Here is a 912,500-nt window from a genome sequence, read left to right as displayed (position 1 = left end):
AAAGTTGATACACTTTCCAGAATCTATGAGGGGAATGAACAGGCCAATACAACTGAAACCATTATCCCTGAAAATCTGCTGGTAGCTCCTGTCCAGTGGGACATCTCCACCGAGATTGACCTGTCAAACACCCAGACACCACCACCACCCGAGTGCCCTCCAGAGCTCGTATATGTCTCAGAACAACACAGAGAAAAACTGCTACACCACGTCGATGACAGTCCAAGTTCAGGGCACCCAGGTATCACCGCCACACTTCAGCTAGTAAGAAACAAATATTGATGGCCCTCCATCTGTGGGGGCCCTCCCACTGTGCTACCTGTAATACCACCAAACCATCACACCAGGTCCCAGCCAGTTTGCTCCAGCCACATTCCACACATTCCATTCCACAACGCCCCTGGTCACACATAGCAATAGACTTTGTCACGGATCTTCCCAACTCACAGGGTAACACTACCATTCTGACCATAGTAGACCGCTTCTCCAAATCATGTCGTTTGATTCCTCTTCCTAAACTGCCTACTGCCATAAAGACCGCCGAGATTCTTTGCAATTTCGTGTTCAGATTTTATGGTCTTCCAGAGGACATAGTGTCTGACAGGGTTCCTCAGTTCACCTCCAGAGTCTGGTCAGCCTTCTTCCACCTCCTCAACGTTAACATCAGCCTCACCTCTGGGTACCACCCACAGTCCAATGGCCAAACAGAACGGTTGAACCAAGAACTCACTCGCTTCCTCAGAACCTACTGTCATAACCATCAATCTGACTGGAGCCGCTACATCATGTGGGCAGAATACACCCAGAACTCACTCCAAAAACCAGCCACAGGTCTCACTCCATGCAAGTGTGTGCTGGGTTTTCAACCTCCACTATTCCCTTGGTCAGGAGAACCTTCCGAACTGCCAGCAGTCAATGAGTGGTTACAGTGAAGCGAGGAGACCTGGAACCATGCCCACATTCACTTGCAGAGAGCCGTACAGAGACAAGAGGTTCAAGCCAACAGCCATCACCGCCCTGGTCCTGAGTACCCCCCTGGTCAATGGGTCTGGCTGTCCACCCAGGACCTCCGCCTTCGGCTTCCATGCAAGAAACTCACTCCTAGGTATGTGGGTCCATTCAAAATTATCAGACAAATTACACATTACAAATTACACATTACAGTTTCATTCCGTTTACAACTCCCTGCTAATTATCGTATTTCTCCCATCTTTCATGTTTCCCTGATGAAACCTGCTGGCGGTCCGGGAGAGGGTCGGGATCACTGGGACCGAGGACCAGAGGCCCCCACTGATGCTGATCGACGACGAGGTGGTATATCAGGTCCAGGACCTGCTCGACTTGTGACGCCGCAACAGGGTGCTTCAATACCTGGTCAACTGGGAGGGTTACGACCCGGAGGAACGGTCCTGGGTCAATGCCAAGGACATTCTCGACCCCTCGCTCACCGCTGAGTTTCATAGGATGCATCAAGAGAAACCGGCCCCCAGACCCAGAGGGAGACCCCGACATCGTTTGCCTCCTCGCGTCAGAGGCCGCTCGCAGGGTGGGGGCTCTGTCACGATTAGGTCTCCTGCACCAGATCTCCTGAACTGCCAGAGGGAGCCCTCACCTGAGTATTAGTTTCTATTGGACTTCATTTCCCATGCACCCACATACCTGGGACTGATTACTCATGCCCCTGCCGCCAATCATCTCATCACTCACCCACTATAAAGCTCACACACACACGCAGTCCTGTGCGAAGTCTTGATCAGCCACGGTTATCATTTCTGAGCATTCTACCCTGTTTGCTGTTTTGTTATCGACTTGGACTGTTTTCTGGATTGTGATACTTGCTGCCTGCCTCGATTCCTGCCTGTTATTGTTTATCCCTGTCTGCCGCCTGCCTCGACCCTCTGCCTGTTTACTGGTTTATGATTCCTGTATTGACTAAGTTGTTGAATAAACTGCAAATGGATTAATACACTTCTGACTAGTGTTGTCAAAAGTACCGGTACTTCGGTACCAAGTCGGTACTGAAATTTTGAAAATGTGACGATACCAGCATTTCTGTAGTACCAGTAGTACCAAGAATCCGGGTATATTCAGTACCCACTGATAGGGCTGTGGCATTTACGTGAATATGACACGAGTGAAGCACTCAGCTTTGTTTACAAAAGAAATAATAGGTTAACAATTAAATATGAATCGCAACCATGGAAATATTTTTGTTCATGCAGAATGAGAGAGGTACGTGAGTCCATGTTTTGCGAATCACGATCTTGTCACCCGATTATCAGCGAATTTAACAATATTCCATTAGTTATTCACTGAACATGGAATCTCTGTTTCTTTTCCCAAATCTTCACTCACGCAGGGGATTATAAACGTTTCTTTCGTTCGCATTTAGGCCTATTAGGCTATTCGCATTCTTTACTGTGGAAAAAACACCGTAGGACAGACACCTTTTTGCTTGCACGTCAATTTCTATTTAACACAGTTCCCATTCAGTCGGTCACGTTCGACGTACGTCGGACAGACCGACGAATAGGAATCTCGCTAGAGAGGCCAATCTACTTCGAGTGTAACTAAACGAGCCAATGCACATTGGCATGCAATCATATGCATCAGCTGCTTGCCTCGCAGCGTGGGTATATAATGAGCAGCAGGTGCGTTGCATCTTCAGCTTTTCGCTTCGGAGCCAAACCTTCTCAACACTGAAGAAGATAGCTACTGCAAGCACGAGTGTGAGGACAAACGAGTCTGCTCTTCGAGACGTCTCTTGGTTGCGGGGCAGGCGGACAGCGCAGCAGCGGGGCCGATTTCTCCTTTGTTTTTCTTTGCCTTTTTTATTTGAGCAAAAGCTGTAATCAGCGTGAAGGCCGTTCTCACGGCTGGTGAAACGGTGCGCCTAGAGCGCTAAAAAGCTGTTATTACAGCTGGTAAGAGAGCGCCTTCAAGGAGAGTGCACACGACAGGCTGCACATTTCCCTGTCTGTGCTGCAGCGGTCTTTCCCCTGCGTGCTTCAGCACCTAAAAGAGTCAGTCCTTGAAAGAGCTTACACGAGTAGTTCGAGTCTTTTTAAAGATGTCGTTCTACTTGTGTGTTTCTGGATGCGGTCGTTACCTGGCGCCTCGGGATGGTCACCAGCGCTGTATCGCGTGCTTGGGCTTAAGGCACGCTGAGGCGGCGTTTGTGGACGAGTCATGTACCCATTGTGGGAAGATGACCGTCGCGGAGCTGCGGTTGAGACTCCACTTTCTGCAAAGGGGTGGAGTCCCGGTCCCGACGCCTCGTTCCAATCCTCCTCAGAGGGTTGCTTCGGGCGGCGGGGCTGGTGACTTGAGGATCACGGTGAGCGCGTTTCCTTCGGGGAACCAACCCCCTAGGAACCCTCACCCCTCTTGCGCTCCGCAGCCAGTAGAGCTGCCGGGGAACGCGGTGGACCACCCCAGAGGTGTGTACCATCCGTATCCTTCGGAGCTCCCCAAGACGACCGGATGTCGATCGCTGCATCGGAGGGTGAGCCTGACGCTTCTGGGGATGACGATTCGGCGCAGCTGCCTCCCTCGGGAGTGACGACTGTGCCCGATTCAGACCCGGAAATGATGGCTATGCTTTCCCGGGCCGCCAACAGGGTCGGGCTTGTGTGGAACCCTCCACCGTGTCCCGAGCCCTCGAGGTTGGATGATTGGTATCTCAGGGTGGCAAGGGCTGGTTCTCAGCCCCCCACCCCAGTGCCTTTCTTCCCGGAGGTGCATGAAGAGCTCACTGGCACGTGGACGGCACCTTTTACTGCCCGAAGCCGTGTCGGTGGGTCCTCCTCCCTCACCACCCTTGATGGTGGAGCGGCTAAGGGTTATACACGCATACCCCCTGTGGAACGGGCCGTTGCTATGCAACTGTGCCCTAACTCCACCTGGCGGTGGGAGCCGTCTCTCCCTTCCCGGGCCTGTAAGTACTCGTCGGATCTTACCGGCAAGGCTTATCAGGCCTGTGGGGAAGCCGCTTCCGCCTTACACGCTATGGCGTTGTTGCAGGTCCATCAGGCCAAGGCACTGAAGGACCTGCACGAGGGTGGTCACGATCCGCAAGTTCTACAAGAACTTCGTGCCGCGACGGACCTCGCGCTTCGAGCGACGAAGGTTACGGCGCGGTCAGTGGGTCGTGCGATGTCCACCATGGTGGTCCAGGAACGCCATCTCTGGCTGTGTCTTGCGGACATGAGGGATCGCAGTCCTACTGGCGAAGGACGCAATAGAGCCGGTCCCTCCAGCCGATTTGAGGTCGGGGTTCTACAGCCCCTACTTCATTGTACCCAAGAAAAGCGGCGGGTTACGACCGATTTTGGACCTGCGAGTTTTGAATCGGAGCCTTCACAAGCTACCGTTCAAAATGCTCACACAGAAACGCATTTTCGAGTGCATCCGTCCCCGAGATTGGTTTGCAGCGATCGACCTGAAGGACGCGTACTTCCATGTTTCGATTCTTCCGCGACACAGGCCATTCCTGAGATTCGCGTTCGAAGGTCGAGCATATCAGTACAGAGTCTTACCCTTCGGGCTGGCCCTGTCTCCCCGCGTCTTCACGAAAGTCGTGGAGGGAGCCCTTGTTCCCATGAGAGAACAGGGTGTTCGCATTCTCAACTACCTGGACGACTGGCTCATTCTAGCACAGTCTCGGGATCAGTTGTGCGAACACAGGGACTTAGTGCTCAGGCACCTCAGCCAGTTGGGGCTTCAGGTCAACTGGGAGAAGAGCAAACTCGCCCCAGTGCAGAGGATCTCTTTTCTCGGTATGGAGTTGGATTCGGTCGAACGGGTAGCACGCCTCACAGAGGAACGTGCTCGGTCGGTGTTGAACTGCCTGAATACGTTCAATGGCAGGACAGCGGTCCCACTGAAGTTTTTTCAGAGGCTCCTGGGGCATATGGCGGCTGCAGCGGCTGTAACACCGCTCGGTCTGCTTCATATGATACGAGTCCCGAGATGGGCGTGGCAACGTGGCACGTTCCGGGTGCCGATCACTCAGGAGTGCCGCCGTACCTTCAGCCCGTGGTCGGACCCCTCGTTTCTTCGGGCAGGAGTCCCTCTAGAACAGGTGTCCCGGCATGCTGTGGTCTTCACAGATGCTTCTACCACCGGCTGGGGTGCCACGTACAACGGGCATGCAGTCTCAGGGGTTTGGACGGGACCCCATCTGCATTGGCACATCAATTGCCTCGAGTTGCTGGCAGTACGCCTTGCGCTGAGCCGCGTCAAAGGCCTGCTTCGCGACAAGCATGTACTGGTCCGTACGGACAACACTGCGACCGTTGCGTACATCAACCGTCAAGGTGGTCTACGCTCCCGTCGCATGTCGCAACTCGCCCGCCATCTCCTCCTGTGAAGTCGGAAGCATCTGAGGTCGCTTCGCGCCATTCATGTCCCCGGTGTGCTCAACCGTGTGGCCGACGAGCTATCACGAGCTGCGCTGCCCGGAGAGTGGCGTCTCCACCCCCAGGTGGTTCAGCTGATCTGGAGAGAGTTCGGAGAGGCTCAGGTAGACCTGTTTGCCTCACCAGAAACCTCCCACTGCCAGTTGTTTTACTCTCTGACCGAGGGGACACTCGGGACAGATGCACTGGCTCACAGCTGGCCCCGGGGCCTGCGCAAATATGCGTTTCCCCCAGTGAGCCTACTTGCACAGACCCTGTGCAAAGTCAGGGAGGACGAGGAGCAGGTCTTGTTAGTTGCGCCTTACTGGCCCAACCGGACCTGGTTCCCAGAACTCTCACTCCTCGCGACAGCCCCCCCCTGGCCCATCCCTCTGAGGAAGGACCTCCTCTCTCAGAGACGGGGCACTCTTTGGCACCGCGTCCAGACCTCTGGAAACTCCATGTCTGGTCCCTGGACGGGACGCGGAGGTTCTAGGTGACTTACCCCCTGAGGTACTTAACACCATCACTTCAGCACGTGCACTGTCTACGAGACGTGCTTAAAGATTCTCTCTATGAAGACTTTGCTGCTGGTGGCATTGGCCTCCATCAAGAGGGTAGGGGACCTGCAGTCATTTTCGGTCGACGAATCGTGCCTAGAGTTCGGGCCGGGTGACAGCCAGGTGGTACTGAGACCCCGGCCTGGCTACGTGCCCAAGGTTCCTACCACTCCCTTCAGGGACCAGGTAGTGAGCCTGCAAGCGCTGCCCTCGGAGGAGGCAGACCCAGCCCTGGCTTTGCTCTGTCCAGTTCGCGCCTTGCGACTGTACTTAGACAGAACTCGAAGCTTCAGGACCTCAGACCAGCTCTTTGTCTGTTACGGAGGCCAGCAGAAGGGAAAGGCTGTCTCCAAGCAGAGGATGGCCCACTGGATAGTGGATGCCATCGCCCTGGCTTACCAAGCTCAGGGCGTGCCCTGCCCGCTCAGGTTGCATGCCCACTCCACGAGAGGTGTGGCATCCTCCTGGGCGCTGGCTCGTGGCGCCTCGCTAACAGACATTTGTAGAGCTGCGGGCTGGGCGACACCTAACACGTTCGCTAGATACTATAGCCTTCGTGTCGAGCCGGTCTCCTCCCGTGTTCTCGCCTCAGGTCAGAGGCACGGAGAGGCCCCGGCTTAGTGTCGGCTTGCTGCACTACATGCGCATTCTATTCTCCAGAGAGTCCCTACGGGCAGACCCTGTTTAGTCCTCCGGTTACCCTTCGGCAGCCGACGTGGCGGAGCGTCTGGCGCTAGGCCTATACTCCGTTGTATCCTTGAGAACCGGGTTTAGGCTGGGTTCCATATGTGTGACCCTACGGGGATCCCATATGGTTGGTTCCACGGTTGCTCCTAAACGAAGCCCGTGTCTTTCCCTCTGGGAGAACCCATCTCTCACCGAGTGGAGTCACCCCAGTTCTTCCATATGTTGTACAACCTACAAGGTTAGTCCATATGTACTTATCCATATAACTCCTTCGGGGAAGGATATGGCTTCCGCAGCGTTCCTTATCGCATGTAAGGCTACGCTTTCCCAGCGTTATCCAATTGTCGCACTGAGTGGGTTTTGGGATCAACAGTGATCGACCCTCTCTGCGTGAGCCTGGTCCCACCGTCCTTAGGCAAGGGGGTTCAGGTGGCTCACGACAGAGCGCTGGAAGAGGGCAGCTCCTGTGGCGCTTTGGTAGGGATTCCTATTCGTCGGTCTGTCCGACGTACGTCGAACGTGACCGACTGAATGGGAACGTCTCGGTTACATAGGTAACCCTCGTTCCCTGAAGGAGGGAACGGAGACGTACGTCCCGTCGCCACAGGCGTTGTCCTGCTGATGCTGCCGCCTGCTGGGTTCGGCTCCTCAACGAAAACCTGAAGATGCAACGCACCTGCTGCTCATTATATACCCGCACTGCGAGGCAAGCAGCTGATGCATATGATTGCATGCCAATGTGCATTGGCTCGTTTAGTTACACTCGAAGTAGATTGGCCTCTCTAGTGAGATTCCTATTCGTCGGTCTGTCCGACGTACGTCTCCGTTCCCTCCTTCAGGGAACGAGGGTTACCTATGTAACCGAGACGTTTTTGCTTGTTATTTGACTTTATAAGGCATGTCAAGTTTATTTGTATAGTGCGTTTCACACACTGGTGAATTTTAGTTTTGTTTTCTCTGGCAGCGCTAAATCAAACATAGCCTAAATGTCTGAAGATAAAACTCACTCTTCAGACCTTTTACAACAAGTGTCAGTTGCTTGTAACATCAGGAGATAACATGAAGATATTATTAAAGAGAAATGGCCTCTTTCCTGCTTGTGTCCCACATGCCTCTCAAAGCGCAGAGCGGTAGGCTATATCAAAGACTATAATAACGGAACTTTGGCTATATGACATAAAAAACAAATGTTTTTTGAAATAATATTTAACTTATTATTTAGGGTTACCATTATTTACCTAAAAATTATTTCATAGTTTACAGGCTGTAGTGTGTTGTTTCACTGATGGAATAGAAAATAAGCACGCACGTTTGTTACCCCTGTTGAAAAAAACAGCATATGCTGGGGTAAGGTAGGTATGCTGGAAGCCTTGAATGGAAGCTGGTATGCTGGTTTAACCCTCAGGTTGTGTTCAAAACCCTATAACACATGTGATGTTCCCGGTCAAAAATGACCGGCCCATAAAAAAAAGCATATAAATCACTCATTATACCATATTTTCACCCAATCTTGGATTCAATCTTTTTGTCAACAAGTTCTCTTTCAATTAGGACTGGTTTTATATTTTGATTTGGATCTGAATAATCATAGGCCTCATTTATTTGAGAGTAGGCATTTCATTTTTTTAGTAATTTTTTTAAAATTTTTGAATAATTTTGGAAATATTAAATAAAATCTGAAGAAAATTGGTATTGTTGATCACACTAGTCTACTTTAATGTTTCACCAGGAATTTTGTTTTGAAACTTTTGTTTTGTAAAAAAATATGGCACATAGTCACACTTGTGGTGTTCCCGGTCAAAAATGACCGGCCTATAAAAAATAGCTTATAAATCACTCATTATACCATATTTTCACCCAATCTTGGATTCAATCTTTTTGTCAACTTGTTCTCTTTCAATTAGGACTGGTTTTATATTTCTGTTTGCATCTGATTAATCATGGGCCTCATTTATCTGAGAGTAGGCATCTCATTTTTTGAGTAAAAAACAAATAATTTATGAGTAAATTTGGAAATATTAAAAAAAAAATATGAAAAAAAAATGGCTACTGTTGATCACACTAGTCTACTCTAATGTTTCACCAGGAATTTTGTTTTGAAACTTTTGTTTTGTAAAAAATATGGCACATAGTCACACTTGTGGTGTTCCCGGTCAAAAATGACCGGCCTATAAAAAATAGCTTATAAATCACTCATTATACCATATTTTCACCCAATCTTGGATTCAATCTTTTTGTCAACTTGTTCTCTTTCAATTAGGACTGGTTTTATATTTCTGTTTGCATCTGATTAATCATGGGCCTCATTTATCTGAGAGTAGGCATCTCATTTTTTGAGTAAAAAACAAATAATTTATGAGTAAATTTGGAAATATTAAAAAAAAATATGAAAAAAAATGGCTACTGTTGATCACACTAGTCTACTCTAATGTTTCACCAGGAATTTTGTTTTGAAACTTTTGTTTTGTAAAAAATATGGCACATAGTCACACTTGTGGTGTTCCCGGTCAAAAATGACCGGCCTATAAAAAATAGCTTATAAATCACTCATTATACCATATTTTCACCCAATCTTGGATTCAATCTTTTTGTCAACTTGTTCTCTTTCAATTAGGACTGGTTTTATATCCTGTTTGCATCTGATTAATCGTGGGCCTCATTTATCTGAGAGTAGGCATGGTCAAAATGGTCACAATGGCCGACCATTGAAAGTGAATGGGAGAGATTGAAAATAACAGAACAATTTAGTTTTCAGGAGCATGTTCATTATTTTCATGTACACATATGAGCATATGTGCTTGCAAACATCGAGCCCTTGGACCTGTGCATGTAAACTTTTGCAGCTCGTTTTTGTATTTGGTTGCGTTGTGAATTTTTGCAGCGCGTTTTTGTATTTGGTTGCGTTGTGAACTTTTGCAGCGCGTTTCTGTGTTTGGTTGCGTTGTGAACTTTTGCAGCGCGTTTCTGTGTTTGGTTGCGTTGTGAACTTTTTCAGCGCGTTTCTGTATTTGGTTGCGTTGTGAACTTTTGCAGCGCGTTTTTGTATTTGGTTGCGCTGTGAACTTTTGCAGCGCGTTTCTGTGTTTGGTTGCGTTGTGAACTTTTGCAGCGCGTTTCTGTGTTTGGTTGCGTTGTGAACTTTTGCAGCGCGTTTCTGCATTTGGTTGCGTTGTGAACTTTTGCAGCGCGTTTCTGTATTTGGTTGCGTTGTGAACTTTTGCAGCGCGTTTTTGTATTTGGTTGCGTTGTGAACTTTTGCAGCGCGTTTCTGTATTTGGTTGCGTTGTGAACTTATGCAGCATGTTTTTGTATTTGGTTGCGTTGTGAATTTTTGCAGCGCATTTCTGTGTTTGGTTGCGTTGTGAACTTTTGCAGCATGTTTTTGTATTTGGTTGCGTTGTGAACTTTTGCAGCGCGTTTCTGTGTTTGGTTGCGTTGTGAACTTATGCAGCATGTTTTTGTATTTGGTTGCGTTGTGAATTTTTGCAGCGCATTTCTGTATTTGGTTGCGTTGTGAACTTTTGCAGCGTGTTTTTGTATTTGGTTGCGTTGTGAACTTTTGCAGCACATGTGTTGTCAAACTCATGAAGAAGTTACCCGTTGTACTCCAGTGAAGTCCACAATATGGAGAAAAATCCTGCAAAGTTTTCCTCAACCTTATTTTCCTTTCAACTGAAGAAAGAAAGACATGGGGTGAGTGAATTATCAGGAAATTTTAATTATAAAGCAAATCCTTCTTCTTTTGAAGCCGGGTCACTGCAGTCACGGCCAGTTTGTGTTTGTGTGTGTGTGTGTGTGTGTGTGTGTGTGTGTGTGTGTGTGTGTGTGTGTGGTAATGTCAGATGGATAAATGTATATTAGATGCAGGTTAGGGTAGGATCAAATTTCTCTCTGTGGAAAAGAATGTGTGTAATACTCAAAAAAGTTTGTATGTTTTAACGTGTGTGTGTCTGGGTAGCGTGTGTATAAATGTATCGATACATGCACAGGTCCAAGGGCTCGATGTTTGCAAGCACATATGCTCATATATGTACATGAAAATAATGAACATGCTCCTGAAAACTAAATTGTTCTGTTATTTTCAGTCTCTCCCATTCACTTTCAATGGTCGGCCATTGTGACCATTTTTGACCATGCCTACTCTCAGATAAATGAGGCCCATGATTAATCAGATGCAAACAGAAATATAAAACCAGTCCTAATTGAAAGAGAACAAGCTGATAAAAAGATTGAATCCAAGATTGGGTGAAAATATGGTATAATGAGTGATTTATAAGCTATTTTTTATAGGCCGGTCATTTTTGACCGGGAACACCACAAGTGTGACTATGTGCCATATTTTTTACAAAACAAAAGTTTCAAAACAAAATTCCTGGTGAAACATTAGAGTAGACTAGTGTGATCAACAGTAGCCATTTTTTTCATATTTTTTTTTTAATATTTCCAAATTTACCCACAAATTATTTGTTTTTTACTCAAAAAATGAGATGCCTACTCTCAGATAAATGAGGCCCATGATTAATCAGATGCAAACAGAAATATAAAACCAGTCCTAATTGAAAGAGAACAAGTTGACAAAAAGATTGAATCCAAGATTGGGTGAAAATATGGTATAATGAGTGATTTATAAGCTATTTTTTATAGGCCGGTAATTTTTGACCGGGAACACCACAAGTGTGACTATGTGCCATATTTTTTACAAAACAAAAGTTTCAAAACAAAATTCCTGGTGAAACATTAGAGTAGACTAGTGTGATCAACAATACCAATTTTCTTCAGATTTTATTTAATATTTCCAAAATTATTCAAAAATTTTAAAAAATTACTCAAAAAATGAGATGCCTACTCTCAGATAAATGAGGCCCACGATTAATCAGATGCAAACAGAAATATAAAACCAGTCCTAATTGAAAGAGAACAAGTTGACAAAAAGATTGAATCCAAGATTGGGTGAAAATATGGTATAATGAGTGATTTATAAGCTATTTTTTATGGGCCGGTCATTTTTGACCGGGAACACCACGAGTGTAACAAGGTAACAAAACCCCCACAAAAAATTAAGAAAATGTCCAAAAAAATATTGAGATTTAGTTATACCCTTTGGGAACAAAGTCACTAAGTTTCAGTCCAAAGCGATAACATTAACTAGTATTTTCGGGAAAAAGAAAATTGGTGTTCGGGTCAAATTGACCCGAACACAACATGAGGGTTAAGTTGGTTTATGCTGGTCCTATGCTGATCCATGCTGGTCCAGGACCACCTTAGGACCAGTTTAGGACAAGCATGGACCAGCACATGACCAGCATAAACCAACTCAAAGCAGCATACCAGCTTCAAAACCTACCTTACCAGCATATGCTGTTTTTTTCAATGGTACAAAATAGATGTTTGTGCATTTATTTATTTTTTTGTATATTTCAAAATTTATTTAATTGAGGTAGCCTATATACACACACACACAAACACACTCCAAATCATATTTAATGTTTTTAAAATAGGCTATATAAAATAGTAAAATAGTTCCAACAGATTTTGCTGTGGTACCGAAACTGATACCGAGAACCGTAAAATTTTCATGGTATCGGTACCGACTACTGGAATTTTGGTACCGTGACAACACTACTTCTGAATAAGTTTATTAGTAAACAATAACAAGCACATTATCTCATATTTCTAGCTATGTGAATATAGGCTATATTAATTAATGACCTTTTAAGCACGCTGGACTCAGTGGGAAGTCTTGTTTTGCCATGGCTAACATTTCTGAGCATTTTTCCCCCACTATTGTCTTGCCTGGTTTTGACCCTTTTGGATTTTTACAACTCTTGCTGCCTGCATTTTGACCCTACCTTGTTTATCTGGATATTGTTTGTCTACTGCCTGCCCTGACCATTTGCATGAACTATGTTATTTCTGTTGGCACTTCAACCCACGCCTGTTTGTATATTGCTGCTGTTATAATTATATAACAGTAATAGTTATAATTACTTATATAAGGATACGTAAATGTAAGGATTTTAAGGTTAAGTCGGTAAACTAATTAATAATAATAATAATAAAAAAAGTCATTTTGGAATCATTTTGGAATCGGATCGTGACTCACGGAATCGAATCGGATCAGATCGTGAGGTGACTAAAGATTCCCACCCATAGATTTAACACACTCGCTACAGACACACCCCAAAGTAGAGGAGTTTTAGTGTCATCAGCAGCACTGAGCGGAGTTTTGCTGCAGTGGGCATGCACCGTAAGACAAGATGATGACTAGATGATGACTAGATAATGACGAGACGACACCAAGGTCATTAAACGATAACTATATCAACATGGAATATCGTTGATGAAAAAAAGATGAGACTAAAATGTAATTACAAAAATATAAACTTTACCAAAATCTCTTTGTTTTCATCAAATAGAAAGGAGACAAAATATTACATTCTGTTTTTTAAAAGCTTCTATGAGTTTTCTCGCATGCGGTTGCCAGATGTCAAAGTTTTAAGTCAAGTCACCTTTATTTATATAGTGCTTTTTACAATGTAGATTGTGTAAAAGCAGCTTTACCAGGAAAATAATTTTGGCTGCACAGCAGCTCTAGAAGAAAATGGTGTCATTGTCCAGCTCAAGTTCAGTATTGATTCAATCTAATGAAAAAATTATTAGTTATTAATTTAGTTCATTTATCTATACAGCAGCGCTGGAGAAAACAGTGATGTCATCGTCCAGCTCAGTTCAATTTGCATAGAATGGTGTCCGATCAAAAACACTGTTGAATATCAAGTTGAATGTCAACTAAGCAATCCTGAGGCAACAGCGGCAAGGAACTCAAACTCCATCAGGTGACAAAAAAGGAGAAATTTTTTTTTGGGAGAAACCAGGCTCAGTCGGGGGCCAGTTCTCCTCTGGCCAACAACGAACAGTGCATGATTATGATTCAGGCCGCGTTACGGGTCATAAGTCAGATCGGGATCGGAACAGTCCAAATATTTAATCCAGTTCCGTCTGGTTGAAGATCAGATTCATCACGCCGGTATGGAAATAGTTTAGTGTCGGATAGAGTGGTGTAAAGCATGCTGCCACTGGACTCTGGAGACTTAAATCCCCCAATCAGAGCTTTTCTGTTAAAAAGATACATTTTCTGGTGGTTTACTTTATTTACATTTACATTTATGCACTTGACAGACGCTTTTATCCAAAGCAACTTACATGGAATTTTACTATACATTTGTATTTGAGTATATGCAATCCCTGGGATCGAACCCATGACCTTGGCATTGCTAGTGCCATGCTCTAACCACTGAGCTACAGGAAAGCTTATGTGTTTACTTTATATGTTGTTTAATAGTAATTCCAATAATTCCAAATGTTTTTCTATTAAACATTTCATTTTTTTTTATTAAACATTTTTTGAGAGAACTTTCTTGTTTTACCAGTTTTCTTAATGTAGAAAGTTGTTCATTTATTTGATAAATAAGCTATAATAAATCAGGAAACAAGATGAGTTAAAATAAACCGTGTGTATGAGTTGACATTCTCTTGATTTGTGCTTAGGTAAAAGTGCAATAATTCTGATGAAATGTAAAAGTACATTTCTCAAATGACAATAATCGCTTATTATAATTGAGCAAAATCATTTTGATTATCAATATATGCCGCATGACAAAAATGTGATTAAGTTTTCATTGACTAAAACTAGACAAAAATTCCCAGGCATTTAGTCTAAACAAAAACAGGACAAGGTTGACTAAATATGATAAAAAATAAAAAGTTAATTTGACACAGTACAGTGTTTCACCAAAGCTTTTTTAAACCAATTTAATAAGATTTTTCCCATAGTATCATACTCAGACATTTTTTTTTTAAAAATCCAAAGAGTTACAAGCAGTCTAGTTTTGATCACTTACCATACTCAAGTGCCTTCTGAGTTAGTCTGACTTCAACTCCTGCACTGTTGCTTGTAGACACTAAGACCAGGTTTACAAGAACCAAAAGACACCAAAGGAACATCATTTTCAATATAGCCTATAAGAGACACACATCATGGGCATAAGAATAGGTGTTTTTAACTGTCAGAATAGGTGACCGATTTAATAGGCTCCAGGCTAATGCAGTTGTTTCTATTTTAAACACAGTGACATTTAGTACAAAAGTACTAATTACATCAGCTCCTGTCCTGTGTAGCAAATTCTGCACTTCAAAAAGCAACAATCAGCTTTTGGTTTTGCGCATACAATTTTTTATTGCAACATCTACTTGGTAAACTTGATATTAGCAAATAAGTTGATTATTAAAAAAGGTTCTTTTTAAAATAATTTACTACACAATATTATCTGTGTATTTATCAATGCCTTTATATATACGGTTTGTTTGAGAACTAATCTACAGTATCCTTAGTTGCTAGTCTGACCAGTTAAACTGATTTTTCCAAGTGAAAATAAACATCCTCTTTCATTTTAACACAGCTTCCCAAAGCTCAGTTTAACAAGTTCTCTAATCTCTCTTAGTTCTCAAATGCACAATGTTCTACATGAAGAATGACATGGTGAGAAAAGTGTGGCCTAAATTTGTACATTTTGATTTAAATGTTTTACTCAAGGCTTATGCTTGAAATAAGTACGTATGTACAAACTGATCCATTGGTAGTGTACATGCATACATTTTTTTTAACCTTAAAAAAAGCACTCTGTTTTTGCTGGAGAATGAGGAAATGGTTGAGACAAGCAATGTCTTGATTTGTTATGTTGCCCTGAAAGATACCTTTGTCCTACAGTCAGATGAAGCCACATGACTGTGAACAAGTTGATGTTATGCTTATATTGAATTAAGGCGAGCTAGAATTAAATGCAGAGGAGTCACTTTGCAGGAATGTGTCATGTGACTTGGGTTTATTTCCTGCTGTTACTAAATTTTGACATTTTACAACCATATTTTGTATATCAAACTAGACCATATGAGTAACACAATATACAATATATTCACAAAATGAATATTGTTAACATAGATTACGACTATGTTACAAACCAAGGACAGTCGATATAACAAATATCTACTCATGAACCACAATATTTCTCTTGTGCAGAACCATACCACTAAAGAAAAAGAATTCTGAATATAATCTGTAGAATACACTTAGCATTATCATTCAATGTACACATACAGTACAGATTAGATCTGAACAGATCAAGGAAATAAATATATTTCTCACATAAATTGACCTCATATAGGCTGGTGTTGTTCAGATATATATATATAAAATGTGTGTGTGTGTGTGTGTGTGTGTGTGTGTGTGTGTGTGTGTGTGTGTGTGTGCACTGTACCTTAAACTGTAGTGAAGTGCTATATGGCTGGTCTCTTCCTGTCCAGATGTATGAACTGTCTGATCCCTGGCTAGTAGCAGCACTGAGTGGAACTGAAAGAGAGACATTTCACCACTAATTCACAGCAACAGGAAGATATTGTTAAATTGTTGTGAAATTCACTTACACAGCAGCATGCTCTAGCGTCCATACACAACCTGAGCAGACAAACCATTCAGCAATGAGCAGTAATATTTAGAAATTGTGGTTTGTGAAATTTGTATTCTTATTCATTTCCCCATTGAGTTAGAACCACAATAGTATCATTAAAGAAGAGGAATGTAAAATGAAAGAAGGGGAAAGTAAAATGCTTTACTTTAGAATGTTGATGTCCAAATTGTACAGTGCAAGATACTGCACTAGATAGTGATTTGCTGTTGATGTCAAATGCTGTGTGTCCAACCAAATTATGGTATTTAAACACAAAATTTTCTTTGACTAATATGTCTAATACTAAACATGTGACACTGCCTCAGAGTAGAACATATACACACCCATTTTAATACCAACCAAATAATATTGTTACATGGACATTTTATTTACTCATTATATATGGACAATTATTTATGCACATGTAAATCGGCATTGAATAAAAAACTAATTTTAAAATAGAAATAGGTCACTATTTGTATATGTTAAAAGTAAAGCAAAAAATCCTTTGATTTATAATGCACACAATTCATATATATATATAATATAATATATATTATATAATGTATATATTATATTCTCCTAGTATTTGATATGATGTAACTGATATGTTATTATTGCCTTCACAAACACATATGTATGTGATGTGATGTGATCTGCGAAAACCCATCACATGGTTTAAATTTTACCTATCACAGGTTTCAATACCACATGAAAGCTGGATTCGAGCCCTAATCAAATCTGTTTTTACTTCTTTCATAGTTTGTCTGTAACAAGTTATGGTTGTCTGAAGTCGGCTGATTGCTCTGATTTTCATAAACTGAATTCTGAGAAAAACCGTTGAAAAATAACTGAACTGGTTTAAATAACTGTCACCCTCTTTTTTTGCATACACTGTAAACCCTAATGCTCAAAATACTTAATTCGTTTGAGTAGGACAAACTTAAATTAAACAAATTAGTTCAGTTAAATTAACAGTTATGAGTATTTAAAACTTTTTTTTTACTTTTGAGTTCACAGCACTGACATATTTCAAGTAAACTAAACTGTTTTAGTTGCAGCAGATTTCTAATTCCCAGCATGCTTTGCATCAGACTGTCTAAATGTTGAAATAAAGTGTTATTTTGTGTGTTTTTGCATAAGATTAACATAGGGAGACATAAGTTAGTGTTTAATGTTGTGTTATGTTGGGATTGACAGGGGGTTCTGTTATGTTAGTTTTGTAGGGTTACCATTCTGGTGAAGAGTAGACCGTGTGGTTAGGTTGAGGATGGGCTGCAAAACTTTTAAGACCACATATACTGTATGTTGTTTGATTATATACATGCAAGTATATATTGACAGTCTCTTTGATAATTATAATAGCATGTGTTTTTTGCTAACTAACATTTAACCAAGATTTGAATGTGATGTTTATGTAAATTAACTATATGTACTTGAGTAGGGCGAGGCTGAGAACTGTGGGAGCGAAGGAATGCCAGTGATGTGATTGTTAATGAGAGACACCTGTGCACCACACTAGCATTGCTCCACTTCCATGGCTCTCGGCCCCGCCCCACTTGTCACAAAAAAATTAAGTTCTACTAACTTAAAAAAAATAAGTTAGTTAACTTAAATGTTTTGAGGTAATAAGTTTCCTCAAATGTTTTGAGTATTCTGAACTTATTGAGTTTTACAGTGTATGAAAATGCACTATCCAAACATAAATGGTTGTAATTCAAGAATGCTTTGGAATATAAACCTAAGGTTGTATATATATATATATATATATATATATATATATATATATATATATATATATATATATATATATATATATATATATATATATATATATATATATATATATATATATATACATATATACACACACACATACATACATACACACACATACATATATATATATATTTTATTACAGAGACTATATATTACTACAGAGACCGCATTTTTTTACAGTGTGTTCAGGGGACAGGCATCTAGCGGATAGTGAGGAGATGTTTGCTGTATGTGACAAATGTTTTGGCCTAAAAATGTGTGACATCACTTAGAGCACCTTTAAACAATTTATTTTGATTTAACACCATTGTTTCTGGTTCAAATGTGATTGCTTCATGTTAAATTGACATGAAATGGTTACTAGAACTCACTTGATGTTTTCATTGAAATAACGTTTCAGTCAAGTAATCCAACCAAACAGGACTTTCACTTCCCATCATGCTTTGCACCTGGCTGAAGAGGGAGAATAAATAAGATGAGAATATGAAGAGAATTCTAACTGTTTAATGTTCTATTATGTAAAAGTTTTTGTTATGTTAATGGGTTTTTTTTGGAGATTGTGGTGAAGTGTAGAGCTTGTGCTTGGGTTGAGGACCTGCCAACAAGATTTGCCATTTTATATAATGAAGCAACCACTATGATAGTGCTTTGGAGCAAACCAGTATCATTTTATAGACTGCCAAAACTGATTATTGCATGTGTAAATAGTTACATTTAGTTTGTTGCTAAAGGACAAAACAAAAGCATTAATAATCATAGAATTATTATAAATTCATCTATTTAAAAAGAATTAATTACCAACAGATTTCCAGGCATTTCTTTTTTTTTCCACAGCTGATGTATTTTGCTTGCTTTAAAATAAATGTCTCTTTTTTTAGTTAAGTTTTTATATTGGAATCTTTTTTGCTGCCATTGTTTTCCATTCTGAGTTCCATGCAATTTTTAGCTTTTCTTGGTTCATTCCAAGTTTTACAGGCAACCTTTCTCATGCTAATTCAGATGAGCACAATTGGTTTTAAATTAATCTAGTTTATTTTATTTCAGGACTCCATAGTCCAGGTTTTAGTAATCCATACTTAATATGTGTTTCAGAAAGCCATTTTTTAAGCCACGATTAACTATTCTAGATTAAGGCCTATCCTGTCTTAATTTAAACCCTGTCCGGGAAAATGCCCCATAGAAGTTTATGAAAATGTAAAAATAGAATTGTTTATTTTATAATAATATATTACAAAGCATGTTTTACTCTTAAACTGCAAGAAAATAAATGCCAATAATGTCAACATTCCAAATTATAGGTTGAAATATTTCAAAAATGTGAAAAAAAGTGGAAATTTGCATTAATACACCTTCATTCTACATGTTATGTGGTGTATTTTGATAGGTGAACTGTCTTTGTAGTGTTAAGAGGGTGAAAGCTTTTTTTTTTTTAAACCTCCGCTGGGTGTGTTCTTAAACAGTAATGTTAAAGAAAGACAGCCTTGCTACTATAAATCACTATTTTTCTGCATTTAACAGGCGAATTTTGACAAGATATTTTCAGAGATGATAAGACAAGATGTTGTAGAATGATAATTTAATGAAAACCCAATTTTGGAAAAAAAAAAAAATATATATATATACATGGATATGGATTCCCTGCACATAATCACCTGAACTCTCTATAAAGACTCACCTCTCCTGCACTTGATTGTCTGGTCTCGTCCATACTCACCTGATTCATCTGCCTTCTGTCTTCTGCCATCAGTCATCCATCAGCCTTCAGTCCTCTCACCGATCCTGCAAAGAGACATTGAGTTACTTTCAGCTAAGTCATACTTGAACATGCTTCCTGCTATATACTCACAATTCATCTCCTCTGTCCATATCCGTGCCTCTGATTTAAATAAAGACTGCGTTTGTGTTACTCACCTGATCCACCTGCCACATCACCTGCCGTTCCCACTGACCGTCTGCTCACCCTGTTCCAAGATGGCCGCTCAACCGAGGACTATGTTGAGGAGTTCCTTGAACTTTCTCACCTGGTGTCCTGGAACAAGGACACCTTGAAGACCTCTTTTTACCAGCAGGTCCCAGCGGCAGCAACAACATATTCCCTGGCACAGTATATCGATTATGCACTATAGCTGAGTGGTTCTTCCCTCACTGTTGGTGAGGTTGATGAAGACACCACCGCCACTCAGCCACAGTCACCCACATCCACTCCAGCCACCATAGTAACCACGCTTCAACTTTCAGTCTTCCCTCGACACAGAGAAGCGGTCACACACAGCACGGAACTCATAACCCAAGTAAGAGACCATTTCCTAATTTCTGTTCGGACTGCTTTAATGAAGTTCCCTATTCTCCAGTCCCCATCTCCAGAGCCCTCGATCAAGAGGCCAGAGGCGACTCCCTTCCTTGCCCCGAGTCCGGAGGCGACTCCCTGCCTCGTCGAGAGCCTTGAGATGGCTCTAGCCCATGAGCCAGCTCCAGTTCCTGAATTCGCTCCTTGTCCAGAGGACATTACAGTGTCTATAATGGCACTAGCAATTGTGTGTGTTTGGGCCACCCACACAACGACTCAAGCCCCTGACTATCGCCCAGTACAGGCTCCAGCCCCTGAACTCTGCCCTGTGCTCCTTCCGGCCCCAGTGCTCAGCCCAGTGCCGGTTCCGGAGTCCTCTTCAGCCCAAAGTTCCCAGAGATTCTCCTAAAAATATTTTTTTTTTGGGGGGGCTATCTGTTCCTGACCTTGGTGGCCGAGCCTGGGGTCCAAGCCAAGGCCATGGAGGCCGCACCACCATGGTCCCTTGAACTGCCTGCACCGCCATGGCCTCCCGAATGACCAGCACCGCCATGGCATCCTGAACTACCTAATCCACCATGGCTTCCCGAGCTGCCTGATCTTCCATGGCTTCCTGAGCAGCCTGATCCGCCATGGCATCCTGAACTGGCGGATCTGTCCAAGTTCCCTGTCCTGTACCGTCCTGGAGACGACCTGCCCTCATCACCCGGATCACCTGTCACGACTCCAGGACGCCCTCCCGGCTGAACCATCTACAGCGCGAGGACGCGCCTCCCGGGAGGGAGGAGTACTGTCAGCCACCACTCAGTCGCCCTGCACTACATATCCTAGCATCCCTCCTGATCCACACTTGCAACAAGTCAGCTCATCTCCTCGTTATATGGATTCGCTGCACCTGCACATCATCACCTGCACTCTCTATAAAGACTCACCTCTCCTGCACTCAATTGTCTGGTCTCGTCCATATGAACCTCAAGACTACTTACCTGCTACTTACCCGATTCATCTGCCTTCTGTCTTCTGCCATCCGTCAGCCTTCAGTCCTCTGTGCGCACGTTCGTTTCCATGCAAAATTTAGCATTTATCAATATGAGCATGAGTGGTGGCTACAATCAAATCTCACGTCAGGTCTCAGCTCGTTTATGCACGTTTTTGAGTCAGCGGGAACTTGCGTGTGCAGCATAGTACTAGTAGATCTGGTGGACAATTATTATGGGAACTTATTTAGCTTTGGATGTGCAAATGGCAACATCAAAAGAACGTTAGGATTCACACATCATGCACGTTCAAAACACAGAAAATACAGCCTACAAGGAATAAAAAAATAAGACTACACAAAATATATTTCACTGAAATAATTAACAAAACAAAAGAGAAAAACTGCATCAAGTAGGGCTAGTACAGGCTATGCTCATTTGATGCGTTGTATTCGTTTTCCTTATTTTATTAAAATATGCCTATTTATCTTTATTCTATTAAATCCAATTGATCGCGTGGGGGCCTCACACACGCAGACGCTACATGTCAGTTCTAGCATTGCTAACTTTACATTTCAGCCATTTATCAGCAAACTAAATGCAGAGAAAGTTAACACTGCTCAGTTTAATGTTCTGCTATAGGAGCACATCTGTACACACACACACACACACACACACACACATATATATATATATAGTGCTGTTCACAATAAAATTAATTTAAATAAAAAATACCGGTAAATAAAACTAAATACTTACAAATACACACCATCCTTACTAGGGTTGGGAATCGTGAGAAATTTTCCGGTTCCGGTTCCGATTCCGGTTCTGCCTAACGATTCCGGTTCTAGTTCCATTAAAATAATTAAACAACTATTAAAAAAATAGTAGTAAGGGAAAAATGCACAATACTCGACTCAAACAAAGATTTAACAAACTGTTAATCTCAACAAATTCGTTAACACTTGTAGGGAAAACACCCTAGGAAGTAAAATTAGCTCAAATTAAATATTTATAGGGAATTATAAAGAGTTGTTTAGATTACGACCGAGCAACTGATTCGTCCAGCGTTCATTTGCTCGAGCCGTAATAAGCTCTTGTAACGGATATAAATATCCAACAATCGTGAAAACACTGATTAGAGCACGGTAACTTGATCACAGTTTAAGACATTAAATCATAAAGCACATAATACAAGACACTTTCCTTTTAAAATCTACAAGAGATTTTATTTATTCTAACACAAACTAATCTAACACAAAGGCACGCACATACACACACACACACACATTCATACGCGTTGCAGTAAGAAGGAAATGAGAGAGAAAGAGTTTTGAAAGAGAGAGAGAGAGAGAGAGAGAGAGAGAGAGAGAGAGAGATTTGATTTTTAAAAAACATTTATTACAATTTATATCCTACTTATAAAACATCATTTAATGAAAAAAAAAAAAAAAAAAAAATTATAAAAATTGAGCAAAAATAATCTCATTTTCTACAACAGAGCACAATACACCTTCATAACACCAAATATCCTCAAACATTGCAATACATGAAATAGCTTTATAAAAACTAAAATCAATCAACAATCTTGACTTTACCATGGCACCAAAAATGGACACAAGATTAAATTCCTGATTTTGTTCAATTTTATCTTTCCTACTCATGTATATTGCCAATTTACTTTTACCCAAAACAAAATTTAACAACTGACACTCTCTCTGTCGTCTCCTTGTATATTTAACACCAAAAATAAACATTTGCATCGAAAATTCTTCATCAAAAGACTTAAACAAATTTTGTAAAATCTCAAATAAGGGTTTAAGTCTATAACAGTGCATAAAAGCATGAAAAACGGTCTCTCTCTGAGAGCAAAAAGGATAATCGTCACTAACATCAGGATTCACCACACCCAATGAAGGACAAGTTTTTAGAGACAGAGGAAGGTCATTCCAAAGCCTAGGAGCTGCAACAGAAAACGCCCGATCACCTTTACATTTTAAACGCGTACGTGGAACCACAAGAAGCAACTGATCATTTGAGCGCAGAGATCTGCTGGATTGACAGCGGCTGATTAAATCAGTAACATACTCAAGGGCTAGACCATGCAGGGACTTAAAAACATACAACAGTGCTTTGTATTGAATTCTGTAACGTATGGGTAACCAATGTAGTTTAATTAAAACCGGAGTAATGTGTTCTCTCTTCTTAGTACCCGTTAAAAGTCTAGCAGCTGAGTTCTGAACGAGCTGCAAACGGGAGAGAGAAGCCTGACTCACACCCAAATACAATACATTACAATAATCCAAACGTGAAGATACAAAGGCATGAACAACCTTCTCCATATCATTAAAGGTAAGAATAGATTTCAATTTAGATATTGATCTAAGATGGAAGAAACTATTCTTAACAACAGCATTAATTTGCTGCTCAAATTTGAGCTCAGAGTCAAAAATGACACCAAGGTTCCTCACGCTAGACAGTTTTTTCCCAGGAAACATCCCCAGGCAGTCATCATCCACACACCCCTTATTTCCAAATAAAATGATCTCAGTCTTATCCTCATTTAATTGGAGAAAGTTATTTGCAAGCCAGCACTTAACTTCTGCCAAACATGCATGAAGAGACTGAATGGCACTTTTATGCCCATGTTTCAGTGGTACATAAATTTGAGAATCATCTGCATAAAGATGATACTGAATCCCAAATTTCTCAAAAATAGAACCTAAAGGGTTCCCTGTGGAACCCCACACTGTCACGGTTCACTAATCCGCTGTCTCATACTGTTGTCTGTGTGTAGGTTTTGGGATGTGTCACTTGATTGTTCTGTGTGGGCGTCGCCGCTGATTGCTGATCAGCGGCAGCTGTGGATCATTACACCTGCCTATTTAACGCCTTGTCTTTCGTCTCATGTTTGTCAGATCGTTTGTTGTAGTCCTGGTGTTGTCCCGTTGTTTCTCGTGTTTCTTGTTCCTGGATTGGATTCTCGTCGCTGTTCCCTGTTACCTGTCTGTCTCGTTGGATTACTCGCTCTGGATTTCATGCACGGATACTCACACGGACACACGGACTCACCATTCAGGACCATCATTCATCACGGACACTTCATCGCCCATCGAAGTTCCTGTGTTACCCCTCTCCTGCTGTCTGTGTTGCTGCTGTGTGTTTGTTATCTACTTACCTGGCGTGAAGCTCTATTAAAGAGATATTAACTTGCATTTGTATCCAGTCTTCTTTTCCGTGACAGAACGATCTGACCAACTATGGATGCAGCAAGTTCAGCAGCTATCACGGAGTTCATCAACCACAGTATTTCTCGCATGGATCAGCAGCAGGAGAGCATCTCTTCCACCGGACGCGCTGTTCAGGCGTTGGTAACACAGGTGTCCGAGCTCTCCCAGCAGCTGCAACAACTTCGCGCTCCCACTGCGCCAGCCCCGCCGCCTCTTCCCCCACCATCACCAGAGCGGAGAGACCTGCCTGAGCCCCGCCTTCCCGTCCCACAGGGCTATGCTGGTGAGCCAGATTTTTGTCGAGCGTTTCTTAACAAGTGTTCTCTTCACTTTGCTCTGCAGCCACGCACCTTCGAGAAGGAAGAATCTAAGGTAGCGTTTGTTCTAACCCTCCTGACCGGAAAGGCGGCACTCTGGGGAACGGCGGTGTGGGAGAATAAAGATCAATGCTGCTCCTCGTTCCCAGCGCTCTCCGCCGAGATGAGGAGGGTGTTCGACCGTGCGGTGGCAGGAAAGGAGGCCGCCCGTCAACTCACCGCCCTGAAACAGGGCAACCGCACGGTCGCCGACTATACCATTCAGTTCCGCACCCTCGCGGCGGAGTGCCGGTGGAACGAGGAGGTGCAGTGGGATGTGTTCCTGCATGGGCTGGCCGATCGTATCCACCGTGAAATCTACGCACTGGACCTACCTAAGACCTTCAATGGACTGGTTGAACTCGCTCTACGTGTGGACTCTCGTTTACAGAGGTTAGAGCTTTTAGACGAATCTGGAGAGAAGCACAGCAAAGGCGGCAGTCGTTTTGCCTCCGTGGTGGATACGGTCGGTCCTGTTTCCGATCCTGAGCCCATGCAGGTGGGGAGAGCTCGGCTTTCCCGGGAGGAGAGAGAGAGGCGGAGGTCCCAGGGTCTCTGTCTGTACTGCGGGGCGTCAGGACATATCATCAGGACCTGCCCGGTAAAAGACCAAGCCCGATAGTAAATTCGAGGCTACTATCGGGCGGGATCTCCGCCGAGAAGTCCTCGCCAGCCACCCTCCTCCCGGTAAGACTGAGATGGGCAACGCATAACATCACCTGCGACGCACTTCTGGACTCTGGGGCGGAGGGCAACTTCATGGACATTTCTTTCGCACGACAACACGGTTTACCCACATCACCTCTGACGCACTCCATATCAGTCAACGCTCTCAATGGACAGTCTCTTCCCAGTGTTTCCCATACTACTGACTTCATCACCCTCGTCACATCTGGTAATCACATTGACAAGTCCCAATTTCTGCTCATGGACTCACCTCATGCACCTGTTGTTCTTGGGCATCCCTGGCTCACTAAACACAATCCCCGCATCAACTGGCAACAAGGAACCATCACTGAGTGGAGCACCCAGTGTCACAAGTCTTGTCTTTTGTCTGCCTGTCCCACGGTGTCTGTTTCTGTTTTGCAGGAGGAGGCGGTGGATTTGTCTAACGTGCCCATGGAGTACATCGATATGAAGGAAGTGTTCAGTAAGTCCCGGGCTGCTTCTCTTCCTCCTCATCGTCCCTATGACTGTGCGATAGATTTAGTTCCCGGTAAGTCTCCGCCTAAAGGCAAACTTTACTCTCTGTCTGTTCCCGAGAGGGAGGCCATGGAGAAATATATTTCTGATTCTCTAGCGGCTAAGTTCATCCGCCCTTCCTCATCTCCAGCAGGGGCGGGATTCTTTTTTGTGGGGAAGAAGGACGGATCTTTGCGACCTTGTATTGATTACCGGGGGCTGAACAACATCACGGTAAAGAATACCTACCCTTTGCCGTTGATGTCTTCAGCCTTCGAGAGGTTGCAAGGAGCGTCCGTTTTCACTAAATTGGACTTAAGGAACGCTTATCATTTGGTCCGCATCAGGAAGGGGGATGAGTGGAAGACCGCTTTTAACACCCCCAGAGGGCACTTTGAATACTTGGTCATGCCCTTCGGGCTGTCCAACTCGCCTGCGGTCTTCCAGGCACTCGTCAATGACGTGTTGAGAGACATGGTTGACCAGTTCATATATGTCTACCTGGACGACATATTGAGTTTTTCATCGTCTCTCCAGGAGCACGTTCAACACGTCAGACGAGTGCTTCAGCGGCTGTTAGAGAATGGGCTTTTTGTCAAGGTGGAGAAATGCGAATTTCATGCACAGTCTGTTTCTTTTCTAGGGTACATCGTCTCGTCTGAGGGAATTCGCATGGATCCTGACAAGGTTAAGGCTGTGGTGGATTGGCCAAACCCAGATTCCCGTAAGGCCCTACAGTGGTTTCTGGGTTTCGCTAATTTTTACCGGCGTTTTATTCGCAACTTCAGCCAACTAGCCGCGCCTCTGACCGCCTTGACCTCCCCCAGAACGACCTTCAGGTGGTCAGATGCAGCCCACGCTGCATTTGCCAAACTGAAGAGCCGCTTCGTTTCGGCTCCTATTTTGATTGCCCCTTATCCTTCGCGTCAGTTCGTGGTGGAGGTCGATGCGTCAGAGGTGGGGGTAGGTGCAGTTCTTTCCCAGCGATCTCCCTCAGACGACAAGATGCATCCATGCGTGTATTTTTCGCATCGTTTATCTCCCGCCGAACGCAATTACGACATTGGTAACAGAGAGTTGTTGGCAGTCAAATTAGCGTTGGAAGAATGGCGTCACTGGTTAGAGGGATCGGGGGTTCCCTTTATTGTTTGGACTGATCACAAGAATTTAGAGTATATACGATCGGCTAAAAGGCTCAACTCTAGGCAGGCTCGGTGGGCACTTTTTTTCGGACGTTTTGACTTTACTCTATCGTACCGCCCGGGCTCCAAAAACATCAAGCCCGATTCTCTTTCTCGTGTTTTTGACCCTTCCGAACACCCGTCCACTCCCGAGTGTATTCTTCCCAAGACGTTAGTGGTCTTTACTCTTACATGGGAGGTCGAATCGAAGGTCCTAGCGGAGACAGGAGACAGGAGACAGCGGTTGCGGTCATTGATCACATCTTCCGGTTACATGGCCTCCCGGTGGATGTGGTTTCTGACAGGTGTCCCCAATTTGTGTCCAAATTCTGGCAGGAGTTTTGTAAGTTACTGGGGGCGACGGTTAGTCTTTCCTCTGGGTTCCATCCCCAGACCAATGGTCAGACTGAGAGGGCCAACCAAGATTTAGAGCGAATGTTGCGATGTTTGGCGTCCAAGAATCCTTCCTCCTGGAGTCAACAACTCTCAATGATTGAGTACGCTCACAATTCACTGCCAGTGTCTTCTACGGGCCTTTCTCCATTTGAATGTAGTCTAGGTTACCAGCCACCTGTGTTTCCCAGTCTGGAGTCCGAGGTCGCGGTCCCCTCCGCTCATGCCTTCGTCCAGAGGTGCCGCCACACTTGGAACAGAGCCCGCGAGACTCTGCTGCAAGTGAGGGCGCGTACCAAGGCTAAGACCGACCGCCACAGGTCGAAGCCTCCCGTATACGTCGTGGGTCAAAAGGTGTGGCTTTCTACTAAGAACATTCCGCTCCGCTCCGTTGCCAATAAGCTTGCTCCCAAATTCATTGGCCCGTTTACTGTCACTAAAATTATTAGTCCAGTGGCAGTCCGCCTCAAATTGCCTCCGGCGTACAGGAGGATTCATCCCGCCTTTCATGTGTCCAAAATTAAACCTGTTTTCCATTCTCATCTTAATCCGCCTACTCCGGTTCCTCCTCCGCCGCGACTCGTAGACGGGGAACCAACCTATTCGGTTAATCGTATTCTGGACTCTAGGCGGAGGGGACGCGGATTCCAGTACTTGGTGGACTGGGAAGGTTACGGTCCGGAGGAGAGAAGTTGGGTTCCTGCTAGGGACATTCTGGATCACTCCCTTATTGATGATTACAATCAACAGGTAAGGAGTTCTGGGAACGCCGTGAGGCGTTCCTAGGAGGGAGGGTACTGTCACGGTTCACTAATCTGCTGTCTCATACTGTTGTCTGTGTGTAGGTTTTGGGATGTGTCACTTGATTGTACTGTGTGGGCGTCGCCGCTGATTGCTGATCAGCGGCAGCTGTGGATCATTACACCTGCCTATTTAACGCCTTGTCTTTCGTCTCATGTTTGTCAGATCGTTTGTTGTAGTCCTGGTGTTGTCCCGTTGTTTCTCGTGTTTCTTGTTCCTGGATTGGATTCTCATCGCTGTTCCCTGTTACCTGTCTGTCTCGTTGGATTACTCGTTCTGGATTTCATGCACGGATACTCACACGGACACACGGACTCACCATTCAGGACCATCATTCATCACGGACACTTCATCGCCCATCGAAGTCCCTGTGTTACCCCTCTCCTGCTGTCTGTGTTGCTGCTGTGTGTTTGTTATCTACTTACCTGGCGTGAAGCTCTATTAAAGAGATATTAACTTGCATTTGTATCCAGTCTTCTTTTCCGTGACACACACACAATGGGGGCAATTGAAGAAAAATAATCCCCTAAGCTGACTGAAAGAGTCCTATTCTTTAAATAGGAAGAGAACCATTTCAGGGCTAAGCCCTGGATACCAACCTGATCCCTAAGACGATCAATGAGAATGTTATGATCAACTGTATCAAATGCCGCTGTAAGATCTAATAACAGCAAGACAACACAGTTTCCAGAATCAACACCTCGTAGGATATCATTAGACACCCTCAAAAGAGCCGATTCTGTACTATGACCAACTCTAAACCCTGACTGGAATCTATCGCAGATGTTATTCCTAGTTAAAAAGTCATTAAGCTGTGCATGCACAACTTTTTCTAGTATTTTTGAAATAAAAGGCAATTTTGAAATCGGACGAAAACTACTCATGTCAAAGGGATCTAAGCTGGGTTTTTTTTTAAAAGGGGCTGAATAACCGCATGCTTAAAACTAACCGGAACAACACCAGATGACAAACTAGTATTTATAATAGACAGAATACTTGGGCCAATTGAATCAAGTACCTGCTTAAACAGAGAAGAAGGAAGCACATCACCAGGAGACCTGGTGGGCTTCATATTAGCAGTTATATCCTTAAGCTGCTGCAAAGAAACAGGCATAAAACTGGTCAAATGGTTCTGAGGGGCAACAGAAACAATAAAATCATTACCAACAGATGAAATTAGAGATCTAATTCCATCAACCTTACCAATAAAAAAGTTTAAAAACTCTTCACACATGTCAGCAGAAGGAGTGAGTGCAGGAGTAGCAGTAGGATGAAGAACAGCATTTACAGTAGAGAAAAGTCTAGAATTATTACAGTTTCTGGAAACGATGACAGAGAAATAATTTGATCTAGCCAATTTAACAGCTCTTTGATACTCATTCAAATGGTTCTTCAACATCTCATAAGAGACTTGTAATTTATCTTTAACCCATTTGCGTTCAGCCCTCCTACACTCCTGCCTAAGAGCACGGGTAGTACTGTTCAACCAGGGCTGCGATTTGACTTTTCTTCCCCTGACTTTGACAGGAGCCACAGCATCTAAAATCTCTAAGCAAGTAGAGTTAAACTGATCGACCAACTCTTCTAAACCCATACAGGGAGAGTGTGACTCCATCAATGAAAATAAAGGAGAGACATTAAAAACAGCTGAAAAACTACTCGCTGTAGATGGATTAAATATGCAAGACAAAATCGAGGCAGAAACAGTAATACCCAGCACAACACAAGGAAAATTAGTATTTAAAATAACAGTCTTATGGTCAGAAAAAACAGTATCAACAATCTTCACGCTATCAATAGAAAATCCCAGAGATAATTCAAGGTCAAGCATATGACCACGTTCATGAGTTGGACCAGAAACACATTGCAAAAAATCAAACGACTCTAATAAATTTAAAAATTCTTTGACCAGGGGCTTTGAAGGACAGCACACATGTATATTAAAATCCCCCAAAATTAAAATATTGTCAAAAGAAGGGACAATACCAGATATACATAAACATCAGCGTTTCTATCTGAATAATAAACTTTTGTATACTTCTGTTATAATTGGAATAGGCCTATTTGTCACACAGAAATAATGATAGCCTACTGTGCTTTTGAAAAGACTGTTTGTGAAGCTGTATACACATTACAACTCTCTTCAGATCAATGGCAGCGCAAACGCAGGTTTGAATGTCGCGATTTTACTTTTGTCAAAGGTTTAATATACAAGGGCGATCATGTGTGTGATGAAATCGAGAACGTGATCTTTTAAAGATTAATCATGCAGGTTTGGGCACGTCTCTTTCTCTCTCTCTCTATTGAAATCTTGCGTATATGAGTAGCGCCGCGTGAGGGCTTTTCAGTGCATTCATTGCTATACTATTCATGATGTGAGACGTCTCTATGAAAGGATATGCTCCCCGCACTTCGACCACCCATCACACCAAAACCGTTTTCGGAACTGAAACTTAGAAATCTCACGCGGTTTCGGTTCTTTTCAAAAAACACTACCGGTTCCGGATGACAACCGGTTCTCAGTTCCCAACCCTAATCCTTACTAAGTATTATGAAGGAGGATCAAGCGGAAATCTTTGTTGGTGTCGATTTTCAGTCTCTTTTTAATGATAGGCTTTACGCATCTGTCAATCATCCCCACATGCTATTTGGGGGAAGAACCTAGCGCTATAATTGGTCGGACTCTTCTTCTTTTGCTGTTGCTTGTTTTGAGGACTGCGCGTGCACAGAGGCGTCACCAGGTTTAGAGTGACAAATCGTACCAGCATACTTTGAAGTCAAAATGCGTATCCGCTACACAAATTGCGTACAGGTTGGCAGGTCTGCTTATTGATAGAACGGTGGACGACTTTACCTTCTGTCTTGTCAGTCCCCTCACCTCAAAATCTACCTCCTCAAAAACGGTAGCGTTAGCTAATAATTTTCCACTGGAGCTTTAGCTAGCTGGCTAACGTTGCGTTCTCTCCTGCTGTGTTCAATGTGTCACGGTGCACACAAAAACAAGAAGGATCCAATTGCAGCGGTTGTTTATTGGGTAATCCAAGGTCGTAATCCAAAAGCAGGCAAGGGTCAAAATCCAGTAAAGCAGTCCATACAACACAGGCACAAGAAAAACAAGAAAACCAGAGAAACAGAAGCGCACGTAACAATAGTTAACGAACCACAAACAAAGACAGAAACAACTCAGTATAAATAAACAGACACTAATGACATAATACAATCCAGCTGGGTGCAATGAAGTGAGTCCGGGATGGAGTGCCCTCTAGTGGCTGACAGGTGTTGTCACTCTCACTGGTGATCATGACACAATGACTCAATTCATCAAGCTGTAGCTAACATTAGTTAAGTCTATGTTGTAATGACTGAGACAAATCAGACACAGTTATTTGTTAGTTAACCAATAGTTTTAAGCTCACTCTGGGGTCTGGCTTCCATCCCCCGAGAAGTTCTCAGTTACAAGTTTTATTGCACCAATAAATGCCGCTCTCTTGCATTAATGTATAGACAGACTGCTCTTTAAATGAACATGCACAATCAGGAAATGAAATATTATCCATTATTACCATTGCTGTATTACAATCATTGTATTCACGTATGTATGTGTATGTTTTATGATACATTTAAGGTAACTTCAATCATGCCATGTTTAGTGTCTATGCGTTCGTATCGGGAAGATTTAAATGCTTGTGTATGCGGTATGTCCATACCTGCGCAACACATAAGTATTACAAGAATCTTTAATAGTTCTTATTCAAAGACTCTTGTTAATCTGCTTGGTCATAAAAGCCCGGACAAGGGGGTGTGTTGTCACCCAGAAATACAACACTTTCATTGGCTGCATCAACCTTAAGAGGTTGGACTTTGACCAAAGGTTAAAAGCTAGAGAACAATGCCACTCCCTCTCTTCCTTGCTTCTGGACGACCGAACGGATGTCCTTGCGGCTGGCCTAGGCCAGGCCTGCAAGGCCTGTAGGCCTTGGCCTACAAACTAGCCATGTGCTCAACATCCAACATAGAAAATACTGGCAACAACTTCAGACGAAATCCTCAAGATCTCTCCTCAACCTGGCGACCTGACGCTCCTCAGCCTAAAGGCATCTTTCAAGTATCATAGATTTTAACACTAAACAGCGATTTAGTATTAATTTGTAAGACTTACCTTTGCCATTGCTGAAGAAACTGATGATTCCTTTCCAGATTGTCTTTGACTTTTTCCTATAGCTCTAGTAACAGTACCTCTTCCGGTTCAACTCTATCATTACTCATTCTTACCTATGTATGTGTGTGATCTATGTTTTTGTTAGTTTAGTTATGTGTTTGTGAGTTAGTTAATAAAGATTGTGCACAATACATGTTTGGTTCTGACTCCATCTGCTAATAAATTGCTTTAGATCCCGACTGCCTGCTCTGAGTAGTATCCATAACCTGGAAATTAACACTTCTTAGAATTAATAAACAATCAACACTGAGTGTTCACTAGATGACCAGGTTAGTTGATTGTAATATTAATCTTAATGTAGCTATACATCCAGTTAATCCGATTAATGGATTTACATATTCATAATTAATCATAATTCATAATCATAATGAGTTATGAATATTTTTTTCCCCTTTGAGTTAATTTGCTTCAATGTCAACAGAGCTCCTGGGTAACTTAACTTATATATACCAGAACTATTTTACAATTTGTTTTGACGCTTTCAGAGATGTGAGCTCCAGGGCGTCAGCGGCCGTTCAGTGCTTGTGTACGTGCCGAGAACAGCTTCATCTCGGCCAGTGCTTCGGGAATTTGCCACTGGCTCTTACAGTGGTTAAACATAAGACATAATTCAATTTGAGTACATTAAACGGGCAATCTTTGGTGGTAACACTTTATAATAATGTTCAGTTATAAGTCATTTATGAATTATTAGTCAATGATTAACAAATCATTTACAAAACATGAATATACATTTATAAATGTTTGATAAGTGATCTACTAATATTTTATGAATGTTTAATAAATTCAGTTATAAGTCATTTATAAATTATTTGTTAATTATGAACAAATAATTTACAAAACATGGCTATATGTTCATAAATGATTAATAAGTCATATGTTAACATTTAAGGAATGTTTTATTAGTTCAGTTAAAAGTTATTAGTTAATGATGATCAAATCATTTACAAAACATTACAATATACGTTCATAAATGATTAATACGTGTTATGCTAACAATTTACAAATGTGTTGTAAGTTAGATCATTAGATCAACAGATCATTAGTAGATGGTTCATAAGTTATAAGACATTATTTATCACTTATAATAACTGAAGTATTTATGACAAAATTGTTTTAGTATCATTATCTCATGATCATGAACAAATGTTGAACAAACCATTAGTAAATGATCAGTATATGATTTATTGATGAAGTTGGTCTGTGTTCAAAAGCACAAACATGCAGGTATGTTAAAGCACTATTTTTAAGAAGAGTAGTTCATTTGTTTTGAAGTGGGTTAACATTTATAAATGCCTTACAGTCAGGTGATTCCAGTGGATTATATTAAATCCTTTCACTCATCAGCACAGGCTTGTGTTCTGTGTGTGGGGTCTAGTGATGAAGTCATCCTCTGATCCGGATTTACCTTCCACTGAAGCTCACATCAGGTGCAGAGTTAAATACTCCATGTGTGTCAGAGAAGACAGCTGTCTATACCCTCACCAGTCAGCACTTACACTGCAGTACACACTACAAAGTGTTAAATACCTGTTATAGATGATGTGTAAATGCATGAATAAATCATTTACAAAGCTTTCTGCATCCCCTATTCTAAAGTGTAAACTATTCTTCACTTGTAAATGTGTCACGTTGTCACAGACACGTCAGGTTCCAACATCCACCAATCACAGCGCACACCTTCCCCAGAGTACTGATCACCGCCACCTGCACCTCATCACCTCACTCATCAACAGCACCATAAAGAGCACACGCACACAGCACTCCATGTCCGGTCTTGTTCGCATCTACCTGTGTTTATGTTTACCTCAAGGACTCCTCTCTCAATACCTACTAGTCTCCAGCGTGTCTCCTTCCCTCTGTGTGCCTCGTCTACTGTGTGTGTGTGCTTCAGCCAGCTCCAGTCACCTCCAGCGATCTCCAAGCTCCAGCGTATCCATCTTTGAGCCCCTAACTCACCCCTTATACCTAAACATGACCACTTTTTAGCAACTTCACAAAAATAAAAACGCAATATAGATATATTTACAGTGACTGTTATCTTAGTTGATATACTGTTGTATAAAAAAGAATAATTTTAAGCTCCCTACTCCACCCTATAACCTTAAGCATATTCATGTTGACAATATTCGTAGTGTAACAGGCAGATAAATGTACGTTAAGTCAAAATAATTTATTTAAAACATTACAAAAAGCAGTATACAGAACAGACGACGTGTGTGCTACATTACCAGTGAAATGACAGCAAATCATAATTTTGTGTGAGTAACAGAATGAAATTAAAGGGTTTAATCGCTGCAAACATTCTTCTGGTCTGCATTTCCATCCTTTTAAGCGTCGCGCTGAATCTAACACAGCAACTCAAATTCAGCATGTCGCAAACACTCTATGGTAGTCGCAAATCACATGTGACAGCCAATAAGGAGCGAGGTTTGACGTCACTGCCGCAAACCTGTGTCGTATTGTTAGATGCGCCAATTTTAATTTGAAAGTTATGAAACGGCGGATTGATACGATTATTAATGTATAATGTTATATTACGTTATAAAAATCTTTTCCTCACACGATGGCATCATACGACTTCTGAAGACTTGAAAATAATGCACAAAATAATGGACTATGTTTATCAGTTTATGGTGCGTTTTCATGTTATGGTGAGGAGCTGTTCCATGAAAAACAAAATAAAAATTAAATGATTAAGTGCTGGTTAAAGGGTGGCAGAGTGTTGATTTATACATTTATTATTATTTTTTAAATAATGCAAATTTTAGGTTTGGGTAAAGTGATGGAGTGAAATGGATCATGTAACAGGAACATGTGCAAATGATGTGTAACACATTTATAAGTGATGCATAGTTTACACTTTAGAATAGGGTATGCAGAAAGTGTTATAAATTACTTGTATACATATACAAATAATTTGTAACAGAAAAAATGCCTACAAATGATGTCTAACACATTTATAAGTGATGAATAGTTTACACTTTAGAATAGGGTATGCAGGAAGTGTTATAAATGACTTGTATACATATACAAATAATTTGTAACAGGAAAGAAAGGTCTACAAATGATACATGACACATTTACAAGTGAAAAATAGTTTACACTTTAGAATAGGGGATGCAGAAAGCTTTGTAAATTATTTATTCATGCGTTTACACATCATCTATAACAGGTGTTGAACACTTTGTAGTGTGTACTGCAGTGTAAGTGCTGACTGGTAAGGGTATAGACAGCTGTCTTCTCTGACACACATGGAGTGTTTAACTCTGTGCACCTGATGTGAGCTTCAGTGGAAGGTAAATCCAGATCAGAGGATGACTTCATCACTAGACCCCACACACATCTGTGCTGATGAGTGAAAGGATTTAATATAATCCACTGGAATCACCTGACTGTAAGGCATTTATAAATGTTTGTCCACTTTATCCACAAAACAAATAAATTACTCTTCTTAAAAATAGTTACAACTTCATCAATAAATCATATACTGATCATTTACTAATGATAATTTACTAATAATCATTAACTAATCACTGATCATTAACAAATAAATTATAAATGACTTATAGCCAAATTAATAAAACATTCATAAAATGTTAGTATAGCACTTATTAATATATGAATGCATATTCATGTTTTGTAAATGATTTGTTGAACATTATTTAATAATTTATAAATGACCTAAAACTGAATTAATAAAACATTCATAAAATATTAACATATCACTTATCAATCATTTATGAACATATAATCATGTTTTGTAAATGATTAGTTCATCATTAAATAATAATTTACAAGTGACTTATAACTGAACGTTATTATAAAGTGTTACCCACTCTTCAAATACGTAAAACATTAAACTTTATAGACATAGTGTTTTTTGAGTAAAGAAAATGCTTTACAATTTTTTTCAAACATCAGATCTTTATTTACCTTTGGATTGCATAGACGAGATGTCCAAACTGAGTGCGCACTTCAGTCACGAGGTGAGGCGGACTGACAGTTTGAGGATCCAATGGAATTACGATGTTTTGTCACAAGCTCTTTAAAATCCTTTTCATTCGTTAAATATTTGTAAAACCCACATACAGGCGTAAAGGGCGACCTAAATCATTGTTTGTTTTGTTTTTTAAATAAGAAAACAAAAATTAGGAAATATAGAGATACAAGGTGTAGCATTTATTTATTTATTTTTGGGCATTTGGTAATTACCCACGACACACTTGGCGGCAACACTTTACAGGTGAATGAGTCAGTCAGTCACAAGAGACTTTTAAATTGAAAGGAACTTTTGCAAAGAAAGTTGTTTTGGCGTTGTGGTGTTATAGATGTTATAGACAATTCCCATAGCTGTAAAAAGGACAAATACAAGATCGTTTTCCTCAGCGGACATTCAAATGGACTTTTATAATGGATATAATATTATGAACATCGACTTGAAGAATGAATGTAATGCAATATATATCAGACAAAGGTAACAGCCTACGAGAATTAGTACCTCACCCAGGTATTTCTCGTCTACTCTTTTATGATTACTGAGGATTCGGACACACTATTTGTTCGCCTACTACTTTTGATGATAATCAGTCTATAGTGAATGCGTTTATCAAAGCAGATGCAGAAGTGAAGTCATGTCTCTTCACCTGCACAAAACACACACTGGCACGGAAGATAGCACCATCCTTTTTCTTGTTATAAAACCTCTGGACTCTATGTCCTGACAGGCTGGAGTTTGTGCAACCTCCATAAACACAACAATTTACCATGACGATGATAAATAGAATACAAAAACTACCGAAAACACACTGATTCATGACCGCTGTCACTGAACATCAACCTACTCTGCACTGAGTCAACACAGAGCTCGGCGAACAACTCCCTTTAATGACGTAAAATTATGCGACGCTGAAAAAAAAAGCAGTTTTTACAGAGACCGTCACTTTATCTACTAAATTCATGCCCTTATTGTTACAGTAGACAGGAGACAGACACAGATGTAACAGGTAACGGTTGCTTTATTTGACCACAGTAGAGCAGGGTGAAACACACAGGTAAGTGAACTGGTTGTAGATAGACTTGAGCAGGGAATATGAGGTATATTTACTGTCCTTTTCTTTGCAGGTAGATACACGCTGGAGCTTGGAGGTCACTGGAGAACTTGGGAGCTGACGGGAACACACTCACACAGCAGACGAGGCACACAGAGGGAAGAGACACGCTGGAGACGGGTGAGTATGCGAAGAGGAGTCTTTGAGGTAAGCATAACATTGAGGGACCGGACGTGGCGTGCTGTGTGCGTGTGTGCTTTATAGTGCTGTAGATGAGTTGAGTGATGAGGTGCAGGTGGCGGTGATCAGTACTCTGGAGAAGGTGCACGCTGTGATTGGGTGACGTTGGAACCTGACGTGTCTGTGACACTTATGTCCTGCAAAACATTTTTAAACCCTGCAGCACCTTTTTATATGCGATTTATATATATTCAAAAATGTTTAACCTGCAATTTGTGCTTTAAAGAATAGAAACAAGACTAACATATTATGTGATAATGGAACACTCCCCACCTGATGTGCTTAATAATAATAACTAGAATGTACATTTCCTGAAGAAAATGTGAATGGTGCTTGCAGTGGCAAAACTTGGCGCTCGGTTGCTAGGGTGTTTCTTGGGCAATTGCTAAGGTGTTCTGTGGGGTTTGCAAGGCAGTTGCTAGAGTGTTCTGAGTCATTGCTAGGCGGTTGCTATGGTAACCTTAGTGGTTGCTAGGGTGTTGCTAGGCAGTTTCTAAGGTACTTTGGATGGTTGCTAATGTGTTGCTATGTGGTTGCTATGGTGTTCTGGGTGGTTGCTATGGTAACCTGGGTGGTTGCTATAGTGTTGCTAGGCAGTTGCTAGGGTGTTCTGGGCGGTTACTAGGTGGTTGCTATGGTAACATGGGTGGTTGCTATGGTGTTACTAGGTGGTTGGTACTTGTCACAGATGTCACGGTGCACACAAGAACAAGGTGGTAAGATCCAAGTGCAGCGATGTTTATTACAGGAAACTCCAAGCATGTAATCCAGAGCACAGGTAAAGGTTAAACTCCACAAAAACAGTCCAATACAGAAAGCCAGAGAAAACAAAAGTGCACGTAACAAAATACAACAAACCACAAACAAAGGCAGAAACAACAGAGACTAAATAGGCAGACACTAATGAAGAAACACAAAACAGCTGAGTGCAATGAATGGGATAATGAGTCCAGGGGTGAGTATGGGAATTGTAGTCCAAGGGGTGAAAACAAGAGTCCAGGATGGAGTGCCCTCTAGTGGCTGACTAGGGCACTCTCACTAGTGATCGTGACATTACCCCTCCTCAAAGGAGCGGCTACCAGACGCTCCACCAGAAAACAAAAAAGAAAAACACAAAAACTCAGGAGGGAGATGGACAGGAGGAGGATCAGGGGGAGGGATGGTGGGCCAGGACCAGAGCCCCCAACCGAAGGCCAGGGGGGAGCCGGTGGAACAGACCACGGGGGCTCTAAGAGGGTCGGGGTCCTGGCTGAATGCCAGGGCGGCACTGGAGGAACTGACCAGGCGGGTTCCCTGGGGTCTGGAGTCCTGGCTGGTTGCCAGGGCGGCACTGGAGGAACTGACCAGGCGGGTTCCAGCGGTTCCAACGGCCTGGGCAGTGGCGGCAGGGCAGAAAGCCTGGGCGGCGGCGGCAGGACAGAAGGCTTGGATGATGGCGGCAGGACAGAAGATCTGGGCGGTGGCGGCAGGGCAGAAGGCTTGGACGGCGGCAGGGCAGTAGGCTTGGACGGCGGCGACAGAGCTGGCCAAGGGTGCTTCGTGGCCGTATCAGGGAGAACGAGCAGCTCGGTGACGGCCTCCGTGGCCGTATCAGGGAGAGCGGCCAGCTCGGTGACGACCTCCGTGGCCGTATCAGGGAGAGCGGCCAGCTCGGTGACGGCCTCCGTGGCCGTATCAGGGAGAGCGGACAGCTCGGTGACGGCCTCCGTGGCCGTATCAAGGGGAGCGGACAGCTCGGTAACGGCCTCCGTGGCCGTATCAGGGAGAGCGGAGGACTCAGGGACGGCAGCGGGCTCAGACTGGAGCTGCTCTGGGACGGCCGCGTGTTCAGGCTGGGGCTGCTCTGGGACGGCCGCGTGCTCAGGCTGGGGCTGCTCTGGGACGGCAGCGTGCTCTGGCTGGGGCTGCTCTGGGACGGCAGCGTGCTCAGGCTGGGGCTGTTCTGAGAGCATCCTCCAGGCACGCAAGACCGCCAAAACATAGAACGTGAGGACAGCCCTCTTGGCCATCACTGGACTGATAGGGAGAGCATGCCGTGCTGGAGCAGGCTCTGTAGTAGACTCACTGGCTGGAGCGGACTCACTGGCTGGAGCGGACTCACTGGCTGGAGCGGACTCACTGGCTGGAGTGGACTCACTGGCTGGAGCGGACTCACTGGCTGGAGCGGACTCACTGGCTGGAGCGGGCTCTGTAGTAGACCCACTGGCTGGAGCAGACCCACTGGCTGGAGCGGACTCACTGACTGGAGCGAACTCACTGACTGGAGCAGGCTCTGAAGTGGACTCACTAACTGAAGCGGGCTCTGGAGTGGATTCACTGACTGGAGCGGGCTCTGGAGTGGACTCACTGCCTGGGGCGGGCTCTGGAGTGTACTCACTGACTGGAACGGGCTCTGGAGTGGACTTACTGACTGGAGCGGGCTCTGGAGTGGACTCACTGACTAGAGTGGACTCACTGACTGGAACGGGCTCTGGAGTGGACTCACTGACTGGAGCGGGCTCTGGAGTGGACTCACTGACTGGAGCGGGCTCTGGAGTGGACTCACTGACTGGAGTGGACTCACTGACTGGAGCGGGCTCTGGGAAAGCCTCCAGACCTTGAGGGATGACTATAGCCTTCCTCCTCCTCCTCCTTTTACGAGTGTGAAGCGGAGACTCAGTGCCAACCTCCTCTGAGGCCTCAGGAGCGGATTCACGGACGCACTCATGGGCTGGAGCAGGCCTTGAAAAGGACACAAGGGCTGGAGCGGACTTACAAACTGGAGTGGAGTCACGGGCTGGAGCGGGCTCTGGAGTGGACACCCGGGCTGGAGTGGCCTCACGGGCTGGAGCGGGTGCTGGAGGTAGTCGAATCGGCCCATTCCAACGCAGATGCAGGTAATTGGAGAAATTCCAAAAGTTTAACCCCTTTACCAGCTCCATCTCCCACTGCGGCAGAGGTTTATCCAGACATCCATTGAATATGTCCTTAAGGACCACATCGGGGAGACCATACCCCTCCGCCCGCGACCAGAACTTCTGGACGAATGCCCGCACTCCCATTCTCCTCTGACGAAGAGTTGACAACAGGGCCTGAGCCTCCTCAGCCCCCACTGATGACCGGAGTCTCCTGCTGCTGGATCCTTGCATAGCGGTGGTTTGTTCTGTCATGGTGCACACAAGAACAAGGTGGTAAGATCCAAGTGCAGCGATGTTTATTACAGGAAACTCCAAGCATGTAATCCAGAGCACAGGCAAAGGTTAAACTGCACAAAAACAGTCCAATACAGAAAGCCAGAGAAAAAAAAAGTGCACGTAACAAAATACAACAAACCACAAACAAAGGCAGAAACAACAGAGACTAAATAGGCAGACACTAATGAAGAAACACAAAACAGCTGAGTGCAATGAATGGGATAATGAGTCCAGGGGTGAGTATGGAAATTGTAGTCCAAGGGGTGAAAACAAGAGTCCAGGATGGAGTGCCCTCTAGTGGCTGACTAGGGCACTCTCACTAGTGATCGTGACAACAGATAGTTCCTATGGAGTTTCTGTAGAGTTCTTAGCATGTTCTCAGCCCACTTTAGCACTTAGCTAATCAGTATTAGCATGTAGCTATTCACGGCTAGCATGTGTAGCATGTTGGAAGTCCAGATTGCTAGCATGAGTCAAAAGAGCCAACCTCCATGTCTCTACGATGCTCTGATGCAGAAATATAGGTCTTGCTAAACGGTTGCTAGGTTCTCTGTTTGGTTGCTAGGGAGTGTTTTGGCAGCTGCCAATAATGATACTCCAAAGGCTGCTTGCCAATATAAGCTAACCACCATGTCTGTACGATGTTCTGATGCAGAGATATAGGTCTTGTAAAATGGTTGCTAGGGTACTCTGTTTGGTTGCTAGGGAGTGGCTTGGCAGCTGCCAATGATGATACACCAAATGCTGCTTGCCAGTATGAATGATATAAACCAACCCCCATGCCTCTATGATATTCAGATTTGAAGATATCTGTCTATGCTTTGGGTTGCTAGGGTGCTCTAAATGGTTGTTAGGCGTGGCTATGATGTCTTTAAAGTGATTTGTGATTGGCTGTTTGCTGCCCCGAGTCAAATGAGCCCACCCTCATGTTTCTATGACACTTCTATCCAAAGATATTCCTTTGATCTTTTTCAATGGAAGTCTATGGAACTTGTTGCTATGGTGCTCTATATGGTTGCTAGGGCGTGGCTTGATAGCTTCACAATGATCCTGAGAGACTGATTGGTTGCCTGAGTAAAATGAGCCCACCCCCTTGTCTCTATGACATTGTGATCCAGAGTTATGTTCAGTACAAAATCCCTATGTAATTTCCCATAGTAGGAAAAACACAGTACTCCCATAATAATAATAAGTATGCAGCAAAATAACAATGGATGCTTTGCCTTTGGCAAGCACCATTAATAAGTATGCAGCAGAATAAGAATGGATGCTTTGCCTTTGGCAAGCACCATTAATAAGTAAGCAGGAGAATAAGAATGGATGCTTTGCCTTTGGCAAGCACCATTAATAAGTATGGAGGAGAACAATAATGATGCTTCGCCTTTGGCAAGCACCATTAATAATACCTTTATTTTATATAGCGCCTTTAAAAGTGGCTTTCTCAAAGCGCTTTACAAGAAAACAACACACTTTAAATACAAAAAAATATACATCAAAGAAATAGAAAAAATAAAATGATTAATCAAGCAAAAGCAATCCTAAAATAGAATGTTTTGAGAAGAGATTTAAAAGTCACTAATGTATTTGCTTCCTTGATGTCAGCTGGAAGAGAGTTCCAAAGCTTAGGAGCATAAGAAGAAAATGCTCTATCACCCCTAGAGCGAAGCCATGTCTTAGGAACAACTAAAGCCGAGTTCAGACTGCACGATTTTAGCCCCGATTTTGGCTCGGCGACAGGTTTTGAGAAATCGCAGACAAATGCCCGAAATCACAGGCAAATCGGTGCTTGTTCACGCGAGTGACAATCACACAGTGTGAAAGAGCAAAGACGCGATCTGAGAGAAACGCTGACGAGTTGCCGACGCCCGTGAGATATTTGGCATGCTAAATATCAGGACCTGTCGGCGATTCAAAATCCTGCTGTGTAAAAAGTGTTCTGACTGAAAACTACATTGGCGATGACCGACAGCCAATGAGAGAGCAAGATACAGAGCAGCGGGGAGTTCGGGGAGGAGTTATAGACCACTCTCGTTGCAGAACACACAATCCTTGTTCCTCGCATTTCCCCAACCATTTCCTCCTCCATATTCTTCTTTTCTTTTTCTTGTTTTCGCTGCAAATCAGCACACAGGCAATTCTTATTGCAAGCTTCTTGCGTTCTACCATTTTAATAATAATCCCAGTCTCATGTGACAACTCCGGTCTTGCTGAGTTGTCGCCGATTCTTCCTATTGTAAAGTTATGCAGTGTGAAACCTTCTGTCGCCGATCCATCGTGCAGTGTGAACACAGCAGCAACTGAATGCTGGCCAAGATAGTCATGCAGTGTGAAAAGAACAATGGCCCGACTACTTTGAAAATCATGCAGTCTGAACTCGGCTTAAGAGTCCACTCTGAGAGGAACGCAAATTTCGACATGGTGTGTAAGGCATTTAAAGATCAGTCGAGTACTGAGGAGCCAGATCTTGCAAAGTCTTATAAATTAACATGAGAACTTTAAAATCAATACGATATCTGACAGGGAGCCAGTGCAAAGACTTCAAGACAGGGGTAATATGATCACCAGCCCTGACCCCAGACAGTACTCTAGCAGCTGAATTTTGTAAATATTCAAGTTTGTTGAGTAATGATTTAGATCTCCAACTAGAAGACCATTACAATAGTCCAGACGTGAAAAGACAAGAGTTTATCAACTTCTCTGCCACAGGATAGGACAACATAGGACGTAAACGTGCTATATTTCTGAGGTAAAAAAAAGGATGTTTTAACCATATTCTGAACAAAAGTCTCAAATGACAGAGTGGCATCAAAGATGACACCAAGATTTTTTTGTTTGCTTTGAAACTCCAAGGCAACACCATCAACAGACAAAGTAAGAGAACCACCAGCATTTCACAGTTGAAGAGGAGAGTCTAGGAGCATAATGTCCGTTTTAGAGCCATTTAAAAGACAGAAAATTATTAGACATCCAAATCTTGATCTCAGTGATACAGTTGGAAAGATGCACAATGTCCACATGTTGACTTGGCCTTGAATGGATATAAATCTGCATATATCGGCATAAAAGTTATAGTTCAGGTCTAGAGATCTAAGTAGTTGACCAAGTGGATAAATATACATATTGAAAAAGTAAGGGACCCAATACTGACCCCTGTGGGACACCAGTATGTACAAAACCAACTTTGGACCTATAGCCACCCATAAAAACAAATTGACTGCGGTCAGTAGATAGGACCTAAACCAGCCAAGAACTGTCTCTGACAAACCAAATACAGTTTCCAGACAATTAAGTAACAATGCATGATCAACAGTATCGAGGGCAGAACTAAGATCCAAGTGAATGAAAAGAGACAGGGAGCCTCTGTCGGAAGCTATTAGCAAGTCATTAGTGACTTTAACCAATGGGGTCTCAGTGCTGTGCAGTTTCCGAAACCCAGATTGATGGGGCTCAAATAAATTATTTTCAATTAAGTGATTGTTCAGTTGGGACGCAACCACACCCTCTGAGATTTTAGCCAGGAATGGAAGATTTGAAATTGGCAATAATTTGAAAGAACGTTCAAATCAGAACTTTTTTAAAATGGAAGTGACAGCAGCAGTTTTAAGTGCTGCCGGCACCACAGCAGTTGACAAAGAGTCATTTATTATAACAAGAACTGAGGGACATAAAGGACCAAAGCAAGATTTAAATAGACTACAAGGCATAGGATCAAGTATGCAAGTGGAAGCTTTCATACGAGAAACCTGCTTGCAGAGTAACTCAGGTTGTAGTGCAATAAATTTGGAAAATGGAGTGCCAGAAAAGCTAGATGTAGTATCATTTGAACAGCAGATGAACTATGAATATTTGCGCAAACATTATCAATCTTTTCACTGAAAAATTTGAGAAACTCATTGCACAACCAATCAGATGAAGTCAAAGAACTGACACCATCTACATTAAGTAGACTATTGTGTGAAAAAGCTGTCTAGGATTGTTTTGATTATTTTAATAGCTACTCTGTAGTGTGCCAAACAGCTTTTCCAAGCTTGATGAAACACATATAGACCAGAGCAATGCCATTTTCGCTCCAATTTCCGACATGCTGCCTTCCTTCTTGGTACGCAAATCATCATTATACCAAGGAGACGACTGTACAAATGAGCAGAAGGAGCAGAAGACATAGCATTTAAGGAAGAGAAAATTGAATTTGCAAAAAGCATGATCAATTGATTGCCATATACGGAATGAAATAGATCAGGAAACTTCTCTACTAGAAAGTGATACCTCAATATTAAAAAAAGATAGCTAAATGGTCTGAAAGACCAACATCCACAGCAGAAAAATTAGAGAGAAAAGAGTAATTTGCAATGACTAAATCCAACGTATGCCCCTTAAAACGAGTGGGAACATTTACAAACTGAGAGAGATTAAAACAGTCCAAGAGCGACAGAAAATCCTTGGCCATGCCACAGGCTTTCTAATCTATATGTATGTTAAAATCACCCAGAATCAAAATTCTCTTAAATTTGACAGACAATATGGACAGTAGATCAGCAAACTCAGACAAAAAATATCCTTATTTGGTTTTGGAGGTCTATAAATAGTGACTATAGCAGCATGGTGAGCAGCATGAGAAGCAGATACATTTAAAACCAGGCATTCAAATGTTTTATAAGGAGGTACGGACACAGGGTGTATCTTGTATTGCAATTTATAGACCACTATAATACCACCACCTCTACCTGTAGTAGAGGACTGATAGGTTAGTAAAATCAACACCAGAATAAGACAATCCAGCCCTGTCACAGTGGTCGTAGGTGTCTTTAGACAGATAATAATTCCACTTCAGGGATAACAGCTGGAGGGAGGTGTACTGTAAGGCCATATTCGCTAAAGCCGCGTCAACACCAGCTCCAAGCAGGCCTACCCATGAGTCCACAAAGCCAATCGAAAGCCTCCAGGCCAACACCAATAGAAGCAAAATCCTGGCGTACATAGGTAGAATACACTACATCACAGCATTAACGTAAGATGATACAGCGGAGGCCTCAACAGCAACTTAAGTAAGCTTTAGATGTTTACATAGCAAACAAGTTGAACTTTTGAGTGATTTTTTTGAACAACTTAAGTGGTACTTTAATACAACTTTATGATAACCTTCATAATTACATCTAGTATGTTTAAAATATAGTTGAAGTGCACTGTTCAATGAACTGACAAGCAATTAATGTGAACTAAAATATATTTTAATATCAGTTATAAATACACTTAAGTGTGAATTAAATGTAATGTTTTCAGCGCTTAAGTGCATTCGATTTGTAATTAATTTCAAATGTATCACAGATTAAGTTCATATATTAAATGCAATAAGATGAACTTTTGAGTGTTTTTTTTAAACTACTTAAGTGCGACTTTAATACAATTTTTTATGTACTTTGAAATATGGTAAAAGTGTACTTCCGAATGTACCGACAAGCAATTAATGAGAACTAAAATATACTTCAATGTAATTTACATGTACACTGTTATATCATTTAATACATTTGTAATTACATTATTTACATACTTTATTTAATTTAATACATTTGTTATTACATTATTTGTAGTAACATATAATAATGAAGTTACAATTTAGTATATTTCAAAATATTACAATCAACACAAATGCAAATTGAAACCCTCTACATTTATTGACAAAACAATTTTTAAAACAAATACACAAAAAAACTTTTTGTTGATGCACAAGAAAAACCCAAGAAACACTATACAAACACAAACAATTACAACACTTTAACTCTCATATAGAAAGAGTCTGGAGGACAGAGAGGCTTATATGCACTATAATTTTCTCCCTCACATAGAAAGGTACCTAAAGCTTAACCTACCCATCACTTTCTGCATTTTTACATTTTCAGAAAAAATCATTCAGTATGATCTATAAGATGATAAATAAGATACAAACAAAAATGTATACAAACAAAATGTAAAGAAAAGAAAAGATTCAAAACTTTGGGTAACACTTTATAATAACTTTTTATTAGTTAACTATTTTAGTTAACATGAACTATGAATGAAAAATACTTTAATGACAATATTTATTAACATGCTTAAGTGCACTTTTTAAAAATGCACTTTGTAATAATGTCTAATTAAGTTTTACTTACAGAAAGTACACTTTAATGACAATATTTATTAACATGCTTAAGTGCACTTTTTAAAAATGCACTTTGTAATAATGTCTAAGTTGTACTTAAAGAAATTGCACTTTAATGACAATATTTATTAACATGCTTAAGTGCACTTTTTAAAAATGCACTTTGTAATGATGTCTAATTCATTTGTACTTAAAGAAAGTACACTTTAATGACAATATTTATTAACACGCTTAAGTGCACTTTTTACAAATGCACTTTGTAATAATGTCTAATCAATTTGTACTAACAGAAAGTACACTTTAATGACAATATTTATTAACATGCTTAAGTGCACTTTTTAAAAATGCACTTTGTAATAATGTCTAATCAATTTGTACTTAAAGAAAGTACACTTTAATGACAATATTTATTAAATTTTTATTTAACTTTTTAAAAATGCACTTTGTAATAATGTCTAATCAACTTTAATGACAATATTTATTAAAATGCTTAAGTGCACTTTTTAAAAATGCATTTTGTAATGTCTAATTGATTTGTACTTAAAGAAAGTACACTTTAATGATAATGTTTATTAACACGCTTAAGTGCACTTTTTAAAAATGCACTTGGTAATAATGTCTAATTAAATTTTACTTACAGAAATTACACTTTAATGACAATATTTCTAAATATGCTAAAGTGCACTTTTTAAAAAATGCACTTAATTTTTACTTAATTATGACTTTATAGTGTTTTAAATAAGTACACTTATTTTGATGTATTGACTAATATGCTAAAGCACATGAAAAAATAATTTATTTTAATTTCAGTTTAAGTGTGTTGTCCAAAATGACATTTGTAAATGTATTTTAAATGTGCTTAGTCTTTAATATATACTGTGTGCATTAATACACCAGAAATGTATTTTTCTTTTGAATTTCAATATACTTGCTTATACAGTATAGTCCAGTACAACTTATTGTTGAAATTTTTATCACCAGCTCCTGCTCTAAACTCAATTAGTGTCAGTTTTCTACCAAATATTTGACATAAAATGTCATTTGTGGAGTGCTGAATTTGTGATACTTAATGCAATAGTGCTGTACTTTACATATGTGTCTAATAATTTTAATATCATTATGTTGTTCTTAGTCGATTTAACATATTTAATTGCATTAGTTGCAAGCAAAAGTTTAAGAAATCTAAACAAAATTAATTTGAATTCATATTCAGTTAAAATACATTAATAATTTTAATCAGACTAAACTGTAAAAATGATTGACTTTTAGTTAGGTGAATGAGTCAAGTTCTCTAAACCTACAGTCGAACTACAACAATGAACTAGAAAAACCAATTTGAACAGACATTAAATCATGCACATATTATAGCATATAAACTTTTTGTTTAATGCGCATGCGCCAAAATACTACGTCATGACGGCGCACTACTTTACCAGAGTTTGAAAAATGCACTTTCAGCCATCTTTCTGTGATCGTGATGCGCGAGGCTACTGATCAAAGAAGAAGAAAACAAAGGAGCGCACGTTTGGATGACTAACGTTACAGATGAGACGTGTACTACAAATAAAGAAGCAAGTAAGTATCTTGATATATGCTTTCTTCATTTTTATTTTTTCACAGTAACATAACAGTTCTTATTGCCATTAAGAGTGTAACGTTAACTTGTTTAGTTTAATCGCAATATGGAGGTGAATTATTAATGTTTATTATAATTTATTTATGATTGCATTATAATAATTTCTTATATATTAATGTGATCGCATGTGTTATATTTTAATTAAAAATATTTTAATTGAACTCTGACTTTTTAAATCATTTTAAATGACTTAAGGTTAAATTTGCAGAACTTAAGATCTGATCTTGTAACATTCAAAGACATTTACATTTAATCCATCTAATCGCTATTATAACCACCAGTAATGTTCAATATATTACCCCCTCTAGAAATACTGCTTATAATCTATTTTTCTTTTTGCATTTGAAAAGTGAGGTGTTCAATTACTGTTTGTGTTTGTAATATGTAATATTTTTGTGCTTATCTAGTTATATATTCATTTTGTAAGATCAGTACAGATCTGTCAATGGAGATACAGTGCAAGCTTTGTGGAAGACCCGTATTGATGAGGTGATGTTACATGTTTTGCCATTAATTCTGCCATTAATTTAGCCAGCACACCCTGATCACACATTACAAGCTAAACACTGCCATCAACTATCCTTATAGCTTTTAAATGCTTTGAATCTTTTCCATTTGCAAGTAATAACTTCTCACCTGTGCACTTACAAATCCCCATCTCATCATTATATATTTATAATGATATTATATCATTATTTTCAAAGCAAAACGCATTCTGTGTGAACGCCCGCTCAATTTGCTTGGGTCTTGGGTTATTTATCTATATTCGTGTAATTGATAAAGTTATGTTTAATTCCCTGTAAAGTAGGAATAATAACGTTTATAAAAATGTTCTCTATGTTTAAAGGCCAGTGTCAGTGAAGATTGTGTGGTCACTGGAATCCTGGTGTTTGTGGGAAATGTGAAGGAGCTTCTCCCAGGATTCTACTACAGTGTTGTCCTGATGACTGAGGTAATTCATCTTAGGTGATGCAGTTGCGGTCAAATGTTTACTTACACCTTGCAGAATGGTCTGTGTACGTTTTGATAGTTTGTTTTCCAATTTGAAATGAAATACGCAGAAACGAGAAAACGGTCGTTTCCCGTTTTTTTTGTTTGCTAAAAAAAAACGGAAAAACGAGATTTTGACCCTTTTTTCGGGTCACGGATAGAAAACGGAAACACAACTTCAAAACTCGTTTTCCACATGTGGGCGGTCATTATATTACCATTATAGCCTATTGATCGGTGGTAGTAGCCCAAAGGATGTCATGCGCTTGGTAACAGATGTAGAGGAATTTACATTTTAAAAACACAATGACAGCTTAAAAACAGACTTAATTAAATTTACTGTAGTTTTTTTAAACTGCTTTTATCTGTGCAAACATATTTCTGTGAAATACGCGTTAGGTTGCACAGAAGAAAGCCGATTTATGACATCTACTGATATAGCGGCAGAGGACTGTTATTTTGTTGAATGAACTGAAGATGATGTCACTGGCTCAGATTTGATTGATCAATCGGCTGAAAGGGGCGTGTAATGTGGAAAATGAGTTTTGAAGTCGTGTTTCCGTTTTCTATCCGTGACCCGAAAAAACGAAAATCGAGTCAAAATCTTGTTTTTTGGAAACGACCGTTTTCTCGTTTCTGCGTATTTCATTTCAAATTGGAAAACAAACTATCAAAACGTACACGGACCCAGAATGAACTGCTTCATCAGGGAAGTACTAAATAAAAAGACAACATGCACATTTTTATGATCCCTTTTATTGTTAAAATTATTTTGCAGATACTGCAAAGTGTTAGGGTGATTTGCCTACAGTGGTTCAGGGTGCAGGATGGCTGAATGACTAAAGAAACATTATCAGACAAGAAACTTATAGTTTTCTACCAACTTGCTATTACCACCCACTGCCACTTATACCAACAACGGAAATAAGTGCAGTTATAATAGCAAAATATGTGGGAGAGCATTATGATCATTGCACATCAAAGTTAATACCGAATCAAAACTAGTTAGCACATAATTTATAATTGAAATAGTTTAATAATATTTGGTTTAGGGCTGCACGATATTGGCAAAAAAACAAAATTTCTGCAATATATATTGCGATATGAAAAAAATTCACCAGATGACTTAAATAGCTCTATTTGGAAAGAAGTAATCATTCTAGGAGGATTGGGTTGATTTTGTAGGTGAGTGCATGCACACAGAAAATAATGAACAAATTATAAGCATAGATAAATATAGAACAAAGATACAAATGAAATAAATAGTGCTTTATATTTTTCAGCTAAGTCTAACAGTATTCAGTCGGGCTGGGTATTGACAATGTTCACGATTCGATTAGATTTCTATTCACAAGCCTGCGATTCGATTTCGATTCAATATCGATTATTTTGGATGTATATCAGATACAGTTAATGACAAAATTAACTTATATTTATTTTAATTTAAGTGTTTATATGTAAATGTTTTTTTTAATAATAAAGTTATAATACTAACTTTAGAATTATATAATCATATTTCTACTCCAATTCGTTTTTTGAAATATAAAAATTTAAATCATGGCTGTTATAAATTATTTATTCAAACATGCATTAAATACATAAATTAATTATAAATAAAATAAATATTTAAAATAAAATTATAATGAATATGTAACATGGTGCATATAATTTGCAGAATGCTCCTTTCTATAGCTGACTAATGAGTTTATGCTGAATATGATTTTTCTGAAGTAATGTGACGTTAGTAGTGTTAACATATACCTTTCATATGATTTATTGCACCCTCATAATTCTCAGACTGACAGCTGTCAGATGTCAGGATATGTCAGGTAATATATGACCCACAGTGTTACATTGTGACGTGGCTATGTGACTTCCTATACCAGTGGTTGTATGACTTCCCAAGCTGATGTCTGTATGTGTTAAAAAACAGATCAAACAGGACAGACTTTTGACAGGGTATTGTCACGATCCGGCCGTCTAGGGCTCGGTCGGACCGGAGACAAAAGTAAAGAAAAAACCCTTAAAAAGCCTCAAGCGGGCAACGGTTCCTGGTCTCCTGTCCCAGCTCACAATAACCACAAATTTCTCAAATCACAGTTCTTTTTATTATGATTATTTTGTATGAAACAATAATATTCTCAGGGTTTCATCGGAAGGGGTTACAGGCCAAAACAACAAACAAAAGGAGAGCTAACTAAGGGTTTAGAAAATACTAACTTACCTGAACAAAGAAAACAACAAATAAAATACAAAGAATTTACCCTGGCTCCCTAACTAAACATAAACAGGAGAAAACTAGATTACACAAAGTAAAAGTGGCACTCCCCGACCCAAACGTAACCAAATAATGAATAACAAAATATGCTTTTTCAGAACGGATTAAACAAAGGAAAAACAGCAGAAGGTCTCAACTCTTAAGTGATAAATTAAGTAAGTGATCTCCGTCACACAACAATTTTAGGAGATAATGCTTACTAAATTGACAATAACAACGCTGGTCACACAGCAGCACAATAACTCTTTTAGTTGTCTGGGGCAGGAAACAGGATAAAAAAACCACCCGTGGAGCTTCACGACGCGGCAACACGGCTCATTCCACCGTCCTTGTTTGCTGCTTTTAAGCGCTCCCGCTCTTCCACCTGACTCGCAACACCTGGTCCCAATCAAGCGGCGCTACCAGAGAACGAGAGAGAGAGGAGAGAGAGAAAGAGAGAAAGACAAAGCAACAGCGTGCACAGTTACAAGATCACATTCTACATTACCATAGGCTAATGTATACACTTATACAGACGTAACACCCCCACCCTTAGTTACAAAAACTAATTTGTAACAACTTTAGTTAAGATACAACAACAGTTTAGTCATCACCAGCATACGCCCTGGATAACGCATCGGCTACGATGTTTTCTGCACCCTTTTTGTATCGTATGTCTACGTTAAATTCTTGCAAGGTCAGCGCCCACCTCATTAATCGCTGATTGGAGTTTGACATACGAGACAGAAAGATAAGGGGATTATGATCGGTGTACACCATTACTCGATCACCAGAGTTAAGGTAGACTTCAAAGTGTTGAAGAGCTAATAGTAGTGCCAATGCTTCTTTTTCGATGGTACTATATTTCTGCTGACATCTGGTGAACTTCTTCGAGAAGTAACTGACGGGATGTTCAATACCAGCATCATCAGTTTGCAGCAGGACCGCACCGGCACCACGAGCAGTTGCGTCAACCTGTACGCTGAATGGCAAATCAAAGTTTGGGGCAGACAGGATTGGAGCGTTACACAGCAGATCTTTTGCAGAACAAAAAGTGGATTCACATTCATCACTCCATGTAAATTTTCGTTCCGTTCTTAAAAGATCAGTAAGCGGGGCGACCACCATGGCAAAGTTCTTACAGAACCCTCTGTAATATCCGGCCATTCCCAAAAAACGTCGTAATTCACGTTTATTGGTAGGCGCAGGAAATTTGACAATGGCTTCGATTTTTGCATTTATCGGCTTAACGTGCCCCCGCCTAACCAATTTTCCAAGGTACGTAACAACAGCCTTGGCGAATTCACATTTACTTCGGTTCAGCGTTAAAGACGCGTCAGCCAAACGTTGAAGGACAAGCTCAAGGGTATGTAAGTGGTCCTCCCACGACATGGAGTACACCACCACGTCATCAAGATACACTTCACAATTCTGTACTCCAGACAATACTGTTCGCATCAATCTTTGGAATGTGGCAGGTGCGTTACGCATCCCGAAGGCCATTACCAAATATTGCATAAACGCATCAGGTGTCACAAAGGCAGAGATCTCAGATGCGCGCGTTGTCAACGGCACCTGCCAATATTCAATTCAATTCAAATTTATTTGTATAGCGCTTTTCACGATACATATCATTTCAAAGCAGCTTTACAGAAAATGGATGTCAACATTACAATTTAAAGAATGTAGTTAGCAAATAATATACTTTAGGTAATTACAATCACTGTTAGCAGTTTAACTGAAGGTAGAAGTAATGAGCTCCTGGAAAATGAATTACATTAACAATAAATTAGGATATAGAGATTGTGCAATGTGAATGTTGATCTAGATGATTGCGTCTCCTGAAGTCCTTGCAGGAGCTGGCGCCGTCTCTTCACAGGTGATGGTCATCTGAGGTCTTCTTAAGAGGCTGGATACAAACTGAAGCTGATTTACTCTCTAGTCACCTCAGGGCGGGTGTCCCGAGGTAAAACAGAAAAGCAAAAGGAGAACAATTAGCGTAGCTGCTGTTCATAACTTTAAGCAAAGATAGTCATGTGCAGTTGATCTGGTATGAGATGCGTTATGTGAATGCTTGGCTAAAGAGTAAATGCGTTTTTAATCTAGATTTAAACTGGGTGAGCGAGTCTGAGCCCCGAACATTATCAGGAAGGCTATTCCAGATTTTAGGAGCCAAATGTGAAAACGCTCTCCCTCCTTTAGTGGACTTAGATATCCTAGGTACAACCAGAAGTCCAGAGTTTTGTGATCTTAAAGAGCGTGAAGGATTGTAGGGCGATAGAAGATTGGTTAAGTATACAGGAGCTAAACCATTTAGAGCCTTATAGGTCATTAGCAATACTTTATAATCGATACGGAACTTAATGGGTAACCAGTGTAGAGATGATAAGATTGGTGTTATATGATCATATTTTCTTGACCTGGTAAGAACTCTAGCAGCTGCATTTTGTACTAATTGTAGCTTGTTTATTGAGGAAGCAGGACAGCCAGCTAATAATGCATTACAGTAATCTAGTCGAGACGTCATGAAAGCATGAACTAACTTTTCTGCATCAGAAATAGATAACATATTCCGTATTTTAGCAATGTTTCTGAGGTGAAAGAAGGCTGTTTTTGTAACATATGAAATATGATTTTCAAAGGACAAGTTGCTGTCTAATATAACACCTAGGTCTTTAACTGTCGAGGATGGAGTAACAGTACATCCTTCTAAATGCAGATTGTAGTCTGAGAGATTCTGTGTACAGGTTTTTGGCCCAATAAGTAATACTTCAGTCTTATCTGAATTTAATAGAAGAAAATTACTAGTCATCCAATGTTTTACTTCTTTAACACACTCTGTCAGTTTGGATAATTTAGAGATTTCATCTGGTCGTGATGATATATATAACTGAGTATCATCGGCATAGCAGTGGAAACTAATCCCATGTTTTCTTATAATATTGCCGAGTGGCAGCATGTAAATTGAAAATAGCAGAGGTCCTAACACAGATCCTTGCGGCACTCCATAGTTTACTATCGTTATCTTAGATTTTTCCCCGTTTATATAAACAAAATGACGGTCTGATAGGTATGACTTAAACCACCGTAATGCCTGTCCCTGAATACCAGTGTAATTTTGTAGTCGATCTAGGAGTATTTTATGATCTATAGTGTCAAGCACTGAGATCAAGTAACACAGTATTGAGACACAGCCCTGGTCAGAAGCTAGAAGCAAGTCGTTTGTAATTTTAACGAGCGCAGTTTCTGTGCTATGATGAGACCTGAATCCTGATTTTTTCATAGATAGTTTTTTTGCAAGAAGGAGCACAATTGGACCAACACCACTTTTTCTAGTATTTTAGACATAAATTGAAGATTTGAAATGGGTCTGTAATTTGCTAATACGTTTGGATCTAATTGTGGTTTCTTAATGAGAGGCTTAATAACTGCTAGCTTGAACGGTCTTGGGACGTGACCTAGAGATAAAAACGAGTTGATAATATTGAGAAGAGGCTCTTCTGCTACAGGTAACAGTTCTTTCAGTAGTTTAGTGGGTATTGGATCTAATAAACATGCTGTTGGTTTAGACGCAGTAATAAGTTTATTTAGCTCTTCCTGTCCTATAGTTGTAAAGCACTGCAACTGTTCTTGAGGGGCGATAATTGGGGCTGAATCATAAAACTCTGTCAAAGGTTGTACATTTACAATTTTATTTCTGATACTTTGTGAATTGTTCTGCCTAGTCGATATCATGGTGCAATTTGACAAATATCATCAGTATGCAGTACGCATGTTACAAGATAGTGATCAGAGATGTCATCACTTTGCAGTAGAATTTCTATATCGGTAGGATTTATTCCATGTGATATAATTAAATCTAGAGTATGATTAAGACTGTGAGTGGGTCCAGTGACGTTTTGTTCGACCCCAAATGAGTTTAGTAAATCAGTAAATGCAGCCCCTAACGCATCATTTATATTGTCTACATGAATGTTAAAATCTCCAACAATCAGTGCTTTATCGACGTTGACCAAAAGGTCTGAGAGAAAGTCTGCAAACTCTTTTAGGAAATCAGCATAAGGCCCTGGAGGTCTATAAATGGTAGCCAAAGCAAGAGATAGTAGCGACTTTTTACTTATATCTGATAGTGTAACATTTAGCATAAGAATTTCAAATGAATTAAACCTATAGTTTGTTCTCTGAGTAACATTAAGTATCTCTCTATAGATTGTTGCTACACCACCGCCACGGCCAATCAGGCGGCATTTATTTTTATAACGGTAGCCAGGTGGACAAGACTCATTAAGACCAAAATAATCATTTGCTTTAAGCCATGTTTCAGTAAGGCAGACTACATCAAGACTATTATCCGTGATAATTTCATTTATGATAACTGCCTTCGGTGTCAGCGATCTAATGTTTAGTAGCCCTAGCTTTAGAGATTGTTTTTGTTCAGTAATTTTACAAAAATCTGGTTTGATCACGATTAGGTTTTTTCTAGATCCTTCATTTTTATTGTTAAACCTCACTATTCGGGGAATAGACACAGTTTCTATAGACTGTACTACACTCACATTTCTATCAATGAAGTGGGCAGAACACAGGCTGTGATTTGAGGTTTGACTTACTAGTCATATGGTGCGAAGCGTCTTGGAGATGTTCTCTGACAGAAGATCAGCTCCGATGCTGCTGGGGTGCAGGCCATCAGCACGGAAAAGCCTAGGACGCTCCCAGAAAAGATTCCAATTATTTACAAAGAGCAGCTTCTGTTCATTACACCAAGACATCAACCATTCATTTAGAGCAAATAATCTACTGAACCTTTCATGTCCTCGTCGGTACGTCGGAAGCGGTCCGGACACGATGATCTTCGTCGCGGGCGATGTGGCTCGTACCGTCTCGATCAGGCTTCTGAAGTCCTGCTTCAGCACCTCCGTCTGCCGCAGCCTGGTGTCGTTCACCCCCGCGTGCAGCACTACAGCTCCGATGGTCTCAGCACCGTTGAGGATCGCGGGAATCTGCGCAGAGACATCGAGAACACGAGCACCAGGAAAACAGTGACTGCGCAGCTTACCTTTGGCTGTGGTAGCGTGGACGTGGCGGACGATGGAGTCTCCGATGACCACAGCGTCGCGTTCTGCCTCGCGAAGAGGGGAGAAGCGGTTCCGTGTCGAGACGTCGAAGACCGGGGGCGGCGGAGGAGAGGTCCTGGTCCGAGGCCTGGCTCGCGTCTTCCGCTGCTGAAGCACCCAAGGTCCCTGGTGTGACGGCGCCGGAGTGAACGAGGGCTGGGATGAACGCGTTGGTGCTCGGGCCCTGTGCAGAGAAACACACGGCGTAGAGGAAGCAGGAGTGTTAATATCGCGCTGCAAACTTATCGAGGATTGGTGAGCGCCAGCGCGAGAAGTTTCCAGCGCTGTCTGCCGCTCGCGTAGCTCGGCCTGCTTCTCGAGAAGGATCCGGATCTGCCGCTCCACGGCCTCCAGTTCCAACTGCACCGCATGCAGCTCAAACGTGTCCTCACCTGCACACAAAGGTAGATAAACATCCAATACACTCGCCATTAGAGTAACTTAGATGAAACAATAATATTGTGAGAGAGAAGAGTACAAACGCTAGCGTAGCGTGGGACGCCGCTAATGCTAACGGGCTAAAGCTAGTAGCGAAAGCTCGGGAAGTCGGATAAAACTAGCGATATCAAGGTAATCCAAATGTTTTTTATATAAAATAATGTTGGGGATGTGTTCCCCCACCGAAAAAGAAAGAGTGATAGATTATAAGTTAGATTTTACGAGGCAAAAACAAACAATTAGGAATCAGCTCGACGGAGCTCTGGCTCAAACAACGCGGCAGCAACAAACAGGACGTGACGTATCCAGTGACGTATCCCTACAAATCACCTCACCTGAAGATCCTTTCAGAATATCTAGTTTGGTAACATAACGTGAAGAACCCACTCGGTCAACACAATCTTCTATCCTAGGAAGCGGAAAGGAGTCAGGTTTAGTCAAACTATTTACCTTGCGAAAATCAGTACAGAATCGGAGTGAGCCGTCAGACTTGGGCACAAGTATACAGGGCGAACTCCATGGGCTTTGACTGTCTACAGCAAAACCGTTACGCACCAGATATTCAACTTCATCTTTCATAACTTGGCGTTTGTATGGGTTAACTCGATAAGCGTGCTGTTTAACGGGCGTGCTTTGACCTACATCAATGTCGTGTACCAGCACATTAGTTTGTGAGGGAACATCGTTGAATAATGCTGGGTATTTTCTGATCAGAGCAGTGATATCATCGCGTTGCTCCTCAGACAAGTATGAGAGATGAGACGACAGGGTGGACAGAATGGCAGAATTTAAAAGCCTTCCGCAAGATATTTGAACATCTTTGTCGATCACATCATCTTCAGACACATCACTAGAGGGCAGATTGACAGAAGTTACAACAGACACATCTTTGATCACAGAATTTCTGTTACACTCATCTCTGGCAAAGTATGCTTTGAGCATATTCACATGGCAAACTCTGGTTTTGCGCCGCCGATCAGGAGTTAAAACTGTGTAATTGGTCTCACTAAATTTCTTTTCTATTTTATATGGACCAGAGAAGCGAGCTTGCAGAGGAGAGTTTGGTACAGGCAGTAACACGAGTACAGAGTCCCCAGGTTGAAAACTGCGAACGACACTCTTTTTTTCATACCTAGTTTTCATTTTAGACTGGGAATCGGACAGATGCTGTTTAGCGATCTCCCAAGCTTTATGGAGATGCTCACGCAACGTACTCACATACTCAAATACTGGCATGCGGAGAGGATCTTTAGAAAGGAACTGTTCACTAAGTAGCTTCAAAGGACCTCGGACGGTATGCCCAAATACAAGTTCAGCAGGGCTGAACCCCAACGACTCCTGTACTGAACTCCTTATGGCCAACATTAACAGGGGTAAGCCATCTACCCAGTCTTTACCAGTTTCGACGCAGTAAGTGTGCAACATTGACTTCAGCGTCTGATGAAAACGCTCGAGTGCTCCCTGGGACTCGGGATGTGAGGCGCTTGATAACTGATGTTCAACTCGTAGTTCTTTAACAAGCTGTTCGAACAGATGCGATGTGAAATTTGTACCCCGATCCGTTTGAATCGTTTTTGGCAGACCGAACATGGAACAGAACTTTACTAGTTCTTTAACGATCACCTTCGTCGTGATAGAACGCAAGGGCACGGCTTCAGGGTAGCGTGTAGCTGCACACATTATAGTGAGAATATATTGATGACCCGATTTTGCCTTAGGCAAGGGACCTACACAATCGAGTATGAGTCTTTCAAAAGGCTCTCCCATCACTGGAATGGGTTGCAGTGGCTCTTGGGGAATTACCTGATTAGGTTTACCAGCAAGTTGGCAGTTGTGACAAGATCGAATAAATGCAGACACGGAGGACTTCATGTTGGGCCAGAAAAAGTGTCTTGCGATACGGTCATAAGTTTTCGTAACACCAAGATGTCCCGAACAAATATGCTCGTGGGCCAGCTTCATTATTTGGGTTCTATAACCGGAAGGAAGAACGATCTGATAAACCCCATCAAGTTCAGAATCTAACGGTTTCCACCAGCGCATCAGCACACCCTCGTCCCAAAAATAACCTACCGTCGATTTTAAAACCTGTGCCTTGTCAACTGCAGCATTAATACACTTATTCAATGTTACATCAAGTTTTTGCGCAACAATTAGTTGTTCTCGGCCTACTTTCAAGGAAGTTTCATTTTCAGCGTCATTTGAGTGTGGTTGCGGCTGAACAAGCAATTTACATTCTGTGTTCTCCGGCGACGAAACCAGTAATGAACTAGAAAGATCAACTACATCTCTGAATTTCTTTTCTTGCGCGCGCGTCACAGCGCATGACGGAAAAACAGAGGATAGATTTACAAGGGGGTCATTTTGGTCGTCAGCAGCAGGCTCTGCTGAGACAATCGGATACGGGAAAACTTTGGTTCCAGCCAGATCATTCCCTAAGATCAGACTCACACCTTCCACTGGCAATTGTGAATAAACACCAACGCTGACAGGACCAGAAATCAGTTCAGACTCCAGATAAATCGCGTGCAACGGCACTGAAGTACAGCCCATTCCCACACCACGGATGAGCACGTTAGTACCCGTATAAGACTTTGACGAGAACGGCAGCGTACCATCTAGAATCAATGATTGAGCAGACCCCGTGTCTCGTAACATTACGACCGTCTTAGGGTTAGCATCATCAACAAGTGCTATTGTTCCCATCTGCAGGAACGATTTAAAAGGTGAATCATCGGATTTTAAATTCACGCACTCAGAAACCGACGTAAGCGCTACTCCTTTTGACTTCGCTTTCTGCTGCCACGCTTTGCAATTTGAAATTAAGTGGCCAGGGTCAAGACAATAGAAACATACTCTCTTTTGATCGGACCGTTTTGGAGCGTTTCTAGACGCATTAGAAGACCGGGGAGAATGGTTATCTTTTTCCTTCCCTAAATCCGCGGCAGAGAATAATTTAGGCGCGCGTATGGGAGAAAATACGGTTTTGTGCATGAGCACAAATTCGTCTGCTAGGATTGCAGCATCTGATAATTTGGAAACTTTTTGCTCATTTAAATGCACCACAATACCTTCCGGTAGCGAGTTCTTAAAATCTTCGAGCAAAATTAGTTCTTGCAATTCCTCAAACGTAGTAATTTTGGTAGAAAGACACCATTTTTCAAACAGCGCTCTCTTTTCATGCGCAAACTCCACGAACGTTTGCTTGGCTGTCTTTGAACAAGTCCTAAACCTTTGCCTATACGCCTCCAGTACTAATTCGTAAGATCGCAAAACAGCCAATTTTACAATGTCATAATTCAATGAATCCTCCACTGGCAAAGCCGCGCACACCTCCTGGGCTTTGCCAACGAGATTACATTGCAACAGTAATGCCCACATGTCTCTAGGCCATTTTAATTTAGCAGCAACGCGTTCAAAGGCTACGAAGTATGAGTCTACTTCGGTTTCACGAAAAGGAGGTACCAACTTAATGTACTTACCTACATCGAAGTCAGGTTGCCCAACCTCAGAAGTACTGGAAGGGGGTCTGACGCGCGGTGATGGAACTGGCTGGTTACGCAGCCTTTGGACCTCCAACTCCAGTTTACGTAATTTAACATCCCGATCAGTTTTTAATTCTAGCTCTTTCAGTCGGAGTATTTGCGTTTCGTGCTCCTGTTTTTTTAACGCAAGATCTAATTCCTTTAGACGAACAGTCACCACCGGATCTACAAACTGAGAAGACTTTCTATCACTTACCGAATCTGCACCATCAGACGCGACTTCACCCTCAGTTTCCGCCTCGGAACCTCCTGCTACACGTTCAGGCAAAATACCCATTTCGACTAACTTGGCATACAACTCGTCTTTTATGACATGCTTCCTTTGTTCTTTAGAAACCAAGATATTAAAAAACTCAGCTATCACGATCAAGTCTTTTTTCCTGCAGCGGTCGAATCCCTCCAGCGTGGGCGAAAGAGTAAATTTAATTAAATCAAACTCCATCTTAAATCCTACACTTCCTTCCCCACCGAAAATTCAAAGCAGCCAAGCAATGTTGCTAACATACGGGAGAGAAGAAAAAAAAACGAGCGGACGAGCCCCCAATTGTCACGATCCCGCCGTCTAGGGCTCGGTCGGACCGGAGAAAAAGCCTCAAGCGGGCAACGGTTCCTGGTCTCCTGTCCCAGCTCACAATAACCACAAATTTCTCAAATCACAGTTCTTTTTATTATGATTATTTTGTATGAAACAATAATATTCTCAGGGTTTCATCGGAAGGGGTTACAGGCCAAAACAACAAACAAAAGGAGAGCTAACTAAGGGTTTAGAAAATACTAACTTACCTGAACAAAGAAAACAACAAATAAAATACAAAGAATTTACCCTGGCTCCCTAACTAAACGTAAACAGGAGAAAACTAGATTGCACAAAGTAAAAGTGGCACTCCCCGACCCAAACGTAACCAAATAATGAATAACAAAACTACGCTTTTTCAGAACGGATTAAACAAAGGAAAAACAGCAGAAGGTCTCAACTCTTAAGTGATAAATTAAGTAAGTGATCTCCGTCACACAACAATTGTAGGAGATAATGCTTACTAAATTGACAATAACAACGCTGGTCACACAGCAGCACAATAACTCTTTTAGTTGTCTGGGACAGGAAACAGGATAAAAAAAACCACCCGTGGAGCTTCACGACGCGGCAACACGGCTCACTCCACCGTCCTTGTTTGCTGCCTTTAAGCGCTCCCGCTCTTCCACCTGACTCGAAACACCTGGTCCCAATCAAGCGGCGCTACCAGAGAGCGAGAGAGAGAGGAGAGAGAGAAAGAGAGAAAGACAAAGCAACAGCGTGCACAGTTACAAGATCACATTCTACATTACCATAGGCTAATGTATACACTTATACAGACGTAACAGTATCACATTTCTCACCCAGCATTGATGTTGTGTGGTTTATTCCTTCCTTGACTGGTGGCTCCTTCCAGTCTGATGGTGCAAAAGCCGTCACATGTCTGTGGCCGTGCTTTCTTTGATTGCGGGTTGTCTTAAAAGACACCCAAGCCTAGTTCTGTTATGCTGACACCTCACCAGGAACAGTAATGGCTGTTCAATACAGTATATGTTAATTGAGTCAAAATATTTGGGTCAAGACAGTCCACCCCCCAGCACAACACTGGGTATATCCATTTAAATAACCTGTGTGTGTGTGTGTGTGTGTGTGTGTGTGTATTGCCATCATAGTAAGATCAGTAGTACCTGAACTATAGGTTAACATTAGTGCCTAAGACAAAGAATCAGAAATATTCATCAAGCCAATGAGTCCTCATTATCCATACACCACAGAATAGGTGTTGTTTGGGAAGATTTTCTTTTTTGTTTAGAACATCTGTATCTGTTTCCAAACACATTGATATGATCATTGTTAAAAAGACAAAAGAATGAAAAGCATTTGTTAATTTAACTCACAGTGAAGATGTTTGTGAGTCAACCCGGTGGGGGAAGTGCATACTATAAGTTTCTGTGTTAATGGTTTTACGATGGTTGCTAGATGTTTTAAGAATGACACTTCATCAAAACCTTTCTGGTGATTCTCTGGGCTCGGTGTACATTAATTTGTTCAGTTCAATACCCATTTATTTTTATAGTGATTTTCACAATACGCATAGTTTTCAACCAGCTTTACAGAAAATGCATGTCAACATTTACAATTTAAAGTGATCTGTTATCAGAGGTGACTGTGTGCAAGTTATGTAATTTCATAAATGTATATACAATTCACGCAGTTAGCTAACAATCTATTCATTTAAATGTATTAATTTAAGGCTGAAAACAACAAGCTCACTGAAGTAATGATTACATGTTAACAAATGATTAAGATATATAGAAAAATGTAGCATTGGTGCGTGTTGATCCAAAAATTGTGTCATCTGAAGACCTCACAGCGGGTTGGGGTCATATCTTCACAAGTGTCGAGACATCTGAAGTCTTCATAAGATCTGAATGTGTCTTTACTTTTGATAAATTTTAAGAAACGTTTTAGTTTTAATTAACTTATAGTGTGTGTGTGTGTGTGTGTGTGTGAGTGAGTGTGAGTGTGAGTGTGAGTGTGAGTGTGAGTGTGAGTGTGTGTGTGTGTGTTTAAACGTTTATACATTTGTTTGGTTTGCCGCAAAAAACAATGCATTTTGTCTATTGTTTTTAAATAAAACTTTTATTTTTTTCTTTAATTTCTTTTAAAACAGCCTGATGATCTTTTTTTTTTTTTTTTTTTTTTTTGTAAAATATTAGTAGTAGTAGTAGTAATGTAGCCGAATGGTTTCACACGATGAGTAAACACATGAGTAAAACTTTTTTGGATGTGTTTGTAGCAAACACATCATTTTCACATAGAAAACTTTTAAATGTATGAATGAACCTTTTTTTTTCTTTTGACAAAACTACATTTCAAAAGATTTACCTGAGGTGTTTAACAAACACAAAAGGAAGTATGTTGATCACTAAGTTTAAGCATACAGTACAAACACGCAATGCTCTAGAAAGCTAATCTAGGTGTTATCTTTGTGAGGTCAGAACACAAAACTTTTATGTTGGGTGATCCAGACACAATACATACTAAAAGAACATATGGATGTCATTTTCAAACTGAAAGTATGCTTCAATGTGTAATTACACAATATTTTCAATTATACAATATTTTCGGTCCCACTTTATATTAAGTGGCCTTAACTACTATGTACTTACATCAAAAACTAAGTACAATGTACTTATTGGGTTCATATTGAATTACAAAACACTTTTGCTGCTATTGAGGTGGGATACGGGTAAGGTTAGGGACAGGTTTGGTGGTATGGGTAGTTTAAGTTAGTTTAAGTAGGTTGGGGTAAGGTGTAAGGCTTGGGTCAACAGTGTAATTATCAATGTAATTAATGAAATTAATTACAGATGTAATTACATGCAGGTGTTTTTAAAATATAAGTACAATGTAAAAACATGTATGTACACAATAAGTGCATCGTATCAAATGATTAATTTAAATGCAAGTACATAGTAGTTAAGGCCACTTAAAGGTACAATATGTAAAATTTTTGCAGTAAAATATCCAAAAACCACTAGGCTAGTGTTATATATTTTGTCGAGCTGATTACTAACAATATCTCTAATGTTTTCAACTACTTGTAAATCATGAGAAAATTCCCATTCTAAACAGTGACACGGGGCAGTGCAGTCGCCTGTCAATGACGTCAGTTCCCTTTGTTACCGCCTTTACTGACGTAGAAACCACATGACAACAGTGCCGTGGACAAATGCGGAAGTAGTGTCTAGCGTCCAGCAAACCAGTAGCTTGCTTCAAGCAGTTCCTTATTTACTTCTTGCACGTTTTATGCTGGATTGTGTTACTGTTGACATATGTAATTGTATGTGTTCTTTAATTGACTGTGATCTGTTTTAATGAAGTGGGAGGAGTAATATACACAGGTGTGCAATCATTAATAAAAAGGCCGCTGCTCTCTTGTGCGAGTGTGCAGGCTAAACGCCAGATAATGTCTGAGTTGTAAGTTAATCCTTCGTCATGTTACCGGTTACCTAGCTCTAATTGAGATGGCAGCGCCAACAGGTTATGGGCCCAGTAAAGAGTTTGGGAACCGATGGAACCGTTTATGTTTCGACGGAGATGAAAAGAATTATGAACTGTGGGAAACAAAGTTTCTGGCACATTTGCGTCTTCTGGGTTTGAAATCCACCATATTGGGTGAAGCCTCTGCCGTGGACGATGAGGGCGCGGAGGAGGAAGACGACAGTAAAAATGAAGAGGCATATGCAGTTCTGATCCAATTATTAGATGATAAGAGTATGTCGCTTGTGATGAGAGAGGCTGCGGATGATGGCAAAAAGGCGTTACAGATTTTGAGAGATCACTACGCTGGTAAGGGGAAGCCACGTGTGATAAGTTTGTATACGGAGTTGACATCTCTTCAGAAAGGTGTAAATGAAACCGTTACAGATTATATCATTCGCGCAGAGACTGCCATCACAGCATTGCGGAATGCGGGAGAGACTTTGAGCGATGATTTATTGACTGCCATGATTTCAAAGGGTTTGCCCGATACTTTCAAACCATTCTCTATTTTTATTACGCAGAGTGATGAAAAACTAACATTTGCCGACTTTAAAGTAAAACTGAGGAGCTATGAAAGCACAGAGAAGTTTGGCATTGCTGGTTCGGGAGAGGACAGCGTAATGAAAGTTAAAGGAAGGGACCATTGGAGTACGAGACTCACCTGTTACAACTGTGGCCAGAAAGGTCACAAAGCCGCGGAGTGCACGGTGGTTGCTGGGGAGCGCGGGGAACGGAGACAATGGTGTAGTTTCTGTAAAAGCACCTCACATAAAGACGTGCACTGTCGTCGAAGAAAGCGGGATAAAGTGAAGCAAACGGTGGATGAAGAGGAGGATCACACATTTGCGTTTATGGTGGAGCAGGTGAATAAAGTTCCGATTGATGGAGTGGAAATGAAAGGCCTCATGGTGGATTCTGGAGCTACTAAACACATCGTTACGGACATTGAGAAATTCGTGGATTTCGACTTAAGTTTCAAGCCTCAGAGCCACATTTTGGAGCTGGCTGATGGAGAGCGGGCCATTGGTATCGCGCTGAAGAAAGGTACCGCTAAATTGCGTTTGAGAAATAGCAATGGCCGCATTGTGGACATGATGTTGACGGAGGCACTTTATGTGCCATCATTTTCTCAAGACATCTTTTCCGTCAAAGCGGCAATTTCACACGGAGCGACAGTAATCTTCAAAGAGGGACAGAATCGACTCATTCACAAAAATGGTACAACTTTTGATATTCATATGTATGACAGACTGTTTTATTTGAGTACTGTTGCTAATGAGATTGATGAGTGTAACGCCTGCTATGATATTCAGACATGGCATGAAATACTGGGTCATTGTAATTATGATGATGTGTTAAAGTTGGCGAATGTTACAGATGGGATGAAAATTAGAGGTAAAATTGACAGATCCAATTTGAAATGTGAAGTGTGTGTAAAAGGCAAATTTGCTCAGAACAGAAATAGAGATCTAGATGAGAAAGCAAAAGAAGTATTTGCACTTGTTCATGCAGATCTGGCTGGTCCTATAGAACCAGCAGGGAAAGATGGGTTCAGATTTGCCTTAGCATTCACAGATGACTATTCAGGAGCTGTGTTTACCTATTTTTTGAAGAACAAAAGTGACACTGCCAAGGCTACTGAGAAATTCATTGCTGATGTTGCACCATATGGTAAAATCAAATGTATTAGATCAGATAATGGAACGGAGTTTACATCTTCTGTATTTCAGTCATTGCTCAGCAAAAATGCTATTAGACATGAAACCTCAGCTCCTTATTCACCCCATCAAAATGGGACAGCTGAAAGAGCTTGGAGGACTTTGTTTGAAATGGCAAGATGTATGCTAATTGAGAGTAAATTACCAAAAGAATTGTGGACATATGCAGTACAGACCGCTGCTATAATTAGAAACCGATGTTATAATAGACGTCTGGGACAAACTCCATACTATCTGATAACTGGAAAAAAACCTGATCTATCCAAAATGAGAATGTTTGGGTTAGAGTGTTATGCATACAAGTATGACAAGAAAAAGTTGGATGAGCGATGTGAAAAGGGTATATTTGTTGGTTATGACAAAAATAGCCCTGCTTATCTTGTTTTCTATCCAGACACAGGGAGAGTGCTCAAGAGTAGACTGGTGAAGTTTGTCACAAAGAGTACAAATGAAAGGGATACTCAGACAATGGAGGATGTGGATGAATATTTGGAATACAGGAGGGAGGTTGAAACCTTAGTACCAAAACTAGATAGGTCTAAAGTGATTCCACAAGAAATGAAAGTTGAGGTTGAAGTCAGTACAAAGGGTGAAAAAGAGAGTGATCTAGGTACTAGATATCCAAAAAGAGAAAGAAGACCCCCTCAGTACTTTGCAGACTATGATTATGAGGTTAAAGATGATGTAGATCAGCCATTGACTATTGACTATTGCTATCGTGTTGCATGTGATGTACCCCAGACATTGAAGGAAGCCTTAGGCTCTTTAAATTCAGAGCAGTGGGTTGAAGCTATGGAAGATGAGATGAACTCTCTGAAAGAGAATGATACTTTCACATTAACAACCCTACCAGAAGGTAAACGGGCAGTAGGGGGAAGATGGGTTTATGCTATAAAGGAAAATCCTGATGGGAGAATATATAAAGCCAGGTATGTGGCAAAGGGTTATAGTCAAGTGGCAGGTATTGATTATAACGAGACATAATCATATAATTGATTATATGAGAGAATCATTGAAGCTACAAGAGGATCTGCATACTGTAAGTGTTTTGCTGTCGTTTCTAGTTGATTTTAGTGCTGTATAGTTGCTTTACTGCTTGTTTACTGAGGTCACGTGGCAAATCGCGTTTGGTTTCGTTTGCTCTGAGTCAGTAAGGCGTGGTCAAAGCCAGCTTAGTATATAAACAGTTGTTATTTAGCATTCATTAGAGAGAATCATTGAAGCTACAAGAGGATCTGCATACTGTAAGTGTTTTGCTGTCGTTTCTAGTTGATTTTAGTGCTGTATAGTTGCTTTACTGCTTGTTTACTGAGGTCACGTGGCAAATCGCGTTTGTTCTTGCTTGCTCTGAGTCAGTAAGGCGTGGCCTGCTGAACTAACGTTGTAATAAGCTGGTATAAGTGCATAGTGTACCGCGGCAGCACACGCGGCAGCCCTCATGTGAAGCCCTCCTCGTGTGAAGACCGAAGAGTGTAAAGACCAGCGACTCTACCTGTGCGACTCCACCGAGCAACGACACCGACAAGACACTTGAGTATTGCTCTTTTCTTTTTTTCATTCTTTCTTTCCTCTTTATACAGTGTGTTCTTGTCTGTCTTTTGACTTGTTTTAGATATGTGCTTCCAAATTCCCACTATTACTAAGACTCGTAAATTGCGTGCTACACGCTGTAAGCAGCGCAACCATAACAACCTGCGTTCTTTACCAATGTCACCTAGTACATTGTTTTCTATTTCGATTGGGCTCTGGAATTGTCAGTCTGCTGTCAACAAAGCAGACTTCATCACAGCTATTGCTACTTATTCAGAACTCCATCTCATGGCTCTGACTGAGACATGGATCAAACCAGAGGACACTGCCACACCAGCAGCCCTCTCCTCTAATTTCACTTTCTCTCACACCTCACGCCACATTGGGAGGGGTGGTGGTACTGGTTTGCTTATGTCCAATGAATGGAAGTTCAATCCTTTACCATCTCTCTCTGAAAATGGCTCATTTGAATCACATACAATTACCATCACCTACCCTACTAAAATTCATGTTGTAGTTGTTTATCGTCCCCCAGGTCAGCTAGGTAACTTCTTGGAGGAGTTGGATGTGTTACTCTCATCCTTCCCTGAGGATGGCACTCCTCTGCTAGTACTTGGTGATTTCAACATCCATCTAGACAAACCTCAGGCTGCTGACTTCCACACGCTGCTTGCCTCATTTGATCTCAAGTGAGTGGCTACCTCAGCTATCCACAAATCAGGTAACCAATTGGACCTCATCTACACATGCTGTGGCTCCACCGACAATACACTGGTTACTCCACTACACACCTCAGACCACTTTCTCATTACTTTCACACTCAACCTGACCCCCAACTCATCACACACCCCACCACGTCACTTTTCGGCGAAACCTACACTCCCTCTCACCATCTCATCTATCCTCTTCGGTCTCATCCACACTTCCTCCCGCTAACCAATTCTCATCAATGGACACTAACACTGCTACTGACACTCTCTGCACCACTCTATCATCTTGCTTAGATGATTTCTGCCCCCTTTTAACCAGACCAGCCCGCGCCACCCCCTCTGCCCCCTGGCTCTCTGATGTTATCCGTGAGCATCGGTCTAGACTCAGGGCTGCAGAGAGGAAGTGGCGCAAATCTAAAAATCCTACTGACCTTAGCTTATATCAGTCACTCCTTTCTTCTTTCTCTACTAATGTCACGGATGCACACAGACAAGATGTTAGGATCCAGTTGCAGCATTTATTGGTGAATCCAAAACATAAATCCCAAGAAAGGCAAAGGTCAAACTCCACGTAGTCAGTTCACAAACAAAAGCCAGAAATATAACGTTCATGTAACAAAACAACGAACCACAACCAAGGACAGACACAACTCAGTATAAATAGACAGACACTAATAACATAATACAGTCCAGCTGGGTGCAATGAACATGGATAATGAGTCGGGTGAGTGTGTATGGGAATTGTAGTCCATGTAACGGGTGGAAATGAGAGTCCAGGATGGAGTGCCCTCTAGTGGCTGATAGGGCACTCTCACTGGTGATCGTGACAACACACACACACACACACACACACACATACATTACAATCACACAGCAATACACTGAAAATGTATTAAAAATAGGTAGACAATTTCGAAAACAGTGTGCTTCAGGAAAAGTGCAAACATATCAAAGAAAACACAAATGTCTCCAAACTGTTACATCCTTATATTTGGTCTGCTTTCAGAGCCAGACGAGCACTGGGAAAGACCTTGTGAATTGTGTGAAGTTTGATGAGGCAGATAACACCAGCATTGTTAAATGTGGTACAATAACAATGTTCAGTAGAAACTAGAATCCAAATGACTGATACTGAATTTGTTTTACGTATAACTGTAAATTATCTCAGTAAAAAACAGTTCACTAGCATTTGCTAATTATAACTATTGACATTTACAGTATGTTAAACCATTTTAGTATTCTGCTGATGAAGACAAAAACTTATCACATTTTTTTTTTTCTTCATAAAAAGAATAAGAAATTATATAGACATACATCTGTTTTCTGGATCAGATCTAAAGAACAGACACCAAAAAACATTGGTGTTGGTGTTGACAGAATAAAAAAAAAAAAAAAAAAGGCATGAATCATCACACCTTTCACTTAAAACGTCTCGGTTACGTATGTAACCCTCGTTCCCTGAAGGAGGGAACGGAGACGTACGTCAGTAGTGACCGACGAATTGGGATATCGCTTAGAGAGCCCTATCATCTTCGTGTAAACTAAAACAAGCCAATGGAATTGGCGTGCGATATTTGCATAATGCGCACCGCCCCCGACAGGTGTATATAAATAGGAAGCAGATGCAATCTCACTCTGTTTTTCGCTGAGGAGACAACTGGTGTCCGCACTACAGCGAGGGTACAGAAACTGTGGCGACGGGACGTACGTCTCCGTTCCCTCCTTCAGGGAACGAGGGTTACATACGTAACCGAGACGTTCCCTTTCAGTCGGTCACGTTCGACGTACGTCAGTAGTGACCGACGAATTGGGATCCCAACTAAAGCGCCACAGTTACGAAACCCCTTCCAGTGCCCAGCGCAAGCTCAGCCGCCCATAGCACCGGCTGGCGGTGAAGGGGGCGAGCTTACACCGAGAGAGTCTACTGCTGTCTAACCACTACCCACTAAGTAAACTAGACACACTGGGGAAGCGAACCCGTAAGGGACGCTGCGGAAACCACTACCTACCCAATGGGGGAGGAGTTTACGTGGGAATACACATATGGACTGGCCCGGAGGGGCAGTACGCATATGGAGTCCCTGGGATGGCTCCACCTGGTTAGGGGGAGACTCATCTGACAGGTGACAGCAGAGCTGGCTCTGCTAAGGGAAGACACGGACTCGGCCCGTAGGGAGTTTTAAACCGTGGAAAATACACATATGGGACCGCTCACGTAGAGGGGTCACGACATATGGGCCCCAGCCAACAGACAGCGTCAGCGACGGATGTAGGCCTGGCATCAGACACTCCGCAATGTCCGAGCCGAAGGGGGAGGCGGAGGAACTCGACAGGGTTCGCCAAGCGGGGAACGCGACTGGAGTGAAAGTATGCACGTATCCGGCCAGAGGCGGGAATGGCATTGCAAGCCGACACTTAGAGTGGGTACAACACGTCTACCGACTAGTGGATGCGAGTACACGCGAGGATACCGGCTCTACACGTAGGCTATAAAACCTAGCGAACGTGTTAGGTGTCGCCCAGCCCGCAGCTCTACAGATATCTGTCAGCGAGGCGCCATGAGCCAGCGCCCAGGAAGAGGCCACCCCTCTGGTGGAGTGGGCTCTCAACCCGAGCGGGCAAGGCACGCCCTGGGATTCGTACGCCAAGGCGATGGCATCCACTATCCAGTGGGCCATCCTCTGCTTGGAGACAGCCTTTCCCTTCTGCTGGCCTCCGTAACAGATGAAGAGCTGATCTGAGGTCCTAAAGCTTCGCGTTCTGTCCACGTAAACGCGCAGAGCGCGGACGGGACAGAGCAAAGCTAGGGCTGGGTCTGCCTCCTCCGAGGGCAGCGCTTGCAGGTTCACTACCTGATCTCTGAAGGGAGTGGTAGGAACCTTGGGCACGTATCCAGGCCGGGGTCTCAGGATGACGTGAGAAGCACCGGGCCCGAATTCTAGGCACGTTTCGTCGACCGAAAATGCATGCAGATCCCCTACCCTCTTCAGGGAAGCCAATGCAACCAGAAGAACCGTCTTAAGAGACATTAGTTTCAGGTCGACTGATTGCAAAGGTTCGAAGGGATGACCCCGGAGAGCTGTGAGAACCAGGGTCAAATCCCAAGAGGGTACGGAGGAAGGGCGAGGAGGCTTTATTCAGTCTCCTGGCCCCCCTCAGGAATCTGACGATCAGATCGTGTTTCCCCAGGGACTTACCCTCAACTGCATGGTGATGTGCGGCAATGGCGGCAACATACACCTTGAGGGTGGAGGGAGACAGCCTTCGCTCCAACCCATCTTGCAGAAAGGAAAGCACGGATCCGACCGAACATGATCGGGGGTCCTCTCGGCGAGAGGCGCACCATTCGACGAACAGGTTCCACTTCAGCGCGTAGAGATTCCTAGTGGACGGAGCTCTAGCGGAAGTGATGGTGTCTACGACCGCTTGCGGGAGATCACTCAGAACCTCCGCATCCCGTCCAGGGACCACACGTGGAGGTTCCACAGATCGGGACGCGGGTGCCACAGGGTGCCCCGTCTCTGAGTCAGGGGGTCCTTCCTCAGAGGAATCGGCCAGGGAGGTGCTGTCACGAGGAGAATGAGGTCTGAGAATCAGGTCCGAGTGGGCCAGTACGGAGCCACTAACAGAACCTGCTCCCCGTCCTCCCTGACCTTGCACATGAGTTGTGCGAGAAGGCTCACTGGGGGGAACGCATGTTTGCGCAGACCCGGGGGCCAGCTGTGTGCCAGGACATCCGTGCCGAGCGTGCCGCCGGTCAGGGAATAAAACCACTGGCGGAGGGCAGTTTCCGGGGAGGCAAGCAGGACTACCTGGGCCTCGCCGAAACGCTGCCAAATCAGCTGGACCACCTGGGGGTGGAGCCGCCACTCGCCCGCAAGTAGATGCTGCCGTGACAGCTCGTCGGCTGCACGGTTGAGCACACCTGAGACACGAGTGGCCCGAAGGGACCTCAGATCCTTCTGACTCCACAACAAGAGATGGCGGGCGAGTTGCAACATGCGACGGAAGCGTAGACCACCTTGACGGTAGGTGTACGCAACGGCCGCAATGCTTAGTGAGCGGACTAGAACGTGCTTGCCTGACAACAGCTCCTTGAAGCGGGCCAGCGCAAGACGAACCGCTAGCAACTCGAGGCAATTGGTATGCCAATGCAGCTGAGGCCCCGTCCAAAGACCTGTCACTGCATGCCCGTTGTACGTGGCCCCCCATCCCGTGGCAGAGACATCTGTGGAGACCACAGCGTGCCTGGACACTCGTTCGAGGGGTACTCCGGCCCACAGGAACGAAGGGTCCAACCACCGGATAAGGGTGCGACGGCAGCTCGGTGTCACGGGGACACGGAGCGTGCCGCACTGCCACGCCCATCTCGGGACCCGGCCGCGGAGCCAGTGTTGAAGCGGTCTCATATGAAGCAATCCGAGCGGCGTTACCGCGGCTGCAGATGCCATATGCCCCAGGAGCCTCTGAAAATCTTTCAGTGGAGCCGCTGTCCTGCACTTGAGCGAGCTCAGGCAGTTCAACACCGACTGGACGCGCACCTCAGTGAGACGCGCAGTCCGTGCGACCGAGTCTAGCTCGAGACCGAAACAAGAGATCCTCTACCCGGGGGCGAGTTAGCTCTTGTCCCAGTTGACCTGAAGACCCAACCGGTTGGGAGCTACAACCATGTCGGGTAGGACTTTGTACTGACATGCCCGACCCTCGAACGCAGACCGACCTAGGAAGGGTCTGCGTCGAGGCAGAATCGAGACATGAAAGTATGCGTCCTTCAGGTCTATTGCTGCAAACCAATCCTGGGGACGGTCCAGGATTGGCCGTAGCCCACCGCCCTTTTACGGTACAATGAAGTAGGGGCTGTAAAACCCCGACTTCATATCGGCTGGAGGGACCGGCTTGATTGTACCCTTCGCCAGGAGGACAGCAATCTCCACCCGGAGAACAGGAGCACTGTCCAACGACACCGGAGTGAAGTGGACAGCCCTGAAGACCGGGGGACGCCGGGCGAACTGAATCGCATAGCCGAGTCTGATAGTACGAATGAGCCAACTGGACAGGCTGGGGAGCGTGCTCCATGCTTCCAGACACTGAGCCAGCAGGACCAAAGGCACCACAGACGCACCGGGGGTGGGGCAGCAAGGCAGAGAGGGACCCGACCCGGACGGCTTGGGGGCGGCCCGGAGTGGGGTCAGACTCTGTGAGGCAGCAGTGTGCATGGGAGACGGCGCACGGGACGCGGTCTGCACCATCACACTGCCACCTGCTGGCGAATGGGGAGGGAGCTGACAGCAGCGAGGCGGAGCCTGGCACACTGGCAGACACCCCCTGTTGTGACCTGGAGTTTGAGGAAACTGCTCCTTTTGTGGCAAAGTGGGTACCGCTGGACTCCGGAGAGCCAGCGGCGGTAGATGGACAGCCGCCACAAAATCCCCCCCGGCCCTCCTCCGGGGGTGGGAGAGCAGATGGAATACTCTCCCAAAGGGCAGGAACCTTCCGCTCCAGGTCGCCCATCTCAGGGCTGGGCACCACGTCCGCGCCCGGCACCCTGCTGTTTGGCTGGTGTAGGCTGCTGCTTTGCCAACTTAGCAGGGGCGGAGGAAGACGCAGGCGGGCGCCCTCGGCGACGAGCGGGCTGAGGCTGAGCCACGGGCGGCTGGGTGGAGGCAGCAGCGGACCGCCGTGGCATGACATGTCTGATAGCCTCAGCCTGCTTCTGTGCAGCGGAGGACTGTTGGGCACAGCTCTCCACCGCGTCGCCGAAAAGGCCGACCGGAGACACGGGGGAATCCAGGAACCGATGTTTGTCGGTCTCCCTCATGTCTGCCAAGGTCAGCCAGAGGTGGCGTTGCTGGGCTACCAGAGTAGACATCGCCTGGCCAACAGAACGCGCTGTCACTTTCGTTGCCCGGAGGGCAAGGTCAGTGGCAGCGCGCAGCTCCCCAAGCAGCTGTTGGTCAGGACCTTCCTGGGGCATCTGCGACAGCGCTTTTGCCTGATAGACCTGCAAAAGGGCCACCGCGTGCAGGGCAGAGGCAGCCTGCCCACAGGCACTGTAAGCTTTCTCAGTCAGACCGGCTGAGAATTCACAGGCCTGGGACGGGAGACGCGGCTCACCGCGCCAGCCAGCGGCCGTTGGACACAACTGCGTCGCAACAGACCGCTCGACTGGCGGGATCTTCGCGTACCCCCTGGCTAGCCCGCCGTCCAGGGAGGTGAAGGCGGACGAGGGACCAGGCCCCGTACGAGCCCCAAGCGGAGCTTGCCAAGACCTGGTCACCTCATCGTGTACTTCCGGGAAGAAAGGCATTGGGGGGGGACGCTGGATTTGACCAGCGCGACCCCCCGCCAAGTACCAATCGTCCAACCGAGATGGGCCGGGACAGGGTGGAGGGTTCCACTCAAGCCCAACGCACAAGGCGGCCCGGGAGAGCACAGCCGTAAGCTCGGGATCCGACTCGGGCAACGCTACCGTCCCGGGCGGCAGCGCGTCCGAATCCTCCCCGAGGACTCAGGCTCACCTTCCGATGCAGCGATCGACATCTGATCCGCCGCCGGCACACCAAAGGTAACGGCTGGACAGTCCGTAGAGGGCCCAGCGGAAACCAACGGTGGCACGATGGGTTGCGGTGCTGATGAGGCGGCAGGGGCCCGAGGAGCGTTTCCGCTCGGCGGGGAAGCCCTGACCGTAATCCTCCGGTCACCCTTCCTATACAGCGCCGTACCGTCATTCCGGTTCCCGGGGCCGGAAAAAACGGTCGTACGCGGCATAGGAGAGGGGACCCCCGCTTCCTGAGACTTCAGGAAGGAGAGTCTCGACCTCAGCATCGCGATAGTCATGTTCCCGCAATGGGAACATGAACCATCCACAAAAGCTGCTTCAGCGTGCAGAATGCCCAAACACGAGATGCAACGATTGTGCCCATCAGCAGGGACCAGGGAACGACCGCACCCATTAACGCACAGACGAAATGACATACTGTCAGGGTTCGTCTGTAAAGCTCTTTTAGAAGGGGAAGTCAACTCACTCGTGCTGAAGCACCCAGGGAGCGACGCGATGTGTCAGGTACACCACTCCCTGACACACCGAGGAACCGGCCCAAATCGCTACACACGCACACGCTCTTTGTGTTGCTGTGAAAACAGCAGTTTTCGAGCTTATAGCTCAGCTCCTCGGAGACTCGCGACCTCGCTGAACGTGCCCTTTCACCAGCACTGAAAGCTCGCTGTAAATCCTCTTCTGAGGCAATGTTTTAGAATAAAACAAACGAAGAAAGGAGTCTTCTAAAACAGGACACCAGTGAATGGCTCCGAAGCGAAAGACAGAGTGCGATTGCATCTGCTTCCTATTTATATACACCTGTCGGGGGCGGTGCGCATTATGCAAATATCGCACGCCAATTCCATTGGCTTGTTTTAGTTTACACGAAGATGATAGGGCTCTCTAAGCGATATCCCAATTCGTCGGTCACTACTGACGTACGTCGAACGTGACCGACTGAAAGGGAACTACTACTTATCAACTGTAATTAATTTACTTAACTGTTGTTTAAAGACAAACACAAAAGAGCTGTTTATCTATGACTGTGCCGTGAAATGCACAGCTTTAAGTGTAATAGTTAGAAAAGTTTGAAGTGTAATAGCTGTATAACAGAAAAACAGCAAGACTCACTTTTCATGTTGGGGCTTTGTGTCTTGTGATCCTGCATTGTAGACAGACCAGAAAGATGACCTAAAAGAAATATCATTTGTTTAGTCTTAAGCAGTGTCATTTTCATTAACTCCTTTTTCATTAACTCCTATGAACACATTTGACCACGCTCAGAGTATAGACTTTACAGACTGTACAAATGTACTAAAACAAAAAAAAAAAAGAAAATGAAAACAGCATCATCGACTAGTGGTAAAAATGACACTTACAAATCAACAAACTTCTTCTTTATAGCTTTCCTTATAGCTAATTGTTTTTTCCTATATGCCTTACAACACCTTCGTAGTAAATCGATGTCTTTAATTGACTTTGGTGCAAACATGTATAAAGATTGTGTTTGATTTTATCTATAGCCTTTACAAAGGCATGTGACTTTACGTTTCTTAATGTGTTTGCATTACATCAGTGTGGCATAGTCCCTCTAACAAATCTGACAGAAGAGCATAAATGAACAAAGATTTTTAGCACATAAAGTAGCTTTGTTTGAGTCAGAGAAGATGGTGATAATATTTAAAAACATACTATAATCTTTCACCTCAAGCGGGATGTTGAAAGAAATTATTCTGCAGACGTTAAACACCTATCAAAAGAGAACATTCAGTCATACATTTGAAAAAGTTTCATGACACATGCTTTCCCATGTGAGGAAAAGCATAAACTTACACTATTTTGTCTTCACCTAAAACAAAACACATCCCAACCAACAAAAATGTGAATAGTGTAACTTGCTACCTGAACAAGATGACTAAACCTAGTGGAGTAGTAAAAATGGCATTCGCAAAACCACATTTACAAACTTGTAACAAACTTAGAAATTGCTCATGAATGACTTTTATGTAGTCTGTATTTATTATAAACAGTGCTTTTCTTGTATAGTATACCGTGTTTTCTTGGTGATTTGGGCTCTTGAAGTTTCATGGTGTTTTGTGTACACAAAATCTTTTAATTTTATCTTCGGGTTTACCAGAGCGTGGTATGCTATTTAATAACCACAAACTTAAAAAATAAAATGTGCAGCTTTCAGGGCGTTACTTAGTTGTGATTCATCATAATAGTTTTAAGTGTAAAACAGTGTTACTTACTTTTCGTGTTGATGCTTCATGTGATCCCATATCATAGATAGCTGGAAAGTTGCACTAAAAGAAACATCAATAGTATTCAAACACTCGAAAAGAAAGGCTATCACTTAAGTTCCTCATTTTCATTTATTCCTATAGTGAACGTTGAGAACTCTCGAAGAACAGTCTTCACCAGTTTGCTTTCACAACTGCTCACAAATGTTTGTTTTTTTTTGTGCGTGCATGTGTTTTTATAATAACTATACTTTTAAATACATGCTGTACTCTTTTTTTTTTAGTGATTTGGACTTTAGGAATGTTAGGTGTTTTAGATACACATAATTCTGTATAAACATTATGTCTGAAAGTTATCTATAGACTGTGGAACTTTGCATCACAGCGATACTTATATTTTAAAAACACCTGCATGTAATTACATCTGTAATTAATTTCTGTAATTACATTGATAATTACACTGTTGACCCAAGCCTTACACCTTACCCCAACCTACTTAAACTAACTTAAACTACCCATACCACCAAACCTGTCCCTAACCTTACCCGTATCCCACCTCAATAGCAGCAAAAGTGTTTTGCAATTCAATATGAACCCAATAAGTACATTGTACTTAGTTTTTGATGTAAGTACATAGTAGTTAAGGCCACTTAATATAAAGTGGGACCTAAAATATTGTATAATTGAAAATATTGTGTAATTACACATTGAAGCATACTTTCAGTTTGAAAATGACATCCATATGTTCTTTTAGTATGTATTGTGTCTGGATCACCCAACACAAAAATTTTGTGTTCTGACCTCACAAAGATAACACCTATATTAGCTTTCTAGAGCATTGCGTGTTTGTACTATATGCTTAAACTTAGTGATCAACATACTTCCTTTTGTGTTTGTTAAACATCTCAGGTAAATCTTTTGAAATGTAGTTTTGTCAAATGAAAAAAAAAGGTTCATTCATACATTTAAAAGTTTTCTATGTGAAAATGATGTGTTTGCTACAAACACATCCAAAAAGTTTTACTCACGTGTTTACTCATCGTGTGAAACCATTCGGCTACATTACTACTACTACTACGACTACTACTATTAATATTTTACAAAAAAAAAAAAAAAAAAAAAAAAAAAAAAGATCATCAGGCTGATTTAAAAGAAATTAAAGAAAAAAATAAAAGTTTTATTTAAAAACAATAGACAAAATGCATTGTTTTTTGCGGCAAACCAAACAAATATATAAACGTTTAAACACACACACATACACACACACACACACACACACACACACACACACACACTATAAGTTAATTAAAACTAAAACGTTTCTTAAAATTTATCAAAAGTAAAGACACATTCAGATCTTATGAAGACTTCAGATGTCTCGACACTTGTGAAGATATGACCCCAACCCGCTGTGAGGTCTTCAGATGACACAATTTTTGGATCAACACGCACCAATGCTACATTTTTCTATATATCTTAATCATTTGTTAACATGTAATCATTACTTCAGTGAGCTTGTTGTTTTCAGCCTTAAATTAATACATTTAAATGAATAGATTGTTAGCTAACTGCGTGAATTGTATATACATTTATGAAATTACATAACTTGCACACAGTCACCTCTGATAACAGATCACTTTAAATTGTAAATGTTGACATGCATTTTCTGTAAAGCTGGTTGAAAACTATGCGTATTGTGAAAATCACTATAAAAATAAATGGGTATTGAACTGAACAAATTAATGTACAACGAGCCCAGAGAATCACCAGAAAGGTTTTGATGAAGTGTCATTCTTAAAACATCTAGCAACCGTCGTAAAACCATTAACACAGAAACATATAGTATGCACTTCCCCCACCAGGTTGACTCACAAACATCTTCACTGTGAGTTAAATAAACAAATGCTTTTCATTCTTTTGTCTTTTTAACAATGATCATATCAATGTGTTTGGAAACAGATACAGATGTTCTAAACAAAAAAGAAAATCTTCCCAAACAACACCTATTCTGTGGTGTATGGATAATGAGGACTCTTTGGCTTGATGAATATTTCTGATTCACACACACACACACACACACACACACACACACACACACACACACACACACACACACACACATGTTTGTTTTTGTGAATTGTGGGGACTTTCCATAGACTTCAATGCATTTTACACTGAACAAACTGTACATTCTATCCCCCTACCCTGCCCCTACCCCTAAACCTAACCCTCACAGGAAACTGTGCAAACTTTTACTTTTTCACAAAAACTCATTCTATATGATTTATAAACCCATTTACATTGTGGGGACCGCTGGCTGGTCCCCACGATGTAGGTGAACTCAGGTTTATATTACATCATGGGGACATTTGGTCCCCACAATGTAATATAAACAAAAGCACACACACACACACACACACACACAGGTTATTTAAATGGATATACGCATTGTTGTGCTGGGGGGTGGACTGTCTTGACCCAAATATTTTGACTCAATTAACATATACTGTATTGAACAGCCATTACTGTTCCTGGTGAGGTGTCAGCATAACACAAACTAGGCTTGGGTGTCTTTTAAGACAACCCGCAATCAAAGAAAGCACGGCCACAGACATGTGACGCCTTTTGCACCATCAGACTGGAAGGAGCCACCAGTCAAGGAAGGAATAAACCACACAACATCAATGCTGGGTGAGAGATGTGATACCCTGTCAAAAGTCTGTCCTGTTTGATCTGTTTTTTAACACATACAGACATCAGCTTGGGAAGTCATACAACCACTGGTATAGGAAGTCACATAGCCACGTCACAATGTAACACTGTGGATCATATATTACCTGACATGTCCTGACATCTGACATCTGACAGCTGTCATTCTGAGAATTATGAGGGTGCAATAAATCATATGAAAAAGCCATAAATCATTCAAAAGTGACACAAGGTATATGTTAACACTACTGTCGTTACATGACATTGTTTACAAGCTGTTTTATTGACGTCTTTCCACGGTTGAAACACTGATCTGAGCGATTAAAGGTGACATGTTATGGATCAGTTGTACTGTATCTTGTAACATACCTTCAGATGTTCATTCATATTTATTTCACAGTTACACAGTTCGTTACACAGTACACATCTTGGCTAAAATCACTATCAGCAACTCTTTGCCTTTAAGAATACCAAATGGATCTAGGAGGGTGGTGGAAAAGGACATCAAATGTCTTTGTTCATTTTTTTATTATTTTCAAAACTACAAAGGTGTATATAAACCTTGGAGTGCAACTATATATCTATATCTGTTGCTTTCATTCAATTGAGCCAATTATAATAATGGACTGACTCTGTTTACAAACAATTGTTTTCCTTCTGTTTATCCTTTTCCTCAAGGTATTTTATATTTTATTTTTTTACTTTCCTGCCTCTTTGGAACATGTCCATTCACGCATACTGTGTAGAGGTGGTGCGCAGCTTCATGGACATTTGAGGTTTTCTGCCGATGGAGAGCTTCTGGGACATTGACATAAACAGCACTTTTTCCTACAACTTCAAAAAAGTTGGTGATAGACAATTTTGGTTTCTTGTTTTTGTGCCTTTGGAATTCGTCAAGTTTTTTGTTTTGTTTTTCTTTTCAAAATTACATTCACTGTAATGCTAGAGAAAGATTTTAAAAGAAACCTTTTGGTCCTGTTTAATGTTCGTGCTAGTTAAGGTTTCAGATCTTTTAAGTAACTAGGTTTGATAACACTTTACAATAAGGTGTCATTTGTTAACATCAATTAATATATTAGACAACATGATCTAACTATGTGCATTAACTTTTTTACAGTATTTATTCATCTTTTGTCAACATTAGGTAATAAAAAATATAGTTTTTTCAAGTTAGTTAATAAAATGTATAGTCATTGTTCATGTTAGTTTACAGTGCATTATCTATTAACATATGTAACTTTTGATTTTAATCATGCATAAGTAAATGTTAAAATGAATATTAACCAGGATTAATAAATGCTTTAAGCAGTTTATGTCTAGGAGGGCTCGTGAACCTCCCACTCCTGCCCCCGTCCCCAGGGACCGCTTCACTCACAGGAAAGAGGCCTCTAGAAGGAGTGACGAGCCGAGACATCCACCGCCTTGCACGGTCTGGGGAGCTCGTGGCCATCCGATGCCCCGCCAATAACCTGTGAAAGTGAACCTTAATGTAAAGTGAACACATGAGGACCATTTATTAATGAGTTATAAACACTAATAACCTGTGAAAGTGAACACACATGAATCATGTTTTTATTAATGCACACACAGATGATAGTATTTTTTTCCCTGGTGACATATTTTATTGTTGAAATATTAATAAGCAGAGTTGAGCCAAAATACATCAAAATGTATTTTAAAATACCAAATACTTTAATTTTAAGTGTCTCAAAATACACTACAAAATGCAGCAGCCACACCATGTATCAAAATAAACTACTGTATTTTTGTATTTTAAAAATACTAAAAAATACTATTATAGGGAAGCATTACATTTCTTCACTGACCTTCATCAATTGGCCTATTTGATCTATACCTTCACCATTACACCGACTCAGTTGATTAAGTAAACAATGTTTGATAGCAACAGCTTTTCTCTGCCTGAGTCATGCAATACATCTAACATATTGTAACGATGCGGGACTCAAGGTAAGATCCAAATGCAGCTTTATTAAAAGGTGAGCATGGTCGTACAGGCAGGGGTCAGATAACAGCAAACAGGTACAGCAAGGAAAAGGCAGAATCGTAGTCAGGAACAAGCAGAGGGTCAGGGCTGGCAGATGTCAATCACAGGTCAGTATACAAAGCTAAGGTCAGGACAGGCGGCACAGGATCGTAGACGGGAAACAGACAGGCAGACAAGATATAAACGCTTGGAAATGTATCACAGGGAAAACAAGACCTCGCGGTGAGGTGGTGTGTGTATGAGTCCTTTATAGTCCAGGTAATGAGCTGCAGCTGGGTGTAGTGATTAATGTGGAGTGATTGTGGAGTGAGTGCAGGTGATAAGCAAGGGAGGATTATGGGAAATGGAGTCCGGAGTGAACAGGAACGTGACAGGAACAGGCGGTGATCGTAACACATATGCAATCAGTTAAAGGCACAATATTTACAGTAGGATTTTTGGATTCAAATCTCCAAAACCACTAGAACAATGTTATATTTTTATATGTTATATATTTTGTTGACTTGTGTACTTACATTATTCCAAATGTTTCCAAGAATGATTAAATTCCAAGAATGTTTAAATCCAGAGAAATAAGTGGAATTTTAACCAGGACACGGGCTGTCTAATAAAACATATTATATGTTTTATTAGACAGATGAGGAACTGATTGGATTCATTCATTGACTAAAAACTAATCTCGTTTTCTTGATTTACCGCGAGTACCATATTTTACCATGACCGATAATGATCTAGCTTACTGCAGTGTGCAACAAGTTTTTCATAGCAGCTGCCAAGCGAATACAGAGAGTAGCATTTATGACAACTTCCAACACACAAATGTGTCTAATATGATAAACAACGCTGCGTTACCCCACATATGCTAGACCAAAATAAGCGGAAGCGGCGACTGTATAATAAAACAACTGGCATAATAAAAGCTCCTCTCGAGACGTGTCACGCTCGTCTCTCCAGCAGTCTCGTTCAGCATCCCATGATTCCACAAAATCAAGGATAAGCGACTGAATAGAGTACCCCAGGGATGACGTGTTTTTGAAGGCCAACCAGGAAGTTATCGGCGCACGGGTTCCCTCAATTTAAAGCTTATGCATTTTTCCCATAGACTTTTAGAAAATCGCAGAAAATAAGCTCTGTGTTTAACAAAGGGTTATGACACTTACACGTTTTGTCTATCAAGATAATCTTTACAAGTTAACACAACATTTATAGATTTTGAAGCCTACATAAAGTCGTCAGATATAAAAGGTTAACAGTAGGCTATAAACAGACTACAACACACCATGGTCGCGGATCAACGTCACCACCACCAAGCTTCCTCAAACTTTATGTAGAAAACAACTATTTATAAACATGCTCGCTGATTATTATCTGTGCTGTTATGAATACTTGTCCACTTTTTCATGAGAAATGCTGTCCAAATGTCCCGTTTTTAATGATGACGTCTAAAGTTCACAAGAGACCCATGGCCAATCCCCCTGAGAAGAGACCTCCTCTCTCAGGCGAACGGGACGATCTGGCACCCCCAGCCCCAACTGTGGGCTCTGCACCTATGGTCCCTCGATGGGAGCCGATAAGCCTCCCCGGGAACATTTTGCACACCATTTCTCAGGCTAGAGCTCCGTCCACCAGGCGTCTCTACGCCCAGAAATGGTCGGTCTTTCTGACTGGTGCTCAACGCGCAGCGTCGACCCTGTGGAGAGTGACGTATCCCAGATACTGTCTTTCCTCCAGGAGTGGCTAGATGGTAGTGTCACCCCTTCCACGCTCAAGGTCTATGCTGCAGCCATTGGAGCGTTCCACACCCCTATTGCTGGCCAGACGGTGGGCAGAAACGGCCTTATTGTCCATTTCCTAAGAGGTGCTAGGCGTCTTAACCCCCCTAGACCACTTATCGTTCCCTCTTGGGACCTTTCCACTGTCCTTGCAGCCCTCAATGGTCCGCCCTTTGAGCCACTGCAGTCAGCTGACCTTCAGCCCTTAACGCTTAAAACCGCTCTGCTACTCGCGCTAGCATCGGTTAAGCGCATCGGCGACCTGCAGGCTCGCTCTGTGAGCCCTGCATGCCTTGAGTTCGGGCCCAATGACTCTAAGGTCGTTCTAAAACCCAGACATGGCTATGTCCCCAAGGTGCCCTCAACCCCGTTCAGAGCACAGGTTATTTCCCTCTCAGCGCTGCCTCCTTCCACGGACGAGTGAGAGGTGCATTTACTCTGCCCCGTCAGGGCATTGAGGATCTATGTTGAGCAGTCTCAGCTGTTCAGGCAGTCAGACCAGCTCTTTATCTGCTTTGGCGGCCGCACCAAAGAGTCTCCGGTCTCCAAGCAACGCCTCTCGGGTTGGATAGTCAACGCAATTGCTCTATGCTACTCCTCTATGGGACTGGACTGCCCCATAAGAGTAAGAGCCCACTCCACTAGAGGCATGGCCTCATCCTGGGCATGGTCTAGTGGCGTTTCTCTCAAAGACATCTGTGAGGCGGCCGGCTGGTCCTCGCCGTCCACTTTTGTCAGATTTTACAATTTGGACATCCTGACCTTACATGCTTCGGTCCTTTCGGTGTGAAAAGATGGCCTCTCTGAGCACCGTCGTCACGCTCTCCCAGGGGCCTTCCGGCCCCTGTGCATCTAGGGTTCGATGGCTTTAGCCGATGGCTTTAGTTGGCTTTCGATGGCTTTAGTTATGTTTTGTTGTTCCCTGTCACGGCACGGTGTGATTGAATTCATTCCCCATACGCAGTATGAGTGAGAGTATCGAAAGGGAACGTACTGGGTTACGTACGTAACCTCGGTTCCCTGAGATACGGGAACGAGTACTGCGTATTATGCCGTGCCCCAACATTGCGGCTCAGTATCGTCGCTTCAGTCGAGTTAAACTGAATCCATGGCGAAAACACGGCTTATATAGCCATAAGCCACGCCCGTTTTGGCGGGCTTGTTAACGAGCTGTTTCGCCATTGGCTCACGCGACTACGCCGCGCCGTCATTGGTTCAAAGAGTTCCATTCCTTTGAGCCAATAGACGTGGAGTTTCACTGCGCTATTGAAAAAGGCTTCAGCAAGGAGGAAAAAGGAGCTTTTCCCCATACGCATTATGAGTGAGAGTATCGAAAGGGAACCTACATCTCATCCTTTGCTGCAACAACGTGTGACAGAAGAACGGACCTACTCCATGGATCTAGCAGCAGTGGAAATTCTCCTCTACCAGGGGGATATGTCCCTTAAGGCCCACACACAAAGGTATTTGAATTTGGTACCTTTTGTTCATTATAATGACACCAGCCTCTGTGTGTTTTTCTGGGCAGGTCTCAATGCTGAAACCAAAGGACGCCTGCCTGGAGATGGGCCTCGGGGAAACTTCCTGGATTTTGTTGAGTGGGTACTGGTCCACAACGGATCCCCCTTGACCATCATGGAGAGTGAAGCCCCAGCCTGCCACCAAAGGCCCAGCCTGCCCCCCGAACTGCCTGGGTCACCCTGCCCCCCCCCCCCGAAACCCCTGGGGCTGCCCTTTGGTCACACGTTCCCCTTTGTTTTAAGTTTCCCTCCAGTTGTTTGTTGTCATGGTTCCTTATTTAATTTATGTTTGAGTTCAGCTGTGTCTTTTTAGTCTCGTTTGGATCTTCTGTTCACTGTGTATTTAAGCCCTGTGTTTGTTCAGTTCCTTTGCAGGTTCTCTGTTATGTATACGTTGCTGTTCTGTTTCCTGTTCAAGTGATTCTGAGTTCTGTTCATTAAAACTTGTAAATTGCTGCAATTAGATCCTACATCTCATCCTTTGCTGCAACAACGTGTGATAATGACCAGCTGTTGCCAAAATTTGTCTAGTTCAATAAAGTATTGGAAAATATCATGGAATGTCATTTTAAAGTCATGGAACTCAAAAGGATATACTGCTTTGATAACCAGGGTTGGGAAGTTCACTTTTAAAATTTCACTACTGATTATAAAATACATGCTTTAAAAAGTAATTTGTAATGCATTTTGTTCACACAATGTTTTTTTTTTTTTTTTTTTTAAACTTATTCTAAATACTTTAGAATACTAATAAGGTATGTAACACAAAGGGGCCACCAAACATAGGACTTGCTTTTCTTCTGCATGTCATCTCTACATCAGTTTTCTACAATATTTATTGAAAGAAAAAATGCAATGGAAAAATGCTGATGCTCAGAAAGGCAATATGGTGCATTAAGAGCTGGGGGTTGTAAACTTTTTGATGCCACTTATTTTGTTAAAGTTATTACAATTTTGCATATTCTGCAAGGGACATAAAACTTATGAGCAGAACTGTAGCTTAGGATGCTTTTGCAGACTATCAGAGTTAGAGAGGTTTTTGATTACATTAATGTTTAAATGAAATAATTAATTTTACATTAATGTTTAAATGAAATAAAAACATTAAAATTCACTTTGGTAATCTAAAATACTTTTAGGATGTAACTCTAATTTGATTACCACCCATTTAAAATATAACTGTTATGAAATACAGTTACTTAAATTTTGTATTTTCAATATGTAACTAAGTTACATGTATTCCGTTGCTCCCAACCCTGCTGATAACAGGCATATAACTAGCTCTTATGGGTGCTTCTCAATATCCCTCCTCGTCTCCTCGCTCCTCCGTCCTCCATCCTATGACCCGGAAAACAATCGAGCTCAGCCATCTTGAAGGACATCTCAATTCTCCAACTGCACCGCGAGGAGGCGAGGAACGAGGAGTGAGGAGGCTTCCTGAGGAGTCATGAATGAGGATTCTGTAGTGAAGGGTCAACAGAGTGTGGATCCATTTGCAGCTTTTATTAAAACACAGCAGTGTTTACAAACAAGGGCAAAGCAGTACCGTAAACAGGGACAGGCAGGGGTCGAGGCTGGCAGCAAAGATACAGAGTCGGGTCACAGGCAGAGATCAAGACAAGCGGCAAACAAACACAGTCCAGGGCACAGGCAGAGATCGGGGTAGGCAGCAGAGGTTCAGCAGAGAGTAACAGTCCAAGTAACAACGAGATAACAGTCCAGGGAATAACACTCAGAAATGACTACCGTGGCAAATCAAGACTTCGCGATGTGTGAATGCAAGTGTGTGTGTTATATAGGGTGTGTGTGATGTTGTGCAGGTGTGTGTGCAATCAGTCCCAGGAATGAGGGCCTATGGGAATTGGAGTCCGAATGAGATTCAGTATTCCGGTGATGGCTCCCTCCGGCGGTCCGGAGGATGAGACGAGGGAGCCACATTCATGACAGAGCCCCCACCCTGCGAGTGGCTCCAGACGCGAGGAGGCGGACGCCGGGGTCTACCACGTGGTCGAGGGGCCGGCCTCTCCGGGTGCGTCCGATGGAATTCCTCCATGAGTGTGGGGTCTAGGATATCATCCCGGTTGACCCAGGATCGCTCCTCCGGTCCATACCCCTCCCAGTCGACCAGGTATTGTAGTCTCTGACCCAGACGCCTGGAATCGAGCAGTTCCCGAACTTGGTAAGCCTCCTCGCCCTCGATTACCAGCGGTGGGGGATGACGGCCCTCGGCTCCCTCTGGTTCTCCTCTCGGACCCCCGGAGGGTTTCAGCAGCGAAACATGGGAAGTAGGAGAAACACGATAATTAGCAGGTAAACTTAACCGAAAAGAGACAGGAGTGATCTGTTTAACAATTTGGAAAGGCCCTACAAACCTGGGACTGAGTTTCTTGGATGGAAGTCTTAGTCGGAGGTCCCTCGTGGAGAGCCAGACCCATTGACCCACGGTGTACTGGGGATTGGGACGCCGGTGACGATTGGCCTGTACCTCCTGTCGCCGAACTGCCCGTTGTAGGTGGTGATGAGCCAAGTTCCAAGTCTCCTCACTCCTTTGTAACCATTCGTTGACAGAGAGCAGGTCGGAGGGTTCACCAGACCACGGGAACATTGGTGGTTGAAATCCTAAGACACATTGGAAGGGAGTAATACCCATGGCCGGTTTCTGCTGACAATAGGTGCGGAGGAACCGTGTGATCTCCTGGTTTAGCCGTTCTGTCTGGCCATTAGATTCTGGATGGTAGCCCGAAGTCAAGCTGATATTGACGTTTAATAGTTTAAAGAATGCTGCCCACACACGAGAGGTAAACTGTGGTCCCCTTTCTGACACGATATCCTCAGGCAGTCCATAGAACCTGAACACGAAGTTGCACAGTAGTTCCGCAGTCTTGAAGGCAGTGGGAAGTTTAGGAAGAGGATTGAGGCGACAGGCTTTGGAGAATCGATCAACAACCGTGAGTATTGTAGTGTTGCCCTGTGACAGTGGTAGATCGGTTATGAAGTCTATGGCTATGTGTGACCAGGGACGTTGTGGAATGGGTAGTGGCTGAAGCAGACCAGCGGGAGATTGGTGTGGTGTCTTGGATGTTTGACAAGCGGTGCAATGGTGAATGAACTGGGTGACGTCACGGAGCATGGTGTCCCACCAGAACCGGTTTTGCAAGAGGTGGTGAGTGGCAGTAATTCCTGGGTGTCCAGAGCTGGGCAGATCGTGAACGTGATGTAGGAGCCTTTCCCTCAGAGCAACGGGTACGAACAGACGGTTAGGAGGACATGTAGCGGGAGGAGCGGACTGTTCGTTGGCCTGTGTGATTTCAGATATTACATCCCACTGGATGGGTGCGAGAAGCAGAGTGTCAGGAATGATATGTTCTGCATGTTCAGTACGTTCTAGGTGTTCAGCTTTCCGGGATAGTGCGTCGGCTTTCGTGTTCTTGGACCCAGGTCTGTATGTCACTTTGAACTGGAAGCGAGTAAAGAACATTGCCCACCGAGCTTGGCGAGGGTTAAGCCGTTTGGCTGAGCGGAGGTACTCTAGATTTTTATGGTCCGTGAGTACCGTGAACGGATGCTGGGCTCCCTCCAACCAATGACGCCATTCTTCCAGCGCCGCCTTCATTGCCAGCAATTCACGATCTCCCACATCATAATTACGTTCAGCCGCGGATAACTTTCTGGAGTAAAAAGCACAAGGAAACATTTTCTCTGGAATACCTTGGCGTTGAGAGAGAATGGCACCAATGCCCGTGCTGGAGGCATCAACCTCTACGATGAAGGGTCTTTCAGGATCGGGATGACGGAGTTTGGGAGCTGTAGTGAACCGTTCCTTCAATCCCTTAAATTTGACCCTCCTTCCAGGAGATATGCGGGTTATGGATGCGAAGCCACGGTATACCAAGGATGATGGGATTGTTAGGTGAGTGGATGATTCCTACTTGAAGTTTAAGTTCGTCGGTGATATGAGTGATCCTTCCTCCTCCAATGGGCTTCCCGTCTAGTGCCTCCACTGTTAAGGGAAAGTGGCAGTCAGTTAAGGGGATATGGTGATCTTTAATGAACGTGTCAGACATGAAGTTTCCCGCAGCTCCAGAATTCAACAGGGCGTGAGTGAGTATACTCCGTTCATGGAAAGTGATCTGGACAGGAATTTTGAGGCAGTTAGATGCGTAATCAGAGGGAATAGGAGAACTCACCGCCCGGGAGTTGGTTGACGTGGGTCGAACTGGACAGTTAGCCTTGACGTGGCCAGCCTGGCCGCAGTACAGACAGAGATGCATCTGCCGTCTCCTCTCTCTTTCCTCCGGCAGAAGGAGTGTATCCGATCTGCATGGCCTCAGGGGCAATGTTGGTCGCGCTGGGACTCCGTGCAGAACGCCTGGTGCGAAGGAGATTATCAATGTGGATGGCAAGTTCGATGAACGTGTTTAGTGAGTTTCCCTCATCGCGGCAAGCGAGTTCTGCTTGTAATTCCAGCGATAACCCTCGACGAAACAGCAGTTTCAGTGTATCCTCCACCCAGTTAGTTTGAGCTGCTAGAGTGCGGAATTGCAGGGCATATTCAGCGGCAGTAGTTTTACCCTGCGTGAGAGAGATTAACTGGTCACCCGGACTCTGACCCCCTGCAGGATGTTTGAACACCTCTCTGAATTGTTGCAGGAACTCAGTGAAAGTGGGAAATACCGAGCTGTCATTCCTCCAAACAGCAGTAGCCCAGTCCAAAGCCTTGCCCGTCAGTAAAGAGCAGACAAATGATATTCGACTCGTCTCGGTGGTATACAGAGAGGACTGTTGGTTAACATACAGGGAGCACTGTAGCAGAAAGCCCTTACATTTGGCCGGGGTACCGTCGAACTTCTCGGGAAGGGCCAGGCGGGGATTAACAGCAGGAGGAGTAGGGAACATTGGTGTGGCAGACGCTGTGGGAGGCGGCGTGGCGACCTCGACGGGGTTGAGTCGTAGGCCCTGCAGCGTCTTTACTAATTTCTCCGTTAATGAAGTGAGTTGACTCAGCTGATAGTGATGCATAGCTAGCTGGTTGGCTTGAGCTGAGAGCTCGGAGGAAATCTGTATTAGAGCTGCTGGATCACTGGGTGGCGAAGTCTTCTGTAGTGAAGGGTCAACAGAGTGTGGATCCATTTGCAGCTTTTATTAAAACACAGCAGTGTTTACAAACAAGGGCAAAGCAGTACCGTAAACAGGGACAGGCAGGGGTCGAGGCTGGCAGCAAAGATACAGAGTCGGGTCACAGGCAGAGATCAAGACAGGCGGCAAACAAACACAGTCCAGGGCACAGGCAGAGATCGGGGTAGGCAGCAAAGGTTCAGCAGAGAGTAACAGTCCAAGTAACAACGAGATAACAGTCCAGGGAATAACGCTCAGAAATGACTACCGTGGCAAATCAAGACTTCGCGATGTGTGAATGCAAGTGTGTGTGTTATATAGGGTATGTGTGATGTTGTGCAGGTGTGTGTGCAATCAGTCCCAGGAATGAGGGCCTATGGGAATTGGAGTCCGAATGAGATTCAGTATTCCGGTGATGGCTCCCTCCGGCGGTCCGGAGGATGAGACGAGGGAGCCACATTCATGACAGATACACAGGTGCATCCTTTGTGGAAGTCTTTCTCATTGAGAAACATGACGCACGCATAAATTATCCTCCCCCTTCTTATCTGTCACAATAATATAAATGTATACTTTACTTTTACAGATTAAATAAACTTTATATCTCATATATTTCAACTAAGCATCTTGCTTTATTAATATTTATTATATTTTTTTTAAATAACCAAACTTTAACAACATGTGGGTAGATCCCTCGAGCGCAGCTGATGACGCTTTGAAGTGACGCTAAAGGGAGCGAGGATTTATCATTTCAATTGATTCAATTCCTCCATCCTCTCGTCTTTTCCTTGCGTCCTTCCCTGGCTTCCTGGAGGGGTGGAGCTAAGACGCGAGGAAAGGAAGCAAGGAAAGGAAATGAGGATGCACAAATAAGAATTGAGAAGCACCCTATGTCACAGTTCCCTTTGTTATTGGACTCCATTTCCCATCATCCTCCTTGTTTCATCACCTGCATTCACTTCCTCGTCATCTCCCCATCATCACGGATTACCTGCACCTGTTCCTGATCATCTGCACTCCCTTTATAATGGACTCGCTCTCTTCACTCCTTGTCTGTTCTTATTGTTAGTTAATGTGTCTATGGTTGTTCTGTCTCCTTCGTTGTTGATTAAATACCCTGTTTGTTGAAATTCTAACATACTGTACATACTAACATACTGTAACAGTAAAAACTTAAGGATTTAATTAATATAATTTGAGTTGATATCTGTACATAGTGCTGATTATGCTCATGTATGTTTCATTTTCACCAACCCATTGCAACATCAATAAACCTGTGGACAAGGAGTGAACTGTCTTGAAGTTATGGAAGAGTTTACCTGGCTGTCAAGTTATATACAGAACTGAGGACAGCACAGTGAAACCACAAATTTTAAAAGGCAAGCAATACAGGCCGACAGATTACAATAAAAGCATTGCCACACACAGCCAGTGGACAACTATCAGACTATAGCTCTGTGGAGAGATACACAACAAGACTGTGCCATGGCAACAGAAACATTTTCATTAAAGACACGCTCTCGTGCTTCAAGTGCATCGTCAACTGGGTCAGCAGCAGCTAAGGCGAGAGTGAGAGCAGAGGCAGCAAAAGCATGTCTTGCCTTCGTCGAAGAGGAAGCTACAAAAAGCCAAGCTGGAGGCATCTATGGAAATGCTTAAACATAAGAAAGAAACAGCAGCAGCCATTACAGAAGCAGAGGTGCTTGAAGCTGCTATTGATGAAAATATAGAGAAAAACAGATGCAGACTAAGTTTAAATTCTGCCCCCTTGGAAACTACACAACGCACTGAACAATATGTTATTGACTAAACCAAGGAACGAGAGACAGAACTCCAGCTGTGTGATGTTGACATCCCCCAAAAACAGAACCAAGCCCATTTCAGCTTCACATCTTAAGCACTGTTTTTGAAGATTGCACATGTGCGTATGTGCTCTTATAAGAACAAGCCTATGATTGAATCTGGAAATAAAGCAAAAGAAAAAAAAAAGAAAAAAAATGAGAATTTGTCCTCAGATGCCATGTCTGTAATTTATAGCAAAAAAAATCTAGCATTGATTCGATCTCAAACAGATTCATTTAAAGAAGTTATTACTCCACCACCTGCATGACATCATTCACCTACATGGCTGAACGACAGGTTTGCGACAATGGCTGCCTTCCACTCCAAATTTTTATGCCCTTCAATTGCTAACTTCCCTCCATCTCGTGGACTCGGATGTGCATCATTGCTTATGTTGCCCAAGTGCTCACTACTGGTGGAACTCGTGCATAAGGTTTAAATGAAACGCCCTTGATCACTTGGAATTCACTATGGAGTTGATTTATCATTTAAACCCCTTTTCTACTTATGAATTTGTTTTATGCACCATTCTATATGCTTTACATTGTTGGAGAAAATCTATAAAATCCTATAGGTATATGAGTGTCACAGACACGCCAGGCTCTTCATTCACCCAATCACAACGCACTCCCTCTCCTGAGTATTAACTAGCAACACCTGACACTCATCAGCACTCATCACCACCGCAGTATAAAAGACACTCCAGAGCACTCAGTCACTGTCTGGTCTCGTTAGTGCATATGTACCCTCTATGCTTACCTCAAGGACTCTCCCAACGCCTGCTTACCTGTCTCCAGTGTTCTCCGTGGCTCCTAGTGTTTCTGTGTCTCCTGTGAGTGTCATCGTGTCCTGTCTGCTCCACGTCTGCCTGCATCCACGTAAAAGATAAGAAACCACATCAGATCCAGTCACAGCTACTGTCACGAACTTATCCCGCCTTCAGTCACCTGCATTCTGCTATTCATCCTCTGGTTGTTAAATAAACAAGATCTTAACCTTACCTGTGTCTCCGTCCCCTTCTGTGTGTAACAGAAAACCAGACCAACACTGTCAACAACCAAGATGAGCCATCCGGATGCATTTCAAGACCTGGTTGATGCACTTCGTCGCACACTAACCAGCACTTCCACTCCAGCACCTCCAGTGACCACTTCCACATTCACCGCTCCACCTCCTTCACCCGTTGCGGTCGCCAGTCCCATGGCCAAACCGGCACCCTTCACTGGCTCGGCGGAGGACTGCAACGGATTCCTTCTACTGTGCTCACTTGTCCTGGAGATGCAACCGCACTTATATCCCAATGACAGCAATAAGGTGGCTTTCATAATCTCTCAACTCAAAGGGAAAGCTCTCCGGTGGGCCGGACCTCTCTGGACACAGAAAAATCCCATTGTCAAGTCGTTGTCAAGCTTCATTAACCACTTCAAAGAAGTTTTCGGGAAACTGGCTTGAGATTCATCTATCGGTGAGAGATTGTCAATTGAAACAAGTTTCAATGTCCGTGTCTGATTATGCCCTCCAGTTTTGGAGCTTAGCTGCAGCAAGTGGTTGGAATGAACAAGCCTTTATTACCACCCATTGTCGAGGTCTCGATCCCCGTGTGCGGTTGCATCTCGCTGCATACGATGATTCCATCGGGTTTAAGAAATTCATCCAGCTATCCATCAGATTCGCCATTCGTATGCAGCTGTGTCGTGAAGAGCACCAGGGCCAGCCGCTATTTCCATCCATCCTCCGCCAGCCAGAATCTGTCAGCTGTCCAGAACCAGCCAACGAGCCCATGCAAGTTGAATATTCACGTCTTTCATCCGCTGAACGACAGAGGAGGCTGACACAGAATCTTTGCATCTATTGTGGCCGTGCTGGGCATTTCATCTCTGAATGCCCCACTTGTCCAGTGCAACCCATGGTGAGTGTTCTCATGCCTACACTGAATAAGATGAAACCACTCACTATTGTTGTAAACCTTACTGCTGCTGATCTCTGCCTTCCAGTCAATGCGCTCCTCGATTCTGGGGCAGCCGGAAACTTCATCTCCGGAACCCTCTGTCGTCAGCTCCAGCTCAAGACTACCCCCACGCCGAAGATATACCAAATCCACTCAGTAACTGGAAAGCCTCTTTGTCAAGTCTGCTACAGTGTAGGACCTCTCCATCTCCAAGTTGGTGTTCTGCACATGGAGGAAATCCATCTGCTGGTTCTGGAGGAATCAACAGCTGACGTGATTCTAGGGTGCCCCTGGCTTGAGCAGCACAACCCCATCATCTCCTGGAGGACAGGACAAATCCTGAAGTGGGGTAACAAATGTTTTAATGACTGTTTTCCTGAGTTCCCTGTTCCAAGTCTTCCTAGTTCTGAAGAAATTCCAGTCTGCACTACTTCTGTGGAAAATCCACTCGAGAAACGTTCAACGGACATCCCTGCTTGTTACACTCACTTCAGTGATGTCTTCTGTCCTAGAAAAGCCTCCAAGCTGCCTCCTCATCGGCCATGGGACTGCGCAATCGACCTCATCCCCGGTGAGCCAGTGCCCAGAGGGAAAATGTACTCCCTTTCAATCCCTGAGGAGAAGGCCATGGAGGAGTACATTAACAAAGCTCTGTCACAAGGCTACATCCGGCCATCTACTTCCCCTGCTGCTTCAAGTTTTATTCTTCGTGGCAAAGAAGGACGGAGGCTTGCGTCCCTGCATCGATTACAGAGCTTTGAACAAAATCACTGTTAATCACTGTTAAGTTCAGGTACCCACTTCCTCTCGTCCCATCAGCGTTGGAACAACTGTTCACCAAGTTGGACCTTGTCAGAATATGTGAGGGGGACGAGTGGAAGACAGCTTTTGTGACCCCTACTGGCCACTGCAAATATCTCGTCATGCCGTATGGACTTGTCAACGCCCCCTCCGTATTCCAAGACTTCATGCACGAGGTGCTCCGGGAGTTCCTGCACAAGTTCATCCTAGCCTACATCGACATCCTGATATACTCCCAGAGCATGGCCAACCATCGTCGTCACGTTGCGGAGGTCCTCCAATGCCTGAGGGACTACCATCTATTTCTCAAAGCCGAGAAGTGTACCTTTCACCATCCCTCAGTGCAGTTCCTGGGATACATCATTGATCACAGTGGTGTCCGCATGGACGAGAGGAAGGTAACTGCTGTCAAGGACTGGCCCATTCCCACATCCGTAAAATAATTACAGAGATTCCTAGGTTTTGCACACTTCTACCGCAGATTCATCAATGGTTACATTTCCATCACCAGTTCACTCACAAACCTCCTCAAGAATAAGCCCAAGTCTCTGTCCTGGACTCCAGCCACCACGAAGGCCTTCGACACCCTCAAGACAGCCTTTACAACCGCTCCCCTCCTGGCTCATCCTGATCCAGACCGCCCTGGAAGAGTGGAGGCACTGGCTCGAGGGAGCTAAACACCAATTCACGGTTCTGACAGATCATAAGAACCTTGAGTATCTACGGGATGCTAAAAGACTGAATCCCGGCCAAGCAAGATGGGCTCTGTTCTTCACAAGGTTCAAGTTCACTATCTCTTACCTCCCTGGGTCAAAGAATGTGAAAGCCGATGCTCTGTCCTGTATCCACAGTCCTGAAGAAAACTCTGATCCAGAGCCAATCATCCCTAAGAAACTCTTTGTCAACCCCATCACTTGGTCTGCTGAAACACTCCCCGAGTCGAGTGCCTCCATCAACACCCCGTCAGGTTGCCCCCAGGAATTGCAGTATATCCCACGGACATGGCGCACTCCCCTCATTCATTCCACGCACACTTCACTGGGCACTGGCCACCCAGGGGTCAATGAAACCCTTTCGCTGCTTAAACAGCACTTCTGGTGGCCCAACATGGCATCCGACGTCAGGAGGTACGTACAGGGGTTCCGGAATGTGCTGTCTCCAAGAGCCCGCGACATCTTCCATCCGGAAAGCTCCAGCCTCTGCCTGTTCCAAACTGCCCCTGGTCACACCTAGGAGTAGATTTCATAAAGGATCTTCCAGTCTCCAATGGTTGCACCTGTGTATTGGTGGTAGTGGATCGAGTCCTGTCCTGTCCAGTCCTGTCGACTGATTCCCTTGCCTGGACTGCCAACGGCTATGGAGACAGCAGAGCTCATGTTCAACCATGTGTTCAGATATTATGGACTGCCTGAAGATATTGTATGTGACCGTGGATCACAATTCACCTCCAGAGTATGGAAATCCTTTCTTAAGCTCCTAGGTGTGACCATAAGCTTCTCCTCTGGATACCATCCCCAGACGAATGGGTAGACGGTGAGGAAGATTCAGGAGATCGGCCGTTTCCTACATACCTTCTGTCACGGCCACCAGGACTCCTGGAACCACTTTCTGGATTGAGCCGAGTACGCCCAGAACTCTCTCCATCAGTCCACCCCTGGTCTTACTCCGTTTCAATGCGTACTCGGTTACCAACCCCCACTGTTTTCCTGGGATTGGGAACCATCGGACATCCCTGCAGTAGATTACTGGTTCCTGGAGAGCGAGAGGTTCTGGGCCTCAGCTCATCTCCAACTCCAGCGGGCCCTACTCGGGCGCAGGGCGACAGCTGACCTTTGCCGTTCCCAAGCACCCAATTACCAGCCAGGACAGAAGGTTTAGCTGTCGACCCGGGACATAAGGATGAACCTGCACTGTAGGAAGCTGAATCCTAGGTTCATTGGCCCCTTCACCATCAGTTGATCAACCCTGTCACCTATCACCTGCAGCTCCCTCCTGAGTATAAAATTCAACCAGTTTTCCATGTTTACTGTTGAAACCTCACCATCCCTCTGTTCCTCCCTCCACAGAGCCTGGCAAAGCCGAGGAACCCCCCCTTCCGCTGATCGTGGACGATGGAGCGGCCTACACAGTGAATGTCATCTTGGGGTTGTAATATCACAGACATGCCAGGCTCTTCACTCATCCAATCACAACGCACTCCCTCTGAGTATTAACTAGCAACACCTGACACTCATCAGCACTCATCACCACCGCAGCATAAAAGACACTCCAGAGCACTCAGTCACTGTGCAGTCTTGTTAATGCATACGTACCCTCTATGCTTACCTCAAGGACTCTCCCAACACCTGCTTACCTGTCTCCAGCGTTCTCCATGGCTCCTAGTGTTTCCGTGTCTCCTGTGAGTGTCATCGTGTCCTGTCTGCTCCACGTCTGCCTGCATCCTCGTTCCCTGAGAAAAGATAACAAATCACATCAGATCCAGTCACAGCTATTGTCACACACTTATCCCGCCTTCACTCATCTGCATTCTGCTATTCATCCTCTGGTTGTTAAATAAACAAGATCTTAACCTTACCTGTGTCTCCGTCCCGTTCTGTGTGTAACAATGAGCTGTTGGAGAAAAATAAAATTACACAAATGAAACAAAACTTTGACTATAGCTTCAAGTATTAGGCGATTGAATCTCAACATAATTAATATATTATAGACTATTGTGCAATTTAATTCTCAAAATAACTAATCTATCATACACTTCAGTTAAGCGCAATCTGCTGTGAAGTCACAATCAAGTTGTATTGTGGAATATAGCCCGAATCTGACCCATACACAAGACTGTTTGACCTGACCCGACCCGAACCCAAATGGTACTGTTATAGTTTAACCTGAACCCCAAATCTGTCGCTATAGATGTAAAATTCTTGCTATCATAAGCCAAGACAGCTTTGTAAGACCTACACTGCACGTAACCGCTGAGCTATTTATTGGTTGAATGACAAGATCATATCGTACAATGTTTAAATAGACAGAAACATCAGGATAAGTAGTAGAAAATATGCACAGAGGCTATTTGACATTCTATGGCGTTTCATTTCATTCATGTAGTTTGCACTCAGTCATGTAGCCTATAATATCGTACAATGTTTTAAACCTTTAAATACATATATCAAGTAAAATAATACAAAAATGTGTATGATGTTGTGTTTTAGGTGATAGTAGCCTGCTCTTGGCAAAGCTGATTTCTGAGAGACGTTAGAGAAATGCGGCTATTTGATTTACGAACGTGCTTGGCTCATTTCATTCATAGAGTTTACACTAATCCATCTATGATATCGTACAATGTTTAAAACATTTAAACAATGTTTTATTAACAACATTTGGGAGGAGCAATGTTCAAATAATCTGACTAATCATCACATTATTTCAGCCAGTCAACAATCAGTAATAAACATATCTACCCAATCAGCATGAGTGAAGGCCTATATATAAACACAGTCAACTCACCCATATTCCTCGACAGTTTTTTCAGCATCCCTCCACCACCCCATCTTCTCACACTCGCCTGGTTACTTTCCTAACCAGAAATACGGGGGGAGTACTCTGGGTTCGGGCCAAATACTGAGCACAAAGCCCTCTCCTCGGACAGCACTCCGCTATGCGCAATTGATGCACACTTCAGCTGAGCCAAAGAATATACACTAACAAGAAGTGAAACTCAATAGAACGTTCCATTGGATTATATTTACATGCTTACATGCATCAGAAAAATTGAGAATGTTGGACAATAAATATATTTATTGTCCAACATTCACAATTTTTCTGATGCATGTCCTTAGACTATAACAGAAAATAACAGCTTGTTTTTGAAGTGTTAAAGCAAAAGTGTCCAAAACTGGGAATCATGTATGAACAGCAATGCATCATGTATTATAAGACCATTATTATTATTATTAGTGTGATCCATTAAAACGTATAATATACATATTTCAATTCAGATAGTGGAGTAATACTATTATTATTCCATTAGGTCTATATTGTTCGCTGCAAACGGTATGTCATTCGGGAGCCTCGGGCAGCCATGGCGGGTCAGGAGTTTCAGGCAGCCATGATGATTGATTTTAAATGTATTAATTATTAATTTCTTATTAATAAAGGTGTAAATTTGCATAAAATGGAAATACTCAATAAGGTTAACTATGTTACCTCAGATGAATGAATGGTTGTATTCCACAACTGGTAAAATAAAACATATAAAAGACAATAAAACATTTACTGTAGGTGCCATAAATTTTACTGATGACTTAATTTGAAAAATGTTCAATTGCGCTTCTGATTTGGTTGTGAAATTCTGCGATTTTGGGTGCGTAAGATGTGAAGGATTCTATGGTCCTGTTAGTATTTTCACCCCATAATGGTGGAATGGAGAGCCATCTAGTGACTGTTACCCAAAAAGGATAAGAGTTTCGCCTCTTGGGTTCTATGCTCTTTGGTTGAGCCCGCAAGTTTGCAAGCTACGCAGAGGACTTTACTCTGCAATCAAAGTGGCATTACGTCATGAAAGTGCGGACTCAGAGGAAGACCATGAGGGTTTAGGGTGCCATTTGGGATTCAGCCAATATGGTTTCAGGAAACAGTTGTGACTAGCTAGTTGATTTGTTCAAAGATGCATTGTACTATGGTAATGAAGCAGCGAATTTTGTTGTTGTATGGGAAAAACACCCCAGTTTGACTGTTAGGGATAGGCAGGACAACATTACTATCGAATCCAATGTAGTTGTCACAGCATTATTTATTTTCAGTCTTTCAGAAAAGCATGCATTAAAATGTCTTGTTTAAAAAAATAGGGCTGTCAAGCGCTTAAAACTTTGAATCTAAGTAATTACACTACGTGGCGATTAATTAATCGCAAATTAATTGCACATAAAATTTGGCTAAGAAATTACCCCCAAAAGATCATTTGAAAATTATTGTGTTAAATCAGAAATTTATGTCAAATAGACATTACAAAAAGTAGCTTTGCAAAGAAATATTATATTTGATTAACCCTCAGGGGTATGAGGATTTTTGGGGCCCTGGAGAAGTTTTGACATGCCCTGACATTTGTGCTTTTTTCAGTTGTTCATAAACATATAAATGATAAAAGTGTCATTACACTGTATTCAGCACAAACTAGGCTACAATAATATGTGAGGAACATGACTTCACAAGACTTCTGGGTATTGGAGGTTGTAGACTAGAGTTTTTGCTTCAAAATGAGGTAAAAATTATGCTGCCTGCTTGTTCATATAAAACAATAGAGAGATTTAAATTTTATAAAACATCTTTGGTCAAGAAACACAGTATGCGTGGAGGCGTGAATCATCATGAATAATGAGTGATTCTCACCTGAGAAGACAAAACAGCTCTAATGTCCTGCATAAATAATGAGCTCTTTCAGTCAGGTAGGCTATGAAAAAACCCTCTTTCTCAAAGCTCATCATAATGTAAATCAAACATACAGAAAAAACAGCAATACTGTGAAATATTATTACAATTTAAAATAATGGGATTCTATTATATTCTTTAAAATATAATGCATTTCTGTGACGCAAAGTGTCTGAACAATTATGTTACCTCTATGGCATTTCATATAGGCTTTTAGCTTAAAAGCATGCACATTTGGAGAAATATTGATGGATTCTCATATGTTTGTCAATTTTCTATACAGAGAAGTAATATTTATTCAATATTTATTGTTATCACTATGAATGCTGGATACTGTTTTCAATTCATACTTGCAGCTGGAGGGCGCTCTGTGTACCTTTAGTCCACAAATTCATATAATGAAGAACAGGAACCAGGAACTAACGGCATGTCTTCTAGAGATCGCTAACCATGGCTTTAACATTGAGATAAACACTTTTCAAGACAATAAATACACAATTGAGACGATATATGCATGTATTGACTGAATTTGCGTCTGAATAGTGCTGGTTCTGTGGGCGTGGCTGCATTAGCAGATAATGAGCTGAATCACGTTCTTTGACATGGCTCTCTTTTCATACAGATTACATAAACACAGAATGTTTGTTTTCGTGTAATTTGACTTACACGATTTAAAACCAACGTTTTTTTAGACAGAAGTCTAATTTTTGTGTCATTAGTATTCACTAAGTTACAGTTCATTTTCTGAGAACTATCAGATTGGACTTCATTCAGAGGGAGACGAGAGATCACGCATCGTGTTAGTTTTCTTAATTTTGCAAAAAGCACAACATTTTGTTTTTACTCTGAGTGTACACAAATAAAAGAAGATATTCCACAGATTAAAATGGTGTATAGCTCTTAATTGTATGTGCAACATTGACAGAGTATTTTGAGTCTCTTTCACACTGGTTAGAAAAAAAAACGCGGTGGTGACCGCCGACCCGAGGGAGTTAAACATTTATTACACATAAACAATGGCCATGAGGGTGAGTAAATAATGACAATGATAACATTTTCATTTTTGGGTGAACTATACCTTTAATGTGTTTTTTTTTTAATCATTATTACAGTTTTTTACAATTGCTTAAGCACAATTTTAAAAACAAGGCTCATTTTGTCAAAACACTATGTCAAGAGAAATGGAGTGTTCTCTTCAAAACAATTTGATAAAGATTTTAAAAGATATAATAAAAAGCAGAAAATTGCTGAACTTGGAGAATCTCTGGGGTCTATGAAGTTTTCATAAGACAAGACATACAAAAACACATGCTGTGGGCTTGAGTGAAGTGTATACCACATCCTGTAAAAATGACAAATGTTGCATTATGTGTGTAGGTGAACATGGGTTCTGGGGAGAGAAATATTGTTGTGTGTAACTGATAAGAATGAAGACAGTTAGGTAAAAAATGTCTAGCAAGGTAGAAATCTGATAAAAATGTATAATAAAAAAATGTGTGTATTGCTTAAGCCATTGACGCAAATAGGAAATGCATCGACGCAAGTGAAAAAAGGTGATAGACAAGTAACATAGCAATTGACGCATGCAGGTAATATATTAACGCAAGAAGAAACCACATGTGCGTAAATGAAGCGAAAATTGCGTCAAAAGAGAATATAAAAACAGGGGCCTCAATAACTCTAGGAGGAGGAGTAGAATATTGTGTAGTTTTTGCTGAAGAAAGAAAGAGCATACAAGCAAGCGGAAGCCGTCGCCAGACCACAACCCTCAGAAGATCAAAGAAGACACCTGATTTTCTTAGAGAAGAACATATACTGAATAGAGAAGAGGGTAAGCTTTAAAAATGTAATTATTTATCTGGCCCATGGAACTTCCAGCTTAGCTGGCATAAAGTGGTGTATTTAGCTTTTGCCTTTGCAAGAAATAATAAAATGAGAATGGGGACTGCCCTCAAACTCTGATAGTATTGTCTCAGTCTGTTTATTGTTGTAGAGTGAGAATCCATTTGGGGTATCAGAATTTGACTGTCTGAAAAAGATTTTTATAAAGATATCCCGACGGACTTTACAAAGTCAGTCAAGGTTGCCAACCAGTCGCAACAGAGTGGGCCTTGGGAGTGTATTAGCAGGCATAGCTGTCCTCTGAGGGCGAAGAGCCAGCTGTGGTGCACTGAACGGAAGGCTAACCCACCCCACCCAGGTAGGCTTGGTTGATATCTGAACCGTAGGTCTAGGAGGTACGGTAGTGATCAGAAGTAGACCCTGAGATAATATAATCTAAGAAGAAAATATTATATGCCTACCTGACTCCTCCTGAATCTATAAAGGTAAACCTTTTACAGGAGTTGAGTAATATGAATAGAGGAAGTGGCTCGTGACCAAGATAGTGTTACGTGGTCGTGGCAGAAACCACCCAGGGGGTGACGCGGCACAACTACACACAATACACAGATCCTCAAGTAGCAGAACACCTCAGTTATTTTGCAAAATGAAACACTTCATTCAAAACTTTACATTAATTTAACGAAACCTAACTTTGACACCCTATGGAACACACATGGTTAATATAGTCTGGGTTTGATTTTTTCAGAGATATTGTTAGAGTAAAGTACATGAATATATATAAATATAAAATATATTAAAAAAAAAACTACAAAAAAAAACAAAAAAAACACACACACACACAAGATGTCACAGTTCCCTCCTGTTCTGGACTCCATCTCCCATAATCCTCCCTGTTTCATACCTGCACTCACTTCCTCATCAACTCCCCATCATCACGGATTACTTGCACCTGGACTTCATCATCAGCAATCCCTTTATAATGGACTCACTTCCCTGCACTCCTTGTCTGTTCTTATGTTGGTTTACATGGTTTAGTTGTTCTGTTTGTTTTGTTACATTAACCTTTTATTACTGATGTCCGATTCTGCATCCTCTCTGCTGCAACTGAACTGTAACAGAAGAACAGACCTAAACACTGAGGACATCAGCAGCAATATGGGGATTCTCCTGTACCTGATCTCTTCCGTGTTCCCCAAGAACTACACTTCAGCGGTGGACCATCTTTGGGGCTTAGGCAGGACGGTCGCCCGCTGGAGAAGTACGTGGAGGAATTTTCTGAGCTTTCTTGCTTGGTTAACTGGCCAGATGCACCAATTCACACGTGTTTTCTGAAGGGCCTGGACGAGGATACAATTTGTTATATTGAACCTGCCTGTTCTTTCTCCTTAGTCTATTAATCTGATTCTCTTTTTAAACAGTTCCAATTTTGAAATTGAAGAGGTTCATGAGAAAACGTATCCTCCTCGTCCAGTCCCCTCAGAAACACTCGTGGCCTGGTCAGTTCACCTCCCGCCAGTTTCCTCCACCTATCCCTCCAGTGGGTCTTCCCATCTTGCCCTGCCTATGCCTAAGCCACCAAGAAAGATGGCCACCGCCGCATCGACCTCCAGCCATGTATGGCTGCCAATAAGCATAAGCCGCCAAGGAAGATGGCCGCCGCCACATCGAGCTTCCGCAATGAAATGGCCACCGCCAAGCCTGAGCCCTCACCAGAGGAGGACCAGTGGCTCATTGACTTCTGGACTGAGCCAGTTACTCCAGTTCTCCACGAGCCATTTCCAGACTCCGCTCCAGACTCCACTCCAGTCGCCGAGCCTGCTCCATGAATGGGTGTACCCTTTGGCGGTGAACCTGACCCACCATGGATCCACGGGACACTTGACCTGCCGGAGCGTCCTACGGCTCCTGACCTGCCATGGCTGCCCAAGGCTCCCGAACCGTCATGGTGCCCACAGCTCCTAGACCAAAGAACGCTCCTAGACCTCCATACCTATCTGCACCTCCACCCTCACCTGCGTGTAGGTCTCCAGGAGCTTCCACCCCCCCTCCCAAGTTGTTCCATCCACGGCGAGAGGATGCACCTACCGGGAGGGGGAGGTACTGTCACAGTTCCCTCCTGTTCTGGACTCCATCTCCCATGATCCTCCTTGTTTCACACCTGCAATCACTTCCTCATCAACTCCCCATCAGGGATTAATTGCACCTGGACTTCATCACCACCACTCCCTTTATAATGGACTCACTTCCCTGCACTCCTTGTCTGTTATGTTGGTTTACATGGTTTAGTAGTTCTGTTTCTTTTGCGACATAAACCTTTTATTACTGATGTCCGATTCTGCATCCTCTCTCCTTTGTAAAACCATTCAATACATCCATGCCTTTCCAAAGGTTACATTTTGCACTGAAAATCAGAACTTATTCTAAATACAATATATTACATGAACAAACATTTGTGAAGACAAAAAAAAAAACATGATTTTAAATATAATTTAAAAAAAACCCTTAGCATCTCTTGGTCTAGCTGGATCTGGCTATAGCACTTCATCCACATCACAGGCTATTCCCTCACTGTCTTGCGTGAGAGGACATAATCTTCTTGAATGGCAAATCCATCCTTGCACAAGACCCTGCATCAATTAGGTCAGGACTTCTCTTGAATGAGGCATATTCTGACATAGGGCTGGAGATTGTAAACTTTCCATGGTGAAAAAAAAAAAAAAATCCTCCTCAATGGGTTTAAGGAAGGAACAATAATGATGGGAGGTATTGGAGTGAAAATTGTGGACGCTAATGAAACCAGTTTTGGACCAGAGCATATGGGCAGAAATTTACATTGTCCCATATGACAATGTATCTCATCTGCTTTGCATCCATTTGGTCTTCTGTTGTGATGATTTTGTGTAGTCTTTCTAAAATGTGAATATGTGGGCCTTGTTGTAAGGGCCTAAGTTGGCATGCTGGTGGAGGACCCCATTCTGCATGATTGCAACATACATTGTGATGTTACCACCATGTTGTCCCGGGACATTCAAAATAGCTCTGTGGCCAATGATGTTTCTCCATCTTACTGCAACATTGCCTTCCATTTTGTTGAAGACACATAAACTCACCTTTTGCCTTTTTATAGTACTTGCACCTGATTGTTGAGTTTACAGTTAAGCACCTAAAGCCGAGTTCAGACTGCACGATTTTAGCTCCGATTTTGGCTCGCCGACAGGTTTTGAGAAATCGCCGACAAATGCCCTAAATCACAGGCAAATCGGTGCTCGTTCACGCGAGTGACAATCACGCAGTGTGAATGAACAAAGACGTGATCTGAGAGAATCGCCGACGTCCGTGAGATATTTGGCATGCTAAATATCTGGACCTGTCGGCGATTCAAAATCCTGCTGTGTGAAAAGCGTTCTGACTGAAAACTACATCGGCGATGACTGACAGCCAATGAAAGAGCAAGCTACAGAGCAGCGGGGAGTTCGGGGAGGAGTTATAGACCACAATATCAGCAAGCATGGCTTCGTTTCAGATGAACATTACAATTCTATCAAACAGAAACAAAGCACAAACATTTGCTTGACCATCCGCAACTGCAGCACATTGAAAAGTTATGTATTTAGCTCTAACTGTCGTTGCAGAACATACAATCCTTGTTCTTCACATCTCCCCAAACATTTCCTCCTCCATATTCTTCTTTTTTTTTTTTTTTTTATGTTGTTTTCGCTGCAAATCAGCGCACAGGTAATTCGTATTTCAAGCTTCTTGCGGGCTACTATTTTTAATAATAATCCCACCGTGTGTCTCAATCAGCTCCCTAGTTCAGTAGTCAGGGCACTGATCAGGGTATCAGCCACATTCACTTTCATTATATACTGATTCACGACCTAGGGAGCTAGGGAGCTGATTGAGACACAGGGCCAGTCTCACTTGAGAACTCCGGTCTTGAACGCGTGATATCACGTTGTTTCCTTGTCACATCTCCAGTGTGTTTGGTTGTGAAACATAGTTTGCGTGCCAGACAGAGTTGTCGGCGATTCTTCCTATTGTAAAGTCATGCAGTGTGAATCCGTCGCCGATCCATCGTGCAGTTTGAACACAGCAGCGACTGAATGCTGGCCAAGATAGTCATGCAGTGTGAAAAGAACAGTGACCCGACTACTTTGAAAATCGTGCAGTCTGAACTCGGCATAAGTGTCTGCACACCTGACAGCCGTGTTTGATTAATTGATTTATAGGCGTGGTATTTTGGAAAGCAGTGTCAAAGAAGTGACATTATGTTAGATTTCTGTGTCTAATGTAGAGAAGTGTGTTTAGTGTTGTGCAAAATAATGTGTGTAGTGTTTTGCAAAAAGTGTGAGGCTGAGAATGTGCTTATAGTTGTGCAGATCTGGGCTAAGGTTTTACTCCTTGAGTGTAGAGTTTCAGTAACTGTGTTATTTTTAATTTTAGTGTGTAAGCAATTGTAAAAAAAATTGTTTTTTGTTTGTTTGTTTTTTAATTAAATACTCTAAATAAGAAACTAAAACTGCCAGTAGGTGGTGGTAAATGTCTAAATGAGTAAGTCATTAGCTGAGTCACAGTTCAGAGGCTGCGTCCTCCGGTGGTCACATTTGAAGGCTGCATATGTCATAGAGTCGGTCTCATTTAGGAAAAGTAACTGTAATAAAATCCACTGTTATTCCTCGTGAGGTGTAAAATACTGTAATTTCTTTATTACTTTGCAATGTAGTGGTTACATTTCTTAAAAGACTTGATGACGTATGCAGCCTTCAAATGCATCCTCCAGAGGACGCAGCCCCTGAATTTGGACACAGCTATTGGGTCATTCATTCATTCAATTCATTCGAAATACTAATTAATTCAGAGAAACCGCTGTGTTGCCTGGAGATGCACAATCTTTCTGCTGTGGGTTTAAATGTAATATTTTTTGTTGACAAAAACTGTGAAAATATTGTCACGTTCCAGTTTGTGTTTGGACTTTCAGTTTGTATTTTGATTTGTTCCTGTGCTCCTTTGTTCAGTCCTTTGTTTCCATGGTTACCATCATTATTAGTTCAGTTGTTTCAGATGTTTATCATTAATCATCTCGTTTCTGTCTATGATTTAACCTGCACTCTTCCCTGCTCTCTTTGGCTTTTTGAGTTGTAAATTAATGCAAAGTTCTTCTGAACCCTGATTCTTCTGCTTTCTTTGGATCACCTGCATATATCGTTACAAATATAGTGTCTAAAATTCAACACAATATTAACTTCTTATTTATTGAACTGTTGTATAAATCAGTATCACATTTGCACTCGTGCTTGTCACGATCATTGCCCATTCCTGTTCACTCCGGACTCCATTTCTCATAATCCTCCCTGTCAATCACATGCACTCACTCCACCAATCACCTGTTGCCACATACAGCCATGCACACTCCACACTAATCACCACACCCAGCTGATACTCATTACCAGGACTATAAAAGACTCACACACACACCACCTCACCGTGAAGTCTTGATTTCCCAGTGTGTCATTTCTGAGCATTTCCTTGTTTCCTGTCTGCCTGTTTTTGATCTTGCCTGTTCCTGTTTATTGACCCATTGCTGCCTGTCCTGACTCTTGCCTTGTATACCGACCTGTGAATGATATCCGCCTGCCTCGATCTACTGCCTGTACTCTGACTACGACTCTGCCTGTTCCTTGCTGTTCCCGTTTGCCCCTGATCAACCCAGCCTGTATGACTATGCTCACTTTGAATAAAAGCTTGCAAATGGATCTCTGCCTGAGTCTCCAGTCGTTACAGAAGACTTCGCCACCACCAAGATCCAGCAGCTTTACCAGAGAACATTTGTACGGTATGGATATTGATCATTTGTTATTGTGGAGTACGCAGGGCACGCGATCGTTAGAGGATTATGTGCAGGAATATCTGGACATTACTCACCTCTCTGATCTTCTGGACTGTGCACTGATTGACTTCTTCTGTGATGGCGTCAACCAACCTCTCCAGAATCAACTAAGACGAGAGGGACCGCGTTCGTCACTCAGCAGCTTTATGGACTATGCATTGTTGACTGTCGGCTCTCCGTTTACTGTGGGTGTCGCGGAGGAATGCGACACCATGGTGAGTCCCGTAATGGCCGCCGCGCCAGGTAACACGCACAAGATGGCGGCTACCATCACAACCGCAACAGTTCATGTCTCCGCTGATCGCCCAGAGCAACATCACATCTCCGCTGATCGCCCAAAGCAACGTCACGCCTCCGCTGATCGCCCAGAGCCACGTCACGCCTTTGCTGATCGCCCAGAGCATCGTCACGTCTCCACTGATCGGCCAGAGCAACGTCACGTCTCCGCTGATCGCCCAGAGCAACGTCACGTCTCTGCTGATCGCTCAGAGCAATGTCACGCCTTCGCTGTTCACCCAGAGCCACGTCACGCCTTCGCTGATTGCCCAGAGCATCGCCACGTCTCCACTGATCGGCCAGAGCAACGTCACGTCTCCGCTGATCGGCCAGAGCAACGTCACGTCTCCGCTGATCGGCCAGAGCAACGTCACGTCTCCGCTGATCGCCCAGAGCAATGTCACGTCTCCGCTGATCGCCCAGAGCAATGTCACGTCTCCGCTGATCGCCCAGAGCAATGTCACGTCTCCGCTGATCGCCCAGAGCAATGTCACGTCTCCGCTGATCGCCCAGAGCAACGTCACGTCTCCGCTGATCGCTCAGAGTCACGTCACATCTTTAGATCAGTCAGGAAGCTGAGAGGGTTGCGTTCCAGCGTGACTGACCCACCGTTGACTTCGGCACGAGCAGCTGGCATTCCGAAACCAACGCCGGCCGCTTCGCTCTCAAGTCAGCCGACCGCCTCGCTCTCAAGCCCGGTGGCCGCCTCGCTCTCAAGCCTGCCGGACGCTTCGCTCTCAAGCCTGCCGGACGCTTCGCTCTCAAGCCTGCCGGACGCTTCGCTCTCAAGCCTGCCGGACGCTTCGGTCTCAAGCTCACCTGTTGCAACGCTCTCAAGCCTGCCGGACGCTTCGGTCTCAAGCTCGCCTGTTGCAACGCTCTCAAGCTCGCCTGTTGCAACGCTCTCAAGCTCGCCTGTTGCAACGCACTCAAGCGCCCTGGACGCGATGGACAAGATGGCTGCTTTGCCAGTGCCTACGGGCAAGATGGCCGCCCTTTCGGTGCTCACGGAGGTAGGGGGCGTTCCAGCCATTGAGTCCGCTCCAGAACCCGCTTCAGCCAGTGAGTTTGCTCCAGAGACCGCTCCAGTTGGTGAACCGTCGCCTCCCTCTCGGAGGAAGAGGAGGAGGAGGAAGAAGGCGTCCTCCTCTCCTCAAGACGCTGACGCCATTCAAGAGGCCGCTGTGGGCCTGGAGACCACTCCAGAGGTCTCTCCTGCTCCGCCCAAGCGTCATGCTATACCAGCACCGCCTAAGCATCTTGCCCTGCCGGCGCCTATGAGCTCCTCGCTCTGCCAGCGCCACCCAAGCTTTCAGCCCTGCCAGCGCCATCCACGCTTCCAGCCCTGCCAGCACCACCCAAGCTTCCAGCCCTGTCAGCGCCGCTCAAACTCCTTGCGCTGCCAGCGCCATTCAGGCGTCTTGCCCTGCCGGCTTCACCCACATGCCTGGCCCTGCCAGCGCCATCCGAACTCCTTGCCCACGAACCTGCGACGGGCCCCGCTGAAATCCCCAAGAACTTTTTGGGGGGGGGGCAGTATACCTAGGGGTAGGGAGCTGGTGGGTGGGGACCCTGCCCAGCCACTGCTGTCAGGGCCATTTATGGACTGCAGCCCACTAGGGCCATTTATGGGCTCATTGCTGCGGCTGCCCAAGCCACCCGACCTGCCGTGGTTGCCCAGGCCACCCGACCTGCCGTGGTTGCCCAGGCCACCCGACCTGCCGTGGTTGCCCAGGCCACCCGACCTGCCGTGGTTGCCCAGGCCACCCGACCCGCTGTGGTTGCCTGAGTCCCTGGGGCTGCATTGGAGATTCTGTCCCCATCTGCCGTTAGATCTCCAATGCACCCACCCCCCCGTTATGTCACGATCATTGCCCGTTCCTGTTCACTCCGGACTCCATTTCCCATAATCCTCCCTGTCAATCACATGCACTCACTCCACCAATCACCTGTTGCCACATACAGCAATGCACACTCCACACTAATCACCACACCCAGCTGATACTCATTACCAGGACTAAAAAAGACTCGCACACACACCACCTCACCGCGAAGTCTTGATTTCCCAGTGTGTCATTTCTGAGCGTTTCCTTGTTTCCTGTCTGCCTGTGTTTGATCTTGCCTGTTCCTGTTTATTGACCCGTTGCTGCCTGTCCTGACTCTTGCCTTGTATACCGACCTGTGAATGATATCCGCCTGCCTCGATCTACTGCCTGTACTCTGACTACGACTCTGCCTGTTCCTTGCTGTTCCCGTTTGCCCCTGATCAACCCAGCCTGTATGACTATGCTCACTTTGAATAAAAGCTTGCAAATGGATCTCTGCCTCAGTCCCGCTTCGTTAGTGCTATTCAGGACAAAAAACAGCACTCATGATGTTGCGCTCATTACCTGTGTGATATTGCTTAACTCAAATGATATAAATATTAGACAAAAACTCATATAGGGGCATTTTTGCCCCAATAATTAGAATTTTAGGGTCATTCTAACCACATTCTGTAGGATCATGCAGTGAGTTGTTGCCCTGCATCATGTTTGTCACCAAGACCATCTCTATCAGGACTCATTTAACTTACAAAAATGACAAACTGTGGTTCATTGCAAAACTCTGACAGCTTTGTCAGGCCAAAGAAGATGCCTACAGGAATGGGGACAGAGTATTGTATAAACAGGCCAAAAACACACTGACAAAGGAGATCAGAGTGGCTAAGAGGAACTACTCTAAAAGGCTGAAAAAATTGTTTTCAGCCAATGACCCTGCATCAGTTTGGAAAGGCCTGTGTCACATGTCTGTCTGTTTTGCACTATGTTCTGTCAGTCACATGTTCTCTTTTGTTCAGTTTCCCGCCACTTGTTTGTATCCATGATTACCTTCATTAGTTCATTTGTACCAGCTGTGTATTGTTAATTAGTCTTGTTTGCTCCTGTTTCCTTTGTATATAAGCACTCAGTTTTTTTTTTTTAGTTCAGTCTTCGTCCTGTATTGTTTAAGTTACATGGTGTTGTGTTGTATAATTTCCTAGTGATTTTCCTGTTCTTTGTTCTTAGTATTCCATTAAATGTTATTTGAAGATTTCTCCTTCGTTGTGCATTGAATACTACACCACTAATCATGACAGCCTGAAAGACATCCCCAATTACAGGCCTTTCCATTTTTTAATTTCTGTATTATTTCTTAAGGCCTATTTGGATGCCAATTGTTTCTCATGTGGATGTCTGTACAAATAAATTTGCATGGCACCTCAGTGATAAAACTCATGCATTCAGATGGCGATTTATTCACGGAGGAGTGAGTTTTGTGATCCTATGAACCCAGGAATGCAGTAATGTTTGTCTGCTGTAATTAAAATGTAATATGCTCGGAATTATAAGAATAAATACCCATTTAATTTAATTAAATAATAATAAAATAATATACTATTTATTATGTGATTATTTAAATTTCCTGTTTAAAAATAGGAAGATATACATACTATAGTTCCCTTTCATGGGAACATCGTCGCTGCGTAAGCGCTTTGGGAACGCCTCTGCATGTTTCATCTTGAAGCACTCGTGAAATCGAAACAATAGTGTGACGGGATGTCAGAGCGGGTGACGTCTCGGACCAGGAAACTATAAATCACCCCTGAGAACAAAGAACGGCAGCTTCTGAAGTCTTCAGCAGTGCTCTGTGTTATCGTGTGTCTTATTTGGTGTTGTCTGTCATATATATACACAGCAATATATCTCTTCGTCCGAGGACAAGAGCATTTCAGTCGACAAGCATTATATATATATATATATATATATATATATATGTAGTTCTAGCAAGCAGGCTTTTCCAAAGTGTGTTCCTCCCTGCCCTCGCTTCATCACAGGTGGGGATACACATGAGATGTGTGCGCTTGCTTGGGAGTGGAGCATGCACAGTCTGTGTACATTGTGAAAAGTTAACGCTCCGTGTACTCCGCTCACACCGGCCGTTCTTTGATAACAAGGAGGACGCCGCGGCAGGAGTTCCCCAGGGATCGGGTCCCGCTGCTGCCGAGGCACAGTGGAAACTTCATTCCTGGGCTTCACAGATGGATCTTGCGGAGGGGTTAGAGACGGGTCCTGAGCTATCTCGACCTTCACCCGCTAGATCCAGTGCCTCTCCTCTGGTTGCGGAAGCACGCGTGGCAGTTTCTTCCCCCAGAGTGGAGGCACCGGCGCTTCACTTATCCAGCTCCGAGGAGATGGACCAGCACAGTTCTGTGTTCACAATCCACAGTCTGCACTCTATAGTAATATAGTAGGAGGTAGAGAACACGGTTATGGGGCGATGCCTCAGGTCGAAGAGACACTCATGAGCTATCTCTAGCCTGAGTCAGCATCGTCCCTAAAATCCCCGACTTTGCCCACCAGACCCCTGCGTACAACATCAGCGTTGGTGGGCAGGGCTTACACCTCAGCAGGTCAGGCAGCCGCTTGCCTGCATACTATGTCTATCCTCCAGGCGTATCAAGCTGACCTGTTGGGGGAGATAGATAAGAGTGGTGAGGCAACTTTTGATTCTACCCAAGAGCTCAGAAAAGCGACGACTTAGCTCTCCGGGCCACCAAGGAGACGGCAAAATCCATCGGCCGGTCTATGGCAGCCTTGGTGGCCACGGAGAGACATTTGTGGCTTAATTTATCTGACATAAAATAAAGAGATAAGTCAGTCTTGTTGGATGCACCGGTCTCCTCTCGGGGCCTCTTCGGCGACTCTGTTACATTAGTCGTCGAGAGGTTCCACCCACATAGCAAACAGACTTGGCCCAAATGTGGCCTCATAATGGCACTGCTGGCGTGTTGCCGGCACTGGCATGCATCATGTCAGCAAACTGTGGGCCATGTGTGGCAATGATGGCACTGCATGCATGACGGCAGACAATATTTGGGCCAATTGTGGATGTGTGGTGTGTGGCCCAGATCAGTGTAACGATTATGGGCCATACTCTGTGTACTGCATGCATGACGGCAGACAACATTTGGGCCAATTGTGGATGTGAGGTGTGTGGCCCAGATCAGTGTAGTGATTATGTGCCATACTCTGTGTACTGGACAATTAATAAGTATTTAGGCCTGCAATATTCAAGGGCTATATTCCCTCCTCTCTCCTCTCTCTGAAACAGATGTAATGATTTTAATAATTATTATGAATTGACTTATGTTATGTTGAAGTTATGTTGTGTACGACCTAACATTAGATGTTATGTTATGTTAGATGTTTTGAATCAATATTTGGCCTTTTGGAAAGAATTGAACTTAATGTTTTTTACAAAAAAAAACGCCAAATGCGGTTAAAACTCGCAGATTATTTAGGTTATTATGATTAATGAATTCCATTACTCTTTATGTAACAGCTATCTTTAAAAATAGATTAACAACCCATTTTTGGCGCTTTTTGAAATACATGAAACTCGGATGCCACTTTGTTCTTTATTGAAGTGAATTTTGCCTATAAGGTAGCTGATTCACTGCCCCTTGAACTTGAGAACCCAGATATGAGGATTGACCTATGGATTGACGCGACCGGGGTGAGATAGACCGGCCTGTGGGATGTCCGAGGCGCGGTGCTTCCTATCCGGTGTGCGGAACAATGTAGCCTAATGTTGTTTAAATGATCACAGCAAAATCAGCGACAGTAATTGACTTTTTGAGCTGAAAGTGATTCAAAGGTTGTACAATCAGATTTAATTATATCTAAATCTAATCTCTGACTTTGATAATCAGGACAGGTCTATGTCTGATATTTTTGTTTTAGCTAGTAGACATTCGTAAAACAATAAGAAAGCAATTTGTTATTTCGTAAGCATTTTGCATCAGTCATGTAGAATCAAATCTGGAATAATCATTGTGTCACATAAACAAAGACATGTTTTTGGTATTTGTAGGAGGTCATTGTTAGTTTACATTAACCTATGCAATAAGTAACTGTTCAAGACAGACCAGTACATTTTGAAATTAAATGCACTTTTTTTGAGGTGGAAATAAGATGTTATGCTTTGAATGCGTTACATTATCAGTACTTCAACAGTGCATTGGTTAATCTGTTTACACCACAGTTTCCATATCTCAACATTTTTAAGGTTTTTGTTTGCTAAAATGGTCTTATTTGTCATAATACTGTTGTCAAACTCTGACAAACCAGTTAGTCATTCAATAGTGCCATATTATTGGCAATCATTTCCTGTAAAAAACACCAAAGCAACCTTATTTTTCATTTGTTACTTACATTTATTTACAGTAGATGGATGAATGTTTGTATATGTATTTATTAATTTTGTATTATTATTTTGTGTTTTAGCTGCTGTGAGGAAAAAATTGTTCTCATTTTTTTCCGCACAGCAGCTAAAAGACAAAATAATAATACAAAATTAATAACTCTGGCACACATCTGGTACATGCGGTACATGTGGTTTACACGCGGACCAGATGTGGGCCGGATCTGACCCGACACTATGTTGCTGTCAGGGACATGACTAAAAGTCTGCTCCTGATAGAGATGGAATAAGGAGAAGAGCACTTGTGGAGAAATGAGGGGCTGCAGAGCTGTACTTCACTTCATGAGGACAGTCCTAAATAGGATCACGTTCTCCCTCACACATACAAACATTCTGATGTGTAAATTTGTTTTAACTATTTTTTTTTTAATTTGCTCTATATGTGTTGAGAGCAAAATTACATTATAATATCTTTACATTTCAGTGCTAGATTCATTCATATATTCATGAGGTGGTAATAAGATATGCTTTGATTGTACTAAATAAAATAGCCTTCACACAGTTACACAATTCTGAATGTGGTTATTATTATTATTATTATTATTGGCTTGTGCAATATTGTTAAATAAACTAATTTTGAGAATTGAATTTTCTTGTGACTCATTTCACATGGTTTGGGTAAGATTAGGCTGGGTTATGGCTCATTTTTGGGGTTTCTGGTTAAAGGGTGGTGGTGATATGGTTAACATATGGCTGAGAATTGGTACCAATAATAAAACCTGTATTGGCCCAGTTCAGGGCCAGTTAAGGGTGATTAACTGGCTGAGATTCAGGCCGGTTATGGCCCATGTGTGACCCCTGTCTTTAATCCAGTTCTGGGCCACTTCAGGGCCGTCATTCTTTGCGGTACTTGGGCCGAGGGAAGCGTGATCGTGTGGCCCGGAGCTGGGCCAGAAAACATTTGCTATGTGGGCAGGAGGCAAAACGTCAGTCGGCCGCATTTCAAAAGTTTTTGCCTCGCTGCTCTGCCGAGGTTGCTGAGCAGGAGCAACCTCAGCCATCTACCAGCTCCTCAACAGCAAGCCTTCCAAGGGTAAGACAGAACTGCTGACTGTCATTATCGCGAGGAAGGCTTCAAAGAAGTCCTGACGCCTGGGGTCCAGGACATCCGAGGGCAGCCCCCTCCGAAGAGGGTCCAGTAAAATCAAAATATATAAAATTAATCCCTCTTCGGCGCCCTCAGGGGCCGTTCTGCCAACCCCGCCGTCTCGTGCATTACGGGGCGCAGCGCTTGATTCGACTTCTCCCTGCTGGTGCGCCGTTCCAGGGCGTCCAAGTGCTCAAAAAACACCAGAGACCAGCCTTTCATGTGTCAATCCATCCTTGACATTGGAAGTTCCTCAGGTTTGCTTTCGGGGGTGAAGCTTACCAATACAAGGTTCTTCCGTTCGGCCTATCTCTTTCACCCCGCACCTTCACAAAGTGCGTGGATGCAGCACTGTCTCCGCTGAGACTCCAGGGCATCCGCATGCTGAATTATATCGACGATTGGTTGATTCTAGCTCAATCAGAGCAACAGGCAGTTCAACATCGAGATGTAGTTCTGTCACACCTGAGAAGGTTAGGGTTGAGACTCAATGCCAAGAAGAGTGTGCTTCTACCAGCTCAAACTACCAGTTATCTAGGGGTAGTTTGGGATTCCACTACGATGCAGGCGCGTCTGTCTCCTGCCCGGGTGAATTCCATTCTCTCAACCATGAAAGGGGTGAAATTAGGCCAGTCACTCACTGTAAAACAGTATCAGAAACTGTTAGGTCTGATGGCAGCTGCTTCCAACGTGATACCTTTTGGTCTGCTGCACATGAGACCGTTACAGTGGTGGCTCAGAACCAGGGGGTTTTCTCTGAGGGGAAATCCTTTTCGCACAATCAAGGTCACACGGCGATGCCTTCGTGCCTTGGCGGTGTGGAAAAAACCCTGGTTTCTGTCCCAGGGCCCTGTGTTGGGAGCTCCTTGTCGTCGCAAAATGCTAACGACGCATGCGTCTCTCACAGGCTGGGGGGCGATCATGAGTGGTCGCTCAGCTCAGGGTCTTTAGGGGGACCATCATCGTTCCTGGCATATAAATCAGCTGGAGATGATGGCGGTATTTCGAGCACTCAAATATTTCCTCCCAGACCTAAGGGACCATCATGTATTAGTTCGCACAGACAACATGTCAGTGGTCTCCTATATCAACCATCAGGGGGGTCTGAGGTCTCGCCAGCTGTGCAAATTATCACACCAGATCCTCCTATGCTCCCAGGGGAAATTTCTCTCTCTGAGAGCAGCTTATATGCCGGGACATCAAAATGTGGGGGCAGACATCCTGTCGAGGCAGGGGCCGACACGGACAATAAATGAATTGTAAGGAACGTCCAGGTTATGAACACCAAATAGGCCATAGCAACATGCAATGTGACTTATAGCCCACATGGTGTAGAAGAAACCACAAATGATGACAGATGCCTTGTCTGTGCTTTTTACACCAGAATGTGTGAACAGCAATGCACATAGAATAACCCATGAGGGTGACCATTCACGCAGAAAGGCAGCAATGTGATTGCAAAACAGACTGTGAAAGACTAAACCTGGTTGAACACAACTTAGCAGGGGCATCAACAACTGTCTTAACAGCCACATGACCCATTTGACTCCGTGATCAGCCTTCTTGTGTCACTCGAAATTCACATCGACAGTGCATATGCCTGACAACTATGAATATAAAGGTGTCATGCTGTTATAATGGTGTATAAACCCGATTCCAAAAAAGTTGGGACAAATTGTGAATAAAAACAGAATGCAATGATTCTTTGTCACATCTTCCTCTTTATGATAAACCAAATATTTTCTATGGGTGAGAGATCTGGACTGCATTCTGGCCATTTCAGTACCTTGGTCCTTCTTCTATGCAGCCATGATGTTGTTATTGATGCAGTATGTGGTCTGGCATTGTCATGTTGGAAAATGCAATCCCTGTAAGAGATGATGCCTGGATGGGAGCATATGTTGTTCTAGAACTTGGATATATCTTTCAGCATTGATGGTGCCTTTCCAGATGTGTAAGCTGCCCATGCCACACACTCACGCAACCCCATACCATCAGAGATGCAGGCTTCTGAACTGAGCGCTGATAACAACTTCCTTGTCCTCTTTAGTCCGCATGACATTGCTTCCCAGGTTTCCAAAAATAACTTCAAATTTTGATTAATCTGACCACAGAACAGTTTTCCACTTTGCAATGAGCCTTGGCCCAGAGAAAATGCCTGCACTTCTGGATCATGTTTAGATATGGCTTCTTTTTCTATAGAGTTTTAGCGGCAATGGTGAATGGCACGGTGGATTGGTTGTGTTGTTGGACAATGTTTTCTGGAATTATTCCTGAGCCCATGTTGTGATTTCCATTACAGTAGCATTCCTGTATGTGATGCAGTGCAGTCTAAGGGCCCGAAGATCACGGGCATCCAGTATGGTTTTCCGGCCTTGACCCTTACGCACAGAGATTGTTCCAGATTCTCTGAACCTTTGGATGATATCCACTGTAGATGATAACTTCAAACTCTTTGCAATTTTTCTCTGAGAAACTCCTTTCTGATATTGCTCCACTATTTTTCACCACAGCATTGGGGGAATTGATGATCATCTGCCCATCTTGACTTCTGAGAGACACTGCCACTCTGAGAGGCTCTTTTTATACCCAATCATGTTGCCAATTGACCTAATAAGTTGCAAATTGGACCTCCAGCTGTTCCTTATATGTACATTTAACTTTTCTGGCTTCTTATTGCTACCTGTCCCAACTTTTTTGAAATGTGTAGCTCTCATGAAATACAAAATGAGCCAATATTTGGCATGACATTTCAAAATGTCTCACTTTCAACATTTGATATGTTATCTGTGTTCTATTGTGAATAAAATATAAGTTTATGAGATTTGTAAAAAGGGAGGGCATACAGACGCCGTCCAAGTACTCTTGCAACAGAAGCCATTACTATTCCTGATGCCTGCAACGAGCGGTGGAGGTGAAAACTGACATAAGAAAGCTGACAGTCTTGCTATTGTTGTCAGGTAAATGAGTGCAACAAACTGCCAAGGCAGGGTACCAGACCTAAAGACCAGACATCCAGCTGGCATAGGGCCAAGACGGCATCTTGAACACCGTCCAACTACACACAGTCGAGCAACACTGGACTAAAGAAATGCAGAGTGTGGAATGATAAGCAACAAGCTTATTGGTGCATACACATTAAACCAGCTCTTACGATCTATAGCCGTAGCACCTTAGTATATAATAGATATAATAGAACAAGGGTTTGTCGTGAATGCATCAGTTTGCATATACAGTAGCTCAAAGTGCGTTTAGTGCATCGGTCTATACGACCTAGTTGAGACACATGCTAGAGAGGGACGTGGACATGAAGACTTTTAGACATCCAATGGCTGCTCAGCCATCTTCCCCTGCACAGACAGAACATGCGGTGCAAAAAGGGAATTTCGAGGTTGTAAAACCTGTCTTACAGCTGTCACGCCGCACAATGGAACAATCACTGCTCAAAGGCAACTAGTTCTGATTACAAAAGGTGACAGGATCGTTCTCTGGATTCATAGCTGGCTCAGGCCCTATGTAAGGGGCTAAAGCGTGGCTAGATAACAATTGCGTTAAGCAAGTGCAGAGAGACATGGCTTTGGAAACAGCCTTTTGTAGTGCATCATGAGGGCTATGGCCGGCATGAGCACAAGACCCACGCAGCAAAAGGACTCCGTGGCAGATCGGCCGCGGCGGTATCGCGGCTTCCGGAACATATCCCTGACACGGACCCATATTGGTGTCCACTTGCACGCAGTGACGGATCCGCAACAAAGGCAGATCGCGGACCCGCTGTGGCTCCGCGCTGCATCCGCGATTAAAACCTTACCTCCGTGGCGGGTTCGGAGGCGGAGCTGATCCTCTGGGTGGCGCCAAAACGAATATGACAGTCACGTGGGTTTGTTGACTTGAATGCAGATCCGCCTAGGAGTCTAGTGTAAGCAACAATACACTCCTTCTAAAAACAACAGCCAGCCGGTGTTTAACATAGAAGGCAAGAAAGCACAGTACCAGCCTAAATTGCGGTAGCATACACAACACACTTCCTCATAAAGCATCAGTACAGTCAGTGCTTATCATAGAAGCGATGAACGGTGGCCATGCTATTTCTCAGAGAGTCAAGGTTATGACAGTATCCAGAGACATTCCCTTTCAAGAGCGATCACTTCAATATCGCGTTAGCTTGACGCTGTGGGAACAGAATTGAATCCCGCCATGCTAGAGGTGAAGATCAGGCCAAAGATACTGGGCTGAGTTTACACCAGTCACTGAATAGAATGACAGCCAATAGCGTTGCTGCTATGTGTACCCACAGCTGATAGGCAGAGCCAGGCCAATGTGCTGCCAGCTCAAGTCCCCCAAAATTTGCATATCAGCTAGAATAGAAGGCTACGCTGCTGAATACAGGGCAGCATAACAAAAGAATCACATATCAGTGTGAGCATAAGCACAGCGTCAACAGCCAAAGTGGTAACAACTGTGTACGTAGTCCATAGAAAGACAGAATAGCAGGCTGCGCTAATACAGGGCAGCATTTAACAACAAAAATAACATATCAGAGTGTGCATAAAGCACAGCTTCAACAGCCAAAGCGGTAACAAATGTGTGCAGATGCAGTAAATAGAAAGACATAAATTATGTTTTATTAACAAAAATTGGGAGGAGCAACGTTTAAATAATCTGACTAATCATCACGTAATTTCAGCCAGCTGCCAGCAATCAGTAACCAACGTATCTACCCAATCAGCATGACTGAAGCACTATATATAACCACAGTCGACTCACCCATATTCCTCGACAGTTTTTTTTCAAATGCCTTAGCTGTCCGGATCTGCAGGCTCAGGAGAAATCCTTGATGGTTGTAATCAATATCTTCTGCATTGAATGAAGAAAATTACAAATTTTGCGCTGTTAATTTGACTCTTTTTGGTCAAGGAAGTTGTGCATGGCAGTGTGATCTGCATGGCTTGAAATGAGTGAGGCCTACCAGCCCGGCTCGGAAGCCGGGTGGGATCTCATGTGATGCAGTCCGTAGTATCAACAGGAACAAAGAGAAGAACCAGAAGCACTAACTCTGATCTTCTCAGAGGTATTTAACTTCTACAGAAGTTCACACCCCTCTGTCTTGGCTTGACCAATGAGAAAGGTGTAATTCTCTGCCGGGAGATTCCTTTGTTTTGAGATGGAGGGAGTTAACTACACTGCGTTCCAAATTATTATGCAATTGACATATCAGTAAGATTTCAGTACAATAAACATTCAGATTTTAGTTTTTCTAAGAACATGTTTGTTTGTTTATTTATCCATGTCTTTTTAGATAACTGGTATCAATCTCAGACAAAATAATTTGCCAGATCTATGGAAACTTAGAGGTTGTTCCACATTATTAAGCAAATCACAGTTCTCATGCAATATGGGGAGGAAGAAAGATCTTTCTGAAGATGAAAAGCATGAAATGGTGCAATGTTGTGCAAAAGGCATGGAAACAACTAATATTGTGTGAAACTGAATGGAGATTATCGAATTATCATAAGATTTGTGAGTGATTTAGAGCACAGCAGAACTCGGTCAGATAAAGGCTTATTAATGAAAGTTCCCATCAAAAAGAATTATTGTATTAAAAGGGCAGCTATAAAAAAATTTATAAAAAAAAGCCAGTGTTGAGCAGCAAACGTCTAGGTTACTATTGTAACCCCCGTTCCCAGAAGGAGGGAACGGAGACGTTACGTCGATACTGACGTAATGGGGTCTCGCTAGGGAGCCCAATTACCTCCAAGGATACAAAACAAGCCAATGGGAATTGGCCTGTGAGATTTACATGCTGGGCCCCTCCCCCGGCATCCGGGTATAAATAGGGAACTCGGTCAGATACTCACCTTTATTCATATTTTTGCTGAGGAGCCGAGATCAGCGGTGGCTCCAAGCTATGACAGGGGAACGTAACGTCTCCGTTCCCTCCTTTTGGGAACGGGGGTTACAATAGTAACCTAGACGTTCCCATTCAGTCAGTCACGTTCGACGTTACATCGATACTGACGTAATGGGGTCCCGTGGAAAATGCCATAGCAACTGAACCACGTTACGAGTGTTAGGGAGGCAGGTGCTGGCAGGCTAAGGCGTGCCAAATGCAAATGAGGCCCATACTCGCAACCCTCCAGCGCCCAGAGCAAGCCCAGGAATGTCTTCCATACCGGAGGGATGGAGAGGACAGGGCGTTACCATGGAGAAGTCGAAGCTGCTGTTCCTACCCCACGGGGAAGAGTGCATCGGAAATCAATCCCTTGTTTTTCAGCAACGACAAAAACGCCAGGAAAGCGTTCCCCGAGGAGGGGAAAGCTACGGAGACCACACCCTGCCCGAAGGGAGGTAACGTGTGGAAGACACATATGGACTGGTCTGAGAACAGTAACGCATATGGAAGATCTCTGATGTAGGTCCTACCTTTCGGGAGGAACGACTAGCAATCAGAGACGGGGCAAAACGAAGCCGCCCAGGGAAAGACACGGGTTTACCGTCAGGGAAACCTTACCGTGGACAAACACATATGGGATTACCCAAGGGGAATCACGGCATATAGGCATCTAGCTCAGTACAAGGGCAGACCAACTGGGAATACACACGAGTACTGTACCTAGCGCCGGACGCCTCCGCCACGTCTGGCCGCCGCAAGATGCAGGAGGAACTCCACAGGGTTCACCGTTACGGGGAACTGAACTGAGGAGCGGAAAAAGTGCTCGCATTCCCTCTCCCGAGGGAAATGGCACAGCAAGCGAACACCCATGGCTAACTACGAGTAGAAAGCACACGGGTGGACACCGGTTCTACTCGGAGGTTATAGTACCTCGCGAATGTGTTCGGTGTCGCCCAGCCTGCAGCTCTGCAAATGTCTGCAACAGAGGCGCCATGCGCCAACGCCCAGGACGAAACAACACCCCGAGTGGAGTGAGCTCGCAACCTGAGGGGGCACGGCTCGCCTTGGGACTGGTACGCCAAGGCGACGGCATCCACTATCCAGTGGGCCAACCTCTGTTTGGAGACAGCCTTTCCCTTCTGCTGACCTCCAAAACAGACAGTGCTTGCTTGCCCTGCAGCAGCGGTCGAAACCGGCGCAGCGCAAGGAGTACTGCCAGCAACTCGAGGCAGTTGATATGCCAATGGCGATGGGGTCCTGTCCAGGAGCCCGACGCCGACTGGCCACTGCATATGGCACCCCAGCCGGTGGTGGAGGCATCTGTTGTAACAACAACATGCCTGGACACTTGTACTAGGGGCACCCCGGCCCGTAGAAAAGCAAGGTCCGACCACGGGCTGAATGTGCGGCGACACTCCGGTGTGATGACCACACGGAGTGAGCCACGGTGCCATGCCCACCTCGGGACCCGGTCGTGAAGCCAGTGCTGAAGCGGTCTCATATGAAGCAATCCGAGCGGCATGACCGCGGCTGCGGATGCCATATTCCCCAGGAGCCTCTGAAATTGTTTCAGTGGGACCGCTGTTTTCCGCGAGAACAAGTTCAGGCAGTTCAGCACTGACTGTGCACGCTCGTTGGTAAGACGTGCTGTCATGTTGACCGAGTCCAGTTCCACACCAAGAAAAGAGATGCTCTGCACGGGGCAGAGCTTGCTCTTCTCCCGGTTGACCCGAAGCCCCAACTGGCTGAGGTGCCTGAGCACCAGGTCCCTGTGTTCGCACAACTGCTCTCGCGACTGGGCCAAAATGAGCCAGTCGTCGAGGTAGTTGAGGATGCGAACGCCCACTTCCCTGAGCGGGGCAAGGGCCCCCTCTGCGACTTTGGTAAAGACGCGAGGAGACAGGGACAGCCCGAAGGGTAGGACCCTGTACTGATATGCCCGCCCCTCGAACGCAAACCGTAGGAACGGTCTGTGTCGAGGAAGGATCGAGACATGAAAGTACGCGTCCTTCAGGTCGATAGCTGCAAACTAATCCTGGGCGCGAACGCACGTGAGAATGCGTTTCACCGTGAGCATCTTGAACGGGAGCCTGTGAAGGGCCCGATTCAAGACACGCAGGTCCAGGATTGGTCGTAACCCCCCACATTTCTTGGGTACTATGAAGTAAGGGCTTTAAAACCCAGACTTCATCTCGGCTGGAGGGACAGGCTCTATTGCGTCCTTCGCCAAAAGAACCGCAATCTCCGCCCGCAGGACAGAGGCTTTGGGACCTGTCACCGAGGTGAACAGAACGCCGCTGAACCTGGGGGGACGCCTGGTGAACTGAATCGCATAGCCGAGTCTGATTGTCCGAATGAGCCAACGGGACAGGTTGGGAAGGCGTAGCCACGCCCCCAAGCTCCATACGAGTGGAACCATTCGGACAACAGAAGTACCCACGGGGGGGCAGGATGGAGCACTGTGGCCCATCTCAGGAGGCAGTGCGTCCCGAAGTCGAGGCTGTGAGTGGGGTCCACTCACATGGCTCCGAGTGGGCAGGGTGGCGTGGGAAGGCATTGCGTTCCCGGGGCACCAAGACCCTGCCCGTGGCGAAGGAAGGAATGGCTGAGAGAGAGGGAGCGAAAGCTCGCTCACCCCCAGCGCAGACCTTCTTATATGACCCAGAGGTTTCAGAAATTGCTCTTTTATTGAAGGGGTGGGTACCGAAACAGAAACTGAACAGAAAAAAACAACACAGGATTTTCCCCCGGGCCCTGTCCCGGGGGAAGGAGCGGAGCGGTCCCCGTCTCCTGAGCAGCCTCCGAAACCTCCGGGTCTACCGTCTCAGGGCCACTTCTTAGCCTTCTTTTTGGAAGGAGGCTTGGCGGTCTGGGCGGGGGGCGTGGCCTTCCTGCGGGTGGCTCGAGGAAGGTGGGAGGGTTCCGACCTCACAGGAGCCTGAGCCGCAGGGGGACGCCCTCGGCGAGGAGCAGACGGAGGCACGGCCCGAGGCGGATTGGTGGCATCATCACGCCTGGGCAAGATGTGTTTGATGGCCTCCGTCTGCTTCTGCACCACCGAGAACTGCTGGGCAAAGTCCTCGACGGTGTCGCCGAAGAGGCCGGCCTGGGAGATGGGGGCGTCAAGAAAGCGAGCTTTGTCGACTTCCCTCATCTCAGCCAGGTCCAACCAAAGATGCCGTTCCTGGACCACCAGGGTGGACATCGTTTGACCCAGGACGCGTGCCGTGACCTTCGTCGCCCGGAGGGCGAGGTCGGTCGCGGCGTGCAGCTCTTGAAGCACCCCTGGATCAGCACTACCTTCGTGCAGTTCCTTCAGGGCTTTAGCCTGATGGACCTGCAGAATAGCCATGGCGTGCAGGGCAGAAGCCGCCTGTCCAGCGGCGGAGTAAGCCTTGGCAGCGAGAGCGGCCGTGGTCTTACCCGCCTTGGACGGGAGCCGCGGACGATTCCGCCAGGTGGCCGCGGACTGCGGGCACAAGTGCACCGCAATCGCACGTTCCACCTGCGGGATGTCCACGTATCCCTTAGCGGCTCCTCCATCGAGGGCAGTGAGAGTGGAGGAGGCAGAAGACCGCAGTCTGGCAGTGTGAGGTGCCAACCAGGTCTTCTGGAGCTCCTCATGCACCTCCGGGAAGAACGGCACTGGGGCGGGACGCGGCTGCGCGCTACGGCCCGACCCCAGAAACCAGTCATCCAGCCGCGAGCGCTCGGGACACGGTGGAGGGTTCCACTCGAGCCCAATGCCCGCGGCGGCCTGGGCAAGCATGGCTGTTAACTCAGAGTCCGCCTCCGACTGAGCAACCGCCGCTGAGGGCGGAAGCTCGGAGTCATCGTCGGACTCTGAGCCGTTCAACCCACTCCCCGATGCAGCGATCGACATCCGATCCTCTTCTGGAGCGCCAAAAGTGACGTGGGGCACCCCCGAAGAGGGCCCCGCGACAACAGGCGGCATCTGCACGGCACATGGTGTTGTTGAGGGGTGGGAGGTTTGTGTGGAAGGACCCGACGAAGTGGCTCCCACCGTGATCCTCAGATCTCCCAGAGCAATAGCCTGGCCAGCGGCCGCTACAGCCGCTGACGGTAGGGTAGTGACAGAGGGGCACAATCTCAACACCAACATGGACATGCCCTCGCAGTGAGGGCATGTACCATCCACGAGCGCCGACTCAGCGTGCGGTCTACCCAGACACGTGACGCAGTGATCGTGGCCGTCAGAAGAGGTCAGGAAACGACCGCATCCAGAAACACACGGACGAAAAGACATCTTGAAAAAGACGCTGATCGCCCGTGCTTGCTCTTTCAGTATACCTCACCAGCCGTCCTGTGGGCAGCGCGTCGTCACCCCCACCGCTGAATGTGCCTTCCCACCAGCTGGAGAGACTCGAGCAGGCCACCAGAACAAAACCAGAAATAGCAATTAAAATTGCTGTTTGCAGGACCGTGTCCTTATAGTAATTAGAATTGCTGTTTTTTGCTCTTTGTGAAATTTCACTCTTTTTAAGGAGGTGAAAGATGATCAGCCAATCGGCTCCGAAGCAAAAGTATGAATGAAGGTGAGTATGCCGGCCCTATTTTTACCCGGATGCCGGGGGAGGGGCCCGGCATGTAAATCTCACAGGCCAATTTCCATTGGCTTGTTTTGTATCCTTGGAGGTGATTGGGCTCCCTAGCGAGACCCCATTACGTCAGTATCGACGTAACGTCGAACGTGACTGACTGTATGGGAACAGGTATTTGAAGCTGCTGGTGTCTCGGGAGTCTTGAGAACCTCACCATGCTGGCTGGCAGTTGTGCATAAAGATGCATTTTATCCACTCCAAACCAAACCTCACAAAGAGAAACATTTAAAGTGGGTGTAGAAATACATTTTCAAACAGTTTTATTGCTGTGGTGATTTTTTGCAGCATGGGATAGTGCATAGTGCATTGTACAATAGTGCACTGTACTATGCACTATCCTCCTTTTTATACCACAGCTGAAAATGGCCAGTTATGAACTCCACATATCTTGCAAAAGTCATTTTAATACCCTCCATCTCACTTCCCAGTATTCCAGCCCAAATTATCACCCACCAGCTCCTTGCTGACGTTGCAGTCTTGTTGGAATGTGGTGGACATTCACCAACCATCCAGAAATCCATCTATTTAGACCATCCATTGTAGTACAGCATTAGTCAGTGAATAAAACTATGTATTTCTAAACCCACTGTAAATGTTTCTCTTTGTGAGGTTTGGTTTGGAGTGGCTAAAATGCATCTTTACGCACAACTGCCAGCATGGAGAGCTTCTTGAGACTCCAGAGACACCAGGAGCTTCAAATACCTGTTTGCTGCTCAACACTGGCTTTTTTTATAGCTGCCCTTTTAATACAATTAATTTTTTTGACAGGAACTTTCTTCAATAAGCCTTTATCTGACCGAGTTCTGCTGTGCTCTAAATCACTCACAAATCTTATGATAATTCGATAATCTCCATTCAGTTTCACACAATATTAGTTGTTTTCATGCCTTTTGCACAACATTGCACCATTTCATGCTTTTCATCTTCAAAAAGATCTTTCTTCCTCCCCATATTGCATGAGAACTGTGACTTGCTTAATAATGTGGAACAACTTCTAAGTAGGGTTTCTATAGATCTGGCAAATTATTTTGTCTGAGATTGATACCAGTTATCTAAAAAGACATGGATAAATAAACAAACAAATATTTTCTTAGAAAAACTAAAATCTGAATGTTTATTGTACTGAAATCTTACTGATTTATCTCTTGCATAATAATTTGGAACGCAGTGTAGTAGGTTTGTGTCCATTTACACTCTGATAAATATAACAAACATACAATGCATTCTATGATATTGTGACATCCACCAAAATGTAAGTCATTAAACAAGGAGTAATTTGATATTAAACACCACCTAGATGGACTACAATATCTAGAAGTATCATCACATGCATTTATAACACTTTACAATATACCAAAGAATAATATACAAACAGATATAATGCACAAAATGTACTGGGGAGATGCATGTTCATTCATTATGACAAAGTTGTCAGTGAATTAATGGCAAAGAATCCATTTTTTATAGACAATGTATGATTCTAGTGGCCTGTCTCCTAAGTGTCTTTGAAGTGTAGGTGGAGAGCAACTGGTGCAAAAGGGGTGATAGCACTCAGCGGGGAAGGCAGACATTACGGAGCCTGCATTGTGTGTTTGATCTATTTAGATGCTACACCTGCAATAGACAAATGAACAGTTTTAGGATTAAGACAAGCACCAATCAGCGCAGACATACATTTTTCAAGGAGAATGAACAAAGCTAAACTGTATAACCTGTATGTCTCACTTCAGTCAGCTTTTCCATCTCCAAAATCCACTCCACCTTGCAAAGCCACTAAAAAAGCGAGCAAGAATCGCAAAGCCCTCTGCCCAATGCTCTCAAAAATCACCTTTTTCCTCCATCGCAGGTACAGTTCTTCCACCATAATCAGGCCGTGGCAGCAGGCCTCCAGCCAGTCTAGGCCGCGCCCCAGACTCTGATGCTGCCAGGCCTCAATCTTCTCTTAGCTCCGCCAAGCTTCAGACCGCAGCTTTTCCAAGCGCTGCGTCCAAGGTCTCAATACCAGCCTCCATCAGCAACACAGGATGTCCTGTCACCGTGAGTATGCCTCCGCCAGAGGCACAGATGCTGCCATCTCAGTCTTTCCCTGTCACTTTCTTCAATCCTCACCCCTGTCCGTGGCCTGCAGCTCCACCATCAAACTCTAGCGCGAGGCTGTCTCCGTTAGCGGAGCAGGTCCAGACACCCAATTTTTTTCACCCAGAACCCCTTTCTTCCTCTCTCTTTTGCCCCTGCCCAGGCTCCAGGGGGTCGACACAAATTGATTCCTCTCTCTTTTGCCCCTGCCCAGGCTCCCAGGGGTCGACACAAAAAAAGTGACTTCGGCCCCAGCCTCTTTTCCTCTTAACACTCTCCCCCAAACAAAATCTCCTTTCACTCTGTTTTCTGCGGCGATTTTTCAGTTACACTCAGAAATTCAACACAATCCATCTTGCACTCTTTCTTTTGCCAAAATTTCCATTGCGTTCAGCCGTCACAGCGAAGTAATTTGCACCACACTTCCCCACAGGAGACGAGAACTCAACGATTATCTTGCGATAATCACTGAGCTTGCGCAATCATTCGGAGGTACCCACTTTTACACATACCACAAGCGTTTTTTCTGCCAAATGTGCCGTATGCGTAGCCCAGTGGAACCAGTGCCCTTTGTGAGGAGCTTTAGACATAGATCTGCACAACAGAGTGTTCCTGGGCTGTCGTAACATCACTTGTGCGGTCTGCAGATCAGTCACCCACTCCACTACAGCCTGTCCACTTATAAACCCTTCAAATCCCCCTGCCCAGATTCATTACAAGAAAAAACTATTTACATCCCGCGGCCAACAAAATCAAATTGCAACTTGGCAGCTTCAGATTTCAAAAGGAGGAATTATTTCACTTCCACTAAACAGGTCTGCAATGATTTCAACGCAGGGAAGTGCTCTAGACAGCGTTGTCACTTCATGCATGTATGTAATTATTGTGGCGGCACCCATGCCTGTGCCATATGCCCTGTCAAATCTACCCAAAATAAAGATTCAGAAAATTAGTTTGTGGCAAGGGGGGCATGGTTCAGCGAAGTCGGCAATGGGAGAGAGAAGCAGGAGACGAACGGTGAGTGAGTGGGTTAAATGCAAATGACGAACACCTGTCTCTTATTTCGGTAATTGGCGTGGAGTGAGTATATATCGCCAGGAGAAACAGGAGCAAGCGAGAGAGAGAAGGACTGCTGACCGGTGGACCCTGACACACTCACGGACTGTTTATCGGAGTGAAAGTTATTTTGTGACACTGTTTATGTCGCCGTGCTGATGCACCAGCTTTTGTGTTTGAAACTGAATATTTAAATAAAAACCACCGTCAGCAGTCAGCCGACCCTGTCCTCTTCCTTCCCTCATCCGAACCTCATCACATGCTGGTTGACTCCTGTGAATATTACTCGTTTGTCTGCAGAATTGTCTCACCACCCTGACACTAGCTTTACAAACTACACTGAACAAAATTATGAACGCAACACTTTATTTTTGCCCCCATTTTTCATGAGCTGAACTAAAAGATTTAAGACTTTTTCTATGTACACAACAGGCCTATTTCTCTCAAATATTGTTCAACAAATCTGTCTAAATCTGTGTTAGTGAGCACTTCTCCTTTGCCGAGGTAATCCATCCACCTCACAGGTGTGGCATATCAAGATGCTGATTAAACAGCATGATTACTTCACAGGTGTTCCTTAGGCTGGCCACAATAAAAGGCCACTCTAAAATGTGCAGTTTTATCACACAGCACAATGCCACAAATGTCGCAAGTTTTGAGGGAGCGTGCAATTGGCATGCTGACTGCAGGAATGTTGCCCGTAAAATGACATCCAACCAATGTTCCCTCTAAGCTGGGCACGCGCGCATGGCCGCGCAGACTAATTGAAGGTCCCGTGCAGCACAATTGTAGACTGCGCACACGGCGCGCATCCACTCATCAAGCAGTCATGGCTAAACGAAAAGAAGAGACGTTATCTCGACAACATCCTAAGAAAAAGGTTTGACTTTCAAACAAGAATGGCTTAACGAAATAGTTCAAACGGACACAAGTGATGGTCCTTGTAAATCAGTTAAAATGTCTGACATATTCAGCTATGAAGCTACGGAGCCCCTAAAGGGACCTTTGCAAAAAAAAAAAAATGACGGAGTTTCGCATGCTCACGAGATACTTTCGCACGCGTTACAATTTCCGGTTTGTGTATACTATAACCTATTTCATTTGTGCGTCACTCTCTATGAAGAATGCCAGAGTATGGATGCACATAAACTAATAAAGATCATGAAAATTAAAGAGAAAATGAGAGTGGATGCACATAATACAGCTGTATTTGCTCAAAATCTGGCTTTCTTAGACCAGGTCGTCTAGGATTAATCCGGCTAATTATTCGTTTTAATTAAACACGTGCCTTCCTTAGGCTATATCTAAAGTGCTTTATATCAATGGCTCTGCTCGCAATTATTTATTTATTTTTTTAACTTGGCAAAAAGAACAATACACACAACTATTCATATCCCGGCGTCACAGAGAATGCTTTAAAGCAGACAGACATAAGGCCGTGAATACTGCTCTACGAAAGCCACATTTCAGCAAATAGATCGTTATTAATTTATGCACATCCATACTCGCATTTTCTGCATATTTTGAGCAAATGGATCTTTAATAATTAATGCGTGTCCATTTTCTTCTTTAATAATGATCTATTTGCTCAAAATTATAAAGAAGAAGATAGTATGGATGCGCATGAATTATTAAAGATCTGTTTGCTCAAAATTATGCAGAAAATGCTAGAATGGATATGCATACATTAATCAAAATATATTTGCTCAAAATTGAAAATGCAAGTAGCCTATGAATGAATTAATAATGATCGATTTGCTCAAAATTATGAAGAAAATGCGACTATGGATGTGCATAAATTAATAACGATCTATTTGCTCAAAATTATGCAGAAAATGCGAGTATGCATGAATACGCTAAATAAAGATGTATTTGCTCAAAATTATAAAGAAGAAGATGGTATGGACGCACATGAATTATTAACGATCTATTTGCTCAAAAATATGCATTAAATGCGAGTATGGATATGCATAAACTAATAAAGATCTATTTGCTCAAAATTATAAAGAAAATGTGAGTATGGATGAATTAATAAAGATCTATTTGCTCAAATTATGCAGAAAATGCGAGTATGGATGTGCATAAATTAATAACGATCTATTTGCTGAAATGTGGCTTTCGTATGGCAGTTTATATCACGGCCTTATGTCTGTCTGCTTTAAAGCATTCTCTGTGACGGCTGGGATATGAATAGTTGTGTGCACTGTTCTTTTTGCCAAGTTGAAAAAATAAATAAATAAGGCTGATACAGTAAAAAGTGCTCAAAATTTGGCTTTTGTTAGGGAAGTTCCTCATTTTTCAAGGACTTATGTCCATTTTAACGTATTTAACTTTGTGGCATCCAAGAATCGCGCTGGGAAATGTGCTCAGTGTGCACTGTCATAATGCCATGTTTAATGGTTCATGAAAAAACATTGGTACAGTAAAAATGATGAAACTTTGTATTTCGTTAGGGCAGTAGGCCATATTTATATTTTCCCATGTAAAATTACTGGAACTGTAAAATGTAGGCGTACAAAAATTTCATATTTCACAAGATCAAACGGCCCTTTATTAAACCACTTTGTCGTGAGCACGTGAAACTCCGTAATTTTTTTATTTTTGCAAAGGTCCCTTTAGGGGCTCCGTATGAAGCTAATGGGATTGTGTGCAAAATTTGCTCCGAAGCTAAAATCAAAGGAGAGTTTTCCACCGGGAAAACGTGGATAGAGTGGAAACCTAAACGCCACTTAACACAAAAATGTCACATTGATGCTGTGAAAGCATTGTATAATCAAAAGCATGGAACTTCAATTAACCAGCTTCTCGAAGAGTCAAGAGTATTGATCTTGCTAATAAGAACAAATCAAACCAAAATCAAAATATTGATCAATAACGTGCTTCTTGCCATCCAAATGAACGCATCAATGCTGTCTGTTCAAGAAATTCATAATCGTCTGGCAAAATATGTTAGCCTTCCTGACAGCTGGAGAAGTAAAAACTACGCATTTGAATTTGTGGAGTCAATTAATGCAGTTGTACAAGCTGAGACTATGGAAAGCGTGAGAAATGCCAATGTTCACACACTGATAGTAGACGAAAGCACAGACATTACAGTGCATAAAATGCTGGTTCTTTACATTAAGTTTAGGGAACAAAGTCAAGTCAATTACAAAACTGTGTTTGCCGGGATCATTCAGCTGGCTGGATGCAGCGCCCAGCATATTGCAGATGCAATAATAACGTTTTATATGGATCACCGACTTGATTTGCAGAAAATGGTCATGTTATCCTCCTACGGCGCATCTGTCATGTTAGGTAAACATAATGGAGTCACAGCAAGTCAAGTCAAGTCACCTTTATTTATATAGCGCTTTTTACAATGCAGATTGTGTCAAAGCAGCTTTACATTGATAACTGGTACATAATTTGGCTGCACAGCAGCTCTTAAATAATAGTGTCAGTGCAGGCAGATCAGAAGCACTGTTGAATAAATGTCAAGAATACTATTGAATATCAAATGTCAAGTGTCCCCAACTAAGCAAGCCAAAGGCGACAGCGGCAAGGAACCCAAACTCCATCAGGTGACATCAGGTGGCAAACAAGTGACAAATAGGTGTTAAAATGGAGAAGAAAAAAAACCTTGGGAGAAACCAGGCTTAGTCGGGGGGCCAGTTCTCCTCTGGCGAACAGTGCTTTGTTACAATCAGGTTGCTATCATAAGTCTGATAGGATCGCAACAATCAAAGTATTTATTTCAGTTCCATCCAGTTGAGGATCGTATTCATCACGCCGGTATGGACGTCTGTTGAGGAACTGTGGCACTGGATGTCGTGTTGATGATGTCTTCACAATGGATGATCTAGTTGACTCGATCTCTGCTGATACTTCAGGGCTGCGTTGTGGTCGTGTCATAGCACCGGTCCTTGGTCTCAGCTGGATACATCCCAGATCCGGTTGACTACGGTAAACCTCCGGATAAACAGAAAGACTATTAGCGTAGATGCCATTCTTTTTCTGATGTAACAAGTACATCTGGTGTTATAGGAAGTGTTCCCGGTTCCGGCTGACCTAATTTATGCACCCTCATAATCCTTTAACGGATTTGATACACAGCAATACTGATACAACAAATACCGCACCTTACAGAACAACATTGTGTTGCCCATAGAGAGGATTTGGGAACTGATGATGCTTGGAAAGGAGTGCCTTTGATGAAGGAAGTGGAAACGCTTCTCAGGACAGTATATTCACTATTTAGTAGGTCTTCTGTGAAGAAAAGCAAATTCGATGAGTTGGCAAACATTTTAGTCTTTTAGGCCTTTGAATGAGGTTCGTTGGCTGTCACGTCACCAAGCTGTAAATTCGTTTTTGCGGAATTACAGTTTATTAACGGAGTACTGCACAAAAGAAGCTGAAAACAACGACCCAATTGCAAAATACTGTTTAAAAAAAACTGTCCGATACAGAGTTGCTCTCACTGTGCTTGGAGATGTGTTGGAAGAACTAGCCAAGCTCTGTGTCTCCTTGCAGCGAAGCAATCTTAGCACTGTTGATGCCCATTGCTTTGCCAGAGCTAAGATCGAAAAACTGAGATCACAGTATCTTGGACAGCATATTTATTGGAGCAACCGAGTGAACAAGCTGTTGGATACAAGTGACAGTGCGGTAAATACAGCGGACATTATTCTGTTTGTTCATAAACTTTGTGACCATCTTGATGCCCGATTTCCTGAAGGTGTGCTTAAAGAATGGTCTGTTTTTAGCCTGGAAACACTGGATTCAACATTTGATTTTGATCATGGTACAGAAGATGTAACCAGACTGACAGAGAAGTTTCACGCTTTTCTAAAACAAACAGGCAAGACTGCCACAGAATGTATCTGTCAACAGTACAAGGATTTCAAGTTCACTATCAAAGAAAAACGAAAGATGGGAGTGCTACAGACATTTGCTGAGATGGTAACCTGGACACTAAAAAGTGAGGAGTTCACGGAGCTCATACAGCTGATCTACATTTGCGGGACATTCCAAGCGTCTAGTGCAGACTGTGAACGCGGTTTCAGTTTGATGAATCGTATCAAGACAAATTCACGGAACCGACTTCAGACCACCCACTTGGATCAGCTAATGAGAATCAGGTCTACACAATCAGAGGGTCCTATAAATCTGGACAAGGTCTACAACCACTGGAAAGGGGACAAGGACAAAAAGAAACACTGGTTGAGAAACACTGGTGTAGTCACAGAAGATTTTTGCTCAAGTTGCTCACAGTTTTAAAGTTTGCGCTCAGAGAAATATTTATTTGCTCACTGCTGTAAAAAATTAGAGGGAACATTGCATCCAACACATCCAACTGGCCTCACAAACGCAGACCACGTGTAACCACACCAGCCCAGGACCTCCACATCCAGCATCTTTACCTCCAAGATCATCTGAGATCAGCCACCCAGACAGCTGCTGCAACAATCGGTTTGCATAACCAAAGAATTTCTGCACAAACTGTCAGAAACAATCTCAAGTGTGAACGTTGTGGATCGAGTGGCCCATGGTGGCGGTGGGGTTATGGTATGGGCATGAGTATGTTATGGACAACAAACACAGGTGCATTTTAATGATGGCATTTTGAATGCACAGAGATAACGTGACGAGATCCTGAGGCCCACTGTTATGCCATTCGACAAACACCTCATGTTGCAGCATGATAATGCACGGCCCCATGTTGCAAGGATCTGTACACAATTCCTGGAAGCTAAAAACATCCCAGTTCTTGCATGGCATACTCACCGGACATGTCACCCATTGAGTATGTTAGGGATGCTTTGGATCGGCGTATATGACCGCGTGTTCCAGTTCCTGCCAATATCCTGCAACTTCGCACAGCCATTAAAGAGGAGTGGACCAACATTCCACAGGCCACAATCAACAACCTGATCAACTCTATGCGAAGGAGATGTGTTGCACTGCGTGAGGCAAATGGTGGTCACGCCAGATACTGACTGTTTTTTTCAATTTTGGTCTTTGGGAACAGTCTGATTGTCTTCAGGTCAGAGCAACAGTCTTGTTTCAGTCCCACAGTGGCAAGGGCCTCCACAAATCTGGTCAGCAGTTAACTGGAAAACGTAAGAAACAAACTGCCAGTATCTCCAGTCCAATATAAGCAATTCAGCAACCCAATTACTACTCACACTCGTGCACACAATAACCAACCACAGCACAATACATTAAAACCCAGTATCACAGCAATAAATGAAAAAAAGAAAAAAAGAAATGACTACTGGCTGGCACACTGGCACTTAGTTATCTCAGTCTTTACTAATTAAAAGATAGATGAGAATGAACAACAAGAGTCTTTATCCAGCAATCTCGTTTAATACATCAGTTATTGGAGTGGTACTCACAATATGACTGGGTAGCGATTTTCACTACCCAGTCCAGATGAATTCCAGCGTTGTGAATGGAATACTCTGTCGTTTTCACTGCACCTCGAATTGCTCGCACTCTCTGCACAGTTGTGAATGGAGTTACTCTGCGTCACCGTTGTGTTCACTGCACCTCGAATCACTCGCGCTCTCTGCACAGTCATGGATGGATTAACTCTGCGTCACCGTCGTGTTCACTGCACCTCGAATCACTTGCGCTCTCTGCACAGTCGTGGATGGATTTACTCTGCGTCACCGTCGTGTTCACTGCACCTCGAATCACTCGCACTCTCTGCACAGTCGTGAATGGAGTTACTCTGCATCACCGTCGTGTTCACTGCATCTCGAAGCAATCGCACACTTCTCCAACGCCAGCGCCTGCGCACCACTGCTCTACCACCAGACGGCAACTTCCGATGTACCAGCATGTGACTGAATGTCTTCCAATAGGGGCACACACTCGCAGTCTCCACAGTGTGCTCTTAAATGGCAACAGTCTCCACCCTTTTCTTAATCAGCCTATCACACTGGCATATGGAATAGCCTATCAAGAGTTTATCAAAAAGAGCAAAATCTGGCAATACACAGATACTGATAAATAAACAATAAAAGTATATACATCATAATGCATTCATATAAAAACATTTCAATAATACTTTAGTCCCCTAACATAAACTCTCACAATGGCACTTGCCATTAAAAAACTTATCATACACTTAAGAGTCTTATTTGAAGTCTTATTATTTCATCAGAGATTACTAGGATTTGCTCTTCTCATCTAAACTACTGTGGTCAATGGAACCACAACACACAGAACTTTGGAACTTGCTTCATGTTGACAAGTTCTAGTTTTAGTCACAAAAGTAGCTTTGTTACAAAACTGAGAAACACTGTCAAATTACATTTGATTTTCTTACAAACTGCTAGTGTGCTGGTTTACTTTTTTAAACACCCTATTGGGACTGTGCTTATAAATTTACTTGGTTTTGGAACAAAGCATCTATGTATCTTTCTGTGTTATGGTGAATCTTCATTTCATATTTCCTTCCAAATATAGACCATTCAAAATATGAATTGTGTTAATGGAAAACTTATTTGCATTTGCGCTCATGATAAACCACCTTGAGGTGATATGAGGGTTATGGTGTGTTCTGCAAAGAGTGTTTGTATGAGGAGACACACCCTGTCACGAGTCACCTCTCATGCGTGACCCAGAAGTAGTTTCTTCCAGCTGCACAGGAAGCTGACCCATGCATTCAACTCTGTTCCGATTGGATAGCATCTTCTAAACACATAAATATCTTACAGAATTTAGCATTTTATCAGACCTCCAATACATTTAATTGTTTTACAGTCACTTTTTAGTCACTTTTTAAAAAAGTTAAGAGTCTGTGTATGTATGTGGTATGCATGTACTAAAGTCAAACTGAGAAATGATTGTCACTGCATTAGATAGCCAAGTATCAAAGCAAATGGAATTTATTTTAAAGAGTAGAAGTGGAATTTATTTTTATTTAAATGAAGTTTTCATAATCAAATTTTTTCCCTAGCAAAACATTTAACAATGTTTAAAAGTTTATTAGGTTGTAAACAATACAAACAGTAGATACTATTCAAAATCATCATTCTAGGCTTTAACCATTGCTAGGCATTATGTCCCTGCAACAAATATAGACCACAATATATGATACCTTCACAGGACTTCTGATTTTAAAAGAAATAACAAATAATAATACATTCAATTCTATAGTTTTAGGCTTATCCAAATGTTTCAATATTAGATGAAACTGTGTTACCACTGCATTTTCTGTACTGAGATTTTGCTTATATGGAAACTGGTAGGTATCTAGTTTACCCTCTACAGAATTTAAGAGTTGTATTATCACAATTCACAAGTCCACAATTATAAGTCAAGTCAAGTCACCTTAATTTATATAGCGCTTTTTACATTGTGGATTGTTTCAAAGCAGCTTTACTGTGATAGCAGGAACATAATTTTGTCTGTATTTCAGATCTGAAAGAACATAGTGTCATTGTCCAACTTAAAGGGATAGTTCACCCAAAAATTAAAATTTGAGGTTTATCTGCTTACCCCCAGTGCATCCAAGATGTGGGTGACATTTTTTCTTCAGTCAATCACAAATGATGATTTTTAACTGTAACCGCTGCCCTCTGTCATTCAAATAATTGCAGTAGATGGGAACTTCATCTATAAGAGTGAATAAACCTTGCTTAGACAAATCCAAATGAAACCTTGCGGCTCGTGACGACACATTAATGTCCTAAGACACGAAACAATCGGTTTGTGTGAGAAACCGAAAAGTATTTATATCATTTTTTTTTACCTCTAATACACAGGGCCAGTTCTAGACATTTGGAGGCCCTAGGCATAATTTATGTTGGAGGCCCCTGACTCTTCTCCCCTCTTTAATATTGTAATAACCGTTACTCTCCAAATTAATGTAGAAACAACTTAAAGCAACAGCTTAAAAAAAAATGTATCTGTGGCCTGGCCCAAATAAATGTATCCATATATTTCCTACCTTTTAGACAGGTAGGAAATATATATTAATTTAATAAATGTATCAAACACTTTATGCAGTCTTCACTGCATAAATTATAAACTAAACATAAGCCTTATTAAAGCAATTGTCTCTGTTGGCTTTGTTCTTTGATGAACATTAATGACAGACATCACAGTAACTGGTTTATTAGGCTGCTGTCACTTTAAGAGCTCCCGCTGATGTGACACGTATCTCATTTTCTCACAACTCTTTAAGTTCATTTAAGACGTTATTTAACTCTTTTAAGACTACTCTAATGAGTATACTTGACAAAACAGGCATAATTCTGTGTGTTATTGTTTGTTCAAGAGTGAAAGGGAACTTGATAGTGCTGCGCATTTTTGTCTTTTCTTTTCTGTGAGTCTTGTGTGTCAAATGCAGTGCACGTTATTAAAAAAGTAATTAGTTATAGTTATTAGTTACTTCTCACAAATAGTAAATATAGTTAATAACCGAGTTACATTATTATAAAAGGAACTAATTACCATGGAAAGTAACTATTGTTTTTTACTTTTAAAAAAATGCCCCCAATATTGAATATGTTAAATAAATGAAATGGACATGCAATTTCTCTGTACTGTATACGTGTTGGTAGCCATTAAATACGTATTTAGTTTAATATTTATGTTTAAATAGGCCTATTATAATGTTATTTTTAAATTTAATCTATTTGATTATGAAAAGTGAACAGCATGAGTAAGATGCATCATGCGCAATATATCGGGACACATGGAATGGGTCAGACAAGATTTTAAACACTTCATTCAGTTTTGATTTGTAGAAAGCCTTTCTTTAAAGTGAATTTCGTTTTGTAAAAATTGTATCTTAATTTTAATCAATGTTTCATCAACCAATTGCCTGGATTTAATAAATAAGAAGCAAATATAGCAGGCAATATAATAATGACATGGAGGTGCCGGCGCGATCACTGGCGCGTGAACTGGCGCGTCTTATAAATGAACCGAAACTCAGCGGCTGCTTGCCTCAGAGACATGAGAAATATATAGAAAGCTTGAAATGTCTACTTTTAAACAAAATAATTCAAAACGAAAAGAAATAGGCTCTCTGATGATCATCCGAATGAAATGTGCATTCTCTCTCTAAACGCCTCCACGGAGATGAAGAGAGTCAGTAATGTCAACTTCATCTTCGCAGCCGACACTGATTCAAAAAACATTAGTTAATAAACAATTAAAATGTCTCCTTGTTGTTTTGTCACTTTCATAATCATTACTTTTGCAAGCTTTTTATGGCAAGCTTTATTTAGCATTTTGCTTTGCAACACCCACAGGATGTTTTCGTTTTGGCGAGTCCATCGGACCCACTCTGACTATGGTTAAGATAAACATCGTCACTATTTTTAGTTAATTAATAAATATTGAAATAAATTGTAGATAGGACATTTGTACAATTTATTTTATTTTTATTTTATTTTTATTATTATTATTATTATTATTATTATTATTTTTGTCCCTCTGTCTGGGCCCCATCCCACCAATCGGGCCCTAGGCACGTGCCTAGTTTGCCTTTGCGTTAATCCGGCTCTGCTAATACACCACTATGTCCACTCCGTTCATGACTCCTTTAGTGATGTCTGATTGCGCTCTGTCAACGGCAGTGATGTCTGACACTCATTGAAGTATATGCGCGAGACATCACTGCCGTTGACAGAGCGCGATCAGACATCACTAAAGGAGTCATGAACGGAGTTGGACATAGTGGTGTATTAGAGGTAAAAAATGATATAAATACTTTTCGGTTTCTTTCACAAACCGATCGTTTCGTGTCTTAGGACGTGTCTTAGGATGTGTCGTCACGAGCCGCAGGGTTTCATTTGGATTTGTCTAAGCAAGGTTTATTCACTCTTATAGAAGAAGTTCCCATCTACTGCAATTATTTGAATGACAGAGGGCAGCGGTTGCAATTAAAAATCATCATTTGTGATCGACTGAAGAAAAAATGTCACCTACATCTTGGATGCACTGGGGGTAAGCAGATAAACATCAAATTTTCATTTTTGGGTGAACGATCCCTTTAAGTTCAGTATTGATTTATTTCCGTTGTAGAAATCATAAGTTATTAATTTAGTTAATTTATCTGTGTAGCAGTTGTAAGGAAATTACCAAAATTAGCTCAAATTTAATAATTAATTCATAGGGAAATATAAAGAGTCATTTAGTTTACAAACGAGCAACTGAATCGTCCAGAGTTCATCTGTTCGAGCCGTAATAAGCTCTGTAGTGGATATGAATATCCACTATCATGAAAACACTGATTAGAGCCCGGTAACTTTGACAGTTACCGACAGTTTAAGACATTAAATTTTACAATCTACAACATCTACAAGAGATTTAGACATCTAAATCTACAAGAGACTTTATTTATTCTAACACGCACACAAACATTCATATGCGTTGCAGAAAGAAAGGAAATGAGAGAGAAAGAGTTTTAAGAGAGAGAGAGTGATATGATGAGCATTTATAGCAAAATATGCATTTCAAAAGACCTGACCTGAACGAACCATGAATCAATAGTTTTAATGCACCAGTTCAGCTTTAGAAACTGGAGTTGCAAATCTAAAATGGGTTGGTCTGAAGTAGCTTCATTATTCATAGGTGTGGTTTGGGCGTAACGTGAAATAAACCAATCAGAGCGTCATACAACATTCCCTTTAAAAGCAGGTGCGCAAGTTCCATTATGGATTGCTATAGAGCTTGGCAAACTACGTCACTGCGCGTTGCATTCTGGGTAGTCGCCGCCATGTCTTATGTCACGCTCAGGAGCGTACAATGACAATAAATACAAATCACCAGATGAAAAAACGACTTTATTTACGTTAATTTTCTAAAGAGCTGCTTGTACTTGCTGAAAATAAATGGACTAATATTTGAATCTCTTGTGTTCATTCGATCGCTCAGTCGTGTGGCCAGGAGACGACATACACACACATAGAAATCATACTGACGCCTTCTATCGGACCACACACAGGACAAAAGAGATTTCTCTATTTCAGTTTTTAATAACTAAGTGGCACCGATATATCTGCCAGATAAAATAATAAACACAATATAGATTGATCTCAGCCAGCATATCATCATATCGCCCTGATTTCTTCATGTTAAAGCATTAAGGGATAACATAAGAGCCTGACCATCTGTAATGCAGCTCTGAAATTAATTATATTGTGGAATCGCTACACCAAGTAAGTTTTACTGGACCTAAATGGAATAAATACATGATTTCTTACCGAGACAAGCTGAACAATGAATCAGAGGTGTTGCTTTATCAACATGGAGAGTGATCGCAACTAGGCCTATATCACAAATGACATTTCTAAACGCATTTTCGTACATTATTCATGGCATGAGCACGTACATATTCAAACGGATCAGAAGTTATTAATCTGTAATAAATACAAATGACAAAGCCAAATTTTGGTCAAAATTATTTTGAGTTTCACTTTCACCATTGTGTTTCTAAGCCGGAAGGCAGAAAATGAAGGACATTATAACATGCTTAATGTGAAAAAGCTTAACGTGGCTTAATTTACTAATGCTAATGCTTTATTAGTTTGGTGTTTACTACAGAAAAGCAGACGAGCCAAGAATATGAATGCACATTACAGGCATTTTCCTCCCATAAAGAAAACAGTTAATGGACAGTGACTTAACGTGTAATAAGACGGGTTCTGTTCATATTCTAGGCTCACATCTGCTTTGCTGTAACTGTTACTTACAGTTTCTATGGGAGGAAAACGTTTAACGTGAAATTAAACGCGTTGCGTTCAAATTCTGGGCTATTAGTATGATGTTTACTTACATTACGCCACGTTAAGCTTTTTAGAATGTCCCGAAAATGGGACAAAATGGCGCTCCATTTCACATTCGTTTTCCACGCTGGTCAGTATATGCATATAGTTCATACCACAGCCAGCGTTCACCATTCTAATATGTTTTTAACTGTATAATATAAATTTTAACATCTTCCTCCACTATTTCCCAGTCTCTACTGTACTGTCCGTGACCTAATGTCCCAGAATGCAATGCGCTGCTGACGTCACGTTCCCAGACTCTATTATTATGGCGTATTTACCAGGCGCATGCCAGGAGCGGTTCACAGCCGAGGAGACTGATGTTCTTGTAAGAAGTTGTGTTGTATGGGGATGGGAGAAACCCACCCAAAAAAGCGTCGTTTAAACAGGTTTTTTCACATCTTCGTGGCACACCACAATGATTTCCGTCATCTCATGTGTTAATTTTTTTTAGTGTAACATATGATTTGCAAAAATAACTGTTGCATCTGTGTAGATTACATGAGCAAAGTGTATGCGCGTTGTGCACGCTATACATTATGGTCAAGCATGCGCCCTTAAAATAGCATAATGAACAATGCGCAACGCGCCACTGACTTTAGACTAGGTTTTTTCTGGTCAGTGGCGCAATTGTTTAATGGAACAGCAAAATAGCACCAGGGATTGTTTGCGCCAGAACACGCCTCCTTTTTTGCGCTGAACCGCCCAGGGAGCGCAAGTTCATTCACTAGTTTAGCGATGTGCTTCTGTGGAGGGAAAAGCGCGCTTTGCGCGGGTGCAAAATAGGAATGACACATGCGTCGGTGTACAAAGTCAATTGCGCTGGGTGCAAGATAGGGCCCATAGTCTTGTTTTAAAAAGGTGGCTTTTCTCTGCCCCCAATCATAAAATAAGTGTTATTTCCGGTCTCTGGAATTGCCGGCTTTGGCAGAGAGTACCATTTTAGACATAATGTCTATTAAATTTCTGCGTAATTTTACACAGATTTCATTCAAGCCATGATTTAGAGGAGAGGAAGAGCATTAAAAACATATTGGACACAATACTTTCATTCAACCATTCAATAGCTACACAGTTATATGAGTTGTGGGTGTTCTAAAACATAACTGGTCACATGTAGCATGTGTAGACATGATATAAAATGTATGCAGTTAAAAGATGTTTGATAAGTCCTTTTCAAATTGTTTGAAGCAATTTGATGCAGTTTTAGTTGTAGAACAGTCTTTGTTGGTTTTTTTGTAAAGTTAGGTTACTCAGAGAAACAAATCTGCATTGTCTCTGTTTCTTTTGATCTGGAGATCAAAAACTCTTTATCTTCTTGGTGACCATTTGGTTTGTCACAAATAGCTTAAGTTTGTCACCTCTCCTTCTGTCAGGAAACATGGGTGTCATGAAAGTACCTAGCAGGGTTTTTCTGTAGACAGACTGGAGCTGAAAATTAGATTCTCTGAGTTTGGATTTCTGGAATTATGTTTTGAAAGAATCATCTGAATGATTAATTTGTCTGGTTCGTCCTCAGTCCTTACACAGTTCTGGAGAAAACAGTGCTGTTATCGCCCAGCTCAGTTCAGTTCGCATATAATGATGTCAATGCAGGCAGATCAGTAGTATTGTTGTATATTAAGTGTCCCAGACAGCTTTATCCATTTTTATTCTAACAAATGCTGCATCCGAAACCGCATACTTCTCTACTATAAAGTAGGGGAAAAGCAGTAGACGAGCGGAAAAGTATGTCCAAATCCGAAGTATTCATAAAAGAGTAGGCGAGAACTACCTGGGTGATGTCTAATTCTCGCGAGATTTGGACGTGCGTCTACTTAAAGTGCGTCCGAATATGCCTACTTATCTACTATATAGTAGGGGAAAAACAGTACGTGAAAGGAGTAGTATGTCCGAAATCTTCAGTAATCATAAATGAGTAGTCGAGAAGTTCCCGGATGGCCTACTGCTCCCGCCCAGATTCTGAAGTGTTCATCCGATGGACACTCTTCTATCCCAGGAGGCCACTGGAGAGGATACGTCACACTCGAACACAGAGGAGAAAAGCGGTGCGGATGTTTTCAAATGTGAGTATTAAAAACCAAAAACTTGGTTACTTGTGTTAAAATCGCATTTGTTGAACTACTGTAGAGGTGTAAAGACGCTAGTCAGTGTAGTATAGTTGTGATTTTGCAGTAAAAACACGTTCCCTTTCAGTCGGTCACGTTCGACGTACGTCAGTAGTGACCGACGAATTGGGATATCGCTTAGAGAGCCCTATCATCTTCGTGTAAACTAAAACAAGCCAATGGAATTGGCGTGCGATATTTGCATAATGCGCACCGCCCCCGTCAGGTGTATATAAATAGGAAGCAGATGCAATCGCACTCTGTCTTTCGCTTCGGAGCCATTCACTGGTGTCCTGTTTTAGAAGACTCCTTTCTTCGTTTGTTTTATTCTGAAACATTGCCTCAGAAGAGGATTTACAGCGAGCTTTCAGTGCTGGTGAAAGGGCACGTTCAGCGAGGTCGCGAGTCTCCGAGGAGCTGAGCTATAAGCTCGAAAACTGCTGTTTTCACAGCAACACAAAGAGTGTGTGCGTGTGTAGCGATTTGGGCCGGTTCCTCGGTGTGTCAGGGAGTGGTGTACCTGACACATCGCGTCGCTCCCTGGGTGCTTCAGCACGAGTGAGTTGACTTCCCCTTCTAAAAGAGCTTTACAGACGAACCCTGACAGTATGTCATTTCGTCTGTGCGTTAATGGGTGCGGTCGTTCCCTGGTCCCTGCTGATGGGCACAATCGTTGCATCTCGTGTTTGGGCATTCTGCACGCTGAAGCAGCTTTTGTGGATGGTTCATGTTCCCATTGCGGGAACATGACTATCGCGATGCTGAGGTCGAGACTCTCCTTCCTGAAGTCTCAGGAAGCGGGGGTCCCCTCTCCTATGCCGCGTACGACCGTTTTTTCCGGCCCCGGGAACCGGAATGACGGTACGGCGCTGTATAGGAAGGGTGACCGGAGGATTACGGTCAGGGCTTCCCCACCGAGCGGAAACGCTCCTCGGGCCCCTGCCGCCTCATCAGCACCGCAACCCATCGTGCCACCGTTGGTTTCCGCTGGGCCCTCTACGGACTGTCCAGCCGTTACCTTTGGTGTGCCGGCGGCGGATCAGATGTCGATCGCTGCATCGGAAGGTGAGCCTGAGTCCTCGGGGGAGGATTCGGACGCGCTGCCGCCCGGGACGGTAGCGTTGCCCGAGTCGGATCCCGAGCTTACGGCTGTGCTCTCCCGGGCCGCCTTGTGCGTCGGGCTTGAGTGGAACCCTCCACCCTGTCCCGGCCCATCTCGGTTGGACGATTGGTACTTGGTGGGGGGTCGCGCTGGTCAAATCCAGCGTCCCGCCCCAATGCCTTTCTTCCCGGAAGTACACGATGAGGTGACCAGGTCTTGGCAAGCTCCGCATGGGGCTCGTACAGGGCCTGGTCCCTCGTCCGCCTTCACCTCCCTGGACGGCGGGCTAGCCAGGGGGTACGCGAAGATCCCGCCAGTCGAGCGGTCTGTTGCGACGCAGTTGTGTCCAACGGCCGCTGGCTGGCGCGGTGAGCCGCGTCTCCCGTCCCAGACCTGTGAATTCTCAGCCGGTCTGACTGAGAAAGCTTACAGTGCCTGTGGGCAGGCTGCCTCTGCCCTGCACGCGGTGGCCCTTTTGCAGGTCTATCAGGCAAAAGTGCTGTCGCAGATGCCCCAGGAAGGTCCTGACCAACAGCTGCTTGGGGAGCTGCGCGCTGCCACTGACCTTGCCCTCCGGGCAACGAAGGTGACAGCGCGTTCTGTTGGCCAGGCGATGTCTACTCTGGTAGCCCAGCAACGCCACCTCTGGCTGACCTTGGCAGACATGAGGGAGACCGACAAACATCGGTTCCTGGATTCCCCCGTGTCTCCGGTCGGCCTTTTCGGCGACGCGGTGGAGAGCTGTGCCCAACAGTCCTCCGCTGCACAGAAGCAGGCTGAGGCTATCAGACATGTCATGCCACGGCGGTCCGCTGCTGCCTCCACCCAGCCGCCCGTGGCTCAGCCTCAGCCCGCTCGTCGCCGAGGGCGCCCGCCTGCGTCTTCCTCCGCCCCTGCTAAGTTGGCAAAGCAGCAGCCTACACCAGCCAAACAGCAGGGTGCCGGGCGCGGACGTGGTGCCCAGCCCGTCTCTGCCAGCCAGGTGGCAAGCGGTCGGGGAAAACTCGGCCCTGAGACGGGCGACCTGGAGCGGAAGGTTCCTGCCCTTTGGGAGAGTATTCCATCTGCTCTCCCACCCCCGGAGGAGGGCCGGGGGGGATTTTGTGGCGGCTGTCCATCTACCGCCGCTGGCTCTCCGGAGTCCAGCGGTACCCACTTTGCCACAAAAGGAGCAGTTTCCTCAAACTCCAGGTCACAACAGGGGTTTCTGCCAGTGTGCCAGGCTCCGCCTCGCTGCTGTCAGCTCCCTCCCCATTCGCCAGCAGGTGGCAGTGTGATGGTGCAGACCGCGTCCCGTGCGCCGTCTCCCATGCACACTGCTGCCTCGCAGAGTCTGACCCCACTCCGGGCCGCCCCCAAGCCGTCCGGGTCGGGTCCCTCTCTGCCTTGCTGCCCCACCCCCGGTGCGTCTGTGGTGCCTTTGGTCCTGCTGGCTCAGTGTCTGGAAGCGTGGAGCACGCTCCCCAGCCTGTCCAGTTGGCTCATTCGTACTATCAGACTCGGCTATGCGATTCAGTTCGCCCGGCGTCCCCCGGTCTTCAGGGCTGTCCACTTCACTCAGGTGTCGTTGGACAGTGCTCCTGTTCTCCGGGTGGAGATTGCTGTCCTCCTGGCGAAGGGTACAATCAAGCCGGTCCCTCCAGCCGATATGAAGTCGGGGTTTTACAGCCCCTACTTCATTGTACCGTAAAAGGGCGGTGGGCTACGGCCAATCCTGGACCGTCCCCAGGATTGGTTTGCAGCAATAGACCTGAAGGACGCATACTTTCATGTCTCGATTCTGCCTCGACGCAGACCCTTCCTAGGTCGGTCTGCGTTCGAGGGTCGGGCATGTCAGTACAAAGTCCTACCCGACATGGTTGTAGCTCCCAACCGGTTGGGTCTTCAGGTCAACTGGGACAAGAGCTAACTTGCCCCCGGGTAGAGGATCTCTTGTTTCGGTCTCGAGCTAGACTCGGTCGCACGGACTGCGCGTCTCACCGAGGTGCGCGTCCAGTCGGTGTTGAACTGCCTGAGCTCGCTCAAGTGCAGGACAGCGGCTCCACTGAAAGATTTTCAGAGGCTCCTGGGGCATATGGCATCTGTAGCCGCGGTAACGCCGTTCGGATTGCTTCATATGAGACCGCTTCAACACTGGCTCCGCGGCCGGGTCCCGAGATGGGCGTGGCAGTGCGGCACGCTCCGTGTCCCCGTGACACCGAGCTGCCGTCGCACCCTTATCCGGTGGTTGGACCCTTCGTTCCTGTGGGCCGGAGTACCCCTCGGACGAGTGTCCAGGCACGCTGTGGTCTCCACAGATGTCTCTGCCACGGGATGGGGGGCCACGTACAACGGGCATGCAGTGACAGGTCTTTGGACGGGGCCTCAGCTGCATTGGCATACCAATTGCCTCGAGTTGCTAGCGGTTCGTCTTGCGCTGGCCCGCTTCAAGGAGCTGTTGTCAGGCAAGCACGTTCTAGTCCGCTCACTAAGCATTGCGGCCGTTGCGTACACCTACCGTCAAGGTGGTCTACGCTTCCGTCGCATGTTGCACCTCGCCCGCCATCTCTTGTTGTGGAGTCAGAAGGATCTGAGGTCCCTTCGGGCCACTCGTGTCTCAGGTGTGCTCAACCATGCAGCCGACGAGCTGTCACGGCAGCATCTACTTGCGGGCGAGTGGCGGCTCCACCCCCAGGCGGTCCAGCTGATTGGGCAGCGGTTCGGCGAGGCCCAGGTAGTCCTGCTTGCCTTCTGGAAACTGCCCTCCGCCAGTGGTTTTATTCCCTGACCGGCGGCACGCTCGGCACGGATGCCCTGGCACACAGCTGGCCCCCGGGTCTGCGCAAACATGCGCTTCCCCCAGTGAGCCTTCTCGCACTATTCATGTGCAAGGTCAGGGAGGACGGGGAGCAGGTTCTGTTAGTGGCTCCGTACTGGCCCACTCGGACCTGATTCTCAGACCTCATTCTCCTCGTGACAGCACCTCCCTGGCCGATTCCTCTGAGGAAGGACACCCTGACTCAGAGACGGGGCACCCTGTGGCACCCGCCTCCCGATCTGTGGAACCTCCACGTGTGGTCCCTGGACGGGATGCGGAGGTTCTGAGTGATCTCCCGCAAGCGGTCGTAGACACCATCACTTCCGCTAGAGCTCCTTCTACTAGGAATCTCTACGCGCTGAAGTGGAACCTGTTCGTCGAATGGTGCGCCTCTCGCCGAGAGGACCCCCGATCATGTTCGGTCGGATCCGTGCTTTCCTTTCTGCAAGTTGGGTTGGAGCGAAGGCTGTCTCCCTCCACCCTCAAGGTGTATGTTGCCGCCATTGCCGCACATCACCATGCAGTTGAGGGTAAGTCCCTGGGGAAACACGATCTGATCGTCAGATTCCTGAGGGGGGCCAGGAGACTGAATCCTCCTCGCCCTTCCTCCGTACCCTCTTGGGATTTGACCCTGGTTCTCACAGCTCTCCGGGGTCATCCCTTCGAACCTTTGCAATCAGTCGACCTGAAACTAATGTCTCTTAAGACGGTTCTTCTGGTTGCATTGGCTTCCCTGAAGAGGGTATGGGATCTGCATGCATTTTCGGTCGACGAAACGTGCCTAGAATTCGGGCCCGGTGCTTCTCACGTCATCCTGAGACCCCGGCCTGGATACGTGCCCAAGGTTCCTACCACTCCCTTCAGAGATCAGGTAGTGAACCTGCAAGCGCTGCCCTCGGAGGAGGCAGACCCAGCCCTAGCTTTGCTCTGTCCCGTCCGCGCTCTGCGCGTTTACGTGGACAGAACGCGAAGCTTTAGGACCTCAGATCAGCTCTTCATCTGTTACGGAGGCCAGCAGAAGGGAAAGGCTGTCTCCAAGCAGAGGATGGCCCACTGGATAGTGGATGCCATCGCCTTGGCGTACGAATCCCAGGGCGTGCCTTGCCCGCTCGGGTTGAGAGCCCACTCCACCAGAGGGGTGGCCTCTTCCTGGGCGCTGGCTCATGGCGCCTCGCTGACAGATATCTGTAGAGCTGCGGGCTGGGCGACACCTAACACGTTCGCTAGGTTTTATAGCCTACGTGTAGAGCCGGTATCCTCGCGTGTACTCGCATCCACTAGTCGGTAGACGTGTTGTACCCACTCTAAGTGTCGGCTTGCAATGCCATTCCCGCCACTGGCCGGATACGTGCATACTTTCACTCCAGTCGCGTTCCCCGCTTGGCGAACCCTGTCGAGTTCCTCCGCCTCCCCCTTCGGCTCGGACATTGCGGAGTGTCTGATGCCAGGCCTACATCCGTCGCTGACGCTGTCTGTTGGCTGGGGCCCATATGTCGTGACCCCTCTACGTGAGCGGTCCCATATGTGTATTTTCCACGGTTTAAAACTCCCTACGGGCCGAGTCCGTGTCTTTCCCTTAGCAGAGCCAGCTCTGCTGTCACCTGTCAGATGAGTCTCCCCCTAACCAGGTGGAGCCATCCCAGGGACTCCATATGCGTACTGCCCCCCGGGCCAGTCCATGTGTGTATTCCCACGTAAACTCCTCCCCCATGGGGTAGGTAGTGGTCTCCGCAGCGTCCCTCACGGGTTCGCTTCCCCAGTGTGTCTAGTTTACTTAGTGGGTAGTGGTTAGACAGCAGTAGACTCTCTCGGTGTAAGCTCGCCCCCTTCACCGCCAGCCGGTGCTATGGGCGGCTGAGCTTGCGCTGGGCACTGGAAGGGGTTTCGTAACTGTGGCGCTTTAGTTGGGATCCCAATTCGTCGGTCACTACTGACGTACGTCGAACGTGACCGACTGAAAGGGGAACGTCTCGGTTACGTATGTAACCCTCGTTCCCTGAAGGAGGGAACGGAGACGTACGTCCCGTCGCCACAGTTTCTGTACCCTCGCTGTAGCGCGGACACCAGTTGTCTCCTCAGCGAAAAACAGAGTGCGATTGCATCTGCTTCCTATTTATATACACCTGACGGGGGCGGTGCGCATTATGCAAATATCGCACGCCAATTCCATTGGCTTGTTTTAGTTTACACGAAGATGATAGGGCTCTCTAAGCGATATCCCAATTCGTCGGTCACTACTGACGTACGTCTCCGTTCCCTCCTTCAGGGAACGAGGGTTACATACGTAACCGAGACGTTTTATTGTGTACAGCTAACAGGGGAGCTTCAATAAACACACGTTCGTCTCCAAAGTGGATTTAAGTTACATGAATTCCAAACCATATACATCATAAAGTCGATTACTAAATGTTTATTTAACATCTGACAGGAAAATATTCAATAAGTATTGCAGGTAATGAGTACATCACAATATATGAAATATACATCTTGCGTGATTTATGTGTGCTATTATGTAGAATTCACTGTCTGTTCCCAACACTTTACATGAATGGAAGTAAATGTACAGGAATGAATGTGAATAAACAAATGTACAAGTAACTAGATCTAAGTTATCTATTTTATTTGCCCGTTAGTACTGTTGGTAAATTATATACAGTTGGATAAGAAGTGAGTTAACACATCATAAACATGTGAATGTAGCACATAAATCTCAGAGGAAACTTGAATCTTGTCTGGATGTTACAGGGACAGATGAGCACATGTGTTTATCCAGTGGAGAGAGGCTGATGAAGCAATGATGACAATGATGTCAATGGCTTTGAGTGAGTACACTACAGAAATTAATACAAATCTATTTAAATATTTACTTGTAGTTTATTTTAATTACTGTAATTTCAAACAGAGTTATTACAGCACTTCTGATTCTTGATGTCGGTATGTTTGCCTGCAAGGCAAGGTGATGGCGGCATTTGTGGGGGAAAGAAACCTGAATAATGACTGAATTTATATGTTTGGGTGAACTAACCCTTTAAGCCCCCAAATAGAAACTGTATGTATGCATTTATATTATGGTAGTACCTTGAAAAAGTAAACTTTAAGAAATAATCAGCTTTATTGAGTGTTTGTGCTCAAGACACTAACAAAAAAGGATTTACAAAAATCACATTTACATTTATTTACAGGTTTGCTTTTGGCAGATGCTTTTATCAAAAGTGACATACAGTGCTCTTATTACAGGGATGATCCCCATGGAGTAACCTGGAGTAAAGTGTCTTGATTAAGGATGGTGACAGCTGCGGACATCGAACCCGGAGATTTAGCCCACTACACCACTAAAATAATAAAGCTGAAACAAAAAAATAGCACGTAATTGTAAAAATATTGAATATGTCAGGAAACAGAATTCTGACATGAATTATTAAACGTTTCAATCTGTTTAAATGTTTTACATGTAGTCTTGTTCATGGAGAGCACATGAATGTTTGGAGCAGACACAGCAGCAGCCAGATTGTCCCCGCACATCTTCTCCCACTCCTGCTTCAAGGTTGTGGGGTTCAGGGGTCCATCATCATCTTCCTCATCCTCTGGATCAAAGATGTCCCCATTGAGAGGAGCAGCAGTGTGGAACATTATAGATGGCAAAGACAGGTGAAGGTGTTCATCAGCTGCTTCATCAGAATAAAGCTGCAGAATTGGCACAGCTGTGTGAGATGGCAGCAGGGCTGAAATATGCGATTGTAAGAACAAGTTTGAATAAAGCTTTGTTTCATGTGTTGTTGACTTGTATATGTATTTATTTATTGTGATGATTACTTTTATTCATTCTATAACTCATTTATGTTTCCTATTGTCCATAAATAATAAATATATTTATTTTATTCATGCATTAATTCATTGCTTGACTGTAAATTGAGATGTGTTCACCTTGGTTGTATTTGTCTAGTGTTTATTCATGCATAGCTATGTCATATGACAAAACATTACAATTTGCTTGTTTTAATAATACATTATTTTCTGTAAAAAATTAATATTATTAAGAATTGGTCAGCATTTATTATTAAGTGTTAGGGTGGTCTAGCAATGCTGTTCATTCTGGGGTAATCTTATCTTTAGTAGTAATACATTAGTCTTCTCCAAAGGTGAGATCTTCAAGCAGTTGTCTGACATCTCCTTTGTGCAGATATTGCAAATGCTGATGAAAACCGTACAAGGTAGCGTTGTCAAGTTACTGGTGCTGTGAGGTGTTAGTGCACCTGTCACTCATATGTTTTTTATTATATTATTATTGCAGAACTAACAATGAGCAATCATAATGACAAAAAAAAAAAAAAAGATTATATACACAGAAAAAAGCACAATGACAAGGTTAAATATCAGAATAATTCAACATAAGGCTTCAAAATTATATATATATATATATATATATATATATATATATATATATATATATATATATATATATATATATATATATATATATATTTTTTTTTTTTTTTTTTTTTTTTTTTGATGAAATGACAGTTAAATTCAATGAGAAAAAGGAAAACAGGAGATTTAAGCCACTTTTTCTTGTGGATAAAATTGTATGCATATAAAATAAAGAAATTAACAACATATTCAAGAGATCGCGATTTTGGGTTTTCATCATATATATATATATATATATATATATATATATATATATATATATATATATATATATATATATATATATAGCCTATCTTTAAGGATAAAACTGTGGGTCAGATTAGTAGGGTTAAAAAAAAAATAAATTTCAAGATATTTACAGATATGAATTAAACCTGTTGTAAAGTTGTTGCGCTTGTGATAACGTCGTAGGTCACATGATAACGTCAACATGGTGGATTATATCCGGATCACATTCATACTCAACGAGATTAGTACCTACTCTTTTAGGCTCGTAAAGTAAGTACTTACTGAAATTAAGTACCTACTCAGTGAGTAGGCGATTTCGGACGCAGCCCTACTGTCACAGTCACCAGCTCAGTACCAATCAGCACTACATTTCCCAGTATCCCTCCTGGTCCCCACCTGCACTCAGTCAACCATCAAAACACCTGCTGCAGATCATCACCTGAACACAAATTCCCTGCACCTGCACTTCCTCGTCAACTCACCCTTTATTTGCTACCGATCCCTTCACTTCAGTGTCTGGTCTCGTCTATGACAAGTTTGTCACATGACACTACAGACTCACCAACGTTACTCACCTGAGAAACCTACCTGCTGTTCCTGATCTGTCTCCAAGTGATCTTGGCATTCTATCTATCTATCTATCTATCTATCTATCTATCTATCTATCTATCTATCTATCTATCTATCTATCTATCTATCTATCTATCTATCTATCTATCTATCTATCTATCTATCTATTGCAGAGGGAGGACCCACCCACATTTTTTTTGCTTCCGACGCCTATACTAGGAGGTAAGGGTTTTCCTTCCTAGCTTGCGTCTCAAGTCCAGTCTTCTTAACCCTCATGACTGCACAATTGTTCAGTAGAATACTGGTGACTTGTTTCCACTCAAGACCATACGACTGCAGGACATCTTTTAGTTCCACCATAAGTGCTGATGCATTTCCTGCTTGCCAGATGTTGTAGTTACTCTGGTCGTATCTTCATCAAAAAAACAAACAAGGACGTTGAGAATTTTGTCCATTCTTTGGCTAGAAGGTTCAATCAATAGTCAGTGAAAACATGCAGTTTTTGAGCTTCTCAGACAGACTTCTTTTAAACGCTGGTGCTATGCCATGTGTATTTATATAACTGGCATGTTGATATGAAACAGACAATTTTGTTAACGCGTTTTTGTCTCCCGCAATTTTTTACACAGATTTACCAGTTGCGATATCGTAAAAGATAAATCGTGTTCTGCAATGACTGTGCACACGCGTATCTTCAAATCACAAACACGGTCAGTCATTGACGCTGGTACGTCAGCTGTGGTTGTTTCTCCCAGTAATTTTGTTGTGTGTTGGAGAGCGCGGACAGCTGCTCTATGACCGGGGTCTAATTCGTGACGTGATAGCACTTTTTTACAGCTAGACCCATAAAATAGCTTTCTCGAGCACAGCACACAGAAGCAAGCACCTGGTTCTTTTAACATTTTGCATCAGTTACCAAAAGACTTGCCGTCTCTCCCTACTTCTTCAACCCATGCCCAGTGCCATTTATTTTTTAGTCCTTTATTAATTAGGACCTCTTCCCCTAGCTTCATAAACTTACCTTCCATCCTGCCGACTATGTTTGCTTGCTATTCTCCAACATGACATCTCAGCGACCGCTGGATCAAGACCCGCCCTACTTCTACTTCTGATCGGTTAGTAATGTTAGTTTGGTTAAAAGTGAAAGCTGTATTCCTCTCAAACCATTGGTAGGTGAACTCATGAACTGAACGTGATACGTGATATGAAGACTTTGATATCAATTTATTTCAGTCAGGACCACTTAAGTCAAAAAATTTTTTATTGGCATATTTGCTAAAGTTACAATTTGGCGGTATGACTCTGTTCTAAATTCCCCGTCCTTTCATGAGCTCCATGAAAGCCAAGACCGGGAACAGCAGCAGCTTCTGGGGACAACCTCCCATTTTTTAACTGGGAGAGCAGCAGAAAATCCCCCTATTGAGAAAAGAGCATGCATCAATGACAACAGAATGACACTGATTAAGTTATACACAACATTAAGGAGGAGCTGGGGAGGAGGTGGGTTGCAAGCGGCGTGCAGTGGAAGCAGCCAAGCAGGCAGAGAGACGGAAGCTGCGTTTAAGTAATAAGCCTTATTTTAGAGTTGCCAATGGAGTCCATAGAAATTGGATCAGCTGATATGGGTGTGGTTGGAATTTGAGAATCAGCTGATAGCGGAGCTTGACTACGAGGCCTACCTGAACTAATGCTGGCGCTTCATTTTATTTTTTCCGCACCCAGACGCCGCACGCCGGAGATCCGGCACAGTGCCGGACAACTTTAAGCCATGTGAAGTCTTGGATAGCTCTGGCAATGTGTAATCCGGACATACAGTGCCAAGGCCCTGTTTTAATATTTACCTCACAACCTCACATTTAGCATTGCTTCTTTTCACACATTGTTTTGAATTTTTAAATGTCTTTTCAATTGAGTTACATTCATAGAGTAATTACTTCTGTACTTGTTATAATATTTAATGTATTAATATTTATATAGGCTAACTGGATTTGTTTTTGTTTTTTTTAAAACACCAATAAAGAAAAGTCAATTTTCAGGATAATATTTAAAAAAAAAAATTATTGCATTCCAAATAAGCTTTACAGATCTTCAGAAAGGGTTTAACAATGTCATGTTTTTCAATTATTGCACATTCACCTATAAGTCAATCAAGGTCAATTACAATAACTTAGGACACTAAAGAGACCTTTCTACCAACTCTGAAAAACATCAGAATAAAAGATGCCCAGGGTCTCTGATCACCTGTGTGAACGTGCCTTAGTCCTGCTGCAGGAGACAAGAGGACTGCAGATGTGAACAGAGCAATAAACTGCAATGTCTCTACAGGGAGACAGAAGGACAGCTGATTGTCATTCCAATGCCAAACCACATGTAACCATAAGTCCCACCAGACATTTTTTGAGAATGTGAATTGCCTTGATGGAAGATTAGAGTAACATCTCACAGCAAGATCTGCAAATCTGGTGCTGTCCATGAGGATGATATGCTCTGTAAAGCAGCTGGTGCCACATCAGACTTTCAGATACTCTGTTGATCAAACACCTGTGAAATTTGTTCAGTTTATGTCTCAGTTGTTGAATCTTTTTGTTTGTACAAATATTTACACGCTAAGAAATTTGCTGGAAAAACAGCTGAAAGTGGAAAAATGTGCACCAATATTGATTGAATAATAATCAAGAAATTAAGGTTGACATTGAATATTCTCACTATTTTTATTAGGACAAAGATAAATTTGTAGAGGTTTGTTTCAAGTTGTCAACACTATGCAGTACTGTAGTCACAGAATGATAACGAAGAAAGCAAACTAATCAAACTATTCAAAAATGTTTTAAAGCCTCAAATAAATAAAAAAGCTAAACAGAAAACACATCAGTGTAAAACAAGGTTATTCACTCATGTTTGCTTTGCTGTATCCTTACCTTAACTGTTTATCTGAATGCCTGTCCTGTACTCAATTAGCTCAGACGATTTATCATATTACACAAACTATGCATTGTTTTGAACATGTGAACTGTTGACTAACATTGAATATTTTATACCTTTTCAAAATAATCCATTAAACCGATGCGATTTGAGGAGCGTGTACTAATATTTTCAGTTCCATTCGCTTGTGCGTTGTCTCAAGGACACACCCACAATAGGAGGATCTCATGAATATTCGCGTAAGCGAATATTTCAGGAACCGAAAATATTGTAACACCGGTCCATTGAGTCACATTATGTCGTCATCGGCGCGGCCAAGCTCAGCACGCTGTTTCGTCTAGGGTTGCCACCCGACCTGTGAAATACGGATTTGTCCCGTATTTTACATACAGTAGGTCCACATTATGCAGCATCTCATGCAAATCACCCCACCCGCATTGTGTGAAGACACGTCCTATTCTGCCCCTGATTGTAATACTCGCTGCCATCGTTGGCCAATCAGAGTCAGAGGAGGGCGGGACGCCACCTCGCCAGTTCTTTTGGCAGAGTCAGAGAATCCATTTGAAACAATGGCGGAGGCAGGTCCAGATACCCCCCTCAGGGACACTACAATGCACTGTCTCACCCGATACTGTTATATATGGTTATAATTTTTACTCTCATATTATCAATCTTGCAAGTAAAGAAGTTCATAAAGTCATTACTGCTATGCTCTTTGGAAACATCAGAAGTTGAAGCTTTATTTCTTGTTAATTTAGCCACTGTATCAAATAAATACCTAGGGTTGTGTTTATTTTCTTCTAAATGTTTTTAAGGCCTTTCTGTACTCAATCATTCTCTCATAGTTTTGTTTTCTTCCAGCTGCGCTCCATTTTTCTGGCTGCTACCTTTAGGGCCTGAGTGTGCTCATTGTACCATGGCGTTGGATTAATCTCCTTAATCTTTTTTGTAAAGGAGCAACTGAGTCTAATGTGCAGGCAATAGTTTCTGTTGCAACATCAAGGTCTTCTAAGCTGTCTGGTATGCTAAGGCGATGAAACTGATCAGGAAGATTATTTATAAAGCGATCTTTAGTGGTAGAAGTAATGGTTCTACCATATTTATGGCAGGGAGGCAGTTTAGCCGCCTTGACTAAATGTAGTATACACAAGACTAGATAATGATCTGAGATGTCGTCACTATGCTGCAGAATTTCAACAGCATCAATATCGATTCCATGTGACAATATTAGATCTAAAGTATGATTACGACAATGAGTGGGTCCTGACACGTGTTGTCTAACACCAATAGAGTTTAGAATGTCTGCAAATGCCAATCCCAATGAGTCTTTTTTATTATCTACATGAATATTAAAATCACCAACAACAAGGACTTTATCTGCAGCTAGTACTAACTCTGATAGAAAATCAGCAAATTCTTTGATAAAGTCTGTATGGTGTCCTGGTGGCCTGTATACATTAGCCAGCACAAATGTCAACTTACATAATGTTACGTAAAGTACCATCACTTCGAAGAAATTATATTTGAAAGACTTTCGACTAATACTGTAAATATTACTATAAATTACAGCAACACCTCCCCCTTTACCTTTCTGACGAGGATTGTGTCGATAATCATAACCTTGAGGGCTAGACTCATTTAAAGTAATGTAATCGTCTGGTTTTAGCCAAGTTTCTGTAAAACACAGCACATCTAGATTATTGTCTGATAATATCATTTACAATAAGTGATTTTGAAGAAAGGGATCTAATATTTAACAACACAAGTTTTATCATTTGTTTATCATTATTATCTCTATTTTTTTATTTGTTGAACATCAATTAAATTTTTACCATTAAATGGGTTTGGAAGTTTTGTTTTTACTAATTCAGGGTACAGACACAGTCTCTATGTGATAATTTCTAGGTGTTAGAGTTTCTGTGTGTTGGGAATTATCTGACTTCTGTAACGTGAGGCAGCTAGCAGACGGTCAGTTTGTCTGTCTGTCTGCTTCCTGACTTGGGCCCTAGTTTGTCATGTTTCAGTTCTAAGACTATGTGCCATATTACTATAGAGAAGAGCAGCACCATCCCAGGAGGGATGAAAACCATCTCTTTTCAAACAGGTCAGGTCTGCCCCAAAAACTTTTCCAATTGTCTATGAAACCTATATTATTTTGCGGACACCACTTAGACAGCCAGCCATTGATTGATGATAATCTGCTAACTAATAGAATCCGTGTAATAGAATCACCAATAACTAGTTAAATTTCAACAGGATTCTCAGTGGGTGCATCACTGAGTGGGGAGAACCTGTTTGATGTTCTTATTGGAACGGAAGAGTGGTGTTTTCCACGGCTAGGCCGCCTCACCGTTACCCAAGTGCCCTGCTGCATGGGCTCTACAGCTGGAACCAAACAATGTACAGAGATCACTAAGCTAGTCGCATCCAAAACATTATCGGAAGCCCTTGCATTCTTACTATCCTCGATTAAAGTTTGGATGCGTGTCTCTAATTGTGAGATTCTCTCTGTCAGCCTGACTATTTCCCTACATTTATGACATGTAAATCCCTCGCGCTGACAGAGAGAGCTATGCTGAACGTGGCAAATGGAACGTACTCGGTTACTAACGTAACCTTGGTTCCCTGAGATACGGAACGAGTACTGCGTATGGGAAAGGTCTCCCTTTTTCCCCGCTGCTGAAGCCTTTTTCAATAACGCAGTGTAACTGCACCGTCATTGGTTCACTCATAGACAAGTTGTTGAACCAATGGCGGCGCGGCATAGCTGCGCGGCCTATGGCGACAAAGCGCGCAAATATTCCCGCCGAAATGGGCGGGGTATAGGGCAATATAAGCAGGCGTTTCGCCATAGGATTTCAGTGTCAATCGACTGAAGCGACGACCCTGAGCCGCAGCCTCGTGGCACGGCAAGTGACGCAGTACTCGTTCCGTATCTCAGGGAACCGAGGTTACGTTAGTAACCGAGTACGTTCCCTTTCGATACTTCACTCGTACTGCGTATGGGGAACGAATTCAACCACGCCGTGCCACGGCTGGGAACGATATAGCTTGCATTTGGCCAACCCAGAGGGGGGCCAAAAGGACAAGCGGAGGCAAAGCCTAACCGAACCCATGGTTACACTGAAGGAAGATACTTCCTATGGTGGCGTGAAGCGGGACTTGTTGAAGGCCGCTAATCACACCGACAGGACCCGAGCTTGTAAGGTCGGGACATCGAGGTGATAGAACCTGACAAAGGTGGACGGCGAAGACCAGCCGGCCGCCTCACAGATGTCTTGGATGGAAACTCCGTTGGACCAAGCCCACGAGGAAGCCATTCCTCTAGTGGAGTGGGCCCTGACTCCTATGGGGCAATTAGTGCCCAGTGAGGAGTAGCACAGGTTAATAGCATCCACTATCCAACGGGAAATGCATTGTTTCGAGACCGGAGACCCTTTGGTGCGGCCGCCAAAACAAACAAAAAGCTGATCCGACTGTCTGAAAGACTGTGATCGGTCTATGTAGGTCCTCAATGCCCTGACTGGGCAGAGTAGCTGCAGCTCTGGTTCGTCCGCCGAGGGAGGAAGAGCAGAGAGCGAGACGACCTGAGCTCTAAACGGAGTTGAGAGCACTTTAGGGACGTAGCCATGCCTAGGTTTCAGAACGACCTTAGAGTCACCAGGCCCGAATTCGAGGCATGCAGGGTTCACGGAGAGGGCCTGCAAATCGCCAACACGCTTTACCGATGCTAGTGCTAGTAGCAGAGCGGTTTTAGCGTTAGGGGCCTGAGGTCGGCTGAACCCATTGGTTCAAATGGGGCTCCTTTCAAGGCCCTGAGGACCAACGAGAGGTCCCAGGAGGGAATAGTGAGAGGGCGAGGAGGATTCAAACGCCTAGCACCTCTCAAAAACGGATCACAAGCCCGTTTCGTCCCACCGATTGGCCAGCAACAGGAGCGTGGAACGCTGCAATGGCTGCTACGTAAACCTTAAGCGTGGAAGGGGAGCGCCCCATTTCCAAGCGTTCTTGGAGGAAAGACAGTATGGAAGATACGTCACTCTCCACAGGGTCTATGTTGCGTGTTGAACACCAATCAACAAAGACTGACCACTTCTGGTCGTAGAGGCGCCTCGTAGACGGGGCTCTAGCCTGAGAAATGGTATTTAGGACGTCCTCGGGGAGGCTAGTCGGCTCCCATCGAGGGACCAGAGGTGCAGAGCCCAGAGCTGCGGCTGTGGGTGCCAGATTGTTCTGTTTGCCTGAGAGAGGAGGTCCCGTCTCAGGGGAATCGGCCACGGGGCTCTCAGAGAGAGCCTGAATAGCTCTGAGGACCAAACCTGGTTCCTCCAGAGCGGGGCCACCAGAAGGACTCTGTGCTGGTCTTCTCTGATACGCCTGATGACCTGGGGGATCAGTGCGATCGGAGGGAAAGCATAAAGGAGCGTGCTGGGCCATGTGTGGGCCAGAGCATCTACTTCCTTCGAGAAAAATGTTGGGCAATGAGAGTTGTCTTCTGAGGCGAAGAGGTCTACCTCTGCCTTCCCGAAGAGCTCCCAGACCGTGAGGACCACTTGGGGGTGGAGCATCCACTCGTCGGAGGGGATGTTGCTCCGTGACAACATGTCCGCACCCAGATTGTTCCTGCCAGGAACATGAGTCGCTCTGAGCGACTGAAGCCTCGGAAGAGCCCATTCCAGCAGACGTTTCGCCAGAGCGCATAAGCGGCTGGACGAAAGACCGCCTTGGTGGTTTAGGTATGACACCACCGTCATACTGTCTGACCGAACTAGAACATGACGTCCCGTCAAGTAAGCCTGAAAGAACTGAAGGGCTTTCATCACTGCTAGCATCTCTAGACAGTTGATGTGTAGATGGCTTTCCTCGTGGCTCCACGAGCCGAAGGCCGGTCTGCCCTCGCACACAGCGCCCCAGCCCAAGTTGGAGGCGTCTGTTGAGAGCACCGTCCTCCGTGAGACCGCCGGTAAAGGGACTCCGCGCTGGAACCATACTGGATCCATCCAAGGTTTCAGGGCTAGAAGACAGGCCCGATTGACCTTGAGACATAGGCGGCCGTGCCGCCATGCGCTGGGAGGAACCCGGAACTTCAACCAGTACTGAAGAGGCCGCATCCGAAGAAGGCCTAGCTGCAGCACCGGGGAGGCGGAAGCCATCAGCCCTAGCAGCCTCTGGAAAAACTTCAGAGGGAGATAGGCTTTGTTCGTGACAGATGCCGTGAGCTGCTGAATTGCCAGGGCGCGCTCTGCCGTCATACGGACCGAGTCGAAAACTGCTCCCAGAAACGAGATTCGTTGAGTGGGGCATAGCGAGCTCTTGGCTAAGTTGACCCTGAGACCCAGGCATTGTAGATGGCTGAGGAGCACGGATCTGTGGCGTTCCAGCTCGACTCGCGAACGGGCTAAGATGAGCCAGTCGTTGAGATAATTCAGAACCCGGATTCCCATCTGTCTCAGAGGGGAAAGCGCCGCGTCCATGCACTCGGTGAAAGTGCGGGGAGCCAGAGACAGCCCGAAGGGCAGGACCGTATATTGGTATGCCACCCCTTCGTAAGCGAATCTCAAGAATCGTCTGTGACGGGGGGCTATCTGGATGTGAAAATACGCATCCTTCAGGTCCAGCGAGCAGAACCAGTCCTCGGGGCAAATGTGCGCGAGGATCTGCTTCAGCATCAGCATTTTGAACTTCCGTCTCATGAGGGAGTGATTCAAAAGCCTGAGGTCTAGGATGGGTCTGAGACTGCCATCCTTTTTGGGGACCAGAAAGTAGCGGCTGTAAAAGCCTGTCTCGCTCTCTGACGGAGGAACCGTTTCCACAGCTCCTTTTTCCAGCAACGACATGACTTCGGCCCGGAGGACATGAGCGTCGTCCGGATTGACCGACGTTTGAAGCACCCCGGCGAAGCGGGGGGGCCGTCGTGCAAACTGGAGCGAGTAGCCCTGGTTTACAATCCCCATGACCCATTCTGACACATTGGGGATGGCCTGCCAGGCCTCGGCCCGAGTTGCTAGGGGTTGAATAATGTTGGGTGACAGACCGCCGTTGAGAGGGTCGTACACCACGAGGGGTGGAAGAGGAAATTTGCTCTTTTTGTGATGAGGTAAAAATTTGTTCGCCGTGAAAACGGCGTTTGGAGTGGGCGCAACAGGTGTGGGCCCAGCTGTCCCTTGGAGTATGTTTCCCACGCCCGGAAATAAACGAGGCGGAGGGGAAATTACTCGTGGGAGCTTTTGGGGTGGTCCGGTCGTAACGGGACGGTCCCCCATCCTCTTCCTGTCCGACGAATCAGGACGACTTCGGAGGCACCGGGTCCAGCACAATCCTGGGCCGGGGTCCCTGGCGCCTCGGGAAGGGAGGGCGCTTCGCAGGGCGCGAGCGCTGGCGATGCTCCTGGGGCGGCGCTGCCTGTTTTGCAGGTGGGGCTGGATTGTTCTGCTGAGCCGGCGCAGTCCTGGGGCGGCTAGACGCAGAAGCGGAGCTGGAGCGCTTAGGCAAGAAATGCCTCATAGCCTGAGACGATTTCTGCGCGGCAGTAAAGCGCTCAGTGAAGCCATCCACTGCAGGCCCGAAGAGACCGGAAGGCGAGACCGGGGCGTCTAAGAAGGCCGTCTTGTCTAGGTCTTTGATCTCCGTTAGGTTGAGCCACAGGTGGCGCTCCAACACGACCAGGCTAGCCATGGAACGACCGATGGCCTGGGCCGCAGCCTTCGTAGCTCGCAGGGCAAGATCCGTGGCGCTGCGGAGATCTTTGAAAGCTGGCGCGTCGATTCCAGACTCATCCAGAGAGCGGAGGAGTTTGGCCTGGAATACTTGAAATATGGCCATGGTGTGGAGCGCAGAGGCAGCTTGGCCCGCCGAGGTGTAAGCCCGACCAGCCAGAGTAGAGGTGGTCCGACAGGGCTTGGAAGGAAGGGCCCTCTTCGTCTTCCAACCCACAGCCGCGGGAGGACAGAGGTGAGCAGCCACCGCTTCATCTAGGGGTGGCAAGCGCTCGTATCCCTTCTCCTCGGCGCCGTCGACGGCGGTGAGGGCGGAGCGGTGCGTAGTGTGGAGGCGGGCAGAGTAAGGAGCGCGCCACGACTTCGTCAACTCTTCGTGGACCTCAGGAAAGAAGGGCGCTGAATGCTGGTGAGGTGCTTGGCGGCGGCCTGGCAGAAACCATTCGTCCAGGCGGCTGCGAGACGGCTCCTCTGGAGGGGCCCACTCGAGGTCCAGCTCTTCAACGGCCCTAGACAGGATGCGGAAGAGCTCGGCATCCATGCCCTGGCCATGCTCGATGGGTTCCAAGGGAGGCGGTGGAGCGGGGTCTTCCGGCTCGCCAGCCCAACCTTCCGCTTCGGAAGCCGCAAGAGACATGGAGTCGTCTGTTCCCCCGAATGAGACGAGGTCACTCGCTTCTGCGGAGGGACGCTGCTCAGGGCGAGAGAACAGAATGGGAGAGAGTTCCCTGGGAGGAGAGGGCGAGGCACGCGGGGGCTGGGCCGGCGTGAGCTCGCTCAACTCCTGGCGCTGAGTCGCTCTACCCCGCCGTCTTTTCCTCACCGGCTGCGCGAGCGCAGGGAAGCGAGACTCATACACTCGCAGTGCGGGCATGAGTCTCCAGCGAGCGCGCCGTCTGCGTGGGGCTTGCCCAGGCAAGCGACACACTCGCTGTGTCCATCGTCGTCGTGCAGGGGGGCCCTGCAAGTACCACATGAGTGGCGGGGCATCGTGAGACGCCGCTGCCGTGAAAACGGCAATTGGGTGGCTCTTTTATAGCGGCGAGGGCCGCGGAAGCTCTTAGAGCGGTGAAAACCGCTGAAATTCGCTCTTTTAGAGCGGCGTTTAAGCCGCGGATGAAGCTCTCAGGCGGCACGCGGGATGGCGGCAGGGAACACACAGGAAGCGGCCGGAAGCGGGAAGCGGGAGGCGGCGGCTCGGCGACGGCGCTAGAAGCTGCAGTCCGCGAGGGCGCCGGCGCTTTCTTCCACCGGCGAGTCCAGGCGAGTCCGCTGCGGGAGCCTCTTCAGACGGCGGCGAGAGCAGAAGGCGGCGAGCTTCTTCGGCTTCAGGCGGAGATCAGCGAAGAGAAGTAGATGTCGTCGCTGAAGGAGAAAACACTGAAATCCTATGGCGAAACGCCTGCTTATATAGCCCTATACCCCGCCCATTTCGGCGGGAATATTCGCGCGCTTTGTCGCCATAGGCCACGCAGCTATGCCGCGCCGCCATTGGTTCAACAACTTGTCTATGAGTGAACCAATGACAGTGCAGTTACACTGCGTTATTGAAAAAGGCTTCAGCAGCGGGGAAAAAGGGAGACCTTTCCCATACGCAGTACGAGTGAAGTATCGAAAGGGAACATGAGACGATGCTGGGAGAGGATGACATGACTGTTTGTAGACTGATCCGAGTTACCACAGTGTTTGATGAACGCGTTGAAAAAGGAGTGTGCGAGAGACTGATGACAAGTTAACAAGCTAGCGAGATGCAAACGCATTGTAAAAGCGATTTAGATTCAAAGATTAAAAGATTAATGTGGTTAGTGCGACGTCAGATTAATGTGGTAGGCAATATTACATATAAGGTAATAATAATATAAGCAAAAATGAATAAAAGTAAGAGATTCAAAACAAAGCTATATGGAGTTACAGACGCAAACCACTCTGAGCAGTGAGGCAGACAGGAGCAAACGAGCATTGAGGGCGCATAGCAGCCGCAAAGGGGGTGCTCGCGAACACCCTTCTGAAACCTATAATGATAAATGGGATACCCTATGGTCTGGTGGACTTAACGGACAAGCGCACGCAGCAGCCATTTACAAGACCGGAAGAGCATAGAAGTGTGCCATTTGGGATTCAGCCATAGGCTGCATTCTATGGCAAATTTTTATGTCTCATGGACTCTGATCATTCCTTGCGTTCCATGAGTGCCCACTACTGGCGGAACTCATGCATAAGGTTTAAATGAAACGCACTAAGCCCTTGATCACTTGGATTTCACTATGGATTTATTATTTAATTTATCATTTTGTACTTATAGAATGGTGCATAAAACAAATTCATATGTTTATACATTTTTGGAGAAAATATATAAAATCCTATAGGTATATGAGCTGTTGGAGAAAAATAAAATTACACAAATTAAACAAAATTTTAATATTATAAACTTTGACTGTGAACATAAGGTAGCTACAAGTATTATGCGATTGAATCTCAACATAATTAATATATTATAGACTTTTATGCAATTAATTCTCTAAATAATTAATATATCATATACTTCAGTTAAGTGCAATCTGCTGTGACGTCATGATCAAGTTGAATTGTGGGATATAGAGCTGCTTGAAACGTACATCAGAGTAGACTCGCCCCCTCGGTCAAAATCGAGGGGACAAGGGTCTGTCCATATAAACTTCCCTTGTCCACTTCACGAAGTGGAACACACTTAAAAATGGTGGCAGAGATTCCCCTGAGGGGGAAGTGCTTAGGGAAGTTTGTGAGTGCGTGTCTAAAACTGGAGTGGAACGCAGACTTATTCAATGAATTACATGTAGAGTCCCAGGTTTCTATGGGAACCGGAGCTAGAAGGTGAGTCTAATTCTGCTATATTGCATGTTGCAGTTTATCCCATTCATAAGTAAAAGGAGTGAACGTCTATGTCTAACTGTGAGTGTCCACTACAGCGTCAAAACTCCGCTCAGTGCTGCTGGCAACACTATAACGCCTCCGCTTTGGGATGTATCTGTACCGAGTGTGTTTGTTTTTTTATAAAGCACGGACAGTATAATCATCAGAGATGTACACGATTACATTTGGAAACAGGCAAGCTTTGTTTCCAAATGCCCCAAGTAAAGATATCCTGTCAATTTTGTTAACTTTTATAAACCCAGCCAGTATAATCACAATGAAAGCATCCAAACTGTAATATTTAACATACAGTGGGTACGGAAAGTATTCAGACCCCCTTAAATGTTTCACTCTTTGTTATATTGCAGCAATTTGCTAAAATCATTTAAGTTCATTTTTTTCACTCATTAATGTATACACACACACCCCATATTGACAGAAAAACACAGAATTGTTGACATTTTTGCAGATTTATTAAAAAAAGAAAAACCGAAATATCACATGGTCCTAAGTATTCAGACCCTTTGTTGTGACATTCATATATTTAACTCAGGTGCTGTCCATTTCTTCTTATCATCCTTGAGATGGTTCTACACCTACATTTGAGTCCAGCTGTGTTTGATTATACTGATTGGACTTGATTAGGAAAGCCACACACCTGTCTATATAAGACCTTACAGCTTACAGTGCATGTCAGAGCAAACGAGAATCATGAGATCAAAGGAAATGCCTGAAGAGTTCAGAGACAGAATTGTGGCAATGCACAGATCTGGCCAAGGTTACAAAGAAAATTCTGCTGCACTTAAGGTTCTTAAGAGCACAGTGGCCTCCATAATCGTTAAATGGGAGACGTTTGGGATGACCAGAACCCTTCCTAGAGCTGGCTGTCCGGCCAAACTGAGCTATCGGGGGAGACGAGCCTTGGTGAGAGAGGTAAAGAAGAACCCAAAGATCACTGTGGCTGGGCTCCAGAGATGCAGTCGGGAGATGGGAGAAAGTTGTAGAAAGTCAACCATCACTGCAGCCCTCCACCAGTCGGGGCTTTATGACAGAGTGGCCTGACGGAAGCCTCTCCTCAGTGCAAGACACATGAAAGCCTGCATGGAGTTTGCTAAAAAACACCTGAAAAACACCTCCAAGATGATGAGAAATAAGATTCTCTGGCCTGATGAGACCAAGATAGAACTTTTTGGCCTTAATCCTAAGCGGTATGTGTGGAGAAAACCAGGCACTGCTCATCACCTGTCCAATACAGTCCCAACATGAAGCATGGTGGTGGCAGCATCATGCTGTCGGGGTGTTTTTCAGCTGCAGGGACAGGACGACTGGTTGCATTCAAGGGAAAGATGAATGCGGCCAAGTACAGGGATATCCTGGACGAAAACCTTCTCCAGAGTGCTCAGGACCTCAGACTGGGCCAAAGGTTTACCTTCCAACAAGACAATGACCCTAAGCACACAGCTAAAATAACGAAGGAGTGGCTTCACAACAACTCTGTGACTGTTCTTGAATGGCCCGGCCAGAGCCCTGACTTAAACCCAATTGAACATCTTGGAGAGACCTAAAAATGGCTGTCCACCAACGTTTACCATCCAAACTGACAGAACTGGAGAGACATTATGCAGCATCTCATGCAAATCACCCCACCCGCATTGTGTGAAGACACGTCCTATTCTGCCCCTGATTGTAATACTCGCTGCCATCGTTGGCCAATCAGAGTCAGAGGAGGGCGGGACGCCACCTCGCCGGTTCTTTTGGCAGAGTCAGAGAATCCATTTGAAACAATGGCGGAGGCAGGTCCAGATACCCCCCTCAGGGACACTACAATGCACTGTCTCACCCGATACTGTTTATATATGGTTATAATTTTTACTCTCATATTATCAATCTTACAAGTAAAGAAGTTCATAAAGTCATTACTGCTATGCTCTTTGGAAACATCAGAAGTTGAAGCTTTATTTCTTGTTAATTTAGCCACTGTATCAAATAAATACCTAGGGTTGTGTTTATTTTCTTCTAAATGTTTTAAGGCCTTTCTGTACTCAATCATTCTCTCATAGTTTTGTTTTCTTCCAGCTGCGCTCCATTTTTCTGGCTGCTACCTTTAGGGCCTGAGTGTGCTCATTGTACCATGGCGTTGGATTAATCTCCTTAATCTTTTTTGTAAAGGAGCAACTGAGTCTAATGTGCAGGCAATAGTTTCTGTTGCAACATCAAGGTCTTCTAAGCTGTCTGGTATGCTAAGGCGATGAAACTGATCAGGAAGATTATTTATAAAGCGATCTTTAGTGGTAGAAGTAATGGTTCTACCATATTTATGGCAGGGAGGCAGTTTAGCCGCCTTGACTAAATGTAGTATACACAAGACTAGATAATGATCTGAGATGTCGTCACTCTGCTGCAGAATTTCAACAGCATCAATATCGATTCCATGTGACAATATTAGATCTAAAGTATGATTACAACAATGAGTGGGTCCTGACACGTGTTGTCTAACACCAATAGAGTTTAGAATGTCTGCAAATGCCAATCCCAATGAGTCTTTTTTTATTATCTACATGAATATTAAAATCACCAACAACAAGGACTTTATCTGCAGCTAGTACTAACTCTGATAGAAAATCAGCAAATTCTTTGATAAAGTCTGTATGGTGTCCTGGTGGCCTGTATACATTAGCCAGCACAAATGTCAACTTACATAATGTTACGTAAAGTACCATCACTTCGAAGAAATTATATTTGAAAGACTTTCGACTAATACTGTAAATATTACTATAAATTACAGCAACACCTCCCCCTTTACCTTTCTGACGAGGATTGTGTCGATAATCATAACCTTGAGGGCTAGACTCATTTAAAGTAATGTAATCGTCTGGTTTTAGCCAAGTTTCTGTAAAACACAGCACATCTAGATTATTGTCTGATAATATCATTTACAATAAGTGATTTTGAAGAAAGGGATCTAATATTTAACAACACAAGTTTTATCATTTGTTTATCATTATTATCTCTATTTTTTATTTGTTGAACATCAATTAAATTTTTACCATTAAATGGGTTTGGAAGTTTTGTTTTTACTAATTCAGGGTACAGACACAGTCTCTATGTGATAATTTCTAGGTGTTAGAGTTTCTGTGTGTTGGGAATTATCTGACTTCTGTAACGTGAGGCAGCTAGCAGACAGTCAGTTTGTCTGTCTGTCTGCTTCCTGACTTGGGCCCTAGTTTGTCATGTTTCAGTTCTAAGACTATGTGCCATATTACTATAGAGAAGAGCAGCACCATCCCAGGAGGGATCAAAACCATCTCTTTTCAAACAGGTCAGGTCTGCCCCAAAAACTTTTCCAATTGTCTATGAAACCTATATTATTTTGCGGAAACCACTTAGACAGCCAGCCATTGATTGATGATAATCTGCTAACTAATAGAATCCGTGTAATAGAATCACCAATAACTAGTTAAATTTCAACAGGATTCTCAGTGGGTGCGTCACTAAGTGACGCAACCAATGAGAATTGTTGACATTTTTGCAGATTTATTAAAAAAAGAAAAACTGAAATATCACATGGTCCTAAGTATTCAGACCCTTTGCTGTGACATTCATATATTTAACTCAGGTGCTGTCCATTTCTTCTTATCATCCTTGAGATGGTTCTACACCTACATTTGAGTCAAGCTGTGTTTGATTATACTGATTGGACTTGATTAGGAAAGCCACACACCTGTCTATATAAGACCTTACAGCTTACAGTGCATGTCAGAGCAAACGAGAATCATGAGATCAAAGGAAATGCCTGAAGAGCTCAGAGACAGAATTGTGGCAATGCACAGATCTGGCCAAGGTTACAAAGAAAATTCTGCTGCACTTAAGGTTCTTAAGAGCACAGTGGCCTCCATAATCGTTAAATGGGAGACGTTTGGGATGACCAGAACCCTTCCTACAGCTGGCCGTCCGGCCAAACTGAACTATCGGGGGAGACGAGCCTTGGTGAGAGAGGTAAAGAAGAACCCAAAGATCACTGTGGCTGGGCTCCAGAGATGCAGTCGGGAGATGGGAGAAAGTTGTAGAAAGTCAACCATCACTGCAGCCCTCCACCAGTCGGGGCTTTATGACAGAGTGGTCTGACGGAAGCCTCTCCTCAGTGCAAGACACATGAAAGCCTGCATGGAGTTTGCTAAAAAACACCTGAAAAACACCTCCAAGATGATGAGAAATAAGATTCTCTGGCCTGATGAGACCAAGATAGAACTTGGCCTTAATCCTAAGCGGTATGTGTGGAGAAAACCAGGCACTGCTCATCACCTGTCCAATACAGTCCCAACATGAAGCATGGTGGTGGCAGCATCATGCTGTGGGGGTGTTTTTCAGCTGCAGGGACAGGACGACTGGTTGCAATCAAGGGAAAGATGAATGCGGCCAAGTACAGGGATATCCTGGACGAAAACCTTCTCCAGAGTGCTCAGGACCTCAGACTGGGCCAAAGGTTTACCTTCCAACAAGACAATGACCCTATGCACACAGCTAAAATAACGAAGGAGTGGCTTCACAACAACTCTGTGACTGTTCTTGAATGGCCCGGCCAGAGCCCTGACTTAAACCCAATTGAACATCTTGGAGAGACCTAAAAATGGCTGTCCACCAACGTTTACCATCCAAACTGACAGAACTGGAGAGGATCTACCAGGAGGAATGGCAGAGGATCCCCAAATCCAGGTGTGAAAAACTTGTTGCATCTTTCCCAAAAAGACTCATGGCTGTATTAGATCAAAAGCGTGCTTCTACTAAATACTGAGAAAAGGGTCTGAATACTTAGGACCATGTGATATTCTGTCAATATTCTGTCAATTTTTCTGTCAATATGGTGTGCTGTGTGTACATTAATGAGGAAAAAAAAAATGCTCAAGACAGACGTCACTACCTGAACCTCACGGAGATTGGCTGCCACCCGCGTTTTCTGCTTGCTATTTGCAACTGCCCAACCCATCTCAATGCTTTCTCCGGTCTGCTGTCAATCCCACAATGCACAAGTGTGAAGCTAGACTTCCATAGGAATTAATTGAAAATGCTCGCTCTGCTCCACGCCAGTGGACACTCACCGTAATGGTAGGTTGATGCTTGCTACAGATCTCAAAAAAGTTGTCAAGGGGGCAACAAATGGCTGAAAAAGCAAGAAATTATGAAAATATTCAGCTGGGAGAACATCTAGCAACCAATTAAGTTAATTGATATCAGGTCTGTAACATGATTGGCTATAAAATTCAATTCAATTCACATTTATTTGTAGGCAATTCATTTACAATCACTGTTAGCAGTTTAACAAGAGTTAGAAGCAATGAGCCCCTGGAAAAATTAATTACATATTAACAATAATTAGGATATATAGAAATCTGGGAATGTGCATGTTGATCCAGATGATTGCGTCTTCTGAAGTCCTCACAGGAGTTGGCGCCGTCTCTTCATAGGTGTTGGTCATCTTAGGTCTTCTTAAGAGGCTGGATCCAAACTGAGGCTGATGTCCGATCTAGTCACCTAGTGAAAACAGAAAAGGAAATGGAGAATAATTAGTGTAGCTGCTGTTCATAACATTAAGTAAAGATAGTCATGTGCAATTGATCTGATAAGAGATGCATTATGTGAATGCTTGGCTAAAGAGATGCGTCTTTAATCTAGATTTAAACTGGGTGAGCGAATCTGAGCCCCTAACATTATCAGGAAGGCTATTCCAGAGTTTCAGGTCGGTGAGGGCTCAAAATCTCACAGAAATAGGAAGGTGCAAGGCCATTGACTGCATTAAAACAAATGTCAAAATTTTAAAATGAATTCTGAACTGGACAGGGAGCCAGTGCAGGGAATATAGGACAGGTGTGATGTGCTCGTGTTTCCGACTGTTAGTGAGCAGGCGGGCCACAGCATTTTGCACAAGCTGCAAACGGTAAAGACCAGCTTGGTTAACTCCCACATAGAGCGCATTACAGTAGTCTATGCGAGAACTAACAAAAGCATGGATAGCTCTTTCCAGGTCACAACGGCTCAAGAAGGGTTTAACCTTTGCTAGGAGGCGGAGCTGAAAGAAGCTTGCCCTGACCACAGAATCAATTTGCTTATCAAATTTCAGACTGCTGTCTAATTTCACTCCCAAATTTTTCACAACGTGGTTAAAATGGGGGGTCAACGCAACAAGACCAGGAGCTGAAACACTGGGCAGGTTGGATGTGCCAAAAACAATACATTCTGTTTTGTCCTCATTCAAACAGAGAAAGTTCTGAGACAGCCACAATTTGATGTCATCTAAACATCTGTTTATGGATTCAAGACTGTCAGAAGAATTGGGGACAACCTGAAGCGTCATCGTGTCCTGTGGGCCAAGGCTCATTTAAAATGGACTGTTTCAAAGTGGAAAAGTGTTCTATGGTCAGACGAGTCCAAATTTAACATTCTTGTTGGAAATCATGGATGCCGTGTCCTCCATGCTAAAGAGGAGGGAGACCTTCCAGTGTGTTATCAGCATTCGGTTCAAAAGCCAGCATCTCTGATGGTATGGGGGTGCAAAGTGCATACAACTCCTGCGAGGACTTCCTCCTTGGTGCCAACACCTGCGAGGACTTTAGAAGACGCAATCATCTGGATCAACATGCACATTGCCCAATTTCTATATATTCCTAATTATTGTTAATGTAATTCATTTTTCCAGGAGCTTATTGCTTCTACCTTCAGTTAAACTACTAACAGTGATTGTAAATTAATTGCCTAAATTATTACATTATTTGCTAATTGCATTCTTTAAATTGTGATGTTGACATGCATTCTCTGTAAAGCTGCTTTGAAATGATATGTATTGTGAAAAGTGCTATACAAATAAATGTGAATTGAATTGAATTGAATACAGTATGACAGCTTGCATGTTTTGGAAGGCACTATGAATGCTGAAAAGTATATAAAGGTTTTAGAATAAAATATGCTCCCCTCCAGATGACGTCTATTTCAGGGAGGGCCTTGTGTGTTTCAGCAGGACTATGCAAAACCATATACTGCACGTATTACAACAGCACGGCTTCATCGTAGAAGAGTCCGGGTGCTGAAATGTCCTGCCTGCAGTCCAATTCTTTTACCTATAGAGAAAAATAAGTGAAAGACGACCACAAAATCTTCAGCAGCTGGAAACCTATATCAGGCAAGAATGGGACCAAATTTCAACACCAAAACTCCAGAAACTCATAACCTCGATGTCCAGACATCTTCACACTGTTTTGAAAAGAAGATGAGATGCTTCACCATGGTAAACATGCCCCCTTCCCAACTATTTTGAGACCTGTTGCAGGCATCATATTTGAATATACTGATTGAATCAAGAATATATGGAATGAAACGAATATATTGAATGAACATTTGAATATGTCACCAGTCACGGAAAGTAGGGACACAAGTCGGTTCTGGGGCATTTTGAGTTATTCACAGATTCGGAAAGTGTAGTCTCCAAGCTTTCCAACGATGTGTGACACATGGAAATCTGATAATGTTTGGAGAAGTTGTGGCCATTTGAAGGTAGGCATTCAAGAAAGCCCTATAGGGAGAAAAACGCCTCTAAAGTTGCAGTTCTCACCTGTTCCCACCTGCTGGGAGTGACAATAGGGCTCATTTACATCTCATTTAGATAAACCATACCCCCTGTAAAGCTGCATGGACCGCATACTATTAATAATAAAGGTTAATGTGCATTATAAATGTCAGTAATTTATCTTTTTTGACTTTTATAAAAATGATTTAGAGGCTGAAATATGTGACTTTTTTTTGTCAAAACTCTATTTGAACTTGTGCATTGTAGATTGTTGTAAGACACTCCTTTAAAATCTGCCCATCATTTTTAATGTTATTATTTTAATGTTTATGTAAAGAAAAAGTACATATTGATGCTAATTTTATTTGTTATTTGCTAGTTTTCCACATGAAACTTGGTGAATTTACTTTTTGAACAGGATTCTGTGATAACCGTGATCATTTTGGTCACTATAATCATAAAATGAAATTTTCTCACCTGAGAAGCCTGTTAAAGAAGAATAGGCAATCCAGGAACTAGCTGGACTAACAGAGGCCAGAGATCGCTAACTATGGCTATTCAAAACACTTTTCAAGACAATAAATACATGATTGAGACGATGAATGCATGTATTGACTGAATTTGTGTCTGAATAGCGCTCCCTCCGTGGGCGTGGCCGCATTAGCGGATAATGAGCTGAATCACTGGCTCTCTTTTCATACAGATTACATAAACACAGAATGTTTGTTTTCGATTTGACTTACACGATTTAAAACCTGACATTTCAAAGTTTTTTCAGACACAAGTATAATTTTTTTATGATTAGTATTCACTAAGTTACAGTTCATTTTCTGAGAACTATCAGATTGGACTTCGTTCAGAGGGAGATGAGAGATCACGCATCATGTTAGTTTTCTTTATTTTACAAAAAGCACAACATTTTGTTTTTACTCTGAGTGTACACAAATAAAAGAAGACATTCTATAGTTTCAATTGATATATTACTTATGTCTCTATGACAAAAAAAATGACAGAGTATTTTAAGTCTGTTTTGCTCAATGTGAAAAAAATCCTGCAAAATGCGCCGGCGTGTTACCCGACTCCAGAGAGGTAATGTCTTATTATGCCGCTTTCATCGTCGCTCAGATCGTCTTCAGAATCAGTGAGCGCTTGTTCATAAGCATCCGGCTTGTCGAAGAAGTACTTCAAAACATTTTCGGTGTAACGGCCACGGTTCTTCATTGAATTTTGATATCAGCTAGAGCCGGCCAGAGCGCTGCATAATAAGTAGCCACGCTTCCCAGTATGGAAATACACACAGACACGCCCCTACTGCGTGCTAGAATCTCAGAAAAACAAGCTGATTTCAACCTCAAAATGTACGCTTTTAAATATACCAATACTGCTATCTCAAACACGGAAAGGCTTCTTCATGATCTCAACTAACAGATTCTGCAAAAAAACGAAAATCACCAATTTTTTTAAAAAAATGCTTCTTTCTCATTTTGCTCGAAAGTTGTGCTGCCGACTTGTGTCCCTGGTTTCCGTGACGGGTCACATATGTGGAATGAAAATTTGAATATATGGAATTAACATCTGAATATATGGAATGAAAGTTTGAATATATGGAATGAACATCTGAATATATGGAATGAAAGTTTGGTAACACTTTTGTTACGTACAGAAGAGGACGGAGACACAGGTATAGTTAATATACAGTTTATTGAACAACCAGAGATCGATGGCAGAGTGCAGGTGAGTGGAAGCAGGTTAAGTTTGTGACTGAAGATGATACTGGATCTGATACTTCTTCCATGATCAGAGGAAAGGGGGTTTTTCTGCTTCGCCCCAGCTCTGTGAAGGGAAGAACAGAGGGATGGTGAGGCTTTAGTAGTGACACATGGAAGAGGTTTTATACTCAGGAGGGAGTTGCAGGTGATAGGTGTCAGAGTTTTTCTGCCGGGTGATGGTGAAGGGGCCAATGAATCTGGGACTGGGAATCTTCCTCTCCGTCTGCTCATTTGTCTAGGATAGTATCGGAATAGATAGTTAAACATGAGTTCTGTGGTCTCCATTGCCGTTGGTAGCCCAGGTAAGGGAATTAATCGACAAGACTTCGGCAAGAGAATCGGTCCACTACCACCAGAACACAGGTACAACCGTTGGAGACTGGGAGATCCGTTATGAAATCTACTCCTAGGTGTGACCAGGGGTGGTTTGGAACGGGCAGAGGTTGGAGTTTCCCGGAGGGAAGATGGCGTGGACTCTTGGAGACGGCACATTCCTGGCACCCCCGTACGTACCTCCTGACGTCGGATGCCATGTTGGGCCACCAGAAGCGCTGTTTCAACAACGAGAGGGTCTCATTGACCCCTGGGTGGCCAGTGCCCAGTGAAGAGTGTGCAGAATGAATTAGTGGAGTGCGCTGTGTCCGTGAAACATATTGCAAACCTTGGGGACAACCCGACGGGGTGTTGGTGGAGGTATTCGGCTCGGGGAGCATCCCAGTGGACCAGGTAATGGGTCATTGGTGCTTTCTTCAGGACTATGAATACGGGACAGAGCATCAGCCTTTACATTCTTTGACCCAGGATGATAGGAGATTGTAAAGTGGAATCTGGTGAAGAACAGAGCCCATCTGGTTTGGCGTGGGTTCAGTCGTTTTGCATCCCGTAAATACTCCAGATTTTTATGGTCTGTCAGCACTGTGAATGGATGTTTAGCTCCCTTGAGCCAATGCCTCCACTGGGATAACACCACTCCCACTCCTGTGGTTGAGGCGTCGACTTTGACGATGAAAGGGAGATCTGGATCTTGGTGGACCAGGAGGGGAGCAGCTGTAAACGCGGTCTTCAGGGTGTTAAAGGCTTGTGTGGCAGCTGGAGTCCAGGACAGAGACTTGGGCTTGTTTCTTAGAAGGCTTGTGAGTGGGCTGGTGATGGAGCTGTAACCTTGGATGAATCTGCGGTAGAAATTTGCAAAACCTAGGAACCTTTGTAACTCTTTCCCAGATGTGGGAACGGGCCAGTCTTGGACAGCAGTTACCTTCCTCTCGTCCATGCGGACGCCACTGTGGTCGATGTTATATCCTAAGAACTGCACTGAGGGCTGATGGAAACTGCATTTCTCGGCTTTGAGGTAGAGTTGAAAGTCCCTCAGGCGTTGGGGGACCTCCGCAACGTGGTGGCGATGGTCGGCTATGCTCCGGGAATAAATCAAAATATCGTCTATGTAGACCAGGATTGATTTGTGCAGGAACTCCCGGAGCACCTCATGCATGAAGTCCTGGAATACGGAGGGGGTATTGACAAGTACATACGGCATTACCAGGTACTCATAGTGGCCGTTAGGGGTCACAAAGGCTGTCTTCCACTTGTCCCCCTCACGTATCCGGATGAGGATATATGCGCTGCGGAGGTCCAACTTGGTGAACACAGTGGCACCGCGTAGATGTTCCAGTGGGATGGGATGAGAGGAAGTGGATAGCGGAATTTGGTGATCTTGTTGAAAGCTATGTAGTCGATGCAGGGCCGCAAGCCGCCCTTCTTCACCACGAAGAAAAAGCTTGAAGCAGCAGGGGATTTAGACGGGCGTATGTAGCCCTGTGACAGAGCTTTGTTTATGTACTCCTCCATGCCCTTCTTCTCCGGGAGGGAAAGGGAGTAGATTTTCCCTCTGGGCACTGGCTCACTAAGAATCTTGGAGGCTTCTTTTGGACAGAAGACATTGCTGAAGTTTGAGTAACATGCAGGGATGTCCGTAGAATGTTTCTCGAGTGGACTTTCCACAAAAGTAGCGTAGACTTGGACTTTCTCAGAGCTTAGAAGACTTGACACAGGAAACTTGGAGGCAGACACTTGAATTTCTTTGGTAGTTCTCAGAAAATGAACTGTAACTTATGAATACTAATGACAAAAAAAATGACACTTACGTCTAAAGAAACGTTGAAATGTCAGGTTTTAAATCGTGCAAGTCAAATCGAAAACAAACATTCTGTGTTTATGTAATCTGTATGAAAAGAGAGCCATGTCAGAAGTCTGTGATTCAGCTCATTACCTGCTAATGCGGCCATGCCCACAGAAAATTCAGAGGCAATACATGCATACATCGTCTCAATCGTATTGTCTTGAAAAGTGTTTATTTGGATGGTAAAGCCATGGTTAGTGATCTCTAGAAGACATGCCGTTAGTTCTTAGTTCCTATTCTTCTTTATATGAAATTGTGGCCTAAAGGTGTACAGAGCGCCCTCCAGCTGCAAGTATGAATTAAAAACACAATTCCAGAAATGTCCTCTGCTTCATTAGAATAATTTGTGGACTAAATGTGCACAGAGAGCGCCCTCCGGCTGCAAGTATGAATTAAAAGCACAGTATCCAGCACTCATATTGATGACAATAAATATTACTTCTCAGTATATACAATTGACATAAATATATAAGAATCCATCAATATTTCTCCAAATGTGCATGCCTTTAAGCTAAAAGCCTATATGAAATGCCATAGATGTAACATAATTGTTCAGACACTTTGCATCACAGAAATACATTATATTTTAAAGAATATAATAGAATACAATTATTTTAAATTGTAATAATATTTCACAGTATTGCTGTTTATGTTGAACTGAGACATTATTACAGAGGGTTTTTTTCACAGCCTACCTGACTGAAAGGCCTCATTAATATGCAAGTCATTTCAGGTCATTATTATGTGATTCTTTTGTCTTCTCAGGTGTAAATGGCCCATTATTTATGCAGATTCACGCCTCCTTGCATACTGTTTTTCTTGACAAAAAGTGTCTTACAAAATTTAAATCTCTCTAGTCGGTCAACTGATTTATCTGAAGGATTTGTGAGTCTGGTCAACTAGTAGAATCTTTGATCATCAACACAAGGAAGACACAGTTATAATAAAATCAATGAAATTTATTAACAATAAACATGCAAGAGTAAATACCACAACGATTAATAATGAAATAATGAATCTGCACTTCTAAAGGATAGTAAAATAATAATCAAAGGAGAATACTGAATTAAATCAAAGAAACAAATAAATGAAGTGAACACAGAATGGATAAATGCAATACTGTTGAACTGAATGTAGAATGGAAGAGAATTGTATGGGAATGCTTCTTCTGGAAGCCACCTAATGGCTCTGGTAAAATGGTGATAAATAATTGCTTATTTATCATTCAACAAATAATATCCCTATTATTTGTAACAAGCTGACCTCAAGTAACTGTTATCTAAACAGGTTAGAATAACATATGCTGCGTGTATAAACTAATACCAAGGTCTCTAGAAAAGAGGTTTGGTAAGTTTATATTTACGTTCCACACAGTCGGGTGATCAATCTGGTAGCAGTGGGAGGGCGCGGAGTTGCGATCCAGTAGTCATGCCACGCTGGGCTGGAGGATGCTGAACTTCGGTTGCGCCAAGAGGGTCCTTTAGGATTGACTGGGCAGCTGGGTCAGATGAATCTTCACAGGTTCCTTTGCAGGCTGGCTGCATCGCTGAGGAGCCGTGTGGTACAAGCAATGTCTGCCGATGCAGAGGTCCTTTGCGGACTGGGCTGCGCTGCTGTAGGAGCCGTAAGGGTCAGATGAAGTCCCTCAACGCTGGGGCCCTTTTGCAGCTAGAGTGCAACTGGAAGCAATGAAAAAGGTTTTGCTTGCAAAAGCTTCACCTTAACCATCTTGTAGTTTCTTTCTTCGTCAGGTCAGAAACTCAGGATGTGGAGTGTCTGTTAATGTCTCCTTCCCTGTCGAGTTGGAAACGCAGAACAAGGGTGTGTCTACCCGGGGGACATATTTATCCCTTTCTGATGAGGAGGAGATTGAAATGTGGCGCCTTGCCGATTCTGGAGTGTGATTGGCTACTGTTATCTGAAGCAGCCCCAGTGTTGCCCACCCTAGTGTGGAACTCATGCATAGCATAAAGTACAGTGTTAAATTAGTGTCTTTAACATTTTACCCATGCATTATTTCTTCACCAAACCTCTTTCAAATTATTAAATGCATCATAGGGAGCAGATAGACACCAAACACGATATGAAATGGTTAAATCATCGTCCATGCATTTGTTTATCTCTTAACAGGTCTGTCCCATGACCTGTTGTTTTAGCAGTCAGTAACCATTAACATAAACTGTGCTTTGCATGGAGATGGAGTGGATGTGATGCAGTTTAGATCAAATTAAGGCCTCCAAACATAGGTATGAATGGATTTAGATAGATCTCTGTGGCTTCTCTTTATTTCAGTCATTGCTGCTCCATCCAGGAAGTGGGTTCTTCTGCTTCGCCAGGCTCTATGGAGGGAAGAACAGAGGGATGATGAGGCTTTAGTAGTGACACATGGAAGACTGGGTGGATTTTGCAGGGAGTTGCAGGTGATAGGTGTCATTGACTGGAAGACAGAAATCAGCAGCAGTAAGGGTTACAACAATAGTAAGTGGTTTCATCGTATTCAACGTAGGCATGATAACACTCATCATGGATCGTACTGGACGAGTGGGGCATTCATAATCAGACACAGACATGCGACCTTGTTTCAATTTGCATAATCTCTCACTGATGGATGAATCCCAGGCTGGTTTCCCAAAAACTTCCTTGAAGTGGGAAAAGAAACTTGATAGCGATTTAACGACCAGATTTTTCTGTGTCCAAAGTGGTTCAGCCCAGCGGAGAGCTCTTCTTTCCAGGTGAGAGATGATGAAAGCCACCTTTGCTCTGTCGTCGGGATACAAGTGTGGTTGCATCTCCAGGACCAGCGAACACTGCAGGATGAATCCATTGCAGTCCTCCACCAGGCCAGTGAAGGGCGGCAGTTTGGCCATGGGACTGGCGATCGCCGATGACGAAGGAGATTCAGCGGTGAATGCGGAAGTGGTCGCTGAAGGTGCTGGCGTGGAAATGCTGGTGAGCATGCGGCGAAGCGCAACAATGAGGTCTTGAAATGGATCTGGATGGTCCAGTCTTCTGTTATGTACAGAAGGGGACAGAGACACAGGTATAGTCAATATACAGATTATTGAACAACCAGAGATTGATGGCAGAGTGCAGGTGAGTGGAATCAGGTTAAGTTTGTGACTGAAGATGAGACTGGATCTGATACTTGTCTTTATCTTTCCCAGGGATCATGGAAGCAGGTAGGCGTGGGGCAGACGAGACACGAAGACACTCACAGGAGACGAGGAGACACTAGGAGTCACATGGAACGCTGGATACAGGTAAGTAGAAGTTAGCAGAGTCCTTGAGGTAAGCATCACAGGTAGGTATGCATTAACGAGACCGGACAGTGACTGAGTGCTCTGGAGTGTCTTTTATGCTGCTGTGGTGATGAGTGCTGATGCGTGTCAGGTGTGGCTAGTTAATACTCAGGAGAGGGAGTCCATTGTGATTGGGTAAGTGTAGAGCCTGGCGTGTCTGTGACAACTTTACATTAAGGTTCCCTTTGTAAAGGGTTTATAAAGGTGTTTATTAATGAGTAATAAGTCATTTACAAATGCATTATAAATCATTAATAATGCAGTTACAACCGCATGAATAAAAAGGGCAACTTTAATTCAATACCTGCCAAATAGTAAGCCATTTTAACTCATATTATAAATGCTTAATAGATGTATTTATTCACACTTATTTAAAACAAAATCAGATTCCTGGTTTATTTCATGATGCAGCAATCCTGTCAATTTTGTAAACTTTTATAAACCCAGCCAGTATAATCACAATGAAAGCATCCAAACTGTAATATTTAACATATATATAACAACTGCAAAATGTCCACTGTGTAAACAATATGATTTAGGAGCTAAATCAGCATAAACTCCAGCACTACCTGCAAATTTTTAAATGCTCAAGACAGACATCACTACCTGAACCTCACAGAGATTGGCTGCCACCCGCATTTTCCGCTTGCTATTTGCAACTGCCCAACCTTTTTGACGCTCTCAGCCTCTCTCAACGCTTTCTCCGGTCCACTGTCAATCCCACAATGCACCGCGCAAGTGTGAAGCTCGACTTCCATAGGAATTAATTGAAAATGCTCGCTCTGCTCCGCGCCAGTGGACACTCACTGTAATGATAGGTTGATGCCTGCTACAGGTCTCAAAAAAGTTGGCAAGGGGGCAACAAATGGCTGAAAAAGCTTGAATATACAAATGCATTATAAATCATTAATAATGCAGTTATAACTGCATGAATAAAAAGGGCGACTTCAATGCAAAACCTGCCAAATACTAAGCCATTTTTAACACAGCATTTCTGCTGTGTTGGACTATGATGTTGCCACTGCGTAAAAAAAATTCTCAAAAGGCAGTGCCCCCCTGCGATGACCCAAGAGACCAGGCATTGATAATGGCTGCTACCTCTGCCATGAATGTCACCAGTACTTTGTGGGTAAGTTTGTCTTTCAGCTGGAGGAACATGGAGTCAAGAATTCTTCTTGCAATCCCAATCATTCTTTCCCATGTCCCACCAAAATGGGAAGCGTGTGGAGGATTAAAACTCCAAGTGCAACCTCGATCTGCCAGATACGTCTTCACAGTTTTGCTGTTAATGTTTGATGGTATCTTTAAGTCTTTGCACGCACCAACAAAGTTTGTGCCACGGTTTGAAAAAATGTCTTTTACAGGCCCACGCACTGCAAGAAAATGTGTAAGAGAATTGATGAAGCTGGATGTGTTGAGGGACTCTATAACTTCAATATGAACAGCTCTTATGCTCATAGATGTAAAAATGACAGCCTACTCTTACTGTGTGAAAACCCTCCTCTTGTCCGTCATGAGGCGACACTCCAAGGGCCAAATACATCCAGTGCAACACTGGTAAAGGGAGGGTCTGTTGAGAGGCGATCTGCTGGAAGACTGGACATTTTCTAGATACTGAGTGGAGCTATAAGCCGTCTGCAAGTTGCACACTGATGGATGATGCTACTCACCTTTCGTTTCCCACCAACTATCCAAAAGCCATCTGAATGGACAGCTCCTTCAGTAAATTGATGGCCTTGATGGTGGATATGCTCATGGCGGTGTCTAATGAGCAAAGCTGCAATGTGATGCTTGCCAGGAATTATCAAAGGAGACTTCTCACTCTGATTAAGGCTTGAATTGTGGAGACGACCTTCCACTCTCAGCAGACCTTTTGCATCAATGAATGGATCCAGAGTGTGAAGAGGACTACTTTTTGGAATCTTCTCTTGCTTTTGGATACATTTGATCTCTTGACTATAAACCTCTTCTTGCACCACATTGATGGAGATGGAAAGACTGGATAGCTCTGTCAAAGAAGTTTTCCATGACGTCCAAGCTTCCTCCATTTCTTGTGGTAATGGAGCATCCAAGTCACCACTCTCAGTAGTGAGCTCTCTCAGAATAGCCTTGCCTTGAATTGTGACTGGCGCTACAAGCCCAAGAGGATCATAGAGGCTGTTGATAGTTGATAAAACCTTATACCCGGCAAGGTGTTTTATCTCATCACAGACACTGAAGAGGAAACAGTCGGTATGGAAGTTCCAATTGAGTCCAAGACTATGTTGCATTGGCAGTGTGTCTGCCTCAAAGTCTAGATCTTTCAGGTCACTTGCATGATCTCTGGATGGGAAAGCTTCCATGACCTCTTTGTTGTTTGCTGCAATCTTATGTAGCCTCAGATTGGATTTGGAGAGAACGTCCTGTGTCTTTTTCTCCAAATTGATAGCAGCTTCAGCTGTAGGCAGGCCATCATCTACACAGAAGTCGCGCATCACAAAATGCTTGACATCAGGGTTGACATGGAACTCGCTGATCTGAACAGACTTGTGCAGGCAATTAATAGCCACCACAGGTGAGGGGCTATTACCGAGGACATGGACCCTCATGCGATAGTCCACAATGTCTTTGGAAAGGTCATTGTCTTAGAAAACATAGAAAGTTCCTGTCTTCTTCCCTTGCCAAAAAAAAAATTAGAACATCTGTTCTATGTCTGCTGTGAAGGCAATGGCTTTGGCAATGGAGTCAAACACTACTCTGATTTGTTTAGGTTTCTTCAGAATGTACACTCCGAATGTTGGCAGGTACCATTGTTCTTCTTTCTCGCTCAGAGGAGGGGCCAACTCAGCATGGCCATTTTTAAACATCTTGTCCATGAAGCTGAGGAAATGATCTCTCATTTCAGGCTTCCTTTGAAAGTTGCATTTGAGAGGCAAAATACCTTTCAGTGCTTGCGGCCTGTTGTTGGGAAGGCATGGACATGGATTCTTAAAGGGTAATGGTGCTACCCAACTGTTGTTTGAATCTTTTTGTAGACCTTCCTCCATGATTTTCATGAAACAGGCATCCTGAATCGAAGGAGCCACCTGGTTGTCATCTTTGGTTCGCTTAAACACAGTGCATCCCAGGTGGTCAGCATCACAGATATACTCATCCACAGAATATGTTGGAGGGTAGTCAGTTGGATGTCCCTGTATTTTTCTTTAACATGGCAATGCACAGAAGTTAAACTTACAGTTAGGACATGGACTAAAGAGTTGGGCGTTTTGGCTCTATGATGTTTGTGTGAAAGTTCCTGATTGTCTGTGGTTTGTGGACATTTCCCAGACATACATTGCCAACAATGACCCATCCCAGATCCAACTTCTGTGCATAGGGTAGGTTGTGTGAGCCATTCACCTGTTTATGGACCTTATGAACTCTTATGATGTCCCGACCTAAGAGAAGCATAATTGGGGCTTGTGGGTCCTATTCTGGAATGAGGTGTGCCACAGACTTTAAGTGAGCGTGACGGCGAGCAACATCAGTAGTTGGAATCTCGTCTCTGTTATAGGGAATGTCGTTACATTCTATTAGGCTTGGTAATGGGATGCGGACAGTTCCATCCAGAGATTTCAATTCATAGCTGCTAGCCCTTCTTCCAGCTGACTTCTTTACTCCTGCACATGTTCTTAATGTGTACAGAGCACTTTGGTCACTGAACACTTCAAACAACTGTGAGCAAACTAGTGACCTGTTGCTCTGTTCGTCCAGGATTGCATAGAATTTTACTGATTTGTCTCTGGCCAGCTGGAAATACTTTTACAAGGCATATTTTAGAGCAAGATCGGTCTGTCTGATCTTCCCCACAGATTTCTGTGCATTTGCTGGTAACTTGAGATTTAACATTTTACATTTGCTGGTAACTTCCTCCCCCTCCCCGCCGTGCTCAGGAGCAGCGTCTACTTCTTCTATCCAGGGCGCGGGTCCAGGGTGGAGCACTGAGTGGTGCCTTTCACTCGTACATTCAGAACATTGGACTTTAATCTTAGTTCTTTGCATGATGCTGAAGAGCAGTCTTTAAAGCACACATTATTCTCTTTTAAAATTGCTTTGCGAGCTTCAATGGGCCTTTCCCTGAATGCACCACATTTACACATAGGATGTGGTTTTCTATGAATGGGATACAGTTTATCGCAGATGTCAGTTTTGGGAGGGCTCACCAGTATCAATGGGAACTCTGGAAGATACCGTTGTCTTGTGTACAGAGATTTCTCGTTGTTTACTGGGCTTCCAAGCCGTCTTCTCCATCTTGGGAGCCATGTCTATCTGAGAGATAAAGTTAAAACTTCGATCATTCCCAATTCTAGCCTTCTGACTAACAAAGTCTATGAAGTAGGCAGAGGGAGGATAGGGAACATGGTTTTGTTGCTTGTACATCAACTGATGCCCACTTTTCTTGCAGACGAAACCACAGCTTCTGCACTATTGGATTGATGCCTCTTGCCGTGTCTAAGAAAGTGAGGCTGGGCAAGTCTCCTTCGGCCTTAGCGGAATGAAGCTGCATTAGAAGATCGCTCATCTTTGTCAACTTAGGATAATCTCGATTCGCTATTTTTGGAAAGGTGTCAATTTGTTTGAACAAAGTATCTATCACTTCTGTTGAGCCATAAATTTATTCAAGTCTGTCCCATGCCATTGCCAGTCTTACTTGTGGATTGTTGATATGTATTGCCCTTATCTGTTCCACATGCTCTGCTGATTCCTTGCCAAGCCACTTCAGCAGGAGATCCATCTCTTCACTCGGTGTCAGGTTTAAATCAGTAGTTGCAGTCTGAAAAGAAAGTTTCCAGGCTCTGTAGTTCTGAGGTTTATCATTACACTGAAATAAGCCTGTTGCCACAAGCTCACAACGAGCAAGATATCTTACAAAGTAATTTATGTTTGAGCTACCATGAAGCTACCATGATTTGAGTTTGGGGATATGGGGTAGGATAGAGGAGTAGGATGACCACTGTTATTTTGCTGTCTGAAATGTTGCACAGGAGTAGCATGGTTGCTCTCGAATCTAACTTCTCATGACTCACGAGCTTGTTCATTTTCATAGATGCATGGCTGTTTTGCAGAATATGAGGTGGTTGGAAAGCAGCACTGATTTGGTGTGCAAGGAAAGGTTTGGCTTCAGGTTTAACACTCTGAGGTCTGCAGGTTTTTTTTCACATTGCAGCAAAACAGACTTAAAATACTCCGTCATTTTTTGTCATAGAGACATAAGTAATATATCAATTGAAAATATAGAATATCTTCTTTTATTTGTATACACTCAGAGTAAAAACAAAATGTTGTGCTTTTGTAAAATAAAGAAAACTAACATGATGCGTGATCTCTCGTCTCCCTCTGAACGAAGTCCAATCTGATAGTTCTCAGAAAATTAACTGTAACTTAGTGAATACTAATCACAGAAAAATTAAACTTATGTCTAAAAAACGTTAAGATGTCAGGTTTTAAATCATGTAAGTCAAATCGAAAACAAACCTTCTGTGTTTATGTAATCTGTATGAAAAGAGAGCCATGTCAGAAGTCCGTGATTCAGCTCATTATCCGCTAATGCGGCCACGCCCACGGAGGGAGCGCTATTCAGACGCAAATTCAGAGGCAATACATGCATTCATCGTCTCAATCGTGTATTTATTGTCTTGAAAAGTGTTTATCTGGATGTAAAAGTCATGGTTAGGGAGCTCTAGAAGACATGCAGTTAGTTCCTGTTTACTTTTCTTCTACAGATGAATTTTAGTTTTTGTTTCTTTAGCGCCCTCCTGCTGCAGTATGTATTGGAAACTCCATTCATGGAATAGCCTCTTCTTCTTTTAGATGAATTTGTGGACTAAAATGCACAGAGCGCCCTCCGACTTCAAGGATGAATTGAAAACACCAGCGCTCATAGTAATGACAATGAATATTAAATAAATATAACTCCTCTGTATAGAAAATTGACATAAGCATATGAGAATCCAATATTTCTCCAAATGTGTATGCTTTTAAACTAAAAGCCTATATTCAGACTCTTTGCATCACAGAAATACATTATATTTTAAAGTATAATATAAAACCATTATTTTATATTGTAATAATATTTTTCTGTATGTTTCATATATCATGATGAGCTTGAGACATCACAGAAGGTTTTTTTCACAGCCTACCTGACTGAAATGCCTCATTAATATGCAAGTCATTTCAGCTCATTACTATCCAATTCTTTTGTCTTCTCAGGTGAGAATGGCCCATTTTCAGTGGTGATTCACGCCTCCTCGCATACTGTGTTTCTTGGCAAAAAGTGTCTTACAAAAACTAAATCAATATATTGTTTTATATGAAGGAGTAGGCAGTATATTTTTTACATAATTTTGAAGCAAAAACTCTAGTCTACAACCTCCAATACCCAAAAGTCTTGTGAACAGATTTACTATACTTTTTTGGCCTTATATCAGTGACTTAAGTTTTTTGTTTTTTCAATAACCACGCATAAATGTTATTCCTTCAAAAACACAAACATGTACATACATGTTCCTCACATATTATTGTAGCCTAGTTTGTGCTGAATACAGTGTAATGACACTTTTTCCATTAATATGTTTATGAACAACTGAAAAAAGCACAAATGTCAGGGCATGTCAAAACTTCTCCAGGCCCCAAATCAGCCTCAGACTCCAGAGGGTTAATATGCAAGTCATTTCAGCTCATTACTATCCAATTCTTTTGTCTTCTCAGGTGAGAATGGCCCATTTTCAGTGGTGATTCACGCCTCTTCGCATACTGTGTTTCTGGGCAAAAAAAGCACAAATGTCAGGGCATGTCAAAACTTCTCCAAGCCCCAAATCAGCCTCAGACTCCAGAGGGTTAAAATCTCTTGACAAACTAAAATATGTAAAATGACATTTGTATATATTCGAAATAAAATATATACATTGTATTTAATGTCATCTTGCTTATTTTGCTCAAGATAATGATTTATTAAGTCCACATGTCATAAAAACAAGAAACTATGCTTCTAACCACAGCTCAAGAGCTGTCATTTACTGTTCTTTCCTTTGCTTCGTTACCGCATTGGATTATCAGATACGGAAGAAAGCACATAGAGAATGCTGCTTTTGTTATGGTTGACCTAAGCTATTTTTCTGTAATCCTGAATAAAAACTTAAGTGAGTGACATCTCTTTTGTCATCAGTAATTACACTACAACACATTTTATTTTATTTAAAACATGACACTGCAAATTACAATGTACAGTATATGTTTTTCACTTTATTGAAAAGGAACTAATAGCCTATAAGAACAGTGTGACAAATAGTGGTGCATTCATTCATAATTCCATTTGTCAACACCATAATGTTACAGATCCCTTGTTCCCCTGGACTCCATTTCCCAAGATCCTCCTGTTCTCCACACCTGCACCCACTTCCTCGTCATCTCCCCATCTTCACGGATCACCTGCACCTGGACTCTCTCATTAGCACACCCTTTATAATGCACTCACCCCCTGCACTCCTTGTCTGTCCTGAATGTTAGTTTTATGTGTTGATGTGTTGATGTGTGTATCCTCGCTACTATTGTGAATAAACGCTCTACTTTGTGGATATCTGTTACCGACTCATCTCTACCACACCAGCACGTAACACATAATTCATCCTTTGTCATTTATAACTGTAGTACATATAAGTACTTAAACTTTATTTGCCACATAGACTTATTGCATATGTAATATGCATAAATGTTTCACATTGTTGGCAAATGTTTCAACTATGTAATGAGATTTTTTTCAGCTTGGACATTTTCAATACAATGGTGGTGGGGATGCTGAAAATTATTTTCATTTATTTTAATATGCAAAACTGTTACCCAATCATAGCATTTACTTAATGGCTACATTCACACTGTCAGTTTTTGGGAATGACAACCGCATTTACTTACAGGTGTGAGTCTCGAAATGTCTCGTTCACACAGCAACTTACAGCAGCGTCTCTAATACTGTCTGTATGAAGGTGCAACAAGAGTCAAGCCCATATTCTCTTACCAGTAACCATAGTGACAGTGACCAAAGTAATATCAAAGATGGTGACGTCCATAAAACTGAAAAAATTATCACTTTTTGGTCCTATTGAGCCACGGGTTCATCTATCAAATCTTCATCAACCAACAGCAGCTTCAAAGTAAACATGCGCTAACTGGACATCTTTAACCATTGTACTCGTGTCTCACATCCTTTGCATCTTGCGTCTCATGTCCCTTGCAACACAGCATTTGAGTTGCGCATAGAACACAAACTGATGGGAGCTGCTCCGGTGGAGAACAGTGACTGGATCTAAAACCTTTAGATGACACACAGCTCATATCTCCCTTGCTGTAAGTTCCCGAGAGTGAAACCACACACACACACACACACACACACACACACACACACACACACACACATGTTTGTTTTTGTGAATTGTGGGGACTTTCCATAGACTTCAATGCATTTTACACTGAACAAACTGTACATTCTATCCCCCTACCCTGCCCCTACCCCTAAACCTAACCCTCACAGGAAACTGTGCAAACTTTTACTTTTTCACAAAAACTCATTCTATATGATTTATAAACCCATTTACATTGTGGGGACCGCTGGCTGGTCCCCACGATGTAGGTGAACTCAGGTTTATATTACATCATGGGGACATTTGGTCCCCACAATGTAATATAAACAAAAGCACACACACACACACACATACCTACTTAACTACAATGTGAGGACGTATGACTGGATACCCTACCTTTAGGGACTACCCTTTCTGAAGGGTCTAGAGATTAAAGAAAGACATCACTGCGCTTCTGGAGAAGCCCTTATTACAGATATCACTTGATTTTATCAATAAAACACTTCCTTAAAGACCTGACACTTTACCTTCACATTGGGGACAGTATTTTATATGTCCAATTTGGGGACATACACAAACTCTGATCTAGTCATCCTTTGAGGACTGTGGAGATACACAGACTCTGGTTAAGGTACACTTTCAGGACTTTGTTGTAACTTGTAATTTTATAAGTTATTTATCCTAAGAAGACACAGAAGTGTAATATTACAATTCAAAGTTTCAATACTGGGTACTGGAATCAAGCTAGAGCAGAGAAACTAGTGTGAGAGACTAAACTGGGCTTTTTAACTTCTTCAAGAGCACTGAAAATGGGTAGCATACATTTTCATTTGATTTGCAGCTTGAGATCGAGTGCCTTTGGATTGCTCAGTTGGGAAATGACAATTAACATTCAGAAATATTATTGATTCGACTGTATTGACTATCAGAGAACAAAAGATGAACTGAATTAAGCTGAATAATGACATTATTGTCTTCTGCAGAACTGTTTTACAACTCAAATATAAGTCATGTCAATTGTTAAAATTTTCAACAGTTATTTTAAGGTGTTTTGAAGTTAACTGTATAGTATAACACACTTTAGAAATAAAGTTGTCTTGACTTCAAGGCAGAGAACACTTCCCTGACCACTGCCTGCATCCCTCTAGTTTATTTAGTATTGACTGCAAATAATCATTACCCCAAAAACATCTTAAGATGTTTTCCTCACCAGAGTCATCTCTGGCTACTCACTGGGGCCTTAAGACATTAGGCATGTTTTCTGTAAAATGTAATAATAGTCAAAAAACTATATGAATAAAAATGGTGATACACACACTCCGATAAAATGACTCTTTGAGGACTCTATTCATACACAAAATCCGATAAAATGACTCTTTGGGGACTCTAGTGATACACACACTCTGATAAAATGACTCTTTGGGGACTCTAGTCATACACACACTCCGATAAAATGACTCTTTGGGGACTCTAGTGATACACACACTCCGATAAAATGACTCTTTGAGGACTCTAGTCATACACAAAATCCGATAAAATGACTCTTTGGGGACTCTAGTGATACACACACTCTGATAAAATGACTCTTTGGGGACTCTAGTCATACACACACTCCGATAAAATGACTCTTTGGGGACTCTAGTGATACACACACTCTGATAAAATGACTCTTTGGGGACTCTAGTCATACACACACTCCGATAAAATGACTCTTTGGGGACTCTAGTGATACACACACTCCGATAAAATGACTCTTTGAGGACTCTAGTCATACACACACTCCGATAAAATGACTCTTTGGGGACTCTAGTGATACACACACTCCGATAAAATGACTCTTTGGGGACTCTAGTGATACACAAAATCCGATAAAATGACTCTTTGGGGACTCTAGTGATACACACACTCCGATAAAATGACTCTTTGGGGACTCTAGTGATACACACACTCCGATAAAATGACTCTTTGGGGACTCTAGTCATACACACACTCCGATAAAATGACTCTTTGGGGACTCTAGTCATACACACACTCCGATAAAATGACTCTTTGAGGACTCTAGTCATACACACACTCCGATAAAATGACTCTTTGGGGACTCTAGTGATACACACACTCCGATAAAATGACTCTTTGGGGACTCTAGTGATACACAAAATCCGATAAAATGACTCTTTGGGGACTCTAGTGATACACACACTCCGATAAAATGACTCTTTGGGGACTCTAGTGATACACAAAATCCGATAAAATGACTCTTTGGGGACTCTAGTGATACACACACTCCGATAAAATGACTCTTTGAGGACTCTAGTCATACACACACTCCGATAAAATGACTCTTTGGGGACTCTAGTGATACACAAAATCTGATAAAATGACTCTTTGAGGACTCTAGTCATACACACACTCCGATAAAATGACTCTTTGGGGACTCTAGTGATACACAAAATCCGATAAAATGACTCTTTGGGGACTCTAGTGATACACACACTCCGATAAAATGACTCTTTGAGGACTCTAGTCATACACACACTCCGATAAAATGACTCTTTGGGGACTCTAGTGATACACACACTCCGATAAAATGACTCTTTGAGGACTCTAGTCATACACACACTCCGATAAAATGACTCTTTGGGGACTCTAGTGATACACAAAATCTGATAAAATGACTCTTTGAGGACTCTAGTCATACACACACTCCGATAAAATGACTCTTTGGGGACTCTAGTGATACACAAAATCCGATAAAATGACTCTTTGAGGACTCTAGTGATACACAAAATCTGATAAAATGACTCTTTGAGGACTCTAGTGAGACACACACTCCGATAAAATGACTCTTTGGGGACTCTAGTGATACACAAAATCTGATAAAATGACTCTTTGAGGACTCTAGTGAGACACACACTCCGATAAAATGACTCTTTGGGGACTCTAGTGAGACAAACTGATTAAATGAGTCTTTAATATTAACAATATCAACACATTGTGGCGAATAACAGAAATTCAAAAAGATTAGAAAAAAAAAAAAACAATTTACAAAGGACAACAATGCAAATGCAAAACTGGCACCAACTTGGAGGCTTCCGTACTTCCTCCATTCATCAGTCTTTAAATTCTCTCTAACTTCCTCCTTTACCTTCACCCTCCTCCTTCCCTTTACATTCACTCGCTCTTTTCATCCCCTTTACATTCGCTCCTCCCTCTTTTCATCCCCTTTACATTCGCTCCTCCCTCTTTTCATCCCCTTTACATTCGCTCCTCCCTCTTTTCATCCCCTTTACATTCGCTCCTCCCTCTTTTCCACAACCTTTACATTCGCTCCTCCCTCTTTTCCACAACCTTTACATTCACTCCTCCCTCTTTTCATCCCCTTTACATTCGCTCCTCCCCCTTATCCCCTTTACCTCAACAATGAAAACGGAACATTGAAAATAGGGCTGGGCGATATATCGTATGCGATTGTCACGTGCATTTCGTCAGTAAAGCCGGTTCCCTGATTACCACTAAATCGCCATCACCTGCTTTCAAATGGAGCGGCATTTAATAGACAGAGCCGTAGATCACTGACAAGCCACGCAATATCGCGTTCATTATCGAAGGCGATTCATCTGCAATAATGAACGCGATATTGCGTAGCTTGTCAGTGATCTACGGCTCTGCCTATTAAATGCCGCTCCATTTGAAAGCAGGTGATGGCGATTTAGTGGTAATCAGGGAACCGGCTTTACTGACGAAATGCACGTGACAATCGCATACGATATATCGCCCAGCCCTAATTGAAAATGAACTATTCTTTCTTCATTAGCGTTCTTATACTCTGTCTTTCTTGATATTCTGCTTCATTCCATCCTCAAAACAATTTCTACACCTTTATCCTAATTTCTTTTCATTTTCCTCCATTTCTTACAAAAAGAGAATGTGCTTAAAAGTGTTAAGATGGCATGTAAAATATATTTATAAGAGCTAATATGGGATTATTTTACTTGGGATAAACGGTACAGATTAAAGAAAAGTATTTTTGATTAGTTTATGCAACATCGCAGTACAGTCTTCTGCTAACAACGTTAATGTACAGCACCTTCAATGAGCTGGTCACTAGTTGAGCCACTCTCTTCACACAAATAAGTCAAATAATACTTTTAACACTTTCCACATCATATTATATTTTTACAGTATTTTTATATATATATATATTTTTTTTTTTTTTTTTTTTTTACAGTAAAGAAGTTATAAAAGGCACTGAAGTGTTTTTGTGTTTGTGCCTCCTCACAAACCACCCTTTCTTTTAAGAGTCGTGATCCTGTTCCGCACATAATTTTTCACACCAGTCCATGTTCGCTGCTTCAAAGCTTCTGGCTCTGCGTGAATGCATCTTTCACAGTCTTGCTTACCAGGAACTTTGCATGTCTTGATGAACTTCATCATGTGTCTCTCTACTGCTTTTACCTCATTGTCCTCCCATTTCTTTTTTGGAGCATTTGAAGAACCTATGGAATAATTAAAAATGTAATTCTCATAACTAAATCAGTGAGTATGACCAAATCATACATATGTCCTAATGTGTAGATTTTTCTGAATTTTGAAAAGCCTTTGGATGGCTATTGCTGCTTGGAGCTAATTTATGGTTATTTGATGATTATTGTGTGTGTAGTTTAGAGATTTTTCTTACCTTGATCCTCTTGTGAAACAGATTGATCAGATTGAACAGGTGGATCAGTCTCTGCTGGTGCTGTTGTCTGAGATACGTCACTGTAATCCTCCTCATCACTTGGCATGGAATCACCTTGAGCCTCAAGTTGCTCTAAACAATTGATAAAAAAATCAACAGTTTATTGATTATACTTAGCATCTGTAACATATGATAATGTACAGTTTTTGCAAATATATACAGCACAGACACACACAGACCGTTCAAGTATACTCATACCATTTGGGTCAATTTCAATGTTGTCAAGTTTCTTTCCTTTGAAGTCAGACAGTGTTCCTTTCTCCATGGCCATTAGGACTTTACTCATTTTTGCCAACTGCAGTGTCCCCTCTGGTAACCGGTAATACGGTGACGGTGATGAGGTCATCACAGAGGTGGACACAGCACAGGGTGGTGATGAAGAGGATGCATCAGTTGTGGACGTGACTAAGGATGACTGTAACAGTTTGAAAATATAATTTGAATAAAAACAAGGTCTACAAGCAAAAGAACTAAGGAAACTATTAATTAATATTAAAATAATTAGCTGTTAATGGACTGAGGTGTTGATCACAGAGTATTGTGATGATGTTGACATATTACTCACCAAACAATCTTTTTGTGATAGCTGTTTAGCAATCGTATTGCATTCATTTTCAATTTCTGCCCTGTTAAAACGTTCATAGCAATCTTCATGATGTTTTCTTAATTTTGCCAGTCTTGATTGAAACCGCTTCTGTGGATATATAAAGAAGTATTTAGCATAAAGGGTTAGTTCACCCAAAAATGAAAATATTGTCAATAATTACTCACCCTCATGTCGTTCCACACCCGTAAGACCTTTGTTCATCTTCAGAACACAAATTAAGATATTTTAGATTAAATCCGATGGCTCAGTGAGGCCTGCATCCAAAGCAATAACATTTCCTCTTTCAAGATCCATTAATGTACTAAAAAACATATTTAAATCAGTTCATGTGAGTTCAGTAGTTCTACTTTAATATTATAAAGCAACGAGAATACTTTTTGTGTGCCAAACAAACAAAATAACGACTTCGACAATATAGTGATGGGCCGATTTCAAAACACTGCTTCGGAGCTTCACAAATCGAATCAGTGACTCGGCTCTCCTATCAAACGGCTAAACTGTTGAAATCATATGACTTTGGCGCTCCGAGTCACTGATTCAATAGGTTGTTTGCAATCACGTGGTTCTGGTGAAGCGCAAAATTCCGGTGGAGGGCAAGCAGTGAAAATTAGAATGGAAAAGATGGAGAAAAGTCCTTTCTGTGCTGGTTTAGAAAGGTTTAAACAGAAAATCACAACATATGTTGGCGATCCTTGTGTTATGAAGAGGAGAGACTTTTCCACTGAATTGAAAGACTTGATTGCCATCGAGGAGGCAGATATAGAGAATGTGAAGCTGCCGTCACGCCGCGTTCAGTTCTAGTCTGGTTTGTTTATATCGCGCTGCCTTTCTGCTAGTGAAGTCAAGTGCAGTATTTTAATTTTTGATTGTGAAAAATGTCGCCATTGTTGGTCATTTATGCTGAATCGAGAATTGTAATAGGAACTCACAGTATCGTTCGGGGCAAAAAAATGGACGGTAATACAATTTTCGCCTTGGTTGAGAAGGTGAGGAAAGACGACTTTTAGCAAATGTAATAATGTCACTAAATAAACCCACTGCCTTTCACTTAAAAAAAAAAAAAAAAAAAAACATACTTTTGAGTTTTGTATTTGGTTTTTGTGCAATAATTAATTAACATTATGTTTGCGAGTATGATCACTCGCTTGTGAATGATTGTAACTTGCACACAGCCACTTCAAAACTGTTCACAAGCTTCTATGGGTTTGATTTTGGTTGAAATTTGTTGAAATAAATACAAAAATACAGCGTGTTGGTGTCCGTCCCCTGATCGTGACCCTCCGATTCTCCTTATGGGGAAATATGGGGAAAGTGAATATTTACAAAAATAACATTAAAACTAGTTACATTTACACGCTTCCAACAAAGAAATGCATCGTCTTCTGTCAGCTTGTTAAATATTTATTTTATTTGGACATTTTCTACCATACGACGGCTGAAAGCAGCAGCGCGTGACACTATTCTCGTGGTAACCAGATCAACATTGTAAACAATTCTACAAAACTGAAGGGAAAACACCCAATTATAATTAAATAGGATAAAATATCTCCTCCTCCCTGCAAACGATAGCATGTAGAATGTTAATATTTAACCGAGTCAAAAACAAAAGGTAAGTATCCATATTAATTTCAGTATCAGCAGATGCAAAACGCTATAAAAAGGCGACAACTTTTAACGTTAAAAAATGAAAAGTTATAAAAAACGGTATAAGTTATGTAAACGATATAAACACCTTCTGGGTTCTCGATTTTAACGATTTGAGCAACTATAAACAATGCAAAACCTTTTGAGTTTTTGATAGGATTCCTATATAGAAACATCACTCCCTGCCCTCCAGACTCATTCGCGCTGCTGCTGTGACGTCATGTGCAAACAACCCATTCATAAAGCTCCAAAGCAGTGTTTTGAAATCGGCCCATCACTATATTGTTGAAAAGTCGTTATTTTGTTTTTTTGGTGCACAAAAATATTCTCGTCACTTTATAATATTAATATTGAACCACTGTACTCACATGAACTGATTTAAATATGTTTTTAGTACCTTTATGGTTCTTGAGAGAGGAAATGTCATTGCTTTGAATGCAGGCCTCACTGAGCCATCGGATTTAATTAAAAATATCTTAATTTGTGTTCTGAAGATGAATGAAGGTCTTACAGGTGTGGAACGACATGAGGGTGAGTAATTAATGACATTATTTGAACTAACCTTTTAAACAAACATAAAATGTACATTAACAATATTGAAAATAAAATTGTGACAATAACTAGGTAACTAGCAGAGGTGGGTAGTAAGGCGCTACATTTACATTCCGTAACTTTTGGTGCTTGAACGGTTAATAAACAGAACTGCATGTGTCTAAAGAACATTGTAGCTGGAGCTACTTCTCTCTGTTTATGTCTATGACGAGTCACACAGATACTGTGCTTCTCCGCAGTGGTTCCTTCCAGACCGGGAAGGAACCAATTTAACTTTTTACATTTCTGACAGAATATTATTTTGTACCATTTGGAGCGTTTACACAAAGTGTGCTGGATGAAGTGGACACGCACCTACAATCAACTAAAAACAAACCTTCTAATGCATCCTACGGTTTGCCAGCGATAAAGATCTTTTCTAGTTGAACACCTGTGCATCAGCTGTTAGTAGCTGCCTGTGTTGAATAGGGTGTTCAGTATTTTGGGGGCGGAGCAATGCAGGGAGGGGTGTGGTTGTTTGGGTGTCGATTTCAAATATCAACAGTTTTTCCCAGAAATCATCTAATAGTTGCTGCATTATGAGACAGTTACCGTTTTTCTTGATGTTCTTGCTTTGCCTGACTGCTTATGTGGACCACTGCTGTTCACCTCATCCAATCCAGGTGAAGAAACAGGAGCAGCACAATGGGGCTGGATGCCAGAAAAGGAACCAGTGAATATAAAAATCAGAAATGTTTGTATAGAACAGAAAAACTAGTAATTACTCTAGCTGTCCTACAGTAACTTTATCTATCACTCCTTTCCTTCTGTTAACACCCAGACACACTACTCACAAAAGAGTCAATAATATAGAATAATGATACAGATGTTTTAAAGTGGACTTACCGATCTCTGCGGACCTAAACTGATGGATGGCTTTTTATCAGAGGATTCAGTTGATGCTTGATTCAAAGGCTTGAGAAATATGAGACCACAATCACATGGTAACTAATCAGATAGTAAAAGATTATCCTGAATTACTGATCAATCTTTCTATCATTTTCTTGATAGTACCTTGACTCGCCATGGCCAATCTGAGTATCCGTGATTGAAAGTGATTTCTTCCCCTGGTAGAATGTCTCGCACAGCAAAGAGACACAGGTGAGGTTTCCTGCTCACTTCAAGGGTTCTCATTTTGCAAGTAGGATTTCTGTGTTCGTCATTTACAAGTCTTCCCAAGGAACCGTCTTCTTTAGATGCATCTATGCTATAAAGACATAAAATTATTACTCAATATTTGTAATCTTATATATGCTAGACATGTAGAGTTATTTTTAAGTGGAAACCCACCGCTCTGCATAAGTTGTATGTCTCGTTTTTAATCTACCCGATTCAGACCATCAGCTGATCATCAGGACACAGCTCTATGAACTCAACCGAGTGTGTCAGGTTAAGGAGACAAACAGAATCTGCAGAGAGGAGGGTCTGAGAACCACGGATCTATCGGACAGTGTATGGCAACATCCTCTCATTTGTCTGCATGTTAGATGCAGACAAATGCATCTAACATTCACCATTTTGTTCTCTTTTGGGAATACAGTTAAAAACGAATATTGATGACTCAAAGAAACTGCACTCAGCACCCTTCAAGTCAGTTCATGGTTGATTTTAAGTATTAAGGGTGTGTTCACACTTGGCATGTTTGTTTAGATTAAAATGAACCCTGGTGCCATTGCTCTTTTATGGCACTTTCTCACTGTGCGGTACGACTCAACTCGGCTCGGTTTGTTCTTCCACTGCAGTTAGTACCGCTTGGGATTATAGTCTGATCATTACAGTTGTGCTGCCACCTCGTCTACTGACCACAATAGAGGCATTTCTTTTTTCAAGTTGCATGTGATGGTCATTTAAAACAAGTCAATTAAAAAACACGAGACAGCAAACCCGCTAGAATTAAATCTTGCAGGTTTGCGATCCAATCTAGTGTCTCTACTACATCAATCCAACAGGTCTGTACTCACCACCAATTTCTGCCACGCCACTGAAACTCAAACAGGAACGCGTTCTCGGCCTCAGTGTAGTGTTCAGCTCGGTCAAGACTCTCTTCTGAACTCAGAAGTTCACCTCTGTATTCAAGAACAAAATCACCTCTGAAAAAAGCTCTAGTGGTGAAAACTCCACGCCCTGAAGAGGAGAAAAGCATTAGATTCAGCAGTTTATTAAAAGTCAACTATCATTTTGATCATTACTTAAAGTTCTCTGCCATATGATGTACATTATTTGTAAAAGAGAAATTACTGAATGAAAATAGTCAATAGCCAGGCAAATTTCTAAGTATGCTGTGCTTTTTATACATTACATTATACGTTAGTCTTAAAATTATACAGTTAAAATTTTTATACTCTTTCATACATAAGCAATATTATCTTAGCTTTATATAGTTTAGAATAGAGTGCTGCAGCGATGACGTATTTTTGCAGGTGATCCGGTAGTTCACATCCCCCTGGTTCCCTCAACTAAAACCCTATATGTTGTTTTAACTGGCTTTTGTATTGCTGCAGAAACTAAGCTTAAGTTTGCCTATTAAATACACCACAGTTGCAAAACTTCATCGTCCTCATGATTAAGCTTCAACAACTCGTCTAGAACGTGTCTGTGTTGCAATATTTTATAACAATAACATGCATCGCTTCTGGATAGTTTGTCTTTGTGGTGTATGGATGTTTATGGATGGTTTTTGGCTTTAGATAAAGAGTTTTTTTGTTGTTGTTGATAAATGTGCCTCCAGGAACTGTAAAACTTTAAAAATCCATCTCCCTGTTTAATAAGTATAATGTTTTGCATTCTTATAATGTATGTTTGAATGGTTGTGTACAGTGTACGTCCCTAAATCTACCTCTAAACACAACGAGGCTGTGAAAGTGACTAGTGAGTAGATGACTTTATCTGTTCAGGTGACGATTTTTAATGTCCCAGACAACCTCTGTCTCCCATTTAGACACTTATTAGCAACTGCCTTTAAAGTAAAAGCTTTTTTCTTTTTTTTTTAAATCACGAGAGGGTATTGTGTATATTGTGTCTTAGAAAAAATTGAAAAAGCAGCCCTTACTTCAGGAATTTAACCAAAACCCAATAATAATAAAAAAAAAAAATAAAAAAAAAAACATTGATCATGTACATGATCATGCACAACGATATACTGATAGCTCCAAAAAAAATAATCATCTTATTGAAGGTCTTACGGGTATGGAACGGCATGAGGGTGAGTAATAAATGACATTATTTGAACTAACCCTATTATAAAAATGATCCATTGTCCTGGTTTACATACAAACCAATAACCACCTACCAAGTTCAGTTCACCCAAAAATGAAATTCTGTCATTTATTTCTCACCTTCATGTCGTTTCACACCCGTAAGACCTTCATTCATCTTCAGAACACAAATTAAGATATTTTGGATCAAATTCAATGGCTCAGTGAGGCCTGCATTGAGAGCAAAATCATTTCCTTTTTCAGTGTTCAGAAAGCTACTAAAGACATATTTAAAACAGATCATGTGACTACAGCAGTTCAATACTTTTTGTGTGCCCAAAATCACCCATCACTAGATATTATTGAATAAAGTGGTTATTTTGTTTTTCTGTGCACAAAAAAATATTCTCATCACTTCATAACATTAAGGTTGAACCACTGTAGTCACATGACTGTTTTAAATATGTCTTTAGTAGCTTTAGAGGTCTCACCGAGCCATCAGATTGTATCAAAAATATCTTAATTTGTGTTCTGAAGATGAATGAAGGTCTTACAGGTGTGGAACAACATGAGGGTGAGTAATTAATGACAGAAACTTCAATTTTGAGTGAACTAACCCTTTAAACTACAAGATTTTATTTGTAAAGCAGGTTATTCTGCATTAATGACATCAAGACCAAACCATTCATGTATATGGTTAGTCATAAATACTTGCCTTTATATTTGCTGATGAACTGCTCTTGAAGCCCAGGCTTATCAGTTCTATGGGTCATGTGATCCTCTGCATCCTGCAGAGGTGTTTTACGCCTTTTGCTTTTCAGCATTATTTCTGGAAAAAAAGAAATAAAAAGAAATATAAGGTGAATGGATTAAAAAAGCATTTTTAAAAATCTTTTTGATCTTACTGGAATTGTTCACCCAAAAATGTACATAATTATTGTACTAATCCTCATGTTGTTCCAAACCTGTGTTGTGTTTTTCTGTGGAACACTAAAGTTTATCTTTAAATGTAATACAGAGCTCTATGCAGTGACAGCACATGTGACCAGTCTAAAACAGGCATTTAGATTAAAAAAAACAGCAATATCATTGATGCCAAAAACCATTGTGACCAGATGATTGATGTCAATCCATATTCATATTAATTTAAAAGCTACAGATTTTCAGTCAGTAACCTGATAGATTCATATGGACTATTTTGTCTGCTTTGGAGCTTGACACACAGAATAAAAAATACTATAAAGTGTACTGTCATTGTGCAAAAAAGCTCTGTGAAGATAAATAAAAAAACATGGATACTTTTGTGTTCCACTAAAAAAAAAAAAGTGTAAATAATGTATTACATAAAATTAAAAATGACATCAAATAATAAAAAATGAAAATTAATTATTTCAAATTACAATACATACCGTTGATATTTTACAAAAATTGAGAAAAACAGGCTACCACTGATTAAATTGTAGAATCTAAAGAGATATTATATGAAATATAACAAAATTATATTTGCTGATCAATGCCTACAAATAAGAAATAAACTGTTTTTTTCCTTATTGCAAAAAAAAAAATCAAATGAGAATCAAACTCAAATACAATCGAGAAATAAAACATTAACAGAAAATAATTTAACCACTAAAGTAAACATACATCTTACTAACTTTCACAGTGTATTTTAGTTATCATGCATTTTCGGGACAACACTTGATCTCACCTCTCCAGCGTCCATTGATGGGGGTTGTCGTCTTTTTCGCGTCAAGCAATGCCATGTGATTGCATTTCCCGGGAAAACACATCCACAGCTGACGTGCGTGCATGACGTAGTTACGTATTTGGATTTCACGTTGAAATTGTGACTACATTTATTTGACCTAATAAATATTTTGGCAAACACCTAGATCTTTGTTTGATTTATTCACAGTACTGGTTCTTCAAACTTAAATAAAAAAATAAAAAATAAAATAAAAACGGAGGCGTACGTCTTTCTAATGGACAGAGCACATGATCACTTTTAAACGATCTCTTTGGAACACATATCTTAATTTTTACTAATTCTATTTAATCAAATGTTTGAGTTAAAATCAGGGAGATGTGTGGATTATTTCGAGGCTCTAAAATAAACTTTAACGTGCACTTTATTAACAGCATTTTCTTTCAATTTTTTTTTTTAATTTATGGTATTTTATATTAAATATAAAGGAAGGAAAAGCTGCTAGATCTTGTAAAAGTGCTTTAAAAACGCATAGCCACGACAGATTTTTCCATCATTTGAGCAGCACTCGTGATCTCTCCTCGGAGCTCATCTCACTCTGCACTGAAGCTGCTGCGCTGCTGCTGTGGGGGATGGGCGGGAGGCGCGCGCGCGATCAGAAGCCGGTGGGGGAAGGGCGGCGAGTCACTCAGTGTCACTGTCTGCAGCTCTCAGCTAGGGCTAGGGTTAGGGTTAGGGTTAGTGTTAGGGGAGCAGGGGTTTCACATCCAGTGCCTTTTAAAATCAAAGTAAGAACAAAATAAATCTGTAAACAAACATGTAAACGTCCCAGCTTGAGTCATGATTCTTTTAAACACTTTTTATACTAAACACTGTAACTGCTCTCTCTCTCTCTCTCTAAATATAAAACAATGTTTGCTGTAACTGCTCTCCTATTATATATTCTCATTCATATGCATCCTTAAGATGTAAACCAGTATGTGCATTTCTTAAAACAGTTCATACAAATAACAGCACACAATGAATTACCTGCAATAGCCTGTAACCAGCTCATAATCCTTATATCAGTGTCATCAGAATGACAAGTCCTTGTATCATTGTTCACAAAGACACTCTGACAGTATTTTCAGAAGTAATATGGATACGATTTTGATGTCAGTGATTGAAAATACACAAGACTGCACTTTATCTGTATGGCGTACATTTCAACAGTATGAACACGTCACTCTAGACTGGATGAGACAGGATTCAGATATACTTTCTGGTGGTCTGTCAAAAAATTACAGTACCTACAATGTCATGTGATATAATGACAGCCAGTGTCACAGATCCTCACCAAACCATCCATTCCAGCGTGATGAATATGATCCTCAACTGGATGGAACTGGAATAAATACTTTGACTGTTGCGATCATCCCAATCGGACTTATGATAGCTGCCTGAATTATAATAATGCTCTGTTCACTGTTGGACAGAGGAGAACTGATAACAAAGAAATGTTTCAAGGGTACCCCAAACAAGTGACGAACCTGGCTGGAACATGCTTGTTCAATGAACACTTGTCAGTGGTGTTGTCGATTACCTGAAAGTTTTCATCATCATTGTTTGTGTGTTGTCTGCAGCAAGTTTCTGTATTTGGGTGAATATTTGCAGCAAGTGTGTTGTCAAACTGATCAAGATGTTTTGTTCATTTTTTCTGTTTGCATGTGTTTTCTTCAGTTGTGCGCGGTGATCTCTCTCAGCCACTGTAATATTTACTGTATAATGTAAAATGCAAGTAGACTGCAGTAACATAGCATTACATCAGTCTACAGTTTATGTAGTGAACAGTACATAGTGAACATTGTCTGATTTCACACCTGTTCTGTCTACAAACACATCTCCCATCATTCGGCTATTTTGACCCGTCTCGGCCTTAAGGTCATGACTGAGAGCATGATCTACAACAGTGGCTCTTATTTCCATCAGAAACATCTCAGTCTTGGCCTCTTCTACCTCTTCCTCTGTTCTCCTCCGTACCCTTCCACCACACATCCTTACTCCTTCTTCTGTCTGTTGACTCTGTTTGTGTCCTTGTTGTTCATTCATGTTCAGAGTGTGTAACACTATGTTGTGCTCTGTCTGTGCCTCCCAAATGAGATGGCATCTGAGATATTTTAGAGAACTGTTGAACATTGCTTGAATTACATTCCCCTTCATTATTGAAATTCAAAATTCATCCCTGCAATTTAATAATTCAGGACAAAAAAAGTCTAAAAGAAATGTATAGAAAATATGCTTGACAGTTTATGACTAGTTCAACCATTTTGCATTTAATGGCTTATGAAAATAAAAACTATTTGACACCTAGTATATTTTGATGAACATGACATAAGCAAGTGATAATGTAGGAAACATCTGACACTTGTACATCAAATGCATGAATGTACCAAAGCATTTGCAATTTGTTCAGGAGAATGAGAAACTGCATTTATGATGTGAACAAGAGACTATAATGTGGATGTTGAACAAGTAAGAATTTTAGTTGTGATTGGAGAAATGCACCAAAGTGAGAGAAACTCTTATATATAATATAATATAAAATATAAAATTATTATATTATATATAATATTAATTATTATAAATATCATATATAAATATAAATAATTATATTATATATAAAATATAAAGAGAATGTTTGCTGTAACTGCTCCTATCTATATAATATTATAATATATTTTTTTACATATCTTTATTATTTATTTTTTATGTTACTATTTGTGTACTGTATTGTCTCTTGTCTCTGATACTAATGGAGGAACAGCAGAACGCAAAGTAGGAGAAAACACTTAAAGCAAATAAAATCACTCATAAAAGCAAGCGATTTTGAAGGTTTTCAAATCTTTTTGTTGCTTGTGTATCTTATTAAATAAACTCATATGTATAAATCATCATACTTGACGGATTAAAACAGTTGTCCCTCCGCTTTTGGGAGGAAATATGTATTTTTCATATTCACATGACGTAATGTCTGTCGTCCCCGCCTCAAACTCGTTCGTACATTAATAAACTGTAGTTACAGTACGCGGATATAGTCTCCGTTAGGCGGGGGCGGGGCAGCGCGATCTTTACACACACATTGATGCGAGAGCAAAACTCCGAGGATTAAAAGTTAATAATACATGCCAATATAAAGCATAAGAGCTCCTGCAAATGAGTCTATTTTTATTTAAACACAAATTATTGTGAATATTTCTCAAATTAAATGTGGATTATATGTCAATTCATTCATATTCATGATAGTTTTTGCCTCCGCCATCTTTATTGGTGACGTGTTGGTCTCTGATTGGTCAGATCACCAGTCCCGCGCTCGTAGTATCTTCCTGCGCTCTGATTGGTCAGAATCCCAAAAGTGTGTATCTTTCCGGAAGTGCAGTTCTCCTAGAGGGCGCTGTGTTATACACACTTTAGTGGGGGGCATACACACTTTAAGTACACAAATCACATAAAAGTGAATTTTTGGGACAAATGAGATTTTAAGCCAGGAAACCATTTTAGAGCATGCTGAATGCCATTATATGGTCAAACAAATGAGGACATACAAAATGTCCCAAGTTTTTTTGGTGGTCCCCAGTTTACTGGTGTGTATCCTGGTGAATGTACCCAAAAGTGACATAAGTAGGTACACACACACACACACACACACACACACACACACACACACACACACACACACACACACACACACACACACACACACACACACACACACACACACAACCCCTTAGCATAGCTGCTCTCTCGCACTGTATGACGTGACAACTAGTTGTTCAGTCTGGTTCCGTTCACACAGTGAAAATTTTCCAAGAATGCAGTTGTGAGTCCTGAAAATGTATGGGTGTGAGACTGAGTTTGATTATAGAATGCGGTTGTCAGTCCTGTAAATAACCATATTCTTTTGCTGTGTGTACTCCCAAGCCTTGAATGCAGTACACCTATCAAAATGGAGTGTTTGAAAGACAGGGTCAAAAGCAGGACAGAAAATAGCTTGATGTAAAAATCTTGATAACCTTATAAGTGGACCTTAGAGAACGTTATAAATTAAAATGAAAAAATCCAGTTCATGACCCATTTAAAAACTATGTCTTCTTACATTATTACAATATTATACACATGCAGGGCTGTTATTAGGGTGGTGCAACTGGTGCAAGTGAAACTGTGCTTTTGAAGGGCCTTGCAGCATGAAACCCTGGACTGCAGAAAGTGATTATAAATTGAGGGGGGCCTCGCCCCATTCTTGGCACAGCCTGCACAGTGTTTACAACTGTTTTACCAGTTAGATAAGTTAAAAGTGTGGTAAATGTAAACTTGCCACCATAGATATGTATATGTAGATTCCACATTTGACTGCTTCAGACACGTCAGCATGCCCACCATCTTGGAATGGTCAGTGCGTCATCACTCACAGTAAGTAGCTATCAATGATGCCACATCATTGTGTATAGCTTCTGGTTGTGGAACCGCCAAGATTTAAATTCCCGAAGAAATGGGATAACCTTTCACATGTGAGAATGTGTTGGTTTGTGTTTTTATATGTAATAACTCAATATTACAGTTTTTCATACTATGGTATCTTTTTAATGTCGTGTTAGATGACGACTTTGGCAAAATGGTGCTTTTGATTTTATTTTCCTCTAAACCACTAGATGGCACAAAAACTTGCCGCAGCACTTTCCTAAACATCAGTTTTTCAAAATGCATGGGTAAATTTGTCTGATCCTTGACACAATCGTGGGCAGCAACACAAAGTTGATTCTGAGGTAGTCTGATCTTTTGTTTTTTTTAAAATGTTGTTGATTTAAGTAGCAAATAAGAATCCATTAAATTAATGTTTGTATTTTCAGACAAAGTTCTTAACGATTTTCATTTTGTTTTCAAGGTAATTCAAGCAACAGTTTTTCATTAACGGAAGAATATGTAAAAGTAATAATATATAAAATAATAATAATAATAATAATAGATTTTATTTATAAAGCGCTTTTCATTCCAGAGAATCTCAAAGTGCTACAATTAAAAATATGTTGACCACAGTTAAAAAAACAAGACAACAATAAAACAATCAAGACATAAAAGCCTTTCTAAATATAAAGGTCTTCAGATCTGCTTTAAAAGAGTCCAGGCTCTGTACTGCTCTCAGCTCGATGGGGAGGTTGTTCCAGAGCCGAGGCACGGCCGAGCAGAAAGCTTGGTCCCCCATGGTTCGGAGCCTAGTGGGGGGACCTGAAGACGCAGGCCTGATGATCTGAGGGTACGAGTGGAGGATTGCAGAGTGATAAGTTCTTGTAGATATGGTGGTGCTTGTCCGGTGATGCATTTATGTGTGAGCAAGAGGATTTTGTAATCAATCCGGGATGAAACAGGGAGCCAGTGAAGTGAGTATAGAATGGGGGTTATGCATTCATATTTACGGACTCTCATTAGGACTCTGGCAGCGCTGTTGTGGATGTATTTCAGCTTTTGGACGTTCCTGCCAGAAATCCCAGTGAAGAGACCGTTGCAGTAGTCAAGCCTTGAGGAGATAAAGGCATGAACAAGTTTCTCTGCATCTGGATGGGTTAGAAGGGGACGGAGTTTGGAAATGGAGGTCTTGCAAATGTATTTTATGTGGTCATTGAAGGTTAGCTTTTGATGTAGAGTTGCGTGTCATCAGCATAACAGTGGAAGGACATTCCATGTCTGTTGATGACACGACCGAGGGGAAGCATGTAGAGGATGAATAGGATGGGGCCAAGAACTGACACCTACGAACACCACACGTGACAGGGAGCAGTCTGGACTTACATCCTCCAAAAATAACACTTTCAGTCCTGCCAGAAAGGTAGGACTGAAACCACTGTAGTGCTGTGCCCGATAGCCCAGCAGTGTTTTGGAGGCGGCCCAGGAGGATGGTATGGTCTACTGTGTCAAAGGCCGCTGTTAGGTCAAGGAGAATGAGCAGTGATGGTGATCCTGAATCGGCTGCCATCAGAAGGTCGTTCACCACCCGGAGTAAAGCTGTTTCGGTGCTATGGGCCGAGCGGAAGCCTGATTGAAATATCTCAAAAAGGTTGTTGTATTTGAGATAGTTGTGGAGCTGAGAGGCGGCTTCCTTCTCCAGAACCTTTGACAGGAAGGTGAGGTTGGAGTTTGGCCTGTAGTTTGCAAGGACCTCCGGATCTAAGGTTGATTTTTTAAGTACTGGACGAATGACAGCAGTTTTAAGGGCAGATGGGACATGACCAGTTTTAAAGGAGAGATTAACAAGGTTGGTGATGATTGGGCTGACAGTGGGAATGAATGACTTGAGCAGAACAGTTGGGATAGGATCTAGGGAGCAGGTGGATGGCTTCATTTTTCTTATGGTTTCCTCAATGTGGCTCTGCTGAACCTCAGTGAAGTCTGAGAGGGATGGCAATCTCCTTGGCGAAGGGTTAAAGACCGGGGGAGACAGGGAAGAAGAGCCAGATATTGAACAGCGGATGTTATTGACTTTAGGTCTAAAAAAGTCCATGGAGCTATTGCATCGCTCCACTGTGGATTCAATGGATGAGGATGATTGAGGCTTCAGGAGATGGTTTATTGTAGGAAAAAACTGCTTTGAGTTTCCAGAGTTTTTAATTATGAGGTTGGAATAAAATTGAGAGTGCGCATCCCCCAGAGACTTAAAATAAGTCTTTTGATGATCACGGAAGGCAAGCTTGTGGACAGTTAGACTAGACAGTTTACAGCGGCGTTCCAGGATACGGCCCTCAGTTTTCATTTTCCGCAGTTCCTGTGTGAACCAGGGAGCAGAGTGTTTAAAGTTGACTTCTCGTGTCCTGATAGGGGCATGGAGGTCAAAAACACTGCTCAGAGCTATATTATAGTATGTCGCCAGTTCATCTACAGTTGCAGAGACTGGGCAGCTGATGTGTTGGAGGTCTACAATGATAGAGGTTGGATCAATTTGTTTCCAGTTGAATGATATTTGGGGGGGGCGGGCGGTATATGAGAAGCACTGTCGTGGAGTATGGAAGTTTACATTTAAAGGCTAAACATTCCATGGAGATAAGGTCAGGTAATGACAAGGGAGAAAGTTTCAGTTCAGCCCAATGAATGATGGCCAAACCACCCCCGCGTCCAGAGCTGCGGGCTTTCTCCATGTAGGCATAGCCCTGGGGGCTGCCTTCATTGAGCACTGAGTGGTCCCCAGTTTTGTGCCAGGTTTCAACTAAGAACATGAAGTCTAGTCTTTTATCCAAAATATGATCGAGGATGAGAAGGGATTTATTAGTGAGAGATTGTGACTTGAATAATTCCATAGTGGCAGGAGACAGAGCTGATGGTGGAAGTCTCTGTAAGCTCTGCAGAACACTGTGATCCACTCCATGTTTTATATTTCTCGCAGCACTAGAGGCTCTCAGAGGGAGGAGGTGGGGTGGAGGGCAGCTACGTATTCCAGATCCTGCAGTGTACTGATGACGTCGCAAAGGTGTGACACGGGCAGTTGAAGACCAGATGGAGGGGATTTTTGTGGTACCACACGGGAGGTAAACAAACTTTCTCCGTGAACTTCTGTGGATATAACGGGGTTGGCGCAAAAGTCCCAGTTGTCTAATGGCTGTAATACAAGGTGGAGCACTGATCCTGTAGAGACCCAGCAGTTGAGAAGTGGAATATTTCAACATCTTGCTGGACACTTGTGACATTAGTCCGTTGCTAGGCGCGGCCAATCCGCCGGCAATTTCAGGCAGCATTGGCTCACCAGTCAGACCAAAAAAGGCAGCAGCAGCAGACCTCCGGCACCAGGAACACCAGTGACTCAATAATCCGAAATGTTGGTTCACCAACAGCAGGTAGAGACAATCTGCCGGCACTGGAAGTGATGGCAGCAGGACAGCAGCAGGCAGCAGGCAGCAGGCAAGTTGCTAATGCTTCTTGCAAGGGGTTTAAAACTAGTCTTAAAACAATCTTTTTTGACTTGAGACCAATGGTATATTCGCCTAATCAAAAGTAAAAGTGCGCTCAATTTAAAATCCGCTCAATGCGCTCAATTTAAAATCCGAAGTGGAGAAGCGGCGAACAAACAACGCCAGCGTCCTCTCCACTAGGGGTGTAGCGGTACACGTATTTGTACCGAACCGTTTCGGTACAGGGCTTTCGGTACGGTGCACGTGTGTACCGAAGCATTACATTGCAACCAATATTCACCACCAATAACCGCAATAAGCTCTGCGTTTTTGTTACTTTCGATAAGAAACAAAGTGTCATCCTTCAAATTCTGTCCACGAAATCATGAAGTTTAAACAGAAAATACCATTGTGCTTTGATGTGGGGTGACAGATCACTGTACAGGCGCCTCCGTTCAACCGGCAGCGCGAGCGCGGAGCGCAAGTGAACGTGTTCATCTCTTCCTCCTTAATACTACTTACAGAATAAACATGAAAGAACATCTGAAGGTATGTTGCAAGATTCAGTACAACTTACTGAAACGGCCATATCTCATGTAATCGCTCATTCAGTGTTTCAACGGTGGAAAGACATCAATGAAAGCGTCCGTATTCAACAATATGTCATGATGCATTTACCTCAGAAAAGCCATTCAGTGTTCACAGCTTGTTAGTTCGCTAGAGAAATGAACTCTTTCGCTTAATATATGCACTGTATTAGCCAATATATTCATTATTTTACTTAATCTTTTAGTGATATCCTGATTAGGCTATTTAATGTATGTTTAAATAAATCTGATGTTAAAATAACAGCCACTGTGTAGAAATGATTATATTTCAACAACGAATTGGAGTAAAAAAACATTTAGAAGTTAATGCAAAAACTGCCTTAGGTGCAGCTTACAGGTTTGCATACAATTTGTTATTTGAGTGTTGATTATTTTATCTAAAAATAAAAAGCAATTGAATTTAGGCTAATAGTTTGGGCTTCTTTCAAGTTAGGGCTCCCTACATAGTTTATAGCATTAGCAGAGATGATTTTTTTTATCCTTAAGAAACTTTTAGTTTTAATTTAATTTAATATATTTAAAGACAAAAACACAATTTGTTCAGTAAACCTCTGTTTAATAATAAAAAAAAATGCAATTTTATGTTTAGTTTTCTCTCCACCTGCTGTACCGAAAACTGTACCGAACCGTGACTTCAAAACCGAGGTACGTACCGAACCGTGAGTTTTGTGTACCGTTATACCCCTACTCTCCACAGCGTGAGTTTCGGGACATGCGTCCAAGCAAGCAAAAAGTATGGTATTTGGGGTCAAAAGGCACAATAATTAACATGATAATGATTAGCTGGCTAACTTTTCCATTTCTTGACATGACATGGTTAGATTCACATAGCGAATATCATATATCAAATTGGGTATCCATCTATAATACCAACATTTATAATGAAACAATCATATTTTAAAATATATTAATCATATCATAAAAAAAATATCATTTAGTGTTTCTACTGTAAATCTATATTAAATAGGCTGTTATGGGATCTCTTTCAATGCTTTCAGAATCTTTACTTTTTAAAATAATTTTGTTTCTGTATTTCTGTATTTTTAAAATCTATTTTTATATTTTCTATATAAAAATATATATCACATAGGCCTGTTTTAATGACAGTATATTTATTGAACAAAAATGAATTCTTCTGTTTAGCACAATAAACAGAAAATAGTAAAAACTTTGCTAAAGTGATTCTTTTGAACAAATATTAACCTAGTCATTATTAAAAACATTATTTTAGCTAAAGTATTTGTATAAATACTGTGTGCCTTTTACCCCATGCTGGGGGGCCTTTTACCCCATGTGTGGGGTAAAAGGCCCCCTCACCACTTCATACATTTATAAGATTTTTAAGCCAAATTAACCACTTTAGGATTTTTTTTTTTTTCACACAAAATATGTTGCTCCATCAATATCCAATACAAATACTATACTTTGAGAGAAGTGAAAAACACATTTTTTCTTAAGGTGTGCCTTTAGGCCCGTTGTACCCCATTCATACATGCGTCTAACTACGGTTGCAGACGGATAGCCAACTTGCTCTTGAGTGTTCACGATACGTCCGGTGTTTTGACCGTTCCAATATGGCGATCGCGTATAGTGGCCCATAGAAACAGTCACTAATGAGGCATCTATGTTTATATATCTATGCATTCGACCATACAGACTTTGCTTGACTGATACCTGCTTCATTGCGGTTTATCCACCTTATTCTGTGAATGTGCGAGACTGATTCCTTAGCATTACAGGTAAATTAGGTGTTTATTATGACAATAGCTACATTAAAATAATATTGTAAGAAATGTCAGTTTTCAATATCAAGCAACATAACGAGCTGTTTTGTACAGCTAAAAATAACTAGAAGCATGATAAAAGCCAGACACAATTTGCAAATGGACGCGCCCGCTATTACTTTAAAAAAATAAGGTGGATATCGCACAAACCAAATTATTGCAGTGGCCATAACAAATATTGAACGAATATCGTTAGTGTTTTGTTTAAAACGTAGAAACGTTAGTCAGTTAATTGTGCTAAAGGCCGGATTTGGTGCGCGACAAATCTCAACTGACTGCGCACAGAAAATTGTGCATTCAGTAATTAAAACAAACAAACAACAAGCAAACAAAACTTATTTCCCCAGTTAGCTATATGTTGTAAATACACGTTGATCTCTCTGACTCTATAACCCTCCCAGTGATGTCCCTCCCTTCACCCGTGCTCTGTTGCTCTTAGTCACTGTAGCATTTGGTACCTTATCGAAAACAGTCGACGGGATCTGGGCGGGACTGGATCGCATCGAGTGCTTGTACTTCATAACTCTGAAACCTCCATGATCCACCTGGACGAGCGCTTTACTGCTCAGGTGAGTGACAGGCTGCGTGTCAGCGTGTTCTAATGCAGTGTGCAATTAATCGAAACAGCCGTGCATTTGTAAATTTTGATTAGTACCATTTTGCCGTAGAGAAGAAACATCAGCAACAGAAAGGTTAGGTGAAAGCAAATACTTAAGTCATGCGCAACACTGCTGCATAGGCTACTACAATACGATTCCTTGTTTCAGCTTTAGCGCGCTTACGGATTACAAAAAACCTCCATGCATGCGTAAGATCAATATAGCCTTTTGGACATTATAGCCGATTGCATCGTAAATGTAATGTATGCAGATGGTGAAACTGAGGAAAGGACAATATTGAAGCAGTAGCTTGGAATAATCAATGACAATGCCGTCATGAAAGTACGCAGACATTATCAGTGCATCCACTGACTGATGCATGAAAGAGAAAGCGATCGCAGTTATGTCATGCTTTCATATGCTGAAATGACTATTGCAGATCAAAGTCATATACAACCGTAGCAGGTTCTGATGTATTTTACTTGAATGTCTCATGTAATGAGTATGATATTTGGTTATCTGATGGTCTTTTAATATTCACTTTTGCCATTTCATTTTTTATTTTGTATGGTGTGCATCAATTAGGAATTATGGTTTTTGAGTGTTTTTGAGAAATACATAGCTGATGATGATAATAATATCAATAATATTTTAGTGTTAAAATTTGCAGTTAGGTGACTGAGTCAGATTAATTAAGTAACAGCTTAGACTGTTTGCACCCACCAAGTAGTAGGCTTTAGTCAGTTCCACACATGCGACATGTTCAAATAAGTGTATGTGTATGAGGCTATAAAATTTGGGCTGCACAAGGGCTGAACAATCCTTGTGGTGTATGTCAAGCACACTGTGTGCAAGATGTGGACGATTCATTAAAAAGAACAGTCAAAAAAGTCATGCGGAATTGGAATACACTGGTCTTTAATGACAATTGTATTAAACATTCAGGTTGAACCAGCAAGCAGCATCTTTGAATAGACTGTTGAGATTGAATGATGGCTCAACGCATGTACAAGTCCGGGGGCAAAGTTTCAGTACATTCATTGAACAACTCCCCTTTTAACTCTTTAACTCCCTAATCATGTAGTTGGCCTGGCCAGGGAGTTGGTCATTTCTAGGGCTGTCCCATTGTCAAAATTGCTCCACTGCACTGAAACATTTGATCCTTAAAAATCAGGCCAAAGTATTCACTGTCGTCCCATTGCTTGTCACTACATCTAATTTGATGTACTGCTAATTTGCATAAAGTTAAGCTCTACTCAGCTAATAGCCAGACCAACAGTCTCTGTTGCTCATTGAAAATGAATGTCTGACCTCTTTCATGAGTATCACTACTCATGAAAGTTATGTCATGCAGGCTCTGCCAGCTCAAATTAAGTTTTCCAGTTTTGTGTTTTCTGCCTTTGCATGGCTGTCAAAAACACATTTCTTGCACCTGCATATGCAGCATATAGCAGATTTACAAGCACACAGACTGAGATATACGTGCATACAAATTAGTGTTTATAGCAACATTGCATGTGACATCATCTTCCCAAACAGTTAAAAACACCCCAGGGAGTTGCAAGTTCAGTCAGGCGTGTTCCTACAGACCTCTGCATAAGACTGAAAAACAACTTGAATTATAAAGTTTCTGAGCCTATGGAGTTTATGGTCCTTGTTTAGGTAGTTAATAAATATTGGTGTATTTAGGTCTTTTTAGAAAACATGCAAATGTGGAATGTAACAAGGAAAGATAGACAGTGAGTTCTGTCATCAAAGACTGTATGTACACATTCTGTGTTAAGAAGGCATAACCTCTGCCCCTCTAGTTTAATGCTGCAGCAATCTGTCATACCAAGGATGCCAGCACTAATTACACTGCAGTTGTTGAAACATGACAACACGCCTGTTGTTTTTTCTTCTTCTCACAACATATTTATTGAACAAAAAGGAGTTCTTCTATTTAGCACAATAAACAGAAAATAGTACAAACTTTGCTAAAGTGATTCTTTTGAACAAATATTAACCTAGTCATTATTAAAAACATTATTTTAGCTAAAGTATTTGTATAAATACTGGGTGCCTTTTACCCCATGTGTGGGGTACGAGGCCCCCTCACCACTTCATATAAGAGTTTTAAACCAAATTAACCACTTTAGGATTTTTTTTCCCCACACAAAATATGTTGCTCCATCAATGTCCAATACAAATACTATACTTTGAGATATACTTTGAGAGTAGTGAAAAGAACAATTTTTCTTAAGGTGTGCCTTTAGGCCCGTTGTACCCTATTCATACATGTGCCTAACTACGGTTGCAGACGGATAGTCAACTTGCTCTTGAGTGTTCATGACACGTCCGGTGTTTTGACCGCTCAAATATGGTGATAGTGTATAGTGACCCATAGAAACAGCCACTAATGATGCATCTATGTTTATATATCTATGCATTCCACCATACAGACTTTGCTTGACTGATACCTGCTTCATTGCTGTTTATCCACCTTATTCTGAGACTGATTCATTAGCACTACAGGTAAATTAGGTGTTTATTATGACAATACATTAAAATAATATGGTAAGAAATGTCAGTTTGTTGCTCATTGAAAATGAATGTCTGACTCTTTCATGAGTATCACTACTCATGAAAGTTATGTCATGCAGGCTCTGCCAGCCCAAATTAAGTTTTCCAGTTTTGTGTTTTCTGCCTTTGCGTGGCTGTCAAAAACACATTTCTTGCACCTGTCTATGCAGCGTATAGCAGATTTACAAGCTCACAGACATAGAGATACATGCATACAAATTAGTGTTTATAACAACATTGCATGTGACATCTTCCCAAACAGTTAAAAACACCCCAGGGAGTTGCAAGTTCAGTCAGGCGTGTTCCTACAGACCTCTGCCTAAGACTGAAAAACAACTTGAATTATAAAGTTTCTGAGCCTATGGAGTTTATGGTCCTTATTTAGGTATTTAATAAATATTCGTGTATTTAGGTCTTTTTACAAAACACGCAAATGTGGAATGTAACAAAGGAAAGATAGACAGTGAGTTCTGTCATCAAAGACTGTATGTAAACATTCTGTGTTAAGAAGGCAAATGATGCCTCTGCCCCTCTAGTTTAAAGGTGCCCTAGATTCAAAAATTGAATTTACCTCGGCATAGTTAAATAACAAAAGTTCAGTACATGGAAAAGACATACAGTGAGTCTCAAACTCCATTGTTTCCTCCTTCTTGTATAAATCTCTTTTGTTTAAAAGACCTCCAAAGAACAGGCGAATCTCAACATAATACCGACTGTTACGTAACAGTCGGGGGTGTACGCCCCCAATATTTACATATGCCAGCCCATGATTGAGGCATTAGACAAGGGCAGCCAGTATTAACGTCTGGATGTGCACAGATGAATCAACAGACTAGGTAAGCAAGCAAGGACAATAGCAAAAAATGGCAGATGGAACAATAATAACTGACATGATCCATGATATCATGATATTTTTGGTGATATTTGTAAATTGTCTTTCTAAATGTTTCCTTAGCATGTTGCTAATGTACTGTTAAATGTGGTTAAAGTTACCATCGTTTCTTACTGTATTGGAGACAAGTGCCGTTGCTATTTTCATTTTTAAACACTTGCAGTCTGTATAATTCATAAACACAGCTTCATTCTTTATAAATCTCTCCAACAGTGTAGCATTAGCCGTTAGCCACGGAGCATAGCCTCAAACTTATTCAGAATCAATGTAAACATCAAAATTAACACTGTAGTTACACGATTAGACATGCTGCGTGACGAACACAAAGATCCGTTTTGAGGGTTATATTAGCTGTTTGAACTTTTTTGGAGCACAGGATTTAAAGGGCCACACACCCTGAATCGGCCCATTTCTAGTTATGCCCCAAAATAGGCAGTTAAATAAATGAATTTTAAAAAAAAATCTATGGGGTATTTTGAGCTGAAACTTCACAGACACATTCAGGGGACACCTTAGACTTATATTACATCTTTTAAAAAAAGTTCTAGGCACCTTTAATGCCACAGCTATCTGTCATACCAAGGATGCCAGCACTAATTACACTGCAGTTGTTGTAACATATTTTTTCTTCTTCTCACAACAGATATCATATTTTGATTATTTTTAAACTGCAGTTAACTGTTCTGTTTATTACCATATACAGTATGGTTGTGTTTGTTGACAAAACATTTAATTCATTGTTTGAAAGTTACAACGGGGCTAAAGGCACACCTTAAAGGGAACCCCTAGCTGGTATTAAGAGTTGTATGGTTTAATTTAACATAAATGATGTCTCTTATTGAAATATGTAGTAGAAAACCCATGAAAGATTTACGTTATTTAAAAAATCCATGACATTTTTGGACAATGGGGGGCACTATTTTGTTTAGATGCACAGTGCGTTCTATGTTGATGATGTCAAATGGTTGCACTCAGTGAGCTACTGACACTACCCTATTGCTATTTTTACCGCAACACAACTCGGAATATAATATACGATGCCACATTGTGCAGCTTTTGGTTGTAATTTTCAGTCGATTGGCAACAAGAGAAGCGATGCAAGTCTTCACTGCTTTACTAGCGATAATAGGAGAAAAGAATGGGAAGTTGTTAAGGATGTTGATGAATAAAACTTCCTAAAGATCTGCGTCTTTGTTCTCTTATTAAGCAAAACAAGTCTTAATACCAGGGGTTCCCTTTAAGAAAAACGCGTCACTACTCATATAATGTATGATTGCAGAAAAAAATATTTACTGAATGTTTTTATTAAACATTAACGGAGCAACAGATTTTGTGTGAACATTAATCATGAAAGGGTGGTTTGTTTTATTTAAAAATCTTTTTGCCTTTTACCCTGTGTGGGGGGTAAAAGGCTCACCACCAGCATGGGGCAAAACGCACAAAGTATGTATTCAAATACTTTAGCTACAGTAATATGTTTTGAATAATATTTAAGGTAATACATGCTCAAAACGATCACTTTAGCAAAGTTTGTCTTTTCTGTATATTTTGAAAAATAAAATAATTTATTTTTGGTTCATTTTAAATTTATTTTTGTTCAATAAATATAGTATTTAGTAAATAGGTTCATTTTAAATATACACAAACAAAATTATTTAAAAAAGTAAACATTCTGAAAGCATTAAAGGAGATCCCATATTAATTTAATATAGCTCTACAGTATTAACAACAACTAGGATATTCATATCATGTTAGGATTAATATAATATTTTTAAATATGATGGTTTCATTCTAAATATGGTGATTATCTCTAAGGTGGACATCCCACTTAATACAAGATATTTACCATCTGAATCTAACCATGTCATGTCAACAAATGGAAAAGTCAGCCAGCAGTTTATTATGTTAATTATTGTGCTTTTTACCACAAATACCATACTTTTACATATTCTTCCTTTATTAAATTTTTTTTAAAATAAGTTTTATAACCTAAAACTGAAAAACATTAACAAGACAATTGTCTGAAAATATAATAAATTTTATCGATTCTCATTTGCTACATAAATCTACAACATTTTAAAAAACATAAATATTAGATCAAATTAGCGCATTATCAACTTTGCGTTGCTTTCCACGATCACATCAGGGATCAGCCAAAATTTCCACATGCATTGTCAAAATCGATTGTTAAGAAAAGTGCTGAGGTGAATTTTTTGTCATCTAGTGGTTTGAAGGAGAATAAAGTCAAATGCACCTTTTACCCCAGTGTGCCTTTAGCCCCGCTGTACCCTATATGTTTTTTTGTTTGTTTGTTTGTTTTTTTTAAATAATTGCATACTGAATTGCAGTGGGTCTGCTGTCTCTTACTATATGTTTTCATATTGGATTTTGGGTAGTCTTGTTATTCTTGCATATAGCCACCTTAAAGGTTTAATTCACCCAAAAATGAAATTTCTGTCATTAATTATTCACCCTCATGTCGTTCCATACCCGTAAGACCTTCGTTCATCTTCTGAACACAAATTAAGATATTTTTGATGAAATCCGAGCTTCTTGGACCTTTTGAAGTCCATAACCATGAAAAACATGGTTAAAATAGTCAATGTGACTACAGTACTACTAACCTTAATGTTATATGAAGCGACAGTAATTCTTTTTATGCGCAAAAACAAAATAATGATATTATTCAATGATTTGAACCATTGTCATATGTAGTGAACTTAGTGCAGGCTTCCTTGTTTACGTTTACGTTTTAATCCTGTGTCAGCATCACATGCATGCGTCGTGCTACTCACCTGTTCAGCTTTGGCCAATACTGAGTTGGCGTTCAGACGTAAACAAGGAAGCCTGAACTGAGTTCACTTTGTTCAAATTGTTGAATAATGTCGTTATTTTTCTTTTGTTTTGTTCTTTGTTCTTTCTATTTGCAAAAATATCTTAATTTGTGTTCCGAAGATCTTAAGGTCTTAAAGGTGTGGATTGTTGTACAACCAACAGAAAACAAGATGTTTTGACAGTGGCAATACAGCTCTGATTTTTGCTTCCTTGTAAGCACTGGTATTTTCTTCAGGAAATGCAAAACTAGTTTTTCACTTTGGTAAACAAATATTCTGATAGTTATTTATAGTTGGTGGATGTTAATTGCAGATATCATGCTACAGCTTTGGTGTGTTTCTAAAATCCATACTTTACTTGAAAATAGAGTCTCTCTATGCATATTGTTATTAAAGGGGTGGTTCATTGCGATTTCACATTTTTAACTTTAGTTCCCGAGTTCACATGTACATATAATTAAATAGAATAAAAGTTATGCGTATTTGGCGTACTGTCCGTGGGAAGGGCTCTGAGCATGAAATATAGGCCCGAAACCCAGAGTACTCCCCCCGGTGTGGTAAAAATAGATAGAACTAGAAGTGAGGAGATGGGGTGGAGGAGGGATGCTGATAAACTCTCAGATGAACTGAGGTAAGTCTGCTGTATTTATATCTCTAGTCATTGGTTGAGTTGATTAATTGAATGCTTTCCACCTGTGCTAATTAGGTTAATTATCTGAACCTGCTCCTCCCGAATTTTGTTAATAAAACATCATTTAGTGTGTAATGTTGCTGCTTGAGCATAAACCGTATCTGCAAAGTTACAGCGCTGAAAGTTCAATGCAAACGGAGATATTGTCTTTTAAAGTTATGGCAGTTTAATGCCTACAGAAATTACTGGTTTGGACTACAACAAGCTTCTTCCCGGGTTGGTGACATCATAAACCCTGCAATTAACATAAACCCTGCCCACGTGAACACGCAACAAAGTGGGCGAGGCCATGTCGCGTGGCATTATGGAAGCAGAGGAGTTGTCTACACCAGACACATGCGCCGCAATGCGACATGTCAAAAGATAATAGAACCCATTATAATCAGTGATATTGTCTACACTGGATGCGGCACGGAAGACAGCTTCCAGAATCTACACAAGTTCAATGCTGGATTTGCACCAAGGCCATTACTGAAAGATGAAGCAGTTCCACATAAAAAACAGAAGCTGCTGTTTAGTAACGGTAAGTACATTTTATTGTTTGTACATGTCTTTTAAATGTATTATGTTGCTATTTTTTGGTTGCATCAAGGACATAAAGACCAACACGTTTTTGCTTCGCTAGCCAGTTAACGTTGGCTAAATTCTATTGCATACTTCTCCAACAAACACCAACACACTTCTATGTTCACAAACAGTTGTTCATGCTATAAATTAAACAATACCTTTATAAAAATGCTACTATTCAGTCATGTATTCAGCTACAGTAATGCTTGGTAACACTTTCTATGAAGACCATGTTTATAATGAATTATAGCCCCATTTATACCTATAAATAAGTAATTATTACTATACTATACATATATGTATAAAGACTCATTAAGACCTATACTGCATTATAAGAAGAGTTATGGTTGCATTTATATTATTTTTTAAATGTATTATAAGCCATGCATTTGCTTTTTCAATGCACATGGTCATAATGCATTATAAACTGATTTATAAACGATCAAGTATAAAATAGTTCCAGAGACACTTTTTTGCTGTACCAGTTACTTATTAATACATGTAATGTTTAGATTAGGGGTCATGAATGGTAATTCTGATTTGTCAATTCCACTATATATATATATATATATATATATATATATATATATATCTATATATATATATATATATATATATATATTTTTTTTTTTTTTTTTTTTTTTTTTTTAGTGTTTTTTTGCAGAGATTAGTAACTGTATTATTATAAGTATTTATAAGAACACAACATGGCTATTAATAACAAAATATTCACTTATTTGACAGAAATAAATCTGAATTACTAAAAAGTAATTGTAACTATAATATAATAGCATTATAGCAATGCAGGTTGCATCTTAATAAATACATTAATAGAACCATACAACTGACTAATTAATACTTACAAATCAGTGTATAAAAGAAAATGCATGGCTTATAAGTAATAATAAAAAATAATATAAATATGTAACTATAACTGTTCTTATAATTCAGTATAAGTCTTAATGAGTGTTTATAAATATGTTTATAAAATACTAATACTTATAAATAAGTATAAATGGAGCTATAAGTCATTATAGTCAAGTCACCTTTTCTATATTTATATAGCGCTTTTTACATTGTTTCAAAGCAGCTTTACATCGATAACTGGTACATTATTTTGGCTGCAGAGCAGCTCTTAAAGAATAGTGTCAGTGCAGGCAGATCAAAGCACTGTTGAATATCAAATGTCAAGTCAAATGTCAAGTGTCCCCAACTAAGCAAGCCAAAGACGACAGCGGCAAGGAACCCGAACTCCAACAGGTGACATCAGGTGGCAAACAAGTGGCAAATAGGTGTTAAAATGGAGGAAAAAAAAAACCTTGGGAGAAACAGGCTTAGTCGGGGGGCCAGTTCTCCTCTGGCGAACAGTGGTTTGTTACAACTCAGGTTGCTATCATAAGTCCGATAGGATCGCAACATTCAAAGTATTTATTTCAGTTCCATCCAGTTGAGGATCGTATTCATCACACTGGTATGGATGGTTGTTGAGGAGCTCCGTCACTGGTTGTCGTGTCGATGAAGCCTTCACAGTAGATAATCTAGTTGACTCAGTCTCTGCTGATACTTCAGGGCTGCGTTGTGGTCGTGTCAAGGCGCAGGTCCTTGGTCTCACCTGGATACGGCCTGGATCCAGTTGACTACGGTAAACCTCTGGGTTAAACAGAAAGACTAATATTAGCGTAGATGCCATTCTTCTTCTGATGTAACGAGTACATCTGGTGTTACAGGAAGTGTTCCCGGTACCGGCTGACCTAATTTATGTAGCCTAATAATCATTTAACGGATTTAAATATATAAATTGATATTGTGTTATGTGTATGTCAGGTTAAAGAGATGCGTTTGTAGTCGTGTGTCTGCTTCCTGAACAATGCTAGGAAGATTATTCCAGAGTTTAGGTGCCAAATAGGAGAAGGATCTACCACCTGCGGTTGATTTTGATATTCTAGGTATTAACAGCTGGCCTGAATTCTGAGATTGCAATAGACGTGAAGGACTATAATGCTTTAAGAGCTCGCTCAGGTACTGGGGAGCTAAACCATTTAGTGCTTTGTAAGTAATTAGCAAGATTTTAAAATCTATATGATATTTAACAGGAAGCCAATTCAGTTTTGACAGAACTGGGCTAATATGGTCATACTTCCTAGTTCTAGTATGAACTCTAGCTGCTGCATTTTGCATGAGCTGTAGTTTATTTATCAGGCGAGCAGAACAACCACCCAGTAAAGCGTTACAGTAATCTAGCCTTGAGGTCATGAACGCATGAAATAACTGTTCTGCATTTTTCATTGAGAGCATATGTCATAGTTTAGATATATTTTTAAGATGGAAGAATGCGGTGGAAAGATGGAAGAAAGAATGGTTTAAGATGGAAGAAAGATTGGTATCAAAGAGCACACCCAGGTTCCTAACTGATGACGAAGACTTAACAGAGCAGCCATCAAGTGTTAAACAATATTTTAAATAGTTATTATGTGAAGAAGTTTTTGGTCCAAAAATTAGAATCTCTGTTTTTTCTGAATTTAGTAGTAGGAAATTACTGGTCATCCAATTTTTTATATCAGTTATGCATTCCGTTAATTTTGTGAATTGGTACGTTTCATCAGGGCGCAAAGAAATATAGAGCTGAGTATCATCATCGTAACAGTGAAAACTAACGCCATGCTTGCTAATGATATCTCCCAAGGGTAGCATGTACAGAGTGAAAAGCAACGGTCCTAGTACTGAGCCTTGCGGTACTCCATATTGAACTTGTGATCGATATGACATTTCTTCATTAAGTCATCAAGTATGATTTGAACCATGACAATGCAATTCCACTAATGCCAACATAATTTTTGAGTCTATTTAAAAGAATATTGTGATCAATAGTGTCAAATGCAACACTAAGATCCAGTAACACTAATAGAGAGATACAACCATGATCTGATAAGAGCAAATCATTAGTAACTCTAATGAGAGCAGTCTCAGTACTATGGTACGGTCTAAATCCTGACTGGAAATCCGCACAGATACTGTTTCTTTCTAAAAAAGGAACATAGTTGTGATGATACTGCCTTTTCAAGTATTTTTGACAGAAAAGTGAGATTTGAGATCGGCCTGTAATTGACTAATTCTCTAGGATCAAGTTGTGGTTTTTTTAATAATAGTTATCTTAAAAAGTTTTTGGTATGTATCCTAGTGATAAAGATGAATTGACGATATTAAGAAGAGGATCTATGACCTCTGGAAGCATTTCTTTCAATAGCTTAGTCGGTATAGGGTCTAACATACATGTTGTTGATTTTGATGATTTAACAAGTTTAGACAATTCTTCCTCTCCTAAAGCAGTAAATGAATTGAATTTTTCTACAGTGACACTACAATGCACTGTCTGATGCGATACGGTTGTAGACGGCTGCATGGTTATGATTTTTTCTCTCATATTATCAATCTTGCAAGTAAAAAAATTCATAAAGTCATTACTGCTGTGCTCTTTGGAAACATCAGAAGTTGAAGCTTTATTTCTTGTTAATTTAGCCACTGTATAAAATAAATACCTAGGGTTGTGTTTATTTTCTTCTAAAAGTTTTGAAAAATAGGCCGATATAGCAGTTTTTAAGGACTTTCTGTACTCAAACATTCTCTTTCTCCATGAAATGCAAAATACTTCTAGTTATGTTTTCTTCCAGCTGTGCTCCATTTTTCTGGCTGCTACCTTTAGGGCCTGAGTGTGCTTATTGAACCATGGCATTGGATTAATTTCCTTAATCTTTTTTTAAATGCAAAGGAGCATCTAATGTGCTGAAAAAGACAGAGCCAATAGTTTCTGTTGCAACATTGAGGTCTTCTAAGATAAAACTGATCAGGAAGATTATTTATAAAGTGATCTTTAGTGATAGAAGTGATGGTTCTACCATATTTATGGCAGGGAGGCAGTTTAGCTGCCTTGACTAAATGTAGTATACACAAGACTAGATAATGATCTGAGATGTCGTCACTCTGCTGCAGAATTTCAACAGCATCAATATCAATTCCATGTGACAATATTAGATCTAAAGTATGATTACGAAAATGAGTGGGACCTGACACGTGTTGTCTAACACCAATAGAGTTTAGAATGTCTGCAAATGCCAATCCCAATGTAACGATGTAGCGGTTTGTACAGTTATTAATCAATTTATGGATGAAATATGAATATAATAATTCATAAAGCTTTATGAATAAATTATGATTCATATATCGACCCCACAGGGAATTAAACTACTTTTGAAGTCACCAAAGTGTAGAAGTTGGAGTTTTCTGTTTACCCTCACCGGTCCACAAAGGTGTCAAGTGGGCTCATCTTATGCAGACTAGTCGGAGCCGATTTAGTGACCAATGAGTCTTTTTTATTATCTACATGGATATTAAAATCACCAACAACAAGGACTTTATCTGCAGCTAGTACTATCTCCGATAGAAAATCAGCAAATTCTTTGATAAAGTCTGTATGGTGTCCTGGTGGCCTGTATACAGTAGCCAGCACAAATGTCAACTTACATAATGTTACGTAAAGTACCATCATTTCGAAGGAATTATATTTGAAAGACTTTTGACTAATACTGTAAATATTACTATAAATTACAGCAACACCTCCCCCTTTGACTTTCTGATGGGGATTGTGTCGATAATCATAACCTTGAGGGCTAGACTCATTTAAAGTAATGTAATCGTCCGGTTTTAGCCAAGTTTCCATCAAACACAGCACATCTAGATTATTGTCTGTGATAATATCATTTACAATAAGTGATTTTGAAGAAAGGGATCTAATATTTAACAACCCAAGTTTTATCATTTGTTTATCATTATTATCTCTATTTTTTATTTGTTGAACATCAATTACATTTTTACCATTAGATGGGTTTGGAAGTTTTTTCTTTTTACTAATTCAGGGTACAGACACAGTCTCTTATGTGATAATATCTAGGTGTAAGAGTTTCTATGTGTTGGGAATTATCTGACTTAAAGTAAATATAAAAATATAGTAAAAATAAAGTATAACTAAATTTAGACAATCAAGGCGGATTGATTATTTATGCATTTCATTAACCCCTTAAGCCCTGAGGGTATTTTCAGTTTTTTTTTTTTTTTTTTTCCCGAGTGACAAAAAAAAGTAAAGACTCGTAACTCCAAAACTATAGCAAGGAGAGTCAAAAGGTTGGTATCGATTGAAAGGAAACTTTTTAAATTTAAATAATTTTTTTTTTTTAATTTGGACATTATCATGCTGAGAAACTGCAAGTAAACGGCAAAAAAGAAAAGAAAAAAAAGGAATTTATATATCTTTCTAATTTAAAATGGAATATCTCATGAAGGAAATACGGTATGTGAGCTGTATCTGGATCAAATTTGACTGCATGAAGAAATCAAAAGTTATATATAGCATTTGGAACTAAGGTAGGCATTTTTAATTTTTTTTTTGTTTTGTTTTCTGAGTGACGCACAAAAATAATGACTTATAACTTCAAATCTCTAGCACGGAGAGTCAAAAGGTTGGTATCGTTTGAAAGAAAACTTTACATTTTTAAATTAAAAAATAAATTAAATTTGGATATTGTCATGCTTAGAAAATGCTGATAAAGTAAAAAAATAAAAGTTTTTACATATATTTCATATTTGACATGCAATAACTCAGAGAGGAAATAAGGTAGGAGGACAATATGGTGATGTTTCCCTATATATGAGCTGTATCTGGATCGAGAAATGGATCTCATAAAGAAATCAAAAGTTACAGCATTTGGAACCAAGGTAGCCTTTTTGTTTATCCATTGGCGCCCCCTGATGGGCATTTTTAAAAATCGTTCTTTCACGTGGAGTAACTCGTGATTGGCTTATTGGATTATGTTGATCTTGGACTCATTTCAATCGGGAAAAATCCACTGTAAGTAATGCTGTGCCATTTTCTACAACCTATGCATGTTTCATTAATTTATAAGCTAAAATGCCAAGTGATAGCTACATTTTAGTTTTAGTTAGTCTGTGCGCCTGTGGGGTTTTATGTTTAATTTCGTGATCAATATCTCATGATCAGCTTATTGGATTATGCTGATGTTGGATTTATTTTAATTGTGAGAATCTGCTGTAAATGATGTCAATTTTCCACAATCAGAGCATGTTTCTTGATGTTATGAGTGAAAACGTGACATAACTGCTGCATCAGTTTATTATTTACATATGGGTCTTGCGGGGCTTCAAAATAATTATACTCGTTGTATTCTACTCCGTGAGACCTTTCAGATGTTCCTAAATTATGATTTTTTAAAATTATTTTTCAGCAAATAACTCAGCAATACTTAGTAAAATTGGCTATATTCATTTAAAGTACAGACTCTAAGCTTTCAAATGACAACTATTTTGTGATTATCTAGACAGTTTTGAAAAACATGATTATTAATTTTTTTATAGCTAGGTGGCGCCTGCAGGTGGTACTGTCTGTGAAACCGGGCCATAATGTTAGTATGATTTTTACATCATAAAATGTCATAATTTAGAAATAAAAGGCATTTTTCTTTCCTGATTTTAGCCCTCTAGGTTGAACGCTCTGTTTGAAGGGGCGTGTCTGCTGTGAGACTTCAATGTAAATGCCGACTGCTGTGATTGGATGACATCTTTGCATTTGAAATACGTATTACATGTGGAATTCTCTCTGATACTTTTACTACGTTTTTACTATTACAACTGTTGAGAATAATGAATCCTGAAAAGTGTTGATTATAGCCTTATATATATATTTTCCCATCACATGGAAGGTCGCAGGGATGACCATTGAGCAGATGTCAGACAGTCTGTTTATTGCAGTGATCTCCTCATTGTAACTCAATTCCTGCACTCACAAAATGCTTTCACCACAACTAACAGCAAACATAATATAAATACAGTAACGTTAGCCTAAGAGCTTCGTTGTGCAGTGTAACAGCATTGTTCATTATTACGGCAGTTTTGGCAAGTATCCAGATAAACTTGATTTTGGGATAAAGAAAATCTGCCTGAACTTGAATAATTACACATTAGATATCACTGATCACAGATCAGGCATTAGATTGAACACTGTTACTTACACATTTGTGGAGTTGCTGTCGAATCCATATCAAAAAGTCTGTTTGCAAACCATGAATCAATATTGTGACTGAATTACCAAATAATCCACAGTGAAATGTAAATATAAACTGAATCCATTTTTCTCTGACATCAGAATCCGATTGGCAGCTCTTTCTGGATGTCTCTTCGTGACACTTCTTGAATTAGAGGTTGTAGGCAGACTAGGTTACTAGTACAGCTAGGAACCTGGTCAGCCTCCCTGGTGACATTTAGGGTTGGCAGTGTTCCCCTGAGAAGTGACTAGCTGGGGGTCCTTTGGGCCTCTAGCCACGGTCCCTTAAAGGAATCCCATCTGTATGAAGTAGAATATTTATAGAAAAAGGGGCACACGCCAAGTGCTTTGTGCCCTTTCTAAAATCCGTGTGCATGGTAGAATGAGTGCTTGTGCCCTTTCTAAAATCCATGTGTATGGTAAGAGCACACACCGAGTGCTTCGTGCCCTTTCTAAAATACATGTGTGTGGTAAGAGCATGCGCTGAATGCTTCGTTCCCTTTCTAATCTGTTGGTTCCAGGCCTTTGTGCAACCGTGTAGAATATGGAGACCGCTTTTGAGGCCTATAGCTGAGGCTTTGACCGCCGGAAGCTCTGTCACTGACAGCACAGTTGTGACCCGTAGGGTGAGTGGTTCTGGTGTATAATTTGAATTTGCCTGATTCTGACAGTTGTCACTGCCATACGTTGACATGCACTCCACTCAGCATGGCGGCTTGGGTATATCGTTCCCCTAATGCTCTGACGCAGCGCGAGTTACGTTTCAAAAGGGAACGTCTCAGGTTACGCATTTAATCATGGTTCCCCAGAACAGGGAACGAAACACTGCGTCTCTTTGCAATGCCTGCCTGCATACAGTCCCTTCAGATGATAAGTGGATGACATGTTATCTGGGCGCCCCTTATATACTTTCGAGTCACTTCGTTATGACGTCATGGTCAATATGATATTGCAGATATTGGAAATGTGTTTCAGACACCGGTTCCCACGGAGGTGGTTCCCCGAGCGCTCTGACGCAGTGTCTCATTCCCTGTTCTCAGGGAACCATGGTTACATGCGTAACCTGAGACATTATGTTTCATTTTATGCTTTGCATCATAAAAATACAAATGAGATTGTTATAGTGACATAGACATACTGTGAAGGTGCAGAACCTGTCATTACTTGAAAGCTCTGAATTTGTAGGCATATTCATATTGTTCAATAATGCAGGTTAAATGAAGTAAAGCATTGTGACTCTCTGGAGAGTTTGGTGCAACTTTATGTTAGGTAAAATAATCTGAATATGAGAGCTGTCTTTCTTTGAAATTGACATCATAGCTCAGGCTCTGGAATGTTTGTTTTCATTGTAGTGCGGATGTGCTCAATGAACAACTGTACAGTGAGTGAGTGAGTGAGAGAGATGGAGAAACTATTCAAAAAATCCTACAGTATGCATTTTTTAGTCATCTAGCCACAGGTCATTAACCGCAGCAAATTTGGAGTCTCTAAATCAATCCCTCTAGTGCTACTAACTGTCCAAATTTTCACTCATGTTTATGCTAATAACCATAAGGGCTAAGAACATTTTTTTCCCTCTGATTTCTTCGCTCAGGACGAATCAACTGTACCCTATGAAATTATTTTCTGTCATGAAAATTTTTCTGCCATTTTGTTGTATCATTTTCTCCTCCAACTTCAAAACGTTCGCTTTGTAAACACTTACTCTGTACTTCCACCTACGTCACGTGTGACCTTTCCACCAACGTGATGATCGCAACGCAGAGCTAGTGCAAGGCGAGCTTTTGTGGTTAAAAAGTATTTTTTTTTTTAGAAAATGACCGATCATTTTGTTAGATAAGAATTCCTTGGATGGATTGTGTAGAGCCCTTTGAAGCTTTTAAATTTGTTATTGTGTGCATGAAGAACAATTTATAGCATAGGATTGCTAATGTGTCATCATCATGACGTATTCCCAGTGGTGAACGCAAAGCATTTGGGGAATCCACGGCACAAACATACATAAGGCGCCAGACTTCTACGCATGTAGGGAAGAACGCAGTGTTCAAGATGCCGTCTACCTGCTGTGTTATACAGTAATGGGACCATCCATCTGTAAAAAAGACCTGGGCCTGCTGCAGCGACTTGAAGTTACTGAAAACTTTGTGTGTGTGTGCACTAATAACACTTAATAGAGAATACGAATCTGACGTCACGCCACTTTGAGTTCTGGGTAACTTTGTTTATACGCCATATTGACAGGATCACACAGCCTTTCCGTCATTGAGTTTAGTAATTTGTTTTTGTCATGATTGTGAAAAATTTAACCATTGTATGTCATTAATGCTGCATTGGTAATGGCGATAGTAACTCTGATAATTGTTCTGAGAGAAAACTGGACCATGAACGTTTTTTTGCCTTTTCTATGTGTAAAAACACCAAGGGAAGCAGGTCGAGGAGATGACGAAAAGACGCCGGATGGCAAATCTTTTAGTAATGGCACTGATTAAACCCACTGTTTATCACTCAATAAAAGAATAACATTGCTAAGTGTTTTTTGACATTTTTGGTTTAATAATTAACATTACCTTTTGCGAGTCTGACTCTCACTCCGCTCGTGAATTAGTAGAACTTGAACGGGGACATTCAAATGCTTAACAAGAATGAAGAAATGCTTAATTCACCAAGACACACAACACAAAATTCTGTACACATCTGTTAAAGCATACTGTGTGGAGAACGCGCTGAGTTCATATTCAGGGCTCGTCTGCACATCTTTTAATATAATGTCATAATACACTAAGCCAGCGTTTTTAAAATGTGCCCTTGCAGGGAGTCACTACTAAACTGTTGACAAGCTCCTAGGGTTTTGATTTTGCTTGTCATTTGTTGAAATAAATATAAAAATACAGTGTGTTCGTGTCCGTCTGTCCGCTGACTTTGACCCATAATCTCTGATTCTCTGGGATCGTGGAAAGGAATATTTACAATGACAACAGTTGTAGGCCTACTCAATATGCTCGTTTAAGCATCATTTAAACGTTTCCAGCAAAAAAAAATGAATCGACTTCTCTCAGCTTGTTGAACACATATATTTATTTGAATATTCATATGATGGCTGAAGCAGAAGTGAGCGTCCAGCGTGCGATACGGTAAACAGATGAACATTGTACATGAAATTCTACAAAACTTAAGTGAAAAAAATAAAAGTAAATAACATTATCATCCCAGCCAGCACAGCATGGTGGGGCCCAGATGGGTGTCACCTGGGCTGCCTAACTGGGGCCCAGACATTTTTGTCCACGGTTTCCATGGAGGCCCCACATGGGTTAGCCCAGATGAAATGAACACTGCTCAGTGTGCACACTACAGGCTGTTAAATGTAACAGAAACATACTGGAGTTAATGAGATAATAAGATGATAACGAGCAGAATCACCGAAGGACAGAGAAACAACAAGAACTACAACTTCTGCCACAACCTTCGATGAAATCAACTGAAGATAAAAGACATTAAATCTCTCAAGATCTGATTAAACATCTCCACAAACAGCATTACCAGCTTCACTTATTACTAACCAGATTGACTTTATTTCTGACATACATCTACAAAAGTTGTTATTGAGAATTACCAGAGGTTTAGAAGTTGATCATTTGTTGAAAATAAGTTTGTTTTGATGTCACCGTGCTTGAGGTCAGTGCTTACTTCAGTTAAGCAGTTTGACTCTTGACTGTTTTAGCGATAGTGTTTCTTTGGCTGCTCTTGCTATTTGCTATGGCGGTAAAGGCAAGAGAAAATGTGTTTAGCTGTTGTCAGCTGTTTGATGATAAGAATATAATTGTCATCATGTTGTGGGTTTGTTCACTGATCTAATGACTGAGCTTTATATGAAATTTTTTTATTTTGTGCTGGATCTTTTCCATAAAAAAAAAAAAAAAAGTTACAAAAATCAGATCAAAATAATAAATCTGAAATATACAATGTACATTAAATGCTTTAAAACATTTCACCTTGATCTGCGCTAAAATATCAAGGTGAAAGTCATCATAGCTTGCGTAGTATAGACCCAGCTCCCAAACCAATTTTGAGAATAGATTAACAGCGATATTTTTTTTATCGCCCGATAAGAGTCTCACGTTAACGCAGCACGTTAACGTCAATAACGGCCCACCATTAATATATATATATATATATATATATATTAGTGGTGGGCATAAATTAATTTTTTAATCTAGATTAATCTCACTGTAATCTTGGAATTAATCTAGATTAATCTAGAATAAAATAGCTCATTTGAATTCTGCCGAAGACATTCAGAATATGTGTGCTACCTAAATAATGAATAAAAGTAATCCGCCATTTTGTCCAACAAAGCAGTCAGGATTTAGAAGATTAACCTCGAGTTAAACTTGAAAAATTGTGTATATTGACATCTTTCTGCGTTTGAAACAACTTTCTGATGATAAAACTTATCTTCATTAATAATTTAGATAGTATCTAGATAGATAGCTCCTTTGCTTGCTAACATGGTCACGTCGAGCTAGGTGGGCGTGGTTTCAGCAACCAGTCACATCAGCTCAAACCACCTCCCCGACTCTTTGCCCATTTTCAGTTATCCGGGAGTGACGTGCGGTGACGCGCAGCTCATTTACGCGTCAAAACTGCTGTTCAGAACTCTATGGTTGACGTCACGGACACTACGTCCATATTTTTTTACAGTCTATGGGTGAAAGTCATCATAGCTTGCGTAGTATAGACCCAGCTCACAACCCAACTTTGAGAATAGATTAACGGCAATATTTTTTTTATCGCCCGATAAGAGTCTCACTGTAACGCAGCACGTTAACGCTGATAACGGCCCACCACTAATTATATATATATATTTATATATATATATTAGGGGTGGGAATCGGAGGGTACCTCACGATACGATACGATCACGATAAATGGCTCACGATAACGATAATATCGCGAGTCAGCGATTCTGCGATAATCGATATATCGCTAGACAATCATATAATGATACATCGCGATATTGGTCTTAATATGAAAACAAAATGCACGTGAAAAGGTTAAGTGCAGGTTAACGGATAAATCTGATCTTATATGTACATTTAATAGAGTTCACCTCACCAAAGGCAAGAAATATGAGGTGCATTTTATTGACCATCAGTTAATTTCAAAATCAAAGACTGCAATAGGAGAGAGCGGCAACAGCACTGGTATAAGGTCTCATTACTTTTAATGAAGATAATTGTGTTATGCGTCTGCGACTTACTTTCACTTTTTATATGCGGCAGTTTGCGCGTCAGCTTGCTGAAGAGATCTGCGGCGATGTGTGATGCAGTAGCGTTGTCATATCTGACTCTCACATGTTTCTCGATTCTCGTATCGCACAGAGAAGGATGACGATATATCGCCATATCGATATTTTGTCGAATATTATATTTAATATGGGTGTTGGGCACCAGTTTGACGTCCCTTGATCAGTCGCTCTGCTCTTAAGGATCCAGTCCTTTGATTCCCTTTATTTTCTCATCATATCTCGTCTTTGCATTAGGATTTAGTTTTAGGCGGTATGGTCAGACAATGTTTTCTTTACCCCGCTGCATTTTGTAGGATTATATTCTGTTTTTCATGCTAATTTTTAATTATTTTCATGCCAGAACACTAGCCTGCTATGCCAGCCCATGTAAACGGGCCAAACATAACCATAATTCTTTGCGTTCTGATGATGTTGCCGCCCAGTTGGTCACATGTCTTAGCGATCTCTATAGAGGGTATGCACGTGATGTCACCGTCGACCGTTACAACTGCGGTCACGGCCACTGAGTGGCAAAAGACTGAAGGGGCTCGCACACCGGACGCGAAGCTCATGCCTCGCCACGTCTTTAAAATTTGAACGTATTGTTTTCTATGACTTACGCACACCGGCAGCGACATTCGGTGCCTGTCCGCGGCAGCCAGCTATGACTCAGAAAAATATAAAACAATGCGTTCGAATTTGAAAGACGTGTCGTGGCGCAGCGCGGCGCTGAGCTTCGCGTCCGGTGTGCGAGCCCCTTGAGCAGCACATTGGTTTTCAGCGTGAATGTCGTGAAAAACACACAAAACACATCCAAAACGGGAAAGAGCTTTGTGATTGACTGTACAAATAGCTTTGACACAAACCCTGAGGTATATATTTAAAAACTGCAGAAAGCAACGGAAAAAAGCAAATGGATCACTGCAATTCACAAAAAAACAGATTGATGATCTGCTTTTATTTCAGTTTTCCTTTTTTATTCACAATATTAACAAATTTGTTAACTATAACATGAAATATATGATGTTCCGATTGTCAAATATGAGCAAGTGGATGTGTTTTGCTGTTTAAACACCTTTATAATTATCGCATTATTAGTTGAGCTATACACGTTATGGGCGGCGCCATGTTAGTTTGTGCCGCAGGTTCTGTTGGATTTACAACATGTGAATTCATCCACTGGACAATTCGCTAAGCCACGCCCGAAAACCGCCACAGGCCAATCGTGGTTTAGCAACCATTACTAGGCGCGGGAGGTCTGTCAAGCTTTCGAGCGAGGGAACGTGCCGAAACGTTGTGCATTATGGGTTGTGTTAACCTGACACCCGGTATCCTAAAAGTTTGGATGTGGTGGTGGAATTTTTTTCCCTTCCCGAAACTAAAACCTAAGGGGAGAAATGCCGGTGTTCTGACAATTTGTGCTACCCTGTCAGATTTTGCTACCTCCCATTGAAACAGTAGGTAACGTTAGCAAAATCTGAAAAATGCTAACGTTACCCATCAGATTGTGCTTCCAGCGTGATATTAACGTGGTCTATGGCTTTATTACCATCTATACCAGTGGTTCTCAAACGTTTTTCCCAGTGGGCCGCACAATGGTCCAAGTGCAAGTCTCACGGTCCGCATATAATTTACATATGACGTTACCAATGCAAACCAATCAGATTTAATGTTATGGTATTAGCAGATAATACTATTATTACACCAAGATGTTGCACACAATAAATAACAAATAAAAACTAACTTACTGACATTAGCTTTACAATAATAATCAGTAATGCTCAATGAACACACAAACTGTATATACAATCACTTTAAGTTGTTATTTAATTCTGTATGACTGTATGACTCTCTTCAACAGCATCGCAATAGTCACCAAACAATCACATAAACGCCTTAATAAGCAAATGTTACTCAGCTCTTTTTACAAACAACACTGAGCGCACTGTAGGCTAATTACAATCTCTGACGATATCAAGCATTCTGTCATGTCGCAATCCCTCGCGCAGCATCGGACCTGCGAGCGCGCCGGAGTTGGGCTCATCCAGCTGCGGGTGCGATGATGTGGTTATTTTTACTGATTTAAAATACATCAAACAAACACATAGAATTCACAGTTCAGTCTTTTGAAATTGTAGGTTTTGCTTGTCAAGTACTTTACTACAGAGCAAACAGGAAGGCTGCCCATCTCGCTCATTAGGCCTAACAGAAAACTGATTCTTCCATTCTTCTTACCTTTACTGCTGATGCTGCTACTCTTCTTGTTTGCATGTGTTCCTTCATTTTATCTTCCACATTTAGCTTTTCTCCTTTAATAACAAATTTGACCATTTTGAGGCTTAAATTTACAAAATTAATGGCTACTGTTTGAATTCTTCCTAAGCGCGCACTTGTGTTTGTTTCGTTAACTGAGTGATTGCGTCATTAGCCTACATTGCCTGATGTCTGAAAATAATAAATGCTCACCAAAATTATTTTATATGACAAATCAAGCATTATAGCTCATTTATATTGATTTAATTCACTTTAATTTAAATTTTAAAACAAAAATAAATTGTATGCTAATTTTTTTATTATTATTATTATTATTATTGTGGTCGGCATATCGCGGGCCGCATATACATTTGTGACGGGCTGCAGGTTGAGAACCAATGCTCATGTACCCATTCAAACGCTTACTGCAGTGAAGTGTCACGTCACGCGACTCGTGTCTAATTACATCAAAAGTATATGCTCACTGGATGTCATGGCAACTGAATCACGGAGGAAAACTTTAAATATCTCGCCTTCGCTTTAATTTCGGACCATCTCCAAAAAGACTTAAAACACTAAACAAATTATTTTGACATGCGTTTATCGAAGTAGGAAATCCAGATGTTTAATCCTTTACACACAATTACTGCTGTTGAAATACGAAATGGAGGCGGGTCCGGATTGAATTCCCTCCGGGTCCGGATCCGGACCGGAGTCCGGACTTTGAGAAGTGCTGATCTACACCTACACCAACACTAAACCTACCCTTACAATAATGCATATACAGTAATTTTGTGTTATTTATCATGACAACAATGATGTAATATTGATGTATGCGTATGCAGTATGCCCGGGAGGACAATCTGACAGGTAGGTTAGCTAGCTAGCTAACTCAGCACATCATTGCTTGGAAATAATGACGGTTCTTTGTTCATAATGCATATATTTGAACGTGAAATAAAATGATTAAAGGCAAGACGGACTTACGTCAGCCTGGCGTGCTAAAAATATAAGCGGGAGATTATCATTGCAAAGTGGTCAGGCTAACGTCTTGTGTTTATTCCACAATACTTAAGGATAAGCTGTTTGATTTATAATTATTAGGTTATTTTCACAAATTTCAATTAACCTGCTGTGGATGAACAAAGCTTTTCCTCAATAAATTGTGTGTTTCCCATTTGAATGGTCAGCATATGAGGCGGCTGCTGCTCGCGCTGGGAGCTTTAGCTTCAATTTTGATCAAATTATTTTCGAATCGGTTGCATATTATGTCGTGGATATATCCCTCGAATGCATACTGCAGTCCCTTTTGTCTTGCTCTCTCAGATATTTCACCTGTTCGCCAAAAATGACTAATTATCTCCTTGAAAATGTCTGACACCGGTGCATATTGTGTGGGACCACTTCAACTCCGTGTTGGCATCCTTCATACAGAAAAAATACATCTGCTGGTTCTGGAGGAATCCACCGCTGACGTGGTTCTAGGGCGCCCCTGGCTTGAGCAACACAGTCCCACCATCTCCTGGCGCACGGTCCTGAAGTGGGGTGACCACTGTTTTCCTGATTGCTTCCCAGCACTTCCTGCTCCGAACTCTCCACTCTCCAAGTCTCTCTCCATCAATGCCACGTCCATCTAAAGTCCTGTAGAGAAGCATTCCATGGATGTTCCCCCGGACTACGCCCCCTTCAGTGACGTCTTCTGCCCGCAACGCACCTCCAAGCTTCCTACACACCGGCCATGGGACTGTGCCATCCATCTGTGACCGGGTGAGCCAGTGCCCAGGGGACGCATTTACCCCGTCAATACCGGAGGAGAAGGCCATGGAGGAATACATCAAAGAGGCCCTCAATCAAGGTTACATCCGCCCGTCTACTTCCCCTGCTGCTTCAAGTTTCTTTTTTGTGGCTAAGAAGGACTGAGGCTTGCGGCCCTGCATCGACTACCGTACCCTCAACAAAATTACAGTCAAGTTCCGCTACCCACTTCCCCTCTTCCCAGCGGCCCTGGAACATCTCTGTGGGAGGGATGAGTGGAAGACCGCCTTCGTCACGCCCACCGGACACTACGAATATCTCGTAATGCAGTATGGCCTGGTCAACGCCCCCTCCGTATTCCAGGATTTCATACACAAGGTGCTCCGGGAGTTTCTCCACAAGTTCGTTCTGGTGTATATTGACGACATCCTCATCTACTCCCGGAGCTTGGCCGAACATCGCCACCACATTGCGGAGCTCCTCCAGTGCTTACGGCAATTCCATATCTTCCTCAAAGCTGAAAAGTGCTCCTTTCACCAGCCATATGTCCAGTTCCTGGGGTACGTAATTGACCACACTGGCATCCGGATGGATGAGGGGAAGGTCTCCGCTATCCAGACCTGGCCCACTCCATCAACAATCAAAGAACTCCAGCGCTTCCTAGGTTTCTCCAATTTCTACCGTCGTTTCATCAAAGATTACAGTACCATCGTCAGTCCACTCACCAACTTGCTCCGTCACCAGCCCAAGTCTCTGTCCTGGTCCCAACAAGCCACCAACGCCTTTGAGACCCTCAAGAGAGCCTTCACCACCGCTCCCCTCCTCGTCCATCCTAATCCTGACCTACCTTTCGTGGTGGAAGTGGACGCCTCCACCACCGGAGTGGGAGCGGTCCTCTCGCAGCAGCAGGGGACACCAAGTAGACTCCATCCATGCACCGCCTTCTCCCGCAAGCTCAACCCGGCGGAGGTCAATTACGACATCGGTGACAGTGAACTCCTGGCCGTCAAGCTTGCCCTAGAGGAGTGGAGGCATTGGCTGGAGGTGGCTACTCATCCATTCCAAGTTCTCACCGATCATAAAAACCTTGAGTATCTAAAGGCTGCCAAAAGACTCAACCCTCGCCAAGCTCGCTGGGCCATGTTTTTCTCAAGGTTCAACTTCTCCATCTCATACTGCCCTGGTTCTAAAAATACTAAAGCTGACGCCCTGTCTCGCCTCCATGCCCCAGAAGAAAAGCCCGAAGTCCCAGAGACCATCCTACCGGAGTCAATCTTCGTGAGCCCCATCCAGTGGTCCGAAGAAACTGTTCCCTCCTCCAATGCCTCCACACACACTCCACCGGGTTGCCCCCAAGGCTTGCAATACGTCACACGGGCACATCGCACTCCACTTCTGCACAATACCCACTCTTCACTTGGCACTGGCCACCCGGGGGTCAATGAGACCCTCTCGTTGCTCAAACAACGCTTCTGGTGGCCCAACATGGCCAACGACGTCAGAAGGTACGTGCAGGGCTGCAGGGAATGCGCCATCTCCAAGAGCCTATGCCATCTTCCCACCGGCAAGTTCCATCCTCTGCCTGTTCCTGAGAGACCCTGGTCACACCTGGGAGTGGACTTCTCCCTGAGTCTGATGGTCACACTTGCATCCTGGTGGTGGTAGATCACTTCTCAAAATCCTGCCGTCTGGAGGGTCTACCTACCACACTCCCTCCTAGGTGTGACCATCAGCCTGTCATCTGGATACCATCCTCAGTTGAACGGGCAGACGGAATGGAAGATCCAGGAGATAGGCCGCTTCCTGTGTACCTTCTGTCACGGCCACCAGAACTCCTGGAACCAGTACCTGGGTTGGGCCGAGTATGCACAAAATTTCCTCCGCCAGGCCACAACTGGACTAACACCATTTCAGTGCGTACTCGGCTACCAACCCCCACTGTTCCCCTGGGATGGGGAACCCTCCAACGTTCTTGCAGTCGACTACTGGTTCCGGGAGAGCGAGAGGGTTTGGGACTCGGCTCACCACCAACTGCAGAGAGCCCTGCGCAGACGCAAGATGGCAGCTGACCTTCAGCGCTCCCACGCTCCTGTCTACCAACCGGGGCAGAAGGTCTGGCTGTCCACCAGGGGCATCAGAATGTATCTGCCCTGCAAGAAGCTGAGTCCCTGCTTCATTGGCCCATTCACCATCGTCCGACAGATCAACCCCGTCACCTATCGCCTCCAGCTTCCTGCACAGTATAGTAGAATCCATCCTACATTCCATGTTTCACTGCTCAAGCCTCACCACCCTTCTGTTCTTCCCTCCACAGAACCTGACGTGGCAGCCGCCGAGCCCCCCCTTCCACTCATCCTGGATGATGGCACTGCTTACGTGGTTTACGAGATTCTGGATTCCCGGCGACGTGGTGGTCAACTAGAATATCTGATCGACTGGGAAGGCTATGGCCCCGAGGAACGCTCATGGGTTCCCAAGAATGATATCCTTGATCCTATCCTGTTACAGACCTTCCACACCAACCACCCGGACAGACCTGCCCCACGCCCTAGAGGACGACCACCACGACGTCGGGGTCCGTGGCCCTCAGGAGCGGGCCGTGGGAGGGGGGGTACTGTCACAGACACGTCAGGTTCCACCTCCCTGCAGTATCCACGCACACAATCACCAGAGTTCTAAACACCGCCACCTGCACGTCATCATTTCAGCAATCACCAGCACCATATAACCACCACACTCACACACAGTCTTTGTCCGGTCTCGTTTGCACTACAACCCATGTATGCTTACCTTAAGGACTCCAAACGCCATACTTACCTGCTCCAGTCGTCTCCTCCATCTCCTTCGTCTCCTGTTCTCCTCGTGTGCCTACCTGCCTGTGTGTGTGTGTCTCCGCCATCTCCCTTCAACGCAACCATCCATCTGCATCTGTAAAACATCACAAGGACAGTATCACTTTCTCTCCATCATTCAAGAACTGCTATTCTGCTCATCATTACCCATTGCTCTGCTGTTTAACCAATAAACCTACCTGTATTGCTTTTACGCCTGCCTCCGTGTCTCTGTTGTAACAATTATAATGGAAAGAACTGTTATTACCGCTGCTATATACATCAGTGTGTATTTTACAAACTCCAAATGTATTGTTTTGTTTGTACTTATCAATCCAATGTATAAAGGGATATCCAGAAAGTTTCTTAGGGGCTCAAATGTAAAAAAAAAAAAAGGGGATCCATCACTATGGAGTAATTCCTATATTATATTAGGGCTATGAATAGATTAATTTTTAATCACGATTAGTCACTCTTATCGTGAAATTAAGCATACACCAGTTATCTTGTTTAACACATTCATTTTTTTTATCATCATTTGATTTATCCAGCAAAGTAAACCATCAAAATGAAGGTTGATTCACACAAACCTTTTCTCAAGGTAAGTTTAGGTGTCTTTTCAAAAAAAGACACTTGAAGACTCCAAAAGGACAACAAATAACCAAATGATATTAAGGAGTCCATATAATATAATAGTATTTGACATACATATGACAATTCCAAACATTATCCTGAATGTGTGTGGAAACAACATGAATGTACTGAAATGCAACTGTGCATAAATACAATGTGCGATCAGTGCATCAAGAGGTTTGTCATACACAGTTTGTTTGCGCATCAATATAACGGACTCACGTGTGCTTACTGTACAATTCCTGTACATCACTGCAATCATCTTTACATTGATTGCAATCCTCATCCATCAAAACATTATTAGAAAGATGCTGGTTTGCTTTTTCCAGCCGAGAAACGTATCATCTGGTTATACAGCGGTGTTTCATTCATTCTGTATTTCACACAGCGTGATGCGTGAGGGCTCCCGCTCTTCAGAAACAATCACAGAATATGACAGAGCTTGTGTTTTAAAGGGAAACACATACTGCAATGAATAATTCACTGAAAATACAACGCGAGTCTCTATTCTCTCTGCCATCTCTGATGATGTAATCAGCCTGGCTTTCTTTACATTAGTACTGTTTTGGACTGATTGTTTGAATGAATTCCCTTACTGGATCATTGGACTGAAAACTTTCTTAGAGTTTAACAGCTTAAAATGATCTGATCGTAAACAGAGAAACGAAATCAGCTTATTAAAGGACTAGAATAGAAATTTCCACCTACCAGGGGTGCTTGCATATGGAAGCTTGTTTCTGCCACTTAATAAAAAATAAAAAGTAATTGCAACATTTTATCTCACAATTTTGACTATCTTTCTTGCAATTGCGAGTTTACATCTCTTTTTTTCTCAGAATTGCGTGATATAAACTTGCTGTCACGGATGAAGGTAGACAAATGCAAAATTACAATAATAAACAGAGTTTAATTAAACAACAGGCGGAAGTGTAACAGTGTGTAACACGTAAACACAAACAATAATAATAATAATAAAGTCACGGTAACACTTTACAATACAGTTCATTTGTTAAACATTAGTTAATGGATTAACTAACATGAACTAACAATGAGCAATACATTTGTTACTGTATTTACTAATCTTCGTTAGTGTTAGTTAATGAGAATACAGTTGTTCATGTTCATCTTCTTTGTTCATGTTAGTTCACAGTGCATTAACTAATGTTAACAAGCTTTTAATAATGTATTAGTAAATGTTGAAATTAACATTAACAAAGATTAATAAATGCTGTATAAGTGCAGTTCATTATTAGTTCATGTTAACTAATGTAGTTAACTAATGATAACTAATGAACCGTATTGTAAAGTGTTACCAAAGTCACTTTTTTCCCTCAGAATTGGATGCGAGTTTATATATCACAATTCTGAGAAAAGAAGTCAGAATTGTGAGATGTAAACTCGCAATTGTGAGAAAAAAAGTCAGTTGTGAGTTTATAACTTGCAATTCTGACTTTATTTCTCGCAATTCTGAGTTTACATCTCGCAATTCTGACATTATAGCTTGCAATTGCAAGTGGTGTCAGAAGAACTCACGGTCCCACTTTATATTAAGAGGCCTTAACTACTATGTTCTTACATCAAAAAATAAGTACAATGTACTTATTGGGTTCATACTGAATTGCAAAACACTTTTGCTGCTATTGAGGTGGGATACGGGGAAAGCTTTGGTTGTATGGGTAGGTTTAAGGGTTGGGGTAAGGTGTAAGGGATGGGTCAACAGTGTAATTATAAATGTAATTACATAAATTAATTACATATGTAATGACATGCAGGTGTTTTTAAAATATAAGTACAATGTAAAAACGTATGTACACAGTAAGTGCATTGTATCGAATGATTAATTTAAATGGAAGTACATAGTAGTTAAGGCCACTTAATATAAAGTGGGACCGAACTCACTATTTGTATATAGACTATTAATACTGTATATTAATGAAGAGACTACAATACATAAACTATGAATTAACTATAAACTAATAGTTTGCAAAATATTTGTAAGCAGTTTATTACAGTATACTAATATTATAAAGTGCTACCCTTGAAAAATCTCTCCAAGTCTCTTTTTGTGTTTCAAAAAGTGTACTGGTTTTAAATGACACAATGGTGAGTATGAATGACATGTATAACAGTGACTCAAATGAGTAGTATATACACTGTATTTGGAACAGTTGGTGAAAAATACACACATGTGCACATCCAATTGACACTCTACTACTATCCCATGAAACCAGGGTTTTGAAACCAACGTTTTACATGACAGTGTCAATATTGCAGATACATGTCATTATGGCAGACTGGCATCATGGCTTACGATAGCAAGAATACAGGCAGGCTACTCTACAGCTGAGGCCGCTGTCCAGTGTTTGTTTACATGTTACTGTAATGACTGTTGCATGCAATCCTGAAACGCAGCATTTTACAAATTGTTTCATTTTTGAAAGAACATTATTTTGGGTTTGGTTCGGGTCGGGTTGGGGCTTCAAATTTAACAGTACCAGTCTGATCGGGTAGGGTCGTATCAAATGTTCTCGAGTAATTTAAAGCCCGTGCAGAGCTGTAGTCTATAAAAGTCATTTCATTAAAATATTTGTCACACATTATGTCTGAAACATTTATCTTCCATTTCAAAGCTCACTCTGTACTTTTTTGTGAAGTGTGAAGCCCTGAACAAATGTCGCTGAAAATGAGACATTTGAGTATTTCATTGTCATGGCAACTTTCGGAGTTCAATAGCTCAATAAGCCAATCAAAGTGCAATTGAGGAAGAAAGCTTGTTGTTTTTTATATTTGTATTTGGCAGATGCTTTTATCCAAAGTGACAGTTTATTCAAATATTTGTGCATTAATGCAGTTTGGTGCGTTGAAATATCTTAGTCAAATAGTCAAAGCTCAGAAAAAATCTACATTCAATCATTTTAAAGTTTTGATGAACATGGTCCTTTTCAGCCTATTTATTGTTGCCTCTCCTATGCACATTGCTTTATCACTTTTCTGTCTGTCTTCCTTGACTATTAATAGCAAGACTCAGCCCGGTGTCTTGGCCAACCCTGCATCATTTTTTGGATACATCTTTTTATTGTGTTGAACATGTTAGGACATTTACCTTTTTGCATACTGTAATAAACATCTAAAAGCAAAGGAATTGTCCCATGATTAAAGACACTATCTCATGAATGGCAATTTATTATGCGTCTACTGAGGCTGTTTAGGTGTTCTTGAATGTAGATGTTGCAGACACAGGCTAGTGCTGGAGAAATGGTGATTTGTCCTTCAGAAGGAGAACCGCAGATCTGTAGCCCTCACGTCTTATGCCTCTGAGTCAGCACATTTAGGAGCTGGGCCGTTTCAGTATTTGCCTCAACCTTTTAATTCCTTTATTCACCAGATCCTTTATCACCCGCTGAATAAATCTTACTTTTCCCGTAGTCTGGCTGCAATCTGTGATGTGTGGGTTGCTGACTTTTATGCTTTCCTTCATGACTTATTGTCTGCAAATTTTTAACATGATGGTTGCATGCTCCTGGAAAAGGCAAACACAGCTGCAGAGATGCACACAGTTGTCTTTGATCTGAAGAATCAAACATCTTATTATACCCAAGAGTTGGGCCAAAATACATCAAAATGTATTTTAAAATAAAATACCAAATAATTTAATTTTAAGTGTCTCAAAATGCACTACAAAATACAGCAGCCACACCATGTATCAAAATAAACTACTGTATTTTTGTATTTTAAAAATACTAAAAAATACTTTTACAGGGAAGCATTAAATTTCTTCGCCGACCTTCCATCAATTGGCCTGTTTAATCTATCCGTTCACCATTACACTGACTCAGTTGATTAAGTAAACAATGTTTGATAGCAACAGCTTTTCTCTGCCTGAGTCATGCAATACATCTAACATATGCAATCAGTTAAAGGCACAATATTTACAATAGGATTTTTGGATTCAAATATCCAAAACCACTAGAACAATGTTATATATTTTGTTGACTTGTGTACTTACATTATATCAAATTTTTCCAAGAATGATTAAATTCCAAGAATGTTTAAAACCAGAGAAATAAGCGGGATTTTAACCAGGACATGGGCTGTCTAACAAAACATATTATATGTTCATTCATTGACTGAAAACGAATCTCATTTAAATCTCGTTTTCTTGATTTACCGCGAGTACCATGTTTTACCATGATTAATATTGATCTAGCTTACTGCAGTGTGCAACAAGTTTTTCATAGCAGCTGCCAAGTGAATACAGAGAGTAGCATTTATAACAACTTCCAACACATAAATGTGTCTAATATGATAAACAGCGCTGCGTTACTGCGTTCTATATGCTAGACCAAAAAAAGTGGAAGTGGCAACTGTGGCATAATAAAAGTTCTGCAATCTCTCCAGCAGTTTCGTTCAGCATCCCATGATTCCACAAAATCAAGGATAAGTGACTGAATAAGCAACCTCTATCAGTGAGAATTTTCATATTGTGGCTTTAACAGATCAAATATTCTGTGATCTCCCAGATAAAGGTTAGTAACCAACAGTTTAATGTTTAACATTTTGTGAATGACTCATAATTGTATCCTAATTTAGTTACTTGGTGTTTGGTAACGAAGGGCCTACTTTGCATCAGCAACACTGACTCAATGACAAACAAGTCATTCATAAGAAGTTTCTAACTAATTAATCAATTGATTGTTAATCATAAATATAGGGGGCTGCTGCTCAGTATAATAGTTTTCAAGAACATTATGTAAATTGGAAAACTATTTAGACTAGGCTACTAAAACGAACACCAAAATTTAACATCTGTTGTGAACTCAACAAGTCTGGGCAAACTATTGAGTAGGCACCAATCAGAGGCCGCATTTTTATGATGTCATCATGTAGACTTCTTACAAAGTATTTTACAGTATTTTAAAACTACAAAAATACAAAACTCTAAAGTATTTTGATACAAAATACAAAGCCATTTTCATCAACCCTATTAAATACAAATTACAAATTATATACTATTTTGTATTTGAAATATGTATTTGAAATACATGTATCATAAATACTGCCCATCCCTGATTATACCATCTTATATGAATATTCCAGCACTACATTCAGACTGAATAAACCATGTTTAAAGCCTATAAAACCTAAATGTTCACCTGACTGTTCATTGAATATTAGTTACACTTCTATTTCTTGGACTGAACCAAGTTTTCCATTGTGTTTATATCAGCAGAAGCAGACCAGTCCGCTGAGAGACGCCTGCTTTCATATGCTCCCCCTCCCGCTTTCAGAACGCTTTCACTTCTTTGTGCTTTCAAACGCTGCTGTGCATTGATCATTCTAGCCAATCACAGACATATCTGATGAGCGCGTCAATACAATGGCCAATGTGTTTACGAATCCGCTCAACAGCTCTCAAAGTGTCACATTTCAGTACCGACAGGTACTGAAGTTTGTACTTTTGTCAACTCTAGTTTGTGGGTGCATCATCCAAACAAATGAACTCTGACATCAAATGAATCTAAGTGTGCACCGAAAGCACCCTTAAAGGAATATTATACCCAAAATTAAAATGTTGTCATTGTTTACTCCCCTTCATGTCATTTCATTTCTATATTAATATAAACCTTCTATGAAATTAGATGTTAGGTATATGTTTATGTATATGTTTCACAATAGCTATGTTCTGTCAGGACCACTATCATCAAATATGATTGATAATGCATAGAGTTTGTACTGGCGGTATGGTTCTATTCTGGGCAAGAACTCCCTGTGCATCCATGCAGCCTAGCATTGATAAGAGTAGGGAGAGCAGCAATAACCTCCGAAAACAAAACCATATGCTGATATCCCCCAACACAAACTGAGTGAGAAAATCTGAATGCCATGTTTCCTTAAAATGCAGTTACCTGAATGAGCCTAGGCCTGTAAAAACCCAGATTTTTTTTTATTTTTTATTTTTTATTTTTATTTTTTTATAAATGGGGGAAGATTATACCCCTAAGCGGCAGCAAATCTGATACAACAAGCATGTTGTAAATCACAGACTAGTATAAAACCAGTATTAACTAGCTATTTTTGTATATATATATTGGGGGAAGCTTAGACCCCTAGCAGCAATCTGGCCGGGGAAGCATACACCCATTGCCTAATACATATTCATTTTTTTTTTATTATTATTGTGGGAAGCCTACACCCCTAGCGGCGGCAATCTGATACAACAAGCATGTTGTAAATCACAGACTAGTATTAAACTAGTGGTAGTCTGGTCAGGGAAGCATACACCCACAGCAGTAGCTCTGAGTGAGATGCAGCGTGCAGCTAAGCAATGAAATACAGTCCACATCATGAACACAATTTCTGCTCCAGTTGGGCTGATTCCTTCGACTGTGGAAGTGAAGATTACGCAATAGGGGTAAAATCTTTGCGTGGCAGGGGCAGCTACCACTGAGACCTGTCACTCAACCTGTCACTGTTAGTGGCAGCTGCCACTCAACCTGTCACAGATATATGCGCCTGTCACTTGACCTGCCACTGCTGCCACTCGACCTGTCACCGCTCTATGCGCCTGTCACTCGACCTGCCACCGCTGCCACTCGACCTGTCACTCAACCTGTCACCGCTAGTGGCAGCTGCCACTCGACCTGTCACCGCTATATGCGCCTCTCACTCACCTGCCACGGGTATACGCGCCTGATATATAGATATATAGAATCTGAAATAAAATGTGTTTAAGCCTACATTTCAAAATTGTGTGTCATAAAATTATATCGCGCATACAACTCAACTAACGCGATCGTTATAAAGGTGTTTAAACAACAATACACTTATAAGTCGAACAACTGAAAGAAGATCCACCTTTGGAAATGCATGAATTAATTTTTTTGGTTTAATGCACTTTTTGAGTAGCGTATGTGTCTACTAGCATGTTCATAGCTTTAAATGTTTTGACTGTCAATGCTATTTCAATATAGGGCTCTATATGTTTGTTCAGTGGCTTGATACCGGAATGAATTTTCATGTTCCAAAATGTTGTGAAAATAAAACAGCTCGTCCTCGTTCATTTCAGGGGTTCTATTTAATTACCAATTGTGCATTTCATTCATTGCGCCTTGACACCAGTTCAAAACTGAGTCCCAAAAGTTAGCGTAAGAAGCATAACACGTACAGACTCCATGTAGGCCTATGATTCGCTCTTTTGTTGTTCTGTTTTCTTTCAGGATCAAAAATACAACAAATGAAAGCGTTTATCTGTATTTCCGACTGATGAGAACTATACTTATACATTCATAAATCAGTAAATTTTGTATTTTATTATGAAATATTTTATTCTAATGTGATCAGTGACTCAAGCACTGATAGACCAAAGAGCGCGCATTTCGACATTTGCAGTAAAAACTTGAAATATAAATTCTCAGAAAATGCATTTAATACCAATATACTGAAACATCTGTTTATATACTCCAATAATAAAGGAGTCCAGACATTGGAAAAATATCAGTCCACATGCGTTTTATATTTAATATGAGGGAAATAGACATGCATGCATGCAACGCTTCCAGGTTCTACGTCAGAACGGCGACTCATTATTGGCCGACGCTATACACATGAACACCACAACGTATGCATGTGCTGCTGATGCAGGAGCTGGCCAATAATGAGCCGGAGTTCTGATGTGGGGTCTACATCAGAAGCACTGCACTATGTTTACAACATCAACTGCATTGTAAAATGACAAGGAAGACAAGGAATTGTTGAATAAAGTCGTTTTTTTGTTATTGGTTATTACACCTTGTAGCCAAATAGATAGAATATCAGTACGTTGTTTTCTATCTGATTTTGTGTTAAATTGTACAGTGTCTTCTATATGAGGGGCTTCTTTGTGGTAGGCAGAAACTTTTTTTAATGACTCATCCATAATTGCCATCTCAAGAGATCCCACGTTGCTGCTGCAGAGGTTGGTTAGCAAAGCTTTAATGGCCATCTCTCACACACACTTATGTACTGCAGCAACACATTCTAATTTGTTAGTTTTTAAGCTTCCATAAGCCTATTGTCACAGACACGCCAGGCTCCACCTCACCACAGTACCCACGCACTCAATCACCAGCTTACTAATCACCGCCACCTGCACCTCATTCACTCTGCAATCACCAGCACTACAAAGCCACCACTCTCACACACACTCACTGTCCGGTCTCGTTTGCACTACGCCATGTATATGCTTACCTTAAGGACTCCCCTTCAACATACTTACCTGCTCCAGCGATCTCCTTCATCTCCTTCGTCTCCTGGTCCCTTCGTGTGCTTACCCATCTGTGTGTGTGAGTGTCTCCAACGTCTCCCTCCATCTCAGCTCAACTCCTGGATCCACAAACCACACAAGGACAGTATTACTTTATATTCATCTCTCAAGAACCTGATAACAGCCATTACCACTCTGTGTTCCACATATTGTTCCAATAAACTCACCTGGATTGCTTTTATCTCTGCCTCCGTGTCTATATCATAACAGAAGACCGGACCATAACAACTAACGGCATGAGTACAAACGATCCATTCCAGGAACTCGTGGACGTGCTGCGTCGAGCACTCACACCACAGCCCTCAACATCGTCATCCCACAACACGGCTGTCTCCGCACCCACCAGCACCACTCCTTCACCTGCATTCACCGCCAGTCCCATGGCCAAACCGGCGCCTACTCTGGATCGGCGGAGGAATGCAGCGGATTTCTTCTCCAATGTGAGCTGGTCCTGGAGATGCAGCCGCACCTCTACACCACAGACACGGCTAAAATAGCGTTCATTATTTCACAACTGCAAGGGAAGGCTCTGCAATGGGCAGATTCGTTGTGGACCCAGAAAGGCCCAGTCGTCCAATCCTATTCGGCGTTCGTCTCCCACTTCCGGGAAGTATTCGGGAAACCTCTGACTGATTCCTCGACTGGTGAGAAACTTTATAATCTAAAGCAAAGAAACCTATCTGTTAACGAATATGCCTTGCAGTTTCGAACGCTAGCCGCCACCAGCGGATGGAACGAGCAAGCCCTCATCACCACGTTCCGTCAGGGGCTGGAACCCTCCGTGCGGCTGCATCTCGCTGCATACGAGGACTCCATGGGATTAGAACGCTTCATCCAACTCGCCATCCGCGTGGGGTCCCGTATGCAGTCGTGCATTCAAGAACACCAGGGCCAGTCATCCACCACTAACCTCCTCCGTCGGTCCGAACCCGTCAGCTCCCCAGAACCAGCCAACGAACCCATGCAAATTGATCACTCTCGTCTCACCCCTAACGAAAGACAACTCAACCTTAAGATCTCTCCTTCACCGACGAGCTATCAAATCCACTCCATCACGGGCAAACCCCTAAGCCGCAGACACATCCGTCACTGCGTGGGCCCACTACAACTCAGCATCGGTATCCTGCACACTGAACACATCCATCTGCTGGTTCTGGAGGAATCCACCGCTGACGTGGTTCTAGGGCGCCCGTGGCTGGAACAACACAACCCCAACATCTCCTGGCGCACGGGCGAAGTCCTGAAGTGGGGCGATCACTGCTTCCCAGACTGCTTCCCAGCGCTTCCTGTTCCAAAACCTCCACTCTCCAAGTCTCTTCTCGTGAATGCCACGTCCATCGAGAGCCCTGTTGAGAAGCGCTCCGTGGATGTTCCCCCTGACTACGCCCCCTTCAGCGACGTCTTCTGCCCACAACGCGCCTCCAAGCTTCCTCCACACCGGCCATGGGACTGCGCCATCGATCTGCTGCCGGGTGAACCAGTGCCCAGGGGACGCATATACCCCCTGTCCATACCGGAGGAGAAGGCCATGGAGGAATACATCAAGGAGGCACTCGAACAAGGTTACATCCGCCCGTCTACTTCCCCTGCTGCTTCAAGCTTCTTCTTCGTGGCAAAGAAGGACGGAGGCTTGAGGCCATGCATCGATTACCGTGCACTCAACAAGATCACCATCAAGTTCCGATACCCACTTCCCCTCGTCCCAGCGGCCCTGGAACATCTCCGCGGTGCCACTGTGTTCACCAAGTTGGACCTCCGCAGCGCGTATAACCTCATCCGGATACGTGAGGGGGACGAGTGGAAGACCGCCTTCGTCACGCCCACTGGACACTACGAGTACCTCGTGATGCCGTATGGCCTGGTCAACGCCCCCTCCGTATTCCAGGATTTCATCCACGAGGTGCTCCGGGAGTTTCTCCATAAGTCCGTTCTGGTTTATATAGATGACATCCTCATCTACTCCCGGAGCTTGGCCGAACATCGCCACCACGTTGCGGAGGTCCTCCAGCGCTTACGGCAGTTCCATCTCTTCCTCAAGGCTGAAAAATGCTCATTCCACCAACCCTCCGTCCAGTTCCTGGGGTACGTGATTGATCACAGTGGCATCCGGATGGACGAGGGGAAGGTCTCCGCCATACAGTCCTGGCCCACTCCTACCACCATCAAAGAACTCCAAAGATTCCTAGGTTTCTCCAATTTCTATCGCCGGTTCATCAAAAACTACAGCACAATCGTCAGTCCACTCACCAACCTCCTCCGTCACCAGCCCAAGTCTCTGTCCTGGTCTCCATTAGCCACCGACGCCTTTGAGACCCTGAAGAAGGCCTTCACCACCGCTCCCCTCCTCGTCCACCCTAACCCGGACCTCCCGTTCATAGTAGAGGTGGACGCATCTACCACCGGAGTGGGAGCGGTCCTTTCACAGCAGCAGGGGACACCAAGTAGACTCCATCCATGCGCTTTCTTCTCCCGCAAGCTCAACCCGGCGGAGGTCAACTACGACATCGGTGACCGCGAACTCCTGGCCGTCAAGCTTGCCCTTGAGGAGTGGAGGCATTGGTTGGAGGGAGCTACTCACCCATTTCAAGTCCTCACTGATCACAAGAATCTCGAATATCTGAAGGCCGCAAAGAGACTCAATCCTCGCCAAGCTCGCTGGGCTATGTTCTTCTCTAGATTCAACTTCTCCATCTCCTACCGTCCTGGTTCAAAGAATACGAAGGCTGACGCCTTATCTCGCCTCTATGCTCCTGAGGAAAAGCCCGAAAAACCTGATACTATTCTGCCGGAGTCCATCTTCATGAGCCCCATCCAGTGGTCCGAAGAAACCATTCCCTCCGCCAATGCCTCCACACGCACTCCGCCGGGTTGCCCACCGGGCTTGCAGTACATCACACGGACACGTCGCACTCCACTCCTGCACAGCGTTCACTCTTCACTTGGCACTGGTCACCCGGGGGTCAAGGAGACCCTCTCGTTGCTCAAACAACGCTTCTGGTGGCCCAACATGGCCAACGACGTCAGGAGGTACGTGCAGGGCTGCAGGGAGTGTGCCATCTCCAAGAGCCCACGCCATCTTCCCACCGGCAAGCTCTTTCCTCTGCCCGTTCCTGAGAGACCCTGGTCACACCTGGGAGTGGACTTCGTCACCGATCTCCCCGAATCTGACGGTCACACATGCATCCTGGTGGTGGTGGACCGCTTCTCAAAGTCCTGCCGTCTGATACCCCAGGAGGGTCACCAAACCGCCCTGGCCACCGCAGAACTAATGTTTAATCATGTTTTTCGCTATTATGGATTACCTGAAGACATCGTCTCCGACAGAGGACCCCAGTTTGTCTCACACGTCTGGAAAGCCTTCTTCTCCCTCCTGGGTGTGACCGTCAGCCTATCGTCTGGATACCATCCTCAGTCGAACGGGCAGACGGAACGGAAGATCCAGGAGATCGGCCGCTTCCTGCGTACCTTCTGTCACGGCCACCAGAACTCCTGGAACCAGTACCTGGGTTGGGCCGAGTACGCACAAAACTCTCTCCGCCAAGCCTCAACGGGACTAACACCCTTCCAGTGCGTACTCGGCTACCAACCCCGATGTTCCCCTGGGACGGGGAACCCTCCAACGTTCCGGCAGTCGACTACTGGTTCCGGGAGAGCGAGAGGGTGTGGGACTCAGCTCACCACCAGCTGCAGAGGGCCCTGCGCAGACGCAAGATGGCAGCCGACCTTCGACGCTCCGAGGCTCCTGTCTACCAGCCGGGGCAGAAGGTCTGGCTGTCCACCCGGGACATCAGGATGCGTCTGCCCTGCAAAAAGCTGAGTCCCCGCTTCATTGGCCCGTTCACCATCCTTCGGCAGATCAACCCCGTCACCTATCGTCTCCAACTCCCGACACAGTATAGTAGAATCCATCCTACATTTCACGTGTCTCTACTTAAACCTCACCACCCTTCTGTTGTTCCCTCCACAGAGCCTGACGTGGCAGCCGCCGAGCCCCCCTTCCACTTCTCCTAGAGGACGGCACAGCCTACGTGGTCCACGAGATCTTGGATTCCCGGCGCCGTGGTGGTAAACTCGAATACCTCGTGGACTGGGAGGACTATGGTCCCGAGAACGCTCATGGATTCCCAGGAACGATATCCTTGATCCTCTTCTGTTACAGAACTTCCATACCAACCATCCATACAGACATGCCCAACGACACAGGGGAAGACCACCACGACGTCGGGGTCCGCGGCCCTCAGGAGCGGGCCGTGGGAGGGGGGGTACTGTCACAGACACGCCAGGCTCCACCTCACCACAGTACCCACGCACTCAATCACCAGCTTACTAATCACCGCCACCTGCACCTCATTCACTCTGCAATCACCAGCACTACAAAGCCACCACTCTCACACACACTCACTGTCCGGTCTCGTTTGCACTACGCCATGTATATGCTTACCTTAAGGACTCCCCTTCAACATACTTACCTGCTCCAGCGATCTCCTTCATCTCCTTCGTCTCCTGGTCCCTTCGTGTGCTTACCCATCTGTGTGTGTGAGTGTCTCCAACGTCTCCCTCCATCTCAGCTCAACTCCTGGATCCACAAACCACACAAGGACAGTATTACTTTATATTCATCTCTCAAGAACCTGATAACAGCCATTACCACTCTGTGTTCCACATATTGTTCCAATAAACTCACCTGGATTGCTTTTATCTCTGCCTCCGTGTCTATATCATAACACCTATGGAGTTCCTTGTGAAGAGCCATTTTTAATTTTTCTAGTGGATCACCAATGCCATAGTCCCACTCTACCAATCCTCCCGATACTGTAAGGCAATCTATTTGTATTTATTCATATATTTTTGTATTTATTTCATATATCAGTCTTAGCAGATCTTATTATCATGTAGTTGAATAAAACATACAGAATTGATAGTGCCCCAAAACTGAGAAGAAGCCATTTTGATTGGATATTATCAACTATGAGCACAGTTTTGAGAAAAACAAGACTACACCCTAGGCCTCTGGGATCATACTACAGGCTCCAAACAGGTCAGACAGGTTTCTCCTGGGGTGTAGTATGCTGCCATCCCTCCTGTCAGATTAGAGAGAGATTGGATTGGACTTTTCATTTTATGTGTTTAGATACCATAAACAATAATCTATAGAAGGTTATTTGCCTTTTAATTAGGTTTTAATTATAACTTTATAATTTATAACTACCTGAATTAATCATGAATTGCAGTAGGAATATGTGTTAATAAAATATTTACTAACACACTAAGTAACTATTACTATGTGTCTAAATAATAAGATGTATAAATGAATGTTTAAATAGTTTATTAATCATTTACTTACACTTACTAAATGAACTACTGACAACTCCTAAATAACTGGTTTGTAAATAATGTAATACTTAATTTAGAAATGATAAATTGATTATTAGTAAAGTATGAAAATACAATTATTAAACACATTATAGATATGTGTTACATGTACTGTGTCCTGTGACCTAGTTTTTCCCCAGTCTGTCTGATTAGTTCATTTGATCCACCTGTGTCTCGTTCATTATCCCATCACCTTGTTTAGTTCCTTTGTTTAGTCTCTTGTATTTATATCCTGTGTTTGCCCTTACTCTCCGTCCGTTCTCGTTTGTATCAACACGTGTGTATGCTGTCTCTCTCTGTTTGGAATTAAAGTATTGTTATATTCGTCATCTTCATCGTCGTTGTGCTTGTCCCTACAACCACACTTAACAGAAGAACGGACCGAAACAGTTTTTTTTGCGGCGTTTTGCTCCAGTTTTTATTTTTTGTTTATCCGTCATGGCTCTACCCGCAGTCCAGCTCCTCTGCCTGGAGCAGGGAGACCGCTCGCTGGAACAGCACACCAGTGACTTTCTCCAGCTTGCGTGCCTGACTCACTTCCCGGACCGCTCGCTCTGTATTTACTATCATACCGGCCTGAGCGAGCGGTCCAAGGCACGCATTCCAGCGGGCGGTCCAACGGAAGACTTCGCCGCATACGTGGAGTGGGTGCTGGTGAACAACAACTCCCAGTTCTCCATCGGCCCCGCTGAGGACGACACCAGCACCACTCCACATCCAGAGACCAACCATCCGCCATCGACTACGTGCACGATGGAGAAACGAGAGCCCACCGCAGACCGCGGAGATCAACCTGCCGGGACGATTGAGACCGAACCTGAAGAGAGGACGGAAGGAGTCGTCACCCCGGGATGTGAACCGCTAGGTGTGTCTGACCAGGTGCGTGAGTCCGCTACATCGTGTGCTGTCGAGGGAGTGTTAGTGGAGTTCGAGGGCTGGGAAGAGAGCCCCGACCACAACATCAACACGGCGGATGGCATCGTCATGTCTACAGGAACGTTTCTGGATTTATTGGATGTGTTTGAGGAGGTAAATTCCCCTTGTCTTGTTTCCCCGCTGGTCCCGTCCAGCTCAGAACTGTCTGTCTCCCCGCTGGTCCCGTCCAGCTCAGAACTGTCTGTCTCCCCGCTGGTCCCGTCCAGCTCAGAACTGTTTGTGTCCCCGCTGGTCCCGTCCAGCTCAGAACTGTCTGTCTCCCCGCTGGTCCCGTCCAGCTCAGTACTGTCCGTGCCCCTGCTGGTTCTGTCCAGCCCTGTGTTCCCTCCCAACCTCCCTCTCCCGCCTCCTCAAACCATCTCATCTCTGCTTCCCCTGGTACCCTTCAGCCTCTCATCAACTCCATCACGTAAACGCATGGATCCGACTCGACGCTTCAGGCCACCAGTGTCACCGTGGACTGAGGTTCTCCTGGCTCCGCCTCCAGCCTTCAAGTCCAACACTCCACCGCGGCCTGTCGACGCTTCGCCTTCGCCGTGGCTCCTCCCTCCCTCGGCTCCACCGGATACCTTCAGCCTCAAGACTCCACCGGGCTCCCTCGTCCCACAGGCTCCGACTTGGTCAGACGTCGTCCAGCCTGCACCTACGGTTTCGCCTGGCTCCTCCTTCCCCCCGTCTCCTCCTTCGTCCTCGGTCGCACCGCCTCCATCTCAGTCTTCAGGTTCCCGGATTCCACCTCGGATGCTCGTCGTCCCGGCTCCAGCTCGGTCTCCAGATCCAGCAGTGTCGGTTGGGCTCTCCGGCATTCCAACTCCACCTGGATCACCATCATCGGTGGCTTCTCCATCGGCCGTCCCCAGGGTGGCGCCTCTCATCTCCCCACGATGGTTCTTCCTGTCCTCGACTCCACCCTGGGGCCTCATCATGGTTGGTCTCTGGACCAACATCTGGCTCCTCCTGCTCCAGGCTTCCCCTTGGCTCCTCCCACCCTCCACTCCCCCCTGGACTATTTTTGTTTTCTATGGACTCTTGTTTGTTTTTTCCTTTGCCCTTCGCCCTCCTCCAGAGCCCCCCCCCCCCCCCCCCCCCCCTCTGTTGGACTCCATACGGCGCGAGGCCGCGCCTACCCGAAGGGGGGTGATATGTTACATGTACTGTGTCCTGTGACCTAGTTTTTCCCCAGTCTGTCTGATTAGTTCATTTGATCCACCTGTGTCTCGTTCATTATCCCATCACCTTGTTTAGTTCCTTTGTTTAGTCTCTTGTATTTATATCCTGTGTTTGCCCTTACTCTTCGTCCGTTCTCGTTTGTATCAACACGTGTGTATGCTGTCTCTCTCTGTTTGGAATTAAAGTATTGTTATATTCGTCATCTTCATCGTCGTTGTGCTTGTCCCTACAACCACACGTAACAATATGCTTATAAATCAAGAATAAATCAATTATAGCTGTATTTATAAACTACTTACTAATGTATATTAATGCTTTATAAGTGATTAATTAACTATTAACTAATGCTTAACTAATGCTTCATAGTGTGCAGTTATTATAAAGTGAATTATAAAGAACCAAATAAATTATTAGTTCACCTCTCGAGTCTTGTGGGTTTGATTCATTCGTTTATTACGTCACAGCCCAATAGGCTGAATGCAGAAACAGAAATTATTAGTTCATCTCTCGAGTCTTTGGGTCTGAGTCCTTCGTTCTTTTTTCACGTGACAGCTGTATTGGACACAGAAATTAGTTACTTTCTTAAAAAAAACATCCTTAAAATAAGTATAAATTAGCTAGTATAATAATTGATTTTCCTATGAAGACTGGACATATTAGTCTAATATTTGTATAAAATGATTGGTCAGAAGGGACATAGTGGCATAACATAAATGTTTATTGCACATATCTTTTGATAATTATGATAATTCCTAAATATAAAAAAAACATACAGTCAATAGTAAAACGAATGTAATGTTGTATTTGTTGCAAGTAACTGAGCCAGGAAGTGGGCACGTGACAAAAGAACGAGGGACTCAGACCCGAAGGATGAACTAATCATTTCTGTTTCCAGTACTGCATTGCATATGCGGCTATCACGGCCCAGTTCAGACACTGACAGAACTAACGACTCAAACCCAAAGACACGAGAGGCATCTAATCTTTCTGGGGAACAGATGTGATAAATGTGAGGTGACAAAAGAAAGAACGGCTCAGATTGGGAGCTGATGTGAACTAAGGCTGCGTTTACACTGGCACAAAAAAGCCGATCTTTTGCTCACATTTGACACAGATCGAAATTTGTTTCTTATTCATAATTTGGCCTTCATGGCTGCATTAACTTATAGTTTATTTTTTATCCCAAATGTAATTAATGTTTGCGTTAGTAGTATGTGTTGGGGAGTTTAACATGTAACATTTTAATTATATTCTGCTGAAATTAACGAAATGAAAGAAAAAGATTTGTTCATTTTGCTGAACGAGATTCAGTAAAATGTAAAATGATCCGAACTTCCCGCTATTAACTCATACTTGGAATTTGCCCTCTGTATTTAACCCATCCAAGTTAGTGCACACACATTAGGAGCAGTGAGTAGTGTACACACACACTGCAAACCATGGACACACACACCCGGAGCAGTGAGCAGCCATTTGCTGTGGTGCCCTGAGAGCGATTGGGGGTTAGGTGCATTGCTCAAGGGCACCTCAGTTGTGGGTATTGAGGGTGGAAGAGAGCGCTGTTCATTCACTCCCCCCACCCAGGTGAAAAAAAGTGCACTAAAATACATGTTATTTCTTAATACACTTAGTCATACACACTTCCATAATGTACTTAAAGGGCTTTAATTTTGTGCACTAATTTTGAAAAAATTACTTACCACTTGTAGTACACTTAACCCATCTTTCATACACTTTTAAATATACTTATCAGACATAGAAAATACACTTATGATTTTTTTAACATATAAGAATAATATATTATAAATATATACAAAATGTATTTATAATGTATTGCCCACATATTTTTATACATTAAATAATTAATTTCAAAAGTATTGTAACTATATTAATATAGTATATTAACTACATGTTAATGGTGTCTTTAAATAGTACTGTCACATGAAAAAAGGAGGATTCAATAGCAAGTGCAGCAAATATCAGTTTATTAAGAAAAATAGTAGCAGGAAAGACAACAAGGGTCAGACTTGTGGGTAAAGATGGGAAAGTATTTCTTGGTAGCGCAAAGACTGCAGTGGGCAAACCAGTCCTCTGACAAGAATCCAACAGCTAATCCAAAACTGCCTCGACAAGGAATATCTAGAATAGGAACGAGGAACGAGAGACTCAAACACAGCCAGGACTAAGACTGCATGAACACACCAACAATCTGACAACACAGAGCAAAATGCACAGACATTAAATAGTGGCGCTAATAAGCCCCAGCTGAATGCTTATCAGCTCATCAGCAGCAACACACACAGTGACAAGTACAGTCAAGTACACTATTAGTATGTTATTAGTAGCACTTTTTTCCCACATGAAATATATAAAATAAAGCACTTTAAGTACTATATGTTAAAAGTATACTTACTGTTAAATTGTGACTTTTTTTTTTTTTTTGGTACACATTTAGGCCACATCCACACAAAGCCAGAGCTTTCCCTATTCAATCTTTTTCCCCCTTGTCTCAAGAGACATCTGCGTACACACGAAACCACTGAAACCGACTCAAAATGATGTAGTATACATGCCAGATCAGTATGTGGCACTGTAATTCTGCTACAGATACACTAAAAACGGAGAATAAGACTTGGAGCATGCACATAAACCTTGCATACTGTATACAAACTTTAGTAAAGCTTAGAAATAAAGCTTTATTTTAGTAAAACTAATAGGCTCGGTAGCTTCTGCGGCACGAACACAAGCATGTAGTCCGCTATTATTGTTGTTGCCGTTACGTGACGTAGCGGTGTCTGACTAGGGTTGAGACGAGTGGCATCATCGTTTCACAAAATACACAGATTGGTTGTACACAGGAAAACGCAAGGGTGTCCTTTTCAGATTTATCCACTCTGGTCTTGGCCGCATTAATGCACGGGCTTACCTGGGCTTAAGCCCAGGGCCCCGAGCTGAGGGAGGGCCCCGGTGATGCCGGAAAAAATATAACCGCATTTTATAATGTGATGACTGTCCCTTTAACATAGCTATGTTTTGAATACATGTGCAGTCCTGAGTGTGAAGTGCATCAAGATGCACCGTGTCTAGCAGCAAGCAACTCACAGTATCAGTATCTGGACAACGCGGACAGACCGAGTGGCGCTGCCTGTGTGCGTACACTCATAAGGTTCGTTCAGACAGAACGCGTTTTTGCTTTGAAAAACGTGAGACGCAGGCAGTGGAATGGGGGAAACCGCAAGGTCTCGAGACGCTTTTTAAAACTTTTTTTTTTTACTGACTTTAACTTGGCTGAACTGATTCATGGCTTTAGAACGCCATGTCATGTGTGAGATGCTGCAAGACGCGAGCGCAACGGTTCTGTACGTCCTTCTAGCACGTTACATAGAAAAACAAAGAAAAAGTAGCACATTGGAATGGTAAAGCGCGTTCTGTGTGAACAGCCCCAAAGAAAACAATGTGTTCGAATTTTAAAGACGTGGTGCGGCGCTATGCTTCTCGACCGATGTGCTTCCCTTCACTCACTGAACCGCCGCTCATCTGCTCCGGACAGTGATGCTAATGACGTGTTATCTAGTGCGCCCGAGATTCGTTTACAGTGTGAGGGAGATGCACGCTGTATTCAAGCTATTCTACATTGTTTGTATTTTGGTATTGCTATATTTTTCAAAATGGTGCGTAGGTGTGCTTGTCACGGTTGTCCTAATCGCGTCACTGTCCGGAGCAGAAGGGGGTGGTAATGCACCAATAAGCTGGATGCCAATCGCCGTAAAACAGGAAAGAAGAAGAAGCAGCGTCACTGTGGAGTGAAAGCGGATATATACAACAGACCCGGAAGAGAAGACAATGCTGAATAAAGTTGTAGTTTTTGTTATTTTTGGACCAAAATGTATTTTAGATGCTTCAAAAACTTCTAACTAACCCACTGATGTCACATGGACTACTTTGATGATGTTTTTATTACCTTTCTGGACATGGACAGTACATACATTTTCAATGGAGGGACAGAAAGCTCTCGGACTAAATACAAAATATCTTAAACTGTGTTCCGAAGATGAACGGAGGTCTTACAGGTTTGGAACAACATGAGGGTAAGTCATTAATGACATAATTTTCATTTTTGGGTGAACTAACCCTTTAAGGATGTCTTATTTAAGAAAAGTAGCCTAACCATAATAAAATTGATGGTTCCCATTCAGTCGGTCACGTTCGACGTACGTCGGACAGACCGACGAATAGGAATCTTGCTAGAGAGGCCAATCTACTTCGAGTGTAACTAAAACGAGCCAATGCACATTGGCATGCAATCATATGCATCAGCTGCTCGCCTCGCAGCGCGGGTATATAATGAGCAGCAGGTGCGTTGCATCTTCAGCTTTTCGCTTCGGAGCCGAACGGTGTTTGTTCCTGTTCTCTGCAAGCGAGTGTCTGCTAGAAGACGAGTCAAGCTTTTTGGTTGAACTTCTCTTTTTTTCCGAGTGCGGGCGAACAGCACAGCAGCGGGGTCGAAGTCCTCTCTTTTTCTGTTTTTTGTTTCGTTTGCCGTTTTTGAGCAAATAGCTGTTTGACAGCGTCAGAAGGCTGTTCTCACGGCCGGTACGGTGCGCTTTTGAGCGCTGAAAAGCCGTTTTTACGGCTGGTAAGAGTGAGCGCCTTCAAAGAGAGAGAAAGCACATGACAGGCTGCACACAATCCCTGTCTGTGTTGCGGTGGCCGTTCCCCTGCGTGCTTCAGCACTTCTAAAAGAGTAAAGTCCCTGAAAGAGCTTACACAAGTAGATTCGCGTCTTTTTAAAGACGACATCCTACTTGTGTTTCTGGATGCGATCGTTCCTGTCCTCACTGACGGCCACGATCACCGTTTCGCATGTCTGGGCGCGTGCTGAAATGATGTTCGTGGGTGTTCATGTTTTCATATGAGAACATGATCACGTCGACACGCCGGTCGTGACTCTTCTTTCTCCGGGAGTCCCCTCTGTTGTTGGCCAGCTGCCGCTTGTGTGTAAAAGCACAGCCGCGGGTCTGCCCGACACTCTGGGAGACCGTGGAGATCAGCGAGAGCAAACCTCTCGCTCCTCTGCGTGTCGTGTGCCGTCGAGCTGCCGGGCTGCAGCGCGGGTTGTCACGGCAACCCAGCGCTTGCTCGGCGCTCTAGATGCGCGGTTCCCTTGCGTAATCTCCATTGTAGCGCCCTCTCTGGTGCACCAGAAGAGGTCTACTTTGCTGATATGGCTTGGGTGACATGAGGTTGAGGGGTTCCTTCGGGGAACCAACCCCCTAGGGCCCCTCCCTCTCTAGCGCATTGCAAGCTGTGCAGTTTCTGGATTGGATTGCTGGTCCTTTTCATAGGGGAACCTAGCATTTCATTCAGAGCTCCAGCTGAGGGACAGACGTCGATTGCAGCATCGGAGAGAGTGCTGTTATGCTCTGGAAATGAGGGTGACGCTGCCCACTGTAATGGTGTGTGCTTATGCTGACTCAGATTCAGAGTTTACAGCCATGCTTTCCTGGGTCTTCCAGATGTGCATGGAAAACTTGGCAGTATGGGGGTATATTGGTGCCATAAATATGGAATGCCAAAGGTGCCAATCTGCATAAGTTTTTCCTCTCTCACTACCCTCTTGGATGGGGTGGCTGTACACAGACCACACCCACCCTGCATGTGAGGCCAAGGCACTCTTTTTGCATGAGGGTAGTTCTGTGCTGGGGTTGAGCTGCGCTTGTTGACTAACCGTGATCAAAGTCACGGCGCAGGCCCTCAGCCAGACGATGTCCACCTCCGTGGTCCAGAAGTGCCCCCTGGCTTACCTTGTGAGGTGTGAGAGGTTGTCAAGCTAAATGCTTTCTCAATGCTCCTATCTTACGAGGTGGCCTTTCGGTGACACTGTCGAGGACTGAGCCCAGCGGTTCTCCTCAGTTAGTAGCGGATCGGGGAGCTTCCCATGACAAACCATTGAGTTCCTCTTGGGCCGCCCCTCAGTCTGCTCGTCGCCAAGGGTGTCGTCCCCTGCAAGAAACTCCGGCCCAGCAGGCTCTGCTGTATCCATTGCGGGGAGATGACGCCTCCCGTCTCTGCAGCTGTTTAACTGGTTGGTGAGAATCACCCCTGAGACGGGCGACCCAGAGATGGGTGGGGCTGCTCTTCCATCCCTGGAGGAGGGCCAGGTGGTAAATCCTTTATTGGGTTTGTTTCTGTTCCGCCACTGACCCAAGAGGCAGCGGTACCCAAATTTTAAAGAGCAGTTCCTCCATTTCCAGGTCTGAAGAGGGTTTGGAGAGCAGTGGGAGGAGAAAAACCTCACCACTCTCATCCCCCTCTTCTGTCGCCAGCGGACAGCAGCGAGCAGCGGGCAGCCAAAGCCTCGACTGCTCCCTCTGTCCATCCGTGGAGCCAGGTAAGTGTTGCCTAGCACACTGTGACGCCGCTTCGGGCCGCCTCACAAAGAGAGCCCCCCGAGCCGCGTCCCTGTGTTCCACCTCGCTGCCCTGCTGCGGGTACACCGGTGGTCCCTTTGGTCCTGCTTGTACGGTCTCTGCGAGCCGGGTTAGCGCTCCCCAGTCCGTCTCGCTGGCTCCTTCGGACCATCAGGGTCGGCTTTGCGATTCAGTTCGCCCGGCTTCCCCCCCCAAGGTCAGGGACGTCCTCTTCACTACAGTGAAAGATGCCGATGCCCCTGTCCTGCGTGCGGAGATCGCAGTCCTACTGGCGAAGGACGCGATAGAGCCGGTCCCTCCAGCCGATTTGAGGTCGGGGTTCTACAGCCCCTACTTCATTGTACCCAAGAAAAGCGGCGGGTTACTACCGATCTTGGACCTGCGAGTTTTGAATCGGAGCCTCCACAAGCTACCATTCAAAATGCTCACGCAGAAACGCATTTTCGAGTGCATCCGTCCCCGAGATTGGTTTGCAGCGATTGACCTGAAGGACGCGTACTTCCATGTTTCAATTCTTCCGCGACACAGGCCATTCCTGAGATTCGCGTTCGAAGGTCGAGCATATCAGTACAGAGTCCTACCCTTCGGGCTGGCCCTGTCTCCCCGCGTCTTCACGAAAGTCGTGGAGGGAGCCCTTGTTCCCATGAGAGAACAGGGTGTTCGCATTCTCAACTATCTCGACGACTGGCTCATTCTAGCACAGTCCCGGGATCAGTTGTGCAAACACAGGGATTTGGTGCTCAGACACCTCAGCCAGTTGGGGCTTCAGGTCAACTGGGAAAAGAGCAAACTCGCCCCGGTGCAGAGGATCTCTTTTCTCGGTATGGAGTTGGATTCGGTCGAGCAGATAGCACGCCTCACAGAGGAACGTGCTCGGTCGGTGTTGAACTGCCTGAATACATTCAATGGCAGGACAGCGGTCCCACTGAAGTTCTTTCAGAGGCTCCTGGGGCATATGGCGGCTGCTGCGGCTGTAACACCGCTCGGTCTGCAGGAGTGCCCCTAGAACAGGTGTCCCGGCATGCTGTGGTGTTCACAGATGCTTCTGCCACCGGCTGGGGTGCCATGTAATACGGGCATGCAGTCTCAGGGGTTTGGACGGGACCCCATCTGCATTGGCACATCAATTGCCTCGAGTTGCTGGCAGTACGCCTTGCTCTGAGCCGCCTCAAAGGCCTGCTTCAGGGCAAGCATGTACTGGTCCGTATGGACAACACTGCGACCGTTGCGTACATCAACCGTCAAGGTGGTCTACGCTCCCGTCGCATGTCGCAACTCGCCCGCCATCTCCTCCTGTGGAGTCGGAAGCATCTGAGGTCGCTTCACGCCATTCATGTCTCCGGTGTGCTCAACCGTGTGGCCGACGAGCTATCACGAGCTGCGCTGCCAGGAGAGTGGCGACTCCACCCCCAGGTGGTTCAGCTGATCTGGAGAGAATTCGGAGAGGCTCAGGTAGACCTGTTTGCCTCACCAGAAACCTCCCACTGCCAGTTGTTTTACTCTCTGACCGAGGGGACACTCGGGACAGATGCACTGGCTCACAGCTGGCCCCGGGGCCTGCGCAAATATGCGTTTCCCCCAGTGAGCCTACTTGCACAGACCCTGTGCAAAGTCAGGGAGGACGAGGAGCAGGTCTTGTTAGTTGCGCCTTACTGGCCCAACCGGACCTGGTTCCCAGAACTCTCACTCCTCGCGACAGCCCCTCCCTGGCCCATCCCTCTGAGGAAAGACCTTCTTTCTCAGAGACGGGGCACTCTTTGGCACCCGCGTCCAGACCTCTGGAAACTCCATGTCTGGTCCCTTGGACGGGATGCGGAGGTTCTAGGTGACTTACCCCCTGAGGTACTTAACACCATCACTTCGGCACGTGCACTGTCTACGAGACGTGCTTACGCCTCAAAGTGGAACCTGTTCGTCGAGTGGTGCTCTTCTCGCCGGGAAGACCCCCGAAGATGCTCGATCAGAGTCGTGCTTTCCTTCTTGCAGTAGGGTTGGAGCGTAAGCTGTCCCCCCTCCACCCTCAAAGTCCATACTGCTGCTATATCCGCTTACCACGACCACTTAGATGGCAAATCTGTTGGTCAGCACGGCCTGGTCATCAGGTTCCTTAGGGGGGCGAGACGGTTAAATCCTTCTCGTCCCCTCTCCATACCCTCTTGGGACCTCACTCTGGTGCTGAGAGCACTTCAGATTGCTCCCTTTGAGCCTTTGCTGTCAGCAGACTTAAAGATTCTGTCTATGAAGACTTTGCTGCTGGTGGCATTGGCCTCCATCAAGAGGGTAGGGGACCTGCAGTCATTTTCGGTCGACGAATCGTGCCTGGAGTTCGGGCCGGGTGATAGCCACGTGGTACTAAGACCCCGGCCTGGCTATGTGCCCAAGGTTCCTACCACTCCCTTCAGGGACCAGGTGGTGAGCCTGCAAGCGCTGCCCTCGGAGGAGGCAGACCCAGCCCTGGCTTTACTCTGTCCAGTCCGCGCTTTGCGACTGTACATAGACAGAACCTAAAGCCTCAGGACCTCAGACCAGCTCTTGTCTGTTATGGAAGCCAGCAGAAGGGAAAGGCTGTCTCCAAGCAGAGGATGGCCCACTGGATAGTGGATGCCATCGCCCTGGCTTACCAAGCTCAGGGCGTGCCCTGCCCGCTCAGGTTGCATGCTCACTCCACGAGAGGTGTCGCATCCTCCTGGGCGCTGGCTCGTGGCGCCTCGCTGACAGACATTTGTAGAGCTGCGGGCTGGGCGACACCTAACACATTCGCTAGATACTATAGCCTTCGTGTCGAGCCGGTCTCCTCCCATGTTCTCGCCACAGGTCAGAGGCACGGAGAGGCCCCGGCTTAGTGTCGGCTTGCTGCGCTACATGCGCTTCTTTTCTCCAGAGAGTCCCTACAAGGCAGACCCTGTCGAGTCCTCCGATATCCCTTCGGCAGCCGACGTGGCGGAGCGTCTGGCGCCAGGCCTATACTCCGTTGTATCCTTGAGAACCGGGTTTAGGCTGGGTTCCATATGTGTGACCCTACGGGGATCCCATATGGTTGGTTCCACGGTTGCTCCTAAACGAAGCCCGTGTCTTTCCCTCTGGGAGAACCTACCCTTCATCGGGTTGGAGTCACCCCAGCTCTTCCATATGTAGCACAGCCCTACAGGGTTAGTCCATATGTACTTCTCCACATAACTCCTTCAGGGAAGGATGTGGCTTCCGCAGCGTTCCTTTCCCAGCGAAGGGTACGCTTTCCCAGCGTTATCCAATAGTCTCACTGAATGGGTTTTGGGGAACAGCAGTGATCGACTCTCTCTGTGTTAGCCCTGTCCCACCATCCTCAGGCAAGGGGGTTCAGGTGGCTTACAACAGAGCGCTGGAAGGGGGCAGCTCCTGTGGCGCTTTGGTAGGGATTCCTATTCGTCGGTCTGTCCGACGTACGTCGAAAGTGACCGACTGAATGGGAACGTCTCGGTTACAAAGGTAACCCTCGTTCCCTGAAGGAGGGAACGGAGACGTACGTCCCGTCGCCACAGTCGCTGTACCCCGCTGATGCTGCCGCCTATCCGGTTCGGCTCCTCAGCGAAAACCTGAAGATGCAACGCACCTGCTGCTCATTATATACCCGCGCTGCGAGGCGAGCAGCTGATGCATATGATTGCATGCCAATGTGCATTGGCTCGTTTTAGTTACACTCGAAGTAGATTGGCCTCTCTAGCAAGATTCCTATTCGTCGGTCTGTCCGACGTACGTCTCCGTTCCCTCCTTCAGGGAACGAGGGTTACCTTTGTAACCGAGACGTTATTCCTCGTGAGGTGCAAAATGCTGTATTATCTTTCTTACTTTGCAATCCAACGGTTGTTTATCTTAAATGAGCCGCCTCAATGACGTATACAGCCTTCAAATGTGACCTCCGGAGGATGTAGCCTTCGAAATGAGTAGCCTGTACAAATAGTTCAGACTATGTGCCAATATGTAGTTCATGCAGTGATATTTATATTTTATAACAGACCTATAGGTTTGGATGTTTTGGTAATGGCATTTATTCATGAAAAATAAAAGGCTGATAACTTTCACTTTGTGATTAAGAAGATTGAGTGAATATAGGTAATAGTTCTGGTGGATGAAGGGCCCCTCAAGAGGTAAAGCCCAGGGGCCCCTTGTAGTCTTAATGCAGCCCTGACTCAAAAAATAGCGGTTTCAGGCTCCCAAAACACTGGATTCGTCTGGACGAAACACCTATACGATACAACATTTTTGTGTATACATCTAAATGCATCTCTGTGTGGATGGGCTATTAACCTGCATGTTTTATTTTTCATGAAAATCCATTAAAATAGAACTTACAAAAATCCACTATTTGACTTTTAAGTAATGCCCTTTTAAAACACTTCTGTATATTTGGTTTACTTTATCTGAAGTGTTAGTGCTAATTAGTGCATTTATATTAAGTGTACTTAAGTACCAGTACCAGTAACTAGTACATTTGTAATATATTTTTAATAAAATCAATTTAGTTTAAATTTAGGATTACTATATAAATGTCTACTAAGATTGATCTAATAAGCATTCAATGCACTAAAATCAGTTCAATTATTAGTGGTATTTAGTGTACTTTAAGTGCACTGAAGTACTACTGAAGTAGAAATATACTTTAGTGTATTTATAGTGTATAACTTTTACAATTTTATTTAACACAAAACATAAGAATGCACTTGCTCGTATTTAAGTATTTTTTTAGTGCATTCAAGTTAGGACTACACAATTATGACAAAAATTATAATTGTCAATTATTCCCTTGAAATTGTAATTGTGATTAATAATCACGATTATCACAATTTACATTGAATGATGTATTGAACAGCTTTATACCATTGTTTGAAGCAACTGCATGCCATATTTTTGTATAAAAATAAAAAAACAATCTGAAAACACAAAAAAAAAAATAAAAAAATTCTATAGTATTAATCCTCAAATGTCAACTATATGTTAGTTTGGTTTCTTCTTTAAATAATAATAATAGAACTAATGTTCCCCTAGGGCCTGAAGTGACGTAAACTGCGCTTGTTGTTGTTACTTTTATTTTGACGGCGCTGAGAACAGTTCAGCCAGATCCTGAGCCTGAGCAGTTTACGATCTGTTTAACAGTCCTGTCTAATACGTTATTAGATTGAACTGTTATACAAAGAAAGTAGACAGTATATGAAACAGTATTAGCTTTTGCCGTGCCCGTGTGGTTGATGTCCAATTTCGCTAGCTTAACAGAAATACATAATCATGTTTCGCTTGGTCTGCTCAATGTCGCCCTGGATTTTCTCCTTAGCACACGGTTCAGAGGTCCATCTATCACTGTTTTCCATGTTTGTAGAGTTAGTTTGTGGAGTAAATATATAGGCTGTGTACACAGCTTTTTAAAAATGGTGGGTTCTGGTGTTTCACGTGCGTTCCGCATATCAGCTTACACCTATGTCACTGGTAGCTCCTTTTATGCTGTTCACATTCTGAAGTAATCGTAATTTGCACACCTCTTAAACACACCTCATAACACACCTCTTAAACATGCAGAATAATGTAAATAGATATTTGTCCTTGTAATCACATCTTTGAACGATTACGAAATCGTGGCATCCATAATCGTAATCACGATTAGAAATTTGATTAATTGTGCAGCCCTAATTCAAGTATACTTTTTTTTTCACCTGGGCATCTACATTTCCTGTCAGTATTGAGAATCAAACTCAAAACCTTCAGGTTACAATTCTGACTCTCTAACCATTAGGCCATGACTGCCCCTAAATATAAAAGGTATTTATGAATCATTGTAAAATATACTGAAATCCAGTATGCCTTTTCTAAGGATGGGAATTGTAAAGAATTTGAAGGTTATGCAGTTTTTTTCTGTTTTAAACATTGTTCTCCTCAGGGGCCAGAGTTGCCCACCTCTGCGCTATACATTTGTTCATTCATACTGAGCTTCAGTGTTCATTCTTACTTCAGTACTTCAGTGTTCATTCATACTTTGTTCATTCATGCAGTGGAAAAGCGGCATTAGTGAGATATCGGGCCAGCAGGGAAGAAAGGTGTTTAAAAAAAAAATACGAAAAAAAGGGAAGCCATTTGCCTTCTAAAAAAAATAGGAAGATAGAAGGCACAGAGCTGATACTGGGTGAGTGGTTGGACAGTTCTATTTGGTTGGAAAGTTGTGCTTAGGCATTCTCTCAGTTTTTGCCCTCTTTGGGTTGGTGCAGTTGTAGTTGGGTTATTGAATAAAAAAATGTTTGTTGCTCATTTATTGTTACCTGTGACAGTATCGAGCTGCGGCTGATGTGCCCACTCTCTCAGTGGTTTATATTTTGAAGCCTAAGCAGGGCAATGCTCCCTTACGCACATTAGAAGCTTACTATATGAGTACTTAAGTGGACTAATTCACAATTGCGACCTGCTCTCTCTCATCTTTTGCCCTCCCCAATCCTTCGGTTGGGTTTTTAAGAGGTACAGTATGCTCCTTGTGAATATCTGCTGGGATGAGCTTGACACTCAAGGCCTATTATTCTCTAGTCTCTATCAGGTATATTCTATACTTGAGATGGAGTAGGTGAGCTGATGTGGCCCACCCTCTCACTTTGTTTGAGTAAGGAGGTGTGGTATCCAAAGTGCACAAAGAAGTCGCGGGAGAAGAAAAAAAAAAACTATTTAAAATAAACAAAACATGCAGGACATAGCTGGAGAACAAATAACAGGAACTTAGGAGATCACATACTGCACATGAACAAACAAGATCTGACAAGTAATGTCAGTAGTCTGACTAACTAGGGAGTAGTCATGGACTAAACTAAAAGGGAATACAAGAAACAAAAGCACATCAGGAGCTTACTATCTGATGAGTACCCTGCCCCATTCATTAGCAGGGGATATAAGTGGGGTGGTGCTTCCTGGCAGGTATCTTCCTGAATTGAGCTGGAACGTGGATCATTTCCACTCTCTCACCTGTCGTCCTCCTCAATATTGGGCACTGAAGCAGGATTATGCTCCTCTGTAAAAATAAAAAAAACAGAGAGAGAGAGAAGGTAGTGTTCACAGGTGAAAGCACTCTTTCATTTGTCATCTTCCCTAGTCTTTTGTCTTGGGTATGCAGGGCTGTGCTCTCAAATGTGGCTGCAGTGTTGAGCTGGGCAGAATTGTTCCCTCCCTTGTTATTTAAAGGGACACACCAAGCCGACGATCGGCCATCAGGCAACGTCGGACTGTTTTTAAGCATTGGCCGATTAAGTTTTCCCGGTGTGTTTGGCACCTTTGGCTCCAGTCGGACGCCATCTGTTTTTTGTTTTTTTTTGGGACGATTCAGCAAATAGAATCTGTGTTGGGCCATCTGGTACAAGAGAAAACTCTAAAGAAAAAACTTCCCTGCTTCCAAGTGAGTGCACCTTCACCATATTCATGTAGAATATCAGTCCAGTACTGCCCTACAAAGGCAAAGTGCAGTAACTACGCAAACACTGAAACTGAGAAAAACGCCTTTAAAGTTTTTACACCAGCCAGTCAAACACGTTGTAGGTAGATTAGTGGTAATGCATTCATGTAATGCCTTCTTAGGTAGACATTTTTATAGATAAAAACCATGACCACTGATGTGACCTTTGACCCCCAAAATGTAGATACTGCACACTACCTTTGGATGATTTTAAACAACTAAAACACTATTGCAAAAGCAAAGTGCAGTATCTACGAAGTAAATGTGTTCATCCAACTTTATTGTTGTGTTTCTTACTACACATTGATTGTTTTTAATAACTTTAATTTTTTTTTTTTTTGATGTTTGCATGTTGTGAATGTTAAAATTGCTCTAGTAATGAGTAATGATGCTGAAAATTCAGCTTTGATCAGAGGAATAAATTACATTTTACAAAAAAATCCACAGAAAACAGCTATTTGACTGTATTTTCGATCAAATAAATTCTGCCTTCCTCTTTCAAAAACATTAAAGAAGTATTATTTCAAAGTATTATTTTCACCAGTATGTAAAATAACACAGGACAGGCTACTCAAATATGAAAGTTTAGGCCATGTTTAGTATAAGTTTGAGAATGATATTTCGAGTTTTATGAATAATTTTGTGAAATTACTGAAGAAATCCTAATAACAGAAACACAAACATTCACTCTTATCTGACATGCTGAAACAACGTTAATGTTTCTCTGTCCATTGTGTGACGAATGACGTCATTAAAATATGAAAAATCTGAAAAGGTCAGAAGTGCATGCCTGGAAATGAATGTCCGTCGTTTATTTATTTATTCATTAATTTAATCAAAAAGTGCCATGCTGCTCGGTTTCTGTGGACAGTAGACAGACAGACAGACAGCGCTAGAGAGACTGAGCACACTAAGTTTTTTGCCCACGCGAACAATTCGTCTGGGTTGACGGAGGATACAGACTATGTAAATTTACTTTAATTCATTCTTCACATATATTTACATCGCAACGGGCCGGCCCACATTGTCCAGCGGCCAACCGGGAAAACTCTCGGTACTCCCGATGGCCAGTCCGCCCTGATTACGTTGAGTGTATATAGCCAACAATGGAGCAGTATCAGATCAGACGAGCAGTACAGTATCAGACAGTGGACTATAGACCCCCCTGAGAAACAATTCCATTTTTTAGACCCCATTACCGACTAAGCTACTGAAAGAGGAGCTTCCAGAAGTCATAGATCCTCTTCTTAATATTATTATTTCATCATTGTCATTAGGATGTGTCCCAAAAGTTCTTACGTTGGCAGTAAATGAAGAGGTATCATATCAATCACAAGTTCAATATAGAGTACCGCAAGGCTCAGTACTAGGACTGTTGCTTTTCACCCTGTACATGTAATTTGAAAACATGCTGTTAGTTTTCAATGTTACACTAATGATACTCAGCTCTTTTTTTCTTTGTAGCATGATAAACATACCAATTCACAAAACTAATAGAACGCATAGCAGATATATAAAATTGGATGAGTAGTAATTTCCTACTACTAAATTCTGAAAAAACAAAAAAAAAAAAACAAAAACAGAGGTTTTAATTATTGGAACAAAAACCTCTGCACACAATATCCTAGAAAACTTGATGACTGCTCTGTCAAGTCTTGTCATCAATTAGGAACCTGGTTGTGCTCTTTGATAACAATCTTTCATTTGAAAGCTGCATTTGTAAAACTATTTTTCCATCTTAAAAAATATATATATATCTAAATCATGATGTATGATCTCAATATCAGTTGCAGAATAGTTCATTAATGTGTTCATTACCACAAGGCTAGATTATTGTAATGTTTTACTAGGTGTTTGCCCTGCATATTAGATAAACAAACTCCAAATAAAGCGGCAGCAACTAGATTTCTCACTAGAACCAGGAAGTATGACCAAATTAGCCCAGTTCTGTCAACACTGCATTGGCTCCCTATTAAACGTTGCATGCATTTTAAAATCCTGCTGATTACTTAAGCTCTAAATGGTTTAGCTCCTCAATACTTAAGCAGGCTCCAATTGCATTATAGTCCTTCATAGTAAATGCGGTCTCAAAATTCTGGCCAGTTGATAATACCTAGAATATGAAAATTGACTGTGGGTGTCATAGTTCCAGTCATTCCCGGAATTCATTTCCCATCATCCTCCCTGGCAATAGCCTGCACTCACTCCACCAATCACTAATCACCACACCCAGCTGTAGCACATTACCTGGACTATTTAAACCATTCACATCCTCACACTCATTGCAAGGTCTTGTTTTCTCTGGTTACAATTCTGAGCGTTAACAGGTTAAAAGGGGAACACTTCCCATAAAACCCAATGAACATAGTAAGAAGAAAGGCATCTTCACTTATATCAGTCACTCTGTTTCATCCTTATCCCGAGGATCATCTTATTATCTTATCCTTATCATCCTTATTTGTATCGCGGGCACTTCAAAATAACATAAATAATAATTTATTACCAATTATTCATATTTGAAAACTTAATTGGGTATTTATTTTCATTTTTATATTTTAATCTGGACTACAACATCCCCTAATGATTTAAAATGTTCTGATTATTATTGTTCAGCAAAACTTAGAGACATATGGCTTCGTTAGTTCCCTTTCCGCGTGATGTCGTCATGAAGCACATGTGAATTCCATCCAATGGTGTGACGAGACATCAGAGGTGGGTGACGTCATGACCAGGAGACTATAAAGCATACTCAAACAGAGAAACGCTAGCTTCTGTGTTTTCAGTAGCACTCTTTGTGACTTCTTTGTCTTATTTGGTTTATTGTCTTGTTGCACAAGCATTTATTATCTATGGCGGACAAACAGCAGTTTAGATTGTGTTTCTCCCTGTCCATGTTACATTATGGGTGGGGATACACACAGTCTTTGTGTAGTTTATTTGGGAGTGGAGCATGCACGGTCAGCACTTGAGGGTGCTGGCTGTGAGCACTGTGAGTTGCTTCCTTTTTGGGTGCTCTACTCCCGCCTGGCGCTCTGTGAGGAGGGCACCCAGGCTCGCGTGCCCCTCGGTTCGGGTCCCGCTGCTGCTAAGGCACAGCGGCAATCTAGATATTGGGGGTCGCAAATGGATTTAGCAGAGGGGTAGAGATGGGCCCAGCCTTATCTCAGCCCTTACCTGCTAGATCCAGCACCAGGCACCGGTGCTCAACGTGTCTAGCTCTGAGGAGTTGGATGTGGAGAGCATCGATTCGGGAGATAGTGAGGACTCCCCATTCCATTCTCCCGCATATGAGGAGCTGGTGGAGGAAGCTGGATGAACATTTCCTTCCCTTGCGAGCACAACCTCCATGTCGGGGCCTCATATTTTTTCATGGAAGAAACCAGCCTCCTATCCTGTGCATAGTGCTCAGACCACGCATTACGCATCTATAGTGGGACTGAAAGAGCATGGTTATGGGGTGATGCCTAAAGTAGAAGAGACACTAGCTAGCTATCTCTCCCCGCAGTCAGCATCGTCCCTAAAGGCCCCGACATTGCCCACTAAGCCAGTGAGAACAACGTCGGCTTTGGTGGACAAAGCTTATCAAGCTTCTGGTCAGGCTGCAGCATGTCTCCACACTATGGGTGTGCTGCAGGCCTACCAAGCTGAGTTGTTAGGAGATTTGGATGAGGGCGGAGGTATTGGCCCAGACGCAGTCGATGAGTTGCATCGGGCCACAGATCTTTCTCTCCGTGCCACCAAGGAGACGGCCAGATCCATCGGTCATGCTATGGCAGCCCTGCTGGCCATGGAGAGGCATCTATGGCTCAACCTCAGCACCATTAAGGATAAAGATAAACATTTCCTTATGGATGCCCCGCTTGCGCCCCCTGGCCTCTTCGGTGACGCTGCTAACACTGTTGTCGAGAGATTTCAGGAAGCCAGCAAGCAGGCGGCGGCATTCCAAAAACTCCTCCCCCGGCCTTTGTCAAGGTGTAATTTCGCACGGAGTAAAGAGAGCATAATTAGACAATCATCAACAGGTGTATACAATTAATCCCAATTAAATATATAATCAATCAATTAATCATTCTAAAAAACTTTGTCAAATATACATGACAAGAATAAATATACATTCAACATTTGTAAATAGAAACATCACCAACATGAAAAAGTAGAAAAAAACACTTAGAAAACAGAAGAGAAAACAGCTTAGATCAAAGTCGACATTCAGACCATAAGGAGCAAGAGTTCTTAATTTATATATCCAATAGGCTTCACGTTTGAATGAGATACAATCAAGATCGCCACCTCTACTCGGTAGGGGAACTCGCTCGATACCTACATAACGTAGAGAGGCAATAGGATGGTTAGACTCAACAAAATGTGCAGCCAATGGATAGTTCAGGTTTCTACATCAAATTGTGCTGGGATGCTCAGCAATGCGCGTTTTCAACTCACAAGCTGTTTTGCCAACATATGATTTCCTACATGGGCATGTTATAAGATAAATGACTGCTTTAGTTTTACAGCTTATTATTCCTTTGATAGGGATAGGTTTCCCAGTGTGCTGATGTTTAAACGAGGTACATCGGTAAGTATAACTACATTAGCTGCATGTATCACATCGATAATTACCTTCAGGAATTGTTGTTAATATGGTTTGTGTTGTGACAGGTGGGGAGGTAAATACGATCTCAACAGATGATCTTTCATGTTATGTCCGCGCCTGAACACCATGAGAGGAGTAGGGTTGTGCCGATGGACGAAATAATCATCTGATGATACTGAGTGTGCAGTCATATTTTTTATACACGTTTGGATTCATCCTTCTTGGCTTGCACCTCAGACAGAGTGCATTCGTTTTTTCTTTTATAGCATGGAAGTTACTGCCAAATATTTCTCAATGGGTCCTGCGTACAATTGAAAAGGGTTATTCCATTCAGTTCGAGTCTCACTCGTCCAGGTTTATGGGGGTCCTGTCCACAGTGGTGGTCCCCGAGCATGCGCTGGTCATGGAACAGGAGGCAAAAACTCTGCTGGGGAAGGGAGCCATAGAACGCGTATTCCCTCTCGACAGAGAAACCGGGTTTTACAACTGTTATTTTATCGTTCCAAAGAAGGATGGGGGGTTGCATCCCATTTTGGACCTACGTCATCTGAACCAGTCAGTTATGAAGCTCAAGTTCAAAATGTTAACCTTGAGACAAATCTTGACTCAGATCAAGCCCAAGGATTGATTTGTCATAATAGATCTCAAGGAAGCATACTTCCATGTTTCCATCCTTCCACAACACAGGAAGTTCCTGAGGTTCGCTTTCGGAGAGGAAGCGTACCAATATCGGGTTCTTCCGTTCAGCCTAGCATTATCACCCTGCACTTTCACCAAATGTGTGGATGCAGCGAAGCCAGCGCTGCATCCACACATTTGGTGAAAGTGCAGGGTGCAGGGAAGTGTAATGCTTTCACATACTGAACTACATTGATGATTAGTTGATTTTAGCTCAGTCTTACCAGTTAGCGGTTCGGCATCGAGATGTCATTCTTGCGCACACCAGGAAGCTGGGGTTAAGGTTAAATGCCAAGAAGAGTGTGCTCTCTCCAGCCCAGAGGACTACTTTTTTAGGCCTGGATGTTGTGATGCGGGCGCATCTCTCTCCGTCTCTCATAGAATCAATCCTTTCTACCGTAAACCATATAAAGCTAGGCCAGTCACTCACTGTGAAACAGTTTCAGAGACTGTTGGGGTTGATGACAGCAGCGTCCAATGTGATACCTTTTGGCCTGCTGTCTTTCTTGCTCTCAAGAATTTCCTCCCAGACCTCAGGGGCCACCATGTTCTTGTCCAGTCAGACAACACATCAGTGGTCACCTACATAAATCACCAGAGGGGTTTGCACTTACGTCCACTCTGCAAACTGGTGCACCAAATCCTCCTGTGATCCCAGGGAAAACATCTGTCACTCAGGGCAGCTTATATCCCCGGGGTCCAGAATATAGGAGCAGACATCCTGTCGATGCCCGGGGAATGGAGGTTGGCCGGGCTCAGGTGGATCTGTTTGCATCTCGAGAGACGTCTCACTGTCCATTCTGGTTCTCCCTCACGCATCCAGCTCCTCTCGGACTGGATGCTATGGTGCAGACATGGCCGTGCAGACATGGCTTCGTCTGTATGCATTTCCCCCAATCGCTCTGCTCCCAGGAGTTTTAGAGAGAGTTCGCGGGGACCAGGTCCGGCTCACCTTAGTAGCCCCGCGTTGGCTGGGCAGATTGTGGTTTTCAGATCTAGTATTTCTCCCAGATGGCTCTCTGTGGGAGATTCCAATCAGGAAAGATCTCCTTTCCCAGGCAGGGGGCTCAATATTTCACCCCCGCCCAGTGCTATGAAACCTGTGGGCTTGGCCTCTGAGGGGGCCCAGCTCATAGACTCTGGTCTCTCAACTGAGGTTGTGGGTATTGTAACGACTGAGACAAATCAGACACAGTTATTGGTTATATTTAACACGCTCAAAGAAAAGAGCCATAAACTCCCCCACAAAGGAAGTTCCCGCTACAGAAATTCCACTTTGCTCATTGGTCAGGTCCACCCGAAGAGGTGTGGCTTTTCCCAGACGCACAACTCCGCCTCTCTCTCTTATTTCTTTGGACAGACTGAAGAAGACCCCCTTTGCTGCAGGCCTCTTCAGGCCAAGGCCTGTGGGCCTGCAAGGCCTGTAGTCCTAAACCTGCACCCAGCCATGTTCTCATCTCTCCTACTACAGATCCGATGCTCCTCAACAGAGTAAAGGCATTTTGCAAGTATCGTACATCCAGACACTAAACAGCGATTTAGTACTAATTTGTGAACCATTTTTGTTAGCAAAGGTGCTTTATTTCTGAGAAAACTGATGGTCTTTTCCAGATTGCATTTTACTTTTTCCCATAGCTTCATTTCCTGTCCCACTTCTATCTCTCTATCATAACTCTCATAACTTTATCATTGCTCATTTTTATCTATGTATGTGTGTGACCTGCGTGTATGTTATGTGTTTGTTAGTTTAGTACTCGTGATTTAGTTAATAAAACTTTTGCACAATACATATTTGGTTCTGACTCTCTGTCTGCAATAGATTTTCTCTTAAATTAAATTAAAATGATTGTAATTTTAATGTAGCTACATCAAGTTAATGTGATTAACTGATTCAAATATTCGTAATTGACCATAATTAATAATCATAATGAGTTATGGAAAATTATTAATATTCCCCCTTTGAGTTCATTCGCTACAGTACCATCCTTCACTCTAGAGCTCCCTCCACGAGGAAGTTATATGCCTTGAAGTGGAGATTGTTCACCTCATGGTGCAGTGTTTATCAGTTGGACATGGTTAATTGTCCTGTTGGTGCAGTACTGGAGTTGCTGCAGGAATGATTCACTGCAAGGTTATCCTCATCTACCTTAAAGGTTTATGTGGCGACCATAGCGGCTTACCACATACCTTTTGGGTGGTATGTCTTTAGAGAGAGACCTCAATATGTGCTGACGAGTCACACTAGACAGACATTGGTCACTCTAGCTGCATGGGTATAAATGTTCCCACAGCGTCATTCCCTTGAAAGGGAACTTCTCGGTTATGACTGGAACCTTAGTTCCCTTAAGAGGGAACGAGATGTTGCGTCGCCCTGCCATACTTCCGGCATGCTTGTCAGCGACTACTTCAGATTTTTTGAGGCTAGCGTTTCTCTGTTTGAGCGTTCAATCTCTTTATAGCTTCCTGGTCGTGACGTCACCCGCCTCTGATGTCCCGTCACACCATTGGACGAATTTCATATGTGCTTCATGACGACATCACGTGGAGCATTCCCACAGCATCATTCTTGACGCAACATCTCATTCCCTCTTCAGGGAACTAAGGTTACAGTCGTAACCGAGATGTTAATTCATTATAACCAAACTGACAATGAAAAATACTTATAAAGTATTTATTATTCTTACAGTAGTTAATGTTAGTTTCTTAGTTAATGTTTAATAACATTATTAAAATCAAAAGAACTTAAGGACCTGAGATAAAACTAACAATGATCCGTTGTGTTTCTTAAAGGGTTAGTTCACCCAAAAATGAAAATAATGTCATTTATTACTTTTCAACAATATCTAGCGATGGCCGATTTCAAAACACTGTTTCGGAGCTTTACGAATTGCGTCAAAGTCACATGATTTTCCAGTTTAAGCCATTATTTTGTTTTTTTGGCGCACAAAAAGTATTCTCGTCGCTTTATAATATTAAGGTAAAGAGGCAGAGAGGATTATGCTTTGAGTTATAAAGATAAGTTAAGCGTTCTATATGTCCCGACGACAGGGGAATCCTGGAGTATGACATATTGAGGGAAACCTCACTACTGCAGCACAGCCATCTTCATATAAAGTTAAGGAAAGTTATATATCTACCTCAGATTTAACGTTTGAACAGTATATCAGCATCGGGGAATAACGTTATTATCTCGTTCACTGTAGAGAAACCTGCTTACATGTAGGCTACACAGGGAAAGTAACAGTGAAGACATTGAATTAAATGTAAACATAACTTTTGTGTCTTTATCAGCATATACAGCTATGGAAAAAATTAAGAGACCACTCCAAGTTCAGAAATCAATGTTAAGTGGTCTCTTAATTTTTTCCATAGCTGTATACTGGCTCTTATAATAATCACACATGCACTTATCACTTGCTCCGTTAATGTTAATCTGTTTTAATGAATGAATAACTGTTGCTCTGCTTTTCATCAACACACGCTTACACCACCTGCTGGTGAGGTCGAATAACAACAGATGGAGATTATGCTCGGTACTCTACTGCTTTTCCTGCAGTTCCGGGATGTGAAATGTTGAAATTTGAACCACTGAATTTGTGGACGCAAAATAAAATGGGCCGAAAATTGCCAGCTGAATATTATAGGTTGTATTTTTAAACGGAATTAATATTTTGGAAGAGAAATCTGAAAGGTGAATATGGATTATTGAATTTTTAACAATGAAAATGTGTTTTGAATTGAAATATTCACAGCTTAAATATACAACCATGTTGAATTTCAGCCCATAAAAATGCAAGCCCTAAAAATACAATGCATTAAAATACAAGTATGGTTAATGCAATACATATTTTTTTCAAGTAGTGCAATTCAACATTTAACATTTAACAGCTTTTTATTTAAAAAACATATGGCATTAGTTTACTTCCATATAGTTAACACAGACACAAAATATCTCAGGGTCTTAACACAGCCCATTGGCCTGAGAGTGGAACAAGCTAAGTCAAACCAGTTTAATACCCAATAATTTGTAGAGTTTGCTTAGTGTCTGTTACCTAAACACCATACCTTGGTCAAGAAGAATCTCTTGAGGGATTCCCATTCAGGAGATTACTCAAAACAGTATTGGTAATGGTCGCAAAGACTCTTTTGTGGTGGACAGTGGATTCACCAATTGACTTTTTCGCAGCATGCCACACACCATTTACCATGTCATCATTTACTCATCCTCAAGTTGTTGCTAACATGTATGAATTTCTTTCTTCTGCTAAACGAAATGTAGCGGTTATTAATCAATTTATGGATGAAATATGAATATAATAATTCATAAGGTTATGAATAAATTATGATTCATATATCGACCCAACGGGGAATTAAACATATATCGTGAATCAATTACAACAAATTATAATCAATTACATATATGATTAGTTCTGGTCTAATAATTATTTAGAGAAACTGTTCGTTTGTCCAGCAAACTAAGTCCCTCACAGAATATTATAAACAGAGTTATTATCTGGCCATGAAAATAACCTGCTATTATAACATCAAAGCATAAAGCGATCGAAAAACGTTAAAGTGACTTGGTTTTCAGCTGAAAGAACAAACAGAACAATCGAGCATGAATAACGTTTTAATATATGCAAACTACGAATACAGAGATTATACGTCTAAATTATATACAGAAGGTATACACATATACACAAGAGTGAAAATGAAGAAAAGACATGGAAAGAAAGATGATCGAAGAATGGCAAATTACACAGTTAAACCTTTTTGGGAGAGCCAGCACAGAAATCAGTTTAGACGAATTCAGATAAATGATAATACTTGCTTATTGGTTCGAGTCCGTGTGTAGCAGTTTCAATGCGCTTGGCTTGGTCCTTTCCGAGAGGGTTTCTCCGGCGGGGTTTTCAAAAGAGGTTTAAACTTAAGTAACTTAACCGAAGAGAGAGAGAGAGAGAGAGAGAGAGGAAGTGGTCCTCCCGAGCTGCGCGCGTGGTTGGGAAGCGCGGTCACCTGAGGCGTCCGGAGAGACGTGCACGAGATGATCGGGAGGTCACCGGGAGACAAAGGAGAAGAAGAGGAGCAGCGAAGAAGAAGGGAGAAGGTGTGTGTTGTTGTTTTTATGGTAACTCAAGCTAACACACCTCCTGAATTGTAGCGACCAATAGATGCGCAGCACTATTTGGCGGGCAAAGTTCCTTTGTTTGGAATCCTAGCTGAATTTGCATACTTAATGCCCATCATATCGGATTTCGAGATGGAGTGTGTTCTTCACAGGATCATTAAACACATAGAAAAATGCATTTGTCCGTTTGGTGACATGTCTCAATGAATAGCTCGAGTCCGGAGCTTTGAAACGAGATCAAACTCGATAGGTCAGAAAGGCATAGGAGAGAAGTTATGGTTTACAGACAAAATTATATCATTAAAATGCACACTAGCACAAATACACTCATTTAAACACTAGGAAACATGCATAGGCCCTAAAATATATGAAATATATATTTCAGCATAGTGGTAGTATATATATATATATACAGTTAAAAGTGTATGTTTGTGTGTTTCTGTATGTGTGTCTGTGTGTGTGTTTTTTGTGTGTGTGGGTGCTGGAATGTGGATCTGGCCCGTAGTCCACATGAGGGGCCCCTTTGATGTCCTAAGAGCAAGGAAATTGGGCCTGCTGTGTTACCTCGGAGGGCCACAAAGGTGTCAAGTGGGCTCATCTTTAGTAGACAGTTCGGAGCCGATTTAGTGATTAAGAAACAAAGTTCATCAGGTTAAAAGCGTTCTGAAAACTCCAAAGTTTATTGACTCTGAACGGATCCACCCAGACGTTACAATGCAAACTTTTCAAAACAGGTTTCAAAGTGCAATTATTTGAAAACAGTGCTGTTGTTATATCTGTGCAAACTGCAAAAACATGAATCTGTGAAAACAGTGACGTCATGCACATGCGTACTATGTGTTTAGTCTATCCAGCTTATTTTTCAACGTGTTTTCTGTGAATGTGCGAGACTTCCGATTTATTAGCCGCTATAGGGGAATAACGAGAAGAATATCAAAGTGCACTAAATTGTAAAAATAAGGTGGATAGGTATGCAGATTTGGCACGAGTGCTCTGTAAAAGAATGCATATGCGCATAGTCTTTCTTTACAAAGTGACATCGCCAAATATGGATATATGTAATACAGCATTTTTAGTAATTTTCATGGATCCGTGTGAACGGATTTTGATAGTTTTGATAACTATGTACAGATGTCCTCTCATCTGTACAAAGAAAATACTTTTCCGTTTTTAGTACATCATTGCCGTGTAAATGTACCCTTGTTGGGGTTCCTTAAAGGTGAAGTATGTAAGATTATTTATGTTAAAATACATTCTCTTAACCCAGTTTATTGTTCATTCATGGGTTTATTTCACCCAAAAGTGTAAACATCGAGCCTCCCAGGCACCAATAAAACAATACGTCAATCTCTTTCCTGCTCAACCTATAGTGAGAGTTTGGGGTGTGGTTACTATAGCAGGCTGAGCCAGAGACTGTTTAGCCAGTGAGAGACTATGGCTGATGCATTATGGGAAAATAAACTCTGCTTTGGTTACAGAAGTGCAAGCCAAAATTTGTTGCATTCAGACCTCTGAAGATTGAACAGGCTATAAACATATCACAGAGCATTGCAATGCTATGCACTATAATGGGCACTTCAGTACCATACAGCATAATCATGGATCTGTTCAAAAGACAAAACTTTGATGTGCCCAGGGTAGACAGCCACAAAAAGATGTTGCGCATCACGTTGCCCTGTGCAGATACGTTAGATGGGTTTATTATAAGTGAGATGTTCACATTAACTCTAGACAGAGCCTACAGTTACTCACAACACATAGCAACACAGCTAAAATTATTTCTAATATGTTGGACCTTTTAGCATACTTTTACCTGTTGAGACATGCCTTCACCTGTAAGTTGAGGAGGCGTTGCAAGATTGTTCAAAAATATGCTATTTGCAATTTTATTTGGTGCCGCTAGTGTTGCGGAACCTACATACTTCTTCTTTAAAGTGGACTGAAATAACTTTGCCAAAAATTACAAAGTCAGTCTCTTCCTCTGTTTCTCTCTCTCTCTCTTTCTCTCTCCCCCCCTCTCCTCCCTATCTCTCTCTATCAAAGCCAAAACAAGAGTCAGCTGCCAGCTGGAGGGAGTTTGTTTACTGGAGGGCCTCATATGAGTCTGGCACTGTATGACAGGCCCTGTGTGAGACAACATTGTCTTACTGCTTTCAAGAAACTGTCCTTTGCTTTCCACAAAGTTTCTCTGCTTAGCAACCAAGCATGTGGCAGTCATGGCTGCATATCTGCAACTCTCTGAATTTTATTTTATTTTTTCCCCATGATGTCCTGCTGTCTTTCTGTCTTTCAGAGGTAGACTATTGCAGTTTTTAATATCATATTTAGTACATGTGAATCTTCAATATAATCTTTCCAGCCTGATCATGTAGGTATTCGTACAGTATATACAATTTGCCATGCATATTAGTGTGTTTGGAGAGACAAACAGAATGTACAATAAGGGGTTATTTACAGCATATTCAGCACTTTTAAACAATTAAAAAAAAAAAAAAAAAATGAACTTAAAAGGCACATACATGTAGGTCTTTTGAGCCACTATTTGTAGACCTAACCATAAACCAAGAACCAAAAGGTTCTTCACTTAGGGATAAAAAGAAGTTTGAAATACATAACAAGTGGTATATTATTAGCAAACATCATACTTTTATTATTATTATTATTAGTTTTTTTTTTTTTTTTTTAATCAGTTGGCTGTTGGTTCAGGTTGTAACTGCAGTTTTGTCTTGTTCTTATCTCGTAGATTTACTTGAATTGATATTGTCACGTAATATTATATTAAATAAGGTAATTTGAACTTGCCATACCTTGACTTTTTGTGAATTGACGCCACTTAGGGACGGTCCATCATTTTTCCCCCCTACCAAAGTAAGCCAGTTGAAAAACATGGGATGATGCAAATCATTCTGGCCCACCCACACTTTTAGAGGCCCACCCACCATCCACTTTCTGCCTCCGCCACTGTTTTAGGCACAAAAAATGTCAGATTTTGCTCTATTTCATCAACACAAATAGTTCCTAACAAAGTCACTGAGGTGTTTTGTTGATGAATGATAATTCATTCCTGAAGGAATGGCCATTTTGAATTAAAGATTAAATGAATGATTCAGTGACAAAGACAGTGACATGCCACCACCTACTGGTGGTTAAGTTTGAATTTAAAAGCATCATGCAAGTTATTTCACTTTTGTATGCTTCTGTGCTTTTCTACTTTTCTACTTAAATTAAAGTGTCTATATTGTGCTGCTCGTTTACTGACTAAATCTGGGACCAAAGGGCAGGCTGATATCCAGCAGTGTTTCTCAAACTGACGTACGCGAAAAGTGCCGTTCATTTTATTCTACTCCACCTTAAAATGACATGAAAACTGAACATGTATTTCTAGCAGGTAAAATGTCGTAAATACACGAGATTCAATCAAATTACCTCATCTTTCGCGGTCAAAACTGACTGCATCCACACAAGCCAGCATCGCACTACATTAGTGCTGTTCTCGACAATATAACGCAACCTTTGTAAAAGGTAGATTTAGCACTACTTGCATGAAGAACAAATATAGACACAGACTGCATGTAGATTTAAGATTAAAATTATCTTTCTGTGAGTTTTTAATGTTGATCGTATTATACCAGCAAGAATATTGCCCGAATATAATATATAATATCCCGAAAACTGATTTTATACAACAGTTCAACAAACAAAAGGGTAATAATAAGTGATTAACAGTATTGTGAGTATTTTTGCTCTATTTTGCAATGAAAGCCACTGCAGCACATAAGCTGTGTTTCGTGAACGAATCTGCGGCTTTGAACGAATCGTTAATGGTCCATTCATAAATACAGCCACTAGCTTTGATACTGAAAGAATGAATGACTCGATGATTCACTCATAAATACAGTGACTTACCGCCACCTACTGGCGGTTTTAATGTAATATTTAAAAGTATCACTTTGTTTTTATCATTATTGTATTGAATTTTTCATTGTTTTTTATTTAAGGCATTATTTATTTTACAAAGGTATTTATAAAGGTAAAAATGCACTGGAAAAATCGATTTAAGAATGTCACGGTAGAACACAAAGAAAACATGTAGATCCAAGTGCAGCGATAGGGGTTTATTTAGGGCAAATCCAAAAGCGTAATCCAGTTAACAAGCGGGGTCAAAATCCAAAAACAGCAGTCCAACAAAAAACTAGAAACAAAGCCAGCGAACAAGAAAACCTGGGAACAGACATCTGGGGTGACATTAACAACGAACCACAAAACACAGACAGAAACACCTCAGTATAAATACACAAACACTAATGAAATGATGCCAAACAGGTGAGTGCAATGATAATGAGATAATGAGTCCGGGGAGTGCGTGATGGGATATGTAGTCCTTGGGGAGAAAACAGTCAGGGATGGAGTGCCCTCAAGTGGCTAATAAGGGCACTCTCACTGACGGTCGTGACAAAGAAGGCAAATATTGTCTCTGACATTAACAACGAACCACAAACACAGACAGAAACACCTCAGTATAAATACACAAACACTAATGAAATTATGCCAAACAGGTGAGTGCAGTGATAATGAGATAATGAGTCCGGGGAGTGCGTGATGGGATATGTAGTCCTTGGGGTGAAAACAGTCTAGGATGGACAGAAACACAGACAGAAACACTTCAGTATAAATACACAAACACTAATGAAATGATGCCAAACAGGTGAGTGCAATGATAATGAGATAATGAGTCCGGGGAGTGCGTGATGGGATATGTAGTCCTTGGGGTGAAAACAGTCCAGGATGGAGTGCCCTCAAGTGGCTAATACGGGCACTCTCACTGACGGTCGTGACAAAGAAGGCAAATATTGTCCCTTAATGGAAATGTGTAACTGCAGTCTAAGTGGAAAAGAGTGTACAAAGAAGGATGTTAAATCGCTCAAGGGGTATGACACTCTAGAAGGTTTGAGAACGCCTGAAAGAGGATATGTACAATTGCACAAGTGCTACTGCTAAGAGTGCAATGTCAATACAGTCTGTTACCTTGATTCAAATTTTTCATAAGCTTAAATGAAGTGGTCTAAAGAGAAAAATTATAATGACTATTTTGTCTAAAGACTACATATAAAATAGCTATCAAAATTAATGTTGGTAACTGTAGTTTGACTAAAAGTAATGACTTGACTTGACAAAAATGTGATGACTTTTCGTCGACTAAAACTAGACTAAAATATGAAAGACTAAAATGACTAAAATGTGACTAACCGTGTGTCTCAATCAGCTCCCTAGTTCAGAAATCAGGGCACTGATCGGGGTATCAGCCACATTCACTTTCATTATATACTGATTCACGACCTAGGGAGCTGATTGAGACGCAGGGTAAGACTAAGGAGCATTTTCGTCTGAAGATAAAGACTAAGACTAAATCAAAAATGGCTGCCAAAATTAACACTGCATTACACTGTATTCAGCACAAACTAGGCCACCATAATATGCGAGCAACATGTATATACATGTTTGATTTTTTGAAGGAATAATGTTTATGCGTAGTTATTGAAAAAACAAAAAACTTGAGTCACTGAAATAAGGCCAAAAAAATGTTTAAATCTGTGTTCACAAGACTTCTGGATATTGGAGGTTGTAAACTAGAGTTTTTGCTTCAAAATGATGTAAAGATTATCCTGCCTACTCGTTCATATAAAATGATATATTGATTTAGATTTTGTAAGATACTTTTTGTCAAGAAAGATCAAAAGATCCGCATAATGAGCTATTTCAGTCAGGTAGGCTATGTGAAAAAACTCTCTGTGATCATGTTGATAACAGGATTAATGTCCACTCATGACAAAAAAAACAAAAACAAAAAAACAAAAACAAAAAAAACATGATATTTGTGATCTCATGCATGTACGTATTATTGCACATCATGTGAAGAAAATTTTGTATAGGTCCATGTTAAATTGCAGTACCAGTCAAAAGATTGGACACATTACTAATGTTTTTAAAAGAAGTCTCAATTCTCTAACCAAATAATGGTTTTCTATTTTAATATACTTTAAAATATAATGTATTTATGTGATGCAAAGCGTCTGAACATTCCTACCTCTATGGCATTTCATATAGGCTACTATATTTGTTATATTATATAGCCTAAATACAAAGTTCTGGCATGAAACTCTAGATGGTGCAGACTAATAGGTCCTTTAACACACCTGCTTATTATCACATCATTATCTATAGGTCACAGATGATTGGTTCCTGCTGTATTAGTAGCCAATGAGCTGCGTGTTTAATCTTTAAATACATGAGTTAGCATTGCTTAGTAGTCCAGTGTGCTTCAGAAATCATCTAAGATAAATACATGGGTTTTACACTATATCATTGTGCATTTTTGCATAGTCTGCTTTATCACTTCTATGTCATATCAACAGTCTGTTTAATGCTTAGAGAGAATTACTAAGCATATTAGCAGCTAGCGTATGCATGTGTATAAGGATACAGAGACAAGCTTGCTGAACTTTAAATGGAAACAGGTTTCGCTTTTGTATCACATTCTAACGAAGCTACAGCAAGTATTTTGTACAGCAGCAGCAGCAGTATGGATGACAAATTCAGATAGCAATGGAGCGGATATCAACAACATTCCATAGAACGCAGCAGACGTTTCGGTGCGTGCCACGTGCAGGGCTAAAGTAACCTGTTTGCTATTGAGTGAGATGAGTTTGTGTGGGCTAATGAGTGATCATGCAATGTGAATATATCATAAAATTCAAACAGTGTTTTCATCTTATTTACATACTGTACGTGAGCAGCTGTATTCGGATTTTATTGGGTATATACTTTTTCATACTACAGGACGAACAGCGATTTTGCAAGGTCTGTAAGTCATTTAATTAATGGATTTCATGAAGAATGATATTTATAATTTTTGCTTACCCTAGAGCGTGCCAAGGCAGTTCCATGTATTTTTTTCAAATGAAGCAAGAGCACCCCAGTATGCTTAATATGTATTTTGTATTATAATCTGTATAGTATAATTGTTGCATGTTGCAGCGGCAGGAAGTGTGGCCGAATTATAGGCACGCTTTGTTGATCTGAGTGGTGGCTGCATGTCTGTCAGAAATTCTCTCTGCTTAAAATGCAGAGGTATTCATTAACAGGAGCGTAAATAGAAGACACTTTGCAGTGTGGTGGTCAGCCATTGACGTAGCTGAACCTTTGAGTTTGCTACTGAGATAAGTGAACGTTCTACACGCCGTCGCGGCCATACGTGTCATTTGTGTTTATCTGTGAGGACCGACAGTCGGTGCACGCTGAGAAATTATGTTATGGGAGTCAAATTGCATCAACTGACATAACCATTTCATATGGGACAAAGATATAATATAAATGCATTAGCATGCAACTCAGACAAGATAGAATATTAATTAAAAATACTGAGTTTCTATTAATCTCATTCATATTATGACTTGTAAATCTAAATGTTTCATAGTATTGCTCAACTTCAACAACTCTTCAAGGCTGATGTTTCATGTACCTATGTATTCGGGCTGGGTCAGCTGATGCATGTTGGAGTCATGCTTATTAATTTTCCGTTCATCTGAATGAGTTTACTTTTTAGAAGTATACAGGGTTACAATGACATTATTAAACGATGCTACATCATTATACTATTATTTGCTCAGGTGGTTGTGGAGGGTTTCTTATCTCTATTAGCCTGCAACATTTTACCATTTGTTAAAGCCACACATAATGTGTGTTCTAATTGGAATGTTTGAGCCTTTAAGCCATTCAGCATGGTAGCCCAGGCACACACAGCCATATCGCTCAGTAGAGCCAAGCCATTATGTGTGGTAGCCCAGGCACACATAGCCATATTGTTCACTAAAGCTAAGCCATTTGGCATGATAGCCCAGGCACACATAGTCTAATAGGCCACTAGAGCCAAGCCTTACAGCCCAGAATCACTTGTTGTGGCAAAAATGGGCCAGGCACACATAGATAGCATAAACACGGTTCCTATGGCTCTTCGGAGCAGCAGCAGTACATATGTTTTGGCGGTAGATCTGCTGGGGGGTGAGGGTGAATCATCATCTTGCCTTCTACATTGATGGGGGATCTCTGACATCTCTGGGCTTGTATTGTCCAATATCATGTCACCTGCTCTGTTGGGGGGTTATTCATGTACGCTATATTGTACAGCAGCAGCATGTCTTACTTGCTCACAGCAGCGGATCGTGTATGCATTGGCAGTAGCAAGTCCCATACTTGCTCTGCAGCAGCAATAATCAACAGCAGCAGCAACAGCAATAATCAACAGCAGCAGCAGCAGCGTAGCAGATCTATTTCGCCAAGACCAAATATATCTACTTTGTGATATCCATTACCATATCAAACACTCCGAGAGTTGTCATGACAGAAATGTTAATGTGCAGTTGACAAACTAAACATCATTAAAAAGATCTAAGACTCAAGCTTCATATTTTGACCTGTTTTACTCTTAAAATCTTATATTGACCGTAATTTCTTAATATGCTTAAAAGCATGCACATTTGGAGAAATATTGATGGATTTTCATATGTTTATGTCAATTTTCTATACAGAGGAGTAATATTTATTCATTATTTATTGTCATCACTATGAGTGCTGGATACTGTGTTTTCAATTCATACTTGCAGCCGGAGGGCACTCTATGCACCTTTAGTCCACAAATGAAGAACAGGCATACCATGTGACATTCCAGGAACTAACAGTGGCTTCCAGAGATCGCTATAATCATGGCTATAACATGCAGATAGACACTTTTGAAGATAATAAATACACGATTGCGTCTTGCTCCATGGGCGTGCCTGCATTAGCAGATCATGAGCTGAATCACGGGCGTTTGACATGGCTCTGTTTTCATACAGATTACATAAACAGAGAATTTTTCGATTTGACTTACACAATTTAAAACCTGACATTTCAACATTTCTTTAGACATAAGTCTATTTTTTTTATAATTAGTATTCACTAAGTTACAGTTCATTTCCTGAGAACTATCAGATTAGACTTCGTTCAGAGGGAGACGAGAGATCACGCATCATGTTAGTTTTCTTTGTTTTGCAAAAAGCACAACATTTTGTTTTTACTCTGATTATATTAAAATGGTGTATAACTCTTAATTGTATGTGCAAAATTGACAGAGCATTTTTAGTCTCTTTCACACTAGTAAGAGTGAAAAGAGCTGTTTTAATGCTTTTTAGAGCTGTTTTACTGCTGAATTTGTATCATTGATCAATGTTTTCCTGTTTATTACTGTAAAGCTGCTTTTGAAACAAGCTGTATTGTATAAAGTGCTATATAGAAAGGTGTGTAGCAACTCAATGTAATAACTGCACAATGTAATAAGTATTACATTATTAATGTAATAAAATGTTCATATAATATTTTTTTTCTCAAAACATAAAATCTTGAGCTAATAATGTAATAATAACTTTTACATTATGAGAAATGATATATTATATACATTATAAAATATTGTCATAATCGTAATAGGTTTTTTAAACATAAAAACATTGGTAGCCTACGTACTCCCTTACAGTACATTTTTTAAAGTTTTCAACTACCTACAAAATTCACCAGATTTAAATATTCATGTAGTTGTTATTATTATTACTATTATTATTATTATCATGGTACATTACGTCTTACCAGAGAAACAAGCGCGCCACCATCTTTATAAAATTGTCTTTGAACTTTCGTTTTGCGGTAGCTCTGTACATTTCTATGGCATCGCTGTCAAAGAATAATTAGTTGGTTAAGTGGATTTACTTGTTGTAGAGTTAATGAAAGTTATCATGAGCATTGTTATGTTTAAAGCAGATGTCTTAACAAGTGTCAGTAGATCTGGAAGATTTTAAAATGAGCAGTTAAATTATAAATGTAATATCGCTGTGGAAATACAAACCGGAAGTCAAAAGACAACGAGCGCAACGCTGAAAAGAGGCGGGTGAAAAGCCAAAGACACTAAGGGCCAGATTTACTTACAGCTTGCATCAGCGTAAACCCCCTTTTTTGGCGTTAAAAGGATTTACTAAAGACACGCAGTGTAAAAAATAGCGCTGAAAAGGCGTGGACTAGGGTTGGGCGATGTCCCCTAAATTGGCAGTTGACGATGTTTACAGTAAAACATCGCGATGGATGATGATATCTCTTACAAGAGTGTTCTGTGAAACTGCGCAGAAAAGTGCAATTCCTGGCAGGGCTGGACTAAGGCTAAAATTTGGCCCTGGACAAACCCAGCCCATGCGGCCCACGGGTTCCCCCACAAATGCAGTTTTTTACATTATGTGCGGTTATTACATTATGAGTTGCTACACTGGGTCAAAGTGACACAAAATGAAAATGTTGAGTTCACAGTGTAGCCTAATAAGCCCAGTTTTCTTTTAATAATATATTAGCTTATTTTACATAAAACTATTTGGCTACGTTTTGTGTTTAAACTTATTATATTGAAAGATAAATATAATATTGTAAAAATTGTTTTACTTAAACATAATGTGTATAACCTTATGAACTGTGATTGCATTATAAGTTGCCAAGTGTGTTCATAATGTAATAAATTTCTCATACAATAACTGATTACATTATGTGAAAATTATTATTACATTATGAGTTTAAATTACATTAAGATTTTATTACATTTTGAGAAATTTATGAACATCTTATTACATTATGCTTAGTAAAAGTTAGTTACATTATGCTCCAAGTTAAAGTGTGCTTCATAGGAAACTAATGTTATTATTTTTATAAAATAATCTGCAAAATATATATTTATAATGATAATGATGATAATACTACTACAAAAGGTGTGAACGTACCTACTGTATCTGTTGAAGGGATAGTTCAACCAAAATTAAAATTCTGTCATCACTATGTGCAAACAGCGGGAAACTATATTCATGCAGTGTGCGCGTGAAAAAACTCAATTCTGATTTGAAGCTTGTGTCATATAAACGCACACATCAACCCTACATTCAGATTCATCAATCCGAATGAATGAATTCCGACTGAAACAAAAGTTGTACATGTAAACATATCCACTGAATTAAATATGCAAGTGCGGATGTGGCAACATTATGCATATTAGTAAAATGTGTTCGTGTAACGAAGCGGGACTCAGGCGGAGATCTGACCCTCCCTGACTGGCAGGGAGGATTGTGGGAAGTGTAGTCCGGGAACTGACAGGAACAGACGGTGATCGTGACATAATGTCCCCCTCCCGGAAGGCGCGTCTTCGCGCCGTAGATGGCACAACTGGGGAGGGGGGGTGGGTGCCCTGGAGACCTACAGGCAGGAGATACTGGATGTGCAGGCGGGTATGGAGGTCTCCAGGGCAGGTCCAGGAACTCAAGCAGCCACGGCGGGTCAGGGGCCTCGGGCGGCCATGGCGGCTCAGGAGCCTTGGGCGGCCACGGCGGGGCAGGAGCCTCGGGCGGCCACGGCGGGTCAGGAGCCTCGGGCGGCCACGGCGGGTCCGGAGCCTCGGGCGGCCACGGCGGGTCAGGAGCCTCGGGCGGCCACGGCGGGTCAGGAAGCCATGGCGGGTCAGATGGCCTGGGCAGCCACGGTAGGTCGGGTGGTTCAGGCAACCACATCAGGTCAGGTGGTTCGGGCGGCCACGGTAGATCAGGTGGCTCGGGCGGCCACGGCAGGTCAGGTGGCTCGGGCAACCACGGCAGGTCAGGTGGCTCGGGCAACCACGGCAGGTCAGGTGGCTCGGGCAACCACGGCAGGTCAGGTGGCTCGGGCAACCACGGCAGGTCAGGTGGCTCGGGCAACCACGGCAGGTCAGGTGGCTCGGGCAACCACGGCAGGTCAGGTGGCTCGGGCAACCACGGCAGGTCAGGTGGCTTGGGCAACCACGGCAGGTCAGGTGGCTTGGGCAGCCGCGGCAGGTCAGGTGGCTTGGGCAGCCGCAGCAATGAGTCCATAAATGGCCCTAGTGGGCTACAGTCCACCCACCAGCTCCCCACCCCTAGGTATACTGCCCCCTAACCCCCCCCCCTCCCCCCCGCCCCCCCAAAAAAAAAAATTTCAGCGGGGCCCGTCGCAGGTTCGTGGGCAAGGAGTTCGGGTGGCGCCGGCAGGGCCAGGCGTGTGGGTGAAGCCGGCAGGGCAAGACGCCTGAATGGTGCTGGCAGCGCAAGGAGTTTGAGCGGCGCCGGCAGGGCTGGAAGCTCGGGTGGCGCCGGCAGGGCTGGAAGCTCGGGTGGCGCCGGCAGGGCTGGAAGCTCGGGTGGCGCCGGCAGGGATGAAAGCTCATATGGAGCCGGCAGGGCAAGACGCTTAGGCGGTGCTGGTAGAGCATGACGCTTGGGCGGAGCAGGAGAGACCTCTGGAGTGGTCTCCAGGCCCACAGCGGCCTCTTGAACGGCGTCTGCATCTTGAGGAGAGGAGGACGCCTTCTTCCTCCTCCTCCTCTTCCTCCGGGAGTGAGGCGATGGTTCACCGACTTGAGCGGTCTCTGGAGCAAACTCACTGGCTGAAGTGGATTCTGGAGCGGACTCAATGGCTGGAACGCCCCTTACCTCCGTGAGCACTGAAGGGGCGTCCATCTTGCCCGTAGGCACTGGCAAAGCAGCCATCTTGTCCATCGCGTCCAGGGCGCTTGAGAGCGTTGCAACAGGCGAGCTTGAGAGCGTTGCAACAGGCGAGCTTGAGAGCGTTGCAACAGGCGAGCTTGAGAGCGTTGCAACAGGAGAGCTTGAGAGCGTTGCACCAGGCGAGCTTGAGAGCGTTGCACCAGGCGAGCTTGAGAGCGTTGCACCAGGCGAGCTTGAGAGCGTTGCACCAGGCGAGCTTGAGAGCGTTGCACCAGGCGAGCTTGAGAGCGAGGCGTCCGGCTGGCTTGAGAGGGAAGCGTCCCGCTGGCTTGAGAGGGAAGCGTCCGGCTGGCTTGAGAACAAAGCAGCCGTGGGTTTCGGAATGCCAGCTGCTCGTGCTGTAGTCAGTGGAGGATCATTCATGCTGGAACGCAATCCTCTCCGCTCTCGGACAGGACCAGCGACGTGACGTGACTCTGGGCGATCAGCGGAGACGTGACGTGACTCTGGGCGATCAGCGGAGACGTGACATGACTCTGGGCGATCAGCGGAGACGTGACGTGACTCTGGGCGATCAGCGGAGATGTGACGTGACTCTGGGCGATCAGCGGAGACGTGACGTGACTCTGGGCGATCAGCGGAGACGTGACGTGACTCTGGGCGATCAGCGGAGACGTGACGTGACTCTGGGCGATCAGCGGAGACGTGACGTGACTCTGGGCGATCAGCGGAGACGTGACGTGACTCTGGGCGATCAGCGGAGACGTGACGTGACTCTGGGCGATCAGCGGAGACGTGACGTGACTCTGGGCGATCAGCGGAGACGTGACGTGACTCTGGGCGATCAGCGGAGACGTGACGTGACTCTGGGCGATCAGCGGAGACGTGACGTGACTCTGGGCGATCAGCGGAGACGTGACGTGACTCTGGGCGATCAGCGGAGACGTGACGTGACTCTGGGCGATCAGCGGAGACGTGACGTGACTCTGGGCGATCAGCGGAGACGTTGACTGGTGTTGCTGTTATGGGAGCCGCCATCTTGTGAGTGTCCTTTGGCGCGGCAGCCATTACATGATTAAGCGAGGTGTCGCATTCTTCCTCGACACCCACAGTAAACAGAGAGCCAACAGTCAATAAAGCATAATCCAGAAAATGACTAAGTGAAGAACGGGGTCCCTCACGAATCAACTGTGACTTGAGTGGCTGATTAACGCCTTCACAGAAAAAGTCTATGAGCACACAGTCCGGCAGGTCTGAACAATATGCAATATCCAAGTACTCCTCAATGTAATTCTCAAGCGATCGTGAGCCCTGCTTGAGCTCTAACAACAAAAATGCAAAGTTCCTACCAGACCAGTGTTCGTCAGAAAAGCTGCTGGATCGTTGTTGTGGCGAAGTCTTCTGTAACGAAGCGGGACTCAGGCGGAGATCCATTTGCAACTTTTATTCAATGTGAGCATAGTCGTACAGGCTGGGTCGATCAGGGGTAAACAGGAACAGCAAGGAACAGGCAGAGTCGTAATCAGAGTACAGGCAGTAGATCGAGGACAGGCGGATATCATTCACAGAACAGTATAACAGGCAAGGGTCAGGACAGGCAGCAACGGGTCAAGAAACAGGACCAGGCAGTAACGGTAACAGACAGGCAGACAGGAATAATAATGCTCGGAAATGATACAGGAGTAATCAAGACTTCGCGATTGGATGGTGTGAGTGAGAGTCCTTTTATAGTCCAGGTAACAAGCTGCAGCTGGGTGTAGTGATTAGTGAGGAGTGTGTGCATGGCTGTATGTGGCGACAGGTGATTGGTATAGAGTGAACATGTGACTGGCAGGGAGGATTGTGGGAAGTGTAGTCCGGGAACTGACAGGAACAGACGGTGATCGTGAGAGTTTGACTATTTGTAGGCCATATTTTTTTTTTACATTTGTCTGCACCAGTATTTTTCTTGTAAAAATACATAAAGCAGAATAATGTGTCCTATATTTTATACTATATATATATCCCGGTGTATATATATATATATATATATATATATATATATATATATATATATATATATGTATATATATATATATATAATAGAGAGAGAGAGAGACAGAAACACACAGTGTATTAAATGTCCACACCTATAGAAACTACTCCTGTACATGGTACGCCCAGTTACACCCAACTATGTTTCCTGTCACATCCATCACAAAGTACCACACCTATGAACAAGTATTTTTCTTGTTAGAGAGAGGCAGTGAAATTATTAGAGTGCTTTCCAGGCAACACTATATTGGCATTCTTCAAATATTTTAGTTATTGCAGTTGTAAGTCAAAATTGGTAACACTTTATAATAACGTTCAGTTATAAGTAATTTATGAATTATTAGTTAATGATTAACAAATCATTTACAAAACATGAATATACATTTATAAATGTTTGATAAGTGATCTACTAATATTTTATTAATGTTTAATAAATTAAGTTATAAGTCATTTAAAAATGATTTGTTAATTATGAACAAATCATTTACAAAACATGGCTATACGTTCATAAATGATTAATAATTCATATGTTAACATTTTATGAAGGTTTTATTAGTTCAGTTAAAAGTTATTAGTTAATGATGAACGAATAATTTACAAAACATTACAATATACGTTCATAAATGATTAATACGTGTTATGCTAACAATTTACAAATGTGTTGTAAGTTATCTCAATTAAATAAATCAAACAGATCATTAGTAGATGGTTCATAAGTTATTAGTTAAGACATTATTTATCACATAATAACTGAAGTATTTATGACAAAATTGTTTTAGTATCATTATCTCAATAAACAATTGTTAATCATGAACAAATGTTGAACAAACCATTAGTAAATGATCAGTATATGATTTATTGATGAAGTTGTAAGCTGGTCTGTGTTCAAAAGCACAAACATGCAGGTATTCTAAAGCACTATTTTTAAGAGTAATTTATTTGTTTTGAAGTGGGTAAACATTTATAAATGCCTTACAGTCAGGTGATTCCAGTGAATTATATTAAATCCTTTCACTCATCAGCACAAGCTTGTGTTCTGTGTGGAATGTCAAGTCAAGTCAAGTCAAATTTATTTATATAGCACTTTTACAATTGGTAATTGTTCAAAGCAGCTTTACATATTAGAAGCACAGAAAAAGGGAAGTGGTTAAAAATAAGCTGTACAACCAAGCGTGGTAATATGTAACATATACAAGATGGTGCTACATTAAGCCAATGTCGGCTGACTCCCAGGGGTGGAAAAAAACCCCTAGGAGAAAAACCCAGCGTGCTAGCACTGGGAAAAAAGTCCTAGGAGGGAAAAAACCCCTTGGAAGATATATATAATATATGTAAATGGATATGGAGATCAAAATCTGAATGATACATTTTTATTATAGAGATTAAAAATAGATTATATATAAATATATGTAAGCGGATACAGGGATTAAAAATCTGAATTATAGATGCAGCCAGAGCTGGGTCTGTAGGCCCATTGTCTCCTGGGCTACGTTGTAGTCAGGTCCAGAAACAGGTTCTCCATCTGATCTGGATACGGCCTGAATCCAGCACCTGGCAAACCTCAGGATAAGCAGAGAGACAGATATTAGCGGAGATGCCATTCTTATTCTGATGTACAGGTATATCTAGTGTTATAGGAAATGTTCTCGGTTCCGGCCGACCTAAATATTGCAGCGTAACAATCCTTTAACGGATTTGAAAAATGTTAATGTATTGATAATGTGTTATGTGTATGCAAGAGCAAAGAGATGTGTTTTTAGTCTAGATTTAAACTGACAGAGTGTGTCTGCTTCCCGAACAATGCTAGGAAGATTGTTCCAGAGTTTAGGTGCTAAATAGGAAAAGGATCTGCCGCCTTCAGTTGATTTTGATATTCTGGGTATTATCAACTGGCCTGAATTCTGAGATCGCAATAAACGTGAAGGACTATAATGCATTAAGAGCTCACTTAGGTACTGGGGAGCTAAACCATTTAGAGCTTTATAAGTAAGTAGCAAGATTTTAAAATCTATACGATGTTTAATAGGGAGCCAATGTAATGTTGACAGAACTGGGCTAATATGGTCATACTTTCTGGTTCTAGTAAGAACTCTAGCTGCCGCATTTTGGACCAACTGTAGTTTGTTTAAAAGCCGAGCAGAACAACCACCCAGTAGAGTGTTACAATAATCTAGTCTTGAGGTCATGAATGCATGAACCAACTGTTCCGCATTTGTCATTGAGAGCATATGCCGTAATTTAGATATATTTTTTAGATGGAAGAAGGCGGTTTTACAGATACTAGAAACATGACTTTCAAATGAAAGATTGGTATCAAAGAGCACACCCAGGTTCCTAACTGAGGACGAAGATTTAATGGAGCACCCGTCAAGTGTTAGAGAGTAATCAAGGTTTTTTCGTGAGGAAGTTTTTGGTCCAAAGATTAGGATATCAGTTTTTTCTGAATTTAATAATAAGAAATTTCTTGTCATCCAGTTTTTAATGTCAGCTATGCATTCTGTTAGTTTTGTGAATTTGTAGGTTTCATCAGGGCGCGAAGAAATACAGAGCTGAGTATCGTCAGCGTAGCAGTGAAAACTAACACCATGCTTCCTAATTATCTCTCCTAAGGGCAGCATGTACAGAGTGAAAAGCAACAGTCCTAGTACTGAGCCTTGTGGTACTCCATATTTAACCTGTGATTGATACGACATCTCTTCATTAACTACTACAGACTGATAATGGTCAGATAAGTACGATTTGAACCTTGCCAAAGCAATTCCACTAATGCCAATATAGTTTTCAAGTCTTTTTTAGAAGAATGTTGTGATCGATAGTGTCAAAAGCAGCACTGAGATCTAATAACACTAATAGAGAAATACAGCCACGATCGGATGATAAGAGTAGATCGTTTGTAACTCTAACGAGAGCAGTCTCAGTACTATGGTTTGGTCTAAATCCTGACTGGAAATCCTCACAGATTCCATTTCTTTCTAAAAAGGAACACAGTTGTGTTGAAACTGCCTTTTCTAGTATCTTTGACAGTGTTGCGGCAAAAATGAATTAGCTGACATCACTAGTAAGAGACAAACCTTAGGAGAATTCACTTTATAAAGATTTTATTTCTTGCAAGAAAGAGTCCACAGTCGACACAACCATACAATGTCTGCCCCGAGTGTGAACTAAGGACACAAGAGAACCCACAAACATTTATACCCCCAATGTTTGAGCAACTCTTCTCAGTACTTTTCCATACAGGGTAAAAGTGACAATACACATACACAAATGGCTAGTGACAATACACATACACAAATGGCTTCCCCTTCTGTCTTTGAATTTATTTAAATTATCCGATACCCTAGGTTCGGGAAAGCTCTCAGTTTGGGTGTCTCACCGTTACCCCCCTGGATTTCAGCAGACACTGTGTCTGTTGAGCTCAGAGAGGTGTTTTGCATAGCTTGAAGCAGATATTGGCATATTAAATTTTTCCCCAACAATTCCCCCTTTTATCATTCTTTGATAACTCACAAGAAAAATTTAAAATGTGTAGGTATGAATAAAATAAGAATAATAAACAATAATAATAAAACAAGCTAATTTAAGTTACTCATCACACTTACACTCTTCATCTCTAATTTGTATAAATGATCACTCTCTTAATTTTGTAAATAAAGAAACATTTAGATATCTGGGTTCCCTTCAAATGTTACCCAGATTAAATAAAATAATAAAAACAAATAAATAAAAATCCCCTAATTTATTTTAGTTGTCTCCTCGCTAAACATCTCATCAAATTCGTTCATCCACTCATTGTAATCGTCATAAACAGTTAGTTTACCCATTTGCTGAGACATATTAGTCTTCAACATTCTCTGTACTATGCTGGAAATGCACTGCTAAGTGGATCGCACAGTTGTACATCCAGGACGTACGAGGAAGATTAGTTTTGATGTGTTTTCTTTGAAAACTGGTTGGCTCAGCACCATGTTGTGCCAGTGTCTCTGCTCCTCTCCTCTCGGCTCCTCCTCCCCGATCACTGGTGGGACCTTTCTGCAATGGCTCGCATTCACCCACGTCGCTCTCTCAGCTACCTTGACGGCGGTGTGTCGTCAGAAGCACGATAAAAGGCTCAAGCTTTTTCACCTTCCAGCTCTTCCTCCTCAGGTCCCTTATCACCATGTAATCTCCCGGCTTGATGTTGTGCAAGGGAGTCTCAGCCGGTTTCCCCTGAGAATCTTTCTCCCGCACACAGACATTAGACAACAGAGAAGACTTTTCTTTGCAGTAATTCAACATATTGTGCTCACACAAATCTATGGATGGCAACTGTTGTTTACCCCCTTCCATTCCCATGAATGACGGTCGTCCAAAAACAATTTCAAATGGGCTTAGATTTACTCTGGTTCTTTTTCTCATTCTCATGTACATTAACACAATAAAACCCTTTGTGAACCACATGTCTTTCATCTGCCCTACCATAGCCCCTTTAGCATAATGAGAGAAAAAAAAAATGTCGGGGTAAACAAGGCTTGCCATCCACGCTCATCCACACATCATTCTCAAGTTTGCAGCCACAACGTCTCCACAGGTTCTTCTCCGCTACTGTAGCAAATGCCTGCATACTCTGTAAGGAAGTCAAAGCATTTGTGTTAGTTTCAGATAATAAAATACATTCTGGTTCCTTTGACTGCTGTGCTGCCGCGGCCTTCGCAGCCATATCTGCTCTTGTGTTTCCTGTTGAAATGAAATCTTTGTTTTTAGTATGCGCTGCGCATTTACAGATAGCAAGTTGTTTTGGCAAGAGAATTGTGTCTAGAAGAGTAGACTCAAGAGAAGCATTTAGAATTGGCCGGCCATCAGATTTCAAAAAAAATTTTTTTTATATGTTTCCATAAAGCCCCAAAATCATTCTCAACCCCGAACGCGTATCGTGAATCTGTGTAAATCGTTACACTTTTACCCTCCATAAGCTAGCATGCTTCTGCTAGGGCTACGAGCTCCGCTGCTTGAGCTAAAAAAATTTGATGGCAATGTGCCAGATGTCAATGTTTCGAATTCAGTGGTCACTGCGTAACCAACTTTGTTCAGGCCTGTCTGTGGATCTCTGAACGCAGAGCCATCCACAAACAGGATATGCTCACTGTTTTCGAGCAGTGTGTCCGAAATGTCAGGGCGCGGGGTACATATCTGTTTGAGTGCAGTCAAACAGCAATGATGTTCCTCCCCATCCTCCTCTTTTAGAAAGAGAGTGGCAGGATTCAGCACTGTGCAACGCTTGACTGTGATGTTTGGCATATCCAGCAAAATTGTGTGATACCTCAGCCATCGTGCTGTTGACAAATGTGATGTCTTCTGTTTCTGCAAAATCATGGAAACGGCATGCGAAACCATTAATGTCATGTCAGAATACCCCACAAATTCTCTAGAGGCCATCACAGCCTGTTCAGCAGCTGCCACGACCCTCAGACAGTGCGGCAGGCCTGCTGCTACTGGATCTAATTTGCCAGAGAAATAACCCACTGGTCGCATTCTGTCTCCATGTAGCTGCAAAAAAACAGAAGACATGAACCCTTTTTTTTTTTTTTTTTTTATCCATAGTATCTCGTTCTGTTGCGAAGTGACGTGCAATGCAAATTGTCAGGCATCATAAAATCTGTACCAAATGACAGCGTTCTATTTTTCCCCAATTCACAGATTGTTTTTGGCCACTCAGTTTTGGTTATGTGCCATTTGTAAACCCATTTTTGGTTCTGTTTTCAAATACATTTGCTCACCCTCTCTCACTACAATGCCCGAGGGATCTGCAACCATTACCAAATTTAATTTGTACATTAAATCTTGGTCCAGAACGGGTACTGGGCATGTTTTTGAAGTTAAAAAATGCATGCTTCAGCATGTGGCCCCCTTCCGTCTCACACTTTAGTGGCACAGTGAACAGTTCTGTTATATAATGTCCTGATACAGACAAAGAACCATGCGTTTTGTTTGTTAGTGCTGGTTCACATGGCAAGTCACATGATTGCAAAACAGATCGGGTCGCCCCTGAGTCTACCAAAAATGAAATCATTGTCCCTTCAACTAGCAGCGGATATTCAGGCATGTTTAAAAATCCCTTACTGCTATACATAATCAAACATTTGTCAAAATCTTCTCTGTTTGTTTCAGAAACACACAAAGAGGTGCAAGCCTTTTTTTTTTTTTTTTTTTTTTTTTTTTCATTGCATTATCAGTGCATGTGTTCAGGTGTGGGTGCGTTTGTGTGAGTGTTTGATATTAGTAAAGGTGTACTTCCCTTTGCGGTGGTTTTTGCATCCTTGGCCGTGGTCCACCCGATCTCCTCCTGCTCTCCGCATCCTTTTTCCTCAGTCAGCCTTTCGCAGTTCAGGGCAGTTTATTGCCCAATGTCCATCCATTTTGCACTTCCTGCATCTCGTGCACTCACGAACAATGTGGTCATCAGCTCCGCACAGATAACAGCCATTTTTATCTGAATTGTGTCCCCATATGTTCCCGCTGAATCTTTGCGGTCTTTGCACGGCTGCCAACTGCAATTCTTTTATTCTTGACCTTTCCTTCTTTGCCCTCAGCTCATCTTCCGCGTGCAAGGCATGTTTCATGATGGTGCTTACTCGTCCTTCAGTCCATTCAATATAGCTGTGTTTCACGGCTTGGGAAATCTCAGGTCTCAGTCCATTCAAAAGACTATTCGCCAAACAACTTTCCCACGTGGTTGGTCTGTCGCCACGATCTGCTGGTTCCTTTAACCCGCTGTGCTTGCAAAACACACTGTAGAGTCGCTCATAATAAACTTGAACGCTCTCACCTGGTTCTTGACGGCAGTGGCTCACTCTGGACATGTCAATGCGCGCTGGAAATGCTCTCCTCACAGTCTCAGTCAGTCCCGTCACAGCTGCTCGATATCCGTCGTTTGAAGCATGATACCAGTTAACGTGACTTCGTCTGTGATCTGCTGCTGGTAATTCTGCGCTGATCTTGTGCCAGTTCATTCCTCCCAGCTTTGCCATCATGATTCTTTTCAGTTCATTTAGCGTCGGGCTGAACTCTTGGCAGAATGTCATCAGTTCGGTGGCGAAACGGTCCCCTGCGTCGTCGGGATTCGGCAGGTGGGCCATCGCCTCTTTCATGTCGGTTAAATTCCAAGGGCGGTATACTAATTCTATTGAATTTGTTCCCATAACTTCCACCATGGGTGCTGTGATGCTCACCCGCTCTTCCTTCGCAGTTCTGTCCCAGTTCTTTGTTTTCTTCGGACTCTGGATCTCAAAATCTTCCTCTTCCTCGTCGCTCTCTGTGAGGGTATCAGGATTCAGATCGAAGTCCCCGTCTGACTCCAGCATTCTGGCTCGTGCATGTGTGTTGGAACGTAAAACATATGATTGCGCACCTTTCTTTCTTTGCTTTGTCTTCCGGATCACTAGTCTCTTTCTCCTTCCGGACGGCAGTGTTTCTTTGCCCCGGAAGCTTTCAGCTGCGTGCGCCCCCTCTGCTGTTGGCTCGGCTGAGCATGCTCCTCCTTCTGTTGACCGTTCAGCTGTGCGCGCTCTCTCTTCTCTCATCTCAGCGGCGCGTGCTCCCCCGTCTCTCTGCTGGGGAGCTGGAGTTGGTTTGGCTGGTAGAATTGGTTGGTTCGGTGGAAACGGAGAGCAGTCGAGGTCGGGGTCCACTTTCAGGCCTTGGAGCTCCGCATTGGGATAAATTGTGTAGCTCGGCGGTGTTTCATGTGGAAAAGCACAAGCATAAGATGTGTTAGTAATAGTAATCTCATTCTGTGGAGGCGCAGTCGCCTTTTCTTCATTTTTCTTTTCTTTTTTCAACATTCTTCTTTCCCTATTATCTGCCTCTTCCACCCAGCAATTAATTGTTTTCTCACATTTCCCACATACATGTTTTTTAGCACAACCCTTTGTTATGTCACTCCCTTCTTCGATCGACAATTTTACCGTTTTCAACCTTGTACTACTAAGTGTTCCTTCTTTTGGGAAATCATGATATTTGATCAACTTTTCTATATCTTGCATGCATCTTTGGCCATATAATTTTCTCATTTGACAAAATACCGGTGTCTCATATTCAGCTAGCTTGCTTTGGGATTTCCCCATATTGGCAGTCTGACTCTGTGGCTTTTCGCGCGCGCGCTATTAATCTGTTGGACGTCTCCGTACAGATCTGATCTCTTCACCCAAGATCAGCCGGGCGGACGCTCTCAATAGCGCCCTATTTGGGACCGCACACAACTCAGTCCCCGGACCGCACACAACTCAGTCCCTCTAGTCCCCGGACCGCACACAACTCAGTCCCTCTTATTCGCCCACGTGATTTCAGTTTTTTTTTTTTTTTTTTTTTTTACCTCGTAAAAAACATCAGTTCACGCTGCATTTGCCACAGATTCAGACTCCCCTTATGGTTTATCCCTATCAATTCAATTTTCAATTTAACCAAATTCTATTTAAAAAAAAATCTCTCCCCCTGAATTTTCCAAGTTTGTCTCTTACCAGCAGCTCCCGTTGCCGTCTCGGGTTCTTTTCTCTTGATTCCAGTGGTCGTCCTCCCGGACATACACAGCACCGGCCCCTCGTCCCTGAATCTAAACGGGGTTAGGGCTGACTTGGGTCAGGATTGCAGGTCACCGGTGCTGCCCAGGTCCAGAAGGTCCGTCCAAGGAATCCCACTTCTGACACCAAAATTGTTGCGGCAAAAATGAATTAGCTGACATCACTAGTAAGAGACAAACCTTAGGAGAATTCACTTTATAAAGATTTTATTTCTTGCAAGAAAGAGTCCACAGTCGACACAACCATACAATGTCTGCCCCGAGTGTGAACTAAGGACACAAGAGAACCCACAAACATTTATACCCCCAATGTTTGAGCAACTCTTCTCAGTACTTTTCCATACAGGGTAAAAGTGACAATACACATACACAAATGGCTAGTGACAATACACATACACAAATGGCTTCCCCTTCTGTCTTTGAACTTATTTAAATTATCCGATACCCTAGGTTCGGGAAAGCTCTCAGTTTGGGTGTCTCACCGTTACCCCCCTGGATTTCAGCAGACACTGTGTCTGTTGAGCTCAGAGAGGTGTTTTGCATAGCTTGAAGCAGATATTGGCATATTAAATTTTTCCCCAACAGACAGAAAAGGTAGATTCGAGATTGGCCTGTAATTTACTAAATCTCTCGGATCTAGTTGAGGTTTTTTAATAAGAGGTTTAATAATAGCCTGCTTAAAGGTTTTTGGCACGTATCCTAGTGTTAAGGATGAATTAATTATATCAAGAAGTGGACCTACGACCTCTGGAAGCATTTCTTTCAGTAGTTTAGTCGGCATTGGGTCTAACATACATGTTGTTGATTTTGATGATTTGATAAGTTTAGATAATTCGTCCTCTCCTGTAGCGGCGAATGATTCTAGTTTTACCTCAGGGACACTACAGTGCACTGTCTGAAGCGAAACTGTAGACGGTTGCATGTTTTTAATTTTCTCTCTAATATTATCAATCTTGCAAGTAAAGAAGTTCATAAAGTCATTACTGCTGTGCTCTATGGAAACGTCAGCAGTTGAATCTCTATTTCAAGTTAATTTAGCCACTGTGTCAAATAAATACCTAGGATTATGTTTGTTTTCTATTAAGAGATTTGAAAAATAAGTAGATCTAGCATTTCTTATAGCCGTTCTGTACTCAATATTTTTTTCTTTCCACGAAAGGTGAAAAACTTCTAGTTTTGTTTTCTTCCAACTATGTTCAGCTTTTCTATGTGTGGGGTCTAGTGATGAAGTCATCCTCTGATCCGGATTTACCTTCCACTGAAGCTCACATCAGGTGTACAGTTAAACACTCCATGTGTATCAGAGAAGACAGCTGTCTATACCCTCACCAGTCAGCACTTACACTGCAGTACACACTACAAAGTGTTAACTACCTGTTATAGATGATGTGTAAATGCATGAATAAATCATTTACAAAGCTTTCTGCATCCCCTATTCTAAAGTGTAAACTCCGCCGAGCAAACTTCTCCAGTCTCCGCCGAGCAAACTTCTCCAGTCTCCGCCGAGCAAAGTTCTCCAGTCTCCGCCGCCTACGAGCCCTCAGCTCCAGCCGCCGCCGCCGAGCCCGCCGCTCCAGCCGCCGCCGCCGAGCCAGCCGCTTCAGCCCAAGCTGCTTCAGCCCCAGCCGCTTCAGCCTCAGCCGCCATGCCCTTCCTCAGACTTTTAAAAACTTTCCTTAAATTCCCCATGTATTTTTTTGGGGGGCCTAGTACCCGTTCCGGTACCTGTGGGTGGGGAACTCTTGGGCGGGGGTTCTGAAGCGCCAGAGCCCACCAGGGCACCTGACCCTCCATGGTAGCCCGCTGCACCTGACCCTCCATGGCAGCCCGCTGCACCAGATCCTCCATGGCAGCCCGCTGCACCTGACCCTCCATGGCAGCCCGCTGCACCTGACCCTCCATGGCAGCCCGCTGCACCTGACCCGCCATGGCAGCCCGCTGCACCTGACCCTCCATGGCAGCCCGCTGCACCTGACCCGCCATGGCTCATGGATCCGCCCTGGAGACCTCCACTCCAGTCCACTCATCCCCCAGCACCTGCATGAGGTCTCCAGGGCGCCCACCCCCCCTCCCGGTTATTCTATTTACGGCACGAGGACGCGCCTACCGGGAGGGGGAGGTACTGTCACAGATCCCTTGTTTCCCTGGACTCCATATCCCATGATCCTCCTGTTCTCCACACCTGCACTCACTTCCCTCGTCATCTCCCCATCATCACGGATCACCTGCACCTGGACTCTATTATCTGCACTCCCTTTATAATGCACTCACTCCCTGCACTCCTTGTCCGTTCTCTGTTGTGTTATGTTTGCGTTTGGTGTTCCTGCCCTTGTTTCTATTAAAGTCTCTTACGATTGTGGAAATCCATATCTGCCTCGTCTCTCTACACCAGCATCCGTAACAATACAAGTCATTTATAACACTTTCTGCAAACCCTATCCTAAAGTGTAAACTATTCATCACTTATAAATGTGTTACACATCATTTGTAGACCTTTCTTTCCATATACAAATTATTTGTATATGTATACAAGTCATTTATAACACTTTCTGCATACCCTATTCTAAAGTGTAAACTATTCATTACTTATAAATGCGTTACACATCATTTGTAGACCTTTCTTTCCTGTTACAAATTATTTGTATATGTATACAAGTCATTTATAACACTTTCTGCATACCCTATTCTAAAGTGTAAACTATTCATCACTTATAAATGTGTTACACATCATCTGTAGACCTTTCTTTCCGTTTACAAATTAATTGTATATGTATACAAGTCATTTATAACACTTTCTGCATACCCTATTCTCAAGTGTAAACTATTCATCACTTATAAATGTGTTACACATCATTTGTAGACCTTTCTTTCCATTTACAAATTATTTGTATATGTATACAAGTCATTTATAACACTTTCTGCATACCCTATTCTAAAGTGTAAAATATTCATCACTTATAAATGTGTTACATATCATTTGCAGATCTTCTTTATAAATTATGTAGCTTAAACTGCAATTTGTAAATTTACCATTTATTTGCCATATGCAAAGTATTTAAGTTACAGGATATAAAAATCTATACGAATCCTGATATTTAAATTATATATTTTTATATAAAAATTAGAATATTTTTATGCAAATATATTTTACTATTATATAGATATCTTTGAGCCCCTAACTCACCCCTTATACCTAAACATGACCAATTTTTAGCCACTTCACAAAAATAAAAACGCAATATAGATATATTTACAGTGACTGTTATCTTAGTTGATATACTGTTGTATAAAAAAAAGAATAATTTTAAGCTCCCTACTCCACCCTATAACCTTAAGCATAATCATTTTGACAATATACGTAGTGTAACAGGCAGATAGATGTACGTTAAGTCACAATAATTTACATTGTATTTTACAATTTACATTACAAAAAGCAGTATACAGAACAGACGACGTGTATGCTACATTACCAGCGAAATGACAGCAAATCATAATTTTGAGTAACAGAATGAAATTAAAGTGTTTAATCACTGCAAACAATCCTCTGGTCTGCATTTCCATCCTTTTAAGCGTCGCGCTGAATCTAACACAGCAACTCAAATTCGGCATGTCGCAAACACTCTGGTAGTCGCAAATCACATGTGACAGCCAATAAGGAGCGAGGTTTGACGTCACTGCCGCAAACCTGTGTCGTATTGTTAGACGCGCCAATTTTAATTTGAAAGTTATGAAACGCCGGATTGATACGGTTATTAATGTATAATGGTTATATTACGTTATAAGAATGTTTTCCTCACACGATGTTCACACGATGTTCATACAATGAGTTCTTCACAGTATGACTTTTGAAGACTTGAAAATAATGCACGAAATAATGGACTACGTTTATTATCAGTTTATGGTGCGTTTTCATGTTATGGTGAGAAGCTGTTCCATGAAAAACAAAATAAAAATTAAATGATTAAGTGCTGGTTAAACGGTGGCAGAGTGTTGATTTATAAATTTATTTATTTATTTATTTATTTATTTTTAAATAATGCAAATTTTAGGTTTGGGTAAAGTGATGCAGTTATATGGATCATGTAACAGGAACATCTGTAAATGATGTGTAACACATTTATAAGTGATGAATAGTTTACACTTTAGAATAGGGTATGCAGAAAGTGTTATAAATGACTTGTATACATATACAAATAATTTTTAACAGAAAAAAAGGTCTACAAATGATGTGTAACACATTTATAAGTGATGAATATTTTACACTTTAGAATAGGGTATGCAGGAAGTGTTATAAATGACTTGTATACATATACAAATAATTTGTAACAGGAAAGAAAGGTCTACAAATGATACATGACACATTTACAAGTGAAGAATAGTTTACACTTTAGAATAGGGTATGCAGAAAGCTTTGTAAATGATTTATTCATGCATTTACACATCATCTATAACAGGTGTTGAACACTTTGTAGTGTGTACTGCAGTGTAAGTTCTGACTGGTAAGGGTATAGACAGCTGTATCTCTGACACACATGGAGTGTTTAACTCTGTGTACCTGATGTGAGCTTCATTGGAAGGTAAATCCGGATCAGAGGATGACTTCATCACTAGACCCCACACACAGAACACAAGTCTGTGCTGATAAGTGAAAGGATTTAATATAATCCACTGGAATCACCTGACTGTAAGGCATTTATAAATGTTTATCCACTTCAAAAGAAATAAATTACTCTTCTTAAAAATAGTGCTTTAGCATACCTGCATGTCTGTGCTTTTTAACACAGACCAGCTTACAACTTAACATAACATAAATCATATACTGATAATTTACTAATGATAATTTACTAATAATCATTAACTAATCACTGATCATTAACTAATAAATTATAAATGACTTATAGCCAAATTAATAAAACATTCATAAAATGTTAGTATATCACTTATTAATCATATATGAATGCATATTCATGTTTTGTAAATGATTTGTTGAACATTATCTAATAATTTATAAATGACCTATAACTGAATTAATAAAATATTCATAAAATATTAACATATCACTTATCAATCATTTATGAACATATAATCATGTTTTGTAAATGATTAGTTAATCATTAACTAATAATTTACAAGTGACATTGAGTTATTATAAAGTGTTACCAAAATTAATTTAAATGTACTTTTTGATCCTATTTAAATTCTTAATACACTTTTTTGGTCATAATGTGCACCATTTATCTGTGCATGATACTCTAAAGTAGTATTTCTCAACGGGGGCGTTCAGAGAACAACGGGGGGCGTTGGAAGCAAGATTTTTGAAAGGTGGGAGTTCACGAGTTTACACCAAAGATCCAGGCAAGACAAGATTAAACTTGTAATTACTTGCAAAAGAATTGCCTACAACCAGGGGTTAAATTGGGCCGGGGTCATCCAGGGCTGAGCCCCAGCACATAGGCTTGCAGGGCTTGACATACGCTTGTCTGGGACTGTGGGACAAGTGGATTCCTGAATATCACCTTGATTGAAATTGACACTAATGTCATACAACAGTTTAATAAACAAGTAGTTAATATTAATAACTTACGTTTTAGGTGCAATATTGCCTGTTTTTTGTTCTATTGTAGCAGCAAAAATAGTTTTGATGATTAATGATAATCATAATGATTCAGCATTTTGAATGAATCGGTTGAGTGAAGATTCAATGGCCCAATCATAAACAACTGCTTCATTCTTGATTCAGTCTTTTGAATGAATCGTTTGAATAAATAACTCAGTGGCTCACTCATTAAGACGATCACTTGCCGCCATCTACTGGCGGTTTAATTTCATGTTTAAAAGTATAAATTTCCCACCAACATTTCTTATTTGTATATTCAAAAATATTTAAAGAATCTCATAACATTATTAAATGTTCAGTGTAAATTATTTAATTTGGTAACAGCCCTACAGTGTCTTACTATTTTAATTCATCAAATGTAAGAATTTGAAATAAAAGATGAAACAGAATTTAATTAGATTGGGGGGGAAATGCCCTTTATAAAGGTTAATAAAATACCCCCAGGGTAAATAACATAAATATGCAGATTTAAAAACACTGATGAGAATGTTGCTTGTTTCAGAATAAATTATATTTACAACACACAAAATAATCCTATTTTTTTTTTTCCAGAAAAGCTACTTTTTTACTCTGACAAGTAAATGACAATTTTAGTTCTTCAAAGGACAAGCACAAAACAAGGCTTAATGTCGAACTCTGTATTTTGTATTTATATTCTCTCCTTTAATGGTAGCATCACTCTTATATTTGATACTGACACAAAGGAAAAGGCACAGGCCTACAGAAAGATTTTATTGTCATCAGATGTAGCTTTGCACACTACCAGCATCTATAGAATGATTTTGATCAGCATTTTATTGTACATAGCAGAGGGCTCTCTCAACTTATGTTTTAGTTTGTCAATAGATACAATTTTGTAGTCTTTGCAGTCTTTTACAATCCCAAAACCCCTGCCTACAACATTCTAAAATCTTCCAGTTTAATCAACATGTTAGATATGTATCTTTTTTTTTCAACGACTTATTATTTCAGACATAGACCAGCGCTCAAGCTCTGACTAGTATCCAGCGCTGACAAGAATCAGCATTCACGTGCACAAAAATGTGTTTCACGCTGACAACAATCCGGTGGTGGCTAAAATCCAGCGCTGACTAGAATCGTAGCGGAGGAATGGAAAGTTGACAAGCCATTAAAAAAGTATTGACTTAAGAAAAAAAAAAATAGTAGGCTAAATCGTGCGCACGATTTAGTAAATTCTAAAACATTCTAAAACGCTTAACGTGAAAAAGCTTAATGTGAAAAAGCTTAACGTGGCTTAACTGACTAAAGCCGAGTTCAGACTGCACGATTTTCAAAGTAGTCGGGTCACTGTTCTTTTCACACTGCATGACTATCTGGGCCAGCATTCAGTTGCTGCTGTGTTCAAACTGCATGATGGATCGGCGATAGAAGGTTTCACACTGCATGACTTTACAATAGGAAGAATCGCGGACAACTCTGTCTGGCACGCAAACTACGCTTCACAACCAAACACACGCGAGATGTGACAAGGAAACAACGTGATATCACGCGTGCAAGACCGGAGTTATTATTATTATTAAAAATGGTAGCCTGCAAGAAGCTTGCAATACAAATTGCCTATGCGCTGATTTGCAGCGAAAACAAGAAAAAGAAAAGAAGAATATGGAGGAGGAAATGGTTGGGGAGACAGTCATCTCCGATGTAGTTTTCAGTCAGAACACTTTTCACACAGCAGAATTTTGAATAGCCGACAGGTCCAGATATTTAGCATGCCAAATATCTTACAGGCATCGGCGATTCTCTCAGATCACGTCTTTGCTCATTCACACTGCGTGACTGTCACTCACGTGAACGAGCACCGATTTGCGATCAGCGATTTCTCAAAACTTGTCGGCGAGCCAAAATCGGGGCTAAAATCGTGCAGTCTGAACTCGGCTTAAGACAGTGTTATTAACAAACCAAACTTAGTAAACACCATACTAATAAAGCATACTATGTACAGAAAAGCAGATGAGCCCAGAATTTCAACGCAACACATTTAATTACATGTTAAAGCCGAGTTCAGACTGCACGATTTTAGTCCCGATTTTGGCTCGTCCGTCAGGTTTTGAGAAATCGCTGACAAATGCCCTAAATCACAAACAAATCGGAGCTCGTTCACGCAAGTGACAATCACGCAGTGTGAATGAGCAAAGACGCAATCTGAGAGAATCGCCAACGAGTCGCCGACGCCCATGAGATATTTGGCATGCTAAATATCTGGACCTGTCGGTGATTCAAAATCCTGCTGTGTGAAAAGTGTTCTGACTGAAAACTACATCGGCGATGACCGACAGCCAATGAGAGAGCAAGATACAGAGCAGCAGGGAGTTCGGGGAGGAGTTAGACCACAATATCAGCAAGCATGGCTTCGTTTCTGATAAACATTACAATTCTATACAACATAAACAAAGCACAAACCTTTGCTTGATCATCCACAGCAGCTCATTGAAAAGTTATGTATTTACCTCCAACTCTCATTGCAGAACACACAATCCACAGTCTCCCCAACCATTTCCTCAATTCCATATTTCTTTTTCTTGTTTTCGCTGCAAATCAGCGCACCAGCAATTCATATTGCAAGCTTCTTGCCGGCTACAGTTTTTAATAATAATACTGGCTGCGTCCGAAAACCTAGGTAGCTGTCTTGCTGCCTTGCTATCTTATAAGAGAATGACTTGTACGGCAGTATTTGTGCATGAAGGTACCTCACGAAATTGATTTCGGACAGACTTCTGAGGCAGCGTAACAGTTTAATGATCTACAGCAATATAGCGCGAGCTTTGGTGAAAACTAAACAAATATTTAATTTTTACAGTAGTAATTTCTCGATAGAAATAATATCAAAATCGTACATTTATTCGGACGCCATCTTTACTTTTCTAGCTCAACTGTCACAGAATGGAAAGCACAGGATCGTGGGATATCAAAGGCAGCTAAGGATACATCCATGCTTCCTTCAAAAATCGATCTGAGGAAGGTATCTCATGAGAGAGGAAGTGATGCTAACATTGGATTCGGACGTGCCTTGATGCCTTACTACCTTGAAATGTGTCCTCGGAAGGCAGCATTTTCCAGTTTTCGGGACGCAGCCAATAACTCCGGTCTTGCGTGATATTGCGTTGTTTCCTTGTCACATCTCGCGTGTGTTTGGTTGTGAAACGTAGTTTGCATGCCAGACAGAGTTGTAGGCATTCTTCCTATTGTAAAGTCATGCAGTGTGAAACTTTCTGTTGCCGATCCATCGTGCAGTATGAACACAGCAGCGACTGAATGCTGGCCAAGATAGTCATGCAGTGTGGAAAGAACAGTGACCCAACTGCTTTGAAAATCGTGCAGTCTGAACTTGGCTTAAGCATTTTACCCCCATAAAGAAAATGCTTAACGTGGTTTAATGTACTAAGACAGTGACATTAAAAGACCAAACTTAGTAAACACTATACTAATAAAGTATACTATTACAGAAAAATTGGTTTGTGCAGAATTTGATCTTTTAATATCACTTATAGGCGACGTTAAGCGTTTTCTTTATAACGGTTTTCTATGGGAGGAAAACACTTGTGTTCATATTCTGGGCTCATCTGCTTTGCTGTACATAGTATGGTTTATTAGTATGATGTTTACTGAGTTTGGTCTTTTAATATCACTGTCTTAGTACATTAAGCCACGTTAAGTGTTTTAGAATGTCCCTGAGCGGGGAATGTTCTTCTATATCCTGCCTATAGCTACAGTATATAGATTTATTATTAAAGATGGTTTAGTAGGCTATTATTATATTAATTCATTTAATATAAACATGCGACTAAGCGATTAATGTCCTAAATGAACGACTACTAGAAAAATCTTTAGTCGGGGGCAACTCTTGGCACAAGGAACCTCTCCACTTTAAAATAAAATGCAATGACATTAGGCCTATACTAAAAATGCGCTGGTAGCTAAATCACGTCATGCATGCTTAATGAGTCAAATGTTTTTATTTTATTTCATTTGTTGCTTTTATTATCAACTTATTAATTAGATACAAATATAACACACAACCTGTATATATTGCTGAAAATTTGTGGGGTGCTATGGGGTGCTGAAGCACCTGCTAGACCCTCCCTAGCGCTGCCCTGCATGCTTAAGTTTCAGTAAGCATTGTCATCGAAGTTTATATGTGTAGTTTATATAACAATTTATATGTATTCTTACTATCACAGGTTTTCAAACCCTGTGTCACGAGACTTAAAAAAATGGGTTGACAGGATAGATTGTGATAGTTTGTAGCCTATATTAAAAATAAAATTAAAATAACAAAATTTGTTTTCATAAAACAATAGTAGAAAACTCAAATGACAAATAGCAGCCTATATATGATGCTGAGTTTGATTCATTTTTGTGAGTTGTGGCGCTCCACAAACAAGTTGACGGAAAGGAAAACGAGATGACAAAAAGCGTATCCTTTTTTCTTTATTTTGCAAAAGCATAATGTTTTGTTTTTAGTATTGAGCGTACACAAATAAAAGTAAACTTTGCAGTATCGAATGATGTCTTACTCTTATCTGTAAATTACATTTACAAAAAAACATTCTGTTACAAAGCAGATGGCGCTATGCTAGGGGATCAATTTAGCACTACAGAGCAAGCACAAATTCTGGCAGCGGCAGGTCGCAGCGCCACTTCTGGTAGCATCCGGTGGAGTATTTTAATTTTTTTTAAATAAAAGAATTGATGATGCATATTATATACCAGCAAGCAGATGTGATCAGAATATGAACCCAATAGGCTAAATTGCCTAGGCATTTTACCATAAAAGAACATAGGCCTACACAAAAGTAGTGCCCATCGGTCGTTAGGCACTGTATATACTCACACACGCACACAAAGACACAAACATTGTGTATATATTTATTTGTTTATTTATTTAATGTAATTATTTAATGATACATAAAAAAAAAAAATTCTAATGATAGTTTCTAACGAGCAAACAGCAGAAACAGAGACAAACTCCGAGAAAGACAGTGGCAGCTGACACAAACCAGAGGAAATCTGTGGCATCTAGGGATACCACCGGATGTGGCTTTGAAGTTTTGGCAGTTTAATTTACATTCATTAAATCACATAAATGAATAAATTATGATAAATGGAAATTTGGCAGTTCAGTATAAAACATTTTTGTAATAGCTACAAAAATGAAAATGGGCAAATGTGAGATCGCATTAAATAAATAAGTAAATAAATAATGTGTGTGTGTGTGTGTGTGTGTGTGTGTGTGTGTGTGTGTGTGTGTGTGTGTGTGTGTGTGTGTGTGTGTGTGTGTGTGTGTGTGTGTGTGTGTGTGTGTGTGTGTGTGTGTGTGTGTTTGCGTGCGTATAGTGCCTATCAGCTGGGCACTCCTTTTGTGTGTGTATGTTCTTTTATGCAATTTAGCTTATTGGGTTCATATTCTGGCCGCATCTGCTTGCTGGTATATAATATGCATCTTCAAATCTTTTATTTAAAAAAAAAAAAAAAAACCTACTCCACCGGAAGTGGCACTGCGACCTGCCGCTGCCAAGATTGCTCTCTAGCGCTAAAATGATCCCCTAGCATGGCGCCATCTGCTGTTTTGTAAGAGGAAGTTGCAAACTGCTGAATTCGGTGGTCGAACGGTCCGTTGTCCAGTTTGAATAGGTCCAATAATATCTTAGGCTACTGTACAGCCACAGCTGCAGGAGGTGTTGATGCCGTGTGAAGGATCTTCAAACAATTACCATTTGAAGGATATAATTTGAGGAAAACGGTAAGATTTGCATGTTTTCTTTTTAAAATACTTTGTCAGTGACGCGCCGAGTCAGACAATTGTATCCACACTGCAATAAATAAGTAGTCCGATCTGTTTCCACTAAAAATAGTCTATAAACTTCTTAAAAGATATGTTCACCTTATCAGCAAAACTGCATAAATTTATGCATAAACTCTATCCTAAAACCTTTATCTGAAGTATTTTATACAATTTTGTTTTTATGGATATTTTGATATATTTATTCTAAAACATAACGAGGATATTGGATGATCTTTATCAATATAATGTGTGGCACAAATGGCATTTATAGTCCATATCTAATATTTTCCAATGCCTTTTATCTGGGAACGTGACGTCAGCAGCGCATTGCATTCTGGGACATTAGGTCACGGACAGTACAGTAGAGACTGGGAAATAGTGGAGGAAGATGTTAAAATTTATATTTTTATACAGTTAAAAACATATTAGAATGGTGAACGCTGGCTGTGGTATGAACTATATGCATATACTGACCAGCGTGGAAAACGAATGTGAAATGGAGCGCCATTTTGTCCCATTTTCGGGACATTCTAAAAAGCTTAATGTGGCGTAATGTAAGTAAACATCATACTAATAGCCCAGAATTTGAACGCAACGCGTTTAATTTCACATTAAACGTTTTCCTCCCATAGAAACTGTATGTAACAGTTACAGCAAAGCAGATAAGAATATGAACAGAACCCGTCTTATTACACGTTAAGTCACTGTCCATTAAGCGTTTTCTTTATGGGAGGAAAATGCGCATGTGTTAAATGTGTTGCGTTCATATTCTGGGCTTATCTGCTTTTCTGTAGTAAACACCAAACCTATAAAGCATTAGCATTAGTAAATTAAGCCACGTTAAGCTTTTTCACGTTAAGCATGTCATAATGTCCCTCATTTTCTGCCTTACGGCTTAGAAACACAATGGTGAAAGTAAAACTCAAAATAATTTTGACCAAAATTTGGCTTTGTCATTTGTATTTATTACAGATTAATAACTTCTGATCCATTTGAATATGTACGTGCTCACGCCATGAAAAATGTACGAAAACGCGTTTAGAAATGTCATTTGTGATATAGCTCGTTGCGATCAACGCCTGATTCATTGTTCAGCTTGTCTCGGTAAGAAATCATGTATTTATTCCATTTAGGTCCAGTAAAACTTACTTGGTGTAGCGATTCCCCAAGATATTAATTTCAGAGCTGCATTACAGAGGATCATGCTGTTATGTTATCCCTTAATGCTTTAACATGAAGAAATCTGGGCGATATGATGATATGCTGGCTGAGATCAATCTATATTGTGTTTATTATTTTATCTGGCAGATATCGGTGCCACTTAGTTATTAAAAACTGAAATAGAGAAATCTCTTTTGTCCTGTGTGTGGTCCGATAGAAGGCGTCAGTATGATTTCTATGCGTGTGTATATTGTGTCCTGGCCACACGACTGAGCGATCGAATGAACACAAGAGATTTATTTTCACTCCATACAGATATAGTGCACTCAAATGCCATACACTATATAGGGATTAGTGAATGAGTGAACGAGTGAGCGGTTTCGGACACAGACTGTAAAAAAAGATGGACGGCGCGATGCCGCTTCCTTCCATTGTATCCGCTTGTTAAGTCGTGACGTAAAGAACGCCGTTTCCGGGTCCAAGCCTCGACTCGTTTCACTTGAGAATGCCATCTACGGCCGTTTATGAGCGCTATTTATTAATATTAAACATCAATCATTTAAAAAAGTTAAACATTTTAAATACTTACAGTCTACACAACAGTCTCCGTGCTCACAGCGTCACAGATATTAATATTTTAATGACTTATAAAAGATGAATCATTGTCTGGCATTTTGATAGAGATAAAGGTTGTAATTATATATTTTTTTGTAGTATTACACCACATCGTGTATGTATATTAGCACCATTTGTTGTTTTCTTGTGGTATGAGATAGAGCGTTAGGACCAGGAAGCACTGCTGCGTGACGTCAGACTTAACAACCAGATTGAACTGAAGCCAAAATGGGCCGATGAATGGGCGCTGACACGTTACGCAATACGTCAAAAAAAAAAAAAAAAAAAAGTTTGGAGCCTGGGCATGTGCAGAAGGAATCGTCAGTGGAGCCCAGAGGCGGAGTCGCGGTATCAAACTTCCGCCCAGAAGACTGCGTCATCATTAATGTATTTTAAATAGACTATAAAAATTATACACAATTTAAAATTCTACCTATAAAATAATAGGCTATTCTGTTTCTAGAGCAATAATATTTTTGAAACAGCAAATTCAGTAGATAAAATCAATGCCACTAGAAACAACTCAGAAACGGTCCTGCCATTTTAAATTAAATCAATCACGCTGTGATTATCTACGGCACTCGGATCAGTGTTTTTTTTTCTAGGCTTGATTGTGTTTATGGGGTGCAGTATAACATGTCTTAATGCTTCGTTTTTTAAAAAAAAAATGCTGTTTCCATTGTCATTTGAACGGCTGGTTTGACTTCCTGATTCTATCATACCACTCCCTCTGAAATACGAAATGTGCTCAGATTGGTTAGCTGGCCCAGTGCATTGTGATTCGCTGAAGCGCCCGGAAACACCATGCCCCTTACCATTAGTTGTTACATGTGCTTCACTGAAAATGTAAATAATGTCGTCTATATTGCCATATCAAATTGAGCCTGAATCAGACCCAGATAGCAGTAATGATGAAGGGGGTCAAGCAGAACATCTGCAAGCACTGTTTTTAAAGGCCGTTTATGAATGGTATTTTGTTTGTACTTGTGTCAAAGTGTTTAGATATGCTGTCACTTTGTAAATGTTACTGCTGTTTGTTTGTTTTATCCTGATTAAAGCTTTACTGTAGCTGAATACATGACTGAGTAATAGCATTTTTGTAAATGTAGTATTTAATTTATAGCATGAACAACTGTTTGTCTATGAACATAGAAGTTTGTTAGTATTTGTTGGCGTTTGTTGAAGTATGCAATAGAATTTAGCTAACTGGCTAGCGAAGCAAAAACTCATTGGTCTTTGTTTACATCCTTGATGCAACCAAAAAATAGCAACATAATACATTTGAAAGACATATACAAACATTAAAACGTACAACAGTTAGGGGCCCATAAACAGCAGCTTCTGTTTTTAAAGTGGGAACTGCTTCATCTTTCAGTAATGGCTTTGGTGCAAATCTAGCATTGAACGTGCCGTGCGCATACAGTGTAGACAACTCTTCCGCTTTCATAATGCCGCGTGTCATGGCCTCACCCACTTTTTTGCGTGTTCCCGCGGGCAGGGTTTATATTAATTGCAGGGTTTATGATGTCACCAACCCGTGAAGAAGCTTGTTGTAGTCCAAACTGGTCATTTTTGTAGGCATTAAACTGCCATAACTTTAAAAGAAGATATCTCCGTTCGCATTAAACTTTCAGAGCTGTAAATTTACAGATGCTGTTTATGCTTAAGTAGCATTTTAAGCAATTTTAACTAAAGTTAAAAAAGTGAAATCACAATAAACCACCCCTTTAAAACTATTTCATGGATGTAGCCTACTGGTTCTCACTGATGCACTTGTTGTGCCAGATATGGAGTTTTGACATGTTTTATAGACTCTGTATTGTTTCTTATTTACTATTATGGAGTTTTGAAAATTACCTTTCATGCAGTATGTAATGTAGCTAAATGTAAACAGAACGCAAAGTTGTAAAGCTTATAACAGTTTTAGTCACATTAGCTTTGGTATGTTATAGTTAACCCTATCAGTAGGGGGCGATCTGTATTCTGAGTTGGCTGTCTGCCTAAAAGGGGATAGAGAAGAAGCATTGGGCAGGAAGTAGTGTCAAAGAACACTAACAAGAAGTGACAATCAATAGAACATTCCATCTCTAATAAAATTAAAGAAATACATTTAAAAATGTTGCACAATATATACCCCACTAATTAAATTATTTCTAAATTCATTAACACTAGTTTAAATTGCAATTTTTGCAAGTCTAGTATTGAGTCAATCGATCATCTTTTCTTCAGATGCCCCCTTGTTAAAGATTTTTGGTCCGAGCTGGCAAATTTCTTGACTTCGAAATCTAATTTGGTCATTAATTTCACTATGTGTGATATTTTCTGTTACTTTTCACATTGTAAACAAAATATAGAATATATAGGGAATGTAGTTATTTTGTTGGCAAAATATTACATTCATAAATGTAAATTTTCTTCAACAGTGCCCAAATTAACCATTTTCTATGTGACTTTAACTATTTAATTAAAACACTAAAAAAGATTAACAAAAAAAAAAGTGTCAAATTTATGAATCTGTATAATGATTTGATGAATGTTATGTAAATTGTTTTTATTACTTCAGTATTTTTACTTATTTTTTATTTATTTTAACTTCATGCATTTATTTGCCTTATTATTTATGTTTGATATCATCCATTGTTATATGTTTAAGTTGTTCTTGTTTGTAGCGAAAATTAACTCAAAGAGGAAATATTAATAATTATTCATAACTCATTATGATTATTAATTATGATTAATTATGAATATGCAAATCCGTTAATCAGATTAACTGGATGTAGCTACATTAAAATTAATATTACAATCAGTTAATCTGTTCGTCCAGTGAACGCTCAGTGTTGATTGTTTATGAATTCTAAGAAATGTTAATTTCCAAGTTATGGAAAAATAATATTTCTTATTGTACTGTACTACTCAGAGCACGTAGTCCGGATCTATCACTTAAGAGGCAATTCATTAGCAGACAGAGTCAGAACCAAACATGTCTTGTGCACAATCTTTATTAACTAACTCACAAACACATAACTAAACTAACAAACACGTAACATAACATACACAAAGGGTCACACACACATATGCAAGTCAGAATGAGTAATGATAGAGTTGAACCGGAAGAGATGCTGTTACTAGAGCTACATGAAATGTCAAAGACAATCTGGAAAGGACTCATCAGTTTCTTTTAGCAATAGCAAGGTAAGTCTTACAAATCAATACTAAATCGCTGTTTAGCATTAAAATGTACGATACTTACGAGGTGCCCTTAGGCTGAGGAGTGTCGGATCTGCAGGTTGAGGATAAATCTTGAAGTTATCATCTGAAGTTGTTGCCAGTCTGTTGGGTGATGAGCACATGGCTGGGTGTTGTAGTTCAGGGGCCTACCAGCCTTGCGTCCGGGCCTAGAGAGGCCGGCCGCAAGGAGACCTGTTCGGTCGTCCAGAAGCAAGGAAGAAGAAGAGGGAGTGGCATGGTTCGCTGGCTTTTAACCTCTGGTCAAAGTCCAACCTCTTAGGAATGATGGGGACCAATGAAGATGTTGTATTTCTGGGTGACAACACACCCCCCTTGACAGGGCTTTTATGACCAAGTAGATTAACAAGCTGAGTCTTTGAATAAAACTATTAAAGTAATACTCCTGTGTTGCAGAGCTATGGACATACCGCATACACAAGCATTTAAATCATCCCGATACGAATGCATAGACACTAAACATGGCATGATTGAAGTTACCTTAAATGCATCAGAAAACATACACATCCATATGTGTATACAATGATTGTAATACAGCAACAGTAATAATGGATACCATTTCCTGGGAAGGATTCATTTATAGCACAGTCTGTCTATACATTAATGCCACAGAGTCTGTGTTCTGTGTGGAAAATGCAGGGAAGATGCAGATTTTCTGTGTCTCTGCTCTCCATGCGGCAGCCACATTCCTCAGCGCAATAAACTTGTAACTGAGGACTTCCCGGGGGATGGGGACAGACCCCAGAGTGAGCTTAAAACTATTGATTAACTAACCAATAATTGTGTCTGATATTCCTCAGTCATTACATGTTCAAACTTGCAAAAAAAAAAAAAAATAAATAAATAAAAATCAATAGAACATTCCATTGCAACACCGGCACCAAGGTTCATCATTCAGGTTTGATTTCAGCTGCTTTGTTAAAAACAAGAGAGAGAGAGTGATATGATTAACAGAATTCCTATCAATACATTTCAAAGACCCGAATGAACCATGAATCATTAATTTAAATGCACCAGTTCAGTTTTCATCTGGAGGTACTTGCTTGCGTTGACTTAAAGGTGAATTTCCCTCTTCGTGCAGAGAAGGGTTTCCCAAGTCGATGATTGGTCCAGGTCCGTGTGGAACAATGAAAGGAAGTCTTTTTGTCGCTGGAGTTGAAGCGGCAAAAGTCGTTGGTTGAACTCTGCAGCGAAACTTAGGACACAAGACTTTCAGCGGTAAAGAAAATTTAAGTAAAAGAAAAGAAAAGTGATTGAAGGTTGGATGGCTTGAATGAGCGACTTGTCTGTTCTTCTTGTTACTCCATTGTTCTTGTTACTTGTCTTGGCTTCTTAGCAGAGTGCCATTTTAACATCATTTCTATTAACTGGAATATGATACATTTTAAACAGATTTCATTCAAGCCATAATTTAAGAAAGATGGAAATAAATAAATCAAGTCCAAGTAAGGCATATTTTCAGTCAATCAGTCAAGAGTTAACACATTTACATGAATTGTGAGTGTTCTAAAGCATAACTTTTTACAGGGAGTACTTGTGGACACATAATGCAAAATGTATGTAGTTAAAAGATGTTTGAAAAGTCCATTAAAATTGTTGGAACAATTTTGATGCAGTTTTATTTGTAGAACAGTCTCTTTGGCTTTCCTGTGAAGTAAGGAAACAAAAGGGGTCTGCATTGTCTCTCTGTTTCTTTGCTCTGGTGATCAAGGGATCTGTCTTCTTGGGTGACCCTTTGGTATGTCACTTCTCCTGCTATCAGGAAGCATAGGGTGTCGTAAAAGCACTCAGCATTGGTTCTCTCTGTAGACGAGCTGGAGCCGGAACCTTGATTCTAAATTAGAAATATGTTTTGAAAGAATCATCTGAATGATTCATTTGTCTGGTTTGTCCACAGTTCCTACATTCGGTACCAAGTCGGTACTGAAATTTTGAAAATGTGACGATACCAGCATTTCTTTAGTACCGGTAGTACCGAGAATCCGGGTATATTCGGTACCCACTGATAGGACTGTGGCAGTATTTACAGGAATATGACACAAGTGAAGCACAAAGCTTTGTTTACAAAAGAAATAATAGGTTAGCAATTAAATGTGACATCGCAGCCATGGAAAAATTTTGGTTCATGCTGAATGAGAGAGAGACGTTTTGCGAATTGCGATCTGGTCACCTGATTATCAGTTGTTTTTTTCAACAGTTTTTTTTATCATGCTGTTTTTTTCAACAGTACAAAATTTATTTAATTGAGATAGCATATATATATATATATATATATATATATATATATATATATATATATATATATATATATATATATAATATACACAAACACACACATTCCAAATCATATTTAATGTTTTTAAAATAGGCTATATAAAATAATAAAATAGATTTTGCTGTGGTACCGAAATTGGCACAGAGAACCGTAAAATTTTCATGGTATCGGTACCGACTACTGGAATTTTGGTACCGTCCGTGACAACACTATGATGGACTTTACAACTGATGGCGTTTCCAAGAATGTTGTGCTGGTATAGACTTGTTGATGTTGATTTGTGGCTTACAATATGCACTGAATACACATGGCTCATTGAAATGTAGCAGTCTGTGTGGCCCCTTAAAACTTCTTTATGTATCCAAAAGGTAGGTGTTACAGGCTGAAAGTGCATCATAAATAAAGCTTTTGTCTCTCAAGTCAACTCTGAACCGCTTAAAAGAGTTGTTTTTAGTTCGAATCCCATTTCACGAAGTTCACACGTCACAAGTTAACACATTTGTTTTACACATATTGCCTGCCTACATTCTTAAACCCCTCTCAAACGCTGTCGCTTGTCAAGTCAAGTCAAGTCAAATTTATTTACATAGTGCTTTTACAATTGGTAATTGTTTCAAAGCAGCTTTACATATTAGAAGCACAGAAAAAAGGGAAGTGGTTAAAAATAAGCTGTACAAACAAGCGTGGTAATATCTAACATATACAAGATGGTGCTACATTAAGCCAATGTCGGCTGACTCCCAGGGGTGGAAAAAAACCCCTAGGAGAAAAACCCAGCGTGCTAGCACTGGGAAAAAAAGTCCTAGGAGGGAAAAAAACCCTTGGAAGATATATATATAATATATATAAATGGATATGGAGATCAAAATCTGAATTATACATTTTTATTATAGAGATTAAAAATAGATTATATATAAATATATGTGAGCGGATACGGGGATTAAAAATCTGAATTATAGATGCAGCCAGAACTGGATCTGTAGGCCCATTGTCTCCTGGGCTGCGTTGTAGTCAGGTCCAGACACAGGTTCTCCATCTGATCTGGATACGGCCTGGATCCAGCACCCGGCAAACCTCAGGATAAGCAGAGAGACAGATATTAGTGTAGATGCCATTCTTATTCTGATGTACAGGTATATCTAGTGTTATAGGAAATGTTCTCGGTTCCGGCCGACCTAATTATTGCAGCGTAACAATCCTTTAACGGATTTGAAAAATGTTAATGTATTGATAATGTGTTATGTGTATGCAAGAGCAAAGAGATGTGTTTTTAGTCTAGATTTAAACTGACAGAGTGTGTCTGCTTCACGAACAATGCTAGGAAGATTGTTCCAGAGTTTAGGTGCTAAATAGGAAAAGGATCTGCCACCTTCAGTTGATTTTGATATTCTGGGTATTATCAACTGGCCTGAATTCTGAGATCGCAATAAACGTGAAGTATATATAATAATGACTATAATGCATTAAGAGCTCACTTAGGTACTGGGGAGCTAAACCATTTAGAGCTTTATAAGTAAGTAGCAAGATTTTAAAATCTATACGATGTTTAATAGGGAGCCAATGTAATGTTGACAGAACTGGGCTAATATGGTCATACTTTCTGGTTCTAGTAAGAACTCTAGCTGCCGCATTTTGGACCAACTGTAGTCTGTTTAAAAGCCGAGCAGAACAACCACCCAGTAGAGCGTTACAATAATCTAGTCTTGAGGTCATGAATGCATGAACCAACTGTTCCACATTTGTCATTGAGAGCATATGTCGTAATTTAGATATATTTTTTAGATGGAAGAAGGCAGTTTTACAGATACTAGAAACATGACTTTCAAATGAAAGATTGGTATCAAAGAGCACACACACCCAGGTTCCTAACTGAGGACGAAGATTTAATGGAGCACCCGTCAAGTGTTAGAGATTATTCAAGGTTTTTTCATGAGGAAGTTTTTGGTCCAAAGATTAGGATATCAGTTTTTTCTGAATTTAATAATAAGAAATTTCTTGTCATCCAGTTTTTAATGTCAGCTATGCATTCTGTTAGTTTTGTGAATTTGTAGGTTTCGTCAGGGCTCGAGGAAATATAAAGCTGAGTATCGTCAGCGTAGCAGTGAAAACTAAAACCATGCTTCCTAATTATCTCTCCTAAGGGCAGCATGTACAGAGTGAAAAGCAACGGTCCTAGTACTGAGCCTTGTGGTACTCCATATTGAACCTGTGATCGATACGACATCTCTTCATTAACTACTACAGACTGATAACGGTCAGATAAGTACGATTTGAACCATGCCAAAGCAATTCCACTAATGCCAATATAGTTTTCAAGTCTTTTTAAAAGAATGTTATGATCGATAGTGTCAAAAGCAGCACTGAGATCTAATAACACTAATAGAGAAATACAGCCACGATCGGATGATAGGAGTAGATCGTTTGTAACTCTAACGAGAGCAGTCTCAGTACTATGGTATGGTCTAAATCCTGACTGGAAATCCTCACAGATTCCATTTGTTCAGGTGGATAACATGTCAACAAGACACTGATAATAAACGGCTCATAGATTAAATGCATTCAGATCCTCAGCCAGTTGATGATTCTCCACAAATTGTGGGGGTGGTGTCTTGTACTGGGTTATTTTCCTCAGACCTGTCTAGACTGATGCCTGATCATTGGCTGAAAACAGTTTTTTCACCTTTTCAGAGTAGCCTCTTTTAGCCACTCTGTTCTCTTTTGTTGGTCTGTTTCTGGCCTGGTTATACAATATTTTATCCCCACTTCTGTAAGCATCATCTTTGGCGTGACAAAACTGTGTGAGTTTCCCAGTAAAAATGAATGATAAGAATGTCTTGGTAGGAATGCATATATCCGCACAGAAACTAATGTATGATGTTACAGTATCTGTGAGCTCATCCAGATCGGTGTCTGCAGCTTCAAAAACACACCAACAAGTGCAATCGAAGCAGGCTTGTAAATCCCACTCTGCTTTATTAGTCCATCCTTTTACAGTCCTAATTACAGGTTTAACTGATTTCACTTTCTGCCTGTAGGTCAGTATAAGATTAACTTGACAGTAGGGGTGTGACGAGACAGGTAGCTCACGAGACGAGACACGAGATTGAGTTCACGAGACAAGAATACAACTTTTGATTTTAACAAAGCATTAGTAAATGTTGAAATTAACATTAACTAAAATAGTGTAAAAGTATTGTTCTTCCTTAGTTCATGTAAAGTTAACTTACGTTAACTAATGAAACCTTATTGTAAAGTGTTACCATAAAAATAAATAACAGTTTTCTTTTAGTCTTAAGTGCAACCATAATCAAAGCACTCTCAATATTCAAAGTGCAAATAGAGACCAAATTTTTCTTTAAGCATGATACAGAGCTGAGAGATGCTTACAACTATACAGCCCAGCCCAGCCCAGCCATATCTTTCATATTGGAAGATATTTGCATGCATCAGGGAGCCGCTTTCAAATGCGGGGTATTGACATCGCATTTGAATACACGTTTGCGTTTACTGTGACTTTCATAGCGCGTACTCTGTGAATATGGAACGGCGGCGACCATTATCCAACTGAATTAAATGTTTTTTTATGTCTATAAAAAGCAAAAGGACAGTGGAGGCATAATGTAAACGTAGCGTGGCATATTTCCTAATTTCACCCAGGCTCACACTATCGCAAGACTGCTTTTCGCCTCAACGAGAAATCTCGTCACAATTTAGTCTCGCGAGATCTCATCACACCCCTACTTGACAGTGATCGGAGAGCCCCAAAGCTACACTTGGGATAGAGTGATATGTGACCTTTATTGTGGTGTAACAGTGGTCCAGTATATTACTGTCTCTGGTGGGACATGTAATGTGCTGTCTATATTTTCACAGTTCACGATTTGCTTAAAATTCCCAAGGATGATTATAAGAGTGTCCGGGTATCATTGCTCTGTGCCTGTGATCTGTTCAGCTAGCTGCTGCAGCGCCGAGTTCACACATGTGTCTGGAGGGGTCTAAACATTGAATGAAAGAGGAATTTAATGAAAGAGGAAAACTCCTGTGCCGAGCGCGAAAAAAGAGTTTATTTACAGTTTATAAAAAGTGCCTTTAAATTAGGAGAGCACATCTTCAGCATTGTTACATCTTAACACTAACTTTCATTAATGTAGAAACACAATCCACCACCTCTTGTTTTCCTTGTTACCTCCATGATACTGTAACAGAGTGAAATATCTGTAACAGTTGTGTACACATCCTTGTAAGAAGGAATGTAGTTATACTACGAGACATTAGAGTGCGCTAGAGAGGCTCATAAGGGGGATATAAGGAAAAATTTGGGAGAAGAAGAGAGAGTTTTGGGGTGATTGAGAACTCATGTGTTTTTTTTGGTGGTTAACTAAACCATAGACTGGTTGAGAAACCATTTGGTTTTAAGCTCAACAAGAAATGGACAATGTGAGGAACAAACATATATTTCAATGCACTCAATGTTTTTTCATCGCAACATATTTCAACGCACTCCATGTTTTCATCAGGTTGTATAATTTTGTTTTGTTTTTTTCTTTTTCAATGGACAGACCTTCATCGAAGATTAGAACTTTGAGATGATTGTTTGTTTTGTTTTTTTTGTTTTTTTGTGTGAGAAATCAGGACTTAATTTGAACTAGGAGTCACATTAAATGAAATGAGCCAGCACTGTGGGAATAAAACACCTAAGAAACACTAGAAATGTTTGCTGAGGTTCATTAAAAATATTTATTCGATCAAAGTGGTAGACCCTCGTTAGTAGCTAATCCATAAAAAAAAAAAAAAAAAGAGGAGAGTTACAAAATGGCGCCTGAACAGGGACTCTGATTAAGAGATACTTAAATTTAGAGGGTGTCTCACTGAATAAATTTAAGAAAGGATCAAATTAATGAATTTATAGCAAACATAATAGCTTAAAATGGATAGGGATAAGATCGCATCTGTTGTGGATTTCTCTGAAGAAGCATTCATTCAGATGAGAGATCCAGTGTGTGAAATGATTGATACTTTTAGTGGACTTTATATTGATTCAGAAGAAGAAAAAGAGAAATCTGCAATGCAAGACCAGCCTGGTGAACCAGATGATTTTAATGCACTTCCACCTCCGCCACCACTAGTTGAATATGAGGAGGAGCAGGTGTATTCAAATGGAATGGTCACAGAGCAACGTTTAACCAATGTTGAAGAACACCTTAGTGACATTGAACATCGGTTGAGTGATTGTGTAAGTCAAGAAACAGTGATAGACATGATGAAAAAACTAGAGGATAAAATTAACTATCATATCCAAAGAGAAACTGATCGAATTAAAACACAAATAGACAGTAAGATAGCTGATTTAGGTCAGAGCATGGTTGATTGTCTAAAAAGAAGAGATAAACAACTAGATCAGAGGATACAAGCTCTAAACCCACTTTCATCTACTCCTATTTCTGCAACTACAATTGGTCAGAGAACTACAAGTATGCAAAAGCAGTCTTCTTCGAGTCAACAGTATATGTCTCTGCCTACAATACCAGCACCTTACAATCCGCCGGTTAAATTAGACTTTCCCAGCTTCACCAATGCAAGTGATGATGATCCAGTTGTATTTATTGAGAGAGTTGAGGAGTATGTTAATCTTCGACCATTACCTGATAAAGAACTGCTGGCGTCACTGGCTGCGGTACTAAAAGGGACAGCAAAAGATTGGTGGAGTGCCGAAAAAAAGAATGTAGGTACATGGAAATGCTTTAAGGATAAGTTTTTGTTTGCATTTTTAAATGAGGATTTTAAAGAAGTGGCTGCACAGAGGCTCATAAACAGGAAACAACAAAATAAGGAGAGCATTCGAGATTTTGCCTATCACTACAGAGCTCTTTGTATGAGAAACAACCCGAAAATGAATGAAACAGATATTGTGAATGCAATTCTCAGAAACTGCAACCCAAGATTAGCCAGTTTACTGAGAAGCTCTGCCAAGACAGTTGATGAATTAGTTCGTTTGGGGACGCAGATAGAAAAGGACTGGATGGGAGCTAAAAACCATTGGAGTTTAGTCAACAGTGAGGGGCAAAACAGCAAATTACCTGCAGCAAAGTCAAAGAGAGAAAATCAACTGATGTTGGTAGATCATCATAATGCTAGCCAAGGGTACAGAGCTCTTCAACTGCTGGTGACCATCAACCGCACTAACATTGACGCCATAATTGATACCGGTAGCACTTTTTCGATTGTCCAGAGAAAGATCTGGAAGGAACTGAGCAAGGAAAAAAGTGATCAGTTTACTACAAGTAATCAGAACTTTATTTTAGCAAATGGACAATGTCAAAAAGCTATCGGAAAGGTGAGATTGACGTGTGAGATCAAAGAAGAACAGATTGAAGTGGATTTTTTTGTGATGGAAGATAAGGATTTAGCAGTATCAGTAATCCTGGGTCTTGACTTTTTAAAAAAATCAAAAATGATGTTGGATTTTAACACTTTGCACTTTCATCTTCCTGAGGTGACACGAAAGAAAAGCATAATCCCTTTTTCTTTCCATGATGAGCCATCCACCAACCATTTTTTCATGGCTATCCCAGAGACCGAGGATAACTGAAGAAGACCATCATCTCATTGATGAAGCAGTAAGACATGCTGAGACAACTCCTGAGATACAAGCACAGCTTAAATACCTCATGGTAAAGTGGCCAACAGTATGTACACAAAATTTAGGACGAACCAGCTTGATACAACATCAGATCATCACAACTGACCAGCAACCTGTAAGAAAAAAACCATACAAAGTCTCTGCTTCTAAGAATGATTTCATAGAAGGGCAAGTGAAAGAGTTGCTTGAAAAGAAAATCATACAGCCTTCTACCTCTCCATGGGCAGCACCAGTGGTAGTGGTGGACAAGAAGGATGGGAACAAGAGGCTCTGTGTAGATTACAGAGGACTGAATGCAAAGACTCACCTGGATGCCTATCCGATGCCACAAATTGTTGATATACTGGAATCAATGAATGGAGCCAAAGTTTTCAGTACTTTGGATCTTAAAAGTGGGTATTGGCAAATGGAGATGGAACATTCCAGTGTTGAGAAAACGGCTTTTTGTACATCTTCAGGGCTATATGAATTTTTATGTCTACCCTTCGGCCTTAAAAACTCAGCAGCATCTTTTCAAAGGCTTATGGAACAGGTGCTAAGGGAGCACAAAAACAAATTCTGTCTGGTCTACATTGATGATATTGTGGTTTACTCTTCTTCCATGTCAACTCACATCGAACACCTCCAGAAAGTGTTTTCTTGTCTTAAGAAGGCGGGGTTGTCTCTTAACTTGAAGAAGTGCAATTTCATCAAGCCATCACTGACTTTTCTAGGGCATGTCATTTCTGCAGAAGGAGTTAAGACCGATCCTGAGAAAATATCGGCTGTTCAATCATTTCCGGTACCTGCATCAGTCAAAGAGGTCCAGAGATTTCTGGGTCTATCAGGTTGGTACCATAGGTTTATTGAAAATTTTTCTGAGAAAGCTGCTCCCCTTCATGCTCTAAAGAAAAAAGGGGTAAAATGGATCTGGTCTGAAGACTGCCAACGAGCCTTTGAGACAATCAAACAAGATCTCATCAGTGCTCCGGTTTTAATCTCACCTGATGTCAACCGTGCTTTCAAAGTTCAGACAGACGCCAGTGAGAATGGGTTGGGAGCCGTTTTAACTCAAGAAGGAGGACAAGAACGAGTGGTGGCATATGCCTCCCGACTTTTGAAGGGAGCAGAGAAAGCATATTCTACATCGGAAAAAGAGTGTCTCGCAGTTGTATGGGCTGTAGAAAAATGGCGACATTACCTGGAGGGCACATCTTTTGAGGTGGTGACTGATCATGCTGAATTGGTCTGGGCATTCCAACATCCAAAGCCATCTTCTAGGTTAATAAGATGGACTATACGGCTCCAGGGGTTTCATTTCATTGTAAGTTACCGTAAGGGACAGTGCAATGTGGTACCTGATGCTCTGTCGAGACAGTACAATACAGAAACCGAGCCAATGTTTTTAAATACAGCACAAAGAAAGAATTCAGCTGACTACAATTTACCTGTTAACCTTGAGGAGATTAGTAAAGCTCAGAAAGATGACAAGGAGATCCAGGATTTGATTTCCCAAAATCTGCAGAGGAAAAGTGATGATGCAATGCGAGTTCACTATGTTTGCAAAAATGGAGTAGTGTTTAGGAGTGTTCCTGACGGAAAGAAAGGACAAAAAATGCAAATAGTGATTCCAGCTGTTTTCAGAAATACTTTATCATATGCTCATGACAATCCACTGAGTGGCCATTTAGGAAGCTTTAAGACCCTAATGAGACTGCTTGAGTTTGTGTATTGGCCCAGCATAAGAACTGATGTCTGGCAGTATTGCAAGGTATGTACTGTATGTCAACAATACAAACCATCTACAACTAAAACGGCAGGGATGCTGCAGAGTGTTCCGGTAGTAGAGCCTGGATACATGATGGGGATTGACATAATGGGTCCGTTTCCCAGAAGCACAAAGCAACATGAGTACCTGTTAGTAGTCGTGGACTATTTCTCTAAATGGGTGGAATTATTTCCGCTTAGAGCAGCAAAAGCTCCTACCATTGCTCGAATTCTTATTGAAGAGATTTTCACTCGCTGGGGAACACCCACTTACCTGGTCTCTGACCGTGGAAGGCAGTTCACATCGAATCTCCTCACAGCTGTCTGCAAACAATGGAAAGTCATTCAAAGGTTAACAACAGCTTACCATCCTCAAAGTAATTTGACAGAACGAGTAAATAGGAATCTTAAAACAATGTTAGCTTCCTATGTAAAAGAAAACCACAGAAGGTGGGATCAGTGGATTCCGGAATTTCGCTTTGCACTGAATTCAGCTTGGCAAGAAACCACTGGATTCTCACCAGCGGAAATCGCTCTTGGAAGGAGGTTGAAAGGGCCACTGGAACGAGCAATTCAACATCCACCAGATCCAGATCACAAAAGTTACAGTACTCTGGAACGGCATGCTCAGCTAATTGATCTGGTTAAAGCTAATGTGGAGAAAGCACAACAGCATCAAAGAAGGTATTACAACCAGAGAAGAAGGAACCAAGAATTCCGTGAAGGAGATGTGGTATGGGTGCGATCTCATCCGTTATCTAAGGCAGATGATGCTTTCATGGCCAAATTATCTCCTAGGTGGAAGGGGCCTGCAAAAATAGTAAAGAAGTTAGGATCTGTGAACTATCGGGTTTCTTTTCTCTCTGAACCTACAGTCTTTGATACATATCATGTGCAGAACTTGAAAATTTGTCACGGATGTGACAAATTTTTAAACATGGGAGGGGGTATGTAACAGAGTGAAATATCTGTAACAGTTGTGTACACATCCTTGTAAGAAGGAATGTAGTTATACTACGAGACATTAGAGTGCGCTAGAGAGGCTCATAAGGGGGATATAAGGAAAAATTTGGGAGAAGAAGAGAGTTTTGGGGTGATTGAGAACTCATGTGTTTTTTTTGGTGGTTAACCAAACCATAGACTGGTTGAGAAACCATTTGGTTTTAAGCTCAACAAGAAATGGACAATGTGAGGAACAAACATATATTTCAACGCACTCAATATTTTTTCATCGCAACATATTTCAACGCACTCCATGTTTTCATCAGGTTGTATAATTTTGTTTTGTTTTTTTCTTTTTCAATGGACAGACCTTCATCGAAGATTAAAACTTTGAGATGATTGTTTATTTGTTTTTGTTTTTTTGTGTGAGAAATCAGGACTTAATTTGAACTAGGAGTCACATTAAATGAAATGAGCCAGCACTGTGGGAATAAAACACCTAAGAAACACTAGAAATGTTTGCTGAGGTTCATTAAAAATATTTATTCGATCAAAGTGGTAGACCCTCGTTAGTAGCTAATCCATAAAAAAAAAAAAAAAAAAAAAAGAGGAGAGTTACAATACAATCAGCTCTGAACAGCTTGAAGCCCAACAAATGTAACGCATTGTCTGGAATAGCTTCACTCAGCCAGGTTTCAGTGAATATAGGAGTTTGAAAAGTCTTTCTTAATGTGGGTGAGGAGAAGTATGTCTGTTTTGTTAGGAGGGATCAGAGATTCACAAGATGAATACTTGGGAGCGTGGTTCAGAACCCGTATGTGCGGATCTTAAAGGTGCTAAAGAGGATCTTTTCATCGACTGAGAAACCAAAGACTGTTAGTGAGTTTTTGATATGAGCGCATGCGTAAGAACAAAACCCCTCCTTCACAGCTTGTTTCGAGGGAACGCCTCCCAAAACTCGTGCAAGAGTATTGGAACACGAGTGTTTACCACCGGCATTCGCTGTGTCGTGTTAGTGGATTCATTATGTAGGACTCACCACAGGTAACTCATAATCTGCAGTTGTTACTCCTGTCTCCTGGCAAAAACATTGCATGCAGCACCTGTAGAGTGTGGAAAGTTACTGGAGCGCGCAGCCGCGCACGTCTCGCACAATGAACGTCATGGCAGTGATTGACAAGCCAGAGGGCCAATCCGTACACGTCTTTCACAAGGAACGTAATGGCAGTGATTGACAAGCCAGAGGGCCAATCGCGTAAACAATTGGCTGATGTTTTTAAGACCCTACCTTGTGCACAGATGATGTATATTAATATTATTCCTTTCAGTGCACCTAATAAGTGGTCTTTTATCAGTTAGTAAAGACAGTTTCAAGTAATATTGCAAAAATGTATAAAACAAAACATCCTCTTTAGCACCTTTAATCAACGAGCCAGCCCGTTTCCCCTGTCTGCGTCTGACCTCACATTTGAGCAGCTCCTCTGCCCCTCCAACTAGAATGTCCAGCAAAATGTCTGAATAGTCAAAAACTGGAAGAATATTGTCTGGTATGTGTTGCTTAATGTTAGGGAGTTAAAAAATGTAAAAAAAATAATAATAATAATAAAAAAAAAGACTAAACAGAACAACCAAACAACAACAAAAAAAGGAGAATCAGAGGGTCATCTTGAACGAGTCCGTCTTGTTTGCAGTTTGCAAAATTAAATTCCATCATGACCAGTTCCATCTCACCACAGTGATAAACTCATGAGGCAGATTAAACGACATAAGCAAGGCATTACTGTATTTACACATTCAGTCATATTCAGAGATATTCTGTCTAAACTAGGGCTGGGCATTATGGCCTAAAATTTTTAAAAAATCTCAGATTTTTTTTTTTTTTTATTCGATTTACGATTTTTTTCCTATTTCCCCCCCTACTTATTAAGGAAAGCAATAAGTATAAATGGCAGACAACTTAAAGCAAATTTTGCTTTTATTTAATCAAAAGCAAGACAAATGTAACCCCCATTTCTGGGATGATTAATAAATAAATGAACACCCTCTTGGAATCAAAGTCCCAGCTATGTTTTAAGTCACACTTTGTAGTCTAGACTAAAAGGAGACAAACATTCACCTTAAGAGTAGCACCATTTTCTAAAGCATTAACAATACATTCAAATCTGAGGAAAACTAGACAGTTACATTTTTCATTGTATATAGCCCAAACAATGCAACAACATACAGAGATACATGGCATGAACATGCACTGCATCTTACTCTTAGCAGAATTAAATTTTTCAAACCAAAAACAGAAAAAATACTCTGTCTTTAATTGACTTTGCATAGAATTTTAAATAACAACATAAAGAGGCAACACCTCTGTCTTGGGTAAAATACTAATGTAAACGAAAAATTATCAGAGTACAAAATGTGCAAAATAAATAATACATCAACTCCAACTGAAATTGATAAAGTGCAAACTTTGCTTTAAAAAAATAAACCGTGCCATTTGTGTCCCTGAATGTATGAACAGGAAAGAAAAATCACATTTTGGTTGAGGTGCAGAACATGAGATATGTGCTTAAGTTGCTGTCAATAACATTTAAACATTTTTGGCAAGGAAAATCAGCCTGTCCACTGCCTCTGCAGTAGCATCCTCTACCCCAAACACTAGCTCCCTACCACCGCCAATACATCTGGAGAACAGATTTGAAGTGTTAATGAATGTGGGTGAGGAATCTAATGTGGGTGAGGAATCCCCAAACATGATCGGACACAGATCAAATCAGCCAGCAGCTAACACCTATGCTAACTGCCGCTCAAGGTTGAACAGTCAGCGGCACTCAGCTCAGAGAGCAGCCGAGCCCAGGACTCTGATAGTGGGTGACTCTATTATCAGAAACACTAGCAGCAGGGATACAACTACATGCTGCCTTCCACAAGCAACAGTTTCTGATGTAAACAGGGAACTTATGAGCATTCTGATGAAATATAAAACTGCAAATCGACTAATCATTCATGTGGGGAAGAATGATATTCGGAAGGAGCAGTCAGAACTCCTTAAGAGGGATTTCAATGAACTTTTTGAAATGCTTAAAAGACTAAAAGTTCAGTCGTTCATCAGTGGACCACTCCCAGCAAGAGGAACAAATAGATTTACACGGTTGCTTGGACTTAACACATGGCTGCAAAAAACCTGCAACTTAAAAGGACTGAATTTCATCGACAACTTCAATCTGTTCTGGAGTCAGAGACAACTGTTCACTCATGACGGCCTGCACCCAAACAAACTGGGCTCAAGAGTGCTAAAGGACAATATCTACTTCTGCCTCCATCATCCTTCAGCAGTGTGTGCCAATCTGAATGGCACAAACACACCTGGACAGAGTACAACTGACCACAGGACTTCATTTCAGCACCTGAATTGACATGCAGTTGACACATCCCACAAGGTCAATGATAACACCACGCAGCCACAACAACCACTGCTCACGGACACAATCTTGACTGAGCCCTGCCCACAGAGCTCACCGAGAGACAGTGACGTATTAGAACTGCTCCAAAATTCAGCACCCAAGGACGACTTTCGGGAAAACAGCCAGGGAAGTCAGGACAGCATATTACAGCCTCCGGTAACACCAGAGCAACAGCCCCTCTCACTGGACACGTTATCCCTCTCTCCAGCATCCCCTCTTCTGTGCTTCTCAGAGAAAACGGAGGAACTGGTGTACGCTGGAACCAAACTCTCCCACTCTTTTGCTGCGAGCCCCCAGATATCAACAAAAAAGCGTCAAGCCCCGAAACCACCAAAGCCTGTGGGCCCAGCTCGCCCTCCCCCTCCTCCTGCGAGAGCTCTTCGGCCCCTGCCACAACGCCAGCGCCCTCACCCTCCTTCAACTGTTCTAGGTGAATTAAAAACAACCGATAACAGCTCTCAGTGATGTGTGTCGGGTCCCCGCTATGATAACAGTGACTTTATCAAATGTTTACAGAACAAGTGGGAACCCAGTGTGCCTGCAGCTTTCTCTATTTCTGTTTTATTACGTTATAGAAAGCCTAAGGCCTTTTCAAACCGTTTGGCAAACCCATTTAATCTGCTACCTATTACACGTCAAACTAAGATTACTGTAGAGACAGAAAGTAAGACTGTTAAGTTAGCACTTCTAAACATTCAACACCCGCACTCTTTTTGCTACAGTAGAGAGACTAACAAACCCCCCAAGTCAGATTCCCAGTGAAATGCTCTCAGACAGCAAATGCTGTGAGTTTGCTTCCTTCTTCTCTGAGAAAATTAATAATATCAGAAAGGCGATCAGCACATCCTTGAGCTGCACTGGGGTAAAACAGATCAGATCACAACCTCAGAAAGTAGCTATTATGTCTGATTTCGAAGCAAATGATGGTAAAATTTTGGAAGAAACAGTACAGCACCTTAAAACATCAACCTGCGCCCTTGACACACTTCCCACATCTTTTTTCAAAAGAGTGTTAAACTGTTTAGAAGCAGATCTCCTAGAAGTGGTAAATGCCTCACTTCTCTCTGGGACTTTTCCAAAATCCCTGAAAACTGCAGTTGTTAAGCCCCTCCTGAAAAAGAGCAATCTGGATAATACCATATTGAGCAACTACAGGCCAATCTCAAATCTTCCTTTCATAGGCAAGATCATTGAAAAAGTTGTTTTCAATCAGCTGAACAAGTTCTTAAGCTTGAATGGATACTTTGATAACTTTCAATCTGGTTTCCGACCGCATCACAGCACAGAGACAGCACTCATAAAGATAATAAATGATATTCGCCTTAACACAGATACAGGTAAATTAACAGTGCTGGTTCTACTCGACCTCAGTGCTGCGTTTGACACTGTCGATCACAACATTCTTCTTGACAGGCTGGAAAACTGGGTTGGGCTTTCTGGGATGGTCCTAAAATGGTTCAGGTCATACTTAGAAGGGAGAGGTTATTATGTGAGTATCGGTGACCATAAGTCTGAGTGGACATCCATGATATGCGGAGTCCCTCAAGGTTCAATACTCGCACCCCTCCTGTTCAACCTATATATGCTGCCACTGAGCCAAATAATGAGAAAGAACCAAATTGCATATCACAGCTATGCAGATGACACCCAGATTTACCTAGCCCTATCACCTAACGACTACAGCCCCATTGACTCCCTGTGCCAGTGCATTGATGAAATTAAAAATTGGATGTGTCTAAACTTCCTTCAGTTAAACAAAGACAAAATTGAAGTCATTGCGTTTGGAAACAAAGATGAAGTTTTCAAAGTGAATATGTACCTTCACTCTAGGGGTCAAACAACTAAAAATCAAGTCAGGAATCTTGGTGTGATTTTGGAGTCAGACCTGAGTTTCAGTAGCCATGTAAAGACAATAACTAAATCAGCGTATTATCATCTCAAAAATATTGCAAGAATGAGATGCTTTGTCTCCAGTCAAGACTTAGAGAAACTTGTTCATGCTTTCATCACCAGCCGGGTGGATTATTGTAATGGGCTCCTCACTGGTCTTCCCAAAAAGACCATAAGACAGCTGCAGCTCGTACAGAACGCTGCTGCCAGGATTCTGAGCAGAACCCGAAAACATGAACACATCACACCAGTCCTCAGGTCCTTGCACTGGCTTCCAGTTGCATTTAGAATTTATTTTAAAGTACTGTTATTTGTTTATAAATCACTCAATGGCCTAGGACCTCAATACATTGCAGATATGCTCATAGAATATAAACCTAACAGATCAATCAGATCATCAGGATCAAGTCATTTAGAAATACCCAGGGTTCACTCAAAGCAAGGAGAGTCTGCTTTTAGCTGTTATGCCAGCTGCAGCTGGAACCAGCTTCCAGAAGAGATCAGGTGTGCTCCAACAGTAGCCACATTCAAATCCAGACTCAAAACGCATCTTTTTATCTATGCATTTGCTGATTGAGCACTGTGCTATGTCCGAACTGTTTGCACTTTATTTTATACGTATTATCTTTTTATTCTTTTAATTCCTTTTCCTGTTTTTATTTCATTTTTAATGTATTTTATATCTTTTATGTATCATCTTGTTATTCTGACTTTTAATGCATTATTGCTGTCTGGTTGAAAGAGCTGGGAGCATTAGGAAGAAATTGATTAGGTTAAAATTTGGTAAATTTGACAAACCATGGGGAAATTTAAACTGTAGTGCATGGTTAAGATATCTCTGGATTACAGTCAGGACACTTTCCAAAGGGGGAAATTTCCAAAGGGGAAATTTGAACTGCGTTCCATAGGTAAGATATCTCCGGAAGGGGGATTAGGGCTGTGTGGTGCAGTTTGAGGTGTCTTGGCAAAAGGGGAGATTGAAACTATGTTTATCAGTTTGAAGTGCCTTAACAGGTAGCAGTCCTGTTGGATGAGGAAGATTCATTCTGATCTGCTCTGATGAATAGATCCGTTTAGATCCAACTCTGATGGACGACAACAACAACATCAACAACAACAACAACAAACTCCCTGAGACTTCCTAGCTCTTCCATCCAGATAGCAAAATTCTCTGTTTTTACTGTTATTTCTATTCCTTATGTTCTATTTTTATTATTCTTTTTATGTAAAGCACTTTGAATTACCATTGTGTATGAAATGTGCTATACAAATACAATTACCTTGCCTTGCCTAGCGCATCCGTAAAGTGTTGGAGTGCTTTAACCGCCTTGTTTACTGAATCCAAAAACTCGATGTCTTTCCAAGAGGACACAAGATGGCGGCTTTTAACATCAGACCCCAGGACATGGGCTATAGCCTTCTCCTGTTCCAGGAATCGCTCAATCATCTTTTGGCGGGAGTCCCATCTGGTTGGGGATTCTGTTGTTAGCTGATGAGGGGGAAAGCCAAGCTCTGACTGAGCTACACCCAGCTCTCTTCTTTTCTTCCAGCTGTAGGAAAAAGCAGCGACTATCTTCTTGCAAACTCCAATGGCACGATCTATGCAGCGATCCTTAACCCCGTTCTCTGTATGATAAAGAATAAAACACAAAGACATACATCACTATTGGGGACTTTAATAAATATCAGTCTACATCCATCTAAAAATTATTTATTTTCTTCTGTATTTCAAAACCTTGTCATTCCAAAACTCAGACACTGCAGATACACAAAAAGAATTTTTGTTTACTATAGGCATATGTGCAGTTTGTGGAGAAATTTGAATCCATTTTATAAAATAATCCTTTTGACTGTCTTTATAAATCAAATACAGATCAAATGGACGTATTGAAACATTTTTGCCGACTTGTTTTTTTTTTTTTGGCTAGGCCTAATAAAAAAAAAAAAAGATTTTAATTAATCATATACAGCACTTAAACTTTTTAAACGGTGGATGAACTGCAGTCAAGTAGTCAAACACTCGTCTTTTTGAAGTCGAGTCAGCTTGACTAAATGTTGTGTTGGCTGACTGAAAAAAAAAAAAGATGAAAAAAAAACTCCTCTAGCACTGCATGGCATCACTTGTGTCCGACGGGACTCACAGCAATCTAACCAGCACTTATCCATGCTGGAGCCTCCTATTTGATTTCTTGCTTGCGTTGTTCTCCTAGATGTAAGTCGCTTTGGAAAAAAGCGTCTGCTAAATGACAGTAGTAGTAGTAGTAGTAGTAGTAGTAGTATTACGAAAAGACGAGCGTCATCTAGCTTGACTGTGGTTTGGATGAGGATAATATGTGCTCTGTCAAAATTGAATATTTTATTTGACTTATTGTTAGACTTACCAATAGCGTTGTGTAGTTTGTGTCCAAAGCACTGGAGGTTTGGCCATCCGTTCACTCTCAGGGCTTTAATCATGTTGGTGCCCCTGTCAGTTGTCATGCAGTATAGACGATTCTCAGACAGGTTCCAGCAGTCCAGAGCGTCTCTCAGTCCCTTGGCAACAAGTCCACCAGTGTGGTCCTCGGGAAAGTATGACGTTTGCAGGGAAATACTCTGCAAATCCCATGCATTGTTAATGAAATGCACCGTTAAACTCATTTAAGGTTGCATAGTCCGACTGGACCACATGTCAGTTGTTGCCGAATAAAAGAACAGCTCCTCCAGTTCTCTGCTGACTTTCTCTTGTTTGTTGTTGTACAGCTGTGGCAAGGCAACTTCACTGAAGTACTTGCGGCTGGGTAGCTCATATCTGGGGTCTAAGGTTTTAATCAAATTAATAAACCCCGTCTTCTCCACGGTATATATGGGTACCATGTCTTTGGCTATGTGCAAAGCGACTGCTTCGGTGATTGTTCTCCACCGTGCCCCTTTTCTGTCATATGTGGTCTCTTGTGCAAAGGTTTTGTTCGTCTCAGGGAGACTGGCATTTTTCATATTCGGCTGGATGTCTCTGTTTCAGGTGTTGGAATAGGTTTGTGGTGCTGCTGGCTTTGACTGCGATGGGCTTTAGGCAAATGTTGCAGCGTGGGGTCTCTTGCTTCACGTCTGTCGCAGCAAACCCATACCAGTTCCAAACAACAGATGATTTTATTCCTTTCTTGGGAACAAACTTCCCACTCTCACCGGTAGCCATGTTGTTGCTTTATGTTGCTGTTTCGTGTGTGCTATGATGTTGTTGTCGTCGCTTGCCATACTGCTATGTGAAACTAAAGCTACGGAAGATCCGGGGTGCTAAAAATGCGCCACTACACAAAAACTCGATTTACTTATCGCCCGCAACAAAAAATTTGAATTAATTAATTCGATCGATTTTTCGCCCATTCCTAGTCTAAACCACTCACTCATTCACCATTTACTACATAGAGAATGACACATGTAAATGAGTGAATTTAGACTCCGATAAGGATTAAAAGAGAAGTGGCAGTCAGTGCTGTAGTAAATGCACGACAATGGTTGTGCCTTTGGCATATCATGTCCCTCAGTGGCCAGGATGAAAGAAAAGGGGAGATTGGACCAGAGCAGGTTCACAAGGAGACTGTCTAAACATCTGGTGTGGGCCCACATAGCAATGCAAAATGCACAAATCATCTACCTTTGTAGATCAGCTTTATGCAACTTTTGAAACTTTTTCTGTCTCTGTTTTTGTATTGAACCCTCTTTAAACCCTCATCAAATTTTGTTTTGTGTCTTCCTTCTGTCTTTCCTTTCACTCTGTTATTTTCCTATGTATTTCTGAAACTCTCTCTTTTTATCTGCATTACTTTCTGGAAAGATTAAAAAATAATGGTCAAATCTGTTTCTATGGAAACTGATTCTCGTTACTACGGCAGCCCATCCTCCCCTTTCTTTCAGTTTCCAGCATTTAAAGATGTTCACGTGTTTAGTTTGAAACGATGAAATGTTAAAATGTAATGGATAGAGGCCTAACAACAGACATCCAATTATATGCCTCATATTTATACTTTGGACAGTCACAGAAACACATTGTGTTATATAAACAGTAGTTTCAGCGTTTGAGGGGAAATGGTGGCGTAAAATGTGTCAATTTTAGTGCTCAATGGATGTGAATAACACCTCTCCAAGCATAGAAGGGCTGAATTAAAGATTTCTAGGGACATCTTCTATTTAGGCCTCTGTGCATGCCTAAATAAATGTAACCTTTTAGTACAATTTAATTTTAGTGTTAGTTACTGTACTGAGTATTTGCAATAGGGTGCATTAGAGGTCTTTTCTAAAAATAATCATATTGTCAGTTTCTGTTACGCTGTCAGAAAAGAAAAAAAAAATGACAGAGAGAAGTAACAGAGAGCGACAGAGAAAACCCAGGAGTCAGCCAACTCAAGGCAGAAATCAGCAGTAGGCAATTGTTCAGTAACAGTACGTAGTCAAAGTGTAGTCCGTGCCCTGAGAAAGTCCGAGCAGCAGTCAAACACATAGCCTGGGATCAATACTGGGGTGAATGCAGGTGAATGCTGGCAGCACAGACTCCACTGTAATGACAGAGGAAAGACTGGAACACAAAAAATACAGAGATACAAGACAACTAAATAGACAATACTGAAAATTAAACCTACAATCAGCGATGAAAGGGCCCTCGCACCTATGCCAGAGCATGGTGGGCAATATGCATTTAAATATAGGAGGACTACATCACTCCTTTGTATTTGCCACACTTCCTGCTACCAGCTGGTGGCGATATGACTATAACTACATTTTGGCATGTAGATGTCTTCAGGCCAGGGCACTTATCAATCATGTGAAATTTGAGGAAGATTGGACTAGGGCTGGGCGATAAAACGATAACGATATGTATTGTGATAGACACGTGATCGATATCAATAAAAAATATGGTCGATAAAACGTTCAATAATTTTTATTCTTCGCCGGAAGAAAACAGAGGTTGCGAAGCAAGTTTGGTTGCATTAACAAAGGCACCCGTTCTCTGGTAACCTAGCAACGTAGGGAGTGACACGCTAACAGCCAAATTAATGTAACAGTATCAATTTTGGTTTCGCCATATCGTTGTCTCGTGCTGGATTCCTCTTCAGTAACCGGCGACTGATAAGCAGAAATTGAGTGTGGCAGCGAGCGAGGAAATAAAAGAGGAAACGTGTTCATTGTGACTTTAGACTAGGGTGACCAACTGGCTTTTGATCTGTTGCAGGACAGTAGATGTGATTTTGCGGGACACATGAGACAGATAAATTTACAACTATTAATAAATGCGGTAATTAATGTAAATATTGATTTACATTTGTTGGCAAACTTGGCATATGCTACGAAAAATGTTTCTGCCGGTGGGTGCCCACACTATAAAGTAGCGCTTATGGCCACATTAAATCCTACTTAAAAAAGACAAAAGTTTGAGCAACATTTTTTAATATAATAACACCATAGAACCCGCATTAAATTAAATATTAACGTGAGAAGAAAGTCGTGTCTGAATTTCGCAATTTTGTACTGGTTGAAACAAATGGAGAATATCTCGGCCATTTCCGTGTGTGGCGCTTGATTGCCGCCGTTCGTTGGAAATATTTAACATCAGGATAGATGATTACATGCTTTAAATCATCGATTTGGGCAGCTTTGAGCAGCTCTTGATGTTCTTATCCAGTATGGAAGATGAAATCCTTGCTGGTGTAGTTGTTGACCGACTTTGAGGCCTGCTCTTTGCGCTGTCCACTCAGTTGTCATCAGCGGGAAAACCTCTCTCTATGATTGCGCTGGTTGGTGATTTTCACAGCTAGAATACGACAGCTGCACAAATAGATTTTTAAATGCTCACAGTTTTTATTATATTTCTTACTGTGGTATTGTAATTTCAGGGATGAAAAAAATTAGACATAAATGAAATGCTACTTAAGTCTTGCTGGACAAAGCTCCTAATTTCTGGACTGTCCCGCAAAATGCGGGACTGGTGGTCACCCTACTTTAGACTTTTGTTTACATTTTAATTATTTGAGTTTTCCATGGTTGTTGACATTTCTGTCTTAATAACTGAGGGGATTATGATCAGAGGAAGGTTAAGTTTAAAATAAAAATGTTTAAATGTAATATATTTTTCTTCTGGTCCTTATTTTCAATGAGTCATAAAAAATATAAATTATCGATATCGACCGATATGAAACACTGATATCGTGATACAGTTTTCAGCCATATCGCCCAGCCCTAGATAGGTCATTGTATGCTTGAGTTACAACAACTTCCTCTTTCATGACGATAATAGCATGCTTTAGCACTCAGCTAAGTGTTGCTAGCATGTTTTAGACTGTTTATAGCATGTTTAGAAATTAATTACATATTTTAGTCTGTTGCTAGTAGTGAATCACAGTGTTAAACATGTCACTTCCTGTTGCCAGTGGGTGACGTTATGACTGTAACTGAATATTGCCATGTAGATGTCCTCAGGCCAAGACTCTTATAAAATATGTGAAGTTTGGAGCAGGGGCCTCATTTATAAAACTTTGCGTAGGATTTGCGTCAGAAGTGGCGTACGGATGAAACATAAATCTCATCCTCCGGACCGCCGGAGGGAGCCATCACCGGAATACTGAATCTCATTCGGACTCCATTACCCATAGGCCCTCATTCCTGGGACTGATTGCACACACACCTGCACGGCATCACACACACCCTATATAACACACACACTTGCATTCATACATCGCGAAGTCTTGATTTGCTACGGTGGTCATTTCTGAGCGTTATTCCCTGGACTGTTATTTCGTTGTTTCTTGGACTGTTACTCTCTGCTGAACCTTTGCTGCCTACCCCGATCTCTGCCTGTGCCCTGGACTGTGTTTGTTTGCCGCCTGTCTTGATCTCTGCCTGTGACCCGACTCTGATTCTCTGCTGCCAGCCTCGACCCCTGCCTGTCCCTGTTTACGGTACTGCTTTGCCCTTGTTTGTAAACACTGCTGTGTTTTAATAAAAAGCTGCAAATGGATCCGCACTCTGTTGACCCTTCATTACAGAAGACTTCGCCACCCGGTGATCCAGCAGCTCTAATACAGATTTCCTCCGAGCTCTCAGCTCAAGCCAACCAGCTAGCGATGCATCACCATCAGCTGAGTCGACTAACTTCATTAACGGAGGAATTAGTAAAGACACTGCAGGGCCTACGGCTCAACCCCACCGAGGTCGCCACGCCGCCTCCCATGGCGTCTGCCACACCAACCTTCCCGTCTCCTCCTGCTGTCAATCCCCGCCTGGCCCTTCCTGAGAAGTTTGACGGTACCCCGGCCAAATGTAAGGGCTTTCTGCTACAGTGCTCCCTGTATGTTAACCAACAGCCCTCTCTGTATACCACCGAGACGAGTAGAATATCATTTGTCTGCTCGTTACTGACGGGTAAGGCTTTGGACTGGGCTACTGCTGTTTGGAGGAATGACAGCTCAGTATTCCCCACTTTCACTGAGTTTCTGAAACAATTCAGAGAGGTGTTCGAACATCCTGCAGGCGGCCAGAGCCCGGGTGACCAGTTAATCTCTCTCACGCAAGGTAAAACAACAGCCTCTGAATATGCCCTGCAATTCCACACTCTAGCAGCTCAAACTAACTGGGTGGAGGATACACTGAAACTGCTGTTTCGTCGAGGGTTATCGCTGGAATTACAAGCAGAACTCGCTTGCCGCGATGAGGGAAGCTCACTAAACACGTTTATCGAACTTACTATTCACATTGATAACCTCCTTCGTACCAGGCGTCCTGCATGGATTCCCAGCGCAACCAACATTGCCCCTGAGGCCATGCAAATCGGATACACTCCACTTCTGCCGGAGGAGAGAGAGAGGAGACGGCAGATGCATCTCTGTCTATACTGCGGCCAGGCTGGCCACGTCAAGGCTAACTGTCCAGTTCGACCCACGTCAACCAGCTCCCGGGCGGTGAGTTCTCCTCTTCCCTCTGATTATGCATCTAACTGCCTCAAAATTCCTGTCCAGATCACCTTTCATGAACGGAACATACTCACTCACGCCCTGCTGGATTCTGGAGCTGCGGGAAACTTCATGTCTGACACGTTCATTAAAGATCACCATATCCCCTTAACTGACTGCCACTTTCCCTTAACAGTGGAGGCGCTAGACGGGAAACCCATTGGAGGAGGAAAGATCGCTCATATCACCGACGAACTTAAACTCCAAGTAGGAATCCTTCATCAAGAACCCATCCGCTTCTACGTCATCCACTCACCTAACAACCCCATCATCCTTGGTATACCGTGGCTTCGTATCCATAACCCACATATCTCCTGGAAGGAGGGTCAAATCCTGCAGTGGGACACTCTTTGCCACCAAAACTGTTTAAAACACGTCACTCCTTTACCCATTCGCTCTGTGGAAATACAGGAAACCGTCCCTGGACAGCTTGACATCCCAGCTGAGTACACAGACCTGGCCATAGCCTTTAGCAAACAAAAAGCTACAGAATTACCACCTCACCGACCTGGAGACTGCGCTATAGACTTGCTACCCGACACCTCGCCTCCTAAAGGCAGAATTTTTCCCCTGTCACAACCAGAATCCGCGGCCATGAAAGCTTACATTGAGGAGGAACTAGCCAAAGGTTTTATTCGACCATCCACGTCCCCTGCATCATCAGGGTTCTTCTTTGTTAAAAAAAAGGATGGAGGTCTGAGACCCTGCATTGACTATCGAGGTCTGAACGAGATCACAGTCAAGTTTCGCTACCCATTACCATTAGTACCTGCCGCTCTGGAGCAACTAAGACAAGCCAGATACTTCACGAAACTCGACCTCCGCTGTGCCTACAACCTCTTTCGGATACGTGAGGGGGACGAATGGAAGACTGCATTCTCCACAACCACCGGTCACTATGAGACCCTTGTTATGCCGTTCGGGCTCTCCAACAGTCCATCCGTCTTCCAATCCTACATTAATGATGTGTTCAGAGACATGTTGAACCGTTGGGTTATCGTCTACATCGACGACATCCTCATATATTCCAATACACTGGAGGAACACATACAACATGTTCGGGCCGTGCTACAAAGACTCATCCAATACCAGTTATACGCAAAAGCAGAGAAGTGTGAGTTCCACCAGACTTCAACCTCCTTCCTGGGGTATGTTATCAGTCAAGACGGCATCGCAATGGATGACACGAAGGTGAAAGCCGTACTGGACTGGCCGATACCACGCACGCTAAAGGAACTACAGAGATTCCTGGGCTTCGCTAATTTCTACAGGCGCTTTATACGAGGCTTCAGCAGTGTTGCAGCCCCTTTAACTTCCATGACTAAGCGTCACATATCTCGGCTGCACTGGTCCCCAGAGGCAGAGGCGGCTTTTAAAGGATTGAAGGAACGGTTCACTACAGCTCCCATACTCTGTCATCCTGATCCTGAAAGGCCCTTCATCGTCGAGGTTGATGCCTCCAACACGGGCATTAGTGCCATTCTTTCCCAACGCCAAGGTACCCCAGAGAAAATGTTTCCTTGTGCTTTTTACTCCAGAAAGTTATCCGCGGCTGAACGTAATTATGATGTGGGAGATCGTGAATTGCTGGCAATGAAGGCGGCGCTGGAAGAATGGCGTCATTGGTTGGAGGGAGCCCAACATCCATTCACGGTACTCACGGACCATAAAAATCTAGAGTACCTCCGCTCAGCCAAACGGCTTAACCCTCGCCAGGCTCGGTGGGCAATGTTCTTTACTCGCTTCCAGTTCAAGGTGACATACAGACCTGGGTCCAAGAACACGAAAGCCGACGCACTATCCCGGCAAGCTGAACACCTAGAACGTACTGAACACGCAGAACATATCATTCCTGACACTCTGCTTCTCGCACCCGTCCAGTGGGATGTAATATCCGAGATCACACAGGCCAACGAACAGTCTGCTCCTCCAGCTACATGTCCCCCTAACCGTCTGTTCGTACCAGTTGCTCTGAGAGAGAGGCTCCTGCATCATGTTCACGATTTGCCCAGCTCTGGACACCCAGGAATTACCGCCACTCACCACCTCTTGCAAAACCGGTTCTGGTGGGACACCATGCTCCGTGACGTCACCCAGTTCATTCACCACTGCACCGCTTGTCAGACATCCAAGACACCACATCAATCTCCCGCTGGCCTGCTTCAGCCACTACCCATTCCACAACGTCCCTGGTCACACATAGCCATAGACTTTGTAACCAATCTCCCACTGTCACAGGGCAACACCACCATACTCACGGTTGTTGACAGATTCTCCAAAGCCTGCCGCCTCATTCCCCTTCCTAAACTTCCCACTGCCTTCGAGACTGCGGAACTACTATGCAACTTCGTGTTCAGGTTCTATGGGCTGCCTGAGGATATCGTGTCAGACAGGGGACCACAATTTACCTCTCGTGTGTGGGCAGCGTTCTTTAAACAACTGAACGTCAATATCAGCCTGACATCGGGCTACCACCCAGAATCTAATGGCCAGACAGAACGGCTAAACCAGGAGATCACACGGTTCCACCGCACCTACTGTCAGCAGAACCAGGCTGAATGGAGTCGGTATTTGATGTGGGCGGAGTATGCCCAGAATTCTCTGAGAAAACCGGCCACGGGTATCACTCCCTTCCAATGTGTCCTCCGACTAAGACTTCCATCCAAGAAACTCAGTCCCAGGTTTGTAGGGCCTTTCCAAATTGTTAAACAGATCACTCCTGTCTCTTTTCGGTTAAGTTTACCTGCTAACTATCGTGTTTCTCCCACTTTCCATGTTTCGCTGCTGAAACCCTCCGGGGGTCCGAGAGGAGAACCAGAGGTAGCCGAGGGCTGTCATCCCCCACCGCTGGTAATTGAGGGCGAGGAGGCTTACCAAGTTCGGGAACTGCTCGATTCCAGGCGTCGGGGTCAGAGACTACAATACCTGGTCGACTGGGAGGGGTACGGACCGGAGGAGCGATCCTGGGTCAACCGGGATGATATCCTAGACCCCACACTCATGGAGGAATTCCATCGGACGCACCCGGAGAGGCCGGCCCCTCGACCACGTGGTAGACCCCGGCGTCCGCCTCCTCGCGTCTGGAGCCGCTCGCAGGGTGGGGGCTCTGTCATGAATGTGGCTCCCTCGTCTCATCCTCCGGACCGCCGGAGGGAGCCATCACCGGAATACTGAATCTCATTCGGACTCCATTACCCATAGGCCCTCATTCCTGGGACTGATTGCACACACACCTGCACGGCATCACACACACCCTATATAACACACACACTTGCATTCATACATCGCGAAGTCTCGATTTGCTACGGTGGTCATTTCTGAGCGTTATTCCCTGGACTGTTATTTCGTTGTTTCTTGGACTGTTACTCTCTGCTGAACCTTTGCTGCCTACCCCGATCTCTGCCTGTGCCCTGGACTGTGTTTGTTTGCCGCCTGTCTTGATCTCTGCCTGTGACCCGACTCTGATTCTCTGCTGCCAGCCTCGACCCCTGCCTGTCCCTGTTTACGGTACTGCTTTGCCCTTGTTTGTAAACACTGCTGTGTTTTAATAAAAAGCTGCAAATGGATCCGCACTCTGTTGACCCTTCATTACACACAGTGTGGGCATTACTAATGCCAAAAAGGCACTTGAGTGGCAAACGGTGGCAGACGCCGTAAATGCTGTAGCCTCACAACCTCGGGCCGTGGCCGAAATAAAAAAGAAATGGTCGGACATCAAAGTCGAGGCAAAAAAACGTCTAGCGCTCCATCGCCAGAGTGTGTCTGCCACGGGTGGGGGAAAGGGGACACCGGAGCTGACCCCTCTTGATGAGAGACTGGCGGCAATTATTGGGGAATCCCTATTAAGTGGAGTGGTGACTGAGGCGGAGTGGTGACTGATGGGGTTCAGGGTCGGGGCCAACACAGCAATCGGCACCAGGGGGTAGAGGCATGTTTTTAAGCTGTGCCACATTGTGTAGCACAGCACATGCCAGCACGATTTGGCACACCTTTTCAGGCGTGTACAATAACCTCCCTCCAGTGCAGTTGAGGCAGCGCCATCTGCCCTTAAACAGGCCGATGGTGCGCTCCACTATAGCGCGAGCTCGGCTGTGGCACATGTTGTAGTGCCTTTCCTCTGCACTATGTGGGTTGAGGAAAGGCGTAAGCAGCCACTGTTTGAGGGGATATCCACTGTCCCCTGCAAGGATAGTGAAAGGGTTAAGACATTGAAGTACATTAAAATGTGAATGTCTATAATCAAACGTACCTAGAAGCCAGCCATCACGTATAGCACCAGCCTCGAGTCTGCGTCCAACACTGCTGTGTCTTAAAATAAATGAGTCATGGGTTGACCCAGGCCACCGAGCTACTACATAAGTGAGCAACATGTCTGCATCACAAATAATTTGGACATTGATTGAATGAAAATGCTTTCGATTAATGAAAGTATTTTCATTAACGTTCGGTGCCCTTATGGCAACATGAGTGCAGTCAATAGCACCGATGACATTTGGGAAACCATACATAGCTGCAAATTGAGCTTTCTTGTTTGCCTGTTCACCCGCCGTGTATGGAAACTTTATGGAATCATGGGACGAAGCTATTATGCCTTTTAACACGTCTGGCATTACCCGGCTAAGGGTCGGCTGAGATATTCCTGACCTGTCAGCCAATTCCCTCTGAAAAGTGCCAGTCACCAGGAATCCTAGTGTTGTTAGGACTTGAAGTGGGACTGGCACGGCGTGGTTCCTCCGAGTGCTCCTCTGTAACGCCGGGCCCAAAAGCCCGCAGAGGTCCAACAGGACGGCTCGAGGAAGTCGGAACCGGCTCATAAGCCACTCGTCCTCGTTTGCCAGCAAGTCTTCTTGCTGTCTAAAGATGCGTTCACTCAAAATTCTTCCATTTGCCACATCTTCTAAGAGCGCAAGATCAGCCATTGTGCGTCATTACGCATTGTGATGGGGCATTTTATTTCCATCCATTTAATTGCATCTGACAAGCTACAGATGTCGGTAATAATCGACGTGGAAATGGGAAATTGTTCAGCGCAAATGTAATTTCTTGTTGCTTTCTGAATGGTTGAGACATACGCCATACATTGTTTTATAAAAAATAAAACAAACTAAAGGCATATGCATGAATACCATAATTCCGTAGCTTATGAAGAAATGTTTTACTATGAAAACAACTTTCCCCAGTGGACAATTAATACATCTATCTATCTATCTATCCATCTATCTATCCTTAATTATCTATCTATCTATCTATCTATCTATCTATCTATCTATCTATCTATCTATCTATCTATCTATCTATCGATCTAACTATATCATCTATCTATCTATCTATCTATCTATCTATCTATCTATCTATCTATCTATCTATCTATCTATCTATCTGTCTATCTATCTATCTATCTATCTATCTATCTATCTATCTATCTATCTATCTATCTATCTATCTATCTGTCTGTCTGTCTGTCTGTCTGTCTGTCTGTCTGTCTGTCTGTCTGTCTGTCTGTCTGTCTGTCTGTCTATCTAATTGCAACTATATCTGCTCCGCCAGACGGACACATTGACGAGAATATCAGTTTTGTACATTATTTCATTCTGTTAACTATATTATTTATGAGGATGAATTGCACAACATGCCAATATTATTGCAGAACATATTTCACTTTTCTTTTTGCAAATATGTGTTAATTTGCATTTCTGTTGTAATCTTCGTTTGATTTTGTTTGTTTTACACTGCAGATCGATCAAACGGGTGTTCGTGTAGGCTGTTAATTGTAAGACTTGCTTTGTGAAGTCTTCATGTTATTTATGAGAGGCAGTATTGTCATTTTCACTTTCACTTTCACGTGTTTCTTCCATCTGCCGACGGTGTCGCCATTTCTCATTTCACCCGTTTTTGTGCGTACGCCTGGGTCAGAGCTTGCGTGAAGGACCGCACATTTTCCCGTCAAGTTTGCTTTTTATAAATACCAATTATTGCGTAGAGAGTGGCGTACGCCTTCTTTTGTGCGTACGCAACGTTTATAAATGAGGCCCCAGATCAGACTGGTAGTTGCTTAAGCTTGGCTCTAATCCCTTTAAGACTATGTATGCCTGGCTACACACCGAATGGGCCTAGGCCTGTACTCTCCTGTAGTTAAACAAATGCTTGCGTTTGAGCAGTTATTGATTCTGACTGATAATAAACACCTCCGATCCACACTCAGGATGAACAAACATGTCCGTGGTCGTCACGCAGCCCAGCAATGTGCTGCAACGGAACACCCAACACTCTCCACGCGACCCATAAGCTTTGCCAGATAAAAGGCCTAATTATGGCATCAACTGGTACTGCTTCATTGAAAATACTGGAACTAACTTACACACTTAGGTAAGTTGAATGAATACCTTTCTGAAGGACAGCAGTGAAATCTGATACTGAAATTTTTTATAAAACATGACGTAACTCTCTGTTCATCCCGTATGAAGTAGTGTATATTTCCCCCCCAAAAATATGTAGCTGCTCACATACTTAGTATGCTAAGTGAATATATGTTGCATTTTAATCAAGAGTTATCGACCCGTGGTTAGCAGATAACTGAACTATGTTACTCGATAGCGAAACATACTTCTGCTAGCATTCTGCAAGCTGTTGATATTCGCTAATATGGTCATTTGTTTTAGCATGCTGCTGCTGCTAAAATATTAGGAATTGCTGTAGCTCTATTTCATGCCAAAACCTAGTGAAGCCCATTTCACTTTAGAGTTTAGCAAGCTATTTTTCTGTATCCTTACAACATATCTGCTTGCTGCTCCAAATGTGATGCATATACGCTAGCTGCTAAAATGCATATCGATCACTGTAGTTTAGGAAGTTGACATGATTTAAACCTTGTGTATGACACTTGAAGAAATTGAAGCAGACTAAGCATTGTGCATTGTGCAATAACATAAGAAAATCTGTTTTCTTATCTTAGATGTTGACTTTCAGAGGATTTCCAAAAGCATTCAGCTCATAACAGAGCTTTCACATTGTGCAGCTTGTCGATCGCAGGCTAGGGTACGATATATATATATGGTTGCGTGGATTTGAAAATACTTCTGATTGGCTGGTGCCACGGCATAGAAAGAACCATCAGCACTCGGTTAGAGTTTCATGCCTGAACTCTGTACTAATAATAAACACTGCCTGGCCAAAAATTTGCTGTTTGGATTTGTAGGCAAATACTAAGAGTTATGGCTGGATCATTATTGCTTTGATATTTCAGGATGACAAAGCCAAGATTATAAATGATATAAAAATCTAAAATTTTAAAACTTGGACATGTTGTAAACAAAGATGAAAAAAAAAAAAAAAAAAAAACTAGTGACCTTTAATTTGGAGTGAATTGAAAACACAGTATCCAGTGCTCATAGTAATGACAATAAATATTGAATAAATATCAAAACTTCTCCAGGCCCCAAAACAGCCTCCAGAGGGTTAATAATAATAATAATACTTTTCATATAGCACCTTTCCATTGCTCAAGGACGCTTTACAAAGGAGATACAAAGAATAGGTAATAATCACAGACAACAGGTAATAAAGACAGACAATAACAGAAGATTAAACAAGGATAGTACAAAGACAGTAAAATGGGCCATTATATAGACAGGGTAAGACACAGCAGCATATAATCATGGACAGAGGAAAACAGAGCACAACTTATAACTGGTAACATTCAGAGAATAAATGGGTTTTGAGTAGGGATTTGAATTCAGAAATATTAATAGTACAGCAGAGTGACCTAGGGAGGGAGTTTGGGTGCAGTAACGTTAAATGATCTGCCTCCCATAGAAGAGCAGCAACACAGAGGGACTGAGAGAAGGCCAGATTCAGATGAACGAAGTGATCGGGTTCGGTGTAGGGAAGAAGCAGATTACAGAGTTAACTAGGAGCCAAGCCATTCGATGATTTGAACGTGAGCATGAGTATTTTGTACTTGATATGATAGGTCACTGGAAGCCAGTGGAGATGAAACAGAATAGGGCTGATATAGGCAGAATGCTTGGTGTGGGTAAGTATTCTTGCAGCAGAGTTTTGAATATATTGCAGTCTGGTGATGGAGCTAGCAGGCAAACCAATGAAAAGGGCATTAGAGTAGTCAAGACAGGATGAAATCAAAGCATGGATAACTGTTTTACAATCTTTAACACTAATGAAAACAACACTAATTACTTTATTGCATCAGAGATGTTTAACTTTGCTCACAGGTGATTAGTCCAGTTTCAGTTTGAGATTTCTTACCCAGGGGTCTATATCATAAAGCTGGCTTAGGCACCATGAAAGTGGCTTGGATTTTAGTGGTGTTCATCACCATAGTAACTTATGCTTTATGGTTAACCTGCCCTGGGGAATTTTGGTTTTGGGGAAAAAATCTCAAACCCAAATTGGACCAATCAGCTGTGTGCAAAGTGACACTACTATGATGCAATAAAATCACTCCTCCAGGTTCTTTTGCTCCAAATTAAAGGTCACTATATAGTAAAATATTTTAAATACATAATTGTCTGGCTTTTGGCAGTTATTTATTATTATTATTAATTCATATGATTTAAATATGGTTTATATTATCATTATAACCTTAATCCATTACTGAACAATTTTAGTTAACAATTATTATTAAAGTTCCCTGTTATGTTTTTTCGAATATTACCTTTTTATGCAGTGTAATGTAACTTTGTGAATGTAAAAGGTCTGCAAAGTTTTATAGATCAAGGTGCACAACAAATAAATGTATTGTTGTACTGTTGTTTTGAAATGCTGGTGTTAAGGCACCTGTAAATTCTCAGCAAATCTGACAGAGAAAGCTTACAGAGCCTGCGGACAGGCCGCCTTCTGCCTTGCATGCCATGGCCCTGCTATAGGTCTATCAGGCCAAAGCGTTCATGGACATGCCCCAGGGTGGGCTTGATCAACAGCTGTTGGGGGAGCTGCGTGCCGCCACCGAACTCGCTCTCCGGGCGACTAAGGTGATGGCTCGCTCCGTTGGTCAGGCGATGTCTACGTTAGAAGTTCAGCAGTGGTCGAAAGCTTCACCCAGCAGTTCTCGGCTGCACAGAAACAGACTGAGTTTATCAAACACATCCTGCCCCGGCAGTCCGCTGCTGCCTCCACCCCGCTGCCGGCTGCACAACCTCAGTCTGCTCATCGCTGAGGGCACCCGCATGCGTCATCCTCTGCCCCTGCTAAGTCTGCAAAGCAGCAGCCTCCACCCGCCAGACGGCAGGGAGACTTTGAGTGAAACTAAACAAGCCAATGGAATAGGCATGCAATATTTGCATAATGTGCACAGCCCCTGCCAGGTGGGTACAAATACGGATGCAATCACAGTCTGTCTTTCGCTTCTGAGCCAACCTGTGTGTTCCTGCTATTAGACTGAGAGTGACTTCTCAAGCCTTTGAAGAGCTGTTGTTTTGAAATGCTGGTGTTAAGGCACCTTACAGCAAAGCCGCAAGCTTTCCAGAGTGAGCTTCTCTTTGTGATTTAGGCTGGTTCCTCTGTGTGTGGAAGTCAGTGAGTGGTGTACCTGCAGTCACATCACGGCTGTTCCCTGTGTGCTTGAGCACAAAGAACAAGAGCTGAATTTCCCCCTTCTAAAAGAGCTTCACAGATGAACACTGCGTCCTTTTCAACATGTCATTTTGTCTGTGCATTACTGGATGCAGTCGTTCCCTGGTCCCCGCGGATGGTCACAATCACTGTGTCACATGCCTGGGCATTCAGCATGCTGAAGCAGCTTTTGTGGATAGTTCATGTTCTCACTGCGGGAACATGACTATCTCTGTGTTGAGGTATAGACTCTTGTTCCTTGGTTCAGCTGCGCTACCTCCCTCCGGGCTTTCCCGGGCCGCCGAGAAGGTCGGGCTCATCTAGAATCCTCCACCGCGTCCCAAACCTTCTCGGCTGAACGACTGGTATCTCGGGGCGGCCCGCACTGGTCCTCGGCACCCTGCCCCAGTACCTTTCTTTCCGGAGGTGCATGAGGAGGTGACCAAGTCGTGGAGAACGCCGTATAGTGTTCGTCACAGTTCTGGTCCCTCTTCCACCTTCACCACTCTGCATGGCGGGGAGGCTAAGGGGTATGCTGGGATCCCCCCAGTTGAGCGAGCCGCTGCGATGCAATTGTTTCCAGTTGCCGCTGGATGGCGCGGTGAACCGCTTCTGCCATCCCGGGCCTGTAAATTCTCGGCAAATCTGACAGAGAAAGCTTACAGAGCCTGTGGACAGGCCGCATTCTGCCTTGCATGCCATGGCCCTGCTATAGGTCTATCAGGCCAAAGCATTCATGGACATGCCCCAGGGTGGGCTTGACCAACAGCTGTTGGGGGAGCTGCATGCCGCCACCGAACTCGCTCTCCGGGCGACTAAGGTGATGGCTCGCTCCGTTGGTCAGGCGATGCCCTACGTTAGAAGTTCAGCAGCAGTCGAAAGCTTCACCCAGCAGTTCTCGGCTGCACAGAAACAGACTGAGGCTATCAAACACATCCTGCCCCGGCAGTCCGCTGCGGCCTCCACCCCGCTGCTGGCTGCACAACCTCAGTCTGCTCATCGCTGAAGGCACCTGCCTGCGTCATCCTCTGCCCCTGCTAAGTCTGCAAAGCAGCAGCCTCCACCTGCCAGACGGCAGGGAGACGGTCGCAGACTCTGTGCCCAGCCTGCTCAGACCTCAGCCAAGCCAGGTGGCAAGAGAACAAGGAAGCGGTCCTGAGATGGGCGACCTGGAGAAGAGGATGTCAGCTCTTCGTTGAGATGATGCCCGCATCTCTCCCTCCCCCAGAGGAGGGCCGGGGGGAATTTGTGTGTCGTATTGTCCCACCTTTTCACAAAGAGACCTGTTTCCCAACCCTCCAGGTCCCAAGAGGGCATGGCTGGCAGTGTGCGGTGCCCCGCCTCGCCACTCTCATCCCCTTCTCACCTCGCCAGCAGGTCCCAGTGTGTATGTTGAGGCCACCTCCCTTGCGCCGTCTCCCATACACACTGCCACCTCGTAGAGTCCGACCCCATTTCGGGCCACTATGCCATCCGAGTCGGGTCCCAGCACTCTGCCTCGCTGCCCCACATTTGTCTGTGGTGCCTTTGGTCCCGCTGGCTCGGAGTCTGGGAGCCTGGTTAGCACTTCCCAGCCTGTCCCGCTGGCTCATTCATACTGTCAGACTCGGCTATGCGATTCAGTTCGCCCGGCGTCCCCTGGTGTTCAGGGGTGTCCATTACACTCATGTGTTCCTTGACAATTCCTTGAACAAACACCTGTTCTCCGGGTGGAGATTGCTGTCCTCCTGGTGAAGGATGCAATCGAGCCGATCCCTCCAGCTGATATGAAGACAGGGTTCTACAGCCCCAGGGTTCTACTTCATTGTACCCAAGAAGGGCAGTGGGCTACGGCCAATCCTAAATCGGTCACTTCACAGGCTGCCATTCAAGATGCTTACGCAGAAACACATTTTCGAATGCATACATTCCCAAGGATTGGTTCACAGCGATCGACCTGAAGGACGCATACTTTCATGTCTTGATTCTGCCTTGACACAGACCATTCCTACGGTTTGCGTTCGGGGGTCAGGCATATCAGTACAAAGTCCTACCCTTCAGGCTGGCCCTGTCGCCCCGCGCCTTTGCGAAGGTTTCGGAGGTGGCCATTGTTCCGCTCAGTGAGCAGGGCGTTCGCATTCTCAACTACCTAGATGACTGGCTCATTCTGGCTAGCTCGCGAGAGCAGTTGTGCGAACACAGGGACATGGTGTTAGCTCACCTCAGCCGTTTGGGTCTTCGGGTCAACTGGGACAAGAGCAAACTCGCCCCTGGGCAGAGGATCTTTTATTTCGGTATAGAACAGCACGCCTCACAGTGGAACATGTCCAGTCAGTGTTGAACTGCCTGAGTTCGCTCAAGCGCAGTACAGCGGCCCCACTGAATATTTTTCAGAGGCTCCTGGGGCATATGGCATCCGCAGCCGCAGTCACGCCACTTGGATTGCTTCATATGAGGCCGCTTCAGCACTGGCTTCATGGCCAAGTCCCGAGATGGGCGTGGCAACGCGGTACTTTCTGTGCCCCTGTGACATACCCTCAATCAGTGGCTGGACCCTTCATTCCTGCGGGCACGAGAGGACCCCCAACCATTTTCGGTCAGTTCTGTGCTTTCCTTCCTGCAAGAGGACTTGGAGTGAAGGCTGTCTCCCTCCACCCTCAAGGTGTATGTTTCCACTATTGCCACACATTATGATGCAGTAGATGTTAAGTCTTTGGGGAAGCACAACCTGATCGTCAGGTTCCTGAGAGGGGCAAGGAGACTGAATCCGCCTCACCCTTCCTCTGTATCCTCTTGGGATCTCTCCCTGGTACTTACATCCCTCTGGGGTCATCCCTTCGAGCCTTTGCAGTCAGTGGAGTTAAAAGTACTGTCACTTAAGACCGTCCTCCTGGTTGCATTGGACTCAGTTAAGAGGGTAGGGGACTTGCACGCATTTTCGGTTGATAACGTGACTCTCACGTTATCCTGAGACCCCGGCCTGGATATGTGCCCAAGGTTCCTACCACTCCCTTCAGAGATCAGGTAGTGAACCTGCAAGTGCTGCCTTCGGAGGAGGCAGACCCAGCTCTGCTGTCACCTGTCAGATGAGTCTCCCCCTATCTCAGGCTGGAGCCATCCCAGGGACCCCATATGTGTACCCATGGCAAGTCCATATGTGTATTCCCACGTAATTCCTCCACTGCAGGGTAGGTTGTGGTCTCTGCAGCATCCCCTATGGGTTCTCTTCCCCAGTGTTGTCTAAGTCTTACTGTAGTGGGTCTTGCGGAACAGCAGTAGACCCTCTCAGTGTAAGCTCGCCCCCTTCTCCAACCCCAGGTGCGCTGGTGGCTGGAGCTTATGCTGGGCGCTGGAAGGGGTCAATAACTGTGGCGCTTTATTTGGGATCCCAATTCGTAGATCAGTACTGACTTACGTCGAGCGTGACCGACTGAAAGGGAACGTCTCGGTTACATATGTAACCCTTGTTCCCTGAAGGAGGGAATGGAGACGTACGTCCCTATTCCACAGTTCCTGTGCCTTCGCTGTAGTGCAGACTCAAGTTGTCTCCTCAGTGAAAAACAGAGTGCGATTGCATCTGCTTCGGTATTTATACCCACCTGGCGGGGGCAGTGCACATTATGTAAATATCGCACACCAATTAAATTGGCTTGTTTAGTTTCACTCAAAGCTGATAGGGCTCTCTGGCTATATCCCAATTCATCGGTCACTACTGACGTACGTCCCTCCTTCAGGGAATGAGGGTTACATACATAACCAAGACGTTTCTTTTACATACAGTACCTACAAAATAATGTAAATGTAAGAAATTTGCATAATGTCAGCTTCTGGTCTTCATTGGCTGCCTGTGAACAACGTCTGCTTTGACCCACCCTGAAACACTGTAGTTGTAGCTGAGGTCTGGAAGAGTTTGGTGTGTGTTGTCGACATGTTAATGCTGCAAATCCACTACGAAAAGAAGAGAACTCAGAGGAGAACTGAATTTCAGATATGGTAATAGGCGTTTCATTTCTGACACGTGCTGTAAGTGGTAGAGCAGACTGGGCAATCTGACCAATCAGAGCAGAGTAGGCTCTCAAAAAGGAGGGGCTTAGAGAGACTGAATCTTCAAACAAACAGCCAGACTCTTTGAGAAATGATGTAATGTGCAGTGTATATTATAAGAAAATAATGTGTTTTTTTTTAACCCTAATGCATGTAGATCTACTGTAGGAGACCTCCAAAACAAAAGTAGGAACCTTTAAAATAGCATAATAGGGACTTCAGTATAAATGTAATAATATGTACTTTAGAATCAACAGATAAATCTTTTATTCCTTCCTTGTCCATGTGACACCTCTTTGTCTTTAGGAATTCCAAAAGGCCCTTGTGGTAAGAAATAGAGGGAGTTGGAACAGTAAAGCAAATGTCTTTGTTTATTTTCAAATATCTTTGATTATTTTCAACCCTACATATATAAAAACTAACTTCGCAGCTTCAACTTGCATTGATAGCAAGATGTTCTTTTAGTTGTCTGCCTTCATATAGAAGTATTTTCTTCTTGCTGTGTAAATGCATTTAAATATTTTGCCTAAATATTTATATTGTATATTTTAAATCTAATCTTTTGCAAAATTGAGAAGTGAATCACGCTTATTCTCTAGCGTGAAGATGATCATAGTTTCTCTGTATTTCAAGGCATGTGATTGGTTGTTCACTACTGATGTCACACTTTTATGTGCATAATCCATGAACTGAGTTGACAGTGAAAGTTGATGATCAGCATCATCGTACCAACACAGCCTGAATGGATTGGTTTGGTTTTGTCAACTCAAAACTAATTCTATAACCCTGAGTTCAATAAATGGTGTGATTTAGCACTAACAGCAGAGTAGTTTTTTCATTGGCCAATACTGATATGTAGAGAACTGTGTAATAGGGCTGGGCGATAAAACGATAACGATATGTATCGCGATAGACACATGATCGATATCAATAAAAAATGTGTTTGATAAAAAGTTCAATATTTTTTATATTCTTCGTCGGAAGAAAACAGGTTGCGAAGCAAGTTTGGTTGCATTAACAAAGGCACTCGCTCTCTGGTAACCTAGCAACATAGGGAGTGACACGCTAACAGCCAATCATGTAACAGTATCAATTTTGTCTCGTGCTGGTCTGCTGGATTCCTCTTCAGTAACTGGCGACTGATAAGCAGAAAATGAGTGCCGCAGCGAGCGAGGAAATTGTAAATAAAAGAGGAAAAGTGTTCATTGTGACTTTAGACTAGGGTGACCACCTGACTATTGATCTGTTGCAGGACAGTAGATGTGATTTTGCAGGACAATGCGGGACATGAGAATAAATTTACAACTATTTCGTTATGTAAATATGATTTACATTTGTTGGCAAACTTGGCATATGCGCCGATTAATGTTTCTGCCATTCTAATGTGGGTGCCCACACTATAATGTTGTGCTTATGGCAACATTAAATCCTGGAGAGAATACAATTCTAGATTCACGGCTGCACATGCAGGAGGACAAAATTTTGAGCGAGCAGATATGAGCAAGAGCGTGCGCGCGTCCAGTTTTGTGCAAGGGAATCCGCCTGTGAGTTGAGAGATTGCTCGCGCATTTGATGCACGCTCAACATTTTTCAATATAATAACGCCATAGAACCTGCATTAGATGAAATATTAACGAGAGAAGAAAGTCGTGTCTGAATTTCGCAATTTTGTATTGGTTAAAACAGAGAAATGGAGAATATCTTGTTTTTCTGTAGGTGCTCGACCATTTCCGTGTGTGGCGCTTGATCGCCGCCGTTCGTTGGAAATATTTAACATCAGGATGGATGATTACATGCTTTAACCCTCAGGGGTCTGAGGAATTTTGGGACCCTGGAGAAGTTTTGACATGCCCTGACATTTGTGCTTTTTTCAGTTGTTCATAAACATATTAATGGAAAAAGTGTCATTACACTGTATTCAGCACAAACTAGGCTACCGTATGTGAGGAACATGTATGTACATGTTTGTGTTTTTGAAGGAATAACGTTTATGCGTGGTTATTGAAAAAACAAAAACTTAAGTCACTGAAATAAAGCCAAAAAATTTATATTAAATCTTTGTTCACAAGACTTCTGGGTATTTGAGGTTGTAGACTAGAGTTTTTGCTTCAAAATGAGGTAAAAATTATGCTGCCTGCTTGTTCATATAAAACAATAGAGAGATTTAAATTTTCTAAAACATCTTTGGTCAAGAAACACAGTATGCGTGGAGGCGTGAATAATCATGAATAATGGGTGATTCTCACCTGAGAAGACAAAAGAATCGCATAAAGATGCTCTAATGACCTGCATAAATAATGAGCTCTTTCAGACAGGTAGGCTGTGAAAAAACCCTTTTGATCATGTCTCAAATCTCATCATGGTGTAAATCAAACATACAGAAAAAACAGCAATACTGTGATATATTATTACAATTTAAAATAATGGTATTCTATTATATTCTTTAAAATATAATGTATTTCTGTGATGCAAAGTGTCTGAAAAGTCATGTTACCTCTATGGCATTTCATATAGGCTTTTAGCTTAAAAGCATGCACATTTGGAGAAATATTGATGGATTCTCATATGTTTGTCAATTTTCTATACAGAGGATTAATATTTATTCAGGATTTATTGTCATTATTATGAGTGCTGGATGCTGTGTTTTCAATTCATACTTGCAGCCGGAGGGCGCTCTGCCCCTTTTGTCCACAAATGCCTGCTAAAGAAGAATCGGCAATCCAGGAACTATGGCTATAACTATGGCTATTCAAAACACTAAAGACAATAAATACACAATTGAGACGATGTATGCATGTATTGACTCAGAATTTGCGTCTGAATAGCGCTTGCTCCGTGGGCGTGGCCGCATTAGCGGATACTGAGCTGAATCATGGACTTCTGACTTGGCTCTCTTTTCGTACAGATTACATAAACACAGAATATTTGTTTTCGATTTGACTTACACAATTTAAAACCTGATATTTCAACATTTTTTAGACATAAGTCTGATTTTTTTGTGATTAGTATTCACTAAGTTACAGTTAATTTTCTGAGAACTATCAGATTGGAGTTCGTACAGAGGGATATGAGAGATCATGTATCATGTTAGTTGTTACTCTGAGTGTACACTTGACGATATTCCACAGATTAAAATGGTGTATAACTCTTAATTGTATGTGCAACATTTACAGAGTATTTTGAGTCTCTTTCACACTGGTTAAAAAAAAAAAAAATGCGGTGATCACGCCCTGTGACGCCGACACAAGGGAGTTAAATCATCGATTTGAGCAGCTTTGAGCAGCACTTGAAGTTCTTATCCAGTATGTGAGATGAAATCCTTGCTGGTGTAGTTGTGTTTACTGACTTATATTTCTTATTGTGGTTGTAATTTCAGGGATTCAAAAAAAAAATACAGACATAAATGAAATGCAGGACACTACTTAAGTCTTACGCAGGACAAAGCTCCTGTTTTAGGGTGGTCACCCTACTTTAGACTTATGCTTACATTTTAATTATTTGAGTTTTCCATGGTTGTTGACATTTCTGTCTTAATAACTGAGGGGATTGTGATCAGAGGAAGATTACGTTTAAAATAAAAATGTTTAAATGTAATATATTTTTCTCCTGGTCCTTATTTTAAATGGGTCATAAAAAAAATCAATAATTATCGATATTGACCGATATGAAACACTGATATTGTGATACAGTTTTCAACCATATTGCCCAGCCCTACTGTGTAATAAATAAACAACTTTTTCTCCAGTAGACGTGACTATGAGGACAGAGACAGGACCTGAGACTGAGGTGCCATCCCAAAATAAGGGTACTGAAGTTACCATTCCAGAGTCAGCCTCACATGGTAAAATGGTGAAACAGGTAGGTAATTGTTTTTAATGTCCAACTAATATAGTTAGGAATAAAGTAAAAAATGTTAATAACAGTTAACATAGTTAGTTAAGACAAGTCTTATTAAAGTCTGAAATTATTGAGAAAAAAAAATACATTTTTATAAAATAAAAAATAAAAAATATTTTACAAAATAATAAATAAAAAATATTTTTTACAAAATAATAAATAAAAAACATTTTTTACAAAATAATAAATAATATATATATATATATATATATATATATATATATATATATATATAATATACACACACACACACACACACACACACACACACACACACACACACACACACACATTATATTACCAACAGTTCTGGGACGCCTGCCTTTATGTGCACATGAACTTAAATGACATCCCATTCTTAATCCGTAGGGTTTAATATGGAGTTCAGGGAACAGGGTTACAGTGAAGTAACCCGGGGAGTTCCCTTTCAAAAGCTTTACTCGAGCTGCACTGTGTGTCCAGACCCCAGGCTGTGAAGTGTGTCACATAACACAGAGAGTCTCAGACACTAGTTTGTGATGCTGACTCAAGGATGCCAGAGCCCGGAGTAACATGAACATCCAAACTATAAAACTTTATGAATGTGTGCTTTATGAAAGGACAAGCCTGCCACATCACAAACATTTGTAAGGGGGCGCCCCCTGCCAAAAGTCTAGAAGAGGCAACCCCACTGGTGGAATGAGCCCTGATGCCTGTTGGCAAAGTGTGAGCACGTGCCTCATAGGCAAGGGAAAATCCAGAACTCTCACCCAATGTGACATTGTCTGTTTCGTGGCGGCCGCACTCCTGTTATGGCCGCCATAACAAACAAATAGTTGCTCTGACTTATGCAACTGGCTAGTTCAGTGGATGTAGATCTTAAGAGCACAGACTGGACACAGTCTGTGAAGTCTCTCCTGCATATTGAACAGCGGAGGGCAGAAGGCTTCAAGAGTGACCGGATGCAAGTTCAAGAAAGGAACCTTTGGCAGATAGTCAGGATGAGGATGCAAAATAGCTTTCACCATTCCTGGGGCAATGCCTAAACAGGATGACACAATGGACAGAGCCTGCAAGTCCCCAATTCTCTTTAGAGAAGTTATAGCCATTAGGAAAACTCTGAAAATGGTAAACAGGTTGTCAGAAACTGACTGTAATGGTTCAAAGGGGGTCTCAACCAGACCCTCTAGGACTATTGCTAGGTCCCATGAAGGGATCCTGGTTCTAGAAGGAGGCTTAAGCCACCTTGCTCCTCGAACGAAGCGAGAGAGCCACGATCACATTGTGGGTGCTACCCCTTTGCAATAAGCAAAGCGAACGCAAAGCACTTAAACTGTGAACATTCACAGTGCTTGCACTCGCCCTGTTACAACACAAGGGCAGCGTGCTCTTCCCCAAACAAACAAAAAAATACTGGTGTGTGTCCGATTTGGAGATGGAACGTGAACACAGAGACACACACCATTTGCTTTATTCAGCCATGACTTTCTCTCAAATATATAATATATATGTGTGTTCACTTTTCACTTGTCAAACAGAGTTGAAAAAGGAACAAGGGGAGAGAAAGTTCTGCGCACTGCCTGTTATATCTAACTCCTAACAAAGTGATGAAGGAAGGAAAGAGTTTGAGCAGAGCTGCTTCACACACACTTCACAGTATGGCCTCTGAAGACAAAAGACCTGCAGACGCACCTGTGGCGGATCTAATTATAGCCTCTCATACAACGCATTCCAATGATGTCACGTAGGCTATGAATACAGGTCAATTTCATTGATGTTGTTTTACACATATTCACAGCTGGTCATGACTAAAGATGTTCCCATAGTGCTGAATAAAGTGCAGCTTGAGTAAAGTTTTGAAAAGGAACAGCTTCAACTCTTCTGGGAAGGCTTTCCACAAGGTTTAGGAGTGTGTTTATGATTGTTGACAATTCTTCTAGAAGTGCATTTGTGAGGTCAGACACTGTGGCCCGTTCTTCGTACATCGCTAACTCGGTTAGCTGGATTTGATTGATGGCGATTTGGCATGATCTTGGATTGTTTGGTTCTTCAACGCTCATCCTGGACTTGCTGCCATAGCAACAGGTCCGTAAGCTTAAACCTGCTCGTGAGCAGGCTTATGTCATGTAAACATTATTAGATTGCATTTTAGTGGAATTGATACTTAAAATCTGTCCCAGCCACTGCTAATTTATTTCAAGAGTACTCTACTTATCCAGGGACAATAATTTAAAATGATAATAATTTACAAATTAATTTGAAAATAATATTATAAATGTTGTGTAGTCTATAATACTATAGGCACAGCCAGTTTTACTCATTGAAAGATTTATTGGTCCCACTTTATATTAAGTGGCCTTAACTACTTTGTACCTACATTTAAATTAATCATTTGATACAGTGCACTTATTGTGTACATACATGTTTTTACATTGCACTTATATTTTAAAAACACCTGCATGTGTCATGATGTAATGTCATGTTGTTCGCTTGGCTGTTTCATTATAAAGGTCCAGAAATTCGTCAAGCTTTTTATCAGGTGTCTTTTCTAATTATATGATGTCATTACGTTGTTTTCCTGCCGCCAGCCAATCGCTGCATTGCTGATTGTGGTTTCGGTATCGATACATCTGCCCTTTTCAAAGAACATGAGAACGCGCAATAATCTCAAACAACTTAATCCTTATATTTTAATCCATTCCACAAATTTGTTTGAAGAACCAAATTAGCCAAAGATCAGTTATCACGATTAGAAGATCTAGCATCTGTCAAATCATCTCACATGTATTTAGCGAGGTATGAAGAGTGGACCCCTGATGTTGGACGAGAAGACCTGGCTTGCAGTCTCCGCTCTGATTCATCCCAAAGGTTTTATCGGGTTGAGGTCAGGACTCTGTGCAGGCCAGTCAAGTTCCTCCACACTAAACTCGCACATCCATGTCTTTATGGACCTTGCTTTGTGCACTGGTGTGCAGTCATGTTGGAACAGGACAGGGCCACCCCCAAACTGTTCCCACAATGTTGGGAGCATGAAAATGTCTTGGTATGCTAAAACATTATTCCTTTCACTGGAACTAAGGGGCCAAGCCCAACCCCTGAAAAACAACCCCAAACAATAATCCCCCTCCACCAAACTTTACACTTGGCACAATGCAGTCAGGCAAGTACCATTCTCCAGGCAACCTCCAAACCCAGACTCGTCCATCGGATTGCCAGACAGAGAAGCATGATTCATCACTCCAGAGAACAAGTCTCCACTGCTCTAGATTCCAGTGGTAGCGTGCTTTACACCACTGCATCCAATGCTTTACATTGCACTTGATGTAAGGCTTGGATGCAGCTGCTCAGCCGTGGAAACCCATTCCATGAGGCTCTCTATGCACTGTTCTTGAGCTAATCTGAAGCCCACATGAAGTTTGGAGGTCTGTAGCTATTGACTCTGCAGAAAGTTGCCGACTTCTGCACACTGTGCGCCTCAGCATGTGCTGACCCTGATCTGTGTTTTTATGTGGCCTACCACTTCGTGGCTGAGTTGCTGTTGTTCCCAATTGCTTCCACTTTGTTATGATAACACTAACAGTTGACCGTGGAAAATTTAGTAGTGAGAAAATTTCAAGAATGGACTTGTTGCACAGGTAGCAACCTATCACAGTACTACGCTTGAATTCACTGAGCTCCTGAGAGCGACCCATTCTTTCACAAATGTTTGTAGAAGCAGTCTGCATTCCTAGGTGCTTGATTTTATACACCTGTGGCCATGGAAGTGATTGGAACACCTGAATTCAACGATTTGGAGGGGTGTCCCAATACTTTTGGCAATATAGTGTATATTTATTATATTTTTTTATTTTTGTACTTCATAACACAGATAATAGCTTCTTTTACACAAAAATCCTGATAAATTACCATAAAATTACCAGAAAGACTTTTTCAGGAAATACACAAATCAGCAGCGGCGTTACGTATTTTTCCTGGTAAAATACAATTCACACATCAATACCAACATGCCGGTAAACTCTGTGATGTCAATCATCAGAAATGACTTTTAAATGCTGAGCCATTTTCTTCATCCACCTGGATGAGAAGTGCTTTAGTTTTACTATCTGAACAACTTGACTACATTTTTTTTTTTTTACTTCTGAGTGACAGACATAAGGGGATGATCACACAGAATGTGGTTTTGCTCATAAAAACACGAGACACATAATAAGTTAACACAATTTCAATGGTCCACTTTAGACATTCTACTTACTAACTAATTTTGCAACTACATCTCTCATTAGAGTATTAATAGACTGCCTGCTTAATATCTGCTAACACATTATTTTGATGGTCCCCAACAGACAAATAACTTTGCAACATGTCAACTTATTTTACTAACTAACTAGAATAGTTAACTAACTATTCTAATAATCTACAGTCTACTAATACTTTAATGAGAGTTAGTTGGCATGTTGTTGCAAAGTCACTTACAGTTAGTAGAATGTCATAAGTGGACCATTGAAATACAGTGTAACCAAAAAGGACTACAAGTACGGCAGTTATTATAGTACGCAATAGTAACTGCAGAGCCGGCTTGCTAACAAATCGAAAAGAATGCAGGGTCTCAAGCATAAAACGCAGACATCAGTCTATGTTGGCATAGAAAAACTACTAAAAGCAGCAGAACATGACAGTTAAAAAATAAATAAAATAAAACAGAAAATATTTAATGATTAACAGTTATGAAAAATTATATTGTAATATAAACTGATTATAGGATGTCAAGCATCATGATGATTCCAGAGATGTAGAAGATGCATCAGAGAGAACAACATCCAACAAGAGCCCCAGATCCACTCAGAAAGGCTCCAAACGTTCTAAGACCATTCCCTTTAGAGTCACTCTTTTGGACAGCTCTGTTTATGAAGAGAACATTGAGGTAAGTGTATTAATGCCTTTATGTTAAACATTAAGAAATCTTTTTTTTTTTTTTTTTTTTAATTAACTAAATAAATGTATTTAGTTAATGAACTATAAAATGTTTTTGTCACTGAGCATAGGCTTGACATACCCTGACATACAGTACCTGGCTTGACATGAAAACTGATCATCCTTCTTGCAGAGTAGCTATACTTACTAGGGCTGGACAGTATGATATTATATACCATGTGACAGTAGCAATGTGTCAACTGCTAGATAATTATATTGTTTATACCTTAGTAAACATTTCTGAGTGGCTATTAATAGGCAGGACTCTGTTGACTCTGTTATTTACACCTGAGAGAAATAATGAAACATCCCATAGGACAGAAAAAATATGACATTGTCTGTCACAACTGCTTATCCTGGATTTTAAATTAATAAAATTATACAAAACAATGAAACTAATGAATGAAAAAAAAAAAAAAAAAAAAAAAAAAACCCTACCATAAATTATGAAAAAATACTTTGCCTCAGAAATTAAGTTTTAATATGAAACCCCATTTCCCCCCATTCTCTTGAATCTTTATTTAACTGACCAAAGTAAAAAAAGAAAAAACATATTTCCAAAGTTTCCACTGAACAGTTTGATTGTGCTTTGTAAATATAAATATGTTTTGCATTTGATGTTAACACACTTCAAAAAAAAAAAAAAAAGAAAAAAGAAAAGTGGACATAAGCAAACTAAGAGTGAAACGTTTATAGAGTTTTCAAGTTACACTGTTTTGAAACATTCCACAATTAGTAGGAAGTAGTGAACAGCAACTCCATCATGTTTGGACTTTGTGTGTGTGTGTGTGTGTGTGTGTGTGTGTGTGTGTGTGTGTGTGTGTGTGTGTGTGTGTGTGTGTGTGTGCTTTTGTTTATATTACATTGTGGGGACCAAATGTCCCCATGATGTAATATAAACCTGAGTTCACCTACATCGTGGGGACCAGCCAGCGGTCCCCACAATGTAAATGGGTTTATAAATCATATAGAATGAGTTTTTGTGAAAAAGTAAAAGTTTGCACAGTTTCCTGTGAGGGTTAGGTTTAGGGGTAGGGGCAGGGTAGGGGGATAGAATGTACAGTTTGTTCAGTGTAAAATGCATTGAAGTCTATGGAAAGTCCCCACAATTCACAAAAACAAACATGTGTGTGTGTGTGTGTGTGTGTGTGTGTGTGTGTGTGTGTGTGTGTGTGTGTGTGTGTGTGTGTGTGTGTGTGTGTGTGTGAGTGAATGTGTTTTTTTTGTTTTTTTTTTAATACATTTATTTTATTATACTTGTGTCTTCCTCTACAGTAAGAGGCTCTAAAAATTATGATATCTCATAAATCCTTCAAGATTCATCAGATGACATACTCCCTTCAATTTACATAATTTTGATTGAACCATCTAATTGATCTAATTGACACGTGCCACATGTGAAAACCCCTACATAACTGGTGCCTTGTGTGAGATTAAGTTAAACTGCTAAAGGTTCAATTGGTAACAGTTGTTGGGGTATCATGACACAGTCTTTGTTACAAACAAAGATAGGTTGTGGATCAAAATATAAATGTTCAATGTTTTCAATGCTTTTTAAAATTTTTCAATCTAGATTTAAACTGACAGAGTGTGTAATTTAAATTTAATAGGAAGCCAGTGCAGCATTGACAGAACTGGGCTAATATGATCATACTTCCTGGTTCTAGTAAGAACTCTAGCTACTGCATTTTGGACCAGCTGGAGTTTATTAAGCCTGCATAGCAACCACCCAGTAGAGCATAACAATAGTCATGAATAAATGAATTAACTTTTCTGCATTTGACATTAATAGCATATGATGTAAAATAAAAAGTTTTTTTTAAGATGGAAAAAAATGTGGTTTTACAAATGCTAGAAATGTGGCTTTCAATTTAAAGATTGCTATCAAATAGTACACATTCCCCTTGATGAAGACTTGACAGAGCATCTATCAAGAGTTACTGAATTTAGTAGTAGGGAATTACTAGTCATACTTTTTTTTTTTATATATATCAACTCACTATAAAAAAAGTAATTTACTGTCAATTGTACATTTCTTTACTGTAATCTACAGTGCTCTACACTGTTACTGTAAAAAGACTATGCATTAACTGCCGTAAATTTAATTTAACCCTCTGGAGTCTGAGGCTGATTTGGGGCCTGGAGAAATTTTGATATGCCCTGACATTTGTGCTTTATTCAGTTGTTCATAAACACATTAATGACACAAGTGTCATTGCACTGTATTCAGCACAACACACTGTATTCAGCACAAAATTCCTCACATATTATGGCTAACATAATATGTGAGGAACATGTATGTACATGTTTGTGTTTTTGAAGGAATAATAAGTCACTGAAATAAGACCAGAAAAAGTATATTCAATCTGCATTCACAAGACTTCGGAGTATTGGAGGTTGTAGACTAAAATTTTTACTTCAGAATTATGTAAAAATTATGCTGCCTACTCCTTCATGTAAAACAATATATTGATTTAGTTTTTGTAAGACACTCTTTGTCAAGAAAAACAGTATGCGTGGAGGCGTGAATCATCATGAATAATGGATAATTTACACCTGAGAAGACAAAAGAATCACATAATAATGACCTGAAATGACTTGCATATTAATGAAGCATTTCAGTCAGGTAGGTGGTGCAAAAACCCTCTGTAATCATGTCTCAGCTCAATTTCAAATAATGGTATTTTATCATACTCTTTAAAATATAATGTATTTCTGTGATGCAAAGTGTCTGAACAATTACTAACGGCATGTCTTCTAGAGATCGCTAACCATGGCTTTAACATCCAGATAAACACTTTTCAAGACAATAAATACACGATTGAGACAATGTATATAAAGTATTGCCTGTGAATTTGCCTCTGAATAGCGCTGGCTCCGTGGGCATGGCCGCATTAGCAGATAATGAGCTGAATCACGGACTTCTGACATGGCTCTCTTTTCATACATATTACATAAACACAGAATCTTTGTTTTCGATTTGACTTGCACGATTTAAAACCTGACATTTCAACGTTTCTTTAGACATAAGTCTAATTTTTTGTCATTAGTATTCACTAAGTTACAGTTCATTTTCTGAGAACTATCAGATTGGACTTCGTTCAGAGGGAGACGAGAGACCATGCATCATGTTAGTTTTCTTTATTTTGCAAAAAGCACAACATTTTGTTTTTACTCTGAGTGTACACAAATAAAAGAAGATATTCCATAGATTAAAATGGTGTATAACTCTTAACCCTTGTGCATTCAAAAAAAAAAAAAAAAAGTTACACATAGGTCAATAATGGACAAAAATGTCCATGCCCAAAAACTGTCATAGAAATATTATATATTAATATTTTTTTTTCCACTTTCACTGATGTCAATTTTTTAACCAGCATCTGTTCTTTCCATAGATACCAAACATTCATTAATTTTAAAAACTTTAACCCTTTAAAATATGGTTTGTTTACATAATGCCATAGGTGTTTTTTTATGAAAAAATTAAAAATAGTAGTTTATTTTCATAAAGTAAATGCAAAGCAGAATTTTTTTTTCTTTGCTAATTAGATTCTTAGGTGGGTCAATGAAGAACAACAACATTAATTTTGAGGCATTTATATTTTTTATGTAGTGTCAGATTTTTTTAAAAAACTAACACTTAGGTCAATAATGGACAAAAATGTCCATGCCAAAAAACTGTCATAGAAATATTATATATTAATATTTTTTTCCACTTTCACTGATGTCAATTTTTTAACCAGCATCTGTTCTATCCATAGATACCAAATATTCATTAATTTTAAACACTTTAACCCTTTAAAATCTGGTTTGTTTACATAATGCCATGGGTGTTTTTTATGAAAAAATTAAAAATAGTAGTTTATTTTCATAAAGTAAATGCAAAGCAGAATTTTTTTTTTTTTGCTAATTAGATTCTTGGGTGGGTCAATTAAGAACAACAACATTAATTTTGAGGCATTTATATTTTTTATATAGCATCAGATTTTTAAAAAAAAACTAACACTTAGGTCAATAATGGACAAAAATGTCCATGCCAAAAAACTGTCATATAAATATTATATAAATATTTTTTTCCACTTTCACTGACTGTTTTTTTTTTTTTTTTTTATCAGCATCTCTTCTATTCATAATTACCAAACATTAATTCATTTTCAGAATTTTAATGCTTTAAAATCATTAAAATTATTTCTTTACATAATGCCGCTGTTCTTTTCAATAAAATATATAATAAATAAGATAATAAATATAATAATAGAATAGTAGCCATCTTTGCTCCAGAAATAAAACAAATACAAGATCACTTTGAACAAAATCAAGATTTATTGTTCAAAACCCAAGAACACAGAGAACAGAAACCACAGGTATTTGAACAGGAATATGAATATAGATGATGAACTGAGTGAGAGGGAATTCACTCACAGCAGGAGGTGCAGTATGTCAGTGCATGGACTTTGCAGATGTGCTTGCCACACTTCTTGCAGATGGAGGCAACTTTTTTCTTTTTGTCAGTGCAGAACGTGCATAACTTTCTCTTGTGGGTGTTTGGGTTTTCCTGCTGTTGATCCTCCACCATGGTGGAGGCAGAAGGTTGGCGGGGGATCCGCTGTCTTCGCGATACTTGTGGCATTACCAACATCTTCCCCAGTTCCTCGAGAAACAGCCGCCGTCTGAATGTTTTGCCCTGGTTCCAGGAGGGGTCCACTGCCGTCCACAGTACAAACGAGTTGAAGGCTGAGACATCAACAAGGTTGTAGAAAAGAACCACTGGCCACCGACATGTTCTTCTCCTACAGCTGTAGGTGCCAACAACCTGCAAAAGAAAAAAGAAATAAATAAAATTTTCCTCTCTTAATGAATAATCAAAACATTATGCAGTAAGAATAAATGTGTGTGGAACTGATGATTATGGCACATACCTTGTCCAGGTTGTCGATGATGATCACTGGCTTCTTTTTTTCTGTGTCACTCACAGCCGGCTCTCGATGCTTGGTGCTAAGGAGCAGCACATTCTTCCCACGTTTGGGTACATAGGAAACCGCTGTGTGTGTCTTTGTGAAAGCAAAGAGGGAGGACAGTAGTGCTCTTTGCCTTGTATCCAGCAACTCTGGGGGAAGCTCTGGCTTGTTCTTCCTAATCGTACCAACTAGGGCCATCTTCCTCTTTAGAAGTTCTTCAGCCAGTGCATAAGAAGTGAAAAAGTTGTCGCAGGTTACAGAGTTTCCCTGGAGCCCCTCCGTCATGTCCAGGACAACCCTTTTTCCCTGGTTCACCTCCGCAGGACTTCCAGGAGACTTCCCTGTGTATATTTGCATTTTCCATGCATAGGATGTTTTGACATCACAAGTGACCCAAACCTTTATGCCATACTTGGCTGGCTTGCTAGGGATGTACTGGCGAAATCCACATCGGCCGCTGAAAGGGACCAGCTGCTCATCCACACAGACATCCTGTCCTGGGTTGAACAGCATAGGAAGGCGATCTGTCCACTTCTCCCAGATAGTCCGAAATGCAGCCAGCTTGTCGACCCTGTGACGTGCAGGTCATGTCAGCTTGTCATCAAACCTCAGGGTGGAGCTCAGGAGCCTGAATTTATGGTGGGACATGGTAGCTCGGAAAATGGCCCTACCACTTTCCACATCCCACAGGCTGCGTGTTGATTCATTTCTGGACCTGTATACTCCAGCCAGAATTAGAAGCCCGATGTATGCCTGGATGTCAGTGGAATCAAAGTCAGTCCAGTTTTTCACAGAACGTCTCCCTTGTAAATTGGTATTTTCCAGAAGCAGCTGAATGATGTCTTCGGTGATGAAGAGGTCAAAGCAGGTCTGGACAGTAGTGATGCGAGCAATGGCATAGCGTGTGGGACCCGGGATAGTAGCGCAGCATCTCAGCATGAGTGGAAGACCAAACAATCTGGCCATTTTTTGAATTCCACTGAGAATGTGCTGTATCCTCCATGTGCTCACTCTCAGTGCTTTCATCAGAAGAACAAGAGCTATCAGAGGGGTTAGACTCCAGCTCAAACTCAACGTCATCCTCTGAACTCAACTCTTCATCCTCTGAGCTCAACACTTCTTCCTCTGAGCACAACTCTTCATCCTCGGCTTCAGTGGGCAACACTAGCTTCAGAGCTTCCTCTGCTGAGTAACTTCTCTTCATCTTGCAAACGATGAAATGATCAACCCCCCCCCAAGCACCACATATTTATAGGTTTGTAAGTGAGAACACCTGTGTGAACTCAAACTTTGTATAAAATCTACCAGACTAAACAATCAGCATTTTGTTGTGGTGAAAACTAAAACAATGTGTTTAGGGGCTTCTGAACTTCTACTTCAAATTCAAGTGCACCTTTTATCTCCGTACAAAAACAATAACAAGTGAAAAAGTGCAATCAAGGGTTAAGATGCGTGTTTGGGTGAAAAAGAAAAACCTCAAAGCTCATTAACCTTCTTTGACCTTTTTCATAGTTTTCACATGCACTATGACCCTGCCATGGGTGTGACTCATACATGGAGTGGGATTTTTGATTGACAGTACAATATAATTTCTTTCAAACTAATTACACACATTAAATTTTCAGTAAACACATGCAAACTACACTCTGACATCCTTACCAATATACCCACACAATTATAGCTGCATTATTTTTCCAATTGACTCTATAATAGACTATAATATGCATAAGTAGAAAATACAAATAAATCAAGTATTTCTTTTATATGCCAATTTTGAAAATATGGCACAATCTAGTAAAAAATGGTAAAAATGTAAAATTTGAAGCCTTGCCGATAGAACGAATGCCTATTTGCAAATATTGTATCATTTTATAGTCAAATTGCCCTGGGTTAAAAAATTGCAGTTTTAATGGGTTTCAATGTGGACATTTTTATCCTTAAGGTCCTGAGTGTGAGTATTTTTTGTACGGAGGGTAAAATTGATTTTTTGAAGGAAATGAGGATAAAATATTAAAATTCCAATAAAAATAAACACCTGAGCCAACATTCATGTAGTTGGCATTAACAAAGGCACACTTATAACAAAAAACAAAACTGAAATGGACAAAAATGTCCATAAGGATGCACAAGGTTTAATTGTATGTGCAACATTGACAGAGTATTTTGAGTCTCTTTCACACTGGTAAGAAAAAAAACACGGTGGTATCACCGGCGATACCTCAGACTTACAGTTTGCAGGTTTGTCTTTTTATCTTACACTTAACCTTTTTAACACCACAGGAAAATCCTGTTGTGTCCACATTACAAAGAGTAAAAGTAGCATTGGTGCAATGTTGCAGTGAGATAATGTAAGTGAAAATGTGAGTGATTGTTGGGCATTAGTGATGAACACCTGCTGTTAACAAGCAGAATCACTGAAGGAAAGAGGAAAAACAAGAACAAAAAAAGGGACGAGACTAGTAGAAATACTACAACAGTAGAAAGACTACTCCAGCCATTTCACATTATTACATTAATTACTAACCAGTTTGAATGTATTTCTGTCATACGTCTACAGAAGCACTTGTTGAGAATTAACAGATGTTTTGTTGTTTTATTGAAAATGTTTCATTTGAAGTTACCATTATGGATGTCAGTGTTTGCTTTAGTTAGGCTCTTGACCCTAATTGACTTTTTAACATGAGCCTTCCTCTGACTGCTTTAACTGTTTACAAGGCACATTTGCTATGGCAGAAAGAAAGAAAGAAAGAAAGAAAGAAAGAAAGAAAGAAAGAAAGAAAGAAAGAAAGAAAGAAAGAAAGAGAGAATGAAAGAAAGAGAGAATGAAAGAATGAAAGAAAGAGAGAATGAAAGAAAGAGAGAATGAAAGAAAGAAAGAAAGAGAGAATGAAAGAAAGAGAATGAAAGAAAGAAAGAAAGAAAGAAAGAGAAAGAAAGAAAGAAAGAAAGAAAGAAAGAAAGAAAGAAAGAAAGAAAGAAAGAAAGAAAGAAAGAAAGAAAGAGAGAAAGAAAGAAAGAGAAAGAAAGAGAATCAGAGAACAGCTACAAAAAAGTCACAACAAAAACAACAGCAAAAATCCAAGCAAATAGAGAAAATAGTAAGACTATTCAGCTGCACAATTTATTCATGCTGTAATGCGTGCTGGGATGTTTGTGCTCTGCTGGCACTCAGCATGCATTTCAGCATGAAACTTTTGATTGTCCTCATTGTTGAGATTCATATGCTGATTGTTGATGTCTGTGTGTGTCTAAGGGATGCAGGAGTTCAAAATGAATTCAAAATAAGTGGTTAGCAAAGCATTGCAAGATCTCATGCTTTAGAATTGCAGAGCTACTATAATCAATAAATATATAATTATTAAAATATCCATAAAATAAAAGGTTAGACACTGGACGAGATCTGTGAATCAGACAAGTAGGCTGTAGGCTAAAAAATAATATATTAATATTTTTAAGGCCTTTTTGTAGGCCCATGCAATGCAAACTGCTACAAACTGCTATAGTTAAATCATGGTTCATTTTGGAGTTGTATGCATCTGTAGTGATTTTGGATTAGCCTCACACAAGGGCACAACAAATGTTGTTATTTATGGTCTTAAATATTAACATTAATATTTTGTATTAATATTAATATTGAGTTTTTGGTGTGTGTGTGTGTGTGTGTGTGTGTGTGCGTGCATCAGATGATTTCTTCCAATATTTCGCTGCACCAGCCAAGGAGTTTCACCTTGGTTGGTGCAAGATGGAAGATTGTTGACTGAATTACAATAAAGGAAGTTTGTCATCTGACCAATCTGAAGGATTTGTGAGATATTGTGAACTTGTAGCACCTCTTACTGTATTATCAACACAAGGAAGACACAATAAAAGTATTTTATTAACAAAAGGATAGACAAGTTTAACTAACAACTACTGATTAGATAAAGTGCAAAAAGATTGATAAATGCAAGTGAATGAGCTGGATGTTACTATGGCAGTTACAAGTTAATCTTATGGAAGGATAAACTGTAGTTTCTCTACAAGAAATAAGGTAAACCTTATTCTGAATTCAACAAATAAATTAAGAGATTATTTATCAACTGATATCAGCTATGCAAAATCTAATGCAAATTAGATAATCATATACTGACAATATACACTAATTCCAAGGTCTCTGGAAAGAGGTTTGGTATGTGATATATACGTTCTGCCTAGTGACATGTGAGTCTGAGCGGCAACGTCTTCCACTTGCTGAGCTGGACCGCATTGCAGTGAGAAGAAAGGAGTTGGAATCTGTTTCACAGCCTTGAACATGAGGTACTTGTGAACGTTGAATTCCTGAATTCTGGAACAGGAACTGGAGCCTGAAACCAGAACGGGAAAACTGCAGCAACCCATGAACTGGAACAATTCTCTGTCTCAGAGACAAACCTTTTAATATGTCCCAAGAAGGAGGGAAATGCAAATTGGCACCTTTCAGTGTTTTGATTGGCTGATGCTGTCCGAGGTGGCCACTGGATGGCACCTCTCTTGCATGAGGTTCATTTGCATAGCTTAACCCTCTGGAGTCTGAGGCTGATTTGGGGCTTGGAGAAGTTTTGACATGCCCTGACATTTGTGCTTTTTTCAGTTGTTCATAAACATATTAATGACAAAAGTGTCATTACACTGTATTCAGCACAAACTAGGCTACAATAATATGTGAGGAACATGTATGTACATGTTTGTGTTTTTGAAGGAATAACATTTATGCGTGGTTATTGAAAAAACAAAAAACTTAAGTCACTGAAATAAGGCCAAAAAAAGTATAGTAAATCTGTGTTTACAATTGTCATGATCACAGTTTGCTCCTGTCAGTTCCCGGACTACACTTCCCACTATCCTCCCTGCCAGTCACATGTTCACTCCACACCAATCACCTGTCGCCACATACAGCCATGCACACACTCCTCACTAATCACCACACCCAGCTGCAGCTTGTTACCTGGACTATAAAAGGACTCTCATTCCCACCATCCGATCGCGAAGTCTTGATTACCCTGTGTGTCAATTCCAAGCGTTATCCTGTTTTCCTGTCTGTTCCTGTCTTTGACCCTTGCCTTGTTATCCTGTTCTGTGATTGATATCCGCCTGCCTTTGACCATTGCCTGTATTTTGACCACGATTCTGCCTGTTCCTTGTGATTCCTGTTTGCTCCTGTCTGACCCTGCCTGTACGACCACTCTAACTTCTAATAAACGCTGCATTTGGATTAGGGCTGGGCGATGTATCGAATGCTTTTGTCACGCGCATTTCTTCAGTAAAGCCGGTTCCCTGATTACCGCTAAATCGCCATCACCTGCTTTCAAATGAAGCGGCATTTAATAGACAGAGCCGTAGTTCACTGATAAGACACGCAATATCGCGTTCAATATCGATATGTATCGCCGTCAATATTGAACGCGATATTGCGTGTCTTATCAGTGAACTACGGCTCTGTCTATTAAATGCCGCTTCATTTGAAAGCAGGTGATGGCGATTTAGCAGCAATCAGGGAACCGGCTTTACTGAAGAAATGCGCGTGACAAAAGCATTCGATACATCGCCCAGCCCTAATTTGGATCCCCTGCCTGAGTCTCCCATTCGTTACAGAAGAGTTCGCCACACCGAGATCCAGCAGCTTTCGTGAGTCATTCTGTCCAGTTAATGTGTCTCCGTCAAGGAGACAGAACGATTGAGGATTATGTCGAGGATTTTATTGGATTGGCACATTTAACAACCTTTGACACAGTATGTCTCATGATATTCTTTCGTGGGGTACTTTCTGATCCGCTCAGTTCCCTCATGCAACTAAATGATCCTGATGGGACTCTAGAACAATATATAGATCTTGCATTACAACTGAGTGGCTCTAGCTTTACTGTGGGTGTCGCGGAGGAACGCGTCACCTCGTCTCTTCATGTAATGGCTGCCACGCCAGACAACACCCACAAGATGGCTGCTACCACAACAACACCAAGTCAAGTCTCCGCTGGTCTTCCAGAGCCAAGTCACGCCTCCGCTGATCCTCCAGAGCAACGTCACCTCTCCGCTGATCACCCAGAGCAACGTCACGCCTCCGCTGATCGCCCAGAGCAACGTCCCGTCTTCGCTGATCGCCCAGAACAACGTCACACCTTCGCTGATCGCCCAGAGCAACGTTACGTCGCAGCTGATCACCCAGAGCAACGTCACGCCTCCGCTGATCGCCCAGAGCAACGTCACGCCTTCGCTGATCGCCCAGAGCAACGTCACGCCTTCGCTGATCGCCCAGAGCAACGTTACGTCGCCGCTGATCGCCCAGAGCAAAGTCACGTCGCCGCTGATCACCCAGAGTCACGTCACGTCTCTAGATCAGTCCGAGAGCGGAGAGGGTTGCGTTCCAGTGTGGCTGATCCTCCACTGACTACGGTCCGAGCAGCTGGCATCCCCAAGTCCTCGCCGGCCGCTTCACTCTCAAGCCCGGTGGCCGCTTCGCTCTCAAGCCCGGTGGCCGCTTCGCACTCAAGCCCGGCGGCCGCTTCGCACTCAAGCCAACCGGTTGCAACGCTCTCAAGTTCGCCTGTGTCTACGGACAAGAGGGCCGCATCGCCTGTATCTACGGACAAGATGGCCGCATCGCCTGTGTCTACGGACAAGATGGCCGCATCGCGTGTGTCTACGGACAAGATGGCCGCATCGCCTGTGTCTACGGACAAGATGGCCGCATCGCCTGTGTCTACGGACAAGATGGCCGCATCGCCTGTGTCTACGGACAAGATGGCCGCATCGCCTGTGTCTACGGACAAGATGGCCGCATCGCCTGTGTCTACGGACAAGATGGCCGCATCGCCTGTGTCTACGGACAAGATGGCCGCATCGCCTGTGTCTACGGACAAGATGGCCGCATCGCCTGTGTCTACGGACAAGATGGCCGCATCGCCTGTGTCTACGGACAAGATGGCCGCATTGCCTGTGTCTACCTGCGCCACCTGTGCTTCTCGCCCTGCCGACGCCACCTGCGCTTCTCGCTCTGCCGGCGCCACCTGAACTCCCTGCCTTGCCAGCACCACCTGAACTCCTTGCCCTGCCAGCACCACCTGAGCTCCTGGCCCTGCCGGCGCCATCCAAGCTCCTAGCCCTGCCAACGCTGCCCAAACTCCTTGCTCTGCCAGCGTCACCCAGGCGTCTCGCCCTGCCGGCACCACCCGAACGCCTGGCCCTGCCGGGGGCAGTATACCTGAGGGTGGGGAGCTTGTGGGTGGGCACTCTGCCTGGCCACTGCCGTCATTGGCCTTTGAACTATTATGGCCGTTTATGGACCCTAACCTGCCGTGGTTACCCAAACCACCTGACCTACCGTGGTTACCCAAACCACCTGACCTACCGTGGTTACCCAGACCACCTGACCTGCGGTGGCTGCCCAAGCCACCTGACCCGCCTGACCTGCCGTGGTTACCCAAGCCACCTGATCCCCCATGGCCTTCTGACACTCCGGACTCACCATGGCTGCCCGTAGCACCTGACCCGCCATGGCGGCCCGGGAACCTGCATTGGAGACTCCGTTCCTGTCCGCCACTAGAGCTCCAATGCACCCACCCCCCCTCCCTATTGGTGTAATCTACACCGCGAGGACGCGCCTTCCGGGAGGGGGGCATTATGTCATGATCACAGTCTGCTCCTGTCAGTTCCCGGACTACACTTCCCACTATCCTCCCTGCCAGTCACATGTTCACTCCACACCAATCACCTGTCGCCACATACAGCCATGCACACACTCCTCACTAATCACCACACCCAGCTGCAGCTTGTTACCTGGACTATAAAAGGACTCTCATTCACACCATCCGATCGCAAAGTCTTGATTACCCTGTGTGTCAATTCCAAGCGTTATCCTGTTTTCCTGTCTGTTCCTGTCTTTGACCCTTGCCTTGTTATCCTGTTCTGTGATTGATATCTGCCTGCCTTTGACCATTGCCTGTATTTTGACCACGATTCTGCCTGTTCCTTGTGATTCCTGTTTGCTCCTGTCTGACCCTGCCTGTACAACCACTCTAACTTCAATAAAGCTTGCAGATGGATCTTACCTTGAGTCCCGCTTCGTTACAACAATACTTTAGGGTATTGGAGGTTGTAAACTAGAGTTTTTGCTTCAAAATTATGTAAAAATTATGCTGCCTATTCCTTCATATAAAACAATATATTGATTTAGTTTTTGTAAGACACTTTTTGCCAAGAAACACAGTATGCGAGGAGGCGTGAATCACCACTGAAAATGGGCCATTCTCACCTGAGAAGACAAAAGAATTGGATAGTAATGAGCTGAAATGACTTGCATATTAATGAGGCATTTCAGTCAGGTAGGCTGTGAAAAAAACCTTCTGTGATGTCTCAAGCTCATCATGATATATGAAACATACAGAAAAATATTATTACAATATAAAGTAATGGTTTTATATTATAATTTAAAATATAATGTATTTCTGTGATGCAAAGAGTCTGAATATAGGCTTTTAGTTTAAAAGCATGCACATTTGGAGAAATATTGGATTTTCATATGTTTATGTCAATTTTCTATACAGAGGAGTTATTTTTATTTAATATTCACTGTCATTACTATGAGCGCTGGTGTTTTCAATTCATCCTTGAAGTCGGAGGGCGCTCTGTGCATTTTTAGTCCACAAATTCATCTAAAAGAAGAAGAGGCTATTCCATGAATGGAGTTTCCAATACATACTGCAGCCGGAGGGTGCTAAAGAAACAAAAACTCATCTAAACTTCATCTATAGAAGAAAAGAAAACAGGAACTAACTGCATGTCTTCTAGAGCTCGCTAACCATGACTTTTACATCCAGATAAACACTTTTCAAGACAATAAATACACGATTGAGATGATGAATGCATGTATTACCTCTGAATTTGCGTCTGAATAGCGCTGGCTCCGTGGGTGTGGCCGCATTAGCGGATAATGAGCTGAATCAAGGACTTCTGACATGACTCTCTATTCATACAGATTACATAAACACAGAAGGTTTGTTTTCGATTTGACTTACATGATTTAAAACCTGACATCTTAACGTTTTTTTAGACATAAGTGTAATTTTTCTGTGATTAGTATTCACTAAGTTACAGTTAATTTTCTGAGAACTATCAGATTGGACTTCGTTCAGAGGGAGAGGAGAAATTACGCATCATGTTAGTTTTCTTTATTTTACAAAAAGCACAACATTTTGTGTATACAAATAAAAGAAGATATTCTATAGTTTCAATTGATATATTACTTATGTCTCTATGACAAAAAATGACGGAATATTTTAAGTCTGTTTTGCTGCAATGTGATAAAAAACCTGCAAAACGCGCCGGCGCGTTTTCAGACCTCAGAGTGTAAAAGTTCATGTTTAGAACAATGTATTTAAGGTTTTTCCTATGCATAATTCACTTTCCAAACAAATTTTAGATTAACCTAGGCATCATGCAGACTTCCGGTTATGGCGCGGTGCAGAGTGGACGTGAATCGGAGCTCTGCAACAAATGATGATTAAAATCTAATTATTTAACCCGATAATCACTGACAAACTGATTCCATTCTAAATTCGGATATATCCTAATGTGTCAAGATGCCACCAAAAACTGACTAAAATGACACAAAAACAAATAAAATTGACCATACCTGGAGAGGCCGAGGCAGATGCTAAATCTACCGACGCTAATAGTGAAGAGGGAACATCAAGTGCTAACAAAGAGTCATTCTCTGCAGTTCTCGAGGCCATCCATTCACTGAAATCAGAATTTACTGTGCAATTTGATGGATTGCTGCATGCGATCTACGGAGTGCAGTGTGATTTTAAAGCACTTGCAACACGGGTAACAGAAACCGAGGATCGAATAAGCACACAAGAAGATAGCGTCTCAGAGTTGCAAACGCAAAGTTGAAAGCAGCCGTTGAATCTCTCTCAGTAAAGGTAGATGATCTGGAAAATTGCAGTCGTCGTTCAAATCTACGATTAGTGGGACTTGGAAAAAATGGAGGGGAAAGATATGTGTGCTTTCTTAGAGAAATTACTACCTGAGATCCTCAGTCTAGATAACTTTCCTGGCCCCCTGGTAATTGAGAGAGCTCATCGAATCGGCAGACTCTGCGAAGATCGGTCTGACTTCCTGCCAAGAGCCGTGATAATGAAATTCCTAAACTACGCTGACCCATGAAGGCAGCGCGAACAAAAGGCACAGTGATGTTGGACAAAAGTAAGCTTATGTTCTTTTTTGACTTCTCAGCTGAACTGCACAAGAAACAGAAATTATTTGACATGGCGAAGAAGGACCTTCACAATCTCAGTATTCCTGAACTGCGCTATGGCATCTTGCATCCAGCTACTCTGTGCGTGACATAAGGGAAAGCGCCATTTGTTCAACAGCCCTCCAGACGCTCAGAAGTTTCTGTGCGATCTCAAAGATACTGCCCAGCAGGATGTGTAGGAAAATATTTAATCTTGGGATCAGTTTCATTAACATAAGCAATCTACTGGTTTTATTGCTGGTAAGCTATTTTTTTATTTTATTTTTTTTTATTGGGTTGACATTTCTGTCTGTTGTGGGATCTGCCCAGCGATTAGGTTTTTCCTCACTGTGGAAAGTTCACGGGTAGACCAACAAAGTGCCGTAATCAGGCTGTTTCAAGAAGGCCTTTGGAAGTGTTCAACTGGGGAGGGGAAGAGGGGTAATGGTATTCCATTTGGTGAAATATCTGTTTGTAGGCCAATTGTTCGGTTTGGCTGTATTGTGTTGTGTTGTGTTTTTTTTTTTTTTTTTTTTTTTTTTTTTTTTTGATTTGCTATTCATTTTCTCCTTTTTACAATAATTGTCTGTATACTTACTTTAGCATCCTTTGTAAGAATGGTTATATACTGTAAAGGCAATAATGGTTTCCCTATCTGATATTCAATTTACCTCCTGGAACGTGAGAGGTCTAAATAAAATTGTAAAGCTAAAGCAAGTGATGAATAGACTTAGACAAATGAAAGCTAAAATAATGTTCCTTCAGGAAACCCACTTAGTTCCGGAGGATGTTATTAGGGTAAGGAAGAGATGGCCAGGACAAGTGTTTTCAGCCTGCTTTAATTTACATTCTAGTGGGGTTCTCACACTTATACACAAATCCATACCTTTACAAATAATTAACACAATCATAGACAGATTGAGGAGGTATATAATTTTCCAAATCAAGATCCTATCTGTTAAACTGAATTTAGTGAATGTTTATGGGCCCAATGTGGATAATCCTGTTTTTTACAGAAATTTATTTTTAACATTGGCTGGACTGCAGGGAGATTTTGTGATAGGAGGAGATTTTAATTGTGCATTATGTCCAGAACTAGATAGATCAACTAAAACAGATCTCTCTCATTTACAAACTAGAATAGAGTTAAAACAGTATATGCAAGATTAATAGATATATGGTGAAACAAACACCCATATAGTTTGACTTATTCATATTACGCTAGTACTTATAAAACATTTACTTGTATGGATTATTTTCTTTTATCCACTGATCTAACGTCCAAAGTCAGAAACTGTTGGTACGATAGCATATTAATCTCAGATCATGCTGCAGTCTCATTAACATTAAACTTTCCTAATTTTTTATGTAGGCCCCCAAGAAGGCACTTGCATATAACTTGGTTGAGGGAGTTAATTGATAAACAGATAGATTATTATTTTGAAATAAATACTAATCAAGCATCTGCCTCAGTCAGATGGGAAGCGTTTAAAGCTTTTATAAGAGGACGAATGATTAGCTACACAAATTATAAATATGAGCGTTGCCAAGTAGAAATGGTAAACATTGAAAACAAAATAAAAAAAAATAAATAAAAAAAAATCTGAAATATACCAGAAAACTACCCCTGATCTCCTTTTGGAATTGCACAAATTGAAAATTAAATATAAACAGATGCCAAGAAAAGTTTGATGAGACTTAAACAGACCTATTATGAAGGTGGGGAGAGAGCAGGCAAGTTACTAGCCTGGCGTATTAAGCAATTACAAACTGAAAGAGCCATAAATTGCACTGAGACTAGTGATAATGAGTCTGGGAAGTGGGTTATGGGAAATGAAGTCCGAAGTGGTGAGACAATAGTCAATGGTGACTAACCAGGGCACTCCAACTGGTGATCATGACAGTACCCCTTCTCTACGGAGCGGATACCAGATGCTCCAAAAGGCAACAACAAAAAACAGAAACTTTCAGGAGGGAGGTGGACTGGAGGAGGACCAGGGGAAGGGATGGTGGGCCAGGTCCAGAGTCCTGGCTGAGGGCTAGGGAGGCTCCAGCAGGGTGGGAGTCCTGGCTGAGTGCCAGGGCGGTGCTGTAGGAACAGACCAGGCGGACTCCAGCAGGTCTGGCATCCTGGCTGAGTGCCAGGGCGGTGCTGGAGGAACAGACCAGGTGGACTCCATCAGGTCTGGCGTCCTGGCTGAGTGCCAGGGCGGTACTGGAGGAACGGACCAGGTGGGCTTCAGCAGGTCTGGAGGTGGAACTTGAAGTATGGGTGGCGCCGGCAGGGCAGACGACTTGGGTGGCGCCGACAGGGCACACGACTTGTTATATATGATATATATATTTTAAGATGTCACCAATGTTGATTATGAAAAGGGAATAGCATGACAGATGCAGACATGAATTTGATCACTTCGCTAAGGTTTGTATAGTAAGTCTTTCTTTAAAGTGAATTTCGTTTTGTAGAAATTGTATCTTAATTTCAATCAATGTTTCATCAACCATTTGCCTATATTTAATAATTAGGAAGAAAACCATGAACGTCGGGAGTGGAATGTATTGAAGTGCGTAACAAACGTTTCCGTGGCCTTTGAATATGGTTGAAGCAATAGACGTCTTTTTGTTTTTATTACATTTATTAAATACATGTCTTTATTACTTAATTAATTGATAAGATGTTTTGATCTAACAATATATTTTAGCTGGTCTAAATTCTAAGTTAGAGACGTTGCGTTAGGCTATAGGCTATATATGGTTCCCTTCCAGACAAGCGCATAAATTGCTGTTTCGAATGATATGGCCTAAACAAATTCATGTATTTACAGTAAAAGAATAAAGAAATAGCCTAACTCTAGACTTGTTGCCTAGGATATTTACGTCTGGGCAATATATAATAATAATAATAATGATATCTCAGCAAAGACCGAACATATTTATTTGTCTTGGCACATGACCGCTAACAGTAACACAGTAGCACAGCGCATCGAAGCTTGCTCTTGTCTTGGCTACCTTACAAACAGCGATGGAAACAACAGTGAATTTTTCCCCCTTTTGTGGTAATTTAGCACTATTTTCTATAGTATTCTGCTTGCATTTTTGGGCTTCAGTTGGATGCTTTATTTTTTATCTTTAGTCAATTGAGTTTAGTTCAAAAAAAGCAAAGTCTAGTAAATAATCTGCGACGGGGCCCATCATAGTGTCCCTTACGCCCATGATGTAATGGTAATACATCACTTACAAAGGGTTCATGTTAACTACTGTATGATTATCAGACGATTTTAATGTGTTAATGTTTCAACCATATCGTGCAATTATATGCAACAATCTGATAAACTGCAATTATGCAGTCTGTATCCATTAACACGCTCATAAACATTACAAAAAGAAATGTCTAGCGATAAGCTACACAATTACAAACAAAAAAAAATTTGTGATATCCCAATAATCAACATTTTGTTATTCAACAAGTGCTAGGCTATTAAGATAAAACGTTTCTGCTATAGATAGTTTGCGCCTAATCTGACTCTCCAAAATGGGCTACACAATGCATATGAATATTTTATAGGCCCATTTGTATTTTGACTGCAGTTAGAGTAAAATGACGAGAACATGTTTAACATTGGAAGTTTAAGATTCTTTATTAAATATTCTTACTTTATGCAAAACATATAGGCATCTTTACATTGTACCTCTATAAAATCATAACATAAATCATTAAATTATAGTTCAAATGAACCGAACAAACCCAATCTTGTTTTTTTTTTTTTGCTATTTATTTAGGCCTATTTATTTATATCAGCAGATCTGTGTTGATTCAGATCATTTCAATAACTGCTGATGTTGCAAACTGAGGTTAAGCTGTAAAGCAGCTCGAAATAATTGGCCAAGATATGTTACAGTATGGCTCCGTATTATTAGAACAATAACTGTACAAAATCTTTACTGCCATCCAATGTTCTTTAAAGACAAAGAAATAAAATAAAAATGTTAAGGAAAAACAAACAAACACAACAAACCGATTGTGTTCCATTTATATATCAATGTATAGCTAATATTTACGTTATCTTGTGTGTATAAAAAGCACTCACCCAACCTAACAGTGCTTGCTCTGCGACACTTGACAAGTTTGAGATAGGGGGAAGGGTGCTTTGTTTAAAATGTTTGTCACCAAAGCCATAAATCCAGAGGGCGGGAGACTCAAAATATTAGCCTAAGCTATGCGCGTGACAGACCTTTTTGCAATCTTGGTGCTTTTTGTTAATTTTAACATCCTGATCTGATCATATAAAATAAGCTGACGAAATACACAATTGTTAGACTTTGTTATGAGTATTTGCAGTAAGTTTCTTTATTTGTTTGTGTTATGGGGATTTGCAGAAGTTCCGAATGGGATCAACCCTCCCCCCGCGCGTTTGCCAGCGTCTGCTGTGCGAAGTATGTGCAAAGTTTTTACTGGAGCGAGGAGGGATTTTTTAAAAAAGTCAGAGCGTCGTTTTTTTGTTTTGTTTTTTTTAATCTGCAAGAAATGTTATGAGTTTGGCGTGTGGTAGGAAAAAAGTTTGCACAATAAGCCACTACGCAAATTTGTGTCTAACTAGATCAGCTAAAACATATTGTTCGACCAAAAACATCTTATCAATTATTTAAGTAATAAAGACATGTAATAAAGCAATAAATAATTTAATTAAAACAGAAAGACGTATATTGATTCAGCCTTATTTAAAGGCCGCAGAAACATGGTTTCGTTTGTTACGCAATCCATTCCACACCCGACGTTCTTGGTTTTCTTCCTATTTATTAAATTTAGGTAATTGGTTGATGAAACATTGATTGAAATTAAGATAAAATTTCTACAAAATAAAATTCACTTTAAAGAAAGACTTACTATACAACAAAACTTAATGAAGTGGTCAAACTTATGTCTGACCCACTGCATGTCTCCCAACATTGCGCATCCGTCATGCTATTCACTTTTAATAATGAACATAGCCTAGGTGAAATTAAAATAATAATAATAATAATAATAATAATAATAATAATAGGCAATAGCCCAATATTTAAATATAAATATGAAACTAAATTGGCTACATTTTTATCCCTCTGGCCGACGAAAGTGCCGGCACGTTCTGATGGATTTTCTCCTCATGACAGCTGAAACAACTTAAAACAGGCCTTCCGTCATTTTGGCGATAGCCTACAGATTGATGCATGACTATATGGTCTACTTTTATTTGTGTACGCTCACAATAACAGCAAAAATCTTGTACTTTTGAAAAATAAAATAAAATAAAAAAACAGGGTGCGCTTTCAGCTGTCTCTCTGCAAGAATCTGAAACGTCTCAAAAATGAACTTAAACTCAGCAAATAATTGTACCTAAAAAGAAAGAAATATCTCAATTCAATAAGATATATGTCTGTGTTAAATAAGGCCCCATTTACATTGCACGTTTCAAGTGACCCAATTCCGATTTTTTCCTCATGTGACACAGATCGGATATGAGTCACGACCGTGTAAGCAGGAAAAAAGCGCATGAATTCCGATTTTCACAGATCGGTTTCAGGCCTCATTCATATGTGGTTATAAATCAGATATGAATCGAATACGTGCGTTTGCACCTGCAGTGTAAGCGGACAGATCGGATATTCCCCTGTAAATGCGACTCCTGCGTCATTGAAAAGTGAGGGTTTTTTAACATTTCGCGGTACAGACATACCTATAACACACGGAGCGTCTCTAGTTGATTGGCAGATTATTAATCTCATTTGTCTGCGTTAAATAAAAGGCGATCTGATGTTTAAATGTGTTGCTCGTTGCAACGACTCGCGCTTCAGTTCCGTTGTGGAGACTCTAATTAATCTAACTATTCGTTCCATTGAAACCACAAAATAAAAACCACACAAACTTGCAACTGCCCTTGATATACACAATCACTGATGAACGCATTGGTTTTTATGACAAAAAACTAGTATAGGATGGCGGATTCGAGCCCATGAAGCTGTGAATATCTACCAGTAACCGAGTAGCCTATTATTCAACTCACACTGCAGCGTATACTGTCATGAAAAATTTGTATTATTTTTATGTAGGGATGTAACTATTGTATTAAAAGGGTTTCTATATGAATTAATGTCAATAAATTAAGCTCAATGTACCATTGAAATTGATTTGTGATGTCATATAGGCTATTTTTGGTAGGTTTCGCCAAGTGCAGTGTAAAAAGGAGACATCCGATACAGGTCACTTTTAAAAGAAATGTAAGCACGTCGTCCAAAAACATCGGATATGGTCAATAGATTGGATCTGTGCATTAAGACTTGCAGTGTAAATGCGGCCTAAGAGGCGATATATCCGCTAGAATGTGCTGTTTCTGAAATCATGGCCAGTGCTCGTTGCTGCTGTTCAGTTCCCTTGGTGCTCGTGCACACGAGCAGTTTTCACAAAGACAATCGAGCATTTCGTTCTGGTAAAAGCACAAAACAAAATGCACACAACGTGTCCTTGCTCTTGATGTACAATCACTGATGAACACCTTTGGTTTTAATGAGTAAATTAGCCTAAATATTTATTCCTGCTGGTATTTTAGTCTGCAATATCAAAATTACTAAACATTATGAGCCCTATTTTAACGATCTAAACGCAAAGTGTGAAGCGCATGGCGCAGGTGCACTCAGGGCGTGTCCAAATCCACTTTTGCTATTTTAACGACGGAAAAACGGTCCGTGCGCCGGGGCGCATTTTTGAAATGGGTTGTCCCTATTCTCTTAATGAGTAATGGGCGTAACGTTCAATAAACCAATCAGAGTGTCATCTCCCATTCCCTTTAAGAGCGAGATGCACTCGCGCCATGGCGGATTGCTATTTACATGCCGGAATTTGTTGGCGGAAAAGCTGAACGCTTTTCAAGCGAAGAAACTGATCTGCTCGTGCGCGAAGTTAAAGCGCGCGAGCAGATCATCTACGGGACAAGCAGGATATAACATTATATATATTATATAATTATATATTATATAACATATAACATTATAAAATACACTGACTTATTAAACACACCGATTCAACTGAGGAGTTCAACGACTGATGTTTTGCTGAAATTACCTGTTAAGTGGCCAGTCAATCTTTCAGTCGTCTGCGTTGGATGCAGGCTTTCAAATAGCTCCGCGCGATCAGTCAGTTAATATGTGTGTGTATTGGCAAGATTGTTCAATTAATTAGCCAGTTTCGTTCATCATTATAAGTAGTAATAGGCTGAATTGAAAATAGGTATCCTAATTCTAATACACACAATGACTATTCATCATTACATTTTTATATTTATGTAGCCTACACAATAATATTCTTTTACACTGTAATCCTTTTGTCTTTAATATTTGGCATGTTTGTGTGATGCGTATCCCTGTGTGTAATAAGCAAAGTCAACGCGCACTGTGGACGCGCCCAGAGGTGCAGTTTCTACCAACGCGCTCTAACAAAAAAATATTGCGCCACTGACTTTAGACTTTAGACCAGGTTTGAGTTGGTCTATGGCGCAGTCTATTTTCAGCTCCTTAAAATAGCAATGCGCCGGCAATGCGCCTGAACACACCTCTTTTTTAGACCAGCACGCCCATGGGCGCACTAACTGGCGCAAATGCATTTACTAATTTAAGGACGTGGCGCTGAACGGGAAAACGCGAACGGCGCCGGACGCAAACTAGCAAACACACTTGCGCTGCGCCTTGCGTCGCATTGCGCCGGGTGTATTATAGGGCCCTACATAGCATATAGGCCTTATAGCAAAAAAAAATAAAAATAAAAAAAAAATCAAGAACAATCAAAAAAATCAAGAACAATCAAAAATCAAGAACAATAGCAGTTAATAAGAATTATTGCTCTTAATGCGGTCTTAATGCTGGACCGTTCTCATTTCGCTCCGCATATGGAACTTGAAGGATTTTTTTTTTTTTGCTAAGAGCAAACCAGAATGAAAAATAACATTTTTAATCCGTGTGTGCTCCTAATTGTAACAGACACGCCAGGCTCCACCCTCACTCAATCCCAACGCACTCCATCTCCCGAATACTAATCACCGCCACCTGCACGTCATCATCACCGCAATCACCAGCACTTCAAAAAGCCAACACTCACACACTCACTGTCCGGTCTCGTTGTTTGCTACTTACCTGTATGCTTACCTCAAGGACTCCAGACAAACTTCTTACCTGTCTCCGACGTTTCCAGTCTCCCTCCTGTGTTCCTCCTCGTGTGTCTGAGTGTCTCCAGTTTCCTGTATTCCAAGTCTTCAGTTTCCTGTGTTCCAAGTCTCCAGCGCGATCCATTCTCTCCATTCCTGCAATCATCAGCAAGACATCATCTCCATTATTCACCTTTCATCACCTGCACTGCTGTTATAACTCTGCTGACATCAATAAACTCACCTGTTTGTTTAACATCTGCCTCAGTCCCTTCTGTACTGTAACAATAATATTATATATATTTTATTATTACAGTCACCTTCCAATCCGTCCCTTTGCGCCACCTGGCGGAAGTTTTTTACACGCGACTGAATTTCAGTTAATGCAATGGCCTTGCGGCGGCGGTATGCGCGGTGGTAATACCCATTTTGGTTGTCGACCTACTGTAACTGAGGAAGAATGGCAAACAGCATGCTTGAAAGCCCAAACTCAGACAGTGAACACCCACTTGAGATTGCTTCAGTATAAATTTGTTAAGTAGACAATATATCACTCCAGTTAAATTACATCATTTCAATCCAGATATTCTTGATATGTGTTATAAATGTAAACAAGAGAAGGGAACTTTATTCCACTGCATGTGGGAATGCACTAAAGTTAATTGCTTTTGGGTTCAAATATTGAATATCATAAGTCAAATCATTGTTAAACGAACTCCTCTTGATCCAAAGCTGTGTATATTGCATATCTGCCCTCTGAATTTTAAAATCACCAAACATGATAAAGGGGATGACCTCACACCTTGCTTTAGAAAAGATTACCTATTTTCTGAAATACAAACTTTATACCTTTTGGTCCATCTGGAAAGTGTTCTATGACTTTTTGGAGAGTCTAGATGGTGACTCCTTTGTGGAATTGATGGACATTGAGAGTATATAGACAAATTTGTTATTGCTATTTTATTTATTTATTTATTTATTTATTTTTATGACCATTATTAGTAGATTAATTTATTTATTTTTTATTTTATCCAGTTGTAATGGAAAATGGAAAATATTGTTGAAATGTGTGATAATTTTTGAAAAATAAAATTGTTGTTCAAAAAAAAAAAAAAACTTAGGCATCATTCTGAAAACATAAAGTCCAAACATCATTGGGTTATGTTGAACTACCTATGCATTCATGTATACCTTAATAGAAAATTTTGTATATTTTGCATGTACACAAACAGCACTCATTCAGTATGTGGCTTCAAGCCACATGGCAAAACTTGTCTGGTGAGCGGAGTCAGTTCACACCACAGGTCTTAGGACTGAGGGACTGGGGTGAACAATGGGGAAAATGGTAATAGGATTAATCTGCTCAATGACATGCTAATGTCATCATACTTTTCTTGCTCAAATGGTCGGAGGTGATTGTCTATGCAGGCTTATCTCCCTGTCCATCCATTTCCTTGTTTGTGGAACTTTTCTTGGAGGTATGAGTTTTGGGGTTCTGTGCTTTTCATTATAGCAAATGAAAGGGGACTATTGATGTAATGGGGGGTGTCTGCCCTCATATATGTTATTAATTACAATAAAACAAGCACCTTAGCGAGACTGTACATAGAAAGAAACATAAAAAAGACTGTATGTGTGTAGAAGTGTTTGTCGCTCAAACAAGTCAAGTCAAATTTATTTATATAGCACTTTTTACAATTGGTAATTGTTTCAAATCAGCTTTACATATTAGAAGCACAGAAAAAAAAGAGAAGTGGTTAAAAATAAGCTGTACAAGCAAGCGTGGTAATGTGTAACATATACAAGGTGGTGCTACATTAAGCCAATGTTGGCTGACTCCCAGGGGTGGAAAAAACCCCCTAGGAGAAAAACCCAGCGTGCTAACACTGGGAAAAAAGTCCTAGGAGGGAAAAAAACCCTTGGAAGATATATATAATATATGTAAATGGATATGGAGATCGAAATCTGAATTATACATTTTTATTATTGAGATTAAAAATAGATTATATATAAATATATGTAAGCGGATACGGGGATTAAAAATCTGAATTATAGATGCAGCCAGAACTGGATCTGTAGGCCCATTGTCTCCTGGGCTACGTTGTAGTCAGGTCCAGACACAAGTTCTCCATCTGATCTGGATACGGCCTGGATCCAGCACCCGGCAAACCTCAGGATAAGCAGAGAGACTGATATTAGCGTAGATGCCATTCTTATTCTGATGTACAGGTATATCTAGTGTTATAGGAAATGTTCTCGGTTCCGACCGACCTAATTATTGCAGCGTAACAATCCTTAAACGGATTTGAAAAATGTTAATGATTTGATAATATGTTATGTGTATGCAAGAGCAAAGAGATGTGTTTTTAGTCTAGATTTAAACTGACAGAGTGTGTCTGCTTCCCGAACAATGCTAGGAAGATTGTTCCAGAGTTTAGGTGCTAAATAGGAAAAGGATCTGCCGCCTTCAGTTGATTTTGATATTCTGGGTATTATCAACTGGCCTGAATTCTGAGATCGCAATAGATGTGAAGGACTATAATGCATTAAGAGCTCACTTAGGTACTGGGGAGCTAAACCATTTAGAGCTTTATAAGTAAGTAGCAAGATTTTAAAATCTATATGATGTTTAATAGGGAGCCAATGTAATGTTGACAGAACTGGGCTAATATGGTCATACTTTCTGGTTCTAGTGAGAACTCTAGCTGCCGCATTTTGGACCAACTTTAGTCTGTTTAAAAGCCGAGCAGAACAACCACCCAGTAGAGCATTATAGTAATCTAGTCTTGAGGTCATGAATGCATGAACCAACTGTTCCGCATTTGTCATTGAGAGCATGTGTCGTAATTTTGATATGTTTTTTAGATGGAAGAAGGCGGTTTTACAGATACTGGAAACATGACTTTCAAATGAAAGATTGGTATCAAAGAGCACACCCAGGTTCCTAACTGACGACGGAGATTTAATGGAGCACCCGTCAAGTGTTAGAGAGTATTCAAAGTTTTTTCGTGAGGAAGTTTTTGGTCCAAAGATTAGGATATCAGTTTTTTCTGAATTTAATAAGAAATTTCTTGTCATCCAGTTTTTAATGTCAGCTATGCATTCTGTTAGTTTTGTGAATTTGTAGGTTTGGTCAGGGCGCGAGGAAATATAGAGCTGAGTATCATCAGCGTAGCAGTGAAAACTAACACCATGCTTCCTAATTATCTCTCCTAAGGGCAGCATGTACAGAGTGAAAAGCAACGGTCCTAGTATTGAGCCTTGTGGTACTCCATATTGAACTTGTGATCGATACGACATCTCTTCATTAACTACTACAGACAGATAACGGTCAGATAAGTAAGATTTGAACCATGCCAAAGCAATTCCACTAATGCCAATATAGTTTTCAAGTCTTTTTAGAAGAATGTTGTGATCGATAGTGTCAAAAGCAGCACTGAGATCTAATAACACTAATAGAGAAATACAGCCACGATCGGATGATAAGATTAGATCGTTTGTAACTCTAACGAGAGCAGTCTCAGTACTATGGTATGGTCTAAATCCTGACTGGAAATCCTCACAGATTCCATTTCTTTCTAAAAAGGAGCACAGTTGTGTTGAAACTGCCTTTTCTAGTATCTTTTACATATTCGAGATTGGCCTGTAATTTACTAAATCTCTCGGATCTAGTTGAGGTTTTTTAATAAGAGGTTTAATAATAGCCTGCTTAAAAGTTTTTGGCACGTATCCTAGTGTTAAAGATTAATTCATTATATCAAGAAGTGGACCTACGACCTCTGGAAGCATTTCTTTCAGTAGTTTAGTCAGCATTGGGTCTAACATACATGTTGTTGATTTTGATGATTTGATAAGTTTAGATAATTCGTCCTCTCCTATAGCGGCGAATGATTCTAGTTTTACCTCAGGGACACTACAGTGCACTGTCTGAAGCGAAACTGTAGACGGTTGCATGTTTTTAATTTTCTCTCTAATATTGTCAATCTTGCAAGTAAAGAAGTTCATAAAGTCATTACTGCTGTGCTCTTTGGAAACGTCAGCAGTTGAATCTCTGTTTCTAATTAATTTAGCCACTGTGTCAAATAAATACCTAGGATTATGTTTGTTTTCTATTAAGAGATTTGAAAAATAAGTAGATCTAGCATTTCTTATAGCCGTTCTGTACTCAATAATTTTTTCTTTCCACGAAAGGCGAAAAACTTCTAGTTTTGTTTTCTTCCAACTGCGTTCGGCTTTTCTCACAGCTCGTTTTAGAGCCCGAGTGTGCTCATCATACCACGGTGTTGGATTAGTTTCCTTAATCTTCTTTAGAAGTAAAGGAGCGACTGCATCTAATGTGCTGGAAAAGAGAGAGACAATAGTTTCTGTTGCAGCATTGAGTTTTTCTAAGTTGTCAGGTACACTAAGTCGATGAAACTGCTCGGGGAGATTATTTATAAAGCAATCTTTAGTGGTAGAATGATGATGGTTCTACCATATTTATGGCTGGGTGGTGGTTTTGTAGCCTTGGCTAACTGTAGTATACACGTGACTAAATAATGATCTGATATATCATCGCTCTGCTGTAGAATTTCAACAGCATCAATATCAATTCCATGCGACAGTATTAGATCTAGGGTATGATTACGAGTATGTCCTGACACGTGTTGTCTAACTCCATTAGAGTTTAAAATGTCTGCAAATGCCAATCCAAATGCGTCTTTATTATTATCTACATGGATATTAAAATCACCAACAACAAGGACTTTATCCGCAGCCAGTACTAACTCTGATAGAAAATCAGCAAATTCTTTGATAAAGTCAGTATGGTGCCCTGGTGGCCTGTATACAGTAGCCAGCACAAATGTCAACTTACATAATGTTACATAAAGCACCATCACTTCAAAGGAATTATATTTGAAATTCTTTTGAATGATTCTGAATATATTGAGGTTTGTGACGATAATCATAACCTTGAGGACTAGACTCATTTAAAGTAATGTAATCGGTCCGGTTTTAGCCAGGTTTCTGTCAAACACAGCACATCTAGATTATTGTCTGTGATAATATCGTTTACAATAAGTGCTTTTGAAGAAAGTGATCTAATATTTAACAACCCAAGCTTTATCATTTGTTTATCATTATTATCTCTATTTTTTATTTGTTGAACATCAATTAAATTTTTACTATTAAATGGGTTTGGAAGTTTTTTGTTTTTATTAATTCGGGGTACAGACACAGTCTCTATGTGATAATATCTAGGTGCGAAAGTTTCTAGCAGCTAGCAGACGGTCGGTTTAGCCAGTCTGTCTGCTTCCTGTCCTGGGCCCCAGTTTGTCACGAAGCGCACAACTCACAGTAACACCTGTGCTCCTGGAGTGGAGTCGAGGTCAAGTTCATAAAACCTCACAAATGTATGCGGTGAGGACCAGCCTGCCGCGTCACAAATGTCACTTAGGGATACCCCTGAAATCAAAGCCTTGGAGGCAGCCATACTACGGGTCGAATGAGCCCTGACAGCCAATGGTGAAGGCTGTCCAACTGACTCATAAGCAAGTGAGATGGCCTCGACCACCCACTTGCTCATTCTCTGCTTAAATGCCGAGAGACCTTTCCTAGGTGCTCCGAAACATACAAATAGCTGTTCAGCTTTTCTCCACATGGCAGCTCTGTGGACATAAGCATCCAGTGCCCTAACTGGATGCAGCACAATTGGTCTCGCAGTATTAGTGAGAACCTTGGGTATATATCCCGGACTGGGATGAAGGAAAGCCTTAATGTTACCAGGTGCAAATTCAAGGCACGATGGAGGTACCGATAATGTCTCCAATTCTCTTGAGAGATGAAATAGTAAGAAGAAACACTGTCTGTAGTGTTAAAAACTTCTCTTACACCTCTTCGATAGGTTCGAAGGGAGCCATAGAAAGGCCTTGTAAGACGACGGCCAAATCCCAATTCGGAACTCTTGTGCGTACTGCAGGTCTAAGCCTCAAAGAGCCACTGAGGAAACAAGTGATAAGCGGGTGTCTCCCCAAAGATACCCCACTGAAAGGAGCATAGTAAGCAGCTAAGGCAAAGGCCACGTACACCTTTATCGTGGAGGGGGATAACCCTGAAGAAAATCTGTCCTGCAGGAACTCCAGTACTGCGCTAACCGGACAGTTAACTGGATCCCATTGGTGATTTTCACACCAAGAAGTGAATAATCTCCACTTCAAAGCATAGAGTTTCCTCGTGGAGGGAGCTCTGGACTGGAGTATGGTCTCAACAACCTCAGTCGAGAGACCGGAATCTATGAGCCATGCCCCCTCAGAAGCCACGCCCACAGCTTCCATAACTCCTGGCGGGGGTGCAATATTAGACCACCCACCTGAGAGAGAAGGTCCTTCCTGATCAGAATCTCCATTGGAGACCCGTCGAGGAGAGATACCAGGTCCGAGAACCACACTCGGGCCGGCCAGAACGGGCCTACTAATAGTAGACGGGCCCCGTCCCGGCGAACTCTTTCCAGAACTCCCGGGAGCAGAGCAATCGGGGGAAATGCGTACAGCAGTAGCCTTGGCCACGGCTGTACTATAGCATCCAGCCCAAGAGGTGCTGGGTTTGACATTGAGAACCATAGTGGACAGTGAGTCGTCTCTCGAGACGCAAACAGATCCACTTGGGCTACGCCATAGTTCTCCCATAAGAGCTTCACCACCTCGGGGTGAAGTCTCCATTCCCTGGGCCTCGGACCCTGCCTCGACAGGATGTCTGCCCCCACATTCAGGTACCCCGGGATGTAAACTGCTCTGAGGGAAAGCAGTTTCCCTTGGGACCAAAGGAAGATCTGATTCGCCAGTTTGTAGAGCGGGCGTGATCTCAGACCCCCTGATGATTTATTTATGAGACCACCGATGTGTTGTCTGAACGGACTAACACATGATGGTGCCTGAGATCTGGAAGGAAATTTTTTAATGCTAGAAATATCGCCATCATTTCCAGGCAATTTATGTGCCACGAAAGTGTCTACACATTTGGTGAAGATGCGGGGTGACAATGCTAGGCTGAAGGGAAGAACACGATATTGGAATACCCAAAGGTAGACTGTTCCAGAGCTTTGGGGCGGCTACAGAGAAAGCAGGATCACCTTTTGATTTGCATCAAGAGCGAGGGACAGATAAAAGTAACTGATCACAAGATCTTAATGACCTAACAGCTGTGTATGGCTTAATAAGTTTAGAAATATAATCCGGGGTCAAGTTGTGCAATGCTTTGAATGCAAAAAGAAGAATCTTAAAGTCGACTCTAAATTTTATGGGTAGCCAATGCAATGAAGCAAGGACAGGGGAGATATGGTCCCTCTTTTTAGTTCCTGTCAGGAATCTGGCTGCCGAGTTTTGAACCATCTGTAACCGAGACAGTGTAGACTGAGGTAGGCCAAGATAAAGAGAGTTGCAATAGTCCAATCGAGAAGAAATTAGTGCATGGATCACAATTTCAAGGTTTTTCCTAGACAGAAACTGTTTCACTTTTGCTACTTTTTACAACTGCATTTATGTGCTTGTCAAATTGGAAAAGAGGGTCAAAATAGACACCAAGATTTTTTGCATAATTGTGCAGGTTGTTACTTAAAGAACCTAACTGTGTTTTAATAGAGTTGTTGGTAGCAGCAGGACCCAGTAGAAGCACTTCAGTTTCAGTGCATTATTTGTCATCCAGGACTTGACTTCTTTGAGGCATGAGAAGAGATGATCTAATGAAAAGTCATTTCCTTGTTTGATTGGAAGATATAGTTGGAGGTTGTCAGCGTAACAGTGATAATATATGTTATATTTCTGGAATATTGAAATTAAAGGGAGCATGTAAAGAGAGAATAAAAGAGGGCCAAAAATGTATCCCTGCGGAAAACACCACAATGGATAGGCATGGAGGGTGAAGTGAATGACCCGATATTTACAGAGAAAGTTCTACTCTTTAAGTATGAGGCGAACCACTGTAAAGCTAGGCCCTGGACTCCAATAACGTACTGATGACGTTTCTAAAGAATGTTGTGATCAGTAGTGTGAAATGTGGCACTCAAATCTAAAAGAATCAGGATAGCAGAAGACCCAGAATCAATAGACAGCAAAATGTAATTCGTGACCTTCAGCAATGCTGATTCGGTGCTATGCAATGCTCTAAAACCAGATTGAAATGGGTCTAGAATATTAAAAGTATCCAGGTACGAAGTAAACTGTAAAAGTGCAACTTTTTCCAAAACCTTTGAAATAAAACAAAGTTTGGAGATAGGCCTGTAGTTGTTATGCACGGTAGGGTCAAGATGAGGTCCTTTCAATAGAGGCTGTACGATAGCATGTTTAAAACTTTCCAGAAATACCCCGTTTACAAAGGAGCTGTTTATTACAGATAAGAGTGTGGGGCAGATTGCATCTAAAACCTCTCTGAACAGACGACCAGGAAAAACATCTGATTGACAGAATGTAAGTTTCATCTGAGAAATTATTTTGAGTAATTGGGATGAAGAGACTGGTTGAAAGTTTGTAAAACTACTGGATGGAAGGATCAATTGAGAGTGGTCAGGTGGAGGCAGGTGTGATCTAATATCCTGCATTTTCTGAACGAAAAATTCTGAAAATTGTTTGCACGTTTCAAGATTGACAACAGGAACTGAAAAAGCAACCGGGTTAAGAACTGAATTTATGGTTTTAAAGAGTACTTTTGGCCTATTTGCATTTTTTGCAAACATGTTTGAGAAATAATTTGATTTTGCCTCATAAACAGATTTTTGATAGGCAACTAAACAATCTTTTAAAATTTGGTACGAGACTTGGAGCCCGTCCTTTTTCCACCTGCGCTCAGCCCTTCTGCACTCTTGTCTGAGAGTGCGGGTAGATGCGTTTAACCAGGGCTGAGGACTAGATCTAGCCTTACTCTTTTTACGTTTAAGTGGAGCAACTGTATTTAAAGCAGTACAACAGGCAGAGTTGAAGATTTCAACCAGCTGTTCAGTATCCATACAGGTTGATAAAGAGACAGTAGAATTTGAAAGGAGTTTGGAATAAGACTCAGAGAATTTAAAAGCAGTGTTAGCATGAAAAACACGAGAATAATGTACAGGCAGAGAACTTAGGACTTCATATGGAATAACAGGCTCAAACACTACAGGGAAATGATCAGAAATGGCAGAATCAAATACTTCACAGACGTGCACAGAAAACCATGTGTCAAAACAAGGTCCAGTGTATGGCCTCAAGAGTGTGTAGGGCTAGAGACCGACTGTACAAAACTGAGTGAGTCCATAAGGTCCATAACATTTTTAACCATAGGTTTTGATGGGCAGCAGACATGAATGTTAAAAACCCCCAAGACCAGCAGCCTGTCACAGCGAGACACTTGATTGGACAGAAACTCTGAAAACTCATCAATAAAGGTTGTAATGACTTTAGGAGGTTTATACACCAATACAAAGAGTATAGGGCCATTCAGATCAATTTTTAAGAGCTGCGCCTCAAAGCTAGTGAAGGTGTCTACAAGCAAAAGTCTGCATTTGAAAGAGTTTCTAAAAATCGTGGCCAGGCCACCACCCTGTCCACTTGGCCTAGGAGTGCTGTAGAAGGAACAGTCAGAAGGGGATAGTTCACCAAGAGATGACAGTTCACCATTCTTTAACCATGTTTCAGTCACAAATAAAAAATCCAAGGCATGAGAGGTAAAAAAGTCATTTAAAATGAAAGTTTTGTTAGACCTAGCAGTCACTAGAGCCATTTTAACAGTCGTTGAGGATGACGTAATGCCTTGCGGAGCACCCAGTGAAACATATTTCGGACAACGGAGATTCACAAGGTGTATGTTCCCATCCTCATGACGTGTATTTGTGCGCAGTCGGCGAAAGGAATACCAGACGACAGGTATACATCCATCAGCAGAAGTTGTAGCGGCGTCTTTTTTAATACACTGTTTGCGACGAGAACCCCGATGTATGTAACGAGGCCGGCGAGCAATTCCAAGAGCGACACAGTGATTGTAGAGACTGACTGGAAGTTTTAACTGGACTTTGGGGTTTAGATGATGCAGATCCAGAGACGAGTAAAAAAGCATATTAGAATTCCACAAGCCAGAAGGCAGTAATAAGACCTGGGACACTGAACAAAAATCAATACAAACATATAAAAAACGACAAGCATCAGAAGGTAAAACATCCCAGAGCCGCGCTATACTCAGCCAGATTTTAAAACCACGTTAGCCAGCACACCAAACAACTGAGCAATTTCACAACGCAAGTATATGGAAAAGGCAGCCCTTTCTAAAACCACCTCCACCAAAACTAGCGTATGACCGACAACTGATAAACCGAAAGAAAGTGTTAACTTACTCACGGAAGACGGAAGAACAGCCCGTTGTGTGGTGGCGAGAGCTTGCGTTTGGCAGGTGATACAGCACGACTAAAAGGATTATCCAAGTCCGTTTGTAGGTCGTTGTTGTTTTGCACAAGAAAAAATAAAACAAAGTTAAACTCAGGAAAACGGACTCAAACATCAGAGTCCAGAGCTCGGAGAGTATGCCGGAGAGCAGCGGCAGTCAAACACGCCAGCGTTCGCTCAACCGGAAACCGACTGTCTCTAGGGAAGCCTAGAGGGACATCCAAGAGAAACGTCTTGTCTTTGATCTTAATCTCAGTGAGATTAAGCCACAAATGCCACTCCGTGGCCACCAGGGCTGTCATAGAACGGCCCACTGACTTGGCAGTCTCCTTGGTGGCATGGAGGGCTAAATCGGCAGTAAGACGTAACTCCTGACCTGCTGCAGAGTACGCTTTGCCCACTAGCACTGATGTCGTTTTCAGTGGCTTAGTGGGCATCGTCGGGGCTTTAAGGGACGATGCTGCCTGCGGAGAGATTCGCAAGCTTCTCTTTCGCTCTTGGCCTCGCCCCATACCCATGTTTCCTCATACCAGCAACATTGCTGTAGATGGAGGTCTGAGGAGTGTAAACATGGGTAGACGCTGGTCTCTTCCAGGACTTCGACACCTCAGTGTGGAGGTCGGGAAAAAATGGTAAAGCCCGACGTGGAGGCTGAGCAGATCTAGATGGTAAGAAGTGTTCGTCTAGTTTACTCTTAACATGCTGCTCTTGCTTCTCGGCTGGCCAGTCGATGTTTAATTTGGCAACAGCACGAGAAAGCACCTCCATGAGCTCCTCGCTCGTGGGAGATTGAAGTGGTGAGTCTTCAGATTCTCCCGTTGCCACACTGACAACATCCAGCTCCTCAGAACTAGACGCCATCAGTGTGACTTTATCTACCGGAGCGGAAGAAACTGCAATGTGTGCTTCCTGCCTCCGAATAGATACACTGGATGCAGCAGGTGAAGGCAGAGATAAGGCAGGGCCCATCTCTAACCCCTCTGCTACATCCATCTGCAAACCCCAGGACAAAAGTTGCCGCCCTGCCTCAGCAAAAGCGGAACCCGAATCCTGAGGAACACGGACCAAGCCACTCTCCTCGAAGAGAGCTCGGCGGGAGCGCAGCATTCTCAATGGCAGCTGCTCACAATGCACACAGGCAGCCCCCTCGAGAGCTGCCTGGGCATGCTGCACTCCCAAACAAACAACACACATTTCATGTGTATCCCCGCCCAGGATGAAACGCGGACAGGGATGAACACACTTCCTGAAATGTTGTTCGCTCACCATAATTCACAATATAACAATATAGTGACAGACAACAATAAATATGACAGACAAGATCACATGTAGCACTTGCTGAAGACACAGAAGCTGAATGTGAGTGTTTTCGGTCTGGCTTTATGGTTCCTGGTCAGTGACGTCACCCGCCTATGACGTACCATCTCCTGATTGGACAGATTTCATACATGCTTCATGACGACATCACACAGAGGCGTTCCCATAGCGACTACGCAGCGCGAGTTCCCTTGAAAGGGAACTACTGTTGCCAGCTGAAGTGTAACAAAAATGGAAAACTGAATTCCACTAGCGACTAGTGATTAAAAACCTATCTCGTATTTTTTTAAAGAGATGTTTTAACACAGGATCCTACAGGGGCAAGTGTAACATATTTCCTTCAAGAAATATCAGAAAACACTTACCCCCTTCTTGTAGGTCCTCCGATCCCTGGCATGCTTGTTTTCTCTTTTTCCCAGTTCTTTAGGGAGTATCCCCCCTTTCGTGGACGAGCCCCCAACTGTTAGAATCTAATAATTCAACTTAACAATAAAATTCAAGAAGATCTGGTCAGGTTGAGTGATCTAGCACAGAAAAGCTGGTACCAGGTTATCAAATGGAAGACTCAGACACAAAGAGTGCAGTTCAACCAAAATACAAAGTTTATTCGGCCAGAGGGCCAATATATATTGAAAATATAGGAAGCCATGAAACATGGAGTCCTGAAGATCGGCGCAAATGTTGCTGCTATAACAGACCTCAAAAAGTCCCTCCATTTACAATACTCCAAGGTGTTTCAAGGAGTTGGTAAGCTAAAAACCAAACAAATCAGTTTATACATAGACCCAAAGGTACAGCCATTAAGGCCTTTAAGGCAGATTCCATTCCATTTAAGGGGTCCTGTGGACGAAAAGATAAAAGAACTCTTGAAAATTGACATTATTGAAGAAGTGAATGGGCCTACCCCCACGGGTTAACCCAGTCATGATTGTTCCAAAAGCCAATTCTGAAATCAGACTTTGTCTTGACATGCGGCAAGCCAATCAAGCAATTATCAGAGAACGATTTCCCATCGCCATTGTAGATGAACTGCTACAAAGCATGAACGTGTCTTGGTTTTCAGTAAGTTAGATCTCAAATGGGGATACCCTCAGTTGGAGCTGACACCAGAGTCCCACCAGATTATGACATTTGCAGTTCACAACAGCGTGTACCGATACAAGAAGCTCATTTTTGGAGTATCATCCGTGAGTGAACAATACCAACATGAGATAGCATCTGCCCTTGCTGGAATAGAGGGAGTTGAAAACATCTCAGATGATGTGATTGTGCACGAACCTGACCACAAAACACATAATCACTGTCTGCATGCCATCATGAAATGCCTGAGAGAATGTGGACTAACTCTGAATCCTGAAAAATGTCAGTTCAGTATAGATGGCTTAAACTTTATGGGGATTCTGTTCACACAGAAGGGTATTGGGCCCTGAGGAGAGAGTCAGGGCTGTGGTGGAGGCTCGAGAACCACAGAATGCCTCAGAAGTTCTGAGTTTTCTTGGACTTGTTAATTACAGTAGCAGATTTATTCCACAATTTGCAACCTTGGCAGAGCCCTTGAGATGTCTTACCAGAAAAGACTCAAAATTTGTCTTTGGTCCTGAACAGTGATGGGTCTTCAACCTTAGAACTTTAAGGTTGTCTATATTTCTGGAAAAAAGAACATTGCAGATCCCTTGTCACGACTTCTTGGAAGCACAGCAATGAGAGAAAAGCATTTGCATGATTCGGATGAATATGTGAGATTTGTAGCCATTAATGCCACCCAAGAGCCCTTAACACTAGGGAAGTGCAAGAAGCATCAGAAAATGATCCAGAACTGATAGAGGTGAGAAAAGCTATTGAAAGCGAAAACTGTATGACATATGCAGCTGTTGCTGTTGAGCTGTGTGCGGTAGGTTTTCTAGTCCTACGTGGAATGCGCATTGTTCTTCCAAATATATTACAACCACAAGCACTGGCATTTGCTCATGAAGGACACATAGGTATTGTCGGGACCAAACAACACCTGAGGACCAAAGTATGGTGTCCTGGCATGAACAGGGCTGCCAGGAGATTTTGTAAGTCTTGCCATGGCTGTCAAATTGTCTCTCGTCCAGATGTGCCAGAACCACTGCGTCCCTTACCATTTGACCATGGCAAGATCTAGCAGTAGATTTACTGGGTCCCCTACCATCAAAACACTCAATCCTAGTCGTGGTGGATTATTACAGTAGATATTATGAGTATTGTGACAGTGAAAGTGATTGCCAGCCTGGAGAACCTATTTAGCCGACATGGACTTCCTGTCACAATAAAATCAGACAATGGCCCTCAATTTCAATCAAACAAATTCAAGAGCTTCTGTGAGGAAAATGGAATCAGACACCTGAAAACAACACTTAAATGGGCTCAAGCGAATGGTGAAGTCGAGCGCCAGAATGCTTCTATCATGAAACGAAACCAAATCACACAGTCAGAAGGACGTGACTGGCAAAAGGAGCTTCGGAAATATGCTACAGTGTACAATGGAATTGTACATAATACAACAGGCAAAAGCCCTCCTGAACCCACTGGAGCCCAGTACAGTCACAACACAGCATTTGTGAAGAAATATGTGGAGAGGGAGAAAGGAAATGAACAAAGTAGCAAGACATTAGGAGAGGTTGACTGTTCGACAAACTCAGTTCATGGTGTGACAAAATTGTTCATGGTGTGATAAATAATAAGAAATTAGAGACATCTGAATGCACTATAAACAGATATACAACAACACGGGTGAAATATCATCTTTGGAAGATGCAACTCACACCCATTTAAGCTCTTTTAGGAGACTTGCTCCCTCTTGGTGCTGAAGCACATGGGGGGAAAAAATTGAGGCAACACTGACAGGGAATGTGCAGCCTGTAGTGTGCACTCATTCTCATTGAAGGCGCAGCTCTTGCCAGCTGTAATAACAGCTTTTTAGTGCTCTGAAAACGTGCACCATCACCAGCTGTAAGAACAGCCTTTAAGCGCTCACTGAAGGTGCATATACACAAACGAGAGGACTCGATCACCGCCATAGCGCCGTCACACAACAACCAATAAAGAGAAAGCTTCTTTCTTGAAGAACTGGCTCCTTTTTAGAAAACACTGCTTGCAGATTAGAGACAGGAACAAAATAACCAATTGGATCCGAAGCGAAAAGCTAAAAATTCAATGCACCTGCTGCTCATTATATATCCGCGCAGAGCAGCTGCTGCAAATAATTGCATACCAATGTGCATTGGCTCGTTTTACTTACACTCGAATTAGATTAGCCTCTCTAGCAAGATTCCTATTCGTCTGTCTGTGTGATGTGCGTCGAACGTGACCGACTGAATGGGAACTCAATATTTCATTGTGTTTTTGCTAATTTCTGTGCATGATGTCAATCTAATGCCACACCCACAATAATGAGTTTTAAGTAAAAAATATATATATTTTTTTTTTGCAATTGCAAGTTAATATCATGCATTTCTGAGAAAAAAAGTCAGAATTGCAAGATAAAAAGTCACAATTATCTTTTATTATTTTTTTTATTCCATGGCGAAAATATTTCATAGTAATGTGAGGGGTGAACGCAGCACTTTACAGTGGATGGGAAACCGTGTTGTATTGCTTCTGCATCACATAATGTAAACTGCATTTATGACAAAGAACTACACAGATATCGTATCAGTCTATCAGTAAATGCACACACCTTTGCTTCTTAATTTAAAATTCATTTAAATTCATTTTTTAAATTCAAATTTTAAGTTATCTCCAAGCCCCCCTGGAGAATCACTGGCCTAAAAATGTTTCATAATTAAATGCCGATATCACACTTGAATTGATGCTTAAAGGATGTGCTTACACAGCAGCCACATTTAACAGCAGTTGGCACCATCTACTGCTGTGGTTAATATTTACTATGCGTGATTTGATTTGACAAGAGTCACAAGACGATTACTCTCTCCCTAGCCAACCATGCTGATGGACAAAAAATAAGCATGTAACGACCAAAACTGGAGGGAAAATAGCACAGTAAAGGTAAATTTACATCACTTAAAATGTACTCAACTAAAGGTACACGATTTTTAAAGTACTTAAAGTACAATTTCTGATTAAAAAAAAAGTAAAATGTACAGTACATTACAGTACAGTACATGTACAGTAATATGAGTTTTTGTGTTCCCTTTCAGTCGTGACTAGTGACCGACGAATTGGGATATCGCTAGAGAGCCCTATCAGCTTCGAGTGAACTAAAACAAGCCAGTGGAACTGGCGTGCGATTTTTGCATAATGTGCACCGCCTCCGACAGGTATATATAAATAGGAAGCAGATGCAGAGCCAACAGTTGGTGTCCAGCTTTCAGACTTCACAAGAGTGAAATTAAACAGCCTTCTCGAAGATTCAGCATCTGTTTGTGTTGGTGTTAAGGCACAACAGCGAGGTTGCGAGCTTCCCGGGGAGCCTGAGCTTAAGCTCTCAACTGCTGTTTTAACAGCAACTGAATTCTCATATAAAACGCAGTTGTCTGTTGCAATTTGGGCCGGTTCCTCCCGGTGTGTTCGGGGAGTGGTGTACCCGAACACATCGCGTCACTCCCTGTGTGCTTCAGCACGAGAGAGCTTACTCTTCCCCTTCTAAAAGAGCTTCACAGACAGACACTGCGTCTTTTTCAAGACGTCATTCTGTCTGTGCGTTTCTGGAGGTGGTCATTTCCTATCCTCACTGACGGCCACAATCACTTTCTCTCATGTCTGCTTAGCGTGCTGAGACTGTGTTTGTGGGTGGTTCTTATGAGAATATGCTCATGTAGGCGCGTTGTTTGTCTCGCCTTTCTCGTAAGGGCTTGAGCGTTCAGCGCCATCTGCCCTGCATGGGTCTTGGCCCCCGGCAAGTCTGTGGTAGGCCAAAGGACTCATTGCATGTGGGTAGTGCTGAGTCAGGGTTGAGCTACACATGATGCAAGTCATAGCGCAGGCCCCTGGCCAGACAATGTCCACCGTGGTGGTCCAGAAACACCCCTGGCTAGTCTTGGTGGTGTGTCGTCGTCAAAGTACACATTCTCAATGTGCTCATCTCACAAGCTGGCCTAAAACCCAGCCTGCTTCGCCCACAGCCAACCCAGTTGGTTAACGGGAGGTGGTCCTGGGGATATGGCGACCTGAAGCTGAAGTAAACTGGTCTGTTCCGCCGCTGGCTCTCTGGAGTCCAGCGGTACCCACGAAAAAGAACTGTTATCTGATCCTCCAGGTCCCAAGAGGGTGAGCCCTCTCTCACTTCTCCAGCAGGATCCAGTGTGATGGTTCAGGCCTCACCCCATGTGCCGTCTCCCATTCACACTGCTACCTCGGAGAGTCTGACCACACTCTGGGTCGCAACCATGCTGTCTGAGTAGGGTCCCCGTACTCTGCTTACAGCTGTTAGCGTGCGAGGCCCCCTCACATCGCCAGCTGGTGATAGTGTGATGGTGCAGGCCACGCCCCGTGCGCCGCCTCCCATACGCACTGCTGCCTCGCAGAGTCTGACCACACTCCACACCCTGTACTCTGCTTGCAGCTGTTAGCGTGCGAGGCCCCCTCACATCGCCAGCTGGTGGTAGTGTGATGGTGCAGGCCACGCCCCGTGCGCCGTCTCCCATACGCACTGCTGCCTCGCAGAGTCTGACCACACTCCGGGCTGCTCCCATGCCGTCCGAGTCGGGTCCCCATACTCTGCCTCGCTGCCCCACCCCCGGTGCGTCTGTGGTGCCTTTGGTCCCGCTGGCTCGGTGTCTGGAAGCGTGGATAGCGCTCCCCAGCCCGTCCCGTGGTCACGCCGCTCAGATTGCTCCATATGAGGCCGCTTCAACACTGGCTCGGCGGCCGGGTCCCGAGATGGGCGTGGCAGCGTGGTACACTCAGTGTGCCTGTGACACCAAGCTGCCGTCGCACCCTCATCTGGTGGTTGGACCCCTTGTTCCTGCGGACAGGAGTGCCCCTGGAACAGGTGTCCAGGCACACTGTGGTCTCCACAGATGCCTCTGCCACTGGATGGGGGGCCACGTACAACGGGCATGCAGTGTCGGGTCTTTGGACGGGGCCTCAACTGCATTGGCATATCAATTGCCTGGAGTTGCTAGCAGTACGTCTTGCACTGGGCCGCTTCAAGATGCTGCTGTTAGACAAGCACTCGTCCGCTCGGACAGCACTGTGGCCGCTGCGTTCATCAACCATCAAGGTGGTCTACACTCCCGTCGCATATTGCAACTCACCCGCCATCTCTTGCTATGGAGTCAGAAGCATCTGAGGTCGCTTCGTGCCATTCATGTCCCAGGTGTGCTCAAGGCCTGTTTGCCTCCCCAGAAACTGCCCACTGCCAGTGGTTCTATTCCCTGACCGACGGCACGCTCAGCACGGATGCCCTGGCACACAGCTGGCCCCGGGGTCTGCGCAAATATGCGTTTCCCCCAGTGAGCCTTCTCACACAGCTCCTGTGCAAGGTCAGGGAGAATGAGGAGCAGGTCTTGTTAGTGGCTTCGTATTGGCCCACTCGGACCTGGTTTTCGGACCTGATGCTCCTCACAACAGCCCCTCCTTGGCCGATTCCTCTGAGGAAGGACCTCCTGACTCAGAGACGGGGCACCCTAAACGCGTCCCGACCTGTGGAACCTCCATGTGTGGTCCCTGGACGGGATGCAGAGGTTCTGAGTGATCTCCCGCAAGCGGTCGTAGACACCATCACTTCCGCTAGAGCTCCTTCCACGAGAGCCTCTACGCGCTGAAGTGGAACCTATTCGTTGAATGATGCTCCTCTCGCCGAGAGGACCCCCGATCATGCTCAGTCAGACCTGTGCTTTCCTTCCTGCAAGAGGGCTTGGAGCGAAGGCTGTCTCCCTCCACCCTCAAGGTGTATGTTGCCGCTATCGCTGCACATCACCATGCAGTTGAGGGTTAGTCCGCGACAGAACGCGAAGCTTCAGGATCAGCTCTTCGTCTGTTACGGAGGCCAGCAGTTTGGGAAAGGCTGTCTCCAAGCAGAGGATGGCCCCCTGGATAGTGGATGCCATCGCCTTGGCGTACGTATCCCAAGGTGTGCCTTGTCCACTTGGGTTGAGAGCCCACTCCACCAGAGGAGTGGCCTCTTCCTGGGCGTTGGCTCATGGCGCCTCGCTGACAGATATCTGTAGAGCTGCGGGCTGGGCGACACCTAACACGTTTGCTAGATTCTGTAACCTATGTGTAGAGCCGGTATCTTCCCGTGTACTCGCTTCCACTAGCCGGTAGATGCATTGAACCCGCTCTAAGTGTCGGCTTGCAATGCCATTCCCGCCCCCTGGGCCGGATACGTGCATCTATTGACTCCAGTCGTGTTCCCCACTTGGCGAACCCTGTCGAGTTCCTCCGCCTCCCCCTTTGGCTTGGACATTGCGGAGTGTCTGATGCCAGGCCAACATCTGTCACTGACGTTGTCTGTTGGCTGGGTTCCATATGTTGTGACTCCTCTACGTGAGTGGTCCCATATGTGTAATTGTCCACGGTCGAACTCCCTATGGTGAGCCCGTGTCTTTCCCTTAGCAGAGCCAGCTCTGCTGTCACCTGTCAGATGAGTCTCCCCCTACCCTAGTGGAGCCATCCCAGGGACCCCATATGCGTACAGCCCCACGGGCCAGTCCATATGTGTATTCTCCACGTAAACTCCTCCCCCATTGGGTAGGTAGTGGCCTCCGCAGCATCCCCTACGGGTTCGCTTTCCCAATGTAGTCTAGTTTACTTAGTGGGTAAGCTCGCCCCCTTCACCGTCCCAATTGGTGCGACGGGTGGCTAGAGCTTGCGCTGCGCACTGGAAGGGGGTTCGTAACTGTGGCGCTTTATTTGGGATCCCAATTCATTGGTCACTAGTGACGTACGTTGAACGTGTGTCACTAGTGACCGACGAATTGGGATATTGCTAGAGAGCCCTATCAGCTTTGAGTGAACTAAAACAAGCCAATGGAATTGGCGTGCGATGTTTGCATAATGCGCACTGCCTCCAACAGGTGTATATAAAGAGGAAGCAGATGCAATCGCACTCTGTTTTTTGCTGAGGAGACAACTGGTGTCCGATCATACAGCAGTGACTGTATGATTTTGAGATCCATCTTTTCACACTGAGGACAACTGAGGGATTCAAACACAACTATTAAAAAAGGTTCAAATATTCACTGATACTCCAGAAGGAAACACGATGCATTAAGAGCTGGGGGTGAAAACGTTTTGAATTTGAATATCAAGGTAAATTGTACTTAATTTGTCTTCCAGGAAATGTGAAAATATCTTCTTTTGCTTCCAAAGGGAAGTACTAAATGAAAAAATCTGATATTTAAACAAAATAAGAAAAAATTTGACTTCTTCATCTTGTTCAAAAGTTTTCACCCCATTGCTCTTAATGCATTGTGTTTCCTTCTGGAGCATCAGTGAATGTTTGAACCTTTTTTAATAGTTGTGTTTGAGTCCCTCAGTTGACCTTAGTGTGAAAAGATGGATCTCGAAACTGCTGGAAAGGGTTCAAATATGCAACAAATGCTTGAAAACTTAAGATTCTGCAAAACCTGGAAGATTTTTCTGAAGAACAGAGCTCAGTTTAACTGCTCAGAACAAACAAGGGACTTGTGAACAACCATCACAAAACAAAACAAAAAAAAAAACAGTTGTAGATCATCCAGGTAACCACACACGGTATTAAGAATCAAGTGTATGTAAACTTTTAAACGGGGTCATTTTATAAATTCAGCATTTTTTATTTTTTTTTCTTGTGGATTATATGTAAACATCTTTTATGTAAAATATCTTACTCAGGACAATACTAAATAAAAAAAATAACATGCATTTTGTATGATCTCTCTTATTTTGTTAAAATTATTCACATTTTCAAAGATTCTGCAAGGGGTATCTAAACTTTTGAGCTCAACTGTAAATGAAGTAGCCTTTTTAGCTTGGTCTGTTTGCTTTGTGGTGTTTGTAGAGTGATAGCCCAGGCGAAGGGTGGAGATACATTTAGTCAAGTCAAGTCACCTTTATTTATATAGCGCTTTTTACAATGCAGATTGTATCAAAGCAGCTTTACATTGATAACTGGTACATCATTTTTACTGCATAGTAGCTCTTCAAGAATAGTGTCAATGCAGGCAGATCAAAGCACTGTTGAATAAATGTCAAGAATACTGTTGAATATCAAATGTCAAGTCAAATGTCAAGTGTCCCCAACTAAGCAAGCCAAAGGCGACAGCGGCAAGGAACCCAAACTCCAACAGGTGGCAAACAAGTGGCAAATAGGTGTTAAATGGAGAAAGAAAAAAAAAACCTTGGGAGAAACCAGGCTTAGTCGGGGGGCCAGTTCTCCTCTGGCGAACAGTGCTTTGTTACGAATCAGGTTGCTATCATAAATCTGATAGGATCGCAACATTCAAAGTATTTATTTCAGTTCCATCCAGTTGAGGATCGTATTCATCACGCCGATATGGACGGTTTGTTGAGGAACTGTGGCACTGGCTGTCGTGTCGATGAGGCCTTCACAGTGGATGATCTAGTCGACTCGATCTCTGCTGATACTTCAAGGCTGCGTTGTGGTCGTGTCCAATTGAGGATCGTATTCATCACGCCGGCATGGTCGGTTTGTTGAGGAACTGTGGCACTGGCTGTCGTGTTGATGATTTCTTCACAATGGATGATCTAGTCGACTCGATCTCTGCTGATACTTCAGGGCTGCATTGTGGTCGTGTCAAGGCGCAGGTCAAGGGGCAGTGCCCGGTTGCATAAAGCACCTTAAGTGTAATTTTCCCTTAAGATCGCCCTTATGTTTCCCTTAAACTTAAGGGTGTTGCAGAAAATAACCGTTAAGTGTTACTTAAGGGTTTCTTTAGGCGAAACGTCATAAACCCTTAAGAATTTCCCTTAAGTATATATTTTTCACTTAAGTAATGCGTAAGTGTTGCATAAAGCCCCTTAACCTTCATTTCCCTAAGTATATCGTAAGGTTCGTAAAACTTCACCTTAAGTGTTACACAGAGTGAGCAGGTTCAATCCAAGTCATATAACGTGCCACGATCGGCCGCTTTATATGATAGACAAATTGTACTTTAGCGGTTTATTCACATAAACATTGATGAAATATAACATATCTTATAACATATCTTATATGGTCAACGGAAGCGCAAACGTGCGTGCATCACACGCAAAAACAAACCTCATTGGTTCTTGCGCGCACATTTGAGCTTCCGACACAGCCGTAATCATATGGATGTCTTTCAATAAATGGACATAAATGATGAGAGAATATCAATTTGAGTTTCTCGTCTCTTTCATATTTGGTTTTCTTTTTTGTTTTCCTTATCCATATTATGTTGTTTTCTGTGAAAACTTACCACGATACGTATTAACAAATAACGTGTCCATGGCAACAGTAGAATTTTTTAACGGCAAAACCTGGGATGCTGTCGTTAAACACTTAACGGTTTCCCTTACCTAAGAGAACAGTTTAAGAGATTATATGCAACACCCTTAAGTCATTCCCTTAGTTAAGGGGAAATCACACTTTAAGTGTCATACTTAAGGGAAAAACTTAAGGTGCTTTATGCAACCGGGCACAGGTCCTTGGTCTCAGGCCCGGATCCGGTTGACTATGGTAAACCTCGGGATAAACAGAAAGACTAATATAAGCGTAGATGCCATTCTTTTTCTGATGTAACAAGTACATCTGGTGTTATAGGAAGTGTTCCTGGTTCCGGCTGACCTAATTTACGCAGCCTAATAATCCTTTAACGGATTTGAAAATATAAATTGATAATGTGTTATGTGCAAACCAGGTTAAAGAGATATGTTTTTAGTCTAGATTTAAACTGACAGAGTGTGTCTGCATCCCGAACAATGCCAGGAAGATTGTTCCAGAGTTTGGGTGCCAAATAGGAGAAGGATCTACCGCCTGCAGTTGATTTTGATATTCTAGGTATTATCAGCTGGCCTGAATTCTGAGATCGCAATAAATGTGAAGGACTATAATGCATTAAGAGCTCGCTCAGGTACTGGGGAGCTAAACCATTTAGTGCTTTGTAAGTAATTAGCAAGATTTTAAAATCTATATGATGTTTAACAGGAAGCCAATGCAGTGATGACAGAACTGGGCTAATATGGTCATACTTCCTAGTTCTGGTAAGAACTCTAGCTGCTGCATTTTGTACGAGCTGTAGTTTATTTATCAAGCGGGAGGAACAACCACCCAGTAGAGCGTTACAGAAATCTAGCCTTGAGGTCATGAACGCATGAACTAACTGTTCTGCATTTTTCATTTCATTGTCGTAGTTTAGATATATTTTTAAGATGGAGGAATGTGGTTTTGCAGATGCTAGTACTATGGCCTTCAAATGAAAGATTGGTATCAAAGAGCACACCCAGGTTCCTAACTTAACAGAGCAGCCATCAAGTGTTAGACAGTATTCTAGGTTACTGCGTGAAGTAGTTTTTGGTCCAAAAATTAGAATCTCTGTTTTTTCTGAATTTAGTAGTAGGAAATTACTGGTCATCCAGTCTTTTATATCAGCTATACATTCAGTTAATTTAGTGAATTGGTAAGTTTCGTCAGGGCGTGAAGAAATATAGAGCTGAGTATCATCAGCGTAACAATGAAAACTAACGCCATGCTTCCTAATGATATCTCCCAAGGGTAGCATGTACAGGGTGAAAAGCAACGGTCCTAGTACTGAGCCTTGCGGTACTCCATATTTAACTTGTGATTGATATGACATCTCATCGTTTACTACTACAAACTGATAACGGTCAGATAAGTATGATTTGAACCATGCCAATGCAATTCCACTAATGCCAACACAGTTTTCGAGTCTATTTAGAAGAATATTGTGATCAATAGTGTCAAATGCAGCACTAAGATCCAGTAACACTAATAGAGAGATACAACCACGATCTGATGATAAGAGCAAATCATTAGTAACTCTAATGAGAGCAGTCTCAGTACTATGGTACAGTCTAAATCCTGACTGGAAATCCTCATAGATACTATTTCTTTCTAAAAAGGAACATAGTTGTGATGAAACTGCCTTTTCTAGTATTTTTGATAGAAAAGTGAGGTTTGAAATCGGCCTGTAATTGACTAATTCTCTAGGATCAAGTTGTGTTTTTTTAATAAGAGGTTTAATAACAGCCAGCTTAAAAGTTTTTGGTACGTATCCTACTGATAAAGATGAATTAACAATATTAAGAAGAGGATCTATGACCTGCGAAAGCATCTCTTTCAATAGCTTAGTCGGTATAGGGTCTAACTTACATGTTGTTGATTTTGATGATTTAACAAGTTTAGACAATTCTTCCTCTCCTAAAGCAGAAAATGAATTGAATTTTTCTTCAGGGACACTACAATGCACTGTCTGACACAATACTGTAGTAGACGGTTGCATGGTTATAATTTTCTCTCTAATATTATCAATCTTGCCACTAACTTAGCCACTGTATCAAATAAATACCTAGGGTTGTGTTTATTTTCTTCTAAAAGTTTTGAAAAATAGGCAGATCTAGCAGTTTTAAGGCCTTTCTGTACTAAATAATTTTCTCTCTCCACGAAATGTGAAATACTTCTAGTTTTGTTTTCTTCCAGCTGCGCTCCATTTTTCTAGCTGCTGTTTTTAGGGCCCGAGTGTGCTCATTATACCATGGCTTTGGATTAATTTCCTTAATCTTTTTCAAACGCAAAGGAGCAACTGAGTCTAATGTGCTGGAAAAGACAGAGGCAATAGTTTCTGTTGCAACATCGAGGTTTTCTAAGCTGTCTGGTATGCTAAGGTGATGAAACTGATTAGGAAGATTATTTATAAAGTGATCTTTAGTGGTAGAAGTGATGGTTCTACCATATTTATGGCAGGGAGGCAGTTTAGCCTCTTTGACTAAATGTAGTATACACAAGACTAGATAATAATCTGAGATGTCGTCACTCTGCTGCAGAATTTCAACGGCATCAATATCGATTCCATGTGACAATATTAGATCTAAAGTATGATTACAACAATGAGTGGGTCCTGACACGTGTTGTCTAACACCAATAGAGTTTAGAATGTCTGTAAATGCCAATCCCAATGAGTCTTTTTTATTATCTACATGGATATTAAAATCACCAACAACAAGGACTTTATCTGCAGCTAGTTCTAATTCTGATAGAAAATCGGTAAAGAATGTATGGTGTCCTGGTGGCCTGTATACAGTAGTAGACTCATTTAAAGTAATGTAATCGTCTGGTTTTAGCCAGGTTTCTGTCAAACACAGCACATCTAGATTATTGTCTGTGATAATATCGTTTACAATAAGTGCTTTTGAAAAAAGTGATCTAATATTTAACAATCCAAGCTTTATCATTTGTTTATCATTATTATCTCTATTTTTTATTTGTTCAACATCAATTAAATTTTTACCGTTTAATGGGTTTGGAAGTTTTTTGTTTTTACTAATTCGGGGTACAGATACAGTCTCTATGTAATAATATATAGGTGTAAGAGTTTCTATGTGTTGGGATTTATCTGACTTCTGTAACGTGAGGCAGCTAGCAGACGGTCGGTTTAGCCAGTCTGTCTGCTTCCTGTCCTAGGCCCCAGTTTGTCATGTTTCAGCTCTAAGACTATGTGCCATATTACTAGAGAGAAGAGCAGCACCATCCCGGGACGGATGAATACCATCCCAGCTAGAAATTTTTTGTTCTAAAAATGTTCTGAGAACATTATCATGTATTGTTCTTATAATGTTTTTAGCGGGTAGTTTTATTTTAGTTCCCAGAATGTTCTTCTATAAGTTAGGATAACATTCTTTAAAAAACATTCTAAAAATGTTTAGCAATAACATTGTTAGAACATTATTCCCTAACGTTCTTATAATGTTTTCAGCGGGTAGTTTTATTTTAGTTCCCAGAATGTTCTTCTAAATGTTCGGATAACATTCTCTAAAAAACATTCTACAAATGTTTAGCGATAACATTCTTAGAACATTATTCCCTAACGTTCTTATAATGTTTTCAGCGGGTAATTTTATTTTAGTTCCCAGAATGTTCTTCTAAATGTTAGGATAACATACTCTAAAAAACATTCTACAAATGTTTAGCGATAACATTGTTAGAACATTATTCCCTAACGTTCTTATAATGTTTTTAGCAGGTAGTTTTATTTTAATTCCCAGAATGTTCTCCTTAAAGGTAGGATAACATTCTCTAAAACATTCTAAAACTGTTTAGTCATAACATTGTTAGAACATTATTTCCCAATGTTTTTATAAAGTTTGTAGTGGGAAATTTTATTTTTGTTCTTAGAATGTTCTTCTAAAAAGGTAAGATAACATTCTCTACAAAACACTCTAAAAACGTTTTACGATGACCTTCTATAAATGTTTAGTCATAACATTAGAACATCATCCCCTAACATTCTTATAGTTATTTAACAGGAAGTTTTATTTTTGTTCCCAGAATGTTCTCCTAAATATTCAAAAAAGAAAAAAGAAAGAAAGAAAAAGCTTAGCTATAACATTGTTAAAACATACAATTTTATTAATCTCAAAAATAAAACAAAATCTAACAGGTCTATAAATGGCATCCACATAAATTATTGGCTTTAGAAACAGTAAATGTCCAACATCACATGTTGAAGAACTCTAAAGTCCAGTGTGTAATCCTGCTTCTGACTGCTGTGTTTGCTCTGAGTGCTCATCACTGTCTTTGCTTGACCTGGTCCTTGAAGAAAAATAATACAGTCGTCCGTATTAATGTTCTAGTTTTCTTGTCTTAGTTTTCCAGCTGCTCTGCCAGTTAGCAGCATTGAGCCGTCTATGTGTGTAGAGCGTCTGTGTGTAGAGTTTTTCCTCAGAGCCTATAACAGAGGAGCATACAACAGTGTAAACACAAAATACATATTACATTTTAAGATCGCAAACAATATTGATATTCAATAGATATAATACTTTAAGTATCTAATCTGTTTGCTATTTAAAACACATCTACTTAATCCATTTAGTTAATAACACAACTACAAACTTTGATGTTGGCTTGAAAAGCATGAACCTCGAACCGAGACTCGAACTCGAGTCAACTTGTGCAGAGCTGCAGCAGAACGCTGCCAACAATTCTATTGCTACGACATAGCTAGTTTTCATCAGTTATTTTGTCTATGGATCGTTACATCTCTTACAGATTTCTGCTTTTCTTTTCATTTAGATACAGATAAAGTAGCACTGTATTTGAATGCATCAGCGAGAGCAACTGTGTGTGTGAATTAATCCTACCAGTGTAGCATCTCTTTGCTAATAGTGAAGTTGTAGGTTTTAGTTACTTTAAAAGCAGAAAGAAAAATATAAGCCATAACTTTCAGTTTCTACACTGTTTTGTTATTTTTAAGTTATAGGACAGTTGACAAGTTTCTGTGCTCCTGGAGGTTTCCGTTTGCAATCTGCACGTTATATATGAGCTACAGTTTGTGCGCATGGACGCTTGTTTCCACTATGGAATAAGAAAAAACATAAACTGCTGACATTTTCTCGCAATTGGGAGTTACAATGTCAATGTCATTGTGCAATGTTTTTTTTTCTCACAATTGCTTTTTTTTTTTTGGCTGACTTTTCTCAGAATTGTGAGATAAAAAGTTGCAACTGCAAGTTCTCAATACTGTGTCACTACCTGATGATCCACGACTGTTTGTGTGTTTTGTGATGGTTGTTCATGAGTCTCTTGTTTGTCCTGAGCAGTTAAACTGAGCTCTGTTCTTCAGAAAAATCCTCCAGCTCCTGCAGATTCTTCAGTTTTCAGCATCTTCTGCATATTTGAACCCTTTCCAGCAGTCGCTGTATGATTTTGAGATTCATCTTTTCACACTGAGAACAACTAAGGTACTTAAACTCAACTATTAAAAAAGTTTCAAACATTCACTGATGCTCCAGAAGGAAAACCCGATGCATTAAGAGTCAGGGGTCTGGGAATATTGGGCAGTTTTAACTGTTAAAACTGTTAAACAAGGGACTCATGAACAATCATCACCAAAAACAAAAAACAAAAAAAAAAAACATCCGGGTAACGACACAGTATTAAGAACCAAAGGTTCCCAAAATTTTGAACAGGGTTATTTTCATAAATTCAGCTATTTATTTTCTTGTGGACTATATGTAAACATCTTTTATGTAAAATATCTTACTCAGGACAGTACTAAATAAAAAATAACATGCAATTTGTATGATCGCTCTTATTCTGTTAAAATTATTCACATTTTCACAAATTCTGCAAAGGGTTGCCCAACTTAACACTGACAACTGTTAAGTCTGATCAGTTACAAATGATAGCACTGAACTGAACTGTTTGGTGCTTGAAAATGACACCAAGCTTTATTCACCCAAGCCATCCTAGGTGTATATGAAGTAAAATATCTAGCTTTGGCCAGACCACTAGATATTTTACTTCATAACTTGTTAAATATGGATATTTTTCTTACACAAATGCATCGCTTCACACTTCAGAAGGCCTTCATTAACCGCACATTGTTTGCCATTAAAGTGCATATTGCAGGTTAAACATTTTTTTTTAGATGAATATATAACCTTGTACAAAAATACCATATAAAAGGGTACTGAAGGGTTTAAACATGTTTTGCAGGACATAAGGGCATGAATTTAGTAGATAAAGTGACAGTCTCTGTAAAAAATGCTTTTTTTTTCAGCGTCGCGTCATATTACGTCACTCAAGGGAGTCGATCGCCGAGCTCTGTGTTGATTCAGTGCAGAGTAGGCTGGTATTCAGTGACAGCGGTCGTGAATTAGTGTGTTTTCTGTAGTTTTTGTATTCTATTTATCATCGTCATGGTAAATTATTGTGTTTGTGGAGGTTGCACAAACTCCAGCCTGTCAGGACATCGAGTCCAGAGGTTTAATAACAAGGACGCTGCTATCTTCCGTGCCGGGGTGTTTTGTGCAGGTGAAGAGACGGGACTTCACTTCTGCATCTGCTTCGATAAACACGTTTATTATAGACCGGAGGATTATCATCCTGGCGATATGATGGAGTTCAACATTGTAATACTACTGTAAATAATGATATTAAATGAATAAACTTATACACGCAATGCTTCTTCGCCATTTTTACTTGAATCAATTTCAACACTGATGAATACAAATTATGTACACATACAGTCTCACACTTACACAAAACAGTTTTGAATTATGTGCTGGTAATGTAAATACTCCAATTTCATTCATGCCATGTATATACTGTAAACATATATACATTCAAGTTCACACAACTACATAATCATGGCGTCATATACATCCTCATACTATCAGTGAATGGGCACGGAATGAACTCATAACACAGAATTAATGAATAAAGGATAACATTACATGAAACACATACACTACGGACCCACTTTATATTAAGTGGTCTTAACTACTATGTACTTACATGTAAATTAATCATTTGATGCAATGCACTTATTGTGTACATACATGTTTTTACATTGTACTTATATTTTAAAAACACCTGCATGTAATTACATCTGTAATTAATTTCTGTAATTACATTTATACACTGTTGACCCATCCCTTACACCTTACCCCTACCCTTAAACCTACCCATACCACCAAACCTGTCCCTAACCTTACCCGTATCCACCTCAATAGCTGCAAATGTGTTTTGCAATTCAATATGAACCCAATAAGTACATTGTACTTATTTTTTGATGTAAGTACATAGTAGTTAAGGCCACTTAATATAAAGTGGGACCAACACTACTATGTTCGGCCGCCGGCGGGAGACATGATCACGGATCCGTCAGAGATGCAGCTTGATGAACACGTGAATTGTGCACCGTAAATCTTTATTATTATTATTATTATTATTTTATTATTTCATTTGATAACTACCAAATCAGTCGTGATGAGAAACCACTATATCACGTAACTTAAGTGTGGACGGATATTAACGCGTGTGACATAGGCTAGGCCTGATCAAGGTTTATTAGATTCTGTTAGTAATCAATAACGTTACTCCTAGATGACCAATAGCTTTGCTATTGCCTGAATCATGATAATAATCTGTACAATATTGTGATCTGAGCACATATCGTTAGCTAAGCTAACATCGGTCGCTGCCCTGTTCTCCACTGCTTCTCCTCACACAACAGCTCAATTTGTCTATTTTGACCATTATTTTGTCTAATCCTGGTCTGTCCCTGCTCTCTTAAACACATAGCAGGCTAATTGTATGGCTGTGGTTTGTGATACGAGTATGAATAAAAATTTACAATTTCCTCAGCGTCCGAACTGTCATTGCGATCCATTGTTTTCCTATTGTTTATATTGATCGCACTCCCTTGAGTTACGTCACTTCCGATTTGGCATTTTTCAGATGTGGAAGTAAAATTCTCTCACAAAAAAACGACTCCAGAAGCCTATGTAGCGTTTTTATATGTGTTTTTTCAAGAACATCTATTCAATACATTATTTTTCTATACATTGAATCACTGATGCTCTAACCTGCAATATGCCCTTTAAGTGCTGCTGTTTTGTGCTGTAGAAGACGTGGATCAACTTGCCAGATGGCATTCTGGATTTTTGCGTTCGCGTACGGTGGCTCTGAATTGTCAAAAGGTCTCTCAAAATGCATGCCACGGATGCAAAAAATGCAGAAAATCAAACCTGATCTGAATATTTTTTTGACGGACGAAAGTTTCGGAGGCAGTGTGCAAACGCAATTGACGTAACGTGAGGTCGAATTTATTTTTTTATTTTAAGTTTCACATGCAAATTTTGGACTCAGTGTGCAAAGGCCTTTAAGCTTGGGCTAATTTTCATTTGAAAGTGAACTAATCCTTTAAGGGTTAAATTTAGTCTCGGAGGAAAACATAATAATAATATTATTAATGATGATAATAATAATAATAATAATAATGTTCAAATAGGTTAACAATATGTTGCATTTCTTAAACCAACATAATTTTGTTCTTGAAAATATTAGTAAATAATTACTACAAACTGTTTCTAAAGGACATTTTATTAAGATTTACAACAAAACTTACAAAACCACTTACCCATATCCTCCCATTCACTTCTGCAGGTACATTTTTGCCAGATTGTGTCCTTCACAATGGCTGTCTGTCAGCCCCAAAGTACCTAAAAAAAATTAAAACATATCTTTCCCATTTCAACATATCTTTATGAATTACCTAAATATTATTATTTAAGTTCAAAAGAAATAATCAGATTAACACTTTTAAGTAGCAAATGCACAGTATCCGTATTCATATAGAACACAATATTGCATAACGACGGATTGACGGAAGACTTTTTGTTGCATCATCAGTGTCCATATTTAAGTAGGCCGTTTGGATTCTGGATGAAAACAAATCTAAAAGTTAGCTGTTATTCTAAAGCAGTATACACCCACAATTAATGTAATTGTCATGATAAGAAAGATCTAACGGATTTTAGTGTATACGTAAAGGATAAACGAAAGATGTAAACTGAAAAAGACATTTAAAAACTTACATTCCAGTATTTATTGTTGAGGGCAGAGTTCCGTTGACCAGGAGACAGTTGTGTTGTTCGGGCCACAAACTGTCCCAGCGGGTAAAACATCCTCCATCACAACTCTATATCTGCCGCGACTCTGTTTGTGAACGAGTCCGTACTCGCTTTTCCGTCAAAAAGACAATCAGACCAGGGACATTTTGCGCCAATTTCTTCAACTACCATTCGCGCTGTTCGTCAATTTCAAATGTTCCTACGTCACGAGAAAAGCACGCTGTGATTGGTGGATTTACGCGTCGATTTACCATGGCCCAATCAGCGCCTCTCGTCTCCTGTAAACACCCAGTAGATTGTCATATTTTAAAATAAGCACTTTTTAACGAGGCTGAGTTGAAAATGTTCTCTAACCTTGTAATCAAATATAAACTGTAGCTACATTTGTTTGTTGCAAATTTACAGAAAATGCCATTGAGATGTTAATATTGTTAATAAAGATATTAAAGGGATAATTCACCCAAAAATAAAAATGTCATTATTTACACACCCTCAAGTTGTTCCAAACCTGTATAAATGTATTTGTCCTGTTCAACACAAAATAAGATATTCTGAAGAATGTGGGAAACTGAACAGTTCTGGGGCACCATTGACTTCCATAGTATTAGTCCCAAAGCAACCTTGGTTACAAACATTTCTCAAAATATCTTCTTTGTACAACAGAAACTTGAGGTAGGTAAATGATGACAGAATTTAATTTTTTTTTGGGGTGAACTATCCCTTTAATATTGCTTGCCAACTGAAAACAAAGTTTCCCCATTTAGGCTACAGTTAATACAATCTTTTTAAAACAAATGACATTAATTATACATAAATTTCCCTTAGTAAAAAGTAAATTGAGTAAGACAGTGTAAAAGGTGCGAGTGTGGATTAGTAATCTGGTCCCCAGGTATCAAGGAGAAAAAATGTTGGCCCTCGTCAACATCAAAGTTGCCCATCCCTGCCCTATGGTAAACACGTTCACGCAACAGTTCAGCCAAATACGAGACTTTCCCTTCCCCCAGAATTCATCTCACTTCTGCAGTCAAGCCAGTGTTCAGCTAAAATAATGCATTTCATCTTTTGTTTCTTATTATATTTTGTATCGTATTATATGTTGTTTCTTTTTAGTTCAGCCCAATGCTGTTTCACACAATGGTGTTAAAACATGATGCCAGCCAGACCTAGAACCAAAACAGAAGTGCCAGATGTAATGATGATCTGGCCCAAACTTCATCACAATCTGGAATAATATCCACATTTTACAAATGTTGTTTTGATAATGTTACTCCTTTATTATGGAACATTGTGGCAATATTGTATATTCTCCATTCTTACATAAACCAAGCTAACCATGTCTTGAACATTGGGGGGAAGTTTCTTTCTTTCTTTCTTTTTTCTTTTTTCTTTTAATAAAGCGTAAAGAAACAAAACAGTGAAGGAAATTGTTGCTAATACAATGCTATATCAGTTATGTAAAATAATAATTGAAGACTTCAGATGCAAAAGCCTTTAAGTGCCATTTGAAATTTTCTTATATAAAACAAGCATGTTTATCAAGCTTATTACACTTTAATGGCAATGAAAAGGACCTATTAATTGCCATTAAAGTGAAATTTACTGAACCTAAACATACAAGCTTGACAAAAATGCTAATTTAAGAAGAAAATTTCAGATGCCACTTGCACAGGCTTTTGCATCTGAACTCTTCAATTGTAGAAAAAAAGAAAACATTAAATTGTGCAGAAATTAATTTCAATAGTACATTGAGAACTCAAGTTTAATAATACAATATAATGTTAGTTCTGAGATTGTTCAATTTAAGGAATGAATAATAGTGAATATTTATAAAAAATTAGTGAATATTTACAACTTTGAATAATCTGTTACCTCAATAACATCCTCAATAACATCCTCAAAATGTTGCAGGTGAAATGTTTTAGTTTTGTTAATATGTCAATTTACACAGAACATTTCATCACCTCAAACCTCAATCATGTTCTTATAGTGTTTTCCTAATGTTGCTGAGAGAATGTTCTTCCTTTGTTTTATTGAAACATTGTGCGAATGTTATATTTACAACATTATATAATATGTTACCTCAATAACATCCTCAAAATGTTGCAGGTGAAATGTTCTAGATTTGTTAATATGTCACATTAGAAGAACATTTTACACAGAACATTTCATCACCTCAAGCCTCAATCATGTTCTTATAGCGTTTTCCTAATGTTGCTGAGAGAATGTTCTTCCTTTGTTTTATTGAAACATTGTGCGAATGTTATATTTACAACATTATATAATATGTTACCTCAATAACATCCTCAAAATGTTGCAGGTGAAATGTTCTAGATTTGTTAATATGTCACATTAGAAGAACATTTTATACAGAACATTTCATCACCTCAAACCTCAATCATGTTTGTAGTAAAGTTCAAAGTTCGTGGGGAAGGAAGAGGACAAGGGTCGGCTTTTGACTGTTGACTGAGCTTTATTTAGTAAAATGAAAAATGTCCAACAAAAAGTCTGCGCACCGCACAACAACGAAAATAAACAATCCACAACAGGGCTTCACTCCAGAACGGTATAAACAATCCACAATAGGGCTTCTCTCCAGTGTTGTCGTGCTCAGTGTCTCAGTCAGCAGTCCCTCTCTCTCTCACACACTCCTGCTTCTCCTGGCGTTTTATCCTGTCTCCGCGCCAATTACTGGAATGAGAAACAGGTGTTTGTAATTTACATTTAACCCGCTCGCTTACCACGCGTCTCCCGACACTCTCTCCGGTTGCAGACCTCGCTGAACCACGCCCCCCTCGCCACATACCCCCACCGCCCGACTCAGGCCGGGGAGCCATCCGGCCTGCAGCCCCCCCCCCATTTCTGGAGAGGAAATCGGCCACAGCCATCTGAACACCCGGCCTGTGGACCACCTTGAACTTAAAAGGCTGTAAAGCTAGATACCAACGGGTGATCCGCGCGTTGGTATCCTTCATGCGGTGGAGCCACTGCAGGGGAGCGTGGTCCGAACAGAGGGTGAATTCCCGTCCCAGGAGATAATAACGGAGGGTGAGGACGGCCCACCTAATGGCAAGACATTCTTTTTCTACGGTGCTGTATTTAGCTTCTCTCTTGGAGAGCTTACGGCTAATGTACAGCACCGGCCGTTCCTCCCCCTCTATCTCCTGGGACAGGACAGCACCCAGCCCCCTGTCCGACGCGTCAGTCTGCAACAAAAAGGGGAGAGAAAAATCAGGAGAATGAAGCAGTGGCCCGCCACATAGAGCAGCCTTCACTTGGGTAAAGGCCTGCTGGCACAGCTCCGTCCACTGGACCGTATCTGGTGCATCCTTTTTAGTTAGATCAGTCAACGAGCTGGTGAGGTCCGAAAAATTAGGTACAAACCTTCTATAATATCCCGCCAGCCCGAGGAACTGTCTAACCTCCTTTTTGGTCTTGGGGCGCGGACAAGTCGCAATTGCTGCGGTCTTATCAATTTGGGGACGCACCTGTCCATGCCCCAAGTGGAAGCCCAGATACCTTACTTCCACGCGCCCAATTGCACACTTCTTCGGGTTGGCCGTGAGCCCAGCTCCCCTCAGCGATCTCAGGACGGCCCTCAAATGCTGCATATGCCGCTGCCAGTCATTACTGAAGATAATAATATCATCCAGATAGGCAGCAGCATATGCACCATGGGGCCGCAAAATTTTATCCATGAGCCGCTGAAAGGTAGCCGGTGCCCCGAACAGCCCGAACGGAAGTGTAACAAATTGGTGCAATCCAAACGGCGTCGTGAAAGCTGTCTTTTCTTTGGATAATGGCGACAAGGGGATCTGCCAATATCCCTTTGTTAAGTCCAGTGTCGAATAAAATCGAGCAGTTCGTCCACCCGTGGCATTGGATACGCGTCGAATTTTGACACTGCATTCACCTTGCGATAGTCCACACAGAACCGAACTGAGCCGTCCGTTTTGGGAACCAAAACTATCGGGCTCGCCCAGTTACTGCTGGACTCTTCTATTACTCCCATTTCAAGCATTGCCCCTAATTCTGCCTGAACTACCTTTTTTTTGTGTTCAGGCAACCTATACGGCCGGCTGCGAACCACCACGCCCGGCTCTGTCTCGATGTGGTGCTGAATGAGGTCAGTACGGCCCGGTAGGGGAGAAAACACGTCAGCAAACTCTGCTTGTAACTTAGATAAATCAGTAAGCTGGGAGGGCGAGAGGTGATCTCCCCCTGAAGCCAGAGCGAAGGATTGTTTTTTGACATTCGCCTCTGGCCCGAGATCATCCTCCCCGCTAATCACCGTCGCCAGCATCACTGATTCCGCCTCATTCCATTTTTTAAGGAGGTTGAGGTGGTAAATTTGACGTGCTCCTCTCCTATCCGACCGTATTACCTCATAATCGAGATCCCCAATTTGCCGTGTAACCTCAAACGGTCCTTGCCACTTTGCCAATAATTTTGAGCTTGAAGTCGGGAGCAATACAAGCACTTTATCTCCCGGTGAAAATTTGCGTAAGTTAGTTCCCCTGTCATACAGTTGGCTCTGTCTGTGTTGGGCTTGTAACAAATTCTCCATAGATAGCCGCCCCAGAGTGTGGAGGTTTGCTCTCAAGTCCATCACATACTGAATTTCATTTTTAGCTTGAGACGGTCCGTCCTCCCAAGTCTCTCTTAGGACATCCAGCACCCCGCGGGGCTGGCGTCCAAAGAGAAGCTCGAAGGGGGAAAACCCCGTGGAGGCTTGCGGGACTTCTCGTACTGCGAATAACAGGGGTTCTAGCCACTTATCCCAATTTTTGGCGTCTTCCTTAACGAACTTACGAACCATGGATTTAAGCGTGCGGTTAAAACGTTCGACCAGCCCGTCCGTTTGTGGGTGAAAGACGCTGGTACGAATCGATTTAACGCCCAACAATTCGTAAAGTTCGCGTAACGTGCGTGACATAAACGCCGTGCCCTGATCGGTGAGGATTTCTTTCGGAATCCCCACTCGGGAGATTAAACTAAACAGTGCGTCCGCAACACTCTTAGCGGAAATATTGCGGAGAGCCACTGCTTCAGGGTATCTCGCTGCATAATCCACAATGACTAATGCAAAGTGATGCCCTCTTGCTGATCGCTCTAATGGCCCGATGAGGTCCATACCAATTCTTTCGAAGGGGACCTGCATTAATGGGAGGGGGCGCAAAGGCGCTTTTGGAGCGGCCGGTGGATTCACCAACTGACATTCACGACAAGACGCACACCACCTGCGCACGTTCTCGTGAATGCCCGGCCAAAAGAATCGGGTCATGAGGCGATTTAGTGTTGCCGTTTGTCCTAAGTGACCAGCCATTGGATTAGAATGAGCCGCGTGGAAAAGCATTTCCCCGCGGCTCTTTGGAACTAATAATTGAGTTGTATCCTCCTTTGTCTGAGTGTCTTGGGTCACTCGATACAACCTATCCTTTATGATCGCAAAATACGGATAATTCAGTGGACGTCCAGGCTGGAGAGGCTGACCATCGATAGTGCTGACCTTTTCAAAAGCGTGTTTTAATGTCTCATCCTGAGACTGCTCCAGGGGGAAGTCATCGCGGTCCGAAAGAATTAGTCTCCCGATTTCGCTCTGTTCCCCTGAGGCAGTACTCACTGGTCCCTGGTCAGTCTCCCCCACCTGCACGCGCACATCCTTACCCGGCGAATTTTTATTCCAAGAGGCATCCGAGCACAAACAACCCAATAATTTATTAAACGCAGGCCAATTCGTCCCCAAAATTATCGGATGCCGGAGGTGCGGGTTAACTGCCACCTCAACATTATGCTTTTGTCCCCTAAATTGGATAATGACTGGCACTATAGGATAGTTCACCACATCCCCGTGCACACACCGAACCCTAACCATGCGGCTTGTATCCAATGCCCCGGATGAAATCAGGCTTTGATGCACCGAGGTTTGGTCACATCCTGAGTCCACCAAAGCCTGATAGGTACCCCCCTTGATACTCACAGGAATTTGGTACCCGCCAGCTTGACCAGGGGCGGCCTGTGGAACGTCCGGGACCCGGATCAACGTCCCAACCTCCATAATCGGACACCTGTCCACGAAATGCTCCGGGTCCCCGCAACGCCAACAGGCCGGCCCAGACCTGCCCGCCGCTCTCGTGGCAGGGAGAGGGTTAAAGGGTTGGCGCGGAGAGAGGGGAGAAGCAGGAGTGGGGTCCAGCCCGGCCGCAGATGGTCCCACCCCCCTGGGCGGGACCCGAGGTCCAGAAAAGAATCCCTGTTCAGTCCCGCCCCGCCCCCGGGGCGGGACACGAGGAGGGCCGGGCGGACGGGACCTGGGGAGAGGGACAGGCTTAGAGAGAGAGGAGGATGGAAGAGAAGGAGAGAGAGAGGCAGATGGAAGGGGCTCGCCGACCCCTGGGCACGCCACCATGTGGTCCTCCGCGAGGTGGATGGCCGAGTCCAGCGACGTGAGACGGTGGCACTGGACCCACTCGGCTGTTCTTTTGGGCAGCCGAGTTATGAACTGCTCCAGTACCACCAGATCGATGACTTGCTCCACGTCGCCTCCCTCGGCCAGGAGCCATTTGCGGCAGGAGTCCCGGAGCTGTTGGGCCATCACGAAGGGCCGACCGGACTCGCCTAACTCCAGTGAGCGGAACCGTTGCCGATGCTGTTCTGGTGTCCGGCCGACCCGCTGAAGTATGGCCCTCTTCAGGTCGTCGAAGACCAGGAGGTTCTGTACAGGCAGCTGCTGTGCTGCCACCTGCGACTCACCCGAGAGCAGGGGGATGAATCGCATGGGCCACTGATCCCGGGGCCAACCTGAAACCTCCGCGGACTTCTCGAAAAGGTCCAGGAAGGCCTCCGGGTCATCCAGCGGGCCCATTTTGTTGAGGGGGAGATGGGTGGGCGCAGCCAGCTGTCCGGTGGTCTCCGTACGAACCTCCCGGTCGATCCAGCTCCGGAACCTCTCGCGGTCTTCCTGCTGGACCTGAAGGATGGCTTGGAAACGCCGTTCCTGATCCGAGCGGAGGTCCAGCAGGGCTTGATGTTGGTCTTGGTGTAAGACCGCGAGGGATGTAATGATGTCCGCAAACGGCACGGTGGAGGGCGTTTGCATGGCGGCGGCTCCCTTCTTCCTTCCCGGGTTTTCGGCATGTTGCGGCAAAAATGAATTAGCTGACATCACTAGTAAGAGACAAACCTCAGGAGAATTCACTTTATAAAGATTTTATTTCTTGCAAGAAAGAGTCCACAGTCGACACAACCATACAATGTCTGCCCCGAGTGTGAACTAAGGACACAAGAGAACCCACAAACATTTATACCCCCAATGTTTGAGCAACTCTTCTCAGTACTTTTCCATACAGGGTAAAAGTGACAATACACATACACAAATGGCTTCCCCTTCTGTCTTTAGAACTAATTTAATTAACAAGCAGGAAACATAATGGTCCCCCTTCTGTCTTTGAACTTATTTAAATTATCCGATACCCTAGGTTCGGGAAAGCTCTCAGTTTGGGTGTCTCACCGTTACCCCCCTGGATTTCAGCAGACACTGTGTCTGTTGAGCTCAGAGAGGTGTTTTGCATAGCTTGAAGCAGATATTGGCATATTAAATTTTTCCCCAACAATTCCCCCTTTTATCATTCTTTGATAACTCACAAGAAAAATTTAAAATGTGTAGGTATGAATAAAATAAGAATAATAAACAATAATAATAAAACAAGCAAATTTAAGTTACTCATCACACTTACACTCTTCATCTCTAATTTTTTTGTATAAATGATCACTCTCTTAAATTTGTAAATAAAGAAACATTTAGATATCTGGGTTCCCTTCAAATGTTACCCAGATTAAATAAAATAATAAAAACAAATAAATAAAAATCCCCTAATTTATTTTAGTTGTCTCCTCGCTAAACATCTCATCAAATTTGTTCATCCACTCATTGTGATCGTCATAAACAGTTAGTTTACCCATTTGCTGAGACATATTAGTCTTCAACATTCTCTGTACTATGCTGGAAATGCACTGCTAAGTGGATCGCACAGTTGTACGTCCAGGACGTACGAGGAAGATTAGTTTTGATGTGTTTTCTTTGAAAACTGGTTGGCTCAGCACCATGTTGTGCCAATGTCTCTGCTCCACTCCTCTCGGCTCCTCCTCCCCGATCACTAGTGGGACCTTTCTGCAATGGCTCGCATGCACCCACGTCGCTCTCTCAGCTACCTTGATGGCGGTGTGTCGTCAGAAGCATGATAAAAGGCTCAAGTTTTTTTTTTTCACCTTCCAGCTCTTCCTCCTCAGGTCCCTTATCACCATGTAATCTCCCGGCTTGATGTTGTGCAAGGGAGTCTCAGCCGGTTTCCCCTGAGAATCTTTCTCCCGCACACAGACATTAGACAACAGAGAAGACTTTTCTTTGCGGTAATTCAACATATTGTGCTCACACAAATCTGTGGATGGCAACTGTTGTTTACCCCCTTCCATTCCCATGAAGGGCGGTCGTCCAAAAACAATTTCAAGTGGGCTTAGATTTACTCTGGTTCTTTTTCTCGTTCTCATGTACATTAACACAATAAAACCCTTTGTGAACCACATGTCTTTCATCTGCCCTACCATAGCCCCTTTGCCTCCATGGTCTCGCCCATGGAGGCATTTAGCATAATGAGAGAAAAAAAATGTCGGGGTAAACAAGGCTTGCCATCCACGCTCATCCACACATCATTCTCAAGTTTGCAGCCACAACGTCTCCACAGGTTCTTTTCCGCTACTGTAGCAAATGCCTGCATACTCTGTAAGGAAGTCAAAGCATTTGTGTTAGTTTCAGATAATAAAATACATTCTGGTTCCTTTGACTGCTGTGCTGCCGCAGCCTTCACAGCCATATCTGCTCTTGTGTTTCCTGTTGAAATGAAATCTTTGTTTTTAGTATGCGCTGCGCATTTACAGATAGTAAGATAGTACAGATAGAAAGTTGTTTTGGCAAGAGAATTGCGTCTAGAAGAGCAGACACAAGAGAAGCATTTAGAATTGGCCGGCCATCAGATTTCAAAAATTTTTTTTTATATGTTTCCATAAAGCCCCAAAATCATTCTCAACCCCGAACGCGTATCGTGAATCTGTGTAAATCGTTACACTTTTACCCTCCATAAGCTAGCATGCTTCTGCTAGGGCTACGAGCTCCGCCGCTTGAGCTAAAAAAATTTGATGGCAATGTGCCAGATGTCAATGTTTCGAATTCAGTGGTCACTGCGTAACCAACTTTGTTCAGGCCTGTCTGTGGATCTCTGAACGCAGAGCCATCCACAAACAGGATATGCTCACTGTTTTCGAGCAGTGTGTCCGAAATGTCAGGGCGCGGGGTACATATCTGTTTGAGTGCAGTCAAACAGCAATGATGTTCCTCCCCATCCTCCTCTTTTAGAAAGAGAGTGGCAGGATTCAGCACTGTGCAATGCTTGACTGTGATGTTTGGCATATCCAGCAAAATTGTGTGATCCCTCAGCCATCGTGCTGTTGACAAATGTGATGTCTTCTGTTTCTGTAAAATCATGGAAACGGCATGCGAAACCATTAATGTCATGTCAGAATACCCCACAAATTCTCTAGAGGCCATCACAGCCTGTTCAGCAGCTGCCACGACCCTCAGACAGTGCAATTTTTTTTTTTTTTTTTTCTCCATAGTATCTCGTTCTGTTGCGAAGTGACGTGCAATGCAAATTGTCAGGCATCATAAAATCTGTACCATATGACAGCATTCTATTTTTCCCCAATTCACAGATTGTTTTTTTGGCCACTCAGTTTTGGTTATGTGCCATTTGTAAACCCATTTTTGGTTCTGTTTTCAAATACATTTGCTCACCCTCTCTCACTACAATGCCCGAGGGATCTGCAACCATTACCAAATTTAATTTGTACATTAAATCTTGGTCCAGAACGGGTACTGGGCATGTTTTTGAAGTTAAAAAATGCATGCTTCAGCATGTGGCCCCCTTCCGTCTCACACTTTAGTGGCACAGTGAACAGTTCTGTTATATAATGTCCTGATACAGACAAAGAACCATGCGTTTTGTTTGTTAGTGCTGGTTCACATGGCAAGTCACATGATCGCAAAACAGATCGGGTCGCCCCTGAGTCTACCAAAAATGAAATCATTGTCCCTTCAACTAGCAGCGGATATTCAGGCATGTTTAAAAATCCCTTACTGCTATACATAATCAAACATTTGTCAAAATCTTCTCTGTTTGTTTCAGAAACACACAAAGAGGTGCAAGCCTTTTTTTTTTTTTTTCATTGCATTATCAGTGCATGTGTTCAGGTGTGGGTGCGTTTGTGTGTGTGTTTGATATTAGTAAATGTGTACTTCCCTTTGTGGCGGTTTTTGCATCCTTGGCCGTGGTCCACCCGATCTCCTCCTGCTCTCCGCATCCTTTTTCCTCAGTCAGCCTTTCGCAGTTCAGGGCAGTTTATTGCCCAATGTCCATCCATTTTGCACTTCCTGCATCTCGTGCACTCACGAACAATGTGCTCATCAGCTCCGCACAGATAACAGCCATTTTTATCTGAATTGTGTCCCCATATGTTCCCGCTGAATCTTTGCGGTCTTTGCACGGCTGCCAACTGCAATTCTTTTATTCTTGACCTTTCCTTCTTTGCCCTCAGCTCATCTTCCGCGTGCAAGGCATGTTTCATGATGGTGCTTACTCGTCCTTCAGTCCATTCAATATAGCTGTGTTTCACGGCTTGGGAAATCTCAGGTCTCAGTCCATTCAAAAGACTATTCGCCAAACAACTTTCCCACGTGGTTGGTCTGTCGCCACGATCTGCTGGTTCCTTTAACCCGCTGTGCTTGCAAAACACACTGTAGAGTCGCTCATAATAAACTTGAACGCTCTCACCTGGTTCTTGACGGCAGTGGCTCACTCTGGACATGTCAAATGCTCTCCTCACAGTCTCAGTCAGTCCCGTCACAGCTGCTCGATATCCGTCGTTTGAAGCATGATGCCAGTTAACGTGACTTCGTCTGTGATCTGCTGCTGGTAATTCTGCGCTGATCTTGTGCCAGTTCATTCCTCCCAGCTTTGCCATCATGATTCTTTTCAGTTCATTTAGCGTCGGGCTGAACTCTTGGCAGAATGTCATCAGTTCGGTGGCGAAACAGTCCCCTGCGTCGTCGGGATTCGGCAGGTGGGCCATCGCCTCTTTCATGTCGGTTAAATTCCAAGGGCGGTATACTAATTCTATTGAATTTGTTCCCATAACTTCCACCATGGGTGCTGTGATGCTCACCCGCTCTTCCTTCGCAGTTCTGTCCCAGTTCTTTGTTTTCTTTGGACTCTGGATCTCAAAATCTTCCTGTTCCTCTTCCTCTTCCTCTTCCTCGTCGCTCTCTGTGAGGGTATCAGGATTCAGATCGAAGTCCCCGTCTGACTCCAGCATTCTGGCTCGTGCATGTGTGTTGGAACGTAAAACATATGATTGCGCACCTTTCTTTCTTTGCTTTGTCTTCCGGATCACTAGTCTCTTTCTCCTTCCGGACGGCAGTGTTTCTTTGCCCCGGAAGCTTTCAGCTGCGTGCGCCCCCTCTGCTGTTGGCTCGGCTGCGCATGCTCCTCCTTCTGTTGACCGTTCAGCTGTGCGCGCTCTCTCTTCTCTCATCTCAGCGGCGCGTGCTCCCCCGTCTCTCTGCTGGGGAGCTGGAGTTGGTTTGGCTGGTAGAATTGGTTGGTTCGGTGGAAACGGAGAGCAGTCGAGGTCGGGGTCCACTTTCAGGCCTTGGAGCTCCGCATTGGGATAAATTGTGTAGCTCGGCGGTGTTTCATGTGGAAAAGCACAAGCATAAGATGTGTTAGTAATAGTAATCTCATTCTGTGGAGGCGCAGTCGCCTTTTCTTCATTTTTCTTTTCTTTTTTCAACATTCTTCTTTCCCTATTATCTGCCTCTTCCACCCAGCAATTAATTGTTTTCTCACATTTCCCACATACATGTTTTTTAGCACAACCCTTCGTTATGTCACTCCCTTCTTCGATCGACAATTTTACCGTTTTCAACCTTGTACTACTAAGTGTTCCTTCTTTTGGGAAATCATGATATTTGATCAACTTTTCTATATCTTGCATGCATCTTTGGCCATATAATTTTCTCATTTGACAAAATACCGGTGTCTCATATTCAGCTAGCTTGCTTTGGGATTTCCCCATATTGGCAGTCTGACTCTGTGGCTTTTCGCACGCGCGCTATTAATCTGTTGGACGTCTCCGTACAGATCTGATCTCTTCACCCAAGATCAGCTGGGCGGACGCTCTCAATAGCGCCCTATTCGGGACTGCACACAACTCAGTCCCCGGACCGCACACAACTCAGTCCCTCTAGTCCCCGGACCGCACACAACTCAGTCCCTCTTATTCGCCCACGTGATTTCAGTTTTTTTTTTTTTTTTTTTTTTTTTTTTTTACCTCGTAAAAAACATCAGTTCACGCTGCATTTGCCACAGATTCAGACTCCCCTTATGGTTTATCCCTATCAATTCAATTTTCAATTTCACCAAATTCTATTTAAAAAAAAATCTCCCCCTGAATTTTCCAAGTTTGTCTCTTACCAGCAGCTCCCGTTGCCGTCTCGGGTTCTTTTCTCTTGATTCCAGTGGTCGTTCTCCCGGACATACACAGCACCGGCCCCTCGTCCCTGAATCTAAACGGGGTTAGGGCTGACTTGGGTCAGGATTGCAGGTCACCGGTGCTGCCCAGGTCCAGTAGGTCCGTCCAAGGAATCCCACTTCTGACACCAAAATTGTTGCGGCAAAAATGAATTAGCTGACATCACTAGTAAGAGACAAACCTCAGGAGAATTCACTTTATAAAGATTTTATTTCTTGCAAGAAAGAGTCCACAGTCGACACAACCATACAATGTCTGCCCCGAGTGTGAACTAAGGACACAAGAGAACCCACAAACATTTATACCCCCAATGTTTGAGCAACTCTTCTCATTACTTTTCCATACAGGGTAAAAGTGACAATACACATACACAAATGGCTTCCCCTTCTGTCTTTAGAACTAATTTAATTAACAAGCAGGAAACACAATGGTCCCCCTTCTGTCTTTGAACTTATTTAAATTATCCGATACCCTAGGTTCGGGAAAGCTCTCAGTTTGGGTGTCTCACCGTTACCCCCCTGGATTTCAGCAGACACTGTGTCTGTTGAGCTCAGAGAGGTGTTTTGCATAGCTTGAAGCAGATATTGGCATATTAAATTTTTCCCCAACAGGCACCAGTGTAGTAAAGTTCAAAGTTCGTGGGGAAGGAAGAGGACAAGGGTCGGCTTTTGACTGTTGACTGAGCTTTATTTAGTAAAATGAAAAATGTCCAACAAAAAGTCTGCGCACCGCACAACAACGAAAATAAACAATCCACAACAGGGCTTCACTCCAGAACGGTATAAACAATCCACAATAGGGCTTCTCTCCAGTGTTGTCGTGCTCAGTGTCTCAGTCAGCAGTCCCTCTCTCTCTCACACACTCCTGCTTCTCCTGGCGTTTTATCCTGTCTCCGCGCCAATTACTGGAATGAGAAACAGGTGTTTGTAATTTACATTTAACCCGCTCGCTTACCACGCGTCTCCCGACACTCTCTCCGGTTGCAGACCTCGCTGAACCACGCCCCCCTCGCCACAATGTTCTTATAGCGTTTTCCTAATGTTGCTGAGAGAATGTTCTTCCTTTGTTTTATTGAAACATTGTGCGAATGTTATATTTACAACATTATATAATATGTTACCTCAATAACATCCTCAAAATGTTGCAGGTGAAATGTTCTAGATTTGTTAATATGTCACATTAGAAGAACATTTTATACAGAACATTTCATCACCTCAAACCTCAATCATGTTCTTATAGCATTTTCCTAATGTTGCTGAGAGAATGTTCTTCCTTTGTTTTATTGAAACATTGTGCGAATGTTATATTTACAACATTATATAATATGTTACCTCAATAACAACCTCAAAATGTTGCAGGTGAAATGTTCTAGATTTGTTAATATGCCACATTAGAAGAACATTTTACACAGAACATTTCATCACCTCAAACCTCAATCATGTTCTTATAGCGTTTTCCTAATGTTGCTGAGAGAATGTTCTTCCTTTGTTTTATTGAAACATTGTGCGAATGTTATATTTACAACATTATATAATATGTTACCTCAATAACATCCTCAAAATGTTGCAGGTGAAATGTTCTAGATTTGTTAATATGTCACATTAGAAGAACATTTTATACAGAACATTTCATCACCTCAAACCTCAATCATGTTCTTATAGCGTTTTCCTAATGTTGCTGAGAGAATGTTCTTCCTTTGTTTTATTGAAACATTGTGCGAATGTTATATTTACAACATTATATAATATGTTACCTCAATAACATCTTCAAAACATCCTCAAAATGTTCAGGTAAAATGTTCTATCATGGTTAATACGTCACATTAGAAGAACATTTTACACAGAACATTTCATCACCTCAAACCTCAATCATGTTCTTATAGCGTTCTCCTAATGTTGCTGAGAGAATGTTCTTCCTTTGTTTTATTGAAACATTGTGCGAATGTAATATTTACAACATTATATAATATGTTACCTCAATAACATCCTCAAAATGTTGCAGGTTAAATGTTCTAGATTTGTTAATACGTCACATTAGAAGAACATTTTATACAGAACATTTCATCACCTCAAACCTCAATCATGTTCTTATAGTGTTTTCCTAATGTTGCTGAGAGAATGTTCTTCCTTTGTTTTATTGAAACATTGTGCGAATGTTATATTTACAACATTATATAATATGTTACCTCAATAACATCCTCAAAATGTTGCAGGTGAAATGTTCTAGATTTGTTAATATGTCACATTAGAAGAACATTTTACACAGAACATTTCATCACCTCAAACCTCAATCATGTTCTTATAGTGTTTTCCTAATGTTGCTGAGAGGATGTTCTTCCTTTGTTTTATTGAAACATTGTGCGAATGTTATATTGACAACATTATATAATGTTACCTCAATAACATCCTCAAAATGTTGCAGGTGAAATGTTCTATCATGGTTAATACGTCACATTAGAAGAACATTTTACACAGAACATTTCATCACCTCAAACCTCAATCATGTTCTTATAGCGTTCTCCTAATGTTGCTGAGAGAATGTTCTTCCTTTGTTTTATTGAAACATTGTGCGAATGTTATATTTACAATATTATATAATATGTTACCTCAATAACATCTTCAAAACATCCTCAAAATGTTCAGGTAAAATGTTCTATCGTGGTTAATACGTCACATTAGAAGAACATTTTATACAGAACATTTCATCACCTCAAACCACAGTGTTGTTCTTATAGCGTTTTCCTAATGTTGCTGAGAGAATGTTCTTCATTTGTTTTATTGAAACATTGTGCGAATGTTTTATTGACAACATTATATAATGTTACCTCAACAACATCCTCAAGACATCCTCAAAATGTTGCAGGGAAAATGTTCTAGATTTGTTTGCACTTAACATTATAGGAACATTTTCTGAATTTAAAAACATTCTTAAAACATTTTTGGAACATTGCATTCAAATGTTTTCTTTAAAACATTAAAAAACCTTTACAGAATGTTAGCCAAAGTTCTGAGAACGTTCCCTGCTAGCTGGGATCTCTTTTCAACAGGTCAGGTCTGCCCCAAAAACTTTTCCAATTGTTTATGAAACCTATATTATTCTGCGGACACCACTTAGACAGCCAGCCATTGAGTGATGATAATCTGCTAACTATCTCATCACTCCGACGAACAGGAAGGGGACCAGAGCAAATTATTTCTCCTGACATTGTATTTGTGAGTTCACACACCTCTTTAATGTTAATTTTAGTGATCTCCGACTGGCGAAGTCGAACATCATTTGTGTCGACGTGAATAATAATTTTAGAATATTTACGATTAGCATTAGCCAGCACTTTTAAATTTGCTTTGATGTCAGGTGCTCTGGCTCCCGGCAAACATGTGACTATGGTGGCTGGTGTCTCTATTTTCATGTTCCATGTAATAGAATCGCCAATAACTAGGACACTTTCAACAGGATTCTCAGTGGGTGCGTCACTGAGTGGGGAGAACCTGTTTGATGTTCTTATTGGAACAGAAGAGTGGTGTTTTCTGCGGCTAGGCCGCCTCACCGTTACCCAAGTGCCCTGCTGCGCGGGCTCTACAGCCGGAACCGAACAATGTACAGAGTTCACTAAGCTAGTCGCATCCAAAACAGTATCTGAAGCCCCTGCATTCTTACTATCCTCGATTAAAGTTTGGATGCGTGTCTCTAATTCTGAGATTCTCTCTGTCAGCCTGACTATTTCCCTACATTTATGACATGTAAATCCTTCGTCGCTGACAGAGAGAGCTATACTGGACATATGACAGATGGAACAGGAAACAATTCTGGGAGAGGATGACATGACTAACCATGTTTGTAGACTGATCCGATCCGAGTTACCACAGCTGTTTGATGAATGTGTTGAAAGAGGAGTGTGATACTGAGACTGATGACAAGTTAACAAGCTAGCAAGATACAAACGCATTGTAACAGCGATTTAGATTCAAAGATTACAAGCTAGTAATGTCAGATTAATGTGGTAGGCAATAATAATAATATAAGCAACATTTAGTCAGTATATCCAGAGTTATGGGTTTTCTGGCATCTGAGCAGGAAGGTTGGGTTCTTTAAGTACCTTTGATAAGGAGGGAGATCTGTGCATTGTTAATCTCATAAATTAATTTCTGAAAGAATTGGCTTCAAATTAAATTGCATCTAATGGATCTTGCTTGTAGGCATTTGATACTGTTAAGTTAATAATTAAATGTTGAGATAGAGGGTAGGGAAAAATCGGGAAACGGCAGATTATACATGATGTGGAATCTCTTAAAATCTCTCCAAGCTGTAAGGAATGATTGAAGGGATCTGGGGGCTTGGAGGATGGAGCCAAGCGATGTGTTGAGAAGAGGTTTTAGCAGGAGATTTATGGGAAGTTCAGCCCTGAATACTGGGTACTGTGTACTGAATGTACAATGCCCTCAGCTACTGGGGATGGGGTTTGATCTGCCTCCAGAGCCAGCAGCCTGATTTCTGAAAGGATCTATGCTTTGTTGTTGTTGGCCACGGGAGGGGGTTCCAGGGCGTTGGCATTCGGTGGGATGATTTGGGTTGGTGCAGAGTATTAGGAGGGAGGGGTGGGGCCGAGGTTATTAGTGGAGGCAGCCTCATGCTTACTTTGGCCCATGGGCCCTGGGGAAAGAACAGGGAGTGTAGCGAAGGAAGGAAGCTGGGGAGGGAAGTGTGGTGTCTTGGCTTGCATTGCCTGTGGAGGCATCCTCACACTAAAGGTTACTGCTGAAGCTGATGGCCAAGGGTAGGAGAGAGGGTTAGAAACAGTGGAAGAAGGCAGCAACATCTGGGTCTGCACCACTACCAGAGGCTTCACAGAGATGAGAGAGGCTTAGAGATAGTGGGAGGGAAAGATAGAGATTGGGAGGTTGAGGGAAGGCAGACATAGAGGGAGGTGGGCATTGCGATATTAAGTGCAGCTGCATGAAGAGCTGTGCTATAGGGTTGAGCAGAGAAGGAAGGGGAGTGAGGCTTTCGGCGGCGGAAACTGGGGCGCGACCCAGGCTTGCTGAAGACCAGGTGCTCTGGTCCTGCACTCAAGAAGGGCCAATGAAAGCCACAGCAGAACTGCAGCACAGTGGTGTTTTGTGAATGAATCTGCGGCTTTGAATGAATCAAGTCAATGATTCAATGACCCATTCATAAATATAGCCACTTGCTTCTCTACTGAATGAATGAATGACTCAGTGGCTCATTCATTAAGACAGTAACTTACCGCCACCTATTGGGGGGTGTTAGTTTCATATTTAAAGGTATAGCTTTGTTTTTACAATCATTTCATAACTTTCTATTGAACATTTTTATTTGAAGCATTTTTATAAAGGTATTTACAGTAGGTGGCCATCCAAAATGGTGTTTCTACCGCCGCGCCTGCCGCCGCGTCGCAAAGTGCATTTGCAGCTTTTGACTGCTGAGTGGCGCTTTTACCACATGTTATCCAACAAATGCATCAAAGCACATTTATCTTTATGCAAAATGTAAGTTTTCTCACATATTAGGCCTACCTGTCCTTTATTTGACAGATAACTACTTAGGAAAAATATAGCCTGTTTGGACACTGATTAATAAATTGTTGCGTGTTTCATGAATTATATCCCTTTATTTTAGTAAAACGTGAGTCACTGAATAATTTCGCTCCCATTATTAAGGCACGATTTAGCTAAATCATTGAAACTAAAAAGAATGGACGGATTAATAAAACAAAATTAAAAAAACTGCAACTCCTGCAGCCGCATTGTGTATTCTATTCCTTAAAATATCAAATATCAAATTCAGAAACAACACATTCCAGCGGATAGATCACCTCTTATTTAACACAGACCTACGAATTTATTATCGAATTGAGATATTTCTTTCTTTTTAGGTAATTATTCGCTGAGTTTAAGTTCACTTTTGAGACGTTTCAGTTTCTCGCAGAGAGACAGCTAAAAGCTCACCCTGTTTTTATTGATTTTATTGTACTAAAGCACAAGGTTTTGTTGTTATCGTGAGCGCACAAATAAAAGTAGACCATTTGTATTCTTGTACTAATCTGTAGGCTATCGCCAAAATGACGGAAGGCCTGTTTTAAGTTGTTTCTGTCATGAGGAGAAAATCCATCAGAACGCGCCGGCGCTTTCGTCGACCAGAGGGATAAAAATGTAACCAATTTAGTTTCATATTTATATTTAAATATTGGGCTATAGCTTTTTTTTTTTTTTTTTTTAAAGATGTCACCAATGTTGATTATGAAAAGTGAATAGCATGACGGATGCGCAATGTTGGGAGACAAATGCAGCGGGTCAGACATAAGTTCGACCACTTCATTAAGTTTTGTTTTATGTAAATCTTTCTTTAAAATGAATTTCGTTTTGTAGAAATTGTATCTTAATTTCAATCAATGTTTCATCAACCAATTGCCTATATTAAATTAGGAAGAAAACCATGAACGTAAGGAGTGGAATGGAAACGAAACCATGTTTCCACGGCCTTTGAAAAAGGCTGAAGCAATAGAAGTCTTTCTGTTTTTATTAAATTTCTTAAATACATGTCTTTGTTAATTAATTGATAAGATGTTTTGGTCTAACAATATATTTTAGCTGCTCTAAATTCTAAGTTAGACACAAATTTCAAAACTAAATTCATGTATTTACAGTAAAAGAATAAAGAAATAGCCTAACTCTAGACTTATATGCTATTTACGTTTGGGCAATATAATAATAATAATAATAATCTCAGCAAAGACCGAACATATTTATTTGTGTCGGCACACGACCGCTAACAGTAACACAGTGCATCAAAGCTTGCTGTTGTATTGGCTACCTTACAAACAGCGATGGAAACAACAGTGAATTTTTCCCCCTTTTGTGGTAATTTAGCACTAGTTTCTGTGGAATTCTGCTTGCATTTTTGGGCTTCAGTTGGATGCTTTATTTTTATCTTTAGTCAATTGAGTTTACTTCTAAAAAAAGCAACGGCTAAATAGTAAATAATCTGCGCCGGGGCCCATCATAATGTGGGGGGTGACCCGTACGCCCATGATGTAATGGTAATACATCGCTTACAATGGGTTCATGTTAACTACTGTATGATTATCAGACGATTTTAATGCGTTAATGTTTCAACTATAGCTACGTAACAATCTGATAAACTGCAATTGTGCAGTTTGTATCCATTAACACGCTCATAAACATTACAAAAAGAAATGTCATGCCATAAGATACACAATTACGAAAAAAAAAAAAAACGTTATCCCAATAATCAACATTTTGTTATTCAACAAGTGCTAGGCTATTAAGATAAAAAGTTTCTGCTGTAGAGTTTGCGCCTAATCTGACTCTACACAATACAATGCATATGAATATATAGGCCTATTTGTATTTTGACTGCAGTTAAGAGCAAAATGACGAGAACATGTTTAACATTGGAAGTTTAAGATTCTTTATTAAATATTACTTTGTGCAAAACATAGGCATCTGTACATTGTACTTCTATAACATCATAACATAAATCATTAAATTATAGTTCAGATGAACTGTACAAACCCAATCTTGTTTTTTGCTATTTATTTAGACCTATTTATTTATATCAGCAGATCTGTGTTGATTCAGTTCATTTCAGTAACTGCTGATGTTGCAAACTGTGGTTAAGCTGTAAAGCAGCTCAAAAGAATTGACCAAGATATGTAACATTATGGTTCTGTATATTATTAGAACAATAACTGTAGTCTACATAATCTGCCATCCAAATAAAATAAAAATGTTAAAGAAAAACAAACAAAAACAACAAACCGATTGTGTTCCATTTATATATCAATGTATTTTTTTTTACATTACCTTGTGTGTATAAAAAGCACTCACCCAACCTAACAGTGCTTGACAAGTTTGAGATGGGGGAAGGGCGCTTTGTTTAAATTGTTTGTCACCAAAGCCATTAATCCAGAGGGCGGGAGACTCAAAATATTAGCCTAAGCTATGCGCGTGACAGACCTTTTTGCAATCTTAGTGCTTTTTGTTAATTTTAACATCCTGATCTGATCATATGAAATAAGCTGACGAAATACACAATTGTTAGACTCTGTTATGAGTATTTGCAGTAAGTTTCTTTATTTGTTTGTATTATGGAGATTTGCAGTGTTTTGCAGTGTTTCACGCTCCACTCCAGAAGTTCGAATGGGATCGACCCTCCCCCCGCGCGTTTGCCAGCGTCTGCTGCTGCTGAGCAGAGTATGTGCGAAGTTTTGACTGGAGCGAGGAGGGATTTTGTAAAAGTCGGAGCGTCGTGTTTTTGTTTGTTTGTTTGTTTGTTTGTTTGTTTGTTTGTTTGTTTGTTTGTTTGTTTGTTTTTTAAATCTGCAAGAAATGTTATGATTTTGTCGTGTGGTAGGAAAAAAAAGTTTGCACAATAAGCCACTACGCAAATGTGTGTCTAAGTAGACCAGCTAAAATATATTGTTCGACCAAAAACATCTTATCAATTATTTAAGTAATAAAGACATGTAATAAAGTAATAAATAAATTTAATTAAAACAGAAAGACGTATATTGCTTCAGCCTTATTCAAAGGCCACGGAAACATGGTTTCGTTTCCATTCCACACCCTACGTTTGGTTTTCTTCCTATTTATTAAATATAGGCAATTGGTTGATGAAACATTGATTGAAATTAAGATACAATTTCTACAAAACGAAATTCACTTTAAAGAAAGACTTGCTATAAAACAAAACTTAATGAAGTGGTCAAAATGTCTAACCCGCTGCATTTGTCTTCCGACATTGCGCATCCGTCATGCTATTCCCTTTTCATAATGAACATAGGTGGAATTTATACATTTAAAAATAATAGACAATAGCCCAATATTTAAATATAAATATGAAACTAAATTGGCTATTTTTTTCCCTCTGGCAGATGAAAGCGCCGGCGCGTTCTGGTGGATTTTTTCCTCGTGACAGCTGAAACAAAAACAGGCCTTCCGTCATTTTTGGTGATAGCTTACAGATTGATGCAAGACGACGAATGGTCTACTTTTATTTGTGTACACTCACAATAACAACAAAACCTTGTACTTTTGAATAATAAAATAAAACAAAACAAACGGTGCGCTTTCAGCTGTCTCTCTGGGAGAATCTGAAACGTCTCAAAAGTTAACTTAAACTCAGAAATAATTGTACCTAAAAAGAAAGAAATATCTCAATTCGATAAGATATAACTGTTAGGTCTGTGTTAAATAAGAGGCGATCTATCCGCTGGAACGTGTTGTTTCTGAAATCATGGCCAGTGCTCGTTGCTGCTGTTATCAGTTCTCTTGGCGCTCGTGCACACGCGCAGTTTTCACACAGACAATCGAGCGTTTCGTTCTGGTAAAAGCACAAAACAAAATGCACACAACGTGTCCTTGCTCTTGATCACAGATGAACACCTTTGGTTTTAATTAGTAAATTTGCCTAAATATTTATTCCTGACGGTATTTTAGTCTGCGACATCAAAATCACTAAACATTAGCCTACATAGCATATATAATAGCCCAAAAATAAATAAATAAATAAATATTATAAAAAAAATATATATATATATATATATATATATATATATATATATATATATATATATATATATATATATATATATATATATATATATATATAAAATCAAGAACAATAAAAAAAATCAAGAACAATAGCAGTAAATAAGAATTATTGCTATTAATGCGGTCTTAATGCTGGACCGTTCTGAATGAAAATATTACAGAATGAAAATATTAAATTTATAATCCGTGTGTGTGCTCCTAATATATATATATATATATATATATATATATATATATATATATATATGCCTAATGACTGTTTAATGACAATAGCATGCAGTAAGACTTTGTGTAAAGGTCTTTCTTTTAATTTTTGATGCATAGAGTAGCCTAAGACTATCCCACGTTTTGAAATTAACTCTCACTTTAAATTTTCTAATGGTTTTTAAGGATGTTAAAAGGTTATACTGTAATGTTGTTTTACTTCGTCCTTTCATCTCCGTTTACAAACCGACATTTTATCATTACAGTCACTTTCCAATCCGTCCCTTTGCGCCACCTGGCGGTAGTTTTTTACACGCGACACGAATTTCAGTTAACGCCGCGGCCCTGCGGCGGCGGTATGCGCGGCGGTGATACCCATTTTGGTTGTCCACCTACTGTATAAAGGTAAAAAAAAAAAAAAGAAAAAAAAAAAAAAACACTGGAAAATCAGTTTAAGTGGGCAAATATTTTCCATTAACGGAAAAGGTATGACTGCAGTCTAAGTGGAAGATAGGGATACACAGAAGGATATATATTATTGTATGTATGAAATATTTTTTTTTCACACAATATGACAAAAAACTTTTGGGAAGGGGGGAGTGTAATCAATCTCTGATTAACACCAATCAATCAAATAAACGTGAGAAAACATCTATAAAACATTGCTATTGCTATTGTTTATACTGCCTGCTGACTGCATAATTTATCTGTATGTTTTACCCCTACCACATTTGTGTTTTGGATATGTTCGCAGAAACAGTGTAAAGGGCAAGATCTTCTGGATTGTGTGTGTGAACATCTAAACTTGTTGGAGAAGGACTATTTCGGCTTGATCTTCACTGATTCTGACAGCCAAAAGGTCAGAGAGCCATTCCAAATATTTCTATCATTACCTCTCAGACATATTTCAATGTTTTAACCTACATGGCAGAAGATACACAAATAATCTCTGTAAGATCACAGTTGCATCACAACAATTAAATGAGAAGAATAAAATGTGTAGATTTTGAATAAGAAAAAAATTGACATGGGTAAGGAAAATTAGCTTAATTCAATCTAACATCCAAGCTAAAGCAGCTACCTTGCTGTATCACTGTCTAGTCAGTTATCACTCTCTCTCTCTCTCTCTCTTTCTGTTGCATGCTGGGAGTGAGTGTGGTGTGTGAGAGGCACGTGTGAGAGCGTGAAGTTTCCAAACTTTCTTATAGTTATTTTTATTTTATTTTTTCCCACAGGATTATTTTATTGTTTTATTTATTTATTTATTTATTTATTTATTTATTTATTTTTTCTCTTTCTTCTCTTTCCGAATCACTAATATAGTGGATTGTGCGTAGTTTGGGGGGGGTGGGGGGGGGTGGGATGGCGTCTACCCCGTGGGGTATGAGCCATCTCTGTCACTTCGGAATGGTTTCAGGTGCGTTCCCGAGGCAGGTACAGCGATTGAGGACGTGCTGTTAGCAACAGGAGAACAGGTAGGCCATGAAAATATTATTTCTGCTTCTCGTATGAACAAGGCAGTTGTTGTCTTTTTAAAAAATGAACAACTGGTAATCAGGATAATTGAAAGTGGCATTTGGGTAAAGGAAACATTTGTACCCGTTACACCTCTTCATGCTCCAGCTACAAAAGTTACAATTTCCAACGTACCCCCTTTTGTTAAATATGATGCGATTGTGCGTGAATTAACAAATTAATGTTTCGTTTCGTGTGACATATGGAGATAGTTCCTACATGGTTTACGCGAGTACGGATAATTTGCGTTGCTTTGAGTGTGGTGACATCGGCCATAAGAGAGATTTTCTTGCCCTCATAAACAGGCCGAGGAAGAAGCAGGGACGTCAGGATTGTTGGGTGAGAGTAGTGGAACGATTGCGGTGGAAAAGCCATTGAGTGATGCAGGTGCTCAAAATAAGGATAAAGAAACAAAAGGAGAAAATGAAGCTGGTGATGGAGTAAAGATGAGAGTAAATGAGTCTGAAATAACTGAGGGTAGAAACGAAGAAGTTTCATCTAACAGTTGTATCGTTTCTGGTGCTTTGAGTTACAAGGAGGATAGAAATATTTGACAATAGTCAGGCAAAAAATTAAAAAGAATAAGGGTAAATGTAGGTCTACCAGAACTAACTCTAAATAAGTGCACATGGGGATCAGGGGTCTCATTTATAAAGCGTGCGTATGCCAGTTCCCGCGCAAAGCTTGTGATCTATAAAAACAAACTTGACGGGAGAATGTGCGCACCTTTAAGCAAACTTTGAGCCGTGCGTACGCACATTCTGGAGACAAAGTGATATGAATTGAGATAGTAGATGTGCTACTTTCGATCACTTTTCCAGTGACACGCTGTTTTATGACAGCGTGGAGCGCTGGGAGCACAATAATTCCTCTTTAAACTAAACTGCAGATGTTATGACAAAATATTTTTTCGAGAATGACGATCAGTGATGCACACTTAATTTAGATATTATGGAAGACACTGCTGGATTCGGTGGTCGAACGGTCCGTTGTCCAGTTTGAATAGGTCAAAAGATAATATCTGTACAGCCACAGCTGCATGTCATCTTCAAACAATTAACATTTGAAGGATATATTTTGAGGAAAACGGTAAGATTTGCATGTTTTCTTTTTAAAATACTTTGTCAGTGACGCGCCGAGTCAGACAATTGTATTTAGACTGCAATAAATAAGTAGTCTGTTCCCATTCAGTCGGTCACGTTCGACGTACGTCGGACAGACCGACGAATAGGAATCTCGCTAGAGAGGCCAATCTACTTCGAGTGTAACTAAACGAGCCAATGCACATTGGCATGCAATCATATGCATCAGCTGCTCGCCTCGCAGCGCGGGTATATAATGAGCAGCAGGTGCGTTGCATCTTCAGCTTTTCGCTTCGGAGCCGAACGGTGTTTGTTCCTGTTCTCTGCAAGCGAGTGTCTGCTAGAAGACGAGTCAAGCTTTTGGTTGAACTTCTCTTTTTTTCCGAGTGCGGGCGAACAGCACAGCAGCGGGGTCGACGTCCTCTCTGTTTCGTTTGCCGTTTTTGAGCAAATAGCTGTTTGACAGCGTCAGAAGGCTGTTCTCACGGCCGGTACGTGCGCTTTTGAAGGCTGAAAAGCCGTTTTTACGGCTGGTAAGAGTGAGCGCCTTCAAAGAGAGAGAAAGCACATGACAGGCTGCACACAATCCCTGTCTGTGTTGCGGTGGCCGTTCCCCTGCGTGCTTCAGCACTTCTAAAAGAGTAAAGTCCCTGAAAGAGCTTACACAAGTAGATTCGCGTCTTTTTAAAGACGACATCCTACTTGTGTTTCTGGATGCGATCGTTCCTGTCCTCACTGACGGCCACGATCACCGTTTCGCATGTCTGGGCGCGTGCTGAAATGATGTTCGTGGGTGTTCATGTTTTCATATGAGAACATGATCACGTCGACACGCTGGTCGTGACTCTTCTTTCTCCGGGAAGCTTGAGTCCCCTCTGTTGTTGGCCAGCTGCCGCTTGTGTGTAAAAGCACAGCCGCGGCTCTGCCCGACACTCTGGGAGACCGCGGAGATCAGCGAGAGCAAACCTCTCGCTTCTCTGCGTGTCGTGTGCCGTCGAGCTGCCGGGCTGCAGCGCGGGTTGTCACGGCAACCCAGCGCTCGCTCGGCGCTCTAGATGCGCGGTTCCCTTGCGTAATCTCCATTGTAGCGCCCTCTCTGGTGCACCAGAAGAGGTCTACTTTGCTGATATGGCTTGGGTGACATGAGGTTGAGGGGTTCCTTCGGGGAACCAACCCCCTAGGGCCCCTCCCTCTCTTGCGCATTGCAAGCTGTGCAGTTTCTGGATTGGATTGCTGGTCCTTTTCATAGGGGAACCTAGCATTTCATTCAGAGCTCCAGCTGAGGGACAGACGTCGATTGCAGCATCGGAGAGAGTGCTGTTATGCTCTGGAAATGAGGGTGACGCTGCCCACTGTAATGGTGTGTGCTTATGCTGACTCAGATTCAGAGTTTACAGCCATGCTTTCCTGGGTCTTCCAGATGTGCATGGAAAACTTGGCAGTATGGGGGTATATTGGTGCCATAAATATGGAATGCCAAAGGTGCCAATCTGCATAAGTTTTTCCTCTCTCACTACCCTCTTGGATGGGGTGGCTGTACACAGACCACACCCACCCTGCATGTGAGGCCAAGGCACTCTTTTTGCATGAGGGTAGTTCTGTGCTGGGGTTGAGCTGCGCTTGTTGACTAACCGTGATCAAAGTCACGGCGCAGGCCCTCAGCCAGACGATGTCCACCTCCGTGGTCCAGAAGTGCCCCCTGGCTTACCTTGTGAGGTGTGAGAGGTTGTCAAGCTAAATGCTTTCTCAATGCTCCCATCTTACGAGGTGGCCTTTCGGTGACACTGTCGAGGACTGAGCCCAGCGGTTCTCCTCAGTTAGTAGCGGATAGGGGAGCTTCCCATGACAAACCATTGAGTTCCTCTTGGGCCGCCCCTCAGTCTGCTCGTCGCCAAGGGTGTCGTCCCCTGCAAGAAACTCCGGCCCAGCAGGCTCTGCTGTATCCATTGCGGGGAGATGACGCCTCCCGTCTCTGCAGCTGTTTAACTGGTTGGTGAGAATCACCCCTGAGACGGGCGACCTAGAGATGGGTGGGGCTGCTCTTCCACCCCTGGAGGAGGGCCAGGTGGTAAATCCTTTATTGGGTTTGTTTCTGTTCCGCCACTGACCCAAGAGAGGCAGCGGTACCCAAATTTTAAAGAGCAGTTCCTCCATTTCCAGGTCTGAAGAGGGTTTGGAGAGCAGTGGGAGGAGAAAAACCTCACCACTCTCATCCCCCTCTTCTGTCGCCAGCGGACAGCAGCGAGCAGCGGGCAGCCAAAGCCTCGACTGCTCCCTCTGTCCATCCGTGGAGCCAGGTAAGTGTTGCCTAGCACACTGTGACGCCGCTTCGGGCCGCCTCACAAAGAGAGCCCCCCGAGCCGCGTCCCTGTGTTCCACCTCGCTGCCCTGCTGCGGGTACACCAGTGGTCCCTTTGGTCCTGCTTGTATGGTCTCTGCGAGCCGGGTTAGCGCTCCCCAGTCCGTCTCGTTGGCTCCTTCGGACCATCAGGGTCGGCTTTGCGATTCAGTTCGCCCGGCCCCCCCCCCCCAAGTTCAGGGACGTCCTCTTCACTACAGTGAAAGATGCCGATGCCCCTGTCCTGTGTGCGGAGATCGCAGTCCTACTGGCGAAGGACGCGATAGAGCCGGTCCCTCCAGCCGATTTGAGGTCGGGGTTCTATAGCCCCTACTTCATTGTACCCAGGAAAAGCGGCGGGTTACGACCGATCTTGGACCTGCGAGTTTTGAATCAGAGCCTCCACAAGCTACCATTCAAAATGCTCACGCAGAAACGCATTTTCGAGTGCATCCGTCCCCGAGATTGGTTTGCAGCGATTGACCTGAAGGACGCGTACTTCCATGTTTCAATTCTTCCGCGACACAGGCCATTCCTGAGATTCGTGTTCGAAGGTCGAGCATATCAGTACAGAGTCCTACCCTTCGGGCTGGCCCTGTCTCCCCGCGTCTTCACGAAAGTCATGGAGGGAGCCCTTGTTCCCATGAGAGAACGGGGTGTTCGCATTCTCAACTATCTCGATGACTGGCTCATTCTAGCACAGTCCCGGGATCAGTTGTGCAAACACAGGGATTTGGTGCTCAGACACCTCAGCCAGTTGGGGCTTCAGGTCAACTGGGAAAAGAGCAAACTCGCCCCGGTGCAGAGGATGTCTTTTCTCGGTATGGAGTTGGATTCGGTCGAGCAGATAGCACGCCTCACAGAGGAACGTGCTCGGTCAGTGTTGAACTGCCTGAATACATTCAATGGCAGGACAGCGGTCCCACTGAAGTTCTTTCAGAGGCTCCTGGGGCATATGGCGGCTGCTGCGGCTGTAACACCGCTCGGTCTGCTTCATATGAGACCGCTTCAGCACTGGCTTCACGGCCGAGTCCCGAGATGGGCGTGGCAGCGCGGCACATTCCGGGTGCCAATCACTCAGGAGTGCCGCCGAACCTTCAGTCCGTGGTCGGACCCCTTGTTTCTTCGGGCAGGAGTGCCCCTAGAACAGGTGTCCCGGCATGCTGTGGTGTTCACAGATGCTTCTGCCACCGGCTGGGGTGCCACGTAATACGGGCATGCAGTGTCAGGGGTTTGGACGGGACCCCATCTGCATTGGCACATCAATTGCCTCGAGTTGCTGGCAGTACGCCTTGCTCTGAGCCGCCTCAAAGGCCTGCTTCAGGGCAAGCATGTACTGGTCCGTATGGACAACACTGCGACCGTTGCGTACATCAACCGTCAAGGTGGTCTACGCTCCCGTCGCATGTCACAACTCGCCCGCCATCTCCTCCTGTGGAGTCGGAAGAATCTGAGGTCGCTTCGCGCCATTCATGTCTCCGGTGTGCTCAACCGTGTGGCCGACGAGCTATCACGAGCTGCGCTGCCAGGAGAGTGGCGACTCCACCCCCAGGTGGTTCAGCTGATCTGGAGAGAATTCGGAAAGGCTCAGGTAGACCTGTTTGCCTCACCAGAAACCTCCCACTGCCAGTTGTTTTACTCTCTGACCGAGGGGACACTCGGGACAGATGCACTGGCTCACAGCTGGCCCCGGGGCCTGCGCAAATATGCGTTTCCCCCAGTGAGCCTACTTGCACAGACCCTGTGCAAAGTCAGGGAGGACGAGGAGCAGGTCTTGTTAGTTGCGCCTTACTGGCCCAACCGGACCTGGTTCCCAGAACTCTCACTCCTCGCGACAGCCCCTCCCTGGCCCATCCCTCTGAGGAAAGACCTTCTTTCTCAGAGACGGGGCACTCTTTGGCACCCGCGTCCAGACCTCTGGAAACTCCATGTCTGGTCCCTTGGACGGGATGCGGAGGTTCTAGGTGACTTACCCCCTGAGGTACTTAACACCATCACTTCGGCACGTGCACTGTCTACGTGACGTGCTTACGCCTCCAAAGTGGAACCTGTTCGTCGAGTGGTGCTCTTCTCGCCGGGAAGACCCCCGAAGATGCTCGATCAGAGTCGTGCTTTCCTTCTTGCAGTAGGGTTGGAGCGTAGGCTGTCCCCCTCCACCCTCAAAAGTCCATACTGCTGCTATATCCGCTTACCACGACCACTTAGATGGCAAATCTGTTGGTCAGCACGACCTGGTCATCAGGTTCCTTAGGGGGGCGAGACGGTTAAATCCTTCTCGTCCCCTCTCCATACCCTCTTGGGACCTCACTCTGGTGCTGAGAGCACTTCAGATTGCTCCCTTTGAGCCTTTGCTGTCAGCAGACTTAAAGATTCTGTCTATGAAGACTTTGCTGCTGGTGGCATTGGCCTCCATCAAGAGGGTAGGGGACCTGCAGTCTTTTTCGGTCGACGAATCGTGCCTGGAGTTCGGGCCGGGTGATAGCCACGTGGTACTAGGACCCCGGCCTGGCTATGTGCCCAAGGTTCCTACCACTCCCTTCAGGGACCAGGTGGTGAGCCTGCAAGCGCTGCCCTCGGAGGAGGCAGACCCAGCCCTGGCTTTACTCTGTCCAGTCCGCGCTTTGCGACTGTACATAGACAGAACCTAAAGCCTCAGGACCTCAGACCAGCTCTTGTCTGTTATGGAGGCCAGCAGAAGGGAAAGGCTGTCTCCAAGCAGAGGATGGCCCACTGGATAGTGGATGCCATCGCCCTGGCTTACCAAGCTCAGGGTGTGCCCTGCCCGCTCAGGTTGCATGCTCACTCCACGAGAGGTGTCGCATCCTCCTGGGCGCTGGCTCGTGGCGCCTCGCTGACAGACATTTGTAGAGCTGCGGGCTGGGCGACACCTAACACGTTCGCTAGATACTATAGCCTTCGTGTCGAGCCGGTCTCCTCCCATGTTCTCGCCACAGGTCAGAGGCACGGAGAGGCCCCGGCTTAGTGTCGGCTTGCTGCGCTACATGCGCTTCTTTTCTCCAGAGAGTCCCTACAAGGCAGACCCTGTCGAGTCCTCCGATATCCCTTCGGCAGCCGACGTGGCGGAGCGTCTGGCGCCAGGCCTATACTCCGTTGTATCCTTGAGAACCGGGTTTAGGCTGGGTTCCATATGTGTGACCCTACGGGGATCCCACATGGTTGGTTCCACGGTTGCTCCTAAACGAAGCCCGTGTCTTTCCCTCTGGGAGAACCTACCCTTCATCGGGTTGGAGTCACCCCAGCTCTTCCATATGTAGCACAGCCCTACAGGGTTAGTCCATATGTACTTCTCCACATAACTCCTTCGGGGAAGGATGTGGCTTCCGCAGCGTTCCTTTCCCAGCGAAGGGTACGCTTCCCAGCGTTATCCAATAGTCTCACTGAATGGGTTTTGGGGAACAGCAGTGATCGACTCTGTGTTAGCCCTGTCCCACCATCCTCAGGCAAGGGGGTTCAGGTGGCTTGCAACAGAGCGCTGGAAGGGGGCAGCTCCTGTGGCGCTTTGGTAGGGATTCCTATTCGTCGGTCTGTCCGACGTACGTCGAACGTGACCGACTGAATGGGAACGTCTCGGTTACAAAGGTAACCCTCGTTCCCTGAAGGAGGGAACGGAGACGTACGTCCCGTCGCCACAGTCGCTGTACCCCGCTGATGCTGCCGCCTATCCGGTTCGGCTCCTCAGCGAAAACCTGAAGATGCAACGCACCTGCTGCTCATTATATACCCGCGCTGCGAGGCGAGCAGCTGATGCATATGATTGCATGCCAATGTGCATTGGCTCGTTTAGTTACACTCGAAGTAGATTGGCCTCTCTAGCGAGATTCCTATTCGTCGGTCTGTCCGACGTACGTCTCCGTTCCCTCCTTCAGGGAACGAGGGTTACCTTTGTAACCGAGACGATCTGTTTCCACTAAAAATAGCCTATAAACTTCCTAAAAGATATGTTCACCTCATCAGCAAAACTGCATAAATTTGATTTGAATTGTTTAAAACTATTAAAATACTATCTGGCCAGTGGAAATGAATGAATCAACTCTATCCTAAAACCTTTATCTGAAGTATTTTATACAATTTTGTTTTTATGGATATTTTGATATATTTATTCTAAAACATAAAGAGGATATTGGATGATCTTTATCAATATAATGTGTGGCACAAATAGCATTTATAGTCCATATCTAATATTTTCCAATGTCTTGTACCTTTGACTGTGTTAACCATGGTGTCACGTGGTTGGGAACGTGTATGGAAATGATATGCAGATGAGGTTATGCATAGTAAAACTAGGCGTCTTAAGCTCCATATATGTTTATTTCGGGGAGGAGACAGGGTGGAGATGCACGTACGCACAATCTTCTGCTGACTGGGATTTATAAAGGGATTTGTGCGCCGGTTCTGGCGTACACATGGTTTTATAAATCTGAATTTTTTTTTGTGCGTACGCAGAATCTAGCTTTTGCGCGTACGTACACTTTTAGTAGGGATCCTGGGGCCTCATGTACAAAGACTTGCGTTGAATTCATTCTAAAACATTGCGTACGGACAAAGCTGAAAATGTGCGTACGCTCAAAAAAACCCAGATGTATGAATCTCTGCGTACGAAAAATCCCACGCATATTCTCTTTGTACATCCCAATTAACGTAAAATTGAGCGCACATGCACGAGCACAACACCCCACCCAGTCTCCTCCCTTAATTAAATCTATTTAAATATGTTAATGAGTCCACTTGGGCAAAAGAATGTAGTAAGAAAATGGCTAAAGCAAACGGCAAGAAACGAAACTTTACAGAAAGTGAATTGGAGGTGCTACTATCAGAGTTAGAAACGAGAAAAAATATTTTATTTGGAACTTTGTCCTCCGGAATTAATAACAAAAGGAAAAAATATGAGTGGGAGAGTTTGGCTGATGCCGTCAATGCGGTGGGATCTGAAAGTCGCACTGTAAATGATCTTAAAAAGAAATGGTCTGATATAAAGGTGGACGTTAAACGGAGAACTGCTGCGCACCGACAAAGTGTGGGCAGAACAGGCGGTGGTAAAGGGGTCGATGAACTTAAACCCTTTGAGCAGAGAGTTGCCTCTATTATAGGTGACACTTTACTCTCTGGAGTAGTATCTGCTGCTGTGGGAGACTCGGATTTACTGCAGGACTGCCACGAAGGTAACCAATTTCCATTTGTTTTTACTTTGGTACAAATACCTTAACAATTTAATTTTCAAATGCATGCAATGTAGTGGACCAAAAGTACACCAGAGATTTTACGTATCCATTGCATTTATGGCAAATGCGTGTACCCATTAATAAGGAACAGACTCAAATCACCGTTAACATGTGCCTGTGTTTATTTAGACTCATATGGTGCAACAGCCGGAACATCCACTGGCACGCACTCGGAATCCGCCCCTCCTGAGCAGCCAGCGCCCACTGTGGCCAGCGTCTCCAGTGTTTCTGGAGTTTCCAGTGCTCCCCCCAGTGCTGAGGCCCGTCCGTCTGGCCGCGTCTTGACGCATGCAGTTCTGGAGTCACAACAGCAAATCGTTATGGCCATTGGAGAAATTAACAGTCACCTGAAAAATATCACTGACGCACTCACAGACATAAGCCACTCATTAAAGGAATTGGTCAAAAAATGAACTTCGTCTCCAGTTACCATTTATATTGTCGCAATCACATGTTGATGGGCCTGAATGGCTTGTTGGTTGGGCTGCACATACATTGGTCCTGGGTCAGGGTCATCTGGCGGTGCTGCCACCTCACCAAGTGGTATGCCATGCCTGTGCGCAACATTGTGCAGCACACCACAGGCCAGCACAATGCGGCATACCTTGTCAGGGCGGTATAACAGCATCCCCCCAGTCCTGTCAAGGCAGCGCCACCGACATTTCAGCTGCCCAATCGCCCGCTCTACAACTGACCGAGTGCGAGAATGGGCATCATTGTATCTGCGCTCTCGGTCAGTTTGTGGGTTGGTGAGGGGGGTTAACAGCCACTTCTTTAGTGGATAACCGCGGTCTCCTGAAGGGTTGTTGAATAATTAAATGCAAATAAATAAAAATAAAAAAGTACTATTAGATAGAACCATAACTTTAAATGCATCACTCACCAAGAAGCCACCCATCGCGCACCCTGCCAGCTTGGAGCCTCATCCCAACCATGCTGTTGGTTAGGATGTATGAATCATGGGTTGACCCAGGCCACCTTGCCACAATATTTGTTAGGCGCATTTGTGCATCACATATTATCTGCACATTTATTGAATGGAAATGTTTCCGATTCACATATGCAAATTCATCTTCAGATGGCGCCTTTATAGCAATGTGTGTGCAGTCGATCGCTCCGATTACATTAGGGAAACCGGCTATCGCTGCAAATTGCGTTTTAATGTTTGGCTGGTCAACTGCATCATATGGGAACCTTATATACCTGGTAGACATGCCGATGATCCCGTCCCATACAGCTGGCATTGCGCGGCTCAAAGACGACTGGTTTATTCCTGAGCGGTCTGCCAGTTCCCTTTGGAAAGAACCAGTTGCAAGGAAACCAAGTGTTGTCAGCACCTGTAAGGGAACGGGTATTGCGTGGCTCCTCGCTGTCTCTCTCTCTAGATTCGGACCCAACTCAGCACAGAGTTCCAAGAGGATAGCCCTTGGAAATCTGAAACGGCTGATAAGCCAGTCATCATCCTGGGCCAGAAAATCATTGTGGTCCCTAAAAACTCGTTCTCTTCGGATTCTGCCATTAGCAATATCCTCTAATAAGGCCAAAGCTGCCATTGCCATAGACTAAGGGTTGTATCAATTTGCACATGCTTTTATATGTTCTTACTTAATTGCATAATTGATAGAATATTCCCATAAGGCTTGTGTGACAATATATGTCAATTATTTTATAAATTGCAAATTAATAGCAATGCTTCCCACAGGTGGTGGGTGCGATAGACTTGTAGAACAATTCATTAAATGTAAATGGGGCAAGGGACAGAAGTAAATGGCCATTATTAAAAGAATGCTTAAAGTTGAAAGAAATACAAGTTGTTTCTACAAGAAACACACAGTTATGAAGATAATGAAACTGATTTGGAAATGTGGTGGGAGGGAGACCATGTTTTGAGTCATGGTACCAACCTTTGTGCAGGGGTAGTAATATTATTTTCACCCAATTGTAAAGTAAAAATTTTGTCTAAAAGTGAGATAGTTAAAAGGCACCTATTGGCTCTCAGAGTAGAAATAAAAAATAGAGTTGTTGTTTTAATAAATGTTTATGCTCCTACAACAGGTAGAGAGAGGATTGCTTTTTTCTTAAACTTAAAGATGTGGTTTCTTCTTATACTAATGAGGATCTTTTAGTAATAGGTAGGAACTGGTGATTGGAACTGTACGTTGGATTTTACTTGCAATAGGAATGGTGAAGAACCCCATTTTTTTTATCAGCAGCATCTTTAAGAGAGATTACCACACAATGTGGGCTTATTGATATAGATGGATTAAAGTGACAGAAAAAAAGGGTTAGTGCAGCATACCTAGATAGGTTTTATGTCAAGAATACAATGTGTAGCAGAATTGATGAGACCAATATAAGTCCAATCTCTTTTTCAGATCATCATTTAATTTTTATTTACATCATTTAAATCTTATTGTAACTCAGACAACCCCTTATTGTTCTTATTGGAGATTCAGTAATAAGTTATTAGAAAATCTTGACTTCCATGATAAATTTAATATTTTTTGGAACTATTGGACTGAACAAAAAAGAAATTATGAAAATCTTCTTCAATGGTGGGAGGTGGGAAAAGTTCAAATTAAGCTTTTTTGCCAACAATATTCATCACAAGCTTGGATTACTTATTCATCAATGTGGACGGTTTGGTCCAAAGATCATGTGATCAAAGTTTGGACAAAATTGGACAACATTTGAAGGAGGAGTAACAAAAAAATGGAATACTGTACTGTCAAAATGGCCACTACTGTAATGGGTGGAGTCTTAATGTAATGTAAGTTGAATGGCATCAGCATGAAGAGACAAATCAGATGTACTAAATTAGATTTTTCTAGAGCAAATGGTTCAAATGTTATAACATTTAGAATAGTAAATTTTTTAAGTAGTGGTGGGGCTATAGAGTTGGTCATAGAGACTCAAAATTTGGTCCAATGACTTTTCATGGGACAATTGTGCCGAATTTGATAATGTTCCGTTGATAGGGCTGCCATTGACTGTCATTTGGGAAGAATAATTTAAAAAAAAAAAACGAACGGATACAATAGGTGCCTTAGCACCTTCGGTGCTTGGCCCATAATAAAGTAAACTAACAGATACAATAACAAAAACACTAATAAGTTGTGTTGCTTGTGGTTCTCCCCCTCACTGAACTTTCCACATGATGAACACATGTATACATTTGCACATTTTTTTATTCCTTAATGTACTGTACAGTACAATACACCCAACAACAACAAAAATATTCTGCCCCAGCATCACATCTTTGGTCTGGGACAGGCCAGAGAATCTCGTCAACATCACAGGCTGCACTGGTCCTATCCAGGTAGCGGGGGAAATCCTCTTGCATGCCTGATCCACCCCTGGCACGCATCAACTGAAATGTCTAGTCAGGCTTCTTCCATTCCATCGTCTCTGTGTCTTACAAAAATAGAAGTACTGATTACTGTAACACAATTTGATGCATGTGTTGTACAGCACTCAAAAGTTACAGTAGAGTACACTGAGGTACACCTACCTGTTCCCTTTCGTGAGAACTATCGACGCTACGTCGGATAACGTGATGGGAACCCTCTGTATTTTGGGTTTGTGAAGCACCTCTGTATCCAACCAATGAAAAGACGTGACGTCAGAGGCAGGTGACGTCACGGATCAGGAAGCTATAAAGCACACCTGAACACACAGCACGCCAGCTTCTGTTGTCTTCAGCAAGCGCTATCTGTATCTGTCTGTCTTATTTATTGTTGTATTGTCTATCATACACACTGTGGTCTCTTATTCCGATGACAAGAGTTCCCAAGCACAAATAAGACACACTCCTCCTTGCCCGCGTTTCATTGTGGAAGGAGACACACACGAGATGTGCGTCAGATGCCTGGGGGTTGAGCATGCACAAGCGGCTCTCAAGGGAGCTGTCTGTGTACACTGCGAACGGCTCACCCTCAGAGTGCTGCGATCGCGCCGGGCGCTCTTCGAGGAGGGCGCCGGGGCGAGTGTTCCCCGCGGGTCTGGTCCCGCTGCTGCTGAGGCACAGCGAAGGCTGCACTCGTGGGGTGCACAGATGGATTTAGCAGAGGGGGAAGAGACGGGCGCTGCCCTATCGCTTCCCTTACCTGTTAGACCCAGTGTCTCTCCTTTGGTGGCGGAAGCGCGCGTAGCGGTTTCTTCCCCCCGAAGGGAGACACCGATGCTCAATATATCTTCCTCCGAGGAGGTTGATGTGGAGAACATCGATGAGGAACCGCCAGCCTCATCCCCTGCTTATGAGGAGCTATTAGAGGTAGTGACCAGGGCAGTAGAAAAGTTAAAGATCGACTGGCCCGCGGAGAAAGCTGAAAATAAACCAAAAAGTAATCTTGATGAGAGGTTTCTTCCCGCGCGGTCACTACCTCAGCGCCGGGGTCTGCCGTTCTTTCCCAACCTCCACACCGGGGTGTCGAGGTCGTGGAAGTGACCAGTACATTACAGACTGTACAGCCCGCAAACATCACTATATAGCAATATAGTTGGGCTGAAACGTCACGGCTATGGGGCGATGCCTCGGGTCGAGGAGATGTTCGCGAGCCATCTCTTGCCCGAGTCCACATCGTCCCTTAAGACCCCGACGCTGCCCACCAAGCCCCTAAAGACAACTTCCAGCTTGGTGGGCAAGGCTTATTCGGCGGCAGGTCAGGCGGCTGCATGCCTCCACACTATGTCTATCTTACAGGCATATCAAGCCGACCTGCTGGGGGAAATTGATGAGAGTGGGGAAGCGTCCTTTGAGGTTATTCATGAGCTCAGAAAGGCAACAGATCTAGCTCTCCGGGCCACCAAGGAGACGGCCAAATCCATCGGCCGCTCTATGGCAGCCCTGGTGGCCACGGAGAGACATCTCTGGCTCAACCTCTCAGACATCAAAGAGAGAGATAAAAACGTTCTCATGGACGCGCCGCTGTCTACTGATGGCCTGTTCGGCGATGCAGTGTCAACTGTCGTCGACAGGTTTCACGAGACACGAAAGCAGACAGCGGCATTCTCTAAAATCATTCCCCACCGCTCTCACTCCCGCCCAGCAGCCTCGGCCGACAGCCAGCTCCTCAGCACACAGGGTGCAACAAAAAGCCAGTGTCGCCTCCCGTGCTCCCCCACAGAGATCTGGGGGACCGGGGTGGGTGACACAGGCGAAGCCTTCCGGAGGTAGGACGGATCTGAGAACCGTCATTATCTCCCGGAAGGCTTCAAAGAAGAGGTCCTGACGTCTGTAGCGCAGGATCTCGTGAGGGCAGCCCCTTCCAGGGGGATTCGGATATCGGGTCCCTCCCGGTGCCCTCAAGGGACCGTCCTGTCAACCCTGCCACCCAGTGTGCGTCAGGGCACAGCGGTCTCCGCCGATCCTCCGAGGAGGGTCGGCCAGCACGTGATTCGTCTGTCTGCCGGTGCGCCGCGTCAGATGGAGCCAAGTGCCAAGTGCTCAAAAAACACCAGAGACCAGTCTCGAGAGACTGGTTCCCTTAGTAGAGTATTTGGAAGAGTGGAAAAATCTCCCGAATGTCTCGAAGTGGGTGCTGCTCATGGTAGAACAGGGCTACAGAATTCTTTTCGGTTCACGACCGCCCAAGTTCAATGGGGTGCTTCCCACAGTGGTAACCCCAGAGCAGTCTCTGGTGATGGAGCAAAAAGTAACGACGCTTTTGCAAAAAGCGGCTATAGAAAGGGTTTCCCCTCCCAGCAAAATGTCGGGCTTTTACAGCCGCTACTTCGTTGTTCCGAAGAAGGATGGAGGGTTGCGTCCGATCATAGATTTACGTGTGTTAAATCGACCAGTAAGGAAGTTGAAGTTCAAAATGCTTACACTCAGATAGATCATCCCTCAGATCAGGTCCGAGGACTGGTTTGTAGCGATAGATCTGAAAGACGCATACTTTCATGTATCCATCCATCCTTCACACAGGAAGTTCCTCAGGTTTGCTTTCAGGGGCGAAGCTTACCAATACAGGGTTCTTCCGTTCGGCCTATCCCTCTCACTCCGCACGTTCACGAAGTGTGTGGATGCAGCGCTGGCTCCGCTGAGACTCCAGATCATCCGCGTGCTGAACTATATCGACGATTGGTTGATATTAGCTCAAACAGAACAATTGGCAGTTCAACATCGAGATGTTGTTCTGTCACACATGAAGAGGCTTGGGCTGAGGCTCAACGGCAAAAAGAGTGTGCTGGTCCCGAGTCATGTTGCAAACTACTTAGGTGTAATCTGGGATTCCACCACGATGCAGGCGCAGTTGTCCCCTGCTCGTGTGAATTCCATTCTCGGGGCCGTAAAAGGGGTGAAATTAGGCCAGTCACTCACTGTAAAACAGTTTCAGAGACTGTTGGGTCTGATGGCAGCTGCATCCAACGTCATTACTTTTGGCCTCCTGCAAATGAGACCCTTACAGTGGTGGCTCAGGACCAAGGGGTTTTCCCCAAAGGGAAATCCTTTTTGCATGATCAAAGTCACGGGGCGATGCCTTCGTGCTCTGGTCATGTGGAAGAAGCCTTGGTTCCTAACCCAGGGACCCATGCTGGGGACTTCTGGTCGTCGTGTAATGCTTACGACAGATGCTTCTCTCACGGGCTGGGGGGTGATCATGAGTGGTCGCTCGGCTCAAGGTCTTTGGGAGGACCATCAGCTCTCCTGGCACGTAAATCGGCTGGAGATGATGGCGGTGTTTCTTGCACTGAAACACTTCCTCCCAGACCTGAGAGATCACCATGTGTTGGTCCGTACGGACAATCAACCATCAGGGGGGCTTGCGGTCTCGCCTATTATCAAAATTGGCCAGTCGCATCCTCCTCTGGTCCCAGGGAAAGCTCCTCTCGCTGAGAGCAGCTTATATCCCCGGGCGGTTGAATGTGGGAGCGGACGCCCTGTCGAGGCAGGGGGAATGGAAACTCCACACCGAGGTGGTGGAGTTGATATGGAAAACTTTCGGTCGAGCTCAAGTCAATCTATTTGCCACAGAGGAGTCAGCTCCGTGCCCTCTGTGGTACTCACTTCAGCACCCAGCACCTCTAGGGCTGTATGCCATGCTACAGACGTGGCCGAGGTTGCGTCTGTATGCGTTCCCCCCAGTCTCAATGCTCCCGGGAGTTCTGGAGAAGGTTCGCCAGGAGAAGGTCGACCTAATATTGGTGGCCCCTTACTGGCCGACCGGAATAGGGTTTTCGGACATAATGTCTCTACTGCATGGCTCTCCCTTAGAGCTTCCCCTCAGGCAGGATCTCCTGTCTCAAGCGGGCGGCACGATTCTCCATCCCCGCCCAGAAATGTGGAAACTGTGGGCCTGGCCCCTGAGGGGGCAAGGCTCATAGGAACTGGTCTCCCAACCGAGGTTGTGGAGACCATCCTTCACTCCAGAGCTCCCTCCACGAGGAAGTTGTACTTATACAAATGGAAATTGTTCTCTGTGTGGTGTGAACAGCATAATTTGGACCCGGTCCATTCTTCAGTCTCAGACGTGCTTTGGTTCCTTCAGGAAAAGTTCTCAGAAGGTTTAACCCCTTCCACGCTGAAAGTATATGTGGCCGCTATTTCGGCTCATCATATTCCTGTAGGGGGCTCCTCGCTGGGTCGAGACCCCCTAGTAGTACGCTTCCTCCGTGGAGCACTCAGGTTGAAACCTGTGGTGCGCACAAAGACCCCGACCTGGGACCTCGCTATTGTGCTCCAAGGGCTGGCTGACGCTCCCTTCGAGCCAATAGAGGAGGTGTCAGTCAAGTTCTTGACAATTAAAACCATCTTTCTCTTGGCCGTCTCTTCTCTGAAGAGAATTGGTAATTTACAAGCGCTGTCAGTTGCTCCATCTTGTCTTGAGTTTGCACCTGGTATGGTGAAAGCCTTTCTGCACACCAGGCCGGGCTATGTTATAAAGGTTCCGTCGAGGGTCCCAGGTCCCATTGTACTTGAGGCTTTCTGCCTGCCTCCTTTTGCAAATTTGGATCAGGAAAGGAAGAATCTGCTTTGCCCTGTAAGAGCATTAGATGCGTATGTTCACAGAGCTGCCCTGTGGAGAAAAACAGAACAATTGTTTGTATGTTATGGGTCCCCTAAGAAGGAGGGCCCAGCATCTAAACAGCGGATGAGCAAGTGGGTGGTTGAGGCCATCTCACTTGCGTATGAGACGGTGGGGAGCCCGTGTCCTCTGATGGTGCGGGCTCACTCCACAAGAGGTATGGCCGCGTCCAGAGCTCTCCTATCTGGTGTCTCGATGGTGCGGCTGGATGGTCATGCCAGCACACCTTTATCAGATTTTACAATCTTCACCATAACATCACTCCGGGGGCCAGGGTGCTACAAGATAGCAGCCAGGCACTCTGAGATACGGCATTGTTGGGATTGCGTTCCCATCACGTCATCCGACGTAGCGGCGATAGTTCCCACGCAAGGGAACGTCCCGGGTTACAGATGTAACCCCTGTAGAACCCCTACGTCACGTGGCCGTATCTCCTGCATACCTGGTACGCTTGCTTCAGACAACTTGCAGAAGCTGGCCTGCTTTGTGTTCAGGTGTGCTTTATAGCTTCCTGATCTGTGACGTCACCCTCCTCTGACGTCGAGTCTTTTCATTGGTTGGATACAGAGGTGCTTCACGAACACAAAATACAGAGGGTTCCCATCACGTCATCCGACGTAGCGTCTCGTTCCCTTACTCAGGGAACAGGGGTTACATTTGTAACCCGAGACGTTTTCTTCCCTGATGGTTCTTATGATCGAGGTGATGGTGAAGCAACTTAAGTTTGGCTGAACTCATTGCCCAGCCTCCCTCATAGTCATACCATGGACAAGGACATGGTCAACTATTGGCATTAATTTCATCTGAGACTCCTTGTCTCCTTGTCTCCTTGTACCTCATCCTCATCCTCCTCCTCTTCCTCTTCCTTCACCTCTTCCTCATCCTCTTCCTCCTCCTCCTTTCTGGTGTCCTCGACCCTTTCAATCATGTGTCTCTAGATTCATTGTTCCAAAACTGAATGAACTGACTCGGGCTCTTTTATTTCTCTATTGAAGGTTCTGATTGGTGTGTGATAAATTTTGACTCTTAGTGCTGGTTGCAGACTTTTGCAGCATGTTTTTGTATTTGGGTGTTTTTTGCAGCACGTGTTGTTAAACTGATGAAGATGTTTTCTTTATTTGCTGTTGTTTTTTTTTCTATTTGCATGTGTTTTCATTGTACTTCTGATCTTCAAATACAGAAATACAGAGCATAACATTTATATTTAAATCAACATTGGGAAAGGCTGATTCAGAAATTTGCATTCTTCTCCTATACAACTTACCACAGGGGAAAGCAACATCTTGCATCTCTCAATCAAACATATGAAACACTGAGACTGACTGTGCATTCAAAGAGAGATTGAAGTGATCTAAAGAAGCAAAGTATGGACTTTGTCATGTTGCTCTAAGATCTTTTTTTTCTGTTGTGTTTTACAGAACTGGTTGGACCTCTCCAAAGAGATCATGAAACAGATGAGAAGTGAGTATTTCAGATATATGTGTAGGTTTGTCGTGTGAACACTATTATTTTAAATTTGGAATAGGCTCTCTTTTAATTCATGAGTGTGATTTTAATCAATTTGACCACAACTCAAAGGCTATGGGAGCATATTGGACTTGTAATGCTTTGTAATGCTATGTAATGATGAAATGGGAACATGTCAAGTCAAGTCACCTTTATTTAGGCCATCCTTAAAAATATTTTGGTTTGCAGTAACAGTAAAAAAAAAAAAAAAAAAAAAAAAAAAAGGGTCGGTAGGTCGGTCTATATATATTTTTTCAAGTTTCAATGTAAAAAAAAAAAGTACAATTTTGGTAATGGTGATTACATAGGTATGAATTTAAACTAATTAGCATATCGTGACGTCACTGACTGGGTCTTTCAACCTGTGCCTTCGGGGGCAGCCGTGTTTCCACTGTCGGGCCTAAAGCGGGCATGCTAGTGCGTGCCAGGGCCAGTCGCGTTTCCACTGTCACTTCCGGGGCTTGATCGTGCCTCATCGAGGCTTCCTCGGGGCCAACGACCCGGGTTTTTCACAGATAAACTCCGCCTTTGCTCGTACCCACTCCCTCCTCAAGCCCGAGCTGGCCTGCTTTGGACCAATGTATTCGGGCTTGAGGAGGGAGTGGGTACGAGCAAAGGCGGAGTTTATCTGTGTGTGGAGACGGAGGCGCCGATGATTACATGTAGGTTATCAGCTAACACCAGCATTAAAGACTTTTAAAATCATTTTAGCTCAAAACTCACTTTCAGACAGCAGCAAGTGTTTTAAATAACTTATGTTTGTGATCCGATGTGGATTCTGATCACCAAGACTATGCGCGCTATTACCATAGTAAACATGGTAAATACGACGGCTTGAAGAAATCAGAGAAATATACGTAGGCTATCACAATCATGTAATTATTTTATATGTCAGCACGTCTCGTCTCGCAACGGGTTGAGACGAAGCGAACGCACCGGCCATAGTGTGACATCCGTTAACCAATAGTGTAAACATAGATGACGGTTTTTACTTAAAAGAAAGAATGTAGCCTTCGTTTGTATGTAGGCCTAGGCTATTTATACATTTACAATACTTACTAAAATATAATTAATATTATTTTATTGCTTTTGTATTAGTTGTTTGAAGAGTAAAAAAAAAAATTGGTCGGTCTTAACGCAAATTTACAACCGGCAAGTTGGTCGGACTTAAAGCAAAAAAAAAAAAAAAAAAAAATTGAGTCGGTCCTAAATTGACAGGGGCGGTCGGGTTACGGCAAACAAGAATATTTTTAAGGATGGCCTTATATAGCGCTTTTTACAATGCAGATTGTGTCAAAGCAGCTTTACATTGACAACTGGAACATAATTTGGCTGCACAGCAGCTCTTAAATAATAGTGTAAATGCAGGCAGATCAGAAGCACTGTTGAATAAATGTCAAGAATACTATTGAATATCAAATGTCAAGTGTCCCCAACAAAGCAAGCCAAAGGCGACAGCAGCAAGGAACCCAAACTCCATCAGGTGACATCAGGTGGCAAACAAGTGGCAAATAGGTGTTAAAATGGAGAAAAAAAAAAAACCTTGGGAGAAACCAGGCTTAGTCGGGGGGCCATTTCTCCTCTGGCGAACAATGCTTTGTTACAATCAGGTTGCCATCATAAGTCTGATAGGATCGATTCTATTACACGGAACGTGAAATACATCATTTGTGCCGACATAAATAATAATTTTAGTGTATTTACGATTAGCATTAGCCAGCACTTTTAAATTTGCTTTGATGTCAGGTGCTCTGGCTCCCGGCAAACATGTGACTATGGTGGCTGGTGTCTCTATTTTCACGTTCTCAGTGGGTGCATCACTGAGTGGGGAGAACCAGTTTGATGTTCTTAATGGAACGGAAGAGTGGTGTTTTCCGAGACTAGGCCGCCTCACCGTTACCCAAGTGCCTTGCTGCGCGGGCTCTACAGCCGGAACCGAACAATGTACAGAGTTCACTAAGCTAGTCGCATCCAAAACAGTATCTGAAGCCCCTGCATTCTTACTATCCTCAATTAAAGTTTGGATGCGTGTCTCTAATTCTGAGATTCTCTCTGTCAGCCTGACTATTTCCCTACATTTATGACATGTAAACCCCTCGTCGCTGACAGAGAGAGCTACACTGAACATGTGACAAACTGAACAGGAGATAACAGTGGGAAAGGATGACATGACTCACCGTGTTTGTAGATTGATCCGAGTTACCACTATAGACTGATCCGAGTTACCACAGCTGTTTGATGAACGCGTTGAAAAGGAGCGCGCGAGACTGATGACAAGTTAACAAGCGAGATGCAAACGCGTTGTAACAGCGATTTAGATTCAAAGATTACAGGCTAGCGACGTCAGATTAATGTGGTAGGCAATAATAATAATATAAGCAACAATGAAAAAAAATAAGAGATTCAATAAAAGTAAGAGAAAACAAAGCTATACGGAGACGCAAACACCAGCAGCGAGGCAGAGGCAGTGAGGCAAATAGGAGCAATCGAGGAGACAGGAGCCAATGAGCCACATGTTTGTTGTCACAAGGTCTAAAGCCCTATAGAATCACACTCATTTATTAGCTGATGGTGCTAAAACACCACCCATAAGGTGCACACAGAACACTTAAAAGCACATGCATGGCGCCATCATTTCAGAATTTCTTTTCTCCAGTGCACAATAGTTTCAGCCCGTATTTGTCTAGTGACTCGCCTTCAAAAGGATTTGATTTGTTTTCTTGAGTGACAAAAAATGGTGTTTAGGAATTGTCTCCCTCCATGGACATGCTTCATTGTTGGCAGAGGCACGCACAACATGTATGTCTCCTGTTTGGGTGTCCATCATGCAGAGACCATGTTCGAGGGATCTGGTTGAAGGGTGATCTAAGTGAGTTGCTGAGTATGTGTGAGCTTTGTGTGAGGCTTTCTTCTTGGGAGTCGATTAGGCTATGTGTGCACTCTAGCCATGCAGGTAATAAGCACCACACAGCCCATCAGTGAACACACGGGAGAGATGGAGCCCCCTCTTTTTCTAACTTCTGTTCTGCTTTCTGGTGCATTATTGAGATAATCTCTCTGTCTCAGTCAGATGCTTGGGTGGAGGATGATGCAACGTCTAAACAGCTCAACAAAGGCTTAAACCAGGACCTCTTGGTGGTAGGGTCCCTACTTCTGCACATTTTTGGAGCTCCTGGAGGTGATTACACAAGCAGCTGAGATATTGCATCTCAAATTGCTGGACAAGTCCTAGTCGGTGGAATGGAAATCCAATTTAGATGACAATTATTGGCAGACCTCTTGACACCTCTCTCAACTTTTCTTCAAGCTGCCTCCCCTAGAACACTACAATCCATTCTGCATAGGAGCAGCAACTACAGCCACCCAAAAAGGCCACTCCCAGCATCAGATTCAAACATTTGGTCACTGGAAGCTTAAGAACTACATCCGATCTAATCGCTTCCATATTAAAGAAGCCCAACGAACACCTATCGGTTAGTTTCAGCTCCAGCTCGTTCTCTCACACATACCCGCAATCCACCATATCCAACTCAACCAATACCATCATTCCAATATAACGAAAATTTTCTATCATTGCCGCAGCAGTGATGTCACCTTGGCTCCCGCAGGAGCTCAGTTATTCTGGCTTTTCTCTCCACTGCCGCAGCAGTAATGTCGCCTCGGCTCCCGCAGGAGCTCAGTTCTTCTGGCTATTTCCTCCACTGCCGCAGCAATGATGTCGCCTCGGCTCCCGCAGGTGCTCAGTTCTGGCTAATTCCTCCACTGCCGCAGCAGTGATGTCGCCTCGGCTCCCGCAGGAGCTCAGGTCTTCTGGCTATTTCTCCACTGCCGTAGCAGTGATGTCGCCTCGGCTCCCGCAGGAGCTCAGTTCTGGCTAATTCCTCCACTGCCACAGCAGTGATGTCGCCTTGGCTCCCGCAGGAGCTCAGTTCTTCAAGCCAATTCCTCCACTGCCGCAGCAGTGTTGTCACCTCGGCTCCCGCAGGAGCTCAGTTCTTCAAGCCAATTTCTCCACTGCCGCAGCAGTGATGTCGCCTCGGCTCCCGCAGGAGCTCAGTTCTTCAAGCCAATTTCTCCACTGCCGCAGCAGTGTCGTCACCTCAGCTCCCGCAGGAGCTCAGTTCTTCTGGCTATGTCCTCCACTGCCGCAGCAGTGATGTCGCCTCGGCTCCCGCAGGAGCTCAGTTCTTCAAGCCATTTCCTCCACTGCCGCAGCAGTGTTTTCACCTCGGCTCCCGCAGGAGCTCAGTTCTTCTGGCCAATTTCTCCACTGCCGAGCAGTGATGTCGCCTCAGCTCCCACAGGAGCTCAGTTATTCTGGCTATTTCCTCCACTGCCGCAGCAGTGATGTCACCTCAGCTCCTGCAGGAGCTCAGTTCTTCTGGCTAATTCCTCCACTGCCGCAGCAGTGATGTCGCCTCTGCTCCCGCAGGAGCTCAGCGCTGTCCAAATGTCTTCATCCATATGACGATAACTCTACCGGTCCTTTACTAACCCTCCTAGCAGCACATTCAGCCTAAGCAAGGCAATTTTGGGGGTCATCAGTAATGTTCCGGCTGCTGTCCTTCATTGGTTTGCAATTTTTGGGAGGAGTAATCTGGGTTTGGACCAAAATACCGAGCTCGGAGCCCTCTCCTCGGACAGCACGCCAAATACGCATACTACTACGCATACATTTTTCTATCTGATTATTTGTAAGTGTGAACTCGTGAATTGTAGCTTATTGTCACTGGCATCATGTATAGAGATGTGTTATTCTGGGATGCACCTATGTCTAAGTCTGGACATTTTGGAGATGCAATGGAGTATGTGATGAAGAAGTTTTGCTCTGTGAAACAACAGACCGCTGCAATCTTACAAATGCTTCCTCGCCGAGAAAGTGAGAAGGCTTCTGCATCATTGATAAAGAAAACGTTATTTCAGAATGTTGATACAAAAGCACATAATGTCACAAATTTAAGAGGGGGATTGGTTTGTGACTATTTATCTGAAGGATGCTATTTTCATATTTAAATTACACTGAAACACAGGTGTTTTTCTTTGATTTAATTTTAGAGATAAAGCATATCAGTTCTGAAAGCAGCAAGTTTGAGAAATAATGAGTTTATTGATCCTCTGGTCCTCTTTGTTAAGTGGTCACTCTCAAAAATGACAGAAGCCTCGACTTTGGTTTTCCTCATTTAAAAAAAAAAAAAAAATATATATATATATATATATATATATATATATATATATATATATATATATATATATATATATATATATAAAATTTGTTCAATAATATTTTTGGATTATTATTTAAAATCTTGAGGGTATTTTGGATTGCTATGTAATATATATATATACATAGATTAGTGCCATTTGGTGGGAGTAAAAAAAGAAAAACTTATGTAATGCCACAGTGTAACCACTAAATTCTCTCTATATAAAGTTGCTTATAAATTCTCCGGTGGAGTTTATACATAAATACTTATTTTTATTAAGTTGTAGCTTTGGATTTATACTTAGACATTCTCAAAGACTACTTTTTATGAAGGTTTAGATTTTTTTTTTTTTTTTTTTTTTTTTTTTTTTTGGTAATGGCATTAATAATGTCTATCTTTACACTCTTGAGATTTTAGAGTGCCCCCCCTTCATTGCTGTTCACTTTTTTTCTGCATAGTGGCTGATTTGTAGTTTGTACCACCAAAAGATTTTCTGAGTTTTCATATTTTCTTGTTTTGTTTTGTTTTTCCCATTCATTATGGCATAGACATAGCTAATGTGGAGTTGGACAAAAGGACAAAACGAGTCATGGTAAAAGAGCCCAAAGATGAGAGATCAAAACAAGCAAAAATGGCATGAATATGGATGCTTTTTATGTCACATCTGCTTTTGTTCACGCTATCGGGTAGGTTTAGGTGTAGTGTTGGTGGTACGTTATTTTAAAAAATACTACACTTTTACAAAAGTACTACACTTTAGCGCCACTCACCGGACAAAATTTCAAATCAGAACTGCGGTGATTCATATAAAAACCAACATCATAAAAACATACCATATTCACGTTTATCTGTTCCAGCAAAAACTGCTGTTTTTGCACCACTCAGTGGACATTTCACATTGAAAATGCAGTTATATGTATGTATTGGTACATATTTTGCAACTCGCGAAAACGTTTTTCTAATGAGACCAGGCTCCAATATCTTTTCTTTTTTTTTCAAACCTTAAAGGGTTAGTTCACCCCAAAATCAAAATTCTGTCATTATTTACTCACTCTAATGTCATTCCAAACCTTCATATTCGGAACACAAATGAAGATATTTTTAATGAAATCTGAGAGATATCTGTCCTCACACGAGAACAAACCGCTTCTAGAAGCTCAAACGTGCTGCATAATAATGAGAATGAACCTCGTTGGTTACGCAAGACATTTGAGCTTCCGGAAGAGGTTTGTTCTCGTGCATCATTCAAGTTTGGTTGAGCATCTGTTTATGTTTGCTGATCAGGGTTTATACAGTGCCCTCCACAAATATTGGTACCCTTAGAAAATATGAGCAAAGGCTGCTGTGAAAATAAATCTGCATTGTTTATCCTTTTGATCTTTCATTTTAAAAAATCACAAAATTCTAACCTTCCATTGAAGTAAAACAATTGAAAGTGGGGGGGAAACTCACATTATGAAATAATTTTTTTTCTCCAATACATGTTGGCCACAATTATTGGCACCCATAGAAATTCTTATGAGTAAAATATCTCTGAAGTATATTCCCATTCATATTTACATTTTTTCTCACACCAAGGTGACTAGGAGCATGACATTGTCCAGCCATGACTTCCTGTTCCACAGGAGTACAGATATGTGTAAACACAAAGGCTGAATTCCCTTAATCATTCATCACAATGAGAAAAAAACAAAGAATATAGTTCTGATGTGCAGCAAAAGATTGTTGAGCTTCACAAAATATAAAATGGCTATAAGAAAAAAGCTAACGCATTGAAAATCCCATCAGGGCAATAATTAAGAAGTTTCAATCAACTAAAGATTTTACAAATCTGCCTGGAAGAGGACATGTGTCTATAGCGTCCTAATGCACAGTAAGGAGGAGAGTTTGAGTGGCCAAAGACTCTCCAAGGATCACTGCTGGAGAATTGTAGAGATTAGTTGAGTCTTGGGGTCAGAAAGCCTAAAAAAAAAATACCAAACAGCACGTACATCACCAAAAGATGTTTGGGAAGGTTTCAAGAAAAATCCTCCTCACTCATCCAAAAACAAACTCCAGCATATTCAGTTGTCAGGAACTTCAAAAGGGACCTGGTTCTATGTTCAGATGAAACAAAAAAAAATACATTTTTGGCAGCAAACCCACTAGATGGGTATGGTGCAAACAGGGATAAAAAAGTACCCCATGTGCACTGTTAAATATGTCGCTGGATCTTTAATGTTGTGGGCCTATTTATTTTGCTGGAGGCCCTGGACATCTTGTTCAGATACATTACATCATGGATTCTATCAAATACTAACAGATAAAAATCAAAACTTGATGCTTCTACTACAAATCTTATAATGGACTGTGGTTGGATGTTCCATCAGGGAAAAACATGCCATGGCCGCCCCAGTTCCCTGATCTGAATCCTATAGAAAAATGAGTGGGGCGAACTAAAGAGAAGAAGCACCAACATGGAGCTGGGAATCTGAAGGATCTGGAGTGATTCTGTATGAAGGAATGGTCTCTGATCTCTTGTCAGGTGTTCTCCATTTTGGGAAAAGGATGTTGCAATAATTGGGTGCCAATAATTGTGGCTAACATGAACTAGAGAAAAACATTTATTTCATAATGAGCTTTTTCCCCCATTTTCAATTGTTTTTCTTAAATGAAAGGTCAGAATTTTGTGAAATTTTTTAATGACAGATCAAAAGGATCAACAATGCAGGTTTATTTTCACAGCCACCTTTGCTCATATTTACTAAGGGTGTCAATATTAGTGGAGGGCATTGTATAATTAAGTAAATTAAATCTGTTCATCATAAAAAGTGACTTCAGAAAAAAGTATCTTCAGAAAATTTGGACTAAACTGCTCGATTCATATGGATTAGTTTTCCAATCACTTTATGAACTTTTTGAAGCGTCAAGTTGCAAAGGTAGTCTGTGGAGGGATAGACGTCTCTCAAATTTCATCAAAATGATCTTTATTTGTGTTCAGAAGATAAATGACAGTCTTGCGGTTTGGAACAACATGAGGGTGAGAAATTAATGACAGAATTTTCATTTTTTGAGTGAAATAACCCATTGACGATGTATAAAAAACAACGTCAATTTTATATGTAACAAAAGCAAACCTCTATTGCATCTTGTCATTTTGATTTCACGTCATCCCATAATTAGTATTAGGGCTGTCACAATATTGGATTTTTCACACCACGGTTATTGTGGCCAAAAAATATCACGGTATCTATATATCGCGATATTTATAGAATCCTTGGGGGGAAAAAATTTATCAGTCTAAATAATTTTTACTTTATTTAGTTTTTCTCTTTTAGGGTTGCTGCATATTTTTTAAAGTCAAATTTAAGGTTTTTTAAGACCTGAAGAAATAAAAATTAATACTAGCATAGTAGCCTATACATTATGGCTGTGTCCAATCAAATGAAATCATTATCAACAAAATCCATCTTTGTAATACAGAGGTGACATATATTTACACAGCATTTACAATTTGTCTACATAAATTTAATTTAATATTTAAATATTTAAATATTTTTTTTTCTAATTTTAACTTTTTAATGTCCCTTAAATATGAAACTAAACTAAACTGCCAGTAGGTGGCAGCAAGTCACTGTCTTAATGAGGGAGTGAGTCAACCGAACCGATTTGTTCAAATGGCTGATTCATGACTTCATTCAGGAACAAAGCTTGGATTCATTCTTTCTAAACGCGGATTCAGTCAGTATAACAAAACCATTTCTGTTGCATGGGGCTCTGTTCTGCTGTTCATAATTTTGAAATTTTCGTTGGCGAAATAAAGAAAAAAAAAACAATATTAACAATACTGCGTCTAAAATGTAACTTACATTGTTCATTTAACAAGTTGAAGGAACATTGCATTTGTGCTGATTTGGGGAAAACGGCACTTTTGCTCATGTGATATTGTAAAAGAACTACATCTTATAATATGATATAATGACAAAAAATTGTCGGGGCAAAAAATTCCTGTGTATCTTGAATTTTGAGGGCAAATAACTGCATGCATATCTACATCAAGCTGAATAAGATGAATAAAGAAAACGCGGTACTTAAAATAATCACCCTTTATTTAAATACGTGAACACAGAAAATTGCCTTTAACAGTTTTTTTTTTTTCCAATAGTGTAATTTGTTAATCACCTCCCATTCCATGACTAGTAAAATAATCGCAACTTACTCTCTGTAAAACGGAGTAATCTGCAGGGTGATGGACACGGAGGTGGGTAAGAGGTTGATGGTGTTGCCACCCTTCGCACTGACTGTAGCTAGGCAAATCCTGCGGATTGGGCTGTCTAAGGAGCCAGAAAACTCCCATACTGTCGAGCTTATTTACTTTTTTCGGGTGCAGACAGAGCCTCTCACTCTCCCGCTCGGAATAGCTGCACGCTGCGTCTTCTTCTTGTTTGACAGGCATCAGCGTTAAGGTGCAATACTGCCACCTGAGAGCTCAACCAGGTACTGGCACTGGAGTATTTACATGTCATGATATCATAAGCATCCTATTCATTTTAAATATGGTGGTTATCGTCAATACCGGTATAATCGTCACACCCTAAATTAACACAATATCGATATTTCATGCTTTGAATATCACGGTTATTGTCAATACCGGTATTTTGCGACACCCCTAATTAGTATTTTGCTCAGCAAACTTAAAGTCATTTAATGGAAGTTATGGCTGCCTTGAGTTCTGTATTATGACATATTTCTGAGTGAAACATCTTTTTGAAAGTAAAAAGCTATAGGGCGGGACTTGACTTATCCATCGATATAAATTTATGAATTCAAGGCAGGGGGTAGTAATCGGGGTAGCTTGGTGAATGGAAACAACCTGTTAGGACTTGAAGAGCCAAAAATGCAGTGGTAAGGAGTGACAGGGGAGTGAATGGACCTACAGTCTTTACAATGGCATAAAAAGGTAATACATGTAATTCCCATAACTCTGGGCCAATTCAAAACTGTTTAATTTTTGAATGCATTTATTATTAACAAATTACATTATTGGAAGTTTATTGTATGGTAGGGGTGTAACGGTACACAAAACTCACGGTTCGGTACGTACCTCGGTTTTGAAGTCACGGTTCGGTACAGTTTTCGGTACAGCAGGTGGAGAGAAAACGTCTCGGGTTACGAGTGTAACCCCTGTTCCCTGAGTAAGGGAACGAGACGCTACGTCGAATGACGTGATGGGAACCCTCTGTATTTTGTGTTCGTGAAGCACCTCTGTATCCAACCAATGAAGAGACGTGACGTCAGAGGCGGGTGACGTCAAGGATCAGGAAGCTATAAAGCACACCTGAACACAAAGCACGCCAGCTTCTGTAAAATGTCTGAAGCAAGCGCACCAGGTATGCAGGAGATACGGCCACGTGACGTAGCGTCTCGTTCCCTTACTCAGGGAACAGGGGTTACACTCGTAACCCGAGACGTTCCCTTTCGTGGGAACTATCGACGCTACGTCGAATGACGTGATGGGAACGCAATCCCAACTACGCCGTGTCTCCGAGTGCCTGGCTGCTATCTTGTAGGACCCTGGCCCCCGAAGTGATATTAAGATTAAGATTATAAAATCTGATGAAGGTGTGCTGGGATGACCATCCAGCCGCACCACAAATGTCGTCCATGGAGACTCCAGATAAGAGAGCTCTGGACGCGGCCATACCTCTCGTGGAATGAGCGCGCACCACTAAGGGACACGGACATCCCACTGTCTCATATGCAAGTGAGATGGCCTCGACCACCCACTTGCTTATCCACTTTCTTTCCTGATCCGAACTCGTAAAAGGAGGCGGGCAGAAAGCCTCGAGTACAATGGGACCTGGGACCCTCGTCGGAACCTTCGGAACATAGCCCGGCCTGGTATGCAGAAAGGCTTTCACCATACCAGGCGCAAACTAAAGACAAGATGGAGCGACTGACAGCGCTTGTAAATCACCAATTCTCTTCAAAGAAGATACGGCAAGAGAAAGATAGTTTTAAGTGTCAAGAACTTGTCTGACACCTCTTCTATTGGCTCGAAGGGAGCCTCAGCCAGCCCTTGGAGCACAATAGTGAGGTCCCAGGTCGGGGTCTTTGTGCGCACCACAGGTCTCAACCTGAGTGCACCACGGAGGAAGCGTACTACTAGGGGGTCTCGACCCAGCGAGGAGCCCCCTACAGGGATATGATGAGCCGAAATAGCGGCCACATATGCTTTCAGCGTGGAAGGGGTTAAACCTTCCGAAAACTTTTCCTGAAGGAACTGAAGCATGTCAAAGACAGAAGAATGGACCGGGTCCAAATTATGCTGTTCACACCACACAGAGAACAATTTCCATTTACATAAGTACAACTTCCTCGTGGAGGGAGCTCTGGAGTGAAGGATGGTCTCTACAACCTCGGTTGAGAGACCAGTTCCTATGAGCCTTGCCCCCTCAGGGGCCAGGCCCACAGTTTCCACATTTCTGGGCGGGGATAGAGAATCGTGCCGCCCGCTTGAGACAGGAGATCCTGCCTGAGAGGAAGCTCTAAGGGAGAGCCTTGAAGTAGAGACATTATGTCCGAAAAACCATATTCTGGTCGGCCAGTACGGGGCCACCAATATTAGGTCGACCTTCTCCTGGCGAACCTTCTCCAGAACTCCCAGGAGCATTGAGACTGGGGGAACACATACAGACGTAGCCTCGGCCACGTCTGTAGCATGGCATCCAGCCCTAGAGGTGCTGGGTGCTGAAGTGAGTACCACAGAGGGCACTGAGCTGACTCCTCTGTGGCAAATAGATCGACTTGAGCTCGACCGAAAGTTTTCCATATCAACTCCACCACCTCAGTGTGGAGTTTCCATTCCCCCGGTCTCGCGCCCTGCCTCGACAGGGCGTCCGCTCCCACGTTCAACCGCCCGGGGATGTAAGCTGCTCTCAGCGAGAGGAGCTTTCCCTGGGACCAGAGGAGGATGCGACTGGCCAGCCTGAATAACAGGCGAGACCGCAAGCCCCCCTGATGGTTGATGTATGAGACCACCGCAGTGTTGTCCGTGCGGCCCAACCCATGGTGATCTCTCAGGTCTGGGAGGAAGTGTTTTAATGCAAGAAACACCGCCATCATCTCCAGCCGATTTATGTGCCAGGAGCACTGATGGTCCTCCCAGAGACCCTGAGCCGAGCGACCACTCATGATCGCCCCCCAGCCAGTGAGGGAAGCATCCGTCGTAAGCATTACGCGACGACGAGAAGTCCCCAACATGGGTTCTGGGACAGGAACCAAGGCTTTTTCCACATGACCAGAGCACGAAGGCATCGCCGCGTGACTTTGATCATGCGAAAAAGGATTTCCCCTCGGGGAAAACCCCTTGGTCCTGAGCCACCACTGTAGGGGTCTCATGTGCAGAAGGCCAAAAGTAATAACGTTGGACGCAGCTGCCATAAGACCCAACAGTCTCTGAAACTGTTTTACAGTGAGTGACTGGTCATAAGAGACCACCGTCATGTTGTCCGTATGAACCAACATGTGGTGGCCCCTCAGGTCTGGGAGGAAGTGTTTCAGTGCTAGAGACACCGCCATCATCTCCAGCCGATTTATGTGCCAGGAGCGCTGATGGTCCTCCCACAGACCCTGAGCTGAGCGGCCACTCATGACCGCTCCCCAGCCCGTGAGGAAAGCATCTGTCGTAAGCATTACACGACGACCAGAAGTCCCCAGCATGGGTCCCTGGGTTATTAACCAAGGCTCTTTCCACATGACCAGAGCACGAAGGCATCGCCGCGTGACTTTGATCATGCGAAAAGGATTTCCCCTCGGGGAAAACCCCTTGGTCCTGAGCCACCACTGTAGGGGTCTCATGTGCAGAAGGCCAAAAGTAATAACGTTGGACGCAGCTGCCATCAGACCCACCAGTCTCTGAAACTGTTTTACAGTGAGTGACTGGCCTAACTTCACCCCTTTCACGGCCCCGAGAATGGAACTCAAATGAGCAGGGGACAACTGCGCCTGCATCGTGGTGGAATCCCAGATTACACCTAAGTAGTTTGCAACCTGACTCGGGACCAGCACACTCTTTTTGGCGTTGAGCCTCAGCCCAAGCCACTTCATGTGCGACAGGACAACATCTCGATGTTGAACTGCCAGTTGTTCTGTTTGAGCTAATATCAACCAATCGTCGATATAGTTCAGCACGCGGATGCCCTGGAGTCTCAGCGGAGCCAGCGCTGCATCCACGCGCTTCGTGAACGTGCGGGGTGAGAGGGATAGGCCGAACGGAAGAACCCTGTGTTGGTAAGCTTCGCCCCCGAAAGCAAACCTGAGGAACTTCCTGTGTGAAGGATGGATGGATACATGAAAGTATGCTTCTTTCAGATCTGTCGCTACAAACCAGTCCTCGGACCTGATCTGAGGGATGATCTGTCTGAGTGTAAACATTTTGAGCTTCAGCTTCTTTATGGATCGATTTAGAACACGTAAATCTATGATCGGACGCAACCCTCCATCCTTCTTCGGAACAATGAAGTAGCGGCTGTAAAAGCCCGACATTTTGCTGGGAGGGGAAACCCTTTCTATAGCCCCTTTTTGCAAAAGCGTCGTTACTTCTTGCTCCATCATCAGAGACTGCTCTGGGGTTACCACCGTAGGAAGCACCCCATTGAACTTGGGCGGTCGTGAACCAAACTGAATTCTGTAGCCCTGTTCTATCATGAGCAGCACCCACTTCGAAACATTCGGGATTTTTCCACACTCTCTCGAGACTGGTCTCTGGTGTTTTTTGAGCACTTGGCTCGTCTATCTGACGCGGCGCACCGGCAGACAGACGAATCACGTGCTGGCCGACTCTCCTCGGAGGATCGGTGGAAACTGCTGTGCCCTGACTCACGCTTGGTGGCAGGGTTGACAGAACGGTCCCCTGAGGGCACCGAGGAGGACCCGATATCCGAACCCCCCCGGAGGGGGCTGCCCTCGAGAGATCCTGCACTATGTCAGGACCTCTTCTTTGAAGCCTTCCGAGAGATAATGACGGTCCTCAGATCCATCCTAGTCCGGAGGCTTTTAAATTCCTCAGAATTTAATGTATTCAATATTTCATTTAATCCTCAAATTAAATGCAGCCAGTTCTTATATTTTTGAACAGACTGAATATATTTAGAATACAAAAAGAATTATAGCTCGTAATAATTCGCAAGGTATTTTAGGGAAATAGAGAAAGGGAACTCCCGTCTACTCAGATCCCTTAATATATACATACACATACACACACATGCATAATTACGGACACGTGATATATGCGCAGCCTCGGCAAACGCAAGACCCGAGCCGTATTTTCATTCTTGCAGACTTAATCTACGCGCTGCCTCGGCAACGCGAGATCCGAGCCATATATTCTTTAATGAAAACTCAGTCTACGCGCTGCCTCGGCAAGCGCGAGATCTGAGCTATATTCTTTAATGAAAACTCAATCCACGCGCTGCCTCGGCAAGCGCGAGATTCGAGCTTTGCAATAGACTTTTATTCCCTCGAGAATAAAGCCAACAGGAGTGGAGCTACAAAACTCCCGCTAGTGCATACTTTTCTTTGGGACATTTTTATGAATGAACACGGTCACTGTCAGTTGTGAGCTGACGTGCACGCTCCACTCCCAGCAAACAACACGTAAATCGTGTGTATCCCAACTCGCTTTGTAGTGTAGCACAGGGGGAAAAATCAAACTGCTGTTCACGATTGATTTGTTATAAACGTGTGATTTTGAAACACGATATGTGTGTGTGACTGTGAGGTGGCGATCCTCAGATCGATATCACAATATCCACCTCCTCAGAGCTGGACATGTGAGTATCGGTGCCTCAACCCGGGGGAAGAAACCGCAGAGCGTGCTTCCACCTGGGAGACGGCGCTGAACCTGGCTGGTGAGGGCAGAGAAAAGGCGCGCCCGTCTCTAATCCCTCTGTCAGATCCATTTGTGAACCCCATGAACGGAGCCTCCGCCCTGCCTCAGCAGAAGCGGGACCCGATCCGCGGGGAACACTGCAGCAGTGTCCTGAGAGCGAGTTTTTACAGTGCACACAGACGCTCCCTCGAGAGCTGCCTGGGCTCACTCCCATTTCACTGCTGTTTCTCGCCATAATACGTGTCTTTTTTATATATAAATATATGGATTGGTGTGAGATACTCTTGTCCTCAGACGAAGAGATCTTGACTTGTTTATATGTAATAAGACAAACAACACCAAATAAGACACACAAGATACAGAGAGCGCTTGCTGAAGACAACAGAAGCTGGCGTGCTTTGTGTTCAGGTGTGCTTTATAGCTTCCTGATCCTTGACGTCACCCGCCTCTGACGTCACGTCTCTTCATTGGTTGGATACAGAGGTGCTTCACGAACACAAAATACAGAGGGTTCCCATCACGTCATTCGACGTAGCGTCGATAGTTCCCACGAAAGGGAACTAAACATAAAATTGCTTTTTTTTATTATTAAACAGAGGTTTACTGAACAAATTGTGTTTTTGTCTTTAAATATATTAAATTAAATTAAAACTAAAAGTTTCTTAAGGATAAAAAAAAATTATCTCTGCTAATGCTATAAACTATATAGGGAGCCCTAACTTGAAAGAAGCCCAAACTATTAGCCTAAATTCAATTGCTTTTTATTTTTAGATAAAATAATCAACACTCAAATAACAAATTGTATGCAAACCTGTAAGCTGCACCTAAGGCAGTTTTTGCATTAACTTCTAAATGTTTTTACTCCAATTCGTTGTTGAAATATAATCATTTCTACACAGTGGCTGTTATTTTAACATCAGATTTATTTAAACATATATTAAATAGCCTAATCAGGATATCACTAAAAGATTAAGTAAAATATTGAATATATTGTCTAATACAGTGCATATATTAAGCGAAAGAGTTCATTTCTCTAGCGAACTAACAAGCTGTGAACACTTTTCTGAGGTAAATGCATCATGACATATTGTTGAATACGGACGCTTTCATTGATGTCTTTCCACCGTTGAAACACTGAATGAGCAATTACATGAGATATGACCGTTTCAGTAAGTTGTACTGAATCTTGCAACATACCTTCAGATGTTCTTTCATGTTTATTCTGTAACTAGTATTAAGGAGGAAAAGATGAACACATTCACTTGCGCTCCGCGCTCGCGCTGCCGGTTGAACTGAGGCGCCTGTACAGTGATCTGTCACCCCACATCAAAGCACGTCAAAATGGCATTTTCTGTTTAAACTTCATGATTTCGTGGACAGAATTTGAAGGATGACACTTTGTTTCTTATCGAAAGTAACAAAACGCAGAGCTTATTGCGGTTATTGGTGGTGAATATTGGTTGCAATGTAATGCTTCGGTACACACGTGCACCGTACCGAAAGACCTGTACCGAAACGGTTCGGTACAAATACGTGTACCGTTACACCCCTATTGTATGGATCTGTTTTCTAGTCGATGAACATTTTGGTAAGGCTCTCCCTTGCACTCAGTTGGACTCGGGAAAATTTTTTGAGTCCCAAACGCTCAAGTCAGAGTAAAAATGCATAAGTCCAAGTTGGCAAAAAGTTGAACTCAAGTCTATGTCTGAGTACCCCAACTCTATTAAACTTGGAACTTCGGAATTTGACCAGGCCAAAATAATAATGTGAAATGTTCATATTTTTAAACATCTTTTTTAAAACTTATCCAAAGGAAAGAAAAGAAAATACAATGCATTTACCTAACTACCTAACCAAAAACAGTATACGAAATGGTGCTGGACATTACTTCCCCAATATTCAATTTTTACAATTTATTAGGGCCCGAGCACCGATGGTGTGAGGACCCTATTGGAATTGCTCCGTTTATTATTATTATTAGGGCCTGAGCACCGATGGTGTGAGGACCCTATTGGAATTGCTCCGTTTATTATTATTATTATTATTATTATTATTAGGGCCTGAGCACCGATGGTGTGAGGACCCTATTGGAATTGCTCAGTTTATCTGAATTACTGAATTGCTCAGTTGATCCCCTAAGGATTATTAGGGCCAAAGCCCTAAGGGCTGAAGGCCCTTTCAGGGCCCAAGCGAAAATTCGTGCAGGGCCCTCTTGATCCCCTAAGGATTATTATTTTTTATTTTTTTATTTTTTATTTTTTTTGTCTTCCGGGGCTTTTGGGGGGCCTTAACATGCTCAAAAACTCCTGAAAATTGGCACACACATTGGAAACTGCGGCCATTAGGACGCCGCAGAGGCTGGTACCCGGGCGTGGCAGGGGTGCTCGACAGCACCCCCTTGAAAAAAGTCAAGTCAGTCAAGTCACCCTTATTTATATAGCGCTTTTTACAATGCAGATTGTGTCAAAGCAGCTTTACATTGATAATTGATATATAATTTTTCCTTTTAAAGAATAGTGTCAGTGCAGGCAGATCAAAAGCACTGTTGAATAAATGTCAAGGATACTGTTGAATATCAAATGTCAAGTCAAATTAAATTAAATTAGGGCTGCACGATTAATCGTATTTTATCACGATAACGATATCTGCTTCTCTCGATTGATTTTAAATAATCGTCACGATATTGGCCCGCTCTATGAAAATGAACATAATTTGGAAATATTGGAAGTAATACTAGGAATTTCGCTGTTTAATCTTTTGAAGTTCCTAAAGGTTTTACCAGTTTTCATAATGTTGATCAGCTAGAAATGATTTTTCTTTGCTTTACGAATTTTGCCGGGCAATTTGAATCTGGTTTGTCTTATTGCAAACGAATTGTGTTGCTTTAAAATCTAATGTGAATACATATTACAAAGCGCTCACCAAAACCATGTTTTGTATTGATTTACCATCTAACGAAGTTATCATAGTTGGTTAAATTTAAGTCTTTGTGCCACCTACAGGGCTTTTGGTAGGAAATTACTGATGAAATTAACAAGATTTTCATTGAGAGCATATGTCGTAGTTTAGATATATTTTTGAGATGGAAGAAAGCGGTTTTACAGATGCTAGTAACATGGTCTTCAAATGAAAGATTGGTATCAAAGAGCACACCCAGGTTCCTAGCTGACGACGAAGACTTAACAGAGCAGCCATCAAGTGTTAGACAATATTCTAGGTTATTACGTGAAGAAGTTTTTGGTCCAAAAATTAGAGTCTCTGTTTTTTCTGAATTTAGTAGTAGGAAATTACTGATGAGTTATAGGAAATTACTGGTACTCCATATTTAACTTGTGATTAATATGACATCTCATCGTTTACTACTACAAACTGATAACGGTCAGATAAGTATGATTTGAACCATGCCAATGCAATTCCACTAATGCCAACATAATTTTCAAGTCTATTTAAGATAATATTGTGATCGATAGTGTCAAATACAGCACTAAGATCCAGTAACACTAATAGAGAGATACAACCACGATCTGATGATAAGATTAGATCGTTTGTAACTCTAATGAGAGCAGTCTCAGTACTATGGTATGGTCTAAATCCTGGCTGGAAATCCTCACAGATATTATTTCTTTCTAAAAAGGAACATAGTTGCGATGAAACTTCCTTTTCTAGTATTTTTGATAGAAAAGTAAGATTTGAGATCGGCCTGTAATTGACTAATTCTTTAGGATCTAGTTGTGGTTTTTTAATAAGAGGTTTAATAATAGCCAGCTTAAAAGTTTTTGGTATGTATCCTAATGGCAAAGATGAATTAACAATATTAAGAAGGGGATCTATGACTTCTGGAAGCATCTGTTTCAATAGCTTAGTTGGTATAGGGTCTAACATACAAGTTGTTGATTTTGATGATTTAACAAGTTTAGACAATTTTTCCTCTCCTAAAGCAGTAAATGAAATGAATTTTTCCTCAGGGACACTACAATGCAATGTCTGACACGGTACTGTAGTAGACGGTTGCATGGTTATAATTTTCTCTCTAATATTATCAATCTTGAAAGTAAAGAAGTTCATAAAGTCGTTACTGCTGTGCTCTTTGGAAACATCAGAAGTTGAAGCTTTATTTCTTGTTAATTTAGCCACTGTGTCAAATAAATACCTAGGGTTGTGTTTATTTTCTTCTAAGAGTTTTTAAAAATAGGCAGATCTAGCAGTTTTTAAGGCCTTTCTATACTCCATCATTTTCTCTCTCCACGAAATGCGAAATACTTTTAGTTTTATTTCCTTCCAGCTACGCTCCATTTTTCTGGCTGCAGTTTTTCGGGCCCGAGTGTGCTCACTGTACCATGGCATTGGATTAAATTCCTTAATCTTTTTTAAACGCAAAGGAGCGACTGAATCTAATGTGCTGGAAAAGACAGAGGCAATAGTTTCTGTTGCAACATCGAGGTTTTCTAAGCTGTCGATGAAACTGATCTGAAACTGAAACTGAAACTGATCAGGAAGGTTATTTATAAAGCGATCTTTAGTGGTAGAAGTGATGGTTCTACCATATTTATGGCAGGGAGGCAGTTTAGCCTCTTTAACTAAATGTAGTATACATGAGACTAGATAATGATCTGAGATGTTGTCACTCTGCTCCAGAATTTCAACTGCGTCAATATCAATTCCATGTGACAATATTAGATCTAAAGTATGATTACGACAATGAGTGGGTCCTGACACGTGTTGTTTAACACCAATAGAGTTTAGAATGTCCGTAAATGCCAATCCCAATGAGTCTTTTTTTATTATCTACATGGATATTAAAATCACCAACAACAAGGATTTTATCTGCAGCTAGTACTAACTCTGATAGAAAATCAGCAAATTCTTTAATAAAGTCTGTATGGTGTCCTGGTGGCCTGTATACAGTAGCCAACACAAATGTCAACTTACATAATGTTACGTAAAGCACCATCAGTTCGAAGGAATTATATTTGAAAGGCTTTTGACTGATACTGTAAATATTACTATAAATTACAGCAACACCTCCCCCTTTGCCTTTCTGTCGAGGATTGTGTCGTTAATCATAACCTTGAGGGCTGGACTCATTTAAAGTAATGCAATCGTCCGGTTTTAGCCAGGTTTCTGTCAAACACAGCACATCTAGATTATTGTCTGTGATAATATCATTTACAATAAGTGCTTTTGAAGAAAGTGATCTAATATTTAACAATCCAAGCTTTATCATTTGTTTATCATTATTATCTTGATTTTTTATTTGTTGAACATCAATTAAATTTTTTCCATTAAATGGGTTTGGAAGTTTTTTGTTTTTATTAATTCGAGGGTACAGACACAGTCTCTATGTGATAATATCTAGGTGTAAGAGTTTCTATGTGTTGGGATTTATCTGACTTCTGTAACGTGAGGCAGCTAGCAGACGGTCGGTTTAGCCAGTCTGTCTGCTTCCTGACCTGGGCTGTAGTTTGTCATGTTTCAGCTCTAAGACTATGTGTCATATTACTAGAGAGAAGAGCAGCACCATCCCGGGACGGATGAATACCATCTCTTTTCAACAGGTCAGGTCTGCCCCAAAAACTTTTCCAATTGTCTATGAAACCTATATTATTCTGCGGACACCACTTAGACAGCCAGTGATGATAATCTGCTATCTCATCACTCCGACGAACAGGAAGGGGACCAGAGCGAATTACTTCTCCTGACATTGTACTTGCGAGTTCACACACCTCTTTAATGTTAATTTTAGTGATCTCCGACTGGCGAAGTCGAACATCATTTGTGCAGACGTGAATAATAATTTTAGAGTATTTACGATTAGCATTAGCCAGCACTTTTAAATTTGCTTTGATGTCAGGTGCTCTGGCTCCTGGCAAACATGTGACTATGGTGGCTGGTGTCTCTATTTTCACGTTCCGTGTAATAGAATCACCAATTACTAGGGCACTTTCAACAGGATTCTCAGTGGGTGCGTCGCTGAGTGGGGAGAACCTGTTTGATGTTCTTAATGGAACGGAAGAATGGTGTTTTCCGCGACTAGGCCGCCTCACCGTTACCCAAGTGCCCTGCTGCGCGGGCTCTACAGCCGGAACCGAACAATGTACAGAGTTCACTAAGCTAGTCGCATCCAAAACAGTATCTGAAGCCCCTGCATTCTTACTATCCTCGATTAAAGTTTGGATGCGTGTCTCTAATTCTGAGATTCTCTCTGTCAGCCTGACTATTTCCCTACATTTATGACATGTAAATCCCTCATTGCTGACAGAGAGGGCTATGACAAAAAGTAAGAGATTCACTAAAAGTAAGAGAAAACAAAGCTATACGGAGATACAAAACACTGAGCAGCGAGGCAGAGAGGCAGACAGGAGCAATCGAGCAATCGAGCAATCGAAGCCAACTTTGGAAAAAGTCTGAAAACTTCGTCCATATATTGAACACACTTGCATGTATTAGTATGAAACTCGGTACACATGTAGACCTCATCGGGCCGAACAACTTTCGTGCTCTACATTAAACGCCACCCCAACAGGAAGTCAGCTATTAAGGGTTGTTTGAAAAATGCATGCTGTGGAATTTGATATACTCCTCCTAGGCGATTAATCCGATCGCCACCAAACTCGGTCAGCATGAAGTCAAGACATTGATGATTAAAAATTGCCAGCGGATTTTTGATATCTCGAACGGTTTGGCCGTGGCGAGGCAACGAATTTATGGCGAGAAAAAGGAAACAGGAAATGTGTTATAACGTCTGCATACATATATTCTTTATGAAACTTCACAAGTGTGTTGGTTGTAGTAGTCTGATCACATGGATGTGACTATTGTGAGTCAAAGTTATAGCGCCACCAACTGTCAGCAGGAAGTGTATCACTTTTTGAAATGCTTTGAGATCACCGTCTTATTTTTACCTAATTTGCTTCAAACTTCATCAGTGTAATGTCAATACACAGCAGATGTAGACCTATGACAGGATTTTTGATATTTGTAATATTGTTGCCATGGCAACAGGTCAAACTGTAATAATATTCTTGAGTGTTTTTGAGGCTCTTAACATGCTTCAAATTGCATGAAACTCGACACACACATCAATATTGTCAACCAGTAGACATGGACAAAGCCATAGAAATGGGCTTTGAGAAATGGGGTTAGTTTTTTCTACAGTCACCAAACTCGATACACATATTGTTCTCATAAAGCTGGACAATTTTCTAATTTACATTCATTAGCTCCAACCAACAGGAAGGCGGCTATTTTTGTTTGAATGTAAATTTTTTGAAAAAAACAGGCTATGAATTTTATACTACTACTCCTACAGGATTTATCCAATTTACACCAAGCTTTTTTTAACTTGTTGCTAACACATTGAAGTTTAATTGCAAACGGATTTTGGATATCTCAAACGGTTTGGCCGTGGCGAGGCAACGAATTTATGGCAAGAAAAGGAAACAAAGTGTTATAACGTCTGCATACATTAATTGATTTTGATGAAACTTCGGCTTAGTCTTCGTTGTTGTAACGTAGGCAGGACTCAGAGTGAGATCCAAATGCAGCGTTTATTAGAAGTAAGAGTGGTCATACAGGCAGGGTCAAAACAGGAACAAACAGGAACAGTGAGGAACAGTCAGAGTCGTAGTCAGGGTACAGGCAAGGATCGAGGCAGGCAGCAATGGGTTGTACAACAGGAAACAGGCAGGAACAGTAACAAACGGATAAACAGGGATATAACGCTCGGAAATGTCACACTGGGTAAACAAGACTTCGCCGTGAGGTGGTGTGTGTATGAGTCTTTTATAGTCCAGGTAATGTGTGGCAGCTGGGTGTGGTGATTAGTGTGGAGTGATTGTGAAGTGAGTGCAGGTGATGAGCAATGGAGGATCATGGGAAATGTAGTCCGGGATGTGACAGGAACAGACGTGATCGTGAAATAACGCCCCCCTCCCGGAAGGCGCGTCCTCACGGCGTAGATGACACCAATAGGGAGGGGGGGTGGTTGCATTGGAGCTCTAGATGCGGACAGGAATGGAGTCTCCAATGCAGGTTCCCGGGCCGCCATGGCGGGTCAGGTGCTATGGGCAGCCATGGCGGGTCAGGTGCCACGGGCAGCCATGGTGAGTCCGGAGTGTCAGAAGGCCATGGGGGATCAGGTGGCTTGGGTAACCTCGGCAGGTCAGGTGACTTGAGCAACCACGGCAGGTCAGGCGGGTCAGGTGGCTTGGGCAGCCACAGCAGGTCAGGTGGTCTGGATAACCACGGTAGGTCAGGTGGTTTGGGTAACCACGGCAGGTCAGGTGGTTTGGGTAACCCAGGCAGGTCAGGTGGTTTGGGTAACCACGGCAGGTTAGGGTCCATAAGCGGCCATAATAGTTCAAAGGCCAATGACGGCAGTGGCCAGGCAGAGTGCCCACCCACAAGCTCCCCACCCTCAGGTATACTGCCCCCCCCCAAAAAAGTTCTTGGGGATTTCAACGGGGTCTGTTGCGGCCTCATGGGCAAGGAGTTCAGGTGGTTCCGGCAGGGCCAGGCGTTCGGGTGTTGCCGGCAGGGCGAGACGTCGGGTGGCGCTGGCAGAGCAAGGAGTTTGGGCGGCGTTGGCAGGGCTAGGAGCTTGGATGGCGCCGGCAGGGCCAGGAGCTCGGGTGGTGCTGGCAGGGCAAGGAGTTCAGGTGGTGCTGGCAAGGCAGGGAGTTCAGGTGGCGCCGGCAGAGCGAGAAGCGCAGGTGGCGCCGGCAGGGCAAGCAGCTTGGGCGTAAGAGGGGGAAGAACGGAAGAAGCCCTCCTCCTCCTCTTCCGAGGATGAGGCGATGCGGCCATCTTGTCCGTAGACACAGGCGATGCGGCCCTCTTGTTCGTAGACACAGGCGATGCGGCCATCTTGTCCGTAGACACAGGCGATGCGGCCCTCTTGTCCGTAGACACAGGCGAACTTGAGAGCGTTGCAACCGGTTGGCTTGAGTGCGAAGCGGCCGCCGGGCTTGAGTGCGAAGAGGCCACCGGGCTTGAGAGCGAAGCGGCCACCGGGCTTGAGAGCGAAGCGGCCAGCGAGGACTTGGGGATGCCAGCTGCTCGGACCGTAGTCAGTGGAGGATCAGCCACACTGGAACGCAACCCTCTCCGCTCCCGGACTGATCTACAGACGTGACGTGACTCTGGGTGATCAGCGGCGACGTGACTTTGCTCTGCGCGATCAGCGGCGACGTGACTTTGCTCTGGGCGATCAGCGGCGACGTGACGTTGCTCTGGGCGATCAGCGAAGGCGCGACGTTGCTCTGGACATTCAGCGAAGGCGCGACGTTGCTCTGGGCGTTCAGCGAAGGCGTGACGTGGCTCTGGGCGATCAGCGAAGGCATGAACTGTTGCTGTTGTGATGGTAGCCGCCATTTCGTGCGTGTTCCTTGGCGCGGCGGCCATTACGTGATTTACCATGGTGTCGGAATCCTCCGCGACACCCACAGTAAAACGTGAACCATCAAATAACAGGGCAAAGTCCAGGAATTCCACAAACGACCCTCGGGGACCATTGGTAAGCAAATAGTCCTTTAGTGGTTCATTTAATCCATAACAGAAAAAGTCCATGAGGGCACAGTCCGGTAGATCAGATAGGTAGGCAATATCCAAAAATTTCTGAATATGTGCCTCGAGGGTACAATCACCTTGACGCAGGCAGACGAGACACCATGCTGGATCCATGCTGAGGCTGGACATGCTCAGAAAAGCTGCTGGATCTTGATGTGGCGAAGTCTTCTGTAACGAATGGAGACTCATGGTAAGATCCATATGCAGCATTTATTAGAAGTAAGAGTGGTCGTACAGGCAGGGTCAAAACAGGAACAAACAGGAACAGTGAGGAACAGGCAGTCATAGTCAGGGTATAGGCAAGGATCGAGGCAGGCAGCAATGGGTTGTACAACAGGAATCAGGCAGGAACAGTAACAAACGGGTAAACAGGGATATAACGCTCGGAAATGTCACACTGGGTAAACAAGACTTCGCCGTGAGGTGGTGTGTGTATGAGTCTTTTATAGTCCAGGTAATGTGTGGCAGCTGGGTGTGGTGATTAGTGTGGAGTGATTGTGAAGTGAGTGCAGGTGATGAGCAATGGAGGATCACGGGAAATGTAGTCCGGGATGTGACAGGAACAGACGTGATCGTGACAGTTGTACAAGGCTGATCACATGGATGTGTCTATTGTGATTCAAAGTCATAGCGCCACCAACTGGAAGCAGAAAATGTGTCACTTTCAGCATACATTGAGATCACCCTCTTATTTTTACCTGATTTGCTTCAAAATTCATCAGAATAATGTTAAAACTTGGCACATGTAATCCTTTGAAAATGGGCAGGGAGGAGGGGCTCTAAAGCGGCACCTTGTAGTGCAGTAAATGTGGAGTGAATTTGACATAGTCCTTTGATGTTTAAAAGTTTTAAATGCTTATTGCCGCTGTGCACAGTTGCCCTGAAGCCACCAGGGTGGCGGTGCCACCGGGCTTGGGCCTGCCATCGCTGCTCACAGCTATATTTAGGGCCCGAGCACCGATGGTGTGAGGACCCTATTGGAATTGCTCAGCCAATTATTCTTCTTCTCCAAAATGAATCGCATTTTTGAGGGCCTAAACGTTCTCAAAAACTCATGAAACTTTGCACACGCGTCAGAAGTGGTGAAAATTTACATCTGATATGGGTTTCAGAATTAGGTGTGGCAAAATGGCTCAATAGCGCCACCTACAAAATTTCAATTAAGCGCCCTTCGTGCTACGTTTCACGTACAGTTATGAAACTCGGTAGACAGATGTAACAGCCCAATACCTACAAAAAAGCCCATAGGTGCAAAGTTTGTAAACCCAACAGGAAGTGAGATATTTTGAATTTTCTCTACAAAATTTTGGCAGTTTTTGCCATTTCCACATGTTGTTCTTTAACAAACTCCTCCTAGAGCTTAAATCAGATCAACATCATATTTGGTCAGTCTAATCTAATAGCCTTTCAGACGTTAAATTGCGAAGATCTAGAGTTTTCGCTTAAGGGCGCGTCAGTGGTGGCCTGACAAAGTTTGATGTTTCGCCATGAAACAGGAAGTTGTTGTAACTCGGGCATACAATGTCTGATCTGCCCCAAACTTCCCATGTTTTATTAGAGTCCTGACCTGAAGACATCTATATGACAATATTCAGTTACAGTCATAGCGCCACCTGGGGGCAACAGGAAATGACATGTTTTACACTGTGATTAACTCCTCATAGAGATTAAACCAGATCAACATCATAATATGGCCAGTCTAATCTTAAGGCCTTTGAGACGTTAAATTGCAAAGATCTTGAGTTTTCGTGAAGGGCGTGTCCATGGCGGTCCGACAAAGTCTGATGTTTCGCCATGTAAGGTGAATCACTTTTTTGAGGGCCGAAATATACTCGAAAACTCATGAAACTTTGCAGATGCGTCAGAAGTGGTGAAAATTTACGTCTGATATAGATCTCAGAATTAAGTGTGGCAAAATGGCTCGATAGCGCCACCTAAAACATTTCAACGAAGTGCCCCTGACACTACGTTTCACGTACAGGTATGAAATTTGGTACACACATCTAACAGCCCAATACCTACAAAAAAGTCTCTTGGAGTGAAATCTGAAAACCAACAGGAAGTCAGATATTTTGAATTTTCTTTGCAAAATTTGTGCAGTTTTTGCCATTTCCAGACTTTGTACTTTAACGAACTCCTCCTAGAGCTTTAATCAGATCAACATCATATTTGGTCAGTCTAATCTAAAGGCCTTTGAGACGTTAAATTGCGAAGATCTAGAGTTTTCGCTGAAAGGCGTGTCCGTGGCGACCTGGCAAAGTTCGATGTTTCGCCATGAAACAGCAAGTTGTTGTAACTCGGGCATACAATGTCTGATCTGCCCCAAACTTCAAATGTTTTATTAGAGTCCTGACCTTAAGACATCTATATGACAATATTCAGTTACAGTCATAGCGCCACCTGCAGTCAACAGGAAATGACATGTTTTACACTGTGATTAACTCCTCATAGAGATTTAACCAGGTACACATCAAATGTGATCAGTCTAATCTTAAGACCTTAGCAATGATAAATATCAAAGATCTTCAGTTTTCGCTGAAGGGCGTGTCCGTGGCGGACTGACAAAGTCTGATGTTTCGCCATGAACGATGAAGCTGTTGTAGCTGAGGCATACTATGTCTGATCTGCTCCAAACTTCACATGTGTGATAAGAGTCCTGGCCTAAAGACATCTATATGACAATATTCAGTTAGCCATAGCGCCACCTGCTGGCAACAGGAAATGGCATGCTTTACACTGTAATTCACTACCAGATTCACATTTCATTATGCCACAAAGTACCAAACATGCTAGAAACACGTTAAATCATGCAACACTTGGCTGAGTGCTAATTTATGCGATTAACGGCACTAAAGAAACAGGAAGTTGTTGTAACTCAGGCATACAATGTCCAATTTGCTCCAAACTTCACATGTTCGATAAAAGTCCTGGCCTGAAGACATCAACATAGCAATATTCAGTAAGTGTGGCATTTCAAAATGACTTTGGCATAATTCTCCTGTATTCACTCGCTTACATGCATGTCGCCCACTGATCACTATTCCTAAGGCCAACATGTGGCGGTGAACCCGGGTGCGAGGGCCCTTTCATCGCTGCTTGCAGCTTTAATTATTATTATAATTATTATTAGGGCCAAAGCCCAAGGGGCTGAAGGCCCTATTGTTTTCTTTAGGATTATTATTATTATTATTAGGGCCAAAGCCCTGTAAGGGGCTGAAGGCCCTTTTGTTTTCTTTAGGATTATTAGGGCCCAAGCGAATTAGCGCGCAGGGCCCTCTTGTTCTTCTAAGGATTATTAGGGCCAAAGCCCTGTAAGGGGCTGAAGGCCCTTTTGTTTTCTTTAGGATTATTAGGGCCCGAGCACCGATGGTGTGAGGACCCTATTGGAATTGCTCAGCCAATTATTCTTCTTCTCCAAAATGAATCGCATTTTTGAGGGCCTAAACATTATCAAAAACTCATGAAACTTTGCACAAGCGTCAGAAGTGGTGAAAATTTACATCTGATATGGGTTTCAGAATTAGGTGTGCCAAAATGGCTCGATAGCGCCACCTACAAAATTTCAATTAAGCGCCCTTCGTGCTACGTTTCACGTACAGTTATGAAATTCGGTAGACAGATGTAACAGCCCAATACCTACAAAAAAGCCCCTAGGTGCAAAGTTTGTAAACCCAACAGGAAGTGAGATATTTTGACTTTTCTCTGCAAAAATTTGGCAGTTTTTGCCATTTCCACATGTTGTACTTTAACGAACTCCTCCTAGAGCTTTAATCAGATCAACATCATATTTGGTCAGTCTAATCTAAAGGCCTTTGAGACGTTAAATTGCGAAGATCTAGAGTTTTCGTTGAAGGGCGTGTCCATGGCGGCCTGGCAAAGTTCGATGTTTCGCCATGAAACAGGAAGATGTTGTAACTCGGGCATACAATGTCTGATCTGCCCCAAACTTCCCATGTTTTATTAGAGTCCTGACATGAAGACATCTATATGACAATATTCAGTTACAGTCATAGCGCCACCTGGGGGCAACAGGAAATTACATGTTTTACACTGTGATTAACTCCTCATAGAGATTAAACCAGATCAACATCATATATGGCCAGTCTAATCTTAAGGCCTTTGAGACGTTAAATTGCAAAGATCTTGAGTTTTCGTTGAAGGGCGTGTCCGTGGTGACCGACAAAGTCTGATGTTTCACCTTGTAAGGTGAATCACTTTTTTGAGGGCCGAAACATACTCGAAAATTCATGAAACTTTGCAGATGCGTCAGAAGTGGTGAAAATTTATGTCTGATATGGGTTTCAGAATTAAGTGTGGCAAAATGGCTTGATAGCGCCACCTAAAAAATTTCAACGAAGTGCCCCTGACACTACGTTTCACGTACAGGTATTTGGTACACACATCTAACAGCCCAATACCTACAAAAAAGTCTCTTGGAGTGAAATCTGAAAACCAACAGGAAGTCAGATATTTTGAATTTTCTTTGCAAAATTTGTGCAGTTTTTGCCATTTCCAGACGTTGTACTTTCACGAACTCCTCCTAGAGCTTTAATCAGATCAACATCATATTTGGTCAGTCTAATCTAAAGGCCTTTGAGACGTTAAATTGCGAAGATCTAGAGTTTTCGCTGAAGGGCGTGTCCATGGTGGCCTGGCAAAGTTCGATGTTTCGCCATGAAACAAGAAGATGTTGTAACTCAGGCATACAATGTCTGATCTGCCCCAAACTTCACATGTTTTATTAGAGTCCTGACCTGAAGACATTTATATGACAATATTCAGTTACAGTCATAGCGCCACCTGGGGGCAACAGGAAATTACATGTTTTACACTGTGATCAACTCCTCATAGAGATTAAACCAGAAGCACATAATATATGGCCAGTCTAATCTTAAGGCCTTTGAGATGTTAAATATCAAAGATCTTGAGTTTTCGCTGAAGGGCGTGTCTGTGGCGGCCTGACAAAGTCTGATGTTTCGCCATGAAAGAGGAAGCTGTTGTAACTCAGGCATACTATGTCCGATCTGCTCCTAACTTTACATGTGTGATGAGTCCTAGCCTAAAGATGTCTATATGATAATATTCAGTTAGCCATAGTGCCACCTGCTGGCAACAGGAAGTGGCATGCTTTATACTGTAATTCACTACCAGATTCACATTTCATCATGCCACGAAGTACCAGACATGCTAAAAAACATGTTAAATCATGCAACACTTGGCTGAGTGCTAATGTATGCGATTAACGCCACGAAAGAAACAGGAAGTTGTTGTAACTCAGGCATACAATGTCCAATCTGCTTCAAACTTCACGTGTTCAATGATAGTCCTGGCCTGAAGACATCAACGTGGCAAAATTCAGTGACGGTAAAAGCGACACCTGTTGGCCGCAGGAAGTGTGGCATTTCGAAATGACTTTGGCATAATTCTCCTGTATTAACTCACTTAAATGCATGACGCCCACTGTTAGCTGTTTTCCTGAGGCCAACGGGTGGCGGTGAGCCCGGGTGCGAGGGCCCTCTCAACGCTGCTTGCAGCTTTAATTAGGGCCAAAGCCCCGTAAGGGGCTGAAGGCCCTATTGTTTTCTTTAGGATTATTATTATTAGGGCCAAAGCCCAAGGGACTGAAGGCCCTATTGTTTTCTTTAGGATTATTATTAGGGCCAAAGCCCAAGGGGCTGAAGGCCCTTTTGTTTTCTTTAGGATTATTAGGGCCAAAGCCCAAGGGGCTGAAGGCCCTATTGTTTTCTTTAGGAGTATTATTAGGGCCAAAGCCCTATAAGGGGCTGAAGGCCCTTTTGTTTTCTTTAGGATTATTAGGGCCAAAGCCCTGTAAGGGGCTGAAGGCCCTATTGTTTTCTTTAGGATTATTAGGGCCCAAGCGAAAATTCGCGCAGGGCCCTCTTGTTCTTCTAAGGATTATTATTTTTTTTTTTTTTTTTTTTTTTTTTTTTTTTTCCCGTCTTCCGGGGCTTTTTGGGGGCCTTAACATGCTCAAAAACTCTTGAAAATTGGCACACACATTGGAATCCGCGGCCATTAGGACGCCGGAGAGGCTGGTACCTGGGCGTGGCAGGGGGGCTTGACAGCGCCCCCTTGAAAAAAGTCTGAAAATTTGGTCCATATATTAAACATGCTTGCACGTATTAGTATGAAACTCGGTACACATATAGACCTCATCGGGCCGAACAACTTTCGCGCTCTAAGTTAATCGCCACGCCAACAGGAAGTCAGCTATTAAGGGTTGTTTGAAAAACGCATGCTCTGGAATTTGATATACTCCTCCTAGACGATTAATCCGATCGCCACCAAACTCGGTCAGCATGAAGTCAAGACACTGATGATTAAAAATTGCCAGGGGATTTTTGATATCTCGAACGGTTTGGCCGTGGCGAGGCAACGAATTTATGGCGAGAAAAAGGAAACAGGAAATGTGTTATAACGTCTTAATACATATATTGATCTTTATGAAACTTCACGAGTGTGTTCGTTATAGGAGTCTGATCACATGGATGTGACTATTGTGAGTCAAAGTTATAGCGCCACCAACTGGCAGCAGGAAGTGTATCACTTTTTGAAATGCTTTGAGATCACCCTCTTATTTTTACCTGATTTGCTTCAAACTTCATCAGTGTAATGTCAATACACAGCAGATGTAGTCCTATGACAGGATTTTTGATATTTGAAATATTGTTGCCATGGCAACAGGTCCAACAGTAATAATATTCTTGAGTGTTTTTGAGGCTCTTAACATGCTTCAAATTGCATGAAACTCGACACACACATCAATATTGTCAACCAGTAGACCTGGACAAAGCCATAGAAATGGGCGTGGTGGAGGGGATCAGTAGCGCCACCTTTTGACAAAAGTGGGGGGGTTAGTTTTTCCTACAGTCACCAAACTCGGTACACATATTGTTCTCATCAAGCCGGACAAATTTTCTAATTTACATTCATTAGCTCCGACCAACAGAAAGTCAGCTATTTTGGTTTGAATGTTAATTTTTTGAAAAAACAGGCTATGACTTTTATACTACTACTCCTACAGGGTTTATCCAATTTACACCAAGCTTTTTTTAACTTGTTGCTAACACATTGAAGTTGTTTAATTGCAAACGGATTTTGGATATCTTAAACGGTTTGGCCGTGGCGAGGCAACAAATTAATAGCAAGAAAAGGGAAACAAAGTGTTATAACTTCTGCATACATTAATTGATTTTGATGAATCTTCAGCTATGTCTTCGTTGTACAAGGCTGATCACATAGATGTGACTATTGTGAGTCAAAGTTATAGCGCCACCAACTGGCAGCAGGAAATGTGTTACTTTCAGCATGCTTTGAGATCACCATCTTATGTTTACCCTATTTGCTTCAAACTTCATTTAAATAATGTCAAAACATGTCAGATGTAAACCTTTGAAAAGAATAGTGATATCTCAAACACAGTTGCCTTGGCAAGGCATCAAACTTTTATATTGGTTTTGAATGCTTTTGAGACTCTTAGCATGCTTCAAAATGTTTGAAACTCCACACACACATGAGGATTGTTAGCCAGTAGACATGGGCAAAGCCTTAGAAACGGGCAGGGAGGAGGGGCTCAATAGCGCTACCTTGTAGTGCAGTAAATGTGGAGTGAATTTGACAGTCCTTTTATGCTTAACTTTTTTAAATGCCCATTGTCCGCCATGCACAGTTGCTCTGAAGCCACAGGGGTGGCGGTGCCACCGGGCTTTGGCCCGTCATCGCTGCTCGCAGCTATATTTATTATTATTTTTTTTTTTTTCGACTATTCAGGCATTTTTGGGGCCCTTACCATGCTCGAAAACTCTTGAAAATTTGCACACACACTGGAATCCGCGGCCAACAGGGCCGGGCAGAAGCTGGTACCCGGGCGTGGCAGGGGGGCTCGACAGCGCCCCCTTGAATGGGGTCCGAAAACATGGTCTATATATCAAACACGCTTGCACATACAAGTATAAAACTCGGTACACATATAGACCTCATCGGGCCAAACAACTTTCGTACTCTAAGTTAAACCACCACGCCAACAGGAAGTCCGCTATTAAGGGTTGTTTGAAAAACGCATGCTCTGGAATTTGATATACTCCTCCTAGGAGATTATTCCAATCACCACCAAACTCGGTCAGCATGAAGTCAAGACATCGATGATGAAAAATTGCCAGCAGATTTTTGATGTCTCGAACGGTTTGGCCGTGGCGAGGCAATGAATTTATGGCGAGAAAAAGGAAACAGGAAATGTGTTATAACATCTGCATACATATATTGATCTTTATGAAACTTCACGAGTGTGTTGGTTGTAGTAGTCCGATCACATGGATGAGACTATTGAGAGTCAAAGTTATACTGCCACCAACTGGCAGCAGGAAGTGTATCACTTTTTGAAATGCTTTGAGATCACCCTCTTATTTTTACCTGATTTGCTTCAAACTTCATCAGTGTAATGTCAATACACAGCAGATGTAGACCTATGACAGGATTTTTGATATTTGAAATATTGTTGCCATGGCAACAGGTCAAACTGTAATAATATTCTTGAGTGTTTTTGAGGCTCTTAACATGCTTCAAATTGCATGAAACTCGACACACACATCAATATTGTCAACCAGTAGACATGGACAAAGCCATAGAAATGGGCGTGGTGGAGGGGCTCAGTAGCGCCACCATTTGACAAAAGTGGGGGGGTTAGTTTTTGCTACAGTCACCAAACTCGGTACACATATTGTTCTCATCAAGCCAGACAATTTTCTAATTTTCATTCATTAGCTCCGACCAACAGGAAGTCAGCTATTTTGGTTTGAATGTTAATTTTTTGAAAAAACATGCTATGGATTTTATACTACTACTCCTACAGGGTTTATCCAATTTACACCAAGCTTTTTTTTAACTTGTTGCTAACACATTGAAGTTGTTTGATTGCAAACGGATTTTGGATATCTCAAACGGTTTGGCCGTGGCGAGGCAACAAATTAATAGCAAGAAAAGGAAACAAAGTGTTATAACTTCTGCATACATTAATTGATTTTGATGAATCTTCAGCTGTGTCTTCGTTCTACAAGGCTAATCACATAGATGTGACTATTGTGAGTCAAAGTTATAGCGCCACCAACTGGCAGCAGGAAATGTGTTACTTTCAGCATGCTTTGAGATCACCATCTTATGTTTACCCTATTTGCTTCAAACTTAATTTAATTAATGTCAAACCATGTCAGATGTAGACCTTTGAAAAGAATTGTGATATCTCAAACACAGTTGCCTTGGCAACGCATCAAACTTTTATATTGGTTTTGAATGCTTTTGAGACTCTTAGCATGCTTCAAATTGTTTGAAACTCCACACACACATCAGGATTGTTAGTCAGTAGACATGGGCAAAGCCTTAGAAATGGGCAGGGAGGAGGGGCTCAATAGCGCTAGCTTGTAGTGCAGTAAATGTGGAGTGAATTTTACAGTCCTTTTATGCTTAACTGTTTTAAATGCCCATTGTCCGCCATGCACAGTTGCCCTGAAGCCACAGGGGTGGCGGTGCCACCGGGCTTTGGCCCTTCATCGCTGCTCGCAGCTATATTTAAGGCCAAAGCCCTATAAGGGGCTGAAGGCCCTATTGTTTTCTTTAGGATTATTATTATTTATTTTTTTTCCACGTTTTTGGGGGTTTTGGGGCCCTTAACATACTCAAAAACTCTTGAAATTTTGCACACGGGTCAGAACCCGTGGCCTTTACAGCCGGAGAAAAGCTGGTACCCGGGCGTGGCAGAGGGGCTCGACAGCGCCCCCTTGAATGGGGTCCGAAAACATGGTCTATATATCAAACACGCTTACACATACAAGTATAAAACTCGGTACACACATAGAGTACGAAAGTTGTTCGGCCCGATGAGGTCTAAGTTAAACGGCACCTCAACAGGAAGTCAGTTATTATGGGTTGTTTGAAAAACGCATGCTCTGGAATTTGATATACTCCTCCTAGGAGATTATTCCGATCACCACCAAACTCGGTCAGCATGAAGTCAAGACATTCATGATGAAAAATTGCCAGCGGATTTTTGATATCTCAAACGGTTTGGCCGTGGCGAGGCAACGAATTTATGGCGAGAAAAGGGAAACAGGAAATGTGTTATAACTTCTGCATACATTGATTGATCTTTATGAAACTTCATGAGTGTGTTGGTTGTAATAGTCCGATCACATGGATGTGACTATTGTGAGTCAAAGTTATACTGCCACCAACTGGCAGCAGGAAGCGTGTCACTTTCAAAATGCTTTGAGATCACCATCTTATTTTTATCCGATTTGCTTCAAACTTCACCACAATAATGTCAAAACATGGCAGATGTAGACCTTTGAAAAGAATTGTTATATCTCAAACATAGCTGCCTTGGCAACACGTCAAACTTTTATAATATTCTTGGGCGTTTTTGAAGCCGTTAACATGCTTCAAATTGGATGAAACTCGACACACATATAATTATTTTCATACAGTAGATATGGACAAAGCCTTAGAAACGGGCAGGGAGCAGGGGCTCTGCAGCGCCACCTTTTGACAAAAGTGGGGGGTTTTGTTTAACCTACAGTCACCAAACTCGGTACACTTATTGTTCTCATTAAACTGGACAACTTTCTCATTTACAGTCATTAGCTCTGACCAACAGGAAGTCAGATATTTTGGTTTAAATGTGAATTTTTCAAACATCCTTACGCACACACATAAGCTCTCTTAGACGTAGGGTCTCAGTCCCACTACCCCCCTCCCTCTGTGTGTGTGTGTGTGTGTGTGTGTTTGAGTGAAAGTGAGAGAGAACGTTTTACAGCCTCACTGTGCTTAAGAGTTTATTCTCAACCCTTACTCAAACACATCTGAAGCAGCTAATCAGGCCAGTTCATCTGTAGGCCACTGACAACATATTATTACATTATTAGTTTGATAATTAGGGTTAATTCAAATATAAAAACACACTGCAAAAGCATGCTTTTGGTGCATAAGATTGGGGCACAAACAACAGCTCAGGGAGGTCAAAAACATAAACTGTCAATTTTTCTTTCATGTTTTATTTTCAGACATCATGATAATTACATAACGCTTGGTATTGTAATATAACATGTTATAACAAAAATATCTATGGCAAGAGCTCTTTTCAGCAGCTGCTTTCTATCCTCCAGAATATTTTATTTTGTCTCTTTGCATACTGCTGTAATAGTATGAAAAAGGACAGCATATACTGCACATTTGTGGTCTGTTCTTTCTATATAATTTACAATACATCCCATTAATAATTCACTGGAATGCACAAAGAATCTCCTCAAAGCCTCACGTCTCTTTCCAGGTTTGTTTCACAGGTAAATACAATTTATTAAAATGGAAATCACTTTGAAATAGTATCACACAATGCTGAAGTTCATGACTTTTTTTATTAAGGCAACGTATTACATAATGCATATATATCACTATAGCATATGTTCAACTCATCTGTTATTGCTGTGGAAAGAATCACACCTTTTCATGGCCTGTTGAAATTACCTTGCTGATGCTTTCACACTTTTAAATGTCCATTTATTGTTTGTTGGTTGAAGGGTGAGTAGAATAATGTCATCTCATTGTACCCAGTTTAAAAATAAAACGCATTACTGCGTTCATAGTGTCTATCACTGACTGTTTACAGCTTAACGTAAATTACTCCCATATTTCGTGCAAAGCATCATGGGGCGTTGGAATAAGGTGGATAAAACATCAGCAATCACAGACATTTGCATTAAGGCTTTGAAAAGAATAGTGATATCACAAACATTGTTGCCATGGCAACGCATCAAACTTTAATATTAGTTTTGGAAGCTTTTGAGACTCTTAACATGCTTCAAATTGCATGAAACTCAATGCACACATCAGAGATATCAACCAGCAGACATGGGCAAAACCGTAGAAACGGGTGGGGAGCAGGGCCTCTATAGCGCCACCTTTTGACAAAAGTTGGGGGGTTAGTTTAACCTACAGTCACCAAACTCAGTACACTTATTGTTCTCATTAAGCCGGATAATTTTCTAATTTACAGTCATTTACAGCTCCGACCAACAGGAAGTCTGCTATTTTGGTTTGAATGTGGATTTTTTGACTAAACAGGCTCTGAATTTTAAACTACTACTTCTAGGGAGTTTATTCCATTCAGACCAAACATTTTTTACATGTTGCTAAGACATTGAAGATGTTAAATTGAAAACGGATAATGGATATCTCGAACCGTCTTGCCATGGTAATAGATTGAAGTAATGTAAAAAAGGTAAACGGAATGACTCATATTCTCTATTAAAAAAAACACTATACACAATTAATTTATATATAGAATAATATAGATGTTTGAAATAAACACATTTTATTCATTTTCTTCCAATTCAAAAAGCATGTGTAATTAAAAATAGGCAGATTAATCAATTTTTCAATCAAATATAATTAATGTAATACATAGAGTAACAACTAGAGGGCACCATATACCTATTTTTAAAACAGGGTTGGATAAGTCAAACATATATAATCATTTTGATATATAAAGAACAAATAATTTGTTTTAATTATACTGTTTGTGCAGGTATATTTAAAAAATTATCAAAGACTACTTTGTCATAATTAAGATTTTTGTTTTGTTTGTTTGTTTAAAATGATCTTCTCAGTCTGTCTCAGTCTCTCTCCCTCTCTCTCTCTCTGTCCTCCCCCATATTACCTCAGGCTCATTCGGGTGTGTGTGTGTGTGTGTGTGGGGGTGGATTGTGTGTGTGTGGGTGGGTGGGGGTGGGGGGTGTCTGTGTGTGGGTCTATGTCTGTGTCACACTGTCTATATATATCTTTTTCTCTCTCTGTGTATGCATATGTGTGCTTTACAGTCTTATTTTTTTTCTAAATATTGAGTTATTTATTTTTAAAAATTACAATGAGAGTTTTTGAATTATTTATTTACTGATATAATTCAAATTTATTAAAAAAACCCTGTTTCAGTAAAATTTCACATGATTATGAAAGTGGCTGTTTAAAATAAACTTGCATAAGTGAGCAGAAAATTCTAGATATGAACCTTATTAATACATGAAACTGACATAAAAATTGTCTTTGCAGGTTCTGTGATTTGGCTCTATTTATTATTTATTATTTTTCCATTTTATTTTTTTTATCTTATACCACACATATTAAAATTAAATGAATGCATGCTTTTGGTGCATAAGATTGGTGCACAAACAACAGCTCATGGAGGTCAAAAAACACATGAATATAAGAGTGAGGATTATACAACATCAGCAATCACAGACATTCACATTATGGCTGGATTAGTTATTTATGGAGTTTGCACAAATAACAGTATATAATTTGGTCTAGAATTTTTATAGGGGTTGTCTGAAGCTGACATCAGACTGCATGATTTTCAAACTAGTCTGGTCACTGTTCTTTTCACACTGCATGACTTTCGCTTTCGATTCAGTCGCTGTTGTGTTCAAAATGCATGATGGATCGGCGACAGAAGGTTTCACACTGCATGAATTTAGAATAGGAAGTATTGCCGACACATCTGTCTGGCACTCAAACTACGTTTCACAACCAAACACATGGGAGATGTGACAAGGAAACAACACAATATCACGTATGCAAGACCGGAGTTCTCAAGTGAGACTGGGTTTATTATTAAAAACAGTAACCCGCAAGAAGCTTGCAATACGAATGGCCTGTGTGCTGATTTGCAGCGAAAACAAGAAAAAATATAGCTGCGAGCAGCGATGACGGGCCAAAGCCCGGTGGCACCGCCACCCTGGTTGCTTCAGGTCAGCTGTGCACGGTGGGCAATGTGCATTTTAAAACAATTAAACATAAAAGGACTGTCAATTTCAAACCACATTTACTGCAGCAGCTGATGCTCCTATACAAACCACAAAGCCACATGCATGAGATCATTTAAATTGAGATGACTTTCATGTCACAGAATGTTATAAGTCTATTTCAAATGAGTGCAGAATATCATCATAATCTGAAATGTCTGGGTTTTTTCTCATTGCGAGTTCAGGCTGCATGATTTTAGCCCAGATTTTAGCTTGCAGGTTTTGTGAAATCGCAGACAAATGCCCGAAATCACAGGCAAATCAGTGCTCTGTTATGCGAGTGCTCTGTCACAGTCTCTCCAACCATTTCCTCCTCCATATTCTTCTTTTTTTTCTCTTGTTTTCGCTGCAAATCAGCACACAGGCCATTCGTATTGCAAGCTTCTTGCGGGTTACCGTTTTTAATAATAAACCCAGTCTCACTTGAGAACTCCGGTCTTGCATACATGATATTGTGTTGTTTCCTTGTCACACCTCCCGTGTGTTTGGTTGTGAAACGTAGTTTGAGTGCCAGACAGATGTGTCGGCAATTCTTCCTATTTTAAATTCATGCAGTGTGAAACCTTCTGTCGCCGATCCATCATGCATTTTGAACACAACAGCGACTGAATTGAAAGCGAAAGTAATGCAGTGTGAAAAGGACAGTGACCAGACTAGTTTGAAAATCATGCAGTCTGAAGTTGGCTTCAGACAACCCCTATAAAAATTCTAGACCAAATTATATACTGTTATTTGTGCAAACTTCACAAATAACTAATCCAGCCATAATGTGAATGTCTGTGATTGCTGATGTTGTATAATCCCAGGGTTGCCAACTTTGGGACTTTGGCTGGAGTGAGACTTTGTAAAAATTTCAGTTTGCGCATGTGCGCGGAGAAAATGTTTGGTAACCCTAATTTTAAAAATCAATGTCAGTCCATGTTTACTTAGTATCATTGGGGTGAAATAACTTATTTTATTTTTTTGTCAGTTTTGTTACCTGACAGGGGCGGAGCCAGACATTGTAAACATTAGGGGGGGGCTTATTCCAAATCTATATTTGTCCAAAGACATTTCAATTTTCTATTAATAGCTTTAATGACATGAAAGGAGCTTTTGTTGTCGTATGAAAATGTACATTATTTGACACTGTAATTTGTAAAACTTTGTTGGATGTACCTCCGCTAGGGGGCTCCGGGGGTATGCCCCCCCGGAAGAAAATTTTGTACATTTTAAGGTTAAATGCATCAATCTGGTGCACTCTGGAAACTCAAAATTAAGAGCTTCAACCCATGTACAGTGTGCAAATTGAACAAAGAAACAGCATTGACTTGTACCTGGACATTAAAAAGGGTTCAAACATTTTTTATTTTTTATTTTTTTTTTACAATACTTTTGTACTCATTTCTTTTTAAAAGATATCCTTGCGCTTTTATTTTGATCACCAGATCACCAGCTGATCGCGTGCACAAATGCGCGCTCTTCTCTTTAAAACACGCAGCACACACAGACTGTATATACTTAATCACTGTCTTTTGCTGTTTTATAAAGGCACAAAGCCATATCACAGTTTTAGTTCGTTGGCAAACGTAGTATGTTTTAAGTTTTCAGTTCATTATGAAACAGTGGCGGCAGCAGAGGGTCATTAATGGAAAACACTGAATGAATGTATAGCTGATAAATGTGCTAAAGTTGTCATATCGGTTGTTATATAACAAAACGTCTCGGTTACGTATGTAACCCTCGTTCCCTGAAGGAGGGAACAGAGACGTACGTCAGTAGTGACCGACGAATTGGGATATCGCTTAGAGAGCCCTATCAGCTTCGTGTAAACTAAAACAAGCCAATGGAATTGGCGTGCGATATTTGCATAATGCGCACCGCCTCCGACAGGTGTATATAAATAGGAAGCAGATGCAATCGCACTCTGTTTTTCGCTGAGGAGACAACTGGTGTCCGCGCTACAGCGAGGGTACAGAAACTGTGGCGACGGGACGTACGTCTCCGTTCCCTCCTTCAGGGAATGAGGGTTACATACGTAACCGAGACGTCCCCTTTCCCTTCGAATTGGGATCCCAACTAAAGCGCCACAGTTACAAAAACCCCTTCCAGTGCCCAGCGCAAGCTCAGCCGCCCATAGCACCGGCTGGCGGTGAAGGGGGCGAGCTTACACCGAGAGAGTCTACTGCTGTCTAACCAATACCCACTAAGTAAACTAGACTACACTGGGGAAGCGAACCCGTAAGGGACGCTGCGGAGACCACTACCTACCCAATGGGGGAGGAGTTTACGTGGGAATACACATATGGACTGGCCCGGGGGGCAGTACGCATATGGAGTCCCTGTCCCTGACATGCGACGGGAGCGTAGACCACCTTGACGGTTGATGTACGCAACGGCCGCAGTGCTGTCTGAGCGGACTAGAACGTCCTTGCCTGACAACAGCTTCTTGAAGCGGGCCAGCGCAAGACGTACCGCTAGCAACTCGAGGCAATTGATATGCCAATGCAGCTGAGGCCCCGTCCAAAGACCTGCCACTGCATGCCCGTTGTACGTGGCCCCCATTCCCATGGCAGAGGCATCTGTGGAGACCACAGCATGCCTGGACACTTGTTCGAGGGGTACTCCGGCCCGCAGGAACGAAGGGTCCGACCACCGGACAAGGGTGCGACGGCAGCTCGGTGTCACGGGTACACGGAGCGTGCCGCACTGCCACGCCCATCTCGGGACCCGCCGCGGAGCCAGTGTTGAAGCGGTCTCATATGAAGCAATCCGAGCGGCGTGACCGCGGCTACAGATGCCATATGCCCCAGGAGCCTCTGAAAATCTTTCAGTGGAGCCGCTGTCCTGCGCTTGAGTGAGCTCAGGCAGTTCAACACCGACTGGACGCGCGCCTCGGTGAGACGCGCAGTCCGTGCGACCGAGTCTAGCTCGAGACCGAGATAAGAGATCCTCTGCCCGGGGGCGAGTTTGCTCTTGTCCCAGTTGACCCGAAGACCCAACCGGCTGAGGTGAGCTAAAACCATGTCCCTGTGTTCGCACAACTGCTCTCGCGAGCTGGCCAGGATCAGCCAGTCGTCGAGATAGTTGAGAATACGAACGCCCTGTTCCTTGAGGGGAACAATGGCCGCCTCCGCAACCTTCGTAAAGACGCGGGGTGACAGGGCCAGCCCGAAGGGTAGGACTTTGTACTGATATGCCCGACCCTCGAACGCAAACCGGAGGAAGGGTCTGTGTCGAGGCAGAATCGAGACATGAAAGTACGCGTCCTTCAGGTCTATTGCTGCAAACCAATCCCGGGGACGGACGCATTCGAAAATACGCTTCTGCGTGAGCATCTTGAACGGCATCCTGTGAAGATACCGGTTCAGGACGCGCAGATCCAGGATTGGCCGTAGCCCACCGCCCTTTTTCGGTACAATGAAGTAGGGGCTGTAGAACCCCGACTTCATATCGGCTGGAGGGACCGGCTCGATTGCATCCTTCGCCAGTAGGACAGCAATCTCCGCCCGGAGAACAGGTGCACTGTCCAACGACACTTGAGTGAAGTGGACACCCCTGAAAACCGGGGGACGCCGGGAGAACTGAATCGCATAGCCGAGTCTGATGGTGCGAATGAGCCAGCGGGACGGGCTGGGAAGCGTGATCCACGCCTCCAGACTCCGAGCTAGCGGGACCAAAGGCACCACAGACGCACTGGGGGTGGGGCAGCAAGGCAGAGAGGGACCCGACTCGGACGGCCTGGGAGTGGCCCGGAGTGAGGTCGGACTCTGCGAGGCAGCAGTGCGAATGGGAGACGGCGCACGGGGCGCGGTCTGCGCCATCACACTGCCGCCTACTGGCAGAATGGGAGGGGGTTGCGAGTGGCGAGGCGGGGCCTGGCACACTGGCAGACGCACCCTCTTGTGACCTGGATTTTGAGGAAACTGCTCTTTTTGTGACAAAGTGGGTACCGCTGGACTCCGGAGAGCCAGCGGCGGTAGATGGACAGACGCCACAAAATCCCCCCGGCCCTCCTCCGGGGGTGGGAGAGCAGATGGAATACTCTCCCGAAGAGCAGGAACCTTTCCCTCCAGGTCGCCCGTCTCAGGGCTGAGTTTTCCTCGACCGCTTGCCACCTGGCTTGGCAGAGACGGGCTGGGCACCATGTCCGCGACCGGCACCCTGCTGTTTGGCTGGTGTTGGCTGCTGCTTTGCCGACTTAGCAGGGGCGGAGGAAGACGCAGGCGGGCGCCCTCGGCGATGAGCGGGCTGAGGCTGAGCCACGGGCGGCTGGGTGGAGGCAGCAGCGGACCGCCGTGGCATGACATGTCTGATAGCCTCAGCCTGCTTCTGTGCAGCGGAGAACTGTTGGGCACAGCTCTCCACCGCGTCGCCGAAAAGGCCGACCAGAGACACGGGGGAATCCAGGAACCGATGTTTGTCGGTCTCCCTCATGTCTGCCAAGGTCAGCCAGAGGTGGCGTTGCTGGACTACCAAAGTAGACATCGCCTGGCCAACAGAACGCGCTGTCACCTTCGTTGCTTCGTTGTCAGGACCTTCCTGGGGCAACTCCGACAGCGCTTTTGCCTGGTAAACCTGCAAAAGGGCCATCGCATGCAGGGCGGAGGCAGCCTGCCCACAGGCTCTGTAAGCCTTCTCAGTCAGACCGGCTGAGAATTTACAGGCCCGGGACGGGAGACGCGGCTCACCGCGCCAGCCAGCGGCCGTTGGACACAACTGCATCGCAACAGACCGCTCGACTGGCGGGATCCTCGCGTATCCCCTGGCTTCCCTGCCGTCCAGGGAGGTGAAGGCGGACGAGGGACCAGGCCTTGTACGAGCCCTATACGGAGCTTGCCAAGACCTGGTCACCTCATCGTGTACTTCCGGGAAGAAAGGCATTGGGGCGGGACGCTGGGTTTGACCATGATATAATCAATTATTTATTAAACCATCCACAAAAGCTGCTTCAGCGTGCTGAATGCCCAAACACGAGATGCAACGATTGTGCCCATCAGCAGGGACCAGGGAACGACCGCACCCATTAACGCACAGATGAAATGACATACTGTCAGGGTTCGTCTGTAAAGCTCTTTTAGAAGGGGAAAACAGTCAACTCGCTCGTGCCGAAGCACACAGGGAGTGACGCGATGTGCCAGGTACACCACTCCCTGGACACACCGAGGAACCGGCCCAAATCACAACACACACTTCACTCTTAGGCGTGTGCTGTGAAAACAGCAGTTGAGAGCTATAGCTCGGATCCTCGGGAGCTCGCGACCTCGCTGTAGCACCGTCACACCGGCACACACGGCTTGCTGTGAATCCTCTTCGAGGCAGTTTAGTTCACACAAAACAGTCTTCTTAAACAGGACACCACTGAATGGCTCCGAAGCGAAAGACAAAGTGCGATTGCATCTGCTTCCTATTTATATACACCTGTCGGAGGCGGTGCGCATTATGCAAATATCGCACGCCAATTCCATTGGCTTGTTTTAGTTTACACGAAGCTGATAGGGCTCTCTAAGCGATATCCCAATTCGTCGGTCACTACTGACGTACGTCGAACGTGACCGACTTAAAGGGAACGTATATAACGTAACGTTACTCGGTTACTTACGTAACCTCGGTTCCCTGAGAGATAAGGGAACGAGTATTGCGTTGCGAAGCTATGAGAAAACTCCTTTTCTCGAGAAAATAACGGCCATGGTGTGTAAAGCAGAAGCAGCCTGGCCAGCGGCGGAGTGTGCATGATCCGGGAGTGCTGAAGACATTCTGTGCTTTGGCCGCTCTGCTCTGTATATTGAGTGCGCGCGCGGCCGGGGCTCTCTCTCACTTCTCACACGCAACTGACGTATCACGTGCAAGGTTTTCAGCCAATCAACGATCAGAGAATACTGCAGTGAGAACGTTGTAAGGAGATGTAACAGCTGTGGGCCTTAAACTCCTCTCCTGTCATTAATACGCTGTGGTCTAGTCATCAACAGAAAGTAACAGATTGAGAGGGGAGAAGAATGGATTTTGGCGTGACATTTCTTGCGTGTGCGTGAGAGCATGAGATTGATGCTGAAAGCGTGAGTGTCACGCCAGATGCGTGAGAGTTGGCAACCCTGATAATCCTCACTCTTCTATTCATGTGTTTTTTGACCTCCATGAGCTGTTGTTTGTGCACCAATCTTATGTACCAAAAGCATGCATTCATTTAATTTTAATATGTGTGGTATAAGATAAAAAATAAAATGGAAAAATAATAAATAATAAATAGAGCCAAATCACAGAACCTGCAAAGACAATTTTGATGTCAGTCTCAGGTATTAATAAGGTTCATATCTTGAATTTTCTGCTCACTTATGCAAGTTTATTTTAAACAGCCACTTTCATAATCATGTGAAATTTTACTGAAACAGTTTTTTTTTTTATAAATTTGAATTATATCAGTAAATAAATAATTCAAAAACTCTCATTGTAAATTTTAAAAATAAATAACTCAATATTTAGAAAAAAATAAGACTGTAAAGCACACATATGCATACACAGAGAGAAAAAGATATATAGCCTAGACAGTGTGACACAGACATAGACCCACACACAGACACCAAACCTGGAAAGAGACGTGAGGCTTTGAGGAGATTCTTTGTGCATTCCGGTGAATTATTAATGGGATGTATTGTAAATTATATAGAGAGAACAGACCACAAATGTACAGTATATGCTGTCCTTTTTCATACTATTACAGCAGTATGCAAAGAGACAAAATAAAATATTCTGGAGGAAAGAAAGCAGCTGCTGAAAAGAGCTCTTGCCATAGATATTTTTGTTGTAACATATTACAATACCAAGCGTTATGTCATTCTCATGAGGTCTGAAAATAAAACATGAAAGAAATTGACAGCTGATTCAGTCAAGCTGACAGATAAGCTTTAATTGTAGGGCAACCATATGATTTGAAATGATAAGTTTCAGTTTTTTTGAATGGAAGTTCACCAAACCGGAAGTGGAACCCGTAATTTGAAACGCAGTAGGCTAGTCAGGAATAGGGCTAGTCAATAATCCTCACACTTCATGTTTTTGACCTCCCTGAGCTGTTGTTTGTGCCCCAATCTTATGCACCAAAAGCATGCTTTTGCAGTGTGTTTTTATATTTGAATTAACCCTAATTATCAAACTAATAATGTAATAATATGTTGTCAGTGGCCTACAGATTAACTGGCCTGATTAGCTGCTTCAGATGTGTTTGAGTAAGGGTTGGAAATAAACTCTTAAGCACAGTGAGTCTGCAATAAAAGGGTTAAATAACTGATCTGAGGCTGTAAAACTCTCTCTGTCTCTCACTTTCACTCACACACACACACATACACACACACACACACAGAGGGAGGGGGGTAGGGGGACTGAGACCCTACGTCTAAGAGAGCTTATGTGTGTGCGTAAGAATGTTTGAAAAATCCACATTTAAACCAAAATATCTGACTTCCTGTTGGTCAGAGCTAATGACTGTAAATGAGAAAGTTGTCCAGTTTAATGAGAACAATAAGTGTACCGAGTTTGGTGACTGTAGGTTAAACAAAACCCCCCACTTTTGTCAAAAGGTGGCGCTGCAGAGTCCCTGCTCCCCGCCCGTTTCTAAGGCTTTGTCCATATCTACTGTATGAAAATAATTATATGTGTGTCGAGTTTTATCCAATTTGAAGCATGTTAATGGCTTCAAAAATGCCCAAGAATATTATAAAAGTTTGACGTGTTGCCAAGGCAGCTATGTTTGAGATATCACAATTCTTTTCAAAGGTCTACATCTGCCATGTTTTGACATTATTGTGGTGAAGTTTGAAGCTAATCGGATAAAAATAAGATGGTGATCTCAAAGCATTTTGAAAGTGACACGCTTCCTGCTGCCAGTTGGTGGCAGTATAACTTTGACTCACAATAGTCACATCCATGTGATCGGACTATTACAACCAACACACTCGTGAAGTTTCATAAAGATCAATATATGTATACAGACGTTATAACACATTTCCTGTTTCCTTTTTCTCGCCATAAATTCGTTGCCTCGCCACGGCCAAACCGTTCGAGATATCAAAAATCCGCTGGCAATTTTTAATCATCAATGTCTTGTCTTCATGCTGACTGAGTTTGGTGGCGATCGGATTAATCGTCTAGGAGGAGTATATCAAATTCCAGAGCATGCGTTTTTCAAACAACCCGTAATAACTGACTTCCTGTTGAGGTGGCGTTTAACTTAGAGTACGAAAGTTGTTCAGCCCGATGAGGTCTATATGTGTACAGAGTTTTATACTTGTATGTGCAAGCGTGTTTGATATATAGACCAAAATTTCGGACCCCATTCAAGGGAGCGCTGTCGAGCCCCCCTGCCACGCCCGGGTACCAGCTTCTGCCCGGCTGTAATGGCCGCGGGTTCTGACCCGTGTGCAAAATTTCAAGAGTTTTTGAGCATGTCAAGGGCCCCAAAAACCCCAAAAACATAGAAAAAAATAATAATAATAAATATAGCTGCGAGCAGCGATGGCGGGCCCAAGCCCGGTGGCACCGCCACCCCGGTGGCTTCAGGGCAACTGTGCACGGCGGGCAATAGGCATTTAAAACGGTTAAACATCAAAGGACTATGTCAAATTCACTCCACATTTACTGCACTACAAGGTGCCGCTATAGAGCCCCTCCTCCCTGCCCATTTTCAAAGGATTACATGTGCCAAGTTTTAACATTATTCTGATGAATTTTGAAGCAAATCAGGTAAAACTAAGAGGGTGATCTCAATGTATGCTGAAAGTAACACATTTTCTGCTTCCAGTTGGTGGTGCTATGACTTAGAATCAAAATAGTCACATCCATGTGATCAGCCTTGTACAACGAAGACTAAGCCAAAGTTTCATCAAAATCAATTAATGTATGCAGAAGTTATAACACTTTGTTTCCCTTTTCTTGCCATAAATTCGTTGCCTCGCCACGGCCAAACCATTTGAGATATCCAAAATCCGTTTGCAATTAAACAACTTCAATGTGTTAGCAACAAGTTAAAAAAAGCTTGGTGTAAATTGGATAAACCCTGCAGGAGTAGTAGTATAAAATTCATAGCCTGTTTTTTCAAAAAATTAACATTCAAACAAAAATAGCCGACTTCCTGTTGGTCGGAGCTAATGAATGTAAATTAGAAAATTGTCTAGCTTGATGAGAACAATATGTGTACCGAGTTTGGTGACTGTAGGAAAAACTAACCCCCCCACTTTTGTCAAAAGGTGGCGCTACTGAGCCCCTCCACCACGCCCATTTCTATGGCTTTGTCCATGTCTACTGGTTGACAATATTGATGTGTGTGTCGAGTTTCATGCAATTTGAAGCTTGTTAAGAGCCTCAAAAACACTCAAGAATATTATTACAGTTTGACCTGTTGCCATGGCAACAATATTTCAAATATCAAAAATCCTGTCATAGGTCTAAATCTGCTGTGTATTGACATTACACTGATGAAGTTTGAAGCAAATCAGGTAAAAATAAGATGGTGATCTCAAAGCATTTCAAAAAGTGATACACTTCCTGCTGCCAGTTGGTGGCGCTATAACTTTGACTCACAATAGTCACATCCATGTGATCGGACTACTACAACCAACACACTCGTGAAGTTTCATAAAGATCAATATATGTATGCAGACGTTATAACACATTTCCTGTTTCCTTTTTCTCGCCATAAATTCATTGCCTCGCCACGGCCAAACCGTTCGAGATATCAAAAATCCGTTGGCAATTTTTAATCATCAGTGTCTTGACTTAATGCTGACCGAGTTTGGTGGCGATTGGATTAATCGTCTAGGAGGAGTATATCAAATTCCAGAGCATGCGTTTTTAAAACAACCCTTAATAGCTGACTTCCTGTTGGCGTGGCGTTTAACTTAGAGCACGAAAGTTGTTCGGCCCGATGAGGTCTATATGTGTACCGAGTTTCATACTAATACGTGCAAGCGTGTTTAATATATGGACCAAATTTTCAGACTTTTTTCAAGGGGGCGCTGTCGAGCCCCCCTGCCACGCCCGGGTACCAGCCTCTCCGGCGTCCTAATGGCCGCGGATTCCAATGTGTGTGCAAATTTTCAGGAGTTTTTGAGTATGTTAAGGCCCCCAAAAAGCCACGGAAGACGGAAAAAAATAAAAAATATAGCTGCGAGCAGCGATGGCGGGCCCAAGCCCGGTGGCACCGCCACCCCGGTGGCTTCAGGGCAACTGTGCACAGCGGGCAATAGGCACTTAAAACGGTTAAACATCAAAGGACTATGTCAAATTCACTCCACATTTACTGCACTACAAGGTGCCGTTATAGAGCCCCTCCTCCCTGCCCATTTTCAAAGGATTACATGTGCCAAGTTTTAGCATTATTCTGATGAATTTTGAAGCAAATCAGGTAAAAATAAGAGGGTGATCTCAATGTATGCTGAAAGTGACACATTTTCTGCTTCCAGTTGGTGGCGCTATGACTTTGAATCACAATAGTCAAATCCATGTGATCAGCCTTGTACAACGAAGACTAAGCCAAAGTTTCATCAAAATCAATTAATGTATGCAGAAGTTATAACACTTTGTTTCCCTTTTCTTGCCATAAATTCGTTGCCTCGCCACGGCCAAACCGTTTGAGATATCCAAAATCCGTTTGCAATTAAACAACTTCAATGTGTTAGCAACAAGTTAAAAAAAGCTTGGTGTAAATTGGATAAACCCTGTAGGAGTAGTAGTATAAAATTCATAGCCTGTTTTTTCAAAAAATTAACATTCAAACCAAAATAGCTGACTTCCTGTTGGTCGGAGCTAATGAATGTAAATTAGAAAATTGTCCGGCTTGATGAGAATAATATGTGTACCGAGCTTGGTGACTGTAGGAAAAACTAACCCCCCCACTTTTGTCAAAAGGTGGCGCTACTGAGCCCCTCCACCACGCCCATTTCTATGGCTTTGTCCATGTCTACTGGTTGACAATATTGATGTGTGTGTCGAGTTTCATGCAATTTGAAGCATGTTAAGAGCCTCAAAAACACTCAAGAATATTATTACAGTTTGACCTGTTGCCATGGCAACAATATTTCAAATATCAAAAATCCTGTCATTGGTCTACATCTGCTGTGTATTGACATTACACTGATGAAGTTTGAAGCAAATCAGGTAAAAATAAGAGGGTGATCTCAAAGCATTTTAAAAGTGATACACTTCTTGCTGCCATTTGGTGGCGCTATAACTTTGACTCACAATAGTTACATCCATGTGATCAGACTACTACAACCAACACACTCCTGAAGTTTCATAAACATCAATCAATGTATGCAGAAGTTATAACACATTTCCTGTTTCCCTTTTCTCGCCATAAATTCGTTGCCTCGCCACGGCCAAACCGTTTGAGATATCCAAAATCCGTTTGCAATTAAACAACTTCAATGTGTTCGCAACAAGTTAAAAAAAGCTTGGTGTAAATTGGATAAACCCTGTAGGAGTAGTAGTATAAAATTCATAGCCTGTTTTTTCAAAAAATTAACATTCAAACCAAAATAGCTGACTTCCTGTTGGTCGGAGCTAATGAATGTAAATTAGAAAATTGTCCGGCTTGATGAGAATAATATGTGTACCGAGTTTGGTGACTGTAGGAAAAACTAACCCCCACTTTTGTCAAAAGGTGGCGCTACTGAGCCCCTCCACCACGCCCATTTCTATGGCTTTGTCCATGTCTACTGGTTGACAATATTGATGTGTGTGTCGAGTTTCATGCAATTTGAAGCATGTTAAGAGCCTCAAAAACACTCAAGAATATTATTACAGTTTGACCTGTTGCCATGGCAACAATATTTCAAATATCAAAAATCCTGTCATAGGTCTACATCTGCTGTGTATTGACATTACACTGATGAAGTTTGAAGCAAATCAGGTAAAAATAAGAGGGTGATCTCAAAACATTTCAAAAAGTGATACACTTCCTGCTGCCAGTTGGTGGCGCTATAACTTTGACTCACAATAGTCACATCCATGTGATCAGACTCCTATAACGAACACACTCGTGAAGTTTCATAAAGATCAATATATGTATTAAGACGTTATAACACATTTCCTGTTTCCTTTTTCTCGCCATAAATTCGTTGCCTCGCCACGGCCAAACCGTTCGAGATATCAAAAATCCCCTGGCAATTTTTAATCATCAGTGTCTTGACTTCATGCTGACCGAGTTTGGTGGCGATCGGATTAATCGTCTAGGAGGAGTATATCAAATTCCAGAGCATGCGTTTTTCAAACAACCCTTAATAGCTGACTTCCTGTTGGCGTGGCGATTAACTTAGAGCGCGAAAGTTGTTCGGCCCGATGAGGTCTATATGTGTACCGAGTTTCATACTAATACGTGCAAGCATGTTTAATATATGGACCAAATTTTCAGACTTTTTTCAAGGGGGCGCTGTCGAGCCCCCCTGCCACGCCCGGGTACCAGCCTCTCCGGCGTCCTAATGGCCGCGGATTCCAATGTGTGTGCCAATTTTCAAGAGTTTTTGAGCATGTTAAGGCCCCCAAAAAGCCCCGGAAGACGGAAAAAAAAAAAAAAAAAAAAAAAAATAATAATAATAATCCTTAGAAGAACAAGAGGGCCCTGCGCGAATTTTCGCTTGGGCCCTAATAAAATATAGCTGCGAGCAGCGATGGCGGGCCCAAGCCCGGTGGCACCGCCACCCCGGTGGCTTCAGGGCAACTGTGCACAGCGGGCAATAGGCACTTAAAACGGTTAAACATCAAAGGACTATGTCAAATTCACTCCACATTTACTGCACTACAAGGTGCCGTTATAGAGCCCCTCCTCCCTGCCCATTTTCAAAGGATTACATGTGCCAAGTTTTAACATTATTCTGATGAATTTTGAAGCAAATCAGGTAAAAATAAGAGGGTGATCTCAATGTATGCTGAAAGTGACACATTTTCTGCTTCCAGTTGGTGGCGCTATGACTTTGAATCACAATAGTCAAATCCATGTGATCAGCCTTGTACAACGAAGACTAAGCCAAAGTTTCATCAAAATCAATTAATGTATGCAGAAGTTATAACACTTTGTTGCCCTTTTCTTGCCATAAATTCGTTGCCTCGCCACGGCCAAACCGTTTGAGATATCCAAAATCCGTTTGCAATTAAACAACTTCAATGTGTTAGCAACAAGTTAAAAAAAGCTTGGTGTAAATTGGATAAACCCTGTAGGAGTAGTAGTATAAAATTCATAGCCTGTTTTTTCAAAAAATTAACATTCAAACCAAAATGGCTGACTTCCTGTTGGTCGGAGCTAATGAATGTAAATTAGAAAATTGTCCGGCTTGATGAGAATAATATGTGTACCGAGTTTGGTGACTGTAGGAAAAACTAACCCCCCCACTTTTGTCAAAAGGTGGCGCTACTGAGCCCCTCCACCACGCCCATTTCTATGGCTTTGTCCATGTCTACTGGTTGACAATATTGATGTGTGTGTCGAGTTTCATGCAATTTGAAGCATGTTAAGAGCCTCAAAAACACTCAAGAATATTATTACAGTTTGACCTGTTGCCATGGCAACAATATTTCAAATATCAAAAATCCTGTCATAGGTCTACATCTGCTGTGTATTGACATTACACTGATGAAGTTTGAAGCAAATCAGGTAAAAATAAGAGGGTGATCTCAAAGCATTTTAAAAGTGATACACTTCTTGCTGCCATTTGGTGGCGCTATAACTTTGACTCACAATAGTTACATCCATGTGATCAGACTACTACAACCAACACACTCCTGAAGTTTCATAAACATCAATCAATGTATGCAGAAGTTATAACACATTTCCTGTTTCCCTTTTCTCGCCATAAATTCGTTGCCTCGCCACGGCCAAACCGTTTGAGATATCCAAAATCCGTTTGCAATTAAACAACTTCAATGTGTTCGCAACAAGTTAAAAAAAGCTTGGTGTAAATTGGATAAACCCTGTAGGAGTAGTAGTATAAAATTCATAGCCTGTTTTTTCAAAAAATTAACATTCAAACCAAAATAGCTGACTTCCTGTTGGTCGGAGCTAATGAATGTAAATTAGAAAATTGTCCGGCTTGATGAGAATAATATGTGTACCGAGTTTGGTGACTGTAGGAAAAACTAACCCCCACTTTTGTCAAAAGGTGGCGCTACTGAGCCCCTCCACCACGCCCATTTCTATGGCTTTGTCCATGTCTACTGGTTGACAATATTGATGTGTGTGTCGAGTTTCATGCAATTTGAAGCATGTTAAGAGCCTCAAAAACACTCAAGAATATTATTACAGTTTGACCTGTTGCCATGGCAACAATATTTCAAATATCAAAAATCCTGTCATAGGTCTACATCTGCTGTGTATTGACATTACACTGATGAAGTTTGAAGCAATTCAGGTAAAAATAAGAGGGTGATCTCAAAACATTTCAAAAAGTGATACACTTCCTGCTGCCAGGTGGTGGCGCTATAACTTTGACTCACAATAGTCACATCCATGTGATCAGACTCCTATAACGAACACACTCGTGAAGTTTCATAAAGATCAATATATGTATTAAGACGTTATAACACATTTCCTGTTTCCTTTTTCTCGCCATAAATTCGTTGCCTCGCCACGGCCAAACCGTTCGAGATATCAAAAATCCCCTGGCAATTTTTAATCATCAGTGTCTTGACTTCATGCTGACCGAGTTTGGTGGCGATCGGATTAATCGTCTAGGAGGAGTATATCAAATTCCAGAGCATGCGTTTTTCAAACAACCCTTAATAGCTGACTTCCTGTTGGCGTGGCGATTAACTTAGAGCGCGAAAGTTGTTCGGCCCGATGAGGTCTATATGTGTACCGAGTTTCATACTAATACGTGTAAGCATGTTTAATATATGGACCAAATTTTCAGACTTTTTTCAAGGGGGCGCTGTCGAGCCCCCCTGCCACGCCCGGGTACCAGCCTCTCCGGCGTCCTAATGGCCGCGGATTCCAATGTGTGTGCCAATTTTCAAGAGTTTTTGAGCATGTTAAGGCCCCCAAAAAGCCCCGGAAGACGGAAAAAAAAAAAATAATAAAAAATAAATAAATAAATATAGCTGCGAGCAGCGATGGCGGGCCCAAGCCCGGTGGCACCGCCACCCCGGTGGCTTCAGGGCAACTGTGCACAGCGGGCAATAGGCACTTAAAACGGTTAAACATCAAAGGACTATGTCAAATTCACTCCACATTTACTGCACTACAAGGTGCCGCTATAGAGCCCCTCCTCCCTGCCCATTTTCAAAGGATTACATGTGCCAAGTTTTAACATTATTCTGATGAATTTTGAAGCAAATCAGGTAAAAATAAGAGGGTGATCTCAATGTATGCTGAAAGTGACACATTTTCTGCTTCCAGTTGGTGGCGCTATGACTTTGAATCACAATAGTCAAATCCATGTGATCAGCCTTGTACAACGAAGACTAAGCCAAAGTTTCATCAAAATCAATTAATGTATGCAGAAGTTATAACACTTTGTTTCCCTTTTCTTGCCATAAATTCGTTGCCTCGCCACGGCCAAACCGTTTGAGATATCCAAAATCCGTTTGCAATTAAACAACTTCAATGTGTTAGCAACAAGTTAAAAAAAGCTTGGTGTAAATTGGATAAACCCTGTAGGAGTAGTAGTATAAAATTCATAGCCTGTTTTTTCAAAAAATTAACATTCAAACCAAAATAGCTGACTTCCTGTTGGTCAGAGCTAATGAATGTAAATAAGAAAATTGTCCGGCTTGATGAGAACAATATGTGTACCGAGTTTGGTGACTGTAGGAAAAACTACCCCCCCCACTTTTGTCAAAAGGTGGCGCTACTGAGCCCCTCCACCACGCCCATTTCTATGGCTTTGTCCATGTCTAATGGATGACAATATTGATGTGTGTGTCGAGTTTCATGCAATTTGAAGCATGTTAAGAGCCTCAAAACCACTCAAGAATATTATTACAGTTTGACCTGTTGCCATGGCAACAATATTTCAAATATCAAAAATCCTGTCATAGGTCTATATCTGCTGTGTATTGACATTACACTGATGAAGTTTGAAGCAAATCAGGTAAAAATAAGAGGGTGATCTCAAAACATTTCAAAAAGTGATACACTTCCTGCTGCCAGTTGGTGGCGCTATAACTTTGACTCACAATAGTCACATCCATGTGATCAGACTCCTATAACGAACACACTCGTGAAGTTTCATAAAGATCAATATATGTATTAAGACATTATAACACATTTCCTGTTTCCTTTTTCTCGCCATAAATTCGTTGCCTCGCCACGGCCAAACCGTTCGAGATATCAAAAATCCCCTGGCAATTTTTAATCATCAGTGTCTTGACTTCATGCTGACCGAGTTTGGTGGCGATCGGATTAATCGTCTAGGAGGAGTATATCAAATTCCAGAGCATGCGTTTTTCAAACAACCCTTAATAGCTGACTTCCTGTTGGCGTGGTGTTTAACTTAGAGCACGAAAGTTGTTCGGCCCGATGAGGTCTATATGTGTACTGAGTTTCATACTAATACGTGCAAGCGTGTTTAATATATGGACCAAATTATCAGACTTTTTTCAAGGGTGCGCTGTTGAGCCCCCCTGCCACGCCCGGGTACCAACCTCTGGGGCATCCTAATGGCCGCGGATTCCAATGTGTGTGCCAATTTTCAAGAGTTTTTGAGCATGTTAAGGCCCCCAAAAAGCCCCGGAAGACGGAAAAAAAAAAAATAAAAAAAATAAATAAAAAATAATAATAATAATAATAATAATCCTTAGAAGAACAAGAGGGCCCTGCGCGAATTTTCGCTTGGGCCCTAATAAATATAGCTGCGAGCAGCGATGGCGGGCCCAAGCCCGGTGGCTTCAGGGCAACTGTGCACAGCGGGCAATAGGCACTTAAAACGGTTAAACATCAAAGGACTATGTCAAATTCACTCCACATTTACTGCACTACAAGGTGCCGCTATAGAGCCCCTCCTCCCTGCCCATTTTCAAAGGATTACATGTGCCAAGTTTTAACATTATTCTGATGAATTTTGAAGCAAATCAGGTAAAAATAAGAGGGTGATCTCAATGTATGCTGAAAGTGACACATTTTCTGCTTCCAGTTGGTGGCGCTATGACTTTGAATCACAATAGTCAAATCCATGTGATCAGCCTTGTACATCGAAGACTAAGCCAAAGTTTCATCAAAATCAATTAATGTATGCAGAAGTTATAACACTTTGTTTCCCTTTTCTTGCCATAAATTCGTTGCCTCGCCACGGCCAAACCGTTTGAGATATCCAAAATCCGTTTGCAATTAAACAACTTCAATGTGTTAGCAACAAGTTAAAAAAAGCTTGGTGTAAATTGGATAAACCCTGTAGGAGTAGTAGTATAAAATTCATAGCCTGTTTTTTCAAAAAATTAACATTCAAACCAAAATAGCTGACTTCCTGTTGGTCGGAGCTAATGAATGTAAATTAGAAAATTGTCCGGCTTGATGAGAATAATATGTGTACCGAGTTTGGTGACTGTAGGAAAAACTAACCCCCACTTTTGTCAAAAGGTGGCGCTACTGAGCCCCTCCACCACGCCCATTTCTATGGCTTTGTCCATGTCTACTGGTTGACAATATTGATGTGTGTGTCGAGTTTCATGCAATTTGAAGCATGTTAAGAGCCTCAAAAACACTCAAGAATATTATTACAGTTTGACCTGTTGCCATGGCAACAATATTTCAAATATCAAAAATCCTGTCATAGGTCTACATCTGCTGTGTATTGACATTACACTGATGAAGTTTGAAGCAAATCAGGTAAAAATAAGAGGGTGATCTCAAAACATTTCAAAAAGTGATACACTTCCTGCTGCCAGTTGGTGGCGCTATAACTTTGACTCACAATAGTCACATCCATGTGATCAGACTCCTATAACGAACACACTCGTGAAGTTTCATAAAGATCAATATATGTATTAAGACGTTATAACACATTTCCTGTTTCCTTTTTCTCGCCATAAATTCGTTGCCTCGCCACGGCCAAACCGTTCGAGATATCAAAAATCCCCTGGCAATTTTTAATCATCAGTGTCTTGACTTCATGCTGACCGAGTTTGGTGGCGATCGGATTAATCGTCTAGGAGGAGTATATCAAATTCCAGAGCATGCGTTTTTCAAACAACCCTTAATAGCTGACTTCCTGTTGGCGTGGCGATTAACTTAGAGCGCGAAAGTTGTTCGGCCCGATGAGGTCTATATGTGTACCGAGTTTCATTACTAATACGTGCAAGCATGTTTAATATATGGACCAAATTTTCAGACTTTTTTCAAGGGGGCGCTGTCGAGCCCCCCTGCCACGCCCGGGTACCAGCCTCTCCGGCGTCCTAATGGCCGCGGATTCCAATGTGTGTGCCAATTTTCAAGAGTTTTTGAGCATGTTAAGGCCCCCAAAAAGCCCCGGAAGACGGAAAAAAAAAAATAAAAAATAAAAATAATAATAAATATAGCTGCGAGCAGCGATGGCGGGCCCAAGCCCGGTGGCACCGCCACCCCGGTGGCTTCAGGGCAACTGTGCACAGCGGGCAATAGGCACTTAAAACGGTTAAACATCAAAGGACTATGTCAAATTCACTCCACATTTACTGCACTACAAGGTGCCGTTATAGAGCCCCTCCTCCCTGCCCATTTTCAAAGGATTACATGTGCCAAGTTTTAACATTATTCTGATGAATTTTGAAGCAAATCAGGTAAAAATAAGAGGGTGATCTCAATGTATGCTGAAAGTGACACATTTTCTGCTTCCAGTTGGTGGCGCTATGACTTTGAATCACAATAGTCAAATCCATGTGATCAGCCTTGTACAACGAAGACTAAGCCAAAGTTTCATCAAAATCAATTAATGTATGCAGAAGTTATAACACTTTGTTTCCCTTTTTTTGCCATAAATTCGTTGCCCCGCCACGGCCAAACCGTTTGAGATATCCAAAATCCGTTTGCAATTAAACAACTTCAATGTGTTAGCAACAAGTTAAAAAAAGCTTGGTGTAAATTGGATAAACCCTGTAGGAGTAGTAGTATAAAATTCATAGCCTGTTTTTTCAAAAAATTAACATTCAAACCAAAATAGCTGACATCCTGTTGGTCGGAGCTAATGAATGTAAATTAGAAAATTGTCCGGCTTGATGAGAATAATATGTGTACCGAGTTTGGTGACTGTAGGAAAAACTAACCCCCCCACTTTTGTCAAAAGATGGCGCTACTGAGCCCCTCCACCACGCCCATTTCTATGGCTTTGTCCATGTCTACTGGTTGACAATATTGATGTGTGTGTCGAGTTTCATGCAATTTGAAGCATGTTAAGAGCCTCAAAAACACTCAAGAATATTATTACAGTTTGACCTGTTGCCATGGCAACAATATTTCAAATATCAAAAATCCTGTCATAGGTCTACATCTGCTGTGTATTGACATTACACTGATGAAGTTTGAAGCAAATCAGGTAAAAATAAGAGGGTGATCTCAAAGCATTTTAAAAGTGATACACTTCTTGCTGCCATTTGGTGGCGCTATAACTTTGACTCACAATAGTTACATCCATGTGATCAGACTACTACAACCAACACACTCCTGAAGTTTCATAAACATCAATCAATGTATGCAGAAGTTATAACACATTTCCTGTTTCCCTTTTCTCGCCATAAATTCGTTGCCTCGCCACGGCCAAACCGTTTGAGATATCCAAAATCCGTTTGCAATTAAACAACTTCAATGTGTTCGCAACAAGTTAAAAAAAGCTTGGTGTAAATTGGATAAACCCTGTAGGAGTAGTAGTATAAAATTCATAGCCTGTTTTTCAAAAAATTAACATTCAAACCAAAATAGCTGACTTCCTGTTGGTCGGAGCTAATGAATGTAAATTAGAAAATTGTCCGGCTTGATGAGAATAATATGTGTACCGAGTTTGGTGACTGTAGGAAAAACTAACCCCCACTTTTGTCAAAAGGTGGCGCTACTGAGCCCCTCCATCACGCCCATTTCTATGGCTTTGTCCATGTCTACTGGTTGACAATATTGATGTGTGTGTCGAGTTTCATGCAATTTGAAGCATGTTAAGAGCCTCAAAAACACTCAAGAATATTATTACAGTTTGACCTGTTGCCATGGCAACAATATTTCAAATATCAAAAATCCTGTCATAGGTCTACATCTGCTGTGTATTGACATTACACTGATGAAGTTTGAAGCAAATCAGGTAAAAATAAGAGGGTGATCTCAAAACATTTCAAAAAGTGATACACTTCCTGCTGCCAGTTGGTGGCGCTATAACTTTGACTCACAATAGTCACATCCATGTGATCAGACTACTACAACCAACACACTCGTGAAGTTTCATAAAGATCAATATATGTATTAAGACGTTATAACACATTTCCTGTTTCCTTTTTCTAGCCATAAATTCGTTGCCTCGCCACGGCCAAACCGTTCGAGATATCAAAAATCCCCTGGCAATTTTTAATCATCAGTGTCTTGACTTCATGCTGACCGAGTTTGGTGGCGATCGGATTAATCGTCTAGGAGGAGTATATCAAATTCCAGAGCATGCGTTTTTCAAACAACCCTTAATAGCTGACTTCCTGTTGGCGTGGCGATTAACTTAGAGCGCGAAAGTTGTTCGGCCCGATGAGGTCTATATGTGTACCGAGTTTCATACTAATACGTGCAAGCATGTTTAATATATGGACCAAATTTTCAGACTTTTTTCAAGGGGGCGCTGTCGAGCCCCCCTGCCACGCCCGGGTACCAGCCTCTCCGGCGTCCTAATGGCCGCGGATTCCAATGTGTGTGCCAATTTTCAAGAGTTTTTGAGCATGTTAAGGCCCACAAAAAGCCCCGGAAGACGGAAAAAAAAAAAAAAAAAATAAAAATAATAATAAATATAGCTGCGAGCAGCGATGGCGGGCCCAAGCCCGGTGGCACCGCCACCCCGGTGGCTTCAGGGCAACTGTGCACAGCGGGCAATAGGCACTTAAAACGGTTAAACATCAAAGGACTATGTCAAATTCACTCCACATTTACTGCACTACAAGGTGCCGTTATAGAGCCCCTCCTCCCTGCCCATTTTCAAAGGATTACATGTGCCAAGTTTTAACATTATTCTGATGAATTTTGAAGCAAATCAGGTAAAAATAAGAGGGTGATCTCAATGTATGCTGAAAGTGACACATTTTCTGCTTCCAGTTGGTGGCGCTATGACTTTGAATCACAATAGTCAAATCCATGTGATCAGCCTTGTACATCGAAGACTAAGCCAAAGTTTCATCAAATTCAATTAATGTATGCAGAAGTTATAACACTTTGTTTCCCTTTTCTTGCCATAAATTCGTTGCCTCGCCACGGCCAAACCGTTTGAGATATCCAAAATCCGTTTGCAATTAAACAACTTCAATGTGTTAGCAACAAGTTAAAAAAAGCTTGGTGTAAATTGGATAAACCCTGTAGGAGTAGTAGTATAAAATTCATAGCCTGTTTTTTCAAAAAATTAACATTCAAACCAAAATAGCTGACTTCCTGTTGGTCGGAGCTAATGAATGTAAATTAGAAAATTGTCCGGCTTGATGAGAATAATATGTGTACCGAGTTTGGTGACTGTAGGAAAAACTAACCCCCCCACTTTTGTCAAAAGGTGGCGCTACTGAGCCCCTCCACCACGCCCATTTCTATGGCTTTGTCCATGTCTACTGGTTGACAATATTGATGTGTGTGTCGAGTTTCATGCAATTTGAAGCATGTTAAGAGCCTCAAAAACACTCAAGAATATTATTACAGTTTGACCTGTTGCCATGGCAACAATATTTCAAATATCAAAAATCCTGTCATAGGTCTACATCTGCTGTGTATTGACATTACACTGATGAAGTTTGAAGCAAATCAGGTAAAAATAAGAGGGTGATCTCAAAACATTTCAAAAAGTGATACACTTCCTGCTGCCAGTTGGTGGCGCTATAACTTTGACTCACAATAGTCACATCCATGTGATCAGACTCCTATAACGAACACACTCGTGAAGTTTCATAAAGATCAATATATGTATTAAGACGTTATAACACATTTCCTGTTTCCTTTTTCTCGCCATAAATTCGTTGCCTCGCCACGGCCAAACCGTTCGAGATATCAAAAATCCCCTGGCAATTTTTAATCATCAGTGTCTTGACTTCATGCTGACCGAGTTTGGTGGCGATCGGATTAATCGTCTAGGAGGAGTATATCAAATTCCAGAGCATGCGTTTTTCAAACAACCCTTAATAGCTGACTTCCTGTTGGCGTGGCGATTAACTTAGAGCGCGAAAGTTGTTCGGCCCGATGAGGTCTATATGTGTACCGAGTTTCATTACTAATACGTGCAAGCATGTTTAATATATGGACCAAATGTTCAGACTTTTTTCAAGGGGGCGCTGTCGAGCCCCCCTGCCACGCCCGGGTACCAGCCTCTCCGGCGTCCTAATGGCCGCGGATTCCAATGTGTGTGCCAATTTTCAAGAGTTTTTGAGCATGTTAAGGCCCCCAAAAAGCCCCGGAAGACGGAAAAAAAAAAATAAAAAATAAAAATAATAATAAATATAGCTGCGAGCAGCGATGGCGGGCCCAAGCCCGGTGGCACCGCCACCCCGGTGGCTTCAGGGCAACTGTGCACAGCGGGCAATAGGCACTTAAAACGGTTAAACATCAAAGGACTATGTCAAATTCACTCCACATTTACTGCACTACAAGGTGCCGTTATAGAGCCCCTCCTCCCTGCCCATTTTCAAAGGATTACATGTGCCAAGTTTTAACATTATTCTGATGAATTTTGAAGCAAATCAGGTAAAAATAAGAGGGTGATCTCAATGTATGCTGAAAGTGACACATTTTCTGCTTCCAGTTGGTGGCGCTATGACTTTGAATCACAATAGTCAAATCCATGTGATCAGCCTTGTACAACGAAGACTAAGCCAAAGTTTCATCAAAATCAATTAATGTATGCAGAAGTTATAACACTTTGTTTCCCTTTTTTGCCATAAATTCGTTGACCCGCCACGGCCAAACCGTTTGAGATATCCAAAATCCGTTTGCAATTAAACAACTTCAATGTGTTAGCAACAAGTTAAAAAAGCTTGGTGTAAATTGGATAAACCCTGTAGGAGTAGTAGTATAAAATTCATAGCCTGTTTTTTCAAAAAATTAACATTCAAACCAAAATAGCTGACATCCTGTTGGTCGGAGCTAATGAATGTAAATTAGAAAATTGTCCGGCTTGATGAGAATAATATGTGTACCGAGTTTGGTGACTGTAGGAAAAACTAACCCCCCCACTTTTGTCAAAAGATGGCGCTACTGAGCCCCTCCACCACGCCCATTTCTATGGCTTTGTCCATGTCTACTGGTTGACAATATTGATGTGTGTGTCGAGTTTCATGCAATTTGAAGCATGTTAAGAGCCTCAAAAACACTCAAGAATATTATTACAGTTTGACCTGTTGCCATGGCAACAATATTTCAAATATCAAAAATCCTGTCATAGGTCTACATCTGCTGTGTATTGACATTACACTGATGAAGTTTGAAGCAAATCAGGTAAAAATAAGAGGGTGATCTCAAAGCATTTTAAAAGTGATACACTTCTTGCTGCCATTTGGTGGCGCTATAACTTTGACTCACAATAGTTACATCCATGTGATCAGACTACTACAACCAACACACTCCTGAAGTTTCATAAACATCAATCAATGTATGCAGAAGTTATAACACATTTCCTGTTTCCCTTTTCTCGCCATAAATTCGTTGCCTCGCCACGGCCAAACCGTTTGAGATATCCAAAATCCGTTTGCAATTAAACAACTTCAATGTGTTCGCAACAAGTTAAAAAAGCTTGGTGTAAATTGGATAAACCCTGTAGGAGTAGTAGTATAAAATTCATAGCCTGTTTTTTCAAAAAATTAACATTCAAACCAAAATAGCTGACTTCCTGTTGGTCGGAGCTAATGAATGTAAATTAGAAAATTGTCCGGCTTGATGAGAATAATATGTGTACCGAGTTTGGTGACTGTAGGAAAAACTAACCCCCACTTTTGTCAAAAGGTGGCGCTACTGAGCCCCTCCATCACGCCCATTTCTATGGCTTTGTCCATGTCTACTGGTTGACAATATTGATGTGTGTGTCGAGTTTCATGCAATTTGAAGCATGTTAAGAGCCTCAAAAACACTCAAGAATATTATTACAGTTTGACCTGTTGCCATGGCAACAATATTTCAAATATCAAAAATCCTGTCATAGGTCTACATCTGCTGTGTATTGACATTACACTGATGAAGTTTGAAGCAAATCAGGTAAAAATAAGAGGGTGATCTCAAAACATTTCAAAAAGTGATACACTTCCTGCTGCCAGTTGGTGGCGCTATAACTTTGACTCACAATAGTCACATCCATGTGATCAGACTACTACAACCAACACACTCGTGAAGTTTCATAAAGATCAATATATGTATTAAGACGTTATAACACATTTCCTGTTTCCTTTTTCTAGCCATAAATTCGTTGCCTCGCCACGGCCAAACCGTTCGAGATATCAAAAATCCCCTGGCAATTTTTAATCATCAGTGTCTTGACTTCATGCTGACCGAGTTTGGTGGCGATCGGATTAATCGTCTAGGAGGAGTATATCAAATTCCAGAGCATGCGTTTTTCAAACAACCCTTAATAGCTGACTTCCTGTTGGCGTGGCGATTAACTTAGAGCGCGAAAGTTGTTCGGCCCGATGAGGTCTATATGTGTACCGAGTTTCATACTAATACGTGCAAGCATGTTTAATATATGGACCAAATTTTCAGACTTTTTTCAAGGGGGCGCTGTCGAGCCCCCCTGCCACGCCCGGGTACCAGCCTCTCCGGCGTCCTAATGGCTGCGGATTCCAATGTGTGTGCCAATTTTCAAGAGTTTTTGAGCATGTTAAGGCCCCCAAAAAGCCCCGGAAGACGGAAAAAAAAAAAAAAAAATAAAAATAATAATAAATATAGCTGCGAGCAGCGATGGCGGGCCCAAGCCCGGTGGCACCGCCACCCCGGTGGCTTCAGGGCAACTGTGCACAGCGGGCAATAGGCACTTAAAACGGTTAAACATCAAAGGACTATGTCAAATTCACTCCACATTTACTGCACTACAAGGTGCCGTTATAGAGCCCCTCCTCCCTGCCCATTTTCAAAGGATTACATGTGCCAAGTTTTAACATTATTCTGATGAATTTTGAAGCAAATCAGGTAAAAATAAGAGGGTGATCTCAATGTATGCTGAAAGTGACACATTTTCTGCTTCCAGTTGGTGGCGCTATGACTTTGAATCACAATAGTCAAATCCATGTGATCAGCCTTGTACAACGAAGACTAAGCCAAAGTTTCATCAAAATCAATTAATGTATGCAGAAGTTATAACACTTTGTTTCCCTTTTTTTGCCATAAATTCGTTGCCCCGCCACGGCCAAACCGTTTGAGATATCCAAAATCCGTTTGCAATTAAACAACTTCAATGTGTTAGCAACAAGTTAAAAAAAGCTTGGTGTAAATTGGATAAACCCTGTAGGAGTAGTAGTATAAAATTCATAGCCTGTTTTTTAAAAAAATTAACATTCAAACCAAAATAGCTGACATCCTGTTGGTCGGAGCTAATGAATGTAAATTAGAAAATTGTCCGGCTTGATGAGAATAATATGTGTACCGAGTTTGGTGACTGTAGGAAAAACTAACCCCCCCACTTTTGTCAAAAGATGGCGCTACTGAGCCCCTCCACCACGCCCATTTCTATGGCTTTGTCCATGTCTACTGGTTGACAATATTGATGTGTGTGTCGAGTTTCATGCAATTTGAAGCATGTTAAGAGCCTCAAAAACACTCAAGAATATTATTACAGTTTGACCTGTTGCCATGGCAACAATATTTCAAATATCAAAAATCCTGTCATAGGTCTACATCTGCTGTGTATTGACATTACACTGATGAAGTTTGAAGCAAATCAGGTAAAAATAAGAGGGTGATCTCAAAGCATTTTAAAAGTGATACACTTCTTGCTGCCATTTGGTGGCGCTATAACTTTGACTCACAATAGTTACATCCATGTGATCAGACTACTTCAACCAACACACTCCTGGAGTTTCATAAACATCAATCAATGTATGCAGAAGTTATAACACATTTCCTGTTTCCCTTTTCTCGCCATAAATTCGTTGCCTCGCCACGGCCAAACCGTTTGAGATATCCAAAATCCGTTTGCAATTAAACAACTTCAATGTGTTCGCAACAAGTTAAAAAAAGCTTGGTGTAAATTGGATAAACCCTGTAGGAGTAGTAGTATAAAATTCATAGCCTGTTTTTTCAAAAAATTAACATTCAAACCAAAATAGCTGACTTCCTGTTGGTCGGAGCTAATGAATGTAAATTAGAAAATTGTCCGGCTTGATGAGAATAATATGTGTACCGAGTTTGGTGACTGTAGGAAAAACTAACCCCCCCACTTTTGTCAAAAGGTGGCGCTACTGAGCCCCTCCAACACGCCCATTTCTATGGCTTTGTCCATGTCTACTGGTTGACAATATTGATGTGTGTGTCGAGTTTCATGCAATTTGAAGCATGTTAAGAGCCTCAAAAACACTCAAGAATATTATTACAGTTTGACCTGTTGCCATGGCAACAATATTTCAAATATCAAAAATCCTGTCATAGGTCTACATCTGCTGTGTATTGACATTACACTGATGAAGTTTGAAGCAAATCAGGTAAAAATAAGAGGGTGATCTCAAAACATTTCAAAAAGTGATACACTTCCTGCTGCCAGTTGGTGGCGCTATAACTTTGACTCACAATAGTCACATCCATGTGATCAGACTCCTATAACGAACACACTCGTGAAGTTTCATAAAGATCAATATATGTATTAAGACGTTATAACACATTTCCTGTTTCCTTTTTCTCGCCATAAATTTGTTGCCTCGCCACGGCCAAACCGTTCGAGATATCAAAAATCCCCTGGCAATTTTTAATCATCAGTGTCTTGACTTCATGCTGACCGAGTTTGGTGGCGATCGGATTAATCGTCTAGGAGGAGTATATCAAATTCCAGAGCATGCGTTTTTCAAACAACCCTTAATAGCTGACTTCCTGTTGGCGTGGCGATTAACTTAGAGCGCGAAAGTTGTTCGGCCCGATGAGGTCTATATGTGTACCGAGTTTCATACTAATACGTGCAAGCATGTTTAATATATGGACCAAATTTTCAGACTTTTTTCAAGGGGGCGCTGTCGAGCCCCCCTGCCACGCCCGGGTACCAGCCTCTCCGGCGTCCTAATGGCCGCGGATTCCAATGTGTGTGCCAATTTTCAAGAGTTTTTGAGCATGTTAAGGCCCCCAAAAAGCCCCGGAAGACGGAAAAAAAAAATAAAAAATAAAAAAATAATAATAATCCTTAGAAGAACAAGAGGGCCCTGCGCGAATTTTCGCTTGGGCCCTAATAAATATAGCTGCGAGCAGCGATGGCGGGCCCAAGCCCGGTGGCACCGCCACCCCGGTGGCTTCAGGGCAACTGTGCACAGCGGGCAATAGGCACTTAAAACGGTTAAACATCAAAGGACTATGTCAAATTCACTCTACATTTACTGCACTACAAGGTGCCGTTATAGAGCCCCTCCTCCCTGCCCATTTTCAAAGGATTACATGTGCCAAGTTTTAACATTATTCTGATTAATTTTGAAGCAAATCAGGTAAAAATAAGAGGGTGATCTCAATGTATGCTGAAAGTGACACATTTTCTGCTTCCAGTTGGTGGCGCTATGACTTTGAATCACAATAGTCAAATCCATGTGATCAGCCTTGTACAACGAAGACTGAGCCAAAGTTTCATCAAAATCAATTAATGTATGCAGAAGTTATAACACTTTGTTGCCCTTTTCTTGCCATAAATTCGTTGCCTCGCCACGGCCAAACCGTTTGAGATATCCAAAATCCGTTTGCAATTAAACAACTTCAATGTGTTAGCAACAAGTTAAAAAAAGCTTGGTGTAAATTGGATAAACCCTGTAGGAGTAGTAGTATAAAATTCATAGCCTGTTTTTTCAAAAAATTAACATTCAAACCAAAATAGCTGACTTCCTGTTGGTCGGAGCTAATGAATGTAAATTAGAAAATTGTCCGGCTTGATGAGAATAATATATGTACCGAGTTTGGTGACTGTAGGAAAAACTAACCCCCACTTTTGTCAAAAGGTGGCGCTACTGAGCCCCTCCACCACGCCCATTTCTATGGCTTTGTCCATGTCTACTGGTTGACAATATTGATGTGTGTGTCGAGTTTCATGCAATTTGAAGCATGTTAAGAGCCTCAAAAACACTCAAGAATATTATTACAGTTTGACCTGTTGCCATGGCAACAATATTTCAAATATCAAAAATCCTGTCATAGGTCTACATCTGCTGTGTATTGACATTACACTGATGAAGTTTGAAGCAAATCAGGTAAAAATAAGAGGGTGATCTCAAAGCATTTTAAAAGTGATACACTTCTTGCTGCCATTTGGTGGCGCTATAACTTTGACTCACAATTGTTACATCCATGTGATCAGACTACTACAACCAACACACTCCTGAAGTTTCATAAACATCAATCAATGTATGTAGAAGTTATAACACATTTCCTGTTTCCCTTTTCTCGCCATAAATTCGTTGCCTCGCCACGGCCAAACCGTTTGAGATATCCAAAATCCGTTTGCAATTAAACAACTTCAATGTGTTCGCAACAAGTTAAAAAAAGCTTGGTGTAAATTGGATAAACCCTGTAGGAGTAGTAGTATAAAATTCATAGCCTGTTTTTTCAAAAAATTAACATTCAAACCAAAATAGCTGACTTCCTGTTGGTCGGAGCTAATGAATGTAAATTAGAAAATTGTCCGGCTTGATGAGAATAATATGTGTACCGAGTTTGGTGACTGTAGGAAAAACTAACCCCCACTTTTGTCAAAAGGTGGCGCTACTGAGCTCCTCCACCACGCCCATTTCTATGGCTTTGTCCATGTCTACTGGTTGACTATATTGATGTGTGTGTCGAGTTTCATGCAATTTGAAGCATGTTAAGAGCCTCAAAAACACTCAAGAATATTATTACAGTTTGACCTGTTGCCATGGCAACAATATTTCAAATATCAAAAATCCTGTCATAGGTCTACATCTGCTGTGTATTGACATTACACTGATGAAGTCTGAAGCAAATCAGGTAAAAATAAGAGGGTGATCTCAAAACATTTCAAAAAGTGATACACTTCCTGCTGCCAGTTGGTGGCGCTATAACTTTGACTCACAATAGTCACATCCATGTGATCAGACTCCTATAACGAACACACTCGTGAAGTTTCATAAAGATCAATATATGTATTAAGACGTTATAACACATTTCCTGTTTCCTTTTTCTCGCCATAAATTCGTTGCCTCGCCACGGCCAAACCGTTCGAGATATCAAAAATCCCCTGGCAATTTTTAATCATCAGTGTCTTGACTTCATGCTGACCGAGTTTGGTGGCGATCGGATTAATCGTCTAGGAGGAGTATATCAAATTCCAGAGCATGCATTTTTCAAACAACCCTTAATAGCTGACTTCCTGTTGGCGTGGCGATTAACTTAGAGCGCGAAAGTTGTTCGGCCCGATGAGGTCTATATGTGTACCGAGTTTCATACTAATACGTGCAAGCATGTTTAATATATGGACCAAATATTCAGACTTTTTCAAGGGGGCGCTGTCGAGCCCCCCTGCCACGCCCGGGTACCAGCCTCTCCGGCGTCCTAATGGCCGCAGATTCCAATGTGTGTGCCAATTTTCAAGAGTTTTTGAGCATGTTAAGGCCCCCAAAAAGCCCCGGAAGACGTAAAAAAAAAAAAAAAAAAAAAATAATAATAATCCTTAGAAGAACAAGAGGGCCCTGCGCGAATTTTCGCTTGGGCCCTAATAATCCTTAGAAGAACAATAGGGCCCTGCGCGCTTAATTCGCTTGGGCCCTAACAAGAGGGCCCTGCGCGAATTTTCGCTTGGGCCCTAATAATCCTTAGAAGAACAAGAGGGCCCTGCGCGAATTTTCGCTTGGGCCCTAATAATCCTTAGAAGAACAAGAGGGCCCTGCGCGAATTTTCGCTTGGGCCCTAATAATAATAAACGGAGCAATTCCAATAGGGTCCTCACACCATCGGTGCTCGGGCCCTAATAATAATAATCCTTAGAAGAACAAGAGGGCCCTGCGCGAATTTTCGCTTGGGCCCTAATAATAATAATAATCCTAAAGAAAACAATAGGGCCTTCAGCCCTTTACAGGGCTTTGGCCCTAAATATAGCTGCGAGCAGCGATGACGGGCCAAAGCCCGGTGGCATGGCCACCCCTGTGGCTTCAGGTCAACTGTGCACATGGCAATTTTAAAGCATTGGGCATTTAAAACAGTTAAACATAAAAGTACTATGTCAATATCACACCACATTTACTGCAGCAGCTTTTACTTCAAACTTCAGCCATGTTTTTAGTGTTTTTGGTCCAAACAGCATATCATTAACTTTTAACCATTTCAACTACCAGAAGATTGCTATTACACTACAATTGTCCACTATAGATCAAGTTTTAGAATAACAAATATTTTCGTACATATATTTCCCTGTCAGCTTGCCTCCTTTAAGATGAAAAATACATTATTTTTAATTTTTTTTACTCCTACTGCGAATACCTTATTAAATTCATACACATATTTCTTTCAAACCATATTAAGGCTGTGCACTATAAGTAAATGTTGTGTTATACCAAACTATTATTTTAACATTGATTATATCATACTATTTACAAATAAATAACTACACACAAAATATTGCATTGTACCCTAAACAATGCAGTTTTATTTTCCAAGTTTTAAAGTTCATTAAAACTCATACAATGAAAACATAGAATCAATCCACTTTAATCAGTGCCTAACACAGCTATTTTGTCATTCGAACTTAAAAAAAAACTAAGACTAACAGTTTTCTTATCTTTTTACTGATCTGAAGTATAGTACCTTCATTTTAAATTCATCCAGGTTCAATTACTAAACATACAATCGTAATTTAATTTAAATCAAACAATGAGTGCAAAATATCATCCTAATCTGCCATGTCTGTGTTTTTTCTCAGACAAACCCTAAAAAAATTCTAGAGCAAATTACATACTGTTATTTGTGCAAACTCCACCGTGCTCTGAGAAATCTAATTTAGCCTTAATGCGAATGTCTGTGATTGCTGATGTTGTATCCACCTTATTCCAACGCCCCATGACGCTTTGCACGAATTATGGGAGTAATTTCCGTTAAACTGTAAACAGTCAGTGATAGACACTATGATCTTTTTAAACTGGGTACAATAAGATGACATTATTCTACTCACCCTTCAACCAATGAACAATAAATGGACATTTAAAAGTGTGAAAGCATCAACAACGTAATTTCAACAAGCCATGTAAAGGTGTGATTTTTTTCCACAGCAATAACGGATGGGTTGAACATATGCTATAGTGATATATATATATATATATGCATTATGTATCTTCCACACAGTTTTTCGAATCCAAAGCAGCCAACCTATCTTCTATGGACAGCAACCTGGAGTTTACTAAAGTGAACTGCTCACATCGGCAGCCCACTGATAGCATTCAGCAGTTTCTTCTCGCCGGTGTTACGGATCAACTGGGGATCATGTTAACTGGGGGCGCGCGTGAGCACGCAGATAGTTCTACCTGGATTTCCAGCAGATGTTAGACGGTGACAGATTTGTCACATGCGATATTCCACGGATTATAGATTTAAAAACGTATGTTTCACCAGCTGTATAATGCGTAATAAATCGCCTCGATTATGCGGTGTTCGTTCCTGCGTTTTTGGAGCAGTTTTAAGGAAGTTTATCATGCTCTCACATCACGCTCACAAACCATGCCCACGTTAATATGGGACACTAGTTTCAATGAATGTTAAACTTGTCAACGAAAATTAAGTAAAGTATAAATATTCATTTTCAACAATAGTGTATCATATTGTGTCTGTAGTGTGCTGCCATGTTTTCTAAACACAAATTACAAGAGACAGATTAAGCTAAAATTAGCAGTAGGCTATCTAAAGCAAACGTGAATTGCAAAGTCCTTAATGTTTTTATTAACAAGTCTTGTTAATTGTTGTTGCTATTGTATATAATCAAATTATTTATTTTATACATATATTAAGGGGAAAAAAACAGACACTTTGGCTTGTGTTTGTTCTAGGTGATTTTATTGATTGTGTTGATTTTATTTTCTGAGATCTCTTACTTAGGTTTCAAGTACACTCTGTATCCTAAAACAACCATGTTTCATTCTGGATTTATGACTGATTTAAACTCAACTTTGCTTTGGCTTAGGAATTATAAAAACTTGACTTTGTGCAGGCTTGTATCATACTCTGCTCCAGAGTAAGGACAAGGAAACAACGTGATATCATGCGTGCAAGAGTTCTCACGTGAGACTGGGTTTATTGTTAAAAATGGTAGCCCATAAGAAGCTTGCAATACGAATTGCCTGTGCGCTGATTTGCAGCGAAAACAAGAAAAAGTAAAGAAGAATATGGAGGAGGAAAGGGTTGGGGAGACTGTGGATTGTGTGTTCTGCATCGAGAGTTGGAGGTAAATGCATAACTTTTCAATGTGCTGCTGTTGCAGATGATCAAGAAAATGTTTGTGCTTTGTTTCTGTTTGATAGAATTGTAATGTTTATGTGTACAAAGCTATGCTTGCTGATATTGTGGTCTATAACTCCCCGCTGCTCTGTATCTTGCTCTCTCATTGGCTCTCTCATTGGTCATTGCTGATGAAGTTTTCAGTCAGAACACTTTTCACACAGCAGGATTTCGCTGACAGGTCCAGATATTTAGCGCGCCAAATATCTCACAGGCGTCAGCGACTCGTTGCCGATTCTCTCAGATCGCGTCTTTGCTCATGAACACTGCGTGATTGTCACTCGCATGAACAGGCACCGATTTGCCTGTGATTTCACAAAACCTTTAAACGATCTCATGCATGTGATTTGTCATCATAGGAGCATCAGCCGATGCAGTAAATGTGGTGTGAAATTGACATAGTCCTTTTATGTTTAACTGTTTTAAATGGCCATTGCCCGTCGTGCACAGTTGACCTGAAGCCACCGTGGTGGTGGTGCCACCGGCTTTGGCCTGTCATCGCTGCTCGCAGCTATATTTTATTTTATTTATTTATTTATTTATTTATTTATTTATTTATTTATTTATTTATTTATTTATTTATTTATTTATTTAACAGGGACATTGCACAATACATATATTGTACAGACCAGAGATAGCTACAAGCTAATTTATTATTATTCTCCAAAGTAAATCGCATTCTTGAGGGCCAAAACTCATGAAACTTTGCACACGTGTCAGAAGTGGTGAAAATTTATGTCTGTTATAGGATTCAGAATTGGGCGGGGCAAAATGGCTCGATAGTGCCATCTAACGTAGAGCCCCTCGCACTACATTTCACATAGATTTTGAAATTTGGTACACACATTTAACAGCCCAATACCCACAAAAAAGTCTCTTGGAGCGAAATCCGAAACCGAACAGGAAGTCAGATATTTTGAATTAACGTTCTTTTTTTGCCATTTCCAGACGTTGTACTTTAACAAACTCATCCTAGAGCTTTAATCAGATCAATGTCATATTTGGTCAGTCTAATCTAAAGGCCTTTGCGACGTTAAACTGCGAAGATCTAGAGTTTTCACTGAAGGGTGTGTTCCTGGCAGCCTGACAAAGTTTGACGTTTCGTCATGTAACAGGAAGTTGTTGTAACTCAGACAAACAATGTCCGATCTGCCCCAAACTTCACATGTTTTATTAGAGACCTGGCCTGAAGACATCTTCATAACAATATTCAGTTACAGTCATAGCGCCACCTACAGGCAACAGGAAATGTCATGTTTTACACTGCGATTAACTCCTCATAGAGATTTAACCAGATCAACATCAAATGTTATCATTCTAATTTTAAGACCATAGCAATGATAAATATCAAAGATCTTGAGTTTTCGCTAAAGGGCGTGTCTGTGGCGGCCTGACAAAGTCTGATGTTTCGCCATGAACGATGAAGCTGTTGTAGCTAAGGCATACTATGTCTGATCTGCTCCAATCTTCACATGTGTGATAAAAGTCCTGGCCTAAAGACGTCTATATGACAATATTCAGTTAGTCATAGTGCCACCTGCTGGCAACAGGAAATGGCATGCTTTACAATGTAATTCACTACCAGATTCACATTTCATCATGCCACGAAGTACCGAACATGCTAGAAACACGTTAAATCGTGCAACACTTGGCTGAGTGCTAATGTTTGCGAATAACGCCATGAAAGAAACAGGAAGTTGTCGTAACTCAGGCATACAATGTCCGATCCGTTTCAAACTTGACATGTTCGATGATAGTCCTTGCCTGAAGACATCAACATGGCAATAACAATCTCTATTCACTCTCTTAACACTCTGCTCTTCAAACTCTGCTCTACACAATTAAAATTCACTCTGCTCAGAACACAAGATGTCAACCAGAAGAATGGTATCCTTTTTAAAGGACAGTTGGACCTTGCTGGCCAATCAAGACATAGCACCGATCACCCTGCAGGAGATCTGTTGACAAAAATGCACCTTTATGTATTTCCTCCAGTCTTCTTGCTTGCAGTGCCAAAGAGTGTCTGAGTAGATCAGGTCCAGTGTTGTTGGTGGCTCCATATTGGTTGTCTCAAGTTTGGTTTCAAAGCTGGTATCCCATCTATGTGGGCCCTTGCTAGGTGTGCCTCTTTACCAGACATTTGTGTGGTGGTCTTCTCTGCATTATGTTGGAAATCTCAGAAGCGAAGACCAGGAGACTTGGATCTTCAGCAGATTCTTTATTGAGAACACGTGCTTTCGATAGCTTCAGTCATCAAGTCTAACTAAGGCAGAGTACACTGAAGTTTATATACATTTTAGGGGGCAGTGCTTAGGTATAGAGACAAAGCACCAGGGAGACGACCTTAAACAAAGCATGCAAATGAAGTTTTCAGGTATAGGAACCCACCCCAGACTCTAGATTGTCGCAAGTCCTAATCCAATCAGCATACCTATTCAAAGAATGGGACAGGGGCTCCAAGAGCCATTAACGACAAAGGGTGAGAACTCTTGCTGGAAACTTTGCTAAACAGAATCATGCATCTGATGTCGTCATCTTAACCTTAAAATGCTAAATACGATGTAGTTTACCTTAGTATTTCATGTGAGGTTATGTCAGGATGTAGGATCAGCAGATCACAAACAGATTCTTAAATTTGTAATGCCACAATTATCAGATTTTAAAATCTGTACAAAGGATTGGCTCCTTCAGAGCAGGTTTTATCTGAAAAATGTATTCTTTATGGCCCTGTTTACACCTGGTATTAAGATGCATTTTGGTTGATCGGATCACTAGTGGATGATGCTAAATGCAGGTATAAATGGGGTCTAAAATATTTTGAGCTTGTCCACTTTTGACCACTTCCAGAGGTAGTCAAAAACATATTCGACCGGATTGTTTTCATAGTGTAGATGCTCATGCTGATGCTCTCCGTATGTTTTTCCATTTTCTCCGGTCACATTCATATGAAAACTGTGCAAGCTTATAATATCCATTAGATCGAAAGATCTTAAAAAAAAAAAAAAAAAAACATTCACTATATTGCCAAAAGTAATGGGACACCCATCTAAATCATTGAATTCAGGTGTTCCAATCACTTCCAAGGCCACAGGTGTATAAAATCAAGCACCTAGGCATGCAGACTGCTTCTAAAACATTTGTGAAAGAATGGGTCGCTCTCAGGAGCTCAGTGAATTCAAGCGGGGTACCCGTGATAGGGTTGCCACCTGTGCAATAAGTACATTCATGAAATTTTCTCACTACTAAATATTTCACGGTCAACTGTTAGTGGTATCATAACAAAGTGGAAGCAATTGGGAACAACAGCAACTCAGCCACGAAGTGGTAGGCCATGTAGTATCACAGAATGTGGTCAGCGCATGCTGAGGCACACAGTGCGAAGAAGTCGCCGACTTTCTACAGAGTCAATAGCTACAGACTTCCAAACTTCGTGTGGGCTTCAGATTAGCTCAAGAACAGTGCGCAGAGAGCTTCATAGAATGGGTTTCCATGGCCGAGCATCTGCATCCAAGCCTTAAGTGGAGTGCCGTGGAGACGTGCTCTCTGGAGTGACATGCTTCTCTGGCTGGCAATCCGATGTCTGGGTTTGGCGGTTGCCAAGAGAATGGTACTTGCCTGACTGCACTGTGCCAAGTGTAAAGTTTGGTGGAGGGGGGATTATGGTGTGGGGTTGTTTTTCAGGGGTTGGGTTTGGCCCCTTAGTTTCAGGGAAAAGAACTCTTATTGTTTCAGCATACCAAGACATTTTGGACAATTTCATGCTCCCAACTTTGTAGGAACAGTTTGGGGATGGCCCCTTCCTGTTCCAACATGACTACGCACCAGTGCACAAAGCAAGGTCCATAAAGACATGGATGAGCGAGTTTGTCCGTGTTTTCTGCATCGCGTAAATCATAGGGCCCTACTAATATAGCAAAGAGTATGATAAGCTCGTTGTGAGAGTAAAAGACGGGGATATTGTTATTTACTTTATAGCATTGCGTCATACCAACTAGGTGAAAATGTAGCATTAAATCACCATTCAGTGGACTGCAAAAAGATACTTATATTTCAATCTGCTACGTTACTGACTGTACTGACAAACTGTGCTGACTTAGCAAATGTGATGTGACCGATCTAATAAGCATGAGTGACATGGCAGATTTTAAGGGACGGGGTTAACGTTATATTAGACTTATTTTGAAAAGGGAAACTTATGGTTTCATTGTTTATTTACTTTACGATAAGTTATGTATTTCACAAACTAGTTAGCAACTTACCATTAAGACAACATTGTAAAGACACCGCTCTCCGTGGGTGTGGCCACATTAGAGGATAAGGAGGTGACTTACGAACGACTGACATCTCTCTCTTTTGAAACAGATTTTAATTAGATTTTGCTGCTTCAAATTCAGCAAAAAGCACAGGTCGCTGCTTCCGCTTCTTCCGGTCATGTGTATGTAGAGTAAAGCAGCGCTGTTTATCATATTAGATACATTTGTGTGTTGAAAGTTGTTATAGTGCTACTCTGTGCTTTCACTCGGTGGCTTCTATGAGACAATTGTTGCACACTGTAGTAAGCTAGGTCGATATTAGTAATGGTAAATCATGGCACTTGCTGTAAATCAAGAAAACAAAATTCAAACAAAAAGACTTAGGGCTAGATTTACTAACAGCTTGTGCCAGCGCAAACCCTCTTTTGGCTTTAAAAAACTACTGTCGGGATTTACTAAAGACACACAGTGTAAAATTAGTGCTGAAAAGGCGTGGACTGAGTTGTTTTTGCGGCTGACCTTATTGCATATGCATTTGTAGGAGTTTCCCTTGCAGGGAGGAGAGTATTTAAATGAATCACGCAATATGATTTACTAATATTTGCACTCGTCAGTTTACTGGTATTTTCGCCATTACTTAACACCCTAAAAAAAATGTCTTAACCCATTTTGTGGCATTGCTGCAATTGTTGCCGCTAGGAGGAGACACTGCAGAGAACAGAGAACATGTGGTAGAAGGAAGATTATTAATTTCTTTCTTCCAGAGTAAGATGTTATCCGAACATATAGGCCAACATGGCTTGGCAAACGATATAATATATGTGTACGTGTTTGTCAGATTACATGTTAAGTTGCCCCTTTGTCGACCCACACCTGATGAGAGCATCAGCATCAGCTCTGTTTATTTGCGACCCAACGCTAATTTGCACTGCTCTTGGTAGATTGTGTTAGTCATTATGTAAATTATTTGCCTGCGTCTGTGATCTTTGATTTGCATGTCAGCAGTAGATCACACACAAACTTGCCACTCCCATCAACACATTTGTGGAATTGCACTCTCACGCTAATTTGCCCCATTTAGTAAATCTGGCCCTTAATGTGTTAAGCTATATAACATGATGAGTTTTCTGTCGATGAATGTACCCAAACAGTTGCTCCCCTGTCTAATAAAACACATAATATACAGTACTAAAGTGTGTTTGATGTTTCCATGGTTTTGACAAAATAAAACAGGAAATCTAGGTTAATGATGTCATTGATAGGCAACACACTGACATGGTCTGTGTCCTGGTTAAAATTGTTTGTTTCTCTGGATTTAAACATTCTTGGAAACATTTGGGATAATGTAAGTACACAAGTCAACATAGTATATAACATTGTTTTAGTGGTTTTTGGATATTTTAATCTAAAAATCCTACATATTTGTGCCTTTAACTGGTTGCATATGTCAGATTTATTGCATGACTCCTGTTGCTGATTTATTGCATGACATTGTTTACTTAATCGACTGTCATTGTAATGGTGAAGGGATAGATCAAATAGGCCAAATGATGAAATATTTGCGAAGAAATATTGTGTTCCCTTGTAAAAGTATTTTTTAGTATTTTTAAAATACAAAAATACATTAGTTTATTTTTATACATGGTGTGGCTGCTGTATTTTGTAGTTTATTTTGATACACTTAAAATTAAGGTATTTGGTATTTTATTTTAAAATACATTTTGATGTATTTTTGCCCATCCGTGCTGACAAATGGAGTCCAATCACCTTCGAGTGTTAACAAAACGAGCCAATGGTACGCTGAGTACCTTGGTCTGCAGAACTTGCATCATGATTTCCTCCCTGCTCTGTGGGTATATAAGGAGCAGTGTGAGCATACTCGCATTCAAGTCTTTGCTGAGTCTTCTGGCCATTCAGCAGAACAGCAATTGTGGCAAGGGTTCCTTCCTTCTGTGAACACGGGTTAAGTACGTAACTGAGACGTTCCCTTTCAGTTGGTCACATTCAACGTTATGTCAGAACATATTGACGAATGGGGTCCCTTCCAAAACACCACAATGGCTGTCCTCCAGCATCCTGCATAAGTGATAGCATGCTGTCGTGAGACCTAGCACGAGCAAAGGGCTACACTTAACACAGAATATACCGGGTAGCATATTCCAGCTGGAAGTATGCAGACAGGCTGCCTGCTCGTAAGAGGTGTTACAAAGCACATATGAACTGCCGTAGCAATCATACATATGGAAGATCTCTGAGGTGCCCAGCCAACAGGGTGGATATGTTTCAACCTCAGACATGGCAAGAGTGGTATTACCAAGGGAAAGACACGTGCTGCCAAGGAGACTTACCATGGAAATACACACGTGGGATTGCCTCAGGTACCTGCTGAGGGTTTACTATCAATGAGATAATGGTGTGCTGCAATGGCAGCCACATAGACCTTCTGGGTGGAAGGAGACAGCCTTCGTTCCAACCCTTCTTGAAGGAAGGAGAGCACCGACACGATTGGCATTTCCAGGGGTCTTCTTGACGAGAAGAACACCAAGAGATGAAGAGGTTCTACTTCAAAGCATAGGCCTATCTAGTAGACGAGGCTCTATCTGAAGTTATAGTAACTACCACCTGAGATGGTAATTAATTTAACCAAACTGATTTGACAAAATCTCTAAAGTCACTTTCAATACTTTAAAATAATTAACATACATTAAAAAAGATTTTATTTGTATCAACAGCACCCAAAATTGCCCACCATATTTTTTTTTCTTTTCTTTTCTTTTTTTTAAATAATGTAATAAAATTAATATTGAAATTATTCTCTATTAATTCCTGAATGACACACAACTCTGACTCACACAGAATTGGCCTATGTTTACAGCCTTGTCCTTTTCAGTAATGATCAGGGTAGCATTTCCCAAAAGCAATTCATCTTCAGAACACAAATTAAGATATTTTTGATGAAATTCGAGAGGTATTTGACTCGTTCATAGACAGCAGTATAATCAACACTTTCAAGGTACAGAAAGGTACAAAAGACTTAATTTTATGAAGCAACAAGAATATGACGAGAAACAACAAAAATAACGACTTTATTCAAACAATATCTTCTCTTCTGCGTCATTCTCATACCTTGTTTATGTCCAGCGCTTCCAGTTTACTACGTCAGAACCCTGACTCATTATTTGCCGGCTCCTGTGTCAGCATCACACGCATAGTGCAGCTTTGGCCAATACTGAGCTGACATTCAGATGTAAACATGGAAGCCTTCACTGTGCTTACTGCTTCACCTGTGTAAGGATAATGACAGGGAAGGGAAGAGAAGAGACTGTTGAATAAAGTTGTTATTTTTGTTTTGTTTTCAAAAAATTAAAGGATTAGTTCACTTCAGAATTACAATTTCCTGATAATTTACTCACCCCCATGTCTTTCAAGATGTTGTCTTTCTTTCTTCAGTCGAAAAAAAAAAAAAAGGCTTTTGAGGAAAAAAACATTTCAGGACTTTTCTCCATGTAGTGGACTTCAATGGGGACCAACGGGTTGAAGGACCAAATTGCAGTTTCGTTGCAGCTTCAAAGGACTCTAGACCATCCCAGACGAGGAATAAGGGTCTTGTCTAGCGAAACAATCGGTCATTTTCTTAAAAAAAAAAAAAAAAAGGTATACTTTTTAACTACAAATGCTCATCTTACAATAGCTTACTGCAATGTGCCACACATTACATAATCACGTTGGAAAGGTCATGCGTGACGTTTACAAAAAAAAAATCTAATTTTCTCATCCAACTTCAAAATAATCCAGCGTTTTACCTGTTTTTTTTTTGTACGGGCCGTTTGACTTAGTTTTTGCCTACATCACACGTGACCTTTCCAACGTGATTACGTAATGCGTGAAGTTGTGGACGCTAGTGTAAGATGTGGTTAAAAAGTATATAAATTTGTATTTATTTATTTATTTTAAATGACAGATTGTTTTGCTAGATAAAACCTTCATTCCTTGTCTGAGATCATGTAGAGCCATTGAAGCTGCACTGAAACTGCAATTTGGAGCTTCAACCCATTGGTCCCCATTGAAGTCCACTATATGGAGAAAATCCTGGAATGTTTTCCTCAAAAACCATAATTTCTTTTCAGCTGAAGAAAGACAGACATAAACATCATGGATGACATGGAGGTGAGTAAATTATCAGGAAAATTTTAATTTTGAAGTGAACTAATCCTTTAAGGTTGAACCACTGTAGTCACGTCGACTGTTTTAATTATGTCTTTAGTACCTTTCTGGACCTTGAAAGTTCTGATTATATTGCTGTCTATGGGCAAGTCATATACCTCTTGAATTTCATCAAAAATATCTTAATTTGTGTTCCGAAGATGAATGAAGGTCTTACGGATGTTGAACGACATAGGGTGAGTAATCAGGCACGTGCACACACCTGCCCTTTTTCTTCCTCAAGAGAAAGTGCCCTTTTTTCTTGGGTGCTTTTATTTTTTTATTTTTTTCCTTTCTTTTAAAAAAAAAATAGGTAACACTTTACTTGAAGGGGTGTGCATAAGACTGACATGACACCTTCATAATCATGACATATGAAGGAGGTTTTATGAATGTTTATGACAACTGTCATTCAATGTCATTCACTCAATTATGTCATTTTTAATGCAAAGATGACATTGTTTGAGATGTCCGAGTTATGACAACTTGATATTAACCAATACATCATAACCTGTCAGTGTCTTTGTCATGACAACTTGACATCATTTAGCTTTATGGGTTAACATTACATTAAACTGTCATGTCGTTGGTTTTGACATTGGCTGTCATGAGGCCATTATAATATTGTCATAAATATGTATCTTGAGCTCAAGTACAGTGGTACAAATTGAACTTGTCATGAAAATGTCATTAAGTGACAATACTCTGACAAATAATTTTATAACAGCGTCATGACTATTTTTACGGAAGCCCTGACCGCATGGTGAAAAAAAAAAAAAAAAAAAAAAAAAAACTTGGTAGGGAGGAAAAAAAAAATCAAAGTTATCTCGTTATTTCAAGATATTAAGTCGTTATAACGACATAATATCTCGTTATTTCAAGATATTAAGTCGTTATAACGACATAATATCTCGTTATTTCAACATAATAAGTCGTTATAACGACATATCTCGTTATTTCAAGATATTAAGTCGTTATAACGACATAATATCTCGTTATTTCAACATAATAAGTCGTTATAACGACATAATATCTCGTTATTTCAAGATATTAAGTCGTTATAACGACATAATATCTTGTTATTTCAAGATATTAAGTCGTTATAACGACATAATATCTCGTTATTTCAACATAATAAGTAGCTATAACGACATAATAAGTCGTTATTTCAACATAATAACTCTTCATTATCAATTAATTATGATAAAGGACGCGCATTTGACAATGTCCCCAGTGATCTAACGCTAAAGTATTGGACCGCCAGTCTAGCTTTTACTGCGATCGCCGCGGTTTTGAATCCGCCTTTTGTCGAGTTCGTTCTTCTATAGTTTCACATCACATATCAAAAAAGGCATTTATTTTCAAAAGAAATTAAAACAATGTTATAAAAGTGCAAATAACCTGTCTAACGAGTGTTTAATAACATTAAAAGTAGGTATTGGGCAGGGTTAGCAGCATGTTCGATATTACCCACTAGAGGGCAGAATAACACAGGGAATCAATTAAAGAACGCAATAGTAATGTTGAACTACTGTTACAATTTGGTGCTCCAAAATCCCATAGGTTTATCATGGGAATTTGCGTTCATCCCAGGCTAACCTTTGTTGAGGTTAAATTTATTAGACCATAGTAAATAAAACAATTTACAGTGCAAATGTCAGGGGTGTCAAACTTACAGCCCAGTGTCCAATCTGATTTGAACTATGATAAAACATAGAGATGCACTAGTCCAGGGGCCAAAAATGTTTTTAAGCGGGTTTTTTTTATTATTATTATTCTGGGCTTGCAAACAAACTGTTGTGTAATATTTTCTAAAGATATAAAAATCAAAATAGGCGCTAATATATTGAAATAATAGGACACGGAGTGTCTATTTACAGTAAGTGCAAATAGCGTCCCTTGTTGACAAACACTCTTTACAGTATAGCTCCAATGTCTGGTTGGGCCACTCTATTATAATCTATTCAGTGGCGTAACAATAACATGTAGGGTTTCAGATTTGGCTTTTACAGCGATCGCTGTGGGGTCGAATCAGCATTTTGCCGAGCTCACCCAATAATAGAGCTCACTCCTATTTTCTCATCATATACATTTTCAATAAAATGAAAATAATGTTGAAAAAGTGGAAATAAAATGTGAACAAGTGTTTAATAATATTAAAAGTGTTCATTGAGTATGGGGTTGGTGGAAAGTGGAGGGGTTTTATTCTCCCAATAATGCAGCATCCATTTAATAATTTTAATAAATATAATCACTCTGATATTATTATCTGCCAATACTAGCCTACAGCATCTAAATACTATTTACACTTCTTGCAAAGAACTGATAGGCTGCTTTTACATGGTGTCAATAAAATATATCGCTATTTCACCTAGTTTAAATAGCATATTGTGAAAATGCTGCTATTGTCATTTAGTATAAATAGGATGTATGGGTATTTTCACTTAGTGTAAATAGCATCTACAGTAGGGGTGTCAAACTCATTTTAGTTTGAGGGACAGACTGGAAAGAAATTAACCATATGTGGGCCGAATTGCCTTCTTCTTATAATAACCTTAGTGTGCAGATAGTTGCATTACTATTAAACATCAACAAATTAATTTGCAAGGAAACTGCATTGTTTTTTTTATTTGTTTTTTACTGTGAAAAGACTATTCGATTTTTATGATTATTTACTATTTTGATTTATCATGGCAAGATTCTGATACTGGTTGAAAAATGTATTTGTTGTTTATTTTTTCACAGGCCAAACTGGCCTTAAACAAATATATCTTTGATATTAGAGGCAAACACTGGCATTTGGATATTAGAAGCATTTTTTTTATCATAGTCAAAGATGTTATGCACATGAGCAGTTGTTTTTAATTTAAATTACTGAATAATTTCATGATTAACAGCAAAAACTAGGTCTAGTCTGACTTAAAACAAAATCAGCAGACGGACTGAATGAATATTACTACTTTATATGTAGATAAGAGGAAAAGGCATCACAACTTTTCTTAAAACAGCTGCCTTCGGAGATATATTCATATCAATCCCACTGTAATATTTATATTATTCTCCCTATTTTTTGCGAACAGTGAGCTTGTGCATGGTACAGTAGTTCCTCTGCTGCGGGTCTGTTCTCTTTGTGTTCCGTATTTAAAGTCCTGCTAACATACTTCGTAAATACACATACACAGATGAAATCTTGGGAAAATATTACAAAGCAGTTTGTTTGCAAGCCCAGAATAATAATAAAAAAAAAAAAACCCACTTAAAAACATTTTTGGCCCCTGGACTAGTGCATCTCTATGTTTTATCATAGTTCAAATCAGATTGGACACCGGGCTGTAAGTTTGACACCCCTGACAGTTGCACTGTAAATTGTTTTATTTACTATGGTCTAATAAATTTAACCTCAATAAAGGTTAGCCTGGGATGAACGCAAATTCCCATGATAAACCTCTGGGATTTTGGAGCATCAAATTGTAACAGTAGTTCAACATTACTATTGCGTTCTTTAATTGATTCCCTGTGTTATTCTGCCCTCTAGTGGGTAATATCGAACATGCTGCTAACCCTGCACAATACCTACTTTTAATGTTATTAAACACTCGTTAGGCAGGTTATTTGCACTTTTATAACATTGTTTTAATTTCTATTGAAAATAAATGCCTTTTTTGATATGTGATGTGAAACTATAGAAGAACGAACTCGGCAAAAGGCGGATTCGAAACCGCGGCGATCGCAGTAAAAGCTAGACTGGCGGTCCAATACTTTAGTGTTACGCCACTGGGGACGTTGTCAAATGCACGTCCTTTATCATACTTGATAGATTATGTCGTTATAATGACTTATTATGTTGAAATAACGAGATATTATGTCGTTTTAACGACTTAATATCTTGAAATAACGAGATATTATGTCGTTATATAGACTTAATATCTTGAAATAACGAGATATTATGTCGTTATAACGACTTATGTTGAAATAACGAGATATTATGTCATTATAACGACTTATTATGTCATTATAACGACTTATTATGTTGAAATAACGAGATATTATGTCGTTATAACGACTTAATATCTTGAAATAACGAGATATTATGTCGTTATAACGACTTATGTTGAAATAACGAGATATTATGTCATTATAACGACTTATTATGTCATTATAACGACTTATTATGTTGAAATAACGAGATATTATGTCGTTATAACGACTTAATATCTTGAAATAACGAGATATTATGTTGTTATAACGACTTATTATGTTGAAATAACGAGATATTATGTCGTTATAACGACTTATTATTGTAATGGGTCGAGACAGGCGGCAATAAATCAAGGTCTTACAACAGGCTGGGATCGTGGCAGGCGGCAAACAAACAGAGTCCAGGGAACAGGCAGAGATCGGGGTCGGCAGCAAAGGTTCACAGAGGTAAGGCAATCCAATCGATAACAGGGTAACAGTCCACAAGAAAACGCTCAGAAATGATCACCAAGGCAAATCAAGACTTCGCGGTGCACGGATGCGTGTGTGAGTGTTTTATGGAGTGAGTGTGATGTGGTGCAGGTGTGTGCGCAATCAGTCCCAGGAATGAGGGCCCATGGGAAATGTAGTCCAGATAGCAACAAGTCAATATTCCGGTGACGGCTCCCTCCGGCGGCCGGGATGAAGAGCCGCGGGAGCCGTATTAATAACAATTATGTTGAAATAACAAGATATTATGTCGTTATAACGACTTAATATCTTGAAATAACGAGATATTATGTCGTTATAATGACTTAATATCTTGAAATAACAAGATATTATGTCATTATAACGACTTATTATGTTGAAATAACGAGATAACTTTTCGATTTTTTTTTTTCCCTCCCTACCAAGTTTTTTTTTTTTTTTTTTTTTTTTCACCATGCGGTTCAGGGCTTCCGTAATTTTTCATTTCATGTTTTTTTTTCTTTTAAGTTTCCTCCAACAGAAGGTCAGATAATAAACAATTTCAAATTTCGTAAAAAAGATGACACTGTTATAAAATAATGGTAACACATTATTTTAGGGTCTTTTAACTAGTTGCTTATTACTATTAGCATTCATATGGCTAAAATATTGGCTATTTATTAGTACTTATAAAGCACATATTAATGTCTTATTCTGCATGATCTTATTCTACATTCTTAATCCTACCCAATACTTAAACCTAACAATTAACTATAATAAGCAGTAAATTAAGAGTTTATTGAGGGAAAAGTCATAGTTAATCGTGTATATATGTTTTCACTATACTGAAATGTTACCAAAATTATGTAATGTAATGTTAACCCATAAAGCTAAGTAGTTTTTTTAAGTTTGATAATTAATCTTCTATGTCATGTTTATGACAGGTTATGATGTATTGGTTTATGTCAAGTTGTCGTAACAAAGACATCTCAAACAATGTCATCTTTGCATTAAAAATGACATAATTGAGTGAATGACATTTAATGACAGTTGTCATAAACATGCATAAAACCTCCTTCATATTCATGATATGTGTCATGTTAGTCTTATGCACACCCCTTCAAGTAAAGTGTTACCAAAAATTAATATATTGTGCACTACTGTTTGCGCAGAGCTTTGCTGTCAAACAAATATATTCACTGAATAATAATAAAAAAAAAAAAAAAAAAATATATATATATATATATATATATATATATATATATATATATATATATATATATATATATATATATATATATATATATATATATATATATATATCAGGTCGCTTACACGCGCACCCTGCCCCACCTCATGTTTGCTGCTGGCTGACAACTTCTGACAACTATGCCCAGGAAAAGACAACAGCTGTGTGTCTGGCAATGAGAAGCGAAAAAGAAAAAAAGCCAACAACACCAGCAACACATCTGCCTGATTTGATACTAATGTAATTTATGTCATATTATAATTTAAATTATTTTAATGTGCTATACATTGCCTTTTGAACCCTGGTAAAGATATCTGTAGGGCTGTTAAGTGTCAATACCGGAAGTAAGGACGCAAATCCAAGATCCACTTTATTAGACAGTTTTCTAAGGATGCACGATTTATTAAAATCATTTAAAATTCATAATACACCATCGCATAATGTTATCATTTTAAATCTACACTAACACAGGAGAATACATCAATACAAGTTTAAACTCGCTCTGAGTTTGCATGTTTGATGTCCACATATTCTTGTTGAAGAAATTACAGTGGCTGTACCATTTCTGTCATAAAGAAGTGGGAAAATATTATTATTAATATTATTATTTAATTAGGGGCCAAGCACCGAAGGTGCTTAGGCACCTATTGTTATTGTTGGCGTTCCGTACGCTTATTAGGGGCCAAGCACCGAAGGTGCTTAGGCACCTATTGTTATTGTTGGCGTTCCGTACGCTTATTATTATTCTTCTTCTTCTTCCGCTCTTGAAGTCTATGGCAGCCCATAGAACCGCTGGCGGGAAAGTTGTGAAATTTGGCACACAGTCAGAGGACAGTCTGACCTTTGTCCATAGCAAATTTGGAGTCTCTAACTCAATCCCTCTAGCGCCACCAGCTGTCCAAAGTTGCACTTATGTTTATGTTAATAACTTTTGAACCATAAGGGCTAGAAACACAATTCTTTTTTCCTCTTATTCCTTGGCTCAAGACGAATCGAACGCACCATATGACGTCATTTTCCGTCATGAAAATTTTTCCGCCATTTTGAATTTTCTGAAAAACTTACTTTTTCGAACTCCTCCTAGGCCGTTACTCCGATTTTCATGAAAATTGAATCAGATCATCTTCAGACCATGCTGACAAAAAGTTATGGAATTCAAGTTGATTCCTCAAACCGTTTTCGAAAAACTAACGAACGAATTGTACGTAGTGCTTGCGAAAACAGAAGTAAGGCTGTATCTCCGCAACGCTTTATCGTATTCAGACCAAACTTGGTACATGTCATCACAAGCATGACCTGAGGTACCATGCAGTGTTTCGGCGCAGCGCCACCTACTGGTGCGGAGATATGAAAAATGGGTATTTTTGCTTATAACTTCTGATGGGTTTGTCCAAAAATCATAAATTTGGTCTCGTTGGATTCGGGGAATCATGCCGAGTCGAATGATATCCAATTTTCCCAATTCGGCCATTTTGGCCGTCGGCCATTTTGAATTTTGTGCTAAAATGCTGTATTTTACGAACGCATTAACGTATCTTTACAAAACTTGGTATGGGTCATCAGCACAATGCCCTGAAGGAGACTGAGAAGTTTCGGCACAGCGCCATCTTGTGGTCAAAAGTTAAAACAAAATGTTACAAAAATGCTAATAACCTTTGACTGTATTCACCTATTGTAATGTCACTGGTCACAGTGGATTCCTTGGGTCATGCTGAGAACATAGATATCAAATTTTCCATAGTCAGCTGAACGTCCTGTCCGCCATATTGTTTTTCTTTAAAAACCTACTTTTTCGAACTCCTCCTAGACCGTTGCTCCGATTGTCACCAAAATTGAACCGTATCATCGTCAGACCATGCTGACAAAAAGTTATGGATTTCAAGTCGATACGTCAAATCGTTTTCATATACTGGAGCAACGAATTTGAGTCATGATGCAAAACCCACTCCTGAAGCTGTATCTCTGCACTGCTTTATCATATTTAGACCAAACTTGGTACATGTCATCACAAGCATGACCTGAGGCATCATGCAGTGTTTCGGCGCAGTGCCACCTACTGGAGTGGAGATATGAAAAATGGCTATTTTTGCTTTTAACTTCTAATGGGTTTGACAAAAATTCATAAATTTGGTCTCTTTAGATTCGAGGCATCATGCCGAGTCGAATGATATCCAATTTTCTCATATGGGCCATTTTGTTCTTCTGCCATTTTGAAATTTGTGCTAAAATGCTGTATTTTGTGAATGCATTTGTGTATCGTTACGAAACTCGGTATGGGTCATCAGGACAATGCCCTGAAAGTGCTTGAGAAGTTTCAGACCAGCACCACCTTGTGGCCAAAAGTTATAACAAAATGTACAAAAATGTTAATAACTTTTGACTGCATTCACCAATTGAAATGAAACTGGTCTCAGTAGATTCTTTGGGTCATGCTGAGAACATAGATATCAAATTTGCCATAGTCAGCTAAACTTCCTTTCCCCCATATTGTTTTTCTTTAAAAACCTACTTTTTCGAACTCCTCCTAGACCGTTGCTCCGATTTTCACCAAAATTGAACCGTGTCATCTTCAGACGATGCCGACAAAAAGTTATGGATTTCAAGTCGATATGTCAAACCGTTTTTGTATAAATCTTCAGTGCTTTGACATATTGACACCGAACTTTGCAAGTGTCATTGTCACCTCACTCTGACCATACCACAACAATTTGGACACAGCGCCACCTATTGGTCGAAAGTGATGAAGCAGTAAATCCTCATTTTTGATCATTTTTCAGCTCTTTCACATAAAATGATCTTAATAGGTCTTTAATTGTTCACTGCTGCAGTTAGCCTGATGCTCCCAGTCGTGTTGGCTTGCTTCTTGTGCCGTTTTTGTGCTTGGCCCCGTAATTGCTGCTTGCAGCTATATTTAGGGGCCAAGCACCGAAGGTGCTTAGGCACCTATTGTTATTGTTGGCGTTCCGTACGCTTATTATTATTCTTCCGCTTCTTCTTCATACAATGTTTCAGCACAGCGCCACCTACTGGAGTGGAGATATGAAAAATGGCTGTTTTTGCTTATAACTTCTGATGGGTTTGACCAAAATTCATAAATTTGGTATGGTTCATCAGGACAATGCCCTGAAGGAGCCTGAGAAGTTTCGGACCAGCACCACCTTGTGGTCAAAAGTTATAACAAAATTGACAAAAATGCTAATAACTTTTGATAATATCTACCGATTGTAATGAAACTGGTCTCAATAGATTCCTTGGGTCATGCTGAGAACCTAGATATCAAATTTGCCATATTCAGCTGAACTTCCTGTCCGCCATATTGTTTTTCTTTAAAAACCTACTTTTTCAAACTCCTCCTAGACCTTTGCTCCGATTTTCACCAAAATTGAACCGTATCATCTTCAGACCATGCCGACAAAAAGTTATGGATTTCAAGTTGATAAGTCAAACCGTTTTCGTATACCGGAGCAAAGAATTTGAGAGATGATGCAAAAATTACTCTTGAAGCTGTATCTCTACAATGCTTTGACATATTCAGACCAAACTTGGTACGTGTCATCACAAGCATGACCTGAGGCATCATACAGTGTTTCGGCGCAGCGCCACCTACTGGAGTGGAGATATGAAAAATGGCTATTTTTGCTTATAACTTCTGATGGGTTTGACCAAAATTCATTAATTTGGTATGGGTCATCAGGACAATGCCCTGAAGCAGCCTGAGAAGTTTCGGACCAGCGCCACCTCGTGCTCAAAAGTTATAACAAACTTGACAAAAATGCTAATATCTTTTTTTTCTAATTGCTCACTGCTGCTGTTGGTCTGATGCTCACGGCCATGTTGGCTGGCTTCTTGTGCCGTTTTTGTGCTTGGCCCCGTAATTGCTGCTTGCAGCTATATTTATTCTTCTTCTTCTTCCGCTCTTGAAGTCTATGGCAGCCCATAGAACCGCTGGCGGGAAAGTTGTGAAATTTGGCACACAGTCAGAGGACAGTCTGACCTTTGTCCATAGCAAATTTGGAGTCTCTAACTCAATCCCTCTAGCGCCACCAGCTGTCCAAAGTTGCACTTATGTTTATGTTAATAACTTTTGAACCATAAGGGCTAGAAACACAATTCTTTTTTCCTCTTATTCCTTGGCTCGAGACGAATCGAACGCACCATATGACGTCATTTTCCGTCATGAAAATGTTTCCGCCATTTTGAATTTTCTGAAAAACTTACTTTTTCGAACTCCTCCTAGGCCGTTACTCCGATTTTCATGAAAATTGAATCAGATCATCTTCAGACCATGCTGACAAAAAGTTATGGAATTCAAGTTGATTCCTCAAACCGTTTTCGAAAAACTAACGAACGAATTGTACGTAGTGCTTGCGAAAACAGAAGTAAGGCTGTATCTCCGCAACGCTTTATCGTATTCAGACCAAACTTGGTACATGTCATCACAAGCATGACCTGAGGTACCATGCAGTGTTTCGGCGCAGCGCCACCTACTGGTGCGGAGATATGAAAAATGGGTATTTTTGCTTATAACTTCTGATGGGTTTGTCCAAAAATCATAAATTTGGTCTCGTTGGATTCGGGGAATCATGCCGAGTCGAATGATATCCAATTTTCCCAATTCGGCCATTTTGGCCGTCGGCCATTTTGAATTTTGTGCTAAAATGCTGTATTTTACGAACGCATTAACGTATCTTTACAAAACTTGGTATGGGTCATCAGCACAATGCCCTGAAGGAGACTGAGAAGTTTCGGCACAGCGCCATCTTGTGGTCAAAAGTTAAAACAAAATGTTACAAAAATGCTAATAACCTTTGACTGTATTCACCTATTGTAATGTCACTGGTCACAGTGGATTCCTTGGGTCATGCTGAGAACATAGATATCAAATTTTCCATAGTCAGCTGAACGTCCTGTCCGCCATATTGTTTTTCTTTAAAAACCTACTTTTTCGAACTCCTCCTAGACCGTTGCTCCGATTGTCACCAAAATTGAACCGTATCATCGTCAGACCATGCTGACAAAAAGTTATGGATTTCAAGTCGATACGTCAAATCGTTTTCATATACTGGAGCAACGAATTTGAGTCATGATGCAAAACCCACTCCTGAAGCTGTATCTCTGCACTGCTTTATCATATTTAGACCAAACTTGGTACATGTCATCACAAGCATGACCTGAGGCATCATGCAGTGTTTCGGCGCAGTGCCACCTACTGGAGTGGAGATATGAAAAATGGCTATTTTTGCTTTTAACTTCTAATGGGTTTGACAAAAATTCATAAATTTGGTCTCTTTAGATTCGAGGCATCATGCCGAGTCGAATGATATCCAATTTTCTCATATGGGCCATTTTGTTCTTCTGCCATTTTGAAATTTGTGCTAAAATGCTGTATTTTGTGAATGCATTTGTGTATCGTTACGAAACTCGGTATGGGTCATCAGGACAATGCCCTGAAAGTGCTTGAGAAGTTTCAGACCAGCACCACCTTGTGGCCAAAAGTTATAACAAAATGTACAAAAATGTTAATAACTTTTGACTGCATTCACCAATTGAAATGAAACTGGTCTCAGTAGATTCTTTGGGTCATGCTGAGAACATAGATATCAAATTTGCCATAGTCAGCTAAACTTCCTTTCCCCCATATTGTTTTTCTTTAAAAACCTACTTTTTCGAACTCCTCCTAGACCGTTGCTCCGATTTTCACCAAAATTGAACCGTGTCATCTTCAGACGATGCCGACAAAAAGTTATGGATTTCAAGTCGATATGTCAAACCGTTTTTGTATAAATCTTCAGTGCTTTGACATATTGACACCGAACTTTGCAAGTGTCATTGTCACCTCACTCTGACCATACCACAACAATTTGGACACAGCGCCACCTATTGGTCGAAAGTGATGAAGCAGTAAATCCTCATTTTTGATCATTTTTCAGCTCTTTCACATAAAATGATCTTAATAGGTCTTTAATTGTTCACTGCTGCAGTTAGCCTGATGCTCCCAGTCGTGTTGGCTTGCTTCTTGTGCCGTTTTTGTGCTTGGCCCCGTAATTGCTGCTTGCAGCTATATTTAGGGGCCAAGCACCGAAGGTGCTTAGGCACCTATTGTTATTGTTGGCGTTCCGTACGCTTATTATTATTCTTCTTCTTCCGCTCTTGAAGTCTATGGCAGCCCATAGAACCGCTGGCGGGAAAGTTGTGAAATTTGGCACACAGTCAGAGGACAGTCTGACCTTTGTCCATAGCAAATTTGGAGTCTCTAACTCAATCCCTCTAGCGCCACCAGCTGTCCAAAGTTGCACTTATGTTTATGTTAATAACTTTTGAACCATAAGGGCTAGAAACACAATTCTTTTTTCCCCTTATTCCTTGGCTCAAGACGAATCGAACGCACCATATGACGTCATTTTCCGTCATGAAAATGTTTCCGCCATTTTGAATTTTCTGAAAAACTTACTTTTTCGAACTCCTCCTAGGCCGTTACTCCGATTTTCATGAAAATTGAATCAGATCATCTTCAGACCATGCTGACAAAAAGTTATGGAATTCAAGTTGATTCCTCAAACCGTTTTCGAAAAACTAACGAACGAATTGTACGTAGTGCTTGCGAAAACAGAAGTAAGGCTGTATCTCCGCAACGCTTTATCGTATTCAGACCAAACTTGGTACATGTCATCACAAGCATGACCTGAGGTACCATGCAGTGTTTCGGCGCAGCGCCACCTACTGGTGCGGAGATATGAAAAATGGGTATTTTTGCTTATAACTTCTGATGGGTTTGTCCAAAAATCATAAATTTGGTCTCGTTGGATTCGGGGAATCATGCCGAGTCGAATGATATCCAATTTTCCCAATTCGGCCATTTTGGCCGTCGGCCATTTTGAATTTTGTGCTAAAATGCTGTATTTTACGAACGCATTAACGTATCTTTACAAAACTTGGTATGGGTCATCAGCACAATGCCCTGAAGGAGACTGAGAAGTTTCGGCACAGCGCCATCTTGTGGTCAAAAGTTAAAACAAAATGTTACAAAAATGCTAATAACCTTTGACTGTATTCACCTATTGTAATGTCACTGGTCACAGTGGATTCCTTGGGTCATGCTGAGAACATAGATATCAAATTTTCCATAGTCAGCTGAACGTCCTGTCCGCCATATTGTTTTTCTTTAAAAACCTACTTTTTCGAACTCCTCCTAGACCGTTGCTCCGATTGTCACCAAAATTGAACCGTATCATCGTCAGACCATGCTGACAAAAAGTTATGGATTTCAAGTCGATACGTCAAATCGTTTTCATATACTGGAGCAACGAATTTGAGTCATGATGCAAAACCCACTCCTGAAGCTGTATCTCTGCACTGCTTTATCATATTTAGACCAAACTTGGTACATGTCATCACAAGCATGACCTGAGGCATCATGCAGTGTTTCGGCGCAGTGCCACCTACTGGAGTGGAGATATGAAAAATGGCTATTTTTGCTTTTAACTTCTAATGGGTTTGACAAAAATTCATAAATTTGGTCTCTTTAGATTCGAGGCATCATGCCGAGTCGAATGATATCCAATTTTCTCATATGGGCCATTTTGTTCTTCTGCCATTTTGAAATTTGTGCTAAAATGCTGTATTTTGTGAATGCATTTGTGTATCGTTACGAAACTCGGTATGGGTCATCAGGACAATGCCCTGAAAGTGCTTGAGAAGTTTCAGACCAGCACCACCTTGTGGCCAAAAGTTATAACAAAATGTACAAAAATGTTAATAACTTTTGACTGCATTCACCAATTGAAATGAAACTGGTCTCAGTAGATTCTTTGGGTCATGCTGAGAACATAGATATCAAATTTGCCATAGTCAGCTAAACTTCCTTTCCCCCATATTGTTTTTCTTTAAAAACCTACTTTTTCGAACTCCTCCTAGACCGTTGCTCCGATTTTCACCAAAATTGAACCGTGTCATCTTCAGACGATGCCGACAAAAAGTTATGGATTTCAAGTCGATATGTCAAACCGTTTTTGTATAAATCTTCAGTGCTTTGACATATTGACACCGAACTTTGCAAGTGTCATTGTCACCTCACTCTGACCATACCACAACAATTTGGACACAGCGCCACCTATTGGTCGAAAGTGATGAAGCAGTAAATCCTCATTTTTGATCATTTTTCAGCTCTTTCACATAAAATGATCTTAATAGGTCTTTAATTGTTCACTGCTGCAGTTAGCCTGATGCTCCCAGTCGTGTTGGCTTGCTTCTTGTGCCGTTTTTGTGCTTGGCCCCGTAATTGCTGCTTGCAGCTATATTTAGGGGCCAAGCACCGAAGGTGCTTAGGCACCTATTGTTATTGTTGGCGTTCCGTACGCTTATTATTATTCTTCCGCTTCTTCTTCATACAATGTTTCAGCACAGCGCCACCTACTGGAGTGGAGATATGAAAAATGGCTGTTTTTGCTTATAACTTCTGATGGGTTTGACCAAAATTCATAAATTTGGTATGGTTCATCAGGACAATGCCCTGAAGGAGCCTGAGAAGTTTCGGACCAGCACCACCTTGTGGTCAAAAGTTATAACAAAATTGACAAAAATGCTAATAACTTTTGATAATATCTACCGATTGTAATGAAACTGGTCTCAATAGATTCCTTGGGTCATGCTGAGAACCTAGATATCAAATTTGCCATATTCAGCTGAACTTCCTGTCCGCCATATTGTTTTTCTTTAAAAACCTACTTTTTCAAACTCCTCCTAGACCTTTGCTCCGATTTTCACCAAAATTGAACCGTATCATCTTCAGACCATGCCGACAAAAAGTTATGGATTTCAAGTTGATAAGTCAAACCGTTTTCGTATACCGGAGCAAAGAATTTGAGAGATGATGCAAAAATTACTCTTGAAGCTGTATCTCTACAATGCTTTGACATATTCAGACCAAACTTGGTACGTGTCATCACAAGCATGACCTGAGGCATCATACAGTGTTTCGGCGCAGCGCCACCTACTGGAGTGGAGATATGAAAAATGGCTATTTTTGCTTATAACTTCTGATGGGTTTGACCAAAATTCATTAATTTGGTATGGGTCATCAGGACAATGCCCTGAAGCAGCCTGAGAAGTTTCGGACCAGCGCCACCTCGTGCTCAAAAGTTATAACAAACTTGACAAAAATGCTAATATCTTTTTTTTCTAATTGCTCACTGCTGCTGTTGGTCTGATGCTCACGGCCATGTTGGCTGGCTTCTTGTGCCGTTTTTGTGCTTGGCCCCGTAATTGCTGCTTGCAGCTATATTTATTCTTCTTCTTCTTCCGCTCTTGAAGTCTATGGCAGCCCATAGAACCGCTGGCGGGAAAGTTGTGAAATTTGGCACACAGTCAGAGGACAGTCTGACCTTTGTCCATAGCAAATTTGGAGTCTCTAACTCAATCCCTCTAGCGCCACCAGCTGTCCAAAGTTGCACTTATGTTTATGTTAATAACTTTTGAACCATAAGGGCTAGAAACACAATTCTTTTTTCCTCTTATTCCTTGGCTCGAGACGAATCGAACGCACCATATGACGTCATTTTCCGTCATGAAAATGTTTCCGCCATTTTGAATTTTCTGAAAAACTTACTTTTTCGAACTCCTCCTAGGCCGTTACTCCGATTTTCATGAAAATTGAATCAGATCATCTTCAGACCATGCTGACAAAAAGTTATGGAATTCAAGTTGATTCCTCAAACCGTTTTCGAAAAACTAACGAACGAATTGTACGTAGTGCTTGCGAAAACAGAAGTAAGGCTGTATCTCCGCAACGCTTTATCGTATTCAGACCAAACTTGGTACATGTCATCACAAGCATGACCTGAGGTACCATGCAGTGTTTCGGCGCAGCGCCACCTACTGGTGCGGAGATATGAAAAATGGGTATTTTTGCTTATAACTTCTGATGGGTTTGTCCAAAAATCATAAATTTGGTCTCGTTGGATTCGGGGAATCATGCCGAGTCGAATGATATCCAATTTTCCCAATTCGGCCATTTTGGCCGTCGGCCATTTTGAATTTTGTGCTAAAATGCTGTATTTTACGAACGCATTAACGTATCTTTACAAAACTTGGTATGGGTCATCAGCACAATGCCCTGAAGGAGACTGAGAAGTTTCGGCACAGCGCCATCTTGTGGTCAAAAGTTAAAACAAAATGTTACAAAAATGCTAATAACCTTTGACTGTATTCACCTATTGTAATGTCACTGGTCACAGTGGATTCCTTGGGTCATGCTGAGAACATAGATATCAAATTTTCCATAGTCAGCTGAACGTCCTGTCCGCCATATTGTTTTTCTTTAAAAACCTACTTTTTCGAACTCCTCCTAGACCGTTGCTCCGATTGTCACCAAAATTGAACCGTATCATCGTCAGACCATGCTGACAAAAAGTTATGGATTTCAAGTCGATACGTCAAATCGTTTTCATATACTGGAGCAACGAATTTGAGTCATGATGCAAAACCCACTCCTGAAGCTGTATCTCTGCACTGCTTTATCATATTTAGACCAAACTTGGTACATGTCATCACAAGCATGACCTGAGGCATCATGCAGTGTTTCGGCGCAGTGCCACCTACTGGAGTGGAGATATGAAAAATGGCTATTTTTGCTTTTAACTTCTAATGGGTTTGACAAAAATTCATAAATTTGGTCTCTTTAGATTCGAGGCATCATGCCGAGTCGAATGATATCCAATTTTCTCATATGGGCCATTTTGTTCTTCTGCCATTTTGAAATTTGTGCTAAAATGCTGTATTTTGTGAATGCATTTGTGTATCGTTACGAAACTCGGTATGGGTCATCAGGACAATGCCCTGAAAGTGCTTGAGAAGTTTCAGACCAGCACCACCTTGTGGCCAAAAGTTATAACAAAATGTACAAAAATGTTAATAACTTTTGACTGCATTCACCAATTGAAATGAAACTGGTCTCAGTAGATTCTTTGGGTCATGCTGAGAACATAGATATCAAATTTGCCATAGTCAGCTAAACTTCCTTTCCCCCATATTGTTTTTCTTTAAAAACCTACTTTTTCGAACTCCTCCTAGACCGTTGCTCCGATTTTCACCAAAATTGAACCGTGTCATCTTCAGACGATGCCGACAAAAAGTTATGGATTTCAAGTCGATATGTCAAACCGTTTTTGTATAAATCTTCAGTGCTTTGACATATTGACACCGAACTTTGCAAGTGTCATTGTCACCTCACTCTGACCATACCACAACAATTTGGACACAGCGCCACCTATTGGTCGAAAGTGATGAAGCAGTAAATCCTCATTTTTGATCATTTTTCAGCTCTTTCACATAAAATGATCTTAATAGGTCTTTAATTGTTCACTGCTGCAGTTAGCCTGATGCTCCCAGTCGTGTTGGCTTGCTTCTTGTGCCGTTTTTGTGCTTGGCCCCGTAATTGCTGCTTGCAGCTATATTTAGGGGCCAAGCACCGAAGGTGCTTAGGCACCTATTGTTATTGTTGGCGTTCCGTACGCTTATTATTATTCTTCCGCTTCTTCTTCATACAATGTTTCAGCACAGCGCCACCTACTGGAGTGGAGATATGAAAAATGGCTGTTTTTGCTTATAACTTCTGATGGGTTTGACCAAAATTCATAAATTTGGTATGGTTCATCAGGACAATGCCCTGAAGGAGCCTGAGAAGTTTCGGACCAGCACCACCTTGTGGTCAAAAGTTATAACAAAATTGACAAAAATGCTAATAACTTTTGATAATATCTACCGATTGTAATGAAACTGGTCTCAATAGATTCCTTGGGTCATGCTGAGAACCTAGATATCAAATTTGCCATATTCAGCTGAACTTCCTGTCCGCCATATTGTTTTTCTTTAAAAACCTACTTTTTCAAACTCCTCCTAGACCTTTGCTCCGATTTTCACCAAAATTGAACCGTATCATCTTCAGACCATGCCGACAAAAAGTTATGGATTTCAAGTTGATAAGTCAAACCGTTTTCGTATACCGGAGCAAAGAATTTGAGAGATGATGCAAAAATTACTCTTGAAGCTGTATCTCTACAATGCTTTGACATATTCAGACCAAACTTGGTACGTGTCATCACAAGCATGACCTGAGGCATCATACAGTGTTTCGGCGCAGCGCCACCTACTGGAGTGGAGATATGAAAAATGGCTATTTTTGCTTATAACTTCTGATGGGTTTGACCAAAATTCATTAATTTGGTATGGGTCATCAGGACAATGCCCTGAAGCAGCCTGAGAAGTTTCGGACCAGCGCCACCTCGTGCTCAAAAGTTATAACAAACTTGACAAAAATGCTAATATCTTTTTTTCTAATTGCTCACTGCTGCTGTTGGTCTGATGCTCACGGCCATGTTGGCTGGCTTCTTGTGCCGTTTTTGTGCTTGGCCCCGTAATTGCTGCTTGCAGCTATATTTATTCTTCTTCTTCTTCCGCTCTTGAAGTCTATGGCAGCCCATAGAACCGCTGGCGGGAAAGTTGTGAAATTTGGCACACAGTCAGAGGACAGTCTGACCTTTGTCCATAGCAAATTTGGAGTCTCTAACTCAATCCCTCTAGCGCCACCAGCTGTCCAAAGTTGCACTTATGTTTATGTTAATAACTTTTGAACCATAAGGGCTAGAAACACAATTCTTTTTTCCTCTTATTCCTTGGCTCGAGACGAATCGAACGCACCATATGACGTCATTTTCCGTCATGAAAATGTTTCCGCCATTTTGAATTTTCTGAAAAACTTACTTTTTCGAACTCCTCCTAGGCCGTTACTCCGATTTTCATGAAAATTGAATCAGATCATCTTCAGACCATGCTGACAAAAAGTTATGGAATTCAAGTTGATTCCTCAAACCGTTTTCGAAAAACTAACGAACGAATTGTACGTAGTGCTTGCGAAAACAGAAGTAAGGCTGTATCTCCGCAACGCTTTATCGTATTCAGACCAAACTTGGTACATGTCATCACAAGCATGACCTGAGGTACCATGCAGTGTTTCGGCGCAGCGCCACCTACTGGTGCGGAGATATGAAAAATGGGTATTTTTGCTTATAACTTCTGATGGGTTTGTCCAAAAATCATAAATTTGGTCTCGTTGGATTCGGGGAATCATGCCGAGTCGAATGATATCCAATTTTCCCAATTCGGCCATTTTGGCCGTCGGCCATTTTGAATTTTGTGCTAAAATGCTGTATTTTACGAACGCATTAACGTATCTTTACAAAACTTGGTATGGGTCATCAGCACAATGCCCTGAAGGAGACTGAGAAGTTTCGGCACAGCGCCATCTTGTGGTCAAAAGTTAAAACAAAATGTTACAAAAATGCTAATAACCTTTGACTGTATTCACCTATTGTAATGTCACTGGTCACAGTGGATTCCTTGGGTCATGCTGAGAACATAGATATCAAATTTTCCATAGTCAGCTGAACGTCCTGTCCGCCATATTGTTTTTCTTTAAAAACCTACTTTTTCGAACTCCTCCTAGACCGTTGCTCCGATTGTCACCAAAATTGAACCGTATCATCGTCAGACCATGCTGACAAAAAGTTATGGATTTCAAGTCGATACGTCAAATCGTTTTCATATACTGGAGCAACGAATTTGAGTCATGATGCAAAACCCACTCCTGAAGCTGTATCTCTGCACTGCTTTATCATATTTAGACCAAACTTGGTACATGTCATCACAAGCATGACCTGAGGCATCATGCAGTGTTTCGGCGCAGTGCCACCTACTGGAGTGGAGATATGAAAAATGGCTATTTTTGCTTTTAACTTCTAATGGGTTTGACAAAAATTCATAAATTTGGTCTCTTTAGATTCGAGGCATCATGCCGAGTCGAATGATATCCAATTTTCTCATATGGGCCATTTTGTTCTTCTGCCATTTTGAAATTTGTGCTAAAATGCTGTATTTTGTGAATGCATTTGTGTATCGTTACGAAACTCGGTATGGGTCATCAGGACAATGCCCTGAAAGTGCTTGAGAAGTTTCAGACCAGCACCACCTTGTGGCCAAAAGTTATAACAAAATGTACAAAAATGTTAATAACTTTTGACTGCATTCACCAATTGAAATGAAACTGGTCTCAGTAGATTCTTTGGGTCATGCTGAGAACATAGATATCAAATTTGCCATAGTCAGCTAAACTTCCTTTCCCCCATATTGTTTTTCTTTAAAAACCTACTTTTTCGAACTCCTCCTAGACCGTTGCTCCGATTTTCACCAAAATTGAACCGTGTCATCTTCAGACGATGCCGACAAAAAGTTATGGATTTCAAGTCGATATGTCAAACCGTTTTTGTATAAATCTTCAGTGCTTTGACATATTGACACCGAACTTTGCAAGTGTCATTGTCACCTCACTCTGACCATACCACAACAATTTGGACACAGCGCCACCTATTGGTCGAAAGTGATGAAGCAGTAAATCCTCATTTTTGATCATTTTTCAGCTCTTTCACATAAAATGATCTTAATAGGTCTTTAATTGTTCACTGCTGCAGTTAGCCTGATGCTCCCAGTCGTGTTGGCTTGCTTCTTGTGCCGTTTTTGTGCTTGGCCCCGTAATTGCTGCTTGCAGCTATATTTAGGGGCCAAGCACCGAAGGTGCTTAGGCACCTATTGTTATTGTTGGCGTTCCGTACGCTTATTATTATTCTTCTTCTTCCGCTCTTGAAGTCTATGGCAGCCCATAGAACCGCTGGCGGGAAAGTTGTGAAATTTGGCACACAGTCAGAGGACAGTCTGACCTTTGTCCATAGCAAATTTGGAGTCTCTAACTCAATCCCTCTAGCGCCACCAGCTGTCCAAAGTTGCACTTATGTTTATGTTAATAACTTTTGAACCATAAGGGCTAGAAACACAATTCTTTTTTCCCCTTATTCCTTGGCTCAAGACGAATCGAACGCACCATATGACGTCATTTTCCGTCATGAAAATGTTTCCGCCATTTTGAATTTTCTGAAAAACTTACTTTTTCGAACTCCTCCTAGGCCGTTACTCCGATTTTCATGAAAATTGAATCAGATCATCTTCAGACCATGCTGACAAAAAGTTATGGAATTCAAGTTGATTCCTCAAACCGTTTTCGAAAAACTAACGAACGAATTGTACGTAGTGCTTGCGAAAACAGAAGTAAGGCTGTATCTCCGCAACGCTTTATCGTATTCAGACCAAACTTGGTACATGTCATCACAAGCATGACCTGAGGTACCATGCAGTGTTTCGGCGCAGCGCCACCTACTGGTGCGGAGATATGAAAAATGGGTATTTTTGCTTATAACTTCTGATGGGTTTGTCCAAAAATCATAAATTTGGTCTCGTTGGATTCGGGGAATCATGCCGAGTCGAATGATATCCAATTTTCCCAATTCGGCCATTTTGGCCGTCGGCCATTTTGAATTTTGTGCTAAAATGCTGTATTTTACGAACGCATTAACGTATCTTTACAAAACTTGGTATGGGTCATCAGCACAATGCCCTGAAGGAGACTGAGAAGTTTCGGCACAGCGCCATCTTGTGGTCAAAAGTTAAAACAAAATGTTACAAAAATGCTAATAACCTTTGACTGTATTCACCTATTGTAATGTCACTGGTCACAGTGGATTCCTTGGGTCATGCTGAGAACATAGATATCAAATTTTCCATAGTCAGCTGAACGTCCTGTCCGCCATATTGTTTTTCTTTAAAAACCTACTTTTTCGAACTCCTCCTAGACCGTTGCTCCGATTGTCACCAAAATTGAACCGTATCATCGTCAGACCATGCTGACAAAAAGTTATGGATTTCAAGTCGATACGTCAAATCGTTTTCATATACTGGAGCAACGAATTTGAGTCATGATGCAAAACCCACTCCTGAAGCTGTATCTCTGCACTGCTTTATCATATTTAGACCAAACTTGGTACATGTCATCACAAGCATGACCTGAGGCATCATGCAGTGTTTCGGCGCAGTGCCACCTACTGGAGTGGAGATATGAAAAATGGCTATTTTTGCTTTTAACTTCTAATGGGTTTGACAAAAATTCATAAATTTGGTCTCTTTAGATTCGAGGCATCATGCCGAGTCGAATGATATCCAATTTTCTCATATGGGCCATTTTGTTCTTCGGCCATTTTGAAATTTGTGCTAAAATGCTGTATTTTGTGAATGCATTTGTGTATCGTTACGAAACTCGGTATGGGTCATCAGGACAATGCCCTGAAAGTGCTTGAGAAGTTTCAGACCAGCACCACCTTGTGGCCAAAAGTTATAACAAAATGTACAAAAATGTTAATAACTTTTGACTGCATTCACCAATTGAAATGAAACTGGTCTCAGTAGATTCTTTGGGTCATGCTGAGAACATAGATATCAAATTTGCCATAGTCAGCTAAACTTCCTTTCCCCCATATTGTTTTTCTTTAAAAACCTACTTTTTCGAACTCCTCCTAGACCGTTGCTCCGATTTTCACCAAAATTGAACCGTGTCATCTTCAGACGATGCCGACAAAAAGTTATGGATTTCAAGTCGATATGTCAAACCGTTTTTGTATAAATCTTCAGTGCTTTGACATATTGACACCGAACTTTGCAAGTGTCATTGTCACCTCACTCTGACCATACCACAACAATTTGGACACAGCGCCACCTATTGGTCGAAAGTGATGAAGCAGTAAATCCTCATTTTTGATCATTTTTCAGCTCTTTCACATAAAATGATCTTAATAGGTCTTTAATTGTTCACTGCTGCAGTTAGCCTGATGCTCCCAGTCGTGTTGGCTTGCTTCTTGTGCCGTTTTTGTGCTTGGCCCCGTAATTGCTGCTTGCAGCTATATTTAGGGGCCAAGCACCGAAGGTGCTTAGGCACCTATTGTTATTGTTGGCGTTCCGTACGCTTATTATTATTCTTCCGCTTCTTCTTCATACAATGTTTCAGCACAGCGCCACCTACTGGAGTGGAGATATGAAAAATGGCTGTTTTTGCTTATAACTTCTGATGGGTTTGACCAAAATTCATAAATTTGGTATGGTTCATCAGGACAATGCCCTGAAGGAGCCTGAGAAGTTTCGGACCAGCACCACCTTGTGGTCAAAAGTTATAACAAAATTGACAAAAATGCTAATAACTTTTGATAATATCTACCGATTGTAATGAAACTGGTCTCAATAGATTCCTTGGGTCATGCTGAGAACCTAGATATCAAATTTGCCATATTCAGCTGAACTTCCTGTCCGCCATATTGTTTTTCTTTAAAAACCTACTTTTTCAAACTCCTCCTAGACCTTTGCTCCGATTTTCACCAAAATTGAACCGTATCATCTTCAGACCATGCCGACAAAAAGTTATGGATTTCAAGTTGATAAGTCAAACCGTTTTCGTATACCGGAGCAAAGAATTTGAGAGATGATGCAAAAATTACTCTTGAAGCTGTATCTCTACAATGCTTTGACATATTCAGACCAAACTTGGTACGTGTCATCACAAGCATGACCTGAGGCATCATACAGTGTTTCGGCGCAGCGCCACCTACTGGAGTGGAGATATGAAAAATGGCTATTTTTGCTTATAACTTCTGATGGGTTTGACCAAAATTCATTAATTTGGTATGGGTCATCAGGACAATGCCCTGAAGCAGCCTGAGAAGTTTCGGACCAGCGCCACCTCGTGCTCAAAAGTTATAACAAACTTGACAAAAATGCTAATATCTTTTTTTTCTAATTGCTCACTGCTGCTGTTGGTCTGATGCTCACGGCCATGTTGGCTGGCTTCTTGTGCCGTTTTTGTGCTTGGCCCCGTAATTGCTGCTTGCAGCTATATTTATTCTTCTTCTTCTTCCGCTCTTGAAGTCTATGGCAGCCCATAGAACCGCTGGCGGGAAAGTTGTGAAATTTGGCACACAGTCAGAGGACAGTCTGACCTTTGTCCATAGCAAATTTGGAGTCTCTAACTCAATCCCTCTAGCGCCACCAGCTGTCCAAAGTTGCACTTATGTTTATGTTAATAACTTTTGAACCATAAGGGCTAGAAACACAATTCTTTTTTCCTCTTATTCCTTGGCTCGAGACGAATCGAACGCACCATATGACGTCATTTTCCGTCATGAAAATTTTTCCGCCATTTTGAATTTTCTGAAAAACTTACTTTTTCGAACTCCTCCTAGGCCGTTACTCCGATTTTCATGAAAATTGAATCAGATCATCTTCAGACCATGCTGACAAAAAGTTATGGAATTCAAGTTGATTCCTCAAACCGTTTTCGAAAAACTAACGAACGAATTGTACGTAGTGCTTGCGAAAACAGAAGTAAGGCTGTATCTCCGCAACGCTTTATCGTATTCAGACCAAACTTGGTACATGTCATCACAAGCATGACCTGAGGTACCATGCAGTGTTTCGGCGCAGCGCCACCTACTGGTGCGGAGATATGAAAAATGGGTATTTTTGCTTATAACTTCTGATGGGTTTGTCCAAAAATCATAAATTTGGTCTCGTTGGATTCGGGGAATCATGCCGAGTCGAATGATATCCAATTTTCCCAATTCGGCCATTTTGGCCGTCGGCCATTTTGAATTTTGTGCTAAAATGCTGTATTTTACGAACGCATTAACGTATCTTTACAAAACTTGGTATGGGTCATCAGCACAATGCCCTGAAGGAGACTGAGAAGTTTCGGCACAGCGCCATCTTGTGGTCAAAAGTTAAAACAAAATGTTACAAAAATGCTAATAACCTTTGACTGTATTCACCTATTGTAATGTCACTGGTCACAGTGGATTCCTTGGGTCATGCTGAGAACATAGATATCAAATTTTCCATAGTCAGCTGAACGTCCTGTCCGCCATATTGTTTTTCTTTAAAAACCTACTTTTTCGAACTCCTCCTAGACCGTTGCTCCGATTGTCACCAAAATTGAACCGTATCATCGTCAGACCATGCTGACAAAAAGTTATGGATTTCAAGTCGATACGTCAAATCGTTTTCATATACTGGAGCAACGAATTTGAGTCATGATGCAAAACCCACTCCTGAAGCTGTATCTCTGCACTGCTTTATCATATTTAGACCAAACTTGGTACATGTCATCACAAGCATGACCTGAGGCATCATGCAGTGTTTCGGCGCAGTGCCACCTACTGGAGTGGAGATATGAAAAATGGCTATTTTTGCTTTTAACTTCTAATGGGTTTGACAAAAATTCATAAATTTGGTCTCTTTAGATTCGAGGCATCATGCCGAGTCGAATGATATCCAATTTTCTCATATGGGCCATTTTGTTCTTCTGCCATTTTGAAATTTGTGCTAAAATGCTGTATTTTGTGAATGCATTTGTGTATCGTTACGAAACTCGGTATGGGTCATCAGGACAATGCCCTGAAAGTGCTTGAGAAGTTTCAGACCAGCACCACCTTGTGGCCAAAAGTTATAACAAAATGTACAAAAATGTTAATAACTTTTGACTGCATTCACCAATTGAAATGAAACTGGTCTCAGTAGATTCTTTGGGTCATGCTGAGAACATAGATATCAAATTTGCCATAGTCAGCTAAACTTCCTTTCCCCCATATTGTTTTTCTTTAAAAACCTACTTTTTCGAACTCCTCCTAGACCGTTGCTCCGATTTTCACCAAAATTGAACCGTGTCATCTTCAGACGATGCCGACAAAAAGTTATGGATTTCAAGTCGATATGTCAAACCGTTTTTGTATAAATCTTCAGTGCTTTGACATATTGACACCGAACTTTGCAAGTGTCATTGTCACCTCACTCTGACCATACCACAACAATTTGGACACAGCGCCACCTATTGGTCGAAAGTGATGAAGCAGTAAATCCTCATTTTTGATCATTTTTCAGCTCTTTCACATAAAATGATCTTAATAGGTCTTTAATTGTTCACTGCTGCAGTTAGCCTGATGCTCCCAGTCGTGTTGGCTTGCTTCTTGTGCCGTTTTTGTGCTTGGCCCCGTAATTGCTGCTTGCAGCTATATTTAGGGGCCAAGCACCGAAGGTGCTTAGGCACCTATTGTTATTGTTGGCGTTCCGTACGCTTATTATTATTCTTCCGCTTCTTCTTCATACAATGTTTCAGCACAGCGCCACCTACTGGAGTGGAGATATGAAAAATGGCTGTTTTTGCTTATAACTTCTGATGGGTTTGACCAAAATTCATAAATTTGGTATGGTTCATCAGGACAATGCCCTGAAGGAGCCTGAGAAGTTTCGGACCAGCACCACCTTGTGGTCAAAAGTTATAACAAAATTGACAAAAATGCTAATAACTTTTGATAATATCTACCGATTGTAATGAAACTGGTCTCAATAGATTCCTTGGGTCATGCTGAGAACCTAGATATCAAATTTGCCATATTCAGCTGAACTTCCTGTCCGCCATATTGTTTTTCTTTAAAAACCTACTTTTTCAAACTCCTCCTAGACCTTTGCTCCGATTTTCACCAAAATTGAACCGTATCATCTTCAGACCATGCCGACAAAAAGTTATGGATTTCAAGTTGATAAGTCAAACCGTTTTCGTATACCGGAGCAAAGAATTTGAGAGATGATGCAAAAATTACTCTTGAAGCTGTATCTCTACAATGCTTTGACATATTCAGACCAAACTTGGTACGTGTCATCACAAGCATGACCTGAGGCATCATACAGTGTTTCGGCGCAGCGCCACCTACTGGAGTGGAGATATGAAAAATGGCTATTTTTGCTTATAACTTCTGATGGGTTTGACCAAAATTCATTAATTTGGTATGGGTCATCAGGACAATGCCCTGAAGCAGCCTGAGAAGTTTCGGACCAGCGCCACCTCGTGCTCAAAAGTTATAACAAACTTGACAAAAATGCTAATATCTTTTTTTTCTAATTGCTCACTGCTGCTGTTGGTCTGATGCTCACGGCCATGTTGGCTGGCTTCTTGTGCCGTTTTTGTGCTTGGCCCCGTAATTGCTGCTTGCAGCTATATTTATTCTTCTTCTTCTTCCGCTCTTGAAGTCTATGGCAGCCCATAGAACCGCTGGCGGGAAAGTTGTGAAATTTGGCACACAGTCAGAGGACAGTCTGACCTTTGTCCATAGCAAATTTGGAGTCTCTAACTCAATCCCTCTAGCGCCACCAGCTGTCCAAAGTTGCACTTATGTTTATGTTAATAACTTTTGAACCATAAGGGCTAGAAACACAATTCTTTTTTCCTCTTATTCCTTGGCTCGAGACGAATCGAACGCACCATATGACGTCATTTTCCGTCATGAAAATGTTTCCGCCATTTTGAATTTTCTGAAAAACTTACTTTTTCGAACTCCTCCTAGGCCGTTACTCCGATTTTCATGAAAATTGAATCAGATCATCTTCAGACCATGCTGACAAAAAGTTATGGAATTCAAGTTGATTCCTCAAACCGTTTTCGAAAAACTAACGAACGAATTGTACGTAGTGCTTGCGAAAACAGAAGTAAGGCTGTATCTCCGCAACGCTTTATCGTATTCAGACCAAACTTGGTACATGTCATCACAAGCATGACCTGAGGTACCATGCAGTGTTTCGGCGCAGCGCCACCTACTGGTGCGGAGATATGAAAAATGGGTATTTTTGCTTATAACTTCTGATGGGTTTGTCCAAAAATCATAAATTTGGTCTCGTTGGATTCGGGGAATCATGCCGAGTCGAATGATATCCAATTTTCCCAATTCGGCCATTTTGGCCGTCGGCCATTTTGAATTTTGTGCTAAAATGCTGTATTTTACGAACGCATTAACGTATCTTTACAAAACTTGGTATGGGTCATCAGCACAATGCCCTGAAGGAGACTGAGAAGTTTCGGCACAGCGCCATCTTGTGGTCAAAAGTTAAAACAAAATGTTACAAAAATGCTAATAACCTTTGACTGTATTCACCTATTGTAATGTCACTGGTCACAGTGGATTCCTTGGGTCATGCTGAGAACATAGATATCAAATTTTCCATAGTCAGCTGAACGTCCTGTCCGCCATATTGTTTTTCTTTAAAAACCTACTTTTTCGAACTCCTCCTAGACCGTTGCTCCGATTGTCACCAAAATTGAACCGTATCATCGTCAGACCATGCTGACAAAAAGTTATGGATTTCAAGTCGATACGTCAAATCGTTTTCATATACTGGAGCAACGAATTTGAGTCATGATGCAAAACCCACTCCTGAAGCTGTATCTCTGCACTGCTTTATCATATTTAGACCAAACTTGGTACATGTCATCACAAGCATGACCTGAGGCATCATGCAGTGTTTCGGCGCAGTGCCACCTACTGGAGTGGAGATATGAAAAATGGCTATTTTTGCTTTTAACTTCTAATGGGTTTGACAAAAATTCATAAATTTGGTCTCTTTAGATTCGAGGCATCATGCCGAGTCGAATGATATCCAATTTTCTCATATGGGCCATTTTGTTCTTCTGCCATTTTGAAATTTGTGCTAAAATGCTGTATTTTGTGAATGCATTTGTGTATCGTTACGAAACTCGGTATGGGTCATCAGGACAATGCCCTGAAAGTGCTTGAGAAGTTTCAGACCAGCACCACCTTGTGGCCAAAAGTTATAACAAAATGTACAAAAATGTTAATAACTTTTGACTGCATTCACCAATTGAAATGAAACTGGTCTCAGTAGATTCTTTGGGTCATGCTGAGAACATAGATATCAAATTTGCCATAGTCAGCTAAACTTCCTTTCCCCCATATTGTTTTTCTTTAAAAACCTACTTTTTCGAACTCCTCCTAGACCGTTGCTCCGATTTTCACCAAAATTGAACCGTGTCATCTTCAGACGATGCCGACAAAAAGTTATGGATTTCAAGTCGATATGTCAAACCGTTTTTGTATAAATCTTCAGTGCTTTGACATATTGACACCGAACTTTGCAAGTGTCATTGTCACCTCACTCTGACCATACCACAACAATTTGGACACAGCGCCACCTATTGGTCGAAAGTGATGAAGCAGTAAATCCTCATTTTTGATCATTTTTCAGCTCTTTCACATAAAATGATCTTAATAGGTCTTTAATTGTTCACTGCTGCAGTTAGCCTGATGCTCCCAGTCGTGTTGGCTTGCTTCTTGTGCCGTTTTTGTGCTTGGCCCCGTAATTGCTGCTTGCAGCTATATTTAGGGGCCAAGCACCGAAGGTGCTTAGGCACCTATTGTTATTGTTGGCGTTCCGTACGCTTATTATTATTCTTCTTCTTCCGCTCTTGAAGTCTATGGCAGCCCATAGAACCGCTGGCGGGAAAGTTGTGAAATTTGGCACACAGTCAGAGGACAGTCTGACCTTTGTCCATAGCAAATTTGGAGTCTCTAACTCAATCCCTCTAGCGCCACCAGCTGTCCAAAGTTGCACTTATGTTTATGTTAATAACTTTTGAACCATAAGGGCTAGAAACACAATTCTTTTTTCCCCTTATTCCTTGGCTCAAGACGAATCGAACGCACCATATGACGTCATTTTCCGTCATGAAAATGTTTCCGCCATTTTGAATTTTCTGAAAAACTTACTTTTTCGAACTCCTCCTAGGCCGTTACTCCGATTTTCATGAAAATTGAATCAGATCATCTTCAGACCATGCTGACAAAAAGTTATGGAATTCAAGTTGATTCCTCAAACCGTTTTCGAAAAACTAACGAACGAATTGTACGTAGTGCTTGCGAAAACAGAAGTAAGGCTGTATCTCCGCAACGCTTTATCGTATTCAGACCAAACTTGGTACATGTCATCACAAGCATGACCTGAGGTACCATGCAGTGTTTCGGCGCAGCGCCACCTACTGGTGCGGAGATATGAAAAATGGGTATTTTTGCTTATAACTTCTGATGGGTTTGTCCAAAAATCATAAATTTGGTCTCGTTGGATTCGGGGAATCATGCCGAGTCGAATGATATCCAATTTTCCCAATTCGGCCATTTTGGCCGTCGGCCATTTTGAATTTTGTGCTAAAATGCTGTATTTTACGAACGCATTAACGTATCTTTACAAAACTTGGTATGGGTCATCAGCACAATGCCCTGAAGGAGACTGAGAAGTTTCGGCACAGCGCCATCTTGTGGTCAAAAGTTAAAACAAAATGTTACAAAAATGCTAATAACCTTTGACTGTATTCACCTATTGTAATGTCACTGGTCACAGTGGATTCCTTGGGTCATGCTGAGAACATAGATATCAAATTTTCCATAGTCAGCTGAACGTCCTGTCCGCCATATTGTTTTTCTTTAAAAACCTACTTTTTCGAACTCCTCCTAGACCGTTGCTCCGATTGTCACCAAAATTGAACCGTATCATCGTCAGACCATGCTGACAAAAAGTTATGGATTTCAAGTCGATACGTCAAATCGTTTTCATATACTGGAGCAACGAATTTGAGTCATGATGCAAAACCCACTCCTGAAGCTGTATCTCTGCACTGCTTTATCATATTTAGACCAAACTTGGTACATGTCATCACAAGCATGACCTGAGGCATCATGCAGTGTTTCGGCGCAGTGCCACCTACTGGAGTGGAGATATGAAAAATGGCTATTTTTGCTTTTAACTTCTAATGGGTTTGACAAAAATTCATAAATTTGGTCTCTTTAGATTCGAGGCATCATGCCGAGTCGAATGATATCCAATTTTCTCATATGGGCCATTTTGTTCTTCGGCCATTTTGAAATTTGTGCTAAAATGCTGTATTTTGTGAATGCATTTGTGTATCGTTACGAAACTCGGTATGGGTCATCAGGACAATGCCCTGAAAGTGCTTGAGAAGTTTCAGACCAGCACCACCTTGTGGCCAAAAGTTATAACAAAATGTACAAAAATGTTAATAACTTTTGACTGCATTCACCAATTGAAATGAAACTGGTCTCAGTAGATTCTTTGGGTCATGCTGAGAACATAGATATCAAATTTGCCATAGTCAGCTAAACTTCCTTTCCCCCATATTGTTTTTCTTTAAAAACCTACTTTTTCGAACTCCTCCTAGACCGTTGCTCCGATTTTCACCAAAATTGAACCGTGTCATCTTCAGACGATGCCGACAAAAAGTTATGGATTTCAAGTCGATATGTCAAACCGTTTTTGTATAAATCTTCAGTGCTTTGACATATTGACACCGAACTTTGCAAGTGTCATTGTCACCTCACTCTGACCATACCACAACAATTTGGACACAGCGCCACCTATTGGTCGAAAGTGATGAAGCAGTAAATCCTCATTTTTGATCATTTTTCAGCTCTTTCACATAAAATGATCTTAATAGGTCTTTAATTGTTCACTGCTGCAGTTAGCCTGATGCTCCCAGTCGTGTTGGCTTGCTTCTTGTGCCGTTTTTGTGCTTGGCCCCGTAATTGCTGCTTGCAGCTATATTTAGGGGCCAAGCACCGAAGGTGCTTAGGCACCTATTGTTATTGTTGGCGTTCCGTACGCTTATTATTATTCTTCCGCTTCTTCTTCATACAATGTTTCAGCACAGCGCCACCTACTGGAGTGGAGATATGAAAAATGGCTGTTTTTGCTTATAACTTCTGATGGGTTTGACCAAAATTCATAAATTTGGTATGGTTCATCAGGACAATGCCCTGAAGGAGCCTGAGAAGTTTCGGACCAGCACCACCTTGTGGTCAAAAGTTATAACAAAATTGACAAAAATGCTAATAACTTTTGATAATATCTACCGATTGTAATGAAACTGGTCTCAATAGATTCCTTGGGTCATGCTGAGAACCTAGATATCAAATTTGCCATATTCAGCTGAACTTCCTGTCCGCCATATTGTTTTTCTTTAAAAACCTACTTTTTCAAACTCCTCCTAGACCTTTGCTCCGATTTTCACCAAAATTGAACCGTATCATCTTCAGACCATGCCGACAAAAAGTTATGGATTTCAAGTTGATAAGTCAAACCGTTTTCGTATACCGGAGCAAAGAATTTGAGAGATGATGCAAAAATTACTCTTGAAGCTGTATCTCTACAATGCTTTGACATATTCAGACCAAACTTGGTACGTGTCATCACAAGCATGACCTGAGGCATCATACAGTGTTTCGGCGCAGCGCCACCTACTGGAGTGGAGATATGAAAAATGGCTATTTTTGCTTATAACTTCTGATGGGTTTGACCAAAATTCATTAATTTGGTATGGGTCATCAGGACAATGCCCTGAAGCAGCCTGAGAAGTTTCGGACCAGCGCCACCTCGTGCTCAAAAGTTATAACAAACTTGACAAAAATGCTAATATCTTTTTTTTCTAATTGCTCACTGCTGCTGTTGGTCTGATGCTCACGGCCATGTTGGCTGGCTTCTTGTGCCGTTTTTGTGCTTGGCCCCGTAATTGCTGCTTGCAGCTATATTTATTCTTCTTCTTCTTCCGCTCTTGAAGTCTATGGCAGCCCATAGAACCGCTGGCGGGAAAGTTGTGAAATTTGGCACACAGTCAGAGGACAGTCTGACCTTTGTCCATAGCAAATTTGGAGTCTCTAACTCAATCCCTCTAGCGCCACCAGCTGTCCAAAGTTGCACTTATGTTTATGTTAATAACTTTTGAACCATAAGGGCTAGAAACACAATTCTTTTTTCCTCTTATTCCTTGGCTCGAGACGAATCGAACGCACCATATGACGTCATTTTCCGTCATGAAAATTTTTCCGCCATTTTGAATTTTCTGAAAAACTTACTTTTTCGAACTCCTCCTAGGCCGTTACTCCGATTTTCATGAAAATTGAATCAGATCATCTTCAGACCATGCTGACAAAAAGTTATGGAATTCAAGTTGATTCCTCAAACCGTTTTCGAAAAACTAACGAACGAATTGTACGTAGTGCTTGCGAAAACAGAAGTAAGGCTGTATCTCCGCAACGCTTTATCGTATTCAGACCAAACTTGGTACATGTCATCACAAGCATGACCTGAGGTACCATGCAGTGTTTCGGCGCAGCGCCACCTACTGGTGCGGAGATATGAAAAATGGGTATTTTTGCTTATAACTTCTGATGGGTTTGTCCAAAAATCATAAATTTGGTCTCGTTGGATTCGGGGAATCATGCCGAGTCGAATGATATCCAATTTTCCCAATTCGGCCATTTTGGCCGTCGGCCATTTTGAATTTTGTGCTAAAATGCTGTATTTTACGAACGCATTAACGTATCTTTACAAAACTTGGTATGGGTCATCAGCACAATGCCCTGAAGGAGACTGAGAAGTTTCGGCACAGCGCCATCTTGTGGTCAAAAGTTAAAACAAAATGTTACAAAAATGCTAATAACCTTTGACTGTATTCACCTATTGTAATGTCACTGGTCACAGTGGATTCCTTGGGTCATGCTGAGAACATAGATATCAAATTTTCCATAGTCAGCTGAACGTCCTGTCCGCCATATTGTTTTTCTTTAAAAACCTACTTTTTCGAACTCCTCCTAGACCGTTGCTCCGATTGTCACCAAAATTGAACCGTATCATCGTCAGACCATGCTGACAAAAAGTTATGGATTTCAAGTCGATACGTCAAATCGTTTTCATATACTGGAGCAACGAATTTGAGTCATGATGCAAAACCCACTCCTGAAGCTGTATCTCTGCACTGCTTTATCATATTTAGACCAAACTTGGTACATGTCATCACAAGCATGACCTGAGGCATCATGCAGTGTTTCGGCGCAGTGCCACCTACTGGAGTGGAGATATGAAAAATGGCTATTTTTGCTTTTAACTTCTAATGGGTTTGACAAAAATTCATAAATTTGGTCTCTTTAGATTCGAGGCATCATGCCGAGTCGAATGATATCCAATTTTCTCATATGGGCCATTTTGTTCTTCGGCCATTTTGAAATTTGTGCTAAAATGCTGTATTTTGTGAATGCATTTGTGTATCGTTACGAAACTCGGTATGGGTCATCAGGACAATGCCCTGAAAGTGCTTGAGAAGTTTCAGACCAGCACCACCTTGTGGCCAAAAGTTATAACAAAATGTACAAAAATGTTAATAACTTTTGACTGCATTCACCAATTGAAATGAAACTGGTCTCAGTAGATTCTTTGGGTCATGCTGAGAACATAGATATCAAATTTGCCATAGTCAGCTAAACTTCCTTTCCCCCATATTGTTTTTCTTTAAAAACCTACTTTTTCGAACTCCTCCTAGACCGTTGCTCCGATTTTCACCAAAATTGAACCGTGTCATCTTCAGACGATGCCGACAAAAAGTTATGGATTTCAAGTCGATATGTCAAACCGTTTTTGTATAAATCTTCAGTGCTTTGACATATTGACACCGAACTTTGCAAGTGTCATTGTCACCTCACTCTGACCATACCACAACAATTTGGACACAGCGCCACCTATTGGTCGAAAGTGATGAAGCAGTAAATCCTCATTTTTGATCATTTTTCAGCTCTTTCACATAAAATGATCTTAATAGGTCTTTAATTGTTCACTGCTGCAGTTAGCCTGATGCTCCCAGTCGTGTTGGCTTGCTTCTTGTGCCGTTTTTGTGCTTGGCCCCGTAATTGCTGCTTGCAGCTATATTTAGGGGCCAAGCACCGAAGGTGCTTAGGCACCTATTGTTATTGTTGGCGTTCCGTACGCTTATTATTATTCTTCTTCTTCCGCTCTTGAAGTCTATGGCAGCCCATAGAACCGCTGGCGGGAAAGTTGTGAAATTTGGCACACAGTCAGAGGACAGTCTGACCTTTGTCCATAGCAAATTTGGAGTCTCTAACTCAATCCCTCTAGCGCCACCAGCTGTCCAAAGTTGCACTTATGTTTATGTTAATAACTTTTGAACCATAAGGGCTAGAAACACAATTCTTTTTTCCCCTTATTCCTTGGCTCAAGACGAATCGAACGCACCATATGACGTCATTTTCCGTCATGAAAATTTTTCCGCCATTTTGAATTTTCTGAAAAACTTACTTTTTCGAACTCCTCCTAGGCCGTTACTCCGATTTTCATGAACATTGAATCAGATCATCTTCAGACCATGCTGACAAAAAGTTATGGAATTCAAGTTGATTCCTCAAACCGTTTTCGAAAAACTAACGAACGAATTGTACGTAGTGCTTGCGAAAACAGAAGTAAGGCTGTATCTCCGCAACGCTTTATCGTATTCAGACCAAACTTGGTACATGTCATCACAAGCATGACCTGAGGTACCATGCAGTGTTTCGGCGCAGCGCCACCTACTGGTGCGGAGATATGAAAAATGGGTATTTTTGCTTATAACTTCTGATGGGTTTGTCCAAAAATCATAAATTTGGTCTCGTTGGATTCGGGGAATCATGCCGAGTCGAATGATATCCAATTTTCCCAATTCGGCCATTTTGGCCGTCGGCCATTTTGAATTTTGTGATAAAATGCTGTATTTTACGAACGCATTAACGTATCTTTACAAAACTTGGTATGGGTCATCAGCACAATGCCCTGAAGGAGACTGAGAAGTTTCGGCACAGCGCCATCTTGTGGTCAAAAGTTAAAACAAAATGTTACAAAAATGCTAATAACCTTTGACTGTATTCACCTATTGTAATGTCACTGGTCACAGTGGATTCCTTGGGTCATGCTGAGAACATAGATATCAAATTTTCCATAGTCAGCTGAACGTCCTGTCCGCCATATTGTTTTTCTTTAAAAACCTACTTTTTCGAACTCCTCCTAGACCGTTGCTCCGATTGTCACCAAAATTGAACCGTATCATCGTCAGACCATGCTGACAAAAAGTTATGGATTTCAAGTCGATACGTCAAATCGTTTTCATATACTGGAGCAACGAATTTGAGTCATGATGCAAAACCCACTCCTGAAGCTGTATCTCTGCACTGCTTTATCATATTTAGACCAAACTTGGTACATGTCATCACAAGCATGACCTGAGGCATCATGCAGTGTTTCGGCGCAGTGCCACCTACTGGAGTGGAGATATGAAAAATGGCTATTTTTGCTTTTAACTTCTAATGGGTTTGACAAAAATTCATAAATTTGGTCTCTTTAGATTCGAGGCATCATGCCGAGTCGAATGATATCCAATTTTCTCATATGGGCCATTTTGTTCTTCGGCCATTTTGAAATTTGTGCTAAAATGCTGTATTTTGTGAATGCATTTGTGTATCGTTACGAAACTCGGTATGGGTCATCAGGACAATGCCCTGAAAGTGCTTGAGAAGTTTCAGACCAGCACCACCTTGTGGCCAAAAGTTATAACAAAATGTACAAAAATGTTAATAACTTTTGACTGCATTCACCAATTGAAATGAAACTGGTCTCAGTAGATTATTTGGGTCATGCTGAGAACATAGATATCAAATTTGCCATAGTCAGCTAAACTTCCTTTCCCCCATATTGTTTTTCTTTAAAAACCTACTTTTTCGAACTCCTCCTAGACCGTTGCTCCGATTTTCACCAAAATTGAACCGTGTCATCTTCAGACGATGCCGACAAAAAGTTATGGATTTCAAGTCGATATGTCAAACCGTTTTTGTATAAATCTTCAGTGCTTTGACATATTGACACCGAACTTTGCAAGTGTCATTGTCACCTCACTCTGACCATACCACAACAATTTGGACACAGCGCCACCTATTGGTCGAAAGTGATGAAGCAGTAAATCCTCATTTTTGATCATTTTTCAGCTCTTTCACATAAAATGATCTTAATAGGTCTTTAATTGTTCACTGCTGCAGTTAGCCTGATGCTCCCAGTCGTGTTGGCTTGCTTCTTGTGCCGTTTTTGTGCTTGGCCCCGTAATTGCTGCTTGCAGCTATATTTCTTCTTCTTCTTCTTCTTCTTCTTCCGCTCTTGAAGTCTATGGCAACCCATAGAACCACTTGCGGGAAAGTTATGAAATTTGGCACACAGTTAGAGGACAGTCTGATCTATGACCATAGCCAATTTGGAGTCTCTAACTCAATCCCTCTAGCGCCACCAGCTGTCCAAAGTTGCACTTATGTTTATGTTAATAACTTTTGAACTGTAAGGGCTAGAAACAAAACTCTTTTTCCTCTGATTCCTTGGGTCAAGACGAATCGATCGCACCCTATGACGTCATTTTCCGTCATGAAAATTTTCCCGCCATTTTGAATTTTCTGAAAAACTTACTTTTTCGAACTCCTCCTAGGCCGTTACTCCGATTTTCATGAAAATTGAATCAGATCATCTTCAGACCATGCTGACAAAAAGTTATGGAATTCAAATTGATTCCTCAAACCGTTTTCGAAAAACTAACGAACGAATTGTACGTAGTGCTTGCGAAAACAGAAGTAAGGCTGTATCTCCGCAACGCTTTATCGTATTCAGACCAAACTTGGTACATGTCATCACAAGCATGACCTGAGGTACCATGCAGTGTTTCGGCGCAGCGCCACCTACTGGTGCGGAGATATGAAAAATGGGTATTTTTGCTTATAACTTCTGATGGGTTTGTCCAAAAATCATAAATTTGGTCTCGTTGGATTCGGGGAATCATGCCGAGTCGAATGATATCCAATTTTCCCAATTCGGCCATTTTGGCCGTTGGCCATTTTGAATTTTGTGCTAAAATGCTGTATTTTACGAACGCATTAACGTATCTTTACAAAACTTGGTATGGGTCATCAGCACAATGCCCTGAAGGAGCCTGAGAAGTTTCGGCACAGCGCCGCCTTGTGGTCAAAAGTTATAACAAAATTTACAAAAATGCTAATAACTTTTGACTGTATTCACCAATTGTAATGAAACTGGTCTCAGTAGATTCCTTGGGTCATGCTGAGAACAAAGATATCAAATTTGCCATAGTCAGCTAAACTTCCTGTCCGCCATATTGTTTTTCTTTAAAAACCTACTTTTTCGAACTCCTCCTAGACCGTTGCTCCGATTTTCACCAAAATTGAACCGTGTCATCGTCAGACCATGCCGACAAAAAGTTATGGATTTCAAGTTGATATGTCAAACCGTTTTCGTATACCAGAGCAAAGAATTTGAGGCATGATGCAAAAACGACTCTTGAAGCTGTATCTCTTCAGTGCTTTGACATATTCAGACCAAACTTGGTATGTGTCTTCACAAGCATGACCTGAGGCAGCATACTCTGTTTCGGCGCAGCGCCACCTACTGGAGTGGAGATATTAAAAATGCCATTTTTGCTTATAACTTCTGATGGGTTTGACCAAAATTCATAAATTTGGTATGGGTCATCAGGACAATGCACTGAAGGAGCCTGAGAAGTTTCGGACCAGCGCCACCTTGTGGTCAAAAGATATAACAAAATTGACAAAAATGCTAATAACTTTTTTTCTAATTGCTCACTACTGCTGTTGGTCTGATGCTCCCAGCCATGTTGGCTTGCTTCTTGTGCCATTTTTGTGCTTGGCCCCGTAATTGCTGCTTGCAGCTATATTTATTATTCTTCTTCTTCTTCCGCTCTTGAAGTCTATGGCAGCCCATAGAACCGCTGGCGGGAAAGTTGTGAAATTTGGCACACAGTCAGAGGACAGTCTGACCTTTGTCCATAGCAAATTTGGAGTCTCTAACTCAATCCCTCTAGCGCCACCAGCTGTCCAAATTTGCACTTATGTTTATGTTAATAACTTTTGAACCATAAGGGCTAGAAACACAATTCTTTTTTCCTCTTATTCCTTGGCTCAAGACGAATCGAACGCACCATATGACGTCATTTTCCGTCATGAAAATTTTTCCGCCATTTTGAATTTTCTGAAAAACTTACTTTTTCGAACTCCTCCTAGGCCGTTACTCCGATTTTCATGAAAATTGAATCAGATCATCTTCAGACCATGCTGACAAAAAGTTATGGAATTCAAGTTGATTCCTCAAACCGTTTTCGAAAAACTAACGAACGAATTGTACGTAGTGCTTGCGAAAACAGAAGTAAGGCTGTATCTCCATGGCACGCTTTATCGTATTCAGACCAAACTTGGTACATGTCATCACAAGCATGACCTGAGGTACCATGCAGTGTTTCGGCGCAGCGCCACCTACTGGTGCGGAGATATGAAAAATGGGTATTTTTGCTTATAACTTCTGATGGGTTTGTCCAAAAATCATAAATTTGGTCTCGTTGGATTCGGGGAATCATGCCGAGTCGAATGATATCCAATTTTCCCAATTCGGCCATTTTGGCCGTCGGCCATTTTGAATTTTGTGCTAAAATGCTGTATTTTACGAACGCATTAACGTATCTTTACAAAACTTGGTATGGGTCATCAGCACAATGCCCTGAAGGAGACTGAGAAGTTTCGGCACAGCGCCATCTTGTGGTCAAAAGTTAAAACAAAATGTTACAAAAATGCTAATAACCTTTGACTGTATTCACCTATTGTAATGTCACTGGTCACAGTGGATTCCTTGGGTCATGCTGAGAACATAGATATCAAATTTTCCATAGTCAGCTGAACGTCCTGTCCGCCATATTGTTTTTCTTTAAAAACCTACTTTTTCGAACTCCTCCTAGACCGTTGCTCCGATTGTCACCAAAATTGAACCGTATCATCGTCAGACCATGCTGACAAAAAGTTATGGATTTCAAGTCGATACGTCAAATCGTTTTCATATACTGGAGCAACGAATTTGAGTCATGATGCAAAACCCACTCCTGAAGCTGTATCTCTGCACTGCTTTATCATATTTAGACCAAACTTGGTACATGTCATCACAAGCATGACCTGAGGCATCATGCAGTGTTTCGGCGCAGTGCCACCTACTGGAGTGGAGATATGAAAAATGGCTATTTTTGCTTTTAACTTCTAATGGGTTTGACAAAAATTCATAAATTTGGTCTCTTTAGATTCGAGGCATCATGCCGAGTCGAATGATATCCAATTTTCTCATATGGGCCATTTTGTTCTTCGGCCATTTTGAAATTTGTGCTAAAATGCTGTATTTTGTGAATGCATTTGTGTATCGTTACGAAACTCGGTATGGGTCATCAGGACAATGCCCTGAAAGTGCTTGAGAAGTTTCAGACCAGCACCACCTTGTGGCCAAAAGTTATAACAAAATGTACAAAAATGTTAATAACTTTTGACTGCATTCACCAATTGAAATGAAACTGGTCTCAGTAGATTCTTTGGGTCATGCTGAGAACATAGATATCAAATTTGCCATAGTCAGCTAAACTTCCTTTCCCCCATATTGTTTTTCTTTAAAAACCTACTTTTTCGAACTCCTCCTAGACCGTTGCTCCGATTTTCACCAAAATTGAACCGTGTCATCTTCAGACGATGCCGACAAAAAGTTATGGATTTCAAGTCGATATGTCAAACCGTTTTTGTATAAATCTTCAGTGCTTTGACATATTGACACCGAACTTTGCAAGTGTCATTGTCACCTCACTCTGACCATACCACAACAATTTGGACACAGCGCCACCTATTGGTCGAAAGTGATGAAGCAGTAAATCCTCATTTTTGATCATTTTTCAGCTCTTTCACATAAAATGATCTTAATAGGTCTTTAATTGTTCACTGCTGCAGTTAGCCTGATGCTCCCAGTCGTGTTGGCTTGCTTCTTGTGCCGTTTTTGTGCTTGGCCCCGTAATTGCTGCTTGCAGCTATATTTAGGGGCCAAGCACCGAAGGTGCTTAGGCACCTATTGTTATTGTTGGCGTTCCGTACGCTTATTATTAGGGGCCAAGCACCGAAGGTGCTTAGGCACCTATTGTTATTGTTGGCGTTCCGTACGCTTATTATTATTCTTCCGCTTCTTCTTCCGCTCTTGAAGTCTATGGCAGCCCATAGAACCGCTTGCGGGAAAGTTGTGAAATTTGGCACACAGTTAGAGGACAGTCTGACCTTTGTCCATAGCAAATTTGGAGTCTCTAACTCAATCCCTCTAGCGCCATCAGCTGTCCAAAGTTGCACTTATGTTTATGTTAATAACTTTTGAACCATAAGGGCTAGAAACAAAATTCTTTTTTCCTCTGATTCCTTGGGTCAAGACGAATCGATTGCACCATATGACGTCATTTTCCGTCATGAAAATTTTTCCGCCATTTTGAATTTTCTGAAAAACGTACTTTTTCGAACTCCTCCTAGGCCGTTACTCCAATTTTCACGAAAATTGAACCAGATCATCTTCAGACCATGCCGACAAAATGTTATGGAATTCAAGTTGATTTCTCAAACCGTTTTCGAAAAACACGCAAACGAATTGTACGTAGTGCTTGCGAAAATAGACATAAGGCTGTATCTCCGCAACGCTTTATCTTATTCAGACCAAACTTGGTAACTGTCATCACAAGCATGACCTGAGGCAACATGCAGCGTTTCGGCGCAGCGCCACCTAGTGGTGCGGAGATATGAAAAATGTCTATTTTTACTTATAACTTCTGATGGGTTTGGCCAAAAATCATGAATTTGGTCTCGTTGGATTCGGGGAATCATGCCGAGTCGAATGATATCCAATTTTCTCATATTGGACATTTTGGCCGTCGGCCATTTTAAATTTGGTGCTAAAATGCTGTATTTTACGAACGCATTAGCGTATCGTTATGAAACTCGGTATGGGTCATCAGCACAATGCCCTGAAGGAGCATACCAAGTTTAGGACCAGCGCCACCTTGTGGTCAAAAGTTATAACAAAATTTACAAAAATGCTAATAACTTTTGACTATATTAACCGATTGTAATGAAACTGTTTTCAGTAGATTCCTTGGGTCATGCTGAGAACATAGATATCAAACTTTCCATAGTCAGCTGAACTTCCTGTCCGCCATATTGTTTTTCTTTAAAAACCTACTTTTTCGAACTCCTCCTAGACCGTTGCTCCGATTTTCACCAAAATCGAACCGTATCATCTTCAGACCATGCTGACAAAAAGTTATGGATTTCAAGTCGATAAGTCAAACCGTTTTCGTATACCAGAGCAACGAATTTGAGGCATGATGCAAAAATGACTCTTGAAGCTGTATCTCTGCAATGCTTTATCATATTCAGACCAAACTTGGTATGTGTCATCACAAGCATGACCTGAGGCATCATACAATGTTTCAGCACAGCGCCACCTACTGGAGTGGAGATATGAAAAATGGCTGTTTTTGCTTATAACTTCTGATGGGTTTGACCAAAATTCATAAATTTGGTATGGTTCATCAGGACAATGCCCTGAAGGAGCCTGAGAAGTTTCGGACCAGCACCACCTTGTGGTCAAAAGTTATAACAAAATTGACAAAAATGCTAATAACTTTTGATAATATCTACCGATTGTAATGAAACTGGTCTCAATAGATTCCTTGGGTCATGCTGAGAACCTAGATATCAAATTTGCCATATTCAGCTGAACTTCCTGTCCGCCATATTGTTTTTCTTTAAAAACCTACTTTTTCAAACTCCTCCTAGACCTTTGCTCCGATTTTCACCAAAATTGAACCGTATCATCTTCAGACCATGCCGACAAAAAGTTATGGATTTCAAGTTGATAAGTCAAACCGTTTTCGTATACCGGAGCAAAGAATTTGAGAGATGATGCAAAAATTACTCTTGAAGCTGTATCTCTACAATGCTTTGACATATTCAGACCAAACTTGGTACGTGTCATCACAAGCATGACCTGAGGCATCATACAGTGTTTCGGCGCAGCGCCACCTACTGGAGTGGAGATATGAAAAATGGCTATTTTTGCTTATAACTTCTGATGGGTTTGACCAAAATTCATTAATTTGGTATGGGTCATCAGGACAATGCCCTGAAGCAGCCTGAGAAGTTTCGGACCAGCGCCACCTCGTGCTCAAAAGTTATAACAAACTTGACAAAAATGCTAATATCTTTTTTTCTAATTGCTCACTGCTGCTGTTGGTCTGATGCTCACGGCCATGTTGGCTGGCTTCTTGTGCCGTTTTTGTGCTTGGCCCCGTAATTGCTGCTTGCAGCTATATTTATTCTTCTTCTTCTTCCGCTCTTGAAGTCTATGGCAGCCCATAGAACCGCTGGCGGGAAAGTTGTGAAATTTGGCACACAGTCAGAGGACAGTCTGACCTTTGTCCATAGCAAATTTGGAGTCTCTAACTCAATCCCTCTAGCGCCACCAGCTGTCCAAAGTTGCACTTATGTTTATGTTAATAACTTTTGAACCATAAGGGCTAGAAACACAATTCTTTTTTCCTCTTATTCCTTGGCTCAAGACGAATCGAACGCACCATATGACGTCATTTTCCGTCATGAAAATTTTTCCGCCATTTTGAATTTTCTGAAAAACTTACTTTTTCGAACTCCTCCTAGGCCGTTACTCCGATTTTCATGAAAATTGAATCAGATCATCTTCAGACCATGCTGACAAAAAGTTATGGAATTCAAGTTGATTCCTCAAACCGTTTTCGAAAAACTAACGAACGAATTGTACGTAGTGCTTGCGAAAACAGAAGTAAGGCTGTATCTCCGCAACGCTTTATCGTATTCAGACCAAACTTGGTACATGTCATCACAAGCATGACCTGAGGTACCATGCAGTGTTTCGGCGCAGCGCCACCTACTGGTGCGGAGATATGAAAAATGGGTATTTTTGCTTATAACTTCTGATGGGTTTGTCCAAAAATCATAAATTTGGTCTCGTTGGATTCGGGGAATCATGCCGAGTCGAATGATATCCAATTTTCCCAATTCGGCCATTTTGGCCGTCGGCCATTTTGAATTTTGTGCTAAAATGCTGTATTTTACGAACGCATTAACGTATCTTTACAAAACTTGGTATGGGTCATCAGCACAATGCCCTGAAGGAGACTGAGAAGTTTCGGCACAGCGCCATCTTGTGGTCAAAAGTTAAAACAAAATGTTACAAAAATGCTAATAACCTTTGACTGTATTCACCTATTGTAATGTCACTGGTCACAGTGGATTCCTTGGGTCATGCTGAGAACATAGATATCAAATTTTCCATAGTCAGCTGAACGTCCTGTCCGCCATATTGTTTTTCTTTAAAAACCTACTTTTTCGAACTCCTCCTAGACCGTTGCTCCGATTGTCACCAAAATTGAACCGTATCATCGTCAGACCATGCTGACAAAAAGTTATGGATTTCAAGTCGATACGTCAAATCGTTTTCATATACTGGAGCAACGAATTTGAGTCATGATGCAAAACCCACTCCTGAAGCTGTATCTCTGCACTGCTTTATCATATTTAGACCAAACTTGGTACATGTCATCACAAGCATGACCTGAGGCATCATGCAGTGTTTCGGCGCAGTGCCACCTACTGGAGTGGAGATATGAAAAATGGCTATTTTTGCTTTTAACTTCTAATGGGTTTGACAAAAATTCATAAATTTGGTCTCTTTAGATTCGAGGCATCATGCCGAGTCGAATGATATCCAATTTTCTCATATGGGCCATTTTGTTCTTCTGCCATTTTGAAATTTGTGCTAAAATGCTGTATTTTGTGAATGCATTTGTGTATCGTTACGAAACTCGGTATGGGTCATCAGGACAATGCCCTGAAAGTGCTTGAGAAGTTTCAGACCAGCACCACCTTGTGGCCAAAAGTTATAACAAAATGTACAAAAATGTTAATAACTTTTGACTGCATTCACCAATTGAAATGAAACTGGTCTCAGTAGATTCTTTGGGTCATGCTGAGAACATAGATATCAAATTTGCCATAGTCAGCTAAACTTCCTTTCCCCCATATTGTTTTTCTTTAAAAACCTACTTTTTCGAACTCCTCCTAGACCGTTGCTCCGATTTTCACCAAAATTGAACCGTGTCATCTTCAGACGATGCCGACAAAAAGTTATGGATTTCAAGTCGATATGTCAAACCGTTTTTGTATAAATCTTCAGTGCTTTGACATATTGACACCGAACTTTGCAAGTGTCATTGTCACCTCACTCTGACCATACCACAACAATTTGGACACAGCGCCACCTATTGGTCGAAAGTGATGAAGCAGTAAATCCTCATTTTTGATCATTTTTCAGCTCTTTCACATAAAATGATCTTAATAGGTCTTTAATTGTTCACTGCTGCAGTTAGCCTGATGCTCCCAGTCGTGTTGGCTTGCTTCTTGTGCCGTTTTTGTGCTTGGCCCCGTAATTGCTGCTTGCAGCTATATTTAGGGGCCAAGCACCGAAGGTGCTTAGGCACCTATTGTTATTGTTGGCGTTCCGTACGCTTATTATTATTCTTCTTCTTCCGCTCTTGAAGTCTATGGCAGCCCATAGAACCGCTGGCGGGAAAGTTGTGAAATTTGGCACACAGTCAGAGGACAGTCTGACCTTTGTCCATAGCAAATTTGGAGTCTCTAACTCAATCCCTCTAGCGCCACCAGCTGTCCAAAGTTGCACTTATGTTTATGTTAATAACTTTTGAACCATAAGGGCTAGAAACACAATTCTTTTTTCCCCTTATTCCTTGGCTCAAGACGAATCGAACGCACCATATGACGTCATTTTCCGTCATGAAAATTTTTCCGCCATTTTGAATTTTCTGAAAAACTTACTTTTTCGAACTCCTCCTAGGCCGTTACTCCGATTTTCATGAAAATTGAATCAGATCATCTTCAGACCATGCTGACAAAAAGTTATGGAATTCAAGTTGATTCCTCAAACCGTTTTCGAAAAACTAACGAACGAATTGTACGTAGTGCTTGCGAAAACAGAAGTAAGGCTGTATCTCCGCAACGCTTTATCGTATTCAGACCAAACTTGGTACATGTCATCACAAGCATGACCTGAGGTACCATGCAGTGTTTCGGCGCAGCGCCACCTACTGGTGCGGAGATATGAAAAATGGGTATTTTTGCTTATAACTTCTGATGGGTTTGTCCAAAAATCATAAATTTGGTCTCGTTGGATTCGGGGAATCATGCCGAGTCGAATGATATCCAATTTTCCCAATTCGGCCATTTTGGCCGTCGGCCATTTTGAATTTTGTGATAAAATGCTGTATTTTACGAACGCATTAACGTATCTTTACAAAACTTGGTATGGGTCATCAGCACATTGCCCTGAAGGAGACTGAGAAGTTTCGGCACAGCGCCATCTTGTGGTCAAAAGTTAAAACAAAATGTTACAAAAATGCTAATAACCTTTGACTGTATTCACCTATTGTAATGTCACTGGTCACAGTGGATTCCTTGGGTCATGCTGAGAACATAGATATCAAATTTTCCATAGTCAGCTGAACGTCCTGTCCGCCATATTGTTTTTCTTTAAAAACCTACTTTTTCGAACTCCTCCTAGACCGTTGCTCCGATTGTCACCAAAATTGAACCGTATCATCGTCAGACCATGCTGACAAAAAGTTATGGATTTCAAGTCGATACGTCAAATCGTTTTCATATACTGGAGCAACGAATTTGAGTCATGATGCAAAACCCACTCCTGAAGCTGTATCTCTGCACTGCTTTATCATATTTAGACCAAACTTGGTACATGTCATCACAAGCATGACCTGAGGCATCATGCAGTGTTTCGGCGCAGTGCCACCTACTGGAGTGGAGATATGAAAAATGGCTATTTTTGCTTTTAACTTCTAATGGGTTTGACAAAAATTCATAAATTTGGTCTCTTTAGATTCGAGGCATCATGCCGAGTCGAATGATATCCAATTTTCTCATATGGGCCATTTTGTTCTTCGGCCATTTTGAAATTTGTGCTAAAATGCTGTATTTTGTGAATGCATTTGTGTATCGTTACGAAACTCGGTATGGGTCATCAGGACAATGCCCTGAAAGTGCTTGAGAAGTTTCAGACCAGCACCACCTTGTGGCCAAAAGTTATAACAAAATGTACAAAAATGTTAATAACTTTTGACTGCATTCACCAATTGAAATGAAACTGGTCTCAGTAGATTATTTGGGTCATGCTGAGAACATAGATATCAAATTTGCCATAGTCAGCTAAACTTCCTTTCCCCCATATTGTTTTTCTTTAAAAACCTACTTTTTCGAACTCCTCCTAGACCGTTGCTCCGATTTTCACCAAAATTGAACCGTGTCATCTTCAGACGATGCCGACAAAAAGTTATGGATTTCAAGTCGATATGTCAAACCGTTTTTGTATAAATCTTCAGTGCTTTGACATATTGACACCGAACTTTGCAAGTGTCATTGTCACCTCACTCTGACCATACCACAACAATTTGGACACAGCGCCACCTATTGGTCGAAAGTGATGAAGCAGTAAATCCTCATTTTTGATCATTTTTCAGCTCTTTCACATAAAATGATCTTAATAGGTCTTTAATTGTTCACTGCTGCAGTTAGCCTGATGCTCCCAGTCGTGTTGGCTTGCTTCTTGTGCCGTTTTTGTGCTTGGCCCCGTAATTGCTGCTTGCAGCTATATTTCTTCTTCTTCTTCTTCTTCTTCTTCCGCTCTTGAAGTCTATGGCAACCCATAGAACCACTTGCGGGAAAGTTATGAAATTTGGCACACAGTTAGAGGACAGTCTGATCTATGACCATAGCCAATTTGGAGTCTCTAACTCAATCCCTCTAGCGCCACCAGCTGTCCAAAGTTGCACTTATGTTTATGTTAATAACTTTTGAACTGTAAGGGCTAGAAACAAAACTCTTTTTTCCTCTGATTCCTTGGGTCAAGACGAATCGATCGCACCCTATGACGTCATTTTCCGTCATGAAAATTTTCCCGCCATTTTGAATTTTCTGAAAAACTTACTTTTTCGAACTCCTCCTAGGCCGTTACTCCGATTTTCATGAAAATTGAATCAGATCATCTTCAGACCATGCTGACAAAAAGTTATGGAATTCAAATTGATTCCTCAAACCGTTTTCGAAAAACTAACGAACGAGTTGTACGTAGTGCTTGCGAAAACAGAAGTAAGGCTGTATCTCCGCAACGCTTTATCGTATTCAGACCAAACTTGGTACATGTCATCACAAGCATGACCTGAGGTACCATGCAGTGTTTCGGCGCAGCGCCACCTACTGGTGCGGAGATATGAAAAATGGGTATTTTTGCTTATAACTTCTGATGGGTTTGTCCAAAAATCATAAATTTGGTCTCGTTGGATTCGGGGAATCATGCCGAGTCGAATGATATCCAATTTTCCCAATTCGGCCATTTTGGCCGTTGGCCATTTTGAATTTTGTGCTAAAATGCTGTATTTTACGAACGCATTAACGTATCTTTACAAAACTTGGTATGGGTCATCAGCACAATGCCCTGAAGGAGCCTGAGAAGTTTCGGCACAGCGCCGCCTTGTGGTCAAAAGTTATAACAAAATTTACAAAAATGCTAATAACTTTTGACTGTATTCACCAATTGTAATGAAACTGGTCTCAGTAGATTCCTTGGGTCATGCTGAGAACAAAGATATCAAATTTGCCATAGTCAGCTAAACTTCCTGTCCGCCATATTGTTTTTCTTTAAAAACCTACTTTTTCGAACTCCTCCTAGACCGTTGCTCCGATTTTCACCAAAATTGAACCGTGTCATCGTCAGACCATGCCGACAAAAAGTTATGGATTTCAAGTTGATATGTCAAACCGTTTTCGTATACCAGAGCAAAGAATTTGAGGCATGATGCAAAAACGACTCTTGAAGCTGTATCTCTTCAGTGCTTTGACATATTCAGACCAAACTTGGTATGTGTCTTCACAAGCATGACCTGAGGCAGCATACTCTGTTTCGGCGCAGCGCCACCTACTGGAGTGGAGATATTAAAAATGCCATTTTTGCTTATAACTTCTGATGGGTTTGACCAAAATTCATAAATTTGGTATGGGTCATCAGGACAATGCACTGAAGGAGCCTGAGAAGTTTCGGACCAGCGCCACCTTGTGGTCAAAAGATATAACAAAATTGACAAAAATGCTAATAACTTTTTTTCTAATTGCTCACTACTGCTGTTGGTCTGATGCTCCCAGCCATGTTGGCTTGCTTCTTGTGCCATTTTTGTGCTTGGCCCCGTAATTGCTGCTTGCAGCTATATTTATTATTCTTCTTCTTCTTCCGCTCTTGAAGTCTATGGCAGCCCATAGAACCGCTGGCGGGAAAGTTGTGAAATTTGGCACACAGTCAGAGGACAGTCTGACCTTTGTCCATAGCAAATTTGGAGTCTCTAACTCAATCCCTCTAGCGCCACCAGCTGTCCAAAGTTGCACTTATGTTTATGTTAATAACTTTTGAACCATAAGGGCTAGAAACACAATTCTTTTTTCCTCTTATTCCTTGGCTCAAGACGAATCGAACGCACCATATGACGTCATTTTCCGTCATGAAAATTTTTCCGCCATTTTGAATTTTCTGAAAAACTTACTTTTTCGAACTCCTCCTAGGCCGTTACTCCGATTTTCATGAAAATTGAATCAGATCATCTTCAGACCATGCTGACAAAAAGTTATGGAATTCAAGTTGATTCCTCAAACCGTTTTCGAAAAACTAACGAACGAATTGTACGTAGTGCTTGCGAAAACAGAAGTAAGGCTGTATCTCCGCAACGCTTTATCGTATTCAGACCAAACTTGGTACATGTCATCACAAGCATGACCTGAGGTACCATGCAGTGTTTCGGCGCAGCGCCACCTACTGGTGCGGAGATATGAAAAATGGGTATTTTTGCTTATAACTTCTGATGGGTTTGTCCAAAAATCATAAATTTGGTCTCGTTGGATTCGGGGAATCATGCCGAGTCGAATGATATCCAATTTTCCCAATTCGGCCATTTTGGCCGTCGGCCATTTTGAATTTTGTGCTAAAATGCTGTATTTTACGAACGCATTAACGTATCTTTACAAAACTTGGTATGGGTCATCAGCACAATGCCCTGAAGGAGACTGAGAAGTTTCGGCACAGCGCCATCTTGTGGTCAAAAGTTAAAACAAAATGTTACAAAAATGCTAATAACCTTTGACTGTATTCACCTATTGTAATGTCACTGGTCACAGTGGATTCCTTGGGTCATGCTGAGAACATAGATATCAAATTTTCCATAGTCAGCTGAACGTCCTGTCCGCCATATTGTTTTTCTTTAAAAACCTACTTTTTCGAACTCCTCCTAGACCGTTGCTCCGATTGTCACCAAAATTGAACCGTATCATCGTCAGACCATGCTGACAAAAAGTTATGGATTTCAAGTCGATACGTCAAATCGTTTTCATATACTGGAGCAACGAATTTGAGTCATGATGCAAAACCCACTCCTGAAGCTGTATCTCTGCACTGCTTTATCATATTTAGACCAAACTTGGTACATGTCATCACAAGCATGACCTGAGGCATCATGCAGTGTTTCGGCGCAGTGCCACCTACTGGAGTGGAGATATGAAAAATGGCTATTTTTGCTTTTAACTTCTAATGGGTTTGACAAAAATTCATAAATTTGGTCTCTTTAGATTCGAGGCATCATGCCGAGTCGAATGATATCCAATTTTCTCATATGGGCCATTTTGTTCTTCGGCCATTTTGAAATTTGTGCTAAAATGCTGTATTTTGTGAATGCATTTGTGTATCGTTACGAAACTCGGTATGGGTCATCAGGACAATGCCCTGAAAGTGCTTGAGAAGTTTCAGACCAGCACCACCTTGTGGCCAAAAGTTATAACAAAATGTACAAAAATGTTAATAACTTTTGACTGCATTCACCAATTGAAATGAAACTGGTCTCAGTAGATTCTTTGGGTCATGCTGAGAACATAGATATCAAATTTGCCATAGTCAGCTAAACTTCCTTTCCCCCATATTGTTTTTCTTTAAAAACCTACTTTTTCGAACTCCTCCTAGACCGTTGCTCCGATTTTCACCAAAATTGAACCGTGTCATCTTCAGACGATGCCGACAAAAAGTTATGGATTTCAAGTCGATATGTCAAACCGTTTTTGTATAAATCTTCAGTGCTTTGACATATTGACACCGAACTTTGCAAGTGTCATTGTCACCTCACTCTGACCATACCACAACAATTTGGACACAGCGCCACCTATTGGTCGAAAGTGATGAAGCAGTAAATCCTCATTTTTGATCATTTTTCAGCTCTTTCACATAAAATGATCTTAATAGGTCTTTAATTGTTCACTGCTGCAGTTAGCCTGATGCTCCCAGTCGTGTTGGCTTGCTTCTTGTGCCGTTTTTGTGCTTGGCCCCGTAATTGCTGCTTGCAGCTATATTTATTCTTCCGCTTCTTCTTCCGCTCTTGAAGTCTATGGCAGCCCATAGAACCGCTTGCGGGAAAGTTGTGAAATTTGGCACACAGTTAGAGGACAGTCTGACCTTTGTCCATAGCAAATTTGGAGTCTCTAACTCAATCCCTCTAGCGCCATCAGCTGTCCAAAGTTGCACTTATGTTTATGTTAATAACTTTTGAACCATAAGGGCTAGAAACAAAATTCTTTTTTCCTCTGATTCCTTGGGTCAAGACGAATCGATTGCACCATATGACGTCATTCCGTCATGAAAATTTTTCCGCCATTTTGAATTTTCTGAAAAACGTACTTTTTCGAACTCTTCCTAGGCCGTTACTCCAATTTTCACGAAAATTGAACCAGATCATCTTCAGACCATGCCGACAAAATGTTATGGAATTCAAGTTGATTTCTCAAACCGTTTTCGAAAAACACGCAAACGAATTGTACGTAGTGCTTGCGAAAATAGACATAAGGCTGTATCTCCGCAACGCTTTATCGTATTCAGACCAAACTTGGTAACTGTCATCACAAGCATGACCTGAGGCAACATGCAGCGTTTCGGCGCAGCGCCACCTAGTGGTGCGGAGATATGAAAAATGGGTATTTTTACTTATAACTTCTGATGGGTTTGGCCAAAAATCATAAATTTGGTCTCGTTGGATTCGGGGAATCATGCCGAGTCGAATGATATCCAATTTTCCCAATTCGGCCATTTTGGCCGTCGGCCATTTTGAATTTTGTGATAAAATGCTGTATTTTACGAACGCATTAACGTATCTTTACAAAACTTGGTATGGGTCATCAGCACAATGCCCTGAAGGAGACTGAGAAGTTTCGGCACAGCGCCATCTTGTGGTCAAAAGTTAAAACAAAATGTTACAAAAATGCTAATAACCTTTGACTGTATTCACCTATTGTAATGTCACTGGTCACAGTGGATTCCTTGGGTCATGCTGAGAACATAGATATCAAATTTTCCATAGTCAGCTGAACGTCCTGTCCGCCATATTGTTTTTCTTTAAAAACCTACTTTTTCGAACTCCTCCTAGACCGTTGCTCCGATTGTCACCAAAATTGAACCGTATCATCGTCAGACCATGCTGACAAAAAGTTATGGATTTCAAGTCGATACGTCAAATCGTTTTCATATACTGGAGCAACGAATTTGAGTCATGATGCAAAACCCACTCCTGAAGCTGTATCTCTGCACTGCTTTATCATATTTAGACCAAACTTGGTACATGTCATCACAAGCATGACCTGAGGCATCATGCAGTGTTTCAGCGCAGTGCCACCTACTGGAGTGGAGATATGAAAAATGGCTATTTTTGCTTTTAACTTCTAATGGGTTTGACAAAAATTCATAAATTTGGTCTCTTTAGATTCGAGGCATCATGCCGAGTCGAATGATATCCAATTTTCTCATATGGGCCATTTTGTTCTTCGGCCATTTTGAAATTTGTGCTAAAATGCTGTATTTTGTGAATGCATTTGTGTATCGTTACGAAACTCGGTATGGGTCATCAGGACAATGCCCTGAAAGTGCTTGAGAAGTTTCAGACCAGCACCACCTTGTGGCCAAAAGTTATAACAAAATGTACAAAAATGTTAATAACTTTTGACTGCATTCACCAATTGAAATGAAACTGGTCTCAGTAGATTATTTGGGTCATGCTGAGAACATAGATATCAAATTTGCCATAGTCAGCTAAACTTCCTTTCCCCCATATTGTTTTTCTTTAAAAACCTACTTTTTCGAACTCCTCCTAGACCGTTGCTCCGATTTTCACCAAAATTGAACCGTGTCATTGGATTGGATTGGATTGAACTTTATTGTCCAGTCTGTTTTCACAGAGAGGAAATTTTTCTTTGACACTGTAACATACATTCACTACTTAGAAATCACATCACACATCAACAACACAATTCTATAATTAAACACTGTAAGAAAGAAAAATTAAAAATATCAACAGCCATTCTATCATTTCAATTAAAATACTGTACGATTCAAGATAATCACTGCCAATGGAAAAAAAGATCTTTTAAAGACATTTTTTCTAGCCAAGGGAATTTTTAGTCTACGTCCAGATGGGAGCAATTCAAAAGCAGAGTGAAGAGGATGTGTGTTATCTTTAAAAATCGCAATTGCCATTTTACCCATGAAATGATCGAACAAGCACTGAAGTGGCTGTTGTTTTTGTCCAGTAATCTTATTTGCTTGATTAATTATTTGTGAGAGTTTGTTCTTTTGTTTTAATGTTAGATTGCCGTACCATGAAACAATATTATATGTGAGAATACTCTCTATCATTGATCGATATAACATGGTTAGGGTCTGCTGACCGATATTAAAGCTTCTCAGTTTCCTGAGGAGACCCAAGCGTTGTCGTGCTTTTTTATGAATGTACTCCACATTACTTTCAAAATTAAGTTTCTCATCTATAATTGTACCCAAATATTTAAAATTCGAGACCTGCTCTACAGTTTTTTCCTTTATAACAACTGGTTTATATTCAGATACGGTATCTACTCTTCTCAACTGATTTCTCAAACATAGCTCCTTTGTCTTTTCAATATTAAGATATAAAAAACTACTCTCAAACCAACAAATAATACTGTCAATATACTCAAAATATGAGGTGCAGTTCATTTCTTTCTGACATGAAACCAATGCCATATCATCGGCATATTTTATAAGGGTAAGGTTATCGTCATTGCACTTCAGTTCATTTATGTATACGGAAAAAAGTATTGGAGACAGTACACATCCCTGCGGTACCCCAGTATCTAAAACCAAGCAATCCGACATAACATTATTAACACAAACTCGCTGAGGGCGACCTTTTAAAAACTCCTTAATCCATAAAATCATCCAACTACTAGCACCTGACTCATAGAGGCGCTTTAAAAGAAGATGAGGTTGGACAGTATTGAAAGCGGATGAGAAATCCATGAAGAGTATTCGAACATAGGAATTTGAATTATCTAGATGATTTTGAACCTTATTTAAAAGAGTAAGAGAGGCATCCACAGTGCTCCTATTTGCCCGATAGGCAAATTGCATGGGGTCTATGCATGTCTCGATTTGGGATAACAATTCCTTACATACTATGCGCTCCATACATTTACACAGAATAGATGTGAGTACGATTGGGCGAAAGTCTTTGAGAGATTTAGCATTAGGTATTTTCGGCACCGGGATGACAATGGAATTCTTCCAGGCTAATGGTACAAAACCATTGTTCAGGAAGATTTGAAATAACCTTGTCCACACATGTCCAAGTTGTGCTGCACATTCTTTCAGGACTTTCCCCTTCAGGCCATCTGGGCCAGATGCCTTATACGGTTTAACTTTACGAAGCACTGTGACAACCTCCCTCTCCTGTATAATCATAGGCTGTGATTGAGTCATGGTCATCATTAATTCATTACTAACAGACAAATCATCATCATTAAAATCATTATCAAATCGTGAATAAAAAATATTAAGATTATTTGCAAGACAATGAGGGTCTTCATGTTTTTGAACTCTTTTCTTTTGTCTACCCATCATTGTATTTAAACCCTTCCATGCATCTCTTACATTCCCCGTTTTTAATTTCTCTTCAACATTCTCTTTATATTCATTCTGTGCATCTTTTATCTTACGTTTTACTGCTTTGTTTAACTCTTTTACTTTCTGCTGATCATTCTGCAAGAAGGCAATTTTCTTCATGTTTAGGTAATGTTTCAGATCTTTGTTAATCCACGGCTTATTATTTGGATAGACTCTAATGTTCTTTGTTTGAACCACTGAATTTACACAGAAATTGACATAACAGGTTATTGTATCATTCAACAATTCATGATTACTACAACAGTCATCATCGTTAAAAAATAAGTCCCATTCAGTGCACTCAAAACAGCCTCTTAGCTTTTCTATTTCGTCCCTGGACCACGTTTGAACCTGCTGAACGGCAGGCTTGATCCTCTTTAAAAGCTGCCTGTATTTTGGTAACAGATGAATAACGTTGTGATCCGAACGTCCCAGAGGTGGATATAGCTTTGGCACATATGCACCTTCCACATTACCAAAGCATTTGTCCAGAGTCTTAACCAGTCTTGTCGGACAGGTTACATATTGCTCAAGATTTGGCAACAGCGTAGATACATTGCATTTATTAAAATCTCCAAGCAAGAAGACTGGGTCATCGGCAGAATTGCAAAGCGCTCTGTTGTAACTAGCAGCTATGCATTCAGCAGCAAGTGCAAAGTTTGGTCCTGGCACATAGACTAAGATAACTGTTATTTGTCCGAATTCGCGAGGCAAGTAGTATGGCCTCAAAGACACAGTCAATAGTTCATAGTGAGCAGAGCAATGTGTTTCACGTACCGTAATATTATTCGCCCACCTGCTACTAACAAACATACACAGTCCTCCTCCGATTGTTTTAGTTGACTTGGCACTGTCGCGGTCCAGACGGATTAATGAGTATCCTTCCAAGTGTATGTTGTCGATCGCCTCCGTCAGCCATGTCTCCGTAATGCAGATCAGGTTAGCTCTTTTAAAATCTCTGTTGTATTTCACCAATGCTGTAAGTTCAAGCATTTTATTTTGAAGCGAGCGAGCATTAGTTAAAGTTATTGTAGGAAGAGGAAACCGACTGCCGCGAGATTTAAGTCTGTTTCGGATTCCGCCTCTAGAGCCCCTCCGTTTTGTTTTCTTCTTTCTGTTTGTTGTGTGGATGGAACAAACTATTTCGGAAGGTTCATGAAAGAACTTTGGTGGGGTTCTAACATTGTGTCGGAATCTCAACAGATCTTCGCGGCTGTAAAACATTGTCCTCATTAATCCATTGTTCCTTAGATTTCCCAAATCCACTCCATCTTCCAACGCAGACACACAGTCTATAGCGCATTTTAGAATCCAGAACACAACGATTATCTTAAAAAGCATATTGCTTTTAAAACGTGGACTGTTTGAACAGTTTAAAACAAACAAACAAGCAAGCAAACACACGAGCACACCAGTGTCTGGGGTCAGCACTTGCGCATGCGCCCCCCTGTCATCTTCAGACGATGCCGACAAAAAGTTATGGATTTCAAGTCGATATGTCAAACCGTTTTTGTATAAATCTTCAGTGCTTTGACATATTGACACCGAACTTTGCAAGTGTCATTGTCACCTCACTCTGACCATACCACAACAATTTGGACACAGCGCCACCTATTGGTCGAAAGTGATGAAGCAGTAAATCCTCATTTTTGATCATTTTTCAGCTCTTTCACATAAAATGATCTTAATAGGTCTTTAATTGTTCACTGCTGCAGTTAGCCTGATGCTCCCAGTCGTGTTGGCTTGCTTCTTGTGCCGTTTTTGTGCTTGGCCCCGTAATTGCTGCTTGCAGCTATATTTCTTCTTCTTCTTCTTCTTCTTCTTCCGCTCTTGAAGTCTATGGCAACCCATAGAACCACTTGCGGGAAAGTTATGAAATTTGGCACACAGTTAGAGGACAGTCTGATCTATGACCATAGCCAATTTGGAGTCTCTAACTCAATCCCTCTAGCGCCACCAGCTGTCCAAAGTTGCACTTATGTTTATGTTAATAACTTTTGAACTGTAAGGGCTAGAAACAAAACTCTTTTTTCCTCTGATTCCTTGGGTCAAGACGAATCGATCGCACCCTATGACGTCATTTTCCGTCATGAAAATTTTCCCGCCATTTTGAATTTTCTGAAAAACTTACTTTTTCGAACTCCTCCTAGGCCGTTACTCCGATTTTCATGAAAATTGAATCAGATCATCTTCAGACCATGCTGACAAAAAGTTATGGAATTCAAATTGATTCCTCAAACCGTTTTCGAAAAACTAACGAACGAGTTGTACGTAGTGCTTGCGAAAACAGAAGTAAGGCTGTATCTCCGCAACGCTTTATCGTATTCAGACCAAACTTGGTACATGTCATCACAAGCATGACCTGAGGTACCATGCAGTGTTTCGGCGCAGCGCCACCTACTGGTGCGGAGATATGAAAAATGGGTATTTTTGCTTATAACTTCTGATGGGTTTGTCCAAAAATCATAAATTTGGTCTCGTTGGATTCGGGGAATCATGCCGAGTCGAATGATATCCAATTTTCCCAATTCGGCCATTTTGGCCGTTGGCCATTTTGAATTTTGTGCTAAAATGCTGTATTTTACGAACGCATTAACGTATCTTTACAAAACTTGGTATGGGTCATCAGCACAATGCCCTGAAGGAGCCTGAGAAGTTTCGGCACAGCGCCGCCTTGTGGTCAAAAGTTATAACAAAATTTACAAAAATGCTAATAACTTTTGACTGTATTCACCAATTGTAATGAAACTGGTCTCAGTAGATTCCTTGGGTCATGCTGAGAACAAAGATATCAAATTTGCCATAGTCAGCTAAACTTCCTGTCCGCCATATTGTTTTTCTTTAAAAACCTACTTTTTCGAACTCCTCCTAGACCGTTGCTCCGATTTTCACCAAAATTGAACCGTGTCATCGTCAGACCATGCCGACAAAAAGTTATGGATTTCAAGTTGATATGTCAAACCGTTTTCGTATACCAGAGCAAAGAATTTGAGGCATGATGCAAAAACGACTCTTGAAGCTGTATCTCTTCAGTGCTTTGACATATTCAGACCAAACTTGGTATGTGTCTTCACAAGCATGACCTGAGGCAGCATACTCTGTTTCGGCGCAGCGCCACCTACTGGAGTGGAGATATTAAAAATGCCATTTTTGCTTATAACTTCTGATGGGTTTGACCAAAATTCATAAATTTGGTATGGGTCATCAGGACAATGCACTGAAGGAGCCTGAGAAGTTTCGGACCAGCGCCACCTTGTGGTCAAAAGATATAACAAAATTGACAAAAATGCTAATAACTTTTTTTCTAATTGCTCACTACTGCTGTTGGTCTGATGCTCCCAGCCATGTTGGCTTGCTTCTTGTGCCATTTTTGTGCTTGGCCCCGTAATTGCTGCTTGCAGCTATATTTATTATTCTTCTTCTTCTTCCGCTCTTGAAGTCTATGGCAGCCCATAGAACCGCTGGCGGGAAAGTTGTGAAATTTGGCACACAGTCAGAGGACAGTCTGACCTTTGTCCATAGCAAATTTGGAGTCTCTAACTCAATCCCTCTAGCGCCACCAGCTGTCCAAAGTTGCACTTATGTTTATGTTAATAACTTTTGAACCATAAGGGCTAGAAACACAATTCTTTTTTCCTCTTATTCCTTGGCTCAAGACGAATCGAACGCACCATATGACGTCATTTTCCGTCATGAAAATTTTTCCGCCATTTTGAATTTTCTGAAAAACTTACTTTTTCGAACTCCTCCTAGGCCGTTACTCCGATTTTCATGAAAATTGAATCAGATCATCTTCAGACCATGCTGACAAAAAGTTATGGAATTCAAGTTGATTCCTCAAACCGTTTTCGAAAAACTAACGAACGAATTGTACGTAGTGCTTGCGAAAACAGAAGTAAGGCTGTATCTCCGCAACGCTTTATCGTATTCAGACCAAACTTGGTACATGTCATCACAAGCATGACCTGAGGTACCATGCAGTGTTTCGGCGCAGCGCCACCTACTGGTGCGGAGATATGAAAAATGGGTATTTTTGCTTATAACTTCTGATGGGTTTGTCCAAAAATCATAAATTTGGTCTCGTTGGATTCGGGGAATCATGCCGAGTCGAATGATATCCAATTTTCCCAATTCGGCCATTTTGGCCGTCGGCCATTTTGAATTTTGTGCTAAAATGCTGTATTTTACGAACGCATTAACGTATCTTTACAAAACTTGGTATGGGTCATCAGGACAATGCCCTGAAGGAGACTGAGAAGTTTCGGCACAGCGCCATCTTGTGGTCAAAAGTTAAAACAAAATGTTACAAAAATGCTAATAACCTTTGACTGTATTCACCTATTGTAATGTCACTGGTCACAGTGGATTCCTTGGGTCATGCTGAGAACATAGATATCAAATTTTCCATAGTCAGCTGAACGTCCTGTCCGCCATATTGTTTTTCTTTAAAAACCTACTTTTTCGAACTCCTCCTAGACCGTTGCTCCGATTGTCACCAAAATTGAACCGTATCATCGTCAGACCATGCTGACAAAAAGTTATGGATTTCAAGTCGATACGTCAAATCGTTTTCATATACTGGAGCAACGAATTTGAGTCATGATGCAAAACCCACTCCTGAAGCTGTATCTCTGCACTGCTTTATCATATTTAGACCAAACTTGGTACATGTCATCACAAGCATGACCTGAGGCATCATGCAGTGTTTCGGCGCAGTGCCACCTACTGGAGTGGAGATATGAAAAATGGCTATTTTTGCTTTTAACTTCTAATGGGTTTGACAAAAATTCATAAATTTGGTCTCTTTAGATTCGAGGCATCATGCCGAGTCGAATGATATCCAATTTTCTCATATGGGCCATTTTGTTCTTCGGCCATTTTGAAATTTGTGCTAAAATGCTGTATTTTGTGAATGCATTTGTGTATCGTTACGAAACTCGGTATGGGTCATCAGGACAATGCCCTGAAAGTGCTTGAGAAGTTTCAGACCAGCACCACCTTGTGGCCAAAAGTTATAACAAAATGTACAAAAATGTTAATAACTTTTGACTGCATTCACCAATTGAAATGAAACTGGTCTCAGTAGATTATTTGGGTCATGCTGAGAACATAGATATCAAATTTGCCATAGTCAGCTAAACTTCCTTTCCCCCATATTGTTTTTCTTTAAAAACCTACTTTTTCGAACTCCTCCTAGACCGTTGCTCAGATTTTCACCAAAATTGAACCGTGTCATCTTCAGACGATGCCGACAAAAAGTTATGGATTTCAAGTCGATATGTCAAACCGTTTTTGTATAAATCTTCAGTGCTTTGACATATTGACACCGAACTTTGCAAGTGTCATTGTCACCTCACTCTGACCATACCACAACAATTTGGACACAGCGCCACCTATTGGTCGAAAGTGATGAAGCAGTAAATCCTCATTTTTGATCATTTTTCAGCTCTTTCACATAAAATGATCTTAATAGGTCTTTAATTGTTCACTGCTGCAGTTAGCCTGATGCTCCCAGTCGTGTTGGCTTGCTTCTTGTGCCGTTTTTGTGCTTGGCCCCGTAATTGCTGCTTGCAGCTATATTTATTCTTCCGCTTCTTCTTCCGCTCTTGAAGTCTATGGCAGCCCATAGAACCGCTTGCGGGAAAGTTGTGAAATTTGGCACACAGTTAGAGGACAGTCTGACCTTTGTCCATAGCAAATTTGGAGTCTCTAACTCAATCCCTCTAGCGCCATCAGCTGTCCAAAGTTGCACTTATGTTTATGTTAATAACTTTTGAACCATAAGGGCTAGAAACAAAATTCTTTTTTCATCTGATTCCTTGGGTCAAGTCGAATCGATTGCACCATATGACGTCATTCCGTCATGAAAATTTTTCCGCCATTTTGAATTTTCTGAAAAACGTACTTTTTCGAACTCCTCCTAGGCCGTTACTCCAATTTTCACGAAAATTGAACCAGATCATCTTCAGACCATGCCGACAAAATGTTATGGAATTCAAGTTGATTTCTCAAACCGTTTTCGAAAAACACGCAAACGAATTGTACGTAGTGCTTGCGAAAATAGACATAAGGCTGTATCTCCGCAACGCTTTATCGTATTCAGACCAAACTTGGTAACTGTCATCACAAGCATGACCTGAGGCAACATGCAGCGTTTCGGCGCAGCGCCACCTAGTGGTGCGGAGATATGAAAAATGGCTATTTTTACTTATAACTTCTGATGGGTTTGGCCAAAAATCATGAATTTGGTCTCGTTGGATTCGGGGAATCATGCCGAGTCGAATGATATCCAATTTTCCCATATTGGACATTTTGGCCGTCGGCCATTTTAAATTTGGTGCTAAAATGCTGTATTTTACGAACGCATTAGCGTATAGTTATGAAACTCGGTATGGGTCATCAGCACAATGCCCTGAAGGAGCATACCAAGTTTAGGACCAGCGCCACCTTGTGGTCAAAAGTTATAACAAAATTTACAAAAATGCTAATAACTTTTGACTATATTAACTGATTGTAATGAAACTGTTTTCAGTAGATTCCTTGGGTCATGCTGAGAACATAGATATCAAACTTTCCATAGTCAGCTGAACTTCCTGTCCGCCATATTGTTTTTCTTTAAAAACCTACTTTTTCGAACTCCTCCTAGACCGTTGCTCCGATTTTCACCAAAATCGAACCGTATCATCTTCAGACCATGCTGACAAAAAGTTATGGATTTCAAGTCGATAAGTCAAACCGTTTTCGTATACCAGAGCAACGAATTTGAGGCATGATGCAAAAATGACTCTTGAAGCTGTATCTCTGCAATGCTTTATCATATTCAGACCAAACTTGGTATGTGTCATCACAAGCATGACCTGAGGCATCATACAATGTTTCAGCACAGCGCCACCTACTGGAGTGGAGATATGAAAAATGGCTGTTTTTGCTTATAACTTCTGATGGGTTTGACCAAAATTCATAAATTTGGTATGGTTCATCAGGACAATGCCCTGAAGGAGCCTGAGAAGTTTCGGACCAGCACCACCTTGTGGTCAAAAGTTATAACAAAATTGACAAAAATGCTAATAACTTTTGATAATATCTACCGATTGTAATGAAACTGGTCTCAATAGATTCCTTGGGTCATGCTGAGAACATAGATATCAAATTTGCCATATTCAGCTGAACTTCCTGTCCGCCATATTGTTTTTCTTTAAAAACCTACTTTTTCAAACTCCTCCTAGACCTTTGCTCCGATTTTCACCAAAATTGAACCGTATCATCTTCAGACCATGCCGACAAAAAGTTATGGATTTCAAGTTGATAAGTCAAACCGTTTTCGTATACCGGAGCAAAGAATTTGAGAGATGATGCAAAAATTACTCTTGAAGCTGTATCTCTACAATGCTTTGACATATTCAGACCAAACTTGGTACGTGTCATCACAAGCATGACCTGAGGCATCATACAGTGTTTCGGCGCAGCGCCACCTACTGGAGTGGAGATATGAAAAATGGCTATTTTTGCTTATAACTTCTGATGGGTTTGACCAAAATTCATTAATTTGGTATGGGTCATCAGGACAATGCCCTGAAGCAGCCTGAGAAGTTTCGGACCAGCGCCACCTCGTGCTCAAAAGTTATAACAAACTTGACAAAAATGCTAATAACTTTTTTTTCTAATTGCTCACTGCTGCTGTTGGTCTGATGCTCACGGCCATGTTGGCTGGCTTCTTGTGCCGTTTTTGTGCTTGGCCCCGTAATTGCTGCTTGCAGCTATATTTAATATTATATTTTTAATTACGCTGGTTGGCCAAAAACAAGGATTTGATTTTTGAGTGCTGTGTAACAACAACAATCACCGGGCTTTTGGTGCCCTCTGCAGGCATTTGTTATAATATATATTATGTACTTCTAACATTTCAGGGGAAAAAAACTCTTGATGTGTTTAAATATGCAGATTAGCTTGTTTTGGTTAATTTAGAAGAAATCTACAGATGCAAACAGATGGAGGGTAATAGGCTTAAAACAAACACCATCTAAATGTGTATTTTGGAAGTTTTCTTTCCATTAGAGTAAAAGAAGACATGGAAGCAAAAATAGACCAAAATCTTGTCCACTACATGAAAGAAGTATTCCATTAACACCAAAATAATTAAAATGAACAAATAAACAATTTGTTATTGAAACTATGTCCCTCTCCTTGGTGCAGTCATTTATTCTAAATATATAGCTACTTGAAAATAGTAGTGTAGAAAACGTGCACATTGTGGCATAGTTTCCTTTGCTGTTGCCTGCTCTTATGATAAGCCTAGTGAATACTAAAGAAGACCATGGTCTCTGTGTGAACTGATTATTTTGTAGAAATCTGTGGAGTATGAAACAACTGCGTGAGTGTGAGGGAATTAAAATTAATTTGCTAAAGAATTCAGAGTTGTGTTAATATATTTGTTTTGTTTATTATTTTTTTAAATAAATAATTATGAGAAGTGACCTTTTTTCCACTTGATTCCCTGCCCCCCAAAATGTCTGTGCACGTCCCTGTGAGTAATTAATAACAGAATTTTCATTTTTGGGTGAACTAATCCTTTAAATTCATATTTTAGATGTTATAGTATAAGGCACTGAACCACAGCTCAGACACACTCACTTAGACCTTTGGTTTTATGGGGTGCATGCAGAAACCACTAAAATGCTGCAACCACTCTGTAAGTATGTTGTGGCTCTTTCTCACTTTGTGTGTGTGTTTACAGCATCTTCTTGGCATTTTATTTTTGCCATCAAGTTCTATCCACCGGACCCCTCCCAGCTAATTGAAGACATTACGAGGTGAGTAAAGTTAAACACTACAATGGTAAATACAACCCAGTCACATGTGAAACTTGTTTTCAAAGTCACCACCAGGTGGTGTAAAGGGATGGTTGGCACCATTGCTCAGTCAGGCTGTAATTGTGACATTTTCATTTGTAAATGAAGAAAAATAATAAAATACTGTGGATAAAATACTGGTAGTAATAATAATAATAATAACAATAATAATAAAAATTGATTCAAGTAGCAGTTAAGGGGCCAAGCACAAATAAGGCATGATAAGCATGGCTGGGAGCATCAGACCAACTGTAACAAGGAGTAATTAAAGACATTTTAAGATGATTTTAGTCAAAATGGCGGAAAAATCAAATATAATCACTCATAATATGATTTAATGGGGTTTTTTTACCAATAGGTGGTGCTGTTACCAAATTGATGTGGTGTGGTCAGTGTGAGGTGACAATGACACATGCAAAGTTTGGAGTCGATATGCCAATGCTTTGCACAGATATAGGCTCAGAGTCATTTATTGCATAATTTCTTGATGCAGTATGTGAAAATGGTTTTGTCTATCGACATAAAATCCATACATTTTTTGCCTGGGTTCTTATTTTCAATTAATTTCTCGGCATCTCATGGGTTATCAAATGTATGCCTGGAGCCATTCATGGTGATCATTAGCCTGGCTGTGTTGTACAGATTGTAACTTTTGTCTGCATCTCCTATTTGGGTTTCACCAGATTAAATGCAACTCATAATTTTCTGACTCATAGTTTGCTGACTTACATGCATGTATGCAAAAACATTTCAAGAGAGTCTTTTTGAGCTTTGACTTTTCTGCTGTGCCTTGTGTAGTAATTTGTACCTTATACAGTACGTTATGGAGTGAATCCCGAAGCTTCAGTTTAAAAACACTGATTCCAGTTCATTTTACAATAAGGCATTGCACGCCATTATTCACGCTGCTACTTAGTCTCTAACTCATTTTAAAAATCAGCAGCTCAAACATCACTTTTAAACAACATAATATCTTTATATACAGAGAAGAATGTATAAGAATGTATTCTCAGTTCATCCTTTGCTCATTTGACAGCTCCTGGAATAGGTGTAATGGTTAGTTTATTAGAACCATCTTTGCGATAACAAGTGCTATTCCATTCATCAACATAATATTTGCACTTGGTTATTAACAATTATATCAATCTTTATGTGATTTTCCACATAATGCCTCCCCCTCTGGGTAGGTTGTGGCTTCCGCAACATCCCCTATGGGTTCGCTTTCCCAGTGTTGTTTAAGTAGACTCTCACGCTGTAAGCTTGCGCCCTTCTCCGCCCTGATGTGCCATTTTTTATTTACAAATATTAAATTCAAGGTAATAATGTTTTGATTCTGTTGAAAGCATACATTTTCAGTCACATTTATTAAATCCAGTTTATTAAATGTACTAATATGAAACAGCATTTACTCTTTTCGTGACTTGTGCTGCACTTGTTTTGAAGAGTTGGGCTACATAATGTTAAACAGGCCTAACACTTTAAAATCTTAACATGAATAACATTTCTGTAATCGCTTAAACATTATCATGTAACTTAATATATATTTTGTTTATACAACGGTAAAATACACCAAAACATAACATTAATTCACAAAAGAGATTCATTCGTTCACTGTAATCGAAATCTTTAGAATCCATAAGATTGCGAGAACAAATCCAATTTCAAACTTTTTTTTTTTTTTTCACAGAGATCCTTATCTCTGTCCTAATATGGAAGTAAATTAATGCCATATGTTTTTTTAAAAAAGGGTGGTTGAATTGCACTAACTGAAAAAAAAATTAAGTATAAAAAATATTTTAAAAATACAACCTATAAAATTTTACTAGCAATTTTCAGTCCATTTTATTTCACTTTACAAATTCGCTTCCACAAATTCAGTGGTTCAAATTCAGCAGAAAATTCAATATTTCACATTCGGGAAATGCAAGAAATGCAGTAGAGTGTGATGCATGATCTCCATCTGCTGTTAGTCTTCTTCACCAGCAGGTGCCGCTAGCGGCTGTTTACGAAAACTAGAGCAACGGCTAGTAAGTGGGGGTGTGGCAAGATGGATGGTCTCTTTTAACTCTCTGGAGTCAGGTAACGTGCCGGCGCGTTTTGCAGGATTTTTTTCACATTGCAGCAAAACAGACTTAAAATACTCCATTTTTTGTCATAGAGACATAAGTAATATATCAATTGAAACTATAGAATGTCTTCTTTTATTTTTCTACACTCAGAGTAAAAACAAAATGTTGTGCTTTTTGTAAAATAAAGAAAACAACATGATGCGTGATCTCTCGTCTCCCTCTGAACGAAGTCCAATCTGATAGTTCTCAGAAAATGAACTGTAACTTAGTGAATACTAATGACAAAAAAATGTGACTTATGTCTAAAGAAACATTGAAATTTCAGGTTTTAAATCGTGTAAGTCAAATCGAAAACAAACATTCTGTGTTTATGTAATCATAACTGTTCAGACACTTTGCATCACAGAAATACATTATATTTTAAAGTATATAATAGAATACCATTATTTTAAATTGTAATAATATTTCACAGTATTGCTGTTTTTTCTGTATATTTGATATACACCATAATGAGCTGAGACATGATCACAGAGGGTTTTTTCACAGCCTACCTGACTGAAAGAGCTCATTATTATGCAAGTCATTTCAGGTCATTATTATGTCTTCTCAGGTGAGAATCACCCATTATTCATGATGATTCACGCCTCCACACATACTGTGTTTCTTGACAAAAAGGGTCTTACAAAAACTAAATCAATATATTGTTATAAATTAAAGAGTAGTCAGCATAATTGTTACATAATTTTGAAGAAAAAACTCTAGTCTACAACCTCCAATACCCAGAAGTCTTGTGAACACATATATAATATTATTTTTTGGCCTTGTTTCAGTAACTTAAGTTTTTTGTTTTTTCAATAACCACGCATAAACGTTATTTCTTCAAAAACACAAACATGTACATACATGTTCCTCACATATTATGGTAGCCTAGTTTGTGCTGAATACAGTGTAATGACACTTGTGTCATTAATATGTTTATGAACAACTGAAAAAAACACAAATGTCAGGGCATGTCATAACTTCTCCAGGCCCCAAATCAGCCTCAGACTCCAGAGGGTTAAGTCAGGATGTCTTAGGAGTGTTTTTTCCAAATATTTGTAAAGGGAGAATTTTTTTTTCATACTTTATGGACTACTTGTATTTTATATTGGATTGTTAACTAGACGATAGGTTCTGGAATAGTTCCCCCTCGGTTGTATATTGATTTCCTCTCACAAAATGAAACTGAGTCCAATCAACAGCTCTGGTGGTGCATTAAAGAAAAAGAGAAAGTTGCCTCTAAAATATCGAAATCTGTAGACAAATAATGACATTGAGATGACAGATCATTCGTACACTTTCGAGAGAGATCTTCAGCGTATGCCAGATATGGATGACACGCCAGAAAAACCTCGCGCCAAAAAAGTGAAAGATGAACCATTGCTCCTTGAAATGCAAGAGACTATCGTAACTCTCTTGTCCAAAAAAATTAATGAGAGCTCGGGGCACCTGGAGAATCTGATTCGAGAAAATACGCTCAGCATTGGAACCCTGAAAAAGTCAATTGACTTCGCCCTGAATGAAGTTAAGGACTGCATGGTGTTCCCGAGAAAACGGATGAGGATCTCAAGCATCTGGTGATTGGAATCTGCGGTTCAGTTGCTCCAGAACTAAAGGAAAGATGCAAGGTCGATGTGGACATTGTTCATAGACTGGGTCGGAAAGAACACGACAGAAGCCCAAGAACAACGATAATTCAGTTCACGAACAGGTCTACTCGGGATCTACTCTGGAAAAGGGTGAAGAACTGTAAATTCCTTCAAGCGCAGCATTTGCGGCTTACAGAGGACCTGATCGCGCTGGATGTGGAAAGACGAAAACTCCTGTGGCCCATGGTGAAAGATGCCAGAAAGAAAGGTCGTAAAGGGAAGTAGAGCCTTTGCTGATAAAGGTTTGGTTCACATAAAGGTTTGGTTTGGATAATTTTTGACCATAAAAAAAGCACAAATTAAAAGACATTGGATGAGGGGGGATGAAGAAAAAATAAATACAAAATAATAATCTCCCAGGTTAAATTGTTAATAAATAGGAATTATGCACCCTTTGAGTTACATACACCTTAGCTTTTAAGAGTTTTCTCTTTCTCTCTTTTTTCTGTAATTGTTAAAAGTTCATGTCGTTATCTTTTTGTTCTTTTAATGTCAGGGGTATTCGAGATTTAACTAAACGAAAGGCTGTTTTTTGTATTGCAAGTGATTTAATGTAGATTTTTATTTGTTACAAGAGACCCATGCTTGCTCTTCAGATGTGAATTTTTGGAAGGCACAATGGGTGTTATGAATACGGCTCCCGCGGCTCTTCATCCCGGCCGCCGGAGGGAGCCGTCACCGGAATATTGACTTGCTGCTATCTGGACTACATATCCCATGGGCCCTCATTCCTGGGACTGATTGCCCACACACCTGCACCACATCACACTCACTCCATAAAACACTCACACACGCATCCATGCACCGCGAAGTCTTGATTTGCCTTGGTGATCATTTCTGAGCGTTTTTCTTGTGGACTGTTTCCCTGTTATCGATTGGACTGCCTTACCTCTGTGAACCTTTGCTGCCGACCCCGATCTCTGCCTGTTCCCTGGACTCTGTTTGTTTGCCGCCTGCCACGATCCCAGCCTGTTGTAAGACCTTGATTTATTGCCGCCTGTCTCGACCCAAGCCTGTCCCTGTTTACGCTACTGTCTTGTCCCTGTTTGCATTGTGCTGCCTTGTCTTAATAAAGACTCTGCAAATGGATCCTCACGTTGTTGACCCATCATTACAATGGGGCAGTGAAGTTTGGCATTCTTTTGGAAGTAATCATTCAGCAGGAGTTGCGATTTTTAAAGGGTTCATTCAAAGGTAAAATTGTTAATACTAAAGTCCACAATAGGGGTAGGTGGATAATTCTAACAGTATCCTTGGATGGGAAAATGTTTTTGTTAGGAAATATACAACAATTGGAAATAGATCGCTTTAAACATGGGATTAAAAAAATAATACAAACGAAGAGGAAATTATTCAATCTATTTCTAACACTACTGACAGGAATTCAAATTTGTTAATCGATTTGCAGGCTGAGTTAGATAAATTATATCTAATAAAGGCAAAAGGAGCATTTATTAGATCACAAAGATGCTGGTTAGAGGAAGGGGAAACTAATTCCCGATAATTTAGAAGAAAAGGAATGGAGAGTATACATCTATTAGAAAGCTTAATATTAATTCATGAAACACAGGACCCTATTATTATTTCAAAATATGTCATAAAATAAAACATAGATTATATAGATGAAGGTTTTAAAGCCCTTTGTGATAAGGAAGTATCTAGTTTAGAGATTAGAACAGCTATAAAAAAAAATAAATAAAAAACTTAAGTTAAACAAGTCCCCAGGTAATGATGGCTTAACTGCTGATTTTTTTTTAAAGTATTTCAGGATGATCTAGCTGAATTTTTGTTATAGTCAGGGGGCCAATTCTGAAAAGGGCTTCCGTTAAGACTTTTGCGGACATGTTTTGGTACAAGCTGTCACCCTATTTTTTTTAATTAGACGACACCCATAGGTAAGATATTAGGGTGGTTGTAAAGCTGATTTTTTTTTTTTTTTTTTTTTTTGTGACTTGTACAAGCAATTTCAGGCCAATTTTTTGGTTTCCTGCTCAACATGACATGCAAACAATAAATGTTGAATATCTCCACAACCACAAGGACCATATACATAACCAGGGTATCAAATGAAAGCCAACCCTCATGGGATGTCTGCTGAAGTGTCAGAATGAACATTTATTGTACAGTGTAAGAGACAACAGAACTAGAACATGAAAAAAACAATCTCCGCCTAAAGAGAACCAGTTTTCAAATTGAATATCAGCTTGAAAACATAACATAGTATCCCAAAACCGCTATCAATCAGTACCCCTATCTATGGGAATGAGTCAAGCCAAGTTTAAAGTTTGTAGGGAGAGACAGTGCAATGCTGCACAAGTTATAATACTTTAATGTCAAGGCGGAAATGTAGAACTGTAGATGGTGGTCTATGGTGCTATTTGACATATCACTATAGTTATCAATTCCATTCTAACATAACTGCTCACTCACTTCTTTAGGGTTAGGGGTTAGTAACTAGTTAGTAGTAATAACTATGTAATAGTCGTATGGCAAAGGTATGTTTTTCTCCATCAAAGCAGTGGCACTCAACAGAAGGCACCAAGGGACCATGTCAATGTGCTCAGTCTGAGTCCTGGTCAGGGACACAAAAGAAGAAGTTTTGATAATGAATACCTTCCCAAAACAAAACATGCATGCATGCATCCAAGGGCATAATATAAATCTAACCTACAAAACAGCCAAATCATGCCAACAAATCTGAAACAATATATTTGCATATAATGTGGCAAAACTCAATAATAATGATGTGAGAACCTGAGTATTCTTGCACCAAGCTGCACAGGCACACCCACATGCCCCACTGCAAAATATTCCACTTTTTCGACATCGACACTGCCTGGTACTGCACTGACTTCCACTTTCCTTGCATCCACATATCATCAGCTCCAAGCACCTGGCCTGTACAGGTTCTTTGGTTAAAAGCTCGGGGACAAGCATTCCATCCTTCATGTGCCAAGCACAACTGGTTGGTGAGGGCAACTGTGGATGGGTCACTAGTGACTGTTTCCAAACCTTTGTTTGATAGTGGGCCCTCATGAGGTGCAGATACAAGGCATCCTTAGTTGGTGGTAAAGTATCCACATTGGCTTTCACTTTCCGAAACAGGGCACAGCGAACATCATGGATTGAAGTGCTGGTCGTTTTTGGATCATACAGTTTGCAGACAAACTGTTCTGCTGAGGATAGAATAGCTGGGCTTGGTACCTCATCTTCACCAAAGTTGTGGAGAAGATGAGGGCACTGCTGGAACACTTTCCATGCGGTCCTTTTTCCCATTCCAGTGAACTGACTGGTAGTGTCACATCCAGTGATGGCATGAAATGCCAACAGACCATCCAGAATCTCATTTGACATTTTAATATCATGCACTTTAATGTAGCGTGGTTTCTTGGCAGTTCCTGCTTTCATCCAAATTTCTGGGCTAAGCTTCTGTGCAAACACAAGAAGCAAAAACAGTACATCTGTGTCTCTGCCTCTCATACCCTCTGGTTGTGGCATCAAAAGCATGTAGCAATATGCGGGTATCTGCTTCTTCATGTGCAGCCCGTAGGTGTGAAACATCAATCCCAGCTGCCGTTGCCACTTTTTCAGCATCATCAAATCCCCCACTTATTACAATTTCAAGACCATACTGAATGACATGCCTTTCAAGTTCAATTGAAATGAATTGTGTCAGGTTGGCCTTGTTTTCGTCCATTTCAGTTAAACTATTCCAATTTTCTGGCATCTTTACATCATTACTTACAATGGTGCGAATTTTTCGCTGCGTGGTGCTGCGTTTTGCTCTTGTTCCACCCTTTATGGAGTTCTGTAGGTACTGATCAAAGACTAGATCCACTCTAGTAATGTTCCCATGTAGATTGGCAGTCACTTTCTGTATGAAAATGTCAGCATAATCCCCAAAGGTTGATGCATTTTGAGGTTTTCCTATTGCTCTTACTAGACCCATCCCATCAATGATAGTGCATGTTCTCACAAGAGATGGACTTAGCACAGTCTCTTTTGTACCAGCTTGTAGTATGGTGGCTAAGTCAGCTTTGCTAGTAGGTCTGAGCACTGACTCTGTTGTGGCAAGTGAAAGGGGGACTGCGCACAGTTCTTCTTGGAGAAGCCCATCTATGTTAACCTCTCTGCCACTGTCCATGGATACAATGATGCGACGGAAAATATCCCTGTCAGGCTTCACACACTTGGATTTGAGTTTTCCAAGTTTGCTGTCTGTTCTGTAAAGATTTGAGAATGTTTTGAGTTTTCTCTTAGTGAGGCTGTTATGAAAGTTTGTGTTCATTGTGCTCATTCTTTTTTTCACCAGCTCAATTAACATTTGTTTCCCAGATTCTTCAGCATGTGTTAGGTCATTCAGTATATCTTCTGAAGCAACATCACCGGTTGTCAAAGACACCAACTCATACATATTCTCAAGTTGGAAGACATGGTATCTCTGGAATTGGTCTACAAGTTGAATGACATCATCATTATCCCTTCTGAGTCTTGATGGAAGGCAGTCTTTGTGGTTGTCTTCATCATCTTCTCCATCATGTGTCAGTCCAAACAGGGATCTAGTGTATTGTGCTAAAGATGCACATTCATTGTAGGTGATGGACCAACGGTTTCTAGCTGTCTCATTTCGAGTGATGCCTACCAATCCTCCAGCAACCTTTCCAGTTTTGTTGATGTGTTCAAGGCAAAGATCAAATGGCACCTTGTTGAAGCTGTGTTTGGCCTCTTTAGCTACAAAATCACCATCTAGGAAGCCCTGGTAGACCTGTGGTGCTGTTTGTGCCAGATGTTCTATGTCTGCTATGAATACAGCACCCCATCTTGTGTAGTGGGTGTGATCATATGCAGCAAACCAGGGCATCATGCTCTTGAAGGCAGACATGTAAAGCTTCCAGTCACCACATCTCAGTGCCCGTTTGAATGCCAGGAGAATAGACACAAGGTCCATGTATTGTCGCCAGAAGGTAAATGTTGGTTTGTCTTCATTAGCCTTGTCAAACTCAGCAAGGAGATCTTGAACCTCTCCAACTTTCAGAACAAGATCTTCATAGCATGCTGCAGCTGCCTCAATATCTCCACATCGTATGTGTTCAGAGAGTGCGTCTGCCAACTCAAAGCAACTGTTGTCTATTGTGCTATCATTGTCATCCACCCATTGTAGAAAGGTTGGCCACAGTATTCTCCAAAGTGCTTCAAAGGCAAGTTTGTGTGCACAGGCTACACGGTTCCATCCCTTTCCCTTCATGATGTTTTCAGCTGTGTTCTTTCCGAACACACCACTTTCTTCAAGAATGTCCCTCAGTCCAGAATCGGCAAGATGCTGTCCAATGACCTTTGAAAAGTTCATCTGCACATGAAAGCCACCCAAGAGAATAATAATATCCTCACACTCTTTTTGATGGTGCCACTGAAGCATCTTTGCTTTGCAGTAGAGCTGCTCATCAAAAGTTATGATTGTGTACCTTTGGCCAAGTTTTGTAGTCATTTTGTGGCAGTTCTGTAACACTGTCCAGATTGTGTCATAGTCATGAGCTGGAGAATTTATGATAGGCATCATTCCAGCGACTGTTTTTTGGTCATCTAATTTTGACACAAGGTGGTTGAAGCCACTCCAAGATGGAACAACCTGATCATCTTTGTTCTGTAGTCTGCATATAATCCATGCAAGATCTTTTTAGTTAGTTGTGTGTCTGAATAATACATCTCGGGTGTAACTGATCCATGAAATTTTGGAGGGGGCTTCTGCGCTTCCATGTCAGCATCCTTGAGTTCAAACACTCCTGGTGGAACTGAGACTGACTTTGATCTCCCGGATTTCAGCATTATTTTTGGGATTTCTTCTTCAGGATTACTTCGTCTGAAAGCAGCAGTCTGGGAAGCATGAAAGGTTCCTTTCCCATCAAGGGTCTCCTCATTTATGTCTATGTTGTCATTTGCATACATTATGTATCCAGGGAGACTAGCATTGACAAAATTCAGTGCAATGTATACTTCACCATTCTCAAAGTATCGCTTCATAGCCTCATTTGCCATGGTAGTATCTGCTCTCAACACTGACTCGTAGCTTATGCTGTGGCCAGCAGCATGAAGTAACTGCACTAAGTCCTTTGAGCGTGTAGCTTGGTGTAAAGCAACTCCAATTCCAATGTGTTTTGGTGTTGGTCTTCGTCCACCAGATGCCAGGAAAACAATGTCTTGAGCAATGCTGAGTAGCTTTGTGTGACGGGATTGTTCATTCTCATTTTCGGAGTCATCATCATTAATGCAAAGGAGCCGTATAAGAGGATGTACAGACTGTCAGGCACAGTTTGTTCTGCATGATGCTGATCTATCCCTCCAATAACATCATGTCTTGGGGACTCCCTGATGTCTGCCTTGACCTTTAGCGACACCCGATACAGCCAACTCAGTATCTCGGTGTCCTTGTCTGTTCCACAGCTAGCCATTGTCATCCCTTTAGCTTCATCTTGTTTGTCATCCATTAATTTCTTCATGTTAAGCAGAGCAGTTCCAGCTGTCATTTCAGGAAATATCATGATGGAATCAGTTGGTTTTAATGATTGAACAAATAGTGCTTTTCCTTGAAGCAACTTTTCAAGCTTTGTCTTGAAACGCTGACCTTTGTATATTCCTGGTTCCAAATCAAAGTCTCCCAGAAATTTACAGTATCTTTCCCAAACTGTTTTCAATGAGTATTTCACCTCTGGCAAGTCCTGCTCTAAGCTCATCTGCCACATTATGTAAGCAAATAGAATATGGATCACCTGCTCTTGATGAAGTGCTCTGATACTTCCTGAGGAACTCCCTGTAGCAGATAAGATGATACTTGCCTTCTGCAGCAATCAAGTCATTGACTCCTGCAAGCCTCAGTCGCAATTCTGTGTCTTGTTGAGCTAGATCAAGAATCTTTTTAGATGTAGTCATGACTTGGATATTTCGAAGTTTCTCCTCAGACGTGCCTTTCTGACAGAAAATACATTTTTCCCAAGACACTGGGGGCATTGAACTCCTAGTGGTGATCGGCTGGCAGTTGCTTGCAAGATATAGTGACTTCTTTTCACTTTCAAAGCGTTTCTTCAGGCGGAAAATAAAAGTCACATTTGTAAAAGCTGCATAGCATGTTTTGTGCCATTTTATCTTTTCAGTTTCTGTGTCCAGAAACTCCTCAATTCTCTCCAGGGTATCAGCATACTCCACGTCTTGGTATTTTGCCCGTTCATTTGCTCTTAATGTAATACACTTTAGCCCATTCTCAGAAGGATTTCTTAGGGCTTTATCTTGGCTGTATTTTCCATATTTGTCTTGACAAATGAAACATTTTTCCCAATCAATATCTCTTTCTATTTGTTTTTCTTTGGACGCTAGGCTAACAGCTCCCACTGGATCCATGTTATCTCATCTGAAAGGCAAATAAATTGTTCACTACACTAGTGTGATTGGTTTCTGAGTGGATCACTACAATGTCCTCTGACATAAGCTGAGGGCTTGGCTATCTAAAAAAACTTTTAACAATTTTTAGCTAGCAGACTTTAAAATAGGCTGCTGTGCAGCAAATAAATTATAAACATAATATTTCCATTACACATCTGCACAAAACTTAATTTACCTATTAGTAAGTAAGCTTGTAATTATTAAAGTAAATTAGCCTAGCTATCTGACTGAGAAGTATAGCTAGTTAGAAAACAGTTTAGTTTACCTGTTTCTGGCATTTATAAAGTTTTGTTCAGACTGTTGACACCTGCTGTGATCATCTCTGGATCTGCTACCTCATGCCAAATCACAGCTGTGCTGACACAACAGTGTCCCCTTGTGGTGTGATACTCTTGTGGTAATTATTGATTATTATTTTTTAATGATCATGCTTGCACATAAATTGGATTATATTGCACATTTGCCCAAAATTATAGTAGGCAACATGGAAGAAAATGGAAGCTCTTTAGAAAAAAAATCTGCTTTTACCACTTTTAAGAATATAGTGTTAAAATTGACAATAATTGACACTAAGCTGACAACCTGGATAGAACACATGTTGAGGGATTAAATATTAATACTGGATAGATTGTATGCTTGTACCAAAAAGTGTCCGACAATTTTTTAATATCAGTTTTGACCCCCTGACTATTAATGGTCTTTAAAGAGTCTATTGATCAGGGTTTTTTGCCTCCCTCTTTGACACAAGGTCTAATATCACTAATTCCAAAGCCTGATAAAGACCTATTATCACTAGATAATCAGCGGCCAATCATCTTAATTAATAATGATAGCAAAATTATTGCTTCTATATTCGCTGAAAGGTTAAAATCAGGATTAGAATCTGTTGTTCATGAGGTGCAGTCAGGTTCTATAAAAGGAATGCATGTTTCCATAATATTAGACTTAGTATTAGATCTCATAGATTATAATGAAATTCTCAATGAAAATAGTTTTATTCTGTTTGTCGATTTTTAAAAGGCCATTAATACAATCAAACATTTTTTTATTTTTAAAACCCTTGAATTTTTTGGTTTTGGGGAAAAATTTCAAAAAGTAATCAGAACCCTATGTAACAAGATTTATAGCTCTGTAAAATTGGCATATGGAACTTCTCATAGATTTGAAATTAAAAGGGGGATTTGACAGGGCTGTCTGATTACTTTTTTTGTTGGTTGCACAAATTATGGCCATTCATATTAAGAAAGATATTTTTCGTGGTATCAAAATAGAAAAGAAAGTAATTAAATGCACACAATTAGCAGATGACACTACCCTTTTCTTAAGAGACTATACTGAAGTTGAAAAAGCAATTAAATGCCTGCAATTATTATCATATGTATCTGGTCTTTCCCTGAATATTAATAAATGTGAGCTTATGGCTCTAGGTTCCTGTAACTTTCCAGCAATATGCAATATTCCAGTTAAAGAAGTTGTTAAATATCTAGGTATTAAGATATCTAAAAATAAGGAAGTCAGAAATTAGTTAAACTTTACACCTATGTAGTGAACAGCACATTCCAGGGCCCAGTTTATGGCCGGGCCCCTCTCTGTCCATAACAGTTGACAAAGGTTTGCTACATTTTGATTGGATCTTGGTGTACTAACACAAACAAACTGTCCAACGCCATCAGATAAAGATGTAAGGACAACATCCAGACACCTCTTAGAGGGCAAGAAGAAGACCTCTTGTACCAAGCCTGAGAAGGACAGGTCTTGTCATTGGTCCACATGGAGTTTCTGGGTCTCAACTCTGTAAGGAGTGAGACGTTAACAGATACACCGTTCTTAGTCTCCCATCGGGTGAGACACTAACAGATACAACACTATTCTGAGCCTCTGGTTCATCCAGAGAGACAACAAAAGGTCCTACGACCTGAGTCTACAGCTTGTGAGGCAGCAACAGAGACGACCACATTCTAAGCCTCCAGCTTGTGAGGAAAGAGACATCAACAAACACTACGTTCAGAGTTTCCATCCAGCGAGACAGTAACGACATCTGCAACAAGGTCAAGCTCAGGAGAGCAAACCTTCACTCCAAGGTACCTTCGTCTGCGTGTTCCAGACTGTTAAGGACCCTCTGCACCTACACCAGGGCCTCATATGCGTGTTCCAGATTTTAGGACCCTTTGGTGCTCCAGGAGATCAGCATCCGACAGAGCTTCATGTTCAGGCCTGTTAAAACAGATTCTGGCTCCTCTCCCCACTGCATTGTCACCCAGCACAACCAGTGGAAGATGTCACCTTCATCGGACTCAACCAAGTGGAACATAAATATCACTTAACCAAACCTTTTTCCAGAGACCTTGGCATTGTTGTATATTATCAGTATATAATTTCCTAATTCCCATTAGATGTAATATAGCTGATGTTAGTTAATAACAAATAATCTTTCGTTTATTTGTTTGGTGCATAATAAGGTTCTCCACCTTATTATTTTCAGAGAAACAGTTTATCTTTCCATAAGATAATGTAACTCTTCCATAGCCACACCCAACTAAATCACTTGTACTCTATGGGCCCTATAATACACCCGGCGCAATGCGACGCAAGGCGCAGCGCAAGTGTGTTTGCTAGTTTGCGTCCGGGGCCGTTCGCGTTTTCCTGTTCAGCGCCACGTCCTTAAATTAGTAAATGCATTTGCGCCAGTTAGTGCTGGTCTAAAAAAGAGGTGTGTTCAGGCGCATTGCCGGCGCATTGCTATTTTAAGGAGCTGAAAATAGACTGCGCCATAGACCAACTCAAACCTGGTCTAAAGTCTAAAGTCAGTGGCGCAATATTTTTTTGTTAGAGCGCGTTGGTAGAAACTGCACCTCTGGGCGCGTCCACAGTGCGCGTTGACTTTGCTTATTACACACAGGGATACGCATCACACAAATATGCCAAATATTAAAAACAAAAGGATTACAGTGTAAAAGAATATTATTGTGTATAGGCTACATAAATATAAAAATGTAATGATGAATAGTCATTGTGTGTATTAGAATTAGGATACTTATTTTCAATTCAGCCTATTACTACTTATAATGATGAACGAAACTGGCTAATTAATTGAACAATCTTGCCAATACACACACATATTAACTGACTGATCGCGCGGAGCTATTTGAAAACCTGCATCCAACGCAGACGACTGAACGATTAACTGGCCACTTAACAGGTAATTTCAGCAAAACATCACTCGTTGAACTCCTCAGTTGAATCGGTGTGTTTAATAAGTCAGTGTATTTTATAATGTTATATGTTATATAATATATAATTATATAATATATATAATGTTATATCTTTAACTTCGCGCACGAGCAGATCAGTTTCTTCGCTTGAAAAGCGTTCAGCTTTTCCGCCAACAAATTCCAGCATGTAAATAGCAATCCGCCATGGCGCGAGTGCATCTCGCTCTTAAAGGGAAGGGGAGATGACACTCTGATTGGTTAATTGAACGTTACGCCCATTACTCATTAAGAGAACCCATTTCAAAAATGAGCCCCGGCGCACGGACCGTTTTTCCGTCGTTAAAATAGCAAAAGTGGAAATGGACACGCCCTGAGTGCACCTGCGCCGTGCGCTTCACACTTTGCGTTTAGATCGTTAAAATAGGGCCCTATGTATCTTATGCACTTTATTCCTTTATCATTCATGGTATTCATTTAGTAGTTGTGTTAGTTATTCTTGTTTATCTTTTTGGTAATAAAATGTATTTTATTACACTTGTGTGATAATACAGAAGAGGTTCTACAAGTTAGCAATCTCACCAATCTTTCAGATAAATCAGCTGACCACTTCACATTAATTCTAAATGAATGAAAGCCCCTGTTGAGAGTGTTCTCATATTACCAATGTAAAAGACCTTGACTGGTGCGCTGAAATAGGGAAAAAGGGGGAAGTGGTCATCTGATGTACTCATTATCACACCTTAAGAGACGTGTGATCCAAAAATCACAACGTCAGTGGTGACGTGAGTACCAATCCCTATTTTACTTTGCGTCCTTGAATGGACACAGTAAAAATAACTGGCCGTGTATTACTGGTTAATGCAGAGGGTTTATCTAGGTATATATCTCAAGTGCTAGATATAACCCCATCATTAATCAAAATGATAGATACCAAACTTTTGTAATTTATTTGGAAGAACAAATCACACTATATCAAAAAAGAAAATATTTGTAGATCAAAAATTGATGGAGGATTGAATGTTTTGGATTTTAAGACATCTAACACAATATTTAAAATAAAATGGCTCCAAAATTATTTAAAAAATAAGCAAGTATATGGTATACTTTCAAAAAGTAGGTGGTATTGAGTTCATATTGAAATGTGATTATGATATTAAAGGTGTCCTAGAACCAGTTTTTACAAGATGTAATAAGTCTAAGGTGTCCCCTGAATGTGTCTGTTAACTTTCAGCTCAAAATACCCCATACATTTTTTTAAATTAATTTTTTTAACTGCCTATTTTGGGGCATAATTAACTATGCACCAATTCATGCTGCGGCCCCTTTAAATTGCGTGGGGTCGTACATATTAATGATCTCAACTGTTATGTAACAGTCGGTGTTATGTTGAGATTCGCCTGTTTTTCAGAGGTCTTTTAAAAAAATGAGATTTACATAAGAAGGAAGCAATTGAGTTTGAAACTCAATGTATGTCTTTTCCATGTACTGAACTCTTGTTAATCAACTATGCCAAGGTAAATTCAATTTTTGATTCTAGGGCACCTTTAATAAAATACCCATTACTGCAAACTTGCAAATTTCCACAAACAAGCATTACTTTCATGGACTCTTATGTATAGTCATAATTTGCTGTTGTATTTAGCACAATAATTAGCTGAAGAACTTAGCTGAACTCTGCTGGCAGGTAGATCTCCAGGAACAGGATCAGGCATCTCTGCAGGACATTACATCTCATCAACTCAAAAGACAAAAACAAACAACAATAACACCTAAAAAATAAATCCGTAATATAAACCTCCAGCTGTACAATTGAAGATTTTTTTGACGATTATATTATTATTATTATTATTATTATTATTATTATTATTATTATTATTATTATAAAACTGAATATCATCTTCTATCACAACTGCAGTGCTTGAAGGACTTGTGCTTTCGTTTTGTTGACCACAATGACAGAATCAGTGATGTCTGGCTCTCCCAACACCTCCTAAAATAAGCATAAAGGGTCCAACTGTAAGTTTCACTCAGTAGACTAAAAGTAGACCGTTACATTCACTGATACTAGCAATTCTGTTATAATGCATTGAACACTTACATTTCTTGAAGAATTGTGGGTCCTCCTCACAGGTACACTGAGGAGCATGGAGGGCTACGGTGCGTTTCATATTGACATCATGCACACCCTTCAAAGTCAAGCAAAAATTAACATGTTAAACAAGCAACCAACTTTATTTTATATACAGTGAAGACAGTGATGGAGGTAGTTGGTGTTGACAAATTTTAACTCACCTGAAGATCATAAACATTTAAAATGTCACGCAGAGTCTCTGAAATTTTGACGCATGCCGTTTTCAGTGATATGGTGTAACTTTTCACAAACCTAGAAAACCAAAAACACACAAGTGTATAACCAGTGGATGCAGAAAAGAGAAAGTCAAGTCTGTGTCCAGTTATCTGAGGAGACATCACGCAACCAGCATTTCAACTCAACTGAAGTTACCTTAAGTGTTGAAGCTCACTCTCCAGTATCCAGTTCAGCAAATAAAGTAAGATTGTAAAGGTTTACTAATCGTAGATAAAGGTACTGCTAATTTATTCACATGAATGTAGGAATAAAATCCCATTTCTCAGATCAGTGTGCTTAACAAAAAGCAGCAACGCATGTTGCCCTACATTTTTTTCATTAAGATATCCTTACAAAATCAAATAAGAAAAAAACAAAACAAAACAAAAAAAATGTTGTGCTTTACTTACATAAGTTGGCTCCAGACGCTTGCAAATATCTGCTACGCTGAAAGGATTCTTCAGGTAACGTTGGTTAGGGCAAGATGTGATGTGGACGACATTGCTCAGTAAACTTAGAAATAATCATTAAAGTAGCGGCATTTACTCAGGTTTACATTCCACCTGTATAGAGCAAATAGTATACAAGTATCTATTAATAAAGGCTATGTGGTCTAACTAGGGCTGCACGATTAATCGCATGCTATTCTCACGCGCATTTCGTCAGTAAAGCCGGTTCCCTGATTACCGCTAAATCGCCATCACCTGCTTTCAAATGAAGCGGCATTTAATAGACAGAGCCGTAGATCACTGAAAAGCCACGCAATATCACGTTCATATCGCAGATGAATCGCCTGCGATAATGAACGCGATATTGCGTGGCTTGTCTGTGAACTACGGCTCTGTCTATTAAATGCCGCTTAATCGTGCACCCCTAGGTCTAACTGAATGTGCCAAACTTTACTTAAACTTATCAGCTTTCTCATTGCCTCCAACAGCTCCATGCTAGTTCAGTCAGAGAAGATGTCTATGGTGTTATTTCTTCAGGGCTTGCACTGCTCGGTGTCTGGGGATTAAAATCTGCCATTTCGTCAGAGATGATAACAGTTCTCTTGATTACTACAAAACAGAGAAATATTAAAAGCAATTTATGGCATGTTATGATAAATAATCACTAATTCCTGTGCGTCTTAACATGTTGAGTGAAGAAGCAACTAGTAGCAACAAATGCTGTGATTGTGTTTGTTTTGTCCATGTTTTAGCAGTCATAAGCATCTGTAAAAGTAAATTCTGCTCACATTTAGCAACTGAAGATGATCTCAAACATACTAATGCATAGGATTGCAGCACATTCTCATCACAAATCAGTGAAACTAGCTTATATAACTAGCTTTTGTATACATTTTTGATACAAATCCTCTTCACTCTCATTCTTGAAACATGGAATAAAACAACTTTTGCTTATTACAGTTGCATTAAATGTATGAGCGTGGAAACTAAAAACAAACAGACAAACCTGCTCTTTCTCCTCGTGAATGCAGAACCACCATCATCCGCTTCATCAGCTCTTTGTTTGCAGATCGGAGTGTTGCTCGTTAAAGTTTAGTGCAGCGTAAATACTCGAGATCCACATAACAATGCTTAGATCAAAGATGAAAAAGATTTTGTCAGTTTATTAACTGTAGTGGCATATTGAAAGTTTTCAGGCAAGCCAAGAAAGCAGCGTTCGCGGCAATCACGTGAAGTTAACTTTAGAAAGTTTCGTTTCGCAGATATGTTGGTATTGACAAATTCGCTACATTAAACGTGTAATGTTAATTCATATCAGATACTACTAGGAAACAAAGTCAATTTTAAGACAATTTTAATCATTGCTTATGTAACCATCTGTGAGTGAACATAAGCTGAGTCATTGCCAGGAGTGGCACAGATCTCTATAGCCAGAGTCGGGCCAGTTACAGTGAACAGGAATCGGCCCAGTGCTTTACAGCTGTGAAAAATATACATGTCCCAGAGCGAGCTGCTGGCCACAATAGGCCCAGTTAACACGCGCCGATGCCGATTCTGAGAGAGAGAGAGTAGAGCGCATCACTGTTCGACATGAGACCTAGACGAACACTTTACAGTTGGTTTTGTGACTGTAAGTTATTCTCTTTAAATGCTATTGAAGGTAGAAACGTGAATACCAATGTTGTAACTTTAGAGACGGTCCCTAAATTTGCGAATATCAAACGTTCAGCGTCAAACTAACTTTATGCCAGTATCTGCTTTTTTGGCCTATATAGTATAACCTACATCACAAATGAGGTGCGAGGTTGGTCATTTATATCACTGTACGAGTCCATTAAGCAGTGTTAAGAGTTTTATATGTCCTAATATAAGGGGAATCCTATGATGTATGAGGGAAACCCTAGTATTACAACACAGCTGTGATATAAAGTTAAGGAAACTAAACAGAGATAAATATATGTCTACCTCAGATTTAACATTTGATCTGTAAACCAGCATTGGGCAATAACGTTATAATCTCGTTCAATGTAGAGAAAGTTGTAGCCTACACAGGGAAAGTAACCGTAAAGACACTGAATTAAACATAAATGCAGATTTTCTGTCTTTATCAGCTTTTCTGCATTCATACTGGCCCTGATAATCATCACACATACACTTACGGCTTGCTCCATTTCTGTAAATCCATTTTTATGAATGAATGATGACTTACTAGCCGTTGTTCTAGTTTTCGTAAACAGCCGCTAGCGGCACCTGCTGGTGAAGAAGACTAACAACAGATGGAGATCATGCATCTGTACTCTACTGCTTTTCCTACAGTTCCCGGATGTGAAATGTTGAATTTTCCGCCGAATTTGAACCACTGAATTTGTGGAAGCGAATTTGTAAAGTGAAATAAAATGGACTGAAAACTGCTAGTCGAATTTTATAGGTTGTATTTTTAAACAGAATGAATATTTTGGAAGTGAAATCTGAAAGGTGAATATTAACTATTGAATTTTTAATGATGAAAATGTGTGTGAAATATTTTTAATTGAAATCTTCACAGCTTAAATATACGACCATGTTGAATTTCAGCCCATAAAAATGCAAGCCTTAAAAATACAATGCATCTAAATGCAAGCACAGCTAATGTAATGCTTTTTTTTTTTTTTTTTTTTTTTTCCAATTAGTGCAATTCAACAAGCTTTTTATTTAAAAAACAGTTGGCATTAATTTACTTCCATATCCTAAATAGCGGCAGTAAACATTAAAAATCTTGCGGTCCTTGAATTGAAATTGCTGCGTCAAGAAGCAATACGACACATTTTATGGCAGTGATATCAAATGGTCTGCTCTCGTCTGCTTCGTCACAGATTGCAACATGCCGTGGTTTGTGGGTTTGAATGAGAAATGCGTGCCTAAATAAGATTTTCATTGATTAATAATAACTTAAATTCTGCTCTATACCTCATACAAAACTATTATATACGTCCAGAGAGGACTGTGACTGCAATACATCGTCATTTGAACTACTTTTGGTACCAAATTTGTTGTTTTTGCCATAAATAAATTATAATGATTAACGTACAATTGTACGTCTATTATGCTTTTCTGTTTAACTGTACATATAAACCTGTAGCAAAGACTGTAAAGAGATGGACCAGCGAAACAGAGCGGGCTTTACAAGCCTGTTTCGAATGGACTGATTGAAGTGTTTCTGAAATTGCTGCCACTGATCTGGACAAGCTCACAGAGAATGTTACATCATATATCAGTTTCTGTGAGGATTTGTGCTTTCCTACAAAGACTCATTTAACTTACAACAATGACAAACCGTAGTTCACTGCAAAACTCAGCCAGCTCAGTCAGGCCAAAGAAGATGCTCGCAGAAATGGGGACAGAGTCTTGTACAAACAGGCCAAAGAGGAATTATTCTGATAAACTTCAGAATCAGTTCTCTTCTAATGACACAGCTTCAGTGTTGAAAAGGTCACCACCAACTACAAGACACCATCCCCCAGCTCTGTGGCAAATCAACAACTGGCAGACGATCTGAACGAGTTTTATTGCAGGTTTGAAAAATCACCATTTACACCTCCAACAACCTCCCTCTCCCCCACTCCTCCACTTCAGTTCAGTGAAGATGACGTGTGCCAGGTCTTCAGAAAGAATAAGAGAAGAAAGGCACCAGGCCCAGACAGCGTTTCACCAGCCTGTCTGAAAACCTGCGCTGACCAGCTGGCCCTCATCTTCACACAGATCTTCAACAGATCTCTGGAGCTCTGTTGAAGTCCCCTCATGCTTCAAATGCTCCACCGTCATCCCGTCCCAAAGAAACACAAAATTACTGGACTTAATGACTACAGACCTGTGGCTCTAACGTCTGTGGCCATGAAATCATTTGAAAGACTGGTTCTTGCTTATCTGAAGGACATCACTGGACCCTTACTGGAACCCCTGTAGTTTGCTTACCGAGCAAACAGGTCTGTGGATGATGCAGTCAATATGGGACTACATTATGTTCTGCAGCATCTGGACAGACCAGGGTCTTATGTGAGGTTCCTGTTTGTGGACTTCAGCTCTACTTTTAACACCATCATCCCATCACTCCTCCAGCCCAAATTAACTCAGCTCTCCATGCCCACCTCTGTCTGTCAGTGGATGACAGACAGGCAGCAGCTAGTGAGGCTGGGAAATTCTCATCTAGCACCCTCACCATCAGCACCAGCGCCCCTCAGGGCTGTGTTCTCTCCCCACTGCTCTTCTCCCTGTACACCAACGATGGCACCTCCTAAAGACCCCTCTGTCAAGCTCCTGAAGTTTGCAGATGACACCACACTGATCAGCCTCATCCGGGAGGGTGACGAGTCTGCTTACAGAATGGAGGTTGAACAGCTGGCTGTCTGGTGCAGTCTTAACAACCTGGAGCTCAACACGCTCAAGACAGTGGAGATGATCATGGACTTCAGGAGAAACCCCCCTACTCTCCCCCCACTCACCATCATGAACAGCACTGTGACTGCAATGGAGTCATTCAGGTTCCTGGGCACCACAATCTCCCAGGACCTGAAGTGGGACAACCACATTCAGTCCATTGTGAAAAAGGCCCAGCAGAGGTTGTACTTCCTTCGCCAGCTGAGGAAGTTCAACCTACCACAGGAGCTGCTGAAACAGTTTGTAACACAGTTCAGTTCGTAGTTGGGGAAGGAAGAGGACAGGGTCGGCGAACAACTGCTGACTGAGACTTTATTAATTCTCAAAGGCTTCAACAGAAAGACTGTGCAGCGCACAACAACAAAAATAAACAATCCACAAAGGGCTTCACTCCAGGTTCGGTATGCACCATCCACAAGGGCTTCTCTCCAAGTTTAGCATAAACAATCCGCAAGGGCTTCACTCCAGAACCTCGACACGACTCAGTCAGCAGTTCCCCTCTCTCTCACACACTCCTGCTTCTCACGGCGTTTTATCCTGTCTCTGCGCCAATCACTGGAATGAGAAAAAGGTGTTCGTGATTTGTATTCAACACACTCACTTACCAAGTGTCTCCCGCTATTCTCTCCGGTTGCAGACCTCGCTGAACCACGCCCCCCTCGCCACACAGTTTTACTCTGCCATCATTGAATCCCTCCTATGCACTTCATTTACCATCTGGTTCAGCTCAGTTACCAAATCTGACCTCAGAAGACTACAGAGGGTAGTCCGGTCTGCTGAGCGAATCATTGGTACAACCCTCCCCACTCTTCAAGAACTGTACTTATCCAGAGTGAGAAAAAGGGCAAAGAAAATCACTCTGGACCCCTCACATCCAGCACACTCCCTCTTTGAACTGTTGCCGTCTGGTCGACGCTACAGAGCCCTGAGCACCAGAACAACAAGACACAGGAACAGTTTCTTCTCAGGCAATCCATCTCATGAACACTTGACAAACACGGAACACACAAATCTATTATACATTATTTACTTAAAACATTTATATTTCAAATTTGCACACATCATAACTGTACATACAAATTGTCTATATTATATATTGTGGTTTGCTTTTTTTATACTTTGTCTATCTTGTATATTTGTATATTATTCTTTTACTCTTTTTATTATCTGTGTCTTGTCGCTGTCACTGTTGCACTGTGGAGCTTCTGTCACTAAAACAAATTCCTAGTATGTGTAAACATACCTGGCAATAAAGCTCTTTCTGATTCTGATTCTGATATTTTTATGAAATGATTATGGGTAGGTTTAGAGGTAGGAGTGGGATTAGCAGCTAAAAATATCTTTTTAATATTATATTGTTTGTCATTGTTTCTCATAAGTTCTCATTTTGCTACACATTTCTGTCCATTACATTGTATTCTTTTTCTAGAACAATGGTTTAGTTTTGGGTAGGGTAAATGAACCTAAAATGTCTATAACGTTAAATGTAAAATGGAAAATTATTTAGCTGACTTTATGATATGAAAGATTTATAAATATTTTGTTTTAGGTGTAAAAATGTAATAATGCTACGTTCATATGTTGTCAACACATATTGTACGTTTCAACATCTATCCAAACATTCAAAAAAGTATGTTTTGTTTTCCACACAACTTTGATTTTACCTAAAGGGAAATGTTTTATAACCCATTCATGATATATTATGGATGTTTATAAGAATACCTAACTTTTGTTACTTTACTTGAAGCAGACAAAGACCACTTCTAAATAATATTAATACATTATAAACCATTTTAAATGTTTATAAGAAGTAATTTACTCTATAACTTAAGGATAAAATTATGTTCATTGTGTGTTATTGTTACGTGACGTGTATGCAATAGAGATGAAGCACAAATGGATATCCACAAATCAGGGGATTTAATGAAGAAACACGGAGGCGAAGCATAACACCACATACAATATAACATTAAGAAGAGACAAGGAGTGAAGGGAGTGAGTCCATATATATAGGGAGTGATAACGAGGAAGTCCAGGTGTAGATGATCAGTGATCATGGGAATAGGAGTCCAGGAGACAAGGGATCTGTGACAGTTATAAATCATCATACTCTTAATAGTTATAACTACAGAGAGGTAAGTATTATTATTGTTGTTATGAATATTCATTAGATGATACAAGACATTATAAGCTTTTTTATAAGACATTATTTCTGCATTAAAAATAACATTATGATGCATAATGGATGCAGGCTTCAGAAATCGGAGAAAAAGGACTTTTCCCCAATGCATCTAGTATGTTACACAGCTGTTAAACTGAATATACAAAGCGAAGCAAACTTTTTTCTTAAATATCCGCAACACAAACGTCTCAGGTTACGTATGTAACCATGGTTCCCTGAGAACAAGGAACGAGACACTGCTTTTGAAAACGCATTGGGGAACGCCTCCTCATGAAACGTGTCTGAAAACAATATCAACTCACGACAATCCTATTTACATTCATTCATTTGGAAGACGCTTTTATCCAAAGTCACTTACAAGTGAGGAATGAAACAAGCGAGTCGTCATGACGAGGCAAGTAGACAAGAAGTGCTCATAATACAAGTTATAGGCAGTGCTCAGATTATCCTAAACTACAATAGAGAGGGATTAAAGGAAGTGAAAGGATAGGAAAAAGAAGATTTTTTTTAATTTATTTTTTATTTTTTTTAGATGAGCTTAAGTGCTCACGAAAGAAATGGGTTTTCAGCTGTCTTTTGAATATTGCCAGGGATTCCGCATTCCGGATGGAGGCAGGAACAGTGAATGAGAATGTTCTGGAAAGTGATTTCGTGCCTCTCTGTGATGGTACCACAAGCCTTCGCTCCTTTAATGAGCGCAGGTTTCTGGTAGGAGTGTAGACTCGTAAGAGTGAGTGGAAGTAGGAGGGTGCTGAGCCTGTGGTAGATCTGTAAGCAAGCGTCAACACCTTGAATTTGATGCGAGCAGCAAGTGGTAGCCAGTGAAGAGAGATGAAGAGAGGCTTGACGTGGGCTCTTTTGGGCTCGTTGAAGACGAGACGTGCTGCTGCGTTCTGAATCATTTGTAGAGGCTTGATTGTGCATGATGGCAGTCCAGCCAGAAGTGCATTGCAGTAATCAAGCCTAGAAATGACCAGGGCCTGGACCAGAAGTTGTGTTGCATGTTCTGTTAGAAAGGGCCTGATTTTCCTGATGTTGTATAGTGCAAATCTGCTATTGGCCGGCAACAGCCTATGACGTCATCATTGCGTGACCCAAAAGTATATAAGAAGCACCTAGTGAACCAGTTAGTACCTTATTGTCTGAAGGGACTGTTCAGCAGACAGCCCTGATGCATGGCTAGGAAATGCAGTGTCTCTTTCCCTGTTCTCAGGGAACCATGGTTACATACGTAACCTGTGACGTTCCCTTTCAAAAGGTAACTCAACACTGCATTCAAAAACGTATTTGGGAACGATATACCCACGCTGCCATGCTTGAGGGGAGTGCATGCCAAGAAAGGCTAGACAAACGTCAGAACTAGCAGTTTCAACTGAAATGCCAGAACCACTCCCTCTATGGGTCACACATAGGCTGTCAGTGACAGCATCATAGCATCGTAGCTTGGGCTGCTGGCCAACAGCCCAAGCTATGAGCCTCAAAGAGGCCTTCCACAGAAGGCCTACCAAGGCTGCTCAAAGGCTTCTGGACCCAAGCTTCTTTTCAAAGAAAAGAAGGTACCTTTAACCCTCTGGGATCTGAGGATTTTTGGGGCCCTGGAGAAGATTTGACATGCCCTGACATTTGTGCTTTTTTCAGTTGTTCATAAACATATTAATGATAAAAGTGTCATTACACTGTATTCAGCACAAACTAGGCTACAATAATACGTGAGGAACATGTATGTACATGTTTGTGTATTTGAAGGAATAACATTTATGCGTGGATACTGAAAAAAACAAAAAACTTAAGTCAAGTCAAAAATTTATTTATATAGCGCTTTTTTTTTTTTTTTTACAATTCACTGAAATAAGGCCAAAAAAATATATTAAATCTGTGTTCACAAGACTTCTGGGTATTGGAGGTTACAGTGTTTTGCTTCAAAATGATGTAAAAATTATCCTGCCTACCCGTTCATATAAAACAATAGATATATTTAAATTTTCTAAGACACTTTTTGTTAAGAAACGCAGTGTGCAAAAGATCTGCATAAGGACCTGTAATGACCTGCATATTAATGAGCTCTTTCAGTCAGGTAGGCTGTGAAAAAACCCTCTGTGATAATGCTGATAACAGGATTAATGTCCATGTGATGTGATGATTTTTGTGATCTCATGCATGCACATATTATTGCACATGATGTGAAGAAAATTTTGTATAGGCATATGTTAAATTACAGTACCAGTCAAAAGATTGGACACATTTTTTTTAAAAGAAGTCTTAAGTCTCTAACCAAATAATGGTTTTCTATTTTAATATACTTTAAAATATAATGTATTTCTGTGATGCAAAGCGTCAGAACATTCCTACCTCTTTGGCATTTCGTGTAGGCTAATACATTTTTTTTTATATTGTATAGCCTAAATGTTAATGTGCACTTGACAAACTATACATCATTAAAAAGATCTAAGACTAAGCTTCAAAAGACTCTTAAAATCTTATATTGACCGTAATTTCTTAATATGCTTAGAGCATGCACATTTGGAGAAATATTGATAGATTCTCATGTTTGTCAATTTTCTATACAGAGGAGTAATATTTATTCAATATTTGTCATCCCTGTGAGCGCTGGATGCTGTTTTCAATTCATACTTGCAGCCAGAGGGTGCTCTGTGCACCTTTAGTCCACAAATATCTCAGTAAAAGAAGAGGCATTTCATGTGACATTCCAGGAACTTACAGAGGCTTCCAGAGATAGCTTTAACATCCAGATAATAAAGATAATAGATACACGATTGAGATGATGTATACATGTATTGCCTCAGAATTTGCGTCTGATTAGCGCTGGCTCCAAGGGCGTGGCCGCATTAGTGGATAATGAGCTGAATCACGGGCATCTAACATCTCTTTTCATACAGATTACATAAACAGAGAATTTTTGTTTTCGATTTGACATACACGATTTAAAACCTGACATTTCAACGTTTCTTTAGACATAAGTCTATTTTTTTTGTGATTAGTATTCACTAAGTTACCGTTCATTTTCTGAGAACTATCAGTTTGGACTTCGTTCAGAGGGAGACGAGAGATCACGTATCATGTTTGTTTTCTTTATTTTACAATAAGCACAACATTTTGTTTTTACTCTGAGTGTACACAAATAAACAAAATATTCCACAGATTAAAATGGTGTATAATTCTTAATTATATGTGCAACATTGACAGAGTATTTTGAGTCTCTTTCACACTGGTAAGAAAAAAACGAGGTGGTATCGCTGATGATACTGCCGACTCCAGATTGTTAAGCAAGAAGAGTACAAACTTAGACCATCATGCTCTGAAGGAGGCCCCAAACAGATGTCAACACTATGGTACACAGATGCACACACTTCCTGAAACGTTTGTCAGACCTAATTTGTCTTGCCTTAACCCTCAGGGGTCGGAGGATTTTTGGGCCCTGGAGAAGTTTTGACATGCCCTGACATTTGTGCTTTTTTCAGTTGTTCATAAACATATTAATGGAAAAAGTGTCATTACACTGTATTCAGCACAAACTAGGCTACAATAATATGTGAGGAACATGTATTTACATGTTTGTGTTTTTGAAGGAATAACGTTTATGCGTGGTTATTGAAAAAACAAAAAACTTAAGTCACTGAAATAAAGCCCAAAAATATATATATATAAAATCTGTGTTCACAAGACTTCTGGGTATTGGACGTTGTAGACCAAAATGAGGTACAAATTATGCTGCTTGCTTGTTTATATAAAACAATAGAGAGATTTAAATTTTCTAAAACATCTTTGGTCAAGAAACACAGTATGCGTGGAGGCGTGAATCATCATGAATAATGGGTCATTTACACCTGAGAAGACAAAAGAATCGCATAAAGAGCTCTAATGACCTGCTTAAATAATGAGCTCTTTCAGTCAGGTAGGCTGTGAAAAAACCCTCTGTTGATCATGTCTCAAGCTCATCATAATGTAAATCAAACTTACAGAAAAAACAGCAAAACTGTGAAATATTATTACAATTTAAAATAATGATATTCTGTTATATTCTTTGAAATATAATGCATTTCTTTAAAGCAAAGTATCTGAACAGTTATGTTACGAAGATATTCCACAGATTAAAATGGTGTATAGCTCTTAATTGTATGTGCAACATTGACAGAGTATTTTGAGTCTCTTTCACACTGGTAAGAAAAAAGACCCGAGGGAGTTTGATATCGCTTGCTTTCAAACAAAAAGGCGCTCTAGGCGCTCCTTATATACTACCGGGTCACACTATGACGACGTCGTAGGCTGTCGCCGGCCCATAGGATTGTCGTGAGTTGATATTGTTTTCAGACACCGGTTCATGAGGAGGCGTTCCCCAATGCGTTTTCGAACACAGTGTTAAGTTCCCTTTCGAAAGGGAACAACAAATTGTTCGTCACTACAGCAACACTAGATGTCAACACGTCAAGTTCGCACAGGGCCTCACAAATATAAATATAAATAAGCACAGGAAGGCAAATCGTCTTCATGAGAATATACATTGTCTTCCTGAAGAAGAAAAATTGAAAAAAATAAATAAATAAATAAATAAATTTAAAAAAGTGGGTGGGGCTAATAAATTGCCATGATTCTATACAGGCTTCAGACATTTAATTGTAAGGTGTCATTACAGTATCTGTAAAAATATATTTTGTCATTCCAACTGACATTCCCATCACTAAAGAGATGTTTAAAATCATCGACTGTATTGGTTCCAGTTTCATTTTTAATGAAGTTTCTAGAAAATGCTGTGTAAAGTAAACATATTGCAAAAGCAATTATTAAAAAGTAGTATGTTAGTATAGCACTCTGAGGTAAGAATATGACAAAAAATTTGTTCTGTTCTAGGTACTACTTGTGTTTGCAGCTGCGAAATGACATCCTCTCTGGCCGTCTACCCTGTTCCTTTGTCACACATGCTCTGCTGGGATCCTACACCGTGCAGGCAGAACTAGGAGACTTTGATCAAGACCATGGCTCTGACTATGTCAGTGACTTTCGCTTCGCCCCCAACCAAACACGTGAACTGGAGGAGAGGGTGATGGAGCTACACAGAACTTACAGGTCTGAGAGAAATATTACAGATTGTACTTGTTTATTGTCAAAAAAGCAGTAGTGAACCGTGACTTTTGAATCTTGGCCCTCTCACCCCCTCCCCTCGATTGTAAAAAAAAAAAAAAAAAAAAAGTAAACCTCATGCATCCTCACACAATCGGTGTGTGCATTTCAGTGGAATATGGTGACATCTGGCCACAAAACCAACAGAAATGAATGTAAGCCGATGCAATATGAAAGTGCTTCAGCTGATTAAATGTATGTAACAGACCATATTAAACTTATGATTTCCGAAAAATTTAACTATTATGCAGAATTACAGCAAATGTGCATGTTTGCTGAGTCAGTAAATTTATAGACTGACCAGTAATTCTGCAAAATGTTTTCTCAAATAAAGCTTAACATATACAGTATAAAACTGGCAGTGGCGGCCAGAATAAAATCAGTCATATAACCTGTTCAATTTTAAATAACTGGTAACACTTTACAATAAGGTTGTATTAGTTAACATTAGTTAATGCATTAGTTAACGTTAACTAACCATGAACAACACCTCTGTTCAGCATTAGTTTGTTTGTTAACGTTGACTCACGCATGTATTAATGCATCTATTCATGTTAACAGCGCAAGTAGTTAACATGAATAGATGCATTAGTTAATCATTGTTAACATTAAATCATGCATATATTAATGAATCTATTCATATTAACAGTGCAAGTAGTTAACATTAGTTAATGCATTAGATAACATGAACTAATCATGAACAATGCCTCTTATTTAGCCTTAATGTTTTAAGGTTAACTTACTGTACTTACATTAGTTTATGTAGCAGTTGACACATTTCTAACTCTCCACTCACTTACACTAAAATAAGGTAAAAAATACCATTGTGTACCTTATCAGCATTATTTATTAACAAGGCATTTTTTATTTATTAATGGAATTTGTGAACCTTATTGTAAAGTGTACACTATTTCAACATTAACTGATGTGTTACTACCATTTGTTGACCCTTTATTAACATGACTTACCATTAACAAAGCATTTATTAATGGAATTTGTGAACCTTATTGTAGTGTACACTATTTCATCATTAACTGATGTGTTACTAACATTTGTAGACCCTTTATTAACATGACTTACCCTTAACAAAGCATTCATTAATGAAATTAAACGATATTTTGAGCCAATAATCCACACCTACCCATAAACCTACCCATAACCATTTCTTGGTTTTCTTGGTAAATCTCCGTACAGTTATAAATAAAATAATAAGAGACAAGCGTAATCATAATAATTAATTTTTTTGCAAAAATGTCAAAAGTTGTACCGAAAGTATGTTAGTTCAAATGATGATGAGTTGCAGTCGCAGTCCTCTCTGGCGGTAATAGTTTTAATAGGGTACAGAGCAGAATTTAAGATAATAATCCATGAAAATATGATGAATCCGGCTTCTCTCCGTGAAGGCGCGCACTCAAATGTCAATCCACTGAAACACGGCATGTCGCAGTCTGTGACGAAGCAGGTGAGAACCAATGAGCGTTTGATATCAGTGCCGTAAACCATGCCGTAACGGATCTCGTGGGCTTCATTCTGCTGAGAATGAAGATGAAGAACGACGGAAAAAACGCAGAATTTGGATATGTTCCTTAGAAACATATGGATTATAAAGATTTGGAGTACAGCGAACAAATAAAGTTGATGTGATTTGTGAATTTATGTTGTGCTTTGGTGTGTCTTATGCATTGTCAGTCACTGCATAGGAGAAAACGCCTCACAGCAAACAAACTAAATATTACAAAATGGGTAAACAATTACAGACATTTTATTTTTCATTTAAATGCTTTGTTAATGGTAAGTCATGTTAATAAAGGATCTACAAATGTTAGTAACACATCAGTTAATGATGAAATAGTGTACACTTTACAATAAGGTTCACAAATTCCATTAATAAATGCTTTGTTAATGGTAAGTCATGTTAATAAAGGATCTACAAATGTTAGTAACACATCAGTTAATGATGAAATAGTGTACACTTTACAATAAGGTTCACAAATTCCATTAATAAATGCTTTGTTAATGGTAAGTCATGTTAATAAAGAGTCAACAAATGTTAGTAACTCATCAGTTAATGATGAAATAGTGTACACTTTACAATAAGGTTCACAAATTCCATTAATGAATGCTTTGTTAATGGTAAGTCATGTTAATAAAGGGTCAACAAATGTTAGTAACACATAAGTTAATGTTGAAATAGTGTACACTTTACAATAAGGTTCACATATTCCATTAATAAATGCTTTGTTGAATATAAGTAATGATAGTAAAATGCATATAAACATGAACAACATATCTGTTAATGTTCAGATGGTTTGCACTTCAGAATTATATTTACAGCCCAAATCAATGCCTTGTTAATAAATAATGCTGATAAGGTACACAATGGTATTTTTTACCTTAATTTAGTGTGAGTGAGTGGAGAGTTAAAAATGTGTCAGCTGCTACATAAACTAATGTAAGTACAGTAAGTTAACCTTAAAACATTAAGGCTAAATAAGAGGCATTGTTCATGATTAGTTCATGTTATCTAATGCATTAACTAATGTTAACTACTTGTGCTGTTAATATGAATAGACACAATGGCATTTTTACCTTTAGCGTAGATTAGTTAAAAATTATCACTCTTAGTGTGTCAACCGCTACATAAACTAATGTAAATATGCACAGTAAGTTAACCTTAAAACATAAAGGCTATTTACAGGCATTGCCCATTATTTCATATTATCTAATGCATTACCTAATGTTAACTACTTAACACTGTTAACATGAATAGATGCATTAATATATGTGTGAGTTAACGTTAACAATGATTAACTAATGTTGAACAGCTAGGTGTTGTTGGTTAGGTAATGTTAACTAATTTAATTAACTAATGTTAACTAATTGTGCAGTTAACATGAATACATGCATTAATATATCCGTGTTAACGATAATAAACATTAACTAATGCTGAACAGAGGTGTTGTTAATGTTAATTAATGCATTAACTAATGTTAACGACTTGCACTGTCAACGTGAATACATGCGTTAATATATGCGTGATTTAATGTTAACAAAGTTTAACTAATGCTGAACAGAGATGTTGTTCATGGTTAGTTAATGTTAACTAATGCATTAACTAATGTTAACTAATTGCACTGTTAACATGAATAGATGCATTAATACATGCGTGAGTTAACGTTAACAAACATTAATTAATGCTGAATAGAGGTGTTGTTCATGGTTAGTTAACGTTAACTAATGCATTAACTAATGTTAACTAATACAACCTTATTGTAAAGTGTTACCAAATAACTTTTAAAACCCAAAGTGAAATCTGAAAGGTGAATATAAATTATTTAATTTTTAATAACGAAAGGGTGTGTGAAATGTTTTGAATTCAAATATTCACAGCTTAAATATACAACCATGTTGAATTTGAAAATGAAATGAAAGCACAGTTAATGTAATGCATATTTTTTTTTAATTAGTGTAATTTAACACGCTTTTTATTTCAAAAACATTTGGCATTAATTTACTTCCATACAGTTTCCAGCAAACAATTCCAGCAGTAAAGCTCTTGATTGATGCTGTCATCCAAGGGTAGGCTATCGCTTAATTGATCTGGTTGAAATGTCCACCTCAATAAGGGCCTGTTTCCATGCGAGTTTAAATCATTCTTTTATTTATTTAAACTGTTACTGTGAACATGCACTGTGCAGGTGTAAACAGGCCCTAATGTTGACTGCAGTTTCCATAGTGAATAGCACTAGCTAGCTATTTTACCAGCATTTTTTCCCCCGATTGTGTTCCCCACAGCAGGCGGAATGTAGCTTGGGTGCCAGCCCGAACCCCGCCCACAGCATTTTTTGGACGGGAAGTTCGGTCTGGACTCGATCCATTGTGAAGTAATTATGCTCGGCTCCCAGAAGGCCGAGCCAATCAAATTGCCAGGGCAGGCTTTAATCGATGATGGACAGGCTATCTGCGGTTACGTAACCACCCACGTCATCAAAGAGCGCTTGGGTTGAATTGGTTTTCACCAACGAAAACTGCAACTGGAGAATTAAGATGTTTAGATTACGCTATCACGTCTGTAATAAAAGAAATCGACAGCGCATTAATTTTAAAAGACGAACAAAGAACCGCAATCAAGGCATTTGTCTATGGGAAAGATGTGTTTGCCGTCCTTCCAACGGGATTCGGCAAAAGTTTAAGTACAAGTTCAACATACGTCCCTTACTGCGTTGCTCTGATTGGTTGTAGGTCTATCCAATTGAGTGCAGAGTTTTTTTTTTTTTACAGGTTCGGTTAAGACACGCCCCATAATTCAAGTGCAATGGAGCAGTATCAGACTCACATTCTGCCTAGAATATGAGTATGACGAAGTCAGGCTAGGCGGAATGTGTCATACACTTACTGATAACAAGCCCCACCCATAAAAGTGATGATATGATCGGTCAATTTTCCTGTCAGTTGAAATTCTCTCATTGACTTGCAATAGCTTTGTCCTCTGTAATTTCACAGTTGGACCACCAATCACAGAACTGAAAGCTTTAGGCAAAAAAATCCTAATATAGAGAACAAAGATGTCTACACAATGCAACACAAACTGAATAGGCAGATGTGAAGAGTTTATTTCCTCAAAAAGATTTAGTTTATTGTCTATTGTCAAATTATAAATTCTTAAAATAACATTAGAACTGATGACTTTATTTTTTTTTTTTTAAGTTTTTACTTTTTAAACTGTTATTTAAAAGTTTGTAAATATTATATTTACAATAATTTAGGCACTCTTTTAATACTTAAAATCCAGAACAATTCTTGACTTGACAAATGCTTTAAATAAAGATATAATATCCTGACCACACCTATTTTCTATTCTGTTCTTTCTTGTTTTATAAATTACGTGCTTTGCCTGTCTAAACAGAAAATTGAGCAGCTGCAATTTAATCTTTTGCTTTTGACTGTACCCTGCCCCTAAAATAAAAACATCTGGAGTAAACTTTTGCCTGCATTTACCACATAATAAATCTAACAAATTAAAAAGTCTTTCACACTCCTAAAAACAATGAAAAATAGTTTCTCTAGACTCACAAAACACATATGTATCATCAGTGTTTGGATTAATGACTGAAACAAATATGATAACAGCCACAGCCCCATGTAATATTCTCCATTGTAATTCACCAGATCATTGTATCAATATTGGTTTGTACAGCACCCTCCACACTGGCTTCATTTCGTCTTTCAACCGGAGTTTATCCCTCCACACTGTATCAACCCTCCCATTTAGTGTCCCTTTATTAAAAACCTTCACAAAACATTTATACATCACTTTCCCCTCTACTTCATTCAGGTCTAAATTTTGCAGTCCGTTGAGATTTAAAAAAGGACCTGACATTTCTTTTAAGTCTGGTGTAATCCATGTTTTGGAAATGGGTCTCTTATATCCAGAGTCAGTCTTCCATTCTCAAAATCCTTCATTAAAGTCTTGTTTTCCACATATCCACTGTAGTTAATGTGTGGCGTGTTGACCTCTGACCCAACAAAGTAGCTACTGCATTTATATCGCTCATCTCAGGTCCAGCCACATTGACTATGTGCTTCAATTTCATAGGTTTAGTAGCACACAGTATCTGTGTACATTCTCACCCGCAATATCCGTGCAAGTTCCATGCATGTTCAACTCTATCGAATGCTTTTTCATGGTCAATAGAGATAAGCCCCAAATTTACCCCTAAAAGACTCTAAACACTTAAAACATCCCACATGAGACAGATATTATCTGTGATTGACCTGCTCGGAACACGTCTGTTCAAAATGAACGACCTGCACTATCACATGTCTATTAGCCAGAGTCTTGGAAAGGACTTTAAGATTCAGAAGATTTAACAACATTTAATTAAATAATACATTTTTTTTTATTAATAATTTATTAATAAAATAATAATTAACAAATAATTACATAAATAAAATCTAAATTGTGACAGGAAGTAGTCATTGTTAATATTTAAATGTACATGCAAATGCGGTATGGAATAAAATTGAAATTAAATTATTGTACTTTTACTTAAACACTGTTTAACAGGAAAAAAGCTGTATCCAATCTTGTTTAAAAATAGGCCTTTGGTGCCATCTTTTGGTTATACAATATATTACATATTTTAATTTCTTGTCCTCAAGAAAGTCTATCATATTTTTAAGTTACACATACTACATTGATTGAAAAAGAAACTCAAATGTTTTTTTTTTTTTTTTCCAATGTTAGTATTATTGTATAGAAATAAATAGTGTATAATTCAGAGGTGAATATTGTTTAATCTCAAAATACAAAATTTTAAAGAAAAAAAATATTGATCTGAAATATAGTACATTCATTTTAAATTCATTCAGGTTTAAATACCAAGCATACAATCTTAATCTTAAATCAAACAACGATTTTACGACATATGAGACCCTTCCTTTTACCCTTTTTTGTCCTTTAATCCCTTGCCATGACAACGCCATTTGATATATCATATACGCATTTGCAATTTAGCATCTTGTGTCTATGTTTCATGTTGACCGAATTTGGTGGAGATTGCATGAAGCCCCTACGAGGAGTACATAAAAACCTGATTATTCAAAAAATCCACATTCGAACCAAAATATCTGACTTCCTGTTGGTCGGAGCTAATAAATGTAAAATGGAAAGTTGTTTGGCTTAATGAGATCAATATATGTACTGAGTTTGGTGACTGTAGGTAAAACTAACCCCCCTTGTTTTGGATGACATCTCTCTGATGTGTGTGTCGAGTTTCATGCAATTTCAAGCATGCTAAGAGTCTCAAAAGCATCCAAAATAAATATTAAAGTTTGATGCATTGCCATAGCAACAGTGTTTAAAATATCAAACATATGTTCACAGGTCTACATTTGCCATGTCTGGAAATTATTCTGATGAAGTTTGAAGTAAATTGGGTAAAAATAGAGTTTAGCAGAGTTTAGCTCCAACCCTGAAAAAAAAACATTCAGCTGCCTATAGCCTTAGTCATCCTGAAGAGCTGAATTTGCTTGTTCAGGTGTGTTTGATAAAAAGGGTTAGTTCACCCAAAAATGAAAATTCTGTCATTTATTACTTACCCTCATGCCGTTCCACACCCGTAAATCCTTCGTTAATCTTCGGAACACAAATGTGACCTGATCCAGCAAAATGAGTCACAGTGACCCAAATTTCAAAATTGAGATTTTGGTATCAATGGAAAGATGAGACAATAAGCTTTAAAATGATATCCTAGTCAAAGTCATACCTTGAATGGTTTTAAAGATTATTTTAAAGATAATTATGGTCATCTGCCCTCTTTTTCCAATTGAAAACCAGAGAAAATCGCTTTTAAGTTTTTTTGTTGATATCTTTCAAAATCCATTGCATTTAAAGGGATAAACTATTTATTTTACAGCTTAATTTGACCAAAGACATTTATATATATATATATATATATATATATATATATATATATATATATATATATATATATATATATATATATATATATATATATGCTATTAAACCAGGCTGAAGCTCAAATTATTTTAAAGTATTTATTTGAATTAACCCTTTAAGACCTGAAGGCTTTTTTAGAGTTCTTTTTTTTTTCTTTTTTCTTTTTTTCTGAGCGACACACACAAAAGTAAAGACTCATAACTCCAAAACTATAGCAAGGAGAGTCAAAAGGTAGGTATCATTTGATAGAAAACATTTTAAAATTTAAGAAAATATAAATTACATTACATTTGGACATTATCTTGATGAGAAACAGCTGATAAAAGACAAAAAATATATATAATTTTTTAAAAAATAATTTTTCTTTTTTTATTTGACATGGAATAATTCAGGAACACAATAAGATCGCTAAAAAAATCTTTTTTGGTGATGCTCTCCTATATGTGAGCTGCATCTGGTTCAAATTTCGTGGTGATATTATAAAGAATAGTTAGAAAAATTGTTGTTCATTTTTTCCGCAGCCAGGTGGCGCCAACGGGCGGTAAACTCCGGTTTAGAGGCACTTCTTGTGAGGTGACTTAATTTGGTGATTACTACGCTCCACTTGGGGGCGCTGCGGATTGCTGCTGTTTTGACAAGAACAGCTATGATGAAGTGTTCATGTGCTCACACAGAAGTGAATTGATCTCTGTTGTTGCCCTGTTGGGTATTACCTTAAATAAAAGCTACTTAAGTTAACTTCCGTGAATCCATTCACCCATCGGACAAGACTGAGGCAGCGACATGGCCAAATTTCAGGCTCCGGAATCGTTCGACTTCACCCAGCCTTCGCCTTGGCCGACCTGGAGACAACGTTTTAGCCGCTATCGGATAGCTACCAAGCTAGACCAAGAAGACGGTGATGTACAAGTGAATATGTTGTTATATGCAATGGGCAAAGAGTCGGAACCTATCTTTAGCACTTTCACGTTCCCAGACGACGTCGATAACTACTATGAGGAAGTTTTGAAAAAGTTTAACGAACATTTTGTGCCGAGGCGAAATACGATACATGAACGTGCCTGTTTCCACCGCCGCTCACAGCTCCAAGGGGAGAGTGTTGAGGCGTTTGTCAGACAACTGTATAAATTAGCAGAGTACTGCGATTTTGGACAGACAAAAGATGAACAGATAAGAGATCGCATTGTGATTGGGATCGCAGATGGTGAAGTGTCACAGAAACTACAACTGGAACCGGACTTGACTTTGGAAAAGGCTATCAGTATCGCACGACAGTCCGAGCTGGTTAAAACACAAAATGCCAGCGCCAAAGCAACAAATGTTGAAGTGGGTGCCGTAAACGCACGTAAGTTCAAGCAGCCAAAGCAATATGACAAAAGGTATGCTAAAAACAAAGACAACGAACAGTATAAATGTGCACAACAGGCAACAAACAGATAGGGCTGTACAAGGTGTGGGAGACAGCATGAATACTGCGCATGTCCAGCTACAGGGAAACGCTGCCGTAAATGCAATAAAACGGGCCATTTTGAAGCAATGTGTAAAACTAAAAACGTGAATGCACTTAAAGATGTCACTTTGATTCCTGAGGAGACATTTTTCAAACTGCAACAGCGCCCTCCCCTGATCAAAACGAAGTCGACCTTCACCAGCCCAGGTGGAACACTGATTTGCAAAGGCAAATTCATGACTCGCTGTGAAAGGTATGGAGAAATTTTTCCCTTTTGGATTTATGTTATGTCAGGCCCCTTCACAACAAACCTGCTTGGTCATAAAACAGCAATCAAAATGGGACTAGTGTGCAGAGTTAATGCGCTTGAATCATATGATGATGTTTTTGGGGACATTGGACTATTGAAATGTGAACCAGTGAAAATAGAGCTGAGGCCAGATGCTCAGCCCTACAGCATTGCTACCCCACGGAGCACACCCTTCCCGATCTTACCTCAAGTGGAGGAGGAACTGAAACGGATGCAGTTTCTGGGCATTATAGAGGAAGTAAAGGAAGCCACAGATTGGTGTGCTCCCATGGTGCCTGTGATAAAAAAGAACAAGAAACCACGGATCTGTGTGGATCTGACTAAACTTAACAAAACTGTTAAACGAGAGAGATTCATTCTGCCGAATCTAGAGGACATTGCTCCAAAGCTGTCTGGTGCAACAGTGTTCTCTACTGTGGATGCTTCAAGTGGGTTTTGGCAGATCCTGCTTGATGGGAGCAGCAGGAAGCTCACGACCTTCATTACACCTGTGGGTCGTTTCTGTCTCTGCCGTCTACCCTTCGGCATTACATCTGCTCCAGAAATATTTCAGCAGAAAATGAGTTCTCTCCTCAAAGACCTTGCTGGCACAGTAGTGGTAATGGATGACATTCTGGTCTATGGCAAAGACATTGAAGGACCATGACCAGAACCTTCAAGCGGTGATGCAAACGATCAGAGCTTCAGGACTGAAGTTAAACAAGGATAAATGTCAGTTTCGCAAATCTGAGATTCACTACTTTGGACACATCATTGGGAAGGATGGCATCAGACCGGACACGGAGAAAGTCAGAGCCATCGCGGAGCTTCCCAGACCGACAAACATAACAGAACTGCGGCAGAGGATCGGGATGATTAACTATTTGGGGAAATTCCTCCCGGATCTTTCTACAACAATGCACCCCATCAACTCCCTACTGAAGAGTGACACAATGTGGACATGGGGAGAGGCACAAGAAAATGCCTTCAAAAAGGTAAAAGGAATGTTAATTTCAGCTCCTGTTTTGGCATACTATGATGCAACAAGGCCGACCGTTGTAAGTGCGGATGCAAGTAGATACGGCCTGGGGGCGCACTTCTGAAGGAGCACAATGAGGGACTCCGCCCAGTCGCCTTTTGTTCAAGGACACTGACAGAGACGGAGCGCAGGTACTCCCAGATAGAAAAAGAATGTCTCGCCAGCGTGTGGGTGTGCGAGCGTTTTGGGAGATATCTGCAGGGCATGGACAGATTTGTTTTGCAGACTGATCCCAAACCCCTTGTTCCGCTGATAAACACATACGACCTGGACAAAGCACCTGTTAGGTGTCAGAGACTTTTGATGCGCTTAAAGAAGTTCAACCCAGAAGCTGTTCATGTTCCAGGGAAGCAGCTCATTGTGGCGGACACTCTGTCTCGTAACCCTCTGAAGGACTGTACCGTGTCCGATACTGAACAGGAGGTAAAAGCTTATGTTCAGGCAGTGATTGAAACAAGGCCAATCACTAAAGACAGATTAAACATGATAAGAGAGACCACATGCAATGATAACATTCTGCAAACTGTGATTCGTTATACGAATAATGGCTGGCCCTCAGATTCGTCATGCATGCCACACAACCTGCTCAAATACCACACAGTTAGAGCTCACCTGTCAGAAGTCAGTGGACTTTTAATGTACGATGACCGCATTGTTATTCCATCTACAATGCGAAAGACTGTACTATCACAAATACATGCAGGTCATCAGGGACTCACAAAGTGCCGTAGAAGGGCCAACATGTCAGTGTGGTGGCCAGGTGTCGGGAGAGATATTGCAGAGATAGTCAGCACTTGTGAGTTTTGCTGTAAGAACAAACCTACCCAACGAAAAGAGCCACTGATTACCACACCACTGCCACAAGGTGCTTGGCAGAAAATAGCAGCTGATCTGTGTGAGCAGGATGGTAAACAGTATTTGGTAGCAACAGACTACTATTCCCGTTACATTGAGATTTCACATTTGCCTACCATAAGTAGTAACCAAGTCATTTCACAATTTAAGTGTATGTTTGCGAGGTGGGGTATTCCTCTTGAGCTGGTAACAGATAATGGCCCCCAGTTCACTTCAGCTGAGTTCCGCCAGTTCAGTGAGACATACAACTTTCAGCACACGACGTCCAGTCGTCACTACCCACAAGCAAACGGAGCGGCTGAGAGGAGTGTTGCCATCGCCAAGAGAATCCTGTGACAGCCAGACCCACAGCTCGCCCTGCTGAGTTACAGAGCTACTCCCATCACCGCAACAGGTCACAGCCCAGCTCATCTCATGTTTGGCCGTGAGATCAGGACTACGGTGCCGGTGTTGCCCCAGCAGCTACGTCCAACTGCAGTTGATCCACCAAACTGTAAGACTAAAAGACCAACAAACTAAATCTGCCTACCGCTTCTTCTACAACAGGCATCATTCAGCCAGGCCCTTGTCGACACTGTAGCCGGGTCAGAGTGTTACTGTTAAGCTGGACGGGGAGGAGGGCTGGAGGACCCCAGCGAGAGTCATTGCAAAAGCACCAGAGCCCAGATCCTACATTGTCCAAACCGACCGAGGGACTGTAGCACGCAGAAACAGGAGGCATCTACAGGAAGCGCCCGAGCCAACAACCCAAGTTACTGCAAAAGAGAATATTGACCTTGATATTCCTGACCCGAATGACTCAGATGCCCCACCTGCTGCCACTAATGCATCTGTGCCCTGTGTTCCCACCATTTCTACTGGTTCCAGTTCCTCCCCAAAGAGGAGCCTTGCTGGTCGAGCCATTAAGCCGCCTGCTAGGTTTAAGGATTATGTTTGAGACAGAAATGTTCTTTAATAATGACTTTTTGTTTTTTACGGTACAAACTTCTTGAGTGAGTTATAAGAGAAGTAAAAAAAAAAAAAAAATGCCAATCCAATTGTTATTGTCTTGTTTTCCTATTTTCTGACTGTTTACCGCATAGTAGAATTAACACACACAGTTAAATGTTACATTTGGATATTTGGTTAAATTAAAATCACAGATGGTATTTTCTTTATTGATTATAGACAAGTTGCAAATGTTTATTTGCTGTTTGGGAACTAACTTAAGAGGGGAGATGTGAGGTGACTTAATTTGGTGATTACTACGCTCCACTTGGGGGCGCTGCGGATTGCTGCTGTTTTGACAAGAACAGCTATGATGAAGTGTTCGTGTTCACTAGTGATGGGAAGTTCGGATCATTTTACTGACTCTGACTTTTGAGTCTCGTTCAACAAAATGAACTAATCTTTTTTCGAGTCATTTCGTTCATTTCGGTCATTTTAGCAAATTGTCATTAAAATGTTACGTGTTACTTCCCCAACACATCTACTACTTATGCAAACGTTGATCCCACTACAAACAATACAAAACTACAATGCTATAAGATTCAGAAATGATTAATTCATTCTTTACCTGGGTCTTCAGTTTATGACAAGCTGATTAAGCTCACCTCACCTCTTGTCTGACAAGTCTTCGGGTTTAAGTCATTCCTTAATGACGTGACAGGCAGTCCCATGCTAAACCAATGCATTCTGAGCCGGTAAGAGAATTGATTAGTTCTTTTTATGAGTCTTTCGGGTTTTTGAGTCGTTCCTTAAACACGTGGGAATCGTTCAAGAACGACACATCACTAGTGTTCACACAGAAGTGAATTGATCTCTGTTGTTGCCCTGTTGGGTATTACCTTAAATAAAAGCTACTTAAGTTAACTTCCGTGAATCTGTGAATCCATGACACTTCTCAGCACTCGTTAGGAGTTTTTCAAAATGGTTAGATGCATTAAAAAGATGAGATTCTAAGCTTTAAAATGATATCTATTATGTGTTATTCCACGTTGGAAAACGAACATGGATGGGTCCGGGGAACATTGGATACACACTGCATCCCGGAGAGATGAGAGATATGTTTTTAGCCAAGTATGTTAAATCATTTCGTGAGTAATATCTTGTGATCAACGCAATATATTATATTGATTTTGGATTCATTTTAATCTTGAGAATCTGCTTTAAATATTGATGTGCGATTTTTATGATCTGTGCATTTTTCATGAAGTTATGAGCATGTGAAATATACATACTTGTATTCAGTTAGCTGCTGTGCTATTTTTGTTGTAAATGCATATTACTCCGACTCATTAGAGGGTGAAAACAACACAACAGAAGCATGTTGGAGGCTTGATATGAAAGTTTAAAGTCTTTGGTTTTGTATGCAAAAATAATTTTTGTGCTACCTATATGGATTAAATTTTTATTGGCTTTTAAAGAGAGACACGCAAATGGGAGTTTTATTTTATAAGGCGCGCTAGTCTGACAGGAGGATGGCTGGACCGATCGCGTGCCTGTCAGTCGAAACGGGGCTTCCCATTGTTAAAAATCAGCGTTTAGGTCAGTCTGTTTACATTTCTAAGCTTTTTGATTGGTTCAATACAATGTGTAACACCATATTTGTAGAGCAGAGATAGTGACGTTTGTCTATGCGTTTCAGGGGATACAGGGAAATGCTCATAAGTGACTAGAGGAGTTGAGAAGTTCATTTCCAGCGATTTAGTAAAACCATGTCAAATTTAATAGCCATTTAAATACCTTTACTCAATTATCTGGACTACGAAACTTTGGGAGATTATTTTTGAAAGTCTGTTCTTTGAAATTACCTTAAAAAAAAAATCGATTTTTTTCATTGTTTTTCCACATTATCGGCCCATATCTTAAAATAGAACGTTGCGACTTCCGACTCATTTCGCCAGATCGGGTCACAAATAGTTTAGTTGAAATCCAATGGTTCCGTGAGGCCTTCATAGGGAGCAATGACACTTCCTCTCTCAAGATCCTTAAAGGTACTAAAAACATATTTAAATCGGTTCTTGCAAGTACAGAGGTTAAATTTTAATATTATAAAGCGACGAGAATATTTTTGGTGCGCCAAAAAAACCAAAATAACTTATTTAGTGATGGCCAATTTCAAAACAATGCGTCAGGAAGATTCAGAGCGCAAATGAATCAGTGTATCGAATCATGAATCAGATCAAGTATCAAACTGCCAACGGCTGAAATCACGTGACTTTGGTGCTCCGAACAGCAGATTCGATACACTGAATCATTTGTGCTCCGAATCTTCCTGAATCATATCTTAATATAAATACCTGGGATTTTTAATTGCTGATTCCCTTTCTTTATATTCAGCACCTTGTGAAAAAAAATAATGTCAAAACTTTTTTTCAAGTCGTGTCTTTTTTTTTTAAACAACAAAGAGATTGGTAGCACTTGCAGCTACTTTTTTGTGAGTGTTGGATTATTGTGATATTATTTTTATGCAGGCATCTAAGCATTGTTTACAGGCATTGGATTTGGTTTAGCATGGTGCATTAAGGTTTATCACTAATTCAAGAGCCCTTACCCATCATTGTTTATTGCACTCTCGGGCTGGTTGGCCCGCGTTGTCATCGCGTAGACTCAAGCACTCGTACTTATTTATATATAAAATCATCTTAGGTTTACTTCCCTCATATTTACAGCAGAGTATTTTTCAGAAAGGTGTTTGAAGAATTATGGTCTTCGCTCGCTACGCTTTAAATATCCCAAAAGTTCACACAAATATGGGTAAACGGGCATTTAGTTATGCTGCTTCATTTGATTGGAATCAGTTGCAAGACAAATTACATTTAAAAGAGTTGGTATCACTAAATAATTTTAAGGGTATTTTAAAGGATCTAGTTTGAGTCATTTGATTGTAATTGTTTTTGAGTGATTTTGTGTATTTCTGTATATGAAAATTAATGTATTTGTTATATGTTCAACTAAATGTGCTGCCTGTCTTGGCCAGGACCTTCTTGTAAAAGAGATTTTAAATCTCAAGAGTTTTATTTCCTGGTTAAATAAAGGTAAAAAATAAATAAATAAATAAATAGGCTTGGGCCCTAATAAATAAGAACATGATCAATGTTCCACATAAAGGAAAATCGAGCCATTAATAATAGTACTACTATTCCATAGGGACAGGCTCAGGAACAGCTTTCTTCCTTAACGTCTGTATGTTGTATTTCGCAAAGTAAAGGAAGATGAAATTACAGATCGAACAGCCTCAGGAAGAAAGATATTCCTGAGCCTATTTCTTCTGACCCAAATAGCAATCTCATCATTGCAGGAGATTAGCCCCACCACTGCTATATTATCTGCAAATTTCACAATATGGTTGCTTTAGAATGTAGCTGAGCAATCATATGACAGCAGAGAGTAAAGCAGGGGACTTAATACACATCCCTGAGGAGAACCTGTGTTGAGAATGTTGGGAGAGGAAGTTATATTGTGGATTCTAACAGTCTGCTTTGTAGTGAACAGCACATTCTAGGGCCCAGTTTATGGCCGGGCCCCTCTCTGTCCGTTACAGCGGACAAACGTTTGCTACATTTTTATTGAATCTTGGTGGCCTAACACAAACAAACTGTCCAACGCCATCAGATAAAGATGGAAGGACAACATCCAGACCTCTCTTAGAGGGTAAGAAGAAGACCTCTTGTACCAAGCCTGGGAAGGACAAGGCTTCTCATTTGTCCACAGGCAGTTACTGCCCTTCACCCATCTAAAAACTACTTCCTAAAGCCGAATTCAGACTGCGCGATTTTAGCCCCGATTTTGGCTCGCCGACAGGTTTTGAGAAATCGCCGACAAATGCCCGAAATCACAGGCAAATCGGTGCTCGTTCACGCGAGTGACAATCACGCAGTGTGAATGAGCAAAGACGCGATCTGAGAGAATCGCCGACGAGTCGCCGACACCCGTGAGATATTTGGCATGCTAAATATCTGGACCTGTCGGCGATTCAAAATCATGCTGTGTGAAAGTGTTCTGACTGAAAACTAATGAGAAAGCCAATGAGAGAGCAAGATACAGAGCAGCGGAGAGTTCGGGGAGGAGTTATAGACCACAATATCAGCAAGCATGTCTTCGTTTCAGATAAACATTACAATTCTATCAAACAGAAACAAAGCACAAACATTTGCTTGACCATCCGCAACAGCAGCACATTGAAAAGTTATTTATTTAGTTCCAACTCGTCTTTGCAGAACACACAATCCACAGTCTCTGCAAACATTTCCTCCTCCATATTCTTCTTTTATTTATGTATTTTTCGCTGCAAATCAGCGCACAGGCAATTCATATTTCAAGCTTCTTGCGGGCTACTATTTTTAATAATAATCCCACCGTGTGTCTCAATCAGCTCCCTAGTTCAGTAGTCAGGGCACTGATGAGGATATCAGCCACATTCACTTTCATTATATACTGATTCACTACCTAGGGAGCTAGGGAGCTGATTGAAACGCAGGGCCAGTCTCACATGAGAACTCCGGTCTTGAACGCGTGATATCGCGTTGTTTCCTTGTCACGTCTCGCGTGTGTTTGGTTGTGAAACGTAGTTTGCGTGCCAGACAGAGTTGTCGGCGATTCTTCCTATTGTAAAGTCATGCAGTGTGAAACCTTCTGTCGCCGATCCATTGTGCAGTATGAACACAGCAGTGACTGAATGCTGGCCAAGATAGTCATGCAGTGTGAAAAGAACAGTGACCCGACTACTTTGAAAATCGTGCAGTCTGAACTCGGCTTAAGGTTGGCCAGAGACTGCCATAAAAATTCCTTGGGACCTTAGCAGAAATGGGTGAAACAAAGAGAGATCACAAAGATCCATCCAAATCCATTCAAAACTATGTTTGAAAACCTTAGAACTGATGCAAACTACACATCCATTTCACACTTATTCACAGGAATAAGTATTCTCAGTGACAGCCATTTGTAGTGCAATATCTGATACAAATACAGCTGTTAATGTACAACTGAATGACAGTTCAATCTTTTTCCATCATGTTTAGTCTCTATTTGTTTAGAATATTGCCAAAGGTATTCTGGTGGTGGTTTGGAAAGTGAGAAATGCATTGGTAAACTTTAAAGACACTGTAAAGACTTCCAACTTTGTGCTTTATGCAAATGAGTTCCACAGGGGAGAGAAAGGTGGGCCACACTCTGTGTGTCCCCTCTGATGCCAGCAGCCAATCACAGCACCCGAATGGAGAAGCGCCAAAATATAATCTCCTCCTCATCGGAAAGGGATAAAGGTACCCTTTCTACCGACACTCCTTGTTCTGAGTCTGCCCTTGAAAGGGGGAAGACGTAACAGATATAGCATTCTGAGTCTGCCCTTCAAACAGGGTAAGACACAACGAATACACCGTTCTGAGTCTGTCCTTCACGGGGACAGATATTAACAGACACAACACCATTCTGAGCCTCTGGTCCATCCAGAGAGACAACAACAGATCCCATGATCTGAGTCTACAGCTTGTGAGGCAGCAACAGAGACGCCCACATTCTAAGCCTCCAGCTTTTGAGGAAAGAGACGTTACATTCAAAGTTTCCGTCCAGCGAGACAGTGACGACATCTGCAACAAGGTTAAGCTCAGGAGAGCAAACCTTCACTTCAAGGTACCTTCGTCTGCGTGTTCCAGATTGTTAAGGACCTTCTGCACCTACACCAGGGCCTCGTCTGCGTGTTCCAGATTTTAGGACCCTTTGGTGCTCCAGGAGATCAGCATCCCACAGAGCTTCGTGTTCAAGACTGTTGAAACAGATTCTGGCTCCTCTCCCCACTGCCTTGTCACCCAGCACAACCAGTGAAAGACGTCACCGTCATCGGACTCGACCAAGTGGAACGTTAATATCACTTAACCAAACCTCTTTCCAGAGACCTTGGCATTGTTGTACATTATCAGTATATAGTTTCCTAATTCCTATTAGAATTAATATAGCTGATGTTAGTCAATAACAAATAATCTCTCATTTATTTGTTTGTTGCATAATAAGGTTTTCCACCTTATTATTTTCAGAGAAACAGTTAATCTTTCCATTAGATAATGTAACTCTTCCATTAGCCACACCCAACTTAATCACTTGTATTCTATGTAGCTTATGCACTTTATTCCTTTATCATTCATGGTATTCATTGAGTAGATGTGTTAGTTATTCTTGTTTATATTTTGTTAATAAAATTTATTTTATTACACTTGTGTCTTCCTTGTGCTGACAATACAGAAAAGGTTCTACAAGTTAGCAATCTCACCAATCTTTCAGATAAATCAGCTGACCACTTTACATTAATTCTAAATGAATGAAAGCCCCTGTTGGGAGTGAAAGACCCTGACTGGTACCCTGAACTAGGGAAAAGGTCTGATGTACTCATAACCACACCTTAAGAGACGTGTGTCCAAAAAAATCACAACGTCAGCGGTGACTTGAGTACCAATCCCTATTTTACTTTGCGTCCTTGGATGGACAAAGTAAAAATCACTACAGCTTCCTAACAACATTTGGACTACAGTTCCATCTCCTGACAAATACACAAACACAACATTGCCCCGTTACTTAAAGCTGTAAATTCCACCCAAAATACATTGTTGGTGCAATAGGCAAATTCAATACAGTAGTTACATCCAACTATTAGTTACATCCAAATTAGTTTAACAATATATTCTACATTCTGTAATCATAGAACTATAATTAATTTCTCATTTAGCACAAAGGAATCAATGTCTTTAGTACTAAGTGACATAGTCATGCAACCAACGTAGAGGGCGTTTCACTCATAATGAAGACCTTTCAGGAACAGATGGAAAGGCAACTCGAGTAGGTAAGTTCACAAGTTTGTTTTTAGGCAACACAGTAGAGGAAGGAACAGACTGGAGGTACAAGAACACAAGTTCACTCTCAATAACATTGTTCATAGGGTGCACAAGCTGGAGAAAGATGAGATGCATGCCAAGCTTTCACATCTGATAATTGGTAAGTGCATGGACCAAGCTGTCGTGCAATTTTCAAAGGCTTTGAGAATCTAGGATGTCCTTTTGGAACATGAATAGGAATTTGTATATGCACCCAGTCTCTAGGTTTGAACTCAGGAGTACAAGCTCTTTGTAAAGGTTTATTTATACTTCTGTGCTGGTCCTACGCCGGAGCCTCTGCGTCTTAGGCTATGCGTTTGTTTTCATTTATACTTCTGCGTCGTTGTCCGCGTTGATGTGCATGCAGACCAGTAGCGGGCAGTGTCCACGGTCATGTTGAGTATCAGAACAAAAGCCGAAGAAGAAGCAGCTTGTCATGTACATTGTCAGAGAAGCTTACATAAACAAACGGCAGAGAAGCTGCAAATAGGTAACGACTTTTTGTTGACTGTATGTGTCCCTTGAAACAGAGTGTTTTTTCATTCCTATGGAAGTTGTAAACGCTCGCTCTTTTCCGAGTGCTCCGTGGCAGTTTTTTGACATGAGGGAGAGGTTCTAGCAGACCAAACACAGCGCTTGCGGTCCATGTAGAATTGAAGTGTTGTTACATTTTTGAAGAGGTACACGTCAGGCTACGTCGTAGGCTACGCGTGGTACAAACATCCTACGGCGTAGCTACGGCGTACACTCTACGCAGAAGTTTAAATCAGCCTTAAGAGAAAGAGAGAGAACATTGTGGTAGAAAAATGCGTACTCGTCTCAGAGTAACTCAGAAGGAGACCGCTTAGTAACAGAATGTAGAGTAGCATGTTAAGTTTGAAGAAACTCTATTTGAAGAAACTCTATTTTCATGGCTTTCCAGACAGAATAGCAGATTGAATACAACTCTTCAGTACTCAATGGAATCTTTTGATAACTCCATTTGCAGCTGGTTGATAAACTGACGTATGTATGTGTTGAATGTCTCTGGCTTTCAGAAATGCAGCAAACTCCACTGACTTGAATTGACATCCATTGTCTGATAGAATTTAATAAGGATTCCCAAATTTGCTGAAAACTGATGTCACGAAGTTGATCACATTTTTACTTGTGTTTGAAAAAGTGAATGCTACTTCTGGCCGCTTACTATGAAAGTCAATCAATGTCATAATGTACCGGCAATCCCAGGTAGCAGTTTCAAATGGGCCAACAATCTCAACAGCCAATTTTCCCTTGGCATAGATGGAAAAGGTACAGGTTGTAAAGGTGCAGCAAAGAGAGTTTAGTCTTATCAGAAGACAAGCAAACTTTATGGGGCGATTTCCCGGACAGGGTTTAAATTAAGACAGGATAGGCCTTAATCCAAAATAGTTAATCGTGGTTTAAAAAAAAATGGCTTTCTGAATCACAGATTAAGTTCAGATTACTAAAACCTGGACTATGGAGTCCTGAATTAAACTAGATTAAATCCAACTGTGCTAATCTGAATTAGCATGAGAGAGGTTGCCTGTAAAACATGGAATGAACCAAGAAAAGCTTAAAATTGCATGGAACTGAGAAGCAAATCCACGGAAAACAATGGCAGCAAAAAAGACTCCAATATAAAAACTTAACTAAACAAGAGACCAAAAAAAAAAAAAAAAAAAAGAAGATGAAGAAATGCTTGGAAATCTGTTGGTAATGAATTCCTTTTAAATAGATGAATTCTATATATATAATAATCATTTGATTATTAATGCTTTTGTTTTGTCCTATACATAGAAAAAGACTAAACATAACTATTTACATATGTAATAATCGGTGTTGGCAGTCAAGAAATGATATGGGTTTGATCCAAAGCACTATCATAGTGGTTGTTTCATTATATATGTATTTAAAAAAAAAAAAAAAAAATTCTTGTTTCAGGTCCTCAACCCAAGCACAAGCTCAACACTTCACCACAATGGTAATCACCAGAAAAAAACATTAACATAACAAAAATAAATTACATAATAGAACATTAAACAGTAAGAAGTCTCTCCATATTCTCATCTTTCTAAAAAATGCATTAAAATAACACTTTTTCAACATTTACTCCCCCGATTCAGCCCGGTGCAAAGCATGATGGGAAGTGAAAGTCCTGTTTGATTGGGTTACTTGACTGAAACATGTTATTTCAAAATGAAAACATCAAGTGAGTTCTAGTAACCATTTCAAATCAATGTAACATGAAGCAATCACATTTGAACCAGAAACAAACAGATTGTTTAAATAAAGTGAACAGCACCAAAAAAAAAAAAAAAAAAAAAAAAAAATCTATATATATATAAATATATATATATATATATATATATATATATATAAAATGAGCCATATCGCACGGCTACTCGTACTACGTGTGATATTGCGTTTATACAACAGTTCGACTGCACGAGTGTGTAAATAAATAACAACAATGGAGTGTCTTTAAAACCCTCTTTTGTGCAGCACTACTTCCTTCTGCCATGGATTCAAATCTCAAGTTGACAGTTGGATCAAGCCTCCATTACTAACTCTTAAACATCACTTTAGAACTAGCAACGAAGGAACGTTGAGTCGCTTCATTGAAACTCATTGAATTTTGTACAGTATTAGAGAGAGATCGCCTGAGAGAGTAGGCTATTGTCTGATATATTGCATAACATTCATTCTTCAAGTCAATGTCCATAATATTATATCCATTATAAAAGTCCGTTTGAATGTCCGCTGAGGAAAGCGATCATATTTGTCCTTTTTACACCTATGGGAATTTTCCATAACATCCATAACACCACAACAACTTCCTTTCCAAAAGTTCCTTTCAATTTAAAAGTCTCTTGTGACTGACTAACTCATTCACCTGTAAAGTGTTGCCACCATCTAATGGCGTATTAATGTAACTTTCACTCAATCCATATCACACACTAATGGACATATTTATATAAAATAATATTTATTGAACAACAAATAAACACAATTGTACAGTTCAGTCAAACGTAAAGAGCTGTGTGACCATGACGGTTGTCAAGTGTGCCGTGGATTACCAAATGAGAAAATAAATAAAATTAGATTAAATGCTACACCTCGTATCTCTATATTTCCTAATTTTGGTTTTATTATATATATAAAAAAAAAAAACGGATATAGGTCACCCTTTACGCTTGTATGTGGGGTTAACAAATATTTAACGAATGAAAAGGATTTTAAAGAGTGTGTGACAAAAACACGTAACTCCATTGGATCCTCAAACTGTCAGTCAGACCTCATAAATTCGCCTCACCTCTTGAATGAAGTGCGCACTCAGTTTGGACATCTCGTCTATGCAATGCAAAGGTAAATAAAGATTTGATGTTTGGAAAAAAAAAATTGTAAAGCGTTTTCTTTACTCAAAAAACACTGTCTATAAAGGGTAATGTTTTATGCATTTGAAGAGTGGAGAAGAGTCTTCGTCTGATATGTCCCGTCTAGTTGTAGCCCATATGCAAGTTAATTATTATCAAATTTAACATAGCACAGTTCGACTCAGATCAGATTCGAGAACCAGACAGAACTGTTGTGTGTATATATATATATATATATATATATATATATATATATATATATATATATATATATTAGGGCTGGGCGATATATCGCCTGCGATTGTCACGCGCAATATCGCGTTCATATCGCAGATGTATCGCCTTCGATAATGAACGCGATATTGCGTGGCTTATCAGTGAACTACGGCTCTGTCTATTAAATGCTGCTCCATTTGAAAGCAGGTGATGGAGATTTAGCGGCAATCAGGGAACCGGCTTTACTGACGAAATGCGCGTGACAATCACATGCGATATATCGCCCAGCCCTAATATATATGTGTGTATATATATATATATATTTATATATATTTTTATATATATATATATATATTTATTGATAGATATATAGATATATAGATAGATAGATAGATATATATATATATATATATTGATATATATATAGATATATAGATATATATAGATATATATATAGATATATAGATATATATAGATATATATATATATATATATATATAATATAGATATATAGATATAGATATATATAGTTATATAGATAGATATATATATAGATATATATATATATATATATATATATATATATATATATATATATATATATATATATATATATAGATAGATATATAGATATATATATAGATATATATATATATATATATATATATATATATATATATATATATATACATACATACATAGGGTGTATATCAATATCGATATATATCCAAGTAGCCTAATACATGAGTCTTCTTTGAAACACAAAGTTAATCTGAAGTTAAACCTGCCTCCTGGTAGGTTTATTTTAAGCCTCAATTTAGTCCTGGAGTAGCTCTAGTCTTCCTCCAGGAAATCAGCTTATTAAACTGGATGCAGTCAGTTTTGTGTGGATACAGTCAGTTTTGACTGCGTTTTGACTGCGAAAGATGAGATAATTTTATTGAATGTCATGTATTTACAGCATTTTTTGAGGCCTTCATTGCCAGCAATGACAGTTGTGGCTGATCAGTGTATAAATCAGTTCTGATAGTAAAATCTAAATGAATACGCTATGTTTGAAGCCTATTTTCAGCTGTTTATATACTATTTCAATGCAGCCACTAGGCCTCTCCCCACTGTAGACCCCAAGGTTTCAGTCCATGTAAGCCTGTGGGTTAATGCACCGCTGGTGACACTTCTTTCTATATAAATGAACCACATTGCTATGTTGCTGATAAACAAGCCTGCAGTTATGCTAAAAAACTATATTACTATACTGTTCAACTTTTTTAATGGTTAATTTCTTTCTGTTTCTCAGGGGGATGATGCCTGCTGAGGCGGAAATGAACTTCTTGGAAAATGCTAAGAAACTTTCCATGTATGGGGTTGACCTGCATCATGCTAAGGTACATCTATGGAAGTAAATTAATGCCAAAAGTTTTTGAAATAAAATGTTAAAAAAATATATGCATTACATTAACTGTGCATGCATTTTCATGCATTGTATTAAAATATTTCACACACATTTCCATTATTAAAAATTCAATAATTTATATTCACCTTTCAGATTTCAATTCCAAAATATTCATTCTGTTTAAAAATACAACCTATTATATTTGACTGACAATTTTCAGTCCATTTTATTTTGCTTAAAAATATTTGCCTCCACAAATTCAGTGGTTCAAATCCAGCAGAAAATTCAACATTTCACATCCGGTGGATGTGAAAGGACAACTGCAGGAAAAGCAATAGAGTGCTGATGCATGATCTCCATCTGCTTCACCAGCATGTGCCGCTAGCACGTGTTGACGAAGACCAAAGCAACAGTTAGAAACAGGTCACTCATTCATTATGATGGATTTGGAGAAATAGAGCAAGTGGTAAGTGAATATGTGATGATTATCAGGGCCAGTATAAATGCAGAAAAGCGGATAAATACACAAAAGCTGCATTTATGTTTAATTCAGTGTCTTTATGGCTACATGTAAGCAGCTTTCTGTCAGATGATCCCATTTAGTAGTGAAATACATAGCAATATTTATATATTACTTGACAGTTTATTTGGAAACACTTTACATTAAGGTTCATAATGTATTAACTAATGTGAACTATCCATGAGCAATACATTTGTTACTGTATTTGTTAATCTTTGTTAAGGTTAATAAAAATACAGCAGTTCATTATTCATGCTAGTTCACAGTGCAGTAACTAATGTTAACAAATACAACTCTAGATTTTAATAATGTATTAGTAAATGTTGAAATTAACATTAACAAAGATTAATAAATGCTGTATAAGTGCAGTTCATTGTTAGTTCATATTAACTAATGTAGTTAACTAATGTTAAATAATAAACATCAAAAATCTAAAGGGTGTGCATCATACCTGACACCTATAGATGAACACTTTTCAGTTGTTATTGTGACTAAGTTATTCTCTTTAAATGCTATGGAAGGTAGAAACGTGAATACCATTGTAACTTTAGAGATGGTCCCTAAATTTGCGAATATCAAACGATCAACGTCAAACCAAATTTATGCCAGTGTCTGCTTTCTTGGAGCCTATATAGTACAACCTGACCCTACATCACTAATAAGGTGCGAGTTTGGTCTTTTATATCACTGTACTAGTCCATTAAGCTGTGTTAAGAGTTTTATATGTCCTGATGACGTATGAGGGATATAAAGTTAAGGAAACTAAACAACAGAGAGAAATATATGTCTACCTCAGATTTAATGTTTAATTTGTACATCAGCATTGGAGAATAACATTATAATCTCGTTTGCTGGAGAGAAAGTTGCTTAGCCTACATTTAGCCTGCACAGGGAAAGTAACCGTAAATACACTGAATTATACATAAACGCAGCTTTTGTGTCTTTATCAGCTTTTCTGCATTTATACTGGCCCTGATAATCATCACACATTCACTTACCACTTGCTCCATTTCTCCAAATCCATTATAATGAATATGAACGAATGACCTGGAGGCGTGCAAGATGGCGCCCTGATCACATGTACATTTGTGAGCTCAGAAATCCCAAACCGTTTTATAGTAGTTAATAGTGTCTGTGATCGATTCCCTCTTAACATTGCATTTGCCCTCACCCCTTCTTCCTCCACCTCCTGAGTTTGAGTTCTTTGTACTTGCTCAGGTGCTTCTTTCACAGTTAGGCTGTCGGCTGGCCTTTTGATAATATTTTTTCTAAAGGCCACCTTCTGGCTTGATAGTGAAAGTGCTTTTAGTCTTAAAAGAACTTTTGATTTCATCCTTCTTCATGCATTAAAATAAACTATATACTATAAACTGGGTCTATATTTTTATGTTTCTAAAAAGTGTAGACTTTGTTTTTCCTGTATAGCTTTCCTGAGCATGTAGTCATTAAAGTTAGAAGGGGTTCTTTCAGGCAAAATAACTGTAGCATTAGGTTGGCTAGTTTTCAAAACATGCAGGCCACTTTATGGCTGCTATTTTGTAGCCTCCTATGTTAGAGTAGCTTCTCAGATAATACTTTTGTTTGGTTTGAGTTAGCACTCGTCGCTTCAATTATTTGTGTACAGGACGGCTTATTGGCCACCTGACACTGTTTGCTTGCAGTGCTTCATTTTCTCCTCATATTTGAAGGTTTCAAAATGAAGCCCAAGCTTTGCTTGGCCCAGTAGGCCTTAGTTAGCGGCTAGGCTAGAGCTAGGTTTAGGTGTTTGTTACATCACCCTTATTATTACTATCCCTGTGAGGTTGTAGAGTTCCTAGTTCTGGCCTCATCCTAAAGGGGGTTGCGGGCGTATGCCCATTTCCCCTTCGATGTGAAAATGTAGGTGTTATGGCTGAGGTTAACAGCTAAGGTTATAGGCTGTTATTAGCCTTCCTGGTGCTGTTTTTCCCAGGTGGTAGGCCTTTATCTTCGAGAAGATGAGTTATGCAGTGCTGCTAGGCCCCACTTTTTAGAACTTTTGTCATGCTTATAATGTCTTCACATGAGCCCCTTGAATTATATTCAAGTTTGAGATTACGATGCTAAATATTTTAGCTTACGTTCCCTAAGGTTTCATTACAGAGCTCAGATCTGTTCTGTGAAACATTTATCCTGTTTGGATGGCATGTATTACAAAGCTTTCACGTTTGCGTTGGGGTTCTAAGCTTTAGCCCTACATATATATGTGAGCTTACTCTAGTGCTGCCACAGGTTAGCGCCTGTTTCTGTGATAGCAGGCTGTGATTAGCCTGTATCTATGAACGTGGTGTTTTGTTGTACTTCCCGGTTAGGGTTTTTGTTTCACTGAGTGCATCACCTGTTGGATTGCACACTCAGGTTGAGTGTAGAGAGTCTTATTCTGGTTAGAATAGTATGATCTCTGCTAGCTCCCAGTCGATCATGACCACAGCTGCTGTTTTGCATTTGCTGTTGGATTGTTGGCTCTTTATTGTAGCCTCTCTCTTAATACAGCTTGTTTTTTGGTTTACAATCACGAGTTTGCTCACGTATTTTAGCACTGACTCAGGCTTATGCTCACATTGTTGGAGGTGGTAGGCCTTGTAGCCCTTTCTTAGACCGTCATAGCATATTTTTGTGTACTAGGTACATTGCCTGTTGGAATGTGTAGGCTTAAGCTCAGGTTGTGTAGCTAGTTACCCACAGTTATCGTGTAGGGCCTAGAGCTGGTCCCCTTTGAGCTTGGGCCCTATTATGACCACGGGCTTGCGCCACATGGTGCTTAAAGTAGTAGGCCTTGCCAGGCCTCCTTTGTAGCCTCTGTGTTGCCCAGCTGGGTTGGTTATATCTAGACTCATTCCATGGTTGAGTCGTGTCTTATGACTCACGCCGTCATCGGCCACGCCTACCTCCATATGAAGAGGCCCTAGGTCAGGCCTCTCGTTGAGTTCTGTGGCGTAGTGTGTACTTCTCCTACCTAAGGGTTTCTCGAGTACTTGGCCTGCTGGCTAGCCTTAGTCATGAAGCTACCACTGGTTGATGCCATGTGTTCATGGAGGTTGTAGGCCCCCATCAGGGCCTCCTTTCAGTCTGCATGTTGGCACAGCTTTGTGTGGGTTTCTGTGTGACACCTCACCATGGATGAGTCGTGATTGCCACTAGCTGACACTGCATGTTTTACGAGTTGTAGGCTTTCACAGGTCTCCTAGGTATCACGCTGGAGTTTGGCTTTGTACTCCTCTTGCTTAGAGAGTAAAAGGTGCTTTTACTGAGTACATTTCTGAGTGGCTTGCCTCTCGAGGTGAGCTGTATCAAAACCAACTGTTTGTCTGGTTTTATGCATTTGCTTCCTTGAGCTTGGTTTCTTTTAGCTCTAGTTGAGCTAAGTAGCTTCCTTGTTTGTTATTCGGTTCTATTTTGCTCCGAGAACTAGCTGACGCTGCATGCGACGGGTAGGCCTTAAGGGCCTCCTTTGGGAGCATGCTGGCATTTACCTTTCTCAAGGTTTTTCTCTCTGACTATTTTACTGAAATAGTAAAGGGATTTGTGTCAGCTGGCCAGTGCTCCCGCTGACTCATTAACCTCCTCTGTAGTCAGTTTGTTCTGCCTGGAGCTTGGTAACACTGCCACTAGCTGATGCCATGTGTCTGCTGAGGTCCCATAGGGCCTTCCTTAGTGTATGATGGCGTACACTGTACTCCTCTTTCTTAAAGAGTAGAAAGGTGTTTTACCGAGTACACTGCTCATTGGATTGTGTTGGATGGGCTGTTTCGTGGGCACTCACAGATACCCAATTGCTTGGGTGGTCATGCGCTCAGCATGCAATGTTTTCAGTCGAATGGCCTTATGGGCCATCCACCTATATTGGGTTGCTTGTGTGATGGTAGTTCATTTGTAAGAACGTCTAGGTTACTAATGTAACCCCCGTTCCCAGAAGGAGGGAACGGAGACGTTACGTCGATACTGACGTAATGGGGTCTCGCTAGGGAGCCCAATCACCTCCAAGGATACAAAACAAGCCAATGGGAATTGGCCTGTGAGATTTACATGCCGGGCCCCTCCCCCGGCATCCGGGTATAAATAGGGCCGGCATACTCACCTTCATTCATATTTTTGCTGAGGAGCCGAGATAGGTATCTGGCCGCTCAGCGGTGGCACAAAGCTATGGCAAGGGAACGTAACGTCTCCGTTCCCTCCTTCTGGGAACGGGGGTTACATTAGTAACCTAGAAGTTCCCATTCAGTCAGTCACGTTCAACGTTACGTCGATACTGACGTAATGGGGTCCCGTGGAAAACGCCATAGCAACTGAACCACGTTACGAGTGTTAGGGAGGCAGGTGCTGGCAGGCTGAGGCGTGCCAAGTGCAAATGCGGCCCATACTCGCAACCCTCCAGCGCCCAGAGTAAGCCCAGGAATGTCTTCCATACCGGTGGGATGGAGAGGACAGGGCGTTGCTGTGGAAAAGTCGAAGCTGCTGTTCCTACCCCACGGGGGAGAGTGCTTCGGAACTCAATCCCTCGTTTTCCAGCAACGACAAAAACGCCAGGAAAGCGTTCCCCGAGGAGGGGAAAGCTACGGAGACCACACCCTGCCCGAAGGGAGGTAACGTGTGGAGACACATATGGACTGGTCTGAGAACAGTAACGCATATGGAAGATCTCTGATGTAGGTCCTACCTTTCGGGAGGAACGACTAGCAATCAGAGACGGGGCAAAACCGAAGCCGCCCAGGGAAAGACACGGGTTTACCGTCAGGGAAACCTTACCGTGGACAATCTCATATGGGATTACCCGAGGGGAATCACAGCATATGGGCATCTAGTCCAGTACAAGGGCATACACGCAAGTACTGGACCTGGCGCCTGACGCCTCCGCCGCGTCTGGCTGCCGCAGGATGCAGGAGGAACTCCACAGGGTTCGCCGTTACGGGGAACTGAACTGAGGAGCGAAAACAGTGCTCGCATTCCCTCTCCCGAGGGAAATGGCACAGCAAGCGAACACCCATGGCTAACTACGAGTAGAAAGCACACGGGTGGACACCGGTTCCACTCGGAGGTTATAATACCTCGCGAATGTGTTTGGTGTCGCCCAGCCTGCAGCTCTGCAGATGTCTGCAACAGAGGCGCCGTGCGCCAACGCCCAGGAGGAAGCAACACCCCGAGTGGAGTGAGCTCGCAACCCGAGAGGGCACGGCTCGCCTTGGGACTGGTACGCCAAGGCGACGGCATCCACTATCCAGTGGGCCAACCTCTGTTTGGAGACAGCCTTTCCCTTCTGCTGACCTCCAAAACAGACAAAGAGCTGCTCAGAGCTTCTAAAGCTCTGCGTGCGGTCCACGTAAACGCGCAGAGCACGAACGGGACACAGCAACGCAAGGGCTGGGTCTGCCTCCTCCGGGGGCAGTGCTTGCAGGTTCACCACCTGGTCCCTGAAGGGAGTGGTGGGAACCTTGGGCACATATCCAGGCCGGGGTCTCAAGATGACTTGAGAGTAGTCCGGCCCGAATTCCAGGCACGAATCGCTGACCGAAAATGCTTGCAGGTCCCCAACCCTCTTGAAGGAGGCGAGCGCGGTCAGGAGCACTGTCTTAAGAGACAGATGTTTCAGCTCGACTGACTCAAGGGGCTCGAAGGGAGCTCCCCGAAGGCCCAAGAGGGCGATGGAGAGATCCCAGGAGGGAATGAGGCGAGGCCTAGGAGGATTCAACCTCCTGGCTCCTCTGAGGAACCTGATGATCAGGTCGTGCTTCCCTAGTGACTTGCCGTCGAGCACATCGTGATGTGCTGCGATGGCGGCCACATAGACCTTCAGGGTGGAAGGGGACAGCCTCCGTCCCAAACCCTCTTGAAGGAAGGAAAGCACAACACCGACCGGGCATTTCCGGGGGTCCTCCCTGCGGGAGGAACACCACTCAGCGAACAAACTCCACTTCAAAGCGTAAGCGCGCCTCGTCGAGGGGGCTCGGGCCGAAGTGATGGTGTCGACTACCGCGGGCGGTAGGCCACTCAAGTCTGCCGCGTCCCGTCCAGGAACCACACGTGGAGGTTCCAGAGGTCGGGACGTGGGTGCCATATGGTGCCCTGCCCCTGAGAGAGGAGATCCTGTCTCAGGGGAATGCGCCAGGGATGGGCTGTCGCGAGGAGCATGAGTTCCGGGAACCAGGTCCGGTTGGGCCAGTACGGCGCAACTAGCAAGACCTGCTCCTCGTCCTCCCTGACCTTGCACAGTGTCTGTGCAAGGAGGCTCACTGGGGGAAACGCATACTTGCGTAGGCCCCGGGGCCAGCTGTGTGCCAGTGCATCCGTGCCGAGGGTCCCCTCGGTCAGCGAATAAAACAACTGGCAATGGGCGGATTCCAGAGAAGCGAACAGGTCCACCTGTGCTTCCCCGAACCGGCTCCATAACAGCTGGACAACCTGGGGGTGGAGTCTCCATTCCCCCGGGAGTGTGAGCTGTCGTGAGAGCGCGTCGGCCGCACGATTGAGCTCGCCCGGGATGTAGGAGGCGCGCAGCGACCTGAGTCGGCGCTGACTCCACAGAAGGAGATGGCGGGCGAGTTGCGACATGCGACGGGAGCGTAGACCACCCTGGTGGTTGATATACGCTACCGCCGATGTGTTGTCCGACCGGACCAGTACATGCTTGCCCTGCAGCAGCGGTCGAAACCGGCGCAGCGCAAGGAGTACTGCCAGCAACTCGAGGCAGTTGATATGCCAATGGCGATGGGATCCCGTCCAGGACCCCGACGCCGACTGGCCACTGCATATGGCACCCCAGCCGGTGGCAGAGGCATCTGTTGTGACAACAACATGCCTGGACACTTGCACTAGGGGCACCCCGGCCCGTAGAAAAGCAATGTCCGACCACGGGCTGAATGTGTGGCGGCAACTCGGTGTGATGACCACACGGAGTGAGCCACGGTGCCATGCCCACCTCGGGACCCTGTCGTGCAGCCAGTGCTGAAGCGGTCTCATATGAAGCAATCCGAGCGGCGTGACCGCGGCTGCGGATGCCATATGCCCCAGGAGCCTCTGAAATTGTTTCAGTGGGACCGCTGTTTTCCGCGAGAACGAGTTCAGGCAGTTCAGCACCGACTGTGCACGCTCGTTGGTGAGACGTGCTGTCATATTGACCGAGTCCAGCTCCACACCGAGAAAAGAGATGCTCTGCACGGGGCAGAGCTTGCTCTTCTCCCGGTTGACCCGAAGCCCCGACTGGCTGAGGTGCCTGAGCACCAGGTCCCTGTGTTCGCACAACTGTTCTCGTGACTGGGCCAAAATGAGCCAGTCGTCGAGATAGTTGAGGATGCGAACACCCACTTCCCTGAGTGGGGCAAGGGCCCCCTCTGCGACTTTGGTAAAGACGCGAGGAGACAGGGACAGCCCGAAGGGTAGGACCCTGTACTGATATGCCCGCCCCTCGAACGCAAACCGTAGGAACGGTCTGTGTCGAGGAAGGATCGAGACATGAAAGTACGCGTCCTTCAGGTCGATAGCTGCAAACCAATCCTGGGCGCGAACGCACGTGAGAATGCGTTTCATGGTGAGCATCTTGAACGGGAGCCTGTGAAGGGCCCGATTCAAGACACGCAGGTCCAGGATTGGCCGTAACCCCCCGCCTTTCTTGGGTACTATGAAGTAAGGGCTGTAAAACCCAGACTCCATCTCGGCTGCAGGGACAGGCTCTATTGCGTCCTTCGCCAAGAGAACCGCAATCTCCGCCCGCAGGACAGCGGCGTTGGGCCCTGTCACCGAGGTGAACAGAACGCCGCTGAACCTGGGTGGACGCCTGGCGAACTGAATCGCGTAGCCGAGTCTGACTGTCCGAATGAGCCAACGGGACGGGTTGGGAAGACGTAGCCACGCCTCCAAGCACCGTACGAGTGGAACCATCCGGACAACAGAAGTACCCACGGGGGGGCAGCATGGAGCACTGTGGCCTGACTCGGGAGGCAGTGCGCCCCGAGGTCGAGGCTGTGAGTGGAGTCCACTCACATGGCTCCGAGTGGGCAGGGTGGCGTGGGAAGGCGGTGCGTTCCCAGGGCGCCAAGACCCTGCCCGTGGCGAAGGAAGGAACGGCTGAGAGAGAGGGAGCGAAAGCTCGCTCACCCTCAGCGCGGACCTTCTCATATGACCCAGAATTTTTGGAAATTGCTCTTTTATTGAAAATGTGGGTACCGCTGACCTCGCGGCCAGCGGCGGAACAGAAAGAAAACAAAACACAGGATTTTCCCCCGGGCCCTGTCCCGGGGGAGGGAGCGGTGCGGTCACCGTCTCCGTGGCAACCTCCAAAACTTCCGGGTCTCCCGTCTCAGGGCCGCTTCTTCGCCTTCTTCTTTTTCTTGGAAGGCGGTTTGGCGGCCTGGCCGGGGGGCGTGGCCTTCCTGCGGGTGGCTCGAGGAGAGTGAGAGGGTTCTGACCTCACAGGAGCCTGAGCCGCAGGGGGACGCCCTCGGCGAGGAGCAGACAGAGGCACAGCCCGAGGCGGATTGGTGGCATCATCACGCCTGGGCAGGACTGGGCAGAAGCCGCCTGTCCAGCAGCTGAGTAAGCCTTGGCCGCGAGAGCGGCCATGGTCTTACCCGCCTTGGACGGGAGATGCGGACGGTTCCGCCAGGTGGCCGCCGATTGCGGGCATAAATGCACCGCAACCGCACGTTCCACCTGTGGAATGTCCACATATCCCCTGGCGGCCCCACCATCGAGGGTAGTGAGAGTGGAGGAGGCAGAGGACCGCAGTCTGGCCGTATGAGGTGCCAGCCAGGTCTTCTGGAGCTCCTCATGCACCTCCGGGAAGAAAGGCACTGGGGCGGGACGCGGCTGGGTGCCGCGCCCCGAACCCAGAAACCAATCATCCAACCGCGAGCGCTCGGGGCAGGGTGGAGGGTTCCACTCAAGCCCGATGCCCGCGGCGGCCCGGGCAAGCATGGCCGTAAGCTCAGAGTCCGCCTCTGACTGAGCCACCACCCCTGAAGGCGGAAGCTCAGAGTCATCGTCAGACTCCGAACCGTTCAGCCCACTCCCCGATGCGGCGATCGACATCCGATCCTCCTCCGGAGCGCCGAAAGTGACGTGGGGCACCCCCGAGGAGGGCCCCGCGACAGCAGTCGGCAGCTCGACGGCACATGGTGCTGTGGAGGAGTGGGAGGTTCGTGGGGACGGACCCGACGAAGTGGCTCCCACTGTAACCCTCAGATCTCCCAGAGCACTAACCGAGCCAGCGGCCGCTACAGCCGCCGGCGTTGGGGTAGTGGCAGAGGGGCCTCTCACTTCTGTTTTAAAGAAGGAGAGGCGCGATCTCAGCACCAACATGGACATGCCCTCACAGTGAGGGCATGCGCCATCCATGAACGCTGCCTCAGCGTGCGGTTTACCCAGACACGTGAGACAGTGATCATGGCCGTCAGAGGAGGTCAGGAAACGACCGCATCCAGAAACACACGGACGAAAAGACATCTTGAAAAAGACGCTGATCGCCCGTGCTTGCTCTTTCAGTATACCTCACCAGCCGAAGCACCCAGGGACGAGTGTGGCACCGTCCTGTGGGCAGCGCGCCGTCACACCCACCGCTGAGCGTGCCTTCCCACCAGCTGGAGAGACTCGAGCAGCCACCAGGAACAAAAAACAGCCAAGTAGCAATTAAAATTGCTGTTTTTAGGATCTTGTCCTATAGCAATTATAATTGCTGTTTTTTGCTCTTTTGAAATTCGCTCTTCTAAGAGGTGAATGTGCAGATCCGATCCGATCGGCTCCGAAGCAAAAGTATGAATGAAGGTGAGTATGCCGGCCCTATTTATACCCGGATGCCGGGGGAGGGGCCCGGCATGTAAATCTCACAGGCCAATTCCCATTGGCTTGTTTTGTATCCTTGGAGGTGATTGGGCTCCCTAGCGAGACCCCATTACGTCAGTATCGACGTAACGTGACTGACTGAATGGGAACTTTAGTTATGCTGTAGGCCTCTTCTGGTTGGCCTCCATGACTATGTGCCTACCAGATGTCTGTCTGTTAGGTGGAGCTTCGTACTTCCCTCCACGTTAACTGCATAACTGTGCTTAGCTCCCTAAGCTGGTCATTGGTTGTAGACTTCTATGAAGTCTCCCATTCAGACTAGCCTGTACCAGGGTTTTCTAGCGCACAGCCTCCTCAGTGTTTTATCAGTCACTGAGTAGATCCTAGGATGAGTGGATTATACTCCCCTCAATACAAGGGTTTATAGCTCTCAGCTGAGTTCTGCTCTCCAGGATACCCATCTCTGCGGGTGGGTTTGAGTTGCTTACTGCTCTTCTGCAGTCGCTCTTATCTGCTCTCTTCTTTGAAGAATGCACTTTGGAGATTCTGTATATCAGACAGGGTTGGCCCAGACTATGTTTGGCTTTTGCTAGATTAGTACGGCCTCCTTGGTGGCATTGAGGGTGACTTTGTTCCCCTCTAGTGACTGGCTGGGGTTCCATTTGGTTTCCTGGCCACATTCCCTTTAAGGGACCACTTTCCACGGATTGCTGGTCCCAGATGCCTTGAGCAGCCTTGGAAGGCATTTTTTGGAAGGCCTCTTTTAGGTTCAGCTTGGGCGGTTGGCCATAGGGAATGCTGTCACTGACAGCCTTGGGGAGAGTTGCTCCCGGCTTTTCTCTGGAACTGCCGGACGTTTGTCCAGACATTTGGCTTGCACTCTCCCCTAGCATGGCGGCATGGGTATATCGATCCCCAATGTGTGATTGAACACAGAGTTGAATTTCCCTTTCGAAAGGGAACGTCTAAGGTTACGTATGTAACCATAGTTCCCTGAGAACAGGGAATGATACTCTGCGTTTCCCTGCCATGCTTCGGGTTGCCTGCTGAACAGTCCCTCAAAGATGAGTAGGTGTTGACTGCTTCCTCAGGCGCTCCCTTTATGTGTCATGGTTCGCGCCATATGACGTCGTAGGCTGTCGCTGGCCAATAGGATTGGAGTGTTGTGATTCTTGGCATTTCGAATACCTGTCACGAGTGATGGTTCCCCAATGTGTGATTGAACGCAGAGTCTCGTTCCCTGTTCTCAGGGAACTATGGTTACATACCTAACCTGAGACGTTATAGAAATATGAATTTAAATGGCCAGTAGGTGGCGGAAAGTTCATTCAAACTTCTCATTCAAATCAGGAATTCATTAAGAAAGATGAGCGCGACGGAAGCACGTCGCCGTGACGTCCGGGAGAGACGTGCGTGAGTGGGCGAAGAATGATTCAGGGCAATCGGGAGAACACAGGAGAAAATGTTTGTGCCTGTCTTTTATGGACAAGCAAGTCAACATGCCTCCTTGGTTGAGATTAGCCAATGACATAGGTGCAAAGTTGGCGGGCCAAACTTTCCTTTGTCTTGTCTCCTGGCTTGATTTGCATAATTTATGGAGGTATCAGATAGTAGTGTATTTTCTTCACAGTACAATTAAACATAGAACAGTGCATTTTGTAGTTATGTGACATACATAGGAGAATGAGACTTTGAAAGAGCTTTAGAAAAAGTCCAAACTCGACAGATCAGAAAAGCATATAAAAGAAGTTATGGTTTACAGACAATAGTATAATTAGAAATGACACTAGAACAACTACAATCCTAGCTAAGCTTATACAGTGGGAATAACTATATGCAATTTGACTTACAACAGTGGTTACATTTAGGCATAATTATATTTTACACATACAGTCTATAATGCATGTTTGTGTGTCTGTGTCAGTGTGTGTCCATGTGTGTGGGTTGTGTGTTGGAATTTGGCTTGTCTGGCCCTTAATCTGCATGAGGGCCCCTTTTATGTCCCTAGAGCTAGGAAATGGGGTTCTCTGTTTAACCCCCTGGAGTCTGAAGCTGATTTGGGGCCTGGAGAAGTTTTGACATGCCCTGACATTTGTGCTTTTTTCAGTTGTTCATAAACATATTAATGACAAAAGTGTCATTACACTGTATTCAGCACAAACTAGGCTACCATAATATGTGAGGAACATGTATGTACATGTTTGTGTTTTTGAAGGAATAACGTTTATGCGTGGTTATTGAAAAAACACAAAACTTAAGTCACTGAAATAAGCCAAAAAAAGTATATTAAATCTGTGTTTACAAGACTTCTGGGTATTGGAGGTTGTAGACTAGAGTTTTTGCTTCAAAAATATGTAAAAATTATGCTGACTACTCTTTCATATAAAACAATAGAGAGATTTAAATTTTCTAAAACATCTTTGATCAAGAAACACAGAATGCGTGGAGGCGTGAATCATCATGAATAATGGGTGATTCTCACCTGAGAAGACAAACGAATCGCATAAAGAGCTCTAATGACCTACATAAATAATGAGCTTTTTCAGACAGGTAGGCTGTGAAAACTAACAGAACTAACAGAGGCCAGAGATCGCTAACTATGGCTATTCAAAACACTGTTCAAGACAATAAATACACAATTGAGACAAAGATTGTTATGCAGCGTGCCAGTCTTGGCACTGGCAGTAGTTTGGTCGTTTGCGCCTTTGCCACGCTCTGGTTGTTTTGAATGTCTTTTAACCTTTTCCCAGTAAACGATCATGACATGTGTTTGGGTGATGTCATCACGTGTTTGGAACAAGTGTTGATGTTTCACCAGCTTGTTGCATTCAGTCTTGAAATTAGTTTGTTTCCAGCCTGGAAGATGGCATGTGAAACTAAGTCTGGCATAGTGTGAGTTTGTGCAAATGAGTTCTCGTATGTTATGGGCTGCGGCGACTTGAAGGGTTATGAGAGTAGCTGCTACTTCAGCATACTGCCATGAATGGGGACCCCACCTGAAGTTCTGTGGTTGGCAGGGTTGGTTGTTTAACCATCGCACCCCTGCACCTGCATGTAGGTTGCCCTCCTGGTTGTAGGAATGTCCATCAATGTAGGCCGTGGGCATTGCTTGGCACACATTCTCTTTGAAGTACCTGTGACAGGTTGGTTGCTGTTGTTGGGGTACCTTTTTCTCAAGTGTCAAAGCTGGTGTGTTGTCATAGCAGTTTTGGCAGGCAGCTGAATCTCTGCCCCGTGCAGCAGTGTGATGCCATTGTGGTGTCAGATGTCAGGTTGGCTGTCAGAGGTGCAGCGCTTTCCTGAGTTTCACAGGCATGCTGGTTAGCGACTCTGGGCCCTGCAAGGTGTTGGTCCTCCATCAGCTCCATTCTGCACACCTGTTCTGTGGGTACCAGCCTGATGGAAGTGATGGAGATGATCTTGAAGGATGCTGTGAACCTTGTGTTGTCCGAGCTTCCTTCTGGGACCATTGCAGCTGGTATTGAGCCGATGACTGTTAACCGGAGTTCAAAGTCATGGAAGTCGTGGTTCAGTATCCATCCCAGCTGATAGGCTTTGGGACTGCTGATGTCTGTGGCAATGCAGTCGTTGAGCCAACTGAACTACACAGGATGACACTTCAGTGAGGGGTGTGGCTTTTAGAGAAAGTTCACGTTCCACGCTTCAGGTGAGTGTGAGTGAGTGTGAGTGTGAAGGAACCCAGCGTGTGGTTTAAGGTTTGACCACATTGCATGTTGAGCCAAACAGCGACCTCTTTGGTGTAAGCTGGTACTACAGTTTCCTGTATGTTGACCAGGATGCAGACCTCTGGGATGGTCTGGCCTGATAGGAAATTGGCAGTGTTGACAGGAACAACAGGGGGCTGTACAGTCATTGGGGCCCACACCAACTCATTAATAATCTCCATATGAGCTTTGGGGTGCGTCAGGAGGTCAGGATGGACCAGGAAGTGATGGGTTAGACTTCGGTCATTCCATTTCAAGTTCAAAACACCATTGTCCTTGGCAGTCGTCATGGTTGACAGACGAAAGTCCAATGGGAAGCGTATGTGCTTGTTGGCAAATGGGAGGTCCGGTGTTCCTTCAATGAGAGCACTTAACAGCATGTGGCTGAAGGCTGAGTTGTCTGCCTGACCGTCTGGCTCAGGTGGTCTGGGTGACTGGAAAGGCAGAAGTTCACAGCCCAGATTTTCAGATGTCTGGAGTTCAATGAGGGCTCAAAGGTCGTGCAGGTCTTTGCGGATGAAACAGGGAAATGTGTCCCTCTGTGCTATGCACAGCGGAGGCACCAAGCTCATTGGACCAATTGTGTGGTGCATGGGAGCTGTGTGTTCATGGTGGACCTCATTTAGCTCTTATCTTTGTGATTTGAGAGTCCGATTTTGACTTTCAGCTTCATTTCTCAGTCTTTCAAAAAGGTAAGGGCAGGTTTCTGGGCGGTGATCAGAGACTGGATAACAGAATTGAATTTCTACAGTCTTTGCAGACGCAGTCCTCTACTTATCGTAAGTTTGGTGGCTCAAGTCTCGCAGCTGCTGAGTAGACATACTGCGTGGGCAGGCCAAAGCTGCCAGATGATCACTCACCGCAGGGTGCAGAGTTCGGAGAAACTGAGTTTTGCAAATTAAATCGTCCTCCATTGCTGGCTGGTTATGTGCTCCGAAGTAGGCCCTTTGCAGTCAGTTGTAGTAAACTTGTGGGTTTTTCAGTCTGCCCCATTTAAGGTCCATGGCAGCAGGGAGCCCTTGATCTGATGCAGGGTCAGAGTTTCTCTGCAAGGGCTTTTTGAAGTCTTTGTAGCTCCTCCTGTAGCTCAGGTTTGGATCCATCCGCTGTCTCACGCTGGTCCTGGGTATCGATGAGTCTCTGAAACTCACTGAAACAGCCATCAACACACCACCCAGCACTAGAGAGGTCCTATTCTGCAAATATACAAATGGTCAAGTAAACACAACTTAACTGTACATTTAAATCTTGTTTAAACCAAATTTAAATAATTAAGTGTGTAGGGGGAAAAAATGGGGATCTACAATGACAGTCAGACTGAACTAGCTAAACTAGGACAGAAATAAACAAAAAGGTAAAGTAAAAAAAAATAAAAGGAGAATGAAAAAACAAAACAATTCAGAGGCACTTGATTCAAATTTGAATTAAACCCTGTTCAATTAAATTTAAATAAGTGCATAGAATAACAGAATGGAAAAAGGAGACAAAGAAGACAATTCAGAGGCACTTGATTCAAATTTGAATTAAACTCTGTTCAATTAAATTTAAATAAGTGCATAGAAGAACAGCATGGGAAAAAGAAAAGAGAAAGCCTTCCCTATTTGAGAATTACCTAAAGGGAATTGCTTCTTGATGAGCAAAATGCCAACTGATTGACACTACTTAATTTTTAATTTCAATTAAATGTTGTTTAATTTAAAAATAAGTGTATAAAATAAGGGAAGTTTGGGTGTGAGAATGCTGTTACCAGCAAATCACAACAGGACACAGACCTAAGAGTGGATAAAATAAAACAGTAAGTGATGAAAAGGGGAAAAAAAAATCCAAAGTAAAAATAAAAATAACTCAAGAGAGGAAGGGAGAGAAAAGAATACAAAAGGGAATAACTGAAACAAAGTTATTCTTAAATTTAGAGACAATTCAGTTCAAAGTGTGGAAAGCGGAGTTACCCAGAACGTCCACACGATGGCGTTAATGAGTCCACACAACAATGAAGTAGGGAGGGGTGCCCCACCTGAACAGACTGCCCTCTGGCGTCTGGTCAGAGTTACTGCATCCACCTTCTTTAATTCGTGATATTTTTAAATTAGCACGCAATAAATTTGACCCTTTATGGCTGATTTAACTGCACAATCCCGGTTACAATACTTTAGAATCTCGGCAGATTCTTTGGTGCCAGTTTACTGGACACGATAGGCAACTTTTAATCACGGGTACAAACTTTAGAATCTCGGTGGTACACAACTTTGGGAATCAGTCCCTTTTTGTGCAAAATTAACACACATGAATGTAACTTTTGCAGGATAATTCGCTGCTGTTACGAGTCACGCTGGATCAGGGCATTTTGACTGGCTCCAATTTTACAAGTCAAATCGGATAAATCAGATAAACCGTTTTCCAATTAGATTTGCAAAGGGGGTGGGGGTCACGTTGTTGGTTAGCTACGCCAATGACATCACCCAGGAGCGAGAGCTATTTTGAGTTACTGGACGACACAGTAATTCAACTTTAATAGCGGTACAAATTATGAGGCCTTCTGATAGAATGAGTGGGAATCTCGCCACAAATCTCCTTTTCAAAAACACGCTGAATGACGATTCAATTCGTTTATTCAAGTGGAAATTAATATTAAACTGTATTGCAAAAAGATTGTCGCCCTTTGCAGATACAAGTTTGAAATATTAATTGGACTGCAGTTTATTTTTACGGTCAACAATTGACTACCGTGTTTTTAGACACAAATAGCAGTGTAACGAAGCGACGGGACTCAAGGTAAGATCCATATGCAAAGCTTTATTGAAAGATGAGCGTGGTCATACAGGCATGGTCAAACAGGGGCAGACAGGAACAGCAGGGACAGGCAGAATCGTAGTCAGGGTACAGGCAGTAGATCGAGGCAGGCAGATATCATTCGCAGTCCAGGAAACAATAAACAGTCCAGAGGTATGCAGCAAGGAATCGGGTAACCAGACAGGATCAAGAACAGATAAGCACTAAGAACAAGTATAAAGGATTAAGTCACCGTGACAGAGAACCTAACAGGTCAGAAAAAGCTTAATAGTGAGGGATGAGGCCAACAATCCCTTCATATATCGATCTAGAAAATAGAGATGTACAATTGAGGAACAACAACTATAATCCCCCCCTTTAAAGGGGTTGAAAAAACTCACATGTTTACTTAAATCGCTGAAAGTCTGAAATAATTTCTTTTAAAATAAAATGTAAATAAAAAAGCTCAGGGAAGAAAAAAAAAATAAGCGCATCACCATCAGAAGTGGGTAAAGGTATTTTGGATCAAAGTTCCAGAATTCACTCACGCATCAGTTCCAAGGTCAAGTTCGCAAAGCATCAGTCAAGCTGGAAAACAGATCCATTACCTTTTAGACAGGAGGAAATATTTTCGTACCATCTACAAATGCTCGTCCGCCGACGAAAAAAGGCTGTTTGTTCTCTTTTCGAGCTTTTTCAGCTATGGGCCAAAGCGTAATCCTCCTTGTTCTATCGGCCGGTGACAGGTCTACCGTGATTTTCAGTTGGTTCTCAATCAGAAACTCAGCGTCCTTGGCGGCACGCAAGACAGCATCTCGGTAAAAATGCGAGGTGAATTGGACGATGATTCCACAGGCTTTATTATTTGAATTAACACGGATGTGTCGGTGTGCCACATCAACTACTTCAGGGAATTTATCTTTAAATTGTGGTAGAAGGCGTTGGAACACGTTGATAATCTCCTGGCAAACGTTTTCTCTTTATTTCTCTGGAATTAATTGGATTCTTAGGTTCCATCTGCGTTTGTAGGCTTCTAATTGAGCCAGGCGATTTTCTCGCTCAGCGGAGTTAATTTCTTCTTTCTTTTAGCGCGAGTCAATAGAATCAACTCTTTTTTTCAAACTTTTAACCTTGCTGCAGACAAACTCAATGGTTTCCATCATTCCAGAGATTCGTTCCGTATTCCTGCAGATCTCCTCTTTCATATCATAACTTTTCCAAACCATCTGATCTGTTTTTTTTCTCTGTATTTACATTATCAGTTCTTTTACGTTTAAAGGCCGGGGAATTGCACGGAGTGTCAGAAAGCAGCGGAATCATCTTCTCCGCCAGTATAATCATCATTTTGCTCACAATAATCATGCAGACTATCCTTCAATACCCCAGTTGCAGGAGTACTGTTATATGGGATCAGATTCCCATCAATAGTATTGCGGTCACAGATCAAAATATAATAAGCGTAAATCGAAAAATTAAAAGCACATAAAAAAAAAAGCATGAATCAAAATTTTAAACACATTATAACTTATATTGCACAAATCTTAAACTTGTGTTTATGCGTTCTTAAAAGTTGTTTTCCTTGCTTTTATTACTCTTTTCATTCATCTCTCTTACAGTTTCTGCTCATATTTTATTCTTTTGTGCGCTTGTGCTATTTTTCTCTTTGCTCTTCTTTCTACGTTTTGTTCTTGTGTTTCCAAATGTTGCAGTTCAAGTTTCATGTAAATTAAGCCGGGCTTAAGCGCCTCATACAGGAGAAGATAACCATCACCTTTTGTGAGTTCTTGTTTTTAATGTTCATAACATTATACAAGCAAGAATGTAAATCCAAATATCCACACAACAGTTCAACAAACAAAGGGGTAATAAGTATTATTATTCACAGTATTGTCAATATTTGCTCTATTTTGTAACGAAAACAACAGCAGGATTACAACACAGCGGTGTTTCGAGAACGAATCTGCAACTTTGAATGAATTGTTCGTGAAAGTCATGATTCAATGATTCATTCATTAATACAGCCACTTGCTTCTTTGAATGAATGACTCGATGACTCACGCATTAAGACTTACCACCGATCTACTGCCGGTTTTAGTATTTAAAATAATTACTTTTCACGTTTTAGCATTGCATATTTCTCTATTGAATTTTTTTTTTTTTTTTTTTTTTTTTTTAAAACATTATTAATGTTGTAAAGGTATTCATAAAGATTAAAAACTGCACTAGAAAGTCAATTTAGGGGGCAAATATGGTCCCTTAATGGAAAATTTACAATCTAAGTGGAAGAGAGGGGGTACGCAGAAGGATGGTAAATGTCTCAGGGGGTACTCCACTCTGAAAAGTTTGGGAACCACTGGTTTAGATCATTGTATGTTGCTCGTAATTGTAAACACTGCATATTTTGTCATACATGTACATGTATTGTTTTCCTGTAAACAGATTTATAGATTTTGTCTTCCATGTACAGTATGCCATTGACAAGAGTGTTGGTTTATGAATTTGATCACATTTTAACACTGAGATTATAAAATTATACAGTTATACAAGCAATAGCCTTCATATCAGCAAGAGTGTTTTCCCCAATATTAGAGTGATTGCAAATGTTTATTTTGCTGTTGCATAAATCAATATAGCTATAAGTTAATTTTGAGTGTGTTTTTGCACTATTTTGATGAAAGGAGTATCAAACAAAGTGTAGCATTTACACACGTATCAGAACAGCCAACCAACTTTGGAATTTTCAGAATGCTTTTAGCCTGCTAAACTTTGTTTGTAAATCTCACATTGGCTCCGGCCGGTCTGACGAGCATTTTGGCACTTTCATGGACCCTCTGAGGTTAAACAGAGAACCCCATTTCCTAGCTCTTGGGACATCAAAGGGGCCCTCATGCAGATTAAGGGCCAGACTAGCCAAATTCCAACACACACCACACACACACACCGACACAGACACACAAACATGCATTGAAGACTGTATGTGTAAAATATAATTATGCCTAAATGTAACCGCTGTTGTATGTCAAATTGCATATAGTTATTCCCACTGTATAAGCTTAGCTAGGATTGTAGTTGTGCTAGTGTCATTTCTAATGATACTATTGTCTGTAAACCATAACTTCTTTTATATGCTTTTCTGATCTTTCGAGTTTGGACTTTATCTAAAGCTCTTTCAAAGTCTCATTCACCTATGTATAACTACAAAATGCACTGTTCTATGTTTAATGGTACTGTAAAGAAAATACACTACTATCTGATACCTCCATAAATTATGCAAATCAAGCCAGTAGACAAGACAAAGGAAAATTTGGCCTGCCAACTGTGCACCTATGTCATTGGCTAATCTCAACCAAGGAGGCGTGTTGACTTGCTTGTCCATAAAAGACAGGCACAAACATTTTCTCCTGTGTTCTCCCGACTGCCCTGAATCATTCCTCGCCCACTCACGCACGTCTCTCCCAGACGTCACGGCGACGCGCTTCCATCGCGCTCATCTTTCGGGACCACCATCTCCAGCAAAACTAACTTTCAAGTCCTCAGTTCAAATCCTCCCGCAGAAACGGAAGAAGCCAATGAACTGCAGCAGCACTGAACTGAAACTCAATGCGCAAAACTGATGCAAGTACTAATGTTTCTCTATTAGATAATGAAACTGATTTCTGTGCTGGCTCTCAAGGACTGTTAGTAAGTTTGCCACCTCTCTTCTCTCTTTTCCTGTCTTTACTTCTGCTCTTGTATAGATGTGTATATTCTGTATATATATTTAGATGCATAACCTCTGTATTAGTAGTTTTCATATATTAAACACATTATTCATGCTCGATTGTTTCTGTTGCTCATTCAATAAAAACCAGGTCACTTTAACATTTTCGATCCAAATTGCTTTACGCTTTGATGCTAGAATAGAAAGTTCCTTCTCGTGGCCAGAGAAGAACCTTTCTCTCTATAATAGTCTGTGAGGAAATATATAACGGTTTGCTGGACTAACTAATATACTTTCACTAAATAATTAAACCAGAACCAATCATATATGTAATTGATTATAATATGTTGTAATTAATTCACAATATATGTTTAATTCCCCCTTGGGTCAATATATGCATCATAATTAATCATAAAGCTTTGTGATTTATTATATTCATATATTTCACCCATAAATTGATTAAACCTGTATGATTTTGCTACAGATATTTTGGTGGAGGATGCGGGCAATGTTTTAAACTTGTTTTTTGATATATGAGCAACTCAGAATAATTTGGTGTGATTTAATGTGTATGCATGCTATTTTTCAGTGAGTTGGCAACATCCCTCACTTTGAAAAAACATTAACAAGCTGCTTGTTATGATCACCGTCTGTTCCTGTCACTTCCCGGACTACATTCCCCATCATCCTCTCTGCCAGTCACATTCACACACTCCACACTAATCACCACACCCAGCTGCAGCTCTTTACCAGGACTATAAAGGACTTTCACAAACACCACCTCAGGGTGAAGTCTTGCTTCATGTTGTTCCAAACCCGTAAGACCTCCGTTCATCTTCGGAACACAGTTTAAGATATTTTAGATTTAGCTTTCTGTCCCTCCATTTAATGTATGTACGGTATACCTCCATGTCCATAAAGGTAATAAAAACATCATCAAAGTAGTCCATGTGACATCAGTGGGTTAGTTAGAATTTTTTGAAGCATCGAAAATACATTTTGGTCCAAAAATAACAAAAACTACGACTTTATTCAGCATTGTCTTGTCTTCTGGGTCTGTTGTCAATCCGCATTCACGACTCCACAGTGACGCTGCTGACGTGTTATCTGGTGCGCACGAGCTTCGTTTGAGGGAGACGCACTCTGTATTCAAGGGGTGCTTCTCAATATCCCTCCTCGTTTCCTCACTCCTTCGTCCTCCATCCTATGACCCAGAAACTGATTGAGCTCAGCCATCTTGAAGGACATCTAAATTCTCTAATTGCACAACAAGGAGGTGAGGAACGAGGAGTGAGGAGGCTTCCCGAGGAGTCATGAGTGAGGATACACAGGTGTATCCTTTGCGGAAGTCTTTCTCACCGAGAAATCTGACGCATGCATAAATTCTCCCCCTTCATATCTGTCACAATAATTTAAATGTGTGATTTAATGTATGCAGTTTAAATAAACTTTAAATCTCATATATTTCAATGGGGCATCTTGCTTTATTAATATTTATTATATTTTTTTAAATAACCAAACTTTAATGACATGTGGGTAGATCCCTCTAGTGCAACTGATGACACTTTGAAACTTTAATGACATGTGGGTAGATCCCTCTAGTGCAACTGATGACACTTTGAAGTGACGCTAAAGGGAGCGAGGATATATCATTTCACTTGATTCAATTCCTCTGTCCTAACTTCTTTTCCTTGGGTCCTTACCTCACATCCTGAAGGGGTGGAGCTAAGACGCAAGGAAATGAAGCAAGGAAAGGAAACAAGGATGCACAAATAAGAACTGAGAAGCACCCAACCTATTCTACATTGTTTGTATTTTGGTATTGCTATATTTTTATATATACCAGATAACACGTCAGCAGCGTCACTGTGGAGTAGTGAATGCGGATTGACAACAGACCCGGAAGAGAATACAATGCTGAATAAAGTCGTAGTTTTTGTTATTTTTGGACCAAAATGTATTTTCGATGCTTCAAAAAATTCTAACTAACCCACTGATGTCACATGGACTACTTTGATGATGTTTTTATTACCTTTCTGGACATGGACAGTATACCGTACATACATTTTCAATGGAGGGACAGAAAGCTCTCGGACTAAATCTAAAATATCTTAAACTGTGTTCCAAAGATGAACGGGTCTTACGGGTTTGGAACGACATGAGGGTGAGTCATTAATGACATAATTTTCATTTTTGGCTGAACTAACCCTTTAAAAATACAATGCATGAAAATGCAAGCACAGTTAATGTAATGCATTTTTTTTTCCATTAGTGCAATTCAACAAGCTTTTTATTTCAAAAATATTAATTTACTTCTATATACATCAAATCACCTGATACAGTCTGTAATTTGAACTGCTGTAGACACTACAACAGCAAGTAGTTAGTGCCATTAATGTCTACAGAACTTTACATTTCACACTTCATTTAATTTTTTTTTCTAAAGACAAAGTTTAGTTAGCATTAGGCCTCTTACAGTAGTTGTGTAATTTGGCTGACTGTGCCTTTAATAATCACCCTTTCTTTCTGAGGCAGGATTCAGAAGGGATTGATATCATGCTGGGTGTGTGCTCCAGTGGTCTATTAATTTACCGTGACAGACTGAGAATCAATCGCTTTGCCTGGCCAAAGATCCTCAAGATCTCCTACAAAAGGAGTAACTTCTACATCAAGATCCGCCCTGGAGAGGTAATCAGATCTTTTAGAGGATCTTAGTGCCGAACCATGAAAATTTCACAAAAGTACAAGTTCTTGGATTTTGATCACATAAAGTACCAAAATGGTTATGGTCTTACATGTCACTTATAGTCAAGTCACCTTTATTTATATAGCGCTTTATACAATACAGATTGTAAAGCAGATTTTCAGTGATAAACAGGAAAATAATGATTCAAAATTATACAAACAGAATTCAATTCTGCTGTAAAGCAGCTCTAAAAATACAATAGTGTCATTGTTCAGCTGAATTCACTTCAGTATTGATTCATTTCAGCTAAATAACTGTGTAAAGTTCATTAATTATGAAATGAGCTCAATTTCCGTAAAAAAAAAAAGAAGAATTTTTCTGATGAAAACAGTGATGTCGTCATCCAGCTCAGTTCAGTTCTCAGGCAACAGTGACAGTGCATTCAAGTCAATAATATTGCTGAATAGATAGTTTCCCCACTAAATCAAGCCAAAGGTGACAGTGGCAAGGAACCCAAACTCCATCAGGTGACAGAAACAGAGAAAAAAACCTTGGAAGAAACCATGCTCGGTTGGGGGACCAGTCCTCCTCTGGCCAAACGAACGGAAATGATGTGATTATGATTCTAGGCTGCCTCACAAGTCAGATAGTGAACTGATTTCATTCAGAATATTTCATCCAGTTCCTTCTGCTTGAAGATCAGATTATCACGCTGACATATATGTAGGGAGGGGAAGTTGTAGCTGTCCATAGGGGTATTCACTGATATCCTGAGCTGTGTTTAGGTCTTTTCTAAGTTGCAGGTCTACTGTTAGAATAGACTTATTGCCTATCGATCATCTGGTCAGGCAGCAGTCAATCTCTGTGTGTTCTACGTCAGAACGGCAACTCTGTATTGGCTAGCATCACACATACATTGTGGTGCTCATGTGAACAGCCTTGGCCAATACTGAGCCAGTGTTTGGACATAAACACGGAAGCTCTGCACTGCGTTCACTGCGCAAACTGCGTAGGAGACTGACAGGGAAAAATTCTTGAATAAAGTTCTTTTTTTGTCTTTGTGCACAAAAAGTATTCTCGTCGCTTCATAACATTAAGGTTGAACCACTGAACCACTGTTGACTATTTTAATGATGCCTTTACTACCTCTCTGGACCTTGAATGTGGTAATTTCGTTGCTTTCTATGGGAGATAAAAAACTTCCTGGATTTAATCAAAAAATATCGTAATTTGTGTTCTGAAGATGAACAAAGGTCTTGCAGGTTTGGAACGACATGAGGGTGAGTACTTAAAATTTTTTGGGTGAACTAACCCTTTAAACTATATCACACGAGCAATGAGTGCAAATATCAAATATGCAAATATGTGTCACAGACACGCCAGGCTCCACCTCACCACAGTACCCACGCACCCAATCACCAGCATACTAATCACCGCCACCTGCATCTCATTCACTCTGCAATCACCAGCACTTCAAAACCACCACACTCACACACACTCACTGTCCGGTCTCGTTTGCAATACCTTGTGTTTATGCTTACCTTAAGGACTCCCCTTCATCTTACTTACCTGCTCCAGCGATCTCCTTCATCTCCTTCGTCTCCTGGTCCCTTCGTGTGCTTACCCTTCTGTGTGTGTGAGTGTCTCCAACGTCTCCCTTCATCTCACCTCAGCTCCTGGATTAACAACCATACAAGGACAGTATTACTCTCTATTTCATCTCTTAAGAACCCGATAACAGCCATTACCACTCTGTGTTCTCATATTGTTCTAATAAACTCACCTGGATTGCTTTTATCTCTGCCTCCGTGTCTATATCATAACAGAAGACCGGACCATAACAACTAACGGCATGAGTACAAACGATCCATTCCAGGAACTCGTGGACGTGCTGCGTCGAGCACTCACACCACAGCCCTCAACATCGTCATCCCACAACACGGCTGTCTCCGCACCCACCAGCACCACTCCTTCACCTGCATTCACCGCCAGTCCCATGGCCAAACCGGCGCCCTACTCTGGATCGGCGGAGGAATGCAGCGGATTCCTTCTACAATGTGAGCTGGTCCTGGAGATGCAGCCGCACCTCTACACCACAGACACGGCTAAAATAGCGTTCATTATTTCACAACTGCAAGGGAAGGCTCTGCAATGGGCAGATTCGTTATGGACCCAGAAAGGCCCAGTCGTCCAATCTTATTCGGCGTTCGTCTCCCACTTCCAGGAAGTATTCGGGAAACCTCTGACTGATTCCTCGACTGGTGAGAAACTTTATAATCTAAAGCAAAGAAACCTATCTGTTAACGAATATGCCTTGCAGTTTCGAACGCTAGCCGCCACCAGCGGATGGAACGAGCAAGCCCTCATCACCACGTTCCGTCAGGGGCTGGAACCCTCCGTGCGGCTGCATCTCGCTGCATACGAGGACTCCATGGGATTAGAACGCTTCATCCAACTCGCCATCCGCGTGGGGTCCCGTATGCAGTCGTGCATTCAAGAACACCAGGGCCAGTCATCCACCACCAACCTCCTCCGTCGGTCCGAACCCGTCAGCTCCCCAGAACCAGCCAACGAGCCTATGCAAATAGATCACTCTCGTCTCACCCCAAACGAAAGACAAAGAAGGCTGGCCCTGAATCTCTGTCTCTATTGCGGAACAATGGGGCATAATCTCTCCACATGCCCAATCCGTCCTCCTCGACCCGTGGTGAGTGCAATATTTCCCTCCATTCAGAAAATGAAACCACTCACTACAACTGTAACCCTTACTGCTGCTAACATCTCTGTTCCAGTGGTGGCGCTCCTTGATTCAGGGTCAGCCGGAAACTTCATCTCAGGCACCCTCTGTAGACAACTCAACCTTAAGATCTCTCCTTCACCGACGAGCTATCAAATCCACTCCATCACGGGCAAACCCCTAAGCCGCAGACACATCCGTCACTGCGTGGGTCCACTTCAACTCAGCATCGGTATCCTGCACACTGAACACATCCATTTGCTGGTTCTGGAGGAATCCACCGCTGACGTGGTTCTAGGGCGTCCGTGGCTGGAACAACACAACCCCAACATCTCCTGGCGCACGGGCGAAGTCCTGAAGTGGGGCGATCACTGCTTCCCAGACTGCTTCCCAGCGCTTCCTGTTCCTAAACCTCCACTCTCCAAGTCTCTTCTCGTTAATGCCACGTCCATCGAGAGCCCTGTTGAGAAGCGCTCCGTGGATGTTCCCCCTGACTACGCCCCCTTCAGCGACGTTTTCTGCCCGCAACGCGCCTCCAAGCTTCCTCCACACCGGCCATGGGACTGCGCCATTGATCTGCTGCCGGGTGAACCAGTGCCCAGGGGACGCATATACCCCCTGTCCATACCGGAGGAGAAGGCCATGGAGGAATACATCAAGGAGGCACTCGAACAAGGTTACATCCGCCCGTCTACTTCCCCTGCTGCTTCAAGCTTCTTCTTCGTGGCAAAGAAGGACGGAGGCTTGAGGCCCTGCATCGATTACCGTGCACTCAACAAGATCACCATAAAGTTCCGCTATCCACTTCCCCTCGTCCCAGCGGCCCTGGAACATCTCCGCGGTGCCACTGTGTTCACCAAGTTGGACCTCCGCAGCGCGTATAACCTCATCCGGATACGTGAGGGGGACGAGTGGAAGACCGCCTTCGTCACGCCCACTGGACACTACGAGTACCTCGTGATGCCGTATGGCCTGGTCAACGCCCCCTCCGTATTCCAGGATTTCATCCACGAGGTGCTCCGGGAGTTTCTCCATAAGTCCGTTCTGGTTTATATAGATGACATCCTCATCTACTCCCGGAGCTTGGCCGAACATCGCCACCACGTTGCGGAGGTCCTCCAGCGCTTACGGCAGTTCCATCTCTTCCTCAAGGCTGAAAAATGCTCATTCCACCAACCCTCCGTCCAGTTCCTGGGGTACGTGATTGATCACAGTGGCATCCGGATGGACGAGGGGAAGGTCTCCGCCATACAGTCCTGGCCCACTCCTACCACCATCAAAGAACTCCAAAGATTCCTAGGCTTCTCCAATTTCTATCGCCGGTTCATCAAAAACTACAGCACTATCGTCAGCCCACTCACCAACCTCCTCCGTCACCAGCCCAAGTCTCTGTCCTGGTCTCCACTAGCCACCAACGCCTTTGAGACCCTGAAGAAAGCCTTCACCACCGCTCCCCTCCTCGTCCACCCTAACCCGGACCTTCCGTTCATAGTAGAGGTGGACGCATCTACCACCGGAGTGGGAGCGGTCCTTTCACAGCAGCAGGGGACACCAAGTAGACTCCATCCATGCGCCTTCTTCTCCCGCAAGCTCAACCCGGCGGAGGTCAACTACGACATCGGTGACCGAGAACTCCTGGCCGTCAAGCTTGCCCTTGAGGAGTGGAGGCATTGGTTGGAGGGAGCTACTCACCCATTTCAAGTCCTCACTGATCACAAGAACCTCGAATATCTGAAGGCCGCAAAGAGACTCAACCCTCGCCAAGCTCGCTGGGCTATGTTCTTCTCTAGATTCAACTTCTCCATCTCCTACCGTCCTGGTTCTAAGAATACGAAGGCTGATGCCTTATCTCGCCTCTATGCTCCTGAGGAAAAGCCCGAAAAACCTGATACTATTCTGCCGGAATCCATCTTCGTGAGCCCTATCCAGTGGTCCGAAGAGACCATTCCCTCCGCCAATGCCTCCACACGCACTCCGCCGGGTTGTCCACCGGGCTTGCAGTACATCACACGGACACGTCGCACTCCACTCCTGCACAACGTTCACTCTTCACTTGGCACTGGTCACCCGGGGGTCAAGGAGACCCTCTCGTTGCTCAAACAACGCTTCTGGTGGCCCAATATGGCCAACGACGTCAGGAGGTACGTGCAGGGCTGCAGGGAGTGCGCCATCTCCAAGAGCCCACGCCATCTTCCCACCGGCAAGCTCTTTCCTCTGCCCGTTCCTGAGAGACCCTGGTCCCACCTGGGAGTGGACTTCGTCACCGACCTCCCCGAGTCTGACGGTCACACGTGCATCCTGGTGGTAGTAGACCGCTTCTCAAAGTCCTGCCGATTAATACCCCTGGAGGGTCTACCTACCGCCATGGCCACCGCAGAACTAATGTTTAATCATGTCTTTCGCTATTATGGATTACCTGAAGACATCGTCTCCGACAGAGGACCCCAGTTTATCTCCCACGTCTGGAAAGCCTTCTTCTCCCTCCTGGGTGTGACCGTCAGCCTATCGTCTGGATACCATCCTCAGTCGAACGGGCAGACGGAACGGAAGATCCAGGAGATCGGCCGCTTCCTGCGTACCTTCTGTCACGGCCACCAGAACTCCTGGAACCAGTACCTGGGTTGGGCCGAGTACGCACAGAACTCCCTCCGCCAAGCCTCAACTGGACTAACACCCTTCCAGTGCGTACTCGGCTACCAACCCCCGATGTTCCCCTGGGACGGGGAACCCTCCGACGTTCCGGCAGTCGACTACTGGTTCCGGGAGAGCGAGAGGGTGTGGGACTCAGCTCACCACCAGCTGCAGAGAGCCCTGCGCAGACGCAAGATGGCAGCCGACCTTCGTCGCTCCGAGGCCCCTGACTACCAGCCGGGGCAGAAGGTCTGGCTGTCCACCCGGGACATCAGGATGCGTCTGCCCTGCAAGAAGCTGAGTCCCCGCTTCATTGGCCCATTCACCATCCTTCGGCAGATCAACCCCGTCACCTATCGTCTCCAACTCCCGGCACAGTATAGCAGAATTCACCCTACATTTCACGTGTCCCTACTCAAACCTTACCACCCTTCTGTTGTTCCCTCCACAGAGCCTGACGTGGCAGCCGCCGAGCCCCCCCTTCCACTTCTCCTAGAAGACGGCACAGCCTACGTGGTCCACGAGATCCTGGATTCCCGGCGCCGTGGTGGTAAACTCGAATACCTCGTGGACTGGGAGGACTATGGTCCCGAGGAACGCTCATGGATTCCCAGGAACGATATCCTTGATCCTCTTCTGTTACAGAACTTCCATACCAACCATCCAGACAGACCTGCCCCACGACCCAGGGGAAGACCACCACGACGTCGGGGTCCGCGGCCCTCAGGAGCGGGCCGTGGGAGGGGGGGTACTGTCACAGACACGCCAGGCTCCACCTCACCACAGTACCCACGCACCCAATCACCAGCATACTAATCACCGCCACCTGCATCTCATTCACTCTGCAATCACCAGCACTTCAAAACCACCACACTCACACACACTCACTGTCCGGTCTCGTTTGCAATACCTTGTGTTTATGCTTACCTTAAGGACTCCCCTTCATCTTACTTACCTGCTCCAGCGATCTCCTTCATCTCCTTCGTCTCCTGGTCCCTTCGTGTGCTTACCCTTCTGTGTGTGTGAGTGTCTCCAACGTCTCCCTTCATCTCACCTCAGCTCCTGGATTAACAACCATACAAGGACAGTATTACTCTCTATTTCATCTCTCAAGAACCCGATAACAGCCATTACCACTCTGTGTTCTCATATTGTTCTAATAAACTCACCTGGATTGCTTTTATCTCTGCCTCCGTGTCTATATCATAAAAATATGAGTGCTGCACGATTGCAAATGTGATACAAAAAAGAAGTTAATATTGTTTTATTTAGACACAATATTGTCTGTTGTGCTCAATTTTGCCAATGAAAATATAAAGACAAAGTAGAACTGTACATCTCTGAGCAACACACAGCTGCATTTTATTTAATCCATGTTATGAATGAATTGGGTGAACCATGCGCCGCTGCACAGACCAATTGTGTATGTCTTCAAAGTACTGTGAGAGTGATTCAAAAGCATATGCAGCCATCTGCTCTTTAATCTATCTTGCTGTAATTTGATGTCATACATCTGCTTCAAGTCCAACAAGACTAATGATTCAATAGACCATTTATAAAGAGAACCATTTTCTTCACTCCTGAATGAATCAAATCGAATGAATGATTGAATGACTCAATGACTTAATCATTCAGACATTTTCCGCCACCTACTGGCAGTTGTAGTTTCTTATTTAGAGTATAATTTAATTTAAAATAAAGCTGCAAGCAGTGATGAAAAGGCCCTCGCACCCGGGCTCACCGGCACCCGTTGGCATTAGGAAAACAGTGCACAGTGGGCAACATGCATGTAAGCGAGTAAATACAGGAGAATTATGGCTAAGTGATTTCAAAGTGCCACACTTCGTGCTGCCAACAGGTAGTGCTTTGACTGTAACTGAATATTGCCATGTAGATGTATTCAGGCCAGGACTATTATCAAACATGTGAAGTTTGGAGCAGATTGGACATTGCCAGAGGTGAGTAGAGTACCCAAAAACTGTACTCAAGTAAAAGAACAAGTACTTAGAAATATTTACTAAAGTAAAAGTTAACACTCTGAGGTCTGAGGGTATCGCCGGCGATACCACCGCGTTTTTTTTCTTACCAGTGTGAAAGAGACTCAAAATACTCCGTCAATGTTGCACATACAATTAAGAGTTATACACCATTTTAATCTGTTGAATATCTTCTTTCATTTGTGTACACTCAGAGTAACAACAAAATGTTGTGCTTTTTGTAAAATTAAGAAAACTAACATGATGCGTGATCTCTCGTCTCCCTCTGAACAAAGTCCAATCTGATAGTTCTCAGAAAATGAACTGTAACTTAGTGAACACGAATGATAAAAAAAAATAAACTTATGTCTAAAGAAACGCTGAAATGTCAGGTTTTAAATCGTGCAAATCAAATCGAAAACAAACATTTTGTGTTTATGTAATCTGTATGAAAAGAGAGCAATGTCAGAAGTCAGTGATTCAGCTCATTATCTGCTAATGCGGCCACGCCCACGGAGGGAGCGCTATTCAGACACAAATTTTGAAGCAATACATGCATACATAATCTCAATCGTGTATTTATTGTCTTGAAAAGTGTTTATCTGGATGTTAAAGCCATGGTTAGCGAACTCTAGAAGACATGCAGTTAGTTCCTGGTTCTTCTTCTTCTTTATATGGATTTGTGGCCTAAAGGTGTACAGAGCGTCCTCCGGCTGCAAGTATGAATTGTATCCAGCACTCATAGTGATGATATATAGAATTAATATAGAATAAATATTACTTCTCTGTATAGAAATTTGAAACATATGAGAATCCATCAATATTTCTCCAAATGTGCATACTTTAAGCTAAAAGCCTATATGAAATGCGATAGAGGTAACATAATTGTTCAGACGCTTTGCATCACAGAAATACATTATATTTTAAAGAATATAATACAACCATTATTTTAAATTGAGCTGAGATATTATTACAGAGGGTTTTTTCACACCCTACCTGACTGAAAGGCCTCATTAATATGCAAGTCATTTCAGGTCATTATTATTTGATTCTTTTGTCTTCCCAGGTGTAAATGGCCCATTATTCATGATCATTCATGCCTCCACACATACTGTGTTTCTTGACAAAAAGTGACTTACAAAAGCTAAATCTATATATTGTTTTATATGAAGGAGTAGGCAGCATAATTTTTACATAATTCTGAAGCAAAAACTCTAGTCTACAACCTCCAATACCCAGAAGTCTTATGAACACAGATTTAATATACATTTTTTGGCCTTATTTCAGTGACTTAAGTTTTTTGTTTTTTCAATAACCACGCATAAACGTTATTCCTTCAAAAACACAAACATGTATATACATGTTCCTCACATATTATGGTAGCCTAGTTTGTGTTGAATACAGTGTAATGACACTTGTGTCATTAATGTGTTTATGAACAAATGAAAAAAGCACAAATGTCATGGCATGTCAAAACTTCTCCAGGCCCCAAATCAGCCTCAGACTCCAGAGGGTTAAAGTAATAATCTTAATTGTTACTTGAGTAAGAGTAAAAAAGTATCCAATGAAAAACTACTCAAGTATCTAGTTATTAGTTATTTGTATGTAGTCCTATATATATATATATATATATATATATATATATATAGATAGATAGATAGATAGATAGATAGATAGATAGATAGATAGATAGATAGATAGATAGATAGATAGATATACTACTGCTCAAAAGTTTGGGATGGGTAAGATTTTTAATGTTTTTAAAAGAAGTTTTGTCTGCTCACCAAGGCTGCATTTAATGCAGAGTACAGTAAAAAGTAAAAACAACACAGTAAAAACAGTAATATTGTCAAATATAATTACAATTTAAAATAACTGTTTTCTATTGTATAATATTTTAAAATGTAATTTATTCTTGTGTTGGCAACGCTGAATTTTCAGCATCATTACTCCAGTCTTCAGTGTCACATGATCCTTCAGAAATCATTCTAATATGATGATTTGCTGCTCAAGAAAAATTTGTGTACAATATTTTTTTTCAGGATTCTTTGATGAATAGAAAGTCCAAAAGAACAGTGTTTATTTGAAATATTTTTTTTTTGTAACATTATAAATGTCTTTATTGTCACTTTTGATCGGTTTAATGCATCCTTGCTGAATAAAAGAATTAATTTATTTCCAAAACAATAAAAATAAAAATAAAAATTCTTACTGACCCCAAACTTTTGAACGGTAGTGTATGTTACAAAAGCTTTGTATTTCAGATAAATGCTGTTCTTTTGAACTTTCTATTCATCAAAGAATCCTTAAACTGTTTTCAACATTGATATTAACCATAAATGTTTCTTGAGCAGCAAATCATCATATTGGGACTTCCGGTTATGTCGGGTTGCTGAGCAGTCAGGCTTCTCAACGCTCTCTGATTATTCATTTTTAAAATATTTTATTTAGACCCGATAACCCAAATATACGCTATCTTTTCTGTTTTTCGCTCTGCAAAGCATTTAACATGTCTTCACGACCGCAAAGAAAAAGGGATAAAAAGGATAATATGGATACGGTTGTTGACGAAGGTTCCACTTCTGAAGATGTCGCACAGTTTAGCGCCAATGCTAACTCTGAGGCAGAAACTCAACCAGATAACAGTGTAATACTTTCAGCTATAAACTGTCTGAAGACTGAGTTTTTGTCGCAATACAAGGAGGTTTTGGCAGCGGTGAAAGAAGTTAGAGAGGATTTATCGACCTTTACTGAGAGACTTACCGAATCAGCCGAAGACGACATTAACGGCCTTCAAGGAAGAGTTGAAAAACTTGAAAAAACTGCCTCAGACATTGCCTCTGCTCTGGACATGGCCGAATGCAGAAGCCGGCGCTCTAACGTTAGGATTCTGGGACTTCCGAACGGAGCTGAGGGAAATAATCCTGTTTCGTTTTTGGAAAATTGGCTCCCTCAGGTCCTTGGCGCTTGACACTTTCCCCGCTCCAGTGATCGTTGCACACAGGTTACCCAACAGCGGTAGACAAAGAGAAAACACATCGTCAAGGCCAAAAACAATGATACTAAAAGTTCTGAGAGCGGCTCGGGAAAAGGGTACAGTTATGTTCCAGAACCACCACATTATGTTTTTCCCTGATCTGTCGTCCGAGGTGCTGAAACAACGAAGGCGATTTGAGAGGGTGAAGCAAGAGCTCCGAAGGAGGAAGATAAAGTACGGGATGATTTTCCCCGCCAAGCTTCTGGTTATCCACGGAGACCGTCGTCATTTTTTCAGTTCTCCTGAAGAAGCAAATAAATTCATCGTGGACCTACAAAAAGATGTCGGTGACGCCGAGCACTCTACTACAGAGTAGCCTAGCTGGGTTTTCTATTCTTTTTTTGGATGCTTTGCATTAAAGTTTGACTGTTCTTTAATATTTCAAAACAAACTTTGGACTGAACTTTAATTTTGTTCTAATTTTTTCTTTGTAGCAAGTCTGCCCTTAGTCTAACAACACCGTACGGTAAGGTGGCTCATTTTGGATTTTATGGTGGGCTGGTTATGATTTAGTTACAGTCAGTTAAAATTGAGTAGTCAAAAGCTTTTGGTTAAACGGTCATAACATTTAAGGTATACGAGAGCATTTATTTTGAATTTCCACTTCTCTTAATTAAGCAACTATGTAGCGTTCCTTTTATAGGACCATTGGGGTACATAACTGTTCTAGTCGTGGAAGAAGAGATGTTCGCCGTGCGCTTCTTTGTGCACACGTGCTGGGGTTATTTTGTTCGTTTCTTAAACTTTTTTTTTTTTTTTTTTTATACATATACACATTTAAATTCTATGGTACATTTTTGTATGCTCCGAAGTTGTTATGGTGTATGTCGGAACAGGTCATCTACCAATATATATTGAATATTCAATTTTGTAATGAATGTCTAACTCTTCTAGTCTTATATTGACATCTTGGAATGTTCGGGGACTCTGTAATTTAATCAAATTGAAACAAGTGATGAACAGAGTTAAATATCTACACTCTAAAATATTATTTCTGCAAGAAACACATCTACTGTCTGACGAAGTCAACAAACTGCGCAGAAGATGGCCAGGTCAGGTTATAGCAGCTTCATATGGATCGAGCTCAAGAGGGGTAGCTGTGCTGGTACATAAATCAGTACCATTTCATATTCTTAAAACTATTCGCGACCCTTTGGGTAGATATATTATTGTCAGTGGTAAGATGCTCAATGAATATTGCAATCTTGTAAGTATTTATGGCCCCAATACAGATGAACCAATGTTTTTTCATAATCTTTTCTTAATTCTGTCCTCTCTTCAAGGCAACTTAATAGTCGCTGGTGACTTTAATTGTACCTTAGACCCTAACTTGGACCGGTCCACATGAATTGATACCTCACATTCTCAAAGCAGGAACATAATTAATCAATACATTAAGGACCTTGATTTAAGTGATATCTGGAGGTTTCAAAATCCCCCCAAAAAAAGAATTTTCTTGCTATTCCGCATCCTTTCATACTTATTCCAGAATAGACTATTTCCTTATTTCAAAAAATATGATTGACTGTACTGATTGTAAATATAGTAGTATTATTTTATCTGATCATGCATCATTATCGCTGAATTATACTCTTAAAACCATAATTAAAACCCACCTAGATGGCGCCTGAACACAAAATGGTTACATAACCCTGAGTTTCTTGACTTTGTAGGTAATCATATTGACATATTTTTTAATGTAACACAAACCAGACGTCTGCCTCAATAAGATGGGAGGCATTCAAAGCCTACATCAGGGGACAAATGATTAGTTTCTCTAGTTCTAAAACAAACAGATCTACCCTTAAAATGATTGAATTAGAACAGAGTATTAAGGACTTAGAAGAGGAAATTATCAAACAAGATACTCCTGATCTGAGACATAACCTTTTACTACTTAAAGCAGAATTGAAGGAGCTCTCTACCAATACAGCTGTGGCTAATATAACAAGGCTTAAACAATCGTATTATGATCAAGGAGAAAAGGCTGGTAGGCTATTGGCATGGAGAATTAAGGCTCAACAAAATGAAAAAGTGATTAATGAAATAGAAACTACAGATGGACAAAAGACCATGATTCCAACTGAAATTAATAATGCTTTTAGAAACTTTTATCAAGATCTTTATAAATCGACACCTCCTGTGAATACCCATCTCTATAAAACTTTTATGGATGAAATTCGGTTATCCTCGCTATCTGAGGAAGATTCCAAAACACTGGATCAACCAATTGAAGAGGCAGACTTGAGTGCAGCCATTAATTGTTTGAATAGTGGGAAAGCTCCAGGCCCAGACGGCCTGCCTGTAGACATCTACAAGATTTTTCATACAAATTAGTAACCCCAATGATTGATATGATTAATGAGTCTTTCAATAATGATGAACTTCCTTTTTCCTTGCGTTCAGCCCTTATAACTTTAATCCTTAAGCCTGGGAAAGATCCTACAAAATGTGCCTCCTACAGACCTATTAGTCTTTTGAATTCAGACACCAAGATAATTGCCAAAGTTTTAGCCAGCAGACTTGATAAGTTTTTACCATTATTGATTGATCCTGATCAAAATGGCTTTGTAAAGGGTAGACAAGCCTTTCATAATATACGTCGTGTGTTAAATATCATACATGTAAAAAATGGAGCCTCGGATACAGCCTTACTTTCCCTAGACGCCAATAAGGCTTTTGATAGAGTGGAATGAAAATCTTTTTGACACCATTTCCCGCTTTGGTATTGGTCCTTACTTTAGAAAATGGATTAAAATTCTATATTCAAATCCCACAGCAGAAGTATTGACTAATAATATAATCTCCTAAACCATTTCTGCTTTATCGAGGTACACGTCAAGGTTGCCCTCTTTCGCCGCTCCTTTTTACATTGGCAATTGAACCTTTAGCTATTGCAGTACGAAGAAATAATGATATATCAGAGATTACAATTGGCAGTCTTGAAAATAAACTGGCATTATATGCTGACGACATTATATTATTTTTATCTAACTTAAGCACCTCTGTCCCTTCTTTACTGAGCCTAATTAAAACTTTTGGAATTTTTTCAGGTTATAAAGTGAACGAGTCAAAATCCATGATCTTATTTCTTAAAGAATCAGAGCGTCTTACACCTACCATTCAGTCCCCCTTTAAAAATGCTCAGGAGAGTTTTAGATATCTTGGTATTAATATTACCCCAGACCTAAACAATTTGGTTTCCTGTAATTATAATTATGTAACTAAATTAATCATTGAATCAATCAATAAATGGTCATCTTTACCAATTTGTCAGATTGGACGTATCAATATATTAAAAATGAATGTTCTCCCGAAATTTTTATATTTATTCCAATCAATTCCCTTACCCCCTCCACATAATTTTTTCAGTAATATGAGGAAGACTTTCAAAAATTTCATCTGGGCGAATCGGCGTCCTAGGCTGAGGCTCTCTCTTTTGTATTTACCATATGAAAGGGGAAGGTTGCAGTTGGCTAATCTTAAGTGGTATTACTGGGCAGCTCAACTTAGAGCAGCAATGTTTTGGTTTACAAATGAAAATACCACCCCTTGGTTGCAGATTGAGGCGAATACAACTGCTCCTTTACCACTAAATTTGTATTTGTACTCCGCTCCCTTGCCCAATTTGAAAAAAGCTACTTCTAATCCTTTTGTTAAAAATACTATCATGGTATGGTATGATGTTTTGAAACATCTTGGACAGATTCCACAATTATCACAGTTTACCCCTATTTGGGGAAACACTTCATTTACACCAGGAACACATGATGCTGGTTTTAAAATTTGGGCATTAAAAGGATTGAATAAGGTGGCAGATTTAGTCAACAATAAAACTATGCTCAGTTTTCAGGATTTAAGACAAAAATTTGATTTACCTAAAACTCACTTTTTTAAATATCTTCAAATTAGGAATTTTATTAATAAAGCACAAAATCACTCTCCTACCTTAACGGATTTGTCCCCTTAAGAAAAGATTACTTTAAACCACCTTAATTGTGGTAAACAAATTTCCATGTTTTATAGATTAATCTCCACTAACTGCAGGGAAAATACAGACAACAAGCGTTTGGCTTGGTGCCAAGACTAAAATGAGAATATAACTGAGGAGGAATGGCAGAGTATCTGTCTAAAGGCCCAGACCCAGACAATTAATACAAGGTTTAAACTTATACAATACAAATGGATTATGAGAGTGTACATAACTCCAGAATTACTACATACATTTAATCCAAATATTCCAGATCAATGTATAAAATGCAACCTAGAGATAGGAACATTATACAATTGCTTATGGAAGTGTCCTCAAATTCAAAATTTTTGGGAAAAGGTTTTAGACTTTCTATCACTGGTTTTGAAACAAAATGTTCCTAAATGTCCTAAACTTTTTATACTAAATATTTTCCCTGTAACTTGCACTTTATCCAGTTTTGGTAAGAAAATGTTGATTTTCTGTTTATTACAGGCAAAACTCACAGTAGCACGTCACTGGAAAAATATAGAAAGCCCTAGTTTTAAACAATGGTTACAGGAATTGTCTAACTGTTTGGCTTTGGAAAAACTTACATATATTGTTAAAAGAAAACCTGAAAAGTTTTTCAAAGTATGGAATCCCTTTATGTAATTTTTGAAAGAAACCAATCCTAATTGTCTGTTTCCTGTGTAACCTGGCTTAACATGCATCATGTGTTATGATATTAATGTACCATTATATTGATTTTTTTTTTTTTGTTATTATTATTTTATTTTATTCATTTATTATTATTTTTATTTTTATTATTATTATTTCTCTGTGTGTTTGTTTTTGGTGGTAACGTTTCAAAATCAATAAAGACAGTGTTGAAAAAAAAAAGCAAATCATCATATTAGAATGATTTCTGAAGGATCATGTGACACTGAAGACTGGAGTAATGATGCTGAAAATTCAGTTTTGCTATCACAGGAATAAATTACTTTGTAGAATATATTCAAATAGAAAATGGTTATTTTAAATTGTAATAATATTTCACAATATTAATGTTTTTACTGTATTTTTAATTAAATAAATGCAGCCTTGGTGAGCAGAAGAAACTTCTTTTAAAAACATTAAAAATCTTACCCATACCAAACTTATGAGCGGTTTATGTAGACTATGTAGCCTATACAACAATACAATAGCATGTTATTAAGATTTAATAATAATATATTTATTATTGTTAGTAGTAGTATTATTAGGGGCCAAGCACCGAAGGTGCTTAGGCACCTATTGTTATTGTTGGTGTTCCGTACGCTTATTAGGGGCCAAGCACCGAAGGTGCTTAGGCACCTGTTGTTATTGTTGGCGTTCCGTACGCTTATTAGGGGCCAAGCACCAAAGGTGCGAAGGCACCTATTGTTATTGTTGCCGTTCTTTTTTTTTTTTTTTTTTATTAGGGGCCAAGCACCGAAGGTGCGGAGGCACCTATTGTTATTGTTGGCGTTCTTTTTTTTTTTTTTTTATTAGGGGCCAAGCACAGAAGGTGCGGGGGCACCTATTGTTATTGTTGGCGTTCTTTTCTTTTTCTTTTTTTTTTTTTTTTATTAGGGGCCAAGCACCGAAGGTGCGGAGGCACCTATTGTTATTGTTGGCGTTCTTTTTTTTTTTTTTTTATTAGGGGCCAAGCACCGAAGGTGCGGGGGCACCTATTGTTATTGTTGGCGTTATTTTTTTTTTTTTTTTTTTTTTTATTAGGGGCCAAGCACCGAAGGTGCGGAGGCACCTATTGTTATTGTTGGCGTTATTTTTTTTTTTTTTTTTTATTAGGGGCCAAGCACCGAAGGTGCGGAGGCACCTATTGTTATTGTTGGCGTTCTTTTTTTTTTTTTTTTTTTTTTTTTATTCTTCTTCTTCTTCTTCTTCTTCTTCCGCTCTTGAAGTCTATGGCATGCCATAGAACCGCTTGCGGGAAAGTTGTGAAATTTGGCACACAGTTAGAGGACAGTCTGACCTTTGTCCACAGCAAATTTGGAGTCTCTAGCTCAATCCCTCTAGCGCCACCAGCTGTCCAAAGTTGCACTTATGTTTATGTTAATAACTTTTGAACCATAAGGGCTAGAAACAAAATTCTTTTTTCCTCTGATTCCTTGGGTCAAGACGTCATGAAAATTTTTCCGCCATTTTGAATTTTCTGAAAAACTTACTTTTTCGAACTCCTCCTAGGCCGTTACTCCGATTTTCATGAAAATTGAATCAGATCATCTTCAGACCATGCTGACAACAAGTTATGGAATTCAAGTTGATTCCTCAAACCGTTTTCGAAAAACTAATGAACGAATTGTACGTAGTGCTTGCGAAAACAGAAGTAAGGCTGTATCTCCGCAACGCTTTATCGTATTCAGACCAAACTTGGTACATGTCATCACAAGCATGACCTGAGGTACCATGCAGTGTTTCGGCGCAGCGCCACCTACTGGTGCGGAGATATGAAAAATGGTTATTTTTGCTTATAACTTCTGATGGGTTTGTTCAAAAAATCAAAATTTGGTCTCGTTGGATTCGGGGAATCATGCCGAGTCGAATGATATCCAATTTTCCCAATTCGGCCATTTTGGCCGTCGGCCATTTTGAATTTTGTGCTAAAATGCTGTATTTTACGAATGCATTAACGTATCTTTACAAAACTTGGTATGGGTCATCAGCACAATGCCCTGAAGGAGCCTGAGAAGTTTCGGCACAGCGCCGCCTTGTGGTCAAAAGTTATAACAAAATTTACAAAAATGCTAATAACTTTTGACTGTATTCACCAATTGTAATGAAACAGGTCTCTGTAGATTCCTTGGCTTATGCAGAGAACATAGATATCAAATTTGCCATAGTCAGCTAAACGTCCTGTCCGCCATATTGTTTTTCTTTAAAAACCTACTTTTTCGACCTCCTCCTAGACCGTTGCTCCGATTTTCACCAAAATTGAACCGTGTCATCTTCAGACCATGCCGACAAAAAGTTATGGATTTCAAGTCGATATGTCAAACCGTTTTCGTATACCAGAGCAACGAATTTGAGGCATGATGCAAAAACGACTCTTGAAGCTGTATCTCTTCAGTGCTTTGACATATTCAGACCAAACTTGGTATGTGTCTTCACAAGCATGACCTGAGGCAGCATACTCTGTTTCGGCGCAGCGCCACCTACTGGAGTGGATATATTAAAAATGCCATTTTTGCTTATAACTTCTGATGGGTTTGACCAAAATTCATAAATTTGGTATGGGTCATCAGGACAATGCACTGAAGGAGCCTGAGAAGTTCCGGCACAGCGCCACCTTGTGGTCAAAAGTTATAACAAAATTTACAAAAATGCTAATAACTTTTGACTGTATTCACCAATTGTAATGAAACTGGGAGCCAGTCCAAGGGAACCAACAACCAATGCCATGTGCTCAGACCGTAGGGCAGGAGCATCAGGATTCCGACCGCACATTTAAACACAAAAGGAACAGCAGAGCACACAGCCATGGAAAATATCCTCAAAGCTGTGCGCTCACCCACACACACAAACAAAACGCATAACGTGTGTCGCAATCCTGTCACAACATATCTAATTTGCTCTTCCCCTTTTTTACACAACAGTATGAGCAATTCGAGAGCACCATTGGCTTCAAGCTTCCCAACCACAGAGCTGCCAAGAGACTATGGAAGGTCTGCATTGAACACCACACCTTTTTCAGGTAAATTAAGTTGCTTTTAAACATATTACTGGCTAAATTCTCATTACACTGTAATGTTCAGCACAAACTTGGCTACCAAAATATGTGAGCAACATTTATGTAGTTACATGTTTGTATTTTTGAGAGAATAATGTTTATGCATGATTATTGAAAAAAAATAAAAAATAAAAAATGTAAGTCACTGAAATAAGGCAACAAAACAAATACTAAGTATGTGTCCACAAGACGTTTGACTAATGGACTAGAGTTTTTGATTCAAAATGATATAAAACTCATCCTGCCTACTCATTCACATAAATATATATTGATTTAAATTTTATAAGACACTTTTTGTTTAGAAAGACAATATGCATGGAGGCATGCACTCACTTCCTCGTCTTCTCCCCATCATCACGGATTACCTGCACCTGTTCCTGATCATCTGCACTCCCTTTATAATGGACTCACTCCCTTCACTCCTTGTCTGTCCTATTGTTAGTTAAGTGTGTATTGTGTGCGTAACTCTCCTTCATTTGATTAAACTACCCAGTTTTGTGGATTTCCGTGAATGCCTCAACTCTACCACACCAGCACCATAACAGAAGGACAGACATGACCATTGGATTTCCATAATCAACAAAATGGGTATTTTCCTCATTCCTGTGACCCCAAAGAACAGTGGACAAAGGCTCACAGTGGAGGACCATCTCTGGGCTTGCAGACAGGACGGCCGCCCGCTGGAGAAGTACGTGGAGGAATTCGCCGAGTTGTCTTACAAGGTGAGCTGGCCGGATGCAATTCTTAACTCCTGTTTTCTGGGAGGTTTGGACGAGGAGACGATTCGCTGTATTGAACCTGATTGTCTCTGTCCCTAGTTTAGTCAATTAATCTGATTCTCTTCCTAAATGGTTCCGAGTTTGAAATTGAAGAGGTTCATGCGGCCCTCTCATAGACACAGGTGGCCTGGCTAGTCTACCAGCCGCCAGTTTCCTCCAACTACTGCTCCAGTTGGCATCACCCTATGGCCATGTCTAACCCTCAGCCCAAACCACCCAAAAGGAGGAGGTCCAGACAGTCCAAGAAGCCAGTCTTCCACAAGCCTACTCCAGTCTTCCATGAGCCACCAAAGGAGGTGGAGTGGTTGATAGACTTTTGGGAGGAACCAGCGTTCCCAGCCTTTCTTGAGCCCACTCCAGCCTTCCATGAGCTGCCTACGGAGGCGGAATGGCTAATAGACTTTTGGGCTGAACCAGCAGTCCCAGCCTTCAATGAGCCCGCGACAGCCTTCCACAAGCCCACTCCAGGCATCCACGAGCCCGCTCCAGCCTTCCACGAGCTCCCTCCAGGCTTCCTAGAGTCCGCTCCTGCTGCCAATGAGTCCGCTCCCGCTGCCAACGAGTCCGCTCCAATTGTTCCCAAGCCCTCTCCAGCAGCCGACGAGCCCGCTCCAGTAGTCTGCAAGTTCGCCTCTCCGGCCCTCGATGAGCCCTCTCTGGCCTTCAAACCCTCGCCAGCCCACCAACACATACCAGCACACGAATCCTTTCCTGCCACCAGGGATTCCCCCAAGAACATTTTTTTTGGGGGGGAGCATTGTACCCGTGGGTGGAGGACTCCTGGGCGGGGTTTCAGCATCGCCAAGGCCTGCTGCAGCTCCTGACCCACCATGGCCTGTGGCAGCTCCAGACCCGCCATGGCCTTCCAAGGCTCCAGACCCACCATGGCCTTCCATGGCTCCTGACCCACCATGGCCTGCCAAGGCTCCTGACCCTCCATATCCGCCCACCCCCCTTCCCCGGTTGTTCCATCTACGGTGCGAGGCCGCGCCTACCGGGAGGGGGAGGTACTGTCACAGTTCCCTTGTCTCCCAGACTCCATTTCCCATGATCCTCCTGTCTCCACACCTGCACTCACTTCCTCGTATTCTCCCCATCATCACGGATTACCTGCACCTGTTCCTGATCATCTGCACTCCCTTTATAATGGTCTCACTCCCTTCACTCCTTGTCTGTCCTATTGTTAGTTAAGTGTGTATTGTGTGTGTGACTCTCCTTCGTTTGATTAAACTACCCAGTTTTGTGGATTTCCGTGTATGCCTCATCTCTACCACACTAGCACCGTAACAATTTTGTAGTTTATTTAGAATATAGTTAATAATATAAATGAGTCAAAGGCACGTTTTGAGTACACAGTTATACCTGAAATATACCTGGCATTTTCAAGGTTTAGTGTTTCTAAAAACGTTCCTGCTTCAGTGATCTCACTAGTCTAGCTATCACCAGACCAAGCTCAATTTAAAATTGAACATTGGTCTGGGGAGTTTGCTATGTATTTCCTACTGCACAAGAGGCGTGATCAACGAGCATTAGTCACGCAATTGGATAGTCCTTCCAATCAGATCAACGATCCGGGTGACGTACCTTGCAGAGCGATGCGAAAACTCCAGACAGGTTTACCATGTGTCTCAATCAGCTCCCTAGTTCAGTAGTCAGGGCACTAATCAGGGAATCAGCCACATTCACTTGCATGATATACTGATTCACGACCTAGGGAACTAGGGAGCTGGTATTGGTTTGTATCATTGATCCGGGGTTTGCAGAAGCAGCAATGGCATCGAGCGATTTTTGCAGGTTGTGCAAAAAAACATGAAAGTGATCGGTATTTACACCCACTCGAGCAATTTGTTTGCTAACTAAAGAAGTATTTCAGCATCGTCGAGAGTTTAAAAAGTGACTCTGATACTGTTCTGCTTCAGTGTAAATGAAAGCGGAATATAACCGCCCTAAACTACGTCATTGTCATGACAACCAAAAAGAATTCCAGTCAGCTCAGGCGGCGCGAGATTCAAGAAGCAGGGAGACGAAACATATAGAGCAAATAATAAAAATATTGACTACCATCAAGGGGCATTGAAGTAAAAGAGTCCTGTACTCACATCGTGAAGCAAACCACCAAAATAACAGCATCATTGTGTGTCATTAATTGCTGTTTGTAATCTTCCTATGAAGAAACTGTCGGATAAACGCTTTGCTACATTTCTCTCAGATAAGGTAAATGCTTAACACAATTGGCGTCACTGTGATTGTGCATTGTTATTTTGGAGTGACGGTTGTGCGAGAGACAGGTAGATCAGATAGAGTTTGAAAGCTGTTTGCCGTCGCTTCTCTATCGCCATCGTGTTATACGGCAAAACCTTTTACAGTGCTTGAGTATTGTTGTCTTTTACTGCATATGATAATTCATACTCAGAAAGTAGAACTGAAATGACATTCATTACAAGATGATTAGTTAAAACATTTCAAATACACCTGCAGAATATTTTTTTCTAGTCATGATTTCACCATTGAGGATTTCTTAAAAATAGTGTGTAAAAATCTTGTCTCGTCTCGTGAGATACCTGTCTCGTCACAACCCTAATAGTTATAGTATATATATATATATATATATATATATATATATATATATATATATATATATATATATATATATATATATATATATATATATAGCCACTTTATATAGTGGCTATTTTACAGTAAAAAAATTCATAATCTGTCTAAAACAGTCCAAAGAAATCTTGTTCAAGCATTCATATTACATCTATGACATTTTATGTATCGTATTTGTTATAATATAGAGCCTGTAAATGTTAATTTGCAATTTAATATGTTGGTAACACATTTTATTTCAGTATTTATTACTTCTGCCGATTTTACTCATCTCAGTATTGGAATGTAGTTTGGGAAAAGCCGATATAGCATGTTTACTACTGTAAGATGTGTAGTAAATGAAACCATGCATATTCTGTCTTTACTAGTGTGTGTGAACTAGCTTTACAGATAGCTAACAGTCTCCAATAAAGAACCAGGAAGCATCTTGCTCGTTTAGTGTGTTTTACTGGAAAGACTGTAAAACTGCAACATACAGAAACAAAAATAATGCATATTACAATCTCAATAGGGTGAATAGACAATGCAAATATAAAATAAGTAGCTTAGAATAAACTAAAACCCTCAAAAAAACGATCTCATTAGCAAGCGATTAGCACGATGCTAACATACATGGAAAATGCCATAGGGAAGCTAACAGTACTAGCGCCACATATTTTCTTACAAATTACAAATAGAAAACATGGTAAAATTTGGCATCTAATGGAAGCAAAGATCACTATCAAACAAATACTTACAGACAGATATTTTTTAGGGACCAAAATAGTGATTTACAGACTCTGGAGTCTGACTTCTTCTTCTTTCTGGTTTTACGGCGGTTGGCATCCAGCTTATTGGTGCATTACCGCCCCCTTCTGCTCCGGAGTGTGGACCAGATAATAGGTTTACAATCTTATTCCTTACCTTCTATTTCCCACTCAATTTTAACCCCCCCCCCCCCCTCTAGAACAAACCAGTCTACCTCAGGCCACATCATCTTCCACGGAGCTGTCACTGGAAAAACTACCGTAGGACTTATCCTCAGATTAAACACTTCTAAGTCTTCAGCTATTTTATTTCCAAGCCGCCCAAAGTTTTCCCTTAAATTTCGTCCATTCTCCCAACATACCTGCAATACTGCTTTTGTGGGATGGGAGTCTTTATGCCCCTTCAAACTAACCCAGTAGTTAGCCATCAATTGGATTCTTCTTAATTCCAACGGCATTTCTGCCATTTCCACTTGTATAGCTGGAACTGATGATGTTTTAAAAGCTCCGCAACACACTCGTAGTGCTTGTATCTGGATCACCTCCAGTCTCTTTATCAGAGATTTGGCTGCTGACCCAACCACTATACTGCCATAATCCAGCACCGATCTTATTAATGCTACATATATACTTTTAAGTGATGCACGACTAGCTCCCCAATCTCTGCCTGCTAAACATCTCATCACATTTATTACCTTCTTACACTTTGCTTCCACTTTCTTAATATGCTCTACAAATGTCAACCTAGCATCAAATGTCACTCCCAAAAATTTGAATGTACCTACCCTCTCCAGCTCTTTCCCATACATCCTTAACCTCTTGTCGTCACGTATTCTTGTCCTGCTAAAAAAGACAGACTTTGTCTTTTCTACGGAAAACCTAAATCCCCATTCATATCCCCAATCTACCACCTTATCAATTTCCTCCTGTACCTTCCTAATAACATATTCCACATACCTTCCTCTTTTCCACACCGCCCCATCATCTGCAAACAAAGACCTTCCTATATCTTCTGGACCCTGTACAAATACATCATTAATCATAATGATAAACAGCAACGGGCTTATCACACTACCTTGAGGTGTGCCGTTTTCAACCATATATAGATTTGACATATCTGCCCCAATCCTCACTTGAATTTTCCTTCCAAACAGTAAGTCTTTTATCCAATTAAACACCCTCCCACCTACCCCCATCTTACTCAGCTTAATTAATAATCCCTCCTTCCACATCATATCGTAGGCCTTTTCTATATCAAAAAATACTGCAACTACACTCTCTTTATTTGCTTGTGCTTTTCTTATTTCATTCTCTAATCTTAAAACCGAATCCATTGTATTCCTTCCCTTTCTAAAACCACTCTGACAGCTTGTCAGTAAGCCTCTTTTTTCAAGTTCATATGGCAATCTATCTGTTATCATCCTTTCCATTGTCTTACACAAGTTAGACGTAAGCGCTATTGGCCTATAACTCGTGGGATTAGTTGGATCCTTGCCTAGTTTCCTGATTCACTTGGTAATTTTCCCTCCTTCCAAACTTTATTATATAACTCAAGCAGCTTTAAGAGTGATCTTTTCCCTAGATGTTTTAACATCACATAACTAGGGCTGGGTATCGTTCAAAAATTTTCGATACCGAGACGATACCGATACCTTGACTTCGATACCGATACCTAAACGATACCTTTTTCGGTACCAGTTTTAAAAAATCTGTTTAAACAAGATTACATAACCTCAAAAAAATCTTTTTTATATTTTAACTTTGTTGACTTTTTATCAGACTCAAAGACTCATCTCCTGTCCTGAGCCACTGCGGGGAATAAAAAAAGCACAAATTAACAAAATTTACCCAACACAATAAATCAGTGCAAATAATTTTAATAAAGTTTAGTTTTCAATGCAAAAAATTAAGTATGTGAGGCTCTTTTTAAATCACTCAGCAATTGTTCTTCAAAAAATGTATTATTATTAACAAGATCAAAGCGGAAGTAAGAGTGACGCAAGTTCGTTGCGTCTTACCGTGAAATAAGAGTTCTGTGTCTTCATTAAAATCAACACATTAATGATTCATCTCTGATCCACCCGCAATTAATTTGAATGTTATTTTTTTATTACTTGGCCCGACCCGCAAATTATCCGCAGTATCAGGAGGACGCTGATACCCCTTTTTCAGCAGAATTGTTCGCGTTCTGGAGCCAGAGGCAGAGCCTGTGCTCGTGCAGGTGAACGAGCCTGTCACGAACCGGTCGCGTGTTTCCATAGACTTGAGGGACGAACGCTGATGTAAAGCTGCTGTGTGTTGTACCTGTCCATAACTAGTCTAAAAAACATTGCGCGTTCCGCTGTTTCTGCAGGCAGTGCTACACTTTTGTTTTCTGTTAACAGTATCTGTAGTGAACCGGCTGCTCACATAAACAGCCGTTTCTCACCCGTCCATTCGGAGATAAACTGAAAACAAAACCGTTGATTCAATCGCCCTCTCGCACATAGGGTCTCTCTCGCGCGTATAGTTTTATATATTTAGATATAAATAACAATGTAGCGCAACGTTACTTGCTCCTCAACGAGACAGCGAAAGCATTTCTCCGCGCCTCTCCTCGATCGGCTCCATTCTGAGGTACCGAAATTTGGTACCGAATGACAAGACACTTTTCGATACTCGGTAGTATCGAGGCAGTTCGATCGGTACCTAAAAAGTATCGAGTTCGGTACCCAGCCCTACACGTAACATACCTGATCCTTCCCTGGAGATGTATTTTTTGCACTCTTAATTGCTCTCACCATCTCTGCCAGAGTGAATGGCTCATCTGTTGCTTCTCCTGACTCTTCCTTTCTATCTAACACCTGTACATACTGTCTCAAAGTTGTTGCCCTTCTTCTTCTCTCTTCTTCTAACAGATTTTCTGAACTGTGAACCTTTGTAAATGATTTTACCATAACCTCTACCTTTTCCTTATCAGATACCGCTATTTGTAAATGTTAACACTGGATATTCCCATTGCCTCCTGTCTCCACCTATCCTCTTTATCATTCCCCATACTTCCCCCACAGGTGTTGTTCTTCCTATCTCATTACAAAAAATTCTCCAACTTGACCTTTTTGCTTGTCTTATCGTTCCTCTTACCACTGCTTGAGCTTTCTTATATTGGATTAGATTCTGTAGATTGTGGGTTCTTTTAACTATTCTGAATGCTTTATTTCTTGTCCTTACTGCCTGATGGCACTCCTCATTCCACCAAGGCACCAATTTTCGGTTTCCTTTGTTTTTCCCCTTTGGAATAGCTTCCTCCGCTGCCATAATAATTGCTGATGTGACCTGCCTATTTGCATCTTCTATACTTCCAGACATATCGATCCTAGTCACTGTTTCTTCACTCAGTTTCTGGAATTTATCCCAGTCTGCTTTTTCAAAGATCCACTTTGGAATCCTTCCCTCTTTCCTTACTTCCATTCTCCCACCCACCGTGCATAAAACTGGGTAATGATCACTCCCCACTGTTGTTGCTGTCCAAACTTCCCATTTACTACCTCCAGCTATTGTATTAGACACTAAAGTTAAATCCAAAGTTGATTCAGTTCCCGTCCGTAAGTTTATCCTAGTTCCTCTACCATCATTTAAACATACCAATTCCTTTTCATCCATCAGATGCTCAATTATCTTACCATTTTCATCTGTCTGTACACCTCCCCACATTGAGCTATGAGCATTAAAATCTGCACACCAAATTACTCTTTGTCTGTCTTGTCCCTTTATTCTTAGTAAATTATCTAATACTAGCCTTCTACATGGGTTATAATAATTGATTATTCCTATCCCTCCCCCTCTTTCCCACACCTCCACCACTATGTATTCCTGATCTTCTCCCTCTTCCAGTAATTTATATGGTATTCCATGCTTGATGAAGGTGGCACACCCTCCTCCCCCTCCCGTAGTCCTATCATTCCTTATTGTAATGTATCCGTGTATAACAAACTCTAGATGTGGTTTCAACCAAGTTTCCTGTATACACATTACATCTGGCTTTTCTTCTAATTCATTTATGAAATGCTTAAATTCCTGACCATTAGCTATTAAACTTCTAGCATTCCATTGTAAAAGGATTACCATTAGTATTAACCAACCCATGACGTTTCTTGGCTTGACTGATTAGCAAGGTTCTCCCTCACTTCCTCCCATGTCAGTCCTACTAATCCTAGATGATTTATTGCAGCTTTTACCACCAGCTGTATTTTGTCATTTTTAGATTTAACTTCTGCAGTACTATTAATCACTCCTGCTATGAACGTTACCAGATCTCTTTTACTCACATACACTCTTTCTTCTGTTCCTTGTTGTTGCTCTGGCACTCCCATATCTTCTATCTCATTTATATTATTTTCCCTCTCTCTTACCACTTTAACAGCATCTGCATAAGTTATCCTTCTTTCCACTCTTATCTTTTGAATTTTGGTCTCCCTTCTCATTATTTCACATCCACCATATGCCACATTATGTGCTCCTCCACAGCTGCAACACTTGGGTGGATTCCCTATTCCACATTTCCCATATTCATGGTCCCCTCCGCATCTAGCACATCTTCTCTGTCTATTGCAATTTTTTGCAGTGTGCCCAAACCTCTGACACTTAAAGCACCTCATTGGCTTTGGTATGTACATCCTCACTGGATAGCTCATGAATCCTAAGAACACCTTCTTTGGAATATTCTCTCCTTCAAATTCTATTGACACTGTTTCACTTTCCCTCATTACTCCATCTTTTGTTGTTTTCAATCTTTGAACATTCAGTACTTTTCCTCCTTTTATATTCTTTTTCAATTCCTCCATGCTCACATTCATTGGCACCCCCGTAATCACTCCTATGCATCCACCTTCTCTCCGAGCTCCCACCCTTCCTGTATTTTCCACTTTACATTTTCCTATCTCTTTCACTTTTAGTGCTTTCTCCATTTGCATTGCATCTGCACACCTCACCATTAGGTTGCCATCATTAAGTATCTTTGCATATTCTATTTCTCCTATCTTTTTTGCCAAAGTTGTTGTTAACATAAAAGGGTTAACTTTCTTCATGCTTTCCTGATTCTTCTCGTTAAATCTTATTATTACTACATAATTCTCATTTCTTTCTTTTTGGGGTATCTCTTGTTCCTCTTCACTTCCTGTATCTTCCTCATTCTCATTTCTGACTCTTTTATTCCCTTTATCTTTTTTATCACTCATCCGACTCCTCTTATCCCCCCATACTTCATCTAGCCCTTCATTATAATCCATACTTTCCCACCTACCTATTTCTGATCCATTCGCGGAGCAGTCGTGCTCAACCGCCTTCAGATTCAGATGAATGTCTTTATCCGTTATTTCCAATTTTAAAGAACTCCAAATATGCTACTTTAGTTTGTTTGTTTGTATTCACCGCCTCGCGCACCCAGCCGTACCACTGGAGTCTGACTTGCTGTAGGAAGGTTAGGAGAATAACTGAACTACGGTAGCTCTGCGTGGACAAAACACAAGAAACTCAAAACACAAATAACTCTCCCCACAAGGGGGCAGTACACTCCCCGCCTGGTATACTGCTATAACACTATTAACCTTTAACTAACAACACAATTTCCAAAATAATTTTTAATTATTCGTACATCTGCTTTACGTACTCTTTTATCTCAACCAGGATAAGTGGCCACAATAAGTCCAGTAGGCCATTCGTTTATTTTGACCTAAGTGTCCTTAAGGAGAACAACGTCACCAATGGCTAAGTTTGGTTTATCTGCTTGCCATTTTCTTCTTGGTTGAAGGGTAGCAAGATACTCTTCTCGCCATCTTTTCCAGAATGAGTTGGCAAGACTTTGCACCTGTTTCCATTGCTTACGGTACAAATCCTTAGGATCAAAGTCTCCAGGTGGAATAGAGACGGGACAGATTTTCTGAGTGAGAAGGGCGCTTGGTCAAGTCAGTCAAATTTATTTATATAGCGCTTTTACAATTGGTAATTGTTCAAAGCAGCTTTACATATTAGAAGCACAGAAAAAGGGAAGTGGTTAAAAATAAGCTGTACAACCAAGCGTGGTAATATGTAACATATACAAGATGGTGCTACATTAAGCCAATGTCGGCTGACTCCCAGGGGTGGAAAAAACCCCCTAGGAGAAAAACCCAGCGTGCTAGCACTGGGAAAAAAAGTCCTAGGAGGGAAAAAAACCCCTTGGAAGATATATATAATATATGTAAATGGATATGGAGATCAAAATCTGAATTATACATTTTTATTATAGAGATTAAAAATAGATTATATATAAATATATGTAAGCAGATACGGGGATTAAAAATCTGAATTATAGATGCAGCCAGAACTGGGTCTGGAGGCCCATTGTCTCCTGGGCTACATTGTAGTCAGGTCCAGACACTGGTTCTCCATCTGATCTGGAAACGGCCTGAATCCAGCACCCGGCAAACCTCAGGATAAGCAGAGAGACAGATATTAGCGGAGATGCCATTCTTATTCTGATGTACAGGTATATCTAGTGTTATAGGAAATGTTCTCGGTTCCGGCCGACCTAAATATTGCAGCGTAACAATCCTTTAACGGATTTGAAAAATGTTAATGTATTGATAATGTGTTATGTGTATGCAAGAGCAAAGAGATGTGTTTTTAGTCTAGATTTAAACTGACAGAGTGTGTCTGCTTCCCGAACAATGCTAGGAAGATTGTTCCAGAGTTTAGGTGCTAAATAGGAAAAGGATCTGCCGCCTTCAGTTGATTTTGATATTCTGGGTATTATCAACTGGCCTGAATTCTGAGATCGCAATAAACGTGAAGGACTATAATGCATTAAGAGCTCACTTAGGTACTGGGGAGCTAAACCATTTAGAGCTTTATAAGTAAGTAGCACGATTTTAAAATCTATACGATGTTTAATAGGGAGCCAATGTAATGTTGACAGAACTGGGCTAATATGGTCATACTTTCTGGTTCTAGTAAGAACTCTAGCTGCCGCATTTTGGACCAACTGTAGTTTGTTTAAAAGCCGAGCAGAACAACCACCCAGTAGAGCGTTACAATAATCTAGTCTTGAGGTCATGAATGCATGAACCAACTGTTCCGCATTTGTCATTGAGAGCATATGCCGTAATTTAGATATATTTTTTAGATGGAAGAAGGCGGTTTTACAGATACTAGAAACATGACTTTCAAATGAAAGATTGGTATCAAAAAGCACACCCAGGTTCCTAACTGAGGACGAAGATTTAATGGAGCACCCGTCAAGTGTTAGAGAGTATTCAAGGTTTTTTCGTGAGGAAGTTTTTGGTCCAAAGATTAGGATATCAGTTTTTTCTGAATTTAATAATAAGAAATTTCTTGTCATCCAGTTTTTAATGTCAGCTATGCATTCTGTTAGTTTTGTGAATTTGTAGGTTTCGTCAGGGCGCGAGGAAATATAGAGCGGAGTATCGTCAGCGTAGCAGTGAAAACTAACACCATGCTTCCTAATTATCTCTCCTAAGGGCAGCATGTACAGAGTGAAAAGCAACGGTCCTAGTACTGAGCCTTGTGGTACTCCATATTTAACCTGTGATCGATACGACATCTCTTCATTAACTACTACAGACTGATAACGGTCAGATAAGTACGATTTGAACCATGCCAAAGCAATTCCACTAATGCCAATATAGTTTTCAAGTCTTTTTAGAAGAATGTTGTGATCGATAGTGTCAAAAGCAGCACTGAGATCTAATAACACTAATAGAGAAATACAGCCACGATCGGATGATAAGAGTAGATCGTTTGTAACTCTAACGAGAGCAGTCTCAGTACTATGGTTTGGTCTAAATCCTGACTGGAAATCCTCACAGATTCCATTTCTTTCTAAAAAGGAACACAGTTGTGTTGAAACTGCCTTTTCTAGTATCTTTGACAGAAAAGGTAGATTCGAGATTGGCCTGTAATTTACTAAATCTCTCGGATCTAGTTGAGGTTTTTTAATAAGAGGTTTAATAATAGCCTGCTTAAAGGTTTTTGGCACGTATCCTAGTGTTAAGGATGAATTAATTATATCAAGAAGTGGACCTACGAGCTCTGGAAGCATTTCTTTCAGTAGTTTAGTCGGCATTGGGTCTAACATACATGTTGTTGATTTTGATGATTTGATAAGTTTAGATAATTCTTCCTCTCCTATAGCGGCGAATGATTCTAGTTTTACCTCAGGGACACTACAGTGCACTGTCTGAAGCGTAACTGTAGACGGTTGCATGTTTTTAATTGTCTCTCTAATATTATCAATCTTGCAAGTAAAGAAGTTCATAAAGTCATTACTGCTGTGCTCTATGGAAACGTCAGCAGTTGAATCTCTGTTTCTAGTTAATTTAGCCACTGTGTCAAATAAATACCTAGGATTATGTTTGTTTTCTATTAAGAGATTTGAAAAATAAGTAGATCTAGCATTTCTTATAGCCGTTCTGTACTCAATCATTTTTTCTTTCCACGAAAGGCAAAAAACTTCTAGTTTTGTTTTCTTCCAACTACGTTCAGCTTTTCTAACAGCTCGTTTTAGAGCCCGAGTGTGCTCATCATACCACGGTGTTGGATTAGTTTCCTTAATCTTCTTTAGACGTAAAGGAGCGACTGCATCTAATGTGCTGGAAAAGAGAGAGCCAATAGTTTCTGTTGCAGCATCGAGTTCTTCTAAGTTGTCAGGTATACTAAGGCGATGAAACTGCTTGGGGAGATTATTTATAAAGCAATCTTTAGTGGTAGACGTGATGGTTCTACAATATTTATGGCTGGGTGGTGGTTTTGCAGCCTTGGCTAATTGTATTATACACAAGACTAGATAATGATCTGATATATCATCGCTCTGCTGTAGAATTTCAACAGCATCAATATCAATTCCATGCGACAGTATTAGATCTAGGGTATGATTACGACAATGAGTGGGTCCTGACACGTGTTGTCTAACTCCAATAGAGTTTAAAATGTCTGCAAATGCCAATCCAAATGCGTCTTTAATATTATCTACATGGATATTAAAATCACCAACAACAAGTACTTTATCTGCAGCCAGTACTAACTCTGATAGGAAATCAGCAAATTCTTTGATAAAGTCAGTATGATGCCCTGGTGGCCTGTATACAGTAGCCAGCACAAATGTCAACTTACATAATGTTACATAAAGCACCATCACTTCAAAGGAATTATATTTGAAATTCTTTTGAGTGATTCTGAATATATTACTATAAATTACAGCAACACCTCCCCCTTTGCCTTTCTGTCGAGGATTGTGTCGATAATCATAACCTTGAGGACTAGATTCATTTAAAGTAATGTAATCGTCTGGTTTTAGCCAGGTTTCTGTCAAACACAGCAAGTCTAGTTTATTGTCTGTGATAATTTCATTTACAATAAGTGCTTTTGAAGAAATAGATCTAATATTCAGTAACCCAAGCTTTATCATTTGTTTATCTGATTTATCTGTGATTTTCATTTTTTGAACATCAATTAAATTTTTACCCTTAAAAGGTTTTGGAAGTTTTTTGTATTTACTAGTTCGAGGTACAGACACAGTCTCTATGTGATAATATCTAGGTGAAAGAGTTTCTATGTGCTGTGAATTATTTGAGTTCTGTGACGTGAGGCGGCTAGCAGACGGTCAGTTTAGCCAGTTTGTCTGCGTCCTGATCTGGGCCCTGGTTTGTCATGTTTCAGCTCTAAGACTATTTGCCAAATTTCTAGATAGAAGAGCAGCACCATCCCGGGAGGGATGAATACCATCTCTTTTCAACAGATCAGGTCTGCCCCAAAAGCTTTTCCAATTGTCTATGAAACCTATATTATTCTGCGCACACCACTTAGACAGCCAGCCATTGAGTGATGATAACCTGCTAACTATCTCATCACTCCGACGAACAGGAAGAGGGCCAGAACAAATTACTTTTGCTGACATTGAATTTGCGAGTTCACACACCTCTTTAATGTTAATTTTAGTGATCTCCGACTGGCGAAGTCGAACATCATTTGTGCCGACGTGAATAATGATTTTAGAATATTTACGTTTAGCATTAGCCAGCACTTTTAAATTTGCTTTGATGACAGGTGCTCTGGCCCCCGGCAAACATGTGACTATGGTGGCTGTTGTCTCTATTTTCACGTTCCGTGTAATAGAATCACCAATTACTAGGGCACTTTCAACAGGATTCTCAGTGGGTGCGTCACTGAGTGGGGAGAACCTGTTTGATGTTCTAATCAGAACGGAAGAGTGGTGTTTGTTCTTGCCATTATGCCGCCTCACAGTCACCCAGTTAGCCTGCTGCGTGGCTTCTACAACCGGAACCGAATGTGCAGTGTTTACTAGGCTAGTCGCATCCAAAGCAGTATCTAAGGCCCTTTCATTCTCACTATCCTCAATTAAAGTTTGGATGCGTGTCTCTAATTCTGTGATTCTCTCAGTCAGCCTGACAATATCCCTGCATTTATCACATGTGTAAGTCTCACTGCTGACAGAAAGAGCTAAGCTGTACATGTTGCATTTACTACACATGATAATCGTCGGACATGACTGACCGTGTGTTTGATGAACGCCGTCCGAAAAACTGCAACGCACACGGGACTCGCTGGCTGGATGTCTCGGTCGCTTGCCGGTGCCTGGGGCAAGGGTGATGTGCGAGACGCTGTACCTCGTGGTGGATCGATGAATGCCGGGCAGCAACGTCTCCACAGCTTCCCGATCTGGCGAGGACAGATCAGAATAACATACATCGGATAAATCCGCCATTCAATCGACAAGGAAGGTTTGGTTTAAAGGAAAAAAGAAAGTAGACGGTAGCTAGCAGGCTAGCAGGCTATGGCACTAGGTGATTACGCTGGTGGATTGCTAGTAATAAATCGTTCCGTTTAGTAATACTATGCAATAGGTTAAGTAATCTAGTGAAAATAAGAAAGTTATATTATGTGAATAGGAATAAAGAGAAGGATTTAGGATAAACTCCACGAAGCTCCGAGCGTAGATCAGACAGCAGACAGGCAGCAGCGTTGAGCAGCGTTGAACCGGAAGTTCCAAGTCAACAAGCTTGTTGCTGAGGAGTCAACAAGTCAGGTTGCTGAGGATCGGATGACACGGGTACTAATGTATGACCATTTATTATGGCTGTTACCTCTGCCATGAGCGTCACAAGTACTTCATGAGTCAGATTTGGAGAGTGAACTTTCAGCAGCATAGCGTCCAAAATACGTTGGGCCACTCTGATCATTCTTTCCCACACCCCTCCCATGTGAGAGGAGTGAGGTGGGTAGGTAAACATTACTGCCCAACGTTTGTTCTCTAACACTCCACCTCTTGTCCGGTGGATACTGATGTTCCATGGACCAAATATATACACTCCAACATGTGTAAAAGGAGGAGTTTGAATGAGACGATCAGCTGGAATGTCTGCCATATTTTGTTGTTGTACATTTCCTCTTAACCTGCGGCAAGTTGTACATTTGTTGAGAAGATTTGTCACCAGCCTTTTTCCTCCAAGGATCCACAGTCCAGCAGACCTGATGGCTCCTTCTGTGATGTGTCTACCTTGGTGCACAACCTGTTCGTGGTAGAACTGAACCAGCAAAGCGGCAATGTGATGCTTCTTTGGAATAACGATGGGCTGGCTTTGTTCTTGAGTTATTTCAGCAGAAGTCACACATCCTCCTACTCTCACCAGTCCTTCTTTGTCCAAAAACACATTGAGATTCTACAGTGGACTGTTCAAAATTTTTATTTCCTTTTCAAATGTCTCGCCTTGAACAGTTCGTACAATAACTAATTTTGCTTGTGTTAGAGCGTCCATCTTTGATTCATTTGAATCAGGAGCTTTTGTGATAGATCTGACCTTTTCAGTGAGTTTGGCGATAGCTTGTGTAAAATGTTTCCAACTGGAGAAGCGCTCAAACCTCTGTCCGAGCCGAGCGATTTTGACACAGTAGTAGTTGCAAATGTTGAAACTTGTGGGCAGACTTCAATGTCTGTGGCAGGTTCAACAAGTTGAAAGCTGTTTGGTTGCACATTACACTCTCCATCACTTTTCCTCAAGAAGTCGAGACCAGTAAACCAATTGTTAGAACTCCGTAGTGAAGCCGGCACATGTCATGTTCCATGATCGGCAGGATTGCTTTCCGCGCTCACAAAGTGCCACTGACTGGGTTCAAATGACTTTCTGATGCGAGCAACACGGTTGGCGACGTACACATAGAACCTACAGCTGGTGTTGTAGATGTAGCCTAAGACTACTGGGCTATCAGTGTAGTATTTCACTTTGTGTATTTCTATGTCAAGTTCATATAGTACCATGTCTGCCAGCTCCACCGCCAGAACTGAAGCGCATAGCTCCAAGCGAGGTACAGTGTGGACTTGTCTAGGAGCTAATTTGGACTTGCCCATGCAGAAGCCTATGTGGATGTGACCTTCGGTGTCTATGGCTCGAAGGTACGCAACTGCTGATATGGCTGATGTAGAAGCGTCTGCAAAGACACACATCTTTGACAGGTCGATTGCAGTGACGTGTTCACATACTGTCTAGGAATTTGTAGTTTTTCAAGGTCAACAAGCGAGTTTTTCCTAGATTTCCATTGTGCCTCTTTTTCTGCTGGCAGTGGAGTATCCCATTCACAGTTCTCTAAACACAATTCTCTGATGAGAGCCTTGCCTTGCATGATAATGGGGGCTGCAAACCCAAGGGGATCATAGAAGCTGTTAACAGCCGAAAGAATGCCCCTTCTTGTGAATGGCTTGTCTTCTCTTGACACAAGGAAGATGAAACAGTCATTTTGCAAATCCCAGTTAAGCCCCAAACTTCTCTGTAAGGGCAGGGGCTCTGCACCAAGGTCAAGGTTTTTCAGTTCCTTTGCACGTTCTTCAGATGGAAACACTTCCATTACATCTGGGCTGTCGGAGGCTATTTTGTGCAAGCGAATATTAGAGTCTGCATTTCCTTGGTGCTTTTCAGAGTTTGGATGGCACTGGCATCTGAAGGAAAGGAAGCCAGTCCGTCATCAACGTAAACGTTTTTAAAACAAACTGTATGGCCTCATCACTGTACTCATCTTGTGTAGCCAGAGCCGCCCTCCGGAGGCCATATATTGCTATGGCGGGAGATGGGCTATTTCCAAACACGTGTACAGTCATCCTGTACTCTCTGATGGCCTTTGTGGGATCGTTACCTTCATACCACAGGAAACGCACAAAGTCGCGGTGGTCCTCACGAATGACAAAACAATAGAAGATTTGCTCTATGTCCGCAGTGATTGCCACAGGTTCTTTGCGTAAATGCAAGAGGACCCCTATAAGTGTGTTGTTCATGTCTGGGCCGCTCAACAAAACATCATTCAGAGACATGTCTTTATGAGTGGCACTAGAGTCAAAAACTACACATATCTGGTTAGGTTTGCAAGGATGGTAAACACCAAAAAACGGTAGGTACCAACACGGGTTCTGCATGTCCTGATTCAAACATTTTCTGCATAAAGTTCAAGAAATGTTCTTTCATGTGGGGCTTTTTGTCAAGCACACGACGCAGTGAATTGAGACGTTTGACTGCTTGGTCTTGGTTGTTGGGTAGTCTGTGCCTGTTTGTTTTGAAGGGTAGTGGCGCCACCCAGCTGTTGGACTCGTCCATAAACATTTGCTCATCCATGATCTCCTGGAAGAGTTCATCATCCACTGACATGGCGGGTTTGTCATCATGTGTGGTTCTCATGAACAATTTTTTAGTGAGACAGTCATTTATATCAATCAAGCTGGTCATGTTCAAAGAGTTAAATGGGGAGTAAGTGCTCAGGACCTTTTCTTTGACATGGAATGAGTTGAGGGTTTTGAGTCCAAAAGAGATGTGCGCCCGTTGCTCAACACTGTTGTGCGGTAAACACTGACTTTGCTTGGCACGTGAGCACCCCCAAGGCAGACTTCTCCTATTATGACCCAGCCAAGGTCAAGGCGCTGGGCGTACGGAGCATTGTGGGGGCCATTGTAGTGTTCTCTGACCTTGTGCACTCGTGATATATCTCGTCCGAGGAGGACCAGTATTGAAGCATTAGGGTCCAAATCTGGAATCTTGTCTGCCAGATGCTTGAGGTGAGTGTGGTGTTTTGCGACCTCCGGTGTCGGGATCTCTGACCAATCATCTGGGAGCATGTTGCACTCGATTAATGTGGGAAATTGGACGCTAGTGTTGCCATCGAGAGACTCAACCATGAAACCGTCAGCTTGGCGTGCCCTTGTCTCACTTACACCTGAGCAGGTTTTCAATGTGTAAACTTTGGTGCCTGTGTTAACGTTAAAGATCTCAAAGAATTCTGTCTTTGCTAAAGACCTATTGCTTTGCTCGTCTAACACAGCGTAGGCTTTCACTGCCTTTTCTTTGTGTCCAGCAGGATAAATGTTTACTAGACAGATTTTGGAGCATGAGCGTGAGCTATTACCTTTTCCACAGATCTCTGAACATTTGGACACAATGGCTTGGATAGGATTTTCTGATTGCTCCCCGCCATGCCTGTCTGGGGCTGCAGAGCCTGGAGCTTCTGTTTCCCAGGGTGCTGGTCCAAGGTGCAGCGCGGTGGCGTGGTGATCGCTTTTACACTCATTGCAATGTACACTCATGTCGCAGGAATAAATATTTAGGCTAATTTACTCATTAAAACCAAAGGTGTTCATCAGTGATTGTACATCAAGAGCAAGGACACGTTGTGTGCATTTTGTTTTGTGCTTTTACCAGAACGAAACACTCGATTGTCTGTGTGAAAACTGCGCGTGTGCATGAGCGCCAAGAGAACTGATAACAGCAGCAACGAGCACTGTCCATGATAATCATAAACAACACGTTCCAGCGGATAGATCGCCTCTTATTTAGCACAGACCTATATCTTATTGAATTAAGATATTTCTTTCTTTTTAGGTACAATTATTTGCTGAGTTTTAGTTCATTTTTGAGACGTTTCAGATTCTCGCAGAGAGACAGCGGAAAGCGCACCCTGTTTTTTATTTTATTTTATTTTTCAAAAGTACAAGGTTTTTGTTGTTATTGTGAGCGTACACAAATAAAAGTGAATAGCATGATGGATGCGCAATGTTGGGAGACATGCAGCGGGTCAGACATAAGTCTGACCACTTCATTAAGTTTTGTTATATAATAAGTATTTCTTTAAAGTGAATTTCGTTTTGTAGAAATTGTATCTTAATTTCAATCAATGTTTCATCAACCAATTGCCTATATTTAATAATTAGGAAGAAAACCATGAACGTCGGGAGTGGAATGGATTGCGTAACAAACAAAACCATGTTTCCGCAGCCTTTAAATAAGGCTGAATCAATATACGTCTTTCTGTTTTAATTAAATTATTTATTACTTTATTACATGTCTTTATTACTTAAATAATTGATAAGTTGTTTTTGGTCGAACAACATATTTTAGCTGGTCTAGTTAGACACAAATTAGCAAATTTGCATAGTGGCTTATTGTGCAAACTTTTTTTTCCTTACCACACGCCAAACTCGTAACATTTCTTGCAGATTAAAAAAAAAAAAAAACATGACGCTCCGACTTTTAAAAAATCCCTCCTCGCTCCAGTCAAAACTTTGCACATACTCTGCTCGGCATCAGCAGACACTGGCAAAAGCAGAGGGTTGGTCCCATTCGGAACTTCTGCAAATCCCCATAACAAACAAATAAAGAAACTTACTGCAAATACTCATAACAGAGTCTAACAATTGTGTATTTCATCAGCTTATTTCATATGATCAGATCAGGATGTTAAAATTAACACAAAGCACCAAGATTACAAAAAGGTCTGTCACGGGCATAGCTTAGGCTAATATTTTGAGTCTACCGCCCTCTGGACTAATGGCTTTGGTGACAAACATTTTAAACAAAGCGCCCTTCCCCCTATCTCAAACTTGTCAAGTATTGCAGAGCAAGCACTGTTAGGTTGGGTGAGTGCTTTTTGTACACACAAGATAATGTAAAAATTATACATTGATATATAAATGGAACACATTGGTTTGTTGTTTTTTATTTGTTTTTCTTTAACATTTTTATTTTATTTCTTTGTCTTTAAGGAACATTGGATGGCAGTAAAGATTCTGTATAGTTTTTCTTCTAATAATACGGAGCCATAATGTTCCATATCTTGGTCAATTCTTTCAAGCTGCTTTACAGCTTAACCACAGTTTGCAACATCAGCAGTTATTGAAATGAACTGAATCAACACAGATCTGCTGATATAAATAAATAGGCCTAAATAAATTGCAAAAAACAAGATTGGGTTTGTACGGTTCATTTGAACTATAATTTATGATTTATGATTTATGTTATGATTTTATAGAGGTACAATGTACAGATGCCTAATATGTTTTGCATAAAGTAAGAATATTTAATAAAGAATCTTAAACTTCCAATGTTAAACATGTTCTCGTCATTTTGCTCTTAACTGCAGTCAAAATACAAATAGGCCTATAAAATATTCATATGCATTGTGTAGTCCATTGTGGAAAGTCAGATTAGGCGCAAACTATCTATAGCAGAAACTTTTTATCTTAATAGCCTAGCACTTGTTGAATAACAAAATGTTGATTATTGGGATATCAACATTTTTCAACATTGTGTAGCTTATGGCATGACATTTTTTGTAATGTTTATGAGCGTGTTAATGGATACAAACTGCACTATTGCAGTTTATCAGATTGTTGCATAGCTATAATTGCATGATATGGTTGAAACATTAACACATTAAAATCGTCTGATAATCATACAGTAGTTAACATGAACCCTTTGTAAGCGATGTATTACCATTACATCATGGGCGTACGGGACACTATGATGGGCCCCGTCGCCGATTATTTACTAGCCTTTGCTTTTTTGAACTAAACTCAATTGACTAAAGATAAAAATAAAGCATCCAACTGAAGCCCAAAAATTCACTGTTGTTTCCATCGCCGTTTGTAAGGGAGCCTGTGATTGATGCGCTGTGCTACTGTGTTACTGTTAGCAGTCGTGTGCCGAGACAAATAAATGTGTTCGGCCTTTGCTGAGATATTATTATTATTATTATTAGTAGTATATATTGTCCAAAGGTAAATAGGCCCATACTAGCCAATAAGTCTAGAGTTAGGCTATTTCTTTATTCTTCTACTGTAAATACATGAATTTAGTTTAGGCCTATATCATTCGATGCACCGATCGAAATTACTGAAAATTTGCGGCCGAAATAGCAATTTACCCGCTTGTCTAAGGGAACCTTATAGCCTATACACAATTTGTGTCTAACTTAGAATTTAGACCAGCTAAAATATATTGTTAGAGCAAAACATCTTATCAATTAATTAAGTAATAAAGACATGTATTTAATAAATTTAATAAAAACAGAAAGACGTCTATTGCTTCAGCCTTATTCATAGGCTTTAGGTACTTTACTACCTAAAGTAAAAGGTAGTTTACTTTACAGAAAACTAAATGAAGTCAGAATGGACTTCATTTAGAGAGAGATGGCAGATCGCCAATCATTTTAGTTTTCCTAATTTTGCAAAAAGCACAGCATTTTGTTTTTACTGTGAGTGAACACAAATAAAAGAAGACATTTCAATGACATTTCAATTTCAATTTGAATGATGTATAAATTTTGTCTGTATGAACTGAGTATTTTGAGTCTTGTTCTTAATGTGACGGCCGTTATTTTGCTTCACGTTTCATAATAACAAACGGTCACTATTGTGCTATGAATTTAGCTTTCATGACCTTTCAGTAATTTGTGTTTGATCATCCTGCCAGTGTCTGAAGTCACCACACAACAGAATACGTTTCATTTCTGGTCTCTCATGTTTGCATGAAATTTAAGTTGAAGTCAATGGAGAACAAAATCTATTGTTTTTAAATACATGAGAAATCTTGGGTATGATTAATTTGGATTCTCATATTAAAGGCTTCTTTTGGCATGTACTTTATTGCTGCAGGTATGTTAACAATACATTCTCATGTGATGTAAATATATATTATTAAAAGGGAGTTGTCTTTTCAATACTTTCTGATTCAGATGATTAATTATGCATTGTTCTGTTTTAGGCTAGTGTCTCCTGAGCCACCACCAAAGGGCTTTCTGGTAATGGGTTCAAAGTTCAGATACAGTGGAAGGACCCAGGCCCAGACACGGCAGGCCAGTGCTCTGATCGATCGGCCTGCTCCCCACTTTGAGCGATCCACTAGCAAGAAATACCTACTTTCTCGCAGTCTAGACGGAGGTTAGAACATGTTTGTTTTCCTCTGCTTTGCCTTTTACTCTGGCAGAATTGTTTGCATTTTGGCAAGGTCATTGCTGTAGCTTTTCGCTACTTTCAGACTTAATGCTGTTTCACAATGGACACAGTTAATCTTGGAGTTATGGATGGTCTAGCATACTTGGTTCAGCAGTGGCTGTGGTTGGCCATGTCACTCCAATAATTTTTATATTATTATTATTAACCCTCTGGGCCCTGAAGTGTTTTGACATGCCCTGGCATTTTTGCTTATTTCTGTTACTTTTAACATTTTCATGAGTAAAGTCTGATTACACTGTATTCAGCACAAACTCTGCTACAATAATATGTGAGCAGTATGAGAAAATGACATTTATGCATGGTTTGTGAAAATAACATTTTATCACTGAAATATGTTCACAAAGGCTTTTGAAAAATGTATGATATAGGCTAGATTTCTGTTTCAAAACAATGTGAAAATCATCCTTACCAGTCATTCAGATAAGACAATATATTGATTTAAAATTTGTAAGACATGTTTTGTGTCAGAAGGCTATATGGAGGGAGGGCAAGAACGATCATGAATAATGATGTGTTTTACACCTGGGAAGACAAAGACCCTCCCCTAATGGCCCTGTCAGCAGAATAGGACTGTGAGGGGACTAGAACAAAGAATGAGGAGATTTAAAAGAATGGCTTTTTGATTGTTTGGATTTATTTACAACACAACATAATCCAAATATACACAACAAAGACCAAAAAGGCACATTACTGAGCACACTGATCTAAAGACAGAGGTTTGAACAGTCACACACCTTTGTGCCATTCCTGAAACAGTTACTGTTCAACATACCTGTCATTTCCAAGCTGTGTTTTTTTGTTTGTTTGTTTGTTTGTTTGTTTTTTGTTTTTTGTCATTTTACCATGTTTGTGTAATGCAGCTTGCTGATGTTCTCTCAGAGAAAAACAGTTTCAGCATGACTCATCAGTGGCATCTGGTTCCTGCCAAAAATGACAACAAAACAACTGTGAAGATGCTGATATCAGAAGCAACTAGGGCTGCATCTAATTGTGATTTTTCTGGTTAAAATTGTGATTTAAATTTAACTTAAAAATATAACGAACACCAGGTTTGTTGTGCCTACTTGTAGGGCTGCATAGAACGACAACAATAAAAATAATAATAATAATAATTTTACTTTACAGAAAACTTTTATTTTTGGAAATAAGCCAACCAGATCAAAAGTTATAAGCATATAAAAAAAAAATTCTCCACTAGGTGGCGCTGGTCTGAAACTTCTCAGGCTCCTTTGGGGCATTGTGCTCATGAGCCATACCGAGTTTTGTAACGATACGCTAATGCGTTCTTAAAATACAGCATTTTAGTACAAAATTCAAAATGGCCGACAGACAAAATGGCCAATATGGTAAAATTGGACATCATTCGGCTCGGCATGATGCCCTGAATCCAACGAGAACAAATTTTTGGACAAACCCATCAGAAGTTATAAGCAAAAATGCTATTTTTCGTATCTCTGGACCAGTAGGTGGCGCTGCTCCGAAACGCTGCATGTTGCCTCAGGTCATGCTTGTCATGACATGTACCAGGTTTGGTCTGAATATGATAAAGCATTGCAGAGATATAGCCTCAAATCTGATTTGGGGTGCTCTACGTTAAATTTATTTGCGTGTTTTTCAAGAACAGTCGGGTTAATCAAAAAGCTTTTAATAACTTTTTGTCAACTTGGTCTGAAGATGATCTGGTTCAATTTTCGTGAAAATCGGAGTATCGGCCTAGGAGGAGTTAGAAAAAGTAGGTTTTTCAGAAAATTCAAAATGGCGGAAAAATTTTCATGACGAAAAATGACGTCATAGGGTGCAATCGATTCGTCTTGAATCAAGGAATCAGAGGAAAAAATGTTGCTTCTAGCCCTTACGGTTCAAAGGTTATTAGCATAAACATAAGTGCAACTTTGGACAGCTGGTGGCACTAGAGGGATTGAATTAGAGACTCCAAATTTGCTATGGACAAAGGTCAGACTGTCCTCTAACTGTGTGCCCAATTTCACAACTTTCCTGCAAGCGGTTCTATGGGCTGCCATAGACTTCAAGAGCGAAAGAAGAAGAATAAGAATTTAAAAAAAAAGAACGCCAACGGATACAATAGGTGCCTACGCACCTTCGGTGCTTGGCCCCTAATAATAATAATAAACGGAGCAATTCCAATAGAGCCCCTCCTCCCTGCCCGTTTCTAAGGCTTTGCCCATGCCTACTGGCTAACAATCCTGATGTGTGTATGGAGTTTTAAACAATTTGAAGCATGCTAAGAGTCTCAGAAGCATTCAAAATGAATACTAAAATTTGATGCGGTGCCAAGGCAACTGTGATTGAGATATCACAATTCTTTTCAAAGGTCTACATCTGCCATATTTTGACATTTAAATGAAGTTTGAAGCAAATAGGGTAAAAATAAGATGGTGATCTCAAAGCATGCTGAAAGCAACACATTTACTGCTGCCAGTTGGTGGCGCTATAACTTTGACTTACAATAGTCACATCTATGTGATCAGCCGAATATTCATCAAAATCAGTTAATGTATGCAGAAGTTATAACACTTTGTTTCCTTTTTCTTGCTATAAAATTGTTGCCTCGCAACGGACCTACCGTTCCAGATATCAAAAATCCGCTGGCAATTTTTCATCATCACTGTCTTGACTTCATGCTGACTGAGTTTGGTGGTGATCGGATTAATCGCCTAGGAGGAGTATATCAAATTCCAGAGCATGCATTTTTCAAACAACCCGTAATAGCTGACTTCCTGTTGAGGTGAAGCATACTTAGAGTACGAAAGTTGTTTGGCCCGATGAGGTCTATATGTGTACCGAGTTATAAACTTATATGTGCATGCCTGTTTGATATATAGACCATGATTTCGGACCCCGTTCAAGGGGGCGCTGTCGAGCCCCCCTGCCACGCCCGGGTACCAGCTTCTTCCCGGCCCTGATGGACGCGGGTTCCAATGTATGTGCAAAGTTTCATGAGTTTTCGTGCATGGTAAGGGCCCCAAAAATGCCTGAATAGTCGGAAAAAAATATATAATAATAAATATAGCTGCGAGCAGCAATTACAGGGCCAAGCACAAAAACGGCACAAAAAGCCAGCCAACACGGCTGGGAGCATCAGACTAACTCCAACAGTGAGCAATTAAAGACCTTTTAAGATCATTTTAGGCAAAAGAGCTGAACAAAGATCAAAAATGGGGATTTACTAGTTCATCACTTTCGACCAATAGGTGGTGCTGTGTCCAAATTGTTGTGGTACGTTCAGAGTGAGGTGACAATGACACTTGCAAATATGTCAATATGGTGTCAATATGTGACCCGTCACGGAAACCAGGGACATAAGTCGGCAGCACAACTATTGAGCAAACTGAGAAAGAAGCGTTTTGTTTTTTTCAAAATTGGTGATTTTCGTTTTTTTGCAGAATCTGTTAGTTGAGATCATGAAGAAGCATCTCTGTGTTTTAGATAGCAGTATTGGTTTATTTAAAAGCATACATTTTGAGGTTGAAATCGGCTTGTTTTTCAGAGATTCAATCTCGCAGTAGGGGCATGTCATTGTCTGTTTGTATTTCCATACTGGAATCGGATACGCCGGCTTTTGTTTCTTTTGTTATTGCCGCCGCCCTCCAAGGGAAGCGTGGCTACTTATTTATGCAGCGCTCTGGCCGGCTTTAGCTGATATCAAAATTGAATGAAGATGGACGCCGCAAAGAATATCGCAGACGAGCTGAACCGTGGCCGTTACACCGAAAATGTTATTTCGGTGTAACATACGACTGGATTCTTTAGCTGCGGAAAAAGTGGCAGGACATGCAAATTATTGGACATTTAGAGGCAAACAGACGCATAGTGCAAACTTTGGAGATGGTTACATCCACAAAGAAGACCCCGACAAAGAGAAAGTGTGCCCGAACAACTTATTTCATTGGAGGCAACAAGATCTTTTCTGTTTCTTATGGGGTGAATTTCCATAAACATCAAAGTTTGTCGTTTTGTGTTCATTCTAAGAACACGTAGGCTACACGTTATCTCATGTGTCTATTGTTATTAGCTAGCTCAGGACTGTCGTTTTAATTGTAATCGTTAGCATCGTATCACTTGCCAAAAACCCCCATTACTATAATGGGCTTTTAGATGGTAATGTTAGCATGTTAATTTGAATAACGCTTCAACTGCTTGAATTGACTGGTGTGAATGACTTAGCTCATGTAAACCTTACTATTCTTGAATTGAATGTGACGCTAATAATTTTAGCTAGTTACTACTTCTTAACAAGGATTTACTAATGTAATAGTAGCCGTAATAAATCCGTAGCCGTAAAATGTCCGTTATAAATCAAAAGTAAAAGTATTGAAGAGTTTAATGTATCAGCCAGAAGTCTTTCAAATATAATTCCTTCAAAGTGATGGTGCTTTACGTAACATTATGTAAGTTAACATTTGTGCTGGCTACTGTATACAGGCCACCAGGACACCATACAGACTAAATCAAAAGTAAAAGTATTGAAGAGTTTAATGTACAGGATTTTCTGAATCCTTTGACTCAAACCAGGTCTAACCACTAACTGAGGTCTAAACCAGGACTATACAGTTATCACAGAATCCTGTTCAAAAAGTTCTAATGTCAAAAAAGATAAATTACTGACATTTACTATGCACATTATCCTTCATTATTAATAGTATGCAGTCCGATTTTCCCATTGCGTCTGTCGTTGCTATGCAACCATCCAGCTTTACAGGGGGTATGGTTTATCTAAATTGAATGGGTTTGGAAGTTTTTGTTATTACTAATTCGGGGTACAGACACAGTCTCTATGTGATAATATCTAGGTGTAAGAGTTTCTATGTGTTAGGATTTATCTGACTTCTGTAATGAGAGGCAGCTAGCAAATGGTCGGTTTAGCCAGTTTGTCATGTTTCAGCTCTAAGACTATGTGCCATATTACTAGAGAGAAGAGCAGCACCATCCCGGGACGGATGAATACCATCTCTTTTCAACAGGTCAGGTCTGCCCCAAAAACGTTTCCAATTGTCTATGAAACCTATATTATTCTGCGGACACCACTTAGACAGCCAGCCATTGAGTGATGATAATCTGCTAACTATCTCATCACTCCGACGAACAGGAAGGGGACCAGAACAAATTACTCCTCCTGACATTGTATTTGCGAGTTCACACACCTCTTTAATGTTAATTTTAGTGATCTCCGACTGACAAAGTCGAACATCATTTGTGCCGACGTGAATAATAATTTTAGAATATTTACGATTAGCATTAGCCAGCACTTTTAAATTTGCTTTGTCAGGTGCTCTGGCTCCCGGCAAACATGTGACTATGGTGGCTGGTGTCTCTATTTTCACGTTCCGTGTAATAGAATCGCCAATAACTAGGGCACTTTCAACAGGATTCTCAGTGGGCGCGTCACTGAGTGGGGAGAACCTGTTTGATGTTCTTATTGGAACGGAAGAGTGGTGTTTTCCGCGGCTAGGCCGCTTCACCATTACCCAAGTGCCTTGCTGCGCGGGCTCTACAGCTGGAACCGAACAATGTACAGAGTTCACTAAGCTAGTCACATTCAAAACATTATCTGAAGCCCCTGCATTCTTACTATCCTCAATTAAAATTTCGATGCGTGTCTCTAATTCTGAGATTCTCTCTGTCAGCCTGACTATTTCCTAATCCCTCGTCGCTGACAGAGAGAGCTATACTGAACATGTGACAGATGGAACAGGAAACAATTCTGTGAGAGGATGACATGACTGACCGTGTTTGTAGACTGATCTGAGTTACCACAGCTGTTTGATGAACGTGTTGAAAGAGGAGCGCGCAAGACTAATGACAAGTTAACAAGCTGGCGAGATGCAAATGCATTGTAACAGCGATTTAGATTCAAAGATTACAAGCTAGCGACGTCAGATTAATGTGGTAGGCAATAATAATAATAATAATATAAGCAACAATGAATAAAAGTAAGAGATTCAATAAAAGAGAAAACAAAGCTATACGGAGATGCAAACCACCAGCAGCGAGGCAGCGAACAGAGGCAGACAGGAGCCTGTAAGACCTTTGTTCATCTACCGATGGCTCAGTAAGGCCTCACTTGTAATCGATGTGACAACTCTTCGTATACTACTACAAACTGATAATGGTCAGATAAGTATGATTTGAACCATGACAATGCAATTACACTAATGCCAACATAATTTTCAAGTCTATTTAAAATAATGTTGTGATCGATTGTGTCCAATGCAGCACTAAGATCCAATAACACTAATAGAGAGATACAACCACGATCTGATGTTAAGAGCAAATCATTAGTAACACTAATGAGAACAGTCTCAATTTTATGGTACAGTCTAAATGCTGATTGGAAATCCTCACAGATACTATTTCTTTCTAAAAAGGAACATAGTTGTGATGATACTGCCTTTTCTAGTATTATTGACAGAAAAGTGAGATTTGAGATCAGCCTGTAATTGACTAATTCTCTAGGATCAAGTTGTTGTTTTTTAATAAGAGGTATAATAATAGCCAGCTTAAAACTTTTTGGTACGTATCCTAGTGATAAAGATGAATTAACGATATGAATCCTGCTCCTGCTCGATTGCTCCTGTCTGCCTGTCTGCCTCTGCTCGCTGCCTCGCTGCTGGTGGTTTGCTCTGGTCCTCTTCCTGTTCGTCGGAGTGATGAGATAGTTAGCAGATTATCATCACTCAATGGCTGGCTGTCTAAGTGGTATCCGCAGAATAATATAGGTTTCATAGACAATTGGAAAAGTTTTTGGAGCAGACCTGACCTGTTGAAAAGAGATGGTATTCATCCATCCCGGGATGGTGCTGCTCTTCTCTCTAGTAATATGGCACATAGTCTTAGAGCTGAAACATGACAAACTGGGGCCCAGGACAGGAAGTAGACAGACTGGCTAAACTGACCGTCTGCTGGCTGCCTCACGTTGCAGAAGTCAGATAAATCCCAACACATAGAAACTCTTACACCTAGATATTATCACATAGAAACTGTGTCTGTACCCCGAATTAGTAAAAACAAAAACTTCCAAACCCATTTAATGGTAAAAATTTAATTGATGTTCAACAAATAAAAAATAGAGATAATAATGATAAACAAATGATTAAGCTTGGGTTGTTAAATATTAGATCACTTTCTTCAAAAGCACTTATTGTAAATGATATTATCACAGACAATAATCTAGATGTGCTGTGTTTGACAGAAACCTGGCTAAAACCGGATGATTACGTTACTTTAAATGAGTCTAGTCCTCAACGTTATGATTATCGACACAATCCTCGTCAGAAAGGCAAAGGGGGAGGTGTTGCTGTAATTTATAGTAATATTTACAGTATCAGCCAGAAGTCTTTCAAATATAATTCCTTCAAAGTGATGGTGCTTTACGTAACATTTTGTAAGTTAACATTTGTGCTGGCTACTGTATACAGGCCACCAGGACACCATACAGACTTTATCAAAGAATTTGCCGATTTTCTATCAGAATTAGTAGCTGCAGATAAAGTCCTTGTTGTTGGTGATTTTAATATCCATGTAAATAATAAAAAAGACTGATTGGGATTGGCATGTACAGACATTCTAAACTTTATTGGTGTGAGACAACACGTGTCAGGACCCACTCATTGTCGTAATCATACTTTAGATCTAATATTGTCACATAGAATCGATATTGATGCCGTTGAAATTCTGCAGCAGAGTGACGACATCTCAGATCATTATCTAGTCTTGTGTATACTACATTTAGTCAAAGAGGCTAAACTGCTTCCCTGCCATAAATATGTTAGAACCATCACTTCTACCACTAAAGATGGCAAATTGCACATTTAAACCTTTTTGAGAGAGCCAGCACAGAAATCAGTTTGAACAAATTTCAGATAAATCATAATACTTGCTTATTGGTTCAAGTCCGTGTGTAGCAGTTTCAATGCGCCTGGCTGGGTTGGTCCTTTCCGAGAGGGTTTCTCCAGCGGGGTTTTCAAAAGAGGTTTAAACTTAAGTAACTTAACCGAAGAGAGAGAGAGAGAGTCCAAAGAAGTGGTCCCGAAGATGAGCGCGATGGCAGCGCGTGGTCACCGGCGGCGTCCAGGAGAGACGTGCACGAGGTGCTCGTGAGACAATCGGGAGAACACAAAAAGAGGATCCTGGTGTTCTTTTTATGACAGATAGGCCGACACACCTCCTTGAGGTGGAATGGCCAATGACATTGATGCAAAGTTGGCGGGCAAGCTCTTTCTTTGTTTGGTCTCCTAGATGAATTTGCATACTTTACGACTATCAGATCAGATTTCGAGATGGGGTGCTTTCTTCACAATATCATTAAACACATAGAAAAATGCATTTGTCAGCTATGTGACATCTCTCAGTGAATAGCTCGAGTCCGGATCTTCAAAACGAGATCAAACTCGATAGATCAGAAAGGCATACACAAGGAGTTATGGTTTACAGACAAAATTCCCTTATTACAACCAGGGCTTGACATTAACACCCGCCAACCCGCCAAATGCGGGTAGATTTCAGCTGTGGCGGGTAAGACAGCCACTCCCACCAGCCACTTTGGCGGGTTGAATATAATTTCAGCCTACAGCCAAATGAAAAATAACCAAGATCGCCGTATCACAAAATTACAATTCAGTCACAATTCTTTATCGATTAACTTGCGGTTAGTGAAGGCGGGATAGGCGGAATCGCGCTGAATGACACAACAGTAGCGATCGCGTGCGCGCTCTCTCTGTCGCGCGCGATCAGTTCTCCTTGCGCCTGAATACACGCACACAGATGTCAAAATGCATCGTGTGGAGTATCTCGCGTGAATACAGTGGGCTATGGCTTACGGCTAAGTGGGTAAAAACTGGATATGTGTCAGTATATGACGTCCATGCATTCAGCAGCCCCCAAATAAATACCTGTCTGTTATTAATGTTAATCAAACATCAAAAATGTTTAAATAAATGTTTACATGTATGCTAAATAAACATATGTATCTGAAAAAATATATATATATATATTTTAAATTACTATTTGTAATTTGCTTCTTTGTTCTTTTTATATAGCCTAACAAAAATAACTATACATACCCGATATATACAATGTATAGTCTTGATTTGGGTGGTCAATCTGCATTTGTAAGTTTGAAAGAGTTTTAAATCTTGTAAATCAAGTAAAATGACTCAAAATCAAGTAATTTAAGCATGCCAGAGTCAACTTTAATAATATATAATGTAATTTCCCAACAGCAAAATTGTGGCCAGTGAAAATGCTGAGTGGCTAGTAACTTTGGAAAACCACTAGCCACATTGGCTGGTGAGCAAAAAAGTTAATGTCAAGCCCTGATTACAACTAACACTAGCACAAATACACTCATTTAATCACTAGGAAGCATGCATACGCTTCAAAATACAGGATGGGTATATTTTGGCATAGATCACTTTACATATATATATATATATATATATATATATATATATATATATATATATACAGTGTTTCCCACAGGATTTTGTGAGACTGTGGTGGGTGGACATCGGTTCCTCTAGGGGGGTCCGGGGGCATGCCCCCCCGGAGGAAAATTTTTTACTTTTTAAATTTAAAAGCATAAATCTGGTGCATTCTGAGAGCAAAACTGATTGACTACATCAATGAAGAAATTTGTTCTCTTGTAAACAATTTGTGCATTAATTTATTTATTGGTGATAGTAGGGCACATCTGTCACGTACACAACATATAGTAGGCTAAAAGATAAATATAGTTCATAAGTGGTCATGTAGAATAACATGTAGAATATACAATTAAAACAGTACATCTACAGTAACATGTAGAATATACAATTAAAGCCATAAAACCATTAAAAATATGTAGCAAAAGAGGTTACCTTTGTTGAATTAATGTATTAGTGGAAGCCTGTATCTATACATCTGTATTTGTGGAACTAATGGTCACTCTTTGATTGGTTAAACAATCCAGAATGCACTAAATACATTTTTTTCATTATAGAGAAAAATAATAAATGAAAAAAAAAAAAAAAACACATTTGCAGAGTAATTTTATAAATCCAAATGTTAATAAAAAGTTTAAAATTACTATTTGTATTCTTTTTAGATAAAAAAAAAAAACGATTTATATTAGATTTATATGTAAATAATTATATGTATTCATATTAATGTAAGATTAAAAGACGCTTATTTTAAATGTATTGTGCAGCTTTTTAATGGGGCAAAAAGATATGATAGATACGACAGAACAAAATAGGCTATTAATGATCTTTCAGTGTGCAAAACCATTATAATATAAAACGCTTCAAAACAGCAGCAAAAAAACGCTAATGCTCATCCCCGGAGCAGAATGATGTGCTTGAAGCAATATCGAGTCAGAGCACGCAGTTGTGCTGCGCATTGAAAAATTCACGGTACAAAGAGAATCCCTGTGTATATCTGCATCTAACAGTTTATTAAACATATGTTTATTCTCACTTTTTTAAATTCCAGTTATTGTGTGTGTGACGCAAATTCATAGTCCTTGTGTTGTGCGATCCAACAGACACACTAGCCAGTATGATGACATTGTTCAGAAACAGCAAAAAACTCCAGCAAGATAAAGTCATTTTATGCAAATCCACAGCCCTTTATCTACATATCAAGTATTAAAATGGGAATATATCATATTGGAGAGTTTTACCGTGCTGACTGTCGTTACCGAACGCGACGCGCTGTTTGAGTGCTGAACAGAGAATGATTGACAGCTGTGGCAGAGGGAAGACGAGTTTCTGACCGTGAACTTAACGACATGAGGCTATGGAATGGCTTCAGATTAATTTGAATATACTGCACGAAAACTTAATTGGTGCTAGTCCACTTATTTTACTCTATGACTCCCACTTTTGCCATATAAAAGAGCGCAATTATCAGACGGTTATTTAAATATCACGACAAACCAAATTTCCGTTTCATTTTGAGACTGTGGCGGGACAAATTAGAATGTGGCGGGCCGCCACAGTCTAGTCAATGTATGGGAAACACTGTATGTATATATATATATATATATATATATATATATATATATATATATATATATATATATATATATATATATATATATATATATATATATATATATATATATATATATATATATATATATATATATATATATATATATAGAATATATATATATATTTTACATATACAGTCAAACATATATGTTTGTGTGTTTCTGTATGTGTGTGTGTGTGTGTGTGTGTGTGTGTGTGTGTGTGCGTGTGTGTGTGTGTGTTTGTGCGTGTGTGTGTGTGTGCTTTTGTTTATATTACATTGTGGGGACCAAATGTCCCCATGATGTAATATAAACCTGAGTTCACCTACATCGTGGGGACCAGCCAGCGGTCCCCACAATGTAAATGGGTTTATAAATCATATAGAATGAGTTTTTGTGAAAAAGTAAAAGTTTGCACAGTTTCCTGTGAGGGTTAGGTTTAGGGGTAGGGGCAGGGTAGGGGGATAGAATGTACAGTTTGTTCAGTGTAAAATGCATTGAAGTCTATGGAAAGTCCCCACAATTCACAAAAACAAACATGTGTGTGTGTGTGTGTGTGTGTGTGTGTGTGTGTGTGTGTGTGTGTGTGTGTGTTGGAATGTGTTCTGGACAGTCTCTGGGGGGGTGCTACTTTTGAAGTCTCCTAAGTTGGGAAGTTGGAGTTTTCTGTTTTACTTTGAAGGGTAACAAAGGTGTCAAGTGGGCTCATCTTCTCCAGCGAGCTGAGATTTACAACCCAGTCCAGCATGCTAAAAGTGTTCTGAACATTCCAAAGTTTATTGATTATCCTGATATGTGTGCATATGCTACTTTTTTGTTTTAAAAAAAGATTAAGGAAATTAATCCAACACCATGGTACAATGAACACACTCGGCCCCTAAAAACAGCAGCTAGAAAAATGGAGCGCAGCTGGAAGAAAACAAAACTAGAAGTATTTCGCATTTCGTGGAGAGAGAGAATGATTGAGTACAGAAAGGCCTTAAAAAATGCTAGATCTGCCTATTTTTCAAAACTTTTAGAAGAAAATAAACACAACCCTAGGTATTTATTTGATACAGTGGCTAATTTAACAAGAAATAAAGCTTCAACTTCTGATGTTTCCAAAGAGAATAGCAGTAATGACTTTATGAACTTCTTTACTTGCAAGATTGATAATATTAGAGAGAAAATTATAACCATGCAACTGTCTATTACAGTATTGTGTCAGACAGTGCATTGTAGTGTCCGTGAAGAAAAATTCTATTCATTTTCTGCTTTAGGAGAGGAAGAATTGTCTAAACTTGTTAAATCATCAAAATCAACAACATGTATGTTAGACCCTATACCGACTAAGCTATTAAAAGAGATGCTTCCGGAGGTCATAGATCCTCTTCTTAATATTGTTAATTCATCTTTATCTCTAGGATACGTACCAAAAGCTTTTAAGCTGGCTGTTATTAAACCTCTTTTTAAAAAACCACAACTTGATCCTAGAGAATTAGCCAATTACAGGCTGATTACAAATCTCACTTTTCTGTCAAAAATACTAGAACTTTAGAAAGAAATAGTATCTGTGAGGATTTCCAGTCAGGATTTAGACCGTACCATAGTACTGAGACTGCTCTCATTAGAGTTACTAATGATTTGCTCTTATCATCAGATCGTGGTTGTATCTCTCTATTAGTGTTAGCATTGGCATGGTTCAAATCATACTTATCTGACCGTTATCAATTTGTAGTAGTAAACGAAGAGATGTCATATCAATCACAAGTTAAATATGGAGTACCGCAAGGCTCAGTACTAGGACCGTTGCTTTTCAGTCTGTACATGCTACCCTTGGGAGATATCATTAGGAAGCATGGCATTAGTTTTCATTGTTACGCTGATGATACTCAGCTCTATATTTCTTCACGCCCTGACGAAACTTACCAATTCGCTAAATTAACAGAATGTATAGCTGATATAAAAACTGGATGACCAGTAATTTCCTACTACTAAATTCAGAAAAAACAGAGATTCAAATTTTTGGACCGAAAACGTCTCAGGTTACAGATGTAACCCTGGTTCCCTGAGTAGGGAACGAGACGCTGCGTGGTAACGCATTGGGAACCTTCTGCGTGATGTCGTCACTGAAGCACTCATGCATCTAGCCAATCGCGTAGAGAGACGTCAGAGACGGGTGACGGTACGGACCAGGAAACTATAAAGCACACTCGGATGCAGAGCACGCCAGCTTCTAAGTAAGTCTGAAGCAAGCACTTGCAAGTGTGCAGGGGTACGGCAAGAGATGCAGCGTCTCGTTCCCTACTCAGGGAATCAGGGTTAAATCTGCAACCTGAGACGTTCCCTTTCGTGGAGTGGAGCCGATATCAAGGTTATAATATTTAATAAATGTGTGCTGGCATGACCATCCAGCTGCATCACATATATCATTTATGGAGACTCCTGACATCAAAGCTTTTTATGCCGCCATACCCCTAGTCGAATGGGCACGAACATTCAAAGGAGAGGGCTGTCCGGCCGCTTCATATGTAAGTGAGATGGCCTCGACTACCCACTTGCTCATTCTTTGTTTTGATGCTGGGCCCCCTTTTTTAGGAGACCCATAACAGACAAACAATTGATCTGACTTACGCCACAGGGCAGCTCTGTGGACATAAGCATCCAAAGCCCTTACTGGGCACAACAGATTCAATTTTTTGGATCTGACGGGCCATGTAATATAGTCGGCGAGACCGCAGACCCCCCTGATGATTTATATATGCAACCACTGCAGTGTTGTCCGTACGAACCAACACATGGTAACCTCTCAGTTTCTGGAACTGTTTTACAGTGAGTGACTGGCCTAACTTCATCCCTTTCATAGCCATAAGAATGGCACTCACCCGAGCAGGAGACAAATGCGCCCGCATTGTGGTGGAGTCCCACACTACACCCAGATAGTTGGTGGATTGAGCTGGAATTAGCACACTCTTTTTGGCATTGAGCCTCAGCCCAAGCCTCTTCATATGGGACAGAACAGCATCTCGATGCTAAACTGCTAATTGCTCTGACTGAGCTAGAATCAACCAATCGTCAATATAATTCAGTATGCGAATACCCTGGATCCTCAACGGAACCAGAGCTGCGTCCATGCATTTCGTGAATGTGCGGGGTGATAATGATAGGCCAAACGGAAGAACCCTGTACTGGTAAGCTTCGCCCCCGAAAGCAAACCTGAGGAACTTCCTGTGAGAAGGATGGATGGACACATGAAAGTACGCATCTTTCATGTCTATTGCCACAAACCAGTCCTCGGATCTGATCTGCGGTATAATCTGTTTGAGTGTCAACATCTTGAACTTGAGTTCTTGTATTGAGCGATTTAGCACACGTAAATCTATGATAGGTCATAGACCTCCATCCTTCTTTGGAACAATGAAATAACGGCTGTAAAATCCTGACTGATCGCTGGGAGGAGGGAACCTTTCTATAGCTCCTTTTCACAAAAGTGTCGTAACTTCTTGTTCCATGACCAGAGACTGCTCGGGGGTTACCACTGTGGGAAGAACCCCATTGAATGTGGACGGGCGAGACTCAAACTGAATCTTGTAACCCTCTTTTATAGTGAGCAGCACCCATTTCGATATATTCGGGAGAAGTTTCCATTCTACCAGAAAATCTACTAAGGGAACCAGTCTCTCGAGACTGCTCGGAGGGTCGGCAGAGATGCGGCTGTTAGAATGATTTTTCGCCGGCTCCCTTCGGAGGGGGCCGCCCTCATCGGTTCCTAACCCACAGATATCAGGACCGCTTCGAAGCCTTCCGGGCCAGGATAACGGCGTGCAGGTCCGTTCTGCCCCTAGAAGGCTTCGGCTGAGCGGGCCGACCCGATCCCCAAGCTCTCTGCGGGGGAGCATGGGCGGCCACGCTGATCTTTTGTTGAGCTCTGTGGTGTGCTGAGGAGCTCGTTGACGGCCGAGGCTGCTCCCACTCAGCAGCCTCGGGGGGAGGGTTTCTAGGTTTGCGGGGGATGAACGTCTGGAACGCCACAAACTGTTTCTTAGCCTCCTGGAACCTCTCGACGGCTGTTGTAACAGCGTCACCGAAGAGGCCCACAGGAGACAGCGGCGCGTCCATAAGGGAGGCTTTGTCACGCTCCCTTAGGTCCAAGAGGTTCAGCCACAAGTGCCTCTCCGTAGCCACCAATGCTGTCATAGAGCGGCCGATCTCTTTTGCCATCTCTTTGGTGGCTAGATACATGAGTGCTTCAGTGACGACATCACGCAGAAGGTTCCCAATGCGTTACCACGCAGCGTCGACAGTTCCCACGAAAGGGAACTACTTTACGCAATAACCTAGAATACTGTCTAACACTTGATGGCTGCTCTGTTAAGTCTTCATCGTCAATTAGGAACCTGGGTGTGCTCTTTGATACCAATCTTTCATTTGAAGGCCATGTTACTAGCAAAACCACATTCTTCCATCTTAAAAATATATCTAAACTACGACATATGCTCTCAGTGAAAAGTGCAGAACAGTTAGTTCATGCGTTCATGACCTAAAGGCTAGATTACTGCAACGCTCTACTGGGTGGTTGACAGACACACTCTGTCAGTTTAACCCTCTGGAGTCTGAGGCTGATTTGGGGCCTGGAGAAGTTTTGACATGCCATGACATTTGTGCTTTTTTCATTTGTTCATAAACACATTAATGACACAAGTGTCATTACACTGTATTCAACATAAACTAGGCTACCATAATATGTGAGGAACATGTATGTACATGTTTGTGTTTTTGAAGGAATAACGTTTATGCGTGGTTATTGAAAAAACAAAAAACTTAAGTCACTGAAATAAGGCCAAAAAATGTATATTAAATCTGTGTTCATAAGACTTCTGGGTATTGGAGGTTGTAGACTAGAGTTTTTGCTTCAGAATTATGTAAAAATTATGCTGCCTACTCCTTCATATAAAACAATATATTGATTTAGTTTTTGTAAGTCACTTTTTCTCAAGAAACACAGTATGCATGGAGGCGTGAATGATCATGAATAATGGGCAATTTACACCTGAGAAGACAAAAGAATCAAATAATAATAACCTGAAATGACTTGCATATTAATGAGGCCTGTCAGGTAGGGTGTGAAAAAACCCTCTGTAATCATGTCTCAGCTCAATTTAAAATAATGGTATTCTATTATATTCTTTAAAATATAATGTATTTCTGTGATGCAAAGTGTCTGAACAATTATGTTACCTCAATGGCATTTCATATAGGCTTTTAGCTTAAAGCGGAGGTCGGCAACCTGCGGCTCTAGAGCCCCTAGTGGCTCCCTGGAGCTTTTTCAAAAATGTATGAAAATGGAAAAATATTTTGTTTTCATATGGTTTATGTAGGAGGACAAACATGACACAAACATTCTTAATGTTTTCCAATGCTGTAAAAATGTGTATAATAGATATTAAATTTCAACATTTCTGTCAACGAAGATTTGCGTCATAGCCTGCGACACACGTTTCAGCTCGACGCGAGGGTATGCATCGATGTCACTTTCCCGCCGAAAGCGCGCTCCCTCAGCTGGACTGAGTGGCAAAAGAACTGCTGTGTGACTGGATTTAATAGAGGAAACTGCGAAGACGCGAGTAAAACAAACGAATTACACTAAAGGTTGGACTCGAAAATGTTTCTTATAACTTGTCAAATAAACCTAATCCATGGATATCGACATGGCTCTCTTTTCATACAGATTACATAAACACAAAATCTTTGTTTTCGATTTGACTTGCACGATTTAAAACCTGACATTTCAATGTTTCTTTAGACATAAGTTAGTCATAATTTTTTTGTCATTCGTATTCACTAAGTTACAGTTAATTTTCTGAAAACTGTCAGATTGGTGTACACAAATGAAAGAAGATATTCAACAGATTAAAATGGTGTATAACTATTAATTGTATGTGCAACAATGACGGAGTATTTTGAGTCTCTTTCACACTGGTAAGAAAAAAAACGCGGTGGTGTCGCCGGCGATACCTTCAGACCTCAGAGTGTTAAATCTAGACTAAAAACACATCTCTTTAACCTGGCATACACATAACACATTATCAATTTATATTTTCAAATCTGTTAAAGGATTATTAGGCTGCATAAATTAGGTCAGCCGGAACCGGGAACACTTCCTATAACACCAGATGTACTCGTTACATCAGAAAAAGAATGGCATCTACGCTAATACTAGTCTTCCTGTTTATCCCGAGGTTTACCATAGTCAACCGGATCCGGGCCGTTCCTTGCTGCTGTCACCTTTGGCTTGCTTAGTTGGGGACACTTAACATTTGACTTGACATTTCATATTCAACAGTTTTCTTGACATTTATTCAACAGTGCTTTGATCTGCCTGCATTGACACTATTCTTGAAGAGCTGCTGTGCAGCAAAAATTATGTACCAGTTATCAATGTAAAGCTGCTTAGTCGGTATAGGGTCTAACATACATGTTGTTGATTTTGATGATTTAACAAGTTTAGACAATTCTTCCTCTCCTAAAGCAGTGAATGAATTAAATTTTTCCTCAGGGACACTACAATGCACTATCTGACGCGATACTGTAGTAGACGGTTGCATGATTATAATTTTTTTCTCTAATATTGTCAATCTTGCAAGTAAAGAAGTTCATACATGAAGTTCAATTGGAAAAAAAAAACTGTTTTTGAGTCGGTTTATCCATCAGAACAAGGACAAACCGACTCAAAAACGTTTTTTTTTTTTCAATTGCTGTACAAGCTCTAAATGCCACCTAGCATAATGTTACAGTAAATTACATATGTAAGAAAGTTTTTTTGTTTTTTTTTTCATGATTAAATAAGGTTTTATTCTTTCTTGTAATAAGAGCTTTGTATTAATTCTGATGTGCAATATATTCTTTATTCAACATAAAGAATACATATTATTTATTACTTATTTACGTTTATTATTTGTATGTGGGTGCACTTGAATAACTAAATTTCGTTGTACAGCTCTACAGTGACAATAAAGATTTCTATTCTATTCTATTCTATTCTATTCTATTCTATTCTATTCTATTCTATTCTAGAATAAAGATCCCTTTAGGGCCAGAGTGTGCTTGTTGTATCACGGTGTTGGATTAATTTTCTTAATCTTTTTTTAAGTGCAAAGGAGCAACTGAGTCTAATGTGCTGGAAAAGACAGAGACAATAGTTTCTGTTGCAACATCGAGGTCTTCTAAGCTGTCTGGTATGCTAACTGTGTGTTCACACCGCTGGCGGCTAGAGCGTCAAAGTGACAGGAAGTCATTCATTTTCAATGAGAGCCCGGCGGCGAGCTCCGGTGAGAGCGGTGCGGCGCGTCTTGGACGGTGAGAGCAGCGAGGAGAGTTGAAATCAGGTTAACTTTATGGTAATGAGCTATGACGCCGTTCGGCGGCAACCAATCGGTGTCAGGGTTTTGGAAGGAGCGAGGACTCAAATGCAGGATGAGGATGGGTTTTTATTAAACAATAAAAATAAAACAAAACACAACAACAAAAACTACCCCGAGGGGGAAAACAGACTAGAATTACACTTGAACTAACTTGACTAGGACTAGACTAGGAATTGACAAAGAGGGAACACACATGGAAAAACACGACGACCGAATATACAACAACGAACCAACCCAGGACTGCAAACACAAGGAGAATAAGTAGGGAACAAACAAGGCAGGTAATGATGTGGAACAGGTGGGGCAAATTAATCAATGAACAGATAACAAGATGGGCGGGGTCCGGACAATAGACAAGTGAGCACAAGGCACAAGGAAACACAAAAACAGCTGGGTGCAATGAAACAAGATAATGAGTCCGGGAAGTGTGTTATGGGAAATGGAGTTCACGGGTGTGGTGAGGAACAGTCCGGGTTGGAGTGCCCTCTGGTGGCTAACATAATGACATAACCCCCTCCCTACGGAGCGGCTACCAGACGCTCCACCAGACAACAAAACAAAAAATAAAACAAAATCTCAGGAGGGAGGTGGACTGGAGGAGGATCAGGGGGAGGGATGGTGGGTCAGGTCCAGAGTCCCTGACTGAAGGCCAGGGGGGAGCTGGAGGAACAGACCATGGGGACTCCATGAAGGTCGGAGTCATGGCTGAGAGCCAGGGTGGTGCTGGAGGAACTGACCAGGCGGGTTCCGGCAGGTCTGGAGTCCTGGCTGATTGCCAGGGTGGTGCTGGAGGAACTGACCAGGCTGGTTCCAGTGGGTCTGGAGTCCTGGCTGATGGCCAGGGTGGTGCCGGAGGAACTGACCAGGCGGATACTGGCAGGACTGGAGTCCTGGCTGATTTCCAGGGCGGCGCTGGAGGAACCGACCAGGCTGGTTCCAGCGGCTCGGACGGCCCGGGCAGTGGCGGCAAGACAGAAGGCTTGGATGACGGCGGCAGGGCTGAGGGTCTGGGCGGCGACGGCGGCAGGGCAGAAGGTGTCGGCGGCGGCGGCGGGACAGAAGGCTTGGATGATGGCGGCAGGACAGAAGATCTGGACGGTGGCAGGGCAGAAGGCTTGGATGATGGCAGAGCAGAAGGCTTGGACGGCGACGGCAGGGCAGGAGGCTTGGGCGGCGGGGGCAGGGCTGGCGGCCTGGGCGGCGGCGGCGGCAGCAGGGCAAGGCGCTTCGTTGGCGCCGGCAGGGCAAGGCGCTTCGTTGGCGCCGGCAGGGCAAGGCGCTTCGTTGGCGCCGGCAGGGCAAGGCGCTTCGTTGGCGCCGGCAGGGCAAGGCGCTTCGTTGGCGCCGGCAGGGCAAGGCGCTTCGTTGGCGCCGGCAGGGCAAGGCGCTTCGTTGGCGCCGGCAGGGCAAGGCGCTTCGGTGGCGCCGGCAGGGCAAGGCGCTTGGAAAAACGAAGAACAACCTCTAGAGTGGTCTCCGGGCCTTGAAGGATGGAGGAAGCCTTTCTCCTCCCTTTCCTCCTCTTATGAGGGTGAGGCGGTGGCTCTGTGCCTACCTCATCTGTAGGCACCGAAGTGGACCAACAGGCTGGAGCGGATTCACTGGCTGGAGTGGATTCACTGACTGGAGCGGGCTCTGGAGTGGACTCACTGACTGGAGTGGACTCACTGACTGGAGCGGGCTCTGGAGTAGCCTCACTGACTGGGGTGGACTCACTGACTGGAGCGGACTCACTGACTGGAGCGGACTCACTGACTGGAGCGGACTCACTGACTGGAGCGGACTCTGGAGTGGACTCACTGACTGGAGCGGACTCACTGACTGAAGCGGACTCTGGAGTGGACTCACTGACTGGAGCGGGCTCTGGAGTGGACTCACTGACTGGAGCGGACTCTGGAATGGACTCACTGACTGAAGCGGGCTCTGGAGTGGACTCACTGGCTGGAGCGGGCTCTGGAGTGGACTCACTGGCTGGAGCGGACTCACTGACTGGAGCGGGCTCTGGAGTGGACTCACTGACTGGACCGGGCTCTGGAGTGGACTCACTGGCTGGAGGCTTCCTCCTCCTCTTCCTCCTCCTCCGTGTGGGAAGCGAAGATTCAGCGCCCACCTCCTCAGTGACCTCAGGAACGGATTCATGAGCTGGAGCGGACTCTGGCTGAGCATGGGTTGCCCATTGACTTCTGTGGGAGAGATAGCTGACAAAGCCCCAGAAATCCAGGATCTGGAGCCCCTGTAACTCCCACTGAGGAAGAGGGTCATCAAGGCATCCATTGAATATTTCTTTGTGCCTCATCGTTATAGCGCAGCCCTCTTGCCATTGTCCAGAAAAACTGGGCAAAACATCCTACCTCACTTCCCTCCTGACGCAGCGCCACCACTGCCCGAACCAGAGCCCTCCGCTCTCCAATGGAGACTGGGGGACGAATCCGAACGCTCATGCTGCTGGATCCTTTGTGTGGTGGTTCGTTCTGTCACGGTGCACACAAAAACAAGAAGATAGGATCCAGTTGCAGCGGTTGTTTATTGGGTAATCCAAGGTCGTAATCCAAAAGCAGGCAAGGGTCAAAATCCAGTAAAGCAGTCCATACAAAACAGGCACAAGAAAACCAGAGAAACAGAAGTACACACAACATCAACAACGAACCAACCCAGGACTGCAAACACAAGGAGAATAAGTAGGGAACAAACAAGGCAGGTAATGATGTGGAACAGGTGGGGCAAATTAATCAATGAACAGATAACAAGATGGGCGGGGTCCGGACAATAGACAAGTGAGCACAAGGCACAAGGAAACACAAAAACAGCTGGGTGCAATGAAACAAGATAATGAGTCCGGGAAGTGTGTTATGGGAAATGGAGTTCACGGGTGTGGTGAGGAACAGTCCGGGTTGGAGTGCCCTCTGGTGGCTAACATAATGACAATCGGAATGTAGATGTCCTCACTTGAGAGGCTTCCGATTGACGCAATTAGGTAACGCAACTTGTAAATTTACTTATTATATTTGACCCTCCCGTCGGCAGCATTTTGAACGAACAGTACAGCGTTGTTGGCAGGGTGGCCAAGGTGAATGTTGACACTCTCGCCGGCGGTGGTGTGAACGCACAGTAAGGCGATGAAACTGATCAGGAATATTATTTATAAAGCGATCTTTAGTGGCATAAGTGATTGTTCTACTATATTTGTGGCAGGGAGGCAGTTTAGCTGCCTTGACTAAATGTAGTATACACAAGACTAGATAATGGTCTGAGATGTCGTCACTCTGCTGCATAATTTCAACGGCATCAATATCGATTCCATGTGACAATATTAGATCTAAAGTATGATTACGACAATGAGTGGGTCCCGTGTTGTCTAACTCCAATAGAGTTTAGAATGTCTGTACATGCCAATCCCAATGCGTCTTTTCAAGGACTTTATCCGCAGCTAGTACTAACTCCAATAGAAAATCAGCAAATTCTTTGATAAGGTCTTTATGGTGTAGCCAGTATACAGTATACAGTAGCCAGCACAAATGTCAACTTACATAATGTTACATAAAGCACCATCACTTCGAAGGAATTATATTTGAAAGACTTTTGACTAATACTGTAAATATTACTATAAATTACAGCAATACCTCCCCCTTTGCCTTTCTGATGAGGATTTTGTCAATAATCGTAACCTTGAGGGCTAGACTCATTTAAATTAATGTAATTGTCCGGTTTTAGCCAAGATTCTGTCAAACACAGCACATCTAGATTATGGTCTGTGATAATATCATTTACAATAAGTGCTTTTGATGAAAGGGATCTAATATTTAAAAACCCAAGCTTTATAATTTGTTTCTCAGTATTATCTCTATTTTTTATTTGTTGAACATCAATTAAATTTATACCCTTAAATGGGTTTTGAAGTTTTTTATTTTTACTAATTCGGGGTACTGACACAGTCTCTATGTGATAATATTTAGGTGGAAGAGTTTCTATGTTTTGAGAATTATCTGACTTCTGTAACGTGAGGCAGCTAGCAGATGGTCGGTTTAGCCAGTATGTCTGCTTCCTGACCTGGGACCTAGTTTGTCATGTTTCAGCTCTAAGACTATGTGCCATACTACTAGAGAGAAGAGCATCACCATCCCGGGAGGGATGAATACCATCTCTTTTCAACAGGTCAGGTCTGCCCCAAAAACTGTTCAATTGTCTATGAAACCTATATTATTCTGCGGACACCGCTTAGACAGCCAGCCATTGAGTGATGATTATCTGCTAACTATCTCACCACTCTGACGAACAGGAAGAGGGCCAGAGCAAATTACTTTTTCTGACATTGTACTTGCGAATTCACACACCTCTTTAATGTTAATTTTAGTGATCTTCGACTGGCGAAGTCGAACATCATTAGTGCCAACCTGAATAATAATTTTAGAGTATTTACGATTAGCATTAGCCAGCACTTTTAAATTTGCTTTGATGTCATGTGCTCTGGCTCCTGGCAAACATGTGACTATGGTGGCTGGTGTCTCTATTTTCATGTTCCATGTAATAGAATCGCCATTAACTAGGGTACTTTCAACAGGATTCTCAGTGGGTGCGTCACTGAGTGGGGAGAACCTGTTTGATGTTCTTATTGGATTGGAAGAGTGGTGTTTTCCGTGGCTAGGCCGCCTCACCGTTACCCAGTTGCCCTGCTGCGTGGGCTCTATAGCCTAAACCGAACAATGTTCGGTAAGTTCATTAAGCTAGTTGCTTTCAAAACAGTACCTGAAGCCCTTGCATTCTTACTATCCTCGACTAAGGTTTGGATGCATGTCTCTAATTCTGAGATTTTCTCTGTCAGTCTATTTCCCTACATTTATGACATGTAAATCCCTCGTCGCTGACAGAGAAAGCTATGATGAACATGTGACAAACAGAGTACGATATACAATACTAGGAGAGGATGACGTGACTCACCGTGTTTATAGACTGATCTGACTTACCACAGCTGTTTGATGAACGCGCAGAAAAAGAAAAAGGAGCGTGCGAGAGACTGATGACAATTTAACAAGCTAGTGGGATGCAAACGCGTTGTAATAGCGATTTAGATTAAAAGATTATAAGCTAGCAAACCACTCTGAGCAGCGAGGGAGACAGGAGAGCAATATTTATCAGAAACAATATTTATCAGCAAACTGAAACACTACAACAATTATGGACAGTTATGACTGTCACTATAAAGCCTTCAAATTAAACATCTAATGAAACATTAAAAGTAATTTTTAACAGAAGACAAATTATTTAGTTATACTGAACTTGCTTTTTATTGTGCACATTACTCTGTCGTGTTTGGAAACACTGTAGCTTGGCTCAAGGAATTTAATCATTTGTTGGAAACCCTCACCACTGACGATGTTGACTGGTCTCATGTCAAGTGCACTGAAGTCAGCTATTTTCTCCGTAATGTGACATTTCATGTCAAGAGTTTGAGTCAGTGTCGGCCGAGAAGTTGAAGCTAACAAAGCCTCATCTTCGCAGTAGTATAGTGATGAGCCTAAAGAAATGCACATTGAGTTAAACATGTCAGTATGATTTAACGTCTTCCACACTCTGCATGAATACTCGGATAAGCACCTAATATACTGGCGCACATTAAAGGATTAGTTCACTTCTGAATGAAAATTTCCATATTCTTCAAAAATCTTATGCTGTATGTCCTACGCCTTCACTGTTCTACTTATGGAAAAAATGGAACTGGCGCCACGTTCGTTCCGTAAGTTGAATAGAGAAGGTGTAGGACATTCTGGCCCTGTCCCAAATGGCACCCTAAACACTCATGGCCTTCCTACGAGCCCACACTTTCACGATGTAACGTCGCTTTGAATGTTGGGAAGAAGTCTGCTGCGGAGCTTGCACGCTCAGCAAAAGTGCGCATTGAGGGCACATATTGGCCACAAAGGGGGGCGCTCGCGAGCACCCTTCTGAAGCCTAAAATTGACAAGTGGGACACCCTGCGGTCTCGTGGACTTAACGGACACGCACCCGGCAGCCATTGTAAGTTCACAAGACCGAAAGTGCATAGAAGTGTGCCATTTGGGACAGGGCCACAACGTAAGCTTTTTGAAAAATACGAAAAGTGGAAGCACTCGCAAGGCGATCATTTGTGTTTATAAAGCATATACATTTGTATTTTTTTTTTTAGAAAATGACCGATCGTTTTGCTAGATAAGTCCCTTATTCCTCGTCTGGTATCGTTTAAAGCCCTTTGAAGCTGCACTGAAACTGTAATTTTGACTTTCAACCGTTTGGAGACCATTGAAGTCCACTATAAGGAGAATAATCCTGGAATGTTTTCATCAAAAACCTGGACATGAACATCTAGGATAACATGGGGGTGAGTAAATTATCAGGAAAATTTTATTTGAAAGCGGACCAATCTTTTAACATTAAAATGAGTGGCATTAAAATATTAAATGGCTAATGCCTACTTCTACTTCTACTATGTTTTAAATGATACAGTACGACATGTTCAATGTCGACAAATGGTAGACAAATGTTTGCCTGCAGAGTTTGAAGACAACTTTTTTGGGGTCATCCTTTATCCTTTCAAAATTATCCCACACTTTAAATTTTCTTCCTGACTTGATTATTTACAGGTGGATCAGCCAGGCCTGCTGTGGTAACAAACTCTTTGTCGCTAATTGCGTGACAGCGCCACTTTCTGTGGAAACTTTTTTTTTTATGTGTGACTAACTGATCAATGAAAATGTAGTCGACCAAGCCTGTTCTTGTCGACTATTGATTAGTTGAGTATTAGGGGGCAGCCCTAGTATTGGATGAAAGTCTTGGTGGTTTAGTAGTTTGTTGGTGGTGAAGTTACAGTTTCAGTTGCAGGTTCTTTCTGGTTTAGTGAAGAAAGATAAACTTCAGCGATGTTAGTCTGACTCTGTGGTTGTCAGGAGAGTACTCTCTCCCGGGTTGAAAGTTACAACATGGCTTGTTGTGGTTGAGGCTCTGTCGGTAGGGTAGAGCCAAATGTCTCCACTTCTCCCTAACTCTTTTTTCCACAAACAACAACTGAGGCCACAAATATAGTGGCCTTTTAACTTCTGATACCAATAAGGTTACATTATGTAATAATTCTATCATTAAGCATGCATAAAACAGTACACAATGCAAGATAATATACAAAACAGTATTAATACACACAATATCCTGGGGATATTATATCATATATATGTTCATTCACAGAAAGGTTTATCTATGAATTAATGGAGAGAAGTCCTTTGTATAGGCATTATGTGTCTGTCCTTAGTCTTTCCTATGTCTTGTGTTATTGCATGTGGTCAATTGCATGGAGAGACTGGTTTTGTATCAGTTTTTACTAAAGTCCTAAACATTCTGCTTTTGTGTGTCAACAGAATTTTCTCGACCAGTGTCCACGCTGGGTGAAATACATGATTGTCTGTATCAGAAGAGTGAGAGTGAGCAGTCGCAGTTTATTACTGGAGATGAAGCTGATCCTGACCTCAGTCTGGATCAAGACCAGGAGCAAGAACAAGAGAAAGACCATAACAACAGTGAAGAAACTGTTACAACCCCTACAAGAAAAAAGGACATTAAGGTAATAAGATATTCATTTATAAGTAATCACAATTCAATTGTATCTCCAATTTTCCAACAGTAAAACTGGAGATGCTTCTGGTTTTACTGTTTAAGACTTTTTTAAGCCAGGTGTGAATCAGTGAACTGGAAGCTTTTGCACACAAAGTAAGGAGGTTTCTGAAGCTTGTCAGCACATAAAGGTTAATGTTTATTTGAGTGTATAATGAGTAATGTATTCTCTAAAAATTTTGATTTTGGGGGGTTGAATAAGGTCTCCATGGCAAATTTACACAATCATATAATAGGTTGTTTGCAATCATGTGGTTCTGGTGATGCACAAAATACTGGTGGAGGGCAAGCAGTGAAAATTAGAATGGACGAGATGGAGAAAAGTCCTTTCTGTGCTGATTTAGAAAGGTATAAACAGAAAATCACAACATATGTTGGACATGATCTTTATGTTATGAAGATGAGCGACTTTTCCACTGAATTGAAAGACTTTCCTGCCATCGAGGAGGTAGATATAGAGAATGTGAAGCTGCCGTCACGCCACGTCCAGTTCTAGTCTGGGTTTGTTTATATCGCGCTGCCTTTCTAATAGTGAAGTTAGGGCAGTATTTTTTATTTTCTGTCGCGATTGTGAAAAATGTCACCATTGTAGGTCATTTATGCGGAATTGAGAAATGTAACAGGAGCTCATATCATCATTCAAAGAAAAAACGTACTCGGTTACTAACGTAACCTTGGTTCCCTGAGATATGGAACGAGTACTGCGTATGGGGGGAAAAGTCTTCCTTTTTCCCCACCACTGAAGCCTTTTCAATAACGCAGTGTAACTGCACCGTCATTGGTTCACTCATAGACAAGTTGTTGAACCAATGGCGGCGCGGCTCGGCTGCGCGGCCTATGAGAGGAGAGCGCGCGCACATTCCCGCCAAAAGGGGCGGGGTAATGTGCTATATAAGCGAGCGAATCGCCATAGGCCATCAGGCCATATCGACTGAAGCGACGACCTAAGCCGCAGCCTCGTGGCACGGCAAGTAACGCAGTACTCGTTCCATATCTCAGGGAACCGAGGTTACGTTAGTAACCGAGTACGTTCCATTTCGATATTTCACTCGTACTGCGTATGGGGGAAAGAATTCAACCACGCCGTGCCACGGCTGGGGAACGACAGAACTTGAGCAGGCACCAGAAGGGGCCGAGGACAAGTGAAGGCCGAAGCCGTCGTACCCTGTTACACTACGGAGGAGAGAACTCCTGAGTTTGTGATGTGCAAAAAGCGGAATATTAAGGGCCCGCAATTTTACACTGAAAGGACCCGAGCATGCAAGGTCGGAACGTCCAACTGGTAGAATCTGACGAAAGTGGACGGCGAGGACCAGCCGGCCGCCTCACAAATGTCTTTGATAGAGACTCCACTGGACCAGGCCCATGATGAAGCCATGCCTCTAGTGGAATGGGCTCTAACTCCAATGGGGCATGTAGCGCCTGCAGAGGAGTAAGAAAGGGCTATGGCGTCAACGATCCATCGTGATAGACGCTGTTTCGAGACCGGAGACCCTTTGGTGCGGCCACCAAAACAAACGAATAGCTGATCAGATTGCCGGAAGGGCTGTGATCGCTCGATGTAGACGCGCAAAGCCCTAACGGGGCATAGTGATTCTAGCTCTGGCTCGTCCGATGAACAGGGGAGCGCAGAGAGTGAGATCACTTGTGCTCTGAACGGCGTAGAGAGCATCTTGGGAACGTAGCCAACCCTTGGTTTAAGCACGACCGTAGAGTCGTTAGGCCCGAATTCAAGGCATGCAGGGCTCACAGAGAGTGCCTGCAGATCGCCAACGCGTTTAACCGATGCCAATGCAAGTAGCAGAGCGGTTTTAAATGTTAAGGGCTTGAGGTCTGCTAGACTTAATGGCTCAAAGGGAGGACCTTTAAGAGCCCTGAGGACCAAAGAGAGGTCCCAGGGGGGAACGGTGAGGGGACGAGGAGGATGCAATCGCCTGGAACCCCTAAGAAACTTAATAATCAAGTCGTTCCGCCCTACAGATTGTCCAGCAATGGGCGAGTGAAACGCCGCAATGGCTGCTACGTAAACCTTGAGCGTGGAAGGGGCTCGTCCCGAGTCCAGTCGCTCTTGGAGGAAAGTTAGTATGGAAGATACTTCGCATCCCTCCGGGTCTATGCTGCGTGTAGAACACCAGCTAGCAAAGACCGACCACTTCTGGGCGTAGAGACATCTCGTGGACGGAGCTCTCGCCAGTGAAATGGTATCTATCACATTCCTGGGGAGGTCAGATGGCTCCCGTCGAGGATCCACAGATGTAGAGCCCAAAGCTCCGGCTGTGGGTGCCAGATTGTTCTGTTCGCCTGAGAGAGGAGATCCCGTCTCAGGGGAATTGGCCAAGGGGCTTTTGTGGAAAGCCGAAACAGCTCCGCGGTCCAATCCTGGCTCCTCCAGAGTGGGGCCACCAACAGAACTTTGAGTGAGCGAACACTTGGGGAAGCCCATTCCAGGAGGCATTTCGCCAGAGCGCATAAGCGGCTGGACGAAAGACCCCCCCTGGCGATTTATATATGAGACCACTGTCATACTGTCCGATTGGACTAGGACGTGGCGATCCGTCAGACGAGAATGGAAGGCTTGGAAGGCTCGTATCACTGCCAATAATTCGAGGCAGTTGATGTGAAGGTGTCTTTCCTTGTGTGTCCACGAGCCGAAAGCCGGGCTGCCCCAACCTGCGTCTGTCGAGAGAACCGTCCTTCGTGTTACTGCCTGTAGGGGTACTCCTAAAGTGAACCAGGTAGGGTTCATCCAAGGTTTCAGAGCCATCAAACAGGCCTGATTGACCTTGAGGCGAAGGAGGTACCCGGGTTTTCAGCCAGAACTGCAGGGGCCACATGCGAAGCAGGCCGAGCTGGAGCACTGGGGAGGCAGAAGCCATGAGCCCTAGCAACCTCTGGAAGAGCTTCATAGGGAGGTAGGCCTTGTTCTTGACGGAAGCCGCGAGCTGCTGAATGGCCAGAGCGCGCTCTGGTGAGACTACGGCCGTCATGCGGCCTGAGTCGAACACTGCACCCAGGAACGAAATTCGTTGAGTGGGGAGTAGTGAGCTCTTGGCTAGATTGACCCTGAGACCCAGGCACTGTAAGTGGCTGAGGAGCACGGATCTGTGTTGTTCTAGTTCCGAACGCGAGCTGGCCAGGATGAGCCAGTCGTCGAGGTAATTCAAAACTTGTATTCCCATCTGTCTCAGAGGGGAAAGAGCCGCATTCATGCACATTGTGAAAGTGCGGGGGGCCAGGGAGAGCCCGAAGGGGAGGACCGTGTACTGATAAGCCACACCCTCGAATGCGAATCTCAAGAATCGCCTGTGATGGGGGGCTATCTGGATGTAAGCGTAAGCGTCTTTCAGATCCAGCGAGCAAAACCAATCCTCGTGGCAAATCTGCGCAAGAATTTGTTTCAGCGTCAGGACTTTGAACTTTCGCTTCATAAGGGAAAGGTTCAACAACCTGAGGTCCAAAATGGGTCTGAGAACGCCGTCTTTCTTGGGTACCAGAAAGTAACGGCTGTAAAAGCCCGACTCGCTCTCCGGAAAAGGAACTGATTCTATAGCCCCTTTTCTGAGTAGAGTTAAGACCTCGGCTCGGAGGACGTGAACGTCGTCCGCTTGTACCACGTTCTGGATGACCCCTCCAAATCGCGGAGGTCTTCTGGTGAACTGGAGCGAGTAGCCCTGGGTTACGAATTTTAGAATCCATCTTGACACCCCGGGGATGGCTTTCTAAGCCTTGGCCCGTGTGGCAAGAGGGAGGATTATGTCTGATGACGGCCCGAGGGAGGGCGGGCCGGACACCGGGAGGGATGGAAGAGGAAATTTGCTCTTTTGTGAAATATTTAAAAATATGGTCGCTGTGAAAACGCCGGTTGGGGGGGGCACAATACTTGTGGGCCCTGTGACAGCAAGCTGTGTTATTCCCGCACCCAGAAATGACCGAGGCGGAGGGGGATTTACACGAAGGAGCTTCTGGGGTGGTCCGGCCGTGGCGGGACATTCCCCAGTCCTCTTCCTTAGCAGATCAGGATGACTTCGGAGTCGCCGGGTCCAGCGCAATCCTGGGCCGGGGTCCCTGGCGTCTCGGGAAGGGTGGGCGCTTAGAAGGGCGCGAGCGCTGGCGGTGCTCCTTGGGCGGCGCTGCCTGGAAAGCGGAGGGAGCGGGCTTCGTCTGCTGAGCTGGTGCAGGCCTGGGGCGGTTAGAAGCAGACGCAGAGCTTGAGCACTTGGGTAGGAAGTGTCTCATGGCCTGAGACGACTTCTGTGCAGCTGTGAAGCGCTCCGTGAAACCCTCCACTGCTGGCCCAAAGAGTCCTGACGGGGAGACGGGGGGCATCCAAGAAGGCCGTCTTGTCCTGATCTTTCATTTCCGTCAGGTTAAGCCACAGGTGGCGCTGCAGCACAACGAGGCTGGCCATGGATCTGCCAATGGCCTGGGCCGTGGCTTTCGTGGCCCGCAGGGCTAAATCCGTGGCGCTGCGGAGGTCCCGAAAAGCAGGCGCATCAGTGCCAGACTCGTCCAATGAGCGGAGGAGTTTGGCGAGCTTCTTTCCCGGCGAGCAGGCTTCGGCGAGGATCAACGAAGAGAAGTTCAGTTGTCGCTGAAGGAGAAAGGACTGATGGCCTATGGCGATTCGCTCGCTTATATAGCACATTACCCCGCCCCTTTTGGCGGGAATGTGCGCGCGCTCTCCTCTCATAGGCCGCACAGCTGAGCCGCGCCGCCATTGGTTCAACAACTTGTCTATGAGTGAACCAATGACGGTGCAGTTACACTGCATTATTGAAAAGGCTTCAGTGGCGGGGAAAAAGGGAGACTTTTCCCCCCATACGCAGTACGAGTGAAATATCGAAAGGGAACTGGACGGTGCAATACAATTGTTTATACGTGTAAAAACACACTAAGGGAAGCAGGTTGAGGAGGTGATAGGAAGACGCTGTATATCAAATCTAATAATGTCACTGATTTAACCCACTCCCTATCACTCAATAAAATAATCACATAGCTGAGTGTTTTTGAAAGTGTTATCTTTGTTGTTGAATTGATTTCTGTCAGCTTGTTAAACATTTATTTATTTGGACATTTTCTACCATATGATGGCTGAAGCAGCAGCGCGTGACACTGTTCTCATGGTAACCAGATCAACATTGTGAACGGAATACTACAAAACTTAAGTGAAAACTCCAAATTATCATTCAATGGGATAAAATAGCTTCTCTTCCCTGCAAACGATACCATGAAGAATGTGGATATTTAACCAAGTCAAAAACAAATAAGGTAAGCAGGTTTCCATATTCATTTCAGTATCAACAGATGCAACACGCTATTAAAGGTGACAACTTTTAAAGTTAAAAAAATATATATTTATAAAAGTTATAAAAAATGGTATAAGTTATGTAAACAATATAAACACCTTCTGGGTTCTCGATTTTATCGATTTGAGCAACCATAAACGACGCAAAACATACGAATTTTGAGTTTTTGATAAGATTCCTAGATAGAAAAATCACTCCCTGCCCTCCAGACTCATTTTTTATATATATAGATAGCTAAGGAGCTGTGAACATTGGAAAACATAATGTAGGTAAATGTAACATGATGTGACATATTGTTTACAAGCTGTTTTATTGACGTCTTTCCGCGGTTGAATCACAAATAAAGTGATAACATGAGACGTGATATATTCCGGTCAGTTGGTCATCTTTTAACATATCTTTGAACATACCTTTGATGTTCATTCATGTTTTTCGAGATATAACTTGTATTGAAGAGGAAGAAAAGACTCATGCTTCACACTGCCACCTGAACTGAGGCATTACAGCGATCTGACACGTCACATTTAAGAGTGTCAAAACACCATTTATTGTTTGAATTTCATGATGAAATGGACAGAATTTGAAAACTTAAACTTTCATTTTCATCAGAAGAAACAAAGCACAAAGCTTTTTGCAATTATTGGATGAGGCACTACAATTAATATTTGATGTAGGAAAAATAACGCAGACCTGGATACCCTGGCTTGAACTATGGGTGATTCATAGGGTCAAAAAGAGCCTGCTTTAACGTCACTATTTTTAAACTGTTAATGCGTTAAAATTCAACACACAGTATGTATGAGTTGCAGTCTGATCATGTCTTTTTGCACCTTTTTGATTGACAGGATATAATCGGCCCGATCATCTGCAGTTTTTAACCCTCAGGGCCCTGGAGAAGTTTTGACATGCCCTGACATTTGTGCTTTTTTCAGTTGTTCATAAACATATTAATGGAAAAAGTGTCATTACACTGTATTCAGCACAAACTAGGCTACAATAATATGTGAGGAACATGTATGTACATGTTTGTGTTTTTGAAGGAATAATGTTTATGCGTGGTTATTGAAAAAACAAAAAACTTAAGTCACTGAAATAAAGCCAAAAAATATATATTAAATCTTTCTTCTATTAAATCTGGGTATTTGAGGTTGTAGACTAGAGTTTTTACTTCAAAATGAGGTAAAAATTATGCTGCCTGCTTGTTCATATAAAACAATAGAGAGATTTAAATTTTCTAAAACATGTTTGGTCAAGAAACACAGTATGCGTGGAGGCGGGAATCCTCATGTATAATGCACTGTAAAAAAAAATCCTGTAAAAAAACGGTAAAAAGTCTGGCAGCAGAGTTTCCAGACGGTTTCCGTTAAATTACAGCAAATAACCATTTCATTTCCATTATTTTATCAAGCTGCTCTTTCCATCTACAGTTATTTACTTTTAAAATATAGATTTTCCATGTACAATAACTAATAACTTATTTATAAAAATGCACTTAGCACATAAATTCAAAAACAAATGTTTGCATTTTACAGTATTAATCTTTATTTTTACAGAACCACTCACAACTACAATCAATCTATAAATTAATTACTTAGAAATGCATAAAATTAAAAAAACAATTTCTGTTAAATTAACGAAATATAGTACCAAATACATTTAATCAAAGGAACATGCACATGTACGGTATTAGTCATTGTACATAAGACATTGTATGTCAAGTTACTTAAATTTTAGAAAATTCAAGCTTAGTATATAGAACATCTACATTAAAAGACAATTTCTGTATACTTTTATACTGTAATATTGCTGTTATTTTATACATATGATTACATTTTATCCAAAGTGACTACAAGGAGTACAACCCAGGTGAAAAAAAAGTACATTTCTATAATATACTTAAAGTGCTCTATTTTAGTGCACTAATTGTGTACTTAATATACTACAAATTTATCTTTAGTACTTCTTAAGATCATCTTAAGAACATGTATGTGTACTCAACTGTGCTATTTTGATACACCATTGGTCTTTTAATATACTATCTCTGCATTTAAAATTTTTTATTTAGATACCACTTATAGTACATTTGAATCCATAGTGTACTACAAGTGGTAATTAAATATATTTTTTAAATACAGAGATAGTATATTAAAAGCACATTTTAGTTCACATTTCATGCTGTCTCAAAATAGCACAGTTGAGTACACTTAGATGTTCTCAAGATTATCTTAAGAAGTACTAAAGAAGAATTTTTAGTATATTAAGTACAAAATTAGTGCACGAAAATAGAGCACTTTAAGTACATTTACATTTAAGTACTTTTTTTTTTTTTCATCTGGGAATGGATGCAACAATAAGTACAATGACAATTTCCAGTTAGTCTAGCACAGTATGCATAGAAAATATTTTTTTCAGTTAATCAGATAGTATCATCAGGACAATTGTTCACACACAAAAAATGCATCTTTAGCAGTCTCTCGAAAATGGTTTGAGTTAGTCAGGTTATTCCACCAGCATGGGACAGTCCAGGTAAAGGTCAGTTAAAGTGAGTTTGTGCTCCTTTGGGATGGTACCACAAGATGCTGTTCACTTTTAGAGCACAAGCTTCTGGAGGGCGTATAGGTACAGGCTTGCAGAGCCAGTTGTTGTTCTGTTGTGTAGCATTTTCCGATAGGAATGGCCTGGTCTTCCCAATGTTGTACTGGGCATATCTTCAAGATCAGGCAGTTCCAGCACTGTAGTCTGTGAAGTTTAACTGATTGATTATAACACAGAAGTTTTCGTGGTTTCAGCCACCCATCCTTTGTCTTGGCAAGGTGGAGTTGAAGGTAGAGGTCATCCAGGTGAAAGTCGGAAATTTCCATCAAGCAGGCTGAGATGCGAGCAGCTACTGGTTGATCATCTGGCTGGAATGAAAAGTAGAGATGTGTGTCAGGATAGCAGTGATAGGAAAAGCCATGTTTCTGAATGATTCTAGTTACAATTACAACAAAAAATACTGTACAGAACAGCAGCATGAAAAGATGTAAACAAAGAATTTGTTGTATAAGAATAGTACACTTTCCACACCTGGACTGCAATGCTGCTGTAGATCTCCAGTCTTTCCACGTGACCTGAAATCATAAAGAAATAAAAATTAGTTGGCTATTACATTCATTCAAACATGCCAGCATATGTTTTCCTGAAACAATGCAAATCCTCAACCTTCTTTGATCTGGAATTTTTATATCGAACTATCCAATGTATCTTATGATTCAGTATTGACAATTTACTCAGGTCATGTATTTTTTTTTTTTTTCTATTATTAGTATTTATTATAACACTAATATATGCATACTACTCGTGTTTTAAAGCAGATGCGCTCAGAATATTTAATTTATAATGTTGTTCATATTGTACTCTCATCTGCTTTCATGTAACTTGGACCTATAGTATGAGTTGTACAGGCTGCAGAATGGCAGTTAGCCACATTAATCGTTCAGTGTATCAAAAGAGATTGAAAAAATGGTGGTACTATCACATCTAAACTTAGATATAAACACTTGAATGGACTTTATAAATAACTAATCTTTCTTGGTTTAAAACAGATGAAAAATTGAAAGATACCTGCTGCAGTTTTGCTTTCAAAGGCAGTTAACGTTACCTTACGTTATGTGTGTGAACACCGTTTAGAAATACTAACATTAGTTTTTCAAAACTATAAACAATATAAATGTGTAGCCACACGATATAAAATATCTCAAACATGTAGAATTTAACTCTTACCTCAGCCAGTGATCGGTTGGTATGATATCCGCTGTGGTCTTCTCGCTGAAAGGACGTGTTAGTTTTCGTTTTTCCTCACACTGTTCCGAAGAATGGACAGACGGATGTGTATGGAGGACCAAACCTGCAGATATTAAAAATGAATAAATAAATGAAAGAATAAATAAATATATAAATTAATAAATAGATAAATAGGTAAATAAATGTGATAATACGAAAATAAATAAATGACTTGATAAAATAAATGATTCATTTTTAATAATTTTTAATTTATTTTCTGTGTTTATACATTTTTCATTTTCTTTCATTTTTTTAGGGGCCAAGCACCGAAGGTGCGGAGGCACCTATTGTTATTGTTGCCGTTCTTTTTTTTTTTTAATTCCTCTTCTTCTTCTTCTTCTTCCGCTCTTGAAGTCTATGGCAACCCATAGAACCGTTTGCGGGAAAGTTGTGAAATTTTGCACACAGTTAGAGGACAGTCTGAACTATGTCCATAGCAAATTTGGAGTCTCTAACTCATTCCCTCTAGCGCCACCAGCTGTCCAAATTTGCACTTATGTTTATGTTAATAACTTTTGAACCATAAGGGCTAGAAACAAAATTCTTTTTTCCTTTCTTCCGAATGCACCCTATGACGTCATTTTCCGTCATGAAAATTTTTCCGCCATTTTGAATTTTCTGAAAAACGTACTTTTTCGAACTCCTCCTAGGCCGTTACTCTGATTTTCATGAAAATTGAATCAGATCATCTTCAGACCATGCTGACAAAAATTTATGGAATTCAAGTCGATTCCTCAAACCATTTTCGAAAAACTCGCAAACGAATTGTACCTAGTGCTTGCGAAAACAGAAGTGAGGCTGTATCTCCGCAATGCTTTATCGTATTCAGACCAAACTTGGTACCTGTCATCACAAGCATGACCTGAGGTACCATGCAGTGTTTCGGCGCAGCGCCACCTACTGGTGCAGAGATATGAAAAATGGTCATTTTTGCTTATAACTTTTGATGGGTTTGTTCAAAAATCATAAATTTGGTCTCGTTAGATTCGGGGAATCATGCAGAGTCGGATGATATCCAATTTTTGACATTTTGGCTGTCGGCCATTTTGAATTTTGTGCTAAAATGCTGTATTTTATGAACGCAATAGCGTATCGTTATGAAACTTGGTATGGGTCATCAGCACAATGCCCTGAAGCAGCCTAAGAAGATTCGGACCAGCGCCACCTTGTGGTCAAAAGTTATAACAAAATTCACAAAAATGCTAATAACTTTTGACTATATTAACCGATTGTAATGAAACTGGTCTCAGTAGATTCCTTCGGTCATGCTGAGAACATTGATATCAAATTTGCCATAGTCAGCTGAACTTCCTGTCCGCCATATTGTTTTTCTTTAAAAACCTACTTTTTCGAACTCCTCCTAGAACGTTGCTCCGATTTTCACCAAAATTGAACCGTATCATCTTCAGACCATGCCGACAAAAAGTTATGGATTTCAAGTCAATAAGTCAAACCGTTTTCGTATGCCGGAGCAAAGAATTTGAGATATGATGCAAAAATTACTCTTGAAGCTGTATCTCTACAATGCTTTGACATATTCAGACCAAACTTGGTATGTGTCTTCACAAGCATGACCTGAGGCAACATACAGTGTTTTGGCGCAGCGCCACCTACTGGAGTGGAGATATGAAAAATTGTTATTTTTGCTTATAACTTCTGATTGGTTTGACCAAAATTCATAAATAGGCATGGGTCATCAGGACAAAGCCCCGAAGGAGCCTGAGAAGTTTCGGACCGGCGCCACCTTGTGGTCAAAAGTTATAACAAAATTTACAAAAATGCTAATAACTTTTGACTGTATTAACTGATTGTAATGAAACTGGTCTCATGTCATGTCAACAAAAAGTTATGGATTTCAAGTCGATAAGTCAAACCATTTTCGTATACCAGAGCAAAGAATTTGAGGCATGATGCAAAAACGACTCTTGAAGCTGTATCTCTGAAATGCTTTGACATATTGACACCAAACTTTGCAAATGTCATTGTCACCTCACTCTGACCATACCACATTAATTTGGTCACAGCGCCACCTATTGGCCGAAAGTGATGAACCAGTAAATCATAATTTTTGATCATTTTTCAGCTCTTTTGCCTAAAATCATCTTAATAGGTCTTTAATTGTTCACGGCCGTGTTGGCTGGCTTTTTGTGCCGCTTTTGTGCTTGGCCCCATAATTGCTGCTTGCAGCTATATTTTATTTTTATATTTATATATTATTTTTACATTTATTTTTACATTTATTTATGTACATATGTATTCATTTATTTTTAGATATATTTATTCCCACATGTATTTATTTTTAGATTTATTTATTTATTGATTCATTTATTTTTACTTTTCCATGTGTAACATGGAAATGAGGAAGGCGGTCCTTCTGTAGCTTCAGTACATCATTGGTTAAGAGCTCACGCACAGACTCATCAGGCCAGCTAAACGATAGAGATCAGAGTTTTCAAAGAAAATGGCACCAGCTTGAGAGTTGCAAGTTATTTTTCACCAAATGTTATTCGATTTGTGCCGAAATATTTAAACTATATTCCAGAAATAAAAACACGAAGCTAAAGCTACTTATGTGATCCCCAGCATCATCATCATCATCGAGTCTGGAACCGTCGACTTCAGACGCTAGAGTGATGATGCCTAGGTTAGAAGATTGTTGATAGCTAGCTGTAACTTTAGCAAAATGAGAAATAACATTAATGCCGTTAATGTTTTAAATTTGGAGCACGGAGAAAACTTCATACGACGATCAGATGGTCTCATATCGACATTGTTAACGTGCGTAGATATATGAAGAAGAGCCAGAGGAAACCATGGGACTGTCAGAAGTTGGAGCAGCATGTAGAGGGTGTATTTGTAAATGACTGGAATTATTTTAAATTCAGCTTTGTAAAAAAAATGCTAACTTTGTGATTTTAGAAAATGTATCATTTAATGTAAGTTTCATAAAATCAGTTGTAAGAGTTGTTTGTTGTTATCAGGAAGCTAGAGAACTTTTACTGACCTTCATGCAATATTTCACCATTTAATTCTCATATGCAATAAACCAAGATGGAATTAGTTTGCAAACTTGACATGACTTACTCCATTTAAATCAGAAGACTTCATTCCTTTAAGTTTTAAGGGGAATCTACAGAGATTACATTATATGGTTTTATAAGAAATTACTGACTGCTAACATCTGGCCACATTGTAAAGATTAAAACAAAACTTCACAAAAGATAACATCTGATCATATTGCAAAGGTTTATAGAAATAACTTTACAGATAAGTAACATCTGGGTACATTGTAAAGGTTTATAAAAATGACTACATACACTGGTTAGTTAAATCAAAACCACAGCACAGATGTGGACAGCACCTACAAATCAACACTTATTCATCCTCTACATCAGAAATCATGTTGCTTAGAAGGTTACACAGGATCAATTCTCTCATACTTGAACAGAAAAGTGTGAGAGACGCATTAAAAATGAGTTTATACACAATCTCTAACTCTAGTGTTAATACTTAAGTCAATATCAATATGAGAGATGTAGCTAGATTGCCTGCTATCATATGCAATCTCTGTAACTTACAGGAATAATGTAAGCTACTCTAAGACTAATGTACTATAATACTACAGTAAATAAGTACCATTGTACTATCGTAAATATTAAATATATTGGTGGCAATGGTAATAGTGCAAGATTCATTGTGTTTTGTGAATAATACTGATTTCAAATTCATAGAAAGGACTTCACAAATCTAGCATTAGGTTAACAAGCACATGGCTAGCTAAGTTAGCTTACCTGAATCTGGCAACCTGTTCAGCAGCCGCCGTGACTTCTTTACTGGAGCATCATAGCCGAGACATTTCTCAGGTAAGGGTGTTCGTCAGTCAGCTTCCTGTCCATGAAATGTTACGAAAACACATACGGGCGCTTGGGTGGGCACTTCAAGTTTAGCGCCTTCAGCCAGTGCCCCAGGTGCTCCACGTCTTAAGGTGGAGGGTGTAAATCGTAAAGTGCAGCGCAACACTCCAACCGCTTAATCTAATATACCGTTACAGCTTTTAGCATTAGTTCCCTTTCAGCCAGAAGTAAGATAACTAAACGAACGCAACGGTGTCACACGCAAGAGCTGTCACTACAAAGCCAGAGTAATCGAGCGAGAGCTTCAATCAATGATGAACCAATGGTAAGCAAGCCCTATGAGCAAGACCAACCCACCTAATTATCGTACAAGACAAAGAAATTTAAAAATAAATACGCAAATAAATTAAAAAAGTTGAAATAAATCAATTTTACAATAAATAAATCTGAAAATATATATATATATATATTGGAATAAATAAATATGAAAAATAAACGAATGCATAAAATAAGTAAATACAAAATAAATGAAAAAATAAATAAAATAATAAATAAATAGAATTAGAAAATATAGCTGCAAGCAGCAATTACGGGGCCAAGCACAAAAACGGCACAAGAAGCCAGCCAACATGGCCGTGAGCATCAGACCAACAGCAGCAGTGAGCAATTAGAAAAAAACAGTTATTAGCATTTTTGTCAAGTTTGTTATAACTTTTGAGCATGAGGTGGCGCTGGTCCGAAACTTCTCAGGCTGCTTCAGGGCATTGTCCTGATGACCCATACCAAATTAATGAATTTTGGTCAAACCCATCAGAAGTTATAAGCAAAAATAGCCATTTTTCATATCTCCACTCCAGTAGGTGGCGCTGTGCTGAAACATTGTATGATGCCTCAGGTCATGCTTGTGATGACACATACCAAGTTTGGTCTGAATATGATAAAGCATTGTAGAGATACAGCTTCAAGAGTAATTTTTGCATCACATCTCAAATTCTTTGCTCCGGTATACGAAAACGGTTTGACTTATCGACTTGAAATCCATAACTTTTTGTCGGCATGGTCTGAAGATGACACGGTTCAATTTTGGTGAAAATTGGAGCAACGGTCTAGGAGGAGTTCGAAAAAGTAGGTTTTTGAAGAAAAACAATATGGCGGACAGGAAGTTTAGCTGACTATAGCAAATGTGATATCTATGTTCTCAGCATGACCCAAGGAATCTACTGAGACCAGTTTCATTACAATTGGTGAATACAGTCAAAAGTTATTAGCATTTTTGTAAAAAAATTTATAACTTTTGACCACAAGGAGGCGCTGTGCCGAAACTTCTCAGGCTCCTTCAGGGCATTGTGCTGATGACCCATACCAAGTTTTGTAAAGATACGTTAATGCGTTCGTAAAATACAGCATTTTAGCACAAAATTCAAAATGGCCGAATTGGGAAAATTGGATATCATTCGACTCGGCATGATTCCCCGAATCCAACGAGACCAAATTTATGATTTTTGGACAAACCCATCAGAAGTTATAAGCAAAAATACCCATTTTTCATATCTCCGCACCAGTAGGTGGCGCTGCGCTGAAACACTGCATGGTACCTCAGGTCATGCTTGTGATGACATGTACCAAGTTTGGTCTGAATACGATAAAGCGTTGCGGAGATACAGCCTTACTTCTGTTTTCGCAAGCACTACGTACAATTCGTTCGTGAGTTTTTCGAAAACGGTTTGAGGAATCAACTTGAATTCCATAACTTTTTGTCAGCATGGTCTGAAGATGATCTGATTCAATTTTCATGAAAATCGGAGTAACGGCCTAGGAGGAGTTCGAAAAAGTAAGTTTTTCAGAAAATTCAAAATGGCGGGAAAATTTTCATGACGGAAAATGACGTCATAGGGTGCGATCGATTCGTCTTGACCCAAGGAATCAGAGGAAAAAAGAGTTTTGTTTCTAGCCCTTACGGTTCAAAAGTTATTAACATAAACATATGTGCAACTTTGGACAGCTGGTGGCGCTAGAGGGATTGAGTTAGAGACTCCAAATTGGCTATGGTCATAGATCAGACTGTCCTCTAACTGTGTGCCAAATTTCATAACTTTCCCGCAAGCGGTTCTATGGGTTGCCATAGACTTCAAGAGCGGAAGAAGAAGAAGAAGAAGAAGAAGAAGAAGAAGAAGAAGAAGAAAAAAAAAAGAAAAAAAAAAGAACGCCAACAATAACAATAGGTGCCTCCGCACCTTCGGTGCTTGGCCCCTAATAATTAAATCATAAGTGCAGAAAAATAATAAATTAAGGGGGAAAATGAATTTTATTAAAAATTAATCATATTTATTGGTTTATTCATTTATTTACTTTCCGATTATCAAATTTATTTACATATTTATCTATTTATTAATTTATATATTTATTTATTCTTTCATTTATTTATTCATTTATTCATTTTTAATATGCAGGTTTAGTCCTCCATAGATGTGTTCAAATAAATTCTCCTGCCAACGACGACTGCTCTTTACTATTGCTTTACACTACTGTTAATCTCACGACCCAAAAGCATAGCCTGCCCTGAAATAAATTCAAATTACCCGCGACGCTCGCCCTTCCATCACTGTACGGCTCTGACCGGGAACTGTTGTGGGCGGGACTAACGGAAAAGTAATCGGCGGCAAATTTGAATCTGCGTCGCGCGCGACACACACACACACACACACACACACACACACACACAAACAAACAAAGCTACGCATTTGCAGCTCGATTTGGAAAAACGTAAAATGTACATATCAATAATAGATGTGTTCAGGAAATTTAGAGGAGAATAAGTCAAAGCCAATCAGCAGTTTCAAAATAAGCATATGTGCAAGTTGAGGTAAAAATATTAGTAAAATAAACAATGCATAATATATAGAAGGCCTACACACCGTATGTACCAATACTATAATTGAACCTTAAAAAACGTCTCGGTTACGTATGTAACCCTCGTTCCCTGAAGGAGGGAACGGAGACGTACGTCAGTAGTGACCGACGAATTGGGATATCGCTAGACAGCCCCTATCAGCTTCGAGAGAACTAAAACAAGCCAATGGAATTGGCGTGCGATATTTGCATAATGCGCACCTCCCCTAACAGGTGGATATAAAAAGGGGGGCAGATGCAATCGCACTCTGTTTTTCGCTGAGGAGACAACCGGTGTCCGCACTGCAGCGAGGGTACAGAAACTGTGGCAACGGGACGTACGTCTCCGTTCCCTCCTTCAGGGAACGAGGGTTACATACGTAACCGAGACGTTCCCTTTCAGTCGGTCACTTTCGACGTACGTCAGTAGTGACCGACGAATTGGGATCCCAACTAAAACGCCACAGTTACGAAACCCCTTCCAGTGCCCAGCGCAGGCTCTAGCCGCCCGTCGCACCAAGGGGACGGAGAAGGGGGCGAGCTTACGCCGGGAAGTCTACTGCTGTTCCGATATACCCACTAAGTAAACTAGACTACACTGGGGAAGCGAACCCGTAAGGAACGCTGCGGAACCACTACCTACCCAGAGGGGAAGGAATTTACATGGAAAACATATGGACTGGCCCGCAGGGCAGAACGCATATGAGTCCCTGGGATGGCTCCACCTGAGTAGGGGGAGACTCATCTGACAGGAGAAAGCAGAAGCTCTGCTAAGGGAAAGACACGGGCTCACCGTAGGGAGTAACCGTGGACAATACACATATGGAATCACTCACGTAGAGGGATTGCAACATATGGAACCCAACCAACAGACAACATCGAAGATGGATGTTGGTCTGGCATCAGACACTCCGCAATGCCCGAGCCGGAGGTGGAGGTGGAGGAACTCGACAGGGTTCACCGAACGGGGAACACGACTGGAGTCAACAGATGCACATATCCTGCCCAGGGGGCGGGAGTGGCATTGCAAGCCGACACAAGCACAGGTTCAACGCGTCTACCGGCTGGTGGAAGCGAGTACACGGGAAGAACCAGCTTACACGTAAGTTAAAACCCCTAGCAAACGTGTTGGGTGTCGCCCAGCCCACAGTTCTACAATCTGTCAGCGAGGTGCCATGAGCCAGCGCCCAGGAAGAGGCCACTCAGGTGGAGTGGGCTCTCAACCCGAACGGGCAAGGCACGCCCTGGGAACATAAGCCAGGGCGATGGCATCCACTAACCAGTGGGCCATCCTCTGCTTGGAGACAGCCTTTCCCTTCTGCTGGTTTCCGTAACAGACAAAGAGCTGATCTGAGGTCCTAAGCTTCAAGTTCTATCCACGTAAACACGCAGGGCGCGAACTGGAAAGAGCGAAGCTAGGGCTGGGTCTGCCTCCTCCGAAGGCAGCGCTTGCAGGTTCACTACCTGATCTCTGAAGGGAGTGGTAGGAACCTTGGGCACATATCCAGGCCGGGGTCTCAGGAAGACGTGAGAATCCCCAGGCCCAAATTCCAGGCACGATTCGTCGACCGAAAATGCGTGCAGGTCCCCTACCCTCTTAACATGAGGCCAATACAACCAGGAGGACGGTCTAAGAGACAGTACTTTTAACTCGATTAATTGCAAAGGCTCAAGGGATGACGCCGAAGTTAGCTAAGAACTAAGGTGAGATCCCTAGAGGGTAAGGAGGGTGGGCAAGGAGGAATCAGTCCCCTCGCCCCCCTCAGGAACCTGATGATCAGACCGTGTTTCCCCAGGGCTTGCCATCAACTGCATGGAGATGTGCAGCGAAGCGGCAACATACACCTTGAGGGTGGAGGGAGACAGCCTTCGCTCCAAGCCCTCTTGCAGGAAGGAAAGCACAGATCTGACCGAGCATGATCGGGGGTCCTCTCGTCTTGCGAGAGGAGCACCATTCAACGAATAGGTTCGACTTCAACGCATAGAGGCTCCTCGTGAAGGAGCTCTAGCGGAAGTGATGGTGTCTACGACCGCCTGCGGGAGATCACCCAGAACCTCCGCATCCCGTCCAGGGACCACACGTGGAGGTTCCACAGGTCGGGACGCGGGTGCCATAGGAAGCCCCATCTCTGAGTCAGGAGGTCCTTCCTCAGAGGAATCGGCCAAGGAGGGGCTGTCGTGAGGAGCATTAGGTCCGAAACCCGGGTCCGAGTGACCAATATGGAGCCACTAACAAGACCTGCTCCTCATCCTCCCTGACCTAGCACAGGAGCTGTGCGAGAAGGCTCACTGGGGTAAAACGCATATTGCGTAGGCCCCGGGGCCAGCTGAGTGCCAGGGTATCCGTGCCGAGCGACTCGCCGGTCAGGGAAAACCACTGGCCGAGGGCAGTTCCTGGGGAGGCAACAGGACTACCTGGGCCTCGCCGAAGTAGTGCCAGATCAGCTGGACCGCCTGGGGATGGAGCCGCCACTTGCCCGCAAGTGGAGGCTGCCGTAAGAGCTCGTAGGCTGCACGGTTAAGCACACCTGGGACATGAGTGGCCTGAAGCGACCTCAGATGCTTCTGACTCCATAGCAAGAGATGGCAGGCGAGTTGCGATATGCGACGGGAGCGTAGACCAGCCTGATGGTTGATGTACGCAACGGCCGCCGTGCTTGTCCGAGCGGACCAGTACGTGCTTGTCTGACAGCAGCTCCTTGAAGCGGCCCAGTGCAAGACATACTGCTAGCAACTCGAGGCAATTGATATGCCAATGCAGTCGAGGCCCCGTCCAAGACCCGAACCGCATGCCCGTTGTACATGGCCCCCCATCCGGTGGTAGAGGCATCTGTGTGGACCACAGCGTCCAAGGGGTACTCCCGCCCGCAGGAACAAAGGGTCCGACCACCGGATGAGGGTAGGGCGGCAGCTCCGTGTCACGAGGACACTGAGCGTGCTGCGCTGCCATGGCCATCTCGGGACCCAGTCGCGGAGCCGGTGTTGAAGCGGCCTCATATGGAGCAACCTGAGCGGCGAAACGCGGCTGCAGATGCCACATGCCCCAGGAGCCTCTGAAGTCTTTCAGTGGGGCCGCCATCCTGCGCTTGAGCGAACTCAGGCAGTTCAACACCGACTGGACGCGCTCCTCAGAGAGGCGCACAATCCAGGCGACCGAGTCTAGCTCGAGACTGAGAAAAGAGATCCTCTGCCCGGGGGCGAGTTTGCTCTTGTCCCAGCTGACCCAAAGACCCAACAGGCTGAGGTGAGCTAAACCATCTCCCTGTGTACGCACAACTGCTTCGCGAGCTGGCCAGGAACAACCAGTCGTCGAGGCAGTCGAGAATGCGAACGCCCTGTTCCTTGAGGGGAACAATGGCCACCTCCGCAACCGTGTAAGGCGTGGAGCGACAGGGCCAGCCCGAAGGGTAGGAGTTTGTACTGACATGCTCGACCCGAGCGCAGAATCGAGACATGAAAGTATGCATCCTTCAGGTCGAATGCTGCAAACCAAACCCCGGGACAGACGCACTCGAAAATGCGCCTCTGCATGAGCACCTTAAACGGCAGCCTGAAGGTACCGGTTCAAGACGCGCAGATCCAGGATTGGCCATAGCCCACCGCCCTTTAGGGTACAATGAAGTAGGGCTGAACCTGACTTCAAATCGGCTGGAGGGACCGGCTCGATTGTATCCCTCGCCAGGAGGACAGCAATCTCCACTCGGAGAACAGGTGCAATGTCCAACGACACCTAAGTGAAGTGGACACCCCTGGACGCCGGAGGACACCGGGCGAAATGAATCGCATAGCCGAGTCTGATAGTACGCATGAGCCAGCGGAACGGGCTGGGGGCACTAACCAGGCCTCCAGACACCGAGCCAGCAGAACCAAACGCACCACAGACGTACCGGGGGTGGGGCAGCGAACCAGAGTACGGGGACCCGACTCGGGCGGCGTGGTAGCGGCCCAGAGTGTGATCAGACTCTGCGAGGTAGCAGTGCGTATGGGAGACGGCACACGGGGCGCGGCCTGCACCAACACACTGACACCTGCTGGCGAGGTGAGAGGGGGCTGGGAGTAGCAACGCGGGGCGCTGCACATCGCCAGCCACACTCTTGGGACGTAGAGGATCGGAAAACAGTTCTTAGTGGGTACCGCTGGACTCCGGAGAGCCAGCGGCGGAACAGACCAATTCTCCACCCGGCCCTCCTCCAGGGAGAAAGAACCGTTTACGTCAGCTCCAGGTCGCCATATCTCCAGGACCGTCTCCCGCTAGTCAGGTGACTGCGGGTTGAGCGGGCTGGGTTCAAGGCCAGTTTGTGAGATGAGCGCATCGAGAAAGCACACTTTGACGACGGCACATCCCAGCAAGACTCGCCAGGGGTGTTTCTGGACCACCATGGTGGACATTGTCTGGCCAGGGGCCTGCGCTTTGATTTGCATCCTGCGTAGCTCAACCCCGACTCAGAACTACCCACATGCAATGAGTGCTTTGACCTACTGCAGACTTGCCAGGGGCCAAGACTCATGCAGGGCAGAGGTGGTGTGCCCGTAGCACTGCCACCCCACCCTAGGGGGTAGAGAGAGAGAAAAAACTTGTAGTGCAGATTATGACCCTCTTGGCGTTCCATATTAACGCCAAAAAAGGCCACAAACTACCAAGTTTTTTCATGCACATCCGGGCTAAGCCAGGGGCGGGGCAAGGCGAGTATGCGTCGCACGACACCCCCAGGGGCCCGGGAAAGCATGGTTGCCAAGTCTGAATCCGATTCGGCATGAGCACGCCACAACCGTGGGACGCTCAGCCTCATCTTCATGTTCAGAGCCCAACAATACTCTCTCCAATGTAGCAGTCGACATCTGATCCTCTGCTGGAGCCCTGACTAAGATGTTAGGTCCTCCATATTTATTTTAAGGAGGACCAGCAACACATGCAGAAGCTACCAGCCATGTTGGACAGTGAACGTGGCCGCCCAACTGGACGACACACGGCACCCTGGGCACCGACGTGGCCATGTATCTAAACATGATCCACCCACGAACATAGTCACAACATGTTTGCGATGCACTAGAGGAGTGGGGGGCCCACGGAGAATGACTCGGCGGGTATTGCCCCACTGTGATCCTCTGGTCACCCAGGCTTATTAACCAAAGTAGCACTTTTCTGATTCAGAAAAATAACTAGATCGGGGAATAAGTGAGGGGACTCCACCTCATTAAAGGCAGCCGAGTCTCGACCGTGCATCTAGAGCGCCAGACAGCGCGCAGGGTTGCCGTGGCAACGCGCGCTGTCAGCCGGCAATTCGACGGCACACGGCGCGCTGAGCGCTCAAGCCCTTACGAGAAAGGCGAGCAAACAACGCGCCGACGTGGACATATTTCCATAAGAAAATATGACCACCCACAAACACAGTCTCAGCACGCTAAGCAGACATGAGAGAAAGTGATCGTGGCCGTCAGAGAGGATAGGAAACGACCGCCTCCAGAAACGCACAGACAGAATGACATCTTGAAAAAGACGCAGTGTCTGTCTGTGAAGCTCTTTTAGAAGGGGAAACTTCAGCTCTTTTGTGTCGAGACACACAGGGAGCGTCACGACGTGTTTAGAAAAACACAGGAGGAACCAGACCAAATCGCAGACCAACCAGTGGAATTACAGCGGAACGCTGGGAAAACAGTAGATGTTTCCACCCGGCTCACTCCAACTCGCGACCTCGCTGCAGGCGTCGTCACACCAACACAAGCGCCGAAACTTCTTCAGAGGCTTGAAGTTCAAACAGCCGCAGGACACCAGGTAGGCTCCGAAGCGAAAGACAGAGTGCGATTGCATCTGCCCCCCTTTTTATATCCACCTGTTAGGGGAGGTGCGCATTATGCAAATATCGCACGCCAATTCCATTGGCTTGTTTTAGTTCTCTCGAAGCTGATAGGGGCTCTCTAGCGATATCCCAATTCGTCGGTCACTACTGACGTACGTCGAAAGTGACCGACTGAAAGGGAACTAACTTTCACCAACACATTATCTTAAATGGAAGAGGAAAAAATATGTTGAATGGCTGTTGATTTCTGTAGTTCTACATTTGTTCCCTTTTTTCTATTTTTACAGAAAAAAAAAAAATCTGTAAAATATTAATCAACATTTTATGTAAATTTACAAATTTTTCTGTAAAAATACAGAACATTTCTTTTAAAAAACAGAAATTTTATGTAATACTAAAATACATGCAATTTCCTGTAAATTTAATAGTGGAAAATTAAATTACAGCAAATATCTGTAAAACAACATGCATTTCAGTGTATAATGACAAAATGGGAAAAATCTGTAAAAAAAATACAGACCATTACCTGTAAATTTACATTTATTTTTAACAGTGTGGGTGATTCTCACCTGAGAAGACAAAAGAATTGCATAAAGAGCTCTAATGAGCTGCATAAATAATGAGCTCTTTCAGTCAGGTAGGCTGTGAAAAAACCCTCTGTTGATCATGTCTCAAATCTCATCATGGTGTAAATCAAACATACAGAAAAAACAGCAATACTGTGAAATATTATTACAATTTAAAATAATGGTATTCTATTATATTCTTTAAAATATAATGTATTTCTGTGATGCAAAGTGTCTGAACAATTATGTTACCTCTATGGCATTTCATATAGGCTTTTAGCTTAAAAGCATGCACATTTTGACAAATACTGATGGATTCTCATATGTTTGTCAATTTTCTATACAGAGGAGTAATATTCAGGATTTATTGTCATAACTATGAGTGCTGGATACTGTGTTTACAATTCATACTTGAAGCCGGAGGGCGCTCTGCCCCTTTTGTCCACAAATGCCTGAGCACTGAAGAAGAATATAGAGGAAATAACTGAACTAACAGTTCAGTTCAGTGGGACCACCGACCCCAGAGTGTTAAACAATCATCCGATGGCTGATAGTGATAATAATAGCTTTTATCGCCCAATACCGATTGCTGGCCAATACATCGGTGCATCTCTAGTGTTTATCTTTCACCTGCTTCATCGACTGACGAGAGTGATTTACTGATTGAGGATGCATTGTCTCAGCCGACAGTGCTCTATAAAACGTGATGTGTGGATTTGTGTTCAAAGCATTTTACATTTAATCACACACACAACTTGTGTATTGTTTGTTTGGGTGAGGAGCACTCATGTTCAGTTCTTGAGAGAGCAGCTTAAGACTCTGTTGATCATGTCTCAAGCTCATCATAATGTAAATCAAACGTACAGAAAAAACAGCAATACTGTGAAATATTATTACAGTTTAAAATAATGGTTTTCTATTATTAAAATATAATGCATTTCTATGATACAAAGTGTCTGAACAGTTATGTTACCTCTATGGCATTTCATATAGGCTTTTAGCTTAAAAGCATGTACATTTAGAGAAATATTGATGGATTCTCATGTTTATGTCAATTTTCTATACAGAGGAGTATTTATTCATTATTTATTGTCATCACTGTGAACGCTGGATACTGTGTTTACAATTCATACTTGCAGCCGGAGGGCGCTCTGTGCACTTTTAGTCCACAAATGCCAATGCTAAAGAAGAATAGGCAATCCAGGAAATAACTGAACTAACAGAGGCCAGAGATCACTAACTATGGCTATTCAAAACACTTTTCAAGACAATAAATACACGATTGAGACGATGAATGCATGTATTGACTGAATTTGCCTCTGAATAGCGCTCCCTCCGTGGGCGTGGCCGCATTAGCGGATAATGAGCTGAATCAAGGACTTCTGACATGGCTCTCTTTTCATACAGATTACATAAACACAGAAGGTTTGTTTTCGATTTGACTTACACGATTTAAAACCTGACATTTCAACGTTTCTTTAGACACAAGTCTAATTTTTTTGTGATTAGTATTCACTAAGTTACAGTTCATTTTTTGAGAATTATCAGATTGGACTTCCTTCAGAGGAAGACGAGAGATCACGCATCATGTTAGTTTTCTTTATTTTACAAAAAGCACAACATTTTGTTGTTACTCTGAGTGTACACAAATAAAAGAATATATTCCACAGATTAAAATGGTGTATAGCTCTTAATTGTATGTGCAACATTGACAGAGTATTTTGAGTCTCTTTCACACTGGTTAGAAAAAAACGCAGTGATCACGCCGGCGTGACCGCCATCCCGAGGGAGTTAAAGAAAGTTTTTTTCACATATTTGAATGTTTTTAAAAAGACATTAACGAATTGTACAATTAAAACACAAAGACAATTTAAAATGTTGTTAGATTTTCTGTAACAAAAGTATCAAACAAACGCATTAACATTAAGTGTATTAAACAATAGTTGTTAAAACACAAATGGGGTTTTCAAGCAAAACACTTCTAACATTTACTGTTAACATTTTAGTAAAAAATAATTCTTATACTGATCCGTGAAACACGTCCTTTCTCATCACTGGCAAATTCAGAATAAAGTCAGAACGGCCTGTGAAAACGCTCCCAAGTCTCCGCCCCAACACACCTCCAAACATCACGTCATCTGCCCCTAACAGGCCCAACCTCAACACCGAAAGATAGAATGTGTATATTTAAAAAGCCCAATTAAATAAATAAACACAAGATTTTAACAAAAAGTATCAAACAAACGCATTAGCATTAAGTATATTGAACAATAGGTGTTAAAAGACAAATGTTTTTTAAAAAGCAAAAACATTTCTAACCCTGCAATTTACTGTTAACGTTTTAGCAATAAATAATTCTTACACTGCATCATGAAAGACATCCTATCTCTTTGTTGTCAAATACAGAATGAAGTCAGAACGTCCTGTGAAATCGGTCCCAAGTCTCCGCCCCTAACACACCTCCAAACATCGATATCATCCGCTCCTAACACGCCCCCCAACACCGGAGGGATAGATGAGAGCAGAGATGCACATTTAAATGGTAATAAAATAAAATAGCGCTTATAAATTATGTTTTAACATTCTTTAGTTCATTAACTGTTCATTAATTTGAGTTCATTAATTGATTTATTCACTCTTTGATCACCTCATCATCCACCTCTCCCACTGGGGGGAATTTATATATGGAGTAAAGTATATTGAAACTGTTTAAAACTATATGCTTTAAAATGTAAAAACATGAAACGTGTGAGGTAAACAGTTTTTTCACACACATGTAACACTTTCACATCATGCAACTTTAAAGTGATGCGGTTTGTTAAAAACAAAAAACGTAGGCTAGGATTCAGGCATAGTAAAATGATATCAGAAAAGGTAAAATGTGTATGTATATATATATATATATATATATATATATATATATATATAATAAAGTAAAACATTATGCTTTAAAATTTTAAAATGTGAAAGAATGTATTGGGTGACAGTGACAGACATTAGGGAGTCAAGGGATGTTTTTATTAAAGAAAGTTTTGTTTCCACATACATTTGTACAGTTTTTATTTTGAAGACATAAAAATAAAGTGTACCGTTTAAAACACAAAGGCTTAAAAGATATTTTAAAGAGGTTACCAGAAAAAGTAAAAACACGTTAGAGAAAGCATTTCAATTACATTAAAAACCAAAAAAAATCAGACATTTTGAAACATTTTCAGAAAAAAAGTAAAACAAGTCAGAAAAAGCCTTTACATCACATTAAAAACATTAAAGTCAATGTCCAATCAATTAAAATTGTAAAACAAGTTTTCCAAACCCAGTTTTAAAAATGGTAAAAACAAAAAAGTCAGACATTTTAAAACGTTATAAGAAAAAGTGCTTTGATCTTTCACATAGGGTCTACAACTTTAATAACTTTTAAAATGATGTATACTGTTAAAACCCAAAGGCCTATCCAGAACGTTATCAGAAAAATGTAAAATGAGTTAGAGAATGTCTTTCACACAAGACCTTTAAAAATAACAGAAAAACGAACAAGGTAAAATATCAAAAACGTGCATTAGCATTAAAACTATCAAGCAACAGTTGTTAAAAAGATGAATAGTTTCAAGCAAAACATTTTAACACTGCAATTTGCTGCTAAAGTTTTGTTTAGTTTTTAACAAAAATAACTCTTACACTGCTCCATGCAATACATCTTCACTCACCAGTGATAAAAGTAGAATGAGAATAGATTGGCATGTAAAGTCGCTCCCAAGTCTCCGCCCCCTAACATACCCCCCAACACCGGAGGATAGACATGTGGTGTATATTTAAATAAAGTTTTAACATTTTTTTTTATCCATTAACTTATTGATTTATTCTTTCTTTGAGCATCCTCTCCCACTGGGGGGAATTTATATGTGTTCCACAGTTTGAGAATGTGTTTTTGGAGTAAAGTATATTGAAAACTGTGCTTTTAAACTTTAAAAACACGAAACACTTTTTCACACACATGTAACACGTTCACATACAACTTTAAAGTGATGCGGATCATTGAAAACTAAAACTTAGTATTCAGACACAGTAAAATGTTATCAGAAAAGGTTTCTGAAAACCATGTAAAACATTATGCTTTAAAATGTAAAAATATGAAAAAAAGGTTTGTGGGCGGGTCTCGGCGCTGTTGCTATTTTCCCGGCGGGATAAATGGCTCTTGTGCCCGGTGCAAATCTAAAATGGGTTGGTCTGAAGTAGCTTCATTATTCAAAGGTGTGGTTTGGGCGTAACGTGAAATAAACCAATCAGAGCGTCATCCAACATTCCCTTTAAAAGCAGGTGCGCAAGTTCCATTATGGATTGCTATTATTATGGCGTATTTACCAGGCGCACACCAGGAGCGGTTCACAGCCGAGGAGACTGATGTTCTTGTAAGAGCAGTGAAAGACAGAGAAGTTGTGTTGTATGGGGATGGGAGAAACCCACCCAAAATAGCGTCGGTTAAACAGGTTTTTTCACATCTTCGTGCAATGATTTCTGTCATCTCATGTGTTAATATTTTTTTAGTGTAACATATGATTTGCAAAAATAACTGTTGCATCTGTGTAGATTACATGAGCTAAGTGTATGCGCGTTGTGCACGCTATACATTATGGTCAAGCATGCGCCCTTAAAATAGCATAATGAACAACGCGCAACGCGCCACTGACTTTAGACTAGGTTTTTTCTGGTCAGTGGCGCAATTGTTTAATGGAACAGCAAAATAGCACCAGGGATTGTTTGCGCCAGAACACGCCTCCTTTTTTGCGCTGAACCACCCAGGGAGCGCAAGTTCATTCACTAGTTTAGCGATGTGCTTCTGTGGAGGGAAAAGCGCGCTTTGCGCGGGTGCAAAATAGGAATGACACATGCGTCGGTGTACAAAGTCAATTGCGCTGGGTGCAAGATAGGGCCCAATGTCTCAAACATGCTGTAACGCAAAGTTAAAATGTTCATAGTCCAGAGAGAAAAACTGTGTTGTACTGGATGAAAAGATGCACGAGAGAGAGAGAGAGAACTGTCATAATTTCCACACGCACCAGGGTTTAATAGGCTAAAATAGCTAAACTTAAACGTCCGCATACATGAGTCAGAAAAAATATACAAATAAACATTCAAGTTGGGTCACAAATAAAAGAGGAAAATTAAACAAAGAGATGCGGGTATCTCTTCTGCTATTCACCTGAGCTATCTCCCTCTATGCACATGCGCAGTTGTCATTCTAACTCAACTTATGAATGAAAGTGACCGTTACAATGCATAAGAAATTAACCATAACACTCAACAGTGGTTAAAATTTGTCCTACAAGAGTTTTCCCATTTTTTACATTTAACAGTGGCTTAATCTGTCCCGTTTCAGACGTCATCACTCACAAACGACAAACATTTGAAAGAGGATTTTGTGTAAAGCTGCACATACATTCAAAGGAAAGACATAGCCTACACACAACAAACAAAATGGCCTAATGAAATATACAAAATATGATTTTTGTTCATTTTAGTTAATTTAGTTATATTTACTCTTAGATCTTTTCAATTCTTAATACTTTACACACACACACACACACACACACACACACACACACACACACACACACACACACACACACAGTTGAACGTCTAAACTTTTACGACATCACGAGTGATTGTATCATGCTGTTAGATAACGAGAAAGGATGTCTGGTCGGGACGTAGAATCAGTAACGCGTGGATATTAGCTCTTCAAAGGCTCTAATACATCTAAGGATGTTTCAGGGTGTTTTACAGTAGCTCTGATGAATCTGGGAGAGTCTGACATTGTGATCTCTGGATGGCATTGTGAACTTTGTGTGGCATTGTAAACCTTGGATTAATACAGGTCGATTAGGACACTTTTTCCAAGTCATCTCAATGGCAAAATGTGTCCCAATCACCCCGAATTCATATTTCTCTACAAGAAATTGATGAAAAAAGTAACATTACTGCAATTTTAGTTTATCAAGTACTATTATTTTACTGAAACAAGACAAAACGAATGTTTCATTTACACCCAACAGTTATTTTTCCCCAGTTAGCTATAGGCCTATAGTTATTCCTTTTATTTTGTACTTTTCAGACCTAAAATGTTGATCACTACAGGCATAGTTCAAACATGCAATTCTCAAGAAAGCTCATTTGGTGTAATCTTTGTGAGCTCTCACCCAGAACACAAAACTTTGTATTAGGTGTTCTAGACAAAAGCTTCATACTAAGAGAAAATATTATGCAAGTCAAATATTAATATATTATGCGAGTGTACTTTAACATGTCATACAATATTTTCAATATGAATATTATGGTTTCATGTTGCTTTAAAGATTTTTGTTTGTTAATTGCTAATACTTTTCAACTAACACTTCAACATCCAGCCCGAGATGTATGAGCTAAGGATCTTCTCTGCCCCCAAATAAACATGGAACATTCAATGTGACACAATATACAGTTATGTGCTTAAACAGTTGTGCTAAAATCATATTTGTAGCCTACACGGTGACATATTTTGTCAGAGCTATGTCACACCGCTGTGATGCCATTTATAATACACAAATCCATCTGTGAGCAATTTTTAAAGTTTAAAGTTTAAAAATGGTTTTGTAAATGATGTTTTTATTACTCCACTAGTTTTAGTCATCTTGTTCAGATAGCAGATGATACTATTCATATTTTTTTTTTTTGTTGGACTATGTTTTTAGGTAAAGACTCTTTGAGAGCTGACAACATTTAGTGTTTATAGGAATGAATGAAAATGAAGGATTTAAGTGATAGTCCTTCTGTTTGAGAGTGTCTGACTAAATTGATATTTCGTTTAGTGCAAATTTCCAGTTATCTATTGATGGGGGATCACACGAAAAGCAAGCCATGCTGTTTTACACTGAAAACTATTACAACTGGATCACATCTGACTATTGCACCGAAAGCTGCACATTCATCAAAGTTTGAGGCTGTTAAAAAGTGTTCCACACTCTGGTAAAACCCTTAGTTAAAATAAAAAATTGTGTTTGCACAAAAGTTTTGTACAAATTGTGTGCAAATAGTTGTGTCAAAATCTTTGAAAAGAGCCAATTAGCTATAAATAATACAGATATACTGGTCTCCTGGTCTATTGCGAAAGTTTGGTGATTTGTAAATGACATTTTCCCCCACTAATCGCTGATGTTGTTTACATTTTGTTTCTTTGTTGTTGTTTTTTTTTTTTTTTTGACAGCCTTTCTACATGACGCTGCTTAAGACTAAACAGATTATATTTCTTTTTAGGTCATCTTTCTGGTATGTCTACGATGTGTTACCTAATACAACTATTACACTTCAGGTTTTTCTAACTATTACACTTAAAGTTGAACATTTCAGTGTTCTTTTGTGTGTGTCTCTAAACAACCATTAAGTAAATTAATTACAGAAGATAAGTAGTCATTTTAAGTAAAAGGTGGGATAGTTCATGACTTTTAGGTGCCTGTCTATTAGGTCTGATCCACAAAACAGATGGTGTGCTTTATGTCTTAATAATTTGTTCTTCTTTTTATGAAAGCGTGCTTTAAGCAGTTTTCCCCCTAGCTCATCAGCAGAATACCAAAATGTAAATCGTAAATTTGAATAGTTAGCTAGCAAATGCAACTGTTTTTACTGAGATAAATTATATGTGAAACATGCTGTCACATTGTCACGCTGAATTCTAGTTTACATTAATTGAACGTTGTTATACCCCAACGTGTTCAAAGCTCATCAAAGTTCACACAAGTCACAAAGTTCTAGTAGTATACTGAATCTGAAACCATACCAAATATTAGCATGTAACAGTTTGGAGACATTTTTGTTTTTATGATTCTTTGATTTTTGTTTGCATTTCTCCTGAAACTTACTGTTTTAGAAATTGTTTACCAACATTCTCAACGTATTGTGTGTAATTATAAGGTTTTGTGTTTCTGTTTTCCTTACACTTTTGGCAGGAAAAACAACAACTATGTTTATTTGCTGTAATGCTAGTAAGCTCAAGGTGTTCATAAATAGATTTTTGGCAGTATGTGTATATAGAATTTAAGGATCTTTGAAATATTTTATTTTGCATACTAACATTTTATTTTAACATCTGCATAGCGAATGGTACCTTTAAAATCATTGTTTTATTACTAATGCCATTAAGTTCTTTGTCATGATTATTATTATTTTATTTACATTTATTTTACCTCCTAAAGAATCAGGTTTGCAAGTTGTGTAATACCGTTTTTATGAACTCATGACCACAAAAGAATGAGTTAAGTGATTCAACCTTTTATTCCAACAATATTGATGAATAGATACATACATTGAAACAATAAAGATAATTATATAAAAAATAGAGACAAACAGTAAAACAATAATAGTGACATTACCATTTGTCTAACCAGAAAATAAAATCTGTTTCTAAAAACTGTTCTATAAACAGGACCAGTAAGAGAAAAACGTATCGAGTTTTAAAGAAAATCAAGAAGTTAGTCCGACATAACAAGGGGTTTAACTAAAGCATCCATCATTTACCGAATATTAAAAACACGGCTGGATAATTAAAAATGTTTTCTGACAAAAAAAAAAAAAAAAACAAATTAAGTTTTAAGAATTTTAAACAAGCATGGCAATTTTCATTTTACAATGATCTTCCCTCTGTACTCGCACACGTTTGTGTTTATGAAAGAGAGCTTGCGCAGCACTGAGACAACGGTACTTTTAAATACATGATTAACAAATGTTCTAGTTTTTATACAAATTAAGTAGGCTATGTAACATAATGAGGTACTTTAGTTAGTATTAACAGTAACGCAACATGTAGGCTATACGTTTCTCAACACTGAGAATAAATAAATAAACCTGTTTCTCCAGACTCACACTTGTCAGTCAGTCACACATCACAGCACTTTCATAATCACTAAGCCATATAGCGATTTCAATTTTATTTAGATTTGTTGTTCAATATTGAGGAGTCACGTGACGTGCTCATGAACCCAGTCGCACTCGAGTAGAGCTCCGTACGTTTGGCCCCTTTTTGCTGATTTTTCCGTTTTGTTTTAAGTTTACTTCATTAATAATACTATTTCTGATGGCTTACAATCGGAAACAGCAGGAGATATCTCCGACGGCTTCTCCGATTAAGAAGAAATCCAAGCCACCAACCACGGGTGACATGGTAGACAAGATGGCGAAAACTGTGGTGCACTTTGAGGACATTCTAAGAACTTAGTTGACGGCGATGCGGAACGAATTCGCAGTAATCTCCGTCTGGTTGGATTGCCTGAAGGGGCCGAAAAGGACGACCCTATGGGCTTTTTGAAAAAATCGCTACCGACCTGGCTCCCGTCTTTGGCGGGCAAAGAGATTGAAGTGGAATGAGCACATCGTGTGTACACAAGGTTCTCCTCAGATCGCGCTAAAACACGGGTTTTCATCTTTAAACTGTTGCGGTACACGGACAGGAGCTCATTTTGTGGGCCGCCAGACTTCACGCCCCGGTGAAAACATCCGACGGAGCAACACTGTCTTTCTTTGCAGATTTTTCTCCGCTCACCGCAAAAAGAATAAGTGCATTCGCACCAGTTAGGAAGGAAATGAGAGAGGCAGGCATCCAGACTTTTCTTCTCTATCCTGCAACGCTGAAGGTCATTCTCAATCAAGGTGAACCTAAAATGCTATACTCCCCAGAAGAAGCAAGAGTTTTTCTCAGATCCCATTCATCCACTAACCCTCAGTGAACTTTAGCTGGACATTTGCTATCTAATCGGAGAACAGATGCTCTACAGGCAACTGTGTCTTTCACTGTTCACTCTGTTTACTTCTGAACTTACAGTTACTAAAAGGTTTCATTAAGCATAAAGTATTGCTTACTGATTATGGTGGTATAATATTTATGTTTATAGTTGTATTCCTTCTCTCATATTTTATTATTATTATTATTATTTATTTTTTATTATTATTATTATTTTTTTTTTCAACAGAGATACTACCTAGTCAGTATGTGACTTTGGGGCCAATGTTGGTGCTTCAGTAATGTGCAGGTTTTTGTTGGTGCTTCAGTAATGTGCAGGTTTTTGTTGACGCCACGGAGCATATTAAGGGGTGCTGGCAGATAAAGGTTTGTTCTTGGTTTGATCTGCCCTAGTTCATGGAAATGTGTTTGTTTTTTTGAATACTGACAGGAAGGGTGGGGGGTGGTTTGATGGTAGACTCAACTGGTTTTGTTTTCAAATTTGTATTTTGTCTTATTATGCAGTAATTCTGTTCGATACCTATGACTGACCTTAATATTCTCAGTTGTACTATCAATGGCCTAAATGGTCCACACAAACGTACAGGTTTTCTGGATTTTTTGCGAAGAAGAAAGATTGATATAATGTTAGTTCAAGAATCCCATCTGAAAGAGGAGGATGTACGAAGGTGTAATAATAAGTTTTATGAAGTGGTATCTCATTCATCTTCGGATGCTAAAACCAAGGGGGTCCTAATATTAGTTCGGAGGACTTTAAATATTACTATTTTAGATAAAGGTTGTGATACAGACAGTAGAATAACACATATCAAAACAATAGTGGAGAATAGAAATATTGTATTTATTTCAGTTTATGCCCCTTGTACTCCGGACCCTACTTTTTTCTCTGTTTTGTCTACTTATCATTTAAAATTTTAAGATTTTGAAATTGTATCGGGTGCAGACACGAATTCTGTAATGTCGCATATCCTAGATAGATCTGGACCAAAGGAATCACACTCTCAAGCCTTCTGTTCTCACAAACTTAGGAAATGTATAATCTCATCTTCATTGGTGGATAGTTGGCGTTATTAAATCCTTCTGCCAAGTCTTTCGCTTTCTTTTCTGCTACTCATAAATCCTATTCGCGAATTGACTATATTTTCATTTCTACTTCTTTATCTTTAGCTGTTTGTGATGCCGATATCTGTTCCTTATCTTTTTCAGATCATGATGGAAATTTGTGCAGATTATCTTTGATCCCTCGGCCATCTCGTGCAACTAGATGGCGATTTAACCCTAAATTGTTACGGGATGAAAACTTTTGTAGCCAATTCAGAAATAAATTGCTGAGTTTATTGGAATTAATCAAGGCTCAGTGGATGATCCACGAACACTTTGGAATGCAGTTAAAGGATTCATAAGGAATAACTCAATTTCGTATGCCTTTTTCCTTCAGAAAAACCAACATAAAAAGATAGTTGAACTGGAATTATAGCTCCAGAATCTGACTAGAGACAATCAACGTTGTTTTTCAGACAATACACTCAGCAAAATTATGGCGGTTAGGTCTGAACTTAATTCATTACTGAGATCCAGGGCAGAATTCCTGATTCAAAGATGCAGGCAGAATTACTATTTTCAAGGAAGTAGACCAAGCCACCTTTTAGCTCTAAGAATACGCAACAGTGAAAAGTTTGCTAATATTTCAGCAGTGAAATCCCAATCCGGGCTCATTCCCAGCTAACACAGTTACGTTGTGACGACGTAACTAGACCGGACCATATTCGTTGTAGCGACGTATCAAATAAACGTTCTAGGGACGTAACTTTGTGATTCCCATATTCGTCGTGGCGATGTTATAGTGGTACGTCTCTGTAACGTGAGGAGTACGTCTCAACGACCAAACTGGCACGTTGTAAAAACGTAACTGGATCGGCTCATATTAGTTGCAATGACGTTCCAAATAACGTTCCAGCGACGTAAATTTGTGATTCCCATATTCGTCGTGGCGACGTTATAGTGGTACGTTGCTGGAACGTGACAGGTACGTCCTAAAGACCAAAATACCACCTCGACCTTAATCTTAAAATCTGCTTCTCAGCTTTACTCCGGGGAATGGAAATGTGCACCGTCCATAACCTTGAAATCCACGCAGAACTGATAAACACTTCATTCTCTGCTATAAAACCTAATAAATTCTAATTGTTATAGGGAATTGTGTTGCTTTGGTTAATACATTTGCAGATCAAAATATGTAGTGGAAACCAATATAAGCCCTCATTAAATTCTGAAAATGGCTAGAAACACACTGCATCCATGAAATCATCAGCATTGTTACTTTGTACAATTACTAAGCCAATACATTTGAACATTACCATGTAACCATGTTTTAACCATGTAAAGTGTTAACACATGAATTCATAAATTGAACAAATTCATAGATCAAACAATACAATCAATAAATAAATGTAACCAGTAATTAATGTTTTATTCTTTTAATTGACAAAGTGTTTTATCATTATATAGGTATAGTTAAATAATGATTTTATTCTATTATATTTATAGATACTCTTATGATTACTACTATCCATAATTTGGCACAAAAATGACAAAGATATGAAAAAGATTCAGCAGATATTTTATTACTTTATTTGCAAAAAATATATTTTAAACCATTTCCTAAGTGTCCTGTATGAGGCAGCTGCTACAAATATACTGAGGTAATTTTCTTTAATACTGCTTTACTGCCAGACAATATCACAATTACCAAAGATATACAGTCCTTGAGCTTCTCAAAAGCTAAAAAAATCCAGAAGATGACATTCATAAAGAGTGAAAGATATGTATAAAGAACAATATAGAGATTTTTAGCATTCCTTCAAATAATAGTTTAATAATAGGCCCATCCAAAAATACATGTACAGTTTTTGTTCAAGAAAAAAGAACATGTGGACTTTCTCAGGAAGAATTTGAGATCTCTCATTGCCGTGTCCTCAGCTGTGTAGAACACTCTTGCCAACAGTGTTGCAGAGGTAGATGATGGAGAACTGTGAGAGAAGAGGAAGAATGTCTTTCTCAGGTTCTTCTGAGGCAAGGATAGGAGGATGGTCTCTATATATTCATTTTGGATTTTGGCAAACTGGAAGCTAAAAAAAAATATATATTGTAGTAGTTATTGTAGTCAGGTTTATTGTTTGTTAGAAAGGTATGAGGAAAGCATGTTTAATTTACATGTTCCTCCTCTTCTTCATCCTGAGCTGCACTGTCACCTTGGTCACCACTGCCATCATCATCATCCTCCTCTGGCAGCTGAAAGGTTGAATTACATTTTTAGAAGTTGCATTTTTACTTTTGAAAGCAGTCTCTTCTACTTACCAAGGCTGCATTTGATGAAAAAAATACAGTAAAATAATAATACTGTGAAGTAGTTTTACTTTAATATTCTAAAATAATTTTACTATTAACTGTTTTCTATTTTAATCTATTTTTAAAAGTAAGTTATTCCTGTGATCAAAGCTGAATTTTCAGCATCATTAACTCCAGTCTTCAGTGTCACATGATCCTTCAGAAATCATTCTAATATGATGATTTGATGCTCAAGAACACAAAAAAATGAAGCAGCACATTTCAAAAGAAATGTCCAAGCATCAATTCAGCATATTAGAATGATGAAAGATCAAGTGGCACTGAAGACTAGAAAAATGATGCCGAAAATTTTCCGTCAAAGGAATAAATTAAATTTTGCAACATCTTCCAAATCTCAATTTCTTTGACTGGCAGTGTACATTATTACATTTAGATAATAAACAGTGCACAAATTCTCAAAGAACTTACATTTTAATGATTACTTCCCTCACTGCTGACTCCTTCAAGCTGGGGACACACTGAACGACTAGAAAAAACATTCTAAGACTGAAATCAACACACTTAAAAACTGTTTCCTTCGACTGAAGTGGATTTAAATACTTACAGATTATAAACAGACTGAACACAACTGGCTCTGACTCCACGTGTTTGGGCAAGATCAGTTGAAAGTATCAAATTACATTTATAATCGGCCTTACAGTCATTAAGTGTGTCCCTGGCTTTAATCGTTGTTGTAGCTTCCTCAAAAATACATCTTTCTGTACACGAAAGCAAGAAAAAAATATTTTAAGAAAAAATACAGTAAGGGCATATTTCATGTAGCCTAAATGAATTGTGATTATGTGATTTTTTTTTTTTTTTTTTATAGTATTTTGAAATCATTAAAATATCATGTATATATTGTAAGTTACAACATTATTTGTTTTTATCATGACATGAATTAATGTCGTTCCAAACCTGTTAATACTTTCGTTCATCTTCAAAACACAAATAAAGATAATTTAATGAAATCTGAGAGCTTTCTGTCCCTCCATTGACAGTCTACACAACTGCCACTTTGATCTTTAAAACAAAAGTTCATACAGACCGTAAATCTAATCTAATGAATATTGAGGGGTTTAGTCCAAATTTTCTGAATAAACTTGATCACTTTATATAATGAACAAATTTAATACACAAGTGCATATACAAAGAAGTACAGTTGAGTTTCCATTTAAAGTGTCAAAGTGTTAGTTGCATGGTGTGTAAATTGAGGGAGACAACTCTCAGATTTCATTAAAATATCTTCACTTATTTTTCGAAGATGAACAACACATTCTTGCATGTTCGGAATGACATAAGGGTGAGTCTTTTTTTTTTTTTCATTTTTGTGTGAACTAACCCTTTAGGCAGGCGTACACTTTGTAAGTTCGAACACTCAGTAGTTTGTGAGCCTTTGCATACAAGTTAGTTAATCATGTCAAAGCAGTTGGTACATTGCACGACTGCACTACACAGCTTTTCTTTGTTTTAAAAACAGACTTAACATTCTAATTAGGAGACGATGAGCACATTAAGCTTTGTGCCATGCTGTTTATATTTATCAAGCAGTAAAAATGCCCCTTTCAACGCCCAAAACAAGAAGCTTGCGGATGAGATGATGAGAGGAAGGAGATTTTGGATTGTATATGATAGTTGAATTGATTCAAACAGTTTTAATCGAACAGATTTTAAAAAAAAGCTTTAATCATGCCCTTTCAATCCGAATGAAATGTCAATTGTACCCGGCCAATTCATTTCAACTAATGTGGTTACATGTGACTTTTTATTCCATCTGTGCTACTAGTCTGATTAAAGTCTGATTATTAGAGCCCATGTAAACACAGCTAATGTTGCTGCTATAGCTTCAGATTTTAAAAAGTTATAGGGTTGCCAAGCAGCCTATGTGATGTGATTGTGTATAATTTGGAACTATACAATAGCTGCATTTACATGGACCCTAATAATTAATTTGTAATCGGACTAGTTGCACAGTCGAATTAAAGGGATAGTTCACCAAAAAATGAAAATTCTATCATTTACTCACCCTCAGCTTGTTCCAAAGCTATATAAAATATTTTAAAGAAAGTTTGTTACCAGGCTGCTTTGGGCCAACATTGACTTCCATAGTAGAAAAAAAACAAAAAAACTATGGAAGTCAATGGTGTTTTTTAACAGAAGAAATGTATACAGCTTTGGAACAAGCTGAGGGTGAGTAAATGACAGAATTTTCATTTTTGGGTGAACTATTCCTTTAAGTCACATGCAACCATGTCATTCAGAATGAATTTGCCAAATCAGATTTTAAATTTCATTCTGATTGTAAGGGGTGATTTAAACCTTTTCTAATCTGTTCGATAGGACATGTAACACTTGATCAGATTAAAAACTGAAATTTGAAAGTGTAAAGCATGTGAAACAATTGTTGTTGAATGAATGCAGTGTGTAATAGATGACGGTTGTCATAAAATTTTAAAATGCTTCTGTTTAGTTTTGAGCATTTTTACTACTTGATAAATATAAGCAGCACGGCACATAGCTTCATGTTCTTTGCGTCTCCTAATCAGGACCTGGGATGATAAATATAAAGTCTGCTTTTTGAAGCAGAAAAGAAGCAATAACAGGATGATGGTTAATACGCACCAACAGCGGGAAAGTCTGTAATTCTGGACAGACAGTGCATTTTAAAATATCAAATCCGATTTCTAAATAAATGTACACATCACCTATATTCAGATTCATCAATCACAATGATTTAATTCTGAATTAAATGAAAAGTGTAAATGTATCAAATAGTAAAATTGCTGACCCCTCAAATTCAGAATTATTAACATCTCCTTGTCTCTGAGTAATTGACTTGTGAAATTCAACCCTGTGAATTACCTGTTTGTCCTCCTGAGCCTTTTAACAAGAAGGCTGCTTTTATGGCTGGATGCTGATTGACACACCTTTTGACCATGTTCTCACATCCAGGACAACAAAATGATCAAGCAGACCTGAAACAAATGACCCATGATTGAAATCACTTTAAATCCATTTAGTCTTACCTAAGTGATATTGGAAAAATGAGGCATAGTTGTTACCCAGTATACGCTGCTTCTCCTGGAACATGGTCTGCATGATGAATGATCTCTTGATCTTGGATCCATGCAGTCCACCTGGAGATTATCTGAATGATATGTGGTTGTATATAAAGGGTAATTAATGACTGAACATTACATACATACCGACAGCAGCAATATTAGTCCAGGACCTTATATCTATTGGTACTGAATAAGTCAGAAATTAATTTAATACCCACCCATGCTCATTGTTGTCTTGTTGTTGCTGCACAGGCTGTCTCTCCTCCAGCTGCTGAAAATAAAAAGTATGTTAGATTTATTAGAATGAATAGACCCACACATAACGTTAACGTTAAACCAGCAAGTGGCGACAAACGAGAATATTTTGTTATAAACAACTCTAAATCATTGATTTGGCTGGTTCATTGTCATTACAAAGAATTTAAGTAAACAAATCGTGAAGTAATTAACCGTGTCTGATTAACCGTTTTATACAGATTTTATTGGATTTTCAATATGGTTCATATGAGCTTCAGGGAGGCCAGGCAGGGTCTAAAATTAACAAACACTCTACTACAGTTGCCGTTTAACGAATATAAGTGATTATTCTGCCGTTTATAGCATTAAACAGTGAACGTTACACTTAAAATAACTAAAATAAAAATATAAAACTGCGTCTCAGATTTTAACGTTACCTCAGACCGCCTCACGGGGACAGCGCTCGTGCGCACATTAACCAAACGTAATTTATTTATGAAATACATTTAGAAAACCAAAAACACTGCACTAACATTACTCATCACAAGTGATATTTAGTGTCACATGGGCAAAAACGATTAAAAAAAAAGCACATTTGTAGGGCTTACCTTTTACTCCGTGTCCGTCTGCTGGAAGTCGACCGTTACAGAACAAAATGATGCGCATGCGCAGTACTCAGATTCTCCTAAAGTCCGTTTGACTTGCTCGTTTAAAATTTCGAATTTGTCTCGCACGTGCCCCATCCAATAAATCTCCTACATTCACAAACACAACATATAATATATAAACATGTCCATAACTTTTGGCGCTCTAACAGTTAAACAGAACGGCATGCATCTTGCGGAAGAACATTGTAGCCGGAGCTACTTCTCTCTGTTTATGTCGATGACGAGTCACGCAGGTATTTGTGCTACACCGCAGCGGTTCCTACCAGACTGGTCTAAAATAGTCCGAATATAAACACTTATTCTAGGTGTACCATAATGATTCAGGGTCCAACAAAAACACGGTTTGGAAAATGTATTCATGTTTACATTCCCATTGTATAACTTTTGTAAATTTTGAACACAAAAAGTTACATATCTGGAAAGTTATCAGGAGACCAATGGACCACGTCGCTACAACGTTCTCCGTGGGATTAACCAGCGACGTCTTTTGAGGACGTGCCTGCGACGTTTCTGGAACGTTAGCCAAGATTCTTAAAAAAAAAAAAAAAAATGGAACTTTACCACGACGTCCTCACAACGTTGTCATTCAGTAAACCTCTTGTTCACAAACATATGAATAATCACAATTTATTAAGTAAAATGTTAGGTAGTTTTGCTGGCAAATATTTTTTGAATATGTAGGTATATCTTAAATATAAATAAAACTATGTCGATTCATTTAAAAAGCTTGAATCAATTAAATTTACTCATAATATCCAAATGCCATTAACAAACATAATGTTGGCTTAATGCAATATCTGGAAAGTTATCAGGAGACCTACGGACCACGTCGCTACAACGTTCTCCGTGGTATTAACCAGCGACGTCTTTTGAGGACGTGCCTGCGACGTTTCTGGAACGTTAGCCAAGATTCTAAAAAAATGGAACATTACCACGACGTCCTCACAACGTTGTCATAAAGTAATGTCATGCTGACCAAATTACGACTAACTGACGACGTCGTCACAACATACTGTGTTTGCTGGGTTATAACAGACCCCAAAAAGACATTAATATTTCTTTTCATTCTTTTTACTCTAACCTCTATACTTCTTCTGCTGTTGGTGAACCTGACTCTTTTGCAACTTTTCTTTCCATCCTTGATTTACCTAGGCTGTCGGATTCAGATTCAGATTATCTGTCTGAACCGATTACTTTTCAGGAGCTGGAGTCAGCAATCCGATCTATGAACAAGGGGAAATCCCCAGGTTTAGATGGTATTCCAGTCGAGTTGTATACTACTTTTTGGTCGGATTTAGGCCCCTTCATGTTAGATATGATACATTTTTCAGTTACTCAAGGCTCATTTCACCCATCTATTAATATAGCTGTTATTTCTCTCTTGTTAAAAAAAGATAAAGATCCGACTTCCTGTTCTAGTTACCGGCCACTTTCTTTGATAGGGACTGATGTTAAATTATATGCTAAGGTACTATCTCGTCGTCTAGAGAAATTTATGAACAGGCTAGTGCATCATGACCAAACAGGGTTCATTAAATCTCGCTCAGCTTCGGATAACTTAGGCAGGTTATATCATATTATTAATTTATCTAATAGTTTATTGGTGATCAAAATGAATGTTCTCCCTCGTATTAACTTCTTTTCTTCCATGATTCCTCTCGCTCTACCAGTTGGCCACTGGAACAAACTTGATGCATGTGTTTCACGGTATTTATGGGATGGGAAACGTCCTTGTATTAAACTGTCTACCTTACAGCGAAGTAGATTACATGGAGGTCTTTCTTTCCCTAATTTTAGACTATATGCTCAAGCCTTTTCCCTCCGCCCACTATCAGTTTGGTTTGACCCTGATGCTTCAGTATCTTGGAGAGCAATTGAGGAATCTATTGTTTATCCATATAAATTGAAGCATCTAGTTTTTTTTAAGGGGTTCCGCTTAGGCAGTGTAAGTCTAGGTTTGGTCCTATTGTAACCCATCTCCTCTCCACATGGAGGGATGTTGAAAGACGTTTACAACTAGTTACAATATGGCATAAGCATTGGCAAATTTTCCACAACAATAATCTTTTGTCAGGCAATACTCCATTCCATTGTCCGCAATAGACTCATCATAAAGTAAACACTCTGGGAGATATCTATGATGATAATGGTTTACAATCCTTCCAGAATCTCTAAAATCTATATAATCTGCCAGGCACTTCCTTTTTTATGTATTTACGAATTAGATCGGCCCTACGGGTATACGGGGTGCCCTGGGATTCTCAACTTACTATTCACCCTTTGCGCAAACTAATCCTTCCCTCTAAGGAATTTCCCTCTTCTGCTTCAGTCATCTATCTTTTTCTACTTGAGCATTCATACAAACCTTTATCTATTACAACTGTTTGGGCTAAGGATCTTAATCAGGATGTGCATGTTTTATTTTCGGATCAGATATGGGGAATGTTTAAAATGTCTTCTAAAAACCCTAACCACCAAATGATTCATTGGAAATTGCTGCATAGGGTCTACTTGACTCCAATGAAATGTTTTCATATTAATTTGTCAACCTCTCCTAAGTGCAATCTCTGTTCACAAGGATATTTAGGCACTTTTTTTGCATTTTTTCTGGGAGTGCCCCTCTCTCTTTTCTTTTTGGACTCAGCTCTCACAGGACCTCTCTTATTTGTTGGGTACTGAGATAAGTTTGACTTCATGCCATTTTTTTATGAATGACTTTTGGGACCTCACCTTGTCTGTCCAACAAAGATTTTTACTGCTAGCTGCTCTCACTGCAGCAAAAAAGTTGCTAGTCAACCGCTGGAATCCTCCTCACACAATGGACAGACGAACCTGGGTGGTATATTTGTTGGACATTATCTCGATGGAACTCTCAACTTCTCGCATACATGGATCTAATGTGAAAACTGTCAATTTATGGCATTCATCTTTTAATATTGTGTCATCTTTTCTAAAATCTTTGTAAAAATTATTTTATTGTATTTTATGTATTAATATTACTTATTTATTTTTTTTTTATTTTTATTATTTATTTTACTTTATGTATTTTATTATTTTTCTTTTCTACCCTTAAGTCTACCAGGGGGTTGGATGGGTTGGGATGGGTTTTAAATTTGCACAGTTGCTTTTTGTTTTATACTACTGTTCACAGAAGAAAATTCAATAAACAGTTGTTAACAAAAAATATCTGTTGTTCAATATTACTTGAGCATTTTATACTGGTTTACCTAAAGGAGTCAGAAGTACCGTGATTACTGTACTGTCCTCGCATGAGAATTCAGTCACTGTCAGATGGCGGGAGTGAAGGAGGGATCGAGCAGGATTTCGATTTGCTGTCTCTTTTTATTGATAGGCTGTACGCATTTGTCAATCATCCCCGCTTGCTATTTGGGAAAATGAACCCAGTGCTATGACTGGTCAAAACTTCCTTTTGCTGGATTTGAATACTACGCGTGCACAGAGGACTCACCGGGTTTTTACATAGTATAAAGTGACAAATCGTACCAGCGTACTTTGAAGTCAAAATGCGTACCCGCTACACAAAATGCGTACATGTTAGCAGGTCTGCACTCCCCTCATCCACGCATCACACACGTCACTGGGCACTGGCCACCCAGGGGTCAATGAAACCCTTTCGTTGTTAAAACAGCGCTTCTGGTGGTCCAACATGGCAGCTGACGTCAGGAGGTACATGCAAAGGTGCAGGGAATGTGCCATCTCGAAGAGCCCACGCCATCTTCCCTCCAGGAAATTACAACCTCTGCCTGTTCCAAATTGCCCCTGGTCACACCTAGGAGTGGATTTCATTACAGACCTTCCAGTCTCCAACTGGTGCACCTGTGTCATAGTGGTGCTGAATCGGTTTTCAAAGTCCTGTCGTCTGATTTCCCTGCAAGGACTTCCCACAGCAATGGAAACTGCTGAAATTATGTTTAACTGTGTTTTCAGATACTATGGACTGCCCAAAGATATTGTATCTGACCGTGGATCACATTTCACCTCACAAGTCTGGAAGCCGTTCTTCAAGCTCCTAGGTGAACGGGCAGACGGAGAGGAAGATACAGGAGATCGGACGTTTCCTACATACCTTCTGTCACAGCCACCAAGACTCCTGCAACCAGTTTCTGGGTTGGGTCGAGTACGCCCAGAACTCCCTCCGCCAACCTTCCACTGGACTTACTCCCTTCCAGTGCATACTCTGCTATCAACCCCCACTGTTCCCCTGGACCGGGGAACCATCAGATGTGCCAGCAGTGGATTACTGGTTCCGGGAGAGCGAGAGAGTCTGGGACTCAGCACATCTTCAACTCCAACGAGCCCTACGCAGGCACAGGATGGCAGCTGACTGTGTTCTGAAGCACCGAACTACCAGCCGTGACAGAAGGTTTGGCTGTCGACCAAAGATATCAGGATGCGCCTGCCTTGTAGGAAGCTGAGTCCTAGATTCATTGGCCCCTTCACCATTCTCCGTCAGATCAACCCCGTCACTTACCAGCTGCAACTTCCCCCTGAGTACAAGATTCATCCCACATTCCATGTTTCCCTGCTAAAACCTCACCATCCTTCTGTCACTCTCTCCACAGAGCCTGGCGAGACCGAGGAACCCTCCCTTCCTCTTATCATGGATGACGGAGCAGCATATCTGGTACAAGACATCTTGGACTCCTGGCGCCGTGGTGGTCACCTGGAGTACCTGGTGGACTGAGAGGGGTACGTTCCCGAAGATCGGTCATGGATCCCTCCACTATTGTTTTTATACTCGACCCAAGCCTACTTGAAGAGTTCCATGCCAGCCATCCCAACAGACCAGCTCCGCATGGCAGAGGCCGCCCACCACGACGTCAGGGTAATGTGTGACATTGTGTGGGGGGGTAATGTCACAGACACGCCAGGCTCCACAGTCACCCAATCACAACGCACTCCCTCACCAGAGTATCATCCACACCTAATCATCCACATCTGTCACTCATCAGCACCATCACAACCACACTACAAAAGATACATCAGCACTCAAAGTCACTGTCTGGTCTTGTTTATTCATTCTCACCTGTTATGCTTACCTTAAGGACTCCTATGACAAATACTCACCTGTCTCCAGTGTTCTCCTCATCTCCCGTGAGTGTCTCTGTGTCTGGTCTGCTCCTAGTCTACCTGCCATCCACGATCCCTGGCAATCACAAGACAAGTATCAGCTTGACGATCACATCTGCCATGAACTGCACCAATCACTCTGCTCACCCTTTCTGGTTGTTCAATAAACTCTGTTTATATTCCATCAGTGTCTCCGTCCCCTTCTGTATGTAACAAATATATTACTTTAGGGCATTATCTTTGTGTTTTATTGCTGCCATAGTAAAATTGAAAATGGAAAGATTGCTGAAAAAGAGTGGGAACCCTGAAGAAGATACAACGCAATAAAATAAGCAAGTGTGGGTCTAAAAAGATTCTGTACTTGGGAAAAACTTTGGTGGAATAAGTTTGCTTAAACTTTTAAAGTTCAAGGCTTATTCATACCTAAAGTGATTAGATCTAAAATAGGATTTTAGAGTTACGAAATTAGGAAAAAATGGAAATTTGGAAATGTAGGAATCATTTAAAATTACTTTCTAGAAAAAAATTGATTTCAATTTAATCTAATTTATTTCAAATTTGACAATTAATATTTGTAAACCGTTATTTCTTTTTCAAGTCAAATGCAGGTAAAGCAATTAATAATTGTAAACCAATATTTTCCCTTTCAAGTAAAATATAGGTCAAGTAATAAGTGAGAAAGTTAAGGGGAAAATAAGAAGGAAAGACCAACAAGTGTACATACATTTGAAGTGTTTAAATGGTTAAATCACTTTATAGTTGCTCAAACAGAAACTGCATTCACACAATGATGTTAAATAGCTTAGCTTTGAGGCTAAAGGCTTTAGCAAATGAACTTCAATGTAAACAAACTACAAGCTTAGCTTAGCAACAACGTGCGGTTTGTTTACAAAATGGTGTTCCCCAGGAAGCATTGCTTAAGACTTCCGTGCCACAACTGTAACTATGGCGACCAAACAAATGATAGCGGCGAACATGTGAATTACATTAAATACAGGCAACCCTGTATAAATGAAAGACACATGCACGTACAATCAAGTATGTTACGTGAAATGTCGGCGCATTTTAACACTATAAATAAGAGACCCCACTCGTAGCTGTTATACAACGTGGGGCTTAAACTTTAAGTGATAACTTTCTGCTGTAATAGATGGAACAATAGAGACCTCGGCAGGTCTCTATGTGCACGCAAAATATAACAGTTTCAAAAACTTCACTTGATCAAAATTTCAAATCACTTCATTGCACTCTGACACACGCAGTGTTACTCGAGCTCAAACAAGCAAGCGGATAGCTACTGTTTAACAAACGGGAGAATATAGCACACTGAAAAACACGCACTTCAATAAATTTAGCTATAAATAAATGTAAAACAGACAAGTGTATAGCGTTACTGTTTAACAAAGGGAAAAATAGCAGATTGAGTACAGTGGAACATGCACTGATCAATTTAGCTATAAATAAATAAATAGTTTTAGAAAAAGATTGAGGAACACTCAATTTTGCCGCACTGTGAGGAGAATATTAGTCCTCACACAGAGGTATTTGAATTATTGCAGTTTAGTTTCTTTCAGCTCTCTGATACACACATAACGTTATAGCTATTTGAATGATGCTGAACACGCAGACATCAGGATAGCTATAAACATGGCATTCTAGAATTTAAGGAACACGCTTAATTCTTACCTTATCGTATAGTGTGATATCATAGATCTGAAATTTACTGCAGACTGAAGTTTAGAGACAAGACGGCAGATCGGGTTACAGCTCTCACTCATTCAAGCACTCGTTCAAACGGGCCGTGCTGCATATGTCACACACACACACGGAGGGGTTTAATAATCTGATCAATAAAAAAAATGACTTGATATGTGCTGCAAACTTAAACTGCCCGCAATCTCCACCAAAATGTAAGGAAAGGAGCAAAATTAGCTCAAAGGAAATAATTAATTTATAGGGAATTATAAAGGGTCATTTAGTTTACGACCGAGCAACTGAATCATCCAGCGTTCATCTACTCGAGTCATACTAAGCTCCTGTAGTGGATACAAAAACACTGAGGGGTTTAATAATCTGATCAAAAAAAGATAAATGACTTGATATGTGCTCCAAATTTAGATTAAACTGCCTGCATTTCCCACCAAAATGTAAGGAAAGGAGCAAAATTAGTTCAAAGAAAATAATTAATTTATAGGGAATTATAAAGTATCATTTAGTTTACGACCGATCAACTGAATCGTCCAGCATTCATCTGCTCGAGCCGTACTAAGCTCCTGTAGCAGATATGAATATCCAACAATCGTGAAAACACTGATTAGAGCATGGTAACTTAACTCCCTGAGGTCTGAAAACGTGCCGGCGCGTTTTGCAGGATTTTTTTTCACATTGCAGCAAAACAGACTTAAAATACTCCGTCATTTCTTGTCATAGAGACATATATCAGTTGAATATATCAATTGAAACTATAGAATGTCTTCTTTTATTTGTGTACACTCGGAGTAAAAACACAATGCTTTTTATAAAATAAAGAAAACTAACATGATGCGTGATCTCTTGTCTCCCTCTGAACGAAGTCCAATCTGATAGTTCTCAGAAAATAAACTGTAACTTACGAAATACTAATGATAAAAAAAATACACTTGTCACTTGTCAGGTTTTAAATCGTGCAAGTAAAATCGAAAACAAATATTCTCTGTTTATGTAATCTGTATGAAAAGAGAGCCATGTCAGAAGTCCGTGATTCAGCTCATTATCCGCTAATGCGGCCACACCCACAGAGCCAGCGCTATTTAGAGGCAAATTCAGAGGCAATACTTGTATGCATTGTCTCAATCGTGTATTTATTGTCTTGAAAAGTGTTTATGTGGATGTTAAAGCCATGGTTAGCGATCTCTAGAAGAATGTTAGTTCCTGGTTCCATTTCTTCTTTATATGAATTTGTGGCCTAAAGGTGTACAGAGCACCCTCCGGCTGCAAGTATGAATTGAAAACACAGTATCCAGCGTTCATAGTGATGACAATAAATATTGAATAAATATTACTCCTCAGTATAGAAAATTGACATAAATATATACAAATCCATCAATATTTCTAAGCTAAAAGCCTATATGAAATGCCATAGAGGTAACATAATTGTTCAGACACTTTGCATCACAGAAATACATTATATTTTAAAGAATATAATAGAATACCATTATTTTAAATTGTAATAATATTTCACAGTATTGCTGTTTATGATTAGCTGAGACATTATTACAGAGGGTTTTTTTTCACAGCCTACCTGACTGAAAGGCCTCATTAATATGCAAGTCATTTGAGGTCATTATTATGTGATTCTTTTGTCTTTTCAGGTGTAAATGACCCATTATTCATGATGATTCACACCTCCACACATACTGTGTTTCTTAACAAAAAGTGTCTTACAAAAACTAAATCAATATATTGTTTTATATGAAGGAGTAGGCAGCATATTTTTTACATAATTCTGAAGCAAAAACTCTAGCCTACAACCTTCAATACCCAGAAGTCTTGTGAACACAGATTTAATATACTTTTTTTGGCCTTATTTCAGTGACTGAAGTTTTTATTTTTTTCAATAACCACGCATAAACATTATTCCTTCAAAAATACAAATATGTACATACATGTTCATCACATATTATGGTAGCCTAGTTTGAGCTGAATACAGTGTAATGACTCTTTTGTCATTTATATGTTTATGAAAAAGCACAAAACTTCTCCAAGCCCCAAATCAGTCTCAGACTCCAGAGGGTTAAAGATCGACAGTTTAAGACATTAAATTTTACAAGCACATGATACAACACAATTTTTAAAAAATCTACAAGAGACTTTATTTATTCTAACACAAACTAATCTAATACAAACACACACCCATTCATATGCATTGCAGTAAGAAAGGAAATGAGAGAGAAAGAGTTTTAAGAGAGAGATATATGATGGAATAGGATTTCAATCATGACAACTCTTGGAGTGAATAGATTCAACCAGCATTTTATTAGCATGGAGCATGGAATGTACATAGGCTTGATTTTGGCGGACGAGATCTGCTTACGCTGCTGCTGCTGCTGCTGCGGAGCAAATACATAATTGTTCAGCTTAGTCAAATATACAAGAAAGGAAAAGCTGCTGCAAAATGATAGAACCCCCGTAGCAGATCTCTACAGGTGGCGCTGGGGAGGAGGTGGGATTAGGAGTTCTCATATTGTGCGGCGTGCTGATCGCAGCTAGGACACGGTATAAATAAAGCCACGTAAATGAGGAAGTACCTCCGATTGGTTGGTGTCGCAGTACTAAAAGAACCAATCAGCGATGGATAGAGTTTCATGACTGAACTTTGTATTCCTAGTAAAATATGCACTTCAAAAGTCCTGACCTGAATGAACCATGAATAATTTATTTAAATGCACCAGCTTTAGAATCTGGATGTACTTGCTTGAGTCGACTTTAAATGTGAATGTCCTCGTCAGCGTGGAGAGAAGGTCGATGATCTGTAGCAGGGTCTTTCAGGTCCGGATTGGGTAAAAACCACTCACGTTTGAGCTTGTTTGCAAAATGAAAGGAAGTCTCTTTCTCATGGCTGGAGTTAAAGTTAAAGCGGCAAAGGTCGTTGGTTGAACTTTGCGGAAAAACTTAGAACACAAGACTCACGAAAAAGAAAATTAAGAAAAAGAAAAGAAAAGTGAGTTGAGCTGCTTGTCTGTTCTTATTGTTACTCCATGGTTACTCTTTGTTCAGTTTACTCTGGTCACTGCTGACTTCTTCACTAGTTCTTTGTCTTGTGATATAACTATTTAAACTTAGGTGTTTGTCCCACCTCTGAGAGAGTTTTGACCAATCAGATATAGTCTTATTTCAAAAGGTGGATTTTCTCCACCCCAATTATAAAGTTCCTACATCAAATAAAGGTACATTCATTCAATTTTATGTTTTATTTTAATTCAATTCCAAATGCAACAAAATGTAACAAATTTAACAAATCTGCTTATTGTTAAGCACATGAATAGTCTATTTCAGAATCAACACAAATTGCATCAAAACTATATGGTTTGTTCACAATATTGGCAACTCACATTTTCCTAGGTTGAGCATTACATGCTGAATAAAATATAAATATTTTTCATACAGTTAGGGTAGTCCAGGTGCAGGGCATAAATCAGTCTGAAAAAAGGACAGTTGGTCAGTTCATCCATCACCAAACATCCTTCCAAGACTACCCTCACTCAAGATGGGTACTTTATATATCAACACAGAGGATTCTCACTGGTGTTTGCCTGTATGAGTCCTTGTCAGCTGCAACCTAGCAGAGAAATAAAAAGATTGACAAAGACATTATCATATAATGCGTCAGATAATGCTGTTTTCAAATACTCTTATGTCATATGCTGCGTTCACGCCATGTTGTAATTATCATAATTCCAAGATGACAACATGTGACATTCTACTCAGAGCTGTAAATGTCCTGGGAATTATGCATTTTTATACCAACCCTATCAACAGCTAAATTAATCTGCAGCAGTCAGGTGGTACAGTGGTCATCTGGTACACGTAGGACCTCCCCGAAAATTCCCAGCTTACAGGTTTATTACAATTACAAGTTCTACAAGAATATGAACGCTTTTTACAAGATGGGATCTCATATTTATGGTAATTACAACATGGTGTGAATGCACCTATATATTACCTGGTTTACTGTAGAAGGAGCTGGCCATTGAAATACCATCAGGCTGATGTCAGGCTCGTCGCTGACAACTTTTCTTTGAGGAGCAAACATTACAGTTAAAGTCTTGATAATGGCACGTGACTTTATGGTTTACATGTAATTGTGCACTGTGCAGTATGCAGATTAATAAAATAATCAGCCTCAGAACAGGTCTCAGTAAACCCACATGACATAAAACTGATCTGGAGTTTTGGTGTGAAGGCGTTCTAAGTGTACATATTGTGCATAACATGATATAAATGTACATATGTTTTGGAGAGAATTTAATTGGAAGTGTTTTATAAGGTTTTTCATCACTCCTTATTTGAAGAGTAAACAACTCGGGATCCCTCAAGACTGTTGGAGGGACTGTGGTAGTAGGGACGCAAACCATGCTCACATCTTCTGGACATGTCCTAAAATTCAACCATTTTGGACTATTGTTAACAATACATTACAGAAGGTGCTGGGATACATGATCCCAAAGGATTGTAAAGTGATGTTTCTTGGAAACATCACAGAAAGTGTGCGGAAGGAGGATCTTTACTTATCCAAGATTTTGTTATCTGCGGACCGAAAGGCTATTACTACATTTTGGCTCAAATCGAACATCCCAGATCAACAGCAATGGACAAATATAATTCAAAACATTTTTATAATGGAAAAATTAACCTACACTATAAGTTTAAGAAAATCATCATTTAAAGAAAAATGGAGAAAATGGTCCCATTTTCTTGCCCTAGAGACTGCATAACTGTTCCTCCCAATATAACTGTACATTTTGTGTTAAATTGGTGAGATTCTACGGATTGGGTACTGGTAATCTTGCACAAAAGATGGTAGAAGTACTGTATATGTATGGTTAATTATTCAGTGTTTCAGAAGATCACAATTTGACTTATTTTTGTTTCAACTGGCCTCAGTTGATTTGGTTCAATGTAGGTTATAATATATATATATATATATATATATATATATATATATATATATATATATATATATATATATATATATATATATATATATTTATTTATTTTTAATTATTTTATTTTGTTGTTATTATAAAACTCCAATAAAGATGCAAGTTTAAAAAAATGTACATATGTTCCGGATATAAACAAGGAAATTGTTCTGTTCTTGTATAACTTCCATGTTTGAACCTATAATGTTTAAATAGCTGAGCTCTCTTTTCACAGTTTTAAGGGCAAAACTTACACTTCCAATCCAAAGCATCTCTTCTTTACCTGCAACACAAAACAAGATAATCCGTTGTTAAGAGGACTATGAACCTAGATAATATAGGAGTATATCCATCCATTTTTTGTTTTCAACTTGTTAATTAACTTTAACTTACTCTTTCAATCAATAGCTACATCGAAATAAAACATGGCGTTAAATTATTGCACTGACCATTCTTGTGCTTCATCCTCTCTCCTCCGCTGGAAGCATGGCCGCAGTGTTCAGCGACGGCCAGAGGTTCAAACAAAGTTTACATGCCCAACAACAGCTCCTCGAGTGAAAAAGAAAAAATAGAAGGGAAAAGACTAAATAATGTGCGTTGAACTCGCTGATCAGGGTTTCATGCACAGTGATGTCCACCGCACGCGAGAGAAAACACTTGCTAACCGGAGAAAAATGTTCCGTCGTTTAAACAAACAATGATTTCACTGCTAACAAACAGTCTCTCGGGGGAAACAAAGAAACAATAAAAAGGTAAATGTTTGTAAAAAATGTCTGTAGAACTGAAACAAATGTTCCAACTTCTCTTCAACAGCTCTTTAAATTCACACACATCATGACAAATGGCATCATTACCTGCAGCAAACCAGTGTGCAGGAGGCATGTGTTTAATTAGATATAAAATCCGGAAGAGTGATTTTATACAGAATGTTAAAATAATAAAACATAATGGACATAAATGTTTAGAAAAAAAGACAATTTTATTTATTTTTTTTAAAAACTATACTGTTATAAATAAAAGAATAACAGACAAACAAGTTTAATCACAATAATTTATTTTTTTGCGAAAATGCCAAAAGTGGTACTGAAAGTAGTTCAAATAATGATGAGTTGCAGTTGCATTCCTCTCTGGCGGTAATAGTTTTTTATATGGTACAGAGCAGAATTTAACTTAATAATCCATGAAAATATGAATCCGGCTTCTCTCTGCGAAGGCACGCACTCATTTCAAATGTCAATCCACTGAAACAAGGCATGTCGCAATCTGTGACGAATCAGGCGAGAACCAATGAGTGTTCAATATCAGTGCCGTAAACCATGCCATAAAGGTGCTTGAGGACGTAACTTTCAAATTTGAATCATAACGAGCGTGGGCTTTGACTGTGACAGTCGCTGCTGAGAGATTGCCAGATAAAGGGCTAAATTTGGATCGGTTCCTAACAAAAATATGGATTCTAAAGATTTGGAGTACAGTGAACAAATAAAATTTATATGATTTAGGAATTTATGTTGTGCTTTGGTGTATCTTATGTATTGTCAGTCGCTAGAGAAAAGGAGAAATACGCCTTCTGTGTTGCACAGCAAACAAACTAAATATTACAAAATGGTTAAATAATTACAGAAATGTTATTCATTTAAATGCTTTGCTAATGGTAAGTCATGTTAACAAAGGGTCTACAAATGTTAATAACACATCAGTTAATGTTGAAATAGTGTACACTTTACAATAAGGTTCACAAATTCCATTAATACACTGTAAAAAATGTACCCGTAAATTTACGGTAAAATACTGGCAGCTGTGGTTCCAGCACTTTACCGTAATTTTACGGTTTCAACGCCGTTTTTCCATTTTACGGTTCAACACTGTTTTTCCGTTTTACGGTTTTAATACTGTTTTTCCATTTTACGGTTATAATACCGTTTTTCCATTTTACGGTTTCAACACCATTTTTCCATTTTACAGCCGTGCTGTAATTTCACAGTAAAATACTGACAGCTGTGGTTCCAGCCATTTACCGTAATTTTACAGTTTCAGCACTGTTTTACATTGTACTTGCAGCAATGGTTACAGCTATAATTCTACAATACAGAAAAATTAAAACAATACATAATACATAATTAACACATCTCTAGTATATCTAGTATATAATGCAATGTCAAACAATTTTTCACTAGATGGAGAGAAAATAAATAAAGAAGAAATAGATTATGGTGCATCATTTGCTATTTATTAAAACATGCAAAAAATAGGCATTGACAAATTGACTGAAACTGACCCAAACTGATTATCAACATAAATACAAACAATAAGTTAAAGGGTTAGTTCACCCCAAAATTAAAATTCTGTCATTAAGTACCCACCCTCATGTTGTTCCAAACCCGTAAGGCTTTCGTTCATCTTCCGAACACAAATTAAGATCTTTTTGATTACAGAAGCTGTCAGATTTCCATCCATTGACTGCCTTTTTATCTACCACTTTGATGCTTCAAAACCTTCATAAAGAGATAGGACAACTACACCATATGAATCGAGCGGTTTAGACCAAATTTTCTGAAGAGACTTGATTGCTTGTTATGATGAAAAGATTTAATTTAGGCTTTTACTCGCATGTAAACATTGATCAGCAAACATAAGCAGAAGCTCAACATAACTTGAATAATGCACAAGAACAAACCTCTTCCGGAAGCTCAAACGTGCTGAGTAACCAATGAGGTTTATTCTCAAAGCAGGTTAGGTTGAGCTTCTGCTTATATGTTCTCTGATCAATGTTTATGTGCAAGTAAAAGCCTAAATTAATTCTTTTCATCATAACAAGTGATTAGTATGCTCATAAGGATTCGTTTTCCAATCTCTTTATAAAGTTTTTGAAGCGTCAAAGTGGTAGGTACAAAGGCAGTCAATGGATGGAAATCTGACAGCATTATATCATTAAAAAGATTATAATTTGTGATCCAAAGTTCAACAAAGGTCTTACGGGTGTGGAACGACATGAGGGTGTGTAATTAATGACAGAAATTGTATTTTTGGGGGAACTAACCCTTTAAGAAAAGGGAAAACAGCACTTGCTTTAACCAACACAAATATTTTTGAATTTGTTAAAAAAATTTAATCACCATTTTATCCCACAATTGCCTTTCTTCAGCAGAACACAAACATTCTTAGAATCAGTATCAGAGCCCTGGTGAGAAGCACTAGCTTAAAGTTGAGAATGTTTTAGTTATTGATTTGTTTCCTCAATCACAATGGTGGAAGCCATTTTCTTGCATATGCATCCTACAAAGCTTGAATTTCCTCCAGATTAAAAATATGCTTTTGTGTTCTTATAAAGAAAGTCATATACACCATTGGATGGCATCAGGGTAAGTAAATAATGAAAATATTTATTTTTGAAACCAAACTGCAATAAAACAATGAAAAACAATGTCAAAGAGAAAAGTGTACATTGTACAGTCTGATTAGAGAAACTGTAAGTTAAAGGATTAGTTCACTTTCAAGTAAAATTTTCCTGATAATTTACTCGCCCCCATGTCATCCAAGATGTCCATGTCCTTCTTTCTTCAGTCAAAAAGAAATTAAGGTTTTTGATGGAAACATTCCAGGATTATTCTCCTTATAGTGGACTTCAATGGCCTCCAAATGGTTGAAGGTCAAAATTACAGTTTCAGTGCAGCTTCAAAGAGCTTTAAATAATACCAGATGAGGAATAAGGGTCTTATCTAGCATAACGATATGTCATTTTCGAAAAATGCAAATGTATGTGCTTTATAAACACAAATGATCGCCTTCCAAGTGGTTCCACCCAAAGCGCACTTTCGTATTCTTCAAGCTTACGCTGTATGTCCTATGCCTTCCTTATTTAACTTACGGAACGAACGCGGCCATAAGTAGAATAGGGAACGTGTAGGACATACAGCGCAAGCTTTTTGAAGAATACGAAAGTGCGATTTTGGCGGAACGACTTGGAAGGCGATCATTTGTGTTTATAAAGCATATACAGTTGTATTTTTATTTTTTTTTTTGAAAATGACCGATTGTTTCTCTAGATAAGACCCTTATTCCTCGTCTGGGATCGTTTAAAGCCCTTTGAAGCTGCACTGAAACTGTAATTTTGACCTTCAACCGTTTGGAGACCAGTGAAGTCCACTATAAGGAGAATAATCCTGGAATGTCTTCATCAAAAACCTTAATTTCTTTTTGACTGAAGAAAGACAGACATGAACATCTTGGATGACATGGGGTTGAGTAAATTATTAGGAAAAATTTATTTGAAAGTGAACTAATCCTTTAACCTTTAGAAAAGATTACATTACACCAACTTTGGATAGATCTGGAAAGAGGTCTGATGAAACTGGTCAACACGCCCAGGTCTGAGAAGAAAACATATTAAGAAAATGTTAGTGACTATATATATTGCACATGGAAAAGACAGTTATTATTAACACTACACACAGTTTTAAATTGAATAGAAACTGAACTGTTTAGTTGAATGTTTTTTTTTTTTGTTTTTTTTTTTTACATAATTAGAAACTTGTAAACTACATAAAAGAGGGTGTTTTTTACATTAGAAAAAAAAAAAAAAAAACAAGAAGACAAAATATCATCTTAACAAAAGCAGGGGTGTGCAAAAGATTGTGTGAATGTCTGTTTTCCAGGTAGCCACAGAAGAGTGAATAATGATTGATTGATTGAGTGAGTGTATGTCTGAAAGCTATGGGTGTATTCTGCATATGCTACTGGAAACATGCATGTGAATTTGCATGTGCCTCATAAATGCACAGATAGCACTGCATGTGTTACATGTGTGCATAAAGTTTGCAAAAGTACATAACTCTGATTTAACTAGGAATACATGTAAATCAATTTAAAGGCTCCTATAAAAGAAAATCAAACCACTTTTGCAATATTACCTGTTTATACTACAGCTGTTCAAGGCAGTAGTTCCAGGCATCTTGAGGATTTATTTGACCGCATTACAGTTCCATATCACTTCGCCAAACCATTTCAGTCATCTCAAAGGTCCTTAGAGCCTAAAAACCGCAAAAGAACCAAACCCCACAAAGAAATTGATCAAGCAAACAAATATAACAAACAAGAGGATAAAAATGAAAAACCTTTTCCATGTTTTATTGTCTAACCCATACTCTCATTCTGCCGCTCTTTATCACATACAAACGCACACACATATAGTGCAGACGCACATAAACTTAAACATACACTGAAACTTTATCAATAAAATAATTTTGCAATTAAAAAGCATTGTGACATTTCTCAGATGTGATGTAATAACGTAAGTTCTAAAATGACGATCTGAATTAGCAACGGAGGACTGGGATGAGATGTGTAATAAATACATTTACATACAATATCGTTAAGTCAAGTCAAGTCAAATTTATTTATATAGCGCTTTTACAATTGGTAATCGTTTCAAAGCAGCTTTACATATTAGAAGCACAGAAAAAAAAAAAAAGGGAAGTGGTTAAAACTGTACAAACAAGCGTGGTAATATGTAACATATACAAGATGGTGCTACATTAAGCCAATGTCGGCTGACTTCCAGGGGTGGAAAAAACCCCCTAGGAGAAAAACCCAGCGTGCTAGCACTGGGAAAAAAGTCCTAGGAGGGAAAAAACCCCTTGGAAGATATATATATGTAAATGTATATGGAGATCAAAATCTGAATTGTACATTTTTATTATAGAGATTAAAAATCGATTATATATAAATATATGTAAGCGGATACGGGGATCATGGGCTACGTTGTAGTCAGGTCCAGACGCAGGTTCTCCATCTGACCTGGATACGGCCTGGATCCAGCACCCGGCAAACCTCAGGATAAGCAGAGAGACAGATATTAGCGTAGATGCCATTCTTGTTCTGATGTACAGGTATATCTAGTGTTATAGGAAATGTTCTCGGTTCCGGCCGACCTAATTATTGCAGCGTAACAATCCTTTAACGGATTTGAAAAATGTTAATGTATTGATAATGTGTTATGTGTATGCAAGAGCAAAGAGATGTGTTTTTAGTCTAGATTTAAACTGACAGAGTGTGTCTGCTTCCCGAACAATGCTAGGAAGATTGTTCCAGAGTTTAGGTGCTAAATAGGAAAATGATCTGCCGCCTTCAGTTGATTTTGATATTCTGGGTATTATCAACTGGCCTAAATTCTGAGATCGCAATAAACGTGAAGGACTATAATGCATTAAGAGCTCACTTAGGTACTGGGGAGCTAAACCATTTAGAGCTTTATAAGTAAGTAGCAAGATTTTAAAATCTATACGATGTTTAATAGGGAGCCAATGTAATGTTGACAGAACTGGGCTAATATGGTCATACTTTCTGGTTCTAGTAAGAACTCTAGCTGCCGCATTTTGAACCAACTGTAGTTTGTTTAAAAGCCGAGCAGAACAACCACCCAGTAGAGCGTTACAATAATCTAGTCTTGAGGTCATGAATGCATGAACCAACTGTTCCGCATTTGTCATTGAGAGCATATGTCGTAATTTAGATATATTTTTTAGATGGAAGAAGGCGGTTTTACAGATACTAGAAACATGACTTTCAAATGAAAGATTGGTATCAAAGAGCACACCCAGGTTCCTAACTGAGGACGAAGGTTTAATGGAGCACCCGTCAAGTGTTAGAGAGTATTCAAGGTTTTTTCGTGAAGAAGTTTTTGGTCCAAAGATTAGGAAATCAGTTTTTTCTGAATTTAATAATAAGAAATTTCTTGTCATCCAGTTTTTAATGTCAGCTATGCATTCTGTTAGTTTTGTGAATTTGTAGGTTTCGTCAGGGCGCGAGGAAATATAGAGCTGAGTATCGTCAGCGTAGCAGTGAAAACTAACACCATGCTTCCTAATTATCTCTCCTAAGGGCAGCATGTACAGAGTGAAAAGCAACGGTCCTAATACTGAGCCTTGTGGTACCCCATATTTAACCTGTGATCGATACGACATCTCTTCATTAACTACCACAGACTGATAACGGTCAGATAAGTATGATTTGAACCATGCCAAAGCAATTCCACTAATGCCAATATAGTTTTCAAGTCTTTTTAAAAGAATGTTATGATCGATAGTGTCAAAAGCAGCACTGAGATCTAATAACACTAATAGAGAAATACAGCCACGATCGGATGATAGGAGTAGATCGTTTGTAACTCTAACGAGAGCAGTCTCAGTACTATGGTATGGTCTAAATCCTGACTGGAAATCCTCACAGATTCCATTTCTTTCTAAAAAGGAACACAGTTGTGTTGAAACTGCCTTTTCTAGTATCTTTGACAGAAAAGGTAGATTCGAGATTGGCCTGTAATTTACTAAATCTCTCGGATCTAGTTGAGGTTTTTTAATAAGAGGTTTGATAATAGCCTGCTTAAAGGTTTTTGGCATGTGTCCTAGTGTTAAAGATGAATTAATTATATCAAGAAGTGGACCTACGACCTCTGGAAGCATTTCTTTCAGTAGTTTAGTCGGCATTGGGTCTAACATACATGTCGTTGATTTTGATGATTTGATAAGTTTAGATAATTCTTCCTCTCCTATAGCGGCGAATGATTCTAGTTTTACCTCAGGGACACTACAGTGCACGGTCTGAAGAGAAACTGTAGACGGTTGCATGTTTATAATTTTCTCTCTAATATTATCAATCTTGCAAGTAAAGAAGTTCATAAAGTCACTACTGTTATTAAGAACAAAAACCTGAAAAATGTCTTGAAATACAACATCTGAACAATATCTTGTGGTGTGATGACCGAGCAGGAATAACTTACCTGACGACGGGCCGCTTCGAGTCGTGGCTGCATTACAATCTCGGATAGGCCTATGCATTGTTTTTCTAATAATTCAGCGGCACGTCGTCAGTTATACCAAAACCTAACGTTAAAATCGGAGTTTGGCGAACACTAACTACTGAAATGCCTCACCGTTGATAACTGTCTATCTGTCTCTTTTACAGTCTATGGTCTGTCTTTCAGTAACAACAGCGAAAAATATCTCAAGAGCCACAAAAAAGGCGATTTTACAAGTTGAGTGCAACATAAAAGAACAACAAAGAAATAATCTTACCTTGAACAGTTTCCTTCTTTAGCACACGCAGACGAAGAGATTCCGTCGGTTGACCGCAGCGCTTTCTGCAGGAGTTTGAATGAGGCTCGTTGAAGATGCTCCGCCCCCATGTGCTGTTTTTTACAGTATTAGGCCGTTTTTCTCAGGAACAAACCTTTTTACTGTTAAGTGCTGTAAATTTACTGCAAGTAATTAATTTACCAACCATTAGCTGTAAATTTACAGGATTTAACTGTTTATTGAAATTACGGTATTTTACTGTTGGAATTTGGCTGTAAATTTACAGCCATTTTTTACAGTGTACATGCTTTTTTGAATGTAAGTAATGATGGTAAAGTGCATGTAAACATGAACAACATATCTGTTAATGTTCAGATGGTTTCCACTTCAGAATTATGTTTACAGCCCAAATCAATGCCTTGTTAATAAATAATGCTGATAAGGTACGCAATTGCATTTTTACCTTTAGGGTCAGATGGTGAAATGTTAACCCTTAGTGTGTCAACTGCTACATTTGTAAATATGTACAGTAAGTTAACCTTAAAACATTAAGGCTATTTACAGGCATTGTTCATGATTAGTTCATGTTAACTAATGTTAACTAATTGCGCTGTTAATGTGAATAGATGCATTAATATATGTTAATGTTAATCTTTGTTAACATATGCCTCTGCATTAATATATGTGTGTAAACATTAACAAAGATTAACTAATGCTGAATAAAGGTGTTGGTCATGGTTAGTTAATGTTAACTAATGCATTAACTAATGTTAACTACTTGTGCTATTAACCTGAACAGATGCATTAATATATGCGTGAGTTAACGTTAACAAACATTACACACAGTATTGTTACTGACAGCCTAGTTTGTGACCAGAAGGGGTAGAGTGGTTTTTGGCATTTCTGTTGAAGCCATTTCTTAGCATGCACACCCCTCAGGATGCAGGATGTATGTGCAGATTCTCAGGATGCAGTGTGAGTTCCCTTCCGAAAGGGACTGTCTCAGATTATGACTGTAACCCTGGTTCCCTGAGAACATGGAACAAGACACTGTGGATGACATGTTCTGTAGGCACCCCTTACATACTTCTTGGTGGTTGCACTAGTATGATGTCATAGGCTGTTGCCGGCCAATAGGATTGCTGTGATTTGACAGTTGCTTCAGATACCAGTCATGTGGAGGCGTTCATTCCTCATTAGTGTCTCAGGGTGCAGTGTCTCGATCCCTGTTCTCAGGGAACCAGGGTTACAGTCGTAACCCGAGATGTTTTCCAACCTATTTGGCAAAATTGAAGGCTGCAGCCTTTTGTCTCTGGTTTCTCAAGTCAGGTAGAACATAAGAAAAAAAAAGAAGAAATAAAGCTTTCTACTGCATAAGCAGCCAAGTTTTATTGAAAGCCCATTTTGCAAGCATTGAAATACCACTTTAAAAGCAATAAATAAGTAGCACTATTTATGAAAAGTACAGCACTGTTGTCTTAATGTGTGCTGATGCATTTCTACATACAGTGTTAAAAAAATCAAACACTGATAGCAATAACATCTTTTTTCCTGAAAGTTAAAATCAATAAATAACTTGCACAATTTATTAAAAGTACAGTGCAGCTGTCTTGAACTGCTTGCGGCTATCAGCATCTTTTTATTTGCAGTGGTCACACAATTTTTTTGACTAGCACAGTTTAATCATCAGACTATGATAGTTTTTAACTCTTATTTCTAAATAAGCGATGTTACTATGAAGAAGAATTACCTCCAAATGTTCGTCAGTATGTATGTACGAGGGACTGTAAAATGAAATACACCTTTCTCTCTGTTTCTCACATGCTAATAATTATCCCCATGCCATAGGTTGCCGACCCCTGCTGTAGTGTTTAGCTGTTTTATTCCTCTCTAATCTCTCCAATATCTTCAGAAAAAAATGTTTAAATGCTGTTGCTGCCCTGGAATAAAATTTGTTGTATACAGTGTACAGTTGCTGTCGCACCACTATCTCTAACTGAAACCTTCCTAAATCTTTTCCCTACCTGATCCAGTTTAATCTTGGACTGTTCTTCCTCTTGTGCAAAGTTTCTCTCTTGTATTTATTTTCCTGCTCTCCTTATCTGTAACTAACATCAAACATCCTGTCTATCCTTCCATCTCTGCTGCTTTCCTTTACTTTTCATCTACACCTGGAGCGGGACTCAACCCCTCTACACAAGCAGGAGGTATCTCTTTCTCAAGGTTCTTCTGTTGAGCATGCTTTTGTATAGAGCTTGGTGGTATGACAGTGACTGGCAACAGAAACGTAGAAGTTGTGCTATAGGCTAAAAAGCACCTTAGAAAATGGTAGAAAACCTATCATTTGCATGTGTTTTTAAGTCTTGCTAGTTTAAATGTTCAAGCAATTTTAAATTGTTCAAGCACAATAAGACATGAAAGAAAACTGAATTCAGTACTTGCATGCTAGTCTGAGATGACACATATACCTGGAGCGTACACAAAAATATGTCAAAATATCCAGTTTTGGTGTGTATTCGCATAAACACACTCAATTATGTCTTAGGTGAAAGTAAACAGTTGGGAGGAAAATCTGTGTCAATATATTGGATCTGTCTATCAGGTCTTAAAGTGACAGCAGCCTAATATAGCCTACCTGCTGCTGTCTGTGACAAAGAGAAAATCACTTACTGCTCTTGACGGAATACTCTAGTAGCTTTAATAAGAATCAATGCACAATTAATTTACACTGTGTAGAATATAAAGTGTCTTATTTTTACATTTTATTACATTATTAAATGTCTGTAGTATTTCATTAGTATAGACCTACTTAAAAACATTTTTTTTTTTCATTTATATCTTTGATTGTTTTTTTTTTTTTTTTTTTTTTTTTGTCCTATTGTAATTAGTAACTGTTTACATGTCTACATTGAAGTTTCTTCTCATATTAGGCTAGGTTTAGTTTTGCTGTGGCATTGAAAGTACTTTTTGAAAAAAAAACATGGTGGCAACTTCTAATTTTAAGGTCAAAAGCAAAATAATGTTTCTAACCTCTTGGAACAAGTGGTTTACATCAAAATGACAAAAACAATGAGTCTCATTCATGAAACATTCGTAAATATACGAGTAAATATGTGAGTGATTTGCGCGTAAAGAGACCTTCCCGAAAACTCTTCTCCTGATTCACAAATACTTCGTAAACGTCAGAAGTGATAGTGAAATGTGTGTGTGTGTGTTAATGAATTCCAATCAGTGGGGTGGGATGCGCGTGCACGCTTATTCTCAATTACCATAAATCCCGCCCATTAAATCCGACTGACAACTATATATGGGCATCATATTATGACACCAAACTAAGGATTTTGGCCATTTGGGGCCATTAGTTTGCCTAGCCCTATTGAAATCAATGAATTATTTGATTAAAGTGCTCCATTTGCAGATGCTATTATTGGCTCTCACAATAAAAGTAAAAAGAAAAAAAACATATGTAATTACTATATATCATATTTTTTCAAAATGCTGTGTAATGTACCTTATTAAGGTGAATTAAAATGCAGCCTTATTAATGAGCAAAACGTTCGGATGTTAAACACACTATTTACGCGTGGCTGGGAGCAGGTGTAGATTTCTTTCGTACCAACTAACATTTGGAAATACAAACATTTTAATGAATCCGAAAATTTACGCCAGAACCACTTTACACACGATTTGCACAAAAATTTGTTCTGCTCGTGTTTCATGAATGAGACCCATTGTTTTTTTTTTCTTTTCTTTTCTTTTTTTTGGTGCGGGTTAGTAAAAAATTGTGTTGAGCCTGGAGTCCATGTCCACTCTGTGAAAAATAATATATGCACGCGTAATCTGACTGAAATTTCAAATGATTATTACTCTTAGATCGTGTTTCTAATTAGGAATTACTCATTGGTCATGAGTTAATTTAGATATTTGATTATTCTGGATATTAGTTTGACAAATCCTGATGCAGATTTTCAGAAATACCAAACTCCACTTAATCGACTGGTCATAGTGATTTCAGATGAATCCAAAATAAATCAAGATTAGCATTTATTGTTTGTCAGGTAAAAATGTATCATTACCAATTATATAATTAAACAATTAGAAGACAATTCAGAAATAATAAATACATAACATCAATTGCTCAAAGATGACTCTAAGAGTAAGAAATGCATACTACAAAAGCACATAATTGTGCTGATATTTTGAGTGCACAGAAATAAATGTAGACATTCTGTAATTTCAATTGATGTATTACTTTTATCTGTATGGAAAAAAAAAATTACAAAGTATTTTAAGTCGATTTTGCTGCTATGTGAAGAAAATCCAGAAAAATGTGCCGGCGCATTTGCAGACCCCAGAGTGTTAATAAAGTCTCACATGATATGGATTGCTTTTTGCCAATCGGAGGAAAGCAATGCATCAGAATCTTACAAAGAATTTGTCTCAAGCATTGAAATGGCTTTTTGAAAATAACAAAATTATTGTAAAACCGGCAAACAAGGGAGGTACTGTTGTAGTCTAAAACACTAATACATCCATAAAGGACTCTGACAGCTTACTAATACTGATTACTATTTAGCTTTGGCCGACAACCCTTTGGAGATGGCAGTGCCCAGTACCTTTAAGCACAAAACTCTTCTGCACCAGGCAGAGTATTTCAGTAGTGTTGGATCAAGTGGCCTGTTGCAAGTCAGCGCAGAGTATGGTGCCAATTCATTGAGGATGCAGAGAGAATCATCACCACCACAGCAAAGGAAGTTGCAGATAAACAACTTCAGACAGTGACCACAATCATCGTCAGTTTTGTTGCAGAGGTTTGTGGTTGAAGAGTGCAGGACCAGCAGACCAAAGTATACCTTTAACGAAGGGCAAACAAGTTCCACCAGCTGCGGCAAGAGCTTTTAGCTTTGGCAAGACAATTCAAGGCGGCAATTGAGGAGCAGAGTAGCACAGAAGGTAACAGAGAGAGAGAGCAAAGAAATGAGCTGTGTTTTAGGGGAAAAACAGCTTTTTTATTGTTGATTTAATGCTGTTTCTATGGCTATTTTAATGGCAAACGTCGAGAGTGCATCCAAATGATGCACAAGCACAAATGGCTCTGCTCTCGATCAGATACATGCGTGCACTCAAACTAAAACTCTCCTTGCATATCAGCGAGAGCATGACTCGCGACAACACTCGTGAAAAAAATGTGTTTTAGGGTCAAAATTGTAATCTTGCTGCATGGATATAATGCAAATGAAACATCCAGTTGACGTTGATTTTGAGTTAAATAAGAAGCGAACTAGAGTTGAAACGTGTTCTTTTTGAAACAGAGTCATTGTACTGTATTTTTGTATTTATTTTTATGTTATTTTCTGGAGCTACTGGGACAGACAGATAAAGGTAAGCCCACATTATGTCTGAGTCTGTAAAACGGCCATTAACAAGAGGCCAGAGACGCTGAAGACATACGCGAAGAGGAGAAAATTCTGTAGCAGGCAGAGCAGCTCACTGTTCACGATGCTCAAAATATAGGAAGAAAATATAAATATTGAATTGGGGGTGAGGGATTATGAATTAATCTCTAAAAGGAAGATTTCTATGGCAATGGCATTTTATTTTCCTCTTACCTCCTAATAAAGTAGCTAATTATTAGCGCATTTCAGCTTTGTTTACAGCGGTAACCAAGAAAACGCTGTATCACTGCTACTCCATAAGCGCCACCTGCTGTCAGAGAGTGAATCTGCGTCCCATTCAGCCTGCTGTTTTTGTTTCATGCTTTTTTTTGTGTGTAGCATTTATAATTTCACAAAGTCAGACCGTTCTGTTTTTGCTTTAAATCTTGAAATTAAATCTTATTCTTTGTTTGATTGGATTGTGATTAAAAAGCAGTGGTTCCCTCTAATTTGAAGTGGCTATGTATTTTTGTTTATTATAATAATATTAATAATAAATATCTGCAACCAGTATCAGAATCAGCCAATTTGCTTGTAAAAATAAATAAATAAATCAGAATCTACATTGACCATGAAAAAAAAAAAATATTAAACACAATTTGGGTTGTCTTTTTCTATCAATTAGATCTTGTCTTACAAAAAGGTCGAGGTCAGGGATCTTGGGCTTAAAAAGGTTGGTGACCACTGCCCTAAGTGAATATGAAAGATAGCAGGAACTAGGGGCCCTCAGAGCCCTGTTTAACCCTCTGGAGTCTGAGGCTGTTTTGGGGCCCTGGAGAGGTTTTGATATGCCCTGACATCTGTGCTTTTTTCAGTTGTTCTTAAACATATTAATGGAAATGGTGTCATTACACTGTATTCAGCACAAACTAGGCTACCATAATATGTAAGGAACATGTATGTACATGTTTGTATTTTTGAAGGAATGTTTATGTGCAGTTATTGAAAAAAAAAAAAAGACTTCTGGGTATTGGAGGTTGTAGACTATAGTTTTAGCTTCAAAATGATGTAAAAATTATCCTGCCTACTCATTCATAAAAAACAATGTATTGATTAAAATTTTGTAAGACACTTTGGTAACACTTTACAATACGGTTCATTAGTTAACATTAGTTAACTACATTAGTTAACATGAACTAATAATGAACTGCACTTATACAGCATTTATTAATCTTTGTTAATGTTAATTTCAACATTTACTAATACATTATTAAAAGCTTGTTAACATTAGTTAATGCACTGTGAACTAACATGAACAAAGAATGAACAACTGTATTCTCATTAACTAACACTAACGAAGATTAGTAAATACAGTAACAAATGTATTGCTCATTGTTAGTTCATGTTAGTTAATCCATTAACTAATGTTTAACAAATGAACCGTATTGTAAAGTGTTACCGACATTTTTTGTCAAGAAACACAGTATGCATGGACGCATTAATCTTCATGAATAATGCTGTGATTCAAACCTGAGAAGACAAAGACTTGCATAACCTGCATAATGACCCGCATAATGAGCCCTTTCAGTCAGGTAGGCTATGTGAAAAAACCCTCTGTGAACATGCTGATAAAAGTATTAACATAAATACAATGTCCACTCTTGACAAAAAAAACAAAAAAAAAAACATGTTTTTTGTGATGTTATGCATGCACATATTATTGCACATCATGTGAGGAAAATGTTGTATAGACTTATTATAGTTTAAATTACAGTACCAGTCAAAAGATTGGACGCATACTGTTATGTTTTTAAAAGAAGTCTCAAGTCTCTAACCAAATAATGGTTTTCTATTTTAATATACTTTAAAATATAATGTATTTCTGTGATGCAAAGCATCTGAACATTTATGTTACCTCTATGGCATTTCATATAGGATATTTGTTATATTATATAACCTAAATGTTAAAGTGCAGTTGACAAACTATACATCATTACAAAGATCTAAGACTCAAGCTTCACATTTTGACCTGTTTTACTCTTATAGAGACCGTAATTTGTTAAATTCATCAGGAGTTATGAATATGAAAAAAGGGAGTTGTACAAAACAACATCCATCAGGGTGTTTAGCTTAAAGGGTTAGTTCACCCAAAAATGAAAATTATGTCATTAATGATTCACCCTTATGACATTCCAAACCCATGAGACCTCTGTTCATCTTTGGAACACAGTTTAAAGGCAGGTTAGGTAAAAAATGTATAAAAAACTTTTTTTTCAAAATTTGTTTAAACTTATATATATATATATATATATATACACAGCTATGGAAAAAATTAAGAGACCACTTAACATTGATTTCTGAACTTGGAGTGGTCTCTTAATTTTTTCCATAGCTGTATATATCAATACATAATTCAAATGTAAGTACTCTGAAAAAGAAAGTATAAAAATCGAGTGTCTGTAGACCTCTCACGACTGTTTTAAAGACAGCTCATTATTTCCATTCAGTCCAACCCCCTCCCTTCTGGGCTCTTTCCAAAGCCACGCCCCCAAAACGCATGAACGGGCGACTCTGACCACTGAGCTGGAAGACGCATTATTTACCTGAGACGAGCGGAGAGGAAGGAGCACAGTGCATGTAGTGACATCTTGTCAGAATCACATGTAATAAAAATAACTTTATAATTATGAAGATAAACAAACAAGATGTATTTTAGTACTCACTATCAAGCTAGCATATTGATATTGGTAAAGTTTAAAATATACATTTTTTGATTCGCTAACGAGCTAGTTATCTATAAGGCAAAGCTAAATACAGGTTGCATGATACACGTTTTTCCATTACCATCATTTACACTGTGATGAAGATGAATTTCGTGTAAGATTCATAACATATACGTTGTTCTACAGATAAACAGAGTAACATACACTCAAATATCAACTCACAACCTCATTGCAGACACAAAATAATAACACACACATACAACAAAGTGTGTACGACACACACAGATACAAGATAAAGACATCAGTAATCATAGGTAGAGAATATAAAAACAAAACAAAGGCGAAAAAAACGTGCAGGTAAACTTACAGGTGAACATGGTAAAAGAGTTAGACAGAGTAACGGAGTACGGAGTAACGTTAGGCCTACTATCTGTTAAACATGTATTTAGTTATCTAAAGCAAAATTATGCACAATTCAACACTATAGCTATCATCTTGAGCTAGGCCTATAGATTATTTATAGTCTCTACAACGGCTCGCTGAGTATTGTTATGTTAGCTATATTACACAGCTACGTGTGCTAATGACACATGCTTCATGAAAAAATAAACAAAAAAATATGTATGATCAAAATACAAAAAGAAAGATTTACCTGTCCAGCAGAAATAAAGCCATCAAGGAGTCACTTTTCAGCCCCTTGAGTTCCCTCAGTTCTCGCCATCGCTGGAAAGCCACGCCGATATTAACCTTTACTGTCTATGACTCGCATTTTATTTCTTTGTTTATCCAAAGACTTTTTGTTCATTGCCTTTTCTTGTACTGTTACTGTATTCCTTTTTTTGCCTGGTTTGCCTTCACTAAATGCATAGGCCGGTACTGTGAATTTTGCTTGCTGTTTCTCCGCCCTTGTTTTGGTATTACTAGGATCGCGTGCCTCTTGAATTCCCCAAATCAAACGTGCGCGCGCAAGTGGGCAGGTCATGTGTGGCAAAATGGTGGTTGCCATGGTTGCGAGAGAGTGACAGTCGCCTAAGCCAATCCTGTGTTTCGTCCCGAATGGAAATAATGAGCTGTGTTTAATACAGATTAAACGGTCTAGAGTCACTCGATTTTTATACTCTTTTTATCAGAGTACTTACATTTTAATTATGCATTAATATATATAGAAAGTTTAAACAAATTTGGAACAAAATTTCTTACCTACCCTGCCTTTAAGATATTTTAGATTTAGTCCGAGAGCTTTCTGTCCCTCCATTGAAAATGTATGTACTGTATACTGTCCATGTCCAGAAAGGTAATAAAAACATCATCAAAGTAGTCCATGTGACATCAGTGGGTTAGTTAGAAGTTTTTGAAGCATCTAAAATACATTCTGGTCCAAAAATAACAAAAACTATAAATTTATTCAGCATTGTCTTATCTTCCAGAATCCTTTCCATTGAATTGATTCCATTGAATCCTTTCATCTGTCGGCGTTGGTAATGCAATTTTACGTCGCCGTGGTTGTTTTTGGCGATTAGGACATCCGCGACATTTTGAAGCATCGAAAATACATTTTGGTCCAAAAATAACAAAAACTACGACTTTATTTAGCATTGTATTCTCTTCCAGGTCTGTTGTCAATTTGCATTCACGACTCCGCTGCTTCTTCTTCTTCTTTCCTGTTTTATGGCGGTTGGCATCCAGCTTATTGGTGCATTACCGCCCCCTTCTGCTCCGGACAGTGACGCAATTAGGACATCCACGACATGCACACCTATGCACCATTTTAAAAAAATATAGCAATACCAAAATACAAACAATGTAGAATAGCTTGAATACAGCGTGCATCTCCCTCAGACTGTAAACGAAGCTTGAGCACACTAGATAACACGTCATCAGCGTCACTGTCCGGAGCAGAAGGGGGCGGTAATGCACCAATAAGCTGGATGCCAACTGCCGTAAAACAGGAAAGAAGAAGAAGCAGCGTCACTGTGGAGTGAAAGCGGATATATACAACAGACCCGGAAGAGAAGACAATGTTGAATAAAGTCGTAGTTTTTGTTATTTTGGACCAAAATGTATTTTAGATGCTTCAAAAACTTCTAACTAACCCATTGATGTCACATGAACTACTTTGATGATGTATTTATTACCTTTCTGAACATAGACAGTATACCGTACATACATTTTCAATGGAGGGACAGAAAGCTCTCGGACTAAATCTAAAATATCTTAAACTGTGTTCCGAAGATGAGGGCACTCTGTGCACATTTAGTCCACAGATGACTCAGTGAAGAACAGGCATACCATGTGACATTCCAGGAACTAACAGAGGTTTCCAGAGATCGCTAACCATGGCTATAACATGCAGATAAACACTTTTGAAGATAATAAATACACGATTGGGACGATGTATACATGTATTGCCTCAGAATTTGCGTCTGAATAGTGCTCGCTCTGTGGGCGTGGCCGCATTAGCAGATAATGAGCTGAATCACAGACGTCTGACGATTCGGCGCAGCTGCCTCCTTCGGGAGTGACAACTGTGCCCGATTTGGACCTGGAAATGATGGCCATGCTCTTTAGCACTCTAAGCGCACCGATTAAATGGGTTTGCCAGACGGTTTCAGAAGGCCTTAGGCTTTCTATCATGTAATAAAACAGAAATAGAGAAAGCAACAGGCACACTGGGTTCCCGCTTGTTCTGTAAACATTTAACGAAGTCACTGTTATCATAGCGGGAACCCGACACACATCACTGAGAGCTGTTATCGGTTGTTTTTGGTTCACCTAGAACAGATGGAGGAGGGTGTGTGTTACGAAGGGGACTCACAGGCAGGGATCCAATTGCAGCGTTTTATTAGAAGTAAGAGTGGTCGTACAGGCAGGGTCAATCAGGAGCAAACAGGAACAGCAAGGGACAGGCAGAGTCGTAGTCAGGGTACAGGCAGTAGATAGAGGCAGGCAGATAACACTCACAGGTCGGTATACAATGCAAAGGTCAGGACAGGCAGTAACGGGTCAATAAACAGGAAACAGGCAGGATTGGTAACAGACAGGCAAACAGGATATAACGCTCGGAATTGAAACAGTGTTAAACAAGACTTCGCCCTGAGGTGGTGTGTGTGAAAGTCCTTTATAGTCCTGGTAATGAGCTGCAGCTGGGTGTGGTGATTAGTGATAGTGATTGGTGGAGTGAGTGCAGGTGATAGGCAGAGAGGATTATTGGTAATGTAGTCCGGGAAGTGACAGGAACAGTAGTGATTGTGACAGTGTGGGCCCTGGCGTTGTGGCAGAGGCCGAAGAGCTCTCACAGGAGGAGGGGGAGGCCGAGCTGGGCCTACAGGCTTTGGTGGTTTCGGGGCTTGCTTTTTTGTTGATATCTGGGGGCGCACAGCAAAAGAGTGGGAGAGTTTGGTTCCAGCATACACCAGTTCCTCCATTTTCTCTGAGAAGCACAGAAGAGGGGATGCTGGAGAGAGGGATAGCGTGTCCGGTGAGAGGGGCTGTTGAAGTTTTAGTCTTCTAAGCATTTCAAAAAGTTAATTGAAATCCCTTTTAAGGAGTTCTGACTGCTCTTTCCGAATATCATTCTTCCCCATATGGATCATTAGTCGATTTACAGTCTTATATTTCATCGGAATGCTCTTAAGTTCCCTGTTTAAATCAGAAACTGTTGCTTGTGGAAGGCAGCATGTAGTTGTGTCCCTGCTGCTAATGTTTCTGATTACGGAGTCACCCACTATCAGAATCCTGGGCTCTGCTGCACTGAGCTGAGTGCCACTGTCTGTTCGACCTTGAGCGGCAGTTAGCATCAGTGTTAGCTGCTGGCTGGTTTGATCTGTTTTTGATCATGTTTGGGGATTCCTCACCCACATTCATCACAGCTGGAGATTCCTCACCCACATTCATTAACACTACAAATATGTTCTCCAGATGTATGATTCTTCAACCAGAAGAGGCATATTATTTCTAATCCTTTTGGATGTAGGCAGCTGTGTTTTCCCTTCTCCGGAATGTAAGCTGATGGCTGCTGTCAGTGGGAGGCTAGTCAGATAAAATTTCCCCTTTTTTGTAGCAATCTTCCAGTTAAAAAGTTTGTTGGTGCCAAGATTTGTCGTTTGAGCACTGTGCTGATTTGCTGTAGTTAAAATTAGGAGATAAAATATAAAAGCAATAGAGCAAAGCGCAGAGCTGTAAGCAAGAGCATCCGAACAGTAGCGAAGCAGGAAGTGGAAGTATAAGTACTTACAGTGTACTTACCTAAGAAAGTACTGAGTAATAAACGGTAATTACATGGGTTAGGTTAGGTTTAAGGGGAGGTTTAGGGTAAGTACTTCGTTTTTACCCAGTTATTGTGATTACTAAAATAAGTACATATTATGTACGTGCGGAATAAGAATAGGATTGTAAAATAAAGTGATACGTATTATTACATGCTTACTCTGGAGTACGCTGGATACTCTGGATTATTACGTAAATACCATGGTATATGGATATGGTAAGCATGGTATTTCCATCTGATGCCATCACTGTGTTGTGATGCTATCACAGTACATTTTGTAAAGGAGTAAATAGTATCTTCATATGTAATTATGTTAAGTATCTATTCAGACTATATTCACATCTCAAGCATTATTATATAGTTTTAAGGAATTGACGACCACCCTCATAACTCTTTCAACATAAATAATAATAGAAATGCTTAAAAACCTTCTAGATGGTTTCCTAATAATTGCTGTTCTTTCTCCGTTACTATCTGTAGTTTCTAGACAAATCAGAAGATGTTCTCTTGAAGCACCAAGCCAGCATTAATGAGCTAAAGAGGGCCCTGAGGGAGCCTAACAGTAAACTGATGAACCGAGAAAAGCGTCTGTCAGGAACGTCCCCAGGCAGCACTCCAGAGAAGAAGGCAGTGAGTATGGACATACAACATAATAGAGCAGGTTATTTGTATATGTGCTAATACATGGTTTAGTTTCTACTTTTGGCTGCAGTCATCATGTATGTGCATCATACTGTAAACATGTTGATTGTGTGCAATGTGGTTCTGTTGTTATGATACATGGTTACACCTTTTCAATGACAAGTCTGTTAACATTAAAGTTAAAAAATTAAAGTTTCTCCTTACATCAAAATGAGTATTTATGTGGTGAGGGTGTAGTGTTTATTGCCAGAATAATTGTCATCTACTGATACAGATTTTCTTTTTTTTTAACTGGAAATAATGGAATTTGAGATGTAGATCATGTTTCATAACAAATGTTTCATATTCTGTTCTCCACTATATTCATACATTTTGTTGTGTTTGTATTATGGAGTGTTGTCTTATTCCAAGTTGCTGCTTTGTTACAGTGCTTTCATGATGCTAATTTGAAGAAATATGTTTGTTTATATTCTAAATGTCATTATTTCTAATAATTTTATTTTAATTTCTTTTTCTTTCTTTCTTTCTTTCTACATGTTAAATTACTGATCATAATTACTGTTCATAATGTAAGATCATGTATGGCCGATGCTCTTTTTTTCTTTTCTGTTGGTCTTGGACCTGGCCATCTGTCAGGAGGCTGTTGGTGCAGAGGTAAGGGAACCTGTAAACAGCCTCTCGGTGGAGGCACTTTATCTAGAAGACTCTATTAACTTCACCTGACGTTCTTTAAACAGTCAAATTCAATGATGAGTTGCTGATTTGAATGCAAGTAAGATTCTTGTACAGAATTAACGGTTTTAATTTATGTGATTAAATAGGGCTCTGAGGAATGGGTGTTGATCGACAATGAAATGGAGGAGAAAGGAAAGTACAAAGTTGGTACACCTCAATCTCCTCTGGTCATTGATCCCCTTCCAAAGAAAAATGAGACAGAAAAACAACAGGAAATTAACAAGATGATGCACATTGAGCTAAAGAGAGATGACAGTAATGAAACACAACTGCAGATGGAGACTTCTGCAACCTCAAAAATATCACCAATGGGAAATTCAAGTGAGTCTAAGGAAAATATTATCACAAGAGAAGATGCCACAACTAAGATTAAATCTAAATTGTCTCATGATACATCAGAAAGAGAGCCTACACGACCTGCTGAGTCTAGACCTAAGAACAAGAAGACCGCAATGTTGGATGTCATGGAGGATCGTTCTCAACATGAAGTCAGAAGAGAGAAAAGACCTCAAAGTTTAAACTTGGGGAAGTTGAGGGACTTTTTGTATGAGACAGAAGCCAAAAGTTCAAACATTACACACAATAGTGTAGAGTCTGATGAGGACAACAATACTGAACTTATAGAGGAGATTGTGGTCTGTCATCCTGAAGATTTTAGCATAACAACAAACATGTGGTCTTCATCTATAGTTGAAAAGCTAAATCAGCCAGCCACAAATACATATGCTGAAACACTGCTTGAAGAAAAAGCAGAGTTTCACAGAGTAATGGAAAAAGACTTTCAGATTCCTAATCAGAGAACAGCAAGATCTGATATGGCAAGAACATTTACAGAAGATCAAGAGAAGTTATTCACCGAAGTAAAGATTATGAACACTGAAGACAAACAAGAAAACCAAGATTCAGTCACTGGCCCTGGCAAAGGTGAGCTGAAAAGTGTCAAGACTGGTATCAGAATTGAAGTCTTGAAAGTCATTATGATCGATAATAGTGACAACAAAGAGGAGTCTGGGAATACAAACAAGAAAAAAATTGAAGAGTTGGGTCTAGAGAAGAAGATAAGCAATTTTGAACTGGAGGAATCTGCAGAGATCCAACCAGCCATGGAATTGAGAAAGACCAGCCAGATTATAACTGGTCATGTGAGATCAGATGTTGGAACAAGAATGGTTCCATTGAAACCTGAGAGTGTGATGAGCCAAGGCTACAAAGATGACCAAGATATTGGACACGGCTCTGAATTAATGAAAAAAAACTTTAAAAGATACAGTATGAATGAATCTTTTGTGAGACACTTTGACCCCTGTACGTTCAAGAACAGAGACACTAGCTATTCCCATGCAAACTCTACCACAAGTTCAGTAAAAGCTAATACAAGTCAGGAGGAATCATCTTTGGCTTTTATGGACATCTATAAGTGCTCTAAACAACAAGCATTAAAGGGTTTTGAGAGTTCACCACAAGAAAGTGTTAAACAGAATGAAGACACTACAAAACATACCAGCAGAACAATCCATAGAGATCTTCTGTGCACTGATGAGGGGATTTCAGATGTCCAACTTCATTTCAGCTGGGCCCCAGTCAAACAAAAAAATGCCTCTCCAATGCCTCCTATCAAAACAATGAAAGCAAGAGAATCAGGTCTCTTTCTGCGCAATAGCCACAATTTCAGCAAACACCCAACTGTTGAATCTGACAATAAGAACCTTCCGGTAAATCAACTTGGCATCTTCTACATTTTCAGTCACTAGACATACAAGTATTGCATGAGATTCAGCTTGACTCACACATTCATTATTTTTCTTTTCATAATTTATACAATACTTGTATTTACAGTACAGTTAAAATCATACTATTTGCTTGTCCACAAAGAGTGGGGTTGGAGAAGTCTACCATATGACCATTAATGAGTATGAAATGTTTAGGTTTCTGTTTAACATGCTGTTGATACCTCAAACAATCTCTGCTTAATCTTAAAACTATTTCATCAATATGTTTATTGAATTGACAAAAAAAGTGTCCGTAGGTTAAATATTTTGGCCATTTTCTTTGATGGCACCTTTCTTCAACCATCAAACTTGGATTGTTTTTCTACAAACCTGAAAAATAGTTTCCAATGTGGTAAACAAAAATGCTTCCATACACATCCATATTTTTTTATTATTTAATTTAAGCAATGATGTCAAACAACAACATTCAACCATTATCAGCACTTTATGTGGTGATTGAGGAATATATGAAAAGGTGCAATTTTGCATAGATGACCAGAACTGCTACCAGTGTTGTTCGAACATGGTACTGCATTGCAATAGCCGCTTGTTGGCCCAGAGCCAGGGCTAACAATGTGCTGTATGGGGCCAATGGCCTCGGACCTCAAGCCATGAGGCCAAAATCAAGCTGTGATTCCACTGTCGGGCTAGTGGCACCACAGGGCCTATAACCCGCACTTAAAGGGTTAGTTCATCCAAAAATGAAAATTATGTCATTAATTACTCACCATCATATCATTCCACACCCGCAGAACCTTCGTTCATCTTCGGAGCACAAATTAAGATATTTGTGTTCCGAAGATGAACGAAGGTCTTACGAGTTTGGAAAGACATGCGGGTGAGTAATTAATGACATAATTTTCATTTTTTGGTGAACTATCCCTTTAACACACCTCCATAGAACAGCGTCGCTCAACCCCACAATTTCACCAGCATGGGGCTAGCTGACTGAAAACTAGTTATATTGCAAAATGAACATAATGTTTGGTCTTTGGTCTTTACTTTACTTTGGTCTTTACTTAGACATAAGACACCAGCATCAATATTTGACCAATGATTTACAATTTTAAAAAAGTTACACTGACAGTAATTTAATCAATTGTGTCAGGAGTGCACATCAATCATACTGAATCAAAGAGAACACACATACATACTTCAGTCCTGCCTGGTTTCATTTATTTGTGATCATAGGAATGCACAAAACAACTCCATTAAGGCTTTTAATTCCACTAAATATGTGATATTTTATCAAAAATATTGATAAAATCTCACACATCACATTTCTATAGATAGAATAAGCATTTCTATTAATTTTCCACAGAATTATGTAATCCGAGGATGTTTGAGCGGTCTCTCTTATTTTCCATAAGCATATATGTATTTATTATAGCAATGGTTAACATAAGTAGTCTTTATCATTACATCTAATATTTCTGCCTCATACAGTGATCAGAATCCCCATCGGATTGCAGTCGGAAGTTATTTCAGACACTCACTAGTGCCTGAAAGTGAGTTTTGAGCTGAAAATTATTTAACATTTTTTAAACCTCACTGTTGAGGTTAGCTGGTATCCTGATATGAAAACGTACTCGGTCACGTACATAACCTCGTTTCCCTGAGACACAGGAATGAGTACTGCGTCACTAGAAGCATATGAGGAAAACGTTCAAGCCTAAGGGAAAATCCACATAAAAAGGGGCTCGGACAATGTCGGAGTCCCTGTAGATAATCAGGCTGGACTAAAGGTTGAGCCGTGCCCTGTACGATCATTCCTATAGGAAGCTACACAGCCAGGGCACCAGGGGGGTCCACAGTGGGTATCAGTAGGGCTGATGCCCCAGAAGGGCAACCCAGAGAGTTCGGGTTGTGCAGATATAGGAGAGCTAGCTCCTCTGAAGTAAGACTGCATATGAGACGGGCTCAGCTGAGGTTGTCTTCACTTTGCAGAAAGGACCCGTGCATGCAATCCGCACAGATATCGCCAATGGAAACACCACTGGACCAAGCCCAAGATGAGGCCATACCTCTAGTGAATGGGCTTGTACTCCAATGGGACATTGCAGGCACATAGAAGAGTAACAAAGAGCGATTGCATCAACAATCCAACAAGAGAATCTTTTCTTTATGACCGTAAGCCCCTTGGTGCGGCCTCCGAAGCACACAAAGGGTTGTTTAGACTGTCTGAAGGAGGCAGAACGCTCTATATAATTTCTCAATGCCCTGACGGTGCAGAGTAAATTGGAGTCCTGGGGCCATATTCACAAAACATTTTATCTTACCACTAAAAGTTCTCCTAAATAGCAGTAAAAGTTCTTAGCTAAGGGTTTTCTCTTAAAACCTGTTCACAAAGCTGCTGAGAGAAACTTTTACTAAGGAATAGAGAGAAGTCTTAAGCTAAGAGTAAGGGCGGGGTTGACCTCGTTGCTATGGAGTATACACACATTCATGGGCGTAGGTTTAGGGGGGGACACTAGGTACTAGTCCCTATCAATATTTTGAGATGACAAATTTGTCCCCACCAATATTTAGCAAGCTCCTTTGAACTGCTATTTGGATCTTTGCATTGGTTTTTGGATCGATTCTAACGGCCAGGAGTCAGGACGACGACAGTACAAGAAACGCCGTAATTTGATTGGCGGCGAGGTATCTGACAGGCTACACACGCGGGCCGGGACTACTTTTGTGCTTGCACTAGCAGCGAGCGGTTGGTGTGTGTGCGTGCGCGCGCTCATGTTGACGACGCCGACGGTAAGTTACCAGGGCTGTCTCTCTGCCACATACAAAGGCCAAAGTAAAAAACATTTTAATATTCCGGTTTTTTTTGCCCCTCTTTGTACTTTGTAGATGCCACCTAAGAAGAAGAAAGGGGACATAAGAAGCAACCTATTGACTAAAGATGAAAATAAAGCATCCAACTGAAGCCCAAAAATGAAAGCAGAAGATCATAGAAAATAGGCTAGTGCTAAATTACAAAAAGGGGAAACATTTTCAGTCTTTGCTGAGACATTATTATTATTATTATTATTATTATTATTATTATATATTGCCCAAGCGTATTTACCCCATCGCCAGCTCTGCTAATGGTCAGCTACCGGGACTTTTCCATGCCTAGCCAATAAGTCTAGAGTTGTTTCTTTATTTATTTATTTATTTTTTTTACTATACATGAATTATCAAGATGCACCGATCGAAATTAGCCTACTGAAAATATATTGTTAAACCAGCTAAAATAGCTTATATTGTTAGACCAAAAATATCTTATCGATTAATTAAGTAATAAAGACATGTAATAAAGTAATAAAGAAATGTATATAAAAAAAAAAATTAAACATGGGTTCGTTTGTTACGCAATCCATTCCACACTCGACGTTCTTGGTTTTCTTCCCATTTATTAAATATAGGCAATTGGTTGATGAAACATTGATTGAAATTAAGATACAATTTCTACAAAACGAAATTCACTTTAAAGAAAGACTTACTATAAAACAAAACTTAATGAAGTGGTCAAACTCAAGTCTGACCCGCTGCATGTCTCCCAACATTGCGCATCCGTCATGCTATTCAATTATCATAATCATCGAGATGAAATTAAATAATAATAATAATAAGCTATAGCCCACTATAAATATTAAACTAAATTTGCTACATTTTATCCCTCTGGCCGACGAACGCGCCGGCGCTTTCTGATAGATTTTTTCCTCATGACAGCTGAAACAACTGAAAAACCAAAGCTGAGACCAAACCTGAGACCAAACCTACGCCCATGCACACATTGATTGGCTGATGGGGGAGGAGTCAGCGATTTAATCATAGAAATATTGTAGAATGAGGTATCATGTTTCCATATTAAAATAAAGGTTTTAAAATACAGATGTTGCCCAATTCAAATAAATATTTTTTTAATAAAAATGTTGCCATAGTTAAAATAAAATTTTGCCATATTGTTGCCATAAAGGTTTTAAAATGTAGACTAAGTGTCACTAATTAAACTGGTAGCACTTTATTTTACAGTATGTGTACTTTCCTGGTACATATATAGTAATTATATTGCACATACAGGTAAAAGAGTGGTAACACAAGGTACTTACCTGTAAATATGAGCTGCCGACGTGACCTACTCTGCAACAAGGAGGAGGCAGTGAGAGAAGCTGGGCTGTCACTGCATATTAATGGTGTCTCAGTCAGCTCTGGTTCAGTGTTTCGCGCACACATCGAATCTTGCAAGCAGGTTTAAACGTTTCTCGCGTCAGTCTCTTACTTGGTCGCGTGAGAAAAGTCGTGGCTTTCTTTCACCGCAGTGCCACAGCAACAGCTGTGCTCACAGAAAAGCAAAAGATGATTGCGATGCTGTGCTTTAAGAAGTTAGGGGCCGTTCACATTTTCGCGTGCAAGTCAGTATTTCAAAAGTAACCACGCGGCAGGCGCGCTCATAATGGAAGCAACACAGTCGCGACGTGCATGTGGTGCGTTTTCCAGGTGCATCGAGATGAAAAATTCTCAACTTTTCAGAATGCTGCAAGCGCACCGCAGGCCATGTGACAAGAACCAACTGATCAGCTATGTCCTTTCCGTAACAAAACATCAAAATCTCAGCCGAACAGCTGTTCATAGCTGTACATGGTGGTTTTTATATCTTATTTCCATAAATATATCTAGAAATCATAGCTAGAAATCACTTTATCCTTTGCTGAAACTTCCTGATCCTCTTGGCGAGCGCAGTTCATGGTTGCATAGCAACGACCGATGCCACGGGAGCTCAAGCGCTTTGGAAAGATGGAGAAGCGGTGCTGCCGCGCCTTCCACGCGTTTTTAGACTCAATATGTGAACGGTCGCTTAGGATTTTTAATTCTAAGTTCATTTTAATTCTAAGTTCATTTTAACATTTTTTCAGTGACAAACAGACCTATTCAGCTGTTAATTTGAATACAGAAGATTTGTATTAAACCTGAAATGTGATCTTGTATGTACAACTAGGGAAATTATTGAAATTTGTAAAAGTTTTTTAAATAAATCTTATGTGAATTTCAGTTTCATTTTGTTCAAAATATCGTGATACATATCGTATCGTGAACTCTGTATCGAGATACGTACCGTATCGTGACCTGAGCGTATCGTTACACCCCTACTTAAGACCAATACAAAGAAAGGATTTTTAGAAATCTTGGCCAACTGAAAAGTATGAACATGAAAAGTATGAGCATGTACAGCACTCGATACTTAGTTGGGGCTACTTTTGCCTGAATTACTGCAGCAGTGTGCCGTGGCATGGAGTCGATCAGTCTGTGGCACTGCTCAGGTGTTATGAGAGCCCAGTTTACTCTGATAGTGGCCTTCAGCTCTTCTACATTGTTTGGGTCTGGAATATCGCATCTTCCTCTTCACAATACCCCATCGATTTTCTATGGTGTTAAGGTAAGGCGAGTTTGCTGGCCAATTAAGAACAGGGATACCATGGTACCTTAAACCAGGTACTGGTAGCTTTGGCACTGTGTGCAGGTGCCAAGTCCTGTTGGAAAATTAAATCTGCATCTCCATAAAGTTGGTCAGCAGCAGGAAGCATGAAGTGCTCTAAAACCTCCTGGTATATGGCTGCGTTGACCTTGGACCTCAGAAAACACAGTGGACCAACACCAGCAGATGACATGGCACCCCAAACCATCACTGACTGTGGAAACTTTGCACTGGACCTCAAGCAACATGGATTGTTTGCCTCTTCTTTCCTCCTCCAGACTCTGGGACCCTGATTTCCAAAGGAAATGCAAAATTTGCTTTTATCAGAGAACATAACTTTGGACCACTCAGCAGCAGTCCAGTCCTTTTTGTCTTTAGCCCAAGCGAGATGCTTCTGACGCTGTCTGTTGTTCAAGAGTGGCTTGACACAAATAATGCGACATGCTGAAACCCATGACCTTTTGTGTCTTGACCTCCTTGTGTAAGGTGTCAATGGTCGTCTTTTGGACAACTGTCAAGTCAGCAGTCTTCCCCATGATTGTGTAGCCTACAGAACTACACTGAGAAATCATTTAAAGGCCTTTGCAGGTGTTTTGAGTTAATTATCTGATTAGAGTGTGGCACAAGGTGTCTTCAATATTGAACCTTTTCACAATATTCTAATTTTCTGAGATACTGAATTTGGGATTTTCCTTAGTTGTCAGTTATAATCATCAAAATGAAAAGAAATAAACATTTGAAATATATTAGTCTGTGTGTAATGAATGAATATAATATACAAGTTTCACTTTTTGAATGGAATTAGTTAAATAAATCAACTTTTTGATGATATTCTAATTATATGACCAGCACCTGTACAGTTAATTGTGGACCGCCTCTCGGTTTTCTGCATCCCTCCAGCCACCCCGTCCCTCACTGGAGATATGGAAGAACTTTGGGTTTGGGCTAATTTCCAAGCTCGGAGCCCTCAATCTCTTTGGACAGCACACCAAATACGCTATATATATATATATATATATATATATATATATATATATATATATATATATATATATATAAAAAAAATATTTTTTTTTTTACTCTATTCAATCATTTGTTAGTGTGAACTCATGAAAACCATTGCCACAGGTAATCAGACAATATTTATTTATTTGTTAAAGATTTATTTTTGGCGTCTCATCATAGATTCAAATCTATAAATCAAAATGTATTGCATTTATGAAGAAAAGATTCAGCACCCAATGCTCTATCGCTATTGCCTCAATGGTGTTCAGTGTCTTCAGGTGGATTAGGACTGTTTGTGATTTGGTCTTAGTGACTTAGGAGTCCTTTTGACTACTCCTAACGTTTCACAGATTTAGGAGCTAGTTTTGGTGCTAAAATGCTTTGTGAAATACTCTTAGAGCAAAAATTTCAGACTCCTAAAATTGTGACTGACACGCCCATTATTTTTAAGAGATTCTTCTAAATCAGCAGGTTAGGAGCTACTTTTAGCCTTAAGATGTTTTGTGAATATGGCCCCAGCTCATCTCCCGAAGGGAGGGAGTGCTGAGAGTGTTATAACCTGTGCTCTGAACGGAGTAGAGAGCACTTTGGGTGCGTAGCCATGTCCTGGTTTCAAGGCAACCTTGGAGTCATTGGGCCCAAGCTCAAGGCAGGTAGAGCTCACAGAGAGAGCCTGTAAGTTTCCTGCTTGCTTGACTGATGCTAAAGCTAGCAGAAGGGCAGTCTTAAGTGTCAGGGCCCAAGGTCAGCAGATTGCAGCAGCTCAAAAGGAGGGCCCTTGAGAGCCCTTAGGACCGTGGAAAGGTCCCAGGTAGGAATGGTAAGAGGGCGGGCGGGTTGAGCGTCCTGGAACCTCTCAGAAGCTGAGTTGTTCCTTCGTACTGACTCGCTGGCAATGGGAGTATGAATTGCTGCTATGGCTGCCACGTACACTTTGAGTGTGGAGGAGGTGAGGCCCATGTCCAAATGCTCCTGAAGGAAATACAGTATCGACGATATGTCACAAAAATCTTTGGTCTTCATTCTGAGCTGTGCAGCAGGCAGAGAAGGCCGACCATTTAAGGGCATAGAGGAGTCTTGTAGAAGGGGCTCTAGCCTGAGAGATAGTGTTTAACATACTTTCTGGGAGGTCCACAGGCCAAAGATGCAGTGCCCACAGCTCGGGCTGGGGGTGCCAAATAGTTCTGTTCACCTGAGAGAGGAGGTCCTGCCTCAGGGGAATGGGCCACAGGGCTGCTACAAGCAGCTGAGTTAGCACAGAGGATCAAGGCTGGTTCCTCCAGAGCAGGGCCACAAGAAGCACTTTGTGGCCCAGCCTCCTCTTTACGCCTTTCAATTGGGCCAATCATGGGCCAGCACATGTCTGTCCTTTGAATAGTAGATTGGGCAGTGCGAGTTGTCTTCTGAGGCAAAGAGGTTGACCTCTGCTGTCCTGAAGATTTCCCAAATTTTGTGAACCGTTTGGGGGTGGAGCGTCCACTCCTCTGAGGGGACATTACTCCAGGACAGCATGTCTGCTCCCTGGTTCAGTTTGCACAGAACATGCGTTGCTCTCAGCGAACGTAGGATGGGCTGTGCTCATTCCAAGAGGTGCTTCACCAGGGTGAAGAAGTGCTTCGATGATAGCCCCCCTTGGCAATTTATGTAGGACATCACCGACATGCTGTCTGACTGGACTAAGACGTGGTGACCTCTCAAGTTCTACCAGAAAGACTCGGGGAGGTAAGATAACATGACAACCATATTTATTAACAATCAGCAAGCAAAATGTTGTAAGAAAGTTCTTTGGCGTAGGCCCCGTCCGTAGCTCAGACCCTTAAGGGTTGCGGACACTGCATTTCCTGCCTGAAGATGAAGGCAGGGGCATAGCTGACCCCCGGGAGGTATGGACCGGGACCATCCTGGTGGTGGTGGGGAGGATGGAGGTGAAGGTTTTCGTCAGCATCTGCGGACTCAAACATGTGTCAGCAATCTTATATACTCCAAGAGCAAGATAATGATCGGTTAGCTCTAAACTAATTGGTGACGTAACATTGAGTCTTCCTGGCAGAACTTGCGCTAGAGCTTTCATTTCTACCAGAAAGACTCGGGGAGGCAAGATAACATGACAACCATATTTATTAACAATCAGCAAGCAAAATGTTGCAAGAAAGTTATTTGGCGTAGGCCCCGTCCGTAGCTCAGATCGTTAAGGGTTGCGGACTCTGCATTTCCTGCCTGAAGATGAAGGCAGGGGCATAGCCGACCCCCAAAAAATGGTGGAGAATTATCCCACCGGACGGAGCCTAGCCCGAACCCCCAAAAACTGTGAGGAAATATATACCCACCAGTGTTGGATCTTGCAGTTCCTGAAACAGAGATAAAAAAATAATAATAATTAAACATGAAAAAACTACAATGCTCGTCAGTGCAAGAAAGCGACTTCACCATGGTGTGAGAAAAATGGTGAAAGCAGTTAAAAGCACAGCAGACTAGATGAGAGGAAGGCGAGAAAAAGAAAAGACCAAGAGGGTAAGACTACAGAGACGACAGCCACGTTAGGCCACACATACACAATAGCCTTGAACGGCGACAACAGCCACATTAGGCCACACAGACATGACAGCCTTGAACGGCGACACACAGACATGATAGCCTTGAGCGGCGACACACAGACATGATAGCCTTGAGCGGCGACAACGGCCACGTTAGGCCACACATACACGATGAGCTTGAGCGGCGACAACGGCCACGTTAGGCCACACATACACGATGAGCTTGAGCAGCGACAACGGCCACGTTAGGCCACACATACACAAAAATCTTGGGCAGCGCCAACGGCAAACCTTGGCCACATGTACACGATGGGCTTGAATAACGACAACAGCCTCGCTAGGCCACACATACACGATAACCTTGGGCGGCGCAAACAGCCACATTAGGCCACATGCACACGATGGACTTGAGCGGCAACAACGGCAAACCTAGGCCACACATACACAATGGGCTTGAACGGCAACAACGGCCATATTAGGCCACACGCACACAATGGGCTTGAGCGGCGACAACGGCAAACCTAAGCCACACATACGCAATGGGCTTAAACGGCAACAATGGCCACATTAAGCCACACATGCACGACAGGCTTGTGCAGCGACAACGGCAAACCTAAGCCACACATACTCGATAGGCTTGAGCGGCGCCGACAGCCACATTAGGCCACACATACACGATGGCTTGAGCGGCAACAACAGCAAACCTAAGCCACACATATGCAATGGGCTTGAACGCCAACAACGGCCACGTTAGGCCACACGTACACAATAGGCTTGTGCAGCAACAATGGCAAACCTAAGCCACACATAAACGATAGGCTTGAGTGGTGAAGACGGCCACGTTAGGCCACATAGACACGATAACCTTAAACGGGATAAAACACCACCACCACCAGTATTTGCAAAGAAAAAGTACCTGATTAATGATGAGGATTGAGTTGGAACACAGCAGTCCTCTCCATCTGCTGTTAGAGAATTTTAAACCACTGCATTGTAAATGGAAGGCAGATATTTTGGTTAAATAATTAGAAGGTATATAGTGTTTAAGAAAAGACTTGTTAAAGCACAAGTACTGACATCCGATATGCTTGGGTTTACCACCCACTAATGGCTTGATAGAACTTGGGTGACAGGGCTCCATCTAGCCATCAGACCTGCTACGAAAGCTAGCAAACCTTTGCAAAAGGATAACGATGCAAGCATTGTGTTGAATGCCATGAAAACAGACATTAAAAGCTGTATGATGTGTAGCGGCAGCCAGAGCTTTGCGATTAACTTTGATTTGACAGATGCCGCTCTAGCACCTTAATAGAAAGGAAGCAAAAGTACACAAAGTGAATTAATGTTATGAAGCTCAACACAAAGTAAGAATATCATCAGTATGATATTATAATAAAATCTAGCTACAGTCAACAGACTAAAACATAGAATGGCATTACAACTTTGAACGCTCAAAACCATTTAAGATGATAGTATGACATTAGACCAAGAAAAACAGCCTTGTGTTGCATCACGATTTAATTCCTGCGATGATCTGATTGTGTGTGTGTGTGTGTGTGTGTGTGTGTGTGTGTGTGTGTGTGTGTGTGTGTTGCTTTAAGGTTTAAACTATGATTGGGGTTTCCCCAACCCTTACAACAATGGAGCCGATTATTAAATGCCATTCTTTGTTTTATACTTCTTAAATGAATGGTATAAGCTACCTGTACGTCATGTGGATCATTAACATGCTAGAAGTTACAATGCAAACGAGCATGATGAGCGCTCACGTTGAACAACTCTGTCTCTAACAACGTGCGATTGCATAATACTGCTTTTGTAACAGAGCAAAAGAGTAGCCTATGATTTTACACGTAATCAACATCGAATCGACATCAAAGTGCAAAAACGATGAAAAAACTTATCACTGAGATTAAATGCTGATTTGTACTGATGCGAGAATGGTGAAGATTGCAGCCGTGTCTTTGATGACGGACTGAAATAAATAGGAACAATAAAATCTGTGAAGCGAGGACTTGCATGCTTTGAATTGAACAGGATTTCTCTCTCCTTGTCGCGACAGCTCGATGAATGTTAAAGCTGATAGGCTGACATAAATGAAACCATGGCATTTAACATATCCCATCTAAAATGAACATTTTTCATTAAAGTAGTACATCGAACTAACATTTTCTGTGATTATTTAGATAATCACAAAATAGCATGTGCATGCATCATGATAGGAACATTGCGGTTCACTGGAGCTTAAGTTTTTAGATAACCACATCAGTAATTTAATAGATAACGATAACGTCAGACTGGATTTTTAAACGAGCTATAGCCCGCGCCGGAAATTAAGGTTTTCGTCAGCATCTGTGGACTCAAACATGTGTCAGCAATCTTATATACTCCAAGAGCAAGATAATGATTGGTTAGCTCTAAACTAATTGGTGACGTAACATTGAGTCTTCCTGGCAGAACTTGCGTTAGAGCTTTCATTTCTGGAAGGAAGGTGTGAAAGGCTCGACAAACTGCTAGCATTTCTAGGCAGTTGATTGTGTAGCCAACTTTCCTCATCTGACTGGAAGCCGAAGGCTGGTCTGCCCTCGCACAGAGTTCTCCAACCCATGTTGGACGCATCTGTCGAGACCACCTTCCTTCTGGAGACTGTTCGTAGGGGCACACCTCGGTTGAACCAATGGTGGTTCTTCCAGGGGTCCAGGGCCGCTAAGCAGGTCTGGCTCACTCTGATGCGCAGATGGCCATGCCGCCAAGCGTGAGGTGGAACCTGAGGTTTCAGCCAGTTCTGTAGGGGCTGCATGTGTAGCAGGCCCAGCTGTGGTTCTAGAGAGACAGAGGCCATAAGGCTTAGTAAGCTCTGGAACGCTCTGAGTGGGAGAGGGACTCCAGGTTTGAAAGAAGCCATGAGCTGCTGAATGGCCAGAGCACACTCTGGTGAGACTGTAGCCTTCATCTGGGCTGAGTTGAAAACTGCCCCCAGGAATGAGATACATTGGCTTGGGGACAGTGAGTTCTTGGCAAAATTGACCCTGAGTCCCTGTGTGTTATTAGCTCGGCCTCTGACTGGGCTAAGACAAACCAGTTGTCGAGGTGATTCAAGATGCGGATTCCCATCGGTCTCAGAGGAGAAAGATCCACGTCCATACACTTCATAAAAGTGTGCAGAGCTAGGGACAGCCCGAATGATAGGACCGTATATTGATATGCCACTCCCTCGAAGGCAGATCTCAAGAATTGTCTGTGATGCCGGGCTATCTGCATGTGAAAGTACGCATCTTTCAGATCCAGTGAGAAAAAACAGTCCCCTGGGCATATTTGCGCAAGGATCTGTTTCAATGTAGTCATCCTGAACGTTTGTCTCATGAGGGCGCGGTTCAGGCATCTATAGTGATTTTGGATTAGCCTCACATGAGGGTACCACAAATGTAGTAATTTTTGGTCTTAAATATTAATATTTGTATTAATATTAATATTGAGTCAGATGATTCCTTCCAATATTTCGGGGCACCAGTCAGGATTCTCACCTTGACAATAAAGAACAATCATGAAAGATTGTTAACTGAACTAATATTTGATAAATTGGAGGAAGTTTATCATCTGACCAATCTGAAGGATTTAGTGAGATTCGGGTGAGCTTATAGAGCCTCTGATTATCAACAAGAATGACACAGTTTGCAAGAAAATGAATTTACAAAAAGATATACAAGAGTAAAATATCACACTCACTAAATACTGCGAAGGAAAATGACTAAACCACTAAGAAAATTGAATCAATAATCAAACAGAAACTACAAACTACAACACAAATGGATGTTAACAAAACTGAATGCCAGGTAGATGAGCAACAGATTGGACAAAGCAATGAATGGGTAATTAGCAGTCTATGAGGGAGTCAATTGTGGTCTTTCTGGATGCTGGTATTGAAAATAAGTAAATAAGCATTTACTCTGAATACAGATAACGTGTCTAATGTATTTATCTATATACGCTGACCATAGATAAACAGTCTCTACACAAATAGCAATCTCATTTAGCAACAACCTAATGCCAAGGCTTTTGGAAAAGGTTTGGTTAGCTTATAATTACGTTTCACTTGGTAGGGTGATCAGTCCGGGAATGGGAAACGTTGTCCACTGGTATCCTTCCGTGTGCAGTGGGAGACTGGATTGCTTTCCAACAGCTGCAGAGCTGCACTGAGTGCTGGAGGTCTTTGTGTAATCCAGAGAACTGTAGATGGTGGTCAGTCAGTAGGATCTTTTGTAGGTTGGAGGTACTTGGGTTATGCAGGTCAGGAGTCAAAGTCCTCTGCCGAAGCAATTTGGCTGCTTGATCCGTGTGATGAAAGGTTTACTCGCAAGAGTCCCACCTTGGTCGTGCTGTTGTTCTTACCTCGTCAGGTCAGAAACTCAGAACGAGGGTCTGTTCACTTGGGAAAACTTTTATTCCTTCTCGTTGGGGAGGGGATTACTAATCCCCACCTTTCCTGATGTGGTGATGTGATTGGGTCACAGCATTCCAGGTGTCTGTCCCTTAACACACCCACCTTTCATCCTGTGAAACTTGTATTGTTCCAAAATACACAGTTAAATAAGACAAATGTCTTTAGGACCTTGGAAATGCTTCATTTCTTTTTCAAACCTTTCTCAAAGTCCTTGTGGCAGTGTTCTGAACTCGTTGAGTCCAAACTTGATGTGAATTGGTTGAGGTATCATACTTCTATCTCAGTGGGTTGCATTGGCTTTTATTCCAGGTGTGGTTTACACTGTGTGTGCACAGTTTCCTGGATGAGTACAAGGACACATAGGACATGTTCCTTACAGTATTCCTGTCCATTTTTGGTGATTTCAAGCCAATATGTTTAGAAAATGTCTTCCTTTCTGAGCATTTCTTTGTTCTTGCAGTGCTCTCGCCAGAACCGGTTTGGCAGCCCTAGGAGTCATTCGCACCTTGAACTCAGGCATGGAAGCCTGAGGTGAACAAAGGCAACTCGTGATAAGATTAGCCTATTGTCAATGGGCCGTTGATGTCATCTTTCCTGTCTCCTACCTTTGGCAGTCCTGATTACAATAGTCATTTACTTGTCGTTGAGGGTCCGATCACATTCTTTTTATTAATCAAAAGAATGTCTGTTGTGAAGCTCTGGCGCAATCATACCTGTTGTTCACTACACATCTGAGGTCTAGGATGGGACTGAGGAAGTATCGGCTGTAGAAGCCTGACTCACTCTGGGCTGGGGAACCATTCCATGGCTCCTTTCACCAGCAAAGTCATCACCTCGAAGCAGAGGATGTGTGCGTCCTTTGCTCTCACTGAGGTGGGAACCACAGGGGTCTTCAAGTGAATTGAAGTGAGTAACCCAGTTTGACACTCCGGAGATGGCCTGCCAGGCCTCTGCCCGCGTAACAAGGGATTGGATTAGTCCAGATGACAGACCGCTGCATAGGGGCCTGGTGTGCAAGGTAGGCAGAAGAGGAAATTTGCTCTCTTTTTGAGTAAGTTTGTTTTTTATTGTGTTTGTTATAAAAGCGACAGGCTGCATGGGCACGTAAACATGTGCGGGCCCAATTTTTGCAGCAAACACATTGCTTCCAATAGAGAACACAGGTTTGCTTTGCTGCTGAGTCAGCACGGCTCTGGGGCAACTGGAAGCAGCAGCTGAACTAGAGCGTTTTGGCAAGAAGTGCCGCAAGGTGTGGGACGACTTCTGCGCAGTGGTGAAATGTTCAGCAAAGCCCTCGATGGCAGGCCCAAAGAGACCGGAGGGGGAGACAGGGGCATCCAGGAAGGGAACCTTGTCTGCATCCTTAATCTCTGTGGCACTCTAACACAACAAGGCTGGCTATCGACCTACCAATGGTCTGGGCTGTGGCCTACGTGGCGCGCAGGGCCAGGTCAGTTGTGCTGCGCAGTTCCTTGAAGGTGGCAGTGTCAGGTCCAGTCTCGTCCATTGAGCGGAGGAGCTTAGCCTGGGACACCTGGAGGACGGCCATGGTGTGGAGCACTGAAGCTGCTTGGCCGGCTGATGAATAGGCCTGTCCAGCAAGAGCTGAGGTGGTCCTACACGGCTTGGATTGGAGGACAGTCTTCACTTTCCATCTGATGGCAGCGGGCGGGCAGAGGTGCATGGCCACTGACAGCAGCTTTTCATATCCTTTCTCTTCAGTGCCATCGACAGTGGTGAAGGCGGAAGAGGTAGAAGGGCATAGGCGGGCCAAGTAGAGGGCTTACCACGACTTGGACAGCTCGTCATGGACCACTGGGAAGAATGGTGCTGCACGCTGACGAGGGGCCTGGTGGCGTGTGGGCTCCTCGGGGGGAGACCAGTAAAGGCAGAGCTCATCAACAGCCTTGGAGAGGATGCGGAAAAGATTGGCATCCATCCCAGCTCTGGCGTCAATGGGCTCTAAGGATGGTAAGGGGGCTGGGTCTTCAGCAGGGCCCGTCCACTCCTCCATGTTGGAAGCCACTAGTGACATGCTATCATCTAGAGGGTCATCTTCCCATCTGCAGAATGAGACCATGACGCTCGCGCCGGCAAAGGGACGTTGGTCTGGGCAGAAGAAAAGGACAGGTGATGTCTCTCTTTGTGGAGAGAGTTCATATCCAGATGCTGAGTGCCTCTGCCCCGCTGTTTTTTTCTCACAGGTGCCTGGGAGGAAGGAAACGCGAGGGTGCGAGGGGCAGAGTAGCTCTCTGAAAAGAAAACTATCCGCGAGCGCAAAGAGGCAAAACTCATGCTCTCGCAGTGAGAGTAGTTCGTCCCAGTGAGTGCAGCCTCAGTGTGGGATTTCCCCAGGCAGGCGACGCACTCACTGTGCCCGTCATCAATGTGCAGGTGTGCTCTGCACGAGCCACAGCTGTGGTGTGACATTTGAAGCAATGCCACAGAAATTTGCTCAGTAGAAAATAAGCTCTTTTATAAATAAGCTCTTTTAGATGCTCGCCGGATGGCAGCAGGGAAGCACTCCGCCACACAGGCATTGGTTAATTTTATTCCACTGCCCGAACCAATGGATGTGCAGTTTAACTGCGTTATGAAATAAGGCTTCAGTAATCTGAGAAAAAGGACTTTTCCCCATATATGTCTAGCGTCTATTGAAGGGGAACCTGGGAAATGAGCAGTGGCATCGACTCTTAAGCCCCACTTTGGAACAAGGTATTCAGTGGGCCAAAAACCCCTAGCCCCAAGGAGGCCTGATCAAATCCTGGAAGTGACAGTGGAAACATGACTAGCCCCGGCACGCATTGGAGTGCTAGCTTTTGGCCCGACAGTGGAAACGCGGTTAATGTGTGTTAGCTGGGGTTTTGGCTGGGGGGTGGGGGGTTACAGAGGATAGTAAAACTTGAAATAATTTTTTGATGATGTGGCGTTTAGGTTTAGGGGTAGGGTTAGAGGATAGGGCTGTCAAACTTGACGCATTAGCGCATGCAATAAATTTTTTCAATTTAATTTAAATTTAAGCTAAATTATGATGGAAAAAACTGATGCTGTGTTAATTGCATTAACGAAGCATCAGTTTTTCCGTCATAATTTGGCTAGCGTTACATTAATGGTAACAGTCTTATTCATGCAAATGCTTTTAAAACAATTCAAGCTCAACAAGACAAACGTGAACACGCTGTCTCTGAATGTCACACAACTCATGTGCACAGAAAGATGAACGCCAATATTGAGTTATCTTTTTGGGTTTGAACAAACAATAACACACAGAATTATGCCCGTTTTGTCGAGTATCCTCATAAGATTAGTCTTAAATAATTCACAGCAGTCTAATAAACCTTTTGCTGTGATGTCTGTCATTAATGTTAATCAAAGAACACATGTAAGAGAAATTTGTAGCTTTAGGATTGTAGGATTAATCTATATTTAATTTTTTAATTTATGCAGTGAAGACTGTAAAAGTGATAACTATTCAATTTTTGTATATTTCCTACCTGTTAGACAGTTAAGGCCACAGGTAGATATGACATTTATTATAATGGGTTTATGTGAAGTTTGTTTTACGTTCACCACCTAAATTAAAACATAATTTTTTAAAGCCTAATCTTGAAATTGATAGTTTTTAGATATACTGTAATGTTGAATGTCTATTATAAGTTTTTTTTTTTTTTTTTTTTTACAATTTTTATATAGACCAGTATTTCATCAGTACTGGTTAGTATCAGTGATACTGGCCTTCATTCATAAAAAGATGGCATTAAACAAATATTTAAAATATACCGTCTTTAAGTTGTTTCTGCATTAATTTGGAATATAACTGTGGAATTATTACAATATAAAAATATTAAAACTCACAATTAATTAATTGATTTGATTGGCCATCTCACTCATTTTGACATTGACAAGCACTGTTACACTGTTGAGACAGAGCAACCTAAAAATCTAAAACAAAACTTTTTGTCTTCCAAATAACAAACAGGGCTGCGTTTCCCAAAAGCATCGTCAGCTTAAGTTGATCGTAGCTCCATTGAAACCAATGGAGCTACGATAAACTTAGGCTTACGATGCTTTTGCGAAACGCTACCCAGAGCTGCACGTAATTGCAGCAGAGCAGCATCAAGAATATCAAATATTGAGGGACAATTTGGCCATTTCTGGTTTTTGGAGACTTCTCTGTCTATGGTGGTTATATAGCATGTCATACAATTAAATGTATTTATATGTATCATATCTTTTACATTTCAAATTTATAATGAACAACTGCTTTACAAAGACTAAAAAACAAATCTTAGGCCTATCTAATGCAGAGGAAGCCGCCTCTTTTCCGAGTTGCGCAGATGTTGATAGTGGAAACGATAGAGCCCCCTCTCCTTTAGTTGTGGGTTTATTTAAAAAAAAAAAAAAAAGAATAAATATCCATTTATTCATCTTTTTTCATCTTTTTCCAAAGTTCAGTTAGCTGCTATTTAGCATAAGCCTAAACGAAGCTATAACTGGAACAGATCTAGAAGAGATGGTGAGTTCAAGTCATGCCGTAAATATCGTATTTACTAGCTAAACACACATGAATGTGACCACAATGTCGTAAATATGAGTGGGAAGCTCAGGATATTCTTTAAGCCCCGATCTGTACGAGTTGGGGGCATCAGTGAGAAATATGGTAGAATACCGCAATACTTATAGGTATTTAGCATTGACATTGTCATGCTTTTCTATTTACAACAAAGTAAGCTAATTCCCTGCACAAAATGATATCATTATAAGATAACAATATAATATGTAATGATGAAGTTTGCAGTGGCTTCATAAATTAATTAAAAACATAAAAAAGCAAAACATACCTGGTGCACATTCTTTGTTCTTCATGTTCTTGAATAAGAAGGTGCTGTATTTTTGTGTAATTAAGAGAAGGTACACCGCCATCTGAATTTTGATAGTTGGTCTGCTAAATAAAACAGGCGGTGTGCCAAATATGTAGGCTAGAGGGTAGTCGTGGGTGCAGATGTGAAGTAAATTAATATTTATGAGGTAAACTAATATTTCATGCATAGGTTGCCAAATTTATGCCCAACACAGAAGTAAGCCCTGATAATCTCTGCCCTGGTTTGGTTTGTGTCAAGCCATTCATTAGTTTGGTTGTTTGATGAAAAAGAGATTAAATGTAGGCTAGTTTCAGTAAACACGCTAAGAATCATACAACAGCGGAGGATTATTATTCTGTTGCATGAAACTGAGGAACAACTGATGATGGCACAGATTAGTTGGCCAATCAACAGAAAGGGATGTTTAATTCTCACCCACATAAGCTGTATCCCAATTCAGAGGCTGCATCCTTCAAAGGCTCCAAAGTTCAGAACGAGCATTGTTAAATGGGACGGTCTAGCCTACCACAACGTGGTGGCTGTATAGGAATTCACAAAATGAAGAAGATAAATCTCAATAAGTCTTTACTAGATAATCCAACAGGCAAAACAGATGAAGGCAGGAACAGAACAGAACACAACATTTTTAACATACGAGACCTGACACTGAACTGAGGAAAGACAGGAACTTAAATACACAGACGATTAACTCAAATGATAGACAGCTGTGATTATTAGGTCAGTGTCCATGGTGACTGATTGTGGCAGGAAAACAGAACAAAGGAAGCATATGTGACTAATGAAAACAAACTGAAAGTCCATGTGGTGTGAGGGTGTGACAGAACACCCCCTACCGGAAGGTGCGTCCTCGTGCCTTAGAGAGGTGGTGAGGAGGACAAAGAGATGGTGAATCAGGCAGATAATGCAGGAGGCGGTTCTGGAGATGGAGCAACCAAGGGCAGAGACGGAGCCTGAGGTAGGGCGGAGCAAGTCGTAGTCGAAGGGCTAGAGGACCAGGGAGCAGCGGATGGTCTCCAAGTCCACAGCGGACGCAAAGCGATGTTTGACCCAGGTGGAGCCGACGTGCTGAGGTCGAGGGCAGAAGGAGCGCAGGCACAGGAGCCAGGGCAACGGATGGAGGCAGATCGTAGCTCACCGAAGCTGGAGGCGGAGCTTCGGTCTCCTCATGCCCAGGAGGCTCACTTCCAAAACCTCTATTTCCACCAACACTCCTTCAGCGATAGATGGCTTGGCCGACTCACACACGTGGTCAAGCGCACACTGCTTGGGCTCCATGGCGATGTAATCCCCTGTCGCTCTCATAAAGCGCAGCGGTCTCCATCCACCTACAGTGGGCTCAGGTCGTTGATCGTCGCTGTCTAGATGGCCCTGGCTGGGCACTGGATGGGGAGTGGGGCTGGCAGCAACCTCGACGGTGAATGCTGATCCACAGAATGCCAGCACCCACTCCACATGACGCAAATCTCCCTCGAGGACCCTCCCCGTAGTAGTCCGGGAAGGTGGTCTGATGGGCAAAATCCAGAAACCCTTCTAAATGTTTCTCAAGGGAGCTTTCTCCCTGCTCAAAGCACATGAGTTTGACTGGTGGAAAGTCCATGGTGCAAACAGGGGTGAAAATGGAACAAAAAACACTGAACACGAAAAAAAAAACGAAAAGAAAATTTTCACAAGCACGTCACTTAGTTTCACTTTTGGTTGGGTCTTCTGTAACGTGGTGGCTGTGTCTTTCCTAGATAATCCAACAGGCAAGCACAGATGAAGGCAGGAACGGAACAGAACACAACACTTGTAACATACAAGACCCAACGCTGAACTGAGGAAAGACAGAAACCTAAATACACAGGCAATTAACTCAAATGACAGACAGCTGTGATAATTAGGTCAGTGTCCATGATGACTGATTGTGGCTGGAAAACAGAACAAAGGAGCACATGTGACTAATGAAAATAAACAAACTGACACTCCATGTGATGTGAGGGTGTGACACCTACGGAGGATTGTTCTTGTCACCTAGCAACTTTGACAGCTACCGTTGATGAGTGGCAGTAACGTTTGTACTGCACTTTTTTAAAAGTTATATTAAAAAACAAAACAGGGTTCACAAAATAACATGTAGGTTCACCATGGTCCATTTCTGCATATAATATTATAAGAGTATAAACTACATATGATTGCATTTTAGTAAGATATGTGAACATTTGAACCAATTTAAAGTTTTTTTTTTTTTTATATATATATATATATTTGTATTATTAGATATGTAAGTTGAAATCCATTGCTTACATTTAAAAGTATAATTCAGCGATTTCTCTCAAAAAATCCTGTCGTCCACGGTGCGCACTGAATTCTGAGGTATGCAAGGCCACAAAGGAAATGAAGGAACGCATTTGGAGGCCTGCATTTGAAGGAGTCTTCAAATTCGGACAGCCTTCGTCACGCCGCAGTGACGCAATCGGCCTTCCAAAGAGGCCTTCAAAAGATGCAGCCTCTAAATTGGGACAGTTGTAGAGATTAAATATTCAAGCTGTTTATTCATTTTCTACATCTGAACTTAAAAGCGAACAATATTTTATTTATATATATATATATATATATATATATATATATATATATATATATATATATATATATATATATATAGCTATGGAAAAAAAAGACCACTCCAAGTTCAGAAATCAATGTTAAGTGGTCTCTTAATTTTTTCCATAGCTGTATATATATATATATAAGAAAAAGGTGCCATTTTCTCTTTTTAATTTCAATATTAAATAAAAAAAAAACCGAATGATCACAACATACCCTGATTTACTCTGTGTGATTTGCTCTTCAACTCATTGTATAAACTATGCATAAATACATGATTCTACTTTGTTCATAATTGTTTATGCAATTTGCAAAATTATATTTGAATTATAAAGTTTGATATACCATGACTGACTTTTTGTACAGTCACTCATGGTATTTCATTGCTTTGAATAAACAATTTAATGCATTGCATTAATATTTTGCTCATTGCGCCCTATTGTGGCCTCAGGAGACAAGCCAAAAGCTTATCCCCCTAACAGAAATTATGCCTTTTAAATTTGAATACAATCCAAATATTAGTAATGTTTAAGTAAAAAATTTGAATTTAGTTTTTTAGCCAATTTTGACTGCCCTGCTATAGAGTGCATAAAACGTGTTTAGTTACAAAGTAGCCTAGGTCTTTTTTTCCCTGGTGTGCTGCTTCATTAACAGCTAACTTCAGACTGCTTCTTGCTCTGTTGTTCTGCTTTTCTGTTACAGGAGCCCATTACTTCTACTCTTGAAGACCCACAATGTGATGTTAAGGTGTCTCATTTCACACTGTTTGCATATTTTTGCATGTTTTTCTTTAAACAAGGCTAGATTTTCTACTAAGACTCTTTTGAGGCCAATATAACAATATTAAAGGATTAGTTCACTTTCAAATGCTTGTGTAAAAGCAGAAATAAAGTACCTTGGGTTACCACTGCACAACTTTCTGTTTCTGACACCTGCTTGTCACAGAGAAGACAGGAAGTCAAATAGAGTTTTGTATTTTCTTTTTTTCCTTCAAACATTTTTTTTTCCCCCTTTTTTTTTTTGTTTTTTTAAACCTGTTTTTTTTTATTTAGTACTGTGGTACCTGTGACTGTTTATACTATTTACTGTGACAAAAGTTTCAGCAATTATTGTGATATGAAAATGTGATACCATCACATGCCTTTGCAAACCATATGATAATATTTACCTGCTGTTAGAACAGTCATGTATGATCTCATGACTGGATCATTACACTGGGTCATTTCAAGCATGATTAACAGTTCAAATGCACAGCCATGATTTCTTCATTTTTTCTTTATAACTACTGTTTGTTTCAATCATATGTGATGTAGAAAAATGCTGCCCTCCTTTCTTTCTTCAACAGCAGCAGCCTCAGTCTGTCCTGGAGGAAGACTATAATCATGAGCTAGCTGGATCGAAAGACATCTACCCAGCCATCGAGAGGAAATGTTCAAGTATGACTGTCAGCTCCACCTCAAACCTGGAAACTGAGGTGGATTTCACTGCCAGTATGGACTTACACAGTGGCATGGAGGAGTTTTCTAAAGAAATGGCTAAGCTGGTCGAAGAAAACAAAGTGCAGCTGGGCAGGGATAGTTTTGACGAGACTCCCTGCAGGTCTCAATCCACTCATCACATAAATTTGCAAGATGTATCACCTGGAAGAGAATGTTTCCTTGAAGGTCGTGCTCATCAAGCTATAGAACCTGTAAGGGCGAGTTTGCATTCCATAACAGGAAGAGATCTACAGAATTATGTGAAACAATAATAACACATTTTTAAACAACATTATTATGTTGCAATTGTTTTTTGTTGTTGTTGTTTTGTTTTGTTTTGTTTTTTTTTCTTCATTATTTGTGTTTAGGTAACATTTGGATTTGTTCCATTTCAGTCAGTCATGTTCGACGTACGTCGGAACTGACCGACGAATTGGAGATCGCTTTGAGAGACCAATCTATTTCGAGTGTTACTAAAATGAGTCAATACATGACTTCCAAAATGTTAACGCAGAAATGCATTTTCGAAATGCATCCATCCCCAAGATTGGTTTGCAGCAGTCAACCTGAAGGACATGTACTTTCATGTCTTGATTTTCCCTTGACACAGACTGTTCCTATGTTTTGCATTTGAGGGTCGAGCATAAGACATGGTGCTCCATCACTTCAGCTTGTTGGGACTTCCGGTCAACTGGGAAAAGAGAAAACTCTCCCCTGTGCAGAGGATCTCTTTTCTTGGTATGGAGTTGAACTCTGTCAACCGGACAGCACGACTCACAGAGGAGCCCCTGGGGCATATGGCATCTGCAGCCACAGTAAGAGTAACTCAGGTTACTTCATGTGAGGCCGCTTCTGCACTGGCTTCACAGCTGAGTCCCAAGATGGGTGTAGCAGAGCGGCACACACCACACCGGGTGTCAATCAACCCATACTGTTACCAAACCTTCAGCCTGTGGTCCGACCCTTCATTTCTATGGTTGGGAGTTCCCCTAGAACAAGTGTCCAGGTATGCTGTGGTATTCACGGATACTTCTGCCACTGGCAGCCCTGGTTTTTCTCTGTTCCGTATGTGCTCTGTGGCTGTACTTGGACAAAACACATAGTTTCAGGACCTCAGACAAGCTCTTTGTCTGTTGCGGAGGCCAGCAGAAGGGAAAGGCTGTCTCCAAGCAGAGGTTAGCCCACTGGATAGTGGATGCTATTGTCTTGGTGTACCAATCCCAAGATGTGCCTTGCCTGTTCAGGTTGCGAGTACACTCAACTAGAGGTGTTGCTTCCTCCTGGATGCTAACTCAACGCACCTCGCTGACAGATAGTTGTATAGCTTCTGGTGTCTCTGCTGGTGTTCTTTCCCCCCTAGAACTAGGCTGGAACCACCCCAAAGACTTCCACATCTTGTACTAGCCTGCTTGGCTAGTCCATTTGTGTAACCGCCACATTTCACCTCCGTACGGGCAGGATGTGGCTTCTGCAGCGTTCCCTTTTCCTTTTCCAATAGTCACACTTGTGGGTTTTGCAGAACAGCGGTGACTAACCTTCTCTGCTTAGCACTGCAGTGCAAAGCAGCTGATGCAATCATCGCATGCCAATGTGCATTGGCTCATTTTAGTTACACTCGAAGTAGATTGGTCTCTCAAAGCGATCCCCAATTTGCCTGTCAGTTACGACCTACTTCTCCGTTCCCTCCTTCAGGGAGGGAGACATTTTCTGTTATTTCTTTATTTTCATTTTTTTTTTTTTTTGGTACTTCATTGTGTTTTTTTTTTATTATTATTTATAAATAGGGCATTAGTAAAACAGAAGGAGGGACATGTTATGAAAAAATTCATTAAATTCATTCAAACCTATTCAATAATATAGAATTTTATCAACTAACTTTTGTATAAATTAACTTTTGTATCTGAGATTTTCTGAAATGAAGATAGCTATAGCAATCCAAATTTTAGTATTTGATTTGAATTTAAGGCCCCTTGCCGTATAACCGTGATATTTACCCATCATGCAAAAAGTAAAATAATAATAATAATAATAATAATAATAATAACAAAAACTAAATAATAAAAAAATATATATTAAAAAATAAAAATATATTGAAATATAAATAAAATGAGTGGAAAATAGTAGAGTGGGGAATTGTTTCATTTGAATCAATTTATATATTTATTGAATGGATAACTAAACAATTTGTAACAAACATCCTCTATTTTACTGTGAAATAAAAATGTGTTGGATACTGTAAACATCTTCTGTATCATCTGAAAATCATATTGTGTAATTGACCGGATGCACCTCATGCATATGTGTCAATAATAATAATCCTGACTTAATTACAGATCATGGCCGTGATTGATGGATTGATGTATGCTCAATTAACTTAGAACAACTGTCTTTTACTTGATATGGCTATTTATACTGTTTGTAACAAAAGCAAATACTCAACATACTAATGTAAATATTTTTGTCTCTTTTTTACTCATCAGCCCCCTGTTTCCAAGAAAGACCCCAGTGCAGTGAGTGCAGCACAGATGTTGCGAAAAGGGGATTTTAAAATGGAACTGCATTCTAATGGTTCTGATGTTCCTGTCGAAGACATCTCTGATCATGTGAGAATTTAACTGTAATGTCTTTACTTCCACTATCACAGAGGTTTTCAGCCTTGCTCTTGGGGACCCATTGCTGCGTTCCACATACACTTTGCTTTAACACACTCACAAACTTCCTAAGCACTTCACATTGGAGGAATCCCCACCGACATTTTGAAGTGAGTTCCACTTCGTGAAGTTTATATGGACAGACCCTCTACCACTTGATTTTGACAGATTTTTACTTCATATGTACACTTCAGGCAGCTCCATATACCACAATGCAACTTAAATGTGACATCACTGCAGATCACGTTTTATTTAAAACCCCACTACAAACTAGTCTATGATATATATATATATATATATTAATATTGTCAGGGTTCATGTCAGGGTATACGGTCCAATGAATTTAGGTCCCAGTTTACGTGCAGGAAGTTTGAGGGGAATGTCCTGGGCTGACAACCAAACCTTCTGACCACACACGTAAAGCGGGGGCTTAGAACGGTGACGGTCCGCCAATGCCTTGTTCCTTTCGCCAGTCTGAGAAAGGGCTTGTCTGGCGAGCCTCCACGTACGGTATTGCCACTAGACGGGGTAGGCCTGTGACAAAGTCCATGGCTATGTGTGGCCAGGGTCTCAAAGGAATTGACAGTGGCCGGAGTAGCCCTGCTGAGGGTCGATTCGAGCCCTTACCCACAGCGCACACTGGACAGGCCGATACGAACTCACGCGTGTCCCGCACCATAGACGGCCACCAGAATCGCTGCTTAATTAACGAACATGTTCGAGTCGCTCCTGGATGGCAAGCTAGGTTGGATGAGTGGCCCCACTGAAGAACGCTTGTTCGGACCGACTCAGGCACGAATAACAGCCCCGCTGGACACCTCGCGGGAACAGTGACGCTGTGTAGCGCCTCACGGACCTTGGACTCCACTCCCCAGGTGACCGCCATGACCACCCGGTTGGGAGGCATGATGGTCTCCGGTGAGATGGGTTTAGCCTCAGCCTCAAAAATCCGTGAGAGCGCATCGGGTTTACCGTTCTTACTACCTGGGCGATATGAGATGTCAAAGTTAAACCGACTGAAGAACAGTGCCCACCGAGCCTGTCGAGAATTTAGTCTTTTCGCGGAACGAATATACTCTAAGTTCTTATGGTCGGTCCAAACTAAAAATGGAACCCCCGCGCCCTCCAACCAGTGACGCCCCTCCTCCAGTGCCAACTTAACAGCCAGTAACTCCTTATTCACGATGTCGTAATTCCGTTCAGAAGGGGTGAGACGATGAGAAAAAAAGGCGCATGGGTGTATTCTGTCATCCGCAGATGATCTCTGGGACAAAACTGCCCCTACTCCTACCTCAGACGCGTCCACCTCCACAATGAATTGGCGAGACGGGTCGGGGTTGGTGAGAATGGGAGCCGAAATGAAGCGACTCTTTAAGTTTGTAAACGCCTCTTGAGCCAGCGTTGACCAACAGAAACGCATTCGTGTGGAGGTGAGACTTTTCAGTGGTAGGGCAACCTGGCTAAAACCCCGAATGAATCGCCTGTAAAAATTGGCAAACCCCAGAAATCGCTGGATTGCCCTACGACTATCTGGGGTGGGCCAATCAGCAACCGCTTTTACCTTAGCAGGATCCATTCGGATACCTTCGGGTGATAGAACGAAACCCAGGAACGGAACCGACCGTGCGTGAAACTCACACTTCTCCACCTTAGCGAACAACAGATTCTCGAGTAGCCGCTGCAACACTCGCCTGACGTGCTGAACATGGTCACGCTCGTTCTGGGAGAAGATCAGGATGTCGTCGAGGTAAACAAATACAAACCGGTTGACCATGTCTCTGAGCACGTCGTTGACGAGTGCCTGGAAGACCGCCGGGGAGTTAGAGAGTCCAAAAGGCATAACCAAATATTCAAAGTGACCTGTGGGGGTATTAAAGGCGGTCTTCCATTCGTCCCCCTCCCTAATCCGAACCAGGTGATAAGCATTGCGTAAGTCCAACTTCGTAAAGATGGTCGCTCCCTGCAAGAGTTCGAACGCTGAAGACATCAACGGCAAAGGGTGGCTATTCTTTACAGTGATGTCATTCAGCCCTCGATAATCTATACAGGGACGTAACGACCCATCCTTCTTCCCCACGAAGAAGAACCCCGCCCCAGCCGGAGAGGAAGAAGCACGTATTATACCGGCTAGTAGAGAATCGTTGATGTATCTCTCCATGAGCACGAAATGCCCAAGTGTTCAGCCAGCCCAATGTCCATGAAATCACCCTCCGCTCCAGAATCAAGCAAAGCGGACACCTGATGAACAGCCCCCTCCGACTGCAGAAGAGCCGGGAGGACAGCACGGCCACCAGATGGCAGCAGCGTGTTAGTTACGCTCACCGTGCTTTGTCCCCTGAAAGGTGCGTGCCGCTTCTTTACGTGACAAGCAGCCGGATCCATTCGGATACCTTCGGGTGACAGAACGAAACCCAGGAACGGAACCGACCGTGCGTGAAACTCACACTTCTCCACCTTAGCGAACAACAGATTCTCGAGTAGCCGCTGCAACACTCGCCTGACGTGCTGAACATGGTCACGCTCGTTCTGGGAGAAGATCAGGATGTCGTCGAGGTAAACAAATACAAACCGGTTGACCATGTCTCTGAGCACGTCGTTGACGAGTGCCTGGAAGACCGCCGGGGAGTTAGAGAGTCCAAAAGGCATAACCAAATATTCGAAGTGACCTGTGGGGGTATTAAAGGCGGTCTTCCATTCGTCCCCCTCCCTAATCCGAACCAGGTGATAAGCATTGCGTAAGTCCAACTTCGTAAAGATGGTCGCTCCCTGCAAGAGTTCGAACGCTGAAGACATCAACGGCAAAGGGTGGCTATTCTTTACAGTGATGTCATTCAGCCCTCGATAATCTATACAGGGACGTAACGACCCATCCTTCTTCCCCACGAAGAAGAACCCCGCCCCAGCCGGAGAGGAAGAAGCACGTATTATACCGGCTAGAAGAGAATCGTTGATGTATCTCTCCATGGCCTCCCCCTCAGGACTGGAGAGTGAGTAAAGGCGCCCCTTGGGTGGAGAAGTGCCAGGTAATAGATCTATCGCACAGTCGTACGGGCGATGCGGAGGGAGAGATGAAGCTCGGGACTTACTGAACACTGCCCTCAAGTCATGGTAAGCCTCCGGTACATCCGCCAGGTGCACCAGTTCCTCCTGTAACATAGAAACAGACATTAAAGGAGATGATGCAGAAACTAAACACTGAGACAAACAGAATGAGCTCCATGCTAACACAGAATTCAGAGCCCAGTCAATGTGAGGGTTATGCTTAGTTAGCCAAGTGTGCCCCAAAAACACTGGAGCGGAAGGAGAGTGTATGAGGAGAAATTGAATCTTCTCAACATGATTGCCTGAAATGGTGAGGTTGACAAGCTTAGTGGAATGAATTCTTGCGAGAGGAGTACCACAAAGGGTTTTGGCTGAAATAGGTTCCGCCAAGAGAGAGCACGAAATGCCCAAGTGTTCAGCCAGCCCAATGTCCATGAAATCACCCTCCGCTCCAGAATCAATCAAAGCGGACACCTGATGAACAGCCCCCTCCGACTGCAGAAGAGCCGGGAGGACAGCACGGCCACCAGATGGCAGCAGCGTGTTAGTTACGCTCACCGTGCTTTGTCCCCTGAAAGGTGCGTGCCGCTTCTTTACGTGACAAGCAGCCGCCATATGCCCCGCCTCCCCGCAGTAGAGGCACAAGTTATTAACAAGCCGATGACGACGCTCCGTGACACTCAGATGGGCTCTCTCGACCTGCATGGGTTCCTCCTCAGACGAGTTAAAATCCTGTGACGTAGCGCCTCCCGCGCCTGGTGTATTGGTGAAGGACTCGTGAAAAAAGCCTGCCCTCCGATGCTGGGAACGGATAGAAATCCGATTGTCGACCCGAATAGCAAGATCGACCAATCCGTCGAGAGAAGGGGGTAATTCCAGGGAGTAAATCTCGTCCTTAATGTGTTCCGCTAGTCCATGGAGAAAGTGGTCCCATTGTGCTTTAGAATTCCAGCCACAGGATGCTGTGAGTGTACGGAACTCGATGGAGTACTCCGAGACTGAACGAGTTCCTTGTTTTAAAAGCGACAATGCTCGTGCCGCCTCAGTGCCCAACGCAGAACGGTCAAACACTTTACGAAGTTCCTGTGAGAAATCCTCGTATGGTCTGCAACAGTCGTGTTCATTGTCCCACATGGCCGTTCCCCACTCTCTCGCAATCCCTGCAAGGTGCATGATGACGAAAGCCACCCTGGACTTCTCCGTCAGAAAGCAGGAAGGCTGTAGTGAGAAAGTCAATGAGCATTGCAACAGAAATGAGCGACATGAATTAGGCTCACCGGAGTACGGAGCAGGTGGATTAAGGCGAGGTTCAGAACGGCGAGGAACGGCCACTTCAGCCTCAAGTTGATGGGAAGCAGTAGGCATCACAGGAGGGTTGGTCTGAAGTTGTTCCAGCCGTTGAGTTATCCCGGCTAGCTGACGTGACATCTCCGTCATGGCCTGATGAGAAGCCGTCAATTCCTCCTGCTGCCGTCCCAAAAGAATGCCCTGTTGAGTAATGGCTCGACGCAGCTCAAGTTCATCCGCTGAGTCCATCCTTTGGTCAGTTGATTCTGTCAGGGTTCAGATAAATAGAAGACTCAAATGCAGTGAACAAAGTGAAAAGTTTATTTAGGAAATCTTGATGACAACGTGAAACGTGAACTTGAAGAAACTGTATGGTGATTCCCGTGTTCTCCGCACATCAAAAGCGGAAACACAGACTTGGGATATCACCGAAGAAACAGGAGGCCAGCAGGAGATAAAGTCCCGCTACAGACTCCTCGTCTTAGGGTCCTGAGCACAACAGCAAAATAGCAGGTAAGTCACGAGAGCACAAACACAAGACAGAGAGCACAGACAGAGAACACAGACAAAAACACGTCCTCGCGACACAACATAGTGATCAACTGACAACAAAAGGAAGACACAGCTGGGAATAAATAGGGAAAGAGAAACATGTGACAGGTGAGGGAGATCAGCTCGTGATTGTGCACAAAGTGCTAAGGCAACGCTGATTGCCCGACTCATGAGCTGCAGAAAATGACAGGACACTAACAAACAACAGAGACGAACTGGCGACACACCCTGACCCGTGACAAATATATTTTAATATTTAAAACAACCCAAACACACCTATATAACATAGAATGCTGCAATAAACAATTTTGTAAGGGAATAAAATTTAAATAATAAATCAACTCCATAGTGTATTCCAAGTGATCAAGGTTACAAGGCTGGGGATGTTCCAGTTTAGCCCATTGTAAGGGTTCCACCAGTAGTGGGCACTTATGCAATGTAAGCAATGATGTACAGTCTGAGGGAAGTTAGCATAATGAAAGGGCATAAAAAAACGAACTGGAACGCAACCACTGTCCTGCAGAGTTCAGCTCCAACCCTAATCAAACACACCTGAACCAGCTAAAATTAATCCTCTGGGCCCTGAGGTTTTTTCTGGACCCTGGAGGTGTTTTGACATGCCCTGACATTTGTGCTTATTTCTGTTACTTTTAAGTCTGATTACACTGTATTCAGCACAAACTCTGTTACAATAATATGAGAGCAGCATGTATGTAATGTCATGATTGACTACAGGAAGCAAATGCAAGTAACGTCGTTTATTCAACAACAAGCAGTAACAGAAACACAGTCAATGAAAACGGGCAGGCTTCAGGTGGCGCAGGGACTGAGATGGTCGGCTGGTGACATGACGTGGTGACTGAAGAGTGGCGGTGAGATGATTCCAGGTTCCAGACAGTAGACAAGGCACGAAGACAGTAATCCACAGATAGACGACGAACAACTGGGACTCCGGTCAGGAACAGACAAGACAACCACGAACAGGACACCAAACAACGATCTGACAAAGGAGAGATGAACGAGGTGAGTATAAAAAGACTGAGGTGATGAGCAGCAGGTGGGGAGAGTGATGAGTGGCAGCTGGGTCCACTGATCACCCACGTGGCCTGGGCACACCCACAAACACACTCGCACACAAACACAAACACACCCACTGCGGTCATAACACAGAGCACGCGACAAGAAGGAAACAATGCATCTGCGAACCGTGACAGTACCCCTCCTCCTAGGAATGCCTCCTGGCATTCCCCGACTCCCTTACCTGTCGATTGTAATCCTCGATAAGGGTGTGATCCAGAATGTCCCTGGCAGGAACCCAACTCCTCTCCTCCGGACCGTAACCTTCCCAGTCCACCAAGTACTGAAATCCGCGTCCCCTCCGCCTAGAGTCCAGAATACGAGTTACCGAATAAGCTGGCTCCCCATCTACGAGACGCGGCGGTGGGGGAACCGGGGCTGGCGGGTTAATCTCAGAATGAAAAACAGGTTTAATTTTGGAGACATGGAAGACGGAATGAATCCTCCTGTACACTGGAGGAAGTTTAAGGCGGACTGCCACCGGACTAATGATCTTGGTGACAGTGAACGGGCCAATAAATTTAGGAGCAAGCTTCTTAGAAACGGATCGGAGAGGAATGTCCTTGGTAGAAAGCCACACTTTTTGACCGACGACGTAAACCGGAGGCCTTGACCGGTGGCGATCGGCCTTGGCCTTGGTGCGTTCCCTCACTTGGAGGAGAGTCTCTCGGGCTCTCGTCCAAGTTCGGTGGCACCTCTGGACAAAGGCGTGGGCAGAGGGGACCGCGACCTCGGATTCCAGACTGGGAAAAATAGGTGGCTGGTAACCTACACTGCATTCAAACGGAGATAGGCCCGTGGACGACACTGGTAAAGTATTGTGTGCGTACTCCACCATTGAGAGTTGCTGACTCCAAGAGGAAGGATTCTTGGAGACCATACATCGCAACGTTCGCTCCAAATCCTGATTGGCTCTCTCAGTCTGACCATTGCTCTGGGGGTGAAACCCAGATGACAGACTAACAGTCGCCCCCAGCAATCTACAGAATTCCTGCCAAAATTTGGAAACGAATTGGGGACCCCTGTCAGAGACCACGTCTACCGGGAGGCCATGAATCCGAAAGACGTGATCAATGACCGTAACCGCTGTCTCCTTGGCTGAGGGTAATTTGGGCAAGGGAATAAAATGAGCCGCCTTCGAGAACCGGTCCACTACGGTTAAAACAACCGTGTTCCCTTGGGAGGGTGGGAGGGCGGTCACAAAATCTAGCGAGATATGGGACCAGGGTCTCGAAGGGACTGACAGCGGTTGAAGTAACCCCTCTGGGGCACGATTGGAAGTCTTACCAACGGCGCAGACTGAGCAAGCCAAGACAAAATCGCGAACGTCACGAGCCATGAGAGGCCACCAGAATCGTTGCTTAACAAAAAACTTAGTTCGACTGACTCCTGGATGACATGCCACGTTGGAACAATGACCCCACTGAATGACCATGGACCGTAATCCCTCCGGCACAAATAATCGGTTTGGTGGGCACTCGGGCGGAGGCGTTACCCCTTCTAGAGCCGACTTGACTCTCGATTCGACCTCCCATGTGAGTGTGGAGATAACTAATCTCTCGGGAAAAATGCACTCGGGAGTAGACGGGCGTTCGGAACGGTCAAAAATACGAGACAAAGAGTCGGGTTTGATGTTTTTGGAACCCGGGCGGTACGAGAGAGTAAAATCAAAACGTCCGAAAAAAAGTGCCCACCGAGCCTGCCTGGAGTTCAATCTTTTGGCAGTTCTGATGTATTCTAGGTTCTTATGATCGGTCCAGACGATAAAGGGTACCCCAGAGCCCTCTAACCAGTGGCGCCATTCCTCCAACGCTAACTTGACTGCCAGCAACTCCCGATTACCAATGTCGTAGTTACTTTCGGCGGGAGATAAGTGATGTGAAAAAAACGCGCACGGATGCATCTTATCGTCTGCGGAAGAACGCTGGGACAACACTGCACCTACCCCCACCTCTGATGCGTCGACCTCCACCACAAACTGCCGTGATGGATCAGGGGCAACGAGAATAGGGGCTGAAACAAAGCGAGCCTTCAGTTTGGCAAACGCAGCTTCCGCTGCGTCTGACCACCTGAACGTAGTTTTGGGGGAGGTCAAGGCGATCAGAGGTGAGGCTAGTTGGCTGAAGTTGCGAATGAAACGCCGGTAAAAATTGGCGAACCCCAGAAACCTCTGTAGGGCCTTACGGGAATCTGGATTTGGCCAATCTACCACAGCCTTAACCTTCTCAGGGTCCATGCGTACTCCCTCAGTCGACACGATGTATCCTAGGAAAGGAACAGACTGTGCATGAAAAACGCATTTCTCCGCCTTGACAAAAAGCCCATTCACTAGCAACCTCTGAAGCACTCGTCGAACGTGCTGTACGTGTTCCTGGAGAGATGAGGAAAAAAATCAATATGTCGTCCAGGTAGACAAATAAGAACTGATCGACCATATCTCTCAGCACGTCATTGACGAGTGCCTGGAAGACCGCTGGGGAGTTGGAAAGCCCGAATGGCATGACCAAATATTCAAAGTGCCCCCTAGGGGTGTTAAAGGCGGTCTTCCATTCATCACCCTCCCTGATGCGGACCAAATGATAAGCATTTCTTAAATCCAATTTCGTGAAGACGGATGCTCCCTGCAACCTCTCGAAGGCTGAAGACATTAACGGCAAAGGATAGGTATTCTTTACCGTAATGTTGTTCAACCCCCAGTAATCAATACAAGGTCGCAGGGAACCATCCTTCTTCCCCACAAAAAAGAACCCCGCCCCCGCTGGAGAAGAGGAATGGCGAATGAACCCGGCTGCTAGTGAATCAGAAATATATTTCTCCATAGCCTCTCTTTCGGGAACCGAAAGTGAATATAACTTGCCCTTAGGCGGAGACTTCCCTGGTACTAGATCTATGGCACAGTCGTAGGGACGATGCGGAGGAAGAGAAGCAGCCCTGGACTTACTGAACACCTCCTTCAGGTCCTGGTACTCAACGGGCACGGTAGACAGATCCACTGCTTCCTCCTGTAAGACAGAACCAGAAAAAGACGAACAAGCAGAGACAAGACAAGACTTATGACACTCCTCACTCCAGGCCACAATGCAGTTCTGGACCCAGTCTACCCGGGGGTTGTGTCTGGTGAACCAAGGATGACCAAGGACGACGGGGGTGTGAGGGGAGTCAAAAATAAAAAATTTAATCTGTTCAGAATGGTTGCCAGCGGTGATCAGGGTGATATCTTCAGTGATGTGAGAAATGGTGGGAAGACTCTGTCCATTGAGTGCGTGAACAGCGATTCTGTCGGTGAGTGGTCTGAAAGGAATGTGGAACTTGGTGGCGAAAGATTGGTCCATGAAGTTACCTTCTGCCCCGGAATCCAGAAGTGCGTTGCAGTTGTGAAGGTGATGTGACCATCCCAATCTCACCGGGAGGAGGGTGGATGTGGTTGAGGACTTTCCAGCGGAGATCCCACCCGACAGTAGCCTCAAACTTACTGCCGGGCTTGCCCTTTTAACGGGCAGTTGAAAGCGAAATGTCCCGCCTTGCCACAATATAAACAAAGTCCTTGGGACCTCCGCCTCTCCCGCTCCTCCCGGGAAAGCCGAGCTCGACCTACCTGCATGGGCTCATGATCTTGAATAGGACTGACCGTGTCCCCGCCGCTGGACCTCCGGATTTCCTCACTCCTGTGGACTGGACTTCTCCGCTCGGCCCTGGTCAGCCGAGCATCCACCCGGAGCGCCAGGTCGACGAGACCATTAAACGTGGTGGGGAGGTCCAGCGCGTAGATCTCCCTTTGAACACGGTCAGCCAACCCATGCAGGAACATGTCCCACTGCGCCTCCTCGTTCCAGTGACACTCTGCCGCCAATGTACGAAATTCGATGGAATAATCAGACACCGACTTCTCTCCTTGGCGTAGTTCCGCCAACTGCCTGGCGGCTTCTCTCCCCGCGACTGAGCGGTCGAACACTCTCTTCATTTCTGCGGAGAGTGACTGGAACGAGGTACAGCAGGGGTCTTGGTTCTCCCACACCACCGTTCCCCAGAGCGACGCCTTCCCCGTCAGAAGCGTCAGTACGAAAGCCACTCTGCTTTGTTCGGTGCTGAAAGTGTGGGGCTGCAGAGCAAACTGCATGGTACAATGTGTCAGAAAAGCTCTACAAAATCCTGGTTCACCTGAATAAGCTTCGGGTACTGGAAGACGAGGCTCCGAAGCGGCGACGCTCGCTGGTGTGGGTGGGGAAACGGCCGGTGTGGGCGGCGCAGCGGGAACACGAAGCAGCTGGACTTGCTGGGTGAGCTCGGATACCTGCGCCACGAGAGCCTGCACGGCTCTTCCCGTCTCGTTGAGATTTCTCTCCTGTGACTCCATTCGACGAATGCTGCTGTTGACGAAATCCTCCAGTGAAGACTGCTGAGTGCTTGCTGCTTCCGCTCCTTGGTCAGATCGTTCTGTCATGATTGACTACAGGAAGCAAATGCAAGTAACGTCGTTTATTCAACAACAAGCAGTAACAGAAACACAGTCAATGAAAACGGGCAGGCTTCAGGTGGCGCAGGGACTGAGATGGTCGGCTGGTGACGTGACGTGGTGACTGAAGAGTGGCGGTGAGATGATTCCAGGTTCCAGACAGTAGACAAGGCACGAAGACAGTAATCCACAGATAGACGACGAACAACTGGGACTCCGGTCAGGAACAGACAAGACAACCACGAACAGGACACCAAACAACGATCTGACAAAGGAGAGATGAACGAGGTGAGTATAAAAAGACTGAGGTGATGAGCAGCAGGTGGGGAGAGTGATGAGTGGCAGCTGGGTCCACTGATCACCCACGTGGCCTGGGCACACCCACAAACACACTCGCACACAAACACAAACACACCCACTGCGGTCATAACACAGAGCACGCGACAAGAAGGAAACAATGCATCTGCGAACCGTGACATGTAAAAGTTTGTAGTTAGTTGTAGTTGTAGAAAACTGAAATAAGGCCTAAAGACATATCTTGCATGTCTGTGTGATAACTATTGGCTGTGTATTGGCAGCAGATGTGTTTCAGAAAGTTTCTCGCAGAGACAGAGGGTGTGTTCACACTTGTCATGTTTGGTCCAATTAAAACGAACCCTGGTGCGATTGCTCTGGTAGTGCGGTTCATTTGAACATGTGTGAACGCTGTCATCCGAACCCTCTTTTCACGCATATCGTTTTTTCTCATCATAGTCTTCAGTTTGCCCATCACAGGCTTCAGTCGCGCCTCTCCACACAGCAGATCATTTGTGTGTGTGAATGATGGATTCCCACAGCTGTTGTGACTCTTTTATACATTTTATAAGGTCTTCACAAGTTCCCAGATGGCCAAAATACCATCCTATGCAGGCTATGCACACACAACAAGTGCATTTATCTCAGCACATAGCATTGTTTCGGATGTTCAGTAAGTTCCATCTCAAAATAGGCAATACATCATAAAATCTGACCAATCAGGTTGTGAACGTGTCCCTGTGCCTTTAGGTCCAGTATCTTTTGGTTCTGTGATAAAATTGCCAATCTGAACGCTAATCATGATTTTTAAAAAATCCAGCAGAATGTGCCGGCGCATTCACCGGGCTCTGAGAGTTAAGATCTTCAGGATTTCTTGAAAAACACAGGCAGGCATTGAAGGGGTTTGTGGTCTACACAAGTACCACTAATTTAGTGGATCTCACAGGTGGCACTAAATGGATATTGTGAGTTTTGGTCACATCACTTTAGGTAATTGTCAGATGATTCCTTCCTAAAGTACAGGGCACAGCCAAGGACAGGGCAGAAAAAAATACAATACAAGAAAATTGTTGAATAAATAAGAATTATGCACATTGGAAGGAGATTGTCATCTGACCAGTCTGAAGGATTTGTGAGATATTGTTTACTTATGGAGCCTCATACTGTATTATCAACACAAGGAAGACAACAATGAAAACATCTCAGGCCCTGTTTGCACCTGGTATTAAGATGCACTTTGGTCAATAAGATCACAAGTGGACAACAGTACAGGTGTAATACAGGTGTAAAAGGGTTCTAAAACATTTTGAGTTTGTCCACTTTCGACTACTTCCAGAGGTAATCGAAAACGCATTCAGCTGGATTGCTTCCACAGTGTAGACGCTGCGTTCAAACAGCCTGAAAAGACTTCCTACTCTCCGCCTACTGACCTAACGCGCTGACCTAGCTAGATGGGATTTAAACTTTGTTGGCTAAAGACCCAAGTTTGGTTTGAAGATGAAAAATGCACCAAGCTCAATTTTCTTGCACCATTCCTAATTTCTAACACACACTCACTGCTTTCAGCATGGTCTTTGCGGATATTAGAACAGAAACGAAAACTGTTCTCCATGTGATTTTCTGTCATTTCCGGTCACGTTCATATGTAAATTGCGTGAGCTTATTTCATCCATTAGATCGAAATATCTGAAATAGACCATAGATTTATCCACCCATAAACCCTCCCTTCAAAGAAATCAGGACAGAAGAGGTCAAAAGTGGACAAAGGAGATGGATTTAAAAACCAGGTGTAAATGTTAATGTGTCTCTCTCATCTACTCGACCAATCGACCAAAACGTATCTTATTTAAGATTTAATGTGGATGATTATAAAGTAAAGTATGATTCTTCACAGAGTAATACGGTGTTTGATATTGATGCTGCTACAGGATAGGTCTTTTAAAAGGATCAAATTTAATAATAGATAACTGGATAACATTAGTGGAAAGGTGTTGAGAGCATGTAGTTTACAGTTAAGTGGTATATTTACACAGATTTTTAACATGTCATCTTAAAATGCAAATTGTCCCACCAATCTGGAAACATGCCAAAAAATCGAAATCACGGGTAAATCGGTGCTCGTTCACGTGTGTATGAGCAAAGACGCGATTGGAGAGAATCGCCGACGAGTCGCAGACGCCCGTGAGATATTTGGAATGCTAAATACCTGGACCTGTTGGCGATTCAAAAATCCTGCTGTGTGATAAGTGTTCTGACTGAAAACTGCATCAGCCATGACCGACAGCCAATGAGAGAGCAAGATACAGAGCAGTGGGGAGTTCGGGGAGGAGTTATAGACCACTCTCGTTGCAGAACACACAATCCTTGTTCCTCACGTCTCCCCAACCATTTCCTCCTCCATATTCTTCTTTTCTTTTTCTTGTTTTCGCTGCAAATCAGTGCACAGGCAATTCGTATTGCAAGCTTCTTGTGGGCTACCATTTACCATAATAATCCCAGTCTCACGTGAGAACTCCGGTCTTGCACGCGTGATATCGCATTGTTTCCTTGTCACATCTCGCATGTGTTTGGTTGTGAAATGTAGTTTGTGTGCCAGACAGAGTTGTCGGCAATTCTAACTATTGTAAAATCATGCAGTGTGAAACCTTCTGTCGCCGATCCATCGTGCAGTGTGAACACAGCAGCGACTTAATGCTGGCCAAGATAGTCATGCAGTGTGAAAAGAACAGTGGCCCGACTACTTTGAAAATCGTGCAGTCTGAACTCGGCTTAAGACAGAAAAACCAGGGACCCTGGGGTGGATCTAGGTTGTAAAATGAATGTGTGCTGAAGAGGACCAGCCTCCTGCATCATATACGCCTTGAAGAGAAGCCTCTGATAATAAGGCTTTGCATGCCTTGAAGTGAAGGCTGGAAGCCAACCCATATGGAAGAGAGATAGCCTCAACTACCCACTTTCCAGGGTGACCCAAAACACAAACAGTTGATCAGATTTATGCCCCAGGGCAAATCTGTGGACATACACATCTAAATGCCCTGACTGGGCAAAGCAGATTTAACTTCTCCTGCTCTGTCGTTGTTGTGGCAAATTCAGTGTCCCTTCAGTTCTGATCTCAAAGAAAACTCTGAGTTGAATCTCCAGGTCCCAGAAGTTTTAACTTTATTGTCAAGCAACAAAGTGAGATGCCAGCTGCACATCTGAATCCGTCTCTGCCCAGGGTGCAGTTCTTATAAATTTTTCTTATCTGTTATTTCACATCAAAGTGGCAAAATTCTCTGGTAAGATTCACCCCTACACTTTCTTCCAATGATCTCATTTACAGGTTCTTTTCTTCCTTTCTCTTCTTGGAATCTCCTTAATACTCTCCAACATTTTCACCACAGTCACTTCATTAATTGGCTATCCTGTTCTCTTTGTAGGAGTGGCCAACTGCCAACTAATCTTCATCTATTGACTTACTCTCTAATTGTGGAATTCTGCCAATTGATGATCAACCCTTTCTCATAGTCAATCAACATTCCCCAGAGGCAATACCCTTCACATGACACCTTTAATTATGGTCTTATTCATTTCAAAGCCACCTGTTGTCTAGTGGAACAATTCCAACAAAACATGCTTAGTGGCTAAGCTAACTTCTTAGATACATTTGACCCTTGTAATCACAGTCAGATAGACCATGAGGCCTCAAAACACTTCAGGCTTATATAGTAAGCAAACTAATTATACAATTGTTTTCTATAGGATACATAAAATATTTCATCAATGTCTGAAAGGGAAGAGAACAGTAGGCCTGCAACACAATAGATCTTTCCACATTAGTGGGGAACTTGGGAACATAACCCGGTCTAGGGTGAAGGAAGGCCTTGACCAAGCCTGCTGCAAACTCCAAACATGAAGGGGATACCAACAGGACTGGACCACTTTCCATTCTCCTCCCAACCCCCTGTTTAGTTCCAGGCACTGGGAGCGTTGTTTGTTGCCAGTGCTGAGTTTGCCCCACTAGATGTGTGCACACACAAGCACCTGCTGTTATAGCAAGACGTAAACCCTTAGCATCATGGCAACAATGTCTCAGACTTGATGGCAGTACGAAAAAATAAACAGCGATTTTAAATTATAATTAAATTATAATGCATTATAAATACAGGGATAGGACAGTGAAACTGAAACACCTGGTTTTAGATCAGAATTTATCAGTATCTCTTTTTACATCCAATATCTTGGGAACAACAGATTCAAGTCCTTCACATTGGCTAGAGGGATTTTGAACCATTCCTCTTCCAGAACAGTGGCAAGGTCACTATGTGATGCTGGTGGAGGAAAACGTTTTCTTGCTCCTCCAAAATACTCCAAAGTGGTGACTGCCATGTTCAAATTCACTTTCATCAAACCATTCTGTCACAAGTCTTGGTGCATTATCATGTTGATACATGGCACCCCCTTCAGGGTACAATGTTTGGTAGTTCTTGGCAGTGATATAATGGGTGATAAAACTCTTAGGGCCTTGGGGCTTCTCCACACCATAACTCCCATAGATGTGGGAAAAACAGTGAAGGTGGACTCATCAGAGAACAATACATGTTTTGCATTGTCCACAGCCCAAGATTTGCTCTGTTTGCACAATTGAAACCAACATTTGGCATTGGCACGAGTGACCAAATATTTGGCTATAGCAGCCCGACCATAAATATGGACTCTGTGGAGCTCCCTATGATCAGTTTTGGTGGAAACAGGAGAGTCGAGGTGTGCATTTAATTCTGCAGTGAGTTGGGCAGCTGTGGTTTTATGTTTTTTGGATACAATCCAGGTTAGTATCTGGACATCTCTTTTAGACAGTTTCCTCTTGCATCGACAGTAACTCCTGTTGGATGTGGTTCATCCTACTTGGTGGTATGCCAACATTACCCTGAATACAATAGCTCTTGATATGACACCACAAAGACTTGCTTTCTTGGTCACAGATGTGTCAGTGAGATGCGCACCAACATTTTGTCCTCTTTAGAACTCTATTATGTCTCTATCATGTCTATAATCAAGTCAGTCAGTTAAGTCATCTTCATTTATATAGCGCTTTTCACAATACAGATTGTTACAAAGCAGCTTTACAGTGATAATAGAAAAATGAATTGACAGATTGTTTTGGCTTTACAGCAGCTCTAAGAAAATATTTTTTATCGAGCTAAAGTAGGTTTTTGATTGAATCATTTTCATTGTAAAAATTAATTATTAACTTAGGGGCCACTTAAATGACACCATTCCTACTGAAAACCGAAGACCTTTAATGGATTCTTGCCATTCATTTACATGTTTAGTCTATAGGTTTGCGTGTTTGAATGTGTATGTGCACAGATGCTTGGTTTTTTACATAGTGATATTGCCAAATTACTTGTCTGGTCCATATAATACAGAAAAATTAGTCATGTCCGCAGATCTATGCGAACTGGAATAATTTTGATAACGTTTTATCTATACATAGGGAAAGGAAAGGGAAGGAGGCCTTCGCAGGGGATAGTTTAGTTGACACTTCAGGGCTGTGTTTTGGTTGTGTCTAGGTGCAGGTCCTTCATCTCAGACTGGATCTGGCAGGCTACGGCAAACCTCGGGATGAGCATACAGAAACTAATATTAGTGTAGACACCATTCTTCTAATGATGTAGTGAGTACATCAGGTGATATGGGAAGTGTTCCCTGTTCCGGCTGACCTAATTTATGTAGCCTAACAATTTACATGATTTGAATTATAGAGGTAGATAATGTGTTATGCGTACGCCAGGTTAAAAAGATGTGGTTTTAGTCTAGATTTAAACTGACAGAGTGTGTCTGCTTCCCGAAAAATGCTAGGAAAACTGTTTAGGTGCTAAAAAGGAAAATGATCTACCACTTGCAGTTTATTTTGATATTCTAGGTCAGGGGTGTCCAAACGTTTTAAAAAGGGGGCCAGATTCGATGTTGTGGACACATTTGGGGGACCAGTCCCTTATCATATATATATATATATATATATATATATATAATATATACAGCTATGGAAAAAATTAAGAGACCACTCCAAGTACAGAAATCAATGTTAAGTAATGTTAAGTCTTAATTTTTTCCATAGCTGTATATATATGCTGTTACGGATGCGGGTATATCAAACACACGACGAGGAAGAGTAACGTATAATAAGTCTTTACTAGATAATCCACAGGGAGAAACACAGAATCCAGAGTAGAGCATACACCAAACATATCCAAATGCAAACGAGACCCGACAAACAACTGAACACAGACAGGAACTTAAATACACTGACACAAACAAGCTAAACAGGTTAACAAGGGGGCGTGGTCCAATGAGTGTCCATGGTGACTAAATGTGGCGGGAAACAGAACAAAGGAACACGTGACAATGCAAACAAATAAACTGAAAGTCCATGTGACTGTGACACACGCACACATATACATATTTATATTACATGTTTTGTTTCTTGAAAGCATGACAGATTTGACAAAAGCTTGAGCTGATAGTAAAGTAGCTTGAGATTGGACAGAGATGTAAATTTATTACACAAACAATATCTGTAAAACTTTTAACAACCTCTTTTTTAAAGGCCAAAATATTATTACTGAGTTAGAACTCTACTTTTAATTTTAATTTAAATAAAAAGTACTCCAATTAGATCACCACAGGTAAAACCACACATGGCACCTCACTAAAAAAGTAAAAATATTGTTTCTATATTTAGAATGGCTTTATGGTATTTAGTCTATGTAGGGAACACACCCTAGGAAGTAAAATTAGCTCAAATGAAATAATTTATTAGGGAATTATAAAGAGTTGTAAGTTTACGACCGAGCAACTGATTCATCCAGCATTTATTTGCTCGAGCCGTAATAAGCTCTTCTAGCGGATATAAATATCCAACAATCGTGAAAACACTGATTAAAGCACGGTAACTTAAGATCGCCATTTAAGACATTAAATTATAGAAACACATAATACAAGACACTTTCTTTTAAAAATCTGCAAGAGATTTTATTTATTCTAACACAAACTAATCTAACAAAAACACACGCACATACACACACATACATTCATACGCGTTGCAGTAAAAAAAAGGAAATGAGAGAGAAAGAGTTTTGAGAGAGAGAGTGTGATATGATTAACAGAATTCCTATCAATGCATTTCAAAGACCTGAACGAATCATGAATCATTAATTTAAATGCACCAGTTCAGTTTTCATCTGGAGGTACTTTAAAGTTGACTTTAAATTTGAATTTTGCAGAGAGGTTTCCCAAGTCGATGATTTGTCCAGGGTCAGGTCTGTGTGGAACAATGAAAGGAAGTCTCTTTGTTGCTGGAGTTGAAGCGGCAAAAGTCGTTGGTTGAACTTTGCTGCGAAACTAAGGACACAAGACTTTCAGCGGTAAAGAAAAATTAAGTAAAAGAAAAGAAAAGAAAAGTGAGTGAAGGTTGGATGGCTTGAATGAGCGGCTTGTCTTTTCTTCTTGTTATTCCATTGTTCTTGGTACTTGTCTTGACTTCTTTGAGCAGAACAAACCTAACTAGTTCACAATCTTGCAATATGAAAATTTAAACTTAGTTGTTTGTCACACCTCAGAGGAGGTCTGGCCAATCAGATATTGTCCTGTTTCAAAAGGGCTTTTCTCTGCCCTAACTGGAATATGATAAATTTTAAACAGATTTCATTCAAGCCATAATTTAAGAAAGATGAAAAGAAATAAATCAAGTCCAAATAAGGCATACTTTCAGTCAAGAGTTAACACATTTACATGAATTGTGAGTGTTCTACAGCATAACTGGTCACAGGTAGTACTTGTGGACACATAATGCAAAATGTATGTAGTTAAAAGATGTTTGATAAGTCCATTAAAATTGTTGGAACAATTTTGATGCAGTTTTATTTGTAGAACAGTCTCTTTGGCTTTTCTGTGAAGTAAGGAAACAAAAGGGTCTGCATTGTCTCTCTGTTTCTTTCTTTGGTTCGTCCATAGTTCCTACACTTTAAACACATTTAATATAAATATGAATGCACAAAACTGGAAGTTTGTGACAAAAAAAAAAACATTAGTCTGTAATTTGGCCTTTATTACTCATTTAATACATGTCTACATTAAAAATTAAAATGAAATGAGATATTAACCTACATTTTGTCATGTTTAGCTGCAGGCAAATAGACAAGGAAGAAGAAGGTAATCCAAAACGTAGTTTATTTCGTGAACACACAGAAGAACGGGTAGCAACACACACCTTGACATAAACAATACCGGACAACTAACTGAAGACAGGAAGGAACTTAAATACACAATGTAACTGACAAACAGCTGTGAGGGTGATTAGTGTCCATGGTGAATGATGAGTGGCGGGAACTAGGAACAAAGAAGCACATGACAACCAAAAAAAACGGGACGAGACGGTGACTGTGACACATTTCTGACAAAATACCACGGTTACGGTTAGTGTTACCACAGTAAATCCATGATAAATGTTGTTGAATTGTTGGTTAAACAGTATCTGAATCAGCTTAATGTTTCTCCTGATTTACACATTAGTGTTGTTGATTAAGTCGGCGCTGTTTCAACTGGCTTTAAACTAAATTAGCAGCTTGTACCTGAGCTTGTACCTGAGACCTCTATTCCAAACTCTAACACTTCCCACTGGCTGTTTAATGGTCATGTGATAGAGAGTGATAGAGAGAAAGTAAACACATTTGTGAGCTTGTGAGTCAAGCGCTGTGCAGTGCGCAAAAGTAGCGCTGTTTTGTTTCACATTGTTTCCCTGGCCTAAAATCTAGTACTGCCACCTTGTGTTGACATTGTGAAACTGCATTTTTTGTAAATTATGCATGGCGGGCCACATATAATATATTTTAATAGACAAGCTGCAGGCCATTTGAAATTCATCTGCGGGCCAGGCCGTAGTTTGGACACCCCTGTTCTAGATATTATCAACTGGCCTGAATTCTGAGATCGCAATAGACATAAAGGACAATAATGCATTAAGAGCTCACTCTAGTACTGGGGAGCTAAACCATTTAGTGCTTTGTAAGGAATTAGCCAGATTTTAAAATCTATACGATGTTTAATAGGGAGCCAATGTAGTGTTGACAGAACCGGGCTAATATGGTCATACTTCCTGGTTCTAGTAAGAACTCTAGCTGCTGCATTTTGGACCAGCTATAGTTTATCAGGCGAGCAGGGCAACCACCCAGTAGAGCATTACAGTAATTTAGCCCTGAGGTCATGAACGCATGAACTAACTGTTTCGCATTTGTCATTGAGAGCGAATGGAATTTTCCCTCAGGGACACTACAATGCACTGTCTGACATGATACTGTAGTAGATGGTTGCATCGTTCTAATATTGTCAATCTTGCAAGTAAAGAAGTTCATAAAGTAATTACTGCTGTGCTCGTTGTACCACAGCATTGGACTATTTTCCTTAATCTTCTTTAAGTGCAAAGGAGCAACTGAGTCTAGTGTGCTGGAAAAGAGAGAGTCAATAGTTTCTTTGTAACATCGAGTTATTCTAATCTATCTGGTATGCTAAGGTGATGAAACTAATCAAGAAGATTATTTATAAAGTAGGGCTGTCAAAATAACGTGTTAATTTCGATTAATTAATCTGAGAAAAAATAACATGTTTAAAAAATAACGCAGATTAATCCATTCCGTATTGACCTTTGAACCTGGAGCCGTTCTAGCCACCATTCGACTGTAAAATGGAGGGAGATGACTGCTGCGCTGACGGACAGAACGAGCATAGCTCCTCCCTCGTGCGCGCAAGCTCTCTCTGTCTTCAAAGTAAGCACTGTCTTTGCACTCTCTCTACCTCACACATAATAATCTAAATCAACTGACGCAATGCTAAAAGTTCATAAGACTGAATCCATGTTTCACGAGGCGCATTCGGAGAGTGTTTTTCCTGAATAACCGCTGGGTGTGAACAGTGCTCAAAAGAACGTCACCTCATCTTCTCTGACAGGCGCCCTGCAAGTGCAGCTGACATAAACCACACTTTCAGTAAATAAAAAAGAAAATCCTATCCAGTGGTGAAGTGTTTTCTGTGTTGACAAATCTTTTACGATGTCCTAATAACAGTCGCGATTCGCACGCAACGCATTAAAATCCGCTAATGTCCAATTCGCGACCTAATGACTCATTTGAGCAGATTCATTTTAATGAATCGTGACAACAACTGATCTGTCCACATGGTCTATAATGAATCATTTACTCGAACAACTCTGAAATGAGAACATAAGTGTGCTTATCCCATTTAGCAAGAGTGGTTAGTAAAATTATATTCAAAATAATATTTTCAGGTTATTTAAATGACAATGTGTAGTAAATTAGGCCTACGTATAAAATCAGTTAGTTTAGACTGGAGTGAGGTGAAACCAGAAAAAAGCAAGTTGTTGTTAGCTAGGTGCATTCAATTGTATATGGTAGAAAATTATATTATTATTATTTAATATAACTTCTAAATGCTACTGTTTAATACTTTTCAGGTTTAGCAAAAAAGCATCTTCTCTTACAAAGCTATAAAATCACTTTTAAACAATTGACAGTCCTATTATAAAACAATCTTTAGTGGTAGAAGTGATAGTTCTACCGTTTTTGTGGCAGAGTGGCGGTTTTGCAGCCTTGGTTAAATGTAGTTTACATGAAACTAGATAGTGATATGAGATGTCATCGCTCTGCTGCAGAATTTCAACGGCATAAATATTGATTCCATGTGACGATATTAGATCTAAAGTATGATTAAGACAATAGGTGAGTCCAGACAAGTGTTGTATAACTCCAATAGAGTTTAGTTGTCTGTAAATGCCAATCCTAATGCATCTTTTTCATTATCTACTACTAACTCCGATAGAAAATCAGAAAATTCTTTGATAAAGTCTGTATGGTGCCCTGGTGGCCTGTATACAGTAGCCAGCACAAATGTAAAATGGGATGTCACTTACATTACATAGCATTACATAAAGCACCATTACTTCAAAGGAATTATATTTTAAAGACTTTTGAGTAATACTGAAGATATTACTATCAATTACAGCAAAACCTCCCGCTTTGCCTTTCTGAGGTGGTTTGTGTCAATAAAAATAACCTTGAGGGCTAGACTCATTTAAAGTAATGTAATTGTCTGGTTTTAGCCAGGTTTCTGTCAAACACAGTAAATCTAGATTATTGTGTATGATAATATAATTTACAATAAGTGCTTTTGAAGAAAGGGATCTAATATTCAGCAACCTAAGCTTTATAATTTGTTTAGTATTATTACTGATATTTTTTATTTGTTGAACAGCAAATACATTTTTTACCTTTAAATGGGTTTTTGAGGATTTTTTGTGTTTACTAATTTGGGGTACAGATACAGTCTCTAAGTGATAATATCTAGGTGAAAGAGTCTCTATGTGTTGGGATTTATCTGACTTCTGAGATGTGAGACAGTTAGCAGACAGTCGGTTTAGCCAGTCTGTCTACTTCCTAACCTTGGCCCCAGTTTGTCATGTTTCAGCTCTAATATGTGCCATATTACTACAGAGAAGAGCAGCACCATCACAGGAGGGATAAACAGGTCAGGTCTGCCCCAAAAACTTTTCCAATTGTCTATGAATTCTATATTATTCTGCGGACACCACTTAGACAGCCAGCCATGATGATAAGTAGCTCATCACTCTGACGAACAGGAAGAGGACCAGAGCAAATTACAGTGTCTGACATCATACTATTATGTTGTGTGGATTGCAATATTTTATGTACAGCTGAGCTTTTTCTCTGCTAATTCAACCTTCACACTCTGCTTTTACTGATGGAATGTATGATGAGTGAAGATTGGCCACCAGGCCGCATATATACAGTATAGGCGTGAAACCTCAGACACTATTTTGGCCAGTGTTTCAGTCTCATTGTCCAACCCCTGTACTTCATAGAAAGCCTCAACTTACTTTGTCCAACACTATTTAACAGTAAAATGTACACATGACTGTATTTCAGGCAAGGTCCAACAGTCTAGGAAGAGAATTTGTTACTTCTCCTCTCATGGTCACTATGGAAAACATTACCTCAGCCACCACAACTCAGGTGACCAAGGTAGGAGACTTCTCACCTTGAAAACAACATCCCCTCTGAGCAAACACACCATTCACATTCAGTTTGAAATAGCTTTAATCAAAAATTGTGAATGCACTGTGGATGGACAGGTCATACAATTTTATTTCAGATGAAATTTTAATAATAATAATAATAATAATAGTAATAAATGTTTTAGTACATAGACTAAGGCTGGTGGTTTAAGACTACCAAAATAGTAGCTGATGAAATTTCATGTCAGAGATTCAGTTCTTTATTGTTTTTGACTGGTTTCAGACAGTAAAAGGGGGTTATGCAGAGACCAGGATTGAAAAAAGGATCATTATAACAGGAGATGATGATGTGGATCAACATCAGGTAAGCAAAGACATATATATGTAACATGCTAGCGATAAATATAAATATAAAATTTAGAAAGCACTAAACATAATCTACCATACTTTGTAGGGCAGATATAAAAAACAATGTAATAATACATTTATGTTAAAATCACTCTAATATCATTAAAACTGTAACTTTTTACAGGCTCTCGCCATGGCAATACAGGAGGCCAAACAACAGCACCCTGATATGCTGGTGACTAAGGCCATAGTGGTCAGGGAAACGGACTCTTCGTCTGACGAGAAACATCAAACATATGAGGTACAGCAAAAATACAGTACAATAGTTATTGGAAGTTGATATTTGATCATTTTAAATGTAACGTGAAATTAAGCTAAATTTATTTAAATTATATAGGGTTTATCTCTGCAACTGAATGATTACACATTTCTGAGTTGACTCAACTGTAGCACATCTCTGTGTCTCCCCCTCTCTTTCTATGTGTGTATGGTGTGCATTTGTCCACCTATTCCAGTCTTGATCACTAGAGGATGCTGTTTGGAACATGGACAGAAGATCAGCTCTGATATATATATATATATATATATATATATATATATATATATATATATATATATATATATATATATATATATATATATATATATATATATTCCGCTTGCTCTTAGAAACAATGTTCAGTACCATAGATACAAGAAATATGCAGTCTTGTATCTATGTCAGTAGTTTAACATTACATTTAAAAAAAAATAAAAAAATACTTAAAATGTTGGAATCACTTCACGCTGTCATGTATGCATTTAATTCAGCTTAATTCCTAAAATTACCTTTTTTGAGCTTACAGCTTTTTATGGACTCTGTTCAAAAAAACATTTTTCCTGGAGATTTGGGCTTTCATGTAGAATTCATGCATGATTTTCTAGGATTCACCTGAAAGAGTATAAAGCCCGGGATACACTGCACGATTTTGGCAATCCTATAAGATCATTACAAATCTGTGCGACATGGATCTATTAAACTTGGGTACAACATGCATGTAGACTGTATGATGATGACACCTATCCGCTTATTAAGTTGTGACGTAAGGAACACAGTTTCTGGGTCCAAGCCTCAACCGTTTCACTTGACAATGCCATCAACACCCGTTTATGAGTGCTATTTATTCATATTAAACATCAAACATTTTAAAAAGTTAAACATTTTAAATACTTACAGTCTAAAAACGTCTCCGTGCTCAGACATTAATATTTTAACGATCTATAAAAGATGAATCACTGTCTGGCCATCTGGAATTTTGGTATGGAAATAAAGGTTATGATTATATTTTTTTTGTAGTATTACATCACATTGTGTGTGTATATTAGCACCGTTTGTTGTTTTTCTTGTGGTATGAGATAGAGCGTTTGGACCAAAGTCACTGGAAGGCAAGCCTGCAACCTTTAGCCAAAAAAGCGTAACGGCTAATGCTAACGTCTCGCCTCTGGCGGTATGCAGGGAAGGAGACCAGAGGCTGTTTTTTGAATGGATGTCAATGGATGAGTGGCTTCACTATGCTGATTAAACAGCTTTTGTGGGGAAATAGCTAATCATTTAATTATTCGACAGCCTGTTTGCCAATCTTCAGCATGTTTTACACTAAACAATACTTTTGTTGGGAACTATATATTTTAGCTTGATAAAAATGTAATTTTTTAAGGCAGACTAGGGAATGTTGCGACTGATGTCACTGCCATTACACATTAGGCTGTGAGGTGCAGCACGTGATTTAGTTAGCCGTTACGCTTTTTCCAATGATAAGAGATACAGTCCCTCTCATCTCCCTATTATCAAAGAGTATAGAACCCAAGATGTGACACTTTGATACTTTTTGGGTAATGGCCACTAGATGGTGCTCCTGTAGCGCGGCCGCCATTATGGGGTGAAAATACTAACTGGACCATAGAATCCTTCACATCTTATGCACCCAAAATTGGCCAATTTCACTGCCAAATCAGAAGCGCAATAGAAAAGTCACCAGTAAATTGTATGGCTCCTACAGTAAATGTTGTATTGTCTTATACAGGTATATATTTACCAGTTTTGAAATCCAACCATTCAACCATCCGAGGTAACGTAGTTAGCCTAGTTTATTGAGTACATTTTATGCAGCTTTACACATTTATTAACAGTAAATTAATAATTAATAAATTTAAATGTAATAAATGTTTGCAGCGAACAATATATCAGCGACCTAGTGGAGTAACAGTAATAATAGTATCTAGGTCTGAATTGAAATAAATATATATTTACGTTTTAATGGATCATGCTACCAACATAATTCAGTGTTTATAATGCTAATACTTGAACTTCAAAGAATTTCAACCCAAACTGGGTTTCTAGAGAGCAAAGTTTTTGTGAAAAAAGTGGAAGGGAACCAGAAGTTGCAATCGACTTTTCTCCAGTGTTGTGACATATTTCCAAGTGAAACGGAATATTGAATAGAGGGCAGGATTTTATTTTAGCACTCCTCCTCTCCATCTCTCGCTCATAGCAGACTAATGGTTAGATAATGGTTGGAGGGGAGTGGTTTAGGCGTTTTCAACCCAAGCCGTGTTGCGTGTCGATTCTTGTTAGTGTATATTCTTTGCTATTATATACAATCTCTGGTTTGGACCCGGAAGCACTGCCGTATGATGTCAGACTTAACAACCGAATTGACTCGTAGGTTGCGATGCAAGTTTCTATAGAAGAACAAAACGTCATCAGCATGCACTAGTGGTAAACAAAAAGATAATTTTGAATCACACTTTGGCAGTTGTAGTTTTTATGTGTGCCTAAAATAAAAAGGAAGTGGCGAAAGAAGAAAGGAATAGAGCTTGAGGTAAGCAGTTTTAAGTTTTAGCGCCATGTCGCGTTTATTTCATGTTGCATTTTTTTTAGCTGGTCAGTAGACATAGGTCATAGAGGCAAACACACTGTGCGATGATCATGATTCATGCTGAATTTCTGACACTGTCAGAAAACTATCGTAGGCTATCTTTGGTCTCAAGACTCTCTCACTGTACAACATAGGACCACCGATTAAGAGCCACAATCACAGAAATCGCCATGATTGTTTCACGATGGCAGTCTTTCGTCTGGGACAGCCAAAAATCGTGCAGTGTATCCTGGGCTTAAGGATGGTTAGACAGAGATGCTATGTATCCTTGCTGGACTGGTAATTTGGCCATCAGTCAGCTCCTCTAAGATTTTTTAAAAGTTGATCAAGTGTTTGCTTGTTAATTATGAGTATTGATCAGTTTGATTATCACCTGCATTTGCACAAACTTAAAATTAATTTTAGATGTTGAAGCAAAGCATTTTAGAAGATTCACATATCAACCCACACCTGACTGGTTATTAAGGGTGTTGACAAAGCAGTCTATACATGCCATAATAATCAACAAAGATGTCCAAATGTCCACCAAATTGAAATACATGTGGCATTTTGCTTTGCAGCCAAGGTATATCAAGGATTATACCAAAAGTTTTCTTGCTTTCTTCAAGCTTCTCTTGGTCTCCCTTGTGTTCAACCTGAACCCAGCCCCATTCTAAAAGCCTGTAAGTTGCCATTTTAAGGCTTCATAACCAGACACAAAGGTTGTTCCAAAAATAATTATATTGCTGTCTTAGAAATTTTGTTGTCTGAATTCTAAGTGATCCTTACAGAGAAGGCAATCCCATAATAAATTTATTTAAAAAAAATAAAATAAAAAAAATAAAACAATCTAAGATGTTGGACGAAGTTAGACTAAAATAACTAAACTAAAAAATATGTGTATTTTTATTCTTATTATAGTACATTGTCATTTCTCACATTACTTTCTTTAAATCAAGAGTTTAGTATCCTGTGTGTAGCGCTGTCTGACATTTGTATGATATTGTAGAATGTTTCAAATCTGTTCTATATGATGGTTAATTTCAGTTGTTTCAGTATGTTTTGCATTGGAAGGCAGTAGACAAAGCAACTCACTAGGGTTTGTTGCAGTTACTAAAATGATGCTTGATCAATAACATGTTTTTTTATTATTATTATTGTTATTATTTAAATGTGTATCATGTAAGGATGTGTTTCATTTTTTTAGTCATGACTTTGACATATTTGTATTTATATGCTTGCTGAATGTGAGCTTGTGGGTTTTCCATCTCTCTAAATCGCCACCATACAGCAGTGTGAATGTTACATTCATTCTGATATCTGCATATTCCATTTCAAAAGTATAACACAATATATATATATATATATATATATATATATATATATATATATATATATATATATATATATATATATATATATATAAAAAACATATAATTATTAACAATCATCATATACTGTATATTCCATGCATTCTAGCATAGAAACCTGAATAGAAAATAGCTAACAGAGGGTATTTTGGATATTTTAAGCTGTTCTTGTCAAGACTTCTGCAATAATTAATGTTTATAGATAAAACTATAATTATGCATACTGTGTTTATTCCACATATGGTTATAATGCAGCAGTGTGTCTTGTTAACCATGGTTTTGGTCTCTGTATGTTCCCTACTTCTTGGAAGACACTTGGGACATTTCTGAAAAAATTCCCATCACACAAACAATCTGTGTATTTCTTAACTGGAGGCCCTGATTATTTACTGCAAGCTTATGCTTTTGCTTAGGTCCAGATAGAATCTGCAGACATTTTTTTCTGCATGGATTATAGAGGAAAATCTGCATAATTAATGTGGACCTGCTCAAAAGATAAACCTGCTAAAAGTTACTATGTGATTCGACTTGTTGTGTTGAAGGAGGGGGAGTCTCATATAGGGCAGATTCTAAGCAATCCTTACAGAGAAGGCAATCGCATAATACATTTTAATGGGCTTTAAAAAAAAAACAAACAAAAAAAAAAAAAACAATCCACGATGTTGGACGAAGTTAAGGAAACAAATAACTAAAAATATGTGGATTTATAAATAACTAAAAATATGTGGATCATCAGGCTTCAATGAACTGAGTCAATGTTGATCAAATAAAGGACTGTTACTTTGATAAATATAGTCATATAAATCATAATGGGTGCCTTACTGTATTACTCATTGCCACCTGTGAACACACAAAATTTGTTATTTCTGAACCATTAAAATATATATATATATTTTTAAGTTAATCTTATATTATTTGAGTGTACTATATTAATACTATTTTAAGTGTTCTATTCTAATTTGAGTGTACAGTCAGTCATATTGAATTCTGTATTGTCTGTGTATTCCTCTTAGATCTCTAGAATCTGTCATGACATGCAAGCTAAATAAGAAAAGCAAACCACTGGAACAAATAAAGTGAAATCATGTACCTGATGGTCTGTGCATGGTCTGAAACACTACTGTCACTCACTTTCATTTACACTTTTTTTTTCAAAGTTTTAGTAAAATAATGCTTAATGTTGTGTTTACTGTATTTCCATTCATTCTAAATAAAATGCAGAATACATCAATAAATTACTCAATGGCATTGTGGTGTCTTATTATAAAATCAAACGTTATTAGCAACACTTTGGAGAATTTTACTGTAGGGCAGAGTGAGGCACAACCTAACATGGGGTTAGTTGCAAAATGCACGGTTTAAAAGTTTCCATAATGCTAGCATGACAAACTTAATTTATTGACTAGTTGCCATATCAACATTATTTCATGAGTTCACATTTACATATAATTAAATACAGTAAAAGTTATGCTTATTTGGCGTGCTGTCCGGGGGGAGGGCTCAGAGCTCAGAATTTTGGTCTGAACCCAGAACCCCAACCCCAGTTGTGGTAAAAATAGATAGAACTAGAAGTGAGGAGATGGGGTGGAGGATGGATGCTGATAAACTGTCAAACGAACAGATGTAAGTCTGCTGTATTTATTGTATTGTATTTACTGCTGTACATTTTACAAAAAAAATAGACATGTTCATTGAAAATTTTTTACACAAAGCGTTATGATTAAATGAATTGCATTTTTTTTTTTTAATAGTCAAGTCATCTTCATCTATATAGCGCTTTTCACAATACACATTGTCTCAAAGCAGCTTCACAGTGACAATAGGAAAATTATTATCGAGCTAAAGTTGGTTTTTGATTTAATCACTTCCGTTGTAAAAATGGTTAATTATTACTTTAGGGGCTGTTTAAATGACACCTTTCCTACTGAAAACCTGAATACCTTTAATGGGTAACACTTTAGAATACTGTTTCTAACTTACTGCATAACTAATAAGGATGCTGCAGCCAAATATTCTACTTTGAAAATGTGCGTTCCGTGTCGGAAGGTCTGTTTTTGTTTTGGGTTGTGCGAAACCTCGTGCTGCAGTTTATCCAATAGTATGTCGACATCACAGGTTGCCAGTTGGCGGAAAACACCGCATATTACAACCATGGAAACCAGCAAACGAACTGGGTCAGAGAAGCAGGCAATGTCAGCTGCGCGTTCTCGCTCTCTTGTCTGTCACGGTGAAGTGACACACACCCACGCGGGCGCCTCCCCTCTCTCTCGTCTCATTCGCTCCGGTAAGTAGTGCTTGTATTGCGCATAATTTTAGTCATCCCCGCAGGTTTTGCGGTCACACCAAAAGCGCGCGCACCACTGAGCGGTGGAGCGGACAAGCCACGAACAGAGACAGAAGTCAAAACAGGGTCACAAGCACCAAAATGAGTGGCACAGGCAATCTTGGCGAGTACACAGATAAACACAGTCAGTTTTGAATCGTTAAATAGCTAAGAAAGTGAACCCGTGTGTAACAGTATTGGGTCCGTTGAACACCGTTCATAAACTCTTAAAGGAACAGCAGTCCAATATTCCTGCTGCTGTCTGTCATGTTAATCAAAGAACAAAAGACAAAGAAAATCACTTTCTGCTCTCGACTGAATACGTTTTATAACTTTAATGGTAAGAATTATTTGCAGTAAAGACTACAGAAATTAAGGTAACCAATGCAAAATAACACAATGTGTTATTTTACATTTGATTACTTTAATTTCTGTAGAATTTCTTACCTGAATAAAAACCCAGTTACCCAAAAAACTTAGATTCATAGCTTTCTTTATTTTATTGCATTTATTTGAGCTGTTTATATTTTATTACTGACTTTTACTTGTTTTTTTTTTTATGAAAATAAAACTCTGCATTGAAGAAAAGTAGATTTTTGTTTGTATATGTTGTCATTTATAGTGCTTAGAAATAAAATCGGAATCGGCAAAAAATAAGGATCGGCCGATCACACTAACAAAAAATCCTCTGAATCCATCTAAATAGCCCTATGAACAACAGCATATCAAAACAGATAAATTACAGTGTTTAAGTCTTACAGTGTTTAAGCTTACAGTGTTTAAGCCTCCTCAGCTTTCATTGTCAGTTGCGCTCCCTATTGTTGCTGGCAACCATATGCTGTAAAAGCTGGCAACCCGCATCTTTGAACGAGGGGGTGGGCCAAACAATATTTTGAATTTGGACAGCAGTACCTATTTTGAACACTGGGTGTCATTATTACATAGAGCCCCTTTAATAGAATTTTATGATTTTGTTAAGTAACTGTTAGCTAATCAATAACTAATGATTTCTGTCATACGTCCTCAAGAACTACTAGTAATTATCTACTGAATAATGTTCAAGAAAAATAACTATGAAGTAACTACTAATGAACAGTCAAACAGTTGAACATTGAGTTGTGGCCTTTTCTTATTTACTAATGTTATCAGTAGTAGTATTATGAAAATGCAATATTAAAGGTGCTCTAAGTGATCCTGGGTGGATGTAACTTCCTGTTGACGTTTGAAGTGTTGTCAAACAAAACAGAGGCTAGCTAGACCCTCCCTCCTCCTCCTCCCCCCTTCCCCTCCATGCTTCCTGAAACAGTCATGAACGCGCATTTAAAATCATTCTTGTCGGTTATTGGCTGGAGCATTTTTATTATTAATCGTGCTTCAGGCTGCACCAGTTTGTTTTTATTGCCGTTTTCGGAGCTTGTGGCGACTACAGAGACCGTGTTTTTTTACAGTGTGTTCAGGGGACAGGCAGCTAGTGGATAGTGAGGAGATGTTTGCTGTATGTGACAAAAAATGTTTTGGCCTAAAAATGCGTGACATCACTTAGAGCACCTTTAATAAAATACAATACATTTTATAGAGGTTTTTGCCTGTGTGGTAAATAATTGTTTTGTGAGTGTGTTCTGTAAGAAATCAACTTTGGAAAGGAACCCAAGGCCCACTCTAAATGCCTTGCCATAGCCAACTTACCTCAGATTAGTTTTTATATTTCATATTAGGGGTGTCGCAATATACCGGTATTGACGATAACTGTGATATTCAAAGCATGAAATATCGATATCATGTCAATTTAGGGTGTGACGATATACCGGTATTGACGATAACCATAATATTTAAAATTAATAGGACGCTTATGATATCATGACATGTAAATACTCCAGCGCCAGTATCTGGTTGAGCTCTCAGGTGGCAGTATTGCACCTTAACACTGACACCTGTCAAACAAGAAGAAGACGCAGCGCACGCAGCTATTCGTCTGAGCGGGAGAGAGGAGGGCTCTGTCCACACCCGAATAAAAGTAGCTACAGTCAGCGCGAAGGGTGGCAACACCACAAACCTTTTTACCCACCTCCGTGTCCATCACCCTGCGGATTACGCCATTTTACAGAGAGTAAGTTGCGATTATTTTACTAGTCATGGAATGGGAAATGTTATATTTACAGCGATTTTCTGTGTTCATATATTTAAATAAAGGGTGATTATTTTAATAAGTACCGCGTTTTCCTTACTCGTCTTATTCAGCGTGATGTAGGCTAGCTATGCATGCAGTTATATGCCCTCAAAATTCAAGACCCATTTTTTGCCCCGACGATTTTTTGTCATTATCATATGATAAGATGTAGTTGTATTACAACATCACACGAGCAAGAGTGCCATTTTCCCCAAATCAGCACAAATGCAATGTTCCTTAAACTTATTGTTAAATGAACAATGTGAGTTACATTTTAGACACAGTATTGATAATATTGTTTTTTTCAGCTTTATTTCGCCAACGAAAATGTCAAAATGATGAACAGTGGGTGGTAGTCTCAGAAACCCTCATTAGATGAACTGCTTGTTAAAAGTTTGCTGCTTCAGTTGTGGTGTTGATCAGATGCATTTTACATACAGAATTTGCAAAACGCTTCATTGGCAAAAAAAAAAAAAAAAGGACCTGTTTGAGGTGACCAGCTAGCATAATTTCACTAATCACATCAGCACATGGGAAAGTGCAAAAAAAGTTCTAGTCAGGATGAAAAAGTGCTTCCAGTCATTGTGTTCTTGCGTCTTCAATGGTTACCTCTAAAGAAAGACATGTACCCATCATCGCTTTGCAGCAATTTCTTTGCATGTGAGGCCATCTTGATGCAAAGCATCTGAAAGAACCATTAACTGGATCATCAAGAACTTCAAGTTGAGAAATTCAACTGCAATGAAGAAGCCTTCAGAACATCCCAGAGTGTCCAGCAAGCGGCAGGATGGTCACCCCCTGAAGAGTCAATCCTGAACCATGTGCAGAGCTCAATATTGGCAGCAGGTGTGCCTCTGTAGGCACAAAGAGACCAAGACTTTTGACAGAGGCTTGGTGAAGAAGGGCAGCAAAGAAGCCACTTTTCTCCAAGAAAAACATCAAGGACAGACTAGAATTCTGCAAGTACAGCAAGGATTGGACAGCAGAAGACTGAAAGAAGTTATTTGTTCTGATGAAGCCCCCATCTGACTGTTTGAAACATCTGGAAAATGATTAGTCCAGGGAAATAAAAGGTGAATGCTACCATGATGAGTTTTGTGCCATGCCAACAGTGAAGCATCCTGACACAGTCAAATTGACCCCAAACATACTGCATGTTATTACCCTTTATAGCAAATACATGTTATTATATTATATTATATATTTAAAAAAAAAAAATACTTAGATCATTATAAAATGCAATTTTATAATCTTCAAAAAACTTTCATCTGCTTTGGGGCCCTAACCTATCATAACCATACCTGTAGTATTACATCATAATAGTGTAGGTGTCACAGACACGCCAGGTTCCAGCACCCTCCAATCACAGCGCACACCATCCCCTGAGTTCTGATCACCGCCACCTGCACCTCATCATTACACTCATCACCAGCACTACTTAAGACACACTCACACACAGTCACATTGTCCGGTGTCGTTTGCATCAAAGGACTTACCTAAATGCTTACCTCAAGGACTCCTCTTGCTACTTACCTGTATTTCGGGTTTCCTAGCTCCTCTCCTCGATTCCTATCTGGCGTGAAGGGTTGTCTGAAGTCATCTACTCCATTCAGCAAGTATAATTCTCCATTGTCACTCTGCAATCACAAAGGACTGTGTCATTCTCCATATCACTCGTACATCACCAAAGTGCATCTGCTACTCACCTGTCTACATCATTATACTCTGCTTGTGTTCAATAAACAACCTGTTATTCCTATCTTCTGTCTCCTGCCTGGTCCTATTGTAACAGAAGACCGAACCATAACCGCGGAATACAAGCATGAGTCAACCCGACCCTTTCCAAGAGCTGGTAGATGCTTTTTGCCGCATAATTGCAGTACATCCACCAGGTCCCAGACCCACCGAACACTCCAAGGTAGCGTACATTATCTCTCACCTTTCAGGCAAAGCGCTGCATTGGGCCGATTCCAACTGGTCACAGAAGCATCCAGTAACACAGACATATGCCGGCTTCGTTGAACACTTCAGGGAAGTGTTTGGAAAACCATCCTGGGATTCATCCATTGGTGAGAAGCTTTACAGATTAAAACAAGGAAAGTTGTCTGTTAACGAATATGCTTTGCAATTCAGAACCCTAGCTGCCCGGAGCGGATGGAATGAACAAGCGCTGTTGACGTCATACCGTCAAGGTTTGGATCCTCAAGTGCGGTTGCATCTCGCTGCATACGAGGATACCATCGGGCTTGAACGTTTCATCCAGCTGTCTATACGCTTCGCCACTCGTATGCAGTCGTGTCTCGAAGAGCACCAGGGTCAGAGTCTCACCAACACCATCCTCTGCCGCCCAGAATCCGTCAGCACTCCAGAACCAGTTCCTGAACCCATGCAAATATAATCATCATGGTTAAGTTCTGAGGAAAGACAGAGAAGGCTGACCCAGAATCTCTGCCTCTACTGCGGTTTACCAGGACATGTACTCTCCTCATGTCCTACCCGTCCTGCACGTCCAATGGTGAGTGCCATTATTTCTACTCTCCAGACTTCAAAGCCACTCACCACGTCGATCACCCTTACTGCCGCTGATATTTCTCTTCCAGTATGTGCCCTCATCGATTCTGGGTCAGCGGGAAACTTCATCTCCAGCGCCCTCTGTCAGCAACTCAACATCAAGACCCAGATTACACCTAAAGCTTACCAGATCCAAGCCATAACCTCCAGATACAAGCCTTCACGATCCCATCCTCTCTTGGATCACTGGGGAGGTCCTGAAGTGGGACGACCATTGCTTCTCCGAGTGTTTCTCCAACCTGCCTGTTCCCAAGTCTCCTTGCTCCAATCCGTTTCCAGTCTGTGCAACGTCCATCGAGAGCCCGCTCGAAGCGATCTGTGGACATTCCGACCTGTTACGTCCCCTTCAGAGACGTATTCTGCCCCAAGAGAGCCTCCAAGCTGCCTCCACACCGGCCATGGGACTGCGCCATCGACCTGCTTCCGGGTGAGTCAGTGCCACGGGGTAAAATTTACCCCTTATCCATCCCAGAGGAGAAGGCCATGGTGGAGTACATCGAGAAGGCTTTGGCTCAAGGATATATCCACCCATTCCAATTTCCCTGCTGCTTCCAGCTTTTTCTTCATGGCCAAAAAGGACGGAGGCTTGCGGCCCTGCATTGATTACTGTGCTTTAAACTCCATCACTGTCAAGTTCCGTTATCCCCTTCCTCTCGTCCCTGTGGCCTTTGAACACCTTCGCGGAGCTACTGTGTTCACCAAGTTAGACCTCCGCAGCGCCTACAACCTGATCTGAATACGTGAGGGGGACGAATGGAAAACCGCCTTCGTCACGCCCACTGGCCACTATGAGTACCTGGTCATGCCGTATGGTCTCCGTATTCCAGGACTTCATTCACGAGGTGCTCCGGGAGTTCCTCCATAAATTCGTGCTGGTTTATATCGACGATATCCTGATATACTCCCGGAGTATGGCCGAACACCAACGCCACATTGCAGAGGTCCTGCAATGCCTGAGGGCTTTCCAACTCTATCTCAAAGCCGAGAAATGCACCTTCCATCAGCCCTCAGTGCAGTTCATTGGATACAACATCGATCACAGTGGCATCCGGATGGACGAGGGGAAGGTGGAAGCCATCAGAAACTGGCCAACACCCACCACGATCAAAGAACTTCAACGTTTCCTCGGATTCTCCAATTTCTACCGAAGGTTTATTCACAAATACAGCTCCATAGCCAGTCCACTCACCAGTCTTCTCCGCCATAAGCCCAAGTCTCTGTCCTGGACTCTAGCTGCCACTGAAGCTTTCGAGACACTCAAGCAAGCCTTCACGACCGCTCCACTCCTGGTACACCCGGATCCCGACAAGCCCTTCGTCGTGGAAGTCGATGCCTCGACCACCGGAGTTGGAGCGGCCCTTTCATAACAGCAGGGGAACCCGAGCCGTCTCCATCCATGCACCGCCTTCTCCCGTAAGCTCAACCTGGCGGAGGTGAACTATGACATCGGCAATCAGAAACTTCTAGCCGTCAAGTTGGCTCTAGAGGAGTGGAGGCATTGGTTAGAGGGAGCTCAACACCCCTTCGTAGTACTGACACAGACACGCCAGGTTCCAGCACCCTCCAATCACAGCGCACACCATCCCCTGAGTTCTGATCACTGCCACCTGCACCTCATCAGCACACTCATCACCAGCACTACTTAAGACACACTCACACACAGTTACATTGTCCGGTCTCGTTTGCATCAAAGGACTTCCCTGAATGCTTACCTCAAGGACTCCTCTTGCTACTTACCTGTACTCCGGGTTTCCTAGCTCCTCTCCTCGATTCCTATGGCGTGAAGTGTTGTCTGAAGTCATCTACTCCATTCAGCAAGTATCATTCTCCATTGTCACTCTGCAAACACAAAGGACTGTGTCATTCTTCATGTCACTCGTACATCACCAAAGTGCATCTGCTACTCACCTGTCTGCATTGTTATACTCTGCTTGTGTTCAATAAACAACATGTTATTCCTATCTTTTGTCTCCTGCCTGGTCCTATTGTAACATCATACTTCTCTTCATGTGTTTTTTGACCTCCCTGAGCTGTTATTTGTGCACAAATCTTATGCACCAAAAGCATGTTTCATTTAATTTCAATATATGTGGTATACAATGAAAAAAACAAATAAATAAATGGAACCAAATCACAGAACCTGCAAAGACAATTTTAATGTCAGTCTCAGGAAATGGTAAGCTACATGTCTAGATTTTCCTGCCCACTTATGCAAGTTTATTTTAAACAGCCACTTTTATAATCATGTGAAATTTTATTTTAATAAATTTGAATTATATCAATAATTAAAATTTTTTTTGAAACTTATTTAGAAAACCATTCCTGTACCAATAGGGATATAGTGTTATAGTTCAATTTCAAATGAGTGTGAAGTTATCATTTGCAGTGTGTTCTTATGTTGTAACTAACCTAATTAAAAAATTAAAAATGTAATACTATGTTGTCAGTGGCTTACAAATGCACTGGCTTGATTAGCTGCTTCAGGTGTGTTTGAGTCTGAGAATAAAATGAGTCTTCAAAAAAAGGTTAAATAACTGATCAGGGATGTAAAACTCAAGTTTGGTGACTGTAGATTAAACTAACCCCCCGACTTTTGTCAAAAGGTGGCGTTATATAGGTCCTGCTCTCTGGCCGTTTCTAAGGCTTTGCCCATGTCTACTGTATGACAATATTGATGTGTGTGTTGAGTTTCATCCAAATTGAAGCATGTTAAGAGCCTCAAAAAATCCCAAGAATATTATGAAAGTTTAATGTGTTGCCATGGCAACAATATTTAAGATATGACAAATGCAGTAACAGGTCTACATCTGCCATGTTTTGACATTATTGTGATTAAGTTTGAAGCAAATCGGGTGAAAATAAGAGGGTGATCTCAATGCATTTTGAAAGTGACACACTTCCTGCTGCCACTTGGTGGCGCTATAACTTTGATTCACAATAGTCACATCCATGTGATAAGACTCCTATAACGAACACACCGCTGAATTTTCATAAACTTCAATTAATGTATGTAGACGTTATAACACATTTCGTGTTTCCCTTTTCTCGCCATAAATTCGTTGCTTCGTTGGTTTTATACTTGTATGTGCAAGAGTGTTTGATATATAGACCATGTTTTCGGACCCCATTCAAGGGGGTGCTGTCGAGCCCCCCTGCCACGCCTGGGTACCAGCTTCTGCCCGGCCCTGATGGCCGCAGATTCCAATGTGTGTGCAAATTTTCAAGAGTTTTCGAGCATGGTAAGGGCTCCAAAAATGCCAGAATAGTCGAAAAAAATAAAAATAAAATAATAAATATAGCTGCAAGCAGCAATTACGGTGCCAAACACAAAAACGGCACAAGAAGCAAGCCAACACGACTAGGAGCATCAGGCTAACTGCAGCAGTGAGCAATTAAAGACCTATTAAGATCATTTTAGGTAAAAGAGCTGAAAAATGATCAAAAATTAGGATTTGCTTGTTCATCACTTTCGACCAATAGGTGGCGCTGTGTCCAAATTGTTGTGGTATGTTCAGAGTGAGGTGACAATGACACTTGCAAAGTTTGGTGTCAAAATGTCAAAGCTTTGCAGAGATACAGCTTCAAGAGTCGTTTTTGCATAATGCCTCAAATTCTTTGCTCCGTTATACGAAAACGTTTTGACTTATCAACTTGAAATCCATAACTTTTCGTCAGTATGGTCTGAAGATGATACATTTCAATTTTGGTGAAAATCAGAGCTATGGTCTAAGAGGAGTTCAAAAAAGTAGGTTTTAAAAGAAAAACAATATGGTGGACAGGAAGTTCAGCTGACTATGGCAAATTTGATATCTGTGTTCTCGGCATGGCCCAAGGAATCAACTGAGAACAGTTTCATTACGATCAGTTAAAATACTCAAAAGTTATTAGCATTTTTGCAAATTTTGTTATAACTTTTGGCCACAAGGTGGCGCTGGTCCGAATATTCTCAGACTCCTCCAGGGCATTGTGCTGATGACCCATACCGAGTTTTGTAAAGATACGCTAATGCGTTCGTAAAATACAGCATTTTAGCACAAAATTCAAAATGTCCAATGGCCAAAATTGCTGATATGGTAATAAAGGTTATCATTCGACTCGGCATGATGCCCCGAATCCAACGAGACCAAATTTATGATTTTTGGACAAACACTTCAGAAGTTATAAGTGAAAATATCCATTTTGCATATTTCCGCACCAGTAGGTGGCGCTGGTCCGAAACACTGCATGATGCCTCAGGTCATGCTTGTGATGACCTGTACCAAGTTTGGTCTGAATAAGATAAAGCGTTGCGGAGATACAGCTTCAACAGTGTGTTTTATCATACCCTAGATCTAATACTATCGCATAGAATTGATATTGATGCTGTTGAAATTCTACAGCAGAGCGATGATATATCAGATCATTATCTAGTCTCGTGTGTAATACAATTAGCCAAGGCTGCAAAACCACCACCCAGCCATAAATATTGTAGAACCATCACGTCTACCACTAAAGATTGCTTTATAAATAATCTCCCCGAGCAGTTTCATCGCCTTAGTATACCTGACAACTTAGAAGAACTCGATGCTGCAACAGAAACTATTGGCTCTCTCTTTTCCAGCACATTAGATGCAGTCGCTCCTTTACGTCTAAAGAAGATTAAGGAAACTAATCCAACGCCGTGGTATGATGAGCACACTCGGGCTCTAAAACGAGCTGTTAGAAAAGCTGAACGTAGTTGAAAGAAAACAAAACTAGAAGTTTCTACTTATTTTTCAAATCTCTTAATAGAAAACAAACATAATCCTAGGTATTTATTTGACACAGTGGCTAAATTAACTAGAAACAGAGATTCAACTGCTGATGTTTCCATAGAGCACAGCAGTAATGACTTTATGAACTTCTTTACTTGCAAGATTGATAATATTAGAGAGAAAACAGTTTCACTTCAGACAGTGCACTGTAGTGTCCCTGAGGTAAAACTAGAATCATTCGCCGCTATAGGAGAGGAAGAATTATCTAAACTTATCAAATCATCAAAATCAACAACATGTATGTTAGACCCAATGCCGACTAAACTACTGAAAGAAATGCTTCCAGAGGTCGTAGGTCCACTTCTTGATATAATTAATCCATCCTTAACACTAGGATACGTGCCAAAAACCTTTAAGCAGGCTATTATTAAACCTCTTATTAAAAAACCTCAACTAGATCCGAGAGATTTAGTAAATTACAGGCCAATCTCGAATCTACCTTTTCTGTCAAAGATACTAGAAAAGGCAGTTTCAACACAACTGTGTTCCTTTTTAGAAAGAAATGGAATCTGTGAGGATTTCTAGTCAGGATTTAGACCAAACCATAGTACTGAGACTGCTCTCGTTAGAGTTACAAATGATCTACTCTTATCATCCGATCGTGGCTGTATTTCTCTATTAGTGTTATTAGATCTCAGTGCTGCTTTTGACACTATCGATCACAACATTCTTCTAAAAAGACTTGAAAACTATATTGGCATTAGTGGAATTGCTTTGGCATGGTTCAAATCGTACTTATCTGACCGTTATCAGTCTGTAGTATTTAATGAAGAGATGTCGTATCGATCACAGGTTAAATATGGAGTACCACAAGGCTCAGTACTAGGACCGTTGCTTTTCACTCTGTACATGCTGCCCTTAGGAGAGATAATTAGGAAGCATGGTGTTAGTTTTCACTGCTACGCTGACGATACTCAGCTCTATATTTCCTCGCGCCCTGACGAAACCTACAAATTCACAAAACTAACAGAATGCATAGCTGACATTAAAAACTGGATGACAAGAAATTTCTTATTATTAAATTCAGAAAAAACTGATATCCTAATCTTTGGACCAAAAACTTCCTCACGAAAAAACCTTGAATACTCTCTAACACTTGACGGGTGCTCCATTAAATCTTCGTCCTCAGTTAGGAACCTGGGTGTGCTCTTTGATACCAATCTTTCATTTGAAAGTCATGTTTCTAATATCTGTAAAACCGCCTTCTTCCATCTAAAAAATATATCTAAATTACGGCATATGCTCTCAATGACAAATGCGGAACAGTTGGTTCATGCATTCATGACCTCAAGACTAGATTATTGTAACGCTCTACTGGGTGGTTGTTCTGCTCGGCTTTTAAACAAACTACAGTTGGTCCAAAATGTGGCAGCTAGAGTTCTTACTAGAACCAGAAAGTATGACCATATTAGCCCAGTTCTGTCAACATTACATTGGCTCCCTATTAAACATCGTATAGATTTTAAAATCGTGCTACTTACTTATAAAGCTCTAAATGGTTTAGCTCCCCAGTACCTAAGTGAGCTCTTAATGCATTATAGTCCTTCACGTTTATTGCGATCTCAGAATTCAGGCCAGTTGATAATACCCAGAATATCAAAATCAACTGAAGGCGGCAGATCCTTTTCCTATTTAGCACCTAAACTCTGGAACAATCTTCCTAGCATTGTTCGGGAAGCAGACACACTCTGTCAGTTTAAATCTAGACTAAAAACACATCTCTTTGCACTTGCATACACATAACACATTATCAATACATTAACATTTTTCAAATCCGTTAAAGGATTGTTACGCTGCAATATTTAGGTCGGCCGGAACCGAGAACATTTCCTATAACACTAGATATACCTGTACATCAGAATAAGAATGGCATCTCCGCTAATATCTGTCTCTCTGCTTATCCTGAGGTTTGCCGGGTGCTGGATTCAGGCCATATCCATATCAGATGGAGAACCTGTGTCTGGACCTGACTACAACGTAGCCCAGGAGACAATGGGCCTACAGACCCAGTTCTGGCTGCATCTATAATTCAGATTTTTAATCCCCGTATCCGCTTACATATATTTATATATAATCTATTTTTAATCTCTATAATAAAAATGTATAATTCAGATTTTGATCTCCATATCCATTTACATATATTATATATATCTTCCCTTTTTCTGTGCTTCTAATATGTAAAGCTGCTTTGAACAATTACCAATTGTAAAAGCGCTATATAAATAAATTTGACTTGACTTGACTTTTACATCATGCCTCAAATTCATTGCTCCGGTATACAAAAACGGTTTTACATATCGACTTGAAATCCATAACTTTTTGTCGGCATGGTCTGAAGATGACACGGTGCAACGGTCTAGGAGGAGTTCGAAAAAGTATGTTTTTAAAGAAAAACAATATGGCGGACAGGACGTTCAGCTGACTATGCTGAAATTATGCCAAAATTGCTGATATGGTAATAAAGGTTATCATTCGACTCGGCAATCCCTGAATCCAACGAGACCAAATTTATGATTTTTGGACAAACCCATCTGAAGTTATAAGCAAAAATATCAATTTTTCTTATCTCCGCACCAGTACGTGGCAATGCGTCGAAACACTGCATGATGCCTCAGGTCATACTTGTGATGACAGGTACCAAGTTTGGTCTAAATACGATAAAGCAGTGCAGAGATACAGCTACAAGAGTGTGTTTTACAACATGCCTCAAATTCATTGCTCCGGTATACGAAAACGGTTTTACGTATCGCCTTGAAATCCATCACTTTTTGTCGGCATGGTCTGTAGATGATACAGTTCAATTTTGGTGAAAATCAGAGCTATGGTCTAAGAGGAGTTCAAAAAAGTAGGTTTTAAAAGAAAAACAATATGGTGGACAGGAAGTTCAGCTGACTATGGCAAATTTGTGTTCTCGGCATGGCCCAAGGAATCAACTGAGACCAGTTTCATTACAATCAGTTAAAATACTCAAAAGTTATTAGCATTTTTGCAAATTTTGTTATAACTTTTGACCACAAGGTGGCGCTGTGCCGAAACTTCTCATGCTACTTCAGGGCATTGTGCTGATGACCCATACCAAGTTTCGTAAAGATACGTTAATGCGTTCGTAAAATACAGCATTTTAGCACAAAATTCAAAATGGCCGACGGCCAAAATGGCCGAAGTGGGAAAATTGGATATCATTTGACTCGGCATGATTCCCCAAATCCAACAAGACCAAGTATATGATTTTTGGACAAACCCATCAGAAGTTATAAGTGAAAATATCCATTTTGCATATTTCCGCACCAGTAGGTGGCGCTGCGCCGAAACACTGCATGATGCCTCAGGTCATGCTTGTAATGACATGTACCAAGTTTTTGTCTGAATAAGATAAAGTGTTACAGAGATACAGCCTTACTTCTATTTTTGCAAGCGCTACGTACAATTCGTTCGTGTTTTTTTCGAAAACGGTTTGAGCAATCGACTTGAATTCCATAACTTTTTGTCAGCATCGTCTGAAGATGATCTGGTTCAATTTTCGTGAAAATCTGAGTAACGGCCTAGGAGGAGTTCGAAAAAGTAGGTTTTTAAAGAAAAACAATATGGCGGACAGGAAGTTTAGCTGACTATGGCAAATTTGATGTCTATGTTCTCAGCATGACCCAAGGAATCTACTGAGACCAGTTTCATTATAATTGGTGAATACAGTCAAAAGTTATTAGCATTTTTGTAAATTTTGTTATAACTTTTGACTACAAGGTGTGCCGAAACTTCTCATGCTCCTTCAGGGCATTGTGCTGATGACCCATACCAAGTTTCGTAAAGATACGTTAATGCGTTCGTAAAATACAGCATTTTAGCACAAAATTCAAAATGGCCGACGGCCAAAATGGCCGAAGTGGGAAAATTGGATATCATTTGACTCGGCATGATTCCCCAAATCCAACAAGACCAAATGTATGATTTTTGGACAAACCCATCAGAAGTTATAAGTGAAAATATCCATTTTGCATATTTCCGCACCAGTAGGTGGCGCTGCGCCGAAACACTGCATGATGCCTCAGGTCATGCTTGTGATGACATGTACCAAGTTTTTGTCTGAATAAGATAAAGTGTTACAGAGATACAGCCTTACTTCTATTTTTGCAAGCGCTACGTACAATTCGTTCGTGTTTTTTTCGAAAACGGTTTGAGCAATCGACTTGAATTCCATAACTTTTTGTCAGCATCATCTGAAGATGATCTGGTTCAATTTTCGTGAAAATCGGAGTAACGGCCTAGGAGGAGTTCGAAAAAGTAGGTTTTTAAAGAAAAACAATATGGCGGACAGGAAGTTTAGCTGACTATGGCAAATTTGATGTCTATGTTCTTAGCATGACCCAAGGAATCTACTGAGACCAGTTTCATTATAATTGGTGAATACAGTCAAAAGTTATTAGCATTTTTGTAAATGTTGTTATAACTTTTGACTACAAGGTGGCGCTGTGCCGAAACTTCTCAGGCTCCTTCAAGGCATTGTCCTGATGACCCATACCAAGTTTCGTAACAATACGCTAATGCGTTCGTAAAATACAGCATTTTAGCACAAAATTCAAAATGGCCGAAAGCTGAAATGGCCAATATGGGAAAATAGGATTGGATATCGTTTGATTCGGCATGATGCCGAATCAAATCCAACGAGACCAAATTCATGATTTTTGGCCAAACCCATCAGAAGTTATAAGCAAAAATACCCATTTTTCATATCTCCGCACCAGTAGGTGGCGCTGCGTCAAAACGCTGCATGATACCTCAGGTCATGCTTGTGATGCTATGTAGCAAGTTTAGTCTGAATACGATAAAGCATTGTGGAGATACAGCCTTACTTCTGTTTTCGCAAGCACTACGTACAATTCGTTTGCGAGTTTTTCGAAAACGGTTTGAGGAATCGACTTGAATTCCATAATTTTTTGTCAGCATGGTCTGAAGATGATCTTATTCAATTTTCATGAAAATCGGAGTAACGGCCTAGGAGGAGTTAGAAAAAGTACATTTTTCAGAAAATTCAAAATGGCGGAAAAGTTTTCATGACGGAAAATGACGTCATAGGGTGCAATCGATTCGTCTTGACCCAAGGAATCAGAGGAAAAATTTTGTTTCTAGCCCTTATTTGGCTATTTTTGCTATTTTATATCTCCAGACCAGTAGGTGGCACTGTGCCAAAACACTGCATGTTGCCTCAAGTCATTCTTGTGATGACATGTTCGAAGTTTGGTCAGAATACGATAAATCGTTTTAGGGATATAGCTTCAAGTGTGTCAAAATATCTGACTTCCTGTTCGTCAGAGCTAATGAGTGTAAATGAGAAAGTTGTCCAGTTTAATGAGAACAATAAGTGTACCGAGTTTGGTGACTGTAGGTTAAACTAAACCCCCCACTTTTGTCAAAAGGTGGCGCTGCAGAGCCCCTGCTCCCCGCCCGTTTCTAAGGCTTTGTCCATATCTACTGTATGACAATAATGATATGTGTGTCGAGTTTCATCCAATGTGAAGCATGTTAACGGCTTCAAAAACGTCGAAGAATATTATAAAAGTTTGACGTGTTGCCAAGGCAACTATGTTTGAGATATCAGAATTCTTTTCAAAGGTCTACATCTGCCATGTTTTGACATTATTGTGGTGAAGTTTGAAGCAAATCGGATAAAAATAAAATGGTGATCTCAAAGCATTTTGAAAGTGACACACTTCCTGCTGCCAGTTGGTGGCAGTATAACTTTGACTCACAATAGTCACATCCATGTGATCTGACTATTACAACCAACATACACGTGAAGTTTCATAAAGATCAATATATGTATGCAGAAGTTATAACACATTTCCTGTTTCCCTTTTCTCGCCATAAATTCGTTGCTTCGCCACAGCCAAACCGTTCGAGATATCAAATATCCGCTGGCAATTTTTCATCATCAATGTCTTGACTTCATGCTGACCGAGTTTGGTGGTGATCGGATTAATTGCCTAGGAGGAGTATATCAAATTCCAGACCATGCGTTTTTCAAACAACCCATAATAGCTGACTTCCTGTTGAGGTGACGTATAACTTAGAGTACGAAAGTTGTTTGGCCCGATAAAGTCTATATGTGTACCGAGTTTTATACTTGTATGTGCAAGCGTGTTTGATATGTGGACCACGTTTTCTGACCCAATTCAAGGGGGCGCTGCCGAGCCCCTCTGCCACGCCCGGGTACCAGCTTTTCTACGGCTGTCATGGCTGTGGGTTCTGACCCGTGTGCAAAATTTCAAGAGTTTTTGAGCATGTTAAGGGCCCCAAAAACCCCAAAAACTTAGAAAAAAAATAATAAATATAGCTGCGAGCAGCGATGACGGGCCAAAGCCCGGTGGCACCGCCACCCCGGTTGCTTCAGGTCAGCTGTGCACAGCGGGTAATGTGCATTTAAAACAATTAAAAATAAAAGGACTATGTCAATTTCAAACCACATTTACTGCAGCGGCTGATGCTCCTATGATGACACACCACAAAAGCCACATGCATGAGATGTTTAAATTGAGATGACTTTCATGTCACAGAATGTTATAAGTCTATTTCAAATGAGTGCAGAATATCATCATAATCTGAAATGTCTGGGTTTTTTCTCATTGCGAGTTCAGGCTGCATGATTTTAGCCCCGATTTTAGCTCGCAGACAGGTTTTGTGAAATCGCAGACAAATGCCCGAAATCACAGGCAAATCAGTGCTCTGTTATGTGAGTGCTCTGTCACAGTCTCTCCAACCATTTCCTCCTCCATATTCTTCTTTTATTAGGGCCCAAGCGAATTAAGCGCGCAGGGCCCTCTTGTTCTTCTAAGGATTATTATTAGGGCCCAAGCGAAAATTCGCGCAGGGCCCTCTTGTTCTTCTAAGGATTATTATTATTATTATTTTTTTTTTTTTTTTTTTTTTCCGTCTTCCGGGGCTTTTTGGGGGCCTTAACATGCTCAAAAACTCTTGAAAATTGGCACACACATTGGAATCCGCGGCCATTAGGACGCCGGAGAGGCTGGTACCCGGGCGTGGCAGGGGGGCTCGACAGCGCCCCCTTGAAAAAAGTCTGAAAATTTGGTCCATATATTAAACATGCTTGCACGTATTAGTATGAAACTCGGTACACATATAGACCTCATCGGGCCGAACAACTTTCGCGCTCTAAGTTAATCGCCACGCCAACAGGAAGTCAGCTATTAAGGGTTGTTTGAAAAACGCATGCTCTGGAATTTGATATACTCCTCCTAGACGATTAATCCGATCGCCACCAAACTCGGTCAGCATGAAGTCAAGACACTGATGATTAAAAATTGCCAGGGGATTTTTGATATCTCGAACGGTTTGGCCGTGGCGAGGCAACGAATTTATGGCGAGAAAAAGGAAACAGGAAATGTGTTATAACGTCTTAATACATATATTGATCTTTATGAAACTTCACGAGTGTGTTCGTTATAGGAGTCTGATCACATGGATGTGACTATTGTGAGTCAAAGTTATAGCGCCACCAACTGGCAGCAGGAAGTGTATCACTTTTTGAAATGTTTTGAGATCACCCTCTTATTTTTACCTGATTTGCTTCAAACTTCATCAGTGTAATGTCAATACACAGCAGATGTAGACCTATGACAGGATTTTTGATATTTGAAATATTGTTGCCATGGCAACAGGTCAAACTGTAATAATATTCTTGAGTGTTTTTGAGGCTCTTAACATGCTTCAAATTGCATGAAACTCGACACACACATCAATATTGTCAACCAGTAGACATGGACAAAGCCATAGAAATGGGCGTGGTGGAGGGGCTCAGTAGCGCCACCTTTTGACAAAAGTGGGGGTTAGTTTTTCCTACAGTCACCAAACTCGGTACACATATTATTCTCATCAAGCCGGACAATTTTCTAATTTACATTCATTAGCTCCGACCAACAGGAAGTCAGCTATTTTGGTTTGAATGTTAATTTTTTGAAAAAACAGGCTATGAATTTTATACTACTACTCCTACAGGGTTTATCCAATTTACACCAAGCTTTTTTTAACTTGTTGCGAACACATTGAAGTTGTTTAATTGCAAACGGATTTTGGATATCTCAAACGGTTTGGCCGTGGCGAGGCAACGAATTTATGGCGAGAAAAGGGAAACAGGAAATGTGTTATAACTTCTGCATACATTGATTGATGTTTATGAAACTTCAGGAGTGTGTTGGTTGTAGTAGTCTGATCACATGGATGTAACTATTGTGAGTCAAAGTTATAGCGCCCCCAAATGGCAGCAAGAAGTGTATCACTTTTAAAATGCTTTGAGATCACCCTCTTATTTTTACCTGATTTGCTTCAAACTTCATCAGTGTAATGTCAATACACAGCAGATGTAGACCTATGACAGGATTTTTGATATTTGAAATATTGTTGCCATGGCAACAGGTCAAACTGTAATAATATTCTTGAGTGTTTTTGAGGCTCTTAACATGCTTCAAATTGCATGAAACTCGACACACACATCAATATTGTCAACCAGTAGACATGGACAAAGCCATAGAAATGGGCGTGGTGGAGGGGCTCAGTAGCGCCACCTTTTGACAAAAGTGGGGGTTAGTTTTTCCTACAGTCACCAAACTCGGTACACATATTATTCTCATCAAGCCGGACAATTTTCTAATTTACATTCATTAGCTCCGACCAACAGGAAGTCAGCTATTTTGGTTTGAATGTTAATTTTTTGAAAAAACAGGCTATGAATTTTATACTACTACTCCTACAGGGTTTATCCAATTTACACCAAGCTTTTTTTAACTTGTTGCTAACACATTGAAGTTGTTTAATTGCAAACGGATTTTGGATATCTCAAACGGTTTGGCCGTGGCGAGGCAACGAATTTATGGCAAGAAAAGGGAAACAAAGTGTTATAACTTCTGCATACATTAATTGATTTTGATGAAACTTTGGCTTAGTCTTCGTTGTACAAGGCTGATCACATGGATTTGAGTATTGTGATTCAAAGTCATAGCGCCACCAACTGGAAGCAGAAAATGTGTCACTTTCAGCATACATTGAGATCACCCTCTTATTTTTACCTGATTTGCTTCAAAATTCATCAGAATAATGTTAAAACTTGGCACATGTAATCCTTTGAAAATGGGCAGGGAGGAGGGGCTCTATAGCGGCACCTTGTAGTGCAGTAAATGTGGAGTGAATTTGACATAGTCCTTTGACGTTTAACCTTTTTAAGTGCCTATTGCCCGCAGTGCACAGTTGCCCTGAAGCCACCGGGGTGGCGGTGCCACCGGGCTTGGGCCCGCCATCGCTGCTCGCAGCTATATTTATTTATTTATTTTTTTTTTTTTTTTTTCCGTCTTCCGGGGCTTTTTGGGGGCCTTAACATGCTCAAAAACTCTTGAAAATTGGCACACACATTGGAATCCGCGGCCATTAGGACGCCGGAGAGGCTGGTACCCGGGCGTGGCAGGGGGGCTCGACAGCGCCCCCTTGAAAAAAGTCTGAAAATTTGGTCCATATATTAAACATGCTTGCACGTATTAGTATGAAACTCGGTACACATATAGACCTCATCGGGCCGAACAACTTTCGCGCTCTAAGTTAATCGCCACGCCAACAGGAAGTCAGCTATTAAGGGTTGTTTGAAAAACGCATGCTCTGGAATTTGATATACTCCTCCTAGACGATTAATCCGATCGCCACCAAACTCGGTCAGCATGAAGTCAAGACACTGATGATTAAAAATTGCCAGGGGATTTTTGATATCTCGAACGGTTTGGCCGTGGCGAGGCAACGAATTTATGGCGAGAAAAAGGAAACAGGAAATGTGTTATAACGTCTTAATACATATATTGATCTTTATGAAACTTCACGAGTGTGTTCGTTATAGGAGTCTGATCACATGGATGTGACTATTGTGAGTCAAAGTTATAGCGCCACCAACTGGCAGCAGGAAGTGTATCACTTTTTGAAATGTTTTGAGATCACCCTCTTATTTTTACCTGATTTGCTTCAAACTTCATCAGTGTAATGTCAATACACAGCAGATGTAGACCTATGACAGGATTTTTGATATTTGAAATATTGTTGCCATGGCAACAGGTCAAACTGTAATAATATTCTTGAGTGTTTTTGAGGCTCTTAACATGCTTCAAATTGCATGAAACTCGACACACACATCAATATTGTCAACCAGTAGACATGGACAAAGCCATAGAAATGGGCGTGGTGGAGGGGCTCAGTAGCGCCACCTTTTGACAAAAGTGGGGGGGTTAGTTTTTCCTACAGTCACCAAACTCGGTACACATATTATTCTCATCAAGCCGGACAATTTTCTAATTTACATTCATTAGCTCCGACCAACAGGAATTCAGCTATTTTGGTTTGAATGTTAATTTTTTGAAAAAACAGGCTATGAATTTTATACTACTACTCCTACAGGGTTTATCCAATTTACACCAAGCTTTTTTAACTTGTTGCGAACACATTGAAGTTGTTTAATTGCAAACGGATTTTGGATATCTCAAACGGTTTGGCCGTGGCGAGGCAACGAATTTATGGCGAGAAAAGGGAAACAGGAAATGTGTTATAACTTCTGCATACATTGATTGATGTTTATGAAACTTCAGGAGTGTGTTGGTTGTAGTAGTCTGATCACATGGATGTAACTATTGTGAGTCAAAGTTATAGCGCCACCAAATGGCAGCAAGAAGTGTATCACTTTTAAAATGCTTTGAGATCACCCTCTTATTTTTACCTGATTTGCTTCAAACTTCATCAGTGTAATGTCAATACACAGCAGATGTAGACCTATGACAGGATTTTTGATATTTGAAATATTGTTGCCATGGCAACAGGTCAAACTGTAATAATATTCTTGAGTGTTTTTGAGGCTCTTAACATGCTTCAAATTGCATGAAACTCGACACACACATCAATATTTTCAACCAGTAGACATGGACAAAGCCATAGAAATGGGCGTGGTGGAGGGGCTCAGTAGCGCCACCTTTTGACAAAAGTGGGGGGGTTAGTTTTTCCTACAGTCACCAAACTCGGTACACATATTGTTCTCATCAAGCCGGACAATTTTCTAATTTACATTCATTAGCTCCGACCAACAGGAAGTCAGCTATTTTGGTTTGAATGTTAATTTTTTGAAAAAACAGGCTATGAATTTTATACTACTACTCCTACAGGGTTTATCCAATTTACACCAAGCTTTTTTTAACTTGTTGCTAACACATTGAAGTTGTTTAATTGCAAACGGATTTTGGATATCTCAAACGGTTTGGCCGTGGCGAGGCAACGAATTTATGGCAAGAAAAGGGAAACAAAGTGTTATAACTTCTGCATACATTAATTGATTTTGATGAAACTTTGGCTTAGTCTTCGTTGTACAAGGCTGATCACATGGATTTGAGTATTGTGATTCAAAGTCATAGCGCCACCAACTGGAAGCAGAAAATGTGTCACTTTCAGCATACATTGAGATCACCCTCTTATTTTTACCTGATTTGCTTCAAAATTCATCAGAATAATGTTAAAACTTGGCACATGTAATCCTTTGAAAATGGGCAGGGAGGAGGGGCTCTATAGCGGCACCTTGTAGTGCAGTAAATGTGGAGTGAATTTGACATAGTCCTTTGATGTTTAACCGTTTTAAGTGCCTATTGCCCGCTGTGCACAGTTGCCCTGAAGCCACCGGGGTGGCGGTGCCACCGGGCTTGGGCCCGCCATCGCTGCTCGCAGCTATATTTATTATTTATTTATTTTTTTTTATTTTTTTTTTTCCGTCTTCCGGGGCTTTTTGGGGGCCTTAACATGCTCAAAAACTCTTGAAAATTGGCACACACATTGGAATCCGCGGCCATTAGGACGCCGGAGAGGCTGGTACCCGGGCGTGGCAGGGGGGCTCGACAGCGCCCCCTTGAAAAAAGTCTGAAAATTTGGTCCATATATTAAACATGCTTGCACGTATTAGTATGAAACTCGGTACACATATAGACCTCATCGGGCCGAACAACTTTCGCGCTCTAAGATAATCGCCACGCCAACAGGAAGTCAGCTATTAAGGGTTGTTTGAAAAACGCATGCTCTGGAATTTGATATACTCCTCCTAGACGATTAATCCGATCGCCACCAAACTCGGTCAGCATGAAGTCAAGACACTGATGATTAAAAATTGCCAGGGGATTTTTGATATCTCGAACGGTTTGGCCGTGGCGAGGCAACGAATTTATGGCGAGAAAAAGGAAACAGGAAATGTGTTATAACGTCTTAATACATATATTGATCTTTATGAAACTTCACGAGTGTGTTCGTTATAGGAGTCTGATCACATGGATGTGACTATTGTGAGTCAAAGTTATAGCGACACCAACTGGCAGCAGGAAGTGTATCACTTTTTGAAATGTTTTGAGATCACCCTCTTATTTTTTCCTGATTTGCTTCAAACTTCATCAGTGTAATGTCAATACACAGCAGATGTAGACCTATGACAGGATTTTTGATATTTGAAATATTGTTGCCATGGCAACAGGTCAAACTGTAATAATATTCTTGAGTGTTTTTGAGGCTCTTAACATGCTTCAAATTGCATGAAACTCGACACACACATCAATATTGTCAACCAGTAGACATGGACAAAGCCATAGAAATGGGCGTGGTGGAGGGGCTCAGTAGCGCCACCTATTGACAAAAGTGGGGGTTAGTTTTTCCTACAGTCACCAAACTCGGTACACATATTATTCTCATCAAGCCGGACAATTTTCTAATTTACATTCATTAGCTCCGACCAACAGGAAGTCAGCTATTTTGGTTTGAATGTTAATTTTTTGAAAAACAGGCTATGAATTTTATACTACTACTCCTACAGGGTTTATCCAATTTACACCAAGCTTTTTTTAACTTGTTGCGAACACATTGAAGTTGTTTAATTGCAAACGGATTTTGGATATCTCAAACGGTTTGGCCGTGGCGAGGCAACGAATTTATGGCGAGAAAAGGGAAACAGGAAAGGTGTTATAACTTCTGCATACATTGATTGATGTTTATGAAACTTCAGGAGTGTGTTGGTTGTAGTAGTCTGATCACATGGATGTAACTATTGTGAGTCAAAGTTATAGCGCCACCAAATGGCAGCAAGAAGTGTATCACTTTTAAAATGCTTTGAGATCACCCTCTTATTTTTACCTGATTTGCTTCAAACTTCATCAGTGTAATGTCAATACACAGCAGATGTAGACCTATGACAGGATTTTTGATATTTGAAATATTGTTGCCATGGCAACAGGTCAAACTGTAATAATATTCTTGAGTGTTTTTGAGGCTCTTAACATGCTTCAAATTGCATGAAACTCGACACACACATCAATATTGTCAACCAGTAGACATGGACAAAGCCATAGAAATGGGCGTGGTGGAGGGGCTCAGTAGCGCCACCTTTTGACAAAAGTGGGGGTTAGTTTTTCCTACAGTCACCAAACTCGGTACACATATTATTCTCATCAAGCCGGACAATTTTCTAATTTACATTCATTAGCTCCGACCAACAGGAAGTCAGCTATTTTGGTTTGAATGTTAATTTTTTGAAAAAACAGGCTATGAATTTTATACTACTACTCCTACAGGGTTTATCCAATTTACACCAAGCTTTTTTAACTTGTTGCTAACACATTGAAGTTGTTTAATTGCAAACGGATTTTGGATATCTCAAACGGTTTGGCCGTGGCGAGGCAACGAATTTATGGCAAGAAAAGGGCAACAAAGTGTTATAACTTCTGCATACATTAATTGATTTTGATGAAACTTTGGCTTAGTCTTCGTTGTACAAGGCTGATCACATGGATTTGACTATTGTGATTCAAAGTCATAGCGCCACCAACTGGAAGCAGAAAATGTGTCACTTTCAGCATACATTGAGATCACCCTCTTATTTTTACCGGATTTGCTTCAAAATTCATCAGAATAATGTTAAAACTTGGCACATGTAATCCTTTGAAAATGGGCAGGGAGGAGGGGCTCTATAACGGCACCTTGTAGTGCAGTAAATGTGGAGTGAATTTGACATAGTCCTTTGATGTTTAACCGTTTTAAGTGCCTATTGCCCGCTGTGCACAGTTGCCCTGAAGCCACCGGGGTGGCGGTGCCACCGGGCTTGGGCCCGCCATCGCTGCTCGCAGCTATATTTTTTCTTGTTTTCGCTGCAAATCAGCACACAGGCCATTCGTATTGCAAGCTTCTTGCGGGTTACCGTTTTTAATAATAAACCCAGTCTCACTTGAGAACTCCGGTCTTGCATACGTGATATTGTGTTGTTTCCTTGTCACATCTCCCGTGCGTTTGGTTGGGAAGCGTAGTTTGAGTGCTAGACAGATGTGTCGGCGATTCTTCCTATTCTAAATTCATGCAGTGTGAAACCTTCTGTCGCCGATCCATCATGCATTTTGAACACAACAGCGACTGAATCGAAAGCGAAAGTAATGCAGTGTGAAAAGGACAGTGACCAGACTAGTTTGAAAATCATGCAGTCTGAAGTCGGCTTCAGACAACCCCTATTAAAATTCTAGACCAAATTATATACTGTTATTTGTGCAAACTCCACAATGCTCTGAAATAACTAATCCAGCCACAATGTGAATGTCTGTGATTGCTGATGTTGTATAATCCTCACTCTTCTATTCATGTGTTTTTTGACCTCCATGAGCTGTTGTTTTTGCACCAATCTTATGCACCAATAGCATGCATTCATTTAATTTTAATATTTAATATGTATAAGATAAAAAATAAAATGGAAAAATAATAAATAATAAATAGAGCCAAATCACAGAACCTGCAAAGACAATTTTGATGTCAGTCTCAGGTATTAATAAGGTTCATATCTTGAATTTTCTGCTCACTTATGCAAGTTTATTTTAAACAGCCACTTTCATAATCATGTGAAATTTTACTGAAACAGGGTTTTTTTAATAAATTTGAATTATATCAGTAAATAAATAATTCAAAAACTCTCATTGTAATTTTTAAAAATAAATAACTCAATATTTAGAAAAAAATAAGACTGTAAAGCACACATATGCATACACAGAGAGAAAAAGATATATATAGACAGTGTGACACAGACATAGACCCACACACAGACACCCCCCACAACACACACACACACCCGAATGAGCCTGAAGTAATATGGGGGAGGACAGAGAGAGAGAGAAGGAGAGAGACTGAAACAGACTGAGAAGATCATTTTAAACAAACAAACAAAACAAAAAAAAATCTTAATTATGACAAAGTAGTCTTTGATAATTTTTTTAATATACCTGCACAAACAGTATAATTAAAACAAATTATTTGTTCTATATATATCAAAATGATTATATATGTTTGGCTTATCCAACCCTGTTTTAAAAATAGGTATATGCTGCCCTCTAGTTGTTACTCTATGTATATTACATTAATTATACTTGATTGAAAAATGGATTAATCTGCCTATTTTTAATTACACATGCTTTTTGAATTGGAAGAAAATGAATAAAATGTGTTTATTTCAAACATCTATATTATTCTATATATAAATTAATTGTGTATAGTGTTTTTTTTTTTTTAAGAGAATATGAGTCATTCCGTTTACCTTTTTTACATTACTTCAATCTATTACCATGGCAAGGCGGTTCGAGATATCCATTATCCGTTTTCAATTTAACATCTTCAATGTCGTAGCAACATGTAAAAAAAGTTTGGTCTGAATGGAATAAACTCCCTAGAAGTAGTAGTTTAAAATTCAGAGCCTGTTTAGTCAAAAAATCCACATTCAAACCAAAATAGCAGACTTCCTGTTGGTCGGAGCTAATGACTGTAAATTAAAAAATTATCCGGCTTAATGAGAACAATAAATGTACCGAGTTTGGTGACTGTAGGTTAAACTAACCACCCCACTTTTGTCAAAAGGTGGCACTATAAAGGCCCGACTCCCCGCCCGTTTCTACGGTTTTGCCCATGTCTGCTGGTTGATATCTCTGATGTGTGCATTGAGTTTCATGCAATTTGAAGCATGTTAAGAGTCTCAAAAGCTTCCAAAACTAATATTAAAGTTTGATGCGTTGCCATGGCAACAGTTTTTGTGATATCACTATTCTTTTCAAAGCCTTAATGCGAATGTCTGTGATTGCTGATGTTGTATCCACCTTATTCCAACGCCCCATGACGCTTTGCACGAATTATGGGAGTAATTTCTGTTAAACTGTAAACGGTCAGTGATAGACACTATGATCTTTTTAAACTGGGTACAATAAGATTGCATTATTCTACTCACCCTTCAACCAATGAACAATAAATGGACATTTAAAAGTGTGAAAGCATCAACAACATAATTTCAACAAGCCATGTAAAAGTGTGATTTTTTCCACAGCAATAACGGATGGGTTGAACATATGCTATAATAATATATATGTGCATTATGTAATACATTGCCGTAATAAAAAAAGGTCATGAACTTCAGCATTGTGTGATACCTCTGAATCAAACCTGGAAAGAGACGTGAGGCTTTGAGGAGATTCTTTGTGCATTCCAGTGAATTATTAATGGGATGTATTGTAAATTATATAGAGAGAACAGACCACAAATGTACAGTATATGCTGTCCTTTTTCATACTATTACAGCAGTATGGAAAGAGACAAAATAAAATATTCTGGAGGATAGAAAGCAGCTGCTGAAAAGAGCTCTTGCCATAGATATTTTTGTTGTAACATATTACAATACCAAGCGTTATGTCATTCTCATGATGTCTGAAAATAAAACATGAAAGAAATTGACAGCTGATTCAGTCAAGCTGACAGATAAGCTTTAATTGTAGGGCAACCATATGATTTGAAATGATAAGTTTCAGTTTTTTTGAATGGAAGTTCACCAAACCGGAAGTGGAACCCGTAATTTGAAACGCAGTAGGCTAGTCAGGAATAAGGCTAGTCAATAATCCTCACACTTCATGTTTTTGACCTCCCTGAGCTGTTGTTTGTGCCCCAATCTTATGCACCAAAAGCATGCTTTTGCAGTGTGTTTTTATATTTGAATTAACCCTAATTATCAAACTATTAATGTAATAATATGTTGTCAGTGGCCTACAGATTAACTGGCCTGATTAGCTGCTTCAGATGTGTTTGAGTAAGGGTTGGAAATAAACTCTTAAGCACAGTGAGTCTGCAATAAAAGGGTTAAATAACTGATCTGAGGCTGTAAAACTCTCTCTGTCTCTCTGTCTCTCACTTTCACTCACACACACACACACAGAGGGAGGGGGGTAGGGTTGACTGAGACCCTACGTCTAAGAGAGCTTATGTGTGTGCGTAAGAATGTTTGAAAAATCCACATTTAAACCAAAATATCTGACTTCCTGTTGGTCAGAGCTAATGACTGTAAATGAGAAAGTTGTCCAGTTTAATGAGAACAATAAGTGTACCGAGTTTGGTGACTGTAGGTTAAACTAAACCCCCCACGTTTGTCAAAAGGTGGCGCTGCAGAGCCCCTGCTCCCCGCCCGTTTCTAAGGCTTTGTCCATATCTACTGTATGACAATAATGATATGTGTGTCGAGTTTCATGCAATTTGAAGCATGTTAACGGCTTCAAAAACGCCCAAGAATATTATAAAAGTTTGACGTGTTGCCAAGGCAACTATGTTGGAGATATCACAATTCTTTTCAAAGGTCTACATCTGCCATGTTTTGACATTATTGTGGTGAAGTTTGAAGCAAATCAGATAAAAATAAAATGGTGATCTCAAAGCATTTTGAAAGTGACACGCTTCCTGCTGCCAGTTGGTGGCAGTATAACTTTGACTCACAATCGTCACATCCATGTGATCTGACTATTACAACCAACACACTCGTGAAGTTTCATAAAGATCAATATATGTATGTAGAGGTTATAACACATTTCCTGTTTCCCTTTTCTCGCCATTAATTCGTTGCCTCGCCACAGCCAAACCGTTCAAGATATATCAAAAATCCTATGGCAATTTTTCATCATCAATGTCTTGACTTCATGCTGACCAAGTTTGGTGGTGATCGGATTAATTGCCTAGGAGGAGTATATCAAATTCCAGAGCATGCATTTTTCAAACAACCCATAATAGCTGACTTCCTGTTGAGGTGACGTATAACTTAGAGTACAAAAGTTGTTCAGCCCGATAAAGTCTATATGTGTACCGAGTTTTATACTTGTATGTGCAAGCGTGTTTGATATATAGACCACGTTTTCTGACTCAATTCAAGGGGGCGCTGTCGAGCCCCTGTGCCAAGCCCGGGTACCAGCTTTTCTACGGCTGTAATGGCCGCAGGTTCTGATCAGTGTGCAAAATTTCAAGAGTTTTTGAGCATGTTAAGGGCCCCAAAAACCCCCAAAACTTAGAAAAAAAAATAAAAAAAATAGCTGCGAGCAGCGATGGCGGGCCCAAGCCCGGTGGCACCGCCACCCCGGTTGCTTCAGGGCAACTGTGCACAGCGGGCAATAGGCATTTAAAATGGTTAAACATCAAAGGACTATGTCAATTTCACTCCACATTTACTGCACTACAAGGTGCCGCTATAGAGCCCCTCCTCCCTGCCCATTTTCAAATGATTACATGTGCCAAGTTTTAACATTATTCTGATGAATTTTGAAGCAAATCAGGTAAAAATAAGAGGGTGATCTCAATGTATGCTGAAAGTGACACATTTTCTGCTTCCAGTTGGTGGCGCTATGACTTTGAATCACAATAGTCACATCCATGTGATCAGCCTTGTACAACGAAGACTAAGCAGAAGTTTCATCAAAATCAATTAATGTATGCAGAACTTATAACACTTTGTTTCCCTTTTCTTGCCATAAATTCGTTGCCTCGCCACGGCCAAACCATTTGAGATATCCAAAATCTGTTTGCAATTAAACAACTTCAATGTGTTAGCAACAAGTTAAAAAAAGCTTGGTGTAAATTGGATAAACCCTGTAGGAGGAGTAGTATAAAATTCATAGCCTGTTTTTTCAAAAAATAACATTCAAACAAAAATAGCCGACTTCCTGTTGGTTGGAGCTAATGAATGTAAATTAGAAAATTGTCCGGCTTGATGAGAACAATATGTGTACCGAGTTTGGTGACTGTAGGAAAAACTAACCCCCCCACTTTTGTCAAAAGGTGGCGCTACTGAGCCCCTCCACCATGCCCATTTCTATGGCTTTGTCCATGTCTACTGGTTGACAATATTGATGTGTGTGTCGAGTTTCATGCAATTTGAAGCATGTTAAGAGCCTCAAAAACACTCAAGAATATTATTACAGTTTGACCTGTTGCCATGGCAACAATATTTCAAATATCAAAAATCCTGTCATAGGTCTACATCTGCTGTGTATTGACATTACACTGATGAAGTTTGAAGCAAATCAGGTAAAAATAAGAGGGTGATCTCAAAGCATTTCAAAAAGTGACACACTTCCTGCTGCCAGTTGGTGGCGCTATAACTTTGACTCACAATAGTCACATCCATGTGATCAGACTACTACAACTAACACACTCGTGAAGTTTCATAAAGATCAATATATGTATGCAGACGTTATAACACATTTCCTGTTTCCTTTTTCTCGCCATAAATTCGTTGCCTCTCCACGGCCAAACCGTTCGAGATATCAAAAATCCGCTGGCAATTTTTAATCATGAATGTCTTGACTTCATGCTGACTGAGTTTGGTGGTGATCGGATTAATTGTCTAGGAGGAGTATATCAAATTCCAGAGCATGCGTTTTTCAAACAACCCTTAATAGATGACTTCCTGTTGGCATGGCGTTTAACTTAGAGCACGAAAGTTGTTCGGCCCGATGAGGTCTATATGTGTACCGAGTTTCATACTAATACGTGCAAGCGTGTTTGATATATGGACCAAATTTTCAGACTTTTTTCAAGGGGGCGCTGTCGAGGCCCCCTGCCACGCCCGGGTACCAGCCTCTGCGGCGTCCTAATGGCCGCGGATTCCAATGTGTGTGCCACTTTTCAAGAGTTTTTGAGCATGTTAAGGCCCCCAAAAAGCCCCGGAAGACGGAAAAAAAATAAATAAATAAATATAGCTGCGAGCAGCGATGGCGGGCCCAAGCCCGGTGGCACCGCCACCCCGGTGGCTTCAGGGCAACTGTGCACGGCGGGCAATAGGCATTTAAAACCGTAAAACATCAAAGGACTATGTCAAATTCACTCCACATTTACTGCACTACAAGGTGCTGCTATAGAGCCCCTCCTCCCTGCTCATTTTCAAAGGTTTACATGTGCCAAGTTTTAACATTATTCTGATGAATTTTGAAGCAAATCAGGTAAAAATAAGAGGGTCATCTTAATGTATGCTGAAAGTGACACATTTTCTGCTTCCAGTTGGTGGCGCTATGACTTTGAATCACAATAGTCACATCCATGTGATCAGCCTTGTACACGAAGACTAAGCCGAAGTTTCATCTAAATCAATTAATGTATGCAGAAGTTATAACACTTTGTTTCCCTTTTCTTGCCATAAATTTGTTGCCTCGCCACGGCCAAACCGTTTGAGGTATCCAAAATCCGTTTGCAATTAAACAACTTCAATGTGTTAGCAACAAGTTGAAAAAAGCTTGGTGTAAATTGGATAAACCCTGTAGGAGTAGTAGTATAAAATTCATAGCCTGTTTTTTCAAAAAAATAACATTCAAACAAAAATAGCCGACTTCCTGTTGGTCGGAGCTAATGAATGTAAATTAGAAAATTGTCCGGCTTGATGAGAACAATATGTGTACCGAGTTTGGTGACTGTAGAAAAAACTAACCCCCCCACTTTTGACAAAAGGTGGCGCTACTGAGCCCCTTCACCACGCCCATTTCTATGGCTTTGTCCATGTCTACTGGTTGACAATATTGATGTGTGTGTCGAGTTTCATGCAATTTGAAGCATGTTAAGAGCCTCAAAAACACTCAAGAATATTATTACAGTTTGAGCTGTTGCCATGGCAACAATATTTCAAATATCAAAAATCCTGTCATAGGTCTACATCTGCTGTGTATTGACATTACACTGATGAAGTTTGAAGCAAATCAGGTAAAAATAAGATGGTGATCTCAAAGCATTTCAAAAAGTGATACACTTCCTGCTGCCAGTTGGTGGCGCTATAACTTTGACTCACAATAGTCACATCCATGTGATCAGACTACTACAACCAACACACTCGTGAAGTTTCATAAAGATCAATATATGTATGCAGACGTTTTAACACATTTCCTGTTTCCTTTTTCTCGCCATAAATTCATTGCCTCGCCACGGCCAAACCGTTCGAGATTTAAAAAAATCCCCTGGCAATTTTTAATCATCAGTGTCTTGACTTCATGCTGACCGACTTTGGTGGCGATCGGATTAATCGTCTAGGAGGAGTATATCAAATTCCAGAGCATGCGTTTTTCAAACAACCCTTAATAGCTGACTTCCTGTTGGCGTGGCGTTTAACTTAGAGCACGACAGTTGTTCGGCCCGATGAAGTCTATATGTGTACCGAGTTTCATACTAATACGTGCAAGCGTGTTTAATATATGGACCAAATTTTCAGACTTTTTTCAAGCGGGCGCTGTCGAGCCCCCCTGCCACGCCTGGGTACCAGCCTCTGCGGCGTCCTAATGGCCGCGGATTCCAATGTGTGTGCCAATTTTCAAGAGTTTTTGAGCATGTTAAGGCCCCCAAAAAGCCCCGGAAGACGGAAAAAAAAAAAAAAAATAAATAAATATAGCTGCGAGCAGCGATGACGGGCCAAAGCCCGGTGGCATCGCCACCCCGGTTGCTTCAGGTCAGCTGTGCACGGCGGGCAATGTGCATTTAAAACAATTAAACATAAAAGGACTATGTCAATTTCAAACCACATTTACTGCAGCGGCTGATGCTCCTATGATGACAAACCACAAAAGCCACATGCATGAGATTGTTTAAATTGAGATGACTTTCATGTCACAGAATGTTATAAGTCTATTTCAAATGAGTGCAGAATATCATCATAATCTGAAATGTCTGGGTTTTTTCTCATTGCGACTTCAGGCTGCATGATTTTAGCCCCGATTTTAGCTTGCAGACAGGTTTTGTGAAATCGCAGACAAATGCCCGAAATCACAGGCAAATCAGTGCTCTGTTATGCGAGTGCTCTGTCACAGTTTCTCCAACCATTTCCTCCTCCATATTCTTCTTTTATTTTTCTTGTTTTCGCTGCAAATCAGCACACAGGCCATTCGTATTGCAAGCTTCTTGTGGGTTACCGTTTTTAATAATAAACCCAGTCTCACTTGAGAACTCCGGTCTTGCATACGTGATATTGTGTTGTTTCCTTTTCACATCTCCTGTGCGTTTGGTTGGGAAACGTAGTTTGAGTGCTAGACAGATGTGTCGGCGATTCTTCCTATTCTAAATTCATGCAGTGTGAAACCTTCTGTCGCCGATCCATCATGCATTTTGAACACAACAGCGACTGAATCGAAAGCGAAAGTAATGCAGTGTGAAAAGGACAGTGACCAGACTAGTTTGAAAATCATGCAGTCTGAAGTCGGCTTCAGACAACCCCTATTAAAATTCTAGACCAAATTATATACTGTTATTTGTGCAAACTCCACAATGCTCTGAAATAACTAATCCAGCAATAATGTGAATGTCTGTGATTGCTGATGTTGTATAATCCTCACTCTTCTATTCATGTTTTTTGACCTCCATGAGCTGTTGTTTGTGCACCAATCTTATACACCAAAAGCGTGCATTCATTTAATTTTAATATGTGTGGTATAAGATAAAAAATAAAATGGAAAAATAATAAATAATAAATAGAGCCAAATCACAGAACCTGCAAAGACAATTTTAATGTCAGTCTCAGGTATTAATAAAGTTCATATCTTGAATTTTCTGCTCACTTATGCAAGTTTATTTTAAACAGCCACTTTCATAATCATGTGAAATTTTACTGAAACAGGGTTTTTTAATACATTTGAATTATATCAGTAAATAAATAATTCAAAAATTCTCATTGTAATTGTTAAAAATAAATAACTCAATATTTAGAAAAAAATAAGACTGTAAAGCACACATATGCATACACACAGAGAGAAAAAGATATATATAGACAGTGTGACAGACATAAACCCACACACAGATGTTTGACTTACCCAACCCTGTTTTAAAAATAGGTATATGCTGCCCTCTAGTTGTTACTCTATGTATGACATTAATTATATTTGATTGAAAAATGGATTAATCTGCCTATTTTTAATTACACATGCTTATTGAATTGGAAGAAAATGAATAAAATGTGTTTATTTCAAACATCTATATTATTCTATATATAAATTAATTGTGTATAGTGTTTTTTTAATAGAGAATATGAGTCATTCCGTTTACCTTTTTTACATTACTTCAATCTATTACCATGGCAAGACGGTTCGAGATATCCATTATCCGTTTTCAATTTAACATCTTCAATGTCTTAGCAACATGTAAAAAATGTTTGGTCTGAATGGAATAAACTCCCTAGAAGTAGTAGTTTAAAATTCAGAGCCTGTTTAGTCAAAAAATCCACATTCAAACCAAAATAGC

At 41.5% G+C, this 912,500-nt stretch overlaps 2 protein-coding genes, 1 long non-coding RNA gene and 1 pseudogene across 8 annotated transcripts in view; 1 reads left to right on the top strand and 3 right to left on the bottom strand.

The window, feature by feature from the left end:
* LOC137021687 (bactericidal permeability-increasing protein-like) overlaps positions 1–16,048 on the bottom strand; it is a 246,002-nt gene extending 229,954 nt beyond the window's left edge. The window contains exons 1-2 of one of the 3 annotated variants that reach the window (XM_067388499.1): positions 15,961–16,048; positions 14,548–14,665 (exon numbers count right to left, since the gene is read on the bottom strand). In XM_067388499.1, coding sequence (XP_067244600.1) covers positions 14,548–14,653 — 106 coding nt within the window. In that variant the 5' untranslated portion in view covers positions 14,654–14,665; positions 15,961–16,048. Of the gene's footprint in view, positions 1–14,547; positions 14,666–15,960 lie in introns of those variants that run through there. The other 2 variants (XM_067388500.1, XM_067388501.1) reach the window with 2 other exon arrangements.
* A 178,694-nt stretch (positions 16,049–194,742) lies between these two features.
* LOC137021170 (uncharacterized) lies at positions 194,743–197,989 on the bottom strand. Its single transcript, XR_010895292.1, has 3 exons — positions 197,933–197,989; positions 195,104–195,232; positions 194,743–194,953 (listed from the first exon to the last, which is right to left on the bottom strand). It is a non-coding gene; the product is annotated as an uncharacterized lncRNA (long non-coding RNA).
* Positions 197,990–212,445: 14,456 nt separating this feature from the next.
* Positions 212,446–873,385, top strand: LOC137021686 (band 4.1-like protein 1). 4 transcript variants are annotated; one of them, XM_067388496.1, is made up of 19 exons: positions 212,446–212,533; positions 213,018–213,147; positions 362,511–362,620; positions 367,398–367,559; positions 445,422–445,526; positions 464,288–464,330; positions 607,144–607,219; positions 635,916–636,131; positions 660,015–660,102; positions 683,149–683,301; positions 701,268–701,365; positions 723,608–723,783; positions 749,670–749,872; positions 821,960–822,109; positions 849,482–849,604; positions 872,354–872,449; positions 872,726–872,806; positions 872,975–873,091; positions 873,306–873,385. In XM_067388496.1, the coding sequence occupies exons 3-19, from the start codon at positions 362,519–362,521 to the stop codon at positions 873,309–873,311; spliced, it is 1,995 nt and encodes a 664-aa protein (XP_067244597.1). In that variant the 5' UTR covers positions 212,446–212,533; positions 213,018–213,147; positions 362,511–362,518; the 3' UTR covers positions 873,312–873,385. The 4 variants fall into 4 exon arrangements, 3 of the variants coding, with proteins under 3 accessions (XP_067244597.1, XP_067244599.1, XP_067244598.1); XM_067388498.1 differs by having other exon boundaries at positions 362,508–362,620; XM_067388497.1 differs by lacking the exon at positions 212,446–212,533 and having other exon boundaries at positions 212,985–213,147.
* LOC137021830 (piggyBac transposable element-derived protein 4-like) lies at positions 372,024–374,033 on the bottom strand (annotated as a pseudogene).
* Positions 873,386–912,500: the final 39,115 nt, after the last annotated feature.

The sequence above is a fragment of the Chanodichthys erythropterus genome, chromosome 6 (assembly GCF_024489055.1).
Source record: "Chanodichthys erythropterus isolate Z2021 chromosome 6, ASM2448905v1, whole genome shotgun sequence".
NCBI classification, from domain to species: domain Eukaryota; kingdom Metazoa; phylum Chordata; class Actinopteri; order Cypriniformes; family Xenocyprididae; genus Chanodichthys; species Chanodichthys erythropterus.
This window is presented reverse-complemented; position numbering and strand designations above follow the sequence as displayed.

Bases quoted from the DNA above. Each gene is read 5' to 3' on its own strand.
- LOC137021686 (XM_067388496.1), top strand. From the start codon at position 362,519: ATGAGGACAGAGACAGGACCTGAGACTGAGGTGCCATCCCAAAATAAG. The intron at 723,784-749,669 runs GTTAGAACATGT...GTGTGTCAACAG, and splicing joins TTCTCGCAGTCTAGACGGAG to AATTTTCTCGACCAGTGTCC. The intron at 749,873-821,959 runs GTAATAAGATAT...TACTATCTGTAG, and splicing joins CAAGAAAAAAGGACATTAAG to TTTCTAGACAAATCAGAAGA.